This window comes from Serinus canaria, chromosome 5 (genome assembly GCF_022539315.1).
Source record: "Serinus canaria isolate serCan28SL12 chromosome 5, serCan2020, whole genome shotgun sequence".
In the NCBI taxonomy this organism is placed as follows: Eukaryota; Metazoa; Chordata; class Aves; order Passeriformes; family Fringillidae; genus Serinus; species Serinus canaria.
The window spans coordinates 25,254,715-26,098,146 of record NC_066319.1 but is presented as its reverse complement, the minus strand read 5'-3'; the positions used below and the strand labels follow the sequence as shown (position 1 = coordinate 26,098,146).

Below are 843,432 nucleotides of genomic sequence, written 5' to 3'. Positions count from 1 at the left end.
ATGTTGGTTCCCTGACTTGGAAAAACTCGGGAAAGCTTCAGTGAGCTAGCTTGCTAGAATACTTGAAACCAGAAATCCTGCAGGTTGTTACCTTTAGTTATGTAGTCAGGGAAAACAATTCAAATTTACACTCCTTTCAAAAACAAACCATGCAAGCTTTTCTGAAGACTTGGTAAGCTGAAGGGAAAAATTATCTTAGATCTGAGATCTGCAAAAGTTCTTCAAAAAGCTGTTAGTAATAAGAAAAAGTAAATGTCTGACAGGAGTATTTTAGAGTTCTCGTTCCCGATTAGTTCTGTTTGTTTGTGAGAAGTAGCTGTTGGAATTGTAGCATATATCTGTAGCATATACCATACAGAAAACTGGAAACAGAGTGAAGATGATGATGTTGACCAGCTTTTTGTTAGGGTGACAAGATGTCCCTGTTAGAAACTCCAAAGGAGGGACTGAGTAAGAGATCACATGCCCTGGTAAAGAAAGGCAAGAGGCTTGATAGGCACAGACTGAGTCAGGATCATAAGACCTAGGGAAGGTTATGTTTATCTTATTCTGCAGATGTAGGGGTGTGTGAGTTTGTGGGCTTTATTTATCCTCATGTTCACTTTATATGCCATTTTATGTTGTATGCTACACTGTAAAGTCTGAAGAGGGTGATGCTGCACAAATCATTTGCTCTCTGGAATACAAACTTGTGAAGTCTTTATTACCCAGGGTTACTGAAACATTTCCTTTCACTAATCGGTGCCATGTCCCTGTTCCTTTTATAGGGATCTTTGGTTAAAAAAGACAGCTATATGCCTGAGCCATAACACCTTTGGAAATTTGGAGTTTTGCTATCTGTGAGGAGGGATCTGACTTAGCACAGTTTTGTGCTTTAGCACAAACAAAATACTCATTCCTAAGCAGGAAAGAAGTTGGATGCAAAAATGCCATGCTTGTTCTGCCATTCCTGTGCTTTGATCTTCCAGCACAGAGCATCCTCAGTCCCTCTTTTCTAAAAGTGGTCTCTGTTGGTAAAGATCTTTGGAGAATTTAGTACCACGTGCTTTTTGAGTTTGGCTTAGTTTAGTTTCTAGGTCAGATTGTGAATGCTGCAGCTCTCCATGACGAATATAAATGCAACCGTGGCTGATTCTGGAAGGGGCAACTATGTCACTGATATGTTTTATGAAAAATCCTTTCCTTAGGATTTTTCTCCTCCTGTTGCATTCCACAGCAGCAGATAAGAATTGTTTACAGTTTGTTCCTGAGGCCTCTCAACTTCTCAGGAGAGGATTTTTCATAAAACATGTCGGTGACATCACTAGAAAGATTTCCTCCTGGAGACTGAAACTCACTGGCCGAGTTCATAGGATAAGTTCATTAAAGCAAAACTTTATGACCTCAAAAAATAGACATGTGCTTACAAGATATGCCTCGCTGTTCTCCTCTAGTTATGCAGCTCAATTTTTGCCGTTGCATCGCGGGTGACTTTCCTATTTTCTATGGTTTATGGTAGTCAACAGCAACCGGACACCTCTTGTAGTGATGTTTTGGGAAGCCGAGTGTTTCCTACAGCCTGTCCCTTTTCGGGCTGTATGAAGATGCACAAGGGTTGTGTCAGGGTCCCTTCGGTGCCGTGCCGACCAGCGTTTCTCGTTCGTGCCCGAGCCCCCGGGGCGGGCTGTTTAATGCCGGCGCGGAGCCCCGTTTTTGCGCCTGGGACAGGGTGCCGTTCCTGGTAGAACGCCCGGACAGTGCCAGCACCTTTGAGGAGTCCGCGGGGCTCCGAAGAGACAATCTGGGCGAGCTGAGCGGGGCGGGCGGGGCGGTGCTGGGACCATCGGGGCGGTGCTGTGCCGGGACAGGCGGGGCGGTGCTGGGACCATCGGGGCGGTGCTGGGACCATCGGGGCGGTGCTGTGCCGGGACAGGCGGGGCGGTGCCGGCGCGGGCGGAGCCGCGGTGCGGAAGCGGCGCCGGGCGGGCGCTGCCGGAAGGGGCGGGAGCCGTGGGCACGGGGGCGCTTCCGTCGGGGCCGTTCCCGCCGGTGCCGCCTGTGCCTGGGCCGGGCGGCAGCCGGGGCCGGAGGAGCCGCCGCCATGCACGACGCCTTCGAGCATGTGCCGATCCTGGAGAAGCTGCCGCTGCAGATCGACTGCCTGGCGGCCTGGGGTGAGCCGGAGGGGCCGCGCCGCAGCCCGAGCCGCTCCGCTCCCCCAGCCCGGCAGCGTTCGTGCGGCTGCCGTGCCCTGCCCTGCCCCGCCCTGCCCCGCCCCGGGCTCGGGGTGGCTGCGCGCCCGGCCCGGCCGGCGGCGCCTGAGTGGCCGCGGCCCTGCTGCCCCCGGGCCGAGCCGGGCGGGCCGGGCTGCTGGAACCGCTCGCCGGGTCCCGGCGGTGCCGAGCTCCGCTCCCCGGAGCGCCGGCGGTCGCGGCCCCCCTGCCCTGCCCTGCCCTGCCCTGCCCTGCCCTGCCCTGCCCTGCCTGCACTGGCCGCCCGGCCGCAGCGCGGCTTTGGGGAGGCTGCCGGGACTCCCGGGGCTGTAACCCTGGGCTGCTTACTTTATTGCTAAAGAAGCATTCCCTATGTTGTGACTTAAACTTGATTTGGAAGGCCGGTGGTGTGTTGAATTCTTAGATTTCGAATACGTTTGCACGTGTTAGTGATATATAATTGTGCGTTTATTTTTGGGCATACTTGAGAGTCAAGATTTTGGTCAGGTGACTGCACCAGCTGTTCTAATGATTAGGCTTGATAAGGCTTTTCAAAGCTGTGACCAGGTGCCATCGGATGTAAAATCAGCACCATCATGGAAAATCAGAATTTTAAAAGGTCCACACCCTATGGAATTGTGACCCCGATTAATTCTTTTAAGAGTTATATCCTGAATGATACTACTCCTGTTATATATGGATTGTTTATGGTGGAGTTATGTACTGGAGAGGATGTGAAGGTAGTTTATTTCTGCATTGCAGCTTTTATCTTTTTCTCTCTTTGAGAGCATTTATTTTGCTGAACTAGGAAAAAAAGCCTAAGCATACAGACTTACAGCAGTATGGTTTTGTAAAAAAGATGTGTAACTCTGTCTCTACAATGTTTCTACCAAGTAGTAGAAGAAAGGTCGTGCAGGAAATAAGATTTTATTAAAATGCAAATTCCTTTGGTGATAAGGAAGTACTAGATGTAGAAGGAAATAGTCATGTGTGCTGCTTTCCTGGATGATACTCAGAGAGGATGAGTCTGAAACTGTGCCTTAAGAGTTTGTATATAACGGCCCTCTTTTATAAATCTTGAGTGATTCTTGGTTGCCCAACCTCAGCAAAGCTGCCACACTCTCCTTCCAAACATAGCTGACTATTTCAGAGAGACATTTTAAAAACCTGACTTAAAAAAAACTTAACAGCCAAACCCACCTAAACTCGTTGTTTTCTTTCTGACAGTACTTCCCATTATGTAGCACAGTTCCTCTCTGAGAGGTAACAATGTGTGCAGAATAGTTTATTGCCTCTTTTGATGGCACACAAGGTGCAATGGCTTGCTTCTTTACTTCTGAATGAGCCAGTGGGTTGTGATGGCCAGGCTGTTTCTGCTGTTTTACTGCCTGCTCTTTGGCTGTCCTCTCCTGAAAGTTAAAGCTGCTTCTGTGCACTGGAGAGATGACCTGTGCAGTCACTACAGAAAGTTCTTTTTGATGTTTGAAGCAAGTTTCTAATTGTCCTGATAAATGTAACATAGCCCCATAATAGGCACTGTGAAGAGAACCCTACACCAGGGAAAACCAGCAGAGCTGTGAAGGGCAGTATTTGTTGAACTAATTAGGCTAATTTTCTCTTGTCTTTGTAGAGGAATGGCTCCTTGTTGGTACAAAGCAAGGGCATCTTCTGCTTTACAGGATCAAGAAAGATGTAGGTAAGTTTGTTTTAAGAATGGCACAAAAAAGTTGATTGTGATTTTTATTTCCTGCACTTTTAGAGTTGTAGTAATTTTAACACAAGTGTGATTAATTACAGATTTTTTTTCCTAAATAGAATTTCATGTATGTAAAGTATGTTTTATTTCAGGTTTCTATGTGTTGAAATTTATAGTAAGTGACTGTAATTTTTATGAATACAGTGTACAAATATTTGTAAAAGCAGTGCAGTGTGCGAGTGCCAGAGTTTTGATGTGTGTCATCTTTTGATGACAGACTGGATTAGTGTGAGAGCAGATACATTCAGTGGGTCCATGAGCATCATGGATGGGGAAGAGGGACAAATACTAACTAGTTTTGTCAGGTGTTTACCCTTTCCCTGCCTCTTTGACAGTCCTAAGTGCTCATAGTCTGTTCTAGGAATGCCACAAATAGAACTATTCTGTTTTTGGCTTTGTTAAAATCGATTTTCTCTAAAGATATTTCTATTTCACATTACCTGCTGTTATGGAAGAACTGATGTTTTTGAATGCAGTAATATTTTGTAGAATGGCACAGAACAGTAAACACCAGATGTAAGTTTCCAAGTTCATCAGCTCTTGGAGGGATATTAATTTGTAGTTACTTGGATTCTAGAGACTGAATTCAGCTTGATTTTTCTGAAACTTGTAGGTTGTCTGTCCAATTGGAGCATGCTAGTCTTGAGTTGCTAGTGTCTTATCTCACATGGTAAATTTCTCCCCCTTTTTTGCATCAATGCCAGGAGAGGTTATGTCATCAGAAAGTGTCTGTAAGTCTTTCTCCCTAAAACTCCTTTTAAACCCTTGTGGTGTAGTGTTTATTCCTTGTCTATTTTGCAGTGATGTGCACCCTAGCAATTTAAGTTACTGGTATTTGATTAGTGTGGATAAATTCTTTATGGGTATCTTTCCATTTCTGGGTTTCAAATTACTTAAATATAATGCTTGTAATGTAAAACTGGGGCAAGGCAGAAATGTAACTACTGTTGAGCCCTCAGCTGGGTCCAAGAAGTGTAATTTACATTTTCACCTGACTGTGTAGAAGACGCTCTGATGCATTTGAACACAGATATGGTTAAGTGTCATTCTTCCAGTGTTAAGTGGCCAAGTTTGCTTTCATAATTATTTGTAATTTACTTAGTGTAATATACAGCCATGAGCAACTTCAGTTTACATACCCTCTTCCATCTTTCTGATAGGTTGCAACAGGTTTGAAGTGACACTAGAGAAATCCAACAAGAACTTCTCAAAGAAGATTCAACAGGTAGGAAATACCATCTTCTTGATGTGGGGACATTTTGGCCAGTAATGAAATACCAAATGTACATCTGCAATCTCTGCTGTGCTTAACAAAAAAAATTCCCAAAGCTGAAGATTTTCCTAGAGGGGTTAACAGCCAGATGTTTTTGCCCACTCTTCCCATAACAGAATAAGCTTGGTTTGATTGCTAAAGTGAAACCAAAGAATTGGAACTTGCAGGTTTATTTTTGCCTTCTGTTAGGAATAGGTCTTCAATTGTTCTGACTAATGAATATTTGTAAAAATTATGGTAATGCATCAACAGACTGTATTATTTGACTCTCAGATGATATTCTGTAGGAATGTGGGTGTAATTCCACTTACTCGAAATGTGGAAATAAAGTAACTGCCAGTCTTGCTGCCTTTTTTTTTTTTTTTTTTTTTTTTTGAGAACTTGCACTCAATGATTATATTGATTCCAGGAAAAGCACCTTAAAGATAATGGATCCTCTCTCAGGATGCAGCACTCTGTGTATGCTTTAGAAGTATTTTTGTACCAGTAACATAACAATGTTACAGCTTTTTCGACCAGCTTAGGTTGCAAATGCTATGTGCCATCTTGTGAAAAGTTACACTGAAAGCCTTTTTTGGTGTAACTGAAAAGTGTTGCAATAGCTGAAGGAAGCTTGCTCATGGAAAACAGCCTTTCTCATTATTTTGAGATTTTCTTAGACTATCTATAATCAAACCTTGCTGAGACTTTTAGTTTATGAATGGAGTCACTAACAGCATTCTCCCTTTCAGATCCATGTTGTTTCTCAATTTAAAATTTTGGTCAGTCTATTAGGTAAGTGAAGAAAGGTGTTTTACATGTAATAAGTTCTTCTAGATGCAGTTGCTTGCCTGGATGTGGCACCCTTTCACCCACCAACATAGTAGTCTGGTTGCTGAGAAGTCATTGTGTGGAGCTTAGCTTTGCTTTTGCAGAGGAGCATTAAGCAGCATAGACTGAGCAGCAGCTTTGCAGCTGGGAGAACAAAGCATTAATGCTGATTTGTGATTAGGAAAGAAGAAGTACATGCATGCTTTCAAGTGTCTGTGTAAAATGCAGTTTGTGTTGGCCCCTTGTGTACAGGTACATGCATGCATGTGAATCTGTGTGCACTGTAGGATAGGCACTGAAACTTCTGACTGAATTTGCTGGATGTATCAAACTCATTGTTGATGCTTTGCACCAAATTCACTTGATATGCAGACATGATCTTTTCGTGTCTTGTGGAAGATTAAGTTTGCTTGGCTCTAGCTTTCTTTAACTTAGGATCTTCTAATAACTTTTTTTTGCTTGTATTACTACTCACTTCTTTATGATCTCCAAGTCCTGACTCTTCCAGCTTCAGTATTTGTAGATTTCTGCTGCTTGGATCCTCTTGCATACAAAAACAGTACCCTACATTTTCAGCTCTTCACTTTCCACTAATTTCAGGAGCCATTTCAGAATGATCTTTGTTCATGCAGTCTTCCATCCTGAACTTGCTATGTTCTGGCCTGCTTGCTGTCCCTTCCACTCTGCCTTCTCCTGCTTGGTTAGCAGTACCTTTCCTGTAGTTTTACCAGTGCTGGTGTTGGTCTTCTTTGCTGCATTTATTGTATTTGTATTGTATTTGCCTTAGCATTTTTCAGCTTTTGGGAAAACGCTTCTTTTCCTTTCTTGCAGCTCTTACTTTCACAAGTTCTTTTTTATATGAACATAAAATACAGTAACTGTTTGAATTAGCAATGACTCTACATGTATTAAATATTAAATAATAATTGGAGTTTTGTTTGAAACAGAAAATAACATTTACGTCCATGACCTGTTGACATTTCAACAAATCACCACAATTTCAAAGGCAAAAGGTGCATCTCTCTTCACTTGTGATCTCCAGGTAAGGGGAGGAATACAGCTGCACAGATGTCCTTACTGTTTGTGATAGATTCCTCTTGCATTTTGCTGTATGAATTAAGTTTGTTATTTTGTGTTAGATGAAAATTTCTTGGGTCCTAGTGCTTTTTAAAATTAGTACCTACTGCATTTGCTTAAGGCAACAGTTTAAAGTTATTTTTTTTACTCTGCTTCACAAGGTATTTTCCTGTGCCTGCTTTGATTGTAGCTTTTGATACAAGACTTCAAAGCATTTTTGTCCTATGCTAACTTTGACTCTTCTTTTTTGAAAGGTCCCCTTAATATAAAAGCCATTTCCTTTTTCTTTTAATTTTTTTGTTTATTGGCCCAAGAAGTCCCAGAGCAGTTGTGGTAGATTCAAGCCCTAAAATGGTCCTGTAGGGTGTAGCAGTCCTCTGTTCATGTGCTCTGGTTCATTAAGTGAGTCATTTCTGTTCAAGTGAGTTTTTCTGCCTGCCCATATTTTTAATAATCAGAAGAGATGGTTTAGTGCCCTTTATGATTTTTTTATATTTTTGCCCCATGGGAGCTTAATGTTAAATATTTTCTAGGGAGTACTTGGGGTTTTCTAGATATGAAAATGAATGTCTTTTAAAGCACCTTTACATCTGGTCATTGCAAAGTGGCTTGTTGTTTGTGTGTCCAGGCACTTAGCTTTCTTAGTATTTCTTGTCAAGAAATTTTCCCAACAGGTTAGAATATTAGATTATTAATGGTTTTATCTATTAGCATAACACATTCTTTGTGGTGTTCCATTTCCTCACCTCTCCTCTACTGCACAGAGTTCCAGCTATTTATCCTAGTTTCAGGGTTGGACTGATAGCTCTCTACTTAGCTTCTCTTTGTGTGTGTGTATGCCTTTTGTGCTCTCTTAGTTTTTTGGATGTCACAATCGCTGTCAAAGTTAGTTTTAAAGTATCCTGCCACCTCCCCTGCCTCCTTCCTCCCACTCCCATGCTTCCTTTTTTAGAGAGTGCTCTTCTGGCATGGATGAACAAAGCTGCTCTTCAGTGAACAGCTTTGCTTCTAGCAGAGGCTTCTTCTGGCCTTGTCTTACCCTACTTGCTTGTCTGTGAGTGCCTCTGAGTTGGGTCTGTCTGTTTTCACAGCAGTCCGACACAGGGGAGGAGGTGCTGAGGATGTGTGTGGCAGTGCGTAAGAAGCTCCAGCTTTATTTCTGGAAGGACAGGGAGTTCCATGAGCTACAGGTGAGTTGTGTTCTTTCTGTCACCAGCCTGTCTCAGCAGGGAGGGTCATTGCTCTTCACTGCTTGCCCCTGTTACTCAGAGGCACTGCTGACTTTCAGAACATTGACAGTTGGTTCTGCAGAGATTTACCAGTGGAACAGCAGAGAGAAGTGAAAACCCGTGTTTGAAATCACAGTTAATGGCATTAATACGATTTCATAAGTTAAAGTAAGGGCTGTGTCCTGTATTTTAATGTTCTGGTTGTAGTACACTTTTAAGTACTTGACTTTTAAGTCAGTGAAATGTATAAGTATGTATACCTTGCAAAAACATGGAAGTGGGTGCACTTCTACTCTAAGTATGTCACTTCTACTCTAAGTGTGTCACTTAGTCAGAAGATAGTTTCTGACAAGTGTAGAGAGTTGCAGTTGTGAATACTGGAATGAGGAAAACTAACTAATTGAAATGAGTAGAGGCTTTTTCAGCTACAGTGCTCTACTAGAAAATTTTCTACTAAAAAATTATCAGTTAACTCAGAGCACACCACTTTACTGTACACAAGTCTAGCCTTTTTGCTGAGTGTTGCCATTCCTTGAGCAGTAGATGCTGGGCACAGGTTTTGGGGAATATTGTATTGACAAGAGAGCAGCCTGTTGCACTCTGTGTTGCCAGATTTGACTTTTGCTTTTCGTTCATAACAACCAGTTTAACCTGTTTTCCTCAGGGGGACTTCAGTGTACCTGATGTACCCAAGTCTATGGCCTGGTGTGAAAACTCCATCTGTGTAGGCTTCAAGAGGGACTATTACCTGATACGGGTGAGACGGGGCTGTGTTATAGTGTTTTAAGAAGATTTGGGTAGCAGCAGACTCTATGGAGATTGCTCCTGTGCTCAGGGATTTAGCTAACAGATTCATGAAAAACAGCATCTGGTCCTTCTGCTGTTTGTGGCTTTGGAAAGGGCAGCCTGAGCCTGTCCTTTTAAATGGATATGTGTCAGGAAGTGATCTTCTGTTTATTGCTGTCGAGACCAGCGTTTGCAGCTCTTGCAGAAAAAAGGAATTGGAGTAGATACATTTTGTTTTGGCAACAGTCTCTGTAAGCTCAGTTTTCATTTTATTTCATGTATTAAGAAATGAGATGAGCTCTAAAAGGACAAAGAGACCAAGAATAACTCATCTGGCATACAGTGAAGCTTACCCATTCTTTCATTTTTCATTCTCTAGCCAAACTGTAATTGTTTGAAAGGTTCTGAACTTACTGTTAATTTATTATTACAGTTTCCACTTGGACTTCATTTACACCTATAGTTTATTCTTTTTTCTGCCTTTACAATTGGCTTCTGCAGTTATTATAGGAAAACAGGATGAAGATGAGGTGCACCACACATGTACATGTATGTACATGGGTAGCAACAATGATCTGTAGTCAAAAGGAAAACCACACATAATTTTAACAGTCTCTTGAAACTGATGCAGCTCACAAAAGAAGGGGTGCCTTTCTGCAGTGCTCTCCTAGATGTTGATTCCTGCCATTCTAGTGATAGGAGTAGTTGTGCAGCTGCTCAAGCAACCAGGGTGGAGACCTACTGTCCAAGTGTTTGCTGTGGGCTGGCTCTGGTGCTTGGTTTACCTGTCCTTGAATAGCTTCATTTCACTAAATAGGAAGGAAAAGTACACATGTTTTTATGGTGGTGTTTTCTGGTGGCTAGCTGTTGATTTATCAAATGCTTGAGCTGTAATGCAAGGGAAGCAGCATGAATGTGTGGCTGAAGTTGAAGAAGGATTATCTGTTTTGGTTTTTATATCAGCTCATGAATTTTTTCAGTTCCTACTTGGATGTGGCCAAAATAATGAGTGGTTAGGGCAGGGGAAAATGGCTAGACAGGTTTCTAGGCTTTTAGTTAGTTGGGGTTTTTTTATGCTCACTCATGCCAGAATAAAACAGTGTTAAAAGTTTTGGCCTAAATGAAGGGTTTGGACACTTGTAGCTGATTTTGCTGCTGCACTATAATGGATTTGATAAACTGGTGTGATGTAATGGATTTGGTGTGAATGATGTGCGCAGCTGCTATCATCACCTCAGACATAAAAGTAATAATTTTTATTTCAGAATGATGTATAAACAGGATGATATGCAGAAACTCTTTAAATTTGCACTTGTCCTGTTAGTGCTAAGCCTGGGATGCAAAATCCCTCTAAGCGTTTTTGCTTGAGTCTTATGTAGCTTTGAAGAAAAGGTTGTTGTGCAAAACACTTTTTTTTCTGTTTATGTTCTTTATTATCCTAGGTGGATGGAAAAGGATCCATCAAAGAGCTGTTTCCCACAGGGAAGCAGCTGGAACCATTGGTAGCTCCTGTAGCAGATGGAAAAGTTGCAGTTGGCCAAGATGATCTAACAGTTGTGCTTAATGAAGAAGGGGTCTGTACTCAGAAATGTGCCTTGAATTGGACAGATATTCCTATAGCCATGGGTGAGAAGTAGCAGTTTGTTTTTGGTTTTGTTTAAATTTATTCCTTTACTCTTGTGCATGTGATAAAATCATTATATTCTCAGTATTGTGAAACCAGCTGGATTTGGAGTGTGACAGTTTCTACAGTATTCTAAGTTGTACTCTGGGGGAGGTTTCATGTGGTCTGTGGGCCTCTCCTCATAAAATAGGTGTATTCCACATCTTTTATACAGGAACAAGGTCTGAAATGGAGGGTAGTGTGTTAAAGCACTGTAGATCTGGCTGCCTCAGAATTTCCTTATAGTGAAGGATGAGCAAATTTCTGTCAGTGTCAGGCACTGAGTTTTGGTTTGAATATGTAAAAGGGGCACATTTCAGGGGGATGAAAAATTGAAGAGAAGCCCTAAGTCATAGCTTGTTTCAAGGAATGCTTGAGAGCAATCAACTGAAATGTTCCCCTTGTTTGCTGAGCAGAGCACCAGCCTCCCTACATCATTGCTGTTCTGCCAAGGTACGTGGAGATCCGCACCTTCGAACCCCGGCTGCTGGTGCAGAGCATCGAGCTGCAGAGGCCACGCTTCATCACCTCTGGAGGGTACTGATAGCACTCACTGTCACTGTTGGCAGGCTGGCTGCCTGCATGGAGCACACTGAAAAACTGGGTGAAGAGCAGCTTTCCTAACTCTCTCCTTAAGATGTGGCTCTGAAGCAATCTGTTGGGTTTTTATTGAGATTGGTGGAGGCCATGCCTTGAGGAGGAAGGGATAGAATTGAGGGTTTTTAAGAATTGTGACACTAGAGATATAATCTTCTTTCTGCTTTGCAATAATGCTCCAGTTGCTCTTGGATTGATCCATGTTTGTATTATTGGATTGGGATTCTTTTAAGATAGGGTATTGCTTCTTTCTGAGTACTGAAATTTAATAATTGACATTTTTTGTCTTGTTTGCAGCACAAACATTATATATGTGGCAAGTAATCACTTTGTTTGGAGGCTCATTCCAGTGTCCATAGCCACACAGATCCAGCAGCTTCTGCAGGACAAACAGTTTGAGTTGGCTTTGCAGTTGGCAGTAAGTACTCAAAAACCTGAGTTTGCAGTGGATGTAATTGTGCAGAAGTGCACAAAGGGATGTTTGCCATCTGCTAAACCATAGAGAGTCCAGTAATCAGTCAGTATAACCTCCCAACTGTCCACTTTGCACAAACTGGTAAACTCTAGACTTTTGTAACTGAATTTTTAGTTTTGTTCTGCCGTTATTCCATATTGGTCTGTTGTGGTATAGATTTTGAGAAATCATCTTGTATGTGAAAGATTATGTGTTAGCTGTTTAATTGGTTACCTTCTTTTAGAATTTGAAATCATTTGGGCTTCAGAGTCTTCAAGCTGCTTGTAAACAGCATTTTTTGGAGTTGTGAGTTTTGTCACATGACCTTTTTTTGCATAATATTACTCCTGAAACAATCGTTTGTTAGAGGTGCTGATGCAGTATGTTTAATTATACTGCTCTTACTGTGTTAGGATTTTTTTGTTTCTGGAAACTCCCCTTAGTTGCATTTTGAGTTGCTGACTTGAAAAAAAAAATTGAAAAAGCAGATGAGTGAAGAGATGTTTGCTGTGACAGAGCAGGTATAGAGGTACCAGAGGTAGCTTTCAGACCTTGCAGGTTATCTCAGTGACACAAGAAGCTTAGACAGGCACCACTGTGGTCACTTTGAGAGATTATCTTTTTTTCTTCTTACTCTCTCCACGGGATAACGCTCCTGTCAGTTCTTTAGGGTGTTTCTCCTGTAAACTCTGGGAGTTTTTAATGTTTGGTAATTTGTATGCAGGAGATGAAAGATGATTCGGATAGTGAGAAGCGACAACAAATCCACCACATAAAGAATCTCTTTGCCTTCAACCTGTTCTGCCAGAAGCGTTTTGATGAATCCATGCAAGTTTTTGCCAAGCTTGGTACAGGTAAATGCTTGGGTTGGCATTGAGTCACTAAAGTTAGGAGGAATGAAGTCAAGATCACTGGCTATTTTATGGGATTTTGGTTTGTTTTCTGTTTTGTTTTAGTTCAAAGCAGTGCTATGTTGTGCAGATCAGTCCCCTGTGAACAGCAAATAGCCGGGGCAGCTATTTAGTTTTTTTTTTGGTTGAGGTGGTGATTAATTACTTAATAACTTAACTACAGAATTAGGTACATCTAAATAATTAATAAACTACACTTAGTAAATTAAGTTAAATCAGGAGTTTGTCCTTTTTACAGAATGTCTTTGTATTCTAGGGTATTTAGAGCATGCACAGCATGTGCACAGACCCTTTGAAGCTGAATGTTTCAGCAGCTGCTAAAAGCCTACCTGTCACTTGGAATGAAAAATACGGAACATCTGTAGATTTGAAAAATCATTGGACTCAGATGAGGACCCTTAACCCTTGGTTTAGCCAAGATGCTGAGACCAGGAAGCTTTCCTGTGCTTTTGGAAGTCACAGTAGTCTCTGATACTAGGTCATACTAGGGCTGTTGGAAGAATGCTTGAAGACTGGACTGTACCATAGCAAAGTGCTTAAGACTGAGATTCCCTTTACTGGAGACAGGATTCTCATGTGCATTCAAACCTATAGCTTATTTTCATGGCACATCATTTTTACTTTGGAAAACTATAGTGAAAGACAAGGGCTGAGAGCTCAAGGTATTTTGAGCTTGAATTAGAGGACAGTAATTTTGAATTTGCTTAACCTCTGTGAAAACAGATGTGCATTAGTTACAGATGGTACTATTTCGTTCCTGTTTCGGAAGTGCAGTAAATCTTAAAACTTGTTGTTCCTAGAAAACTGGCTTGTTCCTAGAAATCCTGTCTTACTGTCAGAGAGGTTAATGCTAGCAATCTGCAAGAAGAGCAGTAAGATTGTAATAATAGCTTGTCCTCCAAGTGTGCCAAGTGGACACTTGGACTTTGAAACATGTTTTGGTTTTGCTTTTTTTGTGTTGTTTTAGCTTCTTTTCTGTAATGAGCAAATTTTATTTAGGCTCTAGAACCTTGTGAATGTAGAAGTAGACTACAGACTGCTCTGTTAGAAGATAAGCTTACTCTAAGTTTGCAAAAATAATATGAATGGTTACTAATACCAGTTATTTTTTGCATAGATCCCACTCATGTGATGGGTCTGTATCCTGACCTCCTGCCCACAGATTACAGGAAACAGCTACAGTATCCCAACCCCCTGCCAGGGCTCTCTGGGGCAGAGCTGGAGAAGGCACATTTAGCTCTGATAGACTACCTAACTCAAGTGAGTGCTCCTCTACCTGGTTTTAGAGCAGGATTATTCAGTTCTAGCATGCTTTGTGAGCTTTGATGTGCTGGAAGCAGTACACCTAGTCCAGCTCTGTCATGCTAGCCTTAATGGGCTGTCTTCATGGCTGGAAAATAGCGCAGCAGCTCCTGAGTGAGCAGGGGAAGTGGAACACATGAGATACCCCACAGATGTGTGGAAAGCATCCTGTGTGTTTGGACAAAATTTCCTTATGGAGTGGATCTGACCATGAGTCCAGTATTTTATTTCTAGTATCCTGCTGAAGAGGACTAGAGCACTTCCTTTTTTTCGTTTTTTTTTATTAAGGGCATTCTGTCCAGGAGATAGGTTGAGGGCATGCAGTAAAAGGTGGAAGGGGAATTAATGGGCCTTGTAAGTTCCTGTCCTCTTTATTTTGTCTTAACTGGGACCTGAATTGTTTGGTTGCCATCCTTAGTAGAGTAAAAGGAAGCTTGTGCCTGAAGGAGGCACAAGCTTCCTTCAGGCACTAGGATAGGATTAATGCCTAGTAGTGCAAAATCTAAATTATTTTCCGAATGTTTCCTGACTTCTCTAAAATGTCTGTTCAGGGTAACAGAATTTCCTTCTAACAATTTTCTCAAGACTCTGGACATTTTGCAAAACTATAAATATGTAAAACAAATATATACACCTGAATATGGTTGTAAAGTTTGTGTTGAATAGTTAGTGACAATAAAATCTTTTGGGAAACACTCGATTAAAACAAGTTATTAAATTGGCCTAATTTAGACTTTGTAGTTGGTGGGTTATATATGCTGAAGTGAGATGTAGAAATCCATGGCCTTTTCCTGTCAAAATTTCATTTGATGTCCTGCAGAAAAGGAGTCAGCTAGTGAAGAAGCTGAATGATTCTGACCATCAGTCCAGTACCTCACCCCTCATGGAAGGAACACCCACGATCAAATCCAAAAAGAAGCTGCTACAAATCATTGATACCACCCTGCTGAAGTGTTACCTGCATGTGAGTTTCTGTCTGACCTGGAGGCTTTGCCACGGGAGCTCTGATGGAATTTCAGACTGAAACATTTAAGAAGGAGGCTAAGGAGCTACTTCAGAAATGCTCTCACAACTGTCTGTCTTTGATCTAAAAATAATGTGTAAAATCTGAACATTAACTAGTTTCCTCCCTGGCCAGGAAGCAGTTTCAGGGAATGAGGCAGATGTGTCTGTGCCTGTTTGCTGCCTCTATCAAAAGAAAGTGGCTGTGGCTGTGTATTTTGAAGGTCTAATGAATGCTTTTATTGCCTTGTATTGGTAAATGCAGGAAAGTAGCATCTTGGCTGTTTTGATGTTTTTCAAAGCCTGACCTCTGTTGTTGAAGGGGAGTAGCTTTGGTTTGTTGTTTTCTTTCTGTCCTCAAAATTATAGAAATTAACATGGACCTTACTTGTAAGATGTCAAACTGCCATTTCTTATTTTTCTTATGCTGTGAGTCTTCCTCCCTCCCCTGCCCCCACTTCCAACTTGTGTTCTGTACTGTACCCTTAGAAGGTGCACTTCCAATGAAGTTTAGGTGCTCCCTTTTTTCTTGCAGACAAATGTAGCACTGGTGGCACCACTGCTACGTCTGGAGAACAATCACTGCCATATTGAGGAGAGTGAGCATGTACTAAAGAAGGCACACAAGTACAGTGAGCTGATAATACTGTATGAGAAAAAAGGTCTGCATGAGAAAGGTAATTTTCAAGTTGGGAGAGGAGAAGGAGTAGAAGCCTGTGTTCTTTGTATTGTGCTTTGACTTCAGTAAGTAGGCAGTATTCTGAAGAGGCTGTTTAATTGCTGTCTTGTGATTAAATCTTTGTTCCTGTTACAGTTTGGTCTCTATGTAAAAAACAAAACTTTGTCTTCAGTAGCATAACAGGAAAAATACATTTTTTTTTTGTGCTTCATGTTGGAACTAGCAGTTACAAAGAAATTGACTTCTTTTCTTTTGAAAGCATTACAGGTACTGGTGGATCAGTCAAAGAAAGCCAACTCACCTTTGAAGGGTCATGAGAGGACAGTGCAATATTTGCAGCATTTGGGTGAGTGTGAAGAAGAGCAGTGTCTTTGTCAGTTTTTATTCTTGTTTGGCTTAGTGGTTATTCTACTGTTTGGCAGCTTTCTGGAGGTTATCAAGCTGAAAGGGTATCCTTGTTATCTTGTTTGGTTTCTTGCATAATGCAACCTTCAAGTATTAGCTCAAGGGATTCAAGTTTCATTGAAACTTAAATATCTTTTTGAAAAACATTCCTTATTTCTTATTAAAATATCCACTGGGAGAAAATGTGCAATAGTAATTTGAATTTTCTTCCAGTGATGAAGAGTGAAGTAGAAAATAATTCTGAGTGAAGTAGAAAATGTCCTTTAGTCTACTCTTTTCTGTCAGTTTCTGGGCATTTAATGCAATATTCTTCGGTAGTTCTCAAGTAATTACAAATTCCTCCAGGCTTGTAGCTATGGTCTTTTAAGTTATCAAGTGTGTATTACTGATGGGTATTTAATACTTGCCTTGTGTCAATAGAGTAAGCACTTGTTTATTGCATCAAAGCAAATATTAACTGTGTGACTGACCATCAGCAATATGCTTTATCAGTGTGCAGGAGAATTATTTATTTACTGGGGTGGTAGATAGTTGCCTATTCTTTATCTTTTAAGATAGTGTTATGCAGAACCTTTTCCTATTTTGGCTCGTGTTTAAATTAAGGATTTGCTACTGAGGAAGTTGAGAAATTCCCTGCCTGTGGCCTGTGGGAATCCCCATGCAGATGAATGTTATGTTGTGTGCTGAAGGAGCCAGTTGTTCTGTGGGGCAGTCTGGTGTTTTCCTTTTAGCATACTGAACAATAAGCTTTGGTAGTTATTTAATGAACTTCTCCTCTCCTCCTGACATTCTCACTGTTTTGGGTAGGTTTTAACTTCATGTTTGATTTGCTTGGGATTTCAGCAAAGACAGCTTGATCAGTGTTTTGGCAGGGAGCTATTCTAATTAATGTCACACTTCTTTATAAGGAGTTAGACTCTCTGTTTTACATGAAAACTTACTTCCATGACTTGTCCAGTCTTTTTTTAAATTTTTCTCTGTGAGGCTAGCATGCCCTGTAAATTCAGAAAGTTAATAGAGTTCAGCAAAATTCAGACCCACAAGTTTATTGCCATTTGCCAAGTCACACTTTTGTTACTGAAACATTCAGATGGGCTCTTCTGAGAACTATTTCATTGTTTTACTTCACAGTGCACATCATCTGTGTTTTTTAATTTATTTTTTAAATTCTGCTAATGTGAAGATGCTGCTTGTTTTAAATATTGTAGGATGGAGAAAAGCAAACTGACTGCCTTTTTATAGGGCTGCTTTAAGTTTCTGTTTCTTGTATAGTTGTGTTATGTTGTTCAGGCAGCAAATGCCTCAATGATTCTGTGCAGGAGGGTGAGGGGAAAGTGATGTTTTCCTATCATGTTTTATTAGCATGGTGAACCAAATTGTCCAAACTATAGTATTCTTTTTAAAGGGGCAAGTTCTACATTTTGCTAAAAGCTGGGAAGCTGTTACCTGCCAGGTAGTTTCTATGCCACTTACTTCAGTCCTGTGATGCTTTACTTCTTGTTATAAAGTATTTGACCATTTGCTGTAGAAGTCATTAGGCTGACAGGCTGGAAATGGACTGAAGGAAGTCACACAAGTGACAAGTTCACTGCCTCTGTACCCTAATTAGAACAAGTTGAAAGGGAAAACTTTTGGAATGTGATTAAGGCAACTGATCTTGGGTTTGGGTTGAATTCTTTACATTTGGTGACACTTAGTATTTGAGTTAATTTTTGTTTCTGTTTGAAATCATTTTTGTGAAGCAATGAAATTGTAGCTTTGGAATGAGTGATTTGCTTGACTTGAGCAACAACTGGATTCTTCATGTAAATTAAGCTTTGCTGGTTCTGAAAGCATCTGCTTGAGTTGGGTATAGACAGGTATTTAGGATTTTAACATCAGCACTGCTGCTTTTTGTATTCCAGGCACAGAGAACTTGCACTTGGTATTTTCCTACTCTGTCTGGGTGCTAAGAGATTTTCCTGAAGATGGACTGAAGGTTAGTGTGGTTGAAAGAAGTACCTTGTTGTTGACATTCTTAGTGCAGTATATGGAATTGGGATAACCCATTGTAAAGAAGCTCATTAATGCTAAACCAAATTAATACATAATTTGTATTTTCTGGCTTCAGTACTAATGTTAGCAGTAGATAAAGCAGGTCAATCTTTCACTTTTTCTTATGCTTTTCCATTCTTAGAAGACCTTATAATAAATAGCTAGGAACCTTTGACAGAGCATTTCATGTTATTGATGGCACACTTTTGCACAAGAGCCTGAGTATTTAAATGTCAGGTGTTGATTTCCCTATAAAATTGACTCCCTGTATTTGGGAGCTCTTGGACTCTGTAAGAGAAGAGTGTTCACTGGGGCAGAAGTGGGGATGTTTGTTAGTCTTTTCAGATGTGAAGTATCTTCTCAGTGCCTAAATAAGCTGCTCAGATCTTTTTTTACACTTCTTGTTTACTCTTTGGACATGTGATGAAATGCTGGACTTCAGTGCCTCAGAGAAAAATATATGTGGCACTTAAAGAAAATCACCAATCTGAATAAAATTTTATTTAACAGATATTTACAGAAGACCTCCCTGAAGTGGAAGCTTTGCCACGAGACAAAGTGCTCAGTTTCTTGATAGAAAATTTTAAAAGCTTGACTATTCCTTACCTGGTAAGAACTCAATCTCTACTAGTGCATTTTACCTTCAGTACAAAATATTACCTGTAAAGTCTTAGTTCTTCAGGAGCTGGAGCCTGTTGGGCAAAGGAAACATAATTAAAATACGGAATTGTGAAGTCAAGCTTGGTAAAGGCAAGCATGGAACTGTTCCTTATATAACAAATTACTCCCAGAGGAAGTGTCTACAGCTGAGCCTTGATATGTATTTACAGGAGCACATCATTCATGTCTGGGAAGAAACTGGTGCGGATTTCCACAACTGTCTGATCCAGCTGTACTGTGAGAAAGTGCAGGGCTTGATGAAAGAATATCTCAGCTCTTTCCCTGCAGGTATGTCTGGCCTTTTCTGGTGGCAGGAGTATGGGAGAGCACAAGGGAGCCTTCATATTCCATGTTGTAATCCTTCCCTGTTGAGATCCAGCATGAGATGCCTTAGTGACGGAGGGAACTGGAAAACAGAAGTTGTGGATTTGTGGGACAATCCAGTTTATTGCCTCTCAAGAGATCTTTTAAGGGACCAAGTAACACTTTGTTCCTAATTGAGTCGAATGGCAGCTACTGCTCCCTGACTTCTGCATGTTAAGGGTAGGGAAGGGTTTTGAATAACTTGAGTATTGCTTTAACCAGCCACGTGATGTGTTTTTAGGAGCTGAAGTTAGTTTGGCAGGTACAGGACAGCCCCAGCCTATGTAACAGTTCTATCATCATTTAGTTCCTCTTCATAATGATTTGTATGTCTTCTAGTACAGACTAGTGTAGTGAGATAGTTGTAACAATTTAATGTTGTTTTCTTTCATGTAGATAGAGCTCCAGTGCCTGCTGGGGAGGAAGGAGGAGACCTGGGGGAGTACCGCAAGAAGCTGCTGCTCTTTCTGGAGAAGTCGAGCTGCTATGAACCTAGCCGACTTATTAGTGACTTCCCCTTTGATGGTGAGTTCTGTTTCTGGAGCTTAGCTAAACCCCAGCTTACTGCAGTGGACAGCAAAACTTCATCACTTTTCATAGAGTCATGGTAACTAGAAACAGAGAAGATGACTCTGTCTGTAGCTGAAGGCTGCTGGTGTGTATCCTAACTCTGGTTTTGCTGGCACAATTGAGTTTACCAGTTTTGTTGACTTAAGATTTGTGGCATCTCCCAGCTATTTAGCCTAACTTTGTGATGAGCCTGAATTGCTCAATAGATCTGAAGGTTGTTGTTTCTTAAGGTGACTTAAGAATTCATAAAAAGTTTGAGACTAGTGTGAAATGAAGACTTACAGGGTCACTGGAGCTTATACTGTATCCTGAGCACAGATTAGTACTTTCTCCTGTTAGTCTGGGCATTAATTTTGTCATTTCTCTGTGTGGCTGTTGATTTAATCCTTCATGCTGTCACCAGGTCTCCTAGAAGAACGTGCTCTGCTCTTGGGTCGAATGGGGAAGCACGAGCAAGCTCTGTTTATTTATGTTCATATTTTGAAGGATACCAATATGGCTGAAAAGTAAGGATTTCTTTATTTAATATTTTCTGCATTTTTGCAAGACTTATTTTGCTGACTGCTGTATGGATAGGATGTGTAATGAAATGTTGCTATATGTGGAGCATGAACATTGTAAGTCTTCAGGATCTTCTGTGTTTTTATATTTTATTGGCCTTGAAACTCTTGTGGGTGTCTGTTTATTACAGATGCTACTGTCCCCTTGAGGTTTGCCTTTTCATGCTCTTTTCTCATTGTGCTTTATCTATGATCTTCATCATTAATGAGTTACTACTTTACACCTGTCCTTAGTCTGTGATCTTGTGTGTTGTTTTGCTTCCTTTCTGTTTGTAGAGATGTTCACTAGCCCACTTTAAAAAGAATCCTTGTTAGTGAAGATACAGCATTTTTCTATGTGTTCAGTGCCAGGGAACCTCCTGAGTGAATCAGAAGTACTCAGGTAAAAATAGAATTACCCAACACTGGCAGGTGTATCTGAACACTGGGACCTGTTCAACATAGTTGCTTTTAAAGCTATTTTCAGCAAATGCTCATTAGAAGGCATTAATCCCTGGTATGCAGTGTAAACTAATGAACAGCTTCTTTTTATAATTCAGATGCACTAATTAGATATATATACATAAAAGTTTTTATGTTGTGATGTGTTGGTTTAGGATATCTTTCCCCCCCCTTTTTCTTACAAGCTAAATTCAATTTGGCTTCTGCATTAAGGCTTTTTAAGTTGATTGGAAGTGGGAGACTTGCACAAAACTTTGCTTCTCTCAGCATTGTGATGCAGAGTAAATGGTGTAAGCCTGCTGTGCAGTTTGATGAATTGATCTGAGTCAGATGTACAGTCACTTAACTTGGATGACTTCAGTAGTACTTAAATGTTAATTTCTGTAAACTGATTCTTTGGGTCCTGTAACTGTTTTTCTATTTGTCTTAATTCTTCTCTGTTGATTCTTCTAGCTACTGCCATAAACATTATGACAGAAACAAAGATGGCAACAAAGATGTAAGTAGCTTCTTGTTCAGTAAGGAAGTAGAAGACTATTCATACCTTGTTCAAGACTTGAAAGTTCTTGCTCTGTGTAGACTTTTTCAGGGTTTGAGTAGTGTATGGGAACCTGTGCATAATCTCTTGTAATTCAGGAATTCCTAGATGATCGTGGGGTGTTTTTTGTTGAGAATGTTACTGTATCATTGGATTTGAGCCTATATTAAGAGCTGTTTAAATAAGCAATGCAGGATTTTGGATGGCATGGGTGTAACTTAGTACCACTGCTGGGTTTTACCAGCACTGTCAGCTGTGGATAGGTGCAGCAGTTTTAGAACTTCCCTTGTGTGTGCTGCAGGTGTATCTGTCCCTGCTGCGGATGTATCTCTCCCCACCCAGTGTTCATTGCCTGGGACCCATCAAGATGGAGGTGCTGGAGCCTCAAGCCAATCTGCAGGCTGCTCTGCAGGTTTTGGAGCTACACCACAGCAAACTGGACACCACTAAGGTAAGTCAGACCTTCAAGTACTCTGTGCTGTTGGCAGGAGACTACACACGGTAGTGGAGTAGGCTAGTGAATGGAATGTGTCAATCTAAATGTGTCAATTTCTATTCTCTTTTGGTCTCTACTCCTTATCTTTTTCTAACTTTGTTCCAGGCAATAAACTTACTCCCAGCAAATACACAGATTAGTGAGATTCGCATCTTCTTAGAAAAAGTACTTGAAGAAAATGCTCAGAAGAAAAGATTTAATCAAGTGCTTAAGAATCTTCTCCATGCAGAGTTTCTGAGGGTAGGCATCCACCACCTGTTCTTTATTGGAATAATGTTTTAAAATATGTTCAATATTGAAATTTACTGTTTCTTATAGAGGATGGGTGTCCTCTAGATGGTGCTGTAATGCACCTGGAATTAAATGGGAACTATGTACCTTGAACATCCTTTTTGCAGGAGGTGGTGTGTACGTTCATTTTAGTTTGGATGAGGTGTTTGTCTTTGCTCACTGTGCTGTGGTGTGCACTGCAGAATCATCTCAGACAGCTTGGACTGGATTTCTCTCAAATGAAGTGAGCCAGGGGAAGCAGTTCAATTGCTCACCTTAACACCCCTGTAGTGGTTGAATGCCTTAGGCTGTGGACCAAGTGGAAGCAGAACCCTGTGATTGCCATAGTGTGGGTTTTGGGTGTTCAGTACCACCTGCTCTGCTCCACAGAGCAGCTTCTTCTGTGCTGCACAGCCACTCTGACAGTTAAATGTTGTGATGCTTTGCAGTTTCATCAGACTGAGGTGTGCCATTGCTTTTTGAGCAGCTTGGGTTTTTCTCCTTCTTTAGGTCCAGGAGGAGCGGATCTTGCATCAGCAAGTAAAGTGCATAATTACAGAGGAGAAGGTGTGCACTGTTTGTAAAAAGAAGATAGGTAACAGGTGAGAGAGCTGGGTAAACTGAATCAAATATTAATCTGGTACACTTAAACTAAGAATGTTGGAAAACTGAATGTATGTATAGCCAGAGAGAACAGCAGTATGAGGGAGCCATTTGAAGAGTATTTGAATTACAAATTACATTAATTAGCTGAATGGTTAGGAATACTTTAAAGCTTTGGTCAATGAATTTGCTGCAGGAGTTTAATCCTCCTTTCAACAAAAGAGTATAAAACCCCTTCAGAAACTCCCAGAGTTCTTACTTCACAACTCTAGAAGGCATGCAATTGGTCCTCATACTGAATGTTGAGAGCTTTGTAAGAACACTGCCTTTCTAAGAACCTGCTTCTTACTAGAATTGAGGAGGATGATATGAAGAATTTTAAGCCAAGATACATGTGTAGTTTTCTGTATCTGATGGCTTTATGGCTCCCTGACTGATTTATATCTTGTGGTTCTCATGCAGTAGGATGTTTAAAAGTAGAACTAATTTGCTTGATGATTTGGATGCCAGTGACCCTGAGATGAGCTCAGTTGGTTAAAGCATGGTGCTGATAACACGAGGGTTGTGAGTTCAATCACTGTACTGACCATTTACTTAAGAGTTGGACTCTAATCCTTGTGGTTCCCTTTCAATTCAGACTATTCTGTAAATCTGTGAATTTTTCTTCTATCATTCCTAGTAGCTAATTTTGTGTTAATATAGAATGCAAATTTTATTTGCCCTTTTTTTTTCTTTCAACTGGAGGGAAATGCTACATGACTCAGTCATTATTTTCTTCTTGATAGGAGCCCTTCTGAAATATCAGTGGCATTAACAATGATAGGGAAAGGTTCTTTTTCCTAAACATTTTAATAAGCAGTCTACATAATCGGTCTAAATATTGCTACACATATTAAATTTTTGCTTTTAACATGCAGCATATAGCTTCAGCATTGAAATTTGCATATGCAATATTGTTTTGCTTGTCTAGAATTTTTCTAGTGCTGTTAAGTTCAGCAAGATTTTGAAGGGCAAGCATGTCCCCCAGTCTTTTAACTTGTTACCAGTGACTTCCAAGTAAGGTGTGCCTGCAGAAATGAAAACAGATTTTAAAAACCTCCAAGCAAACTTTTTACAATATCCATTGAATTCTTTTGTCTGCTTTCTGATTCTGCCCAACTTGGATGCTCTTGCTTGAATATGGGAAACAATGTTCGACAGCTGATGTTTGTGTTTTGTTCTCTTTACAGTGCATTTGCTCGATACCCTAATGCAATAGTTGTGCATTATTTCTGCTCCAAAGAAGTCAGCACACTGGACACCTGACCTTGTCATGGGCAATAATCCCAACATTCATAAGAAATTCAGTACTGATGACTAAAGAAGTTGATGTGTCTGAGATTTTTGAGGCTTGTTGCTAGGTTCTCTTACACTGGGTAGAAATTATTTGTATCTGTGGACTGACTGTACCTACCCAGCAATATTGATTTACTAGAAAATCACTTTAACCATGTTGTTACAATGCTGGCAACTACACCGAACCTCTCAGTCCTCAGATGAAGAACAGAAACTGAATTTTAGTGACTTTTGTAACACACTCCAGCCTTGCAAATGAACTGTTAGACAGCTGTTGGACGTTCACCACAAATCAAGTTTTATAATAAAATGTACTTTCTTAGGGTGGCAATGTTGTGATTTGGCCTTGTATGTAAGTATTTATTCAAAAAAAGAAAATTCCTTGCAAGTCTTTGCAGCCATATCAGCATTGCATGGTGATCACCAGGTGTTTGTCATAGAGGAGGCTGCTGTCTCAGTTTCTAGACTTAGGAAGTGTGACTTGTATCTCAGCAACAGAAATGGTTTAAGTGCTGGCCAAAGGACTCTCTATTGATATTCAGTGGTTTTGCCTGACCTTCTGGTAAGTTGTTTCACAGGAGATAGACAAATGGCAGATACCACTAAGAAGGTTTTTTTTTCTTTTTGTTTTAGTTTGAGAACTATAAATTGAATTAACTTGTGTGTTGTTTGCACTGACTGTGTTCACTCTTAGTGTGAGTGGAAGCTCAGAGACTGTTGGAAGAAGTTCACATCTGCACTCAAAGGAAAAAGCAAAGATCACCCTGTTTTCTGGAAGGAGTGAACTCTAGTTACTGCTTGAGCTTCTGGACTATGCTTGAGACTTTTGTATATAAATTCTTTAGTCTCTGGTTCACTTTCCACCATTGAAGTAAAATCCAGACTGTTTCAACATCTGTGTATTTGAAATGCTCTAGAACTGCATTCTGTTCAGGCTGGTACTGTTCTTAAATTACTCTTGGGCCAGAAGTCTTAACACAAGAACTAAATTGTACCATACTCACTCTAGACTGTAATATTTTTTGTCTAACTTATTTTTTCAGAAACATTAATCAGTAGTAGATTGGTATGAGGGACAAAATGTTGCTGAAAGAATCTCTGGAGTGGTAATGAAAAGGCAGCAGTAGCAAATAACCCAACAGAGTGACTCCCAACATCCTGGTCTAGCAATACTTATAAATAAATCATTATTAAGTGGTGTGGAGCATGACATGTAACTACCAGATATCACATCTTAAAGAACAAGCTGATGAATGAATCTGGTCTGTCTAAAGTGTAGTTGAACCTCAGTTAACATCATAGGTTACTTAAATCATGTAAGTTATTTTTTAGGAGCAGATCTGCTGTAGGCTGAAAAGGGTCCTAATTCACTTTCGTTTGCCAGTGTTAAGAGTTTCCCTTGATAACTGTTTCTTCCTTGTTCATATGTGTATTTATTGTTCATGCATTCTTCTGGGTTTCTTAGTCCAGTGTTTTGCTTGGATGTCTTGGGCAGTATTGCTACTGAATACTTTCTGCAGAAGCTGGATAGAGGGAATCTGTGGTGTTAATGTTTTTAAACTTGTATTTCTTCTGTTTGAAGAAGAGAGCCTAAAAATACTTACACTAGGTTTGCACATGCTGTATAGATCTTTATATACTAGTTCAGGTACAGAGGGAAGATGGTTTGGGAGAATTGTGTTTACAGGTCATAGAGAATGAAGAGAGGGTATTTAAAAAGACCCTGCATTCTTTGTATACAGATATAACAATGCTACTCTGATTTTTAGCTTATGTTTAGTACTGGCAGTATGATTTTTATTTGCCTTCATTGTCTGTTACCAGGATCTTCATTGTGCTCTTGCTTACAATACTAAAGTTGTGCCTCTGTTCATCTCACTGCATACCTTTTACAGAGATACGGTTTGTGCTGTACTTTTTTTTTTTTTGTTTTGTTTGTTTTGTTGGTTCATACAATGTGCTTTGGGTTTCCTAACCATACAGCAGGTTTATCTAAAGCAATAGGTTGTAATAAATATTGTGAACCAGTGTGTGTTTCAGTCATTGTGCAGATAAACTTCTCTGGGCTGATGTAGATTTTACTTTTATTTGCAAATTAGACCTCGCTTTCTCCTGGAGGTCAGGCCTAGTGCAGTATCTCAGTATTCCCCTTGCTTCAGTATGTGTAAATCAAGTGTGGCAATTCTCAGTGTAGGTTTTTAAATCTACAAGTTTATACATGCTTGTGAATGTTCTCAAAATCCTGCTAAAACTGCTTTTGAATTATGTCTTTGAATAATGTTTTTGCAAGTCTCACACCATTATACCATAAAATATGTACTTACTAGAGAACACTAAAATTACTGACAACTTTTTTTTTGAGGGGTGATGTGCTGTTTGTGCTGGGGGGGATGTTGAGCTCTGTGTGACCAAATCAGGAAATGTTTAGATTCACAGATTTGCACTTCCTTGGGCTGTAGGTCATAGAGTAGTCTGGTGTTAGAAGTAGAATACAGATCCTCAGTTTTCCCATTCTATAGCCACGGGAAGCACCAGCACAGAGGAAGTCTCCTGTCCCCATGTTCACAGAATCACAGGAAGTGTCAGGTTGGGAGGAGGCACAGTGGGTCATTCAGTGCAAGCTTCCTGCTCAAGCAGGGACAACTCCAGCAGGTTGGCCCCAGCCTGTGCTGGTGCCTGGGGTTATTCTTCCCAGGTGCAGGACCCTGCATTTGCCTTTGCTGGTTTCTGACAGTTCTTCCCTGCCCCTCTCTCCAGCCTGTCAAGGTCCTTCTCAAGGGCTGCACAGCCCTCTGGGGTATCAGCCACTCCTCCCAGCTTTGTGTCATCAGTGAACTTGCTGAGGAGGCACCTGCTCCTTCATCCAAGTCACTGATGAACAAGTTAAACAACTAAGTATATTGGTGTTTCTGGAGAAACCTAAAAAAATCCCCAACAAACACAAATCCTGTCCTTGCTTGCATCCTTTCAAGTTTTCATCTCTTCTAGTTGTATACTGCATCTCAGCTCTCCTCTCAGTGCTGCTAGTGGGACCAAAAGGGGTCCCTTGTGATATCTACACACATTTAAAATATTATATAATATAGTCAGTGATGATGTCATTTAATGCTTTCTAAAAAAAAAAAAACAAACCCAAAACTGCAATGTAGATATACATCTACCTTTACCCCTGTAGGCATGCTAATCAAAGCAGAAGTAAAATTACCAGGTGGGAGGCTTTCTTTGCCTCATCTTTTGATGCCATTGTGCTTGCTTGTTTTCCTAGTCTGATGGGAAATAACAAAACCAAGTAGTTTATCTTTGGATATTAAGTTTGCTGGCAACAGTGCCTGTGAATGGCTGAAGCTGCACACAGACACTGCTAGTGGGTGATCTGTTGTCGACAATTTTCAAGCATATGTTCTAAAGAGTTTTCAGTTTTTCTTGAGAGATTCAAGAGAAATTCTGTAAATCTGAGATCCCTGTGCTGAGTGAGAATTCACTGGAAGAGGAAAGAGTGTCAGAAGGCAGGTAAGCTGAATTTATGTGCTGTTGGGCACCCAGGACAAAGTAGAGGGTTTATCCACTGCTTGTAATAAACTAGAATAAGTGTGATTTCTCCATGCTACTGTACTGTGAGGTCACCTCAATTTTCTTGTAACTTCTAGTCAAACTGTATTAGATTAAATGTAAAAAAAACCTCCACGCTTATGGTTCTACAATCTTTTTGAAGATAAATAAAACCTAATATGATAGTCATAGAATGGTTTGGGCTGAAAGGAACCCTAAAGGTATTTTAGATTCAACCCCCCAGGACCCCAGCCTGGCATTGAACACTTCTAGGGATGAGGCATCCACAACTGCACTAGGCAACCTGTTCCAGTGCCTCACCACCTTCAGTAAAGAGTTTTTCCCTAGTATCTAATCTAAGTCTACCCTCTTTAAAGCCATTCCCCCTTCTCCTATCAGTATCTGGTAGTGTAAAAAGTCACTCTCTCTCTTCAAAAGCCCACTTTAAATATTGGAAGGCTTCTATGAGGTATCCCTGGAGCCTTCTGTTACCTAGTCTGAGCAGCCTCAGCTCTCAGCCTTTCACCCTAGGAGTGGTGCTTCAGTCCTTCACTCAGTGCAGTGGTGAGTAGGAAAGCAAAGCAAAGCTTTTTCAGCCCATTTAGCAGGACATGAGGGCTTTATAGCAGTTGCTGGCTGTTTCACAATGGCATTGTGTTTGCTTTTTGCCCGTGTGTTGACTCTTCATTCTGTGAATTCACCACCTAGTGCTGACTTGTTTGTGTTTGAAATGTCAGTGCTTGTGCTTTTATTAATTTTCTTAAATTCGAGCCTGGTGACTGACGCTAATGACAGGAAATGAATAATGAATGGGACCTTGCTGAGAATGTGTCACATTCTCATGTTTGCACAGAGCTAATGACATGCTGCCTTACTGGCTTTCATGCATTTTCTGCCATTTTAATTGTTGTAACACTAAAGTTTGGTACTTGGTACTTCCAGTTTGTAAGTTTCAGGTCTTTGATAAAATGCTCCAGTGAGACAACTGTCAGCAGCTGCTAATGAGCTAATTGCTTTTGGTAAACTTTTTCCTTCACTACTTAATTATTTTTATAAGATGTGATAGACTCTTAAAAAAATCTGTCCTGTCTCTTGTAAAGTTTTTTGAGAACCTTTGGTAGAAGAATTAAGACTGTATGGCATGGAAATGAAGAAAAAGGGGAGACTTCTGCAAGTTGCTCAGGGAGGGAAGATGTGGTGGGGAGCTGATATTCCCTGAGGCATTTTATGGCAGACCAAACTGGTGTCTCCACTCTGGCCTCCCTGAAACTGCTCTCAACAGCTACAGTCAGTGACCGATTTTGCTTTACTTCAGGCTTGTAGGATGGGATTTTTTTCTATGTAAAAATACTGTTAGTTTGTGCTGAAGCTCCGAAAAGGATTTGAAATGGCCATAGCTGTACCTCAGGTTGCTGGAACTCCCAAAGGAAATCTGGATTGGGGTTTCGGTGTCACGGCTGGATCACAAAGTGGTGCTTCCTCCCGCCCAGGGCTTCCCTGTTTGGTGCTGTTTGCTGCCCTTATCTTGTAGCAATATTGGAAAAACCTGCCAGCGAGCTTTTGAGCCGGCTTGTTTGGCAAGTGTGGGCCACACCTCCGCTCCTCACGGCTGGAGCCCAGCCCAGCCCAGCGCTGCGCACACTGCGAGCCGCCCGTGGCACCCTGCGCTTCGCAGCCGCGCCTCCGGGCCCTCGCCTCGCTCTGGGCTTCCCCAGGAACAAGGCTTTGGGAGTTTCTGTAGAGACAGCAGGACGCTTTCCCCATGTTCCATGAGGTGCTGCGGGGCCCGTTTCCATCCAGAGCGCTGCCTTTTCTGGCAGCAGTGCTTTTCCAAAGGAAGGAGAGGAAGGACACTGGCTTCTATCACTGGCGGGTAAGAGGAGTGGCGGTGCTGGCTCTGAGGTGGCATTCCTTGGCTGATGGGCTCAGCAGTGACTTCCCGTTGCTGCATGTGTGGAAAACCTATCCTGCACTTCTGCAGGAATGAAAGAGTTTGTTATCCACCTTTTCCTCTTCATGGTAATGGTGATTTCAGGCTTTTATTAAATTTAGGGTCTGCCTGAGGAAATCCAGAGCAGATCTGTGTTTCCTTAGGTTTTGGGGAGCAGAATTGAGCTGATGTCAAGTACTTTTTTTGGGGGAGAGTCCAGAATATCAGTAGAGAATAGTCAGAATATCTACTTTTTATCAGTAGAGACAAAACCGTGCTTATGTGTTTTCTTGCAAAATAGCCTTGGCTACGGTTGCCTTCTGTTCTGCTTTCTATCTTACCTTCCAGGGATTAATGGTCTCAGGTAGACAAAGACTAATGATGGCTTCAGCTCCTGGTCATAATGCAGTGCAACCACAACTGATAAAGTGGTTTTGAGGTGTTTGTCCTTTAACTGGAGTGAAATGATTTCATTGTATAAGATGGTCAGGCTAATAACCTCAATTTTGAGTTAAGCTAAATGTTTGTGAAGGAGCTTTTGACTGAAGATTTGATCTATAAGCTGATCACCCTTGTCTTATCCTATCACACCAGCCCCTCAGTACATAACTTAAAATTGGGGTGACCATTAGTTGTCACAAGACAACTTTCTGCTTGTATAGCCTTCTGCACTTCTGCTTGTTGTGTGATAGAAATAAACTTGTTGACTTTTCAATATTATTATTTAGTACTTAGGAGATCAGGTTAGAAGAGGGTTCATGTTAACCTCCATTAACCTGTAAACCACTGAATATATTTTCCCTCAGGCCCTCGCTATTTAAATTAAAAAAACCCAAACATTGCTGAACAAAATTTTGCTGGCTGTAGGAAGAGATTTTTGTATTGACTAATTGATAGCAATTGAGCAAGGGGTGGGGGCAGCAGATCACCCTTTTGGCTTTGTAGGTAAGTTTAACACAACCAGACTGCTTTAATTTTCCAGAGTTTAGCATTAGTTCATTTCTAAAGGCAAACAACAATAAACTGGCAGTGAACCTGGTGTTTGCCACTGCTGTTGTGTTACTGAGCTGCTGGCTCTGCTCTCTCTCTTTGGGGTTTAAAAGCAGGCTTGTGACACTTTGGCCACAAGGAAGGGAATGATGTGCTGCAGTGTTTCTTTGGGACAAGATGGGGAGAAACTGCTCCTTTGGCAAACTGAACATTTCCTTGAGCTGCCTAGTTTTCCCAATAGCTGTGAACACGAAATATGTCTTAGAAGTTGTGTTTCTGTTTGACAGCACTTTTGTAATGAATCTGGCAGGCTTATGGTGAGTCCTCTGCCTGCACTGAGACCTGTGGGGGTGGATCCCAGCAGTGACTGCCCACTGTTTAATGCAGGTATCCTGGACTGCAGGAAAGTAAAGATTGCTGAGTCCCATGGCTGGGATGACTTGTTCCACAGCCACTTCCAGCTGCATCAGCATCTTCAGTTTAGATGAAAGGTACAGGCAGTTGTTTGCAAAGTTAAGTATGTGAAAATTCAGCCTTGTACCCTCATTTTAGGATTTGAAGGGGACTTTTATTTTTTCTTTTTTTTTCTTTTTTTTTTTTTTTTTTTCTTCAGGTACATTCCTGAGCTCTGGAAAAGCAGTGATTCTGAAAAATCATTAAAATGCAGAGCAGAAGTTAGCTGCTTGTGTCAGTCCTGTGCATTGGTATGCTGCCATGCAGAGTGCTGCAGGCAGAGCTGTCATCAGTATTTGTTGCCCATTTCCCATATGGATTTTTTGCCTGATCATTCAGATAGGGCTTATCTGATACTCCCATGCTTCATTACTCTGCAAGCTCACCTGGCAGCACGCAATGACCTTGCTGTGCCTTTGCTAAAAGATAAGTAAAAAAGGCATATGAGGAAGTTCTGGCATAACTGATCACACAGGCTTGGAAGCACAGTGACATTTCTGTTGAGTTGTATGCCCTTAAATTATGATTTGGATGTGAAAAATGTATCCTCAGCTGTGTAATGACTGGCTGCAAATCAAAAGTGTTAGAGACCTTTGGAAAGGATATTCTTTTGAGCATTTTTGACAGATGCTGTGCAATAAAACAAGGATAGGCTACATGATATTCTAGGATCTAGTCAGACTTTTTTTCCCACTTCACGTCCTGGCAGTAATATTACTTTCCAAAAATAGTCTCTCAGAAGCTTTCAAGAGTAAGGATCACATTTTTATCTGTGCTGGTAAAGTGAGGTGCATGTTTAGAATGCTGATACCAGTTAACAGTCCAGAATGAAAACGAATTTAAGTTTTGTCTTTTCTAACTCAAACTGCCATGAAGTGTTTTGGCAAGCATTTTGGGGTTGTTTTTTCTCATTGTAAACAGCATGTGCCTTTTATGACTTTAGCCCCTGCTCTTAAGGTTCTGGCCATGTCTGCTTTTACTCAAGCATTCATGTGCCCTTGGCCAGTGCTCTTGAACGAGCTGTGGTGGATGTGCTTGAGCAGCTTTAGCACCCGTTTCTCACTCAGCAAGAACGTACTAACAAAGCAATTACAAACTGATCTATAATTAGAGGAATCCCTAAATAAGGGACTTACTTTCTGAAGTCTGTGAGGAGTTACCCCATGACATGGCTCTTGCACTGCTAAAGGGAATTGAGTTTCCTTCTAGGTGCCTTTAGTCGTCCTCCAGGACACTGGAAGTGCTCTGTGTGTTCCCAAACTGATTCAGTGATGGCTCATTTTGGGCTGGCTACTTCTGATCCATTTCTCTGGTCTAACACTAGTGTGGGTACAGAGCAGGCATTGCAGTTGAGCTAAAAGCTGAGCTTGTTTCTCTCTTTTCAGTGGGAAAAGCATCCTTACTACAACCTAACAGTAAAAGTCCTCCGAGCCAGGAACATCAAGGGTACAGATGTGTGTAAGTATTTACTCAAGGCAGTATGAAAACATGTTGGTTCCTTGGTGCATATCTCTAGCACAGAGAGCATTGTTAAGGGAGCCTCTTATCTACACATACTGCATTGCCTTTATGTCTTAAGAAAAGCTTCTCATGTAAAGCATTATATATATATAGCATTAAGTGTATTATCTGTATTTCAAAAGCTTTATGTGAGGCCAATCTGCAGATTAAGCAGCTGCAGCTGTTCTTACTATGCAGAAACAAGATCAAGTAAGTCCTGGTAATGCTTTGCTTCCCTGCTCCTTTCCTGTCCTACTGTGGCCCATTCTGTATTCCTTGCTCTGGATTCAGCCTTCTGGGCATGGCAAGTTTCACCCTTGCTCCTGCTGAACTGAATTGCTTTCAGTCTTCCTGAAACTGGAAGCAGAAATTTTAATTCTAGCATTCAAAAGTTTATTTTCTCAGTTGTAGTAGTGCTTTATTTCATGTACCTGCTATTTGTTTGTCATTGCAGACTTTAAAGGAAGTAGGTGGTTGATTGATTCCAAGATAAACTGCTTTTTATCTGTTCCTGGTTTTGATAGCATGGTATATATTCCCTCCCATGTACACACCTGTGCAAAGATCTCAGGGCTCTTTGGGGCATTTGGGTCTTTAAAACTCATTTATAATAAATTACTTCAGAATAAATCAAGTAAGTTAGTCTGCCTGAAGTTTGTATCTGGCATCCAGCATTGAACTACTTGGAATGCCAAATAGCTGTTCAGGGAACAGAAAAGCCTCCTGAGAGGCTGAGGGCTAGAATCGTGCTGTGAAGAGTTCTTTTCTGTTCAGCTGGGGTGAAGAATGGTCTCCATACTTGCATTGTTGAAGGGGCCCTAAATGGAAGAAAGAAGGGCTCTGAGACAATCATTTGTTTTCAGGGAATGGCAACAGCCCAGCTCCTGGCCTGACTAAACAAGGGTACAGCAGTAGTGGATGTTGTCTCCCTGGACTTTAGGGGGCTTAGGCTTTTTCAGTGGTGCCCAGGGATAGGAGAGGAAGCAATAAGCCTGGTATCAGCAGTAATCTTTTTTTAAAATTGATCTTCCTCATTTTAAATACTAGTCTTTTTTATTAAGGGCTTTATGGTTTGATGAACCAGAAAAAAGAAATATAGGCACCCACTACTCAATTTGCTTCTGTTTAAATGCATTAACTTCATTAAAGTTTTTTGCTTTAGAAGTCCAGCCTTAAATTTGCACTTTTCTATGATGCAACGAGAGCTAGAAAATCAGGAGCTCATGGGAAAGAGTGTGTTTGAATAAAGCTTTTCTGGTGCCTGTCTCTGACTCTCTGCTGCAGTGTCCAAGGCAGACTGCTATGTGGAGCTAAAGCTGCCCACTGCATCTCCCAGGGTCTCCAGAACTCAGGTTGTTGACAACTCTGAGAACCCAGAATGGAATGAAAGTTTCCAGTATCGGATCCATAGCGCTGTCAAGGTAAGGACACTGTGTGCAGTGGGTTGGACTACTTGTCTTTTTGTACTGGCTTGCCTTTGGTACTTCATTCAAAACCAAGGGCTCTTTATTACCCTCAAAACTGGTGTTGCTGGTAAGGTGTCAGTTTCTTCAGTGGTACAAAAAGCTGTTCCATGCATGTCCAATAATCCAAACTGCTGTGGTTAACTGCTCTCTCAAGTAAATTGCAGCTAGAATTTTCCATGAACATCCTTGTGATGTATCTCAGGAAAGGGAAGTTTTGGCACTGCCTGGTGGAATTCAAGGAAATTCCTTGATTAGGCAAGCTTCTGTTTGATGTTTGCTTCTTTCACAGGAACTAAATTTCTACTCACTGCCATGTAGTTCAATTCAGTCAAATTTTGCCATCAATTCTGATGGCTGAGAAAACCAAATCCAAAGTCTTGGGTAGAGACTGTGCATCTAATAGCTGTGTAGGACCTAATACAGTATTTAACAAAGTCTTCAGATTGTCAGCATTCATTCTCAAAGCAGACACTAATGGTAGGAGGAAGGAAGCTGTGCCTTAAAAGATCAGTTTTAGTGGGTCACTATTGCTTTGAATAACATCCCTGGCTTTGGAATAAGGTGTCTATTAACAAGAAACTATCCCCCTCACCTTTCCACAGTGGTTGGTGACAAATGTGGAATGGTAATTGACTTGACTGGTAAGAAAATTGAAAGCTAAACATTAGGGTGTGGGATCTTTTTCTTTCCCTCCAGGGTCATGAGACCTCAGCCTGGTAACTGCTGGAGACTGCCAGCAAAATTCCAAGTTTAGTCTTGTCTCCTTGAGAGCTAGTTGCTGCAAGTCTATTATTTGGGTGCCATATGTCCTCACTGTATCTATTGCAGTTTCTCTTGAATTTACCATCTCTGAGACAGTGCTGAGCAGGAAGTGATTGGTCCCTATAACATCCTGGACTAAATCATCATCAAAGAGTGGAAATTGGTGTTGCTTCCTCAGGCAGATCTGTGCCTGGAGCTGGTGGAGAGTACTGCCACATGAGCTCACCTGGGGCCTCCCTCTAGGTGGGAAGCTGAGAAAGTGCTTTAGCTAAATAGTGTCAGCTAGGAGAGCTTTTTGCTTAAATTTTTGCTTGATTTTTTTATGCTGTAAGCCCTGCTGAAAATACTGAACTTTCCTTAGGCCTGGGGAAGGGTGGTAATTAATGCACAAAGTGTCCATTGTGTACAGCTGCCCAGGTTTGTCAGCGTTTCTGCCCCTTCATCTCAGGCTGTTTGTTCCTTTCTGCTTTTAGAACATTCTGGAGCTGACCCTCTATGATAAGGATGTCCTAGTCAGTGATGAGCTCACCTCTGTTGTCTTTGACGTGGGGGGCATGAGGCCGGGGGAGCCCCTGCTGCACACCTTCAGCCTGGACGCCGAGGTGAGGTTCAGCTCCTCTGCACTGACCTGGCAGTGCCAGGTCTGATTCACCTGGCCCAGAGAAGCCAGAGTGTTTTCACAGTTTCTCATGAGACTTAGAGGAACATGAACTGTTTTTAAAATGAAAGGCATTTGCAGTCAGTAATCATTGTAGGGACTGTCTTGTTTAGTTTGTCATCATCTGTTTGCAGAAATCAAGTTGATTGCTGCAAAGGTTACCTCTATATCTGATAAGTCAAAAGCCTAAGAGAAGCTTGTTTTCCCTGGATTATGTACAGTCCATTTAACTCTGCTTCATGTAGATGGTATTGGTGATCAGCTGCTCTCAAGCCCTGTTCACCTGTTCATGGACTTACAAGACACCTTGTTTTACGTGGGTGAAAGCCACATCACCAGACTGATCTGTTTTGTAATGCCACAAACACATTGCTGCAATAGGTCTGGATTAAAGGTGAGCTAATGATGTGTTTTCTTGAGAAACTGGGCTTCAGTGCTGGTGTGGTCAGAAGCAGACTAACTGGTGTGCAGTTCTCAGGGAGGTGTTGGGCAGTGCCACAGGCACTCCAAATCATTTATGATCATGGAAAGAGTCTTAGTAATTCCATTGCTCCCAGTAGCTCTATCCATTTGCTGAATGCTTAAGTCATCTTGATCTGTAATTAAGAGACTGGAGATTTCAACTTCAGCAAAGAAAATTACCCAAAACAGCTTCTAGTCTGTTACTTCAAAAACTGTTAGGTCTGGTATCAAATATTTGCTGTATGCTATGGGAGGAGACAAGGCTTTGGCTAGAACAAAGTCTGTGGAGGACGAAGATAGCAAGGAGCTCAGAGTGCAAGCTGCTGAAATAAGAAATGGGAAGAAGCCCAAAGGCTCGTGTAGAAGCTGTTTGCAGAGATGATGTTGCAGTGGTTCTTGAGCCAGAAGAGGTTTTTTTCTCTTATTAGCAGAGTAATGGATCTGAGAGACACCTCTCACTTCTGTGCACTTGTGTCTTCCAATGTAGGTGTGTCTGGTCATACAGGACATGTCCAGCAGAAGAGGAGTATTTAAAGGCTAAAGGCTACATTTAGCCATTTCAAAATTTAGCTAGAGCTTTTATAAAAGGAACAAACCCATTTTTTTTAACAGGAAGTTACTGTTACTATGTAACAGGAGAAAAGCTTAATTTCTTGGAACAATGTCTCTTAATTATATATTCAGGATCAAGGGTCACCCATATCCAACTTTTGTTTTCAAAGGCTAATGAAGAGCTGGATGTAGAGTTTTTCTTGGAAAAATGGTGAGTCTTACCTGAAGAGCTGATTGCACTTGTGCTCTGCAGATATGTTGTCAGTTGTTTTTTCTGTGTGGGGATAGTCTTGCTCATAAAAAGGATAATACTTTATAGTTCTCTGTGGTGATTGAGTTGATTCGCTGATGGCTGGCCAAAATTATCCTTAATTACTCCAGTCACCAAAATTTTTGGGGTAAAAAAGAAATAAAATTTTGCTGGACTTCATGGGATGTAAGTGAGCACTTTCTGGATTAGTTATTTGGGAATGGAAAGTTTTCAGTTAACCTTGCAAAATACACAAATGTATAGTTTATCTATCTGGTAGTCTATCTTCAGCTGTTCTCTAGGTTATCAAAATAACTGGGATGGGGAGATCCTATAGCACATGCTTATATTTGCAGACAATTTTTTTTCCATTTTTCCAAGCCCCCATTATTATTTTGTGAAGGGAAATATACTTGATGTTTCCCTGGATCTCCCACGCTGAGGACCTTTTCATCCCACTGCTTATTCAGCCAATTAGTAAAGCAGGATGAAGCAAAATGAGAGCCAGTTGTCATTTGCAATAAACCTCTTCCTTTCACAGCTCAGATGCCCCTACAGAAGTATTGACCAACGGAGTCCTTGTGGTGAGTACATGGAAGCCAGAATCACGTGTCTTGTGGTTTACTCCTGAAGATAAGTTCTTAGTAGAAAGAGGAGAAGGATTTTTGATGTTACGGTCCAACTTCCTCTTCTCTTCACGGTCTGCCTCTCTTTTTCATTTGTTGATTTAAAAATATTCCTCAATTTTTAAATCTGATGCCAGCTTAGAGAAAGCTGCAGGTTTTTTGGGAGGTGTTTGTTTGTTTGCTTTTTCCCTGTAGGCTTGCCATAAAATTTGTAAAATATATCTTTAGCAGGCAAGTGAGTCTTAAAGACTGTACTGTGCTTTCTAGACTAGATGCTGTCTAGGAAGAGTCCCTCTTCTTGTTTTAACACAGATTATTTCTAAGGTTTTATCCATGCCATGATTAAGTAGGGGATCACTCCCTGTTTTTTTGGGTTAATCAGTCTAAGAAAATCACTGTGCTGTATGTTAAAAATAAGTGTTACTGTCTCTTTGCTGCCTTGAAAGAAAAGGGACTGGAGTCATGGGTTTTTGTAAGGAGAGAAGGATTATGGTTGAAATTATGGTTGAAATGTAGAGTTTTAACTTTTATTCCCCTGAAAAATTGGTGGCATTTAACAACACAGTTCTGAAAACTATTTCATAGGAAGGAACCTTTTGTGTTCCAATTTCCCTTAGCAAGTTAGTCTTAATTCAAGCAGTGGACTAGTTTCTTTTCTTTTGGGGCAACGGTGTCAAAATCAATCTCTCATCTACTGTCCTAGAGGGTAAGCTGATGGCTGGATGGTGTGAGAGACTAAATGTCATGGGGACATAGATAAGCTGGGACAGAAATTGATCAAGTGCTTGCTTGGATCTGAACAGGTTCTGAGTAGGTGCTCGTACATACGTTTAAAAAAGGTAAAAAACCCAGAAAAACCCCAGGTGTTCATAAACCAGTTCTTGGAATAGAAAGTATGTTCTTTATTTTGAAACAAAAGCCAGTAATCCTGTCCTACTGAAACAAAATTTGGTCATTATTTGAAATAACCCCATCGGGCATTGTTTTTTTTTTTTGACAGTTTGCAACTGTGAACTACAACTAATATAGTAGGTGAATTAAACTTCAAACAAAGAAGTGAACTAAAAATTGTGTGACCAGAGCTGGTTTCTTTTTTTTTCACAGGTTCATCCTTGCTTGTGTCTGCAAGGCACTGTCAACAAAGAGCAAAATGCAAAAGAAAAGCAGCAAGGTAGGGCTGCCTGGAGAGTTTAAGTCAGGACTACTCTTCAACATGTTGGTTCCTTCAGAGAGAGGGGACACTTGATTCTCTGTCTATACAGGGCATTTTTATTTACTGACTATAAAATTGGCTTTTAAAGTAAATTTTGCTCTAATTTTCAATAATTAATAAGGTTGGGTATTTTCTACTGGGTACCACAACAGAGTCTTTGCTTGTGCACTTATGGGATCAGCTGCACTTAATAAGTACTTGATTTTCAACAAATGGCCCCTGTGGTCCAAACTTATTTTTCTAATGCACAGGATGCTGTGAGATCAAGGTGTCTGTCCCAGGGGCATACCAAAAGCAGTTGTCTATTCCTTGGACACCAGACAATGAGAAGGATTATGGAACCTCATTTGTCTTTCATGTGGATAAAGAAATGTGTTCAGAATTGCAAGTGGAGCTGCAGCAAACCATATCTGTCCTACAGGTAAGCATCCATGCTGGCTCCACAAAGCTTACACAGATAAGTTTTTCTCAACTGTTGTTTTTTACACACTTTTTTTTTTTTTTTTTGTTTTAAAAATGTCAGGCTGTGCATTGGATCTTTGACATTGTGTAAGGAGCTGAAATTACCTTAAGAGTCTATGCTCCCCAAAGATTTAACATCAGTTCAAACTCAGGGGTTAGGAAAACTTTACTCTGCACATGCTTGCTACATGCAGACATCTTTGCTTTCACCTGTTGAGAACTCTATAGGAACTCTTTTCTATTAGAAACTTGCAGATCAGTTGCTGCTTGCAGCGGTTTATTTAGCTTTGTCTTTTACTTTGCAGTTTCTCCAGGTAATGACTGAATATTCTCCAAAAATGAGAGCAAGAAAGCTCTTTATTCTATGATGTTTTTTATCCCAACAAGCAGTTGGGTAGCGTGATTGCAAATGATGATCTTGACTGTGTAGAGGCAGCTGTGGAGAAGAGGACACAGGGAAGGATCAGGAAGAACAGCTTTGCCAGGGGGTTTGGTGGGCAGGAAACATGAACTGAGCAGGGACACCTGGGCTTGAGTGGTCAAAAATTCAGAGCCAGGCAAGCAAAAAACGCTGTAGAGGTGAACTATGGAGTTTGCCCCAAGTGGTAAACCTCTGCCAACCAGCTCTGGTAGCTAGGAGAACATACTCCTTCAGCAAGTGGCATAGTCCACAAAACTCTTCAGTCTGACCTTTCTCTCTCATCAGATGTGGGAGAGTGCCAGGAACATTGTAGTGCCGCTTGCCCTGTACCTAAATGCATGTTGTTTGCCCTGTTAGGAAGAGGACAGTGACCTTGGAGGGACAGAGGTCTCAGGACAGCAGTAACTGGTCAGAAGACAGCTGTGGAGTCTGGGGGTGGCTCCTGGCCTGACTTCAGCTCTTGGTGTGAGAAGGGTGGCAGCCTAGTCTTTCTCTAAGGTGTGGTCTCCTCCTGGCTACTCAGCCCTGTGTTGGTGTCTGGGCTCAGCCCACCTGGAGGCTCCGTGGGACCCTCTGATATGAGGGGTTTTTAAAATGCCTCTTTACATTTAGGGATCTGCACACAGCTCTGTATTAAGAGATCTTGCCATTTGCTACGTGGCAGAAAACCCAAATATTTCCTGACAAGCTTTAATTTGCTCTGCTTTTAAAGTTTTGTTAAAATTACATCCTTTCTTATTTCTTATTTTGTTGTATTTTTGATGCATGTATAATGCTGCTGCCTTTCTTGGTATCTTTTCCAAATCTTGCTTGGAAGATGGAAATACAAGTTGGTTTGTGAGTTTTGTGACACGTGGCAAAACAAAACTATTTGTGGGGGAAATTTTGTACTCGAAGATTTTTTTAATTATGGCAGACAGGTATATTAAAAACAAAAAAAAAACAATAACAGTACACAAAACACCCTAAAAATAAACCAAACAACAGCAACAAAGAAACTATCTGAGTGAAAGAAATACCTCTGCAAAGACCTGCCAAACAGAAAGCAGAATGCCCTCAAAATCCTTGGACATTTGATAAAAATTTAGCTATAGTGATATTAAGAATTGTTTGCTGTTTCAATGTATGAAAGTCATATTTTATTCAACTTTTTTCTGTGAATCTCATGTAAGATGTTGTTTTTATTAGGATGGCGTGAACCCTGATATTGAAAAGCACACTACAGTTCTAGGACTGGGGACTGTACCAGTTAATTCCCTTCCTATTGGAGAAAAAGTTGATAGAATAATTTCCTTGGGAGAGGTAATGTCAATATTTTGCTCTTGCTTTAATGTGCATGAGATAACCTTTTCCTCCATTGCCTCTAGGTGTTGGGAAAGTTAGGCAACATGTGGTTGATTCTCAGGAGTGCTGTTTTCTTGGATGTCTTAGAATGAAGCAATGAGATTACTCAGTGCAATTCTTCTTAATGTGTTTTCATGGTCGGGTCTTGCAAAATGAAGTATAAAGTTCATGACTTTCTGAGGAAAAAAGTCTTTTCAGGGTGTGGAAGAAAAGTATGAGGAGAAGGAAAAAGGCTAGACACTTGGAGAAGAAATAATTCAGAACTTCTGTTTGGTAGTTCCACCTGTGTAATTGCTGTCAACTTCAAGATGTGTTCTCTCTTTTCACAGGGAAAAAGTTTGGACATGAGTTTGAAAACTGAAGAGAGGTGAGTGGGAACCCCACTTGAGAATCAGGAAAGGCCTTTATTCTCTCATAGGAAGGAACTGAGTGACTCTCCTTGCTGTTCTGGGGAGCTCTGTTCCGTCCATTCATCTCTGGGGATAGATTAAAGAAAAACATATTTGATAGGTTTTTTGGATAGTTTTTGGAAGGCTGTGTCTCTTTACTTTATAGATATTGTCTATTGGACTGGTCTCAATCCTGCTGACACAGATTTTGTGTTCCTGAGACTTAAATGTAAAATAGCTGTTGATGTACATATTAAGCAGTTTTGTCATGCACAGGTGTATACCAGAATATATGAAGGGGTGTAACGAGAGATAGGAAAGGACATTTGTGTGTGAAGAACTTGAACTGTAAAATAGATGAAGGCTGCAAGAAAGGAGTAAAAAGGGAAAAAAAAAACCCAAAAACCAAGAAGTGGACTTGTAAGTTGATAGGGTCATTTGGTATCCAGTCATCAGCTGAAGATCCTGCTCCTGTTTTACAGCCTCACAACAAGTTCATTCGTATTCTCTTGCCTCCTTCTGCTTCTTAAGTTCAGAATCTTCTGTTTTAAAATACCTCATCCCCTCATTTCTTGTTCACATTGACACAATGATGTCAGTTGCTCCTCTTACAATCTTCTTCACTTACAAAGAATCTTTTCTTCCTTTGTGAAATTCCTGAAGCTTTATCTGAGTACTGTTTGGCAGAAGCTTTGAATTCAAACATTAAAGGAGAAATACAGTATGGAGAATTTAGTTTTTAATTCCAGAAGGTGTTGTACAAAATAGCTGATGTATACACTAAAATTTCATCTGATCCAGTTCAGACCTGCACCTAGATTGTGTGTTCACAGAAATTGCATTTCCATACTGATTACAAATCCTCCAAAATTTCAAGTTTTTTTCCTTAACTTTTATTTCAGCACTTGGGATCTTGATATACGTCTGGGTTTTGATCTCTGTAAAGAGGAGAGAGAATTTTTGGACAGAAGAAAGAAAGTAGTTTCTGAGGCACTGAGGAAGACTCTTTGCTTAAAAGAATCCCCTGCAAAAGATGAGGTATTGAGCACAGTCCTATAGTGAGATTGGTGAAATTCTTTAGGCTTGGTTGAGAATTAGGCAATGTAGGAATCCTTGTTTGTAACCAACAAGAAACACAGTTTGCATTCCCTATGGTGTGAGACAGATCTCTGGTACATTGCAGTTCTGAAGTCTAAATGTCTTTATATTTCTTAAATTTTGAGGGTGGTATGTGTATTTTGGAACACAAATGTTGAAGTTTCAGCATGTATGTACTTTGCTTTGGGCTTGGAATTATGATTTTGTTTCAGAGAAATTTTGTTTCAGAGTGTTTAAAATGAAAACTCATGCCACAGGAATAGATTTTTAATTGCTTATTTGAGGAAACTTACATCTACATATTCTAATCCCTTGCTTAGTGGTATTTGGCTGCTGTTACAAGACTAATTGCCTCTTACATGTGTATTGTATGAAAGTAAATGTGTGGTAACATACATAACAATTTCAGTAAGTGACTTTCCCTAAGATGACTGTGCTATGCTTTATAGTAAGCAATATATTTCAATTACAAAATGGAGAAAGAAGTTAAGCTTAAAATCAAACCCAAAATTACTTGTAATGTAGACAGAAATAAAGGTTTACATCTCTATTTTTTGTTAGAGTTTATAGCTCTATTTTGTGTCTCAGTTAGAGTTTATATCTCTATTTTTTATGTTCTATTTTTTGTTCAAATGAGACTGAAATGGGGTTAGTTCTGTAGTTGGTTGGCCATCAAAAGCCTGTGGCTGTGACTCCTGAGTGTGCTGTCTGCAGGTTCCAGTTGTAGCGGTGCTGGGCTCTGGAGGTGGGATGAGAGCCCTGACGTCCTTCTATGGCAGCCTTGCTGGGCTGCAGCAGCTGGGCCTTCTGGATGCTGCAGCATACCTCTGTGGGATTTCTGGCTCCACCTGGTAAGCTACATGCAGCTTTGATTCAGAAACTAAGAGGTGAAATGGTAGCATTGATGCAAAATAAGGCCAAAATGACATTTGTGCCATCTGTAGGCAGACAGCAAATCGAGTGTTTTACGAGTTTTCCCCTGTGAGTATTGTTGGGGTCCTGAACAGTCTAAGAGATCCAGTATCATATCCAACCCAAACATCTACTGGCTAAAATTATCAATCTGCTGCTTGTGCAATCTGACAGTTGAATATTGGAATGTTTTATATGAATAAAACTGCTGTGTAGTAACTCAGACCACTGACTTAAAAGCCCTCCTCATTCCCCTACTCTTGCCAAGAAGATAACTGAGGTGTGCAAGTCACTGGAAACATGTCCATGCAGGCCACCACGTCATCACCTTCCAAAATGGCATAGAGGCTGGAGAGAGGCATAGCACTGCCTTGCCCTTTGGTGGCCTGGAGCAATGTGCTGAAATATTAGACTGGCCAGAATTTCAGTTTCAGTTGCTCAGTTCCTGGGGTTTGTGGTGAAGTCATCCCTTGTTTTTGTGAAATTATTTCATAGAGGAGTTGTGCAACCTGACAGTGTAATCCTTCCTTCCAAGCTTTGTGTGTTCAATTAATTCCTCTGTACCTAGCTCTCCTGCCCCTTCTGATTCAGAGACACTTCCAAACTAATGTAGGCATCTGTTTGCACAGGTAGTCACTGGTCCAAACTAGCTTCTCCTTCAGTCAGACCTGTGTTCTGGGAAAGGCCACGGCCTCTGTGGCTGCACACTGCACCCTTGCCATCAGCCTGCATGTCATGGTGGTTTTCTTTGGAGTTAGCATAGGTGTATGGGCTAGTTCATGGGTGCTAGCATAGGATGCTTGGAATGTCTTTGGAAGGCAGGTTAGCAGTCAGAGCAGACATGTCCTATAGGTGTCAGGGTTTGCAGCACAATTTAGAGTTCAGAGATCTTTTATTTATATATTCTTCACTCTTTTAGCTAGACTTCTCAAGTGCTGCAGCACTAATTATAACCAGCTAAAATTGTTGTTTACACAAAGGTCTTTATTACTGATGACATTAATAAAAGCATTTGCAGGTGTTTATCAACCCTGTATCGAGACCCTGACTGGTCACAGAAGGACCTTCAAGATGCAATCAGAAGAGCTCAGGACACTGTGTCCAGCAGCAAAGCAGGGGCATTTTCCCCAGAACAGCTGAAATACTATTTCCAGGAGCTGAATGCAATGGAGATGGCGGGACGGAAGGTTTCCTTTACAGATTTGTGGGGCCTTATTGTGGAATATTTCCTGCAACAAGAGGTAAAAGAATTCATGTTTGGATGGGTACTGCTGTTTGTCTTTCAAGTGGGAACTCTACTGACCCATGTGTTTAGAGTCAAGAAACCAATTACTCTCAATCTTTGTATAGGCAGTGCTGTGGAATAAACATAGTATATTCTTTAGTAAAGAATTTCTGTAACACTGAATTTCTAATTCAGTGTTACAGAAAAATGCAGTGTTTATTTGGAATGACTGTTATTAAAATAATAGCTTTTGTACTGGGCAGATTAAGCCTGGCAGAATGATGTTGGTTTTGCAGAATGGAGTTACTGTGCAGTATTTTCTATGTAATTGAGATTAAAAATCAGAGGAATAGCTAGTTCATTATTAAAATTAAATATTCTAAATACACAGCTGCAGAAATATTTTGGACAAATCTAACCATATACCTGGACAGTAGAGAGGAAAAAGGACTTTGAATTAGTAGTGTTGTTAATCAGAAATGCTAAGCAACAGCTACCAATTATCAAACTGTGGGTACAGAATTTACCTGACTTAAATGGGCTCCTCCTTCCTTGCTTGTGACCAGGAAGATCCATCAAAGCTGTCTGATCAGCAGGAAGCAGTGAAATGGGCCCAGAACCCTTATCCTATCTATGCAGCTGTAAATGTGAGACCCAATATGAGCAGTGGAGACTTTGCAGGTATGAACATGGAAATTTATTTTTGTTTGCCGAAATCCATAAATTAATTTCATCTCTCCAGTTGCTTGGGGAGTGAGCACCTGATAACAGGAAATGTGGCTCAAGTAGCAGTTGGTAGTGCAAGAGGCAGTAGGAAACTGACTGACAAAGTGTTATCATCCTCATAGCAAATACCTTCTTCTTGGCTAAAATGGAGAAATGAGATTCAGAACTGTTGGCCACTCCACATGTTTTGCTAGAAACTGCCTGAAAATGTCAGGAGCTGAGAATATTTCTGTAATACATGTGTCTCTGTCTGAATCAAAGAATTAGAGGCCTTCGTGATAAGGAAACCTCTTTCTTCTATAGTCTTAGATAAAAAATACGTGTAGGGTTCATGTAAAATGATGGATTTGCCACCTTGTAATATGCATCACCAAAATTGTGTGTTTTAGTGGTCTGAGTTCTTACAGTAAGAATATGACAAGTAGTCTTTCATTGAAACTTTAAATATGATGCAACAAGTGGGGCTAGATGAGTGAGACAGGACCACAAATGCTTGTGTCCACCTGTGTACCACAAGGGGACTTGTTTGTTTTATTCTGAGGAGTGTGCGTGTATGGCAGTGAATTCAGTTTGATCCAGCCTTCCAGAGCTCAAGAAGGATTTGGATAATGCTTGCAGATGGATGCTGTGTTTTGTCAGGTTGATCTATACAGGCCCAGGAGTTGGACTGGATGACCCTTATTTTTCAACTATTTGTGGAAATGTCTCAAGCATGAGGAGCACTTGGCTCAGCAAACAGTGCAGCCTGACACAAAGGGTCAATCGGGTTTCCAAGCCAGTACTGTAGTAGCTCCTGGGAGATGGCTCATAGTGCAGAGAAAAGCTGGAAAAAATCATGTGGCTTCCATTTGGTTGGAAAAGGGAGCCATCAAAATGGTTTAAATTAAAAGTAAAATAGACTGGTTCCATAGAATTGGTTGTTTCCATGGTAACAAAAGTCAAGATGGAGCAAGATGGAATGAAAGCCTTCACAAGAGTTTTTGTTGATAATATGTACATAGAAACTAGAGTGGAGGGGCAGAGAAATCCACAGTGATTGTCGAAAGTGGGGGGAGAGTCCCGTCTGTCTCCCCTGTGTGAACAGATATCAGATAAATGTTTTCACTCATGTTTACTCTGGGATGGGTAAATTTCCTGTTGGCTTGTTCCTAGAATGGTGTGAGTTCACTCCCTATGAAGTTGGGTTTCGCAAATACGGAGCTTTCGTTCGAACAGAGAATTTTGACAGCGAGTTCTTCATGGGACGGCTCGTCCAGAAACATCCAGAGCCCAGGATTTGTTTTCTACAAGGTACGATCTTATGATCATGATTAAATTATCATATAAGGAGATGGAAAGGACCTTTGCTGCTTTGGGGACTTATGAACTGAAGTCCATGCCTTTTTTCCCTTCCAAAAGAACTTGAGGAAGTGAAACATGTCAATGTTTCTCCAGAGCTTTAGGTTCATAGTTGGTTCACAGTGTTATATTCTGAGGTCCTGAGTCTGCAAGATGATTCTGTTATAGCTGCCTGTCAAAAGTTGCTTGTCTACTGTCGGTCTTCCTGTTCTCTTGCTGGCTTTCCCATGCTTTTCTCTGGGAAAATTTTCTGCTTTATATTGTAGCATCATAATCTGTCACATGATTAACACCAAGATTTTAACTCAAACTGTTAGAATAGTAGGAAATCAAGTGATAGCCCTCTCCCATGAAAACTGTCAGGTGAATTATAGGCCTTTTGGTTCCATTAAAAACCTTTTGAGTGTTAAATTCTTCTGCATTTTTCCTGCAGGAATGTGGGGCAGTGCCTTTGCTGCAAGCTTGGATGATATCTGTCTGAAGGTGGTTGGTATAGGACTGAGCTTTCTAGATTCTTTCAAAGATGTTATCAAAGTTGTAGGTAAGAACATACATAAAAATAGGTGGAACTTTCAAAAGATGGCTGATTTTGTAGTGATCACAAATAATATGATGCAAAAATGTGCTGTTTGTAGTTTTCAAGATTAGCACAAAGGGTGGATTGGGACAGGTCTCTTTTATTGTATGTTATTCCCTTTGATCACTCTTATAGCAAAGAGGAATTGTTTCTATAGACACTTCCTCTTCTTTTAAAAAGAATTGGTATCTGACTTTGACTAAAATTTGGGCTAGTTCTGGGAGCTGTCTTAAACACATATTAAAGTGCAGGCATCATAATCCTGAGAAGAGGAAGGATAGAATCTGGATTGCTAAGCAGGTGATGGAAAAAAAGAGACTTTCAGTTTCCCCCATGGTCTCCTTTTGTAGTATTGGATAAGCTGGTTGTATGCTTATTCATTGATCTGCATTTGTTCATTACAGAGAAAAGTGTTTTAGGGGCTGGGACTTGCCCATGTGGGTTTCTTTGAGTGGGTTTGAAATTAATATGGGCAGTGCCTTATCAGTAATGCTTTCCCTGTTAAGCAGGGCTAGGAAATCACCCACCTGTGGAATATGCATCTCATTTCAATTTCATTACAACACCCTATTAGGGGACAAATTCAGCCTTAGGGACAACTGGTTAAATATTGTACAAAAAGGCCTGATTGCAATGTTGGAGCTGGCATTTTCTGCATCCTTCTGTGACGTCTGCAGATGACTGCCACAGATTCCATTTACGAGACCCAGCACGGCTGAAGACTCGCTTGGTTATACCTGGGGGCCCCTTGCTACAAATTTTTCAGGATTTCTTCATGTCCCGGGTCACATGTGGAGAAACCTTCAACTTCATGAAGGGATTGTATCTTCATAAAGATTATGTTAACGTCAAGAAATTTGTGACTTTGAGAGGTAAAGGAGTTTATGTGTTTCTGACTATCAAAAAATATTAACGCACTCTATAATATCCCAGTGTCACGGAACATTAGTGAGCTTGACTTGGTTCTGCTGAAGCCAGGGCATATGTCCCTTCTTACACCATAGCAAGAATTTTGATCCATTTGTATTTGTGTATTTGTTCTGTCATATAAGGTAAGCTGACCATCAGATTTTATAGGTGTGTCCCGGATGAAAGTGCATGTTGGAATGTCTTTTTTTCTTCCTTTAACAGTAATACGAGCTTTGTCTATTTCTTCTGCCAGTGCATGTGTAATGAATCAATATGGTTACTTGTGTTTCTTGGAGTGTCTTACAGGGACTCACCTGGATGCGTTTCCCAACCAGCTGACTCCCATGGAAGAGAGCTTGTATTTAGTGGATGGTGGCTTTTCCATCAACTCTCCCTTTCCTCTGGTACTTCAGCCAGAGAGGGATGTGGATGTTATCCTGTCGTTCAATTTTTCCTGGGAAGCTCCATTTGAGGTGAGAGATGCAGCTGAGCATTATTACATGCACATAAAAGCCCAGAATCCTACTCAGTGGCAGTAGATCAGTTGAAGCTGAGTACAAACACTAATCAACAAATGAGAATAAGTCCTTATGTCTTTCATGGAATCATGGAATGGTTTGGGTTGGAAAGGACATGAGGATAATCTCATTTCAACCCTGCTGTCAGGGGCAGGGACACCTTTCACTAGATAAGTTTGCTTAAAGTCCTATCTACCATGGCCTTGAGCACTTCCAGGGTGGGGAGTCCACAGCTTCTCTGGGCAACCTGTGCCAGTGTCTCACCACCTTCACAGTGAAGGGTTTCTTCCAAATACCTAATCTAAACCTACCCTCCTTCAGACTGGGGAGAGTAGGTTTAGATTAGGTATTTGGAAGAAACCCTTCACTGTAGATTAGGTATTTGTTTTCCCTTTGTCATATCACTGCATGCCCTTGAGAAAAGTCACTCTCCAGCCCCTGTAAGCCTCCTGTGGTACCAGAAGGTGTTGTAAGGTCTCCCTGCTGCCTTCTCTTCTCCAGGCTGAACAGCCCCTCCTCTCTTGGCCTGCCTTCCTATGGAAAGACATTTCAAAGGTTATTTTGCTACGCTTTTTCCTCTGAAGGTCATGAGAAAATATAAAGTTGGCAACTGTAAGAAGATTAAAACATTTTCATTAGCCTAAACAGATTAAGTAAAATAAGAGTATTTGTTTGCCCCATAAGATCATTGTTACTTAGGTATGTGCTTCTAAAGAAAGAGTGGCTATTGGTGATTTTCTTCGCACAAACAAGTTATGTTTTGTACATACAAGTGTTTATTATTAACTGCAGAAAAATCAAGGTGTATAGATTTAGGGTAGGAAAGCATAAAAAGATCCAACTGCAATCTCTTGATATTTGTTGCAGTTCTGCTCTTCATTCTTCTGTATGACCAGCAAGAGAAATTGTTTCTGCTGATTTGAAGCTGAGTTTCTGTCACTTCTTTTTTTTTTAATGAAAGTCTCTTTCCCTTTGAGGATTGCAGTTATCTTATGATCTTCTTAGATCTATGATCTTAGAAGTGTTGCTGGTGTTCTATTGCAATTATCTTTTTTCCTCTGATAACAGGTTCTAGAGCTGACCCAGAAATACTGTGAGGAGCGGGAAATTCCTTTTCCAAAAATCAAATTTAGTGAGGAAGATGAAAAAAAGCCAAAAGAGTGTTACGTGTTTGTGGATGATAATAATCCCAAGGCTCCAATTGTACTCCATTTCCCACTGGTGAATGACACCTTCCAGAAATACAAAGCTCCAGGCAAGCAAGCTGCATCTTAAAGCACTCTTCTAACAATTCTTTTGGGTGTGCTGATGGGGAAAATTCATTGAGGTCCATGTTCCTCTTATCATTCTTCTTATTACTCTGTAATTGCTGTAATTGTTAAATTGTTATTTACATTTAAGGCAGAATCAGTTTCCACCAGTTTTTTGAAGGGCAGGATGAGAGAAGAGGCTCACAACACTCTTTCTCCCACAAAAGTGTTTGCAGTAAACTACTTTGATGTTCATCTTTTAAGACTGGTATTTAAAATTAAGGGACAAGATACTCCTAGGGCCAGTTGAACTTGAGGTTTGTCTTTCATTTTAGTGTAGAGCATCACTTCCAGGGAAAATTGAAAATTCCTTGTTTTGAGCATGATAATCAAAGATGAACTTAACAATTTATCACAATGGAAATGTATTTTAATATTGTATTTTGGAGCCAAGTGGAAATAGAAAAAGAATACTTTGCCCCTTGAGCTTTCAAATATTTTGGAAGGAGCTGATATCTCTGAGGAGGAACTTCGGGGAAAAATTTAAGTTTCAACAGAATATCTGATATCCCCCTAGAAGAATTCAACTAAAATGATTCTACCACAGAGAGGTAGAATCAGAGGTAGAGCAGAGGGTTTTTTTGTGATTTTTTCCCGTCCTTTCTTGCTGCAGGAGTTGAACGTGAGTCAGAAGAAGAGAAATCCTTTGGTGACTTTATCATTGAGTCAAACGATTCCCCCTACCGTACCCTGAACTTCACCTTTGGGCCAAATGACTTCAGCAGGCTGGTGGAAGTGACTCGCTACAATGTCCTGAACAACAAGGACACTCTCCTCAGAACCCTGAACCTGGCTCTGCAAAGGAGGAAGTTGAAGAAGGTCACCCAGAAGTCAAACACCTGAGCTGTTTCCGAAGCTGAGCATGCAGAGAGGCTGCAGTGTACAAAAGCTGTGAGGTTCAGAATAGTGACAGTGGATAGCTGGAAACTCTCTTCCTGGGAAGGGAGAAGTACACCTGACACTGAAAACTCCTTCCAGGTTATGTGCTCTGATGAAAACTCAAGGGATATACAGTATCACATGGATGTTGCATCCTTGTGTTGGGAGGAGTGAGGAACTACCCAGCCCAGTATCCCAAATCACAGTGGCTGATTCCAGATGATTTGAGAGGTCTGTACAAACCATTTGAGCATCTGGAGAATAAGCTTCCAGACCATACTGAGTAATGCACCTCTTTTTTATCAAAGGTGTGTTGGTGTTTGAGGAAACAGATTCCTTCTGTACTTCTATCTCTTGCTTGTGAACCGCCCTTCATGAACTTTTACAACTTATGTCATTATAAGAAGAACTCCACAGATAAAAATGGCACACTGAGAGAGGAAATGCCTCCTCTTACTTTCACCTTGCTACTGGCTGATGCCCATGTGCTTTCAAGACTGAACAGTCATTACCTGCTTCCCATTTTGCCATCCATGGTTTCAATTTCCTTCCTACCCTTCTCAAGGATTTTAATGGCTTTTAGTCTCCCAGAAATTCTATACAGAGTATCTTAAGTTGGTAAAAAATTTGTTTGGTTTTTTGTATTTAACAATAAAAACACATTGTGGGATTTTGTTACTACTTGCTAGAGTTTGATCATCATGAGATGAAAATGCTTTCATAAATCTCAGCTTTCTTTTTCTGTGTAAGAGGAAGGAAGACTCCTTTGAAAGGTTTGAATTAGATATTTTTTCCTTTCTCTTCAGCTTGTAATTCACCCAGGCTTTTATTGGAGGAATTTTTGTGTCTATGTATTTTAGAAACATCAGTAATCAAGGTAGGCACACCTTATGAATATGAATTAATAAAATCATGTAAAATGCTGCTGTGCTGTGGGGTGGGATTCACCTCACTTTGCATAAAGCCCAGAGAAAAGTACTGAATTATGCAGTTGGAAAATATGTAATGCAGAGCAGTGGCAAACGAGTGCTGATACTTTTGTGGCTTTTACATTGAGCTGAATGTACTGATTCTGGGTTTAAAACTGAGGACAGGAGGTTTGTCTTATGAAAATTTGTAAGGCCTTATAGATGAGTATGGTTCTTAATACATTTTTATGTGTTTCTCTTTCAATAATTATTAGTTTTGCTCACATGCTCTTCACAGTTTTTAAGTACACTTGTCAAAGACAACTAGGTTGATAGCTTGCAGATGAAAATCAGGGGCTGAGCCAAGAAAGAAAACCTTGTATTTACTGTTTACCACCTAATCAAGGGGAGGATGAGAAAGATAATACCAGTTACTTCCTAAAGAATCTTAAAAATGTGGAAAATCCGTTTCGACTGAGAAATTGCAAGTGGCCAAGTTTTCAAGGTCAAGAACAGTGGTTTTTTGCTGTATTAGTAAGAGTTGGAAGCTGTGCTGGTCAATTCAGCTGACTCATGCTGAAATCACAATCACCTTGCTTCAATTGTCCCTACAGCAGGATAATTTTAAAAAGAGTTTCTTAGAAGTTCTTGGTTTTAAGTTGGACTAAGTGAATTAACCAGGTACTGCTTCAGCCTCTGATCTGATCAAGTATGATTACAGTGGGAAAAGAGCACACTGCCTGCATCTGCAAGACCATCTACTCACATCAGCAGCTATTACAGGTAAGGTGCTCTCCCTTTTGTGGGCTTGCTGGATTGCCACAGACAAGGATCACTTTGCATTCACAATAATATGGGTTTCTTTTCCTCTGCAGATGATGACCATGTTATACATAGCTGATAAGCTCTACCTGAATCTTCTTCTCAGCTCAGTGCTTAGTAACTAAGATTTTCTAAGTTCACTTGCTGATGCTGCTGTATCAGCAATTACTTCTTAAATTAAAAAAAACCAAAACTTTGGAAGATTTTTTTAATGATTCCTGCTGTGGATTTTTGAATCCTAAAGTAGTGAAGGAATAACATAAAATGACTAATGTGATATTGTAGTCTAATAAGAAAACAATTACTTCCTATGAAAATATCTGCTTTTTTGTCTGCCCTTGCAGTGTCAAAGACAAACTTCTGTGTGGCAGCAGATCTTCTTAGAGCATCTCCAGTCTCTTCTGACACAGGTCTTACTGTATCAGCAGGGATTCTAAGAGGAATTAAACTTAAAGTGCAAGCACCATAATGCTGTGAAGGTAAAAGTTCTGCTTCTTTGTTAGGTTGCTCAGGGCAGCAGAGCAGGAAATCCAGGGCAAAGGAGGGAGCAGAACCTTGTGATGGCTTAGCAGAGAGGGCAAACCACTGGTGTCCTGCTGCTGAGAGTGATTAAGCCAGTCCTGTGGGCAGGAGTCTTAGCAAAGGTCTCAGCATCCTAGAGAAACACTGCCTGGGAAAATGCAGGAGCACAGAACAGAAGGTGGTAGTGTTTTATTAAGGTGCTGTACCTTGGAATAGAATGGTTGAATTAATTTTTCCCCTTTTCCAATATCTCCAAATTTGTTCATAGCCAAGCAGTGTTGTTGTGTTGAACTTTACTTTTTTATAGTTCAGTGCAAAAATCTTTGGAGTCTATCAACTCCAGCAGACGAAAAATTTATTTGGAGCCACACCTAAAAATCTTAATCTGGGACAGAAGTATTACTAACTCTGCTGCTTTTGATGTGGCAAATGTTACACCAGGCTAGACTTTAATCACAGGTTTGTGATTAGTTCTGTTGCTGGCTGAGGCACTTTGAACCCCTCAAAAGGAAGCAAAACAAATACAGGAAGCAGTGTTTGATCAGAAGTTGATATTGATATGACTTGGATTTGAAAAAGGTAATGAGATCTAGAGGTGTTGGAGGTTGAAACCTTTCCAGTGGAAAAAGGGAAATGCTGTTGAACAAAGTTCTCATAGTATTTTATGTAGAAGAGTTGTATATTGGCATGTCACCCATATCTGAGGAAAATTAACTCACAGCAGAAGCATGGATGAAGGAGTATGGATGGGAAAGGGAAAACCTGCCATTTGAGAGGACACTGGGTGACTCTAGGTTAATTTTTGTTTGCCACAGTAACAATTGAGAATGGACCTGTCTGTTCTACATGTAAGCAACTTAGAGAAGGGAGATAAAGCTAGAAGGCCAATGGTGGTGTGAGAACAAATATATTAAGGAGTAAACTGAAGCTGAACATAAAAATAATGTTTCAGAGTTTTGTGAAATCTGTGAAAACATTGAGAATGGTTAGGTTGACATTGGTGGGTATGTAAAGCAGCAGCTGATGAATTGACAGAACAAATGATTTATACAAAGGTACGCCAATGTTTTAAGAAGTGTTCTCTTGTTTCACATCTTTGTAATCAGGGCTCATCAGCTGGTAGGAAGGCAAATGCTGATATCTCTCTAGGCTCCATATCAGCAATGGGAGCCTGTATTGTTTTCTCCTTAGAAAGAATCCTACTGCAGGAGTGGAGTGGAGTGGAGTACAGTCTGTGCACTGAGACACACACCTGGGTGCTTTTTCACCTGTCACCTTTTTCAAATCCTTTAAAGAGAGCAGTGCCCTCTTAGATGACACTGCAGTGACACTCCTCAACGAGGCAGCACCTGCTGCATTTATCATCTTAAAACGTCATAAGACCTTGAGCTAGAATAGCCTGCTGCATTTAGAGGCTTGCTGTAAAATGGTATTTGGTACAAGCTTATTTCCTCCAAATGTATCTGACAGAGGGACTTTTCAATTTCAGGGCAAAATATGTCAGTTAGAATTGGGGTTAGCAATAAGGGAGGCATTTGGGGACACATTCTGTTACAAACCATAGGCTTCATAAATGATCATTACTATATAAATATATACATTATATAAATTATATAGATAAATCATGAATTATTAATTATTTTTCATATACCCCATCTTCTGTAATTTTGTGGGTTTGTAACCATGCCAATGTTTTTGACTACTGCACTTTTTACCCATGGTTTCAGTGAAGCTCAACAGCACATGCAGGTGGTGGACTTTTTGTTCCTGGTTGTTTTTGTTTGTTTTCTCAACTAGTTATATCGTTGCTGACCATCACAATAAGGTCAGTTAATAATGTCACACAAACCAGAACTTCTGCTGAGAATTCCACAGAGACTATGATTCATACCTTATGTGCTTTCAGCCCAAGGGTGTTGATGTAAATATCAGGCTGAGTTTACCTTAGGGGTAAACACAGAGAGCTGTAAAGCTTGATTAGCTAGGTGTGGTAAAAAAATGCTGCTCAGAAAATTATAGACAAAAATTCAAATTGTTTTCTGTTTAAAAAAAGTACCACAATATCATAAAGCTAATTAAATTTTACATGAGACCTTCAGCTATAAAACAAATCTTTACATAACCCCAATGGGTTATGTAATTATCTTTATAAAAGTAATTATGGTTACTGTCCCTGCCCAATTTGACCATCACAAGCATTTACTTCTGCTTTGTAACAAGTAGAAATTAAAGAAGATTTTCTGGTGCCTCTGTGAAGTTAACCAGGCTCTGTATCTTAGCATCCTTCCCATCTCTGCTGCTGAAGGTCCTTACTGGAAAGCAGTTATGAACCTCTAAATCTGAAGTATCCTGTGACCACTGCACAACCATAGCAGTGTCAAGCCTGAGTCAGAATTAGAAGGCTCATTGCAGGCACATCCATGATTTAAGTGTAGGGTGTGGAGATATTTTTCCTTCAACATTCCACCACAGTGCCAGCCATCAATGTGGCAGAGCAATGGAAGTTCCCTGCTGTGAAGATTATTTCCCAACTCACTTTGGTTTTTTTCCTTAAGGGTGTGTTTGTGTTTGTTTGGGTTTTGGTTTTGGTACTTTTGTTGGGATTTTTTTGTGTGTGTTTGACTTTTTCCTGTTAGAAAATTGTGGCAATTGAACAGCAGAGCTGGAACTGAGAAGCTTGACAGGGATCAGAGTAGATGGAACTGTATTTTTCAAGTGCTTTGTGAATGCTTTGCTTGCAGAAGTTAGCCCCTGTTTTGTAATGAGGTGTGCTGGAAAATGGCATCTGGACAGCTGCATTCATCAGTCCATTGTGAAACATGGCAAGTTTAAGCAAGTTTTATCTGCAAATTTCACCTTGGGCTTTACTATGGAACCATTACTGGAATCTGCATAATGATGCATATGATGTTTTAAGGACAGTATTACACCAGAAGTTAATTTATAATGTGTCAACAGTGTTAAAGCAATGTGTCAGGAAGAAATGGGGGTGAGAAAAGTCAGAAAAGTATGTATTCTGGTTGAACCCAAGACATTCTACGATTTTATGATACTTGGGGTTGTAGAGTTCACAGTGTGCATCAGGAAATGGAAGTCAGCTCCATTCAATTTACAGCTATTTTGAGTTTTCTCTCGGTGATTTCTACCTGAGTCTCATAGGGTATTTGTAATTTGGTCAGGCATTGAGGGCAAAATCCCCTGCTTCTCTTAGCTGTCAGAGAATCAGGTATTGGCTGCTAATTGAAAGGTAACTGTTGTAGAGGTATAATTGTCTCAGTATTCCAAGAAGCCTTATTTTGTGAACTCTGTTTTCTTTAGGAAAACAGGCTTATTAAAAATAATAATTAAAATATTTATTAAATATTTTTAATTAATAAATTTCCAAGGAACTGTAATTTTTTTCTCTTCATTTTTCATGGCTTTTTTTTTAAGGCATCAAGATTTAGGTGTCCTCATTCCCTATGCATGTATATCCTACTCTAATATTTTTTAACCTGTCGCTAATCCCAGAAGAATTTGACTAATTTATCAAAGAAATATCCTTAGAAGTTTGTAAAATAGCTGCATAGACAATTGAGGTTTTTATTAGTGTCCCCCTCCCTGACAGTGACACAGATCCAAGGAGACCACCATGGTCTTTGCACCATTCCAAAATACTTGTGGTAAATCCACCGATTATCAAATTTTTTTTTTTTTTCAGCCCAAAGAAATTGCTTCATTAATTATTTAGGTAATTCAGTAGGATCTCTGAGGCCCGTGGGAATTCTGTGTGCTCCTTCTCTTCCTGCAGGGAGCCCTAAGGGGGCAGTGGCACTCTGTCACGGGGAGCTCTGGGTGCCTGCACCTGATCTTCACCTCCACCCACCCTGGTGGCACTGCTGTCTCTTTGGAGGCCTGGCACGCCTGCTGCCCCCAGCATCTGATCCAGATGCTCCTCCTCTGACAAACACAGCCTGCAGCTTCCTTCAGTTCTGCAAAGCTGAGGTATCTGGGGATCGAGGAGGTAGAGGTTTGCATCTCCCAAGAATGATTTAAGAGAAAAGTAAAATTAAGGAGATGCTACACTGTGACTTCATGAAGCAAGCTGTGGTTGATCTGGGGCTAAAGTGGGGCAATTCTTTAGCACACTTCTGTAATTGGATGAGCTCATTAGTTTAATGCATCACTATAAATAACGTCAAAAAGGTAAAATGTCATTATCTGTGATGATCCCATAGGAACTTATAAATATTTTAAACAGTTATTGTTTAGTGGAATCATGGGAAAAACTCTGGTATTTTGGAAATTCTCTGTGGCTTTTGTTTTTCTGTAAGGTGGAATTGTAGAACTACTGAAGTTTATCTGAATAGCTGATTTTTCTCTTTAAGTCCCACTATTGTGGCCCCTATTCCACTGTGGCAAAATTTCAATTGGTCAAAACCTCTGTTTTAGTCAAAGGAGTTAGACTAGGGTGGGGTAAAGGAATGGTGATGGAGACGGATGCTCATGGCTCCCTGTATCTGGAGGGCTGAGATCTCTCATTTTCCTTGCACAAAGAATAAAGAACAAACCAACCTTCTGAATACTCTGCTAGTGAGTGTCTGCTTTCCTGGCTGGCAGCTGGACTTGCTCCCTGACCAAGTGATAACAGAGGAAGGCTACTCTGCCTTACTGATGCTGTGTATTTCATCAGCCATCACCCACTGCTCCTGAAGGAGCCAAGCATGAGAATCTTCTTGTTCTTTTGATGAGCACAACCTGTTCTTCATGAGCACAGCTTGGGAGGTTATTGCTTTTAAAATCTCTTTCCACTGAGCATTTATTTTATAAAGCACAGGCTGTTACAGTCACAGGCAGAGGTGCTGTCAAGACTGATGCCAGTTATGCAACCACTTTGACATCTGAAAGTTTGCTAACAGGAATGCCTCCTTTTCCCTTTTGCAGGAGCAGAGCACAGCTCTGAAGGAGTGGGCAGAAGGAGTGGTCCTTCTCACTGACAGCTGCTCTTTGTCTAAGGAAATGAATATGATCCACTGTAAGGATTATTTTGACAAGCTACTTCTTAAAAATACAGTACCCAGACTGGCAGGCCAGGTACTCCAGGCTTTTTGTATGGCTTTTGAATGGAAGAAATATGCCAATAACTGAAGTCAGTACTGTAAAACATGGATCTTCCTGAGTGAAAGATTCTGATTTTCTTTATTGTGACCTAAAGCAGAAGGTTGAAATGTTTTCAAGTTCCAATTCCCTCTGCTCGAGACCATGAGCAAACATATTGAAGCTGAAGCATCAGGCCTACCTGAGAGCTGCTATGAGATTCAGTCTCACTTGCAAGCTGTCTGCAGACCGTGTAGAATCATAGAAAAATTTAGGCTGGAAATGACATTTAAGATCCTGTAGTCCAGCTGTTAACATAGTCCAAGTCCACCACTAAACTATGTCCTTAAGGGTCACATCTGCATATCTTAAATACCTCCAGGGATGGTGACTCAACCACTTCCCTGGCAGTCTGTTCCAGTGCTTGACAACCCTTTCAGGGAATATTTTTCCTAATAGCCAATCTAAACCTGCCCTGGGGCAACTTGAAGCCATTTCCTCTTGTTTTGTTGTGTGTTACTTGGGAGAAGAGTCCAATGCCCACCTTGGTACAACGTCCTCACAGGTAGTTGCAGAGAGTGACAAGGTCCTTCCTGAGCCTCCTTTCCTCCAGGCAAAACAATCCCACTCCCTCAGCTGCTCTGCATCTGACTTTTCATCCAGACCCTGCACTACCTCTGTTGCCCTTCTCTGGACCTGCTCCAGAAACCTAATGTCCTTTTTGTAGTGAGGGACCCAAAACTCAAGGTTTGGCCACACCAGAACCCAGTACAAGGAGACAATAGCTGCCCTGGTCCTGCTGGCCACACTGTTTCTGATATAAGCCAGGAAGCCTTTGACCTTCTTTGGCCACCAGGGCACTCTGCCAATTGTGCATATAAGAGTCCAAATAAGGTGTGTGAGTAGTGAGAACATTGTTAATGGGCATTTTTGCCCACTCCATAGACATACTAGCTGCTTTCCTTTGCTGCACTGCGTAAAAGTGCTTTCAGAAAAAAAAAAAAGTGGGCGAAGGAGTAGCACTTCTAACTGTAGGTGAATATCTCAGACATGTCAGTGGTGTAGGATGATAACCATTCTCACTGGAGAGATCTGGGCCCTCCCAAAGAGCAGTTCACCCTTTGGGTGCTACCACCAAATTTTTTAGCCTGTTTCTTTTCATTAACTGGTGATGGTGATTACAATTACAAGCTCATACTCAATACTTACCTCTATGTTCCCATATCTTTGTAGGAAAAGCCCACAGCTGTAATTTAAAAAGAGTAGTAACAGTGAATGCCACTAAAGAAAAAGCACTGAAGATGTCTGGAGGACTTATCTTCTTTTGCTTTAGGAGCATGATAAATTGCATTGTCTGGGGGCTGCTAACCCATGCACACAATCACGTGCTTGACTGGTGGTGTGGATCTAACTTTAGAGCCTCTAATATAGAACCACCTTGTCTCCTATGAGTCAGTGATAGAGAGGTGTTAGCTTCTGGTCTGAGCTGAAGATGAAAGTGTATTCTGGGTGCTGTGACTAGATACTCCTTTGGTGGTGGTTGGGGTCACCCCAGTAGCATCCTTTGAGGGGAAGGTGCCTTTGAGCAATGCAGTGCCTTGGAGTTCTCTCCTGAGCAGTAACACAAAAAAGTTTTTTAATTTGCTGTTGTCACTTGTATCAGCTGACCTCAGATTGCCTTGATGTGCTTATGAAATAACCTGAGAAAATTGATGCAATTGCTTTGTCAATAAGGCCTAAATTTGCTATGTGAATATTTTTTTATAGTCATGTGGAATACAGTATTAGAAGGAAACTTTACAGAATGTTGTACAGTTGTGCAACTCCTGTGCAGCAGACAATAGAAAGTCATTTTACTTGTTATCGTCTCACAAGAAAGATGTTTCCTGGGGAGTTTTCTCTGTTACCAAAGCAGGAAATGCAGCTTAATGCCACTGTTCTTCATTTTACCCAAATGCTTTATAATGAAAAGTGCATGATGATTTAACTTCCTAAGGATTTAATTTGCTGTCACTTCTGATTTTGGCAGAATCTAGGTCAAAAAGGATTATTATTAAGTTTTGGGATGGCTTATTTGGGTCATGTAAATTAAGTCTGATATCAAGAGATGGTGCCCAACAGCTTTGCTTTAGCAGGTTGTGAAGAACAAAGCACAAGTATTTTTAGAATTGAGGTTGGACCCTGTGTCTGCATTGGTGTACCAGAGCTCAGACCAGGAGGTCTGTCTCTTTACCATGGCAGTTTCCTCTCAGAGGCTCCTGGTCTTGGAAAGATTGTGAGCCAGGCTCTGAAGGCTATTTTGCCCTTTGCTTTCTATTAAATATTAAATATTTGATGTCAAATATATGTAGAAATCTTGTGAGAATTTGGAGAAATGATTATCAGTCTCTGTTTTCTGTGAGAGAGAAATGATTCTGCGCCTGGGTCAAATGGGCACCTCCAGCTCTTGCAGCTGCCTCTCAAGAGGCGGCAAAGCCAGTGCTGGTTCTGCTGCAAGCTCTGCGCTCCTCTGCACCCTGTTGCAAGTGATGTGCCCCAGTCCAAGGGCCTGTGTGACCCCAGACCTCACATCAGCACTGCTGTGGGCTGCTGTTTTTGTGATGATATTGGTGAAATGCCACCTTGTCCTCTGGCCTGTGGCTTCCTGGCTGTGACTCACCTGTGCTGTGGTTTGTGATGCAGTGCCAAGTTATCAAGTCATTTAATATTATTGCTGGGCTACATCCCCTTCTGGGTGGGAGAGGTGTTTGGTTGGGTTCTTTTCTCTTATTATGTGCAGAGTAAGCAGGGGCAGGGTAATGACAGAGCAGCTTCAGCAGTTAATATTGCTTAATTTGATTTATGAAATCCACAAAAGGCCCAAATGTGGACCTTCTGGAAAGGGTGGAAGTTAAGTGGGAAGCATGGCATGTTATCTAAGTGGATGGCTAACTCCTGTCCCTTAAGAGCGAGGAGAATCCACTGTCATCAAACTGAGACACAAAATGACTTCAGAGCCCAAGTTCAGTGATGAGATGGCTGCAGGGTTTGGCCTCTTGGAACCCTGTGAGCTGAATCTCTTGGTTCAATGTCGAGCCTTACTGCAAAAGCCTTATTGTACTAAAATGTGAAATAATTCCCTATTGTAATACCTGTTCCACTATAAAACAAAACAACCCAACAAAAGCCTTTAGGTGGGAAGTCATCAGGCTTTTTTTGTGTAAGGGCAGTACAGCCTAAAGCAGAAACATTCATGCATTGAATGCTTGAATCTATTAAAAGGCAAAACTAATTATAATAATCATTTGAAACTTTATGTAAGATAGGTCTCATCTAAGGTAGGTCTTTATAGGACAGTTTTAATACTCAAATACTTTCATTAGAAATGGTTGAAAAATCAGATTTTTATTTCTTCTTAAGAAGTCCTGCTGCTTTTAAAGAGGGTTTTCATTCTGACTTAGAATTTTGAGAATTCTAAAAAATGAAGAATTTAAAAAAACTTCTTTCAACTGCAATTTCTTACTATTGAATAACAGCTATTTTTAGTGATTTAGTGCAATAGCCAGCTTCTGTGCTATTTTTGTATTTTCCTAATAGTACTAGGTCCTTTTTGTTTCATATGTTGAATGCTGTTACAGAAAAATAATGGGAAATTGCTATAAAATTAAAAAGATATCAGACTTGAAAATTTTAATGGGGCTGTTTAAAGACTTTTGAAAAAATGGTGTGCAGTTATTTTTGTAAAGCTTGTGAGATTCTAACATAATTTAATTGAAAGCAGCCCTTAAGCTAAAAAATGTTTCCATAGTAAAAGCTCCTGCAGGCTCTGCTGACCCCTTAACATCCTCTGTGCAATGAAATAAGAGAGAAGAAAAGCTACAAGGTGTTTTCTTTAACTGTCTCGAGTGCCTGTGAGATCCATCCTCCACTTCATGACTGTAAGTTGTAGTGAACTTGGTGAAAATCCTTGCTGTTGTGCATCTGACTGGAGAAGCTGGTGGGGGCTGGAACTACCCCAGGAGATCCCTCTGTGTGCAGTTATTCAGACCTTATGGAGGTGGATAATGACTCTGGAATTTCCCTGTGATAAAATGCTTGACCCATCTCCTTTTTTCTCTAAATCACTGTGGTGTTTAAAGAAAAAAAAGAAAAAAAAAAAAAAAGAAAATCTAAGTCTTTGTGTGGCACAGAACCAGTGCATCATTTGTGCTTTTGAAATCATTGGGAGGTGGAGCTGTGAGTCAATCTACACTACTCTTCTTCCTGGCCACAGCTGTGGTCCAGGAGCACCTACCAGCTGGGAGACACACAGACTGGAGCCTTACAGTGGTGCCTTTTATGAAACAAAGACACCCATGGGATCATCAGCCTATTCACCTTTGGTAAGAGAAAATCACTGGTGGGGCAGAAGAATCTTTTTGGTGGTCTTGGTTGACATTGATCAAAAGCAAATTCTTGGGGAATTTTGATCCCTAAATGTCAAATGTGTTTACAGCAGGCAGATTTATTAGTAAAAGCAGCAGGCAGGTGGTCCTGGTGAGATGGGTATATCCCATCATGAAGAGGAGAAATGGGAGACATGCTAGGGTCTCCTTCCATAGTGAATCTGAGCAGAAACTGAGGATTACTGACTGCTGGGTTTCATCACTGGCCCTCTTCTGGCTCTTTGTCTCCAGGATCGGTTCATCCGCGCAAATCCGCACAGGAAGGTTGGAATCAGGAGGAGGAATCATGAAAGGCCACACAGTGCTGAAAATGAGGTACGGTATGGAAGGCAGCTTCTGGATTGCAAGGAGGGAGCTGCAGGGCATAAGGATAGTGCATGGCCATGATCCCTGCAGTTCTTCTGTCAGCCTTTCAGTCTCTCCCCAGGCTTAACTGTTTTTGTGAGAGGTGACATTTATTAACAGATAGTTAAGGGAATATTTGCTGCTTCTGTGAGTGTGCTGTCTAGAGTGCAAAGCATTCACTGTGGCTTAGGGGTTGGGAAGATGATGAACTTGTGGTTTAAATGCTAGGCAAGGAACTGGGAGAGCTGGATTTTAGTCTTGGCTTACTGTGGTATGATTATATGATGGTAGTGATACCTCATAAAACCCAAGGCTTAGCATTAAATTGTTTTTCCTTTACTTTATGGAGGTAGATCAGCAAATAAAATGGCTTACTACTATGTCTGACACTTTTCTGAACACTGATTTTTATGAGGATGAATTGGTTTTGGAAAGTATTGAATATGGTGCATACTAGATATGTTAAAAATTATGACTAGTTCTCTGGCTAATAGTTAGTTGAAAATATATTTAATAACTTGAAAAATGAAAATATTATGATATTCTTTTGTCTCAGATATGAGTTTTCTCAATCTGTTCCTTAGGTGTATTCTACAAAATAATGAGGCTAACTCCTTCTTAGATCTGGAGAGCAGTCAATTCACTAACTGCTAGTACTATGGAATAATAGTTGGATTGATATTAGTATAGTTGCTTAGTATTTAAGCCATCTCATGAATAAGTTTCCTCCAAACTCATGGATATGGATGGTACTAAAGCTGAGGATGAAATACTAATCCTCTGTATTTGGATGAAATGTTGAGCTTTCAGCAACATGTACTTCTTCCGTCCTCCATCTCCAGAAATGCTGCTGCTAAAAATTATGCTAAGGTTGATGGGCTTTTTTCAGACCTTCTGGTTTTGTTCAAATGACACTTTCTGAGAGAAAAGTGTTGAGAATTGTTCCAGGAGGCTGTAAATAACATTTGGCTTGGTGGCTTAGATGTTTAGTCTGCTTCTCTCAGGACAGGGATTATCAAAATAAGAGGAACACAAGGAGATTTTAAGCAGGCAGTTTCTCAGAAATCATGATTCTTTGGATATTTATGTGCAGCTTTTAATTTAATTAGTGGAGCTATTGCTTCTGCATGTAGTGTTTTACTCTTGATATTCTTCAACACTGTCTTGTTTTTTCAGTAACCGAGTGCAGGGATCTGTGTAGCTGGGATAGGGAGCGGAGGGGGAACAGAAAAACTGGAGACAGTTGTGGGCCCTTCAAGAGCCTTCTTCCCCTGTAGAATCCTACACTACAGGTTGTCTATATTGCTGTGCCTCAGGGCTTCTCCTTGGTTCCTTGGTAGATCAGTCAGGTCAGCCTAGGTTTGTCCTGATTAAGCCAAGACATTCTGAATTGTCTGTTTGTCCTTTTGTGCCGCCTTCTTTTATTTGTGTGTGTGTGTACGTGCATTTACATGCAATTGTAGCTTTTTGTTGCTTATTTGTGTTTAATTACATACTCTAACACACTGTCAGTTTTACAACACAATTTTTTTCTGTTCTCAGCTTTCCATTTTCTTACATTGTTTAGAGTTTTTGTGATCCCTGCTTTCTTCAGTTCTGGTTCTTTAAAAGCCCCCTGGTTTGTATTCATGTTCAGTTCTGCTTGGTGTATTAATGAGGTTTCACTTGGATTAATGTAGATCCTAGCTATGAATGACAGGTTATCTTTACTCAATGTCAAATCACAAGAAAGTATTTTTGCTCAGAAAATGTCCCAAATAGTTAAAATCAAATTTACTGCATTACAATGATAGATTGGCCTTTCTGGTGTTAAAGGATAAGCGATGTTATTGATACCTGAGTTAATTGCTAATAATGAAAGTATCTTTCTCATTGTTCTGCAGCCAGAAGTGCCTCAGTTGTGCTGGCTTTCTGTAAAAATTATCGGCATGAGAAATCTCCGCAAAGCAGACCTGTGTAAGTATCACTGGTGGCACTTTTATACCTCAGCAAGAAAACTGCTGTCACCTGATTTTAATGCTCTTGTACGCCTGTTGCTGGGATGACAGTAATGTTTCAGGGGGGTTGGGTGAAGAAGTTGTGTTTATTTTCATTTAAATTCAAAATAATTTGGAAAACACTTAAAACCAGAAAGGAAATACCCTAGAAATTCTGTGTTGAAGAAGTCATCCTTCCCTTTATCAGCTGCTTTGTGATATTTCTCTTTCTTCTAACTCTTCAGTGCCCCTTTTTCCAGGTTGCCCAATTCCCTTTTGGAAGGAACATCTTTGTGAAAGATAGAGGAAAGATCAAACCAGTTGCTTTGGATGTTGCTGTGTTTGTGGCTTGACTGTTCTGTCAGTGTTGGATGACTTTTGCATTACAAATAGATGAAAATCTCCCAAAATAAAATTTCCATTTAATTTTAAGATGTGCCATTTGAAGAAGTGAAGTTGTACATGAGTTTTTTGGAAAGTGGCAACTATTTGAAAATAGGGATTAAAAAAATCACAAAAGCCAGAGTATTTAGCTCAGCACTGTTGAAATAAAATACTTTGGCTCTTGTTATCATATAGAATTAGTGGTTTAAAATTGACTTTTTTGAAACTGATATAAATCTAAATAGAAAAGTTAAATAACTCTATATCCAGAATATTTTCTTTCAGTCTAATGAAATATCTAAGACTCCTCAGAGGTTAATCTTTTCTTTCCCTGACTGGGCAAATAAAATAATGACAAAGTACTGCTGTACTAATTGTGCAACTTGTTGTTAACACAGGGAGCCAAACTGATTGCTATGTCAAGCTGTGGCTGCCAACAGCTTCGTGTCAGGAAGCCCAGACCAGAACTGTACACAACTGCAGAAACCCTGTCTGGAATGAAACTTTCCACTTCGTGATACAGAGTGAAGTAAAGGTGGGATCTGTGACAGGGAGCAGGTGCTTGCTAAAGGGGGCATCTTCACCTGCTGTGGGCAAACAGCAGGTGAAGATGCCCCTTCTTGAAAGGCTTGAGACTCACATGGATCTTGAACTCAGACTGAAAGAAGTAGTTTAAAGCTCACAAGGTTGTGGAATATCTGGAATAATGTTGAATGCTTCTTTGTGCCCCAGAACAGTTGTAAAAGACTGTTAAAATGTTTATAGAGTTAGCAGAAATAGGTGAGCAGTCAGAGTGAAAGTGACACAAAGTCCAAACGGATCAGTTTCTCATAGTTTACTAGAGCTGCATCTTGTCATGGTAACCTGAGCCCTGAGGAACTGTCAAGGGATGAAATCCTGTTGAGAGTTGGGTAGTGTGCTTTAACTTTCATGTTAAAGGGCTAAGAATTTCCCCTTTGTTATTACTTTCTGACAACATGCCAAGATTTCTCAAGGCAGTGATTTTGAATCCACAAACAATCTGAGGAATAGTGGATGTAACCTCTGCTCTGTCTGGTGCATGTCACCATCATATGTCACTCATGTTTCCTCTTCTTTTGGAGCTCTTTTTGGTTGCCAAATCTGATGATTTGCCTCTTCTAGGGTTGGTCCCTGACTGCTGTCTGAGCCTCATGGGCTGTGAGCTGAGCTCTGTGCTGTCACAGGAGTCTGTGGACACATGGCTGTGAGGGCTGAATGCTGACTCTTGCTGGACCTTCCTTTTGGGCTCCCAGAATATGTGATTTACATCCTCCTCTGCCTCTTTCCTCAGAACATCCTGGAGCTGACAGTCTGTGATGAGGACACTTTTACACCAGATGACCACCTTATGACTGTTCGCTTTGACGTGGCTAAAATCCAACCTGGAGAAAAAGTTCACCTGAGTTTTGAGTTGAATCCAGAGGTGAGGGGCTAGAGAAAATAATACTCTTGGTTAGAATTTTGTCTCAAGTTGCTACCTCAATTGAACATTAAATTGGTTCTCACACACAAAGACTTTGTTAAAAAGGATGTTACTAAAAAAAAATAGAATGCTTGGGTTTTAGGAGAGGGGTCACAAACATCCCCTGTTGTGACTGGAATATGATCCAAAATACTTTTAGTGATCCTATTTATATTTTTTTTTTTTTTAATTTCAAAACTGTATTTTGAAAAATCTGTGAGGAGAAGTCAAAATGAAGAAGCTGATGGTTAGGAGGTCTCATTTCTGTTGTAGGAGATTGACAGAGCAGGGGTGGGAACAAACCTTTCTTCTTAGGGAGTGTATGATGTGTTTTATTTGCCGCATGTGTCTCAAAAATACAGTGTTGAGTTGTATAAACAACCAAAATAAAGATACAGAGTATCTTATGAAACACTGAGTGGATGAAGTTGCTGTGAAGAGAGGTGGAGAAATCACACTCATCTTCAAAGAGAGCAGAATTTGTACTCAGATTTCCTTCTGCACAATGTAACACCTTCTCTGGAGGGTGTAGTAACAACTTCAGGTCTTTCTCACACTTTGCCAAGGGCTTCAGTTTACGGTTCCCAGGAACTGGTGTGCTCCATTTATTTCTAAACCACTGTGTCAATCAGGCTCTTTGGAAAACACTCTTGCCTGTTTTTCATATTACCATTGCTTTGAGGAGGTTTATTGCCTACTCTTTTAGAAGACCAATCCTTACTGAGGACTGCTTATTAAACCTGTCCCAGTTGGCTACAGCCTTCCTCAGAAAATCCCTCACGTGACTGAGACAATTCCAGGTGTGATTCAAGCCCTGAATTTGCTCTGAGGCATGTGCAGAGCTGTCTTAGCCCATTAGTAAGGTGGAAGTTGTGGGGCTCAGACCAGGTGAGCTGTCTCAGGAACATCCTGGTCAAGCTGCCCTTCTTCAGTTTGTGGTGAATCAGGCCCCAGTGAGGCATCACAAATTATGGTTTCTATATGGATTTTCAGAAGACTTTGGGTTGTTTTATTTTTTTGAAAGTGTCTTAGTAATGCAACAGGCTGGGCAGTCTTAATACCAGGCTGTAGTGCCCCTTCTTCCCATAATGATTTCTTTAATCTACCAAGGTATCTCAGGAGGAGGGCTGAAGAGGTCAGATAGGTGATGTCAGAGCAGCTTTGGCAGGGCTGCTTTGCTGTGCCTCTTGCTCTCTGTGGCCTAACAAGTATTTCCATTGCTGTGCTCTGGATTTTTCACCCACAAATATGTGAGTGGGACCAACTAGAAATGTAACTCAGAAACTTCACCCACAAATATGTGAGTGTAACAGAGCATAAGAAGGACAGGAACATGAGGCAAGCAGAATTAGGCAGATGGCATGAGCCAGATTCTTCTGAACCTTGTTTCTGCTGTTCTTTGGACAAAGGTGTAACAGACCATCAGTTAGTTTGGACAGTACAGCCTGGGCACAATTAAATATTTGATACAGGCTGTCTTGCATCTGTGTAAGATGTCTGCTTTCTAAAATCTGTGCCCCAGCCTTCTATTACAACGTTGCAACCACTGTAATTCTCCTGAAATAGAGACTTTGGGAGAAATTAGCAAGCACAGCTGCCTGCTTCTGCATTACATGCCACAGATGCAGCTATCAGAGAAGCCATCAGAGATGTTTCATTTAATGATGTGAACTAGTAAATACTTTTACTGTAAAGATGATTTTCCCATGGCAGCTGCATTGTCAGATTTGGCATGTGTTTCACAGTCAATTAACAGCATTAATATATGATGTACAGCTGGACAGAAGGGATATTTGTCAGTAAATGTTAGCTATTCTGAACATAAATTAAAGAGTGCTGCTACCACTTCCAGAAAGAGATTCACATCACTGTTAATTAGTGTTTTCCTTCCTATGGGTGGTCCTGAAGATCCTGATATACTTTTTTAGTCTGGTATTTCCTGGATTGGCTGTATCCCATAGCAAGTGGCTGAAGTAACACAGTTATTCAGTCTCTTTTATACTGTTGGTGTGCTGCTCTGTTGCTGCTTCATTCTTACACTTTTCCTGTCTCTTTTCCTCTTGATTTGTTTCCCTTCAGCTCTTTCCCTGATTGCCCATCACAGCTTCAGTCTTCTCTCTTCTTCCCTTCCCTCTGGCAGTTTTTATTTTCCTAATTGGTCCTTTCTCCCACTCATTTTTTAATGTGTAATGACTTTACTCTGCAAAGAGTAAAGAGTATTAATGTGTAATGACTTTACTCTTTTGTTTTAACCAAGGCATACTGCCTATCTATTCACTGCACTAAGTCCATTCATTCTTAATTATGTTTTCCTACATCATTCACCTGCTATTCTTCTCTTCCTCAGCATTGATTGACCCATGACTAATGAATTAATAATAGGAGCCTTGCTCCCTTTTCAATGATACTCAGTCTTTTCTTTCTCTTGATGGTCCAGCTGGTTTGTAAGCAGTAGAGCAGTGGAGAGGTGAAATCAAAGTATGGCCACAGAAATCTGTATCCATTCATATTGTGATGTAGAGGGCATGGGAATAGAGAGAGAGTTATAAATAAATTGTCAGAGTTATATCAGAGGAAAATATTTCTTCATTCATAAATGTAAAAGACAGTCCTATTTTCAGAATCAGGAAGAACTAGAAGTGGAATTTCTACTGCATAACATGTAAGTAAATGTCTACTGGAAACCATGTAAGTAAAAGCTAACTGTTGTAGAGTTTGTCATCAGAAAACTGCATTTTAGAGAGAGTGGTAATGCAGCATTGGGCAAGTGGCTCCATGTACCTGTGATCAGACACCTCATCTCAGCATCTTCCCCATTGTTGCTTTTCTGTCCTAAATTTGAGTGACAGTCTCAGTATTTATAGCTGAGAATGGATGTTTGTTTTGTGATTCAGCCCAAGGAGAGATGATACTCAGCAGAGATGAGAAGGAAGGAGCATCCTTGGGAAGGGATGGGATAGGATCTGCCAGAGGCTGCAAGATAGAGGGGAAGGATGGAAGTGCTGATGGTACTTGCCAGCTACAAAAACTGAGCTCAGAGAACTAGGTGCTTTTGAAAATTTATTGCTTAAATACACACTTTAAAATAAATCTTTTTGGTTTTGCTTTTCAGACCAGGTGTATCTGAGAAGATCATTACTAATGGTGTACTAGTGGTAAATTTTTTTTTTTTTTTTATGCTAATCTTATGGTGGGGCAGAACTGAAGGATGTGGTTGGAAGATAGGGAGAAAAATTTCTTGTGTTAACTGTTGGGGACTGAATGGTATTTAAGTGTAATGACAGATCCCCAGGTATTTTGGCTTCCTTGACCACAGTGCAAGATTTATTCAAGATACTCAGTTTCTACAAATTCTTCACATCCACTGACCATCATGGCCAAGCTTTGTGTTTCTACAGGACCCCTAGAACCTCAGTGAGAATCCTGCACTCTTTCTGTGAACAATGGTTTCATTGCTTCTCTCTTCCAGTCTCGTGAAGTTTCCTGTTTGGAAGTACATGTGAATGAAACAAAAATGAAGAGTTCTTACAAAAGTGAGGTTCCTGATTTAAATTGTTTGTGTGCTATGGGAAATGCAGCTGAATCTAGATAAATATTTGGTTTGGTTTAGTCTCTGCATCAGGGCTGCTTGGGTATTTCCTGAATTACCTACTTGCTAATAGTGAGAGTCCTCAGAAGAAGACATGACTCTGTATCTTAAGAGAAACTGTGGAGGTGGCTGGGAGATTTGGAAACATCACTGTGGTGTGGATGGAACTGAAATACCTTTACCTCTGTTTTCTGGTGAAAACAGAAATTAAAAGAAGGGAGACACCACTCTCAGGAGAAGAAAGACTTCAGTGAAAGCTCAGGGGATGTGAATGCTGCTAGAGGCATCCACCAGTGTAACACATGCTCTCTGTCACTTGGCAGGGTGTCACAAATGGTTTAGGTCACTTGATCACTGGCAAAAGTATCAGCAAGTGTAGTGTAATATAAATTTGTAAAAGTGTGACAAAGTTTGATGGCAAGGTTCACTCTATTACTACATGCTTGAAACATGCAAAGAAAAATCAGATTAGCATAGATCTAGAATTATTTATGTAGAGACCAGGCCTGCAAAAGGATAAAGAGGGAAAAGGAAAGGGTGCCAGGAGTGAAGATCCTCACACTGAGTTGCAAGTTTCAGAGTGGGCCCTCTTGCCAAACTTGGCCTCAGACTTGATTGTTTGTCTAAAGGATTCAGCAGCACTCAATCATCCCATAATTTAGTGTTTACAAAGCAATTCATTGGGATTTACAATAAGCAGAACAATAAATAACTTAGTTATGAATGTAGGATGGTAACATTCATACTACACCTGCTATAAATCAATTCACACACATTTTCACAGAAAGAATTATGTACAAAGTGCCTGCTAAAAATCCCCCTCAAGGCTGGTGAAATACTCAGAACAGATGCCTCTGCATTTCCCAGTGGAGTCAGGGATGTCAGCCCTGACTTTGCCATCAGCTTCTGGGATCAGTTCTCTGAGTATTGCAGACGTGAGAGCTGCTCAGTTCCGAGCCCCTGCCGCCCAGGGGAACCCGAGGGCCAGGTGCTGCACACTGGTGGCAGGGGAAGGAAAACATTGTGGTCCAAATTAACTTTAGCTAAGCCTGCAGCACTAAGGCTGAAATGTCACTTGGGGTGCTTTTATTTGCTAATTTCAAGGCTAGGCACAGTTAACATTCCCTGCGGTTTGCTCTTGTTCTTAGGGAGAGATTTCACCTTCACAATGAAAGGATCCTGTGAAGAAACCCAGGATATTTCCATAGGTCCTCACTCCAGACCTGGAAGCAGTGAAACCACCAGGTTCCACTACATCAAGCACAGTCAGCCCAGACTGCTCATGACTCTGCCAAAGGAGCGTTTTCTCTGTTGGGTCAGTTTTGCTTATGGATGGTGACAATGCCTAACCTAAATTTTGGGAGAAGAATCATGAGTTAACCCTTCTCTGGTATTTCTGTGTCTAGGGCCTATAAATAATATTCTTCTTATAACATTTTTCCCCCTCTTTAAATCAGCCTGGCTCAGGTAGGAGGGAGTTGGATGTAAGTAGTCCTCTGGCTGTGCCTCTCCATTCTCTGGACTTGGGAAAGAAAGTGACAGTGATGAGAGTGAGTATCCTTTGACAGTACTTGGAATTCTTCCAACAAGGTAAACTGTATATATGTGATATCTGGTCATGTAAGAATTTTGTTACTAAAAATGCATTAGCCAGTTATTTGTATGCTTAACTCTGCATACACTTAAAAATATAACTATGATTTTGGAGGAAAATAGGATGTTCAGAATTTCTGTCTGCTTTAAAAGTAGTTTAAAAGATTGTGTGCTGAATGCCTGAGAGGAGGCCAAAAATGTATCATTAGACTATATATGTGAATAATTGTTAATACTGTAAAACCTACTTCTACAGAATTACAGTTCTATTTAAAATTTATGGTGCTTTCATTATTGGTTTTCAGGGGGAATCTTATGAGGTGTCTGTGAATGAGGAAAATAGGTAAATCTTTTATTACTTTTGAATGATTACTTAGGCAATCTCCTACTTAGGCCTCTCCTTTCATAATATAATTGTTAGATGAGAGGAAGCTACATCTTAAAGTAGCTGATTTCAAAACAGGAAATAAAGATGACTGAAATATGAGGAATGGTTAATAAAATGCTTTAAAGCTTTTAAAGCTTTTAAATTGGTTAGTAAGAATTAAGAATAGGATAGGTGGTAGATAGTTATGGGGTATAAACTGTCAAAACTATCACAAGGTTTTTCCAAATGCTGATGCTTTGTAACCTAAACATACCTCTGTTTTGTAACCTTTATCCATAATAAGTGCATATTTATGTCTACCAGATTTCTGGCGTGTCTAACACCTTTATGCATTTACAAGAACTGTACAGGTCATTTTTCAATGAAACACATGGACAGTAATTTATTTATTGACTGGCTTGCTGAGATTTTCTGAAGGGCAACATTACCCCCTGTTGATAAGTTAGCTCTATTGCAAGCCTTAGTCACAGGTGAATGATAAATCAGAGAGGTTTATTGAATAATATTTAGAGAAGATACAGAGAAGTTTTTGTTTTGTTTGTTTTTTTTCCTGAAAAAAGCCTCTGAAACTGGAACCCTGTGAAAACACAGGTTATAGAATGAATCATGTACATGATATTTTTGATCATGTACAGAAGGGATAAATTAAGAGACATCTTCTGACTCAAAGCACAAATTCTTTGTAGAGATTAGCCTATATTGGTTTTAGGGTTCTTTTGACTAAAGTGTGTTAAGTTTAAATAACTACTGAGGCCCCCTTTGTGCTTCAGGAAACACATGCACAGCAGGAGAATCAGAAGAGATGTCCAAATACCAGAGTTCAGTGTGATATAACATAATTTTATATATTTGACTTCCTTATGATTGTGTGAAATTGTTCAGGACATAATTCTGGTCCAAAATCTCCACAGGAAGGCACAAAAATAGGACACAGGATATCCATATACCTGCTTTCTTGTACATAGGGGGACTTTGGTGTACGTGGAATTTCTTTAAACTGGTTTGCTGTTGCTGGTTTTGCTGAGTGTCTCCAGCTGCAGTGGCTGCAGGGGATGCCTTGTGCTGTTCTCGTGTTGCAGCTGCAAGGATCTGGATTTGCGGCTGGGCTTCGATCTCTGCGCGGAGGAGCAGGATTTCATCCGCAAAAGGAGGAAGGTGGTTGCTGCTGCTCTGAAAAACGTTCTTCATCTAGATGAAGACCTGCAGGAGGATGAGGTATGTGGGACAGCATCTTGGCAGCTTGAAGTAGCATGACCCACCTTGAGAGAAGGGGATGTGCAGTGCTTGCATGACTACCCAGACAGCTCTTCCACATATTCTACACTAAATAGTATCGGCCAGATTGTCACTTGCACCTAAGACCATATCCAAATTTTTGGCAGAGAGGAGGAAAGAGGAACTTTTAGGAGGCCAGTTATAGCTCCTCTATTCTCTGCCAACCTCTGTCTTCCCTCAAGGGCAGCCAAAGGCTGTATTTGCTGACATGCTGGCGTGTATAACCAAGCCTGGTGAAATTTGATTGCTTGAACTCTTTGGCACCTCTTTTCTGCTGCCACAGAGTTCACAGGGGAGGCTGCAACTCTCCCATAGCACACTGGTCCAGTAGCACCTGTCTTGTGTGGTTTTTGGTGTTACCTCTTGTTTGCTTCTCTCCTGGGGATCCCTGAACTCAGAGGTAGCTGCTCTGTTACTGGAAGACAATGATCTGTTATGGGGCTGTGGTGCTGGGACCATGTGCCTGTGGGGTATTTCCTTCACTGCTCTGCTCAGCTCCCAGCACACCCAACCCTTTATGATCTGGGCAGGACAGCATTTTTCAACCAAGGCAAAGTGCTCATGAACTTAAGTAACAGGTAGAATAGGACTTGTTGTTATTAAATGAGAATAAAAGGGAGTTTGAGCCAAATTATTAAAAAAAACCCCAAACCCACAAGCAGATGGTAAAATACAATGAAGACAAGATTAAAGGTAATGGCATCAAATGTTCCTAAAACTGAATGTCTGTTGTATCAGTTTTTACTATACAGAAAGGTGAGGAAGGATAACAGGATTGATGCATTCCTGAGGAAAGTAAAACTAAATTACATATAGCACTGATATCAGGGAAGGTAGAGGTAATGTGGGTTGGAAAGAGGGTGTTAAAATAAACCTATAGAGCTGGGCACTATCTGCCTGAAGAACAGCAAATATACATATACTTAGAGGCAGGTTATGTGCTTATGCAGGCAGGTTTTGTGCTGCTCTTCTGACCTTAGCTATACTCAGAGCTTTAAGAGGTGTTTTGATGGAAAGACCTGAGGAAAAATTAAATACATTGAGAAAATCTGTAAATGTATTTCCCCACACAAGAACTGTACTTACAGCTCCTGGCTTTCCAAAGCACCACTGATCAGGAAAATGCTTTCAGCATACACTAAATTCCCCCAAAGTTTACCCAGCTCAAACACACACCTAGGCGCTGCCCTGAAGAGGGTGAATTTATCAAAACCTACCTGAAGCAGGTGGTGCAGTTAGTTTTTTCTGCATGGCCATCACTGCTGTGTTTCCTCTGGTGCTGAGTGGCTCTGTGCCCCTCTCTGTGTTGAGCAGGTGCCCGTGGTGGCGGTGGTGACGGCGGCGGGGGGAGTGCGGTCCATGACAGCGATGTTTGGCAGCCTCCTGGCTCTCCAGGAGCTGGGTGTTTTGGACTGTGTGACATACATCAGTGGTTTATCTGCCACAACATGGTAAGGAGAGCTGGGCTTGCCCTTGTGTTTGTGTTAGCAGAGTGATAACCTGGTGAACAATTTTGTTCTAGCGATGAATTTACTCAGCTTGATGTGAGCACTTGGCTTCCTTTTGGACTTGTTTCATGGGATCACTCAGTGCTGCCCTCCTACAAGAAACAAATCTAATGAGAATGACAGTATTTCTGTAACTGCACTGAAGTGTTCACAGAAACCAAAAGAAAAGAGCACAAGCCAGGATGGTTTGCCTGTAACTTGTTATCTTGTTGCATGCAACACCTCAAGAGTCCTTTTGTAATATTTGTCTGGCTCAACCCTTACATGTCCCCAAAAAGCGGACTTGTAAAGGACAGCCCTGAGAAACACAGTGTCACTCATGCACCCAGTGGTGACTGCCTTGCACAAACTAGGAGGGCTTGAGGGGATTGAAAACATTTTGACTCTGAAGGACTGCTCTGAAAATATGTGAGACAGAATTAGAACAAGTGGGGTGGGGATGAGAGGGGATGACGGGAATCTGCTTGAGCCCTGGGTGCTGGCAGCTCAAGCCTGCCCTAAGTGTGCCAGGAGCCTGAGGTGCCACCTGCTGCACACCCAAGGAAGGCTCTCACACCTGGCACTCGCTGCTAAACTCCAGCTTAGCATTTCACACGGGGTCTGACCCACCTGAGGGAACTGGCCTCAGACAAAAGAGGTGGCTTGGACAATCAAAGGGTAATTCTAGCAAAAGCTTGAGTTAAGTTATCAGTGTGGCTTTATTACTCTTCTGATTCTGAAATACAAACAAGCTAGGATGATTTAAAATGTGTTTGTGCAGGGGGAAAAAAAAGAAATCATTACCCAGTCTAAATTCTGTCTCAGCTTTGAAATGCTCTTCCAAGTAAAAGTTGGAGGGCAAGAACCTCGTGTAGCCTCAAACAAAACATTTATGTGTGTTATAGGCTAATGAATTGTCACATGCCCTGTGATGAACCACAGTACCTTTCTTTTATCCAGGACCATGTCAAAGTTATATGAAGATGCCAATTGGTCACAAAAGGATCTCAGAGGGCCAGTTGGTGATATCAGGAACCATGTGACCCAGAGCAAGCTGCACTGTTTCTCTTTGGATCATATGAAATACTATGAAAATGAGCTTTGTAAGAGAAAGCAAGAGGGGCACAAGGTGTCCTTCACAGATTTATGGGGACTTTTCATTGATTGTATGCTGCATCATCAGGTATTTTATATTCTTTCTCTCCTTATTGCACAGGATTTCTAACTTCCCATGTCTAAGGTGGTGTATTCAGTTAGAGAAAAGGCTCTGAAAACACCTGTAGGACTTAATATTTGGCTTTTTAGAATAGAAGTAACAAAGTAACCCTAAAGTGTGAGCATCTGGAAGAGATGTCTGAGCATGCAAAAATTCAAGATGTTAAGGATGATTTTCCATCCTTAAGTTTGGGGTTTGGGTCAGGTGATCATTCTAGTAACACACAGAGCAGAGAAGGCTCAGACAGAGCTAAGTTCAGGCACAGCAACCTATACCCACAAGATGCATTGAAGGAAATGGGTCCAGGTTGACTAAATATCTTTCTTTCCTTAAAGCAAGTCGTATCCCAGTGACTGTACAGACAGGTTTCTTGCATTTTTGCCCTGTCCCCCTTGCCAAAACTCCCATAAGCACAATGCCTTGGTGAAAGCTCATGGCAGATAGCACATGCACACACTTGTGTGGCCAAACAGCCAAAGCACACAGAACAAAACCTGCTGAGGTTTAGCAGGTACTCCATTGGTAGTTCCTGCTTAGATGCTGTAGTAAGTCCATGCATCGTGTTCATCTTTCTACAATGAATTTTGCTCTTTGTAAACAGGAAAGTACTCACAAACTCTCGGATCAACAGCTAGCAGTCAATCAGGGGCAGAACCCACTCCCCATATACCTATCCCTCAATGTCAAGGATGACTTTAGCACTTTGGATTTTAAAGGTATAGATTATCATACACCCTCTTATAACTCTGAAGAGCTTCCTTTTAAGTGTGATTGCCAAAACTTTTTCCTGTATCCAATCTAAAAAGTCTTTTAAATAATTTCTTTTCCTCTGTCTTCTATGGAAGGGAGATACCTGTGCTGTAGACACTGCTCAGTGGGGTGGTGGAGATGCTTTTTGCTGGCAGCCTTGAGAGCCACAACTGCTGCTCTTTTCTCTCTCATCCCCACCTATGCCCCCACAGCCCCTCTCAGCTGCTGGGTCTTCTGCTGAGGCAGCACTGGTCCAGGAGAGCTGGGAAGAGCGGGGAAGAGGGCAAGGCAGGGAGGAGAAAGGAGAAGGTGGAGAGGGGTAAGAGCAGGAGTCAGCTCCCAGCAGCCAGAGAAGGACCTGAGGAGGGGCAGGGCTCTGTGCTCTGATCAGTGATCCTGATCCCTGTTCCCATAGCGTTCCCAGCACAAATGAAGGAGGCACTGCAACTGAACCTGGTCATCTGCTCCTAGGCACAGCTGCAGTCCCAGTGCACCCAGCCAAGGTTTCTGTGTGGGGAGGGGATTTGGTCAGAGTTTTTCATCCTCAAGGCAGTGATTATGAGAGTGTCTAGAATGAATGGTAGCTGGTGTCACTGACTCAGAGGAACTCAAAATGCCACACTGTGTGCAGGGCCTTAGCAATCAGTGGAATTTAAGCCCCAGGTCTTGCTTCTTAGTGCAGAAATGGACCTGAATCTCAAGCTGAATGGATTTTGGCAGAGGGGATGATTTTAGCTTTTGCATTCATGTGTGTTGAAGGGCACCTGTTTGTTTCAAAGCGTGGTGGTTTGAACTGTCTGTCACCACCTTGGTGATGCTATAGGCCTTGTTCTTCCAGCTTCTGAATCTCTATGCTGGTTTTTACATGTGGCTGCAATAAATCCAGCCTGATGCTCTATTTGCAGAGTGGGTGGAGTTCACACCTTATGAGGTGGGTCTCCTGAAATATGGGGCCTTTGTTCGTTCCGAGGATTTTGGTAGTGAGTTCTTCATGGGTCACCGGATGAAGAAGATCCCAGAATCCCACATCTGTTTCTTGGAAGGTAATGTACTGTCTCAAGAAAACATCACCTTAAGAGCTGGCTACCCAGAGGGGGTCTGCAGGTTGCAGTATTAGTACACCAGAGAATGTATCTGATGCAATTTCAATCTCAAATGAACCGGCCAAAAGTGACAAAAGAGGAAACCAATTTTTTGAGGCAAATGTGACTAATTTGCTGAATGTCTTGCTGAATGACCTAAAGAGAACACATACACACGCACAAACTGATCATCTGAAGTATTTAAACTCACAGCCTGACTTTTATAGACAGCCAAGTTTCGAAAATGGCCTGGTTGTGAGCCAGACATTGTGTGGAATGGCGTGGCATTTGATATTTATAGGAGAATTCATGGTATTTCATAACTAGAACAGAGAGTGGCTTCGTGTGTGTTGCCATAGCTGTGCTCTAAATATTCAAACTAATATTAAGTATGGTGCCTTTTTTTTTTTTTTTTTTTTTTTTTAAACTTTCAAGGCACATGGAGCAATATATTTTCCCAGAGTTTTATGGATGCTGTCTACCTCTCGGGTCATTCAGAACACTTCTGGCACAGATGGACTCGAGACACTGAGCATGACATTGGTTAGTTCTTCAGATTACTTTTCTCTGGCATTTGCATTTTCTTCACACCTCTCTGAAATGTGAAACCTGACATTTGGTAAAGGGTTTGTTTTTGTGTCCTATTTCTGGCTTATGGGACACCAAGCCCTTGAGAATGAAGGAAAAGCAGGAGACCAACAGTTGTGCTGCAAAACAGGAAAAAACATTGTGCTGCTTCTTGTGCTGCTCACTGTGCAACATCCCTGGGGAGCTTTGTTAGTCACGAGAGGGTTACCAAAGCCTTTTGGGGAGGGAGAGGCCTGACAGGGAAGGACAAGGTGATGGTGTGGCACTGAGACCCCCTGCCCAGAACGCTCTGCAGGTCAACGTGTGCAGCCAGTCACAGATGGGGCTGGGAGCCAGCGTGGTTTGGTTGTTTTTATCATCAGAGAAACATCCTGACCGAATGCAGACACATACCCTCTTGTTGTTCTTCCTGCAGAGCACCATCCTGCTCTGCCCCAGAAGCCTCATGAGCAGACAACCTGCTTATCCATCCCCAAAGGCTGCCTCTCCAAAACTCTTCGAGAGACGATGACCGGGCGGCCAGTGGTTTCAACTTACCACAATTTCCTCAAGGGCTTGCAGCTACATAACAAATATTTGGAGAATGAGAGCTTTTGCATGTGGAAAGGTAATTGGAAATTGTTTTAGTTATACCTTTGAGGGAGATTTGAGGGCTGATACTTGCGGAGGACAAATATTTGATAAGTTTTATCATACAGGTAAATTTTCATTATTATTATTTGATTAACATGATTGTGAAATGGGTTTTGCCAAGCCCTAGATTATTTACTCCTGGTCTTGTTCCTGTCTTGGAGGAAGCACAGCAGGTTTGCTTGAATTCTCATTTTCCTAGGAAAAGCCATCAAAAAATGACTTGAAGCTTCCAAGGAAGTTAAATAGCCACAAATTTACCCATATTGAGAAAGAAGAGTGATTTATCACTTTGGATGAAGCTGAGTCTCAGAACTGCTCCATCTTGCTGATCTCAGAGTTGAGCTATTTATTTAGTAAATAAATACTAAAATTGTGGCAAAAACAAATACTTAACTCTGGGCTTTGTGTCAAAAATGAATATACATCAATTGTATTTTTTTTCTCCTCTTTTATGCTAAATTGGAAAAAAAAAAGAGAGTTGACCCTGCAGTAAATAATAATAATAGTTTTGGCATTTCAGACACAGTGCTGGATTCTTCTCCCAACCAGCTGAATGAAATGAGTGACTACCTCAAGCTGATAGATACAGCTTTCTTCATCAACACCAGCTGCCCACCCATTCTGAGGCCAGCGAGAAAAGTGGATGTCATTCTCCACTTAAATTACAGTGGAGGATCACAGACTCTGGTGATGTTGTGAAGCAGTGATTCTTTATCTGTATGACTACAGCAGCTGAATTACCACTACAGCTCTCTCTCTCTCTCTCTCTCTCTCTCTCTCTCTCTCTCTCTCTCTCTCTCTCTTCCAGAAAAAGGTCTGGTTTTTATTAAATTAAATGATGATATCAGTGGTACTATTCACAACTGTGACCATAATGTCACTGCCTTTATCAGGGCTGTTTTCAATGTCTTTCTGGGACAAGCATATGAACAGACATACTGGAGATGTTCTATTCTATGTATCTGTTGTCTTGGTAATAAGTTCCTCAATAGTTAAATGACTTATACAGTAATTAATACACAATATATAATTTTGAATATTTTTGAATGAGAAGTTTTTCTTTTGCATTTGACTCTTGGTGTCAGCATGAGTTCTAGTCAGGGTTTATTTTTACTGCATTTGAAGAAACCTTGACATGCTTATATGATTTAAATTAATGTTATTTATTTGTAAGAGGACATAAAGACATAGTTAGATCCACTGAATGCAAATATTTAAGAACCTGTGATCTGAGAAGCCACATGTAATCAAAGTTTCCTTATCCAAATCCTCTAATATACATTTCAGTAAATAGTAACCCTGCTTTAAAAATATAGAGTTAGCAAATCAACCAAATTTCTGTTACCCAGTATGTATTAAAATTAAAATGGTATGTTTGTTGCAGTGCATAGTTAGCACTATTTATAGACATAAGAATCAATCTCAGATTGTCTATTGCAGCAAAATATTTTGGGGTTTGGTGGTCTTACTTCAGTCTCTTCTGTGTTTCCCTTTCTCCTCTCTGTTGAGCCAGCCACTGGACCTATTCTCAGAGTACTGTTTGGAGCATGGGATCCCATTCCCCAGCACAGAGCTGAGCCAGGAAGACCGGGAGCACCTGAAGGAGTGCTACGTGTTTGAGGACACCTTAGAGGCACCAATCTTGGCCTATTTCCCATTGGTGTGTGATACCTTCCAAAAATACAAGGCACCGAGTAAGTTGACAGCAGAAATCATTTTTTGAGATTGTCTCATCCAGATGATCCCTTGAACTTGTTCCTCTTCCAAAACAAGACACTGGCAAGCTTCTGAGTTGGCTAAGTTTGTGTAGTCTCAGTCTAGCTGTGATGCATACAGTATTGGCCAGCTGATCAGGAATTGGAGTGAAGAGGTTTAAAAATAACAGCATGAGAAGCTGTACCTTGAGGGAAACCCCCTCTGGCACTTCAAACAGGACATGTAACTTTGCTAATAAAAAATAGGACACAGCTATCCAGTTGTTATATCCACTGGTAGCTTATGCTGTCACCTAACAGTCTCACAAAGAGATATAATGTTCACTTGGTTAACAAAGCTAGAATTCTCCTATTACTTTTTTTACATGAAAAAATGAGAATAGAAAGTGCTGAAAACATGTAATGAAGCAAAGCTTTGCCAGGGTAACAAACTGCAAAAAATTATAACTATAGTTTTTGATGTTTACAGATTGTTTCCTTTAGTTCAGCAACAGACAGCAACAGAAGAAATGTTTGTTTCACTAGGAAAAAAAAAAACCTACTTGGCAAATCCAGTTTCAGTTTACAAATACTTTTACATGCATCAACTCCAATTTTATTATTTCTAATTTTCTATGATCCAGGAAACTTTCCTCAAAAAAATGAAGAAAAATCCCTAAACCAGCTTATTGAAAAAGACCTCGTGCCATTCATTATCTTACTTGTTCTGCTGCTTGTGCTTGAAACCTCAGCCACCTGAGAGGGAAGATTCCCAGTCCAGGAGCCCTCTGGTGTAATTTTCTGCCAGCTGGTAGATAAAGAGCTGTCATCTCAGAACTTAAGTGAAAAGCTAAACATACAAAATTCTAAATCTTAAAAAATTGTATATTCTGATGCAAAACCTTAATTTAGAGAGGAGAGCATTTTGCATGGAAAATTTTTTCTGCTGGTCAAGTCTGGGCTGTAGCCAAGCAATGAACTAGTTGATTTTATAGTCTGTTACTGTGTATTTTGCACTGCCTGCTAGCAGTTTTCCACCTCAGTACCTCTGCTGTGCTTGGCTCTGGTTTCAGATGTGGAGCGCAGTCCCGCAGAGATGGAGCAGGGAAGAGTGGACGTGTCCAACTGTGCTGCTCCCTATGGCACTGGCCTCCTTACGTACACCGAAGAGAATTTCAACAAGCTGCTTAACCTCTGCAGCTACAACATCCTGAATAACAAACACCTAATTCTCCAGGCTCTGCGAACTGCAGTGCAACGAAAGAAGCAACTTAAAAACTATTCCTCACCTAATTTGAGCAAACACTCTTAAACTGTATTTAGGAAAAAAAAAAAATCATCAGAAGGACATGCACAAATGTTTTGGTGCTGGACTAATAAATATTCACAGATGTTTGTGATGGCAACAAAATTTGTGATTCCAACTCCTTTGACTTCTGCAACAGTGAGGTGTAGCAGCTGCTGCAGTTTTATTCCCACTGCCATCCAAATAACAGGGTACTTGTCTTAGAAAATTGGTTTCTTATAAAAGTATGTTTAACTGGTCTTTCTTAGAACTTGTTTTCTGATTGTTGTATGCAAAAATATACATGCAGAGTAATAGCTACTATTCAAATACTAAGTAGTCATGCATAATCTTATTAAAAATAAGAATTTTATAGTTGAAATCATTGAAGTTTGGGGGGTTTTATTCAGTTCTATGGTCTCAACTCAACTAATGAGTTGTTCTGGGAAAAAAATTGCTCTTTCTTTTGATACCAAGAAATCAAATATTGAGTGAACAATGAGCTTAGTGAATAACCTTTGAAGAAAGCTGAAAGAAAAGCTGTCACTTCAACTGTGGAAAATGGAAGGAAACTCTGCTTTCAAGAGTGCAGGTGACTGGAATGATAACTCAGGAGATAACAGTATATGTTGTTACCTCTAAGCCAGGCCTTTTCTGTGCATCAGTTCATTTAACAGGAGGTAAGACCAGCAGTGTCTGTCAAGCTTTGCTGCAACATGAATCAAACCAGTAAGTATCTTTTCATAAGAGGAAATTGTTGGCAGTAACCTTCGTGTCTCCTTTTCGTAGATCTAAAGCAGTCAAGTCCAACAACTTTCCTTTTCCTCAGTTACTTGAGAGATCTTTGTTTCACTAGCCCTCTTTGCAGAAAGCCAGTTTTTCACCTTCTTTTCTTGCCCTTGGTTAGGATAATTTGATGTTATGTGTCACTAGTAAGACTGCAATAGGTTTCTGTGAGTAAAGAAGAAAAGGAAGTGTCACTCTGACAGCTCAGTTATGGTCATAAATTTATTTTTAAACAAAAACAAAATGGAGGTTTAAAAATGTGATTATTTTCTATTGCAAAGTATCTCTTCAGTATTTTTAAGACTTTCAAGTTTCACTACTAGAGCTCCAGGAAGAATGGATATAAGCAGTTCAGTGTGTGCCTGGTGTATTCCACCCACTGGTTTTTGGTGGTTACAATACTTGGCGCTGGGCCTTCAGCTTTACTCACCCAAGGTGTGGTGATGATGTGTGCTTTTGGCAGCTGATCTGGAAAATTAGGATGGCTTAGAATGAGCTGAGGAAAGGGAGTCTGTTTTCAGAAGTCTGGGCCTATTTAGCAAGCCACTAAAAAATCTTAGGTTGCCTAAATGGTCTAGCTTAGCAGCTCAGTATTTTGATTTAAGTCAGACAGATGCTGGTGCTTGTGTTGGGATCTGGCTCCAGGCATCTCACACTGCATGAGATGAATGTTTTAGCTGGGAGAGCCAAGCTTAATGGTCTTGCCTTGATGGCTTGTCAGCTTTCTCCAAAATGGACTGATTTTGTTTCTTGTCTGGGGAAGGAAAGGCAGCTTCTGTTAAAGACCACTGATGATGCTCACATTACAGAGACACTTCAGAATCCTGCCTGTGATGTGATGGTGAAAGGCAGCATGAAACCACAGGGGAAGAGATATTTGTTTGAGTGGCTTGCCAGCTATTAATCAAAAAATAACAAAGGAGACACATTCATTATTACTGGTGGTATTTTTTGAGGGTGGATCTGAGGCTTAGGCTCAGTGACATATCAGCTGGATTTTTCAAATGATTCAGCATTGATGCAGCTGTTCTATTTATGATCCGGGTAGATCAGCAGCAATTTCTTTTTTTCTTTTGGTAAACACCTGTTTGTGACCTGTCACACAAGCTCTGCTGAATGTAATGTCATGATCCTGGAAACAATTAGCTGTGAATCTTTGCAGTCTCTATTAGGGCTCAAACATTTCTTAGGATGACTGCAGATGAAGTTACCCCCTTAATTATCTGTTAAAATGAGGTGGCTTCTTGATATTCTGAGAATTGGTTCAGAATGAAATTGGCTCTAGATTTCCCTGTAGAGGTCCTGGGCTATGTGTCTTGCCTAATTATTGGGTAATTAGCTGACACAGGCTGGTGCTGGTATTCCTCACACCTGTGGTCTGTTGGGGTTAGGGCAGTGAAACAGCTGCTTGAAGAGTGCCTGAAGTGTTGAATGAACCTGGAAAGGTCAGGCAACCTCTGAGTGCTCCTGCAGAGGTAAAGAGAGGTGCTTTTGGATGCTCAGATCTATAGAACACAGGGAGGGGCAGAGATAAAGGTTTTGAGCTACTGGTTTTTGAGATGAGGATTGCATTTGAAATTCTGTTGCAACAAATCTGAAGGCAGGGTTGCATATATTAACAGATGGGCGAATGCTTTAGTGATGATTTTTGAATGGAAAAGCAGCACAATTACTTCATGTGAGTGAGTAGGAGGAGTGAGATTTTATCTCTCCAAAGCATATCAAGGACATGTGGAGTTGCTTTAATGCTGTTTCTCAATAGCCTTTTGAAAGCACAAGCCCTCCTTCATATATGTCATAATCAGAATATTGTCTCAACCAAAAATGTAATCCCCCACCCCTCCACCTAGCATGATCTCTCTCTCCAATGACTAAAAGAATATAGTAGAGTTTTGAAGAACAGGGGTTTTGAAGGTGTGGTACTTAGAAACATGAAAATAAAATGCCAACATATTAATTATATTAATGTGAATGCTATACATATATACATATATATGGGAATATTTTGTTTGGTTTTGGGTTTTGGTACCAAAGAGTTCCTTAAAATAAAGCTCAGGCCAAAAATTGCCTTGTCAAACTTAAGTTTTTCAGAGTTTAAAATCCAGCACCTTGGGATAGGAAAGTGACACTTGTCATCCATGGTACACCTGGTCTTTGGAGATTATTGAGTTCAAGTCCTTTGTGTAAGTAGAGCTGGACTTGAGCTGCTTGCTCTTCTTTGACTGCCAGGATGAGTTCTTTGTAGATTTTATAGCTTGTGGAAGCGTTATATGAAAAGAAGGAAAACAAAGTGCAAGCCCACGGAAAATCCCAATCTACAGATCTGACACTACATTTGTTAAATTGCTTAATTTGTAAATACTGAGTAATTATTTTCTGGTGTGACATATGGCTATCATTTTTTAACACCTCTAGCATGTGCTTTGAATGTTTACCCTTCTTGTTATGTTCAGGGTGTGTAAATGATGACCGCTCCCATTGTCATCCCAAGGATTGTACAAGGATACTCTTCTCTTGCAATAAGATGAAGTCCCCCATTAGTCATACATTTCTGTAGTCCTGGATTATCAGAAGGTGACAAAGTGGTACCTAAGGCAATTGTGGGGTATTGAAAGCAGATGTTATTCCTCCCTGCGACCTATTGCAGTCAGATATACAATTATCTGAATGTCATGTTGGGGAAACTAGTGTTTGATCAGAATGATGTATTTTCTTCTCCTTGACTTAATTAATACGTGGATGCAAAATCACGTGCATGTTAATGTGCACTTGAAAGTGCATGATAGCAGAGGAAAATGACATCTTCCTTTTTACTCTCCTTGTTACTGTTCAGAGCTTTAAAGAGACTGTTGAGTGTTCTGTCATCAGTTACACAGTCTCTCTAATCTTCAAAAATCCAAGAGTGTAAGTAGTATGCATATGATGATCTCTGGCAATTTAAAATTATTAATGTGGAAACATGATTGCTAAAAAGAGGCAATATATGGCTCTTTAGGCTTTGGGTAAATTCAGGCAGGAATTTGCTTAATGCATGCTTTATGATTGTCTTTGAAATTGTCCTTGAATTGTGGAAGATCTAATGAAAAATGCCAAAAACCCAACATAATACATGACCTTGGAAGTTGTAGTATTTTCGAAATTATAATCCTAGGGACACATTTCTACTTCTAAAAGTCCAGTTGGGCAAACTGCAAATTCAAGATTTTTTTATTTTAAGCTGGTGGTGCAGTAGACACCAGTGAATAAGCCATCAAGTTTTCTCAGGGCTGACAAGGACTTACTGTCAGAGGTGTTGTGAGCATTCAGTGCTTAGTTCTATCAGGTATTCACTGCATGAATGAGAAACTGTTGACATTGTTATTCTTGCCTGCCATAAAGATCCCAGGTCTTTAAAACACATTCCAAAGCCTTCTGGTGTGATGTGGACAGGTAGGGGTTAAGGGAGAAAATGACGGTCAAAAACCTGATGGTTGTCATGAGCAGGAGAGGGAGATATATTTAGGAGCATGTTTTGGGAATGGCAATGATGACATTGTTTTGAGATGAGCAAAACAGTCTGAACATTCAGGAAACCATTTAGTGGGTAAGATGCACTGACTCTGGAATAATTTTGTAGATTGTGAAGTGCTGTCTCATGTATGGATCTTCAGAAAGAGTCTGGCAGAGCCAGAGTCTGCTCTTGCATGCTCCAAAATCTACCAGCCTGCACATGCATGCTAGTTTAGGGCTACTCTGATACTCTTTACAAGGCAGTGAGTCACTGTACAGCGGGGTGTAGAGCAGTCAGGGAGGGTTGTGTGCCCTGGAGTTTCTCACAGTGTGCCTGCTGGGCTCAGATCCCTTTGAAGTAAGCTCTGAGGATGGGTCAACTGCTGTGCTCCCCAGGCCCACGCAGGAGAGCACAACCCTCTCTCCTGCCTCACCCTTCCGTTCCCAAGTTTCACCTGCTGCTAATAGCTCCTCCCTTCCCTCTTGTTTGATTTAATATCAAACTGCAAGATTTATGAACATGGATTAACTTTTTTTTTCTGTATATACAATAAATATCCAGGCAAAGAATACTCAGCATGTGTTGAGGTTGCTAAATGTAGCACAGAGATGCTCAAAGTAGCTTTGGGGGTGCTGCAGTCGTTCAGTTGTGGCATCACAACTGAGTCACCTTGCTGACCTGCAGGACTTACCTGCCTGAACTGTGCTGCTGTGGGAAGACTGCTACAGGTATCTGAGTTTATGGTTTGGAAAGAAGCTGCTGACATCTCTGCTACCCTGCAGCATGATGGTGGCAGTGTGGAGATACTCCGAGAGCTGTGATTTAATTAGTCAGAAGCACTTTGCTTTGGGGTTAGAGCTGATGCATAAACACAAAACTTTTCATTACCAGTAGCCAGTACCATCTGGAGAGAGCAATACCTGGGCAGAAAGGGGCTTCAGCTTCCTCCCTGAACATCACAGTGGGTAGAAAAGGAATTGCTCCTCATTCTGCTGACTCAGATGAGGTGCTCTAATAGGCTGCAGGAAGCAGGGAGGTGACTGCCTAATGACTGGAAATAATCAGGGGGTGGGGCAGGAGAGCCTCGTCATAAAATCCCTATTCCTCCACCCCTAACCTGCATGAGGAGTTCCTGCCAGCCATACGACTCAGTAACCTTTAACACTGGACTTACATGCAACTGGGGCTGCAATGGGATCAAATTTAAGTACAAGTGAGGTAAGCAAAACAAGGTGATAGCAAGTGTAAAGTGGGTAAAATTGTCTGGTGTTCCAGTGAAGTTGATCATGGAGGAGAATGAGTGGCAATCAAGGGAGATAGAGTTTGCTGTTCCTCAGATCTTGCTGCAAGGATGGCTTTCCTAGTCTAGGCTTTGCAGAACCTCATGGCACATTTGCATTTTCAAGCTGCATTTTAGGGCTAACAACATTGCTTCTTGTGCTTCCCTGTAAACAAAAAAGGAAATCAGAAGCTGGAAGAGAGCTGTGATGGTGGTCAGTAAAGCACCTAATGATGCAGTTAAAAAGCATAGCTCGAAATGTGTCTTTGAATGTGAGATGTTTTGATATGTCAGCCTAAAGTAAGCATTTAACATGTAGTTTAGTCTTCTTAACTTTGCCTTGTGTTGTTTTTCCTAGACTTTTACGAGCACCTCAGCACCAGCGGTGAGAACGGTAGGTAGCAATTAGCTGGCCCTTCATTAAATGCTGTCCAGTGCTGAATGCAGATCACCAGAAAAAATTTTAGGAATTCAATGGCTCGGGGGAAAGCTGTGTTGCAAAGCTTACTGAGTATTGAAAAGCTGAACTGCAACTTCAGCTCTGTAGATGGAGTATTGAAATAGTCTGGCTGCTGTTGGTGTCTGATGTTTATGTGTTGCACTTTATCTGGGCTGGTTTGTACCTCAACTATATCAGATTTTTAATTACTCCCTTCTTTTGTGTTTTGATTTCTTTGGATGAAATATTCCTGTTTTCTTATAGTTTATTCCTTTATAAGGAGAGCTTTTATGTGGGTCTTACAGTTGTTCCTAGTGCTCTGGTATTCCTTGTAGCCTTTCTTTGCAGTTTAATGGTCTGTCCTAGAGCTTGCAATTCTCTGTGCAGCACAGCATTCACAGGTAAAATGGTGGAATAAATGTGGTGAGCCCAGTCTCCTGACAAGCTTGATCTTATCAGCCTAGTAGGAGTGGGAGTAGTGCCCAAACTTCTCTGAAGGCTAAAAAAGAGCAAAAGGTGTTTTGTAAAGGCTGAGTTGAGGATGAATTCTTTGCACAGGCAAATTAAAAATTGTTGGGCAATTAGCAGACATTTATGTGAAGAGGTGTTAGCATAAAGGAAAATGTATCAGAGAAGCTCCTATGAGCCAGTGAATGGGAGCAAGGGCATTGGCAGCAGGATGAGGCTGTCCTCTGGCCCTTGCAGTGGGTTTGGGGCTGCCAGTTTCAGTTGAAACTCTCTGGAAATCTGTCTGCAAGATGGGCTTTTGTCCCTCCTTCAGTGATGTGGGCACTTCCCAGCTTTGCATCCACATAGGGAAATGAGAGTGATATAGACAATCTTTTAAATGCTGGTAAATTCTTGTGGAGGTTTGCTATTGTAGTATCTGATGCCTGATTGTGCCTGAGAGTCACTTATTTTCTCTGTTCAAAGTGAAATGCTGTGATAAAGATTTTGCAGAATTTCTTCAGAAACTGCCTTCTAAAATTATGTTTAGGTGTCTGTATATAGTCTTGCAGCCCTAAGAGGTGTGCTAGAATAATAAAAATTTCTATTTTAGTTCTAGCCTGTGTTTCAAAGATCAATTTGGCTTTTTTCTCTGTAGTGCTTTTTACAGTGTTAGTAGGTCCCAAGGTGCGAGGCCTGTACAACTGCATGGCTTTAGATTGTTACTTTTATCTTCAAGGTATTTAGGGTGGCAGAACTGACAAGAATGCTGTACCTACAATTTAGAGCAGGACCCAGAGCTCCGTATTTCTGCCTTGAATCTTCAAGGTTCACAGAGGTAAAATTCAGGAAGGACTTGAACTTTATTCCTTTTTTTTTCCATGAAAGTTGATATTTATAATAAGTACATAAGCCTAGTATACCTGAGTTGCTTTTTGTTACTCAGTGGCACAGTCAAGCAAATGAGTTTTCATTGTCAGAGTGAGTTTCAGGGCAACTGGTAGGATGTGTGGGTTTTCAATTTGAGCAGCTATATACATTAGAAAGAATATGTAAAATAGCTGGTGAGAAACATTTGTTAGTGCCCTCATGCTGACAGTCAAAAGAGTAACACTTTTTAGATCACATTAATTACTGACAAAGACTGGTGTGGTCTTGAGGAAACAAAACACATTGAACTGTGGGAATCCTCCTTTCTCAGATTTGGATCCACTCTAACACATGTCCAGCTGTGGAGCTGCAAACAGGAAGAGGAAAAAAAAAAAACCACACATTAAAATTGCAGTCTTAAGCCACAGAAGTTTTGCATAGCTCTTGGAAAGAAGCAGCCATTGACTCAGTGCTGCTCCATTTGCTTTTATCCTGAAACAAACCTGGGGACTTCTACTGACTTGATAAAGACCCAGATACAGGGTATTTTAAAATGGGTGAAATACATACAAAATAGCAGTACAAGGAAAAGTGTTTCTTATGTGTTTGACTTTGCCTGAGGTGAAATCCTGCCTGCCTATGAGGCTCCAAAATGCTTTGAAGTTAAAAGGTGCCACATACCTGACCCAGGTCAGAAGCAGGGCAGTGATCTGTGTTTTAAAGCCTTGCTGCTCTTTCTGACAGGGTGAGTGATTTCTTTGTTGCTTTTCATAGCTTTTTAAGTAGTGATGAGATTTGTATTCCTCTTTGATGAGAAAGTTAAGGGAAGAGTGCTTTCCCCCAAATCCATACGTACTTTGATAACTGCCTCATCTCTTAACGTGACTTAGCAATATTGTAAGAGTTTCACTTTTTTTTTCCACTCTTAAGAAAAAAATTCTGTGAAAGACTTTAAAGCTTGGGACTTGACTAAAATAGAGCAATTTTAGAGACCAGTTATATAATTCATTCATATGGATGAGCACTCATGTATGTGAACACTCCTACTGACTGCCCTCGGACTGGATATGTGAGGATTGCACAAGTGTGCCACAGGACTTAATTGAATTTTTATCTGACGTAGGACAGTGTGACCAAGTCTTGCATTTGCAGCCTCATATATTTAAGTCATTTCAACAGTGATCATTAAGATGCCTGGCTTGTGTTTCCGGTTTATGAGGTAAGATTGGTGTCTCAGATGAAATAAATATAGAAGCCGAAAGTTGAAGTGTGTGTAATGACTGACTGTAATAACTGGCCTCAGAGCTTACCCAGTCTGTGATATGGTCATCATCACATAAAAGGCAAGGATGTGGAAATCTTTGCCAATTGCTAGGAGATTATCCAGATTAGGACAAGTTTTTCTGTGTGACTTTGAGTAAGTGGCTGATAGCTAGACTTGGTAATGCATTCAGGCACCTAAAAGTTAGGAGTTGTAAGGTTGGACTTCCAGGACTCTGGTATGGGAAGGCACTCCACAACCCAAAGTTGAGCACTGAGAATCATTTCCATAAGTTTGGAGAGTAAGATACATCAGAATGGAATTGTAATAGCTGTGCAGAAAATTGCATAAATGGTCAGGTAAGATGGGCAGCTGGGAACAACTTTCACAGTTCCTATCTCCACGTGGCTTGTGGCTGCAGGGAGACGTCACTATCCCCTTGAGATTCACAAAGTAAAGGTCTTGGTGCTTCTTTTCCAATAGCTGAGCCAAGGTTATTCTTTTAAAATGGTGTTAGGCCCAGGAATTAATAGAATTTCCATGGAATGGGGAACTTCTGCCCAAGTCAATTTTTCTATAATCAAGGAATGCAAGCCTTCTTCTTTCTGGGTAAGAGAGATGTTCCACATCTTCTGAAATAATATTTCTGAGGTCAAAAACACTTACAATTTATTGGATAGGGAAAGCAGGGACAAAACATAAATGTAAAAGTCAAGTCAGTAGATGTCAGGGGTAGACAAGCCTTGGCTGCTGGTCCCTGTGTCTAGGAGGGCTCCTCGCTTTTGCCCACTACTATTTTATTCATATTGAAAATTAATTGTAGCACTTCAGCTGTATAGTCTGGGCCTGATATCTTTTGGTTGCTTTGGATTGGAGACTTTAATCTTTTTTGTTTGTTTGCTTGTTTTTTTTTCCCCCAAAGAACTTTCTTCTTTCGTGTCTATCCAAGTTATCCTTTGTGGACATGTTTGGAACAACGGAGCAGATAGAGATGTGATACAGACTTTGTGACAACTGAAATGCCCCACACCTGACAATCCCAGGGCTTGCAGGCTGTGCTCTGTAAAACTGCCCTGTGGGAGAGACTGGACAGGTCAGATAACAAATTGCCCATATCAGAGACTGCTCTGACCCTCCTGCTGCTCTCTCACTGCCCCTCAGCTCTGCATCTTCAGCCCCCTTTGTCCACTCACTCAAAGGGAAGTGCAAGACAATACTCTGGGGATTACTCAGGTTATTTCTTGGAGACAGTTTGTGTTCTCTGCTGACTTTTCAGAGGTGCTGAGGTTTTCATTGAGGAGGACTAGGACCTCCTTCATTACATTGGCTTATTGTCCAATGTCATGTTATGGTCCCAGTTGCTTGACACCCTGGCAAAGCATTGTGAAGCACTTCAGGATAAGTCCTGTGATACTGCCGAAAAATAATTTGGCAAAATGTATAGCCCAAATGAAGGAAATAATAGCAAGGTATGTTCTATTAGTGAACATCAGTGTAAAATTTATGCTTTTGCTGCTTTATTATTAATGCGGGCACTTCTGATGCCTGCATTAAGCAATAAAGCCCATGTGTTTGTGTTAGGACACTGTATTAGCTTTGTGAGATTATAATATATCTGTGAAAATAAGAGAGAGGGCCTGTGGGTGGAGGTAGAATCACAGAATATTCTGAGTACAAAGGGACCCACAAGGACCATGGAGTCCTGGCCCTGCACAGCACCATCCCCAAGAATCACACCAGGTGCCTGAGAGCATTGTCCAGACTTTTCTTGAACTCTGTCAGGCTGGTGCTGAGACCCCTTCCCTGGGGAGCCTGTTCCAGTGCTCACTCACCCTCTGGGTGAAAAACCCTTTTCTAATATGCCACCTAAACCTCCCCTGACCCAATTCATTCCATTCCCATGGGTTCTGTCACTGGTTACCACAGAGGAGACAGCAGTACTTGCCCCTCCTTTTCCCCTTGTGAGGAAGTTGCAGACTGCAGTGAGGTCTCCCCTCGGTCTACTCCAGGCTGAACAGACCAAATGATCTCAGCCACCCCTCATATGGCTTCTCCTCAAGATCCTTCTTTGTTGCCCTCCTTTGGATACTCTCTAATTCTTGTCTTGTGGCCAGATATGCCACAATATGTGCATAAAACTAAAACTGTCCCCAGCACTCGATGTGAGGTCACCCCAGAGCAGAGCAGAGCAGGACAATGCCCTCCCCTGCCTGGTTGGCCATGCTGTGCCTGATGCCCCCCAGGACACGTTTGGCCTTCCTGGCTGCCAGGGCACTGCAGACTCACGTCCAGATTGCCACAGCCCAGGACCCCCATGTACCTTTCCTGTGACACTGGAAAGCATCTTGTTCCCCAGGGTGTATTAGTACCTTGTTCTCACCATCTGGTACAGATAGAAAAATTATATTAGATTTTGGGCACATTAAAACCTGTTTCTTTTCTAAAACAGAATCAGTAAGTGGAAAGCTAAATATCAGTTTGAGCAAGTGTTGAGAAAAATGTTATCTGTACATAAATTTTGGTTTTAAAATGAAAGATGGCATATATGAAAGAGGAGATGTTAGTATGTGAGATAGAGTAAGAAGTTAAGCAGTTGTCTCACAGCTGAAATGGGGAAAGGGCTAATTTATAGCCTGAGGAATATGAAGATTCATTAGTATGAGCCATGGAGGTTATGAATTATTATAGACTTTATATCTCTGAGCTCAAGGTTTCTGATATTTAGTGGGGTTGTGAGTTAATTCCCAAGATCAACTCTGGGATGATTTTTCTAGCTTTCTGCTGGGGGTCAGAGCTGATGATCAGAGGTTCACCAGAGACTTCAAGAGAAGTATCTCATCGCTGTCAGCTGCATTTCTGTTTTTGGCTATGTACAGAAGTTTGTGCTGGTGTGGGGACTTGTGCTGGTGCATGGTAGACAGTCCTGCTTTCACAGCTCCTGTGACAGCATTTGGTGTCCCAGAGACAACCTGTTCCACTGCAGGCAGTGGTGTGTGAGAGGTGAGGACACCCACGAGTGTGCCTCAGGGGTGTTTATTGTGATAATAAGGGGGCAATGATGGGAAGATGTGATCTTTATCAAATCAAACTCTTGGCACCTATCATTACTTTCAGTGATTTTGAAATATATTACTTCTATTTCAGGCCTCAAGAGAATTCTGTGCCAAAAATCTGTACAGATTTTTGACTGCTCTCCTTGGTTTGATGAATTGTTTTGTCTCAACCTTGAAAACTGCTGTTCTGTTTATGTCCTCAGAATTTCAGGGTTACAGTAGTCTGTGACTACAGGCTAGAATAATAATGTCTTTTTTTTTTTTCCTTTTTTCCTTTTCTAAATTTTTGTGCAGGCACCAGTATCTCCCTTCAACTTGCTCACTGTAAAAATACTAAGAGTGAGGAATGCCCGGAAGGCAGACTTCCGTGAGTACTTCTGCTATTGTTGGATGGCTTTTATAACTTTTTAAAGAAAATATTTCTATAATGCTATTGTTCTCAAGTTGTGTAGGAATAAAAGCATGCATTCCTGTAAGTTTGAAAGAATAATTTATAATACTGAAGCACTGCGTTCTCTTATAAATTTAAAGGGTCTGACTCAGGCAAGGTGATGCATTTATGTCTTTTTTTCATTTCTTACTGTTTGAGATATATTTCCTACCCTTCTGACATCAGACTTAAATGCTGATCTGAGATCTGCTCTGGAAACCATGAAAATCCTTGTATTTTAAAGTAAGAAGCCTGAGTATTTACTAAAGAATTTCTGGATGGAAGAAAGGAGAGAACTGGCAATGCAGATGTAAAATCAGCAGTAGCAAGAAAGCCTATGAAAAGAAAATATTTACAAACAAAAGCATTCTATTACTTCTGCAGAATTTGTACATATCCAGGAAATGATGGATATAAAATCCAGTGTGTCTTGAAATTTATTTAACCTACAGAATGGAGCTGCTTAAAAGTCAGAAAAAAAATTAACAGAGCAATACTCGGAGCACTTGACAGGTTTTTAAGTGAGGGGAAGTTAAAAAATGGATATCTAGAATTGACACTTCAAAAGAAAAAGGTGAAATAAATACAAAGGGAATTAGAAAATTCAAGTCTAACAACCACATGAATAAATCTGAAGGATGTAAAAAAAAAAAGTCCACACTGTTTCCTAAAATCTTGCTGAACATGGCCAAAATTGATTTTCTTTTGGTATGCTCAGAATTTAATGCAGCACATCATAGTTTGTAAGAAAATTTTAGTTAATGTAACCTATATTTTGATATAGATTCTAACTTGTGTGATGGGTTAAGAGTAGAGAAAAAAACATACCAGAGGTTGGATTTGGTGGTTTCTGGCAGGAGGGATATGGTCAGATCATATGGAAGTTGTGCTTAACAACAGTATTTCTGAATGACTGATCACTATCAGGGAAGAAATCTCTGCTGCCCTTATATGTGGTATTCTGGTTACTTGAGCACCTTCCACAATGTAATACTACTGTATTACATCAAATGTATTACTGCTTATTTCTCTTTTTTCTTCAGTTCATTAGACAAAGAGAGAACACTTTATAAGGTGTCAAGTTAGGGGTTTCTTCAAGTTCTATTTTTATGTATAGAAGCACACACTCCACGAGCTTATAATTTTATGCACAACTTTTTATTTACCAAAATCCAAATTTTAAAATGCCTAAATGGTGTTTTGCACCAACCAAATGTGTGATCTGCCTAGACCACCACTGCAATTGCCTCTACAAACCCACGTGAACAACTGTGTGTGCATTTCTGTATTCCTGTATGTCTGCACTGCCTGCTCCTGTTTCATTTCCTTGTGGCTGTCCTTCCCAGAGCAACCTGCTCCCTCCTTATCACTGTGAATCATCAGGGTCTGTTTTGGCTAAACCTGTTGGTATGTCTGCCACACCATATGGCTTTCTTGCTTGGTGCTCTGGTCTCAAGAGCAGATGAATATCATATCTTGATCCCCTTGAGAGGCCCCAAATTCAGAACTTGGGCATCCCAAACAGTTGTTTAAAGTGTATCTGGCAGAGAGGTTTGTAAGCTTTTCATTAAGAATATTTTCTTAACAGAAAATTTATTGTCTAAAAAAACTGTGTTATTGGGGAAAAGACTTGTCCATTTCTTTGTCAGCAGTGGGAAGGGTATTTCAGGTTGTGTTTACATTTTCTGAGACATCAATAAGGCAAACATTTCAACTAGTTTTCCTTGAAACTTCAGTATTTTCAACTGTGGGAAAATGTTCCTTTTCTACCTGTGTCTAATGATAAAACTATGATGCTTGTTACAATTCTGAGTTAGCATTTATTTCCTCCACTTTAGCCTACCAATTTTGCTGGTTAAATCTTGGCATTCCCTGTGGCTATTTATTTCTCTTACATATATTTTCTCATTATTGGAGTGTTCGTGCTTTATTTATTGAAGCGAACATTTCTTCTTGTTCATTAACTCTCATGTTGCTATTTACTTTACTAGTGAAAAATAAAAATACTTTAAAAATGCTCCTCCCTACTTATGTTTCAGAACAAGATAATTTTCATAGATTGGAGTAGAGGCCTGAAAATCTAGACTAAGTTTTGGCACTGACATTGACTGCAGTATGGGATCTTGGGCAAAGCATAGCATCATAGAATGGTTTGGGTTGGAAGGGACCTTAAAACAACCCCCCTGCCATGAACAGGGACACCTTCCACTAGACTAGGTTGATCAAAACTCTATCCAGAGGGATGGTCTTGAACAGTTCCAAGAAATTCAAATTTTCTCATTGTACTTATTTGCGTAATCCTTATATTGCTACTGTGAATAATCAGAGTGGCTCATCCTCTTTGAAAATGGAAACTGTAGCATTTAATCATCATTAACCATTTGCATTTTCATCTGCTTACATTTGTGCCTCTGTTGAACATCTGATCAGTCACAGTCTTCTGATCAGGTCTCTTTCTGGAAATGCTTTCCTTCCCACAGTCACAATCCAGATTTTGCTGATTGTGATAGCATGGTTAACAACACAATAAAGGCATGGCTTGGCTTGTAGGAAAACCTAAATTTGTGATTGTTATGGAACGATAAAGAGGAAATACATGAAGTAATTGCTCTTAATGTGATGTAATAACACTGTTACACGTTTTGAGCATGATGCAGGATTGACTATGAGCTGAATTATTTGGCCTGCTCTGACTCACAAGGTTGCTGTAAGAACCAGGTGACTGGTTGAGCATTGCTAATGTGGAATAGGGAGATTGCATTACAGGTGTGAGAGAAAGGCCACTGGCACCTGTATCATGCTTCTGCTAAGTCTCACTCCCTGGAGTTCTCCCTCCAATTTGAGGACTATGAATACAGGAGAAGCTGATGTCTTCATTAGCACTCATGGCTTCCTTCCCCAGACATGGGTGGTGGCAGCATCTTTCCAGTCTGCAGACAGAGCAGTAGGAAGGAATTGAACACACAGTATTTTAATTATGGTGATTAAATGGATTTTGTTTTCTGAGGAGCACACAACTTCTAAAACCTTTGTCAAATATATGAATGAATAGGAATAGGCACATTCTGATTTATGATAAATCAAATTTTTCAGCTATGATCCGAGAACACCTTTAATCAAAAAAATTCTGTTCTTCAGTTAAGCTAGCATGTTAATAAAGGCTTTCATTAAGCTAAGGTAGAAAATCTGGGGAAGAAATTATAGAAAACAAGTCTCTCTATAGCCCAGATGGAGGGTTGTGAGGTGTGTTGCCTGTCCCAGCCATTTGGATAATCACGAAGATAAAACTAAATGCAACATCTACTGTCTGTGGAGGACGGTGCAATTTCAAGTATAAAGTAACATTAAAATAAAAAAAAGTATGTCTAACTAAGAGAGAAAAGGTGGAAATGGGTATTGCAAATGTGTGAGGATGTCTGTTCCCCTGTTAGTGCTTCATTGTATTATTTACACCTAATCCTGTATGTTTTAGGAAGAAAGCCCCAGCTGTGCTATCTTTGTCTTATTCGGGTTAAGTGGGCACTGTGCAGTGATTCTTTCTCCGGATACATTTTAACTGTGCTCATCTTCTCCCTGCACAGTCACCCTCTCAGACTGCTATGTGACACTGTGGCTGCCCACTGCCTCCGCAGAGAAGGTTCGGACCAGGACCATCAGGAACAGCAAAAACCCTGTTTGGAATGAAGCTTTCTGCTACAAGATTGACCGCCGTGTCAAGGTAGCTGGCATTAATTCTTTTCACCATTTGGTGTCTGCAGTTAGTCATTAGATTACACAGAACTGCAGTAAAACAATACATACATAGCTAGTTCCAAACACAGAAGATATTAAAGATTCCTCAGGAAAAGAAACCAAAACCCTGTTGCTTATATCCTCCTTAGTGTTGCTCTATTCCCCTTATTTGTTACTTACACATTTACTATACTGCAATAAGAAGGAATTAAACGCTCTTCAGAATACAGCTTTACTATCCTATCCCCAATCTTGACATAAACAAGCCAAACCCAAGAAAAAGATCACATAAAAATAGTGGCAAAATCACTCAGTTCTAGACATTGTGAAAATCCTTTAAGCCATCTTTATGTACCTGTGACTGTTTTATACACTTAGAACCAAAGGCCATAAAATAAATATAGAACAATTTTATGCAGTCATTGATCACAAACTCATGGATGTCCTGCATGACCTGTTTGTCTTGTGTGCCTGGGGAAAGGAAACAAGCTTGCTTCTTTTTTGTGTGAAGAGTTATCAGTAATCTCACGTCTAATAAACCCAAGTCTCTTTCCTTTTTCTCTTTCTCTTTCTCCTTTTCCTCCTTCCCATAAAACTGGAGGAACGAGGAAAGAAAATGTAGTCTAGAGATCTTCCTGCCTTCTGGAGCTCTTAGATGTAGCAGTAACTCCATGATGTTCTTGACCTCTTTGTGCAGAACGTGCTGGAGCTGAAGGTGTGTGACGAAGACACGGTCACCAGGGATGATGAACTCTGCACGGTTCTCTTTGACATAGACAAGCTCACTGTGGGGCGTACTGTCCGTGTGAAGTTCCAGCTGAATCCACAGGTGAGCAATGGAATTGGTGAGAACAAAAGTAAATTCTCTCCTTCCATCCCAATAGATCCTTTTACAGGGTTTCATTTTAGGAAACATCTACTTGAACTGTATTTTGCTGCAGTTCTAAGAAATTGTGCTTTTTGCTAGCTTTAGTTTAGAACAAATATCCATGCTGAAAATACAGGATGGAACCACCTGCAACTAGTTATCCAGTCCTCATTCTGAATATTTCTGGGATGTTTGTTTGCTCTTGGTGTAAATTCTGAGTTTTCAACTCCTTTTAACTGTAATGGTATTAAAGAGGCTAATTCCTTTTGTTTTGGGAATTAAAATCTGAAGAAATAGCTGTTTCAGCAGAATGGCAATTCTTAAGCATGCAGATTTGCTTATAAAGCATTTAGATTCAAAAAATTCATTTTGGCAACTGCTTTTTCAGTATCTAAAAATTCAATATCTTCAGTCAAAACTATGGTTTTCTTATATTCTGGGAATTTTCCTAAGTTCTACTTTAAATGCATATTTAAAAAATTATATATAACTGGTATGATGAAAGCTGTGAAGAAAAATAAGTAATCAGTCTTTCTTTTTTTTTATCTCCTCTCTTCAGGCACGTGAGGAGCTGGAGGTGGAGTTCACATTGCAGAACACGTGAGTAGAGTCCTAAATTCTTAATAAAATGTTATATTCAGTATAAAAATAGTCTGAAAATCTGGCTCAAATGTGATGGTGCTTCTTAAACCTGCAGCAGCTAGGTATTTTCCTTCAAGTATAGTAAAATGGAGTTGTAGAATACATGCTTTTCAATTTCAAATATCTGAAATATGATCTTTTTTTTCCTGTTTGAATTCTGCCTCTTGGGCAGCAGCTTCTTCCTGTTCTCTTTTTTCTCATTGAGTCAATGAGATACACAAGGAAGTATGAGGACAATGACAATATTCAGGAAGCTTTGACCCTTAGGAGTGCCAAGCCTAAATGCCCTAATTACCCCCTTCTTGGGGAATCTGGTTTTTCAAATCCACAACATTATAAAATGCACTTCCATAAGTTTATCTGCTCAATTCATCTGGCTACACATGGGGAGCTGTGGCAGAGAAAGGAGACAAATATTCTGCATAAAGTAAGGTCCAAAAACTGCTGTGTGAGTCTGAGGACTGAGGAAGCAGGAAAGCTGGATGGACAGCAGTAGCTTCACTTGGTAGGCTTGAAAGGTGTTGGTGGAGTTTTACTATTTAGAGGATGTACTTAGGGAAGGTACTGCTATTAGGTGGTACTGCTGGGACCTTCTCAAGGCATTTGGGGCAATCCAGGAGGCCTAGCAGGATAATACTTGGGTGGATACCTTGAATTCCTGACAGCAGGGGAAATAAGAACTTGCTGGTATAAGGGCAGTAGCCCAGTGTTAAGAACTGGAGAAGGAAAGATCTCAGTGTTCACACACAAGAAAGCTATCAGAGCTGAAAGAGTCTCAAAATCTCTTTTTACAACTCATGGAGGGTGGATTGTTTGTTGTTTACTGTGCACCAGAGCTGGCAAAAGGCCCAGCAATACCAAGACAAACAGTGCCTGTCACGTAGCAGGAGTGTCACAACATCGGTAATGGCAATGGGGAAGCTCCAGCAGGCATCACAGATCTCCTGTCTAGGGTCCTCCTTCTCTGGCAAGTTACAGGATGGGTTATGGAGTTGGTACAGGGAATCACACTCTTGATAATCCTGTCTTTGATGGGGGAGGTCCCAGCAGGTGGTCTGGCTTGGATGTTGTGCACAAGCGGGTTTCTGTACAGGAACAGAGGCTGGAACTTGTCTTGGAGCATGTGTGGCTCCAGCTCTGTGCCAAACTCTTCTGTCTGACCTTGCAGCCGATTCCCTTTTCCTGGAGTTGTATTCAATAAAGTCAGAAATGGGACAGCTTTTGCAAGTGATGCCTGAGCAGGAATTCTGCTGGTTGGAAGAGGATGGGTTGGAACTGTACCAATAAAATTACTCCTTTGCAGTCTCAAGGCAGAGGTTTTAAAAAGTGTGACTGTCATGGCTCATTTGCTCCAGCAAGAAGGCATCTGGTCTACTATTTTTCATTCATAGTGTGGCTCCTGAGTGACCAATGTAATGGTTGTGGCCTGAAGAACTCCACATGCAAAGGCAAGAAGGTGCTGCATTATAAGTGGGGGAATGTCCCTGTGAGCTCACAGTAGGACTGAGAAAATGGACTTGATGCCAGAAGGCAGATTGACTTTTCTCCTATTCACATTTCTTGCATTTGTGTGGTGGTCAGTGCTGTTCTGCCCATCAGCTGAGTCTGGAATAAGGGTCTAGGCACATCTGGATTGATTAAATATGTGTCGTGGTAGGATATTGAGAGGGTGGTTTTTTTCCCTCACTTTGGAATGTGTGATGTCAGGAGTAATTAATGAAAGGATTTGTCCAATAAACTATAGACAATGGATTGCATAGATAAACTAGAGAGCCTTGGAAAGGTCTGAACAACTGAAGTAGTTGAGATGTGTCACCAGAAAGCTATGGACCCACACCAACCTCTTCTGGTGAGCTTGTGTTGAACAAACTCAGCAGGTTTTGGTAAGATTTTTGGTCAGTGCTGGATGGGAGAATGTTGACAGAGATAATTTTTAGTAGGAGAGAGCCCTCTGACAACAAGGAGTACAGATGAGCATGTGGGATAGTTTCTAGAAATCCTGTATTGTGATGGGAACAATGAGAATATACTTTTGTGGTGGTGATATGGCAGTTTATTTCTGAAATTAATAACTATTCCCACCAGCAATTTTTCCTGATGCTTTTTATCTACAGTTTTTAATTTCTTCCCCATCTTCATTCTAGATTTTACTAATTGCAAGGTTTATTACATTAGCCTTTTTCTTTCTTTCCAGCATTTCAGATGAATAATACCACACATGAAGTGTGACCCCAGGCCAAAAATGTTTCCTGGGTTGCACCTATGATAGTGGCTTTGCTGCTCCTACTTTTGTTTGCCTATAACCTCACTGCAAAGGTTGTGTTTGTGTTACCTCTACCAAAAAGAACTTTATAACAATCACCTCATGTTACATTGGAAGGCTGTATCATGATTTGTTCCTGTTACATTTTATTTAAAATGGAAAAAACCCTTCATTTTGTGGATGGGTTTCCACAACAGCAAGATGAACACCCTCTCTAGTTTTGCCTCACCCTTATGCCACTGCTGCAGACCAGCAAATGCTCACCTCAGCTGGAGAGTGGCAGGCACTGAGGGCCAGCTGTTTGATCCTAACCACACAGAGAGGAAGGCATGCTCCTTCCTCCAAGTGCCTTTTCAGCAGCAACCAAGCCAAGGGATTGCAAATGCCTGCCCAATGTTTTCTGGGCCATTGCAGGAGCCCAGCTGGCGTGAGAGCTGCTGCGCTTGGGCAGCAGTGACAGAAAAGGTAAGGCTGCTGTACGCAGGCTGCTGGTTGGTGTGCTTCAGTGCTTTTTGAGCTGTTCTCTGTGGTTGTCAGTGGTAACCTGGCCCTTTTCCCGTGTCTGCACTGGCAGGGTGCAGCACCAGAACGAGCCCATCCGCGTCGCTACAGGGACGGGGTCCCGCTGGAGCCGGTGGCTGCGCTCGCTCAACATCCCCCTCCCCTCCGACTTCTACTGAGGGCCACGCTGACCTGAGGGGCCACAGAGGGGCTTCTGGTGAGCTGCAAGGTGATTTGAGCTTCCAGGGAAAGGTCTAAGAGCCCCAGGGTGCTTGCTGTACCTGCTGATCTTCTTTTTGGCCTCTTTTATCTTTCAGATGTCTCAAGCTGAGGAAGTGCATCTCTAACAACTCTTAGAAGAATGAAGGACCACTCTTACACAACCTTTCATCTCCACTCCTTCTCCCTTTTTTTTTTCAAATGTGAAAGACTATGTTTAAAACAAAGCCCAATTAACAGAAATAAATGTAAATAGATGTACAAAAAGCTGTATAAAAGTTAAATATTAATTATTGAGATATGGCAAAAGCAGGATTTTTAGAAAATAAAAGTCTTTTTTTTCTTTCTGTAGTTCTGCTGTGTTATTTTGAGAAATCCTCCTCATGTGCAGGAGGAGCCAGCAGATCATGCCAGCCATTTGGCCTGGGCACTGCTGAGAAACCCTCAGGCTGAGTCTCCATCAGCTGGGGGCCAAATGTAATGTTTGTATTTATGTGTGGAGGAGCACTGAAGGCAAAAGTTTTAAGACAGAACCTTTGAGGTGAATACAGCTTTTTTTACTGAGACAGTACCATCCCCCCATGCTTCTCTTGTGTTATCAGAAAGCTCAGAAAAGTAGCCTGCATTATTATGGAAGCTACTAAAGGAAGGGAAAGCTGGATCTGACATGAAAAAATTCAAAACTTTTAGGTAGTTATCAAAAGTCCAGATTCCCTGGTGAAATGGAGCATAGTGGCCTAAATGAGAACTGCAATGTAAGAACCTGTGTGACTTTAAGTTCCTATTCAAAATTACCCATTCCATTATGTCAGGCATAACCCAGAAAGGAGAAGGCAGAAGTTTGATGTATACCAGGTGATGGGAAATGATCCCTGGATTTGTAGAGTACACTGCAGCCTTAGGCATTCCTGCCACAGACTGTTAGTGAGGAAGGATGCCCAGAGTCTCTGTTTTTGTCTTTCCCTGCTACAGGTCATAATATACTCCCAGTTCTCCTAGTGAAACTGAGGTCTGCAATAGAAAAAGCCCACACATCACAAACTGTGATGGAGAAGAGAACAGGAGCATAACTCTGTGTGGAGAGAGCTGTCTAATAGCAGGTTGGTTGTCAGAGAAATTACCAGCTAATCCCAACTAGTGGAACTTATTCAGTGCTCCAAAGGTAGGCAAAATGTTTAAAGATTCCTGCCAACCTGAGCTCTTCTGCACCCAGTTCAGCTGTGTTTCTAGCCACTGCTGATTTCCACAGATTCAGAGAAAGATGAGTGCTCTTGTTCTTCTTAAAACAAAGGTATGGACCACCAGGTCTACCATACCAACAAGTAACAGCAGCTGGACTTCCTTACAGGGGTGGCAGCAGAGGTGACAACCCAATAGAGACATCTCAGCCTTTGGTCCTTCGTGACAGAGGTGTCCTGGTTCTTCCCAGGGCTCTTCCAAGCTCTGCTCTGTACAACCATGCAGGGTCTCCCACCCTGTTTGATGATCATGCCTTGGACCTCCTAACTTTGAACCTAACTTTACACTTGGCTGATACCAGCAACTCAAATAATACTGCACTTTACTAGATGTTTACCTCCATGAGCAGATATCTTTACCTGTCTTTGCACTTTCCTTTCACCAGGCTATGCAGGCTGAGGTCCTCTAATATCTATCATGCTGTTTCTTGCTTTCCTTGATTTTTTTTAATGAGCTATTTGAGGATGACAAAATGCCATGTAATGTTACAACTATTTGACTACAAAATAGCAATTAAGAACAAAAATTTTTGTCTGAAATAAAACTGGAGTGGTGCTTACACACATTTACCTGTATGCAGATGGAAACACTGAGTATATTTTCACCTGTTCCTGACCAATGTTCTTTGAACTCTTTAGAAATACATTTGCAAAAAAATTACAAAATTTTAATGTTTATGACTGAGGGGTTTTGACCAGAGGTGTTTTCTTGAGTTTATTGTTGATGTTTTCTTATAATTGAAAGGTTTTCCTGAATTTTCTGCAGTGTATTTAGCCAGTTCATGTTTTTCTCTTAAAGGAAATATTCATATTCTCTTGAAGAAGATACTGACTTGGGCACAAAACTTTAAACTGTTTATGAGCTTTTAAATTTTGAGTGCATGCTATCATGTATGTTTATACTTATATCTAATTGTTGTAGTAAATTTTCACTTTAGGTGGATAAAACCAATGTCATTCATCTACTTTAAAGGAATTGTATTGTTTGGTTTCAGCTGAGATAAAATACATACATCAAGTACAGAGCTATGTGAGACCTCAAATGTGTAATCCATGGCTTGCAAAGTCTGAATAAACAGCTCATACTCTCTGTAGCAGGTTGGGGAGTCAGTGCTCAGTCCTTGTCAATAGTGCATACATATGGATGTATTCCCTTTGGAGCAATCTCAGTTCTTGAGAGATTCAATGAATTTTCATCTGAAATTTAATGAAATTATAAATGATGAGATATCCTTAATGAGACACTGCCTGATTTTTCTGATGGGAAAATATTTTAGAATGAAGAAATTGTTGGCTGCAGTATATGAATACACCCCCACCCCTAGATGTGGAAACATATCTCTACATACAGTGATCTATTATAATCTCATGTGAGATTTGCAAATCACATTATAGAGGTTAAGCAAAACTTTTCCTGCCATTAGGGAAATTTTTTTATAAATTGTGGAAAGGTAGGTAGTTGTATTAGGCAGAAACCTGGGTAAAACTGTGTAATGCTCAAAAGAAACAAGATGGATTTAACAGCTGCACTGTCCTCAAAATCCATATGTCTTATACCAGTATTTATTGCATGGTTTACTGAAGCAAATGTGTAAGACTACAGGAGTATAAATTCAGCTTCATATTCTCTTATGAGTGGATGGAAAAAACTGCAACACAGCTCATCATCTAATCCTAAGCTTTAAAGTATTTTTGAGTGAGAATGTTAAAGTCAGAAATGTCAAAGGTCATGTAAGAACTAATGTGTTAACCACAGATTTAAATATTTGTCTGAGTTTTCCCACCAGTGACATTATTTTCTTTTTTTTTTTTCTTTTTTTTTTTTTTTTTACAGTCTGGATTATCCTGATGGCATTATTACAAATGGAGTACTAGTGGTAAAGTATATATTTATTATGATCTTTCTTGTGTCTGAATAACAAGTGTTCATGCTTCTAACTCTGGAAACATTGAGCTGTGTCCCAAACCCAGTACTGCTACCTACTTTCTTCCATAAATGATAGGCTCAGAACTATCAGGATTTAATGAAGAAAGTGTTACAATGCTCATAAAAATAGTTCCATATGTTAATAAACTCATTATTTTGAATAGGGCTCATCTTCTTTGCTTAATTGTCTCCCCAAGTTAAAGCAGCTCATGAGTTGTTCCTCTTTATTTCAGTTTTGGAAAGAAATACCATATCATTATTGTCCTTGTGTTATCTGAAAGCCTAGTAATAGATAATAATTGTCTTGCTCATTGATCAACCAGAGGGGTTGGTTGGGAACAGCATGAATCACTTGCAATGACATTTCTACTTCTCTCAATCATCATTCATCCTCTCTTGCTGCAGGCACGTGAGGTTTCCTGTTTGGAGGTTAGAGTGGATACAGGGAAGCTGAAGCAGCAATCCACAAGTGAGGTTATTGCTTCATTAACCTATTGTTCTTGTGTTGTGATTCAGCCATTATACCAGATGTTGAAAAAAATTAATAATCTGTTGTGCACATTGCTCTATCTGTGTCATATAATACTTAGTTTTGCCATGCCCCACCTTGCAGAAAGATTGTATCTGTCAAAATTCAAGTCCATCAAGTGCTTAGTTAATTTTAAACTGATGCAAAAATAAAGCCACATATACTAGACTGAGAAACTTGGAAAAATGAGGTTAGTTCTCTTTGTTTATTGTTTGTTCAAAAGAATTTTTTTCTGAGTGGGATCTTTAAAAATGATCTTATAACTAATATGTAGAAATCTTATCCCTTGTGTGTGATTTGGGTTTGAGTATGTACAAAGTTTGTGCATATTTAGGGTTCTGAAGGAGACTTTTTTTTTGTTCCCTAAAAATAATAAACCTAAGTTTAAATGCAAAGTTGCATCAAAGGTGTCTTCACAAATGGCAGCGAAGCCCTCTGCTACCACAGAATCACCCAAAGAGTACTTTGTCTATAAAATATAGCTCTAAAAATACATCAGGATTCTTCACTAGCTTTCAAGTTGATTTAAATGACCAGCAGCTTGTGTAATGAACAGTAGCTCCTGGGGCAAATCTCAAAACCTCATGACTGGTTTGAGTCAATTCATGAATGGAAAATGGACTTCTATGAAGAAAATGGTAGCAATGACTGAGTTGCATTTCAGGAAGTTTCAGACTGAGATGTAACATGGGAAGGAAAGGTTAGTGACCTAAAATTAAATGTCTCTTGGCCCTGATCTTGCAGGAGAACAGCACATGATCTCTCTGTAAACATAAAGGCTTTTCTGTACAAGCAACACAGCCTGCAGGTTGTTTCAGTTTTGATGACGTGGGGGCACATGCCAAATAGTCTGATTGAGTTTTGGGTTTATGGAATTATTTGTTAGTCTTAATCTTATACAATGTGTACTGTGAACCAGAACAGACTGACATAAAATAAATTACTTTTGTGCAACATGAATAATCCAAAATGCCTTTAAAATGACACTCCTCTAAATACAAATCTTGGTTTAATTTATTCATGGAAAGCACCTAACAAATAGCAAGCTATAGTATTTTAAAAATCTGTGAATTCTGTACATTGATTATTTATATAGATTCACCAAGATATTTTGGATCAGTTTTCAGCCTGTTTTTTTGCCACGTGAAGTCTACTTAGTCATTGTGGTGTAAGAAAAATTCAACAAAAAGTGAAGGTTAGGTTTTTTAATTAGTTAAGTGTGTTTGCTTGTCATACTTAAAATGCTGCTTGTTCCTTGCCTCTCTGTTTAGACCCAGAGCTTACATTTACAGTGAAAGGATCACATGAAGGAAGCCAGAAGATTTTGCTGGACTCTGGCCCCAGCCTTCATATAATCATATTCCACTGCATCATAAATGACCAGACAAGACTGGATATCATATTACCAGAAGAGGTAAGTTCTCCTTCTGTCTCTTATTATTATTCAAATTAAATTAGAACAAGAAATTAATAGAACTAGTGAACTGAACTAGTATTCTGAGTGGAGAAGTTCTAGAGATGATAAAGCTTTCATGTGCTCATGCCCAATAGCTTTTTTACATTTTTTCAGCTGACTGGTGGAAATGAAACAGAGAAATCTGGGGTCCTTTCTTTCCCCCTGAATTCACTCCCTTTGCAGAAAGAAATAATACTAGAGGAGGTGAGTGCTGTGGACGTTTTGAAATATGTATTTTAAAATGTGCTTAATATTGTCCCACTAGAAATAAAGTTACCAAGTAAACAAAATCACTATATAAAATTGTACAGTAATTTATTAGAAATGTCAATAAAGGAAGAACATGTTAACAATAATTTTAATAACACAACAGTCATTACAAACCTGCATCATACAGTTAGAATTAAGTGGTTTCAAGGAACAAAAAATGACTGTAAAATGCACATCCATTCAAAACCACGTTTTTTTTTTTTAATATACTAGCTAAGAAATGAAAAAACACCCATCCAGATTATGAGCTTTATTCAGATTTTAGTTTGTCTAAATATTGATATTGGGGGTGCTTTTGTGTGTATTTTTTTTTTTTTAATATTTTGACAAGGTAACTTTTCTCATTCTTGTTGCCCCTTCTAAATGTGCAAACTGGGAAGTGGTGTAAACATGCAAGCTTGTGGCACGCTACCTGCCCCAAACACACAGGCTTATTAGAAAAGAGAAAATTTGATTCCAGGGCAGGGAGTGAGGCTTTGGTCAATTGTATAAAAATAATGTCCTTAGCCATGTGATTTATTATTTGAGAACCATCTCTCTTAGTCTGAGCATTGCCCGAGCTTGAAGGAAAGAAATGTTTTAAAATTTGGTCGTAATTACCTTTACCTTTCTCATTTTGCAGGATAATTCCTTTCACTTGTGCTTGACAGCGAGAAAATGGTAAGATAGCCTCTTTTAGTCCTGTCTCCCAGGACTGCTGTAAACTAGTTATGTAGGCTTTTTCTGTGACAGGGGCAGAGAACACACGTACTGCGTGAGCGCTGTGTGCTGTGCTCACGTGGTGCCTGAGGTAAGTGCAAGTCTGCTGCACCTGCAGCATTGGGCAGGTCTGCAGGAGTCTGTGAGCCTTCATTCACAGGAAATTACTTGGCTTTGTGCCTGTTGTTCTCACACATGAATAAAACTGTAATAGTCACAGATTATTTTATTCCCCATTTATGGCAATTGGCAGATCTGCACAAGGACTGAAATAGCCTCTATCAGTCTTTAACTTTGCCAAATCACCAAAACAAACATAGGGTAACCTGGCTTCTGCTCCTTCTGCTTCACTGAGCAGAATGGGAACTGAGACTTGACCAGCTGCACCTCTGCCAACCCACTTGCAGGGACAGTATTGCACCAGTAACAGGTAAAACTGAAGACAGTGACATTTTATGGTGGAGCTGAAAACTTCCTGTGGTTCACAGCACCCTCACTATGGGATGATATACAGAAGGAAAGCGAGGTGGATTTTACAGCACAAGGAAACTTTGTGTAAATGGAGAGCCACCTGTACAACCTCAGCCCATAACAAAATGCACTGACCTGTACATTTAACAGACGCACATATAGAAAGAGAGCAAGAAAAATGTTAATCTACTGCTAAAAGAGTTGGGTTTTTTGTAAGGTAAATCATTTGACCTTATTCTGTTTTCAAAATTACACTGTGTGATAAATCAAATTTGCTGGAGAAGAAAGGTTAGTAGCAAAAATCTTCAAAATATTCATATTTGTGAAATATTGCTGAAAATTATTTTCAGGACAGTGTTTGCAGCCACCAGAGGGTGATGTGATCCAGAAGATTTGGTCAATATTTAGTGTTATCCTCAGTAATGAGTGTATTTACGTTGCTGTACGCACATAACATTAGCTGCAATTTGATTGGTGGGTTTTTTTTTAATTTTTTTTTTGAGTTTTCTTTTGCTTGTGCTTCACATTTCTCAAAGGACAAAATTTCATGCATCTGCACATGTGAAAAAAAAGTGATGGATATTCTTGTATATTGCAGGACAAAGCTTGTGAATACTTACCTAAGAATATGTTCAGGACACAGGTGAAAGACTGGAATTCCCAAGAGACTGAGCAGGGGATGATGCTTGCCCTGCAGTTCAGGCTTCATCACATAACTCATTAGAACCCTCACTTTAAATGCTGTTAGTGCATTGTCAAAACCTGAGAAGCAGTGATAGTGCCATCACTTGAATTTTCCAGGGTGTCATAGTGATAATCAGCAATGGGTACAGAAAAAAATACTATGGAAATTACTCCTTTTGGTGATCTTTCCCTGACTTGTGTGTCTTGTTTTTTTGTCCGTGTTCACAAGAGATCTAAAGTACCTTGGAAACGCCTCTTCATCCACACTGCTATTTCTTGCTGGCAGTAAAAATGGGGTGTCTGTTTTTCTTTCCTTTATCACTATGCAGACTTGGAAATAACTTGTTTTACAGATTTTTTTTTTTAATTACCTGCCCTACAGATCTTGAAATCAGGTATAAATGATGTGTGCATTGATTTGTCCCATTGTCTGTTCCAGCTCAGGAGATCTGGATGTGCGCTTGGGGTTTAGCCTGTGCATGGAGGAACAGAACTTCCTGCGGAAAAGGAAGAAATATGTTGCTGCTGCTCTGAAAAAGATTCTTAATTTGGAAGAGGATCTGAAAGAGCATGAGGCAAGCCAATATAGTCCCTGGTAGCAATTGCTCTCAAGGGAACAGGGCCTGGCTTACAAATTCAAACGACAAATAAAATTCCAGCATAATTAGTCCTGCTGGCGTGGGCCAGGCGGGGTCACCTAGGGCAAGGCATGAGCAAGAGAAGCTGTTAATGGGGGGGAGGCAGGATGATGTCTTTATGAAGCCAAAAACTTCTCAACAGCTTCTCAAACAGTCCATTCCTGTTTATTCTGGATGTTGCACATGGGTCTCAGGAGAAAAATTTATAGTGGGCAGACATGGAACAGCAGGGCAATGCTGCCTGCAAAACAGAGGGCTTTAGCACAGAGACAAGGTGGTGGCCATGGCACGTGTGTAAAGGCTGCTGAGAAAGAAAGAAAAATTTTCACAAATGTCTGAATAAAAATTCTTGGGGTGCTTTCTGCAGCAAAATAGCTCTATTGTTGGGAAAAATGAGGGATAAAATAAGACTATCAATCTGGCAAAGAAGAGTGGATCTTAGAGCATCACTGAGTTGTAGATGAAATAGCTGTTTGTATGTTTAGCTGTATCACTCTAGACTCTGTTCCTGCCTCTGTAACTGAATCATAAGCTTTGGAACTGCTGATGCCTAACTGCTTGCTGACATTCAGAAAAGTACAAACATACCAACAACAAGAACACTCTTAAGTGATAGTTAAAAAAATGAGTGCTGAGGAAAATAGGATTCAAAAATATTAATTTGGATTTCAGAGCAGAGAATACAGGAAACAAAGTTTTCAACAAAGCCGAAAAGAACATTTTAAACTATTTTTGCAACCTGTCTGAGAGAGCTGTCCTCACACATAGAAAACTGTTTTCTGAAAGGTCTAATTACTGTGGCTCTCCTATTCATGTGTTTAACTTCAGAAATATGGGAAAATATCCCCTCTACTTTATTAACTGACTTACATTTGAACTGAAAAAAAATCATTAGTATTTTAACTTACTCAAAAATAGGTTAGGAAATGTAAGCCCCAGAAGAGAATTTTTGGAGTTTATTCTGACTTTGGCTAAGATTATAAGATTTTTCCTCATTATTATTTTATAAAATTTCCTAGATTTGGGATCTTAAAACAGTACGAAGAACATCTGTTTTCTCATTTTTCTGAGCTTTTGTTTTTTTCATAGAGGAGGAGAATGGTTTCCTTCATGCCCTATTCATTGACTTTGGAACACAGATTCCTTTATGAAATTAGAAGCTAATACTTGAAAGGTATAAATAGACATTTTCCATGGGGCGTGTAAGCATCCACACTCTGGTTGCTAACGGAAGCAGAGGGTGTACTAGATCAGGAAAAGATAAGGAGAAGAATAGTCTGTCTCTTCAATTCCACTTGGATCATGGAGGGGGAAACCCTATCAATGACTGTGCTTCAGGACATAAAGTAATTAATGGCCTGGGGCCAGGAAGACTTTGGCTATTGTGTGGTCTGGCTGATTACAGGTTGCTGTGCATTCCTGTGTGACACTGGTCATTGTTAGAGGCAGAATCATGGATCCCTAACCTGCTCCAGTGTGGTAAATCCTGTATTTTTTCTGTGACAGCTTCTAATAATATACTTTGAGAAAAATTCCAGGGTGATGAGGTTGATTTCCAGTTGTATGTTAAGTAAACACCTTCCCACCCCATCCGAGAGGGTAAGACATAAGCCTTCCTTCTCACAGCAGTCAGGTGGTGGCAAACAAGCCTTCTGCAACAATCACATCCTTTCCATCCCAAGCAGCATCCCTGCTTGTATCAATGCCTGTGACCTGTTATCTGATTTCTGTTTGTGTCCAACTCATGCACAGCTTTTGCTCCTTCTGCCTTGCTGTGTTGACCAGGTGCCTGTGGTGGCCATCACGACAACCGGGGGAGGAACGAGGTCACTCACAGCGATGTATGGCAGCCTGCTGGGCCTCCAGAAACTCAACCTCCTGGACTGCATTTCCTACATCGGGGGTTTATCGGGTACCACATGGTGAGAGTGACCCGAACAAGCTTCATGTGTTCTCTACTCATTACTATTAGCTTATATGGCACTTAACAAAGCAAAAGCATTTCTATTCTGCCCAAAATCTACTCTCTGTCCACCTGGAGCAAAGAAACAAAACATACTGAGTAAGAGATTAATCACCACACTCATCAACTGCTTATGTCAGCACACTGACTCAGTCTATGCCTGATATGCATCTTCACCTAAATGCTCTATTCCCTTTTCATATTGTATCAGTTATACCTTAGACTAAATACAATGAATTTGTCTTTAGACTGGAAATTGAAGAAAGATGGGAAGAAGAATTTATGCCTGCCATTTGCTGGTTATTCTCACTTCCATTTTGGATTTACAGTGCATCTCCCTCTGGTAAAAGATGTATTTGGGGCTAGAGGAATTCATATTGTCACAAAAGGCCAACAAATGATATTAAGTTACTGACCTTGGAGAGACTGCAGATACAGTGGCTTGTTGTGAAGTGCTCTCTTCTCCCAGTGGGCATAGAGCAGATGATGTCATACTGAAAATAACTGAAGTATTTGAAGTGCTCTCTTCTCCCAGTGGGCATAGAGCAGATGATGTCATACTGAAAATAACTGAAGTATTTAATCAAGTAGGTTCTAGGTACCTCCACTCCTCTACACCTGTTTGGAAGTGGAGAATTTTTTTCACTGAGTTGTGGTTCACTTTATGTAAGTCCAAACTTCAATGGTAGGTCTTTCTTTCAAGTTCTCTGTATCTATGTGGAAATCTGAATGTACCTGTCTGTGTTATGATTTCAAGGGGACAAGTAAGAATGGTCATATGAGGACATGCCCAAAACTGCCCAGTTTTCTTGCTGGCATAAGCCATTATATGGGAAAAAATGCAGGACCAGAGCAGAGTAGTAGTGACTGCTCCCTAGAATACTCCCTACCTTCCAAGAAATAGATTTGATGAATACTTTTGGAATCTTTGAATTTTATAGCCTTGGGTCTTGGTTTCTTTTCTCCCTTGAATTTCAAGGTAATTTTTGAGCCCATTTTATCACATCCAAACCAGGAAAGCTTGGAGGCTTTGTTTGCTCCTGAAATGAGAGTGTTTTAAGTGTGAACCCCATAAGAATTAAGAAACAGGCAAATAGGTTGCACATCTGTTTTCTGAAAACAAACCACAGCATTGGCCTCTTTCATTATTTTCTACTAACATTTCTTCAGGACCATGGCAAACTTATATGAAGATGCTAATTGGTCACAAAAATATCTGGAGGATGCAATCAAGGAAGCTCGCAAGCAAGTAACCAAATCTAAGATCTGCTGTTTTTCTTTGGATTGTCTGAAGTACTATTACAATGACCTGATGGAGAGGACTAAAGAAGGACATAACACTTCTTTCATAGACCTTTGGGGTCTTGTCATTGAATCCATGCTACATGATAAGGTATTGCTCCTTTCTTCCACATAACTGCTACAGTAGAGAAAAAAATAGCTACAATAGAGGAGGAAATAAATTCTGGTTGCCATTCACTGATACTGATGCAAATAATTAGTTTAGCAGTTGATTAAATATTATTTATTCGGATCCATTATTAAAACACTACTCTAGATTTAAAGAGAGGTTGACCTGGAACTGAAGGAGCCGTGTCATACCAGTTAAAGGTATTCTTTCTCCTTAAGGAGAGAAGCATCTGGAGAAAAAATATTTTGAATTGTAAATGAATCATTTTGGACATGAAATATTCTGACTAGAAGAGGCACTTAAAAATTTGAATTAATTTGCTTCTCTAACATAAATGAAGATTTGCATTTATAAAGTGACCTGCATGTGGAAGTGGTTCACATAGTGAGAAAGACAATTTTCTAAATATGATATCAAGTTTTAAGAAATTTTGTTAATTTAAAAATAGTGTATCCTAAACAGTTTCCTCCTGGTTTAAGTTTGTACAATGATGTTTTAAATTGTTATGTGCAATAGAATATATTCTTGAATATGTATATATTTGCAAAGTACCTTAAAATGTGATCAATTCTTTGCTGAGACCCAGCCAAGGAAAGAACTTTAGCTTCCACTTAGCTGCATGATTTTTCCTGGAACTGTGGGGGTTTTTTGTTGTTGGTTTTTTTCAGGTTTTTTGTTTGTTTGTTTGTTTGTTTGTTTCTGGCTGAATCTACAGTCAACTTCTCTGCATATCTCAAAATCTGAGAACCCATATGGGGTGGAGCTGCTTCTTATGGGATGCTTGCCAAGTCTGGAATATCCCATGGCAGATATTTTGGAACAATCCAGTTACCTGGGAATGGAAAGGAGAACTTGGATAAGGCTGGATAGGGCTGATAATTCACATGATATTATTTGAAGTGCAAGTTGTTTTTCACCTCATTCCATTAACCCTTTTTATTCAAAACCAGAAAGACGAGCACAGACTCTCGGACCAGCGTCAGGCAGTGGATAACGGCCAGAACCCACTGCCCATCTATGTGGCCATCAACCTCAAGTCCAACTACAGTGCCCAGGCATTCAGAGGTAATGGTTATGATTTAGATTTCTTAACGAATTTATAACTTAAATGCTCTAAACAAAGATGATATTGATATAAACAGCTTTATCAATGCAACAGTCTTTTCATTCTAATTGCAAATAAAACCCCCAATAAGTCATTAAATTTTCAGATAATAGTGACCAAAACTAAAAAAACAAACCAAAACAAAACCTAGGAAAAAAATTCCAAATGTGTTTTGTGTTTAGAATTTGAGTTCTTTATTTTGCTAAAAGTGGAAACATAGTTATTCCGCAGAAGATGTCAAAGTCACAACTTATCCTGTCATAAAAGCGTTGGAATTAAACAAATTCTTATATGGTTCCATGTGGTCTTATTTTGAGCAATTAAAGAAAAAAAAAATTCTGGGTCCAATGTCAGGAAAATCACTATTTCCTCTACTACTAATTTTCACAGTATTTGTTTAACATGATCAACTTAGTACATGACACCAAGTGGACGCTAAGCACTCTGTCACTAGTGCCCTAAAGGAAACAAGTTATGTATGAGCAACACATACTTTGGGGTAAGATTAAGTCTGTTAAGGGAATGCCTGTGGTTTCATTCAGACCAGGGCTTTTTTGCTGGAGGTTGCTCTTTCACAGCCTGGAACTGTCCTGCCACAGTGTGGAAGGACCTCATGGTATCAGTACTGCTGGCAATACAGATACAGCCATGGCTGGTGAACGGCATGCTATGAACCAGCCAGTGTCTTTTTCATTGGGTTTGCTTCCTGGAACTCTTCTGTTTGGTATCATCTAACATGTTGTCTAACATGTTGCTTTCTCATGGTCTGGCTGCTGTTGCCATAGAGTGGCTGGAGTTCACTCCTTATGAAGTTGGTCTGCTGAAATACGGAGCATCTATTCGCGCAGAACACTTTGGAAGTCAATTCTTTATGGGAAGGATGGTGAAGAAGCTCTCAGAGACTCGGATCTGCTATATGCAAGGTGACTGCTGCCTTGGGGAAAGGTGGTCTGCTGGAGAGACAGCTGGTATGGGCCAGCACATGATCTGTGGTGGACACCACTGAGAAGACACTGGCAGACAGGTTGAGCAGGTGTGAGTTTACACTAGCAAGGATGTACTCATGAAGTATGCCCACAAAGGCATCTGTACAGACAGAAAGGAAGTATCCAATGGGAAGAACTGAAGGTATGTATCAATTAAGATTCTTCTGAGGCCACTCCATCAATCAGCTTCTATTCCTCTTTCACATTATAGGCATGTGGAGCAGTATATTTTCCATAGATGTGATGTATGTCTGGAATTTGGCTGCTGATTCAGAAGATTTCTGGTGCAGATGGACCAGAGACAGAGTAAAAGATATAGGTGAGACTCTAAGGTTTTTTGCCCCACTGGTATATATTGTTTATGTTTTGAGAAGATGTCTAATGCATAAAGAAATGCTGTCAAAGTCAGAGAGTAAAAGATGAGGAAAGAAAAGCAGGGATGTCAACTAAGAATTTTTTTTCTACCTGATCAAAAACTAAATTGGGCTTCTTTGGAAAGGCTGTGTAAAACTGTACCTTTTCCTGAAGGTCATACAGACACAAAACCAGTATCTATCAGACATATAAAAATAATTTTGTATCAAAATCACATCTTGAGATTGTTAAATTAGGATATAGTCCTCCTTGGCCAGTAATAACATGGGTAGAGAAAATGGCTCTTGGAGAGAGCTGATTTCTCTTCTGAACTACCCTCGAGGAAAGCTTGCTCTTGCTTTTAATTGCACAGGGAACCTGTAGTGACTGGTCTCCTAACTTACTTGATGCTGACCCGGGGTGACACTGACATGAATTCTGAAAGTGTCCTATTGACAGGTCTCCTGTACATTTTGGGACTGCTCTGTACCCTCCACCACATGCTACAGTAGAGGTGGGCATCATTTGAGGAAGCTTAGAGTGGAAGGTGATCCTTACTGCCTGGCAGCCTGCTGCCTGCAGGTAGCTGGTCATTTAATTCACTGTCTAATGCTGCATTTTATTTGATGGCATAGACCTTAAGGGCTTATAACTATGTTTGATTAACTTTGGAGTGGGGGATGATGACAACTGTCGTTATTAATCACTCCATTAGTCACAATATTGGTCATTTCAGAAAACTATCCTACATTTACAATTTCTTCTTTTCATCTTGCAGCAGAAGAGCCCTTTCTGTCTGTGAATCCCTATGAAGTAGACACGTGTCTATTCACTCCCTCGAGTGTCTTCTCCTCCACTCTGCGAGATGTCTTAACAGGACGTCCAACCATTGCACAGTATCCCAATTTTATCAGAGGCTTCCAGCTGCATAACAAGTACCTGGAGAGTGAAGGATTTTCTACCTGGAAAGGCACAGTAAACCAGCATGTTTTTCAGCAATATTCTAAGAAGGTTTAATTTTCAGAATTCACTTAGGATTTCCAACAGAGAGGAAGAGATGAGACTGACTTCTGAATTGCCACTTCTCCCTTTACAAATGGAAAATATGAAAGCCAGATTTGAATAACATTTCAGTTTTGGTGGGGGGTGTTGAAGAGTGAAATTTTATCTGGCTGTTTGGGGACTATGTTCCTGTGGATAAAGCAAGCTCAGCCTAAGGCAGGAGGAGAGATCTCCCCTCTAGGGCTAAAGCAGCATGAGGTGCTCAGGAAGGGGGAAGGAAAAAGCGGTAGCATGTCACTTGCTCCTGAAAATAAGCACAGCAAGAGTAAGGATAAAATTCTTCATTCTTTATTCTTTACCTTCCTTCAGAGGAGAAATCAGTTCTTGTGTTTTCTTTGTTGTAATGAGAAATAATTACGTTTCAGACACAGTGATAGACTCCTTCCCAAATAAACTGATGGAAACAGCAGACAATGAGCTCTCCCTGGTTGATACTGGCTTTTTCATTAATACCAGCTACCCACCTCTCTTGAGGTCGAAGAGAGAGGTCGATGTCATCCTCCATTTGAATTACAGCGGAGGGTCCCAAACACTGGTAAGAAAAGCCATGGTATCTAGATCTTTTCCCTTTTGATCTTTTGGTCTCTACCACTTGTCAGGTAAAACACCTAACTTTTCAGTACTGGAATGTGAAATTATTATTATTATTATTATTATTATTATTATTATTATTATTATTATTATTATTATTATCTCATCATCATCATCATCATCATCATCATCATCATCATCATTAGGCAATTGATTTCTCAGTAACTAAGAAGGATATTGGAAGATGATGATGGGTATAGGCATTTCAAAATCATCAAGGTCTTCACTGCAGTGGATCCAATAGTTTTAAAAACTGATGGATTATATTCTGGATTATATTATAAACTGATGGAGTAGTCTGAAACTCTGCTTGTTTATCCTTGTACTGAACTAATTACAAAGGCAATGGAAAGTCCTGAAAACAGACTTTAACAGACTAAATGGAAAAACCTGTCTTGGCCTTTATATCTCATACCTCTCCTATGGAAATGTAGGGCTAATGCCAGATTTATTAGTTATTTAAAATAGTATGTTAGTGTTGCATATATAATGATAATAATACAAAAATAAACATAGGTTTATAGTAAAGATAGCTGTTATTGGGGTTTTTTTAATGAGGTCACAAGATATGTTGGTGTGTTTATTAATAGGGAGTCATTGTCAAGGAACACAAATTATGTAGAGGACAGACTGGGAAAGTGGTAAATAATGAAGAAGACAATGATGCAGAGTAGTCTGGACTGATGCATTCCCTCTCCATTCTTGTAGTTTCTTTGCCTTCCTCTCTGAACCTCTTTCAATGGAATCATAAAATCAGACCTGTGGGTTTTGGATTAATTTTCAAGTTCAGAGAAAGTGACTGTTTCCTTCTTTTGCCTAAAGCAATGTGGAAAATAAGATAAGCTGCAATGTCTGGGGTGGTTATGATTGTCTCCATCTGAAATTTAATGTCTTGACAGAGGGAGATTCAAACCTTGGGATATTAGCTGCTGCAGTTTAAAATATCCAGGTTTCTCTACCAGTTTTGATTTTTTGGAATAATTTTATATATATATTTTTCTTTTCATCCAGCCTCTGGATCAGATTGCAAAGTACTTTTCGGAGCAAGAAATTCCATTTCCCAAAATTGAGATAAGTGAGGAAGACAGGGAAAACTTGAAGGAGTGCTATGTGTTTGAAGAAGCTGACAGTCCACAAGCTCCAACAGTGCTTTTCTTTCCCCTAGTAAATGATACCTTCAAGAAATATAAAGCTCCTGGTGAGTCATCTGTGATAGCAATTTTATTAAATGTTTTCCTAGTGAATTATTTCAATTTCATATCTAATGTATCTGTCACTGTCATCTCTGACCTTTCCAATGCCAGCATGGGTCTCATCACTGAAAAAAATTACTGCTCTGTCTCAGGACATCTGAACTATATGAACTCCAGAATCTTTCTTAAAGCACCTGAGATTATTAAAGAACAGGCACTTATTTCACAAAAGCTACTAGAGGTTATATGAAAGCAAAAATTCTGATACTTCGACACCTTGAGGGGTAGATTCTCAACACAAGATGTTTTACTCTATAGACATGGACTTGTCATGCACTGCTGCTTGCAAACAAAGACAAGGAAAAACCTTCTGCTGGTTTTGGTGTGAAACCCATTAATTCAAGATTTTTTCACATATTTAAAAGTTGTCTCCTAGACTGAGGTTTGAGTGGGCGGAGATCTTTGGTGTTAATTGAATTATGAGTGCATTATTCAATTATTAATTGAATTATGCACTCATAATTCAATTAATTTAATTAATTGAATTATGAGTGCAATTATTTCTCCTGAACTTTCAGGGAGGTGGCTGTTATTTTATCTAGTACAAGAGTATCTGGTTTTCTTCTTGCTTGTGCTTTTCTTGTTGGGTGAAAAAGACTTGTGTTGTCCCAGCAGTGGTTTAGCATTGCTGCTGCATATTTGGACAGAGGCTTGATCCACATGCTGAAGAATATAGTGCTACTAGCACAGTATTTTTACTTGCCTCTGGCAAATTATATCTTTCCTTCCAAGTCTCCCTTTTCTACCTGTAATAATGTAAATACTGATAGGAGCCACATACTGCAACAAAACCTTACTGGTGCATCTCTTGTGGTTTGTCCCCTTAGGTGTGGAAAGGAGTCCTGAAGAGATGGCTGAAGGCAAAGTTGATGTCTCCAGCATCCTCTCCCCCTTTACAACAAGAGAGGTGTGTTTCAGTGAAGAGAATTTTGACAAACTGGTGAAACTGACAGATTACAACGTCCTGAACAACGAGAAGTTGATTATTCAGGCCTTGCGCTTGGCAGTGGCACGGAGGAAGCAGAGGAATTATTAGCCACCACACGCTATCTTCAGTCTTTCATGTGGTATTTCTTGGGTTGTCTATGGCTTGCTGAGGTCGAGATGTTTGATTCTTATCAGGGATACTTGCAGTGGAAATCACATCATCCTAAGGACATTCTGGACTCCACCCTATTTGCATGGGTCTTCAGACAAACACATTGGAATTTACCAATGGTTTAATCCAAAACAAACTTCAAAGAAATAAATTTGTTCTTAGTTTTGTTACCAAGTTTCTTTACTAATTGTTATATATATTCAATATAAATTATTATAATGTTGTGGAAGATAATGATGAATTATGTGGCACATTAAAATTTGTATCAAAATAGTATTTATATGGTGTGTTTGCTGTGTGGCAGAACAACAATCCCTTGAACTGGAATTTTTTTGGTAAATAACTAATTCATTGTGCTGGTCTTGCTTATTTAATTCTTGAAGTTTGTCATCTCTGATTTGATTTTCTTTCCACTATGAGATTTTTACTTAACTGTCTTCACAAGTCTTTGAAAATAAGTTTCTGAAGTTAGTATCAGTGTTGTTAAAATTTATACACTTTTCACCATCAATAAAAAATTGCCCCTGAATTAGATCATCTTTGTCTCAGGAGATCCAACATGTCTTCTCTGAGCTGCTGTTCCCAGAAACACTTACATTCAGCCTAAGCAGTAGATGTGTGGCCCAGCTTTCCTTCACTTTTCTCTTGGAGTTTCTGCTGGCTGTCCTGTCTCACTCATCTTTACCTGCCTTTACTGTTCCTGAAGGATGACCTTGTGACTTCTCCCAGTGTTTCATAAGATGGGAAGTGGCTCCTAGCTGTTTGTGCAGAATAGGGCAATACAAGAGGCCCTTTACAGACATACTTTTCACACCTGTTCACCACTTATAGGAAAAGGTCTTTGCAGGGATTATTCTGAGATACTGGTTTCTCATTATCAAAAATCCTAGAGGTCTTCTGGGGGACGGTAGATGCCAAAGACTCCTCTCACAACTCTCTAACAGGCAGATCACAAGCTCAGTCTTTCACAACATCAGCCTTGCACTGTGGAGCTGTGATTCATGAAGAGATTAGTCACAGGAGCTCAGAAAATTGTTTTGGATTATCTTCCTTTTGTTAATAAAAGATTTCCACTGTTGCAAGGAAATTCAGATGGTCAGCAGGGCAGAGTTAGCATTGAGATCAGGATAGTCTTGACTATCATCAGAAATGACAATTTTTTGGTATGGAATGAAGGTAAAGGATTATTTGATTTATTCCTAAAAAAAATAACCAGCTGATGGGGCATCTAGGAGCATTTTGGGTGGAGGAGGGGAAGAAGAGGGCACTGGCTTTCACTTATGAGCATGTTCATTGTGTTCATATACCTGAAACTCTTGAAAGAGCACAGTGTAACCCTGCTTTCAGGTACAATATTGTATGTTTAAATCTAGATTATTGTCCCTCCATGTGTGAGGCAGCTGTAGTTGTGGTTCTGCTTCCATACACTAGAATAGCTAGTTCATGGGATGCTTCTCGATCCTTTCTAGAGATATCTCTGTGTTTACTGTGTTTATCCTAGACCTTTTTGCTGGAAATGGAACAAAGTAGGAGGGAGGATGTTGCAGTCTGTTTTACAGGGGAAACTTGCTCAACAATAGGATGGGAAAAAGCCAGGTAAGTGCAATATGCAGACTGAGACTGATTAATGCTGTTTTTCTTTGTGTCCTGCTGGCTGACACGAAACCTGCCTTTCCCTCTCTGAGGGCTCCTACTACTCTCAAGCTCTTCAGTTTCCCCAGTGTTTCAATATTGACTTTTTGAAATAGAGTACCAATAGTGATTGCTTTATATATATATATAAATAATTTTTAATTTTAAGATATTCAGGATGACTGATAAAAACATACAGACTTGTAACTAAGTTTTGCCACCTCTCAAGGAATATTTTCCTTTTGGGTTAACTTCCTTTTACTGCTGCTTCTGTGATCTGTTAGTTACCCATCCTTAATGTGTTCAAAATTTGTCTGGGGGACATTTGTTGGATCTAGTTCTTAGGTCAGAATGTCTTAAAGTGCCAAATATTTTAGGAAATTAAATTATATCATGTCATTGAAGTTACCTTTATCAATGGGTTCTCAATTCATTGCAAAGTGAAATGAGATCATTTTGAAACTGATTGGTCTGTTAATTTTTACAATAGTAAGGATGATTTAAAAAAGACAAAACCAAAACCCAAACTCCCATTTTTTTACTTCTTGTGTACTAATTTTTTCTACTCCCTCAATAAGGCAGGGACCCCCTCACATGCTGTGTAGTGTCCTGGGCAGTGAAGTCTTATAAATGTGAAGACATAAAGAGTATGTGAGAACATGAGGAGTAATTAACATTCATTTCAACATTTATTTCATCCTCCCAAATATATCCTCTTAGAGGTCGCTCACTGAAACATCTTAATTCAGGTGCACAAAGTAACAAAATTTCTGAGAAAGTAAGTGAGCTTTTAAAGCTTTTTCTTAAACTTAAAGGGAAACTCTTTCACAGGTTCCACAGGTGATTTGGGAACTCTTTCATGCAATGTTTGTCACTGCCATATCTGCTTGGCTGAAAGATGATTTACTGCCTGAACAGAGCAAAACGGAAGGTAAGATGGAGATGACAAAATTTCTTTAAGTTGTGTCTTTAAGCAAAGAACACAGACTCCCTAAAAGCAATTATAGCTATAAAAAGGCTTTTGCATGCATAATGGTCTGTTTGGATGCCCATGGCCAAAGTCCTGGTCCCTGGCTGCTGCCAGCACCTCCCCACAAGGTACTGCACGTTGACAGCTCACCTGTGGGCAAGAGCATTGTGGACTCCTCAAAAAAGTGATGAGGATGCTTAAAAGTGTAAAACATTTATTCAGTGCCTATAACCTTGAAGGGAAAATCACTTTTCAGTCTTCATTTCCCTCTAACAATAAGTGCAGAGACCCATCCTTCTGCAGTGCCAGAGGCAGGGTCCTTGGTGCAGGTGTGCAGCCCGCGCTGTGCTCCGGGCAGAGGAGGAGGAAGAGGAGGAGGAGCTGGGATTGCTCAGGTGGTGGTGGCGGGGTGAGGCTGCGCTGAGTCAGGCACTCACACACCTGCCTGCCGGCTCCTGGCCGCTTAAAGCACAGGAGCTGCCTGCCTGGGACTCCTTCAGACTCACCCACTAGCACCTTTCACTCCTGGCTCAGACGGGCAAGCACCACCATGGGGCTGTTCTACAGCAAGAGCCAGGTAAGAAAAGGCAAGAGGAGACTCTGCAATGGGCTGAGAAGGCTGCCCTTGGGGGCAGAGGGCACCTGCTCCAGGAGGGGATGTTTCACCTCTTGGATCTTCAGCTCTGAGAATTATCCTGAGCAAAGCAGGGCTTCCTTCTGACTGGGTTTTGTGATTACTTTGTGCTTTGGCCTTCAGGAATGCAAAAACCTTATTGATGTACCTATTTACTATTTTGAAAATTCCCAATTAATTAAAAAAATACCTTTTTGCTTCCACCCAACTGGGCTAGGCACTGGGGAAAAATGAGTTATCACTAATGTCAATGAATGCATAGGGAAAGTAAGGAAACTTACTTATGTGAAATATTAAATATAGCTCTCTTAAAAATGTGGCAGTTTTGGGGCATAAGGGAATGAATGGCAAAGTATTGTTATATACTCATCTATGTATTTGCTGCAGTGATACTCCCTGCTCTTTAGGTAGTGTGCTGGTTCCTCACAGGTTTGTTAAGTGTCTTTTGGTAACCACTTTTAGGTTTAGGTGGTTTCCCAAAATAATAAAAAGGCTTGGGTTGGAAGGAATCTTAAAAATCATCTAGCTCCAACCTCAGCCCCAGGGGGAGGGATAGGATATCACCCATTATCCCAGGTTGCTCAAGGCCCCATCCAACCTGGCCTTGAACACTTCCAGGGATGGGGCACCCACAACTCCTCTGGGCAAAGCGTTCCAGTGCCTCAGCACCTCTGAGTTAAAGGATTTCTTTCTGATATCTGATCAAAATATCTTTTTTGGTTTAAAACCATTCCTTCTCATCCTATAACTATCTATGTAAAAAGTCGCTCTCCCTCTTGTTCATAAGCCCCCTTTAAGTACCGAAAGCTGCAAATATTTCCTTTGATACATCCCTCAGAGCTTTGCTTAAGGGAAGTTTGAGTGAACTGAATTATTCAGAGAAGTAATTAACTACAGAGTTGTGCCTTTCACTCACTCCTCCTGAGAAGTTTGGGATAGGTCTCTGGAAGGCCCTTTTCAGGCCCTCACTTTTTAAAATGTCTCTATATCAGACATAAGAATGTAATTATGTAGCTATAAATCAACTGATGAGCAGCGTCATTGCACCATGATATCGTTACTAATTCCTGCCCTGCTAGATTGTTTGCTGGTTGTTGTGAAATATAATGGATATATATGACATCCTGTGAATTTTCTCAGACCAAGATGTGTGTCAGCTGTATTAATAACACAGCAAGGTTCTTTATCACACCTTTCTATGAGATTGGGCTCTAAGAGTCAGATACCTCAAGCTGAAGGTTTACCACGAGTGTGCTCAGAAGGGACAATGGAGGACGTCAGAGGTCTGGTCTGAGGTCACACCTGGCTACAAACCTGCTGGGAAGAAATCAATGCAAAATAAGGAACCTCAGTTCAGAAATGTTTTTGTTGTTTGGAACTGAAACACTAATTCAGTTCTATCTCAGGTTATACTTCTGTATTTCCTTTTTGCGTTCTCATCCCATGCATTTTGTGTGCTTTTCAACAGACAGAACCATCTCCATGCAACTTGCTCACTGTAAAAATCATACAGATGAAAAATGCCAGGAAAGCAGACTTGTGTGAGTATCTTGGCTATACCCCTGAAGCATCCTCATGCTTGTGAAACTACTCTGAATATATCAAGTGTCACAAACACTAGAGACTATATTTAAAAGGAGAGAGATAGAAGACGTGTGATCTTAGTATGCTGAAAATGAGGCAACACAATTAGAAGACATTGTTTTTCCTATATCTTTGTCCATTTAACACCAAAGTCTAGCCACCAGTTGTAATGCAGAACATTTTATTCACAGGAAAGATTGCAATAAGAACTTTCTTTCCATGGTTCCTTCTTACAGAAACGTCCACCCTGTGTAATCCTGGGCCTATCAAAGAATATTTGATGTGAGCTCAGAACTGCACACTTGGCACCTCTTATGGATTATCAAATTTCATTCAGCAATAGGCATGGCTCACAGTTAGCTTTTTCTATTCTTAAAAACTTTTACAAACTGCCCAGGAATTATGGTTATGCAAATATTTATTAATGGTCCCTATATATCTGAACTGTGAAACGTTAGAAAAAATGGCTTGAATGACAACCACCTCCTCCTGTCTGAGAAGAGGGCTGATTGTCTTGCATCTGTCCACTTATACACACAGGAAGGTCTGAATGCAGAAAGTTTCTATATGAGCAGGATCAACCTAAAGTTGTTCCCTTAAAAAGATCCAGGCCAAGATGGTTTTGTGCCTTTCCAACATTATTTGCTTCAAGTCCTGCAACAGTTTGTATAGAGACCAAAGGTACTCTGATTTTTAGTGAAGAGCACTAAGATGCTTTGTTGTTGATGAATGTATGGGGAAGAAGAATCCATATGAACCTTCTCACTAGACTACTTCTACAGCATGGAAAGCATATTTGAAGCTCAGTCTGGAGAGGAATTCCTTCCTACAGCTAAAACCTATTTGAATGTACAAACATGCACACTGAGCTGAAAGGTGTGGAAAAACTGCAACCCTCCGATATCTCCCTTAGATAATTATGTTCTATTAAAAGGTCTGCATGACAATGAGCTTACCAAAATTCCTCTCTTCCTTTTTCTCATCTAGATAAATGATTTTCATTTGCATCTTTAGGCTGTTTTTTTTCCTGAATGAAGTTTATTGTGTTTTGATGCTGTCATATTCAATATTAGAAGGTTTCTAGGGCACGGGACAGGTAGTGAAACGCTCAGCCTTTTCTGCTTCCCAGTCCAAGCCTTGTCTCACCACCCCATAGAGTTTTCTAATGAAGAAGTTTGTGTGAAGGAGGTGATTTTGGAGGGGAAAAATTTTGCACAAAACCCGCGGACACACACTTGCAAAAGGTGAATGCTTCAGTTGTTGTGGATGTTCATTGTGTAGGAGGAGAAAATCATATCAGTCAGGGGGCAATGCCTTGCTTATATATTTAAATGCTGAATCTAGTTTTGACTGACAGATGCTTAATTCCATTAACATTTAATTTTACTGAGTGTGAAAATTTTCAGCTGTATTTTTCAGAAAGATTTGCATTTAAACTCTTTGTGGACATATTTTTCTTTGCAGCCAGACTTATGGAAGTCACAGAGTCCAATGAGAGGCTCTTTATAATATAAAATAAACCTATATTTCAAAAGTTTAAATGAATTAATTTAACCTCTGCTTAGCTTTTCTGACAATGTAAAAGCTAAAGCAAATTGAATGTCTATAACTTTATAGGACTTCCACTGAGAAGCAGCAAAATGGGAGTCTTGAGATAAAAAAATGCAAAAAAAATTTGCTGGTTTGTGTAAAACCAGGGGAGTACATTTGAGTTGATTCAGTCATCTTTACAGTTCTCTAGAGACTAGCTGGACACAGGCTAACAAACTCAGGGGCACATATCCTCCATCACCAGTAAAGTGGACTTCTGTGTAGGACCATTTTATTAACACTTTTTCTCATTCTTCCTTTTCTCAGCCCGGTTTTTTTACTTTCTCATTCTTGCAAAATTTTATAGATAGAGAAAGATTACAAGTGTCACCTACTTTTGTTCAGCTTACTGACTTTTGACATTTTAAATTGGCTTCTTCTCTCTCTTGCCAATTGTGCCTAACCTTGCACTAGGTTTCTGTAGAGTTGTCAGATTACTTTGTTTAATACTCATCTAGTGCTAAAAAGGTCTCCCAACCTGGTGCTGCAGGTTAATTTTATTATTGGTCTATCTGCTCTGTTTTCCAGGTAATAGAAATGGGAAAATTAATCCAGAACAAGAGAATCTTAAAACCTCACTACCATTCTTATGGAATAGATAGTAAAAGACCTTTAATAGGAGTTTGGTGCATAAGAGAGTATTTTTAACTAGGACAATTTAAAGGATTTCCTTCTGCTTTTTAACCTCCAAATCCCACTGATCCCTCAGTGTGTAATTTATAACACAAATTTCCCTTTGTGTATTAATGCATATCTGATGCCATTAATAACACATGTGAATTTAGTGCCATGTTTGTGTTCTTCATGTTCCCCTTTCTCACTGAGCACACCCACAAGTTCATCAGGCCCATTGGGCCTCCTGATATTCCTGGACCTGTGATTGCTTGCCAGTTCCCAGATTTGGGTGTGTCCTCCACAAGCATCCTGATTCCCTAATCGGGTAAGGCTTGGATGTGCACGAATCCAACCCACCCTTAAATACACAGCCGTGTCTCCTGAGATTTTGCAGGTTTCAAGATCAGCTGCTCACCTTGGGCAACCACCATAGCTCTGGGACAAACAGAAGGACATGGCATTTACAGCACGTGGTTCAGCTTGGGAGTTCCCCACGGCAGGAGATCACGAATGCCAAAGTTTGTGCAGATTGCAGGCAGAGTCTGGACAAGTTCATAGAAGGAAAAAGCTCATCCAGTTAAAGCAGGCTCAGGAAGTCTCTGTATCTTAAATTGTATGGACTGAGAGAGCAGTAAATGATGTTTTCCTTCTTATACTCTCTTTAGACACCCATTTATAAATGTGAGGCATGATGCCCATCCTTGATAAGACCAAAGGTCCTTCCCAAAGAAAAGTGGGCAATGGGGCTAAAAACAAAGATGCTGCAGAGAAATTAAGTCTTTAAGGGGAGTTAACAAATGGAAAAGCAAGGAAACAAAGTGTTAAGGGTTAAACAATGTGAAAGTAGGCTACTGCATAGGGATACAAAGTTCAGCAATTTTAAACCATCATTCTCTGCTTCCTGAAAATGCCCAAGACCCCTGAGTAGACATTGAATGTGGGCCCTTGGCTAAATGGACCTTGACCAGTATAGAGTTAAAAATATTCTTCATTATTTTCTTATTAAGAAAACTATATTTTTTCTAAGCTTTTATAGTTTTTTATTTTACCCACACTTTTTAATTTTGGAAACTTGAAGTTTTGGATTTCTTTTATATAAGACAAATTTGGGTACTATATTTTATAAAACAATTTAGTATATTTTATATTTTCAACAAAATTTTTTACAGAATTGCAGTAACAATTCTGCCACATATGAGATCAATTCATGTGAAAGTCCCTTAATATCCAGGAAACAAATATAATCAGTGAAATACATTATTGTTTGAGGAACTGTGTTCAACCAAGATATTTATTGCAGGAACATGCAGACTTCCTCTGGTGTTCTGTTCTTGCACTGTTGTTATTGTTTCATTGTTATTTATTACTTACTTCACCGTTTAAGCAGTTGCAGCTACACACCAGCAGCCTATTGTTCTAGGTGCTGCATGAAATATGATTATAAAATCAGAGGATGTGGACTGATAAAGACAAACAAGGAAGGTTGTTTAGCAACATCTCAACAAAGGAGTGTTATAAGGAGGGATGTAAATAAGATTACATAAATACAGTTTTAGGGATACTTGTAGGGTGCTCCACCCAGAGTTAAGGGGAGGGTAAGAGAAAGTGTAAAAGCTTTTTCTTGAACTTTACCTATTAGAAGATGAATACTGAATGCTCCCTGGGGACAGGAACTGATCTTGGACAGAATGAATTCTGATAGTCTGCCTGTAAATTGCCTTCTGGAAGGCCACAGAAGCAGCCCATGTTCTTATTTAAAAGATAGTATCAAAAGCTTCAATGCCATAAATTATCTAGTATTTTGCCCTCCAGCAGACAACAATGCTGACTTGTCCCCCTGCCCTCAGCCAGATACTCAGCTATGAAGTGGGAGAAAAAGAAGAAAAATGCTCCTCTCAATTGATGTTGATAGCTTATATTTTGTGACTTGACTGGATCCAAGTGCAGGGAGACCAGGTCAAGGAGATGCTCTGAGCAAACAGGGTTTGAGACCACATTCTTGGTTCAGGTCCTTTTAGCACAATCAGAAAAAACTATACCTTAAGTATCATGAAAGAATCTACCTGCCAGAAACAGTGAGGAGCTAAAGGCAGTCCATGAGGAGAAGGATGCTTGAGGCTTCTGCCCAGATTACAAGCGGGCTGAAGCTTGCAGCTGTTAACATCAAAAAAGGAGATGTAATTAAAAAGAAAACGTTTGGCTGAGCCCTGCTTAAATTTGAGATTTCAGCTCGAGCCAGATGTGTGGGTGTCCTGCTGTTTGGGTTGCAGCATGGGGCTGTGGCTATGGTGTTTTTTAGCATGGGTCATGCTGTTGTAATGCTTCCTACACACAATTAAGATCCAGTCCTGCCTGCTATTATCCTGGAAGATAATTAGGCACTTAGTGTAATAACTGGACGAGGAGACTGTGCTTTCATAAATACCTGCTGCCACACCTGCTTTTGGCCGGATATTGCCCCACAGGAATACCACGGCTGCCATCCCAAGCATGTTTGACAGCTGTTAATGTGTCATGGTGGAGGGGAGGGACCCAAGAGGTCACTGGTGTGATGCTGTGCTGTGTGCATCCTGTGAGAGCCCAGTTCTGTAGTTATGTGTTGGTTAGGCTGACGTACAGGGTGGTGGGGGTTTGCTCACACGTGGCTGGCAGTGTCAGCCTTGTGTGTGTGCACACAAAGGCAGAGGGATATTGCAGAGAGACCCACCAGGCAGGGCACAGGATAGGCTGTGGAGTGCCATCTCTCACACACCTGCTTATACCTGGAGGCGGTCAGGCAGAACACCAGCCTGAGGTGCCCAAGATGTGTAAAAAAGGTTCCTGGGTGCTGTAAATGCTTCCCTCTTAACAGCTGGAAAATAACTTACAAACAAGAGGTAATTAGGTAACAGAGGACGCTTCTGAAGTGCAAAGGGCATCACCAACCGCATTTTGCAGATGGGAAGAGGGAACACATTTGTTTAGTGGCTGTCAGAAATCTCCCAGAGAAAGTCAGAGATTAAATAAGAAGTCAGGGCTGTGCTGTCTGACAGGTGGTTATTTCTCCAAGGTGGATGATACAGTGCAGTAGCAGACAGTGACCACTTACAAACAAAAAATAATTGATGGAGTTTCAAAATACTATTGTGTTCTTTGCAGCAGATGCAGTCAGAGCATGTGTTACTAATTGGGAAAAGTCAATGAAATAAACTGTGGTTCACCCATAGACTTACCCATTTGGATCCTTCTGATCCTTCTCCTAGTGGTGACAGCAATCTGTGCTAATACGGGTCAGGGCTTCCCAAGAGCCAAAAAAGATTTTTGTAGAGACATTTCCTTATGCACACAGAATTTTGAGAGCTGTTAGGATTGTTGGAAGCTCAGCTGATTTCTATGTGTTTTGATGTTTTTTTAGAAATCATATATCTTAATCTATATGAAAACTGTTTCATCAGTCAAAGTTACTCTTCTTTCATTCAGAGTTACTAGAAAAGATGACTTAAGCCTCAGAGAAATCAGGGGCAAAAAAAGAGGCTGATTTTGTTAATTCGTGAGTTACATATGGGGACTCTATAACGGGTCAAGTAAATTATTTTGCTTTTCCCAAAGTCAAGTCTGCCAGTAAAACGTGGTGTGACAAGAGTTAGGCCTATTCAGATACTGTTCAGATGCAGGTGTGTCTGCTATGTGGTGGCAGCAGTGCTTGAGTATGTGGTATCACAAAAAGAGGAAATATAATTCTACTAATGGGATTGGCATTTATGGCAATGCTCCCCATGCTCTCTTTGGCACTTGTGTAGGTTGTCGTCCCTAACTAAGAGATCGTGTTCTGTAGGCTGACCATCCCTGACTTTTGAGTGTGGGGCCACAAGATCGTTAATCTAATGATTCATGCTTGCTTTTTTATTTCCTAATAATGATGACAAATGTATTTGCCGGTAGATTATTCTGACCTCCGAATGAAAGTGCTTGTTGGTGATGCAAGCCCTGCAGACTGCTGCTAACCACTCCTTCCTACTAAAAGCTCCTATGAGAAGTTCAGGTGGGAAGCCACACTTTACAAGTGGCCACTTCAGCTGAGAAAGGAAAATAAAAACACTAGAGCTGCCCTCCCTACATCTGGAGACATTAAAATTAATAGGTGAACTTTATGACCTGTACACATCTCGAATGGAAACAGCAGAGCAATGCAATTTTGTGCAAAGAAGCAATGTCAGCTCGCTCTGGGTTGGGAAGAGCAGACAAGCTTGCTTCCACCTGTACATGAAGTGTTGCAAATACCTTTGCCACTCTGGCTGAGGCACTGAGATGCAGGTGAAAATAGTGACATTAAGTAATACCTTTTTTAATACAGTTTATTGCTGAAAACTCTGCCCCAGTACAGCTGCTTCTCAAAGCAAATGGCACCTATCAAACTGTTCAACATTTCAATGCTTTTTTCCTAATCTTCTTCACAGAAGATTAAATTCAATAATTTCATCCCTGCAGGCGAATAATCTTCTTTTCTTGAAATTTTTTTCTTTATATTTTCTTGAAAAACTGTTGCTGAATGTTTCCTTTTTTAACTTCCATAAGGGAAGAAAGCAGACTGAAATCAGGTGCCTTGGTAGAAGATGTTCCTTCTGTGACAGAAATTTGGCTTCATGTGAACCTTGAATGCTTGCTCTTGCCTCCTCTGCATTGGCAGCCAGAGGAAAGAATGGATGGTTAGAAAGTAGACAAGACAGAGCTTACAGCCAGACCTCCTCTAGACATATAAAGGCATGTTTATGCTTACCTGTGGAAGTCCAGTGGGTAGGAGCTGGGCTCTGTCCATGTGCAGCCCCTGTCACAGCTGCTAATGTCTACGGTGGCCAGCCCTGTGAGGCTGCTCTGTGTGTGCCCCTATGGGTATGGATGGCTCTTCAGCTACACAACTGGGTATTTTGAATGTTTATTTTTTTCCCCCAGGACTTGTAAAAAAGTCCTTCTCAAGAAGAACACTGGCAGGCTTTCACAGTAGTAAAGCAAGCTGGTTGTCTGGCAGCAGCTTGATGGTACCTTAGCTAGTGCCAGGCCTGAATTCTATGTATTGCTTTGTGTACAGAGCTTAAAAATGCCCACCTTACAGGGGACTAGATTGTTGTATTGGTCCATTGCTTTTCTGCTTTCCCTGTCTTCAACAGTAAGTCAGTCTGATTGCTATGTGAGCCTGAGCCTGCCAACAGCTTCAGTGCAGCATTTCCGCACCAAGACAGTCCAGAACAGCAAGAACCCGACGTGGAACGAGACCTTCCACTTCACCATTCAGAGCCAGGTTAAGGTAAGACTGCAGACACCTCCAACAGCTCTTCTTAAGAGATATCAAGCATACCAAATAGTCCTTCAACTCTGCAGGTCTTTCTGAGATCCCTTGTGAAGTATTCACATTCTCTTACTGTACTTATTTAGATTTTGATGGTTTGATAAGACTGTATCTGCCTGCGTAGTCAATAGAGTACACAGAGAGTAACTGCAATATTTCTATTTTTTTCATTCTTTCCCAAGGTTCTTATGCTAAAATGAAATATCATATTTATTTTCTTTTTCCCCAGAACATTCTGGAGCTTAAAGTTTGTGACGAGGACAAAGTAACTGAAGATGACCATCTCCTCACTGTTTTCTTTGATGTTTCCAAAATCCAGCTTGGAGAAAACATTCAGCTAAGTTTCCAGCTGAATCCAAAGGTATGGATAAAATTCAAGGACAAAGCAAAGAGGGTGTGGTCAGGTGAGAATATGCTTGTGTGGAGAACACGCCAAGAGGGAGCAGGGGGGAGCAGCCACCAAGAGGCCCTGAAGTGTGGATTCCATTTGTCCTGCAAGGCCTTCACTTGGAGTCTGCTAAATTAGTGGATAAGATGCTAGGAGTATATGATACTAAAAGTATAACAGACACAACATGAAGACAATTAGGTCTGTGGCATGTGAAGCAACAAAAGGTTTCTAGAGACCCCTGAAGGGCACAGATTCCTGCAGGGTATCTCTCTCCACAGGGGACCAAGCTGTGGTGACAGCCTTACTTTTCTTTTGCAGGGAAAAGAGGAACTGGAGGTTGAATTCACAATGGAGAGCAGGTGTGTAAGATGGAATAGCTGGAGGTGTAAGATGGAAACACAAGGGTACTGCTACAAATCAGTTCACACTTGCAGCCCCCTAACACTGCCAGGATCTGAATAGAACAGAAGGTAACTTTGGGTAGGGTGTTTAATGAAGAAAGAATGCATGATGGTGCATGATATGCATGTACCTACACTGGGCATCCAGACACACAGAGAAGCAAGCACAGGTGCTAGTGGGAACACAGAGATATCCCTGATGGCAGCTGCTCATCAAGCTGAAAGGCACATTCTACATAGGAGGAAATTTTAAGTTTCCCCTCTTGTTCTTTAATTCTTGCTCTCTCATAATAAGTTTTTTCTGTGTTTCATTGCTGACTGTACAGTCAATGGAAAGAATAAGCATGTAGGTCAGTCTTTATGCTGCTGATTTTTAAGGCAAATGGTAATTTCCCCCCCTTTTTTATAGCATGTTGGATGAATTCAGCAACTTTTTAGCTCTGATTCTACAGTTTGAATTGAACAATTTTGGGCAACAGTGTGTGATTATGCCATCACTGTGTAAATTGTCCTCAGTGTGTCAGAAAACTATCCTCTCTAATACAGTGAGGAACTTCTCTGTTTGGTGGATGTCCACAAATGTTGCAAAATTCAGACTCTAACCTCTGAGAGGCAAACTGGATTGCAGAGGCACCTGGATGCAGGTGGAATTTCTGATTCTGTTTATCTGCGCTGCCTGTCCAAAGATGGACTTTAAAAGATAATGAAATAATGCTTAAAGAAGAGTCAGAAAAAGAGAAAAATAAGAATGTGCTGGTTTTGAATTGATTATTTTCCATTTTGTCTTTCAGTCCAGATCCTCCTGAAAACATTATCACTAATGGAGTTCTAGTGGTAATTTTTATTTTGTAATCCTTTTCCCTTCTGTATGGGAATGCCTGTTGCAAAGCTGGTGTTAAAGGTACCAGGCCAACGTGGTGGCATGGAGGCACTGACCAGGACCAACACACAGAGCCCAAAGCTGGTGTTGGCATTGGCTGTCCCATGTTGTCCCAGCTAGTGACTCGTGCTGGGAGGGGTTATAGTGATAAAGACTGAGCTGCTGCCAGTGCTCACCTCTGCCTAAACTGAGCTGGGCTCAGGGGTATGATATCCCTCCCTCTGCCCAGGGAGAGCTGGGCACTCTGTTTGGAGAGCCTTCTTCTGCAGCTCATCCTCCCCAAGGCCATTGCAGGGCTGCTCTTGCCGGCAGAGTGAGCAGATCCCTTCTCTTTCCTCATCTCTGTGCATTATTTCCCATGGGGAAGTCCAATCCCACCTCCCTAGACCTGCTAGTGGGTTTACAGGATGGCACCACCTCTCCCCTGAGGCGTGTGCCCCAAGGCCTGGTGAGCAGGTGCCAATGGGCTGGATGAGGTGGAGCTCTGCAGACAGTGAATGCCTTTGTCTCTTGCCCCGCTGTCTCTTACAGTCCCGCGAGGTTTCCTGTTTGGACGTGCAGGTGAACGACGGGAGGCTGAGGAAGGACGCTATGGGTGAGCCTTTCACTGAGTTACAGAGCAAATCAGGTTGCCACGGATGGCAGAAGCACTCCGTGTTTCACACTTGAGCATGCTGGTTTTAAAATTATTTAGGATGCAAGACAAAATCTCACTGATGCCAATGGCCTGTGGAGGTGATTGAAGTTGATCAAAAATATACAGATTATTCCTGAATTTGGTGACATGAGCATGTGGTCTAATTCCCCCACAAAATATTTTCCTATGCAGTGACATCTTGCCAGATATTTACAATTTTCCAACACAGTTGTGCAAGGAATTGAGGTTTTTTCGATCCTAAACTTGAAGCTAACTCCTGGGACGCAGTAATGGACAGAATGAGAATCTGGCCTCTTTTACCACCTAACTTCATAGAATATCTTTAGGTATAACAATATAAGACATGCCACTGGGTGAAACACAAGACGCAGTATATTAACAAAGATATTTACTGAAAACTTAAAGCAGTGTATCACTGCTATGTCAAGCCCACACTTGTGGAACTGTGTGCCTCCTACGCAATTTTTAAAGTATCTTCTTCTGACATCTCATGATGACCCCAATCCAGCACGCTGCTTAAGCACCTGGATGATCCAGTTGAGCTCAGAGAAAAAGTTTGCTCAGAGAAAAAGATGTGACTGAAAACATTTAAGTGAGGTAATTCTTTTGAAGGCTGACTATATACTGTGGAGTGTGTAGGTTTACAGAATGTATTTCACCTTAAACCTTGTGGGTTGATATCTTTCTACATAAAGGCCATTTTTTATTACTTCAACAGACATATCAGATGCTTTTTGCATGAAAGGAAAAAAACACTAGACATTATTTAAGTGCTAGAAATATTTCAAAAGAAATATTACAGGTTGAAGGAAAGAGAAAAGTGATAGAGGGACTGAGATTTAACTGATACCAAAAAACCTGCGGTCCAATAAAAAAAACAAACATGTTTCTTCCAAAAGTCCAAAATTTTCAAAGTATTTCAGCGGTAAGAGGGTAAGTAATACTCAAACATTATTCTGGTGTAATAATGAGGTATTTTGCACATTTCAGGCTTTCAGAAGAGAGTGTCCCCCCAAACTCTTATTGGCTGTGCATCATTACCTAATGAACAGAGCCATAGTCTCTGCTATCACGTAAATATCAAAGTGCAGTGGTGCTATAGCAACAGTCACTATATGACACGTTCTGTACACCATCTCTAAAACTGAAACCCCCAGATAAATCAGTCTATTTATTCTTCCTACAATTTGGATGTCAAATTGATGTTGTTACTTTAGGAAAACATATATTCCATTACTGTGCAAACAAATTATCCACTATTTTTGAAGAGCTTAAGTTTGAACACCTTTGCTTCAGAGAGGAAGTTTGCATTAACTGTGGACGGGTCGTACGAAGGAACGCAGACGCACACGCTGAGCTCCTGCCTGTGCCCGACGTCCCCGGCCAGGTTCCACTACATCAAGTACAACCAGTCATCGCTCACCGTGGCTCTGCCGCGGCGCAGACGGCTCAGCAGGGTACGTGAGGGCCACCAACATGTAGCTCTTTCACTGGGGACCTCCAAGACCCGAGTGTGTGTGCTGGGAATTGGTTAGTGCATGTATGTGAGACAGGAGAGACTGCTTTCACCTTGTTTCTCTTATTTTTTCTTCTTTTTTTTTCTTCTTTTTTTTTTTTTTTTGGTAGAATCGGTAACTTGTTTATTTCTTGTCTTACCCTTTCTTTTCAGTCTATATCAAGTCAAAATGAAAGGGATATGAACGAATCTGTGACTCTACCTCTGAACTCGCTTCCTATACAAGAGAAGATAGCAATAGGAGAGGTGAGAACAAGTCTTTCTTAACAGCCCAACACCATGTAGTTGGGTGGATGATTAGTCCTAGAGCTCAGTGATTCAGTTCTTGTCAGACACAAAGCAGGCTGTGGTGTAAGGTGTGAATGACAGTTGCTCTGCAATAGTTACTTTTTCTTCTGTTATGTAGGGGATCCAGGCATGCCCTGTGAAACCCTGTTCTGAGTTTGAACTAACTTCCTCAGGACATGTCTAATATGTACGTTTATCAATGTACACCCTAGCAGTATGGCAATTAGGACTTATATTTGCAAAGTGAATGCCTGGAGTAGAAGATAAAATAGAGATCATCCATATGTGTATGGTTCAGATGCCCAGCTTTCAACAACCTTCCCAAATAATGAATGTTAAACTATGAGAAGCTGAAGGGCCCTAAGCCCGCCCAGCTTGGGTGAATGGCTTACTTTTATTCAACCCAGACTGTGCTGGAACTTGTGAAGGTCTCTCACAGTCCAGACCATTGCTGGCCAAATTCTCCAGCCACATTGCTGAATTCAAAGATAGTGAAACTCAGGCTTTAGATGGAGCAGGGGAGGGAGGTGCAGGAGCAACAACCTGAGCATGCTTACACTGTTTGTATTGTGATTTGCAGGACAGGACAATTGACTTGTACACAAAGGCAAGTGAATGGTAAGTCAGTCTCCAGCAAGACCTGATCCTGTAACTGGGTGGCATCTGTTCCTACACAGGAGCAGATTGTTTGAAAGCAGGGGTTGATGCAGGCTCAGATGGGAGCTGATGTGTGAGTTCATCATGGGTTGTAGGCTTTTATTTGTGAGGTTCTCCTTTTTAATTGATGGCAAATTAAATCATGGGTCCCTTGTCCTCCAAATTTCCAAGCTGCTAGTGCATCTCAGCAATAGGTCTTGATTTGCATGCCCTATCATGCCCAGAGATGGAGAAAGCAGCTCCACAAAGAAATCACATTTCTGAATTATACAAACAAAATAACTCCAAGGCATGGTAGCTGTTTCTCTAATATTACAGCTGCAGTGCCTGTTTACAGTGGTTATCTAGTTACAGGATGCATGGCAGCAGTACTGAAACTTGAAAAATTAATTATTTCAGCAAATAAAACCAGAAGTCTGTAGTAGATACCATAATGGACAGTGTGTTGTGATTTGCTCTGCCTTCCTATTTGCATTCTCATTTTCTGCTACAGCAATTGGCAGAGGCCTGCCTGTGGTGCTGTTTTTTCCCATCTATGATATTATACTGTCCACAAACTGGTCTGTAAACTCACACAAATGCAGCTGGAGTTGTCCACAGTGACTTATAATACAATACCTGTGCCCTGGTCTCAGGACTCAGGGTCTGTGTTTCAGACCAAGAAACCTCGATGCCCGCCTGGGGTTTGACCTCTGCACAGATGAACAGAATTTCCTGCAAAACCGAAAGAAGGTAGTTGCTGCTGCGCTAAAGGATGTTCTTCATTTGGAGGAAGATCTGCAAGAGCATGAGGTAACTAGTTAAAGGGATTTTGGGGGATTTTTCTCTCTTCTTTCCCTCAAGCCTGGAGATGAGGGAGGAATTTTTAACCTCCGTCTGGATAAGCAGTGAGGATTGTTAATATCAGCTCATCCTCCAGGGCACTTTGCCACAGTGGGATCTCAGCTGGAGAGTTCAACTGTCTGTTTAGATGAGCAAAATCTGGGTTTCCACTCAGCTTACAAGTGAATTATTTGAAAGCATTTCAAATCAATAGTTTCTTAAAAATCCTCTCTGAAGTGCCAAGACCTAGTTTATTCCACAGGAATGTACAGTGTAGAGAAATGTTGCTTTATCTCTTAATTTATGTGTTTTATCTTACTACTGTCTGGATGCTTTTGCATTTCTGTAATCTTTTGACATTATTTGTGCCTTAATGCCACTCTTTCATCTATGCTTTCTGCTCTGTTTTTGGTGTCCACCAGGTGCCTATAGTGGCTGTGACCACAGCAGGGTGTGGTATAAGAGCACTCACTGCCATGTATGGCAGCATTTTGGGTCTCCAGAAGTTGCGTGTTCTGGATTGTATTTCATACATCAGTGGTTCATCTGGCACAACATGGTGAGGAGTCATTTTGATACTGTTGTTTGGATCTTGCTGTGTTAAGAAAAGCCTATGTTCTGTCTCGGTTTCAGAAAGGGTAAAGGTGACTGAGTTATTGCTTCCATCTTTGGGCCAGGAGTGTCAAGGTCACCTATGAAAGGATTATTGTGCATCGTGACATAACCCTAACCAAAAGAGGAGACTTTATTGGAAGTGTAAACATCCTTAATCCCATGGAAAATGATCTTTAATTGTTTTTACTGTTTTACAGAAACAGCATTGACAGCTATTGTGTTGTGTCTCAGATTAAGTGACTTTTGACTGGTTGCCTTTAGACTTTAATTTCTGCTCAAAGTAAACTCAGAGAGAAGAGTAACTAAAAGATAAAATGACATTTATCCAAAACTCTACAAGGTGTATTCTCTGAGTTTCAAAAGCATCTTGTCAATTTCTCCCTGCATTCCATTATGTTTCCTGTCTGCAGGACAATGACAAAGCTATATGAAGATGCTGACTGGTCACGAAAGGATCTTGGGGAAGTAATTATTGAAGCACGGAAGCAAGCAGCCAAGTGCAAGATGGGGGCTTTTTGCTTGAAAAGTCTGAGGAATTATTACAGAGAGCTGAGCCAAAGGACCCAAGCAGGACATAAAACATCTTTTATTGATCTGTGGGGGCTCATGATTGAAGCCATGTTAAATGATGGGGTAATGTCTATACATCTTTCTTCTCGTAAAGTTGTTGACTTAATATTTACAACCATTGCAAGAAACTAGAGCCCCAGGAAGAGACACTGGTCAGTACCACTGTACTTGGTGCATAGGCAGAGCCCCACTTACTTACATTAATGACTTGGAGACAGAGTGTATGTCTACACTGGAGCCTGAAGTGCGATTGAATGTACCAGAAATGCTCAGACTCGCTCTAAAGTAAGCAGAATGCTGATTAACACTACTGCTGTGCAAGACATTTTTAAGGTTCTCAGGTGTTTTTTATGGCTCCATGCTTTTTTATCTCTCCACTGCTGCAATATTTGTACAAGCTGCGCTCTTAACTTGAATGTACTGCAGATATACCCATTATGTCCAGCAGTTTGTGACTTAGTGATAAAAAAGTATATATACCCAGAGCTAGTGAGATGTATTAGCTACAGTGGGTGCTTTTCAGCTAGTTTGAATTTGATCTCCCAGGATCTTCAATTTCTAATTTTATTGTAATGCCGCAAGCAAAAATTTTCCAAACTTTCTCCAGACTGATTATAGCTAGAAAAAAAGCTATTTTATTTCAAAATTCTGTTAACATGTTTCACAGGTTTACTTTTTGTCTAGATGAAACAGATAAAATCAAATATTCTCATTTCATATCATATTCCATAGTGTTTCCAGCCTCAGTGCTACATAGCAAAATTTGCTAGAATTTAACTTGGCTGAAGTATACTCAAAACCTCCATTTCCTGTATAATCTGTTAGTATTGGACAGCTCAAGGACTTTTCCTCTGTGGATTTTAACTTTCAATACAGTATTTAAAAAAAGAAATCTTGATTAGAAGGGTCATTAACATGCTGCCTTGAAGAACTCTTATCATTAACAGATGAAGTATATGATAACAGCTGAATTACCCATATATGCAGTATATTCTGACTTACATTTAACCATACAAAGCTAGAACAGAATGAGAAGTGATTCCCTGCTGTCATTGTATACTGAAAGCTGAACTTGGCCAGTTATCTTAACAGAAATTCCTGCTTTCTTGTCCTCTGTTATTCAAGCACATGGAAGTAACTTTAGGAGCAAATTCAGGAAAATGATGTCTTTGTCTTTATAAGCTGATGTTTTTAAGGAGGTGATTATAAGCTAACTCTTTGGGCTTTTTTTTTAAATCCAGAAAAGCCACCACAGACTTTCTGATCAACGTCAGGCAGTGAACCAAGGTCAGAACCCACTGCCCATCTACCTTGCCCTAAATGTCAAGGACAAAGTTGCCACCAAGGATTTCAGAGGTAATGTTTCAGTTATGAGAAAAAGCTATATTTTCATCCAGGGAGATACACTGCAGGGATACCAAAAGTAATGATGAATTGTTTTAAATTCTCACTCCAAGCCCAGAGAAGCAGTGCTCAGAAATGTAAAGAGTAACTGGGCAGCACATGACACATATCAAGTTCAGTATTTTTTAAGATCTCTTGGCATGTGATTGTGTATTTTCAGGTATTAACTTCAGACTAATAACACAACATAATTCTGTGACAAAGTCTTAGAAATTATATGAATTCTTCAACAAAGGGATTCACTAGAGCTTTAAGTTTGCTGAGTATATGTTCTGGTCCATGCCGGGAGCTGTATGACCTTTAAAGTCCCTTCCCATCCAAACTATTCTGTTACTCTGTTTCTTATAGCTGGCTAAAGGCAATAGAAGTCAATGTGAGTTCTAGTCCACCTTCCACGAGAAAACTTTTACTCACTAACTAAAAAGAAGAATTTGAATTTTCTCCAGCCCTGACATAGTTCTTTCACAAACCTGGGGACAGTGTGATAGCTGGTTCAGCAGTGGCTGTTGGCAGGGTTTGCTCAGGACACAATTTGAGTCAGTTTTCTTGTAAGAGCCAATGTCTGAGAGGCTTTTCCAAACGTGGCAGCGGGGCTGTTTCTATAGTGGAGCTAACCTGGGTGCATGTGTTGGCAGAGTGGGTGGAGTTCACGCCCTACGAGGTGGGCTTCCTGAAGTACGGCGCCTTCATTCGCGCGGAGGATTTTGGCAGCGAGTTCTTCATGGGCCGCTTGATGAAGAAACTCCCTGAGTCACGAATCTGCTTCATGCAAGGTAACTCACCAGCCTGGGGCAGTGACAAGATTTTAATAGAAATATCAATGATTCAGGAGCTTGTCCCCAGAAACCTGCTGTGAGCACGAGGCAGCAGAGGCACTGGGTGAGTCAGCTGACAGGCTCCCCAGGGAAGTGGTCACAGCACCAAGCCTGCCTGAGCTCAACAAGAGTTTGGACAGTGTTCTCAGGCACAGGGTGTGATTCTTGAGGTTGTCCTAGGCAGGGCCAGGAGGATCCTTGCAGATCTCTTCCAACTCAGGATATTCTATGATTCCGCATTTCCTGAGACTCATTCGATTGCCCTTGCCAGCAAATGTGGTTTTATCATTTGGTCTAAGAGAAAAATAAACTAAAATGGGAAAGAAGTTGTCATGTAACTTTGTGAGGGCTTTTGAGGCATCATCATTTCCTGAAGCTTGCAAAAACTTTTCAAAGTTGAAAATCTACGATACTCTCTAGAAGCCAAATAATATGTTGAAAAGAAATCAGTGGGGTGAAAAAGAGGAGAATCAGAGAAGGAGCTGTCTGAAAAATATTTCTTTATGAAAGGAGAAAGGAAATGAAAATAGGAACATGAAAATTGAATTTAAAAAAAATTTCCAGGTAAAACATGGTGAGAGGGAAAAGACTTGAACTTTTTTTCTGAAATAAGTTTGCCTAAATAAGTTTGCATTTGGAGTCTACCACTGAAACAGATGTCTGAACTTATGCAAAAAATGGATAGAATTAAGAGCAAGTCAGAGAAGAGCTGGGAAAGGAGCAGAAGGCAGTTTTAAAAGAACTTGTGTTCTCATCTGCATTGCTTATTATACCTCTTCCACTTTGTAGGAATGTGGAGTAGTATCTTCTCCAAAAATCTCTTGGATGCCTGGCATACAGCTGACAGTTCAGAAGACTTCTGGCATAGGTGGACCCAAGACAAAGTGACTGAAATAGGTAAACCAAAATACTTTCCTCCAGACCCCTCTGATAGGGTAACTGCACTCACATTTCCCATATTTTGAGCTTTTATGTCATTCTGTTTCTCTCAGTCTCTGGGTATGTGACATACCAGAAAAATGAAATTATTTGGTTTTACTGAATAGTCAGTGCTTTGCTTAAATAGTGAGACTGTGACAAGAAGGAAAGGCACCATCAGACAGGCCTTGATATAAAGGAGATAGGGATGGGCATGTGTGGTGGTCTCTAAAGTGTTGTCCTTAAAAGGCTGGGAAAGAAATACTTGTGGCAAAGCCTCATGTCATCCTATTTGTTAGCCAGACAGAAGCTTGATTGTTTGTTTCAATGTCTCCTTGCCCTGCACAGCACATCCCTCCCTCAAAATCTGACTAAATTGAAAGACTTAGTAGACATCAAACAAGGTCAATGTGGTGGAGCTCTTACAGCAGCTGAGAGAAGCAGCTCCATGCTGAAAGACCATTCCTTGGAAATACTCATGAAGCATCTTCATAACAAAATTCAAGCACAGCCAGTGAATAGACTTGGGCCACATTTCTGTGGATTATGTTATCATAAAAACCCCCAAAGTCTTATGAGTTTATATAAACAATTTGCAAGTTTTGTTGAATTCAGGTGTCCACAACTGAACCAAATAGAACAATCTAGCTTTTTAATAGTAAAAATACTTAGTTTGAAAGTAAAATGCTAAAATTTTTCCATGCTTTTCAAAATAACCTTTAAATTTAATATTTAACCTACATGGAATCTAAAAGCAGTAATCCCTTAAAATGTATTAATAAAATTATTTTCCCTCTTTGTTGTTTGCTTGGAAAAGTGAATTACTTCAGTGTGTACCAATATCACACTGTTTTATGAGAAAAATATTCTTTTCATCATGTGTAACCAACCAGAGTTTAGAAAACACAAGTTTATATTTTTGTCACGAAGTTAACTGGAACTCACAGCAGATCACAGGGAAAATAATGCAATGCTGAGCTGTGAACACACGATTACAGAAGACCCACAGACCCTTTTTCCTCTTTGTGTCCTGCCTCTGCTTAGTTATGGCTATGGTTGAGTTTCATGCCATTTCTGCTGTGTGTCTCCAGAGGAGCAGCCAGACCTGCCCGAGAAGCCGTATGAGATGGCCACGTGCGTTTTCACTCCCACGAGCGGCCTCTCCACGACGCTCCGGGACATGCTGACGGATCGCCCCGCTGTCTCCAAGTACCACAACTTCCTCAGGGGCTTCCAGATGCACAACGAGTACATCCAGCATGAACACTTCACAAAATGGAAAGGTGTGGGGGCTGTCCCGCCTACATATCTCACTGGGGCAGGCACAGGGGCTGGGAGTTAGTGAGGGATGTTTGCATGCCCTGAAGAGAACCGAGTGGGTTTTGTGGTTACCTGTTAGTGCTCCCTGAGAGGAGGGAGAATGAAGGAACTACTCACTCCTTTCACTTTCAGTAACACAATTGTTCAATTATTTAGTCGTTGGGTACTCAAAGTCCTCGGGAATAAATATTCCTAGGATGGGGCTCTGCATATAAGGGAACATCGGTGTAGGTTTCAGTGCAGTTCATGGGTTTAGAAACACAACAAAATGTGAATGGAGAGGCTGAAGGAGCTTTAGCATTGCTGCATGCTGCCTACTCTAAAGCAAAGGGAAAATACTGGATGGGAGGGAAGCTCACCTTCCTTTTGCCTTCTAACTTGACAGATGTCATTTTGCACTTTGCTAATAGCTCTGAATCTTCTGCTCTTTAGACACTTTGCTAGACGCCTCTCCCAATGACCTGAGAGGCAACTCGGAACACCTGGAGCTGGTGGATGCAGCTTTCTTCTTTGAAACCAGTTACCCACCCCTTATGAGACCAGAGAGGAAAGTGGATGTCATCATACACTTAAATTACACAGGTGGATCACAGATATTGGTGAGATGTCTCAAAACTGACTTTCTTTCACAACGGCATTTGCTTTGCTTTCCACTACTTTCAAACAAGTGTCTGTGAAACATGGAACTCAGTGGAATTTAGTAACATGCTGTTTTCAAACCTTGGAAAAAGAATGAAAATTTCTAGAGAGGAAAATGTGTTTACTTTTCTCAAATTACTTTTTAAATATCACAAAGTTTTTCACCAGTGGAATACCAACAGGCTAAGTGAAGTTAAGAAAGACTAGCTGCAATGTTTATTAAAGTCTTATATATAATATTTAACATCACAAATATAAATGGGAAACTTTTGTGATTCAAGTGCTGAATTTAATCTGCATTTTGCTTATAAATGCACTAATTTGTTTTTTTTTCTTTTTTATTTTAATGTTGGTTTTCTAGAAAGAGCAGCCTAGTGAGTAATGGGTTTCTACATCCCTATTTTTATCTTTTAATAAATACATTTTTTCTCCCTAAATAGTGGACTTGAAGTGAGGTATCAATTGCATTTACTGCTCTTGCAGGTATCTAATTTGTTTAAGATAGTTATATACATTTTGAAAGCAGTATTTAGTATTTAACCACAAAGTTCAGTGGTTAATGTTCTGTCAGTTTTTCAAGTGGAAGACATTTCAATGGTGCAATTACACACGAAAAATACTTGTCTTTGTACTGCAGTGGAAATGATAATATCTTCAACTCTATTTATTTATTGTAGTCTGAAATCTTTTGGAAATACTTAATTCAAAATGAAGTGGTACTTTTTTGTTAGATATTTTAACAAAGTTGGTCACCACAAAAGGGCTTTCTGACGAACGTTTTTACTGCTATATTTTGAGGTCTAGAGCATGTTATTTGAAAATCTCATGTTATTTCTAAAATTCAAAGTTATAGATATGGGTTGATTGGTCTTAAAACCCTGCTAAAGTTTACTGAGGTCAACTCACAAGTTATCCTGCCATATAAACAGATAATGGGACTGGGAATCCTACTGTCTTAGACTGCAAATGTAGTTTTGCTTAGAGCCACATTTTTTCTCACTCAGTTCTCATTTAATTAATGGTGTATAAAGTGATTTGAATTTATCTGTTCCTACATCATATTCTCATTATAGAGATGTGCCTTACTACAGGTTTAAACTCTCTTTGCCATCTTGATATTAGGTGTTTTACTGGGAGACTGTTTCCAAGTGGTTCCTCAGGCAACTGAAAAAGCAGTCCTTAGGGCAGGTGTCCATGTTATTTCTGCTGTCTGACTCTCAGTCTGTTTTGTGCAACTTTGCATGAACTGCTGGGCTTTGGCAGCAGTCTGATCTTTGCTATTTTTTCTGTTCCTTGTGCTGCTGCTGTCCTTGACCAGCCTCTGGAGCAGGCTTGCAAATACTTTGCAGAGCAGGAAATTCCATTTCCCTGCATTGGACTGACAGAGGATGAGAAGAACCTGAAAGAGTGCTACATGTTCGATGGTGCAGACACCCCAGGAGCTCCTCTGCTGCTTTATTTTCCATTAGTGAACGACACTTTTCAAAGCTATGTAGCACCTGGTAAGTTAACAGTACCCAGGGAACTCTATTGACTCAAGGAACATTCCCACTCCCTGGATGTTTTTCCCTCAACCCAATAGAGCTTCCCTTTGTTTGCTTGTTCAAAGTAGTGAATAGATTGCAAAATGGGATGATTGAAACTGTTTGCAAAATCTGGTGAAGTCTTGTGCATGTTTTTATTTGTGTCTTGGTGCAATTCAGGGAACAGAAGAAATGCGTTCCTCAAGTAGAGGAATGGAAACTAATCTCCTCTTGTAATTTCTGAGAGTTTACTTTAGTGAATAGAACAAAGTATATTTTTCAAATTATGTGTGGTTTTATGACACTCAGATCTAGGTGAGAGTCACAGTATAGAGGGGTTCTGTGAAGGGCCACTGTACCTTCTATTTAGGCCATTTAATATGCTGATTCAATATGCTGGAATATCAAAGCAATCGTCCATCAATTGTCCTTCTGGATTAGTATTTGAGATGGAGACTTTGCTTTTAAGATGATTTCCAAGCCAAGGAAAATTCTGCTTCCTCTTGTCCTGTATATCTCTGTTCCTTTCAGTTCGTGTTGTACCAAAGAACCTGTCTGGCTGGCCTTGACCTCACAGAATGATGTGCCAAGAGCTGGCCAGTAGATGGTGCTGATTGCAATGGAAATGACACTTGTTTATTCCAGGAGGCTTTGTTCAGAAGCAGCTTTCTCAGAGATTGTAGCACCACACTTATCTTCATAGTAATTGCAGCTATGACCTCTCCAAATTATTACTGACCTATCAAAGTATGATATTTCTCTGGGACTATACAAACACATTCCTTTTTTTCCCTTGACAGGCATGTCACGTACTGCTGCTGAAATGGAACAGGGCAAGGTTGATATCTCCAGTTTCTCCTCTCCATACTCAACCAGGGAGGTCTCGCTGAAAGCAGAAGATTTCAACAAGCTTCTGAAGCTGGCTAATTACAACATAATGAACAACGAGAACATGATTCTTCAGGCCTTGCGCACGGCTGTGGCACGGAAGAAACAAGCCCTGAGCCAGCCAGCCCCACAGGCACAGCCCTCTGCTTGAACAGCATTTCCCTGTCCCTTACTAAGCATTTACAGCATACATGGGATAAATACTTCACCATTCTTGACAGGGGCCATAGCTTTCTAAGTAACCTTCTCAATCTTATCCAGAATTGTGGTATTAAACTCAGCAGTTGCTGTTGTTAATACCATCTCACTGTGATGTTTTAGAGATGAAGATTCAGCTGTGTGTGATAGGGAAAAAGCATTAGCTCTCCTTGTCTGCAATCTCTTATGGTCTTGGTGGCTAGTTGTTAATATTTTTTCATATGCAAAATATTTTGGCATTTTATTGGGACTATTGGTAGCAAAACCATAAAGCCCCCTTCAGACACCAAAGGTGGCTGCCATGCAGTATCAACTTAAAACATTTTACTTAGTTTTTATAACCTGAATGAAATGGTCTTCTACCTTTAAAGAGTTTTGTTTCCCAGGTGCTTCTTTTTGTTCATGGATTGTCATGAAAAAAATATTTTATGAAGGATGTTTGATTTTTCAAATCTGTGTTGGACAACAGAGATATGGATCAGTGGCCATTTAGGTCTTCAATCATCTATTCTTATCAATTAAATCAAACTTAGAAATTTGATTTGAAGGACTATTGCTATTTCCTCTCACAACCAACTGTGTCCTGTCCCAGATCACACATGTGTTCTGCAGTTATCTCCCTGAAATGCAATTTTGCTTTAGCATCATCTGGAACTTGTTCAGTATAGTGTATTGAGCTATTGTGAAATCAGAGAGCATGTGAAGGGGATTGCAGGATGTATGGTAGTTGAACACTGGAGATAATGCAGTAAGATACCAATTTTCTGTTCACTGCATCACGGTGTATCCCATACTTAAACACATTAAGGCCAAGAAAGGTCCAGCAGAGACAGACGAGGAGCTTCTGTTATCAGTGAATCCTTCCTTAGAGGTTACTGGAGAGAGAGAGAACTATTCTTTTCTAGATCTGGAGCTGGTTAAGAAGTTGGTTTTTACTGGTCTTACATAAAGAAGCATTGTGAAAGAAAGGCAGATGCTGCCATCCAAGAGTTTGTCAAGGGTCAGCCAAGATGAGCCTTACAGGAGTCCCTCAGAGCCTAAACAAGTAGACAAGAGCTATAGAAGAGTATCTTCTTTCCACAAATTTTCCAACAAGGCACATGGATAATGTCTGCCTTATATTCTAAAATCCTGCTCACTGTTTTATTTGAGCAGCCACTCATGAGCTCACACTAAGGTACCTGAACTGTCAAAACAGGTATCATGACTGACTCCTTAATGCCTGCCAGGGAGGATAGCATTTTATTTGTCAAAGTCCTCCCATGACTGCAATGGCCTGGGCATTCCACCAGCTTTGTAAGTTCTGCAGGCTCCGAGGAACTCTGGTGCAACCTTAATTCTCAACTGTTGTTCCTTGTTTTTTCAGGATTAGATACTGTGTGCTTGATTTTGCCCGTTAACTTTTTCATAGTAGTGGTGAGCACCTGCTCCTTCCTGGTTTTACCAGGCTCATACTGGTGGGGAAACACGTATTCCTGAGACAATGGAAGCAGCTCTCTGGAGATGTCCTGTACAGCCTGCTTCACCTTTTGTGTGTCCCATCTCAGAATCTGTGGGCACGCTAAAATCTCAGATGATCTGAAGGACACCAGAAGAGGTGGCTGCTCAGCCCCTGGTGTGGTGTCTCATATGTTCACACCTGTTTTGTCCCAAGTGCCACTTCTGGCACTACAACTAGATTTTCGTCAAGCAGAGGAACTTGGCAGCCACTGTCTGGGATGGATTCTCTCCAGCTCCATGCCCTGCAGCACTTCCTGCAGAGGAAATTCCTGCAGGAGAACCCTTGGGTAGGAGAGCTGACAGAGGCCTAGAGATTGGCCCATCGTTTTCCCTCCTGGTACTGAGCTGAGCTAGTGAACACATTTTTTGTGGGTAAAACACCTATTTTTGTATACTTTTGTTATTAATTTTTCTGCTGTTACTGTGTATTTCTTATCCCACTGTTTTTTGCTTTCAGTAAATTGTTATTTCAACCCATAAGCCTCTCCTTTTGTCCCTCCCTTACGGGATGGGAGGGAGGAGAGGGGTGGCTCATTTTGGGTTTAATTTCTGGCAGGTGTTGCAGCAGCACGGGGTGGTGCAGTCACTCCCTGCCTCAGCTGAACAGGGCTGTGCTGTGTTAGCTCTGCAGGGCCGGGGTCCTGCACCAGAGGGGGGCCGATGTCAGAAGCTTCCAGAAGCTTCCCCCATCTCCAGCAGAGTCAATGCCAGGTGGCTCCAAGACTCACCCTCCTCTGGCCAGGGCCGAGCCCATCTCAGCAGTTGTACTGCCTCCAGGATGATGTGTTTAAAAAGGGGAAAAAGCCCTGTGCAGCATCCATTGCAGTGGGAGAGAGGAGTGAGAGCATGAGAGAAGCAGACTGCAGGTGTGAAGGTCAGTGAAGGTGCTCTGGACCGTGGAGCCGAGATTCCCCTGATGCCTGTGCTAAACAATTGCTAAATAACTATTTAACTGGCTGTTCAATGGCCATGGTGAGGCAGGCTGTCCCTCTCAACCCATGGTGGAGCAGATATTCACCTGCAATCCCTGGAGAGCCCCACATGGAGCACGTGGATGCCTGAAGGAGGATGAGACACTGTGGGAAGCCTGGGAAGGAGCAGGACCTGGCAGGTCCTGTGGGCCATGGAAAAAGGAGTGCACACTGGAGCAGGTTTGTAGGCAGGGACCCACGCTGGAGGGGTGGGACTGCACCCCAATGGAAAGGACCCACACTGGAGCAGTTTGTGATGAACTGCTGCCTCTGGAAGGACTCAGGCTGGAGAAGTTCATGGAGGACTGCTTTCTGTGGAAGAGACCCCACACTGGAGAGAGTGAAGCTACTGGGGTGGAGGAGCTACTGAATATCAGGAGTAAAATAAAACCCAAGAAGAAGGGAGGGGTGGGGAAAAGGTGTCTTATGATTTAAGTTTTATTTCTGATTATCCCATTCTGATTTGATTTGTAATAAATTAGGCTGATTTCCCCAAGCTGAGTCTGTTTTGCCTTGATGATAATTGTTGAGTGATCTCCCCCTGTGCTTAACTCAATCCATTTGCCTTTCCTTAAGTTTTCCCTCCCCTGTCCAGCTGAAAAGGATGGGGTGCATGATAAAGTGACCTTGGTGGGCACCTGCTATCCAGCCAAGATCTAACCACAACAGCTTCTCAGTGTTGCTTGGTTATGTTTTGTTGAGGGTTTGGAGGTTTTTTTGGTAGTGGCATTTTTGGGGTTTTTGTGGATTTTTTTTTTTTTTTGGGGGGGGTAGGGGAAGAGTTTACCTAAGGAGAAAACATATTTTTCCATGGTCTGGGTATTAACAGGTACTCCTGCTCTCTCATTATCTTCATGTTCTTCCTCTGGACTTGTTTCAACCAGTCCATATTTTTCCAGAGCTGGGACTCCAGAGCTGGGCTCAGCACTTTAGGTGGGGTCTCACAAGTGTAGAGTAGAGAGGCAGAATCCCCTCCTTCAACCTGTTGGCTACGCTTCTTTCACATCTCTTTAACTGAAAGGTTATTGAGGGTAGATTCCTAATCCTAAAATGGTTGCTTGCTTAAGTAATTTTCATTCAGAGAAAAGTTGTAAGGTCAGAAATTACTCTACTGTGTATTTTCCTGGTGTGTGAGGCTGGAAGGGGAAGACAGGTTGTGGCTGCTCTGAGCACATAGTATCACCTCCTGCAGCTCTGAAGAGGTGGTTCCATATCAGACGTCTGGGCATGTTAGTAGCTGGACCCGGACAATGGCTATTAATCTGCTCCTGCACAGTGTTCTTCCAGAAATGTGAAGACTTTGGTGTCATTTTTACATCACAATTGGATGACACTGCATTGTGTTTAAAATATCAAGATGCTAACATTTAAGATGAGTCAATGTGTGCCTTGAAGTTTTGCGTTTGGGCAAGTCTTCTGAAAGCAGGAAAATTTATATCCCACTAGCAAATATACAAATAGGGAAATAAAAACACACATTTGCATATAAATATATAAATAGGGAAAACGTCTACCAATAAGCAACTTCAGCCCCTCTATCTTCAAGAAAAGGAAAATAAATGCAATTTGGTTGAAGAAAAGGCCATCTAAACTCTTTCATTTATGATACTTTTGTTTGCTGATTGGGGTGCTGTGTGCCTACATGTAGCTACAATTATCTTCTCTGGTTTGTTAATTGCTGAGGCTTCTAGAACAGAGATATCCATGCATAAGTGCAGTGTGTTATCACACCCTTATCTTGAATTGCTGATAACTCTTGGCACCTTGGTGTGTGCAGCCTTCCCTATACACACTCCTCTGGTATTTAGCTATCAAACAAACCCAGCAAACTCCCTCCCCTTTTCTTCTCATACTTTCCCTTCCATGCAATGAGGAAGGTGGGGCTTGGATATACCACTTGCTCCTCAGCAGGTGCCTCCTTAAGTTTTGCAGAGGTAGTTTGTGAATCACAGGTGTTGCCTCTGACAGTGAAGTGACAATCCGTCTCTGACTCGTATGCAGCTGGGAGCAGGATGGGCTCATACTGGAGTGCTCGTGAGGTAAGGGTGTGAGAGCTCCAGGAGCTGTAGATGGCCTGGGGTGTGTTTGTGGCTGGGATTCTGGTCAAGAGAAGAAGACTTGTGAGCTTTTATTTATAAGTTCATGCATGCATTTACTTATTTATGTAAGGATGACTTATACCTTTGCTGGTATTAGTTGTGGTTTGACCCAAGCATTGTGTAAACTGTGCTCTTTCACAGTGCAGCATTTGCCAGCTGTGACTATAAAAATATATGGTGTGCAATTAGCTGTGCTAGCAGCCACCTGGTAGTGATGCACACAGGAAGGTCACTGCCTAAAACCAGTGATTTATAATGATGGTCTTAGTTTCATATTTTTCCATGTCTTGTGCACAAAAAAATCTTGATCTGTCTCAGAAGTTGGGGGGGGTGGTCTTCTTTTTTTTTTTTTTATTTATTTGTTTGATGGAACAGAAGTGGGAGGGAAAGCCCTAAAACTGACTGTTGGGTTCCAGTGAATGAATATACTCTGTCTCCATCTCAGTTCTGAAATTAACCTTCAGTTTGCTATGAACAAGTTATTTGATTATTCTGTGCCCTGCTTCCATGGTTGTATAATGGAGATTAGAGAGCTTCTCTCCATATACGTGATATGTGTTGTGATAAATGTGTATTGATGCTTGCAGATCTCAAATGGGGCATTCCCTATAGCTTAAGCAATAACAGACATGAATATCTAACCAATCTAGTAGAAGTAACACTAAGCATCTACAAATTCATCTTTTTAAACAGAACCTGGCAATGCTCTTTGTGTGGAAAGCACGCATGGAAAGCAAGGAAAGAGACTGTCCTCTCTGCTCTTCCCCTTTCCCTTAACCACTGAAACAGCATCACGGGTAAAAGTAGAGACTTCTTAGAGATAGAGGGGTGAGGGGAGACTTTTTCCACCTAGAACTTAAACCCAGACAGATTACATTAAAACATGCCCTTCTCTTTTGGAGTTAGACGTAAAAACATACCAAGGTGAGCTTATCATAATTTGAGAGTGATGGGAGAATTTTTAACTTCTCACCTGGATCAATTCCTAACTGGACAAAAGGAGAGGAGTGACATAAATCCCTTAAGGAATTTGGTGGAGTCATTTTCCTAGTAGAGAATGGGAAAGGAACTAGGTAATGCTTTCAGTGAAGCAATAGCTAAAGTTTCAGGTACTAAAATCTGCAAGAGTTTATAATTTTTTGAGTCAGGTCTGTTATTTGCTTTTCCTTCTGTACTTGACTTTTCAGCTAATGATCCTTCTGCAAATATCCAGCATCTGTTTTGAGTGGGGAAGTCTTGTTAACATTCTTCCAAAGCTGTTTTCTTGCATCTACTTTTTTCATGTTGTACTGCATTGTGCTGATGGTGCCTCACTCACTAAACAGTACCAGAAAAAAAATTATTTCTTCTGTCAGTGACAGATATACACAGTGGAATATTCCTTCAAAATTTTTCCATTTTTAAAACTCTATGTAGACGTGATTTTAACTTCCAAAGTAGTGCAAGTAGTTCATCGTGCAATTTTGCTGCATGGCTTTGAAAACTGCATCAGGAATTTGTGGGAGTGCATAAACAATTTAGCGTTAATGCAGGTAATAAACTTCTTCATTTTTCTGCAGAGTGATGAATGCCCCTGCTGTTCATTCTCTGTGAAAATCATAAGAATGAAAAATCTGAGAAAGGCAGATCTGTGTGAGTATCGCTGTCTTTCTTTGCACTTTTCAGTAGTTCGGTTCTGAAAGCAAAGAAGGTGTGCTTGCTACTGGCTTTGTAACTGGTATCTGTGTATGAAGTGGCACCATGGCTTCAAATACTGATGAATATTTGAATTTGGACTATGCCTTGAATACATTTTTATGTAAACAATACATTTTGGTTTATAGCATGTTACTATTATCAGTGGAAATAGCAAATGTCTACTGTGGTGTACTGTATAGTACCTTAACTGCTAACAAGGTTCAGAGCCAGATTGATGAACAAATTCGGGTGTTAATTCTCAGTTGCAATTTTTGAATTTCTTTCTGCTTTCAAGAAAACGAAAGGTAGAAGGAGCACTATATTTCTTATTGTCAAACAACTTCTTTTCTGTCAAAATTTCTCTGAAATGTATTTGAAGTAGACTTTTCAGGATAAACAAGTACCACTGAAATGTTTCTGAGGACTTGGAATGAGTAAAAGTGGGAGTGAAGAGAGAAAAATATCCATAGCTATTTATCTTAGCTACTTATCTTTTATTAGTCTTTATCCTGTATCTCATTTTGAGCAGATGATTGATTACCTGACTTCAGGTTTGCAGCTATAACACTGGTGATTTGCTTCCAGATGTGGAAGAAGGTCTTTGATAGAAAGTGGCAGAAGAAGCAGTGATAAATGACAGGGTCTTAGAGGAGCTGCTTCATCCACTCCCCATTCCAGTTTCCTTTCTTTATTGTGTGTAAGAGAGCACCACATTTTGGTTACCCTCTGAGAATCAGGACCAGCTTACCAGTGTCACAGCAGAGAGTCAGTGAATTTTTATCTCCCCTGGGCACGTACACTCTCTCAGAGCAAATAATTTTGTTAGTAGAGCCATGCCACATGGTGTGATACATACTGCACAAGAAATGAGACTGTTAAAGAGCATAATATTGAGTGATAAAACCTGTGTGAGTGTCAAGTACACTTCTTTATGTGGCTCACATTTATTTGTTTTAATTACTATTTCTTTACAACCTAAAGTTGTTAAGAGTGACAGAGATGAGGACAGAGAGTTGAAAGATGGCACAGAAATAATTCCAGCTGGAAAGAGCCATTGGTGCTCTGTTGGTTTTGGAAGACTGCCTGTCAAGCATGAGTACACTTTGCTTTCCTTCAGCTGTGGCACTGCTCACCTAATGAACCCTCTTTGTGATGAGGGACTGCTACCTGCAGAGTCCATGTCTTGCACTTGGACATATAACATAGGACCTATTTTTTATTATGGGTTAGCTGTGGCAATCACCTATAATCATGCTATTGACCTTTTCCCTGTGTATCAGACAAAAGGTTGTGTTTGTACATGGTGTAAGTGTAATAACAAGGATTAGGCTACTAATATGCGTTAAAGTCTGTTAGGAATAAGGTTTACTTATGAACCGGAAGGAAGGGCTGGCTAATTGTGAAGGTTATCAGGTATAACTATAATCATCTAAGTAGTACATATAATGAAGACATAGCTGTTGCAACTTCCAGGCATGTTTGAGTTTGGCTAAATTTTCCTAGTGAAAATATAAAAGAATAGTGATACCAGACCAGTCCAAAGTCTCATTTGAATTGAGAACATGTCCCCAGAACTGGCTTATAATAAATGCTTTGGGGTGTGACCAACACTAAACCATGCTTTTCCCTGCCCCACTTTTCTAAGAGGTCTGTGGTTCTTGAGGTCTGTGGCTGAGAGATCTGACTTCTGAGTGAACAGTAGTGTTTGCATTTAATTGCCATACCCCAAATTATTCACTTCTAAAGGCCATTTAGAGATCTTATTTTGATACTTGCTATCTCACTTTGCTCTGGACAGGAACCAAGATACTCATTTGCAGTTTCATGGGAAAACACCATTCCCAGTTTCAGGATGTTATTCTTTGGGGAGGTCTAAATGGTTATATTGCTAACTAAATAGTAACAGACATTCCTTTTTTCTCTTTGCCTCGCACGGCCAGCAGACACACTTGCATGAGAAAACCTGGTCCTTTTCAGGCTGGTGTGAAAAGGCGTTTTTTGCATATTAGATATGTCAGCTCTTACAGCAAGACAACCGCCCCCTTGTACTTATCTCAAGAATTGCAAAATGCTAATCATTATATGACTGCCTCTACCTCTGCCTTTAAAACCGACACAGCTTTGTGGCTGTCACAAATCTTCATAAACACATCCACCATTTCTGCAAAATCTTCCTGGAGGATGCAATTTCTTTGCAACTGTCCAACAGGGCTTGCCTGTGGCACCAGCAAAATGGGGAGTCACTGACAGCATCAGGAGCAAAAGTCACAAGCTGATGTGCCTGGGCTCTCCATGTTCTTGTTTTCCAAGAGAAGATCACTGGAAGAGGGCATAGTTTTTCTGCTCATGTCCCGCAGTTATTTCACAGAAGCCAGCTTTATGCGGGGTTCTGCATTTCCACCATTTAACCACGGCACAATTACTTTCTGGAGAGCCTTGTCTGCCAGCCAAGCACCACTGCATTTCACCCCACATGCTGCTTATAACAAGAGATGGATGTGTGTTGTTTAACTTCCCAGAGCAGATCTCATTTTCAGCGTGGCTGCCCAGACCTGCCTTGCTGTGTACAGTCCCACTGGAGCACACCCAGCACTCACTGATCCCAGAGGCTGCCACTGCAGTCACAGCAGGCCACGGGCTGGCACAGCTGGCAAATCTGGTTTTGTGTGGCCCTTTTCTCAGTGGCTGGGTTCAGTGATCTTCCAGGAGGAAACATATCTTCTACACTGCAAATTGGAAGAGAAACCTGCTTGCTTCACAGGCTACAAGTTAAATATAAACTTAAAATTTTCTACATACATCTATTTAACAGAAATACTCCATTCAGAAAACAAAAAATGTCTTTAGAATTGGGGGCACATCTTACTTAGTATTTTGAAAAGACTAAGGCTACAAAAAGTTTTTCCTGGAATAGTCTACAGCTACTTTTTTGTTTGTTTTCTTTGGTATGTAAAGATAATCTCAATCATCATTCTCAATCAATAAAGCTTTAGGCTCCTCTTTAGCAATAGTACTAAATCTGGCTGAGCCTGTTGCTATGTAATTTCATAGCAAGCTCACAATGCTACACTACCTATTGATTTTAAAAGTTAGAAGGTAGTAGTACCTATGTTTTTCCTTATATCATCTAAACCCTGTGTAACACCATCAAAATGACAAAACCCCTTTCAATGCCACGTTCTCCAGAGGAAGTTAGTGTCTGTGGAAAGGACTGATTGAAGATATGCTCACAATGTGCTGTGTATATTTCCTTTTACTTTACCTCTGACTGTACCACTGGTCTGAGAGGGTAGCAGCAGTCTTTGTGCAAAGAGGGCAGTCAGGCAATGTGGTCAGTGCCAACAGGCAGCTCCCTGGGCTGGCCTGTGCTAATGGCACACTCACTTTAGGGTGAAATTGCTTCCCATGGTCATTGATGTTTGCAATGGTTAAGAATAATCCTGGGATGTGGTCCTTTTAAAAAGAGCATTAGTGTCTTTTCAGGGCTCCTCATTTAGGTTTTTGATGTCACTGCTTCCTCAGACAGGCTGCTTTTGCATCAATGGAGAGGAAAGCCTAAAAGAGCCCAAGACAAATGCTTGGCAAGAAGAATCTGCACAAGGACAGAGAAGTCGTTATGTGGATAACTGCCAGGTTGCAACAAATCCTGTAAACAGGGATTTCCTAACTGGTTAAGAAACTGAAACAGGGACAAAAACAGCCAGTAATCACAAGAAGATCCTCCCTGTGATGTCATATCCCGGAGCAGGGCTTTTTTACTGTAATTGTAAGCTGATTAGATCAAGTTCAAGAGCTAATTTCACAACTACTGAGGTACCTGTTGAAATGGAGGCCTGGTCTTGACTGTTGTTTGTAATAAAGTTATAACCACAGTTAATAATAGGAATAACAACTGAATGGATAATCTCAGTGAGCATTACATGAATCAGTTTCATAGCTGCATTCTTTCTGTTCCTTTCTATTCAGTCTTCTTTTTGGCTTCATCGACACGTGACCCAAGCCTGCTCATGCTCTTGCTGAGTTCATTGTTACCAAACACATATATAAACCTAGTTTCCCTCAGGTTACCTGTTTTGTATTCTCTAATCTAGAAGATTAATTAATTTTTTTCCTTTTTTTTCAAGTCTTTGATGGCCATGATGGAGTGTAGTGTATATTGTACTATATACAATTTTACTGTATTGTATTAATGGTAGGTAGTGTGGAGACAAAGAGCCTTCTCTGCACCTTGACAGCAGCATAAGCTGCCACTAAAAAGGACAATGCTATTTACAGTCCTGGAGACCCTTACTTGCTCTGCACATGTCCTTACAGCTCTGGAAATAATTGCATCTCTTCTGCTAGGTATCAATGGGCTCTATGTAGGTGTGCATGTATCTTCTTGCAGCCATGCTGGCTTCTGCCTTTTTCTGTGTGCAAGAACAGAAAGCTGTCCTGGCAGTCAAAGGTATTGTATGTGTGATGCTCCTTCATGGCTTCCTTTAGATTCTTGGTGTAGTCTTAAAGCAGAAGAGTTTCTCAAAACCAGGGCTCATTTCCAAAGCCAGGGCTTCAGCAAGGACACCAGGAGCCTGATGGAGGCATTAGGAAGTTGAACTGATTTACTGACTGAGAGACAGGTGAAAGTAAAGAACCTTAGGTAAATGGTATGCTCATCTCTGTCTCAAAAGGAAAGGTGAGATCAGCTGCTGTGCTTTAATACTGTGGCAGTGCAGGTGGCATTGCATCTCCAGTCCTTCCTTGAACAGGTATGAACTTTAAGAACTGTGATGGTACCATGTGTTCCTAGTAGGCTTCATTATCATCTTGTTTAGTGGGGGCTTCTAGTTAACAAGTGGTTGAAACAGCTTTCAAAATATTTTAAAATGTCAAAACCAGTTTTAGAACAGGTTTGAAAAGGGTGGAGGCAATGGAAATGAACAAGGGAGAAGCTTAGGTGGAGAAGAGAGGCTAGAATGAGTAGGTGGTAATGGCAGCAATGCAGAACCACATGCTTTGGGAGGACACAGGTCCATGTGGTGATTCAAGATCCTTCATTCTTCCTCTGCCAGTTGGCTTTCAAAGTTAAAAGGCAGTGGCAGACTCTGCTCAGGAAGAACCTTTCTAGTTTGCACTCAGAAAACAGATAATTATGAAGTGTGTTCTTTGATTTTGAATAGGATTTCTGTTTACACATTTCCTTGGGCTGAGCTGAGTAACGCCTTCTCGCCATTTAAGAAAATGAGCTGAGCATTGCCTTTTCCCATGATTATAGTTTCCCACATCTTCTTTGAAATTATTGTACCTTGGAATTTTTGATCATCCTTGATAAGGACCATATTTTACTCTATATCCTGCTTACTGTTGCACAATTGTGTGTTGAGTTTAGGACCAAAGTATACTTAGCTTGACACTAAACATTAACCACAAATTGAATATCAATAAACCTGTGTTGACAGTACTATTACTTGCTATTTGGACATTCAAGGAATTAATAAATAACAGATATTGATAATTCAATTATTCAATTATTATAACTATTGATAATTCATAAATAACAGAAGATTGATAACAAAGGTTTACTCATTATAGTAATTGCTTCAGGATATTTTGAGGTATTTGATGGGCTGTTGTGGTTTAGAAATGGTAGTTCCCACTAAGACTCTCCCAACAAAGTGCCACTTGCTTCTCTCGCTGGATGGGCTGGAGAGGAGACTTGGAGTCAAAAAAAGGTGAAGATTATGGGTTGAGATAAGAACAATTTACTGGAAACAGCAATGAGATAAGAAAGGAAGCAAAACCAGCAACAATACTAATGAAGAAACTCCCTTCCCCCATCTCTGGGCAATAACCTCTGGGTCCTGGCCATACCCCCTTCTTGGCTATTGCAAAAATTAACTCTGCTCTGGCTGGAACCAGGACACAGGGCAAAGGTACAGCTTCTCATGCTTGATATTTTGTTATGAAAAATATATTTAAATACATTTTTGTTCATTGAATCCCAATAGATTTTTTCCACTTCAGTACCTGTCTTGGTTGTTCCGGTTTCAAGAAAAACAGCAGCATCTGCAGTTCATCCAGTTATGCAGTGTGACTGATATCTGTCATTAGGGATTCATGCTTTGCCCTCTGAGCAGAGACATGTTTTGTTTTATGCATCTGTCTCTATCAGCCTCCCTACCAATGGATGTAGATGAACACTGCTGAGGTGATTGGTACAATAAAAGCACCATGCAGTAAGGCCTGTGGAATGTCTTGGTCACTGTGGAGGTTTGAACACCTGGAGTAGTGCCAGGGGAAGCCCTGCCCAAAGGCAAGATTCTCAGAGCTTGAGGTCCTTCATCAGTGATGCTCTCTGGAACTCTAGGCAACCTTTTTGCTGAATGGAGGACACTGATTTCCTTGTAGATAAGGACCAAGAACCCTGATGTGATTTGCTGTTATGTGGGAGGCCAATGCAAAGTAGAAAGGCTAGATTTGATATGGCTGTGATAGTTTGCACTGCTGAGAAGATACATGAGAATGTCCCCATGGGACCGTGGCTCCTCTCTTGGGCACTTTCTATGACTGTGCCCTCAGCAGGAGACAATAAAGTAGTGCTGCAGTAAGCAGCCAGTGAAGGTTAAAAGCAAGACTCACTTCCAAATTTTGGTGCTATTGTTTGCATCGTATTCTGCAGTTAAATTAAGAATAGTTCTGAATATTTTCCTGAAAAAGGTGCTCATCTTTTCTTACTTGTTTAGGACCAATCTTGACCAAGAATGCCTTGTCAGAGGCATTTCTGAGTCAAAATAATGATGCTTAAAAAAACAAAAAGTTTTAGCTAAACTTTTAAAACAATTTTGTTTCTATTCCCTTATTGGGTGAACATTATTGACAACACTTTCTGAAGAAAGAAAATTTGTGAGTGTTGATTTGGTGGTTCAGCTCTTTCTGGCATTTGTTCCCACTCCTGTTTTCTTTCAAATCCAAAGCATTTGTGTGTACTGCTTGCAGCCTCTTTCCAAATCTGTTTCTATGATGTTTTCTTCTGATATTGATTTCTTTAGATGCTCTAACTACTCTCTGATCTGCATCAACAGCATTGATGTCTGACCAAGACTTAGTTTTGGCTAGTTTATTTTTAAAAGGAAATAAAAGAACCTTCTTAAAAATCTCAGCTAGCAATAGAGCTGAGATTGCACCCCATTGTCACTCCAAGATGGTCTAATATACAACATTTTGGGTCTTACTGGCTGATTATCTGAGGGTTGGAGCAGTGAAAGCATGTCAATGCTTTTAAAAAGGTCTGAAAAGGGTATGCCTACAGAGATGCATGATTTGTAGTTAAGCTGTAGTTAAGCTGTTTCTCTGCATTACATTGTGCTGCTTTTGGTGTTGTTTCATTCTGATGATTGTATTGTGATGGTGCCTGGAGACTCTATGTATGGATTTAGGCCTTATTCCTCAGACATTGTACCTTTTTAGAATGAAAAGGGGGCAACTCTTCCAAGGAACTTACAGTCTTATTTCATATGTGTCAAAGAAGGAGGTTTGGAGTTGTCTTGGGCTGGTGTACCATATAAGGTTGTCCTATCTCTTCTTTCCCTGATAGTCAACCCTGGCAGGGAAATGGCTTAGCAGTTTTCCGTGGACTATAATTGGCCTGACGTGATTATCCTGTTTTCTGCCTTACAGCATAAACATGGAAATTACACAGCAGCATTTCCATATGACACCTTACAGGTTCACCTGGGCTGGTACTCATCTCTTGAAGCAGGAGGAAATTTAGCTTGTCTGTCATGGTTTCATACATGTCTGAGTACTAGAACAGTCTGAAGTGAGTTACCTAAAAAAATTTATAAAATCTCTCTTGCTAGAGCTAATCCTGTAAGAGCTGGAGTAGTCTTCTAATTTTTGCCTCTGTTCACACAGAGACACAGATAATTTTCCTCTTTGTATCAATCATTTGGACATTACAGAACAGATTATTTGACAACATTTTTGTTGCTGCTTAATTAGCAAACTCAAGTCTTTCAGCTCTTTCTCATATGCCAGGCTGCCTAACTCAATCCTCTTCAATTTAGGCATGTTTAATAGCTGGTAAGAGTTAAAAAATTTTATGGTGGAGGGAGGAAAAGAGTGGAAGAGAATACAACATGGAAGACACTGAGTGAGCATCCACATGTTCTTCTCCAGGGCTAAAAGTATATGCAAAGGCATCTCAATGCTAAATCTCATCACCTGCACTTACATTTAACATTGTGTATTTGGATCTGGTCCAAAATGTAATTAAATTTGTGTTGTTTATGTAACTTGCCAGATGCATCCTGAACATTTCAGTTCTGGGGTATAATTTGTTATTCTTTGTGCAGTGTCCTGCCTTTGATTGCTTGTTTTCAGAGTCAAATATCTTCGTCTCCATCTACAATCTTGTCTTAGGCTATGTTGAGACTGAGACCTCACTGGTTGCTAACCTAGTTGGTGTTAAATATGGATCATCAGATTTTGGGACTCTGTTTTTACTCTTATTAAGGCTGAGCAACCTTGCTAAAGAGTGGACTAACCTCTCAGGTTGGTATAGGTCTGTTGTGTTCAGAGAGGGTGAAGAACTGAACCTACCACAGCTCTGTCTAGATACAAGAGTGTAAGTCACAAGTTTATAACTTCTTTGATACTCTGAAAATAATGAATGCCTTTCTTCTAAACCAGGAGTCAAGCTCATGTGTGCAACAGAGAGATATCCTAGACCATAAATGAACAAATTCTCTAAAACACACATACATCATTAGTGCATAACTTGCAGTTGCTGAAGAAACAGCCTGCTCCTCTGGTACCACTAACTATGCAAAGTTCTTTTTGAAATATCTTTTTCAAATGTTAAAAATCAATGAAAGAGTTTTCAAAAATAGTGTGTGGGAGACAGCAAAACAAATATTTCATTACCAATAAATTGTTATCAGCAGATGCATTGCAAATATTCTGCATTTGCATTTTGAAATTACAAATGCAGATGTCTATTATTAGTGTGTGTAATATTAGGATATTTTTTAACATTATTGCAAAGTTAAAGTAATTTCTTACCTACTATTGGCAGGAAGGGTGAAACAATCAAGTGCATGCTGAAAAACTCGAAGATGTTTCATGTTCAGACAGTATCAGAAGACCTGAAAGATAAATCATACATACCCTGATTGCACAAGTTGCTTTAAGCAACACCTATTCATTGCAGCATGGCTTACCCCACAAGTTAAAAGAAAATGTGGAAGGAAACCCAAGAGACTGGTAGAGAAAGAATAATATAATTACTGATCAGACTCTCTTCCTGGGTCACATCCAAGCAGATTACAAAAGTGGAAAGGATAGTTATCACTGTGTTATTGGTGGGGAAATGCAGATGGAGAAGCAAGATAAATTTAAATGAAACCAATTGCCCAGAGTGACTTAGCAGTCTGTGACAGGGCTGGGAATGGAACCAACCTGTAATGAGACCTTTTCCAGCAGGTTACCCAACTGCTCATGTTGCCTCTCAGCACGTGTGTATGTACAGCACCAAACTGCCTGTTATTAAACCCAAAGCTGAGCTATACTGTGAATACACAAGTTTTTAGAGCTGGAGACATTGGAGACAGCTGTTTCTAGACAGTTGCCTAGAAAACAAAGGAAATGTCAATTCCCTTGAAAGGACAGCAGATTTGCTAAAAATGGGAGGGCTGGAAAGGGTGGATGACAGTGTAGAGAGACTGAGCCCCTGCATTCTTCACTACATTGTCAGGGTCTCAGTTCATTACCACAGGCTCACAAGGCATAAACAGTTTTACACTCTTAGGAGAAAATAGCCTGCATTTCCCCCTCTGAAAAATCAATTATCTCCTTAGCAGTATCAGAGAGATACCTGAGCACCACCAATTCTCCACATATATCAGACTGACACACAAAGGAAACGTTAGTTGCACAGGTATCCCAGTGCCCCAGGTGAGTACCTCTCACCTGAGAACTCTGGAAACCCACAGGAGACAATTCATCCACACCACGTGGCATTGTCCAGCACACAGAGCAGCCTGGTCTAGTGGGAGGTGCCCCTTCCCACAGCTGTGGGAAGATGCTGTGACAGCTGTGCCCACCCAGACAAGTCTGGAGACAAAACAAACCCAAAGCAACTGCTGTGTATTAAGATTTAATGCCTTACTTGTAGCTCACTGTGCAATCTTTTGTGACATTACCACCTTTGTCAGAAATTAGAATTTTCTTCTCTATCAGGGCTCAGAGTTTAAATCACAGTAAGATAAAAATGCACTGCTATTTTTTGCATTGTTTTTCATGGTGAAGGTATGTGATCACATGTTGGGTGAGACAGCTCATTACATGGACTGGATTACAGATATGTGGGGGCAGCACACCAGATGGGGAAGGTGGTTAAAATAGTATTTTACTCTTGAAAAAAGGTTCTCTTAAAATTTGTAGGCGTTTTTCTTCTCCATCACAGAAATCTCTTCATTTCCAACCAACAGGGCACGTACCAATAATGGGTTTATTAAGTCAGACCAGCTCTGTGTACTCTTTTCTTGCCAGTTGCCTTTGTTGCAGCAGTTCCTTTGAATCTCCATTCATGACCTGAGCTCCCACTTGCAGGAGGTAACAAATAGTAGGGAATGGTTTTGAATAAAGTGCTGTCAAAAAAACTATTGAAATACGTCCTTTTTGCAATTTGCTGTATATATGCAGTGCTATAAGGCTGTGCTTTAAGATATTTGCAGTAATTTGTTAGTTACAAACATCTTTTCAAATGCAGTTAGCCAAACCGATTGCTACATAAGCCTGTCCTTGCCCACTGCCTCCCCGGAGACTGTACGGACCAGAACCATTAAGAACTGCAAAGATCCAGTGTGGAATGAAACATTTTGCTTCAGGATCCAGAGCCAAGTAAAGGTAAGATGCAGAGGGCATTTGGTTTTCCTTTGGGGCAGAGATATCATGGTGTGATCAATATGTACAGCAAAATAAAACCAGAAATGAATATGTGTGAGGAACTACAAAGATGCTGTTTGGGGGATTTGGAAAAAAATGTAGCAGCAAAATTAAATTCAATTTTCTGATATGTAAAAATTACCCAGGATATTTCATAACCATTCCTGTGGTGTTCTATCACTTTTCACTTTTTCTTTTTTAATCACGGCTTTTCACTAATAAATGTATAAATTTCAGAGTAAATCGAATAGTGTAAAAGATATGTATGAGCTAGGTGGTGAAAGGATCACAGGGCTGTACTTTTTTATTATTCCTTTGTAATGACCAGAAATAAAAAAAAAGGTCACAAAGCAACAGTTGAAGTTTGTAAAAGAGAACTTGATGAACTTTTATCATAATGATAACTGTTAAAGCTTAAGAAGATTTGCAAGTCCCTCCAAAAGGCAGCATCAACATCAGGGTCTAGGAGTCCACAAAGATCAGTGGTAGGCTAAGTAAACCAAGCTTACTTCACACCAGGGGCAATCAATCAATCTCTGCTTTACAGCTTGCACTCTTCATTTCCTAGTGCTGGGGCAAATCAGCAGGACAGTGCCCTCTCTCTCTCAAGAATTGATAAACTCCTCCAAAAGAATTTTCGGAGTAGCTCAGTGTGTTCCTACACCACAGGATCTCCAGTGGACAATCCCTCTTGCCTTAGGCTGCAGAAGCTGCCCATGATACATGCTCTCAGGCTTTCTTCCACAGTTAGGTGGCACTGGCCCTCTTTGGTAGCTTTCAGCTTTCACGTCTGGCCATCTGTGGCCCACAGCCAGTGCTTTCCCTGAAAACCTAAAAAAAAATCCAACTCCTTTCAAAATGCCAGTGAGGCACAATTTCATGAAGCCCTGCAGGGTTATCAGAGAGGTGAAAGGCAAGGGGCAAACATTGCAGCATGGGAACAAACACCCACTGATCTGCAGCTCTTGCACAGGAGCACCTGCTCTTCCTGAAAAATGTTCAAAGCTGCAATACCACACAGAACAGCTAAAAAAATACCTTGGCCATGGAAGCCGCTTGAACTCAGAAGCAGCATTTGTTAAGACCTTATGTTTACTTTCAGTAAATTTATAGGAGGAGACAAGACAGGTGCCATTAGCTGGATTAGTTTTCAGTGTGTGGCAACAGCAGCATGGTGGTGGTGGCTGTTGTTTGAGTGTAGGCTGCAAAAATATATCCTGGGGATCTGGGACAACCAAAGCTCAGCAGTGAGGATAAGGCTCTTGCAGGTTTCTCTGTACATGCTGCAATTCCTGCGTTCATTACACTCTGAGCAGAGTTTGCTAATCCGATTATTGTCTTCTTTCTGTCTTGTGTTTTTCTGAGGTATTCATCTTCCCAAATTATGGTAGCCAGAGCTCAGAAAAACCATATAATACACTGTCACTGTGGAAGAAATGTGACAGGGCATGTTTGGACTTGTTTGTGCTGGTTTTTCCCAAGAACAGCAGTGTTTACTGATGGGCATCTGTTTCGAGGAGTGTCTGACAAACAGTTGGCTAGAAAGTGTTTCCCAGGCTTGTGCCGTAGGCACAATTCCCACAGCTCCAGGAGGGTGACCCTTCCCAGAGCTGGTGGCAGGCACACAGCCCTGCCAAGAGCTGTCTCTGTTCGTTACCTGGCTCCCAGTGATGCTGCCCTTATATTCTCTGTCAGGAGAGTTAGAAACAGTGAACTGCCCAGACACCCTGGCTGCTTCCCATACAGCATGCCAGGGGCACAGGCAGAGATCTCCCTTGGCCAGCCAGCACCCTGTGCATGCCTCTCCTGGCCAGCTGGGAGTAGCTGGGACTGCAGATCTGTTGGTCACTCAGAAAATAAGTCAGTCATTTAAGCCAGATAAGGACATCCCATTGCAGTATCACAGCTAGGAAAACTGACCTGCTCTTCAGTGCAAGCCTGCCTTCTATTAACTGCAGACTATTGCTTTTAAGCATATCATCTCCATCACCTTCCACAATCCTTTACAGGCTATTTATGGCTGGCCTATAAACCAAGGTGCTGTGGCTGCTTGTCTCTGCCTCTTGACCGTATGTTTCTCTTAGCAAGTGTCATGGACAGGGCTGACCTCAGTGCAATACTTTTATACAGGTGGCCTTAAAGGTCAACAGCATTTCTGTCTTCTAACAGTAAACTGCAAAGGCAAGGTTATTTGCCATCTCTCCCTTGGTGGTTTCTTGCAGGATGATAGATGTCAAAATTGAATGCTTGGATTCTGGAGTGACTTCCTTTCAGTGTATTTGTCTAGTCAATCACTTATCACATTTAGGTATGGATCATTCTGAGATAAATTGTGAACTTCTAAGACAACAAAGTTCACATGCTCACTCTATTCTCCGTGTGTTTGTGTGTGAGACCATGAGCCTGAGTATCTTTAATAAGCATAAAGCCTTTTAGCAAGTTAAATCTGATGCATAAATAAGAATCTGAGATAAGTGCTCCCTGTAATTTGCATGAAGATGAGCTGCTGAATATATTGAGGGAGGCCTGAATTATTGCTCCATTGACTTAACGTTCACTGGCTCAGCACCTGGGAGGCATCTCTGAGCCAGCCCATGTCAAGCTACTCATCAGGCACAGGAGGGGCTGTTACCCTCTCCTGTGCATCCAAACAGGCCAGTTGGTGTCAGAGGAGAGAGAGGAGGAGATTTATACAGTGGTATTTGTGCAATTTAACAAAAGCATCATAGTGCTTTCTGTAGGTTCCATTGTAATTATTTGCATGTGATCTGTTTAATAATTTACAAAATAAAATGATGCAACTATGAAGTAATTATATGGTACATCCCTAATGTATTTTAATTGCTGCCTTTATCCAATGGTTTTTATTCTACCAATAATAACAAAGTCCTGACAACTAGCTGGTTTCCTACAATTCAGGAAAAAGTGGTGACCTCAAACCAAATTGGAGGCCAAACAAGATCTTTCAATATTCAGTGATTCTACTAGCTTTTTTCGTTTAAATTACTATGCAGGAAAACCAAACAACAAACCTGACTCTGTGTTAGGTTCAGAATATCTTTCTTCATCTCTGTGTGGATGCAAAGGTTCTGAATGCTCTCTCACTTCTCCCCATGCTTTCTCTGTTTTCCTTAATGTGCTGAGCACATCAGCATCATTTTGTGTCTCTCTAAGGTCTCAGCATAGGATCCTAACTATGAACCTCTGCCCACAGAATATTCTTGAGATGAAAGTCTATGATGAAAATGCAGTCACTAAAGATGACCTCCTCTTCACTGTTCTCTTTGATGTTGCTAAAATCCAGCTTGGAGAAACTGTTCACTTGACATTTCAGCTAAATCCAAAGGTGAGTGATAAAACTGCCTTGGTCACAGGAAGAAAATACATTTTTTTGATATTATCTCATAAATAAGTTCTTTTAAAGTAATTGTAGGTAGGAGAGTTTGTTTCCTCTTGGTATGCACTTCATATACCCTGTGAACTTTTAAGCCAACAGTGACTGCTGCAGGGCTTCAGATGCTAATAATAAATTAATTTTTTACAGACACAGGAGATGCTAGAGGTTGAGTTTACATCAGAGAGCATGTGAGTAACATCCACACTAAAGTGCCCCTTTGTAAGCAGTCAAACATATGCTAGCATTTAGTATAATAAAGTTCAAAATTCTCAGCATGGCTGATGTTGATGGAGTTAGTTGCATATTGGCTAAAACTCTGTGTTCCTTATCTACCAAGAATCATCCTAATTATTAATTTATCCTATTATTTGCTGAATGAGGGAGGATAATAAGAATTGCAGTCATCATACTTATTACAACTATTTTTACCATTATGGTTAAAAAAAAAGGAAATCCACCTTTCAGATGTGTCCCTAAATTAAAAATAAGTGACATGTTTGAGACCATGCTGGACAAAACAAACTTCATGGAAGCTATTATTCCTTGATGTTCATTTAAGGATGTATTTAGGTGATACTACTTCTGATTGAATTGTTTTTCTCTTTCAGTCCAGTCCCTCCTGAAAAGCTTGTGACTAATGGTGTATTAGTGGTAATTTTAAACTATTGCTCTTCTGTCTTTGTTTTCATTAAAGTGATAGGAATGGTGAATCTGGCAGGTGCCCCAACTCCTCACTGCAGGCAAGGCTGAAGGGGAGGGAGATGGGGATCAAACCCAGGTAGCCATCCTGTTGTGCTGCTCCCTGTGGGAGGATGTGCTAGGAAAGAATGTGCACACTCATTTGGAATACTCAGAGACCTGTTCACCACCACAGGCTGATATCAAGCCTATTGACAAAGCCTGAAGTGGTCTTTCACTGACTCACTGCTGCTCTGTCATTCTTTTGGGGAACTCCTTTTGTGGCTCCCTCATGGCCATCCTGTTCTCCCCACTTCCACAGGATGATATGGAAGTTGCTTTCTCAGCTGCCCTTAAGTCATTACTTAGAGGAGGTAGCACTTGACTGTCCAGCTTCACCAAAGCAGGGAAGCAAGGACACCCCTGTGATTTGGCCAACCCATCAGTTTACCCTCAGGAGGTCTCAGCACTTCTCATTTGCCCCCCCGTTATTTCCTTTCTCTTCCCAGTCCTGTCCAAATCCACCACACCAATTTTTCTTTCATTTGAAACCTGTCACATTTTCAGAGTGACAAAGTCTTTCTCCCATCAGCCTAACAGAGGGTGGAGTGTTTTCCAGACCCCAGGGACTCAGATGACCAAAGAGAGATAGCAGTGAAGTGACCCAGATATGGCATGTTTTATATACTTTAACCTCTCGTTTTTTATCCCTGCTACAGTCTCGTGAAATTTCCTGCTTGGAAGTCCTAGTGGACAGCAAATGGACAAAAAAAGAACCTTCAGGTTAGACTTCAGACTAGAAGGATAACCCCCTTAATTTAGGTTAACTGACTTTTCTTGATTGGTTGGTTGCTTAGGGGGCTTTTGTTTGCGTTTGTTTTTGGTTTTAGGTTTTTTTTCCTTTTAATTATTTTTTGGTTTTAGTTTGTTTAGTTTCTTTGGGGATATTTTTTTGTTTCAATTTTTGTCTGTGTGTATTGGGATTTTTTGGTTGTTTGTTGTTTGTTTTGTCATTTACTTATCTGGTAATTTTTCTACTTTGTTCTTACAATTAGAGCACAGGAACTGGACAGTTAGGAGTGTATATGCAGGTTCACAGATCTACCAGTTATAGTATGTGCTAACTAACCACAAAAACTGGGCTTTCAAATTAAATGAATGAATCTTATAAATGCTGTAAAGTAGAAGAAAATACATATTTCTATTTCAACTTAGGTTTTGTCCAATTTGACTGTATGTCTGAGTTTTTAAAATGCAGCTTTATAAGCTTTTGGTGTTTTATGGTTTGTTTTTGATTTGCTTGTTTGCTTTTCTTCTCTTATTTCTTGTACTGTTCCCTTGCTGGATAAAAAGAGTTTGGCAGCATTGTTGAAGGATTTATATATAAACTTCTGAAAGACCATTTAATGTTCTATTTCTGGGATCATAGTCATTAACTTCTCTGTATATTTTTCATGTTTGGATTTTTTTTTCAGAAAAAGACTTCTTGTTTTCCGTGAAGGGATCATATGAGAAGAGCCAGACCCTGTCACTGGGCTCCTTCTGGCAGCCTCTGAAGCCCCTGAACTTCCATTACATCAAGTACAGCCTGTCAGAGCTGTGCATGGCTCTAGCAGAGAAGAAACCTCATTTCTGCTCGGTATGTGATCATTAGCTTCAGCAAGCACAGAAAACTCATGGTTTTCTACACTTGACTGAGGTAAATGGAAAGAGTTTGTACATTTAATAAAGAGCTACCTTTCATGAACTTCAGCTCTGAAACCACATTGTAACCCCCCAAGACATACAAATATTGGATGCCAACTTGAAAACTGCTGGACAGGGACCCCATTTCAAAAAAGTGGTTTTGTATAGTTCATACATTAAATATTTCTCTACATTATTCTTTATTTTTCAGTGTACTTCAGGGGAAGACAAAAAAGACTGCCATGCATCCCTCACTATTCCTCTGGATTCACTTCCATTCAGTGAGAAAGTAGCAGTAGCAAAGGTGACTGATACCAATTTCTTAGAATAAATGTTAAGCTATAGACCAAAGATCAATGGGCATGAGTTAATTAGATCAGTGTGAAATAGGGATTTAGATTTGTAACTGTTGGAGCCCTTATCTTCCTAACAATTCCTAACACCATGGACCTGAACATTTTCATATAAACCTAGCAGAACAAAAGAATTACAGCCAAACACATGACAGAGGGATTTCTGTGACCACCTCAGGGACTAATGCAAATCAGAGCAAATGCAAATGATGAGGTGGGATGGAGCACACTGGCAGAGCTTCTGTTGGTTTTTACTGTATGCTGCTCTCTTTAGTATAAAAAAATATAAAGAAAATAAAGAAGGCTTGGAGAAGTTTTAAGATTTTGATGGATTTTCTGATTATTTTGGTTTTCTGGCTCAGTGTGGCTTTTAGAAAAAGAGAAGGGCTTCAGAGCTGATGGTAAAGAAAGAGTGTAAAATTATCTCCAGTGTTTATATTGTGGGGTTTTTTTTCCTAGGATGAGACAATCAATTTACATATGAAGTCAAATGTCTGGTAAGCAATTCTGTACTAGGGTTTTGTGGCTGTGGAAAAAAAAATGCTTTTTTGCCTTCTAGCCTATTTCTGTAACTAAGGGAGAAAGTATTTGGTCAATGATTATATTTACCTATTCACCTATGTTCATTACCCATGTCCAGAAGGTGGTTAACTGTGCTAGGTGAAAATTCCTGTTATGCTGCTATACAGAAGTTCAATTTAGATGGGGAGAATAATATTTTCTGGTTGCAACATATGTAGAGCTATATATTTAGAAAGTTATATCTTTCCTTTTCTTACTTGGAAAAAATACAGAGTGTTTATATTTATAAAATCTGGTAGCCCTAAGGCAGGAAATCCTAAACATTCCACTGTTTATAGTATCCATATATGGATTGCAGTATTTATGTTAGACACTTCTTGAAAAACAGTGTAGTAATGAAGAATATTTATTTCTGTAAGATTTTGCTACTTTGCAGTTCATCAGCCTTTTCTCTACCTCACCTATACCATCTGTGATGTTCTTTTGTGGGGCCACAGCAGCAGCTTTTCTAAGCCTCATTATAAAGTTGCAACTCGTAAGCAAGCATCCAGCTATTCATTTTAAGTGATTGTGTACACCCTGTTTAACCCTGGACTTTGTTTGAGGTCCAGAAACTTGGATGTTCGCTTGGAGTTTGATCTATGTACAGAGGAGAAAAATTTCCTACTGAAAAGGAAGAAGTTTGTGGCTTCTGCTCTGAAAAAAGCACTACATTTAGAGCAAGACCTAGAAGATCATGAGGTATGGGGAGCACCAGGGACTGTAAAATGCTGTGTAACAGGAATATGTTATGCTCATAGCCTTTTGCATATTGTTCCTTAACTAGCCCTGATACATTCACTACACCATGTAAAGCACTGAGGAAGGCTTTTCTAAATTTTCTATTTTAGATGAAGAGCCAATATCAAACCCTCTTGATACACGCTTTTCCTGAAAACATAATGCCATAAATCAGAATTTTTTCTCAATTTCTTTTTCATCTGTGCATTATAGACCTGGATAGTCTGATTGTTTTAGCTGATCATTCAGTCACCAAGACTTCATAAGGTATTTTATCAGATTTTTGGAGGGAGAAAATCTAACAGTTAAAGTGATTCATAATACTGACTGATGAGAAGGTGTCTTATTTTAGACTCTCTCCTCTAGTGCTCATAATTTCAGCTGTAGTTCCTCAAATAGAACAAAGACATTCAGCATTTTTCCTCTTATCTGCTTGTCTGAGCTAGGGTTTGTATTTGTTAATGTCCATGCTAGCGTGGGGATGGTTGGTACTTTAGGGAAGGAGCATGGTGTGTGATCAGGAACTTGAGAAGTGAAAAACCAACTTGAGAGATGGTTAATTTTTTCCACCTGTGTTTTCTCCTTTGTCCAGAACACGTGGACCAAAGGTATTGTCAAATGCTGTCATATATTAGGTAATATATGACAGCATTATTTTAGACATTATTAATTATGCCCCTGCTCACAAACTGATCCTATTACTACATTATTTCTCATTGGCACAATTGTTTCAGTGAGAAAACCCCAGCAGTTTTTTTAAGTATAAGAATTTTTAGGAGAAGTACTTCCAACTATTATTTTCAGATTTTCCAGCAAGGGAATATTTCCTTTAGTCAGGTAAATCCCAACCAGAATACTTTGCTTTGACCTGAAATGTTTGATTTGAATCAGGAAACTGTTGAGTATTTCTTTGATGCGATTACCTGGAAATGTGTGCGGAAAATGTCAATGGGCTCCTCTTCTCTCAGGAGGTTTCTTAGAGAAATTTGTCTTCCTGCAACACAATTTAGATTTTCCATACAATTAGGCTTCATAACTGCAATTATATTCTCTAGGTTCTTTGTAGGAAATGTAATCTAGCTATTATGCTTGACTTACAGAGAGGATGAGCTCTGCTCATTATCAAAACAGACCTCTCAAGAGAAGATGTTTTGCTAAGGAAAATGCAGTCTAATATTGAAATGCCTTGAAACAATAAGTTTTGATACAGTTTTGTTTTGGTTTTGTTTTGGTTTTTTTCCCTGTGCAAAATACACAGTTTTCTTTTTTTTTTTTTCATCCCTGCTTGGGGAAATGGTGAAATGTTGGAATTTTTTGTGGGACTGGCATGCTACATTTCACTCAGCTCTGATCACTCGTGCTGATAAACAAAGTGTTGCTTAGCACTGCTGTGTTGATGATTAAACAGGTACCAGTTGTAGCAGTGATGACAACAGGAGGTGGCACCCGGGCACTGACATCTCTGTTAGGCAACCTGTTGGGTCTCCAAAAGCTGGGTCTCTTGGATGCTATTTCGTACATCACTGGGTCATCTGGTTCAACATGGTAAGGAGATCCTGAACAAAGACATCACTCATCACCTCTCTAGTCTGTTGTGAGATATTTATTCTCTTAATTTATTTGTAAAGAAAGGCATGAGATTCAGTCTCGAGCTTTTTTTATTGCTGCATTAGGAGCACGTTGCCCAAGCCAGTGAATGGCCGAGGTGCTGCTTTGTTTCAGCTCTAGGATCTTTCCTAAGGACTCACGGGGATGCAAACCACAGCCTTGTGCATAAACTTTTGTAGCAAATGGGGGCTTTTTTATCAAGTCCTCAAGTTTCACTAGTGAATTGGGGAACTCCTCTAAATCAAAAAGTCTTTTCAATAGTATGCTAAGCCCAAAAGATGCTTTTAAAGAAACTCAGCTAGTTCATTTGATGCAGAACGTAAATCTAAGTCTAAAAAGTGAAAGTCTCTCTGCATAGGACAATGCACTTCCTTTCTTTTCCCCAGGACTTTGTCACATTTGTATCAGAGTGCTGACTGGTCACACAAGGATCTCTCCAGACCGATTGGTGAAGTCCGCAGACATATGACCAAGTGCAAGCTAAGCTGCTTTTCCCCGGAGAGCTTGAAATACTATGCAAAGGAGCTAAAACTGCGGAAGCAAGAGGGATACCAGATCTCTAGTGTTGATTTTTGGGGGCTTCTGCTGGAAAAAGCGTTAGACGATGGGGTAGTGTTTTTCCTAAGCTTTCTCTAACAGCTACTGAATACTATTGTATGGAAAAGGAAGCTCCAGGGACAGATGCCTGAGAGCATGACAGAGTTATCCAGCAGATGATTTCTGCCGATTAACAAAGGGGTTTTAGAGTTGTTAAGGTTGGAAAGGCCTTTGTGTCCAACCATTAAGCTATCATTATTATGTCCACCACTAACCCATGTCCCCGGGTGCCACATCTACACAAGTTTCAGACATTTTCACAGGGTGGTCATCCCACCACCTCCTTGGGGAACCTGTTCCAATACTGACTAGCTTTCCAGTGAAGAAATTTTTCCTAATATTCAATTTAAACCTCTTCAGGCACAACTTAAGTCCATTTCCTCTTGTCTTATCACTTGTTAATTGGAAGAAGAGACCAATCCCCAATTATCTACTACTTCCTTTCAGGAAGTTGTAAAGAGTGACAAGGTTTCCCCTGAGCCTTCTCTTCTCCAGGCTACACAGTGCCAGCTCTTTCAGCTGCTCCTTGTAAGACTTTTTCTCTAGACACTTTCCCAGCTCAATTGCCTTTACTCCATGTCCTTCTCTGGACATGCTCCAGCACCTCAATATCTTTCTTATAGTGAAGGGCCCAAAACTGGACAGAGCATGTGAGGTGTGGTCTAACCAGTGCTGAGTACAGGGGGACAACCACTCTCCTGGTCCTACTACTATTGCTGACACAGGCCAGGATGCCATTGGCCTTCTTGGCCACCTGGACACACACACACACACACAGAGGATCATATTCAGCTGCTGTCAGCCAGCACCCCCATGTCCTTTTCCACTGGGCAGCTTTCCACACCCTCTACTCCCAGCCTGCAGTGCTGCCTGGGGTTGTTGTGATCCAAGTGCAGGACCCGGCACTTGGCCTTGTTGAATCTCATATGATTGGCCGTGGCCCATTGATCCAGCCTGTCCAGCTGGATCTGCTGTCCAGCAGATCAACAACTCCCCCCCAGCTTAGTGTGTCTGCAAACTTGTTGAGAGCTTTGTCCCCATGTATCTCTTAATGCATAACTAGTAGCCCAAGGGGCTTCTGTAGAGAAGAAAACCTATGTCTCCTTGTACAAGCATGAGTGTCTGAGTACCTAACCAAGTACCTTGGTTTATTTTCCTCTGTTCACCCTGTGAGAACAAATTTCCATGTAAAGCGGCTGTATTTACTAAAAAGAAAGGGAGACCATTTTTTAAAAAAGTGTACTACAACTTTACCTGTAATTAAATAAGCCTATGTGGATGTGTAAATGTTTAGATCACTCCTTGGTTAAAAAAATGATTGGACACAAATGAGTTGAGAGAATAACAAAGTTAAGAGGGAAACAGCTATGTATTTTATGTACTCTTGGAAGCCCATAAACTATGCCAAGAAGGTCCTTTGATTTTGCTCTTTGTCTTTCATCAATTCACAGAAAAATAACCACAAACTCTCAGATGAGCAAGAGGCATTGAGTCAGGGTCAAAATCCCCTACCTATCTACATGATCCTCAACATGAAAGAAGATTACAGCCTTTCAGAGTTCAAAGGTGATGACAAAAATGGGCTTGTTTGGTGTTTGAGCTATCTGCATTATCAGTACTCCAACCTCTTCTACAGCTGACCATAGCATTTTTAAACAGTTTCTTTTCCTTCTAACTTCTTTTTACATTTCCAGACTTTATGTCTAGTCTATGGGAAGACCTTACCTTCTAGGGGCAGGAGAAATCTTGGGGAGGTGTTTAAGGACAGCCAAATACAAGCCTTAGCTCCACATGTGGGGTAACTCAGACTGACCCCTCTTGGTGGAAACTTCCCTTATGTTCTCTCTGGAGAGGGTCATTGGAAAGTTCTGAATGAAGAACACTGGAAAAAGTTACTGAGTGAGTGGCTGACACCAGCTGAATGATAACTCTTTACCCTGAGGAAGGCCAGTCTGTGGTCACCCCAAAGATAGGGTTTATCCTGCAGCTGCCTTTTTGCCTTTTCATAGCCCTTCCAGCAGGGAAGTAGGGATAAGATTAAGATTTAAAAGTTTGTTTTGTGTCTCTGCAGAATGGGTGGAGTTCACCCCTTATGAGGTTGGATTCTTAAAATATGGTGCCTCCATTCGTGCTGAGGATTTTGGCAGTGAGTTCTTCATGGGCCGCCTGATGAAGAAGCTTCCTGAGTCCCGAATCTGCTTCATGAAAGGTGATGTGGTCCATTGCAAAATTTGAATTGCATAAATATGTTCTTTATTTTTAATATAATGCAAACCCTGCACTTTACAACCAGTGCCCTGCATCATGCAGGACTGAAACCAAATGTACACCATGTTGTTCTCACCTCTGACTGAATTCCTTAGACAACAAAGATGGGCTAAAAGCATTGAGAGGAAATTTCAAACCACACTGTTCACTGTTGTCCTTGTCTTGAATAGTGATGCTCATGCCTGAAGTTTCAGGACTCCTTGAAGAGGCTTGGTTCATTTTGAACCAACCAATTTCGCTAACATTATAAATAATCGAAATTTATCATTCTTAATTCAGTAAATTGGGTAGCACCCAGTAATATATGAAAAACAGTTTTGCAGGTTTTATGCAATTCTTGTTTTAATTTTGCTTTCTACGCCCCTTTGTACATTGGTTCTCTGGGGTAAAGCTGTCTGCAGACAAGTCCATCTGCTCTTAAACAGATATTTTACATGCAAATAAGCACAAGACACAACAGGACACCAAGGATACAGGTAAAAAACAGTTAACTTACAAAGTGAAAAACCCATATAACCAGCAGCACCACATGGTATTCCTTATTTGGTATTCAGAGGAGCAGTGAATGTCTGCATTGCACAGGAGGAGTCCAGAATCATGTTATTCTAAACATGAGAAAATAGTTGGGCATAAGAAAGAAAAGATTGTGCTCAGTCACACAATCACTAAATCTTACTGCTTTATTAGCTATGCTAAGAGCTTTCAGTGATGTCATGAGTTAAGAAAAGAGTTGTTTGAGGGAAAAGACTCAGAAGAAAACACAGGATCCAAGAGTATGAATAGATCTGAAAAGGGCAGGAGAAATTAATGCATAGTAAATCCCACTGGGGGCTCTGAAGTCCAGTAGCTCAGAGGCAGCCACCAGTACTAGAAGTCCTAAATCCAGGAGCTTGAGATGCTGGAGAAATCCTTCATGCTTCCCTTTTTTCTTATACTCTTCCATGAAGCATTCTGTGCTGACTGTTAGAGGTAGGAGGTAGGTCCCAGAGCTAGGTGGGCTCCACAGAGACTCCACAGAGCCTTCTTCTGAGCATGTTGTGCCTCCGTTGCAGTTCCTCAGTAGCAGTGGGGTAGTGTGTTCATGGCCAGGTAGCAAGCACACCCAGCACATCCAGCCTGGGCTGAGCTCTGTTCTCAGCCTTAGCACCTGAGCCTGCTGATCCCTCAGCCACCCCTGCATCTTTATAAAGGCCAAGGCAGAGAGTTAAAGCAATGTTGCCATCTAGTGATACCACATGCAATGCCCTCCTGGGTTACTATTAAAGTGTGCTATTAGTTACAGCTTGATAAAGATAAAAGCAAGGGGTTATTTGCAGGGAGAGGAAAGGCCCTTTCTAAGGGCAGTGGCTAGAGCTGGAAAGACTGGACAAGCTTACAGGGATACAAGACCCTCATTTTTCCAGAAGAAAGGCTGGGGTGCCTAAGAACTTGTTTACTTTCTTCAACTCTGTTGGCCTAGTAAAAGACACCATCCCTCTTCACAGTTCTTACTTCAGCCAATATAGGTACAAAGAAAATTCAATGCAAGAGGTTAGGGCAATGTTGCCATGTAATTATAAACAAGTTCTGGAAGACAACAATGTTTGAAAGTCATTAATATGCAGGAACAGTGTGTAACTACAAGGGTAAGGGAATCGGAAGAGTTACAGAGTGAGAAGACACCAAGACAGGAGAAACCAGAGATGTCTGCTCATAGCCAGGTTGGACAGAAGCTTCTCAAGCTCCTGGGAATGAGGTTGTCTTGACAGAAACTGGCCAGTCATTATGTGCAAATGAACTCTGCAGGGCAGCTAAGTGTAGATCCAGAGAGCCCCAATCTGATTTCTTGATTATGCATTTCTAATATTTCCTAAGTGAGTCTCTTCTTCCAAGGACTTCCTTTAAAAAAGAAGGCTCTTGGATTTCTGTCTCACGCTAGAAACAAGCCATGTTTTAAAGGGAATTGTATTTCTGTTAATAATTTATGGGATGAATAATTATTTGATTGTGCAATTCAAGTTGTGGCATCCTGTACAATGTATGGCTTTTGCAAAGCTGTCACTGGTAGAGATTTTCAAGGCAAAGCACAGCCCTGCCTTCTCTGCTAGAGTTTCTCTTGGGGCCTGTGACAGTGCTGTGGAGGAAGAGATGCTTTTCAAAATCCAAGAGACTTTTGAAGATTGCTGCATTGTGAAGACACTTTCAGATGTTCTTTTACATGGCAAAAGTGGGAGAAGCACTATGGGAATGAGAATAACAAATAGAAGGAGAAGGGTCTCCCTCAAAAGACTTTGTACAGAGAGAAATTTTAGAGGGACAGCAAAGATGTCTTTTATTTAGAGGACTTTTCTGCAGACTATCCCAGACTGTACTCTAACCATTTGATTCTTGATTGTCCAGAAGCAGCTTCCAAACCATTAACTGATTATCCACTTGTGTATGACTTTTTTTGTAGACCATTCCCTTATTTTATAGGAAATGGCATGGTTTTGCTCACTTATGACAGTTGCTTATAGGATGGAAAATGTTGGTTTGTATGTGGCAAGGAATTACAGTGGCTGAAGGTCTCACACGATGTTTTAAACTATTTAGGCTCCTGTTTGACAACAGAATGCTAATTGCTGAAAAGAACTTCATATAGATTTTGGTGATGCTTTGGAAACCTCAAGGTTTTCCAATACTCCTTGCAAAGCTGAGAGATAATTTTTTCAAAGGGGTATTTTCCATTAGAATGTTTCTGAAGAAGCTTCCCTGCTCTCTACCATTGCACAGGCCTGTGGAGCAATGTCTTTTCCTACAACCTCTTGGATGCCTGGCATTCGTCAAATCCTACACAGAGGCGCTCACTGAGGTGTACCCAACACAGCACTGTTGATACTGGTTAGTTATGTTTCTCTTTTACCTGGTGCCTCATAAATCCAGAGGCTTTCATGTTGTCAGCTGTATCTAACTAGGTCTCCTCTCTGAATTTATTCATAGCAATATTATTTCCATTAATCTCTCTTGTCCTGAATTTATGCAAATATAAAACTACTGAAGGTTTTAAACAGATTGTCTTTGCCAGGGGCCCTTTGGTGAACCTCCACATTGTAACAAACACCTCTGTGCTGTGCTCTCTGTCTGCCTCAGCAGCTGGTGCTTTTCATACATTGCTGTTGAAGAATTCAATTGCATGCAATGCCATTTCAGTGTTCTTTGATCTTGATATAAACCTGTGTTTTTCTAAGAGGCCTTGGTTGTCCTTCCTGTTTAAAGGCAGTTAGTGAGTTTGGTTTATGGGTTTCTATCACTTTCTCTGTGGAAGTGTTGCAAAGCCCTAAGCTCAATAAATCCATAAATGCATGTGATAGAAAGTCATTGCCTCTCTTCCCAATCTCATGAGATACTGTGTAGCACAACCCCATTTCTTTGTTCTTTTGTGGATGTCTCAGTCTCCTGATAGCTTTTTTTTTTCCTTGTAATGTTGATTTTTATTAATTTTAAAAGGAACAGGTCCAGATTCTGAACCTACCCTAACCTTCACACTGGGAATCTGTGAGTTCTATCAAAGAATGGATCACTTTTTCCAGTTTTAGCAAGTTGGTTGCCACTCTGTTTTTCACAGAATAGGCTTTACCGAAGACTGATTTTCTTCTTATTCCTATTTTGACATTGATTTATTTGTATGTTGCAATGTCTTCTTAGGATCTTTTCCCTAGCTAATATGAGGTGCCTTCTATTATTTTAAGTATTGAAAAGAACTGTATCAAAGCAACAATTTGTTCATCTCCTCTGTCTTTCAGGAGAAGAGCCTTCTCCATCAGACAGGAGACATGAGTTGGAGACTTACTTGGTCACCCCTGAATGTGGCATCATGGGCATCATTCGGCGGATCCTGACAGAGCGGGTGATGGTTTCAAAGTTCTACAACTTCCTGAAGGGATTCCAGCTGCACAATGAATACCTTCAGAACAAAAACTTCTGTACATGGAAAGGTAAACACCCTTGAATATAATTTTTTTACCTTCTTAGATGGTTGGTGTTTTCATCAGTGAAGGCAGATGATGAACCTATGGAAATGAATATTTCAAGATAACTATTTAAATTTCATACAGTCAAATCAGCTTCAGGAATTTCCTTGACTCCAGGGAAAGAAAATTACTGCTCAGCTGGGGTGGAAGAATAGCAACATGAGAAGTGAAAGAACTCTCTTTTTACCTTGAACAGGTCTTTCTTTCATGTGTGCAGACTGAACATCTGTAGCGTTTAAGGATCTTTTGGAAAAAGTAAATGTAATGGATAGCCAAGAGGCATTTCCCCAATTTTTCCTTATTGGTCAAACAACAGATGTACTTTTTCTTCAGTGAATCACTCATCATAACAAATATTTCCTTTTAGATACTGTACTAGAGCATTTCCCCAACCAGCTGACAGAAACAGCAGAGTTCATGTGCCTGGCAGACACGGCGGGATACATCGACATTAGCTACCCACCACTCATGAGGCCAGAGAGGAAAGTGGATGTTGTCCTGCACTTAAACTATTCCTCTGGATCACAGACCTTGGTGTGAAAAACACTCTCTTTTCTTTGATAAACAATTGCTGCCTTCTAGCCCTCCTTAACTCCTAAAGATTCAGAATAATTTATGTAGAATAAACTGATTCGGGGAGAAAAAGATCTTTGCTCTACATCTCCCTGTGCAGATGCTTAGGTCTTGCAAGTGATGCTTCTCAGGTAAAATCCCCTGAGAACAGAAGCAACATCAGATTTCCAAATATTTTATTTGAATGAACCCTCTAATAGTTAAATGCTATTTCCTAGACCTGTGTGCTCCTGTGATCTCCATTTTGCTATGTAGATTTCACTCACATGGATTGTTTATCTGGTTCTAGTCACTACCACTGATGAACTCATTATGGTTGTGTTGTGATGTTCATATAAAGTTACCCACATGCAGTATAATTAGAAATATTTTGTCCAGTTGTTTTTAGAACAGTAACTGGATTTTTTTGTTGCTGTTCAAAATTGTGGAAAAGAATTGTCCTTAGACAACATTTTCTTTTTCAAATACCATCTAATAACCTGGTCTATAATTCCTGTTACTAGATGTGGATAAGACAGAAATTCTTGAGGAATAAAATTTTCATACATCCCAACCAGACTCAGGAAGCAAAATCCTACTTTCAAAAATTGCTAACACACCTACAATATTAATGTTTTAGTTTAGATGCTATTTGCTCCCAGATCACTGTTTGCTTACATCATGCTTCAGAACCATCCTAAGGCATCTATGACAGAAGCTTTTAAATACTTTACGCCAAAAAAAAAAAAAAAAAAAAAAAAGTGATTTTGCATTTAAAAACTGTAGTACCTCAGATTCTTGCCCATTCTACTTGTTTTGGGATCTTCTCCAGAAGAGGCATCTTTCTATATCCTAAGCTGCTAGGCCACCCTTCCCATAGTCATGGACATTTTACCTATCCTGTAGAGATAAAGGCTTTTGAGGAGAAGGTAGAACACCAATCAGGAGGGCAAGGTGGAGGCTGAGTATTGAATTGCTCTGTTAGTAGTGCTTAAGAGTACTGTCATGTAAGAGACAAGGACAGAAAAAATATTGACAGCCAACCCTGCTCCCAAATCTTTGTGAAGGTCTTTTGATGGACACATTAGGAAAAGTGGTAGAGTGTGGCAGAACTTCTGACCTTTTCTTCTTTTCTGTCTGAATTCAGCCTTTGGAAGAAGCCTCCAAATACTTCCAAAAGCAGGGAATCCCATTTCCCAAAATCCAAATGAGTGAAGAAGAGAAGAAAAATCTAAAGGAGTGCTACGTCTTTGAAGATACAGAGACCCCAGAGGCACCGACTGTGGTGTTTTTCCCACTGGTGAATGACTCCTTCAGAAAATACAAAGAGCCTGGTAAGCCATGGGATGGCTCTCCCACCATTCCCTTTGGCTGTGGAATGGGAGACATGGGGCAGCATGGTCTCCTCCTCCCCTGCAGTGCCTCCCATGGGAGGGAAATGCAAATTCCAAGGGAGCGAGGAGTAACGTTGTGCCCCACTGGAGAGCAGGAGGTGGAACCATATCTCTGCCCCACTGATGATGTTTCTTTGTTTGTCAGGTGTGGAGCGCAGCCCTGCTGAGATGGCTCAGGGCAACGTGGATGTTTCTACCATTTTTTCCCCCTACTGCTTAAACAGCTTTACCTACACAGGGGAGGAGTTTGACAAGCTGATAGAACTGACCAGCTACAACATTCAGAACAACCAACATCTGATCCTTCAGGCTTTGAATTCAGCCATACAGCAGAAACGACAGCACAAAAAATAAACACTTGCCTGAGTTTCAAAAAGATATCTGCATGATTTTGGGTTTTTTATTCTTCTCTGGAGAAGAATCAAGAGCTGTCTTCAAATGAGCATAGTAGACTTTGGAAAGTAAAGACTTGTCTCAGGCTGTGGTTCCTCTCTACCACATGGTGATCTTAGATTAACCAGACAAACAAAATAATGATTAGACTCGTGCTTTATTTATGTTGGATTTCACTGCTGGTGAACTTTTTTTCATGCATATATGTGTATATATATGCAGTAAATTGAAGGTCAGAAAACACTGGATTTATTGAAAAAGTTTTTGAAATGCATGAATCTGGGACAGCAGCACAAATTCGTTCAAAATTTATTATACTAATAGAAATTGTATGTGAAGTGAAGACAAATGAGCTACGGATATTTAATTTATTCCAAATCTAGCACAACAGAAAAATGCATGATAAATGTGGACAATTTCAAAGAACATGAAAACTGTATTTTCCTATAATGTCAGCTAGAATTTTTGCTAGAAATAAGATGCCAAGCTAAACATAATAGATAATCTGGGACTTCACGTGAAAAAGACACATTTTCTATACTTTTGAATTTAAAAGTTTCATTACACCAGCAGAACCTTGCTTTTTAAAATCTCTTGGAAAGTACTGTTTCAAGCCATAATGTGAGTTAGGATCAGCTCTTCCAGTGCAGGTATAACTATCTAATCCATGGCTCTTTTCACTGACTTTTCATGGTATTTAGATGATACAGCTTGTATCCACATCCTGTTAATTTCAGCAGTTTTCACAGTATTTCTTGCTATTATAAAATGGGATGCTGTGAGAATTAAAACATCAAAAACTGAGAGACAGGTTTTGTGGTCAGAATGCAAGCTAAGTACTTTACACTGATATCCATGGGTAATTCATGGGTAATCACACGACTTTGTCAGTCCCTGCCTGTCTAAAAGCAACTACTATAAATTGCACAAGGTAATTTGTTGAAACTGCTTATTTTTCAGATGAAGACCAAAATAATTGCTTTAGGAAGAATTTTAATAAGACAAGTACAATGTAAACCTTTTTCATTACAACAAAGATACCAATCTAAAATAAAAAGATATAATGCTTCAGTCAGTATTGGTTGCCCTTAATTATTTAAAATTTAAATAAAATGCAGCAGCTTGTCTGTGCTGAAGTAATATGTAGTGGCAAACACAGAGCTATGAATAATGTATCATAGCAAAAATAGAAAATAATTTTTAATTCAAAATTAAATACAAACTTATAAAAGGCTGAAAAATTATCTTCCTTCTTGCTATCATGATCAGTCTCTCTCTTCCTTCAATCATTCCTTTATGCCTTGCCTTCCTCTTATCTTTTGCTGTCTTTAGTCTCCCATGCTCACCTCTGATGACCTCAGCCCCCTTAGGGGTGCTGTGTCCTTACCCCAGCTGCTTTTCCAGGCCCTCACACCTTCATTCAATTGCAGCTGGGTTCAAACCTCCGGTGTGCTGAAATGGCTGTTTACTTGTTGGTGCTCATCAAGGGCTCCCCTCTTTGTGATCTCTGTTGCTGAGTCACCTGGTCCCTCTCGGCATTGCCTCTCCTCTGCCCCAGCTCCACTTCCCTCCCAAGCTCCCCTGGTTATCATTATGACAAGCCCATTTGGTGTGACACATGTGTTTGCTACTTCTCCCAACTGCTCATCTTACAGCTGAGGTTTCAAGCACTTTCAAGAGCTGCAAATGGAGTTCCTACCCCTGCCACCCAAGTCTTTGATGGCACCAAATTTCAAGAAGCCTGCTTCTCTCTTCCCCTTCCTGCCTTTAACTATAACCCTTTGCTTCCCCTAATGTTTTCTTGTTTGCTGGTTTAAAAGTGTTTACTGAGAGTAAACCCCATTTACTCTCAGTGTGCCACTGAGGTGTTCTCTGCTGCACCTGCCAGGGTGTTTGCTCCACCTCCCAGGAGAACACCTGCAGAAGATCCTTGTCATTTGTCCTTGCCAGCCAGCAGGGAAGTTTTGTGTGGCTTTGTCTGCTGGCATTGTTTTGTTCTGGTTCAGCATTTAATGGGGTATGTTTCCTATGCTCTGACTCTGGGCTGTACTGAAGCATTACAGGAATGCAGGTAACAGCTGCAGATGTGGGCATTTAAAACGCTTTTTGGTTTTACAGGTTGGGAGTGTCCCTTTTTACAGGAAAGAGGAGTGACTTCATGGAATTATCCCTTTGAGGTAGAGGGGAGAGAAGCACTGCAAAAATCTAGGCTCATGCTGTGTCATGGTGTTAATACCAGCAAGCAGTTAACTTGATTTTTCCTAAATCTTTTAAGAGATAGAGCTCTTGGTTCATGTGGTAGTAGGAGCTACAAACAATAACATGATGACCTCCTTAGTTTTAATTAATATGTTTTGAATCTTTTCTGTGTCTGTCTTTTCATTCTTACCTATTCATTATCTATAGTAAGTGAAGGGATTAGCATGCAATTGCAGCTGTGCCCCAGCCCTTTTGATTATCACAAAGGTGCATGAAGAACTGGGCAGCTCAGTGAGGTGACTCAGACCACAGGAACCTAAGGAAAGCAGCAATGGGATTCTTCAACTCCTCACAAGGCAGGTGAGAACTTGGGCAGTCCTACTGGATCAGTCCCACTGAAAAAATAGGAGCTAATGGGATGGTTGGCAGCAGCATTTTGTGCTGTTCTGTAGTGCAAGGAGTGATCAAACAAGAGACTATTGCAAACATTCTGAGTGAAGTGAACTAGTCATTCATGAGACTACAGGTTGTACCACGTGAGTGATGGGAAATGTGTTTGCCACAGCAGATATAGGAGAATGTGGGTGGTAGAGCAGGACTCCCGTTTTAGAAACCCTGTGCCAAAACCTGCTCACAGGTAAAGCTCTGCTGTGTATGTGCAATATCCCACTGTCTTACTAGAGTGATAACACTGCAGAGGAGCCCATCAGGACCTTATTTCCTCATGCCCTGGTGATGGTGTGCTGGTCAGCAGTTACAATGGCTGAGAGTTCTGTGTCATTCATGCTATTGAAGCTTTGTCCCTTTGAATTCCTCCTGGAAATCTCTCCCTTGTAGGGTGCCCACTGAAGCCCAGCTCCTTCAGTCTTCACTTCTCCAGCACTCCTCCCACACCTCCAGCTCATGATATCAAAACTCTGTGATGTGACATCTTGTCCTGTCTTGGGTTTTTTTCTCCTAAAGTCCTGAGGTCTTTGCACTCCCTCCAACCCACTATTGTTCATCTCCTTTTCTCCATGCAGCTGAAATTCTCATCCAGATGTCACAGCCTGACCTCAGCTGCCCTAGTGCTTGTATTATTCATGCTTCCAAATACGACCAAACCTCCATCATTCAAACCTGAAGCTTCTGGAGAAACAATTACTGTACAGAGGAGATATAAGACAAAGGGGAAAGATCAAGAATAATTAAGTAAGATTAAGATGGTAAAAAAACGTGAGGAGGGAGAAAGGATAGAAGAAAAACCAAATTATAATAACTGAGAAAAAGTGAAAAAATGACGTTTTAGCTATGAGGTATTGACATGGAAAAAGAAAGAAAATAGATACTATGCAATCCAAAAAGTCAATAAGAAAGAAAATATGGCAGGGAATGGAAAGAGGAAAAGAAAGAGAAAATCAGGAACTAGAAGGTGATAGACACAAGCATTTAAAACAGAGATAAAGGTATGTCACTCTTCTATTTTTTTCAGAGCAGTCTCAATAGGCTGGTCCTTTAAAAAAAGCAACTAAAAATTTCTAATCTAGAAAATTTCATGGCACCTCATCTTACTGCTGAGGTTCTGACCATGGTTCTGACCATCTGGGCTTACCTGATATGCACACCATTAGTACTTCCTAGCCCCCAGCTCTCTCTTCTTTTTCTCTGCCCTTAAACACTGGGAAAAGATGGTTCCTTGGCCCCTAACAGTCTAACTTTTCCTGCCAACTACTGCTTATTGCAGCCTTCTCTCTCCCAGCTGATAATCTGTTTATTAGTTCGCTCCCTTCCCATTTCTTTTCTTCTGCTGAGGAAATGGAGCATCCTTAGAGACTGATAACCATCAGATAAGGAGCTGCAAGTTTCTACATCTATTAATATGTACTTTTAAATCTTGAGCAAGTTGCTTCTTCAATTTTGCAATTTCTGCTATTCAGCTGGATGACAGCCAGTTTTTAAAGCAACTCATGCTCCAAATTCCTCCTTGAGCTACATTTCTCTTAGCTTAATATCTACTTTGTAAATATAGACTATAACTTGGTTTTGACATTTAACAGATTATATGATAGCCTAGAATTTGTTGAAAATTAAATGTTTTGGTTGCACATACAGAAAATAATTCAGAAAATCCTTCACAGAAGTTTAACAAACACCTTTTCTAGTCACTCATGATCTCCCATCCATGATCTCTGCTGGTGCAGGAGCTGATGGCCGGTAACCCACTGCTGGGTTTGGGCACAGGGAGGAAGAACTGTGCTGGTCATATTGCACTTGTGCTGGTTTTCAGCTCATGGGGATATGATGAACTTGCTTGTAGCCTGCAGAAATGTGGAGAATGGACAGTGATTCAAAACCTTTGGGAACTGCTCTTATAGAACTGAAGTATTGGGAAACTTTTTCCAAGTACAGAAAAACATCCCAAAGTGAGAGAATTCCAGGCACAGAGACTTTCTCACTTTACAGGTAACCACTGAGGACTGTGCATTTGTAACATACATAAAATCCGAGATAGATAAAATAGAGTATAAGTTTACACTTCAATTAGGCACCTCAAAGACTGGTGTGGTAAGTTTTGGGCTTTATCCAGTGCATCAGTAACTGTAACATGAAAGAAAAGCATACAGGTGTTTAACTGTGAATGCAATGATGTACAAAGTCATTCACTGGGAAAGGAATACCTCTCAGTATCAGTGGTTTGTTCTACATACATGCTAGATGCATACAAATGCTGATGCATCTCAACAGTGGATACAAGGTGCCACATTTTTCTCAGTTATGAGCTTAACAAGAATACATTCTAGCACTTTTAAACTTTTTAGTTTAAAATTTATTTCCCAGAAGACTCATCTTTAGCTATTGCAGGGGTAAGATAACAAACAGCAGTAATGTCCCTGTCTCCCGTGAGTTTTCTCTTCTGCTCCAAATCTCCTTCCTTCCCTAACTGCACAAGTGATGGCCTAAGACACCACTCCTCTCCTGCAGGAAGAGCATGTAGCTGAGCCAGAACTCCCATCTGACCCTGCTCTCCAGTGCTGGTTTTTTTGGTATAGAAGTATTTGTATGTCTGAGAGTAGTGAGGTGGTCACAGCCAGTCCTGGTTGTGCTTCTACCTTGTTAGAATAATCTCAGGCTCCTTTTGCCTGGCCTGCACGAGGCAAGGCAAGCATGTATTGTTGCAAGGCATTTAGGAGGACACTGGCTGTCTGTGGTTTTGGTCGAGTCCAATTGGATGCATTTCTCCACAGCTTGTCTCTGCAGTCAGATGTAATACAGGTTCCTTTGCCAAGTGAGTGATGCTTCTGCAAAGTGCCTTGCAGCGTGAGTAAGAAACCAAAGCAGTGGAGGAAGTGCAAGGTTCTGCTGGTTTTGGCACATTGTATGATAAACAGATAAGACTGTGATATCACTATGCTAAAGGAGGAGTGTGCAATTTGCTGCCAGGGCAACTACATTTAGATCCTGGAAACAGGTGGGTTATTTTCCTTCATCTGTCCTTAAATTACTGAAATATGCAATGTAAAGACATGAAATATTTCCACTTGGAGCATCTGCTTTTCATTCTCCAAATTGAAAACCATCCAGCTTTGTATGTTCAGATTTTAAATGAGATGGCACTAGTTCAGTTGCTAATGAGAACCTTGCAGTTTTCTTTCTTTCTGTTGCTCCCCGTGGAGTGACTCAGATGGGAGCAGAGTACCTTGATTTAGCTGAAGGCCGTCCAGATCATTATAGATAGCCAAGTGTGCCTGTGATGGGGAATTCACTCTGCACACATGGAAGTCTGTACATAGAATCCATCTTTCATCTCCACAGGCTTCCTTGAGGACAGAGAATCTCAGCTTTCTTAAGGTTCACCAACTTTAGAGGGATTTCTATCACTTATGCTCAGTTATGCTAATGGTTGTCTGAACTAACCGGCCTTGTGAAAGTTGTTTTGCTCTAATGAGAAGTATCTTGGTATTTTTAGTATCCCATGGCAGGTTTTCCAAGGTCAACCAGGTCTTCTTTTCTGACTAGATTTAAAGAAAAAAACCCAAAAACAAAACCAAACAAAAACCCAAAACAAGAACAACAAAAACCCCAAACCAAACAAAACCAAAACCAACAAACATCCCCCCCTCTTCCCCCCTCTGAATGACTGTTCTCTAAATTAAGCTGCAAAAGGAGTTCTCCAGGATGCAGCTCCGAGTGTCTGTGGCCTGAGGCCAAAAGATGCTCTTGTACTTCCAGTGTGGGCAGAGCTACTTTTCATGCTGGGAATGCAGATGCTATGACAAAGCCTACTGTTACTGGAGCTTCTAGTTTGTTATTCATTTGTTTTTCTGTGTTGAAGATGGTAATTTCCATTGGGTAAGCCTGGAGATGTTCAGCTGCTCTTTTGTTCATGTTCTTCGGTTGAACAAATCTCTGTAAAATAAAAGTGAAAAAACTTAACCACCGGATGCTGTATTCCATTCATCTTGGGATGAGTTTCCCACAGTTGTCATTTAAAGTGCAACTGCCTTTCTCTAGAAAATGTATAAAAGCATAACCCTTACCTGCTTTGCACAGCTCTTACATATTTCCTTGTGCCTTTTTTGCAATATTTAAGGTACTGCTGGGTGCAGCAGTGGTCCTGGGTCATGCCTGGAGCCACAGGCATTGACTTCAAGACCTCTGCTACCCCCTGGAAGTGTCCTTCTCCCCTGCTGGCCATTCACACCCCAGTGCTGCTGCTCCAGCCTGCCAATCACCTCCTCTACTTACAGCTCACCCCTGCAGAATGAAGCCCCAGCCCTGCACCCACACCACGGTCTCTCTCCCCTGGGAAGCGGGAACGGGAGCAGCCCAGGAGGAGCTGGGAGCTGCATGCCCATGCAGGGATCTGGGGATGGCCATCTCCAGGCCCTGCCCCTCAGCAGGCACTGAGCTCAGGTCCCCCTGCCTGCGGGGACACATCATCCAAAGTGCACAGGGCTGTGCCAGCAGGCAGGGAGTCCCTGCAGTTACTCAGAGGCACAGGCCTTTTCCAGGGACCAGTTCCCCCCTACAGGAGCTGTCCCTGCTCAGGGCAGGGGACAAGTGGGTTTGAAGGAGCAGGTCTCAGTGCCAGCACCTTTCACACACAGAAAAGGGTGCAGCAGTGCAGGACCCGTGGGGCAGGCACAGTTCCCAGCCAGAGGAAGGTCCCACATTCCTTGTGGCTGGGGTGCTTGTGCTGCAAGGTCCTTCCCTGGAGCGCTCTACTCTTGGAGCTGTGCTGCCTTGCAGTGGGAGGGGAGCCCTTGACTTAGAGAGATGAGATGGGTGGGGCCTGGGGTAATTTTATAAAATAACACCTCATTGACTCCCACAGGAGTACATCCTGCAAACATGTCTTGGGAAGTGCTGCCAGTGGAGGTACCAGGAGCAGATACTGAAAACATGTCTCTAGAACCACTGCCCACAGAGGTGCCAGGAGTAAATCCTGAAAACATGTCTCTAGAGCCGCTGCCCACGGAGGTGCCAGGAGTAGAGCCTGAAAATATATCTCTGGAATTGCTGCCCGTGGAGGTGCCAGGAGTAGATCCTGAAAACATGTCTAAAGGGTCCCTGCCCATGGAGGAGCCAGGACTGTATCCTGACAACATGTCTAAAGGATTCTTGACCATGGAGGAGCCAGGACTGTATCCTGAAAACATGTCTAAAGGATTCTTGACCATGGAGGAGCCAGGACTATATCCTGAAAACACATTTAAAGGCTTCCAGCCCCTGGAGGAGCCAGGACTATATCCTGAAAACATGTCTAAAGGATTCCTGCCCATGGAGGAGCCAGAAGTATATTCTGCAAATATGTCTCAAGAATTGCAGCCCATGGAGTTGCCAGAAGAACTCTTTTACATGAAAGGGAAGACCATGATACCATCAAATGCACTAGGGGTAAGAAAACAACTTTAAAGTTTCACTTAACGTCCTCTGCATTTGATAGAGAACAAAATCCTGCTTTGTGAGTGTGTTTGTATTCAAGCTAGTGTGCAAATTTGCTGTCTGAGGGGACTATACAGCAGTTCCTCTGCCTGAAGGAGTTTAAAGAGAAATTTTCTCTTCAAGGCTGTCAGTGGAAAAACTCCTTCTGAATCCACTGGAGCCAAAGATCTCATCTTTCTAGACAAAATGAGAGAAGTCAGAGTAGTATAGGGACAGAAACAGATAAGAAAGGGGGAAAAAATGAACACGGGGAGAAACTTTCTTCAGGGGACTGAATTGTCAGCTTTTTTCTTCTGTGATTAAATGCTACTTTTATTAAAAATTTCTTATTTTTGTATAAATATAAAGATTTTGACATGCCTAATAATGTGTCAAACCCATACCTTTTGTTTTGAAAATGGGATAAGGACAGGATAGTGACCAGGAATAGAGAATTGAATTTCAGTTGCACATTCCCTTTTTTGTTCTGAATTCTTTCATTTTGTTTTGCATTCTCTGTGTTGTTTCAGGATTTGCATTTAGTTTTAAATGTAGTACATTATGCATTGTTCTATGGGCTCCCTGACTGGATGAAGGCACATCACTTCAGGATGAGCTTTGGACATAGAGGCAGAATGTCTTCAACATTTTTTGTAGAAAGTGTCTTTTAATGGTGCTGTATGAAGTGCTTCAAAAGGGGGCACCCTACACTCTAGAAGCATTTTGGAACTTCTCTTTCCTGAAAAAGACTGAAACATTAGATTTAAAATATTGCAAATGCAGTGTTTCACATTCTGCATTCAAAATCACAGAAGGTATTCTGGGGTATTTTAAACTGAGGTTTAATATTGGTAAGAGCAGGCTGCCAAAAGATCACATTCAAAACAAAAAGCAAAACCTTTTTTACTGGATAGAGATACCTTCTAGGTACCTTACAGCTGTGATGCTCTGCCTTCATTTTCTCATTGAAAGGGCACCCCTGGCATGGATGTTGTGCCAGTGTGCACCAACCCATGCGGTGGTTGGTTCATAATCTGAGTGCGGTAACACAGCTGGGTGTAACCAACAGCCCTTCTAATCGAGGTTTCATCATAAATTGCTGCAAGTAGAAATTAATTATCTATCCTGATAATGCTGCTGCTGTTGTTTTAACATTATCATTTATTGTTTCTTTCTTCCTTTCTTCAGGATGGAAACTCAGGCCTTGGTTCCTTGGGAGATGGTGAATGGCAGAGAAGGAAAGAGGACGGTACTGGGACAGACCAAGGTGATTTCAAGGTATTAAGAACAAGAGGATTTAGAACCAAAGAGTTCTAAGGGCTTTGTTTTTCCAAAAGGGGAGAAAGCTCAGTGGATAAAATGATGGCAGCAGCTTGAATGTTACAAGGGAAATGCCCCTAAATTTATTGCTTGAATCATTTTATTCTTCTTATGTTTATAATTTTCAGAGAACATAGAATGGTTTGGGTTGGAAAGCACCTTCAAAGGTCACCTTGTACAAAATTCCTGCAATGAGCAGAGACACCTTCAAGTGGACCAAGTTGCTCAGTTTCCATAATTGCTTGTTTTATTCTCTCTTAAATTTTCTTTGGAACAGGCTTAATATTTAGCATTTTAATGTCTCACTTACTTGTACAAGAAATCCACTGGTGAGCTTTCTCTCCCACAATACTTTTTGTAACTGAAAGGGCCAAAAGTAACAGTGAGACATTGCAGCTCTGCTGCAATGGCTTTGGTAGCATGATCTCCATCCTTGCAATTTATGAGGGAGTCCTGGATTATTGAACCCTGATCCTCCATGACTTCTGTGCTCCATCGGGAAAGAAACTGTAGTGGGATCCTGTAAAAGGAGTGATGCTTGAGTGTGCTAGGGCTATTTCTGGGGCATGAGTGCCAGTCAAAGTTGGTTTTTTTTTTTTTTGTTAGAAATTACTGGTTTCAATGGGAGTTTTCATTCTGCTACTGTGTGGTGAGTCTGGGCATTATTTCCTATCTGTCAATGGAGAAGTTTGAATGATTCATGTAGCAATTTTGTCCCATGAAGTGTTTGCTTCTGAGGCAGATAATTTTGTGGAAATTTGTGCTATAATCCATGCAGGCAAGTTCTATTAAGGCAAAATGAAGCTGAAAAGGAGCTTTGTCTGAAACCTGTGAACAGGCAGACAGGTGAGCTTTGTGATAAGCTGTGTAGTTCTGCTGCAGTTTGGATGCTCACAAATTTAAACAAATTCTTATTCATATGCACAGTATTTTTAGGTTTTTGACATGCACTCTTCAAAATTTAGCTATTGTGTTTTCCCAGTATTAGGATTATTACTAAAAAAATAGTGGTGTTAAGATTATACTGTATTTTCACAGAATATATTATATGATAAGTCTAGGGTCTTTGTGGCATTTCATCTTGCAAATATTTAAGTTGCAATGTCTGGGTATTATTATCTCAAACCTGGGAAGATACTAATATTCTGGACCATGTCTAGGATGAAGAATTCTGTAGACAGTAAAAACAGGTGGAAAAAATTATTGATCAGTTTTTGGTATAATATCTGTTCCTTACAAGGGGTCAGGAAAATGACAGAAAGACAAAAGATTTGAGCTCCTGGGTTATAATTACTTAGGATAATTATTCATATGACAAGTAACTTCTTGTCTCCATTTCTTAATCCCACAGAGCGATGTGTTTGTTTTTCCATTGTGTGCTCAGGATACAGACTTAGATTAAAGACATTTAAAGGGACAGATGTGACAGTAGCAGACCAAAAGAATTATCTGATATATCCATAACATTCTTCTAGACCACTATATTGGTCCTGTCTCACACTGAAGGATTACTTTTTACATTATAAAACTACAAAATTCATGACAATGCGTTGGTGATGGCTGGAGTTGTTTTTGCATGTGGTTACAGAGGCACTGTTTTTGTCTGTTCTCAGAATTCCACACTCCAGCCAATACACTTGCATGATCATTATTTGGCTACACCAACAGTCATTCTTTCATGTAAAGGATGCATTTATATTTTTCTTTCCTCCTAATTTTTTCTCAAATAATAATTTTTTCAGCACTGAAACTACCAGAAGACTTAAATATGAGGGTCTCTGCCTGCTCAGAGGGATTGTCTGTTAGAAACCTCTGACAGCATTTGCCAGCCACTCCATGTGTCTTTACACCAATGTGCTGATTTTTATCTGCATTAAGAAATCTGTATTATTTGGGCCTTGCCTGGTACTTAGGCCCATGCTAAAGTAACAGGCAGAGGCAGCTCTGGTATTTCAGACATCAGTGTTTGTACCAAAATATTTGAGGATTGCAGCAGGTCTCATGTAATAATGTGTGTGAGGGAAGGGGAGGGGAACAATTGGATGCATAGTTTTAAATTCACCCTGAGCCATGTTTTAATAAGGCTAAGATGCATCATATCTCAGGTCAAGCCACACCTCATTTCCCTGCCAGAGATGGGCTCCTTGCTCTTAGAGGGCTGTGCAGCTGGGACAGCTGCAGCCCTTAAACAGAAGAGGGACAGGTTAGCTCTCACCCTTGTGCAAAGCAGGAGCTCTGGCTCCGGCTGGGTTTTGGAAGTTGGAAGCAGCTCTGGAGATCATGGGAAGGGTGGGGAGCTGCCACACTGCAGAGCAAGATGTGACATCTGCTTCTGGTGCAGGTTGGGCTCGGTAATGTGAGCAGGAGCTGAGACAGGCAGGAGGGCTGGGACCAGGCTCCTTGGCATGGACTCCTGGACTGCCACAGGAGCAGCTGTCAGGAGCAGCTCCAGCCCCAGGCTCAGCATCCACTGGAAAGGCAGGAGTCTGCTCCTGAGCCACCCCAGCCCCACAGTGCTTGCAGCAGCATGGCTCCAGCAGCAGCTCTGCTCAGCTGCAGAAGCTGGTCTGAGCCCAGGTGCCTCCTCTGCCACCCCAAGTGTTGTTGGTATGGGGTTGCCTAAAATACAGGCTGCTGAAATTACATGTTCCAGCACACCTCCCACTTCAAAAATGAACCTCAGGAATCAAATGGGGCCACTTCCCATCAGCTCAAAACTTTGCAATATGGTTTGTCTAATCCATATTTGACAACATGCAAAAGTGCAAAACATCTGTACCTGAGACGGCCCTATGAAAGCCCTTGAGAATGGGTAGTCAGAAAGAGAGATTTTCAGAGTATGGTGCATGTCCTGTGGTAATGTCTACCTTAGGATGAGAATCCAGAAATGTTCAACAGCTGTTAGACATAAACACTAATTTTACAGCTATCTGGAATCAGGTGTAGAATCTCAACCCTCAGATGGTTCATGCTCAGCCTAGGTTCTTTCTGTCATATTTGTTCTACTTAGGGCAGAGGACTATAAAAAGGCACGGGGTTTTTTTATGGATGGACTCTCTTATTGCTCTGGATACAGTTTTACATATGGAAATAGTTTTGAACATTCAGTTGAACAGTTGAAGTTTTCAAACAGACCTGTTTTCCAAATCTGAAGGAGCCTGTCTGATTGTTAAACATCTGCAAACATTAAAGGTTACATTAACAGGGCTATGCAACTAGCCTGAGTTATCAATCAAATAAAACATCTCTGCAGATTTATATAATAAGGAACAGAAATAATAAATAATACTTTTATTTATTAAATATAATTATAAATCTCTGCATTTATGGGATCACTGTGCAGTGAGAGTATCCATCTTGTGTTGATCAGTATTTGAAGCTTTTGTTTTTGGAAATGTCTTTCAAGCACAGTATAGTGTGAGTAGTCTCATTCCTCCAAAGTTTTCTGAGTACCATGATTGATAGATGAATGAGGAAGCAATCATCTGAAGGATACAATTCTTATGGCCTTGCACATACCTGTCATGCTCCTGTGGATGTGGAAAAATTTTCCCTGCTGGAACCAGGGCTCCTGTGGCTGTATGCCTGAAAGGGGTTTTTCCATCTGGGTGTTGGCATTTTAAATTCATTGGTATCCAACCAAGACTTCTGCTGCTCCTGGTGGAAAGGTGGTCTGATCAGAAGAAGAAATGTTACTAATAAAACCCATGAAACACACAGCTGGTGAAAAGCACTGCTGTGGCAGCAGTGATCGTCAGCATCACCAGCATGCCCATGCACAGCCCCATAGCCTCAGCTGAGGTGCCCTTCCCAGCCTGGAGGAGGTGAAGGAAGGAAGCAATTACAGCATCTTTTCCATCATGGAGCCTGATTTTGTCAAGAATGAGGAAGAACTTCAGAGAGGTGGCCAAGAGCAGCAGGTCCGGGCAGCCTGCCACGGGGGATCCCAGCACATCCCACAGCATCCCACGGCTGTTGCAAGCTGGGGCAGGGATTGGTGAGTGATGTTCACAGCCTGAAGCATCCTGACTACAACTGTAAAAAACTCACACACACACTCTTTAGGAGACCTGACTCTCAGACAGCTCAAGATAGGCTTTCACACACCAGCAGCTCTAGATGCACCATCAGCAGGGAATGATTTGGTCTCTGGCTGCCATCTAGTTAAATTAGCACTTGCAGATGAAGAAAGGAGTGCCCTGCAACATCCTGAGCGTGATTTCATCTCAGCAGAATGCTTCTCTGGGCCAGGAATGCAGGAATACCGTAGACATGGCAAGGAATTGATCTTTGCCAGGAAAGGCTGCTGAGCTAGTAGATGACATAGAAACACATGGAGGAATTATTACTGGGTGATTGCAGGAAAGATGCATGGCTAGAGAGGAAGTTTCTTTTCATGGGCTCTATAGACGACACATGTTTTTTTCAGGTTGGTTTGTAGAAATGGCTTTTTCAGCCATTGTAAAAGTAAGTTGATGGTGCTAGAAGTATTTTTAAATCTTGTCTGATCTTTGCAGGACGGTTTGTGGAATAGTATGCAGTGCAGTTGCACTGGAATAGATAATAGTACCAGCACACTGTTGCACATGGTTTTCTTTGCTTCCTCGTCACAGTTTTGCACCTAGCACGAGACAGATGACCTACTCATGATACCAGGTGGAACACATTCATCATTTCATGTAGAACATCAGCAGCTGAGTATCTGGTTGGAAGATACCTGCTTATTGATAATGATTCCATTTTTTCACACACAAACTGAATGTGAATTTCAGGATCTCTGCATTATTCTTCTGTTAGTTTATAACTGCTTTGGAATAAATACCAACCTAAAAAGAGCAACAATCAAATCTGAGAATGTGTTGACTGCTCCTGAAGATTCAAAAGTAAGTTCTCTTCTCTGGATCAGCGTTGGATGACTTGTCTCTGTTTTGAGAAGGCAGCTACAGTATTCTGCAATCTAATGGAACATCTATGCTAAACCAAGCACCCAACACTAAAAAAGACCTTAAAATGATTCACCCAGCACACATTTGACTGTACTGTTGTGGAATTTTGTGTGACTGGGGTAGTCTACAATAAGTGAAGGGCTGAATGTTCATTCTATTGATATCACAAGCTGGAAAGATGTAGCTGGCAATCATCCATGCTGGCAGAGCCTGTTAGATAAAGAAACCTAAAGGCAGAAGAAAGAAAGCTACTGAGAGATAAGCAAGGGGGTTTTTTTGGTTTGTTTTTTTTTTTTTTTTAAAAAAAAAGGTAAAGAAGTAGAGTCACCATCACCCTCTGGTCTCATGGACTCTTGCCTCATTAAGGACTCCTGCCATTTTAGAGCTCCACAGCCACTTGTGACAGGATGTATTACACAGCTAAACTAGTGGAGTAATTTACAGCAGTGCTTCTTGAGATGGATGCATGCCACACATACCTACATCTGAATATAAGCATGGCTTTAAAGAGGGCTGAAGAGGCACAAATGTTCCAGGAATGCAGACAGCCTGCATCATCAGAGTGCTCATGACAGAGAAATTTCTGTTTTCAAATTCTTACTCCTCAGCTGGGAGAAAGTGGGCATCATTCACATGACACTTACTTATACCAACGTAGTATCTTAGTGCCAAGGATCATACCACGTTGCTCTTTTTTATAGGAACAGCAATAAAATTGGAAGAAGAGACCAGGAAGTCTGTTTTATATTAGATGGAGCTGCTCTTTGGAGAATTCCAGTAAAACTTCATTTCCCTGGGACTTCAGAGAAACTAGCACTGTACAGCCTACTCATGCACTGTCACCTCAGAGTGCTGTACTGCACTCATACTGCATGTTACACACACACGAGCACGAGCTGGGAAACACCAAATTGAAGACAAGCTGACAGGTTGACAATTTGCTGTGGTGGAAACCTCTCCGTATATGGAACCTCATTAAAAAGCAGCAGCCTTTTTTTTTTGGTGAAGATATCATAAGAGGTGTTAAGTAAACAGAATAACAGAACCTCTGTCTTTTGTTTTATACATGCATGACTGCTATTTTCTTTGTCTCTATAACTAGACCCTGGTACATCATATTGTAGTTGTCCCAGCTGCTATTTAAATACATTTCTTTTGTTTAAGATGTTACTGGAATTAATTAAAATAGCAAATCCTCCTGGGAGCAGAAGAACAGGCAAGGCCTGATCCCTGGGTGAATTGTACCCTCCCTGCTGTCTCTGCTACTGCCACCAGCAGGTGCTGGGGCTGTCAGGACTGACGCCTGGCTCCTGCCTTTCCTCAGGTGACTGCCTGGTGGCATCTGCCTCTCCCCTAGTGCCAGCTCAGGTCCTGATTACTGCAGGACCATTACTCTTAAGCCAGTGATTTTTCTTTTGATTTTTTGGGTTTTTTTTCAGCAAGATTTCAGTAAATCCTTTTGTGAATCCTGAGTCTCTGAGAATTGATTTCCGCATGCCAGATAGGGAAAATCTGGCTGACATGTTAGAAAATCATTGTGTGGGATCCAGGAAGAAGGTGATCAGATGGCAGAAACCATCTAATATTCTTTCAAAGAAAAAACCCAACCCAAGTTTTCTCCTATCTAAGAATCACAAATTGCTTTGCAAATAATGAATTCATTGGTTCTCACTCAAGCAGTGCCACTTGTCAGTGGAAGTGTTGCTGGAGCTGATGCAGGAGCTGGCACCACCTTACACAGTCTTTGGAGATAAATGCCTGCTACAATTCCCCCCATGTTTATGCAGAACCTAAGGAACAATGAGTTTCTGCCTTCTAGGGCACATGCTGAGGTGCCTAAGCTCATTCCTGACATGTGAGTGTGGTGATCCACTTTGCTCATTACCCAGCTGAGAAGAAGGGTAAATTAACAGGGTGTAGGACTGTATTAACATGGGCTATACTGCTTCTAAAATCTGAATCAGTGTCTTTGCACGGGGTAGCTCTGAGGACATATCCTTCCACCAGTTGTCTGCAAATTTTGCAGCTTCTGTAAGGATTTTTCTCTTTTGAGAACAATTAAAATAGAAGGTAAATAGATTTTGTTGGTTGAATTTCAGGAAGAAACACTAAAAAAAGAAAAAAGCCATAGATTTCTTGAGACACATATAAGAGGGGTGGAAACATCAATGGTTTTTAAGAATCTGTTAAAAGATTTTAACATAACATGATATGTTAGAGGAAAGAAGAGAGGATTCTAATTGCATATTGGAAAAGTAATTTGTTGTGACGAGAGGCATAATTATGTTTCCATCTATAAATAAGACCCTTTTGCTCTGTTCTCTTGAGGAAAAAAAATTGGTTTAAGCAAGGTTCTTCCAGTTTCTGTCTTAACATTTATTTTGTCTGGTTGTTTATAATGGTTATAGGAAGTCTCTGAAGTGCTATAGAAATAGAAGGATGCTCCTAAATGAGAGGAAACCTGTTTATAAAAATAGCAGTTGTCAAAAAGAATGATTTGTGGGGCTCTGCTGTAACCACTTATGCAGATGGAAATGTTACTAGGAGTGTGAGGAAATAACCATGTGTCACAGCCACAGGAAATGCTGATTTATTTATTGGCTTGGTTAAAATGCCCTTTTGCAGATAGCTCTGAGCCAGAGACAGGTTTATGGAATGAGCCAGCAGGAAATCATGTTCCTCAGAAGAAGGAACTCACATTTATCTTCTAATAATAAATAGGAAGAGGTCCCTGCAGCCACAAAACCTGGAGAGACTTGTTTTATAGAAGATTAAGGCCGAGATTTAAAAGGGACCAAGCAAGTTTAGCACTTTCAGTCTTCACTTCAGATTTTTTTAGAAGAAGGTAGTATGCTTTATTTTTCTCCAAAGGCAACCCATACCTAAGTCTTTGGATCCTAAATCCTCTGGAAACACTTTGCAGCCATTGGCTTGTCTCATAATTGTGATTTATAAAAGCTCACATTACTGTTACTCTTTTCTTGTGCAAATAAAAAAAGTAATAGTTGCAGTAAATCAATGTTTCTGAAGCAGAAAAACACCTCTTAAAAACTGGTACTTTGGGTTTATCCTATGGGAGTCCACAACAACAGATATTCTCCACAGCATTATTTTTTCAATGCTGTGGGACCATATGGGTGGTTACTAGGGGGATTGACTGTAACTCTGACCAGGACTGATGGCATTTTGGCAACTTCATCATGGTGCCCACCAGTGCATTTACTCTGTTCAAGAGACTTACTGCAGTTATGTTGTAGACTAGACTCAGCACTTTCAGAGTGAAAGGTTTTGCAAGCATCTCACAGGCTGTGTAGATTGTCAGGGGTTTATTCCTTTTAGGAATTCAGAGTGTTTTCTGTTCTGATGAGCAATCTGGAACCTCAGAGTAACAAAGCAAAAAGACAGTGAAATATATAAATGTTAAGATATTTTTAACAGCAGAAGCTTCATTCTGCAAAATAGTGAGATAATTGACCCAAGTTTTATTAGTTGTATTTGTTCTTTGTGGCACCCAGTTAGTTTGCACATTTGAAATTTTTCCCATCAAAGGCTTATTCAGACCTGCTTTTTACTGCTCCTCTCTAGGTAGAATCCTCTCCTTGCTACCTGCTGACCGTAAGGATCATCCGCATGAGAAATCTGCAGAGAGTGGATGCCTGTAAGTATCTCCATTCTTAGTGGTAACTCAGGAAACAAGCAAATTATATCTTTTATAATTTTGTAACTACCTTTTCTTAGTGTTTCTGAAATAGCCCAGTGTTTATGTAAACTAATTGTTATAAGCCAGGACTGGTTTCAAGACTTGAATGTGGTTTTGGGAATAAGTGCTTTCTGTCAAAGAAAGGAGAGCTTCTGACAGAGGTAGATGAAAGATTCCATTCCAGGTTTTCAAAAACAAGGGGTAATTCTTCTGATGGGTTGTAGCACCTTGGGAAATGTGGCTGGGAGGAGCAAACCTTTTCTACATCCTCAGTCTTGGTTCTGACGAAGGGGAGTTGAACAGGAAAAAGCTTTTTACAATCATTACGAGCAGGCTAATGAATTATTAATTACCTAGAGGATAGTTTAAAAAACATACTGACCGAGGGCTGGATGCTTGGTCCTTTCTACAGATTCTGCAGCAGACTTGCTGTTGAGCAAGTATGTGAATCACGTGGCAGGAAAGTGGTGGGAAGGGAGTGAGTAGGAAAGGAAAACAGCACTGTTACATAAAAGAACACAGACTGTCCACATGTGTGCTGTGGAGAGGTGTTCCACACAAAACAGACAAGTTAACAGTTTGTTTGTTCGAGTAAATAGAGCTATGTGACTATCTGTGAAAGGATGCTGTTTGAGAGTGAGTTTAGAAGGGAAATTATGTAACCCTCATGAGTCTCTTGATTCTCCTGTTTTGCTGTGAGCAGCAGTGATTGACTCTATCATGTCTTGCACATGAAGAGTCAGGAAAGATTTTCTGAGAGACAAAGATCTGGATTTACCAAGCAGTACCATTCCTGTCTTACATTGTGATTGTCAGATGTTTTTCTGGAAGATGTATCGGAGGACTTCCCTGTGTCACAGCTCTGAGTCAGGCAACAGCTGCATCCTAGGTCACATCACTGAGCTACACGCTCTGCACCTCCCTCCGGGTCCATGGCTGTGGCACATGTGTGGTGAAGCAAGAGCACAAAAAGGTCTCATCAGGGACTCATCTCAGATCTTCTGTGTGTCAGGCAACAAGGCAAATAATGACCTTGTAGAAACAGATTGTGCAAGCAGAACTGAGGCAACATTTTGCATTAAATACACAGCTGACTAGTTTGGCTGCATCTACTCATATAATTAAGGATTGCTTGATTAAGGATTGCTTGATATGCTTTGTATCTCAAAGTACAGTTAAGATATACAGGAATGATGAATCACATCAGCAGAATAAAGTACTTGCCAGCCAAACAGCCATCAGTCATGATCTCAAATGATAAAGCCGAAGTCATATAGTAGTTACAAAAAATCACCTTTAATGCATTTCAAAATCAGTAGTATTACTTCTAGGTTATCCAAGCATATTCAATTACATATTTTTGCAGTTTCAAAATTCTTCAAAGCATTATTGTCTGCATGGAATTGCCCCAGATGAAAAAAAAAAAAAAAACCACTTGAGAAAATAGAGTAACTTAAAACAAGTTTTACATCCAGAGGGACTGAATGGTCTACAGTCCTTAAGAGTGAAAATGAAATTATTGAGGAGGACATGGAAGTTCTCACTACAAAAAGGAAGAGACAAATAAGGTGAATAAGAAAAAAGAGTGGTGGGAAGATAGAATTAAAGCAGATGATATGACTCTAGACAAGTACAGTGAAAATGCTGTCAGAATCTCATTTTTAAAGCCAAACTAAGATATGAAATGTGAAATAGAGCAAGACAGGCAGAAGGCTAGGGCCTACTCAATATTTTCCAAACAAAGTTTCTCAGAGTGTGCTTTTTTTACTCAGTAGGAATATGTTGATTTCTCAAAAAATTTTTTTAGAAAAAACAGTTGACAGAATTAAACTTTGTTGTTTTTGTTTCTGCATTGTATTGTTAAAAAGTTGAAAACCAATAACTGAGGTCTCTATTGACCTATCACAATTCATATATCATTTTTCAAGCAGTTCCGGATTCTTTTCCTTCTCACTTGGACGGAAAAGCAGCAAGGCTTCTTGAACACTTTCAACAGCATAAAATGCAGCCTCCAACCAGTTTGAGAGTCAGTAGCTGTAGGGTGACATGGGGCAAATCTTGGTGGAGAAGGAAAGAAAAGAAGAGATAAAGGTCCTGTTGGAGACAGGCAAGATTTTGCTTTTCCCCGCAGGTCAGTGTACAAGATCCTGTTCCCTGCTCTGCCTGCAGAGTCCTGACCTGCTGCTGAAGGATCTCCTCCATTTACTGCTGCCATCACTTGTCTCTCTCAGAAGTCTCACATCACAGGACATCCATTCTCAAAGCTAGTTACCTTTTGCATTTCATAATAGCTGATCATCTTATTGTTGAGAACTGCATCAGAGAGGTTTTCAAGGTGCCGAAGTACCTTGCATAACCTCCAAGAAGAAAAACAGTAAAAGGCATTTTTGTCTGTAGCTGCTTGAGATGTACCTTAATTTAGGTGCCTGTGAGAAAGGGGATGTAAAATCCTTCACTAACTTTCTCCTGGTGCCTTTTGGAAGAGAGACTTGGTCTCTTCCTGTAGGTAGCAGTTACATTCCAATGTCTAATTCAATGAGCTCCTTCTGGAGGAAGCCTCTGCCATCTCATACAGCAGGTGTAGTTCTGCAACTCCTTGGACAAACCCTCACAAAGAACATCACTGAGGGCAAGGCAGAGATAAAGACCTTTTGCAGTTGTTCTCAAAATGGGGAGGAGGATCCCAACCCCTCTTATCCGACAGCAGCTCAGGGTTAGTGTCATGTGTGTCTGCATGCACACATGAGCCCAGGAAAGCTTGGTGGCTGAGAAACTGAAGTGGCTGACTAGAAGAAAAAATTCTCAGTGTTTTTTTTTTTTTAATACACAATATCAATGTTGTCTGTAACTAACACAAGGAAGAACAGAAGCCACCTCCTCTTCTAGGTCATTTTGTGGTCAGTGCTTTTTCTCTCATAGAAGGGAATCCTGGAAAGTTACATTGCATAGGACTTTTCTATCTTTAAATAACTTGTTCTTGGTTTTGGAACCAGTTGCTGCAGTAACTTCTCCACTGTCCTGCAGCTCTGCTGCCTTTGCCAATTAGCAACTCTTTTGCCTCTCCCCTGCCCAGTAAGCCAGGCTGATTGCTACGTGTCCTTGTGGCTGCCGACTGCGACGTGTGAAAGGTCACGCACTAAAACCGTGAGAAACTCTGACAATCCGGTGTGGAATGAAACCTTCTACTTCAGAATCCAGAGTCAGGTCAAGGTAAGGAGCCAAAGCTGTCTGCTTGAAGCAGCCTGAAGATTTAGTGTATGTACCTCCTGAACCGTGCCCAGGAATTGTTTAAGAGATGGCACACGATAAAGGACTGATCAAAGCATTTAACAGCAGAGATGACAGAGCTCCTGTGTCTGTTCAGTGGGGCTATGTAGGAGGGCCAGAAGGTGAGCTCAGTTTTGAAATTTTAGGAAAACAAGAGACTCTTACAGGTCAGTGCCAGATGGATACGGAATCTGGGAGTGACCCAAGCTATCGTATTAGTATAGCAATGTATTTCATTACAGCAATTAAAATGAACTAGGCAAGAACTAATATGCAGTTCAAGTATGTTTTTCTAAAGGGGGATGATGCCTAATTTCTCAACCTTTCTTCTCAAGCTCATCCTCAGCAATACTTTGTGCCTGGAGCTAATGATGCCCGGCCTGAGAAACTATAACAAATCCTTCTCCCTCTATTTCCAGAATGTGCTGGAGCTCACGGTGTATGATGAGGATTTTGCTACTCCAGATGACCATCTCCTCTGTGCACTCTTTGATACTGCTAAACTTCCACTTGAAAGAACAGTGGTCCTGTACTTCAAGCCTAGCCCAAATGTGAGAACAACTAAGTAACTAAAGCAACTGAGAAACCAGTGGAGAGTTACAGAACAGTTTCAAAATCTTTCTGACCCTGCCATGGATTACTTATCCCAATAATGACTGCATTAATTGCCATTCAAATTATAACCACAAAAATGTGGTTAAAAATCTGAATTTGAGAGTCAGAACTCTTCTTTGCAATGTTTTATAAATTATTAAAGACTGTAGGACTGAAACAGTGCAGTAGGTAGGGGAAGGATCTAATTGCGAGCTACCTCTGAGCAACACCAAGGCCATACAGCTGTTGCAGGGTGAATAATATGAATATTTTTTTCACCATGTCATTTATAACCTGAGTAATTCCCATAATTCATAAACCCCTGCCCCTTTGCTTGTGTCTACTTTCACCCCAAAAGGCAAAGATGAATTTGCCCCTGTGTGTATCCCACTGTGAATGGATGCTGATTCACTCTGTTTCTCAGTTTCCCATCTATAAAATGGGAAAAATAATCTTGATTCCCTTTGAGATCTAAGGATGAGATCAGCAAAACATCTCACATACAACTTCTTGCTACCAGGGACAAATTCTGGTATCCAAACTAGGTCATTCACAATCAGCTTGTACACATCAACACTGCCTTACTTGGGGTTGCATAACAGGAATTCTGAATCACTCACTGTTCCCTGTTTATTATGGTAAAGTAATGGGTGTAAAGTATGTTTAATTTCCAAGATAATAGCCAGTACAGTAAGTCATGGCAGGACAGTGCCAGGAATAGTTGGAAGAAAAGGGTGGAATTCAGAAAATAAAGGAAGTTGCAAATTGGTTTTTTGCAGCAGCTTCACATGAAATATAGGTTATTTTGGTGGTATTGTGAAGTCAGAAGGAGATGAGTCAGGAATCATTTAATCATCTGGCTGAATTGTTGATTCAGACCACCCAGTCTGAAGTATTCATTACAGGCTACTCATTGCAACCAATAACTTCAATATTGCCTATCAGGGACTAGGGACAAAGCATTATGTGTCTGCCTCATTTGATATTTTCTTCTTGCTTTCAGGCCAAGGAGGAACTAGAAGTTGAATTCAAATTGGAGGTTGCGTAAGTGATAAAGAGATTATTCTAAAAATCATTATTTTATAATGATTATAATAATCATTGCTTGCAAAAATCATTATTGATAAAACAAAAAAAGCAGTATTAGAAGTCATGCTTTGAGTATTCCCCTAAAAAAGTTCCAGCCTTCTCCTACATTATTGCTGCAGTCCCCAACACCTGATGGATTAGCTTGTTCTGTAGCTTAGCTGCCCTCAATGATGCACCTACCAGTTACCCAGAGAACTTCCACATCCCTGGAAGTGTTCTAGGTCATGCTGGATGGAGCTTTGAGCAACCTAGTCTAGTGGAAGTTATCCCTGCCCATGACAAGGGATTGCAACTAGATGACTTTTAAGATCCCTTCCAACCCAAACTATTCTATGATTTATCTACCTGGGGACATTTCAGAAGGCTTTCTGAGTGTGTGAGCATTCCTGCCTATCAATTTTTCCTTGCCTTTTTCAGGTTATATTTGACACAGTTTTAGCGTTGAAACATCCTAGTTAGGATTTCAGTGTATCTCCAATTCCTTCAGTTTTCCCTTGCAGTACTCTTTGAACCCTAGTAATTGTGTTTTATTTCTGCTTAACACAATCACAAGGGATGGGAACTCTTGTAAGGATGTAAGGCTCCTTCTCCAGCATGGTCAGCCTGCCACCCATGAATCACCCTGTTTGTCTCTGTGTTGCCACAAGATAACTAAGGCATGGCAGAAATAAAGTGACTAGCTAAGGCCAGCTCTCATACTATTGGAGAGCCAAGGCCAGAAGTCAGGTTGCTCCACACCATCTCCTTCATTCACTTGAATGATCTGGAAAGCTTTTGGGGTTTTTTCCCATGTAATTGGTACTGGCTGCCCTGTGCCACTTTGAAACAGGCTCCCCAGGGAAGTGGTCACAGCACCAAGCCTGACAGAGTTCAGGAAGCATTTGGACAATGCTCTTGGGAACATGGTGTTATTCTTGGTGTTCTACTATGCAGGCCAGGAGTTGAACTTGGTGTGGATCCTCATGGGTCCCTTGCAACTCAGAATATTTGCATGCCAGCAAATAGAACTGTCTTCCCAACAAGGACATGCTGAAATACATTTATTTCGCAGGTTACAGTGAGAAGAATTTGACTGCCTAACAGGAGATTCCATTATAGATGATTATGAGATTGCACTGTAAAAAAATAACCATGTTTCATTTCACATTGTTCAGCTTTGGTACAGAGATGAGTCTCCTCAGAGCAGTGCTCATTCCATTCCATGCAAGCAAGGAAAGGAGCTTGTTACATGCTGCCTGGGGTCCCCTCAGACTGTTGGTTTTTAAGTGGGAAGAAAGGGCAACATCCTGGGTAAAGATGAGTGGGATTTGTTTGACTTAAAAAAAATCCATGTTTTTAATTTTGTTTCCCAGATCTGGTCCTCATGAAATGATTGCTAGCAATGGAGTGCTGGTGGTATGTGTCTTTCACAAGATATTTTCTATAAGTGATTCCTCAATGTAAAGGGAAAGGAGGGTGGGGGTCAAAGAAGCCAGTAGGCCAGTTCTTTCTCTTTTTTTTTTTTCCTTTTTCCTATTTAGATACATTCAGAATGGGACATTTTATTTACCTGTATCCCATTTGTCCTATAGTTCCCTATTTCTGATTTTTCCTATACTTCACCACACCACACACACACACACACACACACACACACACACACACACACACACACACAAAAAAAATTTTTCTCTGGTACTAGTACTTCAAAAAGTGTACTGCTGTCTATCAGAACACAATGATAAAAAGGCTGTGAAGTCACTTATTAATAATCTACCCCACCCTTTCCTTCCCTTGGATATGAGTAAGTGGGTAAGTTCTACATGAAAATACTGACTTGTCAAAAACACATTATGTTGAAGAAGAGTGAGCACCATAAAAAAAAAATCAACCCCCAAAATGCTAAAAGAAATATTTCTTCAGAAAACCCTTCCTACTCCTGACTCTTGATCTCTCAGTGACATATCTTTATTTATTTCCTAGTTTAACCCTTTTTATTTATGGTACTATCATGAAAATGGTCCTGATTTTCTTCCTTTGTATATTCCTCTCACTGTGCTCAATCTTAAGTCATTGTCACATATGTGATTCCTGCAACTCCCTCCAAAGCTTTTCCTTTTCTTTAGTCAGCAGCTAATGGGAAAAAGCCCAGAGACACCAGGGAATTCAGAACTCCAAGTGACTCCAAGCTGAGGGGTCCACAGCTCCCTATAATGAGGATGGGATGGGATGATCTTTCTCACAAAATCCTGCAATCTGTCTTTCACAGTGTCGTGAACTTTGCTGCTTGGAAGTTGAAGTGGCAGAGAAGACAAAGCAAAAATCAAGTAAGGTTATTGCTTTGTCATTGCTTTACCAGTAGCTGCATGCTTACTTATGAGAAGGTGTCCCTTCCATATAATGTGTTAGTGAAATAAATAGTGCTGACAGTGTTTAGTGGAGTTTATGTCAGGTAAACACATTAGGCTGTTATAGACTCCAATGACCTCATCTAGGTATATGTTAACAAGGCCTATTAAAAGCACAATCAAGTTGAAATCCCAGTTCTATATCACAGCAGGAATATTCAGAGTCCCTTTTCTATCAGAAAAGTATCCACTTTGCTCTTTTCCCTGTAGTGCCAGCACTTTGCCCTGGGCAAAACTATGCCACCCGCACCCCACTTTTAATCAAGCTAGCACATTTTTCTGCCTAGTCATATTAATCTTTGTTTTGCCACTTTAGAGAAGGAGCTTTCCCTGACTGTGAAGGGCTCCTTTGAGGGGACACAGGATATCGTGCTGGGCCCCAACGGAGTGGTCAGCCCAGCGTGTCCCACCGAGTTCCACTACATCAAGTACGCGGAGCCAACGCTGGACGTCATGCTGCCAAAGAAGAGGCGCTACCACCCTGTATGATGGACAGGCCTCAGGGGGGGAGGGATTTTGAGTGGCTCTCAAGAAAGTGGGAGGAAGGAGAGAGGGTAAACCCGTTCCTGGTTGTGTCCTAAAGCATGTTGTTTTCCCAGTGGTCCTGTAGGTACAGCACAGAGACAGGCTCCCCAGTGGTGATGCTGAACTCGCTGCCCATGGGAAGGAAAACAACCATTGCAGAGGTAAGCATCCATTCCAGGTGTTGGTAATAAAGGGTCACTCACATAGAAACCATTCCACGTAAGGTTGTCCTAGATGGCCACTAAGAGTGTCAGAAACATTCTGATTTTCTATTAGACTTTGAGAAAACAGGAGCTTTGTTTCTCCAGATGTTTTCTCCACAGAGACAGGTTGTCCCTGTATTAATCTCCATTATGTGCCAGTAGCAGAGACAGAGACTTAAAGGATATAAGAAAACACCATACTTCCTTTAGAACACCTCTCCCTGTTTACCCAAAGACTCACTGACTCCCCCTACGCTTAGGGTCCAAATTGAAAGTTGCTCCTCAGGCTCAAAATAGGAAAACATCAATAAACCTGTCCTTAGTCAACCATATATTTAAGAGGACAATATATTGAAGTATGCTGAAAATATTATTCATAGGGTGCATATTTTAAATAATATAATGAGAATATTGATTTTAAAGAGCCACTAAGATATCCTGTCAGAACAAAGCACATTTTATAACTTAATATGAAGATTGAAATAATGATTTTTAAGAGAGGATAAAGTGTGGGCAGAAGCAAATGCAGACTTTGAGTCTCTTCACTGTGAGACTATGCCAGGATGTCAAAGATGTGCTGTATACTAGAGCGTAAAGAATGGGAAACACACAAAAATGGTAATTCGGGATGCTGCAGAAAGCTTATGAGTTGTACAGGAAATGGGACCTGTTGTGTGAGTCTCAGAAACCTCTTTTACCAGGCTGCTTAATGGCTTCTTCAGCCTGGGAGGATTTAGGATCTGTAGGTAGGGATGTTCCACTAACAATAAGTGAATGCTATTGGAAATATATGCCAAAATCTCAGACATTTAAGTTTGTAATTGCCAGACCTTGCTGGGTTATAAATCAAGCTCTGACCCCAACACAAAAAAAGGGAAAACAGAAAATCTAAAATTTAAAAATTACGTTCTTGCTTTCCAGGAGAAAAGATTTGACTTGAATGTGACAGCAAAAACTTGGTAAGAGATTTTGTTTTATTCCTTTATAGTTGGTTCATTGATTTTGATATTGTTTTAGCCACATGGAAATGACACAAGCAAGCATTCTCAGTCTGAAAACTAGAATGTGTTTATAATAAAACATAAAATACATGCATAACATATAATACATAATTAGCCTTAGGAAGATTTGGCTTCAATCCATCCATAAAGCATTAAATAATCATGTGTTTATTTCAGCATTCTCCCTTTCCTTCTGACCACAGAATATTTTCTTTTGTCTATGTCAGTCTCTGAAATTCATAAAAACAACAAAACTAGCTGACAATGACAAAAAAGAATAGTCAGATGTAAACATTTAGTTTAATCCGGAATTAAGAATTATTTTTTGCTTTACTGTCAATATTCAGTGGGGATGAACCTTGTATTCTGTTAAGTCCAGATATACTATCTATTGAGTAGAAACTAAGGTAAACAGGTTAACTTGTGTTTGACATCTGTAGACATGCTCCTTAATACTCATCAGTAAACATGGAGATACTTCAGGTTATCCATAGCTATATGGAACACATACAACTGGCAAACTGGTATTTTTGTGTGTATGTCTGACTAAGAAGTAAAAGGAAAAGAATAATTCTGAATTAAAAGCACAGTTTTCTGTCATTAATTTCAAAACAGCAAGTGGTCAATTTTAACAGGAAAATCAATGTTATATCACAACAGGAAAAACAACTTCTGCTTATTTATTTTATTTTCAGAGAACTTCAGAAACTGTTTGTTTGGATCTTGATTTACAATATAAACTGGCTTTTGCAGCTCCACCTAACTCAATTCCCATTGTGTGAATTAATTTACAAATAAGGTTATAATAGTTTATCCATACTTGATTTTATCCAAATCTGGTGATGGAGAAAGATCATAATTAAATTTCTTTACTAGTTTCATAGACATTATGGACCCAGTAGAAGAGTGAGGTTCTGTCACTGGAAGAAAAAGCAAACCCCTGGCACTTGGCAATGTAGCTCTGACCTGACCATGACCATCTCTTGCCTATTGATGTCTTGTAGGAGCAGGACAGGAAGAACCAGGAGGGAGATTAGTGAGTAGAAGAGAAAAAAAGCCCAGGGAAATAAACTACAATTGTGGGGCCTTAAGCAATGACTTACTCAATTTCAAAATAGACTCCAGTGAAATCTTCCTCCGGGAGAAGATGTGCCTTGCAATTTTTGAGTCAAGGTTGATGTGGAACAGAACTTCTAGCGTTGGCCCTGAAACAGCCTGTGCACGTGTGGACACAACAGAGCAGCAGGGGTGAATCCTGCTGCTCCCAGTGCCCCTTCTCTGCCCATCCAGGGGCTGGATGTCACCGAGGTCTCTCCAGCCAGCTGGGCTCCGCGGCCACCCTCCCCAGGGTGCTCACCGCTAGAGGGGGGTGCGTTCCCACTCCAGCTCCTCAAAAGGAGAGTTTTCATTCACATTGAATGTGCCAGCCTTTGAAAATTGGGCGTCATTTTCAGATTTTGAATGAGAAAATAATCTGTGAAATGGGAATCTATACTTTCACTTTTGGCCATTTCCATGGATTTTCTAAGCTTGTCAATCTTTCAGTTGTAGAGTATTTATTTAAATATTTTTTATTTATAAATACTATAAATTGTTTCTTCCAATTAGCAATAATTAGGAATAATGCCACTAGTTAGTCTTACTAATTGACATGAGTTTCATGCTTTTAAAAATTGTAAAATTATTCTCTCTTGCTCCTGTCATGTTGCATCATCCTGTTTGAAGGGAAGGGTGCTGTAGATTATCTTTGATCGTTGTCCTAAGATTGATATGGGTGTGTTAATATTTAATATATGTGTCTGTTTTTATCTTAGTAATTGTTCATGCCACCAAGACCTGGACATGCGCTTTGGGTTTAACTTATGTTCTGAAGAGATGGCTTTCCTGGGCAAAAGAAAGAGATATGTAGCAAGTGCTCTCAAAAATGTTTTTCACCTACCACATGATCTGCAGGATCAAGAAGTACGTGTGTGCTGAGGGGATAGAATCTCTAGTGCTTTCATGTACTTCTGCAAATGAGTGGTCAGAACACAGGCCACACCTACCTGTTGTGCAGGTACCAGCCAGTGCATGTGTCTGAAGTACATTTGCTTCTGCTGCCAAGGTTTGTTATTGAAGACTCCAGGTGCAGTCACCATCCTTCATTACTATCAATTTGGAATTTTTCATAGTTGAGCTGTGTTCATTCCTGCCAGGCTGAGCTGTCACTGCCTTGGTTCAGAAATACTGAGTACGCTCCACAGCAGAGATTTTTTTCCCCTTATTCCAGTTTCACTACTTTGTGAGAGTTTTGGACAAACATCTTTGAGTGCTTCTTATATCTTCTGTTTCTTGCAGTTTTGAAATTCCTTAAAATAATGTAATTTATTTTAAAATAACTTCAAGATACTGAAGAATAGCAGCATTGCTGAGGGTAGCTGGACAGTAGCTGTGAACTGAGTGTATTTCTTCATGGGATTGGCATGCAGATTTTCATACAGAAGTAGTCAATGTGTGAAATAAGAGTGGTGGATAATACATTATTGCTTCCACAGAAGGTTTCTTCTTGTTCATCTGTGCCTGTATTTGCCTTAGAGATGAGCAAGAGCCCATGTTTGTCCAAAGGGAAAAAAGTGGCAGTAGCAGTTGTTGCTGAGTTTTGGAGTCTTTCCTTCTGAAAAGGGACCTGGGCTCTGAGATCAGGACGTGGGCTGATGGTCACCTGTGGTGCCCAGACGCCATGGCAGTGTGGGCTGCAATGCTGAATGCTGTCAGTGTGACTGTCCCACCCCTCTGCCCAACAGGTGCCCGTCGTGGCTATCATCACCACAGGCGGAGGACTGAAGTCAATGACAGGCTTGTACGGCAGCCTCATGGGACTCAAGAAGTTGAATCTCCTGGACTGTATAACATACATCAGCGGGCTGTCCGGCACCACCTGGTAAGCCAGCTCGAGCAGGAGGCCTGACCAGCCCCTCTGAGGCTCACACTGCTGCAGAGAGTAGCTTCTAAAAGCAGACAAGATCAGGAGATTTTCTTCAAACATCACATAAACAAGTTTCTCAGTAACAGGCCATTAAGTACTAGCTTGATTTAGTGCACACTTTTTTCTATAAGCAGCTCTTTACTGTGCTTATCAGCTCCACATGTGCAGGAGTTAAATGTGCTTATGACAATTACACTCAAGATGCTTTCTAGGTAGTTACTGTGGATGTAACTGTGGATGCCCATAGCATCAGGCCTCTTCCTTTCTCCACTGAATCCCAGCTGTTGTGGTCCCATTAGCTTCTGATATTGCCTGTGATTTCTAGCTGGAAAAAACTGCTGGACAGTGCACATGGACCACTGAAACCTGCCAGTTTTGTGTTTCCCTGGGCAGTGTTATTCCCTGCTTATACACCAAAAAAAAAAAAAAAAAAAAAAAAAAAAGGTTAAGAACATAAAAACCCCACCTCATTCTTCAGTGCCATTTTTAAAAACAGTCATAGAAACTCTGAAGTGTTCATTCTCCTAGATGGAGCAGCTAAACCAGAGTGTGTGAGAGCAAAATGGAATCCCTAAATGTAAACCTCTGTTCTGAAAGCACAAAATTTCCAGTCTTTTTTTGCTCCTTTTAACTTCTGCTGTCTGCATTGTCTTTCTCCAGGACCATGGCCAACTTATACAGAGATGCCTACTGGTCACAGAAGGACCTGGACTCACACATTGGTGAAGCCCAAAAACAAGCAACAAAATGCAAGATGGGCTGTTTCTCGATGGATCGCATGAAGTACTACAACAAGCAGCTTTGCCAGCGGAAAGAAGAGGGATACAGGACATCATTTATAGATCTTTGGGGTCTCATGATTGAGTACTTACTAAATGATGGGGTATGATGTCTATTCCATTTCTTAAAGAACCACGTGTTTTTCCCTTAGTGGATGGAGAGGAAACTAGGCCATCATTTCAGAGAATGTCCCTCAAAGCAGAGGGGAATTCTCTGTGTTAACAAAATAGCACATTGTAGTGGTTTTGGTTTGCCCAGTCACAGACGTGAGCAGAAATAATTGTCTCTCTCCTCATCTTTTTGTGAATCCATGCACAAAGCCAGGCTGGAGCCTGGGAGCCTGCTCTGTGATGGTTGATGGGGGTACCTGCAGTGGTCTGTGTGGTGGAGCTGCCAGGGTGTGTCCTGCATGCTGGGGGTGGAGCTGCCCAGCTCCTCCCACACCAGGGCCAATGAATTCACCATGTGCTCCTCTCATGTTAACACTTTTCCTTCAAAACCAGAAAGACCCCCACAAGCTCTCAGATCAGCAAGAAGCACTGTGTGATGGCCAGAACCCACTGCCCATCTATGTGTCAGTCTGCGTCCGGGACAGTTACAGCACCAATGATTTCAAAGGTAAGGATGTTTTTTTCAGATCCTCTGAGGCTAAAATTGGCAGCTGAATTCCTGTCACCACTCTTCTCTTCTTGGTAGCACTTGGAGAAAACAGTCCTGATGTGTTGTTATTTGGAGAAATAACCATTGCCCCCATACCTTACAATTTTAATACAAGGGTTTTGGGGAGCAGCATTTCCCTGTCTCAACATGCACAGTAGAAATTCTGCCAGAAAAGCCATTTTGAGAGATATTGGAATTATTCAATAATTGCTTTTTCTCAATGGCCAGTTATTATTTCAGTATGAAGAATGACCACATAGTTATGGTAGAGTTTGGGAAGGCTCCCAACTGAATCTGTTGCTTTTCTCGTTGTTTTGTTTGTTTGTGTTTCTTTCCTATGGAGGATCAAAAGGAGGAGAAGGGGAAGAAAAAAATTCAGATCAAATTTTTTATTGTTGAGTCAAGAAAATGAAGCATTTCTGAAATGAAAATGAAATTATAGTCCACGACATTTCTATCCCAGTTTTCAGTCACACTGCAGTTATATCAGACAACTGCACTTCACTTGGAGAGGATCTCCGAGAAAGTCAAGAGCTAGTCCTGTTTCCATTAGTACCACACAGAGAGAGTATGATTGGTCTCTTACAGAAAAAATAATTTCTGAGGAGCTGTGTATCCATCTTTGTACACAAAAAATTATTTAGGGAAGATAAGTTAACTGCATTGGTGAAGTGCTGGTCACCTGGACATGGTGTGCCGAAGGGCATGGCAAAACTAACTAGGTGCTGGAAAACCCTGGACTGGTGTGAGCACACGGGGTGTGCAAGGCTGGAGCCTTGCCATGTGTGCCACTTGTGCCACCAGCAGCACCACCATGACCAGCACAACTGCTCCTGCCTCCTCATCGCCACCGTGCCCAAGCTCAGACGCCTCCCTGGAGATGTGCGTTTGAGAGGGAGGCTTTGCAAAGGCAGCATATTAAACGTAACGCAGACCAATGTCTGCCCAAGCTTCCCCTCTCCCCACACCTGTCTGGGAGCCCTCTGAGTGTCCCGTTGTGGCTGTATTGCAGAGTGGGTGGAGTTCACTCCCTACGAGGTGGGACTGCTGAAGTACGGCGCGTTTGTTCGCACGGAGCACTTCGGAAGCGAGTTCTTCATGGGCCGCATGTTAAAAAAGCTCCCCGAGTCCCGCATCTGCTACCTTCAAGGTGATGTATGCTGGTGTCCTGGCACACAGGCACTTTGGAGGGCTGCAAGGCTGTTAACCCGTGGGCACATAGTTCTGTCCTAACATGCTGAACACTGGGAAATGGGAGTGGTAGTTTGCCCAAAAGAATACAGTAAAAAAACACGCATCTTTTTTTAGTTTCTTGCCACTGTCTTGGTAGATGGGTTGTCTGTGTCTTAGAGATGAAATACATGAAGATCCTTAATTCTTTCATTGTAATAGCTCCCACTTTTTTGCTTATTCTTCTGATTCCTCTCTGAATACACTCCAACCTAAGTCCAATTGTGATAGTCAGGTTCAAATTTACAATGACTGGTGATATAGTGGCACTCTGTTTCGTCAACAAAGCCACCAGTGCCCCTGAGATGAGGCAGAGAGGGGTAATCCTGGATGGAGAAAAGAGTGCACAGTGGAGCTGGAGCCCACTGCATGTGTGAGCCTTTACAAACTGTGGTGTGAGATCTTGTCTTACAAACAAACATCTGAAAAGCCAGTTCATCCCCTTGTGAAACAATTCAGGGTGTTTGAAAGAGTTACTGATCAGAGTAAGTGCAGAAAAAGACAAGCTGGAGAAAGGAAGAGGGGGATGGAAATTATGTGTTTGTGGTGTATGTGTTATCTGAATTCTTTGTTTTGCCTCTTGAGCAAATGTATCTCTTTTTCTCCTTGCCTCACATTCTTTGCTCTCTTTACCACGTGGCAGAGCCATTTAATAGGATAGGCACAAAGTTGGTGGTAGTTGGTGATGTGAATCAATGACATAGAAAGTTAAGAGGAATTTAATAGCATCGAAGTTTAGAAATATTTGCATTAAGCACATTAAAAAATTAAGTCAGGAGGTCAAAATATGTTTGTTAACATATTTTCTTGTTAAAATGTTTTCTTGTTAAAATATGTCCTTGTTAAAATATGTCCTTGTGTTCACCAATTCCTTTTACAGGTATGTGGAGCAGTATATTTTCTGTGAACCTTTTGCAAATATGGGGACTGTCCCACAGTTCAGAGGACTTCTGGAAGAGATGGACACAAGACAGAATTGATGAAGTTGGTGAGAAATTACTAAGCCTTTCATTTATGGTTATTTATTTTCCTGTGTGGCTTTTGGCATCATCTTGTCAGCTTTGCTGAAGCTGGCATCCTAGGATCTTACGAAGAGATAGTGACTTCACCTCACACTGAATAGTGTAAGAGGAAGAGGGTAATCAGGGAAAAGCTGCAGTAATTACAACATTTCCTAAAGCTCTACTGGTTCTTCAGAGGAAGTTTTAGAGGGTCAGACATTTCTCAGGAAGTGTTCTGGCATTGCAGCTCTCACTTAGCTATACAGAACCAAGAGCAGAGAATATGGTACTTTTTACTGCCTATGAGGAGAATAAGCATTAATATCATCTGGTTAATCAATGTTTCCTGGGTTTTTATTTTACCACTCAGTACAGTAATTACTGCATTGTATTCATACTGACACAAAGATAAATGAGGCCCAGAAGGTATTTTCTGAAGCAATACAGAAACTGTGATTTTATTGCTAAATCACTTGATACGATAGTAACTATAATTACAGACATCCTGAAAAATACAGAAATACAATGTGCAATCGTGGAAACCACCAAGTCTCTCCTGCTCCACTGTCAGCCTCTCAGGCTGGCAAAGCACATTGTCATTGCTGGAAACCACACCTTGTGCCATATTTCTGCTTTTCACCCACGAGCCATCTACCCACCTCCTAAACGATCCGTAGTTCCTGAATATGAATGTATGCCCCAGGTTTCCCTGGGGTGCTCTCACTCTGCTGACTAAGCATAAGCTCATGTAGCCATGAGTGATGATTGGGTTGCAGCTGTCACTGTTGCAATGGACCCTGTGGTTGTTGTTGTTGCCTGTCTGACTGAGCAGTAGCATATTCATCAGCCCCATTTTCTCCATGCTTGCATCTGTTTCATGTTATCTTCCTGTGACGATATTTAAGTTCTGACAGAAGATTTTCTGAATTACCTAATTTCCTTAAGGTACCCTTTTTCCATGACTAAATATTGCTTCTGATGAACTGTCTTCAGCCCAAAGCTCAAGACCATCAGCAGAGCTTTGTCCAGCAGCCATTCCTTTCCCTCAGAAGAGTTTGTGTGTGTTTAGGGAATCATCCCAGAATAGCCCCTGAGAACTCCTTTGTACCAGGGCAGCCAGGAAGGAACATAAGTAACCAAGCAGTTACAGGTTTTTCTCCCCTGCTCTAGATGAAGACCCGGTGCTGCCCACAAGACCCCACGAGCTGAGGACCCGCATGTACACCCCCCCTGGCCCCCTGTCCAGCGCCCTTCGGGGAGCGCTGACCGACCGCTTCTCCGTGGCCCAGCACCACAACTTCCTCAAGGGCTACCAGCTGCATAACAACTACATGGAGAACGAGCACTTCTGTCGCTGGAAAGGTGATGATGGCCACTCGTGTCCAACTGGCATCCTTTTCAGGGGGTTTGGGGCTGGGGAAAATAGGAAAGAAGCCGGTCAGACTTGGCAGGGGATAAAAATCCTCCCAAGAGAACATTTCTTTTCTGAATAGAGAGAAGACACTAAGACTTCAGTGTTGTCAGGTATTGAAGACTTAATGTTTGTATTTGTTTGCTTCAGCTGAGACCTCTGTAGTCCAGACTGAGGTGGTAGACTTGAAGGTGACAGAACCAAATTTAAAGTGGCAGAGAGCAGAGTGAACATAGGAGAAAGCTTAATTTGGCAAGATTATACTTCTAACTTCAGATGCAGCTGAAATATCCAAGAAAATATCACCTGTGAGAGAAAACTGGAAATGAATGGGGGTTTCTAGTCCAAACAAGAGGGGACTGAGTGGGAAGCCGAAGTCCAAATGTAGAAAGGATTGAAAATACTTTGTTCTCCAAAACAATGACAGATAGAAGATAAAACAATTACTGAAATTAAGCAAGGCAGATTTAAGCTAATTATTAGACGTAGCTTATTGGCACTAATAGATGTGCCATGCTAATGCAGTATATTGCCTGGAAACTCAACACTGATTTTTCAGAACAGGAACTTAGGTGTTTTGCAGTCCTTCTCATGCCTGTTTCATGATCTAGTAGTGTGGCAATTAAATTAAATCAGGCCTCTGGAGTGATCATTTGCACCTTATACTTCTTTTTCCAGTCAAAATATCCACAGATCTATTCTTATTCAAAAAATATTTTCCTTTTAGACACTGTGTTAGACTCACGTCCCAACCAGCTGATGCAAAATCCTGATCAGCTGGGCATGATAGATGCTGGATTTTTCATCAATACCAGCAGTGCACCACTTTTAAGGCCACAGAGGGAAGTGGATGTCATCATCTATCTAAGTTATACTACTGGATCACATACCTCGGTAAGGATGTTCTTGTTACCATGTGTTGTGTCTCCTTTTACTTGTAAATGCCCAGCCTGAAGCATCCAGAGCTGCTGGTTTTTTTCAGCTGTTTGGTTTATAACACCTGCATTCCCCTATATTTTTCACTGTAGTGATTAATACTGGTCCTATTTCTTCCTGCCATTCCTGGACTCTTTCTTGCTGGTTTATGAACATGTTAAATTATTCAAGGGAGTGTCAGCATGGTCTTTTCTACAATAATGGGAGGAACCTCTTCTGCGTTAGACTGAGTCAAGCAGGCTTCCAGACTGTGCACAGGAATATTCATAAAGATGAGGAAGTTATTTCTTCTGACTTAGGATATAAAAAGGATTGATTGAAATTAGCAGCAGATCCTTTCTGGGCTGAAAAATAAGACACTACAAGTAAAATTCAGTGATGAGCATCTTCCTGCAGAAAAATTAGCTTTATCTCCATTTTGTGGAGATAAAGTTAATTAGCTGTCTATAAAAGCTGTCAGAAAAAAAGTTTGGATCTTTTACCCATCTGTATGTTGGATAAGACAGATGTAATGAAGTTTTATTTCAGCCTCATTCATTGTCTAGATAAAACTTATAAAAGAAAGCTGCTACAATTTTAAGTACTTTAGTAGAAACCTTTTTCTTCTTGATAGTGTTTGCTATTAGATGGTGCAGAGTAAATAATAGAGTGCATATTATTACGTGATCTTATATTAAATATTTCAGGGAAAATATATAGCATAGCCTAATATTTCACATTTTCTCAGTAAAATATTAATCTCAATTAACACTGTGTCATAATGACTGCACAGGCAGAGATAAAATTGCACATTCCAACTTAACTTTCTTATCTCCTGGCTTCCAAGCAGATAAGATACCTTAAACATTTTCTTGCTGGGCTTTCTTTCTCTGGTTAATTCTATACAATGCATTAACACAGGCTCTTTCATTTGCTGAAACTAATGTTTTACCCTAAACTTCCGCAAATTCCTTTAATTTTTTTTAAAAAGCTGTGCTCTGGGTGAATTCTTTAATTCTGAAATTGTGTTTGTTACAGCTTGTGATTAGCAATGTAGTCACTATGTGTGGTAATTATATATAGAGTAACTCTTGATAAGACAGAACTCGCCCAATGGGTCTGAGTCACTAAACCTTAATAGCAGATGACAATTTGGGGCCTTTGGACAATGAAGTTGATTTCTAGTGCTGACCATTTTTGTGATCCTCCAGTCTCTAGATAAGGCATGTAAATACTACTCAGAGCAGAAAATCCCATTCCCAACAATTTCTTTGACTGATGAAGATAAGAAAAATCTGAAGGAGTGCTACATCTTCCAAGATTCAGATTTGCCAGGATGTCCGATTGTGATTTTTCTTCCCCTTGTGAATGATACCTTCCAAGAGTACAAAGCACCTGGTAAGTTCCAATGGAAATTTCCAGGGGCAAATCATTAAACAAAAGACACCACTGCTTCCCTGACTCAGACAGAGACTTCTTCTTTGCTGCTGGCTGTCTTTGCTCACTGGATTCATAGGGGAGCACTTTAGCTAATTAAACTTGTTCCCCATCCCTGTCAAAGCTATTATGTTCACTCATGTCTTCATTGTGGCCTTAAGAGAACCAGCTCAGCCTGTGTCTGCTGGATGGTGTGTCTACCTTCACCTCTCTCCCATTTGTTACTTGAAATGGTCCTACCCAATTACAATAGTTCTTTTCCTGTGAAAGGTATAGCTCTCTCATATTATTTCCCGCTGTATATGTTGTCTATTGTTCAGGTTTTAATTCTACCCTTGAGGAACCATATGTAACCAGTGTTGCATATGAGAGGTGGGGGAGAAAGAACCTGGTTTTCAGGCTGAACTCCAGTAACGTTAAGATCAGTGTGTCTCATTTTGGTACAGCATCAGCCCAGGGGTCATTTTACTGACTGTGCTGTGTTCAGGGCCTGTCACTCCTTTTCTGCTAGGTCATCTGCTTTGTACTCCTTTACTGCAGGTTACTAGAATGCATTTGCTCTGCTCCTTAGCAGGGAGATTAAGACCAAAATTCGGCTGTTGGGGAATTTGTGTGACACAAAAATCAGAACGGCAGAGATGGATCCTGGTGGCAGGTGCCCTGGACCTTATTCAGCATTGAAGGAGCTCTCAGTTTCCACATGTTTCTATTGCTCCTTTCTCACTTAAATTCTATTCTCTTACTAGCAATTAATCTTCCTTGGCTGAGGTTTATAGAAATCCCAGCTGCCCAGGGTTCACAGAAATCTCAGCTGCAGTGCTTGGACAGTGGCTTTTGGAGTGCCCCTTCAGGCTGACATCCTTGCCTGATCCATGGCTTTAATGGGAACATGTTTCTGAGTAAGCTGTAGATGAACATGGTGATGCCATCCCTCACCTCTCCCTTGTCCCTCCTTACTTCAGACTCACAATGTTCTTTTGACTAGGGTGGTGATGCATGACCTGCATTGTTTGCATTTAAACCCTATGAATTTTCTTCAGGGGAAATGTCCAGCTCTTTGACACTTTACAGTCAGTTTGACAGTGGTTAAGATAAACATCATGTCACAGGAACAACAACTCTTTCCCTCAGGTGTCAAGCGCTGTTGCTCAGAGATGGAGGAAGGCCAGCTGGATTTGACCAGCTCCTGTTCCCCCTACTGCATGTTCTCGGTCAGATACACCGATGACAACTACCGCAAGCTGCTGAATCTCAGCGAGTACAACATCCTCAACAACTCCCAGATGATTATGCAGGCCTTGCAGACAGCGATGCAAAGGAGAAGGCAGAAGATGTGCTGATTGCCCATCCAACTGCTCTTATCTTCTCAGAGGAGTTTTTCATGCTCTAGGACCCAGAAGGGACATAGCTTTTTCAAACACTGGCCATTCTGCACTGCAGAAACCACCCTAGCTGGTGCAGTGGTTTGCTGGGGTTTTTCCATTCCCAAGAAGTGGTCTCTATAAGCAAAGACATTGTGTGGGAAATTTTTACTTACGTTTTGTTGCATAAATTAAGGTTGTCTGTAGAACACTCTTTGCCTAAAATACTTGTTAGATTTTTTTAAATAGCGTGATTTTAAGCCTAACTTATTATAATATTTGACATAAAGGAAAATAATTTTTTATCGCCATAGTGCTACAGTTATACAACACAGCCAACACACCTACAGGCCATAAGAAGGGAGTATAAACTTCTGCTCCCACAATTCTGCTCTGTGGACACAAGGTACGACCAGCCCTGGAAAACAAAGGGAACCTGAGACACAGCTGGAAGCTGGTATTGGATCTCTGGGTCAGCTCTGTTTTGCAAGTGTCCCAAAGAGCACCCACGGAGGCTGGAAATGTAAAGAGGGACAAGTGTGTGCACACAGCCAGCCCCACGATTTGCATCCACATCCTGGGCTCTCTTGGGCTGTGAATGAATCATATGTGATGGGAAGGAGCAACTTAGGAGGAAGTGGCGTAAGACTTTTCACATATATTTTTTTTTTAAGCAAAGGGTGTAATTTGGGCACATCAGAATTCCCTGTTGATTTATGTCAGTTTTGAATTGGTTTGTACTGAGACAATATATAAAACTTTAACACTTCAATTTGAAGCTTTCAAAATAAGACACCCTGGATCTTGTTTTCCCTGTTGAGTTGCTTCTCATAATAAAATACCATTCTAACATCAAAAAGAGAAAGTACTTGAAAATATTTTACTTCCAATAGACAGTGAAAACTTTACTCAGTGTAACAGTTTAGGTCATATGCCTGTAAAAAAACCCCTCTTATTTGTTCTTATTCGTTGAGTTCTGCCTGTACAAACTGGGTAAAAGTGACTCAGAAGTCTGAAACAACTAAGACCATCTGAAAATAATCTGAAGACCATGCATGGGATCTAGCACAAAAACACCAATTACATTTGTTGTGGGCTTGCATTTTTAAACTTCCTTCCTTTTCCCTTTTATTGAAAGTGCCTTTTTTAAAACTGTTCTGAACTGTGCTGAGGGTGAGCTCTAAAAATTATAAATCCATAAAAACTTTTGCAATCCAGGAGCAAGTCAATTGAAAACACACTTTATTAATAAGTTTTGTGTCCTAAAGACAACTGGGAAAATTGTGAACAAAGAGTCTATTCAGTCAGAAAAAAAGGTCTATCAACTACATATTATAATGTGGGACTAAAATAAACCAGGGAAAATGCTTGGGTAAGTTGAAACATTTCATGTTAATATTTTACAAAACAACTTTGTTTTGAAACATAACTTCTTTTTAATAGACTGCCTACCTCGTCAGCCCAGGGAACCCAACCTGAAAATAACAGGGTTCCTTCACAGCCAAATAACATGTTTGGCTCATTACAAAATGCCACTCTGAGGATTTTCATTTTAGCAAGGAGTGATGACAAATTATCTTTACAAATTGGTTCACAATGACTTTTCCAACATTTTATTCATTTATTATGTCAAAACAAAACTTACATTTTTGTGCAACTGTAGCCCAATATTGCCAGCCTAAAGATAACGGCATAAATATTAGCATTTGAAACTTGTCAGGATTTGAACAACTATGCACTTTTTTTTTTTTTGTTGTTGTTATGTGGTAGTTTTACTAGTCATGGTCAGAAATATAATGCTCTGCATATAATCCTGGGAATTGCCTTCATTTTTACCTGAAAACCCTGTTGTGAAAAAGTAAACACAGATTTTAGCCACAAACTCTTGCCGCCTCCAGTTCTGAAGAAATGTTATTTCCATGCAAAAATTCTGTGTATACAGTACAGGACAATAAAGGCTTGTTTGCAAAATGAAAATTCTGCCTTGCTCCACATATTCAGGCATTTCAGTAATATGCTTCAGGTTCACAGTGTGAACATTCCTTGTTCCTGGAAAACAAAACTGTTTTTATCTCTGCAAAGAGCATACCAAATACTTGCTGTGAGCATCATGGATAAAGGAATGTCTTAGAGGCAGATTGCAGGAGTATGGAGTGAACCACGGTCCCTCCCTTGTGCAAAGGCTGTCTCTAACGAGGATTGCAAATGCTGTCCGTGAAAATGAGAGTTTTTTGGCCACTGGCACTGTGGGAGTGAGACCCTCCGAGGTGCAGTTCTGGTAAACAGTTTTGCTCTCCGAGGAGATGTTACAGTAAAGCGCTGTCTTTAAACATGACCGACATGCCAGTGCTGCCAATTTTCTGTGACCTAATGAAAAATGCATTTCATCAAGCTAGAGCATTGAGCTGGCACCCAGAGGAAACATGCCATGTGTGTAGACACAACAACCCTTCACAGCATCACAAAATCCTGTACCCTATGGCAAAAATTTATTCTACCAAGTTGGCTGTGATGACTGTTGGCGTTATTTTGCATGGGAATGTGCAAAGGGGACCTGTGCTGGCTGGCAGCAATGTTTGACCAGTAAGCTCAAGAATGCTCAGGGAATGAGCATCTTTTTGCTCAGAAAAGATGTACTGGGGAAGCAGGGAAGCCATCCCTTTCCCCAGAAAGGATCTGTTATGATCCCTTGATGATGCATCAGCCTTTGGCTGCCTTTTCTAATCCTCTTCCAGTGAGCTGTGAGCCGTGCCAGTTTCAATGGCACAGGGGTCAGCAGTGTGTGGACAGGGGCAGGTGTCCTGCCCCAGCAGTGGTGCCACAGTTGTGCCAAGGACTTTGGGGAGGGCAGCGTGAGGTCAGGGCTGAGTTTTGCATCTGGCTGGCATGTTTCATTGGGTCAGACACAGGCACTTAAATGCAGCTAGTTTGCAGCCAGAGTCAGTTTGAGCTAGAAAACGATGCAGAAGTATTCATGGGTGTGGAGCTAAGCTAAGGAAAGTCATTGCTTCAGGACTCTACATCTAAACACAAAAATAATAATAGCAAGCCATAGGAAAGGAGAGGGAAGGAATACAATGACCTGAGGAGAGAACCAGCCTTCCTGGACCTTGGCTGAGTAGATATAAACCACCGTATGAGTGTGCTTCCCTGCATGCCTAGACCTGGGATTGTAGGGGCATGTGGTTCAGAAAGCCTTAAACTGTTTTTTGCAATAACCAGATTAGTCTGAGAGCAAGAGTGTTCTTTTTTTTTTTCCTCATTAGCTGTTTTATCGTATCTGCTTATTGTCATGGATAACATAAATTCAATTTATGAACTGTTGCTGTATCTTATTGCAGAGTATATATTTATATGGGCTTTGAGGTCTTGCTAAGTTGAAATTTCAGTGCTCAGGTAATAGGGCATAGTCCTCTTATGTTTAGTTTTAAACCTGCCATTGGCCAGTATGGAGCAAAGTGACTCAAACACAATACTTCCACCTGCTGTATGGGCAAAGGTATTTTTTCCTACTTTTTTGACCACAGGATTCAGCTTCCTACCATAAGAAAATGGGAGGGGAGTAACTGGTTTTGAGAACCCAGTCAGAGGTGGGGCTCTGAGTCAGTTTATAAAATAGTTGCTCACCTGCACCTGGGACATTTGAACCATTGGTGTCTGTGGAAGCTGGGAGATGTGAGATTGCATTGCCACAGATAACACTGGACGTGTGTGTGAACGCGACCAGAATGGACCAAGATGGCATTTTGTCTCAGGTAAGGAGGGAGCAGAGCAAAGCAAGGCATCTGGGATCTCAGGTGGTTGTGCTGCAAGTAGTGCAAAGATGATACTGCTTTCTTGACTTACCATTGACTATAATGACTCTCTGCAGGATGAAGAAGTCAAGGCTTCCAGACCTCAGGATTGAAACTTTTAAAGTTACAGTAAACCATAGAAAGAAAAACTACTTGGGGAGTAAGAGCTTGTTTACAAGGGGAGCATTTTGAATATTTAGGGGGTTTATAAATTTGAGAGACACCATATATGCAACTTTAGAAGAAGTATTAAGTAACACGGAGGTGTACTAAAAGATGAAAGATTAATAACAGGGTGTGTTAATGGGAGACAGGTTTGCTGTTCCTTTAACAGCCAGGGCCAGGAGCTGCTTCCCCTCCCCGTGTGTCAGGAAGGGCGGGCCTTACCTGGCTGCTACGCCTCTGCTCGGGCTTAGTGGGGCAAGCACAGCCCGGGCTGTGGCACCGGGCACCGCAGGAAAGCCCGGGTCCTGCCAAGGCTCTGCAGCCAGCCCTGACCATGGGCTCCCTGTCCCTGTGGCTCTGAAGTTCTCAATTCCCAAAGAGGATTGCCTTTAAGAGAAATGATGTTTTTTTCAGGGATAACATTGGCCCTTCTTGTTCCAGGAGCTAATGACTCAAACCTCTCAGCAAGGAGACGGAGCTATGCAGCTGAATCCTGATGGGAAGCAGTGGACTTCTCTTACAAAGGTACTGCAAAGGAGAGTTTCAAAAGGAGACTGTTAAGGGGACTTTCCTGATGGGTGGAGGCTGGGTGAAAGCAGATAGGGTTCAGCATCTGCCAAACAATGTAATTAGCTACTGTAACCCATTCAGTTCCCTCCATGAGACTCTGTCCCACTTATGACTTTGATCATTCTACTTATAGTCTTGATTCATGTTAAATTCCTAGTGTGGCTTCCTGACCTTGGCACATGGGGAACAATGTCTCTTTTAAAAGACAAGATGTCTTTAAAAGGATAGGTTTCAACAGGCTTTCTCTGTACTTGTCTTGCTAAAGCACAAGGACAAGTTTCCTGCCAGTGTGGATAGCAAGAGCTGGGAAATTATGCCATTTATTCTCATAATAGTATGGCAGAATCTTAAAGTGGATTTTCAACACCTGATTTCCTGAATTAACCCCTCTTCTGGCCTCTAGTAAAAACTAGATTTCCAGGAGCCTTCAGACATGAAATCTCTCCTCTAGGAAATGTATGATGTATAGGTCTGCTAGAAAAGATTTTTACCTTTCCTCTTTCTAGTTTGAGGCCATTTAGTAATAATTAGGAAATCTCCCTTGTTATGTTTTGTGATGAGTAAAGTTGCTGAGCAGCAGGTGTTGTGCTCTCAGTTTAAGAAACAGCCGAGCACAACACAGTTTAAGAAAGAGCCAGCCTTTTCTGGATTAGCTGAATGGAAAACCCAAAGATGAGAAAATACACCCTGCAGTACAACTCTCTACACTTCAGGGGTTGCAGCAGTTTCAGAAGAACGCACCAAACACCTCAAATTTTTTAGGCAAAACTCACAAAGCTGACAGGATTTTGGTCATTTGTTATTTATAGCTCTGTGATGTCTGAGCCAAGGCTCCTTGGTCATGACAGGGCACATCCACATGCCTGAGTATTTTATTCAATCTGCACTGCCTTCTTGACACATTGGGATTACCACAAAGGTGGCTCCAGGGGATCTGATCCATGGAACTGAGTTGAGCCCTTCCAGGAATTGCCTTCTCCAAAGCCAGTCACTGCCAGCATCAGTTTTTGGTTCTGTAATTACTGAGCGCTTTCTGTACCTGCCTCATTTCTGTGCCTTTAGGAGTGAGGCTGTAGACATGAATTCAAGTGCCCTTGGAAGTCTGATCCACAGCTACTCTTGGGACCCTTAACTATTCTTGGGACCCCGTGGTTTGACACCCTTGATTTGCACACCCAGTGACCTGGTGTGCGGCTGCACAGCACAAATAGTCTTGATGCCTTTTCCCAGAGCAGGATACTTTGGTTACTTGAAGGCTGATTTTACCTGTTTCTTCATTAGACTACTTGCTGACTGCCCCCAGTCTCACCATCATTGTGTTCATTAGCCCTGGCTGCCTGCATTGATACACTCAGATTAAACATTTGGAGAGACTTCACATGGATGTATATTCCATTAAGCCTGTGAACACTGAGGCACTTCCCTTTTTGTGTATGGACTTTACTAACAGAGCACATGCCAAACTGTTCTGCTCAGACAGTCCAACTCAAAGTCTTGCTCTCCTTTCCTGCACTGTGTCACAGTGTCACACTTCTTTCTCAGTGGGTCTGATGAGGTCACGGTCATGCTAATGCTGCTTTAGGGCTGGCAATGGTCTTTTATAGTCATTTTTCAGTATAGGTGAAGTCTTTACCTGTCCATGGCCCTGTGCTAAGTGTCTTTCAGGTCTTTTGGAGCAAAATTTTCCTGTGGATTTATATTCCAGTATGTTGTGTCTTTCCCCCTCCCCCTCCATGACAGTAGAAATAATTAGCTATCTGGAAGGTGTTTATTTGTTTATTTTATGGTGAAGGGAGAGGAGATATGAACTCATATCTTCAATATGAGATCAGAACAGCAATGTGAGAGGCTAAGAAGTCATGCATGAGGTCAGAAACATGGTCTAATATGAAAGAGGGAAGCCGCAAGAAAAAACAGGAGTTTCTTATCGGGTGTGAAACGCTGCTTACGCTTCTTAGGCAAAACAGTGCAAAGAAGCTCAAGATGTGAACAGTTTACATACTTCAAAACCAGAGAGAAATTTCTCACAAGAAGAAGTAGAGGTGACCTTAGCTCAAGAGGGCAACTATATCCCTGTAAATTAAAAACTCATCCAGAGTGAGTAGCATGGTGGAAGTGCAAAGCAGCCATCTCTTTCTCAGATCTTAAAATCAGTTTGGGGATCATAAGTCAGCATTTAACTCTGCAGAGTACTGTACATTTAAAAGAGCAGGAATATGAGAAAATCAATCATATCTAATAGCCCAGGAGACTGAATATATATAATGACTGGATAAAAGGTAATCGCCACAATAATAGTTCTATCGCTTGAAGAAGGTCTAAAGCATGTCTTAATTTTCTACCTTGGAAATTTAAAGAATAAATCATCTCCCAAGCTGGGACTGAATCTTAGCACTTTGTGCAGCCAGATTTTAGGTAAGAAACAAATAAATGCTCTAATAAGGTAAGTCCTCATGTCATGCTCTAGAAGAAAAGAAGTATTTCAGTCTAGTACCTGATTTAGATGTTATCAAGAAAACAAATGTATTGGCCATTTCATACTCAAATAAAAAATTCAACTAAATTGTTCCTGAGTTGGGAGTTTATCTCTTTTTTTCACTATCTAACTGTAGCATTCATTCTTGTCTTTTGTATGTTTGGTTTCTTCCCTGCAGATAGAATCCTCTCCGTGTTACTTACTGACTGTAAGAGTCATAAGAGCAAGAAATATCCACCAGGCAGATGTCTGTAAGTATCTGTAGTGCTCTATAGAGGAGCTCATGGAGGTCTTCCCTAGGACCTCTGTAGGCTAACAGCTAGTCCTAAAGCTTCAAGAAAAGGTGCTTTCTAGATTTCTTCCATGAATGGAGACAGTTCTGTTGTTGGTGTGCTGGTTCCAGAAGTGAACATAGAGTGTGTTGCTCTTCTGTGCACCAGCCCTTGTTCTGAGCTGAGGGAACTCCATTAGGTCACAGTTGTACCTATCACACACATTTCTCTGTGTCCCCAGAAGGAGCAGTAAAAGCTCTTCAATCAGTTGAAAGAAAAAAAATGTGGAATTATCTCCCCTGTTTTCCTCTGGAGTATATTTATGTGACGAACAACACAAAATAATTGCATTAATTGAGTAAATAATGAAGGATGAGAAGACTTGTCTCAAATTTAGCTTGTATTCAAAATTTTCTCAATGCTAAGTAATCCAAACTACCATGCCCTAATTGTCTGTGTGCCAGCATTCCCAGAAAAAAGCCCATCAGGTGTTGTTACATTTTGTAGCTCCCCTGGCTTCTGCTGTCCTGGAACCAAAATATAATAGAAGATTGTATCTTTACTTATGCTTTTTCTTAATGTTTAGTTTGGCTAAATGACACAATGTCACTTTTTTTCCTTAATGCTTGCTGCATTTGTCCTGGATTTTTTTATCCTTGGCTAAACTTATTGTTTGATGACATAGAAGGAGGAGAAAACCCTTCATGTTTAATGTATTTTTTATATTTCTAATCACATTTACTTAGAGAAGAGTCATGTCATCCTTCCTTTTTCTCCATTCCTCCTACCTAAACTGTATTGTTTATGTTGAACAAATATGTCATTTTGTATCATAGTGTCTCTCTTTGAAAACAGAACTTCATATTCTTCAATTAATTCTTTCATCTAGAGCAAATGCTCATTTTAGATGTGTTTGTGTTTTTATTACAGTGAGCCAAACTGATTGCTACGTGAGCCTGTGGCTGCCAACTGCTTCAAACGACAAATTTCAGACTAAAGCTGTCAAGAATTGCAAAGATCCAATCTGGAATGAAACCTTCTATTTCAGGATCCAGAGTCAGGTCAAGGTACTGAACTGGGACTTTTCTGGTAATTGACCAAAGGAGCTACTGAGAAGGTTTTATCCTTTTGCAAAGGGGCATAAGCAATTTTCTCAAGAGGCAAGGAAAGATGCAGAAAGATGCGAGAATAATTCATACCTCGTGATGGTTTTCCATGCTGTGAAAGACAATTGTCTCTCTCAGCCATAGGTAGAATATGGCATTTGAAATGTCTGTGATTTCCTCTCATTCCACCTCATAGGAGCTGACATGGACTTGATTTCCTCTCCACTTCCTTCCCTTCTTGTTCTTTTTCTTTATGTCCTCCCACTTCTCACAACAGCTGACTAAAACAGTTGTCCCCAGGACCTCTTGTTTCGAATAAAACCTGACCCATTTCTAAAGTCCTTTCCTTCCTTTCCCAGAATGTGCTGGAGCTGGCACTCTATGATAAGGACGTGGTTACTCAGGATGACCACCTCTTCACAGTGTACTTTGACATAGCCAAACTTTCCCTGGGAGAGGAAGTCTTCATGCACTTCAAGTGTGATTCACAGGTGAGGTCCAAAGTAAGAAATAAAATAGCTTGAAAAGAATGTGTTTGTTAGCTTTTCTGTCTAAAATGTTATTTGTAAAATTTTGCCTTTTTTCTTTGTTGTGTGCCAGCTGCCTAGCCACATCAAAATAAGTTGGTTTTCACTCTGACATGGGAAAACCTCTTTACTTCCGGATCTGTAGGCACACTGAAAGCTTTGGTGCTGGCCACAGAGGCTCACAAATTTCTGGTGTATTGGCAAAATTGTCAGTTTGCTGAATCTGTCCCCATCGAGGGTCAAGGAGGGTGTCCATGCCAGTAGCTGATGATTTTGTCATAACCTATTACTTACCTAGTAATTAGGAAGTAAAAACTCTGATCAGAACTAAATGTCAAACCAGACTGGTTGCTCGTTATGGAATGTGGCATGGGTGTTTAAATAATGTCTAAGTCATGCCACTCAGCTTGGCAGCAAGAAATAGTCCTATCTGAATGTCCAGGGAGACTGAAAGTTGTACATCCCATCTCCCAGTATGCTGTGTCTATCATTCTCATTTTCCAGTTCCCTTTCAGTTTCTTGTGCATCTGTCGTGTGCCACTCAGTTGAGGAACTACCTCATCTACACACACCCAAGCTCCACATTGCACTTCTTTGTCTTTAAATGTCTTATTTGACAATTTCGTTCCTTGCAAAATACCAAAGGAGCAGTGTGTGGACTTCACTAAGCTCTGGTGAAATTAAAACTTTGGCTAGTTGTACCCAGCTGATCACTTGGAGTGGTTACAGGTGCCATATCCAAGCTTTTTCTTTTTGTGTTTGCACAGCTACACCAGTTAGAGCTCATAGTCTTCAAGCCTTTGTAAACTTTTTTGTCCTATATTATTAACTTCTTGGTGTCTTTAATTCAGTGGGTGATTTGAGCAACTAAGTAGCCTACAGCATGATCTCACTTTGCTGTTCATCATCCCTTCTGTCTCCACTTTTGTTTTCCTCTTGCCTGTGCTTTCTTTCCCCTGAGGATTATACTCTTTTTCACCACTTCACAGACCAGGCCTTCATTTACCTCTGTCCCAAAGCCCTCAGCTTGTTGCCAGACAAAGAGATTTTCCTCTTCCACAACTGCTTGGCATGTCACCATTTCTCTTCCTGGCACCAGAAAGAACCCCTTCAGCACATCCCCTTTCCTTCTGCTGGCAGACTCAGAATGAGACAGCCTCTCTTCCTAGGTCTGTCCCATAGGTCCCAGCAGAAGCAGGCAAGCCAATCAATTTCTGTGTTAAAAACTGCTATGACAGCCATCCACAAGCTTCCTATCAGCAGAGAATCTTGAAGCTCCAGGCACACAGATGTGAGGTGGTATGTGCCTCTGTTTTAAATGCTCTGCTGGTCACAAACAGTGCATGCATACCCAGACTGTGAGAATGAGACCTTGCATTATGAGAATTGCCAGTAAACTAGTACCAAAATCATTTTCCTTTCTTTATTTTCCAGAGACGAGAGGAGTTGGAGGTGGGATTTGCCTTGGATAATATGTGAGTAAACATGAAATGCAACATTGCCTGGAACAAAAAGAAACAGCATGGAATAATCTGCTCTGGTTGTTCAGAGTGCATCATTCCCAAGGAATCTGTGCTATGAGCTGTGTCGACAAATGGGTGAATGCCAGGATGACCTCCCATGAACTTCAGGCAAACAGGGAGAACACCCTAAAACCTTTTCTTTGTCTAATATAGGGAACATTACTTAAGATCAGAATGTTGCTGGTTTGTAATGCACTTGTGTTTGAGATCAGTAAGAGGGTCCACCTCCCTGTGAAATACAACATGGAATAATGCACTGGATTTCTAATCCAGAGCCTTTATTGTTCCATCATCCAACAAAGCATGATTTTTTAAAATTTTTTTTTAAGTGGATTCCATGAAACCATCCTTGGCCTTAGCTTGGGACTCAGCATAAAATTGCTGCGTGGTTTGGCCTCAGAGCACTTTTGGCATTTTTTTTTGCTGAGCTCCAGGACTGGATGAGCCAGTAGGATGACAATTGTGCCTTGACATAGTAGAGTGAGGAAACTTGTACAACAAGTCTCCTGGGACTTTTCTTTCATATCCAATATGCAGGTAAAAATATGCAAGAGGAAAATCAGGAGAAGGGTGGGGCTCATGAACTATACTGTAATTTTAATGAGTTATTGTAAATGCATTTGTGTTTCTGTTTCCTAGTTCAGGCCCTCCTGAAACCATCATTACTAATGGAGTGCTAGTGGTAAGAGTTGTATTTCATCATTTTTCTTGTCCTGTCGCCACACTTGTTTCATTTGACTCATGGCCATCAGGACAACATACCCCTTGACTGAGACAGCCAGCACTGAAACACTGCCATTTCCCACTTCATCATGACACATCCTTGTGGATGGCACCTCTGGAGACACTGTGGCTGGAACAGCATGGACATCCCCTATCCCAGCACTCTTTCACTGTTGCAAAGGAAACACATGGTTTAGGTCTGAGACATCAGTGTAGCAGTGATTTTTTTCCTTTGACTTCACTCCTCCCAAATTCCCATATTGCTGAAGTGAGAGGCTTTGTCCTCTCCCATGCACATATACTTTCCCACATTCAGAACTGTGCTTTTTACACAGGCACTTCCCATCCCTGACATTTTCTCTTTTATTATCTTTGCTTGCTCATGAATTGTGTTTAAATCAATCCCCTGGGATCCTGAAAATATTGTTTTTCACTTGGTCCTCATCTTCTCCGTTCTGCAAGCCCTGTTCCTCCACACTGCCCTCCTGCCTTGCCCTGGTTGTGTCCTGTTTAGACAAGGAAACAGAATGTCTTATTGGAAAATTCCCTGCTGTGATGTATTTTACTGTTCACGTCTTACAGTCTCGCAAAATCTGCTGCTTAGAAGTTCAGGTGGTTGAGAAGAAGAAGAAGAAAAAAAAGGAGAAGAAATCAAGTAAGATTATTTCTTCATCGGCTGTTTTTAATTTATGTGCTAATATTATGAACACAATTGGCTTAATGTAAGAATTAAAAAGCCCCAAAAAATCCAAAACATGAGAACAGCCTTGTGATAGACTCTAAGAATTTTTGTTACCAGTTTTGATGAGAAAGCTAATCTGTGTCTGCTTTTGTGTCATTTCCTTAGAAAAAGAATTCTCCTTTAAAGTGCAAGGCTCTTATGAAGGCACCCAGGACATTGTGCTGGGATCTAATCTGGTCTTCAGCTCTTCCTCTCCTGCCAAATTCCACTATGCCAGATACAAGCAGCCAATGCTGGATGTTACACTACCAGGGAAGAAAGGACATCCCTCCTCAGTATGTTACAACTGAGCTTTAAAAAACATAGTAATGCATGTAAAATATTAGAACCATAAATAGACGCCATTAATTTGCATTGTGGGCAGAGAGTAACATTCCTAACAATATAAACCTGGGTTTATTTGTATTTTTTCAGCACTCATGTGTGTATGATACAGGCTTTCCAAATGTGGAACTTCATTCCATTCCAAGTGGAAAAAACATGATCTTAGCAGAGGTGAGTGCCTGCTTTTTTAGTGGGAGAGGCTGAGAAACCTGGATATGGAAATCTGCATCCCCCTTATGATTACCATGGTACTTTCTGAGAATGAAAGCCTGCAGACAAATATACCACAGCCTAACAGTGGTAGGTGTTTCAGCAGTTAGGCCAGGTTGTACCTTGCTCTGTTTGAATAGAGGTGGTGCATCTTGCTGCTCCATCATGGTATTGTTTCACATGAATGTTGGAACTCTGCTCTTCCCCTTTTCACACACCAGCGGGGCACCTGAACTGACTGAGGTAGCGTCAGACTCCTGCTGATGCTGACGATGCTTTACAAAGCACTTTGAGATTCATGGTTTAAAAAATCCATGTAGAATAAAAGGATCTCAGCTGTTGTGGGGTATAAGCCACAAAAAGAGGGGAACAAATTCTGTGTAGAATCATAGTCCTGGCTGGCTGCCTAGGAGGTGCTGTTAGTAGAGATGGGTAAGGTGTACATTATCATGACTCTGTAAACAGCAGGTATCCTCAGATGTTACATTTACTGCACAACATCAAAAATTATTGAACTGCTTCCCTTTCAGTAAAACACTGCAGTCAATTTGCATGCTGCTGAATTATTCAAGCTCCTGATTATTCAGAGCACCTGATTTGTACCCACATTGCTAGGATGGCACAAGATAAAATTCCTCCTCAGGCTGCAGGCTGTCAGCACTCACATTGTTCACATTCTTGCTTTCCAGGATAAAAGATTCGGTTTATATGCGAAGGCAGAAGACTGGTAAGAGACTTGGCCACTATGGAGGTTAACTTTTACTGACCTGAACTCACCTCACCCTAGGCTCTTTACTGGGGAGGAGGCACTCACAGGACTGTAGGTGGTGTGACCAGGTGATGTGGCATTCTGCTTCCAGCTAATGTGTAATATGTCTAGATGTATTACACTACATGTATTACATGTAGTGTAATACATCTAGATAACTCACACTGAGACATGAACTATGAAAAACTATGCATAAAATAGAAAAAATAATATTAGAAGTCAATTATGCTACCCAGTGTTACGGTCAGCACAGTCTTTTGCCTTTAACACTGGGCTAGAGTGCAGCTGATCGTGTGGCATTGCTGATTATGAAGTAGGAAAAATTCCTCCCTAATTCAAGAAAGTACAAGAAGCTTTTCTTATAGCTCTCAGTTCACTAAAATATGAGAGAATCCAGACAGCAAATATCTCAGAAATTAGCAGCAGGTATGTCTTTCCTTAGGTTTTATTTTGATAGCTGCTTATAAATTTATCGGTCCTTTTTTCTATCCTTCTTTCATGCAGCATTGCAAACTTGCTTGGGAATGTAGGAAAGGGGCCTCCTGTAAATGTAGTATTTTGTGGATCAGGTTCATTTTATTGCATTGGAAGCTCTGAGTTTGTCTACCAACAATGAAATAGAATATTCTTTTTCCTGATCTCTGCTTCAGCCCAGACCACCTTGATGTGCGTTTAGGATTTGACCTCTGCATACAGGAGCAAGACTTTCTCTGCAAAAGGAAAAATTATGTTATTCCTGCTCTTAAGAAGATTCTGCAGCTGGAAGAGGATCTGCTGGACCATGAGGTCTGTAGTGAAAACATTTAAAACATCTCACCAGTGCTTATCAGTGAGAAGTTAATGGCATAATACAACCTCTTTTTCTTCACAGTTAAAAGTTTTTCTGATCTTTTCTCATCTTAAAACTTACATATACCTCCAGTACTGCCCCCCACCCACCCCAGATTCACTCTGCTGTTTGTGTCCTTTGCAATTGGTATCCTGAGTTTAACCCTTTTCCTGCTACACCTATCTTGTAAGCTAGACCAGATATTCCTTATATAGGAATGGCTTCTTCCACACTCTTTACTATTGTTATCCTTATTGATAGCACCTCCTCTCTTCAGCCTTTTAGTTTTCTTTTTAATTCCTGTTTTTTCAACTGATTTTTTCTCTCTAACTGTCTCTTGACAGTTAGAGAGAATGAATGCATTTTTGTTGTCGAACACATTGGAGACAAGTGTCAGATATCTAATGGTCATTGCTTTCTATTCCTGTTCTCCTTTATAAAATAAATGGTAGGTTATATTTCAGTAGGAATCATTTAGGAAGGAGTCTGTGGCTGGGCACAGGTGGTGGTGCCAGGCTGTGTGTGTCCCTCTGCGGTCGGGTGCAGCCGCCTGTGACGCTGGCCCTTTCTGTCCCTGTGCTGCACAGAGCCCGGTGGTGGCCATCATGACCACGGGAGGAGGGATGAGATCCTTGACCGCACTCTATGGCAGCCTGAGGGGGCTCAAGAAGCTCAATGTCCTGGACTGTGCCACCTACCTGACTGGCTTGTCTGGTACTACATGGTGAGTGGGACTGGGCAGCCCTTGGCTGGAGTCTCCCTCATGACACCAGAGTCCTGGAGGAGGCTGGGGCTGATGTACAGTAGTTTATATATATAACAATTATATACAACTTCTCAGCAATCCTACTTCTCAATCTTCCTCCAAAATTGACAGAATAAAGTCTTTTCATGGGGGAAAGTCACATAATTTTCAGCTATATGAAAACAAGCGTTTTTCTAAGAATGGTCTATGGAAAATTGTTCAAGCTGTTTTGAAAGGGGTAATGACTGTGACTTCAAAGGGAACATGACAGTTTCATAGGGAATTAAAGAAAGGAAACATTAATCAAGAACTTAAACCAGTAACATTAAGTGTAGCTATTGCCTACCTCAGGCCTTGGTGTGCTTTTTTCCCTCTCCAATATATATTTCCTCTTCCTAGGACCATGTCAAACTTGTACAGAGATGCTGACTGGTCACAAAAGGATCTCGACAAGCAAATCAGTGAGGCTCGAAAACATATGACAAAATGCAAAATAAATTCCTTTTCCTTGGAATATTTGAAGTATTACAAAAAGCAGCTGTCCCAGCGGAAAAGAGAGGGCCGCAAAACGTCCTTTATAGATCTCTGGGGGCTTGTCCTGGAATCTTTTTTGCATGATGGGGTACAGTATTTCATAAAGCAGCATTTACTGTGGCTTAATATTTTCTGAAAATTTATTTCTGGAGAAGATATTTTTCTGTTGGCTCTGAGAAAAGCAGTTTGTTATGAGACTGTGCAAACAAATGCACAGCCATTCCCAAAACATTTGATGACGTCCTTGTAGATACTCATGCATGGTGGAAATCAGCATTCTTGCTTGTGAAAATTTGAATATGTTTTACTGAGAAAACTCCAAGACTAACATTTTGAAATAGTATTACAGTTTAAGAATTGTTTTTCATATTCTGTAAGTTACTTGTTTAGCAATAGCAAAATTGCAGACATTAGGCATGCCCATGAGAGGTGTTAACAAAAGGACCTGCAGAGTTTTGAAAGGTGTGAGGTCTTCCATAAAGCTGCAGCACAATGCAATAACGTGTTTTATATCAAAAGTATTGCTTTCTGCTCTTTATTATTCCTTTCCATTTTCATCTTAATGCATCATCAAATAATCTGGCATCAGATTGGATGGCTACAGGTATTTCAGTAGCAGAATGTCTATGGAAATTTTCAAAAATATGGAACATTTCAGAAGATAAGCTGAGCACACATCAGACATTAGAGGCAGGAGTTTTTCTGCCCTGCAAGCTTTGATGCAGAGAATATTGCCATGCTAATTTTTGTCTCAGTGTAACCATATTTCTGGAATCACAGAAAGACAACCACAGACTCTCTGATCAGCAACAGGCCATTGATCGTGGTCAGAACCCACTTCCTATCTACACTGCAGTCAATGTCAAGAACAACTACAGCACTCTGGATTTCAAAGGTAATTGTGAGACTTCTGGGAGTTGTTTGGCTTTAAATTTAAGGTAGTAAACCATGCTTAGTCTTTTTAGACTAAGCCTAAAAACCCCCTCTTCTTTGAAGACCAGAATCTCAGCTGGTGTGTATTCATATAATATCCTTGTGGTCAGGTAAAAGTTTGACTGTCTATGCAACAGACTCAAAAATATTCCAAAGCCTTTCCCTGTTCATGGGTTTTCGGTTGTAGCATGCTTATAACTTATTGCTATTGGTCCGAAATGTTAGACTCAAAAATTGTTTTGAGGGCTGTAATAAAACATTGTTCTCTTCTTTGGGTTCTTTTTTACAGAATGGGTGGAGTTCACCCCATATGAGGTGGGACTGCAAAAATATGGAGTTTTTGTTCGCACTCAGGATTTTGGCAGTGAGTTCTTCATGGGACGATTGATGAAGAAGGTCCCTGAATCCAGGATCTGCTTCTTGGAAGGTAAGCTATCAAGAACAACAAATTATTTTATTGCTTGTTTTGTTTTGGAGGTTCTGGTTTATTTTTGTTTGTTTGTTTGTTTTGGTTGTTTGGGGTTTTTTTTTAATGTGAGCTATATAAACTACACTCTAATAAAACCTTGGTGCAGGACTAAGATGGCAGTTTCACAAGAGAGGATAAATATATTTTTGCTGAATTAATGCTTACTATAATGGATTCAGTTTTCAGTAAAGAAGAAAATTCAAAGGGACAGTCAAACAGTTATTTACACTATTAAACCTGGTTTTGAATTGAAATATAGTATGGCTTCCAGTAAAACAATACAGCTGAGGTCCCTGTGAATCCAGGTTCAGCCCATACTACCCCAGAAGGGTGAACTTCCGAGCCTATTGCCTGTCTCATGGGTAGTCAGTATTTTGTATGCTCCCTATAAACATTTTACATGAGCCTTCATGCTGATTCTCCTCTGCATCAGGGAATGCTTGAGCAGGCCCTCCTGCTCCAGAGAAGCAGGCCACATGTCCCTGGCTCCAGTTTCCACTCTGCCTGGGCAAAGCTGGGGAGGAAAACAACACAGCCATCCTCAAAATATTTTTGCTGTTGACTGCAGTGAAGCATGGCTATGTGTGTTTTCCTGACAAATAGACAAGCTGTCAGCTTGTGACTGACTTCACAAGCAAACTTCTCATTTACTGGGCACTGGACTGAGCAGGAGGAGACACTCTACTATTTTAGCCTCAGTCTGTGGTGCATTGTCCCACATTTGCACTCCCTGAATGAAGAAACAGTGAGAACTTGTGCTCTAATGGATAACCAAAGAAATTGCTTTTCAAGCTGAAAAATTCATGGTCAAAACTGATCCCTTGGTGTGTTTACAGGCCTATTCTCAAAAAGGGAATCATACAAAAGCAGAGGCTGTAAGATTATGTTGTAGTTATGCCCTTATCAATATAATTCCACATGAAATCTCTTGGATCGCAAACTTTCATACTTTCTTTTTATACAAGTTTCATGATACTTGGGGATTTTTCTCTAAAAATTCAAATTCCATATTAATTCACAAGGATCTCCATTAATTCACAAAGATTTTCCCAAAGATCTTTTTGTCTTACATAGACAAAAAACTGGATATCAAAAATAAGGTCTATAAACCAGCAGCCAAATAAAAATGACACGCCATGCTTTTAAAACAAAATGACAAAAAACAAACTTCACAAATTTCATCATAACAGTTCATGATATGTGAATGTTTGAGTTAGAAAGCTCTTTTCTTTCACAGGCATATGGAGCAGTTTATTTTCATTCAATGTGTTATATATCTGGAATTTGTCCCATTCATCAGAAGATTTCTGGCACAGGTGGACCCGGGACCATATTGACAATATAGGTAAACAGCCATACTTCTTTTTCACTGTGTATTTGTTGTTAAGTGGAGTTATATGTCTCATACTGCAACGTAAAAATAAATAATTTAAAAATCTCTGGTCCTGTGATCTATCAGGGGTCGACACTGATGCTGGTAGATGATTAAAATGTTCAGAAATAATAAGATGGATCTATAAATTATTAATAAAGCAAAATGGTTTTGACTGCTTCCTGTCCTTTTCCAAAGCCTGTTCCACAAATGTTTGTATGCCTGGAGTAGACTTTTATTGCTGTTTGACACGGTGTCTTGGGGCTTTCTGTCCAAGCCCAGACTGTGCAAGGAAATGGTATTTGTCTAGTGAGAGCAGCTTCTCATTTTCCGTTTTGTTTGGTCACTTATGCTTGCTGGGCCTTTCAAAAAGAGAGAGCATCAGGGTTTATTACTTACCTTGACTTCTTGCGGGCCGTCCCTGCTGCGGGCAGGTGTAACTCAGCAGCTTTTCCCCGCAGAGGAGGAGCCCGCGCTGCGGGTGCAGCCGCAGGAGCTGCGGACGCGGCTGCAGACGCCGGCCGGGCCCCTGGGCAGCGCCCTGCGCGCCGCCCTGACCGACCGCGGCTGCATCGCCCAGGAGCACAACTTCCTCCGGGGCCTCCAGATGCACAGCCGCTACCTGGAGAACACGCACTTCTGCAGGTGGAAAGGTAACAGCACGCCTGTGGGCCTGGGAGGCAATAAACCAGCCGAACATAAGGACCCCCCCGGATTTGATGTTGCTGGGGTTGGAGGCCAGGTTTGGGCAGAATCTCTGTTGGATCAAGCTATGGTTGATCCCACTGCAGGACGTAGCACGGCGCGGTGCTGAGTTACGTGTCAGTGGTTCGCTGGTGGCACTCGCCTCCGGAGGCTGGGCCAGCAGGTCCTTCCTCTCTCCCAAGACACGCTCGGTGGGGAGGCACAGTAAACCCCCTTCATGAGTGTTGTTACTGCAGGGCCAAAACTGACGAGCTGAGAGGGCAGCAGAGAAGGGATGTGGCAAATCTCCCTCCCCCAAGGACTGTACTGTAACCAGTTAAGGCTCTGTGGACATTAAGGGTGGAAAAGCAGGCCAGCAAGTTTTGCAGTATTGCACTTACAGCAATAATTTTTTTTCTTTCAGATACTGTGTTAGACACATTTCCCAACCAGCTGACACAATCAGATGAATTCCTGTCTCTGGTAGATACTGGATTTTTCATCAATACAAGCATCATGCCACTTTTAAAACCAGAGAGAAAGGTGGATGTCATCCTGCATTTAAATTACAGTGCAGGATCCCAGATACAGGTGAGAGTAATCGGAACAGTCTTTATGTCTTCTTCAATATGTGTATACCTAGAATTTTTTAACACATAGGTGCTTTTTGTATTGGTCCTATTAAAAGTCTTAACCTTTAGCATTTTTAGTTTAATGATGAAGTGCAATACATCTTTCATAGGCTGCATGTAGTCTTGTTTGTTTTTCTTGTACGATAAACTGTATTGTGCTGAGGCCCGGGAAAACAAAAAAAAAAAATCACAACAAAACTTCTATCCAGTGTCACGGTGCTTTTGATTAGGGGTTAAGAGCTTTTGCACAAGCAACTTAAAAAATGTCTACTTTGTAACTGGAGTCTAAGAAATCCTGAGCCTTAAAATCCTATTTGAGGTCTTAGTATTGCTCTGTTCCTTGATCCAGGCTTTGGACCAGACCTGCAAGTACTGCTCTGAGCAGGGAATAATTTTTCCCAAGGTGGACTTGAGTGAAGAAGACAGGAAAAATCTGAAGGAGTGTTACCTCTTTGATGGTGCTGAGACTCCAGGAGCACCAGTACTGCTATTTTTCCCACTAGTTAACGATACCTTCCAAGAATACAAAGCACCAGGCAAGTACTCAAACATGTTAAAAAGAAAGTTTACATCATGGACAGCCTATAAAAAGGAGTATTTTTAATACTCCAACTCCTGAACTTCGCTGTTGACTCTTTTTAGTACATCAAACATTTCTGTTGTTTCATTTTTTAGCCATGTGAGATTTGATGCCAGGGCTATGATGTTTCAATCCCTAAGCTAGTTATCTTGCAGGTGATTGGCTTTCAAGTAACTTTGATGTATCTACTAATGTGTACATCCATAGATACATACTGTAGGTACCTTTAGGTACAGCTAAGAACTAGGCTGCAGACCCATATAAGAATAATCACCCTTTTTTATCCCCTCATCCTGTGAAGCCAGTGGTATGCACTTGAGACAGGTACTGGGCTGCCAATTTGAAGAAGAATTATTTGTTTTTTTAAAAATTAAAGCCAAGTGAGTAATTTACGCTGTGAACTCCCTCTGTGGAGAGACACCTCCTTTCCTTACTCTGTTAAGAGTTTGCTTGTTTTATGAGCAGGGTGATTTCCTTCACAGTGATTTCTCTCCCTTTCCTCGCAGGTCAGAAGCGCTCAGAGTCAGAGATGGAAGATGGCAAAGTTGATCTCTATGGGTGCTGTTCCCCATATTCCACGTATTCCCTTCGGTACACGGAGAAGGAGTACGACTGCCTGGTTCAGCTGGGTGAATACAACATCCTCAATAACGAGGACCTCATTATACAGGCCTTGCGCACAGCAGTGGCGCGGAAAAGGCAGATGAAGAAATAATGTCAGACAAGGCAGGGTGCTTTTAAATCCCTTAACCTGCTGAGAGACTGAAGGTCTTTTCTATTAGCCAGCAGACTCCAAAGCATTCCTGCTCAATCCCACTAAATGGTAATCTCAGGTGAACAAAAAAGACTGAAAAAAAACTTTTTCTCCGAAGAATTTCACTGCAGAAATCTTTGCAATTCAGTTAAACAGTGGAGTACGAATTGTTGTATGGTACAGAGGATGGGCAGCCACAAAGAAGAAGGTGCTAAAATGATAATAAACATGGTGCTCGTTGCCCTGAGAAAGAGCTTTCAGTGTTTAAGCCTGACATCTTCAGGGCAGACCACATTAAAAGCATATTTTAATAACTTGGCTTGTGTTTTGTATTTGCGAGGAGGTCCCGAGACAAGCAGCAACCTTTGGGACAGGCTTGTGACTGGGATCATGGCACACTGCCTGCTTAGAGGAAAGCACATACAGTACGGAGAACAGCACTGTGGAAGGGGCCTGGGATATGAGCTGGCAGTGCCCTGCCAGCCATATGGACCAGTCTTGTCCTGGGGGGCATCAGGCACAGCATCACCAGCCAGGCAAGGGAGGGGATTGTCCTGCTCTGTTCTGCACTGGGGTGGCCTCACCTCTATCCTTGGTGTGGTTTTGGATGCTACAATGTGACAAGAGAGATATTAACCTGTGAAAGAGTGTCCATACAAGGGCATTGAAATCATGGAAAGCTTTGAGGGGAAGCCGTATGGGGGGTGACTGAGGTCACTTGGTCTATTCAGCCTGGAGAAGAGGAGGCTGAGGGGAGACTTCATTGCAGTCTGCAACATAACTGTATTGTTGGTTGTCAGGTTTTGGGTTGGTTTTTTGGTTGGCTGGATGTTTTTCTGTGGGTTGTGGATTTTTGGGATTTGGGGTTTTTTTGCAATAGTGCTTTTAGAAGGTGATGTTGAAAGGTTGAACCTAGATTGAGTTTCTCAGAGTACATAACAATAGACTATCTACAGTTTGTTGACTACTGAAACCACCTGTGGTAGTATTTAAAATTCTTTGGGATGCATAAGATACAGACAAGAGTGTGAAATGCTGTGCTTGATGCACCCCAGGATGCCAGTGCACACCGCTGGCCCGTACTGAGCCTGCCACTGACCAGTGCCTCCAGGTCCCTGTTCTGCAGGGCTGCTCTCCAGCCACTCCTCTCCCAATTTATACTTGTGTCTGGAGTATCCTGTGTCTTCCTGTATTGGGTTTACATGGCAAAGTGTTGGTAGCAGGGTGGGCTGCTGCTGGGGTGGCCTCTGTGGCTGCCAGCTGCATTTCGAGGCTAATGTGGGGGATTTTCTCTCTGCTTTCCAAACAATGACAGGCCAGCCAAGGACAGCCATGCTCTGTGCAGCTCTCAGGTCTAGAATACAGAGGAGAAGTGTCAATGACAGGGAGGGGTGCCTGTGAAATGCCTGCCTCGTTCCTACAAGGGAGCTATCGGGATATACTCTGGCTTTTATTTCTGTACTGCTGAAAAGCTGTAGCTTTAATAGTGTGGTTTGTCCAGGGTAAATTCTTGGAAGATACTTTTTTGTAGATTATGAAAGTTTCTGTCTCCCAGCAATTCTTTACTTTGCACCTATCCTTCCAGAATTAAAGTCTGAGAATTGGTGGTGTTGTAGTAAGGCTGGACTGATTTTCATGACCAGTTCACTTTCTTTGCACATCTAAAGCAATGGTTCTTACAGCTACAAGCAGGGCAGATGCAATTTCCTTACTATCACCAATGCTTCCAGCTCCAGCCATTCCCAAGCCAGTGGGGAGCTGGGTATATCATATGTTGCCTTTTTTTCTAGGATGACCATCAAATGGATAGGCTTTTCAAATCCACTGTGGTCATTTAAAAAATGTCTCATTTTAGACATTTTCTGACATGCCTTACTCGAGATTCAACAAGTTTGAGGGCGGCTTTTTACACCTTTCACATGTGAAACCTGAAGAGGAAGTTCAGCAGGGAGTGCAGTAAATAAGTCTGGAAGGTCCTAGGAGAGGTAGAAGAATGCTTGCAACGTTGTTGGATGTTAAAGCTAAACCTGGAAGGATACCTAGCTTGACTGCATCCTTTGCCTTTGCAATCCTTGTTTGCAAATACATAATAAGCCTTAAGCAGAATGCTGAGGGATAGTTTTCCGGGCTTTCCCACTTTTGCTTGCTAAATGGTCCGATCAGCTTGCACTTCTTTGGTAAGTCCATTTTATAACACTGTGCAGAGCTATTCAATTGTGCAACTCTGGTGAATTGCTGTAGAAGAACAAGTAAAATACCAAATGAGCTTTATATCATACTAGATTATTAATCTGATTTCTTTCCATGGCTTATAAAAGCCAGAAGTACCATCAGATCATCTTGTTAGACTTGATAGATGTCAGACTGTTACCTGCCATGCAGTTACTGAAATGTCAGTCTTGATGATCTGTGGCTGACCAAAGCCTATCTTGAAGAAAAATGATCCCTCTTCTATTATAGATATCAGGAATGGTGAAGTCACCACATTTTGTGGAGCTATGTTGTGGTCAGTGATCATCTTCCAACAATGGGTATGCACCTTCTTTACATCTTTTCTTAGTACCTTAAAAGCAGAATCAGTTTTATAAAATAGTTTACATCACAGCCTTCTTTTCATCAAACCAGTAGATGAAACCCTCAAATTCTGATTATAACCCTCCCTTTATTTGATGTATCCAGCTCTTTCTCTTCTCTTGCACTCCCTCCAATTCTTCATTGTCCCTTTATCAAATGCAGACTCCAGTTCCCTTCCCACTACTGCTACACACTGAGACATTCACATTGCTTTGTAATTTTTATATATTTCTTACATATAAATGAGTTCCCAGTTTCCATACATAGAATCCCATTGTTCTCATTCACCGTTCAAGGCTTCTCACCAGTTTTTCTTCCATAAGCTGGTTAGTTGGTTTTTTTCCACACTCCAGTCTTCCCTTTTTTTATGGGGGAGTAAATTGAAACATACATTTGGCAGTTCTTTAGTCATAACTCACACTCCAGTGCATTAAACTTTACCATGGTTAATCAGGCCAGTCTATCAAGCAGGTCAGATCATTCTTTATGATTTCCCTCTCCTTAGTATTACTCCCTCAATCTTTGTTCTTCTGCAAATCTGGCCAGTCAGGGTGCCTTATTTACTTCCAAAGTAAAAATTAAAATGTTCAATAGAGTTTGAGACTGGTAAACTCTTAAAAATTCCTCAAAAGAAAACTTTTCAGTGATATTTATCACTGAGGACTACTTCTGAAATCAGTTACAAAAAATATTCTTTACTTTCCTAACACATACTTTCTTTTCAGTCTTTGCATTAAAAGATCTTACTATCTTTGCAAAATAAGCTTTAAAAAGTGTGATATTTTGGGATAGAACAAAATCTGTTTCTTCATATTGAAAAACACCATTTCCTACTGACTGGCTACCAGAGACAGCTCGGGGCTTACCAAAACTGCTCATCCCCTTACAGGGAACCTCTAGCTAATGCTAACCCCAGAAAGATTTCTTTTCCATGCAGTTACCTTTCATTGCCATTTTGCTATGCCATGCTCATTTCTGGGAGGACATCCTGTAATTACTTTTACATCCTTTGCAGCCTTGGTGCACCTGGTCACTTAAAGACAGCTTCAGCAACCTGCCTTGCAAGATCAAGGCATCCGTAGGACAGCACATGCTTTGATCTCACAGTGGCACCACCTCTATGACATACCTAAAATAAGGAAATTGAAGAAGAATTTCTGTGCATAGTCCAAATATAAGTAAGACTTTTTGTGAAGTTTAAAAAAGAAAGAAAAAAAAATTAAAAGAAAAAGGCACAGTTATATCCCTTTATTAATATCAACTTCCACCAGTTTTCCTGTCCTTTTTCCCTGTTCTTTTATTTCACATGGTTCTTAAGCTCTTTACTGAACCATATGGCTAGGCATTCAGTTCACATGCAGGGGAGGTAGGTCTCTTGCTTTTGCCTTCATGCAAAAAGTTATGTTTCAGACATAATTTTTTACTCCAAATCTTCCCCCACTGTTTTTATACACACACACATCTATATGGAATTTGATTGGGTGGAACCATCTGCTGTCCAGCCAGTAAATTGTACTAGTTAATGACTGTCCTAAGGCCTACTAATTACACATTCAACAATCTTTTTTTGGCAAAACACTCCCTTGTGTGGTGGAGTGCAGTTTTCAGTGTATAATTGGTTTGTATGCTAAAAATTATATATAATATAAACATTAACATGTGCTGTACAAAATGTATGAAGCATAAAAGTAAGGAATGTATGCAACTTGAAACCAGCTCTTCATTTAACACAGGTATTTCTATCAACTACTTCAGGGATGGTGGAGCATTTGGCATGCATGACTACCTTCCACATTTTGAGGAATAGCAAGAGAGCCCAGAGTGGTAATGTACCATAATTGATTTTTCATTAGTTAGATATGGTGTTCATTATGGCAATGGCAGCCAGGGTAAACAAACCACTGGCACATTACTACATCCCCCTTGCTACTTTTTTAAATTGGCACAATATTCACATTCTTTCTGTAGTTCTGCAGTATACCAAGAATTAAAATAGCTGAAGCGTAGATAGTCAAGGATTCTAGACAATGTTTTAGAAGCTAATTGGTATGAATGATCTCTGTTCTGGCTTATTATGTGTTGTTTGACTATGTGATCATTTCCATTATTCATTGATGAAACATGTAAAGTGCCATCTTTTTGAACACAGAATACAAGTGTTTTATTATCATTCCTGATTTAGCTGCATAATTAGTAATTATTTTGCTTTTTATATGAAGTAATAGGTCCAAACCTTTGATAGCATTTCACTTTCTCTTCATAAATATTTCCTTTTTATTTGAACATATGAGCTTATTATTGTCTTGGAAACACAGCAAATAATTCATTTTCCTTTCATGCTGTATCTGTGCAATGTGATCTAACTGAGTAGGTTTTAGTTGTTATATCACATAGGGTCAAAATATCAAACACATGTGAGAGTTAATGCAAGAGCTGTTTAGACAGGTTTCCACATGCTTTAGTAATGTGTGGCTCCCTTACATTTATTATAATGGCTATTCAGCAACGTTTGCCACTAAGAATTTGTTCTTCTTTAATCTGTTTTCTTGACCTGACCTAGGAGTCATGCTGGGCTTTGATGTCTGTGAGTTTTAGCACAGTGTAATGTTGCAATGGTGATCTAATTTCACATGTAATAGGATGTACTTACAAAGTTGCCTATCTCGATCTCCTGGAGAATGTTTCTTTCCTTACGCGTTTCTGAAACACTTCCTTGAGATGTTTTGCAATGGTTTCTTTAAAGTTGTTCCATGCAGAGCTGTCGACATAGTTTAATCTTTGTGATCAGCCCTTTTGTGAGTAAGTGGCCACACTAGATTCCTGCACAGGTTTGTCTTTTATTCAGATGGAGCATGTGGAATGATGGTGAGACTCTTTTGCTTAGCAGTCCCAAATTCTCCCATACTTGGCTCCACAGGCACCTGTGAAGCCACGTGGAGTGTCTGAGAAATGGCACTGTTTTGTTAAAGCCCATGTGAAGTCGTGTATTGTAGCATCACTGGGACCCCATCCCATGGGCAGCTGGCATGAGGCACGGTGATAGCTCAGATGGAATAAAGGGCAGCTTTGGCTCCCAGCGGAGCCTGGGTTTGTTAAGCACTGCTTACATGACCTGCCAGGTGCCCTGGAAAGGCTATCATCCCATCTTCCCAGTGACAACATGCTGTATATGGGGCAAGATTGGCTGCCATGCGCACCAGTTCAGATTGCTCAATGAATGAACAGCACGCACGGGAGATGCTGGATGTGAGAGCTTCTGCAACAGCCAGGCCTTTCTCATACAAGGAAGGGACACAAGGAATTTCAGCACTGCAAGATGAGCTGGAGTGAGTACATCACCTAACCCTGTGCTTCCTTTTCCTCTTCAGCCAGCAAATGGGGTGGGAAATGCCCACAGTGGCTGGCAGCCTTTCCTCCTCTGGATATGCCTTCCTTAAGGATGTCCTCTTCCCATAGCTTGTGCTTTCCCACCAGGGCTCTCACACTGGAGACATCTGCATCAGATGTGAGCTGTGGTCTCATAATGCACCATTCTATTATCTTATGTAATATGGAAAATGGCAGAAAAATTAGGAATTTCATGATATCAAATCCTGAGGCATTGCCGTGTTGAGAAAAGCAGTCTCCTGAGTTGTGCTGAAGTACCCTGGCTATACATCTCTTGGCTGGAAAGGCAGTGCACTCAGAAAGGTGCTGTGGCCACTTTTACACTGAGGAGGTAAAAGAGACTCTGCTTAACAATGGGGAAGGCTTGGAGGAACTGCCAGAACCAGGACTGAACCTGTAACCTGCATTGGGGTTCCCTTATCTTGCCTGGGACTCTCAAACAGTTCTCATGGGAAATGGCATTTTTCTCTCTGTAGTCAGGAAATGCACTCTGGTAACTAACAGATTTATGCATCAACTAGTTTTTTGTAATGTACTTCATCCCTTGGAGCTAGCTGCAATGAACACTGGAAATTTAAAGCTGATGATAGCCTATGAGGTCGCATATGTTAGACAAGGATAGTAAACTCAAAGGTATACCTCTCCAACACTTGCTGATTTTACCAAGATAGCAAGAGACCATTAACCTACTACAGCTGAAGAGGTTTAGAGGCCAGTTATTTCTGGATAAGTTGCTTTAGCAGTCCCAACATCTTTTAGTGTTCGATGGGATACTGCAGTGATGCTGGCAAGAACTACAATACTTGAGGCAGGGTGTGCCTCACAAAGAAAGACTAATTTAAGAAATTTATAAATAAGCTACCTAATAAAGAGGTATTGCGGCATTGCATTTTTGCATATGCACAGGTCTTCTATGAGTCAAATCAGAAGAGAGATTATATTCTGTGAAAAAATAAACAGACCACATAACCCTGCAAATATGAGGTACTATCAGCATTTGTTCAGGACATTAGGTACTTCTTGGAGAGTTTCTGAAATATTTTTTGAATACACATTTTTTCTGAGTCTGAGTAAAGTTAGCATATTTGTAACAAGAAATATCTAAACTCCCTATTTGTCATGGGGAGGAGCATACAGAGACCTTTTAAAATCAAGTTAATATTTTAAATGAATAGAAGCACTCCTTTTTTTTGCTGATTTTACCTTATGGTCCAAATTTTCTCAAGCTGTTTCACTTTTTCTATCCTAATGCCTTCATGGTTTAGTGGTAGACTCAGTGGTGTTAGATTAACAGTTGGTCTCAATGGTCTTAGAGGTCTTTTCCAACCTGAAAGATTCTATTAATCTATATTTGAATTACAGATAAATATGTTTATGTATACCTTTTTCATTAGGACATATATATTTATCTTGTTCAAATAAAGACCATATGGGTCACCAGAAGCAGCTATGTGGATCAGGCAGAGTTTCACAGTCACTGCCATATTAAAGCCTGATCCTTCTGAGTGACTTTTAGCATTGCTTTTGTGGGGATTGTTATGATCTCTTGATTTCTTGATCTCTTGATTTCTGACTTGGACTTGAACATTTTTGCTTTTATTGAGATGAGCCACGATGTGATAATACTTTCAATGCCTGAAGCATCATACTAATGCACATTAGCTCCATTTACCTGTATCTCTGAATAAAACATGGCTCTTTCTAGTAAAGATAGTAATCAGGAATAAACCAGGAGGGATTTCAGTGAAGCTTCCTTTCTTCTGTGTTCAGAAAGGTGATCTGAAAAATCTGAGAGGGAGATGTGCTCAAGCACCTAATATCAAAAGCCCATGGTATAGGGATGAGACATAATGAGGAGTCTATAGGCTGCAGAGAAGCTGTAAAGGATGGGAAAGAGTCTGAAGAGAGCAATCATGAGGAATGATTGACAAAAGTGGAAAGAAACCACAAAATCTATCTGATCTTTTATTTGTCCTTAGCTTCCACTTTAATAAATCTTTTAATAATTTAATCTGATCCAACCCAATTCTTTGAGCATTAATATTGAATTCCTAACTCAGCTGTAGTTTTAGGATGTGTTTATTCTGGTCTTAGACACCATCAGACTAGTTAGGGAAAAAAAAAATCATTGCAGAAAAAAACCTTAAATGAAAATCGTTCCAAGGCAGAGCAACTTTGGGTGAACTGTGTCTCACCACTAGTTCATCAGCTGGCAGACAGACCCCAAAATTGCCATAAGTGTGGTATCTTGGGATGGCCCAGCAAAGTTTCTCTGCTCCTTGAGCTGCACAAAATGTATCATTTGCCCACTGGGGCTCTGCCACCCAAGTCAGGAGTGCGTTTCCTCAGAGTTGCTGCAGCCCACTCCGTTCAGTCGTTCTCTCTGACATTTCCATTTATCCCAAACTTGTCTCGGATGCCTATAAAGCTGCTGCTGAACTTCTGCAGATTGCAGCCTGGGGTTTCACAGAAAACCCAGCTTGATGTTAATCCCTTAATGCACCTGAAGGTGAGTCACCGCTGCACAGCCTGTGCTTTATGGACAGCAGTCCCAAGTCAGGCTGTCTATTTCACCACCACGGGGGCCTTTGGTGGTCCTTAAACTGAGCATGGCTGGAAGTTTGTACTGGTACTAGCCACCTTCAATTTTGCATTCTCTGCCACCTTGGTAATCACAAAACTTCTTCTTTGTTATTTAAATGGATACCAAGGAGGATTTTTCATTTATATGCTAATAGAGCTTTTGCCCAAGGGTGTTTTGCAGCTTCTCATTGCAACAGGGTGAATCAAGTGCTAACAACAAAACCAGGTTCCTCAACGTCAGGTTCCCTCAGCATCAGTAACTTTGGAAACAAGTGACTGAAGAGGACATGCTGATTACCCAGGGTGAGATTCATCTAATTCATCTAATTAATCTAATCTACCTTCAGACATCAGAAGTCAGGTGTCAGGTCTGGTCTGGACATTAAGGCTTCTCCAGAACAATCCAATGTGGTGGTGTTTAGTCACTACTTGCAGTTGCCATGCATTTTTTTCATCCACTCAATACAGAGAAAACACAACCAGCTTCTACTACGAGTTTAACTTTCAGATGACTTAGCCAAGTCAAGTCATAGTCAAGTAAATCCTGAGTGCACACTTTGTGAAAAGGATGTGTTTGCCTCAAAAGGAAAAATGCTTCATAGCAAAAAGGAATTTTGAACTTTGAACTAATTTAGGGAATTTAGTACCAGTGCCAGCTTTGAGTTGAAGGTACCTTTGGCCACCTCTGACTTGAGCTTAAAGAGCAAGTATTTCATATAGGGCAGGCTTGAGTCAGGAAAGAAAGGTTGGTTTCCAGGCAACAAGCAACTTTCAATCAGCTTCCTAAGGGCTGCTGAAGGCTTCTTCCCCCACCTCATTCATTTCCTTTTGTCTTGAAAGCAAAGGTGCAATATGACAAGGTAAATGAAAACAGGATCTCACACAAAAACCTCACACCCGTTAGCTTCCATACATTTCAGAAGCATGACCTCGATCTGGCAGCCGTAACAAATGCTCTCATTCCTCAGTTGTGCTGCTGAAACTCTTCTAGGCACTTCAGCCGGGGCACAAGTAGGTTGTAGCAGAAGAAATAGAAAATGTGTGTGCTTTTGTGTGTACAATCACTTTTGTCTAAACGGTTTCTTGTCCCCATTCTCACAGGGAAAAAAAAAATTATTCTAATACTTCTTTTTACAGAAATGTAGGTGCTCATATTAAGTAAAGCATCAGACAAGGAATGGGAGAGACTTGTGACTCTCCTTAACCTGTTGCTGTAGATTATCTAATTCTGGCTTCAGTTGAAAGTTTCAATACAATGAAGGTGAGAAAGGAAGTTAAAAGTGAACTTAGCACTTTCATGTCATGATAAAATTAATGTGCTTATTTCAAAAAGCAACAACAAAAAAGTTAATGCAGATATAAAATGAAACCTAATAAATTAAACTTTTGGAAGGATGAAATACTCCATGTAAGATGATCAGATTGTCTTAACTTGTTCTTCTTGTAAGAACAACTTTTCATATTGTTTCCTCTGTTCACATAAGAAAAGTATGCAATGAGACTTCTAGAAGTCATTGGGTTTGTCTCTAGTTTCTGTTAGTCAAGGTCCTGGTAAAAAACTCATACCCACAGTCAGAGTGGCAGTGATTTCACACGTATGCCCATCTCTAAGAGGAAGCAGGATGCTTCGTCATCCTATTAATCTCAAGTTCTTTCATAAGCACTAATTTTAATCATTCAGGAGGACTTTCAATGCAAATATATGTGTGCCTAATAATGCTTGCATAATGTCTTAGAAAATTTAATCACAGAGCTTCCTAGAGGTGTGCTGCTGAAGCACATGCAGATCCTCAGATTAAAAAAATTCCAACAAAAGATTGTTGGATCAGTCCATTAAATTCCAATAATCTGCTTATCGTGTCCAACCACATAACAATTTCAATACAGTTGGTAAGAAATCTGGAGCTCTTCTGCATCAGAAATTGATACTGTAGTTTGTGGAAGTATTTAATGATTTTTCAAGGTGAAATTCTTGAATCTCATTTAAATTGGTTAAGGTGCATGCTGTATTAAATGTGAAGCCCAGAAATATGAAAGACATTTCAAATGGAAAAATGACACAATGTGGTTTAGGGAGCAGAGAAATATTGCTTATCATACCTTCTTTTATTTATTTGAGATGGAACACTACAAGAAAATTGAGTGTGTACACAGAAATCATGATGCACAAGATCATGAATCAACAGCACTTTTCAGAGAAAAATGTTCCTTCAAAAGAATTCTTATTATGTTCCTATGTAAATGTCTTCATTCTAATGATCATCTCCATAGTTGTTTTTAAATTTATTTTTTATTATGGATGTAATCATGTATGGAATTCAGGTGTTTGCCTGGAGAAAATATGCTGATGTGTTTATTAGGCTATTGCTATCCTCACTTTAAGAATATCACTGTAAGGCTATCTCACATGGATGATCCCTATCATATCATCAGCCAGGTTACAGCTGCTACTGCATTTCCTTGAGCCCCAGGTGGGAGCAATTTGGTCCCTCAGCATGCTCTGCTCCGCCACAAGACCTGCAGATATGGAAGCTCACACCTGACAGCAGCTGCTCTTTGGACAAATAATGTGGGTGGGAAAATTCCCTGTTTCAGAAATTGTGGAGGGGTGGAGCTCTGACTCAGTGCAATAAAACACCTGTTCAGCAACTTCTGAGACTTTGTCAAGATTGTAAATTTGTTTCAGGAGGCACTGGCACTGCGGAGCCCTGTACTAAGGTGCCATTCACAGCAGCTGCTTTTAATGTAGCAGCGATCTCCATGGCATCAGCCTCTGCCTTATCTCAGGTAAGTGGAAAATAGAACAACCCTGGCAGGAGTCTTGGAGTTTTGGTTCAGATTTGCCTGAACTACAACAGGTTGAGTCCCCTGTTATCTACAGGACATAAACTTCCAAGAAAACAAGATTATCCTTTCTTGGACATTTGCAGTTACCAGGACCTGTAGTCAGAATTTTCCATATAGCACAGAACTGGTACATTCCTTTTATTGTACAATGAGGAGGTACAAATTGCCTGTTCCACATTGGAATGCTACAGTGGGGAATTGAAATAAGTAAAAAAAAAAAAAACAAAAACCTTTACTCTCTTTTTCATCCCCTGTTCTTCTTCCCTCAGCAGCATTCAAGCAGAAAATCAAGCCCCTTGGAAAATGAAGAAAGAAAATGTATGACGCACGATGTAGCCCCAAGTGATGATGCTAAGGTACCATATTTCTACAAACTAAAAATATAGGGGACTAAACTAACACTTTTTTGAGAAGGGTAGGATCTTTCCTCCCCCTCAGATTTGGTTATTAAAAATTCATGTGGTCATGTAGAAATAGGAATGTTTAATGAAAGAAATTTTTCTTTAGATGCAACATCTGCATAGTAATAATAACATAGAATGTGTTATTTACATGGTTTTAGTCCTTAGGGAAACCTCTTAGTGAAAAAGTTACTGACTTGCTGTTAAAATGAGACTGACTTTGATGTTCTTCTAATGCTACCTCTTGACTTCATGAAGCTTTACCCAGAATGAATGGAGAACGTTGGCACAGTCAGAAATTCAGAACATGGTTGTTGGTGAACTTTTGGGGTTTGGTCATTATTGCCAGTTTTCAGAAGAAATGCCCACTTTGATCCCTCAGCACTTCCTCACAACGAAAGAACAGCTCTGGACATGTCTGCAGGGCCTCTGGCAGAGACAGAGTTGCATCAAACATGCAGCAGCTCTATCAGCAATGATTTTTGCTGCTGGCATTGTGCTAAGCTGCTTCAAAGTAAAACACAGGGGCTACAAATGAAAAGAAAACTTACTTTTGCTGACATTTTAAATGGTGTGTGATTCAAGCATCTATAGCTCATATATATTTGATTGGGTTTTTTTCCTGTGACCAGACTACCAAATGAACAGAAAACTACAAACATTGTTTTGCCTGTGTATGTCACAACCTTATCAAACTGATTGATCAAACTGATCTCTTGTTAACAGCATGCTGGCAGCTCCTACAGGTAGATATTAGTGTACAAAAGGCACAAACTACCAGTGGGGAGTGAAACTTGCTGTAAAGGGCAAAGTAGCATACCCAAAACTGACATGGCATTCAGGTTTTCCTAATTTGCTCTGTGTGTGTGTGTGTATGCTAAAGCTCAGCAACAGAATGTACTAAAGCAGGAAAAGCAGCTGTTGAGGGAAAATGATGACCCAATCTCCTTGGCAGTTTTGTAATGATTTAATGTATTCACACTGAAGTTCTGTTTTGGTTTGGAATATCCAAGGCTAAAAGCAACCAACCCCTCTTCACCGCTAACGTAGTTACATTTGCATAAAGATTGTTAGAATCCAGCATATGATTTAGAACATGCCTGAAGTAATTAAAATAAAAAAGATCCTGTGGCCATAATCTCCAGTGTACAGGGGGATATGGGACCCTTTCCACAGCTTCAATTCATTATTCTTGCCTTAATTTCTTCCTGCCAAATGAAGTTCTGAAAGTTGTTTGCTGTACGCAGGCATTTAACAACAAAGACATTCTCAGACACTCCTTTATTTACCTCCTGGTTTTGAATGTCTTCTCTCCTCTGTAATAAATCTTTAGTGCCAGAAAACTGGCACTAAAGGCACAGACTTGTCTAAACTGGCCAATTTCTGCCTCTTACAGATACTGAGTTTCCTGGGTAGCTTTTGGTAATTGCCTCAATTTTTGTAAGTCATAGCTTACACAGATAATCATTAGTAGAGAGCTATTAGAAAGGATAACATACTTGTAGCAGACCTTGACTTCCAGGAGAAGTAAACAGGTATAAACTTTCCTTAATGCAAAAGCTCAAACATTTGCCTAAGTACTTGTTTCAGTTTGAGAGGGCTTTGCATAGCTGTGTGATAAACTGAATAATTACTGGATTTGGTTTAGTAAAACATACCTGGGGCTGTGCATGGAATTTAGCTGTTCCCTACCTATAGTGCAAAGTCAAATATGTTCCACTGCTAAATTTTCAGAAAAATGTAACAACAATTCACAATTGTGTGGATCTGGCTCAGCCTGTGCTCTGATATCTCTGAGATCTCAGCCTGTGATCTGTGCTGAGATCTTACCTCCCCGTTTAAAACACAGCCATATAAAATATCCTGTGCCTTACATATGACTTTGTGCAACAATGAGTAATTTATTTTTCAGTTTTGGAATACACCCACCCAGAAGCCAAGATATTTTATTCTTTGTAGCCTGATGAAGATAAGTGCCATTTTTTTTTGGCACTTAGCCCACTTGTTTTGATGTGCTGCTTCTGTACCTCACAGCAAAAGGGGTTAGAATTTAACCAGTCAGCTCACTGAAGGCATTCTGATATGATTCCTGGTCATAAGCTTGAGCTCATGAGGAAGCCTGATGGTTATATTAGGCACTGGCTTCCATTTAACATGCCTTTCAATTACCCAGTGTTTTATAAAAACATCAATCTTGCCATTTTTTTGGACAACTTCATAGCCTGGAAATTACTGCATTTTGGTGCAATTTCCTTTGATGACCTTCATGTCTTTTATTCTTATAGAGATGGAAATTATGTGAGAGGTTAAGCTAAATTTTATCATGATGGATTCCCCACGGTCCAAAGCTCTACACACTTCAGCTGATGTTCTGTCTTGTCTCACTGATTTCTTGTACTTTGACCTTTTTATCAGTCTTTGACTTTTGTCACACATTTGTATGTGCTTTCTCTTATTTCACTCAAGAGTTACTCCCTGTTATTTTAATTGAAGTCTCTCAGAAAATATCTCCTAGTAATTTCATCATCTTCAACCAGCTCTGCTCTATTTCACTTCAGACTGTCTTTTCCAAATTTTGGCGTTTAGCTTTCATAACAGCTTCTTTCTTTGGCCACCCCTTCTTGTTGATGATGTTGCATTTTGTGACTGTACTAAGAATAACTGATCTATTTGTCTTCTGCCATTATCTGAACTCCTTGAGATCTTTCTGAATGTCAGTGACCACCTATTTCTTCACTCACTATATGCTGTGCCTTCAGTATTATTTGTCTGAATATCTTCTTGCAAATACACAAGTGGCATCGTAATAAGTTAGGCCATTTTATAACTTATACAGATACTTGCTACTAGAACTGCAAACTAACACTTCCCTGTTCCTAAATCTGCCTCATTTTAATGCTATAATTTTTTTTTTCATTAATGCTTTGCTCAGAAAAGCATTAATGAAAAAAAAAAATTCCTAATTATTCATAGCCCAACTCAAGGTGACTTTTCAAATACATATTATTTATAGATATACTATTTATGCCTTCCCCTTTTGTTGGAGATACCCAATTCAGGATCTGCTGATACCATATTTGTATGCAGATTAGGGCTCTTCACGTAGCAGAAGCAATAAATAGAAATACATAAACAGGGCTGTTTGGATTTTCTTTCCCTGCAAAGCCTCATCCTCAGACATCCACTGCAGTCATTTTATGTTACTCCTACCAAACAGGACCTCTTACTACTGCAATCATACATCACCTGCAGAACTTAATACAATCTGAAATTCCTTCTTTTCTTCTCTTCTGTTCCTAAACAGTGAGAGAGGGAGCCATCCCCAGTGCTGACTTACCCTTTGCATTCAGTCTCTTTAGTATAATCATAATTCAACTCTTTCCTTTCTATAAACTTGAGCTGTTTTGGTAAGTATTCCCCAACAGTTCCCACAGTCAGACACTCAATGTTTCCCCCTGTGCTCCAGGCACAGTAAGCATTGTCTGTTTTCTCCTCCTTTTTGCTGATACCCTGCTTGCTCTAGCTGCTGCTAAGGGGACAGGATGAGTATGTTCTCTGAAGATGTCAAATCTTTCAAGCATATGTGATTGTCACAACTTTTACAGACCCAGATGGTCTGGCCTGGCACCTTCAACAAGGAATTGGAGATAGCCTTCTTTGAAATTAAGGACTGTAGTCAAAACTATTCCATGTCCATCAATCAGATAACCAGCCTTGGTAAGGAAAACCTCTGTTGCCACACAGCAAACTAGGAGTGTTTGTCCAAAGCCGAGTGTTGTGGAGCCCTGAGACATTCCCTGAGGTTCTAACACTCATCCTTAGTCACTCCTCTCTCATGAAAATGATTGTTTCAAAAACAAACAAGAAAACTTAAAAAGACAACCCTCTCCCCCTTCTCTCCAATTATCCAAGCACGGCATTAAAAGAAGAATTTTTTGTGTAGGCCTTGATTCTGCCTACAGCACAACACAGGCTGCTGGCCAATAAACCAAATTTGAAACAACTCTGATTTCCGGATTCACTGAATTTTGTCTTCATATTGACTGCTGATGGTCATGTGTAGAATTTAATGTTACTGGCTAAATGAACATTTTCAGCTTATTTACACCATCTTAAGTTTCCTGCTCATCCTCTCTTTCCTCACCTTCTCTTTGTGCTAGATAGCTGCAGGCCTTAGGGGTCAATGAAGTTTGTGAAGAAAGTGCATCTTGCTGCCTATTAAGTTTTTGCTGTGATTTTGCCAACTCGAAGAGACAACTTTAGCAGAACCTTGGTTCTTTTCAGTGTTTGGTTGCATTACAGTCAACACAGGTATTCAAAACATTAAGATACATCTACTTTACTGTTTGTTTTTTTTTTTCAGCAGGAAGAAACAGCACCTTACTCCTTGCTTACTGTAAGAATCATAAAGTTGAAAAATGCTCATCAGGCAGATTTCTGTAAGTACCAGATTTTTTTATTGATGTTACACCATTCTCAAATTACTGTATCAGCCCCTGTTTCTGCTAGATATTGCACAAATCCAAAACACTGAAGTTAGAGTGGCTAAGAAATCACAGTTGAAGGCAATTTATTCCACATAATAACTATTTGCAATATCAGAGGTTTATTTGGTTATTGGGGTTTTTTCCACATTATTTATCTGACAAGTTGGCTGTTTCAGGGGCTTGAAAATATCTTAACACCAGTTTAAAAGTGCAGATGTTTATGTAACATTTCCATGACAAAGGCATAGGACATTGAGCTGACATACTTACACACCAGTCCCTCTTGATTCTTTGGTTGTCCTGAGCATCATGACATCAGCTGACTCTTGCCCCCCAGTGAAAAATGTCTAACAGAAATCTTTTGGGGACTGTGGTACTTGGTGCATGCTAAATGTTCTGAAAATGTGTGATACTTGGGCAGCCCTTGCCTGGTGGTTCACATTCCCAGAGATTTTTCTCTGAGAATTTTCTCCTGCCATTACTACGTGTGTCTCATCAGAATGGGCTGATCTTGGTACATCAGGACGATTACATGGTTTTGCACATCCCTTTACCATACTGTTCTTCCGCCTCTTATTTTGCATTTTCTTTCCTTTTTGGGAGATCATGATGAAGTTTGCTGAAGCCATAAAATCCTGCAGATAAAATTTCTTACCATTCCTTCGTATTTCACTCACTTTGTTGTTTCAAGACCATGGATGTCCATGTCAGCCTTGTCAATTTTCCAGTCAAGTGGAGAGAAGTGGTCTGTTCACATTGTCTGTAATATTGGGCTGCAGAAAATAGAAGGAATATTATAGTATAGCAGAAAAGGTCAAATTAATTTCTATTCCTTTTGAGAGCTATGAAACACTGCATGTATGTGCAAGGCCTCACCTTCATTCCTTTGAACTGTTGATTTAATTTCTCTTAGTATCACCTTTGATCCAGAATGAAAATTGAACCAGATAAGAACCATGATTCAGCTGCTTATGCAAAGAGATTGCACAAAGTAAAATGATGCTGCATTCTCAGAAAACAGTGTGACAGCTGTGACCTTGTCCTCCATCCTGATGGCAGGGAGATTTCTGAGAAGTCTCACTTAGTGAGTTGTAGACATTTTGAAAATTCCTATTATCACCAAAATGTACACCCTGGAGTAGAGCTCAAGACATGTGGGCTCCGTTTTTAGTTCTGTTCATAGACTTGTTGCATAAGAAGTTTAGGTACATTTATACATCAAAACATTCTGTGCCTCTGATGCCCTGTCTACAAAACCGAGTATCTTCTCCTTTTGTTTCTCTCTAACTATTTAGGAGATGTGCTCATTTTGAAACTCCTACTATTGTAGAGAGATTTTAATTTAAGAGGTTAGGTCAGGCCTAGAAAGAGTGGAAAGTATTTTCAGATTCTTTTGTTAATTACCAGTAAATAAGGCTTGGGGACCAGTTGTGAAGGAAATTGTCTTTTCTTTCTGTCAGTAATTCCCCAGCTACTCTGCAAGCCTGTTTGAGCCTGTTTCTTAAGGATGCCATAGAATGAAGCACTATAGACCAGGATGCTGTTGAACAAGGAAGATAAACATCAGATAGGTTTTTGTTGACTAAGCAGCAACCTATCTCTGCTTTCAAAGTTGAAATCTCACAGGAAAAATAGTGGGATACTCTGGAATTGAAAAATTTAAGTACAATTCAAAAAAGATACATTGTAGTTTTCAAGTGTTTGATTTTGCAATGCTATTGATGTTCTTTTAGCTTAGCATTTTTATTTTAACATTTGAATGCATTTGAAGTGTCAGAAAACTAAAATAACTAGACATGCTACTATGTGCTAATGAGAATAATAAAATTATATTTAGCTAGCCTTTTCTCAGCAACATGATCTTTCCCCTGGAAAACTTATCAGAAGCATCTGATACAGATGCTATCTGACTGTGGGATATCTGTAGAAGACTGACAATTTTTGTAATGACATATTTCAGACTTTCCTAGATTTTCAGTTTCCCTATATCAAATCCAGGAGCAAGCCACCTTTTCAATCAAGTGCAGCCACTTCTGACTTGCTTTTTCTACCTGAATGCTGGCTTCCCATCTTTTTCAGCATGTGCAGTGCTCCATTCCATTATTTTCTCTCTGTTTGTTGCAAGTGCAGTCACACCAGGCCATTTGGTCATAGAGTTTCTACATTTTTCTTGACTTACTTGCCAAATCCTGGCTTCATGGAATACCACTTCTGTATATTATCCACTGATATTCCCCACAAACACATGCACCCAACTTAATTTTGGCTGGTTATTTTTTAAATATGCACGTCAAGATCCATGGGAAGTGTGTTTCACCAGCTTGGGCTGAAATCCAAGCATATCCTGAAATCTGATGTTACACCTCTGCCAGACACACATGCTGATAGATTTTGGCACACAAATAAAAAATTAAACCCAAAGGAAAACAGTTCACTCCTCATGAATGGGTCAATTGGCCCCTTTCATAGCCCTGCTGTCCCACCCTTTTTGCAGTCTCCTCTATATGAGTGATGTTCCTCTCCAGCCTGTGCTTCATGCTACCAATAATTGGTTTCTGTCTTGTCTCATCTTACCATGCAAATGCTCTTGACAGACCTGGGCTAATTATTTTGCACTGTACTCCTAACTAACCTTTATGCCAATTAGTAATTATGGGTCAGACTCAAACATTTCTGGCACTCCCTGATCTCACTGTGGGCACTGGAGAGAAAGGCACCCAGATAAGATCACCTACACTCATCCTGCTCCCCTGCAGGCACTGAGTGTCATCACCAGGCTCCAGTGCTCTGTGCAGAAGGTGGTATGGGGACTAGAAAGGAATAAATTCCATTAAAGTTTGAGTCTCTTGCAGTCTGGTGCCTATTTTCAGTGGTATTCCCCTCCTCAGTCCAAGACTGCCTGCAGCCTTTGGTAAAACAATGACTTTTTAGGTCATTGGGGTGTCCATTTGCTCCTTCTCAGCTGGAAGTCAGCGCTAGTGCTTTTACAACAGCTCATGTTTCCTAATTCTATTCAAGGTGTCACTTGTACAGAGCTCCCCAAATGTGGGAGGAATTTCTGGTCAGGATGAGATGGCAGGGAAAATAGTCTATTAGCTTCTTGTCTTGCTGATGATACCCCTTCCAGTGTTTCCCAAAAGAAAGGAAAAGGAGCTGGGTGGTGGCAGAGGAGGACCATGGTGGCACAGACTCTCCAACACCTTCCAGCTTTTCTCCTTAAACAAGTGAGTTATTGGGTGGCCACACAGAGCTGCACCAAGCTCCCAGCCTGGCCCGTTTTCACCCTCATTAGTGTTTGTTTGTCCTATGGCAGCCTCTAAACCCCGTGGCTGAAGCTGACACCTGCTCCACAGACAGGCAGAGGATCAGTGAGGGCATCTGCCTCTTCTGGCATGCCTGAAGCCCAGGCTCCAAGAGAGGGGATTTGCCCTGAGGTAACAGAAGTGGAAGCAAACTTCTTCCAGATCCTTAGCACAGGTGAACAGACCTGCAGTTACATCATCTCTCCAGCACTACTTAGTGCCATGTGAAAGAGCAAAACTCTGCTGGGCTCCCCTGGATCTCACCTAATCCTGCAGACCTGAGTGAAGAGGTCTCTGTGACAGTCCTCCTGTCTGAGGCTGTGGCAGCCTACATGGGTACCAGCTGATTCCACATTCCAAGAGATAAGCTCTGCTGTTGGAGTGCCTGTTCAGGCTCGTTAGCACAGATGAGGTGAAGAGTGGTGGTGTCAGGTCTGGCTCGACCCTCAGTGGTGCTGAGTGTTTGCAATGCTCTTCCTGGACTGCTGGGGTGAATTTGAGCTCTGTGTCCCAGTAAGAAATTACCTGGAATGACCTTCAGGTTGACAGGTGCTTTTTTTTCTGGGACATAGTAACATCCCTGAGAGAAGTCTTGCCAGATCAAGAGGCTGTCAGAGCTGAGGTAGGAAAGTTAATGTTGGGCTGAAATGTGACTGCAATCCAGTATATTTTTTACTGTAGAAAACAGGCAATGTGGAAACCTTCTCAGCCGTGAAACCTGTTAGTCTTAGCTGTCAGAACAATCACTCCTCTCCTTCAACTCTTCCTTCTGTTTTCAGATCTTCCTTTGGTTTTTCCTCTTTGAATGAAGAGAGATCTCACATATTTATAAAAGAGGAGATCAGAGACTTTGTCCTCTAAGGTCTTATGAAATTATTTTGTAGAAGCTTTTATATTATCCCTTCAGAGGAAATGAGTCAGTTCTGCAACAGTACACTTGGAACCTTTGCAAATCAGAGTCATTCTCCAGAGACATTAAGGGTTATTTTTGCTGCAGAAAATAAGCAGGAAAAAAAAAATTAGGGAGATTACAGCTAGTGCAGGTGATACAAATGGCCCTGTCCCAGGAAAGCAAGTGGTGCCAGTGGGAGCATAGTGGTGCAGAAGGTGACCCAGGGTATGAAACTTTGAGCTGGGACTGCAGCAGGTACTGCACCCCCTGAACCTGCTCCAGGGAGAAAATCCTACTTGGCCCCTGGACTTAAAGGGCTGGACTGGGTAAAGGGCTCACTCACAAGGGGACTCTGTTTATCCCTGGTCAAAGACATCACTGATTAGGCACAGTTCACCTAGGAGCTTTTGTTATTTCCACAAGTAAGCCACAGAGAGCAATATAGTGCTTACAAAATAGTTTTGCACCAAGATACTGGTAGAGCTCTTAGCTGAGTCCAAATCCCCTCTCAGACAGCAGTAGGAGGTAAATCCTCAATACTGCTTGTATTGTCCTAAGCTGGTGAGGGAAAATGTTCCCAAAGATCATGTCCAGCAATTGAGAAATGGGAGCAGTTCTCCTCCTCCTCTTAGGTGAACTGTAGTAAACTAGGATTCAGGGAGAACCTGTCTGTGCAGGTGAAGAATATTTCACTAGGAGAAAATTTTTTCTTCGTTTTGGTGTTACGAAATGCAGTAACAGGACAGATGGGATTTTGTAGTTCACATTCATTGCTCCTATGAGACTAGTTTTTCTTACATGCTTTGCTCTCCAGTGCTGCAATTTTCTCCTTACCTGTGATGGAGATGAGTGATTTTAGCATGTGACTGTTCATCTCAGGTACACCTCAAAGGACTGTGCTCTCACAGAGTAGCACACATAGCTGCAGTTCTGAACTACTTCTTTTGGTCTTGTATTTTTAACTGATCTTTAGCTCCAAGGCAGAGTTGAAAAGCAGTCTCACCATCATAAAATTTGAATCAGAAGCTACAAATTGGAAAAGGACACCAGGCTCACTTAGTGCTGACTTTCAGAGAGGCTGTGAGTTCAGATGTCTCAGCATTCACATGAGGTGACATTATGTCATCAGGGAAGTTGCAACACGTGCACTGGCATGGCATGGAACTGCTAACAAAGCCCAGCAACTGCATTACAGCTGGAGCAAGAAGAAAATGTAAATAGAATTTATTTGTATTAGCTCTCAGGTAGCAGTGAATGAACTGGAAGGTTTTCAGTAGCTCTCTTGTACGCTTTTGGGGGGGACAAGAGAGAGCAATGCAAGGTGATTAGTCATTTCAAGGGCTGCCATATAATAATGGTATCATAATTATCTTAGTATTCAGCAGACATTCAACTATCCTGCTATTTTTTATTTATCTCCCAGTTTAGCCTCAGTTCAAGTGAACTGCCACTTCTACAGAAATACATAAGCTCAGTTAGAACCACAGCATGGGAATACTGTCTGTAAAATTAAAGGAAAACATAGAAAATCACAGGAATCCTATGGAAAACAATAACCTCTCTCCACATTGGTAGGGACTGTAGCTGAATTGTGGCAAACCCAGATGTGGTGTAGTCCCCTTTCTTCACAGGAAGAGAATGTACTTTGTCCTAGTGGCATCACCTCACCCCATCTTCAAGGTCAAATGTGCACACAGGAGTTACTAACACTAGTGTGTAATTTATCTGTCTGTGACCAACTAGCCTTGTTGCAGCAGAATCACACCAAGGGGCTGAGGTGTGAAGGCACTTCTGGAGATTGTGTAGTCCAGACCCCTGCCATAAACAGGATTGGCTTCAGTAGGGTTTTCAGAGCCACATTCATTTGGGATTTGAACATCTGCAAGGGTAGAGACTTCCCAACCTTTCTGGGCAATCTGTGACAGTGTCTGGTGGTGGTGTTTACAGTGTCATGGCAAAAATTAAATTTTTACTCATGTTTCAGTGGGATTCCCTGCATATTGGTTTGTGTCCATTTACCTCTCACTGGGCACCACGGAGGAGGGTGTGACTCAGACTTATTAATTTTCCTCTCCTCTGATCAGGTATTTACACAAATTGATAAGACCCCTAAGCCTTCTCTGCTTCAGGCTGAAGAGTCCCAGCTTTTCCCCATAGAGAAGATGATCCATTCCCCCATTCTCTTTTGGACTGTTTTGCTCAGCTCACTTCAGCACATCCTTACCTCTCTTGCGCTGGGAAACCCAGGGATGTGTCCTTGTCAGTGCTGAGCAGAGAGGAAGGACCGCCTTTCCAGCTGCTGGCAGCACTCCTGATGCAGCCAGGAGGCTGTTGGCCTCGCTTGCCACCAGGACAGCTCACTGGCTTCTGCTCAGCCTCTGCAGAGGCTTTTCTGCAGAGCTGCAGTGCTGCTGGTCAGCCCTCAGCCCATCCTGGGGCTGGGCTTTTGCCTCCTCCTGTGAAGGACTTTGCATTTCCCTCGGTGAATTTCATGAGGCTCACATTGGCTCAGTCCTCCCACCTGGCCAGGTCCTTCAGAGTGGCAGCACAGCCTTCTGGTGTGGCAGCCACTCCCCCAAGCTCTGCTCCACCTGCAAACTTGCTGCAGCTGGGCTCTGTCTCATCGCTGACGCTGTTAACACAGATGTGAAACAGCCTCTGGGGACACCAGTAGAGACTGGCCTCCAACTGCACTTGGTGCTGCCAACCACAAGCACTTGATCCTGCTAGTTAAACCAGTTTTTAGTCCATCTCTCTTTCCAAGTAGCTACCCTGTACTTCATCAATTTGACAAAGAATTTTTAATAGCTGATTTTACATAAATAATGATGACATCAATATACATACTGAACAGTAATTTTAGAAAGTAGCCTCATGAAGATATTTTGTCAAAGAAAACACTCCAGAAAATCAGTAAATTCCAGATGAAACAGTAACAAAAGACATTCATAAGTGCTGCAGCTGTCCATACATGGTTATTGGGGAGATTTCACACTGCCAGCTTTCTCAGTTCTGCCACATGTCTTATTTTTTACAGTGTGTGATGAAAAAAAGCAATTTAAAATAAGGGCAAAGTATTTTGGTTTTCAAGACCTTTCTTTAACAAAAAGAAAGGAAAGGAAAAGAATGTGCCTTCGCAAGTACAGCAAAAATATAGAAATATCTCCTTCCTACACCCTAGGATAGCTAGAAACAAAAAGGGAGAGAAATTATGTCTTAAAACAGTTCAGAATTGTTAATTTCTGAATTACATCCCCCCCTCATCCACTTTGGCAGTTTTGGGGATGCTGGATTCATGTTTTTGAAACGCTTGAGATTGGCAGTTTGTGTGCATTACTGAGAGGAGGGATGGTCCAGGTGCCCTGAAGCCACATTTAGTTCTTGGCTATTGCACAGGCTCTGTAGATCAGATACCATTTATCAGGATGAGCACAACACAGGCTGTCAGTGAGGGAAGGACTTTCAGCTATCAGACAGATCAACAAGCACAACCCTCCCACTGCTAGTAAATTAAGGACTGTACTGGTAATTGCCAAAGTCAACATCTTATCCTGTCACCTCCATTATGTTAAAATCTGAGACTCTGTTGTCAGTGGTAATGATTTCAAAGACAGGCAATCTACTTCCTTCTGGAGAGAAAACTCCTGACAGCATCAAGAAATTCCTTCAGGATACAGCATGAAGTGTTCCATGGGGATCTCCCTAATAGACAGGCATCCTCCCCTGATGATGCCACAGTCACAGCATCTCTGGATTCAGGCAACACCTTAGTTTTAGGCAAAATATCCCAAAGCAATGAGTTCTGAACACAGCCATGGGGATGAACTCACTTCTGTGATGCTCACAGAGAGCAGGTGCTCTTCTCCCTGCTCTTGAGGTGGGTCTCTCTGTTGACTGCCATGGCACCAGACTCCTCTTCTCTGGCCAAAGCCTATGTTTACAGAACAGGATGGATCAACCCTTCCAGCTGCCACTGGAAAAGTCCTGGAAAACCTCCTGTCCAGGGTCTGAGAATCTCTTTGGTGTTCACTTGGTTCAGGATCTATGGGAAATGGTAACTTAGAGCCAGTGCAGCCTCACTCCGCTCCCTCCATCCACGAGATGCAAACCCTTTCTGCCACTACTCTTTTCCTGGGAGGAAATGTGAAGTAGGAATTAGATTCCTGGTCTTTCAAGCATCAGCAAACACCAGGAAAAGGCTCCAGCTCCTACTGAGCTCCTGAAGCAGCAATTGTACTGCTGGTAGGCCTCTCCCTTCCTACCCCGCCTAGGGAGACGAGGATCAAGGTCACAGGAGTAATTAATTTTCTGTCATAAAGAGTTAATTACCAGGTATGTCAGACATCTGCTATCTGAATCAGACTTAAACCTGATTCTTTTGGTGTTTCTCACAAAGTTCAATTGCTACAGAGACAATTTATGAGTAATCCCTCTCAGGGTCTGAAGTTAATACTGTGCTGCCTCTGTCATGGTTTTGCTTGCCAAACTTTGTTGATATGGAGCCATACAAGACTCCTGAATATACACACTACTCTATTTGCTAGCTAGGATTGTTTTTTTTCTTTGAATATATAAGATGATGCATAATTGTTTGAATACACTGCTTATTAAAAATAGTGTTGAGAAGAACAAATTAATTTTATCCAGCTGTGTGATTTCTATCTTCCTGGTTTGGCCAATGTTTATCAGAAAGAACTGGCCACCTCTCACCCATGTTTAAACCATAGAACATTTAAATGTCTCCACTGCTTGTATCATGCCTCCTCTGCCAGATACTTTGTGCCTATGTTTCTACAGTAAGCCAGTCTGATTGCTATGTGAGGCTCTGGTTGCCAACAGCTTCAGATGAAATATTCCACACCAAAACCATCAAAAACTGCAGAAATCCTGTGTGGAATGAAACTTTCTACTTCCGGATACAGGGAAAAGTCAAGGTAAGCAACCCAAAACCTCTCTTTTTCATCTAATCTCTATGCAGTGTCTTTCAGTTTAGCCCAAAACCCCTAAACTAGAAATATCTTCTAGTGCATTTCTGAGTTTACTTAAAATTCCCCACACAAGCTGAAGCAAAGCAATTCTGGCTTTGCTGGAATCCAATTTACTCCTAGCAGATAGCTGTTATTATTTACATATGGGTAATGAGAGTCTGACCTCCTTGGGGAAGGCTGATGGGACCCGTGACAACACAGAAAAACTGAAATGAAAATATAAAATTACACTGTAACAGAAAAACACATCTTTTTCTGAAAGGACATGATGCCAAATTCTTACATGATAAAGATCTTAACTCAGTTTGGTGCTGATAATTGAACTACACTCAAATACCTGTGAACAGGTAGCTGAAAGCAGAGGGTCCAAGGACCTAGAGGGGTGATTACTGATGTGAAGTTATCTCTATTGCCCCTGCTGATGTGAAGCAATATAGGACTTTTGGTAATCCATATTCCTCCCTAAAATGGATCTCATTTTTTATGAGATCTACTTAAAAGCATAACAGCTGACCCGAAAGAGATGTCAGTTCAGCTTTAATTGATAAGACCTGGTTCTTTATACTTGCTTTCTTCCTCTCCCTTCTCACACTTTTTCATCAATTGCTTTCTGTTTCCTCTCTATAGAGCAGACACTAAGCCTGGAAGAGCTGCAGAATGTCATATTTCGTGTATGCCATACATGCTAGTGAATTGGATATTTTTCATTTCTTTTCCTAGAATGTTCTGGAAATTACTGTTTCTGATGATGACATCATTCATGATGATGACCACGCAATTGTGCTTTTTGATGTAGCTAAAATCCCCCTCGGGGAAAGAGTTTTTACAGCATTCCCACTACCCCCAGAGGTAAGAGCTGGGTCAGACATTTAGCACAGCTTGATGTCCATTCTCTCCCCTCTATTAAAGAGGTGTACTGTCTCTTCTGGTTTTACCACCAGGACTAGCTTGGTGGTAAAGATGTAGCAAAATTTATTGACCTCCTGGAAACTGCACATCAGTGACAAAATGGGGGGGCCTTCTCAAATTCCTGTTTGTTTCCTTTGGCACAGGTCATGGACAAATTTGCAAGCCCCAGAGCAGATGCAATTTTAGGGAAGCTTTGTGCTTTCAATAATCTGATAGAAAATAACAGATTATCTAATCCTCACAAAGACTATAAAAACCAAAGCAATGCCAGCACAGGGAAATGGCCTGTTTCCACAATATTTCCCTAAACACTAAGCCTTAGCATATCATGTTCAGCACAGGGAAGCTGGCAGAGAAGAAAGTGTGAAATAGGTTTGTCAGGGAGATTTGCAACCACCAAACATCCTTCGTTCTTCAAGTACAACTGAGTTCCTTGGGAAAGATAAAGCTGCCTCTGTCATTTAATGCTGATAATAGCAAGTGCAAACCAGAATATTTTTACTGATTAAATATAAAAGACACAGTGCTTGCAAAAATTAAGGTCACTTTGAAAACCTCTACACATGCTACTTGAGACAGCTTCTTTTTTTTATTTTCAGGGGAAGGAGGAGCTGGAAGTTGAATTTGTACTGGAGACAATGTGAGTAAAATCCCTTTACTGTTGGCAGCTTGGAGTTATGCATTAGTGCAGGGAAACCTTTTGTAGGTCCAGTACCACTTTAATAGCCAGAGACAAATTTTTCCAAACTTAATATATGTGCATTAAAAAATCCTTATATGAAAGGGAAAATGCCATGATGCAGAGAAGAGTTGAGAATTTTTAATTCTGTGCCTTTCTCTTAAGAATTTTGACTTAAATAGTTCAAAGTTGGCTGGCAAGCCCCACTGCAGCAAGTGTGCAGATTTACTGGGCAGTGTTCTCTGGGAAAGTCATGGCTGAGGAGAATGCTGCTACCCAACTTGTGTCATGCCTCAGCTAAGGCTGTTACAAGGACTTTCCAGGTGCCTTACAGCAATTTAATAATTTCTGATGGGTCATTATGTAGCATCTAGTGTCAAGGGAGTATACTTACAGAAATCACAAGGAGTAATGAAAAAAAAATAGTAATAAAAATTTAGAGAGAATAATGTGTCCTGCTCAGGACAGTATCCAGAACATATTGTTTATAAAATACATATTATTTCTTCTTGTTTTCCAGCCAGGGTGCTCCCGAAACCATCATCACAAATGGGGCAATAGTGGTAAAATAATGTTTTGTTCTTTTCTATTTTTTCCCACATCATTCCTTACCACAGCTGACTATAATGTCGGTGAGGGAAACATTGCAACTCTTCATTCTTTAGTGAAACTTTCTCTTAGGAGCTTTATCTTTAAGGAGAACAGCATGATCTTAGAAGTGCCTTCTGACTATTATAATTTTCCCTTGTTTTGTCTGCATCCATTGAAAATGACAATGTGTTTAGCATAGCACCATCCTCCCATGTGACAGTAAATTAATTCTCACATTCACTGTGTCTGGCAAAAGTGTCCAACACAGCTGGCCTCCCCCCTTCAAGCAATGACCTTTCCTACAATGATCCTTTCAACATCTGCCAGCACTGCTGGTGAGATGGCTGGATGAGCTATCTAATTAGATAACTCATTAGATAATAATTATCTAGTGAGTTATCTAATCTGTCCTCATCACACCCACCGTAGTGTCGTGAAGAAGCCTGTTTGGAAGTTCACTTGGACAGCAGGAGGCAAAAGAAGCGTTTTTCAGGTAAGATTATTATTTCTTAAAATAAATATTGGTGATTTTACTGTCTCTAACAAGGCCTGGACATTGCATCAGCAAAATACTAAGGCTTTAATTGATCACATTTAAGGTGATTTGTAGAAAATTTGCAGTAGGGAATGCCCCCAGTCTTGCAGCAGTTCAGGGCTCTGACTTCATGGGGAGTCTTGTGCCAGACTAGAAACAACTAGAATCAGATGATTATAGAGAAGATATCTAAAACCCATGTTGAGATTCTGCAGACCTGTGCTGCAGTACTGCTAAAACCTGAAGAATGTAATTGCTCAGGTATTATAGTTGTAATATAGTGTTAACTTTGCTCAGGATGGCTGTCACTTCAGCTGACACATGTGCACAGAAACACCTCATTTTTTGCAGGGGTTAGCCACTCAGCAGCTGGCTCCTGCCTGACCCTGGTCAAGATTCAGAGTCTAGAAGCTCCTCTGCCCACATCCCCTGAGGGGCTGGATCTGGTAGGCAATCTCAGAGCATGCATAATGCACACTGGCAGGATTAGCTGAACTATTCATATAAATAGGGTCATCTGCTGCTCATAAGAGTCAGATCTTATTTTAGGGGACTGAAAACTTCTTCAGCTCATTATTTGGCCTGGGATGAAGATGATTTACCGTGCTAAGTACCTGGTTGTATTCACTGTGTCATGATGAAACGGCAACAGAAAAGCAGCAATCTAAAATTTAGTGCCATCCATGTCACATTCCCATCTGACTCCTTGCTCAGCACACTATAATGACACAGTCTCCTGAAATGTTTGGGGTTTGGATCACTTTTAGAAGATAGTTTTCCAAATACAAAGGAAGAGGAGAAGGAATTTGCTCAAAGCTACCTTTTGCTTGCCTCTTTTTTTCCCATCTCTCTTTTTTTACAATTAAAAGTAACTTTGTGTATGCATTTTATCTCATTGTTTTAGAGAATGAGCTCACATTTACAGTGAGAGGATCCTTTGAAGAAACTCGGACAGTTTCAGTGGGCTGTGACTCCCGCTCCCCTCTCCCAGATCCCACTTTCTTCCACTATGCCAGATACAAGCAGCCCTCCCTGGATGTTGCCCTCAGAAAGAAGAGGAAGCTGCCAGCCTTTGTACGTTACCCCAGAACACGGTAGACAACACAGGCACTTCTATGACTGACGTTTATGTGTCACTAGGGAGCAAGAGGAGAACATTTCTCTTTTAACCAAAAAGCACTCCACCTTCCTTTTCAGTGTGCTTGCATGTCATGTGGGCCAAGGAGGAGAAGTGTCCCCTTGAGAATCCCTCTGAAATCCCTTCCCTCCGAGCAGGAAGTAGTTGGTGAGGTGAGTGCCTGCTGTCCATAGGGAATCCTTTGCAAGCTTTTTAAAATTCTTTCTGATTTGAATGAAGCAGAAACCAAGGGCCACTTCTCTTTTTACAGAGACAGCTGTTTTCTAACCTCCCTCCAACTTAGGGCAATGCATAGTGAAATGAATTATTTGAAGCAAAATAAACTGGGAAATTCATGGGAAAAGGGGGAAGAAGAAAAATATCTAAGCTGTTGCTCATGCTCCTTGTACTGTCCATGTACTTAACCAGGCTGGAGGTGACTGGGTGCCACTGGGACAGAGTGGTGAGCCCTGGCACACTGCCCAGGAAGCAAACCTGAGCCACAGGTGTGGGGTGCTCAACCTCTCGGGCTTCCCCTTGCACCTGACACTGTTATGTGGGAGGCCCTGGCTCAACACCCATCTTCAGTGCTGGATCCTTCCAGGGAGGTGAGCTGTAGCACTGCAGCTCCTCTGGTATTTATTTGTGTAGCTAACTAGTACCAGGCAAGCTACACTGAGTTTTAAGAGAGAGATAACTTGTGGACTACAGATGATGGTGTACTAAAGTCTTATCTATTGAATCAGTGCACATCTCTGGTTACTATTGAAATATTGAGAAGAGATCTCAGTTTTTGGAGATTCAGATTTTTGTAGGTATTCTGATCACCCAAAAGATCTGTGTCTCAGTCTGAGTGGGGGAAAGGGACTATTCTAAACAAAATATCAATATTCATCATCTTACCTTTTCAATTTTCAGCACAGAAAATTAGATTTGCTCCTTAAGGTGAAAAAATGGTAAGACACCTGTTGTTTTCCCCTTGGTTCTTTGTATTTAGATAGTTGTAAATCTATTTCCAATCCCTTTGTTTCTACTGCCTTTGTCCTGAATGCTGGTCCATCCTTATTTCAGACCATAAAATAAAATACACTCAGTACATAAAGCAAATATTTTTGGCAATAGAGCTTTTGTAATGGGACAGGGAGTTAGGAAAAGGTTTTATAAAGAACACACCAATTTTCTATTCATACTGTGCTGCAATCAATATTACATGGCAAGGGCTACTGTAGACACCCTGATACCTCTACTATTTATTGCCAAATGCAGATTCTCAATGAAAGCAACATTTCAAAACTGATTGAAAAAACATTTCTGTTTCCCAAAAGGTCTCTTTAACTGTTTTCTTCCACTAAAAGATCGAAATCAGAATAGCTGGATACTCTAAGATATGAAAAAAAGAAATAATAAATGTATCTGCATTTATTGTTTTAATGCCTACTCAAAGAGACAAATGCAAATAAACTCAGTGAAGTGATTGCTTATTTCTAAACCAAGGGAGTACACTGTATGTTTTGGAAAAATGTTCAAGCCTTAGTAAAATTTATAAGATGAATATGTTACTTTATGTTCCATATTGTAACAGAAGAGAACTTCCAGAAAAGCAGGTGCTTTTTCCATCATGCTCTTTATTTTCAGTAAGTATGCTATGAAATACACATACAGTTTACAGCCATCATTTTAAAACTTCTTCCTTAGAAGCCTGGGCAAGATTTTCACAGCAGCTTTCAAACCACAAATGTAATGCTTACAAGCATCAGAAGAACATCTGATCATGTAAATCTACAACTTCAGCAGACGTTTCACAGATACCAGTGGAAGTTCTCCCAACTTTTAAAAGCCACCTTTGAAACTCTGCCCTCTGCAGGCTTCTGGATTCACGTCTGAGACAGAACGGCTGCTATTTGTAGCTGTATTTAATTCCGGGCATCTTTGGCAGGGAGAAAAAACAAACTCCTTTCAGTTCAAAGGCAGATGGACTGTTTTTCTCCAAGAAAAAAACAGAGCATTTAATATCTTCCTCCTTTGCTCTATGTAGACCTGGTAGTGAAGGCATATCTATTTATGAAGTAAAGTAATTAGAATGCTGGCTTGGGCTACAAAAGTGATGTATGACACCTGATCCTTGCTGCAGCCAGGAAGACCTGGACGTGCGCCTGGGGTTTGATCTGTGTGCCCAGGAGCAGGATTTCCTTTGCAAGAGGAAGAAGGTGGTTGCAGCTGCTTTGAAGGACATTCTCCATCTGGAAGAGGACTTGCAGGATGATGAGGTATCTGAGACATTCTCTGCTTTCTGCACAGATAAGTGTCAAAACATAGCATTTTTGGTCACAATTTTTTGGAAACCCTGTAGTTTCGTGTACAGCTGAGTTATTTTCTCTGTGGCTGACTTCTTTTCTCTAGGGAAGAAATGAGTACCTATCACAAACATGAATAAAAAGCCTGAAGCCCTGAATCTAGAGGATCTAGCCTTGTGTTCAGTAGCAGTCTGCCCTATAACATAGAGAAGGGCTTGGTGCTCTCAGAGCCAAGGCCAAAGTTTCTTTTTGGCCAGATCTGAACAGTGGATTCAGCACTCCATTCCCTCATGGCTAAAACTGGATTTTATTTTGTGTATCATTTGTGCCACCATTTAGGGTCCTGTTGTGTGAACATAGCATGCTGCCAGTCTGACTTAATCTTGCTCAGCAACAGGACTGATAACAGAAATTTTAAGGCAGGGGAAAATCAGGTGTCTCTTCTTTTTAATTATGCACCTATGACTGGAGTGTGAAGCCCAAACGCAAATGCAGACGTGATAAATTTTTCTTGTTTGGACCTAAACTGTGTCTAGCTTTTCTTGCAGTGCTGGACTTTCAGACACAAGACTCTGCCTTTCAATGCCAGCACTAAGCCATGGGTCATTCCCTTCCCCTCAGATGTTGAGCCCATACTTCCCTGCAGAGCATAAAATCTCTCTCTATTCTTCCAGTTTGTATATGACATTCATTCACTCCAATGCACAGTAGCTGTCCTTACTGTTAAAGAAGCCAATTTGTGTTTATGAATTAATTCTGCTTCTAAGAGTGCCAGTTCCTGGATTTCTGTATGATCACAGAAGCAAGGAATTGCAGCTCACTTGCATACCCAGTACTGTGTATACAAATGTGGTAGGTGGAGTGAGCATGGTTCCTCTTTCCCTCCAGAAGCTTTAAAAGGGAATGGTATCACCAACCTCTGGTTTCAGGGCTTTTGAATTGTCCTGGGCTCTTAAATCCATCAGCCATGACATTTCTAGTATGGTCTGTAGAATAACTGTACAATAGTTTCAGCAAACTTCAGGAAAAGAGAAGTCATCACTGCCCACATGGAAATTGTGAGACAGCACTGAAATTTTCTGGTCTGATAATAATCTGATTCAGATGAAAGAAGGTACCACTTCCTCTAATTTTTTGCTGCTCTGTGTTAATGGTTTTCTAACAGAGCACTGAAAATGTGATAATGGATTTCATGTTCTATTGCAGAGCTGCTTGACAGAGGAAAATATGAAATGGGGCATGTAAGGAGTATTTCTTACTCCTTACATGCCCCATTATTAATTCTTCACGTTGATGGCATGTTTTCACTACTTTATCAGTGCTGTAAATTTCTCCTTCCAATCAGGGATGTCTCAGGCCATGTTACTAAATGCATGTATTCTGGGATTGAACAGGTACCTGTGGTGGCAATCATGACAACAGGAGGTGGAACCAGAGCTCTGACAGCCATGTATGCTCACCTCCTCAGCGTGCAGGAAATGAATGTCTTGGACTGTGTCTCATACATCACTGGTTTATCTGGAACAACTTGGTAAGACCAAGATAAAAAAACAGGAATTTTCCATAATTGACATCAAGGAGTGATCTTGAGTTGTATGATCTTAACTATCAAGAAAAGGCTTTCTTTTTCTAATGTGGCTTTTGTTGTTGTTGTTGTTGTTTCTTTCAGTGGGTATTTTCTCACATTTGCAATTAATTAAATATGTGGATAGTACCAAACTCATGGTGTTTTTTTCACATAAATGAAGATGATAATATACAAACCTCCATAAATTCCCAAAGCTCTGCTTCAAAACTCAAACTTTTCCTTTTGGGGTTTTTTGGTTTGTTTTTTTTTTAGGACCATGTCAAACTTGTATGAAGATCCTGACTGGTCCCAAAAGGATCTGAAGGAAACCCTCAATGATGCCCGAAAGCATGTACTTAAAAATAAGTTTGTGACTTGTTTTGCCCCTGATCGTCTGAAATACTATTTGGAAGAGTTGTGCCAGAGGAAACAGGAAGGACACCAGCTGTGTTTTACAGACCTGTGGGGACTCATCATTGAAGCCATGTTACATGATAAGGTACAGTAACAGCCCGTTTTTCTTCAGATTTCAATATCTAGTGACTACAGCAGTGAGGAAAGGCAGTAAATCAAAAACTGGTTGAGATTGGAAGGGACCTCTGGAGTTCATCTTGTCCAAGCAGGATTAGAAAGGGCCAGCTACCCTGCACTGCGGGCTTTGAATATCTCCACAGCTGAAGACTCCACAAATTCTCTGGGCAACACACGCCAATGTTTGACCACCCTTATGCAAAATGGGTTTTTTGCATGTTTGTTTTTCATATAGATGCCTAAAGCATGTGCCTTGGCAGTACCATTCATTGTGCTTGTTGGCTGTATTATACAGATCTTAACATCACTCCTGGTACAGAAAGGATGGGAATGAAGAGAAATAACAGATAATTCACAGTATGAACCTCTTTTAACTTATTCCTCACGGAATGTAGAAGGGGCTCACAAGAAGGTTAGAGAGAGACTATTAACAAGGGCATGCAGTGGTAGGACAAGGAGGGAATGACCTTAAGATGAAGAAGGGTAGGTTTAGATAAGGTATTAGGAAGAATTCTTCACTATGAGGGTAGTGAGGCACTGGAACAGGTTCCCAGAGACCCTCTGTCTCTGGAGGTGTTTAAGACCAGGTTGGATGGGGAACAACCTGGTCTTGTGGAAGGAGCCCCTGCCTATGGCAGTGGGATTGGAACTAAGGGATTTTTAAGGGCCCCTCCAACCCCAACCATTCTGTGATCCTGTGAATTCACATGTAAATATTTGAATGAAAATCCTGCTGTTGTTTCAAAAGTGCTGCACAATAAGGCAAGGCAAAGGAAAATCACAAGCCCAAAGACAGTACCTCTGAGACATCCCCCTGCAAACATTTCCAGCAAGAGCTGTGTTCTAATTTAATCTTTATGAATATTTCTTTCCCACTAGGCCATATACTTTAGAATGAGAAAACATCTCCCCTGTAATATGATTAACCCCACACAGCCACATTTCTACTGCCTGGTCATAGCACAGTGGTAGAGACTCCCTGGGGTTGTGTTCAGCAGGGAGCTGGGAGTGTCCCCAGAGCCCTGTCCCCTGGCCAACAATAGCGCAAGGGAAGCCTGGTGGCACTGGTGGCACAGCCATCCTTCCACGGGCTGCTCTGCACAGGGGGAGCACCTGCAGACCTGCAGCTCTGCTTGTAGGAGCACATGTACCAACCTTGGATCTGCTCCCAAACCATCCCACCCTTTCCACCCTACCTGAGTTCTGCAGCAGAAGGACCAAGGCTTGCTGAACACTAACTCTGCATGAGCCTTGTCTCTGTCACAGTCTGAGGAAAAAGTGTTTTTCTGGCCAGTCAGAGAGGGGTTTACTCTTTCATAATGAAATATTTCCTGTCGACATTCCCAGACATTTTTTGTGAAATAAAAAATGTGGGTAGCAGCCTTTTCTCCTTACCACATTCTTTTAACATATGAATTTAGGATTATTTGTGTGCTGAAGTGTTGGGGCAAGGGAGGGGCAGGGATAGGGATGACAGCACCTTTCTAAACTAAGCAACTGGGGAGCGTCCTAGTTGGAGTCATGTATGCACTGCATTGTTAGAACTCAGGCTCTTTGTGTCATCCAACTGTCCTCAGCTACTGTCATTTCTCAAAACAGGAGGACTGCCATAAGCTCACAGATCAGCAGCAGGCACTAAATCAGGGTCAAAACCCCCTGCCCATCTACCTCTCTCTCAATGTGAAGGATAAAATCAGCGACCAGGATTTTAGAGGTAACAGTACTTCGGAATTGCATTTAATATTTAATCCCAATTGGGGTCAATTTAAGATTAGATAAGGATATTGATTCAATGCACAAATACTCTGAAGGCTAATCCACCTCAAAGGAGAAATTTAATAGTAAATATTTTGAAGACCTTCGTATAATTCAGCATCCAGGATCAAAAGCAAGACAGCAGAAGACACTGCACTTCTGTGCACATTATGCACAGAAACTGTCAAAAAGTTTATGTGGACATGAAATTGTAAGGGGACAATTTGTTCTGCATGTTCACTACTGTGAAATGTACATGAATAAATGGCTGTTGCAAAGGGTGTTCATTAGAAACCAGTCTGCCTTAACCTGGCCAATATCATGTTTAATTCCAATAACTATGCTTCTGCTGCTGTAATCAGGCTGTTTTATGCCTTTTCTTTTAGAATGGGTGGAGTTCACCCCTTATGAGGTAGGATTCCCAAAATATGGCGCCTTCATTCCTGCAGAAGATTTTGGCAGCGAGTTCTTCATGGGTCGCCTGATGAAGAAAGTCCCAGAATCCAGAATCTGCTTTTTGGAAGGTGATTTGTTGTTCTGGGAAAAAGTAGTATAATATAATCTGCTCCTGCACAAATCTACCAGGAGCATTATATAGTAAAATACCAGAACTGATTAACAGGTCACAATCTGCAGAATTTTTCATTCTCTCTGATCTCATTCATCTTAACAGATTTATTGATTTCATCTGTGGTTATGCTTACTGACACGAGACCTTCACAATACATATATATATATATTTGTCAGCAACAAATGTTGCTGTGTATCATTGCTGCTAAGTTAAACCATCCATTTCTTCTGCAGCCTGAGTCACTAAAATGCTACAAAGTTCCTGCCACATCTAGCCCTGATTAATTCTTAAGATAAAATTTTCATTTCAGAGTGCAAATAGGTGGTAATATTTATCTTTTTTCCCCTCTTGCATAAAAAAGTGAAAGCAGTAAGGAAACCTTTCTTCCCTTTGCAAAAGCAATCTCTTGCCCCATTGCTCTTTCTACTTCCACCAACTGCATAAAGGAAAAAGGAAGTTTCAGGGGGTTTTTCTGAGAAGTTGAAACTTTTTGCTTGTGTGGAGATTTGACTACAGCTAATGGTGAAGTGTAAGGGAGCAACTTAGAATCTCTCTGTCCCTGGCTGCAGTTTCTGGTAAGGATCCAGGTCTTCCCTTCTGTGATCAGAAATGCTCTCAGGCCACCACCCCCTTTCTACACCTTGGCACTTTCTTCCTACCTTCTCTAGAATGATGCAGGGACATTTCTGCCCCCGTTCCCTGAAGTGTCCAGTGACACAGTTATTTGAGAAGTTTACATCAAATTCTTTTGCACCCCATTTATTTTCTGTCAAATACATCCTATGCCACAGGGATCTGGAGCAGTGTATTTTCCTTGAATCTCATGGATGCTTGGTATATATCTGTGAATTCAGAAGACTTCTGGCACAAATGGACACGAGACAAAATTACTGACATAGGTGAGTTATTCTTATGTGATTATTTTGTTTTATTTTTTTCTCCCTCTTTGCTGCTACTCTCTTACTGAATTTTTCAAAGCCCCTGTCAAACATTCTCTTCAGGAATTTCCATTATCCACATGTAAACCAGAAGGAAATTCATGCCATGTATTACATATGGCAATTATTTCAGTTGTATGTGAAAAGAACCCACAGGATCCATTGCAGAAAAATAAAAGAGACAATGGCCCTCTTATGAGATGTTTTCTGAGCAGGAGGGTAAAACTAGAGAAAAATATCCCTGTAGTTGGAAGATGCTCACATAGCAGTCCACAGTGTTCTAGTCCTCTCTCAGAAGTTGGAGCATCAGAGAAATGACAGCAAACAACATCCTTGCATCTCTGGAGTCTACAAAACATTGACACAAACTTCAGTACTATTGGAAGTCATTCCAAACTAGTCGTAAGGATGAGATTTGCAAAACATTATACAGAATTAAGAAAGTTCTGCAGGGTCAGATTTCAAGGAGAAATACTCAAGACAAACACATTACAAAGAGAAGATGACAAGGAAGAGAAGTATTTCAAAAAGGCTTGCTTATTTTATCTTCTAGCACTTGCAAAGGAGTAATTTCTGGTTGTTTAATCAAGGATTCTGTATTTGCTAGTGAGGAACATTAGTTGTGTTTGAGTGGCTGAGAGATTGTTTTTGTGTGGCTTTTTATGTGTCTGAGAGAGAAAATGTGGCATGGAGTAGCAAAGGAAGACACAGTTAAGTGCAAGATTTTTAATGGATAAAACCGTAGTAAAGCAAAGAAATATCTACTTGGTGAGGAGGAGTCTTTTGCAGTACAAAGCCTTTATCACTGAGAGATGAGAAGAAGAAAGGGATTTTTTCAAAGCTTAGCTAAAAAACCCACGAGGTTTGTGAAAATTCTGGAAGTAAAAAGAGAAAGAAGTCCAAATTTTCCAAACATATTATACTAAAAGATGACTGCACAGATTGATTTCAACAGTGAAAGCACATATATAAGCTGTTATTTTTTCTTCTGCAGATGATGGAGCTCTGTTCCCCACAAGACCAAACGAGCTGGATACTCGAGTGGTTTGTCCTCCTGACAGCTTTTCAGAAATATTCCGAGATGTTGCAATGTTACGTCCAGCAGCCTCAGAAATCCATAACTTCCTGAAAGGCCTCCAGATAAACAACAACTACCTAGAGAGCGAGTTTTCCAAGTGGAAAGGTATGGTAACAACACCCTGCTTTGAGTTATAGTTTAAACCATCCTTGTAAAAAAGAACCAATACTTAAAAAGTTATCAAGCTAACTGCTTTTTTGTTTCGTTCTGATAGTATTTGATGCTGTTTGCCTCTGGAAGCTAAAATTAGGAGAGGCTTCAAACTAAGTTCTTTAAAAAAATCATAAAGGCTCACAACTGATAGGTGAGAAGAGTCCCAATTAGTCAGCCATGCTCAAGGGATGTGGCAGGGAGCTTTGTTTCCTGTTACATTTTTACTTCTAAGTAAGATATAACCTTTGTAGCAGTATTCCCTGTCATCCAGGTAGGGAATTTTTTTGTTCAGTCTGGCACCAGATATTCCATGTAAAATTGTAGCTGTGTGCCAGTTCTCATAGTGAGCAAGGCACCCAACATATTTAGTCTTTTTTCTGTGTTGAGAGAGCAAGGTGCCATTTAAATTTGTTTCATATTAACAGGGAAAAAAAAAAAAAAAGAGAACAAAAAAACCACATCAACCTGGTCAGAGTCACACACAAGATGAATTAAGTCTATTCTTCTGAGCCCCAAGTTAATCCCTTTTAGTCAGAGGAAAGCCAAAGAAACTGCAGAGTAAAGAGTGAAAAGAGGAAGCCATATGAGGAACTGAGAAATGACTGAACTGCAGCCATCAGCTATATAGGTGGGTCTAGGACCCAAGAAAAGTTGAAGTCCCTTTTTGTTAACAACAGACTTTCCTCAGCACTTCCCTTGCACTGGGCACTTTCTCTGATAAAACCTGCTTCTCTCCTAGACTGTGAGCTGGACTCCCAGCCCAACCACCTGACAACAGCAACAGACTACCTCATCTTGATTGATACTGCATTTGCCTTTGCTACCAGTTACCCACCCCTTATGAGGCCAGAAAGGAAAGTGGATGTCATCTTGCATTTCAACTACAGCTCAGGTTCACAGACAGGGGTGAGTCTTGCACATTTTTCTTCACTGACTTCTCTGTTTCATCACTGAATTCCCAGAATGGCTGATCCTCTACTCATAGAAACTTTTGTTTTTCCCCAATATCTGGGATGTGTTGATAAGGAAACAGTTCACTGTTAACTGGGGGTCACATGTCTTTACGGAACAGTACAAATGTTATCAGGAACTAATCATTCAGTAAACTATACCTGCCCATTTTACACAGAAGTGGCTTTAGCTGATTTGAAGGCAGTCAGAAGTAGAATGAATGAAGCTAATTGCCTTTAAACATTGCCTAATATTTCTCAATGCAATCATGCATATTCCTGTGCAAGGGAAAATGAATCTTCAGAACAATATAACTGCAACAATAGAAGGGTTTGAGGCAGAAGACCAGATATGCAAATAAATGCAACAACAGTTTGCATTTAGGAATGTTAAATTCCTTAGGAAAAAAATGTTGTCTAAAGGCAACTTCTTCATAATGAAATGTGAAAATAGCCAATGTAGATTTTCAGAGACATGTGGACTCAGATCCATCTCACTTAACTCTGGCCTTCTAAGGCTTGGCTCCACAACAACCTCAACATACACCTAAATTGGATGTGTACCATAATCTGTCAGAACCTGTCCCTTGCCCCACAAATATTCCCAGTGAAATTAGATTTTGGTCAAATTCAAAGTTCTTCCCATGTGTCCTGATGTTTTCCTTTGTTTTCTTTTCCTATTTTTCCTATTTCAAGCCCCTGAAAGATGCCTCTAAATACTTCGCGAAACAGGGAATTCCTTTTCCTACAAAGGTGCCAGATGATCAGGAAACTCCACATCTGAAGGAATGCTACATTGTTGGTGACAAAGAGAGCCCAGAAACTCCTATTGTGATATTTTTCCCTCTAGTAAATGACACCTTCAGGGAGTACAAAGCGCCTGGTGAGTTAACAGTTACCTGTCACATTAACAGCCAGTGGCCACTTTCTTCCCCTTTTATACTGGATAATATCTGGTTTTCAGGTCACACTGTAATAACAGACTTTAACTCTCTTTGCTTAGATATGAATAATATCAAAACACTTTAAATATGTGATTTTTCCTGGATAGTAGAGAAGCGTGTGTGATTAGCCTTTGGAACATATTTACCTTTTCAGATTTTTTTGGTCTTTTTATAAGCAGATTGTAGTTAATTGAGGAAAACAATATTTTGTTTATCTGCAGTAGCAGAAATTAGCAGGGGTAATTTCCTCTCATACTTGTCATCCTCTCCTGTTAGAGAATGCTCCAAGGAGTCTAAGGATTTCATTGTTTAAAATAATTTCCAGGCTTACAGTTAGGCAGATAACCTTGAAAACAAAAGTATGAAGTAGCAAAGTGATGAAAATGTAACAGTGAAGTGATGAAAGTACAACACTGGGCCATTCCAACAGTGTCTGTTCCCTTTGAAATTCAAAGAGTGTCAATAGCAACATTGCCAGTCACTTCTAAACAGATGAATTCCAAGTCCTGGTACCATATCCTACATGCCATAGCATTCTCTTGCTACCAAAGTCTCAGTTACTCCTTCTCCAGATGCTAAAATTCCTAACTCAGATTGTGAGTTCACTTCAAAGCCCCACAGTGTACTTGCAAGCCAGAAGTTCTATGTTAGTACATGGCACGTTCAATTTAAAACCAAAACAAAGGCAGAAGCTACTGTCCCAGTTGTATCTTATCCCAGTTGTACCTTATCCTTTTATATTGAGTAAGTTGTAAAAAATAATATGGCACTTTTGTGTTGGCAATTGAGTTCATTGCACATTTGAGGTGTACAACTGTGGTTTTGAACAGGATTCAAACAGACTAAGGGTATTTATGCAAGTACACAGACCATTCTACTCCAGCTCTCACCACTGATGAGATAGCCCAAAAGTTGCTCTCTGCAGTTGCCTTTTGTAGAGAGAATTAAAGCAAGGAAAAAAGAAGAAAGAAGTAGAAGGAGGACTGAGATTTAGCTTCTGTACTGCTCTTCTATACTGAACTGCTCTTGTATATTGCTCTGTGAGGGAGTTTGCTGGCCTTCTTCCCCTCACTAATTTCCAGAAATGAGAGATGCCCAGCCTAAGTCAGTTATCTACTATCAGGTGTACATCTGATGATGTGCAGATGTTAAATGTCAACATAAATTATCAGCAAGTCTGAAAAGGGGTGTTGCTGGGTATGAAGAAAATTCATTTGAAGACCTGCACAATATCTGCATATTGCATACACCTGAGGCAAGCTTGTGCTGCCCAACCAGTTCAGCTGGCAGCTGCAAGATGAGACTAAACAGGAAGAGAAAGAAGGGGTCCTCGTCACACCCCCTCGAGCAAAGTGTCAGCTGAGCTGGCATGAAAGGGCTCTGTGCTGGCAGGTTTTCTGGGAGGACTGACACCTTGCAGCTGAGACCTGGCCCCCACAGCAGCAGGATGGATGCTGCAGAAGGTCCTGTGAGGCTGGAAAAGGATATCTGCCTTTTGTTAGTGACAGGCAGAGATCAGCTTAAGTTATGGTGCTTCAGTACCAGGACTAGCCCAGATCTATTTTGTACAGCATGTGAAGTTTTAGTACAGTCTCATGAATGGGCAGGTTTTCCATAGGCAGCTCATCCATCAGGTGTTCAGAAGGGGAATTTAGAGTCTGGGCAGTGAACAAGTAAAACTGACATATTCAAACTGCTTGACTTCTGCGCTGTTAGGCTATTCCATAATCAAGTAGAAAGGGAATTCTCTGTGGGACACTGCTTCAGTTGGGTGGCACCAGTTCACGGTAACCCTGTCTGCAAAGCTGAGAGGAGTACATCTACTGGACACTGAGAGACCCTTCAAGGCAAATCAGATGGATGTTGTTAGCTCCATGTTGGTAGAGAAGATTCCCCAAATGCATGAGGTACTCTCAGGGAGATGCTGACTTTTCCCAGTGCCTACTCCCCTGCCATGGCTCGGGTGGTGCAGGTATCTGTGACTGTGGAGGGTGCTTGTTTCCTACAGTAACACCTCTTGGCAATGTGATGGTCTCTCTGGAGGCTGACAGGAAAATTCTCATGTTTCTGATACTCTCTCTGACAGTATTACCTACCATTTCTGGGTTGGTAATGCTCTCTTTCCCTCATGCCAGCTGTTAGAAAACCAAAGGGTCTGTGGAAATGATGAGAAAGCATAAAAACATATGTGACCCTGATTTGATCTGGGAAAGAGTTAATTTTCTTCCTAGCAGCTGGTATAGTGCTTGTTTGGGATCTGGAATGAAAATTATGTTGCTCTTCCTTTTTTGTCCCAATAAACCACCTTTATCTCCACCCACATCTTCTCCCTTTGCTCTTCTGGTTCTCTCCCCACCCCCTGGTCAGGGTGTACTGAGCAAGCATCTGTGTCACTTAGCTGCTAGCTGGGGTGAAACTGTGACATGAAATTACAGGATAACACACAGCAGTGGATCTCCACCTCCTTGGGTCTCTGCCCCACTGGTGGGATCTTCAGCTGTCCTTTAGCAGTCAAAGGCACATACTGGAATCCAGTAATCTTCAAATTCAGAATCCAACAAAATTAATTGACCTCCTCCCTTCCGAGAATCTATTTATTCTATGTATTAGCAGATAGATAGATAGAAGCTCAGCCTGCTTATATGCCATGTCCCATTGGTGCAGAGTCAAGCAAAAAACTGATTTAGTTTAGGTTTGTGATCCACTATTTGTGCATGCCTGAGAAACACCCAGACCCTGATTGTTTTCTGCAAATTAACGGAGCCATTGCTTGTCTGCTAGGTGTGAAGCGCAGTCCCTCCGAGATGGCAGAGGGTGAGGTTGATGTTACCAATGCCTGTGGCCCATATTACATAAACAATCTGAGCTATTCAGAGGAAAATTTTGACAAACTGGTGAACCTAAGTTACTACAACGTCCAGAACAACAAAGATTTGATTCTTCAGGCCTTGCGCACAGCTGTGGAGCGGAAAAAGCAGCTCAAGAAAGAGCAAGCGCTGCAAAAACCACCCGATGGCCATGGCATGTGTGTGCCTGCCAGAGAGGGAACCCAGCACTTGGCTGGCTGCCCAGCACCAGGGAGCATGAAATAAAGGAGAGTCCTATTGATGAAGAAGAAAAGGAATTTTATTAGGAAGTGAAGACAAGCCAAAGAACGCTAAGAATAACTCTTCAGTTGTCATCAAAAATGTTAAGCCTGTCTGTCAGTGGAGGGAATAAACTGAAAAAAACAGCTCTTCCTTAATGAACTCGTGTGCTTCCCTCGTTGGCAACCTCAGGAGCGTGGCTAGGAGAGGCTCTGCTCCACTGTACTTGCACAAGTGACCTTCCAGGCCGGGCCAAACTGCACGGACGAGGAAGCATAAGGAAGTTTACACTGGCTGTTTGTGTTCTACCTGGGCTATAGAAACAGAGGACTGCTGGCCCAGAAATGCATCAGAGAACAAAATCCATTGTCTCTAAAAAGAAATCAAGGAAGCCGTTTGTGAACTAAGAAATCTTTATGTGAATGTAAATAAATATTAAATTTATATATAATAAACCACTACTTCTGAGTAGGAGTTACAGCAAATAAATAGTTTTCCTATCAAATACATGTTTCAGCCACTTATTTTAGGTGCTTCTTCCTCTAATAGCAATACAAAGAAAACAGGCAGACATTTCATAGCTGCTGAAGAATTACTGAAGAAAAACGTGTACCTGCTCCAGACCTAGATGTAAGCTTGTGCAAGATTCTGGGACCCCTTGAGTTTAGGATTAAAACTAAGACCCATTTATACAAGAACCAACTCATGTTAATTTGTTTTAGCAAGCTGGATTTAAATACTATTGATAATACCAAACATTCTTTATTATTGATAATATTAAAATGTTTGAGACTATTACATAAACACAGACAAAGCAAAACTGAACTTGTGTGCCTAATATCACTCATGCAAATATGATTTTTTTTAACTTGCTGTAGAGTATAGCAAATGAAGTTAACAGAGCATCAACTTTCAACCTTCTGATGCTTTGGTTGTGAGACTAACACATCTCTTTTCCAGCAAGCAGTCTGGGTTTTTGGTAGATGGAATCTGTAAAAGTCTACATTTATTCTTCTTCTAATTTTTTTAAATCAATGCTATAGTTTTATTTATTAGACATCTTGTATCCACAAGCCCATGTTTACTACAGGCTTCCCCACTCCTGAATTCTGCTGCAGTGTTATTTGTCAAGAAATCCTGTTATTGTGGGCCAGAAATGGAAGTCTGACAAATTCCTTTGGTCTCAAGGTTGAGGGTCTCCTCCTGGGTGGTGCACAGAGATGTAACCCCTCTGTTTGCCACTTAGGGCAGTGAACACTTAGCTGCATGCTACAGGAGCCCAGAGAGCTCCTGCACTGTATGCCCAGAGTTTATCTCCCATGGAAACAAGAGAGCAAACAAGACTGCATCAGCAGTCATGCTGGTGAATGCTGGATCTCATCATAGTATGGGACAGGATGTAGGCAGAGGGCACAGCCAGACCTGGGAATTTGGAAGCGCTCCCAGGTTCCCATATACAGTTAGAGCTTTATTGTCTGAAGGGCAAAAATTATTTCACCAACAGCAGGAAGCATCTAGGCAGGAAGTCTGAAGACAAGCAGAACAAGGTGTGTGAGTGCAAACACTTCCCTGCCCTTCCTGCTGCTTTCAGCAGACACGAAAGGGTCATGGAGAACCATGAGCACTTTACCCCATTTCAAAAATCTTGCATGGAATAATTACTCAGTATCTCAGTTTCCTATGTTCAACAAGAATACAGAGGAAAATGTCTGGCCTGATTAAGGAGGTGGAACTGCTTCCACACAAGGTACAAATAGCTAGAAAAAGAACAGGAGGAGTGAAAGACAGAGAAGAGAGAGATGCATGAAGTCAGTGCATGTCTCTTCTATCACAAGACCCAGAGAGGATCAGACGAAACTAGTGAACAGCAGGTTTAAACAGAGTGAGGTAGTTCTGCACACATGTAATTAACTTTTCTTGTTGAAAAAGTTTTATGCATTCAAAAAACTGTTTGAGGCACTCACTGGAAAATTTTTAGGGATTGAAAAAATACAATGGCTCTGCATCTGCCTCAGTCCTGCACTGAATCATGAATTCCCAGAGACTCAGAGGACAGTCTGAGGCAGTGTCATACCTGCCCTGTGAGGTATGTGAGCTATGTAAGCTTCTCCAGTCACTAAAGACTGGATTTAGCACCACAGACAAGGGGGAAAGGAACCTCACTCCACACTGCAGTACTTAGGTTTTCCACAGCTCAGATATTTTTGCAGATAATTAATAATTAGGAGCAGTCAGACCTCTAAAGATGTGGTGATACAAGACTAATTTAAAAGAAATTACTGAAGTAAAATAGAGAAGGTGTAAGTAACTACAATGATAACTTAATTACCTATTAATTGAGCCATAGAGAGAATGAATGACAATTAAAGGAATACAAAACCAAACTATGAAAAGGAGAGTTTAAAAATGGAGGAAACCAGTCAGCAAGACCCTATGTGAAATGGTATAAAATCTTTGGACTCAGCATGGAAATTGCAACAAGAGAGTTGCAAAATATATGCACAGCCCTAAATATAATGCAAAGCAAGGAACCAAGAAAAGGCAAAGCGGTTAAATGCCCAGAACTGAGCATTGCTAAAGTCTAACATCTGTTCTTTGAGGAACAGCATAGAGAGGAAGGAGATGAGAAGAGCACATCTAAACCTGCTGATGTATTTAGAAAAGACCTGGAGCATATAGAGAAAATGCAGCATTCAATATGGAAATGAGGATGAAGAAAGGCACATAGATAAAAATGTTAAACAGTAGATGTGCTGGACTAGCAAAAGGGGATTTAAGTGATGTGGATGCTCTGAAGGGCACATTTGTAATAGAGTGTTTAAACACAGTTTTAGCAAAAAAATCCACTTCTTTTCTTTTAACTGAGATCCCAAAGGTTTTTTTTAGTTAGTGAGCACAAACTTTATTGTCAGAGGAGAAAAAAGAGTTGTTTTATTGATTTCCCCAAGGTTGTAGTGAATCTGGCGTTACAGTCCACTAAAATCTCCTGTAAAATCAATGGGCAAGGTGGCTTAACACGATGCAGGACCTGAGGTTAGAACTAATGGCCGTATCTTCTACACACGTCTCACAGAAAGATTTCCCTGTTATACTAAGATTTTTCACAGTGTTTAAAACAGTGGCCTGATGTTGCAGCTAAACACCACGGCGCTTAGTCACACGTTTCTTTTGCGTCCAAGGACAGCAACCATCATCAGAAAAACACGAAAAGCATTTGGGCGATTCTAGGTGCAGATCGGAGCTGTCAAAGTGTTTCCGGATTTCATCGCAAGGGGCTGAGATTTTTAGCTCAGAAGAGCAGCAGGCACAATTAACCTCCAGAGGCGGACTTGTGGCCAAAAAAAAAAAAAAAAAAAAGAAAAAAAAAGAAAAATCATCGGATTCGAAAAAAAACCCCACCAGACGAACTTGGCCGTCAGAAAAACGCCAGACCAGCCCGGTTCCAAGGGTGTGTACTGCAGGGAGCCGGGCCCCGCCCGGCCCGGCCGCTGAGTGGAGCGCGGCAGCGCTGCCGGCACCGCCTCTCGCCGGGGCCGGGCGGGTCCGCGGCGGCGGCGGCTGCGTGCGCGGGAGGCGCGGCGGCACCGGCGGCACCGGCACCGGCGGCGGCAGCGGCAGCGGCAGCGCGGCGGGACGGCAGCGGCGGGATGTTCAGCTGGCTGGGGAAGCAGGGCGGCGGGCGGGAGCGCGGCGGCGGCGCCGACGTGGTGCAGACGGTGACCGGCGGGCTGCGGGACCTCTACCTCCGCAAGCTGCTGCCGCTGGAGGAGCACTACCGCTTCCATGAGTTCCACTCGCCCGCCCTGGAGGAGGCCGACTTCGAGAACAAGCCCATGGTGCTGCTGGTGGGGCAGTACAGCACCGGCAAGACCACCTTCATCCGGTAGGTGACCTCCGGCGTGAGCGGCCCCGCCGGCCGCTCGGTCATCCTGGCTCGCCTCCTGCCCGGGATGGTGCTGCCCGCGGCCAGTCCCTCCTGCCCGGGATGGTGCTGCCCGCGGCCAGTCCCTCCTGCCCGGGATGGTGCTGCCCGCGGCCAGTCCCTCCTGCCCGGGATGGTGCTGCCCGCGGCCAGTCCCTCGCACGCTCCGTGCGGGCAGCGCTGCCCCGCGGGTGCGAGCCGAGGCCGGGCAGCGCCGTGCCCGTGACAGGCGGTGGGGCTGGTGCCTCGACCCTCCCAGCGAGCGGGGCTTGCCGAGAGCCTCCGAGCAGTGTCGAGGGTGTGCCGCTCCCGGCCCTGGTACACGCTCTGTAGCTCGCCGCTTGCTTCCTGTTCAAGAGTATGCTCTCTATTTCATGTTCTGCTGAGAAAGTGTAACCCCGTTCTCTACTTCCTCTTGGTTCTTTTAATCCCTAAATTATTTCAAAGGAAAACCAGGGGCTTCGTGTCAGAGCGGCATGACTGCACCGGCCGTGGGAGATCACCTTATCTCCTCCCCTTTCTTTCCCAAAAGTAGCTAATGCACAGATCGGATGTGATCATAGAGGAGTACGGTGACAAGAGTTTTGGGCAAAAAAACACGTGGTATTTGGAAAGTCTTCCCTTCCATGTGTGTTTATTTTGACCAATTACATTGAAGAAGCAGTTATCACCACTAAAGCAGCTTAACAGTGTTGTTCCTGTTGTAGTATTTTCTGTCTTTCCTATATTCCTTATTTCTAAGTTTCTTAGTAACTCATTTTTAGGAACCTGAAGCATATCTCGGGTAAGCACAACGCTATGAATCTGTAAATATTTTGCATATGTTCGTCCCTCTCACATGCCCCTTACAAATCAGTCTAATGTTGTGCCCAACTCTGCAAGAGACGCTGAGGGGTCACTTGGTTCACATTTTGACCTGCTTATATCTGAACTTCATTATAGTCCTTCTATAAAATTTACAAATATTTATCTTTCAGTTCCAAAGATTACAGGCAGCCTTTCCATAACACCATTTTCCTTTTGCAGTGCAAAATACCTATCTCTCCTGAAGTTCGATGTTTACCTTTAATCACCTGAGAGCTTTTCAGATGTTTGCAGAACTAATCATGTGTCTTTTCAGGCTTTACAACTAGCTAATTGAAAGCTTGAAGTCGGACACGGTTTCTTTACTGATTATTACTGAATTCCCACAAACACATAAAGAGGTGTTGCTCAGAATAATATTTTAAAAATAGGAATAGGGATATAGTTAAAAGAAAAGAAACTTTGTTTCAGGATATCCACAGACAGTCACAAGGTGGTGAGTGGAGGAAGGGGTTTTTGAGCTGGATTTTGCCAAGGTTTCTCTAGGTGTTTTCATTCATTTTCTTTTTTAAAATTACAGTTGCCTTGTTAGTCTGTATATATTTCCTGGTAAGTGTTGTTACTTGGCTTGTGGACAAGGAATGGGGAGAGCACAGGTAATACAGAGGGAGGCAGAATGTTCAGAAATATGTGCATACCTGAACTTGTGCTGTCTGTCAGCAGCGTAGTTCTGTTATTTGCAATTCATAGAAAACTCTGTGTCTCCCCTCCTGAGAGTTTGCCTTGGTTGAGAACACAGGTACTTGATTTATGAACATTCAGCTTTTCTGTCCTTTATAGCTGCCTGTATTTGACTGAAGTACGAGTCAGTGCTGTGCTTAGAAACATTAGTATTCCTTGCAGTGCCTTGCCTGTATTTTTGCTACTGTTGCTTTGTAACTTACCACTTTAAGAATAAAATGCTGAGCAAAAGGATTGATTGACATTTATGTACAGTCTGAATGACAAAGGACCTATACTTTATTACAGCTCTTGCCAGCTTCTTTTTAGCATTTGTCAGTGCCAGATGAAGATGCCTAGACAATTTTGACAGAGATGAAGTTTTCAAAGATGGTTTCTCATGTGTTTTGTTAAAATACCTGACTTGATGCAAGAGGTGGCTTCTACTGTGATGTGCCCTTCTTTTTATCCTCTTACCCCTTTCTGCTGTGCCCATTTTAGGTAGCTTGCAGAGCAGTTTAGTCTTGTTCAAGGTATTGGAGAAGGCATTGACTGCAGAGCTCAAATCTGTAGCAGAATATCTTTTATTGCTTCTAAAGGCTCTCACTATGATCAACATTCCTTACCTCAGTGTTTTCTATAGCATAGATAATAGTTGGCTGAATCAGCATGAAAAAATACTCCACTGAATATGGGCAGCAACTTAGACAATAGTGTCACAGTGACTGTTACTCAAAACCTAATTTAAAGGAGAAATAGAAGGGCAAAAAAAGAGAAGTTCTTGTATGCTGTGTGCAAGACTTAGAAGAAGACATGGAGAAATGTTACAGTGTCCAGGTCAGCCAGAAATAAGTTCAGCCTGTGGCATGCTGAATCTCCATGGAAAAATGTCATACCCTCTCAAGATTGTTATAATCCTGTATTTGTTCTAGATGATTTTTCTTAGGATGAAGTAACACTATAGGGGATTTATTCCTCCAAACCTTTTAATAAGCAAACATTATTTTAAATAAATAATTAAAAACTGTCATTTGTTCACATTTCTTGACTTCATAGTCAGGAGGGCGTATGAGGTCTACTTAAGTGTTTACTGTTGGGTTTATGTGTGAACATAACAATTATGTTTAGCTGTCAAATATTCATTTGGCATTTACTTTGAGTCGTTATCGTGAGAACTTCACATTTTCATGCCTCTGACACATCCACATCCACCCAGTTCCTTCCACAAAGTCTTTATGGAAAACACTGATGTACCAGTGACTGATTGTCCCTGGAGATTAAGATATGGAAACAAACACTTCCAGGTTTCTAACAGCTCTTGTGTTTTTTCACTCAGTGCTGTTTATCCGCTCTGGCACTTGGAACAATGTGGTGAAACCAGTCAGTTTTGCTGTCTAAGGTGTAGTGTGGTGATAGTTTTATTCACTTATTTGCCAGGGCTGACAATTCAAACAAATACATCCAAATGTTAATGCTTGTCCAGTTGTGTTTAATGAAGTGGGAGTATAGTGAGAGCCAGTTATTATCTTACATGTGAGCTGCTTGGCCTTGCAGTGTCTGTAATTGTCTCAATTTCTTGTGCCTGTTTTTGGAAAAAAAGTGGGGAAAGTGGGGGCAGGAGAGAAGAATTGTACTGTATGAAGAGAGATAGGAGGTAGTCAATGCAAATAGGTAGTTTCTTTCATTCTGTTTTGGAAGCGTTGGAGACTGAGTTTTTTTTAAGAACTTATCAACATGAGACAAACCAGAAGTAAATTCCTCACATTGTCAGGCTGTGCTTTTACTTTGCTCACAGGTATTACTCAGAGGTTAAAAACTTCCTGCTATTTAACTCAGCCAGAGCTGACTTTTGTGAAAGCACCCCTTTGTATGCATAATGTCTGGAGTCTGCAAGTAGTGTGTGATCACTTGTGCAGCTGCATCTATTTATTTGGGGGTGAAGTGGGAGGAAGGTCCCTCTTAATTTCTTTGGGTTAAGGCTGTAACTTCTTCACTAGCTCTACATGAAAGCTTTGGATTATTTAGAGCAGAATTCTTACACTAAAGCCACTAAAGCAAACATCTGCTAGTTTTGCTGTGTTAAAAAAAAAGTGGAATGCTTGGTGCAGTATGTAATACTTGGTGCAGTATGTAGTATGGAGGTGAGCAGCCCTGTAAAGGAGCCATGAGTTTATCTCCCAATGCATCACGGAGTATCCCTGTTCAGTGCTGCTCTGTCCAGCTCACTTGCTTTTGTGCATTAGTGTGGCCTAGCTAATGCATTTAGACTTCAAAGGATAATGGGTGTCTGCAGCTGTGAGTAATCTTTCTGTCTCTGGGAACTTTGTAACCTAGTTCCCTGTAGTCTGGCTATACATCTTGCAGAGGAACCTAGATGAATGTTTATTGGCAAAGCTGAAAGGTTATAGCCCAGGTAAAAACAAAGAGAGAAGAATCAACAGGATGTCTGTTGTTTGATCTAGACTGTCTTTGGGGCATTGGCTATTTTTAAGCATTCTTCCTGTGAACCTTTTTGAACTTCTTCTCTGCTGAATATTCCTCAGAAGAGCATGTAGTTATAGATGCTGAAAATACAGGTATTTTCCTGTGCTAATGAAGCATTTGATACAGAAACATTGGCAGCTTTTCAATTTACAGGAGACTGTTCTTACCTTTTGTGTGGGGAGTAAAGCTGTTCTTTCATGCTGAGAAGTGTGATACAGCGTGTTGTGGCTCAGCCCACCCCACAGCTCCAGCCTGCAGCCACTCACACCCTGCACAGTGGGATGGGGGGATCAGAATGGTAAAACTGAGAAAACTCATGGCTTGAGATAAAGACAGTTTAGTAGATACAGTAAAAGCATCCCAGGCAAGGCAAAACAAGGAATTCATTCACTACTTTCCATGGGCAGACGAATATTCAGGTATTCCCAGGAAAGCAGGGCTCTGTCATACATAACAGTGACTTGGGAAGAGAAAATGCTATCATTCAAGTGTCTCCTCCTTCCCCTAGCTTTATAAGCTAAGCACGAAGCCATATGGTACAGGACATCCCTTGGGTCAGTTGGGATCAGCTGTCCCAGCTGTGTCCCCTCTTAACTCTTTGTTCACGGGGTGGGGTGAGAAGCAGAAAAGGCCTTGATTCCTAAAGGCCTTGAGTGTGAGTGCTGCTCAGCAGTCATGAAGATATCCCTGTATTGTCAATGCTTTTCAGCACGTATCCAAAACACAGCCCCATAGTAGTTATTGTCCCAGCCAAACCCCTCACACTTGAGCACAGCCAGTGCTCAGAAGAGGTTTATTTTAGCCTGTACTAATTCTTGATGTGCAATTGTGAGGCAATCTTAATGGAAAATACCTGTGATGCAAAGTGATTCCTGTGTCTGTTAATAGTTGTACCAGGCAGAGCATTGTGACTGTTGGGTGGGGCTTGGTATTTGGAAGGAGGTCCTTTCTTCCTGGATTGTTATCGCCATAAAAGCCTGGTTTTTAAAGCTGCCTCTATGACATTAACTTGGGAGTATCATTGCAGTTCAGTAGCACTTTATTCTGGTTTAGTCATTTCAATAAAGTGCTAATTGGTATTTGCACTATCAAGTTCAGAGCAGCAGAAAGAGATGTTGGAAATCATGAAAGGTATTCTGTATTTGTAACTCTTTAAACCTACAAATTCAAGAACAGGCCATGAAATTACTTTTTTAGGCATCTAAAAGACTGTCAACACTGAATTTCCATAACCATGCCATAATTCATGGCCTTAGGATAGATGGCAATTATCCTGTTATCCTGGAGGTGTCTTCTGCTGCATTTAGATCTCACCATGCAGTTTTCCTTGACATGGAATGTGGGATTTCACTCCTGTGCATTTGATTCAATATATGTTCTTTACTGCTGCTCTTGGAGCCTCTTCTGGTATATGTTGTCTGTCACCTTATGAGTTGCTACCTCTGTCAGTAGCAGCCTGGGAATGACAATTTGTATCTACAGAAGAGCTTATTTACAAGTCTCTTAGAGACCCCTTGTCTTTTAAAAGAAGGACAGTGAAGAAAAGCAGTGTTTGAAATAGAATATTTTATCGTGGCAAGTTAAAAACTTTATTTTGGAAGACAAAAGTATAATTGATCTTTCAAAATCAAAGCCATGGATAACTCCAATCTGGAAATTTTTCGTGGCTCTTGTGAGTTAGCCTTGGCATCCTGTTTTAGAGAACTGTGTTCTGTGAAGAGCTGGGAACACACTTTCATGTTTCAGGTGTTCAGCTGTTTGCCACGACATATAAAATCCTGGATTTCCATGAGGGCTTCAGCTGGTGAGAAATTAAAGGAGTTTTGTCTTTATTTCATTTAGATAATTTCATTATTGAATTTGTACAGTGAGAGATCTGCTGCATTTTACAAACCTGTGTGGGCAGAGAGGTTTGAGTGTTGTTTCATTTGCTTTTGGAGAGGGGTCAGTTTGATTTCCCTGTTACTGTGCATTAGGTACAGTTTATTCTAGAGATAAAACAGATCGACTCTGGCGTGTTCTGGCATGATTGTTCTTATGTTCCTCCTTCGTCACAAGCTTTAGTATTGGTATTTTTTTAATTTCTTTTTTTGGAAGCAGAAAGCTACAGGAAATCTTATGTAAATAGCTGTTCCATGCTCCCTGATCATAGGTTCAGCTAATTGGAGCCACTTTGCTAAGGCTAGTGGAAAACAACCTTTGAAATATGTAACGTATATTTAGTTTCTTAAATTCAGCTTTGGTGCACTGATCTATACATTTGCAAATGCTTGGGTACTTTATTTGAAAATAGAGATTGTTCAGCAAGTATAGATAATACATGAAAATGTTTTTTTGCAGCAAAAGCAGATAGCAAGTCCTCTCAAATCAATATTGATTTAGGAAGCTATAGCAGAATAGGCATAGCACTGTTGGATTAAGTCCAGAATAAACCTTTATTAAAAGAGCAGCATTAGTATAGATGGACTAAAATGTAACTAGTGCTGTCACTGCATGCAGGACCACCACTTGTGCCTGAAGAAAAATTCTCATGTAAACCCAGTTTTGATTATGTAAATAGTTAAAGCATACTTGATTAAAAGTGTGGTATTTTTGTTTTTTAAATAAGAACTGCAGGGTAACATTGAAAACACTTTGTTTTAGTCTCCAGCGCCAAGATGGTGCTGTTGTGACTGAGGACAATAACACTCTTGCTTTAAAGTTTAGCAGTGCTGTCTGTGTCTGTGAAGGATGGCAGATGTCACAGAATGTGTGCTAGAGGGAGGTTTGCTCAAAGGACTTGGGGCTGCTTTTACTTCTTCACACTTGCCATCCATGAAGGGATGCAGACAGGCTTTTTATCTAAATAAATGCCCTGGCTCCATTAAGTTTTAATACTTAAATACACACTAAATTCATTGCAGACCTTGTTGTCTGGAAAGTCTAGGCCGTCTGAGTATATGCCATATCTTCTGTCAGTGGACTACTCAAAGAGAGGTGCAAGATGGTTTCTGGTGGTAGAGAACTGCCTGACTTGGTGTCTTTTGGCAGTACTTTGGTGTTAGGCCTGAATTGCTGCAGGTCTGACTTAGTTAACAATTAATTTTTTATGTGCAGGTCAAAAGAAAAAAATAAATTCCTCACTCCCAAAGAGATAAAAATTTATTGCCTCATAATGGTTCTCTTTGCCTCTGGTAGGATGAGTTAAAATTAGGGAGATCATGCCAAGTTGATTAAAGGATTGGATCTGTCAGCCAACTGGATCTGCTCATGTGCAGCTTCAAACCATTCCCTTTTTGTGCCAGCAGCACTGGTATAGATTTGATAACACTCAGAAAAGCAGCCATGTGTTGTAGTGTGACCTACAGCACTCAGATCTTTGCTAGAAGCATCCCCTTAAATGGTTGAGGTGATGCAATTGAGGGAGTGCTTTCCACACTATTTGTAAAGGATTTACTTTATCCTTTTATCTAGATATTGTGAAAAACTAATTCAGTTCTCCTCCTCCTTCCCCAGTTTACATTTTTCCTTTATTTCATTATTTCTGTTATCTTAATCTTGGAGAATATGCATATCCTTGGGCATTTTCAAGCAAATTGTAGGTATTAGCTTTTGCCATGGATCCCAATCATTCATTCTTTTGGAATATTGAAGTATAAATATAGCAATTATGTATAAATATATTTATGTGTTCTTTACCTCCAGGTACCTGCTTGAGCAAGACTTTCCAGGCATGAGGATTGGTCCAGAACCTACCACAGATTCCTTTATTGCTGTAATGTATGGAGAAACAGAAGGAAATGTTCCTGGAAATGCCCTGGTTGTTGATCCTAAGAAGCCATTCCGGAAACTCAGCCGCTTTGGAAATGCGTTCCTGAACAGGTGAGATCATCTTGCTTTCTGTCTTCTGATGATTACATTGAAATTTTGGCATGTTCTGTTTTGTGCAGCACGGAATAAATATTGAAATACAAGCAGGAATGGTGGCAGTTCAGGTGAATTAAATGAAAAAAGGCAGTACTAGGTAGGGTGGCATTATGATAGAGATACTCAGTTATCTGAATAGAAAATAGTTTTTAAAACCAGTTCACAGAAAACTGTAGAAATGATCCACTGGGTGACTTGTTTGTGAGGCATGATGCCAGGTGGAACTCAGGGTAAGTTTATGCTAAAATTCTACTCAATAAAACTGATAGGTTAGTACTATTTTTTAAAATTACCATCAAAAAAAAAAAACCAAAACCAAGCATTTTCCCTTTGGTGCTGTCTTGTTTCTTTCCACTGATTTCACTGGATATCTTGGTATGGCTATTTAAAATTGTGAATTGCTGGGATGTGTAAAAAGAGATACAAGAAGGGAAAGATTTGAATGTGCCCCATGGAAAAAATAACAGTTAAGGCTGTTAAGTGTTTAATATTAACTGCCTGGGTGTTCAGGTAGTTCCATAGACCAGGGAGATCTGCTGTGTATTTATAGAAAGGGAAGAGTTGTTCAGGGGCTGTGAACATTTTGATAATAAACTTAAGTAGCATGCTTAATATTTTCAGTTGAAAGTTAGTTACTAATAACTCCATTCTCATTGTCTGAGCAATCACCTTGTTTTCTTCCTGTATTTGATGGTAGCTTGACATGGAGGCCTCACTTTGCAAGCAAATTAATCTAAATTGGTTCTTTTTAACAATAAACTTTCCTGTTTGGCTGATAAATATTGGCATGCTTGTTAAAAGTTCATCATGTACAATTTTATCTATTGCTGTGCTTATTCAAAGAAGAAAGTTTACAGCTGCTTACAGTTGGCTTGGCTGTCGCTTTGCAGAGATAAGAATACGTGCTGTGGGAGACTGTAGTCAAGTCCCATTTTATATAACAATTTTGAGATGATTGGCTAAATGCTCTCTTCCAGATCACTATTCTGTTTTCCCTTTCCTTACCATTGTGCTGTCTCAAGGAAAAATTAATGTACTTACAATAAAAATTATATAAATTGTGTTTTACATAATATTTAAATATTTGCACAGAACATTTAATAATGGTATGTGTTTGTTTGGATGGGTGGCAATATAATGTTTTGCCTAAATCGTCTAACTAGTTGTGACAGGTTTTGACTGTTATGCAAGCAAGATTATTGGCTAGCTAAAAAGATGTAATTTCAAAGTAACTGACCAAATTACTCCAGTTCTTTTGGTGGCTGTGATGTTGTATTGAAGTGCTGTGGGCACCCTTATCTTCCCCAACAGTCACTCTTACTCCTTAGTTATTCAGCAGAGATCTGTGTGCTTATCTTTCACAGGCATTTTTCAAAACTTACCAGCTCCTTTCTCTTTATGACTTCCCTTATATGAAATTGTCATAGGCTTCAGTATTTTTGAGATCCTACCAGGTTACCTGTAATCATAGTACATATTTTACTATGCCTTCTGTCATTTGCCATGTTGACAGTTCTTTTTATCTGATATTACATTTTTTCCACCTGCCTTGATAGACTTCTCTCTACTTCCCCCCACCCCATCCCATTCCCCCCCTCCCATTTTATTTTTTAAAGGTTTCCCAATCCTAGTGTTTTATTTATGGAGGAAATTAAGGCTATGAACACTTAGACTATGAAGTTGAGTATCCTTTTCATCCAAGTCTAACAATCCAAATGACAGGAAACAGGGACTGAGGTAATGGAAAAAATGAAGCAAACAAGAACACGGTATCACAATCAAGGCTTGTACTTAGTAATTAGCTGCATTAATTTATTGATGTTACCTTGCTTTTGTCTTTTTCCATGACCCCTTTTAATTGCCCCCTGTATCTCACTGCTTGGGGGAGGTGTTCCTGTATTAAACTCTTACTTATCCTGTATCCTTTTAAGAAAAGTTGGGGAGGAAACCGAAGGGGGACAGGACCTAGTGTGCCCTTGGATGCTGATGAGGGAAGAATACTGCATTATACAGTAATTTACATGTAGAAAACCACGTAAATAAATTAGTGCTGCTGAGAAGAAATGCATGGTCCTGATCTATTTTTATGTGTCATAATAAATTACAGTCATCTCATTCATACAACTGTTTTTGCAACACTTTTTTTTTTTAAATCTCTCATTCAGGTGGATAGTATGTAGTTCTGTTTTTTATGATGTAGCACTTTCATGAGCTGCATGAAGTGCTGTGTTAAGAAATAAGTCTCAGTGTTGAAAATAGTAATTCAATTACCACTATCATTACAGTTGTCCAAAATATTAGTTTGAGGCAAGATTTTCAACCCATCTTCTATCTTTATCTTATTCTAAAAGCTAACAAGCAGTTAATTCTGAGCTGATGCTTCTATTTCCTGTGTGTTTGCCCATGTGTTTACTTATCTCCTCCCATTGGCACTAGTGACTGCTGCAAAGATGGCAGTGTCTGCAATTCTGAGGCCTGTGATTCTCTATTTTATGGCATGGTCTTTTCCAGCTGTCCCCCTTTGGGTGGTGCCTGAGTCAAGACACTGCTGTATTGTTCAGCTGGCATAACAGTGCCTTTCTTCCCATGAGATAGGTCTAGAAACATCTTGGTGACACTGAACAAGCACTGGGCTTTCTAAGGTTGGCTGAGAGTGATAAGAAAAAATGTACATGAAAATTCAGTCTTCACAATTCCAAATAAATGAAAGCTTCTTCATGCTGTACATACTGGTGATGTACGTATTTTTGTAATGGTTCACATGATTAAATGTATTTTCTTTGTCACTTACGCACATCCATTATGCTTCCACGTAACTTGTTTGCTTTGACATAGCACTGCCTTTAGGTTTTGGCAAGTTCAAATAATGTAATTTTGTCGAGTTCAAATTTATGTTTATGTTATGTTTAATTTATGTTTGCATACCCTCAGGTTCTATCAGGCTTGGATGGCTGCTGTTTCCTTATGCCCTTCTGGGTTTCAGGGAGAGGCACAGGCAATGCTGCCATTTCTGTTTTATCCAAGAAGGCACACTGTGTGCTTTTGTTAAAGGCTCATTGCTACAAGGTCTCTTGCAGAACAAGGTGAAGTGAGGTGTTAGGACTTCATTTCTTCTCAATCTCCTTTGAATAAATTGTACTGTATAAAATACCATCTAGACTTCGATATAGTTTACATTTTGTATCTGATACTTGACTGGTTGAACTCTTCCTAACTCAGATGATCCAAGGCCTTAAAGGTCTTGTTTGAGCTCAGCACAGCTACAATTTCCTGTCTGTGATACCCTGTTTTTTGGGGCAGTGTGCTTTGTGAAGCCATAGGTTGATATAAGGGCAGCCCTATCTTGGAGCCTGAGGCTGCAGCTTAACCCTGTGTGGGGCAGCCTCGCAGGAGGAGGCTGGGTAACTCTGTGTGCTCCTTCATGTCTTCAGCTGCTCCCTGATAAGAAGATTAAACTCTTATGCAAATCTCTTCAAGGCAGGTTATGATGAAGGGCAGTGAAGTTCTTCAGTCCTTAACTGTCACAGAAGCATCATTGCTGCTTGCAGGTGACACACCGAGTGTTCTGCACGGCTCTCAGAGTCCTCGTCAATTATTTATTCTTCCACAATACCACCATTGAATTTGCCTCCTGTTGAGGAGGCAGGAGGTTATTGTTTAGAGCATACTGTGTGTAATTTGAACTCCTGCTTCTGGCATTGTGATTGTTTTGGCTGGGTTTGTGGGAGAAGTCCTGGTGTTTTTCACTGCTAAATCAGGAAAGAGAGAGATGTGGCAGGGACTGGACCATAAAAATATTGTCAGTGTGGCTTTCTGCTTCCTCGCCTTTTCGGTCTTTGAGTCTGGGCATAAGCTGGAGTACATGAACAATTTTCTCTTGTGTGTGCTAATTTTGGTCCTAGCAAAATGGGTTTGATGGAGTCTTTTTGATTTTGCATTTTCAGCCCAAGTTGTCAGCACTTGCAAAATTTGAGGTCAAATCAGCACTTAGATGTACAGTTTTACAAGGTTTCCGTGTGGAGTTTTTTTGAGAAGCTCTCTTCATAATTTTTGTTAAATGTGTATGGCTGCGAAACACAGAGGTTTGCCAGGATTCAGAAACTGTTTTGAGTCTCACCTGAGTGTTTCTAAAATCAGATATGTAATGGGGAGGTCTCAAGTGACCATCTGTATGTGAGCTAGAGCTATTCTTACTGGTTTTTTTCCCTGCTTTCCTGCAGGTTCATGTGCTCTCAGCTACCCAACGAGGTCCTGAAGAGCATCAGTATCATTGACAGCCCTGGCATTCTCTCTGGAGAGAAGCAGCGCATCAGCAGAGGTGAGTTGCAGTGACCAAGCTCACTAATTTTTTCTGCTCTGCTGGACAAATCAGCATCCTAATCTCTGGGGAGCCTGTTTTAGTGGTACTGTACGTACTTGTGTACTGCAAGCCCTGGACAACCCATATATTTTAAGGCTGGATGCAGCTTTGGAATTTTTTCTCTTGAAAGCTGGTGGGGGTTGGTATTTCTGTTGTCCTGCTGCTGTGGCTGCAAATGGCTACAGTTGCATGGTCTGTTGACTAATTAGTGCTTTGTCACTCCAGAGAAAAAGCCTTATTTTGGTCATTTGAATTGCTTTCCATGAAATAATAGTGACTCTCATATATACTGCTGAAGCTCATGAATGAAGAAATGATTCATAATAGCTGTAGGTTGATCGTGTCTGAAAAATTTGGGGGTGGGGCTATAAATAAGGTGAGTTTTTGTGGGTACAGCTGCTAGAGCTGCTTCTTAAGGTTGCTCAGCCATGCCATAATATAATACAGTCAAAAGAGGAGGTCAAATGGTAGGAGGAGAAAGAGCAAATGAGAATATTTTTAATAATATGGAAATTCTGCAGAGAACTGAGCTCTGTTTATCAAGCTGTTTTAAACATTAGTCTGTCTTGAGAAAGTATTTAAACAGAACAGCATAATGTAAACAACTTTCTTCCTTGCATTCTTCAGCTGCATTTGAGTGCCTGTTGGAGTTGTAAATGGTAGTGATGCAGGGTGTGGCTTATGCTGCCCTCTGTTTTCAGGCCTTTGCTTAAGAAATGGAAACTTGTGTTTCTTATCTCTGTCAGAGGAAATAATTCTTAACATACCACACCTGGGATTTTTTGAGGAAATCCTGGTACAAGCACAATATATGGCAGCTATGCAACAATAGTCTTGTCTTTATAATAAACTGATAGAATAAGGGACTAACTTTTTAGGACTATGATCTAAATTATGCTTACTTAATAAACTGGTCTACCAGATGCTTCTGGATTTTTTTGTTCAGTGATGTTTTGTCCTCTTTATTACTCATAGTCATGTAAAGCATTCATCATGGGGAAAGTGCTGGGCTTTCCTTTATGTGATGTGCTGGTGAAATAGTAGAGATAAACAGCATGAGAGCTCTACATCTCTGCAAGCAAAGACTAGAATGTTGTGAAATCAGAAATAAAACAAATACTGCATGTTGGCACTCTTATTTTAGGCAGAAAAACTTGAGTGTATAACTAATGATTTTAGTCCTGAAAAAATCTTCTCATAAAATGTCCGCAAAATATTTAGATCCCAGTTTACAAAGTCTGATAAAATCAGCAGTGGTCTGCTTTTCATTTGTGGATTCCTGCTCCCTTTTTCCTCGTCAAGTTAAAACTAGCAGCTTAAATGCCCAAGTTAAACTGCATCCTACCCTTTCTTTGCTTGTTAAATAAAGAGAAAATTATGTTTGGCAGCATTCAAGTTTCCACTTTTGTAATAGTATGGAAGGGAACATGAAAAAAGCAGAAAAGTAAAGTATTATATTAATATGCCACTGAAAAAGTGAGCAATTGTGTAACCAAATTCAAGACCATTAGGTAATGCTGTGAAGTCTCAGACTCCGAGTGCAGGACAGAGTTGTGTTTCTCTCCAGGTTATGTTTCACTGGTGGTCCTGTGTTGCCTGAAGGACTCTTCACTACCATCTAGAATTGCTCCTGTGATGTAACAAAACATGGCTCTTGTTCCCTTATTGTTCAGAAACTCCTTGTCAGGATGGTATGTGCCTTATCAATTGTTACAGCCTCGCTGGCCTGCCCTTTGGTATGATAGACTTTCACCTGATTTGACGTAGTTCAGTGATTACCTCAAACTCTCACCTGTTTCACAGGCTTTAACTTGGTTAGATTGCATTTAACTAATTTTTTTACATGTGATAAAGATTGTCTTGAATGTGTCCCTTGTCATAGTTCTTTTATCAAAGTGTGGTTCTCCTGTATACTGTTAGTTTAATCATGTTTAAAGTGTGGTTGTACCAAATATGAGGTTTTGGGAGTTGGCTTTAGAGCGCTGTTCTCTCAGTGTCCCAGGCTTTGAGGGCAGGTTAAATAGAGGTTCCATACACTTAAGCATCACCATACAAGAAGTTATTTACAAGTGCCTGTGCATTTATTGCATGCACATACTCCACGCTATCATGATCAGAAATTACTACACTCAGCCTTGGCTGAAATACTGCATAGTCAGATACATTTCCTGTAAATGGCTTTTGGGCTGCTTATGCAGTTTGCATATAGCTGGTTTTGTGGGGCACAAACTTGACTTGTCCCGTGATGCTGCACATAGCAAGGTTTGTCTGACCTGCTTCCTGAAGGAGTCAGTCTGACTTAGACATATTTATGCTATAAGTCTAATTTAGCACGTTTTGAAGTTTGAGTTGCTTTGATCACTTTCTAAATTATTGTGTGCAAATGTAAGCAGGATTGTACAAGGTGTTTTCTGCTATCCCTGAATGTGTCTGTCAGAGAGGGTTCTGCTTTCTAGAAGTTTAGCTTGTGTCTAACATCGGTAAGCTACAGCTTTTCTTATTTAAAATGTTTGATGGAAGAATAACATTACAGGGCCTCAGTGTGAGACCATGCCTCTTTGCTGTTGGTGTTTCTTTCCCATCTCACTAGCTACTGCTTAACTGTTTACCTACAAATGAGTGTAATATCTGTACAATATTAAAATTTGACAGGTATCACTAGGAGTAAGTAGAAGCCTTCTGAGAGCAAGAGAGGACTCAAATATTAGCTGTCATTTTAACATGCAGGAAAATAGTGAAGGGACTATGTAAAATTAGAGGACAAGCACTATTTCCCAGCATGCTCTATTTTTAACTCTGGAAAGCATCCAGGCCACAGGATGAAGGAGCTGATTTCTTAAAGGGTCAGAAATATACACAGAGGGCAACATTCAAAGATGTCTCAAGACACACCTTTCCCGCTCCTGCTGTCAGCAGCAGGATGTGCCAGAAGCTTCCTGCCTGTCAGTTCAGGGGCAGTGCAAGTGGCTGAGGAGAATGTGCAGATGTCTGCCAGCATTGTCCCCTGGGCAGACAATGCCTGTCCCTGTGCTGCTTCTGCAGCATCACTGGTCATGTCCACGCCCTTGCAGACAGAAATGTCTGTGTGGGCTGCAGGATTTGGAAAAATGAGTGTCTGGCAGGATGTAGGGAGGAACTCCTCTTAGGAAGGGAGGGGGTGTTTCATTTGTGACTGAGTGGTGTGAAGGCAAGTGTTTTAAAGAGTATGGGGAAAGAGTTCAAGGGAAAATGGATATTGTTTTGTTTTGTTGGTTTTTTTTTAAAGCAGAAAGCTCCCAGTACATACTTAGCTGTTCCTACTCATACTAGATGAGTCACATCCATGCCTAACCCAAAGCTGAATCACCAGTGTGACTGTGTGGATTAGATGTGTCACTTCTGAGTAAGGAGTTCCTGAGCACTGTTTGTTATGTGGATTAGGTACCAGCTGAACCTGTAAAAGCATTTAGACAGGTGCTATGAATAGGCTTTCCTTCAGAATGTGATAAGGCTTGTTTCAGGTGATCAGAAGGTCACTGCTCAGGTTCTGTAACCTGTCATGTCCTCAAAGCCATCAGCAATGTAGTCACATTACTTCTAAATTGTACTTTTTAGTCTGCTGTGGCAAAAATAACAGCAAGTGTTGCAAGGTGAGGAGAGACGGGTTTGAAAATGGTTTTAAATGCTGCATTTGAACCATTTTCCTTGTTAATTCAGATAAGTAGTGCTACCAAAGTGACCAATATTGGCAGTGAAGAAGAGAGGTTGTGATCAGAGCCCCACAGTCCTGTTTAGCTTGGGTGCTGTCCTGGAACCAGACTCCTGGAATGTGGGTGTGAGACAGAAAAAAGTGCAGTGATGAAAACAGAAGGCAGTAATAGTGAGACTGGTCCAAGGAAATGCAGGATACAGTTGTCCTGACCTCACTGTCCACAGATACTGTCCTCTTGGCAAGCTGTTACCCTCTTGTTCTCTATCCCCAGCCCTACATCCTCCAAAACTCACTTTTCTGACCGGTAAGACTGTAACAGTGTGTTCTTCCTCCAGGCTACGACTTCTGCCAAGTCCTCCAGTGGTTTGCTGAGAGGGTTGACCGAATCATCCTCCTTTTTGATGCCCATAAGCTGGATATATCCGATGAGTTTTCGGAGGCCATCAAGTCCTTCCGGGGCCAGGATGACAAGATCCGAGTGGTGCTGAACAAGGCTGACCAAGTGGACACGCAGCAGCTGATGAGGGTCTATGGAGCTCTCATGTGGTCCCTGGGGAAGGTGATCGACACGCCCGAGGTGCTGCGGGTCTACATTGGCTCCTTCTGGGCCCATCCCCTCCGCAACACAGACAACCGGAGACTCTTCGAAGCCGAGGCACAGGATCTTTTCAAGGATATCCAGAGTCTCCCACAGAAGGCTGCTGTGAGGAAACTCAATGATCTCATTAAAAGGGCAAGGCTTGCAAAGGTAAGAAGAGAAGAAAACAAAATTGAATGAGCAGTCTCTGCTGCTCTCAGTGTGTCCTCAACCTTGCCGATTTTTCTCTCGCTATAAAATATGTGATTTTAGCACAGTTTTTAATTTGGATTGAATTGTCACTTTTTCAAGGAAAAGATAGTCACTTGAGGAGAAAGCTGTTGGTAGAAGACAGGAGCTCTGATTTCCTGTGCAGTTATCAAACCAAATGCATTTTCCTTGAAATATATTTTAATGTGAACTACTAATCAGAAATTAAGAGGACTTGCAAATCCATCAGGATATGAATAGTTGTTTGGGGATGTATTCCGCTCCTGTGTTGGCTTATTTAAATTTCTGAATATGAAGATAGACTTTCAGGAGTTTTTGGTGGGGTTATTTTTGGGGGTTGGAGGGAGGAATGAGGGGAGCTGTTGGTTTGGGGGGTTTTTTTGGTGTGAGCTTTAAGGCACACTGTAGAAGTTGCTTCTTTAAAAATTCCATTTAAAATCACAATGATTTGTTAAAATTTACTCTGATTTCAGAGCAACCTCAGATCCAGTCTGTTTTGTAAATGTTGGCAGCATTTTGTTTTCATTTGTTGCAATCATTTTGGCATTGAAGGAGTGTCAGTTGAGTAATTTTTAGATATTTCTATGAAATGTAAAATAAAAATTGATGAAGGTAAACACAGTATGCAGTGGTCTTAGGGAAATGTTACACAGTCCCGGAAGGGGAATAAACTGTTTATCTGCAGGAAAGCAGCAATGTAATCCAGTGTCATTTTTCTGCCTTCCAATCTGCTCTCAAAGTATTGACAGTCAAAAATAGCTTTTTACAGTGTTGAGTGTGGGGTTTCTTTTACCCTTTTTCTCTGCTACCCTCTTCTTAATGTTTTCTAAAGCATTTACAGTGAATAGAAACAAAAGCCATGATAACATGCTGTCAGATTTGGGCATTATGCTTTTCTCTTTTTTTTTTTTTTTTTTTTTTTTTTTTTTTTTTTTTTTTTTTGCCTAAGTCCTGTGACTCACTATCCCGTTTTGAAGATGGGGACTGCTCTTATCTACAAGAAACACATGTGCATACTGGCAGACCTTAGGCCACTTAGAATACACATGTGAAACTACTATTGCTTATGAATTACAAACATACTTTTCTGAGTTTGATAGAAATATTATTTTGGACATAAGATCCATAAAATTGCTCACAATTATTTATAAACGCTCTTAAAAATACCCTTACTGAATCCATTCTGTAATTCTGGAGAAATACTTACTCAGAAAATGTCATGATTTTATGCTTCTTTATGCTGGAGTTTTTTTCTCCTCTACAGAAATGAAATTAATTTGCCATTAAAATGCCTACACTCTTTTTAGATATAAGGAAGTGTTTGTGTGAAATTTGTGAACTTAAGATGTGCACATAAAAACTGCCTACATCATTTTTCTTCTAAAAGCAAATATTTTTTTTCTGTTTCCTCCTTAACAAGTAAGGAAATGAATGGGCAATTGCCCTGTGCAGATTGTGTAAGGTTTGTGTAGAATGCTGTAATACACATTCTGTCATGGTTTGGTAGGTATTAAGTATTATACTTACATAACACTGAAGCAATCACTTGTTTTACTGATGCTTTTTAAGGGTAATTTGTCTTCTCCCAGTCTTCAAAATTTCACCTCTTTATTGCTCAACAGTTTGGTAAACATACCTAATTTTTAACTCTTTTTTTCTGTGTGTGTGAAAATTGTAAGCAACTTGTGTTTTGTGGACAGCTGCATTCTTTTAAAAGGAACAAGGACCTGAGTTCTGTAAAGACATCCTGTAGTGGAGGTCATTTGGCTGCCATGGTCCTGGCCAGGTCAGAGCTTAGGCAGCGTTCCTTCAAAAGAAGGCTCTGCCCCGGTGCCTTCCCTCTTGTGTGCAAAATGAGTTTCAATGTCCATACAGTGAGCTGGATAGGTGAGCTCACCTCATTTAGGAAGTGCAACCACTGTTTCTGTTCTGGACCTGATCACTTGTTCTGTGGCCAAGCAGATCCTTTTGGTGGGGAAGGTGGTGGGAGGAGAGATGAATGGTTCCGAATAAAGGCATAAGGAAGGTGGGCAGGATGGATATTTTGATGGCAATGCAAGAATCAATGTGTTTAAAGACATCCTAAATTAATGTCTTTCCTTATAAGCTGGAAAGGCTCTTCTTCTCTCCCTAGGCAGCCATGGCATGCTGCTCCTGTTGGAACTGGCTGCTCTGTCATCTGCATAGATGGCTGCATAAATACAGGCTGTAGGTACTCGCTCTTCTGTCAGTACCTAGGTAGGAATGCAATATCACTTCAAATAGATAGCCTTGCCACTTAGCATACTTGGATTACTGGGAATTATCCCATTGATGCCCACAAGGGCTGGTGTGGCAAATGAGCTACAAATGATACAGATGGACCAGTATGGCTGGAGCTCTGTGTGTAGTGTCAGGACATGGGGTTTGTGGTCTTGCCTTTTCCTTTGCTGTTGGTACTCATAGAATGCTGTACCAAGCTTTTCCTTAAAAGAGCAAGTGTGCATCTGTATTTCCTTGAAATGTGTTTCCTTTCTCTCTGCCCCTCAAAGGAATGCTGAAAGCAGCAAAAGCTAATAATAACTAACAGGCAGCTAACTGTTCATGTAAACACAAAGTTCCAGACACAGTAGTTGATAATATCTTTCCTTAGGGAAACATATTTCTGTTTCTTTTTATGACCTAGGTGAGGAACACTACTGCTAAGTGTTGGTAAGCAGTTGTTTTGATTTCAGTTTTTCTTCTTTTTAGGTTCATGCTTATATCATCAGCTATCTGAAAAAAGAGATGCCCTCTGTATTTGGGAAGGAGAATAAGAAGAAGGAACTGATCAATAAGTTGCCTGAGATCTACATCCAACTGCAAAGGGAATACCATATTTCAGCAGGGGACTTCCCTGAAGTCAAGAAAATGCAGGTAAGATGGTAGATTACCATTCCACTGAAATAATTCTTAACTTTGTAGCAGGATTGCCAAATTGGAAAAGGTAGAACAGAGTATCTCAGCATTACAGCTCAGGGTGTAGAGCAGTTGAAATGACAGTCATTTGACTGACATGGCATTAGAGTGACTTTGAAGTGGTACAGACCAAAAAAGAGTGGTTACTTGCTTAGTGTGCATTCACTGATGCAGGACTCCATAAAGACTATGAAAATAAGGAATAAGGAATCTGACTTTCTGTCCTTTTAGTCAGTACTTGGTCTCTCTTGGCAGGAAGTACTAAAGGCTTTGTGCAAATAAAATGGCAGTGAACACACACAGGTTTAGGATTCAAAAGAAGCCCCTTCATGTGGTTATATTTATTATTTTTGTGATGGTATCAAATATTTGTGTAGGTGAAGATATCTGTAGTCATAAGTTCGTTTTTACTCTACTCTGTTCCTGTTCTTACTGGTGCTGTTTCCCAGTGAGTAATAAAAGCAATCTGTTACTCGAAAAGTCCAGCTTAAAACCTCTTGCTGCTGAAAATCGTCTTTGGCTTTTTTCCTGTCTGTGAAGGAGAGAGAGAGAAGTTCTTGGTTTATGCTCACAAGTTATTTAAAAATACCTTTTTTCTGTTCCTCTTTTGGGTTTTCTGCAGTCTTTCAACCAATTCTCTGTCACTTTCTTGCCTATTTATTTCTGTTCTCTGATTTGAGTTAGAAAATATCCCAGGGAAAACCAGCTAATGTTGTGTTAGTAGTGATTTCAAGCATCAATTGGCAATTTTTGTATCTCAGATCATAGGCTTCTTAAATGGCCTTTGAATTAGAGGATAATTCAGCTTGAAAGCTGAAGAAGAGATCAGGAGCCTGCAGTTTGCTCTGACCGTGGACTAGTCATGAGTGTGATGGAGGATGTTTTCCAGGTGTATCATTCTGACATGTGGTGCACTTGCACAGCTATCATCAGGACTGATGGTTGGCTGATTGTCTGTAGGAAGGCACATGTTTCTTTCATAAACTTAATTATTTAACCTGGGAATCAACTACTGGCATATAGCAATATAGCTATATTGGCAGATAGCAAATAGTTTCTATTTGCTATAGAAATAGCAAATCACAGATGAAGCACAAGATGTACTTTAGCTAAGTTTTCACAGGCAGGATTGTTGGAAGGGTTTAGTGAGTTAGGCTTTGAAAGGGGATTTTGTGGCAAAAGTTGACTCTCTCTTCCCTTGCTGCTTTTGCTTGTGATGCAGAGTGAGGGAATGAGAGAGCTGAATATTGAAACAAAATTTGAATGAAACTCTTTCAAACTCACAGTACATGTCAGTTAAGCCTCAGCAGCAGATGGCAGCAAATATGATATACAGGAGATCAGTCACTTCTGTAATGAGGAGCAAAATTGTGAGAAAGCAAAACGGTGTGAAAACAAAATTGTGCCAAATCCGATAGCAAGTTGATCTTTGCTTCCTGAGATTTATTCCACTACATACATTTATTCTGATCAGGTGCTGTAAATCAGGTGATTATGTATAAATGTCACCTGAACAGAGTTGTGGGTTGACAGTTTTTACCCCATGCTCCAGGTTTCTTGGGTTAATGTCATGATCATTTTGATATGTACAGGAGCAGCTCCTTGAGGTGATAGATGGGATTTGTTAAAGCAATTTCACAAACAATTTTACAGAAGGTGGGAGGTGGTGGTAGTGGTGATTTTGAGTGTTTTTAACCTTTTCCACTCTTTCTCTTCCTGGCAAGCATTTTGCATGTAGAAAAAATTTAATAGTTGCCTAAAGCACTTTTAATTTTCTAATGCTGTGGTGTAAAACATGCGTGGGCTTGTGTTGGGATAATGCATATCACCAAGGTAAATATCTCACTGGTGTTAGGATGAAAACTCCACAAATTCTGCAGGGAGCATGTGACTTCATGAGTTCTGGCAGCACTGCTATAAAACATTGCTGCTGTTATCTCCACTCAGCTTTTCTTTATTGGTAAGGGACACCTTTTCCTGACCTAACCACAACCAAGAAGTCTAATCTATAAAATCAGATCAGTCCTGCAAACATTGGATTTGATTTTTTGACTCTAAACGCTTGCCTAAGTGCTAGCAGGACTGAGGACTTACTTGCACGATTTCTTTGATGTTTGGGAAAAAATAACCAAATGGAAAGTTGCTGGGTAACATTCATCAGCTGCTGTGGTTTTATCCACTGCACTTTGAAATTTGTATTGTAAATGTAATTCAATAAATAAAAATTGTCTTACTGTGTTTGATCAAATATATTGGTTGTATGGTACATGTGTTTTGTTTCTCCATCGAGGAGTTTCAGCTATAGAAACAGCTTCAAAAGATACATATTTTAATTGAATTATTACTTGATTATTTTAATTTTAAGCCCATTCTTTAAACTTTTCAATGAATTGGAATAGTTTTTAACTACTGTCACTGTATCATTCACAGGAACAGTTGGAGAATTGTGATTTCACTAAATTTCATTCTTTGAAACCAAAGCTCATTGAAACTGTGGATAACATGCTGGCCAACAAAATTGCCTCCCTGATGAACCTGATCAGACAGGAAGAGAGCAACATGCCCACAGAGATGGTACACGGTGGAGCATTTGATGGCACCATGGCAGGACCTTTTGGCCATGGATACGGGGAAGGTGCCAAGGAAGGAGCTGATGAAGAGGAGTGGGTTGTTGCCAAAGACAAACCTGCTTACGATGAGATTTTCTACACTCTGTCACCAATCAATGGCAAAATATCTGGGATTAGTGCAAAGAAGGAGATGGTGACTTCTAAACTACCCAATAGCGTCTTGGGGAAGATTTGGAAACTTGCAGACTGTGATGGCGATGGGATGCTGGATGATGAAGAGTTTGCATTAGCAAAACACCTCATCAAGATTAAACTGGATGGATATGAACTGCCTGGCACACTACCTTCCCACCTGGTGCCACCATCTCACAGGAAACCTTTCCAGACAGCAGAATGAACAATACAAGGAGAAGAGTGAGGATTTTGAAATTCCCACAGGAAATGTGTTGAAAATACTAAAATTTGAAGTTAAGCTTAGATCCTTAAACCTCACAGCACATTTCACACAAGCTACTGAAGTTATGAGCATGGCAGCAGGGAAACATTCGTGTCGCTGTCCCTGCCGACCTTCACTCAGACATGCTTATCACAAGTGCCTTATAAAAGCTCTGTCATAAGGTGGAAATGGTTTTGTAGTCCTGTGTCCATGTCTCGCTGTCTTCACAACTATAAAGCAGAAAAGACCATGCATAAAATTTGCTGACCTTCACCAAACCTTAATACTTATCAACCCTGTATCCAAACTATCCTAAATAGCACACTGAAGCTCAAAATGTTAAATTCACCTGCATAGGCAAGGAATATTTAGATGCTAAAAATGTACTTAAGCCATTGAGTGAATGTAAGCATCTCTATAGTCTAAGAAAAGGCTGCTATAAAAGGAAATCCTTTTCTTTCTTTTTATTGTTTAATTGGAGTTAGAAGAATAATGAGGAGAGTCTTGTAAGTGCTCAGAATATAAGTAACCTTGTTTTAAAACTTAAGATTCTGTCTATAACTGCAAAATACTAAAATTTTTTTGATCTGTCATTGTCTTATCTGAAGAATAGCTTCTTCAGTTTTACACAGCACTATATAGTCAGTATTATCATTCGAAGAACTGAGATCTCCTTTGTTCTTTGTATTTATAATTTTCTTTGCAGTTTAAGCTTAGCTTCTCTGCGGACAATGAATTTCTGAATGGTTCAAAGTGACAGCAGAATGGTTTCTTAAGCTGAAAAAGCCATGTTTGCATTGAACTTAAACCTCACTTTCTATTCAGAAAATGTGTATTCAGCCTCCTTAAAGTACATCAAATTGTCTCGGAACATTTTCATTGGTATGTAATTTCTATTTACAGCTAATTATACAGTTATTTCTGTGCATTTTTAATATATAATATAATTAAGAGAAGTTATTAACTCTTTTGCCAACATGTAGCTGACAACCACAAAAGAGAGATTCAATTCTCATGGTTGCAGATTTGAAGGATGGGGAGGCTGACAGGAACTATTACATTGACTATAATAAGTGATAGACTCATTCCTCCAAATATTACTCCTTTATTGAAAACAATCCATGAAAGGAATGGATGCTTAAATAACCATTTATTTTCCAACAACACACAGTCAAAGTTGAACATACTGTCTGCTTACAACTGATTTTTATCAGTACCTTAAAAGAAGGCAAGTCTTTGGCCCTGTGAACTTGAGTCTTTCAGGGAGGGCCAGTTCTTTCCTAAAATCAAATTTGGCAGCCAGTTCTGGCCCATGTGTATGAGCAGGAATTTACTTGTATTCCATTTGTAATAGGAAAGCCCCTTCACATCAAAGGTACTGTAGTTTTGAGTACTTTGTTGTTAGGTCTCAGTAAGTGGCAGCAGCAATACCTTCTGAGACAGAGCAAGCCAAAAAGTGCTTTAACATCATTGCAATAGGGGTGGGGAGGAAATAGTTTGGATATTGTCTCCCAGTTAAGGTTTCAGTCACACTTCCATGTTCAGTTTTTTTGGGTGATCTAAGAAAAGCCTCAGCTTCTTTCTTCAAATAATGTATTTGTAGGTTGTCAGGTTTAATGCCTCCCATCTTTCTGGACCTCTCATCTTTCTACATCTGTTCTATTCTGAGGTGCAATTTCCATGAACTTTGTCAGGGCACTTGCTTGGGAAAACAATGATGCTATTTTAAGTAATGGCAGAACACCACCTTTACCTTGCCAGGTTTCTGGGCCTGTATCAAGGATGTCCTGGCAGAGCTGAATTGTTCTGAGGACTTGATTTTTTTTATTATTTTATTTTGTTGTTGTTGTTGTTATTTGGTTGGTTGGTTGGGTTTTTTTAAATCTTAGGTGTTTTTCCTATCATTCAAGCATACCAACTTAATTTCTCTCAGACCTTAATTAGGAGCCAAATTAACCTTAGTGCATCTCTGTGCACTTTAGTAGAGCTGTGAAACTTGACTCTGAGTCTACCTGTGTGACTGTACATCTGCAGAGTAACTATTTTCTATGTAATTTATTTTTGATTGGGAAAAAAAAATAGTCTGTAGACATGGTGGGTGTTAAGAAGAAGAAAAAGGCTGCAGAAGTAGTAATGTGTGTTTGTTTGTGGGCAGTGTCTGCGGTCAGTACCATTTCATACACTACTGACCAGCTTAGTACTAGTGACCAGTTAATCAGGAAAGCCAACAGGAGAAAGAATGCAAGCTTGTGTATTGTGACTACTGGAGTGTAGGCAAAACTGAGAGGATCTGGGAAGCTGCTGATTTTCCCACTCTGCCTTACCTCGCTTTTCAACAGCACAGGGCTGCAGCAGGGGACTCCCGCTTGAGTTCCCACCACATGTAGCTTCCAGGGGTGATGCTCCAGATATATTGGAGCCATGTGATCCCATGCCATTAGAAATATCCTCCTTCAGTGAGAAGAGCAGGATAGTTTCAGTGGTTTTATTCTATTTTTCTAGTTTTGTTGGTAGTAAAATGGAGAGCACAGCCTTTTCCTCAGTCTCTATGACAATATGCTAGCTTGGTCTTAAAGCAGACAAATTGAAATACATCCCTTTGATAAGTTAAAAATATTGCCTAGATGGGGTTGTAGTATTTTGCTTTGTGTTCCTGTAGAATTTGGAAGATGAATGCATGAAGCATGTGTAGGAGTAGAGGTGGATTTTCTCCGGCTGTCTGGAAAAATAGGAGTGTTTGCATCCACAGCTACATAAATCTATTTCTAGGTATGTGGTACCTAGGTACCACATAAATCTACTTCTGAGTATGTGGTACAGTGAACTAGCATCACATTTAGATGATAGAAATGAAATACATTTCATGGGAAGTTTGAACAGCAGTTTCTTGCACAGCTAAACTGCTGGAGCGGGTTGCTGTGGCTCAGGGAAGGGGTTCTGTTCTCACTACATCCTCACAGGTCCATGGGCCTCCCCCATCTCCCTTGCTGGCTGTTTGCAAGCCTGTTCAGTTAAACCAGCCCCACACAAATGTTTGGGTCATGTTCTGTGGAGTTAGTGAATCTGTGTGTTAGAAGCATGAGAAGTGAGCAGGATTGCCTTCTCTCAGGAGAGTATGCTCTAAGTGGTTATTTTAGCAGTAGTAGGCAGTAATCCTTGGGGTTCAGTGTGTTACTAATGGCTGCTGAAGAAAGGTGAAGATGTTGAGTTGGTTGGACATTTTATACCTAGGATTTTAATAACATTTTCTGCAAGATCATTCAAAGCTGCTTATAATTCATCCTGTGAAATCTGTGCCCACTGATGTAGCCTGCTGACTTAAACTAAAGTAGAAACTGCTGCTTCTACCTTTTCTCCAGCTATTCCACAATTTCAATTTACAACCCTAGTTCTATTCCTTCAGAAATTACGAGATTTTGTTGCAGATTGAAACAGGAAATGTGGGGTTACAGTTCCTAAGCACAATACAGGACACTGAGAGACTTAAAAGCTGTGACAGCTTGAAATTGGAGAGTTTACAAAGATTTTTAAGTCAGGGTGAGGCCCCATTTGTTAATTGGGTGTGGTGTGGATTTGTGTGGAACCTGGTCTCAAAGCAGCAGGTATGTGGTCCCTGGCTTTCAATATTTTTTATTGCCAGCACTTGAAATGCACCTTCTTTTTTTTTTTTTTTTTCCATTACTTTCTTCCCTTCACAATGTGCACTCATTTAAGTGGCTCTTTAAATTGTTGGATCTCAAGCAGAGTTTGAAGTGTATGGTTTGATGGATATGTGTAACTTAGCACTGAGGAATGATCATGAACTTCATTTTCTATTTCACATGCTCACCTTTTCTAATATATTTTGTTAAACACTGTTTTCACTTAAAAGGCACTCTGATTTTTGAGGAAAGGCTTGATCTGTGCAGTGTGCTTCAGTTTGTCCAACTAGGCAAACAAAGTTGTAAGTTCATTATTGTTGCACTTTTATTACACAGTAAATTCTTTGCAGATACTGTAATATATTTTAATATGCTTTGTAATCATTTTTAGAAAGCGGTGATAAAAATTGCTGATTTAATAAACTAATACTGAACTACCTGAGATCCTGGTTTGAATGCTTCTTTCTGGAAGATAATCTTTCAGTGACTCATATTTTGTAATCCTGCTACTTAAGGCTTATAGGCAGAGTAGCTATTTGGCAAGCTGCTGGTTTTCCCACCTCAGTTCATGTATCCATAATAGGTTCTGGCTGTTTCTTTTCTGTGCCCTTGAACTTGTTGCTGAAATTACTGCTCGTGCCACGGCTTGGTTCCAGAATTAAATTTATCTGTAAAGAATTAAAAAAACTCCCACAAACCTCCAGCACCTCTCTGTAATTAGCATGTTACAGCAGAATGTAATTTTGGAACTTCCTAATGTCTAAATGTGGAAGTACTGTAAAGTCCAAGGGTGGAACATAAATCCAAAACTTCCTGTGTGGATTGAAAGTTTGAAACTTGATCTGAGAGGTGGTACCTTTAACTTCAGTGGGGGTACTAACCTTGAAAAGTAAGAGTAGATTGAATAGCAGCTTAGCAAAAAGCACTTAGATGTGTTTGTCCCAAAAAATCCGAGACATCTTCCACACCATGCTGCCTCCTACTTGAGGACAACCAGTGGCATCAATAGAACATTCATTGTAACCTTGTGCTGAAATTAATCCTCCAGCCCCTTCTTTCTCCTCTATGCACACATCTTACTTGAGGCATTTCCAAAGATCTATCTGTGCCATCAGGATGTCACAGTTTAGCCATGGCTCCTGCTGTGGTCAGATTTCAGCTGCTGAGGAGTTCCTGTGTGGCAGTGCTGGTGCCCTGTGTCACCTGAAAGCAAATGTGTCACTGCAAACAACGCGTGGGTTCCTGGAGGCTCCCTAGGGCTTGAACTGCAGCGACTTCTGGAACTGCTCCTTATAAAAGTAAAAATAATCTGAACAAGGGGAGGTTTTAGTGGTGTTTGGAGGTAGGAGGGGTCACTCTTTGGGGTTTTAATAGAATGTTGTTTAACATGCTCCACACATAAGACATTTCAGACTTTTAAATATTTACAGCAAACTTCAGCAGTTGTTCTCCCTAATCCACAATTCATATTTGGATAATAGGAAAAATAGACAAGTGTCCATGCTACCAGTTTGTAAGTTTTGCAGCAATTGTTGCTTCTAATATTTGGCACTATTAAACTGTGAAACATTTCTGTTTTAACCCAGGTGCCAGTACTAACCTTGAAAAATTGTACTTTGAAAAAACTGGGGTGCCACTTAGTTTCTCCAAACCTTATTTGCTCCCATGCATTTGTAAGGCCTTTGGAGCAGACACTGCTCTGGGTTTCTCTGACCTTGTCATGCTGCAAGTACTGTGAGTGCAGAGGGCCTTTTGAAGGCTTGGCCCTTGGGCATGCCTGCCTGACTTGGCTAGGAGAACACAGGAGAAAAGGTTGGCTGCCCTGCCCTGCCCTGCCCTGCTCAGACAGGTGAACAATGCTGAAAGGGCCTTCCTTCACTCAGGGATCACAGCAATGAGCTGGAAATAAATATCCATACCAAACAGACACCTGTTCTGATCAAAGCACAGTCAGGAAGATGAGGTGGTTTTTCACCAGTATGTTCAGAAGTCCTGAATCTATGCAGCTTTTTTGATCTGAGGGAAAAATATGGATGGAAACCATGGTTTGGAGGCAGACTCCTCTCCCTTTTCCCTTTGGAAGACTTCATGCTAGCACAGATTTGTACCTGCTGATGGACTGTGGGCTCAGTTTCTGGTCCAGTGAATACTGGAAGCTCACTAATGCCACATCTAACTTGTTTTCCCACCTTTTCTTTTCTCTGAGATGCAGCTTGTCCATGTTCTTTCCAAGGTCTTGCTAGCTCAGCAACCCATATTCCACTTCAGTCAGGAGCTCTGAAGATTTCATTGTAGTGAAAATAGCTCATGACTGGTGTATATCTGTCACCAGGTGCTGTATTTCAGATTTACTGTAAGATTTCTATGTTCACCATTTTTCAATTTTTTTAACGAGGAACTGCTGAAACATGCTGCTCATGCTTAGTGATTCCCTTTTCAGATAATTCTGTGGGTTTATTCTCAATGCATTATTTTGTGTCAAGTCTGAAAGTAAGAAATTAACAATGTAAGTATAACCAGTAAGCTCAGGGCTTGGCAATTTTTGCCTAAAATGGAGAGTAATTGCCATTTTTATTCATGTTTTTTTACTGTGTCTTAGCTTGCATCGACTGAAATTCACACCTTTAATGACCTTCAACCATTCCACGTGGCTGAACACCTTCACAAGGAACCTGGGCTGGCTGGGCTGGTTTGCAGTCACTAATCTGCTGGTCAAGGCAGTGAGGACCAAAACCTGAGAGTACACCGTGATGTCCACAGTCCCTGGGGGTAGGTGCAGTGCTCTGGCACTAAGGGTGCTGGGAGCCACTTCCATATGTGAACCCCACAGTTTTCTTTCATCAACAAATGGAGATAAGTGCTTTATCAGTCCAATATACAAACAGCCCCCTAAAATACAGCTGGGAATAAAAAGTTTCGCTCTCATGCAATGGCCTTCATTTGTAGCAGTGAAAAAAATGGAAATATATCATTTAAATGATAAAAATAGGCTAGTTAGATCTGGCATTGCCAGCATGGTGGTTTCTAAGGCCCAGTTTCAGTTTCATGTTCAAAATATTAAGGCTATTTTGTCACTTGAAACCTTTTATCTATGTTTGTATGCAATGGAAAGAGACTGAGAGTCCTTTGTCCCATGTGTTCATCTCAAAAAGCCTTTGAAGCTCTTATGTTAACTATTTGAGGTTCAGAAACAGAAGGGAAATTTCAAGATAATATAAACAGCTCCAGGGAGAAAATGTCTTTAACTCATGACTAAACAAGCAAACATATATTTTCTGTTTCAAAAAGATGACTGAACTTCTTCATGCCAGGAAAAATAAATCCATCTGATTTTGCTTTAAGCTGTCCTCTTTTTCAAATGCAGCGAGGGGCTCCAGTTCCTTTGGATGATGTAATTCGACTGTTCTGCTTGAGTTCTGCTCCCTGTTGATGTCATGTCGCTGCTAGCCAACTATTCAAAGAGAAAAGCAACTTCTAGTTTAGACTAGAGCACGAGGAGGCTGAGGTTTATAACAACCCAGCATCTTGGGATGCCGGGTTAGATCCTCCCAGGCAGAGCCCGGCTTTGAGAGAAGCTCCATCCACCGTGGACCTGCTGCCTGCAGGTAGGTGGCACCCTGGGGTGGCTGGGGACAGCAGGTATGTAGGGGGCAGGGCAAGGGGGTGCCTGGGGGTGGTGTGCTGAAGTCCTTCGGGGAAAGAAGCTGAGAGAAATATGTGGCTATTTTGGGACACAAGTTCAGCTGAGAGGCCTGTGAAAGCAGGGAATCTCTGCAGACTGAGCTGGAGGTTGCCATGCCTCTCCTCAGCTGCTTTTGACTAACTCCTTCCAACTTTTCTTCAGCTCTGGTATTCCATTCCCAAATGAGAGAACAGCTTCTTCTGCTCCTCTCCAGGGTTCTCAATATCCAAAGTATAGCTCCTCTGTGCCGCAGCGAGGTCTAAGATTACATGGTATGCATGGTCAGGAATGTGCTTAGATGTGGTTAGGAAACATTCTGGGATCATGGTTCGGTTCCCCTGTGTCCACATTAGGTTGATGAAACAGGACATCAGCTGCTTGCTGGCACTGGGGAGTGTGTCAGAGAGAAACCCAGACTGTGGGACCCAGATTGGCAGGATAACTTCTCTGCTTGCTCGGCACACTGTGAGCTACAAGACTGCAGTCCCAGGAGGGGGCTGCCTTTATACCCCTGGAGTCGATGTCCAGATGTTTTGAGACTCTTAGTTGTGGAAGTAGCATGGCTGGAAACACAGTGGGGGATAAAGGGCCGAGCCGTCACGCACGTGTTTACATTTACCGTGCCTATTTTCTTTGAGATTTGGGGAACTCTCTCCTTGACAGGATTTCCTTGTACCTTCAGAAAGGTGTGTGCACAGCTTATGTAGAGGAGGGTGATGGATAGTGCCAACCCTTCCACCTGAGCCCTGTGAATGACTCGGCCCCACCCAAAGGGCAGGCATGCCTGCGGTCACAGGGCTCTGAAAGCGGAGCTGGCTTTGCTCGGTGGCAGCGCAGAGCGGGGCTGCAGCAGCTTGGTACAGCGAGGGGCTCCGTGAGTTACAGGACTGCCAGCTACACATGGCCTGGGTGGGGATGCTTTAGCCCAGGAAGGGTCTGCACCCGACCGTGCGTGTGTGTTCCTCCCTGGCAACTCCTCCCTCCCCGAGGGCAAAGGGAATGAGGAGGGGAAGCCAGTGCTGCTGCCTGGAGAGCACAGCCTGTGCTGCCCTGGGGAAGCTCCTGGTGATCAGCCCTCACCTGAGATCAGGGGTGGGAGTGATAGCAGCAAACTCAGCATCTGCATCCCTGTGACTGTCACTTCCAGGCTTTTTATGGCAAGGGAATTAAACATTTCTTCCCATCTTAGAGAGGAGCTGGGAATTCTCATGCATGTTATGAGAGGAGGACAATGATGACATTTAAGAAAAAGAATTCAAATGGAAATAAGTGTCATGTCCTTTGATTTACGAGGTGCTGCCAGGAGGGGAGGAGCAGTGGGGGATGGGCTGGGAACTGTGGAGTTCTGGGGACAGGCTGCTTGTGCATGAGTTCTGTTTGATCTCCATAGTCTCTGTTTTCCTCCTAAGCAGAACAAGATTGTGGGCAGATAAGAAAGGGTGGTAGGAAATCCTAACACACCTTACTGGTGGCTGTTTTGTAGAGGGGGATCTGGCGTCAGGATTCTTCCTGTTAAGAAACAAGGAAACCCATGTGCCATCATGGAAAACCACTTCAGGCTGGAAACAAGGCAAGGGAAGGGTACTCTTTGGGCCCTTCTTCCTGAGGTCGGTGGAAAGGCTTTCCTTCTCTGCAAAGGCAGCAAGAGAGGGCCCATAATTATCCTAGATGGGTGATTTTTTTCCTGATCCCTCCAGGAAACTGCACGCAAATACTGTTGTGCCCTTCCTCTTACTTTGTTAGGATATAAATAACTGAGGAAATGGCTTTATTTATCACTGTCACAGAAGTGTCCACCATTTAACTTTGAACTTTATATAGATATCCAGGAGTTAGTGAAATTTTATACCATGTCTTTGATTGCCTTGCATCATCATAAAAAGCAAAGAGAGTGATTTGCACATTTTACTATATAGATAATAATTAACTTGCAATAAGGATGAATGCCTGTGTCCAGGACCAATTCACCCACTGGTTCTCTGCCTTCTGTTTGAAAAGAGCAAGGACATTTTCTCAATGCACAAAACCTAACCAACCTGTGCCAGATTTAAACCAACATCTTACAGTATTAGTTGGCTAGTCCAGGAATTTGGAGGGAATATTTTGAGAAATACCTGTAATAAAAATATTCAACTTATTTATTTTTAGCAGTTTTATGTAACATTATATATGATATTTCTCTAGTGTGCATATGAAGACACAGAATCTGCTGATAAAGTTTGATCTATCCTGAGTTTGGGTGGGTTCCTAATTTCTTTTTTATGTTTCCTCCTGTACCTTTTGGAGGCTAGCTAAACTACCCTTTCTAAAATGGAAAACACTGCTATTCCCTTATCTCATCTCTGAGCTTGATATCTTTCCTTACAGCCTCTGATTTCAGATGCCTGCCCATTTTCTAGCACTGATTTCCAGCAGCAACTTTCTGATTCCTGGCAATGATGCCAGGTAGATGTGTCCTGTGCACGTGTCACCTTGTAAAGGCCAGAAAGGACTCACTGCTATCTATATAAGTCACCAGAATTATTTTGCCTTTTGTCATTAATGAGAAGTCCATGAATAGCAAACTTTGGAATCAGCTGGCACTGCCAGCTTGACTCCAGTTGCCCTGCCAGCAGCAGGTATCTGTGCACTAAAGTGTCCTCAAAGCAGTGCTGAGCAAATTCCTAACACTTCCCAGTTGCACCTTCTCATTTGCTGTGTCCCAGTTTAACCACTTGGCCATCGCCCTGATCTTTGTACTCTCTGCTGTGCTTTCATTTCCTGAGTCCATTGTCAGGTTCAATTTTCCAGGTAAGAATTTCTTTAGAAGGGCAGAACCTCCAGTTCTATTGTGCAAGATGCTCTTTACCAGAGCCTCAGAGCTATGTATGACTTTTCAACTGGTTTATAGCAATTTTGGTGACTTTCATGTATTATTTTTGAGCATAAGAATTGGACAAGGCCAGTGACAATGTTTAGTCATTGTGTCCTGATGGGTTAATTTCTTTCAGATCAGATGAGAGGTTCATAGGTAGATCATAAATACTTGGTCTCTGTTCCTGAAATCAAAGGTCACTCTGCATTAAAGCAGTGAGGTGAATGTAGGAGTGGGTCCAGTGGAAGTCATTCTTCAGGAAAACCAGCTGCTGAATGTCAGAAAGGACTTCCTCCAAAACTGGGTAAGTCCATTTTTTTTATGTTTTTTGATCTTTCCTCTTCTTGTAATGTACCACTATGACTAGTTGTTGCTCCTAGCACTATTTATGCATCCTGAAAATGCAGATAATCTATTATAGATGTGTCCTTTAGGTAACCATCTGCCCATGCAGGGAGCATTTCTAACTTGATGAAACAGATGAGCTGTTATGTGAGGCGGTAGCTCAACAAATAATCTTCCTTTGTACCTAAATGAAACCAGTTCTATCATTATTCAGGGTGACTACAATGTTTGGGACGGAATCCTTAAAAAAAAAGGAAGCCTGCAGATGTTCTGAGAAGCATTTGGCAAACTCAGAAATGGCATTATGATATGGGTTATTATATGGGAGTGAGCTAATATCACCTCTCCATCAAGAAAAGGCAATTCTTTGAATATCTGTTCTTCAAATGGAGAAAGAAGGCAGTGCTGAACTTAGCCCACAAGATAAGAAAATGTTGAGAGAATGTTCTCCATAGTTCTATTTCAGATTTTTTAAAATTCTTGTTTTCATTGGGCTTTCATCTGCAGTCATGACCCTTCCCTGTGTGGCTGCTGAGCCACCAGGCTTCAATGCTGTCCCTGTTCTGTGGAAGTCAGGCTCTGAGGGTTAAGAAATATCTGCCCCAAAAAGGAATAACAAAAAAATGCAGTAACAAATCATTGCTTCTGCACTTTCCACACCTCTTAATATTGTAAAATGGCAAATGTTTTTTAATAGTAATCAGAGCATGGAAAGCTATCAGGTAAGGGCTTTCCCATTTGCAGTAGCTGCTGTTGCTGGTTCCCTGTTGCTGTCTTTTCATACTAGGACAGATAAAGTTTTCTTTCTCAGTATTTTATGTTTTATGAATTAAGTGGGTACAAAGCCCATAACTGTTAAGAACTTTTCCTTTGCAAAACAAGCACAGAATTTTGGAAAGCATGTCAAACTGCTCCACACTCTCACAGCTTCTCAGATGTTTTAATTTTTCATTCTTTTCTCTCTTTGCAGTGGGTTGACAGCAGTGGACACCTCTCTCCTCTCCCATCACTACAACAGGTTTCTTGGTTTCCCAGCCAGGCTGATATCCAGGTAATATTTATAATTATGGCAGTAGTTCAAGCTGATGATGTTTGGTCACTAAAAGTGTCTGTAGCCATGAATCATATGCCCTTTTTTTCTTTTTTTAGCTTTTTTAAAATAATCTTCTTGACTTCATAACAGCAAGGCCTCTGCTGTTACAATTTGCAATGTAAGCCAAGTAACTTCAAAAGAGCTATTCAGCTGAGCTGAAATCCAGCTTATTGTGTCACAGACCCTAAAGGCAAGACTCCTCCTTTCTAATCTTTCATCCTGAAGTTAGAGATGTATTTTTAAAGGGTGAGATCAAGCAAGCTTAAAATAAAGTTGGTGAAATTGAAGTGCAAAGTGCAAGCAAAAGGAAATGAAGGTACTACACTGGGTGTGGTATTGAATCTTGTACCTGTTGGTGCTGGATTTCCTATAAGCACTGGGCATGTGACTGGTTTTTGTAGGTGGCCTGGCAGATCTCTTCAGCACTCAGCAGCTCACTGAGGTTTCTGGCTTCCTAGGTGACCATGGGCACGGAATATGAAAAAGATCATATCAAAAAGCTGCAGGAGCAGCGTATGTCCATGCAAAAGAAAACCTTCACCAACTGGATGAACAACGTCTTCTTCAGGAATAATGTGGGTAGCTCCTTCAATTTGAAGATTTTTTCTGTTTTTTTTTTTTTTTTTACACACTGTACCCACTTTTTAATGTTATTCTTAATGTATTTTTTCCTGAATGTTGTCACATGCAAGCAAGGAAGGATTTGACTAACCAGAGTGCTCCATCCTCCATCTTCTACCTCACATCTGTCTCCTTTGTCCATGGTACCAGTCCTCTCTGAAATCAAGGTTCATTTTGTAGACTGTATAACCCCATCCTATTGTGATGTCCATTGGTGATCTTCTCAGAGAAAAATCCTAATTTGCTTCTTTTTCCTGTAAATAAATTATCTGCAGGGTCACGGTTAAATTATCTGATGTCAGGGTTTCCCCAAGCAATGCTAAATTCTTAGTTAACTGGGCAAAAATTCTGACTTTGTGCTTTGCCTGATCAGTTCAGTTCAAGTTGCTGCTCAAAGGATCTGAAAAAGTAGCTTTAATTTTGGGAATTTCAGACATACTGCCATGCAAGTACAGACCAGTTTGCTTTCTGTAGCTCTCATAGTTCATAAAATCTTCAGAGCCAGTGTGCAGTCAATATGTGTGTGCAAGGTAATGCCAGCATATTCCATGCTCCAGAGTTACTGCAGATAAAGTTTCAGGCATGAATGATGTAGCTGTGGCACAGACAGGAATGATGTCATCCAAAACAATTCACTTTTCTAGACTCTGCAGTAGATATTAATGAAAACAGATGTTGGGGACACCAAGCAGGACCAGGCCACTGGGTTCACTGTAGCTCATCACCGTGTTTCAGTACCAGATGTGGTTTTTTCACTGTAATGTTTCAAGTTTGTGATTTGTACAAAGGCAGCTGCAGAGGACAACAAACTTTCAAATTTATTTTTCATAACAGGAGCAAAAAAATGTAAAACACATTCTTGTTTTGCCACCTGCAGAAAGTTAGGTTTTATGGTGTAGGAAATGAGTTCTGTTTAGCTGTAGACACATACTTTCTTATTTTAAAAATGCTTTCAAGTTCAGAGATAGAAATGCCAGTCTGAAGTTCCTGCAGTGTACTTGTTCACGTATCGTAAATGTCTGGGGAGCAAAGCCTGTGAGAGCTTTCCAAGCCATATACGGTAGAGACAGCACAGAGCTTATCTGGGTCTTCCTGGCAGCTTAGCCCCAGCTTTCCAAGGCAAACCTTGAGGTGATTGGATCATGCTACAGGGCACTGCAGTGTTCTCAATACTGCTGACTACTTCAAGTCTAGCACTGAGGATGGTATTGGATTGAATTTGTTAAACTATCTGTGACTGGTATCTTTAGGAGAAGAACAAGGCAACAAAGCTATTAAAACAACAGCTGGGTGAGACATAAAGCAGATACATGAAGCTTGTCTTTTTACAAATTCAAATTGGACTATTCTTCGTTTATGGAAGTGTCACAGAATAGAACAGCTTTAACTTTTTTTAATTGTAGTATATCACTGGTAGAATTTTATGTTTTTTTAAATATGCAAAAAGGAATAAAGCTGGCAACTAAACAGGGGGGTTTTTTTATGGAGATAATCAGTGGAGCAAGTTGTAAATCCTTGTGCCATACACAGCAGAGATTTTAACACTCTCTAACTTGTTTTTTACACTTCCAGAGGTTTTTTTCTTTCTCTGGAGAAAAGATTCCTTAAGCTAATTAGTAACTGATCAGAAATTAGAAGGTGCATGCCTGTTGCCTGTCCTTTCCGCCCCTTAGCATGTAAATATTCCTTAACTTGTACATTTAAAAAAGATAATGGCTTTTTTCTTTCTTTCTTTCTTTCTTTTCCTTTTTTCTTTCTTTTTTCTTTTCTTTCTTTCTTTCTTTATTTATTCTTTCTTTCTTTCTTCTTTCTTTCTTCTTTCTTTCTTTCTTTCTTTCTTGTCTTTTCTTTTTCTTTCTTCTTTCTTTCTTTCTTCTTTCTTTCTTTCTTTCTTCTTTCTTTCTTTTTCTTTCTTCTGCCCACCCTTCCTCCTCCTCCCTCCCTCTCTCTTTCTTTTCTCTCTCTTTTTTTTTGATTAAAAAGATTATTTACTGTAATTTCAAAATCATGGTAATTTATTCTTAGGTGTGGTTTGTTCTTGGGTATGGCTTTAATGTCACTTCTGGATGGCAAGTGGCACAAGGCCGAAAGGAAACACCCAAAGCAAGTTCTTGTTGGGTCAGAGTACAGACTGTGTCATGCTGTATCACCTAAGCGCTGGGTGACCTCATTACTGGCACAATAAAGCACATTTTTGTAAATGATCCTAAGCTTTCACGTAGTATGAGACTCTGGCTAAAATATGGACACTTTGGGTGGTAGTGCAGGTCCAAGCAGGACGTGACAAACTTTGTTGAGACTATGGAGTACAAGATGAGTCATTGAATGGGATTATCAGCTTAACTTTTAAATGAAATGCACAGCTCAGAATAGAATTATTCTGATGAAATCAAAGATTCACTTGAATTGGAATAAAAAATGTCAGCATTTCCAAAACAGTTGATTTTGAAAATGCTCAGGTTTTTTATTTTTCAAAATCTTCTGCTTTTTTTCTTTTTTACTCCATTGTGGGTTTACATTTTTGTTTGGTTGTTGGGGTTTTTTTAACTTCAGACTACTTTCATAATTAATGTAAGTCCTCCTGCAAATCCATTTTTTCTGAATTAAGACTCACCACTCTGTGGATATATGCACTGTCACAGAGAAGACTCGGTGAAACATCAAGAAGGTGTTGTTTGTTTCATTTTAGAAGTAGAGGGTTCTCTGTGCCAGATGTTAAGCTGGAGTCTGTGTTGCCTGGCTGGTCTTTACAGGTAAAGATTGAGATAGAAGATATTTACACAGATTTGAAAGATGGCATCTCTCTCATGAAACTCCTGGAGCTGCTCTCTGGAGAAGCTTTGCCCAAACCAAGCCAAGGAAAGATGAGAGTGCATTTTCTAGAGAACAACAGCAAAGCCATCACATTTCTGAAATCCAAGGTAAGTTAATCTTGGTATTAGAGATCACAACAATTTATATATGTTATTAATGAATTATTGCATCATGTTCGTTGTAGTGTCCCCCTCTAGTATGAAATAACATATTATCCTCTGAAGACAGGCCAGGGATTTTATTTAAAAAAAAATCAAATTGCATATTTATGCTGAACAGATACTGGTTTATTAGCAGGTACAAGTAAAAGTGATTGGTCCTGAGAATATCGTAGATGGTGACAGAACCTTAATCCTGGGCCTTATCTGGATCATCATACTTCGATTTCAGATTTCATCTATCAAACTTGATAAGGTAAAACTGTGTCTTTGTCTTTTTGCTTGTGCAATTGTGGGGTTTTTTTCAAAGGGACAAAAGAGTGACTTGGAGATAGAAAGAACATTCATGTTCTTCACCCTCTTCTACAAATCCACGAATTTTTTACCGACTTTTGACTTCATGTTGAATTTCTCTGTCAACAGTTCTCTCTAGATTTGAATCCCATGATGCTGCTCTGAAGAAGCACATGCTTTTTAAAATTATTTAACATTTAGTCTAAGAACATGAAAAACAAGGTTCTACAAAGGTATTATGAAATCAAAGTCAATAAATTCTAACATTAGACCTGAATACATCATATTTTGTTTCTGAGTTCTATTTCAGAGCTAAGGATGCAAATAAACTGAACTTTCCTTTGTGCCTTATTTCTGCAGACCTTACAGAAGAGAAACATTTAAAAAATTTCAGCACCTACATTTCACCTTATTAGTTTCTGCATTCATTCAATTCACTTTTTTTTAAATTGAAAACTTCTATTTTCACGTTAAATTTTTCTAACTTTATGACTGATACAGTCTGTAAGTCATGACTTTGAGGGGATCTGTGAATTGGAAAGTAAAAACAAAGTGGCCTTTGGGAACATAAGTGTAAACTCACTGATAATATTTTGATATATTGTTGACACTGATTTTTCTTTTCCCTGTTCTCTTCACAGGAGGAATTTGGAGGTAGAGCTGATGTTCTATTTGCCAATGAAGCCTTATTGCTATGGTGCCAGCATAAAACTGCCAGCTATTCCAATGTGAATGTGAAGGACTTCTCCAAAAGTTGGAGTGATGGGCTGGCCTTCAATGCACTCATACATGCTCACAGGTAAGATTGGATGGATCAGTTCAGGCAGAGTTGCTCATTGCTGTTTCTAGCTCTGACACAAGTTGTTCCAGGGTCTGAATTAAGATTTTGTCAAGAAACTGTCAGATACTCTCTGCCCTTTCTCACTGAAGACTCTTCTTTCTTAAATTCTCTCTCTTCTTGGAAGAAAGGACCAAAAGCTCCCGCTTGGAAGCTCCTTTAGTTGGGTATGATATTGAATTTCCAGGGGAATATCACATATCTGAACAGTACTGCCCATTTGGTCTTAGCCCCTCAGTCATGTTCCCTTTGCTCTTTTTCTAAAATTTGTCTTTCAGGCAGTGGTTTTATTGTATGAACTTTGGAGCATGTGTATCTTCCTGTTCAATTGTAATAGAGAGTAAGCGACTTCTCAGTCTCTTTTTTTCTCCATTTTCTGTCCCTTTGAAAAAGAGTAAAGGAAATAGCCAAAAGCAGGAGAGAGAAACCACCTATGGTAACCTTGAACACTTCTTTGTCCTCAACAGTTCTGCTATATCTTATAGGGGATACCATAGTGGGATTGTGGAACCTCCCCAGCTGGGAGTCACCTCCCTTCCCACAGCTGTCTCTCTTGTGGGCTTTGGGAAGTGGAGAAATAAGGGCAGACATTTGCTGGGAGTGGTAATTCAATTTCATAGGAAACAATTTTCTTCCTGCCATGTGGGCAAGGGACAATGCTCTTGAATGAAGTTCAGGGTCAAAGTAATTCCAGCATTAATGTCACATAATATTAACAGTTACATGACTATTAACTTAGTCTCATAAACAGTTTATGGTTTATGATCTGAAAGAACTTACTACAAACATAAATCTTCCTTCATCTCCATGCCCTCTTTTTCTCCTTGCCCAGGCCTGATCTTATCCACTATAGTTCACTGAGGCAGGACCAGCCCATTAAAAACCTGAACAATGCCTTTGATGTTGCTGAGAAAGAGTTTGGAATCAGCAAACTGCTTGATGCTGAGGATGTGGCAGTGCCCTATCCAGATGAGAGATCCATCATGACTTATGTGTCACTCTATTACCACTACTTCTCCAGACTGAAACAAGGCCAGACAATACAAAAGAGACTTAACAAAGTAAGTGCATTGCTATCTTTGAAAGATATAAGGTTAAAAAGTAAAGCTAAATTTAATTTGGAAGTGTGGGGGGGTTTTGTGCAAGCTCAACTTCAGGATCATTTTAACCTAGTCAAAAGGCACAGCCATCTGAAAGCCTTGTACCTTGTACCTGTACACTCTCTGATCTCCAAGAGGGTTGCAATTATCTCACTGAAAATCAATCCCTTTTTGTCCTCACGGTTTCTGTTTGAGAACAGATATGGTTCCAAGGCAGCTTGAGCCATAGAGATCTCAATAATATTGGGAGAAGATTAAGACTAGGCAAAAGCAGACCTAATCAACATTTTTGTCATTTAATAGGAATGATGATCTCTTTCCTCTATGGAACTACCTTGGATTTTGATTTCCTTTGAAAATCCTCATCCTTTATTTCTAACTCCTTAGGTGGAAAATGAAAAAAAAAACCCAACCAAACAAAAAGCGCAAACAAATGAAACGGAGCCAAAACAACTTAATACAACTACCACCAAATAAAACTGAGAGAAGGCTAGCTAAATTGGCTGAATTTTAAAAAAAATTATTGAACTTTTAATAACTTTTTATTAAATTTAACTAAGTTAAATTTAGCTAAGTTAAGGGGTTTTTTTTCTGTTTCTACATACAATTCACCTTGCATCAAATAATGAGCTATTATTAAAAATTTCTTGTACCACTCTGATGGAAAACTAAAGGAATTTTGTGGTTGTTCCTCTGAAGACCACTTCCCTTGAGAGAATTTCTCTTCTATCTCCAGAGAAGTCTGTTCTTGTTTTGACAAAACAAAAGAAGCAGAAATCCTACACATCCAGGATGGGTGTTGTGAACATCTGGATTCGGAGAACTGCCTGTGCAGTTGAGAGAGGGAATACATTGCTTAGAGGGAGGAACAAAAATCCACACTGAGGCTTCCCTGGTGGTGACAAGGTGAAAAGGCTTTGCAAAGCAGGGTTTGGTCAGCTAAAAATGTGGTCTGGGTCAAGGGTCAGATGATCCTGTAACACGGCTCCCCAGAGCACCAAGCCTGTCAGTGTGGAAGGAGTGTCTGGAGGATGCTCTTTCTCAGAAAACCCAGGGTTAGGTAGTCCTGCAAGGAGCAGGGAGGTGGACTCGATGGTCCTTATGGATCCCTTCCAACTAGAGATACTCTAGGTTGATATGTGTTAGGGCAGCATGTTCTCCAAAGAGATGCATTAGATGAGAGCAGGACTTGGAATTCAGTCAAGGTTTGGGCATCAGTGAGGAGAGTAGGACTTCACAGCTCTACACATGGGTCACTGGATTTTGGCAAACAAACATTATTTATCTTTTGATAAACGTGCAATAGTCCTTGAGTCGCCAAGCAGGTATTAGAGGAACTGTAAGGAGCAAGCAGTCCATAACTTTTGTATTTTATGAATAAGCAGTTTGCTTCTTCTTGTCTTTTTTCAATTCTAATTGTGCTCCACTGCTTTTTCCATTTTTCATAGTTATTGTTATTATTTCTTTTCTCTCCACTTACCTGCTTCTTTTTCTTCCTTTGACTTCTTCCCTATTTTTAGCCTGTCTATAATGTTGCATTCCCATCTTCCTGCATTTCTGACACACACAGTCAGAAGGAGAAGGAAACAGGTGTTAATCTCTTCATGCCCTTAGACCCCTCAAATAGATGGCTCTGAATTTACTAATAGGATTGGGAGGGAAGCCTGAATGTGTCAAGGAAGCCTTTCAGTTCAGACTAAGTGTGTGACCAGGATGGCAGAGAGAAACAGCTCTGGAGGACAAATCTTTCCCTCTCCCATCTGAGGTGTGAGACATGCATTTGCTAGGATCTTTCAGCAGGAACTGGATACGATGGCAGAAAATTCAGAAGGGAGCCCTGATGTCAAGGGCTGCTTTTCCTGCACTAAAGGTTGGTGCTATTTTAGTGCTCTTACAAGAGTGCAGCACTTAGTGATTGCCAAGTGCACTTTCTGGTAAGCAAAAGCAGATTACCACTTGAAGGACTGGGTCTTTTCTCAGTGCCATCCCACTCACTAATCTGCCTGGCAGGGGCAGGCAAACTCAGGAGAATGATAGAGGCAGACAGCATTGTTCAGCACTAAACGTGACATTTGCAGGAGTAAACATCTGCATCTTTTTAAGTTAGGCTGAGGAAAAAAATAATATAAAGTTAAAAGACAAAGATGGAAAAAATGTAAAATGGAAAGAAATTCTGATTTACTTCTAACACCTTTTATTTCATTAGGGATTTAATTCTAGATGTTTGCTCCAGTATTTACCTGAACTTGAAATAAAGGCAGGTCAGGCCACAAATGAAACAGATAAATGTCTTGGTCTTGAAAAGTTAATATTTAATCAGAGTTAACATCCTTACCAAAGTCCAAAATGTTTTCTAGTGATTTTAATAAAGAGAAATAGTTCCAACAGAAGAGATTGAGAAGGAGCTGTTTGATCACAGTCTGCTGTGTGTATGTGAGAGAACCAGGATCTTGTCAGATGGTCTCCTAAATCCCAACTGGTGAAGTTAAAAGGGTGTAGTTATGCATTAGCCTAGAATTGTTTGGGGTTGAGGAATGGGACTGGTAAAAAAATCTGGGTTTTTTTTGATTGTGAAACAAAAAATGTGAACCATGCTGTTTATTCCAAAACGTTTTCTTAAATAAAAACTGAAATGAAACATTAAATAATATTGATTTTTCTGTGTTTTATGGAAGTCTGTTCTGCCATTTCACCTAGCCTTAGATGTGACAGCTATCAGCACATCAGTATAAAAATGTGATGACTGCTAAGACACTGCTTTCTGTTCACCCACCATGCTTCATTCTGTTTCTTATGTGGCCTGTCATTTTATATTCCCATCACAGATTGTGTTCCTCCTGAAGGAGATAGATGACTTGAAGCTTCAGTATGAGCAGATGGTCTCTGACCTCCTGAAGTGGATTAAACAGAAGGTGGTGGAACTGGATGACCGTCGTTTCCCCAACTCTCTTCAGGAAATGTGGCTGCTCATGGCCAACTTTAAAACCTTCCGCACTGTGGAGAAACCCCCCAAATACCAAGAGAAGGGCATGATTGAAGCTCATCTCTTCAACATCAGGACCAAGCAGAGAGCCAACAACCAACGGCCATACTTGCCCCCAGAGGGGAAGATGCTGCAGGATGTGGAAAAGCACTGGATCGTCCTGGAAAAGTCCGAGCACAGCCGTGGAAAAGCCCTGCAAAAGGAGATGCTGAGGCTGGAAAGGCTGGAACAGCTAGCCCAGAGGTTCCTGAAGAAGGCAGCCCTGCGTGAGTCCTACTTGGAAGACATGAGGAAAGTGATCGGGAAGCAGGACTTCTGGCCAGAGAGTGTGGACAGGATGGAGGCTGCCAGTAAGAAGCTGGAAGCCATTGTGGCAGATGTGCTGCCCAGGAGGGAACGCTTCACAGCTTTGGATGAGATGGCCTCCGTTATCAGCCAGGAGAACTATCACGGCAAAGATCAAATCTTGCAGAAGTGAGTGATGGCTGAGAAACTCTGTAGTGGTGGAGATCAATATTAGTTAAAATTCTGTGGTGTGGTGGAAGGAGATTAATTATAACTGTGAATCCTATCTTTGCTCCTCATGAGTAGAACTGTCAGGAATTTCTTGTACCTGACAACAGTTTCAGCAGATATGACAAACGCTTCTTCTTCTTCAAAATTCTAACTTTTTTCCTTGAATGATCAAAGCCTCAGACCAATTTGGGGTGAAAAATATTTTAAGGTATTTTTCCTATATATGAAAATACACCTACCAATTTCTACCAAATATGCTATCTGCCATCAAAAAATGCTTAGAGAGATACTATTTTTTTTCCCAAATCAACATACTTCTATTTCAGTCTGCAATTTGGGGAGATATGAATTGGTTAAGGCATGGTATTCTTAGATTAATTCCATTCTGGAACAAATACTTAGAAATTATACATTCTCTGATTGTCTCAGGTTATTACATAACCTGGTCTGTGAGTACCTTAAAATGCCATACAAATAACTTCTCTCATGGTATTTTAATGCTTTTATAAATTCAGACAAAATCAAGACCCTCTGTGAAAACTCAGAAAAACAGTTTAAAAAGAGTAAATCAAACTATGAGATCAGATTGTAACTCATTATATGGTTTAGATTAATGTTTTACTTCAAGCACCCATTAAAAAAGCACTTCTTTGTTTCCAAGCCTTTCCACTTTATCAAGAAAAAGCACTGTAGCAAACAAAAGGATGTTTTATGAACATCCTTAAACACAATGTCTAAATTTTAGGAAGTCAATGACAGTTGATGTGCTAGTCAAAATTTCTGCAATACCTTTTTTTGACCAGTTTTGTGTTTCTGGCCTGTCCTCTTACACTGATATCAAGAGTCATGTGTGCTCATTTAGCTCCTCTAAAGCTGCAGGCACTGAGAATCCTTCAGTGATGCCCAAGGTCTTTGGTCCAAACTGGTAATTTCTTGCTTGTCCTTTGCAGGCAAAGGAGCATTTCAAAGCAATGGCAGGATCTCCTGGATCAGCTGCAGAGACGAGAACAATCCCTGGGAACCATGCAGGAAATTCTGGGCCTCCTGAGGGACATAGATGCCATTACAGAGGAGCTGAAAGAGCTGCAGGTACTGAGCCAGCAGCAGACAGCTTGCAGTGCTGCCAATGTGTGTCCCCATGTCCCAGGGACTGGCTGCTGCCAACAGGAGATAAGTCTATCAGCTACAGAAAAAAGACACAATTTTTACCTAGATGCCTAATTGAGCATTTTGGTTCATCATCACAGATAACTACAGGAGGGAAAACAGGCTTTGCTAGAGGGGATTTCCCTCATCAGAAAGCCAGGAATCCTATTATATGGGATATACTACAGGTTCAAGTTACATGGTAATATAAAGATGTGAAATAATATTTTCTAAATTTACGAGTGCAAAAGCAAAAGTGGAATAAACACACCTCCTGTTTCCATTCCACTTAATTCTTCTGAATTAGCTTCTGAAAGTTCCTGCAGTAATTTTACAGATGGGAATTAGCTCAGGCTTACAGGTATATGAGCTCATGAGAAAGGAAAGTTCTACTGTAAATGCATAGTGGTTGCTTTTAGCAAGAATTTCCATGTGTTATCAGAGTGTCAAAGCACAAACTCTTCCTATTCAGAAATAACTGGGTTCATTTGATTTTGTCATGGAAGGATGTATGTATTCTTTGCCTTGAAGACAGAAAAATCCTCATGACTACAGGTTACTTTGTACCCAAGCTGTAAGAGTCAGCATGCTATATGAAGCTGTGAATTTCAAATTAAAGATAAGAGCTATCTCTAAGTTATACATATGTCTGTCCTAGCATTAGTAGGCAAAGAATATCTAATGGTAAAAGTGTGGTTGGAACAGCAATAGTCTGGGAATTTTGGAAAAGATTGGTAAGGAGAGGTAGTACCCTAGGATTAATAGTTGTATCCATGGATACAGTTAGGAAGAAGACAGACTGATAAGCACTTCTTGTCAGTCACCAATTAATAAGTACTTTAGAGTACTTATTCTCATTATTTACATAGACAAGTAGGCTCCTCAAATGAAAGAACATTGCAGTTAGAGCATCTGATAGAATGGGATATTGTGGAATTCTTCAAATACAGACTGATTCACAAATCAATCTGCCTACAGCTGGGTCTATAGCAAAGAGATATTCATTGCACCCACAAATCCTGAGACACTGAGTGCCTAATCAGAAGAAATATCTTAGGTGCAAAAACAGATGCTTGTTTGATGAGCCCATTACTTTCACTGCAGCAGATCGAAACTCTGGATTGCTGCCATTAGCTTCTGGAATTGAAAAAAAAAATAATTTCTCTAAAGAGGCAGGTTTTTAGCTTTACCTGTCTGACATTCTAGGATATTTAGAAGCTATGAGAGACAGCAGGAATCTTTCAACTGATTTTTTGCACTGAGACCCAGGATGGACTCTCTGAAAATGTTTGGTTTTTATCTTCTCACTTTGTAGGTGCTGGTGAATTCCCAGGACTGTGGGAAGCAGCTCCTTGAAGTTGTAGATTTGCTACAGAATCACAACTTGATTGACACGCAGATCTCTTCCTATGATGACAGACTGACACACATCACCCAGAGAACAGCAGAAATCAGCAAGGACAGCACAGTTAAATCAGAATTGCTTTATGCAAAAGTTCAGATGCTTCGTCAGCTGTACCAGAACCTCACAGCTCAGAGCAAGTCACGGTAGGGCTGTGCTTGTGGCTCTGTTCTTCCTGAGTAGGATGCTCAATGTGCCATTCTTTAATGAGAAGGCACGGCTTCCCAGCATTTGAAATTTTGTCTTTTCTCCACTTATAAAGACAAAACAAAAACAACTCGAATGTCTTGATTGCACTTGTAAAAGGATCACTCACTTTCATAGATGAAGAACAGACTCCCTCTCAGCATTTATTATAACTTGCTTTATGAGAAGTCTGAATAGCAAATGGTTATCTCGTCATCTCCTGGAGAAAGAAGGAAATGTAATTTTGTTTATTTTTGTTTCTTTTGTCTTATTCTATGAATAAATTCATATATGACAGAGAGGAACTAAAGGCATTCAAATTCTCAATTTTTAAATATTTCTTTGATCAATCTACCACTGTCTTCATGGAATCTTAATTCTGACAGTCACACACTGTTTGTTTCCTTGGTTCAGGAAATCTCAGCTAGAAGAGGCTTTGAAGCTTTTTGAATTCTTCCGTGATTGCAAAGAGGAAGAATCGTGGATCTCTGAGAAGTGGAAGCTGGCAAGAATGACAACGTTAGGGAAAGATGTCAGCCAGATCACAGCCTCCATTCAGAAGAACAAGGTATCTTACTTTGCTGCTGATGCCTTGTCTATGTATTAAAGCAAGATTTTAGAACATCCATGTCTTTCAGTTCAGTCAGTGCAGCACTTATAAGAATGCTGTCAAACTAATCCTTATCTTAAGGATAAAATAATCCTCATCTTGTTTTAGAGTTTGGCATTTTTAAAAAATGTATAGAGAAGGCATTTTTTTCCCAAAGAGAGGAAGGAAAGGGTAGAGAAGGAATATGCTTCATACTGGAGTAGAAGTGGGACTTCTTGTGAAAGCACTGGGCTCCATATTAGCTGACTTTTGATGGGAAAAAAAAAGTTTGCTAGTTTCTGTGTTTTTCACCTTCTTTTCTTGTCCAAGAGAGATGAGGGTAAAGAGAGAAGTGGTGAAAAGATCAGACATGGGGCTCTCAGAAATGTTTGCATGAGAGCAGGAGGCACTCTTTTCTCTTGGCTGGTGGGGAATGAGCTGTGCTGACGTTTCCTGTCCTTGTCCTAGGCTCTTGAGGCGGAGTGCAATTCACACAGGGCCATATGTACAGATGTGATGAGGAGGGGCTGGGAGCTCAGCCAAAAGAACCCCACGCGCCAGGACGACATCCTGAGGCAGACAGACAACCTGCAGAAGCTGTGGCAGCAGCTCCAAGACGAGGTGGCTGATCGCAAAAGCCGCCTGCAGGCAGCAGCCCTCATCAAACAGGTAAGAGGGTTCTGCTGGGGTGTGGGATATGTGGGATGTGGATGTGGCTCAGCTCTGCTCCATGCCCCCACGTGGAAGACAACTGTGGCAGGAAAGACTGTCTGTTGGTCTTCAAAAAGATCTTTGTCAGTGAAGTCTCAATCCTCCTGCAAGCCAGGCATGCAGGAGATTTGAGCAGCTGGAAGGTGCTCTGAAGGTAAAAATGCCAATGGAAATAACTCACATGACAGCGCTAATGCAGAGTCTTTTTAGAGGGTGGATCAGGTAGCTGTGTGACATATTTCAAAAATGAAAAAAAATTCCAAAGACCAACAACAAAAGAAACGTGTTGTAAGACTTAGATTGACCATGAACTTCACAAATCCAGCAAAATGTTTGACCCTTCCATTCTGAACTACAGTTTTAGTCCCACAAACAATCACACATCTGCAAATAAAGAATTTGTATAAAAGCAACGTCCTTAAATCATATCACATTATCTCAGGTATTCTTATTCTCCCCTTCTTAAGATTTTGCTCAGTCTGTTGTTTCCATTAAATGTTTGAACAAAACTGAGCAGGTTTTTTCTTAAGAAAGTCTGAATTCTCTCTTCTCTCTATTAAGTTTGACGCCATGCGTTTTAGTTTTTCCTTTGTCCCTCATTACTACAGGTGTTCTCCTTTTCCCATTGTACCTGTATTCTATGCCTCAAACTCTTGTTTTACCCTTCTGCAACCACAGCCAGGCAGACTGCAAATTCTGGAAAAAAGTAAACTTTGGTTGTAGACCAAGTTCATTGCTTGTTCCTTAAACATTTAGAAAATATCTGTTGGTATTACACAGTTTTATTGCTGCTGTTATGCACCATTAGGTTTTAGCTAAAGGAGGTTTTAAACAGCTATATAGGCAATCCTTGAATCCCTTTACTCACTATAATTCTGTGAATTAGCTGTGTTGTGAGCATGAAATACATCACAGGCTCAGAGTTACCTTATCCATAGCTGTCACAACACCTGGAAGTAACCTAATGGCTACAGACCCAATGGAATTCCCCCTTATTCATCATTTTACAAAGAGGAAGAAGCTGGATATGATACTCCCAGCATGAATCCAAGTGTTTTCCTCCCTGTGTTCCCCCAGTACTTTGCTGACACGGCTGAAGCAGATTCGTGGCTGCGGGAGAGGCAGCCCCTTCTGGCCAGCAAGGACTATGGCAAAGACGAGTCGAGCGCCGAGGCGCTGCTGCACCGTCACCTGCGCCTGGAGAAGGAGATTGCCGCCTACTCCTGCGAGATGAGGCGCCTCAAGGAGCAGGCTGACCTTGCTGCACAGCAGGCTCCAGCTGCAGTAAGTAGAGGAGGGATTGTGTCACGCTGTGTTGAAGGATGTAAACGAAATAGGCTTTTCAATTATTTATCTTTTTATTTATTTTACCCAAATAGAATATTCCCAATTAAGTTTTTAATTAGAACGGGGGGAAAATTTTTAGGCAAAGAGGAAGTGCCTTGTCTGCTCGTAGCACACCTAGTTAGTATTCTTTGAAGTGCTAGAAATACTCTCATCCATGTAGTTCCTTCTACTGGTCCTCAGAAATACATTCTCACTCTTTATTCTCATAAAATTAATAATTTAAAAAATCTTTAACAAGCAGGCATTTAATCAAAACATCCTTACAAATTCTTCTGGTTCCCTAATGTGGTGAAGAACTATCCCACAACTCCAGGAGCAACTTATACCATCCCTTATTTTTAAGGCTAATGAGATGAAGTCAAGCTCTTCAGATGCCCCTCTCTTCCACTGACTAGAAAAGGAACTTTTCACCTGAGATCAGCTCATTTAATAACAGAATTCAGGGGAGGTGAATGAATGACACATTTCATAGTTTGCTTCTTTAAACATCTATATGCACTCAATGTTTAGCCCAATAAATTTGAGAGCAATGGGCATCTCTTGTGGTCTTTCCTTTACCTCATCAATCCAACATTAATTTTTGTTAGAAAAATATTTCATTACTTTGCTATGAAATGTGAAAAAGCACACGACAAGATGGTGTTGATGCACAAATCATTGATTCACTAGGACACTCACAGATTTCGAAACTGGAAATGTTCAGGTACTAAAACATCACCACAAAGAGAACCATGAGCATAGTCAGTTGCCTTGCTTTGTTGGCACTCCTAAAATAAAAAAAGCTCCTCCAACCAAACAACATTGATTTGGGCAGAACATGAGAATTTTTACTGTATCAATACGTTTTAAAATGAGCTGAATTAAACTTCTTCCTTAGACAAAACCAAAATAAATTTCAGGTTTTTAATTTAATTTTTCAGAATAAAGCAGTGGAAACAGTTCCCAAAAAATACTGAAAGTCTTTGGTTTGAAGGGTCAGAATGCTGTGATTTGAAGTAGCAAATCCAAATTTTCCTTCCAAGTGAAATTTTATCCAAATCAGAAATTCTTGTCCATTGATTTTTTAAATTTTTCTAGCAGATGACAAAGAGGGAAGCCCCAAGTGACTTAAACCAAAAGACAACTAAGCTACCATTCAGTCGAACCTGGGCAACATCTGAAACTTCATCCACTGGAACCTCACGTCTGGATGATCATTTTCTTCCAGAGAATATCTGGAAGACCCAAGAAGAAATAGATTCACTTTATGAACATCTTCAGAGCATGGCTGAGGTATAATATCCCCTTCTGCTGTGCAGTTCATGAAAAAATCCAAACCAGTGAAAAATTGAAATTAGGTGCTCTGCTGGTTACTGCTTTTCAGGTTAATAATGTGCCTCAATCCTGTTAATTCCTGTAGGACTTCAAGCCTTGAGATTTTCATTGAAGTTTTGTATCAAAACTGATTTTATGTGAGCAAATTTTCCATTTATATTTCAGTACTTTTAGTCCATGAAGAGCAGATTCTTTTGTGTAATCCTTTTCTTTTTCCCCCTTAATGTTTGCTTGTTGTAGCTCCTCAATCACCAGGCTGTGTTACCTGACATCAGAAAAAATAAACTGCAATCTGCATTTTGTTAATATGCTGCTTTTCACTCACACCTGCTCTAATCATGCCCTAAAGACTGACACAAACATGTAGTATGTGATTTTTACATATTCTAGAGACTGCTGTCTTATGTCTTCAGCAAGCAGTGGCAGGTAGCACAGCAGCCTTCCTTACTGTCCAGAGGCTGAGCACTCTCCAAATGATTCTTTTATGCTTTTAAACCACTGTTGCTCAGGAAGAAGTATTGTCATCTTAAAATTTCATGTTCTGTTCTCTTTCAGCAGTGTTGGGAAAACTGCTAAGCTACTAAGTGTATTGTAGCTTAAATGGAAAGATCTTTTTTTTGTTGCTTCAAATGGTAAGGAATTATTACAACAATAGTTAAGTCTTCATTTCTCTTCCAGAACAGAAAAAAGGCTCTGGAGGAGATGATTGGATATTATCGCTTCTGTAGCTCTTGTGAAGAATTTCAGTCGTGGATGAGAGACAAAGAGAATATTTTCCGCACTCTTCAACCTCAAGCAGACAATGTGGAGGTCATGCAGCAGAAATATCAGGTAGCCCTTTTTCCTCTTCCCAGATGACACCTTTTAAATCAATTTTACCTTAAGAAAAATGATGAAGTTGAGAAATGATGTTTTGAGAGCTTTTTCATTAATTTCAACTTGGAGAGTCATGCATAGGCCAGATATTTCTTTTGTACAGACTACACAAAATTACTGAAGCTGATGTGACTGTGTCCCTTTATCTTTCTGTGAACATGGTATCCTGTACAAATATCATGATACACAAGGATTCTTTCTGTCATTTATCTTGCATCACTTTAAAAAAGTACCAAATTATGAAAAGATCCATCAGTGCACTTGCATCCCAGTGGAGTGGGACATACGTGCGTAATGTGCACACCAGGCAGGTCATGGGGCTGCAGGGGAATTGTGTGCCCAGGTGTGCATGGAGTCAGCAGGCAGACAAGGGGAGAAGCCACCTGAGAAAGAGAGATATGAGTGTACATAACAGATTATTGAGAATTGTGTCCACAGAAATGGAAAAACCTCATGTTCTTCATTCTTGCATTTTTCCATTTTAGAGATTTTTAACAGAACTGGCTGCAGGCAAAGGCCAGCTGGAAGACATTGAAAAATTAGGTGCTAAATATGGGAAGATCAGTCCCAGCAAATATTTTGAGATCCAGACTTGGATGGAAAAGATCAACATCAGGTACAAGTGCTACTGATTAGCAGAGGATTGTTTAACCGGGATAACTGGAGAGCTGACAATTTATATCCCTCTAGACAAAGGGAAAGGGGCAGCCCTCAGCTGGCTGTATCTGGCCCTGAGCTCAGTGCCATGTCTCCAGGACTGAGGGGGGCTCCTAGGACCCTGGTACCAAATTGTTTAAACTGTAGAAATTTGTGTGTACGTGTTAAAGCACAGTGTGAATTCATCCACGGGTGACAATTTTGTACTCAGAGTAGTTCTGCAGCACTGCAGATTTGGTTACTTAAGCATCAGGATGAGGACACACTTCACAAATCTTGAAAGGAACATCAAACCATGTTTGACTCCCCCAAGAGTATTTAGTACCTGTTGTGAATGTATTCCTGCTGCCACGTCACTCAGTGGGCATAGGCAGGTCCTGATTTTGACCGTGGTTGTTTAATTGCACCGTGTTCAGAGTGTTCTGGTCACCTGAGCGGGTCCCCGGTTTTGGGATGACACTGGTATGAACTTTGATGTTGTGAGAGAACACCAGCATTTAAGACCTAATGTAGTCTTTATACAAGAATTTTTCTGAACAGAAAACAGATACAGTTCATTTATAACAATGGCTACAAATTGTTATCTCACTTCAAGGTGGCAATCCATGGAAAAACTGAAGGAAGAGAAAGGCTCTGAGCTGATTGGAGTGGCTGATGTGAAGACATTTCTTCAGGACTGTCAGAGCATAGGAGTGCTACTTCAAGACAAGATGGTCCAGCTCAGGGATCTGGAACCAGGGAACCTGCCTGCTGGACTGGAGTCAGATGAGCGCAAACTGTACACAATTGAGAGAGAGGTCCTGGTGATAGAGAGGAAAATTGAATACTTGAGGAGTGTTGCAAAATCGTAAGGAACCTTCTTGATGTTTTCACTTTCTTTGCTTGTTCTCTAAAATCATGCTGCAAATTATGGCTATAAAGAGAAAGAGCAGTTTTTAAAGTTTCTCTTTCTAGAAATCCAAAGAACTCACTTGCCTGCTGGACTGAGCTGATTTCTCTAGAAGTGTGGCTGGGTGACTGGGGAGGTGTTTGTTTCCAGACTTCACAGTTGTAGAAGGATGAATACCACAGGGCTGTTTGTGGCTCTAAAAATCCTCTCTACTTATGTTAGTTACCTACGTCAAAATGTGGAGGCATCACTTAAGTCCTGAAAGAGGGTAATCAGGGGAAGCAAGGGTGATGGTACAAGAATAGAAGATAATTGTACAGAGGGGTTTAAATTTGAAATATTCAGGTTTTTACTTAAGTTTTCAGTACATTCACAGTGGGGAAATGTTGCCTTAGCTGACTTTCTTCTTAATGGAACTCTAAATATCCAAATCCATTCCTTTTTAAGAGTATTGGTTCAAGCTCTAAGAAAGTGCTCATACAGTTGAATGTATTTTATTGAAGGATCAAGGACACCAACCCTGCAGAGAGCAGGGCCATCACTGAGCAGGTAGAAAACATGGAGAGGCTTCTGGCAAAGCTCAAGCTGGAGATCCAAAGGAAGCGGGACATTCTGCAGTGGGCCCAAAACCAGCAGTCCTTCCTGCAAGACAGCCGCAGGCTCCTGCTGTGGGCAGAGGGCGTTCGGGAGAAACTGAGCAGTGAAGAAATGGGTCTGGACGTGGGATCTGCTGAGCAATTGCTGAAGGAACATCAAGACCTGCTGATAGAAATTGGCTCTCAGAATGAGAGGTAGAGAGATCCTGGCAGAGTGGGGTGACATGACAACAGTACTGTGAAAATGAAACGTGTAAATCATGTACATAAATTGTGCGTGAAGGTGATACTGGAATGTTATTCACATGCACTTGAATGCTCGTGACAAAAGGAGACTGCAAAACAAAAAATCTTGTCAGCTTTTGCATACTTATCCTGAAGGCTGGGGGAGGGGGAAAGAGGAGCTGTGTGTTTGCAGGAGTAGAGTTCCACAAGCTCTCCTGACACTCTCAGAAAGTGCCATCTGTACGTTATTCCAGTGCCCCATTCCTTCTCAGGCCTTATGCTTCCATTTGCCATCCTTTTCAGTTCTTCTTCTGCACTGTTATGAATTTCCAGATACTGTTGGCCTTCCCTTTCCTTTAAATAGGAAAGCCTGCTTATGTGGGCTTTCAGTCCAGATGGGGAAACCTCACCCACTGCCTCCAGCATGTACCCCTGAGCCATAAAACATCTGCACTTTGTAGTGCATAACCTGCAGGGAAAAGGTAATAGGGAGGGAGGGAGGGAAGGAGGGAGGGAGGGAAACTTGGTGTATGGGTGCTGCCAAGACAGGAAAGAGCTGTGATGAAAGAGAATTCATATTCCCTCATCCAGTGAGGTCTCATTTTTCTTTTTGATTCTGGGAAGATTTCTGCGGCTTGAAGAGCTTGGGCGCAAAGTAGTCCACCAACAACCCAGTAACAACAGGAGCAGAGATATCCACCAGACCATGGAGAGACTTACCAAGGAGAGCAAAGAGCTGGAGGAAATGTGGGAAAAGCGATGGAAAAAGCTGCAGGATGGCCTGGAATTGCAGAAGTTCAATAGGGAGGGAGACCGTATCAATGCAGCTCTCTCTGGCCATGAGGCCTTTCTCCGAGGGGATGACCTTGGGGTATGGACAGCAACTGATCTTGTTTCCCCCTGCTTCTTCTCCCCATCCAGGGAGTAGGAGCAACCTTCTTTATTAGAATGGCTTCTTTATTCTTCTGATCACGGCATTTCCATGCTTGGGAACTAGACTTTCAGGATCTTATTAACACTCTTATGTTCTTACTCATCTTAATGAGATCAAAGCTCATTGTCCCTCAAAAAAAAAAAAAAAAATCAAACCATTAGGGTTGTGATTTGTTGCTGTTTGTACATGTCAAATAGTTTATGTAAAATTGACTCATCCATTAAAAAATAAGATTTCCACTTAAACATAGTAATTTCTTTTCAAGTAAAAATATAACCTTTTTTTTAAAAAAAGGCTTTTCTTTCATTAATTTAAGAATATTAAAGAATATGAAGTAAAAAACAAATGCAGACAATATTCACAAAATTAGTGAAGAAGGTGAGGTGGTCTCTCACCGCCTCTTATATTCTCAGCTGAATCCAAAATATTGATACTTTGGGATCAGCTGAGCGGAATAAAGTTTTACAAGTTAGTCTCTTGTATTGCATATCCCTAGATGGGCCACAGTGGAGGCAGAAATTTAGAATGCAGGTTTTCTTAAAAGGTGAAGATGGAACCATAATGGAAACATAGAACAGAGAAACCAGATATGATGCAAACCTGCTGCTTGTTAGTAGCCCTGAACATCCTTGGGCTCATACGAAATGTACCCTCTATTTCCTGCCTGAGAGACAAGGAGGAAAGTAAGGTCCAACTCTTTTTTCACTGCTACAGAAACAATAAGAACAAGAAAAGTCCTGATCCAATTTTCTTTTTCAAATGCAGGACCACGTAGATGCTGTTCGCAGCCTGCTGAAGCAACATCAGGAATTTGAACAACTGCTGATGGCACTGAAGAGACGAGTGGAAGCACTCAATGAAAACGGGGTGAACCTACTAGAGAGCAGGCACTTTGCATCTCCAGTGTGAGTTCCAAACCCATTGCTTTTTTATTTAGCTTTAATAAGTTATCCAGTGTGATCATGTGAAATCAAAAATTTTCTCTGAGGAGAAATTAGTTGACCTCCAATCCAGTTTGATTGATAAGGGAGCCAAAAGGAATTCTTTTCAAAAAATAGATTTCCTGTGCTCTTAGGAAAAATGAGCTTTAGGTTAAATGTGCCATTTGGCAGAACACTAGAATAATTTGTTTTGTATCATAACTTCCTTAGAGTGAACTCGTTCAATGCCTACAGAAAAAGAACTCCTTAATTTGTCAGTATCACATGTTAGAAATACAGTTTGCTTTCAAAAAGTTACTGAAGACTTCACAAGCAAAATTCTTCAGGAGCAGCTCCTTTGTGTTTTTGTCCAAGCTGAACTGTAATCTGTAATTCCTTTTTTTGTGCTAGAGCCACTAGGATCTGGTAAAGGGACCCCTTTGCAAACAAGAATTAGAAATAGAGGGTTAGAATGGACCCTGTGGATCAGAAGACTGTGTTCTTGGACATAAGTGATAATGTCTTGAACATTCCCTTCACAAATTTATAAAACTGCTCTTAAGATCTGATTTCTTGCCAGCACTACTACCATTAGAAAGCCATTCCAAAGCCTCATTGCACTTACACCAAAGTAGGAGTTATTAGTTAATTATAAGTAATATAACACTTCTGTGGAATATTCGGAGCAGAGGAAGGTCTCAGTGTTCAGTGTATGACTGCAGTGCACTAATGTGACCCAGCCATACAAGAGGAAAATCCAGAGCAGCTGGCAAGCAATGCCCGCTCTCCAGGTGAGCCCAATATGGTGATGGGACAGGGCCACATATCCCTTCTTCCTGTCAGCAAAGTTGTAGAAACTAGATTACATTTACATCACAGTCATGATGCTGCCTAAGCAAGGGGAAGCAGAATTAGTACAGCATTGGACTTCCTGTTTTTCTTGGTAGTATCGAAGAGAGAATGGTCACGCTCCGGAGAAGGTGGGAGCAGCTGATTCAAAGCAATGCCAAGCGAAAACAGAGGTTGTTGGATTCCCTACAGCTACAGGTAACTGATACTGCAGATTTGGTCAGGCATCTGTGAATTTGGAATTTTATCCTTTGTCTTAATATGAGACAAAAACTCAAACTGCTGAGCATTCCTACTACAGCTTTCTCTTTGGCTGTGGGACAGAGCTTTGTTTTCCAGGGAACAGATGATGCACTGGCAACAAAACTTACAAACCTATAACCGTAGAAAATTTTTAAAAAATAGAGGAGATTCTGAATGAAAAATATCAACAGAATGCTTTGTCTGCTGGTTAAATTTATTCTGCTCATTACTTACTATTGTTCTGGGCCTTAACAACCTAGTACAATTAATCAATGTTTTGGCACCAAACAGTTTCTATGTTGAGGTATGAAGTTATATTGGAGGATTTGTCCTCTTCTGGCTAAAATATTCTATCAACAATGCTAAACTTCACTGACAATTACAGGCAACAAATTAGTAAATGTGGTAAAAAGTGGTTATGGTGGCTTAAAACCTCATCTATAATTCAATATCATACTTCTTCATTAGTTAAATCAATTTAATCCTGTTTGTTTTCTGTAAGGAGTTTAATCGTGACGCTGCTGAGCTTTTGATATGGATGGAAGAGAAGTACAAGATTGCATCAGATGAATCCTATCGAGATCCAACAAATGTTCTACGCAAGCTGAAGTGGCATGAGGCTGCTGAGAAGGAAATGTTGGCTAATGAGGAGCACTTTAGAACACTGATAAAGGTGAAGGCAGCTTTGGAGCTGTTTTCCATCTTGTACCAAAATTCATAGATGCTGACTGCTAATAACATGATGCACTTTGTTTCTCCAGAAAGGAAATCAACTGATTCAAGATAACCATTATGCTGCAGTTTCTGTCCAGGAGAAGATGTCAGAGCTTCAGAAGAAGTGGAGGGAATTGTATGGCAAGATGATAGAGCGAGGTGACAAACTGAGACAAGCTGGACAGCAGGAACAGCTCATGGAACTGCTGCAGGTCAGGAAGTCATGAGCAACAGAGGGGAGGAATGGCCTAGGAGCCTGGTTCCTCTGTTGTGTGGACACCACATAAAAGAGAATACCATCCAGACAGAAGTGGTTCTTAAGGTCTCCATTTTGTCTGCAGTTCCTGGAAAAAAACTCCAATGTTATACTGTCCAAGCTAACTTCAAATTTATGAGCACGATAACAGTGCCAGGAAAGCTTCGGGCTGTTGAACTCGGGCTCAACACTGCATCTGTGTGGCCATCCTGTACAGGGAAAACAACCCAAACTCTGTAGGGGTCAGTGCTATGCAAACATAACTGCTTGCCTGGAGGCAGTCTGGGGCCGCAGGCATGGCGCTGTACTAAGCACACAGTCACCCAGTCAAATTTTATAACAAGGACAACATGCTGTGAAGCTGTTTTGAGACCATTATGAATGGAACTGCTGTTGAATTATAGTCTCAATCTGAAGTCTTTGAAGATTGTCTGACTTTTTTATATTATGTTGCTGAAGATATTTCAAAGAGACTGTTTTCAATGATGTGATTTAGTGTATCAGGGAGAAGAGTACTCCAAAATAGTTTGCAAAACAAAATATTCCCAGAAAATGTCTCTTGGAGACATCCAGACATCATATTACCAAGAAAGGACAATTGGATTTAAAAATTGTGTCCAGGAAGCTGTCATAGGAGGGGGTGAGTGTAAGAAAATGTTGTTGAAAAGACAGTATGAGTGTGCTGTAATCTTTTCCTGGCAGGATGCCAAAAAGAAGATAGAAAAAATCGAGAAGGTTCTTCAGGAATCTGAGACAGGCCATGATTTGCGCTCTAGCCGTGATCTACTCAAGCAGCACAGACAGCTGGAAAATGAGACACGTGAGCTGGCAGAGAAAATGAATGCCATTGTATCTCATGCAAGGAAAATGGCCACCAATCACTTTGATTCTCAGAGGATTCTGGATGAAACACAGAAATATCTGAAAAGGTACGGTGTCCCTCTGATTTTTGTTCCCGTCCACCTCTTGTGGCAAATAGCATTTTTTATTCTACCTTCTAAAAATTCTATTGGTTGATTGAGATTAACCCACATTCAGAAAAGATTTTTCCTCCCAGATGGAGCACAACTGTGCTTTGGTCTGCACCTATGCAACTGCCTGTTGACCCACCTCAACCTTTATGACTGAACATTGCTCCTTGCCAGCTGCACTCCTCCTCTAGTCCCTTTCTTATCCACAGGTCGTCCCCTGCTTTGTAAGAGGTACAGTGATCCAGCACTCAATACATCACAGGACAAACCTAGGACTTTAAAAGTGTAAATAATTTTTTTCTCTGCTTACATTTAGTGTTATCCTATAGGTCTGCTTGCCAAGGGAGCCTTGTATGTGCACCCAGTACTAAACATTGAAATTTAATTGCAAAGAAGTGTCCAGTGCTTCAAAATCTCCATGATGGTGTTGTAGCCTAGTTCCCTTGGCAGAATGAGGATAAAGCTTTGTTTTAACACATCTTTAATGGATGACCTCTAGGTTTGAGTCTTTGCAAGCACCTCTTTATGAGAGGCGTAAGTTGCTGGAAGCTGCTGTGGATCTTTACGAGTTCTACCATTATCATGACATGGAACTGACCTGGATCAATGAGCGCTTGCCTATTGCCCATTCCACCAACTGCGGGAAGTCCTTGGATGGGGCTCAAAACCTGTTGCAAAAGCACAAGGTAACTCCTTTAATCAAGTGCTTTATGGCATGGTTACCCGCTGCACTTCACCTCAGCCTACAAACCTGCACCCGCCCCTGCACCGTCAAAGCTTCCAACGAGTCCATTCACTGATTCCAGCTCTGGTCCAGCTAAAATGGTTCAGTGGATCGACACAAATCAGCAGAGTGGTGATGATTTTCAGAACAAATACAGCATTCCTGTCAGAACTGAAAAATTTGTCATATTGTGGAGTATTATTAATGTGGGAAATTACATAGCTCTTTCCATTAAAAAAGGATAAAAAACTAGTGCATTTGACACCAAATAGAAAAAGAGTAAACTAAATGAAACTATTGTACTTTTCTACTAATGGTTTCATTATACTCTATATTGAAATTTGTGCATACTGGATTTTCTAGGAGAGCATATAACAGCCATTTAGCAATTATCTTAAATCTCTGCAGATTTTAAAATGGTCTGAACAAGCTACAGCCACTCTATTTATAAGGACAGGTTAATATTGTTTTCTGGGGAGTTGATTCTTTGCAGCAGCTCCTCACAGCCAGAGCAGTACCTCAGCTGCCCTGCACCACAAGCAATGCTGGGTTTTGCAGCACCTTCACTGCAAATTTCATGAGAACGTTTATAGGACCGGTGGGGAGGATTTATGGAGCAGTAGTCCAATAGTTTTCATGGTACTGATGACAGTGCCTCCCTTTGCATCATCCTCCGCATCCCCCATCACCAGCTCCACAATTTTTTCTGATTCCCCCAGCTCTGTGCCTCGTGCTGTGATCTGCTCCTTCTCCCAAATCTCCCTGGCTGCTGGACAGGGGAAGGGGCAGGAGCATGGTAAGAGTTTGGTGTAGGGAAGTTAAGGGATGTGTGCTGCTTCCTTACACCCCCTTCCCATCTCCCTCGATGCAGTACCAAGAGCAGAGCATTATGTGTGTGGGGCTGGCACCAGTGACTGAGGCTGCAGGTGTGGTAGGAATAAGACAGTCCTGGTGTCCACTTGCTGCACTCTGCCCACTGTCACCAGGTGCCAGTTTTGCTTAGTATTAGGAGCACACAGAATTTACTTCTCCTCACATATCTTCCTTTATTCCTATTTTTCCTTTTCCCTCATTCCCAGGAACTGCAGGCAGAAGTGAATGCCCACAAACAGCAAGTGCAGCGGGTCCTGGATAAAGGAAAGATGATGATTGTAGACCGGCACCCATCATCTCAGAAAATAAGTGAGAAATGCCAGGAGCTTCTGACTGCCTGGCAGGGCTTGGAGACGTCCTGTGAGGAAAGGATGAAGCAGCTGCAACACTCAGTTGGCTTCCAGGAGGTACAAATTAAGCAAAGAGCTTTCACAGTAGCTTCTTCAGACAAATAAGAGGACCAAAATGTTAAAGTGAATAAAAAGCCTGCTGCCCTGCACATTCCCTTGGGTTCTATACCCATCCCACATAGCTGTGCCCAGAACACACATCTCTCCTAGTAGTAGCTCCTTTCTCTGTGTCTTTACACAGTCTCAGGTTTAAACTTATTGATGTAATGAATCCTGAACTGTCCCTTCATACTGGAGAATTATGAGATGGAAATCAGAAAAGAGGGGATTTCTTGTGCTATCCATTCTTTACCTGTTTCACACAACAATTTTCCAGGCAATAAAATGATACTGAGGAACAGGTACTCTCAGATACTCTCAGGAATTCTTAGGAATTTTGGCTTTATTCTTCTCAATAGGCCTCTGGACCTTCATGCTTAGCCTGTTTTAAAAAAATAAAATTAAAAATGGCATGGAAATATTTATATCGATAATCCGAATTTTCTGTCATCAGTGGGTCATTCAGGAGTGCAGTTACTCAGATGGTACATGCAGCTTTGTAGGAATAAACAGCATTTGCATGGAGGTCACAGGCAAATGCTGTTTATTCCTACAAAGTATGTTCCCTGGGGTATTCGATCATCTGGCCTTTATTTCCTCTGTATGTGAACACACTTGTCAGAACTGCAAACTTTATAAAGCCTGGTTCTTACAGGGATTTGGACTTCTCAGGCAGAGGAAGGAGAAATGTCCCACTGATATTATACACTTAGTTATCCTGCACTGAATTCTTCCATCTGTGATCTCTTCATTATTTTATGATTTCATTGAATTAAATATTAAATAAAACATTACAGCAAGCTTTACAGTGCACCATCTATTTAGAATTTCTTAGGTCAGAAAAGAATGTCATCAGTGTTATGAAAGTTGAAGCTCATTTATTTTCTCTTTAACTGATAGTTTTTAATGAATACATCAGACCTGGAGGCTTGGATAGCAGAAAAATATCCACTTGTGACAAGCAAAGACTATGGTAAAGACGAAGATGGAACACTGAAACTCATCAAGAAACATAAGGTATTTCTCTGCCTAAGTTCTCTGGGCTAGCCTGATCTTTTGGTCCCTCTGCAGTCATAAAATTGTTTGTCTTATTGAAAGTTGAGTCCCCAGCCATCTCAAGATTTTGCATTGATATATGTCCACATGTGGATAGATTGATAGAAGAGATCTGTGCAGTTTACTAACTTGGTTGGTAAAATGTAGTTTGGGGAGAAAGAAGAATGGTGAATATTTTCATATTCCTCTGAGGCCAAATCTGACTATCTGCTTTTCTGTTTCAACAGATGCATGCAAGAGCCTTGTAATTTTTTCCTAAAATCAAAGACACACATAAAGTATTAATCCAGGAATATTTTTCTCTACCTAATGACAGGGAATTCTAATTGTCTTTATTCATTTAATTAGCTTGAATTTCTGTACTTTTTTTTTCAAGTGTTGCTAGAAAATAATTTAAAATTAATGGGGTCTTGGAAACGTCATGTCCTTCCCAAAAATATTTCTTTTTCAGTCACTACACCCTAGGCTGTTCACAGACTAGGCTATCTCAAACAACTGACTCTCAGTTCACTGTTTTCCTTTGTCAGGCACTGGAGCATGAGATTGCCATTTACCAAGATTTGTTGAAAGAACTGAGCGAAAGTGCCCAAACTCTTCCCCTTGTGGGCTCCATCCAGTATATTGAGGTTGATGCACCAAAGGAACAAGTTCATTCAAGACTCCAGGAGCTACAGGAGCTAGCAGCAGCAAGGTATAAACCAGAACTCCCCCTTGGATCCCAGATTAGATTCAAAGCCCACTGAAATCAATAAAGGATATCTCCAGTTACTTCACTGGACTTTATATTCATCATATTATAAATAATAAATTCATTATAATTATAATGCTGCTATTAACTTTATTTTACTTCTACAATTTCAAAATTAAATTATATTATCTCCTCTTTTTTCAATTATAATTAGGAAAATGTTTGTTTCTATATTATAATCCTGTGCATTTATGGGCTTTTCATTTTATTAAACAAGACTTATAGAATTTATTCAAGGAGTTTTGCTGCATATTAAGGATTTGGTATTTACCAATTTCCTATTTATCTTTAATCATCCTCCTCTAAAGTGACTTGAGGTGACAGATTCTTGCTTGCATTTGTGGTATTTAGAATCTGCTATCAATAGGAAAAAATGTTATTAGAATGTTCCCTTAATGTTACTTGAAAAATTACTTGATTTTTACATATTGTAAGGGAGACAATAATGGATACACTTACTTATATACCCAGTGACTGTGCTAGTATAGGAAGGCTCTGACTCCTGAATTAATAATTTACTTATAATTTCCCTTTCTTTCTGTTATTTTTACAGCAAGATATTTACAACAGGACAGTTGGCTTGTACCAAGGATTTTAACGCTTCTAGTTTGTTTTCAGAAAGGAAAATGTGTCTGAACAACTTTGATTTTTTCCCCACAAAAATTTCACTCAGAAAAGGAAGAGGGCTCTGCAAGTAGAATAAAAAATCTGAATACTAGAATAATTAAACCTTTAAAAAAATCTTGGTATTTTACCTTTCATTTTTAATCTTGTTAACAGCTGACAAAGTAAAAGCATCTATAGAAAAACCTGTGAATGAAAAGTTCAGAAAAAGATACAACCTAGAAATATCAAAAGACTTCTGTTTGTTGAACCCAGAGACATTTTGTTTCCATTTGCCTAAATGTTAACCTGTGTCTTGTGGTGCCTTATTGTTGCTCAACAAGTTACACCTCTTGAGATGAATATTTGGAACTCAAACTGGGAAGCCAGATTCTTCTTTCCTGCAATATTTGCAGAATGGCAGGCTGACAAATGGAAAATTTATCTATTTTTTTGCTGTGGAAGCCCTGTAACATGTCTGGGTGAACTATAAAGTAATCTGGACCATTGGAAACATGTAACAGGTTGGAGCAATTCTGCCAAACAGGCACTATGAGGATTGCATCCAAAGGCTTTCATGGCATCTGCTTTCCTGATGCTCAGGAAATATTTATTCTCATTTTCACAAGCAATTCAATTATCTTTAGAAAGACAGATCAGGACAGATTTTTAAAAAAATAAAGGGGATTATTTCTCATGGAAAGAAAATAATCCAACAAAAGCAATAACAACAAACCCCAAGCAAAATGTAAAACAGAGCAGAGAAAGAGTTTGGATAGGCACAGTGCTCCTCTGGGAAATTCAGCTAATGAGATGAGAATGACCTGGCTGACAGCTGTCATTCTACAATCATAATTTCCAAATCTGAGAAATAATCAGCTCTTTTGTTACAGAGAATGAGTTTTGATGGTGAGAGCTTTTGGGGATTCATTGGAAGAAAGTTACTGATAGCCCTTCTCTTATATTATTAATTATATTATCTTGTCCCCTTCCCCCAAAAGAGGGAAGAAGCTTGATGAAACTCTTGTCTTGCATGAGTTTCTACGAGAATATGAAGATCTGGAAGACTGGATCACTCAGCAGAAACAAACAGCCAGCTCTGAAGACTATGGAAATGATTATGAACACGTTTTGGTGAGTTTTTGGAGTAACAGATAAAAAAATCAAATAAATTGTATGTATTAAGACTGTAAACAGATACTAAGGTTGTCCTGGAAAACTTTAAAGGCAGAGTAAGAAGTAAGTTTAAATAACTGGAAGATGGGAAGAGAAAAGGGTGAAGTGAATGGGGAGGATTGAAGAACAGGCAGCATTGCATCCTGTTACCATGAGGGCTGAGCTGTCTGAAACAACTGCATGCTGAAATGTCTGCACCTTCAGAGAGCAAATCTTTTCTATTTTTAATAAGTAGATATTTCAGTATGGTATCCATTGTGATTGCTGATATACAGACCTCTCAAGGTATATCTCTTCACATGGCATTGAAACCAATCTAATGTCAGCCTGTGACAAATCACTACAATTCAGCCATTGAGAATCTTAACTTTTATAATTTATTTCAAAATAGCTTAAAATCAGACTACATTATCCATTTACAGTACTGAATACATGTTTGCATTCACTAAGTAAAACCACATAATTTTACAATTGAAATTCATTGTATATAGAATGTTTTTTTCTATCCCCAGTAATAATGTTTATGCCTCCCATCTGCATCACAAACCTGACGCTTTGCTAGGAGTTTGAAGCTCCTCATGGCCTTTGAAGGTAGAATCCAGTAATTCTCTGCAGTTTGTCCATCTCTAAGTATCATCAGCTTATTACCTGTTTTTTGTCTGTGTTCTGATGAGCAGGTATGTTTGGAAAAAGAGAGCACTCAAAAGGGATTTTCTCTTTATTCTTGTTTTCCCTCCTAAAGCAACTTTGTGCCAAATATGATACATTGCGGCATCAGTTGGAAGCAACAGGGAAAAGAGTTGTGGCTTTCCAGCAGCTGGCAGACAACTTGCTGAACCAAGGGTATTCTGAGTCCTGGGAAATTCGGCAGATGCAGAAACAGCTAAGGTAGGAGCCTTGTGCTAGGTCTAGAATGCTTTGTCCTTTCCATCTGCGCTCAAGGAACAAGAAACTAGGAAGAGATGAGTCATGTCCTCCTGATTCTCTAACTGCAAACTGTGTAGTTTGCTCACAGAGTTGCTTCCAGCCTCATTTAAAAATAAACATCATCTACTTGCTGTTCTGGCTTCTTGTAAATTGCATTGGAGGTGCTTTACAAGGTGAACTTCCTTTGCCCTTTGAAACGGGATCACCAGCTGAAAGGCTCCGAGTTTAGGTGCTTTTTATTGCTTCTTGTTTTTCAGTTTGAATCCCATCACTGCTCTGCAGAATAACATTGAGATGCTCTGAGCTTCTTAGTTCTGGCATCAGTCCAAACTGGCCCAAAAGCGAAGCATGTCTGCAGGCAGCTGTGGTCACCACAGTGTAAGAAGGACATTAAACTGTTAGAGAGTGCCCAAAGGAGGGCCAGGAGGGTGATGAAGGGCCTCGAGGGGAAGCTCCTCATGTGAGAAGTGGCTGAGGTCACTTGGCCTGTTCAGCCTGGAGAAGAGAGGACTGAAGGGACACCTCACCGCAGTCTGCAGCTTTCTTGTGAGGGGAAGAGGAGGGGCAGAGGTTGATCTCTTCTCTGTGATGACCAGTGACAGGACCAAGGGAATGGCCTGAAGCTGAGTCAAGGGAGGCTCAAGTTAGATATTAGGAAAAGTTTTTTTACCCAGAGGGTGGTTGGGCACTGGAACAGACTCCCCAGGGAAGCAGTCACAGCACCCTGAGTTCAAGAAGTGTTTGACAAGGCTACCAAATGCATGGTGTGATTCTTGGTGTGCAGGGCCAGGGGCGGGGGGGGATTTTAATGATTCTTGTGGGTCTTTCCAACTCAGGATATTCTATGATTCTATGACTCAGTCCTCCAAGTACTGCATATCAAACCTGAAAAGTGCAGTTGAAGGGGGAACTCTTAAATAGGACCTTTTCTTTAAGTTCCTGGAGCAGATAGGAGGACAGAGTAGGGTGAGAGACATGCTGCCATCCAGAGAATCATTCCAACAGAATGTAAAAGCAGGAATTAAAAACTAAGCAATAACAGATTTTGCTTTCAGTATTTCTTTAGACTGTTGGTCTCCTTTATTCCCAGTTTAAATGTTTTGCATTGCTCTGTTCCCCACTCTACCTTGAAGGAACTCTTGGGAGGAGCTGTTGGAAATGACCAGTTTACGAGGTGAGCGGCTGAGAGATGCTGAGGCGATTCACAAGTGTTACCAAGATCTGACAGATGCTCTGGCCCATATTGAGGTAAAAATTCATAGGAAAATCTCATATAATGCAAGCTTTATTTCAGCTTTCTTTTTTATGAAATATTCTTATGATTCTCAGCATTCTTACTGCTGACTTCAAAAAAAATCTCAATAAGAAGCCAGTGTGATTATTCATAGCTTAAAGAAAAACTCCTGGGTAATCCTTACACACTTGATTGGTTACCTTATGAGAATCACTGGTGAAACCAGGTGGAGCTGAAAGTGCTGATCTGTGGGAAAAGCTGAGAAGATCAGTGCTTGCACTAAGGTGCCTCACAGTGCAATGCATACAGTGATGTTGTTTGCAGTCATCAGGCCTAAGAAACTACTGCCTTACTGTGGTGGTTCTTTGTGCACTGTTGTAGTTTTATGTGTGCTGAAGAACTCTCCTCTGAAAAAGGCATTTGTTTGGATTACAGTGACCATTAGCCTGGAAAGTTGTCAGGCAATCATGTGACCTGATGTGAAAAGCTGAGCCAAAAATCTTTTCCTCTCATTCCAGTGCCCAGTACTGGCAATAATTTCAAACAGTTCCAGCATGAAAACTAGGGGAAGAAGTCTCCTGAAAAAATCTTCAGCCTTCTGTTTTATCTGAACATCCTGAAGAATTTCACAGAGAAACCACATCCTTGCTGTAATGAGAGGTGTGGTTTCCCTAATGCAGATGTTTACAGGAGGCAGTGATCCAAGGGGTTCCACTGTTTGCAAGGCAACAGGGCTTTGTTTGGTTACATGTGATGAATTTTCTACTTGTTTGTGCTGGCAGAGGCTGCTCTATTCAACCATGTTATTCCTGTTTTCTTCCCCTGTCATGAAGAGAAAATCAAACATAATATTTCACCATTTACCAGCTGGGCTTTTCAGAACCTGGTGCTTATTTAACTTCAATGATGAAGCAGTTAATGCTGAGACAGTGACAAGTAAGGGTTCAAAAACACTTCACAGACCAGCTGTTGGTTTACCCCCATGCTGAGTTTGGTCCAGGCAACCACTTCATCCTTCTTGCATTGCATCTTGTTAGTAGCTTCCCACCAAGGAGGGAGAGTAGTCGTCTCATCCATCCCTTCCTGTGTACCCTGGTCAGAAGCCTACCAGGGAATGCTGTTCTCAGAGGAACACAGTACTGGAAGATCTTGCTTAAGTCACCAGCTCCAATGCCATCATAGTACAGGCAACTACAACATGCACCTCCTTTTATAGCACCTTACCAAGCCTCATTGTTGGTATCCCAAACTAGCCTGTGATTCTGTTCTAGAAATGCAGTTTTTCAATAGTAAGAAACGTTCTGCTAATTTTCCCTAAACTGACCTGGAACAAATTTCTAATAATTTTAGCAACAGTTCAGTTGTCCAGCTGAAATGTCTTTTCTTTTTGCATGCATTTCCAAGGCATGTCTGGGTAACAACTACATCCCTTCAGAACCTTTGCCTAATTTAAAAAATGGTTACGTTTCCATTTGTGCAGTGCTCCCTCCATTTCTCTCATCTTTACAGTAATCTTTCTTGAGTGTCTATAACCAAAATTTTATCTAAAGATGGTTCACAGGAAGACCACCTGTATCTCAAAGAATGGACTGAAACTGTTTCTTGTTAATGCTACTTTTAAGAATTCACTGTCACTGCCATAGGTATTCAAGACTGATTGCTTGTAAGATATTTTCTTGTATTGTCTAATCAAGGAAAGACACAAACCTTCATTTCTAACAGTCTATTCGAATAGTTTGGCCATTAAGATAGTTTGGCCAGAGATTTTCTGGCTTCCTTTTATCTATCATAGTTGAGTAACTCAGAATGTCCTCAAGTGTGCAGTATGAGTTAGAGTACCCAATATTATTTAATGGAGGCTTGTAGTGAGTTTTGATTGGAAAGAGGAAAAAACCAAAGCTTTCTCTGATTTCTGCTTTCTAGGAGAAGTCCAAAAGTATTCCAGATGTTGTTGCTAAGGACATGAGAGGTGTGCAAGCCCAGCTCCGGAACCATGTGGCCTTGGAGCACGAGCTCTCTGGGAATGAGCAGCAGGTAATGGCAGTCATTTGTAGTCTTCAATGTGTAGCTAGAGTTCAAGTTTCCAAGATAAGCATGATAATCATTTGGTATTGTGAACCAAATTATTAAAGTCTCTCACAGAAAGCCTGGAAATCTCTAGTGATTTCCCTTAATTTTCTGGTTTTTTATATAGTCAAGGTCTGATGGCAGTGATAAAGTAGGTAATTAAAACTTTTCAAATAAGGCACATACTGTAATAACTACTGACTATTGAAGTTATTCACAGGGATATTTTTGATCATGGTTTGAAATGTAGGATTATGCTAGGGTTTGTGATATGCTTATTGTCTTCTTCAAAGTGTTCCAAGTGATTACAAGGAAAAATCCAGAATCAGTTTTATGTGCAGAGAAAAGTAATATTGGTACAAATTGGGCTGTGAGAAAAAGGATGGTGCTCACAAATATGTAAATGTAATGTAAATAAATGTAAATTTTACAAGTATGTAAAATTTTCTGAGAACAGGTACCTTGTATATGGGAAACCTGATTGGCTTCAACAAACCAATTAAAACTAGCTTGAGTTTTCACTCTTGTATAATACATGTAATAGTATACACAGCGTAGAACACAGCGTGAGATTACTGAGATTACTGAATTTATCCCAGTATTACTTATCAGTGGCCTCAAATATTTTGGCCTTGGGGCAGTGACATTAGAATTGATCCCATCAACTTCTCATTACTTTCAAGGGAAAAAAAGCATGAGACATGCATGAAGAGAATGTAGTCACAGTTAACCTATATGATCAATGAGGAAAAAATTGGTTTGCTATTACTTGCATTATAATAGCAATTATAATGCTACTTTTATTATTCATATAATAAATGGTGTAGTAAAAAAGGGAAAACAAATCTGCATCTGAAAAATCACTGTTGTGATGAGCCTTGGCAAACACTGGATGTCACTATTACTCCATAGAACAGACATTATTGAAGTTTTTGCTTAATATGAGAAAAGTTAAGTCAGGAAATGTTGCTTGAATTGTATTTTCATGCACAGAAAAGATAGCCCTTATCAGAAATTTTCTAACATTAGCAGGATCTCCTTGTTACCCTCTTCTTTCACCCCCTGTGCACAGCTGCAGGAGCTGATCCACTCTGCAGAGCAGGTGCTGCCCCATTGCTCCAAGAAGCAGGTGGAAGACCTGAAGGCAAAGCAGCAGGCAATAGTGACCAACTGGAAGGCCCTGAAGTCCAAAGTGGAGCAGCGCAGGAGGCTCCTGGAACAAGCCTACAAGCTTTATGAGTTTCAGGCACATGTAAGCACCTCTGCCATTTGTCCCTCACGGCTCAGGGAAGGTTGTCTCAGTGTGTGTGAGTCAGAGGTGCACTTCCAAGCTGGAAAAGGCTGCAAGTGCTCTCTGTGTTATCAATCAAGCACTTAGTGCTCGTAGATATTTAGAAAGGTGTTCGAGGATAAGGATCTTTTTTATAGGATAAGGATTTTTTTACCTTCGGTAATAGAAGCTTCCATCCAGAGGTGTAAGGAATAATTGTCAGCTGTCAGAAGCAGTCACTGCTTTGCAGGACTTTTCAAAGTAATCTTTTCAAAGACTTGAGTAAGAGTGACAAAAAGAGGTGTTACTGTCCCATTTATAATACATAAAAGTTTGCTCTCTCTCAGGGCATGCAATAACCCTTGGTTCACTTACCTTATTGAACGTATCAAATGCAACTCACTGATTTTTGCACTAACCTCTCAAGCTGCTCAAACAGGGACATGGATGTGTCAGCAGAACATCAAAATCAGCAATGCACAGTTGCTTTGTCTCCAAAGAACTCAGCAGGTCACTGAGCTGTGATTTGCCATGGAATGCTTTGCAAATGTCAGTCAGTAGTCTCAGTGAAGGCACTTGAGCTACACCACTGCAGATCAGTAGGTTATTGCTGCAAGCTCTGCAGGTGCAGAACCAGCAAGAGTATCCCCTTGTATCATGAAGGGAATTGCCAATGTAGATTTCAAGAATGCATTTACATTCTTCTATTCTTGAACTGGTTCAAGTGTAACTATTGTGTCAATTCAAAATTCTTCTGGTACTTCACATTCTGCTTCCATTTTTAGTGGGAAGCAGGGAGTGTCCAGAGTATGGTCACCTGGAAAAAACTTGCTGCAAGTTTTTCTTTGGGCTGTGGTCTGGGATCAAGACTACAGCAGAGTGTACATGGTTGGTTTTTTTAGCATGAGAGGCATCTGCACATTCAATTAATCCACTTTAAGTCTCTTATAAGTGTTTAAATCAGCATTACCTGTCATATTTTAGATGAAGAAATGTTATATGGTTAAAGGATGTTTATGGCAGCTTGGGGGTTTTGAGGGTTTTCTTGGTTTGTTTTTCAACTGTTACAAGTTCCATTGTCATGTGCAGAACTGTTGATGGGTAAAATTAGTGTGATTTTACTGATGTAGGTGAAAAGTTCATTTCCCCAGTCTTTCTAACAGTATTTAGGACTGATAGGAAGAACAAGGCAAACTTTTAGAATGTATTTTTCTATCATAGATATTGGATTCTTGAAGTCTTCAGCCTGGAGATATTTTCATCAGGAGGTGGATCTTGGTGGATTTGACCATTAAAATGTAGTCACACAAATCCATCTTGGTGGATTTGACCATTAAAATGTAGTCACTCAGAGTTCACTTCTTTATTGATTTACTTCCTTGCTTACATCATGGATTTAATTTTTCACTTCAGATAAAAAATGTTGTCTCCATCTGTGGGAGTGTTATTCTAACACTAAATATTCTAAAATATTCTATTTTATTGCTGTAATGATGCAGAACACCTTTGGTTTGAGTTTTGTCTGAAATGTGTGATGCAGCCTGTGGTCTGAATGACAAATCTATAGCTTGTGTCTTGCTCTGCCAGTGTGTCCTTTGATCTTCATGACTCTTGACATCATAAAACAAAATGCCAAAGCTATGTAACCATATTCTCAGTGATGTGTCTAGACAGGACTATGCCTCAGGCAACTCCCTGTCTCTTTGGTGTCAGGCTGATGGCAAAAAGTATTCCCAATCCTCTCTTCTTACATGACAATAATTCCTGAAGAAGTGAAGAGCTGATTCTGCAGTTTGGTAAGCCTGTCTTCCTGCCCAGATGGGACAAGGCAGGATCATGCAGCCATGGCTAATAACCATAAGAATTTCAGAAACTCTGCAGTAGGTTAGAGCAGCTTTGCTGCAGAATATCACCCAAACTGCTGAATGCAAAGAGGCAAATTTGCCTTTCCTCTTTCTGCTGTGCCAAGAGGTCCACAAATTTAATGCTAGTCACAGCTGCTCCAAGAACTTTCTCATTATATTGTTCACATGCAGTCCACAGGGCTCTTTCATTAAAAAATTATGCACAGATTAAGTGAAACAAAAAAAAAAAATCAGTTTTCATAAAATGGGAATTCTGCACCATCATCTAGTGTACCTCCTTATACCCCACCAAGTACAATTTTAATGTGACTAAATAGCAGAGCTGAGCCTAGCTGGCAACACACAGCACAGCAGAGGGCTTCAGATCTTCCATGGAACTTTGTCAAGGGTGATGAGTGTGGACACAGACTCAAAGTATTTCTGAATGATCTGAGGCTCTTAATTTGAGGTTTGTGCTAGTATCTGCACAATCAGAGTCAGGCTCTGCTTAGGAGTTTCCTCCAGAGTGATGCCTGCTCTATCCTTAAATATTGCTGGCAGTGGTAATCCCGTAAATTCTCATTGGCTCTTGACTTGTTCCATTGCATTATATATTTTGAGGCTTATGGATTTTTTCCTAATGCTTAGCTCAAAGTCTCAGGGAGTTTTAGACATCTGCAGTGCCAAGTGCAATGTCAGTGTCTACAGTGACATCCAGGTGTGTGAGTGAGTTAGTTCTACAAATGGAAATTATGCCAACAGGTGTGTGCTACCATGGGCCCCTTTAAAAGGACCACAGTCTTTTTAAAGAGTCACTTAGTAGCTGTGTTTGCTGGCTTTAAAAAAGCAGCATCTTGGCTTTAAAGGCTAAGGTCAAGACCCCAGATTGGCCAGTTTCAATTTTGTGGTGCTTTTCTGAATTTTTTCCTGGCTGTCTTTACAAGATTTTCAGGATATGAACAAAAATCTATGGGTAGAATGGAGCAGCCAAGAATCTATTTCCATTACATAGTTTCCTTCAGTGAAAAAGCCAGTAATCATTTAAAAGCTAAACAAAAAAAAAAGAAAAGTTTTCTGCAATAAAAGAGAATTTTTCTTCCACATTTACTATTAATAAAATAAAATATATTTAAAATACATTTTATAAAACTGAAAGACCATTTACCATCTAAAAACTGAATAAAATAATCCTGACCTATTTTTATCATCATTATATAATCCCTTGTATATCCCTTACAGTCCTTGTTTTTACCAACTGATATAACAGCAAAACTTCTACTGCAGATTCAAATAAGATGCCTAAAGTTAGAGACTGTTGAAGGTATAGAATCAAATGGAGAAAAAGACATACAGAGAACAACAAATTATTTTTACTTGTACCCATTTCTTCAATCACAGTTTAAAAATAAACCTCAGGGATTTTTTTTAGCATTTTCATGCTCATAATTGCTTCACACATTTTGAGTTATTGCAAATATATTCATTGGTTCATCAGATTTTGAAAGTAAACTAGCATGACATACTTGTTCCTCCCAGTCTCAGTCCTATAGTTCCACACACATGATATGTGTGTGCAATTTCTTCTAAACTGTGATTTACCCTTTTCCCTTTTTGTTTTTCGCCTGAAAATTCTCACTCTCATTTTAAAATATGTGCATAACCTAATTTTCAAATAGACTTTTATAAGGAAAAGGTTTTCACAGAAATTCAGGATGACCTAACAATGGTCACATAAATGTAGGTTTATCCTTTATGAGGGAATAACACCAGAAAATACTTTAATAAAGATGGATTAAAGGGCAATAAATGAGATCATGCTGTCACTGATGTGATATGAGAGTTTGATTATGATACTACAAACCATGTAACACAGTATATAGGAATTCCTGCAGTTGTGTTATCCATCCTTATAAAATTCATAGAAATACTGCAAGCACTAATGAAATATTTTATTTATCTATCATTTTATTACGTATTATTCACTTAAGTTGAAGAGTCAGCCTTAGATTTTCCTGCCTGCTAACCTAAGCTTGAGCCTTAACCTGAATTTTCATATTTTCTGGGGTTTTAGGTGTGGGACTATTTCTTGTGGACAGCAGAAATAATAAGGGAAATGAGAGCCAAGGAGTCTATTCGGGACATATCTACCAGCAGCCTGAGACTCACCCAGCATCAGCAGCTGCTGGCAGAGATCGAGGCACGAGAGGAGAAGCACAGTCACGTTGTACAGCTAGGACAGTCCCTCTTGCAAGATGAGGAAATGCCATCAAAAGAGGTAATTGAAACTCCTCTGAGCTCAGTCATGCATGTTCAGCACTGGACCCCAATGTGACTGTGATTCTGTATTTTATCACACTGTGAGATACAAGTCTACACCCACCTTGTCCCTGTGCATGGCCAGCCTTTGCCTCAGTATGTGACCTGTCTTGGGCACAAAAACGTCTGCTCCATTTCTAGCTCCAGCAGCAGATGTGTGGAGGCATCTCCTGAAGGCTCCCTGCAGCAAATCTGGACTTTTCAAGAAGTTCACCATGTTCTGAGCCACTGAGTCAATTCTACCATCTTCCCAAACTGGATTTTCAAACAAGTGTTACACTTTGTATTACAGGGGTATACCCACACCAGGACAGTCTGGACAAAATCCTGTCAACCAAAGAATAAAAACACTCAAACATATGAGAGAGCTTAAAGATTGATTGAAACATTTTCTGTAGAAAAAAATTACACTAGAAAATTCACACTAGTAAAATATACTCCCTGGAAATGAAAGATTTAAATCAAAATGTCATTTTACTCAAGATAAATAGCTTGTAAGATTCCCACAGCATTTATTTCTTTTCCAGTACCTACCAGCTCATTTCTCCCTGATAATTCATTAACATGTCTCTTGAATACCTTCAGAAAAATGCAGAGTTTGTGCAAGTTACTCTCCCATCTCACCAAGCTATTTCCTGAAAATTTGCTGAATATTGCACTCTATGACTACAAATCTTGCTGACTTTAAAGTCCTTTGCCTGTACAAAAAGGCAGGAAAAAAAATCATTCATAGAAGGCCTGTGAATGTACAGTGTTTGAAAGCTGAAGTTGCATGAAGTCTAGCCTTGTGGCATGAATTCACTGACTAGAAGAATATGCTATGTTGATAATTTATATTTTAATATCTATCACATAAAAGTTTGAAGTGCTGTAATAGCACTCTTAATGCTTAAAGATAATGAAGAATTAGGATCTGATTCTAGAAGTGGCACTTTGAACAGTTACCTTTCTTTGCTCTTGGTTTGGACTGCTATGTATGCTGTAAGAAGCACTTCTCCATTGCAGAAATGAGGCACCTCTGATTATCTCTCTGCCCAAACAGTAGTGCTAGAACTTGTTCTACTTTTTTTTTTTCTGTTTTAATAATTTTGTTGCAATTTAGAAGGATTATCCACCACTCCACTTAATCCTCTCTTCTGTCATTTTACCTGGACTATGGGATATAAAGACCAACACAAGTTTTTAATTGGAAATTTTTTTCAGATTCAGCAGAAGCTGCAGGCCTTGTCGGAAGAGAAGAAAAATGTATACAATGCATGGAGACAGAAGAAGGAGTGGCTGGAGAAAATACACCAAGAACAAATGTTCTACAAGGATTGGGATCACCTCGACATGCTCCTGAACTCACAGGAGGTGAGCAAATTATAAACTTGAAATAAGCAGTTAAAACTCTTCCAGCATGTAAACCCTTTCAAACTAAAAAGGCCACGGTGTTCACCTACAGCTTGAAGTCCTTGTGCCTGGGTACAGACAAGACAGTCTCTTTTATTGGCATTGTTTGTGTTGTGGTATCACTTGGAGACTGTAGCAATGTGCAAGAAGCTCTCCTTTCTCATGGGGCTTAGGTGTGGAACAGAAACAAGTAGATGATCCTTGCCTGAAAGATAATTCACTGCAAATATACCTAAGAGGGAACATATGAGCATCACAACAGAAGAGGGAGACAAGAGTCCAATATAAGTCCAATTTACAAACAGATCTCAGCTTGCCAGCTGCTTAACCAGTGGCAAATTTGGTAGGATTCAAACAGAAAGGAAATGTTAAAGAGGGTTTGAAGGGATTTTACTTTGCAGGTGTTGCTGGAATTCTCACCTCAGGCTGAGAGTTATGCTGGGAAAATGCAACTAGTGGAAAATGCATGTCAGCAGTGTGAGCTAAAACAGAAAAGTGAATTGACTTCTCAGTTCTGCAAGGGAATTGATAGGAGTAGAACAACAATGAACAAATTTTTAAGGAGTATTAACTTCTGTTTGATGCAGTTGAGAAAAACTAGAGCTAGTGAAAAAGACTGTCTCATGAAAAAAAGAGAGCAGATATAACCAATGCAAAGAGAAGCAGGATATTCTTCTTATCAGCATTTTGCAGCTCTTGAATTAGATTTTTTTTCACTATTATTGAATTATATTTTGTCTTTCTTGCACTTTCTTTGATTCATGTAACTATTTTAAAAGGTTCCATTTCAAGGTCTGGCATTTGCTGTTACAGAACTGAGTGCAGTCACTCTGAAAATTCATGATTTGATGGATTGCTGCAATTGGGCTGAGGCTTGGCACACAAACCACATCAATGGGTTGCAGGTTGCCAAACTGAAGGATTGGTGCAATGCTGGATAAGGTTGCACTTCTGGGTCATTTTTCATTAAGGAAGAATAATTCTTAATTCTCCAAGACCACTGAGAGCAAAATATAATGGCTTTCATTTTGTACTGAGCTCTGTTTTCCACCCGCGCTTTGCCACTGGCACTAAATCCTTTTGGAAACTGACTCTGACCTGGGCCATGCAGGATACTTAACCCTTTGTGGCACATGGGCCTGGAGCTTTCTGCTACTCCTTCCTTGAAGGAAATGCATGTCTGCATGGTCCTTTATGGTCAGGTCTTTTGGTAAGTGTGAGCTGCGTTCTGGCTTTTGTGACATGAAGCAGAGAGTTTCACCTAGGTGTAAAATATTACATAGTTCTGCTCACTATTTGTTGCCTGTACAGCATATTACATGATTTGCATTATATCTACCTCAATTCCCTACCAAGCAGTGGTACATCTTTGTTAAGCTCCTGCATAGGAGCTTATCAAGGAAAATGTAAACACTACGAAAGTTTGGCCACTGCATTTTTTCTCTTTTCATTAAATGGATATCAGCCAACACACAGAGGCACTATCACTGCAGCATCTTCTTTTCTCTATGTAATGCAGGGGTAAATGTGTAGGAAGCCACTGTGGGTCAGTGATTTTTTTGCCCCTCAATTGTGAGTCCTGGTTGCAAAAGTCTGTATTACTCATACGTGAAAGGGTATGAAAGGGTAATGCACCTGGCATTTCTGGTATGGCCCCAGCACCTTCTCTACAGGTCAGTGGCACTTCATTTCACTTCTTTGTTTGGATGAATTTGCCATTGCCATGGGCTGTGACATAGACTGCCACAAAAGGGCTAAGTGTTCATCAGAAGCTATTCTGATGGTGAGATCAGAAACCAAAAGTTTCTTCAGCCAAAGCAAAGTCTGAGAATGAAGATTGTGACCTGGAGGACAATGAAGAGCAGTTCTGTTATCAGAATCTTTTCCCCACAGTATCCTCTCTGTGAATTTCCAGGGAGTCTGGTGCTCAGTTTTCCTCACTAAGTATCCAGAAGGTGGAATAGTAAAGTGAGGGTACTTGGCTGTCCCTTCCAACAGCTCCTCACACAGACCACACTTTACAGTCAAGCTGTCTTTTGCAGCTGCTGCCATCTGCCATGTAGATCAGAATAAACAATTTGACAGCAGAGTGATGTTCCTTAGTCACTACTTGTATTTCACTTTTCTGCAGCTGAAGAACTCTTGGAAGAGAAATCTATTCCTTTTGGATTGAACTCTGTTACTACTATATAGAGTTAAAATGTGGCTGCATAGTGATACAGACAAGCAGGATAATAGGAAAGCAGTTTTTTTCAAACATGTTTTTAAAAAAGAACTCAGCCAGGACATCAGCTGAAGACTCTCAAACCATTTTCCCAATGGGAATTTCATCATTTGCTGCTTTCAGAAAGGACAAAAGCAAACACACATTCAGAAAGGATTTCTGTCAGGCAAACAAATGGAAGCAATCTCTCCACCCTTTGCCTTTCTTCTGACTTTTGTGTTTGAGTTAAGGCTGTTATGTGCATTTCGCTTCTTATGTCTGCAAAATATCTGTGTAAGGAAGCATGCCATAATTTTTCAATCCTGTTTTGGCTGTACTTCATATGCCATAGACCAGAGCAAGAAACAGGCGAAGGAAGAAGGTAACAGAGGAGTATTTTAAACTAAGAACTACTACTAAGAATTGCTCTTTCATTCTCTGTCTGTGCCACTGTGACAGGTTTGACTTTAAGCCAGCATCTTATATTACATCCATGTTACTTAAGCCTTCAAAGGATTTCTGCAGAATATCATCTACCATTGTTCTGTGCTAAAGAAAATAGAGCACATGTGAAGAAAATTAGGCAAATTTTTTTGCTGTTGTTAATTCAGTTGTGCCATCAAATGGAACTTCTGTAGGAATTTCTTGTAAGAGCTGCAAACTGAGATCTCGTCATGCAGAGCGCAGACAATTAACAGCTGAAGGAGGGAAAGAAAGAAAAAAACCTTATTTTTACTTTGAGCAGAAACCGTCCGATACTCTCTGCTCTGTTCTGATCTTTTCACAGCAGCAGATCCACTGCTCAGGTTAGCTGCTTTTTTTTCCACAGATGAAATAACAGCGAGTTTGCAGGCTGTCTCTGGCAGGCACTTTTGGCTCCCTCCTACTCTGTCTGCAGTCTCACTGTCAGAACACTCAGGGAGCAGAGCCGTATGCTCCATAATTTATCTTTCAGCCCATCCCACACTCATATCGCTTTGCAGACATGACAAGAGGTGGTAGCAGTTTTAGAAGAGCTGAGATTTTTTATTTTGAATGTGGTTTTTTTTTGCTCGCATTTTTCTTCCTGGAGAATGTTTATTCATCTCCCATTCCTTTGCTTCAGAGGAAGAATGGAAATTTCCAGTGCCAAAGGAAAAAGGATTAGGACTTTGTTTTAAGCACAGGGGGGAAGGCAAGCTCTGTGGCTTTGAATTTTGCATCATTTAGGACTAAGCTTCAGAATGTCATACGGGGACCATTGCTGCAAACCTTCACCTGCAACCTACATCTCCACTGTGGAAGTGCTGCTCTCTTCCTGTAGAACGACCCCACCTCCTGCTTTTGAATCTGCCGTGCAGGACAAGCCTTTTCAAAAGATGCCAGTGCCAGCTTGGCATCCTCCCACTGGCCAATCAGTTGCTGAGCTTGCTCCAGGAAATGCCATCTCACCACCCAGCAGTGTGTCTTACTGTTCAAGGCTAGATGTCATCCTGGCACACCCAGACCAGAGGAAAGGCTTTGGGAGCGCTAGTCTCCAAAGCGTCAGTCCTTCTGATGAGACATCCACGTGCTCCAGTGCTTGCAAGGATCCTTGGGACCACGCACATGAGAGGTCTGGCACTCAGTCTGCATCTGCATCTTACAAGCAATATTCAACAAGAGAAAAAAGTGTTCATCATATTTCCCCTGGAAAAAGGGATCCCTTGAAGCTTGCTTTGTCTTTGCCCTCAGATGTTCTTTCCTGCAAAGCTTCATCAAGCTGGGCATCACACCTGAACGTTGATCTGTCTGCTATTCCAGCTGCTTCTATGCTCCACAGCAAAAATCTGCAGTCATCCCTGGAACCTTGTGATTCGCTGCCACACCAACAAGGCTGTAGCCAGTGCAATGTCCAAATGTCAGACCTCCACACTTCAATGAAGCTTTACATTTCAACGTGCAGCCTGATGATAAAGCCTTTTCGAGCAGGTTCCCATGGAAGCAGTCAGGCTCATCCAAGTCTGCTCATGCCACGATTAGAGAAGGTGCCTGAAACTCCCTGTGGTCTTCCACCACGAACCCAGAAACCAAAACAAGGTTTCCCTTCAGGTGGGTCACCAGCCCTTCAAATCACAAGATTTCATGTGACTTCCTCCAAGTATCCTGGCCTTCCCCAGCAGACTTTATCCAGAGACATATGGCTGTCCCCAGCTGTGCTGACTGGAAGAGAAAATTCAGCTAGCGGGAATGAGATCATGAGCAAGGATTTAAATCCAGAGCTGATTGTCTTTCAGAATTACCCCTCAACTAGGCCAGAGTTTAGGAAGACTCCATGTGATGGTCTAACACCTGCTCACCACAAGGTTTCCAAAATCACCTTGATACTTGCCACTCCTTGGACTGCTGTGCCGATCCAGGTGGTAAGAGAATTTAGAAGAAGCCCAAATCCAACAATCTTTATCAAAACACATGATTCAGATAGAGCTGGTCCACCCATTGACCCTGTGGAGATTGGGGCTGGCCTCTCTCTATCAGTAAACCCTGTTTGCTGCTCAGGATTGCTTTCTAGCCACTGGACAAGATCTGGTTTGAGGCCTTCCCAGGAAACATGCCCTGTAAGAAGTGTACATCCTGACAACCTTGTGACAAAAATACCAGCTCACACCACAGCTTCCACCCACAGAGACACAGCGCGTCCAGGGTGTCCATCTATCGCCGTCAACATTGCAGCCTTTGGAACTGGGAGGAGAGTGGTGAAGATCTGCATTCCATTCTAGGAACATTTGCAAACAGAAGATCTAAGTTGTGCTTGACCAACTGCATGAATTTATTTTTGTATGCGTCCATGCCATGTTCTAGCTCCCTAGAGATGACTTGCAAGACAATGAGAAAGCCGCTTGCGTTCTGCTGTCACCAAGGCTGCAGCTACAGCTTGATCCAAAGAGTGAAGATAAGGACTCTGCTCTGAGCACTAAACAAGGGTTTCATTTTAACCATTTGAGTGCTGTTGTTAACACAGCCCGCCACTGCTTGCAGACTTTGCGTGATTGGGCCATAGTGCTCAGCACTTTGAAGTCTCAAGACTTTAGAGCCAAGAGCTGGTTTTCTTCTTGCTAGGTTGGACCTGATGATCTCAAAGTTCCTTTCCAACCTAGTCAATTCTGTAATTCTGTAGTCAGACTGGGATCTGGGAAAAAATCCTCAGTGTAGTTTTTCTTAATTCTTTTCTGTTTCACTGTTTTCATTTCCTTACGTGTCAAATTATGCGATCTTTCTAAATGGTTAATTCCTGGGTTTGTAACTTTAAAAGTAAGGCTTGGTTTCAAAAGCCAAAGCATTTAAGTGTGTAGGAAGAAATCACTTTTTTCCCTTCTTAGAAAAGGAGAGGTACCACCCTTTCCTGAGGGAAAAGAAACAGAGGGAATTTAATGTCCACAGCAAATTCAGATACCCCAGCAAAGTTTCTAGCAGTGAAACTATGGGGAGTTTCAGAGGAATTTAGTCTGCTTTCAGACAAATGTTCCATAAGTAAATATTTAAATGATGATGTTGTATGGGTGTAAGATTCTGGTCTAACACCTAATACTTACAGGGCAGGGATCAAAACTGCAAATTCTGAAGAAGGAGGAAATAGATGTGAGGAAGCAACCATAGCAGGTATCAGAAAAGAGCAGTTTTATCTCTGCATTTTTCCCATATATATTTCCAATTTCAGATTACTATATTCTTATGCCCAGGAGAAAGCATGCAGTGGGGGGAGGGAAAGAAATTTTAAATACATTCAACATTAGAATTTTGCATATAGATGGTGAGGACAGATGCCAGTGATGTCACCATGGTAGAAAAAAATGTATGTTTTCTTTTTATAAGCAACCTTAGAGTCTTTTATTCCTCTTGTGGTAATTGTATGATACCTTCTCACAACTTTTACTGAAATGAAGCATAGTAAAACATTTTTGTGAGCCTTATATAGTCATGGTATCAAGAACATTTACTTACTTTGCTAAAGCAAATTTCAGATTATTTTTATTATTATTTTTAGTATTTACTTTTGTCAGAATTAAGTCAAACCAAACCTTATTCTTCTCTATCTTAGCAGATAGTTTGGACTTGCTTACATGCTCTAAGTGAAGGTTTTTAAAACTGATAAGAATTCAGACTTTTAGTACATGGTTAGAACAGAAAGATTTTCTGTGGTTTTCCAGCAATCTCAGCAGTAAGCCCATGACAGGCATTGAGGGGCAAAATCTGAGAAGTTTGTTGTACTTGGAAGAGCAAAAGCAGAAGAAGGAAGTGGATTTGCACAAATACCTAAAATATATTTTATTCTAGAGAAATAAAAACTGCTCTTCTTGGAATACAAATTTCTTTTGGGGCTGTGTCATTTTCCAGTGCATATAAATGTGAAGCTGTGGCATCCAAGTTGGAACATAGTTGTGATAATGACGGAAATGTTTCATTCAATATTTCTCCAAAAGCTAGGCCTGGCATATGTTGTCACATAACTGTGTAAATAGTATTTGTTTATTTAATTTTTTTTTTTCTTAATTGGACTTTGCTTTTAATTCTGCATTAACTTGTACAAAAAATGCAGCAGCTATGCAATGAACTCAGAAACGAGGAAAAGCTCCAGAAAGAAGGAAAGCTTTACAATGTTAGTAACTTGAAAATTTGTTCCAGAAAATCTCAGAAATCTCAAAAACCATTTTGTGGTTTTAAGCATCTTTAGAACACTTAAAAACAAATCTGTTTTATAGTGAGTGGCTGAGTCTTTTGTGCTTTTTGTGGCTGAATATCCAATTCCCAAAGATGGGCCTTGATTCTTAATAGAAACAAACTTGAAAGAAAGTTTATACTGCTGTACTCTGTGGGAGACCCCAGTAGGTTACCTGAGGAGGGCTGTGCAGTGTTTTGTATTTGAAATCAATGTGTCTCATTCCGAGCAGGAGTTAGGAGACCTGTCTACAAGTGTGCCAAAATGTGATGTAATTGGTGACAGGCCAGCATTGTGGCATGGGAGTCAATTCTTACTCTGCTTTCAGACTGGTATAACAATTGCTTAAAACATTGTGGTTCTGATTATAGCAATGGCTGTTGTAAGATTTCTGTGTAAAATGCAAATGGAAGTTTTTTGCCTCAGCAGCTCTCCAGGCAGCAGCACTGTGGGTGCTACAGGGGCTGCTCTCCTCTGAGCACATTGCCATTGCCTCCCCTGCAGTGTATGCAGCCCCTTCCCTTTTGCAGCAATTTTCTTTCTGAGCACCAGTTTTCTACTCAGGGTCAAAACCTGGGTTGCCAAGAGCATTTGCACAGACTTCTACTTGGGGGACTTAGTCCAAAGCTTTCAGTAGTCAAGAGGACTTTTTCCCAGTGCTGTAACATCCAAAGGAATTGAGCTTTGAGTGCCCAGTGTCATTTGTGCTCAGTGGGTTTCAGTGGGAGCAAGGCACTGAGCTCTCTGGTGGCAGCTGCTTATGAGTCACCACCCCACACCCCTGCTCTCAGATGTCTGTGTTCTCTTTCTCAAAGGAAAATAACCACCCTTACCAGTAGCTGTCCCTTGCCTTTTTCTTCCATCAGAGGGATATTATCAGGAAAACTTATAGCTGACCCTTTCTTCAGCCATCAGTTTCACTGCTAACAGTTACAGAATAAAAGTCCTGGAGATAAATCTTTTTTGACCAGAAATGGTAGATAAACCATGAAATGTATCAAGAACCTACAGTATTTTTAAAGGAAGATGTGAAACACCAAAATAGAGCTCTATCATGTGGCTCTATGTCCGTGCACCCCAAACAGCAGTGGGTGAGATTCAGGTGATAACTTTTTATTTCTGTGTTAGCAGCAGTGGTGTAAATACAAATGGTAATTATAAGTGGTTTAATAGAGTATTTCAGTAGACAGACCTGGAACCCACATATTTTTCTTCAAAAGAGAAAACTAAATCCAATAACACCCTAAAAAAGAGATCTCTCATCCTTTCATATATTTGATGATTAGTCTAGATCAAAGGACTAAAATTTGAATGACAGAGTGTCTGCTTTCTGGTGGGGCTCGTGTGAAACACAAGGCAGAGCAGAAGCATTAATGTACTTCTTTAGACATTCTGATGGCTTATGAGCCAGACTTGCTATAAACTTGGTCCTGTTGTACAGTGGCCTTTCTCTCTTCTTGACTGCAGTTGCTGTGATGGGAATGGATTAGTATAGAGTGGTTTGAAAATCTGACCTGGGGACTATATTCACCTGTGCATTTTTGTATATATGCAAAATATTCACAGCCCAAAAATGGGCCAGAACGTCAGGCCAAGCCTGGCTGTCAGTCCTCTTACCCAGAGCCACCAAGGAGGGCTGAGGGGTGGCAGCAGTAAAAACTCCATCGAGCAGCTGAAGATCAGGCGTCAAAGCAAGGTAGTGCCTGAAATGTGGGGTCTGTCCAAGGGGATCAGGGCAGGATCAGTGCACCTCAGTGCAGCTCAGCAGGGACTGATGTTCAGGGCTGAGCCTCAGAGAGGTTCCCAGATGGGAGCAGGGATCCATCCAGGGCCTTTTAGTGCAGTCAGACCCTGGCAAGAAGGTATGGATTACCCTGCACATGTGTTCAAACTTGGGAAGCCTCTCCTGCAGAAGAAGCTCTGGGGGGTTAAGCAGTTGTCCAGAGAATGAACATCAGGGCTGATTTTCTAAAGCAGCTTTCAAAGAACAACTTTTCCTTCTTATAAAAACCCACCCTGTTAGACTGCTACAGGATTGTGGTGTTTTGCAAAGCAAGAGTAAGCTCTCTAGATGGTTTTTGTTCCTGTGCACATCTATGGCTTAAAGGCACAGATTTACCCATGTCCTTTACTGGCCCTTTTCCAAAACATTTAGCATTTGTGTTGTTTCAACGATTCTGTTTCTTTCCAGCCTCTTGATTCTTTCACACTGTATCACTGATCTCAAATTCTTCTTCCATCTCTGTTAATTGCACTTTACCCAGGCAAAGTTACTGATTGCAATTTCCCATCCTTGTCCAAATACTTGTGATGCCATGAGCTGACAAAATGGATTACACATTACACTCTGCTGATAAATGCCATCACTCACAGCAGACTGATTTCCCAGTCTGTCCAGCCACAGACACTTCAGAGTGAACCTTATCCATGAGTAGTCTTTGCTCATGTCCCATCAGAGCCTGTAACTGGGGATTTTATCCTGTTGTTTCATCACTGAACAAGAAAAAAGCCTGTGGGCAATTACATCCAATGAAAAAGAATAAATTCCTGTCAACCTGCAGAAAAGCATAGTTTTTTCTTGATAATTGATAACTATAACTATATTCTTTATTCTTTTGCATTTGGCAAAACTGAGTGTAATTGAATGTACGGGACAAGTAATTGGGCATTCATTTTTCTTAATACCAGAACAGAGTAAGGGAACACTGCAATGCCTTTGAAATGTGTGTGAATTAGTTGGAAAATGTGCACATTTCCACAGTGTTAAAAGGTGCAGAGGTCAGATTCTTTAAAACCACATTTGCTATTTGTTATTTTGGATGCAGTCTTTCTGCATCATATTGGCAGAAAGACTGCATTAATTTTATTGGTAAATAAAATCAATGCAGATAAGTTGGAATGATGGCCTGAAAAAATGACAGATGTAATGCACATGGCACAGGTGCAAGCTATGACATTTTTTCAGGAACAATCAGCTGCATAAATGCAGGATGGGGACCAGTTGGTCTGACAGCACTTCTTCTGAAAAGTTTCTGGAAGCTCACAGTAGATTGCAAGGTGAACTTGGGTTCATGGTGTTGTATAAAAGACAAGCACTATATACAGGCACATGCTGAAGATTGCAGCTCGAAAGTCACTCTGTTATCTTCCCAGCCTTCACCCTGTCAGCCTTGTTGCTTACTGCCACTTGTTACATCAAGTCTCAAAATAGGTGGAAGTGGAGAAAAGCCAGAGGAGAGCAATAAGAATAATCAGAATCAAAAAGACACAGCTGTTGTGGGATGATCAGTCAGATCACTGTAGTTTAACCTTGAGAAGACAGAAACTCCAGTATGCAAAAGGTCAATAAACATACACTAGGCTGAAGCAAACACAAAAGGAGTGACCTCCTGAGTGTGGGCAAGAGAGCAGTATGTAACAAGGTGCAGCAATAGCCACGCATTTTCAGGCTAGATGTTGAGAAAATCCTGGTAATGGTTGAGGTAATAAAGCACTGGTGGCAGGCTGCAAAGGCCCTGTTTTGGGAACTCTTCTAAGAAGGAATCATTTGGACACCTGTCAGACATGACAGCGATCTTGGGATTACAAGGATGGCTTAGACTTCTGGAAGTCACTGCTTTGTGACTCAGTGATTGATAAAGACTGACAGGTCACTTTCCTTAGCTAGACCTGTTAATGCTTCTCTGTCTTGCTCAAGACCATGGACTTCTAATAAATAATTTCTAGCTTCTGTTGCCTCCTGTTCCTTTTTTTCCCCTCTCAACTGTACTCTCAGCAGCAGAGTTGATACCTCTTCTCCCATTTATGAATCAAGATTATGGGATAATTAATTCACTGAGAAAAATAATAAACTTTTCTTACAGGTTTATTTAAAAAGCAGTGACCTTGGAAGGTCTGTAGATGAAGTAGAGCAACTGATAAGGAAACATGAGGCTTTTGAGAAGCTTCTGGCATCACAGGATGAGAAGGTAAAAAAATAAACAACAAATATTCTACCAGCTAGAATTCTGTGAGCTAAAATTATTTCTTTTTTTTAATATGGTAACACTTTGACTTGGTGACATGTATGAAATGCCTGATAGGCCTGATATGCTTGAACAAAAGATAAAATGGAGCAGCTTGGGGAAATAAGAGGCAGAGCATTGGAGAACACCTGTCAAAACACTCCATGCCCAAGTCCTTGCAGCAGATAGGAAAACCACTTCATAACCACTTCATAAGCAGAATAGGGAGACTTAGGAAATATTTAAAGCAGACCATATTGTATTATGGATATCAGAAGTTTCTGCTCTTTTTATTTAAAAAAATAGTGACTTTTAAAGCAAGTAAAATGAAGTAGGTATTTTACAAAAGGCAGTAGGCATTTTAACATTAAAAGAAGTTGTCAAATCATTTAAATATCCATTTGGTACAACAGCTGTACCAAATGAGCAGCCTCTCTGCACCTTTGCAATAGCTCCTGAATTGCTCACCTGTGTGTAAAGGAATCTGCCTGGCTGGGGGCCACTGCTGTAACTCCCCCAGGCTAGGGCTAAGCTTAAACCTGCAGCTGTGCCTGGGTTCCCCAGAATGAACTCCCAGGACTTTTGCCAGCTCCCTGCCAGGCTGATGGCTCATTTTGAGAGCTACATTACAACAGCTGCTTTCCAGAAAGCAATAAAATCTGAGCACTCCTGGATGTCATGCTTGCTCCATGACTCCTTGCACTGGATAATCAGTGGCATAGGGACTCCTGAAGCTACAGCTTGAATTGATTTATGTAGCCAGGATGCACCATAGAGTCCAATGACAGTAATGTCATGGATGTAACATAGTGCAGGGTGAGGGGGAATGCTGGTTAACTTCTCCCTGATGTTCTTGGTTCATTACAGAAAAATGAGAGTATTTTAACTATGAAAGGGGCTTGATTTTGTTTCTTTCACACTACTTGGAAGCATAAAAGTAATTTCAGACCTGTTGCCTCCTCAGATGATGTCTCTTCAAGAACAGGCAAGCAGGTTAGAAAAGGCTGATGGACTGGAAGGGCAAAAGATTCAGCACAAACTGGATGTCATTCACAAGAGGAGGCGTCAGATCAAGGCTCTGTCCCAGAGCAGGCGAGAGAAGCTGCAGACTGCCCTCCTTCTGGCACTTTTCTACCAAAACTTGGAAGAGGTAAGAGGGTTTTAGACTGGGATGGGGATGTAAAGCAGAGGAACCACCTGCCTGTATTGGATTAGGTGCTCACTCTTGCCAGGCATTATTGGGTGGATGGATGATCTGCACTGGTGTGGAAACTCCTGCCACACCCATGCAAAAAGATGCTCCAATGCCATTCCTGCTACTGTACTCTTGTTGTGGCACTGTGCATATTGCAGCCACTTCAGTCATCAAAAGCTCGGCTAAAATAAAACAATGGAAAGGAAAACTGCAAGCTAATATATATTTTTCCTTTGGTGGGAAAGAAAATGTGTTTCAAATCAGGATGAACACAAGGTGGAAAGCATTATGGCCTGGGCACCAAGCTTTATTAGTGGGTGTTCACTGAAGGCCTTCAAAGCCCTGCTGTGGCTCAGCATAGCTCTTGAGCTACTGTAGACTGGCTCTGCAGAACATGCTGGTCTCTGTCTCCTGTGCTGGCCTTAGCCCTGTAACTGAGTAGCTCTGCTCTGTCACTGCTGTTGGAAAGACAAACTAGGTCAGCCTTTCAAAGGGCAGCACAACATGTGTGACTGAGAGCTGTGCTGGCATAAACAAGAGCACACAGACCCAGGGGCACATTTTCAAGTGCTCTTGCTGGTCTGGTATTCACCCCTTCTTCTGCTGTGTCCCATGAAATGTCCTCAGTGATTTACAAAACCAGAGCTATTCTTTTTCTTTATTTTTCTAAAATTTAGCAGAAATTATCTATACCCCCAAATATTAACTTGTATTACATGATTATACTTTTACTATCCCATGATAGGAAAGTAATGAAAATCCACCAGTAATGGCCTATCCACCTTTTGGACTAGCAGAGGGGAGTGGATGGTGCCTTGCACGGGGGTTATAATTTCAAAAGAGCAATTTCCCAAAATCCTCTTGGTAGAGAAATTGTCAATGCCTTTCTAGAGATACAATCAACCCATTAGGTAGGAATACTGATGCATTTCTTTTCATCTCTCTGTAATTGTCAAATCAGTGCTTGGGCTGGGGTGCCCCTTCATTTTTGAATCACACACTTAGAGCACAAGATTTGGCCCTGCATAGAAGAACATTTCCCTATTCTCATCCACTTCCTTCACATAAATTCAGCCAGGAGTTCTCTGGGGAGTTTTTGCTCTCAGGTTATGTGCTCATTTACCTCACCAACCTAAAATCTTTGCCTACTGTTGTAGAATGTGAATGTCACCAAGGAATTACAAAACTAAAATCTTAGAAAAAAATCTTACTCAAATCAGTAATATCTTTCTTTCTCTTTGTTGGATAGAATGGAATGTTTAATTAAATTTTAATTCTATTCTGGGTGTGTACAAGTTCATATGTGAGAATGGTCCCCACAGGAATGTTAAATTTGGAGATGAGTTTTGGGTTTGGCTGTGAAATCAATGAGGTCATTGCTTATTCTTACTTATTAAGAGAACAGGACTCATAGCTCAGGTCCCCCTCCCCTGAAAACTCTCTGTCCTGCAAACATGTTAAGTAATTTCTGTAGATCAAACTGAATTTTTTGTGACAGTAGAAACTAGTGATTACTGTCATCACTAAAATTCTTCTAGTTACTCTCCAGAAGCACTGACACAGAGAACTATACACATTAGTACAATGAACTACAATAATAAACTCAAGAAATCACAAGCAGTTTACAAAATAAAACTCGCCCTTCTACAGTAGAAATTGGTGCTTTTGTCCCTCTCAAAGAAGTGAGACAGACTTGCAGACTACACCCTATTGCCAAAAGGTCTGTGGCTCAGTGCTAACCTGGAAGGCAAATGAGCAAGTTGCTACTTAGAAAAATGTGTAGAGTTAATATGTGCTTAAGTTACTGCAGAGGGAATATTGTAAAGTTAAAAGTGTTGATTCTAAAGCTGGCTCTGGGTTTTAATGCTGACTTTGAAACTTGCTCATGATGTTAGTAGTACTTCCTTTCCCTTTCACCCTGTACATAAGAATAAAAAAATACATTCACATCTTTTTCTCAGGGGAATGAGAGAGAGAATTAGTTGTTATCTCTAGATGTCTGGAGCAGGCACATCCCTTTATATACTTTGCATACTTCTGTCATTAAAAAAATCAGTGTAATTTTCAGTTTGTACTTGTGAGGTTACACTGACTGATATTTTGAAAGAGTAAGATTCTGAATTGGTAGAGCCCATATTTTTTATTACTCTCATAGAAATAAGTCTGTTCTTGGGCCTATACTGAGCATAACACTAGTTTTGCTGTTGCCTTCAATAAAGTGAAAATGGCCATCCAGACAAACATTAAATCTTTCCATAGAAAGACCTTGGGAAAACAGATCAGCTTTGCTTCACGTGAATGTGAATGTGGGCACATGGCCAGGAGAAGGATCCCTCACTCTCTGGAGCCATCTTCAACAAGCCTTGAATAATCCAAGGCCCTAAGAGTGCAGATGTTCAGTCTGTCATTAGAGCCACTGCTTTTAATTAAAAAGTAGGAGAGAAATCGACCTTAAAGTCGCTTTATCCTGGGGATTGGTTTGTTTCTCATTCCAGCTGTATGGATGAGCCTCCATGCAAATGAGGAGTCACTGAAGTGACACTGAAGCATGAGTGTGTGGCTGGGAATGGGAGAAGGCCATCGAGGAGGGTGTTGGAAATGCAAGTTTGTCGTGGCCTGTTGGAGTGTCTAACTGGGCTTTGGAGGGAAACAGTTTGTGGAGAGCAAGCTGCTAGTGAGAGCCATTTCTGTTATTGTTTATGGACTCTCAGCAGCTGAAACAACATTTCAAATCATTCATTAACAGAGAAAATCCTCCAGCTGACAAGTCTTGTGTGCACAGAGTGCACAGTTCCACAAGGACAGCCAAGATATTTTGAAACTAATAAAGCTGCCCTTCAATTTGCAGCTCTTGTGTTGTCAAAACATTGCATTACTTCAGTGCTCTGAGGACAACAGGATCAGTTACAACATTATGCCAAGTGTTCAGTCCCCAGTGTTTTGATGGATAGAAAATATTTCTTTCCATGCTAAGGGCTAAAGTTCAGCAGAACTTCAAGAAAATTGTGGAAAACTTATTATCCTATTCTTCATTTTATTCCGCCCTTTAAAAAAATTAATTTCCTAAGAGAAACACATAACTTTTGCTTTGTTAGCTCTCATAAATCACCTGCTTTTCTGAGTCTGAAATTCCTGACCAGACCATTTTGAATTTTATGAAGTATAGAAGCAAATGCAGTTGTATTTCCTTTCAAATAATCTGACTTGTGCTTGGGCCCTGTCTGCAAATCTTTATTTGTGTTGCATTTTTCATTTACATCTCACAACACCACTGACATGAGGAAAGGTTAGTGCTGTTTTATAGGTGAGGCACTGAATTCTAAAGAATCTTTACACAGTTTGCAGGTAGGTGAATGGCAGAGATACCAGATGAAACTCAGAGCCCTAAACCCCCAGAATCAGTTGTCATAATCTCATTTTAAATATATACCATGCTAAGGCTCAGGGATTCTCTCTACATAATCTATAAGGCTGTATAATCTGTTAATGCCTTGTGATAAAATCTGGGATATTCAAGGAATTTTTCATTACTCCTGTGGTCAGATAAAAATTGGTTTCATTCCTACCTGCTTTTAACAAAGTAGAATGAGTTCAGAAACTGGAGATCCACCTCAGCTGTCAGTTTGCACTCAATCTATCCAGCCCAGCTACAGACACTTGGACAGAATAGAGACATATCCTGGGAGGAGGCCCCAGGATCCTCCAACCCAGGAGGTTTTTGTGCTAACTCAGGTGCTTCTCAATGCTGCAGGCAGAGGACTGGATCAGTGAGCGCATGCAGAAGCTGGAGGATCCCTCCATACAAGACCCCAGCAATCTGCAGGACAAGATGAAGCTGCTGCAGAAACATCAGGTCTTCGAGGCAGAGATCCTAGCAAACGAAGAAATCATCACAGCTGTTAATAAGGTGACCCTCTCACTCTGTTACTGTTTTTACAGATAATTGCTGCTCATCCAAAGACAGACAGATTGATGAAATGTAAGGAATGAGTAGCTTGGCCATCACTTCTTCACCAATTATCCTAGTGGATCAACAAGAACCCAGCTGCTTTGCCATGGAAATGTAATGCTATTAATTTACAGCAGGGAGATACTTTATTTGCTCCATTCAGGGAGCTTCCATCTTTCCTTATAGCCTAAATAGGAAAATATACTCTGACTTCTTCCTTGCTTCCATGGTTACTCCTACAAAAGGCAAATAGGATTTCATGCCCAATTTGTTGGAACTGGGTGAATCATATAGCTAAAGGGCACAATCATCCACAATACTTGGTGCTCCCATTCCATGAATATCTTTCTTGGCAGGCAAATATTCAAATCCCAGTTTTCTATGCTTCTAGATTCCCTCCAGATGCAAGAGCTTTCCAGCTGGATTTATCATTTGGGTGATAAGAATTTACAGCAGTACTTTATTGTTCAGTCCAGGTTAGGAAGGTGAAAGGCTCCTCCTAGGAATGTCATGCAACATGGTAATCCCATTAAAAATTAGTGGCAACTTTAATTTCTAATTTCCTCTTCTGAATGTGAAGAAAGGAGAAGCCCTGATATCAAAAGGCCACCCAAAATCAGGAGAGATCCGTCGCCAAGTCCGCGTGCTTCAGGAGCACTGGGAGAAGTTGAAGAGAGCTGTTGCTGCTCGTGGAAAGATGCTGGAGGACAGTCGAGACTTCCTAGAATTTCTCCAGAAGGTGGACCAGGTGGAAGCCTGGATCAGGGAGAAGGCAAGTGGATTTTAGTATTTAACCCAAGCAGCTCACTAAAGACTTGCTATTTAGCAATGACATTCTGATAAATGTGTCATCTTCCAGGACATTTGCCTAGTGATTCTTTCTGGAAGAATCATGACATGTTCTATAAACAAGGAATGTGAAAGGAATGATTAAATAAATTCTATGGAGTCTGTCCATACCAGAGCCAATTGGGTAGTATTAGCACATCTTCTCATGTAAAGTGTGCACATGAAAAGTTTGTGATTATTTGGGGCCATCTCATGTGTCTCTACTGAGACAGAGAAATGAAAGCAGATTAGAATGGAAGAGACTTGAAGCATTGGGCAGCTGGCCTTCACTCTAATTGTATATCAAATCTGAAAGTTTCTCTTTGTAGGAGTGAAGAATCACTTTTATTCAGAGGTTGTTTCCATAGCCAGTAATAAATAGGAAAGGGAGTTGGGACCAAGTCTCATAAATATCTAAAGATCAGAAGAAACTGTTTCAGAAGCTGTGGGTCAATGATTTATAGACACATCACAGAACTTATTGCATCAGTTAAGCATTGGGAGTAACTGTGTTCTTGTACTCTTCACCTACATATTTGTCTGCTGCTTATTTCCCCAGGAGGTCATGATTAATGTGGGTGATGTGGGGAATGACTATGAGCACTGCCTGCAGCTCAAGAAAAAGCTGAATGAGTTCCGTGGAGCAACATCAGGGGTAAGAGGTGTTTTCCATGCTCACGTCTTGCAGGGCTGCAAGCAGCAGGTAACTTTTCAGTCCAGTTAGCAAACACAGTTCTAGTGCTCTGAGGAGGTGTAAGGCCAAAGTGATAGGAAGCATCACTACCTCAAATGTCATTTAAAAAGACAGAAATTTCTCTTATTATGCCTTCTGCTTTGAAGATGTCTAGGCAGAGCTGTCAGGCACTCATGACACAACATAACATTTCAGACTGCATTAAATGACTGGAAAACTCACTGTGTGAGCCTGACTTTGAACAGATTTTGTTTGGTTCATGCAGTCTGCAAAGTCACAGTGATTTCCACCCAAAAGTGGTTTAGAAATGGTGGTTTCAGCCATGCTTGTTTGAATCTGAGAACTGATCTGGACCTTCCATGAACAAGCCTGTAAAAAAAAAAATACTGTTTTCTCTATTTCTATCCTTTATTTCTCCATTTTCCTCCTCCTGAGGAACAGTTTCATTCTCATATTCCATCCAAATTAAGCATGAAAATGTGGGGGCCTTTGTTTATACAGCACACGTGGTTGCTCATGAATCATAACATTGATAACTAGATGTTCAGTAAAACATCAGTGGTTTATGCTTTGGATAACAGCCATGTGACAAGACAGCTGCACTCTTCACCTTTCAGTGCTGAGATCTCTGTTTCTCTTTCATGGTTCTGAGTCATGCCAGCTGCCTCTCCTGCCCCCAGTGGGATGTCTCAATTTAGACACCAAACCTGGGGAACAGGGTCCTCCTTGTCGTGTGTTCAGCTCCCACCATGAGAGCTGTGAGGCCATAAATTGAGGGGATGCCTTTGCAGGAACCTCCTGTTCTCTCTGCTTGTGTGAACTGCTGCAGATGAGCACTAAGAGATATGTGAGTCACGCAGGAAAGATTACTGTGCTGATTTGCCAGTCTGGAAATTGTGAGAAAGGTCTGGAAAGAGATGGGTTATGAATTTGTGAGTGATGTTTACTCTAATGTAGTCTCCTGATACTCTTTATCCTTTGTTTGCCTGTTATTTTTTTCTTCTTGCTATGGCAGCCCCCATCTTCTACTTTTGTTGCCTAGTAGCAGAAGGAGACAATCCTCTTCTGTGCAGAGTAACAGTGTAGATATGCCTGACACCAGGGGGAAACCCTAGAGCTCCTTATTCCAGAGCCCAGCAGAATTTTGTGACACTGCATTCACAGTGGATTTGGATAGAGAGCCAAATTATTTGGCTTCAGTACCAGGGAATTAGTAAATTGAAGAGACATTCATTTACTCACCAGCTGACTGTGAGCTAAGGCAATGAGCAAGGGCTCTTCTACAGCTTGTACCAGCCAAAAGGATGATTAGTAGGGCAGAAACAACCCAGTGTTCCAGCCAGCATAAGCCTCTGAACAGGAAAGTTTTTCCATAAACTAAGGTGGATCTTCTATGTGCCACTCTTGAAACTCTTGGCCCGAGACAGTATCAGCTTGTAGCCACTGCTCCTGTAACTCTCTGAGCATGACTCCTGCAGATAAAGAGCTGGGACAGTTGTGCAGTTGTGCCCTGATAGCTGATGCTCAGTTATGCTGGGCTTCCTAGGGAGATACAAACAGAAGGAGGCTGCTTCTGGCACCAGCTTCTGGCACCCTGTGTGATCCATCCAGTCTGGGTTTTCCCACTTGAAAAATCTGAGATCAGGGTAGGGAGCAATCCTCCTGCATTGATGGCTGCCAAACTTTCTATTCATTGTGCTGCTATTATTTCCCAGGCTGTAGGTTTTCTGAAGAATATCTGACTGTCTGCTGGTTTCTCCAGTTTACTTTATGGCCATACATAATAGGAAAGCACATGTGGAAGCACACATATTGGTATGGATGCAGCATAAACAAAACACGCAGTGCAGTGAACACTTACATTAACAGTGGGCTGGCATCTTGCAGCTGTGCTTCTTTACACAAGTGATTGTCTCCCTGCTAAACTTGTGATTTATTTGTCCCAGAAAAATAAAGAATGTTTTTGAATCTTGGAGCAATGCTCAGCATTGGCCATTTGTAGTGCTCCAAAATAAAAATTATCCTACTGTACTCTAGAATAATATCTGCAGTGTGCAAATATTATCCATTCTATGGTATGTGCATGGGAAGCAAGTCTCCTAGAAGACTTAGCCTTAGAAGAAAACACAGTGGCATAAGTTGTCTGGGCTTCTCAAGGCTGCATGGATTTTGAGCCTGTTGTCTACAGTAGAGAAGGCATTCTGGGGCAGGAGCTCACCTAGGTAAAACAGCCAGTAGGCCCAGGAGCCCATCTGTCTGAGAGAGGAGCAATCTGCCACACATCAGCTCTTCCACAGCAGCAACTGTGTCTGTGTTTCTTCACCAAATGAACCCCTGCTGGAATATCTGCCTCAGAAATGAGGGTCTGAGGGCCCTCACCTAGACCAAGGTCATTGCTGCATCTGGAGCCATTAATGTTCTTTCTTGCTTTTGCTGTCTAATGATCAGGCACACGGTAACACCAGCAGCTGTAGCAGAGCAAACTCCGTGTGCCTGAAATGTTAGTGGGGTAAAACCCTTTCTTGTTGCTGCTTGTGTTGATTTTCACGTCTCAGTGGAAAACTGAGTCAGTAGCCCTTTGAACTTGTACCTTTGTTCCCTTTGTCACTGTACAGGAGTCAACAGTGGACGATGCTCACATCAGGGCTATCAATGCCCTGGCCATGAAACTGGAGAGACAGAACAAGGAAGAAACAAAGACGATCTACGGGCGCCGAAAGCAGCTCAATGAGAAGTGAGTATGCTTCCAAATGACCCCTGTAAAGCAAAAACAAGAGGGGAAAATTCAGTCTTCAGCTGAATTGGAGCATTTGTTCCCTCCTTTTATACTACAGCTACCAAATATCAGACACTGGAGTTGTCTTTCCAGACTCCCAAGCAGGTAGCTTGGAAGGATTTTTAATCCAGGAGTGCCAAAGTCATGCTTCTGGCCTTGGAGTCAAATACTCTGTTTCTCATCACTTGGCACACAAGATTCATGAAGCTTAGACACTTCCACCTATTCACACCGTTGTCCTGGTGAATTGCCTTGTGCTTTTCCTGCTCCACAGCCCCCTGTCTAGGAAACACAAGCAGGAAGGTATTGATTGTGAAATTGTTGAGAGTTTAAGGAAAGTGGATCAGTACTTTTTAGCTTTTATCCCCATGCCATCCTAAAGACATGGAATAAATTCAGCCAGATAGTCTTCTCAGGCTAATGCTTTATCCCTGTGATGAGCCCCCTGTTATGGAAAATTGGGAGATCAATACATGAGGGAGTTCAGAAGACTTGTGGTTTTGTTTAAATATGAACATCACAAAGCTCAGATGTGGAAATCCTTACCTCTGAAATACATCTCTAAAATATTATTTCCAATTAAAGGTGGAACAGTTTTCATGGTAACCTGAATGCATACAGGAAGAAGTTAGAGGGAGCCCTAGAGATTCATGCCTTAATCAGAGAAATAGATGACATCACAGAAAGAATTACTGAGAAGGTAAGTTTGCCAATTTTGATTAATTTAAATGGAAAAGTGCTCTATCAGTCTTATTCATTCAGAAAATAGAGGCCAAAATGCTGATCCTGAGTTATAATTTTGATATTAACGAAAAAAAAGGCTATATAAACACCAATTATTTCATCAATGGAAGTAATTATATTTGTTTAACTACAAGTCAATAGGCAAGTGGTACTACTTAAGGTTACAAGACTTGTGGCTTGATATTTTTATAACAACTTTTAAAATCTATTTCTTCCTTTTATGGGATTTCATCTCAGAATCCCAATGATAAATTTTATTTTTTTATATTTTCATATAACACATTTTTACATTTTTTATATAACACACCTGAATTTCTGTGCAACAATTTATTGGGAAATATTTTTCTGGTTTGGTATATAGAAAAAAAAAAACCAAAAAACAGAAAGGAAAGATTGAGAAATGCAAGGAGGCTTGCCTGTCTTTGTTCTAAGTGTGAAAGGCCAGAGGCACCTTTAGCAGGATTATGAGTGTTCAGAAGAGATGTGGATTCTTGTTTTATCTCTGTAAGGAGAGCAGACAATGTGCTCTATTGCTATTTAAAGAGACAATAAGAACGTTTGAATGGCAATGCAAAGAGGTGAAGGAGGAGGCTTTTTGAAATAAGATTCAGATCCTTTTGTCTGGTGGTATCTTCACCATTTTCACATCCCACTGCCCTCTCCAGAGTGTATTGATACAAGCACTGGATTATGGAAAAGATGTGGAAAGTGTGGAAAACCTGATTCGAAGACATGAAGAAATGGAGAGAGAAATCAGTGTTATTAAGTCCAAAATGGAGGTAAGAAGTAGGGAAGTACAAAGGATACTGAAAAATTTTCACTTTTTTTTCTTGAAAATATGGTGTTAAAATCATTGTTACTCTTCAGATTGATTCACAGGAATTTTCAGCAATGCAAGTGCAGCATAAATTTCTTCTCATGAAAATATTGTGTTGCTTAACCCTACTTTAGCTTATCAAATATTATTTTTCCTGATGCAAAAAATCTGAGAAGAAAGGTCCCTTTTTATCGTCTGGGTCTCTGGCCCTCAGCTACAAAGCAGATCAGACTGTCCTATACATTTTGGAAAGCATGGACTCTATCTTTCCCCCAGTTCCTGTACTCAGCTGAACCAATGTCACAATCCATTTCTGTTCAGGACTTAAATGTAAACCCCATACTGCACGTAGTTTCCTGACACAGACATCCAACACAGAAATTCTAGGTTATAATTGCCTGCCTGATCCAGTCTGGCTTTTGTAAAGTCTGGTCATTTTGCATCATCTAGGACTAAATTAAATTGAGCATTAAATATGGGTCTAAGGTCCTTTATATTTATATATTTTTACTAAAAAGAAATGTATCCTGTTGAACAGTAGTAGAAATCCAATGACAACCTCTCACATTTTTTCACTCTTGGCCCTTTCATATAGAAAATACTAAAAACTTTTTCTTTACAAAGCCTGGCATATCTTCTGTTCTGCATAATTAAAATTCTTCATTTTCATCAACTTGATGGAATTTTACCAGAAAGTTTTCAACTTTAAACCTGAGTTGATGGGCGTCCATCAGACTTCTAATAAAAGTTAGAATTAGCACTTCTTTTTCCAAGCAGTTTGTTTATATTCTGCAAAACTGTTTTCTACATTGTAAATTAACTTTTGTTCATACAAAGCAATGCCAGCACATGGATGTTTGCTCACAAATGTGTGTGTATTATTTTTTGCACATGGTATATCCTTTTGTATATTTTGTTCCTGTAATTTAATTACATGCCTTTGAGAGCTGGGGTCTTAAAATGAGCTATTTTTCCTGAAAGGCAAACTCAGGAATGAATATAAGTATATGGTATAAATTTGCTCCACTATAAATCTCTTCCCAGCCACTGGAACTGGAATCTTTCCGTCTCTCCACAAGGAATCCATCCATAAATGACAAACTGACTATGAAGCAGCAGGAGATGAAAAACAACTGGCTCCGACTCCAGGGACAGGCTAAACAAAGGTGAAGACTTAGAGTTGTTTGAATATCTCTCAGCAGGAGCAAAGCTGCTCCCTGGGGTCTAAACCCTACTTGCCAGAGGTCTTTTAAAGGTTTTTAAAGGATTTTTTACAAGTTTTACATAGGCAGCTAAGACACCTGAATTGGAAAATGTGTGACTTGATACACAAGAAGTTCCACTGATGTGACTTTGGGAAAACTAATGCAATGTTTTTGTGGTTTACCCCATTAAATAATGTTACTAAAATGCCTCTAGACTATCAAATTAAATCTAACATAAAGCCTTTGTGAAAGACTTATTTTTGGAGGGTTCTTGAAGATGATTTTTTTTCTCAAATCTTTCCAAAACAAGAAAGGCTTAATCCTGATCTGTAATCATTGATGTAAGCAACAGCTATGAAGGCATTTTCACCTTTCTTGTGCTGATGAACTGATGTGAAAATATTAGTAAATATGTTGTCTCCAAGGCAGTGTGCATCTCCTGTGGTTTTGGGTAACATGAGGAACTCTTAGGAACTGTAAGGGAAAGCTTACAGTTAATTAATTTCATTTGGCTTCTGTTAAGATACTTTCCTCTGCAAATGGGGAGGGAGAGGCAACGAGATAATCCTGTGTCAGATGATGCTGAACTGCACCTTGTGTGGCAGGAAGGAGAAGCTGGCAGCCTCATACCAGTTGCAGAAATTTAACTTGGAGATGAAGGAGATGCTAGACTGGGCCCAAAACACCAGAGCTTTAATGGAAGCAGGGGGGCTGCCTAAAAGCGCGAATGAAGCCGAAAGCATGATAGAGGAGCATCAGGAGAGAAAGGCAAGTATCTTCCGTGGCTCCAGTTGCACATCCTGGGAATCTTTCTATATGCATAGCATGCTGCTGTCAATAACATGGTAAAAAAACTGTTTTCAGTACCAGGCTGGGGACAGGAGTCACCTGCATAGTGACAGAACTGTCCCTGGGCTGTTTGGCAGCTTGTGTCTTTGCAGAAAGGCTCGGAAGCCCCATGAGCTCTCACCTCTACTGCTGTCCAAGCCTGATGGTGAACAACAGGTTCAGTCTCACATCATACTCACTGCTCATCTCCTTATTTGTATTGCTAAAGAAGTTAATGCCAGTTAATCCTTGCTTCGAGCTAGATTTTTTCATGTGAACTTAATTTACGTGAGAAGAAAATAAAATCAGCAGTTTATTTCACACAGCAAAGCAAATTACCAATGAAAGGTGCTACACATTTACTTCTGAAACACTTCATATCCCAGTAATAATTACCTTACTTATGTTTTGGTGGCTAATTTGGCTAATACTTTTGGTTTCTTTTCTGAAAGGAGTGAAAGTTTAATTAACATTAGAAAAAGAGTGAATATTTTACTTTTTCCCAAGAATCATAGCTATCTTTCAGCTGTTGTCCTACATTCTCTTTGTAATTACTCTACTTCTTCTAAAGATCCTGTTCACAGAATAATCACTGAATCCCAGTGTTTTGTGAGTCCCATTATTAACACAAACAATTTGTAGATTCTGATTGATTTTCTGTACCTGGATTTAGTGTGAAGTACCTGAAATCCCCTTCTTCTTTAGAGTCATCCATTTTAACAATGCTTTCTCCTATCACTTAACAATGTTTTTGCTAATAATTCTTTGTCATATTAAAAATGTCACAAACCACTGATGTAGTGTTCACCACATGTAAATGGTGCCAAGATCTAAGTCTTTAATATCTGTTAGTTAAAGAGCCCAAACAGGTCTAAGGAGTCACAGAGAAAAGGAGGAATTCAGGCATTATGTTCTTATGCTGGCTAAACTAAAATTACAGACAAGGCAAGAAGGAGGGGTTTTTCATTCTGGTTAGTGGCTCATACCAAAGTCCTTAGGAGAAACTGGAGTTGAACAATATGCTCATGTGAATTTCAAAAAATTTTGAATTACGATTTTATAGCTGTGTTATCTATGAATGGGCAACACCACCACCCCAAAAATCTCAAAAAGCAACAGTTCTAATTTCAGAATTTAATAGTACGTGGCATAGTGTTTAAGGTAGTTTATGAGTTAATACATGGTATTATTTCATTCCATAGTTATTTTCATTTTCAAATTGCTTGCATTAGAAATTCCACATTCAGTTTGCAGGGATCATAATTGCTTTTTGTGCTTTCACCTTCAGGATTCAGTGTAGGGGTATAATTCATTCCTCAGACCAGGTGCAAAAGTTGAATGTGCTTCATTTTAACCACACAAAATGAAATAAAGCCATGTCTTTAACGTAAAAATCCGATGCAAACTTCTTTGTTGGGAGAGGAAAAGTTCTAGGCACTGTTTCTTAAAAGCACCACTTTTATGTAGGTAGACTGGGGGATGATATTATGGATGTTTGAAATTGTGTTCATTTATATTTCAGCATTTTCTAATCTGTTTCTAACTAAATCTCAATTCTCATTTGTGGGAAAACAGTTGTTCCTGGACCAATAATGTCATTTAATTTTTACTTTTACTCTCTCTTAGGCAATTCTATGCCCTTCCAGTAACATAGCTCAAAGATTAATGATTTTCCATGCAAATATTAGTGCTGGAAAGTTACAGCCCAAGCTCTTCCCCTCAAGGCTTGTATTCTGAATAACTGGCTTTTCATAAACCCTTGACATCAACCTTAATAATGTATTTTAGGAGGAGATTGAAGCCCGAGTGGAAAGGTTCAATGCTCTCAGTGACTTTGGTAAAGAACTTGGCAACTCAGGTCACTATGCAACCCCTGAGATTCGCCAGTCCCTCTCCAGACTGCAGCAAGCCTGGTCTGAACTGATCCAAGCATGGAAAGAGCAATATATTAAATTGTTTCAGGCACAAGATTTGCAGGTGAGTAAAATGACATTCAAGAGAGGATGCACACGCCACTGACAGTTTTTCTTGATATAAACAGCAAATTTATGAGATGGTAGGATGAAAGATGTGCTAATAATACCCAGTGTTTCATCTATATTTCAGTGGTTTCTGGAGGGCAGGCTCAGGGCCAAGCACATTCAGTGGTGACAGGACTTTGAAAAATTTTACCTCTACAAATCATAGTACTTTCTGTGGAAACTTTCTAATATGTTTTTCAAAGACTGTAAAACTTAGCAAATTTTGGTCAAACTCTCATACATCTGGAAAAAGACACATACTTATAACATGACATCACTATTCTTCCAAATTCTAAAACCTGCCCAAAAAGACATGGAGCCAGACAAGTATTTTTTTAAAAACTGAAGAAAAATCTAGCATGGATAGAATAATGTATTTTTTCCTGGCTTTTTTTTCTTATAAAATAACTATTTTGGCTGCAGTTTTCCAGAAATACTTCTCTGCAACAGTCACCTCACTTTAAAAATTTCTGGTCAAACAGAGATTCTGCAATGAAGAATGTATTTTAAAGTGTTTTCAATAAGAGCTGGGCTACTAATCCCATCTAAAATCATCACATATATAAGAACTTAAATCTTATTGTTTCAATGCTTTTTCATGTATTAATTATATATTAATTTTTGAAATTACCCCAAAAGTTTGTTTTTTTCAGTGTACTCAGCTGAAGTCAGGTTAGCTTCTGCTTTACAGCATTCCAGCATGTTGTCCTGTTTGTGACTGTTGGGTTTTTCCCTCCACAGAAATTCTATGGCTACGTGGAACAGATTGAGAGCTGGCTCAGCAGCAAAGAGGCTTTCCTAGCTAACGAGGACTTGGGGGTATGTGCTCTGAGAAATTACAATTTTCTCTGCAGTCAGTCTGGAGGAGAGGAGCCTGATGGGCTCTGAATCCTCCTGTGCTCTTTCTCCTTCTGAAGTTTCTGCTCTGCCCTGCTGGTGGTTTTGGATCAGATTTCTTTTCTTGGTACTTTACAGAGGATGGGAATCTCAGCCCTAAGAGAAATGGAACAATCCAACTGCTCTGAGTATGGCAGGGAAATGAGACTGCATAGAAGCACAGAATTCTAGAATGGTTTGGGTTGGAAGGGACCCAAAAGACCACCCATTTCCAACCCTCTGCTATAGGTGGGGACACCTCCCAGCAGCCAGGTTGTTCAATGCCCCATTCAGCCAGGCTTGTCTTCTCTGACCCAGATACATTTGCCAGCAGAGTGCAAGTCATCACTGCTGTCACTGCTGGCATACCCAGAGTAGCTTTAAATTACCTACCACAGGTATCAGTAATGCTGCAATGTCTGAAACTGCAGACTGGTGCATGGGCTGCAAAAGCTGTTCAGGATGCTGGATATACATTCTGGCACTTGGCTCACCCTACACCTTGTATAGGCAGTGCTACTAAATTAGTTGCCTCTGTGGGGGCTACAAAAACATCTCAGAATTCAGTGTATTTGCAGTCGCTTCATTACAGTATATGAGACTTAGAAGGAGTCATCCAGTCATATTTAGCTCAGCAATGTGCAGAAAATGCTCTGTGAGTAATTTCCCATCCAATGACTCATGTAAGCACCCAGAAGTTTGGTGGTTTTTTTCTGACCCATTTGATGTGAGCTTATTGCTTCCTTTAGAATAGTGGAGAAGCAGAGTTTACTGGGATAACAACATTTTGACACCACTGGTTCTATAATTAAAGTGCAGAGGGGTGCTGAAAGGAGAACTCTGAGTCATTAATCTTGGGATTCACAAACATTACGAGAAGCGTTTCTCTGAAGATTAACTGTAATGTCAGACTCCAATCCTCAAATTCAAATCTGGATCTGAGTTCCTCCAAATTCCATGAGTTGAAACTGAGACTCTAATTTTAACCTATTTCTGTGACATATTTGTTCACTTAACTCTGATTTCAGTTTGGCATCCCACGTTTGCTTTCAACATGGCATCTGTCTTGAGACTGATTTAAAATTAGGGGCTGATGTTTCAATTCCTGAGAAGTTATGTGTCCTAAGCAGCACAACACTATGCACGAGAAGCTGAGCACCCAGCATTGAAATAATGGCCTCAGACCTTGCATGGAACATTATTTGGGTGCCAAGAGTCAGATCAATGCAAATCAATTCCAAGGAACAATATATTTTCTTGACAAGTAGTTTGGAAATCTGGGGTAAATGCCATTTACCTTCTGGATAACCAGTGTTTTGGATGGAAAAACTCTGACTGAAAGCAGCTTCCCTTTGTTGAATTCTATCCAGGACTCAGTGTCTAGTGTGGAGAGCCTGCAGCGGAAACACACACAGTTTGAAAAAGCCCTGGAAGCTCAGATGGAGAAAATCCATGAGATGGCTTCATTTGCTCAGCAGCTAACACAGAACAAGCATTATGACTCAGAAAATATCAGCAGCAGATGCCAGGCTGTTCTGAGGAGGTGAAGTCAAATCCTTCCCATGTCAGCCACCAATCTCTTCTGCAATGAGACCCTTCTCCTGTGATCATTATCTTTAAATGATTTAAGAGAACTATAAGCTGGTTTGCATTTGCCCAACTTCATGCTTTGCAATGGGGTCTTCCCAAATTGGCTGCATTTCATTAGTAGGCTTCCAAAATGCAATTGAGTGGAGGGGGAGCAGGATTCAGAAAAAAGCAGTTTCTCTCTAATTCTGTATTCTGGCCTGGCCTTGGGACAGTGCTGCAAACAGAATGCCTCCCATGCCATTAAATACTTTCTTATCATTAAATACCATCAAGAAAGGTCATTTCCCAGACAACTGCTTTTCTCTCCTCTAATGGGGTTGATCTTTAAGCCCCACTTAAATGATCCATTAGGGCATTTGCTAATTTTCTGATCAGATCTTGTCCTCTCGTGTGAATTACTTTATTGCTACTATCAATTTGCGTATTGTTCATCTTAAACAAGGGCTGAAGTAAAAGCAGTTGTATTCACTGCTGTGGCAGATGAAAAGAGCTACATAAAAGTTATGAAAAGATTCTGGAGGTCCCTTTTGATTCAAGTGAACATATTGATTTGTTAATGTTGTCTAATTTGATATGATTTATTAATATCTCACATCTGCATTAACACAAATAAAGTGCTGCAGGTCCAAAAACTGGGGGAAAAAAATTAAAGGATGGTGTAGCTTTAGTTTATCCATGACAAACACCATCATATTTGCAGGATTTCCACATAAGAAACGTGCTGAGTTTGTGTTCTCTTGAACCCTGAAAGGCAATAATGGTGATTTCTAGAGGCAGGTACTATATACACAGAATTTGTGGGTAGTTTAAACATATCTCTCGGCTCTCAGTCTTTCCTACAGTGTCCTGGGCATCTTCTCTGACAGCCCAGATCAAGGGAATCTGCATATCATGGACATTTCCCTCCTAGGGAAAGGAGGATTTATCATGTGTGTTTTAGAGGTGAAATTTGAAAACCCTTATCTATCTAATTCACTCTGTGACTTTTACCTCACACATCTGCCTTCACTCAGAAAACAGAGACTGCTGGAGAATGCTGCTGCTCGCAGACATTTGCTTGAGGAATCAAGGCTCCTGCAGAAGTTCCTGAAGAACTCTTTTGAGGTACAATTACACAGGATTCATAGCATTCTGGTTTCTTAAAACATGCTGTGCTGCATAGATATGGACGCTCAGACAGATTTACTGTGAGGAAAATCAAGGAACTGAGCCTGGAATGAGATAATATTGGGAAAGATGAGGATAAGAATGAAGGGATATTTTTTAATCTTCCCTCTAGTCTAGTGTAGTATATGAATGATATACTGTACATTGGACAACAGCAAAATGCAGAAGAAATAAATGCATTAAAAGGGAATGTGGCACCATTAAAAAAAAAAAAAAACAAAACATAAGAAGAAAAAAATTAGTTCTTTTTTGGTGAGATTCTGAGAATGGATTAGAAATAGGGGGATCACTGTCTATGCTCCCCCATGCACACGTGTGCCCATGCATTTTCTCACTGCATGGGGGCTGTCTAATGGAAACAGCTCCCTTCCCAGACAACAGTGCTAGTAAACAAACACATTGGAGTGATCTCATGAAGGGCAGGAGAAGCTATGGGAAGCAGAACCTCAGAAGGACAACTCATTTCAGTCTCCACTCACCAGTTCCTTGTTTTATACCTATAAGAGGAGAGCCTGGCAGGCTGGAGCTGAAGAAACTGAAGAAACACTGAAGATTTTGTTTACTTCTGTTCTTCCCTTCCCACAGGTGGCTGCCTGGATTAACGAGAAGAATAGCATTGCCCAGGACGATAGCTGGAAGGATCCAAGCAATCTGCAGACCAAACTGCAGAGGCACCAGGCTTTCCAAGCAGAGATCATGGCCAATAGAAACCGTTTGGACTCCATCAAATCAGTGAGAGAAGTGGGGTTTTGGGCCAGGGTGGGAAACTGGCATGAAAGACTCTGCAGACAGTGTGAGTCACAGTGATCTCAGCCAAGGGAGGGGGAGTCACTGTCCTCTCACTGGTGTTGTCCATGTTGTCTCTGAGTACACTGAGAAGCTTCTTCTTTTAGTCCATCAAAAATTTTCTGTGTCCATCTCTTTCTTCACTCTCTCTCTCTCTTGCTATCTAGTGTGACCTTGCTATGCACATTCACTGTGCATGCAATGGGAACAGATGGGGGCCTGCAATAAAAGATTGAATCCACTCTCTGGGTGAGTGCCACTTTAGAGCTATCCTTGTTTATTTCCAGCAGAGAACCTATCTGATTGGATGTACAGCCCTGACAAGACATATAAGATGTATCCAACAAAAAGGATAGAGTTTTCCAGTGCTTCCTTTGCAGAGACACGTTAGTAGGCGAGATATGAAGGAAACCTGACAAGACTTGTCAGATATTTGGCAGAAGCTGTGATCAGATGATAAGTTTGGAAGGACAGACTGTAACATGTTTATTAATTTTATTTTCAGCACTGTCCTTACTAGATGTATTCTGCAATAGATTACCACATTAAAAGTAGATTGCCCCCTCCAGATTCACCTGCATCTTAGAAACACCTCTCCTTTTCTTTTTTCCTTTTTCTTTTCCTTTCCCTTCTTTTCTTTTTCAATCCTCCTGTTTGTAGACACAACAAGATGGGGGTTAAAGGGTGGAGCTACAATCCTTGGTAAAATTATCTGGTTTTAAAGACTTGTTTGCAGAATCTCTTTCACATTATTTCATGGTGCCCTGCCTTCTTTGCTGGGAATAGTCCTGGTAGTTGCTCTTTGGAACACCTACTGACCTGGTATAGCACCTTTCACTTGCTGTAGCTCTTTCTTCCCATGCTGTGCAGTTTCTGGCCTAATTTCAGTAAGCCTTTTGTCTTTATTAGGTTTTTCTCTGTCTCTGCAATCCCTCCACCCATTATGTCAGGAGGTGAAGGTTGCAGCTGGCCCTTTACATAAGAGAGCTGGTAGACTTTGATTATGAAGGCAAAAGTGATATATTCTGGTGCAAGGAGGAATATGTTGCCTGTTCCTTCTGACATAGGAAGGGGAGAAGATGCTCCATGAAAGGCACTATGCCCCAGAAGCCATTCAGTCCAGACTACAAGAAATGGAAGAGCTATGGGAGGAACTGCTAGCAAGTTGCCAGGATAAATGGAACAAACTGCAGGATGCTTACAAGGTAATGCCAGTGATTACAGGGATGCCAGTGGCTGGATCTTGGTATCTTATCCAGAGATAGCACAGCTGCCCTGCTACATGTCTCATCTACAAGTGTGTCACTTGATACAAGCCAGCCTGGTTCCTCAAGACCATTATTGCAAAGAATCTACTAAGTGTGGACTGACTGGAATTGGCAGGATAATTGGAGATCCCTGTGGAGGGAAGAGGATTTGTAGGCTGGACTCTATTCTGCTTTCTGCTGCTGGTTTAGATCCAGACTCCAGAAAGAGTTACTGAGGAAAAATATGTTTACTCATATGTGTCAACTCTGCATCTGTGTCAGGGGCCTCTTTTCTCCAGCACATTGAGAAAGAAACCTACAGCTGCTTTTCATTCTTCTAGCTCCAGGCACATGAATTCTCATGACTGTGAGTTAGGCTTGCTTGGGCTATCAGAAAATCTGTGGTTACAAAACAGAGCTCTCCCCTTAAATGTTCTTTTTTTAAGATGCTATGTCCACAATCTGCATTTGTGCAACACAAGTAAGATAAGCTATTGATGTTTAATGCATCTGTTCTTGTCTTCACCACGACTGAATTCTCTTCTTCATTTGCACCACCACACAGGGTATGGGAAAAGTTCACTGAGCAGTGGGAAAGTGCTCCATGTTTGTGTGCAATCTTTACTGAAGATGACTGAGATTTTTACATCACATTATCTGTCTTAAAGGTTTAAATTATTTTTTCCTCTTGCGTGTTCTCAGGGTCTCCATTTTCAGCGAAATGTAGAGGATACAGAGAAGTGGTTGGAAGGTGTGGAAAATGACCTGAAAGCACCATACAATGACAACGATCTGGTGGTTTTGAACAGTCATCTGAAGAAACAAGAGGAACTAGAGGAAGACATTGCTGCCCACAGGGACCGGCTCCAAGAGCTTGTGGTCACAGCTCAGCAATTCCAGAAGGAGAAACATTTCCTTGCTGATGAACTAGAAGAGAAAGTGGATGAACTGGTGCAGAGGTGTGTGAGTGCCTGGCCTGTCTTCTGCCAGGTTTTTCTTCCTTGAATATTCTTTTTCCTTTCCTTCTCTACACTGTTCTGAAATGAGTGTTTTGCATTCGTTCCTTATGAATCTGTAGTCCTCACTGGGTTATCTTTAAAATGTGCAGATACAAAAAGCTGCGTGATCCTCTGCAGGAGAGGCGGGGAAGCCTGGAGGCAAGCAGACTTCAGTACCAGTTCTTCCGAGATGTTGATGAGGAGTTGGCTTGGGTTCGTGAGAAGCTCCCCATGGCTTCCTCCAAGGATTATGGCCAATCCCTGGCAGCCATTCAGAGCCTACAAGAAAAGCATCAGGTAGTGTTATGTGAGAACCATTCACAGTCTTTAGCATCAAATAGAGAACATTGAACTCAATTTGCCTCTAGCAAAGTTCTTCTGCTGTGCTTTGGCTAACAGGAGTCAGGAATCACTTTAAGCCTTTTCTTTTTCAAGGATATGTCCATGACTTGGCAACATGCAGGATGCCATCCTGGTTATCATTGCAGTGGTGCAAGTACCACACCACAGGCCCTCTGTGGATATGCTGGCTCTTTCATTGATCTGAGTTCAAACCCTGGCCTTTTCACACATAATAGATTTTACAAACTTGTGCATATTTTCATAGGTTCTTTGGTCCTAACAAAATACTTTCAAGCTCTGTACATCCAAGAAAGTTCATTGCTCAGATGTCTCAGGTTGAGCTCTCAGGAAAACATTTTTCCCCAGAATTTCTTCTGCTCTGATGGGAGGGAGTTAGCAGGGAATTATTATGCTAGCTGACCTTCACTCCAGTGGTAGCTTTCAAGACAACTGCTGAAATATTTCACAAGGTTCAGAGGGCCATCAGACAAATCAGTGCCTGGAATACTGTCATCTCAAATACCAATAAATACCTTCCTGATAGCTCTTTAATAAGGAGCACTGTCTCTTTGCAAACACAAGGTGGAAGAAAAAATATTCCTCCTAAGATTTTCCAATGGCTCTTGGTATTTAATAATAATATTAGCATATGACATCCCATTGAAGTGCCATGTCAATGCCTTTTGGAGAAATCTGTGCAAGCTGCATTAGGATTGGGAAAGACAAGAGATCCTATAAATTGTCAATGTGTGTGATACACACAGCCAGAAAGAGAGAAAGCCCAAGTATCTGGTGCAATCATTGTGAAACAGTAAGAATGAAAAGCTTGCTTCATCATGATTAATAGCATAAATGTTGTTTTGTGTGCAATTACTCCTAAAAGTTATGAGCTCATTGGCACGGTAAGAAAGTAATTAAGTTCACAGAAGAAAAGAATGCTTGAGCTGAATTAATCTGTGAAAGTGTTTCACATAACTGAAGGAACAGAGGAGATACTGCTTTAGGCTATGATTATTTTTTGTTAATTGGCTAAGTCTTAAAATGTTTCAACTAACTGTGAGAGTGGGAGATATATACCATAAAATCAGTGCATAATAAAATTCTCTGACATTTTACTTACTATTCTTCTGGAAACAGGATTAAAATATAAGCTTTTAACTCTCAACATGTTATTAGCTACAGCCTCTGCACTTTCTATTTAATGTTGGCGTACAAGCAAGAAAATGTCAGAATTAACATAAGTCAAGAATTGAATATACTGTTAGTTCCACCTCTATTGTTTGTCCTAATGAGCCAGATTTGCAAAACTCAGTCCTTGGTTTGTTACCACAAAAGAGATTGTGAGTGAACTGTATTAACCTTCTTCCTAGGGAAGAAAAAAAAAAAAAAAAAAAAGCTGCCTTGCAAAACAGCATTTAAACACAAATATATTATGCCTTCAAGCAGCTGCTTGGCTTGGAACAGATACGGTGTTGCTTTTCAACAACATGAAATCAATAGGGGGAAGTTAAAGGCAAGATTAGAATCAGAGCTTTTTCCAGCCAAGTTTGACACTTGAGTTGAAAAAGCAGCTTCTCTCCTCATAGAGGACATCTCTTCTAAATTAACAGAGCGCTGCAGTCTAACTCTGAACCTGCTTATTCATAGCTGTGAAATTAAACAGAACAATGGTAAAATTGGGGGGCTTGTTTGTGCTCAGGGTTCTCAGGCACAGTCAGCCAAAGAACGCATGTGTGCTCACAGAAAAATCACAGCAGAGGCCTTGCCTACCCAGGGGAGGTATGGAGGGATGCAGGCAGTGTTCAAATCTACCAGTCTTCCAAAATTAATTTCAAGTAAAGCCCTTGAGAATTGGTTTGAGATGGTTTTCTTCTCTCCTTGCCCTGTTGGCTGCCTGGCACTGGTGTACCCACAGCGTTGCCAATGGCTGCTATGCCAAGATGCATCTTGTACAAAAGCATTGGCAAGTGATAAATAATAATGTGCAGGCAAATTGGTCATTCTTCTCTAGACATGTTTTAATTCAAGAAATGCCACATAATGGAATGGAACTGGGTATATTTCAGTGGAATCTACAAATAAGAGGTTTGTGATTAGAACCTTTTCCCTCCATACTCTGAGGCAGATATACATCAAAGTTCAAACTTCATGGCTAAATTTGATTTCTTTGATCACTGCTTCACCCCAAAAAAAAGTCCTCCACTCCACTTCAAGCATGCACTCAGACTTTGTACCTCTGACCTACCTTTGTGAATAGAAAACAAATTTATAAAGGAATTGCATGACTACATTTTATGGAATAAAAATTTTATAACTTCAATTTTTGGTCTATAATTTTACACATTACTCTTTCCAGAACCTGGAGAATGAGATAAACAGTCGAGATGCTTTGACCAAAGCAGTGATCAGTGCAGGACAGAAACTGGTAAGGGGAGGCCACTCAGCCTCTCGCAAGATTGTAGAGCATCTGAAGGAGCTTGAGACTTCTGTGGAGACCTTGAAGGCAGAGGCTCAGGAGAGGAGACAGAGGCTTATGCAGTCCTATGAGGCCCATCTCTTCCTGAATGAGGTAAGGATGGCTCCTGAGAGATTCATTTTGGCTTTTCTTAAAACAACTGGCACCTGTATTGTTGAATGGATGTAAGTGCTGAGAAAGGAGCAGAATTCACACTGCCCTGATTTTTCATCTCTGGTAAATAAGGATACAGTGGAGAAACGACAGTTATCTTCCCAACAAATGGCAGTAACATGTAACTGCAATTCCTGGATTCTGGGTGCATGTGTTGGAACAGTGTCTGCTGGATTTGCATTAGAGGAACACATCTGAGGTGCTCTCTGTTCTCACTGATGTGTCAGTGCACCACTGCTTTCAGTTTTCTGGTCTTGCCCTAAATCAAGCTGCTTTAAGGCTCATCTCTGTATTTTATACAGCTGCTGGAGGTGGAGGCATGGCTGGCAGAGAGGAGTTTCATTCTGGAGACCTCTGATTACGGGAAGAATGAAGAATCCACACAAGTTTTACTTCGCAAACTTGAAGCTACCAAACTGGACATGGATAGTTTCGGGCTGCGGATTGAGAAAGTACAAGAGACAGGTGCCAGCTTAATCAACAAAGACAGTCCAGAGAGGTAGGAAAGCACAAACAGCTTTCTCCTCCAGGTCTGACAGAAATGCCCAGAGAAGGCAAATAAAGAAAATTTCAACTATGTTTGATGGCTCATTCAGAAATAAGATTTCAGGGATCATCCATCCCTCCATCATCATCATCACACATACTGAGTTCCCCAAAAGCTTGATGATTGTTTTAATGTTTTCATGAGAATTTTTTTAATTTTTTTTTTTTTTTTACAACAGACCAATTAATGCAGATCAGCTTCTTTGTCCATTTTCTACTCCCAGGAACTGTCATCTAGTGCTAATTTACCACAAATGTTCAAAAACCACTGTGCTTGGGAAAGGAAATGAACATTCCTGACAGTTCACTGTTTTTCATTGAAAGTTTGTTTTTATATCTGGGGAGGAGGATAGGAAAAGAGCAGCCATTTGTCTGATTTACTTTAATTTCCTGAGCTAGCTGGCTTTAATGGCACAGCATAACTCACTCCATGATGTTATCTGGTTTATTCCGTGTTTTAAAGGTGTTGTAAATTAAACCTGTCAGAAAAAAACAGTGTTTAAAAAGAACCATAAAGCAAAGACATACTTTCTGCCTCTTATTCTTTGCAGTTCAGTAATACTTTCAAAGCTCCAGGGGATCCTAGCAGACTATCAGTCTCTCCTACAGAAGTCTGACACCCAGAGAAAACGCCTGCAAGAACAATTCCAGCTCTATCAGTTTGAAAGAGAATTCCAGCTGGTAGATGCGTGGCTTTCCAGTAAACTGTCTGTAGCAGAGTCCGATGACTATGGGCAGGACTTGGAGGATGTTGAGGTAAAAGAAAATAAAAAGTATTGCATGTATTATGTGGCAAAGCAGGGATATATTTGCTGCAATTGTTAGGTAGCTGCTGACAGTGAAGCATGTTACAATGACAAAAACTAAGCAGAGTTGTTATCTCTACAGCAAGAACTCAGACTGGCTTCTGTCTGCTTTGACAGGCTTGCTGAGGTAGCACCCTCCAACAGAAAATTAGATGTATCAGAAAGTTAGCTTTTCTTGGAATAAGGTGAGGTCAGCAGACTCCATTGCTTGCCCTGCTTATAAATTTGACAGGACCTAAAATATTTGACTATGGTCAAAAGCACTGAGCTGCTCATATCTCTTGCTGTTGATTTCAAGGAATAATTTCTCCCTGGAGCACACAGTGTAGAGAGGTATAATTAGCAGTGTCCACTCCTCCTAGGAACTGCTGCATGTGTAGAGAAGATCTGTTCATTAGCTTTTGATCTGAGCAACTTCTGCTTGTCAGGATGTGGTAATTTTTCTCTATGACACAGAATGTTAAATGATCAAGACAATAGATGTCTTCTTCTGACTCTGGATCATTTGGATTTGTCAAGCAATTTGCACTTGTAGATTGCAGTGCATAGCTTTTGTGTTATACAGAGCAGAGAAAGTGATTCCTTCTGCCTCTCTCATGGAGGTAGGCAGAAATTCTTTATCTAAATTTGTGTCCCCATTTATTCTGCAGGTGCTGGAGAAAAAGTTTAAAGATTTTGTCAATGAGATGAAACCTCTGGGACATTCCAAAGTTGTCTCCTTAAATGAGTTAGCATCTAAACTGGATAAGGAAGACCACAGCAAGATGGATGTTATCCAGAAGAGAGCTAAGCAAATCAATGAAATGTGGGAGAAACTATGCAATGCCATTGAGATAAGGACAGAGGTAGGAGACGCATGAAAAACCGGAGCATTGATTTCCTCCCAGCCTCCCATGCCCTTTCTTTCCCAAACCAGTGCATGTTGAAACACAAGGTTTACAGGGGCAATGAGTCCATTTTGTTCATTTTTTCCTAGATTAATTTCCCTTTATAGCCAATGCTTACCATACTGTTCCTGGCAAGGCTTATATACTTGAAAGATGCTTATCAGCCCTGAGTAATTGTTTTCCTTAATTCATTGCTAACTCTAGTTTCCTGAAAAACAAAGCCAATCCAACAGTTTACCACCACTAACTGGAGTCTGGCTCTGTCACTTTTCAGTCTTTTTATGGAACTACTAAATCCTGGAGAATTTTGATCATGTTACACATGATCAAAATTCTCCAGGATTTTTGCTGAGTTAACTTCTTGAAATCAAAGAAGGCATATGGAAGAGAATGTGATGGAGGACAGAGAGCCAACCCCCTACCTTCAGGCAACAGTTAGGTGTTAAATCTGCTCACTCCCTCTCAGGAAAGCGCAGTCACAGATATGTATGGAAAAGCAGAGGTGACAGACAGAACTCAACATTTTTGTTTGGTTTAAGGAGAATATAAAACATCAGATGTCCCAAATTATTTCTTTCACTACAGTTGCTTGACCTGTTGCTTATGGGGTATCTCAAGCCCACTATTGTCTGTTAGCAGAAATAAGTGCACGACAATTGTTCCTATAGAGTTTGATATAAACTAGTATTAGAACTTTTTTTTAAATTCTCTCATTTCAGAAAAGCATGATTTTTGCTCAATTTATTTTCACTGTTTGCAGTGTAGACTTTATTCCAAGAAGTATTTCAAGACAACCTCTGTGGTGTAGAGACCTACTTTTAGAGGGCAATTCATGCTCTCCATTTTGATCATTCTTCTTATGTAGGGATAAATTGCTCTTTGGAGACAACTGTTTCTTTCCATTGTCCAACAGAACCTGGGGAAATTAGGTTAACACCTCACTTTCAGGTGACTTAACGGGGAAGAAGTTTCATTCCCTCTCAAAATCCCCATTGATTTTGCACTGCATTATGACATATTAGGGTTACCTTTTTTCATGTTGCAGACACAAAATGCTGTAGAGTATTACCATTAAATTACTTTGTTATTCCAGAACCTAAGAGCAGCCCGTCAAGTTCACCAGTATGACCACGATGTGGATGAAGTAAAGGGCTGGATGCAGGAGAAAGAGGCAGTGGTGGATATAGAAGATTATGGCTATGATCTTCCAGGCGTACAGACACTTCTCAGCCATCTTGAGGGAGTAGAGGTAAGAGGATCTGTGATGAAGCAGTAGCAGAAAAGCACAGATGGCAAAAAAAAGGAGACTGATTCTTGACTGATGCCTCTCAAGCACCTTGCTTGCAAGACAAATTTATTGCACTCTTAAATATTCTTTGTGCCTCAGAGAAAAGGGCCTTTTCCTTCTGTTTTTAACATTGGGATATTATATTATTACTGCTTTTGCTTTGAAGGATGCAATTCTCTTCTAAATTCTGTTATGACAATTGCAAAGCTGTCAGAAGAGCCGTAGGAAACTTCAGGTCCACATTTGCTAAAATAATCTGCTTCATGTCTAAAGAAGTTTTTTTTATGTTTGATGATGAACAAGGCATTAAAGGAAAACCGAGAGGCATTCATGTTTCCAGCCTCTGTACAGCCAGAGGGCAGAAAATATATGCATCACCATTAAATCCACTTTTGATAGAGCTAAGTAGTGACTTGGTGTTACAATCCATTCTGTCTCCATTCCAGAGAGATCTAGGAGTCATCATGAAAGAGCTGGAGAGGATTCGAGGAGACGCTTGGCACCTCAGCCGCACTTACCCTCAGGTTAAGGAAAACATCATGGAGAGACTCACGGATGTGGATGAGTGCTGGCAAAACTTGGACAAAAAGTTTCTGGAGAGGAAGGCAAGACTGAGCCAGGCAGAACAAGTCCAGCTCTACTTCAATGACTGCAGGGAGCTGATGTATGGATTGGCCCCTTAAGTTTGGCAGCGGGCCTTATTTCTTGTCTTTCCCATATAGGATTTTCTAAATTAGAGCTGTTAGTTATTTGATTCCTGCCCCAGGTGCTCTGCAGCTTGCTTTCAAATCTCTTTGAACAATAATCCATGGCATCTCCTCAACAGCACTTCACAGAATTTACCAGGTATCAGAGGTGACCATGACACCTCAGCACAGTGTGCATGACAAAGACACTTTTTCTAGACTAATTCCTAGACAGTCCCTAAACAGTCCCCTGGAGAATTCCATCCCTGTGGATAATTTTGGCAGTTTCACAATTTCAATTGAAAATACTGTTGATTCTGTAGGAAGGTAGGGTTAGATAGTGAAGTAATTTGTACACCTGCATATACACAAGTGGCCCTTTCTCTCACAGTCAAAGCAGCTGCATTAAAGGTAATCTCCTGCAGCTGCATTAAAGATAATCTCCTAGAATAAGTAATGAAAAAGTTCACCTATGACAGGAGTAGAAATACAAAGATAGTGGAATGGTTACCACTGATTATTGGACATTTGCTATGCTAAGGGGTAGATACTGAGTTCAGGTAAATAAGTTTGTGCCAGTTGAGAGTTATGGAGTAGAAAATGTTTCTTTAAAAGTATCTGTAAATGTGCTTCTTTCCATGAATGCTCTTTGTGCACATGAAGTACTTTCCTGTGTGGTCCTTTACAATGTATAAAAATACTGTTAAACTGTGTAGTCTAGGCAATTGCAGTTAGCTCTTTCTGAGATTTTGAATGCACAGTGCTTTGGTATGTGCAGATCTACATCTTCATTTTTAATAGGCTATGTATGGAAACAGCACTGGGAATAATATAAACCCCCCTAGATGTTTGAGTAAACCTTCATCAACATATTTGTATATTGCTATGGTTTAACCCCTCAGTCAGCAGCCAAGCCAAGCCACTCACTGCCCCAGGTTCCCAGTGGGATGGGGAGGAGAATCAGAAAATAAAAACAAGCAAACAAACAAAAAAATCAACTCATTTGTTGAGAAAAGAACACTCTAGTAATTGAAAAAAAAGTAAAATGTAATAATACTAATGATGAATTTAATTTTCTTTTTTAAAAAAAGGGAACTAACCCTCCCAGAAACTATTGATGCACAATACAATTGTTCATCACCCACTCACTGGTGCCCAGCCTGTCCCTAAGCAGCCATTGGTCCCTCCTGGCCAGCTCCCCCCAGTTTATGTACAGGGAATGGTGTTCTGTGGGATGGAGTATCCCTTTGGCCCGTTCAGGTCCTGGCTTTGTTTCCCCCCTGCCCGGCTGTTTGTGCACCTCCTCACTGGGAGAGCCTGGGAAACTGAGAGGCCTTGGCTGAGGGTCAGCACTACTCAGCAACAGCCAAAACAGCAGAGTGCTGTCAGCAGCAATCTCATCCTGAACCCAAAGCTCAGCACTGTACCAGTTACTAGGAATAGAATTAACTCTATCCCAGGCAAAATCAGGAATATTAATATCTTTTGTGAGCAAATAAAAGTCTGCATACATGTATCCACAGCCATGGGATGTGTGCATTCCCAAATGCCCAGCAGACTCAGATTCCTTCCCTTTTTACCCCTTGTCCTGCTCCGTAGGGCCTGGGCCAACGAGATGCATGCTCTGGTGATATCTGAGGAGCTGGCGAGCGATGTCCTGGGAGCGGAGCTGCTCATCAAGCGCCACGAGGAATACAAGCGCGAGATAGAGAAGCAGTGGCTGAAATATGAAGAAATGCAGCAGGCAGGAGGTGACCTGATGAAGAAGGGACATTTCATGTCCGTAGAGGTGTGTTAAGAGTTAAATATTTTAGGAACAAGGGTGAACAAAGAGATGAAACAGACAGGAGGTGCAGCTTTGTCTCTCAGAACAGAAGAACTAAATGGGACAATCAGGTTCTTTACTATTAAAAGCTACATCTTTCATGTGACACACAGAAAAAGAAAACACATTTTTAAGTTCTTGGGCTACATTACAATGCAATCACCTTGCACTGCTGATGTCCCTGAGTTCACCAGAACAGATGTAATTCTTCAGAAATGTCCAAAGGGGCAATAATGTTAAAATTTCTGTGATTCTGTTATCTGTGTATCTTTAGACTTTGCCCAAGACACTGTCTGTAGATCCAGAGATCACACCATTGAAAACATCTTCAGAATTTATGCAAGATCACATTACTTCTGTTGTAGAAAGAACAAGAAAACTTTCCACAGTTGAAGTCTCTCCACTGTTGCCTTGCCATAAGTGCATGTATTTACTGAATCTCCCAGTTCTCGCCCAGTTTCATAGTACAGGCTGCCTGGATATAAAGTTTCATCTTGGGAATCATATGGCAGAATATTTGTCATACAGTATGTGGAATATGCCTAAAGTTGTATTATCTAGCTACACAATTTACCTGCTAAATTAATTCAAGTAGGAAAAAAGAGAACTCAGATGTCTTTTCTAAATTATGCTAAGACCTCAAAGTTATCTAGAGATTATCTTCTAAATCATGAAGGCAGAGTAGTGCCTGCCAGATAGCTGGCTGTCATGTGAAAGTCTGATGGGATTTTTCAACTCCTGGCATTACAAATATTCTTTCTCTAGATTGAAGAAAAACTGTCAGAGCTGTCTGAGCTGATGAAGAAGGTAAAGGAGAGCTGGGACATGAGGAAAGTGTTATATGAAGAAAACTGGGAGATCCAATTGCTCCGCAGAGAGCTTGAACAAGCAGAAGCGTGGCTGGCTGCCAAGGAGAGCTTTCTTTCAGACCCATCCTATGGGGTGAGTAACAGCCCTGCAGCATTACTGAGCACTGTGTGCCTCTTAGCACATGCAGAGGGCCTGGCTCATGGACCAGCTCAGGCCTGGAATTAATCACAATCTCAAAGGCAACGAGTCCTTGAAATTAGAAAGGGCAGGAGCTCTGTCCTCTTGCAGAAGTGAGCCCAGGGCAGTTGCTGCACTTGACATGGTGATGGGCTCCTGGAAGTGGTGGCTTCCAGGGGGTGGTAGAAGCCAGATCATTTTTTTCACATAAAGAATTCCAGATAATTTTTTCACATAACTTGGAAAAGGTTCAACCTTCCCTGTCTTGCTGAGAGCCTGTCTCATAAGGAAAAAGAAGTTTTCCCCATCTTGTAGGGGAAAAAAGGAGCTTCTCCCACCTTGTTCTTCCCATTAAGTGGTAGAATGTTTTACACAGGCACATTTATAGCTAGTTTGTAAATTCCTTTTTAAACACCAGCATCCATATTTTTGTTTGTTTTGCTGTTTTGGTTTTTTTTCTCATTGTTGACTGTCTTCTGATAATTTATAAAATTGGAAAACAAAGTCATGGACTTGGATATCAGAAACTAAGCAGAGGACATGAAAGAAGTCTCAGATGGATTTATTGTAGGCCAGGAACAAACTCTGTGTCTAGCACAAGCCAGAATCCAGGTGCTCAATCTGCACATAAACAGTTACAGCTGGAAGCCATGGTATTACAAGGCCTTGCAGAAAAGGGAAGGTTGGTATTTGAGCCCTTTTTGTCCTGCAGAGCAAACAGACTGCAAGATACAGACCTTTTTTTTAAATGTATATTCAGATTATTTTTCATACACAAATGAAAAATTTTAGACATCCACTTACAAAACTTTCAGAACCCCCACTTGGCTGAATGGAATGGATCAATCTGAAAATCTTAGGTATAATCTCTTCAGATGGACTTGATTTTGGACTTCTGTATGTGGCAATTTTTCCATTCAGGATTCAGTGTCTGAAGTAGAGGAATTATTGAAGAAACATCATGATTTTGAGAAGATGCTTGCAGCACAGGAAGAGAAATTTGCTCAGCTCAGCAGGAAGACTAAGGTGAGTAGTAGAAGGCTGATGAGCTGTGCATGAAACGAGATGATGTGGGTCATTGATTGTTTGAATGTCCCTCTCTGTAAAAGATGGGGTATATGAGAAACCAAAGCTGAAATATTTCAGACATAGCAAGACCTATATGTGGATCAAAAAGAGACCAACTAGCTTGAAAAAGCTGTAGGGGAGAAGTGGAAATTTTCTTCTGCCAGGACCAGCAAGCAAGGTGTGAGAAACAGGGTGATCCCTTGCTGCACAGATGGAGAGATTTTGCTTTATTCAGGATTTCAGTAGGGAGCTGAAGCCACTGAATGGGACAGAGGATAGCAAAGGTCTGAAAATAAATGGAGACCAGTGCACAGATAGGCCTTTTTCCTTCTGGCTTAAGGTTTTTACAATGGATTATGTTAAATACCAAAGATATTAATACAGTGAGCCTCTAAGATTCTCTTTCATTGTAGGGGAGGTTTTTGAAGTTATTTTCCTGAAATAACCAGAAAAACATAGTGGTTGTGTTTGACTTTAGGCTGAAAATTAATCTGTCTTTTGTTCAGGTTCTTGCAATTTGGCTAAGTGAAGGGACAAAGGCCCTTCCCTCTGAAATTTTCCACAAGAACAGCCCTGAATACTCAGTGTTCTTACAGAAAACTTGAAGAAGAAGTGCCACAAGAGAAGGAGCACAGTTTCTCCTCAGCTTATTAAAACAATCAGCCTCCAGAGAACTTATTAAGGGCAGAATTCACCATATTTGAGGTTAACTGCCACTAGTATTCATGATTTGGACAGCAAAATAATGCTTAGCACATTGCAATTAGATTCAGATCTAACTCTAAAAATTCCAGTGGAAGTACAGGCCTTAAGATTCAGTGCCAGGAGACAGTTTATTTGGAAAACTGTTCCAGCTTAAAATAAAAAAAATCTTAGGTAAGTATCCATGAATGCATGAAGGGGATTTTAAAAAATTTAATGCTACTGTCCTACAGAGAGAGATGAATCTCCTGAAACAAGTGGACACAGAAGAAAGTGAGCAGAAGGACAAAGGCAAAGTTGTCCGGGTTCCGTCTCTGAGAAGAAAACCATCAGACAAAAGGAATGCACCCCCAAAAGTGACAGAGACAAAGAGCACAACGCTCCTGCCACCTGTGCCCGCACACAGCGTGTCCTGGAGGGTCCCACTGGAAACTATTTTCTCCCCCATTGAAAAGTCCCCAACGAGGTTCCAAGAATTCACTTCCTTGGAAGTCCCTGAAGTGCAGAGCAGCAGCAAAACAGAAATGAAAGCTGAGACAAGGCTTGGTGAGATTATCCCTGCAGCTACACCAAAGGTGGTGGGCCCACAGGCTACATCTTTGGAAAGTCGCGGTTCTTTAGGCTCTCCTTTATCTCCTACTCCTACAAGCCAGCAACACAGCAGCAATTTGTCAGAATCACAAGCCACAGACCACACATCTCCCCAGGAAAAAGGTGCTATAGGCTCCTCTTTCTCCAGCCTGCAGACCAAACTAGCAGCAACACCACCTGAGCCTGCACAAAGGTCACTAGATAACTCACCAAACTTACTGCTGTCCAGCTCCTCTTGGGAGATTTTAAAGAATACATCTTCGGTAAGTCCCAGGAATTTCTGGTTCTCTCCTCCTCTCTCTCCTACCCTGTGCTAGTTAAAGCAAGGCAATAACAGGAAGTTCTGTGTGAAAGTCACAAAGAGCACTGTGGCATTCTGGTGGATACACTCCTGGATTCAAACAAGAAGCATTTTGTGTGTCTTTGCAATTCAAACACTTTCCACAAAGACAGTTGACTTAAGCAGCTATGTACAGCTTAAAACTATTTTTAATTTACTAAGCTTTTATAGCCTAGGTCTTAACAATTGTACTGGTTTCTTTTTTTCCTGTACTAGAGGCTATTCCTGCTGCTGAATACTCAGCAGAGCACTTAAAAACAGATGGTGTCTCACAAAGAGGATGATTTACCTACAGCCTCACTGTGAGGTGGCAATCCACTCTGTTCAGAAGTCAGAGAGAGGCAGGACTTCATGGCACACTTGCCAAAGAGCTGACCGGGTGCAAGACTGGAAACAGAAGCTCCTGTTTGCTCACCCTGGCAGGAAATTCACTGTTAACCCATTGGCAGATAAAATTGTTTCCTTTTACTCCTCTACTCTTGAGAGGAGCACCCTTGTCACAGATCCAAGCGTAGCAGTACAACACATTGGTGTACTCAACAATTGTGCAGGTGGTATGAATATCGTGAACAATTTAAGTTGTAAAATGCATGTAATAATTTAAAAATAATATTAGTTAATTAACACACTAAGAGAAAATTCCATAAGTAAACTGTTCAAGAAGGAGTTGAATTCTCTTCATTTAGGTGGTCTATCAAAGATGTGATTGCATCCTAGTGAGGATTCCAGCTGTGCAGTCAATGTAAAGGCTAGAGATCAGTTTCTTTGCCTGGAGTTTATCTAAAAAATACCTTCAGAAATTTCACATAGGCCAAAGGGCCATTTTAAAGTTAAGTAGCAATGTTCTTGTATGTCTCAGGTTTCTGCAAGTCTCCAGAACATGGAGGGTTTCCTAGAGAAGCGAGACCAGCTCCTTCCACGAAGACAACAGGTAGAAACAAATACCATCACTTTGGGTTATTACTTTACTCCTTGAGTTATAGTCCAGATCTGCTCTGACTTCTTCAGGATAAGCTCTTGCTGAAGAGGAGCTCAGTAGTGTGGGTTTGCTTCAGTTATCCCTAAAATGCATGAGGAGGTGTCCACTGGCTTTGGCAGTACCTGATCTCTCAGAGAAAGAGACAATGGAATTTTTGCCTGTCATGGGAATCACGCAGAACAGAGTCTGTCTACAGTTAATGAATTTATAAACCAGGGTCTAGGCTGTATAAGCATGTTAATTACAGTTTCCTAATTACAAGCAATATATCAACTGGTTTCAATATATCAACTGAATTAGGGGAAAAAAAAAACAAATGAAACAACCAAAAAAAACCCCCACAACAACAAAAAGAAAAAAAAACCCACCACACCAAAAAAACCTAAAGCTTCATGATCCTGTAACAGCCTGTGAGAGTTTGTCAGTAGTGGAAGCCCTCAGTCTCATGCTACCGATATTTGTAATTTCTAGCTGTGCTAGAACAGAATTAAGGTTCTGTTTATCTTTGAAGAATTGGTTTCTTAAATATAGGTTTGAATGAAACTGAAATCTGAATTCTTATCCTGGGAAATAATATTGCTTCAAAGCAGTAGCCTAATGATCACGACAGGCCAGAAAATTTTCTAATATGCACCACCAATCTACAGACATCAATTTTTGCTGAGTGTTTGCACATAAACAAGTTGTCTTGGATTATGTGCCCCATAGAATATTTCCTCTGAAATTTTTAACTTGAAGGATCTCTTTTAAAAGGTGAATCTGGAAGGGACTCCATCTTCTGGAAGAGAAATTTATTTTCCTTCACTTCTGTGCACACAGAATTAAGAATTCAGAGACACTGAACTTCCATATCTCCCAACAAGAAAAGCTGTGACTTAACCTTCCTTAGAACTGTTTCCTTCCTTTTCTCAGAATGACCAAATTGTCAACTTTATTCACTGGCAAAACAAAATATGAATATAAGTTAAGGATCCTTTATCAAGGAGAGTCTCATGGCACTAGGCTGTTTCAGTGGTACATAGTTTGGCTTGGAAATAGCTGCTACTTTTGCACATTGCTCAGTAGCATTCCACTGGGGTTAGTTTAGTAAATGAAGAAGAATTCAGCAGCCACATTAGATAGTAACACTTACAAAAATCAGCCTGTGACCAGCAGGCAGGAGCTGATATTCCAGCTAGGGAAAAAAGTGGAGTTATAGTGGCCAAAAATTAGACAGAACTTTGATTATCCACCTTCAGCAATGCTGCTGACAACATGGTGTAGGGCTTGCTTGAACCAGATTATGTTGTTTGTTCAGTTCTGACTCATGGAGACCCTTTCTTGAATCACTTACACAGAAACCATTGCAGGTCCTGTTTTTCTAAGAGATAACAATGACTGTGAGAACTTCTGTGATCATAATATCAACAGATCTTGGCTTCCTGTGAAAGTTGCATGTGAAAGATTTCACTACTCCTATAAAATATAACTGAATTTTATTACCTTTTCTATTCATGTAGCCACACTCAAGGTCTTGGAAATCCTTCTATGTAAAACTTGATGGATTAAAACTTGATTTCTATAATGATGACAAAGAAGCAACTAAGGTAATTTGGGTTTTTTAATCTTTTGAGCAAACTTTGTGTCTACATATGTAAAAATGAATTTTAAAATGTCGCCTTTGGTTAGAGGCTGGGGTAATCTGTTCCCTTTCAAATGTGAGCTGATTGAAAATTCAGTGATTATTCAACTGATGCAACAACAGACTGATAAGCTTCCAGAAATTTTCAAAGATACTTATTTTAAGGCATATCTTATTCAAGTATTGCCTTCAAGATATAATGCAATTGTCCATAGTTCCTATGTAGTTCACCCTATTCAGTGATTCTGGAATTAAAGTTCGAAGCATAGAGAGATGGGTGTGTAGTCTGCCTGAAGGTTGGTATGGAATTGAATCCTAGCAGAAAGGACACAGAAGACATTTTGTTTTGATTTTATCCCCCTTCAGAACATATCCACCGTCCTGTCCCTTGGCATTTCTGGTGCCAAATGTGAGAGGCTGGTGAATTACACCAGGAAGGAGAACGCCTTCATGCTGCGGTGAGTCTTACGGAGAAGGGCACAGATAACAGCCCATGCAGCTCCCTGCCCACAGTCACCCCAGGCTGGGTGTTGTTAGGGGGCATGACTGGGGTGTCTCACACTCACAAGCACAGAAGGCATAATTCACCTTTTCCTATCCTTGTTTACAGGCTGAGAGACGGAGCAGAGTATTTCTTTGCAGCACCTTCTCAGACACTGATGGAGGACTGGCTGCAATCACTACAGAATAATATAGGTATATTCTCATTTCCTTCAAGAATGAGCTGTGCTTTTAGCAAGTGATGGTAAGAGAAAAAGAAGAGAAGAGAATGACAAGGTGTCCTTAGTTTGGGGCATTTTGAGCCATCCTTTTTGCCTCTGTTAGAGAGCAATACACAAGTCACCTGCTTCCTGTGATGTAGTGACCTGGTGGAGGAATGTCCAGGATGACTTAAAAAGCAGTCTTTCAGTTGTACTGTAGCCAACATCAGGTTATTCTCTGCTAGGGGTGTGGCATTTGGAGCTGCTTTGGATCTTGATCAACAGCTTTTCTTCTGAATCTAGATCTCTTCTGGACATTTCTCTACACAGTGGCTTACTGGGAAGGAAGCCAGAGCATAATTATAACTATGATGGTCAGAGAAAATTGTTATGGACTCAGAAGTGGCAAACTCTACCTCTAATGTTACTTTTTTTGTGTGGTTTTTTTTTTTAACTCTGTAGGACATGGTAACAGATCCCATTCTACAGCGATGGTGCAAAGTTTCCTTTCAAACACAGAGACCTCCCAGAAAAGAGTGTGGGATTTTCCAGACAGGGACTCTACTGAAAAATTAAGCAGCAAGAGCTCACTCCTGAGGTATGGGCCCTGTGCTGCAAAGCTGACCAGATGTCAGTGCTGCTTGTGCTCAGGTAGCAGCCACCTACAAAGAGATGCCCTGAGGTCAAACAGTCCCGCTCCTCTGTCACTAATGTCACAAAAGTAACGTGGCCAGCAGGAGCAAGACAGTGATTGTCCCCCTGTACTTGGCACTGGTGAGGCAACACCTTGAGTGCTTTGTTTGGTTTTGGACTGCTCACTTCAGGAAATCTGGAGTGTGTCCAGAGGAGAATAATGAGGCTGGAGCAAGGTCTGGAGAACAGTCCTGCTAGGAGAGGCTGAGGGAGCTGGGGGTGTTGAGACTGGGGAAAGGAGGCTCAGGGGAGACACAGGCAAGAAAAGACACTACAGCCAAATTCAGAAACCTGGCCTGTTTAAATAATTTTTCTTGCATTTGGAGTCTGTACAAACCTTATAGGCTATGATGTGAAATCCTAGTCCCACAGCTGGGCAGACTTTGGCTGCTGAGCTAAACACTTAACCAGTCCTTACTTACATAGAGAGACAAACTCCACTAGATTATACCTGGTTTTCTGATGATGCCTTTTGTTTGTAGGAGAACACCTTCCTTCAAAATCAAACCAGAGAGAGAGTCTGCAGAATTTTCCAGAGATTTTAAAGAAGATGGACCTACAGTGACACAAGCAACAATCCCCACCCTAAGCCTAGAACAAAGTGGAAATAAAACAAAACTGCTTCCCTCTCTACTAAAAGCAGGAAGAGAAAAATTACATTTGCCTCAATGAATTCCAGACAATTATAACTTAACTCAGCCCTCTAGAAGTGTATTAATATGTTTTAAGTTAACCATTTCCCTGTGAACTTTTAAAATTATGTATTTAATCTCATAAAAATCTTTAAATATAATTAAACAGGATTGCATCTGGTGTATTTTTGTGCATACAACAACTTTGTCATTTGCCATTATTACCCAAGTATTATCTACCCCAAGATATACACCAAAGGGCAGGGGGACCTTTAAGCCAGACTGCTCACATGGAATGATTCTGTGAGACAGGGATGGGTAGCAGTGAGCAGTGCATGAGGTGCATCTGTGAGTCAACTACAGCCATGTGCAAGCAGATTTGCAGATACCAACAGAATAGATTTATGAGGCTTGGGTGGTCTGTGCAGCCAAAGATAATGTTATATGCTTCCTACAGCACTTTGTGGTCTCCACAATCTTTTTTACAACACATTAACCAACCATACTCTATTGGCCAGTTCTTTCTGGATGAAGCTACCAGGAAAAAAAAGTCCTGCAGCATTACTCATTTTTAATGGAATCTGAAACTTCAGATTCCATAGGCACGAACAATCAGTGTCTCAGTGTAAAAGGAGAAGAAAAGTAGGACAGCAAGGAGGAATTCTAGTCCCCAGACAGCAAGCTTCAAATGCTATTGTATGGTGTAATCACAGGGAATACATAATTTTAACCCTATTTATCTCTTTTTCTGAGTCAAGGCATCCAATAGGTGAGCTAATAATTTCATTTTTTGGCTAGTCCATTGCTCTCCTCTGTTTACCCCAGCTGAAGCTGCTGCCTGTCAGGAAAAACAAAAGACCCAGCATATCAAAGTAATGGGAAACTGATGCATTTCATTACTGTTGACCATTTTTAACTGATTTAAAAAAAAAAAAAAAAAAAAAAACAACAAAACACCAAAAACCAAAACAGCTTCAGTATTTTAAACTTATTATTTAATTGACTAAGATGAGCCTTAGCTGTGGCTCCTCACCCTGCCTTTTGCCATTCCACTGAAGAGGGTCTTACCCCAGGAGGTAGATTTTGTTCTAGGTTCTCCATACCTTTGTAAGCCAGAAGATCTTCTCCCAGATTTCTTCCATTCAGTCTTGAAACCAGTGAAAGCCCTGTGAAGTTCTCAGCAGGCATTTAGCATAAGTAGAGCTTATACACCTGGAAAAAGCCTTGTTTTAAGTGCATAAGGACTTTCATGGTTCTGGTGCTCTTTTGCAGTATTTTATTTTTCATTAATATATTATTAAACAGTTAAAAGACACAAGCAAGCAATTTCTATGAAGAGCAGGTAATAGTTATAAGAACAGTCTCATTTCCTTTGTGTTTGGCAGCAGATAGCAAGCTCTGTATTTTGGGGGGTTTTCCAGCAAAATGTTCCCCTGAGAGCAGTGCTCTGGGGTGTATTTTGGGTAAGGTTTTTTGGCAGGCATGCGTCCATCTTCAGCAGTTAAGCAAACACAACACCAGACCAGCAAGGCCTGGTTTGTAAGTATGGCAGGTGCCTTTGCTGGTGAGATGCAGAGAGAGGCAGCTTTCTCCTGGCAGTGTCTGATTGGTTTGCATGCACTCTGTTCAGTCACAGCACAACACCTGGTACTAGGCAGGCAAGAATGCGGCCAAGGAAAAAACAAAACCACACCTCTGAGGTACAACCACACACAATTCCAGAGGCCCTCAGACTCCACATTTACCCTAAAGGGAACAAGGACCAGTCCTGAGCACAGCTCTCTGATCAGCCTTATGCTCTGAAACTATGCCTTGTATTCCTGTGGTGTGGGGGCAGTGCAAATCACGCTCTGAACCCGAGCCCAGGAGTGCTTTGAGGGACAACCTGTGCCAGCCACCACTTCCCACAAGCTGCACAGACAAGACTGGGCAAGGTCTAGGTCCCTCCAACCTACAGAATTCTCCAGCAGCCTCTGTGCTCACAAACGCCCTCCAGGTCCTCCTACTACACCATCAAGCCAGCCACACACTCCTCCAATGCCACAGAATCATAGAATCATTTAGGTTGGAAGAGACCTCTACAACATCCAGTCCAACTGTTAAATCAGCACTGCCACGTCCACCACTAAACTGTGTTCCCATATGCCACATCCACATTGTGTTACAAAAACAATAAGGCAACCAAAATGAAACAAAAAGGCACTCTGATGGGCAATGATACAGCCCTCACATAATTTCAGGCTCTGAAATACAAAACTATATTTGAAAAAGCTATTATAATTTAAGGCTACAGAGGTACCACATGGGGCACCAGGGAAATGAAGGGGAACATGCCTGTCTGTGCCTCTGGCTGCAAGATTAGACAGCAGTTCCCCACCTGATTTTAAGTCTTGGCAAAACCACTGGTGACAGCTCTCCCAGCAGTCACATCGCCTTCCCCACCCACACCTCCCTCCCTCCCACCCTCCCTTTGTAACAGGATTTAACAGTTCCTCAGAACAGTAATTCTGCAATTCTGCAACCCAGCTCTGGGTTACCTGAAAGCCTTGTGGCTCCTTCACATTTTACTGGGTCTTTCTGTTTGTATTAGCAGCACTATGAATGCACCAAACATGCTCCAATTATTAGTCTGTGGAGCATTTTATAAGACCAAAATCAAGTTTTCTCAGTGTGGCTGAGCTGCCTCACTGCTGTGTACATGCTGCCAAGGCTCACAAGGGTTACAGACTGTTCTCTGGAGCCCAGGGACACAACAGCAATATCTTTTTGCAGCAGCAGGGCTTTCTAGGAGCAGCCAGAGGAGCATGGGAATGCTGCACACCCTGTGCACGTGTGTGCACAGAGCCATGTGGGCTTGTATGTGCCACACAATGCTGTGCCAGGACATGCTGCTCTCCTGTGCAAAAGCAACAGATCCAGCTGGATCAACTCCCAACTCAAAATGGCTCTTTATGTTTTGTCTTGCAGCCAGTATCTGATTAGTTGTTAACTTCTAATGATCTGAATCCCGAGGTAGGGTTGTACTGCAGCCGTGGAGGCTCCTCAGTTCTGGGTGTGTTCCTTAGCTCAGCAAGTAAACATTGTTCAAGAAGCATTGCTAAACCCCAGCCATGGCCATTGCAGCAGAAGCAGCATTTAGTAGATGCAGGCTTCAGGCAATCAAGTCTTTTGTAAATGGTCTCTCTTTGAGCTTCAATATTGTCTGTGTATACCAAAAAGACAGACCCCTCTTCCTCGTTCTTTGTCTGATTTTGGATTTCAAGTACAACTAATTCTAGATCTCAAGTAAATTTCCAACACAGAAGAAATATGTAAGATTTTCCTTGGAAGTCCTGATGAATATGCTGTGTTTGGAAAAAAAATCCAGAGGCAGGTCCAAATCCTTCAGAGTGAGGAAGTCTGCAAACTTCTCTGACTTCTGTGAAGCTCTGTTTTATATTGTTCAGCATCCTTCCCTATGATCTTTTTAATCTAGTGGAGTGCTATAAAGATGTTCCAAGCTTCTAGCTCAAGGCAAAGTCTCTCACTGCATTCCAAAGCAAATGAAAACCAGGTGTCATTTTCCAAATATTTTCCACCAGCAAGGAGGAAAATGTGTGTCCTATTTTTTTTTAATTTGTGCTCTATTTTATGTAGCACCTATTAAAAATACTTTGCCTGTGATGTTAGGGGTAGAAGACTGTAAAGGGAAAATCTTCTGTGTGTGAAAATACAATGGCTCTGCACTCTGTTAGTGAGCTATGTTGTCCTACATTCAGTTTACATCTGTAAGGAGAACCAGCTTACGTCTCAGTCACGATCACTAAATTAAATGTACTTGAGTCTATGGTAATTATTCCTCTCAAACTTCTGCTATGAAAAACTTGTTTCAGGCTCTTGACATTTTAATCCAAAAAGGCACTGCTGATATAAATCAATACAATCACATGTGCTTTATGCAGAACTTTTCCTGCAGCCAATGCTCGAAGGAGCTGTGCTCACCCACTGCTGCTACTGCCCTCTCTTTTGAAATGTAACCACCCCCGTTGTGGTGGTCTGGAGCAGCATTTCTCTGCCAAAGTCTTGCAGGGGAATGGAAAAAAGGAGTAACTTCTAAATCAGCAAGGGAAATAGGCCAGACAGAGTGCAGTTGTCCACACTGCAGTTTGGCTGCTTTTCACATATATATGCCTGACTTCAAAGCTGAGCCCACCAATTCAGTGCAAATTCTAGTTGCTCAGCCTATCTGAAAATCTGGACATCACTGAACGCAAATGGCCAGGACTTGATCTGTAATCAAATATTGAAAGGACACCAACAATGGGCTCAGGGTTGAAGGGACAGGCTCATCCAAAGAACTACCACCACCACCATATACTGCAACATCAAGGAGATCTTGGGAGATCTCTGCCTACCAGGACCCTAATTTCTAAACAAGACCACATTGTGAGACTCCTGTGGTCTGAAAATGCGAGAGAAGGAGATAAAATAAACCCTGCTGAAAGCTGGGAGCCTGAACACGGCAAGGTGAGAAATGTACTGGTTTCATCAGTTTTCTGCAAAGGATGAACACTGTGATATGTTGTAACATGACTGTGATTGTTGCAATGTGCTGCCATAGCCTTCAGTGGGGAACAGGGCAAAAACCCAGCCTAGGGATATCCAGAGTAGCTGGAGAAATTCCCAGTCCTTCTGCTTTTCCTTCTTTCTACAGCACTCCTGATGGCCTGGAGGAGCAGGTCTTTGTTATTGAGGATGTTGTATTTGCTCAGGTTCACAAGTTTATCAAAGTTTTCAGAGGAGTAAATTAGCCTAATGAGGTAGTACGGTGAGCAGTTGTTCTCCAGATTTACTTTGCCTTCTTCCATCTCCGAGTGACCACGCTTCACCCCTGCAAAGAAGGACAAAAGCCACCACAATGAGATGAATCTGGAGTACTATCACTCAGTGTAGTAGGGGACTGATCTACTTGGCAGGACCTTCTGTTAAAAACAGCCCCCAGGAAATACTGCAAGCACACTCCACAGCTTGAAAGAGCCATTTCTGGTCTATTTTCCCAGTTACTCCTCCTTCCCCTCCTGCTAAAGCTCAGACCTGGAAATCCCTCAGCAGAGCTGGCACTTACATTCTTACATTCCTCCTTGTCCTGCCCCTGCAGACATCATTCCTAGGCAGCACGGCCATGGGTCCACATCCATTCCCAAACCCTGCAAGTCTGATTCTCAGACAAAGACACACACCTGGAACACCGTTCAAAATCCATGACTGCCCCTGGATTAGTGGTGACAAGTGCATGTCTGCCAGCTAGAGTGAGTGGACAGCCTAGCACATACAAGGAGACCTTGTGATGCCAACCACACAGGAGTGCCTGTTGTAGAGTGCAGAGGGACCAGAGCATCCTACACCAGGCTGTCAGCAAACTCCAGCCTGGCCTCAGGTTATGTCTCTTGGAATTGGCAACACCCATACTGCCTGCTACATCAATGCTTTTGCCTAAAAGGACCCCCTAATTACCTGCACCGAGGACTTTGGCAGTCTCATATTTACATTTCTACAAAATATTTTGCTTCCTTTCTTTGCTGGTTTGTCTGCCTATCTCCTTGCAGTCTGAACCAAATATGCCCAAAATGCTAATGTAATGTGAGATGACTATCAGCAGGGCTACAAACAGACTGCTGAGATATTCCTTATCATTTCAACCAGAACCTCATGAAAAAGACACAAGAATTGTGCTTGAGACACAGCAAGTGTTAGTCTAACCTAGTGGTTTCTGAACAGCGTGTTCTCAGGGTGCTAGGCACAGACTACCACTAGAAGTGGCTGAATTAAAAATATCCAATGTTGCTTCACTGAGCCTCACAATTCTCAGAGAGATGTATTATCTGTGCTGTCCACATCCAGATAAAGCTGCATCTGCCTCAAGCACACCAAAGCACAGTCTATAACTGCTGCACTGCAAATGGGCACTTCACAGGCTGAGTCCTTTTAGAATTTAAATAGTTAAAAACAAGAAAAATAACTATCCACATTCCACAAGATGTCTCTCATCCCCCTAGAAACAAAAAGCTCCACTGTTCAACTTGAAATCCATGCAAGCAGGTTGCCAAGGTCCCCCTCCTCCAACCACCCACATCAGTTGCTGGTTGTCAGCTTGATGGATGAATCAGCGACTGCTGAGAGACGCAGGTGAGCGTCAGAGCTCACCAGTCTGGACCTGGAGCACAGAGAACTGGCAACAGCTGCTCTGCTCTACAGCATCTCATCTATTTTTCATTTAGAGAGATTCTAAAATTTTCACCTGCTTTACCTGCCCCCCACTGCTCAACGGCTGGATCTCACCCCACATTGCCATTTGGACCATTTCCAGCCTCCACTGAACAAGCCTAGCTCCCTCTGCAGAGCATCTCCTCTTTTCATCCACTGAGTTTCTAAATGTGATTTTCTTGATTTAGCTCTTACTGTACATATTCACTGAGCATGACTGAATATCAGAGCAGAAAAGTACCTTTAATTTTTGCTGCTATTCCTACTCTTCCTAAATGCTCCCTCAGAGACTTCCATTTTGCTCTGGTCCCACTGTGGGCCCCAATAAATTTTGGGTAAAGCTGGAAGGAGGTCACCCTAGGCACCTCCCTCTCCACCACAGGCAGCCTGGGGAAGACAGGGGTGCAAGGCAAGCTCTGGGGCTGGATGGCCCAAAGGCCAGCTCCTGCTGCTGCTTTCCAGCCCACCAGCAGGTCCTTCAGGAGGCCCTTATCTCCCTGTTCTCTCTGGGCCTTTCTTTACTCTCCCTCTTCCCAGTGCCAGAAAAATTCCAGCACTCTGCACATCTCTCTTGGCAGGACATGGCACCAGGCACAAGGAAGACCTGCTCCAAGGGACAGTAACATGAGCCATCTGCCACAGGCAGGGCTGGAGGAGGCAGTGTGGCACTGAGCTGCCCAGGACTGTGTCCTCCATGCTTTTCCAGTGGAGAACAGCCAGCAGGAGTATGGAGGCTGCCCTTCTGCCTGCCATCGGTGGACACGTGACACAGACCGGGGTAGAGCACAGAGCACAGTTCTGTTCTGTATTTACCTGGCTCCTTGAATTCCTTAAAGGTGTCATTCACCAAAGGAAAATGGATGACTATAGGTGCTCTGGGGTCCTCTGCATCTGCAAATATGTAACATTCCTTTGGGTTCTTCTCTTCTTCTGGACTTAGCTCCACTTTGGGGAATGGGATGTTTTGTATCTTGCAATATTTGTACGTCATCTCTAATTGCTGTGGACACAGAATGCCATGGAGTTAAAGCTCTAAGAAAAGAATCAGGTTTACTCAGGTATCCTGGGATACAATGGCATCTTAACTCATTCCCTAGAAACACTATGAAATGTGTGGTGCAGTAGAAACACTGTGAATGTGTAGCCCAAAGTAGCCACAGTACAACCTTACTTTCGACCAAGTCAGACAATGACACTTGTCACCCTGTAACATTTTTTACAAGCCCAAGGGAATGACCCCAAGTCACACTCAGAATTCATCATGACAGACCAGGAGAGGTCAGAGGCATGTCTCCAGCAAACAATTGTTACTGCAATTCCCAGAGGATTCTAGGAAGTATATGTTGTAATCCCCTATAGAAAAAAGAGCCCAACAGTTTCCACAGTCCCGTTCTTGAAGGAAGCTTTTTCCTCCTTCATGGTATGGTGATATATGATTAAGATTTAGACAGCCACTTACTTAAAAGTTTTAATAAAACAAGAAGAGTTTTCCTCAGCAAAGTGCAGAGTAAGTTAATCTTCTCACCTTGAACACATGTCCCAAACCATAATCAAGGGATATGATGACATCTACATTCCTCTCTGGCTTGAAAAGTGCTGCACCACTGGTGTTGATGAAATAGCCAACATCTATCAGACACAGGTATTTCTGCAGAGGTGTCAGATTGTTAGGGAAACCATCCAGCACAGTGTCTGAAAAACATTTTATTATAGTTAGTGGTGCATTTTTAGGAAAGAAAGAGTGAGTAATTCTGTCTGTGCTACATGCTAAGGGCAGCTCCTTGGTTCCCCTCCAGACTGGGGTCACCTCCCTCCACAACATGAGCCCACAAACACGGCCTCAGGAGCATGCCCTTCAAACTGCACATCTGGACACACCTGGCCTGTTTCCAAACTCTCCCAAAGGCAGGCTGTGGGGCAGCCAGACAGAGGACAGGTGAGACAGAGACTCCACTGACCTCACAGCTGCTCTGGGGAGTCATTTTTCACAGAATACAGACTTCAACAGATTTTTTTTTTCCCCCTAAGAACTGGGAAAAATGCAAACAACAAAAACAATTTCACAGTGTAGCAACACAACTAACAAATGCAATACATCATTGCACTTTTTTTTTCTGCTTTGCTCTTTTTTTGCTTTTGCCTTCTCAGGGTTTGCTTTCAACCCCTCTCTCAGGTTGAAAAGTCTGACTTCAACTTGCTTTCAATAATGTCATATAAACTGTCTTAGCCATGCTGCAAAAAAATACCACATCATGCAGACAACATCACCTACCAACAGCTTAAAACACTGCCTGAATTAATTAAACCTCACATTAATGCCAAAAGGGGATTACACCAACTGGTAAATTGAAATCTAAAGCCAGTTTCTGATAGCTGGACTCTTACTTCTCTGCTGGCAGCCCCACCAGCTTGCCCTGCAGACAGCAAGTCCTTTACTGCTCCTCCAGTACACTTTCAGTCCCATGGAACAGGGAACATTTTGCCATGGTTTTAAATATCAAAATAGTGGTTTGAGATTGTTCCTCAAGTTCACAAAATGAGGCAGTAAAGTCCAGAGCAGAATAGTTGAGCCTCAAATAATTGTGTTTAGGCATTTTAAGAAACTGTTGATCACAGAAATACTGTTGCTAAGTTTCAGCATTTCAATTCATTCAAATGCTCTGCTTCCTTGGCCTCATGCTGTAGTGTTGATTTAAACCACGCAGAGTAAATCCAGCTTGTTCCATAGCCTGGAATGTTTCACACCAGCTTGAAGTAATAATTCATAATTTTTCCATTCCCTCCCTGTCAAGTCTTAACAAAAAGTGCTTATTTTAGCATTCAAGGCTGCTGAGAATTCACAGATTTACCTGTAATAAGAGACATTTGCTTGCAGTCCTTCACAGAAGAAACAGAGCATACTTTTCAGTTTTATTTGGCCCGGTGAACATTTTTAGATGAATTTCCATTACCCCAGTTTTCTTATCACAGAGATGGAATTTTGCAGCATTTATTCATGACTGTGTATGTGAACTACAGCTAGACACTTCTTGTGAGAATCCCCTCTTTCATCCCACATCAAAATAGAGATTTTAAAGAAATCCTGTCTCAGAAATATCCTTGGAAGCCTGAATGCTAGAGTAAAGGCATTAAGCTAATTTCAGATTATTGGAATTTATTATTTTTAATCTGGAAATTATTCCAGATTATTATTAAAAAATTAGGCATGGAAAGTCTTGTTTTAATATGTCAGATAACCTGAGCTGCAGGGAAGCCTTTAAAACAAAGCTCTATTCTCAAGACTTCATCTACCATAAGATTAATTTCTGCTCACAGACCTGGCGTCTCCTCTTACTCCTAGAGATGGATCCATACCTGGGTTAGCTTGATCTTACACAGGCAGCAAAAATAAGATGGAAAACCCAATAATATTTCCCACTCCAGACTTTCAGTTTCTCTTTTCCCACTCTGGATTTCATGCTTTCCAGATATTTTACTTTATTTGTAGAATATCTAACCCTGAGATAGTCATTAGTGTTCCTATGCTCGCTTCCTTAAATTCCCCTTGAAATCTGCTTCTACCCATTTGTCTTTACAAAACTGTCAGCAAATATAAGGACAGTGATGTTTTTTTAACATTTACTGACTGTCAGTTTCATCCTTCATCCACCTTCTGAAGCTACTTGCTTGCTCCTTCTCTCACCCACCCTTCTTATGCTACTTGTTTTTCCTCCTTCTTTCATTTGTTTTCTCAGTGCAGACCCTTTCAGGACCCAGACATTTTGCTTACATTTGAACATTTGAAAAGCAGATAGCACACTGTGGGCTCTGCCTTAATCCACAGAAGAGCACCACCATCTCTCCCCATTGTCAGCAAACTGTGTGGCAAGGGCAGAGAGGGACAAAACACATTGTACCTTGCCTAAAATGGGAGAGAAAATGCAACGTGCCCAAGAGAAGGGCTCAGAGAAGGCAGAGAACGTGTGCTTTCTTGCTGAAGTCAGATTAACCTCAATAATGGGGGGGACTCCCACATTGCTACATGATCATGGGATATATGAAGATGCTGGGATTATAGGAAGATTTCTGATGCAGCTCCATCACCTTGCTATCCTTTCACACATTTTTTCATAGGTTTTGAGGTAAAACTATTGATGCCTGCCTATAGAGCAAAGGCCACAGAAAATGGCTCTTCAATTTATAAATAAGTATCTGGTTTTCTAACATTTAAAGTCTAAACCCATGTGACTTAAACTTTCTGTGGATTTTAGTACTTCTGTTTCTGAGAGATTAAAGAGAAGTCTCTGGATGGATAATCCATCAGGCAGAAACACCAGACATATGGACAACCACCCCCATGCAACTAGTCCTTTCCTTCATCTGATCCACATAATACCCTGCTATTTTATGCTTCTGGTGTTACCTCTGTTTCCTGACCTCAAAAGATTTAGGAGGGGCTAAGATTTAGCCCCTCCTAAATCTTTTGACCACTGTGCCTATGCAGAGTGACAAACTTCCTGAAGAAAAGCACTTCTTAACCCAAATTACAGGTATCTTCTGGAAGTGAAAGAGCAGCCCACAGACTAGTTAATTTTAACCTACTACCCTAAAGAAACAGATACCATGAACATAGGTCCAACTCAGCCAATTTCCAAACCCTGAAACAAATATGAGTTTTCCAAAGTCTAAAAAACAAAATCTGAGATGTTACCTGCACAGTGCAGCTAACTCTTTGTTGCAGTTACCTTTCCATTCAATAAATTTTTTCTGATGGATATAATCCTTATGAAACTCTAAGCCTCTCAGGAAGTTATGAGACTTTCCCAGTAGTGGACGCTTGGTCATGATGTCCTGAAACATTTCATACAACTTTCCTGACAAGCAAGATGGAGGCTCAATAACAGTAACATCTTCCTCAGGAGAATGCTTTTCTGAAATAGAGAAGAAACCATGAGATAGAGAAAAAAACAACAGATATCTGCCCTGCCAGACCCCTCTGCTGGCTAGGTGTTCTTGTTGTCTTCCTGTGGATCACTCTCATCCCTGTTTCTTACAGGCTGCTGGAAATCGTGTGCGTGACCCACATCATTTACCAAAGAGATATTGCATTTTCTTTAAAGCAAGCACATTTTTTGTGTTTTACTCTTTCAAATGACATTCTGGCTTTGTACTTTTGCCCACAAGTAAAAGCCAAGCTTCTCATTTGCAGTAACAGGCAGAGCCATTTAGCAGACCATGAGGAAACTTTAAATGAAAAACATTTGTACTAACATGAAGCATGCCTCTGGGGAAAAGAGAGAAGAGAAAAGAGAAAAGGACATAGCAATCATTCTGATACAGATTAAAATCATGCTGGAAGATCCATAGTGAGGCAACACTTTAGAAACTCTTACCTATATCTACCATATCTTGGGACCACCGTTCCCAGAATTCATTTGAATTTGAGGACCAGTACAAGCCATCCAGCAAATTCCTAGTAAAGATGTTTGTCCAAAGACCTGCAAGTCAAACCACATGGTGTTAACCACTGACTATTGCAAATATCCATGCTACACATTGTTATCCCACCCAACCTGACCCCATCATGACACAACTTAAACAGCAGTTCTCAGAGAGTTCAAACACTGTGGTGTAAGCACTTCAGTGCTCTTTCTCAGGAGGTAACTACACACAGAACATTCACTGCATTGCCCAGAGTAACAATATAAGAGGTATCAGTCACCCAAATGATGTTGTAGAAAGTTTCCTGTGTTCCTGAAAGAAAGCAGGCTTTGAAAGCACGGTGAAGCCATGTAAGCATAAAGGCCTTCTTTAAACTGATTTATTATTTAAATTGATCTAAGACTCATTTTCTTCCTTCCAGGCATGTTTTGTTTCTGTGGAGTGCAGCTGGTCCAGGTTCAAAATAGAATTGGCTCCATCTGGGAGTCTGCTTTTGGAAAAGAACCATCCCTCCTCATTAAGCTCTATGCCAGGTACTTACATGAGGAACAAATTGAATCTCTATCAGACTCCACGGTGAGATAAATATAGAGGTTTTATCCTCTACCCTTGTTTTTGGTATCAAAACTAAAACACTTATAAGGATTTTAAATCTGCCTGAGACAGATAGGTTCCTCTGCTAGCTGCTTTTTCCCTTTCTTCACATTTGGTGGCCAAATGGCCAGTCAAAGTAGCTGTTGGAGGTCAAAAGACCCTCCTTCATCCTTATGAGCAGAGAAGATTAGTGACACCATCCTCCAGCCACAAAGCTCAGGTGGCTTGTTCTAGATGACATATTTTATTCTCAGCTTCTTCCAATTCTACCCCAGTAACGCTTTGTCTAGAAATATATTTTATGAAGTTGAAGAGTTGGAGACTGATCAGGGAAGGAATGCTTATTTCCTCAACTTGCCTCTTCCAACATCTTGTTTGGTTTAGATGATGGAACGGGAATCATGCTGCAACTTTCCCAAATCTACCCAGGTGAAAAGGGAGGACAGGAGGAAAGAAGATACACAAAGATCAGGAGTGTACAAAAGCCCATTGATTTAAGACCTAAAGCAGAAGTGCTGGCAAGGAGTGTTGTGCCTGTGGCTAGCAAATATCACACTTTTTACAATGCTGTGATTAACTACATAGCACTGCTAGGTCACCTTCCAGATAGCAGATCCGAGATTCTGGCAGCTTCTTCACTCTCCTTCCCATGAAGAACTCGCTGTCAAAATATTCTGAAGGAATGGAGGCTCCATATTTTGGTATGGCCACTTCGTAAGGAGAGAAATCTGCCCACTCTACAAAGAATTTACATGAGGCATGTTTGCTGCAATAAAAGTAAAACCCCCAAACTTCCCAAGGGTCTTGCTTGCCTCAGCAGCTCTCTACGATCTGCACATTTGTACTGCAAGCTGCACTGTCTACTGCCATACAAACTGAAATATTATTTGCAACCAAAAGCAACCAGCTTTTTCAACTCAGAAAAGCTCTAACATTAGGTTCAAATGCTTAGATATTTATTTCTATATAAAGATTCTGAGATCACAGTTGCCTCTCTAAATCAAGAGCACCAACTATACTTCATGCAAGAGTGGTGTGAATTGCAAGGAGTGACTGGCATGAAAGCTCTATTAACCCAAAAGTGCCAGTCTGCAAGATATAACAAAGAAGCCTGAAGACACATCAACATCACACTAGAAATTACAGTGGGGCATGGATGTGCAGTTTCCTGGCTCAAGCTGTCCTGCACAGGGATTACAGTGAAACAGTTATAAACCTAAATAAACATAAGGATTAATTGCTTTTCTTTTCAGTATCTACTGCTTTTAACACCTTTTGTTGAATGTGGCCTGTATCCATTCAAAGGATGTCATATCACACCCACCACAGCAATCATATTCCAGTCCATTTTCATACCCTCATCAGCACCCTATTTAGGACGTGATAATTGCATTTCACAGCATCCCTAGAAACTAAGGAAGCATCAAAGCCATTCTATAGGCGTGGCAGGAAAAAATCAGATGATTTGCCCACACTCATTCACAGTGTCTGTTGCAAAAATAAGACTTCACCACTGATTTTTAATTAATGTCCTGCTGGACATTAATGTTGTTATCCAACAGATGTGCTCTTTCTAATCAAGCAGTTTGCAAAAAAGACAAACATTTTATTAAAAGATGAATACTGAGCGAGGGTATTCCCCTCTTTTTCTCCCCACATACACACCTCCCTCCAAATCCTCTTTAATCCATACCCAGAATGAGAAGAAACTCCCTGAACACCTACCTCTAAATTTGAAAGTACCAAACTTCTCCTCTTTCACATTGAGGACTGCATAGAAAGGCAGTGGGTTTTGTCCATGCTCCAGTGCCTTGCGCTGGTCTGTGAGTTTGTACTTTCTTGGCTAATAAAAAAGTCACAGTGAACCTCTGTAAGAGCATAACACTGGCACAACCTACCCAAGTAAAGACTTAAAGATTGATAACAGATACTTTACAACGCAGAGGAATCTGTAAGTCACATTTTTTTAAGAGACCTTTTCCTTCATGTTCCTGCACTTTCCTTCCTGGTTGTCTTTTGGGTACCTAGTAACTTCTTCATTAGAATATCCAAGTGCCTTGACTGCTTGCATCCCACAGATCTTTATTAAAGTTGAGGTTAATATTTACATCGGGGCAGATTACTCTAACTTTTAAATGTCAAACTAGAAGCAGACTATAAAAATCTGACTTTTCAGGGAGAGTGGGGGCTGGGAATTCCTCAGTTCTTTCTGGGAGTTTGGCTATTGAAGTCACTAGCTGTTGGGCACCCTAGGACAGAAGCACCTTCAAATGATTATCTACTCTGAAAAATCCTGACTACAAGATCCTCTGTCGTAGTTTACAAACCACATTGGGATGGTTTAGTCTCTTTGGATTTGTTACACACATTGCATCATGCCCTCAAAGAGTAAGGCTCTAAAGAAAGTGGTGTTTCCCAAATGTGTGGCAGGACCATGTACCTACCTGCTCATGCAAGAACATCTCCTGAACAAGTGACCACAGAGTTGTAAAAGATGGGACATGTCCTGCTTTTGCCCTTTCAGCAAGTTCCTTGTGGTAATACTTCAGATGGTCTAGAGACATAAGGTTGAGTTTGCATTTTGTCACTTGTTCTTTTACAGCTTTAAGTGGCCCCTCCAGAGACTTCTGTGACCAGTCAGCATGCTCATACAGGTCTGCTAGTGTCCTAAGGAGCAGAAATGTTAGAAAATCACCCATTTATTTGGATTTTGGAAATTGATACACTTACACAATCACTTCAATCAATTAAAGAGAATCAGTGAGCCTGATTCTCTTCAAACTGAAGTCATAATTGAGAGCCAACAGTAAGAGCTTCACGAGGGAATTATGTTCACTTGTTATCAATGTAAGTCTGAAAGGGATGCATGTCCCACTGTGTGGAAAAGTAGTCCCAGTTATTCCAAATCCAATCTCATTTTCTATACGCACCATGTTGAGCCAGAAGCCCCTGTGAGATAGGTGACACAGTCCAACAGATTTAGCTTCTGAAGAGCTAAGAGGTGGCCAAACATAGCTGACATTGCTCTGAGACCTCCACCTGTTGCCATAACAGCTATTACTGGGACCTGTCCAAAACACAAGGATTATTCTCAGAAAGTTATTCCCTCGCTACCTGGAAAAGTCTAATTACAGCTCTCAGAATTTCTTCAGCGGATTCATTGGAGGACAATGAATTAAATCACCACTTAGCCAATCTTTACGAGTACCTTCCTGAAATTTACCTCTGGAGACTCTTAACCTCAAGGCTTGGATGAGTTTGAATATGCAGTCATTTTAACCTTCCTTCTTACCTTTGCTCTCTGTAATTGGAATTGCAATGATTAAGAATAGATAATTACATTATTTTATTATAAACAACAACAAATTGCAAAAAATGCAATTAAAATGGATTAAGGAAGTTTTTTGAATGCTGCTGATTCTTTGGACAGAGTTCATTTAACAAATATAATTCCAGTAAGAAAATGAGTTTTCCCTTAAAAAGTCCCCCTGGATCTTGGCAACAAAACATACTTCAGCTTGGTACAAAATGTTCTAATGTCCTTTCTTCACCACAAAAAAAGTTTACTTTTTGTCAGAAGTGTTCTGAGAATGAAGAAAGAAAAAAAGTAAACCCAAAGGCATAACATTAAACTGATTTAATAAGTATTTTTGTGAGGTGAATTTCCAATACTCTTGTTTTCCTATTGGTTTGGGTTGCCTTACTAGGCTGTATCTAACACAATGTCTCATATCTTGCTGACTTGCAGCACCATACTGTTGGAAACTGTGTTTGAAGAGTGGTATTATTAAATCCTTGTTATTTGTCCCATTGAAAAGATTGGAGGGATGAATACTTGAGCTGAAATTTCACATGAGTCTGGGCTATGCCATTCTGAGAGCCTCTGCTCTGCTGCCACACAAATCAATGGGTTTTTTAGCAACATGGAAATATTACTAGAAATTTCAAGAGGAGTTGTGCCAATCCTAATTCAACAGACCCACACCCCATGCTTGGATTCCAAAGCACAGACCTCATGTCCATGTAGATCTCTTTCCAGATGAAGAACCTTTTTCAGAGCACCAGCAACAACTCTCTTCCTCTTATGCAGGAACTCCTGCTCTCCTTGGCACAGATCATACCCTAGGCGCACATCTAGTTTTTCTGTGCTGCAACAAATAAATCCAGAGGCACAGGACTGGTGTTTAAAATGTACATGGATCTATTTTCAGCAACTGCAATCTAATGAATTCATTAAAAATCCTGATTCTTTGCTCCGATTTATACAGAAATGTACCTTTCATTTGCAAAGAAATCAACTTCTTTGCTTCTACATGGTCTCTTTATTGCTTCAGTGTAAGATTTACTGTCAGCTGAGGTTAATAAATATGAAAAACAAAGAAGGGCTTCTGTGACTTTCAGTAGCTTTGTAAGCCAGATCCTTTCTATTTCTGCTTTGTATAATTTCTGAGCAAAAGATAACTTAAACCTAACAGAGTCTTTCATGGGCATTTGTACTGCAGATTTATACAGAAACTGCACAATGAAAAAGATATTAAAATAATTTTTGTTTGCTCCTTGTCTGACACATTATTTTACAATGCAACATTTTGTCTTCCCCAGTTTACACTTCTTTCTCTTGATATCAGCAGAGCCACAAGTCTGTTTCCTTAAGAGAACAGGCATCCTTTGGGTAATACAAAGACTCTGATGTTTCGTTATTTCAAATTCTCTTTTCCCTCTGCCTTCTTTCTGTGCCCCTTTTGAAGAAGACTCCAGTCTCAGTTTTTGATTCTTTGATGCAAAGCATACTCAGTGACTAAGTCCCTCACCATTTGAAACTCTGATAATTTTTTTGCATCTTGGTGGGACTCCTTTGCCCTGAGGACATGTAGCTTTCAACTGTTGTGGTGACTTTAATGAGGACTTAAATATCACTACATTTTGCCCCTAGTCTTGTGCATTCCTTATATCTAAACAAAGGATTCTCTGTTCTAGATTTCACAGTCCAAAGAGCAATAAAACCTTTAGAGAAAAAAAACAAGCCAGTCCTCTTACCAAGCATTTAGTTGGAGGTACAACTGTAGAGGGACATTCTGTAAACAAAGAGATGAGAGCAGGAACATAAGTGGAGGGAAAAAGAGAAGTTTTGAATCCTGATTTTCAGTGCCTCCTGAAAAGTCCCACCACTGCCACCCAGCATACTTTTTGGTTGTTGTTTTGGGTTTGGTTTTTTTTAATATTAATGTGTTAAATAGTGAAAGTTATTCTACTCTCCTTACCAGACACAAATTTTGAAAAACTTACGTGTCTTACGGGAAGGGTTATTTTCACTTTATGTCCAACAGGGAGAAATTTCAGTGGTACCGTTAAGGTGTCACTTAAATTGCTGTCGTCATCTTCCTTATCAGAAACTTTCTATACAAAACAAAAAGCATGGACTGTATTCACAGAGAAGAAACAGTGCAGTTCTCTGCTGTTTTGGTCACACCAGAAGGAAGCAAGCAGTAAGAACAGTAGCGGTGTGTGGTGCCCATTACCTGCAGCCTGACTTTTAGAACTGGCTCCCAAGCCTTCACGCAGTGGAAGTAGAAAGTGTCGGTGTCCTCTGTCGTCTTCTGTGTTCTCTCGTGGGATGCAGGCACCGTAAGCACGAGATTTTTACCCTCTAGTAAAAACAGGCTTGTTTAGAGAATAATACTGCTCGGGCAAAAGAGCTAGCAAAGCTGGCAAACTGTTCTGGTGGAGTAATTTTCTGTGGTAGCTCCTCTGTAAACTACCCCACTGGCAGGTCTTCTCCAGCACAGGACCTGGTACTCCTGCCTTTATCCCCATAAAAGTGCTCCCAGAGTCAGCATCTTCTCTTACTTCCACTAGCAAAGTCTACTGTGTCCAAACTTGATAGCCCCAAGGAAAAGACAAAGAGACCAGTCCAGAGCAGCTCAGGGCATTTCAATGCATTGCATTTTATCATTTAGATCACTACCTTTATGTAATTTAGAACATTCTTAGTTATCCCTGTACTCTCAAATGCCTCCATCTGGGTCTGAATGACTATAATAGGGTTGGTTTGGTCACGTCCTCAGTTCACAGAGAAATTGCCATACCTTTCAAGTATCTCCTACTTTCGTTAATGTCTACGTGCACTTCCAAGCAGCAAACCTCACGAGACTGCAAAAGGCAGAAATGGAAAAGGGTGAAGAAAGCAGATAACATATCTGCTGCAAATAATGAAACATCCTGCAGACAACCACCACCTATAATACTGAGCCAACTGAATTGGTCTCAGTGCTGAGAGCGATCCAAGAGAAAATTCAGAGCTCATTATTGCAGGACAGTAGCCCAAGTTGCACTGTGTCCAAGTGTCAACACAGTGGTGCATTGTCAGAGGTTGTTAACACATTCAAATTACCCCAAAATCAGGAAACTCTGTACAGCACACTGGTGCCCAAACACATATATCTAATAATTATCTAGGAAGGGTGGGGGGAAATACCTAATGATGAGTTTCTATGTATTGTGGCAGTGATTAGCCTAAAAAGCATCTTCCTATTGGCCCTGATGTAGGGAAATCATGAATTTGTTCCACCCTACCCTCCACCTGAGTCACTCCAGTTCACCTTTAATAACTCATGCCAGGACAGTTTTCCAAGTCATTTCAGGAACAATGCATGCCAGTCATTGCAACTCTTGTGCCTCACACAGAAAATGAGGGGGAAAGAATAGAAGATGTGTTACTTTGCCTCAGGGGTATCAAGGGCTAGCATCTGGGAACCATGGCAGGCTTGGAGGAGTTGGCATGAAGTCCTTGGTACTCCTTAGCTGCTGGGCCATCCCAAGGAGACAGGCAATGTACTACATGCTGACTAACACCAAAACAGGGCTCTATGTTTCAACAGCTAAAATAACTCTTTATTAAAAACCTCATTTCCCAAAAAGCTGTTACATTAGATACCCTTCCAGTCACAAGCACACTGAACACCTACTATTGTCTTCTACAGACCTTTTATAACCTTTGTTCTTCCTGCCAAGTACCATGCTGTGTTACGAGAAACACAATCAGTTTTCACTTTGAACACCAATAAATATGGGGCTCTGCAAGAGTAACAAACCACAGCCTGGCAACATATTGACCTCTGTAATAGCTGAGGACTTCAAGGACTTTGAGCTGCTGTTTTTTTCTGGAGAGGGCAACAACTGAGCTGTAACACCAGGGCACTGTCCCATCTCTCTGACTTTAAAATGCACACCATGCTCTTATCTATCATGGTAGGTTGTGTTCTTTCTACAAAATGGGGGGAAGAGGAGAGGATCAAAATGAAACAGATGTCATTCCAAGATAAATTCTCATGGGAACCTTACCACTAGGACATCATTGGTAATGAGATGCTCTGGAGGACCAGGACTGAAAAAAACAAAAACGAGTAACAAACAAAAAAAGCTGTATGAATAGGTGGATTTGGTGTGTTTTGTTTCGTTTTTTAAATAGCAGGTATATGACCTTTCCCACTTAATTTGAATATAGGTAAGTTATCACAATTTGTTTTCCATAAGGCAAAAATACATGATCCCGTGTTAAGCATGTGAACCAAAATACAGCACCCAAACAAAAAGACAGAGAGGAAAGCCCATAAAAACACTAATGCCTAAAACTATGTGCTAAGTTACAGCAGAACAAAGGCATATTGGAATATGTGGAATCATGTCCTGCTATTAATAAGTGACCATATGACTTGCAGAAAGCAAAGACTACTATTAATGTGTTCTGCAAACACTCATTAGGAAAGACATTTCTGACTAGTTCATATTATAACTTACGGCTGATCACAGATGAAATGAATGGCAAATAAGAATTAGCTCCCACTGTGCTACATGTATAACTGCAAAACACAGAGGTAAGCAATAAAAAGTCTTTGTCCCAGATGTTTTACCTTTTAAGACCTTGGTCTGTCACTGAATGGATGTGGCTATTTAATTACATGAGTAATCTGTAGAGTCTACTACCAGCATCTTTCACTAAGGCAAATATTCCAACACTTCTATGTTAGACAGTCATAAGTGCTTACATATATCTGAAAGGGCCATTGAAATTATGTAGTACTTAACCTTTGTATGTCTAGGGTATTTCATCAAACACCATTTCCAGGCTTAAAACTTCTGTTTCAACTGTAAAATGTATTTAAATAACTAGGTTTGATTTCTGAGAATGGTCATCATCCAAGTGCCTTATAACTTGAATGGTAAAAGATGTTCCTCTTATTTCTAGTCTGAATCCAGCTCCGAAGCACTGCTTCTCATTCTGACCTTTTATGTGCCTGACTGTGACTGCTTCCACATTTGCAAGAGATGATTACCATCATCATATGTGATAACATCTCCTAAGGTACCTCTCAAAGGTAAATTAAATACATTTGGAGTTTCACTGTGGGAAAAATTAACCAAGAACACAAATGATTTTTTTCCTGCAGTTTCCTCATGTTTAAGAATAAGAAGTCTTATTTGTCTTACTTACAGTTCCTGATCACACAAGTTAGCCAGTTTTCACTGGACTACATTTTTTTTCCTTTTTTCTTTTTTTTTTTTTTTTCTTTTTTTTTTTTTTTTCTTTTTTTGCTAATGCTAAATTCAAATATTCCAGAATGTGTAGTTTAGGGAGTTCTCTTCAACCAAGCCTGTGATAGGATTTAAAAGACAGATAAAATTTATCTTATGGAACTTGTTCTCCTGCAGACAATGCTGATTACCACTTTGAGGGGGGTGGTCTTATTTTCATTATTTGTATGTTTTTTCAGTTTAGCTAAGCTATTGCTAAATGGGCAACTTCCCTGGTACTGTCTACATAACTCCATGTATACATTGTTATAATAATACAAGACAAGTTTTATGGTCTCTGAGAAATTCCCCAATGTTCTAGGCATTGTTCAATTAATATCAACAATTTGAAGAGCACTCACATTAAGTTTCACATTCACCTTGTGTAAAAGTTATCACATTGTGACAATTTTATTACGTCTCCAGGATCTAGATATACATGTTCTACAGAAGTTTAAGATCTGTATGAAATATACTGAAAGGTGGAATTATCTAGAAAAGGTAAGGTAAAAAAAAAAAAATTGAAACTGTGATTTAGGTTCACTGCTGGGAGAAAGAGCTGGAAGAAGTTTCTCATCCTCTGAGGTATCATTACTCCCTGGCAGATCTATACCTTTTAGCTTTGGAGTTTTACTCACACTCTTTCCATCCAGAATTCCACTTCCAAACTTTCCCATTTCTTAGAGCACCTCTCTGTCTAAAAAGAAATGGGTAAAATAAATATAGATTATTGAAGGCTGCAAGAATTTGGCAGCCCAGATACACCCAAAGAGCACTTCAAGGCCTGACATCTCTTCTGCTAATGATACCAAAAAGAGTTTGGTTTTGTGTCTTTCCAAAGCTGAAATTGCAACAGAAACCACAGACTTGTGAAAGTCTGGCACATAAGATTAATAATCTCCCATTGTGTGATACGTAGAATTATACATATTTCCCTCTCTGGCTGAGAGGGAGATCTTGATTGAAAAGGAACTATGATGGCTCTCTGCAAGATAATGAGCATGGGGGAAAGGCATAGAAGCTCAGCAAGAAATGTCACTAAGACCAGAGACATTTTCACATACAAACCATTCAAAGCACATTTGAACTGAACCCAGAGGAGATGAATTAGGCAAGTGACTGAAGTGGTTATTGAATCATTGTATTTCCCAGTGACTCACCCACTGGCTGAGAAGTGCACAGCACCAGCCAGCAGGGTCACAAGGAAAATCCATGCTAACAGCTTTCAGCATGTGGGAAGTAGCTGTTTTTATGGGCTGTCTCTCTCCTGTAATGAGTGTGTAGCAACACCTCAGCAACAGACAAGCCCAGGAGTTGTCAGAGACCTATCCCAGCTTTGTTTACTGGGCAACTCTCTTTCATGGTCTCCTTAATAAAATACCAAAGATGTTAGCAGGACAGACGTTCCTTTACTATGGGCTAGAGAAATCTAGAAGGAAACCCAGCACAAACACCAACAGGGAAAAACACCCGAAAGAACCATTTAATTCAAGTGATGAGTGAATTGTTTTCATGTTTTTAATAAATAAGTTGCCTTTTATGAGGAAATTTCCCCCAAGCATGGCAAAAGTGGGATAAAGCTGAAAGGTAAGCAAGTATTTCTTTGGATTCTAAAGGATAAAAATTATTATTTGCAGATGCTTCTTGTTAAAATATGTTACCCTTAGAGAGCATGAGACAGAAGCAGCTTCATTTTCTGAATTTGTAAAAAGAGATCCATGAAGTCACAAAAATACAGCAAAACTATATCTGCTTTGATGAGGTATTGATAATGATATATACCTGTTCATGAAGATCCAAACCCTACCTAACATGGAAGACAATGTGGACAACAAGATCTTGTCAATCTCTCCCTGTGTTTTCAGCCCTTACCTCTGATTTCAAAGCAAATGTCTCGCGGATTGTCTCCCCAGGTCTGATTCTAGCAACATTAAAAAGAACTGTGAACTGCATGTCATCTTTGGTGAGTACATCTTCATCACACACTGCCAATTCTAAAATATTCTGGTAGCAGAAAAATAAGTAAGAACACTTATTGAGCTTCTGTTAGACAGAAACAAAAAAAATATTATAGAAAAAAATTATTATTGCGACTGTTTCACTAGCAGAGCAGTAAGAATGAAAAAGCATGTCCTTTCCTTCAGTAGTCTGCTAATGTAGAACATTATTACACCCAATCTTGGGAAACTTGTGAAATGGAAAAGAACTACAGCGACAGCTATAACAGAGGTTCCCACTCTCCTGAGACAGAAAGATGCCAGTGCTCTGCACCCCACTGCTAACCCACCCAAAGAACAGACTTAGTTTCTTCATTCCCAAAGTTCTCCAAATTCCACAACTTAGGGAAGGATTAAATTTGTTGTCTACACCACAGCAGCTTCTCTACTCTTCCCATAGAACTGGTGGAGGGAAGGAAAGCTCTTTCAAAGTTAGCCATGCCAAAATAGCACAGAAGCATGCTACAGTAGGGCTTATTTCACTCAGGTGACAACAAAGAGAGTCTGGACTAGCTTAGATGCAGCCATTTACATCAGCAATGTCTGTAAATAGCTGAGCAAAGTACTACTTCTTATGTCTACTCTTCTGTGCAAACCAGTCTGCTAAGCAAGCATTTTCTAAAGTTATTTAGCACAGAGAATCAACAGAGTGTCTACTGCAGATTCTGAGCTATTCAAATTGGTGAAAATTCTATTTTTTTACTACCTCAACTTCTCTCTGGATCCTAAAGTAGAAAGTCTCATTCCAGACAGGGTTGTCAGAATTCCTGATGGTTTTGGTCTGAAGCTTTCCAGGCGAAGCAGACGGCAGCCACAAGCGTACATAGCAGTCTGATGCCGTCACTGCAGCAGAGAAAAATTAAAAACCTGATGCCAGTGTTATAGAGGAACAGTAGGGCTAGGCCGTAATCCTGGAGATTAATAAATATTACTACTTTTTTTTTTTTTAATTAGTAAAGAGATCACCGTTTGGAAACAACCAAGGAAAACCATCTAATTACTGAGTAACTACAAACTGCAAATGTACACATGCACACACAAAGTACACTAAGAGCCACGTTTCCCATGTGAAGAGAAAGAGGAAAGTGGACTATGCCCACTGACCATTCCTCAGGCATAGTCCTTACAATTCCAGTCAATGATGTTAAAAAGTTAAACTGAAACTGCAGCTGGTTCCACAAAGGGCTGTTAGGATGATTACAGGAAAGAAGAATGCATATTACAGCCAAGATCAGAGTCTGGCTTGCTCAGTTGAGTCACACAAGCATGCGGAGGGGACATAATGGCTGTCTAGAGGTGTTAGGCACTAGGCAAGATGATCTGTGGCAGCTCAAGGCCAGCGTGGGCCCAAGAACTGGAGGGCACAAGCAAGTCGGAAATCTTCATTTCACTTCCATCCTATATCTATTCCATATGGTTAGTGCAGGCAGTGCCTCGAGCAGCCATCCTTTGGGGAGAGCCGGGGTGGGGAAGTGCATTTACTTTGTGAAGCTTGGCAACGGTGTGAAAGGAAATCTCCCAGGTGATGTCTTTCAGAGCTGGAGTCAGGACTTGATGGAAGATTTCTACTGCAGCCCGAGATGCCTAAATACTTCAGACTGGTATCAAGCAGTGAATAACATTGCCCCGCAAGGTTTTGGCACGAAAGTGGAACTGTCCCTTCAATAGAGTAGATAGAAGAGATCATTGAAACTCAGAAATACAGGCCTTGTCACACTAACACCTTTCTAGTGTCCACCTCTGGATGGTCCTAGGTGGCATTTGCCACTGGAGCACAAGAAGCCTTTGGCAGGCAGTTACTCAACCGACAGGGGATTCACTCCCCCTGCTCTCCCTCACATCCGGGCTCGGCCCTGCATGGCAAGGCATGGATGGTCTCAGCTCAGTGACTCAAGTAAATCATTGCAAAGTGATGTTTTTTTCTGCTGAGTGAGTCATTTTTCACTAGAGGAATACACAGGCCAGAAGTTTCCAAACTGACAAAAGGCAGCTCAATGCCTCTGAGGAACTCATTGGAGACCTCTGCAAAAATGGCAGCTGAATAGCTGGTCCACAGCACACCTGGAGGAGGAGACATAGGAGGCTGTGAAGGGGAGATAATGAGTTAAAGACACTTGAACACAAAAGTACACAGAAAAGTCTGGTTTGCCTGTATGCTCAGCATGGGCTTAGAACTGGATCTGCAGAGGTCCTCCTTAAACAAAACTATCAATGTAATTCATTGTAACTGGTCAGCAAATACCCTGAAAGATAAAGTATTTTAGAAGGCTTGAAACTCTCTAATTTACCTATGATTATTGTGTAAAATAGGTACGTTTCAATAAAAGGTCCCTAATTCACAGCCTGCATGGCAAAATTTCTGCCCAAGCAGATTCATAGATCGCAGTGTCTTAATGAAGTCTACCTTCCCTTCTTGGCCCAGAAAATTAATCTGAGTGTCTTGTTTTTTGCCAGTTCCCTGAAACGCCACTAGAGATGTACTCCAATCTAATGATACCTGAGACATTGGATCTAATTATAGCCCTGGCATTAGTATTTATATTGCTGTGCTTTACGTACGTTGCTTGCATACCTTCAGAACTTAAGAATATTGCTCACTGTGTAAACTCTGGAGGTGACTAAAAACACAATCAAACCACAACTCACACAGGTCTCTTGACTTGATGTTCTTAGCTTGTATGATTCTTACAGAAAGCATGTGGATGGGGCAAAACTTCATCTGCAGAGAAAACAAAGGCAATAATTTGATCAGCTCAGAATGCAAAAACAAGATGTATTTTGAATAGTACAGGGGACAGTCTGCCCATGTCTGTTGGAAGGGAGGTGACCACCTTCAAGGGGCAGTACACCACGCTGAGATGAAAACACAGCAGGGCACTGGGCTGTTTGCTAAGGAGCTGGAGTAAATGAAGACAGAGAGAAAACACGGGCACAGACAATGGTATGGAAAGCTTTCTTTGTCACCCCAGAGGCACTTGTTTTCAGGCAGTGTATGGCCACAGTGATGGTTGTACTGCCAACACCCCAAGGGTCCTGTGCCACCCACAATGGGGCCTTTGAAAGGGGATATTAGGAATTGCAGCTGCCTGCCCAGGTCATGGCACAGCTGACCTACCCAGGCCAGGGCATGGTGCTCACCAAAATGCACAGTAAACTTCTGACTTTGTATCTGAACTAAGATTAAATTTCTGTGATGCTTGTAAATAGGGCAAGCTCACCAAGTGGCCCTGCTGACTTTGAGGGAATAGACCACAGGCCCAGCAGAGACCCTTCAGACAAAATAAAAACTGCTCTGCTTTGCAGGTGTGATATCACAGAATTCCATATTGTTATGTATCCTGAAAATACCTCATGGAAATGGAAGCACTTGCCTTCCAGACATGAGATTTATTTCTATCACAGGCAGGCTATCATTTTAACACTCTTTCAAGTTACTTGTTCCTAACTCTTGACAGCTAAAGCTTTCCAGATTAAGCTATTCAGAAGATGCTTGCCATTTTCAAAAGATGTTCTGAGAAGCATGAATGAACACATATATAAATGTAACAATCTTAATAACAGAAGCAGGGAAAATACTTTAATCTTTTTTCAAATTGGTGCATTTAAATTTCCTTTTATTTTTCTTCTACTTTTTTTTGTTGTTGTTGTTTTTCTGCATGCCATACTAGCATGGCTTGTCAGCAATATTAAGAAATAATAACATGCAGTTACGACGGTCCCACTACCACTAATAAATTAAAACTTAAAGCTTAAACTACCAACTGAAATAATATCTCTATTTGACTAAACAGGGAATCTCATTACACTGTCACTAAATAATTTGACAATTTTATTTTGAAAGTTAGCACCATGACTAATTTTCCTGACAAGGAAATTATTAACTCTGTAGATACAAACTGTTGGGGAAGGAGGAACCTCTCTACAGAAAGAGTCACTCACTACAGTTAATCTAAAATTATTTTAAAATGAGGTGGAGGCTATTAGTGGACATGTTTATTAGAGATGAGAATAGCCTGCATTCAGTTTCATTCAGGCTGGTTTAGAGGTAAATTACATTACATGAGACGGATATCATCTGAACTGTGAATTAGCATGTTCAAACAAAGGCCTATCTTAAATTTTAATTTATCACTTAAAGTTACATAATTTTTAAATTCAGATTTATATTTAAGAGCTGCCCTGACCAAAGAAATCCTTGTTAAACATATAAAATCATTTTAGTCTGTCTCTTGGCTTGTATAAAATTGCAAAGCAAATTTGTTTTTGTGTGACAAGAACTCTTTCTAGTATGTTTTCCTCCAAATTTAAAACTGACATATTTAAAACTTCCTTAGCTTAATGCATTGTGGACATTACAAGTTCTAATTGGGACACTTCCATATTATTCGAGTTGCCTGCTGAAAGAATTTGACTTCAATATTCCTGTGCAAATAGTTATTTATCATAGAACTACTAGCTGGAACACTCACTCAGCATTCTTAGTGGTTTTCATTTACATGAATTATTGGATTATGTAGACAATTACAGAGGTGACTAGTTTTAATTAATATGTTAATTCTTAGTCATTTTGTAATCAACTTCTCCCTTGCTCAACAGAAGCCCAAACCATTCACAGAATCTGCCTTCACTGAAGAAATACATGTTGGCATAAATTTTGCTTTGAAACATTTAGTGATGAAAATTTCCTAACTACTTATCAAAATGGTGCATCTGCAGGTCATCTTTAGAGTACTCTCAGATGTGACAGATGTCATGTTTTCATCCTCTGCCACTACAGCCAGAGTGCCTCGCTCCTCCTCCCTTCCCCTTCCAACAGCAATCACTTTCCTTAAGCATGTCAACATTTGCCAAACGATGGAAACATCAAAGGTGACTTTTCACTCCTCCTGATCTGGTGCAGCTTAGTCCTGGTGTTATTGCAGGATAAAAGGCAAAGAGATTCAATGGGAAAGTGTGGCCATAATAAACCCTAAGGGCTCTGCAAATCCCACAAGGAAGCCAGAAACCATCCCTTTCCCAAGACTAAAGTTACTCCAACCTGTGATAACCATTCATTTTCTCATCAGATAAAGGCAGAGCTAATTTTCTTCAACAGTCCAGAGCACACTCCTAAGGTCTGATTTGGATGGTCTAAAATAACATCTTTGCCTGAAAGTGCTGATACACCAGAATACCCTTCTACAAAAAATAATTACAGTTAGAGGTACCATTTGCTATTTTCATGACATGAAAAGCAACACGTAACTTCACAATTAATGCAACTTGATGAGTGCAGACACCCTATCCAGACAGCCCTTGACAGACTGGCAGCTGCATTGCTCTTGTTGGTTTTAGCTCACTTCCTTGGGAGGAACATGGTTTCTTGTACAGGCATGCAGAGAGTAACAAAACCCCTCTGTAAACATCCAGAGTCAAAGGCAGCTTTCCCAGAAGCACATCATTCTATTTTTGCTGGGAAATTACTAGTGTTACACTGGGGCCCACAACAGAGCCCAGGATTCAGCTACCTGTGTGTTGCTGCATCCTAAGCAATTGCACTCCAGGCCAATAAACAGTAGCATCTCCAGAGTACCAAAGGGAAGGTTAAAATTTGGGGGGAGAAAAAAAAAAAAATAAACTTCTTTTCACTTGACAGTATTTATCTTTATATATCTGTACTCTCAAACCAAGCTTTGAGAGTAATTGCTGTTTAAAATACAGAAGAGTCAGGAATCAGGAGATAAAACTAGCATGTCAGGATTGCCACAGCTGTATCAAACCTTAACAGACTGAAAATTCACATCTGTTGCCACCATCTCCTTGATTGTAATAATACAGCTCACTGACTTCCTTCCAGAGGAATGTTGATCATCTTTGGAAGGAGACATAAATCTCTTGTTTACAGGCTGTTAGTCACTTAAGGTTTCATTCCAAAAAGACAACTTTGAGCATATGAAATCTTCTCAAAGCTCATAAATATTTAGGAGCCTACCAAAACAATCTGTGGATGGCAGTAAAAGGAGAAAAACCTACCAAGAACTTAAAAGTTTGATTTCAGTCTTCATTGCACCTCCATGCTGCTTCTACAAGATGATCTCATGGCCAGCTTCACTAGAAAATCAGTATTCTAGGGAAGTTTCTGCAGTCTGGGAACCTCATCCCATAACTCCATGTTCTCTTTTTCTTTTATTTTAAATGAGTCCTTGGTTTGTGCATGTTGGAAGGCTGATTGGAATGTCAGTGTTTCACTCCCCCTGCACCAAGCTTAGGCAGCCCTCTGAGCAGAGTTCTCACCAGGGGATAATGCCAAATTACATTAAGCTTTAGATGAGGATTTTGCTGTCTTCTGACATTTTGATAATAGTTGTAGGATTTGTCACTCAGCTTTATACATATGTTTCAGACATGAATAATTAATTTATTTCATGGATTACTTCTTTCTCCAGTGGTGTACTAGAAGCTGTACAATACCTTGCCTACAAGATCTCACACCAATGTAATTATTTGGTATATGCTTACCATTATTTTATGTTAGATACTGAGGATTTGGTCCAACTACAATTTGGCAATTTACGAAACTGAGATGAAATCTATAAATGTATAAACTATAAGAAAGCTTAATTACCACCCTGGTTCTAAAGCACTCTCTTCCTCTAGATCCCCTAATACCTAGTGTGGGCTCTTATCCCTTCCATCACTGAGAACACTGCTAGAAATTTGTCTTTCCAACCAGCTGCCTACTTTCATTAAAATTAAAGGGATGAAAAGCTCTAGTGGAAAAAGTGACTGACTGAAGAAATATTGAAAACTATGAGAGTCTCATTTTGCTTGGGAAACACAATTGTCCCAAATTTTACCATTGGAAGTTGAACAATTTGTGAGGAAATCCAATTCACCTTACAAACATATACCGTGATTTCATGTAATCACTGATGGATTACTTCAAGAATCATTGTGGATTTGGGATGTATCTCCTGTTCATATATATCAGTCACCGCTTTACACATATGAGTGGGTCCCTTGGGGCTTTGTAAGAAAAAATTTCTGAGTATTTTTCCAAATGAAAATTATTCCACAGTCCATAAAATAAAACTTGTAAGAAGGGATTATTCTTTTCTGAGCAAAAGAAAAGACATTGTTACGAATATGATAAGTTGTAAATTAATACTGACAATCACTTGTGTGTCAATTTGGTAGCTCTCCTAAAGTGCAAAAATCTAACTGGAGATTAGGAGATCTTCCTAGATAGTTCAAAGAATCAACGCACTTCTAAACATGTGGGTTTTTTAATGTAAAAGAAAAAAAAAAAAAACACAAAACCACTCTGTTCTTATTTCCATATCTATTTACCTACTTATACAAACTGAAACACTGGCTTGCCTGACACAACAGCAGGGCCACCTGCAGTACTGAATTAATCTCGTTCCTTGGGAACAGAAGCTTTCTGACCTGAAACTATGCTTGCACTCAAGCCTTTTGGCAGTGGTGCCTATTAACCAGGAGTCTCTGTACTCACGGAATAGCCGTTGCAGCATTGGGGTGAAATGCAAGAATTCTGTCACTGAAACTTTCTAGATAAAATTGTACCTGAGCTATCTACCCATTTATCAGCTCCAGAACTGTCTCACTAGATACAACATTGATCTTTAAAACAGATAAATAATATTCATGTCTACAATAGAGAGATACGTCTGGAACTAACTGGTAGATGGACTAGATACAAATTTTATCCAGAAAGTACATGGCATTTACAATTTATTTTCTCTTCTTGAATGTTTGTATATTTTTAATCTATCCCTTGAACCATCTGTTCAAGCTACTGATATTTTTCTAATCTTTAACTTTGCCTGCAAATATTACCATGGCACCATTAATGACCTCTATAGGCTGTAGCATGTAACATTGTTTCTCACTACATTTTAAGCCCATGAATGCCCATCTTTCTTTTATTTGTTGTGAAATTTGAATAAGAATTTGATACATAAAAAATGATTATCTGTAAATAATTCATGCTTTGCATTCAGACAAAATCAACACACATGTTGATTTTTTTTTTAAGATATACATGAGAAAACGAATTTTCAGCTAATAGTTCTGTTGATTTATACTAAAAGCCATCAGTTAAAATCTCTGAATGGAACTTACTATTAGAAAACTCAAGTCCAGACATGAAATACTTCCACTAGAATTGCAAAAGCTGTAAACATTACATTAAAAATAGTTAGATCTAAACAGGTCAAACAGGTCATTAGATGTCTCCCCTGCAGCTAAAGTAATATAGATTATGCTTTGTTGCTAGATAAAGCTCTTGGTTTATTTCAGCTGGGGGAAGCAATGAACATGTGTTCAAGAAAAGCACGCAGGAGAGCTAAAGCACTTTCATTTTATGGGAGGTAAGCTCTCCAAGAGCAGCCTCCTCTTCCTCCAGGGACTTCACTCTGGCATGCACACCAAGGACAAAGGCAAAGCGCCCCATTTGCTGTGTGCTTTCTCTGAAGCTCGCTTACGCATCAGTTACTGTGAGGTAAAAGAGGAGAGCGGCCAGGCTGCACAGATCAGGATGCCCCTGCCCCACCACAGCAGGCTCTGCATCCCAGCAGATGCACGGAGGAGGGAGTTTGCTCGGGACAGCTGGAGCAGAGAGGGCCAAGAGCGAGGTGCCCGGCCACGGCGAGCGCGGGGCTCCGCTCTCTTACCTTGGCTGGTGGGCTCCCCATGGCACTGAAGATGGCGGCAGGACCGAAACCCCAATTTGGTTAACAGATCTGTCAGCTGACAAACAGGCTGGCAGCTTGTTGTGCTGCTGCTGCTGCTGCTGCTGAAATAACCTGAAGGACACATATAATTTATACAGGCGCCGAGCTCCACCCTCTGCCTCCTCTGTGTGGAGGAGAGCCTGCCTACATCTGAGAGGGAAAGATCTGCAATGTCAGAGGTGAGCAGAAAGGCTGACACTTTTAGTATTTCTCACAATTTGCTGTTGCTCTAACATCCTCCCACCAGGTTTTTGGGTTGATTCTGACATGTTCAGAAAGTCTTCCTTCACTCTCACCCCTTCCACAAATCTAGTCAGAAGATTAATTTTCAGGAGCTTTTAAGTTCTTCCACAAAATACTCCATGAAAAAGAAGGCCAAAGGGAATGCAGAACCCAATCTCACCTACTACAATCTCTGGTGGGAGACCAACCCACTTCCGAGTGCTCTTTTCAACTTTTCCTACAACAGGGACTTGATATATTCCCAATATATTATCAGGAATCTTTCTGACAACTGGTAAATCACGACTCCTGAGCTGGAAGTGCCTACTGGCTGATCACCTGGCCAAGGCAGAGATGCTGGTGAAATTGAGATAAATATTGGCAGAGAAAGGGAAAGCTGCATGCCTTCTGGGCTTTTTCCCTCTACCTGCTACTTATATGAATATGACAACTTGACATTTCCCAGCTTCCCATCCTGTTCCCCCATCAACTTGCTGTAGACAGTGCTGAGTCAACAGGGCATCCCTGAAGATGGCTGGGTCCTAAGGCATCCCTGAAGATGGCATGGCTTCCTCCACTTCTCCCATGTCTACTGTGACCTGCTGACAGGGCTCCTGTCAGGACATTGCTCCAAGCAATCTGCTCTGTCTGTACCTTAATCCACACTTGCAATTTCATGGTGTACCGACCCAGACTTGGAAAAGGCCTGGAGGCCACCATAAGTTTTCAGTAAGGTATGTACTCACTGGGGCATAGTAATACCAGATAGGATCACGCCTCACAAAACAGCCAGTGGACACCTTAAACTAATGGAAAATGTCAAGAGTTAATTTTCATCAAATAGTATGAATTTGCTTTTTGACAAGTGAAAAAAAAAATTAATTATAACCACAATAGTTGTTTAGGAAAATAGGTTTACCTGAAATCTTTGGCTTCAGATTTTTCATGAAAGTCAAACACATACTGTGGATCATCCACTTTGTAAAATATTTTCCACAAAAAACTGCCACCTGTTAAAATCAGTTTTAGGCAGATGCTCCTGGGCTTCTGCAAGTGACAACCAACCACTCAAACTGATGTTTTGCAGACTCTGCTCTGGAAAGCAGCACCATGCTCACCACCAGTGAGGACTAGACACACTAGGTTGAAATCTTTGAACTACTAAGAAGAAAGATATCTCAAATAAAGGTCTGGTGTTTACATGTAGTATATCAAAGGGCAGCTACAAAGAAAAATCAATCAAAACTCATTTGAAAGCAATGTGGAGTTCAGAGCAATTAACTGTGCAAGCCTGCAGGACTCCTGCAGTAACACTGCTTTAACAGCCTCACTTGGGCACTTTGATAGGACCAGTTAAGACTGCAGTGCACACACTCATCTTCTCGCTTCCATGGACACAGGAGTCTGTAACATCCCATTTCCAGAGACAAGGAAAAAAAGCAAAGAATAAAGGAAAAAAGCTCTTCTTCAGAGAGGAGTCTTGGTTTTCCACTTTTGTATTGCTGTTGCAGTTTTGATCAGACAGTCTGCTGCTATAGTGAACTGAGAGACAAAAGCAGTACATTGACAAATTTACCTCCAAAAGAGAAGGCAAGTGGAAAACCAGCCAGAGAACAATGAACTCCACTTAGAGAGTGGTATGTCTGCCTGGAAACAGAGCAACACATTAAAAACAGAAGAGCTGTTTTAATGCAGGGAGACCAATGTCTTAATGGAACAGGAAAGAAGAAAAAAAGCTCCCAGAATGCCTTCAAAACAAGGTGCAAAAGTTATTTTGGAGAGCTATGGAACTAATTTTTCCAATAATCCCTCCAAGTCCAGTAAATGAGCATGGCCAAAAGAAAAGTTTTGTGTTTCTTGTCAACAAGCACGCTGACACCTACTACATCCATTTCCTGCTGGCCATCAGGGAGATGGGCTATGTGACATCAGGGCTTGCTGCAGACATAAAAAATGTACAGCACAGGGAAAGTAAGACAAAGTCAACTGCATGTGGAAAGTAAGACAAGGAAGGAACTGCGTAAGGAAGGAAAAACAAAACTTAAAGGTTAAACCTGAACCAAAGAGGGCACAGCAGAATATGTTAGTGAACTAGATAATAACCAGGCAACAACTTCAAGATGGTACACAAGTCCTCCCCTTTTTAGAGGGAGGACAGTCATGCCAGGCTTATACAAGTGGAGTTAGGCTCAGAAAATACCATACTGTACCTGCAGCATCAGATTGTAAAAGACAGTTCAGGAGATAAAGAGAAAAGATATCCTAGAAAGATTGTACTTGTTAATTAGGACAGTCTCATTCCACATTTGTGACTGAATCTTACTTCTTTTCCAAACTGCTATTAAGAAAGTACTTGGGAATAAACTGGGGTGGGGGAAGAGACAAAAAGACCTATTCAATTACACCAAGGTTAAATTGGTTCATACACTACCTGTTGGCATTTGGGTAATGCACACAAGAGACTGTGAAACAAATGGAATGGAAGGAATGCAAGCCCATACTGCAAGCTCAGCATGAAAGAAATAAAAGTCAATTAATCTAGCATTCAGCTACATGCAGTTTACCCAGTGGGCTGCTCACTAACTGCCCCTTGCAGGAAGCTACTGAGCTGCCAAAAACCAATTGGTATGGTGGGATCAACTCCAGATGATTGTGAACTGGACTATCCTATGGTGGCATAATCTGAAAAGCTAACAGGGACAGAACCTACAAAAGAGACAGAAGTCTCATTTAGTGGAGATCATCATTTGCCCCAGCAATGGCACTGCAAAATTTCAAACTGAGCTTTGGTGTACAAAAACTGCCCTCACTGAGGCACTGTCTTCAGAGTCCTTCCACCCTTGGTCCCAGCAGCTTCATGAGGAAGGATGGCAGCTACCAAAGCACACTCCTGTAGATATAAAACTCCCATAACTTTGTTTCAGAAAACTTTTGCATTCCTTCCATAAAAGCTTTTAAATAGAGATAAGTGATGGCTCTTTCTAGGGCTAGGTGCAGCCACACCACTGAGTAGGTGGAGGAATGTGCATTTTGAGGAGATGTATTGTTTTGCCAGGCAGAGACAATGGGCGATAACAGTCACTTTTTTTTGCCTCATAAGTCAGTTTGTAACTTGGTTCAGCTGAATGGCTAGATTAGGAAAATTATAGTTATCTAAGAAAAGAAATGTGTATAGTCAAATTCAAACCACATTTTTTAAATGTTCTCAGAAATTGAGAAAAAAAGTAGTTTTTTTCAGTAGCTGATCCCCAAAATATTTTTTCCATATTTGTTTTCTTTAACTACTGTAAAAAATAACCCAAACAACAACAAAAACTTTATTAAAATATATCTCAATTTTTTCAATTCAAAGTTATCATGTGAAACAAGGAGCTATAAAGCAAGCTTCAGAAATGCCATATTTAGAACATGTAACATTTATTTTTGAAATTAAAGCTAAGTTTTCATTGTTTTCCCCCTTGCCCCATTCTGAGCAAACAACATTCTGAAATTATTTTAGAATTTTGAATACTTTCCAAACAACCATTTTCAGAACCTGCTGTTAATTAGAACAAAACTACAGGTTGTCTGTCTGAGCAGCAATCAGGTGATAACATTTGTAAATGAACTGTCCTTCTGGCTATCAAGATCCAGCCCTGTTTCAGAAAAGTAAAAGGTGTTATATCCTCTTACCTATCTCCTGAACCACTGTTATCTTAAACAAAGGCTTCACACAGTAAATCCAGTATCACTGGCTCTTTTTCCTGGCCAGAGTAAGGGAGTTACTAATTTCCTTAGGTGCTTTGCAGGTGTGGTTGTAAATATGGAACGATAGTGATCTTTGTGGCTTCACCATGTGAGGAAGCTGCTTATTACTTACCTGGGGTATCTGAGGACTGCAGTGTTACCTTTCCAAGACACGTCAATGTAAAGCCACACATTGAAACCTACTGTGTTTATGTTTAGAAATTGTTCTTTTATTTAAACCCAGTGATTGCAGCGCACCTAATTGAAAAAATAATTGAGTAAGATATTTCAATGTCGTTCCACTCAAGCCAGTTTCTGAAACCTTTATCTTTAGATCTTATTCAAATAGTCTGACACTGATGTCAGTATAAAATTGCTTGTGCAAAGACCTCAGAAGAGTTAGGTAAGTATTACACTTCACCACTTGGCTGACAGGAACACATGACTTATGGTTATGGTATTCAGCTTCAAACTATCACAAGAAGAGTTGCCTTCAAGAGGCAGGCTTGCCACCTACCTCTTGTATTTATTTAATGGTCGCTTTTTTAGAATCAAGAGAGTAACTCTTGCTTTCTGTTACTGCTTTTCAGTCTCTATGACTACATGCTCTTTGGGGCAGGATCTTCTAAGGACATGTTTGCTACTGAAAGTTATTACACTGGGCAAGAGTAATTAAAACACAAAGGTTGCAGTGATTGCATGACACATACAGCAGCATTTCCTTTGTGTTTCTGTCCAATTCTCTTTCAACTCTATATGTGGGTTTTTTCAAGGTCCAACATTTACCTGAGCACAGCTCTTAGATGTTGGCTGAGAAAGAAATAAAAGATACACTGTAATTTATTTCAAATAATATGGAAGTCATTAAGAGTTCAACTAATGCATTCTGCCAGTAACTTATTGTCTAAGAAGCCCTTCAAAAATAGCAAGACTAAAACAGTAGCAGGCATCCTCCCTGTGCTATTCTGTAGGTTGGTATTGCCAGTGGGTAGGCTTCTTAACTAAAGCTAGCATCAGCCAGCTAGCCAAAGCTAGTCCTGGCCTAGGTAACCTGGAAGATTTTAGTGAAGTGCAAATGTAAGAAAACCACTGAACTGAGCATAGAGGCAAGGCAAAGAAATATGGAAACAGCCAAATCAGGGAGAACTGAATGCATTCAAGTAAATCACCAGTAGCTCTGGAAACACCTGCAAAGCATGCCTTTAGAGCAGGCACACTGATCACTATCAGTGAATGCCCACACAGAGTCCTTGGTAAATATCCCAAAATGCTCAAGTCTTAAAAACACCTAATGGCAAAGTTTCATGTTGCAGCAGGAAATCTAAGAGCTAGTTGCTGCTAAAACAGGAGGTTTTGCTCCAGTCAACTCCCAAGCTTAGAAAGCCCTGCTCCTTCTCCGCAGTACTGGCTCTGGAACTACTCTGGCAAAATGCTGAGCTCATTTGAGGGGCTGAAGCAACTGAAAACTACTCTTCTCCTTTTCCTGAGGAATTTCCAGGGCTGCCCTTCTGTAGTGGCATGCAGCCCTTACCTCAGCTTGAGCTCAGTAGTGAGCATCTGACCATGGACAAGCAGCACTGTCCATGAGAGCTGTCTAAAGCATCAGTACTCCAAGGGAAATGAGTATTAGAGTTGGAAAACACATCAGACAGCTCAGTGCACATTCCTGCAAGTGGATCATTACCCTCCACTGATCCCACTACCAGAAAGTCACAGGTCTTTTCACCACCTCTTTGTAGGTTGTGTAGATCTTCTAAGTTTACTGAAAGACTGTCAAATTTGAAAACTGAATTTTTTCCTTTCTTCACTTACGTCCCTTTTTTTAAATACAAAAACTCTAGACATCCACCAAGCTATATGAACAATTTAAAATAAAATAACCAGAGTTTGACTTAGTCATTAGAGTTATTATAAGCCTTGCAAGCTTATTTACAGCAATTAGGAGCCCTGTGACTCACTTCTGGTGAATTATAACTTCTGACAGCAGAAGACAACTTCAGGGGTTCTACAGAGGATTTGAATACAAAAGTTCCTTCTGCATTGATGCTTATCCCTGTAGAATCTCTCATTTCTGATGAGAAAAATTTCTCGCTTAGGTGTGTTTCTCTTCTTCCACTCAACTTGTACTATTTCTGTGACAAAAAGAAGTCAAAATTTTCCTAATACAGCAAGTGGGAATTTGCCTTGCTGAAAGCACTCTCAGCTTAATCCCAGTAGTATGAAAGCAGCTTTTTGCCACCTGCTCCCCTTAAGCCAGCAGAGAAGGCACATCAGAGAAGTGTGAGCAGAGAGCCTGGCTCACAGTGAGCATCTCAGCTGGTCTCAGGAGAGCTGCTCTAACCTGTGCCAAGGCAGAGTCATTCACTGAGCCTGATATTATCTCTAAATGTCTCTGTATATGCATATTAGGTCAGGGTTAATTCCTCTGTTTCAGCAGCACATAAAACATGACACTTGCATAACACTGCAATTTTAAATGCTTTTGGTCTAGTAGAAAAAAAATATTTTTACAGGCACAAATCTTATTTGACCTCTTAACATATATAATACCTTGGGAATTCTGAAACTCTGAAGATTTTTACAAAGTGCTTCTTGAAACCTGAGAACTTAGAATAGCAAATCACACCAAAGCCAAGAGAAATGTATAGCCTTCAGCATCTCTAGGAACTAGAGTGTTTTTAACTGTAGCCTCCCACATTCATGGTCTGTGTGGCAGGTAAGACCTGGCCATGACATGGGCAACAATAGAAAAGTTTTTTGTGTAGGCCATGAAAAGCATTGAGTCTGTTTAGAGCAGAACATTAAATTAAGCTACCTGCACTGCCTCATGTGGCAAAGGATTCCAGACCTATGTGCCAAAGGCCCAAAATTAGATCTCCTGGCCCTAGCTAGGAAGAGTCTGAGCTGGGGGAGATGCATCCACTCAGAGACTCTAGCTTCCAGGGGCAGAGATCTGATGGAAGACAAGATTTCAGGTGATCACCTCTCCCATAAACAGCTCCAGGAAGCTCACCCACAGCCTGCCAACGCAGCAGAGCACAAACCACTGCTGGTGCCCTCCCTGCAACACGCACAATTTGTACTCTGCAACCCTTCCCCATGCAACAGACACATTGCAAAGTGGCAGAGACCCTTGCTTTGTATGATTCAAAACCACTAATTGTTGGTCTTCCCTCCTGTGTAGTTACACACATACTGAATGCATTTGTCAGCCAAGTAGTAGCAAGCAAACTGTGAACCACAAAAAGGTAAAATGTCCTGCACCAGCGCTGGGAACTGGAATGTTCATCCCACGGAGGAAATCATGTTGGCACACCCCCCTAAAAAGATTTCACTCCAATATATAAGGAAGATTTTGAAACATTTCTGGGTTGATGCCTCAGCTGACAAGCCAGGACCCTGCCTACACAGCTGTTTTGGCTCAGCAGTCCCCTGGGCATGCTGGGAGCTTCACAGCTGAGATCTAGGAAGCTGGAGGCAAAGGAATTGACCAACAGCCTAAGAACATCTAATGGGCATCTCACTCACCTGCTGACCAGCCTAGGGGGTAGCCCCTGGTGAGTGGGAGAAGCCAGCAGTGTCCTGTCATCACAGAATGATGGGTAGCCAGAGGAACAGGCCAGGTGGGTCAGCAAGGCATATGAAACCATGACAGCCTTCCAAGCAGGTTTCCGTGAAGCAGGAGAACCAGCCAGCCCAGCAATACAGAACCCAATCACCATTTTTATACAGGGAAGTGTTGCATCAGAAAATGCATGATCATCTCTGTTCATCAGACACCTCTTCCTCATGTACACTACATCTGGGAATGGCAAGGACCCGACTGTTGATAACACACTGCATATTTCCTCCTCCTCCTCAGGCCTGATACACAAACAGCTGACAACATGGACAGATATGTGGAGCATGGAATGCCTTGTGCAAGAACTTGCTTACAGTAAAAAGAGAACAGAGGAAGTAAGATTTAAAATGGTAATGTACCCCCTGCTCTTTGACCCCGTCATAAACCCTTTGTACATCTTAGGTAAGTTAGTGAGAAATTTGTTGTGAAATGGAAGTAGCAACAGCCAGCTCACCTGAGATCACAGGAACTGCTGCAAGCCAAAGGAAAGACAAACAAATATTGTAAAGTAAAAAAAATTATTCTGTTGTTGTAGAATACACCTTCCATTTATGAACACAAGCATTGCATACCGAGAAATTGAGTGTATTCCCCATAAAGTGCCTATATTTTGGAAGACATCAGTATACCCAAGGTCCAGAGAGCACCAAAAGGTCCACTAGTCATGGTATAGATCAGAAATGTGTCCCACCCTCTGAATTAATACTTTAAGGTGCTTCTTGTTCCACATTGTTTAACCTTAGGTGGCTCTGAATCAAATTAATGAATGGTTGCATTACATTATTACAGATGCAGCTAAATGCACTTGTCCCAAGCAAAACATTCTTCAGCTCTGGGGGGAATAACCTGGGAGTCAAAAAGTTAATTAATGGTTTCACATGGCACCAGGGACAGTCTGTAAGAAGCAGTGAGCAGGGCAGCCTAATTTTCATTCAATATACTCATGTACTAAGAAGTCTATATTAATAACTCCAACAGAAGATTCTATGGTCTCCATTGCAAAACCAATAAACAAAGATACTGTAAAGCAACTCGATGCTTTCCTAAATAGGAGTAGATGTTAACAGCTATTAACAACCCCTTTTACCCCCAACAATTGAAAGAAGAACTGTACAGGTGAATCCATGCAAATCCATTTCAGACTCTCATGACAGATATATCTATTTGATATCTTAATTCTAGTTCTGGTCATGATCATCTGAGCTCCACTTCCTTCCTTCTGATATGTGTAGTCATTGCCATTATGTGGTCTGCCTGTGTCAGGACAGGGTTTAATGAAAAACATTCTAACAACAGATCATCTTGGGGTTTTTATTGCTAGCTGCGTAGAGCTCAGCAGAAGTAAAACCCTTATCCCTTACACTCTGTCTCCTGCCCCTCACCACTCCAGATTACTGAGGGGAGCTAGTCAAAGTTCAGCCAGTCATAAAACAGCCCAAGTAAAATGCTGAAAATTCAAGCCATGTCTTTGCTGTTGGAAAAGATGTGCAAAAAGAGTAGGAGACATATTCCTCATCTGCAGCTACTGGTAATTCACTAGTAGGTCTTGTGCTTAGACAATTCCAGCTTTTCTGCTACCCATTTAGTACTTAACATATGCATTTAAAAAGCCAAAAGCTTTGATCCTCTCAGACACTTGCACATACTCCTGTCAGGAACAGTCTAATTGATATTAATGGGATAATTCACAGCTGAAGTGCCACCTCAGGTGCACCAGTGCTTAATGAACTGGAGCACAACCAAACAGACAAAGGAATATGCACAAAACATCTGCCCATTTCCCCCTCTCTGCTCCCTGTGAAAACCAAATGCATCACATTTTTTCCTAGGTTTAATTATTGTGAAACTCCCATTCCTCCTATGTTTTCATACATGTTGGTGTTCGTGTTGGTGTTCATGCATTCCATTGAGGCTACAGATCTTTTTCAGAGAAAGGTCTACAGCTTTTCTGAGAACTTCTATCACTTTTTACAAATCACTTCTCTCTTGACTTTTTGCAGTGCCACAGTGCCACAAATGTCAATAAATTCTATTTCTGATCTTGAAACTTGTGTTAAAGCTGAGCTATGTATCTTCCCTCCTACACCTTCCTTTCACACGGTGACCCCTGACTTTTCTCAGCCTCCACACCACATTTCACCCCCCATGTGATTACTAAATTTAAATTAAAACTGGATGATCCTATTTTATGTGTAGCTCAATCAAACACAAGGAACTTGATTCAGGCATTACTGGGAAAAATGCATACACTGGATAGGTCCAACTAAATAGTCATAGATGGCTTTTGTTTTTAAAATCTCTTTTTCTTCCATATTCAATATTTTCTGTATATAACAAACATATTTTAGAAACCTGTAATTGACCTATATCCACAGACAGTGATGGTCTCTGTGCTTCATAAAAAGCTTCAGATGAAGAGACAAGCTGTTCCTTATTTCAAGAAGACTCTCTTTTTAAACTAACAGTGTTAGAAACTAACACTGAAATGCCCTTGGCACTGATGATATAGAGTGCACCTCTTCCAAAAAATATGGAGTACTAGAGCTTCTCAGATAATACCTTGCACAAGACAACACATAAATGTTTCCTCAGAACGAGCCTTGGTTCCAGGGCCTGAGGTTCATAAAACCACAAGGGAAGGAAATACCCATCCTTCCCCTGTTTCACAGCTTTCTTCCCTGAGCAAACATTTTGAAGGCAGTTCCTGGAGAAACACCTTGAAGGATTTCCTCAGCCAGTTTCCATTTCTTATTGGTATTCCTATAGAAGAGGCACCAACCCCTCATTTACATCTCATCTGTGTCAGAGGGTTTCAGCCTTTCCTGTTTATAGTTTATATGCCATCATGGCAGCAGTGCCATTAGGATAATTATAGTTATGTTAGGACTACCCTGCACACTACCAGGAGACGCTTTGTGTCTTAGATAATGAGGTCAGCAATTTCCAAGATCTGCAGAACAAGGACAAATTGTTTTGGCAATAAGCCCAACTTACTCCCAAGCTCGACCTACCACCTTCCCCTACGGGAGACCCCATCTGCTCTTCTGCATTACTGTTTATACCTCCTGCTTAGGCTCTTCCTCCAGGAGGAATCATACCATGTTTTACCCTCTTCAAAAACTCCCATATTGAAGGCCACACCAGCACAGAGGCCAGTGGAAAATTCTTCCAGTTAAGATACTCACAGAAGCAAGGGTGAGGGGGGAAATAGAAGAAATCATAGGACAAAATCATATCTGAGTAAGTTTTTTCTAAAACACCATCAGTGGAACACACTTCTAAACTGGTTTTGCATTGCAAGTAGCAAGAGGAAACACAAAATAATCTGCTATTTACGAATGTGCAAACAAATGGACTCACAAATGGTCTTCCAAACCCTCCTGTTGCACTGTTGCTGCCTCTGCAATGAACAAGGCATCTCAGCCCTACTGTAGTTTGTGAAACCTGACAGTCTAGGTTTTATTTAGCATTTAATCTCAGGTCACATTCAAGGCCAGCTAACACAGCTAATTCCTCAATTCATACCATTGCACTGAAATTCATACTGAGGCACCTGAATCTTCAGATCACCACGCTTTGTAGACCTAATAATTCTAAATATGACTTGACCATGCATTTAAATTAAAGATATAGCCCTCAAACCAGACATATTACAAGTGAATTCCTGGTCCAAACAGAATTGGTAGCAAAACTATCACTAAGAAATACACATCTTAAACCAGCGCTGTCGCTCTCAGCAGCTCTGCAGAGAGTAAGCTCCTTACAAAGCAGAGCAGCTGGCTTAGGAAAGCACTGCAGCTACCTAATGTGCTAACCAGCAAAACAAAGCACCAGGCACCCTCTGTGGGTGTTAAGCCTTTGCCAGACATGTATGCTTCCTTTAAACAATCATCCAACCTACGTGGTCTACCAGGGTGTTAGCACAGGGCCTGCTACCCCAGGCTCACTTGCGTTTCACAGAAGAAACAGTGCACTCCTGTGCTTAGCACTGCATGAGATTTTGCAGCCTTTTGACACACCCTGAGCCAGATATCATCTCCTTGGCTAAGGCTTGTACTGTATCTGTACACAACTGTTGCTCTCCCTGTTGCTATAGCTGTACATTATGAAACTCCTTAAATACGCAATACATCAGTTTTTGGCACAGCTCTCTTGAGCAGGTGTGTTGTGCAATGCATTCTTCAGAGCTAGCAGGGATTAAACAGCTTTTTGTGGGTCCCAGGAGATGCAATTTATATCGCTCTGAGCACCATAAGGCCAAGTTTGCTCTATTCAGCAGAGCCAAAGGCTGTTGCAAATTCAGATACACAAAGACAGAAGGAGAAAAGAACTATGACTGAAGTTTGGGACAAGTTCAGCACAGATGAATTTTTAAGTTTCCACCTTGCAATAATTTAAGATAAAGCTTTCTATACAGGCATGTTCCAAAATGCAGACATTTGGAGAAAAAGTGCTTCTGGGCTAAAAATGTTCTGACTTATTCCAGGGAAGGTAAAGATGTTTTGTGTAAAATATCTTCCTAAAACTCTCCTACTGTCAAGCTTTTGTGACCTTGTCACTTTTGCTGAAGTGTCTCCTTAGATAATACCACATGTTTGGGATACTTTGAAAAGCTGCTAGGCTTTTTGGCTAGAGGGTTTGGTGCCTTAAAACACAGTGACACCATGTGGCCAATGGCTCAGGATGGAAACAACACGCTGATGGAAAGGGCAGTGTTCGATTTTCTCATTTTTCTTTGACTTTATTGAATTTGTCTTAGGCATTCTTGAAACTGTATTAACCACTGAGAGCAAACTAGGTTAGAATCGTCATCTGGACAGGTAAACAAAGCCAAAGTAAATGGATTTTTTTGGATTTCAACATATGTTCAAAAGTCTCAAGTTTGCAAAATTGTCCAGTAAAACCTACCTGTAAGTTCAGCAAGTAAATACCCATAAGAACAGTTTTCACATATGTCAAAACATCATATTCACTTGGCAGATGCAAGCAACTTGTAGAATTATGATTCAACATTCTCAAAAAAGTGCATCTGAAAGTTGCACCTAAATATCTACAGTTTAATTCTGCAGTAGTATCACAAAAACTTGCCAGTAATTTTGAAAATGGAGATATATTTGGCTTGCTCTCATGGCTTGTTTTTCTTCCAAACAGATACAGTTACCCCCACTTATTTTTACAGATATTTCTGCACTAAGTATTTAAAGTCACAAGTGGGAATATTGCTGCTAGGAATGTTCTCAGTAGGTTTGTTATCACTCTGCATTATATAATATGATGACTGATGTGATGAATCATCTCTCCCTGCACAGTGCATTTTTTCAAATGAGGTGCTGCACATTGGAAAGGTTCAGCTCATGACAAATGGTAAGAATGGGCAGATCTCTTTGAAAGACACACACACACACAGGCAGGCAAATAGGCAGATGAAAACTGAATACAGAATACCCCTCACACAGAAAGAGAAAAATAAATTAATTAGCTCTTCACAGGGAATATATTCACTCAGTAGTACTAATGCTCATTAAGAAATGTGTATTTTGAGGCAGTGTTCAGAACACCCTGCTCTCAAGGGCAGAGAGGAAGTGAAAATACAAAAGTATGACTCCCAGTTGTACAAGCTTTGCAAAGTCAGCGTGGCATCAATATTGCCTTTTTGCTGACTAGTTAGATTACATGCTGGTGTCATTTTTTCTATTCCATACTGAACTCCTGATGAGCAACTGATGTCAATACTGTCACAGGGCATCTGAATGTAAATTAAATAGGTTAGTGTGAAAGGTGATCTAAAAGGATTTTCACCTACATATACAATAGTTTCACCTATATACATAGCAGTTAGAGCCTAGGAAGTGCCAGTTAATTAGATACAGGACTTTCTGACTGTTCCAAACAGGAGTTTGAGTTGAGGAACATTACTGACCTGACCCTTCAAATTTTGTCACCCTGACTGGTGAGATTATGCTGCCATCTTGTGACCTGTAAATTTTACTTAGCTGCAGGGTGACAGACGTTTTTCCCTAGACTGGGAGGACAGTGCACTCGATCTTCCTGGTACAGGGGTGCAGTAATGATACTTTGAGCAGCCAAGCCTTCTTTTATATTCAGATCCACATTGTCTCTGCTTAGTTTCTGATCTGTCTCCCATGGGCTGCACCCTTCAATGTCAACATGGTTGCCAGAGGAAGTGAGTAGAGGCGACCCTGCAGAGGGGATGAAGCCCACAGTTTAAAGGACTAGAGGTTTGTAATAAAAGCTAAAGAACATCTCACTGCTGCCAAGAGAATCATTTGTGCTGGAAAGCAAAACACACACTTAGCCAGCAGTTGAAAATTACAGTATACACTGAAAAAAATATAAAAAAGACATATTCTTTACAGCTGGGAAACATTATTATAAATTATTACATAGTTCTGTATATTGAGGATAAAATTTTCCTCTCCATCTTCTCAAGTGTAAAGTTTGTATATTTATGGTAACATTTTTCTTGCTTGAAAAAAGTGTTACAATTCACTGTATACTGAATCTAAACAGGGTTGTTCCATCTGGTCACATTAAATAAAATAGCTGTATGTCAAATGGATATGCTATTCCCTGAACAATACTTCAGCTGTGCAATGACTGCCTACCCAGCATTCTGAAATACCTGTAAAAGGTTGGTGTGGCTGCAATCACACTGAAAGCAAGCTGGGATCCCTCTCCCAGTAACACCCCCTTCTTTCCTTATACCCCAACCACACATGCTTCCATCAGTGTGTACTCCCACAGCTCTTTTGAGCTGAAGACACAGAATCAAGCCTTGAAGTGCTGGCAATACAAAAGGCATGGCAAGGCAGGAGCAGGCACATACCAGGAACCAGCAGCTCTGAGGGCTCTGAGCCAGCAAGGCAGCTGCTCTGAGCTCAGATACATCGTTTGGGAGAGCACACAGACAGCAGGCACAGCTAAAAGGTTCCCTCAACACCTCTACCTGGAGACAAACCATCAGTCTTTCCTCTCTACCAAAGGCTCAACCATCATTACACACTCAAATCATATTTCCTTTCAAATCCTTGCTTGCCAGAGGAAACCAAAGCATCTTGCACTCAGTTTCTGATCAGAGTTTCCAGGACATACTGTATTTTCTTCAGGATATGGCATAGCAGAACAAGAGCTCCCAACTAGCCACTGAAGGTTATGTTTACCTATCCAGTAAACCATGATTCTAGAATATGGAAAGAGGAAAAATGAATCTCTAAACTCACCCAGCATCCATTTCTGTAACATGTTGATCATTTTGGCACTAATCTAATACTCATAGATGTAAAATCCAACTGATAACAATCTGAGGTCCTTCAGGATATGTGTCATTTTTTCTCATAGTAATCTCATGGTCAGAAATCTTGGAGACAATGTTCAGGACTCCACCTAGTGAGCTAAAACAAGAAGTCTTTAAAGCAGACAGATATTGCTAAAGAGACCCTTCCTTTCCTCTGACAAGGGTAGAAGACCAGCTTAAGACAGCAGAAGGTATTCTGTTGTCAGAAAACCTTTATGAATCTATGTTCAGGGATTGCTGATGCTTTTAGTATTATGGAAGTAAGTAAAGGATACATCGGAAATCCATGTATGGGAAGGATATACCCGTTTTCTCTTGCAAACTTGATTCACATCCAAAAATGTACAGCCACATATTAAAGAAAGAGGTAATATTTCCCTATAGAAATCCTTGTCATATCAGCATTTGCATCTCCATATTCTTAAAGTCCAATTCCAGACATACCAGATATTTCATTTTATTTTTAGATAGAATCCACCTCTGCAGCAAGAGTTTGTGCTGGGTCTGCCATTTCTTCCTCATTTCACAATGAGGGCTTAAGAGCTACCAGAAGCATTGAGCAAGCCCTTCTGCCCTGAAGCAAATACAATCTTTAAATCTTCCTGATATATAATCTCCTCTCTCTTGCAGTAATGTATCAGGCTCTTCCTTTTCTGTTACAGTCTGCTCCAAGAATGGATTCAAGTTGCAGCAGCAGTCCAAATACTCAGTGGATTAACAGAGGAGTAAAGCCTATATCAGTGCTAAGTGAAGTGTGTTGTAGTTTCAAAGTCTACTAATCAGACAAAAGCCTGAGATTTGATAATTAATAAATTTCCTTTCAACATACCTCATCACAATAATCTGATCACCTGTATTACAAGAGATACAGAACTCACATTGGAAAGTTTTTTGAAAATAAGAACTTAACATAAGGCTGGAATTCTTCTAAAGAGAGACAAGAGGAAAGCAAGAAAAGCAGAATTCAGGAAACCTAATGGAGGAAAACAAACTCAAATAGGTGGAGAATAAAACAGAAAGGATCAGGAAGGATAAACTGCAGAAGCTCAGACCTCTGGTAGTCTGGGGGCAACTGCAGAAGAGAATTTTGGTTTGGTCTGTGGCTCTTGCCTGAAAGTGGAAGTAGGTACCTGCTGTGCCTGCTGTCTCTATGGTACTGGCAGAAGACAGAGCTGAGGGTGCTGCTACCACTTTCAGAGGCATAAAAATATTGAAAACACCCTTAAATGTGCTTTCAGTTTTCACACCTCTTCAGTGAAAACCTAAAACCCCTCAAGAAAAATCTTTCAAAGATAAAAGTATTCCTGACTGTCTCCACATGGAATCGCGCACTGGAGAACTGGGGCTGAAGGAGGAGAAACCATCCTTTCCATCCACAAACACTCATCTGCTCCCAGAAGAGCTCTATTTCACACACTAAGTAACATTCTATCTAGAATCTCCTTGACTCTGGGATCTGTACATGTTGTGAGCCTCAGAAAAATCACTCTCTGTTTTTGGGTGTAGTAGGAGACTCTGTCCTCCAGGAACACCACCTCATGAGGAGAATTCTGCACTGTTCTACAGACAGACTAGCAGGAAAGCAGCTGAGACATGCACAGGCACTGCTCAAGTAACAACAATATGTACGCTGATTTACCCTGAACAGCTTGCTCAGAGGTCACAAAAGAAACATGTTTTACTACACAAGCGCTACATGAAATGACCCTGCTGCCAAACCTGGCTAAGAGCTGGAAGAGCTGCAGAGTATATACAGAATTTATTAGACTAACCTTTGGATCCCCCCCAGAGCCCAGGAAATTGCATTCCTTTGAGATCTGGACTGATGTTCATTGATAATGCAAAATTATGTTCTTTTGCGGGGAGAAGAAAAGCAAAGCGAAAGCACTGGAAAGCCAAATAGCCTTATGTGGAGAACTGAGAGGAATGAAAAAGGAGAACAACAGTCCTAAAAACTTCTACTCTCCTCTCAACCCAGCTGAAGGAAGAACCTGCACATGCAAAGTACTGGGAGCAATTACTCAAAAAGTCAAAGCTATCTTTCTTAAATGTGCGATTTGAAAGGTGGAGTGGTATTACCTGCCTCAGCCCATCATCATCCTCTGTGTGGTGCCTGTTATAAGGCTAATAAGGCAGACAGAAATTATAAAAATACCAGAAAGCAAATGGAACTAGTAGCAAATGAAGGAGAGAAAGACAGATGTGGCCTGAGTATGACTGAACTCTCACTGTGTGGTAACAATTAGGCACCAGCATTCTCTCAGGCCATGTAAGGAGATGAATGTGTTAGGCTTTTTCCAAGCAGTTCTTTTGCTAGTGGACGGTGATTTTTAGGTTATACAAAACACACCTTAGTAGCCAGAGACAACTGGGGGGAAAAAAGAGGGAAAGGTTATGTTTATATCTGGTCTTCCTCCCTCCTCTTTTGGGGACAGTATTCCAGATGAATCAAGGGAGACACAGACAAGCACAGCTGAAGCCATATATCCTAAGGAAGTTAATTACCAAATTACTAACTTTGCTTTATATTATGTGAAAGGTAACTCTTGGTAAAATAAAGCTCTCATCTCATGACAAAACCAACAAGATTTCAAAACCGAGTGGTCTAATGTGGAATAAAACTTAAGCTTTTTTCCTGAACCCGTCATAAGCACTAATGTACCAATAAACAACAACCTGCTGACCAGAACAAATCTGGGAAAATAGGAGAACCTTCTCAGGCAAAGCCAAGGCATGAGTTTCAGCCTTTTAAACCCCATGGAGAACCCCAGCTTTTAGATTAATAGTTATTTCAAGGAGACTTTTACTACCAGTCCTTAAGAGGATAAAACAGAGTTACTCAACTAAATGCTAATCTTCTCCCCAGTGGCAGAAAACCTATTTCTTATCTCAGAACTCTTAGCAATTAGAGAACAAAAAACCACATTATTTGCAAGTCTGATCAGTGACTGATGGAAAATCTGAATGGAATCAACAAGAGATAAAATAAATAAAATTTTTTCTTCAGTTTCTACATTGACCTCAAAGTGAGGGAACTTGAGAAAATTTCCATAACTTGTCACTAGAGCTTCAGTAATGGAAAGCACTTATTACCTCTCCATAAAAGCATTCGTTCTCAATGTCCCAAAACAATAAGTGTACTAACAATGACTGATTGCAAAACTTCTTAGTTCAGAACGCAAACAAAACACAGGTTTCAGTGACTTGTTTGTAAGTAGATCCTGTGTCCTGTGTTAGGATTCACCCTGTGGCTGAGTAATGGGCCCTTGCAGAGCCCTGGAATCCTGGAGCAGGCAGGGTTCACCGTACGCTCACCACTGGCACTGCACAGTGAAATCATCTGGTTTGTGGACCTGAGCCATGGTGCTTTCACTTGTGTATGACTGTCTTCTGCCAGAAGGAGGTTTCTGCTGGAGAATCTACATTCTACAAAAAAAAACAAAGATGAAAAAAAAAAGAGAAAGGAAGGAAAGGAATGAAAGAAGTCAATGAAGTGACAGGAGGAAGGAGGAAAGTGACGAAAGGAAGAATAATAAATGAAAGAAAGAATAACTAAAAATGAAATAAGAAAGAAAGAAAGAAAGAGAAAAAAGCAAGCGAATAAAGAAAGAAAGGCAAAGAAGAAATCAAAACCGCCCGCCCGACCTACCCTCAAGACAGCAGCCAGCCGACCTCCCGCACCGACCGACCGTCCGGCCGGAAAGTACAGGCCATGCCGCCAGTCCGTCCATGCCTGACAGGCCTGTCCCGTCGCCATACCTGAAGGCACGGCAGCCCGCCCTACGTCCCTTCTCCCGCACGGCCTGTCCGTGTGCCTCCTCCCTTGACGGCCCGTCCTCGCGCCCCCTTGCCCGGTCCCTCCCCCTCCCGTCGCGTCCCTCCCCGCCGTCCCTGCCGCCCTCCCTCCCTCCCTCCCTTCCTTCCGGCGCCCGCCCGTGCTCCCGCCGCCCGGCCTCCCGTCCTCCCGCCGCGCCGCCTCCCTGCCTCCCGGCCGCGCATTCCCCAGTGCCGCCGGCCGCCCGGCCTCCCTTCCTCCCTTCCGCCCGTCCCCCTGCCTCCCTGCCTCCGCCGCCCCCAGCCCCGCCCTCCGTCACGCCCTCCGCCCGCCGCCCAAAGACGACAAGAAGAAGAAGAAAGAAGAAAGAACGAAGAAAACAACCAGTTATTAGCAATCCGACATTTTTACATACTATAATATTTCTACTTGAAGTGACCCATAATCCTTTGGTTTTCCTTTGCTTTTCACTCCCCATTCCTCACTTCCTTCCCAACAGACATTTATATGCCCACACTCCCACTTATTTCCCTTGATGAGGGGGAGAAATTTAATAATTTATACTCCTTGAATGCCCACTATCTTTCTTTTCTTTGTATGCATAATTTATGTACAATTTATACCTCTATTTTGGTTACTTTTTGATTTGTCTAGCTGGGTTACAATTTTGATTTTGGGTGCCCTGGAATTGGAATGACCTGGTTCATGGTCAGTGAGACAAGCGAAGCTGTTAGAGGAAAAAAAAGAAAGCAAACAATATATCCTCAGGTGAGGGAAGACAGCCATAGAAAGAACAAGATTCCCTAGAAGGCTTGAAAAAGCAGAATTTCCCCAGCACAGCAGTGATCTAAATGGAGCCTAGGAGGTCTCAGCTTTACAGGGAGTGGTATAGAGACTGCCATGGAAGCAGTAAGTGCTGAGCTGGTTAGTGATTCAATGATATTCCCACCAAAAAGTACACACCACTGACCTCCTTTTCTTCCTCTACAACAGTAGTGATGTCATTAGGTATCAAAGCAGTTCTCCTGTGTTGAGATGACCTATCTCTGATCTGAAATAACCCAGAGATGGGAGAATGGCTGGAGTCAGAGCACTGTGCAGCCTAAAATAATCCATTTTGAGTTCATGCTGGATGTTCGAGGATGTCAGAGTGACACTGTCCAGGGACAGACTCACGTAGATGGCACAGGATTATTGATTCAAAACTACCTTGCTGAATTCATAGCATATTAAAATGAGAGCAGGGCATTTGAACTTCCTCTTCTAGATGAAAGCAGAGATATGCACATGCTCTGTTCCTATCCAGGACATTTCCTTTGAACCATCTATCCAGCTCATCTCTTATCTGACATCCATATTTCACAATTTTCTCTCTATTGCCAAATACCTCACTCCTTCAGGACCAGATCCACTGCAGACAGGGGCAACACACAATGAGCCACCAAGGACTCATTTCACTGGATACAGAAATGGATTCACAATTTACAATCAGCTGGACTAGTTGCTACAGACAAAACTAAAAACTGCACTAGTTTCTTACTTATCTTGGCATGATATGGCTCACCCCTGCTTCTCCTCATAACCCCATACATGTTCCTGCTCTTTCCTTCTTTGATCCAGCAGAACATTTTAATCTTCTTTTTGTTCTGTTTTTTTTCCACAGGATTACCTCTTAGATCACTAAGAAGAAAAAGGCATGACTGTCCCTCTGTGCAGCAAGAGTTTTTAAGTACTCTTAAAAGAATTTTAAAAATGTAAAACCACACCTTTTACTGAAGTGATTTTAATGTAAATATAAATTCCCAGTCTACACACAAAATATTGAAAATTCAGCAGCTTAGGTAATTGAAAAGATACAATCCTAAATAAATAGAATGCAACTCATTTACTTATTTTTCTCAAAGTGCTATCCAGAGTCAGGGTACAGACATTTTTAGGTTTAATGCAAATTTTGCACAGACAATTTTTTAACACTCAGCATTTCTAATTTTTGTCCTCAACAATGAAAAACAGCAGGGATATTTTGCAGTAAATGCTGCAAGGAGCACTAGTTCATTGGAAATATTAATCTTTCTTCTCCCCAGACATAAACAAAACATCACTTCCTCTGTGTTTAATACTACATTTGGATCAGATTCCACTTCTGAATAATATGTACATAGCACTAAAAGTGCAGAATAGCAGGGATTTTTATGAAATGGTAGAATTATAAATTTTTTAGCAAAATACTAATATAGAAAAAAAATTTTACTGTTTGTATTTTGTCATTAAACACTGGTCTTATCCCTCAGCTTGATAACAAAAGATCTCGTAATGTATTAAAGAACTGACTAAGCTTTGAATTTAAAAAAAAAAAAATCTTTAGACTTTCAAACACACACAGGGAACAGAAATCAGAAATGGAGAAAAGTGACTCCTAAATTACACCACACAATATATATTCTCATCTTTCACTTCATTCCTCTCCTGTATGTGTATCAAAATTCTTCAGGGTCAGTTTTCAATGCAAAATGAAAAATTTTAAGAATGTATTGGGCAAATCAGCACTCTCCATTGTCGCCTGATTCCATGGTAGTTAGGGAAATCATCCTGCCCTAAAAAAACATTGCAAGACATACTGTTTCCTTATAGTAAATTTGTTCATAGCAGCTTACATGTGGGGATGCTCTCAGCTCTTAAGAGGCTTGTCAGAAGCTTTTCTTATTCCCAAAATAGAAATGTAGTGCAGAGTTAAACAGTGGGTGACTAAGAATAAAGACAAGTTCTTTCAGTTCAAGCTTGTCCTTTGATACTCTATTTTATCTGAAGCACTTTTCAATTTAGCAGATTACAAGAACAGACTTCCCATCCAATTTCTACTAGATTTATCAGCTATGCTTGGCAGAGGATCTCTTGCAGCTAAAGGTCTATTATCATTAATTAAAAAATAACTTTCACATTGTTCTTGAATAATGTTGTCTGTATTCAGCAGGCCTGGAGAGACTATAGAAAACACTCTGACTCAACTGCCTGCAATTAGTAGAATATAGTCTTGAAAAAAACCTGTGATCTTAGCCCTACTGGTCTAAATCATCTCTTCAGCAGAAGAAACATTAAGTAATCTAAGTCTTCAGCAAAATGCTGAAGAACATGCTTAAGAACAGAAGTGTTTTGCTGAAATTAAGCCATTTCCAGTTATTTTGTGTTAGTCTGACATCAGTTTCCAGTTTCTGTTTTCTGGAGATAAGCTTCAAATTTAATTTTAAAAGTATTCCCAGTGCAACTGAGTTGCCTGAATACTTTTTGTACATGGCACAGAGCTGCTCAGCTACATCAGCTTTTTCAGTCTTTCTTGTCAGATGCCATCCAAGTGATAAATAAAGGGCTTTTAAGTGGGTAGCAAAGCTGTCATTCCAGAGCAACAACAGAAAGAGGTCCTATGTGCTGTTGTCATCAATGGAGTCACCAGTCAGCTCCCTTCCTCCTCTATTTTGAACACTCTTTTCCATGACCCTGACTGCCAAATGTTACAACATGACTGGATGAAAGCATCACTGACCACACTGTTGATTTACTGATGGAAAGTTTTTGGGGTTTTTTTGTAATGTATAGATACAAAATACATATATAGATATATAGATAATGTATTTTCTCAGAAAGACACAATTTTGTAATTCAAAGTATAGATCTGTAAACTGCCCATTGAAGGCTGGAAAAGCTTGGTTTCCTCTCAGAAGGGATTAAAATAGATGTGAGTTATCCCACAGGCTGGAAACCAACACACTGTTTAGTATAAACCCCACTGTGTTCAGTAAAAATAAAAGAACAGAATTACTCATACCACAGAGAAACTTGTAGCCTAAGGCCCTGAGTTTCAGGAAAATGTGGATCAGCAGCCCAGGGTTTTCTGACTGCTTCAATAAAACAGAAAAATTAGGGAAAAGAAAATGTCCCTTACTCAGATGGAACTGCTTAAATGTGTTTGACTTTCCTTGTTATATGTTACTCTGCTGCCAGGTCCTACCCACTCACTAAACCGCTGGAACAACCATAGTCCATGCAGGACACAGGCACACAAGGGACAAACAGCAATCAAGTAAGAGGCAACAGCATAAAACTTGATGGATGACCACTATGGGTGAGCAGGAGAGAGATGTCCCCACTCCTAACTACTCACACCTTCAGCTACATGGTACCCATCTACCAGTCTGAGGAACAGAGGGTTCAGGAAAACCAGAAGTACCTGAAGGGACAGTCTCTGCTGAATATATTGTATGAGAGAGGCCCCACCCTTCTGAGGCCCAATGTCCTCATTTTGAGTAACCACTGCTTCCCTGAAGCAAGAAAACTAAGGGCATGGTTCCCTCCTCAGCAGGATCCAGGCTCCTACAGGGCTTTTCTCTCAGCAGGAACTGGAAACCAGGGACTACACTATTGTAAATCAACAGCAACTCCAATGAAGGGCAAAGAGAATGATGCATCTGACTCCATCATCAGAAGGTAAATGAATTACTTTATTATACTACACTATGTATATTTCATCTAAACTGAATCTGCCAAGAATTCACTCTTGCTCACACCTGCACAGAACTGCACTCATCTTTGACTCTCTTATGACTGTCCCATGACAGTCACACACACACACACTTCTTGGCCAAGGGAACAAAACATCCTCACTTTGGGTCAACAATCTCCATATTGCATTCTACTTTAGCACAACACAGGCACAGCAAGCGAGATAAGAATTGTGTTTTCCTTCTTCTCTGCTTGTCTCACAGTTTATCTCTGTTCAGAGGGCATGTGAATACCACACTACACTGTCAAAGGCAAGAATTTTTCTACCTCAGTGCAATACAGAGACTTCCAGCTCCTGCTTGCTTCTGCTGTCAGGGCGTGAGTTTTGACTGCTCCAGGAAGGAGAATCTGCTCCACTGATGCTATTTGGTGTGTAGCTGCTGTTTGCCACTACCCCACAAAAGCACAAGGTAGATTACAGCCCCCCTCCTTGGCAGGTTTGGACACTGGTAAAGGGTAAGAAAATGCCCATTCTTCCCAGAAGGTGAGGTCAGTCCTCTCTTGAAGAGTGGCCTTTCTTAGCTATCACGGAGCCCACAGACATCTGCTACAGTGGCAGGACCACTGAGGCAGCCCACCTCACTGGGCTCCTGGGAACTCAGCAGCAGTGGCTTCACTGTTCCCACCAACATGGAGGCAACTTTCACCATATGAGAGCAAGTACTTGGCACATCTGCATCACCTCCATGTTGAACGCTGTGCAAAACCGCAGATTCCATCACTTGTCTTCCCAACAGGAGGGGAGGACTTCTGCTCATGACCTCTTCAATTGAGTGAACTAACAGCTAGTGGCCACACCAGGATTGTTCCTTATTGTATTGGCAGGTGCTCCGATGGTCGAAGGCTTCATTCAGATAATCTCAAGCAAACTGTGCACACACTGCACATTGCACTTGCTGAGTAGTACAGCGAAAACTTTACCCTAATATGGAACTTATATGGACTCAGCAGGAGATACAACCAGGGTAACCTGGGTAAGATTCACTTCTGGGTTTTGAGGTACCAGAAAAAAAAAAATTATCACTGCACTTCAGATTAAGCCAGGAGAGTGCCTCTTCCCTTAGCTGAGATCAGAACTACTGCAACATTTTTACTACAAAATGGGAGAAAGCAATATACCAGGAGGAAAGATGAGTGCACTACAGTGTTGTCCAACAAAACTGCTGTTTATATCTAGGTTAGTTAGAGGTGCAAGACTCTATCATTCAATGGATAACTCCTCCTGTGAGAGTATTTCCTCTTATGAAAGGAGATGGTGGCAGATTGAGGGCAAAGATAGCTCAGCATAAATGTGATTTAGATGATGGGATGCTGGGTTGTTTTTAGACTACAGCACAGATGGTGCCAATCTACTGTGAAGCTGGGGTCAGAAGTCAACTGAAATTCAACTAAAAAATGGGAAATTATTTGGGGAATGAAAACAAACAACTATGCAACAGTGGGGTTTAGAGGAAGGCAGTCCAGGAAACTTCTGGTGAGTTTCCAAGATCCAGTGAGTGCTGAAATACCATCTCTGGCCAGCATCTATGGCAGCTTCTACTACAGTTTGCTCTTAGGGATGTCTGAGTCCATCAAATGTTGCCAGAAAAAGGCTTGTATCCTGCGCCATGCATCTTCTTGGGCTTTAGCATGCTCTCTCCACTGCCCTCCCCAATGCATCAACTTCCCAAGCACTCTGTGGACTGAAACTTTGCACAGAGGCAAGTATGGTGGCTCCAAGAGGTGCCCTGCTCCAGCATAGGAGTAAAACTCCACCTCCCGGCCGTGCTGCTGAAGGCGCTGAACAGCATCTCGGCAATAGAGGTCACTTTTCCAGTTCATGTCATCCAGTCCAGACAGCAAGAGGAACTTGGATAAGGACTTCTCCACAGGAATTCGACAATCCCAAGTTGCTGGATCCATGTGATCGTCAAAGACATCTGAAAAATCTACTACTCCAGACTCATCAATGATCTTCATCCTCCCTAAGTCATATGGGTGGACAGGAATAGTGAAGCCATCCCCCTTCAGAGGAACAAAGGAATTAAAACTACTTCCAGATATGCTGACAGCTGCCTTGATGCCAGGTAGAAATGTGGCCATGGAAAGGGCTAGTTCACCTCCTTTAGACAAGCCCAAAACACCAATGCCAGTATCTTTCACCTGAAAAATAATTAAGAAAAGAGTAATATTAACTCCTCTTTATTTCCTGAGCTGACATAACCTCTACAGTTCTGTTTTCTCACTCATCCAACCATGACCACTCATATTTTGACCCTTCCCTCTCTCTGTTCAGGTTATATTACTCCTTCATCTATCCCTCTGCTGAGCCTCCAAAAGAGTGACTACGAATTCTACAGCTCCTCAACATTTCTCCTCCTGTAACACATTTGCCTCCTGGTGACCTGTACAGACAAAGCATCCTGGCTCCCTCCACATCCCAGCTCAGCCTGCTGTCAGTACAGTGTCTTTAACTGCTCCTCTCTCCAAGCCACTTTTTCCTGGGTTTACTTGCATTGAATTTCTTCATTGCAGTTTCTCCTCTCTTACAGCTGACCTGTTATCTTCTGTTTTGTCTTGGAAGACATAATGTTCATTACACCTGAGGCTAAGTGAGCCCAACAGCTGTTTAAATCAACTTATTTCTAGTGAAGGCCCTTCACACTAAATTCTAGATGTTTCAGAGCTCTCTGAGGAACAAGACAAAGAAGCAAGGCTGAATTCTGCTCTCACATTGCCTGCAATCCTGGTGTCCATGTGATAGAAAGTAAAAAACTTTGCAAAAAAAATACATATTAGGTAGCATTGCATTAAAAATTTATATGTTACTTGATTTGTCTTGGTCACTTTTGGGTTAAGTATGATGATACATTGCCACAAAGTGTCTTTCTTGTCCCACACACTTGTTCAAGTACAGCCTCAGCTTCTTAAGATATGTCACACCTCCAGTGCTACAACTGTAAAGGATTCTGCTGTTAGAGTGTTTTATTACTGTCCTGCAAAACTTAATCAGAACCAAAAGCCTGTAATATCTCAGAAGCAGTAAAAAAGCCAGTGGATTTTTTCCCTTCTAAAATCTTAAAATATGCAAAACTAGTAAAAAATTACTGTTTCCTGCTTAAGCAATTTAATACTTCTAGTCTAGGAACCAATTATCAAACTGGAAAATAGTTTCAGGAAGAGCACCTTAATTTGTCTCTCACCTGCTGCTGCTTACGCAAAAAGTTCACAGCCTCCTCAAAATAGCTCAGTTCAAGGATCTTTGGCAAAGCAGGGATATCTTCAAAGGACACGTAAGCAAGAGCCAGAGTCACAAAGCCTCTGCTAGCCAGGAGACTTGCCCTGTATTCAATAAGACCTCCTCCAGATCCATACAAATCAATAAGTCCAGGGAATGGGCCAGGTCCTGCAATGAAAAGAAAAAGTTCCTCTGGGTGTCCTTTTGTGCTGCCTCAGCACACATCAGGACAGTAGATATCAGAAGAAAATCACCCTCTGAATCTTTCCATGGTGGGTATCATTCTCAGGAACACACAAAATGACTGTAAGGACATGAACTTGCACATTTCTTTTCTCTCTTAGGAACTCATTGTAGGAAGTTCACATGTTGGACGTCCTTCTCTCATCCTGAATTTCAGACGGTGTTGGCCTACAAGTCCTCAGGCCATTGAGGATCAATGAAGAAACAGTATTACTGCAGGAGTGGCTCTTGCTTAGGCACTGTGCTAGCAGGCATGCCATGAAGGGAATACTTGGGTTATGAAATACTGGGGTTATGAAATACTCACAAATGCCAGAACTGACCTGTGCCAATTCAGGTTTCAGTAAGATCTGAGTAACTACCCCTGATCTCCCCAGCTCTCCTGCAGCAATAGGACCTTCCTTTTTCTGACCCAGGTCTGCCCATTCTCACAGCCAGATTTCCCTTCCAGGATGTGGTGTTGCTGCAGCTGCAAGGGACTGTTTGTCAATTACAGAGCAAGACAGCCATGTTTAAGTGCCATTCAAAGAACAGAAACACTTCAGGCTTAAAGCAGTTTTGCACAGGATCCATTCTCAGCATTGTCTGTGTACAGAGCTGTAAAATATGGCACCTGTTTAATTAAAGACCTTGCTTTTCCCATTTGTCTCCCGTCTCCCTAAGTATCCCATGCAGTCCAGCTGCCCAGTCAGGAAGAGACTTCTTTCTTTGGCTTTTCCTTAGCTAAAGAGAGACACAGAGAGACAGGTCTAGAACTTGCAGGAAGATCTGTAGGAGCTGCTGAGGCATGGTTCCAGCCTAGGCTGGCTGCAGCCTGAGCCCATTCTTCACCCCACGGCCGGAGCTGTCACGCATCACAGCTCTGCCAAGGACCAGGGGCCTCTTTGTCCTGTCAGCTAAACAAAAAAGCTAAGAAATAAACACACTGTTTGACAAAGCTCTCACTGTGAGAGAGGTCAAGACACTCAACTAGAACAACCAGGAGACACCTTGTGTTACTACTGCTGCCCTCTCTGCACCACCATACCCCTGCCCCTCCTGGGCAACACCGGCTCCTCTTTGCTCTGCTGTGATGATCCAGGTACCCGTGCCAGGCACAGGCTGAGGGAAGCGTTAGCTGAGGCTTTGCTCTGGCTTGCTGGGTGCATTCAGGGACCACGGGGAATAATACATGGTGTCAGACATACCTGGAAAACCAGAATGGAATTAAAACTCACCAGGAGGGAGGAAGAGGGTTGCTCTGAGACGACCTTCTCTGACCGAAATCCTCTTCACCCCCTCTCCTAAAAACCATCGTTCATTGGTGCATTTTCCCAGCAAGCGGCTCGTATCCCCATGGCCCTCATACACTTCCAAGTCCACACAGAAAGGGGTCAGGACGTTCCTCTTTGCCAGCCGCTTATAGGGCGTTTTGGTTTGCAGAGTCCAGAGCAGCCCCATCGGCTCCACTCCCAAATAGCTGCCCCCCAGCGCCGGGGAGCGGCTGAGGTCCAGCTCCCCGCTGCTCCCAGCTCTGTAGAGAGCGTGGGATTGGAAAAGCTCTCCGCTCTCGTCCACCAGGCTGGCTCGGAGGGTGACCGCCTGCTGCGGCTGCAGACCGGCCACACGGATCTGCACGGGCTCATCGAACAGGCACCGGGGGGAAGGCAGGACGGACACCAGCGCCGCCATCCCGGCTCGGCTGGACGGAGAGCTGCGGCCCTTCCTGGGGCGAGACACGGACCGCCTGGAACTGCGTGAGACACGAGCCTCAGCAACCTGTCCCTTCTCGGGATTAAAAGCTCGGCTCAAAGTCCAGGAGGAACCATCGTGAGCGCTTCCTTCAGCCGGCCGGCACGGGCTGCTGGGAGCCGTAGTTCAGAGCACGCCTCCCGCCACACTCCCCGGCTCGGGTGGCACGGTGACACCGGCCACTTGCACGGGCACAAGCTGTCACTCGTTCTTGGCGAGTGCTTTTATTTTTGATTACAGAGAGCGACTAAATTAAAAACCCCAAAACAGCAAAAAAAGATATCCAAATTGCCGCTCCCCCCACCTGCAGGAAATCCCAGATTTGGAAGGCTTGGGAGCCTTTGCCAGGGCACAGTAAACAAGCTGCAAAACCTTCATAGCATGACATCTTAATCTCACCACGAAACAAAGCCTGCTCTTGATCCCTCTTGAGCTTTCTGAAATTTCTGGACAAGCACCACAAGTTAAAATGAAACTTTATGCTATAATTATGTTTTTTTAAAAAGCAAAAGAAACAAAGTCAAAAAATTACTATTTTTTTTCCTTCCCAATAATTAACTTCCCACATATTGATAATGTTTCTAAGGAACTGTTTGAAGATTCGACAATAAACACCAGCTTTTGGTTTTCATAAACAACAAAACTACCTTTTTGCAATGTCTGTGTATTTAAAAGCCTTCTTGTCCTACCCTGCGGGTCTCAGACAGGTGAGTAGTCCCATCCTATTCTGTGGAAATATAAATGGGAATTATGGCTGTTTGAACCAGGCTCCTGGTTCAGACAACTTGCCTGACCATGATCTAAGCAGCAATTAATGGCAAAGGAATTAATCAGTGAGTTTACAAGCTGCAGAATCACACCTCATGCCATGAAACCACAGATGATATACAGATTGACTGCAGATCTGGCAGAGCAACTCTAAAATCATCCCTCAGGATGCAAGAGAATGCAGTTATGTTTAAATACAACAGTGAAAAGAAATAAAAAAACAGCACTAAAAACATCTAGCTTTTTATTGGAAAATATCCAACATTGACTTTTGCATGTCCTCCTTCAGCCATTGTTTACTTTGGAAAAAAAGGTAAATCAGTACAGAAATAAGCTTTAAACTGACCTATTTATTGCAGAAACTGTAGTTTCTCACCATCAAAACACCATAGCCACTGAACTTAAAGAATTACAACAGGACAAACTTTTGCCTTAAGCAGAATGCATACATTGGACTGATGCAGCCTGATGCATAGAGCAGATCCTTCCTTGTCCACTTGGGTTGTAATGAAAACAATCTGTAGATCTGAAAAAACAGTCAGGGCTTCCATTTTGGGATTTTCAAAACCTGGATTGTCTCCCTTCACATTTTACTTTGCTCACCATCACCAAGGCAACATGCAAAGGCCTAAAATTCCTATTATCAAAGTTGTACTTACAAGCCAAAAAAACTGGCCAATTGGTCTGGACTCTGAAATCAAGAAAAATAGGCATGATGTGTTCAGCAGGCATTGTTGACCATTATTTAATGTTCAGTTCTTTTTGGGGGAGTCACATTTGTACTTCAGTCACAGATGCTAATGATTGCATCACATCAGAAACAGACATCACAGGCTCGAGTCTCTCGCCTTTGCTATCGCATTTTCACAGCTTTTGTGAGACAATCTAGTAGTTGATAATAGCTATACTTAATGTCATATTCCATGTCATACCAATAATTCACTGAGGAGACAAGAAAAGGGAAAAACATTTTAAGGCTAGAATGTAATGATTTACAAAAATCTCTTCCTCAAACCTTGCAAAACTTGCACAACAAAATAATAATACCTTGCACCACCCCCACCCCTCCACATGTACCAAATGAGCACTGATCAAAATTCTGAATTCACTTGGGCAGAGAAGAAAGAAAGAGATAGGGAGATGATGATAAATCCTAGAAAGAAAGCGGTGACAAGACTTTTGGTAAGTGCAGTGGAACAGTAACACAAACACAACCTTATTAGCAAGGTAAGAGACTGGGTCAGAACAGATTTCAGCTCATAAGAAAACAGAGTAGCTTCCATGTTGTGTCAACAAAGCTAGGAATTATAACCAAAACAGGCTGCAAGGAGGCAGCCCCATGGGATTTGTGAAGATTGTTATTCCGCCCTGCAGAGAGGCAGATAACCTTAAAGGAACTTTTGCTTCCACTGGTGCTTTGCTGTGGGATATCTCCCTGCACACCCACCACAGTTCAAAAATGTATCTGGAAATACTGTCTATCTTACCTGCAATACAGCCATGTGATTGCTGAACATGATGGAACCAGAGAGAAGGCAGATATAACATCTCACCAGCTTTCACTGTACACTGCAAGGGCTTTGCCTGAGCATACTCTGGATACAGTTCCAGATCAGGGTTCAAGGGGTCCAGAGGGATCCAGGGTACCTAAAGGTAAAAGAGTGTGTATATGGTACTGACCCTTGCAAAAAATTCCAGCAAGCTTCCAGAAAAACAACTGATAATCAAACTCACTAGGTTATAAAACATGTACTTTGTCTAGCAAAACATGTACAGCTAGACAGCTTCCACATTCCATTGGGAATAGGTCAAGGATGCAAAGATGTGACTCCTTCAATGATGCATTTCTATTTAGAGAAAAGGCAATAAATGTTATCCATGAAACTGCAGTCTCATGTCATCCTTTCAAAACACCTCCAGCCCCTTAAGTTGTTTGCTCCTACTACATTCAGCACTTGAATACTTTATCTGCAGCATTCTTTTTAGAAATTCCTTTCTTTTTCTTAGGCTCTTTGGTGTAATTTTTACTCCCAACAGTTGAAACATCCCTCCTTTCTGGGAAGTCCCTCTTGCCTGCATTGATTCTTTCTCTGCCCTACAGAATTAAAAACTTCAGCATTCCAACCTTTCTGAATTACTGGAATGAAATTCCATGAGCACCACTCTGGAAACAGAGAACAAGCCCCAGTTCAAGTTCTTTAGTAACATTACTCACTTTGCAGAGGCAAAAGGCAAGGGATTAAGATTCTACTGAGATTTGTAAAGTGCTTCCAGATCCAAACATTTTAATCAAATAAATATTGCTGCTACTAAGAAAACACAACTTACTAATTCAGACAGGTATGTTCTATTGCATTGGGTGATACTACTGTGGTCCTGAGTAGAGGGCCAAAAGAAAGTGAATGTAGAGGGGTCTACTTCAGGCATAATGAAATCGATCCTTTATTGTCAATGCATTCAAAAGTTCTTTAATGGATCTATTAAAGTCTGCTGCAATGCAACACTTAATTATATTAATTGTTTCAGGTGTGCAGTAAAAGATTTTTCTGGAAGCTGGGTATCCTTTGCAAATAGTAAAATACAAGTGAAATATCCAGGCATTCTCTTTCCAGTAATGAAGGATTTCTAAATTTCAATCAATATGCTGAGTTTGAGGGCTCAGTAATGCCCCAAACTCTCCCTACTGTATTAACTGCATTCTCTATAAAATTTTTACCTTCTCTGCAGTCTTCTCATCCACAATTTCAAATGAACCATCTTCTGATACATGGTAGGTTGCTGGCTGATATAGCTCTGGAACCAGAGAAAGAATTAAATTACACAATTCAGAGAACCTAATGGCAGTGCATGTCACACTTTCACCAAGAAAAATTAAGACAAAACCACTTTCAACTTACTGTACTCACTATCCTTCTCTTTTTCCATTTCAAATTTTATCCAGTTTTTAATATACTTTTTTTTCAGTCAGTCTGAATAATACTGATTCTCCTCCAAGCCCATCTGTATCCCAGTCCTATTTTGTTCCAGTAACTGTTATCTTTCCTTTTCAGAAGGCTTAAATGCACCCCTGACTTACACATCATTCTATAGCTGGTGTTTCATCTTAGGTCGGTCTACCAAATAAGCATTCACAAGGGTTATTAGTGACTTGTAGCCAGTCTTTCATTTCTAATTTTAATTGACAGGGCTGATCAATTACTTCAGGTACTGCTGGTTGCTTTTCTTTCATTGCTTCAGCACATGTGGTTTTCTAAGCCCTCCCCTGAGACAGTTTCTCTTCATTAATTAACCTAATGCTCAAAAAGATGGAATTCTCTTTTTACTATACACTATGAAATGTAAGCATTATCTGTTCTATGCTTTAACAGTAATTTGTTTTACAAAGTAGGACTCCTATAACACACATATATTTCATACATTCACATACAGACAAGACCACTTGTCCAAGAAAGGCTGAGATGGGGTTGTTCAGCCTGGAGAAGACAGGGGGCTGAGGAAACCTCACTGTGGCCTTCCAGTACCTAAAAAGGGCTTATAAGAAAGACAGAGAAGGACTTTTTACCAAGGCCAGGACAAGGGTTAATGGTATCAAACTGAGACAGGGTAGATTTAGACTATATATAAGGGAGAATTTTTTAACAATGAGGGTCATGAGGCACTGGAACAGGATGTCCAGAGAAGTTGTGGATGCTCTGTCCCTGGAAGTACTCAAGGTCAGGCTGGATGGAGCTTTGAGTAATTTGGTCGATTGAATTGCAAGGGCATTGACTCAATGATCTTCAAGGTCCCTTTCAACACAAACCATTCCGTGATTCTATGACTTCAAGGTTGTAAACAAAATAAAAACAGTATAAATAAATATTGTAGCAGCACACATCTAGCCAAAATTATACTTCCATCATAGAGCACTCCGCATTCACTTAGTCTGATGGTTTGAAAGGCAAGGAATGGGAAAATTAAGTCATATGAGGTATAAAGTTAAGCTGTCCATCTTTTAGATGACACTGCAACAGTAACTACTGCTGTGCACATAGTAAAGCCACATAAAGAAACAGAAAACAGGCAGTGTGAAGCAATACTGCCATAAGAATCTCGTTTTTCATTTTTCAGTTTTCAGAGATTCAGTTAGTAGCTTGAATATTTCATTAAAATACATGTAATTTTTTAGCTTCCTGGCTTTTTTTTTCCTAGAGAAAAGCAGACAGGCAGAATCCAAACCTGTAAAACAAGAAAGATGACATTCTACAACACTCACAATATACTTAAATAATTTAAACATTCTAAAGCTGAAGAGACTGCCAGAAGTATCACAGAATCAATTAGGTTGGAAAAGACATCAAAAGATGAGATCTGAGATCACCTGAGATCATCAAGTCCAAGCTATGACTGAAAACCACCTTGATGACTAAAGCATGACACTAGAGTGCCACATCCAGTCTTTCCTAAATCACCTCCAGCCACATGACTTCACCACTCCCCTGTGCAGTCTATTTCAATAGCTAATCACCTTTTATGTGAAGAAATTCCTCCCAACGTCAAATCTAAACCTCTCCTGGGCACAACTTGAGACCATTACCTTTCCTTCTGTCACTGGTTGCCTGGCAAATGAACCTGACCCCCATTAAGGTACAACCTCCTTTCCAGGAGTTCTAAAGAATCATAAGTTCCCCCCTGAGTCTCCTTTCCTCCAGCCTAAAAAAACCCAGTTCCCTCAGCTGCTCCCCATAGGAATTACCCTCCAGAAGCTTCACCAGCTTTAATGCCCTTCTCTTGCCTCACTTCAGTATCTAAATGTCCTACCTGAACTGAGTGGCCCAGAACTGGACAGAGGACTCAAGATGTGAACCAATGAGCTCATTACTTTACTGGACTGCAAAAGCTGGCCTCAGAATAACATTTGAATTACAAACTACCTGCAGCATGAAGTAGAAGAGATTTCTGTTCACACCTGAAAGCACAACACTGCATAAACATCAAAATGTTACCACTGCGTCTTTTTTTCACATCTTTCAGTGTTTTAGTCTGTCCTCCTTTCAACCTTCAGACACATTGCAAAGCAAAATGATGTACCATATGGGATGAAGGGACGGTCACTTGGTGGATGCAGCAGAAAATATTTCTCTCCAGATACTACACAGTACAAGTTCTCATAATGATCTTTATGTACTAGGATTGAGAAAAAAAAAAAAGAGAAATGAGGAGAAAGACAGAATATCATAGCTATTTCCTTCTCTGCAGCCAAAACTACAGTAACCTGAAAGCATCAGCTTTCCCTATTATTATCAGACTGCTTCTTCCTCTTGCAGCCAGTGGAAAAGTCACAATATCATGCTGTAGAAAATGCATTCAATGGAGCAAATTGTCAGTGCTTTGCTGACACAATGCCAGGTAGATGCATCCAGAGACACAGCAGCAGGAGGCTGCAGAAGGGCAGAAAAAAGAATGCAAAAAGAACATGTTAAAATAGAACTGCCGTGTCAGAAAAACCACACTATTCTCCTGAGCCACTAACTCAAAATAAGCCAGCTTAAACTTGTGCTGAAATCACCAGAAAATTTACACTGCCATAGGATACGTACAAGATGTCACAGCAGCTGACTCCCCAAGCCAGAAATTCACAGCATCAGGCTTCTTCCCTGTATAGTTAGAGAAAAGAAATATGATGACAACAACAAATCGTCATTTTTTTAAAAAAACTCAAATACTTTTCTGCCAAATTCTGTCCTATAGCTTCCTTCATAACTATGACGGATTTCATTGCAAATAGCACTCTGTGAACAACAGCAACCTCCTTCTATACTGTGAACACTAAGCCAAAACATGACTCTAGATCAAAGAAAAGCCACTCAACGGAAAGTGTTACACAACCTCTTCTCAGTTGTGAGGGTCCCATTACACAACAGAGATACTGTTTTCAGATTAATCCAACCCCAAAACTTGGATTACTCTATTAGGTATTTTAACACTTCTGCTTCCTAAGAGGATGAAAACAAACTGAGCTGTGGCATTAAGAAAAAGAACAAATATTCACCATGCAGTGAATTGTTTTAAATGTGTGTGATTGTTTTAAAGCTCCATGCAAAATATTTACTGAATATGAGAGAAATTGAGGGTTTACCCAGTGCCTCGCTCATCCATGGTATGTCAGGCTGCACATCACAGACAAGTTCAGGGAACTCCTCAGTGAGGTTTGAACACTGCTTCTGCACATAGAATACGTTGGGAGAGGTCACCTTCTTCTCCACAATGTCCAAAAAGTCCATGAAAGGCATTTGGCGCTCCTCTGGCATGACAAAACGATCCTGAAACACTGCATCTGCATAACCATTTGGTGTCACTGCCACACTCACCACCTTGGGACCTACCACCTCCCTGCAAAACAAATCAAAGGCTTATACCCAGGCCTGCAATAAGCTCTTATATTACATACTGGTTATTTTAAAAACAGGCCTCAAGGGCAGCAGAAATAAGATGCCTGTCTTTCCATGGATGGGTGTCTCTAGATTTTCTGCTATGTGGTAAGGACTCCAGGATTCTGCTCCAATTGCTCCCTGAGTCAAGCCAACTCTAGTTTCTTTTTCCTCTCTCAATTCTCTCCTAACAGGACAGATCACAAGGGATCTCCCTTTTCCTCCATGCAGTGGTCCTCTTTGGCCACTTCTTTTCACCAGTCATGGCAGAGCTTGATATTATTGTGGCCACTCAACTCAGCCAAATCCAAGGGTTCACATGTTCAAAATCATCTGAGCAGGGAGAAAGGGTGGACAGAAACTGATAGATACACACCTCATGAGGCTAATAGTCCTTAGTTCCATGAGATATTTAGCTTTAAACCCCACAGAATTAGATCTGACCCACAGATACTAGGTCTAACCACAAATCCTCTCTTAAAAGAGGACTTTTCGTTAAAATTCCAGTCATTGTTAAAATGCTCATCCTTTAGTTTTTTTAAGAAAACAAGGTGTGCTCAGTCACAAACAAATCAGTCTGTTCTTACAGCGTTACAGCCCCACTCCAGCTGGGTGGGTTTCAATAGCCTGAGTCTGTTGGTTGCATACAACTACAACACCCACCCTCCTGCCTGCATCAGAACTGGGAGGGCAGTGTGTGTGCAAGGAAAACACCCCTGACCTTGGGAAGACTGAGCACCTTCATACAGAAATAGGAAGGAATCTGGACTAAACTTACAAATAAAAGCAAAGATTAAACAAGTGGTTTTTAGTGAGGTCACCCAAAACTGAACACCAGTCCTGCTCCACAGCTCGCTCATACCTGAGGTATGCTGAGGTCCATTTCTTCAGAGCCGGCCAGTGGCTGATGGCGTTGCGGATTACACAGGGTTTATTTGGACTCACCCACTCTCGATAGAACTCCAGCGGGGATGGAGGCCTATCAAGATAGGGCACGGACTCCGGCCAGCCCAGCTCTGCCCAGACAAACAATAAACAGTGTTACTCAGCATCCCAGGACAAGCACATCCTGCCAGCACACAGGCTTCTGCGCCTCACCACGCTGACACCAAGCAGTGCTCCCCACGGATCCAGAACCCCCTCTGCTAAAGCCCAGAATGTGTTACGGCAGTTTCGGAGCCAGATGGAAACCTCAGGCCAGCGCCTGAGGATAAAGGGCCAAAGAGCCTGTGCCGCAGGAAGTGCACCTCCCATACAGAGGTGATACCACATGATGATTTTTTGGAAGCTGGAATAGTGCTTTGTTTTGCTACTTCATACACAGGAAAACAACCATTAAAGGACCGTTTTCTCGAGTTTCGCTTTCTTCTTGCCGGGGCCTTTCTGCTTCACCTTGACCTCGGAACCACCACCTGCGGCAGCACAGTGAGTGCCGCTGATGGCCCCACGCCGCTGCCGCTTGCCGAGGCGGCAGCACCGGGCGGGCCAGGCCGGGCCCCGGGGCGGTGGCGGGGCCGGCCCAGCACCACTGCCCGCCCCGGGCAGAGTCACCGCGGCCTCCCCCGCCCCGCTCCGGCGCTCACCGCGGGCCTCCCGCGGGAAGGCGGCCAGGCAGCCCCTCACGGCCCGCAGCGCCGCGCCCTCCGCCATGCGCGGCCCGGCCCCGCAGCAGGCGGCCCCGCCCGCTCCCGCCCCTTCCCCCGGAAAACGAACCGCGGGCACAGTTCCCGAGTGAGCCGCGCAGCTCGGTAACAAATGGTCACGTTTTTATTGAAACAGTTTAAGACACGAAGTACAAATGGATACAGAGTTAAAAACAGCTCCCGGGGAGCCTCACAGTGCAAAAAAAAAAAAAAAAAAAAAGGAAAAAAAAAACAACCAACAAAAGGAATTTTTAATTATTTTCCCAAATAATAATTAAAAAAAAAGACAAAGTATTATTTTGCCTAAAGCCGAAAGTATAAAAACACGCATTTATAAATAAAGCAGGCAGGGTTTTTTGTTTGTGTTTCAAAGGAGTGAAGGAAAAGGGCAGTGCAGGAGGGGGACCAGGGGTGAGGCGGTGCCTGCCCGGAGCGCGGGCGCAGGAGGGACGCGCACGGCTTGTTCCCAACGCGGGTCCCCGTGTGACACGAGCACAGCCCCAGCCGCCCCGTGTCCTTCACACGCACCATCTGAAACATGGGACACGCCGGGCTTACCCAGAGAAGGAACCACCTGCACTCTCGGGGGGCTGCTAGAACACCTGTCTACCATTTCAATGAGGTTTTTGTCATTTAGTGTCCTGGATGCTACACATCCAACGGGCTGGGGGGAAGACGCTGTATACATGCATGAATTTACCAAGGGTGTTTAAATACCTGCATTTTTTTTTTAATATATATAAGTATATACATATTCGTTCTTCTTAAAAAATTACGTTGGTATGTTTCTACTCCCAGAAAGAAACGTCCCAATTCCTCTGAGTCATAAAGTCTGCAAAACGGGGAGGCTGGGGAGAGGGCAGCTGTAAGGCCATGCCCCAATCATCACCTGGGAGGTGGCATGGAAAGGAGAGGACAACCTGAGAGAGGAGGTGGAAGAAAGGTGGACTCCCATACACACAGCTCCTAAGTGCTGCTGAGGGATGGGGAGGACGAAGGTGTTACCTGCTTGCAGCAGGAAATACAACAGTTTGCTGTCCGTTCGGGTTGCAGCCCTTCCTACTGTCCCAATTCAAGAGAGCCCTTAAATAAACTGAGGGGTTCCACAGGCAAAGCAGTACAAAGCAGTTTCTTTTTTGCAAGATGGAAAAGAAACCTAAAACTTCTCATTTTGACCAAGAATGTTGGGTTGAAGAGGGGAAAATTTATAAAGAGGATAAGTAGATCCAAATTATTTTAAAGAGGAAAATTTGTAAAGAGGATAAGTAGATCCAAATTATTTTTTCAGGCTTTATGTCAAACAAATAACTTATCATAATACAGGTATCTTGCTGTGCCTATGCTAACACCCACACAAACCAGTAAGAGGGATCACAAACTGTTAAGAGGGATAGACTCAAATTTATTACCTCCTCTGACAAGCCTCTTGACTTCCCAAGCAGTTACCATTCATTATTTCTCTACTTGGCCCAATGGACAGCCTGCAGTGAAACATGTTCACAAGGTGCAAATGCAATGCATTTATGCTCCTTTTGTTCTGTAAACTAGAGGGTTTAGGAATATTTCCTACTGCCAGCAATAGGAAGTTAGTTAGATCAGTCTTAAATTATAAAGAGAAACACTATCTCCTCACCCCTCTCAGCAACAAACTTGTGGCAGCAGCATCTCCTTTACTGGGCTTCTAATCAATTCAAAACATCAAAGCCTTGAACAAGCAGCTCTGGACTTTGCCATTTAAGAAAATAAAAAGTTGCTTAGAAAGCACTTGCAAGAGAAGAAGCAAGAGACTCAATAGAACATATTTAAAAACGAACTCCTTCCCATTCATCCTTCAGTCACAGATCACCATCTCCAAGTCCTATATCTACTTTCCTGAAGCCTTTTAGTATTGTATCATTCACAGGTATTGGCCAAATGGTGCTCTTCAGACCAAGACCATCTCTACTTCTACTGTTTTCCTGAGTCTCCTACATACACTGTTCTAAATTTATGTTAAACTACACAACCAATCTCCAACTGATCTACTTGCCCAACACTTTTCTCGCCATCATTCTGATCAGATTTTACCTCTGGTTTCCTGTATAAAGCCATGACCCCAAGTAAAATCCATTCCAGGAAACAAAACCCACTCTGATCAGCTTAAAAATCAGATTTGCTTCAAACAACTTATTTTCAAGGAGCTTTGTTTCATATCTCTATGCCAGCTTTGCTAGCTGTTGCTCTTTACTTTCATGGTCATTTCATTCTCACCACTTGGCTTTTCTGTATCATCTCTGAACTTTTTGTCACTACCTCAATGTTTAAATAATAAAATGGTATAAAATTGCACAAGGAAGTAATATAAAGGACCCTCAAACCATTATCAACAGTACCAAAATATACCTGGGTTCAAGGAGCTTCTATTTTTCCTGAGTGTCTTGTGGCCCCAGTACAGCAAGAAATTCCCTGTATACTAGGACATTTGTTCACAGTCTGAAAGTGGAGGAACTGGTCACCTCAAAAATAAGCTTGACCCACACTAAGTCCCATCACAGACCCAACATCACTGTTATCACACATTCCACTCATGGCATTTCCAGCTCACCTTTTCACTGCCAGAAACTTCCTCTCTAGTTTCCAACTTGCCTTCCTTTGCAAAACCTGTCTGTGCAAGAGAAGCTGCCCATGAGACTGAGCACATCAGCTAATTCAGCAGAATCCAGTGCAGAGACGGGACTAGAAAATAACCCCTTTAAAGTTTCAGTACAAGCCCATGGAAGGAAAGGTTAGCAAGGACACCTGAAACATGATTAGGCAGATTTCAATTACAGGCTGAAGGAGCTGGAAAGCTCTCAAAGTGTTTCCCATACTGCCATGTTCTGAAGCACTCAGCAGTGATCAGGCAGCAAACCTGTTAGGGGAGAGACAGAACTGCAGATTATTCAGCCCTAGAGTTACTCAGGAGAAACAGGTTGTCCTATGCCAGTCTGGCCAGACCAGCAGAAAAAAGGCTGCACTGCAGATCTGCAGTTACAGAAAGAGGAGTCAACAGACCGCATTTCCAAGTGCCACAGGGTTTCAGAGAAATGGCAGCCACGACAGTAAAATGGAAAAACCTGCTTCTACCCTGTAACTTCTGTAACCAAGTGATGCAGTCTGACTGACTTCTACAGATGCTAGCAGTCTCTCTCCCATCAAATTCTTGTTGCTTGCATTAGTTTTATGAACTCAGATTACACTGTGCTGCCTTAAAATTAAAGCAAGACAGACTGGAGATGCAAGAAATAAAACACTTTGTGTATTTTCCCCTGTTGTTGAAAGGAGTGGGAGTAAGGGGGAAGGTGCTGAAGAATTTCATTGGTTTAAAATTGTTTTTCTTAGCTTATATCATTGACCTAAAAAACATCACTGGACAATTTTAAGCCACAACAGACACAAGTTAGCATGGGTTTAGAGAAGCTCCACAGGGCAAGAAGAATATTGCACATACAAATGCAAGAAGAGAAGATTCTTTTTCTCAGACCAGAAATTCATTAAAAGCAAAGAGGCTAGAGGCGGGGGAAATGGTGGTCATCACACCACAAAATATCTCATTTGAAGTTCTTAGGAAATAATTTTGTGAGGGGATTTGAAATAACTTTACAAAAGGTAAAAGAATCCCAGCTTTCTTGTGATGTAAATGTTCTGTTTTCATGTAAAGGCAAGGAGAAAACATTTTCGTATCACAGTGAAATGAACAAATGAGACAGATGAGCCATGACACTGAAGATCTCTCAAACCCATAGTGACACTGTACAAGATGGAAACCAGCTTTTCCATGTCACTTCTCCAAAAATAAATCATAACAAAGTCAATATCCAATTCCTAATCTTGAAAGCTGGCTGAAATAAACTTTTATATTGTATCTAGATCAAATTTTTAAAACGTCTGCAGAAAACCGACTCTGAAGTATTCAAATTCCAGATTAAAAACACCACTGATGAATTCATAAAGTAATCTCCAAAGCTTGGCCCAAGGGATACAGAGCCTTTCCCTGGAGGTGAATGCAGATAAGATACAGTGTGGGGACTATTTTGACACAATAGGAAAGCAGACAGGGTTGTCATAACAACAGCAGGATTACTGCAGGGAACAAAAACAAGGCAGGAAAAGCAAGAACAGCAAGAAAAGATCTAAGCAGAGAACAGTTCATTAATTGCACAGACACTCCAGCCTGTCTCCCTGTTGGGGATTTATAATACAGAGATTGTTTCTCGCTGGGATATGGCAAAGGGATTGACAGTTTTTTTAAAGGACAAAGGTAACAGCCACAAACGTGGCATAGAGCAACAGTCAAGAGAAATAAATTAATAAATAAACCCATTAAAAGTCTGATTTTTGATTCTTATGAAGTCTTGGAGAGGAAGGGATTGGCTTCACATTGACCTTTGCTTTTAGTCAGCAGTTCAGAATTTCTTGGATAAACTGGATTTTCTTTGTATTTTTAGGTGTCAAACATCCTGACCTCCTGGCTATGAAGAAATTTTGAGGCAATTTCTCCAAACTCCTCTTTCAAGACTTTGTTTAGAGACAGGAAGTTGAAGACCATTGGGAAACAAATATTAAAACTGTGGCCAGCACATTGCTAAGAATTGGAACAAGTCAGTTGTTGGAGCCTGAGGAAATCAATTTATAAAGGTATTCCCACCAGCCCTAGACCAGCTGATGGTAGCATTGGTCTGAAGCTCTCTCTGTGGTCCTCTTCTTGTGATTACTTCTGTGTATTCACAAACACCTGAAAGCCACCTCTCTTAGAGCTTTTTGTCCATGCGTCGTTCCACAGCTTGCAGCAATAGCTCCGAGTACTGTTCCAACAAAGCGAGTGTCTGCTCATCTCCCAAACTCTTGGGACTCGGTAGATTGGCACCACATCCCTCATTCAGTGGGCTAGTGTTGTCTTGTGGCTTCACCAGTGCCTCCTTGTCTTTTGGAAGCTTTTCTGCATCCTTCAGAGAGTCCAATTCTTTCTTCATGGAGGAGAATGTTTCTGTCAGGAGGCCTGCTATTTTATCTTTGTCAGTAGAAGATTCCATATCGTTTAGTACCTGAAAAAAAAGAGGAGGGGGAAAAAAAGAAATACATTGGGGTTCAGGTAGAACACCAAATAAGCAATTTTAGCCCTTTAGGGAAGTAAAGCCATAAAGACTCGCAGACCAATTAAGTCTACTTTTCTTCAACATTTGAGGCTGCCCATTTAGACATATAGCAGGACATGTATCCAATACTCCATAGCTGCACAAAACCCAGAGGCATTATCCAATAGGATCTGTCCTGTTCCCAGAGATGGGAAGCACATTTTTGGGCAGTGTTCCCCTTATAGTGGGCTTAAGCTATGTTTCCCAGCTGCAGCAGAGGGCCACAGTCTCCTGTCCCTCCTGTCTGCCAAATGCAGCTGGTCTCAGGAACAGAGCATGGTCAGAGAGCTAATGCAAGTGCTGTGGCCAAAGCTGCAGAGGACCATGTGGCAGATGCTCACCATCAAAGTCTCACACTCACTGCAGGAGACCAGAGAGATCAGTGCTAAGAAAAGGAACAAAGAGCTCTTATATTGCTCTGCATGTAGCTCTGGTCTGGAGGTGAGAGGGACAGGCGACCAGCTGCATGTCATCTCACAGCTGGATTCCCATGGTATCCCACATTTGCTAATCTTTTTCCCAGGCATCAAAGACAAAGAACAGATGGGGTAATAAAACTCAAAGCTCCTGTAATATTTCATATCCCTGAACTACTGTATAACCATTAATTCCCCAATACCCCTTTGAAAAAGACCATACTGTTATCTTCAGTTTACAGATAGGCTAAAGAGACTGAAAACTTAATTGATTTGCTCCGAGTACAATAGCAAACCATTGGAAAAACCAAGAGCTGGAAATCAGGAGCTCCTGGTTCAAGTTGAAGGTGCAGTCAAGTGGACAGGCAGACAGCTAGTGTCACTGAACACACAGTCAAGAGAACACCTTGAGGCAGCAAGCACTTACGCTCTGTGTAAGATGCCTGTGGGCTGTAAAGCCCAGCTACTGTACCAGAGTTCGTGTGCGAAGTCACTCGGTCACTCACCCTGCGGTAAAGGTGAAGGGCTCTGCGCATGCTGTCCTGGAGCTCGGACACCACGTGCTCACACTGCTCTATGCTGATGCCCGACTCTGGAGGGAGGAAAATATGAAAGGACAAGTTAAAGCACAGACACTCCACTATCCACAGCCTCACAGTCTGGTAAGAAAACAGGTTTTTAAATGTATATCTGAAATATCATGTACACATAACTTGTCATTCAATACTTAGGGCTGGATTGAGCAAATTATTAAATAGGCACATTCTCCTTCATATTAACTAGACATGCTGCTTGCTTCAAACACCCCTATTTTTCCAGTCTTTAGACTCTCCAAAATCAGCAATGTTTTTCCTCAGATTGCACATTTTTGTTACAGTCACAGTCACAGATTACCCACATGATTTCCAATTACAATTAAAGCCATGTTTGTATGAGGGCTTCCAGTGGCAAGAGGGACTGATCCAAAGAGCCTCTAATTTAGCTTCTACCTAGTTAGAAATCTACAAGCTTCCCCTCACACATCCTTCTGCACAGTGTATTAAAAGCACAGAGGATGATGGATTATACTGAATTATTGCAATGTTCTCTAGTGAGGACTGAGTTCCAGAGGAGCTGTGACAAGCAAACTCAGAACAGAATTGCATTGCTGAGCAACCCATGACATACACTGCTGATAGACCATAATCCAAAACTAAAAAATAAAAGCAAGCAACTGAAGGACAGCATCTTCTGCCTGTCCCCACCAGATATTATCTCCAAAACATGAGTTGAAGACCTGCAATCTTTATACAATAAACACTTTCATGATTTAGACATAAACCATGAACAAAGACAGACGCACAAGCACAAAAGTTTCCAATCTGCAAAGGCCTGGACAAAGGATATTCAACTTTCTTTAGTTACCCAAGCCCAAAATTTTGTCACATTAGCCCTGTAATTTCTGCAACTCTAAGAACACCATCTTTGAACAGACTGGAGAGGACTTAAGCTAATTTTATTAATACATCTAGATGATGCATAAACAAATACAGCTAGAAAAACATCTACTTATACATAAACAAAAACATCTACAAAGAACAAAGGGGCACGAACAAATCCTTCCATCTGCATCCTTTGATCTTAAATCACCCATGGAGTCTGAGGACAGTGGGCTTCAATACAATCCAAGACTCTTGATTTCTGCCCCCTCCTTCCCTATTTATGTTTGAAACCCAGCTGTTTCTTCTCATTTCTCTTTTCTGGATTTCTCCTCTGATCATTGTTTTTATGCTGGTCTCCAGCTCTGGGAGGCTCCAGTCAGGAGAAAGATCACAAAACCTAATATAAATGCTTAAGTAACAGGCATTTTCTGCCTCTCAGGTGTGTGGAGCAGAGCTCTTCAGAAACTAGCAGAGAATATTAAACACAGCAACAGTATTAAGCACATCTACAGAATTTTAACTGTAGATGTCAAAGTGCTCTAGTAAGTACAATGAAGTCTCTTTATTTGCAGCTGTTATACAAGGAAATGGAAGGACAGAACAATTAAGAGGAAATCCAAAGTAGCAGTGCAAGTCAGAAAAAAGCTTAAGGCTGACAGCTGTCTACTGAGAAAAAAAAAAAAAACATTGCGATCCACAGTGCTATATCATTCTAACTCACTAAAGGATGCTGTTAAATATTCTGTCAGGGTGTGCTATGTCTTGGGAGTTGTTACAAATAATAAAATCAATACTGAAAAAAACCTTGCTCTTTCTCTGTGCTACCTGTGTTAATTCTGCAAACTGACCAAAAAACATTTGCTGTGTAGCCTGATTTGCAAATCTAGAAGAGAAAACTCAGCCTAAAGAGCACAGACAACTACAATTCTGCTGAAGAATGTGATTCCACAGCTTCAGGCTGCAAATGGTACTAGAAGAAACCTCACCCCTGTAGGGGGAGGGTCTGAAAATTTCAGTTGCACTCACTGTTCTTCAGAGCAGCAACAGGTATAACTGCAGGTCCCTCAGACAAAACGTCACATTTCCTGTTTTACATAATAGCGCTTCAATCTTAGTGTGTTTGATCCCTTTAGAAATGCAAAAAGAAAAATAAAAGTGCACCAAAACCAGAGTAAACCCTCTGCAATGTTTTGGTGCAGAAATATTGTGCTTAACCATATTGTGTTGCACCATGCCGATGAATGGTGCAAAGCCTGGCACCACAGAAGGTAATCAATCACAGGATTACAGAGCTATCCCTTCTCAGATATGAGTAAGAACAACATAACAAAAGGGATAAAAGCTGTATAGCCTCTTAAGGTACAAGCTACCAGTGCAGTGGTTAAGATTCAGCTTTCTAATGCACAACTCAGAAAGGTGAACTTCCTTTCTGATTGTGACACAAAAAAAAAAGAAAAACCTCAGGAGAAGATGTGGAACTAAACAGTGCCACAAACTTTGTCACTGGAGGTTTTCCTGCCTTGGAAGGCAAGATTTCTGCTTCAATTTGAACTTATATGCTAGTATTCATTTGATTGAATTACCTTAAACTGAGATCTGTAACAGGTCTTAGAGCTGTTTTCAGCAGGTCAAAGTTTTTCATCTTGTAACTTTTTCTCCAAACTAGAGATAATCCAAAAATTACCACATATTTTTTTATGTTCAAACCCTGCACATATTCAGTTTGCAGACATGTCCTTAAAGCAGAGTGATAACAGCACAAAGGCCTGCTTGATTTCACAGGTAGCTACACAGCAAGGAGCTGTAGCTTCATGAGCTTTATCTCATGGGAGAAAATTGTATGCAAACCCTTCTGGAAAATTGTATGCACACCTGCATATTAACAAAGGAAAGTTTGAGCTGCCTGGCATAACTTCACTGTCAGTATTACCCGTGCTTGTTTGGTTCTGTTAGCACATGTTGGCCTGCACCTTCATTTGCTGGCCAAACATGCTCCAAGAGGAGGGTGGGGGATGTGACCTACATATTTCAGGGGATTCCCAGCATACCAGCTTTCAGTATTGACCACAAAGAGATTTGAGCCCCTAGAGGTAATTGTACAGCTAAATCACTAAAATCATAACAATTCTGAGGTCTACAAAACCAGCTAAGAAGGACTGTCAGACATAAGACCCAGAGGAAATGGAAACTAAAGACTGAGAAAAAGATGTTAGATTGAAGAAGTGTCTCACCATTGAGGGGATGGTTTATGGAACGAGACAGGTGCAGACAGGACGAGACAGGCCAGAAGCTGGACGTAAAGAAATGTGATGGGATCGTGAGGCGGTTCACAAAGACAGGAGACAGAAGGGGGAAGATAAGAGATGGGTATCCATGCACACCTGAGACCTGTGCCGAGGCAGTTAGAGCTGTAGGAGACCTGGGCCTGATGGGGTCTAGTGGGCAAAGTCCAGGTTGGCTGTCTAGCACACAGGCGATGCCGGTGATCCTCTCCCTGCCCCTGGGCAGTGTGCTCTCAGGAGACCTTGGGTGCTGGCCCTCTGACACTTCCCTCAGTTTTAGACTAGCGACCCCTGGCTCATCCTGGCAATCTGTCCTTGAGACTGGATAATCCACTGGGCTCTCCTTAGCAAGCCCTGTTGAGACCTCTCTACCAGGAACCAGAAACCCAGCAGTTTGAATCTCCCTCTTGGAGGTTCGGACCTCAGGAAAAGAGGGTTTCTTTTTAAAGGCCCCAGCAGGTGACTGTGGAGACTGTGGCTCAAGCAGGGTTTTTGTTTTGGTAGTGGGTGAGAAGGAGGCCAGTGTGGGTCTATCAGGCAATGGCTTAGGAATGTCAAGAATCAGATGTGCTCGGTTTGATGATGCCAACTTGCTGTGGAAGGACTTGGGAGATGAGCAGTTTACAACTGGCTGGAGTGCAGGTTTCACTGGAACATTTTCTTTCACTGGCAGCTTAATCTTCTCAGCATCTGATGTGGAACTAAATTGTGTCTTCTCTGTCACTGGAGGACTAGTCCTCCCATCAGTCAACATTTCAGTGGAGCAACCAAGGTACAGATTTTCCCCTACAGATATGCTCCTTGACATCTTAGCCCGGAAGCTGGTTGTGGGGTTCATGTAGGACTTTGGTTTTGCAGCCCTGACATCTTTGGCCAGCAGAGCACCAGATCCATCCATCTTCAACATACTGGCTGATAACACCCTGCAATTGTTAGGTCTGGGATCCTTCTCAACCACCAAAAGAGTCTGAGGACGCTGCTTGGCAGAGGATATCACTCCTGGACCCTTATCTGTGAAAATTAAACAGATAAACATACCAAAAATAGACAAGAGGCTGCAGTGAATTCCTAAATTGGAATTTAACATGGCTCAGCTCAGCCCCTGTGAGATGTGTACAACCATAACCACTAGTTCAGGTCAGTATCACCAAGTCTCAACAGCTTTTTTTTTCTTTTTTTTTGCCATTCCTCATCCTGCTCAGACAATGCTGTTTTCCTCATGACAGAAATTTGTTCTTAACATCTATGGTCAGAAGACCTTGGACCACTGTGACTCTTAAGTGAGAGGCCAGAAGAAGCAGGCAAAAACTGATATAAGAACCAGGCAAAAACTGATATGTGCTGTTGTGGTGATCATGTGGGGGTTTTTTTTGTTTTTTTAAACAAACTTATTAATGGTTAGTGAGTTACTTGTTTCAAAAATAGAGTTATTTCACACAGTAGGCATGGATAGAGTAAGCTCTCTGTTACTGTCTCTTCCCTCTTTCTCTCCTCCCCACCCTGGGGAGCTTCAGTCTTAGCTTGGAGCAGCCACCCACAGCAAGGGAGAATATTTTTGCAAATAGTTCATTTCACCCTTGCCATCTGTGGGAGTGCTTCTCCCACAGATGTCAAACAAATATCAGAGACTGATAGTTAGAAGAGCAGCATCTGCATTACAAGTTTAAAATATTAAATTATATTTTAATTAATATTTAAAATATTTTCCCTTGACAGGCTAGGAGTTAGAAGACATGTAAAGCCCATAGCTCAGAATGCAGAAAGACAAGCTTAATTTAAATCCTCCACTGAGAAGTCCCCATTTCATTCTCAGCTTCATACCATCATTCCAACGTGTGTCCTTACCCTCATGCACGAGGTCATGCACTGACTGTGCCTTCCTCATGACTGCATTCACAGGGCCTTCTGGAAAGGAGGCAATAACCCGTCCAGGAGCCATCCCAACTCTGCTGGGCTCCAAAGCTGATCTGCGCTTTTTCTGCACACAGGTAGCTCGATTTGAATTTACATTCTCCAGGAGCTGGCTGTTCTCCGGAGCATCACCAGGATGGCTGCTGTCATTTTTCAACAGGTTTGCTGTAAACTGACTGCTCTGGGTTGGTGGCTCGATGGGCTTTGAAACCAGTGTCAGATTGGATGAAGAGAGTGACAATTGTCTAAAGAACGCAATAAAGAAATCCCAGTTAAAACAAGTAAGTGTGTTCCCCTGGATAGAAAGGAACATGCATTAAGTTTCTCTGGAATTAAGAACTCCTCCCTGTCTGGATTTTTTGAGTCAAAAATGCCCTAAGCTGTTACCACTTAATTCTACTCAACCCTGCAAGCTCTGGTCTTCAGGCATTTGACTAGAGACTGCAATCACAGATAGCACTGGGTTGCTGTTTCCAGGGAGGACACCATAAAAAGTGAAGACAAAAGAGAAGGAAAAATTCCAGGCATAGGAAAGACTGGGCAAAGTCAGGTCAGGTCTTTTCTCTCAGCTCACCTTACTAAAATTTAAATCTTTTCAATTCTAAGATAACTCTAAGAGGAAGTAAATATGCTTTCCTAACATTATGAAAGCATAATGACTAGGAAAGCTGCTCAATTAGCAGCTTTCCAAGAGGAAAGCCTAATTTCCTCTTCCTCTCCACTTCAGACAAACACAGTTGGGCTTACTTCAGAAAGGAGGCCAACTTCCAAGCTGACATGTTTAAACAGCTGAACAGATTCAAAGCCCAGAGGTTTTCATAATCAAAAACTACCTCCCCTGTTACATCTTTAGAGCACCAGTGACTTCCTTCACTGCAACTCTCCAGAAGCTTACACAATAGCTACCATTGGTTTTCTTCCCAAATATACATGAATCAGACTAAGAAGCATTCCTGACAGCAGCAACAGCAGCTGAATACAGCAATAACAAACAAATTTCCCTACCATGCTGAATCTGGACACAGCTGGTGAACCTTAAAAGATGTATTCAAATCTGCTTAGTTCTATATGATAAAATTCCTTTGAGCTAAGATTTTAGGTTGTCATTTTAGAGCAATACAAGAGTATTTGTTTGTTTTAAAAATTTATTAACCCAAATCAACAAAAGCATTCACCAAACATTTTCATTTTTTTTTAATTTATTTGTTGAGATTTATTTTTTTTTAATAACAAGGAAAACGGCTTGCAGAGGCCTTTTGGAGTGCTTTAGGGAATTTTGGAAGAATAATATCCCTGTGAGGCTTTTTGTGAGATACCAGAACACCCTGTGAAGGCATGGGACCAAGAAACAAAGCTGAGTAAGAAAGGACTGTAAAACAAAGGAAAAGTTGACAAATCTACTTTCATTGTCCAAGCTGAATGAAATGCAAAAGAATAAGCAGAGCATAAACAGTGAAGAGTAAATTAGATTATTAGTGATTCCTCCAACTTAGCCAACCAAGGCATTAATCATGAAACAATTAAGCACGTTGTTGAAAGAGGGAAAAGAACAAACAATAGTGTTACATTAGAATAAACAGAATAGCAAAAGTGATCCAGGATAACCTGACCAAATCACAAGAGTCTGCAAACAGCCTGCCAAGGGCTGTGCTAACACTTAGCTGTGCCTAGGCACACCAAGGCCAGAAGTTTGTTCAGCTATTTTCACCAAGAACCTAGTGTGAGACCTACTCATATTAGTATAAATACACAGACAGAAACACTCAAAATAAGCAAAGCCATACCTGAGAGCCGGGGACTGGGAAAGAAAGCGAGAGGAAATGCTGAGGGTTTCGGTTCTTTCCAGATTCCTACATGAGCCACCTAAAAATTTTGGTTAGAGGAGAAAGAAAAATGAGCAGTTTATTTACAGAACATTCTCTGTAAATTTTCTTATCATAGACACTACAAAGTGTTCCCTGATATCCAAGGGGATTTTTTTAAGCTAAAGCCACAGAGAATGAAATAATTGTATTTCCTTTGCCTTTAATGTTCTACTTAGATTACTCTGCCTTAAGCTGCTACTCTCCCTAAGGGTACGCCTCCTCCTTTTTTGCTTCCCTTTGTGTCCTGTCCTGCCTATAGAACTGTGAGGCACTGGCATGAAGCAGAAAACAAACCCATCAAAGAGAAAAAAAAAATAAAAGGAAAAAAATAAAAGGGAAAAAAAACCCGAAAAACTCACATAGATATTTCTGCCTGTAACCATTATCAATTCTAAAAAGATATGCTTTGTTCTGGAGTTGGTCGGTAAAGACAAACCAGCTCCTTTGCCACTCTGATGTCTCCTCTTATTCTCTCTCTCCACCCTGCTTTTGAGCCTTTTCTTTTGTGACACTGGCTATGCCTTGATGCACCACTAGAGGCCACTGCGTGTCACCTATGCGGGGCTGAATGCGCCGTCAATACCTTCCTCCACAACAGGAAAAACCCGTCCGGGAGCAGCGTAACAGCTCTTTAGGATTCCAGGGACAATACCTAACACAAACTGACACAGAGCCCAATCTCATCAACACAAAATAACACAGAGACCGATGAAGTTAACAGGTTTTAACTCTTTAAGCCTCTTAGACTGTTTTCCATTTCTTCCCCTCTCCCCACATACACACACATCCATGAAAGCCTAGCAGAACTTGTAGCCGGTTTTGGTTTATACAGGAGAAAAAATCAGGAGTGACCTTACAAAGTCTTCCCACTGAAAATACAGAGATGTACCTTTTCCATCAGTGTTGCTCAGGGTCCCAAAATGCTCCTTGAGGAACTTTTCCTGATCAGGTATCTGAGGAATTTCTCCCTCAGGCATGCTAGTACCCACATCCTCCTCTCCTTCTTCTCCCTCCAGGTCTGAAACACCATCTACGCTTAGAGGCTCAGTACCTTCGGAATCTGGGAAAAGGCAAAAAACCCCAGTGCTGTAAAAACTAAATCACAGTAACATTAGCCAGATTAAAAAAAAACAAACAAAACAACAAAGATGCTAAATTGAACTTAGAATGCTAAAGTCAGTCAGCATTACATGCAGTAATTCTCTAATCTATCGTATCTTACAAACGGCATAGCCTATGGCATAATCAGTACTAAACCTGCCTCCTTGGCTAGGGAGGTAAGAGAAAGCCAAAGGTGCACAAGGAAAGAAGGAAAATGCACCAACTCCTGCTTCTACAGTGGCTTCGTTGAGGTGTCTGTTCAAACGCCCCTGAATCTGTACAGCAGTACCAGTGTGACTAATAGGAGTGGGACCTCAGGTCAGCTCACTAAGAGCTCATGTATAAATAAATACATTTATAATGGCTTTACATCTCACCTTCATTCGGCTGGTCTGGGCTGGACAGACGACTGCTGCTGTAATCTACAGAGCAGGCACTGTCTGGACTGTGTTTGTCTGGGCATCCATTACTGTGATAACCTCTACACAGCTTCCCATGGGGCAATGCTTTTACCTGGAACTCACTACAAGAGAGACAGGAAGTAACAGCACTGGAAGAGGTATTTGTTTACATGTAAAGAAGCACATTTTAACTTTAATAAGGCCTTACCTGTGTTAGTAACACCTTTTATTACAAATGTAAGGCTTTAAAGAGAAAAAGAAGTTGATTTTTCTCATCATAATACAGTAAATTTTTTGCATTTCATTAAGCTTGGACATGGAAGTCCCAAGGGGACTGTCTGATTTTCTGGGCATTTTCAGTTCCCATGATTACCAGGCACCAACAGCACTCTGCTCTGGCTTGATTTCCAGCACAGGTGAGGAACAAATGTGGAAGTTTACATGATGAAAAAAAAAACTAAAACCAGGCCTACACCTGCAGGAGAGAAACTCCAGTTTGCCATAGATTTAAACTCTAATACACTTTTTTTCCCATGTTCATGACCTGCTTCTTTGGGCAAATTCTGTGATGCAAAATATACAAGATTCTGGCTTTGAGAAAGACTAATTTACTGAAGAACACCACACAAAAATACAATCTTGTATGACGGGGTTACTGATTTCTGTTGTGATTTCATGGGTCTCATTTTGTCAAATTTCACCAGCACTATTCTTTGGCCTGATGCCTAAGGACTTCCATTTTTCACTTCTGAAATACTTTGGTTTCAAATGTAGTCCAAGGCAAGGTAGGATGCAGAAGTCAATCAACAGAACTGAATGGCAGCTACCCCTGGCAGCTTCCATACACTGCAAACATTTCCATGTGTCCAGTCTGCATCCAACATCACAGGAGGGTCTCCCTTTCTTACATGATGGAGCAGCACATGGGTCTACTCTGTCCAAAGGTTATCATCACAAAATTAAAAATGAAAAATAAGCTAGGTGAAACCTAGCGGCCTCAACTGCAAAATCTTGGCATACACTCTTGCTTGAAAGTCTGTCTAAAGCTATCAGTCCTGCTCTCTGTAACATGACAGAAAACAAAGGAAATTAAACAGCTACTAGCATCAGGTTAAGAGGGGAAGGGAAGAACAAATTTCAGGGAAGAAAAATAAAAGGGAGCACAGAAAAATTAAATTATGTAAAATTATAACAGAAGAAACAGCAGAGGAATAAAAAAGGTCTCCACTGTCTCCAGTGTCCTTTTCAATTCCATCTGTATTGAGCAATTCATTCTATTTCCCATAGAAGAATAATCACACACTACGTTTGCTAAATTCTTGCCCAATTTCCATAAAATTTCTCCTGGGTAGGCATTTCACTGCCACGTATGTGTCACTGTCAGTGAGTTTTCCAGCTTCCAAGTTTTTCCTTGCTATTTTCAACCCTGATAAGGGAGAAAGCAAAGAGGCTACTCTCAAGTTGTTTACTCAACAAAAAAAGAATTGGAGGAGACTGTTAATATGCAGTTCCTTCAGAGAAAAATTATTTTAATGGTGCCTTCTTAGCTTCATAGTTTCATATTCCTCTAGCATCCATCTGACATAAAACTCCCAACTAAACATGCCTGACATCAATTAGGCAGTAAGTCAAATCATCAAAGTTACCACACAAGCTGCAAGAAAACCAGAACAGAAACATCTGAGCCATGCACAGCAGAGAGCTTATTTTTAACCTGCTAGAGTCTGTGGGATGGATTTCATCTTGGTCAGGGTAGATTACACATTCCTCACTCTCAGAAGGCTCCAGTTCCTGAGAGAAAATCCCCTCTTCACAAGACACAAGCCGAATCACTTGGGGTCGTGCACAAGACCCGTTATCTTGTGGAGGTACCGCGCTGCCAACCTGGTTTAATTAAAAAGAGAAAAAACTAGATATTACCAGTGTTTTACCTTACATCAGCAAGTGCTGTGCAGGGGTAGAAATTGCATTATAGCACAGAATATGTTCAGCAATCTGAGATCATAAAACACAGCAATCTTTGTCTTTTCTGGTCCTTATTTACTAAACTTGTCAGACTACTGTTGTACTTTCCAGGTTTGTTTCCTGTTTGCAATTCCCTAAAGTTCTTTGGTAAGAACTCTTTGATCACACATCAGGAATATAAGCCATGTGGCAGCAGGTTCTTCCATTACCTTCTATAGACTGATTGGACAATTCACAAAACTGGGCCATTTCAGCTCAAAAACTGAATTACTGCACACAACAATCTGAATCCTCTTCTCAGTCACACAGTTATAGGGGAGGGAAAACTTCTAATGAAGCTAAGCACTGGACAGACTGCTACTGGAAAATAGGCACTAGCTTTCTGAGGATGAGCACATATTACTTGCTGTGACCCATCAATAGAAAGATCAAACAGAATTTACTCATCTAGCACGGCCAGCATTAAGGGCTTCATGTGAGCTGCATCCCAGTGGTTACAGGAGTCAAGAAACTGCATCCCAGCAGAGTGAGCTAACAGATTACCAAGTTTTTACACACCAGTATCTCCAAGCTCAACTTCTCAGCTTGTTTTTGACATAAATATTCAAAGAGCTAAAAGCAAACATGAAGTCTTCCTGCCATTGAAGAGAAACCTTGACCCCATATGATCTCTGTGATAAGACAGCAGAATCACACATTGCAGGAGTATTAATTACAATAAAGCTATCTAATAAAGTTCCTCAAAAGTCATTTAGAAGACCTTTAAAGATAAAAAGAATGGCCTCAGGTAGTAGTAAATGTAGGTAATAACAACTAGATGAAGAGCAGATGCACTCAGAGTGGGTTCCCCTCCTCAGAGCAGTACTGCCCTTACTTTGTTGATGTGCACAGGAAGGTCAGTGTGCTCTTCTCTGTCATCCCCATTGCTGTTTTGAGACAGCGAGTCTCGACTTGGAGAACGGGAAACAGAGAAGGACTCCAGCTGGCGTAGGTCAAGCATGGATTTCACAGTCATCTCTATGCTGCTGCTCGGCTGCGACCAGCGACTACGCTGCCTGGGCATCTTGCTCATTGGTGCCTCTGAGCGCTGGATGGCTGCTATCTCTTTGGCCTGAAGGAAATTAAAACACAGACTGCCTTAGAGACTGAGTTTGGCTGATGGAAAAATAGGAGAAAAAACACAAGAAACACAGAAGAATATAATTGTGTCCATCTCAATAAAAGCCTCAAAACTGTCTAGGAGACAGCCTGAAAGGCACCTTTAATTATAAAGCATCAAGTAAAAATGATACTTTTGTTGCTGCTTCTTGCACAAATGTACAGTTAAATGTCTTGCTCAGATCCAAGCATATGAACAGCTTCAGCACCACATGAGATTCAGATCAAAAATGAAAAGACAAAAGCGTAACATCTGATGGAAAAAGACTGATGTAAAAATCCCAAGTGCAGCTCTAGACTCCAAACACCCTAGTCTCTTAAACTAGGCTCTATTTTACCATCCCTAAATCATTCTTCAGAGAGAGGCTTCTCAATGGTTTCCCACCACAGCTGCACCTTTCCCACACGTGCAAATGAAGATTTTAATCTCTCCGGGGATTTCTCCTTCAGTTTCCTTGTAACAAGAAATACAATCTGAAGGTTTAATAACTCACCCTCCTCATTTCCCAATGGGAAAGGCTTCTTGAGAGGGTAAGGTCTGGATCTGCAAAGGTAAAGAGACATGCACCTAGTTGACATCCTGGCCAACAGTCCAGCTTTTGAACTACCTCTTACTTCATCTTTCAAGAAAGGCAGTATTCCTACACCTTTTGAACCACTGTCAATACATGCTTTACCACTGACTACCCAAATCATTGTATCAAAATTTTAATGGAGACACACAGTTTTATGTAAGATATCCATTGAATCACTGCAGAACACTTGCAACAGTGCAGTGTCCTCCCAAATGCTTGGGAAAAAAAATCTGTTCCAATACACAGTACCATCTGTGGTAAAAATACATCAAATTAATAACAGCAATCTTTACTCTAAGTTTTATCAGACATCTCTAAAATTCTCTCTTTTGAGGAGATATCTTGATCTCTTTTGGTTTCTGCAGCATTTTAATAGCTTGTAGACCCCAGCCCATGAAACTAATTCAAAATTTCTTTAGCCAGTTGGAACTAGCAAGAAACTTGCCAATTTGACAACTGCATTTCTAGACAGAGAACTCTGAAATACACCCCTCTTCAGATGCAGGAATGGGCAGCTCCACATTACCCATTGGTATCTATCCCTATGCTTCTGCTTTGGCCTCTCTGCCCATACCTTGTTATCCCTAAGCCAGTGTCTCTCATCTTGTCCTCCCTTCACATCTATGCCATTTTCCTCCAGCTCTGCTCATGTCCCTCTCCCATTTATACCTGAGTCTCTCTCATTGTTGCAGTTGGACTGAATATGGAAAGACTGCAGCCCTCGTAACTCATCTTCATCATTGCCTTCATCTTCTCCGTCCTTATCGCTGTCTGATGAGAGTGCAGGCACAGAGGACAGGGCAGAAATGGACTCATGCCTGGAAGGCAGGAATTAGAAGGAGTATTATGGTTTATGCATGAACTGCCCACCATTTCAATCCTTACACCAGTTCTCCACCTTATCTCCATCCTTATTCAGGAGGCTGCCTCAACTCTCTCAAACAGCCCTTGCTCTAGCACAGCCCACCTCTGAGAAACAGGGCAAGCTAAACCCTGCACAAAGATTTGCAGATCCTGCCACAACAATGTTCTGTGGACAGACCCTGCCACAACAATGTTCTCAAACACGTGGAAGGTTGACGGAAATCAGAAGTAAACAAGTGTGAAAAAGTCAAATGGAATTAAACTGGGCCTTCCATTTCAGACTGCCAATTGATAAGGTCAAGATGGTATATTATATTTGAAAGGCAAATATTTTTCTCACCCTTAAGCATTTCTTCTCTGGAACTGATTTACACATCAAAAAATGTCAGAGATAGTCTCTTTGAAAGTAATTGGATTTATGGCAAATTATCCCATAAGAGACAGGTTCACAAGGATTCCCCCAGGCAGACCCTGAAGGCACAGCCCACACACTGTAAGAGCACCATACTGACTATTTTAACTTTAAAGCACAAGGATCATGTAAAACGTATCTTGTGCAGATCTTCGGTTTAAGTAGATCAAGAAAAGTTTTGCCATACACACCTCAGAGACACTCCCAGCACAGAATTGCCACCACCAATCAAGGACACTCAATAACACCAAATTTCACTCTCCCTCTTTCTTCTCCTCCTCCCTTTCCTCTGTTCACTCTTTTAGTCCACAGAATCAAATGAACAAATAAACTTTTGGACAATAATTTAAGAAAGAAGAATCCCCAACAAATACATCTGAGTAGCCCCTACTCCATGGCCTTGAGCTAGAGTGCCAAACTCATCATAAGTGACATTTATAGGATATCACTGGTGAGTGTTGAGTGTCAAGCATTATTCATGAAATAAAAATAGCTCATCCACCAAATACAGAGCAGTCTGGTGAGGGATCAACTTCTCCTGCAGCTGACAGATCACAGGCAGTATTGAAACATGGTAAGAAGCAGTTAAGGTATTTTAATCTTTTCTCTTCCTGTGTAATGGCAGAACATCAATTTCCATTTCATTAGGAGTAATAAGTACTCAACCATTTCAGATGAGCTTTGAAATGCTCTGGCAAAAAGAAAAGTGAAACTGACTGCAGCCTGCAGAGTTCTCAAGTGAAAAAGTTTCATTTTGGTCATCCACATGTACTTTTGACATTTGAGTTTGTCAGTCTCTTCAACTTTTCTACTATCTCCTTGAATGCTCACCTTGTCACTCTCAGGTTCTTGTGTCTAGGCAGGGGAATCCTGACAAAGCTCAAGCACCACAGTACGCTTGAGGTTATGCCATGTTTCATCCTATGATATATATTAATTACATTTATTCATGGTAGGCAATATTAACTTTGTATCGGTAACTTTGATAGCATCCTTCTGCTTGTGTTCATCATGGTTGTTTGAGGAGTTCATTGAGACAGAAAGGTTGGATTATTAGACCTTTAAACATCTAGCTGGTTGAATACCTCACAATGATGAGGTGATATGGCAATGCAAGATTATGGGTTTGCCAAACTGGCATTGGTGTACTGGCATTGGTTTAAATGGAGAAGGGAGGATTGCCATCCATGTGTTTTACGTTACAAATAGAAAGATGGCCCCTGTCCATCAGATGGTGACTGAAAAAATTGGTGAGGGGAGGGGGGAAAAGTATGTTCCAGTGTCCTTAAAATAGCAGAGTAAGAGAATGCAAAACATATTTGGAAGTCAGATGGGTTTTTTCATACTTCACAGAAAGTGATAAGTTCTGTAGTAACATATTTGATATAAACATGTCATCTTGTATTATCCCAGCAAAAATTCATGCCCCTCTTCCACATCCTTCTTTTTACAACTCAAGTATGCTTTTCAAACTCAGTTCTGTAACTTGAAGGGAGACAGATGAATTAATGATATTTTCAAAATGATCCTGGGTCCCTGACTTGAAACAGAGATACTCCTGAAATGAAAACTAGGTTCACAAGGTCTTGAGTGTTTTAACTGTTGTTCTTGCCCAAGTCAACCCTTCTATTCAGACTTCATTATTTCTCTTTCTTTCCCTGCCTTCCCCCATGTACTGTGGATTTTCTCCTAAGCCCCCTGTTGCACACATCTCCTCAATACTCTTCCTCAGTTCCTTTTCATGCTTTGATAGGAGTCAGTGTAATGTACAGCGAGTTTTCAAGCACAGAAGCTGCTTCCAAATAAGCACAACATGAGAGCATTTTGAAAATTAAGGAGTGAGACTTCTTGAGTTTGCTGAATTCCTCCCAAGAGCCAAACCCCAAAGCATCATTATACCAGAATGAGTGTTTCAGAGTAGCTATTCCAGAATAGCATGTACAGACATGTCCAGTTCTCAAGATCCATGTGACTCAGAGCAAGTGTTTCAATTGTAATTGTTCATCCTCTTTGCTGAGGAACTATCCCATTCTAGTATCATAGAATCATTAAGGTTGGAAAATACCTCCAAGATCATCAAGTCCAATATTTGACTTAATATCACCATGCCCAACTAAACCATATCATGTATTCATTTTTTAACACTTCCAGGGGTGGTGACTCAACAATTTTCCCTTGGGACCCTGTTCCAGTGCTTAACCACTCTTTCAGTGAAGAAACTTTTCCTAACATCCAACATGAACTTTCCTTGGCACAACTGGAGGTCATTTTCCCTTGCTCTATTGCTAGTTGCTTGGGAGAAGAGAAAAACTCCCAGCTCACCACAACCTGGATGTTGTTCTATACAGGTCAGCAGTGCCAGTTGCTCTTCAGCTCCCAGCTTTTGAAGGGTCAGACAGTACAGGCTGAATGGAAGGGAAGGACTTTAAATTAGAAAGTCTTCAGGACGTGGTATAGACTTAGAAGTGCCACATGTCATTATGGAGTTCTAGTATTCAGACATCTGATAATAGGTACTCTGTATGCTTTTGTATGACCTGAACCCAACCCTGTTTTCCTTTCTCAAAACAAAACAAAGCAGACAAGAATGGCAACAATCCATTTAAAGAGGTATGTCATCAGCATTCCCACTCAGATCTTGTGCTACTTAAACCCTCAGCTTTAGGGATGTATTTATGAAACTGTAACATCCTGTGTGGTAGGTATCACCAGCAGATTATATCCTCCTGCTTCCCCCTCAAATGCTGAAGTATTTTAAAAGGAAAGTTATTCTGCTTTTCCCCACAGAAAGATCACAGTGCACTGACTTCAGAGTTTCCCTAGTGTAATAATTGCACCAGTTCATCACAGACTGAGGCACCATTTCTGATAAGGCATCAAAAGCCTGCCCCATTCTAAGCCCTGGAAAGAACACAGCTTTCCTGGACTGGACAAGGCCCACTGAGAATTTGATAAGGAGCTCTTCTTTCCAAATATATCTGACAGCACACAGTACTTCTTCACTGTACATATATAACTTTTAGACAATTCAACTTGGATAAATTTTTTTTCTCCTGCTATTATACTAAAGAGTCAAGGAAAGCCACAGATAAAGTGATTTTTAAAACATGACTATAAGCACTGCAAACATTCCACTGTAAAATCAGCTTAAAACTTGAGACAAGCTTTTCTAAACTATAAACGCATACTTGTATCAAAACCAAAACCCTACTAAATGACGTTTACATGATTCCATCACTGAAAATATAAAAGCCTTAAAACCAAAAAGTACCAACAATATTGACTGAGTACAAGATCTATTATTCCAGACTATCAAAGCTGCTCATGTTCAGGAAAAAAGACCTATCTGCAATTACCATAACCAGAGGTAGAACTCAAAGGCTCCCAGGCACACTATGGAGAACTGTGGGTTTTACAGGTCAGAGCAATTCCAAGGTAATACAATGTCCCATAAAGGTGAGTCAGAGAAATCATTCAGACAAGAAACTTTAGTCTCTAAAAATTTTTGGAGGGACAGAAAATGCTCTGGAGGGACTCTTTAGAGAACAGGTTGGATAAAGAGAAGTTATGAAAAAGGTTTACAAAACCATGGGCACTGCCAATAGCTGACTGCAGAACAAAAGACCATCAGAGCTCACAATATACAGAAGCAAAGGACTTTCATGAAAACTAGTAGGAATGTGCTTTAACAGAGACAAGAAAAGTCCTTCTTTCCACAGAGAGCAGTGAACTCCAGGAACTTGTCACCAAAGGAGGCTGCAGAGGCAGACAATATTATGAAGCTCAAAAAGAATTTATACAAACTCAGTGGACAATTGGTCCATGTCCACATAGCAAAGGAAAAAGGTAGAAATGTACCTCCTAACATCCCTAATGTAACAATGGAGCTTGAGGCAAATGGACCACAAGGTTCATACAGCAAGGCTCACAGAGTGTCTCACTAAATAGCATCTTCCATTTGCCAGGGTCACAAGCAGAATACTGGGCTTTGTGGAGCACTGGTTTGACCCAAAAAGGCATCTTCTGTGTGTTTACACTGCTGATGTTACTCACCTGGGTTAATTCCTGCCCTGACAGTTGCAACTGGACAGACTATCCTGAATTGGAAATCTTATCTCCCCATTGTCTCCTCAGATCAATTTTGTTACCCCAGCATTATTTTGATTATTCATCCTGTAATACACCCATATCATGATACTAGCAGAATGTATTACATCCCCCACCAAATTCTAGCAATACTGTTCTAAAGAAGATCTAGTAGAACAAAAGACTTATCACAAGGCAGGGAGCTTTCCCATACTACTGCCAGTCTTTTGAGACAACCATTTTACACCACAAGTTGCAACTCAACTCTCTACTGCAACCTATACAGACAGGCTTTGGAAACAATCAGAGCAGGTACAGAGCACCTAGAAAACAAATTTCACTCAAGTTCATTAATTTTTCTTCTCCCACCTCAATAATGCTGGTCCACTAGGCTCTTCTTCCATTGTCAGTACCAATCCAAAATGCTCTGGGAATTATATCTTTGCTCCAGTGACCACAGCGGATGATCAAAACTGATCTCCAGTGACCACAGCGGATGATCAAAACTGAAAACAAGCTTTCAAAGCTGACAAGTAGATTGCAGGCTTGCAAAGAGGCTACCAAACAAGTTTACTAAAGTTCTGGGCTTGGCGTGGCACTAGCACCGCCCTTCAGCGAGCGTCTGTGATGGAAACAAGTATCACCTCACGGGGAACAGGACTGGGATTATCTGTCACAGGCTGAGCCTTGGTAGGGTAAGGCTGCAGCTGCTGGAATAATAGAGAGACTGCTATAAAAAGCACATTGCTTGACAGATCCAGAACTTAGGCTAGAAAAAAGGCTTCCTGAGTTTTCCCAGTATCGTTACCAAAAACACTTACCAGACAAGACTCGCTTCAGGAATGAGCAGATCAAGACTTTCCAAAACAAAACTATGTAGACAGACTTGTTACAACATTGCTTGCTCCCAAAGGGAGTGGGAAAGTCCTCGTGACACTCAAAACCCAGTGTGGTAATTCCTTCAATGCTTTGGTACTTTTATATCCAGAACTCCATGTGTAGTCATTTGGGACACAGGAAAAAAAAAATCTGCATTTACCCTTTTTTCCCCCCACTGTGATCTCATAACAGGTTGGTCAGGATTCTCCCCTGCATTACTTACAGTCCAACTCAGTTACTTACAAACTACAGAGAAACCAAACACATTAGACTAATAATCAAAAATACCCTGTCACTCTTGTTCTGCTTAAAAACAGAAGCACCACTTTTAAAAGAAAGGTCACTAGATAAATTTAGATCTATTCCACTTGTAGGCTGCAGTAGTTTGTTTTTAGATATGTTGTTTACCTAGCAAAAAATAGTAATATTATTCAGCTAGCAAGAGCTCTTCTCATTTAAATTATTTTTTATTTATTATTCATATTATAATTATTTTAGCTGAGTTTTTTCACAGCCTCCAGAAAATAGTTAACAAAGAAACAGCAAAATTGTAAGGACTCTTTTAGAATTATGATCAACATAGACAACTCATAGAGCTCACAGGTATACTTCAGTACTGACACCACAGAAAACAGCCTTTAAGTTGCATTCAGCTTATATCTAAAGAACTTTACTCATGAAGGATCACAGCTTCCCTGCTGGAATTCTGTGTAACATCCTCAGTATTCCTAGGTGAACTGCTTAATAAAGTTTCTGACCACACCATTAAACTAAATTAAGACACAAGAGGCATTGCATACATATTGCCATCAGTGAAGCACACTAAGCCTGTCTGGAAGATCCCAGTCTGGTTTCTATATCCAAAGAAGGGGGGTACAAAACCAAATTCAAAAGTTGAATAAGAGAATTTTTTGAAGAACACTCTCAGTGAAGACAGCAAAAGCCTTACAGTTGAATCCCAGTGCCACACTTTCACATTCCACCCTACACAGCCAGCCACCTGTTCTCAGCCTGCTCTGCTCACCTCATGAGTCCAGCAGCCTTGTGAGGAGGAGACTTCTCTCCCTGCTTAGCTCTCTGTTTCATGTCTGACAGTCGCTGCCGCATGTTGATGGTCATCTCTGAGCTCAGACGCCAGATGAAGATGCAGCTGAAAGAGAAAGGGGAGGCTGGGATCAAGTCTCCGTTCAGTTTATTGATACGAATTACCACTGCATAGACAAACAACAGCCCTTCTGTCTGTGGCAGAGACACGTGCAGAAACAGCTTCACAGAAACTCAATCCCATCACATTGTGATGAAAAGGTTAAACCTGCCTGTCAAAGTCTCCCTGTGAGTGAGAGCAACTGCAGAGATATTTACAGAGACTCATCTCTGATTCTATACCTTTTTTACTATCTGACCAGCTGCTGAAGGAAATGCTGTAATAAGTCCCTCTGTGGTCAGCAGGATAAGTGGAGCCTACAGATGCCCCTTGCATCCTCTAACAGCAGCTAAGCTGAAGTCTCTGACTGCTGCTACCCCCCCAAAGGCAAGGCCTTCCTAATGCCCACCATCCCATGGGGTCTCTGCAGTATTAACAGTTAAGCTCAGGTGGAAATACTTTTTGCAGCAAGGTGCTTCTAGTGTTTTACTTGGGACTCCCTACAGGACGCTTGCACAGAATTTACACAGCCATTAGCTCAGCTAGTCAGAGCACAGAGCTAAGAACACCAAGCCCATGGGTTCAGTTCCTGTATGGGCCACTCATTCCAGAACTGGATTTGATGATCCTTGTGGGACCCTTCTAATTCAGAATGTTCTGTGAAATATTCTGTGAAATTTCACTGAATTTGATAAGTGAACTCAAAAGCATTTGAGAGAAAGAAACCAACAATGCGGTCTCATTTCATTAATTTCTTCAGAAATTCAGTTTAAAAATATTCCTCATCACATTAAAGAATACTGTATCTCATCTTCAGCTATTAGAAAGTAAAATGACCAGCACTGTCTTTGAAATTTAACCTCAGTGCTAACTAATTCTTTTCATCTCAGTCATCTTTCCTGTCTAGCTGGGTATACCTACGCTGATGTAGAAACAGAGATGGTACTTTGGCTATCACTTATAAAATCTTGCATCCTACTTTGGAATCCAAAGAGGATTTAATTCAGTTCTTCAAGACCCATCAGTGACAGTATACTCATGGGTACTCCAATACACAGAAGATTTTTCAACAACTGGCTTTTCCTTCTTTCTTGATAGCATGTAAACATTAATTTGCTTTGCCATTTTGAACAATGACCATGAACTTTGGTCTCCCTGACCTGAGGCAAATGTCAAAAGTGCCAGGATCCTGAATACCTGAATCTTCATTTTTTCTTTCTCATGAAAAACAGTTTAAACAGTTTAAATTTCCATACCACACCCCAAAAAACCCCATAACATCATCTTTGCAGTCTGTGGAGACTTTAAGGCAAAACTAAAAATTCCCTTCTTGTTCCCAGTGCCACGCTCAGGACCATCACTCCCAGCTACTGAAATCACATGCAGACACTTTGCATTGCCCGTGAACAGACTCCCATCCTCCCAACTGGAGCTTTTCAACCAGGAGAAAGGGGTGAGGCACTGTGTCTGGGAACCATGGCAACCCAAGACAGCCAGCTGTTTCCCCTCAAGGAGCAGCTCTTTCCAAGTAACAGCAACCATAATCTGCTGCTGAAAAAATACTGAAACAGAGGGAACAAAATTCTGAAAGTAAATCTGGCTTGTTCATTTATCCCACCCCCACAGTTACCAAACTTAGAGACAAGCAGCAAACAGCCCAAGCCTGTGAATACATTAGCATCCAACACAAACTCTGCAGAAGCAAGCACCCACCTACCCCTTTTGCTGGGGTTTGGGAGCGAACTTTGTTTTGTTTTTTCTTACCTTGCATTGCTTTCCTCACATGAATCTCACAGTCCTTATGCCCTTTCTCATCCCTGTTTTCTATTCTCAGCTCTACTCTTCGCACATGCTGCTATGTGTGAACAGACTATGTTCCCTGCTCTCCTTTGAAAAAGATGCTTTCTCATATCCTTACAACAAACTTTTCAGGAATCCTTTCCTCACTTCTCATCCACCTCTTCATACCCTTAATAAAGAAAATTACCCTTTTGCTCATGAAAATGTCAACTAAAGAATGTTGCACTAAATCACAAGGATCACTGGGGACTTCAAACCTTCCATGTTTCTGGAATTTGTCAGAAGTTCACAACAAAAGGACTCTCTCTCTTACAACTTTTGTCCCTAATGTATTCAAACACGTGAAAGTGGAAAACTAAATTATTTATTTATTACTGAAAGACAGAAACAACCAACTGAAGGGAGGTTGTAGACAGGTGGGGGTTGGTCTCTTCCACCGGGCAGCAACTGACAGAACAAGAGGACACAGTCCCAAGCTATATCTGGGAAGGTATAGGTTAGATATTAGGAAAAGTTTTTCACCAAAAGAATAATAGAGTACTGGAATGCTCTTCCAAAGGAGGTGGTAGAATCACCATCTTTGGATGTGTTTAAAAAAAGGCTGGACATGGCACTTGGTGCTATAGTCTAGTTGAGGTGTTAGGGCATAGGTTGGACTCGATGATCTTAAGGTCTCTTCCAACCTCATTATTCTGTGATGAGATATAAGGTGATATACTGTATGTTCTATAACAACTCACCCTCTAAAACACTCTTTCAATTCAACTGTGATTTATTAATTTGAAAACAAAGAGACAGAGAGAATCTGGGTTGCTCTGAACTTGCAATAGCACTTCAGGAGCCACTTTTCTCAAAGGAAAAATTTTATTCAGTTCAGCTGAATTTAAGCATTCACTGATTCCAGAAACAGTGGCTCCCCTCACCTGTACGATCATCATATTAGGCATGTATTCTCCCTTTTCCCTTGGGTTCAGTCTGGTGACTGCTTAAGCTTTTAGTGAACTGATTTAGCTCACTAAATGTGCAGAAAACTCATCTCAAGGGAGTACTGTTGGAATGACCTGATTTAGCTGAATGAGGGGTCAGTTGCACCTCTTCTGCTCAGGGGAATTTGGAAAAGGACCGTATGGACAGGACCAATGAGTGAGGACAGGCCTGTCCCTCTTGCTGCTAAACACACTCTTTCACCTGGTGAAACCTCATCAGCAGGAGTATTGCAAGAAAAAGTTTTGGCACTACTAGCAAAAATAGCCCAAGATGCCTTTTATTACAGGGCTGAAGGCTGGTCAGGAAACAGGTCACATGTCTGTCTCCTTTCCAGCACAGAATAGTATTTACTCCCAGAAAAGGGAAATACTTCACATGGGTCCCATTCCATGAAACAATAACAAAAGCTCTGTGAGCTTTGCCAACAGCATACATTCAGGATTCAGAAAGCTTTGAGATTTATTTGGAATTCATAAAACATCTCTTAAAAAAAAATCTACCTTTCCTAAGGATATGTTACATCTAGTATGAGATGGCAAAAGCCATAACACAAACAAGCAAAACCCCTTACCTGTCACCAGAAACAGAGATCAGATGTTTGCAGTCATTACTGAATTTCATCCCAGTTACAATCTCTGTAAGAAATAAAGCACAAAAAAAAAAAAAAAAATCTTCCCTGAATTATTCAAATGAACAGAAGAGATCATTAGCCAAATAGCCTGTCTGCACTCAGTAATTCACACTTCACAGACCAATATGCCCCAATTACCATAACCATTTAACCAAAAATCTAGGCTTGACATGGAAGGGGTACTCCATGGCAAAATATACATGAAGACTGAATTCTCTTTTTGCCTGTAATAGAATAGCTCCTGCATGGTAGGAGCTGAGGGTATATCATAAATAAACTAAATATACACTGAAAAAAAAACCCACAGACTACTTTATAGGCTATTAGAAAAACCGTGTAAATAAATACATGGCTTGACAGGTGAGTGTGTGTGTGTGTGTGTGCTTGTGTGCAAAATGCAAAAATTGAACTTGCAGTAAAATATTACAACTTCATCCAACTACAATCTATTCAAAAATACCCATTAGGTAAACTTTGGTGGGGAGAAATCTTCAGAAAGGGTCTGATACTAGTCAAAGCTACTATATAGTCATCAGCAGAAAAAAAGAAGTTTATAAGCCTTACCTGAGTGTCCATACATGGTTGCAACACACTCGCCAGAATAGAAATCAAAGATGGAGAGGTTCTTGTCAGAACAACTGGTTGCAATATACAGACCAGAAGGATCTGTTTGAACCTGGTTTAGGAGATCAGAGGAATGCAAAGATCTGGTGAGAAACTGCCTTCAAACTACATAAAAATAGTTCAGAGTACCCAAGACAGTCAGACTAAAATGCAAGTAGCCCACACAGGAGTCCAGCTGAGTACCAACCCATACTCAGGTTGGAGTACAAATCTCCAACCTGACCAGACTTTTAAGACTACCTCCAACCTAATCAGAGACTGAAGGCACTTAAATTAAATGCCTTCATGACTGTGAAGGAATTGCCACCAATGGACAGATTTCTACTTCTCTCCTACTTTCTTTTAACCATTGGGGTCTTACTTTCTTCTATGTTAAGATCAAAACAAAACAACAAGAAACTCCCACCCCAAAACACACACTCCATAAAAAAGAAAAAACATCAGAGCTGACAGTGTTAAGGGAAATATTAAAGGATTCAAGTCTTCAAGAGTGAAAGCAAAAAAGAACTCAACACTGCCAAGAAACTGTCTTTGGTAATGATGCTGTCACACCTCCAGTATTTGCAACTCCCATTTTTCAGCTATTTCGTTTATTGCTTGTTTCTTCATGTGCACCTATTTGTTGCTTTATCTTGGATCAAACATAAAATCCCCTGCAAATGCCTCACCAAGTCTAAAGCAGCACAACACAGCAAACACAGTTACTGTCACCAATTTAGAAAATTTTAAGGAACTGAGAGGATAAACTGTGTTTTTCAAAGGAGACATTGTATTTAAATAATGGTAATTCTTTTGGTTTGTTATGGCTCTTGTTAAGGCACTTTTCGTTTGTTATGTTTATTTTGTTGATGTTTGCTTCCAGTGTCACTGTTTGAGTTCTGCTCATTAAACTGCAATGTGTATTATGATCTCAGAACACCATGCCAAGAAAGTTTAAATTCCAGAGAAAACCATAATCCCTTGGTTACATAATTGTCTTAAAAATGAGCAAAGCAACAGTAAAAGTAATTGAGATTCCCCACTTGAGATACACATTAAAAGAAAACCCACAAAAAACAAAGGATATTAAAAACAAAAAATTCAGCCCCCAGAACATTTCATGGTTTTTTGTCTGAGAAAAATCAAGCACCTAAGCTTATCAGCAGTTTACAGTATAGCATCAATTTTTCATTTTCTTTGCTCTGGCTTACAAAAAATTTGTGGGAATTATAACAGGCAAATCAAAAGATCTTTCCCTGTAAAACAGAAGAGCCAACACTGAACAAAACTGTTTGTTTCCCCCCTCCCTTTTTACCCAGTTATTTACACCTATCGATAGTTTCAGCTAGAAGGGAACTACAAATATCATCTACTCCTGCCTGACTAATTCAGAGCTGACCAAAGATTCATCAAGCTTAGTCTCCTCCATAAGGGCCACATGTTTAAGGTTTGTTATTAAGTGCATTGATCAAATGCATCTTCAACACTGTCAGGCTTGGAGTATTGACCACCTCTCCAGGACTTCTGTTGAAGCGTTTGACCAAACTCTCAGTAAAGAAATGCTTCCTAATGTCCTTGGTCCCATATATCCTGTCACTAGATCCCAGAGAGAAGTCCCCAGCACCTCCCCTGTGTGTCCTCTTCTCAGGAAGCTGTAGAGAGCAATGCAGTCACCCTTCATCCTCTTCCTCTCCTAACTAGATAAGCCCTAAATCCTCAGCTGCTCCTCACAGGACATTCCTTCCAATCCCTAATAATAATAATACTGCTGACCTGTGCAGCAGTAGAAAATTATCAGTGAAAAAAATATAATGAAGCTTGTTTGGCAACTTCAGAGATATTTTGATTTTGTCAGCTGGCTTTCCCCCTTTATAGACAAGAATGCAGTTCTTCCACTCCACTGTGAATCTCAAACACATCTGATTTACCAAGGTAAGCCCTGGATAGTGGCAGAAGCAGGTGTGCTACCCTGGCCCAAGGCCTGGATGCACTCAGCAGGTGGGAAATTTGAACAGACTCTCCCTAAGCAGTACCACCCTTGTCCAGAACTCCAAGACCCAGGCTTTTCAGGTCCAATACTATTTAATTTTACCAACTCAGAGTTTCCCTTGTATTTGCCCTCTGAAATCCACTTCACAAACACTGATCAACAGGTATTTCCACTTTAAAAATCCTAACAAACCCAGTCAAGAAAACTAGAATGAGCTCTCTCGAGTAGAAAGTAAAGGATTAAATTAAATGGATTAAATAATTTCCTGACACATATTGGTGCAGTTCTACTTGTTTTTACAGCACTGTCCTGCGACTCACTTCAGAAACAGGACAGAGAGAAAAATCAAAGATCAGCTTCAGCATTCATTGACTCTCTTCCCGTTTCAGCCTGATGAAACCCAAATATATTACCAGCCCTTAAGGGTGGAAGTAGGAGGAAGCAGCTGCAGGGTAAAGGACAAAGTATGGAGCAAGAAAAAAAAAAAAAAAAAAAAAGAAAAAAGAAATTACTGTACTCAGGTTGGTATTTCATTTTCTTGTCTCTGAATTCAGAAAAGCTGAAAAATTGAAAAAGGAAGAAAACAGCTTACTTTGATAAGGGTGCCATCTTCACCTTGGGATCCCTTGTAAAGCTTCTTCTGCTTCCCACTGCTTATGTTGAAAACCCTGAGGGGGTGACACAAGATAACATGGCTCATTGTGCCCAGATACTACTCCGGGGCTGTTGTCACCAGGATCCTTTTCTCTCCCTGTTCCTCATTCCATATAAAATACAGAGAACAGGGCCAAACTACAGGAAGTGGAGAAATTACCTCCATGAAGTATTATCACCAGTCATTTAAATGGTTCAAGAAAAAAACTCAAAAGTAATGCAAAGGCAGATTATATGAATTAAAATTGAGGCTTTATTCTCAAGCCAATAATCAATCAGTCCTCACTGCTGTAAAATACCTGGGCTTCTTCATACTAGAGCAAAGGATTAAGAGAGCAAGACACTTTATGTTAGAAAACAAAACCAAATTACATCCAGTAGTGATATTTAGCTATGACCAAAACTCTTAACATGTCAGACAGCTACAATAGGAGGAGACACACAACTACAGAGAGACTCCTTTGTTTTCAAGCAGACAGATTGGAGAAATGGATAAAAATAGAGAAGAGAATGGACTCCACTTGTTCAATGACAGTCACATCTATTTCAGTTTTAGGTTCCCACAGTCCCAAATATTCCACAGGACCTCACAGCTTTCCACTTAAGTACCATCAAAACCAAAAATTACCACAGTGCAGAAGTTCTTGCCCCACAGTTCAATGATGTGCCAAGGAAGGCACACTTGCTCCCCCAGTAGAAAGCTTTTGCTCTGCAAAGCAACCCAGTGAGAAGCCACGAGTCCCATGGGAATTGCACATACACACAGCTTTTTACCAGTGAGGGGAAAGGCAGAGTTCAACCTCACAGTGCCTCAGATCTGTCTCAAAATGTGGTATCAAACAACTTAGAGGAATAAGAATAGAGATGGGGCTGCTTCATTTATGACTGGAAAAATATTTTCAAGTTGAGAAGGAAAGGAAAGGAAACTAACCTGATGTTACGATCCTGACATCCAATAGCTGCATATTTCCAGCTGGGGTCCACATCCATGTCATAAAGTGTGGTTTTCCTAACAATGTGATGTGTTCGGGTAAACTGGACCCCTTCTCCTGTCTAAACATATGGGCAACAACTGTGTCAAAATCAAGTAGTTAATCCACTATTAAAAGCAAGTAAATACAGATGAGTCTTCTCACACAGCCAGTACAAAACAATCCTTCCCAGGGAGCTGCTGGGAGCAGCTGAGACTGGAGGCACAAGGAACTCTTCCCTCCAGCCCATACTCTTTTACCAGTTTTCACAATAGCTCTGGCAGTGAAGGAAAAGCAGATATCCTAACAGTTCTCTATTTCTGCTGTGAGAGGTCAGGTTGGGAGTAGCTGCATGCTCCACAGAACTAGTTGTCTGAATGCAATCTCTTCTATCAAGTCAGTGGGAGGCACTGAGGCTGAAACAGTAACAAGCTCATACAGAAACTCTGATAACATTCTTTGAAGTTACTCCTTTGTGGAGAGATTATAAATTAGAAGTGTACAAATAGCTGGGATGAGGTTACCTTCTGCGCAGTGCGGAAATAGATGCTCTTGTCTGCCCCACAGCTTATCATTCGCACTTTCCCATCGTTGGCTGGAATAAAAAGGCAGGAGACAAAAGATAAACACATATACAAGGTGGAGGAAATGTTTCAATTTATCCCACTGCTCATTTATTCCAGTCCTGATTAGCTAAGACTGACTCCTCCCCAAGCAGCAAAATAGAAGCCCCTTCTCAGGGACAGCATTTGTCTTTCATGCTCAGAGAGCACGAGGCTCCAACACAGAGGCTTTTCAGAACACATTAGGATGCAATTCTGTCTTGTCCCTCACCAATATGCTCATATCTCTGAGCCACAGCACTTTGTGGCAACACGACACATTCACACTCAGTAGAAGCTGAAAACAGCCAATAGTAGTAACTTTTCAGATCTTAGAGCTGGACACATCTTTCTTGCTGCCCTTTCTTACTGCAGGGTCAGGTTTCCCTTCTTCCCTTAGGACTCTTCCGTAACCAAGCAGCTCCTTCAGCAAAGCACCACCTGATAAAACTCCAAGTAATGACAATGCATCCAACATCACACAGGTCCTGCACCCATTTAGAGCACGCCAGCACTTGGCTCATGGACCAGCACAAAGGCCTTAGCTGCCAGGCCTTGAGCCCACTTCCCCCATCTCCTGGTAGTTCAGCTTGCTGCATACAAGGCCAGCTCACTGATGAGACAGATTTGTCAGAGAAACTACTGCTGGCCTTGGAGCTTCTCCAGAAAAAAAAAAACTTGAAAAAGCCACACAGTTGCTTTGGGGAGCCCCTGCTTCAGTGAGTCCCTTCACTTGGGAGTGGTTTTCAAGCTGAGGTTCTCATCCTTGAGTCCCAGCTGAGCTACACTGCAGCAGCATTGCAGCCACACCTGTGCCTGGACATGCACCCCACTGAGCCAAAACATAACCCAATCCACAGACTCACCTTCCTGATCTGAACTCCATCTTGCCTTGCTAGTATGGACTTGCCTGGCAGGCACTGAAAAGTAGCTGACCCTGATCACTCCAGAACTTGAATTGCTTGAATCCATGGTCTCATCACTATGGATTCACTGGGTGATCTGGACTACTGTTCCTGTTGATGTGTTCCTGTTCATATCCTGTGGTACTTTCCCACAGCCAGTGGAAAAGGCCACTACCTTTTCCTGCCTCCCTGTCAGCCCTGGTTACTGCCTTTCCCTGACAGAGCAGCCAGTTCTTGCTGCTCCCGACTGGTGTCTGACCATTGGTAGAAACTGAGTGCCGGGGATAAAATGTGCTCCATTACTAGCAATGCAAAGCCTTTCTGTGGTTTAAAATCACACATTTACTTTACCCAAAGCTTTTTATTTTTCCAGTGTGTTTTGTGTGATTTTTTTTGGACAATGACTGTTCAGAGTTCTCCTAAATTAGTTCTCTCTGAAATTAGAAGGAGTAAATCATTACAGAAAACAGTTTTCCAAAGAAATGATGAGAGGTTCTCTTAGGAGGGAGGAAGGAGAGGAAATGAAAGCAAAACCAGAAAAGAAGGCAAGTATCACGTTCTGTTAAGACTGCAACTGAAAAAGATGACCAAAACCAACCCCGCTGCAGCTTCAAACTGACCTAGTCCAGTATTCAAGTAGATAAAATTACAGGCACAAGGGGACAACAGCAATGCTCAAATAGAGCTTTGGTGGGAGGCCATGATTTGCTACCTGCAAATTTCACTGCAGTGATGGAAGAAGAATGTTCATCCAGGGTTTGCTGCAGGCTATAGTCCTTCCCAGCATCCAAGACATGAATCAATCTATCCCGACTGGCTGAGGCTAAGAGCTTTAAACCTGTTAGAAATTGAAAAAGACTGCAAGATCATGACTTAAAAAGTCATTCTTAAAACAGCTTCTCAAGTCTTCTTGAGGACAAAACATTATACTGCAGCTAACTGCATATATGGACACAAAGTAACACACCTCAATTTTGCATTACAATAATAAACAGAACAAGCTGCAATCTCAACATACAATATTTCAATAAAAAGTAAGAGAAAGAAGACTTTTTCAAAGCCTAGTTCTATTGGCCCAATACTTGAAGCCTCATTTGAAATCTGGGAGTAGTTCAGCATGACAATTTTAACATTCCATAGCTGGACATTCTGACTTGCTCAACATTACATTCATAGGCAAAGGGGAAGTAGCTCAATTGCATTTACCTGTGTCAGGCTTGGAGTATTCTAGACATAGGATCTCAGAGTCATGGGCTTCCACCTTCAGCATTTCCTTCAGAGACTGCAACTCATATATTCTAGGACATAACATATCTCATTTCAGTATGTTTAATAAAATTAGCAAGACCTGGTTATTTTCTCATGCCTGACCAGCCTGCAATCTGCATAAGAAGCTTTATGACATTACCTGAGAGTGCCTATCCTGTCCCCCGAGGCCAGGTGCTCCCCACTGGGACTCACACAGACAGTGCGTATCCCCACCTTCGTATCCAGCACTTGTGCATCAGCTTTTTCTGCACTTCCTGCTGAGTTGTAATCAGTGTCCAGAAGTACCTGAGTGTTGTCATCTACATAGATGATCTTCATCAAGTCCTGGGGGCACAATACACCCAGAAATATTTACTAGTTACAAAATATTAAAGCAAAGCATCTGCCTTGGAAACTGAGCTCCTAGCCAACATAAACATTTTATTGGCAACAATGCTGTAATTGGTAGGACCTTTTAGTTAGGAGCAAGCATTAAGCCCCTTCAGATTGCAGGATAAAAGTTTCACAGCTGTGCCTCACAGTCACCCCTCCAAAAGATTCAACCTAGAAACTAACAGTATCTCCTTCACTACTGAAAAGCTCTGGCATTAGTGATTACAACATATTAGGGCACACAGCAGGAATATGAAAGACCTCTAGGGATTATCTAAGTCAGCAGTCTGAGTACTGACAGAAAAAGCAAGATTTTTTTTCCACCAGATTCCTGAAGTCAGGGCTGCTGTGTCCAGAGATCTTCAACCTCAGATGAGAACAGAAGCAAATGCCCATATGTAATCACTGCTCTGTACGATCAGCCTCCCTCTAATATAGATTAAGTGAGTGCAAACTTTTTCATTCAATTTCCCAAACCTCTGCTTCATTTCATGCATCTTTTCCAAACAAACCTTAAAAGAGGCTACACATTACAGAGATGCAGAAAAGAGAACCAGCTCTCCTGAAACATATGGCCCTTATGGAAAAGACTAAGCTTGATGAATCTTTGGGTGGTTTATGAAAAGAGCAATAGCCCCTAGGTCAGACAACCTGTCCTTCTACCCAGCACTCCTTTCTTGTTTCTTCAGGTTCAAACATTTAACCAGATTTGTGCTCAGTTTACAGAAACCTGGGTTGACTTGGAGATCCAAAGAAATCTGGGCCTTAACTTGGGTGAAGAAGAGCAACCCCAAGGACAAGGAGGTGATCCAAACCTAGGATCTTACATTGCTGAGGATGTTGCGGTGCAGGGCTGTGCCGTGGATGTTGGAGCTTTCAGTGTTCCACAGACGAATGGTGTTGTCAGAGGAGCAGGTGATGAAAGAACCAGGGGGGAGGCAGGGCTGATTGTTGTCCTTCACCTCTGGATACATCTAAGGGCAAGTAAAATCAACCCCTGAATAATATTGCCTGGTATCTGGCACCCTAGACACTGGTAGCAAGTTTCAAAACAAAATGAGACAAAAGGGGTGTCCTCTTTGTTTTCTAAAGGTGAAAGACAGATAGTTCGGACAAAAACCTATTTGCAGACCAGAGCTTCATACTGACTTCAAACAAATGTTCACTGAGCTTCCCTCATCACAGAAAACCTCCTTAAGAAGCATGCAACAAACCAGTGTCCTTTGTTTCTAATAGTTCAAAGAGAGCACCTCAAATCCCAAACAATGATCATGCAATAACCACCTTGCACTGTTGTTTACAACTTTCATCTACTACTGTCAATTTATAATTCAGAAGGAAAGGGTGAGATGCAATACATAAATAAAAACAGAGTTCTCAGCTTCTTCCCACTTTCTTTCTACCCTCTCCTCTCTTAACCTTTTTTTAGACATATTTCAACATATTAACAACTCCACTGTTTACTCTACTTCCTTTCCTTCCCTCTGTTCCTCTGAGGGAAAGCCAATTAGGCAGACTGCAAGATGACAGACACTTGAGAGGCTATTTCCACATGTTCAGGTAAATATGTTAAGAAGGACCAGAGTTCACTATTTTATCACTATTTCATGTTTTTGACTTTGAAGCAATTTCTTACCACAGATCTGAAGCAGCTTTTTTGAGGTCAGCAATAAACTCTTGTGCGTTTTCTAAAAAGATGTTCTGTGTTTAGGTTTGTTCAATTCTGCTCCCTCTTCCACCTCTCACCTTTTAATGGCGAGATTTTTTTTTTCCCAGTTGCACCACACATTTGGTCAGCCATTGCAGTGCAGCTAAAGAACTGTTCCCAGGCCCAGCAGCAAACACAAAACCACAAGTGAAAATCTGAGTCAATTCCCTCTACAGTTAGCATTTGCATTCAAATTTGGCAGCTCGTCTGATGACTTTCTCAGCTGCAACTCACAATCCAACACCTGTGTCTGCAGACAACTTACCTCAATGTTCCACACACAGGAAGAGTGATACAAAGCAGAGTACACCTTGCCCACTTTCTTTGGATCTTTGACATCCCACACATACAGGCTGTGGTCATTGTATACACAGGAAAGCCACTGGTTGGTGGGGTCAAAGGTCAAGGCAATCGTGTCTGGATACTTTGCATCAGCCACACCAGAGAAAAGACGGCTGCACAAAGAGAGAACAACAGCCCAGTTAACTTGTGCTTCCTAGGAGTTGGGGCAATGCTCAAACAGGAGAGCTCAGATTCTCCATCGGGTGCTGTTGAGATGAACAATGGCATCTATAGGTAGAGTAGCTGGCCAGGAAGACCTGTCTCTTGAGCAACCAAAGTCCCAAAAGAAGCCTCAAAGCCCCATGGCAAAAATCTTTCTCCTTGCCATCCAACTGTTGACCAGTCATACAGAGCAAGCCTGCAACAGCTCAGAGAGATCTGCAACAGGCTACCAACTTTAATCCATAAAAAGAGCATGCTCCCGATGGCAAAAGTCTGGGGAGAACTTCTAACCCCCACAAGCCTCCCTTGCTCTCATCCACCCTTCTCCACAGTACCTGGCCTCAGTCACACTTGCGATGTCAGTTCCCAGGAAGTGTGGCTTTGGCAGAGTAGTGACAAAGTGAAGGTTCAGAGGGTTAAAAATCCGCACGGTGCCATCAGCGCAGCCACAGAAAATGTAGTCATGATTCACAGAGATGCAGTTTGCCACAGTGGTCTGAGGAGGACACAGCACATGAGAGAGCAAATGAGAAATGTGCTCTCATGTCAAAGGTCACCAGACACACGTCAGGGAGAACAGCGAACTGACAGACAAAGGAGTCATGGTCAGAACAACGGCAGTGAAGTCGAGCCCTGGGAGTAAGAAAAAGCCTAAAAATCCATTTTTCCTTACTGAAGAACTTTCCAGCCAAGGTCCACTGCAGATCCCAAGCAGTTAGAAAAAAGTCCAGTTTCTCTGCCACCCTCTATGATGGGAGGCCAGCCAAGGTACACATTTGCTCTAGCTGAGTCCTACTCTGAACATTGCTTTTATTTCTGTGGCATTCAATGACACTGGCAGGCAAGCAGCACCTCACCCTCTACTAGCACACCAACACATTACCTGTCGGAAGGGGATAAGAAACAGAACAAAATGGATTTTCTTCCCCTCCCTTTGGGATCTGTACAAATGGCAGAGAATGGCACAAAATGAAGTGTGGTGAAAAGGGGATGAGTTCAATGCAAAAAGTTTTTTCAACTTACTGTGAAGCTGTCTGTATTCTGAGCGAGAGAGAAAGGCAGATTTTAGAAAGGAAAGGAAAGAAAATAAGAGGCATTTCACTTAAGTGAAAGCGTGGACAGACTTTCCCCCTTGATTTTAATACACAGAATCCTTGGAGGTGGGCATGTTACATTCAATTGAAAGGAAAACAAGTGTGATCAAACTCTTAACTATGGACCAGCCTGGTAGTTTAGAATAGCCAAATCAACTAGCATCTTGGGAACCTGCATTTGAGATGCACAAGGCAAGTAAGACACTGCAGAGTGGATAGAAACCAGAATCCTTCTAAAACTCCTACTTGCCCCATCCAAGACAGAAGGGACTATACAGGAGTTGCCACAAGGACATTGCTTTGCTAGTAGAGCAGTCCTTGTAATGCTGAGGCATGAGAATGACAGAGACTCAAAGATCAGTAAAATCCCTTTGCCAAGAAATAACACTATTCTTGCCCAGCCTTCCAGAGTAAATCACAGGGTTGCAGAGGCACAATTATTTTCACTGCTTGTGGTCAGCTTGTACCTCTGAGTGCCCTTATTATTTGTTCTTCCTGCTCCACTCGAGCAGAATAGGAGGATGTAAAACTCACCCTCAGCTCCACCCACTTGTCTAGCAGCCTTTTTTCATTGAATTCACAGAGCAGGCCTGAGGATGTGATACAGAAAGTGCTGTCAGCTTTTTTGCCCCTTCCACAAGCCACGTCCGCAAAGAAGTTGTTCCTCAGTTCTCCAAGCAATCCCGAGCGACCCAGCAAGGGGACTGTGGCATTGACCTATCAACAGAAAACAGTTTGCTACAAATACAGCAAGGCACTTCAGGCAGGCAGTGATTTTTTTTAGAACATCAATCCCTTAGTGCTGAAATGATTCAAAGAGAGAACTGTAAATAGCCTACAAGGAGAGGTTTTACTTGCTGTTCATGTTTACAACTGTTCATGAGCACACAGAAAAATCACCATAGGTGGATTCTGCCTCCCAGAGAATAACAAAACAGCTAAAACTGTTAAACACTTTGGCAGATCCTTCAAAATTACACTCACATGCTCTTGAGATGCTCATGCCAATGTCAAAGATCTTTCCCCACCTCTGTGCTCCAAGGACTTAAATATGACTGCAGCTCTTTTCTAGTTTATTTGTTCTTCAGTATATGTGATTACTAAAGAACAAGCATGCTGCTATGCAACTCCAGGAGTGACATCCCTACATCAGTGCAACACAAGCTTTTAGCCCTATCAGCCCATGAGACTTGAGAGCCAGGGGTGGAAAGCTATCCTTGCATCCCAGAAAAATAAACAATTTCCCACTTCCCGCAGCTCACTGGGGCAAAATCCATCCTGCTCTAAGACAGAAATGCCTGTTTACAGGTTGGCCTTGATGCACTTTCTCTCACCTTGGAGGTTTTGCTGTCATCCAGGTACCAGAACTTGATATGTCGATTTCCAGCAGTGACAAAGTAACTGCAGTCCTCCGAGAATGACACTGCTGTCACTTTACTTGAGACTTTGTTGGCTGCCACAACGATGTTTTTCTGGAAACACAGTTGTTTAGATTGCTTAATTTCACTGCTCAGAAGCAAAGGAAACTAATTTTAATTACAGACACATATCCAGTACAAGCAGTGCAGCAGCGAAAAGATGAAACCCAAACTATTCCCCATTCACGTCTGTATACAACCTCCTCAGCGTTAGCTGGGAACACTGATTTGGCAGACAGTATAATTCACATTTATATTCAATTCCTCTTCCACATTAACTATGATCAAGAACAAATCAGCAGGCACTAGTGCCTGCAGGAACTTGGTATGTGAGCCATGACAAACATGTGGGTTTCACAATCACCAGGAGCTCAGAGCAAACCCATTTCCCTTCCTAAACAGCAAATGCAGATGTAGGCCAGCCTGTTGGGGAAGATGAAACAGGAAAGCCTTACAAATATGATTGCCTGGAAAAAGATTTTGAGAATATAGAAACTATAAGCGAGATTGAAATGAAAGCAAGGTTTGACATCCCTTAGTTACCGAACAACGGGAAAACAATGGTGTGGCCGGCTGAAGGTAATCCCCTTTTGATGAAACAATACCCTCTGCAAGCAGGCAGGTCCAAGGGTCAGAGCAGACCCTGCCAGCTTGGCAGAAGGGGTCCGAAGAGTAGATTTAGGGTTAAAAATGTAGCACAGTATGGTAATGTAGTGATTCTTATAGGTTGTATGTAAATGCTATAGAATTTGTATACTCTACTAGATTGGTTAGTGAGAATCAGAATATTCAACACAGAAGATGATTTATTGTATTGTAACGGGAACTTCACTCTCTTATTCTCTTACTTTTGCTCTTGTGCTCTTGTTCTCTTGCTCTTGCTCTCATACTCTTGCTCTCTTGCTCTTACTTTTCTATGCTCTTAGCTCTTGCCTTTTAAGTTATTACCCTCTTGTCCTCTCTCTCCTCTCAGGCCTGCTCCAAGCTGCAGCTGGCAGCTCCCAGCAGGGCCCTGTACCCACGCCCTTTGCAATAAACCGCAAGTTCCACGACCTGGCTTCAGAGATCTCTCGTCTCCATCCGTCCCGACCGTGCAACCCCCAGTCTCGCCTACACCAGCCCAAGGAAGAACTCCCCCAGCCCCCAGGCAGCAATGAGGGCGTTGCACTCAAGATGAGGAACTGGTATGTTTCACAGGGAAAACTGAACTGGTTCTTCCATAAATTCTTCTTTCTCTTGAAACACGTTATACTTTATCAAAAGACTAAAAATACTCAAAGACCATCACTGTACTGGAAGAGAAAAAGCAAAATCGGTTATACTTCAAATGTGCACCTCAAAACGGCAAAGTTTGGGAAAGGAGGAAGAAGATGCAGGTACAGAAAACAGAATGGAGACTGCTCAGGCAGAATGGTCAGATGGCAGCATCACAGAGCACCATTGCTCTGTTTTCCTCCCCCTGCCTTTCCCCAGTTAGAAGTGAGATAAACAAGTCTTCTGCTTTGTCTGTTGTGGATTTGCAAGCATGCAGCAAATGGCTGACAACAGTGCACCCCTTTTCATTCTTGCTGTGTTTCCTTTACCCTTCCTTTCAGGGATTCACCTGCTCCCAGTCTTCCAGACACAATGCTCTAGCACACAAACTGTGTCACTCCAAGGGCCCCATCGGACTGTGGGGAGAACTGAAGAAACTGCTGGCAGAACTGAAGAAACAAGTTCAAGGGGAGTCTAGCCTGCTGCACCATCACCATGGAGGATCCCCCAACCCAGAATGAAGGAAAGGCAGCAATTATCATAACTTCTTTCAAGACAGTGGACAGAGAAAAGCTTAAGACTCTTGCAGACCTCAACATCTGGATCATTGCTGTGGTCTTTATTTAGGGAAGCAAGAGAATCCTACAGACAACACGGTTTTTCTTTTCCATCACAGTCAAATGACTAGGTCCACCAGGCAGGAAAAATGGGGAAATCAAAGCAGCAGCACAGACGATAGAAGGGTTGTGGTTAAAAGTGAAGGAATATGCTTCAGGAGATCTGTATTCTCAGTCTTTATTGACTTTGGTCAGGTAAAGTATCTCTAGTTTTGGTTGGTGTCTGGCCTGCAAAGTAAAGGCCAGTTAGAGCTCCCATCACAGTCTGGAGCATAAGCTTAAAGTGTGTGTTCTTCAGCAGGAAAGAGTCAGACAGTCCTTACCTCAAAAGTTCTCATGTGCACAATTATACAGTGAACAGAAAAACCCAGATAAGCAAGGGAAAGCAAAACTACTTGTACTGTTTCACACGTGCCATGCATTGTAACCCTGACCAAATCACTACTTTCATTTGTATAACTAGAAATAATCCAAAGACTGAACACTCAATTTGCAACACAGACATGCACACTTGGGTTCTCTCACTACACACAGTATTTAGCTATCTGAAAAAACAGCAAAGACAAACTTCAGCTCACATAGAAGATAACAGTGAGATCTTAAATTACAGAAAATGTGATGAAGAGAGTAACATACTAAGTGATTGTGGATTTAGAAGCTACAAGAGAAGAGGAGGCTCTGAGTACCTAAAGGAGGCCTACAGGAAACATGGGGATGGACGTTTCATCAGGAAGTGTAGTGATAGGACAAGCAGTAATGGTTTTTAACTGAAATAAGGTAGATTTAGATTAACTATTGAGAAGAAATTCTTTACTGTGAAGGTGGTGAGGCACTGGAGCAGCCTGCCCAGAGAAGCTGAGGATGCCCCATACCCAGAAATGTTCAAGACAAGACTGGATAGGGCTGTGATGGGGTTTCCACCTGGTCTAGAGGGAAGTATCCCTGCCCATGGCAGGGGAATTGGAATTAGGTAATATTTAGGGCCCCTTCCAACCCAAACCATTCTATGATTCTATGATCCTGTGAGATTTAACAGATGCATTGATTTTTTTTCTTAAATCATATCTCTTTTAGAGAGAGTTGCAGCACTTGAAGAGGTAGCAGGAGCATCTATTAATACAAAAGACTCCTAGCGCACAAAAAAGAAATGTTTATTTTCTTATCTACAAAAAACAAAAGCTTAAATGTTTACTAGAGGATTGAGGCAACTCTTTGTTTCTACCAAGAGTTGCCTCAATCCACTGACAGGCAGAGAGATTTTCATCAGCTTTCACCCATTATGAATTCCCTACATTCCTTTTCTCACCCACCAAGGATGGGATCAGAGTATCACAAACTCTGACATAAAAAAAATCAAAACAAGCCAAGAGTATCCACTACACTACAAAAGAAATCTCTGGCTGATGAGAGTTTCCTTCCTTAACCTCATAAATTAGATTTTAATAAGCCTCTAAAAAACACAATAGTCTGGCAAGGTTTCAAAGCCCAGGCTTTTCTGGCTGGACAGAAAAATGTAACACATTTCCAAGCATAAAGAATATCCCTTCATGGAAATGACTTAGACCTTCCCTAAGGGACCACAGCTTTCTCTCTTGTCCAAATTTGTCTGTGTCTATGAATGTCAAAAAACAAATAATAACTACAGAATTTTAAAAAACAGAAAGCAAGATGGAACTGAAGTAGTTTACAGTCAGACCGGCAGCTCTTTCTGATTTAGCAACACTGTGTGGTCCACCCAACCTCCTCGAAAACTTACCTTCCATGACCACACGTTGACAATCATGTCATGCTGGTAGCCCACTGACACAATGTACTTGGAGCTGGGGGAGAAGGCCACACAGGCCACACCATACTTGTGCTCCTGGAGCTCTGCCACCTGGCTTCGCTCAGCCACGTCCCACACCCGAACTGCTGGCATGTGGCCGCTCTGGAAGGGACAGGAACAGACACAGAACAGGAGGTGTAACCCAAAAATCAGTTCTGACACATTTGAGCATGTAAATGTGCAGGAGCTGGGAAAAAGATGTCTACATGGTGCACTCACAATAGGTTTAGCAGTTCCTTTGATTCTTTAAAGCCCAGGTTGAGACCAACCAGCTAAGGGGTATATGCATTTCAACAGCTGTGCAAATTAATACCACCTCCCCTGCTTTAAACCTCTTCTTATGCTACTCACAAAATGCTAGTCCCTGCTCTAGCCAGGGACGAGAACAATACTCTTGATGCACATCCCTGGTGTTTGTAATGGGAACTTACAGCCTGCTTGTGAAAAGGATTATAATATTTTGTTATCCCTAGACCCAGTGAATGAAAAGCCCTCACATCCTCTGCTCCTAACACAACATAGACATCTGAGATATCGAACCAGGTCATGCCTTACAAAAACATGACATGGCTGTTGTGGGAACTCTCACACACCATCTGAGGGAAGCCTCTGAGAGGCTAGCAGCATCATTTCTGTCACAAGGTAACACACAGATGCATTCTGCCCAAAAGAGTGTGGGTAGGGTAATGTCAGAGAAAAAGACATGGAGAGAACAGAGCCTCTGGTTTAATGTTTGCTCTCTAGAGAAACAGAAATGCCAATTCAGCATTTTCTGCCAGACAAATCTATTCTTTTGTTTAATTGTTTCTTATCAAACCAAATTAAAAACAAGGCGCACAAGACGAGCTGAAATGCTGGCTAAAATGTGCTTGATGGGCAAATCTTACTCAAGGAACTGCTCATGATTCCACACTGAAGTCTGTCAAAACAGTAGCTTGTAAGATAATATATCCATGGCAACATGGAGACTAGTACCTTTTTGATTGGTTTTAAGTCAGTCATTTAATTGTGTGGGAGAGGCAAGTCTTATCACAAGTAGAACTTGAAGCTTTAAAAGCTTAAAATTGTGCATGTTTTAATTGCCTTGTTCAAAAGCTCTTCTAAGCAACTGCTTGTGGCCTGGAAAAATGCCATGGTCAGATTTCACCGCAGTTGGTACAGTTCTCCCTCCTGCAACACAGAGCTCACGTCTCAAGGTGGCTGGCAAGATATTACAATGAGCTGAATCAGCTGCTCTTCAAAACAACTGCTATAATTAAACACATACCTACATATAAAACTATTTCCCAGTAACTTAGCATACATCCCAGGACCTTAACAAACTGAATTGGCATTTCATCTTTTAAGAAATGCTCACCAAAAGGCCGCTCTGTGTTACCCCCATGGACAAGGGCTCTACACCTCCAAGCGGAGAAATTAACAATAATAATTAAAAAGAGAAAAAAAAAAAAAAAGAGTTTTCTTATGAATTTGAAATATGTAAAAGACATTTAATACGTATGGCAGCCAAGGACTAACCTCCACGCTCTCCTTCCTGAAAAGCCAGCCATACAGAAAACTAAGGTGTTATTAGGCAGAATTAGCATAATGCAGCTACAAGGGAGCTTGAGAAAGTGAACTCAGAAAGCATTTCCCTGTGGGACAGGGGATGAACTAAGGCACGACTGCTGACACCAGCAGGGGACACTGCTACACTAAGCAATAATTCAAATCTCAGACACGAGGGAGGATACTGAAAAAATAAATGATTTTACAACAGGGCAAGAGGAGACATGTTTTGCAACAAGGGGAAAAAAAAAAAACAACAAAAAACCCCACAAAATCCCCAAAACCTCCCCCTACAACAACAAGAATAACAATAAAACCCCTACAAAGTTCAAATATAACTGGAACGGCTTTTTTTTAAAAATAATTTTAATTTACCATTTACCCCAATAAACTTTCAATCAGAAAAGTTTGTTAGCAAGTAAAGTTACCACTTCATTTTTTAGCATTTTTCTTACTCCTAATGAAAAGCATCAAGCACCAGAAATTTTTAAAGAACCTTTTAAAAATAAAAGAAGGCACCAGAATCATCAGAACTGAATACCATGAGCTGTGAAACCTCATGTTTTCACAAAAAAACCTAATCACAACACCTAATGATGGAAAATTCATGCTTACTTTTCCTGTGTCATGGTAGCCTCTATCCAAAAAAATTCACTCTTATTTGTACCCTCGGTCTGATCCATACAGGATTCAGGCCCAGGTTTGGAGCCACCTGGGAACATGACAGCTGCCATCACAGTGACCACACTGGGGACCTCTGGAGAGAACAGTCTCCACCTTGACAGCTCCAACACAGGACAGTGACACACTTCTCCTCCCTGTGGCTGAGGCTCAGGAGGAGACCTGTCTCACACATGCTCCCTCCCCCTCTCTTACAGAGGCACAGGGACTAGTGGTAAACTGCCATTAATCACACACAAGAGCAAACTAAGCCCAACCATATGAAGGTCAGCATTTCTGTGGATTTTTAACATCTAGCAATTCCAGCCTCATGACACAGCCTGTGTCTTGAACTTCTAATGCAGAACAGACACACAGTGTACTCATCCTTTTTCTCCCCCTTGGGCATGTTGGGAAAGAGGAAGCAATTGCTGCCCCCAGCCAAACAAACAATGCCAAACCACAGGCACCAGCATCTTCTGCGACTATTCCTAAAACTCCACTCCATGCACACTTTTCATTTTTTCTACAACACTGTTTCTGGCTTCAGTTACTTTCTGAAATCCTGAAGGGACAATGCTAAACTCAGGCCAATATTCTGGACCATCCAAGTACTCTTCATTGATGCTAGAGTAGAACGATACTGTGTGTTCTTTTGCTTATTTTCATTCTACCTTCAGCCCACAGATGCCACCCCAGAAGACCCATCCCCCAAACTGACATAGTTAAAAACTCCCAGCAGGAGCACCCAGTGCCACCCATAAGCCAGCAGGTCCACTGAACAGTGAGGCAACATTGGAACTCACTTCTCTGTGTGAAAACAGCCTGTTTCTTCTAAGCCACTCTGCCCTGCTTCAAAGTGCAATAATGGATAAGGTGCACCCTCTCTCCTCTCACACTTACCTCTCCTGTAACCAAATATTTTCCATCTGGAGAGAAAGCAAGTGCTGTAATTGTTTTCCTAAAACAGAGAAAATAACACTGAGAAACATTTCCAACATTGTGACTTCATTTCAACACATCATGACTGGGGAGTAGGTTGAGACAAACTGAAAAAATGCTGAAGTCACCCATAATAGCCTGACATAATGGTTTTGCTTTGCCATGGGGACTCCCTGGTGCCCAAGTTTTAAACAGCAGCTTAAAGCAGCAGAAAAGATCCAAAAGTTGAGGTTCATTGCTGCACCTTTATTCCAGGTGCAGGACCATGTCACACTGCTGGCTTCAATAATGAAGTCATCATTTTAGGTGGAGGGAGGAAAAAAAGTCAGATACCATGGAGCTGTAGTAAGATCCCTCCATGTCATGACCATTACCAGTTCCTCTTGGGATCACAATGTTTATGAGGTGGTACTTTGTCAGCAGTAGCACCTCATGTCAGAAGGAGGTGGAGGCAAAGCAGCAGGCAGCCTGTCCCCAAGGCAACTCTAACCAAGGGGATTTAGCCTGGGGCAACAACAGCTCCTGCACTTCAGTCAAGCCATAAAAGTCTTGAATTCACCTCACAGAAAGCAAGTCCAGCTTAAAGCTTTACTCACCTGGAGCTGTTTAGAATATGGTGTTGCTTATTTTTCCTAGGGTTGAACAGCACAACAACACACCTAGACAAAGGAGACACAAAAAGAGAGATTATATCACCACAAGCATAAAGATAACCAAAGAGCTATCCTTGTTGGACAAGAAAAAAAAAAAGAAAAGCAGCAAAAGTAGTCCCAAAAAGCTGTTCTATCCCCTAATCCCAGTCTGAGCTGAGGTTAACTGAAAAATAGAAAGCAAAAGAACAATCCAGAGGGAAATCATGTCTCTCCCATGTTGAGGAATTCCATTTGCTAGTACCATAAATAATTGCCTTTCCACCCTCCAGGCGTCCTGAGTCTGTTTGTTTAAGCTGGACAGAAAGATTGGCCATGAAAGCTTGTGCAAAGCCCTAATGGATTATGTCCCCTGCCATAAAAGTGACCCTATGTGCTGGGCACCAAAGCAGTGTGTCTAGTGTAAGAGTAAGAAGGTAGGGAAGAAGGAAAGAGGGGATCTTTTGGAAAAGATCTGGGGGGTATGCAGGAGAGTTAAAGGCACTAAATTTCTGTGCCTTACTTTAAGAACAGACAGGACAGAAACCACTGAGTATAGCACAAGAAGTAACTGCCCGGTTGAGAAGTGAGACATATGATGCCAAAAAACTATTGACCTAAGAAGTCTATCTGCATAAACAGCTTGCTCAGGGGCCTTGCAGATATCCCTCAGTAAGATGAACTGCTAAAGCAAGCAATACTAAGCTCCTGGTAAGCAATATAATCACCTCCACTGTGAGCAAAACACCTTTATTGCTGACATGGGGGGGAAGGAAGGAGAAGACAACCCATCTCCCACTTTTCTTGCCCACATCACATTGCCTCCGTGTCTTAGCCCACAACTAAACCTACAGCTGTCACATGTACTGCAGCCTTCCCCACTCTCCACAAACATCCTATATACCATTTTTAAATCTTCATGTAACAGCATTTGTATTGCAGCAGAGCACAGTAACAACCAGTAACAGAAAATGCTGTTATGGGAATAAAAAGATAGAGTAACAATTGCTCTGATGACCTTGTGCCGCATTTTTCACTTCACCTCTAAAACAGAAACTGTGGGTTTTGCCTCTCCCTCTACAAAAACACACTGCTGGAGTTTGGAGAGTCCCAGCTCCTCCTTCACTGCAGTGTTGGAGGAGCACTGCAGGATGTCCCTGCTCCGCTGCCAGCAGCCTTTGCTGCACTGAGGATTTCACTCACATCACCATTGTGCTGGGGCTTGATTGTAACACAAGCCAGGCTACAGGCGTCAAACACTGGGAGAAACATGCAGGACACACAGGAGAAGTAGAGGAGTTGGCCTTGAGTGAGGAAGTAGAGGAGCTGGCCTGAAACAGCCAATCAGAAGGGCAAAAAGCTGAGGTATCACAGAAATCCACTGCAGAACCTCACCAACAGACCTCAGCAACATTTCAAGACAGGCGGCGCACACTCACACACAGGACAAAGCGCACCTTGGCACCATGGCGCCTGGAACAAGAGCTGCATCCTTCCAGGCCCTGCTCCACATCCCCAGCAGCAGGCAGGGCCGGGAGTGCTACAGGCATAGCTCAGGGTAGACAGGGCCCTGCAATGCCTCTGGCATCTCCTCATGTAGCCCTGGCAGCTTTGGTCTGACCAGGCTGCACTGCCACAAGGAGTGTCAGTTTTGAAAAGAGGGCAGAAAAGAGGAGTGACACACTAATACCTTAAGCTGAGAGTCCTTGGCTGGACCTTCCACACTCCATTAATATTGCTAGCTCAAAGCCAGCATCCAAAGCACCAAGGATGCACAGGATATGCCTCCCCTCCTTTAGACTACTGTACTCTCCAGCTATGCCATTTCACACACCCTTTATCCACTCATACCTTACCCCAAAGGCCAAGGTAATAAAGGCACCAAACCTTCTTGACAGTTAAAGGGCAGATAGCCACGGTTGGGGATGTAACCTTGTGGAAGAGCAGAGAAAGCATAGATGAGCAGTTTGTTCAGATCAGAATTGGTCTTTTTTACCCTGGGGAACCAAACTGGAGAGCTTCAAGTCAAAGCCATGCCACGTATTTCTGAGGGATTAGTGCAAAGAAGCAGGTGGTTTGTGTTCCATTAACAAGTCAGGGAAGGTTAAGCCTTGCAAATCACAAGATATGAAATAGGAAGTTAGCAGATGTGAAAATCTATCTAATCCCAAGCTTCCAGCTAATCAGAAAAGCAAATCAAAAACCCCATTATGGTTGGATGGGGTTAATGGACCAAAATCCAGCAGAGTTAAAATAAGGATTAATTGTGCTTAAAATGAGCTTCAGAAAACCAGAAAGAATAAAGGGCAGACATGAAATCTTCACAAAGACTTTCTTATGCATCTCTTAAAGTCAAGTTTCTGTTTTATTGTAAGGAACTCAGCAGAGAAACAGGACTTCAGAGAAGTGAACACAGTTTAAAAAACAGAGGAAAGATACAAAATATAAACCACTGTCTTCAAACCAGGCAAGCAAACAAACCACTTCCTAGAATAGCGTAGTGGGCCACAAAGGTCCAGGGCTTTGCCATTATTAACTTACAGGGCTGAACTTTTGGACACTTACAATAATGAATTTTAGCACAGCGGCACCCCAGAACAGCCTGTGTGCCAGCAGGCTTCCTCCTCACTCTCCAGACCTTGGCCAAATCCAGAGTCTACAGGGGAGGTAAGAGACACCACCCAGCTCAAACACCAGGGCAAATCAACAGACCATTTCAAGAGCCACACAGATCCTAATGCCAGAGCAGCTATCACAAATGTGGATATTTTAACTTTGTCTTAAGACAACTCTATGCTGGATTCACAGAGTTTGACCCATAATTAATTAACACTAACTGAGGAGCAGGGGCATAAATCACAGTATCGCCTTATAGGTGAGCAAGCACTAATTCATATCACAACATATTAATTCTAAATCATAAGCTCATCAAAAGAAGATATTTTGATTTGTCAGTTAATAATTAACATAACTTGGTAGTTAGTTATGACCTTCTTGCCAACAAAGCCATTTAGCCAGGATTAATTAGTCTTCTGAACTTGTTTTCTTAAATTAACTGCTACCCAACAAAAGCCACCCTACTGCAATGCTCTCCCATGCAGATTTTCCACCACTCCTCTCCTCTCTGCCACACTCAAGGGCAATGAAGACTTCAGCCAACTCCAAGGATGCCCTATTAAGCAAGATGGCAAACCTCAAACCATCATCATACAGTGGGGCACAGATCCTGTTCTGGGAGTCAGGAGCATCCAAGTTTGTAAACTAGCTCCCTCTCAAAATGCTTGGGAAGGTTTCTAGTCCGTTCCATCCAAAGAGCACATTTCCGCAACAGGCAAAAACTATTTCTAGTTCTTTAATCTCTTCAGAGTGTTAGAAAACAGCCTCAAGTTGCATCAGAAAGGTTTAGATTGGATATTAGGAAATATTTTTTCACAGAAAAGCTTGTCAAGCACTGGAGCAGGCTGCCCAAAGAAGTAGTTTAATTGCCATCCCCAGAGGTATTTAAAAGATGTGGAGATGTGGCACACAGGGGCATGACTTAGTGGTGGCTTGGCAGCGTTAGGTTAATGGTTGATGATCTGAGGTTCTTTTACAACCTAAGCAGCTCAATGACACAGGGTGGCCTTCACTGCCTGCTCAGACACTCACAGCTCAGCTCAGTCCAGCAGAACCTGCAGCAGCTTCCTAAATAGAGTATTTCAGAGCTCATTAATACTCTGGGCATGCTCCATTTTAGCAAAGGAAATCAGTCTAGCAAAATAAACTGAATGGAGACACTGAATGACCAGGTTTCTGACCCACCTACTCCACACTCCCTCCTATCCAGTAAGGCTATCAAGCCCTCCAGAGAGTCAAAATATCTACTCCTTTCCATTTATGCTTGCTTTAATCTTACAGTAGTTAAAATAATAAATATAAATACCATGGAAAATTAGTTGCATCAAAGACCATACACCCATATAACCATCCTCCACCTTTGTCTGCTTCTTTATAAGGTTGCATTCAGCATTTTACAGCCAGAGGGATAGGAAAGGATGAATGGTAAGAGCACTGATCTTTTTATTCAGCTTCCAACTGTACACGTAGACAAAGCAAAGTACTTCAAACACAAAGTTCCACAATGGTCACATCACCTGTTCCACACACTCCACCCCTTTCCCAAACTGACGCTTTCAAAACAAATTCAAATGCTCAAGACACCTTTGTCTGCAGAGAGATTTTTGAATGCTGGTGCCAACATGCAAATTAAGGCTAGCTCCAGAAACACCTCATGAGACCTACAGAGCCTGGCACACATCAGCTGTTGAGAACATCAACATTGTTAGCACTCTTGTTTCAGCACAAACCCTATCTCCTCTGCAGCTGCAGACAAGGCTTGATGATCACAGCACCTTTTTAATCCACAAGTATATTCTGACTTCCAAGACATTTATAGAAACTGTTCATGCTGTATGGATTACTGCTGTACAAACCATACATCAGCCAGCTCAGATCAAGTGTCCTGTTTGTATGCTGGTTCCTGCAGAGGCTGTTGGCAATGGCACACATATTGAAAGGCGTTATTTCTAGGGCTATGGTGCTGTCTCACAACCCTTAAGCACACCTTCCTGATGCAAGCAGCTTTTATAAACAGCTCAGCTGGGCAATCCTTCCCAGTATGCCTCTTTCTTGTGGGACATCCAGGTAACACAAGGGAAAGACAGAATTAGCTCTCACAGCAGCGTCAAAGGTTTTTACTGACAACAGGAGCGTTATCCACCAGGGAACTCATTTGTATCAGCCAACAAGACAAGCTCCTTGGAAAGCTTTCCAAACCTCCACGGAGGTTATATCTTCACAACTGTGCATCATGTATGCAGATGAAAAACAGGGAGGGAGGGGGGAGAGGGAGAGGAAAGGAGGGGGTAAGGCATGGAATGTCACAGTAGTTTCCACAGGCTCCAGCAAAAGCAAAAAGACCCACAAAATATAAAAAATGAGCAAATTTCTTGGGCTAAATATCATATAAGGAGTGGAGAGGAATCAGACATCAGTATCACATTTACACAAAATATCTGACTCACTAATTCAGTGGCAGTGGGTCACTCCACCTTTACTTCTGACTTTTCTTCTACTGGTTTCACTTCTGTACTTACCAAATTATAGTTTCTGGGTATTTTACTCTTCTCATCATCCTCCTGTTTCTCACAACATCCCTCTATTATCAGCTGCCTTACCTCAACCATCTCCTTCCTCAGCAAACTGACAAAAATCAAATTTCTGCAGAAGTGTGTTTTCCCTTTTCCTTCCTCTACAGGTTCCCTTCACAAGGGGTTTGGGAAAATTAAGAGGCTGCAGTAGCATTCCTTTCCAACCAACCAACTCAGCGTTGCCCTGTCTCATGGACACATGGCTGTAGACAAAGCTCATGTGTCAAGTCCTCCTCTCCCAAATGCATGGAGCCTATGCTATGAAGAGGATGCTGTACATAGGAAAGAAAACTCCATTAAGACATGAAAACACACATTAGCTTTCTCTTTTTCTCCCCCACAATATACTCCTTTCAAGCCACTGCAAGAATAAATGAAAAGAGCAAACAGTCCCATCCCTTCAAATGGGTTCATTTCACAGTTTCTGGCTCATACCTTGCTCTCTTCCCCTCACCCAAAGCTATTCAAATGAGAGTGCAACAGCTTCCTATGCACTAAATGCATGGGGAAAAAAAAGACTTTGATAAGAACAAAATCTTTTTTAGACTGCATTGGTTGCCATGGCAAGCTTGATCAGAGCAAAGCAGTGTCTACAGAAGCTGGTGTTAATTTTCTGTGTGGCAATTCTTCCTGCCAAAAAGTTTCTTTAATTCATAGCCAGTACTGGGAGTGGGTTAACAGTGATGAGAGAGGATGTGCACACTGACTATGTAACTGAATAGGCATTTTCAAGCAAAATGTATTAATTACATGCATGCTGAGAAGAAAGATCTATCTGTTGAGAGGTTAAGAGCTGGGTGTCACTGCCCGAGCAGAAAAGCCTCCAGAGCTGCCTGTACCAATCTGTGATAGAGAGAATTAAAAAGGTGGAAGCCTGAGAGGTGCAGCTAAATTCATGCTTCAGAAACCAACACAGGCTAATGAAAGGCCAAAAATACTGAACAAGAAAACCACTGTGAAAAAGAAAGTCAGTGATATATTTAGTGTCACTAAACTAATAGGGTAGAAATTTCTGATTGCCAGCCAGGGACACACTTGCTCTATTTAAAAGGCTGCATGGCACCCCAAATCTGCAGGAGTGGAAGCTCAAACACATCACACAATTGGCTCTACTCTGAAAAACCACAGGAAGAACTGTGACAAACTGAAGTCCAATTTCTTGACTCCAATAGCCCAGTCCTAGGGAAGAACAGGGAATATTTTAAGATACTTGTCCAGACTCTTTTCTCAGCCTCCAGAAATTTGACTTTCAGAGATATCTTAAAACAGTGTGCACCTGCAATAAGAGGAGAGAGTGCAGCAGAGGAAACTGCAGCAGAGCTGAGCTGTCAAGAATTTATAGGGATAATCCACAAACAGACAAGGGCAGTCTCTGTTCTCACCACCATTTAAGCCTACTGAATTCACCTTGTCCATTACACTGAGCCTCAAAGCTGAGAGCCCTACAAAATCTCCACCAATATCCACATGATTTGATGACATCCAGAAAAGCAGGCATCTTTCTCTCCCTGTCATCTGGCAGGGATGCTACCATCCTCATGATCTTCTGCTGCCAGTGTGGTTTGTGCCTGTCTACCTGAACAGGCCCTGCTGCAAATGATGGGACAGGGCTGGGTGCCCAGGAAACTTCTCCTCAGTTTCTGCCCTGCACAGGGAGGGCCAACATCAACTCCTGCCATGCACAGCCGACAGCTTCCACTGCTGCTCTCAGCAGCCCCTTTACACCTGCCAGACTACATCTTTAAATCAACCAGCTGTGCCTCTAACCTCAAGCTGCAGGTGGCAGAGAACAGATGTAGAGATCTGAAATGGCACCCAAAACACTTTAAAAATACTTTAGAAAAGCTCAACACATGAGCACAGTTAAAAAGATCCAATAATGAGCAGAGATTGTGACTCTAACATCAATCAGCCCAGACCTCTCTTTCTGCATACACAAGGCACCACTGAAGTTTCAGCTTTACCAGGACCACAGATGAGAAACTGCAGAAGTTTTCCTTCCTGTCTCCTCCTAGAGTAAAGGTGCTGCCCATCCTCATGGGCCGGCTACAGGGATTTCTAGCAGGTCCAGCTGATTTCACTGCAACATATCCTCACCTCCCTGCAACTATTGCATGTGGAAAATCCTTAACCAACCATTGGAGGTTTTATGCTATTTCAAGGTCTATTTTTAAGGAGGCAGAGCAGAAGAAGAGGAGGAGGATTTTTAAAATTAGCAACCCTTCTGACACTGGGTAAATACAAGGCAGGGTGATGAGCCAGGAAAACACTTCACACAAAATGGATGCAGAGAGGAAACACAGCCTGGGTCCCATCTCCCACTGGACAAGTTGTACATAACTCCAGAGGAGCCACACTGGAGCCAGAGACATGGCAGTAGTGCCCTCAGGAGAGTGATGGCTTTTTACAGAGCTGCACAATAAGGAGGCACCTTTCCTGCGAGGCAAAGAGCTAAGCCAGACATAAATTGTGAAACACTTGGGCAAGAAGTGTATGTAGGGAAAGCAGAGAGGAAAAAAGGCCTCAGAGGAAAACCATGAAATTTAAACCAGCTTACTAACTGGGAATCATTACAGTTGCGAGGAAGATGAAAATGTTTCCAGTTAATTGTTATGGCTCACGGCTACCTAGTCACCAGTGATTCAGCAGGAACTTCACCTTCAAATCACCATTCCCTTTAACAAGTCAAAGTCAGGAGAGGAAAAAAAAATCCTCATGAATGAGAAACCAGGAATAAAACCCTGTCCTGGCAGAACCAGGGGCAGACCATCTCTGTTGCATTGCAGAATATTCCACCAGTCCTCCAGCCTGGAGCAAAGGTAGGTAGAAAAATGAAGCCACGCAAAGCAGCAGCTGTACTTACATAGATTGAAATGTCTGTCAGTCTGCACATCTGACAAGCTTCAGAAGAGACAGGGCACTGATGACAAATGCCTGTACAGACACACACATATATTTGTAGGTATATATACAGACACACACATACATATGCTGATGGCTGACTATAACATTTACACGCACATAGAGAGTGCACATTTCTCTCTCCCTTTCTCCAAAACCAGTCACTTGCCTAGGGGCAGGGAAACAATGCCAGCAATACACCTACACGAAGTATCAAATCAACTGGGCTAGGAGTTGCAGAGCTGCATTTTATTTCAGCACTCTTGGCAAACACCCACACAACACTGCAGATGAGCAGCAGCCCCAGGGGTTAGAGCAATGGGCAACTGATGATAGGTAGACTGGAGGAACAAAAGGATCACTGAGATAGTTAATGACCAGAAAATGTGCTGATCAGACAGACAAGAAAGACTGAGAAGCACTAGGAAATGGAGCCTTGAGCGGCACCTGGCTGGTTCCAAGTGTGACCAAGAGAGATGAAAGAAACAGCCAGAACATGGCTAAAAACCCGAAGAGCTTCACATGCAAGACAGAGAATGCAACTTTTTCCAGGATGAACATTACAGAATCACAGCATACTATGTTAATTCTTGAGAAGAGACCTGTTTTCATATGCTGAGATCTCCCTAAGTTACAGCTGTCCCAGGAACATCAACAAGGAGAAAAGTACAACTATCTGTCCTGACAGACCAGCCAAGACACCTGCTTTGGGGATCTCTTGCTCCCCATTTGTGCTCCACCCATCCACTTGCTCTCAAAATCCAGTCCCTCTTCAATCAGTATCTGGCTGACAGCCCCAGATTTGCCATTTTCAGCAACAGGCCACAAACTTTTTACTGAGTCTCAAAGGCTTTGGGCTGCCTGGGTTTGCACGCTCTGAACTTTTCTTGACCTGCTTGTAGCTCTGTTTTACTTGGTTCAGCTGTGACAGCAATTTCTGTAACTGACCAGGTGTCTATAGATGATTTGTTTTACTTCTGTTTATCTTCTGTGGAGTACAACCATAGTTTTATATAAACAACGTTGACCAACAGCTATTTTATGTAGCCTGAGATATTTACAACTAATGACTGCATAGTGGAGAAAAATGCAGGCATGGTATGAGAGCAGAGGCCTTGAGAAGATGAGAAGCAGGATGCAGTGCAGAGGAGTACAGGAATGGGATGATAAGAGAGGAGGCACGTGCTTGCCATTGGAGACCAAACCTCTGCAAACAATTCACACGCTGTCTGTTAAAAACCATACAGACCTGGAGCTGAAAAAAAAACAGCTTTTAGGGATTGCAAATAAAACAAAGAAAAATTATCCAACATGCATTAAAGACACCATATATAGTGAATTCTGGAAGTACTGTGGATTTGTACAGGTGCAAAATTTGCAAGTGTATTAGCAAACATATTAAAAATTACCCAGATGAATCCTGGAGTAAGAAAGAATCCAGTAAAACCCACATCATACTCTTCCCAGAGAAGGGCTACAAAGATTTACCCTCAACAACTGACTAAGATCCAGAGGAGAAGCATAAGGGTGAGCATAACACCAGAAAAACCAAAAAAACAGAGAAATGTATTACAGTTTTAATTGCACAATCACAATTACTGAGATATTTTAATATAGGATTACCCTAGTGAATTATTAGTCCTTCTTTTTCCTGTCATAATTAGTGGTAAAGTAAATTGATTCATGAATTAGAGTGTTATGAATTTAGTTATACCAGCAATAAATTCCTGCCTTTTTTTATTTATGCATATACACAGCCCATATATAAGAGGTGCTTCCTCTTTGCCCATGAAAAACAAAGCCCAAGCAAATGCCTCAGAGAAAAGACACACATGCCAGGGAAGAGAAAGCAATGAAACACAAGTTCAAGAAAAAAAATCTAAAAAATTTTAAAAACAGACAAAGAGCAGTTTAGAGGGAAAGGCAAGAAAAAGATAAAAAGAAGCAAAGTTTACAATAAAATTACTGCAGAATAATCAAATCTGCCACCACGTGCTGAGGAAATTCAGCTTTCGAGCCCAATGGTATAAAAAGAGAAGATGGGAGCTCTCTGAAGGTATCCTCCTGGCATCAAGCAGCTCCTTGCAGAGATTTGCAGACCCAGCTGGGATTACACAGAGAAATCTGGCTCTACACTTCAGGTTTGCACCAACTTCCCTGCAAGAGCAGTTGACACCATGCCATGAAGCCTTAAAAGCTGAATATGTGTCTTCCTTTAAAACCAAGTCCCAAAGGAAAAATATATAATGCTTTTAAGCAATTGCCTAACACCTCTGTTTCCAGCAGCATGCACAGCCAGAGTATTCCCTCATCGTGCCTGAGTGACTGAAGAGCAGGGAGAAAGATCCATACATCAAACTAATCATCTGGGGCAGACCAACATGACAGCTCATGGCTGATGCCTCAGGGCTTTAACTGTTTTACCATGACTACAAAGTGTATTGATATTAAAATGGCATCATTCAAAGGAACAAAACAAAAAAAGCAATGAAATTTAACCTTGTCTGCCAGCCCCCTCTCCACCACCATCTGCCTGGATGGTCACACCTGGGGTAAGGTACTGGCAGAGCCCTCCAGGGTCCATTGACCCATTATTGATCTTTCTTGCATTCCAGAGCAGGCAGTAAAAGCCCCCACTGCGGCAAAGAAACTGGAGCAGCTTTTCCCCTTGAATGCTTCAGTAAGCATAATGCAGGCCATATCTCTGCAAGAGCATCAAACAAAAAAAAAAAAAAAAAAAAAAAAAAAAAACCCTCCCAAAAAAAAAAACCAACCAACCAAAAACCCACTACAACAAACAAAACCACAGAACAAACACACATAGGGAGAAAAAATGCTTCTTTGAAAGCATGAAGTTAAAGAATCACTTGCTCAAATAGCCAGTTGTTTTCCACTTCTCTAGGCACGGGCAAAGCTCACAGTTGCTTTGGGCAGCAGGCTGCCAGATCCACAAAAAGGCCCTAAAGCCTCCTGCCAGCCTTGCCTACTCAGCACCCTACAAGGTCAGGCTGGCAGATGCTGAAAGAAGGGGCGGGGGGGGGGGGGCTGCTTCTCCCCACAACTGTCCACACCACAATGCACAGGAAGCTTGCTGCAGCTCCCAGGCCCAAACTTCCACAGCTCATGCCAGTTCCCTCTCCCAGCTTTGCCACTTCTCACAGAAGGAACAGCTCAGACATTGCCAGATTGGCAAAGTTAAATTCTGCCCATGTTATCTTTTTAGAAGCCTTGTGACAGCTCTGCCTTGAACAAAAGATGAACATTTACTTCTGCTTTATCTCTATCTCAGCATAATACATGGCATTTTAAATGCACTGCAATTTTTCTTCAGAGTAGTTAATAAGCATCAGTTGATTGGAGATCTGAAAAGACAGCTTTCCTGGAAGGAGAAGCAATCATGATAAAACTCAGTTTTGCTTTCTTGTATATCTACATCTCCTGTCACAGAGAAATGTTGTCAGGTAGAATCCAAAACTAAGAGTACTTCCTAAAAAGTATTAGGTCAGCATTGCAAAAGCATAACAACTGACTCCAAAGGCAAGAAATTGGGTGCTATCAGCTCTGTCAGTCCTTGGCTGCCAGCTGAAAGAACCACGTTCAGGTGCACAATGGGCCAACGTGTGCATGCGTTGCAGGGCACATCTTCCAGTGCAGCAGGGAGGGGGCCAAGTCCTACATCTGGTTCCTAAGCAATAGTCAGGGCATGCTTACAATAAACAAAATACACCATTTTCTTGGCACTTCTTAGCTATCCTAACAGGATGCTCTTTCACCTTTAACTCATTGCCTTCTGACACTGAGTGAAACCCAAGACTATCTACAGTGCCAGGTCTTCCAGAAAGAGGAAAAGGAGTGATTCCTTATTGTTCACACCTGGTGATGGGATGTGTCCTTTGGACTGCATGTACTTCTTTTAGCTTAAACTCTGTGATTTGTGTCAAGGTTGCCAGGAGACAGTGCCTGTTTTGGGATTCTTAGAAAGGGTGGAGCTCAGCTGAGGCGGCTGGTATCTCATTTTCATCCCAGACTTTGCTATTCAGTCCCCACTCCCCCCCCCCTTGCTCTTATGCAAGCTCAGGACTTGGCTCACAGGCCAGTGGTGTTGCTGCACCAAGGCACTGGTTGCTAGGAGGTGTAACTGGAGAGATGCAGAGCAGGTAGAGCAGTGAGCAGGCTGCTACCTGCAGGTACACAGGCTTTTGGGCACTTGTGCTCCCTGCCGTCCCCCTCCTTTCTCAGCTAATGGGCAAACCCCAGCAGGTTGCAGAGCCTCAAGCTGAGAAAAGGCCTACATGTTCCAAAATAGCTGAGGTACTGAGAGCTTTGCAACACTCCTCTTCCCTATTTCACTAGCATGCAATAGCTTTCCAAACCTGTCAAAGCTTCCCACTTGCAGAGCTCTACCTGAGTGATTAGCTCTGTTATCAAATAAAGCAGTCATGCTTATTCTCTTGCTTCCATTTCTTTGCACATAAACTGCAAGTTTATGACCCTTACCACAGGACTGCTTCCCCAGCCTCCTCCTCTCCCCTTTTTGTTTTCCTTTTCAATAGCAACTTACCTTTAATTCACATGCTGGTTAATGAGATCAAAGCACAAAGTAACAAGCCAACCATCTACATGGGATAATTACCAGCTTGCCTCCCAATTTAAAAATCCAATTGACACACTCTAGGATTGAGGACAGTCAGGGTTTCTCTTAAGGCAGGTTAAAATCAGAAATGACCAATGCAATCATTAAAACAAAAACTGCTGTAGATATTGTGACAGGCATGATGGCACTTTCCTTTTGAGGGAAGTGCAATATTTGCCCTGGAACTAGGATGGCAGAAGTAAGAAGCATGTACTATGTAGTTTTCCTGAATATGGTTTGTCAGGCAATCCAAACAGCAATAAACTTGCAGGACTCCTCCAAAAAGCCCTACCTTTCCCTGCTCACATCCTTGGGAATCCAGCACAGGGAAATTTCAAGGGCAGTTAAGTGCTTTTGTTGTGACAAGAATTTTCATTGCAGCCTTGCAAAGATAACAACATTCCCATTTCCCCGCTCTCACTTTCTTCATCACTAACATTTTTGGCAACAGCAAGAATCCACATTAACATTAATGTTCTTGAGGCCTCAGTTAACACTTTTGGCCCCTTAGGAAACATTGCACAGGCAGTGCCTGCACCTGCCGCACCATTTGGGTGGAACAGTGTGGGACAGAGGCCACCTAACTAACTACTTCCCCAACCCACAGTACCCAACTTCATTTACAGCTCACTCACACCTGTGCAGCACCACATACACAACAAAACCTCTCTCCAAGATGTTCCATCACTGGTGGGAAGAGCACATGCACACTGCCTACACAGACAGTGCAAGCAAGGAGCCTTCTTTGGTCCATGGTAAGAGTCCTGCAATTCATTCTTACACTAAAAACCATCCCCAACTTCACCATCAGCTAAGCTCAAAAGTTTCTTATACTTAACACAATCGCATGTCATGCTGTGGTACTGAAGGGTCAGAGCCCAAAGGCAATTAGTAATCAAAAAATTTGTATGTAAAAGTATTCTGATGTCAAAAAAAAAAAAAAAAAGGAAAATGTAAAACATACCATTGAAGGGATGCTTACACAAACTCCACCCCATTTCCTACCACAAACCACTCTGAGAGCATTTCTTTCCACCACTGCCCCATTTTGTATCCTCTCTCTAAGAACCAGGCTTGCTCAGCACTTAGAACAGATGAAAACAAGGACACAGAAGGAGTGGAGCCAGTAGCATCTGGTGGGTTTTGCCATAATCACATCCTTAACTTTGTGTGCGTGCAGGTACCACAGCACCAGCTGAGCACCACCAGCCCATTTGTGGAACCAGCTGTGGGACTTTGAGCCGGAGCATTGCACTGCAGAGGCTCTGAAAGGCAGCACAACGTGTCTCTGCGGGCTTTACCACCTTGAGGGAAGGTTAGTGTGTGGTCTTGGGAGAAGAGTGTCCAAACTAGCACAGAGAAGGATTGGCGTACAACACAGCATCTTACCCATTATCCCTTTTTTTCCCTTTTTTAATATAGTCATTATTTATTACCCAACTCCTATTATCTATAAGGGAGAAAATAGAAAATTGTTACTTTTCTTTTTAGGAAATAGTGCAAGCTGAGATAAACAAAGTGATTTTTCTCTACCATCTAGTCCCATGACCATAAATATAAAGAAAAGAAGTCTGTTCCCCCTGTCCTACAATACACTGGCTCATCCCTATCGCTGGCTTTTTTCAGAAAAGTCATCCTGTCCTTTGGACAAACCCTCAGTATCATTCCAAATATAGTGCTCCATAAAGAATACAGAACAACACACTTCTAGTGAGACCCCACCTGATGTACTGCATCCAGGTGTGGAATCCTCAGGACAGGAAAGACATGGACCTGTTAGAGCAGGTCCAGAGGAAAACTACAAAAATGACCAGAGGACTGGAACACCTCTCATGTGAGGACAGGCTGAGAGCTGAGCCTAGAGACAAAAAGGCTCCAAGAAACCGTACTGTGGCTTTTCAATACTTAATGGTGACTTACAAGAAAGATGGGGAGCCTGTTGTAGTAGGAAATGGGGGAAATGGCTTTAAGCTAAAAGAGAATAGATCCAAATTAGAAACATTTTTACCAAAAAAAGTAATATGGTGAAACACTGAAACAGGTTGTCCAGAGGGGTGATAGATAAGCAAGATGTCCCTGAAGATGAAGATGTCGTCCCTATTCACTGCAGGGTGGGTTGGACTAAATGGCCTCTAAAGGTCCCTTTCCAACCCAAATTCTATCATTCTAAGACTTTCCTGGACCCAACCCTGCATATTTGAAGGTGAGAATGGGACGGAAAAATAGAGTTACAAGCTCACCTCTGAACTGAACTCAGTTTTCTGTTCAACTCAAAGCAGGGTTCCCACATCCTAAAGAGATCCTCAGGCTACTCTTTCTGGGGAAAGGCATTTGCTTCCTCTCATATATTACCTTACTCTACAGATTTCCTGTGAAAAAATTTGTGAAACACGTCCCAAAATGTTTCATTTCAGTTGGACCATTCCCTTGAAAAATTCTCAATTAAATCTAGATATCAAAAACCATCTGGCAGTCTAAACAAGTCAAGGCTCCCTGTTGTGCTTTTAGGGGTCTGGTTGGGGGTTGGTTGAGGTTTCCTGGCTTGCATTGTTTTGTTTTTATAAATAGCAGCAAACTTTTACCAATGGCCACCAGACTTCAGCTTTGATTCACCCTGAGTGCAGAGTGGGTACTGCCTGTCACAGGTCCTGGCACTGGAAGGGTTGCAAGAGGGGACACAGACTGTGCTCCTTCTGGGCCAGGAGGTTCTGTAGCCAGACAGGGAGGGAGCAGTGTGCTCCTACATTGAGCTCAGCTGCAAAGTCCAGCCTTTTCCAGCTGCCTGAAAGAAAGGAGGAATTACAAAAGCATGGATGAGCACAGGTTGATCCCAGATAGCGTGGGGTACACAAAGAAATTTTTGGAAGACAGGGCTCATACTACATGGCTTCTCTTGAAAGACAGGGAATAAACAGATACACTGGTACCTGGAGGCTTGAAGGAGGATGCCATATCAGACCTATTGCCAGATCCTCAAATAGTAACTGCAGGACAAAGCATCACATTACATCTCTATCTGTCCCAAGCTGTAGCAGCTGGCTACAAAGCAGCGACCCACCCCTTGTAACCTGAAGGGTGGATTAGCATGTGGCACTCAGGACAAGAACCCAGGAGCTCTGTGCACAGGGGAACAGCACTCTGTGCAGAGCACAACAGCAGCTTGTCTCAAAGGGACCTGGCAACACCAAACATCAGCACTGCCCTGACTCATCTTTCAAGACCAAGAGTGACACAACATAAAAGTCACACAAGGTCTGAAGCCAAGCATTCCACAAGATTCCCACTGTCCACCACAAGAGCTACTCCACAGATGGCAAAGATGGCATTAACCAACTCCCCATCCAGCAGCTGAGTTCTCAGACTCGGGGGCTCAGCTCCCAACACATTCCCTTCAGCTGTCTGACAGCACCCCAGTGCCGCAGTCTTCAAAACATGCTGCGGCACTTTTGGAAGACTTGACTAAGCCTCCCTCCGGTTTAGTAAGAAGCTTTTCTGCCCAGCTATTTTGAGGTTTTGTCCTATTTTTCTCCCTTTTCTACTGGGCAACAGGTTTGCTGCAGGTCTGAGGATTCACAGCTACCTCATTATTTAAGATTCTACCAAATGTTATGTCCTCCACTGGTTGTCAAAGGTAAAGAATTTTAATTAATTAGGTAAGAGATCAAAAGCAGCCACACACACACACTAGGGGACTGGCTGATGAAAACTGCCTGGAAGTCAATTTAACAAGTTTGACTCCAGTTCTGGTAAAGTCTTAAACCAGGGAAGTTTGCCTTCAGCTTCAGGTGACTGCTAGTACTGCTTCATTTGCTTATTTGTCTTCTTTTCTGCTAAACCAAGCAAGGTTACAGCTGAACTGATCAACACACAACTGTTCAGCAAACAATTCTACTATTTAGGTGCAGTTTTATTAGAGACATGGATTCAGTATTGAAGAGTCTCCAGTACTCACTGGAGAGACCAAGAAAGGAGAGACCAAAAAGGGAGACCAAGAAAAAAACAATGTAAAAATTCCTGTCTAGCTGTTATGGACACAAGGAAACAGCTCACACAAGAAAGACTACCCCTACTTCAGCAGGAAGGACCTTTTCTGAAGTACAATGATGGGATTCAGAACTGGACCCAGCAGCTACCTAGATTTGAAGAGGGCAATTACTCCAAACAGCATGACTGTTACTTGTGAATGTCATAGGTCAACTGCAACAGAAGAGAGACCCCTTAAATCCACCTCTGATAATTAAAATATCAGTTACAATTATTTGGCCTTACAATAAAGCACTGCTGCAAAGCATATCTCCACTGTTTTGTCCCAAGTACAGACTTCACTCTCTTGCCAGAAACTAAGACCGCATCAGCCTTCTTCAGCCCACCCTTCTTGTCTACAGCTACTTCTTCAGCTAAACCCTCCCCTCCTCCCAAGCTACATTAATAAAGGCAAGTAGTGAACGAAGTCTTGTTACACCTCAGTCTTCACGCCCCAGCGCAACTACATTCCTTTCTCTCCAGCGGGTATTTAACACAGTGAGATTTGAGACACAAAATATCCCTGCTTCTTTCTGAGAAATCTGCTACTGCAGGGGAAGGAAAGGGAAGGAAGGGCTTGGCTACTTTTTATCATCTTTTCAACACATCTTTTTGAAACCCAGTGTTCACTTTTGACACAAAAAGTTTTGCCCGGTTTGGTTGTAGTGGCCCTACTCAAACCATTCTACAGTACAGATTCTAATTATGTTTAACGATCTCACTTAAGGGGATTTTCTTATCTTCATCTCTGAGCCTATCATCACAATTGTGCCAGCTGGAAGATCTCCCCAGATGGCATGTTAAGCACAGTAGCCTCACAGAAGAAAGGTATTAACAGCACTCCAGATTCCTGGGAAATGATGAGGGGAAAGAGGTCCAGCTCTCCAAAGGCAGCTGTCCTTTTTCAAAGAGGACAAAGCAAGCTGCCTCTGATGTGAACAAAGATGCTGAAATCTGCTTTGAAGCATACACAAGAACTTTTCTTCATTTTATGGTAGGTTTCTACATCTTTACAACACCACAGGATTCTCCTTTACAAAAATCATAAAAATAAACCACAGAGCTTCACCTTCAGAGCTTTTGGTAAGTAAACTTGAAGGAGACAGCACCAGTAGAAGTGGATTTATCTACTGGCAACCCAGCAGCTCAAGTATTTCAAAATCCCTGTACCAATTCAGGCTGCATTTGGGATACAGCCCAATAGCATTAGTTTTTATGCTAAGCAAAAATTACTGAAGAATTGTACCTTCACAGAGCAGTAGAGCTGTGCTCAAACTGCACATGTACCACATATTGGCTCTATAAGGAAGTGGATTCCTTCTGTGCACCTAGAGTTTTCTAAAGGCATCTACCATGGTGACACCCAAGCAACATGATCAATTAGTTAATAAAAACAGGCACTGAAATAATGCAGGAATACTTGTTAACTTACAAATTAGGATTTCATGGTCCTTGTCACCACTAATTCTAACGTGGCCAAAATGCTCATAAGTCTTGGAAAGATCCCAGTTCAGAACAGCATTCTGCCTCATTCACCATCAGTCACCTGTTAGCTTTGCCTCTCAGAATTTGTTACTGTACCTCACTGACCAAAACTTTCCACTTTAAGGAAGAAAGAATGAGCAAGACATCATACTTGCTCAAGTTACACAATGTTTATCCTAAATGTTATTCTTCCATTGTGGGTTATATACAGCTTAAGGTAAAGGGAAATTGTTCTAAACTGATAATTTATTACTTTGTGCAGTAATCTATCTATATAATGATGGAAAATTATGACCAAAACTTTCCAAGAGAAAGTTTTCCATCCACATGTGGATGGGCTGGAAACCACTCAGCCTTACAGCCTATCTACTGGAACTGGAAAGAAGCATTTGAGAGCAAACCAACAATCACTGCTGGAAAAGAAAAATCTCCATTCTTTCAGCTTCCAGAGGGACTTAGCACTGAGCTATGTGAGACAGCTACACATGTGTTGAGCAGGCTCTTAGATGGATTAAAACCAACTCACTCATTTCCTGTTCATCCCCTTCCTCCCTTTGCTGCGAAGGAGACCATCATCACTGCCAGTCAGTGCAGGACCTGACAGCCAGGAGGGGTATGACTCAGAAGGGCTGAGGAGTTCAGTGGCTTCCACTCCATTCTGCAAAGCAGCTGAGGATGAGGGGTGCAACAGGGGAAGACACAGTGAAAAGAGATGAGACTGTGGCTGGATGTTGCTGCAGTGTCGGTTGGCACACGAGAAGCTGCTGCACTGACATGCACTGTGCACTGCACAAGTGCAGTAAAATAAAATTTGACCCAGAACTGTGCAGTTTTCTGATTTAAACACTCATACAACTATTTATTTTAGAATATTACTTGTCCTATCTCCAAAAAAACAGAATAAAAACAAACAAACTAAAACCCCAAGGTGATAAAGCTGAAGAAGGAACAAGTCTAACTCTTCAATCAGATCATGCAGCAAAAAGTAGCAGGATAAAAGACTCAATATCTTCATTTTAACTTTGATCATCCATCTCCTACTGTGCCTCCCTTCCTATCTGCAAATAAGGATGATTCATTCTGAAATGGGTCAGAATACAGGGGCATCTAGATCATGTGTTCAGCAAATGTACTGTGCACACACACAGAGCTAGCCAGGGACCTGTGTCTGTACTGTCTACAGTAATTTCTGAGACAAAGCCAGAGAAATTCATTTTACTATGCCTCAGAGAGAATTCTCACATATCTGCCTTTAGCAGGAGCTGCTATATGTAAAGAACTACTCAAGAGCTGAAAGTAGGAAAGAATAAAAGAATATGCAGGTTGAGATTGACCAACTCAGCACATGTGCTATGTATCAAATACCAGTTTTCCCAGCAAGGAACACTAATGTAAAAAAATCCCTGAAATCTATCAGTGGCTCCAAGTTGATGAGCAGAGCTAGAGGGATGCTTAAGCTGACCAGAGCATGACAGCATAGTGTTTAAAAGGCATTGCACACTAAAGACACAAAGTGCTATGTTCCTGCTCCTCAGAAGAAAAAGCACAGGATGCTTCCTCAAGTAGACAAGAGCCTCACCAGAAGATCAGGTTCCCAGCTGGCTATCAGGATCCACCGAGAGCCAAGAAAAGAAGAACAATGAGAAGTAAAATCAATCAATTGGTCCCACCAACCTACAAGGCTTAAAAAAACAGTAAACAAAACACCAAAACCAGATAAGGTAACTAAAGCTATCTTAGCAGCTGGTCTAGAATTTAAATGATAGACATTTCACACACCCATTTTTTCCTTTTTAATGTTAGTCATCCTCAGAGGATTTTCTTAGTTTTGTTTCTCTTCTTGTTTCCAGGAAACAGAGCCTCAACTACCTACTGAAAAAAAAAACTCAAAAAAAAAAAAAAAAAAAAAAAAAAAAAAAAAAAAAAAAAGAGAATAAACTGAGAAGAGCAGGGAAAATTATGCAAAGCAAGGGAAGTGAAACAAAAGTAGGCCAGAGCAATGGTCCTATCACAAGAGGTGAAAAAAATGGTACATTTCTGTACTACCCTCACAAGAACAACTTTGTTACTCACTGCAAAACCCAAACAAAGATCCAATTAAGCAACTTCAGTTTTGATTCACTTGACAATATAAAAACAGGTGAATGCAGGCAGCAGCTGCAAGACCGTTGCAGAGGATACAATTTTCTCACTTATGTTGTCTTATCTCCGAAGACAAGAGCCTTACATCAAAGTGGTAGCCTGGAATATCTGCAGCACTCAGTGTCTTTAGCCCTTTACCACTGACATGAAGAAAAGGTTTCCTACAGCACAAGCATCCCATAAAAAACATATTAGGATCAGCACAGCTGCTGTCTCACTGCCAGAGAGGGAGCCCCAATAGGGTCAAAGCAGAGAAAGGATAATATGTGCAAAAGCCATTGGGAAGAAAAGGAAAAAATAATATAACACTCAGCTCTTTGGCACAACAGTGGAGTTGGAATGAGTTTTGTTGCATTGGGAATTGCTTCTTTCATCAGTTTAAGAAACTTCCCAGGAGATTCAGAAACTCAAGGAAAGAGAAAACTCAGAAAAACAATCACATTTTTCAAAAAAATTATTTCAGGCAAACCAGAAACCCAAATTAAGATTACACTCAAAGAATGCCAAAGCTTCTTATGCTCAAGTCCTCATTCACATAGTTGCTTGTATACCAGACTTGGATGAAGTCACAGTGCCTGGAGCAACTGTTTTGATCTCAACCAAATCAATCTAGGTATGTTGAAATTGTTCTTAGGAAAATACAGCGCTATTACGTAAATTCAGCTTTTAGGGGCAGGACTGGAGGTGCAAAGCATCTCTGCATGTCAGCATTGCAAAACCTCCCTACACGAGCAGTGGGATGAGGAAATCACTGGACTACAACTGAAGATGACTGAGTTGCATGCACAGGTCATGAAACAACTGTGTCTGAGCCATGCCCAGACTGCTACATCAGACTCATGTAAGTAGTTTGGTGTCCAGTAAATGCACAGTTCTGTCTGATCAACAGAATGTCACAGGGTCTGGTTGGAGTCCTGTCACCAGTGCTGTCCCCCAAGGTTCAGTACTGGGCCCAGTGTTGTTTAACTTGTTCATCAGTGACTTGGATGAAGGAGCAGATGCCTCCTCAGCAAGTTCACTGATGACACAAAGCTGGGAGGAGTGGCTGATACCCCAGAGGGCTGTGCAGCCCTTGAGACGGATCTTGACAGGCTGGAGAGAGGGGCAGGGAAGAACTGTCAGAAACCAGCAAAGGCAAATGCAGGGTCCTGCACCTGGGAAGAATAACCCCAGGCACCAGCACAGGCTGGGGCCAACCTGCTGGAGAGCAACTCTGCCAGGAGGAACCTGGGGTTTCTGGTGGACAACAACTGAGCCAGCAGTGCCCTTGTAGCCCAGAAGACCAGTGGGATCCTGGAGTTCATCAGGAAGAGCACTGCCAGCAGGTCCAGGGAGGTGATCCTGCCCCACTGCTCAGCCTATGCTCAGGGCCTGTCTGGAGTGCTGTGTCCAGTTCTGGGCTCCTCAGTACAAGAGAGACATGGAGCTCCTGGAGTGGGTCCAGCAAAGGGCTAGGAGGATAATTAAGAGACTGGAGCATCTCTCTTATGAGGAAAGGCTGAAGATGCTGGGCCTGCTCAGCCTTGAGGAGAGACAATGGAGAGGGGACCTCATCAGTGTCTACCAGTGTCTCAAAGGACAGTGTCAGAGAATGGAGCCAGGCTCTGCAGTGGTGTCAAGCAACAGGACAAGAGGCAAAGGGCAGAAACTGATGCACAGGAAGTTCCACTTGAATATGAGGAAAAGCTGCTTTACTGTGAAGGTGACAGTTCAGTTCTTTACTGAACAGGTTGCCCAGAGAGGCTGTGGAGTCGCACTCCCTGGAGATATTCAAGAACCATCTGGATGTAATCCTGTGCCAAGTGCACTAGGATGACTCTGCTTGAGCAGGGAGGTTGCACTGAATGACCCAGTGTGGTCCCTTTTCAGCCCTCACTCTTCTGTGAGTCTGTGTAATTCAAACAATTCAAACAGAAGCAAAAATATACAAACTGAAGCCAGTGTACCAGAAAGGCCAGGATTCTTCCAAATAAAGAGACATCCACTCTAAATCAGAATGGGGGAAAAAACCCACAAAAACAACCAACCAAACTAAAAAACCCCACAAAACCCAACAAAACCCAAACTGAACAAGATCATTAGATTGTTAGCCTGAGACTGTATGACTGCAGCAAATCACAACAGTATCACGCTAGCAACGGCACAAAAGCAGCTAGTCATGCAAGCCTTTAAACTTTCAGAACACACATCTAGTATGTTCCTGCCCAGGCCATGAAATGTCACCACCAACAAGTAAGGACAGGAATTCCCCTGTAAAGCCCTAAGGAACCACATAACCTTTTAATTAGCCAAAAGAAACCCCAGGTGTACTCACACTTGATTAAATCAATGTCAGGCATGCTCATCAAAGGACATTGCTATTAACAAAGCTAACCTACCTTCAGCTATGCAAGAGCCAAAATACCTGTTTACTGCACTTATTTTCTTCTCTCTTTGCTGACTTCAAGCGTGAACATATTCGGTGTCAGAAAAGATACACAGGAAGAGGCAAAACACACCAGAATATATTTGCCTGGCTTCAAAAAGTTCAAGCATAACAGATGCTGTTGAACACTGATGTGGACCTCAAATAGCCTGCAGATTAACAGACTGTCCACTGACAGAAAAAGAGGCAATAGGCATAAATTAAAGCATTAAAAAAAATTTTAAACCCTTTATTTTTATGTTTTTATTTTGTTTGTACTACTGTGAGAGTAGTCAAACACTGGAACATGGTGCCCAGAGATGGTGGCATCTCCATCTCTGGAGATATTCAAAAGCGGTCTGGCCATAGTCCTGGGCAACCTGCTACAGGTAACTCTGAGCACCAGGGTTGGCTAGATGATCTCAAGAGCCTCCCCCAACCACAGCAACGTTGTGATTTGGTGAACTAGGATATCACCAGGACAGGCAAAAATTTCTAGCCAGTTTCAGTGACTCCATCTCTCATTTTAGCCACAAACACAGAATCTTTAAATGCTGCTAGCACACTTACGGTACCCTTGAAAATTTATCTACAACTGATGTGGAAGTTCTTGTCTTCTAATTCCAGCTTTCATGTCTTAAAGAGTATGTCCATGCAATTTGACTTGGAGTCATGTCCTTTGTCTTCTCTTTTAGCTTGCTGACAGCAGAACAAGCTCAAAGGAGAACCAAACTCATTTTGATTTCTGCATTGCAGCAAACCTCTCCAGCCCTCACCCATGTCCCTGTAGGTAGCTCTTTCGCTTTCCATCAATGTCTCCTTCTGGATACCTCTATTTGAATTTAGACTACAATTGACAGATGTGTTTCACTCCAAAGAACCCACATATAAGCAGGTTAAGGCTGTTAGCCTGAAATATTTCCTCACATTTGGCTGAGGCACATGGCAAGTCATAAATTGCAAGGCATCTACAAGAAGGCTTCTATCAATTCATTGAAAGCATTATTTGCTCCATTAGGTTTTCATTGGATTGAGAATCACACTGAGTTATGCCTATGCTCATCACACTACAGAACACAGTGAAAAGTCCACAAAATGTATTTAACTCCCAGCTCAGAGCAAGAGGAATGAGAGTAGTTCCATTTAAAGGGATCTCATTAAAATTTGATAATGCAATCCCTCTCCCTTGCCAATTAAACTAACAGAGCTGAGTCTCACCATTCTCTGGTGTTTAAAGAGCAGTAAATAGGCTTCCTATAGAAGATGATAGTGGAAACACCCTGAATCTTTATGTTAATGCATCAGTCATGGTTTATTTTAGTTTGAGGAATCTGGTTAGTGACTCACCCTGCTGGATAAGCAACGAGGCCAGTTCTGGGGTCGCAGGCTAGTCCTCTGCCTCCTGACACGGTTATGCCCAACACCTTCTCCAAAGTCACCTAGAACATACAAGAAAGAAAACAGAAAGTACCATGAAATGTGAGTGTAGTTCAAATAGACCCATAAGACAGATGTTGATGGTCTGGTTCACACTGGTTCCCTGGTTCCTAGAAATCCACTGAGAAGCACCAGGTACAAAAGTAACCCCATTCAACTTTCAGTATAGGCATAGGAAAATACTGCTGGGGTACAGAGAAGGTGTTATCGACCCACTTTCTTTATGCCAGAGCATTGTAAAAGAGGGTTGCAAGAAGCAGATAGTACTGGTGAAAAGCTGGGATGCACATTCATTGGCCACAGATTCCCATCCTTCCAGTAAGAGCAACCTACCACTGTCTCTAGAGCTTGGCTCTTTCCTGAAAACAGTTTCCAGGCTGACACATTCTCTTTGCTTCCTCCATCCAATAGCAAGTGGTTCAGCCTGGTCTCAGCCTTGTATTCCTAGGAATTGAATAGTCCGTTTTTCCTATGGTGCTGGAGGTGGAAATCACAACTAGGGGTCGAGGGTATCTCTTGCCAGGAGTGTAAGACAGAACACCATAAACATTCACAAGCTTGCTGCATACCAATGACCCTTGCAAGAGACTGTAATCTAAATGTCCCCACACTCCCCTCAGGCAAAAATCTCCACTATTTTTAGGAAAAGAAAAGAAATGCAACTGGGAAGAGCTATTTGGAAGATATAAAGGCCTCTGAGGTAAGAAGCTGATAAAAGAAAAAATAAAAAACAAAAATGGGAAGGATGAGTGACAAATGAACATGACACAATGTTTCAGGAGCACTTCCTGGCAGAGAAGGCCAGGGAGATTCAGCGATTACCCCAAAGCAAAACTGCAGTGGGATTACACTGCACAAAATCTGGTTTGTGGCATGAAAGGACTAAACCTCTGAGCACAAAGCAGTTCTCAGCCCTGGAGTTATTTTAACCGACACAAAATTATTCCCTTTCCTTTACATTTGCACACCTTCATTTTATTTATTATATATTTGATGCATACATTCCTCCTCAGCACTGCTGTCTGTGCCAAACTCAAGGATTTTACTGGGTCACAATCTTCTGGTTTTAATTATCATCATCTAAGTCATATTTGGTTAAGGCCTTAGGGGCATGGACACAGCATCAGAAGTTACTATTGTAATAATTACTACTGACTTTAATAGCTGCCCTGAAGACTAACATCTTGCATTTATACCGAGGTGGAGCATAAAAGGCAGGGGCGGGGCAGGTTTCCCACGCCACCCTGACCACACACCTTACCAGACCTGAGGAGTTTGGCTGCAGGGTGAGACACAAGGTCTCACTGAGCTCAAGCTTCAGCTTACTAGGTAAGGGGACAGAAATAACCCCACACAGAGAACCACCTTGATTCAGCAGGTAAAACAGGGCTGAGGTGCCACCACTGAACATGAGCCATCCATGCTTTCAGCTAGTTCAAATTTTGCCTGCCTTCAAACAGTGACACGGAAAGTGGAAGATTTCATTTTCCAATCTCTCTGGAACAACTTGGTCTTTTTTCCCCTCCTATTAATAATATGCCCCAGGTACCTTAAGACATTATGAGAAACCACCAAATTCTCCCCTTCCCTTGCAAACTGAGAATCTCTGAAAATGTGGCTTTTACAAAACTCCAATGGATTTCTGTTATGAAAGAACATGCAATTAAAAATGCAGTCACAAATCCACTGATAAAGAAAGAAGCCATTAATAAAGATAAAGTTATTAGTATTGGAACAAGGTTGGGGAGAGGAGTGGGAAAAGCCAGGAGGATATCTACTCTTCCAGACTTGTTAACAATACTTCAAAATAAATCTTTTTAAAGCAGCTCAAAAACATGCAGAAAGAACTCACTGCCTCTGCTGCTGAGATTCTGGCTAATATCAGCAGTTCCCAAACTAGAAGAGGTTTGAATTCCTACAGAAAATGCATTCTTGACAGCAAAGGAGGAAGTGGAAGAGACATGTGCCATTCAAGTAGTTCCATCTAGATAACGCACAATTACTTGATGCTGTCAGCAAACATCAATTTAGCAATGCTGTGATTACACTGCTCAGTGCAGGCTTTAGCTCAGTCTGGCTGTAATTGCCACTATCCTAAAAGGCACTGCTTGACCTTGGCTATGCAGATATTCAGCAGCAATTCAGCAACCTACTTTCACCAACAGGTATGTTTTTTCTCTGCAAGGATATTTACCAAGCCTCTCAGTGTGCAGTCTTACACCACAGCTGAGCTGACCTTACAGGAGCCTGTCTTGGAAGGGACAGTTCCTTCCTCCCTCATCCTACTCAGCCCAGTGATACCCCCCTCCATTTCCCTCACTCCAGACAGCCTTGGCATGGAAATTACTTGTCCAGGAGGCCAAACCAGCAGAAAATCATGTTCTGCTTGTAATTTTCTGTTTGTTTTCTGTTTGCCAGCCTGGGGAAAACCACAGGAAGTCCAAATTCAGGGAAAAAAACCCAAAACAAACATACCCTTTCCCTGGCAACTGGATCAATCTAGCTGCATATCCAAAACCCAATCTGACCCCTCCAAGTCTTTAAGAAGAGGAATCAAACAGGAGCACTAACTGATTTGTCTTGACACTCTCACCTCACCAATGCCAAAATGTCACTCTTATTCCAGCCTCCTCTCTCACTCTAAAGTCAGTGGAGGTCCCCTGCTGCTTTCCCAAGAGACTTTTTGTGGCAATGCTAGGATGTGGAAAGTCTACCTTTCACCTATGGTCAGCACACAGCTTGACATAAAGGAGTAGCTCAGCCTTCCAGTCTAATTATTTTACTGCCAGTGAGTATCTTCTGGCCTCCAACAGACCATCTGTTCCTTTAGAAAAAGGCAACTGTCAAGGCCATACCTCTGATATTGACAGAAAAAGTGTTGCAGAAACAGATAACTGTCTCTAGACTACAGATTCATAACTAACTTTCTAAAAAAGGCTGCCCCTCTTTTGCTCCCAGTCTTAACTTCAAAAACTTTCTAGTGTAAAGAACTTGAAAGGCAACCCCACAAAGCCTAGCCAAAGGCAGCACCTCCACTTGATAATACTTGAGTATTAAAACCCATCAGAAAGGACGCATAGAAATTTAAAATGTAACCAAATGTGGTCTTATGAGACTTGTGAGCTCCACTTCCACCAGCCTGCCCAAAACACACCACAGTTTTTTTCCCATGACCAGCTTCCAGACAAGGTAACACAGGGGCAAGAGACAGTCACTTTGCCACAAAACTTGAGAATGAAAAACGTTTCAGAGAGAAAAAACAATAGGTAACAACACAGTATGAACTGGATGCTTTTAAATTTGCCAGCTAAAACAAGTGAATTCTTAATATGAGTAATTAGGGCAAAACCACATCAACTTGAACTTACTAATCTGGAACTAAAATTTGTCAGCAAAGGGCAGATCAGTCAATACAGGTCTGCATTATCCCACCTCTGAAGTTACCACTTCCCCCTGTGGTAAGGGCAGTCTCCCAGTCCTACACAGCCATAAACACTGCCATTCACATGACTCTCCCAAGTAGTACTTCAGCACATCCCAGTCAGAAATACATTATTTTGCACACCTTCCCAAGTCTGATCTGAGCCACAGGACCTGGAGAGTTCCCCTGCAGATCTGAGACTCTTCATTACCAATAGCTCCTGTGTTTGCCCAGTTTGCACCCTACAGCTGTCAAACATGTCACTGCTTGCTCAGGCCTTCACAGGCAACTAATGGGCCACCTCAACACCCCTATCCAAACCTGGAAACAACTGCATGATTAAACCTGTCATTTGTACCTAAATTAGAGACAGGAAAGGAGGCTGACAAGCTGCATTTGTTACTTCATCTTGAGGCTTCTATTAATAGCATTTGGCACTTTCAGTCAACATTCTCTATGTGACTTGCTAGAGTTGTTGAATTGATCCACACAAAACCCTTCTGCAGCTTGTTTTGCACTGCCACTTCGCTATCTGAAACCATCCCATCTCCTTTTCTTCAAGGTCAACTTTTACTCAAATTTCGACGCTCAATATACACTCTTAGGCACCAAAACCCGTGCAGCTAACACCTGTCTTGCACAATCTGATAATCAGCCATTTTACAGGCTTAAATCTAAATTACTTGGAACTGCATAAATGTGTGTAAAGAAATTTTTGTGCCTAAGCAGATCCCTTACTCTGTTCCTTCCACATCAAATCCCAGCACCATGAGATAGGTAGGACCAAACCAACAGAGTCCTAAATTGCAGGACCCAAGGCACCAACAGGTATTCACAGCAGCTGGGCCTTCCAAGAAAGAGGGGTCTCACTGCAGCCCAATCCCACCTGAAGTCAAAGGGCTTATCTGACAGCAGCCCTTGCTTCCATCAGGCACAGCCCAACAGAGTGCATGGGGTAAGCCCATGCTTGGGGACAGAAGCCATGCCATCTCTGCCTTCCTACTGAGGTACAGATAATCCTTTCAGAAAGACTGATCTGAACAGCCCCAGCAAGCCTCGTCTGGCTTTTCAGAAAGCTCCATGTCTGACCAGCTGCACCCAGGTCTCAGAGTGAGCTCTTTCTGTTGTTTTGAGGAAGTTATCACAAACAATTGCTTCCATATGCTATAAAGACAACACAGAAAACCTTGAAGGATCAGCCCAACTTAACCTCCACCCACAAACACTTTCCTCTTTCCCATCATTTGCATTCCTTTGGGACCATCTACACTTGCAAAGCCACACAGGAGTACAGGAGCACTGTGGCCTGTACATCCAGCCAGGACTCTGCTAGAAAGCAGTAGTAAACACACCCAGCACTGCAATGATTTCCACCAGAATGGGTGCCAAAAGGGACAGTCTCATCATGCTGACAGTCCTGCCTGACCTGTCACAGGCACTCTGCCTACAGCTGCACTGTTTCACTGCTGAACCCCTGGGTAGGAGCTCCTGTATCTGTGCCTGTTTGCACACCAGCAGATTTCTGAGGTCTGCCTTCATCTTAAAAGAACGAGAGAAAGAGTCATTTTCAAGAGAAAGCCATATTTAGGCTCTAGGCCACCAGGCATCCCTCAAAGAGTTTTGCCTGTAGGCTGAATAATAGCCTGCTCCCACTCAAGCCACCATTCTCCCTAGGCCAGCAAAAGACAAAGTTAGGAGTTCAACAGTTTTTGAGCTCCTCATCCTCACACTCATATGCGAAAGAAATTAGAGTTTTCTGACTTGATTATCTCACCTCCTGCCTTCTTGTGCTATTTTTATTCTCTTTTGGGCCCAAAATCTCATTGTTCACTACAAGCACAATTCATTTAAGCATGGAAACAAAAAAGCAAAGCATTTGAAAGGATCTGTGCTACTCTCCAGTAGCTCAAAATGACAACCAAGTGGAGAAAACTGATGTTACTGTACAGGGCTGCCTACACACTCTAGTACCTACAGCATTAAGCAAGAGGCTACAGCCCAAGAAAACCATGTCCAGTAAGCAGGTATGTCTGTTCCAGACCTCATGAGATTGGCTACCTTGGATCAGAGGCTAATTTCTAGCCCAGGTTTATTTTTCCATTTGCAGCCAAAAGCAAAGGAGGAAAGTCAGAAAGAATGGTATAAAGAAATGTATGGATAAAGGTTAAGATGAAGGAAATAAAATTTGATTCTTTCTCAAGTCCTGTCAGTCTTCCAATCTCAAAATAAATATTCTCCATTTTTAACTTATTACAGTAGAATTCACCACCATGAGCTTATCCACTCGGTCTATAAAAGCTTAGCATACACCACATCTTTTGGCAAGGAACTCCACCAGTCTGATATATTGCAAGATGAACCATCTTTCATTATTTGTTTCAAACCTGAGTTTTAATAGTTTTATTTGACATGCCTCAATCTTTGTATGGGAAGAGACAGTGAACATTCAGTCCCCATCCACCACCTTTAGGTGGTTCATGATTTTGTAAGGAGATATACTACCACCTCAAGTCATCTGTGTCCCAAGTACAAGAGTCTTGTTGAAGTCACTTTATGGCTCTCCTGAAAGCCATTTCATCTCGTTTATTAGCTCTTCTGTGAAGCCCCTCCTATGTCCCCTACATTCTTCCTGAGACGAAGAGGAAACACCAAGACCACATGCAGCTTTCCAGGCATGGCCGCAGCAAGTGTTTACAGAGCAGGATAATACAGTCTGTTTTGTTTTCCATTTTTTCCCTCTAATACCTTACTCTCAATCTGCCTTTCTGACATCTAAAATCATTTACAGAGAGCAAGAGGTCACCCTGCTCAACAAAGTCACAGGTAAGACCTGCTGCTGCTTTGCATTTGGAAACGTATCCTCCAGCCCGATGGAATGGGAAATCCTATTCTTGAATTAATAGTTTGATTTCAACATGCCCCTTTCTCTCCATGCCATTGTGAGCATTCATGATCAAGAGCATCCTCAGAGAGAGTTCTTGCAGCACAGCTATTCCAATCCACTCCAGAATGGTTATTACAGTAAATGTCCACAAGCAGACAAGCTCTACTTTAAAAGCCTTCCCACGGGCCTATGCATAACACAGTTAACATTCTAACCCATTTAATTAAGTGGTGGCATCGAGCCAGCATGACAAGACAACATCCATCAGAGTTCATCTACCACCACTGCACAATGTGCCTGCCCTCATCCCTCTCTCCTGCTTGAAAGTAGGCATATTAATAATGCATGTGCAAAGGCATGTGTTCCTGAAAAAGCAAAGGACACAGAAATCCCTGAGACACATGGCCCATGAGGGTTACTTCCAAAAGCCTTCCCTAGCACATAATCAGTTGTAACTAAGTAACAATCTTGGTGGGGAGAGGGTGGGCAGGGGAGAGGAAAGGGAGTGGCTACATAATCACCTATCTGTTCTTTTGCCAAAAAAAAAGAAAAAAAATATAATGCTTTTACTGATCAACTTGAGACCCCGATGCTCTTTGGTCCAATACACTGACACAGGGAGCTCCAACATCAGGCCTGAGTTTGACAACAGCACCATGGTTTGCACGTCTGTCTCTCTACATTCTGCTCCTGGAGTTTTCAGCACCTCTGCATGCACTCCAACATGTTTTCCATGCTGCTACACAGCAAAGTCATATCAAGGCACTCTGGCATCCAATACGTGAAAATGCTGGAAATGTAGCTGTACATTGTCAGCGTCAGCATTTAAGAAATAGCTGTCTATCTTACATAAGTGAAATTCGATACAGAGTGCCAAATCTCACAGCTGGCCCTGTTTGTACATCTCCGCTGCTGCCCCCGAGCCCCACCACACAAAAGCACGTCCAACCTCCAGGGAGCAGTGCACACGTTGTAGGCACTAATCCATCGTCTGAACACACTGTCTGATGGCCTGTTACTGCTGCAGAAAAACAAAGGCTTGAAGTTTTACATTTAGTTCTGCTGAGCTTCGTTTGGCACATAAAACACAGAGCACTAATTACAGCATACTGTTCTACTTAAGGGGCTGTCAGCATTTCCACTGCAAAGCCTTCATTTCAGGGCTTTATAACACAGCTGTGAAATATTCATTTTGCACTTCAGCTTAACATGCAAAGGTCTGGCTTTGGACCAGGTTCCCCTGCCTGATTTTTTTGGGGGGGGGTGGGGGGAGGCGGAGTTAAGGTTTTTATTGTTGGTCTGGCAGGGGAAGGGCTGAAGATGGGTGGATAGAATTAACTGCAGAAGGTGTTTGACTTACAAAAGCACACAAACAACAAAACTACTCAGCTCCATAGCTGGTTTCTGCCCCTCACCTACCCAGTGTGCTCCCCTGCTTTTGTATGTGCATACGGAATATGCACTTCTAATTTTCTTTTACATGTAAGTATTTTATATTTTTTTAAGAGGTTTTTCTATCCTCTTCCTCTTCTCCAGGCAGTCTTTCTTCCTTCAGCAACCAGCACTAGGAAACAGTAATGTCTTGACAAGCTTGAAGACTGAAAATATTCCACCTGCACAAGGCAACAGTAGCAAGCCAAGGTCCAACACACCACCCATTCGTGAGGTCTCTGGCTGACAGAGCAGTCTCCATTTCTCTCACTGTAAGCTTCCTAAGCCTTGCCCACAGCCACCATTGCACCCCCACGCCAACTGCCCAATTGACCCTCCATGAAACTGGTTTCATGCAATCCAATACACAGATATAGTCTGATATTTAAGGTGTTTCCAGCCAATACCCAGTTTAAAGGCAGTAATCATAGGAAAAAGGATTGAGAGCTATGAGCAAGTCCTCACAGTTAACCAATTTAAAAAAAAATAAAGTGAAAGAGGAAAAAAAAACACAAAGCAAAACAAAACAGAAAAACACCTGCCCAGACCATCATAGTATGACAAAAGCAGTTGCCAATTTGATGCAATTTGATTTCAAGATAATCAGGGAACAGTCTCCCACAACACAAGTTATGAATGGTGCTCCTTGGCACAAGAGTGGCAAGAGCAGAAACTGACTTCCTGAAAGGTTTTGAATCACATTTGTAAACCTGCATAAAATCAGAGGTGGGATGGGGGTATTCCAACAGAAGTGCTGAGCCTCAGCAATAATGGCTCTGCCAGGTGTGTTGTACAGCAGTTGCAACTGGGGTGTGCACACATTTATTAAAAATTATCCAGGCATTTGGAGAAACAGAACAAATCAGGGATGAAGATGGGAGAAACGGAACACAAGCAACCCGGGGTCTCCACAGGCTGTCTTTCCACAGTGTGCGTGCGTTTGTCCATCTCTCCACAGAGCCTCTCTTGCCTGCTCTCCCCTCCTGGCCTCCTCACCGTGCTGGCCGCCTTCAGTCCAATTCCAGCTGTCAGGGCTGCATTCCTGACCCATCAGCCCCAGCTGTCGAGAGCTACGTGCTGAATCTGCACTCTGCCTTCTTCTTCATGCACCTGAAGAAAGGCAGTCCCGGGCAGGCCATAAATACCATTGCACACCCCCAGGGAGTGGGTGGGAGGCTATTAAAAGCACCTCTACCAGCAACCATAGTGAGGGAACTTAGAACTGGCAGCAGAACACACCTGCAAGTGTTCCTGCAGCCTGCAAACAAGACATGTAGAGCATTAATTTCCTACCAGCTTCTACAGCACAATCTAGCCATCATTCAATAATCTTCTGTTTCTTCATTTAACAAAGCCTGGACCACCAATTTTCTCTTCCCCACCCCCACACTAAGTTCAATTTCTTCCTAAATACTGCAGGGATGAGGAGTGGTCCATGTAACCTTACCAACTCCAGCCAAAGGCATGACAAGCAGCAGTTTCTCCTCCTTCTACCATTCAGTCATCATTCTCACTGTAAAAGCAACACCAACTCAGACTTTAATGAGATTTCACAAAACTTTCAGAGAATCTGAGCTTCAGAGATACAAGTGTGGTGAAATGACAGGGAAAAAGCATGTGTAAATTTTCCACCATTGTCAGTGTCCTCATGATGCTATTTTGACTTTGATGTGGGAAATTCTTGTTTGTTGGTATAAGCAAAGTTTGTGAAGACTGTGCGATGAATGCATGAAATTAATGCAAAAAGAAAAAGTGACATCAAACAGGCTACAGGTATTCCTGGTACATAAAGAGTCAATCCTGATTTGTTCCAGACTAAGCATCTGCACACGGAGTCAATCGGACCAGCTCCACAGGCAGTTAAGCCCCATGGAACACAACAGAGACACCTCTGTGTGGGCAGACTTCAAAGAAACCCTTCCTTGAGCTCTTGGGACCTGGAATTCTGCAGGACCACTTCTTCACAAGAACCAGACTTTTCCACTTTGCAAATGTGTATTACTTTTTCATAAGGAAAGAGAGCAGACAAGATACCAGACTTTACATAGCGTATGCTTTGCCCTCCCAGATATGCAATTCGTCCAGTGATTTTTTTTCTTTATAGTAGAAGATGAAGCCAATTCATCTTCCCCTGCATCAAGGACTACCTATACAAGTTTTAGATACAAATACGAACTTACAACACTCCCCTAATCTGTCCCAGCACCAGACATCAGTGGAAGCAACTTCTGACTTTCTGGCAGTCTCACATACTGGTCTCCTCCAAACCCATGCACGGGGGCCTGAATATAGGCAAAGAAAGTGCTCCAGTGAGAAGAAATGGCAAGGGGAAAAAAAAAAGAGCCAATATAGCTCCCTTGGGCAGAGTTTCAGTTACTCATATAAGGGTTTGAAATCAAGCAGGAACAAACGGTTCTCTCAGCATAAGGGTCACTGTTCATCATCATTAATCACCACTTCCCAGATAGGAAAGGCTCCTTCCCCTCTGTTTTGCCCAGGCTTTAGCACTCACAAAAAGCAAGAGGCAAGAAAAAGGAAAAGAGCCAAATAGGAATGTGGGCATAGGCTGGCAAGGTTACTCCCTCTGTGGCTCTGCTGAAGTCCCTCCTCTTGGTCTTAGCCCTGAGCTGAGCCTGCTCCTAAATGCAAACAGGCAACGGTTAAAAGTCCACAGCTTCTCGGGCATTCGCTCCAAGGAAACTGTGGCAACACCACATAATTCCTGACTCCGAAGCAGTCAAACACAGGGGCCATAACACTGCACTGCTAACACTGATACCGTCATGGCAAGGAGCTCCCTCCTAAATCACCTTCTGCTGAACTCTATAAACAACGCATACATTCAAGCTAAACTTGGACACAGGGAAGAGAGAGAGGGAGCAGAAAGCCTTCCCCACAGTCAACCCTGCTGAGGGGAGCCACAGAAGGAAAGCCACATCTCAGCACTTCAAGAAAAGCATCATGTTACAATCTCCTTCCCCTTAATTTCTTCTCTGGGTCTTATTTTTGGTGTAAACGGATCTGTGAACTGTTTGACAAGGCTTGGGGGGGAACTTAGTGGTTCATCTCGAGTCCAAGAGTTGAAACACACAGAGCTATACAGGATGAAGAAAAGCCTTTTGATCAGCCTGCCTGAAGCAACACACATAATTTGTTTGTGATTTCTTTATTCACCCATGACCCCATGCCAAATCAATTAATTTTCATCCTTCACCAGTGATTTACACAACCATTCTGCCCTAAAAGTCTCAAGTGCCGTATCTCATCCCTACCTTACCCACCCCACATTGTCATGAAGCCAACTATGCCTTCTAGAGAAGAGCATATCTGTAGGAAGTCTTAAAGAGACTGTAAGTAGTGTCTTAAAGAGACTCTGTATGTAAAAGCCCCACCTTTTCATGCCCAGATCCCTTACACAGAGCAGGTATCTCAGAGCTCACCTCTCCTGTCACCTGAAGGATCTCGTCCGTAACTCCTGAACTGCTCCAGGACAAGACACCTTGTCTTCCCATGCATGTATCTCCCTAATATTTCAGTGATGTTATGGGGGAAAGCACTTGCATCCTCAGGGAATGAGAAAATGGTTCTGCTGTAAGCTGATTTAAATTATGTTAAAAAATTACAAACCAGCAATTTAAAAGATGTTTAGATGGGAATAAACACAACAGAAAGGACAGAGTAAGAACAAAGCTTTGATCACACAGAAAACATCCCTATGGAAGGAGGCAGGAGGTAAAGAGATTAGTATTCCATCTCTCCCTAAACATTGTCTTAACTATTTATTATTTGTTTCACAGTACTTTCAAGAAGTCCCAACAAACACAAAGCCCTCCAGTGCTTACAGCAGGCAGCAACATGTAATCTCACACATCTGGCAATCTATAACCAAGTACAGGACTAAGTGGCAATACCACACAAACACTGAGGTTAAATGTCTTGAACAGGCAACAAATTAGCAACAGAACTGGGAATAATCTTACTCCCTCACAAATCTCAGCAGCTATCTACTGCATAGATCATGCTGCACCACTGCTGTACTTCTCTCCCGCTTGAGGCCAAGGACAGTATTCTTAAAGAATGCTTAAAAATTAATCAAAAGAAAGCATAAGAAATTTCTTTCTTTTGCCCAAGCCAACCAGTATGTACAGAAGGAGACATTTGAGCTTCCTGCCTGTCACCTGCCAAGATTCACTGCCTAGCACTAGGCAATCCCTTCCTGCCCTCTTCCCTGCCCTCTGCCCCAAAGAATAAGCCTCTTACAGAATAGACTTTATCAGTATCTTGCCCTTCATGAGTCCTGGAATTAAGAAGCTCTTCACATCTGTCCATCAACATGCATACTGAGCACCCAAGAGATTTGTCCTGTTAGCCAGAAAGAAGACCACATCCCTCAGGGGAATTGATACATAGGAACACGGGCCAAAGATTAAGAAAGCAAACTGAAGAGAGCAGCACAAGCACTGACTTCCATCATCTCCTCAACAACCCTCCTGCCACTTCCCCTCCTATTCCAGTACAGGAGAAAGCCCTTCACCTGTAACACGGTGTCCCTGTCACGTGCCCCTGCTGCTCAGCCACCAGCACAGACAACTCCAGCAAACTCATATGTGCTCACTCAGGTACCCACCACTGAGCCATCTTTCTGCTGCAAAGATGCAAAGTGGTAAGCCGGGAGAAGCCATCATCATCCAACAGTCACAGCAGATGCAGAATTCAGTTTAGTCTTTTCCAAATAGTTCAAATTTCTTACAAGTTTATGACATAGACCTAGCATCCCAAAGACCTGAATGCTCTTCCTCTAAGTCAGCAGCAAGAAACACCATTGATCCTCACTTTTGCACACACACACATACACTCTCACACACACGCAGAGGAAACCACCACTAGACAATAAACCACAGAGAGACAAAAGGTAATAAAGGTAACTACAAAGCAATCCTCAAACTCATTAAGTCATTCATTCAACTTGATTTCATTCTTCTCTTACTCTGCCCCTAAATCACTTCTTCCTGTGATTTTTCCCAAGCAGATTTCAGTTCATTTTCCTGAAGGAAACAAAGACTGTAAACGAGGGCTACAGTAGCCCAAGACAAGATGACTTATAAGTCATCTTATAAGATAATATTTGAGTAGTTGTTAAAGTGACTTAACAGAAAGAAAAAAAAAAAGAACATTTAAGTCCCTTAAAACCCTAAAAGAGGGAGTAGCTCTGGAAAAGAAGTCTCCTCTAACTTGCATTTAGGTTCAGGAGTGCAGGTAACTGGTAGAATTACCAAATGTGAGAACTGAGGAAGAAACACCATACTCAGAGAAAACAATTTTTATCCACAGACTTTAAAAACTCTTGGTTTTGTTACCATGTGGTTTCTGTCACATTTCAAGAAAGCAAACCTTTGCAATAACCACCATTTCTTTACTGCTCTTTTTTAGAAATTCAGAAAGCCCTAGCTCCAGGGTACAACCAACTCTTGTTGCTTCAACACTCCACAAAGCACTGTTGCTTTTGCTTTCTTAGTTCTTAGCAAAAATTGCTGTTGTAAAAAGCAGAATGCAAAAGTCGAGATTATGGAACTCCATTCTTCAGCAGAGAGGCAATCCTCCTAATTTCCTGGAGGAAAATAAATAGTTTAGACACATTCACCTACTTAGAAGCATTCAGCAGAATCTGTCTGGATAAGAAATAACTTTGAGTGATACATGTAGTTCAGAAATACCTGAACTAAGTACATTTCTGCAGTTTAAACAAAGGAGATAATAACCAGGCAAACACTTGAAGAACAAAGCAACACAAAAGAGAACATCCACGCGAGCACTACCATGCTAACCCTGGTTAAACTGTATTTTTCGCCAGTAAAAAGAGAGCTGTAAAGCTTCTAGGCAGCTTGTGTCCACTTCCGGCTGTGGTGCACTGGCAGAGAGGTAATGGGCAACTGCTGGATACAAGTTTTGCTGTCACCTCTGCACTAGAACTGGCTCCTGCATGAAGCCAGGCTGCAATTCCCATCACTGACCAGAGAAGAGGTGTTGGATGAAACAGAGCTGATGGCCTGCCAGAGTTGAATGAACGCAGCTGATAATTTGCACTCTTAAACAAAAATGCAGAAAGAAATGACTGTAGAATTGTTTGTGGAGCACTGAAACCTGAAAATGTTCCCATATGTACACTGTCTTGTCTGTCTCCTAATTGCATCAGTCTGTTTAAGGAAAGACAACCTGCAAACGTGTATGCAGGTTGATACCTGCAACAGAGCACTTAGGAGATAATACTGTATTACTGTCTCTGTTTAAAAATTAGCCAAAGACAAAAGAAGTACTTAGAGTTTAAAAATGGAATTAACATAATCCACAAGCAAAGACTAAAACTGGCTGCTCAGTGTTTATCAGTACTTTCTGCTATTTCTGCAGAGGTCATTTCCTACATTTCCTTTAGGTGAGATACAGATCTATTAGTGACAGAAAGGACCACAGAAATTGGCACAATCTGCCACAGCAGCCAAGTTGACTGAGCAAATACTTGCACTAAACAATCTCAAAACAGAACCAGAAAGTTACTTTTAAATTGCAAGAGTTATGTTCACAAGCACTGCTTGGGAGAAGTCCTATGCATACTCTCCATGGTTCAAAAGATGATAGCAGCATCCTGATGCACCCGTGAAACCACAGATTATGCCACTCCAAAATACTGCTCCCTACCATGCGTGACATCATAATGACCAAGGCAGCTCCACAAGTGCCCACACTACCTGCCTAACAGTTTTGATGAGGAAAACATCTAATAATTCAAGCAAATTCAGCAACAGTTCTGGAGTCAGAAAAAACTACAATTGCCACAGACCAAACTCTGCAGTGTTGGGCCACCAGGTTGCTGCAAACTGAATCCTATGGGATTTCTGACAGACGTTTCACCGCAAGAGAAAAGAGCTGAGCAATCTTCAAGCAGGAAGCCAATGCTCCAGACCCAAGCACTTAAACTCTTCCCTGAAGGCATGCCATATGGCATTTTGTTGTTGCTTTCAGCCACCTTCCACAGCCTTTTCCACTGGAGATAGAGTATCTGGAAAGTCTTCTTGAATCAGCTTTAAGGAAGGGAAGCCCTGGGTCTACCACTTTCTTCTATTTATACCAACAACATTACTGCACCAGTTCAAACATATTTTATATATAGCTCTGTGGCTTATTTCCAGGCACAAGTAACTCAATGCTGGTGTACATATGTTTAGACCACAGCAATTGGAAACAATGTCCCATAAACTCTGTTAACTGCTGATCCACTGTAACCAGAACAGGCTCTACAACTGCAGAAACACAAACGATGATAGGGGAAAAAAAATTAAAAGTTATCCACCCAGAAGCTAAATAAGCCAGTTGCCACCTGCACAGCACTGACAGATCTCCACTGTAGCCCCAACAGATTTATAGCTGTAAGTTAACAGCCAGCTCTTGTCACATCAAGATACAGTGTCTGACTGCCAAGACACCACATGGAGGTGACCAGGGTGTGGGCCAGCATAAGGGCAGACATGCAATACACAGAGCATCTGCCAGTATCCACTTGCAATTTGAAAACTTAAGAGTGGACAAACAGAAGATAGTTAGATGTGCACAGCTTTATTTTCAAACTCTCTACTGAAAATACCAGCAGTGCTACTATATTTTACTGAATCTGACATGAATCCAGCACGCATAAGCTCACACACTGAAAGGAAACAAGAATGGCAAGAAGCAGGAGCCCTGGCTAACACCTGAGGGGTATTTACCTCAGCACTGGTTGCAGGGGTCTCAGTGACACTTAGACAAGGAAGACACTTGCTAGAGAGCTCACAGGTTACTGATGCCAGTGCTGAGCCTAGGCTTTGATACGACTTCAGGTGAGCCAAGCTGCAAACAGCAGCCCACAAGCAAAAAAGCAAGAGGTGATAATTACCATGCCTTTCACCACTCTCCCTCTCACAGGCTTAAAACACAGCCCTGTCAGTCTTCCCAACACACATAAAAACAACCTTTCATCACATTTTTCTTTGCAACAGCAAAATACTGGGAGGGTGGACAGGGGGGACAGATATGTGATTAACATGTTTTTTTTAAAAAGCTTGCCTTTCTTTTGCCTGAACCCAATGGGACTGAACTTTAAAGAGGAGTAAAGCATAATCAAAACTTCACAAGTATCTAAAAAGGCATGGCACCTTTGGTTATGGGAAGTGGAAAAGTTAATGACCACCGTCTCAGGCCTCTGAAGAGACAGGCGTCTCTTCTTCTGGGTATAAATAACCTAGCTTTATCCTGCAAAAACCTGTTTGTAACTTTAGGGATGAAACTGCTCTTCCTGAACATGCCAGGTCAGCATCTTGCTTAGATCAGAGGAGGCTCTGTCATTCTGTCAGAGAGCTCCTAGATGGGGAGAAAAAGGGAAACCAATTTCAAGGGTAAGATTGGAATTTCTCTGGTCAACTGCTTATTTGGAGGATGTGAAACAGAGAAAGAGAAACAGTTTCCATTCCATGTTTCACAGGACTGGTAAGCAACACATTCAGGAAATATGGATTATTGGACAAAGTGCAGCTGAGCTGGTCAAAACATGATGAAAACAACTGTATGATATACATATAAGGCATGTACACAGATACAGTTACGTGCATTAAATGAATCATCCCACAGAGGCTCTGATCTTGCAATCGGCCACAGAGACACTTATCTTTACATCCATTGGGTAAAACAAACCACCTACACTCATAATACCTCACCACACAAAATTAAGCACATGCTGAAGCATCCACAGGAATGGTGCCAGAGTTTGCATTCAGTTTTCTTTTAAACCTTTCAAGGTCATCACAACTCTAAAAATGCTACAAAGAGTTGTGTAAGACTGTGTACATTACAGCTGCAACATAATACCACTGTCACTTTATAAGAAGGGGAAAAGAGCAGGCTGTAAGCTACAGTACTAACAGGCACACTAAGAAAAGTAACATACACTCACAACCAGAACAGAGTATGGTCTTCATATTAAACACACACACACACACACACACACACACACAAGAGACATAATCATACCATCATCCAACCAGGCCTCAGCATTTAAGTACACTCTACAAGGCAAAACCCTGCTTGGCAGCTCTTTACAGTACTTTCCTTTCTGGGGATCTGAGAAAAACATCCAAATGAAATCACAGCAGAGAGTGGGAGAGCAGGACATGGGACAAAACACAGGCAGCAAACCTGGAAGCAAATTCCCCTTCCAGAGAGATGGCTGTAATGCACAGGCAACATTCCCTCTGCTGTCCAGAGACAAGACCCTTTCCCCAGCAAAGGAAACCACCCACTTTGACATTCTATGATGGATTTTGTTTCTAAGCCCTTCTTTCTGTCCTAACTGCTTCTGCAGCTACAGAGATCACTAATGATTTATAGTTCTGCCATCTCCTCTGCTTCAACTCAACTAATCCCAAATGGTACACAAGTATGTTTCAGGCCCCCAACTCCCTTCCCCACAACCCAGGGCAGGAATACCAGCTCATCTCTGTCTGAGCAGTTATAGTACTCTACACAGCCTCCTCCTCTCCTCAGCCAGGGCTGCCAGCTAAGGAAGGCTGGGTTGCTCTTCCCAGTACAACAGGCCCAAGAAAAAACAAGGAGCAGAAAGAAAGAGATTATTTTGCTTGCCAACAAACCTTTAGGCAAGTAGGTGATGAGTGTTCCCAATTGTTTTAACCCTCTGGAAAATACAGACAGCAAAACTAAATGCCTTATTGCAACAAGCGCTCTTCTTTTCCTGGGGAACATCACATGACTGTCCACAGCAAGCAGTATTTCTCAACCCCTGATAACCTCAGAGGTCCCCAAGTGCCCTGTAAAACACTTGTCTTTCACCAAAGAGGCAGATTTTTCCAAACTAATGAGACAATTCAGTTTCCCTGGCAGAAATGCAGAGGCAGAAGCTGCCCAGTGCACCATAACCCCTACCATGGAGGGCAGTGTTACTACACACAGCAACCTGGTGGCCTTTTTGGTCAGCCTAGAACATTGGTCACTAGAGTTCCACCATGAAGGCCCAGGCACTGTCTGGAACAACACAAACTCTGGGCATATTATAGAGGGTTATTATATATTAGATGGGGAGCTCAGCTGTCTCCTTTTTCCATATGTATGTTTAAACTAAGCTTTGCAGGCTTACCAAGGGCCACAGGCCCCAGGCAATGCAGGGCCCTCCCCAGGCACCGGATACCCACAGAGCCATAGGCAGGGTCACAGTGCCCCTTCCCAAGCACACCACAGCATGTCCACAGCCACAGGAAGCTGCAGCACCTGGAAAAAGCCAGGGCAGAAGCTGTGAAGTTGCCAGCAGGCAAGCAGACCAAGCTATGCAATTGTGGCCTGGGTGTTGTGCTGGCTCTCACCCCAGCTCCAGCAGGCCATGTAGAAATTCATTAATCAGCCCCCTGGCCATTTTATTAACAGCTGTGTTTGCACACTGACACTCCTGGGCAGAGATGTTCATTCCAAGGGCCCGGAGCAGCTTCGACACACAGCAGAGATAGTCCAGGCACTGCACCTTCTCCCCCAGCACCACACTCATTTTTCCACTGATGGCTCCATCAGAAAAGTATTTTTTTCAGGTCTTGGACATAAAAAAGTTTATTTGCAGCTTGCTACACAAAATGGGCCAAGAACTTCACAAAGCAAGTGTCCATAAGCCACTCACCACAACAGTGATGCAGGAGACCTGTTCTCTCAGAAGTTACAGCCAAAGCAGGCAGTGCAAGGAAGCAGAAGAAAGCTGCCTCTCACCCAGAGCACCTCACCCTCATCCTCCTCCAGCATCAGTTATTCACGCTGCTGATTGCGTGTTAATACATCTCAACAGCTTAGCTCGGGAAGCCTGCAGAGACAGGCAGCACAAACCACGGATTATCAGGGAGGAAGATTATCCTCCCTGTGCAGAGGACAGTAGAATCCCAATGCCAGCCTCAAAAACTGCTCAGCCTTTTAGAAACAGCTACATTCATAGATGCCTACCACAGACTCAGAAATATTTTTTCATGCATTTCATTAAGAACACTTTCTGTCATCTTGTATCCATTCCACTCAACCACCACTCCCACAACAGAGTTTGAGGCACACACTGGGCAAACACTCTCCTGCCAGCCCTCATAGTTTGGAAAGGTACACAGAACTGTATGTAAAGCATATCCGGCCATGATTCAGTCCAAGAAAACTAGATGAGTTGGGACAAGATGGGCTGAAGCAAAAAAAGCAGATCCCAAATTTGTCAGTTCCAGTTTACAGTCAGCAATGCTTTTGGACCCTGCTGCTCGAGAAGGATGACACCCCCAAAGCAAGTTTGAAACAACTGTGCTCAGAACCACTATATCTAGTTCAACACTGGGAGATAAGCCAAACACAAGGAGTTATGCAGCTGTTTTAAAGCCCTGGACACTGGGACACTTTGCACAAAGTGGAAAAGTACCCCTGTCTGTTTTACACTGAGGGAAAGAAGAGGCTCAGAGACAGTCTGAAGAGCAGAGCACAAAACCCAAACACTTTAACTTCATTTTAAAAGAAAATTACACAGCTCAATTTCAAGGTTCGCTCTACCTTTATACAATTCAGCAGCAAAGAAGCATCGGTTAAGAGCATGAAAAACATCAGTCTTAGCCCACACAAAGCTCTTGCAGAAAAGACTAGTATTGATGAAACATAACTGGCAGAAATAAGTTCTTTCACTGATCTAGCCTGTCTCTCTGTGGGACAGGATCATTCAATTGACCCTTTTGATACTGTGTTACCATAAAGACGGCTTGGTTTTGGATCTCTGCCAATTCTTTCTAGCACAAGCAAGTGCTTAACCAAGTACACCCTAACACTCATGCCGCCTCAGGATACCTCTGACACCATCCCTATCCCCTCGTGGTTCCAGTCCCACCATGGCCACGGCCAAAGCACAGAGCACAGTGAATTCTGAACACCGAGACCTGCCACCAAATAAGGAGGTGCAACCAAATAAGGAGGCAGGTCTTGCAGACACTTCTTTCACCCTCAGTCTTATTCAATGTTTCAGCAGCATCTCAGCTTCTAGACTGCATTAGGGACTGTGCAATGAACTCAAGCTCCTTTGGTACAAAGACTGGCCTGAGCAATGGTGCGCTTTTTTTTTTTGTAAATGAAAGCATCCCTAGTACAAACAAGACTTCAAAGGCAGGCAGCCCCTTATGTGTTACTCAAAGGTGAGCAGCCAATTCCAAAGCCCTTGGGAGACCTCAAAGGCTACCACTCTGAGCACAGGAGAGGTAGCTAACACTTCAACACTGGCACTTCAAACAGCTGCCCTGTTCTGGGCCTGTCTGTCAATAGGGAAGGGTTTCTGCAGAGACAGCACTGCTTTTCACAGTGCCTACTTGGGAGAAAAAATAGGAGCAGAAAGCTTTACAACTCTATATCCTTGAATCCATGGGCACTGCCTTATAGTTGTTTTCTCCTTTCAGAAGCTCCTCGATTCGCCTGCTCTCAAGACATTTGTTAATGTTATGACTCTCTACTATGATGCAACCTCAGATAATCTACCTTTTTCCTGAGAAAAGTCTCTCTCAAGTCCATGATGGGGGAAATTTCAGACTAATTGTGCAAAGTGTCAGGAAGATGCAGAAATTAAAGAAGCATCACTGTAAGGAAGGAAAGCCATTGTCAAAATTTCACTGGGTAAGAAATCTCATATTAGTTGTTACATCACATTAGCTATCTTGACCAACTGTGAATTTTAATACTGTATTTGGGAGAACAAGCAAGTCTGACTTTTATTGCTATTGACTTGGAAACTCTGAATACACTAGCAGTTCATAGTCCTCTACAGCACTATTTTCAGTTTCCTCACAGTAACTAACAACAGTACTGGTCTCCTGGGACACTAGCAAATTTACAAGGCTTACTGGGGTTTCCACAGCTCTAATTCTTAGGGTGCTTAATCCGCTTGAGCTTGTTGGAAAGTCATCATCACCCAGAGCTACTGAAATCATTAGTGACAATGGGACCAAGTCAGCATTTACAACAGCACAGTTTGTGGACTTTTAAGCAAATAATTTTAAATGAGCACAAGTCCCCCTCACACGGGAGAGGAGAGAAACATCCCTGGAAATCTCCAAGAGGCTGGGCTTTATGACTAAGGCTAGGACTTGGCCTTAGAGGATTAAGATTCAATTTCTAGGTCTGCCTCAGACTTCCTGTGGGAGTTTGGAACCATGTCTGTATAGAAAAAGCATGTCCCATTTCCTCCACCCCTTTAGGTTTTTAAACCTGAAGTTCCTGTGGTCTGGGTCTACTTTATCCCATCTGTCCAGTGCTCACCAAAGCAACGAAGAGAGATGGGAGTCATACAAATACTAGCAACGAGTCACCTTTGCATTGATATTTCTGAATACAGATCATACAGCACAGCTGACAACAAAAGCTGCAGGCCTCAGTTGCATTTTCCTTGCACAACACACAAACATACTCAGGGCAAGGATAAGCAGCCCTGTGGTGAAGGGAAATAGTAGGAGGGTTTTCCAAATTGCAGTAGCCACCCTTTGGTGGGTACAGCTCAGAAGAGCCTGCAGGGTTTCAGGCACAGGGACCAGCCCACATCTGGAGCTGGGAACCAGAGCAGCGAGCGTGCCACAACCCTGCTGAGCACATACCAGAGCCCTCAGAAACTTCCAGCTATGCAGAGGCAGGTATGTCAGGCACAAACACAAGCCTGAAGTAACTGAAACTGGGCTTGGTGATAGTTAATTATTCAGTCCTTCACTGGGATCCCTCAGCATTAATGTCAGGGCTAAGCACTGTTTGAGTGCCATGTAAGCACCATTCCTGGCACTGAACATCCAAACCTTTGAAAAAAGCCAAAGAGTAGCTAGTATATGTTGTTTGCTTTCACTCACAGAGAAAATTGTACCAAGGCTAATCAAGCAACTTCTCCCCAAGACCTGATTAACAGGAAACAAAATATCTACTTCCATTTTCCAGGCCATCAAAACACTGGCCACCACTTTCTCAGGCAGAAATGGAGGTGGTGCCCTGTAGTTACTTTCCACTAGACACAGAGGACAGTAAAATAATATACAAGTCATTTCACAGGTGCTCACAGATCCTCGATGATAGAAAATCAAATATTGGCCCAGTCTGGTCTGACTCCCAACCAACACTTCAATTGTTCTGCCCTTCTGAAACACATGAGGTGATACACCACAGGAAGAGCTAAGCATGAAGCTAGTGAAACAGATGGTAGTACACTCTGAAGGAGGTCTCTTTCCACACTATCTGAGGATGCCTTTCTCCACCAGCCCCCTCAGCGCCACAGTGAACAACAGCTCTGACTAGCAAGCAGCAAATGTACCACCTGCAAAGCTTCTGAACAGCCCTGACCTCTGCCATCTTACTATCCCAGTCAGGTCTTTGGCAAGCACTGCACACTTCACAGCCCATGGACAAAAGGGGGGATTCTGTGCACAGCTCACCCAGCACAGCAGGGACAGCAGTGTGAAACCTGCTTATGAGCCTCCCCAGCCAGGTTAGCCAAGTTCTGTGTGCCCTCTCAGAGGACCCAGCTCATCTGAAGGAGGTGAAGAACAACATTCAAGGCAGGACCACAGCAGCTCTGAAAGGTTATCCAGGTAAGCAGTGTATGATCATCCACAGGAAGCAAGAGCTATTAAAACCCACAAGACAAATGACCTGGTTTGTGTTATTCATGATGACTTCACCCCAGCACCTCATCATGCTCCCCCTGCCATGGAGACATCTTCCTGCTCTCTTTCACAGTCAAGACAACTTATGACTTAGGTGTGGCTAGAGGAATGGATCTTGCCAGCAATCTTGCCTCAGGATTGGCAAAAAGTACCACAGTGTTTTATGGATACAACTGGAGGCTACAAAACCAAATATGCTGAATTGTTTTATGCTTTTATATCCATTGTGCTTCAAGACCCAAAGTCAACTGGCACTGTAGTTCACCAGCAGAAAAACTCTGGCTTTGATATGCTCTGTGAATGTAAAGTCACATTTAACACTCATGTTTATACCAAGGGAGCTAGCCAGATCATCCTGTATTTTCAGGACAAGGCATATCATTCACAGATTGAAGACTGGAACAAGAAAATGCTGTGTGTTAATCTGTTCACAAACACAGAGGCACCCTGAGCACCACATATCCAAGGATGGAATAGGGGAGACCAGAGCAGGGAACCAAGCAGGGAAGCATTCAACCCCTGAGTTATGACACTCTCACTTGTTCCACAGACTCTATCTACAGATACAGACATGCCACTGAAATGCAGGTCTGGCTATGGAGAGCCTTTGTCCTCTGCTTTAACACTGTTATAAGCCTGACTAGAGACATACATCAAATCCCTTCTATGTCTGAACAGCAGGCCCTAAGCTGTTGAAGCAATTGGTTGCATTTAGACTGAGCAGTGCAGAGCTGTGAGAGATCCCTAGCTATCACCTGGGGTCAAGTAATGTTCATGGATGCTGAAGCAGAGCAGAACAGCATGGTAGCAGACATCCAGACCAAGGTTACAGGCATTCCCTCAGCTGTGACCCTGGCTGCACTGGTCCCAGAGATGGGCTGGGCACTGCTCAGACTGCAAAGGAACAAAAAGGGTGAATGGGGCAATACTGCACTGACTAGCTCCTCAAAAGCACTGTAATTTTGTAGAAGACCCTTCCAAATCCTACCAAAAGAAAAGCTTAAGTCAGTATCAGACAGGCTGCTCCCTACCTCAACCTCACAGTCAGACTGCTCAGCCCCACATCCAGCTCCCTGGGAACCCAGCAGGTTCTGCTGCTGCAGGACCAATTTGTTCCCAAAGACTTTAAAAAATCCCACTCTGCAACAAGCCTCAGCTGCACCTGAAGTGGTTTAATAAGAGGTGATGATTTTTGATGCATTTATATCAGTGAATCAAACTTGTCTGGTTTTTGGTTCTGTTACAGTTCAGGTTCAGCAATTCTCAGCTGATCCAGTTAAGACCAGCAGTGGTCTGACACCAATTCATGCTGGAAGTCACTATATTTTCAAACAAAAAAGGACTGTGTGCTGAAGGCAGGAAGCAGCAGTCAGGCCAGAAACATGACTCCAGTCTCCTGCGTCCAGGACAGCCTGCGGTCCCTGCTGAGCCCTCCAGCTTCTCAGGGGATTAAGAAGCTGGAGAACTTTGTTGGGAATGACAAGACAAGAGGGGTCTGAAGCTTCCATGGATCTGCTTTCCTCTTAAATATGTGCAAACTCACTGGCAGGACACAGAAGTACACAGAAGTACTTGTTTCTACTGGCTGGCAGTAAGAACAGACCATGCCTCACCAAAGGAGAACAGGAAACCCTGTCCCACTAGGAGCAACTTAGCCAGGGCTCATTTTCAGAACAAAAGCTCTCAAGAAGGTTTTGCAGAGCCACCCAGTCCAATTCAGCATCATGGGGCAGGAACAGGCACTCCAGCTGCACATGTTTGCATGCCACTTGGAGAGGGGAGAGACCACAACACAACAGCTCTCTGCTGAATGACTTCCTGCTGAGGAATTCAGGTTTTAGTCAAAGCACTCTTTTAAACAGACAACTTGAAATATTTCTGGCTTAGAAAAAACAGCAGAGATCAAAGAAAACAGCAGCAAATTCCAAATGTGTTTCTTTGATTCAATGGCTTCCTGTTTCAGGGAAAGCCTGTAGCAGGTTTTGTAGCAATTTGTTTCTACATTGACATTCGCAATCTGATTTGACAAAGGATACCCGCACGCACCATCCCCTCTGAAACAGGCACTGCTGCATGGCACTGCTACATCAGTTAAAAAGAGGTTTATATTTACAAGTGCAGAGCTCAACAATACGAACAACCCCTGTACTTGCTTAGGTACATTACTTCTGTAAGCAGGGTACTACAGGAATCAGGACATTTTAACAATGGGAGATGGGTCAGGCCTGAGCTTCCCCTCTGTCCTGATGGTGTTGCCCTGCAGGGTGATTCAAAGGCACTTAGTGCCCAGCTTTTAACCCCGTGTCTCTACTGGAATCACAAGCACGGTGACCAGATGCATGGCTGGATTTCTGGCAGGGCTAGTAATCCTCGAGAAATTGAATGCAGGCCAATCAACTTATCTGAGGAAATTTTAGCTTCCAACCGCCACACCAATACCTTACAAATCCCAACAGTCAACAAGCCTTAGATTTAAGTCACGGTACTCCAGGTCTATATTGGTTCAACACAAAAAGTAGAGATCCGGAGAGCACAGCAAAAGTGGATTCAAGCCGTGAACATGAGAAGACACACACAAAAAAGAAGTCTAAACATAAAACTAGTCAGGCAGCAACAAAAATCAGGACTCCCACTAAACAAAAGCTGTTTTCAAAAAGCAGTAACAAAACCAAACACTACATCCCATTTGTCAACAAGCTTTACTTAGAGCTCCCATTCCTTCCCTCACTTTTCCTTTTTTTAAATGTCCATGATTATCTATTGGCTCCCTAGTTTTACTTCTGTAGAGATCTCCTGGAGCTCCACAGTAAAATCATGCATTAATTACAGCAAGAAATTAGTCCTAGTGGAAGTCACAAAACAAGTTCTCTCTTGCACAGTTCCCAAGTAACACACTGCATGTCCTGCACAGCCATCATGCAAAATATCTCTACCTACCCACACTCCCCCTTCCACAGCAATGCACAAACAGGTCTCTGCAGAGCCAGCCTCCCACAGACTGCCCACGGCCAGCCCAGCAGTACACGGCTGCTTCACTGAAAGGAGGCAATTTCACAGGCCTTCTCTTCAGCATGACAAACTGCCCGAGGGGTCTGGCCCTAACCACTGAGAGCCTGGCAAACCTCACACACCCAAAGGGTTCTTTAGGAAAGAGCCAGGACACTTCCCACTGGAGGGGAAAAAACAAATTCACCACAGTTCATGGAAGTTTAAGCAGTGCCATTGAGGGTGCTCGTCACCCTTAAATCGAGCACCTGGTTGCAATAAAAAGTTGAGGGACTCAGAGGGCTGTTCAGGTCTGGGTCTTCACCTACATTTGCACATGCAAAGCACAATACCATCTTCCAGGCATTAATTTAGGGCAACAGTCCAGCTCCATCCTATGTAACCAAGCAGCGTCCAGCTGAGATTACCAACTTCACTGGCCCTTCCATGCTTCCACCTGACTGCTTTCATACAGCTCTTGGAGCAGTTATTTCTCCTGAAGTCCAAGAGACAAAGATGCCTCAAAGACCCCTTCCTGCAGATCAGAAAAGATCCTTCAGGAATGATATGTATGATGGTCAGCGTTAGTCCCAGGGATTTTTACACACACCAAACAGCAGAATGAAACCTGTTTCTGCTATTTTAGAAAAACAGAACTGCTTCTCACTTTGGGAAGCAGAGGAGCACATATGTAGCAGAGGGAGTGTCTCCACAGATACCCAACATCTGTAAGATCTTTGATAAAGGGCCCACTCCCTTTCACCTTGCCCCCTCCAGCTGGCCCACCGATGGCAGACCCTAACTTATCTGAGCTAATTCAGAGCAAATCACTTCAGGAAACCAAGACCTGCACCTAACTCCTCATAATGCCAAACTGATTCTGCCAGCCAAACCCATTCTACCAGCAAACTCCCCACCAGTTCCTTTGCACCTCCTTTGCACTGATCAACAGCTCTCACTAATAAGATAGACAAAATCCAACCCTGAAACCCTAATTTGATGGTGCAGAATGAATCCATGATATCCCTCCCCAGGGGCTCAGACAACCCTGGCTGCACACTGGGAGACAGAACAAAGGATAAAATGGAGCTCTCCCAAAAGGCACCTGTAAGGAAAGCAAAATGAAACGTACCACAGAACACCCAGGGTATGTAGCAGCAGATCCCAGCCCTGAAAAGAAGTGTGCAGACCACAGAGCCAAAATCAAATGCCCACCATATGTGGAGGTACAAGGGGCTTTTGTCTCTTCCAGTAGAAGTCGCTGCAGAATACAGACCAACAAATACCAACACAGCACGTTTCACTGGCAGTCCACAGACTGCATGAAATGTACATACATGCACATGCATACACTGAGGTCAAGCACAAGCACCAAGGACTTTCCCCTAGACAACTTTGAGGAAGCCAGGCAGGTTTTTCTCTTGCTTGGCAAGAGAAGAATACTGTGTTCCTTGGTACTAAAGAGCCATCTAAGGGAAACTCTGACCTGAACCAGAGCTCTGAGAACAGGATGCTGGGGAAAGACCATTTTTAGGTATAGTGTCATTTACCTCTCCAGAAATTTTATATACACCCTCCACTTCAGGAGGGAAATTTTGAAGCATTACTGTTTTGAGACCCATGAATACACTTTTAAGACGTGTATTACAAGCATTTCTTATTTATTAGCAAGCCTTCACAAAAGGGGAGGGATTAAGTTTTCTATTTATGGAGACGGAGAGCTACACAAAGGCTGAGTGATTTGCCCAGGGTTACAGGTGAATCAGTGGTAGGGACAGAACGAGGTGCCCTGACTCAGAGGCACCTGCTGTCAGCACAAGGCAGTGTCACCCAGCTCTTGCACTCCCTGAAGCCAGGCTTAAGTCATCCTCTCCTCATGACACCAGTTAATTCTCAGCCAGTGAGTGCCTGTCAGGAATTCTCCGAAACACCAAGAAGAATGATGGATTTTAAGAACCAATTATACCCATCAGAAGGTAACCCCGAGGAAAGGAGGTCTGAGGCACACAGAGGAAAGCACTTCCCAACCCGTGGAACACAGATGCTCTCTGAATAGATACCTCCAAGACATGTTTCACATCTTTTATATCATCCTTCCCTTCCCCACATGCTCACAGAACTCTCCTATGCAGAGTGAGAGCAATTGCTTACACAGAAGAGGCGTTTCTATATTCTCAGCTCCCAGTAATGCATGTTAGCAGCTGGTAACATGGAGGAAGAGGCAGCACTGCATTTCTCCTATCAGTCATCTGTAACAACTCCACACACCATAGTGTGGGAAATCTCAAAGCTTTCTGATACAGACAGGGCTCATATCACACAAGTAAAAAGAATGCTTCAAAAGAGGCGTACGAGCTTCAGGAAAGATCTGCAGCAGAGCAAAGAACCCAACTAAAAGACAGTTCAGTCACGGATCATTTAGTTCCTCTGCATCACTCTACAGTTATACCAAGTCTCCCAAAGCAGCATCATCAGTACAGATGGAAACTTAGACAACAAAGTTAAAGCATGCTGCTGCACCACACAGCACTCACCTTGCTGCCTATATCTTCTCGCTTGTTCCCAGGTTTGCTTCTCCTCAGCTTAATGGAAGGGGAACGAAGAAGATTTTTGATCCGACTTGTTATCGTAGACCCTTCGACTGACATCATCTCCAGGTGCCACGGAGGTGTTCACCCCACACACAGGCTGTGCCTGGGGAAGGAGCCCAGGCTTGAGGCAGAAACACCGATGTGCTCAGCTTGGCTCCCACGCATTCACATATCTCTCAGCAATTCTGCTCGGGAACTCCGCTCCTGTTACAGTGCAAAGCTATTCACAGAGGCTGGCAGACTTTCCTTTTGCAGATTCCAGAGGATCAAATCAGCAGCAATCAAAACTGAAAGATGCACCGTGAGTCAATAGGATATTCACAAAAAATTGAATTCTAGCCTCATTCTTTGAAAGAAATATGAACACAAGTGCTTATAGGGATGGAGGCAGCATTACTATTTTCAGAGGTTTCCACACAAATTATCACCCGTTTAGTATCAATTAACACATCTACACCAACTCCCAAATCCAAAATTGAGATTTTGCACTTCACTATCTTTGAATTGCAAAATTATCTTACGATAAAGACAAAAATTCCCAGCCCTTGCTTTAGCTCCATATACATCCATCCCACCTTATACCTCACAGCCTGGAAAGCACAATGCTGTACTTGACTATTAAACACCGAGTCGCAGAAAAACCCGAGAATACACACGGGGGAGTTTTTAACTCTCACAAATCTATCTCTGTTTTAAGTCCACACAATTACATAGTGTGTGATACCAGATAATAAAGGCATTTGATGTTTCCACGTCCCCCCACCCCTATTTATAAAGTGAATCAAGGAGGCACTATAGCTGCTGCCAAGGATTACAGACCCCCCGGCCAAGACCATCACCTTTCCCGAAGTAGCCGGTGGGAAGAGGGATGCAGTCAGAGCCTGCAGTGAATTATCCTCTCGGCTTCTGTGCAAAATGGGGGCGGGGGGAAGAAAGAGAGAGACAGAGAGAAGGGGAGACAGAAGAGAGGAGAGGAAGAGAGAAACGTCCAAGCCTAACGGCAGCCTCCTCCCTGCGGCGGCAGCGCTGCGGGTGAGGGGCCGCGCCTCCTCCCCCCGCCCCAGCTCGCCCCGCCGCGTTGAACCTCTCCTACCTGCGCCCAGGAACGCCGATCCCGGCGCCCACGGTGCCCCGCAGCGCCTGCCCATGCAGCCGGCCTGCCCCGAGGAGGGGCCGCGGCGCGGGCCGCCCCCGCGGGCGGGGCGGGGGCCGTCCCCTGGGCGGTGGCGGCGGGGAGGGGGCGGCAGCGAGGGGGCGGCTCCGCAGTGCCCGGTGCGGGCCAGGCGCCGGGGCCAGGCCGGGACCCGCCCGCCGAGCCCGCCAGCGCAGGGCGCGCGCCCGCCCGTCCCGCCCGCCCCGGCTCCGGCCCGGCCGCCCGGCAGCGCTACGGCAGCCCGCGCGGGCCAAACCGCGTCCGAGGGGCGGCGGAGGGAGACGGGCGGCGCTGGCGGAGGGATCGCAGCACGGCAGATCGTGTCCGAGCTGTGTTGGGGCCCGTGCCGGGCCGTGCCCGGGCCGTGTGGAGGGTCCGTGTCCGAGCCGTGCCCGGGCCGTGCCCGGAGAGGCCGCAGGCGCTGTTCGAGCTCCGTCGCGCTCTAATGGGGATCCGAGGGTGCGTCTCCCACGCAAGGGCCAAGTGAGACCAGGGGGAAGGTCAAAGGCACGTTAGAGGCCCGTTCTGCTGTGCCTGCCGCCCCTCAGGACCCATGGCTGCGCCCTTCGCCTCCACCGTGCCCTGACATCCTGTCCATCCTGTCCATCTTTTCCTGGTTGAACCTGTTACTGTAGTGTCTCCTGCAGAAATGGAACATGGGCTGGCTTAACATGCAAACTTCATATGGTAGTTCCCAACAACAACCAAACTACACACGCCAACAGCTAAGGTAATGTGGAGCATCCCTTGAACAGGGACACCAGAAATTTGGAAAATTGGTCCATACATAATGCAAGAGGTAGGACAACAGCAGTTGTCATGTAACCCATCTCAGTCTCTCAAATGGGTTGAATTGTTCGTGAAAATTAGTGTATCTGCAATTCAACTGCACTGTTTGCTGACCCTCTGTCTGTAGTTGTTCCTTTCGAACAAAAGCGTTCACAAATTTTGGGTGCTTCCTTCCCCTTCAGATGGGTCCGCACACCACACCTGGGGTGTGGCTGTCGCTGGGGGTGTTACAGTGACCTGACTGCCCCACACACCTTCCTGGCTGGTCACCACATCCTGCCTGTGCCACAACAGGAGTCTCTGAGACCATGTCACCTGGCTGCCCTGGGGTGGGAGAGGGGACAGAGAATGTCACCTTGTGCCCCCATAGTGTGGGACAGCTGACACTTCACATCTGGAGTGTGGATCTTTTACTGGAGCTGTGATGTTCACAGAGGTGGTGAGGAGGCTGCTGGCAAAGCCACACCCATAAGCAGCTGAGCTGGCTATTCCTGGACGACCACGGGAGCCCACTACCACACAATGGCATGGCAGGGCCCCACTGCATAGGTTCCCAGCTATGAGGAAGTCCTGAAGATCTTTCTCCCCTCAGCTCTTCAAAGTTTTTGTCATGAGTCTGGCAGCCTGCTGGCACATCAAGACACCCATGGAGTCAAAAGTTTGGATACTTGTGTGCTGGCTCCTAGCAGGTGAGAGCCTAGAAGCAAATACACATCAGGCCAGCAAGAGGGCTTTGCCCTGGGGCTGTCTAATACCTGTTCCCCAAGGAAGAGTTCAGGAGGCACTATGCTAATTCCTTTTCTTCCCAAGTGGGAAGAGAGACAGCTGCCCTACCATGCTATGGCAGCTACTAACCACATGAGAGGAGGTGGGGAGGCAGATTTCTCAAGCCAGCCAGCCTGAATTGCTGTCTGAGGGCATACATATAGCATGTTGCTCTCTCTCTTTCAGCCCAAAGAGATTGCATGTATCTACACTGGTCACACCACAGCCCTGAATGGGGGAAGGAAACCAGCCTTTTGTGGCATGGGAAAGTCCTGCTAGCATCCTCTTCCTTAACATGCCCTGCCATTTACTGCAATTTTTCCTACATCATTGGAGTATCTTTCTGGCTCCCTATTCCCTGCTGTGGGTGACCTGCTCCCTTTTCTGTCTTTGGTGACTGTCCTGTCTTCAGTGACTAACTCAAACCCAGACTATTCATAGCCATTGGAGATAATCCTTCCAAAAATAAAGGCCATGAAAATTTGCTGAAGTTCAGGCAGAGATTTACAATGACAAATGATCTACATGGGTTATGGTCTTCCCCATGGTAGCCAGCACACTGCTGGCATCACAGCCTGTGACTGCAAACCTGCACCACCGGAATTTCAGGAAAAGTTTGTTTGCATTCCAGGTGGGATTCTGAACAGGCACAAGGGCTTGCAGGACTAGGATCTTAAGGTTTATCTGGTCAGAAACCTGCATAAATTGATGAAAACACCCATAGGGCATGCTTCTAATCTCTATCAGTAACTTGCAGGAAGTGAATTTAAAATGTCAGTGTCTAACCTTTGATAGCTTTTGTTTTGATACATGTGCCAGAGAGAAATCAGTGCTTGTTGCTGTATCACAATGTCATAAGGTTCTGGGAACTATGGCTTTTTAAAAGACATAAAATTTTGTGTGATTTACAACAAAAGTGCAAGAGTTGGCAACATTGAAATTGTTTTTAAAATGGAAGTATTTGATGCCTATGGAGCTAAGAGTGTATATATAGAATCATGGAATCATGTGAGTGTCTTAGCTTTCAGCCCCAGACATAGTCTGCGACCTGAGAGGAGGCACACAAGAAAAGGAATCTTTTAGAAAACGTGAATATTGTCCATTCCTACCAAAGCTCTTGTCCTATTGCTCAACAACAGTGTCTTTATGCTAAAGGTGAGGAGAAACTCATGAAGGAAACCAGGCCTGCTGTTGCAGCAAAATAAAATCCCTCTTCTAGGGAGATTTACACATAGGGTTAGCTTAATCCAGGCTATCAGTTCTAGTGAGTGGAACTACTCCCAGTGGATGTGGAGTTTGAAAAGGGCACTAGCCCGTACAGGACTGGGACCTGGCACTGCACAGGAAAAAAAATGTAGTCAATAGTTCTTAAATTTCTACTGTTCAACACTAAAACATCAGAGTCATCACATTTCGGAGAAGGGCATACATTTGAGAAAGAGCTGAGGGATGTCTTTGAAAACAAGGGACAGCTGAGATGTATGCTTGGGAGATGCTGTTTAATGCAAGCAGAATTGTTCCTCTTTTGTTGGAAGCTGAGCACAGCATAATGTGATTTGTGATTACAATTCTTTGTGTCTGTGAAGTGACTGGAGACAGGCTAACTCTGAAGCATCACTGAACTTTTAAACTCACTGAAAAGGAACTTGGACAGGGAACGGATGTTTCTGATTTTCAGACTAAAGCATACTACCTTTCTAGTTATTTTTGAGGCAGCATGAAATGTCACAGTTTCTTCAGTTTGTCCTAAAGAGAAAAATCTTGCCAGTGGTTTTTAAAGAAACTTTTTCTATAGTTTCATTAATAAAAACACTTGCTCTTTTTTCTTTGGTCTCAATAATACAAAAGGGAAACAGGCAGGAAACAACAGTTTCCTTTAGGTATTGCAGTTCAAGTCTCACCACATACCTGTTTCATTGTTAGAGGTATAGGATTTCCCAATTGTAGTATCAAATCTATGGAAGGTTATGAAAGTGAAAAACCCTTGCACTGACTCTGCAACCACCGGAGCTTTAGCTGGAGTGAAACCAGAGCAGATGATACTGTCCTGCATGGCTTCTGTTCTATCAGCCCTGTCCTCCAAGAAATACCAAGCCACTTGAAATGGAGAAACTGCTTTTCATCCAGTGGCATGACTTGAAGCAATTGGTAAACCTGCTGCTCCATGACAAGCTTCCTGATGGTGATCTTGCTCGTGGTGTCCAAAATAAGCTTTCCTATGGTAGCAGTCAAGCTGGTAATCTGCTGGCCAGCCATTGTGTCAAAGCTCATTAAAGATGCATGTGTGGCTTGTGCTGGGGCAAGTATTTCACTCTGTGCTCACTCACCCCAGTACTTGCTGCTGTTTCTTTTGTTGTGCCATTATTGCCTCCTCGCTATTGCCACAGATTACCTTTATTTCTGAACAAGGCTTAGTATGTTCCTGTAGGGCCTATCTCCACAGGGCAGCGCCTTGACTGAGATCAGTTAATGATAACCAAAAGCAACAGGACTTTCAGCTTCACTCTAGAGTCATGAATTCTTCCTTGACAGAAAGGATAATGTACCATGAATAAATTATGTCATTTATCTTTGACGTTTCCAGCATTTAGTCTTGAATTATGTGTTCTCAAAGAGGTCTTTCTGAGAGATGCCTTAAATAATGAAAGAACAGATGCCTCAACAAATTAAATGCCGTATTTTTAAGCACTTGGTGATGAAGTATCTGAAAATGTTTTTCTCTGTTGCAGAAATCCTCTGTGCTTCTCTAAGAAATAGCATTTTTCAATAGTTCTGTAATCCTGTAGGGCTCCGAGCAAAAGGAACATTTTCTGGTTAAGAAAAATGTTACTTTTCTAGTAAAAAAAGTTACTTTTCTAGTTAAGAATATGGTGATAGAATAAGAGCACATAAAAGAAGACACAAAGCAACAGAGCAGAAGTGCTATATGAGCCCTCTCAGTGTGATATTAAACCTTTCCTTTGAAATTGTTCACCTTACAACACTCTTCTTACTACCTGTGGCCAGGCAGGGAGCATAGGCCGAGTCTCCAGGCAGCCGTGCTGACACGCTGAGAGCAGGTAGTCCTGTGAGTGGATACACTAAATGCTTTCCAAACTCTCTGTGTGATGGGGCTGCAAGGTGCTCTGTGCCTCTGAAACCCTGATGTACTGATACCATGTCGCAGCCAAACCCCTGGGTGGCAGCTTGCTCAGATTGGGGTTTTGCCATTTTAAATTTGTTTTCTTTGTCAGAGAAGCAGATCTGTGAAAGAATTTCATTTTTTCAGAAACCAGGGTCCTGGAGCTGACCTGTTCTCTGGTACTAGAGGGAGCTCCAAACTGGAAGCTGTGGCAACCAGCATGAGCAATTGAGGCCAGCTCAGCGACCAGGTGAGTTAGTCAGGGAGCAGCATCCCACTCATGCAGATTCAGAGCTCCCACACAGCTTAAAGGATGGGTTGATCACCTGCACATTTGCATGCAGAAATAGTGGGGACAGACATTTTGTTCCATGCCCTTACTGCTATGCTCCTGAGCAGCTTTCAGGCCAAGTGAAGAGCAGAGAACATATTTTTCTCACAAGCTTTAAAGTCTGTGTAAGAGAAGCATTTGGTCTTCTTCTGTAAAAGCTGCCTATCCTCCAACCTCCAAAGGACCATAGTGCTGCTTTCCAGTAAGGATAATGACTGTCATTTCATCCTCACAGGATGTTGATTCAGCAGGGTCATTATGGCTTTTTCCTCATGTTGACTTCTTGTTAGAGCAGTGAACAGAAGGCACTCAGATGTGGAGAGAGGGTGGAGGAAGAAAGATAAACAGCTTTGGCCTAGTCCAGAATGAAAATAACATATATGTAAAATATATGAGAAACTAGACAGGTAGAGTGTAAAAGAAAAGCAGCTACCAGCAGTATACAAAGGGCAGTTTCATGTTTAACTTTTCTCCAACCATGAAAATGACTGAGAACTTAATAATAATTTCATTATTAACCTCTTAATTAAATGTGAATTTGCCCTGGCAAAAGCACCAAGAATTCTTTTCTGGACATACAGAGGTCTCCAAAGCCCAATGTGTCAGGTGATGAAACCCAAGCAGAGTTAGTTGTTTTTGTTGCCTTGTTTGCTGGCAGTGAGCTTTGTCCCTTCCTCTCTCTCATTTATTGCCACAGCTACAAGGGATAAGCAGAATGAGTTTCTGGAAATTGTTTCCAACCATAGCTTAGGCCTTTTTAACAGGCTCCTGATACCTGACTTAAAATGTTTAGAATCGAGCCAGCAGTTACATGGGATCTTTTCTTCATCTGTTCCCATTGAAAAGTCATGTAAACACCTATGGTTCATAATGCATCCAGGGAGAATATGCTTATATCATAGATCCCAGCTGTGCTTTAAAAAAAGAAAAATATACATGCATGAATGCCATTCAGCTGGTTGCTAGGAAATTGTGCTGATAAAGAGAAACCATGGGGAATGCAAACAAAATAGTAGTGTAGTATAGAAAGTTCAGCTGAAGACATAAAGTTACTGCGTAGAAAAGGCTTGTCTCCACTAAGGACTGATAGTTTCTGGAATAAGACAAAATTTGTAGAGATGTACTTGTAAATCCCAGGCACAGCTACACTCATTTTTTTCTGAATTAGAAGAATTTCCCCTCAACTGAAGGAAAAAATTACAAATCCATTTCAATTTTGACTCTGCTATTGTAGCAGGTGAACTAGTCTGCTTATGTCTCACTCCTGTATTTCAAGGGATCAGCAAAACCCATGCCCTCAATTAAAACTATTTTTAACATAATTAGCAAAGTGCACACAAGTGTCCATTCAGCTTTCAAAGCAAGGCCACGTTCTGACTCACCTGGTGCCCAAGGCACATGTGCATCCGGTGCGCAGTCAAGTCCACATTCAAGCCTTCTGTGCTGTGGCAGATATGACTGATTAAAAAAAAAAATCTGTGCTGGCTGACTGAAGCCTGGAGGAATGCCTGCTGGACTTCCCACAGCTCCCTTGGGCAGCACACAGGTGAGCGGTGCTCAGGAGAGCCTCAGCAGCACCTGAGTGCTGCAGGGGCAGACAGGCCTGGCAAGGCACTGCAGGGGCCAGGGGCTCCCCAAGATCAAGGCCACAGCCCCACTACTTCTGTTCCAGCCCCTCTGCTAATAAAACATTACTTGTGTGAGCAGCTATCCCCACTAGCTGTGGCCCGGCCCACACATTAGTGCATTAGCCAGCTTGTGGAGGGAGATAAATGATGTTACAACCCTATTAAATTTCCACCAGAAGCAGGACCTGTCTTTGTTGTCCATTTCTCAGTGGCAGGGGCTGAGAATGCTATGCAGTAGCTGCTGAATGAAAATGTGTTGTTCTTCCTGCTGCCTGAGTGGAAGTTATGAGGGAGGATAAACAACAAGTACTGAGGCAAAACTCAGCTCGAACACTGCCTGGGCTGGTGAGCTCAGCACCATCACAGCTTTGGCTGGTCAGACAAGCCATGACATGGTACTCAGGCTAATCCCCAGGGGTCCTCTCAAGCTTAGATCTAGCAGAGTCTGGCCCCATTTACACACAGGACCAAATGGTTTGACAGTCTCAAAAGCCCTTGGTGGGACTGCAGTGTTGCATGAACTCTGTCACTTTTAGACCATAGTTTTCTGGGACCTTAGATGCGGGCGGAGAAAAGAGCAGCACCATGCAGATAGGAGAAGGCTGTCTCCCATTGACTGGATAAGTGCCAGGGCTGGCAGGCACACAGAGATTGGATGTTGGATACTCCTACTTGCAAGGGGAGTCCAGATCTGAAAACTACACACTAGGAAAGCATTAGACTGAACTGGTACTTAAATAGGAGATGCCAAATCCTTGTTCCTGTTTGTAGGACTTATTTGTCTTCCATTGTTCTCCCTAATTACCACTCTCTGGAAATACCTGCCACAGGATGAAATTACCATTGAACTCTGTGAGGAGGGATAAAGGCCTCCCTTAGAGCAATCACTTTATACTTTTCCCAGTTTTAGACGCATAAACTTTTTTGAACAGGGCTTCAGGCATCTACATGCTTCATCTTGTTGCCAGTGGGTTTAAGGTGTTTGTGAAAGCTACCCAAGAAGAGCTACTTTCCACAAATGTCCTAAAAATACTTGGAGGGGCTCACCGAGCAGAGGCTGAAAGTGCTGCTTGACTGCTCTAAGATCACCAGAGGCCAGTTCACTGTAGAAAGGTTGGGTTGAGCTATGTCATGTTGGACCAGGTTAGGTTAGAGAGAGCTCCTTACTGTTACAGGCACAGAAAGGGATTGCAAGATAGGTTTTCCAGCATGTGTCTAAACAACTGATTGTCCTTCACTCGTCCTCCCTCTGGCAGCATAAGCAAGAGCATACAAAGTAACCATCTTCACTCCCAGACTGTTCTGCAATGGAAAGCAGGGAGCTGTTATTTTCCAGGTTCTGCCCTCACAGAAGAGGCCTTGCAGCTTTCTATGGGGCTAAACATCAGACAGGAACAATGCCACCGCATCACTTGGCAGATGTCTGCCTGAATGTTCTTATGCGTTTAGGCCAGCTCTGCACAGATTTCATGGATGGCACTCAGCACAGAGGCTGGCCCTGGCCCAGGGACCGGAAAGGAGAGACGCTTGCAAACCCCTCTCTGCTGAGCTGGTGTTCCCAATGGCCTGCTGTCTAACCTCCCCCCACTCCCCAAGAGAATGTAGGTCACTGTTCACATTGTTTTCCTCTGAGCCTCGACCATTCCTGTTTTGCCACTTGGTTTGCAATTAGCCCATACTTTTGTAATTGACCTAAATAAGCCTGTTTGTTTCATTTTCCTCCATCCCATGCCTTATGTTTCCAGAGAGTTGTAATTAATAAGAACGATGCAGCATGAATATCTTCTGCAAGCCCAGAGCGGGCAGTGCCCTGGCTGAAGTTAGTCCTGCCCTTGATGCTCAGCAGCAAGCTGACAATGTAAACCAGAACTCAGGCAGCTTTGGGTTTTGCCCTGAGAAAAAGACAGCACGGCAGATCTTACAGCTTGACTGTGCTGTATTGCCTCCACAGATGCCCTTTATTGTTACTACTGTTAGCAAAATGAAAGAACTAGAGCAAAACTGTGAGCAAGCAAATAAGAAATCCCTCTGATAACAAGTGATGTCCAAGTGTTATATTGCAAGCCATGAAACCCATTTGTATCAGTTTTCACAGCTGCTCACTTTGCTCTCACAACCACACTTAGCACAGTGATGGTGTTCTAAATTTCCTCTCATGTCACAACCCTGCCCTCCCCATGATGCCTGAAGTGTGAATGCTGGAAAATCAAATGCAACAGAGCATGGAAGTTATCCCATTAAATCTCTCATGCTGTTGGGCAATACTCAGCTGGACGGGTTTCAGGCACCACTTTTTGCTTCGGTTTTCCCATCTGTTCTCATGAACTCCTGCTTGGAGAGGAACATCTCATGAATGTTTCCTTTATTTACACTACTTTTTGCCTCTCACATCCTTAAAAGACAGAAGTAAACATCAAAACAAACCTTGCAAGAGAGCTTTTCCCAAAACTTCCTGTTGTGTTCCAGACCCTCCCGCAGAGATGTTCTGCTGCTTCCCACCGGGGTGCCCATCTCTGTGTTCCCCTTCTGCATGCAGGGCTGTGTTGGGGTCCATATGTCAGGTTTGCACAGAGGTCAGTACCAAGGCCCAAAGGAGTCACAGAGCCTGTAGAGGGCTTAGCACTGTGGTGTCCCTGAACACCAAGCTCCAGACTCTCACTTTAGAGATGCTGGAGGAAGGCACAGGGAATGAAATGCAAACTACATGTCATGCTGTTCAGAAACCAAATACCAGAAATGCTGGCACTGCATCTATTTGTAGTTTTCCTGATGTGTTACCAGTATCCTACCTAGCAGTATGCAGTCAATGTCTGTCCCTTCGCTTGGTTCTCTAGAAAGACTCTGAGAGGACTTTAGTAGGTGTCAGCTGCAAAGCACAACTTGGTCCCAGGGCAGACTCTGTCCAGCAAGCCGAGAGATGACATAGAAATAGGCACAGCAAGAGCTGTGGCATAAGGTTGTAGAACTGGGGTTTTCCAATAAGACTAAATTTTGTACCCAACTCTAACTTGATTTCCTTGGGAACTAGGGCAACAAATTACCATAAGCCTCTTTTATAATCCCCTCCATTTAACCTCTTGCTCCTTGACACAGACTTTGAGATCCAAGTTTCCCCCTTTCTCTGTAATATACCTTGGCTTGCAAAATTCACTGTGCAGAACAAAATCTGAACTTTCCACTCCCCATGGCAACCATAATTCAATTAAACAAGACAAACCTTGGACAGCAGTTGGTCCTTGGACAGGACATGGTATACTAAATACGATACCAACAGGAGAGGAGTGAAACACAAAACTCGTGAAACTATCCTGTTAAAAGAGAGTTGGCAAGTGGGTGCCCTTCAGGACAAGGACACACACAAACACACATGCTCTGCCCTTTATTTAGTCCAGCACACTTCACATAGATGACAACAAGTAGGAAGGACTGGGATTAATGGCAACTTTTGCGTGCTTGCAAGTCTATCTGAAGAGCACCCAAGTACACATTCGACTTGTACGGATGGATGCATTTGTTCCTTTTGCTAATGTGCAAATACAGGTCTGACTAGGGATGCTTTCCTTAAGCAGTGCCAATGTGGGCAGAAAACAAATGTCAAATACAAGAAAATTGCACACAGCCCATTAGTCATCTGGCAGGACAACTGACTTAGAGGGAAATATAAAAGTATAGCCAGATCACACTCTCACAGAGGTGAAAAAAAGAAAACATGGTGACTAAACACCAAAGTCATGGCAAACACAAATATTATTCTCAGAATGACTAGAATTAGGAAGGCTAGAAGGCAGGGAGCAACAGCCTAGAAATGTTGCCTAGGAAGGGGCACTATCTCCATCCCTTGAGGTTTTTAAGTCCTGAATGGAGAAAGACCTGACCAGCCTGATTTGATCTCATGACTGCTCCTGCCCTGGACAGGAAGCTGGACTATAGATCTCCAAGGGCCTTTCCTATGTGATTTTTTCTGTGATCCTATGAGTGCCTGTGATTTGGCATACAGAGAAGGCAACTACTGACATTGCCATGACAACAAACGATTTCTGCTGGTCTTGCAGCTTCCTGCAAAGAGAAGAGTGCATGCTTCCTTGAGAGAAATGCTCACAAACTCCCCAAGATTTACAGCACTAGATTCATTGGACCTTTGCTTTCAATCTAATGAAAGAATTAATAGGTATCAGCTTGTTGCACAGTTCATTTCCACTTCTGCTTCAATTTTCTTTTTTTTTTTTTAGATAGTGAAGAGAAAATTACATGCAATCTTGCAAAAAGAAGATAATTATATCCTCCCCCTTGGGGATACAACCAAAATGGCTTCAGCCAAATACTCCCAGTGCCAGTGGGAGGTAGCCAGTCAGCAGCCAGGGCCAGCTGCATGTGGCTCAGTACAGCCAGCCCAGGGCTGTAAAGCATTTTCCTTCACCATTTGCACTGTGGTCTTCCTGAATGAAGCACATGAAGGGAAACACTTCCAATGTTTTGTTCAAATACTGCAAATGAAATCTCAGCTGCAGCAACCAGGAGCTGAAAACTGGGAGCTGGGCAGATCCGAGGCAGTGGGGCTGCTGTGGCCGGTGACACACCCGGGGGTGGTGGTAGGGCTGTGTGACCTGCAGGGGTGTTGGCCTGCCTGAAGCCCCTGTGGGCTCCTGGGGCTGCAGGTAGAGGATGGGGTTGTGGGACTTGGCTACCACAGCTTCTGCCCTGGCAATGCCCATGGGGGAGCTTGGGGACATGAGAGCACTGGGGCCTGAGGCAGGGCAGCTGCAGCAGCAGCTCTGTGTCTGCTCCCTGCCACGTCTGCCTCGCACCCGGGTGCCGGCAGCACAGAGCACCCTCAGAGGCAGAGGAGTGCTTGATTTCCTGCAAGCTCCCCACTTGCAACATCTGCCTCTCAGCCAGAGCCAAGGATCCAGCCCCCTGGGACTCACCTTCAGCCAGGAATAACTTCTGACTTGAGGCAATTTTAGTAGGTCACCAATGCCGCTGGCTTTTTACTTTGGCAGTTATGCTTTTCTTCCTCACTCTATGAAAATCGAGTTTTCTTTCAAACATGAATGTAGCCCTTGTAAGCTGATCTGCAATATAATTATTTTATCCCTTGCTCAGCAAACTTTGTAAAACTGGACATTTTCCCCTTCAAAGCCAGACAATGAGGCCTTGTCTACACTGGAGCACAGTAGTAACAATTCCCACTGTGGCTGCCATCAGTTCAGCTCGCTTGGTGGGAGCCATTTATTAAATTTTTTTCCTGAAGGCTAAGCCTCCTGGTTCAAGTTGATTGCCCCACATGTTAGAGCCACAAAACATTTGTGGGGTGAGATTTTTTTACCATGGGCATTCAAAAGCTAAGGAAGAAAATTCAAAGCTTTCCAAAAGTAGTCACAAGCTGCAAGTCTGCTTGAGCCATTTTTCAAAACCAAGTAGCCATTGTAATCTAGAAGTGCAGACACTGGATGGGGAACAGGAGTTAATCATTGTCCTTGCAAAAGGTTTGCCAGCACCTCCTTTTCCTGTCGTGGTTTTATAGCCAGTCACCTTAACAGAAGTTAAAACACGATCACATCACAACTACACCATTAAAAAAGGTATCAAAATAACTAGAGCAGGAAAATCTTACAGCTGTGTTATCCATCTCATATGTGGAAACCTTCACATGTGTTTGAAGTTTACTGAAGCTTGCCCCATCTGAAATTATCCAGCCCCATAACCTGTCCCCCCTATCAGAGGCCACACCACCACCTCCCACAGCGCCCAAACCCAGCCAGCCGTGGTCAAGCCAGCAGCTGCCCCCACCCTGAACCCGAGGGGGACATGTGGGGTTCCACAGACCCCCATCCGTCCCAGTGTCCTGCTCCCACGCAGGGCTGCCCAGGCAGGGGGACCTTTTCCAGGCCTGCTGCCTTTCCAAGGCTGAACACACAAACGTGGCTCCAGCCACGCCCCAGAGGGACACTAATGGTTGATCAAATCGTGTTTTACTCTAGCTACATAACGTTTTATAGTAACATCCAGGTCCAGGACGGCTCGGAAATAAGGCACAGCATTAGTTCACACCTTTTCGAAGCTCAGCACTGCCTGTGCCTCCGGCTTAGGCAGGGACAGACAAGGGAGGGCCACGGGGGCCAAGGGCTCGTGGCTGAGAACAGCACAGCTTCACCCGTGCCAAGCAACAGCTCCTGCAGGAAGAGGCACCTTTAGCTGCTATTTACACAAACAGTTCCAGCCTTCATTGGATACCAAAAGAAACCAGACACCTTGTCTCCATTGAGGTTTTTCCTTCAGAAGAAAAGAACCTCAGCAAGGAATTCCAGGATCCCTTCAAAAATTTTACTGTGCTGTTTTAGCACTCCTTAGGTTGGAACATGTTTTGTAAATACAAAGAGTACAGCTGGCAATTCCTCAGCCATGCAGAGGGCAGGGTGAGCCAGAGGGAAGCAGAAGAGGACAGAGGGATTGGCATGGCACTGCTGCTCTTCAGAAGAGAGAACCCAGCACATGCTCAGCAGTTGACTTGGTGCCAAAAGGCGAGTGTAGCCACAGGCCTGGGCTTTGAGGTGCTGGTGTGTGTGTCATGGCAGGCCAGGGAGCAGTGCAGGAAGCAGCAGGGCCTAAGCCCCTTATTCCTTACACAGTGGATGGGGCTCAGAGCTCCATGCCTGAGCAGGCAGAAGGACTGGTGGAAGGAGGGGAGAAAGAGGAGCACCTGCCCCTCTGGCCAAGAGCAGCTTGTGCAGCTCCTGCAAGGGGCTCTGGCACACAAGGCACAGTGAAGGCAGCAAGGGATGGGTGGTGCAAGAGCTGGCAGCAGCTTCCCCAGCTGCTTCTGCCAAACTACTGAGTCAGCTCCCACCCTTCTCTTCTCACTGCTGCAGGAAATCCTGGCCAGGCACTAAAATGGAGGCTACACCAGCACGTGCTGCTGCAACATCCTTCAGTAGACAGCAGTGTGCTGTTCTAAAAACATTTGTAAAGCTCTTACTGTCCTGCTAATGGGCTTCTTGTTAAACAGAACAGTTAAGTGCTACAAATCAAACAAGTCTTGATCATACTTTCACTCTGCAGAAGGTCCAGGAGAAGGGGGAGGTGGTCGTCAGTCATCCCATCCCCATGGCCTGAAAATGCACTGTACTGTTCCATAAACCAGCCAGCTTGTGTCATGCATTCATCCTCCCTTTTGGTTTTTTATGTAGATTGGGTCCAGCACAATTTCAAAACGAAATTCTGGCCTCTTTTTTTAAAGATGATTGGTATTAATAGTGTGGTTACTTTACATTTTTTATCTAAAAATAATCACAGATCACTGGATCTGAAAGTCCAGAGGACCAAAGTCCATCTTCCAGATCCAGTGGCACCTCAGAGGCACAAAGAGTTTTATATCCTTGCAGTGCTCAGCTGCAAACTGGAACCCATTGCTTGGGTAAGCTCTGCAGACCCATGTGAGCCTACAGACTTTGCCTGGAGGTTTTGTGTCCATACAGCCCCGTGCCCTGGAGAAGCCTGGGAAGAGCTGCACACCCACAGGTTTTGCTGCTCTGCTGTGGGCAGCCACAGCCCTGCCCCAGCAGGCCTGGGGTTTGGCCAGCAGGACAGAGCAGGAGGAACTGGGCAGGCTGTTTCATACAGCTGCTGTCTAAAGAGTTAATCGGTGCTGGAAGCGCTAAAAATGGCACACAGCTTATGCCTGCGGATCTTTTTTTAGCTGCTATTTAATTGCCTGGTTTCAGCCCACGAGGCACAGCACCTCGGGCACTTGCCAGGGGCACCGCTCTGTGTCACACAGGGGAACTACAGGGAGCCCTGTGCTCAGCAGGGTTGGGAAAGGAAGTCAAAGGCAGCAGGAAAGCCTTTCTCCTCCTCCACGGAGCTGGTCCCAGCAGGCTGGCGGAGAGACTGAGCCCTGCTCTTACAGCACAGCAGCCTGCCTGCTCACACCCACGTAGCTCTGACTGCCCCTTGATACACCCCCCACCACATGCACATCTTATACAGGCAGGGATCCTGCTCCCCAGCAGCTACTGCCATGCTGAGAGCTGAGACTGCTAAGGTGAAATGCTGCCTTTGGGTTCAAGTCTCTCCACTCTGATTTCCAGCATCTACCTTACATTAGAGAGCCAGGGCCAACAGCTGTACCCTCGAGGAACCACAGTCCTGTACACTGACAGCCCTACAAAAAACAGAGAACCCTCACAAGAGCAAGATGCACCAGGTAAGTGACCACCATTAAAGCAAGGACAGGTCTTTGAGCTTTGTGTCACAGTAGCTCTGCTGGCAGCACCAAAACAGGGGACAGCGGGGACATTTCCAAACACACCAGCACAGGTGAAACACCCCTGGCTGCTGGGCTGGGTGCATAATTGGATTAGACAGACACAGCCATAGGTCCCAAAGGCCTCCCTGGCACCGGGATGTGGGATGTGCTCATGCTGATGAGCGTGCAGGAGGTGCTGGAAGCCTGGGGCAAAGGGCTCTCCAGCTGCCTGAAACACTGCACGGAGGGTCATGCTGGCAGCCTGCAAGACTCAGGTGGCTGGTCAGGAGGAGACTTTCCTCTTCATCAGAAAAGACTCAGTCAAGTGGAGACTAAATCCTTCTAGGGTATAACTCCATCAAGAGAATGAAGACAGGAACACCTCCAGAACAGCTCTCATCTGGTCAGACACCTCCAACTCCCAGGAGACACAAGACGGACAACTAAAATGCAAGCTGAGGCACCACCAACTCCAAATGAACAGGAACAGTCAAGTACACTGCGGTGTAATGACACCTTCTTGGTGAGTAGCAGCAGTTAAAAGGGCAAATAGATGAGGCACTGAGCTCAAGTGACAAGAAATGGCATTAAAATTCCTCCACTACCATGACCCCAAATGACAGTTATTAATTTAGATTCCATTCACTGCCAATTATGGATAAACTGGTCCTGCACATTTTGGATTGCATTTATGGACTCAAATCTGGCTGTAGCATCAGTTACTGCACAGGCTGCCTGTAACTCTGTATTGTCAACAGAGTTTATTTGTACCACCATCTGCATCTCTAAGAACACAATGAATATGCTGGAAAACAGAGATCCCCAGCACAGATTGTTGGCCTCTATTAGAAAGTTCTTTCCATTGCAAGGCTGACTGGATATACTTCATGCTTATATTTCTTTCTATTCCAAGAAGTAACTTTAGCCCTTAAAATAAGGAGTAATAGGATGAGACCTTGCTGAAGGGTTTAATGAGAAATTTCAGAAAATATGTTGACTGTGTCAACCATTTTTAATAATTAATTCCTGTAAGGTCTGATGTTCCCCGTTAAATAAAAATAAATTCTGTGACATGTCTTCTCCAGTCAGCTGCTTACCCTCATGTGTAGCTGCTCTCCTCACTGTATTTTTTTTTCTCAGGTCTGTAAGACTAACTTCTCATTTGTAGAAATGTACTACATAATGAAGAAAAAAATACCACCAAAAAAAGGAAAAAAACCAAACAAAACCAACCAACCAATCAACAAAAAATACAACACAAAAAGCCCCCCAACCAACCACCCACCAAACAAAAAAAACAATCCAAATAAAAGAACTCCCACACACTTTCAGGTATTATCTTCCAGTCACTGCATGTAGAAGCCATAGACAGCTACTTGTTATGGGCATTTTATCTATTTCTTTTAAAAAAGTGTCTCTCCTCTGACACTTAAAGGCAGATCAGCAAACCTGTTCCCACTAGGACCGCTCTTGTGTTCCTTCTCTGAAGGAAACAGATACAAAAGATAAACCTGGGCTTGGGGTTGGGGTAGGGAATCTAAGCTTTCTGTGGGCTTCATCTCTCAGTTCTTTTTTTTCTTTTTGTGCCATGACCAAATGTTAACCCCCTTGGTTTCCTGCTCAAGGTACATCTCGCAGAAAAGAAAGTCCCTCCCCTTGGTGCCTTTTCTGCGCTCAACAAGTCAAGATCCCCTCTTACAAGGGATTTCCTGCATACTTCTAAGACTAAAGGGAGAAATCTCTGAGTTGTCTGATCACTTGAACCAAAACCCAATGTCTGAGCTGCCAGGACTTGGGCCTCAGAGCATTCATGTACCACTTGCTCAGGTCCAATGCCACATGTCACTAACAGCCCACCACCACATCATTTCTGCTCCCCCTCTCTCCCTGTAACAAACTTTCAGAGCCAGTTTCTAGTTGACCTTGATTGGTTTATTTTAGTTTTACACTTTGCCCCTCACATACAGTTAAGAGTCTTGTACTGTTAGATTTCTACAAAAATATCAATTTTCCAAAAGCAAAAAAGAGGGAAAGATATATTTTAATATATAAAAGGAAAAAAGCTAAATTTGACATTTCATTATATTCTTAAAAACATTCCAGTCTATTTACAGATGTGTAAAAAAACAAAGAAAATCTCCAGGTCTCTTGGTCAAGCAAGAGCGTGCACGTTGCAGGGGCTTCCTTGTTTCTCCTGTTTCCAGAATCTTCTCATAAAGTGTAATATTCTATGATTATTGCCTCAAATGACAGCATATGTAATTTTTAAAATGTTTGGGAGCTTAAGGGAAGAGCAAAGAGTCAGCATTTAAATTCATAGCAAAATAATGTGCTGCAGACACAAGACAGTGAAACGAGCAAAACCCAAGAGCATTTCAAACATGCTTTGTTGGCTGCTGGAACCCATCAAAGATCTTTCTCGGAACCACACCAAATGCCACCTTTTACAGCCAGACTGGGGGGCTGTTCTTAGTTAATTTTTAGTCACATTTAGGGACCAAAAGGTTTTGCTGTCATCTTGACATTATTACACGTTTACTGCAGTAAATTATTTTTTCTGCCCAATGTCAAACAGTAAATTCACATACAGAAATTTTATACTCCCAGATAATAAACAGAACATCCTCAAAAGTTCATTATTGTTTTTCGATCATGTGTGATCGGTTATTATGTTATAGCCTCTCTGTCCCACAGAGAACACACAATTCTGTGTGATAATTAAAACTGGCTGTTTGGAACCATAAAAAAAAATGAGGTGCAGAAACAAGGGTTAGTGATTAGGAATTTAAAAGTAATCACAGAACAGTCTTGCTGCTGTTTCTTGCACAGGAGGAATGAAATCTACTGGAAAAACAAATTACTACAAGTTAAAACAATAAGCAACTCCAGCCTATTGGAAATACTCAGAACCAGATTCCCAGGTAAATAAATTTGAGTGTGATGTAGTGCTAGTAAAATAATTTAGTTACTCCAGATTTCTACTAGTTTAAAATAAGGTTAAAATTCTTAATAAGAAGAAACATTTGTTTCTACTAGTTTAAAATAAGGGTTAAATACTTAATAAGAAGAAACTTATTTCTACAAGTTTAAAATAAGGTCCAAATCCCTAAAAAGAAGCAACATTTGTTTCTACTAGTTTAAAATAAGGGTTAAACCCTTAATTAGAAGCAGCATTTCTTTCTACTAGTTTAAAATAAGGTCAAAATCCCTAAGAAGAAGCAACATTTGTTTCTACTAGTTTAAAATAAGGGTAAAATCCTTAGTTAGAAGCAGCATTTGTTTCTACTAGTTTAAAATAAGGTCAAAATCCCTAATAAGAAGCAACAATGTTTCTACTACTTTAAAATAAGGTTAAAATCCTTAATTAGAAGCAGCATTTTTTTCTACTAGTTTAAAATAAGGTCAAAATCCCTAATGAGAAGCAACAATGTTTCTACTAATTTAAAATAAGGGTTAAATCCTTAATTAGAAGCAGCATTTTTTTCTACTAGTTTAAAATAAGGTTAAAATCCTTAATGAGAAGCAGCATTTCTTTCTACTAGTTTAAAATAAGGTTAAAATCCTTAATAAGATGCAACATTTGTCTAATTACTTACTGGGATTGTAAATCCCCTTTCCTAAGGCATTAAGTGACAACTGTAAGACCCTGCAGGACTCTCATAATGACCTCAACTCTCTTTTCCAAATCACTAATACCAGACGTGTATGAAATATTAGAATAGCAAATATGCAAAAGGCAAAAGAGAGTTGTATGTAACTATTTTAAAACACACTGTTTAGAATGCCCAGGTGAAAAATCTTTTTTAATGTAGTCTCTGGAGTAACTTTACACACACTGAGCTTGAAGGGCTTCTCTCCTCTGTGGCATAATATAAATAATAAAAATGCTGAGGAAACACCCAAGGTACGTTAATTCCCTGATGGATCTACCCTAGACATGGATCCAGAAGATGCAGCGTACTGAACAGGGCTATGGTTGTACAAACACTGCTCCCTCACTGTGGAAGAACATCGCTCACAACACCTGCACAACCTCCGTGCCGGAAGGATGAAATTCCTGGATTACTGCATCACCAAAAATGGGCAATTTGAATGGCGGGAGGTAATCCCAGCTGCTGCTGCTGGAACAGTTAAGAAATGGAATTACATTCCTGAACATAAAACAAAATGCACCATCAAAACTGTATGATTTTCAAATTTCACGGCAACATTTTTTACCTTTTTGGAACAGTTAAGAAGCCCCCCAAGCGCACCGTAACTTATATTTACAAACTTGATAGGAAAAGATTGTGTATACTCATTAACAAATCATCTCTCCGAGGCTGAAAACTTCATTTGTCAAGAAAACTATGAAAACAGAAATTGTGTACAAAAATATAAATATCTTTACAGTCTGCAGGCCCCTCATAGTTCAGCAGCTGAACAGTGAAGAGCATCTACAGGTTATTGAGTAAGCAGTGGCAGAGAAGAATAAAAAATACATCTTGTGATTCAATACTGCCCTATTTCCCTGGTAATGAGCATTTTTGTTGACTTTTTTGCTATACACAGCTTGTGCAAATGCAGTGAGAAACCTCTGAGTACCTTTCCTGAATTTATAAAGAAATGAAAGGTTTGGAAAGCTATACACATATTTTCATATTTACACTCACATGTACACCTCGCTCACTTATGCCAGGCTACAAGACTCCTGAAAGCATTTTCTGTTTTTTCACAAAGCAATACTTGGTGTGAACATTCCCAGCCACCACACACATTTTGAAGAATGACAGAAGGAAAGAAAACAGGACCTGGGAAAACACTCGAGCTACTTCAGCAATGTATTTAAAGACCTAGCAACAGGGTGGCTAGCTACATTTTCTGTCAACTCTGCAATTTTTCCTTACGGATGTCCTAAGCATCAAAGGGGGAAGTATTTGTGTGGGGGCAGGAGGTGAGAGTGAGGACAATATTATTAAAGTTAACATACTGTCCCCTCCTTCTAGTTACATCGGGAAATGCGGAAATGTGTTTTTCTTCCCCAGCAGTGAGAGTTGTCAGTGTTTATTACAATTTTCTGTGCATAAGCTCTTAAAAAGTCTCTGCTAGAGAACTATCTAGCACCAAAGAAAAAACCTTTTCACTTCAGCCCTCTGCAGTCTCAGATTTCCCTTCTGCTGCTCTAGGTATCAACTTTGAGAGTAACTACAACCTGATTTCTGCATATTTATCATATTCTGCAAATATTAAAAGAAGCAAATAAAAACAATGCCATTTCTGCATAGATAATTTGCCTGGTACAAAAACAGATAATGCTTTTTTTTCCCCCACAAGACAGCTGCCTCCCTACTGGGGAGAGAAAAAAAATCTCTTTCAAAAGCCTCAGATTCTCAGTCCCTCAATAAACTATTCCTGTGAAGAACCCAATTCTGGAAGGATACCATGTGCCCAGCAATGGTTATAGATAATTTTTGTTGTCTTGAAAAGGGGAAGGAGAACACCCAGAATACAACAGTGAGGTAAAAGTACATCAACATGCTTAAAGTTTCCTAACACTTACTTGACAATTTGGGGCCTGCCCCTCAGATGAACACAGTACTGATGCTATACAGAAAAAAAGTGTTGCAGACAATGGAGGCTGCTGAACAATGACACTGGCCACACTGCTCTAGACCTCTGTTCCAGTCTGATAAAAAACATCTGCTCTTATTTGCCTGCTGAACTTGAAGGCAAGGTCCCAGCAGTATTCAACTTCGCAACCACAGGTGCTAATGTGGGCATTACTTTGTTATCTTGTCCTTCTTGAAGAGTTGCAGGTAATGAATTTTTTACCCCACTAGGTGCCTGTTTTGCAACAACAGGTGCCAGTAAGGGCATCACTTTATTACTCTGCCCTTCTGAGTCCACTGGCAGACTTGCCACTTTTAAACCAAGTGGTGCTAGCTTCGGCATGGGCCTCCACGACTTGTCAGCATTACTGGCTTCTGGATTAGTCTTCATCTGCAAAATTGGTGGAGTCACATTAGTGGAATCTGACAGGGTTGTTACTGTTTTGCCATTCCCACCACTAGTTACAGACAGATTGGAAAGTGGATTCTTCATTTCAGTACCTATCACTATCTTTAAGACATCTGCCTCAGATGAAGGCTCCCCTGAGTTCTTGTCCCCATCACTAAGGTCATCATCTTCCAGGTGCAGCAGGAGGGGACTTAAAGAGCCACCACCTCCTGGAACTTCAGAAAGGTCCTTAAAACTGCCTCCCAAATGGCCAAACTGGAAGGAAGATCCATCTGTAGCGGAGAGATCACTGGCTGTTCCCCGACGAGCTTCTGCACCTTTATGAGAGAAATCTGAGCTGAGAGCACCAGGCAGCTCAGACATGGTTGAGGCATCATCGTTCAGCTGCTGGTTGAGGAAGGCAATTTCATTGAGCAGTGAAGTGAGTGTTTCATCGGTGTCATCACTCTCCTCAATGCTGCTCAGTATCTCACTTGTATCCAGGTCTGCTTCCTCCATTGCCGATGCTACTTTCCTCAATTCCATTTCTATCCTAGAATCTTTGATCTGCAGCTTGCGGAATGACAATTCTTTGGATTTTAATCTTTCCCCTCCAGAATCACCATCTTTCCTCCTCGTTTGGCTTCCTACAAACTCACCAATGCAGAGCTTTTTGCTGAAGGACTCTGGAGGTTCCTTTGTACATGATACACTCCAGAGTTGTGGAAGGACATCTTTATTTTCAAAGAAAACCTTCTTTGGACCTGTGGTATTTTCTCCATCTCCACCACTGTCTCCCAGACATGGTTTGGCTTTTTCTTCTGAAAGGATGTTGTCACTGTTCATAGTTTCAAGGGGGGCTACAGCCAAGGATTGCTCAGAAGCTGGAGTACCTGCACCTGCTGTTGCATTAGAATTTTTGTTTCGGTTCAGGTTTAGATTCATGCCTGCTTCAGCAGCCAGTGATGTTACATTAACAATCTTTGGCATCATGAATGAATCTTCACTTTCTGCAAAACCACACAAAGCAGCATCCATTAGGGTATGTGTTAACTGCGAGGTAATTCCGAAGTAAGTACAATTAGATTATTTTCAGGACTTCCTTAAGTAAACTGCAATTTAGACTGCTTACACAGCTCTGGTCAACAGAAGGTTTAACACACCTTCATTTATAAAATGAACCTTAACAGCTTCATTTTCAACTTGTAGAACAAGAGCAAGCTCCAGTGCAACCAACTGCAGTGTTTACAGTTCAGATGGTGATGCACAAGGCAAACAAAATGAGAATTTTCCCTCTTACTTTTTTTTATACTTTGTTATGATCACATCTTGCATTACTGTTTTTGTGTGCTACAGAGACATTTCAGGGACTAACTGATTACCTATTTTCTACCTCCTAGCCATTCCCTGTTAATAGCACTGAGATTTTTCCCAGCCCTACATCTGAAGCAAACTTTCCTTTTATGCCCAAACAACTACAAGGAAGCAGAAAGTGAGTGGCTTGCTTTCAGCACAACAGATGGCTAGCAGAACCCTGCTGGCAGGAACCACCCCACACCTCGATCCAATGTACAGCATGAGGTCTTGAAAAACAGCCCTCCCATGGGCAGCAAAGCTGGCAGGGTATGGGAAGGGGCTGTGCCACAGTCAGAATCCGGATGTTACAGGCAAAGATTTTCAGCAGCCCCACCACCACTCTGAAATGAAGTTTCCCCGGGAGGATGCATTACACCAGAGACACATCTCAGTATCTACTTTTCCTGACTTTCCTGAGGGCAAGCAGGCTCATTGAGATGAAGGAAAGTTAAAAAGCTCTAATCCATAATCTCCTAGAGGCCCCTCTAAACTGTTCAAACATTTAATCATGATTTTCTTTGAATACCCAGACAATAACACCTACAATTACTCCTTAGTGAGAAAACAATTTACCTTCAGCTTTGCAAGGATAATGTTCCCTACATACAAGCACAAAGATCCATGGAAAACAAAGAGCTTACCTGAATGGGGTGGTGTAGCTGATACCACTGTTGAGGGTGCTGGATTCCCAGCAACAGTTGACAGTGTAATAGGAATGGTAGAGTTAGTAAGGATTCCTTTTACTTGGACAGGAACTGTTGATCCTGGCAGTTGAATCATCACAGAAGCAACACCTTATCCAAGAAAAGAAAAATGGGATGAAGTGAAAACAAAAGCCTTTCAGATACTCAGATACAGTACTTTCAAATACTTCAGATACTCCTGATAAACAGGAGCAGTGCACTTCAAGGCAAGACTTCAATAACATCTTAAAGCAGTAAAAACAGAAATGCAGACCGCTTATGTGATTAGGAATTCTTCCCTATGTTTCCCTAATTTCTAAATAGCAAAATTTTAACACATTTTACTAACCTGTTGATAAACTGACAGTTTGAGTTAATAATCTAATCTCTCTTATCAGAGCCAAGTTCTACCTCAGCCAAGTTGTAAAAAAATCCGAAATATTAGAGCTAAATTTATTAACTTCATAAACTGCTCTGCACATCTATGAACACTATTATACTGATTAACATCATGCCACATGATCCTACCGGGCTGCGTTGTCATGGCAGTACCAGCCCCTCGAGGCTTTAATTCAGCCTGCAGCAGTGTGGAAGGAACAGCTGCCACCTGCCCTGGGACCAGGGGGCTCTTCAGCGTGAGCACCTGCCCCTGTGGAGTCATCACTACGCTTGCAGCCGTGAGTGTGAGAGAGGCTGAGGAGTCCTCTGCAAGAAAAGAAGTATGTAAAACACTCATCTATTCTGGCACAGCCCCCTGCGAGCCAGCATTAGGTACAGCTCTGGAAGGAGCCATTCTTTTGTTTCTTCCTACATTTATGATGTGAAGGTCTCCACAAATGTTGAACACTTCTCTAGAAGTTCTCATCTACAAAAAAAACTCTCCAGTATCTGACAACTCCGCCATTCAGTTTAAGAGCAAACTTCCATCCTTGTTGAGAGCTAGCATTTTGAGGAGGGAGGTTTTTAAGAGTCTGTTCTAGCAACCCCAGCCATTCTGGGGGTTTTGAGTCAGCAGAAAAAGAACCACCTTCAACTCTTAGAAATTACTGCTGGATTGCAGTGAAACTCCCTGAGATTAAAGGACAACTGAGTAAGAATTTACTTCCCATCATTCTGAAACTCTGAAGTCACATTCACCTGATGACCTCAGTCGTACTGGTCTCATCCTTACTGAAAGCAAGCGGTTTCCACACCTATCATATGGACATTTCCCGGTCCTACGCACAATTCTGTTTCAGGAGTGAGGCTGCCTGCACAAGCCAGCTGGCATTTTGCCTTCCCACGGGGTGCAGCTTCCATGGCTGTTTCCCCTTGATGCAGGACATGCACCACTTGTAGCTCACCTGTGGCCCGGACTCCTCTCCTGGCAAGTATCAAAGGCTTGCCCCTTCTGTTTGTCATCGCTATGGGGGTTGGCTCTCTAGGGGCAGCAGAGGATCCTTCTTGCTGGGTGCTAGCAGTGGAGGGTGCAGCTGATTTCTGTGGCTCAGGTTCTTTCTTCTTTTTTTGTGCTTCTGTTGCTTTTTGTTTAGCATAAATATATTCCAGCTTCTTCAGGACAACCTCTTCTGTCTTTCCTACAGAAAAATTATCAGAGAATCAGCTTACTTTCAAACTCTCTTTCCAAAACTAAAACACTGATGGTAGAAAATAACAATGCATTAAGCTGACATCATTCAATTACTATAAAACAGATAACCACCATCCCCACCAAGTAAATAGTATACTTAATATCAGAGTGAAGCAATTACCTATTTATTCTGATTTTTTTTTTCCCTTCAGAAACATCCACACATTTTAGAATTTGTCTGCCACTTTGATAAGCAGAAGTCAGCGTGCACAAGCACAGGCTCTTGCTGAACAAATACTAGTAGAAAACACCCGCAGCTATGAAAAAATCCTCCCACACCTCCCAATGATAAACATATGACTACTGGATAAAATGTTACCTTTACCTGGAATGAAATTTTTTGGACTAATGAACCCTGTTACTCAAATGACATTTGAATGTAAACTCACATACAGCTTACCACTGCCATGAAAATTCTAACCTTGGACAAACACACAGATTTCATAAATAATTTGTTTTCTGCAAATACACACAGTTTTACATGATCCAAGTTCAAGTGACTATAATAGCTTGTTTTCTCCTTAGTGTTTATAGTTTAACATCATGGTATATCTTTAATTGAGTCTATATTTGACTAACTCTACTGAGAGAGGACTTTTTCCTCAGCAAATCTGAGGTCTCACTAGGAATGCAAAAGATCAAATAACTACTTTGTGAAGTTTTTTCTTTCATTCTCCACTCAAAAGACCTCTCATACATTTCTAGATTACTAGACTTCATTACAACACCTTTTACTTTTTATAAATCAAATACCTTATATATGGATGAATGGATTCATGTAAATACAGAAGATTTAAGTATCTTTCATTTCTACTTTACAGGTGTTCCACTGTTTATAGTCCCAGACTGCAAGATTAAAATATTATTTTGTTTGTTCACATATTTTGACACTGGTTGAAAATGCGTCACAGCTCTCCTACCCTTCCAAATGAGCCAGAAAGACACAGTAAATACAAGATGTAATGTGTGCATGAGCAGCAGCTTAGAGTCTACGTTGGTTTTGTTCTGTGTACAGAGCTGACACATTCTAGCCTGTAGGAGCACTGGTTCTTGGGAAAGCAGGACAAGAAGTCATTTGCAAAGCTCTGCAAGGATTTGGATGTTTCGGTACTGACCAGAGACAGCTGTGTGTGACTGTGAAGGGCTGAGAAGAAAAGAAGTGACCAGTGACAGAATAAAGGGACACCATCACCATCACCCCACCCTTCCAGAGGAACCCAAGCCTGTGGCTCCCAGCAGAGAGCATTCCACACTTCCTTTAGGCATGAAGGAAAACAAAAGCCATTTCTATCAGCATGATGAGCCTGTCACTGAGTCAGAGCTTAGCAGAACTTTGTTTGGCATCACAAGTCTGAATTTTATGTGAAGCAATGACACACCTGGATGCACGGCTTACTCCACACATTCTCACTCCTAAAAGCCTCTTCTTGCATTATTACAGCTAGTTTGCATCCAAACCCGTCTCACCTGAAAGCGTGGATACTTTTCGAATCAGACCATCTCGTTTGCGTGTCAGTAACGTCTTCTGTCCAATAAACTTATCTGCCTGATCTGTCAGTCCTTGGATTTCCTCAAAGGCCTAAAATAGTATCAGGGAACTGATTTATAAACCAGTGACAGACAAAATAATAGTTTTCCTTCCCAGAAACCTTTACAAAATTTATTTTAAAATTTCTGTAATCCTGAGAAAATAGGATTGAGAGAAAGCATGTGAAGTACCATGAATTCCAGCTTTCCCTAAATGCTGGCTGAGGAGTGATAAACATCTTGTTTGCCCTTCCTCCAAACATCAGCAATTTTTAAGAAAGACCCCAAACTTTTATCTTCTAGTTTCTAGGTACAGCTGATAAACACAATCCCATATCTACCACTCATGTTTAGTTTCCTGTCATTTACATCTTTACAATTAAGCTTTTTAATGTCTGTATAGTGCCTAATGGAATGCTATCTTTTCAAGCATAAAAAAAGTAATGGATTTAATGGATCAAAAAATTTCCTTATGTACACAAGAAACCACTAAAGAATTAAGACATAACGTTCCATGATTCAGAAAGAATACAAGGAGAGAGCCAATCCAAAAATATATGTTCATGTCATCAAGACTATGCATTTTGGAATCCAGATTCTTTCAGGTATTGTTTTGTTCTAGAGAGTCCTCCAGAGATGACAGAAGTCCCCTCTACACTGGGACTCACCTGAAGAGTTCATACTAGCATAATTACTCCGTCCAGATTAAATGATTCTCCTCCTCACTTAAGCTCCAAAATACCTACCTGCTTGAGAATGTAGCATTTGGAGACCTTGGGAAGGTTCAGCAGCCCCAAAACTTTCTTCAACTTGTCAAAGAGACCTCTCATTTCATTACGTCGCCGACGCTCATTTGCCGTGTGTGTCTGCCGGTAATGAGCAAAGGCTTCAGCCTGGGACTTCAGCTTTCTTTTCCAGGTCTGATGCTTCTGCAGGAGGAGCAACCAGATTGACCAGTTTAAGTAAAGAAGGCAACATAATGGCAGACAATGTTCAAATGCATGTGAGATTTACAGCCTTTCTACAGACACCTGAAGAGTCCACGTCATGCTATCCTGCTACTATGTCTTCCTGAAAGTTCAGAATCAGAAGGACACACAGTAAGAAATGAAATGCTGACCAAAGAAGTGACCAACATAATTACATCAACCTTAAGGGAAAAGAGCACGAGTCCCTCCAGTTCATAAGCTTTTAACTTTTGCAACACAAGGCTACTTAGATAAAATCACAGCATTACAGCAAAATCACGTATGTTTGAGCCAAGTATTTTTTGTTTGCTTGTCAAGAAAGTCTACTAACAAATGAAATAATTACATCAAATACAGGAGACTTCAATCTTTCCCCGGAGTTAAACTAGCTTGATTTCCACTTTCTTTCATAAGTTCATTATGGGTTGGTCCAAAGAGACATAGTAAGTCAGAATGTGAAAGATGGCATTGACATTTATCACACCAGACATCCACCAGCAAAGAGAATGCAGCCAAGAGCCTCTGGTTTTGAATTTGCTTAAGTTTCTAAAACAACTGCCAGACAATAAGCAAAATTACTGATCTCCACAGATTTAGAAGTTTTTTATGTCATCATTACTCTTCCAGGTTTTGTACAGCTGTGCTATTTACTTAATGGGGAAGAAATGAACACAGGTTTTTAGATAATTTTAGGTCTGCTTAAAACCCCAGATCATCAGCAGAAAGACTCCTCAGATTTAGTGATACTATTTCTGAGCCTGCTGCACTAGGAGGAATCTGAAGACTTGTCTCCTGAAATCTGGCTCTTGAGAGCCATTTTGCTCTCACAGGCAGACTCGAGCACAGTACAGCTGCAACTGCTCCTGTGTTGGCCATGGGTTCCTATCAAGGGAAGGCCTTACAATGTAAATTCAAGGGCAGAGAAGAGGACACACGGAAAAGGTGAGGCAGACAGAGCATCCTGGATCCCATCCAGGGGTCTCAGGCAAAGGCATACATCCCATCCTGCTCTAGTAGCTAAGACATACACCAGGTTCCCACCGCACTCAAAGCCCCACCCCACCACAGAAGGAAGCCCTTGAGCTGATGTCAAGAATACCAGACAGTTATGGACAGAGAAACTGGCTTCAGAGCCACCCAAAAATACAGCACAAGATTCTCAAGGACTGCAGTGAGTTTTGGTTTGAAAGGATTCTGTGATTAAACATATAGGATTATGTGCTTAAACATATATTCAAACTTCTGTTTTTAGAACTCCTTCATCCAGTCCTGTGCCTATACAATTCTACATACTGTCTTCAACACATGAAAATTTTGCTGATTTATTATTTTAAGTGTGCTGTAAAAATTATTCGTGCCAAGAACACAAAACCTAAGCAAACACAGTCATAAATAAAAGGCAGATCTTCCTCCCATATTGCCAAAGCTGAATCTGAAACCCACTGATGCCAGCACCAGCCCTTTTGTCTTAACGAGATTTGGAATGAGCAAACTCCCCCCCAGTACATTTGGTTTCTTGCATTTAATCACAAGTATCTGCAAGGCAGATAAATCATATTAAGAGCTGCATGTGAGATGAAAATTTATCTTTAAAATGGAGGTGTGATACTAAAAGGAAAGAGGAGAGCAAACATATACCTTTGCATGTTTTTCTGATAATGTTTCATCCGAAGAATTAGGAGGATGGTATCTGGAAGAAAGGTAAAAAGTTTTTCCCAATGCTATTCATTCCAACAATCTAGAATTGCTCATTTTTATGCCTTGAAATTAACTTTTCTTGTGTAATTGCATAAAAGCAGGAATCTGTTGAGTTTTCTCAAGAAAGTGAACTCTTATCTCCAATGCCATCATCCTGGAAGTAACTAAGCTGTTCTGAAAGCTCTGAAATTATCTCAGAGTGCAAAAGACAAACTATTTCACTATATGCCAAAAAGAATATAAATTCAGCTTCTGACTGTTAGCTGCTTAAAGTATCTTTTTAAAGTATGCTTTGGTTCTGTTTTTAATAAACACAGATATAATACAGATGGCAGAGCAATCCCTCCCCCACCAAGAACCACCAACCGAAATCCTCAAATTTATTACTATCCTAATATATAATAACAGCAGCTTCCTCATATCTCAGAAGCTGCAACAAAACAAAGAAAACACACATTTGAAAATTATTTTTAACAAAACATGACATCTGTTTTTCTCTCTCAGTGAAAGACCTTCAAAATTTAAAGCAAAGTCACCACCTAAGGATAAAAGTTGAGCTGTTATCCTTAAAGGGGAGGAAAAAAGAGGTAACTATTTGGTAGGCATATAATAGCACCAAACAGTTTTTTCAAAGTTTCTAAAAATAAATCTTCAAACAAAAATAATGATAGATGCAATGTTCTCCATTCTTTTGTTTGATGCAACTGAGAAAAAGCCATGACTATCATTACATTCCTCAAGTAAGCCAGGTTTTAATTTTGCCTTTATCATTATAAATGCAAGGGCAACAACAGTAACAAAAATAAACCAACCAAAAAAAAGTAAGCCAAGCTATCCAACCATGTCAGACTGTATGTCAGTGAGAAAATACTTTCTTTGCTGGGGCAATGGTCCCAAAGACAAATCTATCATTTACAGTGTCAGGGACTAACCTAATGACTATTTCTGCCCAGAAGTCCACCAGCAAGAATAAACAAAGCTTACAAAATCACATGTAAAACAAAGACAGCCCTGCTAATTTTCAGTTTGCAGGAAGGGAGGCTATTTACTCAATAATTTTACAAGATACATCCCCATAAATGAATTAATTAGAGGGGAAGAAAGAAAAGGCTAAGACACCTTGATACTACTCTTAGTGCTGCCAGCACCATCCTCACAGACACTGGGAAGCACCAGTGCTGAGGAAGGCATGCCAGAAGCCTTGCTTTATCTTGTCATCACATTACACCTGTTGTTTAAGGGGATCACTCCACACCAGCCAGCAGCAGGATACACAGGGGATACACAGGTGCTCTCCAGGGGTGCTTACTTCTGGTCGGAGGGTTCGATATGAGCAGCTGTGGCCTTCAGACGGGCAATGTTAATCTTCTCTGAAAGCTCCTCCACGGTCTCAATGTCCACCTGCTCGTCATCCTCTCTGTATTCACACGCATCCTGGAACAGGTTTTGTTTTGGTTTTTTAAAATGAGTATCTACTCAGCAATAGCGCTCAGGCCAAAACAGTTTCACTTCAGTCTCAAATGAGATTACATTATAACATTTAGAACCATCAAGGAATCAACATCTCCAGCTACACTGGCCAGTAAACAGTGCTAAGCAGGGGGTTACTTTATCTGTCACCTCCAGGAATTCCTCCCACAAGCAACTCTAAAAAAATGCATTTTGGTTAGGGCAGAACCCATCTTTGTCCTTAACGTTTTCATTACGGCTGAGACAAAAACTTTCACAAGGCGGAATTTTCCTGCCTCCATTTTCAAGTAAGATTAAACTGCCTTTACAACCTAATACTGCAGACTCTTGCTAATTTGTACAGAATTTGAAATAGTTACCACCTTAGTACTGGTCTCTCATACCTAAGACAGCAAAAGTCACGATGTCATACAGTCAGGCTTCTTTGGATCACATAGTAAACTGCTTACATGATGAAGAGTAAGATTCTGGCTCTTTCCAAAATGCTGCCAAAATGCTGCCCAATCATTTTACATATTTCTTATATTCTGAAGAGTATGTTTTCTCCATGCTTGCCTGACCAAGAAAACCTGATATTTTGTGAAGAGAGAGATAAGGAACAACTGCAGTTTTGTAGCAACAAAAAGAGTTAAATATCAATCTTGTGGTCATCTGAAAGTCCAGGTGATTCCCCTCTTCCAAGAAAACATGCCTATTCCACCAATTGTTTTGTATTACAGTTTTTAGTAAAGTTTTTTACATTACAATCTTTGGTCTGATTACAGCAAAGAACGAAGAATTCTTTCTCCTTAAGCAAGAAAATGTGATTACACCTCCATTCTCTACTCTATTTTACCCAGTTTCCTGAACTACCCTGACTAAACGAAAACTATTCAGAGATACTATTTAAATCACAGAACTACTGAATAGATACTGCATGTACAAGAGGTAGTGGCAACATTGATCTATTTCTTTATTTAAAGGCACTTCACCGTCTTGCCTGTTTTCTTGGATCATTCATAAATCCACCATGATGCTGAAAGCCTCCTGATACTTCCTCTAAGCTTTTCCACTTTATACAGTACCATTTCTGTGACTCTTATGTGCAAGAGATGTGTACTGGTTTTGTTCAGTGGGCAGTATTACCCTGTCTTAACTACATTTGGACATCATTACATTGGAGGAAACATGGTCAGGCAGGGTAGTTCAAAAAAGATGCTCCAATCCAGAGAGAAAGAGGGAAAGTGTCCCAGGAAATTAGCTAACCATAGAAACACTGCTGTCATAAAGTTTTCCAGTGCTGGTAAGTTATACAGAGCTAATCAAAGGGTTGACAGCAATTCTCCAGGCTAGAGCTGCTCTAGAATTCAACACTCTGTATACTATCATATTAGAAAAATGGTATCAAAACCCAATATATGGTATCTTTTTCATGAAAGATGGACAAAAAAAAAATAGAAATGAAAAACTCTGTTGCCCACCAGGAACTTAACATCTTTAAGTTTACACATTCTGAATGTGGAGAAATGAAAAAACAGAAGTAATTAACTTTTTCATTCTTTTCATTCTTCATCTACCAACAAAGGGGAAAGTGCTTCTGGTTCGTAGATCTTTCCTCTCAACCCCTGAATTCCTAGCAACAGGAAAATATCATAATCATGAAGATCACCAGAAGTAAGTAGTTCTGACATTTAAGAACAGCTATTCCTACTGCCAACCTGCCATAGGCTGAATCTTATCCATAGCCCAGCATGATTCTTGAAGATGCTTGTGGAAGCCCTACCTTTCTAGCATCATTCAATCCACACTACTTTCCAAACTACTTCCTGTAGTTACATAAATTCTAAATGCCTCTGAATAAGGGTGAAATACCTTATGGAATGAAGACACCAGAGGAGCAAAACCATTCTACAACAGAGTTCTGAAATTGTTATGGAAATTACAGCATTTTTCCCTTTCTTCATTTCAATGCCTGTTTTTAAGCCCCCTCCTCTGATTTTTCTCTGTTCCAGGCAGCCTAAACCCCTATTGCTGATACCTAAAGAGCAAATTACCTGATGGTAGAGGAACCTCAGCAACAGTGCTGAGGAAAGAGGTTACATGACAATGGATGTCATTACACATTACCCAAGTAAACGTGTAATTTCTAAAGCTGCCTTCTATGGTACAATGTCTGCAAGTTACACACATGCTCTGAACTAAAAGCTGACAACATGCAAGAGATTGTTAGAATTTATATTGTCCACAAACTGTATCACTTGCACTTTGTATGAAGCTTACAATTTAATAATAATTGATAACAGTCCTTATAATTTCAGTGTTTGGCTCAGAAAAAGAACGACTGAAAAACACTTTTAAACAACACTTACAATGCAGTACCTTGCCAGACATAGAAGCTGTTTTTACAGGAGTAAGCTGAACCATGGGACTCTTATCTGCAGCATTACAATACCAGAAGAACCCCCGGCATGGTCTTGGCTTACGCCAACAAGGACTTGTGAACAATTAGGGGCCACAGCCTGTGACTTAGCCCAGGCCAAGCAGTCCTTCTCAGCAGGAACTCCGTGTGCAATCATCCTGGCTTGGAGATCAAAAGTTTAACATCCCCTCCCAAACCATCACACTTGAATTTGTTCAGACAGCATGTCCCAATAACTCATTAGTCTGCTTCTACAGATATTCCCAGAAAGTTTTATTCATATCACCTAACCCACAATGATTAACCATCCTAAGCTCATCTTGATGCAACTCAGGGTAGGAAATTCAAAAGGGAAAAGGTACCATCTCAGCAACCTTCTTTCAGTAGAAAAGTCTCTACATCAAGGACACAAGTCAGCACAAGGTAAGAAGGTAATCTGAATGGCACTGATGTGCAAAACTAAGAACAATTAACCAGTGTGTGAAAATGTGCTAAAAAATAAACACTAATAGCTACTACAGGTAGGCAGCAATCTTCCCGACTCTCACTGGAGTTCTCTAAGGTTTAAATGGCCATTTGCGGATCAACCAACACCAGTCCACATTCCAAACTAACAGAAGAGCTGTCTTAAGTATTTCCACTAAACAAAACTGTTAGTGGGCATGCATGTACTCTTTGTTTCTGTTTCCACTAATTTAATGAAGCACATAAACATCCTCTACTAGTCTGTTTACATGATCTGACTTCATCCAGTCTGACAAACAATACAGTGCAGCCTGTAAGTGTCTTGTAAGCACTACGATGAGAGAAGAGTACATCTCAGTGAAAAATAAAAAGTTTAACTCCTTAACTGACTTCTTCATTAGGCACTGATGTGCTAAGTCAACTTGCCAGCAACAGCAATTAAAACAAATCCAAATTCCAGACAGGTTTTTACAGACCCCTGAAATCTCATTCCTCAGCTTCACTGCTCTAGAACCAAAGCTAGCTTATTGTAATCGTGTGACCTTGCAGTGAAGACATACCCTTACATGGCTTTCCAAGCCATATCAGTCAAAACCTGTGTGGTATGTTTCTTCCAAAACAAACATTTCTTCTAATCTCTCATATTACTCATTTGCTTCATCATCTTTTGCAGGATGAAAGTAAAGAGTTTTCAAACATCAACCTTGATAAAAGACTACTCTGTGACCTAGACAATATTGCTGATTTACCAACAAATTCTTAAGACCATGTCAGGGAAGTTTATCTGGCATCAGGAATGAATTAACAGCGGTTCTCAAAACCTGATGATAACTCTGCTCAAGTTATTAAAGGATACAGGACGTATGAAACTGCCACCACCCAGCTGAAGACAAGGCAGCAACAATTCAGTTTTCCACTTAAAAGGAACTTTCAAATATAACATCTGTATTCAGATTTTTCACCTTCATGCAGCTGAGATACTATCACCTTGTCTGAGAACAGGGAGCTGGAAAATGAACTGATTAGTCAATTTTTCTGGAAGTTGAAGAGGTTCTCTAAAAGCCAGAGTGTTCACTTGGCTATCATGGAATCACAGAATATCCTGAGTTAGAAGAGACCCACAAGGATCATTGAAGTCCATCTCTTGGCCCTGCACAGCACCATCCCCAAGAATCACACCAGGTGCCTGAGAGCATTGTCCAGACTTTTCTTGAACTCTGTCAGGCTGGTGCTGTGACCCCTTCCCTGGGGAGCCTGTTCCAGTGCTCACTCACCCTCTGGGTGAAAAACCCTTTTCTAATATGCCACCTAAACCTCCCCTGACCCAATTCATTCCATTCCCATGGGTTCTGTCACTGGTAGTTACCACAGAGGAGACAGCAGTACTTGCCCCTCCTTTTCCCCTTGTGAGGAAGTTGCAGACTGCAGTGAGGTCTCCCCTCGGTCTACTCCAGGCTGAACAGACCAAATGATCTCAGCCACTCATTAAAGAGCTGCTCCTCACTCCTGTAAGGCCTTTTGCCACCCTCCCAGCCCTCCTTTGGATGCTCTCCAACAGCTTAATGTCCTTTACATATTGTGGCACTCTAAGCTGCACACAGGTCTTGATGTGAGGTCACCCCAGAGCAGAGCAGAGCAGGACAATGCCCTCCCCTGCCTGGTTGGCCATGCTGTGCCTGATGCTCCCCAGGACACGTTTGGCCTTCCTGGCTGCCAGGGCACTGCAGACTCACGTCCAGATTGCCACAGCCCAGGACCTCCATGTACCTTTCCACAGCACTGCTCTCCAGCCTTTCCTTCCTCAGGCTGTTTGTACACCCAGGGTTGTCCCATCTCAGGTGCAGAATCTGGCACCTGCCCTTGTTAAACTTCACATGGTTGGTCTCTCTGCAGGGCCTCTCTACCTTTGAGAGTCAACAGCTCCTCCCAGTTTGCATCTCTGGCAAGCTTACATAGCATCCCTTCCAGTCCTGCCTCCAAGTGACTTATGAAGATGCTGAAGAGCACAGGCCTGAGGATGGAGCCCTGCAGAACCCTGCTAGTGACCAGGCACCAGTCTGATGTCACCCCATTCATTATCACCCTTCACACCTGACCCATGATCCAGCTGCTCACTCATCACTTGATGTGTTTATCCTGATGAGTGCTGGACATTTTGTCTACAAGGATCCTGTGAGAGAAAGTATCAAAAGCTTTACTGAAATCCAAAAAGTTTGAATCAACTGGCTTCCACCAGTCAGCTACGTGGGTAACCTCAGGGACCTTCCTAACTCACTCCTTGAGTAGCCTGAAGTCTACTCTCCTCATTTCCAGGGTTGAAGTCTTGCTGGCACTTTTCCTCCTGTCACCAGAGATTTGAACTTGATTGCTTTGTGGCTGTTGTGGCCAAGACAGCAGCCAATTGCCATTTCCCTCACAAGCCTGTTACAAGCAGCAGTTCAAGGAGTGCACATTTCCTAGCTGGCTCCTGTAGGACCTGTACCAAGAAGTTATTGCCCAGGTGTTCTAGGAGTCCTCTAGACCCGTTTGTACCGAAGAACACTAGTCTGATTTTCAACTACAAGAAGATTACATTAACACAAAAGGACTGGAAGAATTCTATCCTGAAGACACAACCATTTTCTCTCTTATTTTTGTCTGTTCTTCAAATCTTCTCCAGCTTAATCTTTCTCTTTTCACTTGTATCTCATTCAAAGAAAAGGCTTTCTTAGTTCATATGTCCATTTGACTGATTCATAAAACAACAGCTTCATAATTTTAAGCAACAATGTACTGTTTCTTAAGTCATGTAGTGATATGGAAGAAGTAATTACACATTGGATTACTTTATTTTGGGGGTTATGTTTGATGGGAATTTTATGAGCATTAAAATCTAAACATATCTTAACTGCACTAACCACAATGTTTCACCCTTTTCTGTGACTTTTGGAGCAATTTGTTTTCTATCAAATAAGGAATGACAGCTCTAACATACAATCTAAATGTATTATTAACTTGAAAAAGGAATTCAAGAATGGAGTCAGATACTCCTTCCAGAAATAATGTTAACTAAGGCTACAAAAACGAAATAGAAGAAAACATCTTAAAATAACAGAAATACTAGATTGGCCACTACTTTTTGGATCAAGTCACATAACAAGTAAGCAAATTATTTGAGTAAATACTGGAGGAAGACAACCTGAAACAGTTCTATTACAAACTGTTGAATGTAACTCCTGTTATCTGAAAAGCAGGCAATTTCTACAAGACCACTACACTGCTACCTAAAAAAAAAAAGCATGCAACTAAGAAATAGAAGATATTTCCACTCAGAAGCCCAATTTACACTTCCTAAAGAAACTGAAGTCCAAAACACGAACCTCATACTTTGTCTTTCAAATGCATGGGTTTTGATATGTTAGTTGGTCAATTAAAAAAAAAACCTTCCATAAATAGCTAAACGCTTACCACTTTTTCAACATCTATTTCCTCTTCACTTGGGAAGTCAGAAGCACCATCCAGCATCTCATCAGCAGAATCATCAGTTTTTTCATCCTCTTCTTCCTCCTCCTCATCTTCTTCTTCGTCCTCTTCCATATCATCAGCAGTTATATCAATAGTGGGCATGTAATCCTTTTTGTGTGCCCTCTGTTCTGGCGCTGTCAGGAAGTCACTTTTCTCTGATGTATCAGCTTTATCTACTTCACTTCTATTTTCTAAAGGGGGTACAATGCTGGATATTTTGCTCCAAGAACTGTTAACATGTGTTAGAATATCATGGCCTGTTTTCATTTCTTCCAGAGAATCACAAGCACCTTGTTCTTTGCTGTTACTGCCTTCCTGCCTAGCTATGTTTCCTTTGCCTTCCTCCGTATCAATTCTATGCTGTTCTGAAGCATTATTCTGTTCTTCCACAGAACCAATTTCAGACCTACTTCTTATTTTCTCCTCTATGTTTTCTACTTCTATAGAGCCCTTGTACTCCCTCCTTTCCACATCTGGCTGTGCAGCATCACCCTGGAATTCTTGTTTGTTCTCAAACAGTTCAATCTCACTTTGTTCCTCCTTGATCTTCACCTGTATATCTTGCTCTTGTTGACTATGTAACTGCCCAGAACTTGCTCTGTTGTCCTCGTCCGTCTGTGTCTGCGCATCTTCTTCCTCCTCTTTTACTGGTTTCTCCTCCCATTTAGCATGTGTTTGTTCCTTCCCATGTTTCTTCAGCTGTGCAGCCTCCCGATTTTCGAGACTCTGTGAATGTGCATTCTCCAGAGGAGCAACCGAAGACTCATCTGATGACCCACAAAAAGAGCTAGCTGAAACTGCCTCCACAACAGTTTCAGAACTGCCAGAATCCTCTTTCTCTTCAGAAGCCCCTTTTTCTTCTTCATCATTTGGCTTCTCACTGATGTACGAATGGTCAGATGATATGACATCTGCAGAAACATCATGCTGAGAAGAAAAGCTGTCATCAAAAGAACTCTCTAGCACCTTTGAGTTCTTCTCCTCTATCTCTAATGTAGTGGAATTTCTATCACCGCTAGGTGTGACTGTGCCAGATGCCGACCCTTCAGCAGCATTTGACTGGTTAATCGACAACTCATTTTCTTCTTGTTTCCCATATGGCACTGTGGCATCAGACTCTGTAACTTCTGTGTCACCTGAGCATGAAGCCTTGCCATTCTCCTTCTGCTGAGCAGCACCTGAGTCCTCTTTCTTGCATATTTTCCTGTAATCCTTCTTCATCTGAAGAGATGCAAAATGGTGAAGAATAGAGTTTGGGACAGTCTTCTGTCCTGGGAGCTGAAGTAAAGCAAAACTCCCAGACTGTAAAGGTATGAGGTTAGCAGTGGTGGCTGACAGACCACCCGAGCTGCAGGCTATTTTAGACTCAGAAGCTGTTTGGTTTGTGACATTGCTGACAGCAGAAGAAGAGATCCTCAGAGTCAGAGTGCCTGCCTGTGACACAAAACTTGTTACAGAAGGAAGAAGAGAAGATGCTTGAGTGGCTGAGTTGGATGGTGGGGATAACTTGGGTACTGCAGATTGTATAGCTGAATTTGCAGCAGGAGAAGTGGAAGACACTGAGGAAGTGGGAGAAACAGGTGACTCAGGAGGCTTGGAAGGTGCAGGCAACCGGATTCCTACAATAGACCCTGTGAGGAAAACAAAACATCAACTGAGACTTTCTCAAAGCAACTTTTTTCGTCCAGTTTTATTATTTGATGCTGTACTAGAAGCAGACTCCACTCCCAAAGATCATAATGGAATCAGGTGTTTGACCACAGGCTCTCAGTGGAAAAGTTGGTCCTGCATAAAGACATATAAACTTGAATTTTTTAAAGTAACACCACAGTAAAACACATGAATTGGCCACTTTAAAGCTAACAGACTAAATGTTAAGTTCTAGCATTAAACTTTTCAATCAAAAAACATAGAATTGAAAGTCTTGCATTTTACTTTCCCATTTTATATTTATTGAAAAATGAGGAAATCTGGGTTTTTCAAAGTAAAAAAAGAAGGTAAAAAATAGTATTTAATTTTAAAATATTTTTGTTTTTCTCTTGGAAAAAGACTTCCAAAGAGAAAAAACTATGTCAAAATTACACAGTTATACCACCATCCTTTTTACCTTTATGAACTCTTCTGCAGCATTTCAACACTCCATAAACAAGGAGGGAAAATATTACCAACTGGCAACTAGTTTCTCTTGTTCAGCAAGAGCCTCAAAACAGAAAGAAATTAAATAAACTTGTTGACTGATTCTTTACTTCACTTTATGCTCAAACTCAGCTAAAGCTCAGCATCATTTGCTCTCCTCCCCACAGTTTTATCTACTGTACTTGCTTCTGCTCTCCCTTCCACCCCACTCTATCTCCCTCTCTTTGAGGTGTGTTTTGAAACAGGGAGAAAAGAAAAAAAGATCCTGCTATTTACTGAGTAAACCTGCATTTAAAGTACTTTTGGGTTAGAATTTACAAATCCATACAACAGCATACCCAGCCTGCAATTTCTAACTCTTCCAACCCTGTCTTCAACGGTGTACTAGAGAAATAGCTGAAAATCACACTTATTTTTCTTCTCACACTCTTAAGGAGGAAAAAACCTGACAATTTCGTACTGTAGCTTAACATTTCATCTGAATATCTTCTGTAAACACACTAAACAACCTGGAAACCTAACAAAAACAGAGCAGCACATCCAATGAAACATGGGTAACAGCTCATTCTCTTTAAGAGAATCTCCAACAAGAATTGTCTTCAAATCACCAGGTTGAGTCTTGTAAGTTGCGGCAGTACAATGGACATGGCTCCACTGCCACACATACACACAGGCTCTTTTACTTGCTCTCAAATTTTGTTGACTTAGCTATTAACTGCACTTTCTGAATATTATACACATGGTATTTAAATTGCGTTGCAGCTGAATAATTAAACTATGTTCTTCAACTACTCACACAGAACCAAATTAGACCCTGTTCAATTACTTTCAGCAGGTGAAAGCATCACAGAGACATCTATCTCCTTGTTCATTTCTGAGTAACACACCGGTCAGTCACGGAAGAAGCACTGGACTTTGTACCTGGATTGCGGAGCATCACTGGCTGCACGCTGGGCTGAGCACCCGCAGTTCGAACCTGCTGCAGGGGAACAAGCTGAATGATCTGCCCATTGGGATGTCTGAACAGGTTCACAGCCCCAGGGCTCCTCAGAGGCTGAAGGACCATCTTCTGCCTCTGTGCCACCTGCGTGTTCAGTGGCCGCAGAGCAGAGGCTGTCTGGTGCACCGGAATCAGGAGCAATCGAGGTCCAACACGTTTGTCTGTTCCAGGAGCTATCTTTGGGGGAGTCTTGCTTGCAGCTTGTGGAACAGCATCTTCTGAAATATTTAAACAAGTTACAAAAAAAAAAAATCACTTTAAGAGACTGCCTACAAATCAAGCATTATTCTTAATAAATACAAGTGCAAATATTTTGGAAACAACTGCATCTCTTTTAAATTTATTTGAAAGCAATTTTTTCTCTCTTTATCCACAGAATACATGGAACCAACCAGGTCAAAACAGTTTTGGGTTTTTTCTGTGCAGTTCCACTGACATTTTTCAACCATGACACAGGACAGTAATTCCCTACCTAATTCCTGAACTCTGTGCCAACCATGAAATTCTAGCAGTCATAACTGTGCTATATATTTCTATAGGTCAAGGGATGATGTGATGCCTCCAGCTCACTTCATAGCAGTCACTGACCAGATAGTTACATTTTTTCCTTTCTCTACTGTTGTAGTGTGTTTTTATACTTTGTGATACTTTGAAGTTGGTTTGGTTTTTGCATCCCCGTAGTTTTCCCAAATAGTTTACCCCAAATTGTACCCCCTTCCCTTTACCTATGTAATTCCTCTCCCTTGATGAGATCAACCCCAAATCCCCACCCTGGCTCTCTGTCAATCACCCAGCATCCATCCCCTTCATCTAGAAGCTTCAGTTCAAGACATCGAGCGATTAGCCAGAGGCCAGGGGTCAGCCCCGCGAGACTTGTTTTATATGCTGTCTTAAGTGTCTATCCCTTAGTGCCCACCCCTTTGGGTCATTTATTGGTTGGTAAAATGTTATCTGCTTTTGGTTTCCTCCTCCCTTTATATGTAACCTTGGCACAACTCCCGGGGCTCTGAGCAGGAGGCCCCCTGAGGTGCCGGAGCTCACCAGAGCTCCTGAATAAAACCGTGGATGAACCCCTGCAAAGAGTCGGCCCTTTCTTCCACTGATGTCTCTGGTGTCTCCTCTGCTGCAAAGGTGACTGGCCTGGCTGCCCTCAGCACCCTCGGAGCACGAGAAAGTGTCTCCCCGCAGTTGGCCGTGTCGGGGTTGCTCCCCCGGTGCCTGCCAACTCGGGCCTGGCCAGGGGTTCCTGAGAAGGCTCTCAAGGGGACAGAGACATTCTACCAGTTCAGGCTGGTATACAGGAATACAAAAAGCAACTTAAGAGATGACATTAGGGTGATGAACAGGATTTTTTTAATCCTGTTTTGGAAAGGGGGACAAGGCAAGTGAGTCCATACTTAAAATGAAACCAGACACAGACTGTATTATAGCTGTAAAAAGAAGCAGAATTTACAAAAAACAAGTGTTTGCAGAAATAACCCAAAGCACCTAAGCATTACCTCTTTTTGGAGGACTTGAATTAACTCCTGATAGTATCACTGGAACCGAGACAGCAGAGGAAGTCAGTGTGGTCACCGCAGGTGTAGCTGCTGCAGCTGTTGTCAGTACAACAGTGGAAGTGGATGTTGTGACAACAGCACAAGTAACAGTTGGTGGTGTTACTACAGGTTTTGGGAATGATGTAGTTGCTACTGCTGCGACAATCCCTGTTGTTTTTGTTGTGGTCACAGTAGTGGTAGGAGTGGTGGATGGAGCAGTACAGGTGCTGATTCCAGGTGTTGCAGGAGCAGCTGTAACTGCAATTGCAGGAGGAGAGCAGGGAGGTTCACCAGCTTTTGTCTGGCAAGGAGTGGTCACAGTAGATGCTGCTACACTGGTACTTTCCACAGTAACTGGGGAAGTGGTGGAAGCTGCAGTGACTGCAGAAGTGACTGTGCACAGAGCTGAAGATGGCACTGAAGGAACCACAGGAGCAATAACCGTGATCGGTGTGGGCTTAATACTGAGAAACTGTCGCCCTGAGGCAGCCTGGCGTGTGCTTGCTCCAGGAATCTTCTGCTGCAGAGCTCCCGCTTTGTTTATCACAAACTGGGCAAACACACCACCAGGTGAGGGTCGGGCAGCTGCAAATAAAAACTTCCAGGTCAAAATTTTAATAGATTTCCTCTTTGCCTTCCATGAGGTGCTACAACTGTAATTTCAGCATGAATTTGAGCCTCCTTTTTCTATGTACCTAGTAATTAAATCGAAACCTTTATGGCAGTCCTGGATATGCCTTACATGTTAGAAAGACCTCTGCCTTATTCCACTACTGTAGCTTTTTACTGCATTTCTTCCCAAATACACAAAAGAATCAGCTTTTGAAGGGTTGTTCCTCATCATGAAACTATGGACAATCCTAACTAACAGTGCAAGCAAACAAACAACTAAGTGAAATAATGGGCTCCAACTATTTTCTAAACATCAAATTCTTTGTGTAACAGCTTGTGTCATCTTTTGTTTTTTACTGCTTCCTGATTTTCATCCCGCTTCTACTGTATTCATCTCACACAGGCACAGGGGAAAGGAATGGGAAGGACAGAGTTTTCGCTTCCAACTGCACTGACATTCATGCAACTGCAGACTAGATGGAACAAATTTATCTAATGGAAATTAATCACTGTTAGGAAGATCCTTTACCTCATCCCTTACTCTCCAAGGGACCAGAATACTGCATTTACATCACCCCAGATGCCTACAGATGAGTACAACAGCATAGAGATTATGGACCAAGACCAACTTAAACACTGCAGTTATTTATGCATACAGCATTCTTAACCCAGACTATGCCAGAACTGGTACTTTTTACTTAAATCACTTATGTTGCAATGACTTCACCCATCAATGAAACACAGCCAGCTCTTTCACACTGCACAAACACACAAAACAACAAGTTTTATTACAGGACAAGAAAAACAACACACCCATTTACATGGCAAAGAAAATTTAGGCAGAAAGAATAATAGATTATCAATCAGAAATTAAAGTTTTTCCAGGACACAGGAAACATCCTTCTCCCTTGCAAAGCTTCAGATCTTTAAATATTATGTGGGACTATGTGGATGGGTACTAGTCTTCTCTTTTTAAACTGATGCAAAATGTAATAGTTAAGGGCAACTTCCTCTCTTGCCACACTTGGGTAAACATTTCAGTACCAACTCAGATACATGGTTTTGTGTATCCAGTTGGATACACAGTTTTGTTGTTGTTGTTTTTTTTAAACTGAAAGTGCTGTCTAAATCCAACCCTGTTTAGCTTGTGAAATCCAATGAGATTAGAGACTGGCGTGGTTAGTGGCTGCATAACTGCTGTTTCACTAATCCAGATTTGGACCATCCTGTCTTTCACTGCTGCTTCACACATCTTTGGCAGTCACAAGAATTATGAGTGCAACATCAACGGAAAATCTCATCAGTGAAGAACCACGTATTAGTGGTACTTTACTCATTTGAAGTTAATCTGTTTGATGAAAAGCAATTAAAAATTACAGTAATAAAACGCCAAACAAAAATTCCAGTTTATATCTGGAAAATCTCCATCAACTCTCGTCTCTTGAAAATATGTCCTAGTAGCATTAATAAAACAACTAATATAGTCAACATCTGTAATCTTACTCTGAAGTCAAAATAAAACTTTCTGCTTTGAGGAGGTTATTTATTGCAGAGGCATCTTAGGTAGGCAATGCAGCCAAAGGCAGCCTGGACTGTTGCACAGAAATCAACATTAATGCTGTACACTCACTCTGTACTTCAGCTTCACGCAATTCAAAACACAGTAATAAGTTCCAACCTACCTATCTGTCTCTGTGCTGGGACATGGGTTTTCAGAGTCGTCACAGTGGGGGTTGAAGTACTGCTGGTGGAAGATGTAGTTTTAGGAGCTGATGTTGTGGGCCCCTGGACTGATGGTGTCCCAGAAGCAGGAGTTTTAGCACTGGGTGCTACCTTGGAGATCACAGTACTGAGGGCTGCAATATCAAGTACTGTGGGCTGCAGCCTGCCTGTGATATAAGCTGCTAGCCGATTGGCAGGATGTAATGCCCCCATCTGTCCCAAAAGCAGTTTGGCCTGAGGATACCTTTTATCATTAACCTGAAAAAAGGGGAAAAGGGAAACTTTGTGAAAAGAATGCTAATTCACCACTTCGGGAGAAGTGTTTCATTCTGTGGGACTTCTAATTGTCCTTTTCAAAAAACCATTGCAATTCTGACTGGGAATTCCTAATTTCCTCATTGCTTGGGAGAACTTCAAACAACCCATTTTATCTTTGCAATACAGATTTTAAATGCTGCTCAGACTCTCACATAAAACCAGAGAGTCCAAGGAACATGTGAAATCACTGAAATTAGACAAGAGTGAAGCTAGCACCTGTTTTTCCTGTCCCATCCTTACGCTGTAGTCCTGAATTAAAAAAGGTTCCCTACTTGAAGGACAATTTTGGATAAATTTCTCAAACCTAATTAAGACCTAGCATCACAAAAGAAAGAATACTGATGACATATACATTGAGACAAAACTTTAAAGAGCTTGTAAAAGCTGCATCAACTTTTTTCCTTATCCACACTGTTGTCTGATACTGTAATTAAGGTACAATGAGTTCCCTAACTTCAAATTCCAAGCTGTAGTGGTAACGGACTGCACAGGAAAAAACCAGAACATCTTGCTGAATGTTAGGCTTTATGCCTAGTGGACAATGGGAAGTTTTGGTAGTGTTGCATTTTGCTTTCACGTTTTTTGATAATACCTTCTAAAATCCAAATGTATTTAAGACACTACTCAATAAACAGTAGTTTTTATTGATCAACTTTTACTGACGGTAAGAAATCTCCTCAACTTTTTCTCTCTACTAGCTTCTCTTTCTGCATAGTGTCATATCTGCAAAGTGTCATGAAAACATATTTTACTCTCATTTTTTAATTCATACGATTTTCCTCAAAGTGGTTTTTCTATAACCACAAATAGCTATGATGGAAGAAAAAGATCTTCCTCCTAATCCTGTAGTTCCTACTACCAATTCTTAACATCAAGCCAACAAGATAAAACTGCAGGGAAAAGACCCTGTGAATTTAGGATTATTAAGTCTCTTGATGAAAAATATATATTCTACAAAGAGGATTCAGGCTGTACAGTAAGCTGTGGCAAAAGCAATTTAATGTTTACATGTTAATTTTAAAGTTTTGTCCCAGTGTATACTTCCCAAGAAAATAGTCTTTCTGTGGACTCAAACAATCATTCATTTAGAAGCATTACGTGTCAAATGCAACTTCAAGGGGCTTCACGAAGAGTTAAAAAGATCTTGAAAGAGATTCTGCACTTGGGTCAACAAGACCCAAATTGCCAAAAAGACACGTTAAACCATCAGATTTCAGGATTCCGGTAAGACTTCCTGTTACTGAGTAAATCTTGAAAGGGATAAGCTTATGGAGAGGAATGCCACCAGATACCAAGAACTCTTTTCTGGACAGGCAAAAGACAGATTAAAGAGTGTTCTCCCCTTCAAGGAGTTTTGGGATAGTACTGGATGAAACTGAATCTAATCTCCACAGTAAAGGCAGAGAGACCCACCTGAATCAAGCCCGAGGGGCTCGTATTAGCACTGCATTTGTAGGCAACCAGCTTTCCCGCAGGGGAAACCCCTGCATAAAAAGGCAAGCCTTTGCCCCCATGCAGCTTCTCCCGCAGTTTGTCCACTGGGTCTGCTCGCATGACCTTTACATTTTCTGAGTTAGTGCATGATGCCACTGTGCTATCAGGAGTCTCCAAGACAGGGATCTCAGGCTTCTCGTCCTTGTCCTGGTAGGACGGCACTGAAATTTTCACTCTGGAGGAGCAGACAGAAGGATGGTTCTCATCCTGGGCCTTGTATTCCGAAGCCAATTCAATACTGAAGCTACCCACTTTGAGGCACTGTGGCGCGTTACTGTTGATATGCTGCGATAAGATGGTCAAGATCTTATTGTGATCTTCCTCCAAGTTGCAGTCAGAGATAATCTCGATAAGTTTGGTTGGTTCACCTTGAGTGGTGTGATGAACATAGGAGGTGGAGAAAGAGTCCCCCTCACTACGGGAAGAACACCAGCTTTTCTCTGAGAAAGAATTGAAATAGGTTTCTGCAATACTATGGCATTTTAAGCACCTGGATAGTCAAACAATTCCATTCTGCCCACACCTCCACCCTTAGCTCAGCTCAGCTGCAGGCCAACAGCAAGTAAAAGAACTGTTCAAAGCATCACTTTCCCTCGCAGAGCTTCCCAGACAAGCAAAAACTCATGTAGTTATTCCTTAGGGTTCAATCCCTGCAGCCATACCACGTCACATTGTATCCCATTGCATCACAAGCTAAACAAAGCCGGGTTGTTTCAATACAGGGGTGAATATTCTCCAAACACACCAAAACGGTAGAAAGCAACACTGGTTATTCAAGAGATGGCACTTTTCTCTTTGAGTCAGAAAAGCACCCATGTCCTACAATGGCATAAGGGGACATGCCACTAGCAGAACTGTCTTTTGCAGAAGATGTGTAAACAGAAGTGTGACCTTTTGTTATCATTAGAGCTACAATGCCCCTTTTTGCAAAACTAAGGATGTTGATCCCTGTGTCCTGGCCATTTTAATCTCACCTACCAATGCACCAGCATTTTCAACTAATTGCGTTATTTTTCCATTCCCATCCTTAAATGTAGCATGCACTGCTGTATACATTAAACAATCAAAAGATCAGCTCAAAAAGGCAGGTATGGTTCATAAGTGGATGACACAATGCCTCTAGTATACGTCTCTTTTAAGGCTTGTAACAAGATTTGGGCCACTTCAGATGGAAAGAGAACGTGGTTGTCTAACCTATTTCTTCACGAGCTAGAAACTCAAACCCAGTGATACAGCAAAACTTCAATTTTTCAACTTGAATTAAACAAATTCAACATCAAACAATTCCAAATAAAGCATAGGCACTTTCAGCACTGTCTCAACCAGTTCTATGTGAAGAACACGAGGATCCCCTCCTCCCAGTACTATTTGAATATTTAATTCTTCAGTAACTTACACAGTGATTGTAAAGAAAAAAAGTGGGAGACAAAAATACCCAGACAAAGCAAAGCCATTTATCTCCATTCCTTTGCAAGTATCTAATCATCCATCTTGAAGACAAGTCTGCTGTGCAGTTTTATACTTTATTGCTAAACAAGCTACTGGCAGCACTGGTCATTTTACACTTAGAGCAGCAGCAAGCACTGGATATTTAGCCTGCTGTATCTCCATCTGCCCCTCTCCAGATGCTAAGAAAACAGGAAGCTGTATGCATGTCATAAGATTTTTATTAACAACTGTAACAACTCTCCCAGCAAAACCACTTCTGTTTCATCAGTATCTACTTTTTTTTAAAGAAAAACATGTAACTACCAAGAAGTGGAATTATACTCCGGACTCAGCTCTTACCTCTTGATGTGTCTTTGTCTATGTCACAGGTTGTCTTCTCAGGAGACTGAAGCTCTGGTTCTTGCTCCTGCTGGAGGAAAGAAATGCAAGAAAATATTCACCCTATACATCTCAATTCCACACTGAAACTCACAGCACAAAATTAACTAGGTCACCCCAAATCACAGAAATATGCTGTCTTTGACTGTGTTACAGGCTTCATCTTAGAAGAGCTCTATTAACAATGAACATTTAAGCCTTACATAATAATGCACTTGCGGCAGACAGGAATCATCCCAGATAAGAAAATGCACTATCAAGTTTACCTGCACTGCAAGGTGATTTAGGCTCCACCTTCCACAGCCCTACCACCACCAAATGCAAATCAAGTCCTCATGAAGGAGTTTCTGGGGAAAAAATTACTTCACCATTTTCACCATTTCTGCCTATTCTATAATACACACTAGTTACAGTGTGACTTCTTACCTTTACACTACAACTCTGTGGATCACTTTTGTCTTTTTGCTGCTTTTTCTCCTCTCTCCTGTGTTCATAGGCTCGCACCCTTGCACAAGTCATTAAACTTTCAAAGTACATGTAGACAGGATCCTTGTCCTCCTCTCGAATCTAAAAGAGAAAAAAAAAAGACACAAAACCCTCTTTTCTCTGTTCTGGATGCACAGCAGATTCACAAAACAGCTCTGCTTTCTAAAAAAACTCCAACATAAATACTTCAATAGTAAGGGTCAAAAGAAAAGTCTAGCATTTAAAGCTAGATCTGCCTTCTCAGTATCATCGCATAGCCACCACCAGCTCCCTGAAATTCAAACCAACTCAGATATTCTTCTAAGTGAAGAAACAAATTTTAAGAGTCATGCATTGTTTAACATTATCTGTTACACATTAAATAGCCACTCTGGTATGTTTGTTCTTCAGATATAACTACACGCCACTCTACAGCTGTTTTTACTCTACTGCTGTTTTGTCTGATACTAAGGTGAGGGGAGACACAAAGCCAGATTCTTTGAACACTGGCATGGAAACCTCAAGAAAGAACAAAAAAAAAAATCTTCAGAACTACATTGAACACTTTGTGTCTGTATCCCAACATTTTTTACAAGTAATTCATACTTAGATTTGCCTACATAGGCTACATTATGTAGGTATTAACTTTAACAAACATTACAGAACTAAATTTTGACAAAAATAGTATGTATTACTGTATTTTTAAATGAGACTATTAATGAATCATAATCACCTTCCACCATACTGCTATAATAAATTCTCAACAGAAGATTGACATAGTAAAATTCTATATACAATCAACCCATCCTAGCTTATCAACACACCTACAGGCAGTCAGTCCTAGGCTTTCACCTCAAACTTTTCTAAAATTGCCTAGCACAGAGACTTTTTGCAGTATTTGTTTTAATTTTCAGTACAAAGAAAAACATGCATCTTTTTTTTTCTCTTACCACTGGATTGGGTCTAGGAGTGTACATTCTGCCTGGTTTTGTTCCACTGGAAGATCTGTTCCTATAAGGAACCCAGAGCTCTGGGCTGGGCAGTACCAGAGGTTTAACTGGTTCAACAACAGATTGTGTTGGGACATAAATTGGCTCTGGATCTACTTCACCTTCCACCCTCACCCACAATGGACAGTTCCTAACAGGTTGTTCTGGCTCTGAATCACAGATAGCTGAAAAAAAAGAAAGAAAAAACAAAAATTACTTACAAATAAAACACCATCTAATACAGCAGTAACAGAATTTTTTGTTTGAGTTTGAGGTCTAGCCATGCAGCAATCACTAATCCAAACTGTCAGAAAATACTTCTGGATGCTTTTCTTGCTTCACATTCTAGTCAAGTGACTGGGATTTGTCTAGAAGGAAGAAAAAATGAAAATAAAAATGTTTCCACACTAATCCTCATTTCTCACTTTTACTGTGATAGAAGATCTGAAAAACCACTGAAAATTAGTGACCTCCACTGATGCTGCTTACTGAAAAACTGCAAAACATCAAAAAAAAAAAAAAAAATCACAGACCCGTATACTGGAGATATATGGAAGAATTAATTTATTCCTGTAGAACCCCAGAGAATACTTTGTGTCAGCTATTGCTAAAAATATTGTTAGGAAAAAACTGAAAATGTAAATTCACAGGCAATTTCTACCAATTTGGTTTTCTGAGCATAACTTAGGCCAGATCTGAAATTACCAAAAATAACTATACTTCCAAGGAAGTCCAGCTATATACAGCAACTGAAAATGCAGCTCTAGATACTGCCTTGTTTACAGGGAAAGATAACTGCACTATAACAGTGAACATTACCAACAATGACAGCAGTAATTATCCCATATCCATCATAGTCTTTAAAAGACACTAGGAGAGTTGAACAAGAGAAGAAGAAGAAGAAACTCCAACTATTTGATTCAATAAATAACTACAAAGTGCCCAAAACGTTGATCACATAAGTAAGAATTAAAACAAAAACGATATTATTTCGTGTAAGTTAGCCGGATTTAGAAATGGCATAACTACTACATCCTATGAAAAAACGCCCACCAAGTCTGGTGGCTTGCGGTATGTAATCTCCAGCAATACTCACTGTATTCCACCCTTTTTCTCTTCTTCCTATCCTTCTGCTTCATCTCCTCTTCTTCCCCATCACCCTCTTCTTCCACATCTTCATCCTCTTGCCGTTGTCCTTGTGTTCCAAACAGCACGAGATTTCCATGTACAGCCTTTTTCATCATTTTCTTATGTTTTGATCCTCCCTTCACCAGCAAGACCCTTCTCTTGAGGCAGGTGCACCCGAACATGCAGTCTGGCCTGCGGCAGTGGGTAGGCTGACGTTTCTCCAGTGCCAGACTGGCACATATGCAACCCAGGCGGCAGAAATCATTGTTGCAAGGAGGTGCTCGTCGTCTTATTATCTTGTGAATAGGTTTGCTTTTAAGAGATGCCTAAAAAAAGTTTTAAAGAAGCATAAACTTCAAATTTTCATATGAGGTATATTTTAGTAAAATGTAATCAAGTATATGCAAAATTACTATTCAAAGCTCATTTAGAAAACCCCTTGAGCTATATTGTTTATGTACAAAAACTTGTCCTCTATACCGCAAAATCCCAAAAGTCCCCAGAAACAGAGTTTTGATTTGAAGTCCTTTGAGAAGCAACTGGAGACAGCAAAACCATCCTGGTAATAAGCAGGATGTGAAAAAAGCAAAAGTTATCATGTGACAACCAGGTTACTTGACCAGAATTTTCTTGCAGTTAGCTCAACTGAAAACATCAAAATGAAAATAGCAAGAAAATGCAGTTAGTGAGTAAGATTTGTTTTAACTCAAATTCAATGGTGAAAATTTTTAACAATTTTCAAATTAATAATAATTTGTATCAATACACTATTATCTTTTTCTCATACTGCTAAGTCAGCACTCGCTCCTCAAGTTTCACTGCAAAGACACAAAGGAATCTCATGCTTTATCGTGATCCGTAGAAGCTTTAGTCTTATTTTCTGTATCGCCATGCAACATCCGTAAGTGGGCAGATTAAGAAAAGCAACACTACATAAAAGAAAGAAACTATTACAGATGTACCTGAGCTGTAAGCAGGGTTACCAAAGAGATGTCTGCTCGCTCTTCTGTAATGTAGGTCCGTGGTTTCCCATCCCAGAGAGCACAGTCTTCCAAGTCCATTAACTTCACTTGAGATTTAGACAAACCCGGTGGACGAGGTGCTTGGTGATGCTGTGGTGCTTGACGCAAACTGATCTGTTTTGGAAACGTATTTTCATCCACAGTTGGCAGCACAAAACCATCTGCCTGGTTACTCAAACTGCTAGCAGACTTAGCAGACTTTTCCACTGACACTGACACGTTCTGACTCTGCTTTGGAGGAAAAGGTGAAGGCAAAATAGGTTTGTAAGATTTTGCTCTGTTTGTAGATGACCGTCTGGTTTGAGTGTTTGTTTTCCTAGAGGTAGATGATGGAGGAACAGGCTTCGATGTGTAAGATGTTGATGGAATAACAGTGGACTGCTTCTTTAAAACACTGTCGAGTGTTCGAACATAGCTAGTGCTCTTAGTGGGAAGCTGATATACCACAGGAGAAGTGGGAGTGTCAGAAGAGAATCCCATACTCGTTTCCATCAATTTCCCTTCATTTTCCAGGTACTCATCCAGCTTGTCACTACAGAACGCTGAGCGATTCTTCAATGAACCTTCTGAACTGCCACCTAAATAAATGGAGAGTACTTTAACTCCTGGAGTTAAATTTTATAATAATCAAACATGGTAGGATAGGTAAATACAGCTCTAAAAAATGCACCCTTCCACAAGAATAGTATATAATATAGGCACACCAAATATAATCCATTCTGAAATACAACCAGCAGCCTGCACAACTGTTTTTTGTGGAGATCTGACACGTGTATTTGTGGTGGGTGGGCCTTGGCTGGACTCCAGGTGCCCGCCAAGCCACTCTATCGCTCACCTTCTCAACAGATTGGGGGAGTTAAAAGTAAGCTGCAAAACACATTGTGGGTCAAAATAAAGGAAGTTTAATAAAGTAAAGGCAAATTTTCTCTCTTCCCTCATTAATCTCCATTCTGACTGCGGAACCAGTACTAAAAATTTCTTTAATCGCAACAGTCTCAATATTAAAAATTACATCTCTCATCAAGACAGTCACAAATACCAAATAGCAAGGTCTGTGAAATGTCAGGAAAATGGCCACATGTTGGAAATATGTACATTTACCTCTCTCTTTTTATGTTTTTTACCTTCATTTCTAGAAGCACCATGAAGTTTCCCTCGCCAGCCTTTGATTTTTGTGAAATCATTTGTCTTTCCTGTCCTGGAAACAAAAGAAAATCCAGTATCTGGAAAAGAAGAAAGCTAGCCTCAGTTTATGAAGCAAGTTTAATTGCATCAGCGTCTTAGCAAACTTTGCTTATTACTTTTCAGGGATAGGTGAACAGAAGCAAAACCAAAAGACTTGAAGCAACTTAATTTTTCCTATTAGTTTTTTTGAATTAACAGAATACTTAACAAAAAGGCCAAATTCCCTGTAGAGATCTGTTCTATGGCCGAGCATCTGCAATCCACCACAAAAAGTGTTTCCTTTATTTTCTGTTTGGGTCTCCTTGGCATTGAGCAAAAGCAGTTGGCTCTGAAAGTCTAATGGGCCAATCAACTAATGAGTAGGCTAAAATGGAAGAGGCGGGTTTTGAGCTCATACTACAGCCTCACTCAGCAAGAAAAGTAATTTGATTCTCCCCCCTCAGTTGGGCCAGTGGCTTTTATAACACTGCAGAAACTTCATTTAATGTTCACTACTCTGTTAAATTCGGATGAGTATCTATTAGGGGCATGGCCAGTGAATAAGCACAAAAGGCAAACAGTTACATCTCTGGCAAGTTATGCATCAACTGTGGGAGCTAAGATGGAATGTAAATGTAAAGGTACTAACAGGGATCTGTGTGGCCATTTAACATATTCTTAGGCTAGAAAAAAATGCATTGGACACTAAGCTGGCTGAGGTCTCCTGAATTGAATCTTCCTCTCCTGCAGTGTAAACAATCTGAAATTCAATGTCTGCCTCTACCAGCTCTGAAAAGCAGTAGATTAAGAAAGACATAAGTAATTAGAATATTACAGTGGGAGAAAGTTAACCAGAAGGAGATAAGTATATAAGATAAGCTACACTTTGTCCATCCAGTTCACTATCAAAAACAGTACCTATCAACAGTGTGAGAACCACAGTTACAGAATGATTCACAGTATGAGAAATGCACTTGTTTGGATACCAAGCAAATTTAAAAAAGAACAATCAGTCACAACTTTTGTAATAAATAGTTATCGTGAAATTATAGGGTAGCCCCCATGTGGCATCTCAAGGCCTTCTTCTGGAAAATTCTGACACTCAGCTCTGTGAAAGACAACTTTTTTTTGTTTGGTATGTGAGCAACATCAGACAAATTCAGATTGCTTAATCTTTTTCTGAGCAATTTGAGAGGTCAGTATAAAACAGACAGATACTATAACTGGATCACTACCATCACAAAACGGGAACCCCCAAAATGATTCAACCACAATTACTCAGGACTCCTTGCCCAGTAACCACAAAATGATCTATGGAAGTTCTCCTATTTTGTCATTTTAGTATCATTTTCATCTCTTTAGATACCAAGTTGAACTAAATAGCCATTCTCTCCTTCTCATTGACAATAAAAAGATGACACTTGAGATTACAGTAAATTCACATTCCACCCACCTGGAGAATTGGGGTTGGTACCTGGATAGCTCCACAGAGAGTAATTTGAATAGGAAAGAGGAAGTTGCACACCTAAATATTTCAAATCAATGCTCATTGTTGGGTCCACAGAATTCAACTTCAGTCCCACTACAAGAAACAAGTAACAGTAAATGTCTCCAGGAAGCAAGATGTTAGGAAAAAGAAAACCAAGATATTCACTAAAAGATAAACCATTCAGTGACCATGGGCTTTTCTGGCATTCCCCCACCATTTCAAGAGACTTGAAAAAAGCATTAGTGCCATAACAGTTACTTACATTGAATTATTATAGCAGGTATAAATTAAAGAACATCTTACACAGTGGGAATTTGAGAAAAAAATGGAATTACTTTTCATCATTTTTTTGACTGCTACTGAAGTTTTCACAGAAATTTATTAACCACTGTGCCAGTGTTGTAAAAAAATCTCATAATAAAACCTTCTGTCTGTTTTTCTGAATAAACAGGCACCATTTACATCTTTGAAGGCTAGAGTTACTCTCTGAACCCAACCCAGCCGACAGATATTTCATATTCCTAAGTTACCAAGCCTGCCAGGAGTACTTACACATCCCCTTTTGTACTGAGCTAAACTCGAGCAAGAACATATATCACACATACATCAGCTTCAACCAGCAATAAGAGACAAGAACCCACATTTTAGCTCTGAGGAACGTGTGCATGTTTGTTTGACCGTTTTGATACAAATATGAGTTTAGACAGTGATTTCAGGACACATCTGATCCTGAAATGGGGGAAAAGGGCATAAAGAAATGAAACAATCTGTGTCGTTAAAGGCACTGAAGTATTTTGTGGCGGCATCAACACGTTTCTTCATTAACAAACCCCAATACTCAAACTGGAAGATTTACTTGGTAATATAAAAGCTACTTTTGTCAATGGCAGAAAAAATATAGGTACAGAAGTGATAAGAAAAGTAAAAGCTAGGAAAATTGATATTGTACCTTTTCAGGAAATATTGTTACACTGAATTCAGGAAACCACTATCCATAAAATTCAGCTCACAGCTAGGAGCTGAGAACTTCTATTTTGACTTTTAGCCGTAGAAACTTTCAAATGTTGCTCCTGTTGCCCACAAGTTTGAAATGAATACATTAAATGTATGCATCTTGAAACTGAGAATGTACAGCTTGACAAGGCCAAAAACAAAGTCATATTTGCACATACAGCAGAAACCTTGTGCTGGCCCTACACATTTATGTTCACAAGTGGAAACACAGTGACCAAATTACCAGCAGCCTGAAAACAATTGACATGAAACAAATCTCAGGCATGGTTATTTAAACAGATACTGTTATCACAGGCAGTCTAGTGAGATGTAATTCTCATATCTACATAGGGAAAACAAGAAGTCAGTCTGGTGTTTTTTCTATAAAAATATGTCGACTGACAAGGGTCAAGATGCCATCCATTTCTTTTTTTTCTATTCAAATAAAATTGAAAGACTAGAGAGTTCATTTTTCTTTACTCTCCTTTCTGCCACCTGCAAAAACAAGCCTTTGTTTTACACTTAAACAAAAAAAAGAACATCACACATGCACAAAACCTATTTTTTCAGTCTAGGATCATGAAGTAAAAAACACCCAAGACAAAACCCAGGAGGATGAGCCCAAGAAGTGCAACATGGAATGACTGCAGGCAGCCAGAGGAGAACAAATGGTAACAGTTAAGTATTACATTAATAAAGACATCCTCAAACACAACAGGTGAACAACCACTTTTCAAAATTCCTATCACTTCCAGAGCATTGCTAAATTTCAGTTGCTGTAAGCAAACAGTAGCAATGAAAAACTATAAGAACTTTCTCCACTTATCAGCTGCAACTGATTAACCTGAAATACGTAACATGACAACAGTGCTTTCAATTTTCAATAATATAGTCAGGGATTCAAACTAAGTCAGATAAAAGCAGCATCCCATAGCTTAGCAGTGCTCCAGCAGGAACTTTCTTTTTAACATACTTAGGTTGGATTCCCTTCTTTCTGAAGCATTTTCGTGCAATTCTGACGCCTCTAAAATCTAGACAGCCTCCATCACCCTGCTATTAACTTCACAAATCAAGAGCAAATGTAGGGTTCAGGTACAGCTCCAACATTTCATCAGTGAATCTCAAACAGAATCCTAAACTTCTCAACTACACTGCTGAGAATCAAAACCAGAGTTAACATCAAAACTGCTGTGTCTATTCCTTCCAGGATCTCAAGTGTGCAAGGCAAGAGATCTGTAATTATTTGGAAGATGAAGACAATCTGGACAAAGTCTGGTTCCTTGGTCACATGAAGCAGCTGAAGTCTAACAACAAGAGTATTCATATTGTAATTCACTTCACAGCCCAATCATATTGCATCTATTGTAGTAATGCTCTTGCTGCAAATAGTTTTCCTGTGTCTTCTTTTCTCTCTAAAAAAAATTAGAGGCTGTAGTTTATCTCCCATCTTTGCGGAATGCCAATTTCACTATTTAACAGGCTCAGCAGATTACCATCCAACATGATGGAAATGATGGTCATTATCACTCAAGAAAATCAAAATTCTTCAGATGTCTTTTCCTTAGCCTAATGCTTGACATTTCTTGTCCATTTTGTAGTATCTATGAACTGCTCAAAGCCCTTCAGAAGGCACCTCACACTTCAGCTGGAGAAAAAGCATGTGAGTTGTACATGTTCCCAGCTGCAGGATCATCTCATGAATAAAACAGCCCTCGCAAGTGCTGTAGTTGCCAATGTACCACATGATTGCCAACACACTGTAATTTTATACTTTTTTTGGGTAAAGGTAACACCTAGGAGGTCCACAATAAAATCCTAAAATGGCTTAACATTGCTAGTTCTAATCATACGCCATGCATAAACCATTCAAGACAGTCCAATATTCTTCACCACAAGCTCTGTGAGGGCCTAGAACAGCTCACATCAGAGCCAAGATCAGTATTTGGAGACTCGGCCCCTACAGTGTTATAGTTATGAGTTTGAAACATTCAGGGTCACAACCTCAGGAGTATGTAGTACAATGTTTACATGTGTATCAACAGTTTCATCACCTGTTCTGCTGCTAACCTTAATGTCATTGGCCTCAGGGCTACCATTACTGGGGTCTTCCAGCATCATAAAGAGAGAACACAAAGTTCCACTCCGTGGATCCTCGACTATGCTCCATCTACCTCAGGATAACATTGTATATAAACAGAAGATCACAAACTACAAGTACCTTGATTGGCCCTTTAACATGGCTAGTGAACTGGATGAATAGGGACTCACAGAAATAAGGACTCAAATCACAGTAAATGTAGTCTTGGTTAAGTGTTGCTGGATCTCTAGGTCTTCTACTCACCAAGAAATGCCTACTTTCATGAAGGAATAAAACCAACTCTAATTGCTTTCAACCAGATTTAGGTCATTACAAAACAGGCACCACCAAAAGGCTCAGCAACTTCTGCAAGAGGAACACAACATGCAGACTCCTGCCCTCCTGTTGGAGGTTCAGGAGACACCTTTTGCCACCTCCATGTTTTCTAGTTTGCAACAAAAATGTGTGCAGATGAGAAGCCAGGCCCCAGCCATATCAGGCATGCACAGTATTGGCACCAGTAGGAAATTATCAGCTGAGTATAACTAAGTGTAATAATCAATGAGGCTTATCAGTATGTACATGACCACTTACCTTCCTGAAGGCTAGGATGTATTACTTGTTTATGCCTCAAGGTCTTCAGCTCTTCCATTAACTCCTTTTCCAATACTTGTATTCTTGCTTGACAATCTTCTCAAAAAATAAGAGAACATATAAAAAACATTTGCCATGCAAAAAACCTGACCTAATTATTAATTTTTCAGTGTGTCTTTACGAATTCCCTTATTGCAGGAAAGAGCAGTCACAAATGAAGAAGAAAAATGTACCTGGATCACTTTTAGTCAACAGGGGAGCCTGAAGATTCTGTGACTCTTCTCCACCAGCTCTATCAACAGTGTTAATGTCAAGAGCTTCCTACATACATGAAGAGCTTTGAGTAAGTTAAGATACCTTAAAACACTTAGATGCAAAGTAGGCCACATCAAATATCACCAAATTATTCAAAACATGAGACTGTTTCATAAACAAGCATGCATTTCTTTATACAAAACTCTAGAACCCTCTACTTTTCCCTAAGCTGCAAGAAGTCACCAGGCTATGAACAACACAGGATCAAAATAAGAATAGATTTGGAAAGAGGTCACAAAACTCTAAACTCAGGTTAAAAGAAAATGTAACTTCAGTTATAAGCACAAAGGCTTTACAAAGTTTTTGAAATTTACTCTACAACAATGAGGTTTTACCTTTGATGCAAAGGACACGAAAAGAACACCATCAACATCTTCAAGGTCTGGTTTAACATCTGGAATGATATTCCCAGGCACCAGAGAAGTGTTCTTGCTCGCTACATTTTTCCCTATACCTTTAGGTGGTCGACCAGCCTTGGAAATTTTCAGTTTCCGGGGCCTTCCTCTCTTATTTGTAACTGATGATAGGGTGCTTTGATTGTTACCAGAGCCTTTGACGGACACAGGGCTCTTCAGTAAGCCAGGTCTTTTTCTACCACAGATCTCTTTATCTGGAAAGTCACAATTTACTGAGCCCCTGAGATTAAAATTAGGTAATTTAGATAGAGCCCACTGGGCCTCTCTGATTGAACAGTATTTCTGTGACATTTTACTCCCAGGAGATTCTTTCTTCATAACTAACTCCTCAGGCCCAGTGACTGTGCCTGAGCAAGAGTCTTTGTGATTTTCGAAACACACGGGCAAGGAATCCAGGATTGAACTCAAAGGGGATTTATCCTTCTTGCAAGAGGAAAGCATGGTCTGCGGTAGCTCAGATATCTTCACTGTGCTCTTTGTGACTGTACAAGGCTCCAAATAGACCACAGGCATCTTACCACTGTCCAGTTTTAACATTTTTGCTTTGGCAACACCCGATGGACTGGTAAGCATACGCTTCCTAGATATGAATTCTTCATCAGTTCCATCTATTTCACGGCGTCTCATTAGGTGTTTTTGTACAATGGGATCATCATCGTCAGTGTTGGAATATTCATCAGTTTCTTCATCCGTGTCTTCCTGTTTCACTGTTATTCCTTGTGTGCAAATATTTGATTCGTAGTCATAGTCATCTACTGGCTCCTCTTTAATGACTACATTAAATTGTCCATTTGGGTCCAATGGAGACGTCACACGGGAATTGCTTTCATAACTGCTAGCAATGGGACTGTGGTGTGAGAGAGGGGACAAAACCAAAATACAACATAAGATTTTTATGTTATCAAATCTCCTTTACCAAAGTTGCACCAACTCCCTTAATTCTTGGCTATATTGTAAAAAGCCTCTAAAATGGTCCCAGACACAAGTCTGCTAAATTAGTTGCCATTTACAAGCTTACACTTTTAGAAGTACTCAAGAAACCCCAAGAAATTGCCATTATTAAGAACAATCCAACTTCTTATCTGAAGGCAGCAGCACAACTTCCTTCCTTACTAATATCAGGGTGACATTTGCACTTTTTCCTCTTTTACTCAACATGAACTCACGGTAAGCTGTCATATTTGAAATGCTCAGAAGTGGCCTTACTTTGCTGTGTGTCTTGTTAAGACACTAAAGCCATTGTGCTTGCAAGTAAGAAGCCAAGTGAGCCCTTAAAGCACCAAAATTTTAATTAATGCACCCTGAAGCCATCTACAGACAATTCCTAAATTCAACTGTTATTTGAACACTTACAGAATACTAATATCCTACAGAATTCTGCTGCATTTTCCACTAGGTCTGAATCCTAACTTAACCAGAATTCAAAATACCATGCATTAGATACTGGAGACTAACAGTACAGGCAGCTCATAATGGGCTTCTCTGAGGGCCAGACACATCAGTCAAAGAACTACAGTCACCAGTTTTCTTTAGTGTATCACAACCTAGCTCCTTGTCATAAGAAAAAGAAAAGGCTAATGTATGAAGCCAGAAACTCATATCCAGAATAAAACTCGGAAAAAAAAATTAGAACTTATTTACTCAACATATCACATAGTATTCCAATAATACCTTATACTTATTATATGATACACAATGTACAATTTAATTATATTAAATTATCATTGTCAACTTTGTGTTATTGAAATGTTATTAAAAGTAAAATTATTTGTTAATGACAACAATTTCAAGTAAAACTAATGTATTTGTAGTATTAATATATTACACAGAGAGTAAATATTGCTTTATATATACTGGAAGTATATATGTATGTGTGTCTATTTTATCATTAATATTATCCATCCCTACCCCTTTAAAGAAGTGCTAAGCCCAGCTGAACCCACAGCTGGGACTGAGAAAGGGAAAAAGAAGTGGAGGGAGAAGCTGCTTCCTTCTTGTGCAAACTGAGGACATACTTCAGGAAGAAGAGCTGGGACACACAAAAACCGCAACATGGAGCTGCGAGTATTCCCTTTATAAAGAAACACTGCAGTATTAAAACAGGGAGCTGACAGTCAAGATACAAATATTTACAAGTAAAATTCTAAAGTGAAGCTACCTAGAAAATTTGTTGCAACTCATAAGGACACTAAGTAATCAACATTAGGCTTAAAGCAAAAACATGACTCCCGAGGGAACAGCAGGCAGCAGGAGACTGGAATACCCGTCCTGTTTTGTCTACTGTTTTCTCTGGACAATGAGCTTTCTATTAGAAATTTTCTAACTTTCATGTAATTAATAATGTGAAATGTAAGATTAAAAAGCCTTTCTGGGTCAGTGAGTTACTGTGAAAGAAATGAAAAAACAGACTACTTGTAAATTACTGGCAGCTGAAAATCCTGCCACAATACTAAGCTAAGAATTTGATTCAGCACAGCTCATCCACAATTAAAATGAATATTATTAAGACTCATCTGCTCTGCTACTTTAAAATTCTTGAAAATTAAGAGGCAAAAAACCTTAGCGAACTTGCAGGCTAGGATTTCTATTTGATATCTGGAACTAAAAAGCCCTGCTGTAAAACTGAAACTTCTAGACCCTAACATTGTTTTATTCCGGATAATGCAACCATCAGCCGGGTGGTTAAGAGTGCGGTATGACCCATGCACGTATATGCATAAGATGAAGGACTTGTACAAAATCCTGTTTTAAAATTTTGATGCAATAACCAACTTCACAAAGAATAAAAAAGTTGTTTTTAAGCACTGAAGCAATTTCAGCTGGCCTTAGTTTCTGAAGTTACATGCAACCTAAGCAGTCACAGAAACTTCTCTTCCTCTAATGATGGGAAGATGAATCAAGGAAGTTTGTCCTCTCAAAATCTTCAATCCAAGATCAGGTAAAAGCGGTGAAATAGTGTCTTAACCAGCTCTTTCTTTACCTGATATGGATATTGCATATTTAAACCAACTTTCTTATAGCCTGAGTAATGTATTTGGCACCCTTGCAATATACAACAAAAACAGAAAGACTGCCTTTTTGGCTTTTTCCAGATTAAAAACCATTAAGCTGCCCATTTTTTAAAAGTACCAAGATAAATATTTTTTTTTTTTGGTACATAATTTTAAATTACACTGGGAAGGAGTTGGAGGGGGAATCTGATTTCTTGTGGAATTAATCTAGCAATCTATGGCAGAGGTTTGAAGGATAATCACTTGCCTTTTTCCCCCAAAAGAAAGGCAAGAAAGAAAACAGACTCAAACTATCAAGACTAAACACAAGACAACTAAATTCGAATAACAAGACTAATGGGGCATTAAAAATCCCACAGATTTTTAATTTTTGAAGGAGGAAATTCAACAGACCTTGGAAAGGAGGAGGAGTACATAAGCCTGTAAGACTTAAGAATTAGTGAAGTTTGTTTGTTCCATGGCCTAAAGATCTGAGTACATCCAGGGATAAGCATTTGTACTGAAGTATCCACAACCCAAACACTTGTTTTTCCTTACAGCACACCCAATTAAACTAAACATATTATCAGGCCACAGAAGCAGAAGGAAAAAACCCACAGAGTACTTTGGATAAAGAAAACAGTCCTTTATTTCTGAAGTCCTCTAATAACTCAGGATTAAAATTACTCTTAGGTATATATACAAGCTTTTACATGGTTCTATTAACAAAAATGTCAGAAGAACTGAGTATGGGTGAGAAGTATCACCTCAATAGCACTAGGAACTCCACTTTTTTTGCAGGATTGATTGTCTGAGAGGTAGCATTTCCCAACTTGCTTCTCAAATCTAAGCTCAGCAGAAATCACTACCCTGCTTAAAAGCAAGATAGTGCCTATCAAGTACTACCTACTAACACCAGAAAAACAAAACAAAAAAATACCCAAAACAAACAAGCAAACAAAAAACCACAGAAAACTCCCAAAAACACAACACAACAAAAACCCAAACAAACACATAAACAAAACACCCCACAACTTCCCAGTCTTCATTAATTTGTAAATATTAATGTGTTTGGTTTGATTAAGAAAAATGTCACACTCTCAGTGCTGTCCTTGGAAGCTGACATACTTCTAAACTCAACTGTATGGCATGAAAACACTGTGAACAGATCAGAATAAAGGAGAACTAATGTTATGAAAAACTCCAGCCCTTAGAAAGATAGTTTTGCCATTTCTTGGATAAGACAAATTTTCTCTTTCCAAGTAAAGAATTTGACTTTTTCACAGATTACAAAAACAAAACAAAAAGGTGGCCAATACTTGAAAGTAGTTCTAGGACAGTGGTAATGTTTTTTCATGAATGACAGGTGCTTCTAAGCCAGACAACAAAAACTTCGCAGTCTTTTCCAGTCTGCACAGATTTTAGCTTATTTTAGAGATCAGCTGTCTTGGAGGCAAAACCAGAGAAGGAACCTAACATGCTCTGGATCAAAAGAAATTAAATCTGCCAATTTGCATCACCTATTTTTAAGGAAGGTCCCTGAGTCCTTAAAACGTTTTTTATTTCTTGGGAATAAACAATTCTCAACTAAATCTGCTTCCATGACCCTCTCCAGGCAAATGAATATGATTATGAAAGCAAAATAAAGCTGTCAATAATTATTTTCTGAGTTTTACTTCTAACATGCAAAATTATCTAAACTTTTCTCCATGCTCTCATTAACTCAAAAAAGCCCATCTTTTCTGAAATCGGTGCATTTTCAGTATTTAAGCTGGGATAGAACAGTGTTTTTTGAGAATAAAGTAAGTCTAGAAGATCTTTTTTTTAACAGACTGGCACATGAAAATATTGCAAAAGAAAGGTTTGGGCACTCTAAATCTCCAAACAATTCTAGTACTCTTTAGAATTACTACAAATAAATTCAATAAAGCATCAAAGTATGAGTAACTTTGTAATTTGAAGTTTTTCAATTACTCCAAAGGCAAAGAGATCCTTCTTGCAGGACAAAAAAAAAAAAAAACAAAACAGAAGAAACCTCTGACTTCTCTAAAACACACTGCAGTTGTATCTTTGAGTAATGCAGTTGTACAGTAATACAGCCTTTGTATAACTACATCAAAAATATAACATTTCTCCAGTAAGAACTGACCTCTTATTTCGCCACTTATTTTCACAACTAATTTAACCATTAACATCATCCTGATATCCTGCAGTTAAATAATTTTCTTGTGTACTGGTCTACAAAGGCTGCTTTAGTCACTAAATCTTTGGCAGATTAAGACTGGTATTAACAAACTGACATGAACCAACATGGCAGAAAAGAAACCTCTATGTTTTTTAAAATAATTTCTTCTCATTCAAAGTATCTCTACATGGACATTAACTATTCACTAAGTCAGCTCCATGCTATTGCTTGGATTTTCAAAACAAAGTAAAAGTGCAGTAAAATAATGGTTTTTCTAAAGCAATCCTGGCAAAACCTAAGTTGTTCTGAAATACTTCCCTTACATCAGAGCAAATATGAGGCAATTGACTACCAACATGCAGGCTACCTCACACTTCTTTGTGGAATAAAAGAATTCACACCAGGCAGTTATTGACAAAACAGTGGCTTGCTGCCAATTACAACTGCCTTGCAGCAATCCCTACGCATATGCAACCTAAATACCCACACACCATTCACTTTCACCAATGAAAACTGAAGCTATAGATAGACAGCATGTCAATGAGGTGAGCAACCCTAAAAGCAAAAGCAGTGTTTTGATTACTGCAATGTGCTCTGCCTAAAACTCCAAAAAAATTAATTTAGCCTTCTAAAATGCTAAGAGGGTTAAGAGAAATCCCTCAATGCTTCTCAATAATGGGAACTAAAGCAACACAGAAAACAATACTGAACTCTTGCATTCCCCGGACACCTTAGAAAGTCAAGACTGATACCATGAACTGAGCAAAGAAAAGCTTTTATAGTAATATTAACCGTTCTGCCACTTCAGGTCACACAACCTTTAGCTGCAAACCTCTACACTGAGCATCCTGTTATTTATTGACAAAACATCCCACTTAACCAGCGGTTGTACCGAAAATGCAGTGTTAACCCACCTTTCAGAGACTTCTTGTTTTAGCTTTGGCATAACACCTGAAGTCAGGTCACTGTCCAGGAGACCCAAGAAGTCTCCTTCAGCATTAGAGGACTCTTTATCCAGCTCAGTGTCTGATGGATTTTGATTAATGAATGAAGAATCTAAACTTCTCTGATGCACATCTAATGCATCAACTTCAGCAGGGCGACCACAAATGCCAGGAGTGCTAAAAACACTACCTCCTTCCAATTCTAAGTTGTTGCTTTGCTTCACATCACGCTGAGGCCGACTATTCAGCCCATCATCTCTGAACCCTTTAGCGAAAGGATTGTAATCTATCTTCAGCTGGGTAATCTGGATGTTCTGGTAGGCTGTAACTGCGAAGAACTCTGTCTGTGGAAAGGTAAATGTATGGACATCAGGGCCATTAAGCTGAATGACTTCTGTGGCTTTGTTTGCAGGCACCAAGTGAAGTCGTGGCAGATATCGGTGCATAGAATGCAGGATTATGTGACCCTCCTGGTCCAGGGTATTGTTGGTAAGTTTAAGTTTGTAGAAGGATACTGGCTGGTGCATCCAGAACTGGCCAGTGGAAGGGGATTCTGGATGAATAAACACTCGTCCTAGAACATGTGGTTCTGCCTTCCCACTGGGCTCCCACCAACGGCCGTTCCATTTGTATCGGTGGTTGTCCACTGGGGATATATCCATGACGAGGATGTACTTCTGACTGGAATTCAGCCCTGTGATCCAGTATCGGCAGTACGGAAACATCCGCCTCCCCTGCTTCGTCAGGATCATCTCTGTGTTCCGATGGTAGAATTCATTCCACATGCTGTTGTTATCTAGGGTGACAGTGATGCCCCCTGAGACACAGTCAGCTGGGAGGCAGGTCTTGACTCTGGGATTGACTGGAGTTGATACACTGCTGGCGAGGGCACAAGCATCATGGTTTGCTACTAGGATTCCTTGGTCAGCTTTTCCATTTCCCTGCTGCTGTTTCAAGATGACAAAGAAAGCTGGCGCTGCACCAGACACAGTCCCACCATCCCGGCTAGCCAAAACAATCTGCTGTTTCTCCATGATGAGCACTTTCACAAGCTCTCAAACCAAATGCAAATTCTACAGAGTTCTGATAATCTTCTATGTGTGTTCACCATTCTGGAAGAAATGGAAAACACAGTTAAAATTATTCCAATACAGTCTAAGAAAGTAATTAAGTAGCATGAGACATCCTTTTTGCAATAGTTCTCCACATTATAATCTTAAAAGATAAGCAGTACTATAAAACAGAGCACAATCAGGGTGTAACAAATCAAGGTTGCATGTGTTTATACTATTTTGACCTTACAGACATGGGGGATATGACACCTTTAAATTGCTTTTTCATACAGGGTTTGCCCCAACAGAACTCCTTGTTTGCTTGGTATTTCTAAGCACTTCGTTCAGGCATTCCCTCTAGTCTGCAGATCATTCACTTAACACATTAGGCAGAACATGCAAGTTTTCAGGAGAGCAAATGGCACAAAGGCAATTGCTGACACAAAGATAAAGGTCTTGCCAGAAAGAAAGAAACAGTTCCTGAGGTCTACAACTTGTCAAAAATGTAAATGAGGAAAGAAAAAAGGAATGTTAAAAACATTTTCTCTTTATTTCTTTATTGAAATTGTTGAAGTTTGTGTGTTTGGAATTTCTTTGCTTACACTCCCCAGCAATTTCTAACTGTCAGTCAAGGGCAGAGAGAAAAAGAAGGGACAAAATACTTCAAATGGATAAGCTCTGGAAAAAGACAAACTAACCCCCAAAAGGCCATGCAGCTAAGATTAAATGGATGAAAGTGAAGCACTGGGCAGCCTTAGCTTCCTTTATCTTCTCAATTATGGAAATAATTTAAATAAAACAAGAAAACATTTGTACTGTTATGATTAGCATAATCACTGTTTAGGGAACTAAAGAAATTACTTTTATCTGTATATACACAACTCCACTTCTGTGTGTCTACCTCCCAGGTTAGAGAATTATGTCAACACTGTGACAAAAGATCATAAACTACTTCATTTTTCAAATAGCTTGTATATTTTTCTATGTGAAAATTTAAAATATACACTTCTGGTAACACAAAAATCCTATTTCCACATCCAGATGTTTGTATTTTGATCCTTATTGTATGTGGAACACAACACTGACAAAAAATGACTGATTCTTTTATCAAATATGTAGCTGGTGGGAGCCAGAGACCAGAGTTAATCATCACTGCTAGAGGCTGAGATGCATCCCAGAGTCCTGAGGGAACTGGCTGATGTGCCAAGCCACTTCCTTAATATTTAAGGAGTCATGGCAGCCAGGCGAAGTCCCAGGTGACTGGAAAAGGGAAATACTGCACCCATTTTTTAAAAAAGGGTAGATAGAAGTACTCTGGGAACAACTGACCTGTCAACCTCACCTCTGTGGCTGGGAAGATCATGGAACAGATCTTCCTAGAAGTGATGTTAAGGTGCATGGAGGACAAAGGTGATTTGCCAGCACAGTTCCACCAAGAACAAGTCCTGCTTGACCAGCCCAGTGGCTTTCTACAACAGTGACTGCATTGGCGGACAGTGGAAGAGTTACTGATGTCTATCTGGACTTTCATAAAGCCTTTGAAACAGTCCCCCTCAAAGTCCTCCTCTCTAAATTGGAGAGAAATGGATCTGATGGGTGGTCTGTTCCGTGGATAAGAAACTGGTACAATGGTCCCATCCACAGGGTAGTGATCAACAGCTCTGAGTCCCAGGGGACATTTACGACAAGTGGTGTCCATTATGGGCCCATACTGGCAAGGTAAGTGAAGCTAACATGCCTGAATGTCAAAAAGGACCTGGAAAGTGAAGCTTGATAAATGATTTGACAACTCCAAGTGCAAGGTGATACATCTGTCATGGGGCAACCCCAAGTATCAATCACAGGCTGGGGAATGAAGAAATTGAGTAGTCCTGATGAGGACTACTTGCATAGTTGCATCCAAAGCACCGTGGCCAGCGGGGCAATGGATGGGATTCTGCCCCTCTGCTCTGCTCTGGTGAGACCCCACCTGGAGTGCTGTATCCAGCTGTGGGGTCTCCAGCACTGGAATGACATAGATCTCTTGGAGCAAGTCTAGAGAAGGGCCACAAAGATGTTGAAAAGGACAGAACATCTCTTCTGTGAAGAAAGGCTGAGGGAGTTGGGGCTGTTCAGCCTGGAAGAGGCTCTGTTGAGACATAATAATTGTAGCCTTTCAGTAGCTAAAGGTGACCTACAACAAATCTGGAGAGTGACCTTTACAAAGGCAGCGATAGAAAAAGGGGAAATGGCTTCAAAATGAAAGACAGAAATTTAGATTGGATATTAGCATAGAACCTAATATCCAGTCTAGGGTGGTTAGGCACTGCAACAGTTTATCCAGAGAATCTTTGGATGCCTCAGCACTGGAAGTGTTCAACACCAGGATGGAGACAGGGCTTTTAGCAACACGGTCTAGTGGAAGGAAGGTCCCTGTCCATGGCAGGAAGGCTGGATCTAGGTGTCCCTTAAGGTCCCTTCCAACCAAAACTATTCTATAATCCTATGGGTTGGAAAACAACCATATCTCTTTCGAGAGAATTAACTCTTAATTCACAAGTTTTAAGTGAACAGGATCTTTATTTTGTTAGGACTGGGGTACTGAAGGAGGAAAAACCCCTCTGTGCTAACAAGCTGTCACACACATGTGGCAAATGACCTCAGAGTTCAAGAGACAATTTATAACCCATTTATCATTTATATGATAAATGTTCTTAACAGCTAAGAAATATGAGAGATCCATTTCTACCTCTTACACATCATTCTTTAAAACTTAATGTAAAAGTTAAATTAGAGGAAATAAACCAAAACTGTTCTGCACAGATTTTAATACCTGTGAAATTACAAGGTCTGGTTTTCAGTTTAACTTTGCAGAGGAAATTCTTCCCCACAAACATACCCATAACCACCTACCCACTGAGGACTCCTTAACAGAGTCCAGGATACAAAATGAATTCAAGTATATTGCTCTGCTTTTTCAGTAGATTACACCTCAAGTCCCAGCAACGCAAAAGGTTATCTGCAAGAAACGAGCGCTTTTATATTCACCTTTAAGAACAGAATAGAAATAAATCTCAGATATACAGAGTGGTGAAAAAGGAACCACATTCACCAACTCACTTTGCATATACAGATATAACACGTTTATACGTAAACAGACAGTTGGAAAGTGAGTTCACACTAATGCTGTGCAGGATGCACCAAAACTGTATTGGCTCAGAAAGGAAACACACCATCAAAGTGGTTTCAGATCTGGTTTAACACATGCAAAATGCCTGTAGCTTTACATTTACTTGAATCCTGGAAATTTATTTGACTAAATTATCTTACTAAGGACACACCAGGAAAAAAAATTACAAAAAAAGCTTAACAACCATGCATTAAGTAGAAGTTCTATGCATATAAAGACCTAGAGAGTAACAGTTTCTGTTCTCTTAACACTCAAAAGTTCTTCAGTTGTATACTGAAGTAGCTATTTCTACCACAAGCACCACGCACAGTATCAAGTCAGTCTAAAACATGTGTGGTTAAAATGTGATTATGGACAATTAGAGTAATCAAAATCTACATTATTTCAGCACTAGCACTGTCTGTTACCAGAAAACAATTTAATCTATTTTATTACATTTGGTGACACACAGGAGCCTGTTTTATTATAGCGCATAGACTCTAATCCAGTATTTCAGGGGAAACACGTGTATTTGTGGAAGCTGACGTTCTGAACAGCGTCAGAGATTTCCCCTCTCCACACAGAGACCTTGTATTTGAGAAGCAGAGTCCAAGCAGGGTGCAGCGGCCAAAACCACTCACAAGTCGCACCAAGACCGGTCAAAAGCAGGACGACAATCAGATGCGAAAGCGTCCTTCTCGAATAAACAAACCAACCCAACTCCCCACGCGCCAACCGGGACGCGGCTCCGCGCGCGGCGCTCCGGGACGGGCGGGCACCGGGAAGCGCCGTGGGAAGGTGAGCGACGGCGGCGCGCGAGCCCCGGGGCCGCCCCGCCCGCCGCGCGCTGCCGCCGGGAACCCCACGGCGCGCGCCCAATGGCAGCGGGCACCGCGAGCGCCGCGCCGCCGTTCAACACCGACCGACCGAGCGGGCACCAGGAGGGGCCCGCCCCGGGAACGGCGGCGAGAGACGGGGGCCCCGCCCCGGGCAGGTGGCGTCACGGCTGCGGGCCGAGCGCAGCACCTGTCGCTTTGAACGCCCTTCCCCCCCCCCGCCCGCCCCCCGCTGCCCTCCCCGGCCGCGCCGGACCGACCCCAGCCAGAAGCCTCGGGACGGGGAGGGGCAGCCGCCCAGGAGCAACGGAGCCAGAACGACCGCCCGCGCCAGCTGGCTGAGGGCAGCGGAACGAGCGCACATGGGGAAACCGCACCGCTCTTTGCCGGGACCCGGCGCGGCTCTGCCCGGCGGGGCGCGCGCTACCGGCGCTCCCGAGGCGGCTCGCGCGCAGCGGCGCCTCGCGTGTCCGCCGGGGCGCGGCCGACGGGCCCGGGCCCGGCCGCCTCGTGCCCGCGCCTGGTGTCAATTTTCGCAGTTCGGGCTGCAGGCGGAGGGCGCGCGCAGAGGCGCGCGGGGTTCGCGCGCGACGCGGCCACTGCTCCCGGCGCGGCCCCGTTCCCCGGTCGTTACCGTGCGCGAAGCGCGCGCGGCCTCCCGCTTCCTTTCTCACGCGGACCGTGTGTCCGCCAGCTGGGGACAACGTGCGTGCGCACCGTGCTGACGTCATGGCGCCGCAACGCGCGCAGGCGCACAGGAGGCCAGAATCCCCCTCCCTCCCGCCTGCCCGTCACGTGCCCGCGCCGAGCGCAGGGCCCGCTGCTCGGCCCGGCCCGGCCCGGCCCGCGCAGCGCCGCCCGCGCGGGGAAGCTTCTCGAACGGGCGCGCTCGCGCACTGGCGGTCGTCGAAGGCCCCGGGGTCCGGTCGCGCGGCTCCGCCTCCCTCCGCGCCAGGACTGCGCGCGAGGCCCGCGGCGCACGGCGCCCCCCGGCGGGCCGAGCTGGGCGGCGCCGCCCCGCCATCCCCGTGCCCAGGGCAGCGGCCGCCTCCTCCGGGAAAGGAGCACCGCTCTCTGCGCCGGCAACGCGCACCGTGCCTCTCCACACTTGGCAGCGCTGCCGCCGGCAGGAACCGGCCACCTCCCGCAGAAACCCTCAGCTGAGGAAGTAACGCAGTCAGCGGTATTTCCATCGTCTGAGCAAGTTCTCGCTGACCGGCCAAAGCGTAGCTCAGACCCTGCCCACGGCAGTTGCGGTGCCTCTGGGAGGGCCGACACAGGTACCTGTCACACCGCGCCCCCTGAGCCGGGCCCTGGGCCGTGTTACCGAGGCGCTGACAAACGGAGAGGCCGGGCTCAGGGCAGCCCTGACACGGCCTCGACAGAGCTCCCCCGCCCGAACAACGGCGCTGTGCAGTTGCCGCCCCATGCCCAGCCTGCCAGGCCTTCACAGACACCAAGGGAAATAATTACATGTTATAAACCGGGCACTTCTGACAATAAGCCCACTAAAACACAATTCTGAACGTTAAGGGAATTCACACCAAAATGCATCAAAGCTGCAGGCAAAAACACCTCCACGAAGCCCTCCATCCCAACCCTTTTTCCATTAAGGTTATTTAATTTTACAACACTGTATCCACTATGAAACGACAGAGACACATGGTGCTAGAAGGCAAAGACTTAGTAGGGTGACACCAAGGTCCAGGCTCATCCATACTCCCAAATTTTGCACTGACTGTTGCCTACCAAAAACTATAAATTTGTCAGGACTGCTCCTCAATCTGTCAGGGTTTTTTTGTCTTATTTGAAAACCGGGCAGAAGAAGAGCAACATTACAGAAGGTCAGCACCCCTTTGGAAGTTTCTTGGCAACATAAGTTTATGCTATGGGAAATTATCTTAGAAGCACAGAACTAAAGAAAATAGATTTTTAAGAGACTTGACAAGCGTGCACCAAAACATTAATACAGGTGGGTCTGTAAGGAGGCCCAGAGGAATGCCACCAGCTCTGTGCGTGTATGCACACCTCTATCTCTAATCGGCAGGGTCTTGTGGGTGGAGGGGTGTTGGACATCACGTAAGCAAGGCAGTCTCAGCCACCTGAGAGACAGAGCAGGTGCCAGCACTGGGAACAGCACTGTGGCCTGGAGCTGCTGTGTCCACATGGCAGCAACCAGGGAGACTGGGATTCAGGAAGCAACAGTGTCTAAACTCTGCTGCTGAAGGGGCTCTACCATACATGTAAATATAAATACATATATAAAATATATATATATACATACATACACACACACATATATATACATATACATGTATGACCTCCTCCTGTTCAGACAGGGAAGGGAACAGCATATGGCTGTCTCTGCTGTGCCCCTGTATGTGTGTCTGCCTGATTGGTGTGGCCAGACATATTTACATGTAAATGCCATGTGCGCATGTGCTCTATGGACTTGTAGCTACCAGCAATATAGTTTCAGCCTTATTATTGGTCCTATTTGAGGCATGGAGCTGCAACAGCCTCAAGGTGTTGGATCCAGCATAGTATTTTTCCTGTAACAAATCAAGTCAGAAATAATTACACCAATTTCAGGGATAGTCATTTTATACCTACAGTCATCACATATTCTGTGGAGCAGCCATCAAGTTTTAGGGCCACAGGATAGAGATGCTATTTTGTATTAACCAGTTTGCTTCTGAACAATGACAATACAGAAATAAGCGGGTTTTTTTTCAGCAAGAGAGTAATTTGTACAACTGAGAACAAACACAGAACTAAAGAGCAGACAGTACCCCCTGTTCATGGCCTAAAAGCCACACGTTCCAGCCATGATAAAAGAAACAAACCAGAGACTGTTGACATTGCCAGAGATTTTGCTACAGTTTAACCTAGGGCAGGTAAAAATGCTTGCCAGCACCAAAATTGAACCCCTGGTTTATCAAGAGAACAGATTCATCAGTAGAAGTCACAGCAATACTATAGACTTCCACCAGCTTAAGTAAACCATTTCTAAGCAGCTTAAAGCTGACAAGAATCAGCAGTGCTGCCCTAAAGACCATCATCTCATTTAGATCACTATGAACACCAGTTTTAAGGACTTGTTTGTGCTAAACATGAATTGGCAGCACACAATTGAACTGGCTTGCACCTACTGAATCCCTGACCAGAGGGAGTTACAACCATTCCATTACTGGCTAGTTTAAGGTATTTGAAATGCTCAAGTTCACTACCAAGACGTTCACTCTTCCCCAAAATGCTTCTTGCAGACATATTCCCATGAAGGTATGAACTAGAGTCTTCACAAGCTGCATTTCAGGACCCAGTAACTCACACTCCTGTTTTCCGTAACGCCTACATGGCGCTATAAAGCACCCATTCAAGCCTACCCGCTACAAGTAATAGGAAACTGTAACTGTTAGAGCTGCAGCAACAAACTGTTCTTCATCCATTCTTATGTTTAACCCGTGGTAAAGATTCAGTATCAAAGCATGAACGTGAGGGTCACAAGTCCCAGGCTTCGATACAGATGTGTACCTGGGAGAACAACATACCTTGTAGAATATATATAAATATAACTATACATAGTTAAGCAAAACAGAACAGCTGCCAACTTGTGAAAAACACTCAAGAGGTGTCGATTACATTTTTTGTTAGCAATCCCCTGAATACAAAGATTGCTACTACACGAGTAGATGCATGACAGGACATTTCTGCCACACACCATAGAAAGACACTACTACAGGAGCATTACTGGAGTATAAAGGAGGCTTTCAGCTCTTAAATTCACTTGCTAAAAACGAGCACTAGCTGAAACTACACTCACTACCTGGAAACAACAGCTATCAAAACCAGCTGTGTCAGTGTAACACAAGCACAGCAGCAGTCAGCAGTTTATTACAGCAGTCTAAAGTTCACCACTAACTACAACCAGACAGCCCTGACTGGGCTCAAAAATCCCACATTTTAGACATTAAAAAAAAAAAAAAAAAAAAAAAAGCAGCAAAACCCAACCACCAACCAAAAAACCAAAATCCACAAGCATTTAAATAGATGAAAACCAAAAACCTAGTGATGTTACAGCCAGAAGTGTTGAACGATGTGCACACTTGAAGAGTTAAAATACAAAACCCATTCTTTCTTTAGATACTGTTTTGCCACTTTGGAGAATGATTAACAGTAGCAACCCACAGGAAATTCTGTTAATCCAACATAAACTCTGGATTGAACTGCATGTAAAAAGGTATCTAGTCCCATCTTCTATGCCATAACCAGCCCCACTGGCCTCCAACTCCTTCTCCTTCAGTAGTAGTCTCCCAGAGCTTAATGTTTGCTGTACGCAGATGTCTCTAATAATTAGCAGCATCTATGTCAGCTCCAGACCTCTGTCCTTAAGCAACAGAACCAGGCCAAATTTACTTTAGGAAAAGTTTACCTAATGTTATTTTTGATAAGAAACTAGTATAAATTATTTTCTTAGCTTTAGTGAAGAAATATAGTTCAGTGCCAAGAAGATAAAAGGTGGTGGCAGAATCTAGACGAAAAGTGAGATTAGGAAAAGAAAATATTGAAAAAAATGGACTGTTGCAGGAAAAAAAATGTTTTTCAGATATTTTTAGAACATTTTTTAGCTTTCTTGCTGATGTAAACATGCAGAAACACATGCTACAGCTGCAGTCAGAAAACACTTATGTCCACAAAAAGTCTGACACAGCTTGTGCACTGCCAGCTTTCAGCCCAGAGCCTTGCTTTATACTGAAACCAAATTCACGCCACACTCAGAGTCACAACTATTGCAGGATGAATAGGTGGTAGTTCAGAAAATGTCTCACCACCTGAGAGCTACATGCCTACAAGAGCAGCAGCTGCTTTGGGAGGAACAAGGCACATACCTGGGAGGGTGGAGGAAAGAGAGAAACTCCTGCTTCCTCTCTCCAACAGCCATACCATGCCATAGAGTCCGAACTTCCAGCTCCCCATGAAGTCAGTAGTTAGTCAAACAGCATTAATCCTGTAACATACAATGTACAGTATTTTACATTTCTCAAGAGTTACCAGAACTTTTGAGAAACACTTCCCAAATACTGAAGATTGCAAAATGGAAACACACCCAACTGGATGTGACAGTCAGTGCCGTGGTCTAGATGACAGGTGCTGAAGGGTCAAAGGTAGGATTCCGTGATTTTAGAGGTCTTTTCCAACCTAAATGATTCTGTGATTTCTGTTAAGAATGAACCACTGGTGAGTGGCCAGGGGGAAAAGCCAAAGTTAACTAACAATAAATGCTCTTTTTTATCTGTATAAAACATGTTATATTTAGGTAAATGTATTTTATATTACTTCCCATATTTCATCAGTCAGTGATATGCCCATTACTCATACATTCAATGAATGCTGTATTTTTTAACATACTATTAACTACCAAAAATTACAAAATAAAACAATAAAGCAATGCTTTATGCTTTTTGTCATGCAACACTGGCAGAAACCAGACATAATCAGCAGGAATAGCACCATTTTGATGAATTTCAACCCCTTTATGGCCATCATGAGGAACATTTATCACATACATGAATCTTCAGCTGGGGATCTTGTCCACATCATAGAAGAAAAAAAAAAAAAATGAGGCAAATAGTCCTGAGCTCAGGACTATCCTACTCATCCATCTATTTTATAGCAATACTCATTGCTACAGAGCCACTAATGGCTCAGCAAGTTAGAACTGCCAAGGAACCTGTATTCCCCTTTTAAGTAAGGGTGAAACAGAAAGTGACACTAATTAAAGTCCACACTGTTGGCAATGTGTTCCAGGTTTACATCTATCTCCACTACTGTTTATTGACTTACCCTGTGGTAAGACAGACCACACCAAATTAACAGAAAGCCCTATATGAGAGTTAGCAAAACAGCACAATTCCAGCATCACAAGAATTTGTTTAACAGTAACTGGGTCACAGTCTTGTCATTCTCCAAATTGGCTTTTCCTGAAGATTGTGACTGGAACAAAGAATGCATATTTTTTGTAGATAGGTTTTATCTAGTTCTCATTCATTTCCTCTCTTTTATGCTGTTCACATTTCTTTAATGCCTTTCTGTTTTGGGCTTGATTAAAGTAAAAAATTAAAAGAGCTTTTTTCTGCTTGCTTTCTTCTTGTGACACACCATCATCCTTCTCACACATATCATTCTCACTGCATTCTTCCTTATCCAGTTCAGCAAAGGATTTATCCCAGGTACTAAAACTAGCCAAAATCTAACAGTGAAAGCACATTTCATCTTTGTGAGGAAAGGGAAGAGCAACTCCACCATCAAAACTTGATTCTTTGTTCTAAGGTTACCCAATCTTAAGAAAGATTAACAAAACAAAAAACCAATACAGCACAACACATCCTTAGTTATGGAAGAATAAGGCTAGAGGAAAGCCCTGCTGGTGCTGCAGCTAATGGCATTGCTCCCTATGCACAAGCCATGGCTGAGTGTTTTTGGTAGATCCTCTGCTGTCTATGAAACAGCAAACAGACAACAGCCTCCTCATAGAGAAGAGCTCTTTCTCATTCCAGTAGGCAGAGACCTATTTCAATGTGTTTGTAACAAAAATGTCTTGGACTTCCCATTTCTTAAGAAACCAGGTTTTAAAAACAACCATAAACTTAACACACCATGTAGTGGATATGTGTATAAATGAAGAGGTGGCCTACAGTCAAAGAGAAAGATTTTTTTTTTTCCTGGAAGGTAACCAAACAAGTTTATTCACAAACGGTTTCCTCCAGTTGCACATTTTCCCTCATGGCAGGCACAACAGCGTCTGCACCAATACTGAGCCAGTAATGGGTGAGGTTAACAGCCATCTGCTGTTAGATGAAATACACAAGTGAACGAATGCTGCCCATCTCCACCAAACCTAATAAATACGGGGTTTTTCCCTACAAAAAGATGTACAAAAATGCTCACCTACGGGAACACTTTTCAAGCAGAATCAATTTCCCTTTCCAGTTCTCAGTACAGATTCACAAGGCACTGTGCCCGAGGGCACATAAAGGGTGCTGCAGCTGCATCGGGCAGAACACCTGCAAGCGACAAGACCAAAGCTTTAGCCTGCCCCTCTTCTTTAAAACGCCCTCGGTTTTCAGTCTGCAGCAACTTCAAATCTTCGGGGCTCTAGCCCATCCCATCAAGAGCAACTACAGACGGCCCATGCCCTCACACAGTTCACGTCGGGAAAAAGGCAGCGTGACTGTTGTGCAAGATTTGACATTTTAATGAGTCAGGCAAGATGCTACAACCACATAATGGGAAACCACTCATCTCCCCGGGCTGCTGAAACAGCCGCTGGCCCTCGTGCCTAGCTACTCCTCACTGAGCTCGCCTTCGCGCTTCGACTCCCTTCCAAACTCATCAGCTCAGTACGAGCAGTTCCGAACAGGACGGTACCAAGGGCCACCAACGATGGCTGCCCCGCCGGCCACCGCGGCTGCCCCCCGCGACGTGCCGGGGCGCACGCGCGCGCCTGCGGGCCGCCCCGCCCCCGGCCGAGGGGCCCTGCTCCGGCCCCGCCCAGCCCGCCGGCCTCTAGCACCCAGGGGGCACCGGGGCCGCTTCCCGGGAAAGGCTCTCCTGTACCCCGGCTCTGTCTCATAGGTGGCGCCGGCCACGCCCCCACCGCAGACCGGTCCCTGGGAGCGCGATGGCTTAGGGAACAGCGGCAGCTGCCCAGGGCCGGTCCTCACCCGACCCTTCCCGGTTGGAGCGCCCGGATGCCGCTCGGTCCCTTTAAACAACCCCTCCGGTCAGGTGACCGCCGGCCCCTACCCACTGCCCGTGCCCCCGGGGCCCGCCCGCTCGCACCCCTGGACAGAGCGGCGCGGGGGCGCGCGAAGGGAGCGAGCGGCCACCGGTGCCGTTCCCGTCACGCGCGCGACCCCCTCGCCTCAAACGCGGCTCGGCGGCAGCGCGCGGGCAGGCGGCGCGCGCGCGCGTGATTGGGCGGCCGCTGCGCTCACGTGACGCGCGCACGCCTCGCGCCACCTCGAGTAAAAAACTTCCAATAGGGAGGGGGGGGGGCGGACGGCTCTTACCTGATTCTGCGCGCCGCCCGGCAACGCACCGGCCCACGCGGCCCTCGCCCGCCACGCGCGACCTCCTGCCGTCCTCATTGGCCGCCGCAGTCCATCACGTGCGCTGCGCACGTTCCCTGCCCCTTCCCCTGGCTGCTCTCCCGCCCCCGCGAGGCCGGTGCCGGAGCGCAGCCGTGCGGGCGGGCGCGCCGGGGGCACCGGGGACCGGCGGCGGCCGCGCGGAGCAGCTGCCTCGCGACGCCCCGCCAGCGGCGCGCCGCCGATTGGACGCAGCCGCCCGCCGACGCAATTCCGCTCCCAGGGTGCCGCCGGCCACGCCCTTCCCGCCCCTCCCCCGGCCGTGCGCGAGGGATAACACGCCGCTCGCGCGTGGGGCCGCGCGGCAGCGCCTCCGGTGGGCGTGCCGCGCGCGCGCGCCCTTCCCGAGGGGCGGCCGCGCCCCGAGCGCGTTCCCACGGCCACGCCGGTCCCGGCCCCGCCGGCGCGCTCCTTCCGCGACACCGCACTGGCTTCGGCCGCTTGCAGCGCCTTTCCGGGGCTCCTCGTCTTTCTTCCGCCTTCAGCATTTGTAAATCAAGGAAGAGGGGCTGGTACGCTGTGGGGTGCGATGTTCTGGCGGTAGCTGGAGCTACGGGCGAACGCCGACGGAGCGCTGCTGGAGTTCAGAAGGATTTCCCACCCTGTGGGTGCTACTGCTGCTGGCACGAGGCTCTCGGACCCGGCGGGGCTCCCGGGGAGGGGAGTGTTTGTGGAGCGCCCACGGAACTGCACTCACACCGATCCCCGAGTTACCGGGAAGCTACGTGTGCGCCGAAAGAGTTAAATAAAAGCCCGTCAGCATAGCGACGCATTCATTAATGCCTCTGAATATAACAGCCCTGCGTGGTTTAGGCAAAAGGTGATTCTGGAGACTCTTATCCAGAAAATCTATATTTAGTATACAGTGAAATAATGGAACAAATGTTGATTGAAAAAAAAATACATAAACCCCCATGAGCTCTGGGCATCGTGGATGTGTGCAGGTTGGCTGAGTTGTGTAGCAATTGTAGCTGCATCAATGAGGAAGGCCAGGCCTCCCGTGCAGTCTGGAATAATAATTTCAAGTTGACTAAGTAAAGGCAGATCACATGTAATGGAACCTAATTTAAAACTTAAACAAAAGCTGGTGGCAAACAGCACTATAATGTAGCCCTGGGCTGAAATTTCTGTGTTGGAGGTTTTGGCCTCAAAAGGTGCTCAGTCATCACAGCAATCTGCATTCCACAGGCACTGTGATGTTACTGAGAATGTGTGACAATATGGCTGGGGAGTCCATGAGGGAGGTAAAAAGGGAAGTCTCTTTAGACAAAGATTCGTATTTCTGCAAAATTGAATTTTGTGTTGAATTGATACTGAATTGAGTGGTTGGTTCTCAGACCACTGAGAAGATCAAAGATATCTTCCCTCACATCTTACATCATATTTGAGCAATCTGTATACAAAGGTTACAGATATATTAATTGGTACATAAACTTTTGTTGGGCTTTTACATTCTTACAGCTGAAGTTCAGAAGGGTTTGGGTGTCAATGAAGAAATCACTGGTGAGCTTAGAACCTGTCTTTTTGGAATTTCTGAGCTGATTGAGGGATAGCTTTTTTGAAATTCCTGCTGCTATAAGGGATGAAGTGCCCAATTCCCAGCTGCAGGATCTGTTTTACTTAATAAGCCAAACAGAGGAAACGTCACCCAAATAAAATTTACTGTTTAACATTAACTGTAATGATGTTGCAAACATATAAAAGGATAAAGAAGTAATGCCAAGGCAATCAACCATACTGGAGTTGGAAAAATGAAAGATAACACATGGAGGGGAAATCTTTGAGAATCTCTCAGGGGGAAAAGACATTATGACTAGAATGGTTTTGAAGGAAACCTGATGGTGTTTGTGAATATCTCAGAAATGAGCCAAGTGTGTGTTACAGCTAAAAAAATTAAAAGAAAAAATGTTGGTTTGGTCTCTAAGTGCAAAAAATATCCTTTATTGGAAAGAGGTAGATCTCATAACTGCTGTGTTGAAAAAGTTCCCATGCAAGCTAGATTGGGAAATCTTAACTTTAAAAATGTACATCATTTGAAGCAGAGATGCCCAAATTACAAGTGAAGTTTTGCAGAACAAACCTTCTGTTTGTAGGCTTTTTTTTTTTTGAAAGATAAGTATTGGGAAAATAAAGTTCCTTAGAGATTGAGGAACCTTAAATAAGCAAGAAAAAGAATTATCCTCCTCTCCCTCTCCTTTCCCTTCTGCATGAAACCTTTAAAAGGGGGAAGTGGAGAAAGAGCAGTCAGTACCTGTTCTTCCAGGGGCGTGTTTGCCCGGAGACCACACTGCTCTTCAACATCATCTGTTTACTCAGAGGCTCCCACTCACTATCCCATTTCTCCACCCTCCTGTTCACACATCGTTCACTGAAATCAACACCCAGCTTTTTCAGTTCTTCCATCCCCACCCATCCTATTAAGAATGATAAAACGGGCCTGGAAATCCAATAGGAGTGCTCCTACCGAGGAGCATATATAGGAAATAAAGGCTTTAAAAAACTGAGCAGAAACAGGCACATCCTTTTATAAGAAGAAATTATGCAGGTTTTGAGTGGGCTGAGCTTGTGGGAGGAAGGAAGTGTGATACAAAGAGAAAGGGTGGTGCTAAATCTGGTCTATGCCTAAGGCTGGCATTTTATTGCCAAACTCATTACCTGCTCTGTTTATTCCTGATGACTGTAGAAATCAAACCCCTATAAACAAATTTTGTTCTCCCATCAATAATATCAATTTATAATTAATCAAAATGTAAAAATAATTACCTTTAAATGACAATAATTGCATTTAACAACCACCACAACCCTTATGTTTGAAGTATGTTATGTAAATGCTTTAATCAATCACTCAAAGCCTGCAAAATGTCAGATTAAAGATGCAACTTCCTGGGCACTGAGCGAGTCAGGATTAAATGAAGAAAATAACGTGTGACTTTTTCATGAAATCAGCATTACACACATGGGAACCAGATAAAGATCGCTGAGATAATTGTGAAGCTGACATTTACTAGCTTTGCAGCTTGGATTTTGCATTCCAAATAATGACCTTCTTAATACATGGAAAGGGTTCATTGATGATGGTTGCTTTCTAAGAGTCTCCCTTGGTTACATTGGAGCTGCTGCTATTGTGCATCTCCGTCACAATTTAAACCTGAACCTTCCCTTTATACCGGTCCCCAGAGCTGCACATTACAGTGCAATTGTACAGCAAGAAAGCTTCGTCTTTCCAAAGCAGAGGCCAGGAGTCAGCCACTGGGACTGGAGAGGTAAAGTGGAGAGGAAAGTCTGTCCGGGTTTTCTTAAATAATTCGACAAGGAAAAATGGCAGGCAAGGCAGAAGATATGTCCCCAACTTTATTGTTGTTTTTGTTTCACAGATGTGATAAAGCCCCCCAAGATCTCATCGAGATCTCTAGACTGTTGGCCCTTGCAGCCTTCCTTCTTACGTCTTCCTGTCTCTGGACACTCGCAGGAGCCTGTGCTTCTGAGGCTGGGCTTCTGCTCTCTCTTTTACAGAAAACTGCAAGGTGGCTAAGTCCTCTCCTTCTCAGGGCTCGTCCCAGCTTCCCTCTACGAGGGCCAGGGACAGTTGCGACCTTCGAATTCCCAAGCTGCTGCCTTCCCCAGCCCAAAGAAGGCAGGGCTGAAACAAGGCTGCCCTTCAGCTCCTGATCTCAGTCGCTCCGCAGAGCTGGGAGACCTGCGGCGGCACCCACAGGAGGGGAGCTGCTGGCGCCGGCGCGTCTCTCTGCAGTGTACTGCCGGCACGGTGTTTATCGAATGCAGAACCCCCTGGGAATGCATCAGTGATGAGACGCTGGGATTTGGCTTTCTTGCTGCAGGGGAGTACCCTAGGGGCACAAGGTACCTTTGGGATCTGGCCAAAGACCATCGCTCGCCGAAGGGAGCAGCCCCGGCCACCCCAGCGAAGCTCTCCCAGCCGCGCTGCCTTTCCCAACTGCTTTGTGTGCCGCAGTTTTGGCTGCCACAAGCCTAGCCGAACCCTGTCTTTTTTTCCTTCCTTTTCCTTCCTTTTGAAGAGACCGCGGCCTAACAAACCCTTTCCTGCACGAATGGTTCAAACCCACCGTCCCCAGGCCTTGGGCTGCCCCCTTCTCACGGTGACGGGCGACACCGCAGGCGAGGGGTTAAACCTTCCCCCCGGCCAGCCCCGAGGAAGGAGGCTGCCGGCGCAGCTCCCGGGTCAGATCGCTATCGCAGCGCCATCGACCTAAGTCCCGCTGGTAAATGGGGGCGGGGGCCGGGGCACAGACCTGCCCTGCCTGGAGTGCCGTGCGGGGCACGGTGTGCGAGGGGCCGGGGGCTGCCCTACGCCCCAGGGACCCCCGGGCGGGCGCGGGCCTCAGGTGCCTCCATCCCCGCTGCCCAGAGCTCCTCCGCGACGTAGACACGCCGCGGGAACCCGAACGCCGATCTCTCGCCATCCACGTGAGCGCGGAGCTGTCCCGGGGCCCCGGCAGGAAGCTCCAGCTGCAAACCGCCCGCACACGTCTGCCGGCTGCAGTGCGAAAGCAGCTGCGGCGCGGAGGCACCCGGTGCCAGCGAGCGCAACTGGCTGAACTTCCCGACAGCCCCCAAGCCTCTCCCTGGCTCCTAGAATTATTTCCTTTTAAACTGAAAGTGGTGGTGATTTCTTACATATGTGAAGCCAGTAGTTCTCATGGTGCAACATCCCCATTTAAAGCAGTTTTGAGAGCCCCAGTCGATATTACAGATCTACCTGTGACTCTACCCCAGACAGACTCTACCTGTGCCCTGCAGCCTCTCCCGATGAAAGGAGACACAGCAGGCACAGCTTGTCCCTCCTGCAAGAGGCAGAGCTCTGCCCCGACCTTCCCCAAAGCGGGAGGCCTACCCGGTGGGTAACAGGGAGGGAGGAAAAGGGAGAGAGAGGAGTAGGGCAAAGGGACAAGGCAGGCGTTGGGTGCTGGGGTACTGCTCAGAGGCAGAACAATGGGGTTACAGGTTTTCTGGGTGGATTGGAAACCATTCTTAGATTGTTGTTGACCATCTAGAGGCTCCCATGGATGGGCAAAATTTTTGCCCTCCCCAAGGGTGTCTGAGAGGTCAACAGCAAGTGAGGGGAGCTCAAGGTATCGGCTGTACCACCTGGGCATGAGGGCACCCTCTCCCCTCCCCATCTCCCAGCCCCAGCAGCACGGCCCTGGCAGGACGAAGCAGCAGGGTGGACAGTTTTGCCATTCAAAGCAACTCGCTGCCCTTAGCACTTGTCTGCTACCCACATCCTGCCTCTGAGGCTGATACAAAGGGAAAATAGAGCTCCCGAGGCAGGTGTGCAATGCAGACACCAGCTCAGACACCCAGCAGCAGAGCACCAGCTCTTAGAGTCTGGCCTGAGGCAAGGAAACTTGCTCAAAAAGCTACAGCTGCATCAGTGAGCAGCGGAGTCAGAGCATGTTTACAGACCAAAGCCACCGGCTTTAGCAGCCTGCTGCTTGTGCTGTACCATTTGGGCAGGGATGGTTTCCTCAGTCCAGCTCCTCACCAGGTGTGGGAACTGGCAGCCCTTGGGCAGCCTGTGAGCAGTAGATTCATTCTTACAGCTCATCTCCCAGCACGTCCTCAGTCAAAACTCCCCCAGTCAATGTGAGGAGGGACTGTCAGGACACTTCACTTTGAAGGCAGCATCCTTATCTAAAACAAGGACATGCTAAGGTGTACACTTCAAGTCAGTGTTTTCATGTTATATATTTCACTGAAATGCTTCCAGAGAAACTACTAAAAAGGCGCAGACAAGGCAACTATCAAATATGGACTTGCTTCATAGATGCTGCTGATAAATAACATAACCACATCACAAAACTGCACAAGCAGCTTAGGGCACAAACAAGAAACAAACTCTGTATGGTCTGAGAGCTGGCAATTGAAGATGTTTCTGCATCCCTCCCAAGCTTGCTTCATAGGGCAGCTCACCAAATCTACATCCAGAAATCTCATCAAGTTTTGCATGCTGAATGTCAATGCAAGCAAAATTTACTAGTTTGGGGCCAAACTAGTAATTCTCATTTCAGTTGCTTCCTGTAGTTTTGCAGGAGTCAATAGGTATAACTCTGGCCAGGTCAATAGGTATAAGTCTGGCCAGGAAAATCTCCCAAATCTTAGCCTGTATGGAGCTAGAATATAGACTTTTCTCTCACTCAGCAATCTGCTACTCCTTGACAACTGAATCATGATAAAAAACCATTCAGAAACATAAGCAGGATTACTATTCACTGTTCACCAGCAAGGTCACTAAGCAGAGTAAAGCACTGAGGCCATCTCAAGAAATGTGCCTGCTGCCAAGGACCCTTAGAGCAGTTCAGCAGCATGGTGACAAGATCCTGAATTGGTCAGTGAGGGGAAGGATCCGTCTGGTCACACACTGCATCCTCGTGGGTGTAAGTGCTGTAAGTGCTAGCGGGGATCAGGGGCTGTCCCAAACCAGGAAGGATGGCTGTTCTCAATCTGAGTTGGGGCAGGGACAGGAAGGAGAGTGTGGCCATAGGGAGGTATTGAAGTTGCATTTGTGAGATGCAAAACAGGATTTCATGGCTGAGCAGGCAGCAGGGAGAGCTGCAGGGGAAACAGAGCCTGCTGGGAAAAGTTTCCCCTATAGACTTGCAGATCATTAAATGACTTCAGCTTTCTGAAGGGCCTATGTTCAACTGCCTTTATGGGCATATTTCTTAGGATTATAAACAATAAATGTGAAGGATTTTAAAAATCAGGCAAAGTCTGCTGTTACACAAGTCCCAAGAGCAGCTCCAATTCATTCTGTAGGAGAGGATACTGGTATTTCTGAGACACAAATGTCATGCTAGAGACTACAAAATGTTCCCAACTGGCACATTATCCCACTTCTGCCCTCTCTGAGCTCTCTCTGAAGCAGACAACTCTGGCTTGCTGGCCAGTCCTCAGCAGCTGGCCCTGGGGGTGCAAAACTGAATCGATCCCCAAACTTCCTCAGGATTGCTCACTTCAGGCTGCCCTGGCCTCTTCTGTGCATGAGGGATCCTACCACCAAGGCATGCTCCTGTTTCCAGCATCCTCCCTGCAAGCAAAAGCTCAAGTGAGAAGAAACTGCTGTAACAGAAGCCACTGTCTGTGGGTTCATCTGCACTGAGGGAAAGGCATGTTGTGCCCTTTAACCACATCTGGTGAAAACAAGGCAGTGCCTTGCTTCCATCTGTGCTAGCAGGTTCAGGAAAAGACTTGCGTGAGAGACAGATACACCTCATCCTGCTACTGTATGGCAAGACCACAGAAAGCCTTGTCTTCTTTAAGATCTAATCACCCATTTGCACTAATGTTGTGCTAAGAACAGCTTTTCCTTTATTTGCCAAATTTAGTGTCAGTGATGTTCTGTGAGATGTTTACTGAGGAAATAAATCTATTAATTTTTTCTCATGAAATTTCAGAGCCTTCCTGGAACAAAGGAAAGTGCATATTTTCTACATTCACAGATTTCTGATAAACAGGCAAGCTGCAAAGCACGATGTTGAATTCTTGCCAGCCTTGTGACGGCATCATCCCCTGGACTTCCGTGAGCTGCTGCGCAGTGCCCCTGCTGTGGGATCAGCATCAGGGCTCAGCAGTGCTACATAATGCTTCAGCAGCTGAACAGGCTCAAGGAAGAAAACCAACGTCAGCCCAGCAGATCATCTTCACCCAGGAGAGGTCAGGGCATGGTGTAAAGGCAGACGGGGTGCATTTCCAGGTTATGTACCACATCCTTTCCTCAGTTGTGCTATTTTCATACCAGAAATCTCATCTGATGATCTCAGTGCCTTTCTCACAGATTTACACCACCATCAGCAATGGGTGGTTCAGACCTGCAGTGCAGGAGGCCTCTGGGTTGAGGTTTGCTCCACTGAGACTAAATAGTCAAGTGTGTGAGCATAAATCCCCCCAAAATTCTCTGTAGGCCAACTGTGTCTTTAGTTCCAGCACTGCAGCTCCCTACCATACAGCTTGACAGAGCTCAGCAGACTGGCAATATTTTGTGGAGTATATTAAGAAAGCAACAGAGAAATACTGAGCTGTGCTAATTTCTGCCATAAATTAATAGGTTCAGCCCCTCTCATTTGAATCCTTGCCTGATGATGCCTGCAGAAAAACCCACTGGCCAGTAGGGCAGCACCCCTGATCAATTTCAGTGGTTATCCAGGGAGACTTCATTAATAGGTAGAAAATTTGGGAAAGATTTCATACAGTGAGCCTGATCATTGCCTCAGGTACAGCCCAGAGTATCAGTTTCAATGGAAGTGCATTGGCGTAACTGGGAGTGTTGGCAGACAAGCTGGAGTGAATCAGATGGGGGAGGGAGTGTGAGAAGTCACCGGCTGTTTGCTCTGCCAGAGATTTCCACCCCCTCAGCAGTGCTGGTGGAAACATGTGCCTGTGCTTCATCCTTTTCTGTGCATCATCAGGTATCTCTTCACTACCCTCAGCAGTAGCAGCACTGCTGGCCCTGGCTGATGGGGTCCCCAGTTACAGCAGAGAGGGAGCAAAAAAATATTGGGGAGAGGGTCTTAAACTGCTTTTCTGGTGAAAAGCTTATACTTGAAGTTCAGATTTGACACAGGTTTTTTTACTCTGCAGGGCTTCTGGCAACAGCTAAGTGTCTGCTGCTTTCTGGAATGCAGCCTGGGTCCCCTGCATAAGCTCCAAGTCTGCATCTTCCTTTGCCCTTACACCCTGTAGCTCAGGTACAAGGTTCAAGGTCACCAAGAGGCTACTAAAGCTCAGTCCATCCTCATATGCCCTGCCACGTGCCTGCACAGTATTTCTGCTCCTCTTTCTGTTTGTGTATCTTTGTGTAAGAGGGATTCTGTAGACAAATAATACCAGGAAATGTATTAATTAGCTCTGAACCTTGCCTGATGTTGGGGAGGCATGCTGCTTTACATCATCCAGCAATGTGAACCTTGGGGGCTTTTAGCTTCTTTAAAGGTAATTTAATAAGAAGGAACAGCGCAAGGCAGCAGCGAGTGACCGAAGGGCTCTCTGCTCTGGCTAGCAGTGTGTCACACAAGCAAAAGTCGCTGTTGCAGAGGCATTCATTGGCAAAAGTAGAGAGGCAGCAGCAGCAGTCTCCCACGCAGCTCAGGTAATGACAGGGTACAAGCCAGGATCATTGTCTTATATATTAACTAAGAGAGCAGAGACCTTCTGAATTTGCTGCAGTAACTGCCATGTTGCAGTGTGCAGTCTGCTGCTCTCCAATGACCCGTCATTTCTGTCAGCTCCCCCTTTCTGTCACCTTTACTGGCACTGTATGGTTATCAGTATGTGCTGCCATCTCCTGTACTCCAGCTGGATCATTTATGCATGCAAGCCCTCCTTCCTTGTCACGAATTTGTGCTTCCTTACACCACATGCTGGCAAGAGCCAGCTCCTATAGACTCTTCTGGAAACTAGTCCAGTTCTACAAAATGTATACTGAACTGAGCAAAGCTTAAATCAACAAGTGCCATTTCTGTCCTGGGATCTCACAATTCTTTCAGATCTATTTCATGCCAGTGAAAAGAAACTGGAGGAAACAAAAGCTGTTTAGATACTTCCTGTGCTGCTGAAATACCTGTTCCCTAATTTCAGTCCTACTGTCATATATAACCAAAAGATGTTCCGTTTCACCTAACTGCAGCTGGGAGTGACTTGGCTTGGCATGCCTCAAGCTGGAGGATCCATGGAGTAATTAGGAAGTGAGGAGTTAATCATCTTTGTTGTTGCTAGACCTCGGTGCAGTGACTGAGGTCTGATTCATACCGACACTGAATTCCCTTTATATGACAGAAAACACAATCAAAACCCATGTCCATCAGTCTTTTCTGTTCTTGGACTAAGTAATTGATTTCTAGCTCTGTTTCCCATGGTAACAAGGCTCTCTGATCACCAGCTGCATGTGTTGGCCCTAATAGCTTTTGAATCCACTGCTTTATTTCAGCCAAATGCGATGGCAAGGTTGAGGTCTGAAGGATAATTAAGTTCCTACAAGTTTTCTGAAAAAAGTCTGCATGTGGCAGACCCTATTACTTCCACATCAGTATGTTCACTGCAGATGGAAATTCAACGAGCATTAGATGCCAGAGACCCCACCAGGGAAAAGGTCTTGTAAGAACCTTAACTAGGGGCAAGCTTCACCCAGAGGTTGCAATCACCCATTGGATCCAAATCCACAGGAATCCAGTGTTTGTAGAAGAAATCACTATTTTAAGGGAGCGCAGCAGGTGTGAAATAACAAACCAGTATAAAATTAGGACTGTCTGTGAGGGTTCCTCACAGAAATTCCTGGTGAAAAATCAGAGAATTTGCAAAAGTTGGTGATTGCTGAGCATCAGGAGAGGATGAATACTACCAGCAATGTATAGAATGTAAATCAGGAAAATATCTGTGTGCAAATAGTGTTCCTTTCACTGGTCAGCGAGACTCAGATTTTTACTCAAAATTAATTGCATTTCACTTCTAGGTAGTGTTTTTAGAGAATCAAGACTTCAACACTTCCCTCCAAACACATGTCGTGAAGGAAGGTGTAGCTGTGCAGTAGCTCCAAGGTATGTCCATGCACTTGCTGCAAGCATCTGCTGAGCTGCCAGCCCTGAACACACCATTCCCCACACTGATCAGGTACCGGATCAGGCTGCAGCATCCCCAGATCTGCAGGCTGAGCTGCCAGCACAGCCCAGCTAAGGCTCATCAGTCAGCCCTGGCACTGGAGGTGACAGGGGCATGTCTCCTCCTGCACTAACTACTCCTATGCAACACAGGCAGTGCTGTGAGCTTCTGCTGTGCTCTTGATAGGTGCTGCGGAGTCATGCTGCCTCACAACGTAGCTGGTAACTGCCCCACGTGGCCTGAGCCTCTGTTAAAAAGAAGGAGACCTTGTCTCTCCCTGTCTCAGGGAGATGTGGATGAAGGAGCATGGTCAGGCTTACCCATATGGGACAGAAGTTGCTTCAGCATAAACGTGCACATGTTGGACATCCCACTGCCCCAGGACACTGGGCAAGGGCTGCTGCTTGGGAAGATGGGAGGGACTGCACTGTTGGACTGGGTGATGGAAAAGAAGGGTGGCTGTGGGAGAAACATTTTGTTTAATTAGGAAAACACTGCGCAGAGCTGTTAGGCTGGAGCTTCCCTGGGGTCAGGATCACAGTGCTGTCTCCAAGCAGATGCAGGGCCAGGCCAGCTCTGTACAGCCTCTTTGTGATTTGAGAGCAAAATACTGCAGGGCACCTGGGCTGGACCAGAGAGAGTACCTCATCCTTTACCAAAACACACAGCCAGCCCCCACCTCAGACACCTGCTTGGTCCCAGCTGAGGCAACGCCATCTCTGTTCTGTATGTCATATATAAAATTTCACATTTCTGCTTTCTGACTCCCTCTTGACAGCTCATCCCATCTGTCCCCATTTTAAAATCTCCTTCCCTCCCTCTTTTTTCACTAGTTCTTCTTCTGGTGCTGCCTCTCCCACCCACAACACAGCTTCATTTGTACCTGGTCTCTCCAGGCTTTTATGCAAAAGGATTAAATCATCATTTGAAACAGATCTAAGGCACATAACTGGGCACTGGAACCTTAAAATATTAACTAAATCAGCTGCTTAGTGCTTTGGAAGTCGTTTTTCCTGCATTGCAGATGGGGGGTGAGCGCTTGTGCCGTTTCCCATCACTCTTCCTCTCTGTGTGAGCTGCAGGCAGAGGGCGTGCAGCGTGCTGTTTGCTTGTGAAGAATAAAAGCGTGAGGTACGCCTTTTCTCCTCTGCAAGTTGGAAATCCAGGGGCTCTTTTATGTTGTGCTTGGAACATTTGAGTCAGGAGCTGATTTCTACCCACCTCCTCCAAACCTCTTTTCCACTGAGGGCACTGACAGTAGCTGGATGGGCGCACGCGACAATTTTCAGGGAGGAACTGAAGCATGGGTGTTGCATTCCTGGATGGGAAGCACCACTTCCCAGTAAGGGCTTTTCCCCAGGTTCCTCCAGAGCGGTAGCTGCAGAGCCTCTCTTTGTGATGATGCCCCTGCCCATCAGATTTTGGCCTTGGCAATGTCAAGGCTGGAGCAATGCAGGGTGACTGTCACCTGGGCAGGCCAAACGTTCCCTGCCCCCAAGAAGTAGCTCAGTCATGCTTGGTGAAGGAAGAAAGACGACTTTCAGCTGGGGCTGACTACAACCCCACAGTCAGCAGGCATCATCACACATTCTGCCACAGTTAAGAGGCTGGGACTCAAACACAGTACAGGTTTTATTATTAAAAAATGCATAAAAACTAAAGACATGCTTCCCAGAGTTAAAGTCTATATGTACATCTGCACTTCCTAGGCAGCTGCAGGGAGCATAGCCTTCTGCCCTCACTGCAAAAGTGCCCTGCACAGGTTTTTGTTACCCTTTGTTAGGTGTTATCTTCTCACCTGCATTTACAGCATTCCAGCTAAGTGAAGAGAAAACCCTGTACTGCCTGAGGTGTAAAATGTTAGAATTTGTATCTGTGACTGAGAAACCATACTGAATTTCTGGAGACACCTCTGGGACATCTCTGTTCAATCGGAAACTTAACGGAAAGGACCCATGCTCAAGTCCCAGGCTGAAATTCCCCTTCCCTAGGAAGAGTTCTCATAGGGGCTGAAGCTTGACCTGAATTTTATACTTAGACCCCAACCTTACAATATGCAAATACTGGGTATCGAAGGGTGGAGTGTTCTGATACCAAGTCTGCAATCTCATTTGACTTTTTGGTCCCACCTTTGCCAACTCAGTAAATGCTGACATTTGTGGTATTAGTTTGAGGAAGTGCAATGTGGAATCCTAAGAAATACTGCCATGTTTTCAGCACAGTGAAAATAAAAGAAATTAAGATCTAGCAAATATTTAGGATAAGTCGAGTAAGATGTAACTGCACTTCCTTGCTGGGAACCACTGCACAAAACAAATGCTGATTTACAGTAAAATATTAAATTATTAAAAACCACACAAGCACTTGCAGTTACAGTGAGTCAGACATGCTGATTGGAAAACAAAACAAAACCCAAAGAGCAAACCCAATAATTTTGCCCTGTCTGGAAGGCTGCAGTGATACTACTCCACGTTTTATGTGACTTTTACAGCATGCCAGAAAGCCTCCTAAACAGGAAGGCCAGTGGTTCTCAAGCTTTTTCATCATGAGACCTCTCTCTTCAGAAAGAATCTTCCAGTTGATCCCTCCCCTCAACACTCATCTTCCTGAAATTGATTTCACATGTCACTGTAGCAGCTACAGTTCTTCATTATTTGAAGAAGTCATAGGACTAATATAGAGAATGATTGAAAGAATCCAACTTTGAAGCAAATGCTGAATCCCGCTCCTGCTGAAACTGAGCAACTCTGTCATTCTGTATCTCAGTCTTCTTCCTCTCCTGGAGGGCAGCACCTAGCATTAATTAACACTGTTTCCCCATACTGCTGTTAAGTCCTCTCTGCACTGCTTCCTTTCCATTCCTTTGAAGTTGGATTCTGCCCTCACACAAGCCAGCTGCTTTCCCTCCCTTTGCATTTTAATGTCAGCTGCAAGTCTAGTCAGGCCTGAACTGGCATCAAACAGAAGAAAAAGAAAGACATAAAAAAAGGTACATGGGGAGAAGAGGAATGCTGGATTTTCATTTTTTTTTCTAATTTCTTTGCTCACCAAAATGTCTGAAACTCTTAAAAGAGCCCTGGACTGAGGAAGCGGCAAATGTCACTGCATGAAATGAGCCAGATGTTCAAATGCAGCGCTGGGTAGGAGCAGATCTGCTGATCAGTTTGAGAACCACTGAGGTAGGCAACAAGTCTAGGCAGTACTGCTGAGTGAACATGAGGGGAACTTTGCCCTCTTGTCCTGAATGACAATATAAATACCCACTAGAGTTTTCAGGGGTACCAGTCCCAAAGTCACGCAGCCAGGATTGAAGACAACATCTACACAAGAGCAAGCACTGACTGAACAGAAGGTGTATTCAGCTCTGCTCCAGCACTCAGTGAGAAGAAGCAGAGCACAGACTCTGACTGCCGCCTTAGCTCTGAACTCCTTTCAGCAGGATGTGGTCAACCTGTAACCCTACTGCCTCCCTCCCCTAATCCAAGGGGTTGTTGGGGTTGCAGTTCTTCCAAGCTATTTGCCACTGCAGCCCACACAGGTGGTGGAAGCTACAGAAGCTGCTCAAGAGCCCTGGCCAGTGCTGTTCAAAGCCGTTCCAGATCCGGCATCAGAGCCCCAGGAGACAGCACCATGGTGCACACATCCAGTCCCAGGGAAGCAGAGTGTCACTGCTATGTACAGGCTAGCAACTCTTCTCTCCTTCTGTCTCTAGCTCATACAGAAGGCTTTTGTCCTCCCCTTCTTGTCCATCTGGATGCCTTTCACCCTCAGCATCATCTCCAAGGCACAAGGGGCTCATAATATAGCGATAGTCACTTGTGACAGCAGCAGCTGCCCCAGCAACAGTCTCTTCAGCATCCATATTTCCAAAGGAGGCGTGCAGGGCAGGGTCACTTGCAGACGCCTCTTTGTCCTTCCCAATGTTGACATAGAGAGGATCTTGACTGGAAGAGAGCGTGGACATCCTCCCGCGAATCATTTCCAGCTGGGAGCGGAGTACTCCAAAGCTGGGCCGTAGCTTGGGCTCAGGATGCCAACATCTGCACATGAGATCATAGCTGCAAAACAGAGGGGGACAAGAGCACTGAGAAGTGGAGCAGCCATGACTTGCACCTCTGAACAGGGGCTCTGAGCAATGAAGCTTAAAAACACAAACACTTCCCCCAGAACCTGTCAGCTTTGGCCTTGCACAGGTGACACAGCATGGATGGCCATTATGGGTCTAATTTCTTGTTTCTTCCCATTTTCAAGGGCATTCTCCCTTTGGTCAAAAAAGCTATTTAGACGGTATTAAAAACCCAAAAGCCCTGTCAAAGTATGCTGAATTTCCTGGTAAAGCCCTTGTTCTGCTGTCTCTAGGGAGCTAGAATAGGACTTTGAGTGTGACATCACCTAGTAATAGCTTTTGAATTTATTCACAAAAAACACCCTCACAACCTCTGCCACCCTGAAGCTGAAGCTGAAGCCATCCCTCGAAATTCTAGTTCAAGAGCAGATAAAACACAGGGAGAAAACAAAGATCAAACTGTGGGAGGTGCATGTTATTTCCAGAGTATCCTTTCTTTCATGCCATGTTAACTCAGCTCCCAGAGTAATGGAAGAGTGCTGCTGTTGCTGCCTGAGAGTTTGTCAACAGGACTGGAAAAAGGCACTCTGGGTTTGTTTAGAGGACTGTTAAAGAATGGCCAACAGCTTCAGTGCTGGAAGAGGGATGCTGAAATGTCCTTTCAACTACAAAGGTGCCACCCCTGTGCAGAAGACGTGTTCAGCGCCATTTCCAGGTCCCATCCTGCAGCCTTCCTCCTATGGTTAAAGGCCAGCTACCTCAGCTTTGGCTGCCTCAGGGCAGCATGAGGAGACAGCCACTGGCTCTGCTGGCCCGTGCTTGGGCAGGGGAAGAGGAGCTCAGTGCCCTGCGCTCGCAGCTCCGTGTCTGCGCTGGCCGCCCTCCCGCCGGCTGGAGTGCTGTGCTGGAGCACAGCCAGAGCCATTGTCCTGCTCCTCTTTGTGCATCACCCACAAGACTGGCAGCTGCATTCCTATGGTGTTATTGTTGCCAGTTTTGCAGGGAACAGGAACAAAGCACAGTGCTGGCACTGAAAAACACTGCATACAAATGAACCTCAGTTGAACTTGTAATTGGAAAAAAATCTGATGTGGCCTTTACTGGGAAATAAAGCATTTCATGATGGGTTTTATTTTACTTTTTGTATTCCTTGTGATCAGATTTACAAGACTGTTTCTGATCTCACACTACTTTTACAGAAAGCTTCCATGGTTCAGTTGTCTTAATCCTGATTCACATCCCTCACAAACAGTAGAAATTATTATAAAAGCTGCAGAGAAAACAAAAACTTTTAATTCTGTGCAACCAAATTAAATACTTGCTTTTACCTTTGCTGTCCATTGAACAATCCATTTGAAGGAAAGGTAGAAAAACACTGGCTGTACTGAATCAGCTCAAAGGTCCCTTTGCCCTAGCACCCTGTGCCTGACCGAGCCCAGTAGCAACACTTGGGGAAAGCATGTAAGCTGAGGGTGAGCATGTAGTGAGATCTTTCTGGTACATTCTCCCAGGTCTCAATAACCTGTAGCTCAAGCACCTCACAAAACAATAGTTGCACCTTTTCAATAGTTTTTGATGGATTTTTCTCCAGCACCTATCTAGCAGGTTTTTGAGTCTCTTCTCTACTTTCTGCATCTCTAATCTTACAGCCATAAGTTCCACAACTTGGAACCGAAGCTCCTCAGAGCAGTCAAGAGCAGATGTGTAATTAATTTAATCAGTGATATAATTGTTTTTATTTATACTCAGTAAAAAATGAACTGCTGAGAAGATAAAAGTGTTCACCTTTATAACATGAGTACAGATTATTCCCTATGTAGGAAAAAAGGAAAAGGCGAAAGCAACTACGTTAAGTAATCCACTATCAGAGCAGGAGGAAAGAGGGAGGAAAGAGGTCTTAGACCACTTAAATCAGTGCTTATAGTTATATCTTGATTTGGGCAGAACACAGAAAACAGAGCCTTGCTTGGGCCCTCAGTGAAATGATTTCATCTTGTCCAGGCAAGGCAAGTTTTACCTTGGGATAAGTTATGGTGACACTCCCTGGGGGATCCCCACCCCATGTGAGGAGACCAGGAATCTCCAACCACCACCCGTGGAAGAAGGGTTCCTGAGCAAACATTTCTTGTGACCTGCTGGCCAGGAGTGATCCCGTGGCAGCAGGATTAAGGCAGGAGCACAGGCTGCAGCATGTGGCTGCCTGCTACCCTGTGTACCATCTAGGTCCTTCCTGTAAGTCTGTAAATGTCTGCAACCAGAATCTTCAAGATTGTCCTGGATTTATTCCTAGATGTAATTTAAGGTGAGACACTGATCTACACAACCTTAGTTTGTCCCATCTGCTCTATTCTCTTTCACCCTGCTGTTTCTGAGAGTAGGAGATCAAAATTTGAAAACTGGGCCAAGCTTTCAAAGACACATGTAGGCCACTGCCTCTGCAATCCAGTTTCCTTGTAGTATTGCTAGACTGCCTCTCTGTTCAGCCTTCAGGGTGTGCCATGGAACTCATCCCTTTGCTCAGATGCTGGCCTGAGAAGGCAGGGTTCAGTGATTCTGGAAACACAATTACAGTTTCCACAAAGCCAAGAACTGCTAATGTTGACCCTGTTGAAACCATTGAGCCAAGTTAGCTGCTTGTGTAGTTACCACAGGTTCCTGGGAGCTCTGCCAGCAAAGAATATCTAGTAGCTAACCCAGGGACTTTCTAGTGAATGGCTCTGTGTACTGGAAAGTGGAGAGATTCAGATCAGCGTCCCGGCCAGCTGCCTCTGTTTCCTTCCAGCGAGCCAAATTTCTTAAAAAGTCATGTCAGCAGGGTGAGGAAGTACTCACACGTCTTCCAGGCACTCCGGGGGCTGCTTCAGCCTGTTCCCACTGATGAGGTAGTTGTAGATTTCTGCATTCTCAATGCCAGCATAAGGGGTTTGCCCTCGGGTCACAATCTCCCACATGGTCACCCCAAACGCCCACTGAAAGAGAACAGCACACAGAACAAGTGAACAGACCGTTCCCTGCTCGCTGGGCTTGCTTTCAGTATGCTCAGACTGTGCTGGGTAATGTCATCTGAGCAGCAGTGATGCAAGGACTATCCAAATTCTAGCTAGAAAACAGAAATGACCCACCAGATGCTGCTGGTGCTGGCACATCATCTTAGGAGACAGCTGAAGGCCCTGTCCAGCCCCATCCTGCAGTGGAGCAGGGGAAGATTTGGGAGCTACTCCCTCCTGTCTTCCACCTGCAGGTCTTTCCTACTTATGTTCTTTAAGGTATGTGATATCAGTTTTTTGGTTCCCAGCTTTAAGAATATTTTGGTTTGGGGCTCACAAATCAGTTTCTTAATTCATTTAACCAGATTCTGAGTTTCTAGTAATGTACAGGCACAAGTGAAAGCAGAATTTAGCCAATAAGCACAGCAAGAACAAACCACTTATGGCTCACATTCATTTCTGCTCTACACTGCACAGCCATACTTGCACTTTTCAACTAAACTGAAAGGTTTGTGAGGTGCAAAAAATTATTATTTTTATAAGCAAACCCCTGCCAATGTTTGTTGTAAACTGGCTGAACTAGTGATCGCCAATCACTAAACCCTGTCTACAGTGGATGCAGCAATGGCTGGGCAACACAGCAGCCACATTACAAGGCACTTTTGGTTATTTCAAGGACATTGAGACAGGGATAACTGGAAAGGCAAGACCACAGGACTGAAGGACAAAACAACTGTGAAAATAGATCAGAAGGCAGCAAGGAAGAGGAAAGACGGTATCAAGGAAAAAAAAATCCCAAAAGGAAAATAAGTAAGAATTTCAGATGAATGGGTTTAGCCTTGCTCCCCAGGGGCAAAGATATGGGGAGTGTCTAAGCACTGATGTATTCAGATCTGTGGAGTTCCACCAATGCCTTCTGCAGCACAGAGCACCTTTGCTGCCCTTGTACCTAAGTGTGTGTGTCACCTGCATTTCCATGTCAGCTTCAAACTGTCAGGCAGAAGAGAAAGGAAAAATAATAATAAGAGAGAAGAAACTGCATAAAGAGAGGAAAAAGAAGAGGAGAAGGGGAAAGATGAAGAGGATGGGGATAAACACTGAAAAATAAAGGACAAAAGGACAACAAGAAGAAAAGGGTTGATGTCTTCTGCCATCAACCACTCTCATATATTTTTAGCCTTGAGTTCTGACGTCATCCCTCAAACACAAGGTAAACTCCCTTTCCTATCACCAGGGCTTTTTCCCACCCTCAGTGGGATTCCTTCACTCCAGCAGGAATACAAGTGGTCCCAGTGCACCAGAGCAAACCTCACCACATCGCTGTGCGTTGTGTACAGATTATCCGCCAGACTTTCCAGAGCCAGCCACTTCACTGGCAGCTTGGAGGCACAGCCCTGGCGGTAGTAGTCTCCACTGTAGATTTTCTTGGAAAGTCCAAAGTCTGCAACACTCACATTCATGTTCTCATCCAACCTGTGGGAAAGTTTTCACAGTTGAGGAAAGGAAAGCATTTACTGGCTACCTCTGGCAGAAAAAAAAAAAGTTATATAGCTCACCAGGTATTACACAAAAGGAGAATGATTTCATCTACTTGGTGACCAATGTGAAATAGTTTAGTGTCTCAAACTAGTTCCCTCGGCCTAACAGGGAACTAATCATGACTAAGGAAGTAAGAAAGTGGCTAGGTTTGGATTGTCTAAGCTCTTACACGAAGCACGCTCAGATACTTTCTGTTTCCAGGATTATCAGAGGACATCTGTAATGCTTACTGCTATCACCAAGGCCTGCACCCCATATTAGAAATCAAAAAAATCATAGGGTTATTGCCTAGACTGCCTGGTAAAACTGCTTGAACTGCTAGATCTGCAACATCTCTCCAGGCCTGGTTAATGGTCTGAATTGCTCCGTCACCCACTTAAACATATACATGTTGGCAGACAGTCCAAGTAAAGACCACAAACTTCATGCTCCCAGGCCTCATAAAGAACTCACTTCTTCCCCCAGACAATGTGCTGAAATAGGCATTCAGCTTCCTCTGGAGGATGTCTACAAAAATAGAAAATCAGTATGGGTTTCTCATAAATGCCAAAGCAGGCTAACCCATCATTTTTCATCATAACTATCAGGCTCTTTGTCTGTACATCTGGACATTGAAATGCCTTTGGAAATCTGTGTCTCATTGAGGATTTTATTGGTTGTTGTGGTTTTGTTCAGGGGCAGAGTTCTGCTGTCACAATGAGCTGTTCCTTACTCCATTCTCAGGGAAGAAGCAGAGTGGAAAGGATAAAAAAAAGGACTTTTCTTTCCTTCAAAGCAGTCAAGGTAGCTTGGTGTCAAGAGCAGTGAAGTGGGATCATACGGTGTGTTCACCATGCAAATATTTTTAGAGGCATTCTCTACAAGCTTTCAAGGAAACTACAATTCTTATATTGTGATAATCAAGTCCTCAAAATAGATACCAGAAATACAGACTTCATCATACAATGAAAGTTCTTTTCTCCTAACACAGCCAAACCCATTCCCTCCTGCTGGTTACTTTACATTGTGAAACAAATAGCCTATGCTGACACAAAACCACTGGAGTGGCTAATTACAAACACATATTGTAATCAACTCTATGAAACCCTATCTGCAAAGCAACAACAGAAAACTTCATTATAAAAAGGGTCTGTTTGAAAGATCAGTGGAACTTTAGGAGTTGCTCCCTGCTCCCAGCATCACCACCAGACACCCCACCACAATGACCATGACTCCCCTGTGTCTGTTGTCACTTAATGCAAGGATCAGCATTCTTAGACAAGACCCCTTACACTTCTGTCAAGCAAAGGGTTTTTCATCCCTCCCTCACCTACTCTGGTCTTTCTTTTCTCTAAAAACTCATGAATCACTTACATGCAGTTCCGAGCTGCAAGGTCCCTGTGTATGAAATTTTTTGAGCTCAAGTACTCCATCCCGCTGGCAATGTCAATCATGAACTTGAGGAGTGTCTGAACAGGCAAGTTCTGTAAGAAATAACAGTTTAGGTTCTATTCCCAGAGGCTTTCAAGCAAATATTACAAAACTGCAAGGTTTGCTGCCACTTTGCAGAGCAGGGATGGGAAATACAGGGAGGGAATGGGATGGGATGGAATGGAGGAGCTGGTCCCCAGCATGCATGGAATTAAATACTTTAGGATCACATCTCACAACTTCCCCCAGTATTAAAATCCAATCATCTGCCAGTGCCTTTGGGAGACCAATCTTGAGCTGCTCCAAATACATTCTCTGAAAATCCCTAACCTCCCAGAAGGAATTCTACAGTAAGACAGACTTACAAATGGGTTTTCTCCAATCCTTGACATCAGCAAAAAAGCATGGAGGTCTCCATGCTTCATGAAGGGCAGGATCACCATGGGAATTGGGAGACGGCCCTTGGGACGGCTTCGTAGACTGACTCCTGGTGAGGACACACACAGCAAAGGGGTGTTAGCAAACAGATTATTCCCAGGAGGAACCTTACAGGCTGCTGTGCCTTCCTCTTACAGATCTGGAGGGAACTGTGCCGTTTTAGTGGTAGATTCCATGCTCCAAGCTTCTGTGACTTTATGCCAGGTGGAAAGATGCCTCTAGCCCTGTTTGCTTCAGAGGCTGTACTAAGAGCCTAGTGCCTCTCAGCTCTTCTTGCAGGACCAACTATAAATGCTTCAGACAGCCCCAACCCCAGGCTCTGCAGAGCACTCTCCACATTGTGGAAAATACCTGCATTCCAAAGTGTCTACCCATGAATGTCTTGCTTCTTACTCAGTATTTTGGAAAAGCACAATCTTCCTCCTATTTTTAGCCTACCTGCCCACATTTCACAGCAGTTCAGACACGTCTCAGCCAGCCAAAGTCTCCCTGATGCATTTGCAAGAGCCAAAGTACCATTAAACAGGAGCTGGCTGTTCCTGATCTGTGAGGGCAGGTATGGGGAGCATTACACACACTCCATCCCCCTGGGGCCCGGGAAGGAGCAGTGCTGACCTGCACAGGACTCCAGGCAGCACAGAGGAGGCTGCAGCAGCACTGCTGGGGAGAGTGAGGCTGTGTGGGATAACGCAGGAGCAGGAGGTGCTCTGTGGCATGAGCAGCAGCGCTCTCTTACCGATCAGTTTGGTGACATGGGGGTGGTCAAACTCCTTCATGCAGGCAGCCTCTCGCAGGAACTCCTCAATGTCAGTCGAGGTGAAGATGTCCGCTGGAAAAAGTGACCGTAAGTTTTCTTTCTTTGTAGGTGGCTCCAAGGGGCTTTACAAATAATGATTGTCAAAAGCTTGTTCTTTGTGGCACAGCACATCTTCTCAGACTATAGCTAGGTAAGCCATTTTACAACAAAGCAGAGCCTGACACTCTCTTGGGATGGGCAGCAGTAAGCCACGTATCAGGGACATCTGGCAAATTGGTTCTTGGTAGAGTAAAGAACTACTGGTTAGCAGCTCTTTTCTGAGTAAGAACTTTCCTTGGAAGCTGTGCAAACCGTGTGGGGGTTAAAGATGTAAGAATTAATTAGGTAAAAGAACCTTAACTACAAATGTCAGGGAGAGGAGACATCATGCAAATGAAAGAAAATGTTGAAACTGAGGAGATGGCCCAGAGCCTGTGACTGGCACAACAGGGCCCAATTAATCTCTGACAAGGAAGCCATGAAAAATGAATGCTTTATATGTCTCTTAGCATGATTGAGTCTTATAAGGCACTAGAGCTAAGATTTCTTAAATAACCACACACTAATTACTTGGACAGCTTGGACCAAATTCAGCAGTGATATACATCAACAAATTTCTGAAGTAAATTATTTCTCATTGCTATGACTCCAGATTTATGGAAATATATCAATATAATCAAGAAGTATCCCAGTCCACTACTCCCACCACTGCTGCTGCTGAATTTAGCAAGAGTCCTCCAGTCCTGCTGCAAGATCAGTCAAGGACCTGTAGAGGAGTGTTCACATTATCTACTTTAGGCAAGTAATTTCAATGTAATTCAGAAGACAAAAGGAGATTCCCTTCTTACAGTCAATGAAGAAAGGAAGGTGCCTCTGGAGGGTGACAGATTGTTCCTTAGTTAGATGCCTGAAGGGAGACATTCTGACTACACAAAAGCTTGGGAGCTAATTAAAATTATTGTTGAAACTGGATAAAATGATACAAGTTACACTAGAATGGTACTAAGTGTATTTAGTACAAGCTGTTATTCTGTGACAGCAAACTGAGCCCCAGAGAAAAGTGAGTTTGACTGCTTTCAGTCAGTCACAGTTAATTTTTGCCTTACAGGCAAAAGGGATCAAATAACGTAGGTTAACATATATAAGCACAGATATATGCACATTTCCTTTGATTTATGCCTATCTCTTAATTGCTTTTCTTGTTACAGACTTCTGCCTGTTAGTTGCCCTTGTTATGTACACTCACCAAATGGCAAATGTGAAGGGAGCTGTACTGCTCAGTCAAAAGTGCTGACTGAGATGAGTTAGCTTGTCCCTGCATTCAGCCCAGACACCCTTCTGTTTATTCCAGGCTGTGTGCTTGCAGGAATACTGTTCTTTCACTGCTGAATTATCAGGGCAGTGCAGACCTGTCTGAACTGTCTGTGCTACATGATGTAGTGGTTTTGGTTGCATTCACCACGTGCTACATGCTGCAGGAGCAGCTAGGTGGTACAGGTCCTTTCCTGAAGAGCTGCCACTACAAAAAGAGTGACATGAACGGGATGGGAGACAACATGGGTGGAGTGGCTGAGAGAGAAGCTCAGAGAGAAATAAAGAGCACCAGGAGATGTTTGCTGAGAATAAGATAGACAACATTTAATCTTTCCAAGCTCTCTTTTCTTGAGTAATTCAGGTAGCCCTGCTCCCACATACCTTTCAGCATCTTCACTGCCACTTTCTGGAAAGAGCCATCATCTAGCTTCAGTAGTGCCTCTCGAACTGACCCAAACTCTCCTGTAAAATTACCAGAGTAGGCAGTGAGGGAACAGCTTCTTGTGAAGAAAGTGTGATTCACAGCAGGTTCACTTCAGGGGTCACTGGCAAAGAAGCTGAGTACCCATAAGAAATGCTCTGTTTTTCATTCTGCAGTTCCAGACAGCAGCTTTCAGCACATGTGTGTCTAGAAGATATCACTACCAATAGACAGAGCTCAGTGTGCTGGCAGTCCAGAAGGGAAAGGAAAATGAGAGGGAAAAAAAAGCAACTCCTGACCAGACAGATGATGCAGAGACAGAGTTTAGGCTGGGCAGACATTTTTGGGGAAGCCACAGCATGAGGGATGAGTCTGAGTGAGGTTCTGTTCAGAGAGGAGGCTCTTTGCTGGAGCAGCAGGTGGATGGGCTGGCTGAGGAAGCTCTTAGTATGGACAGCCATCAGAGCTGAGTGATAGTGCCAGGGCTCAACCATTTGAGACACAGTTAGCTTTATCTCTCAAAACTCAGAGAATTACTTCCATGAATCACAGCTGACCAGAGAAAACAGAGTACCTACTTGTGTGTGAGTGATATGTTGATTCACAGAAGGCAGTATTTTGCCCTGATGTGTTCTCTAAGGGAGTCAAGAGGAAATGCAGCAGGCCAAAACCTCTTCAAAATATTTAGCCTAAAGAGGCCTTATGCCTCTTTAGGCTAAATATTTATAACAGCCTCTTTGCATTAGATCTGGCTCTAGATTTGCTCTCCCTAATTTTGTAACTGCTTATCCCACCCACAATGCATTAGTATGAGGAACTCTGACACTGAAAGGAAGGAAGCAAAATATGGCACTCAGGACACCTACCCCAGAAGTATTATCTTCCCACTGGCTTTTCACCAGTGTCCTTCACTACTCTATGGCATGTGCTTACTTCACAAAAACCATGAGCAGTGGATCTGACCACAAATCAGGAAAATGGGAAGGAACAAAGGTGTTTTGTGCTGCTCCCATACCGTGGAGCTGTTGCTCAGCTGTAGAGTCAGATAATGCAGTTATGTCATCTTATCACATGTAACCTGGGCTTGTGGCAGTGGGGCTGACAACACAGACCAGGTGCTGCCAGCTGGCATCCCCACACCAAGGCCATGCCCTGGGGGCCCTCTGCACCCTAATTCAGTTTACCTGTCATGGGAGCAGCCCAGGAGGGTTGAAGTAGGATCCCAGAAACTGGCCAAGAGCTAACACTCACAAACAGATGACACAGCTGTTTAATTACTTAGCATTGTTAAGCCCTCTGAGAGCACTTCTGCAGGAAGGACATCTTCCTGCTCTGAAAGAAACACATTTGTTCTAGCAGGGATGGAGTGGAAGAATGCTCCCTGTGGGAAAGGGTCAAAAAACCCTGCAATAAAACTAGTCTTATGAAGAAAAATGAAAAGGTGACGTTTAATTGAATATTCTTTTGTTTAAATCTCTGCAAGAAATTCACACTGCTTTGGAAAGCTGAGCATAGGCTGCAGTTCATGGTTGTGTAGAGCCATATTACAAGAATGGCTTAGCCAATATCCTCTTAGTTATGCTAAACCCCTGAAATGTTTTATCCCAGCGGAAAGGATAGTTTCATTTAAATTTCCATCTACAAGCTGGAGAGAAAACAGGCTGCTTGTAATTGCTTCTTCCTACTCAACAGTTAAAATAACACAAGTGGGATTTTCAATGTAAAGCCTTGTTCAGTTTTGGTTCTTACCCTTGCCCAACATTCTTCCCAAGGTGAACTGCTGTTCTTGGATTAAGACATCTTTTAGTTTTGTCTTCAACTCATCACTGATCCCTACACTCTCCACTGGAAAAAAAAAAAAGAAAAACCAAAGAAAACAACAACAAAACAAATGAAGCATCCAATAAAGAATATTTAAAGAGTCTGTCACAACATCAAGAGTCACCTGTTCTAACCTCCATCTCCAATCTGGTTCCCACACTGTAAGCAGGAAGACCTGAAAAGGGCAGAATTCCCTTCCATGTCCTCTAGCCTCACCTCAGACAAGTGGCCAGTACCTTTCAACCATCAGAAAATGTACCTACAGTACTTAAAGGGAGAGGGTGGGATAATACCACCCTTAAACAATCCAAGAAAACAGGAATACAGAAATAATGTAAAGAATGCTGAGAAGACAAAATCCAATCCAAAGGGCCACTGATAGACATGGGTTCATACAGCTTAATTTAGGCTGATGGAGCTGCACCATTGTAATGACTTGACTGGAGCATGATCCTACCCCAGCTAAGTAGTGCTGCCACAGAGAGCCATGCCCTTCCTGAACCAGGAGACAGAAATGGATGACCTGAATGGATCATCTGACCATTCCTGGGACTCCATCTCCTCTTTGATAAGTTACTTATTCCTGGCTTTCCAAGACTGATTAACTGGTTCATGCTTGTAGCACAGCTCAGCATACTGAGTTTAAAAAGTCCTGCTAATATTGTTCAGCCATATTTATCTCACCACTGGATTATATTCCAGTTGAAGGAGTCCTTGTATTGTGAAACTGGGGCAAGGGAGTGGTGAATTTATGTCTTGCATTGGTATACATAATGACTGTAGCTGTAATTAACAAGAGCCATGTAATTGGTATGGAAACAGCCATTCTGGCCTTTCACCTCTGCAATTCACAGCCTCTAAGCCTCATTGTAAATTAATCCCATGTTTTTGATCAAGAAATATCAGTTTCAGTGAAAACAGAGCGAGCATTGTAAACACATGAACACAGCTTCCCGGGCAGAACCACTCAGGTCATTTTACTTACATGTGGCTTCAATGAGCTCTGGGCCTTCCCTGTTGAAAGACCTGGCAGCTCTGAAATGGACTGCTGGATCCCCTCTGCCAACCACACTGCCAAAGGCATGGCTAGAAGGCAGAAAAGACACACAGGACCATGATTACATGGGCCATTCACTTCTAAAAGGGTGTGCTGAACACCCTTTTAAATGGATGATTTCTCGCCCCCTGCCATATAAATTCTGCAGACTGTTTTGTTAAAGAGGGTGTATCTGGAGAGGAGGAACATGCTGCTTTGCTGATGCACCTACAGCCTTCCAAACCAGGGGAATCACTCCTCCCAAGTGCCTGGGAGAAGCTGCAGGTGGGGGCTGGCTGCAGGAGTCACAGGAACAGAGATGCTGCTTTGACAGGGAGGTTTGGGAGACTGGAAAGAACGAGAACCTTGTTTGCAGTAGGGAGCAAACCACAGCCAAATGTCAGAGGTGATGGAAAGGAAACTTTACTGGAGATCCAGAGGGTTCTGGGCAGTCAGGAAGCTACAATCAGCTGACAGAATGAAAACCAGCATGGGATAAAGGGCTCAGACCATAAGAATACAGATATTTCACCTGTGGATCTTTTCTCTTAAGCAGCAGTGCTAGGAATTACCTTGACAGAATTTATATTTGTATAGTCTAATAAGGCCTTGCTATTAACATTTTTTCTACTGTATTGTTGGTGCTGTCATTTTGAAGAAAAGGCAGGCACCCCAAAATTATGGAAAAAAACCCAATGACAACAAACCCCCCCAAAAAATCTCAACAAAAAACGATTAATACAGTTACCCAAATAAACTGCCAAAAGTACTCCATCCACAATGCTTTTTTGAAAAATAATTGAGTCAGAAACCACAACAGAAGAGAAAGCAGAGATCTCTCTAACCAGCCCAAGGAGAAACTCCCTTACCCAAACCGAGTTTCCTTTCTTCTTTTTCGAAGGAGAATAAGAGCCAGGGCAACAGCTGTGACCAGAGCTGTGAGAATGCCCAATGCCACAGGAACCCAGGACGTCCCATAAGGAGGTTGTCTCTGGCCACCTAGATGATGGAGAAAACACCAGTCAGAAAACACAAGATGGCTAATGTTACACAGACCAATTTCTCCTTTAGTTTTTAAATGGGAAAGCCATGCTGCTGGACCTGGTGGATCTTTGTATACTGGAATTTGGCATAAACAGGTACTCAGCCAATCATGAGGAAAACTAGCTCTTTCTCACAGCAAAGGCAGAGCAGAAGCATCTAGCTGTCAGAAACTACTGGTTTTGAGCCTTGAGAATGTAACAGGTGCTGCACCAGATTATATTATTTCACATGAGCTCATGATCTGGGGCACTTCAGACTGGAGCCTCAGAACAAAAAGGTTCCTTAGCATGATCATTCTGTGCGTGGGCTTCACCCTGTCCTGTTTGAGACAGACCAGAACCTTGACCAGGTAACACAGCACCACCTGAATGTCAGCCAGGCAACATTTTGAAAGACAGCAGAGAAGGACAATTGCCTCATGGCAATATGGTTAAAAATATTTACATTTTTTCTCTAACCCTTCCCACAAAGAGAAGCACCCTGAGGGACTTGGTATTAGTTGTAACTCCACAATGTTGTTTGGTTGGTTGCAGCTTCTCAATGTCTCTCCCCAAAGAAAAGAATATTTGCTCCCAGAATACATATAATTTTGACTACAAAAGGTCTACAGAAGAAATGGAGACACTGCCAAGCTGAGCAAGCTGCCAGGCAAGGAAGATAAGCAATACAGTTCTGAATAAAAAGAATATTATGTATGCCTGGCAAAAAAATGATAAATTAATCCAACTCCCGGAGAGACTTCTTCTCCAAATACAATTACTAAGGATTAAATGTGAATTTGAATGGATTTATTAAAATCTAGGATAGCCCTCATTCCAAATTGTTTAGGAGCTACCAAGAAAAGGTATCAGGTCCCTGAGCACCTCCTTCATCTTCATGCTCACTTGCTCACCCCCAGCAGCCGACTGCCCTTTACCTGAAGGCAAGGAAGAGTCATCTTTGATGATGTAAATAATCCTGATATAAGTCATGACAGTATAAATAAACCTGTTCTTAAAAGAGATGTTAGGTTCATGGGCTGGAATTTGGGTGGATCTCTGCGTAGATGCATATGAAAAATAGTGAAACAACCCTTGCTGGCAGAGTCCTGGCAGGCAAGAGGCTTCTGAGGCTTGATTAACAGCTACCTTGAGGAGCCTTATCATCCAGGCTTTTAGAGAAGTAGTATTAGTTAATAAACAGGTAGAGCTTAAGGACACGGAATTATGGACAAAGGAGGAAGCAGACTAGTACTTCTCCACTTGAAGCAAATTATCAGGTCCTTAGTACTTGTTTTCCAGCATCTTATCTCCTTCAGTGACTCACAGTTTCTTTTACCACCCAGAAGGCTTTACAGGCTCTGGGGCTTATGATACTCCCTCTTGCTGCAATTTTTATCCCAGCCTTCAAGGCTGTTTATGAGGAGGGAGACATCAGAAACAGAAGCTGTCTTTCTCAAATAAAATAGAGGTAACTCCAACCCTCTCCACAATTCCCAAGCCAATCATTTGGTCTGATTTTGCCTAACAATCAGGGTAGAAACAGCTAGCAACACTGATGAAAAGGGTCCTCTCTCATAGTTTACAATAAGGCTGCCTTTTCCCTGTGGTGACACAAACCTCTCTTGGCTTATTTTTCTAGTCTCTGTCTGGTGAGAGAGCAGGGATTTAGGTTAACTTCTGGGAAGCCCCTCCAAAAGGAGTATGGATGAAAACAAAACTAAATTATTCTCTGTTTTCTAAACTGCTGGGAATCAGAAGCCCATCTCACAGTTTATAGCAAATGTGTCAGAAATAGAAATGAATGTTGAAATTCACTTCTTATCCTGCTTTGCCCCACACATCCTTGCTTCCCACTTGTGTCACTGAGCTTGAGAGGAGGCTACAGCCCAGCTGTTGCCTCTCCTCTCTCAACTCTCTCCTATCTCCTGCAACCCCTTTTTCAACCAGCACATGCCTTAAGACTGCACCAGGCAGAGAGAAGACAGTATAATTAGAAGAGTTTAGAAGAGTATTTAGGAGCCCTTGGATGATGAGCCCTTTTATTTCACAGAAAGTTTATATCCCAAAGGTGTGCAAAGAATGTAATCCAAGGATCTTCTCCTGCCTAAAATTGTGAAGATTACAGATAGGAAAAAGCTATTAAACCATTCTGTTCTTTGTTCTGCAATGAAAAAAAGAGGTTTCTTCTGAGAAGTTTCTGAAAATATTGAAACAATCTTTGTTAACAGCACACCAGATCTCTGCATAAGTAGGGTGGAGTTCCCACTAGCTTTGCTCTGATGACAAATTCGACTTAAAGTTTATACGAGCTTAGTCATCCTTATTGCGGCACTGGGAGCTGGGCAGAAACCACCCCTGGCATTTCTCACATAAAGCAACCAGTGCCAGTTTGCTATTTTGGGAAAGGAAGCGACTTATGTTTTCTACCAGGCCTGAAACAAAACTGCAGTCTTTCTGCAGCTCTGCTGCTTAAGGCCTGTCAGTGTTTCCACAGTGAACTTTTACTTCCAGCCTATTATGCTTGTGAAGAAATACATGTGCTTCCAGACAGCATTTGGCCAAAACAAGCACCACTCCCCATGCTGCTTTTTATGAAGTGGTTTGTAAATAAAAACAATCAAGCAACATCATATAGTGCTTTCAGGATTATCCCATTCCAGCTCCCTGTAAAATGCGAACCCTAAACATTCCCTGGGGCTTCTTGCCAGTGATGGCAGTTTTCCAAAGGGAACTCCTGGTTCTTTCAGACACACTTGTCTGTATTTGGGTGCCACAGCAAATACCCGATCAAAAAGTAGGAGGAAAAAATTGATGGGGCCAATGACCAACCTCAGTAGGTTCAGCTCTGAACCTTCAACCCCTTCAATCTCTTTTAAATAATTTGAAGGCTTTGATCCCACAGTGACTGTGTGCTCACACTTGACCTTCAGTGCTGACTTTGTCACAGGAACTGGGCTGCCAAAGGACCTGAGCAATGTGCATGCTAAAACCAGCATTAAATGCACTACTGCCAGTAAGGATGCAGCACTTTACTGGTTGTTCTACCCATATCCCCACCTCCTGCTTGCTTGGGAACTCCTCTATTGAGTCCCCCTGCCATCCCTCAGCGTGGAGGGATCAGGATTGCACCATGTCCATGTGATTCCTCAGAGACATGTGGAGTGGGAAGATATAAGCAGCAGGTGGATCAGCATCAGAAATTAGAGACTGATATCTTGTCCTGCCACGGCCACTCGGAAACAAAACCTCAGGAGACTGGAATTTTTGTATGGTCACACCTCAGTGACTTCTTATCACCAATCCTTATCTTTATTTGGAATATTTTCCTCTTAGCTCTGTTACAGTTTCCTTCACAAGCAAGACATTTTCCCTTCTCCCTTCTACCTATCTAACATCCTGCCCTGCTTCAAAGCCTGCTTCCCATTTCCCACTCACTGTGAAACACAAGCAGCAAGGAAATCAGCCCAGGGGAGCCCAACTGCCCTTCAGCACTAGGAGTGCACTCCACACGTGCATGTTCTTTGCTCCCAGCAAGCCCTTCCACATGGTCCAGATTGTGTGGTACAGCATCTGTACCATCATCTTCCTCTTCTACCAGAACCTCAGCTTTTCCATGGAGACAGCTAAACTGGTTTAATATAAATACATTCAGTAAAACCATTATGAACCTCCATGTGGCCACAGTTTAAATTAAGCTTCACTAAAACTAGTCAGGAATGGCATAAAATTAAATCAAAGAAGACAACCTGTACTAGAGGAGTTTTCTGTCACATTTACTTGTGTAAATCAGTGCAAGCCTTCATTTGCTTATTTTCTATTGTGTCTGCCCTTCTGCTCTGCACTAAGCACAGTAAAACCCTGTTCTAAGAAGACACAGTAGAGGCCAGAAGCTGTTTTGTTTATACCAGCTCTTTGAAGATTATTGAATTTCTAGTCTCCTTGATGAAGTGTGCTGTTGTATAAGCCCACGTGTCTCAGTAAGTAGTAAGCACTGAAAGAAAAAGACTCAGAAAAAACAGCAGTGGCAGTATTTCTGACTTTTTTCCCCCAAGTGAAGGGAGAAAACAGTGGACACTTACCCATGACCTCCTGGGCTTCCAGCAGGAAGAGGTCACTCCAGGGCCCACACCCTGCAGAGTTCAGCACACATACCCTGATGATCAGGTCTTTGAGAGGATTCCACATGGTGAGATTGGCTTTTGTGTCCTGCACAATCATCTCCCCCTGAGTGCAAATGACAATAAACTGTGAGCTGTCTTAAAAGGCATCGAATGTAAAACTTCACCTTTAAACCAAAACAGTACCAAACATGTGCTTCACTGGCACTATAACAAGGGCTGGGAATTGTGACTTCTGGGCCCTTATCTCAGTTCTGCCTGAGATTTGGGCTGTTGCCTTGGGTTTCTCTTCCCAAAAATTGCTAATAGTTTCCCAAGGCATAAGGGAGATAGGAGGTTTAATAATTTCTTCCTTTGAGGTCCTCCCATGCACGTTGCTATAGAAATATGGGGTTTTTTTCTGCTATTAAAAGATATACCTCCTTCTTGTGGTTTACTGTAAAGCATCTGGTGGTTTTAATTCAAGGGAGGAATCTGTCTGTTTTAACTTGCTGACCAAATCCTGAATGGCTTCTGAATTTCAGCCCAAATTTTCACGTACAATGCCAAGGTCAATGTATTTTCAGTAGTTTTATGGGCCTTCCTCATACAGCAAACCCATGAATATTTGGCTGCCACCACTGACACAGAGTAAATTCAATGAGAACTCAAAATACCATCACTCAAAGTCAATGACGCTGACCTAGTGTGAAATGGGTCATACAAAATGGGAAATAATTCTTTTTTCCCTCTAGCTGTCTACTATTACAGGCTTGTTCTTCATTAATAAGCACTGGGTAAACACCTATTAGGAAGTTAGAAACCATAAGAAATGCTGTGAACTTCAAAGGCTGATAGATACCTGGGAAAGGACAATGCCAAAGAACAAATGAAAGGCTTTCTATCCTGTCAGGGTCCTTTCAACTCCCTAAGTACTATAAATGAAGCTAAAGAATCCACAACCTTCTTTCTGGGATTTACAGCACAACTCATTCACTTGTTAAATACACCTTAGCTGCTGGGATTTGGAAAGCCAAGGCCCAGCCACAGGAGACAGAAAGCCCACATCCTGTACTGTCTGAGCTGGACAGCCCTAGAAAGAGGCAGACAGACAAAGTGGATTCTCTCTATGTTGTCCTGCTTGTGCACGGAATGGCAGAGAACTGGTCTGTCTGCAGATGAACACTCAAGTGAAGGAATTCTGAATATGCCAGGAAGGAGGAAATGGTTCTATATCTTGAAGTCAAATGCTGAGGCATTCCTTAAAGTCAGAATACATCCATTTACACAAAAGCAATGTCAGTAATCTAATCTCCTGGTATGGATGAGGGACCTTAATGCCCAGAAAATTTAGTACAAACCTTCTGTAATTCTCTGTTCAATGGCTCAGTACCTTCTCTATCTCTTACCTGAGTTACATTATCCTGAATCCACTCCAGTCTGTATCCCAGGACATTTTCTTTCAGCACATCTGGAGTCACACCTTCCCACTCCAAAATTAGACCAGGATCTCTTTGAATAACATGGATATTTTGAGGGGTGCTGTTTGGAGCTGAAAGCAGAGAACAGAACACCATCACTTGTGCAGGAAAATAAGGCACTATCCACTCTGAAAATGACAGTTTCACCTTCTTTCCTGAGATCACCCAGAAAAGAGAGGGTGTGAGGGGAGAGAACAACTTCTGCAAACCACCAGCACTGTGTGTATGGTTTCAAGTGGAGAAGACAGGTCGGCACCTCTCATTTCTCTCAAGATCCCTCGGATCTCACAGAGCTAATGGGACCAGCATGCAGAAGCCCCGTGGCTGGATAAAGCCCTGTATTACACATTGTTGCTGCTAACCACATTTTACTGTGTATTATTGTTTTGCTCCAGGAGTGGATGAGCAATCTAACAGCATAATGTTTCCCATATTGCAGAAGCAGCAAGGAGTAAATGACATTTGTAATTGTCTCCTTTTCAGGTTCAGAACTGCTGTCCTGCTCTTGTCTGCTGTTTCTTACCAAGCTCCAGGGTCTGGAAATAAACCCTGTCAGTGAACTGGGAGCTGCCCATCTCATTGCTGCACTGCACACGGACGCTGTAGTTGGTGGAATGCTTCAGGCCTTGCACGGTGTAGGAGAAGGGTGGCACTGGGGTGACTTCAGTGGACACCTCCTGGCCATCTGGTGACTCAGCTACCTGTGCCAAGAGTGAAACGAGATGACTGTTACCATAAACAATATGACTAACACGTCCACATGGATAAGAATTCATTTAATTGTCAGTTTTGGAATGTGTAAGAATAGATACAGCACCAGCGGTGCTTAAAATACTGAAATGGGAGTTGCCAAACTGACAATCATGAAGTGACATCACTTAGGCAGTACAGAAATTTTCCACCAGATGAAAATTTGGTTCCATATTTTAAAACATTTCCTTCCCTATGTTACAATTTCTACAGTTAAGTATTATTCCTTTAAAGAAAACTAAATGTGCTTGTTGCTTTGAGTGGTAGCACCCGGCTTCTGAGGCTTGTTTAAATCTGGGAATGAAAACCAGAAGAACAACTTGCCTGTTGCCTACTGTCACCTTTTGCCCATCTCTTTTTTCCAGAAGTTTGTATATTTTCAATTTTGTAGTGGATGAGAGGTATGGTAGACATAGGTGACTTGGTTCAAATTAAATTGGAAAAAAACTTCTTACCTCTCCTACATCTCTTCTTTTTTCTTGTTTCCAAATCTGAGCTTTAAAGCAGGATGAATGTTAATTTAAATCTGATATCACTGTGTGCTTTTAATGCACAGACAGAGTGAGTGTTCCTACTTTTGTACTAACAATAGCAGAAATCACTGCATAACTCCCAGGCTCAGACATTCTCTTCAAGTGCATGCAAAATAGCAAAGCAGAGAGTAAAAGCGAGATGTACTGACAAAAGGGAAAAAGTCATATGGACTTTATTTTATATGGCAGCCTTTCTTCCTTTCTCACTACCCTTCTGCTCACTCTCACATACACTTTTGGCACACTGGTTTATTTGGCTGGTGGAAAGGAAGAATCTCAAGCTTCCTGAATAGAAAAGCATATTGTTGTCATTATCACTGTCACCCGCAGCACGGAAAAAACAAGACAACTATTTTGTTAAGCCCTGTCTGCTGGATTATGTATTTCTGTTCAACACTCCCAAGAGCTGGTGCATCTGCCCCTTTCACACTCTGGAACTTGGCTTGTGTCAGCAGTCAGAAAACACTGCCATTCCCTGCCCTGTCCCCAGAAGCAATCTGCTTGTCTGAACACGGTGCTCCTGGGGCACCCGCTGCAATGCCTGAGAGCCAGAACAGCACAGCAAACTTCCAATCCCCCTTCTCTTTCTGGGAGACTCCCAGCAGAAGTGCAATCATGAGGAGCCAGGAACATGTGCATTTTCACATGGAAATGTAGGTCAGTGCCTCACACAGAATCTCTCAATGTGGGAGTCAGAAGAAGCACAGTTTTCTGACAGTGCAGGGTCATTGCCAAGTTATCCCGCTCCCAGACTCAAATGCAGGAACTCCGCCCTCCCCAAATAGAACAGAAAAGGCTTAGAAAAGGGGTGAGAGACTGCTGAGTTGACAGAAACTGGGCTGCTCTGATTCAGCCTCTTTTCCACATGTCCCATCCCCCACCCCTGCCCCTGCCAAAAGTGAGAGGGAGAACTTAAACCCCAGAATGGTTAGCATTGCAGCGTGCAAGCCAGGGAGAATAGGCTGTTCCAGCTCAAGATAACTGACACTGTAAAACAGAGGAAGAAAAGTATTTTCTACTGCAAAAAAGAACAGAAGTAGCAACAAAACCCACAAACCAGGGCCAGCTGCATTTAGGAGTTGTTTCTGCCAGTGAGTTGAAACTAAATTACAATTTCCTTTACTTCTGAAATATAATAAACATCAGAGCACGAAACCTCTGGTTTCCCCTCAAATAAAAAGAGGACTACAAGTAAATTAGCTAGACTGCTTCCAGCATACCTTAAGTTTATAATCCTCCTCTGCATAGTTGGCAACACCGCATAGAAATTCCACTCCAGCTCATAATGCTGCTGTAATCAGGTAGGGAAAGCATAGGGACCTAGGAAATAAATCCAGGGGGAATGTGCCTAGCTGTGTTTGCACAGCCTGCTTTGAGTATCACCATTTAATTTCTCACTGGGCTACCTGCTCTTTGATCTCATTCTACAGCTAAGTATGCAATGATAGAAACTAACTCTGCCTGAGGTTGGACACATACCATTGTTCTCAGGAACTTCAGGAAGCAGACCAGTTTTTTACAGATGGGGAGTACTCTGCACCTAGCAGAGCTACAGAATAGTATCAAGCTTGATTTTATGGGAAGAAGTGGTCTTTGGCAATGGAAACCTGATCAAGATTTAGAGACAAGGCTTAAATTTGCTCTGAAACATGCAAATAGCCCTGATCTTGTATGAAAAAGCCCAATCTGCCTCCACCATTCCTACCTTTCCTGTACCACATCCTATACCCTGCAAGCTCCTCATCCCTTGGATTCACTGGTATGTCCGAATTCCTGCATTTCTTCTGGCATCCCACAGCACAAGACTGATTTGGGGTGAGACTCACAGGCACCTGCCCTGGAACAAGCTACCATGGGCCACTGCTCCATACAGGAAGGGTGAGCACCCTGCAGCCACAGCTGCTCCAGGGCACTTCCCACAGAGTGCTGCCTGCTTCATGTGTGCTGCAGTGTAATAACCTCTGTGGACTAGCTGCCATGAAGCAGCTGTTAACCTGCTGGCCAGCAGAATGTGGCCAGTCTTTAACACTTAACTTTTGAGCTTGAAGTTCATGACCTGCTCTTTGGCACCTAGGAGTTACCTCCTGTTAAGTTTTTGTGTTTCAAGGCTGTGAAGTAAGCATTGGAACACTGCTAAAAAGTTGGCAGAGCAAGTGATAGCCCAGGAAATGTGGCTTAGAAGAGTCCTATAATTTATGCAGGGCAGGCAGAGAGGCCATACCTGAAGAGTGCAGGAATGGAGAGGTGCACGGCCATCAAATCCTGGCACCCAGAGCACGCTGGCATTGCTGCTGGTGACTTGGCTTACAGTTACATTGAGAGGAGGGAGAGGCATGGCTAGAAAGGAAACAAAGAGACCTTTCAGTGTACACAGAACTGAGCAGGTATTCAAGTGGAAATGGAAGAGGCTTGAGGCTGAAAATTACGCAATGAAATCACCAACAGAAATGTGGCAAAATATCACATCTTTAGAGAGTGTCCCTGACTTGTTGTGAATGAAACTATTATTTTAACACTGGACAAGCTATTGTCAGCCATTCATCATTGTCCATCGATGCACACAGGCAGTGGTTGATGTCTTTGATAGCAATGCCAGGGTGTGATGTTTACACCTTTGCTCCTCAGGTCTCTTCCCTTCCCCCTCTCTTGCAGGGCATGACTCAGCCCTGTACACAGCTGCCTGTGGACCCACATTGTGAACTAAACCAGGGCTTTAAAATCCCACCTCGGGTTCTCAGTCCAGCCTTTGACACCAGCTCTGCCAGCACCAGCACCGGGTGGAGGGTGGCTTGCTGAAGTGACCTGAATACCCTGGAGCTGGATTTGCAGCAGACCTCTTTGTGCTGCCTCCAGGTGCTCACTGCAAACGCCACAGAAACACCCAGCAACAGAGCCTGGGCTGAAAACTGCCTCCCCAGGCTTGGGATGAATAAACTCCATTTTACAGAGGGGAAACTCAAGCCAAGGGGAGTGCCTGTCACACTGCCACACATGGTTGATACCACTCCACAAATTAATGGCAGGGCCAGGAGCAAAATCAGGATTCCAAGACTGGACAGTTAATCAGATGCTCGTGCTTCCTACCACCACAGTACAGCACCAAACTGCTCAGCTTCCTTTTAGGACCCTGGCTTCCCTTTGACTTCTCCTTTCCTCCCACTGTAATTCCACATAGTTAATTCCTATTATTCCGGTCACCATCTCTTTTTCACCTCTGAGTTTTCATTCTGGCACTTATTAGATTAGACAAAATTAGCTGCTTCATGAATACTAATCTCTCCCCTGACCTTCTTCTCATTTTAAAACATTGTACACTGATGCTTGTAATAGTTTTCCTGCAGCACCTCAACAAATTGTACCCTCAGGAGTCCTCTTTCAGAAACCCATCCTCAGGACAAGGCTCTGCCTGCAGATTGAATTTTCCATGGCTCCTGAGTTGTATCTATCAGAAAGCACCAATAGAAAAGTGATTGCAAGCCAGGATTTCTCCAGCTGCCTCTTCTACCCTGCCTTTGAGTACCTTTGTCTTTCACTGCACCAGGGACAACCACAACACTGCTGCCTTCAGCATATCCATAGGGCCATCTTGCAAGAGAAATGCAGAGCCCAAACACTCTGCAGAGGGCCTGGAGGAGACCAAGAGATGGTGACACAGATAACCCTATAAAGCCTTTGTTGTCTGGTTAACCAGTTACCAGGACCCAGGGCAGAGCCTGGCACCTAGATAAGAATATGGTGTGTGGGTGGGGGGTGGGGCAGCAGACCAAGGGTCTGGGATGGATGCTGGTCAATGAGTTATTAGTTAGTTAACTGAAGACTCTCCTGCATCTTTGTTTCATTCTCTTTTGATGTTTTGTGTTCATGTCTGTAAGCTCTGTAAGGGGAAAAAATCCTGCTTTTACAGCTTACTGGGTACTGCTGAAACATTGTCCATAATTCAAGTTTTTGCAGACACACCTGTAACTTTGGGGTTTAGCAACGTGTACTTTTCAACACAGGATGGCAGGCCCAAAGGAGGTACTGGTGCTGTGCCACCAGTGAGAAAAATCAACTGCTAACATACTCCCTGTGTGAAGGAGACAGTGGCTGAGGAGGGCTGGCTTGCTAGCACCTTCCCCTAGCCCTGCAAGCAAGGGCCAGATGCATTGTCCCCTCATCTCTTGGGAAAAAACTGTGGGCGGCTGCTTCCTGTTGTGCTCTGAAACATGGGATACAACCCTAAAAGTGTTAGCTGCATACATAAAGGAGAGAAAAGCCTGTCAGAAAACAGGACCTTGATGTTAACATAAGAGAGTTAGTTTCCTCTGTGCTTAGAGAGTGGCTGAACAATGGGGCTTTGTAATGGCTGGGGACTGTGGGCTACAATAACAGTAATTTTCTGCTTGGAGTACACCCAGCACATTGTGGGCACTACAGAGAATAGATAATGAACAACAACAGGAGCAAATAGGAAGAAATGTTAACAGTTTGTCAACATCCTAGCAAAAATATTTGCCTCTGGAAACACAGAAGAAACTAATTGTTTAATAAATTGTAAAAAGATTTGAGAGTCCGCATCAGCAGATGGGTTTGTGTGAGAGAGGAAGGCCCTGAACATGCATGTGCAGACAGCTACTTCCAGAAGTAACTTCATTGAATTCTGCATGTTCATAGGATCAAGAACTAAATAAACATTATTTGGGCCTGCCCTATTTCTGCTGTGTAGGAGCTTTGCTTTAATTTTAACAGGGCTATACTAGATCTTCGAAGCTTTCCTATTTAGAAAAGCCTTGTCACTCAGGTAAATTTATAACTACTTTTTTAGATCTATTTTTGAGGTACTACAGACATAACCTTTGTAACTACAGCACTGGACTTGCTATTCAAAACCTGAATTTTTGTCTCTAGGACATGCCACATACCGGTGCAATGTTAGCTGAGTGACTTAATATGGCTCTTTCTCAGATCTAGAATATCTGTGTGATGGCAATATGTCCCTCCTAAATAGGCTGTCTGGATTCATTAGCTGATGATCCCTGAGGAACACTTTTCAGCTAAACATAATTGCTGGGAAATGAGAGAATTCTGAGGTCTTTACTTCTTCATCTTATTAATGGTTAAAAAAATAATAATCCGTACTAACATTAAAAACTTCAAAAGTTCATTTACGCTAATTTTTTTTTTTTTAATTATGGCTTAACAAGATTTTTTAAAGTGTAATAGCTTTGTGAACTAAATTCTATCCCAGGATAAAATATCCATAGGAGATACATTCTAAAATAACTAACTGCACTGTGTAGACAAGCCTTGAAGGCAACAACTCCAAATGGTTTTAAACTAAGTTATAAATCTTACTAGTGCAACATATTGCATTCTTGGCATAGCAGTAACCACAATGACCTGAACAAAAACACACTCCAAGAGCAGTAGGTTACAGCTGGACTTCGATCTGTCCTCTAATGAACATGAGCTACTACAACTGCAGGACATAAAGGATTGTTTGTATCTGTGCTGAGCAATAAGCTACCACTTGGAACAAATTATTTTTGTGCCATGCCTCTCCTGGAACTGATGATCATGTAATTAAAAGTGCATTAAAGCATGACTAAAAATTCAAATGCAGAAGCATCTCAAAATGAAGAAAAGGGGAAGAGCTGATTACTCTGATTATCCCTGTTTCAGTTACCTGGAGGAACAGAGGAAAAGTCACATCAGCCTGGAGACTTCCAAATAGCAACTGGTCATACACAGGCTAGGAATTATTGGTTTTCAATGAGCTTTTAAAGAGCAAATAATTTAAAAAATAAAATTCATAAACCCAGTGTGGATGAGCAGACCTTACTGGCCACTGGTGATCACTTTCCTTGACTTTTTTCAGCATCTAATGTGATGCTAATAAAAGCAAGCAGAAGTACCGGCCTCTTTAGCTCTAACAAGACCCATCTATTCCCAAGAGGGAAAGACTTTCCTGCTACAAATATATATCAGCTTCATCTCTCACAAACAACTTAATCACCCCAGCTCTCTCCTTTTCAAGGAAAAGCTGTCATTTGACATCACATTTCCACTCCTGAATCAGATGTGGACTATTTTCAACAGCTTGGGATACGGCCCTGCATAGGAAGTGGGAGCTGCTGTTAGAACACAAAGCATTGTTTTGACTGCAGGGAGCTCCAGCCAGCCTTGAGGCAACTCCTTGCATTAAGGAGCCCTACTTTCCCTCCCCAGAGAGCAAATCTGAGGCCCTTGCCCAGTCTCTGGCACCCAGTCTCTCACCTTTAATTTGAACAGTGGCAGTCCGAGATGAAGACAATCCCTTTACGTTGTGAGCTTCGCAGGAGAAAACTGTGCTTTGATTAATACCTGGAGATCAGCCAAGAAAAGGAAAAGAAACACAAATAGCTATATAATCCAGCTTCAACCTTCAGCAGAATTGCAGTTATTTGTGACATCCAGCTCAAGTTGTACAGGCAGTTGGAGGGGTGAGCTGGGTGCCAATCAAAGGCATGCAGATTTCAATGTAACTAAGGTGCTAAACACATTTTTAGTGGGGGGAGTGTGGCAATGCAGAAAAGCTTTCATGGAAGTGTCAGAAAGCACTGAAAAGGAAGGAAGAATCTGTCAGGACAGCAGCTCATAGTGCTCAGGTAGTAGATGTCTGCTTCTTGCATTCTGGTGTGGATCTTTGGAGCACAGATTGTGCTGAACTGTGAGCTTACACAAAGCCCAGTGCTCTGGGTCTCAGCCTACACCTGAGCAACATTCATCTTCCAACTGGGCTATAAGCCCAGGCAAACTTTTAGTCAGATGCTGCTTATTTCTAGTCAATGCCCACCTGTCCCTCATCTTGCTTCAGACTTCTGAAAACACACAAAGGAAGTGGAAGTTAAATGCTATTGCATCAACACTGAAACACTTTCCAGGGGTGATACAAGTCAGAATGTCTTCTGTGAGCGTCCATCCACCCATCCACCCATCCACCCATGGCATCATGGCATGATGTCTGGCTGTCCCAGGACACGGAGATATTGGAAATTAATCTGAATTGAGATAGATTTGCAAGGCTGCATGGAGAACTGTGTCCAGCAAATATTGTCACGTGGCTTGGCCCTCAGTTGCCTTAAAATACTCTGTCCGAGAAGAGTTAAAGACTGGCTCACTGTGGGCATACAATTTAGGAAGGAAAAACATTTCAGAGCTGCACAGAGCAGCTTGCACAGTGTCTCTGACCTTTGACTCATCTCCCAACCCTGAGATTAAGAGCATTGCAAAGAAGGTGAAATGGGAGAGAGGAGGGAGTGCTATTCTCATCCCTGTGAACCAGAGGAAGATGCTGCCAACAGACTGAAGGCCAGACAGCACAGCAGAGCAGCACCTGATGTGGAAGGCCTGTCCCAAGACAGAACCTAACACAGCCCTGCCCTGAGGAAAATACAAAACACACCACAAACCAGGAACTGCATGTTCCCTAACACCATGCCAGCACTGCTTTCCAAATACAACATTGCTGAACCTTCTAAATGCTTGCTTTCTAGCCAAGTATTTTGTTACTATTTTCTTCAGAGCATGATACTTTCCTCAGCTAGCAATGCTTGTTTTCATACCAACTGCCTCTTTTGACATGCTTTGGTAATCCAACCATGCAGATTGTGTCCTGCTAATGTTTTAAGTTGCAAAGACAAGATAAGCCCAAGGGACACCCCCAAGTGCACTGAAAGAGGGTGTGTCCAAGGGGCATCCCAAAGAACACTGGAAGCAAATAAAGGTGCTGAAGTCAATAAATAAAATAGCAATGCATTTGGAGAATCACTATGACTAGATATCTTTTTCAGGCTTCCAGCCACTGCCCCCCAACAACAGATATTTTGTGAGGCACTGTGGGATGAGTTAGTGGAGGAGGAGTGACTTATTTTTTTACTGTCTTTTTCCTCTTGACTATCCATCTTTTTAGTTTCCATTTCAACAGGCAGATTATATCATAAGGGAGCAGTTTTCATTTCCAGCTTAGAACAGCATTGGTGGCTACCTAAGAGAGGGAGCAGGTGATTAAAACCATTTCAAATCAAATCATATTTTGATTTGTGAATAAAAAAGGTTCTAAGGAAAGCCTGAATAGGACTGGACAGCTCAAAGGATGGCCAAAGATGTACAAAAACTCACTCTGGGTGTAACTGTATTAACACTGATAAAGAGGCCCTAGAGACAACTCTTAGTTGTAAAACTTTTTCTTTCTAAATAACTAGTTAAATTTTGGGTCAGAGGTGTTGAGAATAATAAAGCAACAGCAAAGGGAAAACATAACACAAGGCTGTTGGACAACTAACTACAATGAAGTTACTTTTAAGAGGTAACTGCAAGAATAGATGCAGGCAGTTCTAGGTAGAGAAACATCACCCTTTTTTCACACTGGTCTGAAGAGAGGCCCTAACACCTACTGGCTCCTGAGCTTTTCTGCTGACTCTGCTGGGGAAAGCTCTGCTCTGGGGCAAACCTTGGTCTTGAAGGGTATCAACCAGCCCATTTCAGCACTGATACAATCACTCTTGAAGTATCAAACAATTACATGAGGCAGTCAGATTTTAATGACAAGAGCATCCTGCAAGCCTGCAAGAACAGAGATGGGGTGGGTAGGAGAGGGGATAGCACTGTGTGACAGGGCTGTGCACAGGAGGGGATGGCATCTGCTACATGTGAATACTTGGAGAGTTCCAAGAGAAGCGTCACCAACAGAGTCACTTCATATAACCATGAACACGCTCCACGAGGTGGAACAAGAGGTACCCAATGAATCATCTGTTCAACAGCACCTTCAACAAGAGTGCCAGGCACACCCAAACTCTAAGAGCCTGTGTGCCTCAAGCCAGCAGAAAACGTACTGGGCAACCACCACCCCTCGAGATAATCTTTGTATGTGATCATGACCACTCAGCCTTTAGTGCAGAGTTAAACATCATTCCCACACTATGTGGCTACCCAACGTACAGGGCGTGATCAGAAGAGAGCTCTTCTCCTCTCCTGATGCTCCAAGTGATCACCTGCAGTGGCAGCAGCCTTACCTGACACATTTAAGATGGAGGGGGAGATGTCTGGAAGCCCCACTCTAGAGTCTCCCATCCACCAGACAATTGTCACTGGTTCAGGGGGACCGACAGCAGCACAGGCCATATGAAATGGAGCATTAGGGGACACAGACACATCCTCAGGTTCCACAGTAAAGTAGGGCACACCTGGAAAAGCAACAGACAAGTGACAATAACTGGAACAACCGCCTCTTGTTTATTTCCATTAATACCAGTGCCCAACACGGGACATCCATCAGTCCTGCTGCTAGGCTGAATCCGACGCCCGCCAAGCCCTTCACAAAAACCAAGGGTCAGATATGCTTCATCACCTCAGGGCACAAACACCTAAGTACTACTGCTGCTGGAAGTCACAGAGAAAGAGTGCTTGCTTCCCACAATGCCTTTGAAAAACCACTTTCAATTTAAGACTCCCCTGTGAAACAGCTTTTAGTGGTAGTCTTTCCTCAATTTTTCAGCTGGAGAGATTGGAGTTTAAAGAGGCAACAGTCAATAACTTTAGTGATGGCAGACACCACTTTAAAAGACAGCTAATCCAGCTGCAGATACTTCTTGCCATGCATTAAAAACTGAAGCTTGAGAAAGCGTTGAACTACCGGCTTTAACAAACCCATGAATGAGGAAAGGATCCCCGCGGTGAGAGACTGGGAGCATTTACAATGCTCTCTCTGGAGCTTAATTGAATGGAGATGCCTTCCAGCACACGCTGACACCACGACAACCGGGCTGCCTCGGAGTCAGGGCTAATTTGTTTCAGAGCTGAAGGCTATCCACGGACACAGCTCTCTCGGTAATTATCTGTTCCCCACCGTGGAAAGACTCTTGCTTGGTACAACAGGTATCAGGTTAGGCCCACAGGGAGCAGAACCCAGCTGCAATGCTACCTACCTTAGGTCATCTCTAAGTGGCAATAGCTGAGTGTAATTCCACACATCAAGAGACGTGGTTCCTCTTATGGGAAATGCCAAAGCTCCTGTGGTTTCAGTGCTCCAAACCAGTAGCACAAATTTCAACAGGCATCAGCAGCAGTGCTGACCATGCAGGACAGCCAGTATGTACTTCTGGTGATTGTTGGAAGAGCTGAAGGCCCAGAGAAATGTTCAGTTCCCTTCTATACAGAAATCTTTGTGTGTCAAACACTGCTGCTACCAACAGCACTTACCCCAACCAAACTCAGGCATTCTCAGCTGGAAAAAGCGTGTTCTGGAAGCTGCTGATCTGTTGCCTCACAGAAACAGAGGAACTGAAAACATTGTGTATTCACTGAAATTACACTGTCTGTCTCTGGCCAAAGATGACAGGCCCAAGCACCTCCACCAGCAGGCAATTAATACAGGTGCCTAAATAGGGATTTAGAAGCCTAACACTTGACATTTCCTGCAAGCTACAGCCAAAAGTGCTTTCCTCAGTTTTTCACTGTCTGTCCAGTCACAGTTTGTGTCTTTCAGGTAGCAGCTCCTTTGTGCCTTCCTTGCCTCTTCCCCTTAGAGTAGTAAGTAAATGAACAGATTAAAACAGGTCTAAACCCAAGTCTCTTGAGGAATGACAGTGCCTATCTGTGCAAAGGCTAAAGTTCAGGACAGGTATATCCACTGCCATGGCGTACTGCTTGTTTCTGCTGACATATTTTACTTCATTTTTTTATTGCATTCGTACATAAACAACAAAAATGAGTAAGCTTTTGAGATGCCAGCTGCGACACCTCTGCCTGCTTTGCCCTCCTTCTCCAAGGAAGATTAGAAGAGAAAATAATCACCATTTGTCTACCTGTGAGCAGGATCCCTGCCTCCTGTCCATTTGTCATGACACCCAAGGTAAACTTTCAGGAAGATCCTGCCCAGCTTGGCAGGTTTTCTCACTTTGGGAGCAGCTAAACAGAGCAGACAAGACCACAATTAAAAACTTTCATAGTTGAGGGAGTGCAGCTGACTCATCCAGCTGAGGAACTCACACTGCCCCCGTCCGTATGTTACCTGGGCAGCTCGCTGCCTGTGACACATTCAGCCTCCCAGTTCCTGGTACAAGAGGTGAGTGTCAGCACATCCCTATCACAGGTGCCCCATGGAGGCACTGAGTAGCCAGCAGTCAGGAAATCAGCAGAAAAACAAGGAAATGATCCCACCTATTCCCCTCTTCCAAGCCAGCATCCAGCTTTAAAGGCTGATTTTTATGTACAGCTCAGTTTTGAGACAGTGTTGGTTCAGGGGAATGCATCCATACGAGTGTGGCTTGGTCTCTGACTGCAGCCACAATGGGGGCTGGCAGCCCCAGGAACAGCCATAGTCAGAGGTGTAATTTGAGACAGAAAGTTCTGTAAGAAACACAATCCATTTTTTAACACTCCAAAGTGTGCCTCTGAGATCACCTCTCCAGCCATCAAACACTGTCATGTTCTCAGTAAGGCCACAGACTAGTTTCTAAACCAGGAAACAGGTTTGAAACAGTTTTGTTTTCGTAAATTCAAAGAAGTGTTTCATAAGATCAAACATTTTTATTACAAAGACAGCTCAAATACCATTGCTAGAAAATCTGGCAGATACAAACTACTTAGGCAGATATTACACAGCAGAGAAATCCAGTCAAACTCACTTTAAGTTAGATCACCAACAGTCCACATTTGTTTGTGTGCCACACTGAAGCATGTCAGCACCTAGTGAAGGCTGCAAATCACCAGGGTAAAGATCCTCTTTCAGTCAGAGGGCAGCTGTTATCGACAGAGCAGCCACTGCTACACGAAGCTGGCACGTCCAGGGAAGAAATCCACAGAGATAACAGCCAAGGTGGGTCTGATATGCCAGGTGCTTTCTTATGCTAAGAGCTGACACATTTTTTAAACTCCACCCCTTATCACTACTTGTTAATTTTTAATTATATCCACCAACTCCCTTTACACATGACTACGTGCCCAGTTCAAGTTTAACTACCTTCTGCTGTACTTGCTTTTCTCATAAAGGCAACTGGTTGCATTTTTTTCACTTCTGCTGTAAGCTTTGGCCTTCATTCTCAACATACTCCACCTTACCTAACTGCAGCTGGTTTTTTGTGACTTTGGTACTTTTTGCCTGTGCAGTCCAGAAGGGCAGCATGTTTATTTCAGACAGCTTAGCACGCTGAGCTACCCAATCACTCCTAATGCACCCACCATGCAAATGCAGCCATCTCTGGAGCAGACCATGGTAATTGGATAGAAATAAAAAATTCTGTACAAGAGAGTGTTTTAAGCTGTAAGCAACGTTCTCCAGTTGAAACTACACCTGAAAATTTAGGTGGACAAAAGCCTGGGATTTATGGAAGGCAGAACGTGTTACTCCTGTTTGGGAGAGCTGCTATGAATGTTCCCATGCTCTGAGTGAGCGAGATGTTAGCTGTAAAACATCCAGACCACACCACCTCCCACAACACCCTCCCTGCTCCCCCATCTAGGACTGTCAATTCAACTCTGCCCCAAAATGTTACCAAATACATCCAAAAAACTACTTCTTGCAAATGCATTGTTCCTGTCAACTTCTTCACCAAATATTAAGCCATCTTATGACTACTAGCTTCTAAGAGAGGATCTAACAGAATCATGGCTCAAGGGAAATGAAACTAGAGAAAGTAAGAAGCCACCAATCCACACTGCCTTGGGTGATGTTTAGCAGCCATGTAGAAGCCATTCCTATCAGATAGCCCCGGACAGAAAAGTGCCACATGGAGCAGCCACAGCTATGAAGTGCTGATGTACAGCACTTCTCACAAAACTCAAAACTGTACCTTGCCCACAAAGACCTGCTTGGCTGACACACAGAAGCAGACTGGGACCCTGCTTAGAGAAGTGGGTTGGACCAGATGAGCCCCATGGATCCCTCTCAACCTGAACTATTCACCATTCTCTGAATTATTTAGAGATGACCGCAACAATGGATTTAAAAGCTGGAAAGAAATGTGCCTGCACAAAAAGATCTTGTTTCCTAACATGCCAAAATAAAACCAGAAGGCAATGAACGGACAGCTCTGCTCTTTGAAGCAGTTCTCCTAGTTCTTACTCCCGCTCTAGCGATTTGCCTGCAGTCAGCAGCAATGGTTCAGAGCCAAGAAGCCTGTCACTGGAGCAATCTGCTCTCACCACTTCGACCTAGAGCATATGAGTGGGTCAGCCGTGAAAGGAAAGCAGCACTACTACTCCTCCTTACCTTCCACTATGAGCCACACTTGTTGTGATTCTTCCTTCTTCCCCCCGTTCTCAACCTGGCACCAGTACTTCCCAGAATCTGTCCGCTCGACGGATTTCAAGCTGAAAAAAGTCAAAAGCCATATCGATATTTTATGTGGATAAAGCATGTTTTTGCCCCAAAGGACCCTCCAGTGTTTGGCAAACCAGATGCATGGAAAACACCCACTGAGACACAGCCAGCTGTGGGGAGGAGATCAGCAGCCAGCCAGCACAAAGCACATGGCAAAACAGCAGAGATGGGAGGCTCCTCTCTAAAGTGGGTGGAGAAAGTCCTTGCAGAGCAGACAGTCTTCCTCCAAAACATCCTCGCAGAAAACCAGTCATCTGTGTCCTCTGAGGATAGGAAGGGGTCATCTCCATCCTGAATCATGACTCTAGCTAGCCTTCGAGTGTGACAGCTGGGCCTACAACATCTGAGCAAGCAGGGAACGCCGCACTGCAAACCTCCAGCGAGCTCGACTGCTTTGCCTCAGGCGACAGGACTGGCAACAGCCTCATACAGGAACAGAGGGGCCAGAAGAGGGTCCCCCTTGCCTCAACTGCGCTCAGCACTATCCCGATCCCAAGAGTGGCTCACGCTGCAAAACTCCTTGGGCCTCCCAGTTTGTGATTTCCAGGGGTTATGCTGGTGCATGGTGAGCAAGGGCGGAATTTGGTACCAAAGCAACGAGGTCTCAGCTACCAAAGGCAAGGGTGTGACCCGGAGAGCCCGTCAGTGCAGCAGCGCTGCCTGCTCCCCGCAGGCCGTGCAGCCGTGCGTCCGCTGCCATGCAGGGATCCCCCGCAGAGCTGATGCCCACCTTTCTAAGGCTAGCAGTCCTCCTTGGAGAAGGGGAAGGCTGTCTCAGGAAGGAAGACAGAAAGGGGAGAGTGTTTGCCGAAATGCGCAAAATGGACCCACTACAGCCCGATTTTCAGAGCTGGAACTTCAAATGGCATCAGCTGTCCTGCCCATGTTCTGAAATACAGTGATCACAGCAGAGAGTCACATGTGCATGGCAGAAATTATCTCTTTAGGAGAAGAAAGGAAAAAGGAGAGAGATTCAGATACATCCAGATTTAGCACCCTAACTTATCTCTGGTGCTGCAGAGAGAGTTCTCAGCTGAGTAAAACAAGAGGCAAGAAAGGAGATCAGAACGAGATTGTAAAGGACAGAGTTAACTAATGGAACTGGGAGGAAGTAAACAGTATAGTTTCAAGACAAACTGTTTCCACAACATAATGTTATGCAACAGTTTTACTGTGCACAGATGATTTTTCCTACCAAAATGTTTTTTACAGACAAGTTTTAATACAGAGACTTTTAGTTGGTGGAATTGGAGACCCTGTGCAGTGTCAATCCAAGAAACGTAATGGGAGATGAAGCCAGAACTCAGGGAAGAGTGATTCTCAGCCAGTCAACAGTTTTGAGCCCTCGTGGTGCTGGTATGTTTGTCTGTACAAGCTCTTTTAATGCATAAAAAAAAGACAGAGCAGAACCTTGGGTCTTGTTTTTCTCAGTACTTCCAGAACTAGCTGGCATCCCTTTCAGCCGAAATAAAAGTACAGAGATCTGCTTTGCACAAGAGTTTCATGCCTCTGAATGGGTCAGGACTGATATCACGTAGTGTAAATGTATTAGGAATAAATTAGGATTCATTGCAAAACGAATCAGGGATGGTTCAGAGGACAAACACTCCTCCCCAAAGAAAGGAAGGGGATGTAGTCCTGGGAATATAATTTCAATCAACAATCCTCACCCTTTAGGCAAACTGACAGCTCAAGAGAGGGAGTAAGAGAACAGGATGAGTACGAGAGAGAAAACCTATTTATACTGCTGCATGGCAGAACAAGATGAACAAACAAAGCAAGACCATCCTTTCACCCTGAAGTCACGTCTCAAGCATCACAAGCATTAGCAAAGCACCTGTGCCCACAGTAGTCAGAAAACCATTATGGTTCTAGTGGATAAAATCTCAGCACTCAGTGGCTTCAGTTCTGCTCTCAGTTATGCCCTTGCCACAAAGTGAACTGCAGACCTAAGGACTTTGCCCCACCGAGGGCACTGCAGTTGCAGAGATATAACTGACAGCAGAAAACTGTGCAATAATTTCCCTTATATTCTTCCTTCTCTGCAGCTGTTGTACCTGAGGAAGCCGATCCAGTGTTCTTCATCTACTGGAATGTACACCTGGTCTACGCTTTGCACCACTGCTCCGTCCTTGATCCACAACATCTCGGGATCTTCCATTCCCTCGAGGCTGCAATTTAGTTTCACGGGTTGACCCTGGGACACCTTTAATTTGATTGGAGGTCCTGTAAATTTCATACCTAAAAAAAAAATACTACTCCGCCCCACCCCCAGAAGAAGGGGGGTTGGAGTACAGCAAATTACTCTAGGTTGGTGGTCTGGAATTACATACCCTACCCAGCACACGCTGCAGAGGAGGGTGTTAGTCTCAGCACTGCTCTACTATGTCTGCTAAGCAAATGCAAGCATTGAAAGCACAGTTGACGGAGAAAAGTGGTGGTTCAGTGTGTACATGGGGATTTTTTCAACTCGTGTAACAGCAGGGTGATGTTCTGCAGAGAGTGCCCAAGCAGAGATGCACAGAAACGTCAGGAGCTTCGCCGTGTCAGCGATCCAGCAGTGCTAACTGCATCCATTCAACACGCTACCACACCTCTCTCTTTTCCCCAGGCCTGGATTGAAGCTATGGTGTTCCTGTGCTGTTAAGAAAACATCGTGCTTGCTCCATTGTATGCATTTGCAAAGAGCGTGGATATGAGAAAGAATCAATTATGTTTTGTTATTCAGCATACACTGTTCTCCTGCCTTACAGAGAGCTTCTCTACAATTTGCCTTACAGAGAGCTTCTCTACAATTTGCAAAACCCATGAAAGCAAAGCCTATTCCACCTCACTGAGGAGCAGAACTGTTCAGAGAACAGATATTTCTGTCGCGTGATGTAGGTGTGTGCTGAATGAGCCGCCTGGAGGACCCTGCAGTCCAGCCAAAGGACCACACTGTACCCAGAGCTACACCACTGCCACCCCAAAGCAGCAGGGCCAGAGCTGGTGAAGCTGCTCAGGTTTACATGGACACAGAAGTGATCAGAATTTGGCCCGGAGCACTGTTACATGTGTGGGTGGACAGGGAGTGTTTCCCTCAAGGAGAAGCGAAGGTATGGAATTTGTTACCATGAGAAGACACGGAAGCCAACTATCTAAGCACATTTAAGAAAGAGAGGCATATAAAGAAGGAACCAGAAGATCAAAGGAGACCGTGGGAAAGCAGGAAGGTAGAAAATAAATGTAAAGTTAGTTTTGTTAGGGAGAGTGGCTGTTTCCTATGCAGTGGCACAGGACTGACAGACCAGAACAGGTCTAGCCTAGTCCAGTATTATGCCCTGGCAGTGGACTCCACGTCCTTCAGAAAAAAATTACTCCATCACTCTTACCTGGCCATGTATCACAGTACATTACAACTCCACGCAGTTCACTGGCTGGTCAGCTTTTCACAGGGTGCCTTGCTACCCACACACAGAGCCAGCCAGAAAGTGCTGCTTAGTGAGCAGCCCTGTTGCTCTCAAATTCTGTTACAGCCTTACCAGCAATCCAACACAGATTTCAGATCTGCCACTTCCCTTCTTGCTAAAACACCACCCTCCCACAGCCATGAGGGCACCACCTCACAGAGCAGAGGAGCAGCAGAGGAACTCACAGCGTGATTGTAATAGCTGGGAGAAGGGGAGCCAGCACTGTGGGACCAGCCAGTGCTCTGCCACCAGCAGCCTGTACCCAGATGAGTACCAGTAGTCTGGGAGAAAACCCAGAACACAGGCAGAAGGTCTTTATTCCTTTCTTTAATGAGATTCCCCAGCTGGTTTCCTGACACTCAGTCTTTTGCCTTTCTATCTGCTGTTACTCATTTAACAAATTCACAGAGAGCACTGGAAAATGAGCAAGCTGATCATTTGAGTTTACTTGCTACAGATCATTTGCTGGGCTAAGGATTTGATCACCTTCAGTGAGGATGATCTAACCTCGCACTACTTAGCTCAACTGTGACAAAAACTACATGTCCCAGTGCATGCCAGAAAGCATCCCCCCTTTCACCACTCACAGCACTGGAATACAACATGAAAGCTTCATAGCAGCTCTCTCTGTGTTACAGAAAACTGATATAGCCAGGCTGCTACACACGCAGAAACTGACATTTCATTACAGGTGCCTTCATGAAAAATCAAACTACTCATCAGCATCCTTCAGACTGTCCTGCTGAAAGAGTTAGCCATAAATTAAACCAGAAAATATTGTTAGAGATCCTATATGGTTTTCAGTTAGCAGACGAATCAATGATGTAAGAAATTAACATATAGCACAAGTGTTCAGTCAGAGTTGTACATATTGTACAAGTATAATCCCTCCATCAATTTCAACCAAAATGAAGAATTACAGATCAGGTATTTTTAATAACTTCACTGGTCAATAAGGCAGTTTTGGCTGCAGCATCTCTTCCTGCAGGTATCAGGGAAGAATCACACAGGAGGCAAATAGGAATTTTAATTTCCACCTATTCCTCGTTTTACTCTCCCACTCACTATTTCTCATCTGACAACATTCTTGATTCAACTGTGCAAGAAGTAATTTCATCAAAATAGGTTCTGCCAAGCCTACCTGTAAGAGCTGCAGATTGTGAAATGTATAGATAGGAAATAGAACTGTTTTAAATGACTTAGCAAGCAATTGTCTGAATTGACAGCAAGCGAACACACTAGTTGTCAAAATACATGACACATCTGTTTGTTGGCTTTTTAAACTTGCTATCTCTGAATATTTTAATTCCTAGGAACAGAATATGTTTTTTGTGATGTTGGGAGTGGAGAGAGAGGAAGACGTCTGCTCATGCATGCAGGGTAAAGGTTTTTTGCTCCTCAGATTCCTTAGGACACTGATCTAGCGATCCAGCCTGTGCCACAGCCTCCCCGGCTCCGTGTCACTGCACGCACACCGCTCCACATACAGCGCGGAGCCCAAACTCCCACTGAAGTCGGGAGGAGGTTGGCCGGGGCGCCGAGACGCTCCAGCACGCCGTCTTTCCCTGCCGACCGGGAGGTGAAACTTCGGAAAATGAGCTCATGAGGGAAAAAAAACACCAAAAGCCACTCAGGAATGCGTTAGCGCCCGGCTTTCCTCGGCGACGACCCGCGCTAGGCACATACCAGTGCAATGCCTCCGCGAACACCGGGGAGGATTACTCGCTACTCTACTCGCAGGCAGGCGAGGCTCGCACAGCTCGGGCTCCCCGCCGGCACCGCCGGCTCCCGAGCGCCACGTCGCTGGCCCCACAAACGCGGCGGAGACGCCCGTGCCCGGCCGGGAGGGGCAAAATGCGCCGGCCCCGACCCCACCTGTGGCTGCCCGAGGCCCCGCGGCCGCCTCGCCGGGCGGACCAGGCGCCCCGGCGCCGCGCCCGGCCGCTCCTGCCCGGCGACCCTCAGCGGGCTGCCGACACTCGCAGAGGCGGCGGGGCGGGAGGTGTCCGCGAGGAGACTCGGCCCGGCGGCAGGAGCCGTGCCCCGCAGCCCCTCCCGCCGCACCCGGGGTCTCGGGGGGCAGTGCCCCGCCGCCACCGGGCTGTCAGCCCCGCTCACCTGCCACGGCAGCGACGTCCCGGAGTGCCGCAGCCCAGAGTCCCAGCACGAGGAGCCGCGGGATCGCCATGCTCCGCTTCAGCTCCATCTCTCCCGCACCACCATCCTCTCCCCTGTTCCCGGCGCCGCGGGGGGCTCCCACCGCCCGTGCAGGCGGCGGCGGCGGCAGCAGCTGGGGCAGCCCCGCGTCGCCGCCCGATCCCGGGCTCGTCCGGGAGGCTACGGGGACGCTCAAACTTCTGGCTCCGGCCGAGGCGAGCCCCGGGAGAACCTGCTGAGGGGCGACGGCGTGGGTCAGTGGGGTCGGGTCGGGTCGGGTCCGCTCCGGTCGCCGCCGCCGGGCGATCTCCCCCTGCCGGCTTGGCCGCCGCGGCGCCACTCTGCGGGTCGCTCTGTCCGTCCGTCCGTCCCTGGCCAGCCGCCGCCGCCTCCTTCAGGAAATGGCGCTCTCGGGCGGTCACCGCGCGCTGTGCTCCCCCTCTGACATCACATCATGAATATGCATGAGCCGGGCGCCCACCGCCCCCGAAGCGGCGAATCACCGCGCCCGCCGCCCCCGCTCCGCCGCCCCGGGACGGGACCGGGGCTCCGAGCCCCCGGGAGGGCGGGACGGGAAGGGACGGGACTGGGCGGGGTGGGGAGGGAGCGGCAGCGGCAGCGGCAGCGGCAGCGGTCGGGGAGGTGTGTGGAGGCGGCGCCCCCCGAGGGCTGCTCCGCCGAGCGGCCTGGTTTCCAGAGCGCCGGGAGCGGGTGACCCACATCCGCGGGAGCTGCCGGGGCACCGGTCATCCCCCTACCTACATGTGGCTCCTCTGGAGCCCCAGCGCATCATCCAGCCCTCCAGGGGAGGAGGACTTGGGGCCACCACCGGGACTCAGCCCCCAAAAGCCGAGGCTCTGCCGGGTTGAGCAGAGCCCCGCCTCATGCACACAGCACCCCCAGCCCCATCCCCCTCGGCCGGCCCTCTCCAGCTCCTTGCTTCGGCCGCACTCTCCTCACCGTTCGGCCCCTTGCTCCGCGGATGTCGGTCACCCCATCCCCGCAGCTGAGCTGTGGAGGAGCACCGGCAAGGTGAGGAGATCCACCCGTGCCCTTCAAGCAGGATCGGCTCGGCCTTGACCATTTTCCGCTAGCGGAAAAGTAGGGAGAGAGCTTAGGAATGAGATCTCTGCTGCCACAGGGTTAATAGAACGGCGTGGAAAAAGTCACTTACAAACAGTTTTTTAAAGAATCTGGCGCTGCCTTTTCGTAGAAGTTACGGTGAGAATCTGGGTTGAAAGGTGCCATAAGGAGCAATATCGTTACAACACGATCCAACTCTTAGCTCTGCCACAGCCATCAGCGTGCAGCACTTGCCCAGCAGCTCCTGCAACACTGTGAAAACCTAGCTAAAGGGAGGAGTGCAGGGAATCTGCATTATCCCCAGGAGGGGGAAGGAGAAACTGAGGCACAACTAGCTCATATCTTCACTCCCCCTCCCAAGTAATTTGCATTTCTGATAGGAATTCCTAGGGGACTGGAGCAATGCCAAGAAGGTTTCATTACTGGAATGGAAATGTCACTCCCTCCCCAGTGCCTCCTGCTGCAATGAGGTAGCTGGGAGGAGACACTGACAAAACCATCCATTCGAGTGCTTGTGGGAAGTCTAGTTGCACTTGGGGACAGGAAATCGCTGGGATCACTGCAGCTCTTGGGCCGAGAGGTTCTGTGCTGGTGCTTGCTAAAAGCTTCATGCACACTTGCTGTCGCTGCTGCCTCTCCCCCAGGTATCCATCCAGCTACATGGTGTGTTTCTGCACTTAGGACAATAGCACCCTCCAGAAGGTAGCTACTTTTGCAGATCTTAGTTGTCTCATGAGAAAAAAAATAATGGCCATTAGAATAACGACATGTTTCTATGGTGTTTTCCTTCTAAGGAATTCTTCCAGCCCTACAGTTACAGAGGCTTACACTACACTGGTCCCATGGGCTCAGGAAGTGCTCCAGTTGTTGCATGGCACAGGCCAGATTCAGGGCTGTTGTAAGAGAGCGAAGCTTTGCTGGAAGCAGTAGACCAAGGGGGATTTTCCCCATCAAGGGATCTGACTTCAGCTGTTCTGAGAAGGCCTTTGTGTTAACAGTGATAGGCAGGAAGAGCCATATGAAAATTGGACAGAAATTCTGCACACACTGCCAGTTGAAGTGCAAACTGCAGTGGGAAAACTTATAGAGGAGTGCAGTATCACCATGCAGAAAGCAAAGGAACTGGTGAATCTTAAATGTTCTTAGGAACTGGAGACAAATAAACTCTCTTGGCCTCTTGTGGCACTGATTCAGCACCATGGCTTTATTCTTCAGGCTATAACATCAGTGACAGTGCTCACTGTTCACACACTCAGGACACAGCTGTTGGCTCTCTGGATTACATTCTTTCCTTACTTCTGCTGCAATAGTGTTTTGCCACATCTCACCAGATATGCTGGGAAGTGTAGGTATAGTCCAGAAAATGCCTGAATACCTATTATTATTATACAATAATCCAGAGGTGAATGCCTAGTGCTGGGAGGCTTCTGAAGATGAAGAAAAAGAGAAGAAAGGACAAAAGGGAGGGAGGGAAAGTGAGAAGGCAGAAGGAAGAGAAGTATTTGCTGGACTTCCTCACCTTCTTTTACTGTTCAGCCTTTTCTAACTACTGAGACCCAACAGGACATCTGGAACAGGTTATCCCAGTCAGAAAGAAACCCCCCCCCCATTTCCACATGAGAAGCCATAGCCCTAAAAGTTCAACAAAAGCTGCTGGCACATACCACTGCTCCATTGTCAAAGTAGTCAGTCTGCAACTGGATAGAAAATCCTTGTGTTTTGTACAAGGTGTTTTCTATAGAGCTGCCTGGTTTGCACTGGGATTCAAGAACTTGTCCGCTGCATCCTCCAAGCTGGGATTTGAAAAGCAGCATTAACCTCTCCATTGCTAGGGGGCAGATCCCTGCATCGTGGCAATGGCAAGAACAAGGACAAAGTGGCATTCAAGGGTTGCAGGAGTACAGGAGTAGCTCTGCTCTACGGTGTAGTAGACCCAGGATGGCTATTCAGGTGCTTGCTGAATGGGACATCTGTTGAAGGCAGCATATTTAGTCCCAGACTAGAACAAGAGCTGCTCCCAGCTTTTTGGTCACCACCAAAGGTTACAGCAAGAGACGGGAGGAAGCTCCCTGAGTGTGATGGCTTTTTCAGCTTAGGGATGGCTTCTCAAATTAATGCCCCAAAGTTGGCCCAGAATACAGTGACTGAGGAAGCACAAACCCTGAGGACTTTCCAAAATTTGACAAGGACAGAGCTTGAGAGCTATTGGATAATGCAATGGCTTTTCAGGTCACTGAAAAGGACTAAACTGAGAATAAACTGTCTCCATTCTCTGCCCGACCCATCATAATAGATTGTTCATGTCAGATAATAATAGTGTTTAACATGGCCACTTCTGAGGACCCAAATAGAACTCTCCATCTTGGCATACACATGGGATAAAACTGGCCATCCCAAGACCTTGGGTATGGTATTTAAAGCCACATGTGGCTGCAGCAGCAACAACAGCTCACAAGAAGGCTGAAACTCATCCTGCCTGTGTCTGGGCTAAGCTTACCATAACTGAGTTACGCTACTCATTTGGGAATTCTCTTAGCTACAGCTGAACTCTGTTCCCTTTGAATTGATATTATTCTACCATCTCTTCCCTTCTCCTTTCTTGTCTTTCTCTCAACCACCTTCTTCAGCAAGCAACTCAGTTAAAATATTCCAGCCTCTCTGTTTCAGCCTCGTCCAGCTCTTACATCTTTCATATGTGCTGGTTTTAACTTTCTGTGTGAATACAAAGAAGGACAGGGAACTCTACTAAAGACCTGCATTTACTTTGTCTTCAGAATACCAGGATATCAGGTATGAGTCTGAGCTTTGAGTTCTGGCACGGTCCTTTCCTAGTTCCAAAACTCTCCCAGCTCTGCCTGGGTGTGGCAGGTGGCATGGTGTAGATGAGGGAAACTAGGATTAGGTCTCATTGGTGGATCTAAATTTGGATTTTTCTCTAACTTTCAAGGTTATCCAGGTTGGCCCCAGCTCAATCATAATCATCACCCCAAGCCCAAACATTGTTCCTCCACATGTCTGGGATGGTTTTTTTTTTTTAGAGGTGATAATCTAACACATCATATGTGTTATCTGTCTTTTGTGATAAATGCCAAGCTGTCAGAATGAAAATGTCACATAAATCACACATGAAGTATTTACATTAAAAAAGATCAACTCATAAGAATTTTAAAAACCTTTCTGATGGTGCCATTATTTGCAGCCGGTTAACCAGGTATTGCCAATGTTTCCTTTTCTGGAGTTGAAATAAACACAGCACATCAAAACAGAGTCATCAAACAAAACCAAAATGTATTTAACATGGTGCAACAGTCAATGCCGTAAGAAATCACCATATAAGTATGCAGAGTTACATATAAACTACACATATCCATATGACTTTACAAATTTCATATTACATGTTGATACACAGAAAATGGACTTGGGAGGAAGCACTTGTTGCCAGCCCCTCTGGGGGCTCAGTTTCTTACCTACTTGTAAGGTAGGGTGAGACAACACTGGTTTTTAAAGTGTATTGCGATAATATTGCATTCTCCTGTGAGTCTGAGTGGGTAATAATCTCCACCAGCCATGTGACAAGAGGGTATGGAGCTTGCTCCAGCATACAACCATCCCTTGTGAGATGGAGGCTTGGCAGGTGCGAGGTCCCTGGTGGCTCCTCAGTGTGCCCACAAGGTTTTTGGACCAGCCCCCGGCTCTTGGAGGGGGCCAGGCCAGGGGGGCAGAGCCCACAGCCCAGAGTGCAGTGGCACACTCTGTCAGGACCAGACACCTTGTGGATTTGGAGAGGCTGGCACTAATTCTGGAAGGTGCTACACCTGCTCCAGGGGAAGCCTTGCAGGAAGAGCTTGGAGCCCCAGCAGGAGTGGCCAGTGGGGCTGGCTCCCAGCTGTGCCCTCTGCCTGGGGCTGGGGTGGCACCACATTTCGCCTGGGAAAGTGAAGTGGGCTAAAGCCAAAAGCCCTCCTCAGGGCACACAGAAAGATGAGAGGTAATGTAGGCAGTCCTACAACTGCTGTAATAGACACTGTGGGTGGAAGAGCTTCCTAACAGCTCCAGACTCTCTGTGGGAGGGTTAATACCATATTTACCTTTCCCTCTCCAGCCCCTCTCCCCTTGTCAAGCCTGTGCTGCTGCACTCAAGTCGAAGGAATGAAACAACCACAAACCAGGCCTACTGTCCTAAAAATAGTGGCATTACCAGGGCACTAATCTACATTATGGCTCTCAAGGATTGCTATCAGGGGTGGAGCTGGACAAGGTAAACTACAGCTGGAAATAAAGCAGCGTCTCTGCTGCAGACCAGGCAGGGCAGTGTGAGTAAAGGGCATTTTGCTATATCAGTGTACATCACTGCTCCTGAAAGAGAGTCCTCAGCACTTCTCAGGGGCTTCATTTGTGGCTGTGTGAGCAGTCAGTGACACTTGTGCCATGAAAACCTTACTTTTGCCCAATGGAAGATAATTGCACCCCGAAAGATATCCTTACTGGCAAAACCCCAGAAAAACTGTAAAGCAGAAGTGAGAGAACTGAAAAAAAGGGAAGATGAGGGTAAAGCGAGAGGAGAAGAACATAAATAAAGGAGAGAAGGAATGACAAAATAAGAAGGAAAGAAGATTGGGAAAAATAAAATTTTAAAAAAGCACCTCGTTTGGGGTTTGCAGGAGGTGACTCAGCACCTGCAGATCTGAATTCTCCTCTGACTCTGGCTGGCTGTGTGCCTTGTGCCTTGCTCTATCTAAGGTTCTTACCTTGCAAAGCATCCAGGAGGGCAAATGTACTGGCAAAGCACAAGATTTTAAAATCCTCCAGCAGCCACAACAATCAAATGCTGTGACTGAAATGCAAAAAAAAAGAATGAGGGTAGGATGGGAGGAGAGGCAGGGAACCAAGGAGCAGAGGAAGGGTGAGGAGTGAAAGAGTGAGAGTAATGGGGAATGAAAGACATGGGAGATCAGGTGGAGGGGGAGAAAATCTTGGAAATGAGGTTAGGTATTGGTCAGAGTCTCTATGTCCTCTTGCAACGGCAGGGGGAAGAGCTGAAACTCGTCCTGCTGACCTCCTGTTGAGACTGACCCTTGCAGGCTCCCCACGGGTGTCACCTCTGCAATCCCTGTCCCAGAGCAGAGGAGCCAAGTGACCATGGAGGCCCATCACAGAGAGGTTTCTAGGCAGGAGGAACGCCTGATGTAGAAATGCCTCCTGTCCTGCCCTTCAGGCCTGTGCACGATCAGGACAGGGAAGAATCGGGCATCGTGGTAGGTGGGGGGATTCTCGTTGACAGCCAGCTGGCTGGAGTAGGAGCAGCACTGCTCATCCTGGCAGCCCCGCTCTGCAATGCTGCTGCTGCGGCTCCTCCAGAGGCCTGTCCTGTGGGAGCCGTGGATGCGGCAGAGGGAGAAGCGGCTGGTGTTGAGGGAGAGGCGGGAGTTGCCGCTGCAGCTGTGGAAAGCGTGGCGTGAGAAGATGGAGGAGGTGCTGGAGGCACGGTTGCAGCGCTCACAGCCGTGGGCCGTTTCGCCGTAGTGACACACCGTGTAGCTGTTGTAGGCCGGGGAGCTGGCCAGGTCCATGAGCATGGCCTCCGAGTAGCTGGGGATCAGCTGCCGGTTGGTGCAGATGTGCCACTCCAGCTCGGTGCTGTCCTGCGTGCTGTCCCGGGGCATGCGGTACCGGTACAAGGGCTCCTCCGCCGTCGTGGGCGCCGTGTACTCCAGGCCCAGCAGCTTCTCCACGTGGTAATGGACATAAGCAGTCCGATACTCTATGAGTACCCTGAGCGGCCACGAGATCATCAGGATAGCCGCCACCCAGAAAGCATAATGGGACACGTACCACGGGAGGTGATCCGGGTCTCCGTAGGCCATCATAAGCTCTTTAAAATCCACGTTTTTGAGCTGCATGCCTTCCCTCACCTCCATGTAGTCATCTAGCCCCTCGATCTCTGTGAAGAAATGAGCTCTCTGAGTCAGGTAAGAGTTCTCAGACTCAATGTTGGCAAAGCTGAAGCACTTGGTGAACCTCAGCTTGGTGGCTGTGTAGCTCTCCAAGCCCAGGAGCTCCTTGGAGATGTCCTTGTATCCACAGTGAGAGTAGTCAAACTCAGCTTCAGCCACGTGTGTGTTGACCCTCTCGTGGTAGACCTGTGTGGTGGTGTAGGCATCGCCGTTGCGGTACCGGGTCACCTGCCGGGTTCGCCGTACGAAGTGGTAGCTGATGGCCTTCCACCAGATGCAAGGAGTGGCTTGCTGCATACGGTTGATACACTCATACACACTGTCCACATCCGCCTTGTACTGCAGCTCCCTCTTGACGTGGCAGTGCCAGCACTCCACCAGGTACACCACGTACAGCATGGAGAGGAAGGCCAGCGGGATATAAACGTACCCGTCCGAGCATGGGCTGTCATGGTAGATCATGGACTTGCCCTTGAAGGAGCTATCGAAGCTGAGCTTGGTGACTCTGGCCAGCTGACACCAGGCCACTGCACCCAGGCAGCCATACATGAGGATGGAGAGGAGGAGGCATTTCCAGTGGGACTCTCGGCACATGCAAGCGCTCAGGGACTGTTTCACGGGGCGTTGCTTCAATCACACCGTGCAAGGGGAGAGAAAGACAAAGAGAGAGCGAGGAACTCGTCAGTCACGCTGCTTTGCACAACACACACAGTGGCTGCTTGCCATCAAGGCTGTGTCTGGCTTTTCTCTCGACTCCCTGAGAACTGGGACACCACCCTACTTAATAGAAATGTCAATATAAACAGAAACAACCTGCCAGGGACAGAGGGCTCTGGACAAAGCTCTTTCCTTGTTTCCTTCTGGCTCTGGGGAGGGAAGTTGTTTGTGCAGCAGTGACACGCTGTGCCCGCACCCTGGTCAGATGGGCACCTCTGCAGGGAGCAAGACAGGTCCCCAACTCCTTCTCCCTGCCTGCTGCCAGCATCATTTACACACCCTGCCATCTTCAGAGGTCGAGAGTGCTGAGCAGGCGAACAGCCAAAAGTGTGGGGCTGTGGAATTGCCCCTTTGTTTTGCAAATGCCCCATGCTTAAGTTCCCGTGCTGCTGTTGGGGAGGCTCAGGAACAGTGTCTGTCGCAGAGCTGCGGCCCCACAGGTTGTGCCAGCACAGGAGGACCAGCACTTCATGAAGCTAAAGCTGCTGCCTGACTCAGAGCTGACTCACATCCAACCCTGAAACCTACCAAATGATCGACACCATTTTCTTGGAGATGAGCCATCAGGAAAATGACTAGATTCAAGCACATTTAGTTGAAAAAATTGTCAAGACTACTGCACGATGCAGCATTGCTTCAGGCTGGTTACACCAGCTCTGACCTAAAATACTTGCAAGCTTCAGTGTTGAAGCTAAGGGTGTATGCGTGAATATGTAAAACAGCACACCCCCCTCTTTCAAGTCCCAAAAGTCGGGCTGGGAGCAGAGCTAGGTTCACACTCCTGTATTCCCACTTTGTCCCCTGAGAGGGCACAATTGCAGTCCTTACCCCAGCCTGGTGCAGTGAATCAGCTGCATTGTCATGCGATGTTCAGCTATAAAGAAAAATGCCAAATGGAGCCAAGCAGCTCCAACAGAGTCCTGTCCCTGCCAAGAGCAGCAGCAGTATGAGTTACACCACTGGCTGGCAGCTGTCTGTCTGTCTGTAGAGAGTGCATGAAGAAAGATCCCCCCTGCCCTAGCAGGTAATGAGGAGGGCTGTTTGCATCCCTTTGGTTACTGCCCTCCTCTGCCTCCCTCCTAACTGAGGAAATGACAGTGAGAAAGCAGATACACACTGATACTCATGCATCATCATGCCCTCTGCCGAGCCTGATTTCATGCAGAAATAGAAGCACACTGTTACTCCTTCTCCCAAGGGCCCACCTCTAATGCATCAAACTGCTCTGTAGATGCCAACAGATGCGAGGTTCAGGGAATGTCTACTCTTTCTTTCTCCACAGACAAATTTCTCCCCAAGTAAAGCTTATTTTGGACCTACAGCCGTTAGGACTCAGTAAGTGATCTTGAACCATCAAGGAATTCAAGAAGCAGCATCTTGTAACTCAGGGAATAATAGCATGGTGCCACTGGAAAGAGGAGTTTGCTGTCTTGTCAATAAGATGGAAGCACTGGCATCTAACTTTGCAGGGCTGTAGGGTCAGATTTAATACTGCTTTGCTTTTTTTTTTTTTTTTCTCCTGAGACAGAGAACCACTCCTAAGTAACCATAGAGGGTTTTATGACTTGCTGTGAACATTGCAAAACTAAATTTCATGGGGTTTGGTTTTGATTTTATAGCTTTTAATCTGACACTGTGTAAGTGAAGAGTAATTTTACTGATTTTAAGAAGTTACACCAGTATACACTTGCAGGGACTTTGGGCAGAATCTGGCCCTTGATTCTTCCTGATGCATCCAGAAGGAATCTGTAAAAAAGTTTATATTCTTATCCCAAACCTTTTGTACATGTGTCAGAATAAAGTACAATTATTCTGGGCTGTATTCTGGCTTCTGAATTCTCTTTACAGCAGCTAAAACAGATGTAGAGAAGCTAAGTGGGTTGTAAAGTACAGAGCACATAACTTCTGTAGAGAGGGCACTGAAAAAAACTCAGTATAGGTAAGAATAAGGCTGCTCTTCTTACTTTTGCATGAAACTTAGAGGAAAGCTACAAGGTGGCTCCAGGCGGTCCCTAAATCAGCTAAAAAATAACTAGAGAAGTTTTGGGAGTGAATCCCCTACGTGCAGCCTATGTGCAGTCACAGAGATCTTCAGCTCTTGAAACTCTTGTCAAATGCCCACTCAATGTGGGCATTGTCAAATGCTCAGTCTCAGCGTGGTTACTGCCCCAATGTAGGCTTCTGCCCCAGCTGTACACTGGACCAGGTCAGAGCCCCACGCTCTCCTGACTCACAGGAAACCCACTGGAAATTACTGACTTTTTTCTTTGTCTCTTCTGGACATGAAACTAGAGTTTTTAACTTCTACAGTAATACAAAAATATAAAGTGTAACAGAGTGCTATCCTTTTTCTTCCTCCCCTGAAGGTTTTCTGAGGTGAAGAAAACTTTAAACATTAAAATCTCTCTAGTCCAGGCCCTGAGACTATGCAGAAGGAACAGTAGGACAATATCCCAACACATGAATTTTTGTTCTCATTCAGGCTTCTGCAGGTACCTCTCATTTAAAGTCACTTATGGTTCACACAGTGAACAGTGCCAGTAGACCCACCAAAAAATGCCCAGCAGTCAGTTTTAGTGTAAGGTGAGTGCTTAAGTCATCCATGCAGCTCCAGGAGCCCCATTTTTTTCTATGACTTGTTGGAAGCACTGTCAGCCAGACCCTGGGCCCAGCCAGGTGACAAGGCTGTCCCCTGTCAGTTAGGGCACAATTTGCCAAAGGCGCTGCAATCCCACCTTCCTTTTATCTCACTTGCTTTGACTAACAACTTCTCTGTGGTCCAACCTGCAACCCACAGGCTGGCTTCTGCCCAAGGGGTGGTTCAACCAGCCTGGCTGCTTTGGGCTATCAGAGGCCATATCAGAGTGGGCAAATGCCTCCTAATGTGCTCATCTCCATGAAATGCCATGTCCCCTTTGGGGGATGAGACAGCTCTGGTTCCACCAGTCCTAGAGCAGCACCCAGCTGGGTTGGCAGTAGCTCAGAGGTTTGCAGGTCTCAGATGACATTTCTGTATGCATCCTCTGGAGGCACTTCAAAAATGGTCTTTGACCCTCTGAAAGGGCTGGATCAGCTCAAGACAGATTTTCTCCACTATTCTCCCAGCAGCCTGCAAAAAAGGCAGCTTCTCTCCTCCTTGCTTTAGTGAAAGCATGCAGCCATAGAGCCCACTGCCACATCTGATTCACACACCTACTGGTCCAGTTGAGCAGGGCCTTCATGTTCATAACCCTTCAGTAAAAAACACAAGTTCCTTCACTTGGCTTTTCTGGCCCACTCTATCGCTCCTGCTGTTGTTCCCAAGCAAAGCCCAGTCTCTGCAGGTCCTCAGTTATAAAAGGATCTCTCTTCCAGGGTCTACCTCCCCTGCTGTCCTGCCTGTTTCAAGTTCTGACCAAGTTCATCTGGCCTACAACCCCCTATTTCTCCTTCTTTTTGCTGAACTAATTATCTAACACAATTATACTATTAGAAACACTATTAGAATGTTTGTAAGAAAGACATGAATTAGAACAGAACTACAGTAAAGGTTCAGACATTAAAAAATCTAATAAGGAAATATATCTTTTCATCTCTCTCTGCATAATAAATTCATTAATATGTTAAACCAGTGGCTCTCAGACTTTATTAATTAACATACCACCTTCTTACAAGAATTATGTTTGTGGTACTGTGTGGAATTTTCTCCTTTCCGTGCATAGTGTTTCAGATTGAAACAGGGCAAGCTTGTATTTCTGGATGAGTACAATAAATGCTTAAGGAAACTAATAATTTCCATGATAACTTGGGCTAGCCAGCAAACAGGAGTTGCATTCTTTGAGGAATGCTGTGGCATTTGTGTTGTTTTCCTGTGGAATAAAAGCATAACCCCTGGAAAATCTTCATACAGAAACATAACTGAAAGAAATAAATGAAGACAGAAAAGACAGAGAGCCTGATAGAAAGCCAGAGCCAAACAGAGAGTAGAATAGAAGGAGGCTCAGTTGTCAGGCACTTGTCTGCAAGCTAGAACTAAAGGGCTTGGTTCTCTAACACAAACCAAGAGAGATGTCCTCCCTCTCCTGCTTGTGGCGGGCTTTGCTTTGGGCTTTGCTCTCAGCACTGACCTGAGAAACATCCTGACTAATTAAATGAGGCACAGTTGCCCAGAGAAGTTGTAGATGCCCCATCACTGGAAGTGTTCAAGTCCAGGTTGGACAGGCTTTGAACAACCTGGTCTAGTGCAGCATGTCCCTGCCCATGGAAGGGGGCTGGAATGACAGGAGCTTTGAAGGTCACTTCCAACACAAACTGCTCTGTGATTCTACAACCACATATTGTGAAGAGGAATGGATTTTTCAAATCAAATGTTTCACCCAAAAGGTCCCAACCAACTCTGATGACAGTACAAATGGTAAAAAATTCCCTGTTATGAATGGAATGCCATGAAGTAGCACAGCTGAGCTGTCAGTATCACTGTTTATGAATTTCAAGCTGTGTTAAATACACATGCTGTTAATAACATCTTGCTAGTCTCTGGCATGCTGCTGAACTGCTTTCAGAGGCCTCCCTTCTCACTGCACCTGACTGGACTGGAAACTGGCTAACTCTTACCGAAACTATCCACAATCACTTGCCAAAATTCACTTAACTCTTTCACACTTAAAAACAGTAACCAAAAACATTTTCCAAATTCTTTAGGAGATGCCAGCATGAATGAGAAAAACGTCATGAGTGAGAGGTGGCATGAGTGGGGAGGGCTGTGAGTGTCTGTGTTGTGAACCTTGTGGAGAGTGACAGGGTTTAGGGATAGCCTGCCCTGAGCTGTCCCTAGCCTCAGGCAGTCTGTCAGCCCCACAGCACTGCTCTGTGCTTGATTTCTTTGGCCCAACATTTCTAGAAAGCTCAGACAGAGCAAAGGCTGTGTACCACTCAGTCAGCTCCATATGGTTTGTTTGCTCTCTGGGTGTGTGAAGCACTCTGAGACGCTAAAATGATAGATGCTGTTTAATTTGTGGCCATAGTCACTGGAAAATAGTCTGGAAATCCCTAACTGTTGATGGAGAACTGGAATTTCAACCGACACCTGTGGGAGACAGGAGTTTCCAGGCTGGCAACATTTCAATTATTTCTTCTTTAAGAAACTCAGCTTGCAAATGATACAACATCCAGGCAGTGGCCGAAAGGGCAATTGCCTTCAAAGGCACCCTCTGATGGCAGATGCCCAAGATCAAAAGCATGTTTGCAAGGGCTGAGGTGAAGCCTCCTTTGCACAGGCATACCCACCCAGCTCCTCCTGGCTCAACAGCAGGCAGGTCAGGTTCCAGCTGCAGCAACCATAATTAAAACCATTCAAACGTGCTCCGTGCTATAGGAGAGTGCAGACTTGGGCTGTTAATCTTGCCTAGCGTAAAGAGGTGGAGAGAGAGAGCCTGCACAGGCTGGCACATCCCCTGCTTAACATCTGGAGCCGAGTGCGCTCTGGTGGCAGGAGCAAAGGGCTGGTGGTCAGTGTTTTGGCTCTCTGACCCATCCCCTGACTCCTCACAAGTGACCAGATTTAGGACACTGGTAAGTAATTTGTACCTGGTAACCACCCTAACTGAGTCTGAAAGTGACTGCACTGGTGGTGGCCAAGATTGAAAAAAAATTTGCTTTCCCTCAAACCCTGACTTTTCCTTAAAAGATATCTTCAAAATGTAACACTGATGCTAAAGAATGAGAACAACACATTTCTGGAAAAGCAAATTGTGCTAATGACTCTAGGTCCCCTTTCTTTTGATGGATACACAGAACAAATTAATTCCTCAAGGCAGAAGCCAAGGTGGTCTGGCTATCCTTGTTCCTCTAAAGGAGCTCCCCACTGAGCACAAGGAGGAGGGGCCACACTCAGAGAAGCCCAGACTGATTCCACCAGCCCAGGTTTTTGAATGCCTAACCTGAAACTCTGGTGCCTCTGTTTTGCCAGTGTTGTCTTGCTGCTTTTGCTGGCCTCTGGATGCAAGCGTGGACTCAGCCACCAGCCATCCACTAGTGGCAGGGATTCCTCCTAGGGAATAAACACACAGATCTTCAGCCCTTACAGGCAGCCACAGAAGTTTCTTCTACCAACTTTGCAAAGTTATGTTGGGTCAAGAAGGTTCAGCTTATATTACAACCCAATTTACATTTACACTTTAAGACTGGGAGACACTATGCCTTCTCATATCTCCTGTGTCTCACAGGCAATGCAATTTCACTCTGCCATCCTATGGACAGCCCAGAAACCAGTGGCTGGTAAAAGCTCATCTTCCATAAATACACTCTGTTTTAACTGATAGCCTAAAAAGAAATTAAGAACCTGCCATTCCTTTTGAAATTTGTTCTGGTGATGAACTTCTATTGCCTTTGTAATTTTGTCTGGCTTCAGCCCACATTCACGGCAGGAGGATGCCCATTCTCAAAGTGATGAAAGACTTTTTTTATATGACTGCCTTCTCACCCAGAAGAGAAATCTCCATCTTAATTATGACATCTCTCAGCTTTCTTTTTGACAATTTAAAGGAGCCAAAGTTTTCAAGTCCTTCACTTCACTGCTCTACCTCTTTCTAGTGCTCTGCTCTCTCTTCTGCACCTTGAGATCCTTCTTAAGTCTGCACCTTGCAAGGACTTCAGCACTTATTTCACTGGCATCATACAAGAAATAAAATCACCTTCCACTCCCACTCATTTCCCCTTTTTACTGTCTTCAAGGGTTGCATTAAGATATTTCCACCCAGCAAGTTCATGTTCAACCTCTCACTCACTTGGCTCCCAGGTATTTTTTGAGTCACTCTGTTTTAGGACAGCTGAAAGGTTGGCTGTACTCTCTACCCTGAAATGTGTAACTTCAGATTTGGCTTTGGATTGAGTAACTAAATTATCAAATTAAGGAGACCTCTAAACAGAATAGTGCTCATCTCATCATTATAGACCTGCCTGCGAATGTTTGTGCCAACTGTAAATGCTACCAGCTGTGGTTTTATGCCTAATTCCAGTGAACGGTGTCAAATCTGGTAATTATTCCTGCAGAACTCTGCCAGTCTAATAGCTAAATACCCCATTAACTTATACAAGACAACTGTTTTCACAAAGCTAAGTGCCAATCACAAAAACAAGGCTGCAAGCATTATGTGGACACTGAGGTGCTCCTCACATTTGCAGTGTTCACTGCCAGGAATAATTCAATGAGCAGCTCTGCATACAACACTAAGAGAAAACCTCCCAAAGCTTCAGTAGAGCACATTATCACCTAGATTGCTATGTCTGACCTTCATCAGTAGCTGTATTTTACTACAGAAGCAGCTGTGTAGCAGTGTGGGCTTGAAGCATCTCTCGTTCTAGCTGCCTCAGTAGTGCTCCTGGCATGCAAATGGTTACAGTGACACTGAAAAAAACCTTGGTTTTCTTCCCCTGCCGATTTTGACCAGCACAATAAATTTGAACTGAAAGTTTCCAAACTGACATCAATAGAAGGGGAAGAAATAGCCTGTGATGTCTAAAGGAAATGTGCCAAATTATCTTGAAGTCACATTCTTTAAACATTTGATCTATAATTTTGACTTAGCCCTGCTATTTCCTCATATGTGGCTATTGACAAAAGGACTTTTTCTTCTTCTGTCAGACTTTATTCTTCAGTCTCCTTGAAAACTCCAGCATGAGCTGTATAAGCAGAAAATATGCTGCCACAGCATGAGTTTATTCTCTTTGTTTCGTGGACAGTTTGGGGCCAAGCTTGACTGTCTGTGGCTGGTTCACAGACAGGTATCTGAGTTCCCCAATTTCAAAAGCATTAAAATTCTCCTTTAGGGAAATCATGTCAAAAGCATTTCCTGTCCTTTTAAATCCCATGTGTATTTGTCCTTGGTGGCTGACCTCAAGAGCTGCAAATTTGCTGAAGGAAAATGCTATCATGTCTTAAATGAAAGAATGAGAGAAAACAGAGGGCAGCAAAAAGGTGGCCTGAATAGAATTAGAGAAATGAGGAGGAAACACAGAAGGTGGGAAGAAGTGAAAGAGGGAAAAGGATAGCCAGGACATGCTCCAAATGCCAGTGCCACTGAGGCAGGGGGAGGATAGAGATTGCTCACAGGTGAGGATAGAGACCAGTTAGCCTGGGCAGGGGCAGGGGAATCACAGAAAGGACCTGGGTGAAGAGGTCCTTTCTGTGATTCTGTGATGGAGGCAGAACTGAGCCTGACAGCACCAAAGCATCCTATGAGCCAGCAGTTACCCCAGCCCATCCATGGCCTGGAAAGCAGATACTCCTGAATGGCTGCTTTCTCACTGCTGGGAACTTCTCCAGAAAAAGATCTATACCCCTCTCTCCACCCCACAGCCTGGGGGGAAGGATAAGGCTGTGCTAAATTGAACCAGAGATTTCCATGGAGGTGAGAGTGTACTGCAGGGCTGATGCTGCAGCTGTGTCTCAGCAGGATGTGGCATCACAGCATGCTCCTGCTCTCTGCCAAAACCTGGCTTTGGGGCTACAAGGTGACTTGGCTGTCTTCAACAACAAAACAACCCCACATCTTCTGATTACTCATGTAAGCAAAGAGTTAATCTTGTATTTTTTCCTCTTATTTAGCAAGAATAATCTTCCTGACCATAGGGAAAAAGGAATGGGGGAAACACTGACAGAGAACTGCGAAAAAAGAGATAAAATCAGCTAAGAAAGAAGAAAAAATGGTGGATAAATTAACATAGTCATAACTGAATTTGGCCCTGTGGATTTATGCTTGTGATTAATACATCCTAATGAGATACTTGAGAGGGAAAGAGCAATCAATAACCACAAGTCATACACTTTGGCAGGTGGTGACCAGAGTCTGGATGAAAGCAGAGTTCTGTCTCTAACTATGACAGACTCCTCAATCTCAGTCAAGACAGGGCAGGGGAGGATGTTCTACCGCCTGATGGTAGGACATAACACAGAGAGGACCACTGAGTCCTTGCTAGACAAGCCCTAGGTTGTGCTGTTAATCAGAACCGAGGAAAGCCCTTACACCAGGGCTGGCCTCTGGTGCTGAGAATGGCTTCACCACTTCTGCAGTGGACAGGGATGATGCAAGAACAAGGAGATTTCCATCTACTGCCCCCAAGCAGCCACAACAGATGTGGGTGCTGCTATCATCTTCCAGCTCCTTAGGTGATCCTGGTGAAAGACAGCCTAGGAAGTCTGGGATGACCAGGGAGATGACAATTGCAGGAGAAGTGCAACCTCTCACTGCTTTCCAGGGCTAAATGAACTCCCAGGTCAGATGCTCATTAGTACAGTGAGAAGGAGCCTGACAGGCTGTGCTAACCCAGACCTTGGTGTAATGGTGGGCAGAAGTGTTCCTCCACCATGTGACCCAATCCTGGCACCACATGGGGTATCAGTAATAAAGCCTGGTAAGGAGAAAGGGAGATATTACAACAGCCATCTCATCAATCCCCTCCCAGGGAGCCTGAAACAAAATGCCTCCTGCCATCCATATTGAAAGGCAAGAAGCCCATTACCCCTAGCTCCTGCTGAGCCAGTAGCATGGAAATGGAAATACAAGGGATAGAAGGCAACCAAAAAAAAAGCCATTTTGCATCAAAGATAATCTCCCTCCAGTCCTTGAACACACAGACTGTTTGTTGCACATCTATTTGCCCGTCTGCCACGGAACTCCTGTGAGAATAAAAAGTTCCTGCAGGCAGGGGCCATGATGTCAGTGTGCAGCAGAAACGCTGTTACTAGGTTTGAAATAAGAACCTGCATCACGCACTCCACGTGTTTGTAGCGTCACCGGCTCAGGCGTTGGCAAGTGCCCTCCTGTGGTGAGCAGGGATTGTCTGGTTTCTCATGATTTAAATCCCTGTGGAGACATAATCTCCTCCTTCCACCAAGGGAGCTGTCAGGGGGAACACCTCAGGGTAGGCAGGTGCACAAAATGGTAGCGTTAAATCCTTTCCGCAGCAGAGCCTATTGCAGGACAAGTCAGAACTATGAAAAGACACAAATCTTGCTGATCCACCTGAATTTCAGAGGCTAGGATGCCCCTGAAATACCATACAAAGACAGTCTGTTATTTCACACACTAATCATTCTCATGAATTCAAGCCAGCATCTGAAGAGGAAGAAAGCAGAGGTCAGGACAGAAGGAGCCTATAGTACTCTAAAATGTCAGATTCAGGATTAGGTCCTGCAGGATACATCTGAGTTCTTCAGGCAGAAATAAAGGAAATCCCAGAAAGAAAAGCCATTTGGATCCCTGCCGACATATATGCTGCTCATTACAGCAGGATGGGAAAGCCACTCAGTACAATACAAGGGTGCATATGTGATTGTCATGAAGAATTTGGCCCTAAACACATCCATAAGCGATGCTTCCTCATGCTGCTCCAAGGAAAACTGTGCAGTTGCATCTTCAGTGCCAAGGAATCCTAGCAACAAAATGGTCACAATTTACAAAATAGAAATCAGGGCTATTTTTGTGGCAGCTTTTTACAAGATCGCCAAAATGCTGCACTAACAAAATTACTGTTTCCCCCCCCAAATTGCTGATGTTGCTGCCACTGGCTTTTGATTCTGTATCAATTAAAAAAATGTATTTAGAGGCAGAAGATTTTTCCCAGTAATGCCAATGCTGGTATGAATTCATCAGGAAAGGAAAGCTGGGATTCAAGCTGCCCCAGAGCAAGAACAGTTCTTTTTCTCTATGCTTTAAGAACCCATTGTACTTAGCTCATATTACCTACTCCCCTGCCTTGAATAATGGTGGCTTCCAGTAGACATGGGGTAAACAGGTATAACTAAATGGGCTTACCTCAACACTTATCAGTTAACTGATAAAAACATCACACAACCACAAGAATGCTCCTGGGATGCAGTTCCCAGCCACTGTTGGATTAGTAAGGCCAAGTGAATGACATGAGCCATAGCTGGCTGTGTCACTGGGTATTCTGCAGCCTGCTTCATGCCTAGGCAGCCCCTTCCCCCCACCACAGCCAGCCAGGCTGCACAGAGGTGCCCGGGCAGGTGCCCTTGGCCCTGCTCCCACACTGCAGGGACATCCTAAAAAAGGGCTGATGGCAGCATCCATCCATCTGTTTGTCCTGTGGCTGCAGAGTGGAGCAATCCTCAGCAGTGTGCTCCAGCTTGTGAAAGCCAGACCCAGCTACCTGCACCCCTGGCATGCTGCCAGCAGCACAGAAGTACCACGGCCCCTGGGGATCAGCCAGGTGCAGCTTGCTGACTGGTGCACTGGTGTCCACTCAGTGGCTTTGCTGAGATAAAGGGAAAATTGACACCAGCCAAGGGAAAACAGAAGGGACAGTGGGACTAGCTCCCACTGCTTCAGCCCTTGAGGGATGGGGAAGGGAGAAGGGGAGAGTAGCTATCTGCAGCCTCTGTGCTTGACAAAATCTCACCTAGGTTCCACAGGAACCCTGTAATGCTTGCTTTGCTCCCACCTTTACACAGGAGATGCAGCTCCCCATGGGTGAGAGAAGAGCAAGCAGGAGAGGAGGCTGGCTGTACTCCAGCAGATGTGTGTTCTCCTGTGCTGGGCACACCATCAGCCTGCAGCAGGGGATCTTAGTGCCACAGTGTACAGCTTGTTCCTTCTTGCTCCCAGGTTCCGAGGGTCGCTGGTGCTCTCCTCATCCTTGAGGAGCATGTCCTGTGCCTTAGGGTTCTCACCACTGCCACAGGTCTTTTGTCCTGCCCAACCTTCCCTCAGCCTCAACATGAGGAAGTGAGGGACTGATCCAAAGCCAAGCTGGGCAACAGCTATGGACCAGTTTCCCTGAGGGAAAGAGCAGAGAGCCAGTAAAGACATCCTTGTGAGGAAGAAGCCAGAGAGGAGTTAGTTCCACACCAGTTCTCTAGTTTGCAGCTTATTCATTGAATGCCTCTGTGATAAATGAGAAAAATAGTTCATTATTATGAATCCCCTTTAATCCTTGCTCAGTCTAAAGGAACGCTTTGAGATTTAAATGAAGGATATAGAAACAGCTCTCAAGTCCTCAGGAGAAATATGATCCAGGACTGATCTGAGCTCCTGTGAAGTCTAGGTAAGTCTTTCAAAGGGATCTGTGAACGAAGGTTTGCCCAGAATCATGGTGTTTTATTTTTATCCTCACTTATTTGCAAGGCCATCCTTTTATCTAGCTAAACCAGAACAACATGGCTCTGTGATTTGAACTGGAAACTTCCAGCCTTCCCATGTGTGATTTCCCAGCCGGAGCCCTTCAGCCACAGCTCAGCAGAGGCAGTGCCAGCCCCACGGTGCTGGGCTGCTGCAGCTCAGGCTGTGGCCATGCCAGGTCCCTCATGCTGCTGAGCTGAGCATCCCTTGCAATGACACTCAGCCACTACTCAGCCTTCAGCTTCTCTGTCAGATTTGGTCACAGCTGTGACCTCAGCGTGTCAGGTTTTTACAATGGTGCTCTCCAGTTGAGAAGAGGGAGTATCCCAGCAGCTAATGCTTCCCTGGGAGAAACAAGTTTTCATTATAAATATAATTTCTCTCTCCCTCCTGCTTCTCTGTGACACATTCTGCAGCAGTATGTGACAGCACAGCAGGTGAAAACTACACTGAAAATTCATTTAAAAACCTAATGGTTAAACGGGATCCTGAGAGCCAGGACACCTGGCTTTTATTTCTAGCTTTGACTTTGACCTATGGCATGCTGTCAGCACACCTTCTTACACCTCCTGAAGACACTGAAAAAATAGCACTTATAAAGTGATTTCACATGAGCACTGCAGCAGCACACTCCAGGAAGGCACACTATCTGTATGTGAGCTGTTGCACCCTGCCACTCTGAGTACCAGCTGGTGGGAAGCAGAGGATTTAGCTCCTTGCCCTGGCCTGCTGACAGGTAGTCTCCTGCAGAGAACACCTCAGGAACACCCATGGAACACCTCAGGCCTGAAGGCAGACTGCCATCCCCACCCTTTCAGCACATGTCCTCACCACACTCCTCTTCTACCAGGTACTGGCCCTTCTGCCTGGCCACCTCACCTCCAGGAAGCCCTGAGGGAGCTGTTCTCTATTTTTGGTGTTTAGAGGGACCCTAATGCTGACAGGACTCTACTGGCAGATGCTACCACCCCAGCCTCCACGGTGCTCTGTGCTCCCTCTGCCCATTGCAGGGTGGGGGAGATGGCACAGCTTGTTCCTGGGTGTGTTGAGCTCCACAATTCTTGGGCCAGCTCCTAAGGGCAATCAATCACACGAATGTGAAGAAGGCCTCCAGCCATAAATCCATCACCACAAATCACTTTTCTCCCAAAGCCATGACCTGCAGAAGTCTCTGACTGACCCCACTCTCTTCCCTGGTAAGGTCATGTTATTCAGACTCCTCATTGCCAGTCACCTCAATTACCTATCCTTGGTTTCCCTGCCAGGAGCGGGACCTTTCATGACCTGCTCCTTGCCCTTTGCTATCAGCTCCTACTTTGCCAGGCCCTGCTCTCACCAGCTGGTGGCTGTTTCCAGCCCATCTTCCCTGAGGCCCAGGACTACCAATCTTTCCTGAACAAGGCCTCTGGTGGCTGAACGCTGAGCTGGGATGTGCAACACCTCATCTCTACAGGAACGGTGTTGTGTGTGAGCTGGCATTCTCTGTGCATTATTCACCTGATAGAAAACCACACAGGCCAAAAGTTCACACATTTCAGGGGGTGTGAGCCCCCTCATCCTCTCCCAGTGGCACCTGGAGAGAGGCTGCCAGCTACACCAGACACTGCTCCACAACCTGAACTCCACACTGGGAAGGCTGCCAGCCTCCAGTGCCACGCGCAGCCGGGCTCCTCCGTCCTTCCCACTCGTCATCTGTCACGCCTGTTTCAGGCACTTTTCTTCCTTGCTTTTACTGCAGGGGAGATGTGCTGTGGGCAGAGCAGCCAGTGCTCAGGGAGGAGCTGGCATGGGTGCCCATCAGAGGCAGCCTCAAGCCCTGTCCCCCTGTGTGGTGCTGCTGGCAGAGACCTTCCAGCTGCACCGCAGCAGCATCCTCACTATAACACATGGCGGGCTGCCCTGCAGAGTGCTGCTGAAATGAAGCTGCCCAGGTAGAGTTTTGGGGAGTTAACAGAACTGCTACAGCAATTGTGACCTCAAAAATTCTCACTATGTGCTATTTTTAACTCTACAGGTCTTAAGCTCTGAGAAGCACAATGAATGATGGGAGCCTGAAAGTGAACTACATTTTATTAGAACTTAAAAACTAATTAACTACTTAACCATACTTTATCCAAAAAGTAGAACTTGTGAAAACTCAGACACAGTTATCTGCTGTGTCACAACAGTGTCACTGTAACAACTGAAGGGCCTTACAGTGCTGGTGACAGCCATTACTTTTGGTGTCAATTCATGACAACGTGTTAGGACACAAGGAGAAACAAGCCCTACTCACTGTGGATTACTTGGGGATACTTTACTCTTTCCACTCTCTGTTTCCACCAAGTCCCTGCTCGCTGGTCATGATCTGAGCTATTTTCTTCCAAGTTGTAGAAACAGATGAAAGGAAGTAAAGGGCTGCAATCCCAGGGACAAGATACCTCCTACCTCACTCTTGCAATAGCTTGCACTGATTGCAAAGCATCCTTGGAATCCACACTTCCCTTCCTGGGGAAGATCATCCTCTGGGGTCTCTGAAGTGAGAAAGGGAGAACAAGGAGAGTATTTGGGGCTTCCAAAAAGTGTGCAGACCCGTTGCTTTTCCACCAGTATCAGGTGACTCTCTGTCCACCTGAACAAACAGCATTAGAAACCAAGTCTGAAGGGGACCTACCACCAAGTCACCTAGTCTGTCCCTTGCCCATGATGTGACATCTACACATTTCACAGCTTTTTGCCTAAACTGTCCTTGTAACCCTCCAGTAGCAGAACCCCATGAGCTCCACAGTTGCTACAATCCAGTGCTTCACTGAGAAAATTCCCCTGCTGGAGGGGTTGGAAAAGTCAGCCTGAAGGAGCAATTCACTTCATTCTCAGCCACAGGGGTGAGAAGCAGAAGACTCTGCCTGTAGTGGCCCACACAACTGGAGACCAGGCTGCCCTTCAGAGCACAGACATATTCATTTGGTATTTCCTATTAATTTTTTAAAAACTCTCGACAGTTTCTCATGTGAAGTGCAGAGGAGACTGCCAATTCCAAGCCACCAAGAACAGACATGTGATCAGAAGATAAAGTGGGACAACAAAAAGAACAAAAGCAGAAAAAAGATGCAATGGCTCAGCTTGGATTTTCTTATGACAGAATCTGCAATGCAAATACTGCCTGAAACTGCAGTATCATGAAAAATACTGCCACTCCTCATGGACTTCTTCCTTTGTCTCTGTGAGGGAAATCACTTGGAACAAGGAATGAGGAGCACACTTTGGTTTATGTCTGCTGAATGGACAAAGGGCAGGAAGGGAAGAAAGGGACCTGTCCTATTTGACTTTCATTCAAGAGGGGAAATATCATGCAGGGAGCTTTAAAAAGATAACTGTTTGGTCAGCCATACTCACTTGGGATGGTGACAGCCTTCCACCAGGCTAAGCAGCACCTATCATTCAGGGGATTAGCTGAGCAGGTTTTTGCATGAGGTTTGGAAGATCTGAAGAGAAGAAATACAGTTTTCCTAGGAATCCTGTCTCACTCTTTCCCTACCCTTCTCTGGACAGTGTCTGTCATGTGAGTGCCCTGGGCAGCTTTTGAAAGGGGAGGTTTACAAGGAAATAGCCCCTCTCTGGAGATTAATACCAGCAGTGTCTCAGCAGCTTTTGCTTAACCTCTCATCCACCTGGGTACAACTCAGCCCATAGATGGGGACAATTTAAAGCTAACTGGTCTGTTAGTAAGCGCTGTATGCCTGGTGTTTTCAATGCCATAAAATAAGCCTTGACAAATAAAAGAAATGTTGGGGGAAAAGGATAAAAATGCTGGATAACTAAATGGAGTCAATGCCCCAAGCAGAAGGTGTCTCTCCAGGGGCACACTGAAGAGGAAATGTCTCAGCTACCCTTTTGACCCGGAAACCTGTAAAGCTGTAGCCTGCACACAAGCACTATGTATGGTTTCTTAACTTATAACACCCCTTTGGCATTGTTGTGACCACAAGCAGCACTTTACAAATTAGCCCCTCCTGTGTTTTGCAATGGCAACACGAGGAAAATGAGGCAGTTTTAAGTAGCCCCTCTTTTCTGTAAAATATCCATCAGAAAGCCAATGATCATGGGTTTCAGGAACACTGACCCATTTATTTAAATAGCTTAACTGATTACATTATGTCATACCCAATTTAAGTTTTTAAATATAGAAGAGAAGATAAAAACTGGCATGGACAACTGCTGTTTGACTTTGCCAGTACAAACAAGACAAATACATATTTCAAAATGTCAAGTGGCTGCTGCTTTCAGCTTTCTTCAGTGATTACTTGGCTTTGGAAACAAAAAATGATGTTTCTACTCACCAGCTTTGTTTTTCTGGAAAAAAAATCCTCTTGATTTTCAAGTAAGTTTTAAAGATTTTAATATTTAAGAGCATTTCCCAACTGAGTTATAAATTGGCAGAAATTAAGAGAAGTCACTATCAACTCTTCTGTGTAGGTACAGGCTGTCACAGTAAGAAGAAAAGCAGCCAGCCTACTATTTAACCAGGGCAGTACAGAGCAGCAGGTTCTGCTATTTCAGAGAGGAAAGCAAAGGCAAGTATCTCCAGAGAATCAATCTTCAGCAATAACTGCTGAAACATTTGAAAAAAGGAGTCCTTTGCATACTCTCCCCTAAAAGATCTTGATTCCTCTTCACAAGAGTTTGTAGAATGGTAGAATCCTACACAAAAGCACGTCTCTTCTGGGTCATTCAGCTCAAGCAATTAATGTTTCATTAGAAAAAAGCCAAATCAGAACACCTCAGGTAATCTGAGGGCTTGCTCTGACATTCAGCAAAGTCAGCAGGAAACCCATGTGGTCCTTGGCACAAGAGGACAAGGGCAGAGGCAGGTAACTGAACTGCTGCTCTTCTTCCTGCTCTGCAGCTGCACCTTTGCTTCTTTCAAAAATAAAAACTTAGACTTCAGACACATTCTCTCTTACTAGCTATGGGTTGTATTGATTTAATACCCAACAAAGGCAATTTTCAGTCATTGTCATTTAGGTCCACGCATTTGATCCAAGTTGTCATGGCTTGAGCCTGGCGCAATGCCAGTGCCCCCATGAAAATGCTTCCTCCCTGGTGTCTGCTCAAGTGAAATCCATAAATGACAAGGCTTAAAAGAGGAGCCCATGAAATGCCCATTTAATACCAGTACAGGGCATTAACATGCAACTGCAGGCCCAGGTCCAAAAAGACTATTTACATGGTGAAGAGGAAGGCATGAGGAAAGACCAACATTGTAGGACTGCAGTGTTAAGATGTCACAGGCATTTGAGATATAGACTCAAATGTGCAAATGTTTGTGTTGGAACAGAGGAACTGAGAACAGGATGAAAGAAGGAAGATACAGATAGTGCTTAGCAGAGAGATCAAGTGCTTTCTTTCTACAAATGGCTTAGATGTTTTTATGGCAGACTTAATACATTGGAAAGCCTTTAGTAGCTCCTGGTCCTAGACCAAATAAATTAAAAAATCCCTTCCAGCATTAAATATCTATTGATCATCTGCAGGGCTGTAATTACATTGGTGTGCTCTACTGCTGGAACACCAGCTGTATCCTGGATCCAGCCACAGCTCTTCACGGTGAACTGTGTCGCAGGTGTTTAAAAAGCAATCAAACAGGAGAAAACCCTAATTTTCACCCATGAATTACTGTTTTTTCAACCTGAGCTGCAAAGCCAATCTTCAATTATAGGTAGCTTCAGCTGCTGTTTGGTTTTCAGCTAAGTATCCTGCAGCTTCACATAGGCTTAGTTGAGGCTACTGGATTTTGACTGCAGGATTATGTGACTGTTGATGAGCCATGGGACCTGCTAACAAAAGCTTTAAGTAGACTAACTGCACACAGCAATGTTCCAGGGCTGCTTTCACTTCTGTTTTCAATTTTCTCTTCTCTAAGCCTGTTTCAAGGCTGCTCTCTACATTTCTAGGAGCATGTACATTCATTTTTAACTCCATATTATGAAGAAAGTTCACTCACTTCCATGAACCGCACATGGATTATATGACGTAAATGGCAGACCTGTCAAAACTGTTGGAAGCAAAGGCCACATTAAGCATAGAAGAAAATCCCAAGTATTTCAAAAACTGGACAGCTTGCTGTCCCAGGTGTGCAGGATAGCACATACACATTGTCACCTACTGTCACACAGCCCTGCAGTTCTGTCTGGCCAATACCTCGTGGCTCAGTTTTCTGTGTCAACACTCAGACACATCCATTAATCCCTCTCTATGATGTGCAAGGCCACAGTAAGTGCTTCACAGATGATCTGAAGAAACATTACGTTATATTTTCTCCAGTGATTTCTGTTGCAGATTAGGCAACAGGATTGTTAGGCCCCAAGGGAAAAGGAGAGACACGACCTCCTCCTTTGCCCCCAAACACCTGAAAGCCGCAGAGCTCCGGACTGCAAGCCCGTTCTCATGCTCCTTGTGCCCCTCCGGCCGCCTCCACCAGTGCCTCGCAGAGCTGCAGTCTCCTTGACCATTTCACAAGTCCCAGGGAAGAGGCAGGCTCTCCTAGGCCAAACCCCAAGGGGCTCATTTGGCCAAACTCCCACTGGGCAGGCCCCCTTTCGCCCCCGCTGCATCGTTCCAGTGCAGAGCCGCTGGTCCAGCCGCCGCCCGGAGCCCGGCGGCCGGCGCAGGGCTGGGTGCCGGGGGCCCGCCGGTAAAAGCCCGCAAGCAGCGGCCGCCGGGCTGCGGCCGCGGGGGTCCCGCCGGCGGCCCCGGCACCGCAGGGCGCGGCGGGGCAGCACCGCAGCGCACCGCGGCTGCAGGTACCCGGGCGGGCTGTAGCTGCGCTCCTCGGTTCTCCCCGCGTCTCAAACACCCCCAGCCGGGGCACCCTCCTCCGCCGCGGCTCCTCACACCCCACCGCCCTGCACCCCGTGCCCGCGGCGGGGCTGCCTTTGCCCTTCCAGTCTCCCCCGGCCCGGCCCGGGGCGGACGCCCCCGCCGCCGCTCACCTCCTCCCGCTCGGCGGCGGCGGCCCCCGGCGCGGGGGTGCTGCCCGGCCCGCTCTCAGCAGCCGCCTCGGCTTCCCCCTCCGAGGACATCCTTGGCCATCACCGGCAGCTGCGGCGGCGGCGGGGGCTGCGGGACACCGAGACGGCGGAGTCCCCCGCGGACCGCGCCCCGCGCCGTGGCCGGGGCTGGGGCGAGCCGCCCCCCGCGCCCAGGGCCGCCCTGCCGGGTGCTCCCGACTCCCTCCACCATCCCAGGCAGGCAGCAAGGGAGGGAGGGAAGGAGGCGGCGGAGGGGAGGAGAGAAAGACGAGGCGGAGTGGGGGGGTGCCCCGGCCGCTCCCGGCCCCCCCAGGTGGGCAGGCGACTGCCCGGCGACTCCCGGCGCGCTTCTGTGGGGGTCTGGTAGCTGCCGGGTATGCAGCTCCTTCCCCGGGATACGACCTCGCAACCCCTACCCTTCCGGGGTGCCCTCTCTTGTCTTCTCACGGTGAGCTTCGCTCCCCATCCCCGGGTGCGCCCCGCCCGCCCCGGGTGCACCCCCGCCGGCGGCCACCCCCCTCTCAGTGCATCTTCACGCCTCCGCCGCCCGCAGCTCAGCCTCGGCCACTTCTCCCGCTTTTCCCCAGCGCCCGGAGTTCGCCCGGGCTGACGGCGGGACGCGGCCCGGCAGCAGCAGCAGCAGAAGGGGCAGGAGGAGGAGGAGGAGGAGGAAGGCAGCTCCGCGGAAGCGCTCCCTCAGGGAGAAGCCCGACGATGCCCCACTCCCCTCCCTGGTCGCTGGACCTGCGCGCCGGGAACAGAGGGCAGCGCTGTCAGGACGGACGTCGGGCTACCCCCGCACCCCGCAGCCGGCCGTGCTACCCTCCTCATCTCCTTACTCTCGGAGGAGTAGTTGGCAGTAGAAATGGAGGCACCCCGCTGCTCCTGCCCCTTCCCACCCTCCTTGCGGCCTCTCCTCTGGTTTTATCTGCCTCCTGCACAGGCTTTCCCCCCGCAACTGCAGCCTCCTGCAAACTCCCCTGCCCTGTCAATATTTCTTCCTCCTGCTTGCATCTGTGCTCAGCGCATCCAGTCATGATTGGCTCTCCTGCTGATCAGGACTGGTGTACTGCACCATCTTACCTTGGCATGTTTGCTTCATGTTTCATTATACTCATGAGGCTCATCCCATTTGATCCATTTCTCTCTGTGTGCCTTAGAGCAGCATATATTTTAAATCCTTCATAACAATCTTACTAACAGGCAAGTGAACACTCTTGAAGCATCAACCTTCACTTTAATACTCATACTTCAACTCCTGTCACAACATGCTTGCTGCTTTTTCAGGCATGCTGCTCTGGAAAATGCCACTCCAGGTTCAAGGCACTCAGGTTGCATAAGAGATTGTTTAGAATGACTATAGAGCAGAGAATGTGCTTGGTGTGTGAATGCATAAAGCAAAAACCCCCAGAACCTGGGTTTTCATAAAGTATTTGGCTCTGCTAAATCTGAATTTTAGGACAGTCAGTGCATTGCAGAAGTCTTGGCTGATGCCATGTTGAGAAACCTACCCATTCTTGGGGGGTGCAAGATGTCCATGAAAGACAATTTACAAACTCCTTTGGCCTCACCTGTCTCTGGCTTACAGTGCAGTGTAGTGACTGCCACTGTACCTGCAGATTCATGTGCCTTGTCCTGCCCCGATGGCATCTCCTGGCAGAAATGGCATTTGTTTGGCTGCATCCAATATATATGTCCAAAGTAGTCTGGCTTTCACTTCTCTCAGACCTGGAGAGGAGCTGTGAGATGTACAGTGGAACATCTTATATACAGGTTTATAAACCACATGAGATTGCACATTTAAAATACCCAATTTCCTTTCTGTAGGTGGTACAATGGGATGTCTCTGGAGGATAAGATAGTCAGCAGATTGGCACGGAGTGGGTCACATCTAGGAGACAGAAAGGAACCAAAAAGAATACATTAGGAGTGCCTGTGGCATACACACCAAGATCTACAGAGCAAGAGAGATATTAAAAGTGTTCTTTATTGTCAGCTCATACTTGTTTGTCTAGGTGGTTTTAGTGACCCTTAAATATGCAATGGAATGGGTGCTGGGGCATGATGAGGTGTTACGGTTAGAAGGGAAATGTGTCAAGACAGAAAATGTGCACTGAGAGACTGGGAATGAACTTCATATTTGTGCCAAATTTCTATTTGTAAGGACAGTTTAAAAGCCCTAATAAAAAGCAACATGGAAGGGGATAGAAGAAATGGGCTTCAGTGTATCACAGGGCAGCATGAAGAAGCATCCCCATTCAGTAAGGAAAAAGGTTGGCAATTTTCAGAAGATGGGGCCCCGATTTGTACAGGGAGTAGGGTGAGGCTGTGCATCAGAAAGGTGTCAGCTTGGCAAAGCCACACAGCCCAGGAGTAAGAGCATCATATCCAAAAGCTGAGTCAGGCAAGCAAAGAAAACAAAGACCTGGCAGAGCTCAGCCTGTCAGATTTGTCTGCCTTCCCAGTCCAAATGGTTGCTTTTATTTATTAAATACATCTAATACCCACTGGACTTCAGTGATGCCTGAACAGCTCCATGAATTTATTTTCAATTCCACAGTCACTCTGGTTTTGATGTTGAATAAACTGTAATTTATCATCTAAACCAGTCCTGATTGCTGTTTGGCTACAGCTGCCAGCAATCCCAAGGACAGGCTAATTGGCCCTTCCACCTTTGTGAGATGAAGTTGTCTCTGAGGATATGTAGCCCCCAGTTGAATTCAGGCTTTCAGTCTGGAAGGCACATGCATATACATCTTCCCACCTGCCATACCATCAGAATTCTGCTGGTACCTGAAGCCAAAACATAGGAAAAAAGCCTAGAGATTAAAGAGATCTGGAGAAAGGAAAATGAAGGTTACTATCCCTGAGATTTAAGCTTTGGAAATGTCAGCTCTCACCAGGTGCCTTTGTTTCCCCCTCTGTAGCTCGAGATTCAAGGTATCAATCTCTGCTATCAAGGTCGCCCTCATAAATTGAAGGATCAGGGCAAAGAAGGAAGTTTGAACTCAAGAGACTACTGCAAAATCTATGCAAAGAAGCTCATTTTTTAATTTCAGAAATGGAGGGGATCAGTGTCACTGCTATGAGATGCCTGAAGGGGCTATTTTTCTTCTTTAGAAGCTTTATACTCTATTTTAACACAGATTAATTATGAATATTTATATATATAGCATAAAAATGTGATAAGCAGTTTGTGGTCTGGCTTGCAAAATATGTATATAATATTGCAAAAATCAGCTCTCTCTTCTGGGCTTTGTGCTTGGTCATTCAATCTTTCTAAACAGCCAGCAAGGAACAGAGACAACATGCATGTGTAGCTTTGCTGCCTCTATTCAGAGCAAGAAGAAACTGGTGCAGTCAGGAACTGCAGTTTGTGTCAGTTTAAGATCAGCACCCTGTCATTCAGAGCATGCCACTGTAAAAATGTTTATAATCCTTTCTCTGAGCTCAGCTGGGCCATTGCACTGACTTAGCAGGCAGAATTTTGCTCTGCTGTTTAGTGAGAGATGGTATTTGGGCTAAATTTGTAAAGATTTGATACCATTTTGAAGATATACCTGGAAACCTAGTGTCTTTCTTTAAGATGAAACAACTATGAAGATCCTGAGCACTTCAGGCCATCAAAGCTTGTAAAATACTTTACTGAAAGAGAAAAATGAAGCCTTCTGTTTTGAGGAGACTCCTACCCAGAAAATTGCAGTATGAGGACTTCAAATTACTTCTATGCTGCTCCAAAAACAGCATAAATTAATATATGCTGTTAAGGAAATGCTACATACTGCCCCAAAGCTGACAGTAATGGAAAGACTATTTCCAATACAGATGGTTTGTTAGTTCACTTATGCATATAGGCATATTGGAAGAGAGGAGCTATTGCTAAATATAAAGTAAGTCTTACCATCCTGTGACTTGTATGTCCTGCCAAAAAACTATGCAGACTATCTGCAAGGACTAAATACTGTGATCTCAACAGGCTTTCAATATAAAAAAAGGTGTATTCCTAGTTAATAATAAGCTCTGCCTTTTTAAGATTACAAAATCAAACATCTATTGCAGTTACAAGTGTCATATCACTGTATCTATTTATGAGTGTGTAATCCAAAACATGCTATTATCTTTTGCTAAACCTGTAAAGAGAGAACACTATGTTGTTTCAATATTAACGCTTAGTGAAATATTTGTGAATCAAATTGTGGATATAGCAGAAGAGAATCTGTCTGGACCATTCACAAAATGAGCTTTGATATCCTTTTAGTAAGTAAAAAGCTGAAGGGAGACATCAATAATTTATTAGCACTTGGATTACATCCTCCAGTGCTTGTAGTTTGCTGCCTTCTTGAAGGAAAAGAGGACAAAAGGCGATACTGGCTCTTAGGCTGTAAAGTCTTTGCATGCTCTGATCTCTTGGCTCTCACCAAGGATGCCGTATATCGAGGGGCATTCTGACAATGACTGTGATGATCACAGCTCCGGGGATCACAGTGGGATGAGCCACCAGCCTGTTCTCATGTGATGCCTTTCCAATTACCAGCATAAAATAAGTCATGTGGTTTTGGTATCACCCTGGCACAGAGGCACCCCTGCTGTAAACAGCAGGCTTGGCGTTCTGAGGGGCCTGAGTTTTAACAAACCATCCCTACACTTCAGGCTTTTTGCTTCCCTCCTGTTCTCAGATATATGTGCCCTGTCTCCTGCCATCTCTTTCCTGGTGGCAGTGATGCCTATGCTCAGTCTTTAGATTTAGTGATGGAACCGCCACATTGCACAGATATGCCAGAATTTGCACTGACATTTGCTCTTTCTTTTCAGAATGAAATGTTCTCTCCTCTCATCTTTTTCTCTGGCTTGTGTCTTTCAAATTTGACACCTGTCTCCTAGTTCTCTCTTTCCCTTATCTTTCTCCTTCTGAGGTGCTATATGCAATACCTGAACAATCACTACTCTCCCAACTTGTTTCTCAGATTTTTCAACCTTTAAGTCCTGAGAAATCTTTCCTAGTTCTTTCCCTATCACTGTCACCAAGAGCTTCATCATCCCTCACAGCATTGTCTTGAGTTGTTCCCAAGCAGCACTTAGGAGTAAGCAAAGGCTATTCCTCTGCTGTATTGAAACAGAATCCAACAACTCTTTTCTTCTGCTTCATCAGCCTCCACTGATGGAACAGATACTCCCAACCCCGGATAGGACAGGAAGGGCCATGGGCAACCTGAGGGATCTAGATGTGCCTCTGCCCTTCTGTGTGCACAAGGGTGTTGTTTCCTGCAGGTATTGACATTTCCTGTTCCAGGGGTGCAGACAGGCAGCAGCAAAAGGTCATGTCTATGATAGTCTACCAGCATCTCTGGTGCTTGCTGCTCATGTCATTCCAAGCCTAAGTTGATGCACTCTGCTTTTCAGAGGGACTTGGTAGCTGAGCCTAATGCTAGCAAGGTTCTGTCCACAAAATGTTTTTGAGAAAATGAGACAAAACTCTTTTTACAGATACTGTAAAAAGATCTCAATATTAATGGGGTGCTATGGACAGTCAAGAGAAATTTGAGCCCCCAGATTTTTCCTCCACAGCACTGCAGGGCTTTGTAAATCAAAGGGAATACCAGTGAAAGAGTCTGCTTCAATATTTTATCTTTTCTAAAGAAAGAGAGGTTCTCAGGCACAGTGGCTGACCAGAGGAGTAATCCTAGGCTAGGCAAACCACCAACAGCTCCAAGCATCCAAATATTGCATGTGTGGCTGGAAGATGAGGAAATTAATTTCATTCTAATCAGGAAATACCTAACCATCATGGGGCTTGGTCAACTTCTTTCCCAAGTTGAACTCAGAAGCCCAAATCCATCCATTAAACTCCACAGCCCATGAATTCTGATGCAAAACAGCCATCTGGTCAGTGTCATTCCAGACCCAAGTCAATAATTTGGAAAGTTACCAACATTTTCCCATGGGAAGAAAGCTGGGCAGTTGCTGCTGCTGTATGTCTCTAGAAGGCAGTCTGCCAGCACTCAGGGCTGCTGTCCAGTGCCAAATAGACTTTTAAAAAGCATGGCCCTCAGTGGCAAAACATAGTGGAAAGGTGCAACACATGCACCTGAGCAATGAGTGCTCCCACACGGTGACACTGAGAAGCACTGCAGCAACCTCTGCCATTTCTCCTGTAACTGTGCTGCAGAAGAAAAGAGTTTTTAAATATTGGTGTTGCTAATGGTATGGTACTACTTGCTACTAACAGGAGGGGTGTTCTCTGCCAGTGAGCTTCACTTTGGTCACTGTCATCTTCTTTGCTCCTGATTTAGGCAACTGTCATGAGAGATCACAATAGCTACAAACCCCTCTGAAAATAAATTAAAAAGAAAAAACAACCCACAACACTGAAGAGAACTTGTTGTCAGGCAAAAAATAAGCATAAGAGAGTCCTCTAGAAAGATGCCTACGTATCAGCTTGGTAGAAAAGCATGTACAGGTGAAGCTTTCTGCTGACTTCACTTCCATCACCAAATACCACCAGTGAGAGAATGGTCCTGTCCTGCTGCCATGCATATATCAAACTTCACAAGCACTTAGCCTCTGGAAATACAGGGTGCAAGCTCCTACTCTGAGGAAGACTGGCAAAGTAACTTCTATTTATATGGTGGCAAGAGAATTTTAAAGTGATGCAGCACTATGTAACAGAGACACCTCTAGGCATTAGATATTTCATGTGATAACAAAGCAGTTCTGGTAGCTTCCTTGGAATACCTCTCTTACAGGTATCTCTTCCACTTTGCTGAGCTGTCCTTTTGTTCCTCATTAGGCTGCTTGTCTCTCTCTACCAGAAAGCTGGGTGAAGCAGTGTGTTGCCACGTGAGAAGCAGAAATGCATGCCACTGGCATGCTCCTCTGGGAACCCACAGCTTTCCACATCACTCCCAAGGAAATGGGAAACCTGCTCTGGCCTAATAAAGACCCATGGAAAAGTACTTAAGAAGATGAGGCACAATTACCCATCACAGCCCTTTACATTTCCAAAGATGAAGGTGAAAACCCAGCTCTGTGTGACGGCAGTTAGTTCTGCCAGATCACTTAAATCATCAGGACATTGTGATCATCACTGTTAAAAACTCTTGGCAGATCTAGCTGCACTAGCACAGCTATTTAGAGTTGAGTACTTCAGGCTTGGGTCCACTGGCAGTAGGAACTGCTGCTGTGCAGGCATCTACATCAAATATTCACAGAATCATTGTAGGCTTTGGGCTGGAAGGGCCTTTAAAGATCACCTAGTTCCACTCACCCTGCCATGGGCAGGGACACCTTCCACAAGAGCAGGTTGTTCAAAGCCTCATCCAACCTGGCCTTGAACACTTGCAAGGATGGGGCATCCACAGTTTCTCTGGGCAACTTGTTCCAGTGTCTCACCACTCTCATAGTGAATATTTTTTTCCTGATATCTAATCTAAACATCTCTCCTGTCAGTTTAAAGCCATTCCACCTTGTCCTATCACTACCTGCCCTCCTAAAATTATCTCTCTAAAGCAAGAGCATTGCACAGGCCATGCTTTCTGTTCCCAAGGTGTGAGAGTTGAAGCTTGGGAGAGATGAGCTTCCCCTGGCACTCCTTTCAGTACATATGCAGACTAGTACAGATGGATTTTGGATAAAGCATGTACACATCACTCTCATCCTGTTCAGATACAAAGGTATAAGGTTTTCCCCATGATACAACAGTAAATAACCTGAAAAGAAGAAAGGAACAAATTATAATGAAAATTAAAAAGGAAGTTCTTCAGGAGATTTGCCATGGAGGGTAATCATGTGAGCATATCCAGTGATTTAAACTGTCTCAAATTGCTTAAAATCTCAGGCTTAGGCACTTTGACAAGCTTCCTTTAAAGTCTGTGACAGTGGATTTGAATGCATTGACTATGTCACTCAGATTTTGTCAGATAGATCCCACAGGAGCAGCCAAGGGAGACACTGTCCTCAGCCCAGAGAAGCTAGATTTCAGAAATGTTCTCCTCATTGATAGCAGGGGCAGAGGGCATTGTCAGGCAGGGTCGGCTCAAGACCATTTTCATTTAAGCCTTCTGTGAAACTGTGACTGTCATCATCTGTGCAAATACAGATTTTCACCTGCGCCACAATTCAGAGGCAGTGTCTGAGTGACCTGACTTGAGAAATACATTTACTTGACTGCCCATTCCAATTTCCAGAGGAGTCTGTTCTCTGGAGTCCCAGCTGTACAGTGACTCGCTTTTAACTCATTTTCATTTGGATGTTGTAGTGAGGAGAGGAAAACCCAATATTATAGGGATACAATACATAGACTGAGCAAGAAATATCTGTATTTGCTGAAGAGGTGTGTTACTTCAGGATATTTTCATCTAGTCTGATAAAAATGGCATTTCTATAGAAACAACTGATGAAAAAAACAATAAAGAGGAAATCCCATGCTGTCAAAAGACAACATTATGTTCAACAGGTGCATTACTAGGGATGAGTAAATACTCTGCAGTTTTGGGTTTTTAAAATACACAAGCCTTTCCTCTCACATGGTTAAATCACTTCACATTGAGTATGCATGTGTGGTTTTTATTGGTGAAAAAGTAGAGATTTGATTTTAAATATCCCTACTTCACCTAGTCCCAGGGATGCCCTTTACTTAGTGGCGTGTTGCTGTCATGGACTGCCAGGATTCCATCCCAAAAGTACATCAGCTTTAAAAAAAGCTAACAAAAGTAAGATTTATATCCTGGACTGATCCCTTATGACAATTTGTTTTCCATTCACGGCAGACCTGCGTGCTGCCCACCACGCTGCTCTCCAGCTGCTCTGTTCTCAACTTCAGTTTCTGTCTTCTTGGCAGAAGAATTATCTGCTTCCATGATCACCTCCTCTTGAAAAACTCATCTTAATATTTGTCATCTCTGCAACATAGATAATACTGCTACATTTGCAGATTTACCTTTCTAATCCCACCAAGGGCACTGCCATATTGTTTTTGTAGTTCTGATCATCATAGCCCTGTTATCATCCAATGTGAAAGCATTCAGCTGTAGGCACTCCTGCCTCTCTCTGCTTGGGAAGACCAAAACCATGTTTTAGAAAGTCACATGAAACTGACTTGTGGCAAGGTAGAAGAAGGGATGAGAGAGATTTTCAGGGCTTATGAGAAGACTGACAATCTTTTAAAATCTTATAAAATAGCTCTCATTGAGTGAGGAATATTTGAGTTCACCAGCAAAGACTCCAAGACATGGACTGCTGGGAATTTCATTGCTAAAATTCCTTAGCAAATCCATGTAGGCATGTTGGTACTTATAATTTTATAGGATAAATATGAAGACACACAGGCATGATTTATTGATAGAGCAGAAGCTATATATAGTACCCTTAACTGTATTATTAAAACTGAAGGTAAATAAGTAATGGAATGAAGGAAAGATACATACAACTCTGACAGTTTTGATGGGAAGCATTCCTGTCTTGCAGTAATTAAAATCAAATATATTCTATTTGTATGTCTTTCTGGCAAAAAAGATTATTTCCTCATTTCACCTGCATGCTAAAAGACAGTGTGTGTGTGGCCACAGAAACTGTGCAGCCAGTGTGAGAGGAGTCAGGGAGGGAAAGTGCTCATGCCTGTCTTGAACCAGAGCCATAAGCAGCTGTCAGAGGGTCTAAGCAGTCCCAATGCTTCACCCAAGCACGTTCCAAGGCAAGCAGTGCCACGGCCTCCCTGCCTTACTGTCCAGCTGGGAGAACTGAACTGGGTGCATGGGAAACCATTCCCAAGTTCAGCCCCAGGAAAGCCTTGAACGGGCAGAGAGAGAAATCGGCTCTCAACACTGCATCTGCCCCACCCTTCTGTAAACCCAGTGGTGCTCTGATGGGTGGTCTGAAGATGAGTAGTGCAAAACCTAAAACCTTGCTTTCTCATTTTGCTTCAATCAGATGCACAATCTGTTGATTTCAATAGATTTTGGAGCAGCCCCACCTGACCTTCACTGCCCCAGAAGCAATGATTACAAAAGGCAAATAGGAGCCAAAGGACACCTTGGACTCCTCACTTCAATCAGCCAGACCTGTGATAGCAACAGAGTCCTGGAGCCATCAGGATGGTGGGTGGTTCCACAGAAAAAGGATAAGCTGCTGCTCTTGAAGTTTAACTGCAAGAAACCTGCACAATTATTTCAAAGTGTTTCTTGCATCCCAAACATAAATTGGGAACAACAATATTAAGTGGCAGATGGTGGTGGTAGGGTAGCAGTTATTTTCAGTGAAACAGAGCATTTGACACTCCATTTCTCAGCAGGCACTGCTATTCCTGAACTAGGTTTGACTTTAATATGATTTCTTTTGCTTCAGGGAGCACAAAGCAGAGCTCCCCCAGCTGATGAACTGCAGTCTGGCAGGGCAGCACTGGAGAAGCACTCCAAACACCTTGAGGCTCCCGTCTGCAAATCTCCAAAATGTAATTAAGAGCAGTTCTATTTATTCCTCCTTCTAGAAGCATCTATAAGCACACCAGATGTAACAGCACTAACTGCTTAAACATCTGTGCCAGAGTCATATGTCTGATCATAAGGTTAGAATCATGGTTACTCTTGGTTAGCTAGTATGCCTAATGGGACATCTTCAAGTCAATTCCTACTTCAAGGAGAGCTCAATGACCTAATATAGTGCAGTTGTCAACTTTACCATGTCAGGAACATGGTTGCTCATGAGAAGACATGAAGCTGAGGGAGATGTTTGCTGCCTAGCATTAAAAAAATTGTAATTTTCATTCCAATTTTTTATGAGTTAATCACAGTCTTGTTTCCCTGACAATATAGTTAAGGCTGCCTGTCTCCTGACAGGATGACGGATTACCTCTGTTTCTATAGATATAAGTGCTTTCAGTGACCATATTGGATAGACCTTGTTCCTGATTGTAATTTTGCTTTAGCATCACAGATTTCTGAAGGGATAAAAACCATGACGGATTATTTGTAATACGTGCCAAGCTTTATTAGAAACTATGAGAGAGCTGTAGAAACTTGTAGGAGCTTTGATTTTTATGCTGGTTATTGATTTTAGTGCTTGGTCAGCTTTCAGCCTTTTCACCTGAGAAGTGCATTCTCTGAGCATGAGAACAGACACAGATCCTCACTAGGGCTTGGGCTGGAGCAGGTGGGCTCACTGTTTGGAAAGGACTCACTGCCATAAGAAATGAAGCGCTGCGGGACATGGATAATAAATTACAGCAATGTTCACAGAGCTTTATGGATCTGCTCTCCCAAAACATCTCCGATCTCGGGCGCGGCCGCGCCCTCGGATCATGACAAGGCAGAGCTCCTGCGTGGCCACAAACGCGTTTCTGTGCGCAGGGCTGGCTGTGGGATGCAGGCGGCCGGTGTGTGGGCAGGAAAGCACCGCCGGGGCTGCCTCGGGCCGCACAAGCACAGGGCGAACCCACAGCCGCGGCTCGGCGGCGGGATGTCCCTCCAGGAGCCCGCGGCCGGGCGGAAGCAGCGGGCGGCCGTAACCACAGTGCCGGGAACCAGGGCCGTGATTAAGGCGTCAAAAGCCGAAATGAACATTCGATTAATTCAGTTGAACTCCCCGCGGGCCGCGAGGGCCAGGCCGCGCCGGCGGAAGTGACGGCAGCCGGGCGGAAGCGCCGCCCGGGGAGGGCGGAGGTGCCGGGGGAGCGGCGCGGTGCCGGCGCAGGTGAGTGGCGGCCCGAGCTGCCGAGAGCAGCGGCCCAGCGTGGCAATGTTTGCCTCAAAGCTTAAACGCTGCTGCTGGACAGCAATCGGGAGAGCACTGTGGAGCTCCGTTTCTCTGTAAAGTAAACGCCGTTCGCTATGACACACTGGTGCGGCACTGGTGCTTAGGGTCCCTTACTGTCATAACTGACCTTCCTGACCGGCCTCACGCTTGGACTAAAGTTGGTTGATTCAGAAGGGGATCTTGGCCCTCTAGGCGATCTGTGGCTTTATTGCCTTCTGTGCTCTTGAGATTTCTTTTAGTCTGAGATCTCTCGTCCCAACCACGCCTGTAAAACTTCCTGCAGGGCTGGTGGATTTTTCAGACTCTCCATGGCAGGACCACACCATGACAGAAAACGCTTTTGTGAGACTTTTAATATAGACAGGGAGTGCAACAGCAGATGATAGTGTGGCCACATAACAGTTGAGATGTTGTGCAGTGTAGAAGTGCTCACAAGCCTTGGACAGCATTTCTGGTCTGTTTCCTGTGTTCCTGGGACAATATCACAGTGTGTGGCTTGTGCTGGCTGGCTGGAGGTCCCTCTGGGCAACCAGATGGTGTATGGTGAGCTTTTAAGTAGCCAGTTGCAAGGCTGGAGGTAACGAGGCTGGGGTTAGTGCTGATCCTCAGGAGTTTGTTAGTTGTCCTGTGTGCTTTCTCTGAGCTCTGGGAGCAGGAATGAGGACTCCTGACAGCCAAGGAAATGTTGCTGATGTGCTGTGGTGGCCTCTATGGGTCATGGGAAAAGGTGCCCTGAGAAGAAAGCAAAGAGTTTTCCCTGCATTCCTTCTGTCTGCAGGTCCCACGTGGGTTGAAGCAAAGCCTTTGAGGAAAGGGTTCCTTGGAAGAGCATCCAGCCTCATTAACAATGGGTGCTTGGTTGTCTTCTTGAGCTGAGAGTTTTCCGGAGAAACAAAGGCAGTTTGAAGACACGCTGTATTTGTTGATTAAGTTTTATTAGGGAGAGACTTGGACAAGTTTCTGTAGAGCTCAGTGTGGAGGAGGCTTCTTGCAGAAAGCTTAGCAGCACTGTTTGCTTCCAACTGTGTGTTTTGTGCCTGTTAAAGCAGGCATCCTCCTCTTTTGGGCTTTGAAGCCTGTGATGACAGGGCAGGGAGCACTTGGCTTGGGATGTGTGTTCTGCTCCTTATGGATCTCAAAGAGGGTCCAAGCAAGTGAAGTCTGGCTGTGGGAGCCCCTTTGTGGCAGCAAGCTCCATAAATAAACAGCAAGTAGGTGTGTGCTTATGCTAGGAGTACACAAAAAAAGAAGGAGCTGTCTGTGGACGTTTCAGTTTTTGCTGTGCAGTTGCAAGGGGAGTGGGCTGAAAGGGAGCGGTTCTGCATCCTCAGCATCAGTGAGAGCCGCAGTGAGATCCCAGGTGTTTTGGTGTTGGTCCCTTCCCTAACAATAGCAGGGCACCAGAGCGGGGTGCTCCTTCCTGCCCAGAAGTGGCCTTTGGTGGATGGTTGTACACCAATACCTTGCATAAAACCAATAAACAAATGTAAAACACCATGGCCCTCTTTTTTCTCTCAGAACTAAGAGCATCTCACTTAACCAGCCCTGGTCAAGAATGAGATCCCTGAAAACAGTATAAATATTCCAAGGGTAGGTGATAAATTCTACAGGCAGTAACTCTTGTGTCTGAGCATGTTTCCCTACATATTTTATAATCAATTATGATAATAGTATAAGAGAAACTATTGCTTCAGGGCAGTGGCTGTTCCTGCACAAAGGTTGAACTCTGTTTTTGTCTGAGATTGGGACAGGGATTTGGTTCCATGCTTTGCATTTTCTGATGTGTTCTGCCTATCCCTATGGCAGATAATGGTAATTTTAAAAATCCAAGTCCACTTTTCCTTTCCAGCTTTTCAAGACATCTTGCCTGTGTCCTGCTGGGTTTTTAAAAGTGGAAGAAATCAAATATGCACACACTACTTCAACATACTGAGGGTGGGAGGGTGCCAAGTCTGCAGCATTAGTGCTGATCAGTGGCTGAAATTAACTTGAAATGTACTTGCAAACAGTTTACTTGCTGCCCGTGAGAAGTGGATTGCTGGTCCCAGGCTCTGGGAATCAGAAGTGGGGAGCAAGTGTCACCAATATTTTCCAGCTTGGTAGACGGGAGGTAGAATTGCCTTCCTGATGAGTTGTCATGTGCACATTGTAAAAAAGTCAGTATAAATCTCACCATTGTTTTTCAAGCCCAAATTGGCCTGGGCAGTAAATGAAGACGCTTGGAAATAGCACAGGTTCTGCCAATAAGGGGCCAGTGAAAGAGAATGAGAACAGGAGGGTCCACATGAGGAAGAAAGACATTTTTCACTTGAGAGATGTGAGTGAGCAGGAGAGCAGAGTCAGGGAGTGCATTGTCCAGATCTATGTGGACAGTTTTTTGCATCCTGCCAGGGATGTTAATGCTGGGATCTGGAGAAGATAGCATTCTCTGTAGCGATGCCTGTGGAGGGAGTTAAAGCAGATTAGGACATTAACAATATATTGGTGGGTAGCCTCAATGCCACAATAGTAGGACAAATCCAAAAAGAGATGGTTACTCACTCTGAAAATTTAGGTTTGCAAATTTCAGCAGAAATGGCACAAACCCCATCTTCTGAAGTAAAGCTTCTGGGAGTATGGTGGAGGGGAGGAAGAGTGTGTGTTCACCCCAAAACCTTGACTTCCCTTGAGCAAATTGAAATTCCTGGATAGAAGAAGGAGCTACAACATGCCCTTGCCCTGCTGGTAATTTGGAGAAAACACATTCTGGCTGTCTCCATCATAGCACATCCTTAACATGATTTAACACACCAGAGGACCACTGTGACTGCATCCCTGTCCATGCAGAAGTCTTAAAATTGGTAATATTTGAGGCTGGGTTATATCAGGTTTTAGGACCAATGCATCCAACAGGTCCACTTCATATCAAATGGGGCTTTGCAATTCATGGATTATCAATGCGTGTGTGGCAACTGAGACCTGAGGGTCCAACTCGCCCTTTCAGGTTTTATTTGCACAGCTCTAAAGATGCAAAAAAACTTTATTCAGTTTGGTAGAAGTGCCTCTGTGGCTAGTCTAGCTCTACAGGGAGCTGAAAAAATCAAATGGCAGAAATCAATTATTCTAGTGGGACCTTTCAAGGTCTTGAAACCCGTACTGGCCAGAACCCCACCTGGTGTTGCGGTTTTGCAGGGAGAAGTAGTAAGAAGGTGATATGAACAATTACATCATCACTGCCATATGCCTCAGATAGAGGAGGGAGCACCCAGAGTGGTCCAAGTACAGGAATTTCCTGGCAGTCAACTGGACCAGGAGCCTCCCTTCTTATATAAAACATACCCCTCAAGCTGACCCCCCCCAAGAAGTGTGTGGTTCACTGAGGCATCCTCCAAAAGAGAGAAATACTGAGCAGTGTTCTTATGTGTTGATTCAGGGGGCAGAATTGTGACAAGGGGAGAAGAAAGTGCTCAGATGGGAGAATCAGTAGCCATGTGATTGTTAGCAGGTGGGTAGGTAGATGGGTAGCAGGGTGATTATTAGAGGCTGACACTAAAGAACCAGTGTTTATTTATACAAACCCCAGTGCTGTTTTTAAGGGATGCAGCAATTGGCTCCCATTTTGTGAACAAAAGCAGTGGGGGATCTTTTGAGTTGCCAGTATGGCAGTGAGAGACATAAGAAGACATGCTAAACCTGTTAAGCAAAAGTGTTTCTTGGTGGGATGGAATCCTGCCCACCAGAAGAGGGATAATCTGGCTCACTGTTGAATAATCAGGTAGTTTCATTGACCTGTGCAGCAAATATGGCAGTGAAGGGAGAAGAAAAATGGAACTATCTGCTATAGTTGTTACCTGCCAAGGATTTAAGGATCTTTTTAAGAGAGCTGGTAACACGGGGTGGCCTGTCCATTGGGAACTCTGCAACACTGTCATCTCCGTCTGTAGCCAGTGTTGTACAGGGCTAGAGAAACAACACCCATTACAGGAGGCATCCCTTCACCAAGAACACAGAAAAGGCCTCTGGGAGACCTGGCAGGTAGACTATATAGGGCCTTTCCTGAAGTCAGGGTGGAAGCTGAGGCAGTAGCAAGAGCAGCAGGGCACAGCACAGTAAAGGGACTGAAGCTGTGATTTAATTGTTTGCCATGGCCCCAGTCCCTCCAATCCAATAGTAGTCACTTTACTGCTAAGGTGTCCAACTCATCCCTATACAGGTCACCAATTGTTGGCATCGGTGCTCGGCACCAGTTTATTATCTTACTGTAAAACTTTCATACCTTCTCTCTGTGAGTTCCCAGGGGCAGCTCCTCACAGCACTGACTCCTTTTTAATTTTCTTTTGCATGGCCAGCTGACTCCTTCCTAGCCCTTGCACAACCACCTGCCCCTTCCTCTTAACAGCACAGCCAGCAAACTCCACCTCTCTTCTCAATTACCTAACCCACTCTTTTATAGTACCTATCCTTATTGGACATGGCTGTGGCATATTAAGGGCAGGGCTGTTCCTGCTCTTTGGTAATTAGTACAGCTGCAACTGCTCAGGGACAAGATTGCCTTCAGCACTATCTCTATCCTCCTACAATCCATCCTCTTCCATCAGGGTGGTTCAAGAGTGGGCACAAGATGAAGGAATCCCGTAGATCTTTCACACACCATACTACCCCCAGGCAAATGAGATTGTTGAATGCACCAATGGACTCTTGAAGAGAAACCTGATTGGGCATGAACCTGATTGGGCAAGGGGGTGTGAAATGAGGTACATAGAGTCAGTAGCTTCTGGGGAGTTAATGGGTGCCTCTAACTCACGGTCTTTTGTCTTCACCCCCACCCATGCTCTCTGGAACAAAAGAATCTAAAGACTCTGCAAATCCTCTCCATTAGTTAGAACACCTGGTTTTGGTAGAATTACCAAGAGTGGGATTGGTACCCATGACCTTAAAAGAGCCACTTAACTCTAGTACCAGGTGGTGGATTGTTCCCTCCTTTTAATCATGTTTTGTTTTTATGCATGTATATGTTTTACAGATTATCTGAAATCCACTGCTGGACCTATGCTTTCAACTGTTGAGTGGACGGATCATTTTTTGTATTTTTTAGTTTGATTTTGCTAAGCCTATTTTGCCTTTTTTCACTAGCAAAAAAAATGGTGTGGGAAAAGTTTTTACTCTTATGTTATGGATGTATGATTTTGTCTCAAGCAACTGAAAATCAGAGTACTGAACCAAATTTAGCTTGGGAGTTGATACAAGGATTTATGCATATTTGGAATCATACAAATCAAGGAATATGTATTAATCTCCCCAACTCTGCATCAGAGGGGTTTAGATTTATGATGATTTGGTTAAATTTTTCGGAAATATTAACGAGAGAACTGGATAATCTTAAAAAGCCAGGAAGAAATGTTACCTGGGGGATGGTGGAGTCCCGGTTCCTAGACCAGAAAGAAGGACAACAGTGGGAGGCAAATGGGACATGGGTAGAATACAAGAACGCCTTTTACCAGCTCCCACATGACTCTACCTGGAGCGAATTATGGAATCAGACATGCTATCGGTCATTAGACACCAAGCCTTCTGAGACATTGCAAAATGTCACTTCTATCCCTTGCACGGTAGTACCGTGGTGGGATTCTCCTGCTGAGGGTGGGTTTTTTGAACATGAGTACAATTTTCGTTGGGATGCAGGATGGTGTATACAAATCCCTGATAACCCAGGAACCGTGCACCAAGTTAACCGAACAAATTATGAGTGGGCCTGGTCTTTGAAACAAATCTTTGACCCTATATCTACACTACAATGGGCTTCCAGGGTCCCCACAGGGAAAATAGTAGAATGGGAAGTGGAGAAATCAGACTGTAAGGACTATCAGACCACACTACCTAATGGAGAGAGCATCTGCTGGAAAGTGAGGAACCGTAGAAGTCTTACCCAGAGTAAATCAGAGACCTCCTTTCTGAATTGTTCCCGTGTATTAGATTGTACCACAGGAGCAGGTGAGCCTATAGAAACCTGGTACATCTCGGAGCTGAGAACTTTTATCCGGGACATGTGTACCTGTTGGGATTATCCCAACTACGGCTATCTAAACCAAGACACCCGATGCAATGGGTCTTATGAAAATTCAGAGACAGCACTATCCTGTGGCATTCCCATTACACACAGCCCTGACCAAAGAAAGGTCTGGAATTCAAGTAGCGAAGCACAGGAAGTTCCCCAAGGTGACCTGTATCAGTGTTCACAGGCCAAGTATCCCGCTCCACGGGGAACAGTATGGGCATGTTCAGATGGGAAAATGTATTCCCACTTGAACATGTATGATATGGCTGGACTCCAGTGTACTATTGGTTTTCCTACCATGTGTCCATCTAAAACATTCAATTATACGCTTTATCGTAACAACAAGGTGCAGAGAGAGATCCGCAATCCAACAGAGGCAAAAGGGTGGATTCAGGGGATTCAAGTGCCCGACTATTACACCTGGGGACAAAACGTTGCTTTAGACTTAGAATCATTTTTTGCGTCCAGTGGAGTTATCCAACAGCACAAGTATGTCTTGGAGAACTTAACTAAGCAAGTCCACGTGTTAAGCAACTGGACCGGACGCTCACTCAGGGAACCGAATGTGCAGGCCCTGCAGGCATCGGAAATGGCTTTGCAGAACCGATTAGCCATAGATATGTTGTTGTTGAAAGAGAATGGAGTGTGTGGGATGCTAAACCTCACAGATGGAGAATGCTGTGTCACTGTCCATAACGCCACCACCACCATAGAAGAGGCACGTCAGAAGATGAAGGAGATTGCTGAGCAAACGGGAGAACTGTTTCAAGCAATGCAACCGAAGGACTAGTTTGATGGACTGAGCCTGGATTGTGGATCACGTGTATCAAAGTGCCTTGGATTTATGGGATGGGGAAGGTGGCTTGTGTGCATTGACCTTACGATACTGTGTGGATTCTTGGGTTTGATGATAGGTCAAGAAGTCACGTCAAACTGTGATGCGTTCATTATGGTTATAGAGGAAAGGGATAGAATTTCTAGCACAATTTCTAGTATAATTCCATACCATTAGTGTCATGGCAAGAATGTGATTGGAGCAGGAGGAAGTCAGGGGCTGGAAGTGGAAGGGTGGCCATCTTTTGCTGTGCTCGGGGATGTGGCTTTTCTGGTGTGGTGCTCAAAGACAGCGCTGGTGAGCCCAAGAGCTGGTAAGCTGCTCCAAGAAAAAGAAAAGAGAGAAAGCAGCAGCATGGCAGAGCCCAGCTGAGCCATGTGGAGCCCAGGCTGCAGCTGCTGTGACAGCAGCCACTGGAGCTGCTGCTGGAACCAAGCTCTCCACTCCCACTCCTGCAAAGTCAGGCCCAGAAGGAGGGTCCTCTGACCTGCTTCAGAGCCCTGTCAGGTCCCACCAGGTTTTGCCTTGTCCCTGTTCTTCCGTTGTTTTCAGTCTGAGTGGGGAAAGTTAAATTGCAAGCCTTTCCAACATTCTGCTTTTGTTTTCCGATATACTCCATGCTGCCCAGCACAGGGCCAGCCATCATTTTGCCTTTTTCTTGGAAAACCACACTGGATGTGGTCTTTGGGAAGTGTTTTTTTTTTTTTGTTCAGTAGTGAATATCCTTTTGTGGGTAAAAGACTCTGTTTTGTACACTCTTTTTATTAATATTGTTGTGGTTATTGCAATTTTTCAGTAAACTGTGATTCCAATTTATAATGTCTCCTAGTGTTTCCTCCACTGCCGGAAAGGGGCAGGGGAAAGGGAGCAACTCAAGTAGGTTTAATATTCCCGCTGGGTTTTAAATCAGCACAGAGCTATAAGAAGGGGATGAAGATTGTTGGGATTTGTGAAAAGACTGGTGAGCTCATAAAGTAATAATTAAAAAATCTCATAAAAAGTCTCATAAAATAGCTCTCGTTGAGTGAGGAATATTTGAGTTCACCAGCAAAGACTCCAAGACATGGACTGCTGGGAATTTCATTGCTAGAATTCCTTAGCAAATCCATGTAGGCATGTTGGTATTTATAATTTTATAGGATAAATATGAAGACACACAGGCATGATTTATTGATAGAGCAGAAGCTATATATAGTACCCTTAACTGTATTATTAAAACTGAAGGTAAATAATTAATGGAATGAAGGAAAGATACATACAACTCTGACAGTTTTGATGGGAAGCATTCCTGTCTTGCAGTAATTAAAATCAAATATATTCTATTTGTATGTCTTTCTGGCAAAAAAGATTATTTCCTCATTTCACCTGCATGCTAAAAGACAGTGTGTGTGTGGCCACAGAAGCTGTGCAGCCAGTGTGAGAGGAGTCAGGGAGGGAAGGTGCTCATGCCTGTCTTGAACCAGAGCCATAATCAGCTGTCAGATGGTCTAAGCAGTACCAATGCTTCACCCAAGCACGTTCCAAGGCAAGCAGTGCCACGGCCTCCCTGCCTTACTGTCCAGCTGGGAGAACTGAACTGGGTGCATGGGAAACCATTCCCAAGTTCAGCCCCAGGAAAGCCTTGAACGGGCAGAGAGAGAAATCTGCTCACACCACTGCATCTGCCCCACCCTTCTGTAAACCCAGTGGTGCTCTGGTGGTTGGTCTGAAGATGAAGAGAAATCTAGAGATTTAAATGCTTTCAGTGGTCATAAAGGATGACATTTGTTTCTGGCTGTAATTTTTCAGTAGTATTGCAGTTTTCTAAACATACATAAAAAAAGCCCAAACAATGAAAAAGTGCCTAATGTTTTACAGCATCATATCACTATGTGGTGAGTCCTTCCCAAAAAGTCATCCCACCTGGTCCAGTCCAAGCCCTAGTGAGAATCTGTGCATATTCTCATGCTCAGAGAATTCTTTTCTCAGAATTCTCACCAGGGCCTATTGGTATCTCAAGGGAGGGTGTCAGAGGATGGAGGAGAGCTCTTCTTGATGGTGCCAAGAAGTCAGACAAATAAAGAATGGGCAGAAATGGATGCACAGGAAGTTCCACTTGCACATGAAGGAGAACTTATTGTACTTGTGACCAAGCACTGGAACAGGTTGTCCAGAGAGGTTGTGGAATCTCCCTCACTAGAAATATTCAAGAAGCTGGATGCAACCCTGTGCCCTGTGCTCTAGGAAGACCCTGCCTGAGGAGGGAGGGAGGTTGGACCAGATAACCAACTGTGGTGCCTTCCAAACTGCCTCGTTCTGTAAAAAAAGCTGAAAGTTGACCAAGCACGAAAGTCAATAACCAACATTAAAATCAAATCTTCCGCAAGTTCTGACAACTCTTGCATAGTTTCTAATAAAGCTTGACACGTATGACAAACATCCAGTCATGAATAATAAATTACAGCCATGTTCACAGAGCTTTATGCATCTGCTCTCCCAAAACACCTCCGATCATGACAAGGCAGAGCTCCTGCGTGGCCACAAACGCGTTTCTGCATGCGCAGGCGCTCGCTGTGGGATGCAGGCGCCGGTGTTTGGGCAGGAGAGCACGGCCGGGGCTGCCCCGGGCCGCACAAGCGCAGGCCGAGCTCCCGCGCCGCGCCTCGGGGGCGCTGCCAGCACCGGGTGCCGGGCCGGGCGGAAGTGACGGCGGCCGGGCGGAAGCGCCTCCGGGAGGGCGGAAGGAGCTGCGGGAGCGGCGGTGGCGCGCAGGTGAGTGGCGGCCGGGCTGTGGCGGCAGCGGGGCCTCTCCTGCCCGCGGGAACCCCGCGGCGGCGGGGCAGGCCCGCCTGGCCTCGCTCGGTGTAGCCGGCATGGGCACAGCACTTCTTTACCCTGGTGTCAAGAGGAGCGCGGCTGCGGGCTCCGCGAGGCCGCCGGTCCAGTGGCCGTGCCCGCCGTGCAGGGAGATGCTGCGGGATCTGTGCCGCTGTGTGCCTCCCTCCCTCTCTCCTTCCCTCCCTGCCCCCATCAGAGAGGCCTTGCTAGGCCGAGTCTCCGTCGGCTGTTTGAGACTGGCTTCAGAGTAGTTTGTGAAAGTCCATGAGGGCTGTGCACGCGGTGGGAACCCTGGCACTCATCATCTCTTCAGTGTGTTAATAGCAGCTGTTGTTTTTCATTTTATTTTGCACTGTTCTGGATCCTGTTTATTGCAGAGACTTCGAGACAAGCTGGGACAGCAACGTTTCTGTTGGCAAGGTGCTGTGTGCATGCACACGGTGTGTGCCCGACAGGCAGAGTCATAGTCACTGAGTCTTTTGTGACCAGCATGGGATGTGGAGCCACTTTGAGGAGAATTTCTTGCAGCTATTGACTCCTGTGGCTGGGGTTTTTCATCTCTGAGGAGTGTCTTTCCAGGGTCTGCCTTCTTTGTAGCAAGTAAAAGTGTCAAGAAGACTGTTGGCTATTACAGCATTGTGTGCAGTAAGGGTTTTTGTGACAGAGCAAGAATGCACATCACCATTTTGCAAAGGAGAGAATAATCCTGGCTGAGGCTTTCATTGCCTGCTGATCTCAAGTGGGGAAATTGTGCTTTTCCACTGGCTGCTGAGCTGCCCAGAAGAGAGTGAGATTTGACTCTCTGCTTCTCCTTTTAAATTCTTACCACAGCCAACAAGGTCTGAAGGAAGAGGTTAATTTGAGGCACTAATTGTGACAACAGAATCTTGTATTCCTCTTTCACCCAAATCTGATAACTTTGTCAAAATATTGCAAAGTTGTAGACTTGAGAATGGGTAAAAGGGCCTCCCCCAGGGTTCACAAATGACAGTAGCAGTCGTAGATGCTACATATATGTCAACATATATGTCTTTTCTCCTTAGACTGTGTCTGCTTTATAGATGTAACTGTCTCCCTTTGCATGTTGGGCTCTGCTGCTGTGGAATAAAAATGCGCTGTAAATGCAGATGAACAAGAAAAATTAAAAAGCCTACCAGTGTTGGATTTTATCAAGTAAGATGATAGCGTGTCCACACAGCAGTCACTGTGTAGTGGAGTGCAGAGGTGCTCATAGTCCTTGGACAGCATTTCTGATCTGTTTCCTGTGTTCCTGGGACAATATCACAGTGTGTGGCTTGTGCTGGCTGGCTGGAGGTCCCTCTGGGCAACCAGATGGTGTATGGTGAGCTTTTAAGTAGCCAGTTGCAAGGCTGGAGGTAACCAGGCTGCAGGATGCTGGGGTTAGTGCTGATCCTCAGGAGTTTGTTAGTTGTCCTGTGTGCTTTCTCTGAGCTCTGGGAGCAGGAATGAGGACTCCTGACAGCCAAGGAAATGTTGCTGATGTGCTGTGATGGCTTCTTTGGGACATAGGAAAAGGTGCCCTGAGAAGAAAGCAAAGAGTTTTCCCTGCATTCCTTCTGTCTGCAGGTCCCACGTGGGTTGAAGCAAAGCCTTTGAGGAAAGGGTTCCTTGGAAGAACATCCAGCATCATTAACAATGGGTGCTTGGTTGTCTTCTTGAGCTGAGAGTTTTCCGGAGAAACAAAGGCAGTTTGAAGACACGATGTATTTGTTGATTAAGTTTTATTAGGGAGAGACTTGGACAAGTTTCTGTAGAGCTCAGTGTGGAGGAGGCTTCTTGCAGAAAGCTTAGCAGCACTGTTTGCTTCCAACTGTGTGTTTTGTGCCTGTTAAAGCAGGCATCCTCCTCTTTTGGGCTTTGAAGCCTGTGATGACAGGGCAGGGAGCACTTGGCTTGGGATGCATGTTCCGCTCCTTATGGATCTCAAAGAGGGTCCAAGCAAGTGAAGTCTGGCTGTGGGAGCCCCTTTGTGGCAGCAAGCGCCATAAATAAACAGCAAGTAGGTGTGTGCTTATGCTAGGAGTGCAATGAAATGTATTTGCAAACAGTTTACTTGCTGCCTGTGAGAAGTGGATTGCTGGTCCCAGGCTCTGGGAATCAGAGGAGGTGAACAAGTCACCAGTATTTTCCTGCCTGGTAGATGGGAGGTGGAGTAGTTGCCTTCCTTGTGAGTTGTCATGTGCACAGTGTGAAAAAGTCAGTATAAATCTCACCATTGTTTTTCAAGCCCAAATTGGCCTGGGCAGTGAATGAAGATGCTTGGAAATAGCACAGGTTCTGCCAATAAGGGGCCAATGAAAGAGAATGAGAACAGGAGGGTCCACATGAGGAAGAAAGACATTTTTCACTTGGGAGATGTGAGTGAGCAGGAGAGCAAAGAGAGTTAGGGAGTGCATTGTCCAGATCTATGTGGACAGTCTCTTGCATCCTGCCAGGGATCTGGAGGAGATGGTATGCTGAAGGGGTAGGTTTATGTGATTCTGAGGTTCTTGGTTGGCATTGATAATTGAGCAACTCAAATCTGCTGTCTTGGACAAGATGTTACTCTGACTTTGCAAATCCCAGGCTGTGTTGTTGGCATTCTGGCCGTGATGCACTTTTTGTCTGTCTTTTTGCTGGCTGGATGCCATTCTGCTCCTAGCTGGCTGACAGACCTTGTGTAGTTGTGTCAAGTAGTCTTTTGTTCAGCAGTGAAGAAGAGGTTTTCGTTCATGTGGGGCTCCCATTTAAGTATTTGTGTTCGGGTGATCCGAAGTAGGGGCTCTGTGGTATGTACAGAAATGTAAGAGTGGGACAAAAATGAGTTTTCTCATGCTGTCCCCATCTTATCTTCAGGCAATCAGGTTCTGTTACCATTTTCCATGTGTTCAAGTCCTGTGTGAAAAGCACGTGTGGCTGGGCTGCAAGAGGAAGAAGGCAGGATGCTGTCGAGACCAAAGCCTGGGGAGTCCGAGGCTGACCTGCTACGCTTTCAGAACCAGTTCCTGGCAGCCAGAGCTTCACCTGCAGTGAAGATTGTGAAGAAAGCAGACAAGAGGAAAGGGAAGGAAGGGAGCACAGATGCTGACAGACCCCCGCTACAGGACAGCAAAGATGTAGTCATGTTGGATGGTAAATTCGTTTGTTTCTTTTAATTGCTGAGATTCTCTGTCTCTCAACCCAATGTTGCTTTTCCCATGCATTTGTGCCCTTCTTGCAGTATTATTTATTCCTTAGCCTTGGAAATTGGCTTGTCCAATGTTACTAGCATCCAGTAGAACCACCTTTTGTGCTGTAGTCCACATTTATCAGCTGTCTGTGGTACCTTGCCAGCAAGAGGTGTTTTCTGTAATTTGTACTGTTTGGACTCTCACTGCTTATTTTGCCAGCTATCCAGACCCAGTGTTTTTGAGATTTATCTCTCCTAGCAGCTTCAGTTTTCAGCCAGCAGATCTGGCTTATTTTTGTTTTCTCTGTCAATAGTAGCTGTAACACTTTTGTCATGTGCTTGATCTCAGAAGCACAAGGTGCGTTTTTAAAAGCGGCACTATAAATCTCGCAGTACTTTGCTCTAGGTAGAGGAAATACGATCTGCTTATCGCAGGTGGAAAGTAGTTTGTTCATGATTGTACAAATCCCTCACATTTAACAGTTTGCAGCAGAAATATGCTCTTTTATGCTTCAACACAACTTGCAAGGACAATATTTGTTTCTGTACAGCCTTGCTTCTTCCGTTAATACTTGCAGTGAGATCTCAGTGCCTTTGCCTGCTTATGGAGCTCTTTGGAAAGACCTTGTGCCAATACATAAATAGAATCTTCAAGCATGTTTCTCTCCACTACACACTTTAAGTTAGAGACAGGGGACTCTTAATCGTCTTATTGCTTCCTTATCTTTATTTGTCATCAGAGGAATAAAAGGTACTATTAGGAGGCCTTGGTCTGGTACCTATAGCACAGTAGTTATACAGCAAATAACTTGACTGCATTTTTTTTTTCTTATTGCTTCCTCTCCTCAGGTTTTCCTGATACTCTCCCAGCTCTAACTCCAGCTCCTCCAAAGAAGTCCAAGATCAAAAGTGCTAGTGTCCACTTTGAGGATGAAGATCCAGAAGAAAGATTGGAGACTCATGATCGACACATTACAGCAGTCTTCAGCAAAATTATTGTATGTCTGTCTTTTGTGTGATGATCTAGTGTTTGTTTATTTGAATGCTCTGAACTAAGCAGGGATAAAGGGCTCTGTGGCTGCTTTTAATTTCTGTGTAAGGAAGCAGCACCGTAGACCAGTGTCCTGGAGCTCCTTGAAAGAAAAAAACTCTTTGGGTGTATTTTTTTTCCTCTCAGTTAAATATATTTTCAGATCTGCCTTCCAGCCCTGGCTGCCTACAGGTCACACTGATTGTATGCAGGCATGTGCTGTAGTGTGGATTTGGGTGAGTTCTGAACTCTACTAGGGATGTTCTCCTTGCTTTGCACTGGCCTGGGTTTTCCTTTATCTGATTCTTTGAGTGATGTGTGGAGTTTGGCAGCCCCGTCTTTTGGAAAATAGCCTCACTTTGTCTCTAAATAAGCACAAGATATTCTGAGCATGATGGCAATGTGAGCTGCAGAGCTGGGAGATTTTGAACCTGCTCTCAGTAAATGATACAAACATGTCTGGCTGTTGCAATGGTTTTACAGGGTTTGAATTTTTTCTTCAGGAACGAGACACAAGTGCAGTAGCAGTGACCATGCCAGTGCCCACGGGAGACCCATTCCCAAGGACGTTTCACCGTGATGAGATAAAAAGTGAGGTAAGATCAGGAGCAGATGTTTTATGCTACCTTCATTAACAATTGAACTTTCTCCCACTAAAGCCTAATACTTAGAGGGGCTTGGTAGGGCTCAAAATAACCAATTTAGTATGCTGGAGATAATGAGCTAGCTCAATGTATCTGTGGCATTGCCACCTAAGTGAAGGACAGAGTTCTTCTACCGAGCTGCCAAGTAGCTACTCCATACCCTGCAGTTAAGTAACATTAGAATCTTCTTGGTTTAGCCTTCTTCAGCTAACTTTATGAAGGTGGATCAAATCTGCAGTGCTGTAATAGAATTTATCCAGTTCTGCTTGTTTTTCTCTGAGGAGCAATCTCTGTTGCTTTGTCCACCAGGTTCTTATTGAAATTGCACCTGATTTCTCCTGGCATAACATTTGAGTATGGTTGGCCAGGTTATCTTTAGCAGCTTTTTTGATTTTGATATAATTATTTTCTGAGGCTGTAAAACTGGAAGCCATGGTTGCTATTATCAGTCACTGCTGTAGTAGCAAGGACTGCTAGCTGAGTGGGAGTCAGATGCTGGGAGTTGATGTGTGATTGACAGCTGTGGTTGCTTTGAGGAGGTAGCTTGTTTTGAAGGACAGCTTTTTTGAAAGGTGAGAGTAATACTTTTTAAACTACCAGTTATTTTTATCTGATGCAGAAGTGCTCAAAGCAGCTACCAAATGCCTTTTAAGCTTCTTCTGTGGGCTGGGGACATGCAAGAGATTTTTTGCTTAGTCTCCTTTGGATTTCCTGTGCATGCCCTGTGCAAGGCTGTTCAGAGCCATGCCCTTCCATTACCTAGGCAAGAAACACAGTAATTTAGCCAGGATTATTTTAGCACTACTTGCCCACTTCTTACTGTGTAAATCTCTTCACCCTGCTGCTCACTAATCACCTTATAAGAAGTCTGTTCCAAGCATGTGGTGAGCACAGTGATGTACAGCTCCATTTATACTCAGAAATCCAAGGTATTCAGCTATGCAGAGCTTCCAAACAGCAGGAAAGCTGTAACTATTGTGTTTGGTGGCATTTTAAGTGTATTTTCCTTGCTTGAATTATCTTATAATTAATAATTTTCCTTCTCTAAATGCCAAATTATCCATGTCTTTGTCTCTCTGTCATAGCAGCAAACTGTGTGTTAAAGTCAAACATGCACAGAAAAGGACAGGTGACTGCCAGCAGCCTCCTCATATCATGTCCCAAAGTCTGATCAGAGGGTGTCTTTAGTGTCAGATCTATAAATTTGTTAGTGGCAGGTGTGTAGGGAGACTCTGGATAGAAAACTGAGTACGTGGCTTCCCCGTTTGCAGGTGCAGCTGGGGTGTGGAAGAAAAAGCATCTTTGCACAGAAGATGGCAGCAAAAAGAGCTGCTGAAAAGGCAGCGACGGCTCCCTCTGCTGCCGAGTGCGTGGAAGTACGATCAGCTGCTCCGGATGCCTTGGATCCTGTGGGATCCGTGGGAGAGGCGCCTCTCCCCAGCAGCAGGGGTGGTAAGTGGAGAAGGTTCTGCTCATGCAGCTGACTGTATTTACATAGTCTTAGCAACCATAACGTCAGCGCACCATATTTTTCAATTAGGGTAGCATTGCTGTCCTCAGTTTAGGAATCTCAAGGTCAGTTGGAATGTCTGTATTGTGGCAATGATTTGAAATGGTCTGAGATGCAAACTAAAAATTCTAAGGAGAAAATTCTGAGATGCATTCTAAAAGTTTGGTTCCCTTTCTCACTGGTTTCCTTTTTTGCTTCACACAGTGAAGTAGATTTAATGTTCAAGGTTCTTGTCCTCCTTTTCCTTTCTGTTTGTTATGTGTAAAGTTTTTCTTGTTTCATCACTGATTTCCACAATTTTGGGAAGAGGGTGGTTCTGTGTTGAAAGCGTTTGAGACCACTGTGATGTGGGTTCTCACTCCTACTGAAATGTTTGAAAGCTCAGTTTTCTGTCACCAGATCTGCTGCCATGAGACTGTGGCTTTGCTCCATAAGGAATGCTGTGAAGCAGTGCTGATGAGTCACTGCCACCTCCAGCAGTTACTTGTCTGACAGCAACGTGACAAGGAAAGATGAAGTCAGTTTAACTGTTACCAGCATCTCCAGGCTTTTTTTGTAATTTGTGTTGTCTGGGGCAGTCCAGTTTGCTGAGGAGCTCCCTGTGTCTGAGTTTTAGCCTGACATGCTCTTTTTCACCTTGAAATAGAGGTGAGATGTCATTTCAAGATTATCACCATTTGGCTAAGGTTTGTGTCAGCCCTGCCCCCTGTTAGAGAATTGATAAGAGAGCTGCCGGTGTGCTGTGCTGTGTGTGCCTAAATCCACCATCCAGGTCACTATACTGTACTTACTGTATGTCCTGTTATAATTGGACATGTATAATTCTGTCTGAGAAAGCTGAAAGGGAAATGGAGCAGCCATATAGCTGTCATCTCTTGAACATGAACGCTTCTAAAATGTAATAGCATGACAAAGAGATTACAAAATGGCTTTGCCTCTTCAGCCAGACTGTTGTGGCAGGATCATTAGAAGCAAGAGAAGAAGGGAGCTTAATTTCTTATAGTAACAACATATTTGTTCGTTGTAATACTTAGTTTAATTGCTGGTGGTGGGAGGTTTGCTGAAGCTTTTGCCAGGTCACCCTGTCTTATCTCTCTCTTTCTGCTCAATATGCAAAACAACTGTGGCAGTGACATCCAATCTTTCTGGTGTTATGTTGAGAGTCATTGCTGCTGTTTGAAGAGGGATTTGATGCTTTCAGGGCTGGCTGGTTTAGGGACATAGGGATGGTCCAAGTCAATATGTGGAGTATATGAATAAAACACAAGCAATAAAGTTGCAAAGTCAGCGCCTTGTATAGTGGGTTACAGAAGAGCTGGAGGGTTCTCACTGACCAAAGGAGCATGTTACCTGGTGCTATGTTAAATGAAACGAACATTTAAAATGACATTTAGATCAGATGATAAAGGGGACTCTGTTTTGTTCAGAGTAGGGAGAATGTCCCTTGCTGCAACTTCTACTATATTTAACCCTTGAAGGTGAGTATAGGACATTGTTAGAAACAAAAATGCATGTGTTGAGAATTGATCCTGTATCACTCTGGGAGCTGGTTTACCTCATCTAATTTTCTGTCTTACTCAGCAGCTATTTACTAGGTCATGGTTCAGCTGACTTACGAATATGGGTTCAGACATTCCCGGGCAGAGAAAGAATCTAGTACTCACTAGGTTGGAAGAATACTCTGATGCATGAGTTGTGAATTATGCTGTTTAACTTTTTGTGCTGTTGCTTTGCATTAAAGAAACATAATTCCTTTCCCCTGCCATCCTCCTCAATCTCCCAAAGAAACAAGCTGGAAATTATGTCAACATGTTTGTTGTGACATGGAAGCACAAATGGTTTAATTTTGTTTGAAAATAAACTAAACTTCTTTACTTCTGTAGTTAAAGAAAAAAAAAACGAAACAAAAGGAGAAATTATGCAAGCTTGTTAGTGACAGAGTTGAGATTTATTCGTGATGCTGCAGACACAGATCACTAACTGCTTTCTCTGCTGCTTCTTATAGATAAAGGTGATGACTTTTTGACCTCTCAGCGTCCTTGTCTCATAACGGGAGAGGGTCTTGGAAGCCAAAAGAGTGAGCAGGAAGCTCAAGCTATTCACAAAGAGAACTTGGAGAAGCTGCGGTCCATGTCTGAGGAAGAGATCCTGCAGGAGCAGGCGAGGCTTCTGGCTCAGCTGGGTATGTGCTTCCCAGGGTCAGCTCTAGAGTTGAGGCAACTTATTGAATGTGGAGGTGTCCCAAAGTCTTAGCAAATTCACGGGTCAATGATGGGAACTTGGAATTCCTGCTCATTCCATATATGGATAATCTTGCTTCCACATCATGTCAGTAGCTTATGAGTAAGAACTAAGTGTGAAGAAATTAAAAAGTGTTTTTTCAGTGAGGGTTGGTTTGGCTTAAGTCTTTCTTGTCACCCCTCTGCTGTGGGTTAAGATGATCCGTGAACTTTATTGGCTTGCACTCCAAATACATGGTTGCACATAAATGTTCAAGGTCCTAAAATGTAATTTTTTTAAGCTGATAAGAAGCAGTGTCATAGCAATGCTGAGGTGAGAAAGAACCCTTGGTCTTCCCCTCCAAAATACCTAAAGCTTGGGCCAGAACTGTCAGTACCCGGATAAGGAGAACATATGGGCATGTGGGAGATTTCAGTTCAAACCTATACTTGTAGAGCACAAAAACTTGAAATTAGCCTTGACTTTTAGAAAAAGTGTTTTAATTATCACACTGTTAGATACAGACATATTCTAGCAGGGGTCTGGTCTCTGGTTTGGAACCCTGTCCACAGTGGTGCTCTGAGAATGCCTATCACTAGCAGCTGATGACAAGGTAGAGGAGAGCACTGAATGTGGTGGGTTTGATAAGACTCCATGTGATCTGGGCCACTGCAACACTTGTTGGCATTAGTTTGATGAATTTATATGCTCAGGAAGAGCAGATGTACAGATGTAGGTGGCAGACAAGTATTTTTTAAATTCTCATGATTTCAGGTCCTCTAGCATCAAATTTAGATATGAGTGGCATTTAGATGCATAAGTCTCTTGTGGGTTCAGCTTAAAGATCATATTAATTATCTTGATTTCACTGCAAGCAACATGGGTATAACTGGAAAGGTGGCAAAGGAACTACACAAAATAATTGCAGCCAGATTGTTTAGGTACATCCTTCATTCAGAGACCCAAGTATTTTATTTGGCTTCACTGCTTATAACAATGGCATGTGTATGAAAAATACCCTGATTATGTACTTGCTTCTTGTGAGTGATTTGTGATTTTTTGCTCCTTGTCTCCACCACTCTGTCCTTTGGGATATTAGTGAAGTGAATACTTAAAGAGTTTAAAAGGGATGGGATGTATTGGAAGTATTTTTGAACAAGATTTTCTGAAGCAATGTATTTTTTATATGCCTTGTAGATTACAATAGTAGATACTTTAGTCTTTTGAGGCCTTAAAGAAACTGGGAGTAATTTTGGAATTCCCAGAATATATGTGGGTAGAGAATTATACATTATGAAGCACTCCTCAACTAAATTGCTGACTTACAGATGGATTTAGGAACTGGACAGGCACAGAGCTGTGAATTAAGGAGACTTTTTCTCCATATTTTGGAGGATGAATCATTTGTGCATGTTAAATGCTGTCCAGTCCCTGAATTAACTTCTTAGTTTTGAGGCAGATGATACTCCGTGGTGTGAAGTATAAGAATGGGTACATAATTCTGTGCTGGGCAGTGTCTTATTGTTGATATTGTGCTGGGTTTGTTGATGGAGACTCTGGACAGAAGTAGGCTTAGTTTCTGACATACTGTGCACAGATTGACATCAGTGACTTTTTTGTCTCTGTGTGAAATGATGAAATAATGAATACAGTCTTTCCTTGCTGTGTACAGTGAGGTGTAAGAAAGTAAGAGCTCTTGCCTGCATTCATAAAAAATAGGAATACTTTATTGAGACTGAGCTGAATACCTGTCCTTCACCAAGGACAGTGTAAACTGCATCATTGAGGAGAACATGCAGCAATCATGAGTGGGGGATAGATGTTTCAGAGACATGGGAGTCATTTTTCAGATGACTTATCTCAGGTACAGAGCATTTCTCAAGTGCTTGTCCTTTGTCCTCCAAAGAATAAATAACCACTGTAGGTGTTATGTTTTACTTTATATATCTCTGACACTGCTTACTAGAGTATTTCTGTACCTCATTGAGGCACAATGCACTATCTCTCACTGTTCACCTCTGGCATAAGCATCCCAACACCATCTTCTAGAGAAGAGTGTTCAAAGACAGTGCACTCCATCCAAAATGATGTGGGATATCTGTAGCAGATCTGAAAGTAAAATTATGATCTTGGAGCCATATGGACATAATCTATCCTTCAAAACACATCTCCCTCTCCAATGTTTCTCTTCAAAGCATAAATAGAATGGCTGTGTCTTTTTTCTGTGTGTTGTCAGACCATAATTGGAATGGGGAGTCAGTTCAGGACAAAGATCACCTTGTAACAGAATATCTGAGCTGTGACTTGCAGTTCCACTGCAATTCAGTAAAGAACAGGTAATTCTTTTTGTGGGGTCTGTCATGTGTATTCTTGTAGTGTTCAGATTGATGCCGCTGAACGGTCCACAGGCAGGGACCACAGACCAGAACTCTCTACACAGTTAATAGTCATGTTTAGATGCCCTATTTGAGTGGCAGTGAGGGGAAAAGAAGCAGTTTATTTGTAAGTTGGGAAAATAGAGTTTTTGTGGTGGCTTTACCCTGAAAGACATTTCTCAGTTCTTTCTCTGGTGTCTCCTCACCAGACAGTTACACCCACCTTATGTGTCTAAGGGGTCATAAAGCAGTGGAGGGCCTCAGTGGAGAAGTGACAGCTGGTGAGAGAAAGAGGACATGTAGAAAAGACTGAAACATAAATAGCAGAAGCTATGGGCATATGAAGTATTTTGATACTTTCTGTCACATTTCTGTCTGTCTCTTTGTCAATACTTGCAGATCCCAGTTTAGTTGCTTTCTTGAAATCACAACGTGGTAACAATGAAGGCCAGAAAAAGGAATTTAAAAAGGAACTGAACAGACTGGAGGAGTTTGTGGAATCTGTGCCTGCGGCTCAGCATGGTGTAAGATCGTCTCTTTCCATGCAGGAGTCAGGTCTGGAAGAACATGTAAGGAAGGAAGAAAATAGGAAGGTAGAAATCATGGGTAAGAAATAAAGTGCATATTGCTGATTTTCTGAGCAGAAATGTAAGATTTGTGTGGTGTTTACATCAATCTACTTTATAGTGAATAAAATCTGAATTTTATCATTATATTTAAAATATATGTATTTTGGGTTCAAAAAAGACGTCTCTAGATGGGCTCCACAGATTAGAAAGGTGGTACACTATGTAATGGAAGTGGCCTGTTCATTGGGAGGTCTTGGTTTTTGAAATTTGTTCTAAGGCCTCTGAAGGGAAAATGTGTGTTAAACGAGGCATCATTGCTCTTCTCTTCAGTCACGTGAACAAGGAAGCAGAAGAGTGTATTAGTGAGATTCAGCTGGTGCCTGAATAATTTCTTTTAACTGGTACTGGTTGGAGACAAGAGTGTTGGGTAGGTAAGGGTTAACAAATTGTTCACAGGGTAGCACAGAGGTGACAATCACTCTCACTTCAGGGAAATTGCTCATATAGAGCATGTATGTCTTAGTGTGACTTTGCTCCTGATGGCTCCACTCTGTGTCTGGTATCTCAGAAGTCACCCAGTGATTTTCACAGTAGATAGAGTTCTTTTCTTTGTGCTTTGGGTGGAGGGGGAAGTATTAAGGTGTAGAATGTCCTGCTTTTTGTGGAGTGCTGCAGAACTAATGCCTCTTATGACAGAACCTTTTAATGATCAATATGTGCCTGTATGAGGAGAAAGCTGCTGTATCTTCAGTAGCTGGAGCAACCCCATATATTCTCATGGCAGAGAAAGGAATAGTATTCCATTTAGGCTTCTGCTCTTATTGTTGCTTTCCTCACTGCATTTTTTTCTTTAGCAATTTCATTTTTTCTGTTGTGATGTTTAAGCTTCCATTGCCATTTTCCCCACACTTTTGTTCCTAACATCCTTGTCCTGCAATTTCATATAAATTTTTGCCTTTCTCCATCTCTTGAGCCTCTCTTCTAATGCATCCTTTGTGCTCCAGTGTAACCCGCAGAGTGATTAAAGAAGTCCCTGAATCACTTTGGGATTTCAGCTTGATGTTTGCAAGAGATAACAAGCATTTACCATTTTCTTGCTGAGAGGGATGAGTCTGTCAGTGTATATGTGTGTCTGTACATGTGCTGGAGAAGTAAAGCTCAGCCTCTTTTTGAGGAATACACTTCACTGAACAGTCCTTTTGCAGTTTCTCCCCAAGTTTTACTTTTCCACAAATCTATCTTAATTAAAGGGACTATTTTTAGTTCTTTTGAGTCCCAGAACAACTGAGTGCACAAGTAGCACCAGGTCAAGTGACATCTCCTGGGAGCGATAGAAGCATGTTGTTCAGCCTGTAATGGTAATAACAGTAATGCTCTTGGGAATAGCTCAGTGTTTAAAACATTGTGTGCTGACATCTTTTGCCTCCTATAGAAGACAGCACAGAAAAAAAAAAGAGGAATTTTTCCAGGATGTTTGGAACAGCAAGGGGTGAGCTGAAACACAGTAAAAAAAAAACCGAAAAACAAGGGAAACCTTTTCAGCACCTTAGTTTGTGCCTGCAGCCCATCTTGGCCATTAGGAGATGTAAAAATTTATTTGACATTAGCACTTATTGTTGGAATTTCAGCATCTGTTTATACCCAGAAGTAAATGCATCATGAATAGCCCAGCAGAAATGGTTACACTGAATTTCTGGTGATGATACAAAGCAATGAGATTGCTCAAAAGTCAAACCTGCGTAATGACATAAAAGGCTACTGTTTATTAGAAACAAGATGGTGAAACCTTTATCCAGCAACCTGTAACCTTATGAAATGGAAAAGTTAATTCTGTTGCTGAGAGAAAACGGGTAGCAAAGTAAAAAGTGAAGAGGTTGAGTGGTAGCCTTTAATGTAACCCAAGTCTGAGAAAGTTCAGTGCAAATGTTGTATTCACAATGCCAGCTTGTGCTTCTGTAAAGGGATTTCTCAGTAACAGTCTGCCAATGCCTTGAAATATATATCCATCTTTTCTTGTTGACAAGATTGTTTTATTAAGGGCTTCTAGTAACATGCATAATCTTATTCATAAAAAGATTAGCTCAATCCTGTCAATTTAGTGATTAATAGAGAAAACATTTTGTTAAATTACAAATGTCAATATATTTTGTTTTTCTTCTGATTCTACTTCCTCTCATGTTGCATCTACCACCCACAAACATTCCACTTTCGTACATTTCAGATGCTTTTTCCTTCACTTCAGTTAAAATGCATGCTGAGCCTTTGGCTGAAATTCTGCAGAACAGCTTTCTGGCTGAGCAAGATAGCTCTGTGTTTGCTTCCTTGCCTGATTCAATACCACATTGATCATAAGGGTGAAGCTTCATTCTGCAGAAGATGAGTGCCCTTCTTGAGAGTTTTATCTGCTAATTGGAAGAAAGTAAAAGGTTAAGTTTCAGGCCAGTTATCAGCAGGAAAAGATCTGATGAAAGAAGAGCATCTCTGTGGGACTCGTTGTTCCTTGCAAGAGAAGACCGGAGTCTTAGCTGCAGTGCAGATGAGTTCTGGGCTGCTCCAGCAGGAGTGATGCTAATGCTTTCCATGCCCTTAGACTGCCTGTTACTGTCCTTACATGTGTTTTCATTTGAGATAGCAAAGACTTCTTAGCTCATCTCTTCTTATTCTGGTTTGGGGTAGTATCCTAGTAGCAAAGCCTTACCTTTCCTGGTTATATCTCTCTGGTCTCTTCACTTGAGAGATTCTTCCGCATGCTGATGTGTCACTTCTAGGGCAACTGTTGTGATGTCAGGCACAAATGTCTTGTTACTCAAATTCTTGTAGTCAAAGCTCTTTATAAACTTAAATTAGTAATTTCTTCCTGTAGTATTTGCACCTTTGAAATTCTTGTTCAACTGTCCAGTTTCCCCACTGAGCTGTCTCTGCAAAGCTGCGCAAATTTTCATCCATTTTGATCTTTTCCTTGCAAGCTGATCTCTTCAAGCCTTTAGGGAGATACTGATGAGCAGCATCACAACTGCAACCAAAGCACAAATATTGAGCTGCCTTCAATGTATCTAGGCTAAAATCTTGCTGGGTTCCTATAATTTGCTGGGACTCTGCATTAATACTTTTCAATTTCATGTCCCCCCTAACACTCTCCTCCTTGGATCATATTAGTTTGCTTTCTCAAAAGTAGGGCTGATAGTATTTTTTCTGCACTGGTTCTGGTAATTTTGCCTTACTTGTGTCCTGACTTCTGTTCAACTTCTCCTAAATTAGCATTGTCTGAATTTCATTACAGTGCTGTTTACTTCCTCTTCTTGCTCTCATGAAAGATGAAAATAGCTTTAAACCTTTGTTTATGCATCAGACAACAGTCAGTTTGAAAATAGTTTGCTTTTTATTTTACATAATCTTATATTTGATACAGTCTTTAAGCTGAGTAGCTTGGCAAAGAAGGAATAGTATTTCCTTTATCACTGCCTTGGAAGGTAAGACTGACATTTCTTTCTTCCCACACAAAGATGATGATCTGCCTGTGAAGCCCAGGAAGGAGTGGATTCACATGGACAATGTAGAGTTTGAGAAGCTGGAATGGATGAAAGATTTGCCCTTGCCTCGGCAGAAGAAAACCAAAAAGGTTTGAAAGCAAAAACTGATACTTTGCATGTTTGTGTCTGGATCACGCTTCTCAGCAGTAACAGTTTTGAAGGCTTCAAAAACGAGTCCTCTGGCTGCTCAGTCCATGGAATTTCATCAGGTTGAAAGATTCTCCATTTTCTTTCACAGGATGGGATGATACAGGATCAGTTCAGTCTGTAGCGCTCAGGAGAGCTAGGAAGTGAGTCTAGCCATTGTAATCTGGGATGAAACAGGTGTAAAACTGAGAAAAAAGGAAAGATAGGAGTATATTTTTTAAAAAGAATTTGAAGCCTGGGGAGTTTTTGAACTGTTGTCTTCCAGCCGGTGATGTAAAAAGTGTTATTTTAAGAGATAAATTGAGTGGACAGCTATAGAAATAATAGTTTTCTCCCTCCATCCTTTTGCTATAGGGAATGCAAGCTCGATTCAGTTTAAAGGGAGAATTGATTCCTCCGGATGCTGATTTGCCAACACATCTAGGCTTGCACCACCATGGAGAAGAGGCAGAGGTAGGTGGGTGTAATATAATAGAAAAGGTACACACATTTCTGTTTCCTGTGTTTAATTTGGTAAATTCCTTTTGTATCAAGTTTTTTTAGTGACAAAAAAACCCTATAAAAAGTGCAGTAATTTTTCTTTAGAAACAAATTCCTGAAGACAAATTGTGTCTGCATGCATGAACTGCATTACTTCCAGAAAACTGTTGATGCTTTTTCTCTTTAATGCTATTAAAGTTCTGTGGTGTTGCAAAAATGTGCATTTACTTCCTTTGCTTAAGAAGTTCAATTTTCTCCTGTGACATCTAAGATTAGAAGCTCTTCTGCAATTGCCACAAAGTGGCAAATAACGTTGGCTCGCAGTTTGTCTTCCCTTATGTGGTATGTTACAGGTGATCTTATTTTAAGGGGCCTGTTTTTAGCTGTAGCTGAGGGTGTTTTTTGGTTTCTATTTTGTTTCCCCCTGCCATTTAGAGAGCTGGTTATTCTCTGCAAGAGCTCTTTCATCTGTCTCGCAGCCAAGTTACACAACAGAGGACACTGGCTCTGCAGGTCTTAGGTTGTATTGTTCAAAGGGTAAGTCACTTCAAGGAATTTCTCCCCATAACTCAAGTTTCTGGCCCAGATTCTCTGGTACTAGTTGTTTATTTGCTGATCAATGAAGATGAGCAAAGTCACCAACAAGGCATTCTGTTCCACTGAGGAGCCTTACTGTTAGTAAAGCTGAGTGTTGGGATGTAACAAACTGAGATGCAGGTTTCTCTGGATAGTTCCAGAGTATTGTTCTCTCTCTGTTGTTCTCCCAACAGAGAGAACACTGCTGTTCAGCAGCAGTGGTGCAATTTCAGTTCTCTTGTTAATTTGGATATGTGTTGATTTTTTTTTAAAGTTATTTTTGTGACTAGCCTATTCTTGGCATTGATCCTTTCACTCCTGTTGTCTGAGCCAGCTTCATGATGTGCATTTTCTGTAGGAGGTGAGAAAGAGCCAAGCCTACTCATAGAGCAATGTGCCAAGAGGAAAAAGCAAAATGAATACTTCTGTGCGCATTTCTACCTAACTTTTGGGGGAAGTGCTAACATTCCCTCTAATGGCAGTGGAACAAAGAAGAAGAAACCTGGTAGTTTTGAGAAGGGTGATGGGGCAAAACAGGATGAAGTCAAAAGATGAATGCAAACTTTAGAAAGAAGGGTTTCTTGCACTAAGGAACTGCATTTGTGTTCTTCTGTAGAATGAATGGAGGATAAAATACAGGAAGAATAACCTCCACACAGTTTAGCGGCTTTACAGTAGAAGTGGAAAGAGGCAAAGATGTCAAATGTTGAGATGTGACAACCCAGATATGTATCCAGCTGAGATGGCACAGCCTTAACCCTGGCTCTGTCTGGCACTTTCCAGGCCAGGGCTGGAGAGTTTGCTTCCTCGTTGAAGGGCAGCGTTCTGCGTCTGCTCCTTGATGCTGGCTTTCTCTTCTTGCTGCGCTTCTCGCTGGATGATGCAGTGGAAAATGTCATGGCAGCATCTGTTGGTGCTCTCCGGGCTTTGCTGGTGTCACTTGATGATGAGGTAAGATCATCACTCAGAGCCTGGGTTTGATTTCATGCTGAGCTGTTTACAGGGATCAGAATGAGAAGACATGGTAAGTAGCTTGAACAAAGGTTTACTGGACACATTAGCTTAATGGTGAGTAGAGTGTCATTGCTGTGCTTTGAGGCAGACGATGGAGTGTGTTATCCCAGTTTGAGAGATTCAGGTATCTTTTTTTCCCATTGTTTGAATTAGCTCTGCCCTATGATTAAATTCAGTGCATGCTGCTGAGGTTTTTTTGTTTTTTTTTTTTTTTTAATATCTGCAATCTAGATCAGGCCACTTACTAATGTATATGTAGAATTAATTTTTTTTAGTATATTCTCTTAGGTTGTTTTCTTATTTCATAGTTTTTCTGCTTCTTAACAGAAGAAATATTCTCCATGCTTTCCTTTATGCTTCATAATAATGCTGTTTTCTTTTTCTCTCATTGTCCATTTTCTGCTGTTCCCGCATGTTTTTGTAACACTGATACGTACCTAATTTTGCCTGCTTATGTGTTTATTTTCTCACTGTTGCTTTTTCACCTCTTAGAAAGTTGACTTCTAGTAGATTTTCAGGGCTACTAGACAGCCTAGAGCAGCCAGATTAAGATGTACTCCTGGTTGGACAGAAGCAGTCTGATATAGACTGTCTTCCAAGTACCTTCCTTGAGAGCTGCTTTTCTGTTTCACTGCAAAGGGGCTGGTGATAGAAGAGATGGGGTAGAAGTACCCTGCAACTTCTGCCAGGCCTGTGGAACTGTCCCCAGTGGGAGGCAAGAGTAATGAAGGAGTAGGTAGCTTTCTCCATATTTTGCTACTTTCTATCTATGAGCCCAGTGGAGTTCTGCTGGATGAGTCCTGCCCACCCATCGTTTGTAGTTAGTACTATGAATCTTGATGTACTTTTTCTCCCCTCTAGTTTAGAAGTGTCTGCAGTGCTCTGATTTTTCAGATCAAAGCTTATGGTGAGATGTCTTGTGTAAGTGGGGATTGCTGACTCTTGCTGCCAGAAGCAGCACTGTGAATGCTGTGTCAGTATATTTTCTAACCCAAAGAGTCCTTCCTAGAGTCTCTTGTTGCTGAATTTCCAAAGGTCTCTGAGAAAGGGAAAGGGTTGGAAGCCTGGCCTGCTCCAGGATTTGTAAGACAAATAGGATTTATCCACTATAAACACAGAAGATCAGCACACATAAAAATAATGCTGTCTGAAGGTTTTGTTTATAACTTCAATGGCTATGGGAAGGAAGCAACTTTCCTTTTGTTTCCTTCGATGACCCAGCTACCTCGTCTTAATGCTTTTCCTTCTCTTAGTGGAAGGAGGACTATAGTCCCAAACTCTGTATTCCAGATGGACTCATGGTTTTATCCCCTCAAGTCAGGCCTCTTCTGTCCACACCATTCACTCACTGTCTTTAGTTCATATTACACTGGAGGATTTTTTAGTGTCTGATAATAGCTTGTGCTTCCTTGGTACTTGGCAGTTGAAGTCTACCACTTCTTTTCTGCTTAATGTGGTGTTTGTTTCTGATTGTGGGTGCGGGAAATAGAAAATGATAGCAGTTATTAAGCAGTGCAAGTGTTTCATTTGGCTGTCTTTCATATTCTAAAACATTTTGGGGGAAGTAGGTCTGTTATGTGAGCAATCCCCTCTCTGAAGAATTGGAGCTATTACCCTAGTTGAGCTGTTACCCTAGAACTTGAGAGTACCTGGCACTGTCATCAGCTGTGAACAAAAAAAGAGGTTTTTCTAATTGCTTAAGCTGAGGGATGTTCAAACAAAAGTGAAGCAAACATGAACAAATAGACCAAGCAGTCTTAATCATCTCAATTTTTGCTTGATCTTTCTGTGTTATTTGTGACCTAAGTTCCACACAGGTCCAAAAATAGGAAGCCAGTAAATAACCAAATTTTTGTTTAATGCCTAGGGCCTTGAAAATTGTTTTATTTATTTATTTACTTATTTATAATACTATTTTTTCCCAGTTAAACTACATTTCTGTTAGCTGTATAGTATATTTAATTCACACCCTTTTTCAGGGTTTTTCCAAGTCTATGTGTGTGTAAGGCCAAAATAATTTCCCTGAAAAAGTATTGAATTCTACTTGTATATGTTTATTTTCTTCACATTTTCTTGGGATTATATAGGAGTCAATAAAGCATTCCATATGCAAAAGCATCCCCAAAAAGTTTTTGTCTTTGTCTTTTTGTCTTTCTTTATGAGAATTTTATTCTGTGTGCTTTAACACCCCTTATAGAAATATCTCGATTGGACTTTCTCATGGTACCAAGGGATGGCTGCATTCCCCTTTGTCCCTAACAGTGAGGAGGAAGAAGAGGAGGAAGAGGAAGAGTTAAATGGAACAGAGAAATCTCAAAATAAAACATTAAAGGATGAAAACAAGCCAGACCCAGATGTGGCCCGATATGATGTTGTAAAGGTAAGCACCTTTAGAGTGCTTTTAAGAGTTAGACCCAGAATCTTTTTATGGAAATAGGCTCAGCACAGTGCTGTATGTGCTGTTGAAACATCCACCCTCCTTCGTATGCTGGACAAGAACATTCTGAACAAGAATTAGAACTCTTTCCTGGCTGTTGGTGGTTGTGTTTCTGTCATGTATTACCAGGAGGATAATTTTATTGGTCTCCAAAAATGTTGAGAGTTGACTTGTGTGATTTCAGTATTATTAATATCGCTTAACTTCCTCAAGGGAATTCAGCAACAAACACACTGATGACCTGATAAGATGTCCTGAAAGACTGCATACAGACATGACTTTCAGGCTCACTTACTTGAATTAAAAATGAAAAGGTTCCAGCCATTATTAAAATGTCTATATGCTCTTTTTAGAAGTTAAACTAGAATATTACAGATAGTTCAGAACTAGTAGATTTGAACAGTGATACTCTTTTTTTATTTGACATAAGGTGGCTATTTACCATTTCCCCAAATGTCATGTTTGCATTTCTCAGATTAAGATTTTTACAGTGTTCAGAATGAATTCCTCCCACATTTTAAACCTAATCCTGTATTTTTCATAGGAGATGTAAAAATAGCAAACTTTATTATCTCAAACTCAGCCTTGGTGGAGCCAATGCACTCCTCTTGCCTGCTGCAATCATTAAAACTTTGATTACATCACTTAATCCTTGAGCTTGTGTTTGAACAGTACTTGGTCTAAAAGCATCATTGGGTGCATGAATTACTGTACTTGGGCATTTGGTCTTGTTTAGAGGCTTCATGATTTCAGATGTGTTCTGCTAGGTGTGTGGCACTGTTTAAAAAATGTAAATTGGTCATTTGTTTCCTGGCGCCGCCACTGGTCATAAAAATCTCTTTTCATACTGCAGAATAGGAATTTGTGTCTGTTCTCTGTTTCTGTCAACTTTTCTGATGTGACAGGTACTCTCAGAGTGCTGCATTAGCTGGAGGTGGTGTCTAGCCAAAATTATTCAAGGACCACAAGAACCTTTTTCTTTTATAGGGAAGGTTATTTCCCTGTCACTTAGAGTTTTATACTCTGGAAACACAAGTATCCAAACCCCTCCAGTGGTTTGATTCAGAGCAGAACTGAAGTTGTTTCTGCTCTGTTAGATAACTCTTGCTCATTTGCCAGCATACTTGCAAATACACAGAAACTTGTTTCATGACTGCTAATTTTAAAACAGTCTCTGAAGAGGATGTAATCTCCTTTTGGCTTCCAGCAATTGAAGTACAGAGAGCACTTGTTTAGACCCTTACAGATTTTTTGTTTCTTTTTTTTTAAACACCTTTCAGGGACTTTTGAAGACAAGGATCCAGCACCGGCTGAGGTACATCCTAGAGGTGGTGCGACCTGTTCCATCAGTAGTTCTGGATATACTGCACATCCTCACCCATATTGCAAGGCATTCCTCTGAAGCATGCAGCCAGGTAAAACTCCCATTGTATAGGAGCTTGTGAATGATAGAGAAAGGTTTGGAAAGGGAAGAAAGATCAGGTAAAGTTATGGCAAGGAGATCAGACAAACCTGTCTGTTTTACATGTCTTCTGCATGTCTGCATGACTGCACACCTTTAGTTATTTGTGCTCCCTGCTATTTCTCTGCAGCTGCTTGACTGTCCTCGATTGATTGAGACTATTGTCAGGGAATTTCTCCCTACTCAGTGGGATCCCAAAGTGGCTGAACCAGGGATTTTACTTACCAGTCTCCACGGAGTTGCTTGTGCCAGTGCTATGAAGTTCATCAGGGTCTTGGCATCTGGAGGCCGAAATGCAACAGCCAGGCTGGTGAGTGGTTTCTGCAAGAGCTTTTCTGATTGCACAGGCCTTGGTTGTCTATGCCTTACTGCCTAAATAAAGACAGAAAGCTAACTGGAGGTGACTGTGAGCTGAAGCTGAAGAAATAAAGACAGAAAGCTAACTGGAGGTGACTGTGAGCTGAAGTGAGGAAGGTGCATTAGTATGTTTTGAAGGAATTGTTGACAGAATCATAATAATGATGCTTCTCCTGCACAATGGTAGATGAGTTGGCTCGAGTTTTACTCTGCATTTTTATGGCTTGTGTAATGCACTCATGTGAAAGTCACAGAGCCCAGCAAGGTGATACTGACCAGGAACAGATGTTTAGAGCATGCATTGATGTGTGATGCTCTGTACACTCCCATGTTTCAGTGATAGGCAGCATAAGACTGTATAAACCAGAGTCTTAATCACTGTCCTTGTGTTACAACCCTGGTTGAACTTTTCTGCCATTAATTTGTCTTAATAACTCTGTGATAATTCATCAGTGTTTTCAACTCCTCTTAACTTCTGGACAAGTTTTCCACTTCAGAGGTAATTGCATTCCCTCATATAGATTGTCATGCTGGTGCTATAAATGCATGAAATCTACCAAGAGCAGCACCCATTACAGTGCAAAGAGCACTTCTTAGGCTTTTTGGTTCACTGTTGTTAACAGCACCTAATAAATTGCTACCCAGGAAAATGTTATGTCACCAGGACACCAGTCTGTGCTGTAAATTATAGAGAACAGTGATGGATAGTGGGATGTTTAAAGACTTTAAGTCATTGTACTAGGAACATAACAGAGTAAAACTCAGATATTTTTCTACTTTGGGCTTTATGTACTCCAGGTATTTCAAGGCATGGAAAAATTGCTTAGAAGGTTCCTGACACTCAGGCTTTGCTGCTGTTACACTCTCATGTTCTGTTGCATGCAATTAAACGTGGGAGTGGAAAATAATAAAAAAGTAAATCAAAACCATCAATATAGGAATTTATTTTAGCTAACAATAAAATTCTTCCATCTTCCTCCTGGAAGTAAATTTGACTTTGTCCTCTCTTCTGTAGAAGAGGTGTCAGAATTTATAGTTTTGACTCATCAGCTCTTTTGCTTTCTTGCTGGTGTGCATTGATTTCCGTACAAGATGTCTCTAAAGCATTTGAAATTTAAATTACCTATAATATGTCCTTGTGCTATGAAAAAGACATTGTTGCCTCATTTGTTTAGACAGAGCACATAGAAGCTTTTGTATGTGTGGGAGAAGGAAAGAGAAGCTCTTTTTTATGGTTAAGTAAAAATACCCAGATGTAGGGGAGGATAAAAATTATTTCTAGAGAACTGCAAATGAGTCATGTCATGCTTAATTTAATACCAAAATAACCTCAGAACATTTCCAAGGCATCAAAATTCTATAACCTTATGAAAATAATAGGCAGGAGATACCCTTTGCATAAAATAAACACTGAATTATAGAAAGACTTAGGTTGTAGAACCTCTGAAACCCATCTAGTGTGACCTCCCCAAAAGAATGTCAGTATCGGTTCAGTACTTTTGTAGACATCTTTTTTCACAAAGTATATCTTTACATGTAAGCTTGACTAAGAGAGTTGTATTTATGACTATTTAAGGAAGGATAATTATATATTTGTTAAAAAAAAATCAGTTAAATGCTGTAGAGAGCATCCAAAAGAGGAGTGTGTGTGGGGCAGACAAACCTCCATCAGAAATTATTTAAGTGTAGTTGGTTTGTGTTAGGAATGGATTAGGTACTCCTAGGCACTTCTTCCAGGAATAGTTCTCTCTCGATAGCCATTGAACATTTAGTTATCCTTTGTAGTCTGCTCCTTAAGATTGCACAAAATAAAAGCAGATTTGAGCAGTGCAAGAAGAGCTGAGAATGAGCTGAATTGAAATCTGCAGCTCTATGTGTGTGTCAGAACAATGAGGTAATGATTGCATGCAGCTGATGCCCCTTATCCCTTTGTCTTTTTTGTTCTTAGTCCTTTTCTTTTTCCTTCACTTGTTTCACAGCTTAACAAATTCGAAATGAAGAGCCGGTTAAGTCGCTTTATCGCTGAAGAGCCTCTGGATGTGCCCCTGCCGAGGGAGGAAGCCACGCGGCTGAGCACGGAAGCCTTCCGGCTGTGGGCGGTGGCTGCCGGCTACGGGCAGGCCTGCGACCTCTACAGGTACAGCTCCGGGCTGGAGACCTCCGGGTGGAGAGCGCGACAGAGGCAACGGACCCCTGTTCAAAGGGGCAGGGAGAGGCATCTCCAGGCTCAGCCTCTATTCCCTTCAGGGTGTCTCACCTCTCTTTCTCCTGCCTCCTGCAATAGAACTCAGTTTCTAAGGGCATTCATGCTGTGTATTGCCTTCTTCTGGTTGTTCACTATCTCCTGTGTTTAGGCTCTGCTATTTTGTTGTTTCTGCTTTGCAGCGGGAGGCCACTGTTGCTTTTTAGGGCTGCATCTTTTTCCCCTTGAAGGGATGAATAATCTGTGCTTGTATGACATCAAAACACGTGGTTTGTGGCACACCCAGGACTGAATGTGTTTGACCTAGGGGCAGTCTGTGGGCAGCAGTCACCACACTGAGTGGGCCAGACTGGTGCAGACAAACTGCATGATGCATCGACTTCCAGGTCGGGACAAGTTCATGTGCTTGACTGCCAAGGTCTGCACCTGGTGTAGCTCTGACCTGCCTCAAGCATTAAATCTGCTTCCTGTAATTGCATTGAATTGGAAGAAGAGAGATGGCTGTAGAGTTGCTCTAAAGTGGAGTAAAAGGGAGGCCAGTATTGAGTTTCAGGAGGGAGATTCTCATCCACAGCAGCATTTTGTGTTCTTTGGCACAATCTGATACATGATTTAAAAAGAGTAAAAACTGTATATACTATTTTAGCAGTGTAGATAATGTTGAGGAAAGAAACAGCAGAAGATTCCTTAGCATTGCAGGATTATGAGTGTGGCTGAGACTCTGAGAACTATTTCCCAGCAAGAATAAAATCAAAGTAGTTTTTTCAAGAGATAATCAGAGTGCATGGAGGCAGATTTTTCAAGAGATAATCAGAGTGCATTACGTAGGTCCCATTCAGATGAAATTGGAATAGCAATAGTCTTCCTTTGTCATCTTTTTTCTGTGTCAGATATTTTTGTTATTGTGGTGGTGGTGATGGTTCTCATAATCAAATTTTAGCAATCTTTATCAATAAATTTTTTGAGAGTGTAAAGAAGGTAAAGCCAGATTCTTCCAGTGGAAACTGAAGAGACAATGGGCACAAATGGAAATACAGGAAATTCCGCTGAAGTGTTTTTACTGTAACCTTTACTAACTTTACTGCAAAGGTGATCAAACACTGGAGCATTACTGCACAGCAAGGTACTGAAGTCTTCATTCTTGGGGATATTCAAAATCTGCCTGGATATATCCCTGTGCAGTCTTGGTCTTGCTGGCTGTCTTGAACAGCAGATTGAAGTACAAATGATTTCCAGGGGCCCTTTCCAATCATATCCATTCTGTAATTCATACTACAGTGATCTCTACCCTGTGCTGGTGAGGATACTGCAGTCCCTGCCTGAGTTGCTCCCTGGGAAGAGCCCTGTGGTTGAGTTGTCTGTGCAGCGAGCTGCGGCAGTGGTTACTCTGTTGACACATGTGACACAAACAGCAGGATACACAGCAGACCTGCAGGCCAAGTTGAGCAGGTAGGCTCTCTTAAGTCACCATTCTCTGCATCTCAATACTTGGTGTCCCATCTTCCCTTTCTTTGTTTTGGAGACCTGGCTGTCACCTTTTTTCCCCCCCTCATTTTCAGTTGTTTACTGTCCCACATGTGAGCCCCTGCATGGTGGGGTATATTCCCTCTGACACAAGATCAGAAGTAGTGTCTGGTCTGACAGCAATACCTGCTAGCATGGCCCGAGGCAGGAGTCAAAATATACATTAAGCTAGGGGGCATAAGGGGCGATGTTAGCCAAATGACCTGCTGAAAGGAACTACTGAGCTGCTTGGAACTACTTTTGGTAGTAAAGAAAGTAAATGTCTTGAGGTTTGGAGGAAAGAACCTCTCTGCAGAAACAAAGATAAGTCAGGATTAAGAGGTGGTTGGTTTTGGTAGACATCAAAGCAGTAGGATCTGTTTCAAACACAGGTACTTTTTCTGGTGGAAAGCAAGAAACTCTTTAACTAAAGCTTAGTACTGAGGTAGCATTGCTGGTAAAGCTAGAGCATAGCTCAGGGGCAGAGTAGTGCAGGAGAAGAAACTTCAGCTTTTTAAAGTACATTCTCCATTTATCCTTTCTTCCTAAATTATTTGGTTTGGGTTGTGGGACTATGCAAGGCCTTTTTCCCTAGTTGTTTTATTGGATATAATTTTCTAGACTACATCTTTCTATTAAAAATGATGCTTTAGAGAGACAGTTGTTTGATGTTTATTTGCTATCCTTTGTCATTCTTCCACTGGGTTTCAGCAATAACTCGGAAGATAGTGAACCGATCCCACCTCCTCCAGTAGCATGGAGTCAAGTGTCAGGCTTGCAGCCCTTCCTTGAGACAAGTCTGAAAAAAATCCTTCAGCAGCTATCCCAGACAGAAACTTGGCAAACTCTCCAGCCTCTAACCACGACTTGTGTGATCTTTTTGGGAGTTTATTACAGTGCTTACAGCCAACAGGTAAGGCCTGAAAATACAGGCTATCTTCTCATCTCACCAGCATCACCTTGTATATTACCTCTGAAAACTGGAACTTACAGGCAGTGCTGAAAAAGAGGGGTATTAAGGCATCAGGCTGAGCACTGATTTTGTAACCATAGCTCATATCTGGGCTGCATGACATTCTGAGTCACTTAAGTCTGCTAGTCCTATATGTTAGCAGTGCCAAATATCTGTCTTCCTTTTTTGACCTTTCATCCTTTGGGATCAGGGTCTCAATCAAGGTATGTGGTAGTGCTGTGATTGTTCTGATTTACTACAGAGCTCCAAAGCGTGAAGCAAATACAATGTAATTTTATTTGGTAGCCATTTTTCCTAGTGGGATAAATCAAGTCATGTGTTTTTGCATTTCCTTTGGTCTGAGGGCTTACATGTGGACACCTACACTGCAATCATCTGAGTGGAAGATTGAGCTGTAAGGGTTGTGCTGTATGAACTTTGGATAGGAAATAATAAAGATAAATTTATTTGTTGCACCACTGACTTTCAAGGTCAAATTCTGTAACACACGGTTGTAGTATTTGATCATCTTTTAAAGTGAGTGTTCTGAAGGTGACATGTCAGTGTGATGCTGTTGAAGAATAATGTCTTACACTTTAGCTACCTTCAAGATTCATGTTCTAAAGATAAATGCAATTTTCCTCTTTACTGCCCAACTGATATACTGGAGTTCCAACTTGGGAGAGCTGTGTTGAAGGTGTGGGGGTAATTTAATGGCTGTAGTTATTCACACTTGTGCAACTCCTCTGAAACTTGCCAAAAGCAACCGAGTTTATTAGTTGTGGCTGAGGTGGAAACTGCTGGTGTCTCTAAGATGTCTCCAGGGCCCTGAAGGTTGGTATACCTTTTACAGACTGTGATTGTGTCCTGAGAACCAGGACAACCAAGAGTGAAATGCTCCTTTTTAACCTTTACAGATATCCCAGAAGAGTGACTGATCAAACAATTTCTTCAGTCATTGAATTGTGCTGGGTTTTTGAATTCCACTTCAAGAGAAGTTCAGTCATCTATCTGTAGTTAGCTGATTAAAAAAAAAGAAAATGTACATAGCATGTTGGAATAGATTAGTGCAAAAAAATCAACTTGTATAGTAATTAGATTAGTGTATGCTGGGACCTTCTTGGAATATTTTTGTTAGACTATTAAAAACAAAGGTTAACATCTTCACAAAGGTTTTACTGATTTCTGGAGGCGGATTTCACCTGGGGTAAAAATCAGATTTTATGTAATGAAAATGAGTATTTCTGTATCCCAAAGCAGGATTCTAATGAAGATTAAAAAGTGTTAAAATTTGCCAGCATGTTCCTTCAACCTGGAGTATTGCTTACTAGGGTCTGAAGAATTTGGATGATTTTTTAAAAGCCACAGTTCCTCCTCTGTGCAGTGTTCATCCACAGTCATGCTTTCATGGGTAGGTCAATCACAATTTATGCAGCTGATTTGTTTTGTTTTTTTGGAGACCCTTGTGGTGCCACTCAGATTTCTCAAGGTAGTTCTGATCACCTTTGTTTCATCTTCAGTTTAAGTAGAAACATGTAGATGGTAGGGAGAGAAGGGTCTAGCTAAGTTTTCATTTAGGGAATCTTGATTCCAGGGATCCCATATCTTGCTTCCAGCCAATTAAGAATTTCTGGGATGCACTTTAATACTTGAGTGTGAGAACACCTTGAGATGCCAGCTCTCAGCTTCCACACTATGAGCAGTGAGGCCAACTCTAACCTAGAGCAGTACCACTATGTAGGTGATGGGGTCTGGCAAAAAGATAAACACAGAGGAAGTAAATAAATCAGTCTGTCTTTTTGCTATCACTGGGTGCTATGGTCATTCACTCTCTTTTCCTGTCATTGTCCATGTCTTTTACAGCCATCAGTCAATCCAGTTGACTGCTTAGAGGAACTGGAGCGTTTGACATCGGAGGTGCTGCAGCCCCTTCTCAGCCATTCAGCCATAGACAGCATGTGGGACTTGCTCAGGTAAAACCATTCCACTGCTAAGATGCTGTTGTCAGAAGCTAAGGGAGCCCCATTTCTATATATTTCTATGTACTGTGTGACAGCCCTCCCCTCCTCTTCTCTTTTCCCTGTGCAATATGCCCCAGGTATGGGAACTGGAGTGCAGTAGGGCTGTGTCTACACCCTGCTTTGTCCTCTCACCCCTCACAAAGAAGGTATGATGGCTGCAGAGGTTTGCAGCTCCTTCTTTTCTACTGGTGCTGCTGCATCTCTGCTTTGCCACATAGCTGGGGTTTTCATATCAATTATTTTAGGCACTCCTGGTTTTGATTCTTCTTTGGTTTCACTGGTCTAAAAAAAATAGTGCAAGTAGCATTAGTTGAGTTGCTCTTACAAGATGAGGTGAATGTGTGTGTTCATGTGCTCTGTGTGGTGCTGCTTATATGAAAGAATTTAACTAGGTTCAAATCTTTAAGCTCCCGCAGAGCTTCACTAGGGCTTTGAAAACCCCTGCAGAGCAGTGCAAGAACAGATACCAAACTGTTCTTCTAGACATTTGGGTAACATAAGCTCTGGCTCTGGGAACAGTCAAGCACTGCAGATACTCTTTCTTTCTGCTGTAGAGGGAGCCTCCTTACTAGGCTGTGATTAATCTTCTAGAGTTCTTCTTGAGTGGGGAGTCTAAAAGGCCTGACTTGCAGTCAGAGAGGCATCCATCTGCCTCTGAGAATATCTGATATAAAGGGCACTTGAAACTTTTGTTTTCAAGTGGTATTTGAATGGCCACCAAACAGTTTGGTCCATGTTCTTTCATGACTGAAACTGAGCTCTGAAGCTATTGGCACTAAAGCTTCCAACACAAGAAAATACTCATTAGACCCTTTCCTGCCTGTCCATTGAAGACAATGGATTTGGTTAGGCTATAAAAGTTCATCCACAAGAATTCTTGCTGTTCTTAATACTGGCTGGTAAAAAAACAGAGTCAGCTGATCTCTGCCCTAATATTTTTACAATTTTGTCTGAAGTTTCTGGGCAGTTTAGGTCCAGGAGTTCAGGGTACTTTGTGAGCCCCGCATGTGTTTATGCATCTCCTACATGTAATACAGTGGTAGAAAGAGCAGTGCATTTAAGCAATTAGTTTTCTGCCATAGAGTAATGATATGGATCTTTGGCAGGGTTTGCCCTATTACCCCATTACCATTGAGCAGCTTGCTTGTGATCACTCTTCTTTGTAGTGGGCTTACCTATACAGACATGGTGTATCTACTCTGGGCCCTGCAAGCACTGCTGGTGTGGGAATTTGTAGTTTCACCTGCAGAGAACACACATGTCAAAAGTGGTCTGCATGTCATGTCCATGTACATTAAAGCTATGTTCTTTCTGAATACAGTTTAAAAATAGGCATTTCATTAGTACATAAAGGGCAGCATTTTTTCAAAGTCAATTTTAGATGTAATCTGGCTTTTTGGTGTTGCCTGCAAGTTTATTATTGAAATGTCTTGAGTGGGTGGGCAGCCTTATTAGCCTGGTGTGCGTATGTATGTGGGGAACAACGTATTTCTTTTAAATCAGAGGTCCAACACTTTCAAGTATTTGACATCAGAGATGCGTCACTGTATCAGTATTTCTGCTCATCATGACCAGTTTAGCTGAAGAGTTCCCGACAGGTCCCTAGCATTAGCTTGCACGGCAGCAGTGCTTGGTGTACCAGCTGAGACACTGGCTTTTTGCTTTCACTGTCTTCAGGGCTTCCATTTTACTGCAATGTGTGGTACAGTTCAGATAGATAGCAACATTTCAACAAGATAATTCCTCAGCACTATGAGTGCTTTTGACCTAACCCCTCTCTCTTTATTTCTTCACACAGGCCATGTTCTGCTTTGTGCAACCCTCTGACCTGTTCCCCAGCACCGGAATCTGTCAGCAGCATTGCATCTCTGAGTTGCACTGGGGGCAAACCTCCTTTGAGCCTGGTTGGCTCCAAGTCACCTTTCCCCTTCCTCACTGCCCTCTTATTTCTCATCAATAACATCACTCACATTCACAAGGGCCTGACCAGCAAGGTGAGAATAAAACTTTTCACTGTAAATACTAGATGAATGATGATATACTTGTAAGGGAGGTTAGTATTTGTACCTTCCCAGGCATAAAAGAGATGTTAGAAAGACTGTTAAAAGCAAATTGTTGTGCATTTTTGTTTTAAAAATATTAAAGTATTATAGAGAGAAACAGCCTGACTTTCAGGAACAAATGGGATGAGGATCAGAAAAATATCTTGTCTTTGAATTCCAATATTCAATTGACACCAGGAAGCTGGAATTACAGAGCAGGTGATGCTTAGAAGATGTATTTATAAAGAATGTTGAGAAGAGTTGAGCAGCTGTTGTTTGGCCAAGCAAAATATAAAACTTGAGTGTCAGTGGAGGAAAAGCGTGGTTGAAACATATATATAACAAAGAAAAATGGGGTAATATTGAAGAAGAGAATGAGTGCTACTGAAGAGGGTCCTTCCTACTTTGGTTTGTTCTGAATTTTTAGAATGAGTAATCATGGAAGGTTTCAGACTCTAAAGAGCAAATGTCTGAGCCCTAGAAATATGGAATACATGGCATAAGCTTTCTCAAAGCCTTCCTGTATGACCTTGTGTGGAATTAGCGCTGATTGCCTACTAATGGAAATACCTGGCCAGATGAGGGAAAAACATTTCAAGCCACTGGCCAGATTTCTACCTTACAGAACACTATGGAAAATGTAGGCAGTGACTGTTGGTTATCTGTTATGGGGCTGGCCATGATGGATGCAGGTGAGCCCTGAGGAAGAAAAGCAGATATTTATTAGGCTATTTTTAAATATGGCTTTTGGAATAGCCAACAGGAATTGTCAAGAGAGAGGAGGTAAGGGAGGCCTTGGATAGGACTGTGTTTTGCTTTACTCCAAACACAAACTGCCTTAATATTATTTGTCTCCACTTGTGATTCCTTTATAGTACAGCTCTCTGCTGGGCTTCAGAGGCTTGAAGGATTATCTGCATCAAAGCTGGCAGACTGGACCTCCCTCTGTGACTCCCTCATCTGCGTGGATCCTGCGCCATGAATATCACCTGCAGTACTTTGTGTTAGCGTTGGCTCGGAGAATGGTATCCTTATCAGTTTTTTCATTTCTCTCCCCAAGGAACTGACTTCACTGGCAGCTGGTCCTCATGTCCCTGTTCTTGTATCTGACTTAGGTCTGGTGACTCTTCTGCTGACTTTTATGACCCATTAGCAAATAACATCTTGCCAGTTACTGATGTGGGGATTTATTTTTTTTGACTTTCTATGGGATAAAATAAGGACAAAGTTTTGAACTGTGTTGCTAAAAGAAATCTGACTAAGGCAGTCAGGGAAAGCAGAAATAGCTCTTGGTATGAATGCTGCCAGCTCTTGCAGTCTGCCTCAGTCTTTCACTTTGCAGCCAGATCTGTGTCTTGTTTGACCCTCCTGTCCTTGCTGATTGTCTTGTGGACAAATGCTCTTATCTGTTGTTTTCTTTCCTGTACAGGCAGGCACTTGTCCGGATTACACCCAGAATGCCTCACTCCATCACTGTGTTGCCATGGCATTGCTGAGCCGTCTGTTGCCAGGGAGTGAGCATCTGGCTCATGAGGTCCTACTGGATCTTGCCTTTAATCCAGAGTTTCTTCTGTAAGCTTTGCATTTTTTCCTTGTTCTAGTCTGTTACGTGGGAAAACATAGGGAAAATGGAAAAAACATGTTGGCTCTGAAATTTTGTCATAATTTTTGGCCTTTAACGGGGCCTGTAGTTGAATTTTGCTTACTCATTGGCATATTCTTTTGGCATGGACCCTTCTAATCAGGCAAGCAACGGTGGTTGCATATTCTTCTCTGATGTACCGCTGTTGAGAAATGTGACCAATTTCTTTTGATTTCCTCAGAGACATGGCTTGTGTGATTCCTGACAGAGCTGATCCTCCCTAAGGCCTAGCATCTTCCATCCTGAGAATAGGGAGTCTAGAAAATAAATGAGAATTTGACATAGCCTAAAAGCTCAATGAATCTTCCTCAAACCCATATTAATCAAGTTTGTTGATTTGACAAATGCCATGTCTTCCACTTTACACTGGAAGAACTCATGAGCATCTCAAATATGAATCCTCTCATATCTGGGCAAAGATGATGATAGCAGTTTATTTTGTTCATCTCAATCTGTTTGAAATTAGCCCTGGTGTATCCCTGCAGGAGGTTGAACCAAGGTGCTGCAAGGAGGTACTGTGTTTTTTCAGAAAGAAGGAAAATTTGTTAGTGGATTTGTTTGCGTGGTGGTCATTTAGTTTTTTTGTTGGGCCAACAAAATGGTGAGTCTTTGGTCTGAGATTGTGGCATATGAATTTCATAAATACTCTCCACATGCACAGTTTCTGTCAGTCTATATGGCTTCCCTGACCTTGCCACTGTCAGCTGCAAAGCTTGTGTTTTGAGAATTGTCTTACTGGTTTGCATAGGCCTTATCCGATATGTAGTATTTCATCTCAGCACTCTCATGTCTGTGTTGGTAAGTAGGCTGCCTCTCTGGATGAGGGATTTCAGGCTCTGCACTAGACTGGCATTGTGTGGTGGGTTTTCATGGCACAGCCTCAGTGTTGCTGACTCCAAATGTAGTTCTGTGAATTCCCTCTAAATACCTAGGTAGCTGATGCTTTGCAGGCCCTCTGTATTAGAATAGCTCAATGATAAAGAAAGTGTTGAGTGCTCTGCCTGTACCACTCTTCCTGTTCCAGGAAGACTGTAGAGATGAATTAATGTGATGTGTTGTTTGTTTGGCATTTCCGGTTTTTTTTTTGTTTGTTTCCTAAACTGTTGTTTGTCTTTACTTTACAGTGAAGGGAAAGCTGGTGGGCCAGAAGCAGCTGACTTCTCTGATATTCTGCATCTGGGCACCAGTGCCAAACTGGCACAGCCTGGCTCTGCGGCAGCATTTCTTCCAAAGGTTACTCGTGGTGCCCTGCTGAGGGAAGCATACCAGAATCTGCCTTCCATTCGTTCCTGCTACCTCTCCCACTTTCTCCACTTGCAGCCCACCCTTAAACGTTCTCAGGCGTCCTACCAAGGGCAGAATTACCTCATCCAGTCAATGCTGCTTCCTGAGGTCAAAGGGCCCATTCTGCCTTCAGACTGGCCATTCTTTCCACTTATCAGCCTCTACAACAAAGTGACTAACGCAGAGACACGTGGGGCCATACTGAACTCTCTCCCACTTGATCTCATCAACACCGTGACCCAGAACCTGCAGTGGGTCTTGTTGCTGGAAACCTGGCGTTCTAAAATCCTGCGGAGCATCCCAACTGCTGCCAAACTTGCACGACTTATGTGTGTCTTCCTCACTGGCAGTGACCTCTTTCTAGAAGCACCAATCCACTGCTACACAGCTGCCCTCCTCTCTGTGTATTGCCAACCCAAGCTTCTGGATTCCCTGAACTTGGATGCTCCTCTCCCTGGTTTGGCATCCTTCCATGATCTCTATATAAGTCTCCTGGAGCAATTTGAGGGCGTCTCCTTTGGAGATCCACTCTTTGGAGTCTTTGTTCTTCTACCTCTGCAGAAGCGTTTCAGTGTTCATCTGCGTCTCTCTGTTTTTGGGGAGCACACAAATATCCTGCGGGCGCTGGGAGTGCCATTACAGCAGGTAATCCTGGTTTATGGTAATTGCCTGTCACTATGTATTTCTGTGTTACTACACTCTTGCCTGTGATTCTCCAACCTTTATTTGTGTGTATATGTGGAGGGCAGTAGCTGTGAAATTGCTCAGTCTTCACTGGAAACTGTCCCAAACCTTGCTTGGATTAACATTCAGAACCTTCTGATTTATAGAAGGGCTGGTCACACCCTGTGTTCTGCTAGCAATTACCTTTCCCTTAAATAAGTGTTTTCACACCTTGGTGAGAAACTTCTCCTTGCCCATGCATAGACAAATAGTCATTTTCCCTCTCAGCCATCTTTCCACATATAGTTATAGTGGAGTTGTGCTCTGCTGAGTTACAGCAAGAAAACTTGGTCTGTCAAGTGTAGGACTGCGTTTCTTTTGAGTGAGCAGAGCACAAGAAATAGAATTTAGCAGTGCTGTCAATAATACTGTCTTCTTACTTTAAGTGCTCATCTTATCTGTGCCAAAAATCAGCTGCAGTGATAGGACCAGTAAAACATCTCTCCATAAAGTTGAAGAGGTCTTGACAAGACTTTGTCAAGGCATGTCACATCAGTCAGGATGGGCTGTAGCAGCTCTGCTCCAAATGGGGATCATGCTGCTGGGGTAACATTGCGTTACAGGAGGGCATGCAGAAGGAAGGGCACTTTAGTCATGAACTTCCTCTCACCACTTAGACCCTGACAAAAATTGTAATGTTGCCTCTGGATGGGTTTGTTGCAGTTTCCTGTACCTCTTGAGCGCTACACTTCCCCTCCTGAGGATAACCTGAACCTCCTGCGACTCTACTTCCGGACGCTGGTCACTGGTGCGCTGCGCCACACCTGGTGCCCTGTTCTCTACGTGGTGGCCGTGGCTCATGTGAACAGTTTTATTTTCTCCCAAGAAAGCACAACACAGGTGGGTAGTGGATAGCAGAGCTTCAGGGCTGCAGTCTTTGGGTTTTGCGTCTGCTCTCCCTGTAAGTCTAGTGTGCCTTGCAATGAATCACTGACCTTTGGGATTTGAAAACAAAGATTGTAAGCAAATGTGTTGAGGACTCGTCAGCTGTTTGAGGATCCGCAGACAAGGCAGCAGCTTTTGTTCGTTTTTTCCTAATGCACTCGCATTAATGGTAGCTATTCCTACCTGAGTCTTTGAGGTCAGCAATTGTGTTCTGTGTGTGGGGGAAGAATAAGCAGAAAGAATAAGGAAGGTGATCAGCCAGAGAGAGCTTGTAATAGGTTTGGCCTCTGCCTTAGCAATCTTAAGCTGCAAAGTACTCTTTTCTTTGTCTTTGCTTAAGTAACCAAGCAGAAGCCCTCCTATGGCCTTGAGGCCTCTATCAGTGAACAGTTGTGCTAACAAGACTTCACCTCTGATCTGCAATTCTACCTGAAGGTTGAGAAGTCAGCTGAGATTCAGATCAGGGAAAGGAGCAGAGAGGCAGGATTTAAGTGATGAGACATCTCAAGCACTTTCTGCTGGAATAAGCTGCTCATCATTATAATGAACAAGTCATCCTGGAGTGCTGTATGCCCCTGGGCAAAGGTGTTACTGCACCATATTAAGGAAAGTACGTGTTTTGTTCCCAGGAGACAGATGCTGCTCGGAAAAGCATGCTGCGGAAGACGTGGCTGTTGGTGGATGAGGTAGGATTTGTAAAATTCAGCTTGTGCTGCTGGGAATTAAGTTTTCCATACATGTTACTCTTACAGACTTCTATTTGGCCTTGAAATTTGTGTTTAATTGTGTTGCTAATTTGACAATGAGAGGAGATTAGCAGCAAGATTTTGGCCTGCAATATCGGTAAATACTCTTAACCAGTTTTGTAGTAATTGACCTCAAAACACTGAGTCTGTTGGAACCTAGATGAATCTCATGTATTTCCATGCCTCTTGTCCAAGCAGCATTATATCTGGATAGCTAGAGATTTTAGAGGGATGATTGTAGCACAGTTATGAATAGGTGGCTAGCAGTGATCTTTCTTAACTCTTAGTTGGGATGCTTCCCCTGAAAAGAACAGGACAGATGTAAGGTTTCTCTTTTTTTTAAGGAGCTTGCCAAAATCTATCCTTTGTAGGACAGAGCTGGGTCATTTGGCCCTCTGTAATTTGTGTCCAGGGTAAATTATTAGGTCACACTCAAAAATCCACTTCGTTTTCTGGCAAGAAGTCATTGTGAGGGGCTGTTGAGGAGACAATGGAGTTGTGTTTAGAAGAGGAATTCTCATGCAAAAAAAAGAGTGAATTTTAGTGGAAGAAACTTGCCTTTTGTAGTTCTTTTATTGCAGATGATGTAATTAAATATCTTGGGCATGATGGAATTGTACTATTTGCAGATTTGCTATGTTGTGTTGGAGATGGTGGAAAAGATTAGATACTTTTTGTTTTGTTTTTCAGAACTTGAAAAAGCACCTGCTGTACTACAGACTGGTGAATGCAGAGAATCCTTTGGGATTTGACCTTTATGAGCAGCTCCCTCCCATGCGACTGAGGTACCTGCAGATAGTGACACAGAAAGAAATTACAGAGAATGCTCCAGCCCTTGACTCATAGCAAAGCACTTTTGTAAGAAAAGGGCCAAGGTGAAGAATGGAAAAGCTCAATTTATACTTCACTGATGAAACTACTTTCAGTTCATATGGTTTTAGTGTTTCACTTGGACACTCTTGGCATCTTTGCCTAGTGAAAGCACTAGTAGAATGCTCCCAGCCCTGCAGAACATACATGCTGTCAAGATATGACAGCATGTATGTGTGTGACTTCTCTGTGGTGGATATTGGAGCATTTTCCTCCATTCTTCTTCAAGTTGTTCTGCTTCTTCCCAGAGGAGGTGAGAATGTGTCTGAAAGGCACTGGACTGCTGAATCAACTGAAGGAACTGGAAAAGCTGTTTTGTTCACTCAGGCTGGAAACCGGGTTCTCAAGATAATGTCTGTTTTCCCCAGATCCTTCCATTGCTTTTTTTGTACCTTGGATTTTGAATGGTCCTTTTCTTACACTATTCCCTGCAAACAGAATGACAGTGTGACAGTGTGGTCTCTCCCTGATCCTGAGAGGGTTTTTTTTAACACAAAAATACAAGCAGTTTCTCCAAGGTAGTGTTCTGTGCATACACTCAGTAACACGGATGTATTGTGTCAGACCTCTAAGAAACAGCAGTTCCTACTGCAGTGGTACAAACCCTGAATATCCTCCCTTAGCTGTCTTTTGGATGGTCTCTAAACTGCTTTCTTTTCTCCCTTAATTTGGTTACATGTATAACAAGATCAAAAATAATTCTTTTTGTGGGCCAGAATGCTTGGCAGTAACCACCCCTCATTAGAGAAAAGTATCTGCTTGTTTAGTTAGACTATGTATTGGTTGCCTTTTGAGAAGAATGCAATTTAAATTTTGAAGTGGAGTTTCCTAGCTCAAACCTAATTTTAAAAAAGTCTAATTTGATCCCACTTCTACATCCAAATTCTGAATTGCAGCCTCAGACATAAGGGCTGCAAATACAGAGCCCTAAAAGGTTCATTACAAGTGCCACGTCAAGCCCAGAATTTCCTCTGGGTGTATGCTCTCACTGGGTGTTCTCTTTATATTTTTGCTTAGTCACTTTGGCAGGCTTTTGTTTGCAGAACTTGACTTTTATGAACAAAACTTTTTAAAGAGATTTTTTTGATGTTTTGTTCTAATGAATAAATTCGCCTGGAAGCTGCAGGGTGATACAAGGTCTGAAGAGCTCAGCCTCTATCTTTACCTATCAATGAGGCCAAGCTAGCTTCCCTCTGGAGAAACCAGGCCTGTATTAACCTTGCTCCAGTGAATGTCCCAGCAGCAGTGAGAATCACTGTTAATAGGCCCACTTGTGACTGAAATTGTTCATAGAAGAAACAAATTCCAACTTAAAAGAATCAAAGAATCATTGAGTTTGGAAAAGACCTTGTGTCCAACGATAATACAGTATCCTTCTTTCACCTGATGGTCAGGTGTTGCTGCCCCCTCAAATGCCTGCATAATCACATAGGGTTTAGGGCATTTGTGACCGATGCTGTCTTTGTATTGGCAGTTTTCTAAGTGTTCCAGTCCCCTTCCTTAGTTTGCCAGAAAATAGCCAGTTTGATCTCTTTTCCCCTGTATTTCAGATAGGAAATGGGCAGAACTGGCTTTTTTGGGTTTTTTTTTTCTTCCCTTTTGATGTGGTTTCTATCTGCAGCTGATCAGTGTCATGAAAAATAACAAAAGCACAGTGGTCTTACAAGATTTTTTAATTGTTGTTAATTATTTTTAAAGTATTTGATGTGATTAAAAGTTTAATCAAAGTCATTGAAGTTTTAATCTGTCTAGATGTGAGAGCCCAGCAGTTGTCTTTCTGAACAATGGATGGTAAAATTGAAGGACTCCTAGCTGCCCATTTAAGAGCAGTCTTCTTCAATGACTTTACCTTTTTCTTTTCAGACCTTCAGTTATAAAATCTCTTCTGGTCCTTTGTGGGATGCAAAGTTGAATTTTGTAATGTGTACAGGATGTAAATAAATATTTTGATAGCTCTGCAGGAGTGTTTTTAAACTATGAGAATACTTTGTTTGAGTCTTTCTTGAATTTGGATAGTTCTGTTTGCATTTTATCAATATCTTGGGACAGCTGCTGCCTTAAAGAGTTCTAGTAAACTTTGGAACTCTGTAAGAATGCTCCTCAAGCCAAAAATTCCATCCTTCATGTGTGATGGCTCAGTAACTCAGTGTACCAAATTCTGTGTGTACTTGGGGAAGGTGCAGGGGTTTTATGATGTGATTTGACATGTGCCCCAGGTGGGAAGACTGTCCCCAGAGGGTATTTGAAATTATGATGCAAGTATCAGCAGTGGAGAGGAGGAAGAGAACAGATCCCAAATAGTTCTGCAGGCACAGTGATGCACAGAAAATTCCAAGGATACTACATATGAGCTGTAAGCTTTCAAAACATTGACTGTCACTTGAGATGGTACATTAATTTTTTGAAGACTTTCAGCAATTTTTGGATTTCTCCACAGAACACTAGAGGGCATTGTTTTATCTAGTTTAAAGGCAAGGTTTCTCAGTCTCAGTGCTTTGGGACCTGAAGAAAAACCAACCACCCTCATACATTGTTGAAATTTTCTGTGGTTTTTATTTTTGCATATACTTTTGGAGCAAGTGTGGAGAATTAAGTTTTTTATGTGGTGGGTTGCTAAGAACCATACAATGCTTTGACAGCAGGAGCATTTTTGAAAAATCATGGTACAGTGAATGTAAGGTTTAAACTTAAGCTGAATGCAGTCTGAGACAGGACCACAGCATGCCTATTCTGTTCATCCAGTTTAATCCTGCTCATGGGAAGTGAGGAGATGAAGAAAATTAAAACTGTTCAAAAAAATGGCTGTGACTTCTTGACTCCTTACTGAAGGCTTAAGATTTCTTTGAGAAGAAAATAATTCTGTTGAAATAGGATCCACAAATAGGTTTCTGGTGTTGAAGTGGTTCTAACTCAGAAGAATATAATGTTGTCTGGTATCTCTCATCAGAAGTCAAGAAAACCAGCAATAACAACTGTAAAAATTCCTACCTGTCACCCCATTTTCTGGTCCTTTGTGGCTAGAATCTGCTTGGTTTCATCCAAGCTACTGATGATGTCCCATGTGGATAACAGTGGAATCTCTATTGGTACAAATTTATCATGTGCTGGAAAGCAGCAGCAATGTGGTTTTAAAAGCAAATGCTTGATTGAACTGAAGATGAGTTGAAGATAATCCTTTTAGCATTGCTGTTGAGTAGGCAGGTCAGAGGGTGGGGTCGTCACAGGTTTGCATCCTATGACTTGATTGGCATTTTACTGAATTTTCCTTTACATTTTGAAAGAGAAGAAAGAGCTCTCCCATCAGCTTGGAAGCACATCCTTTTGTGCTTAGAAGAAATGGAGTTGATTTGTGATTCTTACACTGTGTGAGAGGTTTGAAGTCCTGGAGTTTAGAATCCATATGTGTTGACTTGGCTCACTTTGCTGAGTAGGGATGGTTCCCAGAAAGATGTAAGCAGCTTGGTAGCTGGCAGTACTACACACTGAGGTAGGACAAGGCCTGACAGAAGAAAGTAAAGGGTGAGGCAGGAAAGAAATCAAAGCAGGACTGAAACCATACTGTGTGGGAACTTTTTAGCAGTACACATAAAACATTATATATTTGAAGGACTTTCATTCCACTATATTTACTGACTACTTCAGTTTGACAGTGGAATTTAATAATCCATTTCTAGACTAATGCATTCTGTCTGGCCACTTAATGCTAGGCAAACCCTAAACACCTTTTGCTGATGAAGTCATGGACAAAGCAAGCCATAAGATGTGGATGTATAAATACACTGTGGGTCAGACAAGTACGTTACTTCTAGTGTCAGACATAAGTAGAGCAGCAAATCTTGTTAATCACTGCTTTTACTTCTTCCTAGTTCTGCAATGTTCTTGGAAATTTTTCACTGATGAAGTGGTGCTGCCTTCAGCTGATGATGATATTTGGGAGGCAAAAACATGTTTATTCCCCTTGGCTTACAGAAGATGATATCAGCTTTACGTTCACAAAGCTGGCTTTCTGGTGTTCCTTGTTTAAATAATTTTATGGTCTTTTCCTGGCCTTTGCCCTAGTTTTTAAAGCTGGCTTCTCCTCTCCCTTTGAATGGAGAATGTGCAGGGAAGCCCTGCTCACAGAATTGCTATGTTTTGCATGGTTAAGTGGGGGTTGTAAGCAGAGATAAGTTTGCCACAGTGTGCTCCCCTCCCTGTCTTTATTGTCATAATCTTGAGTCAGGAGCCAGCTCAGCAAAGCTGTGTTCAGGTTTCTGGCCAGCCGCAGCTCCCAGAGCTCCAGCTCAGCCCGAGGAAGGTGCTGAAGGAGCAGGCACTGCACAGCTGTATTGTGAGTCCCCAGCCACCCCTGGCCCCAGCAGTAACTTTGTGCAGGTTGAATGAACAGAGGCAATATAGACCAAACAACACCTGGCCCATCTTCAGGTCCAGTTCTTTATTTGTAGGTGGGGTGTAACCAGCAGATACCATCAGACACCTACGGCTCCAGAGAGCAGATGAATGTCCTTTAATCTGTGCCCGGGCAACTTTCTGCAGTACGTTGTTAACTGTTGAGCAACCAGGTCACAAACCCATGAATATTGGTGATGGATATTCCCAGGGAGATCGGTGTATGGACATTAGAACCAAGTCTGAGGCACAGGGGCAAGGCTCGATGCACTCACCCCCTGCCCTAATCCAACATGGATGACCAACCAGACCAGCGGTGCTCCTCCTCATTGCAAAGCAGCAGCTTGTCCTGGCCAGCACAAAAACGAGGCTTGTGTGATGTAAAGTACCATTGATGTCAAAGAACGGCCCCCATACATGACAGTGTGTGCTGAAATCAGGTTTTAGTTGATGTCTCAGGCTGGAGGAAAGCTTTGTGGAGCCATCTGGGTGTTGGGAGCCATCCTGAGGGGCCGGGCAGGTAACAGGGACCACCTGGGCCCAGCACCGGCCCTCAGGAGCGCGTGAGGGGCCAGCAGCAGCAGCCACGGGAGGTAAATGCTGTGTTTTGTGCCTTTTATCTGCCTCTCTGGGGTGTGGGTGCCTGGCTAAGGGCTGTGGAGGACATGGATCAGCTTGGTAAAGTTAAACTAAGTGTGTCTTGTGCTGGGGCTGATATGGTTGCTGTCCTTTTGAGTCTGTGCTGACAGTACTGCCTCACGTTTCCCTCAGAGAGGAGAGAGGCCTGCCTGAGCCCTGAGCCTGGTGGCCATCCTGCCCTCAGCAAGGGCTCTCTTTGAAGGGGTTTGGGGGCCCTGGGTGCAATGAGGGGGCTCTGGCAGGATTGTTTGCTATGGAAAAAGGAGGCAGGAGAAGCCCAATCCTTGTGGTAACTGAGGGCACAGGAGTGCAGGTGCTGGAGGTCTGCCACAGCACAGCCTTGTTCCCTCACTATAGTGACCAGTCTGAAGCTTTGGGCAGGGCCAAAGAGAAGGCTTGAGGGAGCTGGTGGGCTTGTAGGGTGACTTGGCTTTTGCTTCTGGGCCTCTCAGGTTGAGAGGACTTTTGTGGCTCCTCTTCTCTCTTCAGTTTCCTTCAGTACTCTGTGGTGTTCCATCTTTCTTGTCCTTCACGAGACTCTCCTTCCCTCTGTTGACTTTTTACTTTTTAATTTTCCACCATTTTAGTAACTTCTAGTTCCCTCTTGGCTTTTCTCACTCTTGTGGCTGTTTGCAGAAGCAATCAGTAATTCAACAGTTAAACTGGAGAACTGAGATGTTGTTACTGAGTTTGAGGTGGAAGCTCACATCTCTTGAGTTGTTCATCTGAAGGTCTGGGCAGATGTCCATAAATAACATGCACAACATGCCCGTTTGGAAACCTTACAGCAAAGAAGTCTGTAACTTTGCTTTTAAGACTCAAATTGCCGTCTGGTGTAAGCACAGCACACCATTTGGGTCTGATCTGTCAGATATTTGATGACACTTTAGCAATAATTGTGTTGGATCTGTCTTCTGAAAGGGAGGCTGACGCTTGTGTATCAAGTGACTATTTACTGTTCCTGCTTCAACCACGCTACACTTTTGCCTCAAAAAATGAGTATCTCCAAAACAGTATTCAAGGTTTCCTCAGTGCATGTGGACTTTTCTTAGCAGCTTTCAACACAATGCATGTTCAGGCAGGGTCTTTAATATCTTCTGAGTAGCAGGAAGTGCAAAGAGCTTTGAATTAAATTCAGGTATCACATTGCTGGCAGTGAATTGTAGTTTCAGAGGGATGTAATAAATCATGATGATACAATGACAGCCACTGGGAAGGTACGTTGTTAGCATCTTTCACAAAAAAGCAGCTTGCCAGTCCTGGCATCAACGTATCTTTCAATATAGATTATAAAAAAACAAATTTAGAATGATACAAAAGTTTCCTAAAGCCATCATGCATCTCTTGTCTCTGACATGAGTGTCAGCTCACTCAGAAAATGCTAGTTGTGCTGCCACCCAGAAGACACCACAGATGGTGGCTCATTTTTGTTCCTCTTGTCTGCTGTAAGATTGATCATGTTTGGATAGATGAAATTATTTGGGCAGGAGCTGCCATTGCTCTCCTCCTGTCTGTCCACTGTTAAGAGAAGTGGGAGGAAAAGGGATATAAAATATACTTTTTAGTGTCTTTCTCTCTTTGGTACTGTTCTATTAACACTTAAAATATTTATGGAGGAGAGTGTGGGCTTGCTGACCATGCTTCCTTGCAATGAGTTCTTATCAGCAAGTTTTATATTTTATAGCCTTCTCTGGGCTTTTTTTTTTTTTTTTTTTGTAGCACTACAATTTGCAAGTTAAAGTTAGGATGCAGAACTCTGGGTATTTGTATACAGCTGTGGCTAAATAACTGCTCCTGTGCAATGCAAGTCTGAGGTTTTCATTCTCAGCGTACACTGGTGCCATGAAGGACAACCATTGCATTGTTGGAAAAGTTAGCAGGGGCCCACCTGCATTTTGTAGAGCTCCTCTAGAGTTAGTACATTATTGCCCACATTGTTTTAGGGAAAACACATTTTCTTCTTGTATGAGTCTCTTCTGCTACCAAGATGTGATTATGCAACCTCTCAATTTTGCAACTTAACTTTCCCTTTGAACAAAAAACTTTTGCTTACTGCTTTCTGTAGTTCTTTTGGTGATTCCTGTGCTAGCTGCAAGTGGAAGAAAGAAGCAATAAGTCTACAGCTAGCATGGGATTCTTGCCATCTATTTAAACAGAAAATGCAATTTTATAGTCAGACTAAACCCTTGCCACGAACAGATCCTCCCAGGAACAAAGTTAAGTTGCATGGGATATAAGTAGGTGATTAGTCACAGCCAGGACGTCTTCACTAAAGGCAGATGGTGCCTGATGAATTTGGAGGTCTACAATGAGGTTATGGCATTGGTGGATTAAGAGAAGAGCACTGACATCACCCACTTGGACTTGTGCAAAGCATTTGACACTGCCCCAGATGACATCCTTGTCTCTAAACTGGAGAGACATCTATTTGATGGATGGACCATTTGGTGGATAAGGAATTGCCTGGATGGTCATGGAGAAAATATGATACACTCCAGAAAGACAAATAGCTTGAGGTTAAGGTAATTTTTCATTATGTGGGAGATCCCAATTGCTGTATTAACAGCTCTTCTAATGTGAAAGCTTTTCCAGATTTTCTGAGGTTTCCACTTTTCATGTCACTGACAAAATTCCATCCAAAATGGAATTCTTATTTTCTGGTTCATCCTCACCAGACTATTTATGAAAAATTAATTGTTATAGGAAAAATGTTCTCAGAGTGTGATAAATGTATTTTGTGGCTTAGTTCAGCTTCTTTTTTATTAAACACATACTCTTCCAACAAATAGCACTAAATCAGTAACTGGATAATATTTCCACAGTCTCATTACTGCACGCTATAAGCTAAACTTTACCAGTGCCTTTTCAGCTTGCGAGCTTTTCCCCAATGTGAGAGGAACAAGAAAGAGTGAGCATGACAGTCCTATTGGGGTGGTGTTCTCTTGAGTCCAGTGCACAATTGTTTTACCAGAAAAATATTGCATGCATTAAAAAAGCTGCTGTGTGCTCCTGTTCTGTAGGCTCGTCAAAGAACCTAGTGTCACCGTGAGAAATAACTTGTTCTTGGATCCTTTTGCATAAATTGTGCTTGGCTTTTGGTCACATAGTCAGACTGCTGAGGAAAATAGATAGTGAAGATCAGGAAAATGGTAACCTAGCAGGCTTTTTTGGTGAGGAAACCTTAGATGTTTTTCTTTGACAAGATGGAGGCGAGAGCATCTCTGTAATCAACTCTGTAAAAGCATTGATCTTTTTCCCAGGAAATCAAGTCTTAGATCTTAGTGGGAATGGTATCATGGCCTCTGTTTAGTAAACCAAAGGATCGTGTGAGGTACCTGCTGTAAGTAACTGTAATTGAGTGATGCTTTGATAACAACCTTTCATTTTCAATTGCAAAATAATAACATAGTTGCCTTGACAGATATGTGGGAACAGATAGCTCAATTCAAAATAAACCTTGACTGAGGCACCCTGACACAGGCACTCTTACGTGTGTGCAGGTGTGCTCGTGTTAAAACACTGTCTCTCAAAGCTTAATCTTTCTGGTGACAGATGTGATTTTCCTCTTGCATTTTTATTACAGTAAAAATCCACACTATTTTACTTCATCCATATTTCAAGTCTTCTGTAACTTGAGAAGTGTGCCTTCAGGAATTTATTGCTGCTTTATTCCTCTAAGAGATAGTTATTGACTGTTTTGGCTAGCTCCTTACTGAATAGCACAGTTGATGTGTGTGTGTTTGGTTTTGTCTGCTCTCTCATCCACTCTATGGATTTCCATTAGAATGCACTCCGAGAAGTTTGGGGCATCTTGTGGTGCTACTTGTAAAGAACTTTTGAAAACAGGGCATGTTATGAATCCTCCTCGGTGGAAGCTGGAAGCTCTACTTGGGAAGGATTGTGTTTCCCTTAAATGCCTATCAAAGAACCCTATCCTTATGTTTTGAAAATTTAGTGATTTGGACCTCCTATGATTTCACCTGCTGACAGCTGATGTGTTCAGTGGCCATAACTGAGGCAATATCCAACTGTCTCAGTCTTGCCCCTTTGAATCTTGTTCCATAGGCTTATTCAGTGGCATAGATACACAAACATTCTGCTCTTCTGCTTTTTTCATTTATTTGTTCTCAAAATTTGGGAACATCTAATTTCTAGCTACTCTAGTGTGAAAAGCATTTCATGGAAACTGAATTGCACTGAACATGGTAATAAATGTCTTTTCCATTTGTTGTGGTTTAGGAATGGTACTCCAACATTTAGTGCTCCCACTGAGACTCTCCCAAACCAGATGCTGCTTGTTCCCCTTCCTCCCCCTCTGACTGAAAGCACAAAAGGCAGAGATCATGGTTTGAGATAAGAGCAACAGCTAGAAACAGCCATGAGATAAGAAAACAAACAGGAGCAGCAGCAATATTATTAACAAGAGGTATAGGACAAAGAAATGACAAATACCAATTGGCTCTTCCCTACTACCCAGAGTCCCTTTCTCCACCCTGCTAATGATGTGAGGTGGTATCAAATAATATTAGGGTCTGGCCACACCACATTCCTGGCTACTGTAAAAAATTAACCCTGTTCTGGCTGAAACTAGGACACCAGTGCACTGTGCATGTCCAAGTTCCTTAACACATACTGAGGTTCAAAACCCCCACGTAGGAGTGGCAGTGAGTGCATATAAAAAGATCACTTTATCTAACGCTGAGATGGGGAGGGCTCTTTTAGTATATTACAGCACACAGAAATGCCACAAGCTATTCTAGCCTGGAGAACAGAGTGCTGTATTTAGATAAATCTGTAAGATTGATTTAGGTAGTTACCTAAATTGGATTGTCTCCAGGCCAGTGGGATTAAGAACCCGCTTTTTGCAGAAAGTGTTATGAGGCCTTTAATGATCATACAAGGTCAGGACCCCGTTTTATGGTCTCATCTGAAAGACCATGAACTTAAAACTACTGATCTGTCACTGTCTGATCTGACTATCTGTTCTAGAGACTGCTTTATTTTAAAAGAGATTTGTGTAGCCAGGAGTCTAAATGCCGTCAAACCTTTTAGTCCTTGCTCTGTTCCTTGCCTGAGGAGGTTTCTAACAAGTTTTTATTATGAAATATTGTCTTGGTTTGTTTTTCCCTTTTCATGGCAGGCCAAAATGAGGCTGCAAATAATAATTTGCACTTTGTATGTTTGTAATTTGCTGTACTGTGCACAGAACTGCTTACAGATCTGTGCCTGAAAATTAGTTAGTTTCTGGATTGTTCAGGAGGGTTTGCAGCTCTCAATACTTTTTCTGGGTATGTTCCTCTTTCTGCCTACATGGCCACCTCTCTGTGAGGCCCCCCATGCTCCCTTACTGCTAAACTGCAGCCACAGCAGACTGCATAAATGTAGCAGGAACGCATAGACTATGCCAGTTCTGCTTTAAGCATGTCACAGGTAACTGGATTTTGTGTGCTTGTGTACCCATGTTAAAAACCCCTCTACTTGTCATATAAGCAAAATCTTTCTGCACAGTAGCTGCACTTGAAAAGGCATGTGTGAGGAGGTTAAAGAAGCTCTCCTTCCCGACTATTCTCATCATGTTATATGTAACTTAACCAGTTTTTTCCTTTATGTTGGGACCCAGCTCCTAACCTGATTGTTTATGTGGTGTGGCCACCTGATTCCCACCTCTTCCATACACCTTTTCATGTGCCCATACTATTTCCCCGTTGCCCTCTAAGGCACACTCACTGTAGTGCTGCTTGATAGCACAGAAGTGTGTGTTCCTGTGGTTCCTGTCAAGAGCCTGTTTGGCCTGCAGCAGGGAAACCTGTCTGTGCCAGATGTTATCTGAGATGGGAGAAAACGGACAGAAGAAAATGCTCTCCTGTTTCAGACTGTGCAAGGAATGAGCTGTGCCAAGCTTTTGCATTGATATATTGCAAAGTTTTGCCTAGCCCAAAAAGACATTGCTTTGCAGCATCTTTGCTTTTAGTAGCTTCATTTTAGCAGCAGCAGAGAAGGTGAAATTGAAATCAGAAGGTCTTAATTTCAGAGAGAAGTAAATTTGTTCAGAAACAAAAGGCTTTTCTCTCTCGAGTCATCAATATATTACAACTCTTGATTGGATTTGGAAGCTATTTAGGATGCCTCAGTTATATGGCTGGCTGGCAGTCTCGGTAACCTCGTCACTGATGTGCCCATGAATGGCAGCTCTGAGTTGGTCACTCCATACTGTTTGACTCATGGATTCTGAAGGTCAAATGCAACAGCCTTGTTTGAGGGACTTGGTTGGCACCAACAGTGAAAGGGATACAGGAGTTCATAGTGAAATGTAGCAGCAAATCAGTCCTTTCTGAAGAGGTGGGTGGAGAAGGAAGCCAAGTACACAAAATGAAAATATAACTGGTGGTATTGTACATTATTCAGAGTTTCTGAATCATCTGGGGAAGTTGTGCCAGCCAAGCCTACTTGTGTAGAGGAAACTTCTTGTCTCAGAGCTGAGGTGGCAGGGCAAACCTGAAAAGCTTGTTCAAGCTTTTGTGACCTGTGCATTCTGCTGTTTATAACAGAACAATCAAATTTCCTGACCAATTCAGGGTTGACCAAAGTAAATTAGGTTATTAAGGGCATTGTCCAAAGCCTTTTGGACACTGTCAGGCTGTGGAATTGATCACCTCTCTAGGAAGGCCATTCCAGGGTTTGACCAAACTCTCAGTGTTTTCTAATGTCCAGTCTAGACCTCCTCTTGTGCAGTTTTGAGCCATTCCCACATGTCCCTGTCTCTGCATCACAGGGAGAAGAACTCAGCACCTTCCCCACCCCCCCATCCCTTCCTCAGGAAGCTGTAGAGAGCAATGTTGTCACCCTTTGGCCTCTTTTCTCCAAACTGGGTAAGCCCAAACTCCTCAGCTGCTCCTCAGGACATTCCATCCCCTTCACCAATTTTGCTGCCATGCCCTGGTCAAGTTTAAGGACCTTCTTAAATTATGAAGCCTGAACTATGCACAGTATTGAAGGTGAGGCTGCACCAGTGCTGAATACAACAGGGTACCTATGTGTATTGCCCTGAAGGCCTCTTGCCCTTCAGGAGTCAACAGCACCTCTCAGTTTGGTACCATTACCAAACTTTCTAATGGTGCATTGAACTCCTGAATCCACATTCTTGATAAATACATTAAGCAGAAGGGGGCCTGGAATGGACCCTGAGAACGCTTTTAAAGCTGATGCCTGTAAATTTGATCTTTGACTTGCCCACCCTCCCTAAATTTTTGTTTCCTCTTGTATCCATCATATCTAGAAGCAGACCATAAACACTAATGTACTCTGCAGGGACTGCTCTTGCTCAGCCTTTAGGATCCTGATGAGGTGCATCTGCCACCATGACTGACTCCCAAGTCGCTGCAAGTGCACACAGGTGCATTCCAGCTCAAGTATGTTGATAGACTAGTTCCCTCAGGAAGGAGTTCTGGGAAATCCTGCAATCCAGTCAATTTGAAACTGTGTGACAGAACAGAAAGCAAATGTATGGAGTGCTTGTGTGTTCCATGGGAACTGGGCAGAGAGTAGAAGAGAAGTGGGCCTCTATTTGTGCCTCTGCTGAGACAGCAGCTCTGCTATTTCTGCCCTGTCTGCTCAGTCTGGTTGGAGCCAGCTGGCCAGTTACACATCCCTACTGGCCACAGAGCATCCTGCTCTTCTGCTGTGTGCCTCCATTAAACAAGGAAAGGCATAGAAGCCTGAAATTGACAAGTGGGGGATGTCTGTGTAGGGAAATGGTAAATAGCAGCAATGAGGCTGAGGAGCAGAGTCCAGGCACAAGTATTGCTGAAGGGCTTGTTCTGTGCAAGACCTTGACTAATGACTGGGGAAACAACAAACAGCCCATTAGTTCACTGGTGCTGCTAATGTGGAAAGTGGTGTTGAATACCACATAAATACAAAGGCAACTAAAATGCTGAGATCTTGCCAGAAGTCAATACAACAGGATTCAAACAGGGGAGATCATATGAAACATAGCTTAACTAAAAAAATAAACCTGTTCAAAAATGGGTTGAGAGTAGTCAGCTTGGTCTCCTTAGGAACAAAGTGCCAGCTGAAGCCATTGGGCTTGGGTGTGCACACTGGCCTCTTCCCAGGGATTGAGGTGCCAATAAGATGTGCTATTTTATGCAATTTGGAGCTGCGATCCAAATGACATTCCATGACAAAACTCCCATGAGCAAAATTGCTCTCTGAATGAGTAGAGGGAGTTTCAAGTACAGAATACAGTGCAATATTTCACATGTGATGATGTGGTCTTTTGGGTAGAATTCAGAAAAGAGTCAGAGAGCTGTAGAACAGTGAGGACCAATTTGGGAATGCTGAAAGGAACAAAGTAGGTAATTGCTAGACTATACACAAATAATGAAAATAAAATGAGCAATTTTATAATAGCTTGTAACCAAAAGAAGAGGAGAAATAGTAAAGACAAACTGTTTGTGGAGAAGTGCTCCCAGAAGAGTAGTGGGGACTAGTGGGAGAAAAACTTACATGGAAATCATCCCTATTGTTTGTGTTTTGTTTTGAATAAAGGAGTTGTACAGAGAAGGCCTAAGGCATCTTATGCTACAGTAGTCCAAGTTCCAGAAATTCTCTGATTAGCTTGAGACTAGAAGTAAATTTGATGATACAATTTTCTTGTGTGGAATGTGCTTGGAGGCATTCTTCTCTTCTGCTTGAGAACAAAAAACCCTTAAAGAGCAGTGACACCTCTTGGACCCTTCCCATTTCCACATTGATTATGTTTGTTTTCATTCTTTCCTGGCTGAAATGATACCTCCCCTTCAGTGTATATCTTGATGAGGTGTTCAGGTACAAATGTATCTTCCCAGAAAACCTCAGGCCTGTCAAGCTGCAGCAAAGGGCCATGTTGTGGTACCAGATTGTGTGGCACTGCGAATCTTCTCTGGACTGAAGTGCGCAGTTCATGATGATTTGCCTGAGTGATTCCTGGAGGCAGTCCATACACTTCAGAGGCTGAGCTGGTAAATAACACCACTTCATCTCTTCAAAGGATCACGGACATATTTGTTTTCTTAACAAGTTATTTTCTCTGACTAGGAAGGGCAATGATTTCTTTCCTTTCAAATGTCCCTGAGCTTTTGGTTGATTTTTTGGCCATCTGTTTTACCAGAGGTGATCTTACAGGACTTGGCCTCTTCCATTTTTCTCTGTTCTCTGTAGCCTGCTCTGTGAAGTGCCAGGATGGAGGGGTTGTGTCCTTGTGCCCCAAACACCTTTATGTCAGTCTATTCCACCTAATTGGTGCAGTTGGTTTTGTTTGATGGAATAATTGCAAACTCACTTACTATGCCTAGGGCAGGGGCAGGAAGAAATCCATCTTTTATGTCATTAGAAGTACAGACAAAAAAACCCAATCCAAACCAGATTCCCTTGAGGGTATCTGTGGCTTTTAATGTCATTTACATGTAGCTTGATTTTTACTAATGAACAAACTGTTTGTTTAGGGCTCTTAAATGAACCTTCAGCTTCAAGGGCTGCTGCTGAAATAAGGGAGCAAGGAAAAGGGCAGAAGAAGAATGTGTAATGCCATGAAGATATTCATGTGAATTGTTCCCTTTTTTTTTTAGCTAGAGGAGCTGCTCTACTTTGTAATCCTCAAGCAGCTCCTCTGTCATTTGCAAGGTCAGGATTTTCTGGCTCACTTGGAGAGGATGCTCTCTGACCAATGAGGCATGAAATAGCAGTTGGAGAAGGGGTTGATAAATATTGATTCAGAAATTGCCATGGCTGCTGACTTTGCGATTGGCCTGTTTACCCAGCAAAAGGAAGAGGAATGGAAAGAAGTTGTCCATTTCTCAGTGATGGTGGCACATGCATTTTTCAACACCACCCTAGATATTTGAGGAGAAAGGGTTTGAAAACTCAGCCCAGCAAATTTTTTTAGGATGGCTATAATCCATTACAGCATATTAGACTTTGGAATCCTTCCTGCTGCCAGGAGCCTTCCCTTCTTAGTTTAATTAGACTCTGTGTAGATGGCTACACTGTTCCTCCAGGAGGAGGAAAGTTTTCAAATGCAAGCAGGATAGGTATTTTGCTACTTTGGAGAATGTCTGTGCAGTGTTCAGACTGAAATGAGTACAAACTATCTGTGCTCTAAGCTGAATGAATTATGTCTCTCTTAGCCAGCTCTGAGCCTGAATGTGTGGTTCCCCTGTGAGTGGTTTATGTCTCTAACCCTGCTGTGTCTCAGCAGTATGAAATGTGAACCAGCAGAGTGTTATCAGACCATTTCAGTTTTCTGCATTTTGTTGTTGTGCCACTGCCAACCTGGTATGAGGGACCCAACATTCAGGTTTCCTCTATTGCCAATCAGAACCCGAACTGAAAGCCAGAATAATGGTAATTCATTCAAGCTCAGTGCTATGCCAATGCAGTTGCCAGGTTGTTGGAATATCTCAGAGTACGGGTGAAACTGAACTCAACATCTGATAGCTAGACTCAGCAGAGGCATCCCCTGGGTGAGCTGTTTCCAAATGCCACCTGAGCTTATGGCAGCCCTGGCCAGTGTTACAGGGTAGTCCCTTTGCCACACACTTGAAAGGAATCCTATGCTTCTGCAGTGCTTTCTATCCATACTTTTCCTGTTAAATATTAAATTCACACACACATTGTAAGAGGCTGTCACTGAGTCTCTTCTGCCACAGGAATTTTAACACCTTCTAATCCTTCTGGTCTATATTTTCAGTGTGTTCAAACCTCTGCAAGATTAATGGGTATGATTTTGTTTCCATTTAATTTCTGCTTCTTTATAAAGATGCTTCAATTAGAGAAGTGGCTGGGGACTTTTGTCAGAATCAGGAGTTCTCTAGATTAAGTGTGTTGAATGCATGTAGTGGTACAGAGAAGGCTGGGAAAAGAAAACTTCTGTTCTGAGGTGCTTGTGGTCTAGGCAAACAAAAACAAAAAGGAAAGGGAGAAACCAAGCACTGAGTTCAACTGTACGGAATCTTTTTGTGAATAATGAGTCAATTGAAAAAAAAGAAAGCATTTTTTGTAATATTTTCATTAGTCAGTTTGAATTTTCTAATGTGTTTTGACTAGATGTGTTGTTTGAAAGCCCTAAATTCACAAATAATTTATGGTGATGAGATGGAGAGCTTGTTCCCCAGCACTCGCCTGTCTGGTAGCTCAGTTGTCCTATGACAGCCTTAAGTTCTGCTTCCCAGCTCTTCATATTTGTGCTCTCAACACCAGAGCTCAGGACCCAGAGGAAAAGCTCACCACTTAGATCTGTGCAGCCTGTCCTATGACAACCCCAGGCCCAGAATCACCATCTTTTGACACACCAATCCACCAGTGTCCTCCTAAGCCAGCCCTGCCCCTTCACAGCTGGGACCCCAGCCCCACAGGGACAGAACTGAGGTCAGTTCCTTTCAGCACGAGGTATCACAGTGGTCTGGTCACAGAGCTCTCTTTGCTTAGCCCCTCTCAACTGGCACACAGGTCTTCCCTACTGCTCCTGTATCCTCAATGTTGTCAGCAAGGGCTGTCAGTCTTTCTGGCCATGCACATTAACCCGCTTGTACCCTGCTGCTGTGTGCTGGGGACAGCCCTCACAAGCCAGGGCATAAAGTGCATCCTGACCCTCTGGGGAAGGAAGGGAATTGAGGAGCAAAAGTATGTGGAAGCTGGTATAGGCTGCATAGTGATGGGGCTCTGCTCTGCCACAGGCACCTCCTCGTGCACTCGCTCCTCATGACTGCTCTTCTTGGATTAAAAACCTTCACAGGTCACTGTGCAGTAATACCTAAATCCTGATAACCTCCTTCAACCTGCTTGGGTAGTGAGCTGCTTCTAGAGAGGGACACCTTTTTATTAACATCCAGCTATAAAGAAATATAGCTGTGTGCTGGGGCAGGGCTGAGAGGGAGCGGGGCAATGGCGTATGGTGAAAACACATTCGGGAGGCTTATGTATGTATCTTCAAAAAAGGACAGGGCATACAAAATTACCACTGGAATAAATGACACTGATACATTTTGGGAAACCCAAGCTGTTAAAACACAGATACAGTGACACTGCCTGTCTTCTTCTTGCTTAAAGAATTGGTTTAGAAAAAAAAGTCTATTAAGCATTGCCCAGAGGTCAGAGCATGAAGATTTTTAAACTGAGTTATCAGTTTTATTTGAGCTTCATATTTAAGAAGGGAGGATTCTAGCCAGCATATCGTACTCAGCTGTGGGAAAAATGCATACAGTACTGTCCTCTAAGATGACTTGTCAGTGCAGGCTGAGTTTTCAGGTGATTTAAAAATAATTTGTATTTTTAAAAAAAGAAAGTCTAATGTAAAAACAAAACTTTACTTTCAGTGAAGCAGCAATAATGTAGTGGTGTGTTGCTTTTGAAATTGCATAGCTCCTTTTTTTTTTTTTAATAGCTGCACTAATGCAGGTTTTCCACAGTTGGTGGGGTTTGTACACCAGCCTGTTATCACAGGAGAGACGTCTCATTACTGGATATTTCTGCAAACCAGCTTGGTGGTGTTTTACAGCTTTGTAACATTGCTTATCAGATACTGTAGTATTCAGAAACCACTTCTTATCCAAAAATGAATTCTCTGAAATTGAAAAGAGGGGTTTGTCAGCCTGGCTGATATGATGTTATGATCATGCAAGAGTGGTAGGAATGGATTAGTCTATTTAAGACTCTGTTGCAAGGCTGTGAAACTACAGACTAAGCAGTAAAAAAGCTGAAGAAAAGGCCCTTGTCAGAAAGATGGTACAGGTGAAATGTAAGACTGTAAAACAAACGTGGTAATACCAGAAGTGAGAGAATTTTTCTAATATTTTAAAACAGGGGACTAGGTAGGACTTAGCAAGGACATTATCAGTTGTGTTCTCAGAATCTTCATTTTTTTCTCAAAAAGTCCCTGTCCCTTAGGCTAAAATTCACTGGAGTTAGGAAGGCCTGGCCACTGCTTTCCATTCCCATCTTTGGAGTTGTTAGTTCATCATGAGCAATGTGCTGCTGTTTCCTTGACAGATGAGAAGTGGCCACACCTCTGGTTTGTCTCAGAGGACTCTCAATATTGGGACCTTGTTCAGGCTTTTGCTATTAGCAAAGATCAGTGATGCAAGGCTGAAATGGTCACCTCCAAGCAAAACATGCAACAGGAGAGTGAGTGGGTCTCTCTTCTCTCAGTTCTGGCTCAAAACCTCATCAAGACACTTGATTGGTCTACCTTTTGAGCTCATTTTAAAACCTGGTATTGATTGTCTGGCCTTAGGGCAGTTTGAAATACCAGGTTTCCCACCAGTTGCATAGCAGCACTGCTGTGGTGTATTCTCAGTACCAGTTTTGCATCCACAGTGAGTACTGTCTGAAGGGTCTGAAGGGTCTCAGCAACTGCACTGGCTCTGAATGCATAATGTGCTGAGGGGATGCAGCTACTGTGTGCTCCTTATTTGATGCTGTGCATACCTGAACACTCCCTCCCTTACACCTTTAATATAAGCACATGAAGAACGCTACACATCTGTCAGGAGGCTGTGCCTTGGTGTACTTCCCAGGAGTACTGTTATTGGTCCTTTATTATAAAATACTGGTTTTGAATGTAATTCAAAGCATTTTACAGAGAAAGTCAGTTTCATCATCTCTCTTTTACAAATGTCAATTTCCAAAGGTATGTGCAGGAAAAAGACCTACCTATGGTTACAGAGGCAGAGGCCTAGATTTCCAGTTTTCCACATGCAAGAATGCCACTTGATCCAGCAGGCCTTGATGCAATGGAAGGTGTTTCTATAGATTAGGTTTTTTGGGGATCGTTTGATTGTTGTGATGGAGATGTTACATTAAAAGGAAACTCTAATTAGTATAGCTCCAAGTTGTAGATGTTGTTCACATCAAGGATTTCATAGCTCCAACCTTTCCGATGCAGGTCTGACATGTGCCTGTGCAGTGCTTCTTCTCTACTTTGAAAGACTAAGAAACCAAGGCAGGGAATAACAAAGTGACTTCCAGAAGTCCGGTGTGGAGGAAGTAACAAGTCAGTGGACCTTTTTGGAATGGTTTGTAGGTGTAGCACGATGATGTGTTTCTTCAAGCCCTGCATACACACTTATCTCTACACACCAGAGAATGAAAACTGGCAGATGGTGATGGAGAACACGTGCTTCCAGGCTGTGATGGTGTTTCCCAATTGTTCTTAACACACAGTGAAGAGGAAATGGTGGAAGGACAATGGGAACAAAGGCAAAAGACCCTAACCCATGTGTATATGAGAGTAACTCTCTCCACATGTCCAGTGGGATACTGACTGCTTGTGGCTGTACTTTGGGACAACATGGGGTGGGGGTTCCTAATGCTCATCAATAGTGTACAGCAGCTGGTTCAATCTGGATCTTTGATTGCCTGTAGCCCTGGAGCCCTTCGAGCGTGTGTATGTTTGCATGGAGCCTAATTAGCACCATTATCATTGCCATTAATGGTTTTTAATGAAGAACAGATGGTCCTGTCAAGGTTTCAAGCTGTGAAGTTCACTGACCCATTTGTGCTAAAAGGAAGGGAAAGAAAACAAAAAACACCCCCTGGTTCCAAACTGATGGTGGTAGACTGAAAATGAAGATGGCCCAAACATAAACCTTATGTTTTCCTATACAGCACGATTTGAAGGCATATGCAGATGCTGACCAAAGCCCTGCTTTCTCTGGGGAAAACAGGATTTCCTGGCACTTATCTTCATGAGGGTCTGGTACATCAGTTATCTTTGTAATGTTTGAACTGAGACTTCTCCATAAAAAAATGGTGGAAGGAAGGGATTGAGATGATACACTCAGGCCTTGGAAAGGGTCATTAGGCTAGGTCAGTACTATGGAGTTAAGGAAACAGAGAAAGCGAACATAGATTTGGGATGATTCTCACCAGTATTTACGTAACCTAAGTGAAGTCTCCAGAAGAATTTTCACCTTACCCTCTTAGTCTCTTTCACTTTTTCTCAGGCTTGATTATCACTGACTGTGAATGACATTTCTCTTCAGGGCTATATTTTGAAGGTTTTCTTCCAGAAGATGAAAGAATGCTGCTCTTCGTTAGGAACTCAGATGGTCAGCAGTAAGTATGGTATCTTGGTGGAGAAAAATTGAAAAAGATGAATCCTAAGTGCAGATGGTTTGCTAGGATGTAACTATCTGCCCAGGTAGCAGCTTTTCTTGTCTTCTAATTTGCTTAATAATTATTGAGCAAAAGGGGATGTGTAAATTATAAACTCATATTGATCAGTGCAATGTCTGGATTAATGAAAAGAAACTCCTTTTCTTTTTTAATTGTGAGGGAAGTTTTTAGTCTGCTATGATTGAGGATTAGCTATCTGCTTTTGTCATGGTGCTCTCCATCTGAATGAACAGCATACGGATAATATGGAGTGTGTTCTTGGTGTTCACTTTTGTCTTCTGTTACTGGACCCACCCCATTTATATGAATCATTCGAGAGTATCTGCACAGGACAGGAAGGGCCTGATCAAAAATCTTATCATTATCCTAATCATATTCAAAATCTTTCCTATCAGAATTCCAGTTAGAATTGCCAGTGTGTTGAATGCAAGTTGTGCCATCACTTTGTAGAAGAGTTTCACACAGGAGCATGTGTTTATCAGGTCAGATCCATGTAGGTCCTACTCCTCAGTGTGGACAGATGAGATATGGAGCTTGAAATAATTATTGGCTCAATTGCAATGTCCTCAAGTTCAACTTGCAATGTGCCCATTTCTTAAAAAATTTAGAAGCATTTAAATACATTGGTGAAAAGTATTGTAAGTAAGAGTAATGAATAATTTTATCCTGGTGTTGGAGGAACACACCATAGGTATAAACAGTAGGTGTAAATTCATCTTCTCTCCTGACAGCCCTCTCTTCTTTCCCCTCCCCAACTTCTTGTTTTTACTTCATACTTTCATTTGGAAAAAGGACGACATTAAATCCATTAGCACTGATCCAGTGTCATATTTAATTAGCTGCAGTATGGGGCACTTCTGTAATCTTGTATAATGAGTTCTGTGAGTTAAGAGGTTTTGTTTAGTTTGGGTTTTTTTCTCTTTCCCCTGCACTAGCATCTATTAAGGATTAAGTAGTGATATATCTGATTAATTTACATTGCCTTTATCAGGCTGCAGAAATAATTATCTCTCACTGGGAGAGTTTTCAAACAAACATAGTTATATCCACGAAGTAATTTCCCAAAGAGTCTCTCTGGAGCTGCAAAAGGAGACTTAGAGCATTAACAATTGAAAATTCTACTGTTCTTCCCTGAGTCCTCCCCAGCTGTTTTACAAAGCTTCACCTGCCTTCCTGTCTGGTTCGTGAGGAAGAGGTTAGGCTCACAGAAATGAAGACCCCTTATTTCATGAGACAATCTCAAGAGCTGTCTTGCCACAATCCCTTAAGCTGTGTTTTATATGTGTGATTGGGAGTAATGTACCCTTTGTTATACTCTGTCCTGTGGAAGTTTAGAGAGGAGGGATTGGGAAGGCCTATGGAAGCATCTCCAGCAGACATCTGTAGGCAATGGCTTTAGGTGCTTCAGCTTTCTTACATAACATGCACAGGAAAGGTTTTCTCATTAGCTCCAATACCAGGCAGTAGCTGAAGACCAAGGGTAAAGAGGAAGCGTGGCAAGCTTCATTAGACTGAGTGGAAGTATTTTCATAGGGATTTATGGACAGTGAGAATGCCACACTGGCAATCAGTAGAAAGTTTAAAAGCTGCAAATGTCTACCCTCATTCCATCTCAAGCCAGGCTGGAGGATCCTTTCTTTCCCTCCTTCTCCTTAGTTAATGCTTCATTACTTATATATGCTGCAAAGAGCTTTAAGGCTTCTTTTTAGTATTTCCTTTATCTTAATTTCAATTTTCTTGGCTTTTGAGGTGGTTAAGTGTGTGTGTGATTTTTTTTCAAGGTGTGTAGCCCATATGGGAAAGTGCAACATTTTCCAGGTAGGAGCCTGCAGGAGAGACAGGGATGAGGAGAGCTTGACTGGCTGCTGGAGCAGCCAGCTGTTGAAAACAACACTGACTGCCAGTGGCAGGTAGAAGCTTGGCAGAAGGAAGGATTTAAGTCCAAAGAGAAGGTCTTGTCTATCCAGACAGGAAAATACTCTAGAGGTTGGTGAGAGACAAAGTAGAAAAACACTCAGGTATGAGCCTGTTTTGAGAATCATCTACTTGAATGTTTTGGAAAGTTCAAGGAGATGAAAAGAGGGAGCAATCTCTGAGTAAGACAGCAAAAGATGTAGAGACTTTCTAAGAGGGTGGCTTGGAAAGCACAAGAGGGAGAGAGAGAGATGACTGAAAAGGGGTTTAAGGAAAGAAATTTGGGAAGAGTCAGGACAGGGAAGGCTCTTGCATGGGGCAGTCTAGGGCTTGGATACTAAAGTGTTTCCTGAACAGGTTTGGATGTATCAGGGTAGGAGTCTGAAACCTTTTTTTTTTTGAGATATAAGGTAGCTCTTTTCACTGGCATCGATGTGCTTCTTTATTTCCATCTTGAATGCTTTTGCCAGGCCTTTTAATGTACTAATAACTTTCTTTTGAAAGGCTTTCTCACCCCTGATTAATACCTATATAAAAAGAGCACAATTTTAGTACACTCAGATTTGGTACAAAAAAATGGGATTTTCAGGTTTAATGTTAATTAGTGCATCAACACCTGTTGCAGTCTTAATTGGTTTCTATCTGTCCTTAAGTACCTAAACATTTAGACAAGGGTGTAAATACAGGATCTTCACAACTTGCTCTTCCAAGAATTAGTCACTTTCCAGTGCTGGCAAATTGCTATTCCAAAGTACATCCTGGGGCAACAATTGTCAGTTAAGATCTAGCTAAGTTAAGACATTTATTCTATTAGATTTTTGATTTCTTTTAAAACTGTGCCATCACTACTGTTTTCCACACTTCAAAAAGTATTCAAATACATAATTTGCCTGAACGAAATCTCTCATTTGTATTTTTATCCTGTTTTGAGATGCACCACAACATATTTTAGAGGGAAAAACGATGTTGATGAAAAATTTGTGGCTTTATAGCAGTTTCCATGGGAACCAAGTATGAGATACAAAGGCTGGGCACATGGCTCATCCACCGGCTCTGTCCAGGGAACCTGTGCAGGTGACAATGAACAGCTGGTGCCATGTGACTGCCCCTCACATAATGATTTAAGCTAGAACTGGACACATGCAATATTTACAGAGAAATTTGAACCCTGAACCAGTTCAGCTGGATTTGTATTCCGCTACAATTTAAATTACCAGTTTAAACTTGCCAGTACAAAAATGTCAGGTTTCAGTCATGTTTGCAGAATTGCAATAGGAAATGACACGAATAGAGCAGATACTGAGAGTGTGTGTAACTGCAAATATTACTTGATATGTTTAAGACACTTGACATTTTTTTAAGCCATCTGTAAAGTGCATCTGAATGTTCACTTAAATTTCAGTAATCTCTGGAGAGTCCTAGACTCAGTTTTCAATGCTGTCCTATTTTAGGATGTACCATAATTTACATGCAAATAGTATCAGCATACTATTTTGAAGCAAAACCCAGGGAGAATCTGGTAGAGGTCAGAAAGGTTGAGCATATGGCTTGTATTTAGAAATCACTGAAGTTTCATTTAGCTGTACTTGGTGCCTCATATGACTGTGAAGTGGGTAAATATAAATGTATATGTAAAACTGACACTTAAGGTTATGATTTTAAGGGTATTCCACAGTGAATTACAAGGTGTACAGTGAAAGAAATTTCCTTTTTTTTTTTTTTTTTTTCTTCCAAGAGGGAATATATATATTTGTGGAGACTCTTGTTTGCCAGCCTCCTAAATATCCTTGGTTTCATCTACTCCTCTTTGGAGTGCTCTATTTGTTGAAATTAAACCTGCAAGACAGATGATATTCAGTGACACTACAGCAAACAAACTTTGTGGGCACCTAACTCCAAATCCCCCTGTTTCAAAGTGGGGGCCTAGAATTTGCCCATTACTAGAAAATTGAAGTATGTGGGATACAACACACAGGTTTCCCAAACAACTAGTGAGTGTCCAGCATGGGGTGGAGGAAAATAAGTCTGAGACAGGATTCCTCCCTGCTGGGCACTGGCTGAAATTATGGCAGAAATGTTGCAGGGCATTACATTGAGCAGCTGAACTCGTGGGTTCAGCTGAACCTGTGTGCCTGACCATTTCTGATCAACTTGATATTCAAACTGATTTCTTTTACAACCTAATTACTACCAAAGCTTTGAACCAGCAGTGTTCATGCTGTCAGCCTACAGGACAAGTAGACGTGGCAGCTGTTATGTCTTGATTTTAAGTATGGCTTGGCACAGTGCTGCGTGGCACTCTTGTACGCAAACTCAGGAAGAAAAACCCACATAAGATTGGCACAACCAGTGGAAAAACTAGACTGAGTGATCTGTCAATAGTTCCTTGTCAAACTGAGAGAACATTCAAGTGTGGTCATCAGAAATCTGTCCTGAGTCCAGAACTATTCAATATTTTAATTTGTTATTTTGACAATGGGAGGACAAGCATGCTTATGGGATTTGCACATAATACGAAGCCAAAAAGGATTGTCAGCCTTTTGGAGGACAGAATTAAAATTCATAATGACCTTTGTAGACTGAAGAAACTATGTAAAATTCAATGAGATGAAATTCAGTAAAGACAAGTGGTTAGAAAAAGGAAAAATCAAATATACAAATACAGAAGTATCCAGTTTTGGCTCCATGCTTTGAGAGTGATAGACAAATGCGAGAGGGATCAGAGTTGTATAAAATAAATATAGAAAGATGAAAGGAAAATATAGAAAGATAGAAGGAAACTGTGTGAAAAAGAAAGGAATATTTTATATATATATATATATATATATATATATATATATATATATATATATATTTATATATATATTTAATATAAAAAATAACACATAATAATGTGTTATCTAATAGTATAATCACTAATAGTCTCTAATATAGTAATACATATAATTAATAAATATATATTAGTATGATTGTTAATATATGCCAGGTAGTTGCAGTGAAGATTAGATATTCTCAGTATCTAACAAGGTAAGAATATGATGAGTTTTATATACAAGGAGAGTTTAGGATTAGATTTTAAGGGAAAGCTGTTTGTACCTTTAGGAAGATAGCACTGAAAGAAGAGCTGCCTTGAGATGTTGAGAAATCAGAAGTTTTCAAGTACTGGTAAGATGAAAATCTGTTTATGGTGGTTTTTGCATACCAATTCTACCTCATGTGAGGGAATGTATTAGGTGGAAGCTCTTCAATGAATCTGTGCTAGACAGGGGTGTAAAGGAGAATAATGTGTAGGTATGAATGTGTGAAAAATTGAAATATCTGTCATTTTGTTCTGTAGTGTAGCTTCACCTTTGCTTTCTTGCTGTTCTCATGGGAGATTGTCTTGTGTCTGTGGTCTTCAAACAATATGGGCAAAGCCCTGTGCAATTTTATTTAGCTTCTGAGTTAGTTCTGCTTTGAGAAGACTGGCAGAGTTGACTCCAGAATTGTCTTTCACCTTCAGTTAATCTGTGAATCTCTTTTATATGGCCCAAGATTATCAGAGCTCTTGCTGCAAAAATTTTAAGGAAAAAGGTTTTACAATTTCTACTGCCAAATAGATAGGAACTTCTGAAAATGTTGGTCTTGCTTGGGGTTGATAGAACAGCAAAAGAGAGATTGATAGATTCTGAGTTTTTATCTCCTTTGTATTGTATGCTAAATTAATACATTTTAAAATATGTAACTAACTCCATTAGGAAATTATAACAAACATTCTCTAAATATCACAATCCAGAAGCTGTATACAATATTTGCATAAAACTGGGCAGATTCAAATTAATTCAAAAATCCTGAAAAGATTTGGTAACTTTACCAGTATAGAGAGAGCATGGCAGTGGAAACTATGAATAAAGCATGTCTACTTGCAGGTATAAGAATTGTGATGGCATTCACTTCCTTTTATGTGCAGCAGGTCAGGCAACTATGACAACTCTGTAATAATCATTGTACTCTGTAGCAACTTTTTCCATTTAATTACTTGAAGCTGATCCCAGAACAAGAGGATGTATATTGCTGTGTTGGTGGACAGCTAAGTGTCTCCCATTGAAATGTAAATACAGAGATTAAATTTATAGCAGGATATGGCACAGTAGACTATGTCATGAGTCAGAGTGAGATAATGTATGAATAGCTTCAAGGTCAAGAGACAAAATGTGTGATGGGCTGATCTTCGTGTTTAGCTTATAGACAGAAAAGCTTGAAACATTTGTGAAAATGGCTTTTGTTTCTAAAAAGCTGTTTCATGGAGCTGGTTGAATGCCAGCTTTGCTTGTTGCTTCAGAAAGAAAATCGAGTTGCCTGGTGACCTGTGTGTTGTGCATTCTTACACTGGTCTCCTAGCCTGTCTCTGGTGTGGCAAATGGCTGATTTCCTGGACAGCCTCATGACTTCTGTGATTTTCTGGTTCCTTCTTACCAAGGTACAGCCACTGAAGGTTTACTAGCATGTTGATCCACTTGCTTAAGATTTTGAAGTTCTGAACAATGACCAATTTGGTGATTGCCTCACAGTACAGAAAGGCCGCCTTCTTATGCCCACCATTGCAGCTTCCATTGGGGAAGCTCCACTGTAGTTTCCTGGGGAATTTCAGATCTTGGATAACAATACGATCCTTGCGAACACTGGAATGAACACATCAAATAGTGGACTACACACCCAGGTGCATAGGCTGGGCAAAGGAGACACTTCATGAATTTTGTTGTCTCCCAGCATTTGAACACTGGTAGACAATACAGCCTGAAAGAACAGTGGAGCTGGAAATGCAAGGCAGACTGTGAGGTAGAGAGAGCATGGACCACAGGAGCACTGCAAAGTTATGTTTGCCTTATCATATGCAACCACACACTAGTTTCCTCTCCCCACCCCCATCTTTTTTCCTTCAAGGCAGATTATAGATTCTCAAAGACCTTTTCAAGCAGGATATGACTGAATTTCAAATCTTTTCTTTATTGTGTGTTGTAAGAAGGGAAACTGATGGTAACCTCCCTACAGGACTTTGTTCAAGCAATACTTTTCTCTGGCTCTGTGTGATATTTCCTGCTCCAGTTCTCTATATGAGCTTTAATTAAGCTGTAGCAAGTGGGACAAGGCATGGGTCCTTTGTTGTCTTGAACAAATGGCTGGCCTCTAAGACAGTCTTCACCGTCCTTTAGCTGTGCTGCTCTAAATGCCTGTTAAATGTGGAAGAGGCATGCACAGTGTACATTGAAGTTAAAAATTTATTGAAAAGGGAAGAAAACTGTATTTATTTAGTCTGCTGGTCCACTTTCAAAAACTTGTAGTTCTTCCTTCACCCTGATATACTCATGCATCTCACATGAGCTTTAGAACTGTTAATCAATCCAGACTGACTTTTTGAAATTACAGCCAGCTTTTTTGTATTGTTTTTGCAGGCAGTGACGAGCATCTCTTTATTGATTTCACAAATACTATGTGTAGTATCCAACATAAAGAAAAGATAAATCAGCGAGGGATTTGCCCCAGCTTAAGGGCTCAAAGTTATGAGAAGGACATTGCCTTCACAGTCTGCCCTACCTGTGCTGTGGTCTACTGCCTGCTGGTGAGTTTGCCAGACCTCCATGTCCCAGTTACCATTGCTATTGTTTGCCTGTGGGAAGTTGGTGATTTCAATGGCTGACCTGTGAACTGCAGTGATTAGAATCATAGAAATGTAGAACGGCCTGGATGGAAAGGGACCTTATATAGAACATCTAGTTCCAACTGCCCTACGCTGAGCACAGGTACCTTTCATTAGACCAGATTGCTCAGAGCCCCATCTGGCTTGGCCTTGAACACCTCCAGGACTGGGGCATCTCCAGCTTCTTTGGCAACCTGTTCCAGTGCCTCACCACCCTCACAGTAAAAAATTCCATTCTAATACCTAACCTAAACACATCCTTCAGTTGAAAGCCATTCCCCCTCATCCTGTCACTGTATGCTCTTGTAAAAGCCTCTCACCATCTTAGCTGTAGACTCCTTTCAGGTATTGGAAGGCTGCAGAGTGGATAGCTTGAAGCCTTGTCCTTTCCAGGATGAACAATCCTATTTTCTCTCAGCATTTTTTTGTAGGAGAGATACTCCTCCTCTGAACACCTTAGTGACTCTCCTTTGGACCCCCTCCAACAGGTCCCTGTCCTTCCTGTGCTGAGGACCCCGGATCTGGATGCAGCACTGCAGGTGGGGTCTCATGAGGGAGGAGTAGAGAGGTGGAATCCCCTCCCTTGCCCTGCTGTTCCTGCTGCCTTCAATGCAGCCCAGAACATGGTTGGCTTTCTGGGCTGCCAGTGTAAGTCACCAGGTTATTGCAAGGTAAATTGTTCAGCCCCTCATCCACCAGTACCCCCAAGTATTTCTTGATAGTGTTGCCCTTGATCTGCTCACAACTGAGGACAGGATACACTAAACATTTTGTGGACTCTCTTGTGGGAAAGGTAATCTAGGTAGGACCCCAAGAACTGCTGTCTTTATCCTCACAAGTGATGTCTAGATCAGTGAAGGTTTGTGAATCAAAGCCCTGTCTTCCCTTAAAGGCAGCTCAATTTTCTCATGTAGCAGAATCTGTAGGATTGCTCACTTAAAGGCACATTCATGACAGCTTTCAGTGAAAATGTTCATTGCAGGAAACTGAATCCACTCTTGGATTTGCTAATTCAGTGCTATTTACATGCCAGTCAGTCAGTCCAGCCTCAGTCACTCTTTACTGCACAGCCTCAAGCCTATGGGATACTTCAGCTCATGAACTGTCTGTCCATTCCATACAGAACACATTATGCCACAGCTTCCAGAGGTAATGCTGATTGCATTCACTTGTTTGCATTGCTGTAATGAGAAAACATGACTTATCTCCAAGACTCTAGATAAAGGCATGCATTGTTAACAACTCTGGAAATCAACTAAAATAGGTTTGGTGAGTGGGTTTCTTTTTAATTCTTTTCATGTCTACTGAAGCTGAGATGTAATACTGCCCCTGTGTGACAGAATGAACTTGAGGGCACTATGGCTTCTCTTGCATTTGCTACTTCAGGTTTGAAACCCAGTTTCTGTGGGAAAGATAAAAAGTGCTGAGGTGATACGTTGTCAGAATGCTGGGACTGGTACAGATACATGAGTTCCCAGCCTTGCTGCTTCCTGTGCAGTCTCTGATGTGTCATGCAAACTCTGTGTCTGCTTTGTAAAGCTGTGCAACAAAGCTACTGTTTCCATGCCCCCCGTTGTGTGCTTGTTCCGCTTGTTTAGCTGTTGCCTTTTAAGCTGATTCTTTCAGTTCAACTGAAATACAGTTCAACTTATTGTGTTCTTTCTGGCTTTGCATCTCACTGACGTTGATTGGTCTTCTTCTTTCCTCCTCTGCATGTCAATATGTACATAGTATCACATCACAAGAGGATTGGCTGCTCAAGGTAATAGCAAATGTTTTTCAAAATATGCAGCTAGGTAACAATTTTTTTGTGCATCTCTGGTTCTATTACGCTTCACAAAGCAAGCTGAATTTCAAAATGTCCATGCAGTTACTCTGATATTTTCTGGTGATGGTGAAAAGAAGTTTTTTCTGTCCTTCTGGCAGCAAGTCCTTCATTTTGTCAAATGTTGTATCATGGATAGACAAGCTGGGTGCTCAGCTTCTCCCAGGAAGAAACTAGTTTGGAAAAGGTTAATAGTTGTTGCCATAGATATCCCCCTCAGTGATTCCTCACAATTGAATAAAGGTGTGTTTTTCCTTTGAAGCTCAGGTAAGTGTACATTTTACAAGTAAGGAAACAAAAGGACAAAGAGAGTTTTCTTTCAAAGATCACATTACGATCAGGAAATGAAATTAAATCAGAAACCTGAAAGCAAGTAAAACTCCCAGACTCTCAAAGGTTTCAATTGATGCTAATTATAAACTTTTTTTTTTTTTTTTTTTTTTTAGCTCTATAGGTATATTTGGGATTAAAAGTTAAGACTTGTGGTCAGGAGGTGGGAGTTCTGCTCCTGCTTTGATCATAGTTGGAAACAGGGTTTATATGCAACTCAGCCGAGAATTTGCATAAGAAATACTACTTGGGTTCTTTACGTGGAGAAAAGAACTGCCACTCATCCCATGTCTCAATTCCATGTAGAAGCCTTACATGTAACTACAATTTCCGTGATTTTTCAGCATTGTTTTCTGATTGTCTTTGGGAAGTGCTTTGAGATCATTGAAAGGAAAGAGACACTAAAGGGAGAAAGATACAAAGCTGTGCATTTTAACTTTCACAAGGGTCAGTTTTTGTTTTATCACTCTCTGGGGATGACTGGATAGATCTCCTGTTGGGTTTAGTTCATAACAATCCAGCTGAATCAGTGGTATGGTGTTTCAGCACTGTTCTTCCTCTGTCTCCAGAACATGGATGTGCTACTTAATTCAGTAGACCTATGCTTGTACCAGCAGCAGGATGGGACAGACCCAGAAGCAAAACATGGTTGGACAGAGGTTTCAAAAGTTATTTTGAACAACTCTTAGTGATGTGTCTTTTTTGTAGGGGAAAATACACACATCACCATTGTTTGCTATTCAAGAGAGCAGAAGTGAACCTTTTATTTAGGTTAATTCAATGTGCAACTCTGCACGGGCTCTCTCATTAGAAGTGAGTGACTTAGTAATGATATTTTACAAATTAGGAAGACGGATGGATCACAGGAGCTGGAAGCCAAGGCTGCCAGGAAGTGAGGGAGTGTGATTGGTGTGGTAAAGGGCAGGCTGTCAGCATCCTGGTGTCTGGCTTAATACCTTGTCTAACAGTGATTTCTGGCAGGCTGTCAGGTTTCAGTGAAAGTGAACATCAAGTTAGTGATTCATAGCCAGTGCCTTTAAAAGAGCCTATTTTCTTCCAGATGGAATATGAGGAGAGTCGTGGTTCCTCCATGCTTCCTTACCTTGCTTGTAGTCAGGTGCTTCCTAACTTCTGGTGCCCACTGACAGTGCAGTACTTCAGTCCCAGATCTTTAAACCATTTACTGCCCCCTCTCCTCCTTTGTTCCTTTCTTAGCCAGCTCTCAAGCTGCAGGCAGTGCTTCCTGCAAAGATCTTGCTCTTTGAGTTCTATGGCATCTCCAGAGTTCAGGTTCTGGCTGTTTTTAACTTTGTTTTGGAGAGGGACTCCATAACTGGACAACACTAATCTTTTCTTTCCTGCTCAGTTGGGGTGAGACATGTTTTCTGGTAATGGACCAACAGATTACTTAGGGATGCTATCCATCACACAGACAGAGAGAAAACCTGCAGGTTTTCTTTCAGGGCTGAAGATTTCAAAGGATGCTGAATGCGTCAATGCTAATCCTGCACTGGGCAGAATGCCAGAGTCTGCCTAATGCCTTTGCTGGTCTGACATTTGAGCCTCCATCCTAATGGATGCCAAAGCGGATCCCTCCACCTCACAGAGCCATTAATTAGAGCTTAATGACTTTCTGAGAGAAAGGCCTCGGAAATGAGATTCAGAGAATTTCCTACTGATAATGTGTGGCGTAAGTTCCAAGTTGGGCTGCTTTAGTCAGACTCTGAGATCTTTTAAGTCAAATGGTCTGTGCTTCTGTTTACAGTATCCACCTTTTTTTACTATCACATAAAACACAAAATCTACTCTGTGTAGAATGCCAGTTTCTCTTACTTCTGAAGCCATTTTAGGTCCTCTCTGGGCATTAAATGAGTTTTAAGCTCTGCTGATACTGGCATGGCTCTTGGAATGACAACTCTGTTTACACCCAAAACTCTTTTCAGTCCCAGGTTCCTGCAATTGTGGTTTCTATGAATTTTTGCTTTATCTGAAGTTGGGTCTAATTGTACAAAGATCCCATTTTTGATTATTTATTTTTCTTTTTTTTAGATAACATTACCGCTTTTTTTCCCCCTAGACGTTGAATTCTGTGTCCATTTTCCACCAGTTTAACTTTGAAACTCCCATTTTCTTAACAGAAATAAAATGTGAGCTCTCCTAGCATTGAGAGCAGTTTCCCTTCCTAAATAATGATGCATTTCTTATGTATATTCTAAGATTCTTAGGCTTTAACTTCCAGCTGTGAACTGTACTTGTGTGTTGATGGAGTATATGAATATGAGGTGACTGTGTTTTGAGAAGTCTGGTCACAATTACGAGGGCTGGACGTATCAATATTTTCTATCAGTCTCTTTTTAAAGTGACTGGAAGTTCTGAGAAGTTCAGTTCATATTGGTAGCAATCAAATATATTTTCCCAGTAATTTTCTTAGAAGTACTTGTGTAGTCTGAACAATCTACACAATACTTTTGTCAGATGCTCATTTGGTGTTGCTACTGTGAGATTATTCTGCAAGTATTGGCTTGCACAAGAGTTGGAGGGAAAAAGCTCTCTGAATTTTGACTTGAAGGCACAATCATATAATTTTTCCAGTGTCACCAGCAGCTACCCTGACTTCAAAATGGCTTTCCAAGAATTTGGAAAAGTTAATGCAATCAAGTTTTAACAGAACTTGGTTCTGAAGAAAAGCCTCTTCCATTTTGTTTTTCTCTGTTGGGTGCATGTATCTAAGAGCTGGGATCCCTTCTAGAAGTTTATTTAGGACATATTACATGTCACCTGCTATACCTCTTATATAAGCCTTATACAAGAATTTTGAAGCATAAGGCTTTTTTATTTTCCATACTTCAGTGCTTCTATCTGTGTTATTTTTGCCAAGCCAGGATCTTCAGTTTCATAATAAAGTGAACCAAAGCTGAAGAAAATTGGAATGAGTATGGCTTTTTATGTCTTCTTCATCATATTTTTTTAATGTGTAAATTAACTTTTCTCAGATTTTCAGACTTACACTGAGAGTAAAAAGGTATCTTTAGCTATATTTAAAGTCCTAGTATAATCTTACAGTTGAAAATATTTGTAGGAGAAGAGGGCAGCCCTTCTTTTTCACAGTAGAAGAAATATTGCCCTTCTACTGTGGACTTTACATTAGCAGGGTGGTGCTAAACTTCAACTTATAAAAAGAGAGCAAAACTCTCTTGGAGCCATGGGGTATGTGCAAGTATGAGGTAGGGGGCTGATATAGCTAGAAGCAGGGTGGGAGATTTTAACTGTGGATGGGAGAGGAGAGGGCTTCTGCGATGTTTCTGAGGATGTCTGCACACTCCAAATCCTCATGGAAGGACATGGGAATGGAGTCTTCTGTAGCTGAATGGTTCACAGTATGTAATGCCAGGAGGGCCCTTCTGTCCCGGCACTGTCTCATGATCCCAAGGCTCAGTTTTACTGTCATCTTTGTTTCTTTCACCCACTTATTTCCTCTTTTTTGCATGAATTACCTTTTCTCTTTTGAGCTCAGGATGCCATAAATTTACCAGTGTGATTTACAGAATTAATGTCCCTCTCAATGCTCTAAGGAAGAGATTGGCACCCTTAGCTCCAAGGCAAAAGTCCAGTCGGACATGACTTCATGGTTTGACTGGATGTTGTGACCAACCCACTGTGTGATAGCCCAGCATGTGACTGACTGGGGAGGAGGCTGGTTCAGAGAGGCCCTTGGCTCAGGCTTGGGAGGGAGCACTGGATGTCCAGGCTATGCTCGCTGGATGCTTTACCCATTTGTTGGCTGCCTCATTTGTAGCGGGTGCACTCACTGTTTCTTTGGCTTAGGATAGCTTGGTGCTGGAACAAGAATACTGTTTGCATTTTGGAGTTTGAACTGATTTCTAGGATGGGGAACTGTAAATTGTATTGTGGTGTGTGTATCTGATAAAGACAGGAGACTGTCTTATTATTTGAGAGGGATGGTAGATTACCTCTTACTGTAGTACCTACAGACCTTTCAGATGTGTAAGCATAATGTACATAAAAGCCTGAGTTTATCTCATCAGAATCTAAAAAATCACTGGGCTCACTTTTACCAGATTGATACTATGTCTATCCAAAATGCAGTTGTAAGCTGTGTCTGACCTGTGGACTCAAGAGTTTCTCAGCCACACAATGTGAAAACAGGGAAACATTCAAATTTGATTTTTGAGGGCTCAGACCTCTTTTGCTCCAGTGATAGCAATAGTGGCTGTTGCTGTGCAACATTTTGTTTGGACAGGCAGAAGTCAAAATCTTTAAATTATATCTTCTGGCAGAGGGGAGAGAAAGAAGGAAGAACAGATTGTTTAAATGTATGATTTTAATCATGTAGGAAAGTGGCAGGAGGGGAGGTTTCGTAAAACCCCTAACTTTCACATGGCTTCATTTAAAGATTGTAGATTTGACCAAACTTCTCTTTCTTCCTTTTCTCTTATGTTCTGAAGAAAATAATTTTTTTTGCCTCCTTTTCATAGCTAATTTTATAAAGACTTCCCAACAAGCTTTGAAAAATGCTCAGGTTTTGTTTAAAAATAGCTGCCTAATATTTTCACTTTGCTACATGATTACAAAAGCACAGACAATGATCTAAGTCATATCACTTGCAGGGATTGATGTCAGAGTGGAATTCTCTAGTACTTTGGATACAGCCGGGAGCTTGGGTCTGGCCTCAAGGCTGGTGCCTTGTAGAATTATGGCTGCAGCACAAAGGCTTTATTTGGGTAACATGAAATTATTAGAACATGAATAAATTACATGACACACATATGTGTTTCTTTGGTGTGGGTTGGGAATGATGGTAAGAAATAACTACATACATACAAGGCCCTAATTCTTGGACTTGCAGGTCCCTTAAGCTTGAGGAAGCTAGGGTAGATATAATTTTGGAGGAGCATATTAGGGAGGATTCACCAAGGACAACTTATACAAAAAATTCAAAGGAGACAGGTTGCTGGTTCCCCTTTCCCACAGGAGTGGGGTGGGGACAGAGAGAAAAGTTGAGAGAGTAGAGAATGGCATAAGAATAAGGTGAAAGAGGGCAATTCAGCAGTCAGCACTTTCCCATCTCCGGAGGCTTGCATTTAAGCACATCCATCCAGCGCAGCTGCAGCTTCATTTTAGGAATCAGGAAATAAGCTGAGTGGCAAAGAAAGATAGGAACTGACAGCTCTCAGTGTTCAGGCTCTCCCCTTCGCACTGGGAGAGCAAGTAGAGAAGAGCTTTTCTCCTGCGGAAGCATGCACCATTCAGCAGCGGGATCATTGCTTAGTGGAGAAAATGGGATAGAGAGAGAAGGACTTGGGAAGTGTATGGACCCAGCTGCCGGGGTGAATTAAGCACGGGCCCTGTGTGAGTTTTGCTGACTCTGTGCCTCCAAGGGTTAGGGAAGGGGAGACATGGGATGGGAGAGCAAATGACAGGTGTGAATCTGCTGACGCTTTGTTTCCAGTGGCTTCACCATTAACAGCTAAGCTCATGCTCTCTGCTTTAACAAAACCCTTTTAGAGCTCCATTAGTGCTGTCTTTGTTTCTTCTAGCCTGTTTCATATATAATTGTATCTTGTTTATGGAAAATCCTGAGGTGAAGTGGAAGCAATTTCTCTTCATTCCAGGTGGCAGCAGAGTGGAAGCCAAATCCTGCTGATGCAAAAGACCAGTGCATTCCTGAGCCTTAATGTTTCTTCCCTTTTTTCCCCTTTCTCATTATATTTTTGCCAGGACCAAAAAATCACCAACTTGGTGAGCTGTTTTTCTTGGAATTATTGTAGATGGCCTCTGGGCTCTTTCACACCATTTCGACTTTCGCTGCCTTTTGTGGAGCCTGGGGTGAGAGGGGACACCTGTATGCAGGCAGATTGTGTCCTTGACTGTGTCACAGCAGGATGCTTCCATCACATCTCTGCTCTTATGGTAGTGCTTTTGGCAACTGTACTTACCAATGACAGAGTGTCTCTCCCAGCAGCTTCTGGTGTTTCATGATCATCTGCCAGAGGTTTTTTAAAAGTGTAGTGTTTCTCCGATAAGAAACCAAGAATGATTATGAATTATGTCCCCAGGGAATAGCAAGTAGAAGTTAGCAGTCAGTGGTATCTGCTTCTTAGCAACTTAGAGTGCAGATGTGGTGGGTAGCACTAACTATCCATCCAGCTGTCAACTAGTCCATAAATAATACACATGTGTGGGGCACTGATTGAGACACTGAATATGCAAGCTGTCTGAAGTGTAACCTCTGCCCTAAAAATGCTTGGTTACAGCAGTAGCAGAAGAAATACTAGATTGAACACATTTTTTCCTTGTGATAGTTTTGGTCACTTAGTTGGCTTCTTTTCAGGGGTGCCTGTGTAACTTGTGAGTTACGAAGATCACAAGAGGCCAAAGTAGGGTAGCCTGCTCATCATTTCTATAGTGCAGTGGGCTGTATGTGGTGCTTTAACTATAAACCTACGTAAACTTGTGGTTTCTAAGAAGGGGTGTATAGAAATTGGCTTATTGATTTACACTTTTTCCAAATACTAATCTCATTAAACAAAACACTGGATTGAAATAACTTTTATTTTTGGTTCTCCCCTTCCCCCCAGACTAGAACTTGAAATATTTTAATTTGACTTCAGTGTAATGTTTCATTTAGAATGAAGTATTTTTATTTCCAGGTAATTACAGTAAAAGCCAGTGAAAAGTAAACTTAACATGTCAAAGAATTGCTTGATACCAAATTATTTGATGTTTTATTGCTCAGGTATTTTCTCAGAATATGAGAAAAAGAGAGAAGTTCAGCTTGCTCTTCTGGATCAAGACCTGGACTCTAAATTACATTCTCTCTCTCTGTCACCAGTACTGTGTTTTTAAGTTTGCTTGAATTACTATTGCTGTATTTTGTTTGTAAGTCTCATTTTAATTCAAATGTGATCTGTTCTGTGAAGAGGCTTGCTGAGCCCATCCTAGTGGCTGATAAAAACCACAGTATTTTGGCTTGCTTTTGTGCTGTTGTTCTTCTTTCTTATAGATTAATCAATCAAGAACACCTTCCTTTGTGACTTCAGTGAAGGTAAAATCAAAAAAATAATAATGGAAGGTGATTGAGGAAGTGATGGAATATGCTGCAGTTTTTATTCTACTTTAAAAAACAAATAGTCCTCCCATACAGCCTCGCTACAACTACAAACATCTACTTGTCACCAATTCTCTGCCATTCCTTCAATCCTGTTTGTTTCTTATTCTCTTAGACTTTAGGAGCACCTGAAGTCAAAGAAATACCCTGGAAGGTGTGCCTTCTTTTTTTTTTTTTTCATCATTTACTCATACCTTGCCACCACCTGTTGCTGATTGACTTAATACCATTGGGGGGCATTGTAGTTGGGGGGCAGCTTACCCTGAAAGGTGGCCTGACACCAAATATCAAGCTGTTAAAACTATTGAATGAGAAACAAGGAATCTTTCCTGTCTTCAAAGGAGAGCTCTACAAGTGCTTCAAAGCATGGACAGAATAACAAACGATTTCCAGAGAGAAACCATGTGTAGAGACTTAAACATTTAGACATATTATGGAGGCTGCAATTCATAAAAAATTGTAGATTTGTATACAATTATACAATTGTACATAAGATGCATAAATACTTACGTAAGTATATATAATTGCAGAGTATTTTAATGAGAGAAGAATTAACTTCCTTAGGCCAGGTGAAGTGCTGCTGTTTGGGCAAGAGCACATTTCCATGATCCTCACCAGTGACAGTAGCAGAAGAAAGCTGTCATGTAATGATTTTAAATTTCTTTGTGTGGGAAAGCTGTCTAAATTATTGATGTTTCACCTTGTCACCAGCAGCTTGTGTTATGGAGATGTAATAACAGCTTCTGCTGTAGGTCACAGAGACCAAGTAACTTCATCCTCGAGAGATGACTTTACTGGTTCTTTCTTTTCCAGGTTATGTGTAGATTGTTCAGTTAATGTGGATGGCTGTTGTGTCCCTCTGATTGTGTGTCTGATTTTTGAGGGCTATTCTTTACCTGAATTTTTTTTTTGTGAGGCACATATGAGAGTGTGTGTGTGTGAATGAGAGTTATGGCTTTGCAATTGTGTATTTTCCTGCATTGGTTTTCCAGTGCATATCTGCACCTCTTTGTATAGCTTATAACTACACTGCTGTTTGGCTTGCAAATTTCTTTTACTGAACTTTTCTTCAGTTTTACCTTTTTTATATAACTTCTGGAGTAGTTCTTTCCTTGACCTCTCATCCCACTTTGTATTCTTCCATGTCTATGTCTGCTTTGCACAGTCTTCCATCAGTTTCATCTCCCATCACAGATTCCCCTACTCTTGAAAGATAATATTTCTGTTTGTGTGTTTGCTCTTGTCCACAGATTTTAACTTAAAATTACTCTTCCCCCTCTGCCAATAATTTTTGTCTTAATTTCTTAATTAGTATTTTTATGACTTGACTTGGGATTTATGTTGTGCTTGCTTGGAGTTTATTTTCAGTCTGTAATTGTCAAGGCAGAGAATATGTCTGCATTTAAACCTGATGTGTAAATCCATGGTGCAATGTTTAGCTGACTTTAAGAGCTACACAAAATAATCCATAGATTCAATAAAGGAAGGCAGCACAACCAGTGGGGTAAAGGTTGCAAAAGTATTCTGCTCCCAAGGCGTATGGGTCAAGGAAAGGGACAAAACTCAGTACCTCTGTGCTTCTTTCTAATTTTCATTTATGTTCCTTGAAAGTTGTTCAGATTCATGGTACAGCTGGGTAAGGGAAGCATTCAGAAATATTGGTGGTAGAAAAGCAAAAGGTGGTTCTTGGAGCCTTTTTTTGCTGTTTTCTTATCTTTATTAATTCAACATGTAGCACTCTGCAGATGACAGCTAAGACCCTACACATATACCCTGTACATTATATAAACCTAGAGACAGACCTGTGCTTTTTAGCAAGCAGAAATTTGTTCCTATCAAATTGAAGAGTACTGAGGACAGCATGTGCAAAGGAAAAATCAGGCACCATCACAGGACCAGACCACTTGATCTCATTTGGTGACTGATTCTCCTGCAATTGAAGTCCCTGGACTCCCCAAGAATCTCCTGCAACTGGCAGTAAACAACTCATGACACAGGTTTTCACAGCTGAAAGTCTGGAGTGTGTACTGGCTTATTTAGGATTTAGATTCTACTGTAGTTCCCATTTAAAGTGTCTTTTTTGTGTTGTGACTCTTTGTACTTTGGGTAACTCATCAGCGCTGTTCCCCCAAGGCCAGATAGAGAGGGCTTTCGATTGTCATTAACCTATCCTAGATGTCAACTCAAAATGAAAAGTGAAAGCCTGATAGCCTGTTAATGGTCCCCTGGGATGTCCATTTATTCCATGTGTCATTTTCTAGTCCTTAAACACTTGGAGTATCACAGAACAAATCTTGAATGTGTCACTGGCACCACTCAGAGAGGATGCAGCAAGAGAAGATTCTGACAAGCACTGTGGCATTTACAGTCTTGCTACTGTGACCTAATCCTGTGATAACATGAATAATTTTAATGGAGGTGCCATCTGCAATTTGGGTCCTCACAATCCAGTGTGACCCAGCATTACATCCACCAAATACAGCAACATAACTAAATGATGCTGTTCAATTTATACCAACAAAAAATGCAAGGCCTGCAGAATACACAGTTACAGCCAGAAGTGTTTAATTAAGACCTGATATTAAAGAATTAAAAACTATTTAACACACCTTGTTGTGGTCAGCTTGGAAGGAATTAAAACTTCTGTCCTTAAATGCACCTTTTCTGGTTTATATTCCTCATCACAAATAAATCTCAGGTTCTCTTAAATGCATGGTCAGGAATGTCAGGAGAATATTTTCATGGCATTAAAGTAAAAAAGAAGGCTTTTTGTAAAGCCTGCTTTCCTTTAGGGCAGGCATGCATGAAGTCTTAAACAGCTATTTTGTTATTACTATTAGCTGTTTGTTCTGTATGTTTAGCATAAGATAGCCTCAAAGTAATCTATTCAAAGGCAAAGCATGTGGCTTTTTGTTGAGGTATTTTGCCTATACTAGTTTTTGCAGAAAAAAAAAAAAAGTTTCTTCCCATTATCTTGGAATAAAAATTCCCTCATCAATTCCAGTAACCTAAAAGAGTATACCAGGACAGCAGGGATACTCTGGACTGGCACTGGTATTGAGTGAAACACAGCTTTAGGCTGAATTGGAGCTGGAGTAGGTCCCTCAGATGTTATTTTGGCCACTCTAACTTAATGTTAACTTGTATCCCAACTGTAGAAGAAACTGTTCTGTATCCTAAGCAAAATCCACTTCAGGATGCTGACAATGGCCTGAAATTTAGATATATTCTTTTTTTTAAATCAGGTTATTCTTATTTTGTATCCTCAACTGCTGGTGAACTAAAGTGAGTGAATTCTAGAGATACTTGTGAAATAGGGTAACTTAATTGCTTCTGAATTATTCTCCAACATCTTGAAGGCAATTATAACTTAGAGAGAATATTAGAGGACTTTCAATTGTATTTATATTTTCCTTCTATTTGATGCATTGTCAATAGAGAGGAAAGTCATAGAATTTGTTAATGTAAGTGTTAAATGATTAGGAAATGTCTTCCAGTTTTCAGGAGTTAACTGTGTTCAGGCTGTTTCATTTATGTCAATGGGATTATTTAAATCAGTAATAGTTTCAGATTTAGATAAAGGTTTTGAAGGATAAAAAGAAGAGGTTAGGAATAGAAGAGAGTGGTCTCACATTGTGATTAGAAGTGAATGGGCCAATCATCCTGAAATGTGGATGTAAAAAATCTCTTTCTTAGAATGTAGAAGAGAGGCTTTTAGCACTCACACATGTGCACACACAGACAGGGAAGAAAGAATGATAAATAGAGTGGAAGCAGCAGAAATGTGAGACAGAAAGTGAGAAAGTCAAGCTGGCTGTTCTGTGTACTACTTATGGCTCCTCTTGTCTGTGGATAGCCAAGAGAGAATGAAACAAGTGGTGTAGCTGAAGACTTGGGGGAACTGCCTGAGCATTGCAATGTGCAGTGCTTTGTAGGATTTACCTCTCCTTGTTTGTGTATCCTTATCTGTTCATGCAGGACACTATTTTGAGCTGCAGAGTCCTTTGGAGCAGTAGTGTGTTGAAAATCTCCCAGTTGCTAAATGTCATCTCTAAAGCGGAAGATGGTTGATTTAACCCAAACTCCTTTACCTGTGCATTGCTTATTAGTGAACCTTTTAATGGAGATGTTAAGAATAAATAAGGATCTTGAAATATGCTACTGAATTTTAAGATTACCTCTCTTTTTATGGCCTCTCTCTGTGGAGTAAGAGGATGAGAAGTCACAAAGTTTTCATCAGTCTTGGTTTCTTTCTGTGATAAGAGGGTAAAATTCTGATGCTAACAGGGACAGAAACCTTTAGCTGACAATGAGGTTTATATTTACCTATAGTCTTCTTCAGGTTCCTAAGGTATCTATCCTGAAGGCTAGATGCTTGGCATATCTGCTCCTGAGTGCAGGAAAATGTGCAGCCATCATTTCAGATCTTACTGAAAAATGACAGGTCACTTTTAGCACCATAAAATTAGGGAGGGAAAAAAAAAGCTAGCAGTGTCTTTAGCTGTACCACTATCATCGTCCAGAAGGTGGCAAAAAGGTAATTCAGTTCAGCCCCTGCAGGAGATGGCACCTGTATTTAAGCATTTATACATTTCTGTCTCTTGATACAGCTTGGCCTTGAGCAGCTTCTGTACAAACAATCTCATAAATTCATCTCTAACGCTGCTGGTGTATACTGATTTAGTCTGTGAGGCTCTGCCAGCTATGGCTCAGGTACTGCTGGCATTGAGGTGGCTGTGTGGATGAGTAGATATTTCAGCATGCCTGAGTATTTCTGTACTTCCTGGACACCAGAAGGACTATCCAGGGTCCATCAATTCACAGGCATTTAGGCCTGTCTACCCATATTTCTATGGTGGTGTGTTCAGGACATGCATCTTTTCTCCCCATAGACTGCCATGTGGACAATGCTGCACAAGAAGTCCAGCAATAAATCGGGTCTAACTTCCATTGATGCTGATAACAAAAGCTGATCAGGCAAGATTAGAGTCACTTTATGAGGCAGTGTGGGACTATCAATCTCAATTTAGGCTGAGAAACTCTCTTTATTAAATTCAAAGACTGGCACTGTTGATCCTGATAATTTTTTTTCAAAACATTTATTATGAGCAAGCTTTCTCACAGATGTTTTCACTTGCACGGTAGGGAAAACAAGACAAAACAGGATGGCATTCCGCAAAAAAGAAAACATCAGGAAGAGTAGCTCCCTATTATCTTTGTTAATTTGCTTGCTCATCAACATCCAGTTTGGGCTAACTTCTCAAGCTAAGGTAGCAAGAAATGACACAGAATGCGGAAGGCACAGCTCTTCACCTCAGCTGCTGGCTCCAATTTCTCTGTCAGCTCTTGTTATAGCTTGGATTAGGTTAAAGGTTTACCTTGACAGCCTGTCTGTTCTTTTTCATTCACTGAGCCTCTTGCTCTTGAGAATGAATAGCAAGTGATGCTTGTGGTACTTGTGTGATTGAAGGTCAGTAAAAGAATTGCTCTTTACAAGATATGATTCCAGCAACACAGGAAATACAGAAGTAGTGGAAGGGAGAGTGGAATCCTCCTCTATTTCACGGATACATTAATCTCAGGGAAAGGAATCAAGAGAATAGCTGTTTCTACATCTGTCTAGAAAAAGGTCCATTGATTGCAGTGATGTGCTTTTAGCTGTCTGCTTCCTGCCTTGGACCTCTCATGTCAGTGGAGTGGTCGTGTTCTCTGCACTCCCACTTCAGCTTACAGATGGAGAAGAATCTGCCTCTGCTGACACTGAGGCCATGTTTGGGCTGAGAGAGAAATTTATACCTCCTACCCCAGGAGCATGTTCTGCCTTGTCTAATGCTGCTTAAAAGTACTTGCCACTGGTTGTCATGCTTAACTTTGTAACTGGTACCATTGGAGGGATGTTTGGAAAGCATTCCTGCCTTAATTAATTTGGTTGCATGCAACTGTACAATTGCAACAAACTCTAATCTTCTTCAAATTATGTGTATGATAAAAGCTAAAATCTGTAAAAGATACAAACACCGACTTTAGCATCAACATTGTTGTAATGTGATCATCAGAAACATTACATGGTGAAAAAGATCTCTCAAAAAGTTTCATAGAGGTCACATCAGTTTTATTTTTTGTTTAATTTGATTTTTTGAAGGTCTTTAGATGCTCTGATTTCCTTCTAATTCACTAAGCTCAACTGTGATTCTTTGTGTGATTTCAAGACTGATTTTAGCTTAATTGCTTTTTGCAGGGGGTGTTTATATGGATAGAAAGAGGGTATGTAGTGTGAGATGAGGCTTGCTTCAGTTTTTACATTTTCCACATTTCAGTTTCCTA

The 843,432-nt window shown here is 42.1% G+C and overlaps 19 protein-coding genes across 57 annotated transcripts; 12 read left to right on the top strand and 7 right to left on the bottom strand.

Moving 5' to 3' along the window:
• The first annotated feature begins 1,960 nt into the window (after window positions 1-1,960).
• Window positions 1,961-26,034, top strand: VPS39 (VPS39 subunit of HOPS complex). The gene is made up of 25 exons (XM_030240612.2): window positions 1,961-2,153; window positions 3,823-3,888; window positions 5,109-5,173; window positions 5,953-5,995; window positions 6,979-7,073; window positions 8,200-8,298; window positions 9,002-9,094; window positions 10,566-10,749; window positions 11,203-11,323; window positions 11,681-11,801; window positions 12,562-12,691; window positions 13,866-14,008; window positions 14,871-15,014; window positions 15,588-15,729; window positions 15,991-16,077; window positions 18,041-18,114; window positions 18,681-18,779; window positions 19,001-19,118; window positions 19,590-19,718; window positions 20,167-20,269; window positions 21,218-21,263; window positions 21,604-21,753; window positions 21,904-22,038; window positions 22,579-22,670; window positions 23,901-26,034. Exons 1-25 carry the CDS (start codon window positions 2,081-2,083, stop codon window positions 23,974-23,976), a joined length of 2,628 nt encoding a protein of 875 aa, XP_030096472.1. The 5' UTR covers window positions 1,961-2,080; the 3' UTR covers window positions 23,977-26,034.
• A 3,139-nt stretch (window positions 26,035-29,173) lies between these two features.
• On the top strand, window positions 29,174-51,195 carry PLA2G4F (phospholipase A2 group IVF). Of its 3 annotated transcripts, none has more exons than XM_050975238.1 (20): window positions 29,174-29,428; window positions 32,314-32,386; window positions 33,713-33,849; window positions 35,130-35,258; window positions 36,499-36,539; window positions 37,120-37,162; window positions 38,309-38,375; window positions 38,669-38,838; window positions 40,489-40,602; window positions 40,974-41,011; window positions 41,936-42,071; window positions 42,846-42,982; window positions 44,053-44,284; window positions 44,835-44,949; window positions 46,147-46,284; window positions 46,766-46,873; window positions 47,587-47,781; window positions 48,125-48,291; window positions 49,405-49,591; window positions 50,260-51,195. In XM_050975238.1, the coding sequence occupies exons 1-20, from the start codon at window positions 29,318-29,320 to the stop codon at window positions 50,487-50,489; spliced, it is 2,568 nt and encodes an 855-aa protein (XP_050831195.1). In that variant the 5' UTR covers window positions 29,174-29,317; the 3' UTR covers window positions 50,490-51,195. The 3 variants fall into 3 exon arrangements, with proteins under 3 accessions (XP_050831195.1, XP_050831196.1, XP_009100297.3); XM_009102049.4 differs by having other exon boundaries at window positions 29,175-29,428; window positions 44,062-44,284; XM_050975239.1 differs by lacking the exon at window positions 50,260-51,195 and having other exon boundaries at window positions 48,115-48,291; window positions 49,405-49,548.
• Window positions 51,196-55,789: 4,594 nt separating this feature from the next.
• MAPKBP1 (mitogen-activated protein kinase binding protein 1) lies at window positions 55,790-584,959 on the bottom strand. 4 transcript variants are annotated; one of them, XM_050975226.1, is made up of 31 exons: window positions 584,585-584,794; window positions 583,689-584,032; window positions 555,624-555,715; window positions 531,467-531,529; window positions 530,832-530,889; window positions 527,652-527,822; window positions 523,941-524,078; window positions 523,141-523,323; window positions 521,848-522,008; window positions 521,274-521,463; window positions 520,128-520,274; window positions 519,068-519,252; window positions 518,866-518,957; window positions 518,372-518,497; window positions 516,677-516,747; window positions 516,113-516,234; window positions 515,120-515,195; window positions 512,499-512,610; window positions 511,875-511,938; window positions 508,397-508,522; window positions 501,801-501,949; window positions 501,051-501,100; window positions 500,273-500,509; window positions 499,148-499,317; window positions 497,410-497,555; window positions 496,821-496,991; window positions 495,851-495,929; window positions 494,001-494,311; window positions 492,255-493,166; window positions 488,957-489,044; window positions 55,790-57,029 (listed from the first exon to the last, which is right to left on the bottom strand). In XM_050975226.1, the coding sequence occupies exons 2-31, from the start codon at window positions 583,803-583,805 to the stop codon at window positions 56,999-57,001; spliced, it is 4,638 nt and encodes a 1,545-aa protein (XP_050831183.1). In that variant the 5' UTR covers window positions 583,806-584,032; window positions 584,585-584,794; the 3' UTR covers window positions 55,790-56,998. The 4 variants fall into 4 exon arrangements, with proteins under 4 accessions (XP_050831183.1, XP_030095659.2, XP_050831182.1 ...); XM_030239799.2 differs by lacking the exons at window positions 55,790-57,029; window positions 584,585-584,794 and adding exons at window positions 482,986-487,946; window positions 584,839-584,959 and having other exon boundaries at window positions 488,959-489,044; XM_050975225.1 differs by lacking the exon at window positions 55,790-57,029 and adding an exon at window positions 482,986-487,946 and having other exon boundaries at window positions 488,959-489,044.
• LOC103826977 (cytosolic phospholipase A2 epsilon-like) lies at window positions 60,407-84,909 on the top strand. 2 transcript variants are annotated; one of them, XM_009102437.4, is made up of 21 exons: window positions 60,448-62,214; window positions 62,509-62,592; window positions 64,506-64,578; window positions 65,381-65,517; window positions 66,295-66,426; window positions 69,087-69,127; window positions 69,578-69,620; window positions 69,935-69,998; window positions 71,203-71,369; window positions 71,512-71,604; window positions 71,953-71,990; window positions 73,115-73,250; window positions 74,625-74,761; window positions 75,758-75,980; window positions 76,615-76,729; window positions 77,669-77,806; window positions 78,281-78,388; window positions 78,849-79,040; window positions 79,587-79,753; window positions 80,580-80,760; window positions 81,834-84,909. In XM_009102437.4, the coding sequence occupies exons 1-21, from the start codon at window positions 61,765-61,767 to the stop codon at window positions 82,070-82,072; spliced, it is 2,958 nt and encodes a 985-aa protein (XP_009100685.2). In that variant the 5' UTR covers window positions 60,448-61,764; the 3' UTR covers window positions 82,073-84,909. The 2 variants fall into 2 exon arrangements, with proteins under 2 accessions (XP_050831185.1, XP_009100685.2); XM_050975228.1 differs by lacking the exon at window positions 81,834-84,909 and having other exon boundaries at window positions 60,407-62,214; window positions 79,587-79,783; window positions 80,580-80,716.
• On the top strand, window positions 87,391-120,337 carry LOC103826647 (cytosolic phospholipase A2 epsilon-like). Of its 2 annotated transcripts, XM_009102050.4 has the most exons (21): window positions 87,391-87,539; window positions 87,959-87,994; window positions 93,965-94,037; window positions 97,682-97,818; window positions 98,530-98,661; window positions 99,260-99,300; window positions 105,398-105,440; window positions 105,896-105,959; window positions 107,291-107,433; window positions 107,590-107,679; window positions 108,368-108,405; window positions 110,039-110,174; window positions 112,023-112,159; window positions 113,371-113,593; window positions 114,562-114,676; window positions 115,502-115,639; window positions 115,914-116,021; window positions 116,835-117,026; window positions 117,484-117,653; window positions 118,721-118,907; window positions 119,790-120,337. In XM_009102050.4, the coding sequence occupies exons 1-21, from the start codon at window positions 87,513-87,515 to the stop codon at window positions 119,996-119,998; spliced, it is 2,439 nt and encodes an 812-aa protein (XP_009100298.1). In that variant the 5' UTR covers window positions 87,391-87,512; the 3' UTR covers window positions 119,999-120,337. The 2 variants fall into 2 exon arrangements, with proteins under 2 accessions (XP_009100298.1, XP_018763179.1); XM_018907634.3 differs by lacking the exon at window positions 87,959-87,994 and having other exon boundaries at window positions 87,393-87,539.
• Window positions 123,083-148,892, top strand: LOC103826648 (cytosolic phospholipase A2 epsilon-like). Its single transcript, XM_009102051.4, has 20 exons — window positions 123,083-123,240; window positions 124,766-124,838; window positions 132,231-132,367; window positions 132,639-132,770; window positions 133,119-133,159; window positions 133,993-134,035; window positions 134,613-134,676; window positions 136,036-136,196; window positions 136,409-136,501; window positions 137,124-137,161; window positions 137,836-137,992; window positions 138,445-138,581; window positions 139,048-139,270; window positions 140,449-140,563; window positions 141,247-141,384; window positions 142,216-142,323; window positions 143,436-143,627; window positions 144,097-144,263; window positions 145,622-145,805; window positions 146,627-148,892. Exons 1-20 carry the CDS (start codon window positions 123,214-123,216, stop codon window positions 146,863-146,865), a joined length of 2,469 nt encoding a protein of 822 aa, XP_009100299.1. The 5' UTR covers window positions 123,083-123,213; the 3' UTR covers window positions 146,866-148,892.
• Window positions 151,253-183,377, top strand: LOC103826650 (cytosolic phospholipase A2 epsilon-like). 4 transcript variants are annotated; one of them, XM_050975241.1, is made up of 21 exons: window positions 151,253-151,422; window positions 152,176-152,220; window positions 153,042-153,114; window positions 163,910-164,046; window positions 167,300-167,431; window positions 167,630-167,670; window positions 168,091-168,133; window positions 168,880-168,943; window positions 169,636-169,799; window positions 170,058-170,150; window positions 170,659-170,696; window positions 171,327-171,462; window positions 172,910-173,046; window positions 173,496-173,718; window positions 175,158-175,272; window positions 175,778-175,915; window positions 178,726-178,833; window positions 179,736-179,927; window positions 180,331-180,497; window positions 181,663-181,849; window positions 182,055-183,377. In XM_050975241.1, exons 1-21 carry the CDS (start codon window positions 151,396-151,398, stop codon window positions 182,261-182,263), a joined length of 2,469 nt encoding a protein of 822 aa, XP_050831198.1. In that variant the 5' UTR covers window positions 151,253-151,395; the 3' UTR covers window positions 182,264-183,377. The 4 variants fall into 4 exon arrangements, with proteins under 4 accessions (XP_050831198.1, XP_009100300.2, XP_018763189.2 ...); XM_009102052.4 differs by lacking the exon at window positions 152,176-152,220; XM_050975242.1 differs by lacking the exon at window positions 151,253-151,422 and having other exon boundaries at window positions 152,180-152,279.
• LOC103826978 (uncharacterized) lies at window positions 189,813-242,245 on the top strand. Its single transcript, XM_050975847.1, is given in 42 exon segments — window positions 189,813-190,378; window positions 191,594-191,683; window positions 200,257-200,329; window positions 203,445-203,581; window positions 204,058-204,189; window positions 205,236-205,276; window positions 206,674-206,716; window positions 207,570-207,627; window positions 208,025-208,191; window positions 208,308-208,394; window positions 209,358-209,395; window positions 211,252-211,399; window positions 212,221-212,357; window positions 213,063-213,285; window positions 213,686-213,800; window positions 214,855-214,992; window positions 215,953-216,060; window positions 217,244-217,435; window positions 218,212-218,378; window positions 219,611-219,797; window positions 220,968-221,178; window positions 224,817-224,952; window positions 225,598-225,681; window positions 228,381-228,453; window positions 229,405-229,541; window positions 229,940-230,071; window positions 231,542-231,582; window positions 232,270-232,312; window positions 232,936-233,008; window positions 233,201-233,370; window positions 233,510-233,590; window positions 234,319-234,356; window positions 235,049-235,184; window positions 235,815-235,951; window positions 236,372-236,594; window positions 237,287-237,401; window positions 237,729-237,866; window positions 239,146-239,253; window positions 239,742-239,933; window positions 240,389-240,555; window positions 240,946-241,132; window positions 241,683-242,245. Coding segments are annotated over 42 exon segments (5,658 nt in total). The 5' UTR covers window positions 189,813-189,832; the 3' UTR covers window positions 241,892-242,245.
• LOC103826981 (cytosolic phospholipase A2 epsilon-like) lies at window positions 247,688-285,606 on the top strand. Of its 12 annotated transcripts, none has more exons than XM_050975230.1 (23): window positions 247,706-247,830; window positions 250,656-250,777; window positions 253,161-253,261; window positions 253,594-253,677; window positions 258,089-258,161; window positions 267,201-267,337; window positions 268,112-268,240; window positions 268,900-268,940; window positions 269,500-269,542; window positions 270,000-270,063; window positions 271,010-271,179; window positions 271,303-271,395; window positions 272,141-272,178; window positions 273,354-273,489; window positions 274,911-275,047; window positions 275,357-275,582; window positions 277,214-277,328; window positions 277,756-277,893; window positions 278,732-278,839; window positions 279,873-280,061; window positions 280,849-281,015; window positions 281,756-281,942; window positions 284,785-285,606. In XM_050975230.1, the coding sequence occupies exons 2-23, from the start codon at window positions 250,762-250,764 to the stop codon at window positions 285,093-285,095; spliced, it is 2,703 nt and encodes a 900-aa protein (XP_050831187.1). In that variant the 5' UTR covers window positions 247,706-247,830; window positions 250,656-250,761; the 3' UTR covers window positions 285,096-285,606. The 12 variants fall into 12 exon arrangements, with proteins under 12 accessions (XP_050831188.1, XP_018763181.1, XP_050831192.1 ...); XM_030240610.2 differs by having other exon boundaries at window positions 253,591-253,677; XM_050975229.1 differs by having other exon boundaries at window positions 253,591-253,677; window positions 258,086-258,161.
• On the top strand, window positions 288,612-315,810 carry EHD4 (EH domain containing 4). Its single transcript, XM_030240619.2, has 6 exons — window positions 288,612-288,972; window positions 296,704-296,880; window positions 301,146-301,243; window positions 305,312-305,724; window positions 308,515-308,679; window positions 311,152-315,810. Exons 1-6 carry the CDS (start codon window positions 288,737-288,739, stop codon window positions 311,686-311,688), a joined length of 1,626 nt encoding a protein of 541 aa, XP_030096479.2. The 5' UTR covers window positions 288,612-288,736; the 3' UTR covers window positions 311,689-315,810.
• Window positions 318,005-414,211, top strand: SPTBN5 (spectrin beta, non-erythrocytic 5). Of its 3 annotated transcripts, none has more exons than XM_050975224.1 (71): window positions 318,005-318,137; window positions 318,733-318,973; window positions 322,101-322,208; window positions 323,220-323,300; window positions 323,801-323,917; window positions 326,717-326,884; window positions 327,072-327,191; window positions 327,871-328,028; window positions 328,900-329,128; window positions 331,993-332,624; window positions 333,617-333,755; window positions 335,128-335,360; window positions 335,815-335,968; window positions 336,458-336,658; window positions 337,778-337,984; window positions 339,128-339,319; window positions 340,040-340,192; window positions 340,723-340,853; window positions 341,490-341,741; window positions 342,287-342,574; window positions 343,229-343,475; window positions 344,304-344,443; window positions 345,406-345,505; window positions 346,053-346,223; window positions 346,312-346,476; window positions 347,223-347,449; window positions 347,991-348,177; window positions 349,295-349,495; window positions 350,438-350,554; window positions 351,121-351,284; window positions 352,946-353,078; window positions 353,863-354,008; window positions 355,181-355,295; window positions 357,205-357,315; window positions 358,421-358,600; window positions 362,534-362,737; window positions 363,982-364,131; window positions 374,912-375,016; window positions 376,017-376,202; window positions 379,999-380,154; window positions 380,777-380,968; window positions 381,584-381,679; window positions 384,334-384,452; window positions 385,080-385,194; window positions 385,904-386,017; window positions 387,100-387,221; window positions 387,866-388,028; window positions 389,877-390,065; window positions 390,851-390,928; window positions 392,356-392,528; window positions 393,589-393,679; window positions 394,328-394,474; window positions 395,596-395,733; window positions 396,478-396,734; window positions 396,884-397,070; window positions 399,472-399,684; window positions 400,047-400,243; window positions 400,842-401,046; window positions 401,747-401,941; window positions 403,077-403,232; window positions 403,718-403,935; window positions 405,557-405,746; window positions 406,548-406,724; window positions 407,691-407,795; window positions 408,773-409,393; window positions 410,330-410,401; window positions 411,949-412,035; window positions 412,437-412,528; window positions 412,681-412,766; window positions 413,234-413,369; window positions 413,947-414,211. In XM_050975224.1, the coding sequence occupies exons 5-71, from the start codon at window positions 323,807-323,809 to the stop codon at window positions 414,134-414,136; spliced, it is 11,694 nt and encodes a 3,897-aa protein (XP_050831181.1). In that variant the 5' UTR covers window positions 318,005-318,137; window positions 318,733-318,973; window positions 322,101-322,208; window positions 323,220-323,300; window positions 323,801-323,806; the 3' UTR covers window positions 414,137-414,211. The 3 variants fall into 3 exon arrangements, with proteins under 3 accessions (XP_050831181.1, XP_050831179.1, XP_050831180.1); XM_050975222.1 differs by having other exon boundaries at window positions 339,125-339,319; XM_050975223.1 differs by having other exon boundaries at window positions 322,041-322,208; window positions 339,125-339,319.
• On the bottom strand, window positions 417,021-446,616 carry PLA2G4B (phospholipase A2 group IVB). Of its 5 annotated transcripts, none has more exons than XM_009102442.4 (21): window positions 445,598-445,747; window positions 439,569-439,641; window positions 438,405-438,581; window positions 437,629-437,765; window positions 436,798-436,929; window positions 435,564-435,622; window positions 433,696-433,738; window positions 432,441-432,504; window positions 431,874-432,001; window positions 431,641-431,751; window positions 431,392-431,429; window positions 430,367-430,502; window positions 429,285-429,421; window positions 428,799-429,021; window positions 428,080-428,197; window positions 426,954-427,091; window positions 425,712-425,816; window positions 425,064-425,249; window positions 421,865-422,031; window positions 421,153-421,339; window positions 417,021-418,966 (listed from the first exon to the last, which is right to left on the bottom strand). In XM_009102442.4, exons 1-21 carry the CDS (start codon window positions 445,616-445,618, stop codon window positions 418,728-418,730), a joined length of 2,619 nt encoding a protein of 872 aa, XP_009100690.1. In that variant the 5' UTR covers window positions 445,619-445,747; the 3' UTR covers window positions 417,021-418,727. The 5 variants fall into 5 exon arrangements, with proteins under 5 accessions (XP_009100690.1, XP_018763198.1, XP_050831194.1 ...); XM_018907653.3 differs by having other exon boundaries at window positions 438,405-438,575; window positions 445,598-445,729; XM_050975237.1 differs by having other exon boundaries at window positions 439,495-439,641; window positions 445,598-445,689.
• Window positions 468,790-474,128, bottom strand: LOC103826653 (acyl-coenzyme A thioesterase 1-like). The gene is made up of 3 exons (XM_009102056.4): window positions 473,549-474,128; window positions 472,054-472,256; window positions 468,790-471,013 (listed from the first exon to the last, which is right to left on the bottom strand). Exons 1-3 carry the CDS (start codon window positions 474,000-474,002, stop codon window positions 470,411-470,413), a joined length of 1,260 nt encoding a protein of 419 aa, XP_009100304.2. The 5' UTR covers window positions 474,003-474,128; the 3' UTR covers window positions 468,790-470,410.
• Window positions 475,058-482,904, bottom strand: JMJD7 (jumonji domain containing 7). The gene is made up of 8 exons (XM_009102054.4): window positions 482,824-482,904; window positions 482,103-482,256; window positions 480,949-481,202; window positions 480,410-480,466; window positions 479,901-479,996; window positions 477,547-477,623; window positions 476,318-476,477; window positions 475,058-475,772 (listed from the first exon to the last, which is right to left on the bottom strand). The coding sequence occupies exons 1-8, from the start codon at window positions 482,888-482,890 to the stop codon at window positions 475,684-475,686; spliced, it is 954 nt and encodes a 317-aa protein (XP_009100302.1). The 5' UTR covers window positions 482,891-482,904; the 3' UTR covers window positions 475,058-475,683.
• A 16,730-nt stretch (window positions 584,960-601,689) lies between the features above and the next one.
• On the bottom strand, window positions 601,690-662,215 carry MGA (MAX dimerization protein MGA). 9 transcript variants are annotated; one of them, XM_030239766.2, is made up of 27 exons: window positions 661,979-662,193; window positions 660,855-660,970; window positions 658,796-658,914; window positions 648,841-649,982; window positions 642,671-643,598; window positions 642,254-642,341; window positions 642,021-642,116; window positions 638,321-638,449; window positions 636,828-636,926; window positions 635,644-636,281; window positions 634,650-635,007; window positions 633,515-633,738; window positions 632,526-632,666; window positions 632,061-632,130; window positions 630,192-630,712; window positions 628,421-628,718; window positions 626,088-626,711; window positions 624,510-624,806; window positions 621,396-623,083; window positions 614,925-615,049; window positions 613,556-613,607; window positions 611,696-611,878; window positions 610,890-611,001; window positions 609,136-609,369; window positions 608,321-608,497; window positions 607,751-607,903; window positions 601,690-606,763 (listed from the first exon to the last, which is right to left on the bottom strand). In XM_030239766.2, the coding sequence occupies exons 4-27, from the start codon at window positions 649,902-649,904 to the stop codon at window positions 605,463-605,465; spliced, it is 9,600 nt and encodes a 3,199-aa protein (XP_030095626.2). In that variant the 5' UTR covers window positions 649,905-649,982; window positions 658,796-658,914; window positions 660,855-660,970; window positions 661,979-662,193; the 3' UTR covers window positions 601,690-605,462. The 9 variants fall into 9 exon arrangements, 8 of the variants coding, with proteins under 8 accessions (XP_030095626.2, XP_030095633.2, XP_030095629.2 ...); XM_030239773.2 differs by lacking the exon at window positions 608,321-608,497; XM_030239769.2 differs by lacking the exon at window positions 660,855-660,970.
• Window positions 662,216-674,302: 12,087 nt separating this feature from the next.
• TYRO3 (TYRO3 protein tyrosine kinase) lies at window positions 674,303-715,853 on the bottom strand. Of its 2 annotated transcripts, none has more exons than XM_030240665.2 (19): window positions 715,312-715,853; window positions 711,802-711,985; window positions 709,634-709,734; window positions 705,438-705,608; window positions 702,658-702,744; window positions 698,624-698,739; window positions 695,643-695,820; window positions 695,048-695,190; window positions 693,621-693,765; window positions 689,386-689,515; window positions 688,466-688,566; window positions 687,409-687,504; window positions 685,620-685,700; window positions 683,865-683,957; window positions 683,056-683,177; window positions 682,634-682,743; window positions 681,055-681,214; window positions 679,587-679,723; window positions 674,303-676,746 (listed from the first exon to the last, which is right to left on the bottom strand). In XM_030240665.2, the coding sequence occupies exons 1-19, from the start codon at window positions 715,397-715,399 to the stop codon at window positions 676,371-676,373; spliced, it is 2,619 nt and encodes an 872-aa protein (XP_030096525.1). In that variant the 5' UTR covers window positions 715,400-715,853; the 3' UTR covers window positions 674,303-676,370. The 2 variants fall into 2 exon arrangements, with proteins under 2 accessions (XP_030096525.1, XP_030096526.1); XM_030240666.2 differs by having other exon boundaries at window positions 711,802-711,999; window positions 715,312-715,424.
• Window positions 715,854-719,701: 3,848 nt separating this feature from the next.
• LOC103826984 (transmembrane protein 151B-like) lies at window positions 719,702-742,260 on the bottom strand. The gene is made up of 2 exons (XM_050975690.1): window positions 742,192-742,260; window positions 719,702-723,014 (listed from the first exon to the last, which is right to left on the bottom strand). Exon 2 carries the CDS (start codon window positions 722,979-722,981, stop codon window positions 721,584-721,586), a length of 1,398 nt encoding a protein of 465 aa, XP_050831647.1. The 5' UTR covers window positions 722,982-723,014; window positions 742,192-742,260; the 3' UTR covers window positions 719,702-721,583.
• An 11,584-nt stretch (window positions 742,261-753,844) lies between these two features.
• Window positions 753,845-761,064, top strand: LOC127059684 (uncharacterized). Its single transcript, XM_050975345.1, has 2 exons — window positions 753,845-753,912; window positions 758,978-761,064. Exon 2 carries the CDS (start codon window positions 759,096-759,098, stop codon window positions 760,797-760,799), a length of 1,704 nt encoding a protein of 567 aa, XP_050831302.1. The 5' UTR covers window positions 753,845-753,912; window positions 758,978-759,095; the 3' UTR covers window positions 760,800-761,064.
• A 2,454-nt stretch (window positions 761,065-763,518) lies between these two features.
• Window positions 763,519-802,853, top strand: RPAP1 (RNA polymerase II associated protein 1). 3 transcript variants are annotated; one of them, XM_009102060.4, is made up of 25 exons: window positions 763,519-763,595; window positions 766,518-766,793; window positions 767,680-767,828; window positions 768,364-768,456; window positions 769,776-769,956; window positions 772,020-772,196; window positions 775,009-775,215; window positions 778,682-778,797; window positions 779,210-779,308; window positions 779,771-779,872; window positions 780,695-780,862; window positions 783,123-783,305; window positions 784,643-784,777; window positions 784,955-785,134; window positions 787,161-787,318; window positions 788,663-788,833; window positions 789,599-789,800; window positions 791,703-791,812; window positions 793,659-793,854; window positions 794,778-794,927; window positions 795,332-795,474; window positions 796,669-797,473; window positions 798,215-798,391; window positions 799,066-799,122; window positions 799,873-802,853. In XM_009102060.4, the coding sequence occupies exons 2-25, from the start codon at window positions 766,604-766,606 to the stop codon at window positions 800,026-800,028; spliced, it is 4,305 nt and encodes a 1,434-aa protein (XP_009100308.1). In that variant the 5' UTR covers window positions 763,519-763,595; window positions 766,518-766,603; the 3' UTR covers window positions 800,029-802,853. The 3 variants fall into 3 exon arrangements, with proteins under 3 accessions (XP_009100308.1, XP_050830960.1, XP_050830959.1); XM_050975002.1 differs by having other exon boundaries at window positions 763,535-763,595; window positions 766,555-766,793; XM_050975003.1 differs by lacking the exon at window positions 779,771-779,872.
• Window positions 802,854-843,432: the final 40,579 nt, after the last annotated feature.

Bases quoted from the DNA above. Each gene is read 5' to 3' on its own strand.
- VPS39 (XM_030240612.2), top strand. From the start codon at position 2,081: ATGCACGACGCCTTCGAGCATGTGCCGATCCTGGAGAAGCTGCCGCTG. The intron at 5,174-5,952 runs GTAGGAAATACC...TCTCCCTTTCAG, and splicing joins TCTCAAAGAAGATTCAACAG to ATCCATGTTGTTTCTCAATT. The intron at 19,119-19,589 runs GTATGTCTGGCC...TCTTTCATGTAG, and splicing joins TCTCAGCTCTTTCCCTGCAG to ATAGAGCTCCAGTGCCTGCT.
- PLA2G4F (XM_050975238.1), top strand. From the start codon at position 29,318: ATGTTCCATGAGGTGCTGCGGGGCCCGTTTCCATCCAGAGCGCTGCCT. The intron at 29,429-32,313 runs GTAAGAGGAGTG...CTCTCTTTTCAG, and splicing joins CTGGCTTCTATCACTGGCGG to TGGGAAAAGCATCCTTACTA. The intron at 46,285-46,765 runs GTACGATCTTAT...TTTTTCCTGCAG, and splicing joins CAGGATTTGTTTTCTACAAG to GAATGTGGGGCAGTGCCTTT.
- LOC103826977 (XM_009102437.4), top strand. From the start codon at position 61,765: ATGACTGTAAGTTGTAGTGAACTTGGTGAAAATCCTTGCTGTTGTGCA. The intron at 71,991-73,114 runs GTAAATCTTTTA...CTCGTGTTGCAG, and splicing joins TCTGTGAATGAGGAAAATAG to CTGCAAGGATCTGGATTTGC. The intron at 75,981-76,614 runs GTATTTTATATT...CTTTGTAAACAG, and splicing joins ATTGTATGCTGCATCATCAG to GAAAGTACTCACAAACTCTC.
- LOC103826647 (XM_009102050.4), top strand. From the start codon at position 87,513: ATGGGATCAAATTTAAGTACAAGTGAG. The intron at 107,434-107,589 runs GTAAGTTCTCCT...ACATTTTTTCAG, and splicing joins ATATCATATTACCAGAAGAG to CTGACTGGTGGAAATGAAAC. The intron at 108,406-110,038 runs GTAAGATAGCCT...TGTCTGTTCCAG, and splicing joins TGCTTGACAGCGAGAAAATG to CTCAGGAGATCTGGATGTGC.
- LOC103826648 (XM_009102051.4), top strand. From the start codon at position 123,214: ATGGGGCTGTTCTACAGCAAGAGCCAG. The intron at 136,197-136,408 runs GTACGTGAGGGC...CTTTCTTTTCAG, and splicing joins GGCGCAGACGGCTCAGCAGG to TCTATATCAAGTCAAAATGA. The intron at 145,806-146,626 runs GTAAGTTAACAG...TTCCCTTGACAG, and splicing joins TCAAAGCTATGTAGCACCTG to GCATGTCACGTACTGCTGCT.
- LOC103826650 (XM_050975241.1), top strand. From the start codon at position 151,396: ATGGGCTCATACTGGAGTGCTCGTGAG. The intron at 152,221-153,041 runs GAAAGAGACTGT...ATTTTTCTGCAG, and splicing joins AAGCACGCATGGAAAGCAAG to AGTGATGAATGCCCCTGCTG. The intron at 169,800-170,057 runs GTATGTGATCAT...TTTATTTTTCAG, and splicing joins AGAAACCTCATTTCTGCTCG to TGTACTTCAGGGGAAGACAA.
- LOC103826981 (XM_050975229.1), top strand. The intron at 253,262-253,590 runs GTAAGTGGAAAA...TTCTTCCCTCAG, and splicing joins CAGCCTCTGCCTTATCTCAG to CAGCATTCAAGCAGAAAATC. The intron at 281,016-281,755 runs GTGAGTCTTGCA...TCCTATTTCAAG, and splicing joins GCTCAGGTTCACAGACAGGG to CCCCTGAAAGATGCCTCTAA.
- EHD4 (XM_030240619.2), top strand. From the start codon at position 288,737: ATGTTCAGCTGGCTGGGGAAGCAGGGCGGCGGGCGGGAGCGCGGCGGC. The intron at 288,973-296,703 runs GTAGGTGACCTC...CTTTACCTCCAG, and splicing joins GGCAAGACCACCTTCATCCG to GTACCTGCTTGAGCAAGACT. The intron at 308,680-311,151 runs GTAAGATGGTAG...TATCATTCACAG, and splicing joins CTGAAGTCAAGAAAATGCAG to GAACAGTTGGAGAATTGTGA.
- SPTBN5 (XM_050975222.1), top strand. From the start codon at position 323,807: ATGGGCACGGAATATGAAAAAGATCATATCAAAAAGCTGCAGGAGCAG. The intron at 343,476-344,303 runs GTATGGACAGCA...TTTCAAATGCAG, and splicing joins TCCGAGGGGATGACCTTGGG to GACCACGTAGATGCTGTTCG. The intron at 412,529-412,680 runs GTGAGTCTTACG...CCTTGTTTACAG, and splicing joins GAGAACGCCTTCATGCTGCG to GCTGAGAGACGGAGCAGAGT.
- PLA2G4B (XM_009102442.4), bottom strand. From the start codon at position 445,618: ATGGGGAGCCCACCAGCCAAG. The intron at 431,752-431,873 runs GTAATGGGCACC...TGTTTTGTATAG, and splicing joins TTCTAAAAGTCAGGCTGCAG to AAAGTTTCTGATAAGGAAGA. The intron at 418,967-421,152 runs GTAAATACAGAA...CCTTCTTTGCAG, and splicing joins TAAGGAATTCAAGGAGCCAG to GGGTGAAGCGTGGTCACTCG.
- LOC103826653 (XM_009102056.4), bottom strand. From the start codon at position 474,002: ATGGCGGCGCTGGTGTCCGTCCTGCCTTCCCCCCGGTGCCTGTTCGAT. The intron at 472,257-473,548 runs GTGAGTTTTAAT...TTTTCATTGCAG, and splicing joins AACCCTCTTCCTCCCTCCTG to GACCTGGCCCATTCCCTGGA. The intron at 471,014-472,053 runs GTGAGAGACAAA...ATTATTTTTCAG, and splicing joins TTTTGCGTAAGCAGCAGCAG to GTGAAAGATACTGGCATTGG.
- JMJD7 (XM_009102054.4), bottom strand. From the start codon at position 482,890: ATGGCGGAGGGCGCGGCGCTGCGGGCCGTGAGGGGCTGCCTGGCCGCC. The intron at 480,467-480,948 runs GTAAACCCTCAA...CTAACTATACAG, and splicing joins ATGGATGAGCGAGGCACTGG to GGAAGAAGCCTGATGCTGTG. The intron at 477,624-479,900 runs GTACATCATTTT...CTCTGGTTCCAG, and splicing joins CCGTCCCTTCATCCCATATG to AGCTATATCAGCCAGCAACC.
- MAPKBP1 (XM_030239799.2), bottom strand. From the start codon at position 583,805: ATGATGTCAGTCGAAGGGTCTACGATAACAAGTCGGATCAAAAATCTT. The intron at 530,890-531,466 runs GTGAGTAAAGCT...TCTCTGTTTTAG, and splicing joins CATATTCTAAACAGCTCCAG to GAAAACAATTACAGCACTTG. The intron at 489,045-492,254 runs GTGTGCATGGAT...TCCTCCCTCCAG, and splicing joins TGCCTCGGCACAGGTCTCAG to AGTCGGGCATCAGCATAGAG.
- MGA (XM_030239766.2), bottom strand. From the start codon at position 649,904: ATGGAGAAACAGCAGATTGTTTTGGCTAGCCGGGATGGTGGGACTGTG. The intron at 633,739-634,649 runs GTGAGTATTGCT...CTTTTTTTTCAG, and splicing joins GAGAAAAAGGGTGGAATACA to CTATCTGTGATTCAGAGCCA. The intron at 611,879-613,555 runs GTATATGTTTGC...CTCCTCCTGCAG, and splicing joins TATCAGAAAAACATGCAAAG to AAGCATCAGACCTGGAAAAG.
- TYRO3 (XM_030240665.2), bottom strand. From the start codon at position 715,399: ATGGAGCTGAAGCGGAGCATGGCGATCCCGCGGCTCCTCGTGCTGGGA. The intron at 681,215-682,633 runs GTAAGTGATTCA...ACTTTCCCACAG, and splicing joins CTTGCAGCTCGGAACTGCAT to GTTGGATGAGAACATGAATG. The intron at 676,747-679,586 runs GTGAGTACTTCC...TCTGTTTTGCAG, and splicing joins CCGGAGTGCCTGGAAGACGT to CTATGATCTCATGTGCAGAT.
- LOC103826984 (XM_050975690.1), bottom strand. From the start codon at position 722,981: ATGTGCCGAGAGTCCCACTGGAAATGCCTCCTCCTCTCCATCCTCATG.
- LOC127059684 (XM_050975345.1), top strand. From the start codon at position 759,096: ATGGTGTGGGAAAAGTTTTTACTCTTATGTTATGGATGTATGATTTTG.
- RPAP1 (XM_009102060.4), top strand. From the start codon at position 766,604: ATGCTGTCGAGACCAAAGCCTGGGGAGTCCGAGGCTGACCTGCTACGC. The intron at 791,813-793,658 runs GTAAAACCATTC...TTCTTCACACAG, and splicing joins AGCATGTGGGACTTGCTCAG to GCCATGTTCTGCTTTGTGCA. The intron at 795,475-796,668 runs GTAAGCTTTGCA...TTTACTTTACAG, and splicing joins TTTAATCCAGAGTTTCTTCT to TGAAGGGAAAGCTGGTGGGC.